We start from the raw sequence: 1069280 nt of genomic DNA on the forward strand, positions 1-1069280 counted from the left end.
AAGAGGAGTGTCATACCGCGTTGAGTTCGAAATAAAATTTGCAATCGATTGGCACTCAAACGTGAAAACGGTATTTTTTGTCAATTTTTGGCATTAAAAAAAAATAACATAGCCCCTTATGAAAAATGCAAAAATCGGACATTTATTTAAGTCTCCTAAGTCTACCCGAATATCATTTGGATCGTTAACCGAGGTTGTTAGGTGGTAAAAACAATCATTTTTTTAGCTGACACCAAATCAAGCAAACTTACGACAATAAGTTACAAATTCAAATTTTTAACTAAATAATTTCAGTATTTTATCCGAGGAAACTCAACTAATGCTCCAAGTAAGGAGCGCCATACCGCGTTGAGTTCGTAATAAAATTTGCAATCGATTGGCACTCAAACGTGAAAACGGTATTTTTTGTCAATTTTTGGCACAAAAAAAAAATAACAATAGCCCCTTATGAAAAATGCAAAAATCGGACATTTATTTAAGTCTCCTAAGTCTACCCGAATATCATTTGGATCGTTTATTGCGATAGATTACATTTACTTAATAACTTCATTCTTAACTACATATTTAAAAATATATATTTCAGTACTAGAAATAACACAACCTTTTAATTTTATTATATTTCATGTATCTTAATAGAAAGAAAATCTCGAGCCACCCTCGTTTTCTTCGTTAGAACTCGGACGCTGCGATTGGCGTGTTGCCCGCCCAATTCGTTAGAAGAGGACAGCAATACCTACGCCGCCATTTTATTAAGGCTTGTGCGTCGTAAGCCGGCGTATTGCTGACACAATGCGTTAGAAGAAGACAGCAATACGCTCGTCGCCATTTTAACATAAATAGCTTATAATAATAATAAGGTGGTCCCAAAACACATCGTTTTAATTTGTCCGACATATGAACTAGCACAAACATTAGATATAAGCAACGCTAAAAACTAATCGCACCTAAAATAAATAGTCCGTATACGTTATCTGAAAAAACACGATTCAACCACTTATGAAAAATGCAAAAATCGGTCATATATTTAAATCTCATAAATTTACCCGAAAATTATTTGGATCGTTAGCTAAGGTTGTTAGCTGGTAAAAACAGTCATACTTTCGGCTGAGACCCAATGTAGCCATCTTTTGTCATAAAATATCAACGGAAAAATTCTTGTTCTTGCCATAAGTTATGAATCCACATTTGATCTAAATATTATCAGTATTTTATCCGAGGCAACTCAACAAATGGTCCAAATAAGGACCGCCATACCGCGTTGAGTTCGAAATAAAATTTGCAATCGATTCGCACTCAAACGTGAAAACGTTATTTTTTGTCAATTTTTGGCATTAAAAAAAAATAACAATAGCCCCTTATGAAAAATGCAAAAATCGGACATTTATTTAAGTCTCCTAAGTCTACTCGAATATCATTTGGATCGTTAACCGAGGTTGTTAGGTGGTAAAAACAATCATTTTTTTAGCTGACACCAAATCAAGCAAACTTACGACAATAAGTTACAAATTCAAATTTTTAACTAAATAATTTCAGTATTTTATCCGAGGAAACTCAACTAATGCTCCAAGTAAGGAGCGCCATACCGCGTTGAGTTCGTAATAAAATTTGCAATCGATTGGCACTCAAACGTGAAAACGGTATTTTTTGTCAATTTTTGGCACAAAAAAAGAAAACAATAGCCCCTTATGAAAAATGCAAAAATCGGACATTTATTTAAGTCTCCTAAGTCTACCCGAATATCATTTGGATCGTTTATTGCGATAGATTACATTTACTTAATAACTTCATTCTTAACTACATATTTAAAAATATATATTTCAGTACTAGAAATAACACAACCTTTTAATTTTATTATATTTCATGTATCTTAATAGAAAGAAAATCTCGAGCCACCCTCGTTTTCTTCGTTAGAACTCGGACGCTGCGATTGGCGTGTTGCCCGCCCAATTCGTTAGAAGAGGACAGCAATACCTACGCCGCCATTTTATTAAGGCTTGTGCGTCGTAAGCCGGTGTATTGCTGACATAATGCGTTAGAAGAAGACGGCAATACGCTCGTCGCCATTTTAACATAAATAGCTTATAATAATAATAAGGTGGTCCCAAAACACATCGTTTATAATTTGTCCGACATATGAACTAGCACAAACATTAGATATAAGCAACGCTAAAAACTAATCGCACCTAATATAAATAGTCCGTATACGTTATCTGAAAAAACACGATTCAACCACTTATGAAAAATGCAAAAATCGGTCATATATTTAAATCTCTTAAATTTGCCCAAAAATTATTTGGATCGTTAGCTGAGGTTGTTAGCTGGTAAAAACAGTCATACTTTCCGCTGAGACCCAATGTAGCCATCTTTTGACATAAAATATCAACGGAAAAATTCTTGTTCTTGCCATAAGTTATGAATCCACATTTGATCTAAATATTATCAGTATTTTATCCGAGGCAACTCAACAAATGGTCCAAATAAGGACCGCCATACCGCGTTGAGTTCGTAATGAAATTTGCAATCGATTGGCACTCAAACGTGAAAACGGTAATTTTTGTCAATTTTAGGCACAAAAAAAAATTACATTAGCCCCTCATGAAAAATGCAAAAATCGGCCATTTATTTAAGTCTCCTAAGTCTACCAGAAAATCAATTGGATCGTTAACCGAGGTTGTTAGGTGGTAAAAAAAATCATTTTTTTAGCTGACACCAAATCAAGCAAACTTACGACAATAAGTTACAAATTCAAATTTTTAACTAAATAATTTCAGTATTTTATCCGAGGAAACTCAACTAATGCTCCAAGTAAGGAGCGCCATACCGCGTTGAGTTCGTAATAAAATTTGCAATCGATTGGCACTCAAACGTGAAAACGGTATTTTTTGTCAATTTTTGGCACAAAAAAAAAATAACAATAGCCCCTTATGAAAAATGCAAAAATCGGACATTTATTTAAGTCTCCTAAGTCTACCCGAATATCATTTGGATCGTTTATTGCGATAGATTACATTTACTTAATAACTTCATTCTTAACTACATATTTAAAAATATATATTTCAGTACTAGAAATAACACAACCTTTTAATTTTATTATATTTCATGTATCTTAATAGAAAGAAAATCTCGAGCCACCCTCGTTTTCTTCGTTAGAACTCGGACGCTGCGATTGGCGTGTTGCCCGCCCAATTCGTTAGAAGAGGACAGCAATACCTACGCCGCCATTTTATTAAGGCTTGTGCGTCGTAAGCCGGTGTATTGCTGACATAATGCGTTAGAAGAAGACGGCAATACGCTCGTCGCCATTTTAACATAAATAGCTTATAATAATAATAAGGTGGTCCCAAAACACATCGTTTATAATTTGTCCGACATATGAACTAGCACAAACATTAGATATAAGCAACGCTAAAAACTAATCGCACCTAATATAAATAGTCCGTATACGTTATCTGAAAAAACACGATTCAACCACTTATGAAAAATGCAAAAATCGGTCATATATTTAAATCTCCTAAATTTGCCCAAAAATTATTTGGATCGTTAGCTGAGGTTGTTAGCTGGTAAAAACAGTCATACTTTCCGCTGAGACCCAATGTAGCCATCTTTTGACATAAAATATCAACGGAAAAATTCTTGTTCTTGCCATAAGTTATGAATCCACATTTGATCTAAATATTATCAGTATTTTGTACGCGGCAATATAACAAATGGTCCAAAAGAGGAGTGTCATACCGCGTTGAGTTCGTAATAAAATTTGCAATCGATTGGCACTCAAACGTGAAAACGGTATTTTTTGTCAATTTTTGGCACAAAAAAAAAATAACAATAGCCCCTTATGAAAAATGCAAAAATCGGACATTTATTTAAGTCTCCTAAGTCTACCCGAATATCATTTGGATCGTTTATTGCGATAGATTACATTTACTTAATAACTTCATTCTTAACTTCATATTTAAAAATATATATTTCAGTACTAGAAATAACACAACCTTTTAATTTTATTATATTTCATGTATCTTAATAGAAAGAAAATCTCGAGCCACCCTCGTTTTCTTCGTTAGAACTCGGACGCTGCGATTGGCGTGTTGCCCGCCCAATTCGTTAGAAGAGGACAGCAATACCTACGCCGCCATTTTATTAAGGCTTGTGCGTCGTAAGCCGGCGTATTGCTGACACAATGCGTTAGAAGAAGACAGCAATACGCTCGTCGCCATTTTAACATAAATAGCTTATAATAATAATAAGGTGGTCCCAAAACACATCGTTTTAATTTGTCCGACATATGAACTAGCACAAACATTAGATATAAGCAACGCTAAAAACTAATCGCACCTAAAATAAATAGTCCGTATACGTTATCTGAAAAAACACGATTCAACCACTTATGAAAAATGCAAAAATCGGTCATATATTTAAATCTCATAAATTTACCCGAAAATTATTTGGATCGTTAGCTAAGGTTGTTAGCTGGTAAAAACAGTCATACTTTCGGCTGAGACCCAATGTAGCCATCTTTTGTCATAAAATATCAACGGAAAAATTCTTGTTCTTGCCATAAGTTATGAATCCACATTTGATCTAAATATTATCAGTATTTTATCCGAGGCAACTCAACAAATGGTCCAAATAAGGACCGCCATACCGCGTTGAGTTCGAAATAAAATTTGCAATCGATTCGCACTCAAACGTGAAAACGTTATTTTTTGTCAATTTTTGGCATTAAAAAAAAATAACAATAGCCCCTTATGAAAAATGCAAAAATCGGACATTTATTTAAGTCTCCTAAGTCTACTCGAATATCATTTGGATCGTTAACCGAGGTTGTTAGGTGGTAAAAACAATCATTTTTTTAGCTGACACCAAATCAAGCAAACTTACGACAATAAGTTACAAATTCAAATTTTTAACTAAATAATTTCAGTATTTTATCCGAGGAAACTCAACTAATGCTCCAAGTAAGGAGCGCCATACCGCGTTGAGTTCGTAATAAAATTTGCAATCGATTGGCACTCAAACGTGAAAACGGTATTTTTTGTCAATTTTTGGCACAAAAAAAAAATAACAATAGCCCCTTATGAAAAATGCAAAAATCGGACATTTATTTAAGTCTCCTAAGTCTACCCGAATATCATTTGGATCGTTTATTGCGATAGATTACATTTACTTAATAACTTCATTCTTAACTACATATTTAAAAATATATATTTCAGTACTAGAAATAACACAACCTTTTAATTTTATTATATTTCATGTATCTTAATAGAAAGAAAATCTCGAGCCACCCTCGTTTTCTTCGTTAGAACTCGGACGCTGCGATTGGCGTGTTGCCCGCCCAATTCGTTAGAAGAGGACAGCAATACCTACGCCGCCATTTTATTAAGGCTTGTGCGTCGTAAGCCGGTGTATTGCTGACATAATGCGTTAGAAGAAGACGGCAATACGCTCGTCGCCATTTTAACATAAATAGCTTATAATAATAATAAGGTGGTCCCAAAACACATCGTTTATAATTTGTCCGACATATGAACTAGCACAAACATTAGATATAAGCAACGCTAAAAACTAATCGCACCTAATATAAATAGTCCGTATACGTTATCTGAAAAAACACGATTCAACCACTTATGAAAAATGCAAAAATCGGTCATATATTTAAATCTCTTAAATTTGCCCAAAAATTATTTGGATCGTTAGCTGAGGTTGTTAGCTGGTAAAAACAGTCATACTTTCCGCTGAGACCCAATGTAGCCATCTTTTGACATAAAATATCAACGGAAAAATTCTTGTTCTTGCCATAAGTTATGAATCCACATTTGATCTAAATATTATCAGTATTTTGTACGCGGCAATATAACAAATGGTCCAAAAGAGGAGTGTCATACCGCGTTGAGTTCGAAATAAAATTTGCAATCGATTGGCACTCAAACGTGAAAACGGTATTTTTTGTCAATTTTTGGCATTAAAAAAAAATAACATAGCCCCTTATGAAAAATGCAAAAATCGGACATTTATTTAAGTCTCCTAAGTCTACCCGAATATCATTTGGATCGTTAACCGAGGTTGTTAGGTGGTAAAAACAATCATTTTTTTAGCTGACACCAAATCAAGCAAACTTACGACAATAAGTTACAAATTCAAATTTTTAACTAAATAATTTCAGTATTTTATCCGAGGAAACTCAACTAATGCTCCAAGTAAGGAGCGCCATACCGCGTTGAGTTCGTAATAAAATTTGCAATCGATTGGCACTCAAACCTGAAAACGGTAATTTTTGTCCATTTTTGGCACAAAAAAAAAAAAACGTTAACCTCTATGAAAAATGCAAAAATCGGCCAATTAATTAGGTCTCCTTAATCTACCCCAAAAATTATTTGGATCGTTAGCTGAGGTTGTTTGCTGGTAAAACCATTAGTTACTTTAGTTTTTAGTTGTAGTTGTATAATATAAGTACTATTTTAAATTGGAATCAGCAACAGCTGTATCTAAACTTGATAGCTGGTTATTTTAGACCATATTTATTGATTGTGTTGATTTTAGATGTAAACTGTCCGCTTATTTTATTGAAATATCTATGAACTCTTATTATTTTGTCCACTCACCTGATTTCGTTGTTAATCCGTGAGTGCTTTTGCGTTAAGCCGTTTGTGCTTCATTCGGCTGTAAAGAAATAGATTTTATAAATGAGATATACATACATATAACTACAATAAATAAGATATACATGCTGTGTGCTAAAAGAAAAAAAAAATTGGGCAACTTACCTTTTAGAACAAATCGCTCGTCGACAAAAAATATCAACGGAAAAATTCCTGTTCTTGCCATAAGTGATGAATCCAATTTTTTCACTTAATAGTATCAGTATTTTATCCGAGGCAACTCAACAAATGAGAAGTGTCATACCGCGTTAAGTTCGTAATAATATTTCCAATCGATAGACACTCAAACCTGAAAATGGTATTTTTGTCAATTTTTGGCACAAAAAAATAACATTAACCCCTTATGAAAAATGCAAAAATCGGCCAGTTATTTAAGTCTCCTTAATCTTCCCAAAATTGATTTGAATCGTTAACTGAAATTGTAAACAACAGTCATTATTTTAAATAAGACCCAATTTAGCCATCTTACGACAACGGAAAATTCCTGTTCTTGCTATAAGTTATGAATCCAAATTTTTCACTAAATATTTTCAGTATTTGGTCCGAAGCAACTCAAAAAAATGGTCCAAATAAGAAGAGTCATACCGCGTTGAGTTCGTAATAAAATTTACAACCAACTGGCACTCAAACCTGAAAACGGTAATTTTTGTCCATTTTTGGCCAAAAAAAAAAACGTTAACCTCTATGAAAAATTCAAAAATCGGCCAATTAATTAGGTCTCCTTAACCTACCCCAAAAATTATTTGGATCGTTAGCTGAGGTTGTTTGCTGGTAAAACCATTAGTTACTTTAGTTTTCAGTTGTAGTTGTATAATATAAGTACTATTTTAAATGTGAATCAGCAAACAGCTGTATCTAAACTTGATAGCTGGTTATTTTAGTCCATAATTATTGATTGTGTTGATTTTAGATTTAAACTGTCCGCTTATTTTATTGAAATATCTATGAACTCTTTTTATTTAGTCCACTCACCTGATTTTATTGTTAATCCTTGAGTGCTTTTGCGTTAAGCCGTTTGTGCTTCATTCGGCTGTAAAGAAATAGATTTTATAAATGAGATATACGTACATATAACTACAATAAATAAGATATACATGCTGTGTGCTATAAGAAAAAAAAAATTGGCCAACTTACCTTTTAGAATAAATCGCTCGTCCACACGTCCGTCCTCTTTGAGTAGTCCCTGCTAGTGAGCACTGCTCACGCAGTTTGGTCAGAAAGAGAATAAAAGAGGGAGAGCGAAATAAATGATGGCCGCCGGCGCACACTGAATGCTTCAAAATGCACTGTGCCCAAAAATACCTAGCATTGAATTATATTCCATTGATTATTGCTTTTGCGTATATTAATACATACATATATATACAATTAGTAAATAGCTTATAAATAATGATTAATTCATTAATGAAAAATAAATAGAACAACTTAATAAAAAGTTAGTAATAAATAGTTTTGTATTGTACATGAACAAAAATTAATAATTATTATTAATGTAGAGGAAAAATTATGGTGAAGCATTCATTTTCATTTTCTTTAAATTAAACATCCCCTTTTTTTCTCCAAGTGAGCAAGCCGTTTGATTCCACCGTCATAGAGGGGTAGAGAGAGAGAGAAAGAACGGTACTTAAAGTCAAGGAGTGGAGTGAACACAAAGAGAGAGGGCGAAAAATACGTTACATTTTCGTTGAATACCGCGCATTAAAATATGTATGTACATATGTAAGCATCTGAATAACGGACCGGAAAAAATGGATAAGACAAGGAAAGGAAATGGTACAGATGCGCAAAATAGCACAGGTCACTTGTCTGATTGGGTGGTGGTCTTTTTATTTTTTGTTTACGTTTCGTTGCTGGTTGCCAGAGATTAAAATGCAATGATGTAATTTAATGGTAATGTAATGGTGTTGAAAAAAAATTGCAATCATATAATCTTTTTAAGGGAGCAGAGCGAAATGTTAGGCAGAGGGGTTAGAGAGGGAAACATTTATTTACAATGAGTGCAGTATTTAAATATATTATTTTACCTTAGAAAAGGTACCAAATCTTTTAAGTTTAAAAATCGTTCAAAATGCCGTTGTCTTTACTCACCGTCGCTTTCTTCCGTTGCCAAAATGAAATCAGTTGCAAAATGAAACAAGAAATTTTATCTACATACATGCACACATGTATATGTAATTGCACTATATACCGGCACCTGATCACACACACATACATATATGTATATGCCGCATGTGCATGTTTAAGCACGCACGCCTACGCAGCACAGGTTAAACTGCGTCACCCACTAACTATACACACTTGTACGCATTACAATACCTTAGGTTATGAGTCCACCATATGTCGATTGTTTAACTATGAACTATTTAGCCACATAAGTTTACGTTTTTTTTGGTGGTGGGAGAGGCACCTTTTTGAATAAATTGTTCGGCCGCTGGCGTCGCCTCGTCGTTTTAAGCCATATTTTGTTTCCATCGCAGGTCGACTGCCACTCTTATTAACGAACTATTTGAACTAAAAAAAATGCAAAAAATCCACGAGTGCGCTTTGATGCGATGCGCCTCTCCATTCGTTAATTCAAAAATGTTTGGTGCTAAGGAGCGCCCCGCACATTTTGGCCAGGTGTTTTGTTGTTGCGGATTGAATTTCAATTACCCGAGAGCGTGACCGCGGGGAAAATGTTTTCTTTTATATCAATCTTTTTCTTTAGCGACAGCACTGCTTTGCATTTCAGATTTTTTGCGGGGCCTTTCTTACATTTCACGAGTTTTATTTCGAACAACCCACAACCGTTAAATTTTTTTTCGACTGCGCGCTCAGAAAAACGTAAGCAACCGTATGTCCGTAAAAAAAGGGAAATACGTAGTGAAATACGGTCCCACCAAAATGCTTACAGCGATAGCCGAGACACCCTCCAAACACTTGCGTGTGACCGCATTCGATATACCGTCGGGTATCGCTAGTCCATCTCTAGTAATCTAAGATATTGGAATCCATCAGCTGTTTAGAAACATTTTTCGCCTTCCTGTCGCGTTTCCAAATTTCCAAAGGAAGAACTGAATAGACCCGTATCAGAAATGTCCGCCGGAGTGGAGGACATCAAGCTGGAAGCCCTGTCCCTCAGCGAGGGGATCCGGAAGTCGCCCGTCTGCATAATTGTGCTGGGGATGGCCGGCAGCGGCAAGACCACGTTTACTCGGAGTCTTATACAGCACGCCCAAGAGAAGTTCAATCCGTACGTGGTTAACTTGGACCCGGCGTGCCGGGAAGTGCCGTACGCTGCCCACGTGGACATCCGGGACACGGTCAACTACCGGGAGGTGATGAAGCAATATCAGTTGGGTCCAAACGGCGGCATAGTGACCGCCCTAAACATGTTCACCACCAAAATGTCTCAGTTTGCGGAACTAGTGCGTCGCGCCGGCGAGCGGGGCCACAAGTGGTGTGTGATCGATACGCCTGGACAGATTGAGGTTTTCACCTGGTCTGCATCCGGAAACATTATCACCGAGGGTTTGGCCACCATGTTCCCCACCATAGTGGTCTATGTTATGGATGTGGTGCGCAGCGCCTGTCCCACCACGTTCATGTCTAACATGCTCTACGCCTGTTCCATCCTGTACAAGACACGATTGCCATTCCTGGTGGCGCTAAATAAGGTATTGCGTTAATACGCCCTCCGAATTCATTACTAATCAATAATCCTTTCCTGCTTCCACCAGATCGACCTGCAGGACTGCAGCTTTGTGCTAGACTGGATGACAGACTTCGAGACCTTCCAGGAGGCTCTGGAGCAGGAGCAGACCTTCGTAAGCAACCTCACGCGCACCATGTCGCTCACTCTAGACACCTTCTACGAGAGTCTAAGCACTTGCGGCGTTTCGGCCATGACGGGCGTGGGCTTTGCCCAGCTCCTGAAGAAAATTCTTGACTGCGTGACGGAGTATGAGCGGGACTACAAGCCCGTGTACGAGAAGATGCGCCAGGAGCGATTGGCGGAGCAGGCAGCGGGTCCCAAACCTGCCGACAATGTGGAAGATGACGGCGTCCCAGTTAACCTGGGAAGGGATCTGCAGGTAGGAACAGTTTTTGAGTAATTGCTAACATACTTCATTGCTTTAAAATACCTAAGGATCCACCTGCGAACTCCGGAACCAGCGTATTTCTTATGGCTCCTGGTCTCGTGCCCCAATCCGCCGAGAATGACAAGGAAGAGGATATGGAGGAAGACCCGAAGGGCACCATGGAGGACCAGGACTTTCACAGCTTCGTGCTGAATCACCTTACTGCCCAGCAGAGCAAGCGGGACAAGTTGCAGCTAGAACAGTCTCAGACTTAGAGTGATATGGAACCCATTTCAGTTAGTATCTTTTAATATAGTTTTCCATAAAAATACATCAGCGGTCGGCAAGCAATACAATGACGGCAGAGACCGAGCAGAACTGTTTCCTAAGCCTATGCCTATGCTTCATTGGGAAGCGGCCGTCCGCTGATATAGATATTATAGTCATACATTTTTGAATGATTTTCAATGTGGAAATCAAGGGAGATTATTTTCCTTGAGATATGGAATCAAATACTTAATTTAGGACACACGTTTTCCATTGTTTTGAGATTTCTTCTTTATTATGCACTTTAACAAGCAAAAACATTCAATATAGTGTGTGTGTTTGTCATCTCCGGTCGGATATCTGTTTTGTGTATATGGATTTAGTTTAGCTTTGCAAATTAGTGATAACATATACATATGGAGGATATATCCCGCTTGTAAATGTAAATGCAAGCCTTATACTTTGCGTAACATATTTTTGTAAATATATATATATATATATATATATATATATATATATATTATGTATATATTATGTGTGTATATATGTTGAGCAAATCAATTTTGCGTTGCGAGTGCCCCGCCCGATATCTTATGCTATATAGTTGCTTCTCTGGAGTTGTTTTTTTTATTATTGGTTGTCGCTTTAAATATTAGGCTTACAAAAATACAGATCATCTCAAATACTTGTCAATGCTTCACAGTTATACACAGTTTATGTAGACATACAATAGTCCCTCGCTACAAACTCTACTTCCTTGCTGGTTTTACTGCCCAATCTGAATTTATTCTGCAAGCTTTTTGGGTGTTTTATGTTTACTAGCTGTGCAGGATTCTAACATAAATTTGAATCCAGATCCTTGGCAGGCTAAATGCATCCCTCAACATTTTTGTGCTTTAAATCAAAAATAGTCCACGCTCGGCAAGGAGAAGCACTTTTTACGCAAAAAATATTCTTTTTCTGGACGTTTTCATTTGATTTGGGTGCGATTTCCTTGGGTTCACACGAAATTTAGATTTGGTTTTTTTTTTTTATTTTATGTATCTTACGATTTTATAGGTAAATTTTGCGGTACAGCGCGGCTTAGAGCAGCAAGAATTTTTAAAAGTGGATTACAAATTATACAAACTCATTTTTTTGAGTAAAATTATGTTAAAAAGAGCTCCCTTTATTAAGAAGTATTGTTGATGTAAATAAAGATTTAATATTTTGCATTGATATTGTTTTTTTCTTCCTTCGTGCTTTAAAACGCACTGTACCTGTTAGTATCCTAATTTCTTTGTGATAAATGGAAATTTTTAGGTTCAATCATAATTCTAATTTAGCAATTTAAATTATCGAGCTAGCTCAAGAATATTTCATATATATACGTATTTATATTCATACATTTATACGTATGTATCTTAATGGATCGAGGAATCAAGCTCTCACACACACATTCTCAAACACACACAGATGCACACAACATTTTGGGAAGGTAATAAGATACTTTCGAAAAACGAGTTATAAAAGCATTAAAGATTTTTTGGAAAACTATAAAAATTAGCTCGCTTGTGTTCATGTCGGTTCAGAAACAGTCTTCTTCATTTTTGGAAATATTTTTTTGTTTCCTTTCCGCTTGCTTTTTTTGTAGAAAGGGATGAAGAAACATAACAGAGAAAGTTTCTTAGGTTTCGGTTTAAGCATATTAGCTTGGCTTGTTGGACAGCGCTGAGATCCGCTATATTTACTATAGAGTATGGGGCATTCTTAGCTTAAATTACGCATGTCTCAAAAACGGAAGTGGGCAATATCCCAGCGATTTCGGACTGGTTAAGCAGGTCAATAAACAAAAGCTTCATTGAAAGGATAATTGGGAATTATCTGGGAATCATCTAGACGAGCTCCAATTAATCGTCGTCCGACATATTGGTGGCGGTCAGCAGGGTGGCGTTATCCTCGGTGCCCTGTTCCTCAATATCCTAAAAAATGTATAATGTCTCGGTCATAAACATTGATATTACGAAGCTTAGGAAATAAACATATTATATAACCCCCAAAAAAACTCTTCCAAAACTCTTTTTCTACAAAATATATGTTTTTATATATTTAGCAAATGTTTTGCTTGCTTCGTTACACTCCTGTTTTTTTATATTTTCTTTTTCTTTTGTTTTTATAAAAATAGTTTTACATGCGAATAGGACGATCGGAAATTGTTAAATCATTTGTCAGCAGTTAAACAATTTACTTATTACAAGGAAGAACAAGTAAAAAACACACGTTACATTAAGCTTGTGCTTTTTTCTTTTAATATATATTTTTTTTCATTTTTTGTGTATGTATAAAAATAAAAAAAATTGTTTAAAAAATGTTTTAAACTTAAAATGAAACAAAAACATTTAGGCTAAGGATAGTTTCTTTTGTGTGTCGAGGAAATAAATGCAGCATAAATGTTTGCAGTTGAAGTTTTAAGCTAAACGAGATTTTTCGATTCTAATCGTGGCTATAAATCTGCTATACTCAAGGCTCTGTTTATGGTGCTGCTCTCTCTATCTCTCTTTTGTTTTAAATTGGAAGTGTTCGGAAGATGTTGTTGCTCTGAGTTTCCTGGCTTCTCACTTGAGCTTCTGCTTGATGGGACTGGGCGAAGTTTGATCCGCTTCGGGCAGATCGCTCTCCTTTTTGCGCTTAACCTTGTCCTTGGGCGCTTTAGCAGGCTTTTTAGTTTGCAGCGCCAGCTTAGCCTCGCGCTTGGCCTCCTTTTTGGCCTCGCGCTTGGCGCGCAGTTGCTCCGTGATAAAGGAGAACACCAGGTAGCCTTGTAGAGCAATCAGACCGCCTAAAGCTAACAAGGACCTCAGTCCACCGATTCCGTAGTACAAGGTGAGCACTCCAATCACAGACGTGGCGAAGCGGATCAGGAAGAATACACCATTGTTGACCACTCGCAGCTTGGCCAGACGCTCCTCGCGATCGAAGACACCAATCAGCTGAAAGATGTGCGACAGCAACTCGCTTAAGTAGTGCAGCGTTAATAATACCAGGGCCAAGCGCTGGAAACTTAGCGTATATGCCAAGACAATCAGGGTGAAGCCGCTGATCGAGTGCACAATCTTCGGCTGCTGCTCTTCCTTGGTCTTGATCTTTTGGAAATACAGCTCCGGCAACATGTGCAGATAGTAGGCCAACTGCACCACAAAATAGAACTTGTGCAGGAAGCTCATAGGATGGTCGGGGAAGCTCTCCCACAGTTGGGCCACCTGGCCGAGATATCCCTCCTTTAGCATGACATGGGCGCCCCAGGCAAAGGACAGCAGATAGAAGGCGACCAGTTGGCCAGACTCGTTAAAACGGGCTAGCTTGAACTTTGACAGGTGCAGCTTTTTGCTGATCTTGTCCAGCACGAACTCCTGAATAATCGCGTGCATTATGATGCAGGTTAGCGTGTAGAAGAATATCGCACAGTAGTCCTTGATCCCTGCAATGTATGTGTAGGCCTTTCCATATGGCTGCTCCCTGCTGGGATCCTCGCCGCTGACATTATGATGCAGGGATATAAACGCACTGGCAAATGCCGCCGTAGATTCGTTCATGAGACCGACCACGAAGACCATGGCCACGCAGGATATAATGTCCGCATGGTTTTGGATCACGAACTCGTGGCTCAGGATTGGAGGATTCTTGTTGCTGGTCTTGCGACCGAGTCCCGGCTTAATGGCCATCTTTCTGGTGATTCAGGGGGTTCTGGAATAGGGGTTGAGTTGAGTTGGTTATAAAAAGACTACTGGCTGTGTCATTTGATCCTCTGGTGGCTTCAAAAAATTTTTCTGTAGAAGGGCATCTGTTTGAATACAGTAGTTTTGTAATAGCTCTATATTTTTGATACGTCTGGTATATATATGACAAGCATTACCTGCAAGATATTATCTTAATATTGTTTTAAAATAAAGATATAGTTTATTTCTTACGAATTCTTTGATACAAAATGTTACTTTCCTATTAATGTTGCGGTGTTTGGTTAGTAGTAACTGGAGTATTCTTGAACGGCTCCTGTTGTCGATAAGTATTTTACACTTTTCCTACTCAAAACTTATCATTAGTCAAGATCCTCTTTCAGTTAATACCAAAAATCTGTTATCGACAAGGGCGTTCTTACAAGCCATATACAAAGCAATGCCTACTGTTTTCCTTAACCACTCAACACTCCTATAACTATTCATATCTACAGTATTGATGATGTCCCATCTCCTCCAACATATTTTGTGAATCCAACTGTTTTTAAAAATGGGAGCTTGCTTTTATTTTCTTTGAAAAATATTCCCAATTCATCTTGGTTTTGTAATATGTTGTCCTGGCACTTTGAGGAATTACTACTGTATTTAAGATGCTCCTCCAACCACAAACACACAATTTGCCTTGTTGGCATTGCACACACATACGCAGCCAAGGCTGAGCGCTCCCACTCACACATACGCGCACATTGAGAGACTCCAAGAGACACGCTGGCAAATTGTTGTGGTTGCCACTGTTACTCACAGGATTATCGCCGTTCCGTTCTCCGTTTTGGCCAATCTTCCAGCCAACTGCTGATGTGCAACGTGATTTTGCTGACGTAGGCGTGTTGCGGCTGGCACACAGTAGCGGCTCCGATTCGGGTCTTGATCTGGAACTGAATCGGCACACAAACTGAAATATCTGCTCTGGGCGCTCTGCCTCTGGTGACTGCGCTGCCTCTGCTCACCTGTGTGCCGCGTGCGCGTGTGTGCGTGCGTGTGTGTTTGACCAGGGATGCCACATCTATATCGGGCATATTTCAAGCTGCACTTTTACACACTTTAACTATTATGCACCGTTGCACTCCTTTGCCCAACCATTTTTTGTTTGATTTTATTTCGCTAGCAATGTGTATTTAAAATTTTTCCCAAACTCCGCTGTTTTTCCATTTTGTGCAGCCCTGACAAAAGTTGCCACGCGTAAAACTCTCGCCATTCGCGCCATCTCGCTCACACGCAGACCGGCGTGCGGACTTTTTCTCTACCGCATTTTCAGGCGTTCGATTTTTCATGTTTCAAATATTTAGATTTTTTGAAATAGTTGTGGTTTTTGACCTACCTATCGCTTACACAAGCTTGGCGACCATTTTCATTGTTAACCAGGGCTGCAGCGCCTGTAACGTTTTTGGGGCTGATTATTTTGTTTAACGGTCTTGTTTTTGTCCGGTTTATTTGATTCACTATTTTCTGCTTTACAATTTGTTTTTCTCACACACCAAATTCAAGGACTTTAACTTTTTAAGTAATTTAACTTTCACTGGGCGACTGTTCAGCCCTGTTGAAAGGGCTGCCAATTCAAGGGCTGGTCTCACCATAAGCGCGTAATTTGAATGTTAAGGTTTCAATAAGGTAGGAAACTGCTTAAACTAAGTTGTTAAATGGTATTTAAGTTGCATACCCTTTTAACAACATATGTATTGCTAGTTTAATTTAAACAGATCGCATGGCTGTTTACACATCAAACCATAAATGCCTCGAAATGGACTCGAGCGCACGCGACCCACAACCCACATTCTTCTAGTTCGTTGGTTAAATTAATTGCATTTTGTACTCACATTGCGATTTCGCTTGCGGACGGAGGACACAATGGTGCGCTTGTTGCGTGCCACCAGGCAAACCGTTATTATCAAAATCACTCCGATGAGGGCGAAACCCAAAAGAGCGGGCAGCAGAACACTGTCCTCGTCCTTGTAGCCCTGCAAAAGAGAATTGGGTTTAATTATTGTCTGAATTCGACAATAGGGTCACCTGGTAATAGTATTCTAGCTATAACAGTTTGTGCCCAAATCTGCCCATAAAGGAACCCTGCAAAGCCTAGCCTGTGTGGATACAGGGACTCTCGACCTACTTTCAACCCAATGTCATCTTAGAATGATGAATTGGTTCATAAAATAAGCATAAAAAATTTCGCTAGCGGTACTGAGCCACTGAACCCCTTAGTACAGAATATACGAAAACGATTGCGTGCGACTTACGGTCCATTGGAAGTAGGTCGAGGGATCAATGTAAGCCCAGTGCGTTTTTATCCAGGCGCTGTTGCTCCTTCCATTGCCCAGGCCGATTCCCGAGTCCGAAGATTGTTCTTCCGTGTCTGATTGTACTTGCATCCTGGAATTTTGGCCAGCTCCGTTCTGAATTTGGGGTTCCTTGGCTTTGGCCAAAACGGGTGGCATTATGGGTTTCTTGGCAGCGGATTTCAGAAGGGGAACCTGGATGATTCGGGTGGTGATTGTGGTGGCAGGCGGCGAATACCGCGGTGTGGTCATTGGGTGCTCCCTGGTTGTAGTAGTGGTTGTTGTTGTAGGAGCTTGGGTGGTTGTCGTGGTAGTTGTGGTGGTGGTGCTGGTACTGGAGCTGCTGATGGTGGTTGACATGGTGGTGGAGTTTCTGGTGGTACTGGCATTCAAATTGGTTTTATTCAGGCGGATTATGAACTGTTCGATACCATTCCGGTTAACAATCTGCACATTTCTTCCCACATTTTGCTGTAGCAGGGGAGATCCTGTGGGTGATATGGAATTCCCGACAGCCTCTCCACTCCCCCCCGATCCTCCTCTTTGTGAGCTATGGATCAGCGCCGCCTTAGTTTTTAAGAACCATTCTGTAGGATTTGGTAGACACTCGGCAGAAACCAAAAAGGGTATAAGCACGGCTCCAATGATCACGGTGCACACAAAAATTAAGCCCAAATAGGCGAAGAAGGACCGCCGTCGTCGCTGGCCTTTGGCCTTGACGGGTCCTGGAGAAGAGGTTGAAGATCCGGAAGACGAGGCTCCTCCGCCGGTAGAGGCCGAACGTCCTGAGCCTGAAAGTTTTCCCTCGATGCGGAAGTCGTCGTTCTGCGGCAAAATCGTGTACTGCAGACTATTTTCCCCGTGCCTAATGGTTTTATACATTTTGTTGTAATCTTTGGATTCGCCTCGGATTCTTCCGGAGCTCCCTCGTTCTTCTTTTTTTCTAGCTTGGTGCAAATTTTTGTTTTTTTTAAGCTCCCTCTTTATTTTTGCGGATTGTTGATTGCTTCCTTAGGTTCTTTTGCTTGTGGCTTCTTCTTGTCCTGGAGGCCGGTTTGATCCTCAATTGAACCCAAATCAGATCTTTCTGTTTTGTTCCTGGAAATAAAACTTCTTTAACTTCTCTTCTTCTCTCACTTTTTCTTTCCCATTACCTCTTTAACGGAAAGTACTCAATATTCGCTCACCTTCGATTTTCTGCAGGTGTCCGGGTAAATAACTTCGTATCCTTTTTCCACGATTTTACTGCAAATTGTGTGCCCCCCAGCTGTACAAAAATTACTGTGTTTTGTTGTCGTCCCTTAGGAATATTATTTTTGTTCCTGTTTCTACTTCTGATGCTCCTTGCGCATTAAATTTTATGTTTTTATTGATTAAGCTTTTGTTGTTTTTTGGCGCACGCGCATTTTATGAGTGTTGCATTGGGCTTGCCGCAAAGGATATTTTCCAGTGCTGACAAGGGAAATCGGTAATTTAAATCTCTAAATATGCAAATAGTTATTCAACAAATAAATAAAATAGTTTAAAAATAAAGTTATGGAATAAACTTTTGCCATAGGAACGATCGGATAATTAATTTCAAAAGAATACAAAGAACTTTATATTTCGTTTTCGGAAAACATATACAGTTGTAAAGTGATATGGAATATTTTCTTAAAATTTCTGTAATTAGTTTTAAGCTTTCTAAAAATCAGAAAGTTCTGTACATACAATGCTCCCACGGAAACGACCTGCTATTGGATCAATCAGAAATTGCGGCCGCAGACAGATCCAGATTTACGAGGTAGTCATATACCGATAAGCCAAAACCGAGGGTTGGGTTAAAAAAAAGGTTTCAGCGGTAGCTTATCGGGGGTCGATAAGCGGAAACCTAAGTATTTTCCTCGCGCAATGTGCAGTGGGTTTTTAGTCACGTAAAATATTCCAACCCCTTAACAACATCTACCGGGAATAACGAATTTTTCCAAAAACGATCACAACAAAACATGGTGTTTCTTTTACTCCTCGGTCTAATCTTTGGGATTCTAATAACCCTCGTGGTCGTTGTACTTAAGCTTTTGGGCTTGAAACCGCCATTAATTTTTGATAAATACCCACTGAAAGGTATCTTCTATAGGGTGAAGTTTTGGATCGCTCTATTGGTTCTTCGACGCCTGAGATACCGTATCTATCGAAGGAATGAGTTGTTGCTCGGATCTGACGATCATCTGGCTAAGATTGACCGGCCCCAAGAGCTTAGCAACGATCCAAAGAGCTACGATGTAGTCAGCTTTATGGCTGCCAATAAAGAGGGTCACAAATTGATGGTTACTATGGAGAGAAGAAGGCGTGGAGTTCTGAAGGCAGCTTTGTACCTATGGCTTCCAGAAAAGGGATTGTTCAGTTCCCCAAACTTGCCCGATATGATATATTTCACAACCGAGGGTGGAGAGGAAAGCCGCGAGTTCCAGGGTGGAGGTTTCCATGTTTATCTAGAGGAATGTATGAAAGTTTGGCGGATTAAGTACAAGGGTGTACTGAAGAGTAATGGAGAGGTGGTAAAGAAAGTACCTGTGGAGCTGAACCTCCGTTTCAAGAGCTCTTCCGCCGAACATTTTGATTACAACCGGGATCTCAGTTCCTCTTTGATAGCTGACTCCATAGCCAGAGAAGCCTGGAATGAGAAATTCTATAGTCTTATGCGAAGTGTCAATCACATCGTGGAAAAGCGAACCCACTATGAACAGAGTGGAGAGCTCGCGGGAAAAGTCAACTTTAATGGCGAGGCTTTTTACCTGAAAATGCTTGGCTTTCGAAACCACAGTTTCGGAACCGAACGTTGTCTGAGCTCCATTAACCGGTACGTGTACTTCGCTCTGTTTATGGACGATGGCAGCAGCATGGTTGTAGGAAATCTCAGCCAGCCCTCCTTTTTCCTTTCCTCCCTGAAGGTCGGTTACGTCTGCAGTCCCTCGGGAAAGTATCAACCCCTGACTGAAAGCAATTTCGAGCTATATTCTTACGGTGAAAAGGGAATTCCCCCTCAGCACCAAAACTTCGTTGTGCGCACCGAGGAGAAGGAGTACCTCATCCAGATCCAAGTTAAGGAATCAGCTGTGCGGTATGTGGGGGTAGATTGGGAGTCCAAAGTCTTCAATCAGTTTGTGGCCTGTACGGTCAATGGAGTTTCCGGTCAAGGACACGCAGAGTTCCTCTATCGCCACAAAGGCGGCAGGCCGGATGATATATCTTCTAGGGACCCCAGCTGGTACCAAATCATTAAGCAATTCGAAAGGAGCCTGACATTGCTGGATGTGGAGGATGGCGATTTTATCTTCTAGGAGTCCAAGGAACCATTTCATTTATTTTTGTTTTTTAATTTAAGGTGACAAATGGAGCGTCCATAAAAATACACTTTATTTTATTACGAATTTATAATCAACTGGAAATTAAAGTTCGCGCAACGTAATTATTTTATACAAGGAATTTCCTCATCTATGTATATATTAGTACACCAAAAGTGGCTGGCTTATGCAATCTTTCAATCCAAACCTTGTTTATTATACCCATTACTCGTAGAGTAAAAGGGTAAAACAGATTCGTCGGAAAGTATGAAACAGGTATAAGCGTTTTCGACCACATAAAGTGCACATATTCTTGATCAGGATCACTAGCCGAGTTGATCTAGCCATGTCCCTCTGTCCGTATGAACGCTGTTATCTCGGAAAATATAAAAGCTGCAATACTGGGATTAGGCATGCAGATTCTAGAGATTCCTGCTCAGCGCAAGTTTGTTTCGTCAGTGTGCCACACCCGCTCTAACGCCCACAAACCGCCCAGGCCTGTGCCGCCCACAATTTTCATTCTAGAAAAAAAATTTAACTGAAATGTATTAGTCTCGTTTGTGCCTATCGGTTGACCCAAAAAAGATTGCTGCGCAAACTTTGACGCCGACAAACCGCCCAAACCTGTGGGGCCCACAATTTTCATACTATTTTATGCCCCACATTACCATACATTGAGACCGTGGGTAGGTGGTAGAGGTGCAGAAAACCTCGCTCTTCCAATGTTTTAAACACGGATGTAACATCGAAAAACATCGATGTTTCTGCACCTCTACCTCTACGCCACCTAATGGCGCATTACAATTTCGCTTTGCTGCTTAACGGGTATCTGATAGTCGAGGTACTCGACTAAATCGATCTTCCTTGTTTATTCTATCAAATTAAGTAATTTACGGAATGCGACAAACAAATATATAAAGTGAAGGGGATCGGGTGCATCTGCAATCTAATATAGTGTAGAAAATCTCCCTTTTCGTACCATGTCCGATGGGAAGTTCGACCACCGGTGCAGAGAGAAGTACTCTCCTCTCAACAATCGGTTGCAGGTCCGTCGAAAAAAGAGGGCCAATCGACAACTAATGGCAAGCTGCAGGCGAACGGAGAAGTCAAGAAACGGATAAGATTGGTCAAGCAACCCCCCTTCAACCAAGTCCTAAGAACTACCCTGATTCAAGTGGTCCGGGGTTTCCCTCCATAAATATTCGCGTGACGGTCGGATTATATGGGGCATAAAAGACAACTGTGCTAACTTATCGCTCTGTTAGGGCATAAAAACACAAGACTAAGCGCCCAGGTGTGTCAGGAAGTACCGAAATCGGTTCTTTAAAATTGAATATAGGAAATGCCAATAATATCACAATAATATTTTCATAGTGAGTTCCGACCTGCAGCAATGTCAATTAACGATTTCCTGATAAGTCACGACCATTATTAGCCTCGTTTATATCCCATATCTGTCATATACACAGGTACCAGCGATAATCATTGTCAAATTCTACCCACCGACTTACCTAGAATTCAGTCATATCATGCATTGTTAACAGAAATCGACTTGATTATTTATGCACGTATCTATTAAGTGGTTTTCCCTTAAAGGTAATTTTATTCATAGTTAGATTACAGAGTTATTAGATTATTTATTGGCAAAACATGCGAGTCATGAAGATAGGAATTTTCCATAGAAGTCAAGGAAGAACATCGATTCTTCTTATTGCTTTCTACTAATCGGTTTACTTTAAATAATTTTAATTAATAAAAATTTTTATAATTTTGACTAGTTTTAATGAATTTTTTTCAGGGCATTCAACACCAATACCTGGAGGTATACTATTCACCAAAAGTCTGAAAAGTATATGTTCGTACCCAAAGGTACTCAACATGACCACACCCAACAAATCAAGCAGTAGCCAAGTTGGGAACAGTACCAGGCGCTCAGTAGCACCCACTGCATATGAGAATGGCTGATCAGCATATTATATGTCTCACTAACTCACCGTCTCACCGACTCAACGGCACACTGACCCCCCAATGCAGTCAGCACATTTTGCAGTGTCAGCCAACTACGCAAAGTCAACTACGCAAACTGCTACCATAATCATAATTCCCTGACCTACTTTAGAATATAGCCTACTTCACTAATCATTACACTAAACTTCCGTGTTCCAAGTAGTATATAAACATGTACCAAATGAAGAATAAATCAGTTATCAACACACCTCTTAACTCCGCGGTTCTACTTCCTACATCTGGGAATAGGGCTCGTAATACACTATCTCAACTAGCAGCTAACCACGTTAGCTCAACCTCAGCGCAGCTCAGCATCGCCTGTGGTCCGGCATCGCAGTAACCATCGTTACCATTGCCGCGACGCGATCGTCCTGCCATCAAAGCGTCCCCGTGCCAGCGACAAGTGCTCATTACCGCCTTGTCCCGCGGTGTGACCCGGAAGTGTCTACTTCGGTTAGGCACAAACATTGGTGACCCCGACGTGATCCTTTAACAACAAAGGATCACACTCAAGCAACCCCCTTCCCACTAAAGGACTCACAGCTTTATCCAGCTTCATAGGATACGCTTCTTCTTCCAGCGTCACAGGAACTTCAGCTTAATCCAGCTTCACAGGATACGCTTCGTCTTCCAGCGTCACAGGAACTTCAGCTTCATCCAGCTTCACAGGATACGCTTCTTCTTCCAGCGTCACAGGAACTTCAGCTTAATCCAGCTTCTCAGGATTCGCTTCTTCTTCCAGCGTCACAGGAACTTCAGCTTAATCCAGCTTCACAGGATACGCTTCGTCTTCCAGCGTCACAGGAACTTCAGCTTCATCCAGCTTCACAGGACTCGCTTCTTCTTCCAGCGTCACAGGAACTTCAGCTTAATCCAGCTTCACAGGATACGCTTCGTCTTCCAGCGTCACAGGAACTTCAGCTTAATCCAGCTTCACAGGATACGCTTCTTCTTCCAGCGTCACAGGAACTTCAGCTTAATCCAGCTTCACAGGATACGCTTCGTCTTCCAGCGTCACAGGATCTTCAGCTTCATCCAGCTTCACAGGACTCGCTTCTTCTTCCAGCGTCACAGGAACTTCAGCTTCATCCAGCTTTACAGGATTCGCTTCTTCTTCCAGCGTCACAGGAACTTCAGCTTAATCCAGCTTCACAGGATACGCTTCGTCTTCCAGCGTCACAGGAACTTCAGCTTAATCCAGCTTCACAGGATACGCTTCGTCTTCCAGCGTCACAGGAACTTCAGCTTCATCCAGCTTCACAGGATACGCTTCTTCTTCCACCGTCACAGGAACTTCAGCTTAATCCAGCTTCACAGGATTCGCTTCTTCTTCCAGCGTCACAGGAACTTCAGCTTCATCCAGCTTCACAGGATACGCTTCTTCTTCCAGCGTCACAGGAACTTCAGCTACATCCAGCTTCACAGGATACTTAGCTTCATCCAGCTTCACAAGATTCTTTGTTTCCAAGACACACAATATGTCTACTTCATTCATTGAGGAAACAAGTCACACAAGAATCGATTTACACAATCGATTACTAGACACACAAAACGAGCTGCAAGGGAAAATCCAACAGCTCATTAAGAATTATGGCAAGGATTCTGCCGACCGACGCCACCGAGACGGCTATTATTCTGGTAAGCTAAATCAGTTAAACGATCTCTGGCGGCAGTTTTGCGACCTAGATGAAGAAGTCCAGCAAGCGGCACTACCCACTGGAAGTGAGTACTCTTCACGACTAGTAGCACTTAAAGAGCTGGTCGAAAAATATCAGAATATCTTTCTGGACAACATGCCGACTGGAAGCGGGCTTCCGAAGGCCCCCAGACGAACGTCGGCCAACATCAAGCTCACAACAAAAGATCAAGTCAAAGGAGATTCCGCAATTGACACGGTGATCCGACAGTTGCAGAGAAGATGCAACGAATTGGAGTCATCATTAACATTAGCCTCGAACGCCCCAACTGTCACCCCAGCCTTACAAAGGCACCTGGATCTCCATTGGGCGTTACTGAGGCAAGCCCACGACGAATTGGATAGCACACCTGGGGCCGCAGCTCTGGCAGAAGCAGAGCTAGCCCAATTCCACACATTATACGAGGAATACGAAATGAGCCTGCTACGAGAAAACGACGCGCCAATGAGCCTAAACTTGGCACTTCCGCCAATTAGCATTCCGGAGTTCAACGGCGAGTATCTAGACTGGCCACGGTTCCATGATCTCTTTGTGGAATTGGTACATAACAAACCATATTCGGCCAGTCAAAAACTACATATTCTACAGAGTTCGCTTCGTGGGGAAGCGAGGAACGTCTTGACAGACACAGCCTTCTCACAGGGTGGCTATGACGACACCTGGTTGCGGTTGAAGGCCAGGTACCAGAACGGCAAAATACTAGTATTCGCCGCCATAGCAAAAATTATTGACCATACGCCCATAGACGGTTCCTCGCGCCAACTAAGGGCATTACATGACACTATAAAAAACTCAATGAGTACTCTTCAAAACCTCGATATCAGCATAAAATCCTGGGATCCAATCTTGTGTTTTCTTATCAGAAGAAAACTAGACCAGCAGTCTCTAGCTGCTCTAGAAAATTCAGCGGATGCACCAACGGAAATTCCAACGTTAAGGAGTGTACTAACGTTTATTGAACGGCGCGCTTGCATGCTGGAGACGATAAGCGCTCAACCTACAGCAACACTACGCCATCAGTCAGTTTACAACGAAGAGAGCTGTAAGATTTGTCACCTAGGACCACATAATCTTAGAGCATGTAGCCGTTTCCAGGAAATGGACCCCAAAACACGGCGCCAAGCCATTATTCAAATAGGAGCATGCACAAATTGTTTGTCTACAGCTCATATGGTTGAAAACTGTGGATCACCGACCAATTGTCGAGTCTGCCAGCAACGGCATCATTCACTGTTACACAAAGGACCGACTAGCAATCCAGTGGCCGGCGCAGTAACCATTGCAGGCTACGACAACGTAGGAGGATATACTCTGCTCGCGACTGCCAAGGTCTCATTACAAGGGCCAAACGGTCAATTACAAACATGTCGCGCTGTAATAGATGGTGGATCACAGGTGAATCTTATCTCAAGGAGAATGGCAGATCTGCTATCTCTTAAGGAAAGGTCACCGATTGAAATATCTGGAATCGGAGGAAAGATATCTACAGCAATTAGATCAACACTAAAGCTCTCATCATGTACATCAGGGTTTGAAAAACTATTAGAGGTATTTATTATGCCCACAGTCATTACAGACCAACCGTCAGTACCGATTACAACCGATCTTAATATTCCCGAGGGACTGCCGTTAGCAGATCCGGACTTTCGGCAACCTGGACCCATTGACCTAACCCTAGGGTCTGAGGTGTATTCTCGTGTAATAACCGGTGAACTTCTTGAACTAGGACCTAATAAACCTTTGGCACAAGGCACTAGGCTTGGTTATGTAATCACAGGTTATCTCAATAAGGAAACCTCATCTGATACGGAAATCAACCCTATTCTGGTAGAAGGCAGAGGTGATTTTGCAGGACCGAACGCTGCTTATGAGCCAACAAAAGATAAAAATCCGATGAATATAGAACCGACTTCTCATCAATTTAAAACCTACACGAAGGCTGACTTTGGTTCAACATTTCTAAACCTAACCAAGAAATATATTAGTTTTGTTGCAGAATGTCCACATACCATAGACGTGCCAAATGATCAAGATCTACGAGAGCACAATTTCAGTCCCCACGATAATGTCAATTTCATCGCAAAGGGGAGTGTTAAGCAGCATCAAGAAGATGTGAAGGACCTGAATCACAAACAGGAACCGCAGTTGAAGGAAAGATCCACCTTGGTCAATGATTTGTTAGGTGCTTCCTATACAATTCGGTCAAGGGCTGACCGACATCACGACTTAATTGAGGGTACCCCTCAATGGGGGGGAGAATGTTCGTACCCAAAGGTACTCAACATGACCACACCCAACAAATCAAGCAGTAGCCAAGTTGGGAACAGTACCAGGCGCTCAGTAGCACCCACTGCATATGAGAATGGCTGATCAGCATATTATATGTCTCACTAACTCACCGTCTCACCGACTCAACGGCACACTGACCCCCCAATGCAGTCAGCACATTTTGCAGTGTCAGCCAACTACGCAAAGTCAACTACGCAAACTGCTACCATAATCATAATTCCCTGACCTACTTTAGAATATAGCCTACTTCACTAATCATTACACTAAACTTCCGTGTTCCAAGTAGTATATAAACATGTACCAAATGAAGAATAAATCAGTTATCAACACACCTCTTAACTCCGCGGTTCTACTTCCTACATCTGGGAATAGGGCTCGTAATACACTATCTCAACTAGCAGCTAACCACGTTAGCTCAACCTCAGCGCAGCTCAGCATCGCCTGTGGTCCGGCATCGCAGTAACCATCGTTACCATTGCCGCGACGCGATCGTCCTGCCATCAAAGCGTCCCCGTGCCAGCGACAAGTGCTCATTACCGCCTTGTCCCGCGGTGTGACCCGGAAGTGTCTACTTCGGTTAGGCACAAACAGTATAATTATTCTTATAGACTCAAAAATCGACATTCGCGCTTGAGCTACAGCGTACCCGTTTCTAGTAGCTATCTTCCAAACTGTCATTTTGTAGATCTATAACAGCACAGTACGTTGCTGGGCTTACGATTCCTAAATTTTGAAGTTGCTATCCTACCAAATTTCACAATGTTTGAGATGGGAAATAGTCCGGAGAAGGTTCCCCAGGGGGAGAGTACCGCGGATTCGAAAGCAGATGAAGTCAGTGAGTCCGTCCGCTCGCTGGAGACCCATGCCACGGAATCCACAGAGCCGGCTTTGAGTCCGGCGGATTTGCCTGCCCGCAGCCGGAAGGCGTTTCTGCGGCACATGATCGGTCAACTACCGGAATGTGTTCAGAACCGCATACGAGCACTGAAACAAAATCAGCTGCAACAGGTACGCATTTCGGAGCAGTTTTTCCGAGAGGTTTACGAACTTGAACGGCGATTCTACGGCCAGAGTTGCGCCCTTTTCGATGCGAGGCGGGATATTTTAGATGGTTTAGTAGAGCCACCTTTCCAAACGGAAACCTCCTGGCCCGACGACCCGCAGGATTCGTTGTTTCTGGACTTTGAGAATAACGAGGAGCTGCGCCAGTTAAGGCTAAAATTGCCCCAAGTTTCTCCGAATACTTTGGGTGTTCCACGCTTTTGGTTGACTGTCTTCCAAAATGTCCCCCTGCTCTCCGAACTAGTTCAGGATCACGATGAGCCGCTGCTGGAATGCCTCGTAGATGTGCGATTAGCTTACGATCAGGATAGCTACACGGTTAGCTTTCAGTTTCGACCTAATGGCTTCTTGCACGATTCTTCGCTGCTGCTCACGAAGCGCTACTTTTTGCAACACTCGGCGGATCAGGAGTATCCGTTTTTGTTCGAGGGTCCGGAAATAGTGCGCTGTGAGGGCTGCCATATCCATTGGCGCGATGGCTCAAACCTCACGCTCCAAACAGTGGAAGGCAGGCGAAGGAATAGATCCCGCAGTGTCACCAAGGTCCTGCCCCGCGAGTCTTTCTTTCGGTTTTTCGCTCCGCCCCAGGCCTTAGACTTGTCCCTTGCGGATGAAAAAACCAAGCTAATTTTGGGCAACGACTTTGAAGTGGGTTTCTTGCTGCGCACGCAAATTGTCCCAAAGGCAGTGCTCTTCTACACTGGTGATCTGGTGGATAGCCTGAACGAAGGCACTCCAGACAACCGCTCCTTGTCCTCGGATACGGATCAAGAGCATCTCTTGTGAATATTGCCCGCTGTAGAGCAACAAAATTATAAGTTCAAAAGCGTTCGACTGTTACCGATCATAAATAAAATTGTATTGTTTTGCGACAATCACTACAAGCATTTGGGTTAACCCTTCTCTAAGGGCTACTTAAATATGCTGGTGTAGTACTCCTCCTCCAGATCGTACAAATCCATGGCCATTTCGTCGCGCAGTTTCATTAGCTTTTTGTCACACTCGCTTTGCGTATTTCTAAACAATTGCGAATTGTTTGTGATGGCCTCGTTCACAGAGTGGAAATCGTTGAGGATAAGGTACTGCTTCAGGTCAGCCACTAGCTTCATAAGCGACTCGCCGGCGCGAACTAAAATAAGGGGTATAGTTTAGGGATTTGGCTCCGATCTTCTGGGAACACAATAACTCACCCATATTGGCCGCGCGGACTTGCATTTCCAGAGCATCCTGTTCGCATTGCGTGGTCTTTGAAATCTGACTATGACTCTCACGGCGCGCCAGCTTGAGGATTTCTGGAGGGGATAAGTATAATTATCTATACCAGGTTGCCTATGTACTGCATTTATACCCTCAAAATTCTCCAACATGCTGCGAACGTCATCTTTTAAGCGCGCATTGTAGGATTTCAAAAGCGCCTCTTTTGATTGCGGCAATATCGTCGTCCTGGACCCGCTGGCCATTGTTGATACTTCTTTGTTATGTGCGTAAATAAACAATAAATAAATGGCCAATTTAAACTGAGTGTTTACTTTAGGCCAGATAACGATAGGCATTTTTTCGATAACGCCCTATCGACGATTCGTGAGTCCAGGGTGCAGCAACAGATTCCAATCGGTAAACTGGTTCACTAAACCGGGTGACTCCAAAATGAACCGAGGCTTAAACCCGAAATTTTGAGTGGTTTTTGCCGCAAACGGTGTATTGGCAAAAATTGTTATCTAAAAAAATTAAGATTTCTACCAAATATACCTGAGGAATTAAACAAGATCGGGAGCAGAGAATGACCGCGTTCAGCAGAACAACATGATCCATCAGTAATCAGTGATCAAGTTTGTTCTGCTGAACGCTAACGACCTTAAAAAGGTAAACAAGTTTCCATGAAAAACTCCACTATGCACAATAGAGGTGCAGAAATATCGATGGAAACATCGTTCGTCCTCAGTTTTTTCAGTATTTTTGTGTTCGAACGTAAGCAAGCATAAGCAACCGTAAGTGTTTGTAAAAAAGGGAGATAGCAACAATGTGTCAGTTAAAAAGCGAGATAGAAGATTTTTGCTCTTGCTCTCCGAAAAGAGAGCGCGCCAAAATGGTACCTAGATATGTGTTTAGGTACAAGTATTTAACACTAGTGGCGGCACTCTCGAGTACCTATCGGCAGCGGTGCAGTCAGTCACTACTGCGTTATCGATAGCCGATATCACATATATACCTTTCAGTATTGCCAATTTAGCTATTTTCCGCCTAGATCTAGAATGTTTTAGCGAGTGTTTAGCCAATTGAAAGGCTTTGGAAACCTTGAACTTTATATTACACTTAAATATTGGTAATTAAACCTTGGTTATGTAAAATAACTTTTTAAACATTACTTCTTCTGCGTTCGTTAAATAGTTAAAATGTTGTGTCAAACCATAATTGGGGAAGGTCTGAATTTATTATGATTGTACAAAAAGTGTTTAGCCAATTAAGGATCACTGGAAATCGGATGTTTGAAATTGGGTTTCACATGTTATCCGAGCATACTGAACTGAACGTATCCAGTAAAATACTTAAATAAATGTCGACAGCTTCATCTCTTTTTAGCTACCTTTAAAATTGTTTGGCTATTTCTAGCTTTTTCTAAGTATAGCTTTTTTATGGCCCGAAGGGTTGGCAACACTTTTTGTAGACAGTAAAAAAAACGTAATTTGTAGAAGGTGAAGAACAATTCGCATCCAGGACGACGGAGTATCCTTCCGGCGTTGGCGTGGCATCCACGGAAAGAGGCGGCGGGGGAGGAGCTGACCGGGATCGAGACAGGGACAGAGGATTAGCCAATAACAGTGGCGGGAGCACTCCCGCCGGAATCCTTTATTGCCCCGCCTGTGTGGCAGCTGCCAATCAGCATAATCCTAGCCAGAACTCGAGTCCCCAGCACGAGGGCTTCTTCTCGCGCAGCTCCTCCAAGTCAAGCAAAAGGAACAAGGCCAGAAAGAGCGCCTCCACCGCCGGCTGCTTAGACGCCCAGCACATTCGGACCAATCTCCGGATGTCCATGTCCAGTTCTATGAGGAGTACCAGGGGCCACGGAGCAGGCTCCTCGACTTCGCATCCTCCAGGCAGCAGCTGTAGCAACGGATCCGGAGGATTCGGATGCGGACTGGCCTATGACGTGGCCAGCAATGCCAGCAGTGGAAGTGGCAGTGGGAGTGGAAAGGTCGCCTCCCCGGGGAGTTACAGCTGCAATGCCCTCAATGTGGACTTTACATCCTACACGGCCACTCATCAGTGGACCCGTATGCTCGAGTGCGCCGAGTTTGTGGGAGCCAAGTGAGTAGCAAAACTTTATAGCTGGTATTAGCTTGGATTCAACCGAAGGCGGATTTGGCAATCACCTACATAGTTGAGAAATATTGAGTTAGGGGTTATGACTTCTAATGGAGATATCTGACTCCATTAGAGCTATGCACCGTTTTGATCCATATTAGCCATATATATAGCCAATTTGCAGATCCATAATATTTTTCTTCTTTCTCAGACGGAGCAAGCACACGGTAGTGGCGTACAAGGATGCAATGTTCGTGTTCGGTGGTGACAATGGCAAGAATATGCTAAACGATCTGATCCGCTTTGGCGTTAAGGACAAGTCGTGGGGTCGCGCATGTGCCACAGGAACTCCACCTGCTCCGAGATACCATCACTCGGCGGTGGTGGCTTGCAGCTCAATGTTCATCTTTGGGGGCTACACCGGCGACATTCATTCCAACTCGAACTTGACCAACAAGAATGATCTGTTCGAGTACAAGTTCCAGAGTGCCATGTGGGTGGAGTGGAAGTTCTCCGGACGACAGCCGGTTCCGCGATCTGCGCACGGAGCAGCCGTGTATGACAACAAGATGTGGATCTATGCGGGCTACGATGGCAATGCGCGGCTTAACGACATGTGGACACTGAACCTTACTGGAGAAAATCACCAGTGGGAGGAAGTTGACCAGTTGGGCGATCGCCCGCCTACGTGCTGCAATTTCCCCGTGGCTGTGGCCAGAGACGCAATGTACGTTTTTTCGGGACAAAGTGGCTTGCAGATTACCAATTCGCTATTTGAATTCCACTTTAAGACGCGAACTTGGCGCCGCATTTCCAATGAACCCGTCTTACGAGGCGCTACCTCAGCTCCGCCCTCGCGAAGATATGGGCACACGATGGTGCATCATGATCGCTTCTTGTATGTCTTCGGGGGATCGGCGGACTCGACGCTGCCCAACGATCTGCACTGCTACGACTTGGACTCGCAGGTGTGGTCCGTCATCCTGCCGGAACAGAACTCGGATGTGCCCTCGGGAAGAGTGTTCCATGCCTCGGCCGTCATCTGCGATGCCATGTATATTTTCGGCGGAACTGTGGACAATAGTGTAAGGAGAGGAGACACCTATCGTTTCCAGTTTTCCTCGTACCCGAAGTGCACGCTGCGTGATGACTTCGGTAAGTTCTTTCTAGACAAACAGTTCTGCGACATTCAATTTATCGTTGGAGCGGAGGAGATTCGCATACTGGCCCACATCGCCTTTGTGGCAGCGCGTTCGAAGTACTTGAGAAACAAAATATTAGCTGCCCGGGAAGCCCGCCAGCAGCAGATGGAGAAGGTCTATGGGGTGGGCCAGGTGGATGCACTGGCCCTGAACACGGGCGTGGGCGGGGACCGCGGACCCATGTTGGAGGTGCGACTGGCCCACGCTTCCCCCGAGGCCTTTGACATCATACTGAACTACATTTACACCGATCGAATAGATTTAAAAGATACGTATAGCAAGAACATCATCATTCTGATCACGGATATCTACCAACTGGCCGGATTATTTACGATGCCGCGGCTGGCCCACGGCTGTATCCAGTATTTGGACTACAAGATCAACAAGATTAACGTTTTGGAGGCACTCTATAATGCAGACAAAAGCAAGTAAGTGAAGAAGTATATTTTTTATATCGTATCTTTACTTTACTTTGTAACTTAAAGTAATATATTTGAAAACTCTCCACCATAGCATTAAGATCATTAAAGATCACTGCATGCAGTTCATCATCAAGGATGAGAACTACCCCGAGGTGGTCATGTCCAGCGAGTTCAGCGATTTGGACAAGTCCTTGCTGGTGGAGATCATCCGCAAACGTCTGCATCCCAGCAAGGTTGTAATAGACACTAGCTATGAAGCCAATATAGGTGAGATGAGTGTATGCTGTTTCAAATCCTTTTATAAAGACCCATTTTGTAAGCAGGAACCACTTTGGAGATTGACCTGTGCGCATTTTTGGAGTCAACTGGCAACGATTTTTGCGATATAAGCCTCGTCCTAGAGGATCATGTGATACCAGCCCACAAGTCGGTGTTATCATCACGTTGTACTTACTTTCAGGGCATGTTCCGATCTTTTATGCCACCGGATAACACGGTCAACGTAAGTACATTTACATTTTGTAATTTTAATGAAAATAATTATTTAATGTTAAATGCACCCCCGTGCACTACATTAAATTAAGTGAGAAAAAAACTATATATAAGAAAACAAATGCATAAAAAAGGAACACCGATCTTATAGTCTACAAAATTTTGCTTTCATCCAGATCCAAATTGGAGAAATTTCACCATCGCTTGAGGCGTTTCACTCCCTGCTGCGCTACATTTACTACGGCGAAACGAAAATGCCGCCTCAGGATGCACTTTATCTCTTCCAGGCACCCTGTTTTTACGGATTGGCTAACAATCGGCTCCACGCGTTCTGCAAATACTCCCTGGAGCACAACATTACCTTTGAAAATGTGCTACAGACCCTGGAGGCTTCGGACATCACAAAGATCTATGACATTAAGGAGTACGCTCTCAAGCTGATCGTCAAAGATTTTGCCAAGGTTGCAAGGCTGCCGAAGATTGCCGGTTTGTCGCGCGAACTGTTGCTGGAGATCATACGCGCTGTGGCCGATTCGCACGGCGAGTTTCTTACGCGGATCAATATCAATACAGATATCTGAAAACTGGTGTTGCTCCAGCCGGCATTGCAGTTGTTGCTCGCCTGGTTGCAAATCGGACGTAGCACGTAATGCGGCAGTAGCGGTTGGCAGCGCCGAACGAAATCCATTTAATATTAACCGATCCATCCCCATCAATCCTCCTCTGCATTTGGTCAGCGATCCTTACATATTCCGATCTTACAAAACTATCTCTTAAGGAGACTGCACCAGGATGAGTGAGAGGGAGCGATAGCTACATAACGAGATGTATTCCTATTCTTTAGTTGGTGGTAGACGGATCTCAGCAGCATCGCTTTGTCCGAATTGCTTCAAACGGTGCATCGCTAATTCTGTAGGTGCAGCTTATTGAACGCCCACAACCAGCTGTATATATATATATATATATATATTAACCGACAATGCACCTTCAATCAAATCAAACAAAAACGCTTTGGAAAAAAGCCCAACCAATCGCCAATTATACTTCTATGAAAGGTGAAACAAACTTCATCTGAGTTTTGCTAAAACATTTGTTTTACAACATAACTTGATTTTGGTTAAGAAATTTAGTTCGAGCCAGAGAGATGCAAACTCTTTCCGCCTATCAAAGCTGGCCAAAGGAACTTTACAAAAAGAAGGTTAGTGTGATTAAAACTTGGAAATACAAAATATAATTTAACTTGTTTTTCAGGAATATGGTGCCTCTGCTTTAACAAGATGATTCTTAATACAATTACTTTTTCAGAAAACAAACAAAAGTCCTTAACTTGAATATGTGTTTTAATTTTTAAACTATTTAAAATAGAAAAAACAGTTCTTTTTTACTAAAGTCCTTTTTAATGTTAATATGAACCAAAAGAGGTAGACCTTTTCCATGAGGTTTATTTTAATGTACTATATATCTATACTATATATCTCCCTTAAAATAACAGTTACTTGGGACTTTTATTTTACTAGTCAGATATTTGTGTGCTTTCGATCTGCTTTTGCTTTTCAGGCTGGGTCATTATTTTCTTGAGAAACCGCAATTTTTTATTTTGGCTAACTTAAAGCAAAAAATAAGAAAATATTTGATGGATATTGAATATTGAATTTTTAAAGATCACAAATAAAAGTATCGTAGAGACTTATTCATAATAATAAAATTGTGAAACTGATATTTATATCTGAATTTAATTTTTTGGTTTTTAATAATAAGAGCTATTTTCCGAGTAATGAACTAAACTTGTGAAAAATTATTTGTTTTGCTGTAGTCCAAAAGAAAAGTAATAACACATTGAGATTAGACACCTGGACGCTTAAAATTGTTTCCTTGTGAATATAAAAAAATATTGTTTTATACCCTTGCAGAGGGTATTATAATTTTGGTCAGAAGTTTGTAGAGCTGTGAAGGAGACGTTTGCGACCATATAAAGGATGTATGTACTAAATCGTCATCACATATGTATGTGCTATTGTCGAAGTTAGCTTCCGTTCTTATTGTTAGCTACTTTTAAAATTCGTAAACTTCGAATAACATACTTTGCAAGGTTCCTATGGTCTCGGCGGTCCGGGGGTCTTCCCTTATTGTAGTCCTTCCAAAGTACAACTCAGTAAATTTTAGGGATTTAAAACCAATCGTTTGTACAAATATTTATTTTCGTATAAGAAATAAACTATATTTTCTATGTTATTTAACCTTTGACATTTAATCACCTTATCCACGTACAAAATGAAATAGTTTTGCGCCCAATGAATGTCCCGAAAGTTGTTTCGATGTCGAATATATGCACATATGTATAAATATCCCAATTTTTGAAATTGTGATAAATAAGTTATTGTATTGTGACTATTCCTAAGAAATGTTTTAGAACCTTGGTTTTCATTTCGAATGTTTTCTTTGTAATTTCATTTTAGTTGCTGTTTGACGAGAATTCACAATAAACAATATTATGGTATATTTATGCAAATTCTGTTGATATAAGTTAAATGGAAAATCTTTGTGGGCTTACCGCAAAAACGAGGCAAAATAATGGAATTTAAGACAAACAAACTGAGCCCAGAGTTTCGACTGAGTGTTTCCCAACTGGTTTGGCACAAATAAATTAATTTCAATGGAATTAAAACAAAACAAAGACTGCAGTCGGAAGTGGGAGCTGTCAAAGGGGATGGCAAGGACGCAGGAACTCAGTCGAAACTGTAGCCAAGGCCAGGACAATGACAAGGACATCGCTTCGGGGGTAAGTCGTGCCATGAGTCGCTTATCAAATGCAAATTACAAAATCAAATATGCCAACGGCAGCAGCCTGGAAGGATCTTTTCTTCGAGACGGAAATTTACAGATTCAACTGACAGAAAGCCCAATTGAATTTAATTGCTATGGAGTCAGGGAAAATATTTGGTCTTGCCCTGGCTCTCCATCTCCAGGCTTTTCAGGTGGAGTTCATCCAGTTTTGTGTTGCATATTTATGAGGCCATTTGAGTCTGAAGTCCAAGTCCTTTCCATTCTTGGAATGGACAAGGCTTTACTGCAGATTAGTGCAGCTTGGAGGGGGAATTCGTTCTGAATACCCGATTGGTTTAGCCGGTATTGGCAAATCTAACGGAAATAGGCACAGGGGATCGATTAATGGGATTACTTTGAGGATTTGGATTGTTTTTAGATTTTATTTATTTTACTATTCATTCAATTAATTCAAGCATTTTTAATCGTGCGGCTAATGATTGATCCAAATGTTCGGTTCGTGAGGGGTTCTATATGATTTCATTTCAGCGTTCTCCTTGTTTACTTGGGGCGGCACATTAACTCTTTCCAAAAGTCTAGTTAAGCTTTAACCCCTTTTCGTTTGACTGCAAACCAATCCCACAGTTTAGAAATAAGAGGGAGGAAGTTCAGCATTCCGTATAAGTTCATCATTAAAGCCAAGAGCAGGGATCAATACGGATGTAGAAGGTTAAGATTGGCTCGTTTGATGCTTTTTAATATCCGTTCCATGTGGATTTATGTGCATCAAGTTCACGCTGAGCGGAGGCACATAAATTTCATGTCAATTGAAGCAGTCGAGCCGAAAAAAGTAAGGAATTGTTCTTAAGGCTAGGCTATGGACTTTGGGTTACTTATTATTTGTGTTGTGGAAATCCAAACCGCACTCAGAAAAATAAATTTATTTTGAAATAATTTGGCATTTGTTAACATATTAAATAATGATCCGATATAAAGACAAAAATAAAATCTCCATTTGTTCTCTATCTTTAAAAATGTGGGAACCACCTAGCGGCCATAACTTGAGCTGCTCTTAACTTTTATGAACGGTCCGATTTGAACAAATAGATGGGTAAATGGGTATTGATAAACAAAACAAAATCGCAGATAGACGAAAGGCAGATTTTAGCGTTAAGCGATTGTGGGCGTTCGGGTTGCCGTTGCAAATCGGGATAACATACTTGCGCTGCATAGGAACCCCTAGAATCTGTATACTGAATTCTAACTTTCTAGCTCTTATAGTGTTGAGATCACAGCGTTACAATATACCCTTTTACTCTACGACTAAGTGGCACAAAAAGATAGCGGCTGAGAAAGAAAAACTACGTCCCTCGAAAAGGGTTAACTGAATGGGGTATTGGGAGCTCTGAAAATGGTCAAAACATTGACTTTTTGCATTTTTCAAAGTTTTTCCCGCTTTGCCGCCTATTGATGCCGTCCTGCGCCAACTTTGATTCATTTATAGCGACACGTATTTGTATGCCGCTCATGCCCCCTCTGCCACGGACTACGTCCCCGGTTCAGGATTCTTGTGCCACGCATAAAGTGTCATTTCAGCGGCTCGGATGCCTAATTAAAGCCATCAATTTTCGAGGATTCACGGAGAATTGTGCAGAGTGCAGCAGCAGCAAAGTTTAATTAAAAAACCTGCTCCCCTGAAGCAGCCCCATTCAGCCCACGACCCTGTGCAATTGAAGTTTAATTGGCGTACAGACGGACAAAGCTGAAGAGTGACAAGGTATGCAAATAAATGGGTATGCGAGTTAATACTGGCTTCATTATCCATGCGACGGGTGAACTGCTTTAATCTTGAAAGTAATTTTTTCTTGCTGCTGCATGGTACATATTATTGATAAATAAAATCCAGCTCACAATTATAATTTGTAACAAAATTAATATATAAGTTTTTCCTATTTTCCCTACCCTGAACCCCTGTGTTACGGTTTTAAACTATAGAATAGGCAACCTACGGACTTTAGGTCTACGTTGCCCTTTATTTAAGAAATCTTATATTTAACTCAATTCTTTTGAGAGGAATGTGTGTTATGCAAGCGTTTTTAAATTATGTGAGAAACCCTGGCGAGCTTTGACTCCTTGGTGGGGCTTGTTGGCTTGTAACCCCTGACCCCTTCGGATATAATCGTCAAAGCATAAATTTCAAGACCTGCCCAGCGGCTGCAATTTACGGCATGGCCGTAAATTTTTATAAACGTCCTTGTAAATAAACTCGCAAATATGCTGATTTAGTTGGGGGCATGGCCTCACGGCTGTGGTTTATTCTATGTGCCATGTGTGTGGCAGTTTTATTGCGACGAGTTTTTTGTTTCTGCGCCTGCTGGGTATCAACTGGGGAGTATTAGGCTATATATTATTTTAGAATAGAATATAATATTTCTCCAACCCTTAAAGTTTCTAAGTATAACAAAATAAAATAATTTTTGAATGAAGCAATTCATCTTTGTGAATTTTTTACACCGAACAATAAGGTGCTACGCACATAACAAAAAAAAAAAGGAAGCTAGCTTCCGCAAGCCGAAGTTTCTAAACCCTTCCAGGTCAGTCCCGTAGCAGCATTGTATGAACGGAGCTTTCCGATTTTTGAAAAACTAAAAACTAATTGCAGAAATTTTATGATATTGTTCCTTTTCAATTTACTACCGTATATTTTACCGAAAACTAAATATAACGGTCTTTGTATTATTTTGACATTAATTATCCTTATGGGAGCTATAAGATATAGTTGTCCGATCCGTCTCGTTCCGACTTATATACTACCTGCAATAGAAATAAGACTTTTGGAAAAGTTTCACCCCGATAGCTTTAAAACTTAGAGACTTGGTTTCTTAGAAACGGACAGACGGACATGGCTAGATTAACTTGCCTAGTGATGCTGATTAAGAATATATATAGCTTTAAAACTTAGAGACTTGCTCTGTATTTCTTTTAATATTGGTTAGGAATCGCCCTAAGCTGTTCGGCGAATAGCTTATTTTAAGAATTCGTGAACTCGTTTTTTTCATGTTTCAGTCCGTCCTATACCCATTGTCTAGGGCCTACAACTAGTCGACATTCAAATTCTCAGTCGCTCACTGTTTGTTGTATGCTTTATTTTGATTTCACCGTTGTCCCTTAAGAGGGGTTGGAAAAATATAAAAAAAAATGAAAAAACATATCGTGATAAATAAAATATGAACATTTTATGTTGCATTAACTTACGTTGGCATTGTTCAGCCGCATAAGGAACAGCATATGTGTAATAAAATGTATTCATATAAACAACTGATGGCAGCTCCCAAAAACCAGCAACAACCTAGAATGACAATGACAATGAAAAGAGAGTTAAATATTTGATAAAGCAGCCTTGAAGTTCGCAATAATGTTTTGTTGTTTTATATATCTGTCAACGTATGTTATACGATTCTTTTCTGCATGTGGTTCTTGGTTAACTATTGTATATGGGATACAAAGTCTTTTAAAACAGTTGCAGAAGGGTATCTGGTTGTTGGGTGGACTTGTATTGGCATTCTGTGCACCTAATTTTAAGATTAGGTATATATATGGCATATAATACAATTTTTAAGTTAAACGTCGCCATAATACAAGAAAATCGCCACGAGTAGAAGGCAACCGTGGGGTTGTCTGAATTTTCCACTCCAATGTGCTGCTTATGTGTGCACTTGACTTTTTCAATTTGCTGGCAATCAAGCAGCAAAATATGGATTACGTTGCTAACGCTTTTGAACTACGCAAATGTTCATAGTTTTAGCACAGAGAGAAATTACTACAAATTATCTGTATGTTCAAAAATTATTCTTATTCTTGGACTTGGTTTGCTAGGTTTTCTTTGTTGTACTTCCGTTTCCGTTACTGATAGCACCACGTTATTGAATGACCCAGTAAATGATGCATGTCATTATAATTTTCTTATTTAAAAATGAACTCAAGAAGTACCCATTAGGTATTTCTCTGTGACGCCTTGAGAAATAAAGTCGTTTGCCTTTGTTCCTTTTTGTACTCGCTCATTTGTCAGGAACTCTAGTAGGGGATTATTAATGGTTCTTTGGCTGGACAGGTCCTACATTTTCTTCTTGCAACGCCATTGCTTGGATCCTTGGGTATGCACAATTGAATAAAAGCCGAAAGATGGCTGCAGGGCTGCTGTAGACAAGGAAAAATCTAAATTTGAGTTAAAAATGCAACGGAAATCCAATAAACGAAATATTCTGCAATTTTAATGTGTGTGCTTTTGTTTTAGGACATTTTTGTGCAAAAAAATTCCTACTGCCGTTTTCGGATTTTCCCTTTATTTTTGGATCTTGGTTTGTTTACTCTACGAATACTGCATTCACATAACGTATTTGTTGTAGCTGTCCTTTTCTGCTTATTGCAGCTTAAAGCGCAAGACGTGCCAGAAGTTGAAGCAACACAAATTTCCATTAGCGCTTCTGCCACCCACATGCAAGCGCCGAGAGAAAATCTGAGGTCTTTTAACATCGGTTAGCAACCCAATCATGCAAAAAAAAAATTGGAGAACTGTGTTAGATCGACGAAAAAGAATATTTAAAACATTCCCCAAATATTGGGGAGCGCTCTGGTTTCCAAAAACCCAGTGTTCAAAAAGGCAGACGAACAAGGCTAGATCGTGTCGGCAAATTTTTTGATCAGGAATTTGTATATACAATTGCAAGGTCAGAATCGCGTTCTTCTACCGGTTTCATACTTTTCAACGAATAGAATATACCTTTTACTCTTAGAGTATAAGACGTCTTATGATTGGATTTATTGAACTGCCAATTAAACATATTTTGTTGCAATGTTTTAGACACCTTTATATGTAATTTTGAAAATCTACATTATATAACCCCATCAATTTAAAACGACCTTTCTTCCTGTGTGCACAGAAAGAAAATCAAGCCACTCACCACCCAATTTCCACATGCTTTTGCTACTTGCAAACATATGGTCGCCTTCGACTTTGTTGACTCATATTTTCTGGTCCTCATCCCTGAGTAAACACTCTTATTCCAACTGTATGTGTTTTTGCATAACAAAACTAACATTTAACTATAACATTTTCAGTATTACGATGGCGACGTCAAAACTGAAGGAATAATCCTTTTGCAACTGAGTTTGAAGTGTTAGTGGTGGGTGAAGATGTAATTGGGATATATTAGTCCGTCGAATAAGGAGTATAGGAAGTTCTTGCATTAATATTATTCCGGAAGTTGAGTGTTGTTTTTAAATTTTAGTTCAATAATTTTTTATATATATTTGAATTTATTCTTTGTATTTAATTTATTTCAAATTGATGCAAAATTATGTCAAATTTGAACTCCTATATTTAAGAAAAGGTAAGACAGAGCATTAAACTTTCATTTAATTTTCCAGTTTCCTGTAATATTTTGTTCATACTTTTCTCCTTTTCATCAGCCATTTTTTCTGTTCATAAGCTTTGATTTTTTTTGTTTCCTGGGTTTTTGTGTACATTTCGAAATGCATTTTTATATTTCTTTGAAGTTTAGGGAATCATTTTGATGTCTGGATGCTTTCTTCAGCTTTTCCTCCTCGTTTTCCATGACTGTTTTTCCCTCTGGGTACGGTGGCGTATGCGTAATATAAGTTTGATTGGCTTTGAATAGTGAAAAGCGATGTCCTTACGTTACACATCTCCGACTACAAATTGACAGGAAAATCGTACACTAAAAACTATGAAAAATTATAATAAATATCTGCATATTGAATTTAAAGTTACGTATTACATATTTAATTAAATACAAAAATGAAACATACAACACATTTCAGTACATATTTACACAATGTAAACAATGTAAACATTTCATGGTCTTATAAATTGTATTTATTAAATTGCCTGCAGAAATCGAAACTTAATGTATTAATATATAATATATATATACTATATACTTATATAAGTCGTATCGGACAAGTATATCCTATAGCTCCCACAAGAATTATCAAAAAAAAATGTTATACAAAAATGTAAAAATTATAATTTTGTTTTTTTTTGACTTATTAACTTCTACACTTGAAAATATCATTATTTTTTTATTATATATTATTTTTTTAGAATTTCGAATAAAATTAAAAAGAATCGGACGACTTTATCATATAGCTGCCATAAAAGCGATCGGATAATTAATGTAAAAATAATACAAAGACCGTTATATTTCGTTTTCGGTAATCATATATGTACCGTAATTAATTGAAATGTAATATAATCTTAAAATTTCTGTAATATGTTTTTAATTTTTTAAAAATCGAAAAGCTCTGTACATACAAAGATACAATGCTCCCACGGAAACAACAAGCAAGGATATAGAAACTTCGGCTTGCCGAAGTTAGCTTTCCTTCTTGTTCAGTATCTACTAATTATAAATTTGTATGATAGGTAAAGAAGTTATTCCTTTAAATTCCCTTCAGCCTTTTGTGGAGTTAGATAATACGACCAAAATTTTCTTCGCTTTTTTTTTGGCTCGCCCGCCATCGAATGAAATCAACAAATATTTTCAAACCATAAAGTCGAACGAAAATTGAGGAAATAGGGGAGCTGCTTAAGGTTAAGGGTAGAGAAGGATAACAAAGAGGAAAAGCGGGACATTCTACAAAGGGGAGGTCATAAAATGCGCCGTCAACTGTCCATTTTTCGTATGTTTTGCTCATTTTTCTGCTTCACTTGGATGGAAAGGCTTGGGGGTCACCAGCTGCAATAATAAAATGGTTAAGCGCCCGTCCCCCTTTTACGCCCATCAACCATTGGCCATTGTTGTCGCTTGTAATTTATGGAGCAACCAACAACTTTGTTGACATTATTGACAAGCGACTGCTGTTCTTGCTTTTTTCGGTGACGGAGGGGCGGAAGGTGGATTGGCACTTGTAGAGGATTGAATCAGTTTGGTGTCCTTTTGTACGTATGTGTACAGGAAAAAAATATATTCAGGAAAACAAGAATATTGTTAAGAACTATTTTCTTTGAATCATTTTGAAGTAGGGGAGGTGGGGTAAGGATAGTAAGAATCAATTGGTTGGACATAGCAGCTATTAAAAAGTCATCACCTTAAAAGTGGTATCACTGGAAAGCCTGTTTTTTAGCTACTTTTTTTTTCTAAATTTAAATTTGATTGGACAGTTCGGATACCAACCTTTTATGTCAAATAGAATATATGTTTTTGTTTTATCTTCTTCATCTGGCGGCGTTAAAAGTTCAAATTGTTGGTATCCCCCTCTAAGGAATCTTCATTAAAAGCGGCGCGCATTTTATACGAGCCGTTTAGCCGCAGGGCCACAAACTATCCTTGCCCCTTAACTATTCTTACCCCACTCTACCCTTTATCATGTCTTTAAATCTTCTTCTCTGTTAAAATGTAGTCTAGTTTGAAAAACTATCATTTTTAGTAAAAATAATTTGGAATATAATAATAATATAAGACTTGAAATTTAGTTATAAGATTATAAGATTAATGGATATAAATAAAGGTTTATCACTGTCCACGTAGTGGCGAACGCGCACCTGAAGAGTGTGCGAAGGCGACTCCTATATATAGACGCAGAATTAATTATATGCAATGATGGTCCGATCATAACAAGTGATACACCAATCGAAAGGTACTGGCTTAGGAGAAAAAGCGGCGAAAATGTAAAAGTGAAAATTAAACAAATTTTACCTCTTGGGGGTGGTGGGGATAAATGACCCAGGCTACTATGCAAGATTTATTCTTACTGAGAATATGGGAATCCAATGGTCCGTTCAAAAGTTGTTCCAAAAACAAGACTTTCCAAAATGAAAATGTTTGTCCCTTTGTATGGGTGTCTTAAAAAGCTCGAGTTAGAAATATTTTGTTATACGACTTTTGAAAAAACCTGCTTGTTTGGCGGAAAATTAAAAAAATAGCTTGATTTTAAAGGCCTATAGTTTAACAAACAACTAATGCTACAGATACGTGCGTAAAAATATAAAATAATGTGGAAGACATTTGTAAACTCGTAACACCTGCTAGGTAAATATCGAAGTCAAACTATTTGGCTGGCAAAAGTTTCGATTGGATTGGTTTACCTTTTTGGCTAAAACTTATAAAATGTTTATGGCTTCTAATTAGGAACGTACCAGGCGCGTAAGGGTAAAAAGTCTTGTCGGCATCGTAAAAAAGCCTAAGGAAATAGCCTCGCAACACATTGAATGAAATATTCAATCATAAGAACAAAAGTCAGTCGAATGAGGACCTTCCAGGGTCCTGTTATTATATCCCTATACACAATATATACATATCTATGTTACCTCCTGCTCCACAGCAGAAGTGACATTTTATGGCAACGACGTCAGCTGAACTTGATAGACAATTTCGAGTGCGTCATAAACATTTACCGTTCGACGTGAGCTTCCATCTCGAGCGGCTCCTTTAGACCCTTCAAAATCATTGGGCCCTCCTGCAGGCTCAACAGAAATTAACTACTACATGCATGGGCGTAGCAAAGGGGCGTGGTTTTGTCTTGCATGCGACATTGTCTCCTAGCTGATGAAGTGCCCAAATTAAGATGGAGATGGTAGATAGGCAGTCTATGTGACTAGATCGGAAGTTAAGGATGTTGCAGGATACTGTGAATTCGTTATGAATTTCACGAAAAAAGCTAGTATCACGAATTCTTACTAATAAGCTTTATAAAAAATTAAAAAGCAAAATGGATATAAAGAATTTAATGTTTATACCCGTTACTTTTAGAGTAAAAGGGTATACTAGATTCGTCGGAAAGTATGTAACAGGTAGAATGAATCCTTTCCGACCCCATAATGTATATATGTATATTCAGGATCACTAGCCGAGTAGATTCAGCCATGTCCGTCAGTCCGTATGAGCACTGAGATCTGGAAAACTATAAGAGCTGTTATGTTGGGAATAAGCAGCAAGTTCTTGGTCTTCCTGCGGAGCAAAACGTAGATTCAGCAGGGTTGCACGCCCACTCTTACACCCAAAAACGCCCAGAACGGTAAAATCCGTCTATTGCCCACATTTTTTTATATTTTGTAAAAATGTAAATCTCGGAAACAGCCGCTAGGAATGATCGATAGGTTGCTTTTTTTTTATTAGATAAGTAACGGGTATCTGATAATCGAGGCCATCGACTAAAGCGTTTTCTCTTGTCAATCTAAGCTCAATAAATGGTATTGACTATCTGGTGTGATAGTTAGAAAAAATGTAAATATTAAAATTTTAATGTCTTAAAAACAAATGAAGTAGGTATAGTTTTTGTTGTCACAAGTTTATGGATGTTTGTATTAGAACAGTGTGGTTGGCAAGGACAGCTTACATATTACGAAATTTTTCTTAAATGCATAAATATACAAATACGTTGTGCGTTTAAAAGTGCACTTTTGTTAAGTGTTTAAAAACGTATTATGCCATAGCTAAGTTGTATAACTGTTTACTTACTCAATAACATTACTTATTTAATTTCGCAGCATTAACGACCGAAATAAATAGTTGGCCAATTTGTTCAAGGTTTGAGTATAAGCTTATAGTTTTGCCATCCACAACTAAGGTAAAGCAATTAAGAACATAGGGTAAATCTTTAAACCTAGTCTAAACTTAACTTAAACTCAAACAACTGGGATAATTTCCAATTAGGCTCCTGGAAGAGATCAAGAGTTTCTTTTTGGAGTCAGGCCCCCAAGTCATCCCTTTGCCACTGCAAAGTTAAATCCCTGATAAATAGACGTTGTCCCCCCATTAGAAACCCAGAACTAATCCTATTTCTCTGGCTGTCCACAAAGGGAATTGCGCTGCAGGCGAGAGAAGGCTTAAGTCATACTGAAGGGGGTGGGAAAAGCAGCTGGGAAAGCCAGGGAAAGCTATGCGAAATCGCAGAGTGGAATAGCGTTCACGTTGTGCATATGCATTGCATGTAATTTAATATTTTATGGCATACAATTAGGCGCAATGCAAATGCCCTGAGCCACATGAAACTTGCTACGTGCGACTAAGGAAATTTTGAGGAAATCCCTCCGTTTTCTATCCAGCTGCAGCTGTTATTAGTTATGTTATGTCGGTGGCTATTAGTCGAAATAATTTGTAATCTTATTAGCCGGCAAACAGAGAGATATCCGAAGCGAGTTCAAACCACCAAGCCATCCACGACAAATGTTAACATTTCAGATATCCTTGCGCCTTTGTGCGTCGCTTAATTACATGCATAGCAAATTATAGTATGATCCCCGAGACCTTTTCTTGTCAAATTTGCCCTAACAAATAACGTATGCATGTGCCAAAAAGTCTTGAAAAAATATGGTAAATTATGAAAATGAGTTTAGAGATCAACAAACGAAAGCAAACTCCGGGTAAGTAATTGATTTAGAACTTCCATTTACTTCAGTTCATTTCAGTTACTCCCCAATAACTTTATTGACAATTAAACTTAACTACTTTAATTTTTTTTTTTTGCTTTCCATTGTCAGTAGCCTTAGTTGGATTCCTTCTGGGAAGTGTTGCCAAATGTAAGAACAGTCAGTCCCTTTTTTGCCATCTTTTCCTGTCTTTCAAGGAACTTGCCTCATTTTTTTCCAACTGAGATTTCTGCATACTTACAACGGTAATTCGTGTTAACTTTTCGTGTAATGTGCAAATTTATGAGCACCTCGCTGATAAAGATACCAAGAGCAAGATGTGCAGTAGAGAAATACAGTGCTTGGCATGAAAAGTATGGTAAACATTCGAAAAACTCGGAAAACACTGAATTAAAACTATTAATATTCTTAAAATTTTAAATTATGAATAATATTTCTCCCTTCGTTGTATTTTTCAACTCCTATAGGAACAGTTTTTAAGTTTCAAGCTTCCCATAGTTGTATTTTGTTGTTTATATACATATTACTACAGTTATATTTTTATTCAACTGTACTTCCCAACAAATTGTTAATTTCTAAAATTCTGGTGGAAACTAAAATATTTATATTATGCTGACTTTCTCACCCCTTTTCCATCGCGTCCTCCGTTTGTTTTCCATGTGGCCATATTTTGCCTGCAGTCTACCAGGTGGACAAAACTCCATGACCTTTTCGACCGGAGAACAGAACTTCCTGAGTTTTGCGGAAGACCATATGTGCAAAATGTCCTTGTCTTTTAGCCAAAAGGACAGATTTATGGCTGAAATGAAAAAGCTCAAGAGATTAATAAAACTTCATAATTCCGATCTAGTGTTAACTGCACCCGACTTTAAGTTGGGCGTTAGTTTCGGGCCGATCTGAAACTCAAGGAATCGAAAAGCAGGTCCCCAAGGGTTGTACACTTTAAGGCGGAAACCCCCAAGGCACACATACCAAAAATGTATTTTTACTACACACAAAATTTAAATTATATATTGTTAGTCGTTAACTTGATAAATAAGTAGCCTGAAACAGCAGGAAAAAATTTAAATGAGAAGGACGACGAGCGGTGGACTGTGGGAAGCTACTGGACGTCAGCATAAAAATCAATCTAATTGAATTAACGTCAGTCAAACAAAAAAACGGGCGTTCTGTTTTGCTGCTCCTTCGGGACAACGAGAAATAGACGAAGGTATAGCACACTTGGGACATCGAGGAGAATTTTATTTTCCAGGTAAAAAAAGAAATGGAGTGAAAACTCCTCGGCATCAGTGGGGGAATTTTATAGCTTTTGGGGTTGTTTAAAAATGTTTAGAACAGCTAGTTGTGCTAGTGAGTAAAATAGAGTTAATCAATTACTAACAATGGCATTATATCGTGGAAGGTAAATGGGATTTGTTTACTTATAAAAGCTCATGCATGCTTCTAAAAGTTTGTGGCCTTATCCTATAAATCAATTAATTAAAATGGTTGTTTTTAGTGTTCCTTCAACGTTTGACCTATTTTTATACCAGTTACTTGGGGAGTAATAGGGTATATTGTATTCGGGGAATAGTATGTAACAAGTACACTCAGGGAAGAACACCGTGCTAAAATTTTATACAAACAGTATCGATTTAAGAACGATTTCATGCTTACCATTTTATGACCAACTTTTTATTCTGAAATTGCTCGGTATATAAGGCTCATAAACTACACTGTGTTAATGCCCGTGAGCGGCAAGTCGAAAGTAAACTTAAATTATTTATGTAATTTAGAAATATCTCGTTTATTTTATTCTTTTGTAGTTTCCATTACCTATTTCTCCCTTAAATCATACCGGGAATTTTCTTACTTTATTAATAAATCGTACTTGTTTTTTGTACAAATGTGACTAGATTTAAGGGGTCATCCCGTGTTGAGGTCGAAAAAAATCGATAAATCACATCTAAAACTTATGAAGAATATGTGGTTAAAAGGATTAATCGATATTCGGTGCCGTTAGAAAGTTATAGTTCTAAGAAGGAATGCATTCGAATACAGCGGTTAGTTCAATCTTGCCTTGGCATTGAAAAGCGTAATACACGTATCGAATCCATTAATTCGTTCGTCAGGCCAGGATGGATGCCAGAAAAGACCAGGCGGCAGTAAACGACTTTTGTGAAGAGCAGAAAGGTGTCCTGTATGGTGCAGGAATCGCAAATTGACGGTAAGCCACGATTTCATGGCGTGATTCATACGTTATCTTTCAAACGCGTTTTTCTCGAAACCACTTTTTTCATCTGGCTAAAAGATCTAAAAAAAGACTTGAAAGCCTTGAAATTTATAGGGCATGTTCAGCACATGTGTGGCTATGGTCGGTAGTAACATAATAGAAAAAAGTCACGTCGTTTTTTATACACAACAAAATAGAGCAAAAAAACGTGTTTTTATACCCGTTACTCGTAGAGTAAAAGGGTATACTAGATTCGTCGGAAAGTATGTAACAGGCAGAAGGAAGTGTTTCCGACCCCATAAAGTAAATACATTCTTGATCAGGATCACTAGCCGAGTCGATCTAGTCATGTCCGTCTGTCCGTCTGTCTGTCTGCCCGTCTGTCCGGATGAACGCTGAGATCTCGGAAACTATAAGAGCTAGGCTATTGAGATTTGGCGTGCAGATCCCTGAGCTTCTTACGCTGCGCAAGTTTGTTTCAGCAGAGTGCCACGCCCACTCTAACGCCCTCAAACCGCCCAAAACTATGGCTCCTACAGTTTTGATGCTAGAATACAAATTTTAACTGAAATGTGTTGTTTTCATCAATACCTATCGATTGACCCACGCCCACTTTAACGCCCACAAACCTCCCAAAACTGTGGCTCCTACAGTTTTGATGGTAACAAAAATTTGAACTGAAATGTATTGCTCATCCTCTTGTTACGCGAACATGCTACACCCACAAACCGTCTAAAACTGTGGCGCCCACTATTTTCATGTTAAAAATTGTAACTGAAATGTATTGGTCCCGTCAATACCTACCCTGGTGTTTTTCAACTGAATAGAAGTAAATTCCTTACAAGCATAATGTAAATCTCATGTTAGAGCCCCACATATAATTCATTGGCCGACACACGAGGCAATAAAACACTTTCCATTTTCTACCTAATGACATGACTCCTTCCAGACGACCACTTACATATGAAGAGGTAAAAACGGGAAGCTTGGGTTTATAAATTCAATTCACTTCGACCGGCAGCTGCACTTGATTTTCATAGTCAGTTTCGGGCGATTTTTTTAATAAGAGGATAAGGGATGTGTGTGAAGGGTTTTCCCCGCTTTTCTTAAGTGCTGCGAGATCTAATAAATTTTCACTTCGCCAAGGAGTCAGTGGCGCCCATTTTTAAGGACGTTACGGATTTTTGAATAATATTTCACCTGCAGGTGGGTTACGCATCATGTGTGTGTGTGTAATTGTGTAACAAATTACCATGTCTACATGACACGCACCCACGCACGCGCCCCCATTAAATCACATTTTCCTGGGGCGGGTTTATCAGGAACAGTGGGTGGGTAAAAGTGCTTTCAAAAGTGGGCGGTTGGCCTTTCACGCCAGGCGCTTGTCTTAAAAACCAACAAACAGCAAGCACTTAAACTAATCAACATTCTATTTGTTAGACCTTTTCTGCTATTCAGAATAAGCAGAAAGTAAAAATAGTATTAGCAAATACATTAATCATATGGTTGAAATCAAGCAAAGCTAAACAAAGGTTTAAATATAAAAAGTATTTTCATATACAACCAAGTATAAGACAAAACAATTTTTTCCAATAACAAATTCGCGAAATATTGAACATCCACACAAAAAGCGATTGGCCCTTCCACCGGAGAGACCATTTACCCGAATTCCAAATACAGCGAAAAAAGCAAAACTGCAAATAGCTAACACATTTTCGTAGACTCGCGGGAATACCTGTCAACCGCTTTTGTTCAGTTATCTGGGAAAAGTCCAGGCAAATCTCTGCGTTTATTTTATGTTTGATTGAAACTCTGATTAATTTCAGCAGTCAGGTACTCATCATCCTCCCGGAAATTCTGTTTTCAACACCTGGGTACATTTCCTTTCGGCTTTCATGTATAATGAGTGCTGGGCGCACGTACGGCGCATTGGTTACACGGCAGGAGGTAAAGTTACGGATATGGATGTGAATGGGTAGCAGTGCACACAGCGGCGTGCGGGTGGAGCAGCAGGTCGGGGACAATCTGTCATACGCAGGGTTAGGGTAAACGGGCGGGTATGAAGTCCAACTGATGAAAAGGGCGCCTTGTTGCCACGTTCTTATTATTCCTTCAAAAAATACCCAAAGAAGATAATCAAGGGTGCCACAGAAATCACTTAAAAAAAGAGTCTAAAATTATGCAACAATATAATTCGATTGCGCGATTTCGATTCATTACTGGAGACGACGTTTTTTTAAACTCTAATTTCTATTCGGCTTTTTACTTTAGTGCATTGATGGCTTCGTTTTGGTGTTGTTGCCTCCTGTTGTATTCGCATGATTATCACTTTGCACGTCCTACAGGCTTTATAGTTGCGTTGCCTCATGTGCTCTCGTTTATACGCGTTGCGTGATGCAGCTATTCCTGGTCCTTGGCATGTGGAGGGCCCCGTGAATTTGGCTGAGTTAGCTCATAATGTTGGCAACAAGCTCGTAACACTTGGGAAAGTGGCTAATGCTAAGATATAATTGCTAGAATCAGTGTACATCTAAACCAGGCCCGTGGCTATTCACCTTTTTATCTTCTGCTCCTTCTTATGCTCTGTTAATATCTTTAAAAGCTGACCAAAAGCGAGTTAAAAGCAGCAAAATAGACACCTGGGACAGGACTAAGGAATGGAGTTTTGCCAGGTGCCTTGCTTAGTGAAGCTCAGCTATGACCATTTCTTTGAACCCTGGCCACAGTACCACGTTCAGCTCTTTTGGGAGCCAATCCAGTTCTACAGAATTTTCAGCAGTTTAAATTTGAACTAAGCTGTCAACCTGTACACCATAAATAAGTTCATGACATATAAAAATATATAATTTGCAAACTCAATAAAGTGGGAGAGGGATGCAGATATGTTCATACAGAAAACTGGCTGTTTACGAAATTTCACTAGTCCCACCTAGGTTTCATGATATGTGGCGTGTTAGTGAAATCTCGTAAACAGGCGATATGAATGAACAATAGGCTGCCCTTTTTTGTTAGATGAGCAACGGGTATCTGATAGTCGAGGCCGTCGACTATTGCGTTTTCTCTTGTTATATTTACATTTGTAACTTTTTGTTGATCAACTTCCGTTTTTAGCTAAATGTAATCTTATTTATTTAAACTTTTTATTAGTTTTTTTTTTATGTTTTGTACAAATTGGCTGATTGTGTGTGCAATGATAGCGAATATATTTTAAAACCAAATATTTTAAATATAATTTTGTCCTGTAATGTTTGATTGATTATCGATTTCCTCGTTTAATGTATGTCACCTGAACCCATTTCCGTTGGTTGAAACCTTTAGGGTGGTCCGCTTCACCTTGGCTCGATGACGGTTTGCTGCTGCCAACACGCAGACTGAAAAACAGGTCGGAATGTAGGAAAAGTAAGTGGATGTCTGACTTTTGGGTGGAATGGGGAATGGACCGAATGGACACCAAACACCTGTCTAGAAACTGAAACACACATGTGTGAGCCAAGCGAATTCCTGTGAATTGAAATTTTTGAAATTTCCCGTCACAGTCTGCACCTAGCAGACGGCCAGACACATTGGAATCCCGTTAATTGCTCCGAGAGAAGTGAACCAAAGAAGTGAGGTGGGGACGCCACGCCTTCTTTTTTGAACCGCCTGTGAGAGTCAGATTTCTCTCAGAGTTATCAGTTCCCGTTTGGACATCCTGGACAAAGGCTACGATTAATTAATATTATTTGTTTGTTACAAGCAGTCATATCTTTTATAATTAAAAAGTCTTATGAATTCTTGTTCTCGTAGCTTTACTCTTTTAAGGCCAATGAACCTTTTTCACGTCTTTGAAACCGGTGAACACTATAACTCAAAATGCTATGAACCTGTTTTAAAGTTTGTTTTTTAAATAAGAGTTAGATACGCGGTTATGATATCCACCTGGTGGGTGCTTTTTTGCAATAACAACTTTGAACTTTTGCCTTTGAATATTTTACTATATTGTTATTATTTAACAAAGTACATTTAAAAAAGACTTTTCGTTGAACAGCTGTTCAAAGTAACAAAACAACATTGAAAAACGTAGGCATGGCGCACTTAAGAACCATTTATTTTTTAAAATGTTTTAGTAATACCAATAATATTTTATTATACCCGTTACTCGTAGGGTATGTAACAGGCAAAATAAGCTTTTCCGACCCTATAAAGTATCTTATCGTATCCGTGATCTTGGAAACTAAAAAACTATAAAGTTGGGATTTGGCATGTAGATGGCCCGTCTAGCATCCATATTTTTGAATATTTTTAAAAAATATAAAAAAGATTTTGTTTTGATTATCATCACCATTCACCATTTATTAAGCAGTTATCAGCAAATAAAGTGTCGAGTCTTGGAAATACAGCGTTCTCTCTTGTTATTATTTATTTTTAAGAATCGTTATGTTTTGTTGATTAAAAAAAATCTACGTAACATTTAAACTGTTTCAGTTCATAAGATTACAAAACCCTTTCTATTAATATGCAAGCGATCGTTAAAGTCGTTTTGAGATGTCGGGAAAATCGAAAAAGGCGCTTGAAAGTTAATTTCCAATTGCGATTTATTCCAAACAAGAATTCCTAAATTTTGAAATAAAGACATTTTTCGCAATATTAAAGGGGAACGTTAAATATTACCCGCACTTCTGTAATACTGAAGCTTAGTTTGTAAGTTGGCGTAGCTTTTTAAGGGCTTGCACGGTTTCCTGTCGCGCTACCGGGTCGGCGTACCTGCCGTCGACCGCCTCCAGGATGATGGATCATCCGCAGGGTGCTAACGGCGAAATTAATTTTTAGGTCAAATTCAAAATCAAAACCACACTTTTTTGAACGTTAAAATCGAGAAGAAGAAGAGTGAGGCGGGGCGTAGGGATTCATAACGCATAGATCGATACCGATCGTCGATAAAAAACAAAGCTGGAAATTTAAAGTTACCTTATATTAATTTAAATATTAATAAATATTTTAATATAAAATTGATTTTTATTTCTACCCTCAATTTTGCCATTATTTTTACTAATTTTAAAGTTATACAAAAACAATCATACTAATTTATTATTTTAAAATAAAAAAATATACATTTATTAAGGACCTTGAACGTTTAAAAAAAAATAATAAACTAATTTCGCTAGTACATTTTTAAATATTACATTTATTTTCTGTTTTTAAATTAAATTACTTAAATGATTTTTAAGTCCCGTAAAGAAACGTAACATAAAATGTAAATGTAAAATTGCTTACATTTGTTGCTTACACAAAAAAAAAGTACACTTAACAAAAAAATGTTGCGCAACGTGTTGCGCAGCGCTAACAGCACTCGACAATCCGCTCTCGCGCGCTAACAGCACTCGAAAATCTGCTCTCGCCCTAACAGCACTCAACCGCGAGAGCTGCCATTGTTTCGCCGTGAGTTTTTTTCATTCGGCGTCTCTCGTAAAAGTACCGAATTCGCTCACTCTCGCCGCAAAGCACCAGATCTTGCATCTCCCTTTTTCACCGACTTACGCTGAGGCTATCTCCCTTTTTCACTGACACTTACGTTTGGCTTACGTTTTGTTGACACTTACGTCGCATCTTGCATCTCCCTCCTTTACTGACGCTTACGCTGAGACTATCTCCTTTACACTTACGCTTACGGTGGCTCACGTTTCGTTTTGTCGTCGTTTGTTTGTAAACAATCAACCCCTCCCCCCTCCCCATTGAATGAAATATGAAAAAAATAAATCATCCGCCACGAAACAAAAAAATCTTCATAATCATCGAATTTTTTTAGTTTTTCAGCCGTATTGCGTATTTTATTGAAGAAATTATTGGTTGCATTCGGTATAGGGTGTTTATTTGTTTATCGGTTATTTGGATTGGTTTATTAGAATATTCCGTCCAGACTTTTGCATATTTCAGATTAAAGATTATTCGTATGTGCGTGATTTTTATCCCTCATTTACACTAAAGCTTAAAAAAATTCAGAAAACTTTTATTTACTTTTTTGTACCCGTTACTCCGTATGAACGCTGAGATCTCGGCAACTATAGGATCTACAATACTGGGATTAGGCATGCAGATTCCTGAGATTCCTGCGCAGCGCAAAACTGTGCCTCCTACAGTTTTGATGAAGTTTTACTGAAATGTATTGTTCTCATCAATACCTATCGATTGACCCAAAAAAAGTTTGCCGCGCCCACAAACTTCAAAAAATCGTAAATATGAACGCGGATATCTCGGAAACTATCACAGATAGTGAAATGCGATCTTAGATTTAGATTCCGTAGCCTTGTACGCAGCGCAAGTTTGTTACGCGAATATGTCACTCTAACGCCCACAAACCGCCCAAGCCTGTGGCGCCCACAATTTTCATGCTAGATAAAAAATTGTAACTAAAATGTATTGGTCTCGTCAATACCTATCGACTGATTCAAAAAAAGTTTGCCACGCCCACTCTAACGCGCATAACGCTTAAATCTGTCTACCGCCCACATAACCATATATTGAGATCGCGGGTGGGTGGCACATTTCAATCTTGCTTTTCTGCTTGCATATCTCCATTTCCCTTTGGTCCGTTTAGCTGAGTAACGGGTATCTGATGTTTTTATTTGTCGAACCGTGGAATATTATACTTTATAATGGTAATACAACTGTTTGCTTTGCTTTTATTTTAATGTTTATTGCTGCTGATTTTGTATGTTCAAGTTCAGTTGGCCCTGAATTTGCTGGAGCTCCGGGGTGGGCGCCTTTATGGCACCCAGGAGCAGCAGCCACCTGAACTGGATCATCTATAGCAAGTCGCATGAACTCCTTCAAAATGTCGCCTACGCCGACCCCTCCGGCCGCCAGGAGGTTGGTATCGGCGTGGGTTATATCCGCCCCTTCCACGATGCATCTGGAATGGTATATAAATAATAACTAAATAAAACAACATGGTCATTTGGACTTAAAGATTTAAATTTATTACCATTATTTACATTTTACATAATATCGATAATTTTACACCCACGATCGGTTCATCACTTCTTCGTTTTGGCACACTGTTTTTTTTTTTATAAAAACAACAAAACGAAATGGGAAAGCCAAGTCTGTAAGTTTTTTATTTCTATTTATTAGAATTATTACTAGGTAGTTTTTACTTATAAATATTTCGGTCCGTCGGGTAAGAATATAAAACGTGTCTGGATTGTGTGAAAGCTTGATATGTAAATTTGTTGTGTTTCTTCCTAAAACTGTTTCTGGAACCTTTGCTGAGAGATCTTTATAAAAGATATACAATTGCCAATAAAAAAAAAAAAAAAAAAATAAGCGTAAAAATAAACATAAAAATTAGGTGTTCAGCTAAGAGACTTCAAAAAATATTAATAAATATAGGCCATAAACCATAAAATAGAAACAAGTGCAAAAGCGAAACAAAAACTGTCCTTTGGGAATGTAAAAGATCGCTTCGCTGATGAGGGAGTTGGTGTCTCCCGAAACAGTTGTTGCTTACTTTTTACTTTACTGTAGAGAGAGAGAAATTCTCATTCGGCGCTTCTCTCGAAAAAGTACCAGAATTTCACTCGCTCTCGCGCTCTGAGCGCAAAGCAACCAGTCAGTTTTTTCATTTCGTCCGTCAAGTTCGTAAGTTCGTGTTACTCCGCGTTGCTTGGTTTTTCGCGAAATTCGACTTGTTATTGTTACTAATAGTTGTTGTCGCGTATTGTTTCGCCAAGCTTGTTTTTTAACCTGTTTTAGTGTGTGTTTGTGGCGGTTGCAATGTTCCAATGTTCCAATGCGAAGCCAAGCCTATCCCAACAACAAGTGCGCGAACAACAGCTGTTCAGTATATTTTTCGCCCTTAAATGCAAAGTTTGTGCAATTATACAATGAGAACGGGCGATAAAGTAGGAGGAAAGCTGAGAGAAACAAAAAATTACCGTTAAAAAGAACACAAACAAAAGCAACAACTGTGAAAGACAAGAACGAAAAGCAAAGCAAAAAGAGGAAGAAGAAGAGTTTGCGCAGTCACGTGTGCAGTCGACGTCAGCTGCTGCGTCAGCCCAGCCGCAGCGGCCGCAGCAGCAGCAGAGGCAGAGGAAAATTCCCTTGCGGAAAATTCACATTCGCGATGATGAAGGAAAGTGAGACGATGATGAAGCTGTTGAAGAAGGAGCCGAAACCCGCAGCAACAACAACTAGTAGCTGTTAAAAAGAGACAGGTGAGTTCTTACCGTTTGTTTTTGTTTGGGCTTTACCCCAGATCCTTGATCGCAGTCTCCGCTCGTCCATAGCAAACACATACATGTACCTATGTACAGTGTTTTCAAGTAGTATGTTAGTATGTCAACGGTGGCAAGCAAATTGAGATAAAAAATCAAAACCACTAGGATCTAAACGGAACTATAGTTTTTTACTAATCTAGTGTGTAATTTAAGTACGTAAATAAGAAAGGGAACTAGCCTCGGCAAACCGAGGTAGCTGTCATACGAACTATCAGTATATTTGCGTACACTCGATTTTAATTGTATGATAAGGTTTTAGCTGCAAGGGTTCATACACTTTGGCTGGCTGAAGTTGTTATCAGAGTGGACGATAGTACACTTTGCATGTTAAGGATGCTATCGTCACTAGATTTGTACCTCGTCGAGGTGTTTTTTTTTAAAGCTAAAAAATTAAAAAATTTGACCTGCGTTGTAACCTTCTGTTGTTAATATTATGAAAGGTCGCTATGCTTGTTTTATTGGCAACAAATTAAAATCCACTCTATTCCTCTAATATTTGGTAAAGATCAATTAGGTACATAATTAAATTGTATTATTGTTCTTTTGGGATCAACGAAAATATTCACTTGCACTTAGCACTTGGCAAACAGTAATTGGCAGTGCTATTACTTTGACCACAACTGTGTGAGTGCCGTTGCAGTACGGTTGTCATTGTGGGTGGTATGAGTCAAACATGGCGCAATATACCAAACAATTCCATTGATTTTTCTTGTGGGAATAGTTGGGAAAGCGACACTGTAGACATGGGAAACAACGAACTGTTTTGTTAAAAGGAGCCATCCGCACCCTTGGCACCGTTCCCGCCCTCTTTTCCGGCCTCTTTTTCGCCACCATTCACCACCCCCTCTGTTAGCTATTCGTTATCCTTCTTGTTTTATTTGTTGTCGCTTTCCTTTTGCGTCTGTCTGCTGTCGTTGAGTTTTTGCAACAATCTTCGGCTTCTAGTTTGCTTCCTGCTAGTTTCTATTTTCCCACCCAGAGCCTCATTTCTCTTGCCCTTTCTTACTCTATATAACCTCATGAGTTGTGTAAGTAGCCATTTTTTGTACCTTTTGTTTTTCCCTTACGGAATTTATGTTAATTTGGTGCTACATTCCAGGGGCTTCAATCCCTTCGTAGTTTTCCCGTACCGACTTATTAGCTTGGCCGCTGGCTTGATTTTCCTTTCTCCAACGCGGTTAGTTAGGATTCCAGACCCAGATATACATATACATATACACATATACACATTATTTGGGATGCCTTTTCGAAGCTTCCCCCATTCTTAATGAATTTAATTCGAGTTTTTATATATCTCTTTAAAATCAATCAAAATTTGCTGCATATGGTGATGTTCTTGTATTTTAAAGTTGCTTTAACGTTTTCTTAAGCTTTTGTAATGTGCACATGTTTATAAATTATTACATTCGGAATTGCATTTACACTCGTGTTCTTAAATTTTCCTTTTCCCCTGTGAAAAGTAAACGTTGCCATTCAAAGTGCATTTACCCGCTTTTCCGGCCCCTTGCAGTTCTCGACGGGTGCTGCCAACACGTGGATACGTGACTGTCGGGTTTCCTGTCGTTTTTACCTACAATGTCGCTACATTAGCCCACATCTTCCCCCTTGCGATGCTATTTTTGTCACCAAGTTTTCATTTCGGTTATGTTTTGTTTTTATTTCAAGCTGCTCGCTTTGTTCTTTGCTCCCTGAAAAAAAACTCCAACATTTTCTTCAGCATTTTCCCATTTCCCGGTTCCAATTTTAAGCTTTTGCCAGAAAAAAGGTATGTTTAGAATTGAAAATTTTTTACGAATAATTGCTTTTGTTTTCCATTGTTAGTCGGTCTGACGCTTGTTTTTCGCCAATGGAAGTGTGCAAGTCTTGGCAGTTTTCTGGGTCAATTTGACACTCTCGGAGGTGCAGAAAAATTCGATAGAAAAACAACGTGCACTTCCCAAAACTCGGACCGAATGAAAATAATTTTTTCCGGAGCCACTGAACGCTGAATGCAAACGTAAAATAACAATTCAACACACAAAAGAAATGGAGAAAAAAGTGTTTAGAAAATAGTGAACAACTAGAGAGAAATGGAGAGATATACTTAAAAACATTATAAATTCCAAATTATTATTTTTTGTTAAAAATGCAGTTATCATACATTTATTTTACTCATATTGTTTTGTGAATGGATTGCTTTTTATACCAGTTCATCGTAGAGTAATGAGTTATATTGTATTCGTTGGAAAGTATGTAACACGGATAAGGAAGCGTTTCCAATTTTACGAAGTATACAATATACAATTTTCATCAGGATCACTAGCCGATTCGATCTGGCCATGCCCGTCTGGTTATCTGTCCGTATGAACGCTGAGATCTCGGAAACTATAAAAACTATATAAAAGTTTGAAAGTTGGGATTAGGAGTACAGGAGCACAAACGCCCAGTCAGCCTGGCATGGTCAGTAGAACCGCTACCGTCCGCTGGGTGCCGCGGCACTGGATTCGGTGTTGTGTGCCGCTCCAAAAGAAATACCTTGGATTTTTATTTTATTTTAAATTAAAAAAAGAGTATTTTATAGTTGTATCGGTTATATCGTTTCTTCTTGCTTCTCACGCGGATTGCCTTGAGCAGAAAATATTAAAAAAGGCTTTTTTATACTCTTACAACTATTTTTCCAATATGTTTCAAACTTAAAATCAAGCTTATAACTGTAAATCGTTAGAAACATATGGCTTCAAGAAGGGTATAAAAAACTGTAGAAATATGTATGAATAGGATAAGGGAAACTAGCTCGGGACCAAAATCATTGTGCTGCAATTTTTCTCGCTGTCTTTCATTTTTTCTTCTTAGACGTGGCCGGAAACGTAGGAAACTTTAATAAAAAAACATGTCAAGAGCACTATTGTCTATTTCCCCACCGCATAACACAACCACTGCACTACCCAAAAAGCAACAAAAAAGATAAACAACACAAACCACCTACGACAGTCGTTCAGTGGTTGTTTTTAGACTTGACCAAGTTTACTGCCTGCCATATGCAATTGCCGTAGATTATTTTGGGGCTCTTGCCCTCGTTGTGTGCACAGATTTTCAACGCCCTTCTGCAAACCGGCCTCGCAAAAATAGCTAGCCAGCGAAACGAGACTGTCGATGTTTTTTTGCACAGTAAAACATTTTGATAATTTTGGGCATAATTATTTATAAATAAATTTTGCATTATTTTTAATCTATACTTTAAAATCTTGCCTGTTACAATGATGGTCTCCAGAGACTCAGCACGAAATACACTAAGATTTTGTCTTGAATTTGTGTAAGTAACTTGCAATAAATAAGTAATCAGTACGTGTGTCGGCAGAGGCTGATCAAAGCTATTCCTTATGCCCGCTTAGTGAACGCTGCTGATCCCTGCTCCAGGTGGTTTTGTTCCCGACAAGGGAGTTGGTTTCAAACAGGGAATCAAACACAGTCCCATTTTCCCATCCACTGTAGCTATAAACGATTATATTTTTGTTATAAAATTTGGTTCAGATTTTGGTACCGGTAAAGGACAAAATATCGAAAGTTTGAAACAATTACCTATGAGTAAACAAACATATTACTAATAAAAATTTTGAGGAAAGGATCAATAAAATTCTGATCTTGTACTTGTGATAATTTAAAAAATCACTTCAAAATTTGGAAATATACATTAATTTATGTTTTATTTATCCATTTTCTCCGTGTGCCTGCAGAATGCGACTGCTACTACATCTCAAGCTCGCTTGGCAAACAGGTCGGCTACGTGATGTTGTCTCAGTTGGCCAATTTGGTCAACAGTCCCTCTGTCCCTCCATATATGTCCATAGATATATCCTATCCAGCCTGGCCTCAAGTCCCTCGCGGCGTGAAAGTCTTGAGTTTGGAGCAGTTCGCAGTGGAGGTATATTGTAGATATCTTTGTGGAACAGGGCTGTGTAGTCTTATTCTAGTTAGATTTTATTGAGCTGCGGTGTTTTAGGGTTGAAAATCATAAGCGCGGACTAAAAACTATCAATTAAATACTTCAGAATCCTAATTTAAAAGGATTTTGTCTTTCCTTATTGAAAAAATATTATTTAAAAGAGTAATCATTGGATAACCATTGTTTAAACCTACGACGAGTAAAAGAACATAGTTTTCCAAAACATCTTTTAAATACCAAGGGTTTTAAGAAATTTGAATAACCATTTTAAAGAAATTATGGGGATACAAAACTTCACTTCATATAAATAACCTTGAAAGCGACATTGTTGTCATGTCTTAAATGTTTATCTCGGTCTCGTTTTAATTGCATAATACTATACTATATAGGATATTAAGTAAGCAGTTGCGACTGGATGGTAACTACTCATGGAAGTAATGACCTTAAATACTTTCTGCCTCGTAATCAGTCATTTATTGGCATTGTCCTTAATACAAGTGGTTTGCTAAATGTCTCAATGAGTCCTTAGAGGGACTAACTGCGATTTCCTGTCGCACACACACATGCCATGCCCAAGACCCCAAGCACCCTCTATTTTCCGAATGCTGCCGGAAAAAATCGTCAGGCTCTTGCTTCGGGCAACCCGAAGGCAGTTTTCCAAAAACTGCTGTACATTTAATTAATTATTTATACATGAAAAGGTATACGTGCCAGCAGGTTCATGGGGGTATAGACAGACATGGCTACAAATACGAATACGGATACGTTTACTGCGAAAGCAAACTCGTAACCGTGGCAAACAATTTACGATCCACCGTCTCTCTCGACGTCAACATTGACATCGATTTTTGCATAATTGATTAAATGACTGGCTATTTACCACGGAAGGTAGGGCACAGAGGGGGAATTTCGGGGCGGATTCCGTAATGAGAATTTACGGCGGCAAGCAGGTGCTCATGAGGCGAAAAAGATAGCCAGGTTTCATCATTGGATGTTGCATGTTAGTTATGGTGTGCCTAAATGTTGTTTTTGTTTGACAAATAAAAAGTTCTGCCGATTGGCTACATCATCAAAGAATCAATTTATGTTTCTTTTTTAAATGGAAATGTTTCTGGTGACACCTACATTAACGGATACGGAAAAGGGAAACTTAAGGAGAATATTAATTACTTTGAGGCGTTTTTTATGATCTTAAAACTTGTGTAATGAGTACAAATAGATGAAAGGATGATGCACATGATCCTCTTAAGGCAACTTTTGACGATAGCGGTTAGACTAATATGTAATCCTTTAGTATTGCTGAGAGTAGGATTCGTTGTTCGCTGTTTTAATAACAACACCAGCTTACAATTAAAGCAACAGAGAACGCTATAGTCCTACGCATCGACTAAGGATACCCACACAAGCGGAGATTACATTTATTAGTCATAACTTTTTATTAAATGGTCCTTTTTGAACAATTTTAAGCATTGATAAGCAAAACAAAATTCCATTCGCACTTTTACAAAATCTTTAAAGAAGTTACTTACACTAGGGTCCTTTCATAAGTCAGGCAACTTTTTATTGCGCATATTTAAATTTTGAATTAAATCTCTGTGTTTGAGTAAGACAATTATATGTGCCACATTACTCAAAATGTCGGCAGATATCAGACTTTTATGTTATTAGCTTACCGCCAATTTAAAAACCGAAAAACAGTATAAATGTCAAATTTAAAATCAGTATATTCAAAACTAAAGTATTATTTGTATGATATCTCTTGGTCATTTTTTTCGTGAAGCACTTTGTTTGTTTGTTAACATTGATGGCCCGATTTGGCCCATTTGAACCTTTTGACAGAGACAAAATCATTTTCATTTCCTCCTAGCTGGCAAACATGAACCCCATCCCGACCGTTTTCCGCCCAGCCTTTTCCGGTCATATGCTAATGGCTTATGTGCTGGCATGTGTTTGTAATTCTGTGTGTCAAGTGTATATCCTTGTGGCGTAGCGAGTGCATATTCTTGTCAACGCTGACATTTTCCGCACTTCGCCATTGTTTTTCCAACTTTGTGCTCCTTTTACGCCCCTTCCCCACAACCCCCTTCCCCATTTTTTCTTGACATTTTTCGTTTAATGATCATTTCCCTTTTGTTTTTTGTGATGATAAAAGCCAGAAATTATGATTGCTCCACATTCGTGAGTTGTCAGTCGGATTACTCGCGAACTCCTGACAAAGCACAGAAAAACTTCAGGGCAATGTGTGTGAAATATTTAAAAGATTTAGATAGATTAAAACTTTTTTATTTTTCGAAAAATATGAAACATTCAGAAAATAGTTTGGCTATCGTTAAATAGGCTTCGAAACGTGAAAAAATACCACATTTTTTTTTTCCAATCCAGCGATTAAGTTGCCCCGATTTTGTATTCTCACTGTACCAGGTGTCTCAAGCGAAGTGATTCCTATTCTTGTTTAATCGATGGCGTCAATTGCACTCAACTTGAGTCGCTCGGCCTTTTTATGGCACCCCACCCCGTTTCATGCTAAAAAGAATAACATACAATAAAATGCTTTTCATTTGACATCATAAGTCGGCTAAATATACAGAATGTCTTCAATAATTTTAAAATAGTATTAGTATGAAATTTTAAGTAGAATTTTTATTTTACAACCCTTTTATTTTAACTTTAAGTCTAAGATTAAACACAATTATAATTATCTTAATAAAAAGCCCAGCTGCGGGTAAAAATATCTATTTAACGAATTAACTTATGTTAATAAGCCAAGAACGAACTTATTTAAAAGCTTAAGTTTATTTTAAATACAGTAACAACAAAAACAAGTTTTTTTTTAATAGGGAGGTTATACTGTAAACCCCAAACACGAGTAAAACACGGAGCTCTGTTGACCGTTAACAGCTGACTCTCCCAAAATGTAATTGCTGAGAGTAACTAAACGAAGAGAGTTACATTTTCATTTTTTGTAAAATGAGTACTTTAAGCTGTCGTTTTGACTTTGTTCGTCTTTTTACCCTTGCAAAGGGTGATGCGAATATGACAGTATTTAGATACCATATGATCGGAAAAATAATAAAATACATTCTAGTTTCGTTGTTTTAGATTAAATTCTCTTCTATACTGTCGTACAGTTCTTCTATACGATTTCAGCCATAGAAACAATCGAAAAATGAAAGAAGATGAAAATAATTAAAGCTTTGTTGTTTTTTTTTTTTTTTTTTTTTTTTTTTTTTTTTCTACTCTGGGGTATTGCGTTATTGGAAGATTTCAGAGCTTAAATTTGTTTATGTAAAAATCGGACAAATCTTAAAAATATTTGGTTTTTGTATTATACCAATGACTTTCATTGCATAATATTGCTTTAGTTGCAAGAGTATATCAACTTCGGCTACCCGAAGTTAGCTAACGTTCTTGTTTTTTACTCTACTTTGTCATATGTATGTATACCCTTGCAGAGGGTATTACAGTTTCAATCAGAAATTTGAAATGCAGGCAAAAAAAAGGTTACAAAAATTCATTCAAAGTTTAAATCAAAGTTTCCGGCTGAAATTTCATACACCGTTGTTTATTTATAATTATTTTGCATTTTAATTAAGATAACTTTACTGTGATACACATGCCTCTCCAATCCAAACTTTCTATATAAAGAAACTATAGAGTTTTTTTTGTTGTTAATTAATTAGTTAATTTATTTTTCTTACTTTTTTAGCCATGTAAATTGTGGATAATTTTCAGGTCGTTTCTAAAAATTGGGGAAAAAGAAAACAGTAGAACAGAACAAAAACTGGTCCAGGCGAAGGTCGAAGTTGGTCTGCTGGACTTTCCTAATTCTCATTGTGATTGTGGGGTCTCTAAAATGGTCAAAGGTCACGCCGCTTAATTAGCAGCTTATTTGTTTACACTATTTGTTTCTTGTCTTTTTTTGTTGTTGCGCTCTATTAGAAGCAACATGTTGTTGTTTGCTGAAAGTTTCCGGGGCGGGTGGCGAACTGTTATTTTTTTTGTCTTTTTTCTCTATTTTTGTTGGGTGTTTTATAATTGGTGGGATTGTTTTTGTCTGCCTTGATAGTCAGTGTGTGGTTTAGAGTTTATCCAACAGTTAACGGTTTGTTTGGGACCAGAACTTTTAGAGTTTCAGTGGTAATAGTTTGTTTTGCTTAAAGTAAATGTTCAGTCGACAGTACACTCAGAAAAAAATCAAGTATTTCGCTGTAATCTAGTATTTTCGGTGTCAAAACTGCACCAAGCATGAAAAATACAGAACCCGAGAACAAATTGCTGCTTTCGAGCACGAATATATTAGGTTTCTGATCCTTTCGGTCTACAATCAACTATAAATAATTCTTAAATCTAGTCATATTTGTAATAAAAACAAGAACGATTTAATAATAAAGTAAGAATGTTGAAGGCATGATTTAAGGACGAATAATTCTTAAATCAATATACATATATGTACATATTGTAAATTTAAATTGGGGCTTATTTATATGCTAATAAGAGAAATAAGTATTGGAAACGGAAAATGAAATAAAGGAGATATATCTAAACTACATTAATATTATAAGTTAACTTACGATTTGCCGCTCACGGGCGTGACCACTGTGTATTTTATGGGCCTTATATACCGAGCGCTTTCAGAATGATCAGTTGGGAATTATTATATATTTAAATCCAAAATGTGCGCCCACTCTAACGTCCACCCACATTTTTAAGAAATGTAAGTGAGATTTGAATTATCAATGTCCAACTAAATGGGAAAAATGTTTAAATTCGGGCCATTAATTAATAAGGTATAAGCAAATAAGGTGTGCAATCTTGGGAACAGACGCTTTGCTACTTGTATATTCCTATCTCCCTCGCACTCCCTGCTCCCAGTACATTTAACTAAGTAACGGGTAGCTGATAGTCGAGGCCGTCGACTATAGAGTTTTCTCTTGTTATACCCGTTACTAGTAGAGTAAAAGTGTATACTAGATTCGTCGGAAAGTAAGTTACGCATTGAAGATCGCGTTTCCGACCCTATAAGGTATATATATTCTTGAACAGGAGCACTTGCCGAGTCGATTTAGCCACGTCCGTCTGTCTGTATGAACGCTGTGATCTCGGAAATTATAAAGGCTGCAATAATTGGATAAGGCGTACAGATCCTAGAAATTCCTTCGCAGCGCAAGATTGTTTCGTCAGGGTGCCACGCCCACTGTTACGCCCACAAACCGCTCAAAACTGTGGCATTATAATGTTATTCATGGTAATTCTAGTCGATAGATAGTGCTATTTCAAACTCAACTGTGCATACACTCTCGCATATTGGTAAGTACAAGTAATATATGTGCGGAGATACATCTAGTTGATCAGACCCCTATTTGATAGTCGCCATTAGATGTTTTGTTTTGTAAGTCTCTTTGCTTGTCACGTAGGTCGTGGAGGGATCCCCCTGACCCCCACAAGACCCCCTTTACAAGTGCTTACCAACTAGCATAAACAACAACTGCATAATGACAACCGTTTTACAACGGAGGAACCGCAGTCAACGAAAAAGAGACGCACCCAAGAGTTAAGGCCCCGACTCAAACTTGCTTGTAATATATGTATATATAGAACATATAGCACATGTATGTGGCATACAGTCGCACGGTTTGTCTGGGTTCTATAGACCCTATCGCCCCTTCCCCCCCCCTTTAAACCTCCTACGAGTACTCCCTTTCGGAGTTACTGTGGCAGAGACCAATTAAAATGCGCGACATCACATATGCGCGAGCATTTATTATAAATTTTTCGTTGGAATTGAGTAAAAAATAGTTGAATGAAAAAGAAAGCAAATGAAAAATACATGCGGGAGAGGTTTTAAAAAAGGAAGCAGGGGAAAGTTGTCGAAGTGTGTAATACCCTGGTTTAGGTGTTAGTAAACTCAAATTTCTGTATGTTTTCCAGAAAATGTTGTTTTGTTGTGAGGAAAGCAAACTTTCGCAGAGTTCAAACTGCCACTTAAGATATCTTATGCATTCTAAAAAAGCATAAAACCTATAAAAATGCATCCTGGGATACAAAATCGTGGATCGCAAAAGTTATAGTAACTCGAAGAACTATATAATGAGAAATCGGAAATTGTGCAAGTGGTAACAATGGAGCAGCAGGGAAGTTAGCTGAAGTAAACAAGGAGGTCAGCGAGGGGGTGCTTTTGGGGGTGGAACTGTTACTATATCTGGTTGGCCTACACACCCTGCATGTTACAATGTTCTTAATATGACGCTAAGTAGTTAGCTCACACTAACACACGGTTCCTCTCTTTTTCCCACATGCATTGACAAAGTTGACGATGCATTACACAGTTCCGGGAGAAAAAATGGGTCGCAGCGTTATAGCAGGGTTTTAAAATTATTGGCATGCGAACGATGCTGCAACGCAATTAAGTTTCCTAGTGCCGGAACAAAGGCAGCGAGGTACTTTAAAAGTGGACGGCGCTGTACTATGTTTGTTGTCATGCAGGGAAATTATTTCGCACCAAATTGTATTTCGTATTAATTTTACCACTTTACATTATGCAGTCTTCATTGGGCGGTGACAGGTAAAACAGGTTCATTAAAATGCAGTAAACAGCTTTAAACTTTTCACATCCTTTTTCTAGTAACCGAGACTTCTTGGAGTTCATTATTTAAAGCTTATGTTAAGGTACACAGTGTTTTAGAGCAGAAAAAAATCACATTTTTGTGATTTTTTTTTTTTCGTAAGTGTCCGATTTGGCTTGTTCTGGTTTATATTAATCCTTCAATAGAAGGGGCATTTGGAAAGTTTCAGCCCGATAGTTTTAAGACTGAGAGACAAGTTTGCGTAGAAACGGGCAGACAGACGGACGGACGGACAGTCGCATATGGCTAGATTGACTCTTCTAATGATGATAAGATTTAAATGCTGTTTAAATGCGGTTTTTCAGGCAAAATGGTCTGAAAAAATAACTCTCAACTGTCTTATCTCCCAAGTTTTGGGAGCTTGGATAAACAAAAAAAACATTTTTGAAAATGGGGATTATAGTCACTCAACAAGGAAGAACGCTATAGTCGACTACCTCGACTATCAGATACCCGTTACTCAGCTAAAGGGACCAAAGGGAAATGGAGATAGCAGCAAAGCGAGATTAAAATGCGCCATCTACCGGCGGTAGACAGATTTAAGCGTTATGGGCGTTAGAGTGGGCGTGGCAAATTTTTTTTGGATCAATCGATAGGTATTGATGAGAACAACACATTTCAGTTAAAATTTTTTTTCTAGCATCAAAACTGTTGGAGCCACAGTTTTGGGCGGCTTGTGGGCGTGGCACTCTGCTGAAACAAACTTGCGCTGCGTAAAAAGCTCAGGAATCTCCACGCCAAATCTCAATAGACTAGCTCCTATAGTTTCCGAGATCTCAGCGTTCATCCGGACAGACTGACAGACGGACAGACGGACATGGCTAGATCGACTCGGCTAGTGATCCTGATGAAAAATATATATACTTTATGGGGTCGGAAACGCTTCCTTCTGCCTGTTACATACTTTACGACGAATCTTTTTTGCTCTTTTGAGTAACGGGTATAATAAATTCATTTGTTAAAGATTATGGGAATTGAGATTTCGTCAGCATACACCTTTAAGATTTTTGTGCAGTTCTGATAACACCTAAATACATTGTCCAATATTTACGAAATTTCCGAGTGGCGACTAAAACTGAAACTGGAAAGCTGCACAGGAACTGGATGTGCAGAAGTGAGAAACCCCTCGAAGGGAAGTTAAACAGTCTTCTGGGGTTTTTAGAAATGTTTTTTTCATCCTGTTTTTGTGCCCACCCCTTTTGCCGCTCTGCACTTCTTTGGAGCCGTGAACAAGTTTTGTCAACTATTTCAGTAAGTTTTCCATTCCATGTCGCCCTCCTTATGTTTGATTTCCTCCATATTCCTCCATTAGGGAGCTAAGCAAAGAGCAAACTCAAGACAATGCAGTTGGATTTGCCAAACCCTCCGAAAATCCCCTTTTGAGACTTCAGTGCATTACTACTACTACTGCACTTAGAAAAGTTCAGTTAACCCTAAGCTAAGGCGATGTGTCGGTATCCGACAGTGGTTCAACTGTTTCTGTTCATGCGTTCATGTGCTGGTCAAGTTCGTAATAAGCCTAGTGGTAAAGAAATATATATATGACTTACAAGTTACCTTTTACTAATCGCATAAGCCGCTTACGCTTATGACTTACATGCCTGCCAATGTGACCGAACCTTAGTTTGCTGGCTAATGCCGAGTAATAAGTTCGTTAAACTTACCAAACTGCAGATTCTATTATGACTATACAGTCACGCACATGCGGTTTTTCAAAGCATTGAAGACTCCCATATTACCTGATAAAAGTACACCAAATTTCAGAACAATCGGTATGGTACTTCAAAAATGGCCTGGTCTGATTCACATAATGTTGTGACTCAACATTTTAAAAAAGATATTCTTAGTACACTATTGTTGAGTCCGCTGCACTGTTGTCGAATTTTATTGACTAATGAAGTAGTTTGTGGACACTTTCGGCTCCTTTGAAGAGGAAAGTGCCGTAAAAGCGCCAAGCACCGTTGCCAATTTTCACACAAGCCCCAGCAAATTAGAAACAATTTGCTGTAAAGTGCATTTAAAATCGAGAGCAGCAAGTAGGAGTAGCCTTTGAAGTGTTCTTAAGTGAAGAGCAGGACACATTTTGTCAAATCAAAACTGAATTTGAATATCAATCAACTTGAATTAAATCAAAATGTGCAAAATAAAGTGAGCTCACACACACTTCTTCATACTATGCACAAATTTGAACATAATTCTAGTAAATGTGTCTGGTTTAAGTCCCTTCGGCCGCAGCCAGAGGTCGAAAGAAATGAGGAAGGAGTTGTTGGAATGGAAATGGCATTCTGACCGGAGAGATTGCAGCTGAAGGCTTTTAGCCACAAACCTTTACAGCGAAGAAAGCTCCGAGAATGCTGCGGTGCGGTGGGGCTGGGGCTGGAAGCTTGTCAATCCATCAGCCAGTAGTTTACGGACCACAAAAGATGATAGAGTACCTGGCAGACATTCCTGCTGCAACTCCAGAATGTCAAGTTTGCTATCTATAATTTAGTGGCATATTCAATTTGCCAACTGCCTTTTCCATGGACATTTGGACAGTTGATTAGGTATTGCACACACGTAGTGGCAATTGATGCCCCAGATTCGCGCACCTGTTGGTCAGTTCCCTAGCTTCATGGTGTCCACTGTACATTATCCCCTCCTTCGTTTGGTGGTGTTACTCGTTCTCGTGCTTCATCGCCTTTCTCTTGCTTTTCCGTCTGCTTGAATTGATTTCCATGCCTGTGCACGTAGAAAAAGGTGTAAATGTTGACTGGGATCTGGATCCGATTCCGAATTGGCGGATTGATGGATTGCCGACCATTGTTTTTGCATCGTTTGGAACGGACCTAAACATTAAGGAATCTAGAGTGAAAAAAAACCGAGTAGGTTGTACGTCATGGAGATGTATTTAATTTAAATGAGATTTTAATCAACAAAAATACACATAAATGAAATATTTATAGTTCTTGCCAGTTAAATAGGTTTTTACTTATCGCTTAAAGAATTTGAACAGTAAAATGTTGACCAAAATTAAGGTTTCCAGAAAAATTTTGTTAGCAAAAGGCATTACGAGCTCCAACCAAAAAACCGCTGGAATAGCCCCCGTCTATTCTCAGATGGCGTGACTGCCGCTGACGCCGTTCGTGAGGTGGGCTCATTTTCGGCGGCGCTGGTCTCTGGCGGATTGTCGCTAGTCGTGGTCACCACCGTTGGCGTAGAAGGGCGACGTTCGGGAGCGGGTCGGGTCAGGGGAGCGGCTGGAATCGAGGCGGCGACGGCGGCCGCCAAGGCCAGAGTGTCCTCCGAGGGATGCGTAGCCAGGGGCGTGGCAGTGGGCGATTCCAATCCAGTGGTGGCCACAGGTGCAGGTGTTAACTGCGATTGCTTTGAAGGGTCAACCTGCTGTTGCTGCTGCGAATGCTGCTGCGACTGACGGTTGTGGTTACCTTTGCCCTTGGACTTGTTACTAGCACTCGACTTGGGATTTGCCATTATCTAAAAGATTGGAGATAATTTTTGGTTGGAAATCAAAAAAGATATTTAACAAGAAAACTAATAGAAAATTTAAAAAAAAACCCACGTAAAGTTCCAAACGTGTGTGTAAGGCAGGGTCTCTGGCACGACTGTAGGCTTGGCATTTACATAGGCTTCGACCTTTGACATCCCAACTCCATGCACACTTGATCCAAGAAAAAAGAAATGCCTTGAATTCTACTCATATTTTTTCTTTCAAAGAGGACCAACATTTTTATACCCTTGAAGAGGTTATAATGGTCACTATACGAGTTGATCTAGCCATGTCCGTCGGTCCGTACGTCTTTCTGCCTGTCTGTCCGTCCGTTTCTACGCAAACTAGTCTCTCACTCTTATAACTATCAGAATGCCACCTTCCCAAAAGTCTTATTTCTATTGCAAGTATATATGTAATATATATATGTAAGTCGGAACGAGCCGGGTCGGACAACTTTAAACCATAGTTTCCAAAGGAGTATTAGAAAAAATGACTAACAGATTCGTCGGAAAGTATGTAACAGGTAGAAGGAAGCGTTTCCAACCACATAAAGTATATATATTCTTGATCAGGATCACTAGCTGAGTCGATCTAGCCATGTCCGTCTGACCGTATGAACGCAGAGATTTCGGAAACTATAAGAGCCTATTCTCTTTTACCTCAGTATATAGAATTCTTTCATCAATCAATGTGGACGGCAGTCCACGTAGTGACGAAGCGCACCAGGAGAGTGTGCGAAGGCGACTACTATATATATATTCAACGAAAATCTACTGTGATGATCCGATCATATCGGTACACCAATCGAAAGGTAAATCAATTGGTTTGGGAGAAAGAGCGGGGAAAGTGTAAAAGTAAAAATTTAGTATGAGTAAATTTGGGAAAGTGTATTTAATTTATCGAATGTATAAAACAATGTCGTCTCAAAATTTTTATATAGTTTTATAGTTTTTTATGTTAAAGGTGAGATCGTCACGGCCCTTTACCTCGTTAAGAGGTGTTTTGTTTTATTCAGAACAACGAAACAAATTTGATAAAAATCAGAATTCTATATCAGATAGCTGCCATAGGAAGGATCAAATAATTAATGTCAAAAAATACAGAAATCGTTAAATTTCGCTTTCAGCAAAACGTAAATGTAACATTATCTTAACATTTTTGTTTGTTTCTTTAGCTTCCTTTACTAAGCTGCCTTTCTTGTTTGATATATTATCTTTTACTCTTAGGAATATCATTTTTTTAGTGTTTCAGAATTTTGAATTAAAGTTTTTAAAAATCGTAAGACTATGTCAAATTAATTATAGCTTCCTTATTTTTTATCATATTCTCTTCTACTCCGGTATGTAACATTTTTTTCCCATTTTAAACTTACATATTAAATTTGATAAAAATCGGAATACTATACTATTTAGCTGCCATAAATTTTATTCCTTTTGTAATTTTTTTGAAGCTTTTCGAAAATTGGGAAGGCCTGTGTATACATTTCCCTTAAAGGAGAGACCTGCAACGGTAAAAAACATCGGCTTGCAGAAGCTAGTTTCTTTTCTTGTTGGCATATGTTTATTTTTAATTTTTCGTAAATCCAATGGCGCTCAGAATGGGAACCCAATACTGCACTTCTATAATCCATAACTTGAGTAATTGGATACCGATTTAGAGGTGTGATACCTCTATGAGTTTGTGCTTAAATTCCCTAATAATCTACATTAAAATATTTCTTTTAAACGAGGGTCAATATTTGAGCCCATTATCATGATCAATTTTTCCGTAAATCCAATAGCTTATAGAATGGGAACTCAATACTGCACTTCTAAAACCCATAACTTGAATATTTGGCTTCCGATTTCGAAGTGTGATACCTCTATGAAAATTCCCCAATAATCTGCATTAAAATATTTCCTTTAAAAGAAGGTCCAAATTTGAGCCTATTTTCATGTTCAATTTTTCCGTGAATCCAATGGCTCATAGAATGGGATCACAATACTGCACTTCTGTAACCCATAACTTGAGTAATTGGATACCGACTTAGAGGTGTGATACCTCTATGAGTTTGTGCTTAAATTCCCGAAAAATCTACATTAAAATATTTCTTTTAAACGAGGGTCAATATTTGAGCCCATTATCATGTTCAATTTTTCCGTAAATCCAATGGCGCTCAAAATGGGAACCCAACTCTGCACTTCTATAATCCATAACTTGAGTAATTGGATACCGATTTCGAAGTGTGATACCTCTATGAGTTTGTGCTTAAATTCCGTAATAATCTACATTAAAATATATCTCTTAAGCGAGGGTCAAAATTTGAGCCCATTTCCATGTTCAACTTTTCCGAATTTCCAATAGCTTATAGAATGGGAACTCAATACTGCACTTCTAAAACCCATAACTTGAATATTTGGATTCCGATTTCGAAGTGTGATACCTCTATGAGTGTGTGCTTAAATTCCCTAATAATCTGCATTAAAATATTTCCTTTAAAAGAAGGTCCAAATTTGAGCCTATTTTCATGTTAAATATTTCCGTGAATCCAATGGCTCATAGAGTGGGATCACAATACTGCACTTCTGTAACCCATAACTTGAGTAATTGGATACCGATTTAGAAGTGTGATACCTCTATGAGTATGTGGTTTAATCCCCTATTAATATACATTAAAATATTTCCTTTAAACGAGGGTCCAAATTTGAGCCAATTTTCATGTTCAATTTTTCCGTAAATCCAATGGCGCTCAAAATGGGAACCCAACTCTGCACTTCTATAATCCATAACTTGAGTAATTGGATACCGATTTCAAAGTGTGATACCTCTATGAGTTTGCGCTTAAATTCCGTAATAATCTACATTAAAATATTTCTCTTAAACTAGGGTCGAAATTTGAGGCCATTTCCATGTTCAATTTTTCTTAATTCCAATGGCGCTCAGAATGGGAACCCAAAACTACACTTCTATAACCCATAACTTGAGTAATTGGATACCGATTTATAAGTGTGATACTTCTATGAGTTTGTGCTTAAATTCCCTAATAATCTACATTAAAATATTTCGTTTTAACGAGGGTCAAAATTTGACCCCATTATCATGTTCAATTTTTCCGTAAATCCAATGGCGCTCAAATTGGGAACCCAACTCTGCACTTCTATAATCCATAACTTGAGTAATTGGATACCGATTTCGAAGAGTGATACCTCTATGAGTTTGTGCTTAAATTCCGTAATAATCTACATTAAAATATTTCTCTTAAACGAGGGTCAAAATTTGAGCCTATTTCCATCTTAAATTTTTCCGTATTTTCAATAGCTTATAGAATGGGATCACAATACTGCACTTCTATAATCCATAACTTGAGTAATTGGATACCGATTTCAAAGTGTGATACCTCTATGAGTTTTTGCTTAAATTCACTAAAAATCTACATTAAAATATTTCTTTTAAACGAGTGTCCAAATTTGAGTCAATTTTCATGTTTGATTTATTTATTTATTTAATGGCGCTCAGAATGGGGACCCAAAACTGCACTTCTATAATCCATAACTTGAGTAATTGGATACCGATTTCGAAGTGTGATACCTCTATGAGTTTGTGCTTAAATTCCGTAATAATCTACATTAAAATATATCTCTTAAGCGAGGGTCAAAATTTGAGGCCATTGCCATGTTCAATTTTTCTTAATTCCAATGGCGCTCAGAATGGGAACCCAAAACTGCACTTCTATAACCCATAACTTGAGTAATTGGATACCGATTTATAAGTGTGATACTTCTATGAGTTTGTGCTTAAATTCCCTAATAATCTACATTAAAATATTTATTTTAAATGAGGGTCAATATTTGAGCCCATTATCATGTTCAATTTTTCCGTAAATCCAATGGCGCTCAAAATGGGAACTCAAAACTGCACTTCTATAATCCATAACTTGAGTAATTGGATACCGATTTAGAAAAGTAATACCTCTATGAGTTTTTGCTTAAATTCACTAATAATCTACATTAAAATATTTCTTTTAAACGAGTGTCCAAATTTGAGTCAATTTTCATGTTTGATTTATTTATTTATTTAATGGCGCTCAAAATGGGAATGCAAAACTGCACTTCAATAATCCATAACTTGAGTAATTGGATACCGATTTAGAGGTGTGATATTTCTATGAGTTTGTGCTTAAATTCCCTAATAATCTACATCAAAATATTTTTCTTAAGCGAGGGTCAATATTTGAGCCCATTATCATGTTCAATTTTTCCGTAAATCCAATGGCGCTCAAAATGGGAACTCAAAACTGCACTTCTATAATCCATAACTTGAGTAATTGGATACCGATTTAGAAAAGTAATACCTCTATGAGTTTTTGCTTAAATTCACTAATAATCTACATTAAAATATTTCTTTTAAACGAGTGTCCAAATTTGAGTCAATTTTCATGTTTGATTTATTTATTTATTTAATGGCGCTCAGAATGGGGACCCAAAACTGCACTTCTATAATCCATAACTTGAGTAATTGGATACCGATTTCGAAGTGTGATACCTCTATGAGTTTGTGCTTAAATTCCGTAATAATCTACATTAAAATATATCTCTTAAGCGAGGGTCAAAATTTGAGCCCATTTCCATGTTCAACTTTTCCGAATTTCCAATAGCTTATAGAATGGGAACTCAATACTGCACTTCTAAAACCCATAACTTGAATATTTGGATTCCGATTTCGAAGTGTGATACCTCTATGAGTGTGTGCTTAAATTCCCTAATAATCTGCATTAAAATATTTCCTTTAAAAGAAGGTCCAAATTTGAGCCTATTTTCATGTTAAATTTTTCCGTGAATCCAATGGCTCATAGAGTGGGATCACAATACTGTACTTCTGTAACCCATAACTTGAGTAATTGGATACCGATTTAGAAGTGTGATACCTCTATCAGTTTGTGACTAAATTGCCTAATAAACTACAATAAAATGTTTATTTTCAACGATGGTCAAAATTTAAGCCCCTTTTTGATGTTACATTTTCCGTAACACCAATGGCGCTCAAAATGGGAATGCAAAACTGCACTTCTATAATCCATAACTTGAGTAATTGGATACCGATTTAGAGGTGTGATACCTCTATGAGTTTGTGCTTAAATTCCCTAAAAATCTACATTAAAATATTTTTCTTAAGCGAGGGTCAGAATTTGAGCCCATTTCCATATAAAATTATTCCGAATTTCCAATGGCTTATAGGATGGGATCACAATACTGCACTTCTATAATCCATAACCTGAGTAATTGGATATTGATTTAGAAGTGTGATACCTCTATGAGTTTGTGGTGTTCCCTAATATTATACATTAAAATATTTCCTTTAAACGAGGGTCAAAATTTGAGCCCATTATCATGTTCAATTTTTCCGTAATGCAAAGGCGCTCAAAATGGGAACCCAAAACTGCACTTCTATAATCCATAACTTGAATAATTGGATACCGATTTAGAGGTGTGATACCTCTATGAGTTTGTGCTTAAATTCCCTAATAATCTACATTAAAATATTTATTTTAAATGAGGGTCAATATTTGAGCCCATTATCATGTTCAATTTTTCCGTAAATCCAATGGCGCTCAAAATGGGAACCCAACTCTGCACTTCTATAATCCATAACTTGAGTAATTGGATACCGATTTAGAGGTGTGATACCTCTATGAGTTTGTGCTTAAATTCCCTAATAATCTACATTAAAATATTTATTCTAAATGAGGGTCAATATTTGAGCCCATTATCATGTTCAATTTTTCCGTAAATCCAATGGCGCTCAAAATGGGAACCCAACTCTGCACTTCTATAATCCATAACTTGAGTAATTGGATACCGATTTAGAGGTGTGATACCTCTATGAGTTTGTGCTTAAATTCCCTAATAATCTACATTAAAATATTTATTTTAAATGAGGGTCAATATTTGAGCCCATTATCATGTTCAATTTTTCCGTAAATCCAATGGCGCTCAGAATGGGAACCCAAAACTACACTTCTATAACCCATAACTTGAGTAATTGGATACCGATTTATAAGTGTGATACTTCTATGAGTTTGTGCTTAAATTCCCTAATAATCTACATCAAAATATTTTTCTTAAGCGAGGGTCAATATTTGAGCCCATTATCATGTTCAATTTTTCCGTAAATCCAATGGCGCTCAAAATGGGAACTCAAAACTGCACTTCTATAATCCATAACTTGAGTAATTGGATACCGATTTAGAAAAGTAATACCTCTATGAGTTTTTGCTTAAATTCACTAATAATCTACATTAAAATATTTCTTTTAAACGAGTGTCCAAATTTGAGTCAATTTTCATGTTTGATTTATTTATTTATTTAATGGCGCTCAGAATGGGGACCCAAAACTGCACTTCTATAATCCATAACTTGAGTAATTGGATACCGATTTCGAAGTGTGATACCTCTATGAGTTTGTGCTTAAATTCCGTAATAATCTACATTAAAATATATCTCTTAAGCGAGGGTCAAAATTTGAGCCCATTTCCATGTTCAACTTTTCCGAATTTCCAATAGCTTATAGAATGGGAACTCAATACTGCACTTCTAAAACCCATAACTTGAATATTTGGATTCCGATTTCGAAGTGTGATACCTCTATGAGTGTGTGCTTAAATTCCCTAATAATCTGCATTAAAATATTTCCTTTAAAAGAAGGTCCAAATTTGAGCCTATTTTCATGTTAAATTTTTCCGTGAATCCAATGGCTCATAGAGTGGGATCACAATACTGTACTTCTGTAACCCATAACTTGAGTAATTGGATACCGATTTAGAAGTGTGATACCTCTATCAGTTTGTGACTAAATTGCCTAATAAACTACAATAAAATGTTTATTTTCAACGATGGTCAAAATTTAAGCCCCTTTTTGATGTTACATTTTCCGTAACACCAATGGCGCTCAAAATGGGAATGCAAAACTGCACTTCTATAATCCATAACTTGAGTAATTGGATACCGATTTAGAGGTGTGATACCTCTATGAGTTTGTGCTTAAATTCCCTAAAAATCTACATTAAAATATTTTTCTTAAGCGAGGGTCAGAATTTGAGCCCATTTCCATATAAAACAAGGAAGAACGCTATAGTCGAGTACCTCGACTATCAGATACCCGTTACTCAGCTATATGGAGATATGCAATCAGCAAAGCGAGATTAAAATGCGCCACCTACCGGAGGTATACAGATTTAAGCGTTATGGGCGTTAGAGTGGGCGTGGCAAATTTATTTTTGGATCAATCGATAGGTATTGACGACACCAATACATTTCAGTTAAATTGTGGGCGTCACAGGTTTTCGCGGTTTGTGGGCGTTAAAGTGGGCGTGGCAAACTTTTTTTTAGGTCAATCGATAGGTATTGGTGAGAACAATACATTTCAGTTAAAATTTTTATTCTAGCATCAAAACTGTAGGAGCCACAGTTTTGGGCGGTTTGTGGGCGTTAGAGTGGGCGTGGCACTGTGCTGAAACAAACTTGCGCTGCGTAAGAAGCTCAGGAATCTGCACACCAAATCTCAATAGCCTAGCTCCCATAGTTTCCGAGATCTCAGCGTTCATCCGGACGGACAGACAGACGGACAGACGGACAGACGGACAGACGGACAGACGGACAGACGGACAGACGGACATGGCTAGATCGACTCGGCTAGTGATCCTGATCAAGAATATATATACTTTGTGGGGTCGGAAACGCTTCCTTCTGCCTGTTACATACTTTCCGACGAATCTAGTATACCCTTTTACTCTACGAGTAACGGGTATAATTATTCCGAATTTCCAATGGCTTATAGGATGGGATCACAATACTGCACTTCTATAATCCATAACCTGAGTAATTGGATATTGATTTAGAAGTGTGATACCTCTATGAGTTTGTGGTGTTCCCTAATATTATACATTAAAATATTTCCTTTAAACGAGGGTCAAAATTCGAGCCCATTATCATGTTCAATTTTTCCGTAATGCAAAGGCGCTCAAAATGGGAACCCAAAACTGCACTTCTATAATCCATAACTTGAGTAATTGGATACCGATTTAGAGGTGTGATACCTCTATGAGTTTGTGCTTAAATTCCCTAATAATCTACATTAAAATATTTATTTTAAATGAGGGTCAATATTTGAGCCCATTATCATGTTCAATTTTTCCGTAAATCCAATGGCGCTCAAAATGGGAACCCAACTCTGCACTTCTATAATCCATAACTTGAGTAATTGGATACCGATTTTGAAGTGTGATACCTCTATGAGTTTGTGCTTAAATTCCGTAATAATCTACATTAAAATATTTCTCTTAAACGAGGGTCGAAATTTGAGGCCATTTCCATGTTCAATTTTTCTTAATTCCAATGGCGCTCAGAATGGGAACCCAAAACTACACTTCTATAACCCATAACTTGAGTAATTGGATACCGATTTATAAGTGTGATACTTCTATGAGTTTGTGCTTAAATTCCCTAATAATCTACATTAAAATATTTCGTTTTAACGAGGGTCAAAATTTGACCCCATTATCATGTTCAATTTTTCCGTAAATCCAATGGCGCTCAAAATGGGAACCCAACTCTGCACTTCTATAATCCATAACTTGAGTAATTGGATACCGATTTAGAGGTGTGATACCTCTATGAGTTTGTGCTTAAATTCCCTAATAATCTACATTAAAATATTTCTCTTAAACGAGGGTCGAAATTTGAGGCCATTTCCATGTTCAATTTTTCTTAATTCCAATGGCGCTCAGAATGGGAACCCAAAACTACACTTCTATAACCCATAACTTGAGTAATTGGATACCGATTTATAAGTGTGATACTTCTATGAGTTTGTGCTTAAACTCCCTAATAATCTACATTAAAATATTTCGTTTTAACGAGGGTCAAAATTTGACCCCATTATCATGTTCAATTTTTCCGTAAATCCAATGGCGCTCAAAATGGGAACCCAACTCTGCACTTCTATAATCCATAACTTGAGTAATTGGATACCGATTTCGAAGTGTGATACCTCTATGAGTTTGTGCTTAAATTCCGTAATAATCTACATTAAAATATTTCTCTTAAACGAGGGTCAAAATTTGAGCCTATTTCCATCTTACATTTTTCCGTATTTTCAATAGCTTATAGAATGGGATCACAATACTGCACTTCTATAATCCATAACTTGAGTAATTGGATACCGATTTAGAAAAGTAATACCTCTATGAGTTTTTGCTTAAATTCACTAAAAATCTACATTAAAATATTTCTTTTAAACGAGTGTCCAAATTTGAGTCAATTTTCATGTTTGATTTATTTATTTATTTAATGGCGCTCAAAATGGGAATGCAAAACTGCACTTCAATAATCCATAACTTGAGTAATTGGATACCGATTTCAAAGTGTGATACCTCTATGAGTTTGCGCTTAAATTCCGTAATAATCTACATTAAAATATTTCTCTTAAACGAGGGTCGAAATTTGAGGCCATTTCCATGTTTAATTTTTCTTAATTCCAATGGCGCTCAGAATGGGAACCCAAAACTGCACTTCTATAACCCATAACTTGAGTAATTGGATACCGATTTATAAGAGTGATACTTCTATGAGTTTGTGCTTAAATTCCCTAATAATCTACATTAAAATATTTATTTTAAATGAGGGTCAATATTTGAGCCCATTATCATGTTCAATTTTTCCGTAAATCCAATGGCGCTCAAAATGGGAACTCAAAACTGCACTTCTATAATCCATAACTTGAGTAATTGGATACCGATTTAGAAAAGTAATACCTCTATGAGTTTTTGCTTAAATTCACTAATAATCTACATTAAAATATTTCTTTTAAACGAGTGTCAAAATTTGAGTCAATTTTCATGTTTGATTTATTTATTTATTTAATGGCGCTCAAAATGGGAATGCAAAACTGCACTTCAATAATCCATAACTTGAGTAATTGGATACCGATTTAGAGGTGTGATATTTCTATGAGTTTGTGATTAAATTCCCTAATAATCTACATCAAAATATTTTTCTTAAGCGAGGGTCAATATTTGAGCCCATTATCATGTTCAATTTTTCCGTAAATCCAATGGCGCTCAAAATGGGAACTCAAAACTGCACTTCTATAATCCATAACTTGAGTAATTGGATACCGATTTAGAAAAGTAATACCTCTATGAGTTTTTGCTTAAATTCACTAATAATCTACATTAAAATATTTCTTTTAAACGAGTGTCCAAATTTGAGTCAATTTTCATGTTTGATTTATTTATTTATTTAATGGCGCTCAGAATGGGGACCCAAAACTGCACTTCTATAATCCATAACTTGAGTAATTGGATACCGATTTCAAAGTGTGATACCTCTATGAGTTTGCGCTTAAATTCCGTAATAATCTACATTAAAATATTTCTCTTAAACGAGGGTCGAAATTTGAGGCCATTTCCATGTTCAATTTTTCTTAATTCCAATGGCGCTCAGAATGGGAACCCAAAACTGCACTTCTATAACCCATAACTTGAGTAATTGGATACCGATTTATAAGTGTGATACTTCTATGAGTTTGTGCTTAAATTCCCTAATAAACTGCATTAAAATATTTATTTTCAAAATTTTAAACCATTTTCATGTTCATATTTTCCGTAGTTCCAATCATTGGAAAACTTATATTTCCGTTATTTGTTGTTGTCAAAAGGAAGATGGTAAATATATAAAAGAGAAAAACATTACTACAACTTAAATATAAATTTGTTATTATTAATTCTGCTTTGTATATATTTATGAATAAAAGTAAATAATGTAATCTGAAGTATATAAATCTTTTGGAACATTTTTAGCGACAGCTTCAATGTCTGACGAAGTTCCTCTGGGTCGCCTATCTCAAATCTTCGATACATTGACCAATCTACAGCAGCAGCAACACCTGCGTTCTCAAGAGCAACTGCAATCGCAGTTGCATCTTCATACACAGCAGTTGCCTGCAGAGCAGCGAAGAAGATCCGCTTCCTCATCGCCATCGCCATCGGCCAGTGTCTCTGCCTCGACTTCTGGGCGGGCCACGCCGTGTTTCGGTGTGGCCAGCCCTCTTAATACACTGCAGTACTACAGCCACTCCCAAAACTATTTGCTGCAGCCGCAAGATATTGCCAGCAGTGGCTACCTGCACACCTTTCCATCGCATTTGTATCACCACCAACATCAGCAGCACCACCACAAAGTGCACACCCTGCATCATCACAGTCAGCCTCCTTCGCTACCCACCAAGTTGGGCGGGGGCAGGGGACGAGGCTGCCTACCGGGCTCACAATCGGGTTCACAATCGGTACAGGGATCACCGCTGTTGGCCAAGAGAGCCACCTCTTTTAGCGGTCAAATACCACTGGCTCAGGGTCGTTTTGCTACCGGAGGAACTGCGTCCACACCGAGTAGTCCGAGGCTGTTGCCCCGTCGTATTCCACCTCCACCTCCCATCCCGGCCAAGCCGAAACAGGTGAAGGCGGATCAACAGCCGAAGGATCTTCCGCCAAGGGATTCGACTGCCCCGGTTCAATACAATGCAAATCCCCTCCTGGCAGCTCTGGATGCACCGGATGCTCCATGGCCACACTTTTCGACGCTCACCGAGCACCTGGACGTCCACCAGGTGAACAACTACGGACAAGCACTGCCGGAGGTGAGTTGAAGTAACTAATTTAAGTTAAAAAGACGTCTGTGTTGGACAGACGTATGTCCATCTGCCTATCAGTTATAAGTCGGAGCGGGTCCGATCGCACTCCTATATTATAAAGCTACCATAGTAATGATTTAAAAATAAATAAATAAAACCGATCGCTAAGAACGCTATGTTCTAATTTCTCTTTATATTTTCACTTACTTTGGGTTATATAATTTTTTAAGAGTTCAGTATTATTACTAAGTATAAGCAAACTTAAAAAACATTGGTGTTCTGCTAAAATGTCTCTTTATAAAAAAATACAACACCTTAATTAGTAAACAAATGAAGTGAATTTTCTCAGCTAAGCCCTTATTTATACCTATTCTGCCTTTTTTTTCCTACCTGCAGATTAATTGGCAGGAACGATGTTTGGAGTTGCAACTGGAGCTGCATCGATCCAAGAATCAGGCGGGTCGTATACGCGATATGCTGCGAGAAAAGGTGAGTAACTGATAAGGAGAGGGACCGGGTAAACGGGGAACCAGATAGCGCCCAAAGTGGGCCGCTTTGGGGTGTCTGATGATGAGCCTAAATGATTTAATAAGTAAAACACAAAGATTAATTACTGAGGGGGTGAAACTCCTGTCTTGTGCTTAATTATGATTTATGAGAGCCACGGCTTAAACATTTTACGACGTTCCACGCAATTATCATCCACACACAAACAAACACTCGAGTGGCCGGGACATTTTCCGGCCATTTTTACTATAGATAGTGATGCTGTTTCGTGTGACACATGTGGATGTGGAACAGAAGAGGGAAACCCGAATCTTGATTCTGGCTCATTATTAGTCTAATTAAGTCATTAGGCTTTTGGCCAAGAGGCGCAGTTCTAATGCAAAAACTATATGAATTATGTATTAGTCCAATGAAAATAAACTCTCCCCGTAAATTCCGTAGTGGGTTAAGCTATTACTTAGTGCCGGATACTGGATTTGGTCGTATGTGTGTTTTTGAACAACATTTTTTGTTGCATACTTTGAAGTACCGAGTTTCCTTTCACTTTCCTTTCATTAAAAGGTCATCAACAAATGTACAAAATACGGCAAAGGGAAAAAAAGGCATAACTTAATGGCTTAATATATGCAATGAATATTTGAGCTCTGTTTTATACATTTTCTATTTCCCATTTTGTTCCCTTTGTCGTATGAGTTTCGACTACCTTTCAACTTTTTAACAGCTGCAATTCAAGTGCATCATAAATTTTATATATATATATGTTGCACTAAACTTAAAATGGTCTGGACACAATTCACTGGCTTTTCAGCTCCTTTCTTGACTTCCACGCATCAAATATTTTTCGCTTTGTTGCTACTCGGCATGATACAACTAAATGAGTGGAATCGTAGCCTGGCGTTCTTTTCTTATTGAAGCTATTAAAAATGTGAGTGTAGTAATTGTTAGTTCTTCTTGTTCTTAAGAATGTTTTACTTTCCTTGGAGTTTATAAATGGTTTTATGTACTTAAACCAGCCAAGTATGTTATTATGGTTTTTAATGATTTCCTTAGTGATAAAGAAGTGTGGTCTCATTTTGTTCAAGAATTCATGTTTTTTAAAGTCTAAAACTAAGAAATCTAAAATCATGATCAATATTGGTTCCTTTTGTTCTGAAGACTTCGCGTTCACATGCAATTTGTCATGCTAGTTATCATAATCCATGTTCATGTTTAATATCCATTTTTTTTTACTTTCTTTCTAAAGTATGTCCATGTCAAGAAAGTGCCAGTTTTTCAAAATCCGAAAAATACTTATTCACAAAACAAAACTTAAATTTACAAACTGGCAACTTCTTCCTGCAGGTGATAACAACTTTTTTTTTAATAACAGCTTATGATTAACCAATTCAGTTACCGAAAATGTAGATTTTGGATTTTGGTTTTCTAATCTTTGGCCGTACGGTATAAGTTTGACCATGTCCAGGTAAAAAAAAGACAGAAAGAAGGGCGAGTTCAATCAGAAGCTTAAACCACAACATTTTGCCAGGACACGGAGAAAAAAACGGGAAGAGGCCCTTCGCCCTTGGCAACAATGTGCAGAACGTTGAAATTATGGGAAAGCATATTGCAACATTCTTGTTGGACAATAAAATTTCAGTTTATTACCAAAGCCACCCGAGAACAACAAGCGGCAGAACTAAATAAATGGATAGGAGTGAAGGGCAACCAAGGGTCTGGGTCAACCAGCACTATTGCCAAATTTCAACAAAAAAATATTGGTACATAAATGTTGCTAAAGAAGTAGATATGGAAGTCGCTGCTTGCCAATTTTTTGGCCAAGAAAGTGATGCAAATCGAGAAAAGAAAAGATAAATGTTGGATTAGACCATAATTTGTTAAAAGATTGAATCTGTCAACAAATTAAATAAAAAATTTTGAAACCATGTCAAATTCACAGTTTTTGTTCCATTTAGAGGTTAAAATATTTATGTATGTGAATCAGAAAAAAACTTGAATTGGAAAAGGTTTAAGATCCCATAACTAGCTATGTCGCACTAAGTAGCTATATTACTCTTCCGCCTTGATGCCATTTGCTGCTCACTTGGTTCTGCAATTTTTGATTGGCATATTGCAGGGATCCCTGGAGAAGAGGCTTACTTTTCTGATAAAAAAAAACCGTTAGACCAGCTGTCCATTATTGCACATTGCACATTGGATGGCCGTCAAAAGGCTAGCACCAACGCCAAAAGTGACCACATTAGAGTGCCGCCATCTGCCATAAGCTGCCATTGTTTGCCCGATGTGCCAGGCCCTCTTGACAGACCATATCACTTTCTGCGTGTTTGAAAAGCGCGTTAACGCGTTGAAAGCAGCGCTAGAGGCAAATGACCGGTTGCCTTGTCATCCATTTTAATTCTGGTCAAAACTCAAAATCTCGAAAAGGTAAACAGTCATAATTGCACAAATCGAAGTTGGTAATACTCTTAGTTAAGGGATACGTTTTTCAATTAACTGTTAATATTATATCCGGTATGTTTCACTTTTAAAAATATGATATTGTTTAGAATTTGCAATGCAATATAAAATATATATTGGTTCTTGGCAATCTCAAAGGAAAAGCCATTTAACCGGTTTTTATAAAATTCTAAAAATTTTCAAATGCAAGAACGGTGACATAAGTGGGTTCTGTTTTTCGATTAACATGAAACGTTCCACGCTACTTAAACCGTATACCTGTGCGAACTCACACTTTGACAACTGCACGGGCATCTGTCAGGATGGTGGTACTTCCGGGAAATAAAGAAACATCCAGCAGATATTCCAGTCTCAGTTTCAGTTGAATTTGCATTTGCATTATGCAAATTAAGCCTAGGAGCCCCGAAAATGAGTACTGCATTCATTTAATAGATTCAATAGTGAACTTTAAGAAATCATATGTATGATTTTGCATTCACACTGAATATTAAGTATTTGCGCGCATTGCCTGTGGTGACACAAGTAACTGTCGTTGTGCGGCGGAGGGGGATGGCAAGTTTAGACAATTTTAATTAGTTAATATATTATCATTCTTAAAAAAACTTACATTTTATTTGTCCGTCGGCGGGCGTACGATCTAGACCAATGTCGCACTTAAATTAGGTTCGGCAAACCGAGTGTTGTATACAAGTGGTGAAAGCAGACAATTACATGTGAATTACGATTGCCACATCTCTACCATTTGCGTGTTAGGTATCTATGCATTTCAATGCAGTTTATGTGTATTCAGTGTAGCCATGTAAGTTCATAGTACCGATCTTGAAAACTGTATAAATGGCTTAATTTGTATATGTATAACTTAATAACTAAATTTTACCGTTTGACATACCGAATGTTTTTCATAAAAAACAACAATTACAAAAAATTAAAAAAAGACAAACTAAACTAAACTATTCTGTAGAAAATATTACTATTTTTTAGAAAATATTTCTATTTTTAGGGTAGGAATCATTTTAGGCGAATCATTTTACGAAAAAACTATTTTATTTTTGTGATAGCGTTTCTATTTTTCAGGAAATAACTTATAGATAAAAGAAATTTTTTCTTGTTTATAGGGCGATTCTAGTTTGTGGCATCCAGTTCTTGCATTTAACAAACATTTTCTTGACTCAAGAAATATTTCCTTAACCTAAGAAAAAAAATCGGATATTATAAGGAGTTTCAGGAGCCGAGTCGCTCTAACCATGTCCGTCTGTCTGTCCCCCCACTTGATCTCTGAGATCTCGAAAACTATAAAAGCTAGGACTAAGCATACACACTACAGGGGCTAGGAATTATAGCAAGTTTGTTCCAGTGGAGTGCCATGCCCAATCTTCGTCCATGAAGAAGATTTTGTTTCAGTGAAATTGATTTGATTGATAATTACCTATCTACATTCCAATTATCATACCAATCGAAATATTATTTAAAAATTTCTGGTTCTAGGTGCAGCGCCGAGAAGAAATATTTAAGAAATTTTATTTTTTGGTAATTTTAAAAATTACCCAACTTACAAACACTGTTTCTTTTTTAAACGTTTGTTAGCTAAGTAACTTGTATCTGACAGTCGAGGTACTCGACTATAATGGTTTCTCTTCTTTTATTTATTGAAATGTAGTATAAATCCTTATTTTCTCCTTTCCTTATAACCTTTACATGAAAATACCACCATTGGCTGACCATTTTCAAATAAATTTTAATCTCCCTTGCTCTTCGCAATCAGTAATTTAAATAAAACAGACAACTAATTATAATAAAACAGATATCTGTGTTGCCATTGGAATTCAATCAATTTTTTAATTACTAAACAGCCAGTGGCAGCCGGACACCCCCAAGGGTGTGATACTGAATGCCTTTGCCTTCATGCTTAACTAAAATTTTTGACAACTTCGTGCATCAGCATAAATTGGGCATCGATGCGATGCGATAGAGGAGTGCCCGAGGGTTAGGAATTGGAACTTGGTGAAACTATTTGAGCAATTAGAAAAGGAATCTCTCGCAACCCCTTGGGCCATGTCAATAATTAGTGAACAAAAAATGCCTTGTGTTTGTGAAAGATGGGAATAAATTCAACGGCTTCTTCTCAGTTTTCCATATGTTGGGAATTCAAATTGAGTTTAAGCCACTCGCATCTGCATCCGGCCTTCATGATTTTTTTTTATTTTGAAGACACCAAGCAAGAGGAAAATGGAAGCCGACGAGAATGGCCTGCAAAATTAATGGCCATCAGTCGCATAATAAATGAAGCGTTTCTTTTTAGAACGTCTTTTTTGTCCGGCACGCCCACTACTGGAATGGGGCGTACTCGCCACAATGGACCAGGAAAGCGCACAAGAAAATGCTTTCTAAAATTTTTCTGTTTAAGACAATGTTTTTTTGTCTACTATAGAATAATGAAAGGAAACTCTGTCGCGACAAACTCGTTTTGTGTATGCAGCACACATGACACATGCTGGCCACGCTCGTTTATTCATTTGAATTATTCCCAAAAGCGTATTTAATTTTAATTAAGCATGACAATGCCTCATATGCTCTTGCTGCTGCCAAGATTACAGACGGCAAGGACAATAGTTAAGCTTATTTTCCCCCACGTTTTAACGTTGCTTTGTTTAAATACGCTGAAAAACATGCTGTCAGATAAAGATGAATACTACTCGAGTGGCGGTTAAAAACTTATTTGCTGTGTAAAAACAAGAAAGAACGCTGTAGTCGACTGCCTCGACTTTCAGATATCCGTCACTCAGATAACTAATTTTAAAACAAGACTGTGTTTTGTTTTGTTTTAGCGATTGTGGCGCTACATTGGGCGTGGTACCTGTCACATATGTAATTTCCGACGATTACAATATACCCTTTTACTTTGCGAGTAATTACTTCAATTATTAATAATTATTTTTAGATTAAAAAAAAAATTCTATGGATCCATCCTTCGATGTATTCCTTGTATTTTTCAAAGCCTATTCACCACATAGAATTTATTACTTGAATATCCATAAGTTGTGATCGACTAAAGATACGAAGATACCTTAAAAGCAAATCTGAAGTTACTCATCTTAACCATTTATTGGCAAGCATATTAATAAAATGAAGTACAAATTGTCGAACATATCTTTAATCAAAACAATAAAAGTTTTTTATTTTCAAACCTCGATTTCACAAATACCATACGTTAGGATCAAAATAAAAGTATGCAGATATGCTTATATACAAAATATATATTAACATAATTTAATGCCTATAGGCCTGCATTAAGAAAACACTCTCGAGCAGTGTTATATTAGTATATAAATAAATAATATTATTAAGGGAACTCCCTAATTTTCTGAGCTTTGTTAAAAACTTGCCTCTTCTGCTAAAGCAACATTCAATTATACATAATTATGTATTTCTCATGCTGACTTTTCGCAGCTTGAAGTCCCCTATTTTTAACTTTTCAGAGCAATAGATGTCATGTCCTCGCTGTGTCCTTTCGTTTTGATGTCCTTGTAAGCTTTCTGTTTAAGTAAATCTATCGAGCTTGCGAGTCCGACATGTTAAGCGTTCTGGCTTAATTGCTCAACAAGTTGGTCCCCAGTTGAGTTGAAGCCACAAATGTAAATAAGGGTATGAAACCAAAACGCAAAATATTTTTGCATTCAATTGGGTTCCGTATTTTTATCTTCCTCTGCGGGTAACTACGATTTTGCTACCTGAAAGGACATTTGAATAATTGACAGAGGGAGAAAAGTGTGATTTAAAGTGGTTGAATTTGCTTGCTACGACTTTAGCTGCTTAAATATCGAATGCGGTATACACACTTGAAGCGCGAGTAATTTTTTTTTCTGGCAAAATTTGATTTACGAAATGTAAATAAAAGTTAACCTTAAGTCGCAAAAATATTTTTTTTAAATATACACAAAACCTAATTAATGTTATACTTTCCACTGAATAACAGAGACAATCAAAATGTTGTCTTCCAAATGCTGGCTGGCAAAAAAGTGATTTTGAAACCGATCTTTAATCGCTCGATCCTGAAATAACCTATTCCCCCATTTGGCATTCGGTCGCACATCGCACCCGCGTCCCCTTGCAAAAAAGGTCAGCCGAAAATCAATAGCGACAACTAATGCCCGACAACCATGATGAGTGGGATGAGAGGGGCTTCCCTCTTTGGTTTGATGTTGACATGTTGTCGTCATCATCATCGCTCGCTGACGACGCCGACGTTTAATTTAAAATTCAAATGCAAACATGTTTGGCAACACGAACCGTAAACAAGGAACATAGAGGCGGGGAAAAATCCGGAGGGGAAGTGAAAAAACCCTGCAGTTGCTCCTCGTCCGTAGTCATTAAAATTCGCAGGCGGCCAAAACATGGGGCCAACTTGGTTTCTTGGTCGCTTTAATCGAACCAGAATGGCGCCTTGTTTTTGCTCCCTCCTTTTTTTTTACGTGTTTTTGTGTTGGCTTTAATGTACACAATCAGAGCAGGAAAGTGTGCTATAGGATGGCGTAGAAGGTGCTGCAAAGGGGAGGGAAGAGAAATCAGCAGGCCCGAAGCACCGAACTCACCATGGCAGCATCAGGGAATACAGGGAAATTTTGCAGCCGAGGTTTTTGGCGCTCGAAGTTAAGTTGTATTTTTTGTTTGGTTTAGTGCACACAGAAAGAAAAGAAAAGAGAATACTAAATTGGAAATAAATAATTTGTAACAGGTGATTTTAAATAAACATAAACATATTGTTTTCATGACTGCTTCAAATATTTAATAAGCTAGAGAGTGCTTTTAAACCGTTGCTGACTTAAACTAACTTTATTCCATGATTTGCTTGTGTGTAACACGCTAAAGGCTCACCCGTCGTTTAAAAAAGTCCCACCTGCAGGACCTTCGTATTTTGAACCATTATTCCCACTCGGGGAAATTGGTAAAAAGTCACCACTCGCAAGCGAACTCCCCACGCGAACACACAAACATGCGCATTCCCTGACAGCTGTTTTGCAGAGTGCGAGTGAGTAAGTGTGACTTTAGCTTTAGCTGTGTAGGTCGGTAAATCACATCCTTATATCCGTGGCATAGCACACGGCAATCAGTTTGCCTTCGACTGCGTTACGCGTTGCGTGGTCCGTGCCGAAGAGTCCGGCACTCCCTTTTCCGTTTTCCGCGTCCGTTGTGCGAAAAAGTAAAATCGGGTGCGCAATATTTTTTTTAAATTTTTTTGCAATCATAATAGATGGATGTGTTTTTTTTTGCCAACAAAATTGTTGCTTCCTCCTCTTGTTTGGCATATGAAACTTAAAATGTTTAAGCCAATAATAACATGATAAATAAAATGGCCAAAGTGAACATAGTTGGATTTGGGGGATGAATACAGTGTGTTTGGCTTTAATTTTTGCCGCATTTTCGGATGCCTTTGTTCAGCACTTTTAATTATTATTGGTGTACAAGCGGTAGATTATTCATTTGTGGAAATAAAGCAGATAAACCCCCTTTAAAAAGTGTGAAATCGGTTTAGATGTTAGTTCCTAGGAGTTTTTCCCCAAATGTATACTACTATTTGTTTTGAACTGGGTCCCCAAGTATTTACCCTCAGAAGTTTTTTATTTAATTCAATTTCATTCCTTATAATTTTATAACAGTAAAAGGGTAATTAAATTCGTAATTTGACCAAATCAAACTTGTTGCCTGCTTCCAAATGGTTTATCCAAATACGATTTGCACGCTTTCGTCAATTTAAACGTTCTTATAAATTAAACAGATTTTAAAGATTTTGTTTGCTTTTACATTTTACTACAATTTTAAATATATTCAAATATGTTTGTATATCGCTTTTATGTGCAACTGTATCCTTTGTGGATGTTATGTTTTTATACCCTTGGAGTGGGTATTATAATTTTGAAAAGTGAGCAACGTAGACATTTCCGACCCTAAAAAGTACATGTATACATTTTTGATCAGCATCAACAACCGAGTAGACCCGTTTCACAAGCTAGTCTCTAGTCGAGTGCCCCGACTATCAGATACCCGTTACACAGCTAAAGGCAGCGCAGGAAATATGGAGATATGCAAGCAGCAAACCGACTTTTTCCGAGATTACAAGGCGCTACCTAGCGACTATTACATTATTTTGTCATAACTTTTAAATGCCATCAAAATTTTCCTTAGGTCTATCGACATGGATTGACGTAACCAATACATTTGTAGTTAACATGTTTATTTCAGCATGAAAACCGAGATCTTCCACAGTTTTGGTTGGTTTGTTGTCGTTACAGTGGGCGTGGCACTTTGCTGAAACAAACTTGAGCGTCTCTAGAATCAGTATACTTGATCCTAACATTGTTGCTTTTATATTTTCCGAGATCTCTGCGTTTATAGAGATGGATGGACAGTCGGTTTAAGAGCATTAAAGTGGGCGTGGCAGATCGGGATAATCTTGTGCTGCGCTGGAACCCCCTAGAGTCTTCTTTAGCTAAATTCCAAATTTCTAGCTCTTGTAGTTTTTGAGATGACAGCGTTCATACGGACAGATAAACAAACGGACATCGACTCAGCTAGTGATCCTGAAATATATACGTTATAGGAAACGGTTCCTTCTACCTGATACATGTTTTCCAACGACTGAAATATGCACTTTTACTCTACGAAAAGCTGGCCAAACAAATCATACAGCTGTCACAAAAACAATGGGTCTGCAATGGTATAATAACTTCGGCCTGGCGAAGTTAGCTTTATTTCTTGGTTTATAACAGAAAAAAAATATGACAAAATCACGTCTTGGGTTTAAATAATAATAAACACGCAAACAATTAAAAAAAAAGGTTTTGTTAAAATTTTGCCAAATTAAACATTTATAGCTTAAATAAATTTGTAAGCTTCCTCTTATAAAAACAAGTATAAAATGTTATAGTCAATGCCTTCGACTATAAGAAAGAGAGGGATGCTTGCTTGTGGCTAGCGCCACTAGCCTATTACACCAGCTAGTTCATAGCGCCCCTAGTAGCTTGGTGGCATATTAGTTAAAACAGCTGATTTTCTTTTTACAAAATATTAAAAAATGTGGGCGCTGAACTGGTTTTAGTTTTATGGTCGTTTGTAGCCGTTAGAGTAGGCGTGGCGCCCTGCTGAAAACTTGCGTTGCGCAGGAAGCCCAGAATCTGCATGCCAAGTCACAACATTCTAGCTCTTATAGTTTCCAAGATCTCAACAACCATACGGACACGGCTAGATCGACTCGGGTGGTGATCCTGATCAAGAATATATATACCTATGGGGTCAAAAACGCTTCCTTCTGCCCTTATACTTTACGAGAAACGGGGATAACAAGATCTGATAGCTTTTTCCCTTGGCAGAATATGAAATTAAGACTTGGACCAAAATGTAATCAATTGATTTGCCTGCCGGTGCACTTTTGCTCCTTACCAGTTTGATATTATGTAGTTTTTCTGTTGCACGGCTTTAAATTTCTAGCTCGTGTCATTAATATATGCCTACGTGTGCTGGTGTGCGTGTGTTGAGGCAATTGCATGCCTCCTGTCTGCCACACACACATACGTATAGAAGCCAGTACTCTTTACACATACACGGGGCGTATGTATATTATCTCCAGTGAATTATGGCCTGACCATATAGATTCCAAAACGGCTTGTCCTTACAAGAACTGCCACACATGGCTAAAGCTAAGCAGAGGAGCTGTTGGCCCGTGTGTACCGCCCACTGGGGGACACCCCCTCCTCATCCCACTTCCTAGCATTTCGACTAGTGTATATGCATCATCATCATCGTGCATTTTGTGTGTGTGGCACACATTGTTAAATGGACGATACAAAACTTCAGACACCAGTAGTCCGGCAACAAGAGCCCACACACACTCGTGTACAGTGGACATGCTCTAACCAGGACGCCCTGCTAAAAACCCCTTGAAATGCACCACACCCTTTCTTCCTGCCTCATATATGGGGACTCTTTCGCTTCTAATGCTGTTGCATCGCATTTCTCCGACGAACTTTACTTGAAATCTGATCTCTGTTGCCATATACACGAAAAAAAACGTATCCGTCTAGTAACAGCAATTCAAACTCCTTTACATTTTTACTTTTAAAAGAATGTAAATTTTAAAACTTGCGCCAGTCAAAAAGCTTAAAATAAAAGTATCATATGATTTTCTGCACTAAACATTTCATAGCTTGTCTGCTATTATATGGTCGGAACTGAGCGTTTTTTCTTTCTGTTTTTATACCTTCCCAGTCAGCTTTAAGCCATGACAATGTCTGGCGCATAATCGAAAAAGGTTTAGCCACTAATTAGCCAAGCTTCGGATCAACTCTCTCGCCCCCCTTAATTCGAACGTCACAATCTGTCTCTGGTTTATCTCGCCGCTCGACTACCTCCTTTTCAATTCTCCCCCTTTCACGGAAAATTTATCGATGGCCGGACAACATTAGCTTCATTGGTGGGGGTTCGTAGCGAAATTGAGTTATTTATGCTCTGGAATTGATTGCTGCTTGTTGTAAATTGCCAACGCGTCCAACGTCTGGCATGCGTGAAGTCCTGCTCTTGTTCAGCTACGTCGTGTCTACCAATTTAATTTCCGAAAGTGCTGGATCCTCACTTATTAAACTATCGGCTTAAACTTTTTTGAATCTTACTTTGACGTTATGCGCATCTTATTTAAGTTAAATATTATTCCCATGCTAATAAAATTTAATTTATGAAATTATCTTGTGCCTATTTAACTTGTTCTGTATTATCTCTAAGATTAATAATAAACGCCTTTTAAAATGAACGAAGAAACTTATGTTAAATGTATAAATATAGTATCTATTTAATTTTTTTAACACACCAAGTACTCAATTTTAAAATCGGTTTAACCGTATAAAGGAGCTGCCCTGCCTCTCTTTTATGCCCTTTTGTATGCTGTCAGGAATCAGATTCAAAATAAGTTTTTTTTTTAAGCCGCTTGACGTTGTGGAATTTGATATCCTTTCGATTCGGATTTCGATTAGTCCCATTAAGTAGCAAATGATAACAATATGTTTCTGCCGGTTATATCAGGCGGTCCCTTACCCTTCCCTTGCTATCCCCCGGTTATCTCTTAACCTCTGACGCCCCTTAACCTCTGGGGGCCATTAATCATGTGGGCGACGCCTAAAAGTATGCAGGCTGCAATTAAAAAACAAACAAATGGCAGCAGCAACATAAATTTGCATGCCAGACGCAACGAGGGAGTGCAACAATTCTTGTGCCGTTTGCAGCAGAGGTTAAAGTGCGATTTTAGTGTGTTTCCTGTGTGCCACAAATATGCAATGGACGGCTGCCGTGTGTGACCAGTCAGCCGTGAAAAAGGACTCCTCGAAAGAACAACGAACTCTGGCTAAAAATCCCGAAGAGGAAGCAATGGAAGCCACGGGATCCACATCCAAAATTCCGTTTTTACCCAAGCAAAGAGAGACAGATCGGCCCGTTTCGGGATCGGGAAGTGGCTCCTCCCAAACTACCCCAGCTGGTGGTGGCACCATCAACATGGAAGTGACCGTCAGCACTACCAGCACCACCACCATTATCGAATCCTCCTGTTCGACGAGCACCACTCTCGTGGAAAACTCCACCACGACTCCAGCGGGTTGTTCATCGGGCAGCGGTTCACCGTCACCGGTCTACTTGCAACACCATCTGCAGCTCCATGGATCACCAATGCACCACCTGCAGCTGCAGCACCACACGCCCCCACCTTCGCCCTTGGCAGCGGTGAGAAGTGTCCAAACAGGCCCACTGGTGTTAAATGGAGCTAGTCCAGCCGCCTGTTTGGCGGCTTGTTGTTCCCCCAGCGGTTCGCATCATCATCTGGGCCACTTGGCCACTGGCCACTCGCTGCCCCTCCAACTGCCCCACCCATCAATCTACCCCCTAATGGCCGCTGCCCAACTGTGCTATACCGGTTCCAGCGGACCTAGTTCGCTGGTTAACTCGCCAGCCTTGGGTAGACGGAAGCGGTACACCAGCAACTCCTCAAACTGCTCCAGTCAATTCAACAACAACTATGCCGGGTTGGACGTGGATTCTCTGGACGATATGTTAAAAAAGGTAAATTGCATTCATCTTTTAATTTTATTTGATTTGAAAACCATAGTTACTTTCTAAAGGTTTCACCCATGTTTCGGTTTTGAAAAATATAATTTTTATTTGCATAAATTGCCAAATATACCATGTATAAACAATTCTGCTTCAAATTTTAATTAAAATAAAATTTCAGGGCATTCTCAACATATATAAAGGTATCGAACAATAAAATTAATTTTAAATTACATTAAAACAAAATCTACAAAACTGTGGGGGTTGGAAGCTGAAACTAAGTTGTGCTGCTTAAGAACCCCTAAAATCTGAACTTTCTAGCTTATATTATTTCGGAAATCTTAGCGCTCACCCGGACAGACAGACAGATAGACGGACATAACTGGGTCGACTAGACTAGCGATTCAGATCACAAAAAGTCTAAATTTTATTAGAAGACGGCGTTTCCGACACTTTAAAGTATACGTATTTTTGATCAGGAGCACTAGCCGAGTCGATGTAGCCTTGTCCGTCTTACCGTCCGTATAAACGCGGAGGTATCTGAGTTTATTGATCAACACCTATCTTCATTTCAAGAATCAATTCGATTTTTACGCAACAATATTTAAAGTTAAGAACTAATAAAATAATATGTGAAAAAGGCCTTATATGGTCAGTAGTATCGCTACCATCCGCTAAATAGCCAAACATTTTTCAAATCGGACTTCAACAAATTTAGAAATTTACTTTGTTAAGTAATAAAGAAAACCGTTTAAAAAAAACGGCCGAGATATGGGTGAACACCCTTAAATAACCGAAAGCTAAGAGTCTGCAAACGAGTATTATTAAACTGTCTCATTTATCAATAATTGAAATTAAGTTTTAGCAATTTAAGACTTACAGTCAGTGGCGGATTCAGAACTTGGTTCTGGGGGTATTTATAAAAAATGGGTTGGGTAGAAATGAAAAAAAAATTGTAATAAAATAAATATTACATATAAGTATGTACTTTTCAACCCGAGTGGGGGAGTCTATCCCCTATATCTCCCCGTAGATCCACGCATGTTTACAGTAATTACAAAACGTGTGTACCCAGTTTCATTTGATTCCTAATCGTTAAGTGTTTTTTAGTTTTCTTATGTAAAAGCTCAGATATTAAGCAAATAGCCTCGGACTGCTACGAACTCCATCCACGGCCGGGGAAAGCAGCGCATCGCTTCTTTGGGGTCGAGGGTATCTTTAGGCTCCCTTCACTTAACTTTGAGGTTTTCTTGAAGTTTCATTGTTTCGTCCAGTTTCTCAAGGGTTTCCTGGCCTCTTTTTAACATCTTTACCCCGTTTTTTTCTGTTTACCCTTGTCTGTTTCGGCTGTGCGCTGTCCGTCGGTTTCTTTTGTCTGTTGTCTGTTCCGCCTGTCGCAAAGCCATAAATCTTGAGCCTAGTCCGCAAACACAGCGTGTGGTCCTTCTTTCCGGTATCCCATATCCTGTGTTTCTCGACCAGGCCCCGAAATATATGCAAAGCTTTTTGCTTCTGTAACATTTTTAAGCCGAGGAGCAGTACCGAGTATCCCACACGCACACACCCCCACACACAAAAAAAGGAAAAGAAGGGGCTCCCTTATTCTCCTATAAATAATATGCGACAAGTTTTGCCGGCCGCATGCGAATAATTTAAATTGTAATGTGCCCCCAAAACCGAGAAAAAAACTGGCAATAGAAAATTCCAATGCAAATGTGAGTGGGCAACTCTGTTCCATGTATATAGTGTATAGCGTGTGTGTATTTGTAGAAGCGATAATGAACTCGACACACGTGCCAAAGGGGAAAAGCGGGTAAAATGCAGCGCTCTATATGGTTGCGGTTACCTCTGTCCCTCTCTTTTCCACCTGCGATTGTCGCATTGCCGTTTGAAAATCGGAAGGGGAAAAACTCCACTGCATTGCATTTGTGGCCGTCATAATGGTGGAAAATCGGAAAGCGGGACACTCGATTACTGGTTGGCACAATTCGAGGTGAAGGCAATGCGCGTGCATAATGGCAATTTGAGTAATGGTGCCAAATATGCGGACATTTCGTTGTTTACCTTAACAGCCGCAGAAAGAGCTACGCTTTGAAACCCCGGAAAACGTACTACAGCGACAGAGACAGGAAGAAAGACCAAAATGAGAATATTAAATTGAAACAAGAGAGGACGCTATAGCCGATGCCATCGACCATCAAACACCCGTTACTCAGCTAAATAATTGTAGACAATTGACAATAAAAACAAACTCTCATTTAATTTTTTTCAAAATATTAAAAAATGTTTAGTGTTTTAGTGTTATGGCCGATTGTGGGCGTTAGAGTGGGCCTGGCACACTGCTCAAGATCAAGAATCGGCATGCCAAATCCCAACATTCTAGCTCTTATAGTTTCCGAGATCTCAACGTTCATACGGACATGCCTAGATCGACTTGAATAGTGATCCTGATCAAGAATATATACTTTTGGAGTCGAAAACGCTTCCTTCTACCTGTAACACACTTTCCGACGTATCTAGTATACCCTTTTACTCTACGAGTAACGGGAATAAAAATGTGTGCATTGCGAGAATGACACAGAGATTAATCAAAGTTAGTTAGAGACTTGAACAAATCGATTAAAAACATAAATAATAACAGCTGAATTAGATCGGTTTCAATAAAGAACGGTAGTTAGCAAAGGGAGGTCATAACAAGCCTGAAAAGTGTAGACCCCATAAAAACCGAAGAATAGGTCTAAAGACGAGGGTCCAAAAAGTTCTGAAGGACGAGCACAAAAAGGAAGTCAATGCAATCGGAAAACAAAGTCAAAGTCAACTTTCAATAGGCAAGAACGTAACTTAAATCGTATGGGTCCCTGTCAGACCAGAATACACAAAGCTCCTCTTGTGGTTGCCTGAGCAAACTTCTTTAGTCCTCAAACTTTCAAACGAGACGAAAGATTGCCAACGATTTTTGAGAGTTCAGTTATGGCTAAGTAACTGGACATTCCGCAGGACAATGTACTTCTAGTCTGGCAGGAGTCAAACAAATCCTGTGCATTTAATTTTAAGTCATCGAGAATGTCATTAAGTTTTCTTGATAGCTTTACAATTATGGGTGAAAACGGGACAATCAAGAGGACAAATTACTTTTTCTAGTTCTGATAAGAGACAAAAAAAATCTTGTGTCAGTAATTGTAAGCACTCAAAAAATTTATTTGTCTTTCAAGAAAGAAAGCTAAGTAAGAACTTGATTTTCGTTCAAAAATCATCAGGGTTGTCTCTAACTAAAAGAATAAGTTTTCTTCAAAGCAATATGACGGAATCAAAAGTATACTTTTAAAACTACCTCGCTTCAATGTACAAAAATTTATACAAAAAAGCGTTTTTGTCTGTAAGACCACATTTCACCTGGTTCACAATTTGCCAACATAAATATTCTATAAACAAGAACAAAACCATATATATTGAGCAGTCGAAAAGAATGAAACATTACCAAGCACTGAAAGTTACCTCAGTGGGTTTTTACGACATCCTACTCTTTTCAGATACGCAAATCGGTCAAACCGGCATAATGGGAGTTTAGTATGCCCAAGGCGGTCGTAAGCAAACATGAAATGCCAGCGTGGCAAATAAGCTCGGCCCACATGGTTTTCCTTCGGTCATTTCCTCTCAATTTTTCCTATTTTCCCTCCCGCCGTGTGCGTGTTATATACTGCTTTTTTAAGACACCTTTATGTAATGAGAATGGGGAACCATTAAATGTCTATTTGAGAACATTTTTGTTCCGGTCTTCTAACCATCTGACGCATTTAGCAAGTTACATTTTTTGCATGGTATGCTCTTGTGGCTGCGTAATTATAAGATATGGGCCAGGGCCAGAAAGTACGCTAAGATTATTGATTAAAGGTATATGCAGGGGATGTGGAAATTAAACGGATCGGCTATAATTTATCTACCGCACATGACCCACACGATTGCCTACGGACATGCTTTATACCTTAGTCCGCTTTTCAGCTCCAGCTACAAAAATGATGGTGAAACTAGACAAAAAAGAAAGGCAATCGCCGTAAAATAGCTAAGGAAGGACTAACTCAAAATAAAAACAAAAACAGAAATAAGGGTTTCCCCGAAAAACTGTGCGTGTCCATCAGGGAATTTCCGTTCAATTAGGATTAATACTTAAGATACCAAAAAAGTATGAAAAATGCGAGAGGGAAAACGAAAACAAAAGCAAAATAAACCCAAGCTGGGTAAGGAAGATATTCCTAACTAGGGTAATGTGTTACTTGGGTGTATTTTTCGGTGGAAAGGTTACCATCCTTTTTAGCGCCCAAGGCCCAGGAGTGAAGCAAATATGTGAGGCATTATTAGTAAACAAGTTTTACATACAGTAACACATAGAAAAATGAGAAAATTCAGAAAGGAATTCTAGCTTGAAGTCAAGCCATGTTAGTCCCTTGATTTTGACGAGGGACTGACTCGATTGTTGATTTAAAGTACAATTTATCACAATTGTCGATTAGATAATATATTTATCCGTTTCTCTGACAACAACTTGACCGTTTTTAAGACCTCATACGCCAATTTTCCTTAAATTGACATACCTAAATCACTTTTCAAAAGTTTTGTGGCCTTGAAAAAATATAGAAACTTCATATCCCTTTTCGGTTCTTTGTTAAGTTATATCAATCAATGATTATTAATCTCGATTAATAATAACATTATTTTAAAGTTTTAATTAAAAAGACAGAATCATTTTAGTTTACCTATATTTCATTTACATAAAGTAGTATACATACTAATTTGTTATTCAAGTATGTTTTATTATAAATACAAGAGAACTAAAGTCGACAACTCAGATAATCAATTTAACTAATTGAAAAATAAAATTTGCAGTGTGCACTTTCTAATCGTCCGATTGCATCAACGGATAAACAAAACCAAATCTCATTTACACTTTTACAAGTTTTACAAGGGGCATCTCTTACCGTTATGGGTGTTAGAGTGGGCGTGGTACTTAAGCTGAATCAGCTTTGAAATCTGAATCTAAAATCCCAACTCTCTAGCTTTCCTAGTTTCCGAGACCACGGTTTACCAAAATAATCGATTCGGTGCAGATCCGGTACCTAATTAGCTAATTAAAATTAGGTTCTATATGCTTGGACTTACAATTATTTGTTTCATTCGCGCACGTCACTGCTGTCTTAACAACTGTTTTGCCCGGAAGGAAAAATCAGGGCGACACGACGTCAACATGTCATCATCGTCATTCTCATCGTCAATCTTTTCAATAATTGTCTATTTTATTTTTCCGGCCATCCAAGTTTTTCCTATCTTTGTTGCATAGTGTTTTACCGAGCTCAGGACTCACAGGATGCGCAGGATTCAGTTTGTCCTTTAATGCGTCTCTCCCTCTTTCAAGTTTTATATTCATGTTCACGTGTACATTTTTATTATATTCGTTACTCGTAGATTTATACTTGATTCGTCGGAAAGTAAGAAACTGGTAGAAAGAAGCGTTTCCGAACCCATATAGAAAATATATTCTTGATCAGCATCACTAGCCGAGTCAATCTAGCCATGTCCGTCTGTGCGTATGAACGCTGATTTCTCGACTTTTTAGCAGGGTGCCGCGCCCACTCTAACGCTCACAATCGCCCATAACTCTAAAACCCGTCTAGCTTCAAATTTTTTTATATTTTGTAAAAATGTATATGATTTTAGATTTTGTTCCTATTATCAATACCCACCTTCATGTCAAAAATTGTTCAAATCGGACCATTCATTATAATGGAGATGGAGATATATTCATACAGAAAATCGTCTGCATTCGAAATTTCACTGGCGACACCTAGGTTTCACATAATGTGGCGCGTTTGTAAATTCTTATAAGGAGTCGATTGGAATGAACGACAGCTGAGTAACAGGTATCTTAAAACAGAGGTCCACGACTATAGCGTTTTCTCTTTTTAAACATATGAGTTCATTAAAAGTTGTACCTGAGCAGGCAGGCATACAGCAAAAATAGGAAAAATGCAAGGAAAAATGTATGAAAATCGTCTCCTTTCCTTTAACATGCAACGACGGGTTAATGGGTTATGTGTCGTGATTTTCGAGCGACCAGCCAACCATCCAGGAGAATCTCTCCTAAAGTCTTTCCAATTCCTCAACAAACCAACTTCAACACGCACAGTGGCGTAGCACACACTCCAATTTGTTGAATTTATTCAAAGCGAAAATTGATTTGGTCTTGGCAATGGAAAATGAGAGGTATAAAAGGATAAAAGTGGCCACTTGGCGGTGTTGTAGTCGTTTTTCGTCGTTAGCTGTAAGCAGTGAACTTATAACATTCGGAAACTTTTCCTTCACTGCGTTGCAGACCTCTGACTGAAATCATTATACCCTTTGCAAGGGTATAAGTATGGAAGTATACTTAGGAATATCATTTCATTGATTCATATCTCTGCAAGATCTAATACATTTGTATAAAATTTTCAAATGTTTTCAAAGTCCCATGGGAATTTTTTTGCAACGCAAATGACGCAATTAAATGATGATGCAATTAAAGAATCTAAATATATTTTTTTGCAGTCATACATAATTTGATAGAAGTGTTTTATCCTCCATATATATTAAAAAAGGAGTTGCTTTAATCTTACGTTCATTGTAACATACACTGCTCTATATTTATATTATTCTATTCTATTCAGTTCTGTATGTATTCTAATTTCTCCTTGCCTCTTTTCTTGCTGATGAGTCCTCCAGCTGCCTTTTGAGCATATGTAGACTTCATTCAGCTGCAATTTTCCGTAATCCATTTGGCATGTAGAGAGTTCTCGGGACTCAACCCCTTGGTTTTTTTAACATTTCTCTGTCCAATGTGAGTACAGCGTGGGCAATAAAGGGCCGATGGTAATAGACCTCCGTGAAAAGGGCGGGATAGCGTTTATCTCCGCATCTCCGAAAGGCTATTGCCAGGCCACAGATTTCACCACCGGTGATCAGAGGATCCCCGGAGTCTCCATAGCACAGACCTTCCCCGATTTTAGTAGAAGCGCAGGACACTCCGCCTGGCAATTGGGGAAACCAATGGCGGCAGTTTTTCTCTAACTCCACCCGGACATTAATGGATTGCAGCGACTGGGTTATATTCATCAAACTCCAACCTGCGATCACCAGTTGGTTTGCGGCCTTATCGCGCCTCAAGGGCATCGAGCACAGGGCTATATAGTTAATTCTACGCGAATATCCAATAGCCACTTTGACTCTCAGCACGGCAATGTCATTTCGAAGGGTAAGAGGTGAGAATTTCGGATGGCGGAGGAATCCCGCCACTGGTCTGCCTTTAAATTCCCTAGCTATCTTGTCGTAACCCGCCCGTACTGTCAGCTCCTCCGGTTTGGTATTCCTTTTGAAGCAGTGCGCAACCGTTAAAATATAACGGGCACTGAACAATGATCCGGTTGCTATAAACTTTGGATCGTAGATCTGCAGCGCATAGCCGTAATTTTGTTGATGAACCCGCGATCCCTGATGCAGGGAATTTCCGTACCTGATTGCGGTTAAAAGGAGGATAAGCTGTAACTCCACTATGGTTGCCATCGTACAACTATGCCCAAATAGCTGAGCAGATGCGATCGGCTATGGAAGTGGGAACCGTGAAGATTCGCATTCGACACGGTTGCACAAAAGTTTATGGGAGGTGGTCGAAAATAAGTTATATTGGATAGTAAACTAGTAGCTAAAAATAACTCAAATCTCGAAGTTGTTCATTAAAGACAACTAGTATGGAAATAAGATTTAATACAGATAAGAGTTTTTGGGAAAATGGGTCATTTATATATAATAATCCAACCCAAAACATAATATAAAAACACACAAAGTTAATAACGCAAAAAATCATGCCTGGCTCTAATTACGACGGTCTGTCAGTCGTCTCCAGCCTCTACTCTTCAATCTAATATACGCCACCATTTTCACACCCACGCCCATGCCCTCTGTTATTGCTGTTCGCACACAATTAATACTCGAAATGTTTAACAGGCCTACAGTGTTGAGCTCAAGAGACAGGCAGACGACGTCCGTTTGTAGGTGGTGGTGCTCGTGGTGAGGGTTATTGCAAGTTGGTCATGCGTGGCCACATTCCCACATCACATCCCACTCAGGCAAACAAGCAACAACATGCCACTTAATATCATTTCTTTTCATTTGAGGCCAACTGAAGGCGCACAGTGTGGCAAAAATAGCTATGGATCAATTTACAATTTGTGTTCTTATTTATCGATTTTGGTATTCACACTTGCTGTATTGGCTATCGTTAAGAGTTATCGTTCGTCGACTTTTAAGCTTCTATTTTTATACCCGTTACTCGTAGAGTAAAAGGCAGAAGGAAGCGTTTCCGACCCCATAAAGTATATGTATATATTCTTGATCAGGATCACTAGCCGAGTCGATCTAGCCGTGTCCGTCTGTCCGTATGAACGCTGAGATCTCGGAAACTATACAAGCTAGAATACTGGGATTAGGCATGCAAATTCCTGAGATTCCTGCGCAGCGCAAGTTTGTTTCAGCAGAATGCCACGCCCACTCTAACGGCCACAAACCGCCCAAAACTGTGACTCCTACAGTTTTGGTGCTAGAATAACAATTTTAACTGAAATGTATTGTCCCATCAATACCTATCGATTGATCCAAAAAAAAATTTGGCACGCTCACTTTAACACCAACAAAACATTCACAAACCAAAAAATCGTATATATGAACGTGGACATCTCGGAAACTATCGAAGATAGAAAATTGGTATCTCAGATTTAAATTCCGTAGCCTTGCACGCGAATATGCCACGCCCATTCTAACGCCCACAAACCGCCCAAACCAGTGGCGCCCACAATTTTTATACTAGATACAAATTTTTTACTGAAATGTATTGGTCTCGTCAATACCTATCGATTGATCCAAAAAAAATTTGCCACGCCCACTCTAACGCCCAGACCGCTTAAATCTGTCTACCGCCGGTAGGTGGCGCATTTCAATCTCGCTTTGCTGCTTCAATATTTCCATTTCCCTTTGGTTCCTTTAGCTGAGTAAGGGCTATCTGATAGTCGAGGTACTCGACTATAGCGTGCTTTTGTTCCAAGGCGGCATGTACTTCCCTTCTCCTGCGCTACTTTTTTCTTGCTTGTCATAAAGCGAAGTGAATGTAATCAAGGCAGCTATTATTCTTAGATTTGAAGCGCAAATGAACACGCCTCAGTCGAGAATTCGCTTGCCATTCTCTCTCTCCTTTTCTGTGTGCTTTCTCCACCGTTTTCCGAATCCCTGTGCTCCTTGCGTTCAATACAAACAATGAACCACGTATGTGGAATATTCGTGTCTTCCTCTGTAAGGGCAGCAGTAATAAAAAGGAACGCGTTGTGGCATACAAAAGGTTCATTGTTTGACTCGCTACCGAATTGCTGCCAAAAATATGAAGGAGATGGAGACTGGAGCTGGAAACATTCATACATATGTATAAGTGCCGAGTTTAAATATGCAAGTCTATTGTGTGTGAAACCCACTTTTCTCTTATCGACATTTATTTAAGCTTCTTTTTTTAAGGGTTCGTACTGTGCACACATTTTTAAGTAACTTTCAGTCCTCCATCCTTGCCACAATTCATATTCTCATTCACAATTCGTTATTAATTCGAGTGAGTGCCCTAATTTGTCATGCAAATTCAATTAGCAGTGGCCCTCACAAAGGAAAACCGCAGCCCCGAAAATTATTCAACAGTTAATCAGAAAAAGTGCAGTGCCAGGGCACCATGGCCACCATTTTTGAACCATCAGCCCAGCCTACTACACAGAAAATTTTATATGATCGAGGGTGCCACAGAAACCATTTGGGTTAAAATGCTTATAAGGGTGTCTGAATGTATGCAACCATGTATTTTGAATCCAAATGAGGACTTCTTTCTTTTCACTGTATTTCCTTTTAGGTGATTTCAAAACAAGAAAGGAAGCTTCCCTTCTTCGGCAAGCCGTAGTTAATATACCCTTGCAGCTGAAACCATATCAACCAGTTAAATCATACGTATATTACAGAAATCGTCGGATTAAAAAAACAATTTTATTTGAAATCCTTTAAAAGAGCTGTACCGAGTAAACAGAATATGATGAAAATCAACAAAGCTAGAGTTCGTTTCTATTATTTTTCGATCATTCCTATCAAAGCTAAAGTTGTCCAATCTGGCTAGTTCCGACTTATATACTACCTGCTATAGAAAAAAAACTTCAGAAAGTTTCTTACCGATAGCATTAATACTATATATACTTTATAGGGTCGGAAACGTAACCTTTACTGCGTTGCAACTTCTGGCTGCAAGGGTGTAAACATATCAATGAACCGTGCTAATTGCTATGTGACCTGTTAATTCGAAATAATATAAAACATTTTTTTGTTTTGTGTATGCGAAATCTCCATCTGTCCTGCTATATGCAGCGCTACTGACCTTTTTAATCGATAATGGCCGCGACGGCGCCTCTTATAAACGAAAATGACTAAGACGATGGCGAAGGTGACGCCAGCCATTCTGTGAGTGGTCTGTGGGTTTTTTTTGCATATCTTGCTTCCGTACTTCAGGACGGCGATCCATTCCATATCGTTTCGTTCCCACATTTGCTTGGCATTGGTCTGACTTTTGGCCTGGGTGGGTTGCGGAATGTAGTTAGTAAGTCGTGGAATGGGTATTGAATGGGGCTTGCCACTGGCAAACAATTGCATTGTAATTGTTCACATGACCCTTGAATGGGTTTAGTTTTTACGCAAATATGTTGTGTTTGAATCTGGCAAAATTTCAAATCATTATCTCATCTCAGAATTTGTTGTCCTGGTACTCATAAAGAATGGCATCTTGAATTCGGATAGTAAGTGCTATTACATATATCCATTGCCAATTGGGATTTCAATTTAATTTAATTTCCATCTATACAGGGTATCGCATGGACTTAACTATTTTTGAGCTTATTCTGTTTTATTTCGGGCTTTGTGCCACTGCAGCCACTTTTGTTGCAACTGCCTGATGCTTGCACATGTGGTTTGGCGCTTTTTTTGTCTTCGCATCAATGCCACAAAAGCCACTCGAAACATGTTTGCTTCGCCTGCACTCTGTGTGTAGTTTACCATCTCCCTCTTTTCCGCCACTAGCCATGTCTTCTTTCAACCAGTCACCCACACACTTGCTGTCTCTTCTCTACCCTGTTTGCTGTATGGGCAAACAGAATTATTGAAGCGCGTCGAGCAAAAATGTTTCGCCAATGCCGAACTGAAGCTCTGGGTCTTGTGTTTCCGGCTTTTTGGTCAATCGGGCCCATACCTCTTTTTCCCCTTTCGTTTTTGAACTCTCTTTTTGGAAACCCTTATGGACTGCTACTGCTGAAAAGAAATTAAATTGCAGTCGCTACCAATTTGGTCCATGGTCCCAACTGAAACGATAACCATAGCAGGGGCCTAGCTTAATTGAAGCATGAATCCATGGCATATTGTCGCCAAGATGATAATTGGCCTTGAAAAAGCTTAAAGTGCGAGGGATGATGGTATAACTAGGGGAAAACATAGTGGTTGCATGTCGAGAAGGCAGTATATAATTTGAAAGTTGTATGGGGCACCGTTGATGGCCATTCGATCACAATTCATTGCCTCAGGTGATTTTAACAAAGTGACGACTAACTGGTGGCATACACTCCCCTTTTGCCATTCTGCCACTTTCTACAGCCGCATATTGCTGCTGCCGTAGACCGAATTTTCTGTTTTTTGACGCTTTTATCGTTGTTGTGGGCCAACTTTTGACTGCTCAAGCAGCAAATCATATTGCTCAACAGCCGTCCCGCTCACACGCACGCAGTGAAAACTTTGTCAACAATGTTGAATAATTAAAATGCTCCCTCGGCATCCAGTCTGTGCAAAGAGCAGAGAGCTTTAGCGCGGGCTTATGCATTTGGAGAAAAACCATTTAAACTCGCTTGCTTTCAAAAATTACATTGATTAGTTCTGATTTGTACATTGTAGAAATCAGTTGTGGTGTTTTTTTATCTTCCTAACCTCGATTTTAGCTTGGCCTAATTATTCATTTATTTATACGCGGTTTTAAACGTGCAGAATTTTGTGAGGCACCCAAAAAGTCTAATTTTTTTTAGTGCACATTGTTGTTAACTGTCAGTTCGCCGAAAAGTCAGGAAGAGCCAGGGTCCTGAGCCTGGTGGCAGGGCTCATCAGCAATTCTCAATTGCTATTATAATATTTTTGCCTCTGTTGCCGGCTCAGCGTCTTAGCATTCTGTCTCTGCATTTGTGCGCCTGGTAGACACCTGACAATGCTAAAAGGCCGAAGAGTCATTGCTCACACTCCTCATCCCCTTATCCTGGTCGAGACCGGGATTCGCTTAATGCGCAGTCCCCATGCAGCTCTGAAGTTTGTCGGGCGAAAAATTCATCAACAAAGTTGCATAATATTTCAATAAAGAGCATTGAAGATGGACGAGGTAGTTGACTGTGTTGGTGCCATAAAATTAAAGCATACTTTCGAGCGCTGACAGACTGAAAGCTCTTCAAAATACGAATAGTGCATAGGGTGTGTTTTTTGGGAGCCAGGACAAGCCAAAAAGTTCTAAAGCTCCATAGAAAACATATTGTGGAATTTGTCAACATTCCTGAGGCAAAAGAGCCCCCTCTGATCCACAGGCGGCAAATTGGCTCGTAAATTTAATGAAGCCTTCTTTTGCCTTAATAGAATTTTCCATCTGCATTATAAAGCAGTGCAGCGTGGAGTAGTAAGCTTGGTTGACAAACTTTTACTTGGCTGAGGAGGTGTCCCGAGGCAACTGTACATTGCAATATTTTTTTTCTGAGTAACACCCTAAGGTAAATAAGCGCTCTGCAAAAGGTGACAAAGAAAATTTCGAAGGCTTAATGCACTTAGAAATCTGTATAAAATGATGTAGCGAATAACAAATTTGACAACATATAGGAGCAGATAATAAAACTAAATAAAAGGGTTTTATTGCTATAACAAATCCTATAAAATATCTTCATAAAATCGCTTTAAACCGAAATTAAAACATTCAGTGGCCAATATATTCCTAGAAAAACAAAAATTACTTTTAGGGGCAGTTTTCCATCAGAGAAATAGTAAAAAATAAGGAATTTCAACTTTGTCGTCAAAGTCCAAAGACATAGGTAATGGTTCATGATGGGGACTATTTTTTAGCAATGCCATCATGTATTGAGAGTCTGTTTCAGCAAAAATATTAATGATAAGTGCAATTATATAAGCCACATAATTCAAAATGTCGGCAGACATCGGTTTTTGTATTCTAAGCTATAAAGCGGAGTCTGTTGGTGATGAAACACAAGTTTGTATGGGACTTTTGCTCAGGAGGATCCAAATATCATGAAAACTATAAATGGTTCGTGGGAAATGTTGTCTGTGTAGTTATTAGTTTTCTGGCTTTTGGACATAAAAAAGTATTTTCCTATAATACCACTATGGAAATTTTCGAGAGCCAAAGAGAGCTTATGTATAATTTTAATCCAATTTAACATACTTAACGTGTTTGTAGCCGAACGTAACTGTAAACCTGTCGGCAATTTTGGTGCCGCCCACTGTAGCTCCGGAGTTTTAATTATTATTACTTATGGCTAAACACTCAAGTTTAATTTTGTTTAAATTTTTGCACAGTGTATTAAATTTTAAGTCAGACAATTGTAAATATATATACTTTTGACTACCATTACTAAAAGATATCTAGCCAATGTTACCGAAAGTCTTCTTTCTCCTGTACGTAGAATATGAGTCGGAATGAGCGGATCAAACAATCGACCATAGAAAATATATTTATATTTGATTAGCATTATCAGATCTCTTGCTATCTAAGTTGAAGTTCTTTCATATATGGTATACATTTTTCTGGTATAAATTTGTGCTTATGATATCACATAACTGCCATAGGCTCGATCGGTAGGTTTTTGGCGAAGTAATAAAAATATCAACATGTCCAATTAAAATTTAAAACTTTTTCAAAAATGTCTTATATTTTTTATAAAAATCTGAATAACCTGCAAGGGTATATAGATCTTAGCTTGCCGAAGCTAGCTTCAGTTCTTGTTTTTCAAGGTATTGTTTGTTCCTGCTCCTGGGCAAGAAAGCAGGAGGAAGCCACAGAAATTTCAGTATCATGCAACCGCAGCAACAAGAACAACAAAAATAAAAAGTTTAAGCCAAATTCCAAAGGGGGTCAACTTTTCGCCTTAATACCACCACCCACTTTGTTGTTTGGCTGCTGGCCACTATTAGGTGCATACATTTTTTTTACCTTTAGCATGGGCATAAATCTTTGTTATGCTCCAGAGGATCGCACTTAAAGTCCAAAATGCTACAAAATCTAGTCCGCTTTCTTCCGAAGCTGCGTAATTATTTTCGCCGTTTTTTTCGCGGCACCCTCTCGGCGTTTCTTTCACACTTTTATGTTATTCGTTTTTGCACTGAGAAATGTAGATGTTTTTAAATATAAACTATATTCTTGGATTTAATGCTAATATCACTTGCTTGGGGAAATTCTGGGTGAAATTTGTTGTACAATGTATATATGGTTACATATATCAGAATCGAAAAACGAGCGAACAGACGGACATGGCTACATCAACTCGGCTGTTATGCAGATCAAAAATATAAATACTTCATATTTCCTTAACTGCAAGGGTATATATATTGGTTTCCCGGAACACCCAGAAAAAAAGAACGAAACAAATAAAGAACATTTTTCATGATTTGACAACAATCCGTTCGCTAAGTTCCGTTCACAATAAACGAACGCCGCATGGTCAAATCATGAGCATTTAGGTGTAATTGTGAACGCTTCACTGAAAAATGCCTTGACAGAAATGGGGAGAACGCTGTTCTTAAATTATCAACACCGTTCATGAAAACATGTATGTAGGTCTAGTGTCCCGATTGACCGCACTCGAAAAATTCGCTCGGTGGTCCAGCTGCTTAGACGTCCGCCTTCGACACTTGGTATCACAGGTTTGAGTCCGCGAGAAGACGGTTGTTAATTGTAAGTTTTATTAAAATATTATTTCTAATGTTTATATGAACTTCAATTAATAAATAAATTATCTTTGTCATCAGCAAAATAACCAAAATACATTAAATTCTAGCAATAACGAAACATAAGGTGGGAAATTAAATAAATCTCTACCAGGCGTCCAGAAAGTCTAGCATGTACACAAACCTCGTTTTTTTTATATTTTTATGTTCTCAAGAAAGCCCGAAAACTGACACCATTCGTTCGGAACTCAACCCTATAGTTTCGGTCAAATTTTATGAACGACCGTTCATGAATTGTCAACAAACGGGCTTACGCACTTTTTGACCCCGTTTGGGCTTGATTTTTGAACGTTTCGAACGGATTTTTTTCTGGGTGAACTAGCTCCTTTTAAAGTTTTATTATCGGGTTTTTAGAGCTGACTTACAAAAGAGTTTTATTATCCTGAAACGCTTTGGTTGTATAAATATGACCTGCTCTATCAATTAAGAAACAAGAAAAAAATGTGTTTGAGTTCTGCGTTAGTTCTGCGGAAGTTTTAATACAAGTTAATCAATGTTTACCTCCATGATGCCCGAAATTTGATAACATTAATTAGTAAGGCCAACGAACCACATGTGGCGAACACATATATATACGCTTACCTATACAAGTCTCGCTACAAAAATTTAATTACTACCTGGGAATATAAGCCACAGATAAGGCTCGAAGCCGATTGGAAAATGGGCCAATGTAGAGAAGTCATCTAAAAACTTCAAGGAGATTACTACATAGTTATGTAGTCCATCAGAAAACCATATTATTTAAATCAGTCATAAAGGCGTCTTAATGTATGCAGCAATATTTATATATTGAAAGGTACATTCGTACGAGAACCAACAAGAACAACATACAAGGTCACAAATAGTATTTCCTACTTATTGTTTCAAATAATTTCCCAATCATGCATCATCAAAAATAATTCATAAAAGTTCTCTTTAATTTAAAAAAATGTAATCCAGTAATGTTGTTCCTAAATATTTCCATTTCAGAAATATATTTTCTGAAATTAAGAGTGTATATAAAATAAATATGTAAAATATTTCCAGAGGTCTAAAGCTTAATTTTTATTTCGTTTCCTTTAACATAAAATGATAGAAGAAGAAAATTAAAGAAAATGCGACTTACTCATACGCATGCATATGGTCGAGAGTGACTGTGAGTGACACAAATCCGAGACGACATATGCTACTTAAGGAAGAAAAAGGAAAGGTGGGACGTAAAGTTAAGGGGCCAGAGGTGAATGAGAAGACGGCCATGTTGGCAGCTATGTCAACACTTATTTTTTATGAGTTTCCGCTTTCTGTAAAGTCATTGACATGTATTTTTTCTTTCGTCTCTCGCCATTGATACCCCACAAATTTTGGGCATTTTGGTTCTGCTGTATTTGCATAAGCTTAAGGAATCCATCATTTAGATACCTAATGGCTTACATTTTTTTTGGTCATATTATAAACTACTGCAATTGGTAGGTCTTGCAAAAATTCTTGGTTCGCTCTTTAGTTTTAATATATAGTTGAAAAATAAGTTTGAGGTACTTGTTCTAACAAACACCTACAAAGAATCAATTTCTCCTTGGGGTGTTCACATTTACGCTGACATAAAATCAATCGGTTAAAGTATGCCCAACATCCTAGTTTAGTAAGATATGTGGGAAATATTCGCTTTTTAATATTAGTACCCTGTTTTTATTCCAATTTAGTCGCATTTAAATTCGAGTAAATTGCAGGGGATGATAGGTTCTCTTTTTTTTTTTTTGTAAACAACTATTCTTCAAAAATAAACTCAAATCTGAAGTACAATAGGGACGAGGAAGAAAGTCATGCTCGCGTACTTATGTGATTTTCGTGCTATTGCGACTTGTGCTCAGTTGTCCCCTCGAAATCATCGGCATCTTATCTAGTTCGGCTGAGGGGGACGAATCCCCTTCACAAATTGCTTAAATCTTGAAGGCGTTAAATGTTATAAAATACTATTCGAATGGCATAAAAAAACAGCAGTCATTGAAATTTTTCCACTCACACACACCAAATGGCGCCATCTGGGAAATAGTTCTTGTCGTCTTGTATCCAGCTTATTTTTTTGTATGGGATGGCTTTAGTATGTGTACGATGTACATACATATACATATGTACATATATACGTCAGTGGCCATGTGTGCATTTGATCTTGCCCTAGGGAGTCACTAAATGATGATTTTTCTTGGGGCGTAACCAGAAAACACCAGTTAGGGTTGTGGAGGGTTGCGCGGGGGACCAGCTTCAATTCAATAGACGAAAAACCAATATGTGTGGGTAAGATTTAGGACCCATGTTTTAGGTTTCTCAATTGGTGTGTTCTTTTGAGAACTAATGCCCTGTATATTTTGAAATTTGTAAACCTGTAAGAGGGAAAGTATGCAATAGGTATAAGGAACCAACCCTATAAAGTGTAAGTATAAGTGATTTTCCTGTAACTAAACATTACATTTACAAAGGAGCAGAGTTTTCTTTTATCTGTTTTACTGAAACTTAGTTTGGATTTTAATTTGCTGTATTAATTGGATGCATACGGAAAGTTGTAAAAACAATTAAACTACTCTTGTTCTCTTGCCACTTGACTTTTCATGGAAATGGTCAAAGTCACATGCAGCTCTGAATATATGTTTTATGCACAGGGCATAAAAAAACTTTAAAAAATGTTCTCGTTTCATACTATTCGCCGACCCACAGGGGACTTTAGTTGCATACGTATACATATTTATTTGTATTCGTCGGACAAAACTCTAAGCGCAACAAAAGTGTAAACCTGCAGCTGATGCTGCTGCTCTGTTCCATTCCTGTCTGTCCATTTTATGGGGCTTGACAGCCTGACAACCTCTCACGCTTTTTACTTTTATTATCCTTTATGTGTGATTTCACACCTTCAATTGCAAAGAAGGCGAGTACGAAGAAGAGCAGCTTGCCACACGTAGCAGCAAATCAAAATCTTGAATTTATTCCACATACAAAGCGCATGAATTTCAAATTACTGTGTGAACACCCACATCCACAAACACAGAAAGACTGACTCAGCTAACCCACACCTCTAACTCTAAACTCTTGGCTCTTCGGTGAAACGTGTGCAGCACGTTATGTGGCAACATAGGGCAAGGTTCTGGTGCCACTTGTTTTCCATCCCCATCTTTTCCAGGGTAATGACTGTTCGGAGGCCGTATCTCAAAAATGATTAAAGCTTTCCAGCTTTATAATTCTTTCCTCACAGCTTTTGCCTGAGCTTTACTTGACCTGGTTTTTACCGGTATTGGTAACAATTAATAAAAATTTCAATAAAATTCTTTCAGTTGCTTTAAGGTTCAATCAAAGCTTTATATTCCTACTTTGGATATTCTTCAAGTGGAGTATATCTGTACTCCTTGGCAACGAAAAATATTTTGAATGGTTATACAAGAAAATACATAAAAATGGGAGGAGAAAAACAAAGCGTATGGAATCGGGAGAACGGGGCAGATAAGCCAAAGGACCTATTTGAAATTCATGCGACCACTCACTGGGTGCATAAAGCAATCAAATCAACCACAAACCACCAACACCGCACACTCGCCCACACATATACTTGGAGATTTTCTTAGCCCGCCTTGGCAGATTTTTTCTCTTGCCCTTTTCGAATTCTCCCTTTTTTTTCTTTTTGGAGCATTTCGGTCAGTTTCATAAACGTTTCACTCCTATAAATAATAAATAAGCTAAGCAGACTTTTGTGGCGTGCAAAACGTTTCACTGGTCCTTCGCGTACCTCCAGAAATCGTGGCCTAACAGGCGATGCTATCGATTCCAGATCTTAACCGAAACTCAATGGTGAGAAGACTAAACAAAAGCGAAAGTTTGCCACTTGTTTAACCCTTTGCGATTTCTTCTCGGCCTTTGTTTTAACCCCTTTACCCATGATTTATGCATGACCCAGAGGAGGTCGTCCCAAGCAGGAGTTTTATGTGGGGAAGGTGAAACAAAAAACAGAGAAGTTGAGCAAAACTGTTCCAGATTTGCATGAGAATAGTTCAAGCTGGATAAATTGGCTTTGGGGCACTTTTTGAACTGGGGCTGCCAATTAATACTTTGTTCGAATTATTTATAGGTCTTTTTGGAAGTAATAAATAAGTTTGCCTGAAGCTCATTAATTTTATAACGGAATACTTTTGATTTAGTTTTTTGCTTTGTTTTATGCAAATGGTTTATTTTATACTTTTTGCTATGGTAATCCTCCATTACATACTTGTCCTAATTATTATTGTTGTTTGGCTGTTGGATTCATCGATACTCTTTGTCGATTTTTCAACTTTTAATCGAGTCTGGCAAATATAATCATAGTCAAATTATGCTGCACCTTCCCTCTTTTACCCCATTCCGTTTCTTTTTAAAGCACCCGATTCCTTTGTCTGGCAAATCAATTAGCAAGTGCAATTAAGGAAGCGCAATGCTCAAAAAAACTAAAAAATAACGAGTACGAAAAGGCGAGAAAGTCATAACAGTATAAAAAATAGAATTCTGCGTTGGCCAGCTGGTGGAAGAACCAATGTTAGGGGGAAGTAGCACTCAGCATTTTGTCTTTTGCATTGGTTATTTAAACAAAGCAGCAAAAAAATAATAATAATGATGGCAGGGTTTCCCTGCTTGATAATGGAAACACAGTTGCGGGAAAGTTGGGAGGAAAACGTGGAAAACGTAACAGCTTAATTTAGTGTCTGTAATTAATTGAATTATATATTTATTTTGTGTAAGTATTATGTTGCAACAGGAAAACTTTTTCCCGACCGAAAATAAAGTCGGAAGTATGGGGTCATTAAGGTTCTGTGATTTGATTGGCGTCTTATCTGTTATTTTCCGGCTCCCAGTTTTCTACTCGTACAGTGAAAGGAACAAAGGGTCTAACAGAAAGAAGGGTTCCTACCCTGTAAAGTATGTACTTGTATGTTCTTGATCAGGATCACTAGCCCAGTCTACCTGTCTTTCTGCTTTTCTGTCTATCTATCTGTCTAGAGACTCCTGTGCAGCGTAAGTTTATTTTATAATCCGAAACTATCAAAGATAGAGAATTAGGATTTTAGACTTAGATTTCGTAGCCTTGTACGCAGCGCAAGTTTGTTAACGCCCACAAACCGCCCAAGCCTGTGGCGCCCACAATTTTCATAGAAAAAAATTTTAAGTGACATTTATTACTCTCGTCCATACACCCAGAAAAAAATCCGTTCGAAACGTTCAAAAATCAAGACCAAACGTTGTCAAAAAGTGCGTGAGCCCGTTTGTTGACAGTTCATGAACGGTCGTTCGTAAAATGTGACCGAAACTTTAGGGTCGGGTTCCGAACGAATGGTGTCAGTTTAAGAACATTTCGGGCTTAACCTGAGAACATAAACATCTAAAAAAAAAAAACGAGGTTGTGTACACGCTAGACTTTCTGGACGCCTGGTAGAGGGTAGAGGATTTATTTAATTTTCCACCTTATGTTTTGTTATTGCTAGAATTCAATGTATTTAGGATATTTTGCTGAAGACAAAGAATTTATTTATAAATAGAAGTACATATAAGCATTAGAAATAATATTTTAATAAAACTTACAATTCACAACCGTCTTCTCGCGGACTCGAACCTGTGCTACCAAGTGTCGGAGGCGGACGCTCTAGCAGCTGGACCACCGAGCGAATTTTTCTAGTGCGGACAATCGGGGCACTAGACCTACATACATGATTTTATGAACGATGTTGATAGTTTATCGATTTCGATAGACTTTAACGCGTCTATCGCAGCTTTTTCATGAACGGCGTTCGATATCTGAGAACATTTTTCGCAATTTGGAACCAAGTTGTTCGTCGGTAGAAATTGTTACCAACTCCGTTCGATTTTCGTGAACAAACGTTCGAAATGTGAGAACTAAAAATGGAGAACGGATTGTTCGCATTTCATGAAAAATGTTATTGATTTTTTTCGTTCTTTTTTTTCTGGGTGTATCTATCGATTCACCCAAAAAGAGATTGCCACGCCCACATCGCTTAAATCTGCCTGCCGCCCACATAACCATATATTGAGATCGCGGGTAGGTGGCGCAATACAATCTCGCAGTGCTGCTTGCATATCTCCATCTCCCTTTGGTGCCTTTAGCTCAGTAACGGGTATCTGACATTCGACGTACTCAACCATAGCGTTCTTTCTTGTTCGGTTAAAAACCGTAGATAAAATAATAAATATGCTAGCCCTTTGGCCGGTATGCTAGCCCTTTGGCCGAGAATAATTGAGTCTGGTTTAGTCAGCGGTCTTTTAGGAGGGTGCGCGGTCAAGTTCCTTAAGTTGTCTCTCTGTAGTGCGAACGCTCGTAGGTTCAAGTCGAGGCCGGGGTAAGAGTTTTTCTATCACTTATATATTTGTTTTTTTTTCCGTATAGAAACTAAATTTAAAATATGCTGATATCTAAAAATGAGTTAAATTAAACTAAAATTGTTAATTAAAAAATGTTAATACAAGTAGTTATTGAAATGTTCTTAAAACAATTTAGTGTCGTACTTATTTCGATTCATTTTTATACTCTAAATCTATAACGTTCGTTCGTTTGTTTTCCCTGGGTGTATTTCTTGGTGCTCCATTAATTTAGCAACGTGAAACCTACGCACATACAATTCCCTTTTTCAGTCAGTCTCTGCCACGCCCATTTGATTGGTCACGTGCCTTGCACGCCCCTGCCTTTTTCACTCCGGATTTTGACTTCAATTCGATGTGATTGCTTTGTATCGATTACAAAATGCGTTACAACATTTGCCACATGATAAATAAAACTCAGTAATTGGGTGGTACTGTTTCGAGGGGCGTTGGTCGTGGCTGCACTGAAAATTAATGAGCTCAATACACTATTAGCGTTATCGGTCCATTTAATGTAGAAGGCTTCGCTTGATTGGATTACAATATATCAATATTTTGTTTCACAAACATTAGCAAAGTACTATTATTTTTCACAGGAGTTTTTGTTGCGGATCTGCACTTTTATACCAATTTTAAATTTAATTTAAATTACATAATAATCTTGTTTATAATTTAGTTTTCAGGGCACATTCATTTCTTGATACATTTTTCTTCGAGCGGTTTCTAAGTTTCCGAGGATTGGCAGAGGGGTTACACTAAACTGTACGTCAAGAATCTAAAACTATACCCAATAAGGCGCAAAAAATAGTTCCCTAATTATATTTTTTTCACCTTTACGCCTGAGAAATAAGTGCAGTTGGATGGTTCCTCTACATCTTTTAACATTTTGTATTTCTATATCCATTCCATTTTCTTTCAGTACCCACAGTTTTTTCTCAGTGTGGCCGTATGCCATTAATAGAAAATGTAACTAACCCCACTGCTTGTAAATGCAACACTGGGCCCACTTCACCCCCAGAGGACGTATCAAGTAAATTTACGCATACGAGCCTGAAAGTTGTCTTGCTGCCTCTTTTTGTTTCTTTTCCTCGAAAGAAATAAAATGCAATTGCGTGATTATAGAACGATTTGTATCAATTTACAAAGAGGAAAGGTTTAGGGGAGCGTGAAATACTGCCATATCCCACAAATGTTTATTTATGCATTTCACTTGGTTATATTATTATATCTCTTCATGGGGCTACGCGGACAAGGGGAATGATTATTGATATCAGAATCCATACATACAAGCTATACCCTCGTCAACCTTCTCACCAAAAAACGAACTTGGGGCAAATATAAACCTCCGGGGACGATTGCAGCTCAAGACATTTGTCGCAAAGTGCAAAAACTTTTCCCGTACAGCGAATCTCCCCCTTCGTCGTACACTTGTTAGCTTCTTAAATTTATTAAAGTGGCATAAAAATGTTGTTGGCGGCTAATGGTTAACGATTGAATTGAAAATAACCCAATCCCTAGGGCCCCAGAATGACTCGAAAGTTAAGTTTAAACCTGACGGAACAAACCCAAATCAATCTCTTCCAAAAAGATCTTCGTTAAACGGAGGCAATTTCAAGGACCTTTTACTCTGTTTTCGAAATGGAGTTATGGGCCTTTCTCGGCTTTTCCGTTGGTGGGTCAGCACTATGGCATCTGAAGTAGCACTCTTGCAGAAGAATAACTCTCAATGCTAAACGAAAAATCAAAAAAATTATATATTTCTTGCGGAATTGAGAGTATTGATGTTCAACATTTACACATTCAGCAAGGGAGCCTCTGCAGCGTTTAAAAACACCTTAACTCCTACAAGATCTAACACACGCCCTTTTCGATGCAGAAACTTATCGATATTAAACTTGGCTTTTTTAATGGCTCGATGGGCAAAATTCTCTCGGGGTTGTGGGTTGTCGTCTTGGGGGAAAACTTATTGAAAAGTCATAAAAAGCATAAAATACGGAAGTGGCTTAAAAAAAACTAGGGAGCTCAAACAATATAAACTGAAAGGGCCACACAATTGTTTTCCCCGTTCGGTTCCACGGCTGTCGTTTTTGTAAATCATTTAACACGCTCCCGATTTTTATTTTAATGACATCTTGACAAATGACTTAGGTCGGAACATTTTGGCAGGGACAGAATGGAGCTTGCAGATAAATTCTGTTCTTAAACTACCGTCAAAAACCCTTAAGGGCTGTGAAAACTTGTTCGCAGGCTTCACAGGCTGGTCCTGAACTGCATAACCAGTAAACTACTGCTACTTTGAATCCCGTTTAATAATGATCATCATAAATATAAATATATTCGTTTGATTACCCTCGCCAGTTTGCTTAGTCAAAATGTTAATATTTACCAACTCTGCACAACCCAAAGCTAAACTAAACTAAACCCTGCGGCACTCGCTCTGGGAAAACAGGAAAAAGGTCCTCTTAAATATTTGATTAACTTTCCGGTGTTCAGTGTGTGTGCGAAATCAACTTAATTAAAGTTAAACAAGCAGCTAATCAAATTTTTACTCTTTCTCGCGCAAAACGTAGAGTAATTTCATTTTAAAAATGAATACTCTAAAGAGGCCATGTGGGATTCGCTAAGGTGCACACAGCCAGAAAATTGTCTCCCAGTATTTTTGCTCTGTTTTTTGTTAGTGTGGTGGATCAAAGCGCTTTCTCGGGTAGGGGCAGTCGAAAGTGCTTTCAGCAGGTTTACAAGCAAACAATAGTTTCTATTTTCGTGATTACTAAAGAGATTCAGCTGAATTCTTAGCAGCTGCATTAGTTGTATGATACAAAAAAAATTTGAAACAAAAATATCGCAAAACCCTCATTATTACTTATAAAATGTTGTAATGAAAGCTTTATCGTTTTTAAGAATCTTCCTATGGCCTCATAACTTAAATAATGAAATCTCAATTAAGCAGGACGAATCCTGATTTTAATTTTTTTTGACTCGAAGTTAGGACTCTTGCCCTCTCGTCAAAGGAGGCGAGCCACCAGGCGTTCCACCGGCTGGGTGGTGTGTGATCGTGTGGGGCAGGGCCATTAAACTAGGACTCAGACTGGACAACGATGGCTGGCTGGTAGTCACCTGGCAGACTGACGATAGCTCGTTCAGCTGGATACTCGAGTGGTAGTTCTTCGCCTGGTGCTGCAAGTGCTGCTCCTGCTGCTCTTGTTTTTGCCTTTGGCAGGACCTCGGGGAAAAGCAACCGCAGCAGTCGAGTGGGAGGATGAGGCACATGATTCTATCTGGCGAACTGCTGGAAAAGGTACATAAGATTTGGGATCAGATGGTACAAGTTGAAAATATAGCCAATTAACACCCTATAAATAATTTTAATTTTCCCGCGGCGTTCTGCTGGGAGGCTTTAACTGAGGCAGTACAACACCGAGCTGTTTGCTTTTATAGCTGGCAGTGACGACCACCTTGCCACGAGCCTCAAGTGTTTCTAAGTGCAGTTGTGTTCGGCGGAATCGAGCTCCTCAAAAAGTTCCTCCTCCGACAACTGTTTTTGGCTACCCCTTATTATGTAAAATGATGTCACTTATGTAAATAAGACTAGACTCCATTCAATTTATAGTCCATTATCGGGAGTATCGAAGGGCGGTGGGGGAAAAACAACAGCCCGACGACAACCTATTGTATTACCAATTTGCGAATGCAAATCAGAAGTAGATCGTAAATTTCACACCTGTGTCGTATTGAATTCAAAGAGGTTGACACTCGAAGCTCACATCAAAGCCGATGGTAATGACTGTGAAACAGGAGAAGGATGTGTGGCGAGGACCTTGATGACATCCTCTATGGTAATACCCAGTTTCTCTTGTTAAGGGGTCGGAGGATAGTATCCTACACCAAATCAGGCTGAAGATGTACTTCCGCACAGATTGTAAACTCCTCCACATGAGTGGGGGAATAGGAGTTCCTGCGATGGCATGTGGTAAGGCATCTGGGACTCGGGCTCCTCCGAGAAGAACGCTCTTTACTCGTAATCTGAGTCACCACCACTGCTGGCGATCCACGAATCGATCCACAATTGATTGCCGATCTTCGTCGCGCTGCTTTGGGCAAAGGACCAACATTAGACGTCTGTCCAAACTAACGGTATGGATTTTCGGAGAAGCTTTTAAAAGCCTAACTTCACTTCAGTTCTGTAGGTGGGTTTTCGTATGCTAAGGTAGCTGTAACTGTTTTCTTATCCGACTTTTCGGAGATGTTTGGACCAGTCTCATCCGCCTATACCAACCCCAATTTCAATTAACGTTGCATACTTTCCAACGGAAAAGTGGTTCCCGACCAGAAAGATTCTGCACTAATGAGTTTTGTAATTATATGAAAGTTAAAACTAAATACAAAAGTCGAAAGGAAAAATCTTCCGCTTTCACAGCGGGTAGTCGGAGGTCTCATTTTACATTAAAACTTCTTTGAATGATTTACGCGGGAAGCGCAATTGTAAAGGAATTATAACCCACGGGTTGTGGGAGTAATATAAGTAAAAGCATCAAGTAACAAGATTTTATTGCAAGCTGTTTGCTATAATGATTAAGCAAGTAGTGAAGTATTGAATTATGAAATAATTATTGCTTAGTCTTCATTTAATTTTTAGTTTCAGTTGGTTTCTTAGTTTATTTAATTTGATATTACTGATAAACTAACGCTGCACTCTTGTTTATTCTTTTTTCAATGAACACTTGTTTAAGAGCCTGTCCGTCCGTTCCAAAAATTGTCTTTCCATTGCAGGCAGTAAGTATACTGGTCGGAACGGACCGGATTGGACAACTATAACTCCCATAGCAATGATTAACAAAACATAATAGAACACAAATTACTGGACAATTTGAGTACTACCACCCCTGTACTTTCAGTATAGCATAGCTATGTTAGGGTTTCATTTTTTAATAATTAATAACAGTGATACCCTTAACATTTCTGAATTCCAGGGTATACTTTTGGTCATAGCCTTTTCAATCTAAATGTTTTCTTCTCCGGGTTTTCCCAATATCCCCCTCCTTGGCGAATATGGCCAGCCAGAAAAATATCAATGTCATTTGCAGGCCCTTGGCCAAATTCGGGGGTTGCTGCTGGAAAAACAAAGTGGGGTACGCTATGAAAACATAGGGGAAACCGGACTTTGTTGCTCGTGTAAAGTTAGAAGTGCTGTGCCTGTTACGGTGGGGAGTTGGGAAGTTCGGGCTTCGGTGCTCTGGTTTCCGGGGATTGGAATTCTCCCAATTTCCCTTGGCGAGCCGCATCATTGTGGTTTTCTAACTGCATTTTTCGCTATTCCCATTTCAAGTTTTTGTTTATGTGTGTGCGTGTTTTTGTCCTTGTTTTTGAAGTTCTAAGTTCTTGCACCCTGTTTAGAGAAAGTCAACCCAGACTTTGAACGACAAAGACATGTCAAAAAACACGATCTTAGAGTAATGATGCAGAAACCTTCTTTGTGAAATAATTGACGTTGTGCAAAAATTGCAATATACTATTTTTAATAGACAGAGTTTGTTAAATGTTGATCTGTTTCGTGAAAGACATTTCATTTTAAATGCGCTTTTTTCTAAAAATTCTTTTCTTTTAGATTTGTCTCTTTTCTAGTAAATGATCGAAATGCGTATATCTGTTGGTATCTGTTGGACTAATATTTATTTATTTTTAGGGTCTCAGGTTTTATTTTGCTTGTTTGCTTGGTGGGTATGTAGTTTGCTCTGGCCTCCTAATTCACGACAAGCGAAGCGCGTAACCACAAAACAGACGAGTGGAATAATAGGTGGGCCAGGGCAGGGAGTGGTTGGTGTGTGGTGGTAGGATGGGTGCGCCATTTTCAACTTTTGGTGCATACTATTCGGGACTTTTTCAGTTTCAATGCCAATCTATGTTTCTCATTCGCCCGCTTCTATCTCAATTTTTATACTTGACCACCCATCCACCAACTCCCTCTTTTTTCTTTTGAACATCCTAATAACAACAATCTACCCCAGTGTATTGCTTCTGTGGTGATGCCCACTTGATGCGTATTTAATTAACGGTAATTTAAATTGATTTATGTATGCAGCATACTTTATACCCCCTTTTGCCTCTGTCCATGTTCTGTCGTGCTGCGTGAAATAAAGAGGGGATCCAGAGCCTGAGTTTCGAGGGTTGACTCTATTGACAAATTTTCGGCATTTGGAAGGGAAAATGAAACCGTTTCCGTGCTGGTCTAATGACATGTATTAAACAAAATACAAACAGAAATTTGTTGGGTTGGTATGATTCAAATTTTTAAAAGGAAAAATGATAATATTAGCAATAGGAGTAGAACATTATTTATTGTAAATTTGGTTTTTTTAAACATAACTATTTTAATTGCATATTTATTTTAAATTGTAATTCGTATAATAAAAGGGGTATATTGTATTCGTCGGAAAGTGTGTCGCCTTCTTTTTATAACCGTACTCCTAGAGTAACACTAGACGAGTCGATCTAGCCATGTCTGTCTGTCCGTATGAACGCTGAGATCTCGGAGACTATAAGAGCTTGAGTGTTGGGCCTTGACATGCAGATTCTTGAGCTTCCTGCGTAGCGCAAGTTTCGTCTAGCCCCCACATTTTTTTGTAAAAATGTAAATGACAGTTTGTTCTCAATATCAATACCTATCTACATGCCAAAAATTATTGTAATCGGACCAGGCATTAAAAAGTTATAACCAAATAATAGTAAACATTTTGCTATTTATTCGAGATTTCACACCACATGCAGCAAATAATCTGTTTTCACTAATACGCCACCAAGCCGCTAGGGCGCTATAGGCTAGTTGGCGATGTAGGCTAAGTTGCGCTATAAAATAAAATGATAGGTTGCCCTATAGGCTTGGTGTGTTAGTCAAAAGGCAGAGTTGCTTTAAGAATGTCTCATTCCCTCTCCCACTCCCTTAAGCTGAGTCAAGCGTACCTAATAGTCGAGACCATCGACTATAGGGTTTTCTCTTGTTTTTCCTTTCATTTGCCTCTGGCTCTTATAATATAATTTTAGGTGTGCAGCTGAAATCGAAAATGGATGAAGTGCGGGGGTTGTAATCAGCAAAACAGCAAACAAAGAACAATAATAATAAAGTTAAAGAAAAAAAATTCATCATAAACAAGGGGAAAACTCACCCGGGGAAAGTCCATTCCTTCAAAGATCGTAAATTAGAAATGGCATCTTATGCGTGTACAAACAAAAATGCTGTGTGCGCGCCATAAATTTGGTATTTGGTGCATATCTTTTGGGTTTGTCATAAAAAGTTTTCTTTTGCCCTCGTAAAATTACTCATACGACCTGTTAACCGTTTTACCAGCTCTCAAAGATACACATTGATTTTTCTGCCTCTGCTCGTCCTCTGTCGTTCTAATCGTATTCTTGAATTTTTTGTTTTCTTTCAGGTAAGTCTTTTGAATCATTTTGGTATATAAGTCCGTTAAAAGGTAAGACGAATGTTATCAAATTCCATTTATGGAAAACATGGAGGAACCGGAAAAAGAAAGTAAACTTAAAGTTGGAGGTTCTTTGCTTTAACCAAAATTAAATGTTCTCGTTGGTTCAATGAGAATGTAAACACATGAGGCCCCCTCAAACCAAAGGAAAAACAAAGGAATTTTTCTAATGGTGCGTTCACCTGCACGTACACAAAAATGAAAATGGGGGTGTTGTAGCGAGCAATATAAGATATTTTCTACCCAACCCCTTACCCTTAGAAAGCCAAAATAAAAAATTGCACAACGATTTTTCGAAAACTGTAAATGCAAAAGCAGAAGAGGTGGTGTCGGGGTCGCTCTTGAATGATGCTAAACTTTCTGTGAATAACAATTATAAAACCCGCTATAAATTTCCAGACAAATCGCTACCCAACCGAGTTGGAACAGAAATAGAGTTCATTCTGCATTCCAAATCCCTCACCCATTTTCAGGGTGGTTATGGAATCCGCTACGTGAGTTTGTCATAAGCAATTTAGCTAATTTAGCTTCAAAACAACACGGATGCCAACGGTCAAAGAAAAATAATCGAAGTGGAAAAATGACACAACAAAGAGGATCCGAGAAAATATAAGTTAGAGATGGTGGATTTATATGAATATAAAATAGGCCCAATAAGTATATGCAATAAAATCTTAATTTTGTTAAGTCTAAAATTTATTTATTGGTAAAAATGAATTCTATAGTATTGTATGTCCGACTGGCCGCTTGAAAATCTTATTCGCTTTGCTGCTTTCATATCTCCATTTCCCTTTGGTCCATTGGCTGAGTAATGGGTAGCTGATAGTCGCGGTACTCGACTATAGCGTTCTTCCTTGTTTCATGTTCAATTTTTCCTAAAATCCAATGGCGCTCAGTATGGGAACCCAAAACTGCACTTCTATAATCTATAACTTAAGTAATTGGAAACCGATTTAGAAGTGTGATACCTCGTTGAGTTTGTGGTTAAATTTCCTACAAATCTACATTTAAATATTTCCTTTAAAGGAGGGTCCAAATTTGAGCCAACTTTCATGTTTAATTTTTCCGTAAATCCAATGGAGCTCAGAATAGGAACCCAAAACTGCACTTCTATAATCCATAGCTTGAGTAATTGGATACCGACTTAGAAGTGTGATACCTCTATGAGTTTGTGCTTAAATTCCCTAATAATCTGCATTAAAATATTTCCTTCAAACGAAGGTCAAAATTTGAGCATATTTCCATGTTCAATTTTTCCGTAAATCCAATGGAGCTCAGAATGGGAACCCTATACTGCACTTCTATAATCCATAACTTAAGTAATTGGATACCGATTTAGAAGTGTAATACCTCTATGAGTATGTGGTTTAATCCCCTATTAATATACATTAAAATATTTCCTTTAAACGAGGGTCCAAATTTGAGCCAATTTTCATGTTTAATTTTTCCGTAAATCCAGTGGAGCTCAGAATAGGAACCCAATACTGCACTTCTATAATCCATAACCTGGGTAATTGGTTACTGATTTAGAAGTGTGATACCTCTATGAGTTTGTGCTTAAATTCCCTAATAATCTACATTAAATCAACTCCTATAAACGAGGGTCAATATCTGAGTCCATTTTCATGTTCAATTTTTCCGTAAAAACAATGGAGCTCAGAATGGGAACCCAATACTGCACTTCTATAATCCATAACTTAAGTAATTGGATACCGATTTAGAAGTGTGATACCTCTATGAGTGTGTGCTTAAATTTCCTATTAATCTACATTAAAATATTTTCTTTCAACGACGGTCTAAATTTGAGCCTATTTCCATGTTTTATTTTTCCGTAATTCCAATGAAGCTCAGAATGGGAACCCTATACTGCACTTCTATAATCCATAACTTAAGTAATTGGATACCGATTTAGAAGTGTAATACCTCTATGCGTATGTGGTTTAATCCCCTATTAATATATATTAAAATATTTCCTTTAAACGAGGGTCCAAATTTGAGCCAATTTTCATGTTTAATTTTTCCGTAAATCCAATGGAGCTCAGAATAGGAACCCAATACTGTGGGACTGGGTTGATATTATACGTTCCAAATAAGTTGAACACGATCCCACTTGTTTTATTGTATGTATTATATTTATTATAGTTTAATTAAAATGAGTTTTGGTATTATAAATTGGTTTGATTAGTCTGCGTCTTTTAATGTTCGTCTTCTCTTTCCACCAAATGCGTCGTATTTCACGTCTTCTCCGTTCGTCTCGCGAATTCTTTCTGCTTTTTTCGTCTTTTAGTTTGGCAGGCTTGCCACGTCGTTTTTGTTCTTCATTTCTTCTTTACCACCAGCTGCTCTAGGTTGCCAGACCAATCCCACAAATCGGCCATCCTACACTGCATTCGCCTCGAATGCGTCGTCTTCGTCGTCGTCATAAGGAATCCACGGCTTTAGATACTCAGCGCAAGTGCTCGTCTGCCTTGGGCCTTCGCTAAATACTGAGTCTTTGGTTACGTCATAGGTATCATTCGATTTCACCCTTACAATACGGTATGGGCCGAGATACTTCGGCTTTAACTTTAGGCCTGGACCAAGCTGAGTCCTTTTAATAGCAACTAAGTCGCCGACTCTGTACTTTGAAGCTGGTCTTCGTCGTAGGTTATATCTTCTTTTATTTTCCTCCTGGACTTTAAGAATTTGTTGCTTGGCGTGTTTTCGAAGTTCATCCCGATCGTCGTTGAAAAGTTGAATCATTTCTGCTTCTAACATTTGCTGGATCTGTGTATCGGCTTTTAGACGCATCTTGGTTCCCGTCAGTAACTCAAAAGGCGTTGTTTTCGTGCTTCTGCAAAATGTTGAGTTGATGACCTGTTGTACGCTGCTGACAAACTTAAACCATTGTCGTGGATCATCTATTGAGAGTTTTGAAAGAACAGCAATTATCGTTGTATTAAGCCTCTCGACCTGACCGTTGGCCCGTGGAAGGCCCGTTGTGATAAGATGATGCTTAATACCTTCGCTGTTGCAGTACAGTTGAAAGTCTTCTGACGTGAACGCAGATCCTCTATCAGAAATGATGTGACTAGGATTGCCGAAAATTTTGCTTTGCTCGTTAAGTCTCGATACAGCATCTTTGGTAGAGGTCGTCTTGGTCGGATAGAGCCAACAAAATTTGGTGAAACTATCGATTACTGCTAGTATGTGCTTATACTGTTTGTGAGTAGATTCCAAAGGGCCAAGAAAATCGATGTGATACGTCTGCAGCGGCTTTTCGTCTTTGCTGAGTGGATGAAGTTCGCCCTCTTGCTTTCCTTGCTTACGGTTGCTGACAATACAAGGTATGCAGCAGCTTATACACTTCAGAATTTTCTCCTCCAGCTTTGGTATGTAGAATTCCTTTCCAATAATCTCTTTACATTTCTTGACGGAGAAGTGACCATGCTCATGTGCCTGTTTAATGATTTCTCGTTGCATACCCGAAGGCACAACTATAAGTTCACAGTCGTCAACTACTTTGTGTAGGAGCCCCGATTTCAAGAAGTAATTGTTATGGGTTGCCTTATCTGCCAGAATGTCTATGATAGCTTTTAGTTGGTCGTCTTGAGCCTGAATGTTTTTGATTCTACTATGCAATGAAGCCTCTGTAATCATCATCATGGATGCACGGCTCAGGGCGTCAGCGTGGCGAATTCGTGTGCCAGCTCGGTGTTCGACGACGTATTCGAACTCTTGCAACTGGAGGATCCAGCGGGCTATTCGCGAGCACAAGTCTTTCTTTTCTACGGTTTTGGCTAGAGCATTACAATCTGTTACGAGTCGAAATCGCAAACCCAGTAAGTAGACCCTGAACCTTTTAAAGGCTTCCACTACAGCTAAGATTTCGAGCTCGTAGCTTGTGAACTTCCTTTCAGCATCGGTCGTTTTTTTGCTCATGTAATATACCGGATGCCACTGCTTATCGTCTGGACTCTTTTGTAATAAAACTGCGCCGAAACCGTCGATTGAAGCGTCCGTATGTAGCTCAGTCTCGTGTTGCTGATGGAAAATTTTTAGGACTGGCTTTTGCGTGATGAGAATCTTTAGCCTGTTAAACGCATCTAGCTGTTGGTCACCGAATTGAATTTTCGCATCTTGTTTGGTCATATCAGATAGGGGTTTTGCTATCTGCGAGAAATTGGCGATGAACTTGCGGAAATAGCCCACCAAGCCAAGGAAACTCTGTAGCTGCTTTAGGTTAGTCGGAATTGGAAACGATGTTACAGCCTGTGTTTTGGATGGAGACGGACTTATTTTCTGATTTTCAATTATGTGACCCAAGTACTCGATTTTGGTTTTTAGAAAATGACACTTTTTGAAGTTAACTAACAGTCCATATTCTGAGCATCTTTTTAGAACTTCGATGATGTTTTCTACAGCCTCTTTTTCGGTTTTCGCTGGTATTATTATGTCGTCGACGTATGGTATGGCTACACCTTTACAAGTCAGGTCTCTGAAGATAGCATTTACATGTCGCTGAAATACGCTCGGCGAATTGGAAAGCCCGAAAGGAACCCGAAGAAACTGGAATTGTCCATTGTGTGTGACGAAAGACGTATACTTTCGGCTCCCTTCTTCTATACCGACGTGGAAGAATCCATTTTTTAAATCTATCGAGCTAAAAATACGCGCGTCCTGCAATCTGTCAAGTTGATCCTCGATCAAAGGAAGTGGAAAATGGTCTCTGATTATGACTTTGTTGATTCGCCTGTAATCGATGCATAAGCGATGAGATCCGTCACGTTTGTTAACAAGTACGACTGGGCTGCTGTATTCTGACTCTGAGGTTTCAATTACACCGTCTTTCAGCCATTGGTCGGTTTGTTTATCTATGATGCATCGCTCAGAATACGAAAATCTGCGAGGTCGTGAATGTATCGGCTTATCGTCATTAAGAGTCAAACGCATTTGAATGTTTGTGGATTTTGTGCTTACCGCTTGATAGTTTTGGACAACATTGTGTACTACCTCTTTAGCTTTCGCGCTTGCTGCTGGTTCGATGTCTGTTACTATTTGGTTGCAGTCTTCAGTATCTATTTTATAAATCGAACTGATATCTGCCTCGGCACTGGTAGGTTTGGTTACTTTCACGCCCTCACTGGATATTGTCAATTGAGCTTGTTTGCAAAATTCTTCACCAAGAACCATCTCCTTGTCCAGGAATTGCGACTCCACCACCAGAAACTTTGTTACGAAATGTTCACCATCAATTGTTATTTTATGTTCAAACGAGCCCGACGGTTTGATCTTGTTTTGGTCTGATTTTCCGAACCCGATGAGACAGATATTACACTCACTTAGCTTTGGCTTGTTAAGATTTTTAAACGTGGTATCGGTAACCAAATTGTATTTGCTTCCGGTGTCGATTAGAGCGGTGAATGTAATGTTATTAGCCTCCACTGTTATGCACATAAACGCGTGAGCAGATGACACCTTACACATGTTAGTTGCTTCCACTTTTTCACATAAACCCTTTTCTGGGCATTCTTTTGCGATGTGCCCGAAATTGTTACACTGAAAACACTTTCTTCCTTTCGTTTTGTTTTCGCAATTCGCGGATGTGTGACCTTTTACGCCGCAATTGTAACATTTCAGGTCCCTGCTAGTATTTCTGTTCGGCACTGCTTGCTTTTTGTAATCACTTTTTGCCTCTGAATGGTTCGCCTTTGAATACATGACTTGGTTTTTGTTCTCACTTTTTGATTTTCCGCGGATTACTTCGTAGCATTTTAGTTTGTCCTTAAACTCGATCAGACTTTTTGCGTTGTAGAGTACAAGTTTATTAGCACAGGTATCGTCAATTCCATCGATTACGTATTGGATTAAGGAACTGCTTTCTATATTTCCTCTAGAAGCTAGTTCTTTCATTTGTAAAAAATACTCCTGCAGACTTTCACCTTTTCTCATTTTTCTGTCAGCCATTAATTTGTGTAATTGAGCACTGTTTGTCGCGGTTTTGAACTCGGCTAATAAGGCTTGCTTTAGTTTCACCCAACTCGTTAATTCGCGCTCACTATTCGCAAACATTTTGGCAAGGCCTTGTAGCGATCGCTTGGCAAAAATGAATTTTTGTAAATCGTTCCAAAACATTATAGTAGCCATGTCCTCAAATTCCTTGACCCACACTTCGACCGACAAATTGTCTTCGCCACTGAATGCTCGGACTGAGTCTTCTATGTCACGAAAGTTTAGAGCGAACCTCGGTATTTCTGACAAACTGCTTGCCGTTTCGCGGTCGTTTTTGGCACAGTTGCTGCTTGGAATGCTTATGGCGTCATCTTCTGCTTTGTTCCCTTCGCTTTCGTCTTCAGATTCATCACCTTCGCTTTCGTCGTTACCGTTCTCATTAAAATCCGCGTCGTTCAGCAAGGAATCTTTTTTCAAGTTGTAAAATATGTGCTTTGTTAGGTCGTCTTTATTATGGGGAAGTTTGAGCAAGTTACAAACTATGGCCAGATCCATATCAGACAAATGGTCAGCGACATAGTTTGCTTTTTTGGAATAAAGTCTGTTTGATTCGTCATATTCGTAGCCTTGAAACTCGCGCAATCGTTTTCTATTGTTTCTATCTCCCTCTTCTTCAAAAACGAACTTGTGCAAAAGGAGAATATTTTGCTTCTTTTCGTCACGAAGCATTGCGCTAATACCTTCAAAATCTTTCAATTTCGGCATCTTACACACTCACGTACACTCTCGGATATTCGAAATTACATATGTATGTACTCGCACACGCGTGATTGTATGCTGCGTTTTTTTTTTTTTTTTATTGTCCGGATCGACAAAATTTCTGAATTTTAAGTTTTGCAGCAAAACGATGAATTTTTCCGCTCTTTGTTTCACTTTCTTTCTCACACTATTCGGTTTTATTGGTTGAGCCCCCAAATTATGTGGGACTGGGTTGATATTATACGTTCCAAATAAGTTGAACACGATCCCACTTGTTTTATTGTATGTATTATATTTATTATAGTTTAATTAAAATGAGTTTTGGTATTATAAATTGGTTTGATTAGTCTGCGTCTTTTAATGTTCGTCTTCTCTTTCCACCAAATGCGTCGTATTTCACGTCTTCTCCGTTCGTCTCGCGAATTCTTTCTGCTTTTTTCGTCTTTTAGTTTGGCAGGCTTGCCACGTCGTTTTTGTTCTTCATTTCTTCTTTACCACCAGCTGCTCTAGGTTGCCAGACCAATCCCACAATACTGCACTTCTATAATCCATAACCTGGGTAATTGGTTACTGATTTAGAAGTGTGATACCTCTATGAGTTTGTGCTTAAATTCCCTAATAATCTAAATTAAAGCAACTCCTAAAAATGAGGGTCAAAATCTGAGTCCAATTTCATGTTAAATTTTTCCGTAAACCAATGGCGCTCAGAGTGGGAACCCAAAACTGCACTACTATAATACATAAGCTGAGTAATTGGATACTGATTTAGGAGTGTGACACCTCTATGAGCTTGCGCTTAAATTCGGTAATAATCTACATTAAAATATTTATTTTAAATGAGGGTCAATATTTGAGCCCATTATCATGTTCAATTTTTCCGTAAATCCAATGGCGCTCAAAATGGGAACCCAACTCTGCACTTCTATAATCCATAACTTGAGTAATTGGATACCGATTTAGAGGTGTGATACCTCTATGAGTTTGTGCTTAAATTCCCTAATAATCTACATTAAAATATTTCGTTTTTACGAGGGTCAAAATTTGACCCCATTATCATGTTCAATTTTTCCGTAAATCCAATGGCGCTCAAAATGGGAACCCAACTCTGCACTTCTATAATCCATAACTTGAGTAATTGGATACCGATTTCAAAGTGTGATACCTCTATGAGTTTGCGCTTAAATTCCGTAATAATCTACATTAAAATATTTCTCTTAAACGAGGGTCGAAATTTGAGGCCATTTCCATGTTCAATTTTTCTTAATTCCAATGGCGCTCAGAATGGGAACCCAAAACTGCACTTCTATAACCCATAACTTGAGTAATTGGATACCGATTTATAAGTGTGATACTTCTATGAGTTTGTGCTTAAATTCCCTAATAATCTACATTAAAATATTTCGTTTTAACGAGGGTCAAAATTTGACCCCATTCTCATGTTCAATTTTTCAGTAAATCCAAATGGGAACCCAACTCTGCACTTCTATAATCCATAACTTGAGTAATTGGATACCGATTTCGAAGTGTGATACCTCTATGAGTTTATGCTTAAATTCCGTAATAATCTACATTAAAATATTTCTCTTAAACGAGGGTCAAAATTTGAGCCTATTTCCATCTTAAATTTTTCCGTAAATCCAATGGAGCTCAGAATAGGAACCCAATACTGCACTTCTATAATCCATAACCTGAGTAATTGGATACTGATTTAGAAGTGTGATACCTCTATGAGTGTGTGCTTAAATTCCCTAATAATATACATTAAAATATTTCCTTTAAACGAGGGTCCAAATTTGAGCCTATTTCCATGTTCAATTTTTCGGTAAATCCAATGGCGCTCAGAATGGGAACCCAAAACTGCACTTCTATAATCCATAACCTGAGTAATTGGATACCGATTTAGAAGTGTGATACCTCTATGAGTTTGTGCTTAAATTCCGTAATAATCTACATTAAAATATTTCCTTCAAACGAAGGTCAAAATTTGAGCCTATTTCCATGTTCAATTTTTCCGTAAATCCAATGGAGCTCAGAATAGGAACCCAATACTGCACTTCTATAATCCATAACCTGAGTAATTGGATACTGATTTAGAAGTGTGATACATCTATGAGTGTGTGCTTAAATTCCCTAATAATATACATTAAAATATTTCCTTTAAACGAGGGTCCAAATTTGAGCCAATTTACATTAAAATATTTCCTTCAAACGAAGGTCAAAATTTGAGCCTATTTCCATGTTCAATTTTTCCGTAAATCCAATGGAGCTCAGAATAGGAACCCAATACTGCACTTCTATAATCCATAACCTGAGTAATTGGATACTGATTTAGAAGTGTGATACATCTATGAGTGTGTGCTTAAATTCCCTAATAATATACATTAAAATATTTCCTTTAAACGAGGGTCCAAATTTGAGCCAATTTTCATGTTTAATTTTTCCGTAAATCCAGTGGAGCTCAGAATAGGAACCCAATACTGCACTTCTATAATCCATAACCTGAGTAATTGGATACTGATTTAGAAGTGTGATACCTCTATAAGTGTGTGCTTAAATTTCCTTATAATCTACATTAAAATATTTCCTTTAAACGAAGCTCCAAATTTGAGCCTATTTCCATGTTCAATTTTTCGGTAAATCCAATGGCGCTCAGAATGGGAACCCAAAACTGCACTTCTATAATCCATAACCTGAGTAATTGGATACCGATTTAGAAGTGTGATACCTCTATGAGTTTGTGCTTAAATTCCGTAATAATCTACATTAAAATATTTCCTTCAAACGAAGGTCAAAATTTGAGCCTATTTCCATGTTCAATTTTTCCGTAAATCCAATGGAGCTCAGAATAGGAACCCAATACTGCACTTCTATAATCCATAACTTAAGTAATTGGATACCGATTTAGAAGTGTGATACCTCTATGAGTGTGTGCTTAAATTCCCTAATAATATACATTAAAATATTTCCTTTAAACGAGGGTCCAAATTTGAGCCTATTTCCATGTTCAATTTTTCGGTAAATCCAATGGCGCTCAGAATGGGAACCCAAAACTGCACTTCTATAATCCATAACCTGAGTAATTGGATACCGATTTAGAAGTGTGATACCTCTATGAGTGTGTGCTTAAATTCCCTAATAATATACATTAAAATATTTCCTTTAAACGAGGGTCCAAATTTGAGCCTATTTCCATGTTCAATTTTTCGGTAAATCCAATGGCGCTCAGAATGGGAACCCAAAACTGCACTTCTATAATCCATAACCTGAGTAATTGGATACCGATTTAGAAGTGTGATACCTCTATGAGTTTGTGCTTAAATTCCGTAATAATCTACATTAAAATATTTCCTTCAAACGAAGGTCAAAATTTGAGCCTATTTCCATGTTCAATTTTTCCGTAAATCCAATGGAGCTCAGAATAGGAACCCAATACTGCACTTCTATAATCCATAACTTAAGTAATTGGATACCGATTTAGAAGTGTGATACCTCTATGAGTGTGTGCTTAAATTCCCTAATAATATACATTAAAATATTTCCTTTAAACGAGGGTCCAAATTTGAGCCTATTTCCATGTTCAATTTTTCGGTAAATCCAATGGCGCTCAGAATGGGAACCCAAAACTGCACTTCTATAATCCATAACCTGAGTAATTGGATACCGATTTAGAAGTGTGATACCTCTATGAGTGTGTGCTTAAATTCCCTAATAATATACATTAAAATATTTCCTTTAAACGAGGGTCCAAATTTGAGCCTATTTCCATGTTCAATTTTTCGGTAAATCCAATGGCGCTCAGAATGGGAACCCAAAACTGCACTTCTATAATCCATAACCTGAGTAATTGGATACCGATTTAGAAGTGTGATACCTCTATGAGTTTGTGCTTAAATTCCGTAATAATCTACATTAAAATATTTCCTTCAAACGAAGGTCAAAATTTGAGCCTATTTCCATGTTCAATTTTTCCGTAAATCCAATGGAGCTCAGAATAGGAACCCAATACTGCACTTCTATAATCCATAACTTAAGTAATTGGATACCGATTTAGAAGTGTGATACCTCTATGAGTGTGTGCTTAAATTCCCTAATAATATACATTAAAATATTTCCTTTAAACGAGGGTCAAAATTTGAGCCTATTTCCATGTTCAATTTTTCCGTAAATCCAATGGAGCTCAGAATAGGAACCCAATACTGCACTTCTATAATCCATAACTTAAGTAATTGGATACCGATTTAGAAGTGTGATACCTCTATGAGTGTGTGCTTAAATTCCCTAATAATATACATTAAAATATTTCCTTTAAACGAGGGTCCAAATTTGAGCCTATTTTCATGTTCAATTTTTCGGTAAATCCAATGGCGCTCAGAATGGGAACCCAAAACTGCACTTCTATAATCCATAACCTGAGTAATTGGATACCGATTTAGAAGTGTGATACCTCTATGAGTTTGTGCTTAAATTCCGTAATAATCTACATTAAAATATTTCCTTCAAACGAAGGTCAAAATTTGAGCCTATTTCCATGTTCAATTTTTCCGTAAATCCAATGGAGCTCAGAATAGGAACCCAATACTGCACTTCTATAATCCATAACCTGAGTAATTGGATACTGATTTAGAAGTGTGATACCTCTATGAGTGTGTGCTTAAATTCCCTAATAATATACATTAAAATATTTCCTTTAAACGAGGGTCCAAATTTGAGCCAATTTTCATGTTTAATTTTTCCGTAAATCCAGTGGAGCTCAGAATAGGAACCCAATACTGCACTTCTATAATCCATAACCTGAGTAATTGGATACTGATTTAGAAGTGTGATACCTCTATGAGTGTGTGCTTAAATTTCCTAAAAATCTACATTAAAATATTTCCTTTAAACGAAGCTCCAAATTTGAGCCTATTTCCATGTTCAATTTTTCGGTAAATCCAATGGCGCTCAGAATGGGAACCCAAAACTGCACTTCTATAATCCATAACCTGAGTAATTGGATACCGATTTAGAAGTGTGATACCTCTATGAGTTTGTGGTTAAATTCCCTAGTAATAAACATTAAAATAATTCCTTTAAACGAGGGTCAAAATCTGAGTCCATTTTCATGTTCAATTTTTCCGTAAGCCAATGGCGCTCAGAATGGGAACCCAAAACTGCACTTCTATAATCCATAGCTTGAGTAATTGGATACCGACTTAGAAGTGTGATACCTCTATGAGTTTGTGCTTAAATTCTCTAATAATCGACATTAATACATTTCCTTTAAACGAGGGTCCAAATTTGAGCCTATTTTAATGTTAAATTTTTCCGTAAATCCAATGGAGCTCAGAATGGGAACCCAATACTGCACTTCTATAATCCATAACTTGAGTAATTGGATACCGATTTAGGAGTGTGATACCTCTATGAGTTTGTGCTTAAATTCCCTAATAATCTACATTAAATCAACTCCTATAAACGAGGGTCAATATCTGAGTCCATTTTCATGTTCAATTTTTGCGTAAACCAATGGCGCTCAGAATGGAAACCGAAACCTGCACTACTATAATACATAAGCTGAGTAATTGGATACTGATTTAGGAGTGTGATACCTCTATGAGTTTGTGGTTAAATTCCATAATAATATACATTAAAATATTTCCTTTAAACGAAGGTCAAAACTTCAGCCGTTTTTCTTGTTCAATTTTTCCGTAAATCCAATGGCGCTCAGAATGGGAACCCAAAACTGCACTTCTATAATCCATAACTTGACTAATAGGATACCGATTTAGAAGTGTGATACCTCTATGAGTTTGTGCTTAAATTCCCTAATAATCTACATTAAAGCAACTCCTAAAAACCAGGGTCAAAATCTGAGTCCATTTTTATGTTCAATTTTTCCGTAAACCAATGGCGCTCAGAATGGGAACCCAAAACTGCACTTCTATAATCCATACCCTGAGTAATTGGATACCGATTTAGAAGTGTCACAGCTCTATGAGTTTATGGTTAAATTCCCTAGTAATAAACATTAAAATAATTCCTTTAAACGAGGGTCAATATCTGAGTCCATTTCCGTGTTCAATTTTTCCGTAAAAACAATGGAGCTCAGAATGGGAACCCAATACTGCACTTCTATAATCCATAACTTAAGTAATTGGATACCGATTTAGAAGTGTGATACCTCTATGAGTGTGTGCTTAAATTTCCTATTAATCTACATTAAAATATTTTCTTTCAACGACGGTCTAAATTTGAGCCTATTTCCATGTTTTATTTTTCCGTAATTCCAATGGAGCTCAGAATGGGAACCAAAAGCTGCACTTCTATAATCCATAACTTGAGTAATAGGATACCGATTTAGAAGTGTGATACCTCTATGAGTTTGTGCTTAAATTCTCTAATAATCGACATTAATACATTTCCTTTAAACGAGGGTCCAAATTTTAGCCGATTTTCATGTTAAATTTTTCCGTAAATACAATGGAGCTCAGAATTGGAACCCAAAACTGCACTTCTATAATCCATAACTTGAGTAATTGGATACCAATTTAGAAGTGTGATACCTCTATGAGTGTGTGGTTTAATTCCCTAATAATCTACATTAAAATATTTCCTGTAAACGAGGGTCCAAATTTGAGCCAATTTTCATGTTCAATTTTTCCGTAAATCCAGTGGAGCTCAGAATAGGAACCCAATACTGCACTTCTATAATCCATAACCTGAGTAATTGGACACTGATTTAGAAGTGTGATACCTCTATGAGTTTGCGCTTAAGTTCCCTAATAATCTACATTAAAGCAACTCCTAAAAACTAGGGTCATAATCTGAGTCCATTTTTACTGTACTGTATTGTAATTGTTATGACTTGGGTAATCGGATATAGATTTAGAAGCGGGATACCTCTATGAACTGTGGAATGAAAAAAATTTTCTTTGTTTTGTTTTTCTCAATTAACATTATAAATTTATTTTATGGAAACAGAATAGAGCTAAAATCTCTCCGACCACCTTTAAAACAGTTTTAAACGCGAACAAAGTCGCTGATGCAAATCTAGTGGTAATTAAAAATCAACATGAAACTCAACTTCGATTCCCCCACAACACCACTTTATAAAAAACCGAAATATATAATTTAACTTCACTTCAGTCTTAACTTCATTTCTGCAAGAATTTACTCAGTTTATGCCTCTTGGCGGACGACAAGAGAAATGCGCTTATTGACATGAAATGGCGACGCATACATTTTTCAGCTTCAATTTCGGTCTTGCAGGAGACGTCGCATCCTATCCGCTCCACCGATTGGTCCTCTTTTTAAGCTAAGTCCACCTGCTGTCGGACAACGCATAAGCACAGTTCCCATAACTCTAACTATTAAAAGTGGACTTTGACGAGACGGGGCGAATCGAAGTGGGGTTTAAAGGATAATCCAGGAAATGACTTTATTCTATTACCAAGGCCAAGAATAGAGTGTCCGTTATAGGACCTATGTGTCCTAAGTGAATATAATTAAATGTCTTAATGTGGCTGGCAAGCTAATTCTATAGAATCAGAATGCATTTTCGGTCATTAAGATATTATATGCATATAAATGATAAAGCAGTCATTTAGTTTTATTAGGGGTACATTTATAACTACATTGGAGAACTATAAGACTCTTAAATATTTTTGTAATACCAAAATACGCAAAAGCCAGAAAAATAAATTAGACAATACTGCGATGGGACACTCTCTTGATTATCATTTCCAAGCCCCTACGTTTTTTTCTTGCCTTTATCTGTTGTCTTTTTATGGATATCGTTGGTTTCACCGCCGGCAACCACGCGCCATGACAGCCACGTCTTTTGGTCCGACACCCCCTGGCCGTCGGCTTTCTTATAGTTGCGTAGGCGAGTTTAGTTCTCATTAAAAGCGTTAATCGTCGATATCCCCTTGTCTTTGTGTCGGGTTTATGTGTCTATCCATTCCAGAGAAAAAAAAACGTTAAATATCAATTTAATACTCGCAGGTCAAATGTAATTACAATTTAATAAAACGTTTTTTTCCAACAAAACAAAATGCTTTTACTGAATAGCTCAGCAGTTCTTTCCTACTTTTAATATTATGCTCATACAATTTATTTTCAGTTAATCACACTTATCATGCTTACAGCATATAAATTAAAGTTGTACCTATATTCAAATATCTGATTAATATCCCAAACCAAAACCAAATTTTCATTAAATATTGTTTTTCGACCAAAAAGGTCTTTATATCAAATAAATTTTTCTTTCTGTGTATCTGCCAGGCAGTGGTGCGTGTTCACCTTTGTTTCTGTAGTTGGAAACACTTTACTTTAAACTCAGTGGCCCGCAATGATAGAAGATGATGGTGGGCAAAAAGCGATTTGCATAAATTTCAAACAATGATAGTCAGGATCCGCAGCCATGTCCATGTCAGAAAATAAAGATCCGCTTTGTGATGAAGCGCCTGTCATCGCTCCGGGGTGAAAGGCGAGAGATACACTTAATTACATTTTTTATTACACAAATTTTGCTTTTGTGTCGATAATGTTATGCTTATTATCAGCAGGAGCTGCAAAAGTGGGCGGCCAGGCACTAAATCGCTGCATCAGCGTCTCTGTCCTAGCCAGGTGTGTGTTGTCCTCCGCCTCCAACTCCTTCGCTATCACCTTGAGGCCGACCCATAAACACGGAAATTAAAAAGGATGCCAACGCAGCAGAGTTCTACCCGCCCTTCTCGGAGTCCATAACTTGGTCGTCGTACTGTGCTGCAATTTTTAACCAATTGAGATAATTTATATAATTTGCATATGATACATAATAATACATAATTGTTTAACCCATAAAAAAGTGTTTGAGTACGCTGTTCAGAAGCTTACTTATAATACAAAAGATACGATTTGCAAACATTTTTTAGCAAACTAAAAAATAATTTTCAACAGCTTTCTTTTTTTCCAGTTTTAATTTTTAAAAGTTATTAAAAACAGAAATGGAAGCTAGTTTCTATACCCTTGCAGATCGTTCCTGTACAGAGCTTTCCGATTTTTAGAAAAAAAAAAAACTAGTTACATAAATCTTAAGATAATGTTATATTTTAATTCACTACCGTATATGATTACCGAAAGCAAAATATATCGGTCTGTATTGTTTTGACATTAACTATCCGATCTTTTCTAGGGCAGCTATATGATAAAGTAGTTTTAGTTTTTATAATTTTATTGGAAACTCTGGAAGAGCACAAGTTAATATGTCATAAAACATACACAAGCTATTTTTTTTTGCTTAGAAACGGACAGACGGACGGACAGACGAATATGGCTTAATCGTCTCGTCTAGTGATGCTGATTAAGAATGACTGAAATCATAATTCCTTCTGCAAGGATATACAATTATGTGACTAAAATGTTATATATTTTCAAAATTTGTCTAGAGAAGCAGAGACTAAAATCTATTTTACACACGTTACTCGTGCAGTAAAAGGGTATACTAGATTCGTCGGAAAGTATGTAACAGGTAGAAGGAAGCGTTTCTGACCCTATAAAGTACATACATTCTTGATAAGGATCACCAGCCGAGACGATCCAGCCATGTCCGGCTATCCGCCTGTCCGTCCGTGTGAACGCTAAGATCTCGGAAACTTGCTCAGCGCAAGCTTGTTTAAGCAGGGTGTCACGCCCATTCAAGCGCCCATAACGCTAAAACCCACAAATATTTAAAATTTTTGAAAAATGTAAGATATTGTTTTGACTGTCAAAGTTTAACTACATGCCAAAAATGATTTAAATCGAATTTCTCATTAAAAATATATTAGGAAATATTGTGTGTAATGTTGGAAACCCGTCACTTTGCTTATTTGATAGTCGATGACATGGACTATAGCGTTCGCTCTGGTTCTCTAATAATAACTTGCCCACAATATATTAAAACATTAGTAATTCGCATTGATTTTAGGCATTTTAAAATCATGCTTGATTTTTTAACCTTTGTAATTACATACATTTATAAAATTCTAGGTTTTAAAATTTGTATGTCTACAAATTTTTCTAAAAGCTTTTGTTGTACAATGACATTCTAAAACGACATTTAAAAAAAACTAATTTTTTACAAATCTCTCGAAACCTTCTTTAGGTAATGGTTACGGCCTAAGCTGCAAGGGTATGCCACTTTTGGCTTACAGAAGCTAGCTTTCTTTCTTGATGTTTTTCATTTCGTTTTGGATCTCGCTTTTTTTACTTTTCTCGCCTATTTTCGGTCCGCATCACAATGCGTTCGGAAGTTTCAGCTTAATATGCAGAAAATTTCATTGAAGTTGATCCAATTCCCTTTGGCCATGGAGTCTTTTCGCTTCTTCCCATTTTCCCCTTTTTCTGCGTCCTCGCCAAAAGTTGTCACTTGATAGTTGGCTTTCATCAATCACGTTAATTGTTCAGTCTCATTTTTTTAAAGTTTCTAATCAGCATTTCTTGGCATTGAAGATTACGTTCAGCGATTACGCCGATCCGGCAATCTCTATATATAGTTTCGGATCTGTAAACTGACATTAACTGCTTTCTGATGTTATGTTATACAAAACAGGAATGCAATATTTTTAGCTTATTAGTATTACCAGATGCCAACAACAGTGTGATCTTATTTCGAAGTATTTGTCATATATAAACCCCAAGATAACTCTATTTTTGTTAATTTAAGAACTATTATCGTTGTTCTACAAAATATTGTTCAATTTATTAAAATCAATTAGGAAGATTTCTCAAACAGCTATCAGAGCTTAGATAATGTGGAACTTCTGTTGCACTAACCTCAACAAAACAATCTGTATCGCTATTTTTCTTTTGCACAACCTAAGATGCTTTCAGCCACAGACTTTACGCCACGTAGTGCAAAAAATTATTGCCAATTCCCCAGGCAAGTACCAAACCGCAACCAAAACTAATGCGGCCCTCACATCTAAAACACAGAATCGAGAGCAACAATTGTGGGGACTGGCTCGCTGACATGCAACGTCCTTCCTCCTCGTCTTTCCACCGTGTCCGAACACCTGACGTGCAATCAATTTAACAGGCATGTGGCGGAGAATAGGGATCCTGGCCAAATGAGTTTCAATCATGAGAACGACACAATACCGGAAGCCCAGTTCCCACTACTCGCCTTTCCACCCTGCAAGCGTGAGCCATAAAAAATTTAAGCAATGCGGCATTTTACACCTTCGTCCGGATTAGAAGGAGAAGCAGATTTCGGCATGCAGGTCTGGGCTCTTGGAAGCTAAAGCCATCAGGATAGCAATCAAAAGCAATGATTGTTGCTCATAAAACGAAACGGTTATGTTTATCTGGCTTGTGCCCAGAAGCGGACATATACATATACACACACTTACAGCGGGGCCATGGGGGAAGTCGGCTAATGGAATGCGATGGGAGCGCAACTCTCGGCGAGCCTTTGCCTAAGTAAAAGAAATGAGAGCGCCAAGTAAATATTAAATGACCGAGCGCGCTTGCCCTTTCACTCACTCCAGTTGAGCTAATGGAAATCACCCCACCCACTCCGCCCTCAGCCAACTTTGCCCACTGAACGAAACGATTCTGTTGTGCTTACTTTTTGAACAAGTGCAAATGTTTTTCAGAACTTTTTATTTAATTTAATTTCACTATTATTACGATTTTATTTTCTGCCGCTTTTTGCGCATTCTTTTCTGCTGTTGGCTTTTTATTTTTGGTTCATTTCAGCTAACAACGAAATGACTTAATAAAAGAGCTTCCTTGGACCTTATGATAATTGTGCCAGGGAGTATTCCATAATTGCCATTCCAAGCCTTTACCCTTTGCCCGTCAAATTCCGCTGCATAGTATGGTCACGTTATTAGTTTAAAATTAAAGGTTCTTGCAAATTGACTCGAGTCTTCAATTTATAACTTTGAAGAGTACTAACGGAAACATGACTGCTATTACCGAAAAACTACCTGAGTGTCGACCAAGACTCGGACAAGACTGCACTTTTTTTCCCCGCACAGGAAAAGATTTATAAGTAATTATAATAATTTTGATGAAATTCAGTAGCAATTCTATCTAGATACGTCTTGAATCACGTCTACATGCAAGAGTCCTACCATTACCCGTCCCACCCTTCTCTGGAGTGCATGAGTTGGTTGTCGCACTGTGTTGCAACCAGTGTGTTGAACCAATTGAGATAATTGAATAATTCACATGTGATACATAACTGTCCAACCCACTTGTATATGTTCGCTATCATATTTTTCCAGACTTTATGCTTCGGAAAGTTTTGAATATTGGGAGACTTTTATCCAGAGTAATTGGCTCCATTCTCTCGTTTTCGATTTGAAAAAATTTCCAAAGAGAAAAATATGCCGAAGAAATTGACCATGTGCATATCAAATTGTAGATTTTATTCTCTGTGCACATTCAGTTTAAATTTTTTAGTAACTTAACAAATTCGAATATTTTTTTATGAAAATTACGTGACCCTGTCAAAACAGGCTTTTAACGGTGTCTATATTGCATCGTAATATGGTCACAACGAATCGTAAAATCAATTCTAGTTGATTGAGGGGTGTCACATACCCCCACCATAAAGCTGCTGGCCCCCGAAAACCAAAAAGAAACCAAAACAAACAAAGCTTAAATGTTATGAAAATTGAAAATGAAACAGAACACGCCGAGCTGGAGTTTTTGGAATGAGTTTTCAAGTTTGGGCTTGGGGCTGTACGGATAAGGCCGGGGAACCGAACTGACTCAGTCGGAAAACGCTCCAACTCAATGCAATTTGCAGCGAAGAAAAAAGCACCGACACCGAAAAAAAGCGTTGAAGCAAACAGAAAACCGTCGAGGAATTAAACGTGCAGACATGTGCGGCGCCAGTAAGCGATAGTAAGTTAGTGCTCTCCCACTCCCACGGGTTGCACTTGGTTTACGTGGTTGGATGGGATGGGATGGATGGAGGCCAGGGTCTAACTTTGGCAAGCGCTTACGCAATGTATTGTTTGATCCAAAAGCGGACAGTGGGCTAAAGAGCAGAGGAGGCGAGACAAATGGCTTTGCCCGGGTGGCAACTGGCTGACAGGTGAGGAACGTGGCTCCAGTTCCATCTATAACTCCAGCTCCAAAGGGGACAGCTTCGCAAAAGCACTGGGAAATAACGCAGAAAGCTTACCGTGGTGCTGTGGGTAGGGCGCCAAGAGTAGTCGTACAAATTTACATAAGGCAAATGAAGCAGAAATGGAGAAGTAAGGGAGAACGGAATATTGCCTTGCCTTGACCAAAAAGATAAATACTTCAATTTGCGCGAAATGTTTTCCGACAAAAGCGAAATATGTAAATGGGTGTGCGTTGAAAAATGTAAGATAAATACAAAATTTAAAAAGTTTAGAAACCCATGGTGCTCTTAGCTGTCCCTTTAATGAAGACATTTATTTGAATGGCATGATTTGGAGCCGTTTCGCTTCGAGTCTGTAGTGCTTTGGTGTCGTGTTTGCTTGGTGTCCTACAACACTGTTGCACATCCTTTTATCTTGCCTGCCACACGTCAAGGCTCATTGACAGGCCCATATGTCAGAAATTGATTCGTTGCAGCCACCTTAGCGTCCTAGCATCCTAACATCATGGCATCCGAATACTCGACAGCCTGGAGAGCAGAAACTGAGATACCAAAAACCAAATTACGTGCGACAATTGTACGGCAGGATGAAGGATCTGACCGGAGTGGAGGATGGCGACAGAACCCTGTGATGAAGCACTTCCTCTTACGGCTGTCAAGCTTTCAGATACGATTTGTTTTGGGGTCTCAACTGCATCCGCAATTTGTTTGTTTTCTCGTGTTTTGGCAAATGCATCCGACGCACATCTGATAGGTGACATAGGTGAAGGGGGTTCACCTATGTCACCTATGAGTCCCTAAGCGGGTTTTATGTAATGAATGTTAAAAATTTTAAAACGATAAATTGATAAATGCAGACAGCTCAACAAAACTGTGACTGGCCAGTTTTTTTTAAGGGTTAACTTCCCTCCTAACAGACGGAAATAGCTAGATCGGCTTGGCTAATGAGAACAAAGGAGATATATACCTTATAGGGGCAGAAAACCTTTCTTCTATAGAAGGTATACCTGTTACAATATACAATATATCCGTTTACTCTACATGTATCGTGTATTGACAAGCGCATTTCGATTTCGATCGATTAAATTAAAAACCTACATTGTCTTGTAGTCGACTTGAGGCTGCTTTAGCTGGGCTGCAAGTTACTCATCTGCTGGCACTGAGCATCTACCAACGCAGAAATCTTTTAACCGCTGTCGTACAGCGTCAAGTTCTTTTCACCTGGTAAATCTCTTTTACGAGTATGTTTTGTTGCGGGTGTTTTATCCAAGAGCTTAAAGTGTAAAGTCTTTTAAATTGTGTACTGACAGCTACACCGCTTACCGCAAGAGTACCCCTCGCCAAGACAACGAAATGAAAGAAAACCGAAAAAAAATTAAAAGAATGACACAAAAGACGAAAGAAAACATGTCATGTATTTTATTTTTTGGCAGTATTTTTAATAAGGAAACATTTAAATTTCGATCTTTCATTTCAATGTTTTCCATTTATTTCCTGTTTTCCTCTTTATATGACAATTTTATAAAGGCACACGAGGTGGGAGGAGAGACTACAAAGTGCTGCAAAATAAACCGAAACACAAATGTAAACAACAATTAAATGTTCACTAAGCCAACAATAAACAAGAAGAAAAGCTTGAGGAGGGAAAGTAACCATAAGGATATACCCTCTTGTGTGTACGCTTTGGACGAGGCAAAGAGGCGGGCCGGGTATTTATGGAAGCGTATAAGGACCGAACTGGAGAACATACTTACTGACATCTGGTGGTTCGTTATTTGTTACTCGCACAATTCAAGGGATACTTGCATGACAAAACCGACCAACGGAGTAGAAACCCAGAAATAGTCCTGAGTAAACTTTACAGTTTTTAAGGAATCTAATTTGCAGTTTGTCTTGTTCCGCTTATAAAAAGATCAAACAATTAACTTAATCTTAAAATAAAAGCTTTATCTAATCTGGGATTGAGCTGGCCAGTTTCTTCCTTTAAGTCCATTCCCAAATGAAACAACCTTGAAAAGGGAACTTCCAACTAATCCATCTTCAATTGTCTCGTAACTGAGTCTAAAGTTTGATCCCTTCGACAAATGCTTCAACATAAGTCAGAACAGTTAAATGTGGCCACGATAATTATTTAATTAAACTCTTTAAATATTTAACTATGTATGTATACAGACAAAAAACTGACTTATGACTACTAACTTTTTCATACTATTTTTGATGCATTCCCATCAGTAGAAAAAGTAACTGTCTTAATTGATAATAACAGTATTTCGTTGAACCAATGCCCAGGGTCATACTAAGTATTTCATTGCCATTGTTCCCCTTCGCCTGGTCACACCGGCAATTTGTCCCCAACTGCAGCACGTAGCAAACAGCAAACGTGGTCGCATCACTGCACAAATCCAATCATTGGCATTATTTTGTTGCAACACACGGAATCCCGGTTTCCCCCTGCGTGTATGTCGGGGGTTCTTAACTTATTTTGTGGTATCATTAACCTTTAAACTTGGATGCAAGCAAGCGAGCGAACTGTGTGCAGAAATTGTAAACTTTTACACTCGCCAAAGTTTTCCGCAGCGGCAAACTTTTTAGACCGACGCACACGAAAGGAGAACGAAGGCCAGATACACCCAAGTAAAACGTAAAATTTTTAACTTTATTTTCGATTTTCGTTTCCCGCAAAAATGGTATTTGCAGACCAAAAACTTAATTTGCGCCACAAAAAAAAAACGGAAGAGGAGAGCGCTGCCGCAATGGAAAAGGCAAACTTCTGCCCCGCTTTACCCACTTTACTTCAGCCATTTCTTTTTTAATGCAATCAAGCGGAAATTGATACGTCACCGCCAGCGAAAGCTGAACCACCCTCTCGCCACCAAACAAAAGTGTTGCCAAATTGCCGCAAATAAAATTGCTGATATGGAAATTGTATGGGGACTTTTTTGCTTTTACACACGGCACGAATTTTTAGTCTTTCCCGGAGAAATTGAAAAGGTGTTTCTATTCTCAAATCAGAGTCCTGACAAAAATGCGGAAATCTTTTTCTTAGACTTTTCTCTCCACTCATTGGACTGTTTGACTATCCGCTCTTATAAAGGATCACACTGGTAAAGAAGTCATGTGTCATTTTAGTTTTTCAAATTGTTCTTCGTAGTAAGGTCACACTAGACTAGGGCATGTCATATTTCCATTGGAAAATGCCGCACAAGGCGCTCCAGGATTTTTTACAGACCCACAAATCCCTGCAGATTAGCTGCCCCATTTTCATGTGCAAGTTCCGTGATTTTGAGTCAAAAAAGCTAGCTTATCGGCTCTTTCTGAGAGAAAGAATAGGCAACAGAAAAGAATGATCAAATTAAAGTTTGCCCATCAATGCGGCTTACAGGCATGGAGTTCCAGCTTATCGGAGGAAAACTATGACCACAAGCCAAATCCCATCTCTATTCCCATTTTCTGGCCAACTCAAAACGCACATCAATTTGAAACTTAATCTAGCCACACAAATAAGCCGCACCAAAATTTAAGACCCAAAACAAATGGCTGGGGTTTTGAACTAGACCCCTCCTTTAAACCCCCTCCATTGTAGCCGTGTTGTATGCAAACAATTTACGGCCCAAATGGCTAGCCAGCGCCAGAAGAAGAAGATGAAGTAAAGGACGGGACACTAAAGGGCTTGGAGACGAAAGAAGTTGTATTGAGAGGGGGAATGAATAGCAGTGACAAGAGGGAGAAGCAGGAATTCCGAATGAAAAACTAGGCGGTGCCTCATTCATAAAACTAAAAGTGAAATACAAGGAATACAAGGAAATGAAAATGCAAGCAATAGTTGCTCCAACAAGGATAATTGAAATTCACCACAGAGCAGCCGACTAAAAAATGTCGGCACTTCTGGAATAGAAAACGTACCACTTAAAGTCCATCAACTGAAAAGAAAATAAACTACAAATTGAATTGGAAATAAAAACACTCCGACAGGATTTCGCAACGCCTTAACAGATTTGTTAGGAGCTTTCCAATACTTCTTGTTCGCCACTGTTATACACTGAAAAAGAAAGGAGACATTCTATTTCATTTACTACCGTATATGTTTACCGAAAACAAAATATAACAGTTTTTAATAAAATATTTTTTGATCATTCCTATGGGAGCTATAGTATATAGTTGTCTGATCCCGGTCGATCCTACTTATATACTACATGCAATAGAAATACGACTTTGTGGAAGGTTTCATCCCGATAGCTTTAAAGCTGAGAGACAAATTTGCGTAGAAACGGACAGACGGACATGGCTAGATCCACTCGTCTAGTGGTGCTGATCAAGAATATATACAGTTTTTGGGGTCGGATACGTACTTTAGATCAAAGGGCGCCGGACCCGAGAACTATATTCTATAGCCCCCTAAAAATGATCACAAAAATTTCACTTGGCAAGGGTATTTAAACTTCGACTTTCAAATGAAAATCATGAGCATAATTTGTTTTCTGCATAATATTCCGTCAAGTTGCTGCAAGAAGTTTTGTCAGCAAGCCAAATATTATATTGAGAAAATTGTGGAAACTTTGAACCGTGGAATGAAGATGAAGATGAATACTTTAACATAAAGGCATTGAACTTTTGAGTGGCAATTACTTCCAGCGAGGAGTGGAGCCACTTGGTCTCGTCTAACGGCCCACAATTAAGTTAATTAGTATGAAGAAGGTAGTCGAGGTCCTTTGTTTTGTGTTATCTAGTGCTGCTGTTTGTGCAACTAAGTTGATTGCGCCTATGAATATGCAGTACTTTGCTGTGATTATTGCGCTCTTTTCGTTGTGGCATATCTTTCTCTTTCATTTTCTCCTTGTACCTAACAGTATGCACTAATTGTTATTCTTCGGCTGTCTTTGTTGTGCTTATCTTAAATCGCGTTTGGGATAAACTGAGTTGGGTCTGGGCTCGGTATAGTTGGACTACTTGAGACGCTATCAACTGCTAATTGCCTTGGGATATCTCGCCACAGTCGTTTTAATGCGTTCATCAAATTCATTACACTCTTTACAAAAACCTTTGTTTTAGAATGTTATTTAAAGGAGAAAGGTCTCCCCGACAGTATCACTATCATCGTATCACAAGTTAGTCTTGATTCTACTATTCCCTAATGCTTCCCGTTAGCAATCGGCATATCTTATCTTTGGGTTTTGGTCTATTTATCCAATCCATTTTATCCCTCAGGAGCGTTGACGTGAGCAAACGTCTTTTGTCTAACTAGCTGAGCATCCGTTTTGGCAATGTGTGGCATTGTTAATCTTTAACCGGAGTTCTAATCCGTGCGTCATGATTGAAAGCACCTGTAAAAACATTGGGTGGCTGCTTTTGCTTCTGCTCCTTCCTTGTGGAGTGGAAAGGCAAAGTCAGCAGAGGATGAGGGGGCGGAACAAGAGAATGAATGGGAAAAGCACATCGCACATGATGCGACGACGACATCGTCTAATCTGATTGCCCTGGTGTACTTGCCTTGTGCCAATTTGTGTCAATTTAGATGGTACCCAAGCAGGAACATTGCCTCTTAAAGATGCCTTCAACTTTGCTGCCTAGCTGCTAATTAGTTCAGTCAAGTGGGGATGCTGCAGGTGCAGGTGCAACATCCGCCCTTGGCACATTATCCGTAATGAGCAGCCGCCGCCAGCAGTGGTGGAATAGCCTTTTAATGACTCCGCAGGCTGTACCTTGCAAAAGCAAGTTTACAAAGGTGTTACTATGGTTGCACACATACAATTTATACGTATAATAGTTTCGATCTGTAAGAAGTTGTACACTGTACATATACATACAATTTTCTAAAGTCTAGGAAAAACGAAGGAGAAGAGAAAGTCGACAAGCCTCTAAACCAAGAGAGCAATTTATGCGTTTATGTAAACATGAAATATTCGAAATTGATCTTGGTATTTTGTTCTTTATCTGCGTAAAAATGCTTTCACCATATTTACCATGAAGATTGTATAAAACCAATTGTCTCTTCCGATATTTCTCTGTGTAACCAGGGAATGAAAATTAGCAGACGGAAAAGCGAGGTGCCTCTGCCGCTGAGTGGACTCAATGATGGGTTCTACCTTCCACGTGTGTTTGTGACAAGATAATGACACACCTTAACCCATGTTAACCTACTTTTTCATGTTATGGTTATTTTTGTAGTGCTTGTTGTTCTTTCCACTTGACCCAAAGCCAAAAAAAAGTAAAGCGCAAGGAAAATGAAGAGTGTGGAGGGGACGGTGCGAATGGGCCTGACTTTATGCTATTGACATGAATTTAGCAGTAACAGTCGCAGACGGACCGCTTTTTCTTTTTTCCACTTTCGCACAGCTTAGTTGTTTTACCCGTCATATAAAGCAATACTCTAATTTCTTGCATGGGGACAAGCGCACGTTTTTAAAGCTTAATGCTTGGCAATTAATATGAAACTCCATTAAGCGAGTCATCTCGAGCAAGGAAAGTACCAAAGTAGACGGAAATACACGCTAATCACGCACCAGTTACTATTTCTTAATTATGAACTATGCAAAAACGCAGCAGTCAAGGGCCAAGGAGAACCAAGCAATTGTAGTATAGTCGTTTGTTGGTTTTGTCATCGCTCGTTTCCCTATTCCTCCTCACTCTGCCTCACTTTTATTATATTTCTATTCAAAATTTTTTTGCCGTAATTTAATAGACCGTAATGCCAGGCAGTTAGCGAGTAAGATATGGGAATATGTATCTCCAAATCTACTTCTACTGCGAAGAAATTTGAAAAAAATATATAGCGAATTTTTGAATATTTTTGTTGCATTTTTAGTTTTTTATAAAAAGAATTCTGCATACAACAGCACGACATTTTGTTTTCCATTTGTGTGTAATTTGCAGTTCTTAATTAGCAGTTCATCGATGTGTGCAAGGGTCTTCCCTATAGCCGCTAAATGGGAAGCTACCGACTGCTGCCCTAGAATCTTAATACCAACTTTATACCTTTTATAGTTTCCGAACTCTTAGCGTTCATACGGACAGACGATCATGACTAAATTGACTCGACGAATAGCTCTTGTTACATACTTTCCAATAAATACAATACACCACTTTACTCTGCGAATAGGACATACAAATGTTTAAAAAAATTAGTATGTAGTAAAAAGTAAAATTGAATCATGTTCAAATTTTAGAACCATTGAAAACATTTTCGCGTTCAACATTAAAGCATTTTATTGTCCTTGAAAGTATTAGACTTTAGAAATATTTAAAATCCACAGCAAGAGTATTCGGAACTGCAGCATTTTTGCATCTTTAGTGTTGGGCTGGGGTGGATGAAAAGGGCGCAGCATCCGTTATGCAAATGTTATCCCATTGAATTTGATGGCCGCGCATAAATGTAATTATAATGTGCATCCTATACAGAAACAAACATAAATGCATAAGTACATAAATGCGCGTGTATATAAACAGTAGATTACGTAATGCCGATGCAGTGAATATGATATTATGTATTATGCATAATGCATGATCGCATTCCTTACCCCACGCCAAACGCGCGACATTTAATTTTAATTAATTTTGTCATTTGCTTTTTACATGATGATGATGATGATGATGGGTTTACGGGAAACGCGAGTTCGGGGAGCTATTGATAATCCATCCACTTGCGAATTCTACTGTGGAAGCAGCTGTGAAGTGGATTGTGGGGCGTGGACTTGTGGATAGTATCTTGGTGGGTATTATTTGGAACCCTGCCATTTCATTAGTGCTGCGTATTCAGGCATCGGGCGAGGACTGCAAGCCGAGTGGTGACAATGTTTCTGGGCTTTTTGGTGGATTTTTTTAACTGTCGACGCTTCGGTGTCGATTGTATGATGGAGTTTCCATCCACTCCCTCAATTGAAGAAGCGCCGACCAACACTGTAAAGGTCCAACTTCCGTCACCGCTGCCCGTGACTTTTGAAATTATCCGGAGTCCCTGGGCTCTCGAACAAGAGTGCAATGATGGCCTCGATGGTTTCGATGATCCCCGACTCCCGGAGCTTATCATATGATTCAAACCAAAGCCCGCCGCTCGTTTCCATTCCGCTTCATTTGGTTTAATTAAAACTCTTTTTGCCATAATCCAATTAAGTCCAAAGGCAAAAACCAAATGACAACAAATGGCATAATGGCCAGACAACAAAAACGCCGGCAAAAAAAAGAATAACTCAACAAAACTCAAACAAAGCACAGCTGAGAAAAATAAACTGAACAAAACATGCCATGCAATAAAATTCAATTCCAACAAATTTTTAATTAACTTTTTGCAATCAAAACCAGAACCAAATGAGGAGACAACAAACATATGAGTGCATTCAATAAAAACGGACGTAATAACAAAAAAATTTATTACGATGGGGTAAATTGGTATGGGATTATTTGTTTGTACTATGTTATGTTAGTACAAGTCAAGAAACACAATAAGCCGAAAATGTTTAAGTTCTACGTATACAAATATAGTATTTAATTGCTTTAAACCTTATTACACATGCTTGATTCTTAACTAACTGACAGGATTTATTTTATTTATATATTAAATTTATATATTTATGTATACATATATATATTTAATCAAACAAATTACTCAAACATTAAGCAAGAGTCACAAAGCCTTTAGGCTTGTATACAAAGTGTACATATGGAATAAACATCAACAATATAATCAGGCAGGGTATTGCCTAAACTGTTGCGGTTAAACTGTTATACGCTCAAATGAATCAAGTGTTGTTTTGTTGATGAGATGCTAGGTCATATTACGTTTATTCGCGTAACTCTTCAGTTTATAATTTCTTTGGAATACCTTTGTCGGATTCTCGGTGTATAGCAGCTGGGCCTTTAAAAATATTGTAAGCTCATTTAAGTCTCTGAAATTTCCAATCGGTGAAAAGGAACCCTTTTAGGCCCTTCACCACAGCTATTACTACCCATAAAAATTTGCGTATCCCCTCTCATCCCCGCTATACTCACATATATATTCATGTATGTCACAATGGAGAAAACAAGAACTTTTAACGCGGCATTTGCTAGAAACTTCGCAGCAACCCAAAAAAAGACACCGAAACCGACTAATGGCCAAAGTCACCTCCTTTGCGAACAGGGGTTTTGGGAGCTTGCTGCACCCATTGTGAGCCATTTGTTGGCGGGTATTGCATTCGTGGCTGCGAAATTACATTTTCTACTTGATTCCTCCGTTGTTCCCGTTTTTGTCACGACTACAACTGTATGGCAACTTTGTAAAACTTGTTTGTTAAAGTATGAAGTGTCTGAAAAACAGTTCCGCCCCCAGCAATTAATGCCAAATGTTTCTGCTTAGAGCCGCCGACTGTTGTTCGGTTTTCTTCCAATTAACTCCCAATTGGCAGGCCAAAACGTCTATTATTAAACAGGTGTGCGGGTATGTATAGATGGTGCAGGGGAAATCCGGTAAAACCTAGGCAATCTTTTCACGCACGCAACTTAAGCCCAACTTTCTTTCAAGCTTTTCGTATAATCCATACTTTTGGCCACCTTTTGCAGCACAGTATACTAAAAAAATGTTACAGTTTTCTTAAGCAGTTAGGGCTAGCGAGCCGTGGCATACCACTATCGCATTTTTTTTAGAAAAATTTATTAACAAGAGTCACTGAAGCTTCCACTAGCTTAGTAATTTTTCATTTGATTTCCAAAAATATATTTCATACCAGTTATTCAATTTTACTTTTTTTTTTAAATAAAATTCCAAGTTTAAATGCCATTTGATATGATTTACGATTTAAGATTTGATTGCCCTACAACTGACCGGGAATATTTCTGGCCGAAACAAATGCTGCGGGCACATCGGTAGGACTTCTGAAAATCTGATCGTAGCGTTCCAGGGCTTCGTGAGAGACCCGTACGGCTCGTGATGGGGTCCAAATGCATCCTTTCAAAGGAGGCGCAGCTGGAAGAGTAAGTGAAAGTGCCTGTTGCTGCGCTACGGATTTATTTTCCTCCTTGTGAAGGACATGCACCCTTTGGATCTGTTGCTGCAGATCCCATCGGGAATCGGGAGCTTCATCGTCGACATCCCCGTTATGCCGCTGATGGGATATGGTAGTTGCGTCCGCATCCGAATTGCACTGGGCCCTTATGCAGGCAAATAAGTTGCTCAGATTAGTGCACATAATTTTCGCTTCTGGGCGAGTTTGTCGAAGTTCCTCCTCTCTTATAGTGATCCCTCTCTATCCAACAGCTGTTTTGAGCCAACGGGGTGACGCAGCCATTCTGCGCCTCTTACTCAACAGATGACCATTGTGTGGAAGCATTTTAAACAGCAGCGCCCAAAATCAGAGGTATCAGTCTTTTGCTACAACTTTTGAACATTCTCTATCATCGTACTGCATAAAGTTAATTTATATGTGCAAGTATTGAATACAGCTTCAAAACCTTTTCTGTAGTTCGATTATTAAAGCCGTTAACAGCTTACCATAGATTGTTTCCGACTTGAATTTATAAAGTCATACCAACCTTTTCATTCCAAACAAGTCAAGCTGACGCTCTGGAAGCTTCGAGCCACTTCCGCAAGCTCCATTCATCATCGATGTGGCTCAGTAGACAGGAGGAGTCTTCTTCATATTTCGCACAACAATTTGACAGCCATCAATCAATGGGCGCCACACCTCCCCCATGGATGAGTGGCCACTTGAATGGCTTAAAAGGCGGAAATTAATGCATTTAAGGCATTTAAAACGCCTTTGCGGCGTTTAACCAGCTTACTCTGCGTGTATTCTCCTCTAGTTTCCTTGGGGCACTTGGTGATTAATTGGAGAGGAATTCTTTGAAGGCTCTTCACTATGACCGGATTTTAACCTTTGTTGATGGCGGGTCATTAAGCTCTTAAAACGGAATAAGCGACGAGGGGGACAGTGTACCATTTTTTTAAACATTAAAATAATGGCAGGTGCATGAATATTGATCCCAGCGTCATGAATTGTATTAGCCGGAGACCTTTATCCATTTTAACCGCAAATTGTGTGTCACTTCCCAGGATTGATTCATTGGGGAATGGAATGGTTGATGGAGGGAGTGAATGATTTTCCGGGGAGCTAAGAATGGATGGAGAAACCTTCCAAAAAGGACATAAGAACCTCGAAAGCGCACTACTGGCGCCATCGACGCTTCAAATGCAATTCACCACACCAAAAAATACTGGGAAGTTTCCTTTAGTATGATAGGTGTCCCCGCTAAGGTTACCATCTGCACTGGTAGTTGTATAAGCTATGCAAGTTAAATGTAAACAAGCCACAGGTGAAATAAAATTGAACAAGAGAAAACGCTATAGTCGGTGGCCTTCACCATAAGAAACCCGTTACTCAGCATTCATACGGACAGACGGACATGGCTAGATCGACTCGGATAGTGATCCTGATCACTACCTTCCTTCTACCTGTTACATACTTTCCGACGAATATAAAATAAGGGCAGTAGCACAACTATTGTTTTGACATTTTACAAATATTTTGACGAATTGACAAACCAAGAACCCGTTTGCCTGTAATTGTGGTTCAAAAAAATAGCAAAACGAATTTTCAAACTTTAAGGACCTTTTTCTCAGAATCCTTGCGTTGCGGAATTTTTTGGTGAACACATATCAAAGCGAATACGATTTTCTAGCAGCCATCGAGATAACTTAACAAAAGTCAAATTCTTTAACACAGTGCAATTATAAATGTAGGTGAGAGCGAGGTAAAAAAATTGGTCATAACAGCATTAAATAAAAGGAATCGAAATAAAAATAGAGTAATTTTTATTTATCTGTTATTTTGTCTATAACTTGTTCATACCCATAGCTACAATAACAACGGCGAGTATTTTAATTGAGCCGTTTAACCGTTAGGGCTAACAAGGATGAGTTTTAACCAAGCTTTTTTATTTTTCTTCCTACTTGCAGCTTACAGATCTGGAGCAACGCGTAATTGAAGCGGAAGAACGAGCCGATGAAGCCGAAGATAAGGTAAGTCATTGAGTAACTGAGGGCACCCGCATCCTCATCGTATTAGCGGCAAAACTTAAATAAGGATAAACAAGCTTATATCCAGTTTACGCTAGACAGAGACCGCAGCACAATTTTATGGGTTAAGTCCATTTTACCAAAGCGTTTTTTTTGTGTGAAGGCGGAGGCGTTTTTGGAAAGCATGGTTGTCCAACAGCTGGGGCGCACGATGTGTACCACGCCAACAGAAATGCCTTGGAATTTTAATTTAATTATAATTTGAAACAGAGTATCGGATAGTCGAGACATACTCCTTCTTGTTACACCCGTTACTCGTAATCTACAAGGATATTGTTTTCGACGCCCAGGTAGATGGAAGCGTACGAAGAACCGACCCTATTGAGTATATATATTTTTGATCATGATCACTAGCCAAGTAGATCTAGTCATGCCCATCTGCCTGTCTATCTGTCCGTCCGTATGAACGCTGATATCTTGGAAACTATAACAGCTAGAAAGTTTGGATTAAGCATGTAGATAAGTGTATTTCAGCAGAGTGCAACGCCCACTCTAACGCCCAAAAACGGACTTAAACTGTGACACCCACATTTACATTATACATTTCATTTTATTCCGGTTGTTAAATTGTTGAAATTAGACCATAAGTTAATAAGTAATGCCTTACGCCAGTATCTAGCAAGAACATCGTCAAGAACATAACGTCACAGCTAGCAGATGAAAGTGAGAGCGTAACATAAAAAATGTTAACTAGATAAAACTGTAAGCATCAGTGTTTCTTCCCCTCTACTCGAATGTATAGGTATATTTATTATAAAGTTGGTAAGCTGAGTAACCGGTGTCTAATAGTCGAGGCACTCTACTATAGCGTTCTTTCTTGTTTTTTTGACTGCTTATATTATCTGTGCTTGGGAAGGGGATACTGGTGGTACAGAGAGTGCTCGATATGAAACACCTAAATCGACTTCCGCTCAGTACCCCCGTAGCACCCATTGCTCTCCGGAAATACACATTAATGCAGGCTTGCGTTGGAGTTCGTGCCGTTGCAAACGGAGCGGAGCTTTGCCAGACTCCCTTATCGCTAGGCACAAAACTACCCCCGACAGCACAAAGGACACAGGCATAAGCTGTTCCCCTTCCTCATTACTAGACTACGCCCAAGCTCCTTACACTTACGTTTTCAATATCAAATGCGCATTGTTTGCATGAACAAGTTTCCGGAGGCTTTTTTCTTTGCCTAACGCAACACTCTTAAAACAAGCGAAACGCAAATGTGATGCACTGTTCGATGAAACGACCAATTACCTTTATTGTCCAAAATAGCATTTTGTGGGATTGGCATGCCATTGGAATTACTTTACAACTCCGCCTAAAAGTGTGTCCTAAAAAAGTAGTCATTTATTGCATTAATTCTAATACAATGGACTTCCCAATTCATAATATGTATATTGGTCTATGCTTTTAAAGACCTTTATAAGTGATTTCATAATCTGAACTAACTTCATAATACTAAACTACGTACATAATATCAGTTGTGGTTTTTATAAATCATTTTTCAACTTGTTCATTTCTTCCAGTACTCTGGGTTTATCTCTCTGAGCTACCGTTGTCAGGCTCCGGATTACCGGAGAGAGCAGATCCCAGGACCGTAATGTAAACCTCAGAATAGAAAACGGAAAAGCGAGCCTAACCACTGTGACAAATTGAATTCTTGTTACTTTGTTTGCGCCGAGATTAAATTCATGTACCAACATGTGGATGTTAACCAGCTAACAAGATGGGATAGAACGGCAATAGCAACCCCGATTTCCCTGTTCTGCTTTACCTATACCCCCTTTAAATTACGGGCAAGGCAACCGCACGGTTTTTTTGGGGGCAAGCCTAAAAACCTTAACAGGCTCATTACTTATGCGGATTATAAAGAGTAAAATAAAAGGTTTTAAACAGTCAGAGAAAAACAAATTTTGTATAAACCATTTTACTATTAAAATTGTTATGTTTTTGCGTCTAAAACTTTTGCGGTTTGTTTCAAATAGTTTCAAATAGTCGTCGCAGGGATTTTTAAATATAACTATTACGGGAAGCCTTTTTGGGTCAAGGCAAGGGAAAGCAGATAGCTGGGAACATATGACAAGTTTATGAGTGCAACATACCATACATATCTTTCCCAGATGAATAATGGAATGTTTCATGGTTTAAGGAACAATCAAGAACCTTGTCATAATACCGCGTATATTGTACATATATCAAAAGTTTTGTCGTTACATCATACATATGTATGTATTTTTTTAGATCCCAAACAAAACACATTCAAACTTTTGGTGGGAGCCCATAACCAGTCAAGGTCATAGGTGAAAATGCCACCAACGCTTTTCAGTCAGGACAAGCTTTGGCCGAGTACGTCGGGCTATTAACCGAAAATGGAGTTACCATTCCAGAACTCCAACTCCATACATTCCCTCACCGCATAAACTATATTTTAACGCGGCCAAAAAGAACATTTTAAGGGAGTTTGGGTGTTTTTGTGCGAGGGTGTGGAGTGCTAGCACATGGCACATGGCAGTGTTGGAAAGCCCCGAAAAGTCGGCAAGAAAAACCAAGCCAAACAAACAACAGAAACAACAAGCAAGCTTAACCATTCTCAAACTGTATATTTATGAACTGGTTCTAAAACTGTAAATTCTGGGGGTTGCTAAGCCTGGCAGCTGAGAGAGAAACCAAAAGAGAGCTTGGTAAGAAAACAACCCCAAATAAAACAGAAAATCTGAATGAAACACAGAGAACAAAAAAGAAGTAGCGTAACAAAAGGCAGAGCGTAAAAGTTGTGCAAAAGAAGACTTGTAGCTGCGCGGATCTGTCGAAATTTTGTTTTGGTTGTTCCGCCCTCATTAATTACTGATAATTTCGTCAAAGAAATGCAAAGTGGACTACAAATCGTTAAAGTTATTCCCTATTATAAAAAGGCCATGAAGTCATCGCTTGTGAAACAAAATTTCGGTACAAAACGCGCGCCTAATGCGCCACATACACGTACATATGCACGTATGTAACTGTAAGAAGTGACAGGCAGTGAAAATGAAGTGAACTTTGGCATGGGAGTGACAAGACGAAAAGAATAAGAGTTTTAATCGCGTTATTTCGGCTTGAGTTTGTTTTTAAATGGCAATAACAGGAACAAATTATAAACGTCGTCGATAATAGGACATAATATGAACGCATTGTACAGCACGAACACCAAAGAGCTTGCGCAAAGAGAGCAAAATACATCTCTCTCTCTCTATGACAGCTGACTGCCGAAGGCAGCAAAAAAGCAAAATTGGAAAGAAGCAGCATCAGCCCAAAGGATATAATTACAATAAGCTGGAAGTTAAGTTAACTAAGCTCTCAGTTTAAATAAATAATCAAAAAACAACGAATAGAGGCAACAAAACAAACAAGAATTAAAACACAACAAACACACATATCAAAATTAAGCCAAACAACAACAAAACGTCCATTTACAAAAGAGCAACAGCAAGGAAAAGAAGAGAATAGGAGGAAAGCAGAAACATCAAAGAAAAGAAAGAAAAGGGAATTGTTACAGTGAAAGAAATTAGGATATCATTTAATAATTTAAGAACGGCAACAACAATTGAAATGCCGCTATAAAACAGTTAACAGACAGTCGAACAGCAAGAAGAATGCGAAATTAGAAACATCAGAAAATTCCCGAGGAAACTACGCAGATGAACACAAAAATGATGGGAAAGCGTCCTGAGGGAAAGCATCGTCGCTGTTGCGTCTGCTTTCCTCAGAAACAAAGGGAATACCAACAACAACGATTGCAATAACAACAAATGTATTAAAAGTATCAGTAGCAGCATTAGATACTGGAGTAAAGTTTAAGTAGAGCTAACGGTAGCTGTAAAAGTTATAGTGCGAGTAAGAGGCATAAGAAACGAGCAACGAAACAACGGTACTGGAAGAATAGTTATAGTTCCCAAAGAAGTAACTCATCGAACAACGAACAAACCCCCTTTTATATATGGATAACTATAGAAAAAAGGTAAGGTGAAAATAACTAATATACGCCAAGCACCTATTGTACAAACCAATCCGAATTCCGCCAACGTAGATCTGTCTTTCTAAATAACGTTACTTATGTATGTACATTGTACAATTTACATTGTACATAAACAAATATTTAATTTGCAAGTAAAATTCACAAAACTAAACTACAATATACATTTTCTAAAACTAGAGAGCACCCAACGTACCTTTTCAATCCAGGGAGAAGATAATGTTAATTATGTGGCATGGACATTGTGTATATTTGAATGTATCATATGACATCTTTCAAAATTGAGGATACCTATGGCCTTAATGCTCCCATTCGATCAGATACCTCCTTAAACACCGTTGTTAGTTCAATTAAACGATTCGCATTTGATCTGGTTACCTTTTTATACCCGTTACTCGTAGTGCAAAAGGGTATACTAGATTCGACGGAAAGAATGTAACCTGTAAAAGGAAGCGTTTCTGACCACATAAGGATATATGTTCTTGATCAGGATCACTACCCGAGTCGATCTAGCCATGGCCGTCTGTCTATCCGTCCGTCTTTTCGTATGAACGCTGAGATCTCAGAAACTATAAGAGCTAGAATGTTGGGACTTGGTATGCATATTCTTGGGCTTCCTGCGCAGCGAAAGTTTGTTTCAGCAGGAGACCGCGCCCACTCTAAAGCCCACAATCGCCCATAACGATAAAACCCTTCCGGTGCCCACATTTTTTAATATTTTGTAATATAATATTTTATAATATAATATCCATCTACATGGCAACAATTATTCAAATAGGATCATTCATTAAAAAAGTATAACCAAACAGTAATTAATAATTTGCAAACTAAATAGAGTGCGAGAGAGATGGAGATATATTCATACAGAAAATCGGTTTCTTACGAAATTTCACTAGCGCCCCCTAGTTTTCTCGTTTCTTAAGAATGAACGAACGGCGCTTTTTTGTTAGCTGAGTAACGGGTATCTGATAGTCGAGGCCGTCGACTATAGCGTTTTCTCTTGTTGTAGCTCTGCTCCTATAAAGTGGCAATCCGGAAGTGGGTCAGCTTGTTAATTGAATTTTTTCTTTAGAGCTACATATCATTGGACCCGTCTATCGTCATCTCTTTGATTGTTGCTTCGTGATGATTCCCATTTTTATTCCCATTTCGATTCGTATTCATACTCCCGTGACTGCAGAAGCTGCAATTTCAATTAACGTGCCTGGCATCCGTCTACATTCGCAGCGTCGAGGATGATGCATCATGTTAGTTGATTGATGGCCCCTCGACGCCCAGAGGAGGGGTTCTGCGAAGCTTACTACACTGGTTGCTGGCCATTCATCTCTGGATAAACATTGATTAGATGTGCCAGCTCTCGATGCAGCAATACACGGATGCACTTACTCCTCCAGATTGTTACTTACATCCCCAAGTAGCAGCTAACCCAACTGAACCCACAACTTTGTTACCATGTTTATGTTCGGTTGTTATAGAATTTCTTAGAATTATCAAGATTACGATATTTGTTTAATCGCCTATGGTTAAATTATTGTTTGGCTACAATTATTTAACTTAAATCAATTTCTAAAAATTATTTTAAAAATATTCCCTTGAGGTTAAATCGAATGCTTGCAGACTAGGAATTAAATAATCTAAGAGCCCTTAATATTGGCTCAATACGAGCATAATTTGTCCTGACAGCGCATTCCAGCAATGGAAGAAAATGGTACGGAGAATCATGGTACGGGTATGGCAACTTCCTTCAATATTGTATTTTTGAAAGCCATTAATATTTTAAAATATAATAAGCATAAAAGAATTGGTTGTCAAAAAAGTAGGGTACTTGCCGAGTCGTAAGCCACATTTCCTCCTTTTTCGTATTTTAGAGGGGCACTTCGATTATGGAAGATGAAAAGCGTTGACAGACTCCTATCCCCACTTACCCACTACGCCCTGTTTGTCTTTCTATTTAGCTGTTAAACATTGTTTCAGTTGAATTAATGATGCATGCATCCGTCATCGGAGTGCAGGCTAGCCGTCATCGTCTTGGTTGCTGACGATTGCTACTTTCGCTTGAAGGCTCTGCACTTCGTTCGCACTCCAAACCCATATAGTTTGTTGCCCCTGATCCAATGCCCAATCGCCGCAGCCCCCAACTTGCCCCTTTGATGTGTATTTAAAAATTGTATTGCCTTTGCATTTCGTCTTAAATTATCCGATTTTTCCGTACCCGATATAGCGTATAACATAAAGTTTATTATTGTCAAAGACGTATCAGCAATATTCTTTATGAACTTAATGAAGCTAAGATTTATACCGTTTACTTCTCAAGATATTTCATTATCTATTACACACGTAAGACTTTTTGTGTCGAGCAGTTTTACGGATACTACATATGATACTCAATAAATTTGATCAATAAGAATTTCTATGTTGCTATTAATATTAAGCAGTCCTTCGTGGCATACTGCTCTTATGGTTTTCTTAAGATTTTTCTGTCCGCGTTTAAGGTGTTTCAGCCAACTACATTTTTATTTTAAACTCACCAGCAAGTAGACGACACCATTTTGCGGACTGTGGCTTTTTGCAGTCAACATAATGCTACTTCTTGGGCCAACGAATGGAGCCACTTACGAGTCAAAAAACATGAGTCGAGGCGCTGCATAAATGTTTATAAAAATAGAGCAAAGAAGTCGCGGCGACTAGAGGCTGTGAACGATGTGATAGATATCCACAAGATGCTTTTGTATCCCTCGAGCGTCTCATGGTGGCATTGGGTCAATAAACTCGCGTAAGGAGGTCTTAAGAAATCTGAACTGTGTTAGTTTTCGGGGATGGTAAAATCTACTAACTGATAAGACAACAACAAAATGATAATATGTTTTCGAATATTTCTAACATGGCATAAATGCACATGAAATTTTTTATTTTAAAATAAATTAAGTACACTTCCGCCGGAAGCAAATCTAGTGCTAGAGAGAATTCACGTGTGCCCTAGATGTAGTCTTTGGATTTGCCACGAGCTTTCTAAGTAATCATATATGGGCCATAATTTTCAATTTTGCAATACAATACTTTGGTTAATTATTTCTTAAATAATGCCATGTTTCCTAAAATTTAACATATTTTTTTTACTTGATAAGTTTTTTTGTTTTTTGGGTGTATCTATAGCTGTAGTATCGGTCTATTTATAAACAAATTTGCCGCATTTTTACCGCTTATACGGATTCTGTAATTTATTTTTTTACTGCAGGGTATATAAACTTTGGCTTGCCATAGCTAGCTTTCTTTCTTGCTTGTGTGAAATTTTGTTTCGTAGTCTTTAAACAGTCGTGAAAAATTTAATAAATTACTTAAAAATGACACATTAAAAAAAAGTATGTAAACCCAATGTCGAATCATATTGCCCAAAGAGCAGTTTTCTCGTCCATAAGTTAAATTAAAACTGGATTTTTAACCTGGAGCACGTATGAAAACTTTGAATTTAAAACCTACTTTCAGTTTAAAATGCGGATGGGAAAACTGTCCTAAATGCTTTTTGTGCAAACAATTAAAAAAAAGAAACTGTGCATAAATTGTTTTGATAACGCTCATCTAAATTCAAAGCGCTAGCTTAGAAGAAGAATACATTTTCAAGGATACACCACAAACCACCTCTAGAATAATGGAACCAAACAGCGCCACTTTGAGAGGGGAAAGTCTGGGAAAGTATCTGTTTCGGTTGGCCGCCATCCAGTCTGGAGGTTCTAAGTAACCAAATTGCCCGGTTGCTTAAGTAGTCTGGCTGACTGCTGGCACTAACAATGCCTCTGACTCATCGGTCTCCCCTTTTGTGTGTAATGGCTGTTATAACTGGCCTTTAATCAGGCAAATTGATAGCACCAACCGCAAACAATCAGCCAAAGAGTCAAAGCAACATGTTACATTATAATGTTGAGCTAGAAGTAACAAAACACACTTGGTCAAACGAAAAGTTGCGGAACAGAGATAAATTGCCATGCGCTGCCGCTTCTGGCATGTACATATACACGTAATCTGACAAGTAATGAGCACCTGCCCCCGGTTCTTATTTTCCCATATTCCCACTAAAATCCCTTCTCTTCGAGGATTCCGCTTTGAGCTGGACGCATGGCACTCACATTCACCCGACTGACATCCGTCTGCAGCTGGATCGCTATTTTCTCGTTATTTTTTTGGGGAGTCATTGCTGAGTCATCTAAGGGGAAACAGCGGTAGTTGACAGAAGGATTTCTCCCACTTCGCAGTTTTAGAAGAGAGAAATAGCTTTGAAACCCTCAGTGAATTACCGTGCCAGCCTGGTTTATTTATAACCTCGTAATGTAAAGGCACCTTGAACCAAATTTATTTAGTTTTTTATTAATTGCCATTTATTGGTGTCCAGAGATATCCATTATAAATTTAATTACTGCAAAAGGCACAAAACGCCTATTGCAGATCCATTGCGCACTCCCCTCCGAAGTCAAAGGCGTTAAACTTGGCTGGCAAAACTTAGCATCCGAGGGTTTTAGAATATGGTCTGTATATTTTATGGGCTGTGCAAAGACGAACTGCCTTCGTTCGACGCCACCCCAAAAATAAAACATGCATTCATCGCTGGAACTTCCCTTGGAAAATTTCCCTCTGTCAGCGTTGGCAGCAGAATTTCTCTGAGCATTTTCCAGCAGTCTTTCCACTTCACTCGAGTTCAGATTCAGTTCTTGTTGGCAGCTCGAGTCGTACACTTCGCTATTCGGTTCCCTATTATGTGGTAAACGGCGCCGGTCAAAAACATAAGTGTGACTCCTTTATATTATTTTTTACTGTGACATATTTTGTTTTTTTTTTTTTGCATATTTCTGGTGTAGTATCTGAAGTGCTCCAAAGAAACCTAGCCAAAGGACAAAGAACAGAAATCATTAAAAAGGCCAACCCTTCACCGGACTTTAGTTATCGCTCACGATCGTCGGTCTCACCACCCTCTGCGGTCCCGAAACTGGTTTTAGCTCTGCAAATACAACCGACTTCCCATTCCAGATCGTTGTATATGTGTATTTTTTGAGAACTCGATGCGGAAATCAACCCCGAACCTCTAAATCGAAACCTAACCCCTGTGCAGCGCTGTCATGGCAATGAACTCTTGGCCGATCTTATAAGAATCAGGGAATTGACTGCTAAAACACCAGTAAAAATGGCGAGAATCGCTAAATCAGCGGCAATGGACCGGCGCACAGAACGTGCTCGATGTATGTATCTAACAAGAGTTTGAAATTATTTTATTAGAATAAGGAAAGGCAAATCACACTTCAAAAACTTTATAGCAACATTAAAACCCTTTATGAAGGAGACTCATAACTTACCTTTCAGTATTATATTATTTTACTCCTGGCTTCAAGTTCCTAAGGTCTCTCACCTATATATTTTTCATAAGAATCAATCGCTAATCTCCAATGTTAATAATGAACTCAAAGCATGCTGGTGAACAATACACTTGAATTCTTAATGATAAATATCTGCCAGAGGTGTTTATCCGTCCCCTCATAGAGTTTTCCCTTAGCAGTTTTCTACCGCCGAATGTCTTCGACTGTTTTTTATGTGTTGGGTCCCAGCTGTGAGCAGTCGTCGCGAAAGCATCATAAAAATCTAATATTTATGAGTTGGAGAAAAAGTGTGAGAACGCACAGAAAAGTTTTCAAGACGCGATGGGAACAATCTCAATTTTAAGCAAGAGAGAACACTTTGGTGGATGCCATCGACTGTCGGATACCCGTTACTCAGTCAAGCGGAATAAGAGAGTTAGAGATATGCAAGAGCAAAGCGTCTGTTCCCAAGATTGCGTACTTAATTTGCTTACTTTTTAATGAATAGAGCGAATTGAAAAATTTTGGATATTGATAATCAAAACAAAATCTCATTGAAATTTTTCAAAAATATTGAAAAATGTGGGTGCTAGACGGGTATTAGCGTTTGTGGGCGTTAGATAAATAAACTAAAATAAACTTGCGCTGCGCAAGAAGCTCAAGCTCAAGCTCATGCCAAGTCCCAACTTTTTAGCTTTTATAGTTTCCGAGATCTCAGCGTTCATACGGACGGACTCGGCTCAGCTGGTGATCCTGATACATACTTTCTACCTGGCACATACTTTCCGACGAATATGAAAAAGTTTTTAATTGCTAAAAGTTTCGCTCTTTCTCTTGAGAAGGCTTTATTGTCTCTGCACTCAACAAAGACTCACTAAGACTCTTTTATTTAAATTCAGAAGCTGATTTGCTAACTCGGATATTATCATAAAACTTTTGTTCAGAATCGTGCATTGTGGTATCGAAAACAAACCACGAGAGAACAAATTTAAATTTAAAGCTGCTTTCGGGGTTTGAGATTTTATTAGTTGTGTTACAAATCGAAAAATGGAGAAAATTAATGGAGGAATTCGTTGCTCGGATTTAACAATGGGGTCTGCTTAGCTATTGAACCCGAATAACATACTTTATACACCAAAAAAACGGTGAAAAATAAAAATGTGAAATATAAATAATCCCAGACCTATTTCATGCTCATTTGCCACAAACAGTTGGCGTAGGTTCCCCTTAAATACTCTGGCTGCAATTGTATACTTTTTAGGTTGTGTTTTGGGGGAGGCAAAGCTAGACAAATAAGGAAAAGTTATAGAGCACCTCGGAAATATCGCGGCGTATTTTAATTTCTTTTGAAAACGCCAGACATGGACATTACTGGTGCCTCTCCTCGTCCCTTGCCTTACAACCGTCGATCCTGCATGCTACTCCTTCAGCATATCTTCCTGGACATTGTTTGCCTTTTTACGTTGCACGAGTGACAATGTGGGAGCTCAGTCGAGATAAAGAAACGGAGAGAATGGAAAATCTCAAGATCTTTGGAGGTGGAAAGTTTCCTAGTGTAGCTTTACCGTTCACAAGTTAAAGTTCTATTGGCAGACGACATCTGGTGGGGATTTGGGGGGCAACTTAAAAGTTCTGCCAACGTCAATTAAACAGGGAAACATAATCCTTATGGCTAACCTCTAGGATTGGTTTTCGCAAACCATTAGGACCCTCTGGGAATTGTTTTTAATAAACTTAACTGGTAAAATATACAAGCTAATGTGTCTTCAATTAATTGGGCTTGATTGGAAATTAAATTATAATTCCTTATATTCAGTCTTTAAAGGTCTCAGAGCGCAATCTAAATCAATAGCCAGACAGGTGTATTATCCATAAATACAGGCATATCAAAAGTAAGTTCCCGCACAAAAAAAGGATAATAGCAACTGAACAAACAATTTTTAAATTTTGTGGTAAGGGAAATAAAAGTAGTCCTTTTAATTAAAAAAGGGGACAGACATTATCATTCTCATTCATAGGAAAGTTGGGGTATACGCAGCAGTAAACAACAAAAGGGCTTCCCCAAATAATTAGTGAATATTATTAATGCTTGATTAAAAAAACTTGAAAATATTTCTAAGTATACACACATCATTTACCCAAACCTTTTATCAAAAAATTATTTAATATAATAATAATATAAATAAGTTGTTGTTGGCTTTTTTAATCTGCGTGTATTCATAAAATTTGATTGAAATCGAAGATTAAACCATAGTATAGTAGGTCAAGACCACGTACTAAGTTGTTTTGTAATTTTTGTTGCATGACGAAACAGTTTAAAGGTGCTGAATAGGGAAAATAAAAAATAAAGTCTTAAGAACATTTCAAAAGGCGAAGGACCAAAAGAATGCCAAGCTTGATAAAGTTGTGACGAAACACGTTCCGAAACAATGCGAAATATGCACATTTCCAATTTCAATGCTGCCAAAACATGTTAAAAATATTGGCATTGACTGGAATGGAAAAAGCATTCACAAAGAGACTTGCTTCTTAATCTTAAGGGAAGAAAGGATGTGTGGTTTCCCTGCGACAATGCAGAATTCCTGAGGAGCATTGTCCTTCTCAAAAGAGATTAACTATATTTAAAGATAAAGCAGCCGAAAGCTGTCGTGGAGGTTACTAAAAAAGAAGAGCAATCTGAACTAGGGAAATTTGGTTATGTCTACACAACATTTGAAAATATCATATATATAATCAAAATTCATTAATCAAATTGACCAATATATTGATTTAATGGACCCAACTCATTGTCAATTAAACCAATGAAATAGTTAGTCTCGTAATACGTAAACGTAAAGGTTACTATAAAAAATTTTTTTAAAATTAGTAATGTGGTAATAAAATAGAATAAATCCAAATCATAAAAAATAGGTAGCTAACTAGTACGTTGTTGCAACCACAAAAATGGAAAAATAACAATGTGATAGAGTAACAATTAGCAGCTATCGATCCATATCACAAATCGAAAAATTTATTTTTTGACCCATTTTCGCATTTTTTGTATGGAGTTGTATCATCTATTTTTTTCGAAAATTTTTCAAAAATTAAAGTTTGAAGATTTAAATGCCAATCGATTGGGAATTTAATTACGAGCTCAACGAGGTATCACATTCCTTAATCTGACTTCATTTCGCAGTTTGTCGACCAAAATACTGATTTTTTTTGTGCAAAAATAGGAAACCTTATTTTTTGACGAAAAGTGCGTTATTTTTATGCCGTTTTTATGTCGTAATTTAGTCAAATCGGGGCGCACAACAAAAAGACCAACTGTTATGAGCAGCTAACAACCAAGGCTATCGATCCATATCACAAATCGGGAAATTTATTTTTTGACCCATTTTCGCGTTTTTTGTAAGGGTTGTATCATCTATTTTTTTCGAAAATTTTTCAAAAATTAAAGTTTGAAGATTTAAATGCCAATCGATTGGGAATTTAATTACGAGCTCAACGAGGTATCACATTCCTTAATCTGACTTCATTTCGCAGTTTGTCGACCAAAATACTGATTTTTTTTGTGCAAAAATAGGAAACCTTATTTTTTGACGAAAAGTGCGTTATTTTTATGCCGTTTTTATGTCGTAATTTAGTCAAATCGGGGCGCACAACAAAAAGACCAACTGTTATGAGCAGCTAACAACCAAGGCTATCGATCCATATCACAAATCGTGAAATTTATTTTTTGACCCATTTTTGCGTTTTTTGTAAGGGTTGTATCATCTATTTTTTTCGAAAATTTTTCAAAAATTAAAGTTTGAAGATTTAAATGCCAATCGATTGGGAATTTAATTACGAGCTCAACGAGGTATCACATTCCTTAATCTGACTTCATTTCGCAATTTGTCGACCAACATACAGCTTTTTTTGTGCAAAAATAGGAAACCTTATTTTTTGACGAAAAGTGCGTTATTTTTAGGCCGTTTTTATGTCGTAATTTAGTCAAATCGGGGCGCACAACAAAAAGACCAACTGTTATGAGCAGCTAACAACCAAGGCTATCGATCCATATCACAAATCGGGAAATTTATTTTTTGACCCATTTTCGCGTTTTTTGTAAGGGTTGTATCATCTATTTTTTTCGAAAATTTTTCAAAAATTAAAGTTTGAAGATTTAAATGCCAATCGATTGGGAATTTAATTACGAGCTCAACGAGGTATCACATTCCTTAATCTGACTTCATTTCGCAATTTGTCGACCAACATACAGCTTTTTTTGTGCAAAAATAGGGAACCTTATTTTTTGACGAAAAATGCGTTATTTTTAGGCCGTTTTTATGTCGTAATTTAGTCAAATCGGGGCGCACAACAAAAAGACCAACTGTTAAGAGCAGCTAACAACCAAGGCTATCGATCCATATCACAAATCGGGAAATTTATTTTTTGACCCATTTTCGCGTTTTTTGTAAGGGTTGTATCATCTATTTTTTTCGAAAATTTTTCAAAAATTAAAGTTTGAAGATTTAAATGCCAATCGATTGGGAATTTAATTATGAGCTCAACGAGGTATCACATTCCTTAATCTGACATCCTATCGCAATTTAGTTAACGATATCCCCCATATATTGGGGGAGCTCTGGGAATGTGGAACACCAAATAGCAGATAAGTGGCAGTTCTGAAGAGGAAGACTAAGAACTAAAATAGAGGAATATGGCGCGTGCTAAGGAAAGGGGAGATTGATTTTTTCAGGGAATGAGGGCCGGCAACAGTGTTCTATGAAGTGTTTTTATGAGTGGTTCTGCCTTATCCTCCGCTTTTGCATGCTCTTGTTTTTTCTTAAGCGGCTGCCGCTATGTTGACTATAAATAACAATGGTATCATGACTCCAAGTTAAACGTCGCAGGAGAAAAAGAGAGTGGAAGCGAGTACGGCGAGGACCGAGCGGGAGGCTGTTTGCCCAAGAAGAAGTCAAAGAAGCACAAGAAACGCCAACAAAATATATTTTTCTGAATTTCAGTTTGTGTGTATTATACGACGCTTGATATGAGTGGCAGAAAAAAACAGGGGGATGCCGGGCAATGAAAGATATGGCTTAAAGGGGGCGCACTCTGTTTGAGTTACTGCACATATTGAGTGATAATTACAAATCGCCCGAGAAAGTAAGCGAATTTGTTAGCCGGGAAAGGTGAGAAAATATGGATCTGAATTTATTAAGAGTATATACTGGAGTTTTTAAGTCATAGTAAATCCTGATTTAATAAACTTAATCCTTTCCAACTAACGACCTCCAAGAAACTCTGAAAATGTCTTAATTATAAATAAACAGATAAGTCACCTATTAAGGGGGGTTTATTATTGAGTTTATTAAGGACTATTTAGGCAGCAAAGCAGAAAGTGAGTCATCAAGTTCATTCCCCGGGCCTTTTAGGTCCGACTATAACGGCCAAGTGCCGTTAGTCATCTATTGACTACCATCGTCCTGAGAACCCCACTTGACTTACCCAACCCCACTTAGTTGCGTCTGCTCATTAAGTCATAAAAACAGGATGTATACTTAACCAGAGAAGTGGAAAATCTACACTACATGGCAGTTGGGGATAGAGCTGCAATCTGGCAATGAAAATAAGTGACAAACTCTCCCGTTTCTTTAGCCCTCCAAATTCAATTCAAATCTTATTGAAATGCTCGCTTATCTTTTAACCGTCTTCTGCTTTTGGAATTGTTATACTGAGCCCATTTTGCAGGCAGCCACCAGTAACTAAACCAATTTTCTAAACCTATATCTTTTTTTTCTGTTTGACAAAATCCCATTGTGCGTCAGGGCATGGTATTGTTGGGGATTTCTCTACACTGCCCTTAAAGTATTTCTTTAAAATAGGACTAACGGCAATATGTGCGATTTATGTTTAGTGGAAAGCATTGCAATTTGACCTGTCCGTTTGCAATAGAATTAATACACGATGATTTAGGCCGAAAGATGAAAGTCATGCTGCTTTCAAAATACATGTTTGACTAAAACACTTTCCAAATGCTTAATCATTACCAAATCTATGAATGTGCCTTACGATTTCCCCATCCCCTTAAATACGTTTTACAAAGCGCCACTCCAGTGCCGGTCGCAAATCCAACAACGAAAATTGCCAGGATTTACCTGTCTGGCTGACTGGTCTGAGGTACAAGCCAGCTGTGTCTGCGAATATAGAAAACGCATTTAGATCAAGTCATCTTACTGTCTCAGCTCCCAGCCCCTTTATTTTCTCTTAGCCGACTCCGATTTGTACTTTGTTTGTTTTGGGGGCTCAAAGTTTCACACGCCTAAATGCAGGCAATTCATTTGTTTTATGTAAGGACGGAAAAGAAACGGGGGAAAAGCAGTCGGCAGTGCACAAGTTTTCCTTGTCTGAACTTTGCCGTTTTGGGCCGTTAAATAAGCCACTGCCAACGGTCCCTTAGCCTCAAGTTTTTGTTTAAGCTGATTAGGCGCAGCCTGATTTCATAGCCCAAGTTCGCCAAAAGTTACTCCGTTTTTTTGTGATGTTCTTCTTTTTTGTTCGTTTGAGATTTAAACGCTTTAAAAAGTTGATCTTAAAACTCCGGTTCCCTCTAAGTTTTTTGCCCAGGCGGTTTTGTTATTTCGTTATGTTCCTCTACCATTTTTGCATACTCCGTTTTTTAAGATTTTAGACTCCGTGCATGTCCGTATCTCTTGTATATTGTATTCCAGGTAGGTTGTATATTGTATTTTAGGCTTCCTTATTTCGGCGGAACCTCGATTTATTCACCTACGCCAAATATTGATCTTTTCCCTTTCTAACTGTATACCAACACCTTCGTTAACCCCTTGTGGGAGAACATTAAACAATATACCCATTTTTGGTACTAAATTCCGGCTAGCAACGAAAAATGCAATAGGAACCGCCACTGACGAGGAAAGGGTAGGCATGAAAATAGCCTTTTAGCTTCTGAGTTAGGTACTCCCATTGTTCATTCCTTAGGAAAAATCCGCCAGTTTGGGCTGACTCTCTAGCTGAACCTTCTTCTCAACTGACATCTTAAGCCTTGACCGCACTACCCTTGACAACTTTCGGCTCTGTTAAGTTGTCAGTTTGATTTCCGGCGTGCCAATAAAGGCATTTCCTTCCTGTCTCCTTGTCCGCCGTAGTCTTGATTTCCGTGGCAGATGCATTACTTGCCAATTGTTGTGTAACCTTAAAAATATTTATTTCCATGGACATATCCACCAATACTGTTCCATACTGCAAAATCTGTTCCATCTATCATCTTCTAAACGTCTCTAACTGGACAACTTTATACAAACGCCCTATGCACTCGGAAAGCTATTGAAATCCAACAATCTTGCACTCTTTATGTTATTCCAATATTAATTTATCTTGACGATAAGGTATTATACTTCGGCTATTATAGGATATCTTAAAGTTGATTTTTTTTTACATTTACAAAACCCTTTCCTTGCAGTGCTCTTAGGATTCCCTTTTTCATTTATCTGCTTGACTACCAGCAGATAAACCCTTGGCGGGTGTCATGTGCAACCATTAGACCCTGCCCTGAACTTTGTCGTGGCTTAGTGTGAATTTAATTTAATTTGTAAAACTTTTTCTCTTTACTTTTCTGTTTTTAGGTGCGTGCCATGGAGCAGCGTCTAAGTGAATGGCCCAAGCCACCATCCCAACAGCCCCAGCATCCGCATTCGCATCCGCACCAACCAGTGCCCAGTAATTCGCAGGAACAGCAGACCAGAAGCAAGTCATCTCCGAGTCATCAGGTCGGAGGGGCTACGGCACCAACATCAGCGGGTTCAAGTGCTCCGCCCACCCAGGAAGCAGAGAAGACCATTACTTCTCTGGAGATCCAAGTGGAGGAACAGAGACAACTGCGACTCCATGACGCACGACAAATTGAAGCCAAGGCTGCCAAGATCAAAGAGTGGGTAAACAACAAGCTCCGAGATCTTGAGGAGCAAAACCAGTTGCTACGCGAGCAGAACGTTAAGTGTAATCAGCAGTTGGAGCTCCTCAAGAATCACATAGCCAATCAATCGCAGCGGCATAGTATTGTAGGTCCGGTGCGAAACAGTCTTAGCCTAGACGTTCAGGATTTCGCTGGGTCCGGATCCAATCCCGAGCATCGGAGGAGAAGCGAAAGCCTAGATCCCCAGGAGATTATTGGCCGACCCCTCACTACTTCATATCCCCATCACCAGCATAGGAGAAACCTCTCGATGGAACCTCAAGAACTGGAACGAAATCTGGTGGCTGCAGTTGATGGCCTATCCCTCGCACCACTGTCAAGCATCTCCAGCAAAGCTCCCGGAGGTGGCTCAGCTGGTTCGGGGGGAGTTCCCAGACCAGATAGTTCCGATACGGATACAGCCCATGATTACGCTGAGATTTACACTCCATCCTGCGAAAAGCTACCCGCTTGGATGAAAAACAATCCAGCTCTTATGACCAGTGGCGGGAATTCCAGCACCACCACAACCACCACCAGTGAACTGGGCGTGCCACGACCACCGACTCCGCCCCTGCATCGGTTTCCCAGCTGGGAGGCCAAGATCTACCAAGTGGCCAACGACGGACTGGCGGGAGCTGGAACGGGTACAAGTACCGCGGAGAGTACGACCATCCAGGAACCAGATATCCAAGAGGGAACGGGAACCACTCTCTCCAATAGCCGACGATATGTTCACAGTCATGGATCTGGGACTGGGGATGGGAACGGCACCCTGGGCAGTACACCGGGAACGCCGCTGCCGCCTTCGAGGCAACAACAAACTGCCAGCGGCGGCTTCTGTGATATATCCGTGCCCGTATACGCAACAGTAAAGGGTCGAGCCTCGCAGATCCGCTCGATGCCATTTACGGGCGATTCGAGCGATGACTCCAGTGACGGTGAGGACCATGCGGTGATGCTTACACACCACTCACACAACTCCTCGAGCACCGAAAACACGGAGACCTCGACCTCCGGCAGCGCGTCAAGCCCCTCGAAGAGCCTGAAGACCTCCTCTAGTTTAAGTCCGGCCAAGCGAAGTGGTTCTGAGAGTCCTAAGAACGCAAAGGCGCGTGGTATGTACCATGGATAGTTTATTGAATATTTTCTTTCCTATAAACGTATTGCGTAACGTATTCCCGATTAGTTGTTACCCTTCTAACTTAAACTTAATATAAACTAAACACCAACTAACTCATATGGTTGAAAATTGATGCCCCTTAGCTTCCAAGCTCCTTGCTTCTTAGTCCTACTGCCCCAACTCGTGCGCCACCCTTAAGTGCCCTCTAAATTCCCGAAATGAACAAAAAAACTAATCTGCTCTAACAACTTGCGATTCTAACCACTTCTGCCCATCAATCAACCATCGCCTACCGAAAAACCAAATAACCGCCTTTAACCTTTAATCCATAACCCGCAGTCCACATCCAACCACGCACATCCACCACACAGTCCAGCCACACCAACCAACATATTCAACTGCAATCTTACCAACCCCACACACTGCCCCACAACAATCATAACCACCAGTTCGTGGCCTTTACCCGGTCACCTTCGAGTGGGCAGATAACTCTACCGCGCCTCCAGAGGGGCCCGAGACACGGCCACTCCCCCCAACCCGCCAAGGCCCCCTCACTCCTCCAGCACATGCGTGGCACAGTAATTTCAGATCTCTCCTTTGAATCAGGCCTATCGGACGACTACGCCCTGCCCCCCGACGCCGTATCGGAGTCCACATGCATGGACGCCTCGATGCCGTCATTGCTGATGCGACAGTCCTACGTAGATTCACCCAGCAAAAAGATTGAGTCGCTGGAGAAGGTAAGTGTACAACGAACCGTCCATAAAGTGTCATACCCATTTGCCGCTGACCCTTTTTAGATGGGCCACCTGGCCAAGTTGGGTGGTAAGTTGAAGACTTGGCGCAAGCGCTGGTTCGTTTTGAAAAACGGATCCCTCAACTACTGGAAGAGCCAACACGACGTGCAACGGAAGCCCCAGGGTCAAATCCAACTGGACGAGGCCTGTCGAATAAATCGGGCGGAAGGAGCTTCCACCTTTGAGATAGACACGGGCAAGAAGGTATACTACCTCACGGCGGACTCGCACGCCACCATGGACGATTGGATCCGAGTGCTACAGAACGTGCAACGAAGGAATGCCACCAAGCTGCTGCTGAGTCGCGATGACCAGAAGCCCACAGTGCAGGGTTGGGTGACCAAGGTGAAAAACGGCCATCCCAAAAAGTGTTGGTGTGTGTTGTTAGGCAAGATGTTCCTTTACTTCAAGGCTCCTGCTGAGACGGTAAGGAAGCATTAGGATACCAATAGCGAATCGTTATAGCCTTATTTGTTTTACTCCTTGAAGAATCCACTGGGTCAGATCAATATGCGCGATGCTCGAGTCGAGGAGGTAGAACACGTCTCTGACTCTGATTCCGAGGAACGAGAGGACGCCGCCCAGGATCAGGCTAGACTTACTGTTGCCATCTTTCCGGCGCACCAGGGACCAACCTACCTGATCCTGTCTGGCAAACCAGAGCGAGATAACTGGCTCTATCACCTTACCGTCGTTTCTGGCGGCGGACCAAGTGCCGGCACACAGTACGAACAGCTCGTACAGAAGCTCATGGAGACCGACGGCGATCCTAGTGAGTCCCTACATGCAAATAACAGATTCGATTAAGTCCCTTAAATAATTCACCTAATTTTCAGACTGCGTTCTGTGGCGCCATCCTATTCTGCTGCACACCAAAGACACCATCACGGCCCCGCTCTCATCTCTGCACACGGAAACCATGCAGCCGGAGGCTATTAAGCTCTTCAAGGTGAGTCGGTGCTCGCAATCGAAACCTTTGAAATCTGTAAAATACTTCCCTCGTCTTTCATAGAGCATTCAGCTGTTCATGTCGGTGGCGGTCAACCAGCCTGGCATCGACTACCACGTGGTGCTCGCCCAGAACGCTCTGCAACATGCTCTGGATATGCCAGAGCTGCAGACGGAGATGATCTGCATCCTGATCAAGCAGACCTCCCGCCACATGGGCCAGAAGCTCAGTGTCGGCGTCCAGGTAAACAAGAAGCTGGGCAAGCAAACGCGCGTAAGTTTTTCAGTTGCAAAGCTTCTTATGTTCCCCGAAAATCATCCTTCCCGAAACCTGCATCCCCCTGGAAATGTTTAGTTGTTTTTTTGTGTAGAAATTCCTCCCGAAATCCTCACTAACAACTTGCAATAATAGCCCAAGAGAGTCTCGCAGAAGGTGGGAAACTGTGCCGAAGTACAGTCATCATCCATGTCTCTAATAGGTATTCTTTTCTTTGCGATCATTGCCTTCCTATAAAAGCTTTGCTTCAAGGAACGAACGCTTCATACAAAATATCATATTTAAGCATACTCAATATTATGTCATACAAATAAAACAAACACTATCAACTACAGTATCAGTTATGTAGATATGCATGCCAACCTAACTTAATAATCAACTAAACCTAGCCAAGAGTTTATTATTTTTGATTACTTTTTTTTAGTTTTCAGATTTCTGTTAGTAGCAAACAGACAACAAATTTCCCCCATAACTGTCAGAAATGTTTCTGTATGTATTCATATATAGCTATCAGTACGTCACTGTATAACTCTCTATAAACAGCTCATTGTTTAAAGTACTTGCTGTGAATTTTACAAAACCAAATGTAAAATAAAATAACCACCAAATCACTTAACCACTGACATAACACTTAATTACGCAGCAGCCGCATACCAAAATATATTGATAACATTTACCCGTGCTGGCAAACAAAACTATCTTGTTTGTATTTTGTTTAAGTTCTTAGAGTTTCCATGGTTTTTCTTTTTTTTTATAATATCTTTATATTTTGCTTTGAATGTGCTCTTTGTGATTAACCTTTATCCTGTTATACTTTGCATTATGCTTTTTAAACGAACATAACGAAGCGTATAGCGTAACACAATACAGCCAACAGAAAACATCAACCACAAAACAGACAAAAATCACACCGCTAAATAATGATGAGTGAAAAATTGATCCGAAAATGTTCTCTGGCTTCTTCTTTTTCCCATATTTTTGTTGCCTTGCGTTGCGTTTCGATTCAAACGTTGCGTTTCCGTTGAGTGTGTTTCGTTTCGCGTGTAACCGAAACCAACCCTAAATGTTTTCCAACACTGTACGAATGACCGACCCCGAAATTTACAGCAACTATTGTTGTGCGCCACCCAAAGCTTATTCACCTGTGATACCCAACAGGCGGGCCACGCCCAAGCCAACGGCAGTTCGCCCACCTCCATACAGGTATGCGGGGAAATTTATAGTCTTACTAACTACTTTACAATAACACTCTACCAGTCAACTTTTCTGTACTGTAACATTCTTTGTTGTGCGAGTACAGTTGCGTTCGATTTCCGTAGTGACGTAGTTATAACTTTCCGAACCTCACTTCTACTAACTTGAACTCTAACCCCCTGAAGTTAAATTGTATCCGAACTTATCTCTGAATGGTACCATCTGCAGGCTCCTACTGCCACGCCCATAATAGACTGCAAGAGCAACCCGCCCGCGTACAGCTTTGTCCAAGGCTGGCAGCTACTGGCGTTGGCCGTATCCCTCTTCGTTCCGCGCTCGAGTCGCCTACTGTGGTACCTCAAGCTTCATTTGTCCCGGAATGCGGATACCAAGACGGAAACGGGCAAGTATGCCGCCTACTGTGAGCGTGCTCTGGAGAGGACCCTAAAAAACGGGGGCCGGGAGACGAAGCCTTCGCGGATGGAGGTGCTGTCGATTCTCCTTAAGAATCCGTATCACCACAATCTGCCGCATGCGATTCCCGTGCACATGATGAACACCACCTACCAGGTAACATGTTTGGTATTCCCCCAGGCTCTATCAGTTTCTCACCGAAATCATCCTACAATCAGGTGGTTTCCTTCGATGGATCCACTACCATCGAGGAATTCCAGGCCACCTTGGCTCACGAACTGGGTACAAGGGATGCAAGTAATGGGTTCTGCCTGTTCAGCGATGATCCGATCGAGAAGGACCTGGAGCACTACCTAGAGCCGCTGGCGAAGCTGTGCGACGTGATCAGCAAGTGGGAGACAGCGTTGCGGGAAAAAGGTTCAGGCAAGTTTGAGAATTCTCGGGTGATCCAATTGAGCTACAAAAACCGTCTATACTGGAAGCACACCATCAAGTGCGAGACGGACAAAGAGCGCTTGCTTCTATGCTACCAAACCAACTCCCAGATAGTCCAGGGCCGATTCCCTCTGTCCAGAGAACTGGCTTTGGAGCTATCCTCGCTGATGTCGCAGATCGACATGGGTGACTACTCGCTGGAGAAGTCCAGAGATGTGGGTGTGGGCCTGAAGGGTCTAGACAAGTTTTACCCGTATCGCTATAGGGACGCCCTGGGTGCCGAGCAACTGAAGGATGTGCAGGAGCTGCTGGTCTCTAAGTGGATGCTGCTTAAGGGTCGCTCCACCTTGGACTGTGTGCGCATTTACCTCACCTGCTGTAGAAAGTGGCCTTATTTTGGGGCCTGTTTGTTTCAGGCGAAGCCAAGACAAAGTCCAGAATCCAACAGCGCCACGGCAACTACTCCGGTTGCTTGGTTGGCAGTAGCGGAAGATGCCCTGAATGTCCTTGAACTGTCCACAATGGCCCCGGTGGCCAGGTATCCTTATAGTTCTGTCATGACCTTTGGCGGCTGCCAGGATGACTTTATGGTAGTAGTGTCCCACGATGATGGCGGAGGTTGTGAGCAAAAGCTTCTATTTGCAATGAGTAAGCCCAAGATCTTGGAAATCACGCTGCTCATAGCGGACTACATGAATGCTCTGGGTCACACAGTTCCCGGAACTCCGCAGATGAACTCCCTGACCCGGAATGGATCGCATCGCTCGCTGAGAGCCTCCCAGCGTCAGGCCTTAGCTGGTGGCTCGGCAGTGGCCACAGGGTTCTCCACGAATGCCACTACCACGGCTCACAACACGCTCAATTCGCATGCGACGCACACGCTTAACTCAAACCACTCGCACACGCTAAGTAGCTCTCATCACGCCGGCGGAGGAAGTCAGCCGGGAACACTGAGTTCGGGTCACCATCAGCACCACCATCACCAGCAGCACCACCAGCCTGATATACTAAAGAGTACGCCGGATCATCAGAGGGTCAAGTAGAACTGATTTGAATCTCAAGAGGGGCGTTAATAACAAAGGATCACGGACAGAAGGACAACTAATAAAACAATAATTCCTCATGGATCAAGGGTGCCGGAAAAGAGTATTATGGATCCTTGCTGAAGGATCCCGCATTGTACATAAACGAGGATCGCAGCTCAACAGACATACATATACAACTAAACAGATACATATTCATCAGCCTAGTGGCAACAATTATATACATAACGATAGATGGATAACGATAGCGATAGCAGTAGAGAGACTACTTAGCCTGATCGGCCTGAAATGGACCTTATTCTTCTTGCGCACCATTCACTGATGTTTTTTCTGAGCTAACAACGGTACTCGTACTCTAAATTTAAATTGTAAACAGCAGCAAGCATATACATACAATTTAATTTTTTTTTAATAGTCCTAAGACCAACGTACCCGAATGCACGAGGTATGTGAAAAACCGTGAACAGAACCGGTTGACTTGTTATTGTCCTATTTTTTTTTCTTTTTCTTATTTTTTTACCATCAAACAAGCAACCAAATTGCAAAACACACCAATATATACATTATAATTCAGTGTTCTCGCTCTTCGATGATTTGTAATGAATCTCAATTTGTAATTGTCCCTCCATGCGCAAAACTGCCTTTTGAATTTGTAGATGTCAGAGCCAAGAACGTGAGAAACAAAAGAATACAAACAAACAAAACAGCCAAAAACAAGCGAAGTAGAATTAGCAGGAACCAATCGAGAAATTAAGCAAATATTTTGTAAAGGATTTTTAAGCCTAGTGCAGGACGACCATCAACCAAGCATCCCCATTTACATCTAGATATTTACAGATACCCCCCAATTCGTATGGTTTCCGCTTCAACTCGAGCAGCGATTTTATGGTCGACGTATTTAATTTTTAAACGCGTTTAAGCCTGTGCAAAGGCTAGATGTATACAAAAATTTCATTCACCAGAGCTTCAGCAGAATTATAACATACATATATACTTTTTAAGTTAGATAAACACTCCACCCAATTAATTATTGCCCACTTTTTTACACTGCCCCACAGAAGCATATGCATTCATATAGTTATATAGAAAGGGTATACATGTATTCGGATTCGATATTTAACAAAATTATATACACCAAATTAACGATATAACAGTGTTTATGGTAACAGCTCATTTTTTTCCTAACTGTAAAGATTTGATATTACAAATTTATATGCGCCGAAGAGCAACGAAAACTGAATCTAAGCGGGAGAATCGAGCATCTCATTGGGAAAGAATCGAATATCGAAGGCTTGCAAGTGGATATAAACTATATAGGCGAATGTATCACATCACACTCCAGTGAAATGAAATATATATAAAGGGAAATTAACGATTAAAACTAAACCAAAAATGCACCGGCGTTTTTACTGTTTCGGGTTCTTGGGTATTGTAGCATATGTATATATATATCGCACAGTTGTCTTTTTTTAAACAATGTAAATTGATTTATTTGCCTTAATTTTATACATATAAATTGCCTAAAACTGTTATCGTTTCTTTTCTTTTCGTTTTCCTTGCTATGTTTTTGCAGTTTGTATCAATCATCCCCGCCGGATTCGCTATGCAGGCTGAATTTATCGGCACAGCGGTTCCATCTACGATCTAGACATTTATACACACACACACGGATCGGAGTTTATAATTTACAGATTTGGGTCGTCGTCGCCCGACTTGGCTCAAAGGTCGGCTAAATTAAACTCGATTCGTAATCAAATATGCAGAAAACCTGCGTAAACTAAGGGAGCGTAAAGCGAAATGAAATGGGCCAGGGGCCGGGAATTAATAGTAAATGGAATCCGAGACCGTAAATAACACAAAGGTAAGTTAATATTAAAAGTAAAACAAGCCTCGGGAGCGGTGCGCGTGTCAAGGTGTTTTGTTTTTCAATTTTTTTGTTGCCTGATTATGAATTCTATATGGGTGTGTGTAGTGTGTGTGCATTCTGGAGTACAGGTGTATGCGTAATCAAATGTCTTTTGGTCTTGCGTCTATGACGCTCAACATGTAACGAAGAACGCAACCCTCCAAGTGGTCCAGAGCCAAACACACGGCTGAATCTGCTAGCGAATATTACAGAACCCAGAAGTACATGATAAACACTAGGAATATGATGCCAACGGCTGCCGCCTTCACGTACATGGACTTGCGGTTGAGCAGTTTGGCGTCCTTCTTGTACTTTTGCGACATCATAGACAAGTTCTGGGTCTTCGTATCGAGTTCTGAAAGGGGAAAAAGTTCATAATGAGAGAGCGATGTTTAGTCCTAGGTTGTTTAAATATCTCTGTTCGAGTCAAAATAGTCGTAGAGTGGGTGCTAAACGCATAGCTTATCTGACAGTTACCTGCCAGTACAGTGCCACGTTGAAGCACGTCGTCTATGTTTTGGACCATGATGCGCTGCACATCCTGCAGTTGTGTGTTGATGCTGCTGATGTTTCGTCTGCGGTCTGTCAACTGCTTTTTCGCCTTCTGTATGTACACGTCGAACTCTATGAATGCATACGGCCGCGTCACTGAATTGACTCGCCGGCCATAGTTTGCATGAAACTCCTGAGCCAGGTCCTCAAGGTAATTAAAGGCCAGTCGCTTCGAGTACATTTTGTCCACCATTACCAGGTAGCAGACGTCGTTCTCGATTAGGTAGCTGCAGGGAAAGATTTTGAATCATTTAATTGGCCTTCACATTGCATTCGTTTTTTCGGCAGCAAGCATTTCATTAAGTTCACATGTAATTGCGTGGATAAATCACAAGTTTATGTAGCTTATGAAATTCCATCTTTACCGATAGCTGATATAAAATCTTTTATTGGAGAAATCCAACATGATTATGCTTATGGATTTAGAGATTGCTGAATAAATGCCAAAATAACGCAGCTCTTTCAGGAATTGTTGGCTACTTACTGGAATAGGTATGGTCCTGTCTCGATGCTGCTCCGGGCTGGGGAGTGTGTGCCGAGCTTGCGGAAGAGCATCTTGGCCTGATTTTGATAATCCAGTATGCTGCGGCCGCTCTGAAAGTGAAAGTGCCTGAGTTGCGGAAGCGAAACGATTTTGAAGGTGATGGTGGCTACCTGCTCGTCATCCTGCATGGTACCCACTAGAGGGAGCCCGTCGATGACCCTGGCTATCATGGTCAGCAGCGCCATGATCCTGGTTACGATTATCTGTGGAATTGGTTTTCAATAGTCTTGGCCACGGCTGCACTTTGCCGCTGCCTCCTCCCGTTGGTCGCTACTTATTTACGATGTGGCTCCAATTCAGTCCAGTCCAATGGGTGAAGTTTGAGTCAGGGCGTCCCAGTCTTCGCTCGATTTTACAACTCAGCTGATCGCAGGGTGTATTCTGCACTGGTCCTCCGATTTCCCGTTTTACTGAATGGACTCTTGGCAAATTAGCCCCTGGTACGTCGTTCGATGGCACCACAAAACTATGTTGCAACGTCGCGGGCGGCGGGCGGAATGGATGGGATTGGGGGTATCTGTGGATGTTTGTCCAAATATACCAGCCAAAATACCAATACCACGTCATCGGTGTGACCACGATAATATACCGCAGATGTTAAAAAAGACTAAAAATCCTGAACGGTCACCCTAATGGAAAAACATACCAGCTTGTAGACGTCTCATTTAAAATATATGAACATTTTTTAACCCTCTTATGTACTGCAATTAAATTAAGTTGTTCTCGTTTTTAGGGTAAATTTTGAAATTCTGTGTTTTTCTTAAGGTTTTCCAAAATCCTTTCTCTGTCTGGTCATATTGTTCGCAATTGAAACCCTAATTTAATATGGCATAACTTTCATGTGGTTTATTTCTCTATAATGTAGTAGAGGACAATTTTGTATTTTAGACCTTAAAGAAGCATAGCTCTAAAGAATTGAGGTTTAAATATTATTACGTTGGATGAATTCAATATAGCCCACAAGTTATGTGCAGTATTTCCCTTTTTTGTTGCAATAAAATTGTAAATCTTTAAGGACGGTGCGAGTCCTGAATGGGAATGTCGAACCTTGAACCTCGATACACGTTAAGAAAAGTAGTCATTCCTGTTTGTTATTTGAATTGTTAACCAACATAAATTGGAATCCCTGGCATGGCGTACTAATTTCGAGTGTCAACTGCTCCAGACGGTTACGCAACGCTTTTAAATTCACTGGCGCTGATGGAGGAAGTGCACCCGAACCGATTGAATTGCTCAGATGCTTCCTCGACAGCGGGCTGCCCAAAAGTCGGTGACCAATGTAAGCCCAACAGGTTTCGCCCGTAGTAGCCATCCATAGTTTTCCACATCCACGTCCCATTTTTGGCCCGAAAAGGAAAAGTGGTTCACCCGCGAAACCGGACTTCAAGCAGGGCTGGGCAATTAAACTACTTGTGGTACTAGGAGGTGCGTAATAAGTTTTAGGCACTGAACAAATTTGAAGTAAATATTTGCATTTTAAAATACTACTACTTCAAAATTCTGGGGATGGTCGTTTTCATGTTTATGTGGGGGGAATATTTAATATTTTAAATTAAAGTAATAATTAGGTATGAAAATCATGTTTAGTTCTTGGTGGCGGGAGGGGGAGGTAGAATCCTCCGTTGCTAAAATTGACTATTCGGAGAGTCCACCTACCCTTATTTTTCACCGTGTATCGGTTCATCCACCGCCGAACGCGCGCGCTTCCGTTGTGTTGGATTTTGGCCGCCTTCCTCTTTCCTATGGAAGGAGGGAGATATATAAGAGGCTGCTCCGCCCAGAGACTTCACAATATAAAGTCAGTCATGGTCGGGTCACATCGTGCAACATTGCTAAGTCTACTATTGCACATCCTGTGCAATGAGCTAGCCGGCCAGCAGGTCCTTCTCGCGCGTCCCCAGAGATCCCTTTTCGAATCTCCGCTGAACCACGTGGAGCACCTACCTCCCTTGGGCTGGAATAGTGTGGGCGGCGGATTTGGAGCTGGCGAGTGGGCCTACAGTCCCGTTGGCCTAGGCCACATGAGCAAAGATGAACTGCTGACCCTACTAGAAGCCTGGAAGGAGGTGGAACAGGAATCGTCTACGACGACCACAGCGCCGCCAGCGGAGACCACCACACGCAGAACACCTCCTTCGCCGCCGCCACCTCCTCCACCACGCCCCATTCCCATACCAATTTCCATTCCCATGCCTGCTCCGGCTCTTCCATCTTTTTCCCAATCGCCTTCCGGAACCCCCATTACCGTCCAGCTCCCAGCTTTTGTGCCTGTACGCCTGGCTGCCGTGTTTACTCCGCCTTCCGGTGGAGCTGATGCGGAAGGAGCTGATGATGGTGCTCCGCCTGCTCCCGAAAGCGGAGATGCTGGAGGAGATGACATGGTCTCCGATGACGTGCCAGATGACGATGCCACTCCTCGTCTGTTTCGTTTTATGCCCATGCCAGTGGTTCGAGCCAGAGCCCACTCCCATTCACAGCCCAGGCAGCAGTTCGTGGTGAGGAACACCCTGGACAGCGTAGATGCGGGCACTGCTCCGGTCAGACAACAGGTTAAGCCGGAAGTCAAGCCCAAAGCGAGTGCTTATGCAGCTCCTCTGTCCATTCCCAAAGTTCCTAGCCACCCAGCTCCCATTTTCCGATCCAGGTAAGCAGAAACCAAAGCGACTGGAATCACCCAGCTTATTCCCGGAAGTCGCCCTAGATTTGGCATGCCTCCGCATCTGGCCAATGCACGCTTCGAACTGGTGCCCTCCTCACAAGTCATCGGCGACTGGCGGGAGTGATCCTGTACCTCAACTACATGATTCCATTACCAAAAGAGAAGAGTTCCCACCAAGGAACCGAGCAACTTCCGAAGGAGGCTTTCATGCTGGATTATCCCCACTGCCTTTTATACTTTACTGTAACATATTTTTTGTTTGTCCAAAATACAATATGCAATTAGTCATAGGTTAACAACTTACCTTTTTATTAATGTTAATGTTTTTTAATTTAGGCGAACTAGCCAAGTAACCTCGTTGCTTTTAAGGCTACATTTTAATATGATCATTAAGACTTATATATATTTCGTTTTTAAAACCAACACTATTTCTATTCAAACATATAGTACTTAGCGAAAGAAAGCTTGGGAGTATTGTGGAGGGATATTCTCTTCCTCTAAAATTAACAATCAATTCAATCACGTAGTTTCGCTTTAACACATCGACTTCGGAACATTATAAAACATACCTATATAATTATCATCACAGTTCTTATAAAACTTCCAGTCAAAACAGGGACAGAAATCTCTAGCAAAAAAAAAAGTATATATAAATTGATGTACAAAAAATTCCTAAGATGTTTGGTTCCGAATCCTTTGATGCTCTCTGCGGCGTGGGGGTCCCGCGTCCGAACTTCCAGCGGCTGATTGCATACGTAGAGCCCAACGAAGGTGGCCAGGAGGAAAATCTGGAGATGCAGGTATGGCACCGGCGGAAACAAAACTCCGCCAGTGCATCTTCGATCAGCGAGACGCGCATGTGCTGTCCAGAGGCCTTTGTGCGCGCCACCGTTGTAGAGGTGAATCCGCAGACAGGACAACCAATGACCCGGGGTCTCACTTTCCACCGTAGTCTGTGTCCCACAGACCTGCTGCCTCACCCATCACTCAGCCGGCGGTCTAAGGTCATGGACATCTGTCAGGAGCGGCTGAACCAGGAGAAGTGCCCTACGCTAGACAAGAAACCAACCATCACCAAGCTGGAGGTTATCTGGCAGTGTCCGGACCGATCCCTTCAAAGAGTACGTGCTCAAATGGCTTTCAGTTGCAAAGAGTTGGAGAAGGCTTTGAATTCCATCCAGGTGCACCACAAGGCTCTGCAGACGGAGGAGGAGCCGAGAAAACTGACCCTGGACAAGGCTACCTCCGTGGGCGGCTTCTCAATTATCCCAAATAGGTACGCCAAGGAACATCTGTTAAAAAGTAAAGCCTATACCAGAAGAGCCAGCTGTGTACAGGAACACTCAAGGCCTCCCAGCACGGAGGTCCGTTCAAACCTGCCTGCTTTCGATGTGGAGCTCAGACTATTGCTGACCCAGTACGGGGTGTCTGCCGGCCAGCTGACCAAAATGCTGCAGCGGTTCGTCATAAAAGAGCTGCCCGGTGACCAGGCAGGGACTCCGTCCTTGAACATACGGGAGACGGAGCAGAATGCCAGGAGCAGGAGAAAAATTCAGCGATTTAGCGAGCCCAGTAGCGACAAAGATAAAGATGTATCGGGCTACTCTGGCGACGATGACAGTTATGCAACAATCGCCGGCGGTAAGGATGTAGAACACCAGGTTGTGGGAAATGCGGAGTTAGTAGCTCCCAATCGCTCACTGAGCTCCAGCCTAGCCACGGATTCCCAGGAGATCAACGAGCTGTCCACGGCGGCAGGCCTAACGGCTGCCTTTGTCCGACGGCATAAGTGCTTCCAGCTGCTGGCCAGGCAGTCCAGGAGCCCTTCTCCGCCCTAGCCAAGTCCATGGATGTAATTGTCAGTTATAAATTATTGAGTGAATTAGTGTAATTAAAGTCTTGTTCATGAGAGCAATCTGGCTTCAAAGGCATCCGATGACATTGTTCTTGTCATTTTCAATTTATCTAAGTTCACCACACTATTACATTTGCAACAATCGATTATCGATAACAACCTCAGCTGTTCGATCTCTGCCACGCTCACCAACACTGGATCCCATTTCCCAACATTGCCACACCGTCGGTGAAAATAAGAACACGTCGAGATTTGTAAATGGATTATCCGCGAAAATAAAGACGTAAAAGGGTGAAGCTTTGGTGGCAAAACACAGTGAAGCAAGTGCAGGGAAATTTAGAAGAAGCCCCAAGTTCGAGTCGCCGGAAATCCGCACCTCCTGCTTGCTCTACGTGAAAATCTCCCGACTTGGCAACCTCGCCGTTTTCCCGCCTTTTTCTATGGCGAGTATGGATATAAGTTAATAATGATATTAATATATCTAAATTTAATCCCTTCCCGTGGTCGTGGGTAATCGCAGCGGTGTTTGTTCTTTTTTGTCGCTTAAATTATTGTTGTGCTCTGCTTCCAGGTGGGTGTATCTCGCACACACACACATAAACACGCGCGCGCACACATCGATAACTAGGCCTATCGTTCTTGGGTATCGGCAGGCGTTATTATCGATATGATATGCCCCAAGTCGTTTCGGCGGGAAACTATATTATTTATATAATTTAATGTAATATTTATACGATAATTAGTTACATGTCCATGAGGAGCGAAGCGGGAAGAGCAGCGCACACCGGCAGCCACTAGGAAAAGTCAGCGAGAAGTCCTCACCGCCCACAGCAACGTTTCGGTTTCCAATACCATACCGCCTGTGCCTGTGCCGTGGTGGAAAAGCCAGCCGGGAAAACAGCCGCAGCCATGAGTGAGCCCGAGCCGCAGGAGCTGGGCGCCGAGGTGGTCAGCGGATCGGTGGCGACCAGCGACGATGGCCAGGAGATGACCAAGGCCAAGTACACGAACCTGTGCCGCGAGCTCAACATGGACCGCCAGACGGAGCTGCAGGGCTACCAAATGTACCATGAGGTGTCCCAGAGGTGCTCCTTGGAGGTGAGTGGCGGGGAGAACAGGAAGAAGACCCATGGACGAAACTAACTTTACCCCCTTCCTCTTCTTACAGGGCGAGTCAATTCACTGGCTGTGTTGTGCCTTGTACGCCGCCTGCCGAAGGTCCAGCACGCCCACAGTGATTGGCCAGGACGCGGTAGTCAGGGGCAACTGCGTATCCTTGAATAATTTGCTGCGCTGCTGCCAGATGAGGTGGGTTTGGGCTGTGCCAGCTTCTCCAGCATTCAACACCCTGCCTTAACCCTTTTTCCAATCATAATCCATCAGCATATATGACTTCAAGACAAAGATCAAGCAGTGGTGCGACATGGCCAACCTGCCGCAGGAGTTTGTCAATGAGATCGAGGTCCTGGACCGCAAGTTCAGCATCACATTCACCCTGTACAAGCGTTTCCGCACCATTTTCGACAAGATATTTTCGTGTCCGCCCAACGAAAAGAAACACTCGAAGTACATGTGCGTATATCATCCTGTGTGCCCCGATCCTATCACTTTAAAGTCTCCTTTTTGAAACAGCTCTCTGCATGGTAACCATGCCCATGGCAAGTGCTCATATATAAAGCTGGACGACATCTGCTGGCGCTTGTTTCTCTGCGCAAAGAACCAGAAGCCTAGCAACACCGTGGACCTGGTTACCTCCTTTAACCTAATGATCTGCTGCATCGATGTGATATACAACAACGTGCTAGCCGAGAAGCGCACCGATCTCATCAACCAAAAGTTCGAGGGTCTGCCGAGCAACTGGATGGAGCTGGACTTTCGTCACAAGCCGCACTGCATTTTGGCTTACTTCTGTGACATGACTGAAGAGGCAAAGGCCATGAAGGCCACCACCTTCCGGCAGATCATGTCGAGCTTTTTTCAGACTTCGGTGGGTGTGATACACTGTCTTTGCGCCTTCTTAAGTCGTATAATTATCCTGTTTCTATATTGCATAGACCATCTACGGCAGTAAGGACACAATGCTGGGCCTGCTGGCCAACGAGAACTTCGAACGAAACCTCAAGTCTCTCAACATTAGCTATGAGCAATACGTCCTGAGTGTGGGCGAGTTCGACGAGCGCATCCTAAGTGCCTATGATGCTGGAGACCACACCGGCCTCAGCGACCAGTCCCTGCGTCCGCCAGTCACCCCGCTCACCCGCAAGCAAGACTTGCCTGCTCAGCCGTTGATGGCTGGCGACAAATTCGAGCCAGTCCGCAACGCCACTAACAACGTAAAGCAGCTAAGCGCCTTCGGACGGATTACCGAACCCACGGACTTCGTCAAGTATGTGAGCCGGGGACTCGATTCTTGGTTATTGAGTTTTGAGTTCCTCGGGAATAATTTCATCTACAGAAAAAGGGAAAGCAGTTTTCTTTCCCTTATTTGTATGCTAATTTACTTTATATTTTTCATTTATATGAACGCAAAGTATGCCTTAATGCGTTAATGATCAATTTATTCCAATGAGTACAAATGTTTGTACCCGTTGTAGGCTTAAAGAGTATATTGTATTCGTTGAAAAGTATATAGCAGTTAGCAGTAAGATCAGATGCCGATTCGATCTAGCTATGTCCATCTGCCTGTCCGTCCGTATAAACATATAGATTTAAGAAACCATAAGAGTTAAAGATTCGGGGCTTAACATGCAATTTCTAGTGGTGCCAACGCAGTATCAGACGAGTGCCAGGCACAGTTCAAGTTATAATTAAAGTTCACTTATATTGTCAATCCGTATTAACTATAGCCGTATGAAGTATTTTAGGATCGGTAACAATAACAGGGTAAGAAGTAAAGTAAATCTGGAAGTCGAGAGGCACTCGAGAAAGCGGTACTTCTTGCTTACTTAAAAATGACTTTTAAATCGAACTAGGGTAAATAGTAATAATAATATAGTAATGAAATACTACTTTGTCAAACTGCATATATAGCACACTATATAATACGTTCTCTTTTTTTAGGCAAGCTGGCGAAGAGGTGATAGCCAAGCTGCTAAACATCATAGAAGAGATTAAGCAGAAATTTCTCGCCAAGTATCCGTCTACGGAGGCAAGGAGCCGTTTCCGACTGGCTAAGTCCTTCTACTTCTACCTGCTCGATCAGATCCTGCAGGCGGAAATCCGAAACAAGCCCGACATCGATCTCAAGCGATTGCTAGTACAGAAGATTTCGTTGGACATCTTTAACATCACGCTGATGGCCTGCTGCGTGGAGCTGGTGCTGGAGGCCTACGAGACGGAGCTCAAGTTTCCGTGGGTGCTCGACTGTTTCAGTATTAGTGCGTTCGAGTTCCAGAAGATTATCGAGATCGTGGTGCGACATGGCTCGCACGAGGGCTGTCTGAACCGTTCGTTGATTAAGCATCTTAACTCCATCGAGGAGACGTGTCTGGAGCGGCTGGCCTGGGCGCGGGACTCGACAGTCTGGGATATGATCGCCTCCGCCCCGCCTCCGCTGCCCACGTCGCTCGTGGTCAACCGCGACCGCTCCGCCGGCGCTTTGCAGATTTTCCTGCGCAAGGTGTACCTGCTTGGCTGGCTACGCATTCAAAAACTTTGCTCGGAACTGGAACTCTGCGATAAGACGCCTGAGTGCATCTGGCACATCTTCGAGCACTCTATTACCCACAAGACGGACTTGATGAAGGACCGCCACCTCGATCAAAATATCATGTGTGCAATATATATCTACATTAGAGTGAGTAGCACTGTCTCTGTCTGATTCGCTGGCTTATATAATAGAAGCATAGATTTAAAGCAGAACTTTTAATAATCCAAATGAAGTTTTTCGTGAAATGAGAGTTAAATCAAACACAAAATGAAAAAACTATTTTAAAAGAACACTTCATTCATGCTTAGCCAAAAATCCTCCAATTTGTTTACCATGTTACCCATCCAATCCTACCCCACAGGTAAAGCGTATGGAGGACCCCAAGTTCAGTGACATTATGCGGGCATATCGCAACCAGCCGCAGGCGGTAAACAGCGTCTACCGCGAGGTGTTTATTGAATTCAACGATGACGGCGAACCAAAGGTGAAGGACATCATTCAGTTCTATAATAACATATATGTGCCGAAGATCCGACAATTCGCCATCGAATACCTGAACGTAACACCGGACGTGAGTGGCCGGACCTCGGACCTGCTGCTCTCCCCGCACCCGAAGGAACGGGCCGCCCAGCCCAAGAAGGTTACCCAGAACCACTCTCTCTTCGTGTCGCAGATGCCTAAGAACGAGATCCAGCAGTCGCCCAACCAAATGGTCTACAGGTTCTACCACAGTCCCGCTAAGGTAGCTAAGCATTTACCACAATTTTAATTGTGGAATAGAGAGGAGATCAGCAGATCAGTTACCACTTCTTATGGTCTGCTGGTTTGCTTGCACTTCAGTTTTACAGTCATTTCTATTGATTAATCCTAATTTGTTCTCTATTCCCACAGGACCTCCAGCTAATGAACGAAAAGGTACGCGGGGGCAAGCGCATGCTCAGCTTCGGGGACGAGCCCGGATTGGGTGGTATTACGGAGACGAAGCGCCTGGTGCGAGAATTGCCGCCGCACCTTAGCCAGATTAAGGCTGTGATGGACGACCGGGAACTGCAGACTGCTGTGCCGGCGGAGGGGAGCGGCCAGGACGCAGGGGGAGAACACGAGACATAAACACGGGGCTTTAGGGGCAGCTTAGACTTAAGGCTATTACAACACAAAAAACACAAAAACTAAACAAATCCGTCGCCGAAGGCCACTCTTTTTACACGCTGGCTCCTCCGGCGCAAGTTCGACTATTTTATGATTGTTTTTTTTTAATTAATAACTCTTAGTATGACATTTTTATTTAAAACCAACCACAACCAATCGTACGCATCTCTTTTGTAGTTTGTTCAACGCCAACCAGCCAGAATTCATACGCTAACCATACAATACATGTAAACAACCAATACTTGAAAGGAATTTTAGTAAATACCTGAACACACACATCCATCGGTCGCAGCTCCTTTCTATCCATTCCGGAAACCCGGGGATCAGGATCTAGGTAGGCCGCGGTCAATAACAAATAAAATTAAGGCAGTCCACATTATATATACAAACATATATACAAATACACTTTTAAAAAATTGATATTGATTGAATTGCTTTCTGACAGGGACCGCTACATAACATTTTACCTAACCACCTACGGATTTTTCTGTTCGCCTGGTACTTGAAATCGAAAATTACCCGACAAATATATTCAAACCATAAAAATTTTACGTTTCATAGCAAATTTTTTTGATTTCCGTCACCAGGCGAACATAATCCGTAGCAAGTGGCTGCTGGGACTTAAAGTTTAAGAAATTCTGGAAAACAACCGTTATTTGGCCAAAGCTCATAGAGATGCCCATTTCACCTAACCACCTACGGATTTTTCTGTTCGCCTGGTACTTGAAGATAATCAAAATCCCATACAATCAAAGTCAATAGAAATAACAAATCCAAAATACCTTGTTTGCTCGTCGAGAAAAAGGTCAGATTTCTTGATTTCTTAATTTCAGACACCAGGCGAACATAAACGTTTAGTAGGTGTAAAACGATCAGCTGATTAGCTTTTTCCAAGCTTACTTAGAGATGCTCTCGTGATTTCCTCCCTTTGGCACGGCCTAAGCAAATACATAGGATTAAACTGTTATTTCGTGCATATCGTGACAAGCTCGTGAAACAGCCATAATTGCTCATCTCTAGTCTGCGTTTGGCTCACAACTAACGGTTCTTTCCCATGGAGATCAGGTCCTATTGGTCAGTGGGAGGAGGGGAAATATGCAAAGGGCCGCCATCTTGAAAATGAACAGCTGTTTAAGTTCACTTTTGGCTACCAGCTGTCACTTGCTAAGTTTTCTGTTTGCCTGGTGTCTGAGAACCATAAATCTAGCATTTTGACTGAAAAAATGTTACGAAGCCTTTCAATTTGTTGAAGTAAACTAGCAATTTTTCAATTTCAAACACCAGGTGAACAGGAAAATGCGTAGGTGGCCGACTATTAGTTTTTAAGGCTTTACTAGAGGTGTGCCATTTCAAAATATGTAAGACCTTTTGCTGCTGACCAAGCGACAGCCCACCTCTAGTCGGCATACACTAAACTAACGGTTCTCTTCCATTGAGAAAATGTTAGCTCCCACCAGTCACTTGCTACGGATTATGTTGGCCTGGTGTCAAAGATCAAAAAATTAAATTTCAGCCTTATAAAAATGTCAATTCATAGAAATCATAAAACGAAAATACCTTATTTGCTCCTCGAGAAAATGGTCAGATTTCTTGATTTCTTAATTTCAGACACCAGGCGAACATAGACGTCTAGTAGGTGTAAAACGATCAGCTGATTAGCTTAATTCAAGTTTACTTAGAGATGCTCCAGTGATTTCTTCCATTTGGCACGGCCTAAGCAAATTCATAGGACTTAACTGTTACTTCGTACATATCGTGACAAGTTCGTGACAAGATCGCGACAAGCTCGTGACAACCTGTTGCCACGGCCATGGTTGCTCATCTCTGGTCTGCGTTTGGCTCGCAACTAACTGTTCTTTCCAATGGTCATCAATTCCTATTGGTCAGTGGGGGGAGGGGAAATAGGTAAAGGTTCGCCATCTTGAAAATGAACAGTTATGCAAGTTCACTTGCTAAAAGTACCAGCTGCATCTTGCTAAGTTTTCTGTTTGCCTGGTGTCTGAGAGCCACATACCCAGCATTTTTACTGGAAAAATGTTACGTTATGTTGAAGTAAATGGGCGATTTGTTCAATTTTAAACACCAGGTAAGCAGGAGAAATAATAGGTGGCCAACGATCAGTTTGTAAGGCTTTGCTAATTCTAGGCTAACAATCCCAAACACTTTAAGAAAAATTAATTTTTAACTAATTTTTGCTTCCCACAAAATCCACAAATCCTCAAAATCATGTAATTCGATAAAGGAAAGACAACAATTTGTAAATTAATTTTATTTATGGATCCTTTGGCTGCCCAGTGGGTTACGTGATGGTTGGGTGTTTCTATGTGTCCAACCGGAGTGTGCTCGTGATGAAAGCCAGGGCGCAGCGCTGTTGTGTGGTCACTTCTGCCTGAAGTCGCTGCTCCAGCAGAGGACTGCAGGTGAATAGCGGCGCCGACTGCTCGGGGACAACGCGATATGCGACTCGCCGCCACGTGGCCCGCACCTGCTCCAGTCGGTCCTCCTCAAGCGACTCCCGCATCGCCGGCAGATCCGAGCTCATTGCCAGCGTCAGCAGGTGGGCAATCGCCAGGCAGAGCTGCTGCTGCAGAGCATCCCGGTGATTGTACTCCTGGAAGCTGTCCAGCGCATTGGAGCGCTCCAGCCCCTCCAGGAGCGAGCGCCAGACCAGCTGAAGATGGGAGCCCAGATCCTCACGATGCACCACCTGCAGCAGCACTCCGGCGGCGTTGGTGCGCACCTTAAAGTTGGTGTGCTGCGCCACCAGTTGACTCAGAGCGGGGAAGAGGATCCCAGCCAGGTGGCTGCTGGCAAGGAAGGCCCTGTGCTTCACTAGGTTTCCGATGGCATGGCAGGCGTTCCACTTTACTTTGGCGGTGCCCGAGGACCTTACGCAGTCCAGCAGCTTGGACATGGCTAGCTGCATCTGGTCACAGTTCTCCGATGGCTGGAGCTGCAGGATCTGGAGTAGGTTCCCCAAAGCGCGCACCGCATTGGCCCTGACCTTGTCGTTATCACCGCAGCTTTTCATTGCCGCCTGGATGAGGCGTCCCAAAAGTTCAGCGGAAATCCTTTCGGTCGAGTTTGGAATGCCGGCCACCAAGGCGTCACTAATGTTTCCAAGCGCCCAGGCGGCTTTGATCCTTACGACCAATTGGGAGTCCCCTATGATGCGCAAGGTCAACTCCGCTGCATTCTCCAGAAATCCCAGATCTGTCTTCAACGAAGGTTGCAGCACGTAGACGGCCATTGCCCGCAGAGCTGCTCCCCTGACCAGCCCCTCTTCATGGTCGTCGCTGGCACATCCGCTCAGAAAGGCTAGCAGCGCGGTCCTCTGACCATCCGATAGTCTCTCAAAGCTAAAAGCTCCCATGTTGGACAGGGCGTCGCAAAGTGCGCATTTCAGGGAGAACCCGGCGGCATCGTAGGCTCCATACGTGGCGGGCAACAGGGTTAGCCAGAAGGATATCTGTAACTCCCTTTCTGACGGCTCCGGCAGTAGTCTTCCCAGCTGGTACCCGACCGAGTCCAGGCAGCGTGCGGCATACAGCTTCACATCTGAAGCTGGATCACACAATCCGGCGGAGATTACCCTTGCCAAACGGGCCTGATGTCCTCGGAGTAGGCCAATATGCGTGGCCATTGCCTGAAGCACCTGAAAACACTCGAGGCGCACGGTGGCTGGAGTTCCGGGACCCTCCAAATACCGAAGCACCTGCCTCAGCAGCCAGGAATTGCGCGGAATGGATGGCGACACGGTGTGGACGGGACTAACATCATTTTTCTGCGCGTGACCCTCCTCCTCCTCCTCGAGTTCCACCTCCGCATCCGAGTCGCAAAGCTCCTGGTACTCCTGGACCGCGTTTGCCTGTTCTAATTGAATGTTTCTATGGCTGGGGGAAAGTCCCACCGAGCTGGCAATTTCCGGCGTAAGTTTAGCCGTGCCCACCAGCATTTCCATGACCAGCAAAGCGGACACGGCTACCTGAGGGTCTGCACTCTTGGCCAGCTTCTTGACATGGCCCACAAACCCGTAGACAAATCCCATTTCAAGCTGGTCGAAGGGCGTGGCTTGTACCAAAACGGCCAGACACTTGAGACACTGCGTTAGCACGGGCGGCGTATACTCCCGCTCGAGGATGAGACTCAAGGTGCGATATGCGGCGAACACGGAGCTGGCCAGGCTGACAGCGAACGGCGTGAAGTTACTGGGTCCGCGCGAGCAGGCCTGGCTGAGGAACATCTTCGATCCGTAAAGCAGCTGGGAACCCAGCTGCAAAGCCAGGGCACGACAACGGGAATTGGTGTCCCTCTGACCGATTAGTAGCAGGTGACGACTGCCACCAGAGTCTCCATAGGGGAACAGGACGTGCCAGTAGCCATACAACGAGCGTCGGGGCAATTGGTTGGCCAGGGCTCCCAGCAAGTGTAGAGCGGATATTCTCACCCTGGCCTGCTGCTGTCTTAGGTGCTTTGCTTCTGTCTGCTGATCCGAATCGGAGGGCAGGCAATTCTCGGCCGAGTCTCCAGTCAAGCATCCGTAATCCTGGTTACCCATCAGCAGAACACGATCTCGCGGATCGGCCTCTGGGGGTTCACTGACTCCCTGGTTTCGTTGCTTGGCCAACGATCGCATCTTTCGCACCTTGTTCTTTCGGCCGCAGGAGCGAGAATGCTGAGCGGGCGGGTGCTCCGGCTCGTCCTTCTCCTGCCCATAGTCAGCTGACTGCTGGGCGGGTGGCAATTTTCGGGGCTTAACTAGGGATTCCGCTTCAGCTCCGTACTGTAGGTAGCACTGCACAAGCCCCATCACCTCAGGAAGCCGTTGAGTCGCGTAGTCGGGCTGCCTGGTTACCAGCTTCTGGAGCAGATCCAGGCTGCGCGCCAACAGCAGGGGCAGCTGCTCATCCTTGGCGGTCAGCCAGCAGCCCTCAAAGTGCATGTGTATGAGAGAGTTGGCCAGGTTCCGGCTGTGACCACTCTCCTCCTGAGACTCCTCTAGCTCAGCTAACACATGTTCCTGGCACTGCAAAAGCAACAGGGCTGCGTCTATATCTTTTACTTGGGTTAATGCGGTCAATCTGGGCCAGAATTCTGCCAGCTTCTCTTTGGGCGTCGATTTGAGCAGGGTCAGCAGCAAATTGAGGGCCTCGGCGGACTGCTCTTGCTGTCCTTCCGTCATTAGCTCGTTTACCAGCAGGTGGGATCTTACCAGGATTATCTTTCTGGCGAGGACTAGCTCGTTGAGCCACAGCTGCCAGAGGCGCTCGAGGTGCCCTCTCGCTCGTACCTCCACGATTATCTGCCGCAAACGATCAGCCGCCACGCCCACTGGAATGCCCAGCTGGTGGTGCAGCTCCCGGATGAGCTGCAAGTGCGCCTGGCGTTGCTCCTCCCGCTGCTCCGCTCCAGATTCCGCCTCCAGAAGCTTCTGGTGTAGATCCATTTTCATCAGTGTGGCGTATTTTATACCGTTCTTACTTTTTTCAAATACACCATAAATACCAACTAACAGGGCCGTTTTTGGGCCGCCCAACCCCAGTGCCCTGTTGTCAGCGTTTACTAACACGCCATCTATAACAGCCCTGCGAAACAGAGAAATATACTTTTTATACCAAATACTAAATATCGAAAATACCAAGTAACGAGACCAACTCGGAATTTTTACATCTCCTTTACATTTACATATTGCCGTGTTATAAAGCCTAGTACTCACATCTACGAAAGACGCGAGCGAGAAGCAAACACGCGGCTAACGCTTTTCGTCGGGTCTGTTTTTCAGCGCGGTACTCAGATGTGTTAAGGAAATACCAGAAAAAAAACCAGATTTAGCGAGTAAATTTCGATGAACGCTGTTAGCCGCTAGCCAAAGAATAAGAAAATTAATCTTTGGCGCTCGTGCAAAAGCGATGTGGAATTTAAAAATTAAAAATGGAAGGAACATGGTACAATTACTCCTGTCGGCTGCCTAATCGTTCGGCTTTCAGTCCGTTAACGTGTTTCAGCGATATTGGAATAGCCCTTTCACTTGCACGCATTGCGAGTACCGATAACGGACTAAATTGCGCCGACAGGACTACCTTGTATAGTTATACCATGGGATATAGACGATCCCCAAAAGTAACGGATCTTAGTCTTAAAAAAAGATCGAAACGAAATTCAAGATATTGTTCGAATTGTCTTGTTGCCTATCCATCGAATAGCTAAGAAAAACTATACTTATTGAAATTAAAAATCATTAATTAATTATCTCCGTTTCATAAGTTCGCAGTGTTTTCAATATTAAAATTATATACTAGTAAAGACTAGTTCCCCCAAAACAAGTTCCTCGCCGCTCTTATTCCCTAGGAACTTGAATACAATTTAAAAGAAAATGTATTTCGATTTTGGCGCTCCTTGCCTGCATTTTTGGTAAGGCCTAGCACACCTACTTATGACGCATTACTTAAAACATGTTATTTATTTGTAGTTTGTATGTCTAGATTATCGATGTAGTACACGCACAAATAAACACTTTATCCTACATTATTCAAAAAAGTTCGGTAAAAAAGGTGATATACCAATTATACTTTACTTTCTGTTCCTGTTCCTCAATTTTTCTTCCTTAAGTTTCCTTGTTCTTACTCTTAACTACATTTATCAGTACGTAGTAGTGCTAAAAATGTTATTCCTTACACCTAGCCAAAAAAATAGTGACAATGATGGATTTAAGGAATAAAATACAATGTACAAAGCAGTCGAAGCCCGGATTTTCTAATAAAAATAAAGTGGGGGTGGGGAAACAACGTTTTCTATGGGGCGGGTTACTTTGGGAGTGGGTTGAAAAGGGGCATGGGCATAACATCAACATCACTTTGGCATAAATAGTCTTTTTGTGTTGCTGGATTATCCTGGAGACATAAGCTTTTAGATGTTGCGGTTTCGCTGATTGCCGCCTCGCTGGTTGCGATTGTTGCCACCTGCTCCCCCGCCCGGAAAATGTCCTCCTCTGCCTCCCCCATTATTGTTATTGTTTCCATTGTTGAAGTTCTTGAAAGGCATGCCCATGTTACCAATGTTGCCCATGGAATTCATGTTGCCCATTCCGCCAACTCCTCCTCCATTGTTGCCTGCTCCGCCGGCAAATGGGTTAAAGGGATTGCCATTAGGCACAGGTCCTCCTCCTTGGTTTAATCCTCCTAGGTTTCCTCCATTGCCTCCTGGCGGCATACCCAGCAATCCAGCTCGCGGTGGTGGTTGATTAAATTGGGGTCCCAGATTGCCCATTTGCATCATCATTCCGGACATGCGTAGCAGTCGAATATTTGGCGGCGGTACCCTTAACATCTGGGCCAGATTTGGAGGAGGTTGCGATAGATTGGGCAGAACCACTCCTACTCCTGCTGCTGCTACAGGTACTCCACCAGCATTATTCTCCTCGGGCATCTGCACCACCTGACCATTATCATCCACGAATATGAAGAGCTTAGCAAAGATTTGCTGCAACGTTGGGTTGTTCACTATAAAGCTGACATCAAAAATTTTTTGAGCGCCCTCGGGTAGCTGATGAAATTTTTTTAGCTCGGTAAAGACCAACGCGAGTTGTTGATTTACCATTATCTTATTGTTGCTGCCCAGATTCTTGTACCAGTTTGAGCTTTGCATGAGGCTGCGGATTTCAGATATTTGTTTACTGCCACCAGTGGCATTGGTTGTGGTAGGTGTCGGGTTCGCCGTACTCGCAGCTGCTTGAGTTTGAGCCTGAAGATGGGCTCGCCGAGGATCGCGACGTGGATCTGTCCGTACCGGAGGCTTTTCAATCTGTAGATTCGGAGGCGGTACGCTCATCGATGGCGGTGGGACACTCATTGATGGTAAATTGGCAAACGTCGGGGGTGGAGAACTGGGCGTGGTATCACGTACATTGGTCTCAGACTCCGGCGAGGCTATGCTCGCCCCGGAACGTCCAAAGGAGTCACTCGATAACGAGCCCGCTCCCGCTAATCCCATCGATCCCATGGTTGCACTACTGTCCGGCATTTCGGGTAAACCCAGAATACGACGCATGCGAGGATCCCGTAGATCACGCTGCTCCTTATGCATAGCGCTGGCCCTGATTTGAGCATAGCTGGCTTCCTCCACGGACACCTCCTGCAGCTGCCAGCGGAGCGGAGTGTGCGAGAAGATCGCCGCATCAATTTCGGTGGCGGGCATATAGTGTTTCATTGGCTCGAAAGGAAGTCGCATGTCTATATCACGCTGGCGCAGCTCCTCCTCCAGGAGAGGCTCCCTCCGCCGCTGCTGTTCTTCCACTTTGGAAGGATCAAAATCATACATGGAAGGACGCACATAAAGCGAGGGAGTTGTTGGCGGCAACGCTGCCGTAATGGCAGGTAATTCTGGCATCTCTTCATCTGGATCCTCCTGCTTCGGCGACTGTGATCCCGGCTCTGGAGTAGGAGTCGGTGTCAGCGAACGTGAATTTGAATTGGAGTTCTCATTACTGGAGTCCACATCTCCGTCGCCGCTATGCGCCTTGAAAGGATTTCGTATAATGTCGCGGTAGAAAGCCGCTCTAGCCTCGGGATCCGATTGTTTGTCGCCGAACAGAATCCGACTGAACACATGGGTGGAGGTGCTGCCTCCGCTGGACGAGGGTTTAAGTCCCGATTGCTCTACTGCAGCGAATTGTGGCATCTCCTGATTGGGCGACGTGGCACTGGCTGGCAGCAGTTGAGTTGCCGAGGATCCCTGGCCTAGCATGTTGCTCATAAAGCTTGGCAAATCGTAAACAGAAGGCAAGGGTGCCTCCTCTGTGGCGGAGTCCTGGAGGTCGACTGTCGGTGCTTTTGCCGGCTTTGGTTGTTGCTCCTCCTCAGGGGTGGACTCGTTGCCGTCGTCTATGACCAGTTGTTCGTCATCATCTCGATCATCGTCCACTTTAATTAAATGGGAAATATTTATCAATACAATAATTCAAAAGAACAAATAATGGCCTAAAATTTCGTAAACTAGGAAGGTATGTCTTTGTTAACCGTTCTAACCGTTTTTGTTTAGCATGTTGTAAGCTTTCAGCAATGTACTATACATTAAACAATGGTCTTACGTTAATTTAAAATCACGACTTGTTCTTTAAATATCCCACCCAAATTTCTTATTTTTAAACAGCTTAATATCAATTAATCCGAACAACTTACGCGGATCATTGCCCGAAAAGCTGACGTGTGCATCCTTCAGATACTGCGTATAGTCCACCATAATAAACCCATTGCTGTTGGAGTTGCTATTGTTGGTCTCCGTGTCTGGCTTGGCAATGGGAGTGCTAATAAAATAGGCACACAATTAGCATAAATATATAAATGCTATTTCTTAAGTGATAAGCCTACCTGATTGTCGTTTCGGTATGCGTCTGTGGCTTGGCGTCCTCGGCCTTGCGCTGAATCTCTCCAATCTCAACCAGAGTTAGACCAGCCTCGGTTAACTGACCAAACGGCACCTGCAACATCTGCTCCAGGTTGGTAATGCCCAACTTGTTCAGCTTGGCCATGTTTTCCGTACTCAACACGTGACTGAGATTGACTAAGTCTAAATGTTGTGGTAATGGTTTAGCAGCTGGCGATGTGTCGCCCGCTTCTGAAGAAACTGCTCCACCAGCTGCTGCCTTGGCTGCCGTTTTCTCAGCCCAACGGGATTTGCGCTTTTTCTCCGGATGCGGTGGATTGATAACCATGTCTAAAAGAGAGGGGATGCAGCCACCGACTTCCGCACCCGCCTGTTGTTCCTGTTGCTGCTGTATCTGTTGCTGCTGCATGTGCTGTTGCTGCTGTATGTGCTGCTGCTGCTGCTGCTGCTGCTGCACGTGCTGTTGCTGGTCCTGTCGCCTGCCCATTCCTGCACTGCCCATTATGCTCCACGTATTCTCCCGCTTAAATTGCTCGCACAACTGTTCGTGCCGTCGCGTCATCTGCCCCAGTGCAATTTCTCTCGATATTCGTTTAAAATCACCAAGGATCTCTTTAGGTGCCGTCTCCATGTGTTTCAGCAAGATGTTGCGCAGCTGCTCGGAAAGCGGTTCGCCGTGATGAAAGAGACAATCGTCGCCGGCATAGCAATCCATGCCCAGGTAATAGTACTTGCAGGGAAACTCCTTGTGCATATAAGAACATTTGTCTCGTTTGGCACAACAGTCCATCAAATAGAACTTGCACAGCTCAAGTTTGCGGGGTTCAATGCGACCGCTACCGCCCATCTTCTCCTGACCGACACCACCACCTCCCTCACCGGAATCACGACGATTTCGCTTGGCTCCTCCTCCAGCTCCACCTCCCTCATGGCGATCACGATCCCTTCGCTTGCGGTTATTGCCAACACGCTGCTGCTCCTTTTCTCTATCTCTCCGCATTCGACGCCTTTGGTTTACCAAACCAGGTGCAGAAACCTCCTCATCGGAATAAGAATCGTAGCTGCTGTAGGGATCCTGCTGCGATTCATAGCCGCCTCCTCCTCCTCCAAGGGCAGCTCCCGGTCCCACGGCTGGGCCGTCGGCTAAGTCCCAATCAGGAGCGCTAAAACGCTGACCACCACTACCGGAAGAGGGTGGTGCTACTCCTCCGGGCGGCGGACTGCCACCGCGTACGTTCATCATCTCATATTCGTCCATGTCATCACTGCCAGCACAGCCCGCCACACTAGACACATCACCATCTTCACGGCGGGACCGTTTCTGGAGAGCATATGTACGGAAAGTTAATTTAAAATACAGAAATAAGGATTCATCCAAAATTAACGTAAATAAACAGAAAGATAAGCAATCTTCTCGGGGGTTGTGTGTTGTGATGTTTAGGATATCAAACATTTATTATGGAACGTCAAGCAATAAAATCGAAATACAATCGAAAACTTCTTGGTGGAAATATCTTATACTTAAATAATAATAATTTTTTTCCATTTATATGACCCCCAGAAATTGATTTAACAAGGTTTTGGTGGGAATAACTCATAATTAAATCTATTTATCCAGACACAATTTAGTAAAATCATAATTTAAAGTCATTTGTTCAGCAAATGTATCACATGAAAGGGTTTCAAAAAGTAAAATGAGTAAATGAGAAGTAAAAGCTTAAGTTCCCTGAAGTGAAAATATTAAAGTTTGCCATCGTCAATTTAACTTGCATTGCTGTTATCGTTCTGAAAACCGATTCCTCGGACCCTGCCTAAATGCCCACCTGGCTGGGTGGTGCCCAGCTAAACCAAACCATGCAGTAATAAAGTTGATAGATAGACCGAAACTAAAGGCAAAAAGAACAGGGTAGTGACTCGAATAAGAAAACAATTGGTCATGGAATTTGGTCACGCTACCTAACCCTGTTTTATAATTTCCTAAGTTCTCATAATGCTATAAATGTTAAACATATTATTTGTAATTTTATAGGATTTAAGGATGCCCAATGAGAGGCTGGAAAAGGTGAAATATTAAAGTTGGCCTGACCTGGTGCTCCTTGTCCTTCTTTTGCTCTCGCTCGCGTTCTTTTTTGCGTTTCCTTCGCCTGCTGCTGCGACTTGGCTGCTGGAGATGATTTCCGCCGCCAGATAATAATTCACCGGATCCCTCCAAGGACGCATCCCCCAAATCCTGGTTAGACGAACGCATCCTAGGCATTGGTGGTTCTATGCCCTTCTTTTTTAAGGCATTGGCAATGGCATTCTCGATGCTGCTAGCATGGTCATCTGGGATAGTCAGCACCAAAATATAGTGAATTAAATTTAAAAGAAAAATAAATCTCCTGAACTATTACCTTCCAATGGCCTAGGCTTCTTGGATTTGCTGCTATTGTTGTTTTGTGGTCCTGCAGAATCTGCAGATAATCCCATATAGACGACATCCTCGTCGGTGATTTTGTCCTTAACCTCGATGCCCACAAATTGGACCTCTTCATCCCCTGGGGAAACTTTCTTTTGGGCCGGAAAATTTGGTGGCGGTTGCTGCTCCTCCTCGTCATCATCGTCAATTTCACCATCCTCTAAATCCTCCACCAAATCAATTACAGGCGCATCCGCCAAAATTGATGACATTGTTGTGTCTATAGCCTATCTCTCAAAAGCAGTGGAACTCGTAAAAAGCCTGTGGAAAGCGACTCCCTTTTTGCAAGACTGCTGGAAACACAAGAGTTTTTGGAGAACCTTTTGTTGATAAGGGTCATGGATATTGAAAACGTTCTATGTAGTTATGTGTATATATATCTCGAAATATTTAAGGGTGAAGTCCCAACCTAACCACATATGCGATCACAAACTTATAACTGAATGAAGGAAATTGGTTAACAATAAAAGCAAACGTTCCTGATTGGTCGAAATGGAGGTGTGTGATGTGATCTTTTAAAATAAATTTATTGTTAAATCTGAAAAGGAACAAATCTCTGCCTTGTAAGTGCGTTTTCAATGTGAAGAGGCAAACTGCATACTTCCCTCGTAATCAATTTACAAAAAAAATTAAAAGGAACCTAATTGCTTTAACAGGAATTACATTTTATGGTAAACTTTTAAGACTAGTAATCGTACAGTGGCCAACGAAAATGTTGCGCACAGCACGCATGCTGCACGCCAGTTCTGTTTTTATAAATTTAATAAATTTGGTATGTGTTTATTTTGTTATTCTGGGCCATTTTCTTCAGTTCGCACATTAAACTGAAAGTAGGTATTACACCTGAAAACGTTTGTAAGTTTGCAGGTTAAAACCTACTTCTAGTTTGGCATGCGGATAAGAAAACGGCTCTTAATGTTTTCAACTAACTGGCCAATAACAGAAATTAATTTCTGCAAGTGTTTTAATTGGTTCCAAAGAAAACTGAGCGAAAGCGATCATATTTAAACAAAATAAAATGTACAAAAACTGTTTGTATAATTCTGTTCCTTTTGCCAACCTAGTTCAGGATCACATGAATAGATTATGTCAACGCAGATTAATACTCAGGTCAAGAAAGATTTTGTAAAGGTTGTTCATCCCACCCGAAGGGACTAAATGCTCAAATAAAAGCAATCCATTTTAGCTTGAATCAAGTATTTTGTAGGAATGCGATGGAAGTCCTTCTTGACCCCAGCTTAACTCAGAGTTGGCACTATCTTGCAACGGACGGTAAAAACAACTTCTGGGCAATCTGCAAAGGAAAAATGGCTTTTCGCTAATATTTGGTTAATATACTTAAACATTTTTTTTAATATATATATTCTAAAATATATGAGGGTTGGGTAACAAAGAGGATAAAACGGAAAAAAGTCAACCAATTCCATAGTTTTAATAAAATTGTTGATATTTTATTAGTTTTAATCAACAATTTTGTCAAAACTAGCTTTGATACAAGAATTGTATCAAAATTATTGTATTTAATGAATTAGAAAGAAAAAGGTTATCCTACAAAAAAATTCAAATTTTAATTTAAATTTATTAGTTGTAGAAAAACGAACTTTAGGTGCAGCATGCGTGTTGTGTCACATTTTCGCTGACCACTAAATGTATATATGTATGTAGCATTAAATAAAAGCAAACGAAATACACTTTTGAGATCGCCATAAACAACATACAAATGTATATAATTTAGAAATTATTGAATAAAAGTTTTCTGAATTAAAAAAAAACGCAACTCCTGAAAACCGAAAAGCGAAAGTCAGCAAACCAACAGCAACAACCATTTCCATTGATTTTTCAAACAATCGTGTAGTTTGTTGTTGTGTGGAAGAACATGAATCGTTACACATAAGTCACACGCGCATATCTGCTACACATACATATGTATGCATGTACAGATGTATATCTGGGCGCGCTTGTACATATGTTAGTTTGTATATATCTGTCGTACTTGTAGCCTGCATACAAAATATTGATATATATCTGATGCATGCAATAATTTTGATTAATGAAAATAACAAAATCAAGTGATACTCACACACGCACATAAGGAGCGCGTGCTAAATTTTGTCTCGCGGTTGTTTATCATGTTGTCTCGCTTACACACCCATGACCTAACAAAGCATATGTACATACAGACAAGACTTCCATATGCATGTGTGTGCGTACGTGTTGTGAAGAAAGAGAATGTCTTCGTTAATTTATTATTTATGTTTGTGTAAAAAGAAAACCTTTTTGCTTTTTGTTTGCTGTGCGAGTTTCTTGAATGCTACTGCAAAATGCAAGCGTTTGTGCCAAGCACAGCTGCGCAGTTTACAGTTATGTATGTACATACGAACATACATACATTGAACGAAAAAGCACGCATTTTTATCTTGTTTTGCTGGCGTTCCAAAACCAAATGTATTTTTCAACAATTTGCGCCATTCGTCCCTTTCTCACACCCACACACGTAGGCAAGGGAGGCGTGGCCCCAGTGCAACACACATGTACATACATACATAGGTACATATACAGGGGAGTACATACAGATATTTCGGAACTAAGCCAAGCAAACATTTCATTTTTTCGATCTTACTTTTTAGCGTGATTTTATGTGCGATTTCTGTTTTCTTTTTCATGCGGAACATTTACAACCTTTCGGCATTTCTTTATAACATTTCTGTTCGGTTGACGGTTTATAGGTAGAATTTGTTGGTTCGTTGTTTTGCTTTTCGCTTTCCTGTTTTTTTGGCGTCACGGCTTACATAATGTGGAAGTGGTACAGTAGGTGAATAAAGATATATATATAGGCATATGTACATGGCATACAGCAGTGGCCATGCATATATTGACATACATCTAATGTATACGTATTTGGTGACGCAGCGTTTGTGTGGGTACATACATATATAGGTACGAAAAAATCGTTGAAGTTTTCGCAGAATCGAATAGCGACTTTAGACTTATTTTTTGCTGATACTATATATATGTACAGGTTTATGTGTGTGCGTGCGGCGATCTCTCGCTCGCACCCGCTTTAGCTCGCTTTCGCCCTCTCTGTCTCTCTGCCTGCGGGCCGGGGCCCTGTATCTCAGTATCTCTCTCTCCCTTTCTCTGTCTGTCTCTGTTACGCTCATGGACAGAATACAATATACAAAAACATTAAATTAATAAAACTTTTCGTCCAAAACATAGTAGTCAGGAGGGTTTGCAACAGTTTCGACAGTTTCTACTTGAATGAAAATCCCAGCGAAAGTGCTGGGCAAATTTGACTAAGACCCGATAACATACCGTTTATCGATGCATAAAGTATTCAATTATTTATACTGAATTATGTATACGTTTCAGTATATAAATACTGAAAATCCCAGCGAAAGTGCTAGGCAAAATTGCCCACAACCCGATAATATTTATCGATGAATGCAGTGTGACCGCGGGAGTATCTGTAAATTATACTGTTTGGTTTTGAAGAATAAACTACTTTCTTCATTGAAATATACCGCAACCGCATACTTATATAGCATTTAAGTGTTCAAGTATACCCAAAATATACCATATCGTCATTTTCTACTTATGCACTGTAAATTAATTCCCATTAAAATATATATTAATAAAAAATATTCCCCCCTTTCCAGGTTTGACAGTTCTTTCCTGCCATTTTGATATCCGAATGGCAGTTTGTCTAAAATTTTTCAAAGACAAACGCACGTATTTACATATAAAGTCAACAATAAAGTTGCCATTTTCAACAATTTTGTAAAATAATTGGCAACATAAAAACGCAATTCTCAATTTTTTTTGCAGTTAGACCTAAAAAAAGGCAGATTTTACAGGGAAAAAGAGGAATTGGCAGCCCCGACCGAACCTCATATCGCACAATTGTTAGCTTTTTTATGCTAAAATGAAGTCCCAAATTGGTACTTTCCCGCACAACATGGCCGGATCGAATCTGCTGACCCAACTGGACACCATTGACCTCAACGATCTGGTCTACGTGGAGCGTGACCTAAACTTTGCACAAAAGGTACGAAAACATTCACAAGATAACTTAAACAAAAAATGACACTAACTTTGTTTTGATGGTTTAATTACCGGGAAGACTAAGTTACTGCTCCAAACTTCATTATCTTTATTTCCTTTCAAACGTATGTTGAAGAAAGCAGAATCGAAACCCTAAGTTTGTAGTTTACACATCCACAAATTTATTAATTAAACTGACATTTCTTCTAGGTAGGCCTTTGCTTCCTGCTTTATGGAGACGATCACTCGGACGCCACTTACATACTGCAGAAACTATTGGCCATGACTCGATCAGACATCCGGCAAAGCGATCTGCTCATGCAGTACGCCAAATCCCGGCCAGAAACCTGGAAAAGACACCTCGTAGAGGCTCTGTGCATTGTTGGGGCCCGCCAAGTGCTTCGCAGATTGGGTTTCCGTTGGCATGAGCTTCGAATGCACTATTTGCCACATATTAATGGGATTGCCCTGCATGTTCATCCTCTTTTGAAAAGCCTCTATAAGATCTGTGAGGAGTTGTCGCTGGCGCAAAGTGGACGCTTGGTCCTGGATGTTGGCGAGAAGGTGGTGCGACAGCAAGCGGGAGATCCTCTCCGTTTCTACGACCACACTTACCTTGAGGTATTCCTGCTAGACTGGCTGACCAGGAGATGTATACGGCTAGGAGACATAAATGCCACGGGCAGCGATGTTCAGCTGCTGATCGAGCATCTTAAATTTAATGATTTGCAGGAGCAAGCCAGGTTGCTTATAGACACAATCAATAGCAACGCTCCGGATCAGGATCAGACGGTGGCTCCCCCTCTGACCATCAAGCGAGAGATGCAACCCGACAGCCAACAGGCTTCCAGCTGTTCCACAGGCTCCGCGGCTTCCTCAAGTGCTTCTATCCGGCGAAGGAATGCCCTCCAGTTGAGCCGCGAAAATGCAGGAATTTGTCTGATCATCAACCAGCACTGCTTCCACCGGGATGTTACCGAAGATCTTAAGGTGGATATGATACTAAGTAAATATAAAAATAAACCCTCTTATTTCCTCTACAGAAATATCTTTCGCCCAAAGAATTACAAAAACGCGATGGGACGGATGTGGATAAAAGCCGACTTATTGAGGTATTTTCGTCAATGGGTTACAATGTGGAGTCACATGACGATGTGAATCACCTGGGCATTATGGACCTCATTCGCAGGGCCTGCGATAGGTCACTGCTGCGGGATTCACTGGTGGTGTGCATCCTAAGCCACGGTTTCGAGGAGGCCGTCTATGGAGCGAATAGCATCGCCTTGCGGATTACGGATATTGAAAACTTGCTCTGCAGCTACGAAACTCTTTACAACAAACCTAAGTTGCTAATCATCCAGGCATGCCAGGAGGAGGTTGTCAAGAAAGATGAGCAAAATCAAATTGGATTGCCCGTACGCATTTTTTTTCTCGTCTATATTATAAAAACTAGCTCATCTAATAAGTTAAGCTCGTGTTTTTATGTTTAGTTTTCCTTTTGTATTCTTCATTTTCAGTTTAAGATTGATGTCACCACGCAGTCGCCGTGTCAACACGTTAATATGGTACGGGCCATGTCCACAGTGAATGGATTTCCTGCGCTGCGACACACGCACATGGGCAGCTGGTTCATCCAGAGCCTGTGCGATGCCATCGATCAGCATTCTGCCAGGTAAATAGCTCACAAAGGTACCGAATTCAACTAATACATACATATAAATCTTTTCCACAACGCCTAGTGAACACATTGCCGACATCCTAATGATTGTCACCAACGTAGTGTCCAAAAAGCGGGGTAAAAACGACGAGTCAATGGTGCCAAAGTCTAATAGCACATTCGTCCAGCACGTTTACTTGCCACCTCGCCTTTGATCGGAACATTCTGTAGTTAGTAAATGGTAGAAGGATCTTCCTCAAAAACTATAAGTTAAGTCTGTTATGCAGTCTTGCAAGTCTTTATTTTAATGGATCACTTTTAGAATATATGAATTTATAAATAGAGATAAACATTCGTATGCCTTTTATAATCTTAAAAAATGGCCTAGGACATGTACGACTTTCCTATAAATAAATTCATAAGAAAAGAATTAATTTTGCGTAGTTTTGACTTGACCGATATTGTTTCTATTTGATCTAATTTATTTGTATATAATTTGTAAATGTATTTTCATTTAAAAATGCTGATATTTGATTTTATAGTTTATTGGCTTCAATACTAATTTAGTATTTAACATTAGATATTTCCTAAGAACAAAAAACTTAATGTTAATCTATTATTAAGCAGGGTTATTTATGAAGCGAACTTAATTATTTTGTAGGCTTTTTGCAAGCTTTTTCGTCTTGGCCCTTTTTCGTTTTCAGTTGTTCCCCCTTTACTGCCTGCGTCCCATCTTCCACTTCCATACCTTCCCCAGAAACCTGCTGCTCCTGCTTTGTCGTCTTATTTGCCGACTTAGAATTCTTTGCCACGACTTGAATTATTTCTAGCAAGTTCTGGCGTTTCTGGGCACCTTGGGCCAAAATCTTCTGCAGCAGCTTTAATTCTTTGGGACTGCTAGGCTCTGTCTCTAGTTGATGTACATATCTGGCTAGTTGCTTCTCGAATTCCTTGGAAGAGGAGCTGTCATCCTTGAGAGCTGATTCGAGTCTCCGAAATTGCTCACTGAGAAGCTTTAATATCTGTGCCCGCCGGAAACTGCGTGTTTTCTTTACATCCAAATGGGAAGCCAAGACAACGGCCAGCGGAGCAATTCCCTGCCATTGACTAGACTGGAAGAGAGCCTCGAAACTAGCCAGCGATAGACGACTACGACGATTGGCTACCCACAGCTCCAGGAATTCAACGAGCAAAGGCCAAACGGCACTATGCTTGGGCTCCCCAGCTGCTGAGCCCTGGCAAACCAGGTAGGCGAAGCATTTATCCCGCCAAATAGCGACCTCTCCCTTTACCTGTCGGTTGGTCGATTGCTTGCTATCCTCTTGATCCTCCTCTGACTTATCCTCTGCAGTCGACATCAGCTGCTCAATGGCCTCTAGAATGGGTGCCGAACCCTGCTTCGCATCAAATTCAATATTCTTAGCGAGCAGCTTTTTGAGCAACTTTAAACTGGCCTCCCGCAAGGATTGCAGTTTGGTGTCGCCACTGCAGTGTCGGTACACCTGAAAAACGCAATACAGCACGTCCAAGATCACCGATTGTGTTGGTTTCTTTGATATAAACAGCTCGAGTAAATCTAAAGCGCGAATGCGGAAGTGCAGCAGTCTAGTGTTATCAATGCGTTCCGATTTGGAGGGTCGCTCTTTCTCCTGGGCTTTGCGCGACTTGGGTCGGAACAACTGAAAAGATCGCTCCAGGGCAGCATTTAAACGCTCACCCTGCTCCTCATCCACATCGTTCCAATCCACGCTACTGGCGCCATCCTCATCGGCGTCGTCTTCGTTGACCAAGGCCTGACGAACGCTCTCGCGAATTTGTGCTAAATGAGAATCCTCATCGTCTTCCTCCTCCTCACTATCATCATCCTCACCGTCTGAATCGTCGCTGGAATCTTCTTCGATTTCGTCATTGCTCTCATCTTCGTCATCGTCTTTCTTGCTTAAGGGATTTTGGTTCATGTTGAGTACTTCAAGAACCTGTTCAAGGTTAGCATGCTCGAGGTGGGGAATCAAAGCAGTGCCCACCAGGTTGACAAACTCACGCCAAAAGTGGCCTGTTTGTAAGAGCAACTGCAGCAGGGCATCTGTAAGCACATCTTGCCATTTAAGTTCCTCGTTAACCTAAATAATAAAAATTACTAAAGATGCTATAGTGGTTTTAATGTGATTTTTTCTTACATTCTTCTTGCTCTTCTCCAGGGCATTTCTTCGGCATATAACCAGATCCTCCAAAACGGTAACGGATAGAGGATTTTTTGTGAACAAAGATAAAGAAACAAACAGGATAAGCGCCTCGAAAGTTTGTGCAACGAAATCAGTTTCTTTACTGGGATTCGCCAGCAATTTTTCCACCCGTTTCCATACTTTCTGCGAGGTCTCATTCCTTGGGAAACGCAATTTGCTCTCCGCACCTGGTTTCCCCAACTCCTTGTTGAGATAACTCAAAGTCTTTTGAAGCAACTGACAAAGAGCTGGCAGACCAGAGCACTTGTGCAGCAGAGAACCCAGAAAGATTTCTTCACAACGCGTCGCACACTGGCGACTGAAAGCGCTGGCTTTGGGGGCCTCACATGGCTTATTATCGGTATCTAAATGGAAGAGGCCAGCGAGGAGCAGGGGACGCAACTGCTTTTGACGCCATTTAGCCTCTTGGTCTAGTTTTGAATGCTGCAGGAGTATTTGCATCTGGTTAAGGCAGTGCACTCGGTTCACTCTATCCTCATCGTCCAAAGAACTCAGAAGATTTCTGTAGTAATCGTAGAGTTTCTGGAGACTCTCTACGCTTAATTGATTGATCAATTGCTGGGTGAAACGTGGCAAACTAATTACCGAATCCAACTGCAGTTTGTGGTGCAGCAATTTTAGCAGAAGCTGCAGTTTGATTTCCTCATTTTGCAACTGCTTCTCAAAACTCAAAACCAAGGCTCCTTCGAATTTGAAACAAATTTCGCGCAGCTCCTTTTGGGACGGTTTTTTTGCCTCACCTGTGTCCCCCTTTGAGGCTGTCAATTCCTGCAGCAAGAATTGCACACATGTGGTCGTAAAAATATCCAAAATGTACTGTTCTTCTGTTTGTTCGACGTTGAGTATTATGTGGGCCAGTACTTGGACCGCACAAGCCTTAGCTGCATTGTTTTTTAAAGGATGATTTGAATCGCTGAACTGCTGCCAGGCAACGAGCATGTCCTTCCCGCCTTTCGTCAGGAATATAGCCAATCTGGCGTAGACACCGTCACTGTGAATGGTAGAACCGGAAAAATAGAGCTCAAAGAGCTGTCCGAATGCCGGTTTTTTTGGCCACAAACTAGCAATGAGCTGCTCCCGTCTCAAAATAGAGGGATAGGTAAGATGAACGGCAAGCAACAGATCGCAGGTGTTAACCTTTAATGCACTCAATGGCTTGTTTAGTTGAGGTTGCAGAAGTGGCCACACGTACTCCTCGAAGATGGCAGCTGGTAGCTATGTAAAGTATATAAGAAAGCATAAGGATAATCCCCTTCGGCGGACCTCAACCACCAACCTGCTTGAAAGAGTCCGCTAGAATATCAGCACACATGGACACCAGGTACTCCCTGCCTTTCAGCTGGGTCGTTAGAATCTGGTAGACTGCTGACACCAGTTTGGCCTCGGCTTTGGCGAACTGCGGAGTCTGCAGGATACAAAAGGCTGTAATCAACTGACCTACGGCGGCCAAGGAGTCCTCCTTGCCCCTCTGCTGGCTGCCAACGGCCAGATCCCGCTTTAGGGTTTCTAGAACCTCCAGAGCATCAATAGCGGGCACGGCGCTAAGAATGCAGAGTATATAACTAGCGGCCAGGGTCACTGCCTTAAGGTCATCTGCTCCTGTAGAACGTATCAAACGCTTAAGCACGTAGCAACTGGTAGCAGTGCGCTGGAGTCAGGGAAATTACACAAATTTGTTAATGGAACTACTCAGGTACCTTGTAGAGCACCCACCTGTTCAACATTCGTGTCCTCCCGCAGCAGCACCACCAGGGAATTAATCATTTTCTGGGTCAGGGGACTGGCCTGGATCTTTTTAAAGACCACGAAAACAGCTTTGTTGATTTGAGATACATTCAGGTGACCATTGCTCGGTGTGTTCTCCTTTTCCTCGGGCTCCGATGGCTTTTCCTTTCTGGACACCTTCAGAATCTTGGCCGGTCTAACCATGTCCACATCCTCCCCAGATTTCAAGGATTGTGGGCGTTTACGTTCCTCCTTAACCTTTGCTTTGATTGTTCCTCCATTGGTTAAGTTTCTATCCGCCTTGGCCTTCATTTTAATTAAGTTTCTATACATAAATTAAGTAAACTTCTTCGTATTAAATTTATAACGTGCTACTTAGTTTGCACGTGTAAGGCGGAAAATCATCGATAACTTTGTCGGAACGTATCGGTTTCTATCGAAAGAGTACATTAATGTACATATATTTACAGTTGGGATATTCTGTAAAATAAAAATATTGCTGCTAAATTGCTTAAAACTTTAGGACTAAGCGAGTAACAGTTTTTGGGACGTAAACATGTTTAATAATTTTGTTATTGCTTAAAATTATTAGTAAGGTTGATGAACTAACATTTAATTTTTTTAAATAAAGAAGGGGTACAGGAATATGTACATATATTTACAGTTGGGATATTCTGTAAAAAAAAAATATTACTGCTAAATTGCTTAAAACTTTAGGACTAAGCGAGTAACAGTTTTTGGGACGTAAACATGTTTAATAATTTTTTTATTGCTTAAAATTATTAGTAAGGTTGATGAACTAACATTTAATTTTTTTAAATAAAGAAGGGCTACAGGAACACTAGTAGAGTTTGGCCAAAATGTATACAACACATAACCAGCCCTTTACTAAAATTCAACGATTTTTGCTGATTCGTTCAACAGCTTAGGGAATACCAAGGAAATAACACGTATATAGTATTAAAATACTAACAAGCGCGAAGTGTGGGTAAAAAGAATATACTGAAAATATGCTCGGAAAATATACGTATAATACATTCCATAACAAATTGTCAAAAGTAAATATCAGGCATTCAGGTAAGCCCAAACTTTGGTGACGTATATCTTTTAATTTTTTAACTGGGATTTAATGTCGCATGTAGGGCTCCACCATTTTAAAGTTTTTCGACGGAAAATCTTAGAGAAACTTCAACTTTTTAACGAGTCAAACGATTTCTATACTCTAAATTAAAAAAAAATCAAAAACCAGTCTGAAAACCAATAGTTAATAGTCAGCTGTTCCATTACTCAGATTAAAATAAATTTATTTTATATTTTGTTTTGAATAATTATAAATCTACCGGTCTAGGGTTCCTAAATTAATAATACATGCAAAAATTGCTATGAGTTATAGTTACATATTTAAGATTTGTGCTCCTTGTTGGTTTTTTTTATAAATGCATCGAGACTTACAAAGTTATTCACTGGCCAAACATAATATGGCGTTGTTTGGTCGGATTGGTATAAGCATACGTGAGTATATCGTTTGAGATGAGTTTGTAAAAGAGGGAGATGTAAATATGTATGGGTATTTTACAACATCTGGAGTATTGTCGGTTGAATATAATAAAAACTATATTGGAGACTAAGATATTTAAGAAACTAAAAATCCAGTAATCATCATTGTCCTTTTGGCTTTCGAGAAACATTCAAAATTAATATTGCACGGTATAATTTGTTAAGTAACCAAAGACCAAAAAAAATCAAAAAATTTAAATTGGAATATAAGAGACTCGCTTATTTTAAGACTGTCACATCATTTTTTCGAGTTGATGTATTTATATTTATATAAGCACGTTTGCTATTTTGTCCAAGTTTCATACGGAGTGGCACAGAAATCTCTTTTGTTGGAACTAGTATTGATGTTTAATGTACCCCCTATAATTATCACTCTTGGCCATTATAACTCTTGACGGCTTATGAGTGTTATACAAAACAAAGGATTCTGAGAGTATGCAACGTTCAGGTGCAATCGTAAGTCCCGAAAAATTCGGGCAGTACCGGATCTCACGCAGACCAACGCGACTTCTGCAGTTCGATTTGGCCTTCAAGAGTCTTGGCCAAATAGATGACCAACAGCTGGATAAGCGCGATGCCCAGAGCATTGCCGGCAATCACGTACAGATTGTGCTCGGCCCAAATCCTCATGACCTCGATACAGCCGCTAGTCCAGATCCGTTTCCTGGCCTCCGGAACCTGAGTCTCTTGGACACCGTAGCCGCACATGATGTTCACCAGTCCTGAGGATATATCGGTTGCATTAATGCAGCAACTGTAGGGCACTCCACACTTTTCCACCGACGGCGAGCTGCAGTTGAAGTACTCATTTTTGCCTGCGAATAGCACATGGAAAGGGCTAATTAAAAAAATATTTTACAATTAGCAACATAAAACGATTTCAGTTAAAGTGGCTTTTCCGTATAAGGCTTTGAAATAGCTCTTTCAATTATAGGGAAGTCTGTTTTTTGTTTTGAGATAAACCTTATCTGTGATTTTGTTGTAAATTTTAATGCGTAGTCAAAAATGAAATATGCGTGTTTGTGCAAACAAAATTACAACATAAGGTTATAAAACTATTTTAGAGGCAATTTCTTAACTTCATGTTTACTTTTGTCTATGAATTAAATTTTTGTTTTGGAAATATTCAGTTTCTCAAAATTATGTTAGGGCTTATCTTACTGAAAGCCTTTACTAGGGGCTATGTTCAAAAATTTAACTTCATGTTAACATTGACATTTTATTTAGAGCCTTGACATTATCATTAACTCACTCCAATCCTGGTAGCCCGAATTACTGAGACCACAGCACTTGAATTCCTGTTGAGCAAAGTCAATGAAGTTCTGCAAGTCCGGATCGTCGCGATACGAGTGGATGATCTTGTCCGTGAACTGTTTCTCCAGAAAGGTGTTCATGTACTGCGGGCAAACGAAGCAAATGATGGCTATTGGCGGAGAGAGAAAATTAGTCAGGTCCCAGTACTGCAACCCACATTTCGCAGCTCCCAAAAGGCAATCACTCACCGATGGCCATCTCCAAGAGGAAGAAGAGCAGCAGGAACACGGAGTACGTCTTCAGCAAGAAGGTGTTCTCCCGCAAAGCGCCCAAACAACCGAAGAAACTCACCAGAAAGATGACCATCCCGGCTAGAATCATAACCAGGGAGATGTTCAGGATCACATCGTAGACGTTTTCTAGTCGCACCGACCCGTTGGCCTCCTCCCATTTATCCATAAAAGCATAGATCCCGATTCCCAGGAGCAAGCCGCCAAATAACCAGAACATGAAATTCAGCATAAAGATCATGTACTTGACGCACTGGCTCACATATGTGAAATGATGCGGATGCATCACCTCGTGCACCTCGATCCCACTATAGCCGCGCCCCCCTGCCACGCCTCCACCACCCATGCCGCCCCCCTGATAACGGTAGTTGCTCATCCTCAGTTTTCTGTATCTTTATCTGTGTTCAACCGATTTCACTTTTTACACTTCACCCGTACGCTCGTTTTACTGCATAGGCAGTGGTATTTACTATTAGTTTGGTTTATCTCGCTTAATAAATATTTTGGTTAATCATTAAGGAAAAGTTGAATGAAATGTGTAATTACAAACAATGAAAACAATCGGATGGTTTCGACTACCGATTATCGATAGCAGGGTGGAACAGCTGGTTCGGGGAACCACTAGACAGCAAAACTGTGCAACAAGTTGACAAAGTAGTTGAGTATTGCTAGATATTTGAGTTTGACAAAGTGTGTTTCAAGGCACAACAAAGACCATATTAAAACCATTCAGGAATGGTTTTAAAAATAATGATTTTTCAACACAACAATAGGTTGTGTTGGTCAGTGTAATACTCCCCCTATCATCCCAAACCGAAAAGTCGTTTCGGCTGACCTTTGGGCCGGTACAACGTCTGGTCTGGGATCGTGGGTTGGTCGTAGCACAATATACATACATATGTACATATGAATCAGCCGATAGAGCCAATGCAAATCTCGAGGAGAGAGGGTCACTATCGGAAATCGGGAATCGATAAGCAGTCGGCGCTGATAGTACGGAATACAAAATACTTAGTTTATTTAATTGCTGTTCGTCGGCTCAGTTGCAATTAGTTTCCACCATGAACTTCCTGCTGCGCTTTGTTGTTTTCTGCCTGGATCCTCTGGGCTTGGGTCGTCGCTTCCTCATCCGTCCGACCTTGAATCTCGCTTGGAACGTCTACGATCGCCTCCGCAGCAAGGCGGATGAGAAAGTAGGCACGGTGCGGGAACTGGTCCTGCGGCTAGGACTCATAGCCTTCGCCGTGGTTCTCATCATCTGGCTGGCGGTCTTCATGTACGCCGCTTTCTACTACGTCTTCATGCCGGCCATATCGCACACACGACCCGTCCACATGCAGTTCAAGTAAGTAAGAATCGGGTTATGGTCCAGATTCTTGCTCCGAAGGTATCATTTTCAGCTAGGCCGACAAACTTTTGAACTAGACATAATTTAATGTTGAAACTGGTAACCTATGTTATCAGGTCCATAAATATACGTGCGATTGATAATTATAACTTTAATAATTTGTTCACTATTGTTATCTGGTTATCGCCTAGTTGTTTAATTCGTTGTTATCCATTCTAGACTTAGCACCCACTTCTATGTACATTTGAAGTACACTGATAATGATTCTATCAAACGTTCTGCAGAACCTGCTTAGAGACCAGTACGCCCTGCACCTTTCCACATGCCCACGTCTCGCTGACGAAGAAGCAACAGCTTCTGATGGTTGGCCAGACTTATAAGGTGATCGTGAACATCGATATGCCGGAATCCCCACAGAATCTGGAACTGGGTATGTTTATGGTGTGCGCCGAGATGAGGGACTACGATTCAATGCTGAGAGGACATTCCTGCCGATCAGCAATGATGCGATATCGGTCGCCACTGATCCGCATGATCTCCACTTGGGCTTTAAGTCCGCTTTATGTGCTTGGTTGGAAGGAGGAATTCCAGCAGGTCCCGGTAGAGATATTTTCGCGGTATTTGGAGGAGCGACAGCATCCCATTACAGATGTCTATGTGGAGATACAGTCGCAAAAGATTCAGTTCTATACGGTGACACTTCATATAGTTGCCGATTTTACCGGTCTGCGGTACATTATGTTCAACTGGCCAGTGTTGTCGGCCATAGTGGGTATGTTGCCTTATACCTACCGAATCCGCCCTAGAAAGTCCCCGCTAATCCTATTTTTATTTTCCAGCCATTAGCACCAATCTATTCTTTATACTGGTCATCTTTCTGCTCAGCTGGTACCACTGGTCCGACGCCAAGTGGTTGCACAGCGTGCAAATCAAATACGCCCGGCTCACGAAGTCGCTGGAACCCGGCCTAATCCTCTCAAAAACGAGCAGCCTTCGGGATGATGATGATTTGTTTGCTTACGGTGATAAGTCTGACATTGCAGACGTGGGTGGAGACACACTGAGCGATGTGGATGCAGATGATTTGGTGTTGGTCAAGAAATCTGGCAGTGTTAAGGATGCTACCCAGGATTCACTGCGTAAGCGTCATTCGAAAAAGACCACTGCGGACCACTAAGATGAGGAGTGGCTGAAATAAAATAGAGACAACCATTCACCACCGAAGCCGAGACCACCGCCCATGCTACGCTTGAGCCAAAGACTAAATAGATTTTAGGACTAAGTTAGTAAACACAGCTGCCAAATGAAGTATTCAGGCCAATTTATGCCTTGAATTATCCCAATTTGTACTTAAAGCAGTCCAATTAGTTCAACATTAATTTATTTAAGTGGTGGATATTTTGTTTATTTAGAAATCATAGGTATTATTGACATTCCTTTTGATAGAGTCGATAGAATCGTCAATTGTATACCCCCAGTTTTCTGAAGCAGCTAAATTGTACACGTTATTTTAGATTTCAACCATTTTATTTTGAAATGTCACAAGCTTATTATTTCTTATTATTGAGGGAGTTAGGAGTTTGAAAATTAAAATTCGTCAGCACAGGTACCACTTTTCTTGTGAGATTTTTCTAACCAACGAAAACGGTTTGTGACGGACCAAAGAACTTAAAGAGCATATTTGAACAAATTTTATAGTTTTCCTGTTAGAACTTAGCATACAGCATTTCAATATTTAGAAAATAATTATTTTCAGGCTTCTGCTTCATTATCGGTCTTATTTTTTTGTGGTTCGGTGGTTTTTCCTCCCTCTACATCCGTTTCAAAATCCTGGGGTTCCGGCTGATCTTGCTCTTCTTCATCATCATTAAAAAGGAGCATGCTGAGCAACGTTAACTGTGTGCTCAGGATATTTCCTACGTTGATTATCCTTTCGCCTCGATCCTTATACGCAGACTGGGCATCGTCACCCGATTCTCGATGGATCACTTGGTAACCGCGTCGTTGCCTCTGCTTCATGGCTTTTTTTGCATCCATTTCATCCAGTTTCCTGTTTACATTCTGCGCCACCGTACGATTATTACGGACGTAATTTCGTCGGCAGCAGGGTAAATTCTGAATACAGCGAAAGAATCCCGAAAACTCGACTCGCAGAAACTCAAAGAAATTAATCCGATGGTCAGTCTCTGAGTCCCTCATGGTCTTGGCAATGGTGAAATAATCGTTGATCAAGGACACAAAAACATTAATCAGAAGCACTATGATGACGAAGGCCAAAACACCGTACAAAAGAATGCCCAACCACTTACCGCCATGGAATAATTCCGATGGCTTTACCTGGGCACTGAAGCCAAAGGAAAAGCACATGCACATCACCATGCTCTTAATAAACCTATTAAAGTTTTTGCTATTATTACCATTTATGGTGACGACGGCGAAGCAGAAGCCCATGAGGAATATAACGATGGCAATGGCCGTGCTGGCCACTGCCGCCCAAGCCAAGTAAAGGGTCCGGGTGAATAGCTCAAAAACACTGGAGAACTGCATTACGCGCCATAGTCTAAGTGTAGTTATGCATATTAAAAAACCAATCGTGATCGTGGTCAACTGGTGCATGCGCGATGGTCGCCGAAAGTCAATAAACTCCATTTTGCTGGCACCCTCGACCTTCTTCATCATATTGGCTACTAAGGCCTCGCGCAGAACCACCAACACCACCACCATTAGATTCACCAAAAAGATAAACAGGTCCAGTTTGTTCCAAATACTTTTTAGCAGTCGCGGTTCGTACCACAGTTTGGTGGCCAGCGTTTGGGAGAACTGAATAAAAACGACCACATATATAAGCAAGGCCAGTAACCCAGTATAGGGCATCTGATCTACGTTCTCCAGGAGTTTGGCGCTTTCCACCTGAACATCCGGCACTAGGCCGCCAAAAGGGGTCTTCTCCACCCGCAAAGTGCAAATGCTAAACAGATTCACATCTACGTTGTACAGAGTAAAGTCGATGAACACCGCCGAGGTGTTTAGGGTCAGCCAGTGATATTCATTAAGGTAGTCCAAAACCTAAGGGCAACGATCTTAACTCATGTTCCAAAGGATTTTCCCCAGTAACCCCCCATTTACTCACCTTCATGCTATTCCCCGTGCTCCGGGCCAGCAGACTGACGTAGCCTGACAGCTCCGGATAACTGTTGAGGTAGCCCACATGATCAAAGTTCATTAGGAGGCCGTCCAGAAACTCGAAGCTCACCGTTATGGGGATCCAGGGCTCATAGATCCGCCAATACTTATCAGCATAGTGCAGTCGACGGTACGGTAATTGCCAATCAGGCATGTAGTACATCTCCGAGAACTCCGGTGCATCCAAGCCGATATCCGGATCAATCACTCGCAGCTGGCGCAATCGAATCACTCCCAAGAGAACCGTTTGCTCCTCATGAACCCAACCAGGTGCAGTTCCAGTACTCGAATTTGAATTAAAAGCTATCACCAGCGTGGATTCAATAAAGTCATACAGCTGGTTCAGAAAGTATACCTCCTTTAGACCCGTGTAATCCGTATGATTGAACATAAAAAGATCCTTGATGATCCTGGTATTATGATAGAGTGTTTCATCTCGCGTAACCAGAACCAAGCACATCAAGCAGAGGAAGTACTGCCCGTAGGTGAAAAGATCATGGGCAATCAACTTGTACTGCTCGTTGAGTTTCCAGTTCCTGTACTGCGATGATATCACCAAATTAGATTTCTGGCTGCCTAGGCGTTGCTTCAGGAAGTCCCTGCGATCGTGTTTATATCCTTCATCGCTCATAGGCGGTACATACATCTTTGGCGGCCAGAATGTCCTGTCTAAGGCAAGGATTACAAACTTGATGGGGTCCCCGATCAGGTACTGGAACATCAGCACTATCACCATGCTGACCAGCATAGTTTTGAATTTGACCACTTCATGTTTGAATCCGGCAAACACCGAGATCATAATCATGCAGGCTATTATTATCCCGACCGTTATCCCAAACATGGCTAAATGCGCTTTTTTCGCGATCATTAGAAGGTTGGGCTCGAAAAAGATGTCCGGACTTTTACTATATTTTTAGAGCTAGATAAAGCAGGTATTGTTCATTTTTCGAATGACGAGTTGTTAAACTTAAAGGCTCACTAGATGAGAGAATAATACTATTATTGTATTGAAAGCATTGTTAGGAAATTTATTGCTCGATATTTTTTGCGAAATTGTTTAGAAAGATAGACAAAACTATATATATTTTAATTTTTTTTTAAATTGTAGCCTGTGCAAACGGTTCGGTGGTAGAGATCTGGAAGAGTAAGTAAAAATGTACCGCAGAACCTATGCATATAGACATGCTGATTAACAAAGAAAAAACTTTAATAAAATAACTCAAACGGATTTATTTTAAATCGAATCTGTTTTCTAGAAATACAGGCAAAATGTACTACATTTATTAAGTATTTATTTTTAAGCCATTTCCGAAGTTCTTTTGTGTTTAGCCGGGTCAACCAGGCTTACAGGCTTACCAGGCGGCGTTGCCAGCACGAGTGGTAGATGGCGTATTAGTAAACGCTAACAGGGCACTGCTGTTGGGCGCTCAAAAATTGCGCATACGCCGAGGGCTTCTCTGTTAGTTAACATTTCTTTGCAGAGTGACCGTTCGGAGTACTTTTGGTATAATTTACAGATAATTCCTCGGTACTACTATATTGTTCAACTTGATTTTTTGCGACCGAATTACCGAATTACAAAATGATGACGAAGGCCTAGCGAGATTGTTCGAGACAGCCAATAAAATTGAAACGAAACGAACGAGCGGAGCAGCAGGTGGCCGTCAGTTGGAGGAGCAGTGGCAACGGAGCAATGACGATGACCGCCTCGGATAAATACACGTACCAGCGGACCGTTTTGTGTTTGGCCCGTGTTCTGGCGGGGATTCAGCCCACTCCGTGGGAAAAGGTACGTTTCTGGGGTGACAGAATTAGCAAGTTTCCTGACAATCGACTTTTCGCACTGACCTTGAGCGGCGGCCATAAAACAGACATGCGTGGGTGCTCAAAGGGCGGGGGTGTGGGTGGTGAGCCTACATTTCGCGAAATCCAAAACACACAAACAAAACTATCCTAATTCGGGGAAGAGTGACAGTGATTTGAAACAAAAACAGTATGCTGCTCTATAATCTGTCACCGTCTCATCATCGGAACTTCAAATATAGCCCTCGAAAAGCTAGTATGAGAAGTGCATGAAAATTGTGTTGATTCAGATGTACTAATTACTACACCTTTGCAGGCATTTATGCTGTTAGGAAGCGTATTAATGCAAACATTTAATTTTAAACATGTATATGTACAAACTCAGCTTTGAATCGGAATAATGTTGACCCCTTAAATAATAAAGTATACAGTATACACTGCTGGTAAAATGGGAAAACTAGTCAGAAATGCATAAGGCTCAGGGTTTTCGTCATAGTTATAAATTTCACTAAAAAATGTTACACCTCACTTGTTTATGGATTCTCTTTGTTCCACAGGTGCAAACCCTGTTCCGGTATTGCCCGCAGGAGAATGCCGCCGGAGTATTCTGCCTGGACACACGGGCCCAGGATGCCGTGATTGCCCTGGGAATCTACTATCTAGAAGGCGGCTGCCAGCATGAGGGACAGATTGTACCCTACTTGCTTCGCCTGTCTAAATGCCTGCCCAAAGCAGTCTGGATTGACGATGCCCGAAGCAACAAAGTCGAACGTAAGTCTCAGTCTGATATAAATGACAAACCTTATCCCCAGATTGGTAATGCAATTATCCATTTACCAGGCATTCGCATTCCCTCGGCGGAGAAGTTTAGCTTCTGCTTGAATACCCTGCTCTCCGATATAGCGGCCAAATGTCCAGATTCCCGCGAGGAGATTATTCTGAATCAAGTAGAAACGTTAAGTGCTCTGGCTAACATAGTAAAGTCCAGCAGGGACAGCAGCTCTGCACCACCTCCCATTATTCTGTGCAAGGCTACGGTGCCCTTGCTCTTTGGACTGGCCCGATCGATGGGTCGCTATGCGAGCAATGATCCTCCCCTGCTGTGCCGCATTTTTCCGCCAGAGCTGCTGCCTATTCAGAAAGGCGGTGGACGCGATGGCACCGGATCGAGCAACAGTGCCAGTGGCACTTGTGTCGGGTCCTTCAGCAGTAGCGAACGCTTGGCAGCCACGCATCAGTTTCGACCCATAATACCGCGTTCCATGTCGGGCAGCTTGGCGCAGGCCCAGAATCAAGGTCACGATGATGCCCGCCAGCGGTACTCGGGCGGAAAGCACAACAAGCCCTCGTTGCACAGCTACTTCTCCGTGCCGTACGACCCACGGACGCACTTCTTCACGCGTTACGGCTCCAGTTTTAACCAGTTCCCCAACATGCGCGTCTGCGAATCGCCTACGAAAGGAGGCCCACGACCCTTGTATCGAGTGCCACCGTTTCCCATCCAGCATCTGCAGACCATATTTGCGGTGTCCAAGAAACTGTTAACCAAGGACACGCTGGAACATTTGGATGAGCAGGCTAGCGACATATTTTCACTGCACCAAATCAAAGGCTATTGCTACAAGAGCTTCTCGGAAACGCTTAACCTGGTTTTGGTTACATTGCTACGTGAATTGCTCCAGCATCAGGTGGACTTGCCGACGCCATTCACCAAGGATGTGCAGGAATTCGTAAAAAGACTGTTCCTGAATGGACAAACGGAGTTGCAGAATAAGCAGCAGGATCAAGAGCGTGAGCGACGTGAGGAAAACGGCATCGCGGTGGTAAACAAGTACAAGGTCAATGTAATGGCCAATGCGGCATGTGTCGATCTACTGGTTTGGGCCATTCGCGATGAAACGGGTAAGCGAAGATCCTTTACATGAAACGAATGATCTCGAATTCCAGCTCAACGCTAAAGCATTAATGCAAATGCAAAATGGCAATCTAAGCAGTTACATATATATATTGCAAAACCTATCGAAAGAGAGAGAGAGGGAAGAAGCTTCGCAACCAGTTAGAGGGAGATGGTAAAAAAACATTTGAAGATTATTAATCTTACGTTAATACTATAATAAAGAAACAAAGGGTAAATTGAGTTGATATTCAATTTAGAAGACATGGCAAATAAATAATTGTAGTTCTTAAAGTTGGTAAAATATGCAATAGTCAAAAAAACGCCTTAGCTACTTAAAAGTATATATTAATATACAAGTTAATCTACATTTTGGTAAGAGATAAATTTATGTACCTATAAAATTGTATTTTGTATTTTAAAGGATGAACACTCTTTTGCTCATTGAAACCATTTTTGTAGTGGTTTTACTTTTGCCCTATTTTTGTAATAATTTATATATTAAAGTGAGACATGATTGTTGATCGGGTATTTGCGAATGTTTTAACCTCTCTCTATCTTCAATACATTTTTAGTTACTTCCTTTAATTTCTTTTAGTTTCTTATAGTTTTTTTTAAATTTTGTTTTTTTGGTGGCCGGAACCCGGAATACGGTTCAGTTGACGTCGACTATAATGTGCCATCCCTGCAGAATGGCTTACAATTTTTATTGAAGAAAGGTCAAGAGCAGTGTAATCTCAACTAGTTTTGATTTTTTTACCCACAAAACTGATAATTAGGGGGAAACCATATGTAAAAATTTGACTTAATGTTTTTAATGAAAAACTACTTTAACATTAATTTTTTATATTTATACATCGTCAATAAATACTTCAGTTGTAATTTTATGTGGGTTCCCCTCTTAAATGGAATACTTTATATTTTGGTTTTGTGGTTTTTTGTTAATTGCCTGGCCAACGTTCGCTGCATGCTGCAACATATCCTCAACCTCCTCATCCTCTTTTTGTTCCTCGTTTCCTTGTTTGAAAACGGCTATATAATATCATTGCAAAGTAATAATTAAAATTTGTAAATCATCCCAAACAGAGGCTGATAAGCTGTGTGGCCGGCTGTCGCAAAAATTGAATTTGGAGCTCAGCCACAAGATCGTGATGGATCACATGCCGCTGCTAATGGTTTGTCTAGAAGGTCTCGGTAAACTGGCCCACAAGTTTCCCAACATTGCTGGCACCTCAATTTCATATCTGCGTGATTTCCTTGTGGCACCCAGTCCAATTCTGGGCAAGCTCCATGACCATGCCATGCAATCTTTGGCTCAGCAAAAGAAGGAGAAGGAGCTGACGCCATTTAAGATTGCGGTGCAGCACTCAGATTCACGGACGGCGGTCGTAATTTACGGAGATAACCAAAAACCGCCGAGCATCGGAACTGGAAGGAGTGGTCATGCTGCTTTTGAATCTCTGCGCGATGCGGCCATCGAGAATTTGTCGATCGCTTTGAGAGCTGCCCACACCCTGGACCAGTTTTGTGTCCCAGCTTTGGTCGCAAACGTATCAAACCGGCTGTTCACCGCCGAAAAGTCTGGCAGGTAGGTATATATTACGCACTGTACAATAATGTGTAACTTAACACACCCCATCTTTTAGTGAATCGCAAGGTGAATGCCACAAATCCAACCTGGTTAGCCTCAACATCATTGTGATGTTGGGTCATGTGGCCGTAGCGCTAAAGGACACCTCGAAAACCACCCAAAACATTCTGCAGTTCTTTATCCAGCGTTTTTGTAAGGTACCTTCAGAACAGAACGCCTTGATAGTGGATCAACTGGGCTGTATGATCATTTCGCAGTGCGAAACCCATGTCTTCGATGAGATCATGAAGATGTTCTCCCGCGTCACAGTGCAATCGGCTTCGTTGGCCTACACATCTGATCCGGAACACAGAAAGCAATTCCATCACGTCTCGGATGCGGTGGTCAATGCGTTGGGCAATATAGCGGCCAATATCCAAGGTGATGCCGAGATGCTAGAGCTGCTGGGCAAGCTGCTGGAGCTGTTCGTGCAGATCGGCTTGGATGGCGAGCGCAGCTACGACAATACACCGGGAGCCCAGAAGGCCAGCTCACGTGCTGGCAATCTGGGCATGCTGATACCGGTGATTGCGGTATTGGTGCGCCGCTTGCCGCCGATCAAGAACCCGCGCCAACGCCTGCACAAGCTCTTCAAGGACTTTTGGGCCTACTGTGTGGTGATGGGCTTCACAAATGCCCGACTTTGGCCAGCAGATTGGTATCAAGGTGTCCAGCAAATAGCGGCCAAGTCGCCGCTACTCATTTCGCAGACCGCTCACAAATCAGATATGAGAGAACTCAATTACACGCTGGCTATAAAAAGCGATTCGGTCAACGAGCTGCGCAGCCAGATCCTGGTGCTTCTGGAGCACTCTTCAGACAATGTAGCCACGGCGATCAATAAGCTTTCCTTTGCGCAATGCACCTATCTCTTGAGTGTTTATTGGTTAGAGATGCTGCGCGTGGAGAATGCGGATGAGCCGAGCCTGGAGCCGATCATGAGCTACCTCTGCGACACGGCGCTTCAAAGGGACAAAACGGGCATCTGGCAGTGCGTCAAGTGGTAGGATTACTGGATTTATTAATAGGAAGGGTACAGCTTTCTAATCTCTCTCTTTATTCTCTCATTGTTACCTGTAGCGTTGCCGACCAGGTCTTCGAGAAATTTCGCAATGTTCTATACGCTCATGACGAGATCCGTGAGAAGGTGCTGGAATCGCAAGCAACCCTGCTGCTGGTCTACTTCAACCACATCCACAAACCCATCCAGGTTGTGGCCGATCAGTATCTATCCTTTCTAGTCGATCGTTTTCCTCATCTGCTTTGGAATCGCCGGGTGTTGTGGTGCATGCTAGACATCCTCCAACTTCTGGCGTACTCCCTCAGCTTGGATCCCAACGAGGAAACACCCACGTTGCGGGTGGTTTCCACTCCTTACACCCTGCAGCTGATGGACTCGCTTCCGGCGAGGGAGCTGCGCCTAAAGGACTTTGCCGATCGGTGTCAGGGAATCGTTAATGAGGCCATGAAGTGGGCGCCACGATCCACACGGTCGCATCTACAGGAGTATCCAAATCAGATTCCAACGCCTGTTCTAGCCCACCACAGTGGATTGGCCCTGGCATTCGACTCCGTGGTCAGCAGCAGTGCCTTGCACACGGGAACTACGAGTAAAAGACCGAGTTGCGTTAACTCAGATACGCCAAGATTCGTATCAGTTTTATGCCTGCGGAGCAAATACGCCGGAGAGATAAGCGGCCTGTTGTCCGTACTTAGTGAGAAGGATAAAGCAGGACTAGCGGATCGACTGGTCAGTGATGTCTGGGAGGCTTGTGCGGAGAAGAGCGATGCCCGTCATCGTGGAGCTCTTTGGCGGGCCACTGCCTATCTGATCATCTGCTCGGAGATTGACAGGAAACTTTTGCATGCCGTGGCCAGCTCGCAACTAGAATTGTTCACCGAATCGGCGATGGAGACCGCCGTTGAATGTTGGCAATGGGTACTAACTGCCCGGCAGGATCTGGAGCTGTGCTTTATCCAAGAGATGGTCAGCGCCTGGCAGACAACATTTGAGAAGCGTATGGGCTTGTTTGCCTGGGAAACGGAGGTTACAAATCCCCTTGCCGCCTACGAAGGCTGTAAGTTGGTTAGCAAGCCCATACTGATCGGTCCACATCTAATTTGGCTGCAATTGCTCTCGGAAATGGTGGACACGGCTAAGTATTGCAATCGGGATAAGGTTGAAATGTTCTGTCTTCTTCTGCATCGATGTCTTCCTATACTGAAGAGTAGCAAGCAGAATCGTCAGGTGTCCACGGTGGGCTGTCGCTTTAAGCTGCTGCAGTGCGGATTATCGCTGCTGCAGGGCAATACCATACCTAAATCTCTGGCAAGGAATATTCTCCGGGAGCGGATATACTCCAATGCATTGGACTACTTCTGCGGACCCCCCACGTGCCCGAATCAAAGCAGGGAGCAATTGCTGGAGGATATTATGATACTGCTGAAATTTTGGCAGACGATGCGCAGTGAAAAAAAGCATCTGGTCACTTCCGAAGTGGGTGACTATGATTTGACGAATGCCTCTGTGAGCTCCACACAGATGCTGGCTGTGAGAAATAATCCGGAGACGGCTTCCCTGATCAGTGGCAGTGGCTTGGTCAATGACTACACGCGCTCTATGAGTGCCAGTGGAAATGCGGTGGGAATGGGTGCGGCAGGTGGTGGGAGCAGCAGTGGTTGGTACAACACCATTCCACACTCTACGTCCACCTTATCCAAGCGATCGAATCGTTCCAAACGGCTACAATATCAAAAGGATTCGTATGACAAGGACTACATGAAGAAACGAAATTTGATCCTCGAGCTGCTGGCCGTAGAGCTTGAGTTTCTCATCACCTGGTATAATCCCAATTGTCTGCCAGACCTAATAGTGCCAGGTGAGCCACGCACAAAATCTAGGCTAATGATTTGCTACAAATCGTATTATGTTTTTAATATATTACTCATATTCCACGGGCCATCCTACATACCAAGCTCTAACCGCTTGCTCAATTCTCTTTTCAGGCGAGGAACAGATCACTGAGTGGCGCAACCGGCCATACAAGCCAAACGTTTGGCGGGATTATGCCCGTCTCGCCTGGTGCTACAACCCGGCACTGGCTGTCTTCCTACCGCAGCGGATCAAAAATGCAGAGATTATCGACGAGGAGGTGTCACGACTAGTCTGCTCCGATCCCATAGCTGTGTGCCACATCCCCGAAGCGCTGAAGTACTTGTGCACCACTAAGAATTTACTGCAGGAGAGTCCAGATCTAGTGTACATCCTATCTTGGTCGCCAGTGACGCCGATCCATGCGCTAGCTTACTTTTCGCGGCAATATCCATCTCATCCGCTGACCGCTCAGTATGCTGTGAAGACCCTCTCCTCGTATCCGGCGGAATCGGTGCTGCCGTATATTCCGCAATTGGTTCAAGCACTCCGACACGACACCATGGGCTATGTGGTGGAGTTCATTAAGAATATCTCTCGGAGGTCGCAGATTGTAGCGCATCAGTTGATCTGGAACATGCAGACGAATATGTACATGGACGAAGATCAGCAACACAAGGATCCCAATCTGTATGAGGCCCTCGATCAGCTATCGCAAAGTATAATCGCTTCATTTTCGGGCGCCGCCAAGAGATTCTACGAGCGGGAATTCGATTTCTTTGGCAAGATAACAGCTGTCTCCGGTGAGATTCGGTCGTTTGCCAAGGGCATTGAGCGGAAGAACGCGTGTTTGGCGGCGCTTACCAGGATCAAGGTGCAGGGCGGGTGCTATCTGCCCTCCAACCCAGAGGCCATGGTGCTGGATATCGACTACAGCAGCGGCACGCCCATGCAGAGTGCGGCTAAAGCGCCGTATTTGGCCAGGTTCAGAGTATATCGATGCGGCATCACAGAATTGGAGACGCGGGCCATGGAGGTGTCCAATAATCCGGTAGCGATGATCCTAGTCCATATTTAAAGCACTTATAAATCCGTACTTTATTAACAGAATTCTCAGGAGGACGCCAAGATGACGCTGGGCGTGGAGTCCTGGCAGGCTGCAATTTTTAAGGTGGGCGACGATGTGCGTCAGGACATGTTGGCCCTTCAGGTGATCACCATCTTTAAGAGCATCTTCCAACAGGTGGGACTCGATCTTTTCTTGTTTCCCTACCGCGTTGTGGCCACCGCTCCAGGGGTGAGTTTTCGACTCAGTTCGTTCTTAATCCAAACGAATTTGAATTAACTTTAAAACTATTCCAGTGCGGTGTGATTGAGTGCGTGCCGAATGCCAAGTCTAGGGATCAACTCGGTCGACAGACCGACAGTGGACTGTCAGAGTATTTCCAGCATCAGTATGGCGACGAGAGCTCCAAGGAGTTCCAGGCAGCGCGGGCCAACTTTGTGAAATCGATGGCAGCCTACTCGTTAATAGGTTATCTGCTGCAGATTAAAGATCGTCACAACGGTAACATCATGATCGACAAGGATGGTCACATAATACACATAGGTAAGCCATGGCCATTCTTCCATTTATGGCCATTTTGGTTATTTATTCGTTTGAATACGAAAACAGTTATTCTGATGAAACAAATTTGTGTTTAAATTTTATTAACGTTAAAAAAATAGATAGATGTCATATAAAAAATACAAAACCAGATCAAATAATAATAATTTAAGCACCTTCCCAATTGCATTGCAGATTTTGGCTTTATGTTCGAGTCCTCGCCAGGTGGTAACATCGGCTTCGAACCCGATATGAAGTTGACCGACGAGATGGTCATGATTATGGGCGGCAAGATGGACTCACCGGCCTTCAAGTGGTTCTGTGAGCTGTGCGTCCAGGCCTTCCTCGCCGTTCGGCCTTACCAGGATGCGATTGTTTCCCTGGTATCCCTGATGCTAGACACTGGGCTGCCATGTTTCCGTGGACAAACGATTAACCTGCTCAAGCAGCGATTCGTGGCTACCAAGAATAACAAGGAGGCAGCCGCCCACATGCTGGCTGTCATCCGAAACTCGTACCAGAACTTCCGCACGCGTACCTACGACATGATCCAGTACTACCAGAACCAGATACCCTACTAAAAATCTAAAACCCAAATACAAGCGCCTCATGTTCGTTGTTGTTGGCCAAAAGACACTTAAAAATACACAAAACTCCAAACATTAACCTACAAACAGAAAATACCCCTGCCCTATCCGTATTATTAATGTTTTGTCGCCGCACCCGTATTTGTATTCCTTAACTCGCATTTTTTAAAGTGTGTTTCTTTCTGTTTCGCGTACTTATAAGATGTTGAACTTTTTCCAAGATTTTACGACGCATATGCATTATTCGTTATACAATATTTATAAATATTAAATCAATTATAGGGCAATATGTTATATAATGGTAAGCTGTGTTATTTAATGGGAAATGGATGTCTGGTGGTTCCATTAAACTTTTAGTTTTTTCTTGAGACTCCTATTAAGAATTGAATTAGCTTTCCTAACTTTGGTTGAATTTTGTTATAAAATATAAGAAAATAAATAATTTTCTCAACATTAATTGTTATATTGGTCTGGAACTGCAGTACAAAAGTCCGTATTGATTAAAAAATATGTGTAAAAACCTCAAATTTTGTTTAAACGTTCGCGCCAATGTACCACCTTGTGAGTGGCCCAGCTCACAACAAACTGCAGGAAGATGTAAAATATTTAAAAATACAATAAGTTTCAATTAATTATAAAACACAATACAGAAAATAAAATTGGAATGGAATGGATGGTTTTTATTTAATTGTGTATGGCACTCTAAGAAACAAAATACAAATTCATTTCGAAAAATATGCAATTTTGAAAAGCTTTCAAGTTACAGTGTTTAAAAACACCATCTTTAGTATGTAGTAACTTTAGTATTTAGTAATTTCGTGCTTTTAGTATTAAGTGACTGCTTTAGTATTTTATGCCAGCTGGCAACACTCTAGTGTTTTTATCGATTCTTCGTAGTTTTTTGTGTTTTATTCGGACGGGTCACACTTTACAGTCGACAAAAAATAGAGATCTTTTGTTGTAAGTAAAAAACTCGAAAAGTAAAAAAGAGACAATCTGGTGACAAGGTAGAGCAACGCAGCTCCAATTAAGTGCCGAGGAGCAACAAAAAGTTTCCCAACGTACGGGAGTCTTCACCATTTTCGCCCTAAACTTTTTTGTGCGAAGCGAGTGTGAAAGGTACATATATACATATATACGGAAGCAAGGTGTAGCAAAAGACGAAAAAAGCAGCAGAGCAGAGCGTGTTTGTGTGTGTGTTGAGTAAAAGAAAGCAGTCGAAAAATGAAATGAAACGCGAGAAAATGTCACGAAAAGCGAAAAAACCAAGAGAAGCGTATACATGAAAGCAAAAGCGTATTTAACATTAAAAATTTTTCGAAATAAACGAGCACCGCTCTCAACGTGTGCCTGTGTATGTATGTATGTGAGCGTGCGTTCCTATTTTTTTCACCCCATGCGTGTATCTTTTTTTTTGTTGTGTGGTGTGTGCGTTTTGCCAAGGAAATGGTAAAAATTCTTGAGAAATTAATGCTGGAAAATTGCGATTTTTTTTAGTACATTGCACACACGCACACATTGGAAGGCGAGGAAATTGCGTTACACAAGCACACCCGCTGCCGCTGCGATGCCAGCGACAGCAACGCTGCTCAGAACCTCCGCTGTGGTGAACAAGTGTACGTGTGTGTGTGTGTCGCGTGTCTCTCTCTGCGCGCGTGTGTGTGCATGTGTGGGTGTGCGTGCTTCAATAATCTAATACATTTTTTTCGAGTGTTGCAAGCCAACAAAATAAAATAACAAATGAAACCAAAGTAACAACAAAACAAATAAAGAAATTGTTGCAAAAAGCAAACAAACACACGCGAAAATCGAAAACGAACGAAACTGCAGCGAAACTGCGCCTCTACGTCTGCGTCGACGTCGACTGCACAGCCAGCGTACAGTAAAGCTGAATTACAAGTGAGTGGATAAAAAATAGGTAATCCATTTTCAAATATACATTTGCGCCTAATTTGGTTTTGGTTCCTAAAAAAATAGAAAACTGCGTAATAATTTAGCCATACATTAAACAAAAATTGAACCAGCACCCGCTTAAAACAGCGGACTTTTAAAAGACATTTCACGGCTGTTGGCTTGTATTAGGTCTTAAACTCTCAGTTTAACATGAGGACAAAAGAAACCAATCTTAAAACTATTGAATTTTAATTACAATAACGTATGATTATTTTCATAATTTTTCTCAATATCAGATTATCTTGCAAATATAATTTGAACATAAAAAAATAAGATTCAGATAAATTGTTGTTATTTTTTTTTAGTCATCTGCTGAACGGAGTACATCAATATCTACATATTTTACACGAGCTCATCGCGAAGCACCCCAGAATATGGTAGACCAGTCGGAAAAGTGCGCCAAGTGTTTTTTTTATTCGAATGGTTGATATTAGTCATTCGATTGATAATTGATTGTTCAGGAAAAGTTCCGCAACAATTTTTCCATTTTTACAGGACTTTAAGATCCTTATCTAAGTAAAACTGCATTTGCTCAGCTGGTATTATTAACTGAGATTCTATCTTAACTAGTTCCGCTACAAATTGTGCTTTTTTTTAAACCTTGTATTTTTGGGTGTCTTTACTGTATTCATTTCTGACCCGTTATGCCTCAGTGTCTGCGTTTATGGCGACGTTTCCATAAAATTAACCGTCTGCCGGTCAAAGGAATTTAAATTAAATAAGGCGAAATTGGTGCGAAAACTCTTTGTGCGTCGCGATGTGTCTTATTGTTGTTGCCTTATTGCTGTTTGTATTGGGTTGTATATCATTAGTTTGCCTGCAAAGTGCAATGTTTGCACTGCATGTGACATTGAAAATGACTACAGCAAATAAACACTGGAACACTTAATTCGTGTGTTGGGACTTGGACTTTTTCTGGTCTAGTGTTCGTTGTATTTTCTTTTAATTTTCTCTAAGTGGATAGCGATTATGGATGTGCCGGCTTTGTGAAGATACAGTAAATGTTGGGTAGGAGTTGTTTATCTTCTTTGATTGAGAATAAATGCAATGAATGTATAAATATTTGGTACCTGGCAATACAATGTATCCAAATGAATAATAATAAGCTACCAAAGATTTTGTAAACCAGCGTAATAAGACTAATTACTTGTTTTTTACTAAAGGTTCGTTCCCTTGGGGAAAGACTGTCAGTTTGTTAGTTTTGTGTCGCAGCGATTTTGAGGATTCCTTGTTAAAGAAATGCCTTCGCAATAATCGTCAGCCTGTGGGCAAGGGCTGATCTAAGGAAGAGAGAGAATGAGAGAAAGCGCTATTGCACGCTATGCGACGGCACGACATCCCCACACCGACACTTGCACACCAACGCCCACGAACTTTGCAGGGGCACGCATACTCAAACAATTCAGTGCCAGAGTTGTCAACTTCCTGTGCACGTGTTCGGGCTCTCGCCTGGCAACACCACTCAAATGGAAAAAAGCTAAACAACTATAAGTAAAAAACAGGACCCAACTGTAAATGAAAGAGGTCTGAAGTCAGGCTTTTGTGGCACAGCTGTTTTCCTGCCACACACACATTTGTTCCTGGTTTTTATTTTTGTTGCCAATTGGCAACACTTCTACAATATGTGCATGTATTTGTCGGCGTGTGTGTACGTGATGATGTCCTTCGCCTGCGCGTGACATTCCGATACTTTGTACACAATTTTGCACGCCCCCAACGTCTTATCGATTATTTCATTCATCATCGTCACTCATTTTTAGAATTGCTTGCTTGGAATAACTTATAACAATATTGAATTTTTAATAAAACTACCAAACATATCTCTTTACTTAATTGGTATTCTCATTCTTACTTTCCATTTCGATTAGAAGAAGTATTTTAGTATATTTTAAGTTTTGTTGCATGCTCGATATTTTAAAGAATGTCAGATTTTTAAGTAAAACCTAATCAAGTCGAGCTATTGGAAAAAATAGTAATCCTCAAATGTCGTTTGACACAGAACATCGTATATTAGGCTTTGTGATCTTTAAGTTTTACATCAAGCTTTTTTTGGCGGGAGATGTGTACATAATATCAAGGCTGACATCACTTTGCAGTCGGTAATCGATTGCAGTGGGCATTTTGGATTTGACAGTGTTGTAAATCGGTGACGGCAGCACTAGTTGCGTTGCGTCGCAGTTGCTGCGCTGCCGACTTTGACGGCGACATCCTTGCTGTGCTCCTGTAGCCCGCTCTCTCGCGCTCTCTCTTTGCCACTTTCGTGGGCATTTCCCTGGACTCTCGGCACTCTCTTTCGCTCCCTTAGTTTCTCTAAGTTTTCCGCTGCTTTTCCCGTTTGGTTCGTCAGTCGAATTTGGCCCTCTGTTGGCCAAACTTAATGCAAATTTTTCGCGACGCCGTTTTTCCACGTTTTAGCAATTATGCTCTGTTCTACTCCGATCGGTTTTCAATATTTATTTCAGATTAATGATCTCGTTTATATTGGCGAAAATCAGCTTATTTGCCTTACGTAATTGTGTGTGTGTCACGTGCGTTGCTCTTTCAAGCATGTGTGTGGGTGTTTGCATTTTTTAAATTTGCCGGCAGCCGAAAACTCGACAAAGAACTTATTGAAAAACACTTTTTCGTGTCACGGTTTTTTTATTGACTTTAAAAAATTGACAACTAAATAAAATAAGTTTTAAAGCTTGAACACACATTATAATGGATTATGTACTGAATCCATTATAATGTGTGTACTGAATCCATTATAATGTGTGTTTAATTATTACTTTTAAGAGATGCTTGTATCATTTGAAACTTCCATAGTCGTAGTTTGACTTAAAGTAACCCTTTCCTACACCTTTTTATTCCAATAAATATTTAAAAACACTATCAAATAAACATTTGGAAGAATATGTAAAAGACTCCTACTTATATTAACAATTAATATTTTAAATTTTTCATTAGACTTTCAACGTTTCTAGGATGAAGCGTAAAGAAAGAAATAAAACACACAAAAAAGGCAGTATTATTTTTATGTAAAAATAAATATCATTCGGTTGTTCACACTGAAAATTCTCTAATAGTTCTTTAATTACTATTAAAGAGGCTATTTTTAGTTTTCCACTGTACAATTACATAAAAGATTTAGAAAGAAAAAAGACCATGAAACCCGGGTCTCTCCACCGTCGATTACCGATTTCAAAGCCAAATAAAAATTCCCCTTTAAAAGTAATCTATTAACACTTTACTATCTTCTGATACAATCGGAATGGAAACGGCTTTTGGTTCTTGCTGTTCTCAAATTGTTTCGAAACAAAAAAATGAAGTGCAAAATACGAAAAAGATTTAAAACTTCCATACAAACGCTGTGGCGTACAGACGATAAGATTAGAATTGGGTTCTTTGTTGCTTAATTCTGTATAAAAGTATGTATGTATCAATATTTGATATTGATACTGATACTCTTATTGATACTTCGTCTATGACTAAGATACAATTAACGCTACTTAGAAGCAAATTTTCCTTAATTCTTTCCCATGTTTAGTTTATTCTTTTAATCAACTAACAACAGGCGAAAAACTATAACTTAACTTGTGTTTGGGTTACTGGTAATCATGGTGGAATGAAAGTAAAGAAAATAATAAGAATAAACATGCAAATGCCAACTTATACGTCTTCTTTGGTTGTGTGGGGCGCGTGTATCAATAAATAAAATCAACTAAAAATACGTGTGAAAAGCACGCGAAAATAGCCGGCAAGCACCAACAGCAAATTGAAAAAGAAAGGCAACGAAAAAGCGGTGGAAAACGGGAAAAACTATGACGCGTTCGCGACTTTTATGCGGTTAGACCCAATGAACCCCGCCCCCTTTTTCCAAAAATAATCCTCATTGGCGACAGTTTCAGTGGATCGTCGGATATAGGAATACAACAAATCAAGGGAAATGTTATTCATAAATCGTTACCAAAACCGAAAATAGGGTTCTTACATGGATGCATTTTGAATTAAAGTTTGCAAACCCAAGGGAATTGGACGTCCACTAGATTAATGCTTTAAAAGCACTGAAAGAAGTATTGTGAACATAGAAATAATAATGGTGCAAGGATTAAATTAAAATCAGGGTTTGTAATTAAGAATGTTTTTATAGGGGTGTGTTTTAGAAATTGGATTCTCTTCCGCCGATCTCTGTGTTAATCTGCCACCTCAACCTTTTTCGCCTGACTTTTGCTGCTGCCAAATTTTTTTGCCTTAACGTTTTTAGCCTTGACGGATTCGCTTTTGGAGGCGGCGAGAAGTAGTAGATGGCGGAAAAGTGTTGCGACTGATGAGGGAAATGCTTGCTGGTAAAATTACAGCATACTTTCTAGTGTGCTGCCCCACACAAAAACACTCTCAAACATCACACCCCTAGGGTGTGCATTGATTTTTCTATTTTCCTAATTTTTCCTTGTTTTTGTTGTGTATTTGGTCATCGTTTTTGGGTTGCCTGGCAGCCTACTGACCCGTTCGATCGATATTTTATAAAGTCGGGTAAGCATCATTGAATATAAGAAAGGTTACCCGACATTTTGTGCCTACTCCTTTGCCATTAATATACTTTTCATCCGATTGGTTGTTAAGAAAACACTTTTAAATAATTCTGATCTATTTAAAATTGTCATGACTTAAATTTATAAATGTATAAAAAAAAGTGGCCAACATCGAACACCCGACCTTAGCCTGGCTTTCAACAAATTTTGTTTCTAATTGATGTGGGTTATTTATTAGACCCTCGCCTCTTTTCGACCTGTATTCTGCACATTTTCCAGCTTTCGGTAAAAATTTGAATGAGCTAATTGAATGAATGGAAAATAGCATACGATTTCCACAGCTGCGCAAATGTGGAAAAGCTAGACAACGTAGTGGGAGGTGTTGGGTGTTAAACTGGAGACCCTTTTTGCGCTGCGGCGTTTGGTTTTGTGGGTCAAATGGCGGCAGTCGCATGACGACAGCCACGAAAATGAAACCGACGAAGCGTCCTCGTTGTCATCGTCGGTGTGTCGCCACTAATTCCCTCGCTCTCTCGTTCTCCATCTTTATTTTAGGGTCTCCTTTGCCACCACACCACACACACTCTGCTCCACACTCGTGCGAGTCATTCTGGCTGCCCTTTAACCCCTTTTCCATGCCAACAAGCTTGTGGGTATACCTTCCTCGCCTTGACACCCCTTGCAATTTGCCTCTTTCTTCTTACACTTATAGCTTATTTTTGCCCTTTACAAGGGGGTACTTGCATTTTTAATGATGACCTTTGCGGCCCTATAAAGTAACTATCAATTTCCAAAGTTCGAGAAAATGCTTGTCGTGCCTAATTGGATACTTTCCACTGCGTTGTGCCAAATAAGAAGCAGTATTGCACTACTTATTTGTATTTATTTTCGTTATTCAGATAATTTAGATAAACTAGAATAGGACTCTAAAATTGTAGATTAAATAAATAACAATTTGCATTCTGCTTCGGGTCTCTAAAACGTTTCTGAATTTAATCTCTTTTGACCCAATTATTATACCCGTTACTCGTAGAGTAAAAGGGTATGCTAGATTCGTCGGAAAGTATGTAACAGGCAGAAGGAACTGAAATGTATTGTCCTCATCAATACCTTTCGATTGACTCAAAAAAAGTTTGCCACGCCCACAAACTTAAAAAAATTGTAAATATGAACGCGGATATCTCGGAAACTATCAAGGATAGAGAAATGGGATCTCAGATTTAGATTCTGTAGCCTTGTACGCAGCGCAAGTTTGTTACGCGAATATGCCACGCCCACTCTAACGCCCACAAAAAAGTATTGCCACGCCCACTCTAAAGCGCATAACGCTTAAATCTGTCTACCGCCCACATAACCATATATTGAGATCACGGGTAGGTGGCGCATTTCAATTTCGCTTTGCTGCTTGCATATCTCCATTTCCCTTTGGTTCCATTAGCTGAGTAACGGGTATCTGATAGTCGAGGTACTCGACTATAGCGTTCTTCCTTGTTTTTAAGGTGCTTACGAAAAAGACCATTGTGTTTTTTATGTTCCATTTTTCCGTTTTTCCAATAGCACTTAGAATGGGAATTCAAAACTGAACTTCTATAATCCATAACTTGAGTAATTGGATACCGATTTAGAAGTGTGATACCTCTATGAGTTTGTGCTTTATTTCCCTAATAATCTATATTAAAATATTTCCTTTAAGACGGGGTCCAAATTTGAGCCCATTTTCATGTTTAATTTTTTCGCAATTCCAATGGCGCTCAGAATGGGAACCCAAAACTGTACTTCTATAATCCATAACTTAAGTAATTGGATACCGATTTAGAAGTGTGATACCTCTATGAGTTTGTGCTTAAATTCCCTAATAATCTACATTAAAATATTTATTTTAAAGGAGGGTCCAAATTTGAGCCCATTTTCTTGTTCAATTTTTCCGTAACTCCAATAGCTTTTAGAATGGGAACCCAAAATTGTACTTCTACAATCCATAACTTAAGTAATTGGATACCGATTTAGAAGTCTGATACCTCTATGAGTTTGTGCCTAAATTCCCTAATAATCTACATTAAAATATTTTTTTTAAACGATGGTCCAAATTCGAGCCCATTTTCATGTTTAATTTTTCCGTAACTCCAATGGCGCTCAGAATGGGAACCCAACACTGTACTTCTATAATCCATATCTTCAGTAACTGGATACCGATTTAGAAGTGTGATACCTCTATGGTTTTGTGCCTAAATTCCCTAAAAATCTACATTAAAATATATCTTTTAATCGAGGGTTCAAATTTGAGCCCATTTTCATGTTCAATTTTTCCGCAAGTCCTATATCTTTCAGAATGGGAACCCAATTCTGTACTTCTATAATCCATAACTTGAGTAATTGAATACCGATTTAGAAGTGTGATACCTCTATGAGTTTGTGCCTAAATTCCCTAAAAATCTTTATTAAAATATTTCTTTTAATCGAGGGTCCAAATTTGAGCCCATTTGCATGTTCAATTTTTCCGCAACTCCTATAGCTTTCAGAATGGGAATCCAATTCTGTAGTTCTATAATCCATAACTTGAGTAATTGAATACCGATTTAGAAGTGTGATACCTCTATGAGTTTGTGCCCAAATTCCCCTTATAATCTACATTAAAATATTTCTTTTAATCGAGGGTCCAAATTAGAGCCCATTTTCTTGTTAAATTTTTCCGTAACTCCAATAGCTTTTAGAATGGGAACCTAAAACTGTACTTCTATAATCCATAACTTGAGTAATTGAATACCGATTTAGAAGTGTGATACCTCTATGAGTTTGTGCTTAAATCCCCTAATAATCTATATTAAAATATTTATTTTAAAGGAGGGTCCAAATTTGAGCCCAATAGCTTTTAGAATGGGAACCTAAAACTGTACTTCTATAATCCATAACTTGAGTAATTGAATACCGGTTTAGAAACGTGATACCTTTATGAGTTTGTGCCTAAATTCCCTAATAATCTACATTAAAATATTTCTTTTAATCGAGGGTCCAAATTTGATCCCATTTTCATGTTCAATTTTTCCGAAACTCCTATAGCTTTCAGAATGGGAACCCAATTCTGCACTTCTATAATCCATAACTTGAGTAATTGGATACCGATTTAGAAGTGTGATACCTCTATGAGTTTGTGCTTCAATCCCCTAATAATCTACATTAAAATATTTCTTTTAAACGATGGTCCAAATTCGAGCCCATTTTCATGTTAAAGTTTTCCGTAACTCCAATAGCTTTTAGAATGGGAACCTAAAACTGTACTTCTATAATCCATAACTTGAGTAATTGAATACCGATTTAGAAGTGTGATACCTCTATGAGTTTGTGCCTAAATTCCCTAAAAATCTACATTAAAATATATCTTTTAATCGAGGGTTCAAATTTGAGCCCATTTTCATGTACAATTTTTCCGCAAGTCCTATAGCTTTCAGAATGGGAACCCAATTCTGTACTTCTATAATCCATAACTTGAGTAATTGAATACCGATTTAGAAGTGTGATACCTCTATGAGTTTGTGCCTAAATTCCCTAAAAATCTTCATTAAAATATTTCTTTTAATCGAGGGTCCAAATTTGAGCCCATTTGCATGTTCAATTTTTCCGCAACTCCTATAGCTTTCAGAATGGGAATCCAATTCTGTAGTTCTATAATCCATAACTTGAGTAATTGAATACCGATTTAGAAGTGTGATACCTCTATGAGTTTGTGCCCAAATTTCCTAATAATCTACATTAAAATATTTCTTTTAATCGAGGGTCCAAATTTGAGCCCATTTTCTTGTTAAATTTTTCCGTAACTCCAATAGCTTTTAGAATGGGAACCTAAAACTGTACTTCTATAATCCATAACTTGAGTAATTGAATACCGATTTAGAAGTGTGATACCTCTATGAGTTTGTGCCCAAATTTCCTAATAATCTACATTAAAATATTTCTTTTAATCGAGGGTCCAAATTTGAGCCCATTTGCATGTTCAATTTTTCCGCAACTCCTATAGCTTTCAGAATGGGAATCCAATTCTGTACTTCTATAATACATAACTTGAGTAATTGAATACCGATTTAGAAGTGTGATACCTCTATGAGTTTGTGCCTAAATTCCTTAAAAATCTACATTAAAATATTTCTTTAAATCGAGGGTCCAAATTTGAGCCCATTTTCATGTTCAATTTTTCCGCAAGTCCTATAGCTTTCAGAATGGGAACCCAATTCTGTACTTCTATAATCCATAACTTTAGTAATTGAATACCGATTTAGAAGTGTGATACCTCTATGAGTTTGTGCTTAAATCCTCTAATAATCTACATTAAAATATTTATTTTAAAGGAGGGTCCAAATTTGAGCCCATTTTCTTGTTCAATTTTTCCGTAACTCCAATAGCTTTTAGAATGGGAACCTAAAACTGTACTTCTGTAATCCATAACTTGAGTAATTGAATACCGATTTAGAAGTGTGATACCTCTATGAGTTTGTGCCTAAATTCCCTAATAATCTACATTAAAATATTTTTTTTAAACGATTGTCCAAATTCGAGCCCATTTTCATGTTTAATTTTTCTCAACTCCAATGGCGCTCAGAATGGGAACCCAACACTGTACTTCTTTAATCCATATCTTCAGTAACTGGATACCGATTTAGAAGTGTGATACCTCTATGAGTTTGTGCTTAAATCCCCTAATAATCTAGATTAAAATATTTTTTTTAAAGGAGGGTCCAGATTTGAGCCCATTTTCATGTTCAATTATTCCGTAGCTCCAATGGCGCTCAGAATGGGAACCCAACACCGTACTTCTATATTCCATAACTTCAGTAATTGGATACCGATTTAGAAGTGGGATACCTCTATGAGTTTGTGCTTAAATTCCCTAATAATCTACATTAAAATATTTCTTTTAAACGAGTGTCCAAATTTGTGCCTGTTTTCATGTTCATGTTCATGTTCTCCGTAATATTTTGGCTTTAAAAATGAAATCCCAAAACTGCACTTATAAATGTCATAGCTTGGGTAATGGGATCTCGATTTGAAGTGTTTGTGGTTGAATTCTCTAATATTCTCAATTACAATTCTTCTTATAAACGAGGGTCAAATTTTTCACCAATTACCATTATTATTTTAGAATGAAATATGTGATAAGTTAAAAAATCTCAGTATGAGAACGACAAGTCGTTTTATAGAAAACCGCCAGAATATGCGCGCAAAAGGAACTATTAGCCATAAAATTGTAGTAAGAACAATTATGGCAGTGTAATTAGCATTTAAAAATATATTTTCAACGAAGTATAGAAACTATCTGCTTTCCCGCCAACTAGCGGAATTTGCTAAATTTAACTAGAACAAAAGTTTCTTTTAGCAGAATCGCACGCCCTGTGCGATTCGTCACTACGTAAAAAAATTTTGTTTTGTCATGGTTCTATATTTCTATTTGTCCTTTTATTGTACTTTAATTTATGGCATGCAGTTCTGCCGCTTGCGTGGTGGAAAGTCATAAATTGGTGGCTCCCCGTTTTCCGGTCCCTCCCCTTCCAGCTTGTCTCTCTTTGTTGTTGATCTATTTAAAATTAAATGGTGTCATTGTCAGGCGGTCGCAGGCAGTGGGCACGGCTCTCTGCTCTCTTTTTTCCGCAGGACAAGACATTTTATTGTAGGCCTTGAGGGGGTGGTGTCCTAATAAAGCTACAGCTATGCCTAAGAATACAGGCTCTCACATAATAATAACAAAAGTGTTATGGCATATAAGCTCCAAATATATTTGGTAAAACCCCTTAATCTTTAACGTCATAACAAGAAATACAATGTGATATGAAAAATACCTTAAAAAGTAAAATGGAAACTACAAAAAATCATTTCCAAAGTCCGAAACATGTTTGGCACATTTAACAATATTCCTTCTTCATTTGTTTATCATGTATTATACATAATTATTGCATACAATTGGGCAGAAAGGTGAAAGTCGGGTTCTTGAGATTGGGTGCAGTTTTGGGGGTGGGCATCTAATTGGTTTGCGCCTTTCAGGGGTGGTCATTCAAAATAGGTCAATCAGTTTTGGGCCACGCCCAAACCTTCGCGCCTCTGACTAATGCAACCGCAATTACCTACCCTCTCTCCCAGCTCTTGTTTTTTTTTATTACCAAATGACCTCCGTTTTCTTGGCTTTAATTTGTTGTATTCCCAGCTGATTTTCTCAGTTGACCCGTAGTCTCATGTCCTCCCAGCAACTTTGATTAACATCTGTCTGTAAATTACGGGGAAATTTATTTTGTTGACACCGAGTGGAAAAAAAGGGGCTTTTAGTCAACCCTTTTACCACTTAGCTCAAATTTCCTCTTCAATTTACTTGCAATTTACACACAACTAACTGCTAATTTCTCTTATTTTTTTTTAGATTGCAGGCACATTTTTGAAGAGCTGCCAATAAAAAAGGAGAGGATTTTCAATTGGACTAAAAACTTTGGGCAAAAAAACCTTAAAATAAAAAACAAACTGTTGTGCAACTAAGAAAATAGACAAACAAAATTAAACGAAAAACTGCAATTTTCAAAAATAAGAAAATGTATGTGTATGTGTGTGAATGAGTCAGAAAACAACACAACTACCTTAAAAAACAAATAATGTGAAAGCAAAACACGTGACACACGATTACTAATTCAAAGATAAATCATTCTAATGTGTATTTAAAAAAGTCCACTGCGATTTAAATTTTGTTAAAATATAGCAAGCTTTTACTTCAAATATTTAAAATAATTAGAGCGTCCTTTAATACTATTTTTATAGTATTATCATGTAATTAAATAATGTAATTTTTGATTGGCATTTAAACCGAAACTTTAATGTTTATAAACATGTTAGAAAAAAAAAATTAAAGACTACAATTATTTCAATCGCAAGTGGAGTGTATTATTTTATTGTATTTGCATTATTTTTTACTATCTTGCTAAATAAACTATAATTTTAATAATTACAGCCATTGAACCGTTTCAATTGTTGAGCCCTTGACGAGTTTGTGTGTTAAAAAACCGAAAATATAAACTAGAAAATAGAAAACCAACAATAACTGAAGAACACTGCTGCATGCCAATGGCCTTGCAGTGCAGTAAAAAACAGCAGCAGCCGAAGAAGAAGCCGTAAAAAGCTATTTTTTTGACATACTCGTTTTTTTGTAGTGAAAACTGAACAAACTGAAACCGTAACATCAGCAACAACACCACGAGCAGGAGCATAAATTCCCAAAAAACAATAATCGAAGCAAACAAATAATTAATTGACATAATTAATTCAGAACCAATCACGGACCAAAACAACAGCTGTCGCGGCAAATAAAAACAAAGCTTTAAGCCGAAGAAGCAGTCGAGAAGTCGAGCAGAGGCATCAGCGTCACGATGAGCGGACGTCCAAGAACTTCCTCCTTCGCCGAGGGCAACAAACAGTCGCCGAGTCTGGTGCTGGGCGGCGTCAAAACATGCAGTAAGTACTGCCGATAGTAACCACTGAATTTAAGTAAAATGGGGATATTGAAAACTTATTTATTATTATATTTATACAACTAAACATTTAGGGTTTCCTTAATTCTTGTAATTTAAAGAATTTAATTTAATTTAAGTATTTCATACTTATTTTCTTGTAAAAGGTGTTATAACGACCCCACCCTATGTATTAGGCATAGACATTACTAGACGAGTCGATATATCCATATCCATGTCCGTCCGTTTCAATACAATAAGCGAGCTCAGTTTAAAACCTATCGATTTAAAATTTTCGAATCGGACAATTGTATCCTACACCTCCAATAGATGATATAAAACTTGAAAAAAGACTCTGTTTTGCTACTTTTTATTTTTTTTGCGTATACCGTTATTGGGGTAAAATCTTATGACTATATCCTATAGGTTTTTATGAATAGGTTTTAGAGGAAAGTGCAATTCGTAATTTTTAATACATATTTTGATAAGGGTAAAAAAGCTTCCTATATTATATTCACTTTACTGTCAACTTGGTATTGTCGAAATTAACTTCCTTTCTTATTTCAATTAAACTATTTTTTAGATACAAAATGGACAAGCAATTATTTCGGTAAATAATTTTGGGAGTAGTTACTGCAGTGTCAAATTAAATCTTAATTGAGTGGTTTCATTTGTAAACGCTGTTGTTTTTGAGTAATTGAATTTTATTACTCAGCTGTTTGGCCCTCGATATGAGAAAAAAGGCCATCGTATTATCAGTGCCTAGCGCTCGCCCCCCTTTTCTTGGCTTTTAATCCGCCTTTGCCACCTGTATTAAATGTTAAAAGCTTTCTCTCAACAGAGACTGTCTAACAGCATTTTCTCTCTTCTTTTCATTCTCGTCCTCTCTCTCGCGCTCTCTCTCTCTTCCTCTTCGCCAGTCAATCGATTAAAATGTTCAAGTTTTCGCCGTCGCCGCACTAACTTCGCCGCTCTCTCTGTGTCCTCTCCCTCTCTCTCTCTCTCTCTCTTGTTTCGCCGCATCTGCTGCGCTCTGCTCTTGCGCTGGTATTCGTATTTGCTGTTTTTTTTTTGCCTTATTCACATATTTTTTGCTTGGATTCCGCAGCGAAAAAGGCAAATTTTTAGTAGCACGAAATTCGTGGCGAGAAGAACGCTGAAATCCAAAAAACGCGCGCCACAAATTAAAGTTAAAGTTGAAAGGAAAGAGAAGCAAGAGGAAAACCTTTAAATTTGCCGCACTGCCGCTGCTGCTGCCGCTACTGTGCGCTGCCCCCCCGCTGCGCTGCCGCTGCTGCAAATTTAGTTTTAATCGAGATTGCCTCGCTGTGAGTTCGAGTTCTCTGTTCTCTTCGGTTCGCATTTGATACCGATACCTCTAGTTTGGGCTTGCTAAATAAAGCAGGTGAAAACGGCTGAAAAAAAACGAGGAAAACCCACAGAAAAAAACAGAAATAAACCAGCTCGAAAACACCACTGAAAAGGGCGAAAAAGCAACGAAACTAAGCCAAGACAAAAACAAAATCAAACCAACGTCACTTCAATTTTGTTCTGTGCCCCTGTGTGTGTGTATGTGTGTCAGTGCCTGTGTGTGTATAAGTAACTGCTGCGCTGCAGTCGACAGCGCAGCGACTGCGACGCCGCTAGCGCTGCAGAAGTTTTTGCCAAGAAAAGAGAAATAAGGAAAGGAAATAACAGAAAAAAAGAAGGTCAACGGTTGAAAACTCAAAGCCAAAACCGACCACCCACCCACTCTCTTCGCTGTTGACGGGGACCGCGACGACGGCGTCGACGTCCAGCGTTTTTCCGCTTTCCCGTTCTTCGCTTCTCTGCAATTCAATTCAACGTCGCTTTTCCGTTCGCCAACCTCATCGAGCATGTTGATCAACCGCGGCTCCTTACTTGAAGGTAAAACTACCGCTAAGACGATTAAAACGCTACAAAGAACACATCTCATAAACCCAACTACATGGATAGCTTAAGACAATCAAGGAGGTGTTCTCGTGCCAAAACAAAAACTCACCTATTCATTTTTGATCACTTACAGATCTAGTATGTCATTCATCAATTTCATAATTTGGTTTTCGGTAAAACAATTCTTTTATGGCTCACAGAAGCAAACCAAACCCTAGGGGTTCTTAATCAGCGCTTGTTTGTTTCAATCTCAATATTATTTTAAATGTTATTTATTTTTATTTTTTTATTTTTTTATTTCTGTTTCTTGTTATAAAATTGGTTTGCTGAGTAACGGGTATCTGATAGGCACTCGACTCTCGTGGTAATTATGAATTTTATATGGAAAACAAAGTTTTTTTTGAGCTTTGCTTAGTGCCGGATTAGTTGATTCCAATAAACTTATCGCAATATAATAATTCGATGTTGTCTTCATTTTTCACAACGTTGATCTCTTAATGGCTATTTACTGTTTGGTTATAAATCATTTTTTTGATGGGGAAATCAAGTCGCTATTCTTGCAGGATTCCTTCGTGAATCATCGTTAACGAATTAATCATGATGGAAGCCATCAACTCATCATTGCTTTGCGTAGCAATTTGCCAATAAAATGATATGCTCTACATTTTGTTTTCATGTTGAATTGGCTTTCCCAGCACTTGGGATGCATTTCCAGTTGTGTCGCGTCACTCCGCACCACCCACTCGTTTAAATTATATTCATTGTTCGATTCAACTGCAATGGCCGAAACCACCTTGATTTGGCCACCTCATCGGACACCCATCACCTGCCCGCTTGCCAGGAGAATTTTCAGGAACTCTCCATGCCCCTGTTTTCGCTAACCAATTACGTTTATGCGGTGTGAGAATATACCGACACAACAATCATTGATAATGAAGAACAAAATGTCAAAGGCTAAGACATTTTGAAGATTGGTTTTCTATTGTAGGTGTACACTGTTAAATAATCAAAGTGTAATATTTTAATCGGCAAAACACTTATAATACAATTTTTTCTCCGCATAAACGCAGTAATTGATGTTTTGCGCGCTCTTGCTGGTGATTTTTTATTTTTGATTCGGATTTGTGGGTTAACTTTGCTGCTGTGTAGTTGTCGCTCTCCCTGGCAGCGCTGCGTCATCGACGACACTCCGACGTAAACAAGATAATGACCCACATAGTGGGAGGGGTAGGGGTGGTGGTATACCCTGCATACCCAGCGCAAATGCAGCGATCTTCGGTGTTTTCGCAGTTGCTATTCTTTTGTTTCGTTCTCATAAATATTTATGCAATTCCGTATGAACTGAAACATTGCCGCTACCTTTTTGCAATTTTTAATTCTTTTATTTACAATATTAATTTTTTCTTGACGCTCGATAGGCGACCTCCAAATGCGTTTTTCGGTTTTTATAATGCGTGCACTTGGCGTTGATCCAAATTCGCAATCCATAATTTATCAATGTTGTTTGTGATTGAAGAAAAACAAATAAAATAAACGTGTATAATAGGATATGAAATTCCTTTCGTGAGACTGAATTAATACCGAGCAAGGGCATAGACCTCTTGTATATTAACACCGCCATCACAGTAGAACATCACATGTGGAAACGATAAAAAGCTAGGAAAGTTGTTATATGCAAATAAATAATTACACTAGCTTACAAATTTAAATCGTGAAAAGCCCACAAAGGGGAACTTGGGTTTTCAGTAAAGTTGATTAAGAAGAGGGCACTTGAAATGTTTGTTTGGTAAAAATTTCAACAAACCAGACAAAAAGGTTGTCTGAACTCTTGTTAAAAAGGAACACTCAGCGCTTTTAACGTCAAAATTCTGTTCCAAATCTTTCGTTAAATAATCCAACTTCAACTTCAACAACAGACACCACCTTTTATCCTCTTAGCATACAACGAACCGCGATTTTCATGAAATAATCGAATGGTGGCACGCAATTGAAAGCCGTTTTGATTTGGTGGAGGCGAGTCGCGAAAATCTGTAAACATATCGGCCAACAAGAAAGCAGCTAAACAGAGCACCACCCGCGATGTAAAACTAAAAGCTACCGCCCTCGAGGGCCCCTCAAAACCGCCGACGGATAAGCATCTGGACCGACAGTTTGTCCAGTCAGTGAATAGTTAGTGTCCTTCTTTGCTTGCTACCTCCAACTAAAGTTAATCCTAATTTATTAAGTGAATTGAAACTGAAACACGTTTGTTATAATCTAATATTTTATTTTCTCCTTTTTTTCAGGTAAGTTGACTATAATTTTAGTAAGCTTCAAACGGGTAAGCCAAATTTGTCGTCCAATGTTAAATCTACACTTGCAATTAAATTAACTGTAAATTCTAGAAATTCGACCTTTTCATGGAAAAGTATGTAACAGGTAGAAGGAATCGTTTCCCACCCCATAAAATACATATGTATATACTGTTTTTGTTCTTGCTATAAACAAAATGACTCAAAAAAATATAATAATATAATAACTTGTAATTTTTTAAAAATTCAAAATTTAATTTTAATTAATTTTGTATTTTCATGTTATTAAAATATTATTGACATTAAAGATTTATTTAGGAAGAAAGGGTTTCGGTGAAATAAATAAAGAAGGAATGAAGTTAATCGGATCATTATAATCTAAGATCGGTAGTTTTTTTTTATCTTACGTTTTTGGACAAAGTTTTAAAAATTAAAACAAAAGCAATCCAGTTTCTTCCACAAATCCTGATACGCATGCTTATCTACCTATTTGTCGAATAGAATTTTTTTGATTAGAACATATTTGTTGTTGATTTTGCCCCGATTAAGTCCCACGGTCAAAATTAAAATATTTTTTTTGTATTTTATAGCGCTTTAAATGTGTACAAACGTCCCAAACAACTCGCGAGAATGCCCATTTGTTAAACAAATGTCGGGCTAATCATATTAAACAAATATTTTTTTGGCGAAATTCGTTTGGTTGCTTTGTTTTTTGTTTTCATGTTACATTTAGTGGTGATAGAGCAACCTAGTTAGACATAAGATGGTTCACTGTGTTTCAGCGTAACTCAACTGAAACTCAAACTAAACTCTCACTGTTATCGAAAAACTAGTCCCCTATGCTAGCCTTCGTAAAGTAACGGCAACCCAAATTAAGGTTTTGGTTAAGTTGATGATAACTTTATATATATACTCAATTCACTATGACTTTATTTAGCTTCACAAATACATATTTTTTTTATTTGAAGGAAAACTTTATTTTTTATACTCGAAATGCAGCAGAAAGTGTTTAAGTAAAGACTACAACAACTAAGTCAACCCGGCCATTAAAGGCGTTGGCATTGGGCCTTGCATACTTTTGGGCGGTGCTCTTTAATTAAACGGTACCCTTTTACTAATTGGTTGCATTTTTGGGGACTTTCTGTGCTCGCAAGGGGTTGCCACTCACCTCCCACTTCGCTCACCTTCTGTGTGAACCACTCTTTCTGCGTTTCTTTTTTGTTTTGTTGAATCACTGACACACGCGCGCTTACCTTTCTCTCTACATCTCTTTTCGGTTACCTAATTTTTGCATAGGTCGCCGGCACGAGAAATTCCGGTGCAGCCCACTAATAAATGCGAATAACCACCACAGGCAGATCGACACTCTCACGCACGACGCAGCGAATGAAATTAAGCTTTCCGTTGACTAGAAATTCTTTCGCGCTGTCTCCTCCTTGCTCTTGTTCCCCATTTCTCCCCCTCTCGCCGACCTTCGGCCACTCTCTTTCCATGCGACTATTAATTCTGCGGTTTCATACAACGTACATGATCCGAATTTCGGTCGATTGTTTCTTCATTCCCTATCGCTTGGAGTTGTGAAGTAACAGTAAGAAAATAAAAATTCGAAAAAAAATGTTCAACTTTGGCCTGGAAAACGTTGAAAACATCTGTTTTAAAAGCTTACCACAAAATAAACTTTCTGGCCCACTGTGCAACGTTTATCGCTTGAACACAGCTATGGTCAATTATTTGATGGTGTTCATTAAAAAAGATTGGCTTAAAACTTCAAATAACATTGTAAAAAGGCGTAATTTGTTACCTAATGGGTCTTCTGTTATTTGTAGACTGCTTACTTGCATTTAAATGATATTTGCCCACATATATAAATTTGTGATTTGTGATATAAATGATTTGTCCTCTCGTCATGACCGCTGCTGTGTTCGTAGGACGTCGGCGTAGCCGCTGCTGCGCTGCCGGTCGTTGTCAGTGTTGGATGTGAATGTGATGTAGATGCCGATGCTTCGACTCGCTCACTCGCGTTGAATCCATCGAGCAGGCGCGTCGTTACTCTCCTCTCGTTCCGCCGCGTTCCATTCAACTATTCACTTGTTGTTTTTGTACTTTTATCAGCGACAAAAAACGAAATAAATGTAAATAACAACGGCGAAACAAAAAGTGAAACAAATTCGTGACGAGCCTGATTACTTATTTATTTTTTGTGTCAACAGTGTGTGCAGTGTAGTGTACCAAGAAAATATAATCAAATTCAATATGCATTAAAATCTAATTAGTAGCCCATTGTTGCGTTTGCCGTCTGACACCAATAAGAAATTACGGAAAACAGAGCTTTAAAAGGCCAGTTTGTTGGAGTTTATTTCACTGCGTTGTGAAATATTCTCAATCTTTACGTTTGTTACTTTAGTTTTGAGGAGATATTTTTAGTGGGAGAATGTTCTAGAAAGCTTTTAAAAATACCCTATTTTTATGTTCTCTCTTTTATAACACTTGTCATCACATACATACGTATGTAGACTGTATATTGTGCATATAGACAAGTTTTTAGTGCAGCTTCACTACCAAAATAAAGAAGTATCTTTAAATTCATCAATGGAAAAGTTTTTGCAATCTCTCTATCTCGTTTATTAGATAGCTGTCTTCATCGCCCCCCTCTTTCCCTTGCAAAGCGCACAACAAGTGGCAAATCGAAGCGGCGTCGTCTTCAAACCTGTTTTACTGTATCGTTGTTGTTACTCTTTTAGAGTATACAGGAAAAAAATGTGTCTTATAGATGTAAAATATACGATTTTTAGGTTGAACAAACAAACTTTCAATATGTCTTATATATTATTTTAATTCTGCTTTTAATGGAGTGAAAATTATTTATTTACTGAAAGATTCAATATCTTATTGACACGACAATAGGGTTTGTCACAAACGCTATTGCTTAATCCGCTATATGATTACTAGTCATTTCATCACAATATACTTAGATTGTTTTTAGTGTAGTTACTGCTGCTGCGTCTCTGCGATAATTGGTGTGGTGACTCTCTCTTCTCCGGTGCCCGCACCCCCCAAACTCTATCCCTCAAACCACTGATCAACATTTGCTTTTATGGGCAGAAGTTCTTCAATGAGTAGTCAAAGCCGTGTTGAGTTGAAGGGGGAGGGGATAAGCGATTGGAGTCGCTGCAGTACGTGCATGCAATTCTTTATTGGCGACAATGTTGAAATATGCGCCTCGTTGCAAAGAAAACACACCCACGATCAAAATAATAGCCTTAAAGAGCCAATGATCTCTAGTCAATATTGCTGTTATAATTTGCTTCTAGGGGTAGGTAATGTTTTCTAAAGTTGACTTTGCAACATTATCAAGTTGTCGGTATTCATTCACACATACGATTTAAGTCCCCTTTTGAGTGCCTATTAGTATGACCGCTGGTGTTTATGGTGACTTGGGCCAAAAGTGAATTATTCATGTTGTTGCTGCTGTCGCTTTGCCAATGGAAAATTCCCAAAAAAAATTCGCATGAACTGTGCCGGCGGCTCCTCCGCCTCTCTTCCTCCTCCTCTCTTCCTCCTCCTCTCTTCAGCCTTCTCTCTTCCTCCTCCTCTCTTTCTTTCGTTCTTCTTTGCCCCCAAAGGCAAAAGTCGGAGTCGAAGTTACTTGGTGTTGTGTAGTTGTTGCTTTGCCCCCTCTTTCGTTTTAGTTTTTTCTTTAACATTTTTTATTTTTATAAAAATAGCACAGACGAAGAAATATTTGCACACACACACGTGTTGTAGCATTTGCTAATTTTCTTCGTTTGTTTCGCTTGGCGTTTTTTGTTTGTTTATTTTTCTGGTAATTCGCTTATTGCCTTTTTTCTCTTACCCCTCATCTGTTACTTTTCATATTTAGGTTTGCATTTTTAGACAAACATTTGTATCTTTTATGTGACGATCACTTTTATCGCTCTTTCTTCTCTTTCCCCTCCCACGCTTGAAATGTGTCAATGGTTCAAGGCAGGCAGGCAAATGAATAATGAAAAAATTCACTCGGAGCTTTTCACTTGAAAAGCTTCTGTATGGGGAGCTTTGCTTTCGTCAGACTTTTTCGGGAGCCAAACCTGCATGACATCAAGTTATAATACTAGTATTTCGCACGTTGGCCGATGCCAAAAAATTAATAAATATTTGTTTAAAAAAAATCTGTTTTTATACTACAATAATTAAAGAAGCCTACAAAAAACCTACAAATGCTATAATATCTGTAGTTTTCTATCATACTTATGCGGGTTATCTATAGTATTCTTTATTCATTTGATATTCTTTTTTAGTCAGTTTACTCATTAAAACCAGCACGATCTCGTTAGACGCTGTGATGCTGTTCATTATCTTTGATTTCACCCCCTCGGCTGAAAATCATTCTTCCAATCTTTCACTGGAGCCACGCAATCCACGTTTATCCTCTTATAAATATTTTCACGTCTTAATTACTTTTTGTTTGTTACTTTTGTATTTATGGCATAATGACGCGTTAAAAATGGGCGGTTTCTCACGCCCATTTATGGGATATTGGCATATCTGGTAACCAAAAATGTTGTTGCGACTGAAAATATAAAAAAAACAGCAACAAAGGAAACTAACTTATATATTCTTGATCAGCATCACTGACGAGTCTAATTAGTTATGTCCGTTTGTCTGTCTCTTTGTCTGTCCATTTCTACGCAAACTAGTCCCTCAGTTTTAAAACTGTCGGGATGAGACCTTCCCAAATGTTTTGTTATGTTATTGGACATATTAACTTCTTCTCTTGGGAATATTATTCCTTTAATATTTTAGAATTTCGAATACAATTTAAAACAAATCGGACGACTTTATCATATGGCCATAGCTGCCATAGAAAGGATCAGATAAATAATACAAAGTCCCTTATGTTTTGTTTTCGGTAAACATATAATTATAAACATAAAATTATAATTAAGATTTCTGTAATTAGTTTTTAGTTTTCTGAAAATCTGAATGCTCTGTACACACAATGCTCATAAGGGAACGACCGGCAAGGGTATAAAAACTTCGACTTGCCAAAGTTTGCTTTCTTTCTTATTTTTAATTATTTTCCCACCGATCTCTCCGTTTTGAAATCTTGAAAGAAAGCTACACCCCAGGGTAGAAAAGAAGAGTATGATAAGTCGAATTTGTTTCCATAATGGGAGCTAGAAGATAATCTGGGTATTCCCTAAACTGTTGAATTGCTGAATTGTTGAATTTTGATCAGCTGTTAATCAGCTGTTCCATACAAAGTCAACTGTCAGAAATTTCAGCAATTCAACAGCCTCGGGGCTGTTGAAAATTTTGTTTAATTGCTGAAAACCAGAGTTGTCGCTGTTCTCAACAAAAAGTTAGAGGGTAACTCTGGTCACTTGTAAGCGTGAAGAAATTGCAATCGTATAAAATATGCAAATAAAGGATATCTGATAGGACGCTGCCTGTTAGCAGTTCTAATAGTTTAGTTTTTTGGCTTATTCTCGGCATTTTCCTTAATTTTAAACATAATCTTTGGTAAACACAGCCTGGCAATTTGACAATCTGACAAACAGCAGACATCTTAAAATTTAAAATTCAACAGGGAACTTTTAGGGTCATTCCCTTAATGGCTGAAATTTTCTGTTGAATTTTCAACAATTCAACAGTTTAGGGAATACCCTGACTGTTTAAAAAATATTTTAAAATGCTAAACGCTGCGTAATAAGCTCAAGAATCTACATGCCAATCCCAACTTACTAGCTTGTATAGTTTCCGAGATCTCAGCGATCATACGGACGGACGGACAGACGGACAGGGCTAGATCGACTCGGCTGGTACTCCTGATCAAGAATGTAAATACATACTTTATGGGGTCGGATACGCTTACTTCTGCCTGTTACATGCTTTCCGATACTCTACGAGTAACGGGTATAAATACGGAACACGACCAATGGCACAAACCAGTGAAAACCCACAAATGACAAATGTCCAATATAGTGCTTCGTATAATGCACTTCCGGGCAAATTTTTTTTTTGGTTTTTATACCCGTTACTCGTAGAGTAAAAGGGTATACTAGATTCGTCGGAAAGTATGTAACAGGCAGAAGGAATCGTTTCCGACCCCATAAAGTATATATATTCTTGATCAGGATCACTAGCCGAGTCGATCTAGCCATGTCCGTCTGTCCGGATGAACGCTGAGATCTCGGAAACTATAAGAGCTAGGCTACTGAGATTTGGCGTGCAGATTCCTGAGCTTTTTACGCAGCGCAAGTTTGTTTCAGCAATGTGCCACGCCTACTCTTACTCCCACAAACCGCCCAAAACTGTGGCTCCTACAGTTTTGATGCTAGAATAAACATTTTAACTGAAGTTTATTGTTCTCATCAATACCTATCGATTGACCCAAAAAAAAGTTTGCCACGCCCACAAACCGCACAAGCCTGTGACGCCCACAGTTTTCATGCTAGATAAAAAATTTTAACTGAAATGTATTGGTCATGTCAATACCTATCGATTGATCAAAAAAAAACATTTGCCACGCCCACTCTAACGCCCATAACGCTTAAATCTGTCTACCGCCGGTAGGTGGCGTATTTTAATCTCGCTTTGCTGCTTGCATAACTCCATTTCCCTTTGGTCCCTTTAGCTGAGTAACGGGTATCTGATAGTCGAGTACCTCGACTATAGCGTTCTTCCTTGTTAAAATTGTAGAACCTGGCTAGGATACTTGATGTCATATTGTTTTTTATATTACGAATTCAGTTTTGTAACACTTTGACTCAACGCACTCGGTAGGTCTTAGTGAAAATGTATTGTTTATTGTTCTATGTATTGCTTGACAAATTTGTCGATGTATGTATGTACATAATACTATACACATGTACTGGCACAAAGAATCGACTGACGTCGCCATATTCTTGTTATCATTCAATTAATATTTTCACTTCAATTTGCAATAAAAAAGTATGTACACTTCTTATGACGGGACGGTATGGTACTAAATTTGAACGGCTATAAAAGCAAGGGATCGCAATATGATACAGAGGGTTGGATAGAAAAAGCTGGCCCAGAAGCCACACGATGTCTCGGGGCTATGAAAGTATGGCAAAAGCTTCAGAAACACGCGCTGTTCCTGCCACAAAATTGTTTTTTGAGCTCAATCAAGTTATTTTTTATTGCATACAAATCTATTAAACGAGAGTTGTCAGTTGATTGGATTGTTAGGATTGTGTGTGGGGCATACAAAGCTGTTGGGGAATGTGGACACCATCATGCCGGCACTTAAATTGTTTGTTTTTTAAAACTGCAACACAGTGAAAAATAGTTTTGGCTTGTAATAATTTTTTTCTTTGGATCTAAGATGTTTCTAATTCGGTTCCATTCTATCTTACCTAAAAATGTTTCCCTTCACCTGTATCAAATTCAAAAACAATAAAATAAATCATTACTCTTTGTGCTTTACGGAAATAAATTTGCCGATACTGACTCATTGATTCATTAACAACTTTCATGAGGTTTCGATAGTATTGGTCGACAGCAATTAACAAGTTAAAACTAATCTCTTAATTGAGTTCTATATGGAAATGTTGTCAATTAAGGGGTCTGGTGCCGGGGGTTTTATGTTCCGCTGAACTTCTATTTGCTATACTTAATTCTGGCCGATTTTTACGGAAATTCGAAGCGCAACACGAAAAAAATTAATTTAATGAAACCGAGAGCGTGGAAATGGCGGAAAAGCCGCCAATGGCCGCCTTGCTTCTCTTCATACTTATTTGTGCAGGCGATACAGATCGTGTATTTCTATGGATTACATTCAGTATACAGTAAATATAGCCTCGAATGCTCTTTTAACCTTTGCGGCTTACAAGCACGCGAAACTAAAAACGAGACTTGGATTCAGATTTGACTTTGGCCATTTGCGGTTCTTTTATTGGTGGATTTTTGGTGTGCGAGGCCAGTAAGGCGCATTAAACCAGTTGTGTGGTGTTGGCAACTATGCCGCCCACCTGCCCCTATTCCGCCGTTAGCGCCCCCAACCGCCCCTATTGGCAAGGTCGATTATCGTCCACTAGCAGAAGGCCGCGTAGAAAAAGCAATCGCATATTGTTTAAAAAGTTACCAACTGTTTAAGTTGCCTTGATTAATCGATCTGTTGCGTTTACTTTTCGCTTCATTCTGCTGTTTCAGGTTAAAGGTCTTCCTGGCCTTGGCTGCGTTCTTTTCCATTGCTTTAAAAAGTAAAAAACGGCTGACTTACGGCATTACATTTTTTTCTGTTTTAAACTATGGGTATCCGACAAGAGTGCTCCAATCCAATGGTCTAATTCGCATGCCTTCAACTACGTTTGCCTTAAAGATTTCTTGTCTAACTTTTGGTTCCATATCACTATTTCAACTGATCGGTAATTAAGCGTTAGCTTCCCGTGTGCCATGCGATTTAATTTTTGGCTGATTTTACTTAGCACTGAGGCAGGCATCAAAAAATTGGTCAACAATCGATATGTTTCGAATCCGAAAATAGGCACCAAATATTTATCACTTACCGTTTGGCTATTTTTAATGCGAATTTTTGAGGGGATGAAATAAGGTGGGAATGGGGAGAAAAGGACGTTTAACCAGCGGCGCGTGGCATTTAACGAAATTATCGCATGTGACCAACTAAATCGCAACTCCCCTCCTCTACCGATTACACCGAGAGTTTTCGCCGCTCGCCGAAACTTTCCAGTCTGCTGCACAACAATGTGAAACGGATTCATAGATATACAGATATATATATTTTTTCTGCGTTTCATTGCGAATCTTTTGGCGTAATTAGCGTGCACAATTAGCACATCTCTAGCACTCGTAGCGCCGTCCCTTTCCAGCTTGTTTGCGTGCAAATTTAATTAGCAGCCCCGGCCAGAAAGAGACGGCAAGAAGGGAAGTACTAGATGAATTTTTGGATGGAAATTTAATGGCTTTGAGGTGAACTCTTTTGTCCGCTACTCCCACTTATTGATTGAAAAAAAAGACTCAACTTTTCCAGTGGTTGATATGCAATTAGCACTTTGTTATTTATGCGCCGAATTCATTTTCCGCCTTGCCATTTGCTCACGGCAAATATATGTACGGTCGGTATTGGACCTATCACTTAGTGTGGGTCCATCAATGATCCGCTTATCACGTGCTTCCCGAAACGCCCCCGATTGTCTATTTGAAATGTGGCACTTGTAACTCGCAGTTAATTCCAACCAGATTTGTGTGGGGCTACCAGTGGTGTCTGGTCCTAACCGAATCCAAGCCAGCTTGGCCCAAGTTGTTTGGGATCGCTCAGTGCAATAGCACTTCGGCAAAGAGTGGGCCTTGCTTTTGGATTGTCTGGAGGAAATCTTATCGCAAACATATAGTGCTTGTTAGTCGTCTGCCGTCTGGTGTCATCGAGTGTCTGGGCAGATACCAAAGTGTTTATGTGGTTCGTGACTCGGCAGAGCATAGATTGGGTAAACAAAGAGGAGTACGAATAAGGCCTTGGATAAGAGTGTTAAATAGTATAATTTATTCAAGTAGTTTTATAAAAACGAGAACTCAAAAGATGTATATTACAAGACTTTATGACACCGAATAATGCGGATTGGAGATATTTCCTCTACTTTGTGAGGGGTATGGGGATACTGACCTTTGTAATGGGGGCTCCCTGGTTGGCTTCTCTGCTTTCGATTTTAAAAACAAAGCGGGGAAGCACAATGGAACAAACAAAACAACACAAAGGCGTTTTCAAGAAGCGCTGAGAAAAAGAGCAAGAAAGAAGCAGAAACTTCGGCGCTCGTCTGACGTAAATGCTGCCACGCATTGCGTCATTGTGGGGCTGGATGGGAGTAGGTGCGAAAGGGGCCGATACTGTGGGAGGGGGATGGCAATGCGTGAGTGGGAGAGCAGCTTTTATTTCTGCTCTCACGAGAGCATTTGTCGGCTTTTTTGCTCATTAATGCTTTGATTTTTGTTTTATATTTTGTTGTATTTGTTGCTGTTCATGACACATGCTTCACTTATTTAACGAAATGGGGGTGGTCGAAAAAAGAGGAAAGGTTGTTGTCTATTTATTGTTTATTTATAAACCAAAAATGTAGTAAAGCTTACGTGGTCGACGCTCGCGACCTCTTTTTCTTGATATTAATACCCGTTACTCGTAGAGTAAAAGGGTGTATGGGGTTCGTCGGAGAGTATGTACCAGGTAGAAAGAAGCATTTCCGACCCTATAAAGAATGTGATCAGGATCACTAGCCGAGTCGCTCCAGCCATGTCCCTCAAATTTTTACAATAACTTTAATTCGTAAGTTATAGATGGATTCCATAAATTTGCATATGTATCTCTCTAATTCACTATCGACAAATACTTAAATTGTCTGATGCAATTCATTGATGGATTGCGTACAACTTTAATATTTTGTCTGTTTGGCTTGTGTCTTGTCCAGATTTTGTTGTATGTTTTAAATACTTTTTTATATTTTATATATAACTTGTTATATATGATTATTTTATTGCATATGTACTTTGCATTTTCCTACGTTTTTAATATGTACTTTTAGCAGTTACTTGATGGCAAAAGGGGTTTACAAATACACGGGTTGAAGGGAGTTCCCTAGCTTACTTTTATATTTATTTTTTACGTTTTGTTTTGTTTCTCAGTTTTCTTGTTTCGGTTTTTGGGGGACAACCCAAGTACTTGGAACTTCGCATTTAGTCAGCGCTCTTTTAATTTGTTTTGTCTTGTTTCTTTATTTTTTTTTTGTGATTTTGAAAAAATATGTTGTGACTAAGCCAATGCCAATCTACATAAGTGGTTTTAACCCATTGAAGCCCCTTGTGTTTTTTGAGCAGGATTTAGTTTAGTATTTATCGAGAACGTTTGCTTGGAAGTTTTGAAATCATAAAAATGGCCAATATCACCAAAAACATAAAATATCATATCTAAATGATTGTCTAATAAAAAATTGTGCTGCAATGAATATAAGTACATATAATAAAACCTATATTATTTCTTTATAGAATTTTTAATATTAAAAATATTTGGCTAATAGCAATCTTAAAATGTTTCAAAATACGCATCCACTCATAATAAGTTGAATCACATTGTTTTTGCTTACAGGCAAATTGTGTTCTGTTTATTTTTACAAATACAGTCGTGACTTTCCCATGAATTCCGACTAGAAAAAATAAACAAAAATATTTTGTAATTCTTATCAATGTGGAAAATGCTTCTTTACCTCGTTTATTTTTTTACATCGAGCAATTCAACATTGTTGTTGTTTTCCATGTAATTATGATAATCAAGCGCAGTAAAAAATGGAAACAAAGGACTTGGCAACTTGAAGGGGTTTTTTGAGGGGGTTTTTGAGATTCGGAATATGTACGCAGAGTGAGGTTTTTAGAGTGGATTGCAGCTTATCAACGTAAGTTAATCTCTGCTCTCCTCTTGTATATGTATATGTATATGCAAACTTCAATATTACGGGGCCATATAGATAGGCGATACATGCTTTAATTCAACTTCTAGTTCCATTTCACTTTGTTCCAAACAGGGAAAAGTACTTAACACATACACGACCAAAGTTCACGTTTGGCTAAGCGTTTTATATTATTTTTGATTAATTAGGCAATTTGCTTGAACTCTTGTTTTTGTTACTTTTTTATTTGCTGATAAGATTCGGGCATGAATTGCGTTGTGCACGTGTGGTTTTAGCAGTAGTCGAGTCCATCCCACTTCCGCCCAATAGCAGCAAGGCCATTCGACAATTTTGACATTCAGCCCACTCACCATCCGTCGATTTTTTGTTAGTCGTAATTTGCGAGGATGAGTGATTGGCTAAAGGCTGAAAGTGAATCTTAAATGAGTGGGAATTTGAATGAAATAAGTCACACGAAATTTCGTATTATTTAATTGGTCATTTGATTATGAAATACATGGTGTTGGGCAATTCTAGTAAACGCCTGAAGATTATGGCTCTGGCTCAAACCAAGGTTCCTTTAAAGAAGTTCTGTTGCTTTTATATAATCTTGACTTGAAATTTTTCCATTTGTCGTAAACCCTTATTGAAGAAAGGAATAAATTGTTGTTGGTTTTAAATTTAAAGGAAAAAGACTCGAACTGAGATGTCTGTGTATTCTTCAAGTTTCTTTGTTTTCCATATGTCACATTGTTGTCATATATGTAAGTGTTTAAGTATTTAATAATCGTGTAATTACTGCTCTAATAATACGAGCAAACGCACACACCGATACCTAATCAACGAATATTGATTGTATTAATTTGCATATATTTATTTATATCTATTTCTGAATTTATATATTTGCTGTAAGACGAGTATTATGGAATATTTACCATTTATTTTTTGTAAACGCTGAGTGGACTGTTAAGAGTGTGCCGTTTCGGTTTTTACCAGTTTTTGGCAGTTCTTGTTTCCGTCTATCCTAGGTGTGGGTGGTAATTGGTTGGGGGTTGCAAGCAGGGTTGGGCATTGACTAATCGCTGGCTTTGGCACCTTCTCTCATCTTTCTTCAGTCACCTCTCCTTTGTAATATTTTCCTCGTTTTTCCTACGGACTGTCCCGCTTTACCCCCTTTGAAATTTCCACTGTGCGCCTCCTTTTGCCTCAGGGATTTTAGCATTTCGACGGCTTTGTGCTTATACCTTTGTTGTGTATAATTTTTCCTTTGTAGTTCATGTGTCATTGTTTCCTTTTTATCGATTTTTCACGCAAGTCGCAACCAAACAGCAGCGGTAAATCTTGCAGTACCAACCTATGTTATTTATAGCAATTTATAAGCATTACAAATAAATTAAACCTTAAAACATAATCATAATTGTATTTTATGTTATTTGTTCAGTTTCCTCCTTGAACCGGTTTGTGTTTATTTTACGTTTTTGCTATCGGTGTGCTGAAACCGTTGTTATCGAAGTCATATGCCTTTTGGATGTGGATCGAATTTGAGGTGTAGTCATGGGTTAATTGCCTTGGTCCGCTCTAATTATTGATTGCCGACTCGGTCATTAGCAGCTGACGATGGAAGTGCGAGGATAGTGATAACAATGCACAAGCTGCTTTTTATACCCGTTCCTTGTAGAGTATTATATTCGTCGGGTGTAACAGGTAAAATGAAGTGTGTTCGACCCTATAAAATAAATATGTTCTTGATTAGGAACGTAGCTGTTTCCGTCCGTCCGAATGATTTTGTATTTTATAGTCGAGGATTTGGAGGCGTTCCTTTTTTGTGTACCATCCGAAAACCTTCCACTTTAAGCTGGTTATTTGCGGACTTTTGGTATTCTTAAGTCTTTGGTAAATAGATGCGCGAATTTCCTGAGGTTCTTTCTTAAATGATTTTCCTCTTTTCTTGTTCCCAAATGAAATGCAAATATTATATTGTCTGTTATATACATTTTTTTACTTTCTTTTGTTCTGTTTATTTCTCTTCTACGCGCTCGTAATTTCACTTTCACTTTCATATGGTTGATGAAGTGGACAACAGATGGTGCTGCTGTGTAAGCAACAGGCGGTGTATTCGATGTATTTTTGGGTTTTCGTTTCTGTTCTACGGTTGAATTTTTTGGTTGTTGCTTATTTTATTTGGCTTTTGGTGTCAAACGCCGCCTCTAATTTTATTTATAGTCGCAATTCTGTTCGATAGCCTAGACCCCAAAAAAGGGGCATGAAACGAGTGGGGAAAACAGGTTTGGCTTTGACATTTTTCTAACATTCGGAATCAATAATTCCCAGCCGGTAAAAATAGCCTGTAAAAACATGTCTTGGCGCAATTACCACTTTTAGTAATACCAACCACGGAAAATGTCAGAGCCCATTATCGACATGCAAGTTCAAGACCAAGTAAACAAGAACACAACAGCTAGGCTCACGGGCCCCCCAGCAAAGCCGCAGACCGGCTTTCATTTTCACTGGAAACCCCGACACTAAGGCCCAGCCCCAACTCATTTGCTATTTAAATGGAAGTTGACTCAAAACTAAAACCCACAGGCACGTGGGGAGCAGTGCAAACTGGGTACCTGGCGCCAAATGAAAATGTCATTAAATAGTTAATGGCTATTCGAATGGGAAAAGAGCAAGAAAGTTCACTATTATTTTGTGATACTTTTTGGTGGACTTCTCTAGATTCAGAGGTTATTTGTAAATCTAGTGAACAGTAAGAACCTACATACATACATATGTATTTCGTTATTGTAATGTCCATTAAATTTTTTTTTAGAAGAGAAATGCACGTTGTTAAAGATTAAAATACAGAGTTAAAATATAAATAGAAACAAGAGAGAGATGATATGCACACAGCAATGTGACTTTCCAATTCAAGAACAAGATTTGGGGCTTTGCCTCAAACTTAATGCAGTCGATAAAAATGTAAGCCGTCGACGCAGTGGCGGAATAACCATACTAGGGCTAGGAGTTTTATTTTTAAGTTTAGGTGGGATAATCTAAGGAAATAGAAGAAAAAACAAGAAATTTATTAAAAACTATCTAATTTTTAGATGTTTAATATGTCTTAAGAAGCGGTCTTTCATTTCATTTTTCCTGTCGAAACTGCGTCACCCTGTTGCACTGGGAGCGGTCGGCCAGTAGTTTGCTTTGTTAGTTCATCCCCCAACTAGCTCGGGTTCGTTTTTCTGCTTCTTTATTGTTATTTCCCCGTTTCTTTTAGTTTTGCGCCACAGCATGACCTAACCAACTAAGCCAACAAACTGACCTAAGCACCCTATGTAATTCCCTGCACCGCCCGGCCCCTATCGCCAACCTGCCCCGTTGTTGGACACTTGTCATCGTCTGCAAAACCGCTTTCAACCTGAAACCGAACTGAACGCCGTTCCGTATAGGGAGATTTTACATACGGACGGAGACGACGGAGACTCATGCAATAATTGTGTTGTTGATTTAATGGGGCTTGCCTTTGGTCTATTGCGCACTGTCTGCTGACCAGTGTTTTTTTGTGCTGATGTTTACCTTCTATACGTTTACCGTTGTTCTTTGGGTAGTACCCTTCTTGGTTAACGGTTCAGTTTCATTTCAACTTGACTGGGACACTCCTCTAATTTGCAGTAATGTGGCGTTGTCCTCTGTTTTCAAACACTTTCGCGTGGTAGCTCCATAAAACCGATTCGATTGCATCGGTCTAGGTGGTATGGTACCAATTGGTAAATAGTAATAACATCAATTAGGCGACGCAGATTACTTCACCGTGCAACTGAGTATCAATTTGCCATTGATTTTTGTAATGCTACTTTATTTGCAGAAACTGTACGGTATTATAAATATATTATCAATACATGTATATGTATATAGCGATTTATTAGTATGGCTCACTAAATAATATTTGGCGATATGGGTTATTGAAAAGACTGAAATACTGTGATAATCATTTTAACTCTATAACGCGATTTTCACAGATTACCAAATCAACTTGAAACCTTTAAATGCGTTTTTCTTGAAATGATGATTTTTAAGAACATTTCATTATTCTAGTCAATTAACCATATGTTTTCTTTATCCATTGTTTAAGTACAGAATAAGTATGATACGTTGACAATCTTATTAGGATCATTTTTGCTTTATGCGCGGATCCACGGCAGGATATGGGCATAGATCATCCCCCCACTCGGGTTAAAAAGTATATGTAATATGTATTTTATTCCCAATTTCGAATTTCTGCTCTACAATTTTTTTTGGATATCCCCCCCCATCCATTTACTCCAACGCAACTTGCATATCTTTAAAAGTTTTAGTCCGTTAAGTAAAATAAATAAAATTCAAAAGTTCAAGACTATACCCCCCTTCATTTACATTTTTGGTCTTTTTGATTTAATATTAAGCACTGTTGATAAATATGTGCAGTTGTAAATTAATAGGCCCGCACGCGAAAAAAATACCCATAAACAAATAAAAAGTTTGTTATTGGTTTATTATGGTTTCTTTTTTTGGTTTTAGGGGTAGTATTTTTAATGCTGATAAAAAGCCATTTTAAAGTAGTGATAAGATTAGGGCTCTGGAGCAAGTTGAACAAAAGGAAAACGAGCTTCAGAAGCTAATCATCTTTCGGTTAGTCCCAGAATAGCAGCTGCGTTCCATTCCGTTGTGTCGCTCTTTGCAGGTTTTCATTGTCAAACGTTACACCTGAGGGAAGGTAACTCTCCATCCGTTGGCCCTCTCTTTCTTTTATTCTTTCCCATCTCTCTCATTCACTGCGTGCTTGCGTAGTGTTTCATTGCCATTCGTTCGCTCATTCGTTCTCGGCCGTTCCCCGGCAGATCTTGCATCTCCCTTATTCACTGACACTTACGCTGAGGCTATCTCCCTTCTTTTTACTGGCACTCACGGTGGCTTACGTTTTGCCGACACTTACGTTTTGTTTGCGTGTGTTGTAACAGATGTGTGTGTGCGTCAGCGATAATAAAATTTGAGTGGCCGTTTTCGTTTAGGTTTCTCGAGCAGCTCTCAGTCGCGAAACTCAAAGACTCAAAGGCGGGCTGCACGCTGAGAAAACGGAGCAGACAACGCGAATAATTTACCAAAATAGACACTTAAATATTGAAAATCACAAAGATCTCTCTCACTGCTATTTTTTGTTTTTGTTTCGTGTGAGTGTGTTTAAATTTGAAAAGTTTTTGTTTGGCTTTTCTGTGTATTTTTTACGGTGTCCAAATCAACAAACCGCAATGCTGGGCTAAATTTAGCCAGAAAACTTGAACAAGTTTTTGAAAATGCATTCAAAAAATCAAAAATTGGTGTAACCAAATCATAATCAAGGTCTAATTAGTTTTTTAAAATAAAAACCAGGCAATGTGACTGTGAAGCGCCAAGACAAGCTAGAAAAATATAAAAAGGAGTGATTTTAAACCCTAAACCAACAGCCTACTAAGCTGTGCTACCTAAGGCGCCTAATAAACTTAAAAGAACCAACAAACAAAATACTCTAACGCCTAGAGTATTTAACAGACCATTAAAAACCTGATGGCAACAACAACCACAACGCAGGCAGCAGGAGCTGCACCAGCTCTCAATTTATTGCCCGCCAGCAATAATAATATAAATAATGCACTAAACATTAATAATAACAACGCGATAAGCCAGCCGATTAAAATACCGCTGAACGAGCGCTTCTCATCGCAAACATCGACAGGTTCGGCGGACAGTGGCGTAATTGTTTCCAGTGCATCGCAGCAGCAACTGCAGTTGCCGCCACCTCGCAGTAGCAGTGGCTCGCTGAGTTTGCCACAGGTGCCACCTGGCGGCAAGTGGCGGCAGAAGCAGCATCGGCAGCAGTTGCTGCTCAGTCAAGATAGCGGCATCGAAAACGGCGTCACGACCCGTCCATCGAAAGCCAAGGATACTCAGGGTGTGGGAAAAGGAAAACCGAGCCATAACGCCATAGGCTCCAAGGAGAGCGGGGAGCAATCGAACAGCAGCAGCGAAAGCCTAGGCAGCAATTGTTCCGAGACCCAGGATCAGCAGAGAGTAAGAGCCTCTTCCGCTCTAGAGCTCAGCAGTGTGGACAATCCCACTGTCGTAGGTGCGAGTAATGTGGCTAACAACATCCTGCGAAGCCGCATCAAGTACAAGAGTACCAATAGCACCGGGACCCAGGGATTCGATGTGGAGGATCGCATCGATGAGGTAGAAATCTGTGATGATGACGTTGACTGCGATGACGTGGAAATCGAGGAGGAGGACGATGGCGTCAATGTGGACGACGATGTCGAGGAGGCCGACAACGACAACCAATCTGACAGTCAGTCGGGTATTATAATAAACCTCAAGAGCAAGACCGAGCAACAGGTGGGGGAGGAGGAGCAGGCGGCAAGGGAGGTGGATGTTAAACCCAAGAACCGATTACTGCCACCCGATCAGGCGGAATTAACAGTGGCAGCGGCCATAGCTCGTCGTCGCGATGCCAAGAGTCTCGCCACCGACGGCCACATATACTTTCCCCTGCTCAAGATCAGCGAGGATCCGCACATTGATTCCAAGCTGATCAATCGCAAGGACGGCCTCCAGGATACCATGTATTACCTGGACGAGTTTGGCAGTCCCAAGTTGAGGGAGAAGTTCGCCCGCAAGCAGAAACAGCTGCTTGCCAAGCAGCAGAAACAAATGATGAAGAGGGAGAGGAGGAGCGAGGAGCAGCGCAAGAAGCGAAACACCACCGTGGCATCCAATTTGGCTGCCAGCGGTGCGGTGGTGGATGAGACCAAAGATGATTATAAGCAACAACCACACTGTGATACTAGCTCTAGGAGCAAACATAACTCGGTACCCAATCCCCCTAGCCATCTCCATGATGATCACCATATCGATGTGGATGTAGAAGAGGACGTGGATGCCAACAGCCACATGGACAACGGTGTAGTTAAGATGCGCCGCCACAGCCACGACAACCACTACGATAGAATTCCCCAGAGCAATTCAACCACAATCACCACCCGCCCTAAAAACGATCGGCAGTCGCAGGACACCGGAGATATCGAGCAAGGAGCCGAACCAGATCTCGAAGGTTACGCAGATGAGGACAGCGATGAGAGTGGCGAGAACGTTAAGACTGCCAAATTGGCCAGAACTCAGTCCTGCGTCAGTTGGACCAAAGTGGTGCAAAAGTTCAAAAACATACTAGGTAAAATATTTTGGGGGTGCCACAAAAATCGCGCAGCTCTGAAATTATTACATCAATATACATTTAATGCTAATTTTGCGCTAGTAGATTTCTGTGGCACTTATATACAATGCGTTATTCCTAAGAGACTAGTTTTGTTTATGACAGAAAGCGAGCTCTTACAAAAAATTTCAACACACAATACATAATAATAATAATGACACTACTTTAACCATTCCTAAATAAATATTAAATTAGTGAAATCATAATTCAAGTGAATTATATATTGAATGCAGCTGGAAAACAACTTAAAATGACATAGGGGTCCCACAGAAAAGGCTTACCGCTGAGTTGGAGTGGGTGTCTTATGGGCAACAATATAGATTCTAAGCGAATTTAGCGGTATGCGATTTCTGTGGTACCCCTGATATGTTTAGAGTTCAATTAAAATGGTTTAGTTGTTTTAAAAGCACTTGTTCCAACACTTAAAAACTTCCTAAGGAATCATTTTTTTGAATAAAATTCGTTGTAAAAAAATACCTTATATATATTAACTTTTTTTTACGTATTTGTTTCGGTGTTTCGTAGGGCTTCAAGTATTAACTAACTGATTATAGTCACTAGTCACTATCTATAATATTATTTATTTTTTAATTAAAGTACTGAGATATTTGTATACTGCACTTCATAAACCTTGTCATTTATAACATCCTTATGGATTTTTCTAGAACTTAACATTTCCAATAGACTTTTCCTGTAAAACCAAGTACCATAAAATCTTATAAATTGTTTTAAACTGTGATTTTTAAAAATTGCCATTTTCTTTCTTCTATTTGTAGGTAAGTGTTGATTCAACGGGAACACAAATTCCTCAAAACTCCTGAGGGTTATCGTATCGGGTGAGATTGTTCTACGTACACACACATATACACACATAGATAAGTATTCTTATTTGGGGTATGTATGGTTACGGAAATTTTTTGAAGATTAATAGGAAAGTGATAAAGTTTTCGCTGCGGGTGAGGGAAGTGAAAATTCCTTCATTAGTCAATGAAAAAAATTATGTAAGATTGTTTATGATATTTTCATAACATTTTTCTCAACAACTTCCTTTAAAAATAAAATTTTGTTGTTAACTGCTGTCCTATATAGAAGTGTGGTCAATGAACGAATGCACTCTTGATAGCTTTGTCTAGGTTTTTCTTTGCTGCGATAAATAAGCAGCGGAATTATACTCAGGCGGAAACGCTCAGGGATATATACAAACTTATACTTACATTTGTGATCGTATTCTCCCTTGTATTGTCATACAAAATGTGATCTTGGCTTTATTGTGGAAAGCAGTTGACAGGCGATAAGGAAAAGCGGAATATTCTCGTCCGTGCTCTATAACAGGCCATATTTCTCTGTTGTTGCATTTGTCGTTGATAAGAAGAATCTAGGGAGGGGCGAAAGAAAGAGACCGGGAGCCAGAAAAAAGAGATGGCAGAACCAGGGCAACAGCACTCACTTACGCCACCTGATTTTGATTTCTTCACCTCTACTCATTTGAACATTATACTTTGTGACTAGCAAACTTTGGATTAAATATATATTACTTAACCTGAGATTTACGACATGACTTAACAAGTGCGCAAAAAGTGACCGGAAATTTTTCAGAAAAGATTATAGATATAATAAATAAAACCCCAAGAATGCGATTAAATATTTAGATTACATTTTAGTGGTGGAAAATAAACCAAGTATTCTCATCATAATCCAAATACTTGTCATTCGATAGTTTTTCTTTGTTATAGTCAGTTATTTTGTATATCATAGAATACTATTTCTATCCCTTTGTTCCAAGATCCTATTACAATTGGATAACTAAAATGCAAATAGCCATATTTAGGTATTACGAATGTAATATATATATTGTTAACTTGTTGTCAGTTGCATCATTTTGGAATCTTGGCCCGGGAGCTTATCGAAGCGTTAACGTTGCGGTGCGAAAAGTAACAATCCCCTTATTATGAGTGTTCTTTATGGAAGGCACTGTGTCACAACGTGCTTGTCACCTCAGTTTCATCTTCATCCTCTTCACATCATCCCCAGCTTAAGTTGATGTCTCAGTTCCCATCCGGTAAGTCGTATAAGTGATTTGCAGCTTTGGCAGATGCTGACTGATAAGAAAGCCGACAGAGCTTATTAGCAAATGATAAAGGTACACAGGGAGAAATATTTTATAAATACATCAGAAATGTACACAGACAAAAATTAAATACGTTGATATTTAAGTAAATAAACAGTTTTATTTTAATATATTAGCACAGAACCTAATGATATTAATTTGTATATATGATTTTAGTTTAAGTCATATTCTTTCTTTATGGGAATTTTCTTATGAAAGTGTTAAACATAAGTCGGTTATACTTGTTTTTAAGAAATATCATTTCATATCATTGGTAAAAATGGTTGTTTCTCTGTGTAAGGTTCAAGTTCGAGCTATAGCTAATGCTGCTTGCATGATCAGAGATCAGCAGTAAAAAGATCAAGAGGCTAGCGGCTATATTCCTTACAGCTCTGATTTTATACAGCCACATTTATATAAAAATATATATATAGACCGACCGCTTCGAAGGGGGAGGTTGGAAGGAATTAAGAATTCGGGAGCAGAGATAAGGCGTTGTTAGTTGTTGTTATTTTTGTATTTTTGTTAACGCTCGACAATCACGCGCTCGTCTCATAAAACGGATGACAGAGCAAAAAACTTCCAAAAATATTAGAGCCCCACAACATGCATATATTTAGCAGCTTGTGAAATGTATTTTTTGTACCGTGTATACATACATACCTACTTGTACGTATAAGTTTAAAAATATTCTTAAATTCACTAACTTGTGACCAAATGGAGGCGTGTCTGTCGTCCTAATGAGGTGTTTTTTATTTTTATTTCTTGTTGTTTTGCATTCGATCACCCTCTCACCTCATTTCTTTTCTACCCTGCCCTGCCTCAAGTTTGTGTATATATTTTTTTCTATTGGTTTGAAATTTGAAATGGCAAAAATATGTTTTTCTAAACCTTGCTGTGTAAAACTAGGGGTTATTCAGGGTTTGTTTTAGCGAACTTTTTAGCATGACTTCTTTTTTGGGGCAATAATACATTTTATCACATTATATATTAAGGAGAAAGTCAGGAAAAAAAAGTCGGGAAGGAATCCCTGCTACCTGTTTTTGCATTTGCACACATCCTCTACTTCTGATTATTTCGGAACAATTAAAAAAACAAATTTTTATTCTAGAAGCACAGACCGGTTTTATTAATAATCTGATTCAATGATGATTAAAATAGCTTTAAAATTTTGTATTACTGCACAGTACAATATAATTGACAGCGATTTAACAACTGATTAGTGTTACTATTTTCAAAACATACAGTAATGGAAAAGTTTCGTTTAACATTTGCTTAGCTGTTTCTCATTGCCAATTTACCCCTCCCCCTGCTTTTATTTTATTTCGCTTTATTTTATTTAGTGTTTTATTAACTTGAATTCAAAACTTGTTTGTTCAGCTGCATAAAAGAGCATTTTTCTGCGGAAGAGACTAGGACCACCTCTCTTTGTATTGATTTCTATAGGCAAACTGGCTTCTTCCTTTTCGATTTTGTGTTTTGTATTCTTGCATACATTTTCTTTTCTAGTTTTTTGTTTTTTCTTTTCTACTATCTTTTTTATTTTCTTGGCACTTTGAGGTCTTCCCAACAATTAAGTAAAAGATATACAGATAGAAAACAAATAGTTGCGGATTTTATGGTGGCATCTAAAAGTATGCAGTGAAAAGTTTTACCTAAAAATAATTGGCTTAAATAAGACTGGGGGCTTCGATGATAATGATGCAGGTGATAGTGCCTGGTATGTATAAAGATCTCTATAATGATGCCAAATGTTGCAGATTGTGGGGCATCTCGTGATCTCCGCCCGCGTGGTGTCGTCTTCTCGCTATCCTTGTTTTTCTGTAACGCTTATTTATCTCTTCTCTCCTTTCATTTAATCCGTGATCGACAGATAGCTGTCTCAGCCAATAAAAATAAAATCAATTCAATTAAATAAAAAATATACAGTTTATATACTAGAGGAACAAATCTTTAGCACAGAGCAAAAATGGCATTGGTAGTGTATATCTTTTTAATGGTCAGCAAAGGCAAGGTGATTTTGCTGATTCTACAGCAAATGAAATATATGTATGTACATATGTATTCCTCTTCATATTTTTCCCCTTCAAAAGTCGCAGTTCAACTGAACGATCTTAAGTCCACGTATGCTGTATTTTAACTACGTTAAAAATTCAATTGATTACAGTTGTATCCAGGAGACTTGCTTATCAATGTTATTTTAAAGGGGGTTTAGAGGGCGAGTATATAACTTATCTGCAGTTTTTGGTGGAGGTCCTATGCAGGGGGCGTTCTGGGCGTGGTCGAGTTCAATTTAAGCCAATCAAGTTTTTTAGTTGTTTTGGGCATAATGGCTACTGGTAAAAAGAGACGATGACTCGGACTCTTTATACACAAATATCTATTAATAGGGTTGAAAGTAGGAGTTTTTGGGGGTATTTCTTTTATACTTTATTTTATTGCCCGATTTGTCTGCGGTTACTTCCTTTCGTTCTGAGTGGGATTACGCCCCGTTTGCCCCCTTCTTTTTTTCTTTTTTACCACTGCGTCATAGCATTTTGCATACCACATCACCTGCCCACAAACAACCCACGCCCCCTTTTTGCGGCTGAGTGGTGCCAACTGCTTGTATATCGATTAGTTTCCGGCGACGTTGGCGGCACAACAAATTGCTTTGCCTTTCAGACGGCTCCAACTGTTCCACCATCAGCAGACCCTCAGTTTTCTCCTCTTTAATATAGTTTTTCAATGTTTGGTTAATGGGTAGGTTGGATGTTGTACCTATTGATAGTTTGATTGATTTAGCAGTCCTTTGAAAATGCAATTGATAAATGTAAGAGCGACAGTGGGGGGCACTAAAATAAGATCGATGCAGAGCTGATGAACCGATTAAATCGATAAGCACAGAAAACGAAATTTAAAAGGATACAAGATACAAATACAATGTTTCGATCTTGGAGACATTACAAAATGTTAAATAATTTCATCATAAAATATGCATCTACCAAGAATCCTGATTGGCTTTTGCGTTAAAAATCCGCTTGATGGTGAGAAACCATTTGGGTTGAATAATAGGGTAATAACAGTAAATTAAATAACTTAACGTGCAGTACCACTAAAACTATCGTTGTTTAATATCTGTTAATTATTCATATGATCCATACGATTCATATTATTTACCTGTGTTGCAGATGCAATGAGAACCAATGTCAATGTCAGGAGCGGGTTACGACTTATTGGCTTCTTTTTAAATTTATTTGCTGTTTTTATTTTCTCTGCAATTCTGCGTCTAATTGATTCATTAAAATGAAATAGTTTTTATTTGCTGCGTATATCCTTTGATTTGTCTTCTCCGCCCTGTTCTTTCTCTGATTCTTCTGCCGATTATTCGTTCTCCGCTTCGGCTTCGGCTTCTTCTCTCAGCCGCATTGAACTGTCAGTTGTCTGTCGCCAAAAAGGCGGAGGCCTAAGGGGCGTGGCTGTAGTATGCTTGACCACGCTTGGCTGCCGCTGTCGTTCTTCTGTCTTTTGACTTTTGGGTCTTCAGTCTTCAATCCCTCTGTCTCTTCTTTGGCCTTATCGCAATTTTCCTGCAATTAAAATTTTCCCCAAACCGCAACAAATTGTTCGTGATAATTATGATGCAGATTTTTAGGTATTTATTTTTTTAAGCGCGTTTTAATCGATCGACGAATTTGTGGGTCGCCTGAGTGTGTGGATCGAGTATGGAACCGACCACCCTTCGTGTGGCATTCGTGAGCGATCTTTGTGTCTCTTAATCGCCATTCGCGTTGTCCTCTGCTCTTTTCCACTTATTTGTCGCCACCCACCAATTGTGCTGCGGTAGCTCGAGCGATCGGATCGTTAGATTGAAAGCGGAACGAAACGTATCGATCTAATCAGTACTTCTCTTTCTCTTAAAAGAATAAAAAAACGAAATTTCGAAGATTGTACTATTTCGGTTCTTAATTTTTTTTGCTGTGATATTGTATTTTGTTGTTTTTTCGGTGCTGCTGCGTGTTTGCATTTTTTGCTATTTGAAGATCGATCGATCGATTGATCTGCACACAAAGCGAAAGAAACGTCAAGTGACCGAAAATAAAACTAGGCCAAAGCCTGCCACCGTACATTGAAAAAAAAACACTTAGTTTGTATGGAATGAAAGTGGATTTTAAAACGCCATAGCCTATTTTTGAAATCGAAATTATAAAAATGGTGTTTAAAAATCGAGTTAAGACAATTTAAAATACATTTTGCTAAAACCTATATTTTAATGTATGAAACACATTGTGTGGTCTAAAGAGTGAGCTTGCGTAATACTTACTATAAACAAATCTTGTATAAAGAATGTTTACTTTAATATTTGCTTATAAACATGGATAACTTTTTACATTATTTATGGTATTTTAGCTTAATAGTACAAATGCTGTAATACAAATTTTTTAAAAACTATACCGTTGTTCTTTAAATACATTTTTTTTGGTTTCGAAAATAGGTTAAAAACATTTAGACGCCACCTTTTGCAATTTTGATTTTTCATAACTATTTTTTGTTGTGTAAGGCATCACTGCAGCGCTACATCCACAACACCACTCAGTGGCAGGGCACACGGTGGTTCAGCGAATCAGTAGTGATTAGTACTCCCCGCTCAAGGTGGATAAGTCACAGGTGGGGCCCGTGGCGGTGCCGCGTGGTGTCCGTAAAGTGGTTCGGGTAGTTCGCAAAAAGAAGCGGGCACCCGGCAGTGGCTCCGTGAATGAGGCCAGTGAATCGGATGGTGCTGGTTCCGGCACCGCCACTTCCGGCAGGCAGAATTCCATAGACGCCAGCAAACCGCCCGCCAAGGTCATTAAGAATAAAAGGGGCTCTTTTGGTGGTGGTGCTGTCCCACCTATCCCTTTGGCGACGAAAAGAAAGAACAAACGTCAATCCTCGAGCGAGGAGAATAGCAGCAACGAAAGCACCAGCGAATCCGAACCGGAATCCGGATCGGGTAGTTCCTCCAGTGCTGATAGCAAATCGGAATCGGATAGCGAATCCACCAGTAATAGTACCTCGACCACTGAATCCTCCAGTTGCGATCGGAAGTCGAAAGCCAATGGCAAACATAAACCCCTTTCGGCAGCGGCCAAGGCGGCCCAATCCGCCTGCTCATCATCCATAGTGGTGGCCGCCGCTCTTAAGAAGACCAAACCACCGAACCGGAGCGGTAGTGGGGCCAGCATCGCCAGTGCCGGTGGAGGAGGCAAGCAGTACAAGGATCCAAGTACAGAAATAAAAACCCTCAATATCCCAAATCCCAAACAGCAATTCAAGTACAGAGATAGGATTTGTATTAACAAAGCTCACAGAAAATAAAAGCCGAATCCTTCTGAAGATTCCACATTTTGTAACCACGGCTTAATCAAAGGACAGGGATAGCATTTCAAGAAGTCCCACAAAAAGGTCATTCTAAAATCGAAGTGCTTGCATAGCTATATACCAAAATGTTAATCAGGGATTCTTCTTACTATCCACCTGCGTACTGAAAAAAATGTTACGTTTTCGATTACATAGATCGGCACAAATAATAGAAACACGACTAGGCTTTAAGCAAGCAAAATTAGGAATCCTGAGTAGAATATAGAAATCCGGATTGTAGGGAATTCTTTAAATATAAAATTTTATAAACGAAGAAAAATAGTTCACGGATGAATACGAACAACAACAAACCCTATAAAAAAAATTAAAAACCCGTAATGTGACCACCAAAATCCACTGTGATGCGAGAGGCAGTAGCAGCTGCCTGCCCCATCATCATTATTATATTATCACCAACATAATGCACATAGCATCGGCATCTTTGCCGCCAATGCCAAAATTAATTAGCAACAAAAATGCGAAGAGATTGGTCGGATGGTACAGGGTAAAATCAAAATCTTGATGTGATGGTTTTTAGGAATAATTGTATTTCTTATTTTACACTTTATATGATCTATTGATTTATTTGGTTTAGATCGCCAACAAAAACAACAATAACACTTCATTTAGGGACTATAATTTAAAGGTCTGCCATTTTAATTTTTAATTTTCCAATATTTAAATTTGGTTTTTTTTACATTACATTACTCGTAGAATGTGCTAGTTAGTGGAATAATGCAGAGTTGCTTTAAGCATATCTGCATCCCTCTCGCACTCCCTTAAGCTGGGTAACGGGTTTCTAATAGTCGAGTTGCTTTCTTCTGTCACGTTGTTTATTTCTGTTATCTTTATAATCTAATGATTCTTAATTTTGAATCTGAGCAAGGAATTGCATTGCATACAAATTATTACAATCTTCAAGAAACTGATGAATTTCTCGGCCATAATACAACTCTCTCAAGTTCTTTTATATCTCTGTTTGTTACGCTCCTTAACCTAAATTCCATGTAAACCCAAACTCTTCTGATTGTTCCTCACACTGTTTTGTTCACCTTCTGTGATTATTTCTTCCTACCCCTCTCTCCGTTGTTTTCGTTTTCGAGCTGATCACTGATCAGCATTGACTGATCGATCTCTTGACTATATCTTGTGTGATTCGTGTCTGATTTGTGTGCAGGCATGAAACAACTGATCGGAAAGCTGAACGACCTGTGGCCCGAGCACAGTGTTGCACTGTCCATTCCAAAGGAGGTCGATAGGAGCAAGGAGAAACTGGAGGGCGCCTGGGAGACCACAGGTGTATAAACCATCTATTTATATATGTGTGTGTGCTAGGATAAGTTCGGGCATATACTATACGGGAGTCTCCTCTCTGCGCTTTAAAATACAAATTGAAGTAACACAATTCTTGTTTACGTACAAAAACAGGTCGCGATGGTTCTAAAATTACAACAGTTGTTGCAACACCCGGCCAAGGCACCGATCGCGTACAAGAGGTCTCCTATACAGACACTAAGGTCATCGGCAATGGCAGCTTCGGCGTCGTGTTCCAGGCAAAGCTTTGCGATACCGGCGAACTGGTGGCAATCAAAAAAGTTTTACAAGACAGACGATTTAAGGTTGGTTCTTTAGTCTCCTAAAATCGATATACCAAGAAGTGTACGGATATAATTTAATTTAATACTTTTTTCTTTCACAGAATCGCGAATTGCAAATTATGCGCAAATTGGAGCATTGTAATATTGTAAAGCTTTTGTACTTTTTCTATTCGAGCGGTGAAAAGGTAAGTTTCACTTAGTATAGCACTCTTTATTATGGGGAGATGGACTGCTGAAGTTGCCAGCATCGGTATTTACTTAGTACGGAAAGCATTTATTGAGACTCCTTTGAACAAGTACGTAAAAATACAAAAATAATATCTGGCTTACTTTGCTAAATAGTGTGTGGTTGTCTGTATTTAAATCTACCTTTTTTTTAAAAATCAATTTCTGCTATGTTTTAATTGAAAACCCATTTGCTTTTACCAGCAACATATAGATTGTCAAACGCAAATCTCTTAAACTTTATTACTTAAGATTAGCTGGGAGAGAATTTGTATCCCTAATTCAATTAAAAACCCTATTGATTGGTTGTTCTGAAAGGAAAAATAATATTTTTAGCAAAAGGGTAGTTATTTATACGTACAAATCTTACCTCTAGTTTTGTGTTCATTTCTACATGGTTTAACCGTACTAAGTATTTATTTTAAACAATGATTTGAGCTTTAATCGCTAAGCATTTCTTGACAGGATTATGAGTTAAGCAAATATCGAATTGAATTAAATCTCTTTCACTTGCATATTGAAACTGAAACCGAACCTGATATCAAAACTGAATCCGAAACTGAAATCGGTCACTAGCTGGCCGAGTTCCCCATCGATTTGGGCATATTCGCGAGTGTGCTCAAGCCCCAGGTATCCCAAAATCTCAAAGTTTTCAGTTCTTCAGCTCAGATCATTAATGGCCGTATGACAATTGACTAATTGACTGGATTTATTGTGCGGGGGAGAGGGAGAAATTAAAAAACTGAAATAAATGACGTATACTTTTTATACTACACAGGACTTATCGCGTTAACAGTGAGTTTACACACTTAATGTGATATTTGAATTGTTGCAAATGAGCAGCCTACAAAGGGCTGTAGAATGGCATATAAAATGTCAAAAATAAAGTTCCAAAGCAAGCGATGAAGAAGAACAAAAATCTTTAAAGCAGTGATCAAGCTATAAAGCTGTTTACGTTTTACAGTGGTGTGAGCTGTTGTTTACACAGCAGTAGGTTTTTCATAAGGTTCATATCATATACTCGTTGTTTTTATACAAATGAATTCAGTTAGTTAATCGAACTTTAAGCAAGTTTCATACGGCCATAAGCAACTTGCTCTCATTCGATCTTAAACTTTCTTTATCTCTCATATATGAATCCGAAACCGAATCCCTTTGCTTTGTATTGAGAAAAGTACAATGAAACGTACAGAAGATCACACCGCATGGTATAAACTCCTGTGAATCGAATCCTGCTGCTATGCTAGTTTGAGTTAAATGTCGCCGACTATACAACCCTGAACAAAAACGCATGTTGACAGCTTGCAACTTCATCAGTCAATTCACCCTTAAACCTAGACTCCTATACATATCCATACATGGATCATATGACCCAAAACCGCAATATCAGAAATTAATCGTGTGCTCTCTTCGATTCGCAGCGTGATGAAGTATTTTTGAATTTAGTCCTCGAATATATACCAGAAACCGTATACAAAGTGGCTCGCCAATATGCCAAAACCAAGCAAACGATACCAATCAACTTTATTCGGGTGAGTCTAGTCTAGTATTCAAGTGTGGTCAACATAATACAAATGACAAATGAAATATGATTATTAGTATTATTGTGACCAGTTAAGACTCTGCGTTCTGTACTAACCCGATCTCTTCTTAGCTCTACATGTATCAACTGTTTAGAAGTTTGGCCTACATCCACTCGCTGGGCATTTGCCATCGTGATATCAAGCCGCAGAACCTTCTGCTCGATCCGGAGACGGCTGTGCTGAAGCTCTGTGACTTCGGCAGTGCCAAACAGCTGCTGCACGGCGAGCCGAATGTGTCGTACATCTGCTCTCGGTATTACCGCGCCCCCGAGCTCATCTTTGGCGCCATCAATTATACAACAAAGATCGGTGAGTCCACGGTGTCTAATAGAATCTATAGTCCTACTTTGAAATTACCATTATTTATTTCTTATTTCAGATGTGTGGAGTGCCGGTTGCGTTTTGGCCGAGCTACTGCTGGGCCAGCCCATCTTCCCTGGCGATTCCGGTGTCGATCAGCTTGTCGAGGTCATCAAGGTCCTGGGCACACCCACAAGAGAACAGATACGCGAAATGAATCCAAACTATACGGAATTTAAGTTCCCACAAATTAAGAGTCATCCATGGCAGAAAGTAAGTGGCTAGTTATCAGGAAATGGATTGACCCGTTCACTATGTTTTTCCCTTGCGCTTTCCGCTCATGTGGCCTTCCCTCTTCACTCTTCTCCAGGGAAACGTAATTTTGTCATTAAAATAACCACCCAACCGCTCTTTGTTACTTTTCCATAAGTGTTTTTAACCGAAAATTGTGTGTTCATGAATACTCGTTGCAGTCACTTCTCGAACGCACCCAATTTCCAAACGCCCTAAACCAGAAACAACGATTGAGAGTAAGCCAAGAAACAAATTGAAAACATAAAAAAAAGTTGCAGCAACGACCGAATTAATTTAACTACAAAATTTGCTTGACAAAATTCATAATGCCAACATGCAGATACATATGCTATAATAACTTTTTTAGCAGGGGGTAAACAGCAGGTTCCACGACAGATTCTGATTTTATTCCAGGGCTATTTTATAAATAATAATTGAATGGTTTTTTAAAGTTATTTTTCATATGTCAGATCCCCTAACATTTTCAAGTGGTTTTTATAGGGTTAGTTCTTATATATTCAGATTCAGCTTGAGATGCAGTTTCATGGCTTTTAAGTTATGCTAAGCTTTTTGCCAGTTCTTCCAGCCCTTCAGGAGTTATATATTTGTTTAATTGATTCTTTAGATTTGATTTGGAGTTTAATTTAATTGATTGTTTTGGTTTCTGGCCTGCTCACTGCCGACATTTGTTTTGATCCCTAGAATAAATTTAAAAAAAACAATGTTTTGCTACGTTTTTCATATAGTTGAAGTATCTAGTACATAAATCTTTCGATTTTAAATTGAAAGAAATATGTGAAATCCGAAGCAAGACATTTACATCTGTAAATATGAAAGCTTCCTCTGTGCTATTACTTGTGTCCTGCCCATTTCAATGATGATTACTGCGTTACTGCCCCGCCTTGATGCCCTGTTGCCCAGATGCCCAGTTGTGACCCGCCCAGTTGTTGTGTCCCGCAAGAAGTTCCGCTCCAAAATGTTTGGTGATAGCACAACCCAATAACTGGATTTATCTCCCAACTCCTATCGCAGGTTTTCCGTATACGCACTCCTACAGAAGCTATCAACTTGGTGTCCCTGCTGCTCGAGTACACGCCCAGTGCACGGATCACACCGCTCAAGGCCTGTGCACATCCGTTCTTCGACGAGCTGCGCATGGAGGGCAACCACACCTTGCCCAACGGTCGCGAGATGCCGCCGCTGTTCAACTTCACCGAGCATGGTAAGTTAATTGATCCTCTGACCACGACCCGACTAATACTAATCCTAATCGTTGCCCACTCCATCCGCAGAACTCTCGATACAGCCCAGCCTAGTGCCACAGTTGTTGCCCAAGCATCTGCAGAATGCATCCGGACCTGGCGGCAATCGATCCTCAGCCGGCGGCGCAGCCTCTGCTGCGGCCAGCGGCTCCACCAGCATCTCGTCAACGGGTAGTGGCGCCTCGGCGGAAGGATCCTCTCAGCCGCAGGGCACAGCAGCAGCTGCGGGATCGGGATCTGGAGGAGCAGCAGCAGGAGCCGGCGGAACGAGTGCCGGGGGACCCGGGTCTGGCAACAACAGCAGCAGCGGCGGCGGAGCACCGGGAGCGCCGTCTGCCGTGGCAGCTGCTGCCAATGCCGCGGTCGCCGGTGGTGGTGGTGGCGGTGTCGGTGCGGCGGCCACTGCTGCCTCAGCAGCTGGCGCTATGGCCGCGAGCAACGCCAGCGGCGCCAACGTAACAGGTGAGTAAGCGGTTGGCCAGCCAGCGCTTTCTGCCCCTTGCCCCTGCATTTTCAAACAGTCACCACATCACGCCAGCCAAAAAAGTATCAGTACCGTTTTGTAAGACAATTTCTAATTTCTAAACATCTATTATATCGATGAATACCAGTTTCCATATTTGTCACCACATAATTACGATTCGATATTTTGATACGGGCAATATCTTTGCTGTATACCCAGAATACTTCCAACGCATCTTATGCTCCTTAGCTGGTATCAATCTCATGCTGAGGCCGCACCGCAAATTGCCGTTGTCAGGGAAACCCTTCCTGCGCAATCCGGCCAACATATGAATTTGAATCAACCTATCGGCGCTTGACCACCATCCCTTGATACATCCACCCATCCACATATCTATCCATCCAAAAAGCACCTCCTCCAATCCAAATCAACCCACGGAAAGAGCAAATAGCTTTCCATTGACCTGTAGAAAGTGAGAGCTGAAAGTATGGGAATCACGAATTAAAAGTGAAAAATCAAGAACTAAGAGCAAGAATCAACAATCACGGAAAAGGAGAAATAATCTCTAGGCTAATGACATGCAAAGCAAATTTTTGTTGTTGTTATTATTTCGGCATATTTTCAAGACTTTTTTTTAGATAAATCTAAGAAAAAATGCAATGCCTTAAATTTAATAAGGTTTGTTGAAAGGAACAAGTAAGTTGTACATTAGTGAGATGTTTTTGAAATCGAAATACTGAACTTAAGGAAAGTTACATTTTCATAAGTTTCAAACTTAAAATAAGGTATGTTTCGATCCAAAAATATCTTTCCTAGGGTTGGTCACCCAATGCACAGAAAATTCCCTTAAAAAGAATTGTGCCTACAAAAATTTTAATTACCTTATTCAGGATATGTTTATGTCAGTTTGTGGCTTTTATCGTTATTTAAAAATTAGAAAATTCATTCGTTTTCATTAAGCTTTTATTTATTTTCAGTTTCTTATTATTAGTAGTCAGCTAATAGAAACATATTTTAATTTTAATTTCGTTTTCTTTTCTTTTTATTTTTTATTTACAGATTCATAGGGGCAATAGTAACATAAATACACACTTATATATATCCACGTATATATATAGAAATAAATATATATAAAACCTTCACCCACAACAACAGCAACAAGCATATATAATAATTATAAACAAGAACGGAGAACGCAAAACCAGCAGCAACAAAAATTAAAACAACAACCTACATATATACACACTAATTAATAAATTTAATTAATGCAATTGAGGAAAAGAACAACAACAAATACATACGAAAGAAGAATAGCGGCAAAAAGCGAGAGAGAGAAGCAAAAGCAAGTAAATGTATAACAAGAAATCATTTTACTTAGGTAAAAAATTAAAGTTATTTTAAATCTAAAATAAAAATAATAAGCATAATAATAACTAATAATGGTAAATAAAACCCTAATAATTCTAATAGTAAAGCGCTGACCGATTGTCATTTTGTCACCATCGTGTGTGGCGATATAACTTTTAAAAATACCTTTTATTACAAATATCTCTCCTTCCTCCCCTCTCTCACTATCTCCGTTAATATTCTACCCATTATTTTTGAAGCCTAAAGAAATAACTATGTATATGTATATTGAACAGAGTCATTGCGTATTTTTTTATAGCACCTTGGTTTAGTACGTTTAACTGATAAGGAACCAGGAAACAGATATAAATAATCCAATGGAAAAAGTTTTGTGTAGTAACAAAAGCAGACATTTAATGAATTTGCACAGATTAACTAAAGCAAAAGCATAGATACACCATATACAAACGACCTTAACAAAACTGAACAGAAGAGGAGATACAGATATAGAGGAAGAGAAAAAAAAACAAAAACAAAGCCGCAAGCATAATGTTAATGTTATGTTATACCTTAATTTAATGGAAATTATTACCACAAAAAAAAAAGAAAAAAAGAAAAAAAGAACTACAAGCAACAAACAAAACAAAAAGCGAAACTGTTTAAACTATACATATATAATATATAATCTTTATGAACATAAACTATATTTTTTTTTGCAACACGCATTATGTATACATACATATTAAATAAATAAATTATTTTTATTTTTATTAAATAATTATTATTATTATTTTGTAATAAATAAAAGAAAATAATTGATTGACAGCAAGAAACGAACGGAGCGTGGAAATTAAGACGTATATATTTTGTTCGCCTTTAAAATATATATGTACAGATATATCTCAATGCATGTATTTTTATTTAGCCAGTAGTTGTGAGAGAGAAAATTATCGGATAACGAGATCAAGAAGCAGAACACAGACATGGAAGCTGGCATCTGAGAACCGACGGCTTAGTTGCAATATGTAGATAAGGTCCAATTATCGTTTCTGTAACTGTAGAACTGCATTATTTTAATTTCCATATATAGTCAGTGTCGCCTGCCTCGCCCCCAAATCCTTCTTTCAATACAGAGCTGCTTTAAAATTAAATATCATTTTCTTTCGTCAGAATGGGAGAAGTAAAAACAAAAAATTAGATCGACAAAAATATCAAAACCAATATGAAAAAAGTTAAAAAAGAAAACAAAAAGCTAAACACATATTTATTTCTATAGTTTATCATAATCGACCTTAAACTAATTATTATTCTAATTATAAATGATTCATGAATACACACACACGCAGAAAAAAATACATTTTTCCTAGTAATTTAGACATACAAGAAAACAGATTAAAAAAATTATAAAATATAAAAAAATAAAAAGGAACAACAAATTAAACACATTATCTTATTTTTAAAATTGCTTAATATATAACACAAACACACACAACACACAGCCACGTACATACGCATACTTTGACAATTGTATATGTAATGCTGTAATAATCATGATAATATATAGATTCGTTAATGACAATGAGCAAAGAAGCCGTAATGATAATGATAATAAATAAATACTACAAAATCCAACAAATAAAAAGAGAAATACAATATTTAAACAAAAGTAAAACCTTTTGTTTTTGCCTTTCTTTTTTATGACATCCACATCTACTGTATCAAATTGTTCAATGTAAGCATTGTTTTTGCGTTTTCGTTGGGCTTTCGGCTGCATCCTTATTTTCCTTGTGGATGTCTTTGAGGTCAATAAGATTAGTATTTCCACGCATACAGTTATTTCAGCTGATCCTAACATAATAAAATGCACAATACATATATTAATATATATTGCAGCTGAAATTGGAAGTAGGAAAATATCTTCACGCCACTCAATTTATACTATTTTTGAAGATTATTTTTATCAACATATTTAAATAAACTAATAGGACTATAAGATTTGCATACGAAAATTAATAATAATGAAACTAATTCTAGTTTTATCAAGTTTCTTTTACTTTTTTAAAGTTTTATGTTTTTTTTTTTTGGTCATGTGTAAGTTGTTTTAGTTAAACACCGAAGTACCAGTTATTTCAAAGATTTTTTGACAATAGTTATGATTTCTAATATTTTGTGAATGGTTTAATACAAAACTCTACTGTCCTAGGAATTTGGTAAAATCTTATGGATGTTTGTCCTGGGAGTTATCTCATATTCTCATGGCTCCACTCCAAGGTCTCTCTGTCTACGCCTCTGAAGAGTGTATCCTGCAAAATAGAGCTACTGAATACGAAAAGCAATCCACATTTGAATCTCTTTGTTTTTTTGACGACGTTTTCTAGGTTCTCAGTCGAACAGCGCCCTGAACAGCAGCGGAAGTGGCGGAAGCGGCAGCGGAAACGGAGAGGCAGGCGGCTCGGGATCGGGATGCGGATCGGGATCAGGAGGTGGAAATGGCGGGGATAAGGACGCAGGAGACAGTGGAGCAGCCGGATCTGGAGCAGGAGCAGCAGAAACCGAGGCAGCGGCGTCGGGTTAGCGCGAGAGAGGTGCTCTTTTAATGTAATGTTATTCACAGGATTTTCTCTTGGGCCAGGGATTAAGTTTACAACTTTGGCCGTAAGCGATATGGCAACATCACCCAGACACACACAATTAGACTCGACATTAGAGATGGATGAAGTCCCAGCTAAAGCTAAGAACAAATTATAGACAATGGAATTCACTTCACATAAGACCCACCCAATACACTGACACCCCCACCCCGACAACAACAGCCACATCCTTACACATTCTCACTAACAACACACATGTATGTATGTATATCAAGCTATATGCATTGTGCGCAAGCAAATATTTAGCATAAAACTCGAGAAAAAAACAAAAATCCACTTTAAATTTTGCATAAATAATTTAAATAATAATCTGTATTATTGAAAGAGAAAAGAGAAAAAAGAGAAAGAGAAAAACTCCGGATGAATGTTGAGAAATAATCGGAAAAACCCTTCCCCTTGTGCCCCCGCCCTCAAATATAGTAAATAACATTTAAAAAATAGCTCGCGAAACGTAATAAAAGTTAAGTAAAAAACCACAAGAAAGATAAGGGAATACTTAGTGAAATAAATCAAAATTTTTGCCCCATTTAACGTTTATATATATGCGGTTATACAAATATATAACGTTCACAGCAGTTAGCAATCCATAGTGAAAGTAAAAGTAAAAATAAAAGGCGGCAAAGTAACAACTAGCAAAAAGGAGGATATAACATTTACTAAACTCGCGCAAGTGCATCTATATAAATACGATATAGATATTATATAAACATAGATATATATACGAGATATTACCAAGACATTCGTAACCCTAGTAGCACCCCCAACCCATGAACCGGAAATGCCGAAAGAAATGAAAAACTCCACGTATAGCAACATTTTTCGTGGCCTGTTCTCAAGTGACGCATAGGAAATACGATTATCTAAGGAAGCGATCGTCAAAATGCAATATACACTAACACTATACATAAATACAAAGGTTATAACAAAAAGAGCAAAAAAGTAAATGAATGTTTGAATGAGTAAAACGCTTTTAGCGCGCGACGCCACCCATTAACTTAAATTAACAATGCAAATATTGAGGTAATGAGGTAGTAGAGCCAGGATATATTTAAAAGTAACCGACAAAAAACATCTAGCTGCAATTAAAAATTTAAACTTATTTAATACAAATTGAAGTAAAATACAATGAAACCGAAGATGGTTTTAGAATATAAGGCCTTAGATCAACCGGAAACTCCTGCGCGACTATAGCACTACCCCTCGGTTCGATTGGTTCCAATCTATTTCTCTATACCTATGAAAAACACCCAGTTTAACTGCTTAGATCTCGTTTTAAAAATCTGCGATTATGTCCAAGCACTTTAAGCCCATTAAAACCAACTAAGTAAACAAAACAAAGCGAAACATGAGAAAAGCAAAACAAAAAAGGAAAGCAAGTCTATTTGTATGTATTTCCATAGAACTCCTTATATATTATATGAGAACATATTTTTTTTTACTAACTAAATGATACATTTATACAATTAATGAAGTTGAGTTTTGTGACATCAAAACTAAATAAAATTTTACTATATACATATATGTACACACCCACACAAGAAAACACACGTAAATTCAGACATATTCACACGCACATACGTCTATAATTTCAAATAAATTTGAATCCAAAGATTTGTGAACTAATATTCTTTTTGGTAAAGATTGTACGAAAACTGCAGACAAGTTATATATACCTTAAAAAACAACAACACACACTGCTTAATTTGTAATTACAAGTTTCAACCGAAGATAAATGAAAGCCCAAAACAATATATACATATACACACATATATATGCATAGAAAAAACATACTTATATATGATGAAGAACTTCAGCGTTTCGCTTTAATTATGAGGCAACAACCACATGAGAAATCCAAACCAAACTTAAACTTAATTAACAAATAAACACAAACCTAAATTAATTGCAAAACTAAAAAATGGGAAAACCAAATTGAAAGAGGAAATGATAATGAAAATGAAACACGAGACAAATGCGTAAAGAAAACATTAATTTAAAAACAATAAAAATTACAAACAAAAATATATTTATATAAATGTGTATTTTCTTATGGGCTCTGCGGTTATGGATTTCTTTCTATTCTAGGTGGAAACGTCATACGTTTGTTAGAAAATAGGGAATAAAAGAGGTTCGTAAGTTTAGTGGTTGGTCGAGTAGGGACGAGGACGCTACCTTGGGGAACTCCGGCAGAAATCGGTTTGGTCGACGACTTGTACCCATCAGCAGATACGTGAAAAATGCGATCTTTCACGAGCTGAAACAGCATTACAAACATATTTAATTATTTTATTTAATTCTTCATTACAAATATATAATAAGTAGTATTAAAAATTATGTAAGCAAATTGGAAATAAAAGTAAATATATTAAATATATTTATGCTTGAGGCCTAGAAAAATGCAGTGTTTTTCTTATTTTTTTTTTGTGGCATACTTTTGGGCAGTCGGTCGTTTTGCTTACACTGGGCTTACGGTTTTTGAATTTTGTGTTGCCGCCTTTTGGGGGCTACCAAGTTCTCAGGTCGCGCAGCCACCTACTGAAAATTCTGTTCGCCTGGTACTTCAAAACTTATAATTGACAAGAATTTCTTGGTTTGTTCGACGATATTAATCTTAAATTGATTCATTTCCTCATTTTCGGTACCAGGCGAACATGAAAGTTAGTAGGTGTCTACTGGGTTTTATGATTTAAGAAATGGCGCAACCACATCCTGCAATTTCTGTTCGCCTAGTATTTTAAATCGAAAATTTCGCGATTCGCTCGACAAAATTGATCAGAAATCCGAAATTCATTGGCAAAGTTCTCGCCTTTGGATACCAGGCGAACATAAAAATTAGTAGGTGGTTATTTTAAATATATTTATAATTAATGCCTAAAAGAATGCAATGTTTTTTATTTTAAAGCTTGGCTTAAGTTTTATTTTGTAGCATACTCTTGGGCCGTCTATGGATTTGCAATTTTGAGTAATTTTTTTGTGGCATACTTTTGGGCTGTCGATGGTTTTGCTGAAACTGGATCCATTTGTTGTGGCATACTTTTAGGCAGCAGATATTTGCGATCTTAGAATTTTTTGTTGCCGCCTTTTGGGGGCTACCAAGTTCTCAGATCGCGCAGCCACCTACTGAAAATTCTGTTCGCCTGGTACTTTAAAATTTAAAATCGACAAGAATCTCTTGTTTTCTTTGACGAAATTAATCACAAATTGATTCATTTCCTCATTTTCGATACCAGGCGAACATAAAAAATAGTAGGTGTCTACTGGGTTTCATGATTTAAGAAATGGCGCAACCACATCCTAAAATTTCTGTTCGCCTGGTATTTGAAATCGAAAATCTCTCGATTCGCTGGACAAAATTGATCAGAAATCCAAAAATCATTGGCAAATTTCTCGACTTTGTATACCAGGCGAAGTACTGACGCATCCACCTCTTAACATTTTTGATTGTCTGGTATTTTTAATGGAAAATCTCTCGATTCGCCCGACAAAATAGATCAAAAATACGAAAATCATTGGCAAATTTCTCGACTTTGTATACCGGGCGAACAAGTGGAAGTCAGTTCCGTTAAAAACAACCGTTAGTTTGTTTTTGTCACGAGTTAGACACGATGGGCAAGACCTGCGTTGCCAACCACAAAATCCCAAACCCCGCCCCCAAAAAACAAAGAAGCGCCATATCGATTTTGTTTTTCAAAAGTGGTATTTATTTTCTATAGCCAACTGTTACTATGAACATGATCTTATGTTGCAGTAAGGACGCTTAAATCTTATTGAAGATATCTTTTATTTCCGGTGAAGCTTATTTTAAACCAACAAAAAATTATTTGCAGTGCAGGCCGTGGCTCGACAGCAGCTTTGGGTTTAATTCCGCTGCAAAAGGGCCAAGATATAGATGGGTGCATCGTGAGGATCTGGGCTCCCATCTTCCGCTGGTCTGGCGCTCCCTCCAGGAGGGGCGGGAGCGCTCCAATGCGCTGGACAGCTTCAGTCCGCCTTGAGCGACTCCCGCGCCGCCGACAGATCCGAGCTCATTGCCAGAAAAAAAAGTAAAGTAAAATTACTTACAATTGCGTAAATAAAGCAGAGCTACGTGAAAGCCTAGTTTTCCTTGTCGTTCTACACATGACATCATAAACCTTAAGATAGTATTTCCATAACTTTTAAATTTATTGGTAAAATAAAATAATTTTAATATGAGGGGTGTAACTATCTGACAGTTGCTCCCGTTGCTTCGGCACAGTCGGCATCCATTCTTCCAGAGATTCCATCTGGCCGTGTCTTTTAAGTCCGGCGGCGTTTGCCCACACTGAGGTCGGTGGCCCCGCTCTCTGACTTGAGACGCCGCTTGCTGGTTCGACTGCCAATCACCTTAATGCCGGATACGGTTCCGGAAATTCGTGATTCCACAATGGCCAGCGGAGCAGTGGGCAACGGCAGTGGTGTGCCCAGAACCGGCTGTCCAAGAGGCAGTGGTGTCTCCAGAAGGAGCTCGCTCTTAATAATGGCTCCCGGGGCAATCATTAGCAGGTCATTTCCCCCGTTCCCAAGCCCTATCCTCTGCTGCTGTCCGTCGGCACGTTCACATTTTATGTGCCGAACTGCTGGGATACTTGCGTTTTCTAACTCACCGTCCGCCGCGTGACCATTGACCATCCTATTGTCGTTGTTGTTCGGCTCCAGTTGACCCCTAGTCTGCAGGGAAGGCTCCTGTCGCTGCTGCCACTCGAGGATGCCCGTTAGCAGCTTGATATACTTGATGGCCGAGCGCAAGATTTCATTCTTCGAAAGCTTCTTGTCCGGCGGATGCGTGGGCACCAGCTTGCGTAGTTCCGCAAAGGCGCCAGATACGTTCTGCTGGCGCCAGCGCTCCCTTGTGTTTGTAAACACCTTACGCACTCCGCCAGTGACTCCTCCTCCTCCGCCGCTGGACGCGTTGCCTCCGGAGACATTTCCCCCACCACAGCCTCCGCCGACTGAACTTCCGGAGCTGGGAGGCGCTGTAAGCAGTCCGTTGCGGGAGTGGCTACGCGGGGAACTGGACAGTGAACGATTGCCTAGGGAAGGGACAACAAAATCAGCGAAATTATTAATACAAAAACAAGGAAGAACGCTATAGTCGAGTACCTCGACTATCAGATACCCGTTACTCAGCTAAATAGAGATATGCAAGTAGCAAAGCGAGATTAAAATGAGCCACCTACCGGCGGTATACAGATTTAAGCGTTTTGGGCATTAGAGTGGGCGTGGCAAATTTTTTGGACCAATCGATAGGTATTGACGAGACCAATACATTTCAGTTAAAATTTCTTATCTAGCATAAAAAATGTGGGCGTCACAGGTTTTCGCGGTTTGTGGGCGTTAGAGTGGGCGTGGCATATTCGCGTAACAAACTTGCGCTGCGTATAAGGCTACGAAATCTAAATCTGAAATTCCAAATCTCTATCTTTGATAGTTTCCGAGATATCCACGTTCATTTTTACGATTTTTTGAAGTTTGTGGGCGGTTTATGGGCGTTAGGGTGGGCGTGGCAAACTTTTTTTTGGGTCAATCGATAGGTATTGATGAGAACATTACATTTCAGTTAAAAATTTTATTCTAGCATCAAAACTGTAGGAGCCACAGTTTTGGGCGGTTTGTGGGCGTTAGAGTGGGCGTGGCACTCTACTGAAACAAACTTGCGCTGCGTAAGAAGCTCAGGAATCTGCACGCCAAATCTCAATAGCCTAGCTCCCATAGTTTCCGAGATCTCAGCGTTCATCCGGACAGACAGACGGACAGACGGACATGGCTAGATCGACTCGGCTAGTGATCCTGATCAAGAATATATATACTTTATGGGGTCGGAAACGCTTCCTTCTGCCTGTTACATACTTTCCGACGAATCTAGTATACCCTTTTACTCTACGAGTAACGGGTATAACAAGGAAGAACGCTATAGTTGAGTACCTCGACTATCAGATACCCGTTACTCAGCTAAAGGGACCAAAGGGAAATGGAGATATGCAAGCAGCAAAGCGAGATTAAAGTGCGCCACCTACCGGCGGTAGACAGACTTAAGCGTTACGGGCGTTAGAGTGGGCGTGGCAAAATTTTTTTTGGATCAATCGATAGGTATTGACGGGACCAATAAATTTCAGTTAAAATTGTTTTAGCTAGCATGAAAATTGTGGGCGTCACGGGCTTGGGCGGTTTGTGGGCTTTAAAGTGGGCGTGGCAAACTTTTTTTTGGATCCATCGATAGGTTTTGATGAGAACAATACATTTCAGTTAAAATTTTTATTCTAGCATCAAAACTGTAGGAGCCACAGTTTTGGGCGGTTTGTGGGCGTTAGAGTAGGCGTGGCACTCTGCTGAAACAAACTTGCGCTGCGTAAGAAGCTCCAGAATCTGCACGCCAAATCTCACTAGCTCTTATAGTTTCCGAGACCTCAGCGTTCATCCGGACAGACGGACATGGCTAGATCGACTCGGCTAGTGATCCTGATCAAGAATATATATACTTTATGGGGTCTTCCGACGCTTCCTTCTGCCTGTTACATACTTTCCGACGAATCTAGTATACCCTTTTACTCTACGAGTAACGGGTATAACTAATTGAATTGAATAGTGAAAATCAAAGATAATACCCTCTTACAATATTATATCAAGTTAGACTATTTGAAAAAAACATACAAAAGATAACTAGAAAAAATATTTTGGAAATGAGATCGAAAATGGTGTGAATCGTTCAGGCAGTCTTTAAGCTATCTGGCCCTCTTTGACTAAGTTAATCCAAAAGAACTTTCAGTCCTGGAACCGCTAGCGCTTTAGGCTAGTAGGTGTGTTAGTGAAAAAAGCAGAGATTCTTTAAGCACATCTCCATCCATCTAGCACTCCCTTAAGCTGAGTAACTGGTATCTAATAGTCGAGGCTATCGACTATAGCGTACTCTTGTTTTTAAATAAAGTTAATTTTCGCAACACAGGAATGTTATCTTTGAAATAGTAGTCCTCACCATCCGCCTGGTTGCCACTCAGCACGATGTAGTCCCGCAGATCCTCCTCATCCTCCTCAGTGTCGTTAAGGGAAAAATCGGAGAGCTCCGCGTCACCGTCTCCGTCGGACACGGACTCCGTCTTGGGCTGCAGATGGGGCGTTGCGTGCCGTAGCAGAGCTGGCGGGTGTCTCCCGGTGTCCCGGATTACTCCATTTCCATTTATATTTCCGGAATGCGGAGATTCGTTGGTCTGGCTATGTCCGGAGGACCCACTCGAAGCTGTGCTCCTTTCGTCCGCGTTGTCCGCCCCGTTGGAGCTGCTCGGTAGCCAGGCCATCTGTCCGTTTCTCCGGATAAAGGATACGAATGTTCTGTTGCGTTCGAAGAGCCGCAGCGAAGTGAGCAACTGACTAAGTGCTGAGTTCTGTGACTCTGTGGTTGCTAACCAACCCCCTTTAGAATGAAGGCGTGGCCAAGGAAGCAGCGAACCACCCCAGGATGAGGCATACACACAAAATGGGCGGTTCCGACCTTGGCGTTGAGGTGTTGATGTGTTATTTTGGTGCTGTAGGGTTAAATACGGAGCAATTGGTTACCCATTTTGGATACGAATTCCTAAAGCAATTTGATTTGGTTTGGGTCTTCGAAGTTAGCTACCCTAATATTTAGTTTTATTAAAGTAACGCGATTGGGATGTTTAAGAATAATAAAACGAAATATAAATATCTATCTTATCCATATTTTAATATTTTGTTTTAATATTTTATTGATATTTCAGCATTTACAATATCATATAATGGTTCCCTTAGCAACAATCAGAAAAAAATTGCGAGATTACTTACTCATACTTCAAGCCGAAATCTTTCTTTCCGCTTTAAAGAAAATGCATTAAAAAAATAAAATTCCGTTCCATTTTTCTTCTTTTGCAATGCGGAGGGACAAATGTGATTCTCGAGTCGTAGTTTCTTTAGCAACATTATTTAGAATATTTTCCCCCCTATGATTTGTCACTTTTTTTCGTCCATACAAATCAACCCAGTTTACTCACCTGTGAATAGTATAATTTACTGGTGGCTGTTAGGGTAGTTTTCACCCACACTTAGGCGCTTCTTGAGCAGAGTGGGGTGCGGTTGCGTTTGCCGTGCCACATCGCCAACCTGCTCCCGATCCCGTTCCTCCCGCTCACCCTTTTTATCCGATTCGGGGCGCTCCAACTGGGACTCGGAGGATACCCTGGCCTTGGGCGGACCACTCACACACGGAACATAAACGGGTGTGAGGCTCAACCTCATCGAGGGCGTGGGATTCACGAATATCATTTTGTCGGTCACCTCCTCGCTGATCCCGCCATGCCCCTCACGCACCACTCGGGGTCGGAATACGTACGAGGTGGCTGACATCCGGGCGTCCACATACTGCACCTGCACCTCCACAGGAAAGTCGCTGCCCAGCACCTCGCTGATCTCGAACGGAGCACTGTCCGCCACGTGTAATCTCAGCGGCAGTCGCGGCGACATCTTAAAGGTGGCCCTCCGCACGAAGCGGGACAGATCACCGCCATCACGACCGGATCGCAGGTAGACACTCCACGTGGGCTCCAGCATATATGGCAAGTCTGGATCGCATTGTTCCATCCTGCATCCGATCACGATGTCCCGGCTGATCACACAGCGTCTTGAGAGATTGGACGCCGGACCGCGGTTGCAACTCACCCGCTGACAGTCGTCCACCACGTTTTGCTGGCGCAGGAGGTTCGTATAGCTCATTTCGATTCCGATTGCGTATCCGTATCGGTATCCCTAATTATAATAAAAGCAGAGAAAATTTTTAAATTATGTGTAACCGAGAATTTTAACACGCCAAGATCACTGTAAGCATTACTAAACTTTTTAGAAAACTAATAAAATGGAACCTTTAAACAATTGGTAACAGGAAAAGCAGAAGCCTACTTCTTCAAATATATATTAAAATGTAGATTATTGGAGAAATTAAACAACCTCATATTTTATAGAAGTGCAGTTTTGGGTTCCCATTCTGAAAGCCATTAGAATTACAGAAAAATTGAACATGAATATAAAACTACCCAAGTTATGGATTAAAGAAGTGCAGTTTTGGGGTCACATTCTGAAATTGAACATGAAAATTGGCTCAAATTTTGACCCTCGTTTAAAGGAAATATATTAATGTAGTTAATTAGGGAATTTAAGCACAAACTCATAAAGGTATTTCACTTTTAAACCGGTAGTCTATAAATCAAGTTATGGTTTATAGAAGTGCAATTTTGGTTCCCATTCTGAAAGCCATTGGAATTACAAAAAAGTTGAACATGAAAATAGACTCTAATTTTGACACTCGCTTAAACGAAATATTTTAATTTAAACTATAAAAGAATTTAAACAAATATTCGAAGAGGTATCCCACTTCATAATAGGGATCCTATAAGTCAAGTTATAAGTCAAGTCAGTTCCCGTTTTGGACAACATTGGAATTACGGAACAATCGAACATGAAAACGTTAAAATTTTGACCGTCGCTTAAAAAAAACATTTAATGTAAAGTATTAGAGAACTAAACCACAAATTCATACAGGTATCCCACTTGAAAATCGGGATCCTATAAGTCAAGTTATAGAATCTGGAAGTTCAGTTTTGGGTTCCCATTCTGGACCCCATTGGAATTGCAGAGCAATCGAACATGAAAATGGGTTAAAATTTTGACCCTAGCTTAAATGAAAAATTTTAATGCAGAATATCAGAGAATTAAGCCACAAATTCTTAGAGGTATCCCTCTTAAAGATCGGGGTCCTATATGTCATGTTAGGGAATCTAGAAGTTCATTTTTGGGCTGCCATTCTGGACCCCATTGGAATTGCAGAGCAATCAAACATGAAAATGGGTTAAAATTTTGACCCTCGCTTAAAAAAAAAATTTTAGTGTAGAATATCAGAGAATTAAACTACAAATTCATAGAGGTATCCCACTTTTAAATCGGTAGTCTTTAACTCAAGTTATAAATAATAGAAGAGCAGTGTTGGTGTCCCATTCTGAAAGCTATTGAAATGATGGAAAAATGTAACATGAAAATATGGTCAAATTTCGAACCTCGATTGAACGAAATATTTGAGTGTAGATTATACAAAAATGTGAACACAAATTCATAGAGGTATCACACTTCTATATCGGTATACAATTACTCAAGTAATGAATTAAATTACTCAATTACTCTTTTAAAAATAAACTATTTTATACATTCTGAAATAAAATATGGTTTGTTGGTATTGGTAAAATTGGTTTCATTTTATTTCCTTAAAATTGAGTTTCCAAGTGCAAATAACCATTAAGTGTTTGCAACCTTTTATTTTACTCTTCGAAGATGTTAATCTTAATCTGGGATTAAGTAGAAAGTTTACCCCAAAGGCGTTGAAATTTCAACGCCTCTGTCATTTACCAAGAACTGGCCTTTCCTCGTTGTTCCACGCCTTAAAATCGAATTGTCTAATTAATTACCACAGCAAAAAATTCAGAAGAGTAAGGGTAAAAGAGGTTAGGAGTAAGTAACGCGCAGGCGCTAGAAGGCGGAGTTTTGTCAAGAGCGCTAAGGGTTGTTAGGACCCGGACGTTTATTTCACAAGACATCTTTTTGGCACAGGCAAATTTATCAAAAACTAAATTCATAATTTCTTAATTTCGAAGTGGGATCTCAAAAATCACAGGGCCACGGATTGAGCAAGTAACGCCGCTCGGGGACAATTTACCTACGAGCTCGATTTAGTTCGATTTGGAGATATTTCATTGCCATGGGACCAACTTGGGACAGTAATATTGGTTCTGGCATTTCCACTAGTTCTAGCCTTTCGGGACTCTCAGGATGCTCCTGATGTTTAAAGTCATTCTGTCTATCCTGATCTCTCATCTCTTCCAAAACTGGCCACTAATGCAGCTGCATCGCTTTCCTGGAGGGGCTCACAAAGCTAATGGTGTGAATGGTTTACTGTACAGCGCAAGGGATCTGTCTTCCCAACAAATCCTGTCCCTAAAGCTTGATGAGATGAGTATAAATAGTGCATGCATGATTCGAATCCTGAAAGAGCAGGGTTAAAGTGACCATGGAATCCCGGCTTCAGAAGGAACAAGTCTGGAGTGGCGGTTTGTCGTAAATGTTGATGCAGTCGGGGCAATCCTCGCTGATGCGGAACACATTTTTCTGTGCATAGTCGGCCAGTCCAACGATTTGCAAGCGACCGCACCAGCCGACGGGACATGCTCCCGGCCAGGATGCGGCGTTCGTTCTGCACCAGTCTCCGCTCGTAGTCGGTGGCCAGTAGGAAGCGGCTGTAAGCCACGTCGAGGTGTGCCTCCGTCATGCTGACACCTTAGCTTCGCGAATTCCTTTTAAATGAAAGCCCCATTTCGCAAGGAAAGAAAAGGGAACCTTATGCTTTGGTTATTTAATCTACATATTATGTGCAGCTTACGGGTTGATAAACTTATTTAAGTGGAGCAAAAAATCTTGTTTAAAATTGGATGTTCGGTGTATAATGAATGATACTTGTTAAGACACTTGACAACAGAATTCCTTGTTTTTTTTTAACCTTAATATTATTTTCAAAGGCAAAGGGAAAATGAAGTACCCTTACAGCCCACCTGAAGTAGATCACTGCCATCTAATCGCAATCCGTATTCATAAGCAGGTTCTTAAGCCATCGTCACGTGGGCATTAGAGGGTGGGCCTTGGGAACCCAGATCTAATCCCGCTCACAGTCCGACCGACACTCACCCAAAACCACCCCCCGAAATCCGATTAGTGGCAATCAAATAAAACCACATCATATCAAAAAAGCCCGAGAGTGAAAAAGTGAGGAAAGTCAACAGTTTCCAGCATCAAAACCAAATTAGTAGCAGTTTGGTGGCTAATTCGAATGCTCTTTATCATTTTCGGGCAGGCGTCAGTGACTTTTTGGCACGTGTGTGGCCGGGATAGATAAGAAAAAACCCCAGCAAACTCCGGCAAACTTCGGCAAACACCACCACGTGGCCCACAATGGAGGTTTGTGAGGAGTGGGCCAAGTCAAAGGGATTTTCACACCCACTCGACGCCGGCAAAGCCGCCAATTAATAAAATTCAATTATTCCAAGCCACCGCAGACCGATGAAAAAGCCGATAAAATAATAGCATCTTTCTTCACTTGGGTTGGGCTAACAGGGAGTTAAAGTCAATTCAACCCATTTGTGAAGAAGCTCGACAAGAGTACACAACAACAATACAATTTGCGTATAGGGTGGAAAGTGACTCCTTAGCTGGCTCTGCAAGGGGTTCCTGTTTATAACATATGTACGCTCAAAATGTGCTCTAAATTTTAGAAATCAAGGCAATTTCCCTAAATTAAGAAAGCGCTATTAAAATGTAGGAAATGGCTATCATAAACTATAATAAACGATAAAATTCAGATATTAAGTTATATCATTTATCATTTATACATTTACAAATTAAGACATGTACACAATATTTGAGTTAAAGGTCTTTACTATAAACTTATATGATTACACTTACATATGAAAATTGCATTAAAATGCATAGATACCTAAATCGCGAATGGTACAGAGCGCTATAAGTAAAATTCACTACTTACATATATACAATGCTAGGTTTGCCAAACCTAATTTAAGTGTCACATTGGCTCGCGCGGAAAACTCGGGTTCGATCCCTCCGGCGGAGAAATATTAATGTAAGTTTTTTCAGGAAGATACATTACTAACTAATTAAAATTTTCTACATTCCCCATCCTCTCCCCCGCAGTTCTCATTAATAACACCAGTTACTTCTCGAACCACGGTTGCACATGCTCCCAAATACTTAATATTCAACCAACATTTAAGAAGCCCTCATTGCATACATACAATACTAAGATGTAATGAACATGATTATACCCGTTACTCGTAGAGTAAAAGGGTATACTAGATTCGTCGGAAAGTATGTAACAGGCAGAAGGAAGCGTATATATTCTTGATCAGGATCACTAGCCGAGTCGATCTAGCCATGTCCGTCTGTCCGTCTGTCCATCTGTCCGTCTGTCTGTCCGTCCGGATGAACACTGAGATCTCGGAAACTATAAGAGCTAGGTAGGTGGCGTATTTTAATCTCGCTTTGCTGCTTGCATATCTCCATTTCTCTTTGGACCCTTTAGCTGAGTAACGGGTATCTGATAGTCGAGGTACTCGACTATAGCGTTCTTCCTTGTTTTATTTTTTAGAAAATATTTATACTGCTTAGAAAAGCTTTTTTACATTCAAGAAATTGTTGCCAAAGGGAAATTGAGGTATGCAAGCAGCAAAGCGAGATTGAAATGCGCCACTTACCCGTGATCTCAATATGCGGTTATGTGGGCGGTAGACAGATTTAAGCGTTATGCGCGTTAGAGTGGGCGTGTCAAACTTTTTTTGGATCAATCGATAGGTATTGACGAGACCAATACATTTAGTTAAAATTTTGTATATAGCATGAAAATTGTGGGCCCCACAGGTTTGGTCGGTTTGTGGGCGTTAGATTGGGCGTGGCACATTCGCGTAACAAACTGGCACTGCGTACAAGGCAACGGAATCTAAGCCTGAGATCCCATTTCTCTATCTTTGATAGCTATCCGAGATATCCGCGTTCATATTTACAATTTTTTGAAGTTTGTGTGCGCTGAAGTGGGCGTGGCAAACTTTTTTTTGGGTCAATCGATAGGTATTGCCGAGACTAATACATTTCAGTTAAAATTTTATATCTAGCATCAAAACTGTAGGAGCCACAGTTTTAAGCGGTTTGTGGGCGTTAGAGTGGGCGTGGCACTCTGCTGACACAAACTTGCGCTGCGTAAGAAGCTCAGGAATCTGCACGCCAAATCTCAATAGCCTAGCTCTTATAGTTTCCGAGATCTCAGCGTTCATCCGGACAGACTAGATCGACTCGGCTAGTGATCCTGATCAAGAATATATATACTTTATGGGGTCGGAAACGCTTCCTTCTGCCTTTATCTTACTAAGATTACTAAAATTTATGGCGCGCTTGTCTTGAAGACAAAAATAAGGCGATTTCCTTGACTTTAGGGTTAATTTTACGTTGAGTGCATGTACATTTTTGGTAAATGTAATAAACATAGACCATCGATTTAATCACAGTTGCTGGGACCTGATTGCCGAGGTCCCGCCTTATTATTCGGAATCAATGTACTGGAAAAAATTTCTTGAAGTCTATTTCAAGGGTTTTTCTCGTTTCAGGGGTAAGATGTTTGCTTGCATGTTTAACTAATCGCCAAGTCATCGTGGTCGCTGACTAAATCAAAGATGGCTATAACAATTTGGCCCGCTACACTCAAAATAAAATTGAACCTACATTTTAGAAAATCGGCAATATCATTTTTTTTCCAAATAATTTATCTGGTCTTACTCAGCTTATATCGCCTTTACCTTTTAGCCTTTTCATTCTAAGAAGGCCGATTGTTTAAGGGACAGGCTAAAAGCTGTAAGCGTAAAACAAAACAGTTCTGTAGTTGTTCACTATTATTTAAAGATCGTTTCTTTTTTTTGGGTTAAATGTTAGCTATAAATTTATCTTATACGTATACGTAATAAAGTCGATGTCATCGACTATCAAATACCAGTTACTCAGCTGAAGAGAGTGAAAGAGAGATGGAGATATTCTTGCTTGTGGCTTGCGCCACCTAGCCCCAACTAAGTCCTATTTTATTGCAGGAAAGAAAGATTACCTCCTCGTGTGATATACTCAAGAAAAGCCTGGCCTCAAAATCCAGTCACTCCCCCACATAGAGTTCAACGCCCTTACGACTACGGGGAATCCCTTGTTGCTGATGTGTGACGCCACCTGTTGGCTACAACACGCGCTTGCTGCCTTCTAAACCCAATACCCATTGGCAATCGATAGCCAGGTGGGCGGAGATGGAAAAGCAAAGGAAAATCAGCTGTCGCTGGCATTTCAATCAGTACGTGCCACAGAGCACACCTGCCCAGGTAAAGCTTCCGAGGGGCAAACAGAGGGATTGGGGGCCAAAAGCTTGGCGCCACTTTCATTTGTGTCTGTACGCGAACTGGCGATAGATGAAAGATTGTGGGTGAGTAATGCGTTGCGAAATGTCAGTGCCTGCATGCAAAAGCCACCGTGGGGCAGGCCCGAGTGCAAAAAGCGTCCCATGAAAGCCGTAGGCAGTGAAAAGCCGACGCTCACGTGGCGAATTGCGTGACTTGACCCGCAAATCGTCCGCCCAGGCACCCCTCGGAAAACACCGCCCAGAAAACGTGCTGCCAGCCCGCCGGCGGCCACCCGACGCCACCCAACCACCCCCAAAAAGACAACGGATTCCGTAGCTTTCCTTAACCTCAAGTTAGTACGCGGGGTCTGGTTTTAAATTCAATGAGTTCGGAAGTTCCAAATATAAAATACATATAAACAAACAAAAAATTAAATTCAAACTGAAAGAAATGTGCATATATGATTGTATTGTCCTTTTGTAATTCCTTGTAATTTGTAAAGTGTGTTCTCTGCGTTAAGGCTTTAAGTTAGAAGAAAATCATATAAATTAATAAAGCGGATATGACATGGGTAAAAAAAAGTTTTTTCTGAAAATAAAACTTCAACAGCAAATGTATTTATAATTTCAACTTTTCAAACAACTTTTTTAAGCTTATTTAGTTAAAGGGTTTACAAAAGCTCCGCTCAAGGGTTAATGTCAGAAGAATCCGAGTATATCATCCGATTCCCGAGCGAGCACGATTCTTCCGATTCTCAGCGACAGCGGAGAGCAGCGATTGAGTGTGAGAAAATTCTCAGAATGCGAATATACGACGGCATATACACATATCGGAGCTTGCGGGCCACAGCTAGTATTCGTGCGGACTTAAAGCCAGAAGGTCGACTAACGCGGTTGCCGTCAATCGTAATATTTCAAAAATCGAAACAACGTCCTCTAGAACCACGCAAGACACATTTTTTCCTATAAACAATACGTTTCATTTATTTGGAGACAGTGAGAGTGCCGGAGCTGAATTAAAATCGGTTTCAAAAGTGAGAAATAAAGCCGAAAACTTGATATAAACCTATCTCATACTCTCAAGAGTGCATCAGGGAGAGCCAGCGAGAGTGTAAGTGCAATTGTCACGTTGTTGCAATAAAAAACACAAAATAGCAACAGGCCGGAGAGAGACCCATTATCATATTGCAAAAAAAACAACTCGGGCCCAACTTACATAAAAAACTTGGTTCATAACGCCTCTATGGCGTACATATATATTGTTTATTAATAAGTGCCGACCGCACAGTGCACGTTGCACAAAGCGCTAAAAATTGTAATCAATTGTAGCGTAAACAAAAGCTACAAACACATACCTGACCCTACTGAACGATACTTTCGGATAAATATAAATACAAATTTAGACTAGCGTTTTGTTTTCCAAACATGTTGCATTGGGAAAACGTTAAACCAATTGGCCTAAAAGTGCACATATGCGCATCAGTAAAAAAAAATTTGCTTGCATTGACTGGCTTGCAACTAAGTCATTTCCCCACACGTAACAATGGGAAGTCATATATGTAACTATTGTGGGTTACAGGATATTACGCATACGTAGAGTGGGCCCAAGATTCGTTCTTGTTGTATATAAAAACTTAGCATGTAAAATAATATAAACGAATATGCCCAATCATAGGTAAATTATTGAGTAACTATTCTTGAACGAAAATTGGTGTGAAAATGCAGCTTATTGCAGCTCATCCAGTTCGCATACGCCACGTGGTCCCATTTATTCACGATAAATAAATATTTATGTTAAACAGATATGTAGAGCCCCAGACATGTTATACAAGTGAAACCGAAAAACATTAATAGCTCGCCCTCCCCCTTTGTGCATTGTATTTTCCCACAACGCAAACCTATAACTGACAACCCCTACTCCTCGGTTATGGAACTGTTATCCACCGTCTGCCGCGCTTTCTTCACTGCATTATCTAACATCCTCGCGAGTGACGCACGACCAAATGTAATCCCGCAATCCAAGCCTCCTGCAAGGACTCGACCAGTTGGCCCCTTTTTGATTTGTTAGCGTTTGACGAAACTGCGTCAAAGTTTACTGACGTATACGTTGTAAACTGGGTTATCTGTTGAATTATACAATTTGGAGGCTCGACGAAGTGGTTTATAGCTTAACGTTTAAGAGTTTTCTTTTTAATTGAAGTTAAGGCTCTTAAAGTGTCGATAGTTAGGACCAATTAGTTAATTTGTTTAAGCTTTTTTCAGTCTGTACTTCATTAAAGATGAAACATTTTAACGTAATTAATCGGTTAGATTTTATAACATTGAATAGAACATTTTGAATTTTTAGTTGTTTTAGTCAGCAAATTTTATTTCATACGTTTTTTTTAGTTCTTGGAATTCAGTGTGCAACATGTAAAATTCAACAATCAAATGTAGCTTAAAATCCGTATTTAGTTACAGCTGAAAATTCAAGAGCCCAGTGCAAAATAAACAGTATGTAGGAGATTCTAAAGATAATCTATTCGATAAATCTGGGGTCCACCCTAACGCTCATACAATGCTTTGCGTTTTTAGTGCTTATACAAGTATTTTTTGGGCTTGCTGATTGCGGCAAATTGGGGAAATTAAACCCAAACTTACGTAATCTTTGTAAGTGAACTCCATAAAATGTTTTCGGTATTACGTATATAAACGCTTACGAAATAATTTTTTGGTTATGGGACATTTTTCTTGCTAGAATGTTTAACAAGTCAGCAAAATTCAAAACTGCTCTGAAAAGCGGCATGCAACTTATGCGTCTCCCAGAAGATGTATCTTTTAGCTGTGCATCAATCTATCTGTGTTTGGGTGTGGGTGTGTTTGAAGGTATTTGTATTTGCGATTCAACAGCTAAGTGCATTGCGACTGCATAACGGCATCCGTTGTCGGGAACAACGAAAGCACTACAAACAACGCCTGCAGCTGCACGTGAATGCAACATTTTTCCTCCTCCCTGCCACACCGTCCTTAATTACCATAGTGAAGCCTTTTTACCAGCAAGTACGAATGGTTTTGATATTTAGGAACATCCGAGTGCTCGAACTTTTTTAAAAAATAGTAGCTGATTATAACTGGTCGTAACTGAGTTTCAACTTAACAAGCTAATTCGTCCTTATGATTAACTTAGAGTATATTTCTTCTTAGTTTAAAATCCACTTTTAGTTGAACATAACATCTGCTTCAAAATTATAATGTAAGCAGTATATACTGTTTTCCGATTTCGTTACAAAAAAATTATTTAATATGCCATTAATAACGCGTTAATAAATGTGAGAATTGGCTTAATGTATGATATTGACCAGCGTGTTCAGGCCACATCAAGACAGATTTTATCATCAGTTTATAACTTATCTTCCTTACTTATACATTTAAGGAAGCTCAAACGATGTTTACTCACAGCTAATGGCAAACCAAATAAGTTACTTCTTGAGATTCTCGAACGAGTTGAAGGAAATAAAGGCAAACAACGTGAATAAAATCAAATACATATATGCATACTCAAGTATTTTGATGAGGGCCGACAACGAATTGATTGATTGAAAGAAAGCTGCAATCGCCACAGAAGCCCGATTTTTGTGAGTCGTAACACAATGCCGCAACAAATCTGTGGTTCATTTCGTCACTCGGCCGAAGTGAAACTATTTCACAATACAAACGATTCACATTCATGCAGCGACTTTGTTTTGAATGAAAGTAGAAGTCGATTCTGCAATGCGGTTGGGCAACTTGTTGAAACATTTCGAATTTTACAAATCCTTTTACACGGAAAACTAATTGGTTACCAAACAGAGCGAAAGTTAAAGTTTGGTAGGGGCGCAATGAAATGAAACGACTGCTTCGGAAGTGGGTGTTAGCAGATTTAAATGGTTTAAGTTATTAAAGTTAGAACATACATATTTAGGACACATAAGCTTAAATACAAATCATGTATAAATGGTTACCTTACGATTTTCAGACATCTCGCAACACCAACGTTGCCTCCACGTAAACCGGCAAACTGGATAATTTAAACAACATGGAGGGCGGCGAGTCCACGGAGTCCACACACAACACCAAGGTGTCCGACTCGGCGTATTCAAACAGCTGCAGCAACAGTCAGTCGCAGCGCAGGTAAGTCCTCCAAAAGTCTGCACACACACTGCAATGACGTTGCTATTTGATAGCTGTTGTGGGAGCACCCACCTGTTTCCCAGTCAGGATGTGGGGCTAGAGCACGAATGGTGGCGGGGACAAACCACCGCGGTAACCAGAACCACTTATCTAGTTTTGCACATATTGAATTGAGCATTTGGCTGTTTATTAAGTTAATTTAATATATTTGGCCACAACAAGATTTCGTGCGCTTCTCCTTCAACGCTTGGTTATAACTGTTGTTTTGTAGAAAGGGTGGCAGCACTTTGATTCGATAAAAAGTAAAATACAAAATGAGGGGGGTGACACTTTCGATTTCTTTATCTTATGAATTCGTTACTTTTCAAATTAGCACTAGACTCAAGAGTCAAAAGTATTTTAGTTTAGCTGTATTAAGCTAAACTGTAAGACCCGGAAAGTATGCAACCAATATTAAACATCTCTAGGGTTTTATTTTCTATGTATGTACTTAAGTCAGTGCCTTCCGAGATAAGGGTACACAAATATTTTGGCGCACTGAATGGGCTTTGGCCACCCTACAAACGGTTATTTTTCAACCCCTTCACTATTGCAGTGGCAGCTCCAAGTCCCGCCTAAGCGGAAGCCACTCCTCCGGCAGCAGTGGCTATGGCGGTAAGCCCTCGACGCAGGCGAGCAGTAGCGACATGATCATCAAGCGGAACAAGGACAAGTCGCGCAAGAAGAAGAAGAACAAAGGGGCGGGGCAGACGCAGGTACAGTCCCTGATCTCGGCGGCGACATCCCTGGAGGGAGCGGAGGAGAAGCCGCGGCCCAGTGGCAGTGGATGCGGAGACGAGCAGACTTTGCAGGACCAGCAGCACGGCGAGGATGGCAACGAGCCCGAGGCCACAGAGCAGCTGCAGCAGGAGGAGGAGGAGGATCAGTCCGGATCCGAGTCGGAAGCGGATCGGGGCGAGGGCGTAGCCAAGTCGGAGGCCCAGAGCTTTCCCATCCCCTCGCCGCTGTCCGTGACCATAGTGCCGCCTTCAATGGGCGGCGGAGTGGGCGGTTGCGGCGGAGTGGGTCACGCCTCCGGTCTGGACAGCAGCCTGGCGAAATTCGAGAAGACCTGGGAATCAGCCCCGGGAAAACTGGAGTCCATGACGGGAGTAGGTGCTGGAGCAGCCGGTGGGCAGCGAGGGGAGCGGGTCAAGGAGGACAGCTTTTGCTGCGTAATATCCATGCACGACGGCATTGTCCTGTACACCACGCCTAGCATCACCGATGTCCTGGGCTTTCCACGCGACATGTGGCTAGGTAGATCCTTCATCGACTTTGTGCATCTCAAGGATCGGGCCACGTTCGCCAGTCAAATAACCACGGGCATACCTATCGCCGAATCCCGGGGCAGTATGCCAAAGGATGCCAAGAGCACGTTCTGCGTGATGCTGCGACGCTATCGAGGATTGAAGTCCGGTGGATTCGGAGTGATCGGGCGACCGGTCAGCTACGAACCCTTTCGGCTGGGTCTCACCTTCAGAGAGGCCCCGGAGGAGGCGCGACCCGACAACTACATGGTCTCCAATGGCACCAACATGCTGCTCGTCATTTGCGCCACTCCGATCAAGAGCAGCTACAAGGGTAAGTCTCAGCAAAAATGGTTTAAAACAAGAGAAACAGATTTAGATGGTGTGACTTACCATACTTTCACAATTCGTTCCTAGTTCCCGACGAGATCCTCTCCCAGAAGAGCCCCAAGTTCGCCATCCGCCACACGGCCACCGGTATTATTTCGCATGTGGACAGTGCGGCGGTGAGTGCGCTGGGCTATCTGCCACAGGACCTGATAGGACGCAGCATTATGGACTTCTACCACCACGAGGACCTCACCGTTATGAAGGAGACCTACGAGACGGTTATGAAGAAGGGCCAGACGGCTGGCGCTTCCTTCTGCAGCAAGCCGTACCGCTTTCTCATCCAGAACGGGTGCTACGTACTCTTGGAGACCGAGTGGACCAGCTTCGTGAATCCGTGGTCCCGCAAGCTGGAGTTCGTGGTCGGACATCATCGAGTCTTCCAGGGTGAGTCCGCCGTTCCTTCCCATTATCTTAATCCCCAACCAAACCTTGACAGATTTAATAAAATGTTGAACTTGAACATCCCCAGGACCCAAACAGTGCAATGTCTTCGAAGCGGCGCCCACGTGCAAGCTCAAGATATCGGAGGAAGCCCAGAGCCGGAACACGCGAATCAAGGAGGACATCGTGAAGCGCCTGGCGGAGACCGTGTCCCGCCCTTCGGATACGGTCAAACAGGAGGTCTCCCGTCGCTGCCAGGCACTCGCCAGCTTCATGGAGACTCTTATGGACGAGGTGTCCCGGGCTGACCTCAAGCTGGAGCTTCCGCACGAGAACGAGCTGACTGTCTCGGAGCGGGACAGCGTGATGCTCGGCGAGATCTCGCCGCACCATGACTACTATGACAGTAAGAGCTCCACAGAGACGCCGCCCAGCTACAACCAGCTAAACTATAACGAGAACCTGCTGCGTTTTTTCAACAGCAAGCCGGTCACGGCGCCGGCGGAGCTCGATCCGCCCAAGACGGAGCCGCCGGAGCCGCGGGGCACCTGTGTCAGTGGGGCCAGTGGACCGATGAGTCCCGTGCACGAGGGTAGTGGGGGCAGTGGCTCCTCGGGCAACTTCACCACCGCCAGTAATATCCATATGAGCAGTGTGACCAATACGAGCATTGCGGGCACGGGCGGAACGGGCACGGGCACAGGAACGGGCACAGGTACTGGAACTGGGACAGGAACAGGAACAGGAACCGGTACGAGAACTGGAACAGGAACCGGCACGACCAGCTCCTCCAGAGGCGGAGGCGCCGCCACACCGCCCATTACGCTTACCGAATCGCTGCTCAACAAGCACAACGACGAAATGGAAAAGTTTATGCTGAAGAAACACCGCGAGTCGCGAGGACGCTCTGGTGAAAAGAGCAAGAAGTCCACAAACGACACCCTTAAGATGCTGGAGTACAGTGGCCCAGGACACGGGATAAAAAGGGGCGGTTCCCACTCGTGGGAGGGAGAGGCGAACAAACCCAAGCAGCAGATGGCCTTGGGAACGGATGCGGTCAAAGGGGCGCCAGGAAGCGGGGGAGCAGCCGCGGGATCTGGTGGGGTGGGGTCAGGGGGAGCAGGTGTGGCAGGCGGAGGAGGAACCGGGCCAGGTATAGTGGGAACTCAAGACGGCAGGACCACGACAACATCGGGAGCAGGAACCCCAGGAGGAGGGGGAGGAACAGGAGGGGCGGCCGGAGCCACCTCCTCGGTGGGCAGCTCCACGCCAGGACCCTCCTCGTATCCCTCCTGCACCCAGAACATCAACCTCTGGCCGCCATTCTCGGTGGGCATCACCCCGCCCGTCCACTCCACGCACACGGCGATGGCCCAGAGCAGCTTCTCCTCCGCCGGCCTCTTCCCAACGTTCTACTACATCCCCGCCTCCTTGACGCCCACTAGTCCCACACGCTCCCCTAGGATCCACAAGCACCCGCACAAGAGTGGCGTGGAGCTGCCCACCACCTCGCAGCAGGCAGCAGCAGCGGCCGCGCAGGCCATGCCGCTTCAGTACATGGCCGGCGTGATGTATCCACATCCCTCCCTCTTCTATACACATCCAGCGGCGGCGGCCGCCACGGCCATGATGTACCAACCGATGCCCTTCCCCGGGATGGCCAATGCCCTACAGATACCGGAGCGGCCGTTGGGGTCTCAGTCAGCCTACAACAAAACGGTGTACACAGTGAGTGAGCGGATGGGCTAGTTCCAGACGAGCATTCTGAGTGCTTCCCTTTCTGGCCGGGTCTGATTCAGACGTTTGGATAACTAACCTTCTCCCAATTTCCCCGCAGGCCACGCCAGCGTCAATGACGAAGAAGGTACCTGGGGCGTTCCACTCGGTCACAACCACCGCCCAGGTGCAACGGCCCTCCTCACAGACCACCTCCGTCAAGGCAGAGCCGGGTTCCAATGTGACTGTGTCGGATCCCTGCAAGAAGGAGGTGCCCGACTCTTCTTCCATTCCCTCCGTGATGGGGGACTACAACTCCCCTCCCTGCAGCAGTAATCCCACCAACAACAAGGTAATTATGGATAAAATATAACGAGGAAAATTTGTAATTTTAATGATCATAATAGGTCATTGGAAGTTGACTACACACATTATAACAACACCTACTTATCCACAGAAATACACGGACAGCAATGGGAACAGCGATGACATGGATGGCTCCAGCTTCTCCTCGTTCTACTCATCCTTCATCAAGACCACGGATGGATCGGAGAGTCCGCCGGACACCGAAAAGGACCCCAAGCATCGTAAACTAAAGGTATTTACTTAGGTCCCAACAGTCTTACAAATATCTTTGGGGTTTTTCAAAAATCTTTAGAGTTATTTGATTCCTAAAGCCACACTTCTAATGTCCACAGAGCATCACCAATTCGGAGAGCAAGATCATGGAACACCCCGAGGAGGACCAGACGCAGCATGGGGATGGGTAGTAGCCAAACCCTCAGTTGCTGCTGACCGACGTACACAATCGAGTGCACAATGTCGATCCCTAGGACGAACCGAGCAGCAATCACAGAGGACAAGCAGGAATCCTAGAAAAGAGTGAGCAGTTTTAATCACCTGACCTGGTGTCACAGCTAAACCTGAGTTTCCCTTTAAGTTCTCCGAATTTACGAACATATCCGTAGGATATCAACTATTCTGAATCTTATTGAAGCAACGAAGACAGCAAGATGAACTGGTGAAGATTTCTTAATAATACCGAACCGGCTGGACTTGCAAATTACATAGATCTCAATTCAGAAATATTACATGTGTCGAAAATTAAAATTCTTCAAAAAATGCATCTGAGCGTTAAATACTTTACTTTTTCTAGTTTTTAAGACATTTTTATTTATTATTCGTTTGTGTAATAAATTGCAAAAACCAATCGCTGCTTTATTTATTTCAAACAGACGTTTCCGGCACTTATGCTTTGCGATTTGTATACTTTGGTGAAGTTGATAAGGTAAAGATACATATAAGTAACTACAAAATGGGCTAATTTAAATGTATCTCCCCAAAAGTAGTAATTGGTCATTTAATAGATATGTATGTACTTTATTTTGTTATACCTACTTGTTTTATGAGTGAAATAATATTTTAAAATGTAACAAGAGAAAACGCTATAGTCGACGGTCTCGACTATGAGATACCCGTTACTCAGCTAACAAAAAAGCGCCACATATCGTTCATTCCTATCGACTGTTTACGAAATTTCACTGGCGGTAGTGAAACTTCGTAAGTTGCCGATTTTCGGTATAAATGTATCTCCATTTCTCTTGCACTCTATTGAGTTTGCTAATTATTAATTATTGTTTGGTTATAACTTTTTTATAAATGGTCCGATTTGAATAATTTTTGGAGTATGGGTGTTGATAATTAGAACAAAGTCTCATGTAAATGTTTACACAATAATTTAAAATGTGAGCGCTACACGCTAGTTGTAGCGTTATGGGCGAATGTGGGCGTTATAGTGGACGTGCCACCCTGCTGAAACAAACTTGCTATCCTAACAGTCTAGCTCTTATAGTTTCCGAGATCTCAGCGTTTATACGGACAGACGAACATGGCTAGATCGACTCGGCTAGTGATCCAGATCAATCATATATACACTTTATGGGGTCGGAAATGCTTCCTTCTACCTGCTACATACTTTCCGACGAATCTAGTATACCCTTTAACTCTACGAGTAACGGGTATAAAAATAGTATACTATTATCTTGGATATATTTGTGCTTATTGCTTATTCCGTCTCAAAGAACTCGTCATAAGGTATATTTTTCCACAAATTTTGCAATATGGATCTAAAGGCCTTGGAACAGGCCTCGTTGAGTTTCGGCTGGACATCGAGAGCCAGGGTATTCCACTCCTGGTTTAGAACTTTCAAGGTGCTCTCCCGAAGCTCCACGTTGTCGTTGAACAGGTTCGTCATGTCAAAGTGGCCACTATGAATGGAAATGTATAATTTTTAAACAATTAACTTTACTCAGTCGTCTATTTCAACTTCTGTTCGCCTGGTACTTGGAAGCAAAAATCTCTATAATGCTTCTATTTACTCACCCCTTGATCTTGGTGATCGTCTTGTAATCGGTGATGTTAAGATATGTATGGCCGTCGGACCGCCTTACGGGCTCCACCATAACCCTCGACTTGGTCTGGACCTCGTTTAGCCGAATGGTTAAATCGCCCTTGCTAACAATGGGCAGGATGAGGAGTTTGCCGTTAACATCGTACTTCGCCCGCACCACCAGCTCCGGTGCATCCATGACCATCGTTAGCTTGAGCGGCTTTGTAAGGTCCTTGGAGAAGCCTTTCATGCTCTTTACCACCGCGGAATTAGCCAGGTTGTAGAGCTTGGCATCGCTCATGACCAACTTAAACTGCAGGGACTCCGAGTGGCCCCCACTCTCGACGCGCAATGTTCCCAGATAAATGGGCTCCAGACCGGGCACCTGCCGTCCTGAAATGCCCTTCTTAAAGGCATCCAAAAAGGTCTGCGCCTGCGTCACGTGGCACGACTCATCCTCCACCTTGCACCGTTTCAGGGGCGATGCTGTGGTATTTCCCAAGAATACAAATAAAACTTTCTTTAAATAGTCATGGTAATTTTGCTGCAGATTAAAAGTAATATACTACAGACTCCTAGACTTATTAATGCTTTAATAAAAACTAGATGCTTTGTAAAAATTGCATTGACTAAAAAACTTATTAAACGTTTGGACACTCACGGAATAAATCGGAGACACTATTAGGAACCAGGCACAGTACACCGATCCATAACAATAATACCGAGACACCGGTTAACTGCATTTTCTCTGTAATCCGATTTCTGCTTACCGATTTAGCTGAGCGACAACTGACACCCTCCAACCCAAAGCCGGGCCTATTTATGCATCCTCTAGAAGCCGAGTGCAAGTTTTAGTGCGATTCTGGGACCAGATCAAATTAAGTGTTCCTAAACCCGATCGTACCGGTATAAACACTATTTGAATATTTAATTTAGTATTTTTATTTGACCGAGTTGGAAAATCCGCGAATTTTATCGAAAACTATATTTGTTCAAACTTTGATTTTAGATTCGTTTGAATAACTTATTATTCCATGTCTTGACAAGGAATTATGTTTATTATTTGGTTTACATACATAATTGGTAACAATTCAATCAAATTCAAGAAATGCAAATTAGCTGAAAAATCGAGTACCATTTATGTTTTTTTGCATATTTATGCACAACTTATTTATTAATTAAAACTTAGGTAGGTAACTGAAGTAAATAATATGTCGGTATTAAAATGAGAAAAGTTTAAACAGCATTCGGGTCATAAATCGAATTCAATTGAATATGAGTGAAAACTAAATGATTCTCAACTTGGTTTGCAATGGAGAACTGGTTTCTCTTCTCCATCTATAGAGATTCTATCATCTCAGTTCAATTTAGAATTGCACCCATAAAGGCAAATATACATAAATGTGGTAGACCCTGATATTTACGTAACTCCGATCCACCAATAATAGTCTCGTTAAAACAACGTTTCCGAATGTATCTTCGGTGATATCTGCCAGTAAAACTCTTTGTTGAATAGATAAAGATATTTAGTAAAATATGCCAAATGTTATTTAATTTTTTTAATTGTTCTTCTATGAGCTTTCAAAAATATTTAAAATATGTATCCCTCGACCGATTTGGACATGGATATGGAGTGGATCAGCGGATTCCGGCTGTCATCAGGTGACCATCGGTACGGTCACCGGGTGATTGTGTATGCTCAGCCAATTGACAGTGCGCGTCAGGTTCTAGGTCAGTGTGGAATTAAACTTTGATCTCCTGCCGTGTCGGTGTGATGACGCTGATTACGCAACACCCTGATCAACGACGGGTATTATGTACAAAAGTATTTCGAAAAATCAGGAAATAATAATGATGGATCTTCAATGAGACCCGCAATTTAGCTTTGCTAAGACAAACTATATGAAACGAATTTTGCTCATCAACATTTGTTATTAGGTTTACTTTGTCATGAAAATTATGCACGATCCCATGTTTGTTTAGCTACATAAAATTTCGTACAAACAATATTCGTTCTAAAAAGATTTTAATACATTGCTTTCAGCTCAACAAAAAAATACATAACAATTTGTTTTCCAGCTCAAAGTCACAGTCATATTCATTCATTCATTCGAACGGCAATCATTACTAGAGTTGGATTGTATTATCCGTTAGGTAGTTCAAAATCGGGTTGCCCGACGAGACGCGGCTTATTAGCGGGCAATTAGATAATGAACACGGCTTGGAATCATTTAAAAGGTAAACAACTTTATTTACATTCAACGAACATGAACCAGGGGCGGGCGGAAAGGTGAGCGACTCGGGGCACGTGGCGTATGATGAATGACTGTGACTCTGGGACTATGACTCTGAATTTGAGTTATAATCAAAGCCTCAGGCTTTCGTGGCGTCCGTGTCGCTGCCCAGGTTCTTTAGTGACTGCTCGAAATCCACACCATCCACTTGCCGCTTTCCTAGATCGTACGGCGGCGGTCCAATCAGTTCCACCACCTGGTCGTAGTCCAGTGTTTCCTTCTCAAGCAGAGCTTCAGCCAGCTGAAATAGATGGTGATAAATGGGAACGTTCGTGTGTCATAGGATATTCTTACAAAACGGAAGCATATCCGATTTGAAAACAAAACAATAAGCGTAAGCGAATTACAATGATCTAAAATAACTAGTTTCATAGATATTGATTAACTATAATCAAGCATGTTCATTATACGCTTTTTATAATTTACACTGTAGGATCTCAATCAAATCTTAAGTAAATTATCTTTATACTGCGAGGTTTTAGAAACACGTCTATAACATAAAATATCGTTAATTGACATGATTTACAAACAAATCAATTACTTTATACAAGTTTATCACGCATAGGCTTTATGATTTTAGGATTTTTTTAAGAAATTCCAATAATTTCTTTGGGAAACGATATAAAGTAAGAAAGCAGTACCAACGAACCTTTTCCAGCTTATCGCGATGCAAAGCGAGTATCCCTTCTGTGGTTTGGTAGGCGCTGGCCACCACATGCCGCGCCTCGTTGTCGATCATGCTTTCCATAGCCCGCGAGAATGGCTTTTTGCCACCGCTGCCCATAGCACCACCGCCCTCCGTCTCATCCGCGTCCCGGACGTAGATGGGTCCCAGGGTCTCGTTCATGCCGAACTTCTTGATCTGCGAGTATGCAATCTTCGTCACCTTTTCCAGGTCGTTCTGGGCGCCCGTCGTTATGCGATTGAATATAAGATTCTCGGCTGCACGACCGCCCAGCGCCATGCACATCTTGTCGAACAGCTCCTCCTTGCTGTACAAATGCTGTTCGCTAGGGGTGTATTGGGCGAATCCCAGCGCCAAACTGGTGCGCGGCACAATGGTCACCTTGAGCAAAATGTCCGAGTTGGGCAACATCCAGCCCACCAGAGCGTGTCCGGATTCGTGATACGCGATCACTTTGCGCTCCGCCAGCGACAAAGCGTGCGAACGCTTCTCAGTGCCGCCTAAAGGAGTTGGGAGTTGAATACTTGAATAGCACTCTAAAAGTATTGTGCAATCTGCAGATCAACTTACCAACTAGTCGCTCCACAGCATACTCTAGGTTCTTGCTGCTGACCTCCTTTTGGGTATTTCGGGCCGCATGCAGAGCAGCCTCATTGCATACGTTTGCGATGTCAGCACCTGAGAAACCCGGCGTCAGCCGTGCCAGTCGCTGCGAAAAGGTCGTGGGCGGCGACTCCAATTTCACCGACGACAAGTGTTTCTCGAAGATCTCCTTGCGTTCCGCCAGCGTAGGCAAATCTATGAGGATATGGCGATCAAAGCGACCGGGTCGCAGAAGGGCCTTCAAAATATAAAAATAACCGTTGGGATGTTGAATTAAGTGAATCATGGTAAATGTCGTACCTTGTCTAGGATATCCGCCCGATTCGTGCTGGCCAGCATGAGCACACCCTCCTTGGTGGCCATGCCGTCCATCTCGACCAGCAGCTGGTTAAGTGTCTGCTCTGACTCGCCAGAGCTGCCCTGCCCCATGCTCTCCGTTCCCGAACGTTGCCGACCGATGGCGTCTATCTCGTCGATATAGATAATGCACGGCGCCCTTTTCTTGCCCTCCTTAAAGAGATCGCGGACTCGCGCCGCCCCCAGGCCACCGATCATCTCTATGAACTCGGAGCCGTTCATGCTAAGGAACGGCACCTGGGCCTCGGTGGCCACCGCCTTGGCCAGCAGCGTCTTGCCGCATCCCGGCGGACCCAGGAGCAGGGCTCCGCGTGGAACCTTCGCCCCCAGGCGCTGGTACTTCTCCGGGGACTTAAGGTAATCGACAAACTCCTTTACCTCCTGCTTGGCCTCGCTAAGACCGGCCACGTCACGAAAGAGCACGCCGCGGCCGCCGTCGAAGGGATCAACCAGCGTGAACTTGGCGCGGCCCATTTGGTTCTGAAAAGATTTAAGCAGTTATGACCCACGGTTCTCTGGCTTAAGGAGCACTACCCACAAACGAATCCATGCTGAGGGGACTCTTGATGCTCTTCATGCGGGTGGCAATGGACACGAGCAGGGCGCAGACGAGCAGCAGCATGAGGATGCGGCCAGTGGTGTCAGTCTGGCGGTCGTAGGTCACCGGCACACCATCCTTGATGCCCAGCCGCTTCTCCACCTCACGTAGCTTCTCCTCGAACTTGTTGGCGTCAGCCACCGCCATGTGAAAGATGGTGGACGACACCTTCCTGCCCTTTATGACCGCACCCTCGTGCAAGATTATGGTGACCATCTCCATGTCGGGCCGTATGATCAGCTCCTTGACCTCACCCACGGCCAGCATATGGTGCACAAACTCATTCCAGGACACATAGCGCGTGGATCCCTGGTTGGTGGAAAGGATTAGGTTATTGACTACTACTATGAAGATCATGTTTACCTCTGGTCTCTCGGAACGCGGGGTAATCAGCAAGGAGAAGAAGGCCACAAACATGTATATGGTAAAAAGCCAAAGTACGGCCTTGGTCAGTACGGAACGCATCTTTTCATCATTCTCGTTGCTGTTTTTGTTGGGATCCTCGCCGGGTTCGCCGGTCGAGCTGCTTGGGCTGGGATTCGGGCTACTGGAGCCTTCGTCTTGGGAAGCTTTGCTGCTCTTCTCACTGCTCTCCGCCGCGACAGCTTGCTTTTGCTTTTCCTTGGAGGAATCATCTTCATTCTTGGATCCGTCCTTGGTCGACTTTTCCGCCTTGCCCTCCGTGGGAGCGGGAGGTTTTCCTGCGGTGCTCAGGCTGCGCAGGTGCATCAGTCGGACCTCCTTGGGGGTCAGTTGCAGTGAGCGGGCTATCAAGCCCACAATCGCCTTGTACTCCGTCTGCAGCTGCATCACCTGGAGGAGGAAGCACCCTGATTAAACCTCTGGGGGATTGCAGTTACCCATTCAAAGCACCTGCCGCCGGCTGAGTTGGAGCAGCGATAGCTTCTGACAAATTCTTTGGGGCTGCCCCGTGGTACCGCGGATCTGGGCCAACTGAGAGCCGCCGCGCTGCAGCACATTCCGCACATGCCGCAGGCCCTTCAACATCATTTCCAAATCACGGAAGCGGTGCGACTACGTAACTCCGACGTAACTCTATTTCGTTGACAGGTCCCGATCAAGTCGATAGCCCTTGTTAATACTGAACTACGGCCAAACGGCTTCCCAAATTCTGTGCCTCGCTAGAGCCACCCCCAAATAACCAAATAATGATGATTTAACTTTAATAAAAACACACGAAATTTGGTTTGCCGCAAATAGTAGGCTCTATACGCCCAAAATACCGAAACGCTTAACGCAACAGTGATAGCCTCAACTGGTCACACTAAAAACCGTTAGAATATGGACGGAAAATAATGAGAACTATCATTTAAAACAGTTGAAGTACTTTAACATGTAATATTTATAAAATATTAAAAAAAAATTAATAATAAACGGAGTTTAAAAGCCTAAAAAGCATATAAATTACCTAAACCCGCTGAAACTACGAACAAAAACTACTTTTTGTATTTAAGTTAAAAAAAATGTATTATATATATATCTTGGCCGGTTCAATAAGTAAAACAATTCAAAGCGCCTATTCGATTTTTGTAAATAAAATAATAATAATAGTGCTATACAAATATTACTTCATACTACATAATAATAATGTCACTGAATTGAGTAGCTAAATTTGTTAGATGTGGTTCTGTTCTGTTCGTTGAATGGCATTTGACCGCACCCGCACGTCGCTCAGTAGTTGTTGTTCACGGGTCCGTCGAAGGGGCCCATGCTCTCCCCGAAGTCCTGCATCTCCTCCTCCATGGCGTCGTCTAGTTCGTCGCCCAGCTCGCCCTTCGACTCCGGACACTTCCTACAGCGGCTCTCGTTGACGCCGTAGTTGATGCACGTGGAGCCCACGCACTCGCAGCAGCCGTCGTGAAACCATCTGTTATTTTGACCAATGAACGAAAGTTCTCGCCGTATCTGTTCTTCTCCTTACCTCGTACTGCTGGCGCCTGTTGTTTGGCAGCTGGTGCGGCACTTGTTCCACGACACGCACTGGTCCAGATATATAACCGTGCAATTCACGGTCACTATGTTATCCCGCTCCTGAATCGCCTCGTCCAGGTTTTTATCATTGGTTCCTACAAGAAATCGGAATGTTATAGGAATGCGAAACCATCAACCCTTCCTGAGTCGCCACTCACTCAAAAAGTAATGACCGTCCTTTTCCAACTTAGGACCCTTTAAGTACTTGTCAAAGTCCACTTGAAACGTAAACACGTTCCAGTTATAGCCAAAGCTGTCGCCCTCATCCGGAGTGGCTACGGCGTTAAATAGCTCCGGCACTCCATCGAAGTCTTCTACGTGGGACTTCTTGGACAGCGAGTTGCGCGTGTCATTGGGTTTTGGACAGAGTTCTGGAAAAAAAGGGATCGATATTGCCCCATAAGGAATTGGAAAGGATTGTAAAAAGTAATTAATTGTGTTAACTTTTATAGCCCATACTAAATCGTGTAATGCTTTCGAATGGAAATAGCGGTTTTTAACAACCTTTATTTATGCATTCTAATATTTACGACCGGATTCTTGTTTTTATTGTGCATCTGATCATTAATATGATTTATTTTTATTCCTCGAAAAAAGACACACTTTTCATATTCTGATCTCATGTGCACATTTGTTTTCATCGTCATGCTCGATTTGTTTATAAACAACATCAAATGGGCCAAATGTAAATTGCATTTCAAGAAAATCCGATCAGGATGATTACAGCTTGATTATTTACTTTTTTACTACATCAATAAACAGTTTTTCCTAGCTCATAACTAAATGTAAATGACAGCTAGTACTCAACATTTTTGGGGATTTTGTGGGTCCTTAAGAATTGTTCAAGGGCGCCTGAGTATTGCTAAAATATACCTGGCAGCTATTACATCTATATAACACCCATTAGCCGTGAGTATAATTATTTGTTTTATGAATGGCAAGTTTAAAATTGCCATGTTAAAACAATTGCTGTGTTAATGCAATGAATAAGTGGTGAAAAACAATATATGACCCTCCAGGTCTAAATTGTCTCCTATTCAGCGCTATAATGCTTAAACCCTAGACCGATCACCAGCTCAAGCCTGATATCGATAACTAGTTAGCACATCGCAAGCTCACCCCCTCCCATCCCCCCCTCCATCCCACACATACACATACCCAGTTGACATCACTGGTGATCAAATACATACATATTCATATGGACACCTCCCACCACCCAAACGGTGATCCCACCGGACGACCTTCCTTACCCACACAGCTGCAGCACTCCTCGTAGTTCTTGCCCAGACACTTGAGGCACTCCTTGCAGCAGGAACAGTTCTTCAGCTCGCACTTGCAGCTCTGGGTGAGCATGCACTTGGAGACTATGGAGGCGCAGACGACCTCGTTGCAGGACTCCACTGTGTAGAAGCAGACGAGGCCCAGAAGCACGATGGTGCCCACTGTGAGCGAGCGCCAAATTTCCATGGTAACTGTGTGTGCGTGTGTAGGGATTGGAATGCGCTCCCGTATATACGTATATACGTGTGCACTGGTGCTCGTGGCTGTGTGCGGGTGCAATTACAACAAACAACAATTACTGGCACACAGACATTTCGCCTCTTTGCACTAAATATTATAAGTAATTTGTATTGACTGAATTATATCGCAATCGGATGCGGATTCGAATTCGGAACGGATCAAAGCAACAACAAGCGACACCACAACGAACACTAAACAGCAACAACTAGCGGATCGAACTGTTCGCTGCGGCAGCGGACGTCGACGGCGGCAGCGGAGCAACTGCTCGGCGACAATGTCTCTCTCTCTCGTTGTTTTTGTTATTGCAAGGGCATAAACCGTCTTTTTCTTCCCACCAAAAACAAGAACAATATCGCCAGGCTAGACACAAGCCGAGCTTAGTACGCGAACTAATCGCGCGCACACAAAGGCGCTGGCTCACACGCATCCACGCATACACTCACAGGCCAGACTTAGAAATTCGATTCGAATCGATGATGCTGACGCCGGCGCCGCTGCCTTTTTGTTGACAATTCCGGTACGATATATGTACATGTATCTGAATCTGGAGGATCGGATCGGAGGTGAGCGCACGCTTACGCCAACTGAATAATCAACTAGCCAAAGCAACAACTCGGATCGGCTCGATACATACTTATGTATGTGTGTCGATCAAGTGGCTAGAGATGAGCGCATCTGCGGCAACCGTAAAAGGGTCGCGAAAAGTCACGGCTTAAAAGTAACAACATCATCGTCGATTCATCACTAGAGAATCTGACGTAACTATCTATTAGAGATTGCTATTTTTACTACGTAATTTGAATAATTAAAGGTATGCTTTTTGAAGAGAGCATTCTAGCTGTTCTTCTTGCATGGTCTTAGCAAATTATACAAAAAGTCGATACCAACTACCGGTTGCCCACCCCTATTCCTCACGCAAACTATCGAATTGTAATAGCGCCGCACTCATCTCTATCACAGGTGGGACAACAAGCATAAACAGACATGAAAAATTGAAAATCGAGGATGTTTATGTTCCGAAACTGTGCGGTTCTGCTGGTGATCGGCTCAATATGCTGCCTTATCTACGGCCTGTTCAATTTGCACGTGGAGGTGGAGCCAAATGCTTGCCGGATGACCTACATGTTTGGCGAGCCAATGTTTGCGGTAAGACCGAACTGTGAAAGATAGGGCCACTAAATGCTGGTTATACTCGGTTTGCAGAAAGTTGGAGTCAAGGATGGCGATCAGTATCCAAATTACGGACTTTACTACTACTATGAGGGCGTGCGACAGCCGCTGGATCCGCTTAAGCGTCGGATGACAGGTGCTCCGGTGATTTTCGTTCCCGGCAATGCCGGTTCGTACAAGCAGGTGCGCTCTCTGGCGTCCGTGGCGCTGCGCAAGGCCATGTCGGACGATGCGGGCATCCACCTAGACTACTACACCATTGACTACGACGAGGAGTTGTCTGCCTTGTACGGGGGCTATCTGCCTCGCCAGCGGAACTATCTAAAGCTTTGCATCCGCACTATTCTGTCGATCTACGAGGGGCGCGCGGAGCAGCCCTCCATCGTGCTGATTGGCCACTCAATGGGTGGAAAGCTGGCCCAGTCGGTGTTGGTTGATCCGGCCATTGGTCAGCACATCAATACAATTGTCAGCATCTCCACGCCGCTGGATCAGCCGGTGCTCAACCTAGACGCCGAGCTGGAGTATTTTTACGACCAGACGAACGCTATGCTAAGCAAGCTACGCACTGCAACGGTGCCCACGATGACCACGAATGTGTGCGACAGCCTGCACCAGCGACCCCCAAGTGTGCAGCGAATGGCCAGCCAAGACAGCTCGGCGCGGCTGGACAACGTGCTGATCATTTCCACGGGAGGCGGTAATAGAGATTTGCTGGTGCGCCCCGGTCTCACCAGCTCTCGGTTTAACGATTTACATGCCATGGTAGTTGAAAATTATTTAGCCTTCCTGATCTTTGTATATTTTCGTATCTTGTCCCCCAGACCTCGGCTATACCCAAAGTTAGTCTGAGCTGCGACCATTTATCCGCCGTGTGGTGCTTGCAGTTTATGCAGACCATAAATCATTTTCTCTTCAGCATCGCGTATGTGCGCGAGGATCGCTCATCAATCGTATTTGGCACCAACAAGCAGCGCAACCTGCAGTCGGCCCTAGCCACCTTTGTCGTAGGTTCCTTAAAATGCCAATCTCAGTCCAATACTAAAGATATACTCACAGAAGCCACGAAGACGGCAACAGAGCACACAGAGATTCGGAGCCGCTGGAAACTGGCACGAGGAGCGTCGTCTCGTGATAAACAAGTACTTTACTAACGGACTCAAGGGCACCTTCTTTGATTTAGTAGGATTGCTCCGTCAGGAGAGATACAAAAAAACCGCCATCGAGGCTTTAAATGTTGATGATGAAGACTGGTTGTTTGGCTGCTCGGCCCTGGACAACAATAAGACGGCACAGCTATATTGGTGCGTTGAATCGTATATAAAAATTCTAACCTGCATTTTTTTTAATTGAAGTTCCACATGTGTCCTAATAACCAAACAATAAGCCACATTAATGAGAATATATATCTTTCTGTCCAGCGAAAAGGCCACCTCGCTGATGCACCTCGTCCAGCGACTGCCCAACGAAGATCGCGATCCCCGTAGCATTGCCATCTTAGACCTGCACAACCTGCGCAAGACCTACGTGCAGTGGACCCATGTGCTAGTGCGCCTGCCACCGAGCACCAAGCGAATTGGCTACAACCTGGACATCTACGATCCCCAAGAGCGGGTGACGGACATCAAGATGCCACGCTGGTACACCATGGCAAGACTGCCTATAATAAACGAAACTCTTCAAGGCACGCTGCATCATCGGCTACGCATCTCCGAGATGGTGGATCCATACCAGAGCATTCGAGTGATTGTAGAGCCGCTGCAGTGCATTAGTTCGGAGTACAGAGTGACAGCCAGGATATGTGTTCCCTGGGCTGCTGGCTTCGAACGTTTCCAGACCCTTAAGTGAGTTGGCTATTTCATTGACGATATGTAGTATTAATGCTGGCGTTTTTGAAATTTTCCAGATCTTTTGATCAGAAACCTCAATTGTATGTAAATGTACCCACCTTAGTGCCCAGGCATTACAATACTACGCTTAATCCTGTGACACTGGATCTTTACCTGGATCCCACTTGTCGCTATCGAATCAGGTAAGCATCGCAAACGTAATGGTCATTTATACATAAAAAGAGTACAAGTAAAACTAGATAAGTAAAGTATTATTTTGTATCTCTTTTACTTCCACTGGCTACAACTATCTCACTCTGATTTGTGTTGTCTAGCTATGAGTACTCCTACTCCTCTGCATTATCTCGACTGGTGCTCGAGTTTTACGGCTGGATGCCGGCACACCTGGTCTGCGTTCTACTGATTGTGCTAAGGAAGCAAGTTGAAACCTTCCACCAGGTTGGAACTTTTCGTAGCCTGCGGCCTTATGTGGGTTACATGCAGTACACCTCGCTCTATGTGGTCACAGGTTTGTTTTACCTATTGTAATTACCACTTACATTTATTATACGTTTAATGAAATATCAGCCTGTCGGCTTCTAAAGAAGCTAATCATAACCAGCAGCATGCTGCCGGAGCCAGAACCCCTGGACTACAGTATCAATGTCTCCATTGTGATCCATTGTGCAGCCATTGCCTTGTCCCTGCTGGCCACTCTGGGCACTTGGTTGGCCTTGACGCTCTATGGCAACGCCTTCTACCGCTTGGCTCTGCGGATAACACGCCTTTCCCAGCCAACCTCCAACGTGATGATATCGATCATGACCCACTTGCCTATAACGTTCGGTATCCTGACCATTGCCACAGCTGTAGGAACCTGCAGCGGAGTGGGTCTTCTCCTGGCCTTCATATTCTATTTCCTGATGCTATCGAACGCATATAAGGATTATTTAGAAGACTTTCTCTGGCAGAAGGCGGCTAATTTGGTGCGTGGAATGCCTGCTGCGGGGGCAGCAGAAGAACCTTCCAGCTGCGAAGATGCAGCGAAGGAGCAAAATGCCGAACAGGAAGCTTTAGAACAGAAGGGTGGACAACAGGAGGAGGACGAGGACCCGGAGCCCTGCGTGGGCTTGCACAACTTCTCCTTTCATGTCACTTTGCTGCTGATGTTGCTCATGCAGCTGCTGCTCAATTCTCCTAGCAGTTTGGCCTGGGTACGCAATCGCCGGTAAGTTATAACTTATAGCTAGTATAGTCTTTGAAGACCACAATATACGATCTGATCTTCGTGTTGCCTAACTGCTTTTTCTTTTAGGCATGGCATCGACCTGCCGGATCCGAGTTTATATCCCAGCATCGTAGTCCTGGCATCACTTAGTTTGCTCCTGCAACTAAGGGCTCCCCAAAAATGGTAAGCATACACGCATACATGCATTGCTCGCTTAATAATTTTAAAAATTGTTTAAACTTACTTGCAGTCAGGGATACTGGATGCTTTCCCTCGTTTTTTACGTTCTAGCCGGCGTGGTTTTACTGTACTGTCAGGCGGCTATCTACAGGCTGAATTTTGTGATTGCCGGTGCCTTTGCCCTGCTCTCTGCCCACCAAAGTCTTTGGATCCTATGGCGTCGCCTGTCACAAATCTAGTTTACATTTTGTCCTCCAAGTTATTATTCGTTAATTATTGCTGCGTTAGTTAATTCAGTCCGAGATTGGAGTCGTGGTCGGCAGCTTACGTAAGCCAGCTCGTTGTGAGGTAAATAAGCCCCGATCGGGATCTCTCTTAGCGGGAAGTCCAAACTGGGCCCGATTGGGCGTTGCTCTCGATTTGCGTCGATCGCACATTACACGTATTAATTGTTTTTACGCCTGTCGCCGGCGCTTTTGGTTAGCGATACCTCGGTATCTCGGGTGGCAGACACGTTAATCTCCATTTGCGGAAAATGTGTGAAAATGACTTTAAACATCGTCGCCAGTTGGGCACACTCCCCATCCAGACTCTAGTTTGCTCTTAGCCAAAGACGTATTATTTAGTAATTTTCTGAAATTATTTACTTAATAGTATAATACTTTCCTAGAATTAGTTGATTTTTACTGTGAGATATGTACGTATCTGTATTTATATAATTTATTTAATTCTGCGTCCTTGAAAAATTAAATAAGATTGTGTGCGGGTTCCTAAGGCTTTTAATTTCTTAAAACCAATTGAAAGAAATGTAAAATAACTGCCAAGAGTCGCATAACTGTGCACACACATAAAAATGTTACAATTAGTATAGATTTTATACTACTTTATTCTTTTGCTCGTCCCATAATGATTATAAAAAATCTTTTATTTTTCCGATTACCTAATAGTTCATCGACCTAATGATTCTAGGTGCCATGTGTCACAAACGGACTTTTACCAGGAACAAAATGTTTTACTAGAGCTTTGTTTAACCCTAAAAATACAATTTTATACATTTGTAAACTCCAAAAAACTGTATTGATTTGCTGATCTGTTTAAATGGGTGCGCAATTACGAATGCATTGATTAAGCTCGTCTTCGCCCACAAGGATGGCGATTGAAACAAGTTTTGGTCCATCCACGCCATCTACTTAATGTCTCATTTGTGCGATGTCGAAATCTGGATCAGTCGGTGGATCATAACGCCCGGGGGACGGGAGGCGTGGCCGCACGCAAACTGGGTGAAGCCATTCCATCGTCTACAATACCCACGGGAGTCGTCCGGAGCTAGTTTTAAAATGTTCAGTGGCCAAACACGATGTCCCGATAAGGACTTGACCACCAGCATATATATTCATAACCGATTCGCTTATGGGGCCGAATCTGTCAGCAAGCATGTGACGAAAGTTGCCAATATTCGTGCAGTGATATAAGCAAATTGCATTTCTGTGTACAAAGTATATTAATTAGGGGATAAACAGCCTATTTCAATATTGCCGCTAGTAGCTTACAGAGCTGTGCTTATTTTAATGGAGAAAAACATTGGCTAAATGAGGCCAGAGGTTTGAGGAGTCAAAAATGCATCGGTTTTTATGGTTTGTTCAATCTTTTGTGTGTGCTTTTAGACGCCAAACTATTTATTTATACTTAGAAGCAATGAGTTTGATTGTAATTAATGGGGCCATATATTAGACATTTAACTTATACCCAGACCTTAGTTTCCACAATGGTAACGAAAAAACTTTTTTTAGGTTAAAAATTGGAAGTAGATTCTAAAAAATATTAATTTTAAGCGGTTTTTTAATCATAACTTGGTCAAACCGGGGCGCACAGTTGAAAGATCGACGGTTTTGAGCAGCTAACGACCCCCATCACTTTTCGGAATAATAATTTGCTGAGCAATTTTCGCATTTCTTTTTTTTTGCGAAAATTAACAAGAATTAAAATTTTTAGGTTTGAATTGCACTAGATTGGGAATTTAATTACGAGCTCAAGATAGGTATGACATTTTTTATTCCGACTTCATTTCTTTTTGGCCCAAAACTCACTCTTGATTTCATGTTAGCCCCAATGAATTAATGGTATATTTATTTTTTGGTAAAATGTTTTATTGGAATAATAAAAAAAAACAAATCCGACTGGTTAACAGGCCATGACATTCTACATGCACATGAGCGTATTACTATAACATATAACTTTGTACAGTTTAACTTATAATGAATTGGCAGTACGATTATAAGACTTGAAGAGGTGAACGAACTATTGCCAGTAGGCGGGCACAAGCTGAACCGGCCCTTGAACATTGGGCATTTGATAAGGCGGAGGGGCCATTACATTGATGCTGAAAGAAAAATATCAATATTAGATGGTACAGGCTCCGAACAAGAAATTATAATAATTCAAGAGCATGCTCTGAACTTGAATGTAAAAAAAATATGTAATGCAACCTTCTTTTCTTAAGTATTATTTTGGAATTATTAATCTGATGTTCTGATGATCTTATACTCACCGCATTGTCTCCGTATCGCGATAGTAACGTGGCCTGGGGGCCACATAGTTGTTTGAGGTGAAGCTGCGCGGATTGGCCACCGGGAAGCGAATGGCAGGCTGAGCATTAGACGCACGCCCTCCGATCCTTGCTCGGGCTCTGGGACGGGCAAGTCCGGATCTTGCCGCTGCTCCTCCGCCTCCAGCTGCAGCAGCTCCTGCTGCAGCCGCACCACCGCCAAGATTGTTCAAGGCGATTCCACCCCCCAGACCCAAGCCTCCCAGTCCCAAGGGACCCAGTCCACCGGCCGCTGCTCCTGGAGCCGGCTGCTGCCACATGGCTGCCAGTTGGATGGGCACCAAGGCGGGCAGGGATACGGTGACGGGAACACCGGGTGGTGGGCCAGCTGGCGCTTCTGGTGCAGGCGGTTCCGGCTCCGGTTCATCCTGATCCTCCGGCGGGGCTGTTGTGGTCTCTGGCTCGGGTTCCGGCTCTTCGGGCTCTGGCTCCGGCGCCGGGGTCGTTGGCTTCACGGCCACATCCTTCCAGGCGGCCAGCAGGGCCAGCAACTCGTCCTTGGTCACATGCGGACTGGAGGATGGCGGCAGGTGACTGAACTCGAAACTGGGAGCGTTCCAGCCGTGGCTGAGGCCACCGCTGCTCCATCCCGGCGGAGGTCCCGGACCGAAAAGAGATCTCTGCTGTCGGGGAATCCCAGAAATCGGACCCGGAACGAACTGGCCGCTGGCCAACTGATCAATGAACAGGACCACTAGGAACCCGATCCCGCCAAGGCAGTGGATGCTACTCTGATATCTGGCCATAACGTCTTAACTGGAGCTTCAGTGCGCGATTTGTGTCTGCGCGTTGAACCGATTGTGGGCCTTATATACTCCTATCTGCAATCTGATCCCCGAACTCCGCTCGTGAATTGGGTTAACAATTGGCTGGAACCGGACTAGATCGGCTAGACCCGCTGACCGGAAGCATCATGGAGCTGGAGCTAGAGTTGAGGAGCCTAGGAGCAATCGGCATTGGCATTTGGCCAACTGGTTCAGTTTGAAATCAACAGCGGTTCACGCATTTCGGTGTGCCTAGGAAGCGTGCGCCATTTATGGCCAGCAATTGCATCACATACTTATACTGGATTACCAAAGTAAATGGTCCGCAAATGAAAATGAAAACGAAAACGCAGCCGCAGCCGCCAACTGATGTGAAAAGTGGAAAGCGCGTGCAAAAAAGTGGGCAGATGAAAACAGGTTCTTCCACGGACTCCTCGCAACTGTGTAGCACAGTGTATAAAGTGTTTTAATAGCTATCATCTGTAGCAATTGCTGGCGACTGACGAATTACAGATAAATAAGTAAAGCACACAGTTATCGCACAGCAAATTACAAAACTTAGTATTCAAAGGACTTTGCTCAACTACTGCCCATATCTATTGAAGTTACGGCAACGCTGCGTATGAGTGATACAAACTTGCACTGAAGAATGGTCTGCTGGTTAATAAATTAAGATATTTATCGGATAACTGGCAATAATAAACCAGACAACACTACTCATGCCTGGATATAAAATTATATCTAATTATAGTTGGAGGCCGAGCAGTCCCACGACTTTTTGTCCTCGTGAAACTGGATAAGCACTAGTTCGTAGGTGGCCACTGTTCCCGCCATCTAAAAGATACAATTACAAACTTAGGGATGAGCATGAAGACGTTCCTGGGAACACAGGTGGCAGTGATATTTGGGACGACCCTTAACATAACATCACTCTTTACCCACCGCCAGAAACAGCTTCCTGGTGACGTTGAAGAACTTAAGCCCCGTGAGCGCCACCTGATCACAGGCCAGTTCCCCGGCGAACCGAAAGACCTCAGGGTGGTATCCTTCGATCGGTACCAGACGCATCAGACGCAGTGGCACCCTGGCTTGGTCATTGATCGCCGAGACGAATAGCAGCACGGCCGCCGATCGGCTGAGCAGGAACATCAGCGAGAAGTAGAAGTAGACGGCGTGGGCCGAGGAGGGCATTGTGCTGGATTCCAGGACTATTGTACTCATTTCAATGTGTGCTTTTGTCCGGATAACTCACTTGATGCTCTTAAGCAGCTGGAGGCAGATAAAGTACAGATTGCTGCCGAACGATATTAGCATAATACCGGATACGGCGTCGTCCACCTCCCGTATGAGCTCCACTATCGATCGGTAGAGAGTGCGGGACCAAGTCCAGTAAGCTTCCGGCATGGGCTATAGGTATACACTTTATATGATGGTACTTAAGAGTCCATACCCACCTGTTGCACCTGCAGCTCCAAGCTGCGGTTGAGCCTGGCCAACATCTCGCTGAGACCCATGCCCAGCATCATCAGGAATATGTCCATGTAGCTCCATCCGAATGTGAGCAGCAAGTTCTGTATCTTGCCCAGCCACCCCAGCCAGTTGGAGTAGGGAAACACGGCGAACAACTGGGCACTGGTTCCGTGCAAGTACGATTCCACGGGGTCCCTTCTCCGGGGACAGAAGTCGTAGTACACCACCGAAATTATGCTCAGCAGGTGCTCCACTAAAGAAACATGGAGTTTCACTTGTCAATCAGTTAGGACGTAGAGGTAGGAAATACAAAACCCAACTCAGAGAAAGTGAGAGCAGCAGGAAGGCCACCAACTGGATGCGGCGGGCAGGACGAGCCCTTTGCAGGCAACAGGTATAGCCAGGCAACCGCTGTTCCACCGCCGCCCAATGGCGCATTAATCCGGGCCACAGATATGCCAGTTTAAGGAACTGCCAGGAGGCGATCAGAATGCTCACGTGGAAAACGATGGGCTCTACAGTTTTGATGAGTTTCGATCGGAAAATCACTATTTACTGGGAGGGATAAATGGATAATGCGTCTCACCCACACTGCGCACATCCAAAACACTGTGGGCCACCTTGCGGATGCTGAAAGCCAGATCCACCGAAGTGGAGCAGAGGTACGCGACACAGTACCAAAACCGCCAGCTACGCCGGCTAAATTTCAATCCTTGGCAGGAGGAAGCACTGATACCACTCACGGGCATTAGGCAGAAGCACTGAGCCACGACCAGAACAGGAGACACCGCCTCATGGAAGGAGCCGTTGCACAGGAAGTTCTTTCGCGTTCCCCGCGCCTGGGTGTCTGGATTAAGAAAGCCAATAATGTATGGAATTTACCCAGGACCAAGACCCCATTGGATCGCACCTCGACACTGGTCCAATCCTGTTTTCAAGTGTTTCAGCCAGATCCTTCCTTGGCTTTTCAGATGGCGTACAGCTTGATTAGCCCGCCTTCGGTGTGGAAAGCGGTCATTTAGTGGTCGCACCATGCTTGAGTTTCGATTCCTGACTGAAAACCTCAATGCAAAAATGCAGCAGGAAAAGCATAAAAGTCAGCCTATTATAGCTAACGACCAGTGATGAGGAATACCCAGATTTTAGAACCTAACTTTTAAATATCATATTCTTAAAACTTTTTCTTGGCATGCACCATATTTTGTTAGTGCTATGGGTAAGATTTCAAGTTTGAAAGAAAACTAACATATTTTTGAACCGATGTAGGTATGTAGAGCCTTTCTCATCACTGACAACGAGGATTTAATTAGCGCGACCTTGACGAAAAGCCGGATAAAAGTCAATGGCGCTCAAACATGCAAATTGGTAACACACTCAATCAGCCATGAACTTGGCACTAATAGTGAAAAATGATAAATGATTGGCCAGTCATAAAAATGTGCAGCTCACTGGGAAAGTTGATTAGGTGTAGATTGAATTTAACGGGTTGTAAATATCATTAATCTCGGATATGGGCGTAAAGATAAGTACCAAATCATAAGCATAAATGTGCATTTTTAAAGTAGGAACTACCCATCCAAAGCAGTAAATGAAAGCCAAATGTTTTACGTCTTGAACCGCCGGCAGCTACTAAATGTGGCACCAAGTGGCACTCGAAAGCAACACTTGATAATCCTGCACATAATTTATACGTACACCTGGCAATTTATCTGACGGTTTCCGCAAAGTAAACCGCACGCGTGTGGCCTTCGAAAACTGTGTTCAGCACCAACTGGCGACTATGAAGTTTTAGCTCTAAGCTGGTGAAACTGATCGAGTAAGGAATCCCAACTTAAGATAGAAAATAGAACAAAAGTGACATTTCGAGAGAATTTTAAACATCGATAGGCGCCTGCGCACCGCGGCGCTGAGTATCGATAGAACAGCACGGCGATAGCCGCAGTCATCGGCGGGCGGCGGAGTCTTGTTCGGGTCTGTCAAGCCGCTCTTATATGGTTTTTTCTCATTCTTGCTCGATCGGTAAAGTCGCTCGCCGTCGCCGAGTAGCACTACGCGTTGTACTATTGCTGTTAATTGCCAAAGAAAATACGACATTTCGCGCGTTGCGCCCGGAGATCTCCATCTCTCTCGAAAAGTCAAAGTCAGAATATAACATAGTACGTTGTTGTTGCATTTTTTTGCTGTGCTGCGCGGTTTAATGTCAACATCACCATTTGCCAACTCGAAACGGGCGCTGTGCGCTTGACAAAATGCAATTTAAAGGCATTTAGGAAACACGAAACGAAGAATATATAAAACGCTGAAACGGGTTCGAGTTCGAATTCGGGTGAGTCTCTTTCAAGACCAGAATCCGGCCAAGAGCGGCCTTACTTTTGTTAACAATTTGAGTTGCGCGTTTCTATTGTTGTTGCATTTGGTCCACACGCACACTGTGTTTGTGCTAGAGTGTGAGTGTAATGGAACGATAATGGAACGGCTGTTTCCACAATGTTGCATACATATGTACATGCCATCCCAAATCTAGAATTCCACCCTCTCAAAAATAAAATCAGCAAAGAGGGGATGGAGAGGGGGACAGCGATACACCGAGAGAAACTGATCGTAAGGGCGTTCAGGATAGTAGCGAATTAAGTAGGAACTTCAGACTCGCATCCTGATTGCTTCCTTTGGTGCAGTCACTTAGTAATAGTTTGCTTCTTTTTTCTTAATGCTGCTGCAAATGTTTCCGCATTGAATCATTTGTTTACAAGGATTGCATTATAACACTGAACAAGTCATTTCATATTGAAATCGAGTTTAAAAGTACTTAAAAATAAATGTACTATTAGTACAAAATAACTTTCTCTGTACTTTGACATGCTTCGACTCTAATAATGTCCCGGCCCCACTGCCAAAGTCTTTTGTTCTTATTTACACAGATTTTTTGATTCCGCCGCTTCCGATGGTTTTCTCTTTCACTCTTCCCCTGTCGAAACATCAGCTGCATGAATCATCCAATTCCCTTGTCCGTCACCGCAACAGTTGGTAGCGACTCATACAGCTCAAGTCTCTGAAAACAACAAAAAATGAAAAACCCAGCTCCAAAACACTCCAATACATATGTGCACTATCTACATATGCATAGCGGGTATATAGTATACCCCTCATATCGAAAACTTATTTGGGCATTACACTGGTATTTAGCTTTGATTAGTCAGCGAACTGCAACAGAAGCGGCACTGGTACATTGACACGATAAGAATGAGAGACCGAGAAGAGGATTGAGTAATATTTTTGATAGGACCTCTTATGTCAGAAAAGCCCTAAACAAAATATAGTGGTTTTACACTATACTCCTATAGTAAATCGCTTCAAACGATCTTTTCCAAAGGATAATAATATCAATTTTATATAACATATTTTAAGATAAGATATTACTTGACTTAGATTGATATCATGTAAAAAATAAAACTAAAGCGTTCACAACTTTATAAATATTCATCAGTCCCCCATACGTTGGTACACATTCTTCGAAGACCGTTATTTGCATTCGCCTTCACGCCCGCAAAATACATATTTATTGATTGATTATTTTTTAATCTTCGTCCCACTGCTTGTCTTGGATTTTTGGGCGAGGGAGGGTTCCGAAGAATTTCGAGCGGTGGGAACCCAAGGCTGATAAGACTTTGATTAAACTATATGGACATCCTTTATGTGTTTAGCTGTGTGTGTACATAATATGTAAACTTGCAAGGGAAGCGCGCCAGAAGGAGACAAAGTGCGGGATCTGCATATCCCAAAGTGGGGTGGATGTTATCGCTGATATCTATGCCATCATCATTGCCAACTGTTGAGAGGCAGCTCACCCACACTCGCGGTAAACTCAATAGACCGGGATACAAGGTATTCTAGCTGTAGTCCTACTAAGTCGAATAGAAAGTATAAGTTCAGTTGTGTGCTTCATAAGTAGGTTCAGTACAGCACAAAATTAGTAAAATCAATATAGCCTCTGAAACAACGATGCACTTATTGTAGTTATATGATTTATAAGTTGATAAATAACAACAAACTATTTGGACCTCTTTTAACCGCCGCCGCTGTACGGGCACGCATATGTATATGGGAATGGAAATGGAATTATGTGAAACGACGGGATGGTGCTTATATTGGATGGGATGCATATTCAGATTTCCAGTTGCTGGCTGTTGCTCCCCCTATTCGAAAACATAAGAACGAAAGACTGGGGAGACCCAAAGAACTGAAACAACATACACAGAGTTGAAAAGCAAACACACATGTTGATCATGCATGAAAGCGAACCGCTCCCCCGGCACCACCTACCATCCCCCATCCACCTTCCAATGTTTCCACATTGTACCCCTTCTGGGGCCCTGAGGTTCCCGTTCCCAGAAGCGTAGTACCATCACGCACCGGAAACATCGTTAAATGCGTAACAAGGCGCTTTTTAATTTAACCGATCCAAATAAAAAGCATTAAATAAATGAAATTGTGTGCATATGCAAAACAGTTGCACGGCCGCGTTATCTGCAGGGTTAAACCAACAAAATATCACGACAAACCCCGGCTTAATTGAAACTGTCATTGATTCAATACGCCAACATATGACGGTGGTTCTTTTCACTGGGAAACGGGAAATTGAAACCGAAACGGAACCCATTTAATTGCACTTCTGTCGCAACGCTTTTTTCTATCACTTTCGCCGCTTATCAACGGGAAAAGAAAGGAAAATTAAAATTTAATTGGTCGTAAAAAGTGCATTAAAGTCGCTGATAAAGCCGCCCGTTCGCAAAGATAACGACACTACAAATTCAAAAGGAGAGGGACCTTTTTAAAAGCGAGATTTCAAAATAGAATCGTTTCGAAACCCAGATCAAACCCTCAAGAAGATAAGGGATCTTTCTGACAGCATATCGAACCAATTATTTATTTCCAAATTTCTACTAGAAATGAAACGAGGGTAGCCAATCCGTAACGTTATCGAATTGGAGCCGTAATCGCTTGAATTGCATCCGTTGATCGTAGTGTAAAGTCGGGTTTCTTTTATTTTCTATGTTTTTCCCAACAGCGTTGATTTTTTCTGGCCTAAACAATTTCGAAAAGCATTTAATATCCGTAATATCAATCGCATTCAACTGATCTCGATATTTTAGCATTGGATGCTTTGCGTTTTCCGGCTATTAAGATATAAATCAACACAGTTCTACGTGACAAAAATTTAAATATAAAGCTAAAACGTATACTTATTAAAAAGAAAGCAGCAAAAACTGGTCAGCCATCTGATGATAGTGAGTCATAAGAAAGATACCTGACTAGTACAAAAGCCGTTCTCATATCATCTATGCAAATAACCTTTACGTTTTTAAATACTTAAGCAGGAACTTACGATGCTACCAGTACTTGCGCCAAGCAAAAATACTCCGGCTGATGTTTTAAACTGCAAATGACATCCGTCTTTCATGTTCCTGTCTGCATTTGACATTGATCTCCTTTTGAATCCTGATTCGATAATAAATAATCTTGTGGCCATCAATCACGCAGTCAGCAGCAATTTGGTATATGTATCATACACTATTATTCAAAGCCGTTTGCCTGGCTCGTGTGATGAGGAAATTGGTGGAAAACTCGAACTTTTGATGAAAAATTTGTACAAATGTGAATTCAAATCGCGTGCAAACCGGCTCGATCATTACGGTTGACCAGTTGGCCAGCAAAAATCTTATAACAAAATCAGTTCGCATAAATCAAATGTCGCGGATGCGAAAAGTTGGTGGGAGTAAGCAGACTTCCTTGCTAATCCCGCAGATCAAATCGAGTTTTCCTAAGCTGTGATCTCGGCAGCCGGCAGTATTGCATCCGCAAAACGGCAATTAAATAACTTTTTTGATTTTCCCGCTTATGTGTATGTATATTACGTCCCCATTCATTCACAGATTTTCTCGCGGGAGCAACTTGACATTGCGGGTAATACGAATTTCCTTTTTCGAGCACAGAAAAAAGTTAACTTTTGAATAGTGTTTGATCAATTAATTCTTTATATTCTAAGAGATTGTTCCTAGGGAGCTATAGGAAATAGTAAAAACCAATGGGCAATAATGTTTACCCAGGCCAGAGTAGTTGTGCTTTTAGTATTTTCCCTGCCCCAAATAAAAAATAAAGCGAAATTTTCAGTTTGGAAACGTCGGGGCACCCAAGCCAGAATATGGCAGTTTTGGGAATCTGAAGCTTTTAAGCTAAGCCGTCGGAAACGTCTTCTTCACTGGATAACAAACATCTGAACAAGTTAATATACCATATACAAGGGAACTAAAATCCATAACTATAAGGGCTTAATAATTTAAATCAATATGCGTCCAATAATGGATAAGATTAAAATATGCATCCAAAGAATAAGTAGGAATTTGCGGATAGAGCTTCTTTCTTTGCTCATAATATAGTATGTTGAAAATGGCTAATGAAACGTTATTATTATACCCGTTACTCGTAGAGTAAAAGGGTATACTAGATTCGTCGGAAAGTATGTAACAGGCAGAAGGAAGCGTTTCCGACCCCACAAAGTATATATATTCTTGATCAGGATCACTAGCCGAGTCGATCTAGCCATGTCCGTCTGTCCGTCTGTCCGTCTGTCCGTCTGTCCGTCTGTCCGACTGTCCGTCTGTCCGTCTGTCCGTCTGTCTGTCCGTCCGGATGAACGCTGAGGTCTCGGAAACTATGGGAGCTAGGCTATTGAGATTTGGCGTGCAGATTCCTGAGCTTCTTACGCAGCGCAAGTTTGTTTCGGCACAGTGCCACGCCCACTCTAACGCCCACAAACCGCCCAAAACTGTGGCTCCTACAGTTTTGATGCTAGAATAAAAATTTTAACTGAAATGTATTGTTCTCATCAATACCTATCGATTGACCCAAAAAAAAGTTTGCCACGCCCACTTTAACGCCCACAAACCGCGAAAACCTGTGACGCCCACAATTTTCATGCTAGATAAAAAATTTTAACTGAAATGTATTGGTCTCGTCGATACCTATCGATTGATCCAAAAAAAAATTTGCCACGCCCACTCTAACGCCCATAACGCTTAAATCTGTATACCGCCGATAGGTGGCGCATTTTAATCTCGCTTTGCTGCTTGCATATCTCCATATAGCTGAGTAACGGGTATCTGATAGTCGAGGTACTCGACTATAGCGTTCTTCCTTGTTTTTTCCTTGTTTCCCCTGCAGAATGGACACGGACATTAGTATGGGAATGGGCATGAACACGGTCACAGGTGCTCCCCCGACCACAATCTACCCACATTCGGCGACATTGTTCGCGGCAATTAGTGCCTGTGTCTTTGTGACAATTGGCGTTCTTGGTGAGTAATCCGCATCCTGCTGCTCCTCGAACTCCTTTTCTAACCGGTTTTTGGCTGATGGCTCCCGCAGGCAACCTGATTACGCTGCTGGCGCTGCTCAAAAGCCCTACGATACGGGAACACGCCACCACCGCCTTCGTCATCTCGCTGAGCATCTCCGACCTGCTCTTCTGCTCCTTTAGCCTGCCGCTGACGGCGGTTCGATACTTCCAGGAGGTGAGTCATCATCCCTACCAAATGGAATTTGAAAATGTCGGAGAAAAATATAGTATTTGAGGAACCACTGCGGTTTTTCTAAGTTGTATAGTTACAGATCTAACCTTTGTTGCATTTTAACATATACATTTTTTTTGTAGAGCTGGACCTTTGGCACCACTTTGTGCAAGATCTTTCCGGTGATCTTCTATGGCAATGTGGCTGTTTCACTCCTCAGCATGGTGGGCATCACGCTGAACAGGTAAGCACAGTTCAATCCCTTCTGTCACAAGATAATCCTCAACCGCCACCATAATCCTCTGGTAGATATATACTCATCGCCTGCCACAGTCGCTACTCGCAGATATATAAACCGAAGTTCATAACCCTGCAGTTGTTGTTCGTATGGGCCGTGTCCTTTCTTCTCCTGGTAAGTGATAAGTCTACCCTTTTAACCACATTTCCTATATAGAAATAGACATTTTCCATATAGCTTTTCTGAAATTGATTTCCAAAATGGTATTTACGGAAGATTAAAAAATCTACAGACTCAGTGATCCTCGGGAATTTTAGGATATTTTAAAATCCATAAAGAACTTGGAATATTTTTAAGTAATACATATATTTACAATCGCAGCTACCGCCCATTTTGGGCATCTGGGGCGAGATGGGTCTGGACGAAGCCACCTTCTCCTGCACAATACTCAAGAAGGAGGGACGATCTATCAAGAAAACGCTGTTCGTGATCGGCTTCCTGCTGCCCTGCCTGGTCATAATCGTCTCGTACACCTGCATCTACATCACGGTACTGCACCAGAAGAAGAAAATCCGCAACCACGACAACTTCCAAATCGGTGCGAGTGCTGCGGGAAAAGGCTCCTCCGCCGGCGGATCCTACATGACCACCACGTGCACGCGAAAGGCGCGCGAAGACAACCGACTGACCGTCATGATGGTCACCATCTTCCTGTGCTTCCTCGTGTGCTTCCTTCCGCTGATGCTGGCCAATGTGGTGGACGACGAGCGCAACACCCGGGTTCCCTGGCTGCACATCATCGCCTCGGTAATGGCCTGGGCCTCCAGCGTCATCAACCCGATCATCTATGCGGCCAGCAACCGCAACTACAGGTAAGATAAGGGGTTTGCTTGTGGGTCTGGATCGGGAATGTATTACTTATTCCGAATTCCTTTCGTTTCAGAGTGGCCTACTACAAGATCTTTGCGCTGCTAAAGTTCTGGGGCGAGCCGTTGTCGCCGATGCCGAGTAGAAACTATCACCAAAGCAAGAACTCCAAGGAGCTGTCGGGCGTAATCCGCAGCACGCCGCTCTTCCACGCTGTGCAGAAGAATAGTATTAACCAAATGTGCCAAACATATTCAGTATAATCGAAATCGCAGTCGAGTCTTTGTTTAAGAGCCTGTAGTTCATATCAATTACCTACTTACTACTTTTTAGTTTATAAATTTATTAACGATGTACCGCAGTGCTTACATCAAAGACAATCGAATTAAATATATATATGTAGACCAATTGAGAAGGCGATGTTTTTCATTTAAAGTTTAAGGCGGGTCTGTTTTTCAGAAGAGTATTATGATTTAATTCAACGAGGTCACGACATCTCTAAACTATCGTGTGGAATAACAATGACATTAGTTTTGATTTTATCGACGAATTTCATATACAATTTCCGGAGTTTTCTTTTGTGATCTACATTATTTCCCATAATAAGTTAATTATATTAATATTGTTGATCTAAAGAAATTAAACTTTTCGAAAATCTGAACCTCACAGCATGTCAATATTAGAACGCCTTTATATGGGATCACCTTTTCTATTGCATCAGTAACAATCAGTTTACTTAACTTAACTTCTCTTCAGGTCAGAATGTCGTATGAATGGCCTAGTTCCCTTGTTAAGCTTCAGCTCCTAATGGAATTAACCCCTGTCTTGATCCACGTTTCTGCTCGACGGCGACCCTCACACGCGTCTTTCTGAATTCACTAAAATAACTGCATCATTGATCACTGATGTATTTGCATGTGGCTTTGGTACGCTTGACCTGGTTAATATTAAACTTTAAGCAATACAGCGCGCTGGTGAATACGGATCTTGTTTCAACTCAGTTCGATTAACCCACGGAGGAGACATGAGCCACTCGCGAATTTCGGTCACAAATAAAAAATTGTTTCGGGTTTTTCACTTTAAAAAAAAGGTTTTATTTGTTTTCTTCTTCATGGACCGAAGAACCCTTAACGCACACTAGACAGAAGGAGGACGCCTCTAGGCCTTGACGGCGAACTTGCGCTGGGGGAAGACGGAGCGCTTGCGGATCTCCTTGAGGGTCTTGCGGTTGGCGTCCCGGGGCGAGAGGGCCTTGCGGATGGCGCGGGTCTTCTTTTTGCGCAGATCCAGGGGCTTGTACTTCTTGTTCTTGAAGACCTTGCGCAGGTTCTCCTTCTGCTTCTGGTGCATCACGATGTAGACGCGAGCGATGGCCTTGCGTACAACGCGGCTGTGGGAGCGCAGAAGAAAGGGGGTTTAGGGGAGATGCTAGTCAGTCACACGTAGCGGCATACTCACATCTTGGAGAGCTTCGAGGGAGCTCCGCCGGTCACCTTGGCCACGCGCAGGCTGAGCAGCTCATTCTTCAGCTCATCCAACTGCTTGGTGAGGTCCTTCTTGTCCTTGGTCCTCAGCTCGGAGCACTTAACCTTCACCTGGGCGGCGCAAACAAAAGGGGAGAAAACACATCATTAGAATTCGGTTTGCAGGGGTACACCTCGCGAAAATAGCAGCTCCACCGCGCGGCAAAAACAGCGGGCCGCCAGTATAACGGCTCAGCCGGTCATTTTGTGCACGGATGGGTCTTATTTTACAAAATTAAACTCCGTCGGAAAACCAACCATTTTTCTCGCTGGTCACGTCAAAAAAGAAAGATGGAAAGATGAAAGAACCAGTTGGAGGTGACACAGCCGAGCGGCGAACCGCCAGCTGCGCTGTTATCGAACCGGTTCGCGCTCCGGCGAGAGCGGCGGGAAAATAGCTAAGTAGTGGTTTTTATGATATATGAAATAACTGCGTTTTGGGGAAGAATTCTGATAAAGCAAAATACCACTCTATTATTAAAGATTTATTTAAACTCTATTTCTTAGTAAAAAATAAATGGTAGCTAATTTATATTGATGTCAACGATTTGCTCACCAAATTTGCTGTCTCACGTGAAACTTGACTTTAACTTGAGAGGCAGCTTGCTCTTGCGACTTTTTATTAATGTTATTTAAGTGTTAAAAAATAAACGAAAACAAAAAGTACAAAAATATAGTTAAAAAAGGGTGTAACATTTATCTATTATCTATTTATCAAAAAATCTATTTATGAGAAACAAGAGAAATACATCCTGCTGAAATAAACTTGCGCTGCGCAAAAAGCTTAAGTATACCGACTGTTTTGAACAGCTTGTTACAAATGCAATCGATCCCCATCACTTTAACGAACATTTATTTTTTGACTCATTTTCTCATTTTTTATAAGGGTGTACATTGGGTTTTATGGGACTCCGATTTTTGTCAAAAATACTCATTTTTGAGTGTTTTTCAGTCGTAGTTTAGCCCAATCAAGGCGTACAGCTAAAAGACCGACTGTTTTGAGCAGCTTGCTACAAATGCTATCGATCCCCATCACTTTAAGAAACATTTATTTTTTGACCCATTTTCTCATTTTTTATAGGGAGGTACATCGGTTTATTTTGTGATACCGGTTTTGGTCAAAAATACTAATTTTTTAGTGGTTTTTCAGTCGTAGTTTAACCAAATAAAGGCGTACAGCTAAAAAACCAACTGTTCTGAGCAGCTTGTTACAAATGCTATCGATCCCCATCACTTTAAGGAACATTTATTTTTTGACCCATTTTCGCATTTTTTATAAGGGTGTACATCGGGTTTTATGGGACTCCGATTTTTGTCAAAAATACTAATTTTTTAGTGGTTTTTCAGACGTAGTTTAGCCAAATCAAGACGTACAGCTAAAAGACCGACTGTTTTGAGCAGCTTGCTACAAATGCTATCGACCCCCATCACTTTAAGAAACATTTATTTTTTGACCCATTTTCGCATTTTTTATAAGGGTGTACATCGGGTTTTTGGGACTCCGATTTTTGTCAAAAATACTAATTTTTTAGTGGTTTTTCAGACGTAGTTTAGCCAAATCAAGACGTACAGCTAAAAGACCGACTGTTTTGAGCAGCTTGCTACAAATGCTATCGATCCCCATCACTTTAAGGAACATTTATTTTTTGACCCATTTTTGCATTTTTTATAAGGGTGTGCATCGGGTTTTATGGGACTCCGATTTTTGTCAAAAATACTAATTTTTTAGTGGTTTTTCAGACGTAGTTTAGCCAAATCAAGACGTACAGCTAAAAGACCGACTGTTTTGAGCAGCTGGCTACAAATGCTATCGACTATTACGTTTTCTCTTGTTTTTATTTCGAATAAGCATTTGTAGTTAAAAGCAAACATATTTGTCAAGTATTATAGTAGCTAGTGGGTGTGCTGAAAAATAGCCAGATTGCAGCCAAAGTGTCAGCACTAGCTTGAAGTTCCGTTCTAACAGGGCAGCAATCAGAATTATCGCAGGGGTCCACTTCTATCGTGAGAATGTAAACAAAGCAGCCAGGTGGCAACGCCGCGACCACATACCCACAGATAATAGATACTCTACGTAAATAATTGGCCATTTTTATCTGTTTAGCAATAGTGTTGATAAGCAATAAGTAGAGCTCAAAGACAATGGCTGATCGGGCTATCAAGCTGCTGGTGATTGGGGAGAGCGGCGTGGGGAAGTCCAGGTGGGTAGAGTCTCCTGGAGTCCCAAGTCCATGGAGAAAATCCACTGCGTATATTACTAGCCGCTTGCATCATTTGCGTTTCGCCATAGTTTGATCCGCCGTTTCGTGGAGAACAAGTTCGACGAGAACCATGACGTCACGATTGGCATGGACTTCAAGAGCAAGGTGATGAATGTGGACGGGATCGACTACAAGGTGGCCCTCTGGGACACTGCGGGCGCCGAGAGATTCCGCAGTCTGACGCCCAGTTTCTACAGAAAGGCCTTGGGGGCCATTCTGGTGTATGACATCACCAACCGGGACTCCCTCGTGAAGCTGGAGGCCTGGCTGGCCGAACTGGACAGCTACAGCGACAATCCCAACATAGCCATCATCGTGGTGGGCAACAAGATCGACCAAGAGCGAGTGGTGGATCGGGAGGAGGGCCGCAAGTTCGCCAGGAAGCACAGAGCCCTCTTCATCGAGACCTCGGCCAAGTGCGATCAGTTCGTCAGCGATGTGTTCAAGGATGTTGTGGAGAAGGTGGGTTAAGAGGTGGAGCAACAATCACCATCTCCAATGGGTAAAACATATCCCATCATTTATTTCGTCCATTTCATTTGCTAGGCAGTGTGTAATCCTTCTTAAATCCCCCTCTTAGATTGTCTCCTCCGAGTACTTCAACAATGGCAGCGGTGCCGGCGGTCTCGACATCGCCAGCAATCGGGATCTGGAGGAAAGCGCTTCCACGTGTTACTGTTGATACTCGGGTGTTGTTCGTGCTTTTTCAAATTTAAACCGTGTATTTATTTAATTGTTTCAATATCACTAGCATAAAGTCAACCTCAACGTTCAATCGTGAACTCTGATGAACTCTGATCAGGGATTAAGGCTTAATTAGTTGGTCAGGTAATAGGCAATTCCCCAGTACTATCGTTTTTATTATCTGGCCTTATCCAATCGAGCTAAAGCTAATTGATACATTGAAGAGTTAGAAAGATGAACACTTATTCTACAGGGACCTTTAAAATTGGTCACATTTTGGGTAGCCTCTTAATTTCTTATACTTTAGTCTACTATACTTACTAATATTTCGGAACAATTCAAATCTCTTTTATCTTTGTATTTAAACGTTACTAAGAATGACGAGAAAATTGAAAGGAAAGTCTCTACAAAATTTTTCAGTCTTACGTTGTAATATTAATATTTATAAAACTGTCTACTTCCTTACAAATTTGAGTTGAATTGTAATGCTATCGGATTGCCACTAAACTCTCCTACAAACAAATTTGGTTAGAATTTGATTGTACATTGATACGAATTGCAACGAAATTAGTTGCAATAACGAATATTAACAGAAACTTTCAAAGCCACGTATGCGTTTAGAATTCATTTTTTTGATAAGTTCCACATAAGAAAAAACATTTGGGATGCAAAAATCTCAGTAAATTAAGTTTATCTAGCTAGAATATTTAATTAGGGTAAGATCTTTTTATTAATATTGCAATATTGATGCAAGAAGATTGGAGAACTCACTCTTTAGACAGCTCTTGCCTTCTAAATTAAAAAAATTTTAAAAAATCATTTATTTTCACAAGCTCCTTTATTAGCAAGCTTACATTCAGTTTTCGACCAATCAAAAACCCAGGTTCGAATTTCCTTTCATTGTTTTATTAAAAGAAGACGTTTTTTCTTGTTTGCGCTCGTTTTGAATAAAGAAGCTGTCGCATAGATCGATTTTCGATGTTGCAACAAATAAAAGGGAAATTTGGATCAGAAACCAACTGAATTGTACATAGGCAGCGCTTTGTTTGTTTATGTACGGCTATTTTTTGTTGATTCTGCTGGTGTAAATTTATAAGTGAGTTTAGTGTGTATTTACAGTAATCGATTATTAATTTTAGCAATTAACGCTAACAAGGTGGATTGAGAAATCATTGAGGCTGCGCTTTTGCTTCCGTTTTTCAGTGTTTGTGTCTCGCTTTTTCATAAATTTCTTTTTGATTTTTTGCACGAAGTCAAAGCTTAGAAAACAAAGCTGGACATTTGGCCGCAACAATTTCCGGAGCTCGCCTTTTATGTACAAAGTTGTAGTCGCATAGGTTTCATAAGAGTAACTTAGAGTCTATTCGCGCAGTTGCTCCTCGTTCGATCCCTCGATCTGCACCCGCTCCCGCCCAGTCCCCCAGTGATGCGGGGCGCACTCCTACTTCCCCGCGATGCCGCTCTTTTTGGCGTCCAGTTCGTAGATGAGCAAGCGCCACATCTTCACAACAAACACCTCTGCCTCCTCGTCGAGTACCTGAATATTGAATCGAAACAGAGGGAGAAGGATAGTGTGGTTAGTTATACATCAAAAGATCGTAGAGGGAGGCAATCACGATTGGCATAATAGCACTAAAGTTTTTGTAATACTAGCTTTTTCTAATTGGTCAAAGAGTATGTACATTCTATTAAAGATCAATGCATCTGTGATAAATTTGCACTTCATTAAACAAATGATTTTGTATTGGAAACTTTAGTGCCGTCATCGTTATCGTGCCTTTCCACAAACACTTACCATTTGCACATCGTCTAGGATGCTTTGAGGAGGGCTGCCAGCCAACACTTTGGAACAAATAAAGTCCACCAGCGTTGGCTCCGGCTCACCGATATACTCGATGATTTTCTTATTGATCCATGGACGTATTTTGCGTTCCATTAGACCAGTGTCAATCTCGTTGCGGTCAAGCTTATAATTAAATAGCTCCTCCTTTTGCGTGGGTATCCTGTCAATAATGCTTTTTATATGCCGCCGTTTTTCATCATACACCTTTGCACCATTCTCATCCTTTTTTGTGTTTGCAGCGGCAGCATCTGCGCTACTGCTCGCAGATGCAGCTGCCTCATTCTTACCATGTTTGCTGCTGCTGTTCTGTTTGCTGTTATTGTTGCCGCCGCTGCTGCTGTTGCTGCCACTGCCGTTGTTCTTGCCGCCGGATGTGGTCGACCCAGAGCCGCCTGAACCGGATCCCGAGCCCGTGGCGGAAGAGCCACCCGCCTGGGCGATCTTCTGGCTAACGGCAGCGGCTGCAGCGGTGGCCGCCGATACGGCAGAGCTTTGACGGTCCGCCGAGCTGTTGTTGTTGTTGCTGCTGTTGTTGTTGTTTCCCACTCCGCCAGCAGTGCTGGCTGGATGTGTGGATGGTGTTGTGTTGCTCATGTTGTCGTCGTAGTCTGTGAAAGCAAAGAAATCTTTATAATGGGTTTCAATTTGTACAAATTTTAAAACTCACCTAGCGGCACCAGCTTGCGCTTTTTTGGATTGATATTCTCATCGTTATCGTCGTCGTTGACGAACACGCCCGTTGCCTCGATCTTCTTCTTGAGGTTGTTGCCCAGCGTTAGCGAGATGAGGGGCATGGTCATGGGCGGCGTGGCTGACGGCAAGAGGGCGTCGTGTCCCGATCCTTGGTCATTCAGCATGGCACTCTGCGTGGGCGTGTGGATCTGGGCCAGCGAGTCCCGCGACTCACTGTTCTGCCTGCTTAGGCTGTTCGACAACGACTTGTCGTTGTTGTTGTTCTTGGCATAGCCCCCACTGGCATTGGAGGCTGTATCGGCCATGGAGCCGTGGTCGTCGTTCGATATGGAGTCGTCATCATTCATGCCGGCCATGTCCGGATCATAGCTGTCCAGCTGCTGGCTCTTTTGCCGCTGTTTCAGGCCATCACCTTCGCCCGCCGCGGAGGCTGCCTGCTTGCGCTGGTGGCCCGCCGCTGCCGCAGCTTCCAGGTTCACATTGATCAGAATGCGTGGTTCGTAGAGCTTCTCAATCTCCCGGCGCGCCTTCTCGAACTCCAGCGACGGGTTTTCGTACTCCCCGGTGAAGAACTTGGACTTGAGCTCGGCCAGTTCGTCGGCCTCTTTCTCGCGATCCTTGGAGTCGGCATCTGCCTCACGCACACGCTCTGCCAGCCGCTGCTGCAGTTCGCGACCGCGATAGTACAGCGAATCGTCGCGCTCATCATCGTAGTCCTCGACAAACTCCTTCAGTCGTTTGGCGTCGCTCTCGCGCTCCTCCTGCCGCAGCAGCTCCTTAAGGCGGTACTAATGAAAAGAAAAGAAATACAAACAGATAAGTGGTAGGTGGTACAGTTGACATTAGCTTGAAGCCAAGTGATTCCTTTTAAGGAACGGAAGCTACCCATGAACATCAATTACCTTCTCGTTTTCCTTGGCCTTGCGCTTTTCACGAATCTCCCAGTTGGACAGACGCTCCTGGTAGGCGGCCTCCTTCTCGCGGGCCTTCTTCTCGGATTTCTTGCGCTCTCGCAGCTCATCCTCCATTTCCTTTTCACGCCGCGAATCCCGGACAGGCTTCAGGAGCTTTTCCTCGCGCTCCCGTTCGCGTTCTCGGTCCCGCTCCCTTTCCCGCTCTCGTTCGCGTTCCCGCTCCCGTTCCCTCATCTCGTTGCGCTCCCGTTCCCGCATTTCGTTGCGTTCCCGCTCACGCTCCCGTTCCCGCTCCCTTTCGCGTTCCCGCTCGCGCTCCTTGTCGCGAAGCTCACGCAGCTCTCGCTCGCGTTCCCGCTCCCGGTCCTTAGAACGCGATTTCGAGCGACGGCGTCGCGTCTCCTTGGAATCAGAGCGCCGCTCCTTCTGTGTTGTCTCGGTGGCAGACGGCTCCTTGCGACTGCTGACACTGCGTCCAGTAGATGAGGACGATTCCTTCGGTTCCTTGGTGGCAGCCGCGTCCTTGACAACCGCGGTAGTGACTTCTTTCTCCGCTTTTTCCGCCACGTCGTTGCCATCTGCAGCTGACGACGAAGAGGCAGCTGTGGTGGTGGAGGAGCTGGTAACTGCTGCCGATGAGCTACTGGATTTGCTGGTCGATGTCTTGCGCTCTTTTTCACGCTGGTGCTTCTTCCGTTCCTTGTCGCGCTCCTTCTCCTTGCTGGCCGCAAGTTTCTCCTTTTCTTTCTCCTTCTCCAGTTCCTTGCGGTGCTCATCGGCCTCCGCCCGCATCCGGAACTTTCCAATCTCGCTGCTGATCAGGTTGCGCTTCTCCTCCTCTAAGGCATTTTCGTTCAGCACCTTGATTTTGATGTCTTCCTCGCGGCGTGTCTTCTTGTTGCGACTGGTGCTGCCGTAAAGGTCGGTACGATTGCTGCCGTCGAATCCATCAAACTCGTGTTTGTGCTCCTCCAGAAACTCATGCATCTGGCTGATGGCGTATTCGTCCTCAGTCTTCTCGTCCACTGAGTTGGAGCGATCTCCGTTCTTACACTCTTGCTCCTTGTAGTCCTCGATGAGCACCTTGTTCTTGGCATCCACCTTGGCCACCAGCTTCTTGCCATCGATCTCCATCTCGCTCAGCAGGCGAACAGCTCGCATGGCTGCAATGGGACCGCTGAAATACGTCAAAGAACTTCGTTAGGCATCTGGCGATTTTAAACATTCGGGAAAGCACACTAGAAGGCCGTTGCTTTTTTCTACATATATGTTTGCTAAATGATTATATGTAAGCAATCTCAATGATTATTACTAAATTGACATATATTAATTTCTTTGAACAATAATTTTGCCATTGCCTATAATAAATAGAGCTAACGAATGCTCATTTTTCTATCGGGCTGTATTACAAAAAGTAGGAAAGTACTTTTTGTTGGTGGTTCGAGAAACTTTTGTTGTTTGAACATCTAGATTAACACCCATAAACTTTCGGTTTAGTTAACATGGCTAGAAGCAATGTAACCAATTTATAAATATGCTTTGCCTTTCTAGGAAAGTCAATGTTGAACCAATGGTTGCAAAAATCTTTCCAAGAATCCAATTGCTTTTTTATACATTAGCAACTCTCGTAGGATGCCAAACTCTTTCAGAGGGCTGTGACGATCCAAAACGTACAAGTCCTATCCTAGGCCTTCCAAAGTGCTTTACACCATCCCCAGTGCCCCAGAGGCAGTATAACCCACTCGAATTCGCAGAAGCCAAATGTGGAGACCCGCTTCCAGTTGATGACCACTCCGCAGGTTGCCAGGATGCGTTTGAGCAGCGCCTCTGGGACGCGTTCGCTGATGTTGCCCACGAAGACGGTAATGATTGGTCCGCGGAACTGAGGCTGCGGCTCCGGCGGACGGTGATACACTGTCGGCTGTGAGCTGATGGTTGCCGAGTTGCGGAAGTTCCGCGGCGGATTGCCCATGTTCTGCATCATCTGAAAGGCGGAGGGAGGATTGGCTTGGGGCTGAACATCTCCATGGTCATTGTGACCCAGAAACGGACACTTACGTGCGGCGGCGGTATAGATGCATTCATGTAGGGCGGCATGGGCGCCCGCGGTGGGTAAGACATCTTGTGCGTTTCCGTTCCGCCTGCAAATCCTTTGTGTCCTTTAAAAACACAACTTTAGCGTGCTTGCAAATTAAAGCCGACAATTCACACACACAAGCGAGCGACTGAGCAGGCACACATACACATAAACACACGGATGGGCGCAAACGCCACACGGAGTGGCAAATGTGAGTGCGAATGTCCTTTTTCCCGGTTCCGGAGCTGGGCGCCCGCAAGGATCACTAAAAGGATCTCGGGTAGGCTGGCCTGCGGCTGCTGCAAGTGCTGGGTACACGGCGCGTGCTTAATTCACACGTAAATTACCGAATCTCTGATTTTTTCTGCGGCCGCTGCTCTCGTCTAGAGATGGTAGCTCCTAGCAAGCTGCTATCGATTGATGGCGTGTAAAATCGATGGCAGCCATGTTGCTATCGATATCACGCGTCCCAAATACGATTTTAGTATTTTTCTATCGGCATACTCAACTAAGTTTTATATCTAATTATATTAATAGATCCAATGGCCTCGTATAGCAGAACAACATAATAACGCTCATGATACATAACTACGCCGAAAAAGTAAAACATTTTACCAGAAAAACTTCAAATGTCGTTTTAAATGGGTCCTAGTGTACGGTCTGACAATCACTTTATAATTAATTGCCACCGCAACTGAAGCACTGTGCACAGCAATCGTGGACACGTAAAAATCAAAAAGGCCTAAACAGTTGTAAAGAATTTAACTTACTTCATGGTTTTTTATTATAATTATGTTAATTCTTATCGATATTTGACGCTCTTTTTTTACTGATCATGATGCAAGAATTTTTTCATCATGATTAGTAATCATGTGCGTTCAGCAGAACTGTCGTAAGAATTCCATCAATGATCAAGTAATGTTGTTTTGCTGAACGCGGCCCTTGTTTCTATTGTTAATAATACTACTATTCGGCGAGAACTGTATATTCAAAATAGTTCAGTTTTTGTTTTTGTACATTTTTGGTATATTGGAAGATACTTATTTAGAAATAATTTATGTATTAAAATGATTGACTTGTTATTAAAAGATAATCTTTTCGAATCTTTGCAAATTGGGTTCCAATTACTTGAGTTTTGGTACCTTATAAATATGGGATATATCGATAGTATCGTTAGTGGGCAGCCCAGCTCTAGTAACGTAACCAGTAAAATAAAATATAATAATAATACAATAATACATAACAAAATATGCGAGTGGGTCAATTGCTCCGGTTCGGAAGCACTGCCTTCCGGGGCTCCACCGCTAAACAAGAATACGTGCCGCATCATAAACCCGTCGTGGAAGATGACATCAAGCGGTTAGAAGATTTCCTAATGTCCAAACCGAATGTTTTGGTTCTGACGGGCGCTGGGATCTCAACTGAATCGGGTGAGTTTCTTGATTTGCCTACACTGAGAGATTTTTGTTTTAATTACACAAAAATTTCATAATTCAAAATATGAAATGTAAAATATGTATGTAAGATTTTAGATATTGTTTATTTTTAGTTTATTTTTTTCGTTTCAATAAACTGGATTTTAAGTTCAAAATTATTTTTATTTATTATCATTATTTCTATTAATCCTTAAAAAGTTGGGAAAGAATATTCTTAGGTATTTAGCTTTGCCGCCTTAGTTCCTGGAATTCTAGATGAACATCAATAACTAACACTGAAAAATATATTCCAGGCATTCCCGACTACCGTTCCGAGGGCGTGGGACTCTACGCCCGGTCCAATCATAAGCCCGTGCAGCACATGGAGTTCGTGAAGTCATCGGCGGTGCGCAAGAGGTACTGGGCCAGGAACTTCGTAGGCTGGCCCAAGTTCTCCGCCACCCAGCCCAATTCCACGCACCATGCTCTAGCCAGGTTCGAGAGGGAGGGACGGGTCCAGGCGGTGGTCACCCAGAATGTGGATCGTTTGCATTCAAAGGCCGGTAGCCGGAACGTGGTGGAGGTCCATGGCAGTGGCTATGTAGTCAAGTGCCTGAGCTGCGAATACCGCATCGATCGGCACGAGTTGCAGAGCATACTGGCCACACTCAATCCGGCCTTCAAGGATGCCCCCGACATGATCCGACCCGACGGTGATGTGGAGATCCCCCTGGAGTACATAGAGAACTTCCGGATACCGGAGTGCGCGCAGTGCGGTGGCGATTTAAAGCCGGAAATCGTCTTCTTCGGGGACTCTGTGCCAAAGCCACGACTAGACCAGATTGCGCACATGGTCTACAACAGCGACGGTCTGCTGGTTCTGGGATCTAGTCTCTTAGTCTTCTCCGGCTACCGCGTTGTCTTGCAGATGAAGGATCTCAAGCTACCAGTGGCCATAGTCAATATAGGCGACACGCGTGCCGACCACCTGGCGGACATCAAGATTTCCGCTAAGTGCGGCGATGTAATACCCAAATTGTTTGATTTTCGCTCCTCGAAGAGCGCCAGCTAATCCTGGCTGCTCTTATTGTATATTGTACATTGTACATACATATATCTTGCAATAAATTTCAGTTATAGAAAAGGTGTATTTTTTTGACTATTAGAATTGTTTCATCAAATTTTTATGTAAGAAATATACGTACATATGTATGTACGTTTTCGTTATCATATACATACATAAATCTAAAAGAATTCCAAACTTTTTCTGTAATGCCAGATTCTAGCATTTTTGCGAGTAACGGGTCTAGCTGTCACATTCTTCAATGTGTATGGCAACGAGAATTTGATTAAAAACCAGTTGGCAAGCCCGGAAGAAGTCCTGCTTTATTTTTGAGGTTATGGCTTATTTTAGCGCAGGTTTCTGAAGCAAACTCAACGGGCGATGCACTGACACGCTTTCCCGAATAACGGTTCTCTCATTCCCCAAATCCGTTCACGTCTACTTCCTCCCCATTAGCAGATCCTCTCTCTGTGGCTCTCCCATTGACCTGTGCTGGGTGCTGAAATTCCAGCACATCCCATGGGGAGCCCGGGGGAAGGATTGGCGGGAGGGGCGGCGGTCGGGCTGCTATGCGCACTTCCGTTGTTACCGGTCCGCTCCCGTTGAATGTTTTTGTTTTTCACTCCAGCCTGCTCCGCTGCTCTCTTTGCTCCACATAAATGTACCGCAATTGAGGCATCTACCGCTGCACACACAATCACAAAGCACACAGACAGTGACACTTTTCACACGCTGTCCATTACCCCTGCCAACGCCCCCAGCTTCCCGCCTCTTCAAGAGCTGATAGAAGGAGAAAGATGCGTAGGACGCGGCACAGTGGGCAAAAATACAAGGTTACGGATTGGGATGCATTGTGTGCAACTTTTGTCCAACTTTTTTAAATGAAAAGAGGAATATGTGTACATTGTACATGCATACATGAATTCATGCATATGCACATATGTATGTATGTTGAACGAAAACATTTTATTTTAATTCTCTCTTTTATAAAACGTATATCAATGTACGATATTTTCGGAATGTGGATTGCAAAGGCATACAAAACCAGTTAAAAAGTGTATTCTGAAACTAACATTCATACATTTGTACAGTGTTCAAATGCATAATGCCTTAAAAAGTATGCTATTTATTGCGCAATTTTACCTTCCCCTTTAAATCGTATAATATTTTTGACTTGGTTTTGGGGTTATTATAAGAGATAATATTAAGTCAGCTTAGCTCAGTAAACTACCAGTGGAAAGGACCTTCTTAATATATGTGCATATGTATATCGCCAGCTGTTAAAATGGCTTTGACTCGCAACGATATTAAAAGTCCGAGTGCCCACCTGTATGTAGTTACTATTGCTTTCGACCACCACTCGACTTCCTACCCTACTTTCTTCTACGTCGCGGATTCCGGGATTTCCGATGAAGGCTCTCTCAAAACTGGAAACTTTGCGAACAAAGGCAATTGGAATCCGGTCAAGTGCGTTGTAGTTGCAAACGCCGTTCGACAACCACCGTTAGCCGGCACCGTTATGTGGCGCTCTCTCGCCCGCTCTCCCACTCTCTCGTTTTGAGAGGCTGTGCGCAACTCAATTCGATGTGGGTTCCGTTACGTCCCGAGTTCGAACGGTCTTCTCATTCTAAAATTAAGTGCCGCCGCAGCAGGAGTCGCAGTTAGTCGTACATGTTGGTACATGTAAATCGAGCACAAGTCCGTGCTTTTACCGAGCAACAACAAGCGACGGAGTCGGAAACCGGAACACGAACCTAAACCGTTAGTTTTTTTTGTGTGAAATCGAGTTATCCCAGTGTTTAAATAAACAGAATATTTTTTGGAATTTAAAGTGTGTTTATTGTTTGTTATAATTGAATTTAATGTTTCATTTGGTTAGTGGCAAATGAAAACTCTTTCTTAACCATTACTTCGCATCCTTTTCCCTTCCCCGCACCCAACTTGCTAGCACGCACATTCACACTCACGCACTTTAATTGCGTAAAAAGCCAAATGCGCAACAAACTGCACTGCCGCGCCACGCCCCTTCCAAAAACGCCCACGCCTTTACAGCAGAGAGAGAGAGCAGAAGGAGCAGATACAGAGCGGAATGCTGTGCGTATGCGTGTTTTTGACACTTCCTTTGCATTTTAGGGATACACACAATGTGCGTGTGCAGTGAAATTAAGTGAAAAGCCAAAAATCACCAGCTAACAACTATTTAAAAAATCTAAAAAACTTAAAACCTAAAGGAAAACCTCGAAAATAGGAGAATCGTGCAGTTAAAAGAAAGCCAACGCTAGAGGGCGCCCCTGCAGGCGTGTGCGTGTGCTGGTGTGTGAAGGAATTTCTCGAACGGCGAAAGCACAAAGGGGAGAGAGAGCTCAAGAGGTGAAGCCCCGTGCAGGCAGGACGACCAGTGTGCGAGCGAGATGGACAGCTCGCCGGATCTGTCGCTGAAATTGCGACGCGGTTCCAGCGATTCGCGGGATAATTTCTACATGGACTTTGCCCAAGGCATCGACTCCGATATAGAGGAGGTGGACAACACCGCCAACCCGGAAGCCGGGGAGGTACCGCCTCCGCCGCCGCCGCTGCCCACAGTCTCCCTGGCAGAGGAGGTCCTACTCCTGGTGGCGCCACCGCCCTCTTTACTGGGTCAACCACTGCCAACGCTAACAGAAACGGATGATATTCCGCCTACGCCCACGCCCCCACCGCAGCAAAGGGACGAAGAGGCGGAAGAGGAGAAGGAGCAGGAGGACGCGAATCAGGATCAAGGAGTCAGGGCAGCTCCTTCGCCACCAGGCTCACCCATTATTTCAGTCCTGGAAATGGAGCTAATTCCACCTCCTCCACTGTCGCCTTTGGAGGATGCGGGCCTACGGACAGATGACGATGACGAGGGCGAGGAACCCGACGAGGCAGAGGAGGTGGTGGCCATTCCGCCACCACAGGAAATGCAGGACACAGAAATCAATCCCGAGGAGGTGCACCCGGAGGCTGTTCAGGAAGAAAAACCCAAGGACGACAACGACGAAGAGGAGGAGGACGACGACAAGTCCACGCCACCGCCCCCCTTACCACCGCTCCCCTCCAACCTCTCCTATGTTCAGGGCCACAATCTCGGCCAGGTCACTCCGCCTCTAACCAAGTCGCCATCGAACTCGCCATCGCCGCCCGTGACTCCACCACCTTGCCCGGAACTCAACATTAGCCGCATGGTCTCGCCGCCTGCCCAGCACATCAGCCAGATCCCACCACTTACGCCCTCCGACGAGAGCGAGGGTGAAGCAGAGTCCCAGCCAAATTCGCCGCCACCCAGATTAGAGGCGGAGCAGCCACCACCCGGAATGCAGCAGGAGGATCACAGCCGCTCCCTGGACAACGAAGATGAGTCCACCACCATCACCACACCGCCCAGCAACGGCTACTCCGCCTCCTCCATCATAGCTCCTCCCCCCGAGCATTTTGCGGAACTGGAGGAGGACAGGGGCTTCATACCGCCACCGCCCTTAGAGCCAGAGCCCGACGAGGAGGAGGAGGAGGAGGAGGAGGAGGAGGAGCTGACCAAGGAGACGGATGAGATATCCGTGGACAGGGAATCGCTGCAGGATCAGGGCGGCGACAGTATTAGTTCTCCGCGGCCAGCCAGCATCTTGACGGGATCCATTTCCACATCCGTTGGCGGCGGAGCTGCCGGTTCGCCGAAGCTCGACAGTCGCGGGCCGAGTCGCAGTGGCAGCCAGCGCTCGCAACTGAGATCGGGATCACAGCAGGGATCTGCGCCAGGGTCCCGGGGTGGCTCTCGACTAGGATCCCGCACGGGATCCGTGGCCTCCGCCCAGGCAGCTGATGTCCTCTCCCCGCAGGCCTCCCTCAAGTCACAGACTTCCGTTCGCTCGCAGGGCCACACATCCGTGCGCAGCTCGGCGGGATCCATCAAGTCCGGATCTCATCGGGTGCAAAGTCCGCCGGCCGGAGAGGGAGCTCCGGCAATGCCTTCGCCCCCACTGATGAGAAGTCCCCCGCCGGAACTGGCCCGCCAGATGCACAGTCCACCCAGGATCACCACGCCGCCGAGGGTCTGCAGTCCGCCGCTGGTCAGCAGTCCACCCAAACTGGCCGAATCCGCGGCCGCTGCCGTGGGAGTCGCCGCCGGAGTCAAGGAGCAGATCGGGTGAGTGTCACAAAAATGAAAGCGGTGATTGGGACAACAGCATACAAACATTTCAAGTGGATTATCCACAACGATAAGTACCTATAATATAAACTCCATTTAAAACCCAGACTCGCTATTTAGACTCGCCTAAATTTGGCTTAACTTGAGATGCAAATCTTTTAGGGATTCAGGCTTAAGAAACTTTTAAGCGCAGAGCGCTTCTTGGGATGCTGCTCTCCTATCGCGTACCTTACTGAACCATCTTGTCTGGTTTCGTGTTCCTTCGGGCACTTCATTAATTGCATAATCGTCCTTAGAACGCCGCGCGTCCTTATCCCCAATTTCATCTAACAACGTACGGCGAAGTCGTTCACGTCAGCCTCCATTAGGCGCTGCTAATAGCTCGGCAAAACTGTTTGGCTTGTGTGCTCGTGCTACCACCGTGTCGGTGCATTCCCTACTCCTCCACTTGGTCCTCTGGCACCTCTCCGAACCCCTACTGCCACGAAAGCGCCAGCTGCACTCGCTTCGCTGCGCCGCTGTGGCGTTGTCTGCCTGCATCCCCTACAGCCTCCCCTCGGCATTAATTAAACAACCGTTTCCAGAGCAACACCCTGACAAGTTTCATGCCGTAAGCAGAGCCGTAAACTGAGAGAAACAGGGGGTACTCACCGAGAAATATTACTAAACAGCTTAGAATGGGAAACCACAGAGATTCAAGCTGATGTGCTCTACGTCCCCAAAACCTTTGTGAGTTATCAGCTCCGCTCCAATGGATAACAATTCAATTCTAGACGTTCGTAGTGTCTCGTTCAGTGGAAGGACCACACGGCGTATGCGGCATTTGAAGTGCGTATACGCCTGGTGTGCAGCATGGTGGGGGAGGCACGGGAGGCTTTACAGGTGAACACGGCCCTTGCCTGTAGCTGCTCGATTGGCTTGACATGCACAAATTGTTGCAGCTCAAAAAAAAAAGCATGAAAAAGAGCAGAACCGAGGAGGTGAAAGGTAAAAATGATGACCTGGCAGGTTGTTGTCCTCGGCCATTGCCACGCCCATTATTATGGCGCCAAAAGCAAGCGGCTCGACTGGAAATTGCCCAGCCACTGCCAGCCAACCGAAAGACCCCCGAGCACCACCGCAAAATGGGTCAATTGAATGTTTGTTGTGCCATGTGCTCAGTGGCAACTTTTGTGTTGCCAGTGCGGTTTTCGCATTTGTCCGAATGCAAGGAGCCCTCATTAATGGACATTTCCAGGCCGTCTTTTGTCCGGACTCGGAGCACGGAGCCTCGGATCCGGGGTGAATGCTTTCGCACTCGTGAATATTTGATGTCTTCCGCCTTTCGAGCCGGAAATTAACTGCCCCAGCTGACTGACAGGCAACCGGATTGATGGTTGCTGATTGAGTCCCGGCTCTTCCGATCGATCCGTGTCCATTTATCTTGGTATCAATAAGTGTCACTGGCGAACAAGCAGGCTGGTCAAGGTGTGAAAGGGGTAGAGACAAGCTTTCATTCATCTTCTTGTCCCTTTAGAAAATATCTTAAAACATTCTCTGCCGCTCTTTCTATCCCACGCTAAATAGAAAATTGAACTCTTACATCCCATTGTCAGAAGGATAATCCACTCAAATCACTTTGGTTCCTTGTTACCTCACTGCAAATTGCCACCATGATGGCGAGTTACTTGTGTAGTAGCGCTCCTCAAAGTGTTTGCTGCACAGACCGCGTTTGTTTGCCCTCTTTGACTTTGTGCTGCAGGTGCAGTAGAATCATGGGGAAGCGATGGAAAGCTGGCTGGTTCGCCTTCCATTTATGCAACAGTCAGGGCAAAAGGTTACCGTCGCGTCGGGTTAACAACCCCAAAAACTCAGGTACAAAAAAGGACCCCGGCACGCAGCACGCTTTTAGAAATCGGATTACAAGAGCGCCTGAGTGCACAGCCCACACAATTTCTGCCCCTCCCTATGTGGCATGCACTGCTGTCTCTGTTTGTATTTGTGTTGATGGATGTGTCCTGATGTCAAGGTTATTTGTAATCCCAAAAACCCTCTCCAAAACCACAGGACAGGGTCCCTCAACAAACGTTGCCATTCTTACTTTCCCATTATTCATTTTTAAAAGCTAAAAAAAACATAGTATTCAATTCCCCAAAACCGAAAAATATAAATAGTTAAAAGCATATTAAGTATTTAATATTTGTTGTTTTTAGCAATATTGATTCTTCTAAATCTGTTTAATTCTCTAATTACAATATTTAAGTTAAAGTGTTCCTCAAAACTAACACATTTGTGACACTGAACAATGCGACTTCTCGTGAGCCCTCAACCAGATGTCGTAATGATGCTCGGCATTACTTTCGAGTGGTTCTCGATTTGAAAAAGCAATGGGGTCTAGCCTCGATTTGAATGCGAATAAATGATGCGTGCTCGGATCTCATGGATCTGTTGGCATGGGAAGCGTGTGAAGCAGGATGTGGGCCCTCGAAAAGTACACCCACCCCCTTTTTTCGAATCCACCTGTCATCCGACATGTGTCATGTGCATGCCGCTCCGCCTTAATTAAACATCCCAATCACGTACTGAAAATATTTCATATTTCCATTAAGCCAGCAAACATACTAGGATTGTGTGAGTGCCGCCAGCTAAAATACAGGCACAAATCCCCGTATTCACTTATAGGGGGTACAGTGCGAATTGGGTTTATCAAGACTTTTCTTTTGAAATAATAAAGAATTAGGTTTATCAGGACTTTTGTACTGTAGTCCTATGGTTCTATAGTATAGGGCGCTGTTTTTAATTAATAAAGCAAAGCAAACAATTATTTAAAAGCCACCTCCTTACAGTACCAGTAGCTATATAAATATTACTCTCTTTGAAGAGGTCTTAGTAATGACACTTTAAAATCACCCTATAGAAAATTATTTAATCTCACCACCAAAAATTGCGAAACGCACTGTATAGTTCGCATGTGTATCCCGATTTGTGCTGTGTCCACTAGACAGCGATTAGTTTCAATTGCCCGTGGCGAATGGTTGGGGACTTTTCATTAAGTTTCTGTTTTGAGTGGGTATTGTTCTTTTTTTCGCTAGCTCTATGTGTTTATCTTGATCCGAGTCTGAATATGCGTTGGCATCCGTACATGTGTCCCTATTTGTATCTGTTATTAAGCGCAATTTCGGAGCGCACGCTGTGTTTGCCGGTGGGTGGAAGCCGGGGGAGGTGGGTGCTCCGGAAGGACAGAGATTCCACCTAGGTCTAGGTGTCTATAAATAGTGGCTCATCTTCTTGCAGGGCTTAAAGTTTATTCGAAGGCTGGCGACTTGACACCAAGTTCAATGTATCCGCGGCGGAAATGTCTGGCATCCGATACAATAAATCCCCGCACACGCGATTTATACATACATATGTATATTCATACTCGCATATATACGATTTGAAGGGGAGACCATTATTTAATTAAGCCAGCCGTATGTATTTGTATCTGCAAAATCGGGTGCGGGGCCCAGAACCCAGTCCACCGATTCAGTGAGCCCACGTCGGTCCGCCAATCCAGCCACGCATACCATATACTCGTTGATCCCACTAATGTCGGTCGCATCCGGTTCCTCCTCTTCTTCTTCATCTTCCGCTTCCAGCTCAAGCAGCTGCACCGCCGAGCCGCCGGAGCCACTGAAGCCGGAGCCACTGAAGCCGTCAATAGCCACGGTGAGCTACCAGGATGAGCAGAAGCCCCCTGCGGTGGTCACCAGCCAGCCGAGGTCGCACTTCACGAGCAGCCACCACCACTACCACTTGCCGCACCAGTTCCAGCATCCGCACCACCAGAACCACCACACCCACAGTGTGCGGGTACCCACGCCCACTGTGCCCAGTAGCTATGCCCCGCCCGCCGACAGCGGTAGCAGCAGTTCTCCCGTGGACCGCCGCCGGCTCTTCATGGAGGCAGCTCCTCCGGCCGCCGCCGGAGGGTCCCTAATGGGCACCCCCGCCGAGCCAGCGGTGGCCATATCCCCGGGCCGAGTCTCAGCCCGCTCGGGATCGCAGCACCACGTGACCATCGACGAGTCCAGTCTGCCCAGCCACAAAGGCAACATCCAGGAGACACCGGGGCCAAGTGGCCTGATCATTGGCGGCGGAAATGGCGACGGCGATCGGGACATTGGAGGCGGCGGGCCCGACAGCTCGGATCCGCCCTCCTCACCCGGAGGCAGCAGCTCCCAGCCGGCCCTCAGCGGGAGTCAGGCGGACGGACAGCTGGCGCTGATGTACCACTCGCACCAGCTGACCAATTATCCGGTGCTGCCCGCCATCAAGCGCACTCACCGGCCATCTTTCGTTTACCCGCCGATGCCGAGGGTTAAGGCGTAAGTATATCATATAAAAGATATAACATAAATGTTATCCGTTAAGGGTGCCAGAGGTTCCAGGTCACTGAACTGATTACCGACAGATTATTTTCATTGGTATATAACATCCCAGATTTGTTTATATTACAGCGGCGATGCACTGGCCACTCTGTTCTCCGCACTCTACGGGAAACTGTTGGTCGTGATGGGAATAGCATTTCCAATGGCAGAGGTTATATCGACCTATATCCCACCCTCTTTCTATGAGGTGAGTTCTATATATCTCTATCTTGGGAGGAACGGGTACTGAAAACCTAATGAACATTGTGGATTCTTTTAATGTGTTTAGTGAAGGCACTTACTTATTTTGTGTTGTTGTAATTATCTAGGTGTACTATTTGTATTTGTACATCGGCAGCATGATATTCCTGCTTTTTATGTACGCCACTTTGCTATGGGGACGTCCTAAATTGCCAGTTCCAATTGGTAAGTTGTGTTGAGGATCTTAAGGGGTATTTGAATGGTATAACGGCAGGGATGTCTCCTTTTTCCCACAGCCACTTCCCCGAACAAGTCGACGACGAAGGCAAGTGGAACAGATAGCATGGACGAATCGGATACGGATAGTAACTCCGTGCACCACCGACTTCCTCCGGCGATTCCCGTGCGGCGTCCATCGCTCCTCTCGCCACTTGGAAGACGGGATGCCCACTACGGTAGCTTTTATCTGCGCATGGGGGCCGTCGGTGAGTGTGAACAATACCGATTAAAAAGCCTGACATGCATGATTATATGCGTAAGGGATACTTATGTTTCTTGAATGTAATCCACCCGGCTTTTGCCAATACATAAGTACTACTAAAAGCTCATCAAAAATCCCCCTTCACAATTACAGCGTTCGGAATTGGCAGCATGATCTATTCGGGTCTGGAGTTTGGACAGTATTTCGAACTTAATCCGGACACCAAGTGCCACAACGTTCTGCTGGCCCTGACGCCGGCCACCCGTATGGCCTTCATCTTCATCCAAATGTACTTCATCTTCCTGAACAACGAACAGATCAAGGTTTATCGATACAAGATTATTGCTCGCTTCGGTCTGATGCACATGATTGGTACGAATCTGGCCGTTTGGCTTAATGTTCTCATCCAGGAGACGAAGCACGAGATATTGACGTTCTACAATCCGGAGAATCGCACGCTGAGGATTTCGCACAGGATACCGGGACACTCCAGGGGGCATGCCATAATTCAGCACGATCCGACGGCCCATTTGCGGGTTGCGAGGGGCCTCAAGGGACCGTACCAGATCTTCGAGTGCCGGCGAACCAATATCATTGGAACTCTGGTGCAGGATGCCTCGCCGTTTCTGTTCCCCTGTACCATTGAGTACTCGTTGATATGCGCGGCCATATTGTACGTGATGTGGAGAAGCATCTCAAGGCCCCAGACGCCCACGCCGCAGCGTCCGGATATGATCAGTTCGCCGATGAAGCGATCTCCGCACCACTATTCCGTGGACTGTGCCAGGGCCCACAAGGGCCTGTTCGTGGGCATTCTTATTTTGGTGCTGACTATCATATCGCTGATCATCTTCTTTGTGCTGATCTCACGGCCCGAGTTTGTGGCCCTGGCCGTTACTGAGGTGACAATTTGTGAGCTTCTCATCTACGGAACGGCCACGATAGCCACTTTGGTCGGGATGATTCAGATCCGACATCTGCAGTACGATGCCTACAGGAGTTTCTCGCTGGATGACATACTCTTGGTCGGCGCGCAGACAGGCTCGTTTCTGTACAACATCTTTACAGTCATAGCCGGGCACTTTACCCTGCGGAGTGACGATATGTTGGTGCCTATAAATGCCCTGGCCTCCATCGTGCAGACCGCCTGCCAGACGATGTTTATTTTGGACGCCAGTCGCCGGCAGGCCGTCAGCCCGGAGCACTTGCGCAAGAAGCCGGGCCGTGAGATCGTCACCTTCATGCTGGTCGTGAACCTGGCCATGTGGGCCATCAGTACGCTGGAGAAGTCCCGCGCAGAGTCACATCCCATTCAGCTAAACTTCTACGGCTTGTGGGCCTGGACGATCATCACGCATGTGTCGATGCCCCTGGCCATATTCTACAGGTTCCACTCGACGGTGTGCCTGTGCGAGATCTGGAAGAGGGCCTACAAGCTGAAGCCCACGTACATGTGAGAATTCGCCCGCTCGCGCATCCAGAGCATTGCGCAGCAGCAGCAATTCTGCGAGGATCTCAAGACGAACCTGTCCTACTGCTACTGCTCCACTACGCTGGCTGGCGGCGAGCTGGAGACCGTCGAGGAGGTGGAGAGCGGGGAGAGTAATTCGGCGGAGGAGGGAAGAGCACCGGCCGGAGGATCTGCAGGGTCGGCAGCATCAGCAGGATCAGAGGGAGCAGGAGAGGCAGGAGGAGCAGCAGGAGCAGAGGGGCAACAGGGCGGCGATGGCAGCTGTGGACTGAGGGCACCCATCCGGGCGCTGTCGCCGCAGTCCCTCAACACGGAAAAGGCCTTCTGTCCGGTTTACGTGATCAACGGCGAATGAGTTTACGCGCACTTTGAGTTCATCGACGCGATCAGCGGCCATGAGCTCAGCTTTGTCTAGGACTTGCACCCGCTGGGCTCCACAATACCAATCCACCCACCAACGAAACAGAAACCAGAGAACTAGGAACCCATCTTCGAGAACCACCAAAGCCAAACATAAACCCAATGGGATGCAAGCGTCGAAAGCCCAAAACATATCCTAGAAAAGAAACATTATAAAGAAAAGGTAATCCAAAGGGTCCCAAGTATGGAACAATATAAGATAAATCAATCGGGTAACCACCACAAGACCCAAAGCAAATATAAATTATTGAAGAAACCCCAAACAATGTCATTAGGGCGTATAGGCAATAAATTTCCAAGCAATTGTCACTAGTGCGTATACGCAATATATTAAATGGTTTAAACTCAACGTTCACTTACTACCAGAAAGTATTTTGCCTGACAACAAACCTCAAATCCAATATTTTCCACTTAAGAAAAGAGGAAATTACCAGTGATTGGATGGATATTTTATTTTGAGGCATCTTTGTATCAATCGAAAGCCCCGATTTGTAGGTAACTTCCATTTGGTAGCAGGTGAGCGATCTGAGAAGTATTGTAGGCAAAACACGTAACCGTAGATGAAGACATGTTTACCCCTTACACACAATTCCGAAAATCTAAGAATTAAAGTTTGATAAATGTTGAAAAAGGTCGCAATCAAAAAACTAGACAACATTTTATACATTTATAAATAGTTACTGACTGAGGATCAGCAAAACGGGTTGTGAACCAACCGCACTACGATGTATGCCGCTAAACTAACGATCAACCAAATATAGAGCAGATATACCGAATATGTATAACCCAAGATAGCGAGTTCTATCAATGATATTTACAAGGATAATTAATCGGCGTTCCAAAGCACTTTGGATGTATTGCAAAAATAAAAAGTTAAATGAAAAAGAAACGGAATAAGAGATGAAGTTTTGAAAGAGGAGAAGAATACGGATAGGAGAAGTCATTAACCCCACCAGAAATCGAGAAACGCAAAAGTTATTAGAGAACACTGTACTACAAAGTAGACGGTTTACACAGCCTAGCACCTAAGGATATATACTCACATGCATATGTAGATGCTCAATCCAAACTGCAAAAGCCCCTTTTAAGCCCAACCCGTGCTTGTTTGATCCCCTTGTTGAGATTCCTTATTTTTAGCATAGAATTTACCACAATTTTTAAATTAAATCCGAGATAAAAGACATGGAGAGCTCTTGTTAGGAACCTTGTTTCGCCCGAATAGATTTTTATGTGATACGTTTGTGCTTGTTCCAGCTCCAGTAATCCCCAACAAACCCCATTTCAGTATTATGAAAGCTCAAAAATTGTAGAAGGACAAATCAAGAGATTGCTAAAAATTCCAATGAAATAACTTACTATAAGACGCACAAATCTATTTAAGGAGGTATAAATATGTCTGTGTTTTTTTTTGTCTACCATAATGGTATAAGTTATCTAGGATATAGACCCCACTTACACATACGATGCGATATATATATTTTCAATGCCAAAGAGTTCTTTATGTAGCCTACGTTGTAATCGCTTTCTTGTTGAGTTCGAGTATTTTGAATCTACTGACTAATTAATTGTATATTCAAAGTTATGAATGCCAAAATCGAAATCAAAACCAAAAAGAAAAACAAAAATAATAAGAAAAAACAATATATATATATATTAAATTAGTTATTTCAATTTTATACTCGTACTAAATTTTTAACTAGAATTAACTGTAACTTTGTATGCATTTTCTTACATGTATTTATTGTACGCCAACTCGAAACATTGTTCGAAAAATCGCATATTCAGCGAAAAATCAAAATTGAAAATTGTATTGTATTTACAGCCGATTACATTAGAATTTATTGAAACTAAGTAGATATGATGAGAGATCGAACTCATTAGAGGAACTCCTATTCTATGTAGAATCGAAACGAAAATCGAAACCAGCAAAATGACATTTTATGCAAAATTAATAAAAATTAAAAGAAAAACGAAAAAAAAACCAACGGAAATATTCAAGTTATACCCGACAACCACTATTTGTTCTTATTATTCAAAAAGGGAAATTAAATAAAATGAAATTATAGTATTTGTGGGACTCACTTAAAAATTCTAACTAAGATGAGAACTTATTGTACGACTATTCCTATTCGTTTCTATAACTATTTCTCAATGGATCTTAAATTGGTTTTTAACCCATAAACCATAATAAATAAATTCTTTGAAATTTCTCTACACTCTTTCGTAAGTTTCTAAAAAGTGTTTCTGGATGTTTGTTTTTGCTTTATTCTGAAAGGTTTCATTTCTTTCTTCGAAATTTTTAACCCTATATTCTATATTTCAGTAGCTATTAAGATGAATTGATTAGTATTCCTTAGGAATATATGTATTATTCAAATAGTAAGATCATTTACAGTTCCGTTACAGATAAATTACTTCTGATTCCTATTTAAGGAACAACTTTCAAGCAATTTCTAAATATTTCTCATAATACTCAACCAATACAACTTGACTAAGCCTAGGAAGAGCAATTTGTATTAAGTGTTACAAGTATTTATATGTATTTACAATAATGGCTATGAAAATAAAGTTAAAACACGACATAAAACTAGTCGTAAATGTTCTGTGTTCCCCGAAAACAAATACACCACCACTCTGTACACCCGAAAGACAACTATATTGACTATAAAAGAGCAGTAAATATGCAATAAATATGAATAATAAATTGAAACGTATTTCGATTACTATGCAAAATGCCGATGCTTTTCTATGTGGGTCATAAAGAATTAAATAATGTTCTACATAGCGATAAAAAGTGCGCTTTTCGAAGTCTCAGGGTGGGGTTTTCAAGTGGGCAGGGTAGCTTGGGGGTTTTCAGGGGTTCTGGGAGGGAACTTTCGGAGGGCTTTTGGGTGGCACTGCTTAGGCTGGGGAATAGGCGCAGTAGCACCTACAGATACAGAGCTGAAGCTGTAGCAGTATTACTCGCAATTGTATCTCGAACCGCGGGCATGTATCTATGAGTTCGTGCTACACCCCAACACCCCCGATTTTGCATCTTTCAGAGCGAGATGGCCTAAGAACTTCCCCAACGTTTCTCAAGCTCCCTCTCTCTTTCAGACCCTTTGTGGATGCTGTTTCCCCTGATTTGCACTGCAATCTGTGGATGCCATGTACTATATTCATGGGTATATACACCTACCAACTGGTTACCCGGGATTGGAACCACGCCCTGGCCAACCAAGCTGACCGAAAACTAGGTTAGCGCTCAAGTACATGATTACACACAAAATAAGAAGATTTTTAATACATAAAGGCGTAAAGTTAAAGTACCGACTGAACTATATAAAAGTGTTAGATCGCTGAAAAGAATTTTAACTTTTAGTTAGAATATTTTACCGAAGTATTGAAAACCGCCCTTGAGTGATCATCAAAAGGAAGTTTCGTTACCAAACTCCAAAGCTTTTTTAAGTCTTGGAACTAATTCAATTAACTTAGCATTCAGGGGGGGGTATTGTTTATTCTATTTTGTGGGGTGTGCATGGCTTGTATTTTTGTGGGTGCGCCTGAAATCAGATACAATGCGAGCGGCTTACATATAAATGCACCCTGTTTGGCGGCAAATTGAGGACCGACCAGAGGTGAATGTCCTTTGGCAGGACTCAACGCATGCGCTGCTCCTGGGCAAAGAAGGACTCACCCACTGCCGCCCCATTTTCGCACTTTGCCACCCAAAACGTACAGGCCCACACCCTATAAACTTGTGTGCATCTTTGATATCACGATTGCTGGCTCTACTTCGTCCCGTGTCACACCTTTTTGGCCCATTAGCGTCTTTTGGTGCATAGATGTTGTGGCAAACCCCAGGAGAGTCCCCTTTTCGGGGAGTCAGTTCCGATGGCGATAATCTGATTACGCCGCTGGACAGAAGAGGACACCCGGTGAAGTTTTCTGTTAAAGAATAAGGGATAGACGGTCCCTGTTCATAAAATAGAATGCAAGTTTTCCTAATTCTCTAATTGCTTGAGGAAACATGAGCCGACGATGGAAATATTAACTTCACTGACAATTAATTTCAATTCACTTTGGTTTTCGTAAGGGCCTTTTTAAATCCTCTAAATTACTCTTAGGTTTTCAAAGCCAACTAAAAGTATATACATAGGAGGCCTTAAAGTATGTACAAAAAGAATCTTAGGGTAACAGAACATGGGTATAGAAATTAAATTTTTGAACATTTTTCAGTGTATTCGATGATTTATCGCCACTTCTTTCGTGTTTGATTTAATTATTCAATCTGTCGCATAGGCATTTTCATGAATTTCCCTACTTTAGCCACAAAACAAAAAACGGCAGAAGTACACTGACATAATTTTACCCGTGCATATGTATGTGTATGTAGTTATAGATATGGACCAGAGCATTACAAAATAAAATGAAATTTCAAATTAAGAAACTTAGAGAAACCGCTTTTTATTAATGACTTTATAAACTTAACGAATTGTGTGATAATAGAAATACACAATTTGTCAGTTCTTTTAAAGTAATGTACATTTCTAAAGTATATTTATTGTAATGTTTTATGGGTTCACCTTTGGGGACGCATAATAGTTTAAGAATTTTGTTCAGTGCACAACTTAAGCAACAACTGCGAATGCAAAGCAAAAAGCAACAACAAACGGTATTAGGACGGAAGCAACAGACGGCGAGCACCGTGAATATCGTAAAAGCTGCTGCCTCTGCCTCTGCCGACGTCGCTGCCCTCGGTGTGCCGTTGCTTTGATTCTGCCGTTGCTTTGCGTTGCAAGTTCGGAATTTCATTTCAAAGCGGACTGCGAGTGCTGGAAGACGTGTTTTGTCTCCCTCTTTTACTTTTTACTGACACTCACGTTGTTGCTGTCTCCCTTTGCTACGAACACTACCGGTGCCGAAAATAATGGAAAATAACAAATAAATAGTCCAGTAGCCAAAAGAACACCAGGCAGACAAGAGGTAATAGCAACACTCGGCAGTTAAGGCAAGAACCCCAAACAAAAACGAGTTAGTACTTTTTAATGACATTAACATTAACTAGTAATCGTTGCATCGGGTATTGCTATTGTTCTTGTTATTGTTGCTCTTGCCATCGCTTGCTTTCGAATCTATACATACTATTTGCTTTGTTTTTGTAAATGTGCAGTTTGGCAGTGCTAGAAAATAAAGGCCAGGAAAACTAACAAATAAAAACAGGAAATTACATTTTTGAGAGTGCGTCGTCCATTTTGTGAGCTGTGCGAGTGCCTGTGTGTGTGATCGAGTCCGTTTCCGGTGTAGTCCAACTTTGTCAACCGACTTTGTATTTGGCCAAAACGCAGGACAATAACATCCTTAAAGCTACTAAATAAATGCGAAACGTAGTTGAAAAACGCGCGTGCCACAGACTCCACGACATCCGCCCTCCCCCTCCTTTCGAACGGAAGCAAAACAACAAGACCAGGACAGCGCAAAAGCAAGGAGAATAAAACGAGAGGAAGCGACCAGAAAAAGAAACGCATATGATCTGAACGGAAGGATATATCCCCCAAAGTAAGTCAAGATCACCCCCTCAATCCAGGCCCAGTATAGTAACCACTTGCCTAAAAGTGTCTTAAATTTGTACATTGCTTTCTTACATTATTCTCCTATTCCTCAAATCTCCAAAAAAAACTGCGGTCCAAAAAATCAAATTTTACGCTGTCTACATGAATCCCTTTAAATTTTTCATTGGGTGTATGAAAACTTTTTTTTTTACTAACTAACGAGCTAATAAAAACAGAACTTCCTGTATATATGTATATGATATACATGTATATATATGTAGATATGTGATTTGGACTATACAGGTTCTGCCGTAACACTAAGCTCTTTGATCCCCTCTCCGCACTCGAAAGCAATCAAACTGCTGCCCTTCTCGGGTTACAGACACATTTCTTGGTCTTCCATTAGAAAGACATTGAAACAGCTTCGGTGTCGTGGGGATTTCCTTTTTCGGTTTTCGCTACCTTCGTCCAAGTAAACCCATAAAAGTGCTGGGCCAAATGGAAAATCTTAATTGCACAAGAGGCGCGGACAAGAGAAAAAACCGCACAAACATAAAACGAGCTTTAATAGGGCGGATCTGATCTGCCAGAAGAGGCAGAGTCAGTCCCCAGAATGGGGTTACAGTCACGGCAGTGCCAATTTCCCCGCCGATCACACTGTTTTGGAATAATGTCAGTCTCTTAATTTCTTACGTTACTTAAATTGGTAGATCCAGATTCGACTTTGTGCTAATCCAATACATTTTGTTAGTCCAATCCAGTTCAATTTTTATAAAAGATCAGTGCATTATTCAATTCAGCAGCTCATTATAACGTTGCATTTTATTTAAAATATAATTCCACCATCCATAGAAAAAAAAATTTATCATATAACCAATATTTTAGTTCTTAAATAATTTAAAAGTTTTTGTATTGAATCGAGTAATTGTTGGTGGAATTCAAGCTACTACTCATGAATCCTTAATTTTATTAAATCGATTTGATCGTGTGAATCACTGTGAGCGAGTGAAAGTGCTAAGCTCAGATGTGAATCATTGTCGGCATAATTTACTATGTTTCAGAATAAATTTGAAACAAAATTGCGTCTTTCTACTAGTATGATCAAATATAAAGATCAGCCCAGACTGTTGGCCATCGATTCTCATCGATTCAAAATCGGCGGTACTGTTCGGCAGCATGGAAAAGCACTTACGAGGGTTGAAACCGCGACACGCGATTTCTAACGGTGGTTAGTTGGCCAGTTGGTGGGTGGGTGGTTCTGCGAGTGGGTGGTGCCACCTCGACGACGATGGGTGGTGGGTTGCTCGGCTTTGGTGGCTAGTGGACGACTTGAAACACGGTGAGCAGGAACAAAACAAAAAGCAAAACGGAGTGCATATTCTGCATACGGTCGCGTACCGTGCGTCAGCATATATATTAACTAATGAGCCGATGACCTCGGGGGATGGACAACTGACGGACTGGGGCGTGGGCGAATCAGTGACGAAAGAGCAGGGCCACGCACCACCCTCCCATTTATCCACCCAGCCGGAAACCAACCCACTGGGAACAAGCAGATACAAAAAATAAATGAAATCCCGCTTTCAGAAATATGCATAACTACTCGCTATGTATTTAAACGTTTTTAACTCTATTTCGTTAGCATCTTTATTTCGCATAAAGGAACACTTTCTAAAAAGATAAAATGAACTAAAATACTTTGTCTTATTGTTGAAACTGGATCAGGCAGAATATCCAGGCCTAAAATTATATAATTCATTCGTAGTTCTTGGCACGAGTATTTTTCTGAGTGCCGTGGCTGACTGGCGACTGCAGACGGGTTTTGTTTATAAGGTCACCCTATTTTCACGTATTGCATCCATCTGCTGACAGTTCTAATGCTTATTTCCATAGCCATTTTCATGCCCATTTTCATTCCATTTCCCTTTCCATTTCCATTTCCATTTCGATTCCGATTCTTTATTTCTTTCTTTTCGGTATACAATTGCATATCCGGTCCTCCATGTGGGCGCCGTCTCTTGAACATCCACAGATCTGCATAGATCAACTTTTCCTCTCCGCAGTTTCTTTTTGTTTTCCCCTGGCGCCGATCCACCGAGCTTCTGTGTGGGTGGGTGAGGCCGCGAATGGGATGGTGCAGGGTGGAGCAGGGTGGTGCAAGCTGTCATTTGTGTGCAATCTGTCATCGGACACTTTCATAAACTCGCTACAATGATCTCCCAATCCAATTCCAGTGGCACAGTTTGTTTACAACGAAAACTAGACAGTTTGGCTCACTCGTATTTCCCGTTCGATGGCTGCAAGACCTCTTGGATCTTAAAAAGGGAAAACCTTGTTAACCGCTTGATTGGCAGGAGAAGAAACCCAAAGAAGAGGCACGAAAGTGATTTGGGTTTGGCGTCTTCAGTTACAAGTTTCAGTAATACATAAACTTTTAGTATAATTCAATATAATACAATGTGTAGAAAACGAGTTTAAATTGAAACACCCACCGATATCGATTCGCTGCTAATCGGGTCAAGTTAGCGATTCGATTCGATTGTTGGCAATAATGTTGGGCAGAGCCAAAATAAGAGAGCTCGCAATTAACAGCACTGGGTTAGTTTTTGCACCAGTTTCTCAGTTTTTCGCGAGTGTTAGCCATCAAATGTTAATGGTATTAGCCAAGATTTCAATTCGCGAGACTGTGTTGGTGGCTGCTTGATGTTCGCTGCGAGCCGAAAGCGAACATGCGACAATTCTAGCTTGCAAATGGCCATGGAAAAGCATGAAAAAACTACGGACCGGCAGAAAAAAAACAAACTACAAAGTGCTGACTAGAATGCTTTTTGCGACCGCCGCCTTTGCTTACGCTCTCCCTCACTGGATTTTTTTGCCAGGAAAAGGTAATGGTGATTCTTCAGATGAAGATTATCTTGATCTCCACCAAATGACAGTTGGATGGCAACGGTAGGAAGCCCTAGTAGTTTTTCATGGTGGCCCTTCGAGTTTTTTATAATTTTTGATGCCTTTATCATCAACATATGTTTATTTGGCTCGAAATTATTCAAAATCAAAAATTTCTCTTACTTATAGTAGTGTAGTACTTTATTTACTTTAATTTTGTACAAGTTTGAACTGAAAAACAAAATGTGTTCATATTCATCTCTTATATCTAATAATGCAAGTCGATTTTCATTGAATATTTGTTTACTTAATAATGCCAGTTTGTGAAATCCATTCCAAATTCCGGCCAAATATTTGCAATCATATTTTCAATCATATCCATAAAAACGTAATGCTCCCCAAGGGCTGGCTGACTTGGAATTAAAATAAAACGTATGCCCTCCTTCGAAGGCGAGAGCAACAAGTGGAAGCTCTAAGAGGAAATCTGGCACAATTTTTATGACTCTCCATCGCGGACATCTAATCCGATCAAATCCACGATGCTGATGCTGATACTGATGGATATGTGCCAAACATATCTTGCCAGATTGATGAGGGTAGCTGTTCGAGAGAACTAAATACAAAATTAATATTATGGATCCACATCTAGATTCAGATAAAAATTCAGAGTCACGAACAAAAGCCGCTGCATAGTTCGCTCCGACTATTTGCCACACTTTTCATTTGGCTGCCTGCCAGAATTCTGAAATAGTGCTGCTCGTAATGTTTTAAAAAAATCAAATACATTCTATGGATTTGAAAAAAATTATTGATTAAATTATTTAAGTGATTATTACTATGTAGTAGAAGATAGCAACAGCTGTGCTCAACATATTTATATGTACTTTACTTTGCGTTAAGGAATTTTGTTCTACTTTTGTAGTTACACCAGCCAAAATTTCACATCACTACATACCCGTATAGCCAAAAAAGGGGAATGAGTGGGTGGCAATCGCATGCTGTAGAATATTATTTCAAATTGTTTATTTTCTTTTCGCCAGTCTCGCTTTTCGTGCGTGTTAAAAATCCAAATCTGGGGTCGTATGGCCTTATAAACTTTCGATATAAACTCATAGATTTTCTTAAATATAAATAGGGCAAAAAACAGCGGAAGCGAAATGCTTTTATTTGGTTATGATGATGATTAAACTGTCCCCTCTCGCATTAAAAAAATTATCAAAAATACTAAGATGAATAACTTTTCTCATTCCAGACCGACCAAATTGCGCAACCAAAAGTCTTAAACCTTCAACTGCTGCTGCAAACCGTATGACTGATTTATCTCGTTGAGCAAGCCATAGCGATTACCTCCCTAAGAACTTTACACTAGCTTACAAAAAATACATACACCCCTGCTTTTACGGCCGGATATATATGAATGGCAAAGCAATAAATTCGATTATATAGGACTATATCGTAAAGCGCTTGAAGTGTTGCATTTCGAACTCTCGTAGATAGTATCTGCACTCAGTTAGTCGATCTAAGCAAATACATATTTATCTGATAGATAGGGGAGAGCAGAGGAGGGTCGGGAGCGAGAGAGCAGAGAGGAATGCAGCGGTGTCCCTACATTCATGAGATGCGCGAAAGATTACTGGACCAGCCACGGGAGACACCTCAACTGGAGAACATGGAGCGGGCCACTCTGCTCGACAACCGCCAATCGGCATCCGAATCCAACCAGGTCGGCACTGTGGTCAAGGTAGGGGCCTTCGATGTACTCGCTACAAGGATTTCCCCTTTCCAACTCATATGCAATATCTAACACCATCTAACCATGTCTAGTCGAAACACACAGTACACACAAGCCACTCTCAATAAACTCACTATTTTACAACATAATACTATCAGTGATTTTAAATCAACCAAATTCCATATTCCATATTCCAATTCCATACTGTATAGAACTGATAACAAAAGCTCCCAAAAATATTTCATTGTCTTTACTAGTTTATTTGTTTTTTAATAGATTGAATACAAAATTTGCTTTTTTATTCGTATTCAGTTATCCATTTTGGATATTTTTTTAGGTAAACAGGAAATACATTTTCTATTTTCAACACCGATATTTTTCTCATCGACGACGAACATTGAACATTATATCATTATTACAATTTTATCCATAAAATCACATGAACTTTTGTTAAAGAAGTTAATGTACATAGCTTGTATATTGCATATGAATATAACAACCTTAACTTCATTAAGCAGTGTGTGTGTTGGTGTGTGTGACAAATAAATAATTTATTTTTAAAGATTTTTCTCCTTAGCCATGAATTCGAAACGGATCCAAATGTTTAAACCAACCAAATCCTTGCACGAGTAACCGATTCGCCCTTCTTTATGTTCCTCGAATCGAAAATGATAACGAAAAGAGCAAAAGCAATTATGATTCATTTAATTTGCAATAAATTGGAATTGATTTTATCTAAACGGATACAAATATTTATTACCGTCTTATTTTCGAAACGCATGTGAATGGAGCAAGAAATATATTATTTTTCTCTAAGATTACGCCACAGAAATTATTTTAACTAAAAGAAATATAAATAATCCACATTGTTACTAACCATTACTGAATTAAATGGACTTAGGATTGGTAGACCAACTTGTCTACCAACTCTTGACTTCCGAGCTAATTAAATAACATAATTTTCAGAACGCTAACACTTTGAAATTTCTGTGGCAATCTCTTTAAATAACTTTCTGTATATACCAGTGGCGGATCCAGAATTTGGTTGTGGGGGGATATGCAAAAAATATGTTGAGTAGAAATCAAAAGTTTGGAATAAAATACATAGTACATATACTTTTAACCCGAGTGGCGGGGATCTATCCCCTATATCCCCCCCGTGGATCCGCGCATGGTATATTCCTTGTACATTTTGTATTATAAATATGAAATTCCAATTTATTGTCGTAAGCTCGAGACCCAGTTGGCACCGAGAACTAACCCCAATGTGTTATCGATCCACCAACAGCTGCAGGGCGATGGATATCACACAAGCCCTGCACACCAACGCACCCCACTAGTGCCTCACGATCTCGGCGAAGACTTTAACTTGGATTTTGACGACGACTTTCCGATCGACGCCCGACGACCGAAAAATGCCAAGTAAGTGTGTTCCATGGAAACACTACACTGTCCCGAACCGCAAAAGTACCAAACGCCATTTTTAAGCCAGCACCACTCTATGTGTCTCCACTGAATTTGTTTTTGTGTTTCGTGTCTCACCATTCTTTTCCTGCGTTACTATGCTTCCGTTTCACATTTCAAACGGCTAACAAAGTGCCAGCGAGATCTCGATTTCCTCATTCTTTTCCTTCTTTTTAACCTGTGAGACATTTTTATTAGATCTGCAGTAGAACCGTAAAGCCCCGAAATCCGTGATTCGTGTACAATTTAATCAGTTAGAACCCGTTACAGCGGCAAACATCCAGCGGTTCTGACGCGCCCACAGCAAAGGTCAGATTTGCTATAACTCATTTTTCAAAAACCGATACTATAATTAGTCTTAAAATTCTTACACATATATATTAAAGTAGAACCCAAGTCCTTTTCCTACTAACCTAGGAATGTTAGTTAGTTCTCTCTGGAACGTAGTTGATCTTTTCTATCTCCTGCATTTTGACATGGCTTCCTACAGCTGTAGTAACCAGAATTACTCTAACTATATATTATGGTATATTATTTTGTATCCTAGGGATAAAAATGTACAGAAGCTTTAGATCTCTTTGGCTTTCTGATAAATACGATTTTCGTCATTCATTTGAAATCATTAATATTTTTTGGAGTATAGCAAGGAAGTGTCATTTTATAAATTAGAATAAATGTAGAAAACATGATATATGGTTTCAGGTTTCTAGGAATTCCAAGACTTTTTCGCTGAGTGAAAAATCCCAAATTAAGTAGTACACATATCCGCTTTGGGAGTCGCATACACACAAGAGCCAAAGAGCCATCTTAGCCCGAATTTCATTCAGCCTTTTCTTTGTATCTGTATGGCTTTTGTATTTGTTGTACTATTTGCACTATTTGTTGGCATCCAGTGGATTATAATGTCAATGAACTGGACGCCAGGCACATTGCCTTACATTTCCGATGGTGTGGCAGGGTTTTTTATAGGAGTATTTTTCTTTTGCTCCTCTCCAAAATCGCTTACACAATGCTGCCAGTGGGTGGTGCTGGGGGGTTTGAAGTTGCAAACAAATTATGCAACTTGACAAACCGACAAAGCATTCCACTCGGCTGGCTGCGGCATGAACTGTCAGCGATGCATGCCAACGAGATCTGTTAGCGTCTTGTATCACATACACATATAGAAAATATATCAATTAGATATTCGCAGAATATATGATCGTACATTCAAAACAAAAGTGAGTGCGATCAAAAGGATATTATAGTATAGTGGTATTTCGATGTTTATTAAATCACTCTAAAAATAGTTCAACAAATCAACATCTCATTCGCATCTCCGATCCCATCACCTGGAAGACCCTTACACGGGAAACCCATAGAGCTATGTATGTCTTTGTCTCGGGACCCAAAGTGTCATTGTACGAATGACTTACATTCGTGAGTTTGTGCAATTTGTTAACAATGGGATGGCGGTGGCCCAATGGGCGCAAAGGAGAGCGGCGTTGAGTTGAGCAGACGGCGAAACTATCGATGCTTGGCATTTGGCCAGAGTTGTCAACCTCACTTGAGGACATGGTTCTCGACTTCCTCGAACTTCACAGAGAACAAAACTGGCGACACTTGTTGTTGAAGGCGAGCTTCTATACCTATATCACAGAATCCTATTTATATACGCTTCAGTTCCAGCCAAAATTTGGTGGGGGTGATTTTCCGCGGTGCATCATGCCAAAGTTTTCCTACTTCTAAAGTTTTTTATACTTGGCTCTCAATCCATTTGTAAAAAATGCCCATCATCTATTTGTGGCGCTGTCCCTGGCAAAAACATTGACACCCGATTAGGCACGAGGTTTTTTGTGGTAGGCTGAAGGATCTCCGTTCACCCCCGATACTTTGTTTTAAAAATAATAATTTAAACTCCGCACAAAGACCTCATCTGTTGTGAGGGGTGGCTAAATGTATAATTAGGCGAGCGGAAACAAGGCCAGTGCAACCCTTCTTTGATTTCCGAGGGCTGTGTGGTACAGGCCACAATAATTATGGACTCGCTCGGGGATTGATTTCAATTAAAAGGAACAACAAGTCAGGGATTTATTTAAGTTGGCATAATTATATATTATTACATATTATTGGTAAAAATCAAAACCATATTATTTCCACTTTTTCTTCATCAACATTATGTAAATTTTACTATGGGACTTATAGTCAGACCACTGTTTAGGGAGTCTCATCAATTTAAACTTGATTCAACATTAGGCAGCCTGAATTCCAAGGCCTTATTATCGCATTTTTCTACTCCCGGAGTTAGTGAGTGGCATTTGGGTCACACGTCTTCATCTGGCTGTGACCAGGGTGCGGCTGCCAGCGATTCAATAACCCCCGGTTTTCTTGCGCCCTTTCACCTTCCTCCTTTAACCCTCTGCTGCCCGTCTGTCCGCAACTTTCCAGCTTTTATGCCTTTCTATGCAACTACGACGCAGTTGGCGAGCTGCGTCGCAAATCCTTTAATTCCGTTTACACTGAAAGGAAAATAGATGCAATAGATACGTTTAGCAAAAATTTCAAAAATTGTTATCTTATTCAAGTGAAAAGACTCTGAAACGATATTCTATCATTCTTCCAATCAAATAAGAAGTTAGTTTAGTTAAAAATACTGTCCACTGATCTTCGCAGAGTTGCAAACATTGAAGATAAGATTGTTATGGAACAATTCTTTTCTCTGACTGTGTGCTCACATTTTTTAATACCGCCACTCTTCTGGTTGACTGCAACCCCTTGTCGCACTCTGCGCTCGACGTTCAATGGCTCGGGATTCGGCAGTTGGGAATTCGAAGGGATGGGGCGACTCTGTCGGCGAATGGGCAACCAAAACAGAATGCCGCAATGTTTTTGCGAACGGCAGCACAAAAGGCAGCAAGCGCTGGAGTTACGATAAACGGTAAAACAGGACGAACAAGGACGAGAGCGAAGCCGAACTTCGAACGCCGAAACAGAACGAACCAGACAGCATGACGACGGCGTCGGCTTTTACCGTAAAGCTCTGCTACAGCGCACAATGGGCCCTCGAGTGGGATTAATAGAAATTGCGTCTCAAAAAGGCTCTGATGAACTGAATAGAAGAGCTGATGAACGTACGACATGGATTAAAGAATGATTTTAATGACTTTTAAGGAATGGGGTATCTGTCGAAAAGTAGGTGTACTACAAGACACACAATAGTGAAGTATGCATTTTATTCAGTGTCCAAAAGATACAGCCCACTGTGCCGGTTCGCGGGGTGGTTGTGACGTTAGGTGGCTGTAACACGTCGCAGCCACACAATCGAACAACAAAGACATCACACGATAGTAGTAAAATTAGTAGAGGCTGGCCGAGCATCGTGGGTAATTGAGTTTGGTGCTGTTGCTTCTTGATGACTGACGGTTCTGTTGGATTCTGTTCTTCAATTCCCCATTTTTGATTCCATCTGACCGCCTCCTTTGGCTCGAAACCACCCACCTTTTGCTGATGGACTCTGCATATTGGCATACCCGCTGATTGGCATTTGGCATCCCCCCTTTTAACTCCTGGGTTCTCCGTAAGTGACCCATTTACATCGAATGTGCGGCTAACACAAAGAATCTCCGTGGCCTGATGGAAAACTCAATTAAAAGATACGTTTTTGGACAGCTCTGTAGTCCGGAATTTGACGGGGAAAACATAGCAAAATTAAAAGAAGGCTGTATAGATTGCTATGTATAAGAAACCACAACAATATTATTGAATCAGGGGATCAACATTAAAATTTAATTGGAACAAAGAACTGTTTAGCTATTTTGGAGCGCAATTAAGAATAACTACAACGTTAGTTAACATTTCAAGCGCGGCGGAAGCAGAGCCAGTTGATGCTACATGAATGACAGGCCTTTTCAGAGCCAGTACCCCGACAAGACTCACAATTTGAATATAACCCAGCAGAGCTAAGAGCAACAAGAGAAAAAATCGCACATCAAATCGCGCACCGAAATGTGTCCTACTTTCTGGCATACCCAAGCAAATTTTCCCCCTGCATGCCGAGAGCATCCTGCGAGTTAGTGTGAGAGAGATGAGGGACTACAGGCGAAAGAGACGGGAATAGGCGAGAAGGAGGAGAGAGCGTGAGAGATTCGGCGCAGATTGAGGGCGGCTGCTGGCTGAAAAGGATGCTGGATTTATCCTGCCAGGGCCCGATTCAGTTGTAGTTGGATAGTAAAGGGTCTTGGACGTGTCGAGCGAATCGTTCGCCAGGTAGCCTCCAAAGTCCTCCAAAAGCAAAAGTCCTCCACTCAGTTGGAAGTTTTCAACAAAATTTCTAAACTCCATACTGAAACTGTGACTACCATAGCATTTTTTTTAAGTTTCAACTCGAAAAGTGATTCTCTTAGTGTTCTGAAAAGATAAATTCGAAACTGTGAAACTATCTGTGAAATCAACGAAGGCACTCTAGTTTTTAACCAAGAAATTTTTTGGGTTCAATGAAGCAATTTGCAGTGGCGTTTATTTCATAATGCTAGTGATTTTCCGCTAACTACAGTTAATAGATTTGACCAGGCCTGAAAAAAATAACTTTAATGGCACCGGGCAATACACACAAGTTAAGCAGCTTATTATACACACAGCAATGGGAGACTGAGAGAGATGGGGAGATATTGGGAAAAGAAACAGCTCGATAGCCTCTTAAGAACCTGAGGACTCCCAATGTAGAGGGATAGTATATTCCACATAGGCCCGCTTCCAATGCATACACACCAGCACACCCAGAGTCTGTGGGCTCCACGGGATACACTTTCCCCTCCGAAATACGGAATGCCAAATAGGGCTTTCAACCCTCCAAATCCGCCGGAGAGAGAGGTCACTGGGTCGCTCCCATCCGGGATGCAGTCCGTTTCAAAAATTATAACCACGCCTCATTTGCCCATTTGTCAAATGCATTTCAAATGCGTTCCACAAGGCTCCCAACAGAAAGAGAGAGAGAGAGAGAGAGAGAGAGAGAGAGTCAGATACTGTATATAGGGATGCTCTCCAAGTCAAACAATAGTTGTTCTGTTGCATTCCAAAATAGAAAATAAACCCTGCAAATTGCTTCATTAGAGTTGTCAAGATACATAATTCAGAACTGTGAAGTGAAATTAAGGAAAGAGGAAAGAGAGATCCGCCGCGAAGGACCAAAAGATCCTATCGCCTATCAATAGAGTAATCGGAAAGGAGGTCGTCGAAAAAGCCATTACAACGGAGACCGAAACGGAAGCAGATACAATGGGCGGCGGTGAAGTGAAGGTCGCTACCGTCGACGTCGAAGGCGGGGACAACATGGCCACGCTGCCGGTGTCCCGCTCGCATACCGCCGGCAGCACCGACAGCGCCGAAAAGAACAACGCCGCCAACAAGGAGATGGAGCTCAAGAATGTCATGCCGCAGCCGCTGCAGAGGTTCGCAAATTTGGGGGAAGGCCCGGGGATACTTCTATCGCATTTTGGGGGGACTACGAGTCCCAACAGACAATCTTCAACCTGAGAACATGTATTGATAAGGGATGAACTGATAACCTGGATGTAAATCATGAAAAAAAATGACTTTTTGGAATCTAATAACTCTAGTCCTGGGTACACATCTCCAGTGTATTTAAACATAAGAAATATTTTATATCCTAAAGTACTTTTTGCCTTTAAAACATTTTCAAAGTTTCTCGAAATACTGTAAAGGGAGTAATTTTTAAAGTATTTACTTTAATATCAACTTGAATCCAAAACAAGTTAATGATTAAATGGGTAGCGTAAATAGTGCTGTCTGCAAGATACATTGCATCTGTTGAAACATTATCACAAATCTTCACCCTTCCTTAACGTATAAACACCCCAACTTTAAATGACTTGCATTGAGCGTTAATATCAAGGCCGTTCTCCAATTAGTAATTAGCGAATCCCTGTGTATAACAGATTCACCCAAAGCACATGAGCACACACACAGTACATAGATAGAAACGCTCGCACCCGCACACTTTGTACATAAGCAAGAAGTATATTGGATATATAAGCAAAAGTGCAATCTCATCTGTAAAGCGCCGTCTCCCTCTCTTATTAAGGACCCCCAAAAGATTTACGTTTTGGTTCTGCGCGCTTGCATTTTACCACCAGCCCCGCCCCCAACCGCCCCAGGCTTTGTAAAACCATCCATTAAAGATAACTTATAGTCTAACGAATTGGATATCAACACTTAATTTACACCCAATCTTATAGGGTTTGCTACACGTTCAAGCCAAATCCAAATAAGTTCAGTTTTATGCCAGCGAAAATAACGGTACAGGGCACATATGAAACCAATCCGATAACGGGACCCATCGAACTATGGTAATGTGACATGTGAAAACCATGACCTACCCCTACCCAAAGTCCAAAATACTCCGTCCGCTAAATTCCCCTGTTTCATACTCCTCACATCTTCAATGTGAACACACTGTAAGGATTACTTATTTGGGTTTCCAAACGATATTTGAATTTGAAACATGAATTCATTGAAAAACACTCATATTCCTCTAAAGGTTTATTGTAAATGCAGGCAAAATCAGCTTTGATATCATGCATAATTAAGGGAATTCTTTTTAAATACTCGCATTATACAATGCAAACGTAGGATTTGATCCAGCTCAGGGCTCATACACATGCAAATGGATGCTTAAATAGGGTGGAAAAAGAGGTGTGCATTAAAAGCAGCAACTAACTAGGTCACGAAATACTGAAAATACTGTACGAGCCACAGTGGGATGCATGCTTAGAAAATGTTCGGTTAATAGGAAAGTTTACTAGAATTTATAAATACTTAACATTTGTTGTAAGTTTAAATACCTAATTGGAGCCCATAAAAGTATGCAATAAAAGTTCGACCTACCAAAGCTACTTTTTTCAAGACTCTTATAAAGAGATGTCAAACATTTTAATATTAGTAATAATAAATAAATAGTTTATGAAATAGGGTCCGCAAAGTATTGAAAACTTAAATATATATTGATGCATAAAACAACTGATGTTAAAACTATTTCAGTGAGCTAGACGTTGCTCACTTTTTGAACACTATATTAATATCAGAGTCCCTGTGCACGTTCGTGGCTAATCAAACATCAAATAGGGGTTAATGCAGGGCGGTTATGTTCTTGAGTTGTCAAGTGTAAATGCACTTGGGTTTTAGTTGCTTGTGATGTGGTTCGCACACCCAAACACACAATAAGCTCTTGTCTCTGGGCAAGAACACAAGCACACACACACTAGAAACTAGAAAGACAGAATTAAAACTAACAGTGGAAAAGCGGAAAATTAGACCACTCTGGAAGGGGGACAGTGGGTCAACGCGCGGGAGTTAGGGCCAGATTTTTGGCCAGTTCTTGACACAGTTCCCGCACGAAATAACACAAACACCCACGCCACCCGTAAATACGCGCACCAAGAGTTTACTCTTCTGTACATAATTGAGTTAAAAGAAACCTGAGCACTCAGAGAGCTGACCTTTGTGCCCTCACTTTCGCAGGACATCCCTGTTCATCGTGACCAGTCTGGTGTACGCGATCCTCCTGATCGTCGTCTGCATCGCATACGTAATCAGCGATGTAACCACCCACCGACTGCCGGTTCTGTACTACGAGACGTTCTTCACATATCTGTACGGCGTCAGCATACTCTTCCTCCTCTACGTCTTCTGTTTCCTGCTGCAGGGTGAGTGGTATTTCAGCTTTTAAAATGTTTGCTTCGTTTGCCATATTTTTTGATGCATGGAGGCTGAAAGTCATTCCACTTTCCAAAGACATTATCCGACATCATTCCTTCCGATTTCTACAGAGAGCTCTTGCTGCAATGGCGGCAATGGTGGCAGCAAACCGAAACCCCAACCTAAGGAGAAGAAGTCGAAGAAAGCCAAAAATGCCGATCCGGCCGATTCGAAGGAAGCGAAGGGCTCAAAGGACTCTGGCAAGGCAGCCAAGGGCGCCGCATATCAGGTGGGTTCAATATAATTGACTGACACTGATTTACAAAAAAACAGTATTCCTTTTATCAAAATTCCCTAAAAAGTTTCCCTCGAAAACGATCTCGTGAAGATATATTGAACTAATTGGGAATATGTTCTGTTTCCCCTATACTATAAGCATACGATGGCCAAGTTTCTGGTTTGCTATGAACGTTACTTAAACTATTTCTAAGATCCCTGTTCGCTATGTACAACTATGTACAACATTGTATTTTTAATATACCCACTCCCTTATCATAAAGCAGGTCTTAATGTCAATATCTATATTGGCATCTAACCCTCACCTGGCATTTTCCATGACCTACTTGCCAATTAAGCAATTCACCCTGTCAAGCCTTGCTAATTAGGGGCCAAGACCTAAGGTCGCATCAATTAGTTTTTTCCGAGGGCTGTGAGATTTTCCCTACATGTATTATCTCTTGACCGCCCGATCTCTCCGTCCATTCAAATATAGGAAGCACCCGTGGACGCCGAGGTGGCCGTCACCCCGAAGAATGTGCGTAAGCGCAAGACTACCCACAGTGATCTGACGCACGGCAGCTTTTTCCTGCGCGTGGGAGCCATTGGTAAGTAAAGAGCCCCAACTTCAGAGTATATACCTACCAGAACTGACGCCATTCGACCCCTCTTATGCACAGCTTTTGGACTTGGCGCCATGATTTATATTGGCCTAGAGTTTGGATCGTTCTTCGAAATTCCCTTCGATTCGCCGTGCCATCATATCCTGATCGGCGTAAATCCACTGCTCCAGATGATTTTCACCTTCATGCAGATGTATTTTATATTCATGAATGCCCGGGTAAGTCGAAAGGTCAACAATCAGTGTCTAACTATGAACTAAAACTAAAACTAAAGAACACTGTAAGCGTATGACTACTACCTACTACTACTACTACCTACTGCTATTATCTACGGCTATTCTATACTCGTATGTTAAATGTAAAACCATCATAAGTACACGAAACCAACCCAGCTCCTCCTCAAGAACCCCAGCGAGGTTAGTTTCCCAAGTTTCCGTAGATCTCAAAGTTAGGTCGCGGCATTTAAAGTCAGGTCGCGGTTCCGGTTTCGTTTTTGGTTTCGGTTTCGGTTTATTTTCACCTTCATCGATCTCAATCCAAATCTCACCACGAGTGTTAAATTGGCGTGCTAATTGGCAGTTTTGAGTTAAGTTTTCATCCACCGGCATCTTTATCTGCATTCGCTGTTGCATCCATCGCTAATCACATCATCTGCCATATCACTCGCTTGCTTCTCTCAATCTCTCAAACGATCATTGGAAAAGCCACAGACAACAGACTACTTAAAATTATGTGCTAGGGGTGTCAATCTGATCTTATTTTGAAACATGATATGATCGATAATGAAGTCAAATTGACCCCTTGCGTTTAGTGTTGATCCTTTATTTTGTTCTTTTTCTGTGAATCACAGACCCACTGACACAGAGTTCAAATCCTCAGCACCACACGCATTTTGACCACCGAAACCACCCACCATAAGCCAGCTACAGCTCATTCAAACATCCATTCATCCAAACTATCCATCAATCAACCAATGCATATTCATTCTTTAAAACAAATTCCGAAATTTTGCTACGTAGTTATTTAATGAACCATTTTTGTGTACATAATCCCACAACTCCGCCCCATTCGCGCGATCGCAGACTAGGCCGCCATTTCAGGTACGATATGCAACTCATTTTCTACTCTATTCTACTGTACTCACTACCTCTAACTCTACCTGTACCTGTACATCTGCCTCCAACCAAATGCTCATTTTGATCACCCAACTGCATACCTATACCACCTATGTCTATTATGTGTATATATGTTACGATATGATAACCACAAGTCTAAACAAGTTACTATACATTTAAGGGTTCTCATCCGCGTGCGTTTGGTTTTTGTTTCGCCCCACTGCCACTGTATAGGGGTCTTTCAAGATTTTATTTTTTTAAATTATAACAAGTCCGATTTTTGAAGTATTCACTAAGAACGTTGATCTTGGGTTTAAAGTGCAGTAACGCAAATAATTGGAAATACAAAGCTGAGGCAGAGTCATAATATTGGGTCTTTTGAAAAATCCCTCTGCAGGGCCAGTGGCTTGCAGTTCCCGAACAGGAACTGAGTTTTGCCCGCAATCTAATCTCTATAAGTAATCAATGTAATCGACTTGACTGCCGTGAAACTCTCCGCCGTACTCAAGCGCCCGGCGCACCCCATTCTCTCTCTCTCTCTCTCTGTGTTTCCGTAACTCTCCCCCGGATTTGGGATTCCGCATCTCTAGCTGAACATCCACCGCTTCAAGGTGATCGCCCGCTTTGGCTTGATGCACGTAGTGGCCACCAACATCTGCGTGTGGATACGCACCCTGGTGAAGGAGTCCCTGCTTGAGATCACGATCTATCACCAGAAGCACGAGCCAGAGGCGGGAGCCTCCTCCATAGCCCACTCAATAAGGCAGCACGCCCTTCGCCACGCCGGAACCGTGCTGAGGACCCACGCGGGACCCAACAGCGAGTTCGAGGTCCTCGACGGCGAGGACCTCCTGCCCAAGGACGGATACAAGGGCGACAACGTGCTGTCCAAGCTGGTTCGCAATACCGTCAACGGTATTTCGAAGAGCCTGGGCATGGGTGGTGACCAGGTGGTCACCAGCAGCACCACCACGACCACGAGGGCCCCGTTCACCACTCCGAATTACCAATGGCACAGCACTACTATGGCCCGCAAGTTGAAGAAGTTTATCACCAGCGCCACCACCGCGGCCACCACGGCGGCGGGCAGCAGTAGCTCCACCAGCAGCACCACCATCTCACCGACCACCAGTAGCACCACCATTCCGCCGACCACCAGTAGCACCACCATCTCACCGAGTACCACCTTCAATCCATTTAGCACCACTGCCGCCCTGAATCTCGAGACCAGCGGCAGCGACTCGCCCTTTGGCGGCTTGCAGCGCGTTCTCTCCAGCGTCGCTCCGCCGAGCCTGGCGCCAGTCGATGGGTTCGGTTCCGCTGCCACGCCCACTCCCGTTTCCGGTCCCGGCTCCTTTGTGGATTCCTTCCTGACCAGCACCCTGAGCCCAGCCAGCAGCACCGAGGGCTCGGCCAGCATAATGAACAACCTGTTCGGCCAGGGCCCCATGGAGAACAGCTTCCAGACGTACACCGACCTAGGCCACGAGGAGGCCACCGGGCTGGTCAGCTTCGAGAACCTGGAGAGCCTGGACAACATATACCCGGCGGCGCTGTCCTCCAATATCGGCACACTCAACTCCACCGCCTGCGGACGCATCGACATCATGGGCACCATTGTCTACGACTCGGCGCCCTACCTGTATCCGTTCATCATCGAGTACTCGCTGATCGGGGCGGTGGTGTTGTATGTCATGTGGAAGCACATCGGCCGCTACCCAGGGCGCATGAACGACGAGGACCTGGAGCACCGGCTGGAGGTGATGCTCTCGCGGAGGGCGGTGGCCATGGCGCAGCAGGCGCGATCCGGACGCGTTGACTGCGTAGGCTCGTCGAAGGGCCTGTTCTTCGGGCTCCTGCTGCTGGTCGGGGCCCTCATCTGCCTGATACTCTTCTTCGTCTTGGTGCGCCATCAGCAGTTCTCGCTGTTGGCCATTTACCTCGCCGACGCCAGCCACTGCATTCTGATGGCCTTCGCCATTCTGGCAATAATAATTGGATTCATCAGGTTTGGACGGAGCATGATGGCCCTGGGAGCCGACTGCACAGGGAAAATAGAGCCTATTATATTTTAATTCCTTAATATCTTTGCTGTGCCATTTCCCTGAGCAGTCCCCATAATACTCAATAATCCGATCTAACCCATACTCATGTTTTCCCGTTTTCTCAAAAGGGTCAAGAACCTGAAGTTCCGCTGCGAGGAGCAGTCGAACCTGAACGACATACTGCTGCGCATCTCGGCCTTCGGCCTGTTCACCTACTCCGTGTTCAGCATCATCGCCGGCAGCCTGAAGGTCCTGGAGAGCGAGCCCAGCCTGCTGGTGACGACCACCGGGGGCGTGGCCGTCTTCCAGGTGATCCTGCAGCTGCTCTTCATCGCGGACGTGTCCCGCCGCCGCGTCCACCTGCCGGAGCACGATCGCAGCAAGCCGGGCCGCCAGATCGTCACCTTCCTCCTCATCTGCAACGTGGCCATGTTCGCCATCTACACATTCGAAGCTCAAAAAGTATTCGCCAATCCTGTAAGTAGATATGTACGTACGCGAGACTGAGTTAAGTAAGACGATTAACGTTCTCGTTCTCTACTCGTTATTCCTCAAATGGTCTTGTTCTTGTTTTTGTGTTTTTCTGCATGCTTTTGGGTTGGGGCTCCAAGTTGAGATATATTTTTGCTGTTGTTTTTAGATACTTAAACAAATAAAATTCTTTAAAACATGTTAGTCCCTAAACTATTTTAAAATATTTTAATTAAAATTATTATAGCATACTTTTTGTCGCTTTAAAAGCGGAAAACATTTTTAAATACGTATTTAAGGTCCAAGGTCTTACTCTCACCCGCATATACGGGGCTTTTTGAGGCATTTGGGGCGTACCTTAAGATCTTTATTTAAAAAAAGGGTTTTTGGGTCTGCGCATTGGCTTTAAATAATATCACGCATACGCACTGTTGCTTTTAATCATAAATGTATTTTAATATACTTGGTGTAGATTTAAACCAATCATTTCAATTTCAACTTCCCTTGCTTACAAGGTTTCAAACGAAATCATAAGTTGGCACGGTTAGAAATGACTATATTCTAACTGGGTACGTGTCGTATGCGTGATTTTTAATTTTCGAGTACATTTGTTGCACTCTAACATCGACCATGTCGATTTATACGATTATATTTTTGTGACACCCTAATGTATTTATACAAATTTAAATTATACTGTAAGTCATTGATAATGCCGAATCACTTGAGAAGTTTATTTATCACTGACCATGTTTTTCTGGTTATAAACAGCTTTTTGTCTTGCTGTGATGTCCCCTTGCATGTCGTTGATGTTTAGCCCTGGAAGCCCCCGTCTTGTTGACCCCTTTAACCATACCATACCTATACCCACAGGTTCAGCTGGAGTTTTACGGCTTCGTGCCCTGGTCGATCATCCAACGCATCACACTGCCCCTGTGCATCTTCCATCGGTTCCACAGCGCCGTGACACTCGCCGAGATCTGGAAGACCACCTACAAGGCACGCCTGGAGTAAGCCGATGTCCGAATCCCGATGTCTATATAGGCTATATAGGATGTGGGAGTATGAAAATGCACCAAACCAAAACATAGCGAGCCCAGAACGCAAATAGAAATCAAGTGAAGAGTTAGTTTCTAATTACTTATTAAACATATATGCGTACTACATATAATATACATATACATTAACGCAGATATGAGTATGATTTTTTTTTTTGAGAACCAAAGCGAAACGAAATGAGAAACGAAACGAACGAACCGATCGGACCAATCTGTGCGGTTAACGATTGCCAACCGATAACGATTTGCAAGTCGCTTGTTGATTTTCCCCTCTTTCCCTTTTTACTTTGTTAACGCGAGAAGGACTTAAGAACTTAAGAACTAAGTCATAGTGTTACAGCTTACCCGAAACCAAGGCACACGTTTTTGTTTGAGTTACGTATTAATTTAGTTTAGTTTAGTTTCGTCTCTAACACGCTGCAATATCTTGTTACTGAATCAAAAATGCAAGTTAATATTAATTTCTTAGTAGTTTAACCTTTATCCGCTTCGGCAACAGAAACCAAAACGAAATCGATTAAAAAATTCACATTACAAATAAGATGGAAATTAATCTAAAAAGGTTGTTTACTTTCGCGTATTTTTTCGCGACTGCGAGTGAGGGAAATGCCCGTGAAAGTCACAGTCTCCGGGCAACACCATCACGAATACACTGAAACACAAAACAGGGACACAAAATGCAATGCCATGAAGAACGCGGCCATATGAAGCGGAAGCGGAAACGAAACGAAACGGTAACGGTAACGAGACCCGGAAACGAAGGAAATTTCTCAATAAATTTGATCTGACTTTTCCACCAACCAATAACAACAGTAACAGCCGAACAACAACAAACTGTGATGAATTTATTTGATTTACTGGTATAATTTAATGTCATGAAATTTGTTCTCGACTTAATTTAATCACTTAACCTCTTTTTTTTTATTCTCAGCCACAATTCACTCACTGAGTCGACAAAACTTTTGTAAGAATTTAGAAACAATGGCGCTAAGACAACTTCATGGCCAATTGTAAAAACAAATTCCCCGAAACACCATAAGTAAAACCAAAAATATAAAAAAACAAGAGAAAACAAAGAAAATTGTGGCATTTAAACGCCAAAAACACAAAAAAACATTTTTAATATACATTATATAAAAGTTTATAAATGTCCATTTTTTGATTATTAGTAGTGATGTTAAAAGAACATAATTAACGGTAAAAATAATAATATGTATGTATGTTATAGCAAAGAATCGGATAAACCAATAAATTCTTAAGCAAGACTCGAAAAAAGAGAACTTGCGAAGCAAACGAAAAACTTTCCAAGTGAATCCCCGCATTTATGAATGAAATTTTAGCTAAAGCGAAATGGAAAGTCAAGTGAGTGATGATGAGGCGACAGGAAAAGAAAGGAGAAACCATTGACAAGCATCAATTTGTTTACAACAATGTTAAAGAAACGAACATTTTGAAAGATATATATGCCACGTATATCTATAAATATATGTATACTAACCCACCAAATTCAAAGTATTTCAACGTTTTATACAAGGAGACGATGCGCAAGACAAGAGGTCGGGACAGTTAATGACATGTCCCCCTCGGACCCCAAACCCCCAACCCCGAACCCAGGCTCCCAAGTCCCCCTCCCTATGACCCCATCCCAAATACAGCTGCAACTCAAGTCAGAAGGCATCAGTTTGCTAAAGACCAAAGACGTTACCAAAAGCGAAACGATAAATTGCGAATCCGATTATAATCTGTAATAATAATCCAGTCTACAAGTCTATATAATGCATGTTAACTGTAGACGCGGGGAGTTCAAGAAGAATACGTATTCAATACTCGTAATCCAATCAAATGTAATGTGGTAGCAAGCATAGGTAAACCAAGACAAAAATCGAACAAACCATAAGTAGTTCAGCACACACTCAGTCACTCACGAACGGATCTGGATCGGGATCGAAAATCCAGTATCCGGGGAATCATATATCCAAAGTTTGCGAATCAAATTCAGTTTGAAACTTGTACTTGCGTAGGCTCTTAGAAATTTTACTTGAATGCATACGCTACGTACATAAGTCACATACATATATTTAACTATACATTTATATATATATATATATAAATAAAAAGAATTGTTTTTTCCTTAACATTTAGTTAAACGTAAGATTGAATCATATTTTATGCCGTACAACCGAACAAAAAAGTGAGCAGAAAGAAATATTTATTAAATGTTTCAACTAAGTTGTATAATTATAAGTGAGAGTTTACATAATGGAATTATGTATCTGTATCTAAGCAAAAAAAACACTGACAACATTTTGGGGAAGCGTCGATGAAAAACAAGTTGGGAATTCGAATAATATTAAAATATTCAGACTTAACGCACAAGAACAAAGAGATCAACACCAAAGCAGCTGCTAAATCCCATGAAAAAAAAACATGAACAACTTATATACTCGTAAGTATATAGACAATTTCAATAACTGATAAATATATATACAAAGTGAAAACCAAAAAGCGAAATTTACATGCAATTCAAATACATTTTCCATAACCGCATCAACTAAACAACAAATCAAGTAAACCAACAATTACAAACGAACTAACGTGGATAAAGGATTCGACAAACGTGTTCGAAGAATGAATATTATAAATTATGAACGAGCGAACGCAAATGTATATGCTCAACAACAAGATAACACACAAAATTAAATCCCAAAATTGTAAGCCATTTTTTAATCATTGTCGTATTTAAGATATGATAACAAGAACGAATACAAAATTTAAACATTTCTAAGCGCGAGATCATTTTGTTAAACACTTAAACACACGCTCAGCATCACACTGACATTCGCTCAACATTGAGTTAATTGCATAACGAATACAAATTGACATACAAAAATGGAGTAAACATTTGATGGTAAACGAAGTACAGATGACATACAAGTAATTTTAAATTGAATAAAAACTAGTATTAAATATGTACAACAAATTCCAAGGGTGTTTTATTTATCAGACATTTGCTGGAAAATTTCACCTAATGACCTACTGACTTTTCTGTTCGTCCATCAGCTAATATCCTAAGCTAACAATACCACTCATTTTAAGGGAAATACATTTTTTGATCAATTTTTGCATTTTTTATAAGGTTTTTCTTAAAACTCAGATTTTAGTCAAAAATACCATTTTTTAACGGGGTTTTCAGTCGTAATTTAGCCAAATCAAGACGTACAGCCAAAAAATCGACAGATTTGAGCAGCTAATATCCTAGACTAACAAATCCAATCATTTTATAGGAAATTTATTTTTTGACCCATTTTTCATTTTTTGCATCGTCTATTTTGGGATTTAGATTTGGGTAAAAAATTCTCATTTTTTAACAGTTTCTCAATCGTAGTTTAGCCAAATCAAGACGTACAGTCAAAAGACCGACAGTTTTGAGCAGCTGACATCCTAAGCTAACAATGCCAATCATTTTAAAGGAAATTAATTTTTTGACCCATATTTTCATTTTTTGTAAGGGGTTGCATCGCCTTTTTTTTAGATTCAGATTTGGGTAAAAAATTCTAATTTTTTAACAGTTTTTCAATCGTAGTTTAGCCAAATCAAGACGTACAGTCAAAAGACCGACAGTTTTGAGCAGCTGACATCCTAAGCTAACAATCCCAATCATTTTAAAGGAAATTTATTTTTTGACCCATTTTTTCATTTTTTTAAGGGGTTGCATCATCTATTTTTGGGATTCAGATTTTTGTCAAAAATGCCAATTTTTTAACGGTTTTTCAATCGTGGTTTAGCCAAATCAAGACGTACAGTCAAAAGACCGACAGTTTTGAGCAGCTGACATCCTAAGCTAACAATCCCAATCATTTTAAAGGAAATTTATTTTTTGACCCATTTTTTCATTTTTTGTAAGGGGTTGCATCGTCTTTTTTTCAGATTCAGATTTGGGTAAAAAATTCTAATTTTTTAACAGTTTTTCAATCGTAGTTTAGCCAAATCAAGACGTACAGTCAAAAGACCGACAGTTTTGAGCAGCTGACATCCTAAGCTAACAATGCCAATCATTTTAAAGGAAATTAATTTTTTGACCCATATTTTCATTTTTTGTAAGGGGTTGCATCGTCTTTTTTTCAGATTCAGATTTGGGTAAAAAATTCTAATTTTTTAACAGTTTTTCAATCGTAGTTTAGCCAAATCAAGACGTACAGTCAAAAGACCGACAGTTTTGAGCAGCTGACATCCTAAGCTAACAATCCCAATAATTTTAAAGGAAATTTATTTTTTGACCCATTTTTTCATTTTTTGTAAGGGGTTGCATCATCTATTTTTGGGACTCAGATTTTTGTCAAAAATGCCAATTTTTTAACGGTTTTTCGATCGTAGTTTAGCCAAACCAAGGCGTACAGCCAAAAGACCGACAGTTTTGAGCAGCTGACATCCTAAGCTAAAAAATCCAATCATTTTTAAGGAAATTTATTTTTTGACCCATTTTTTCATTTTTTGTAAGGGGTTGCATCATCTATTTTTGGGACTCAGATTTTTGTCAAAAATGCCAATTTTTTAACGGTTTTTCGATCGTAGTTTAGCCAAACCAAGGCGTACAGCCAAAAGACCGACCGTTTTGAGCAGCTAACATCCTAAGCTAACAATCCCAATCATTTTAAAGGAAATTTATTTTTTGACCCATTTTTTCATTTTTTGTAAGGGGTTGCATCATCTATTTTTGGGATTCAGATTTTTGTCAAAAATGCCAATTTTTAAACGGTTTTTCGATCGTAGTTTAGCCAAACCAAGGCGTACAGCCAAAAGACCGACAGTTTTGAGCAGCTGACATCCTAAGCTAAAAAATCCAATCATTTTTAAGGAAATTTATTTTTTGACCCATTTTTTCATTTTTTGTAAGGGGTTGCATCGTCTTTTTTTTAGATTCAGATTTGGGTAAAAAATTCTAATTTTTTAACAGTTTTTCAATCGTAGTTTAGCCAAATCAAGACGTACAGTCAAAAGACCGACAGTTTTAAGCAGCTGACATCCTAAGCTAAAAAATCCAATCATTTTTAAGGAAATTTATTTTTTGACCCATTTTTTCATTTTTTGTAAGGGGTTGCATCGTCTTTTTTTCAGATTCAGATTTGGGTAAAAAATTCTAATTTTTTAACAGTTTTTCAATCGTAGTTTAGCCAAATCAAGACGTACAGTCAAAAGACCGACAGTTTTGAGCAGCTGACATCCTAAGCTAAAAAATCCAATCATTTTTAAGGAAATTTATTTTTTGACCCATTTTTTCATTTTTTGTAAGGGGTTGCATCATCTATTTTTGGGATTCAGATTTTTGTCAAAAATGCCAATTTTTTAACGGTTTTTCGATCGTAGTTTAGCCAAACCAAGGCGTACAGCCAAAAGACCGACAGTTTTGAGCAGCTGACATCCTAAGCCAAAAAATCCAATAATTTTAAAGGAAATTTATTTTTTGACCCATTTTTTCATTTTTTGTAAGGGGTTGCATCATCTTTTTTTGGGACTCAGATTTTTGTCAAAAATGCCAATTTTCTAACGGGTTTTCAATCGTAGTTCAGCCAAATCAAGACGTACAGCCAAAAGACCGACAGTTTTGAGCAGCTAATATCCTAGGCTAGACTTTAAGAGAATATTATTTTTTGGCTGATATTTCCATTTTTTATAAGGGATAACGCCCATAGATTTTTCTGTTCGCCTGGTACTTGAAATAGAAGATGGCCCGACAAATTAAATACAAACCCAAAACTTTGACTCCACTGCAAAACGTTCTCAAACTTTCTGGAAAACAACCGTTACTGGGCCAAAGTAAGGCGCCCAATTCACCTGAACACCTAAATCATTAGGTTTCGCCTGGTACCTCAAATCCACGAGCCCCGAAATCATGCAATTCAATAAAGAATTAACGAGCAACGGATATAAATATGAATATCTCGGACAAAAATTGGATCTGCAAAAAAAATAGTGCAATTCGGAAAGTTGTTAAAAAAATTAAAAGCTAAGATTTATTAGAGAATTAAAGCTCTACATTTCAGGTTTTAAGAATTTGTTTTTTTTTGCCAAAATTCAAATGCAGACTTTAAAAAATATTTAAAGGTATACGAATCAGTAGCCAAGTAAAATTAGATCTGGTTCACCTTGCTTTAAAGCCAGGTTTTCTTGAAAATTTAGCATTGCAGAACTTAGTAATTAATACTCAGTGATAGTAATGCTATATAATTGCATTAAGATATTTGGTACATCGTTGGCTAACAACTAGAAGTATTAATATAAGACTAAAAGGCTGGACTAGCCACATTCAGATTGATCTGGAAGCTGGCCCAGCGGTAGTCCCGGCTATCCGGGTCGCGCAGCAGGCACATTAGGGGCGGTTTCTGGTGGCCCCTGGAGTTTGGCAGCTCCCCGACGAGCTGCTGCAGACCAGCGGGGGTGACGTATCCCACGGCACAGACAAGGGCCTCCGTAAAGCTGAAGCCGGCCGAGCTCACATAGCCGAAGACTTGGCGGCTACATTGTCGGCGCACGCTGTCGCGCATCTCCGCCGGATCGGTCGGCAGCCATAGCTGGCACATCTGCTGCAGCTGGGCATGAACCAGATGAGCTGTGTTTGCTGGCCGTATGTGAACCCGACGGGTGGCAGTCTCCTGAAGCTTCCGCTTTTCACGCACCCTCCCCGACCGTAATCGCTTCAGCTTCAGCTTGTGACTCTGGCGCAGATCCTTGCGCAACTGTTCATTCAAATCCGGTTGCAGTGGCTCAACGTAGACCGGGGCCTGGTCAACGCGCTTAATCTGTCGCCAACGCTGCATGTGATCCACTGCCGTGGGCAGGCAAATCAGGGCGTTGCTTTTTACATAACCACGGGATACAAGCCGGAGTTGGATCTGCACGAGTGCCTCCTCGGGCAGTGGCTCCGGTAGCGGTCTACGTTGTCGAATGCTCTCGGCAATCTCCTCCAGCTGCTGGCGATGGCGCAGCACATAGAATGATGATCCGCTGGCAGAACTGGAAGGTGGACGCCAGTCGCGCACTAAGTACTTCCAGGGAGCACTGAACGGACTGACCACCGCCAGTCTTCGGTAGTTGGTGCGCTTATTGGGCGGCATCCGGAAGTAGCTGACACGGTGCTCATCCGCTGCAGCCGCAGCTTGCTGGAGTCCTAGAGAGATCAAAAGGGAAGTGATGACAAATATGCGGAATATATTGTAACAGCAACTAACCTACTATTGTATCCGGCAAATGCATCTCGGCGCCCGCCTCCCTAGCCACTGAATCCAGTTCCCTCAACCCGCCCGGCCTTGCACCCCACATGGTGAGCGTCAACCAAAGCGCCATGCCGTATCCAGCCGGCGCAATCACATCCCAGCCGGAACCGTAGGCCAGTCTTTTGTATCTGGGGTCTTGGGAGCCCGGTCTTTGAACGAGAATCAAAGGAACCGCCTGCATTTTCTGTTCGAAGGCACAGGGAGCACCAGGCACCACGGCATGCTGTTGACGCAGCTGATCGTACGTGTGCGTGGACATGATGTTCTGGGCCAGCCGTTTCCTCGCCTCCTCGCTCCACAATGGACTTTCGGGCAGACTCTTTGGCTGGTCCACGAGAAGATCGCCGGCGGAGAGCGTCTGCGGCGCTTTCCCCTCTGTTTTCGTGCGCTTTTTCGGTCGCTGTAGGCGCGGATCCACCACCTGGTGGCCCATCACCAGGTTGGAAAGCAGTTCGGCGGGCGAGCTCAGCTGCAAGGCTGACTGACAGTAGTTGGCTTGATCCTGGAGCTCCCCCTGTTGATACGGACGCAAGCTTGCAAGCAAAACGCGTTGCGCTCTGGGGCCTGTCAAGCGGAAACGATTGAACTCCCGCTGCAGCGCTACCAATCGGAGGGTGTTCTCGGAGTTGGAGTAACTGGGCTGTAGTTCCAAGGCTTTTGTTTGTGTCCAAAAGCGAAGGTTATTTTGGCTCGACTTCTTCGTGAAGTTTTCCTGTTGTAACTTGCCCTTGCCTTGGCTCTTCTCGCTGAGATTCTCTTGCTTTCCCTTGGACAACTCCTCTGACTCAACCTCCATCTTTTGCTCCTCCTCTTCCTCCTTCAAGGGCAACACTTGTTGTTTTGTGGACTTAAGCTGGAACACGCTGATCAGTTCCTCCAGAGTGGCTTGGGCGCCACTGGGATGCAACCACAGCCAGAGCGTGTGTTCTTCCTGGTCCTCCTCTGTCCCCCGTGGCCGCCACATGAAGCTGGCCCGCTGCAGACCTCCATGCGGATAGCGGCCGTCCTTGAACAGCTCCACGCTGCCCTCGCGTCGCCCACTTAAAAACGTTCTGGCCGTGATTCCCACCCCGCACTGCGGACTTGTTAGCCGGTCGAATCCCTTCCGCAGGAGGTCCAAGGACCCTCGCAGCTCCACGCAGCAGTAAAACGAGATGTCCTGCAGCAGACAGTGCTCCGAGCTGGCGCGATAGCAGGCGCGGTAGGTCTTGTCGCAGCTGGCATAGGCCAGTCGGTGGCCCCAGCGGTCAACCATGTGGAACCGCTTCGCGTGCCAGATGTGCGTCTCCAGCCAGACTTGGCGCCTCTGCCGCCGCACGTACTCCCGCATCAGGTTCTTGGGGCGCCGACGGTACTTTCTCGAGGGGCGTTTGCTACTCACGGGCTGGTTGCCGCCCTTGCCCATCTGGGACTTGTGCGCCTGGCGGTACTTGCGCGGCAGGCGCTTCGGGTGGTGCGACATCGCCCGGCGGCGCATGTGCTTGGGCAGCGTCTGGAAGATCAGCTTGCTGCTCCGCTGCGTCGTCTCCTGGCAGTCGGCCACCAGGTTCCGGATCTCCTGCAGCGCCCCGGCCGCGTAGTGGTACGTGGTCACGTGCGACGGTAGGGTCACGCGACCGCCCACGGCTGCGTCGTACTCCAGCTTCTGGGTGCTCATCTGGGATCGCCCAAAGAGATCTAAAGTCAAATTAAGGACCGTCCCGGGGCAAAACAAACCGAGCGGCACGTGTTTATTTTGTATTTTGGTGTTTTCTAGCACTGTCGATCCAAGTCCTGTAAACAATCTGGCAAGGTGTGTCAGGAGGGTGTCTCCGCTATGTTAGCAAGGACACCATCCTGCATTTTAGCTTGACCGTTCTACGAATTTCTTTTGGTATATTTGAGCGCATAAAAATGGTATAAAAAGTATATTTCCCACAGCCGGACGGTATTGCTGCACGGTCTTACTGTTGGCTTGGTCATTTATTACAATATTGAATTTCCCGTGTTTTTGTGTTGTTTTCCCCCAGCTAGCTAAAAACAAAACGAAATGGTGAGTGCAGGGCGGACTGTTTACTGCGGCGCTGTTTACTGTTTACTATTTACTGTTTACCATCGTCTCGGATGGAAGGCTGCCCCGGAAACCTTGGAAACGGTACTCAAGTGTCCCTTGTTTTCTAATCTCATTGCAGGCAGCTTACACCGAGGATCAGTTGGCTGGTGAGTGTTCCCAAAGGTTTCCAAAGGTCAAGAACCAAAAGTCGGCCACCCAATAGCGTTGAAATATGTGTGCGCTGGCACATCGCGCCCTCTCCCTCCCACTCGGCACTGGAATGCGGGAGTGGGAGAGCGACGGCACGAAGGTGTGTGTAAGTGCTACACAGCTTTATAGGCGGCGAAAACATGAATCATTGATAAAGCCAATGCGCTGGAAAGCAGCCATACGAATACGATCGTGACTCACCCAAAAAGGCCGAGAAACAGCAGCGCCCTGGGGAAACCCGAAGGCCGAAGTGGGGACACCCTGTGGCCCATGAGGAGGCATCCGTGGACTCTTTGTAGCTCTGAGGATATCCTTATATCTAGGATATCCAAGCTATGGGGCGTACATTTAGTTTTCTAATGGGTCTTTAACACTACCGTCCCCCATAACAATACTCCAATTAGGAGGAAATCATGTGTGTGTAAGGAACAATGTTATGATCTTCCACCCGGTGGTACAATGTTAGTTGTAGGATAGTTGTATGAAACCGTTACAGACGTCTACATACCAATTTTATTGTAGACATCTAAAAATCAATGTTGGTCTCCCCTGATGCATATCTAAGAGTTAAGCCCCACTACAACACCCTCTGTCAGGGTATCAAAGAAAACCACTGTCAAAAGGCGAAAGGAAGTGAGCGATAAGATAGAGATATAGGAGCTGCCCAGTGGGATAATCACCCGGTTTTCCGACCCACCGGCAGCTCGTTTCAAATAAAACTGCAATTGCAGTGGCAAAAACCAAACGATAAGACAGCCATCTGACAAAAATCAGCTTCCATTTACGGAAAAGCGCCTTTTCAGAGTTTAAATTCAACGCGATTCCGAGTCTGATTTGGATTCCGATTCCATAGCGAATCAAATCGAATTTTTACGCAACTCCCTGTGCTAGCCTAATCAAAGTCAATGGTCTCCGATAATTCAGCAATGCTGACTCTGACGTCAGCGTTCGACCGCATTCGACAGTATGTACTATAACCATACACCATATGTATTTTCCAATTCTAACTTACCTTGTCGGCAATGTCTGGCAATCTTTAGCTTTAGCATTCAGCGGTGTCGAATCGCCAGTCGCCGTCGTTTTGTCATCGCCTTAAATGGGCAAAAATTTGCTGGATTCGTTTGTTTTTTGCCATTTACGGATGTCGTATGCGCATGATAACCAAACATAAAGCTGAGCATCCGTGCAGGTCATCGAATTCTGAACACTCTAGTTTATACTGAATGCATCATAATTTACTTATCCATTTAAATTGTTTTTGTACCGTTTTAAAGGAACACAGTATTTCGGTAAAAACCTCAGAATCCAGAAGGTTGTTTGTTGCAATCCATTTAATATTTAATCACATTGCCCATTGCACTTTCAAACATCTGCCATCCATTTTTTGTATATTTAACTTATTCCACAAAACTTCTCGAGCTGAAGAACTTACACCTTCACTTGCTTAAATCCAACTGCAACCGCTGTCCCTGGAAAAGCCTACGATTCCTTGTTCTACACTTCTCCCGAAACAAAACCTTTCAAAACAAGCCATTTCCTGAGTTCCCGGGTTGTTTATGTCAATTGTAAACAGTTTACTCTAAGGCCCGACTTCAAGAGAGTTGCAGCCACTTCCCAGTATAGAAGTTCTACCGCGAAGTCAGGGTATCTGATCGCGAAGGAAGGCGGGGTGGCAGGGGATCGGACTCGATCCAATGGCCAGCCAAATCCGGGCAGACGGAGTTTCAGGCAGTCAGTAGCTGACAAAACGGTCATCGGAGTGGTTCAATATGTATTACTACACTGCACACGTGAAGCAAACCTTTACCACCCTGGAAGGTGATCTATTCATCTATATACTGGGTTATAAATAGCCGCAGAATTGAAAATCTGCAGTAGTGGCCAATGGTCCGATAACACCGAGTGATAAACCAATATGTGTTAATAAGAAAACTATTACGAAATAAAACTAGACTATTTTTTTGAGTTCAAAGTTATGTAGTGAATTAGTGTCATAATTACTATCCATGTATGAACAAAACCCCTAAAGGGGTAAATAACTGTGGATTTTTCAAGAACAATTAAATATATTAACTGTCTAGTAGGAGTGAAAGGAGTTACGTTGATTTTGTATGATAATTCTCTAACAAACAGCCACATTTTTCCTCAGAATTCCAGGAGGCTTTCAACCTGTTCGACAACCGCGGCGATGGCAAGATCCAGCTGAGCCAGGTGGGCGAGTGCCTGAGGGCCCTGGGCCAGAACCCCACGGAGTCGGACGTGAAGAAGTGCACCCACCAGCTGAAACCCGACGAGCGCATCTCGTTCGAGGTGTTCCTGCCTATTTACCAGGCGATCTCGAAGGCCCGTTCTGGCGATACGGCCGATGACTTTATCGAGGGACTGCGTCACTTTGACAAGGACGCCAGCGGCTACATCTCCTCCGCCGAGCTGCGTCACCTGCTGACCACGCTGGGCGAGAAGCTGACTGACGAGGAGGTGGAGCAGCTGCTGGCCAACATGGAGGACCAGCAGGGCAACATCAACTACGAGGAGTTTGTTCGCATGGTCATGAGCGGCTAGGCCGGCCGGGTCCTTCCGATTCCAACTGTTCGGCACCACGACAATAGAAGCAACACACACTATCCAACACAACAGCAACACTAAAACACCTGCCAAGCTAGCTGATCCGTTCATTCCGCCAGAAGTTCCAACTCCGTGATTCCAACTTAGCCATTCTTCTCCCGGGTGAGGAACAAATTCTGTTTTGCAAACCAAGGACAACGACCAAGGATATCGAGATATATATACATACAGGGGAAAGTCCTTAATAAGCAGCTGAAAACTGAAGCAAACTGAAAACAGAGATTGGAGCTATTCCCTCTTCCAAAACTAACCATCGATGTAGACATAGATTCATTATTAACCATAACTAATCACCGCGTCTGTGAATGTGCGTATTATTCTAAATGGAAACTAGAAGGTTAACCAGCAATTATCACCTAGTGCAGGCGTTCTTTTGTACCAATCACACTCGATACATATATTATATTTCAGTGGAAATCAGCGAGAGTATCACGAAAAAGTATTTCTAAATTAAATTTGATATGCGTCGGTGGCGTGTGTCCGAATTTAAATGCGCATTTTGAAGTTTTACATGTTTATTTTTTTTAAATAATTTAATATTTGTATTTAATAAATAATAAAAAGAGAAGCAATGAATGTGTAGGTCTTTTTACAAAAGAAACGTACTTAAATCTATTAAACCAATTGAACCTAAGTTGTTGTTTTGATATGTAGCGGGAAAGGGAAGATGATAAATTTGCCTAGGTGGTCAAAATTACTTTCGTGCGGACTGTGAGAAGTATCATTTTGTTTAATATGTTTTGGGTTTTATTCTGACTTTATTTGCTCAGAACCTAGGCACAATGTTTCTGAGTATATGCTTACGTACATGTGTATATATTTCGGAATTAACATCAATGGACTTTATATTTTCGTCTAAAATAAATTGTACAAATTGGTTGTGTATCAAAAATAAATTTAAATTTGTAGTATTTTTATTTTGGTATTTTTTTTTAAGCTTAATACCGCACAACATTCGACGGCCTGGCAACCTTGCTCGCCTGCCAAGCAAAAAATTAAGAATCATTAGGTTTACTTAAATTAATTTATCAATTAACTGCCGCCTACTGAGTGACTTGACTTATTGGTCTACTAGTTCCAAGGAGAATGCCCCGGAACACGGAGGCGGGCGCCGGAAGTGCGGGAACTCTCGGTTCCGGCGGTGTAGGTGGTGCTCCCGAGCCCAGTTCTCCGGTTCAGAAGGTTTGGAAGCCAGAATGTGAGTGGAGGAGCTGCACTTATGACCCCCACGTCCACTACATCGATTCCCCACCTCCCCAACAGTGTACAAACTCCAGTTGGAGGCACCGGCTCCGTGTCCGCTGCGCTGCCAGCGTACCTTGCCTCTGCCGCCGGCAAAGAGTACGGCGGAGGCTGTGGAGGCCAACAACTTGGCTGGACGGCTGTACGGCTCTGAGTACCACGGACTTATGGGGCACTTGGAGGCGGAGCAGCTGCTGGCCAACGCCCGCGACGGCAGCTACTTCGTCCGCCGGAGCCCCCAGTCTGACGGCTACTACACGCTGAGTCTCCGCTTCAACAAGCGCCCCAAGCACTACAAGCTGCTCCACAAACCCGGCGTAGGTCACTACCTGCGCGGCCAGGACAAGCGATTCGATACAGTTCACGACATGGTCGCCGACGGGCTGATCAACTTCCACATGCAGCTCCACGCCAGCCCCATCATCCAGCAGATAAACCAGCAAACCAAGAACTGCTACCAGCAGAGCCCCTACATGACGTTAAACGGACGGAAGCTGAGGGCCCTCTCCAATGAGCTGGGCAAGGCCTCGGCAGCCAAGGAGTCCCCGCCAGTCGAGGAAAAGGAGCAAAAGCGGTTGGAGCCGCCACCTGCCGCGGATCCGATGCCGCTGGTGTACGAGAAACCGCATCATTTTAAGGTGGGCTCAGCGTAAATCCATAATTTACAATGACGACCTTAACCAAGTGTTGCCTTCCTGCAGGTACACACCTTCAAGGGCCTCAACTGGTGCGAGTTCTGTGCCAACTTCCTGTGGGGATTCACCGCACAGGGCGTCAAGTGCGAAGCCTGCGGCTTTGTGGCGCACAGCAAGTGCTCCGAGCTGGTGCCGCCTAAGTGTGTGCCGGACCTAAAGCGCATACGTGGCGTATTCGGCACTGACTTGACCACCATGGTGCAGCTGGAGCCGCACCACCAGATACCCTTCGTGGTGCGGCGCTGCGTGGAAGAGGTGGAGGCCAGGGGCATGCTGCAGGAGGGGATATACCGGGTGTCCGGGTTCGCCGATGAGATCGAGGCCCTTAAGCTGGCCTTGGATCGGGAGGGCGAGACGACGGACATGTCGGAGACGGCCTACGGAAATGTGAATGTGATTGCCGGGACCCTAAAGCTGTACCTACGCCTGCTCCCAGTGCCGCTCATCACGTTCCAGGCCTACCCCAGCTTCATGGCAGCAGGACGTGAGCTTTACCTACCCCTAAACATGGGTTTGCTGGACCTAATCATGCTGTTTGTTTCCCAGGCACCAACAAGCAGACGGAGCAGCGGCAGCTCATGGCGGAGGCAGTGCGTCGCCTGCCGCCTGCCCACCACAGCTGCCTGCAGTATATGCTGGAGCACCTGAAGCGGTAAGTTGGTGTCTGTTTAGCCACTAAGTTCCGAAGATCTTTGACCAGCCGATCTTACCACAGCGTGGCCTCCCATTACGCCGTGAACAAGATGAACGAGCACAATTTGGCCACCGTGTTTGCGCCCACGCTGATTGCCACCCCTCAGCACATGACAAACCTTACGGAGGAGATTTTCATGCTCTCCTCGCTCATCACCCACTGCAAGACTATATTTGCGGGGTCCTAAACAGCCTTAAAGCGAGCCCAATGCCTCCCAACGCCAAAATCTTAAGCTGCAGTCCGAGGGGCGCAGCCGCACGGATAGCCCTTCATTTTCAAACGCATCCCAGAGTGTGCCCTCTACCAAGCACGCATCAGTACTCGTGACTCGAGAGTTCCACCAAAAATTTAGCCTAAGATCAAATATCCGCATCGGTCACTTCGAATCGGTGGTTTTATCTCTTTTTAGCAGCCCAAAAACACAAGGAAAAAACAAAAATCCAGTAGAATACATTGAATGTTGTAGGAGTACGAATTTAACGACTTTTCGAAATATTTTTAGGTGAAGTATTTTTTGTCACAATAAAGATATGTATTTATTTTATTTTTACAATGTAATTGCTAAGCTTTTAAACTAAGCCCAGTTTCAGGCTGAACTGAACCAGCTGAACTGCTGCATTGTTAAAAATTCAGCAGGATCACGGTTTCTGTTCAATAAAAAAACTATGGCTTTCAGCAATCCCACGGAGGGCTTCTGAACATGGCTTAAAGAATTCAGCAGTTCAACAGTTTAGGGAATGCCCTAAGGGTTGTGTAGTCCCTCGAAGGCTTTTACCTTCGATAACGAAAATCTGATTTTATGAAAGCATTCCCTAAAAATGTACATATATCATTTTCAGCACTCCAACTTGGTAGGCGGGTCCTTTGCTGTAGAGGTGCACACGAATGTTTTAGTCACTTTGAGAAGGGATTTCATTGAGACTAGTCGACTTCATCTTTCTGCTTACAAATATTATTTTCGTGTTCGTTAAAAAAAATTGAAAAATCAAACAACGATGAAGGGCGAAAAAATTGTGGACGATGAACGTGAGCGTGGAAAGCCGGGCTTGTCGAAGAGTTCCATGCGATCGCAGCGAAACGATGTGAAACACGTCGACAAGAAGCTGAGGGAGATCAAGGACCAAAAGGCTCACTTTAACGAAATGACGGGCAGCTTGGAAAGTCTCGTAACGCCAGTTAATTCAAAAACTTTGACAAAAAGTGAAAAGTGAGTTTGGATACTTTTTTCATATTAAACATCTTCACACTGTTCTAACAATATGTACCATTCAATCCTATACATATGTACATACATATCTATAAATCTCTTAAGCCTATGTTTAGCTAGCATTTAGGTAGCGTAGTACAGAGGTAAATTTAAAGTGTTTTGAAACCCAAGTATAAAAAATAATATGTTTGACCTTGTTCATTTTTCATCCATATAGTAATACATATTTTCTTTAATATGTAGGAAGCAGGACAGTCCTGATAAACAGGCCCTCATCGAAGACGATCTGCAATCTAGTTCTCCGGTAAAGATCATCCAATCGGCATCAGCGGTAGCACAGCCGGAGAAGGAGGTAGCAACTGAGGAAATAAGCATCGATCCGGTTGCAAATATGTTCGTAATGCAACCGGATGGCTCTCATGAATGCTATACCGGGGTCTCGCCGATTACCGAGAACGAGCCTGCCGTGCATGAGATTCGTATCGACGATGGGGATCTCGTCATCTTGACCGGCGGGAACGGCGAGATCGTGTACCATCCGGAGGATACCGTTGCTATAGACATTAACGATTCACGTGTTTTCGTCGTTGACGCACAGGAAAGTGGCGATTCCTTTGTTCAGGCAACTGAGAGTCACGAGGACTTGGACATCGATAGTATTATACAGTTTTTGCCGGAGGAACAAGACACTACAACCATGGAGATTGACGGAGGAGTCCAGTCGGAAAGTTGTGCGGATGATACAGATACGGCTCAACTGCCAAGTTGTGCAGTAATTCAAGAAGAACCTGACCAAGAAATTTCGGTGGAGCGTCATAAAATCATTCAGCCACCAGAAGTTCGTAGTGAAATGGTTGAGTTGCCAAATCTTGTGGAGGACGACACTTCCCAGTCAATTGGATGAGTCAACGAAGCCTGGAGATAACTAATGTGATGTCTAGAAATTGTTTCAATTTTTTAAACTAAAGCCAATCTCCAATCCAACAAATAAACGACATTGTACAAAATAGGGTTCAGAATGATAAGAATCGACACAGTCAATCCTTAAGCTGTGTCTCGGAACTCGAGAACCAGTTGGTCACAAAGCAGAGGAGTAGGAGTACTCATAGCTAGGAAACACAAATCAGAGTGGAATGTGGAAGTCATTACGTCTCTAGAGAAGTAATTTATATTTTTGTATCTCTCACATTCAGAAAACACAAATCAGAGTGAGACGGAAGTAGTCTAGCAATGTGGCAGCTGAAGAGATACAAACATTTACATTACTTTTAGTTTAACAATTCGCAAAAAATAATGTGAAAATGGGTACAAAAATTATTGCCTGGAATGGGATAGGGATCGTTAGCCTAGGTTGCTAGGGAATGACATAGAATTATCAGCTGTGCATTTCGTTTTGACCAAGTTACGATCGAAAACCCGCAAAAAAGTAGCGGCGTTTTTGTGAAAACTAGGGTTAAAATAAGAAATAACACACCTCGTTGAGCTCGCAATTAAAATTTCTAATCGTTTGGCAATAAAGCCTCGACTCTTATTTTTGGCCATTTTTTGCAAAAAAAACCTCATATATTTTTAAGGCGAAGCATTCTTTGACTTCAATGTTATCCGCCTGGATAAAAAACCTATTCCCATTTGGCACTCTGAACAAAATTTGTTCTGTTTTTATTACTTATGTAAATTGTTGTTCAATTTCCAGTGCTGGGCAAAATTAATATGAAAGGGAAGCGGGAGCCACAGTCGCAAAATCTACTGCAATCCACTCGCGGACTCGGATTCTTCCACAAGCAATCGGAGCTGATGATAATGCTGCCAGAAGTTCCAAAGCTGCGAAACATATTTGACCTGTTCGTAGTTAATGGCAATGGAACAGGAGCTGAGAGTGGAGCAGGAGCAGAAACGGAAGCAGGAGCAGAGGGTATGTGCCACCAATAGTTATACTTTGTATGGACTAAGGTTTAGGGTCTGCGCAATGAGTTAATGTTTATCACTCACACGCACATTTGTTTAATCTAGGCGGCGTAGATTTGAAATAAACAACATTTTTAAGAAACCATAGTGCCTAGATCCTAAAATACATGCTTTTAGTTTACTCATACAATTATTGCACAAAAAAGCTCTATATCAAGCCATTTTAAAGCCATTTTAAACTATAATAAACTGTTGCTACTGCAATGTGTACAATATAATTAGGACATTTTTCTATATGTTTCACGAAGGCTTGGATCCTGCGGCCAGCATAGAACTGTCGGATGTGGCGGACTGCCTCCGCACCATGGGCCTGAGTCCAAGTGACCACTGGCTGGCCACTCGCCTGGCGGAGCACCTGCGTCGGCGAGAGGCAACGGGACCGGTGGGAGCGGCGTTCTCCCAACGAGCGTCCTTCGAGCTGGTGCTCACACTCTATTGCCAGATGGCCGACGAGGACGAAGGTCCCTCAGCCGAGGACGCGCTACAGGTCCTGCGCAGCCGCGATCCAAGGGGCACTGGAGTGCTGCCCTACTCCGAGCTGCGCCACATGCTGACCACCATGGGCGACCGGCTGGACGAGGCGGAGGTCTTCAGCCTGCTGCACTGCGCCTCAGACATCGCCGGCAATGTGCACTACGAGCACCTGGTGCACCAGGTGTTCGCCAAGGACGAGCAGGCGGAGGAGCGTCTCCTGCAGGCCCGGCTCTACTTGCAGGCGGTGGGGCGCAATGCCATCGACATGGACATGGTCAAGAGGGATGAGTTCATCGACGCCCTCCGCCGCTCGGATCCCATGCGCTCTGGATTTATTGAGCCGAAGCGCCTGCTGGAGCTGCTGAATCGGAACGAGGAGCGTTTCACCGACGAGGAGCTGCAGCTCCTTACCCAGGGAATGGAGGATACCAAGTGTGAGCGGGGCATAAACTACCGCCGCTTTCTGCAGTTCATCATGAATGAGTAGATCCTTTAGGAGCGCAACGGATTCGGTCAAACAGGTATGAAATTTTGAGCGTTATCCTACAAGTATTTCTGCTTTGATTGAAAATTTAAAAATTTCACCCTTAGAAACTGTGATGGCACTGGCCAATTCTATTTATAGAACTCCCTCTATGTGTCAAGAAAACGTCAGAATACCTACAATTTTTAAAGTAAAATTAAATGCCTGTAAGATACAGTTCAAAATAACTACATTACACTTGGAATTTACAGGGACATTTGACATACGTTTATAACATTACATTTGACAATGATATCTCTTACACGACACTTCTTGAGTTACATTAGTTAACATACATTTCAAATTATCTACCTAACGACATCCAATTTACATATATTTTCTTTTACACGAAACATTTTACATTATGTATGTTACAGTATGTCAGGTAACTAAATTGTAAATTGTCAGCATTTCGAATGGGTAAACATATTACATGTTGCTTAACCCTTTTTTACGGATCTGTTATTACATCCACCAAGATTTTTAAATAATTGACTTTTTTAATACTCCCAATAATGAATTTGTTGGTGTAGTATGAAAAAATAAAACTTTGAAAGCAGTCAATGAAAAAATGTACTTATATTTCATAGTCTGTAATGCATTTTTAAATAAACCCAGTCACTTAGTCGAAATTAAAGCAGGTGACATAGCCATACGACCGTTTTGCTCCACAAAATATTTATCTTGAACAGAACCCTCAGAAAATAACACAAAGCCAGTTATATTTATATGTCATCCATTTTATTTCATCTAACTTTCATATATAAGTATGTGTATTGTATGTGGATTTGTTTTGTTTTTTAATTAATTACACAATTTGCTGGTTTTTATGTATTTTCGTTTTTGTTGCAAAAAATTTGAGTTATGAAGGAAAAAAGTAGATAATATTAGGGCCAGAGGCAGTGGACTGTTTTTACGTTTCAGGTTGTAGCACGTGTACATATACGTTGATGGATTGATTGAATTTTGACTTGGTATGTACATTTTTTACAGGAAGGAAAGTTCAGTTAAAAAAAATCACTAAATGTAATAGGCAAAAAAAAGTCTTAAACCATAAAAAGCCTTGTTTAGAATTGACAACTAAATTAAATCACATTTAGCATATTTTAAAAATTTTGCAAATCGTTGCAGCTCTTTTTACGCGCTAATGTCTTGTGTTTTTCTTTCATACTTGTAATAATTTAATATTTACACTAAAAAATGAGAGAATATATGTTATCATGTATAGATTAATTACTTGTGCAGCTTAGGTGTATGAAAAAAAATTGTTGGCTTTAAGTTTAGGTTTTTGTTTTTCGTTTGTTATGAATGTAATGCCTTTAATGTAAGGTTTTTAGCCTGGGCTGTGTGTTTTGCCTGAAGACCACATATTGTTTTGACGTTTGTTTTGAAAACATTTTGAGTACAGCACACAACCCAGACCAAAAAGCTCGTCTATGCTTAGAAAACGTTCATTGCATTTAGCCGGATGTGTTTCGAATCCTGTATGTTTACCGTTGTCCTTAGAACAACACGTCGATGTACATGTTTCATCTTGGTCCGTGGTGGGCCTGCTCCTGCTTGACTTTCAGCAAGAGCTGCTCTTGCAGACGCACCTCCTCGTCGTGGTCGTCACAGATGTCTATCTCGGGCTCCACGTCCGCATCCCCTTCGTTGTCGTTGTCCACGCGCTCCACTTCCTCCTCCAGCTCGCAGTCCTTGTCCAGCTCCATGTCCTCGTTGTCGTCCTGCTCCTCTTCCGCCTCGGACTCGGCGATGGTCACGGCGGAGGACGCGGAGGCCACAGCCATCGCTGCTGCTGCAGCAACGGCTGCTGCGGTTGCTGCATTGTGGTGGTGCATGTGGTGCACCTGGTGGTGGTGGTGCTGCTGCTGCTGTGTCTGCTGCTGTTGCTGCTGCTGTGTCTGCTGCTGTTGCTGCTGCTGCAGTTGCTGCAGGTGGTGCAGGTGCTGCTGCTGGTTGTAGGGGTGGTGGGCCGGTGGCCCAGCCGATCCTGAGGGCTCTCCGCCGTGCAAGTGGTGCTGCTGGTGGTGCAACAGCATGTGGGCATGCGCCTGTGCCTGGGCGTGAACGTGGGCGTGGTGGTGGCCCTTGTGGTGGTGGTGGTGCCCCTTGCCCCCTGCGGAACCCGCCGCCGGTGGGGGTGCGTCGAAGAGCAGCCGTGAGATCGAGAAGCTTGAGATCGGGGAGTTGTGGGTGCTGCCGGCGGAGTAGCTGGTGTTCGTGTCGTCCGAGGTTGGGGTCTCGCGGTCGCTCTCGTCGCTCTTCAGCAGCTCGGCGGCCTCCAGGGACTTCTTGTGCATGCCCAGCAGCCAGGGAGCCACCGACTCGTCCTCCTTGGCCGACTTTATAATTGTTTCCGGCAGGGGCAGCGAGTGCCGCACCATCGCCCCGTAGAGACCGTACTCCGCCATTTTGGTGCTGTGGCCCCAGCACTTTTCGGTTTTGCGCCACTTGGCCCGGCGGTTCTGGTACCAGACCTGCAAAAGAGCAAAGAACCCAAATTAGTGATCTGTGTGTGGGGTATTGGGGGTTACTCGGGTGTCTTATCACTATTATCTCTATTTTTGGCCCTGCAACGTAATACGCAATTAAAAAGTAAAACTGGGTCAGAGGGCTCTGGGTTTGGGACAAGAGGAGGGACTTTATTCAACACCAAAACTGCAGAAATTTTTAAGGGGTATTGCATTTAAAAATAACTTTGCAGTTTCAGGGTTAAATGTAAGCCTATGCATCAGTTGATTATTTTCTTTATGTACATATGTACATATATGTATGTATGTATGTATACACATATGTATATGTTTGGTATTTGCTTAATTTATAAAACAGAATATTTTGTTATAGAGTGTAAATAGAGAGTTTAAGAGCACGCATCACCATCTCTCCACTTCGTACCGTTTTACCCAAGTTTTTCTTATGTACGTGACCATTGACAAGATTATCAATGTCCGGTTTCTCATCTCACTCACACTCTTCCCAAAGTTTAGTTAGGGGATCTTAGTTGCTATACACAGCTGAATCAATGAACAGTGTGTCAAGATATATATGTCTATCCCCTTCACACTCTCCTAACCTTTACCTGAGCTAGGCTTTGTTAGTTCCTATATACAACTGTATCAATGAAACACTTTTCGATCTCTCTCTTAGACAGTTCCCCAAGTCTACGCCCTTAAGCTTTGGTTATGCTAATCAATTCCTATATGCAAGTGCATTGCACCGTTTTACCTGGACGGCGTAGTTTAGTGCCCATTTACAAGATTATCAATGAACGGTTTCTCAAGATGACTCCATCTCACTCACACTCTTCTTTCTATATGCAATTGTATCACAAACGGTTTCTCGAGAAACGTCCATATCACTCACACCGCTCTCCCCCTCCGACAGTCTCCAGGTCTCCACTAAGCTCTGGAGCTCTTAAGCTCAAATTGGGCCAGTTCCTATTTAGAAGTGAATCAATAAAGACCTCCCCGCATGTAGTGCAAAACCCCGACTAGTTTCGCATGTGTTCGCTGTGTGCCCTTACCTACGATCTATATTTTCCTCGATCAAGGCACCTCCAGATCAACAAGGAGGTAAGTGCAGCCCTGTCTTTATAACTAAACCCTCATTTTACCGCTTATGTCTGATATAACTCAGTTGTAGTTATGTATTTTATCATAGAAAGAGGTCAACAAATTGAGTTCCTCATCAATTAACTTTCTAAATAACTCACTGCACTTCGCTGTGCAAGTGCAAATTAATTAAGAAATTATTTGCGCCAGCGACAATATTTTTCAGGGATTATCATCGAGTCCTGCGATTGTTTAGGGCCGCACAAAGGCGACGGAAAATCAGGAGCTCGGGGTGGGGATTCTCCGGGACAATAGCGACCAAAAACTAATTAATTTAACAGGGGACTTCCCCTTTCTGCCGTTTCCCTCCTTCGTCGCCCTTTGACAACAACACTTGTCGCGCATCCCCCGGCTGCTCGAGTACTTATTAGTAACAACATTAGGAACAATATGAAACATTAACAAGAAATGCTGCCGGCCGACAACATTAAACGGTCAATTTTCCATTTTCGCAGACAAGTTGCGGCCGTTCTCCCCTTTTCCCCGGGGACAACTTAATCTTCTGTTGTAAAAGTTCAAGTTTTCCCAGGGTTGCTGACGTAACGACATGTGCCGCAATTCTCCAAGGACCGAATCGCTTTAAATACCCCGCCACGCGGCCTCGTCCTGTTTTTATTCCCTTCTGAAATTCTTGTTTTTTATTTCAATTCGGTCGGTGTGATGTCAACATTTGCATTTACAGTTGTTTGCCTTGTTTATTGTTGCACTTGAGCAGCATCACGAAAAAAGCAAAGCGAAAACATGGCAAATTAAATCTGCTTGAGTTGACAACACTTAACACCCCCTCGAACCCAAGTCTGCAGCCAGAAATATATGTATCTATCTATCTATGATGCCCAGTGACCGGGGTGCGACGGTCCCGGGCGGACGAACTCAATCGGTGTTGCTAATGCCGTGATAAATGACTTTTTAAAATACGCCTAAAAAAGGTCTATTACAAACACCGCTGCCAAAGTTCTAAAACAGCTAGTATTACTGCCTATAAAAAAAGCATTTGGGATTTTTTGCATTTTAAATGTATAATTTAAGACACTAATAGAAAAAAGTATTTCTAAGGCTTATACTTATGTATAAGGCCTCCAGAACTCTGAACGCATCAAACATTTATGGACTTTAAGAGAAAAACTACATAATTGTTGGCAAAAATATTTTAACATTCTGATGTGAGAAAATGTGAGAAATAAGGGGGACGCACAAATAGCAATTTGTTAAATGCTTTTGTTGCACAGCCATAACCTCTTTTGTTTAAATGTTAATTACATAATTATGCATAATCATTTTTAATTTCATTTTTTCCCTTTGCTGGTTCATGTGTGCGTTAATATTAACAGCTCATTAAAAGCGCAGGAGAAAAGAAACGCAAGAGTGTGTAATTAATGCAAGGAGCAACCAAATTATGCAAAAAATAAATATAGATGGTGCAATTTGCAATTGTTAGTGAGCATGTCAAGCTACTATGTATGTGTTATTGCAATAGAAAAATGCAATTTCATAGTGTAAGCTTTTTTAATTTTAAGTGAGCAATTTTCATTATGCATCTTATCACCTGGTTACAGTTTTATGACCAATAACAGCTTTTTAAGTACTTTGAAGCAACACTTTTTTTATTTCATTATTTTCATTTTCCGAGACCTATTTAAAATATAGCGAAAATACCAATGTCCCCGAGTCTTGGTTAAACCAATTATTCTTTTGTTTCTTAATTTTAAAGGCTTGAAAGTCTCGATTATTCGGCTAAAGAACACTCAAAGATTTGGAAAAAAGGAAACACTTGCTCTTTATTATTTCTTTGAAGTGCAAGTGCAGTTTCTTTTGTCTTTTAAAAATCGCCAAAGTGGCAATTTTTTCTCATTTTTTTGTAGCAAATTGGAAAAAATTTGAACATGCGGTGGAGTGCAATTTGATTTTTTCATTTAATGCAATTTGCATTGTTTTAAAAGCCGATTGTATGTTTCATGTTTTCTCAAAGGGTCTGCTCTTTGTTTTTGCCTTTTCTTTTTTCTGTTAATGTGTATGGAAATTAGCATCACAAGGGGGCGATGTAAGCGGCCAAAGAGAAGTGCAAAAAAGTTTTAAATTTGGCAGACAACGTGTGCAGATCCTAGCTCCGTTCTTGTCACACCTTTAATAGGTTACAATAATTGAAATGAAAGATTAATTTGTTAAATATTAATTGTAAAATATAGCCTTATCTTGCCAGTTTTTTTCAGAATATGTGATATGATATGGAATGACAAAGTGATTAATACAAAAAGATTGGGATGGTAAAAAATTAAATGCGTAGTAATTTTCATCATCACTAACATCAAAACAATGTCCAACTGCCTAAGGTTGATAGGGATTAGCATTTTGTTTGGATTGCGACGCCTTTGTCGCCTGGTCGTTGGCTTTCGGCGATGGCAAATCTTTTGGCAACTTCCAGTCCAGCAAAAAAAGCCAATAAGAGTGAGGGAGAGAGGGCAATTCCCGAGCGAGAGAGACAGAGAGGGGCTGAAAAACATGTTTGGCCATGTTTCTTTTACTTGGTTTTAAAGGGGAAATTTATGCAAAAAAGGGGAAGAATTGCAGAAAACACACATAATGCGCGAAATGCACGCAAAATGAAATGCAATTAAAAACGGCAGGCAAAAAACACACAAAAAGAGAGAGAGGAGAGACTTTGAATGGTGGCTCCGATATTTGCCGTTGTTTTTTGCAAATTTGCATGGCTGCCGTTTCTCTTCCTCTTTCCTGTTTCCTCCTCCCCCTTTACCCTTTCCACTTCCCTCTTCTCCTTTCGCCCTCCCCTTTCTCAGCCCATTCTTATAGTGCTGCTAATGATTGCCTCTCCTCCTCGCCCTCCCATCCCCTCTTTCACCACTCTCTTTTCCAGCTGTGCGCCATATTTGCACTTAATTGAAGTGTATTTGCGTGTGTGAATGTTTTGGTATTATGTTTACTGCAGCTCTTCTTCTTCTTTCTGCCCGACTGTCGGCTTTTTTGTTGGTGTTGTTTCTTTTTGCCTTTCGGCCAATTGTGCTTGTTAATTTGATTTTCGCACACAAATGCAAAGCAGGATGCACTCACACCCACATACGGTGCAATTGATGTGGCGCCATCTTGCGGATTTTCAAGTGGTTAATGGAATAACGGGAGTTACGGAAGGTGGGGTTGATTTATTAGGGGAAGTCCCCAAAAATTAAAGTGCCATTGGAGCTATAAGTCTTATGATTACCAGTTATAAGCAAAAATAAAATTAATTATTTGTCAGAACCTCTCACCCAATGCTCTATTTTTAAATTTACTATCAAAAATCTGTAATATTTTATTTAAAAAAAAATTATAAATAGAAAATATTGTTAAACTTGAATAATAATAATCAACCATAATGTTTTGGTTTGAAACTCTAATAAAATAATTTTTTTACGTTTACCAAGATTCTAATCTAAAAAAGTTAATAGACAATGTCCATCTTAATCCAACACTTGGATTATTTAAAAAACTCTGACTAAACCTTTTTTTGTACTATTTAATCCATACAATTTTTCCTTTCCCTTGTCCTAAAGATTTTACAACTCCCTTCATTGCAGCTCTAATTTGGACTTATTTACCCCTTGTGTTTGGTTTGGTTTCAGTTTCTATTATCGGAACGGGCGCTTTAAAAAGTATAATTTGCAATTTTGAAGCTCGCACCTCGCGAGCTCTTGTAACGAATTTTTTGTGAATTTTTTGGAGTGTCGGCGAGTGCCAAGTGCCACGTTTTCTTACTTCATTCCGTTTCCGTTTTTGTTTCGCTACTTGGACGTTGCAATTGCAATTGTGTGCATTCGTAATTACGTAATCAGCGAGGCCTCATTACGTGTGGCAACACTTGCCAAGTGCCATGTGCACTCCCCATTTTTAAATTTCCTTTATGGGGGCCACGAAACACTCCCATCGAATCGAAGCCGCCTTTGATTACAATCCTTTCCAGTTCTGGATGAGAAAAGCCATAAAAATGGCTATAAAATGGCAGAAGAACGCTCGCGTATCCTTAGCTTGATTCTGCAGTGCTACGTGACAGCCTGATAGCCCCCCATTTCTCCATTAAAAAAGCCGCAAAACCCAAAATGGAGAATCCTTGATTTACTCAGGGACAGTCAGAAAACAGTTCCTCTGAGGTGAATCGGTAAGTTCTAAAGTCGAGGAAATCAATTTTCAACTCTTAGTATTGACTATAAATTTATAAAATAATATTGATTTAAATACCATAGGAGATCAATGATTTTATTTATGGGACATTTCCTTATAGCTGATATCGAATATAGGGGACTGCTTACCTGAATGCGATCCTCGGCCAGGCCAGTTTTCATGGACAGCAGTTCCCGGGCACTCACGTCCGGATAGTGGGCCTCCTTGAAGGCCTTCTCCAGCTCCTCCAGCTGGCTGCTGGTAAAGATCGTCCTGCCATGTCGCCTCTTGTTCTTCTTCTTTCCCCCGGGACCCGTTCCGCCGGGGCCAACCAGGACATCCGCGCCATGGGCGGCTAGCAGGCTGTTGGGATTACCTCCAGGTCCGCCAGTGGCCCCCAGGAACGCCTCGGCATGATGGGCATGGGCATGGGCCGCATGGGCAGCGTGGGCGGCATGGGCGTGGACATGGGCGTGGGCATGAGCGTGTGCCTGGGCGTGGGCGTGGTGGGCATGATGGGCGGCGGCGGCCGCTGCGGCATGATGATGAGCGGCGGCCGCAGCAGCCGCTGCATGTTGATGGGCGGCCAGAGCGGCCGAGTGGTGCGCACCAGCTGGCGAAGAGCGGCTGCCGGAGTTTCCGCCGTTTCCAGCGGATGTGGAGGTGCTCCCGGAGGTTCCAGAAGCTCCACCCGATCCGCTTATTCCGGCTCCCCCAGCTGAACCACCATTGTTGGCCGTTGGCGAGCCTAAATGTCCCAGGCCATTGGAGGTCTGATTGGCGCTTCCCGAACCGGAACCCCCGGAACCGGATCCCGATCCTCCGGACCCGTTGCCCGACGAACTGCTATTTTTGCTGGGCGACTGCTCGTCACCACTGGCATTGGCCAAACTGCTGGCATACTCCTGTCCTCGTGCGGCAGCTTGTTCTGCAGGAGAAAATGGAAAAAAAATTAAGTTGCGTTGACTAAACGTTAAGATACCCAGCTTTTCCCATTTAGCATACCAAATTCTAATATAAAATTATTTAATAATAAGTTTTCTCTTCAATGGTTTAGATTTTTAAATCAGAGAACAAACAAATCTGAAAAATGTTAGACTATATTTAAGTCCGGCAGAGCTTTTGAAGAGTGAACAAAAATGATTACCTACCATTATTCCGAATCTGTAATCATATTTCTGAGAAGTCTTCAACCCCTTTCCATACGCCACGGCTTACTCGAATTCCTGGCGCTTGCTAAACACATGTCGTAGGATGTAGCCCCCGATCCCGAGCAAAATCCCTGGCACAAAAACCATAACCCAATCTTTGTGGCAAATCCTATTTCCTTTAAACGGCAGACAATGGCGGGCAGATATTCGAGAAGTCGATTTTTCGCACACGATAAAGCGGCAGCTGGAAAATCGCTCCATGCCCGTTCAACTCGATGTGTCGCGCAGATTTTGACAAGTTGCCTGGATTTTATTCAAATGTCAGCAAAGGGTTAAATGTGTTTGTGTTTGCACCTTCCTGGAAAGCCGAGAAAATAGCAACACACACCCTCAGATGGCAAATATTTTCTTTGCCCTGCACAGCTCCTTGAAGAGGAAAGCGGAGAAAAAGGACGAGCGGACACGGACGGGTTTCGTGTGCCGGCTTTGTTTTGACAATTAGGGTGTTAGAGTGTTAAGTGGTTTAGCCCTTTTTCGGTCTCAAATTAAACGCGAATCGGCTTAGGCGTGTTGCACAGGGCGTTCTATTGTGATGGCTTGAATGAGCCGATCCACAAGGATGATTATGATGATAATGGCGGTAGTGGTGGTGATGGTGATGAGGTCGACGAACACGAAAGGTCTTACTCTTCGATGGTCTTCCGGCCACTTATTTTAACCAATCTATTAATGAGGTATATTCTTCTACAGGCAATTTAATAAAGATTACTGGGTTTTTACAATTTACGAGTTCTGGGTAGTATTTAGATCTGTTCTTAGTTTCTTTGCAAGTATACAAAGAAATAAGACATAATTCGTTACGCCCTATGCATTTCCTATGTAATATTTTTTCGTGTTTCCTATGTCCTCCAAAATCTTGTCCCAAAACTGCACTTCCAGATTCTATAACTTCAGTTATTCTATCCCGATTTTAAAGTGGGATACCTCTATAAATGTGTGGTTTAATTCTCGGATGTTCTACATTAAAAGTTTTCTTTTAAGCGAGGGTCAAAATTTTAGCCCATTTTCATTATTTCGATAGCTCTGCAATTCCAATGGGGTCCAGAATGGGAACCCAAAACTGAACTTCCAGATTCCATAACTTGACTTATAGAATCCCGATTCTCAAGTGGGATACCTCTATGAATTTTTGGGTTAGTTCTCTGATATTCTACATTAAAATTTTTCTTTTAAGCGAGGGTCAAAATTTTAACCCATTTTCATGTTCGATTGTTCCATAATTCCAATCGGGTCCAGTATGGGAACCCAAAACTGCACTTCTAGATTCCATAACTTGAGTTATTGGATCCCGATTTTGAAGTGGGATACCTCTTTAAATTTGTGGTTTAATTCTCTAATAACCTACATTAAATGTTTTCTTTTAAGCGAGGGTCAACATTTTAACCCATTTTCATGTTCGATTATTCCGTAATTCCAATGGGGTCTAGAATGGGGACCCAAAACTGAACTTCTAGATTCCATAACTTGACTTCTAGGATCCGGATATCGAAGTGGGATGCCTCTATGAATTTGTGGTTTAATTCTCTAATATCCTACATTAAAAGTTTTCTTTTAAGCGAGGGTCAAACTTTTAGCCCATTTTCATGTTCGATTATTAAGCAATTCCAATGGGGTCCAGAATGGGAACCCAAAACTGAACTTCTAGATTCCATAACTTGACTTCTAGGATCCGGATTTCGAAGTGGGATGCCTCTATGAATTTGTGGTTTAATTCTCTAATATCCTACATTAAAAGTTTTCTTTTAAGCGAGGGTCAAAATTTTAACTCATTTTCATTTTCTATTGTTTCGTAATTCCAATGGGTTCTAGAATGAGAACCCAAAACAGCATAATTGCGATAATTTGAGTTATTGGATCTTGATTTGGATGAGGAATACGTCTATATGTTTGTAGTTGAACTCACTAATATTCTGATTTGAAATGATTTCAATCTCTTGCAACTTTTGAGCCATTTCTAGGCACTTGTATTAATAAAACCAAAATATGCTCCACATTTCAACCAATTTGGACCTGATTTTACTACCCAACGGATCTATTCAGTTCTCTATAAATACATGTACGTCCCACGAGTTCATGTGTTTGAGCGGTGCTTTTATTGCCTGGCTACTTTGGCGGCACAATTAGACACACATCAATTAGCAATTAGCTGGTCAGCGAACGACAGCTGACCAACCCCCCTCTGCATCCCCTACATTCATATACAGTCCGAAGCCAAAGTCAGACCCTCGCAAAAATGCTTTAAAAGCCCTCGCACACTTATAAATAGTCACATTAATGATACATATATAAATATATATACTGCGGAGAGGGCGATGAGTGGTCAGCCACTTTGGCCAGCTATCGATGTCGTCTACGCTGGGAAAAATGGATTCAGCAAAAGGTAATATACAAATTGAGAATATAGGGACGTTAGTCCCAAACTAAGGCTTGAAGTCTTGCTTAATGGTGTATTTCTATAAAAAAAGGGTAAAGGAAAAATATAGCCTATTTAAAAGTATTAATAAATAAAATAAATTTCAGTGTGCAGCTTGGGGTGGTCCAGCTCACTTATTTTCCGATGTGTTCAGTTCTGTTCGGTTCGTCAACTAATTTAATTTGCTACTCGGGTAAGTCAATCGGGGCATGAGTTGCTTGATTTTCTGTTTTCGGTCATGCGATATTTTGTGCCGTCCTCCAACTTTTCCATTTGCCATTTTCCTTATCCACTTTCATTCCCGTTTCGCCAAGTTTTTCTGGCTCGTTTTCCGCCTAAATTAATTTGATATGTACTCGTAGTTCTTTTCCTGGTTTTTGTGGATTGGAGGATGGTGTGGTGAGTGGGGGTGAAATGTATACGACCGCCTCCTTTGTGTCCTATCCCTTGGCCGAGTATCCTTTCGGGATCCTTTGTGAATCGATTAATTGTTCAATTAAGCAATAATTTGATCGAATGGCTTTTGTTCTGTGCGGCATTCCATGAATTGCATTAACTGCCCAGTGAAGCGGCTACGATAGTATGCCAATTTATTGTGGTATTTATTGAGTTCGGGCTTAGTTATATAGCTACCTTTCGGTAGTTTGTACTGCGTTAGGGGGATTTCGCTTTAATAATCAAAAATATCTGAAACGTAGTTTTATAACTTGTTAACTTTTTCTTTAACGGCACATATATGCATGATAATTCTTTTTAAAAAAAGATTTCGTCCTAGAAATTTCCTTTTATTTTCGACTTGGCAGTATTTTGCATGTTTATAGCTTTAATTTGTGTCCGGAACTTCGTGTTCTTTCTGCAGCTTTCGAATAACCTATCCCATTGAGCAAAATAGATTTATGGACTCCCCAGGAACTCCTCCTGATAAATGGCAGACGTCCAAGTAGCAGATCCTCCAAGGGACCCCCCGCCAGCGTCCACAGTCGAAATGTAAAATTACCAATAAAGTCAAATTGAAATTGCCAGACATATTAATAAAAGCCCACCAACCACCGCCATCGAGAGCACCACCGTTTGGCACTGGCATCAGGAGTGGAGTGGATCTATGCCTGTCTTGGGCCGTTTCCTAACGCGATTACACGGTGGAAAATCGGCGGTTTCTGCACCTGGGTATTTCCTTATTTTTGAAGATTCCTACCCGACACAGAATTTAAATTCAAAGTGTTGGAAAAATGTCATATATATTTCGTACATGGTTTAGTTATGTGTACACTTTTAAGATAATTTATTTAAACTTAACTTCCGAAAACATCTTTAAACAATCCCAACTATATATATTGTATTAAATGATGGTTTTTTTTGCAGTGCATCATTGCGTAATAGCAGAGCGATTTAGTAGATGGGCCACATGGGTGCCACCAGGCGATATAAGAAGTAGATGAAGCCGAGGGAAACCGACGCCCCTTTTCAAACGATTTATATTTTCCCTCAGCTCTTGTTTCTTGCTTTTAATTTTATTTTCGCCGTAGAGAGGAAAAAGAGAAAAATTTCTGTTGACAGGAAATACACTCGAAATTGGCAATTTTGCATTTACGTTAATAATACTCAAGCGTATTTACTACTTACACTTTTACGAGGAGGAGGTTGTCTAGGCGAAAGTGGGTGGGTTTTCTTCTCTCTTTTTTTGGTCGCCGAAAAGAAATAAGTATTTATTTGCGCCAAGGCAACATTACCCCATTGGGTGGTGCTGGGCGCTTTTCCGGGGGTGGTGCTGCCGGGGGTGGCTTTCCTCGACTGGGCGAGAGACGAGGGCTAAGTATAGCTGAGCCAATATGACGCGCAATTATTTGTAATGGAGACGTAAATAAGTTGAAGAAGCAAAGTGGTAAAAGAAAAATGGCAAGGCAAGTGGGTGGTGGGGTGGTGGGTGGTTGGGCGGTTGGGCGGTTGGGTTGGCTGCTGTTCTCCCAACTTGCTAGTTGTTACACAACGAGGGACTTGCTTTTTGTTTTGGGGTTGCGTTTTCGGCTTGTCTCCCAGTTTTCTGGGTGGTTGTTTGTCGCCGCGGGGGAAACAAAATATTCGGGGCTTTACGGGGGGTTCGCACAGTGGTTGGAGGGGGGTTCTAAAGGTTTTTTGGAGGGCTTCGAAGCGTGGGTGGCTGGACGTCCCGCAGTTAGCTCGTTAACTCCATTTGCGCTCGTATTTTGCATTGTTGCTATTCCTATTGCCTTTGCTGTTGTAATAAATACGAAAGGCGTTGTTTTTCCAAGATGGCGGACCTGTGTATGTGTGTGTGGGGTGTGGGGCCGGAACAGACTGACACACGGGAAGGCAGAGAGAGTTTCCACTTTAAGTTTAAATAATATAATAAAAACAAAATGAATAATGAAGATACCGCCGCTGTACGACAGGTCATTGAAAGGAATGAAAAGGTCGCTGATATCAGCGATTCTTACATGAGTTAGATTGGGTCTGGACTTTAAATAATCTATCTTCGAATTTTAAATGAAAAACTTTTTGTTTTTTAATGATTTTATAGTGTAAACAAGTAAAACCTTGACGATTTTGTAAATAACATATATAAAAATACTATATACAAAATAGACGAAACTTAAATATTTTAGTTTTCAGGATTATAATTCAAGTTATTAAAATGTTGTAACTCTTACGTTGGAAATTTATCTTATGTTTTTGTTATTATGATCTAAACATCGATCCTTTATTTTCCTTGTTGACACTCAAACAAAAACAAGGGAAAGAAACGCCAAGGGAAAAACAACAATCAGACAATGACAATTGAAGAAAAAGCGGTGGAAAAGTGGGGTGTTGTGGGGCCGCGGGGTTTTCCCGGTTTTGGTTTTGTGTTACGCTTATTTTCCAATTTCGCTGGTGTTTTTTTTTACTCGCAGATTCGCAGCCATTGATTTTCCAAGCTGTGCTTAAATTTGCTTACTCGCCTTGAAAACCCTGCCCCCAAAATTGACGCCACCCCCCACCCAACCACTTGGCGCTTTGTTGCTGTGTATTGTATTTCGATTTTCAAGCTGATTTTCTGCTATTTTCCTGTTGTTGTCTAGCTGTGTTTTCCTCCGTTCTGCACCCACTCTTTTTTGTTTGTTTGAAAGCTTTCCGTTTCTGTTTTTCCATCCATTCGGCAGCGGAGCAGTGAAGCTTGAATGAAATAATTGGGTAGTTAGTGCGATTTTCCTTTCCTTTCGCAGGCTCCTTGAAAAACGCTTCTGCCGCCTCGCTTTACATTCTTCCGCTTTTAATTTATTTATACGCCAGACTCTTGAGTGAGGCAGGAGCTTTTCTCAGCTTTTCTCCGACGTTTATTTCTGCCGCTGTTGCGCACAAACCATTTTCCCCAATTCCCCCCTATTTTCACCTTATAATTAGACATTATTTCGCGTTCAGTTGGGTTCTGTAGTTGACAAAGTGGGCGTGGCTCGACTAGGTGGCTATTAGCTAATGAATTGCATGCAGCTATGTCGTATATCAAGTTAACAGTAATGCGAGGAAATTGGAAGGGAAATAGTATTATTCGACTAATGCAAGAACTAGTTAAGATATTGGTTCTGATAAAGTGTGCGAATAAAATCTTGGGTGTCGCCCGTTTTCCGATTGCTTTAAAATATATTGCCTTTCTTATTGCAGCAAATAATATGAATAAGTTATAGAGAAAAGCCCCATGGACGACTTTCCCGGGTTGGGTCAATCGATTCCGCAACCAAATGATCAGTACGATTTTTGGATCAACCTTTTCCCCTGCTCGCTGTTTTCAGCCCACAAAAAAAGCTACGAATCAGAAACCAAGCCAAATTGCATGTTTCACTTTTGTAAAATTCATTTGGCCATAAAACGGGCTGTGCACAGTTAGGAATTGAGGACTTTGGGGCGCCAGCAGCCTTCCAGCTTACCAGCCTTACTCCCCCCAATTTGGGCCACCTCGCAAATGGTCGGTCGGAACGTTGTTCCATTTAAATGGGCAACTAACTCGAAACCGGCAAACCAAACAGCCAAACGACCAACAACCCTTTTGTGGTCTGTCCATTTCGGCTGGCTACGTTTTACAACACTGTAAATGCTGTGCGGAAATAGCGGTAAATATAAAAACACACACACACACGGCTGGCATGCAGCAGGGTGTTCAAATGCCTGTTTGTGTGCGCTCAAATATTTATTAACCCATCAACACATGCGGAAGTTTTTCCGGCCTTTTCGTTGCAAACACATATAACAGCCGAAAACTTCAGACCACCCCTACCCCTCACCCCCCCATGGCACCCCCTTTGGCCACTGCGCCACCTCCTCCCCCTTTGCATATGTGGGTATGTTTTTCGGTGGTAACAAATTCGTGTACCGTTGCAAATTGCTGTCAACAGGGAAATTAATAAAAAGTCAAACGCCTTTTAAAGGCGAAGCAACACCACCCCCGTGAAATGGGTGCTTGTGTGTTAAGATCGGCAAATAAAATAAGACCCTTAGCAGCTACACCAACTTTTGGGTTCCTTGCGAAGCCATAAAATGGATTAACACGTTTAATATTCAATTTGCGCACACGCAACGCTGTAAAAATGCCGCAATGAGTTACTAAAGTGGCGCCCAAACAGCGGACCTAGTCTTCGAGAAGCTCTCTAGTTTTGGGCATTTGATTCGATTAACGGCAATTAGAGTGCCAAAATTCGACGAGGTAATTGCGTGTGATGATGGGAAATAAAAGGGAACTTTGGGCTATGTTTCCTACTCCTATTTTAGAGACGACTAAGACGAGGGCTATGTAAATTAAAAACTAACATATACGGATTACGAGTTGCCACTTAGCATAGCAATTGGGCTTATAAATACAGTTATTAATGATATGAGTAAATCAATCCTAGTACGACTTAAGTGTGATAACTTCTTACGAATAGAATTCTCTGATGTTCGAGTGTATTCATCGAATTCTTTCCCAGGGCTCTACATTCTTCGGAGTAAGCTTTCCCATTCTCAGGCATCATCCATCCTTATTGCCCTACTCCTTCTCTCGGGATTTCTGATTTGGCAAATGCAACTTCTACAGCGTCTGGCTAAAAAATTGTCCATCATGTTCGTCTGCTGTCCATGCACTTTTTACCAAATGCCACTTGGCCCCAAATGCTGAATACTGAATGCTGTTTGCCCTCTGGGGGCTTAACTGCAAAATCATGCAGAAAATGTTCGAGCTGGGACTGGGATTGGAACTAGGATTGGATTGGGCTTAAACTGGCGAACAAAGCCACTTAACTGATGCGCTGACTAGCCTTGTAGGTTTATATAGTTTGTGGTTCGTAGATGGCAGACTCCAATCTTCGGCTCCATCTCGGACCCTGAGAGCCAAGAGGTTGGAAAATCTGTATCTGTGCCTGTATCTGTATCTGCATCTGCATCTGTATCTGTGTCTGTGCGAGTTGTTTACACACCGCTCTCGAGTGCTTCCTAGGAAATCGACGACGACTGCGACTGCGAGTGCGAGTGCAACTGCAGCCTGAAGTGGAGTGGTCCAGGTTGCATTTGGCTGATCATGCAGCTGGTTCAAATTTTGGTCGGCCGGTGGTAGGACTGAGCTCCTTTCAATGCCTGCCACTTGTTGTCATCAATTTCTGGCCCTCTGTTTATCCAGCGGGGCCACTTGCAGTTCGGTTGCACTTCGCTGGAAGCAACATTTCGGAAAAACCCTAAATGTGAAAACCACGCGTATCATCCGACCATATTTGTTTTCGTTTCGTCCGGTTTCGTTGAAACCCGAACTTGAAGTTTTCTAATTAAAAAATGATTAAGAAAATAATAGCTGTTATTTTCGTTCTCGTTCTCGTTTCCTTCTTCTTCTACTTTTTGACCTACTCATTGTCACATAATTAACACTTGATATAGCAATTTGTGTACAGTTTTTAGGGAATTTTCCCAGCAGTTTTCGTCTCTTGTTTGGGAAAATGTGCGAAAACTATCGAATTTCCTTTGCCGTAGGGGCAGGAAATGTGCAAGGATTTGTATCGGAAGTGCGTCCTTGCGGCGCACAATAATATCGCAAAAATATCTGAGACACCTTTTACCTTTTTTGTGAAGAGTACAGATTCTTATCGCTGCTGCGTTTTGTGAGGTTTTCTTTTCCTTGGGATTTTTCTTTATTCCGCTTCTTTTGTGGTAATTATTTTTGGCTTTCAAAATTGGTGCGATTGATTTACAGTCGGCAAAGACACGCGTGACAAGGGACCTTTTGCCATTATTGGATTTAGGTATGGATCAAAAGAACCAAATGACAGCTCATTTTTTTAATTTAGACAGAGAAAGTGGTCTTGAAATTTAAAAACAAAACAAATTGGTCTTGATTTAAGAGTATTTTAAACGGTGTTACAGTTTTTATAACTTCATTAATTTTCAGTTGAATATTGCATTAAATCAAGAACTTCGTTCCAGAATTTAGATCTTACTCTAGAACATTTGACAATCTGTATTTAGAAAGTTTGCAAAGCATATTTTTCGTACTTTTGCAACCGTTAAGTGATTTAAGTTAATATACCAATTACTAAATCAATGGAAGTTGAAGAAAACACTCCTAAAGCCGTTAATCTGCTGTGAAGTTATTTCTTTGGGGAAACCCAATTGGGGAAACCAATTTGTCTGCAATTATTTGTCATTAAGACAAATTAACTTTCCAGAGCGCAGGGAAAATTACACATGACTAAGGCGGCAAGACAACAATGGGCGAGAAAAAGAGGCGCTTACAACCAAATGGCTCACAGGGCAGCTCAGCCAAATGTGCGAAGAAAAATAGAAGTACAAGAATAATACCAGACACCATACCAAGGTGGAAAAAGAGAAAGAAAAATAGTGGCCTGCATTACACGAGGAAAGCGATGCGAACAAAAGGACACAACATACGCCAAGGATCTCTCGAGCAAATATTTATTAGAGCCAGAAAGCCGAGGTAAAAAGAGAGCTCCTCAATGGCCACTCAAATTAAGGCTAACAACGTGCAAGTAGCAATTTCGCCCGAGAAAAAGAAAACTGAAAGGCTGCTGCTCGCCCACCCACTCCCCTGCTATTTTCCCATGTTCCAGCTGCGGTTAACCACTCGAGTCGATTTATTTTGTACACAATTTGCCTCGAAACTAACGCCCCGTGTTCCTCGGGTCCAGGATCTGGTAACCGGGAAAGGACACGGCGTTTGTTGCCTTTTTTACAGCTCGCAAGGAGCCTCGGGGTCTCAACTTCTGCTGTTGTGCAAACAAAGTGCGAACGGACCTTCGGCAAATAACTGCGATGGGCATGACTAAGAAGAACAAGTTGAAAAGGATGTGCCAGGGTGCAGGCGAAAAAAATGTGCACCTACTTCAGGAGAATTGGCTGGGAACACAGTGGATGCATCTCATGATGATGAAGATCTCATTTGGAAGTAACCTAAAAACACCTTTTCGAATTTTATGGTATTAAATCATACCAGTTTATCTAGATTCCTTATTATTAAAAAGGAATCAATTAAGTGCAAAACCCAAATGAGGTAGTAGTTTGAAAGGGTTTAAATGGGGGGTTTGGTAGTTCTTATTTCTGATCAAACCTATTATAAAAGGACAATTAAATAAAGTTCGCTTTCCGCATTTTCGCGCAGTGCAAAGGTAGAACTAGAAGAAGAGCGGGATAAAGACGACTTTAAAGTGGTTGGCAGCAGCTCCCGGAAAGGTCAACAATGACGGAATGACTGAATGACAAACGAAGAAACCGAAACGAAGAACCACACAAAGGGAACGGAATGACAAATAAACATATGTAAAGTGTGAAAATTTAACAAATTAAGTGCGTGTAACTCTCGGATGCAATTGTGTCTGCCATGAGAGTGTGTGGAAAGTGTTGCGGAAAGGAGATGGGCGATTCGGGTGAAAATCTTGCGGGGGCGTGGCCATTCGGCCGGGAAATGGAGTTCAACAGCAAAAGACGGTTTTACATGCACTTAAAATAATAAATGCGGCATAAAAAGGTTCCTAGAACTTTGTGCTCCAAAGCAAATAACAAGATATCTTTATTTAATTTTAAATATTATATTTTGTAGAAATACTTAACTTTGCGGGTGTATAGTAATAAACAAAAAACAGGCTGATATACATAATAGTGTTTTATTTATTATTACTTCACCTTTGAACAGCTTGCCATATTCCATTGAAAAGTAGAACAGTGTCATCCAGATGAAAATAAAAATTTATAAACTTAGAGACATTTATACGACCTCCCAAAAGTTATAGGACTCCAACTGTTTGTGCGTTGTTTGTTACGTATACGCTTTGGAATTACCGGAGTAAGACCCATTAAAGTTATATTCCCGAACTGTCCGTAATTCTCTGAAGCTGGAACCTCTTTTGATGAAGCTCCACTGGCTATCGCATGGATGCTCGTGCCAACTGGAGTTTGCTAATTTCACTGAAAATTATGCGCTTAATTAGCGATACACACACACTCAGAGAAACCAAAATCGTGCCTCGAGTGAAGTGTGTGTGAGATTTCACACTTTGCTGACAGGACGGCTGCCGCTCACTTACCGCCCCTGCCCCTGCCACGCCCCTCCTTCTATTCCTCCTCATTCTGTGTGTACACTTAGAAAAATCAGTAATATAATCTTAGCAAGTTAAACTGCTTCATTCAGGAAATTAAAGGCGTAAGGTAGGGTTAAAATTTGCAATTGTATAATTAAAATAAAGCAATTACTTCATTACCAACTTACTTACTCCTTACTTACTTACATACCAGAACTATAAATTGCCAATGATCTTGATAATGACATGAATTTGGTATACCACCAAACGTATGAAACAGTTCAATTGTAACTACTTAGTAGAGCCGGAAGTTCTAGACCCCCGGTTAAATGACCTATTGCAAATCAAGTTTTTGAGCTTAATATTTAAAATTTAAGGCGTTTTTTCGAGTGGATAAGTGTTATTAATAAGCTGGACCCCGGTAACCTCCCCTGTGTCCGCATCCACGCCCTTTGTGCTGTGCTTAATCGTGTCGTTTCATTGTTTTAACTCCGATGAGGACGCGACTCAATTGCCAACCCTTTGAGCTTATTAGTTGCGCCTACGGGTGGGCAAAAGGACCAGGTCGAGGGACGAAAGACTCTGAGTGCCGAGTACGAAATGCAGGAGACAGATGCGGTTGCCACTTGGCTGCACCCGTACAGCAGATGCAACAGAGTGTTCAGCGCTATGCAGCTCCTGCCCCGCACTCCCCCTAATTAGCCATCCCTCCTTCCTTTTGTACCCCATTCGAAGCAACTCAATGGCAAAGTGCAGGAGGAATATCAATTCATGCTCTATTTTATAAAAAAAAAGTAGTTGGGATGCGTATTCTGGGGATGCCCAACTAAAATTCCTTAAAACTAGTTGGCATTAAATATACCATCGTTGTTTTAAATCCTGCAAATCCTAATCTAGTCGATTTTTGAACCATATCGAATTAGGCATCAGAAAGGGCAAAAAATTCATTTATTTCCAATGTTTTTCTTTAAACGTTCAATGTTAGAAACAGAATAGTTGGTACCATGTACCATGATTTTATTTCCAGAGAGTGGCATTCTGAAGAATTCAATATTTTGTAGATATAATTTTGAATTGAATAGAAAGAATGAGTATTCGTTAAGTACAAGAGTACAAACGTTAAAAGAAGGTAGGGCCCAAGATATAGGTTAAAAAAGGACTTAAATGAACTTATTTTGCATTTAAAGCAGTTTATATCTATAACAGAAACCGAGATAGGAAAGTGATTGAAATGTATGTGGATTTCGGGGTCAATAACTCCGGTAAATAAAAAGTTAAGGTCGCTATATGCTTTGCGTTGAGTTAAAAAAAAATGCCTTTGTAACTATTTAATTGGGTGCACAAATTTATTTATAAATGTACGAGCATTTTGGTTATATCATATTAACATATTTTGGAGTACCAGATCCCACTGGGATTTGTTTGGTACTCTTACGAGTTAAGGCATTACTCATAAACAGGGCCCTATAACTGATGGTAGTACCAGGAGTGAAATGAGGTTCTCAATAGGCTATACCAATACTTAGGTGGGGAAACCGGGGATCTCGATCACCTGACTCACCTGCAAACTGGGCGCCGAAGTGCTGCTGGAAGTGTCCCCGGAACTCGTGGGGCGTGCTGAACCCGGGTGGCAGGAATCCCCGGAGATAGGCGGCCGCCGCCAAGGTGGTCATGTGGTGGTGGTGGGCGGCCGCCGCGTTGCCAGGGTCCGCTGCAGCGGCGTATCCGGCAGCGGCGTAGAAGTTGGCCGGATTGAAGACGGGCAGTTGGCAGTGGGCGGCCGCCGCCGCTGCGGCTGCAGCAGCCGCCGACAATCTGGACACGTCCGGCGATATGGATCGGGAGTCCCTGAGGCCGTCCATCTGCTGCTGCTGTTGCTGTTGCTGCTGCTGCTGTTGATGCTGTTGTTGCTGCTGTCCGGCGGATATCGAGCCGTTTGCGGGCGTACTCGCGGTGGGCGGGGGCGTGGCTGCCGGCGAGGGCGGCGCCTCCGAGGGCGTGGCGCTGGCGCTGTTCTGCTGCTGGTAGGCGCCCAGTCCCAAAATCTCCTGGATGGCGAAGGGCGTTCGCATCTTGGTGGCCTGCATTTTGCCGACGGAACTTAGCACTGAGCGATTGTTTGGGTTCTGAGTTTATTTTCGAAAAGAGTCGGAGTTCCCAAGTTTCTATTTATCGCACACTCTCATGGCAGCTGGTGGACACACGCACACGTACACGTACACGTACACAGGAAAAAAAGTTCACTCACGCACTTGGCGCTTGTATGTATTTTATTTTTGTGGTCTTGTTTTTTGTTGTTTGGTGTGTTTTTGAGCGCTGGAGCGTTCGGTGCGGCGTTCGAAAACGAACTGAAATTGAAAAGCGAACTGCACGCCAGCAAAAGCGTCGCGTTGAACGCCGCTGCCGCCGTCGGCGTCGCTGCTGGCGTCGGCGCCCGCACCCACACACAGGGCAAGGCAACAACAACTTGCAGCGCCATCTTTGCGGGCGTGAAGGGGATGGCTATAGCAGCGCCATGCAGTCGTCTCCCTCACTCACCCGCTTTGACCTCAGAAACTTCCAATGCAGAGGGGTTATCCGGCATTTATCTCTCTCCCGCCTGGGCACTCCCCTATTTGCCTCTCTTTCCGCCCTGGAAAACCCTCACGTACACTGTAAACACTGTGCGTGTGAGGGGTCAATGTGTGCGTGTTAATTACACTGAATTTCATTTCGCTCCCAGTTTTTCGGCTTTTCGATTTCAGATTTCAGTTTGTTTTGCGACGCCAATGATGCTATATGTCCCAATGTATATGTATATATATGTATCTATGTGAGAGTGAGAGAGTGTGTGTGCAATTGGAACTATCTTTTTCTGCGTATTTCTTGTTTTTTGTTTAGTTGATAAATAAACCTTAATAAAGGCACAGACTGGAAGTATTGCTTCGCCTAAATAACAAGCTCCAATATTCGAAGATACCTTTTATACCACCAATTAGGCATACTCCCAGATAACTCCCGCCAAAACGGGTTCAGAGTTCTGTTATAGGTCAAATTTATTATTACCAAATTTTAACTAACTACCGATCATTTACTTGAAGTTGTTCAAGACATTGGGCCATGGTATTTTGATCCATAACTAAATGGTATTGTTATACTCTTCAGCAACATTCTTTCCTATTGGTTTTTATAATACACATCTTTAGAATGTACTAAAAAGTTAGTATCCTTGAATATTTTTAATATTTTAATTGCATATTAGTCAATTTTGCCAACTTATTTTGTAATTAAATTTCGCTTATATAACCTTACTCGATTATTTTTCAGTTTATCTTTATATTATACTCTCGAAATCTTAGATGCAATCTTTTGATATTACACATATGAAACCAATTTCTTATTCTTTGGCCTTAAAGGAAGGGGAATTAATAGGTTGGCCTGAAAATCGAGTCGGAATCCCACCCAAATCTGTCTTCGCTCTCTACATTTCCCGCTTTCTTCGCTCTTTTATATATTCTCTTCGAAAGTAAAGTTTTTCCTGGAAGTTTTAAGTCCCCTTCGCTTTTCCGTTTCCCGCATTCCACGCCTGTGCCCCAAAAGCGCGCGCATTGTTCAGGCCAAACTTGGTCATGTTAATTAAGCTTCGGCTGCCCCTGCCCCTACTCTCCGGCAAACTCGGCTCTCTCTTATCGATTAGCTGCGGCTGCCATGGCCTAGCCCTCCCTCCCCCTCCCCCTTTCCCCTTTCCCCTTTCCCCGCCTTGCACTGCAGTTGCAAACATTAATTAGTCGCATTGCATAACAATTGCATAATCAATATGCCATTTCAATTAACTGCTTGGTTGGCACTTAGTCAGCCCACAAAACCATCCAATCACCCACCCTCTTTTTTCAACCACCTCTTTCCTATCGCTGGTTTTTTGGAGCCTGTCTGTCCGATATTTTAAGTAATTAGCACTCAGTAAGTAAGGCTACACGGTGGGAAACAAAGGGGATACATTAGTTTTGTTATTTTGGGTAACTTAATGGTTAGTATAACCATCGGGTCAATTGTCATTTGATGGTAAGCACTGAAATACTGTATTATAATCATTGACGGATCCAGAACTTAGTTGTGGTGGGGTATACAAAAATGTGGAGTAGAAATCAAACGTTTGAAATAGAACACAGATTACATATACTTTTTTACCCGAGTTGCAGGGAACTATCACCTATATCCCCCCGAGGATCCGCGCATGATTATAATACATATGTTTTGTATCAATGAACGGATGGAACCTTAAACTTTCAAACGGAGACAATCTGCACTTTTAAGAGACTTCCCTTCTCTTCGCGTGTCTTTCATCTCCATAAAAAGTTCGGCTTTCATCTTAACTCTTAAGCAGCGGCATTAATAAAACCCATTAAAACTGACAATTTTGATAGCATCTGCACGGTTTATTTTCCGCTTTAATCTTTCCATGTGCAGTCTCAAGTGGCATTGTAAATTTACAGATGAATTAAATCTAATTGGGTCTTGGAAACGTGGGTGGTTGTAAAGTTAAAAATATTTTTATTCCGTTTAATAATTTTCAAAATAGTGCAGCTGAGGGTATGCACCATTTAAATGGCTATATTTTAACACACCTCAAACACGTGTGAGTACAAACTGCGAAGAGCGCTTTAAACACCATGGTTTTAGGTTTCCCCACGAAAGCCCGATATTCCGATGAACCTTTGGGATGTAAGGCCCATCCTCATTCGTTTGGACCCCAATCCCCTCGTAATTGGTTCGCAGCCATCCTCACATCCCAGCGAAACAGAAGTGGTCAGGACACAAAAGTTCGATAAAAGGAGTTTCCGTTTCGCATTGTCCTCGAGGACCCGAGCATTATTTCATATTTATAATGTAATCTGCACTTGAGCCTCAAAGAGACGGCGCATAAATCACGAATATAAATGGAGGCGTGCTTGGCGACTATTCCGTGTATACGTATATGTACATATACCACATTCCATATGCAGGACGTCCACTTCGTGGGCTAAAAGCCTTTGTATGCGGCTCTTTACGCTTTATTTTTCATTTTTTCAGCATCGCCTTTTTGTTTGATGTTCGACGGCCACTCGAGATGCATTTGGAATAAGTCGTTTTCGTATGTTTTCCGCGGGTGTGGGCGTAGCAGTTCCTTGAGCTTTTGTTGAATGCAAATGGGAAATTCACTTCGATTATTGGTTGATTGATCCTTTGATCCCTGGATCTCGGGGCCCCGACTCCCTGCCTCGATTCTCATTAGGTTAAAAGCCTCGGTGGCCAACTAATTAACCGAGGAGGTGAAAGGAACATCTGCCATCGATTGCATCGCTTCTGGCTTTTTGTTTTTGCTCACTTGTGGGGTCCCCGGGGAATCGCACGGCATTGTCTCCGTGTCCGTATCCGACCGCATATTAGCCCCGTAATGCCCCCGTTCGCCATTGTTGTTGCTTAGCCAGGAAGGACCTTGGCTGCCATTTGACTAATGACAAAACCACAATCGCTCCATGGGACTTGTGTTCAAAAGGCTTGGGGCCTTGGCTGCGATCTAAAAAATATGTCCTTGAAAACAGATATCCAGCTGTGCTATATGCGCCGAAACTCTCAAATATATTTCAAGAGGTCCGTGATTTGTGGGCTTTTTTGTAAATGTGTTCATACTCGTCTTTTAAGGTCACAATTGTAGAGGTTCCCTTACCTTTGACCAATTTGTCCGCGATAAAAAAAACAAGATGACAAAATTAAATACATTTGTTTAAATCGTTACACTTTATATAAATGTATCCAAAGAAAGCTTTGGAAGTCTTTTTGCTACACACAAAAAAATTTTATAGGTAAAATTGACCAATACGGATAGTTACGTAACTGTAAAAGTATGTTAATAACTATTCAAAATAGTGATGTGTATTTGGTTGTCGCTTTGGTTGCTATTTAATAGAAAAACTTCCATGAAATAGTAAGTTGTGTGTATTTTGTTGTTGTGAGAGTAACTATTTGATTGGTAATTTCATTAGTATTCCAACTTTCTATTGTACTTTAAATGCGGTATCCTGAATTACATACAAATACTTCGGTAATGCAGACCATACCAGATATGTAAAGCTGCGAAACTGAACACGATGTGCTCGTTTGTAGAGGACGTGTCTGTTAGTACAGTTGCAGCTAATCATCGGAAGGGGCTTACGACATTCGAGACGCCCCTTAAAATATGGACTCTACCCAGACCAGCCTCCTTGCGCCATATTATCCTGACCATTGTTTGTGCGCTCCTCTTCGTCTTCCTGGCTGACACGCTCCCAAATAGCGACGTCGCTTTGAGCCACTTGGAAATCGTTAATTTTATAATTACATGTTTCATGCACACGCTCCGGACTCCGAACTCCGAACTCCAAAATGGGGAAGTCCGGGTTGTATGGTAGTGTGTGTGTATACGTGGATGCTTGTGGATGTGTAAGTGGCACATAAGTGGCAGCCAGCCAGAAAGCCAACACCATTTTGGCCATAATTTAGTTTTGCCCGTCCATTAGCAGTTCAGGCCACACGAAGTGGGCGGCGGCGAGGGGAGGTGCCTTTGTTGCAATGGCACTCAGCGGGAAATCAGCACCAGGATTTGGGTTGGATTTGGGTGGTGGCTTGTGGGTGGGTAGTGGGTAGTCGGTAGTGGGCAGGGAGCGCCTCGAAGAGGACGAAGTGTCCTCGAAGGAGCGGCCACAACAAGTCAGCTGCACGGCGAAAAATGGTGGGGAATACGTCGAGTCAGGTGGCTTATATATATAATGTCTATAGTACTTTTTGAACTACGAAATCATTAACAGATCACGCACATATTATAGCTACAATCTTACGGTCTAGATTATAAACATAAGTAAGTAATGTTCGACTTGAAATAGGATAACAATAATATACCAATATCGTGTGATTTTTATTAGTGCTTCATGTGGAGCAGAAAAGGAACGAGTGGTAAAAAGAGGAAAAACAGGGGAAGCGGCAACAGAAAAAGAAAAAGAAGGACGAGTGGATAATTATTAATAATTATCGCATTGACGTGTTTTCGTTCTCAGTTTTTTTCTCTGCGAGGGTGTGTGCGTTAGGGTGTGTGTGTGCGGTACATATGTAGCAGTGGTGTAAGTGGTTTACATAATTGGTCAACTTCTGCTCCAGTCCCTTCCAAATGGCCCCTTCTCCTTAGCCACTTGGCTTGTTCTTGCTGTTTGAGATTTGTTTGACTTAAGGGGTTGGCTCAAAAAAGCGGGGAAAGGTTAAGGGGAGAAAGCGCTAGCTCAGTTTCATGGGGTTGGAAAATAACGTGTTTTGAAACACTAGTAGGGTGACCACTGGATCGGTTAAATCCTACCTAACCTTAATATGTAGCTAATAAAATAGCCCATAAATATTTCAATAGTCACTTGTAAAATATTACATTTTGTTTGGGTTTTAGCAATTGTTTTATTGTTTTATTTGTGGTTGAATACAGAATTATAAGCATTTTTTTTAAATTTCCTGTTTTTTCCTCCTATTTTCCTGGCCTAATCAGCTGACTCTTTTCAGAATAGCAGGAAAACCTTCAATGATGGACCTTCACCCCTTAGAAAAACTCCCTTGAACCCAGCCCATGACTTTCTTTTGCAGCGAGCTCATTAAGCCTCAGGCGTATTAAGCGAATTCCGCTTTTCAATTATTTCAGCAAAAACCACATTTAAATAGAATTCAAAAACGCTCATAATTCAAAATTAATCCCGAACATGGGAAGTTTTGTTGGGGGTTGTCTTTGGATTCTTTGTGGACATTGCGCCTAAATGAGCAACCCACTCTTCGTGAGCGATTCAAATGAATATGAATCTGAATCGCAGACTTCAAAAGGAAGCGAAAGTCGGGGTGAAAAGCGGGCTTTTCTTTCAATTTCTGTCGACGCAGCCTTTTTGACCATTTAAGTCAGCAGAAGCCCTACACCAAGCGAAATAGAAGTAAGCGCTTCTTTCAAGTGGTTATATTTAAACTGTATCTAAAGGTTTATTTCCTTAATTGCGCAGCTCAAAATGGCGGGGCTTCATTTGACGTCGAGTGCTTCGTAATTATGTGATTTCAAAATTTTTCAATTAAAAGAGCTGAAAGGCATATCAGCAGCATGTATGACATTTGCTGACACTTGTTTAGAGTTTGTTGCTTTGTTAAATTTATTTTTTCTAGGGATTAGCGCAGCTGATGCTGTCAAAAAACAGCTGTATAAAAACTGCGGTGCAGTTTACTGCTGGAGCAAAGAAAAAGTAATCAAAAGCGTTAAATTACAGAGTGAAAAAGAACAAATATCGTTTTGGGTCCTGGCAAAAAATTCTTCTTCCCCTTTGCTAGGCATTTTATGGCAAAGTTATAGCAAGCGAGGACGAGCTACGATAGATGGCGCCACGCAAAAAGGACGATAGTCCTTTAGAGCTTATATCATTTCTGCGGTTTGTGTATTCGCTGAAAGCCCAAATAAGCTCGAATAAAAGTTAGGGAAGGCTTAAACTCACATATTGTTTACTGCATTTAAGAAGGCGTAAGATTGTGCGGAATTTGTAAATATAAATGATTTGGCAGCGGCCACAAATAAAGTTTTCTTTAGTTTTGTTTTTACTTTTACCTAATCACTTGAGCGCACTTATTCACTTAGTTCGATCGCTAAAATAACTATGTCTTAAAACATGTTCCTAAGAATTTAATTATATTTTAACTTGTTCGGTGATTTGAGGGTTCAAAACCCACCCCCTGAGGTGAAATATTATACGTATTGCCACGGAAAACTTAATGTCCGTCGCTAAAACCTGCTAAAGGAGTAGCCCCTTTGCAAAAATCAAGGAAAATACACCAAATCGACTGGAATTTTCAGCCTTTTAAAACTGTAACTTAAATATCCAAAAAACTTGACACAGCGTTCTTGTGCTCTCGATCGAGCAACTTAAATTGGTTAATTTCAGGGCGTTTCGGGGGAAACTGGGGAGTGCGAACTTGATATCCGACGCAAGGCAGCCAACATTGGATGGATTGGATGGATGCGTGACAGTTGGAGCACTACAAACACCCACAAACACACACGCAGTGCCATCCACATCCATGTCAGTATCTGATTGAATCAACTTTATTTCGAAATGATGCCACTTAAGGACTGCTCCTCCGCCCCGCCTCCCCCCGATGTGTGTGTGTGTGCGCGTGTCTGTGTGTTGGATACAGTTTTGCATGTACAAACTTACGCACACACGCGCGCACAGCCGAATCCGTAGCATACTTTTTGGCATGTGCAACGTGCCGACCGAAATAAACTTGATAACAAGCAATTTCTCACGTCTCTCGAGCGTGGCGTGCCATTTTTGGTTGCCAGCGCTGCTCTTGTTGCTATTTCTGATTTTCAGGACGATGATGAGGCACACACCAAAAGTCTCATATGCCCGAATCGAAATCTGCATGGTACACCGCCATCAAAATTCGTAAGAAATAGGTTTTTAGTTGGCACTTACTAAAATATATTAAACCCATGGTACATAAACTTGATATTTTTTTAAAATTTATGCAACATTTGTTCTGAATTTTTTATTTCTATGGACAATAATATCAATAACTTACTTTTGTTTTCCACGTGTAGACCCGTTTTCCTTTCATATTTTCGGCCCCATGTTTTGACTTTCGACGCGTCCCACTTCGATTTGTTGCTCGTTTTGCTTATCATTAGTTTAATTGGTGGCATGACGACATCATTGACATCTATTCCCGCTTTTCCGCCTTATGCCGTTTAATTGGATGTTGGCAGTCGCAGGCGCAGCAGGTGGTGAAAAGGACGGGCGGAATGGGGTGACAAGATTAAATGGGGGAGTTGCTTGTATTTTGACATTTGACACAATTTGGATGGCTCGCAGCGGCATCAACAAGCCCCCCCGCCCCCGGTGGACTTTTAATTTGTCACTAATTTTCCACGTCTCGTCAAATTTCATTCCCCATTAACGCCTAACGGACACAGAAAAAACGATTCCCATTTCGCCAACTTAATGAAAGTGTCAAAACTAACGAGCCTCAAATTGTTTTTATTTTTACGTGGCAATAATAACAGCAATATAATAATAATTACAGCGAAGACGGCAATAGACCATCCATTGATTGCTTCATCAGCAGCACATTTTATTTCCTGGGAGCTTTGTCACTTGATTGATTGGAAAAATGATTCAATCTGGCCTACGGGCTTTGGTTATTATTTGGATTATCGAGGGGAGATGTGGTTCGTAAGCGAAGTATGTTCGGTGGGATGCTTAGATTGGTTTAAGGTTGATGTTTCACGTAGATAATTGATATGTCGTGGTAAGGACTACACTTTGAGGTATGCTTACAATAGATGTAAGTTGTATGTAGTCAACAATGATAAGATGGAAACCCTTGCTTTAAAAGCTTTAAAGCGGAAATGAATTGTTATAGAATGAATAAAATGATTTTTCAGGGATCTTTCCTGGGTTTCAGTGCAGTACTATAACTTTTTAGCAGAAGTCTGGATCGCGATTCCCAGAACATCTTCGAAATGCCTGAAGCAGCCGCAAAAAAGGATGCTTGGCAAAAGCTGCCTATTTGGACAATCGCTGTCAAAACATTTGGTAATTGATACCAGGACTCTCGTCCCCACCACTTACTAGGACACAATGGCAGCCACACAAATAAATAAATAGGAGGAAACGCGGCAAGTTGATTAAATTGCGTGAAGAGCAAAACGACAACCGCAAGGATAATGGCAGAAAGGATTGCCCGTGTCATGACGATCGGGTTTCGATTACAAAAAGGAAATGCCCCTCTCCCTATATTTATACAATTCAAATGCCGCTTCCTGGCGCGAATGTCATTCGTCTAAGGATGGTCACAAAGGATTCGACGGGACTTTGCCTTAAGGATATTTGTTTCCCTGCGCAAAGTTTTTTTCGCAATAAGCAAATTGAAAATCGAATGCGCCATCTTGCAGGTTTCCCTGCATCCGCATCTGTAGTGACATTTATGGTGTATTTTGACAATCTGAAGTGAAGTCAAAATCCAACTTTTACACTAGTATTTTATTTGGAAGAGTGAAAAATAGAGCAAGAGATAAATAAACACCAATCTAAAGCGGCGCTTTCTTTCTCGAAATATAATCAGTACTCTTTTTGAAGACTATTTTTTTAAGAGTACTGGCCTAATTTTTTCAGTGAACCCACCGCTGGCAGCTTACAAACCAAATTCAACCCCCACACCAACCGACACAAACGGAATCCTTCGGTTTCCAGTCGAATTGAGCCGCAGGTTCCCCTCCTCCCACTCACACACTTTTCCACCTCAAACACATTAAGCAATCATTATATTTTTCTGCCTATTAACAAATAAATAAATCCAGAGAAATTTGCATAAGCATTGCGCAGGTGATTTGGTCAATTGAGTGTGCATGGGTCTCCGATTACGATAACGAATGAATGAATTATAGATTAATTTAATGAACTGACTACTCAATCGGAATGGTTGCGGAAAACAATGGACTTACCGATCATCAAGGGAAGAAGATTTTATTTAATTATTCACTTACGTTTTTAGGTAAGTCAAAGAACTGTATATTATCAACATTTTAAGTATAGTTAGAACAAAACATTTTGGGCTCCCCGTTGAAGAAAATAAACAATCTTCAAGAAACACAATACTAGAGAGCCTTTTGCGATATAACTTATACTATATGCGATTTTCTGCTCGGTGAAATAACATTTGAAGTGGTTCAGCAAATCGAATAGATAAAACCAATCACAATCCCTCGATTTTGACAATAAGTGTCCGAGAATAAGCAAATAAATCGAGTTGCCATTCACTTAGGCATGAAAAGCACTTTGCCCTGACCATTTTCGCATTATTTTTCTCCAACAGCTGAGGCACCTTTTCGCATATGTCCTCCCGCTTTTTGTTGCTCAATTTGTGTTTCAATTTGCTCAATTATTCCCACACACTTGGCTTGCCATTTTCGCACTTATTGGCAGGGGGAGAAGGAAAATTTTGTTACCGGGACACAAGAAACACACAAAAAATATAAGAAAGAAAGCCATGGATTTGGCCATCCGAAGTTTATATGCCCTCCTTGTAATAACAAATAGTCGATACTCCAAATAATTTCCTATTAACTATACCTACACCCAAAAAAAAAACCAAAAGTATACACTTAATAAGCATTGTGTTAAAAGTATACTAAAGTTAGTATAAAAATGTAAGTATTAACTCAACACTAATTAGTTTCAACTGTATACTTTGTAGTGTAAGTGTCATAAGGTTAATACGCATCTTATCAAGATATTTTTGACACTCAATAGTTTAGTTTTAATGTACGAATAGTTAAGTTTCTATGATCATTTTTTTTTGGGTGTAATACTCGCCGATCTAGCCGAGTCGACAGATGTCGATGGCATCGCCTATAGTGTTCCCTCTTGTTTTATCTGAGATCCTACTACCTATTTTTTGACCCAAGAAAACTAGGTATTTTAGTAATCATTTCTTGAATCACTTAACTTCCCAATCGATTGGCATTCAAACCTGAAATCTTTAATTTTTGACCAATTTTCGCCAACCTAAACCTCTAATTTTATTTTCCACCCATAAATGTTTTATTAACATTATCGAGTCAGCTGTAAATTTTATTAATGCTACACTTACATTTATAAATAATTGTATGTCGTTTGACAATATTGAAATATTGGGTTTCTAAAGCCAATTTATACAAAGCTAAAATTCAATGTAAATTAAATTTTTTATCGGTTTCGCAGTTAAGCTCTTTCATCTCGAGTTCATTTGAAAGAACAATTGGAGTGCCACGATGAGTCTGATATCATTATCATTACACCTGCCACTGACTAATTGCTGGCTGCTCTTTGCTGTCAAGAGAAAGTTTTTCCCGCGGAAAAGTGGGAAGAGTCAGCCGTAAAATTTTAATGATTCGTAAGTTGATACGCCTTGTAAGGAAAACTTAGACAAAAAAAAATGGTGAAAGGGGGTGGAGTGGTGGAAAATACAAATTAAGTGAGTACTCGGCTTTGTCAACCTCTCACTAATCCGGTGGAGGACATCTCTTATTGAGTATCAAAGGCGAAAAGCGGAGGAAAACCCAGGAGCACTGAAGCAGAAAAAGGTGGCGAACGAAAGAAACCAAAACTCTCCTGGAAAAATGCGAACAAATGAGGTGCGGGGTGCATGTCAAAAGATTATGACAATTTTCCCACCACAAATGAACATGAAAATCCGACAGGCGACAACAACAGCCAAAGGAGCAACAGCCCAGGACCTCGAACATTGTTAGCTGCTGTTGACAAGGATTAAGGACATCCATGGAAAATAAGAAAATGACAAAATTCACAAAGGCACAAAAAATAGATGGTAGAAAAGAAAGAAATGCCCGAACAGACAGTAATCAAAGAGAGAGGAAAATAGCGAAAATGATGATTGATGTCGATTGTTTGATTGGGTCGAGAGAGAAAGATTGGGAGTGTGCGGAGAGAATAGAATGGCTTCCCAATGAAAATGCCTTTCGGGAGCACCATTTTGTTAAGGTACAACATATTTTCTACGCAAGTATGGAAAATACGATGTTTAACATTGTTAAGCGAACCAAATTACAAAATTCTCCCAACTCGAATTGCAACTGAGTCGAAGTGGAGTGGTAGAGCTGCCACCCGGGGGGCGTTGCCACTTGAGCGTTGCGACAGCAACCCTTTTCTCATTAATAATCATTTAGGAAACACTTTTTTGCGTCGAGTATAATTTCAACAATGTCATCGAAAGTTCCCAGCCACGCAGAACTCTCCTTGAGGGTTAGACGACGTCGACAACGTCATCGACGCGGGGCGCTATGCAAAAAAAAGGGGGCTTTACCCAAAGCGGAAGGGGATGGCGAGTGCATCAAGAACCACCGGATCTTGGAGCTCCTTTTGATCGAATTAAGGCGCCCAGCATGGCGTCCAAATATGGCCAACTTGTCACTTGCCCGGAGGCTCAAGTCACCCGACCAACACCCAAAACCCACCCATGATCCACCCACTTTCCCCTGAAACCATCCACTTCCACCTGCCTCGTGCTCGAGTGCAGTTTATTGTTTGATTTCGCTCTTTGTGCATTTGCTCGCCCTTTGAAATTTAAATTGAGGCTCAAATTAAAATCAAGAGTGAGCAAAGCGTTCGCCATCATTCCGTGTCGGCCATCATGGCTCCCTTTTTTTGCTTTTAATTTTAAAATCTTGGTATCCGCCCAATTCGTGGACATCAAAGTGGAGCGTCGCATGTGAAATGTGGAAATTTTCCGAATGCTCCCTCTTTTGTGATTGTGCAGCTTGGCTTGCAGTCGCGCCCCCGGAAAAAATGGGAATAAAGACAGCGAATAAAGGGTCTTTCAAGAGGCCTGAAAGGTTTCACGCTCCAGCGCGGTGCTAAATGAAACTTTACGCAGTTAGGAAAATCTAAAATTATTAAAACATTTATAATTTACAGAAATAACTTAAAAAGTTGTAATCTTTATATAAGACGAGAATTGATGCTTACTATGGCAGCTCGAACTAAAATGTTACTAATATAAGCCCAAAATATAAAACCCTAAACAGCGAAATAAACGCTAAAATCCTTTAATAGATACAAATTTGGCACATTAAGACCTGTTGCTCAGCGATAGGATATAATCATCCGATCAGCAAGCATTTTTACCTTAATGGATGTAACGACGATTTGCATACTATAGCTTATACGCTGCGAAGAATGTCTTCAATAACAGTGCTGTTTTTCAAGTTTTACCGGTGCTCTTTCTTATCGACGTCTAGTGATGCTAATAAAGAACATATAGCGTATACCATATAGGGTCTAAAACGTTTTATTTACTGCGTTACAAGCCTCGGACTTAACTTGTAGTACCCTCTGCCAGGCTATAAAGAGTGTAATTTCAATGCTTATGTTTAAAAAATTTTAAATACTAATAGAATCAAATCAGATGTTTTGTGTATATATAGAAGGTTATATCGTCACAATAGATTGTTGTATGATTTATAGAACTTTAGAACTTAGAATTTCCTTAAAAAGATACTAACGAATATGCCTATGTGTTTGACACATTTACATCTGCTTTTGAAGCGCTGTACTTAATTGCTCTGTAGCCATACATATTATCCTGGGGCCATAACATCTGATGTCTGCTAGAAGCCTTTTAGCGATTTTTACTCGTCTTTCCTAATCGCCTATGGGCAGATTAAATGAATTGGTAAAATGCACAAACGTAAAAAGCGCAATAAGATCCTTTGTGACACACGTGCTTCCACATCCACGAAGGACGCCCGTCCGACAAAGGGATAACACCTCACAGCGATATGCGAAATAATTGTTTATGGTGTTTTAACACTTTGAACGAAACGAAAGAAGTCCCGGAGAAATGCAAGCATATAACAATTATGAAGCTAAGGATGAGGAGCATTATGCAAAGCAGCGAGGGACATCCTAGGGGGAGGGCTTTTGGGGATATGGAAAAATGCGTCTCATTACAGAGCCATCAGGTTGATATGTGCCCACACACACAAGCTCTCGAGGACGACGTCGTTATCCTTAATTTATAAAAGCGTGCATTGCTGCTGTCATCATCTTGTGAATATGCATGAAACTGGAAGGAATTAAATTTCCGACTTACCAAGAACACATAGAGAAAATGATTATCGTTGTACTAAGGTCACACATATGGGTTGGCACTATTGTAAATAGTTTCGTCATTAAAAAGTTCATGTTAAACTTTGCGTTTGTATGACTCCGACATTTTTTAGCCTTTTTAGATTGGTCGCATCATTGAACAAAAATCACTCGATATAAGGTCGATTGGTTGCAACTTAGAACTAAATAACTTCGTACTTTGATTAGATAAATTAATAATTTTAGGAAAGATTGGAAAGTTAAAAAAAAATGTTTTTCTTTTTAGTCTTAAGAAAGTTAAATTGAGCAACGCCACATCATAGATCCTCTGATATCTTTTATTTGCAAGACAGAAAATATTTCTTGCAGTGTGTCTTTGAATTGAAATGAAATGTAATGCAATGTAACCGAATAACGAACCAACCAAGCGAAACCGCCGGCACCACTGAGCCACCCACAGCACCACACGATCCCACACCACTGCACCACATTACCACCTGCAGGCTGCAGTTTTCCTTTTGTGCTCGTCCTGCAGTAATTTGCATATGCATTAATATGCTTCAAGTATCCTTTATCCGCGTATCCGTGCGTATCCTTGAGTCTTGGCACAGCAATATGAATAACTGCGTGGTGCTTTGGCTTTTGTGCACTTATGTGGACTCGCAGGATTGGACTGCCTCCCCAAAGACACAAGTATCTGAAAGATGAGGTTGCATAAGCTAGGGATGTCATAAGGTTACGGTAAGGAGGTGTCCTTTTAATGTCCTTGTTAAAATGTTGTAAGCGGATCTTATAGAGGTTTCAATAAGCGTATTCAATCTTAAAACAATTATATTCCCCGGAGTAGAAGAGAATATGATCAAAAACAACGAAGCTAAAATTTTCGATCTATTATTTTTCTGATCATTGCGATGGGAGCTATGGGATATAGTTGTTCGATCCGGCTCGTTCCGACTTATATATATATATATAAGTATATAGAAATAAGACTTTTGAGAGAGTTTCATTCATAAATGCTCTAGTATTTTACATTAAAATTTTTCTTCATTTTAACCAGTTCCATTGGGGTCCAGAATGGGAACCCAAAACTGAACTTCTAAATTCCATAACTTGACTTATAGGATCCCGATCTTGAAGTGGGATGCCTCTCTGAATTTGTGGTTTAATTCTCTAATATCCTACATTTAAAGTTTTCTTTTAAGCGAGGGTCAAAATTTTAACCCATTTTCATGTTCGATTATTCCGTAATTCCAATGGGGTCCAGCATGGGAACCCAAAACTGAACTTCTAAATTCCATAACTTGACTTATAGGATCCATATCTTGAAGTGGGATGCCTCTCTGAATTTGTGGTTTAATTCTCTAATATCCTACATTAAAAGTTTTCTTTTAAGCGAAGGTCAAAATTTTAACCCATTTTCATGTTCGATTATTCCGTAATTCCAATGGGGTCCAGCATGGGAACCCAAAACTGAACTTCTAAATTCCATAACTTGACTTATAGGATCCATATCTTGAAGTGGGATGCCTCTCTGAATTTGTGGTTTAATTCTCTAATATCCTACATTAAAAGTTTTCTTTTAAGCGAGGGTCAAAATTTTAACCCATTTTCATGTTCGATTATTCCGTAATTCCAATGGGGTCCAGCATGGGAACCCAAAACTGAACTTCTAAATTCCATAACTTGACTTATAGGATCCCGATCTTGAAGTGGGATGCCTCTCTGAATTTGTGGTTTAATTTTCTAATATCCTACATTCAAAGTCTTCTTTTAAGCGAGGGTCAAAATTTTAACGCATTTTCATGTTCGATTATTCCGTAATTCCAATGGGGTCCAGCATGGGAACCCAAAACTGAACTTCTAAATTCCATAACTTGACTTATAGGTTCCCGATCTTGAAGTGGGATGCCTCTCTGAATTTGTGGTTTAATTCTCTAATTTCCTACATTTAAAGTTTTCTTTTAAGCGAGGGTCAAAATTTTAACGCATTTTCATGTTCGATTATTCCGTAATTCCAATGGGGTCCAGCATGGGAACCCAAAACTGAACTTCTAAATTCCATAACTTGACCTATAGGATCCCGATCTTGAAGTGGGATGCCTCTCTGAATTTGTGGTTTAATTCTCTAATATCCTACTTTTAAAGTTTTCTTTTAAGCGAGGGTCAAAATTTTAACCCATTTTCATGTTCGATTATTCCGTAATTCCAATGGGGTCCAGCATGGGAACCCAAAACTGAACATCTAAATTCCATAACTTGACTTATAGGATCCCGATCTTGAAGTGGGATGCCTCTCTGAATTTGTGGTTTAATTCTCTAATATCCTACCTTTAAAGTTTTCCTTTAAGCGAGGATCAAAATTGCAACCCATTTTCATGTTCGATTATTCCGTAATTCCAATGGGGTCCAGCATGGGAACCCAAAACTGAACTTCTAAATTCCATAACTTGACTTATAGGATCCCGATCTTGAAATGGGATGCCTCTACGAATTTGTGGTTTAATTCTCTAATTTCCTACATTAAAAGTTTTCTTTTAAGCGAGGATCAAAATTGTAACCCATTTTCATGTTCGATTATTCCGTAATTCCAATGGGGTCCAGCATGGGAACCCAAAACTGAACTTCTAAATTCCATAACTTGACTTATAGAATCCCGATCTTGAAGTGGTATGCCTCTGCGAATTTGTGGTTTAAGTCTCTAATATCCTACATTAAAATTGTTCTTTTAAGCGATGTTCGATTATTCCGTAATTCCAATGGGGTCCAGCATGGGAACCCAAAACTGAACTTCTAAATTCCATAACTTGACTTATAGGATCCCGATTTTGAAGTGGGATGCCCCTATAAACTTGTGGTTTAATTCTTTAATATCCTGCTTTAAAAGTTTTCTTTTAAGCGAGGCTCAAAATTTTAACCCATTTTCATATTCGATTACTCCGTAATTCCAATGGGGTCCAGCATGGGAACCCAAAACTGAACTTCTAAATTCCATAACTTGACTTATAGGATCCCGATTTTGAAGTGGGATGCCTCTATGAATTTGTGGTTTGATTCTCTAATATCCTAAACTAAAAGTTTTCTTTTGAGCGAGGGTCAAAATTTTAACCCATTTTCATGTTCGATTATTCCGTAATTCCAATGGAGTCCAGCATGGGAACCCAAAACTGAACTTCTAAATTTCATAACTTGACTTATAGGATCCCAATTGTGAAGTGGGATGCCCTTATGAACTTGTGATTTAATTCGTTATTATCCTGCTTTAAAAGTTTTCTCTTAAGCGAGGGTCAAAATTTTAGCCCGTTTTCATGTTTCCTAATTATATTGGGGTCCAGAATGGGAACCCAAAACTGAACTTCTAAATTTCATAACTTGACTTATAGGATCCCGATTTTGAAGTGGGATGCCTCCCTGAATTTGTGGTTTAGTACTCTTATATCCTACATTAAAATTATTTTTTTAAGCGAGGGTCAAAATTTTAACCCATTTTCATATTCGATTATTCCGTAATTCCAATGGGGCTTAGAATGGAAACCCAAAACTTTACTTATAGATTTAATAACTTGAGTTTTTGGATCCCGATTTGGTCGTGGAAAACATGTATGAGTATTTATTAGCCACACGTCACGTCACGACTTCTGTTTGTTGCAACTGACAACATAAGTCATGTAGAATGTCTGATAATGTTAAAATAATGGAAATGTAAAATTAACCAAATTTGCACTTGGTCATGTTATCGGTAATGCTAACTAAAATATTATCACTTCATTGGGTACTTATGATTCCCAATCAGTTATAGCTAAGTTCAAGTTCTGCTCTGACTGATAACAAATTCGTTGACTAAAAGTTTTCGCTACGCTAAGCTAAGTATTTTAAAACATGCAAGATAAGTTGTCAAATCTAATCAGTTTACTTTATAGTCGTTGATGGCATTTATGTATATATAGCATTACTAAATCATTAGCTTTTAAGTTTTTTATTTTTGTTGTAATCGTGTTCGGCAAGAAGGCTTTCCCAGATTTTGGAGCAAAAGCTTAAGGAATGGCGTTTCGATCTGTTAACTTAGTAGCCTGATTAGTTAGGCGGTTGTTGGCTGAAAGTAACCACCGATTACCAAAGGGGTTGTCAAATCTAAATCGTAATCAGCATTTTAATAAACCCCTCACCCCTATATTTCGCGAATTTCCCAACCCCTCGTAGAATGAAAATTTATAATGGCTTCCTCTTCTGAGGCCACCTCTCGAGGGGTGAGAAAGAGAGAGGGCTACCACAGCGGAGAGAGATAGAAGTATGGCGAGTGAAAGAAAGAGGGCGACTGGTGTGTGCGCAGGTCGAACGAGTGCGAGCAAGAGGGCGCGAGGGAGAGCGCAAATGCAATTCATAAAATGAATAAATGAGGCCACAGAAAAAAGGGCGTGCGACAGAGAGGGCACTACGGCGAGCGAAAAAGAGGGAAGAACAAATTAACTGGGAGGGGCAAACATGGAACTCCTCTCAAGGATGATTGCGAAAATCAGAATAAAGCAAAAAAACCAAGGGTTGCTCTCGGCCACTCTATAAACCACCCATCTGTAAACCCACTCAGCAACCACCCACCCATTACCCTGCCAGCAGGTAAGAAACAACCACCATCGGGCTGACGTGGGTTAAACAGAGATAGCCAGCCCTCAAAGTCCGGAGTCCCTGGACCTTGGCGCCAGTTTGGGTCCTGGTTGGTCGGTTGTCCGCATTTCAGGGGGCTTATGGGTGGTTCGCCGGATATTAGATTGGAAATATTGAATCCACGTAATCACTGATTGTGATGACTTGATGATTTGGGCGGTAAACACTTGACGAGCTCGAATTTGGATTGCATCAAATCAACAATTATGCAGGGCCTCTGCATCTCTTCTAATGAGGCATATCGTGGAGGTTCAATTTTAATGAGTTCTGCCAGCAATTAGACTGATTGCAGCTAAGGAGAGTCAATTAATGCTGGGATGAAACACAGAAGAAAACCGCGCGATCTAAGTGCTATCTTCATCATAACTCAGGGAAAATGTTATATCTCTTAAAATCCGTACTTCTAGGTATTGTGAAGTCCTTAAAAATTTCAGGAAAGCAGTTACGAAACCAAAAGCAAGTATTTTATATTTTATATGTTTATATATATTAAAACAAACTATGTCCAAGTCTTTGGAATAAGAAAATCCATTAATCGCGGCTCAAAGCTCTTGAAAATGATATATTCAACTTTTAGCCAACCTAAACGCCCTCTACACATACGTGTACTTATAACCCCTACTCACCATATTTTATCCTCAATCAGTGCCATAGCCCCACACCTGATGTTACGCTTCATTTGCTCTGCTGATTTCGAAGTTTTCCCAATATTTCAATGCAATTTTCGTTTTTAATTTCGGAGGAAGAATCCCGAGTTCGTCTTCGTCGTCAGTTGATTATGTCGCTGTGGGAATTGAGTTTATGATGGCGAACCACTCGCATCCATATGCAAATCTCGTTAGTTGAGTTCCATCCCTCCGCAAATCGTTAGCGCATCTCGAATGCGGGAAAATCGAGGTGGAAATTGAATTTTGCAACTTTTTATTTGGCTCTAAACACGCCTCCACAATGCCATATTAATTTCAGATGTGAAAATGTTTGCCAGCGAGGCTTTTGAAAGCTATATCCAAGGGCCCTTCAGACCACACTCACTTTTTATGTTTTACGGCCTAACGAGTTGCAGAATCTCATTCATTATACGACGATTTGCAGTATTATGGCCTCGCTGGCAGCCCCAATCCTAGGTGTATTTATCGGGAAATACTGGGAGAAAATATCAGCAAGACCGCTCTTAAATTTGACACTTTATCCCTCATTAAGAGGACTTAAGCTTTAGTTCTATAAGGTGCTCCGTTTATATCTATATAATTCCTTAGAAAGTGAAAGAGCAATTGATCAATATTAATCAAACGATCAGTAAATACTGCATGTTATAATTTGACTTTTAAAATTCTAATTAGAAGTAAATGCAATAAGAAAATTTATTTATTTATATATTTATTTTGCTCTGTTTGGTAGAACTTCTGAAATCGACCTTTTTATTTCACCCGGATTAAAATTTGCATTAAGTGAAGTAGTCATCAGTTATCAGCATCAGCATCAGCAGCAACATTATCATTATTATCATCATGATTATCGTGGGGCAACGCAGCAAATTTTGAATTGAATAGACGGGCGCCGTCTTCGGCCCCTCAAGGGGTTTCCCCAACGACGGGGTAGTGGGTGGATGAGTGGGTGGGTGGTTGGGTGGTGCGGTGGCGGCATTGTTTGCGCCAACGGAGCTCAAAACTCAACCTCATTTAGAGCAGAAATATGCCAACCGTTCTCGACATCCAACAGCACTCGGAATAATAAAACAAACTTCAGAATCGCAAAAAAATACAGATTAAAAAAAAGGGGTTCCATCGGGGGTTATGTTGTGTGCTTCAGTTGCCTGTTAGTTTCAACACAAAATCAGGGGCATTATAATCGTTCTCATTACCGGCGTCCTCGTTGTCGTTGTCGTTAATATCCTGGAAAACCTACCTCGTCAACTCATCAGCGTCATTAGCGAAGAGCAGAATCGGGCTAAGAATGGGTTTGGATATGGCCGATACGAACAATACTCTATGGTAAAAATGTATGCATATCCGAAATAGCTAAACTGAAATGCGTTATTATTAAATAAAAGTTAAAATAGTAAGTCATATTATACTGATTATAATTGTATTACTAAATAATAATGTTTGATCATAAATAAAAATATTGCACGCCCTTAAAGTCAATATTATTTGTTTGCAAAACTATGTAAAACACTTAAAGTTTAAAATCATTTCAATAGCTGAGAAAATGGACCATAAATTAAATCAAAACAAATGGAATAAATTAAAATATAGAACATGTCATATATAATACATGTGTAATATATCGTAGTGTATATTTTTTGTGTCCGAAGAACATTGCAATTTCTACAGCTCCCGAGAACTTAACCGACCACGCCAAATCAATCCATTTCAGTCCAATCCAATTCACTGCTACCTGGCAAGTTCGTTGAGTTTTCAATTGATAATACACTTGACTGAATCCAGCACATCCCTCAACCTCCTTTCAGGATCCATTCCATTTTTCAGGATCCATTCAATGCCCATTCAGACAATTGCACAGCCCATCGAAAAGTCACTGTAAAAAATAAGGAATTATATGATCTTATGTAGAAGGTCTATTGACAAGTAAATACTTACAAAATGTGGTATCCATATTTGAAATTTAAAAAATTAAAAAATAAGCTATCGGTGTCACAGTATGTCTTTTAGGTATACTATATTACCAATCGAAGTTAATAAGATTTAAAGGGACATACATACACACATGCATACATTTATGACTATATTTTGTAGAACGCGAGTATAAATATTAATATTATTTTAATATTTTAATTTTGTCAGTGGTCTCAGCCTGGAGATATTTTCTTACACTTTCAGTGCAGTCGAATCGCAATTCCTCAGTCAGACAGTCAGTCGATTTGTCAATCAGTCAGTCAATTGGGGAACGCAATTTTCTATTGGCAGTCGGCGACAGGAAGCCAGGACGCTGAAGGATGCCGGGAAAGGCCATGAGACAGGGAACTGCGAGGGGAAAATAATAATTCAACATTTTTACGCTTCCATTTATTATTATATTGTAGCTCTTGAGTGCACTTTCAAGGGGTTGTGTAAATTATTCAGCTTAATTCGGATCCCGGCATTATTCGGTAACCTAACCCCCATGCACAACCCACCCTGGGCATCCTTCGCATTTGTCAAGTTTTCCTTTGACTCGATGCGATTCGCTCTGGGTGCTCTTATTATATTTTTCCTTCCTATGTTTTCTCATATTTCGCTAATGGCTGCCTGGCAGGACTCTTGTGGGCTGGGAGGTGCATTGCGCACAGGATGTCATTATGGCGCACAACTGCAATGGGGAATTATGTTGGCTGTTGTCCTCGCTCGCCTCCTTTTTCTTCCGCCAAATTGAATGATATCGAATTTGAAATTTCGTAATTTCAGCTTCGGGGCTGCGGGCCAGAATTAATGGATTGCTGATCCATCCACCAAAATGTGAGTGCGTGTGTGGGGGGGGAAAATAGGAAACCAATTATAACGATTACGACCCCGATTGTAAGTGTAATTCCACGCGAAAATCAGAACTTACTTCACCCGTGGTGTCCATAAGTCAAAAAGCATGGAAAATCAGTTAGCACCAACAGCTATTTTCCATAACTTCCGCGCTTCCGAATAAAATGGCATTTGGCATTTTCTATTACCGCTTGGCATTTTCGATTCACAAGGAGTTGCATGGCAAATATTGGCAGCTCCAAAAGGCGACGGGAAATGGGGAAAATGGGGCTGGCACTGGGGGACACGTCAAAAGCAGTTAACAGCAGACGAGCTAAGTGAGCCGTAGTTACATGTATTTGTATGCGTTTGACAGAAGTTATTAAATCGAATCAATTCCAAGGTGCCGGCGTCATATTTGTTGTGCAATCATCATAACAAAACGATTTCGATTTCGATTCCGATTCGGAATTGAATCGGGCTTAACAGCCAACTCCTTCGACTGCCGCTGTCAGTCCCTGGGAAATTGCAACTAAACGAATTTATATTTCTATTACTAGTTCCATTTGGCATGTTGACACTTTAACTGTTGGCATTGCACTTGCTTTACTTGGATTGCAATTTTCGTGCTTATAGTTGCCTGCGATGGAAGTACAGTAGTCCATGGAATGAGGGAAATAGTAATAAATCGTAAAAAAGAATGCAAAATGCAAAGGCGAAATAAAAAGCAAAAAATTAAAAATATTCAGTTCGTTTCGAATAATAAAATGTAATTTTTTATTGCATCAATACTTACAAAACCAATTTACAATATCAAAAGATAAATAGCTTATGTTTTTTTACACGGTAACCAAAGTTTAACGACGATATCGTCTTAGGCAAATGATATCCGTTCAATTCACGAATTTAACAGATGCCCCTAGACAATAATAATGACGATAAACCAATAGCAGACCGCAAATAGCACCGCCGCGCTACCCCCGAATTTAGAATTTTCCCGGGTTTTCCCACTTCAGAGGGGACTTGTCAGAATTGGTTGACATGTTTGTCCTTCGTCTTTCGGTGACGTGAACTGTTTACACTTCATCCTTTTGTCAGCTCGATGGTAGCGACGATAAAAAGGCCCATTGTGCACGGTATCTATCAGATACGCTTCTTTATTTTCCCTTATTTATTTGCTCACGCCGACAGATGTTGCATTCGATATATTTACGCATAATGTTGTACCGATTCTCGGAATAGCAAATTGCTAAATTGTGTTTTTTCAGGTAAAACAGTTCCAGGTGCTTAAGGCCTTTGCTCCATCAGCAAAAATGTGAAAATATGAGTGGAGAAATTTCTCATTTGCATAGCAAAAGCATAAATAAACCACGAAAAAGAAGCAAATCGCCTTCAAAGAAATTTCCCATCGTAATCTGGAATTAATTCATTTACGAAATATGAAATTTCCATTTGTGCGGCGGAGGGTGAAAATTGCCGTTAAGCAATTTCTTTACCTTTTATATGCAAAGAAGTTCGTTTTTATATTTCTGTAGGTGGAGTTTGGGGCGGAAGTGGGCGTGGCTGGGACAGTTGAGGCAGTAGCCAGTTGGCAAACGATTTTTTGCTGTCTACAATTTTTAAGTATATTATTTTCTACTTTTTATAACGAAAATGTAAAAGATGTAATTTTCATTGACTCTTTTAAAAATGATTCAGATTATGATTTCTGATGTTAGAGTTTTAATTGTTAGTACCTTTCTGCATGAACATGCAAATTATAAGTTCTTTAAAATACTAAAAGGGTTTTGGCTAAAAATTTAACTGTTTCAAAGGGAAATGAGTCATCGCGAAAAAATTAAACGTAGTCAGTACTTTGGTATCAATATACATGTATATAGACATAATTTACCACCCAGAAAGCAGAAACTTCGACCGCATAACAGGTCCTTCCCACCCCCATAAGAACCCAAAATCCGGACAATCCGAAATTCCCCTAATACTCCACGTGTAATACTGGATATCTATTCTGGATTGTCTTGTTGACTGCGTTCGACTGGACCGCAATGAGTGTAAATAAATCCAAAGGGAAAATGCTTGGGTTTTTCCGAGCGGCCACAGGATTTCACAGGGCAAAGGAGGGGGAGGACGGGCAAGGATAACAACTTGGCCCATTGTCAAGAGGGCTCTAAAGCTTTTAGCTTAAATACACTTTGGACCAACTACTTGGCGATGAATTCGGGGTTGAGGGCTGTCGTCCTGCTATTGACATATTTGGCCGGCCCGTCTTTGCCCGGGAGTAATTTAATTTATCGTTTTTATTGTGTATTGAGGACATTGCAATGGGAAAATCGACATTAAATGCAACTTAACGAAATTGCCAACAACTCACTTGGGTTCCTCCCCATTATTTTGGGCAGCATCGCTTAATAGGCGGAAATTAAATCAAACTGCGACGTGACGCATACGCACCGTGGACCCAAGGATATGGGCAGGCGCAATGGCCACACACACATACGCACACACCAGCCAGAGGGCTCATTAGTACTAATACTCGTGCGGTGAATAAAACAATATGCAATCCTTTGAGAGGATTGAAAAAGCTCCTCTTCCCCCTTTTCTGTTCCCTGAAAGCTGCTTGCAAAGTGCTTGCAAACTTTTCAGCGCTCGCAATCAGCAATCCTCGTTTTAGTCGGGACACAAACCTAGGGCTAGAGCGTCCTGAGATTCGGGGACTCTAGACTTATGGCCAAGCATTATCCCTTGAAGAAGATTTATCAGGAATGTCACACAAATCTCTACAGATTTAACCACTGGGTAAGGAGTTACTCAAATGGGCATGGCTGGAGCTCTTAGCATATGAAAACAACTATTTTAATACATCATTAGGAGTGTCACATATCTTTTAAGACACCTAAGCGAGTATTCTTATAGAGTCAAAAATTATATAATAAGATGTATCATGTAAGTTGTATACAATAATGTGTTCTTTGAATTTCAACGACTCTATTTTTTAGACCAATTTTTTGAGGCAATTCTAAAAAGCTGTGATAATAATATTTGACATGAAATTGCAATGCTTTAATGTTAATTTACATATCGAGACCCTAATATGATATAAAAAGGAATGTTGAGAATATAAACTGAATTCGTAAAAGATCGTTGACAATAGATACCGTTTCAGGTAAATCGATTAACAAATAGTGTTTTTGATTTTGTTTACAAATATTACTCTCTAATTTACTTAAATAATCTACTCAATATCTTATTGAATTCTTATTTTCAAAAATAGCCGCTATTTTGTTTGTTCTTGTGGATTGCTGTGAAAATCCATCCGAAACTGATGGGAGATGTGAGTAGGCCTTACATGTTCTTAAAGGCATGAAAGAGGGTTATTGGGCACTAAGAAAGTCAATAAGCCCGAGTAGAATTACCTTGATTGTTGCGGAAAGGGCCATGGTATACAGATATAAAAGGTTGGGCGTGAGGTCCTTTCCCCTCGAGTGCTCAACCACTTCAAAGTGCAAATGTCAAAATGCACTTGAAGCTACCGAATCGCTTGATTACTTATTTAGCATTTACTCTAATTTCCATCGCGCCTTCTACAATTGTCTAATTGCAATCTGCGGATTGGGGAAATGCCTATTATGCAATCAGGACTGCATCTGCATCCCAATCTGAATATGGTTTTCCCTTCGTTCTGCTGTTCACGCCACTTGCGCTTTATTCAAATTTTGAAATTTTCAAATGAAAAACAAAAGCGAAGGCGCTCCATTCAAAAAATGCAAAAAAGAAAGGAAAAGAAAAAGAAAAGGATTGAAATGGTATGGAGAGCAGTCGCCGTTGCCGCAAATCCTTTTATGATAATTTCTCAAGAGTGTCGTCCTTTGATCAAGCAAGTGCCCATTCAAGCATGAATGTGAATATGATTTCCAACCACACACCCATGAGGATTTAATAATTCGTTAAGCGAGATTAAAATTGCTAACTGCAGCCGCTCGACCACCATGGGTCCAGATTTGGTGCCAACAGTGAAATGGAAAAGTGCCCTTGCAATGCAAAAAATGTATGAAAAGCCGAAACAAATGCTACATTTCATAATTTACAAAAACATACTGTGTAGTCTTATATTTATTTCAAAATTTTTTGTATATTCATATGTACTTACGGAAACAAATATATAAATTATCAATAGGAATCTATTTTCATGAGGAGTCCAGAAAACCCTGCTTATTTTGTATAGATATATCCTTAAAAATAAATTATATATATTTTATAAGACCCGAGGTCGATACCTCGTTTTGCCCCACTGTTCTCGAGAGTCACCTGCCCATACCGGGGACTCGTTAGTAGTAGGATTTATTTTGGTGCCTTCCACGTTTTACCCATTATTTTTTTGTAATATGCAAAACTGCAGTGGCCCTACACCTCCTTGAAAAAACCATTTCCCCCACCATTTCTCCGTCAATTTTCGTTGGCTTTTTTCACCGGGTCCGTTGCTTGTTTCCTGGGAAATCATTGCAATTAAAGCGTAATTGTTTTTACGCATTTGTCCACTCCCCTCCTGATCCCATTCTGCACCGACTGCTTAGCTCGGCTCGTGTCTTTTCAAGAGCCTTCGGAGGAAAAAATGTACGGAGAAATTAATTTACAACATTCATAATGCACTGCCTGCGCTTAATTTTCGCGCATTTGGTGGGAGTGGCGTTGAAGGACTAGAACCCCCGCGATTTCCCAGCGAATACGAACGTACGAATTCATTTGCATAATTTTTTAATACTCCATTTCGCCATTTCGGGCGGAGCATCGTTAGCTAACGAGGTGAGGATGCGGTGAGTCCTGGGTCCTCGGCTCCTGAAGTCACAGAGACCTGGGGGGTGTCCTCATTATTATATTTCCGCACCTCGTCGGGCACACACGGTTATAATGCCTCTATTCTCTCCCTGGCATTTTAAACTCGTTTTGCTCCCTCGAGGACAGAAACCAGACCATCCAAATTAACGCTAAAACATGTTGATTTCCTTAAAGAAAAGCCATTTTCGCCTTGCTTTCTCGCAATTCTTCTCATGAGCGATTCACAAAGATGGTTAGTTACCAATTATATATAATGCCGAAGGTGTTATTGTCCTGGTACAATGTGTCACATTATTTATGAGTTAAATACGGAATAATAATAAATAAGGAAAAATATTTAAATTAAGACAATTTCGGGTCTGGGTATATATTTTCAATACCTTACTTTTTTTCGTGTTCATGCTTTGACTTCGATTCCAGAAACGATCAACCGCTAGCAACTGCAGCTTAGTCAATATCTAAATTATGCTGAGGCTCCGTCAATTACCCAATCAAAGAGGCGTGTGTAAAGTGATTTCCAAAACGTAGAAAATGAAATAATTCGATTGAGACCTTTCTCGCAAAGGCGTATCACCCATGGCATATTCTAAAAATTTAATTGGTTCCAACGAATGGAAAAAGCGGGCACACCCTTGAGAGGCACTTTCACGTCGTTGCCTCGTTAAAAAAGGTGAAAAACTGTTGTAATTGTTTTTACAGAAGCGGCGGACAAAGCGGCGAAGGCAAGTGTGAACGTGGCTCGTAATTGGTTCTGACTGCTAAATGAACCATTTACCAATTAAACCCGATTGCCAGCCAAAGACCTGAGAACTTCAGAGTCGGTGAACCATGTGTGAGTTTTTCACCTGGCTTAGAGAGGAGATCGGTCTGAGCCCTGTTTCAATGGCGATAGTCGTGAATGGCCAGAATATTGAAATTATAAATATAAATTCTTTGTACAAATAAACTAATATGCATGTGAATTCCAATAAATTTTAAACCAATACACCTAATTCCGAGCTTATAAACATTAACTAAGGCCAAGTGATTTAAAAAACCCGAAGCCCTGCAAATACTAAATTTGACTTTACCTATAAGTCACAAAATATTCGTACATGAGGTAGAGCATCGGAAGATTAAACCTTTGTAATAGTTTTAAAATGATGCAATCACGTTACAATCTCTAAAAATTGCTCGTTAGCTGCCTTTTTCAGAAATCCTTTAGTCACGCTTGAGAACACAGTAGAATTGGTTCAGAAACGGAGGAAAAAACAAGGCTCTTTAAGGAGTTGTGTAAACGTTGCCAGGCTGCTGGAAAATCGTTGGGAAAGAGCGGAAAGCACTCGCAAAAGTTGCTGAGCCATCGCCGGGTGGATAGCACCTGTGCCCTCTGCTTCTGGCTGTCTTTTTTCCAGCTCCTCGAGAGGCGGAACCCAAGTGCCTGAAAATCATTTGTGTTGAATGGGAGGAGGGGGCTATTCGAGGCAGATTGGCGTTAATCATTAATTAATTGGGCTATAAGTCGGCCTCCGATAGCCCCTGATAATGGATAATGACAGGCAGGTTGAAATCGAGTTGGAAAGGTGGCTAAGTGGCGAAGTTCTTCATAAGTCATTATACATTATTGGTCAAAACATGGATTGTTTGAAAGTATGTTATATTCTTATGATATAGAACAGGAATGAAATTTTTACACATGAAAATCATCTATAGATAGAATGTACCGTTGTAACCATAGGTAGTGCATATAGCATATGTTGGAAGAACTTAACCGCAGGAAGATCGAAATTATTACACAATAGTCTCCATTGGATTGCGAAGAGTATTTGAATTGGATCTAGAATTTATTTATTTTTTATTTTGTTTTCGAGGACTCGTCCAAAAACTGATAGAGATATTTAGATAGCCTAGGTTCCATTGAGTTTAGATTGAGAAGTCGAACCGAGGAGCTAGTACTATATTTTAATGTTTTAATAGCTCTTTGAGTTTTGGCTTCTTATTTTATTTCCGCAGACGATTTCCTCTTGAAATCACTTCAGCTGCTGTTGTGGGCCTTTGTTTGTCCTGGCCAACTGTTGCTACCGAGGATTGTTGTGTTTTGCCCCTTGGAACCTTGGACCTTCGATCCCCGATCATACCTTCGCCGGGGAAAGGTCAATGCTAATCCCTAATCCTGTTCGACCCCATTCGCACCTCTCCTGTCAAACGGCTTATTTACATTGGCACTTCTCGGGCAGGATTATTATCATAATTACTCGGCATCCTGTCGTGTTTGTTCTCCAGATAATATAATTACAAGTAATTTCTCCTGCCCACGACGATGATCCCATTCTGAAGCCGGACAAAGGCACACTGGAATGTCCTGCAAGGTCCTGCAAAGTTCTGCCGAGCGACCTGACAGCCTGACAACTGTTGTGTCAATATTTTGACAGAAGAATGCCAAAAATGAGTGCTTCTTTTTTGCACAAAGCAGGAAGGTCCGAAAGAAGAGGAGGAACAGGTCTCAAGGATCAGGGATCGTACCTTGGATGAGTCATCTTTAAAATATGCAGACGCGATAGTGCAAATTGAGGGGAAAAAGGGGAATGTGAGGAGTCTTGATTACACTGGGAATAATAAAGGCAAGTTGTACAGTAAAATTCCACTAACATATAGACTTTCTAGTGGATTACTAAAAGTCTCTAAAATATTTTATCGGTCCTTAGTTAAAATCCTTTTTTAATTTTTACAAAATGTTAGTTTATAGTCGTTTGTGGGCGTAAAAGTGGGCGTAGCACCTTTCTAATATAAACTTGCCCTGCGCAGGAAGCCCAAGAATCTGCATGCCAAGTTCCAACATTCTAGCTCATAGATATCGAGATCTGAGCGTTCATATGGACAGACGAACAGACGGACGGGCGCGCATGGCTAGAAGAATATATGTACTTAATAGGGTCGGAAACGCTTCGTTGTACCTGTTACACACTTTCCGCCGAGTCTAGTATACCCTTTTACTCTACGAGTAACGGGTATTAAGACCTACAGCTCAATATAATTGTATAATTCACATAGATATACCGTAGGTTGCCATCACATTCTTTAATAAGTTCCGTCAGTTAGTCGAAATTTGAGAAAATATCTTGTGGCCATTAGCATTACTCTTGTGTCATGCAACAACTACTTTTCATTTTTTCCAGATATCCTTGACGAAGGCTTTAATTCATATTGCTTTGAGTACTTTTTTCACAGTTGCATAATCAGACCATTGCATAATTTTAGCCCCACACATGTGCATTTGAAAAAGGCGACACTCACACTATGGCATACATTAATTATAATTTGCAAGCTGGGAGTGAATCGCAGCTTATAATTATGCAAAAGTCTGCAGCGACACGCCCACCTACTCACCCCCGCCCCTGGGCAGCTACCTCACTCTGCATTTTCCCCAAGAAATAATTGAAAATTGCGCAATTCTCACAAGTGGGAAACAGAGCACATACCCCATTTCCACCACAATTAACCAGGCGAATGACACCCCCACACACATACATATACTCGCCATGCCCCGCCTAGAACGCCTCCATTAGAATTATTTTCCCTTTTCCGTACTTTTTCCATATTTTTTGCGGAATTTCTCCGGCAAGCGCCAACGCCCTGGCCTGAGGTAAAAAAAAAACCAAGTATGGGTGCGATTATTATTATCATGATTATTATGCGCAAATTGCAAAATTTCGCGGCTGGAAGAAGGAACACTGCAACAAATGGTCGTGACAACACATACTATCCAAAAGTATAAAAACTTTGGCATACCGAGGGTATGTTCCCTCCTTTTAAAGGCATTTCCTTTATTATTTCCTTTATTTCTCACCCTGAAAGCTTTGCATTCCAGCATACAGCTTCTACTTTTTCTCAGTGCACCTGACAGGCTTTTCACACGTATCCGTGTGTGAGTTTTCCCCGTATCACAGGTTTCCGTTCAAGCCACAAATGCGGTCTCTGGTTGTATTTTCCATTGTTTCACAAAATGGCGTGGTTTAGGCCGAGAAGAAAAGGAAGGCCTGATTGTAATGAAAATTCACACCGAACGAGCAGGCGGTGCCCATATGAATATCTGGGTTTGGCTAAATCAGCCTCATCATTATCATTATAAAACGTCAGCAGACAATTGGAAATGGAGCTTCCCATTTTCGCTTTTCCAACGGTTATCCATTTGCAACTATTCATAATGAGAATCGTTGGTAAAAACATTTTTAATTATATAACTCCTTTAAATTAAGTAAGGGGTCGTGACGATCGCACATCCAACTTCAAAAGTTCGGATATCAAATGCAGTGACGAAAAAAGATTGTATATTCAATAAATATATAAAAAAAGGGACAAACATTTTCATGTCGGAAAGTCCCCCGAAATCTTGTGTTTGGAATAATTGAACAGAGCATTGGATTTCAAAAAACATGGTGTCATTCGACGCGTATTCTCAGTAAGAATAAAACTTGGCTAATAACCTGGGGCACTTATCCCCACCGACCCAAACAGCTCCAATTTTCTAAATTTCCGATTTTACACTTTCACCGCTTTTCTTCCAAAGACATTATTGTGCGTACATAATGTGTAAACAAGTGTAAAGTTAGTTATATATATTATTTAGCTTATATAAAAAATGTATATTTATCCGTAGATCGATGTAATATTTTTATTATTTTCAAATCAGTATTTTGAATTCAAAAACAAAGTGCCTCAATTCATTTTGTATCGTTACTACAAGTAATTGATAATATTTTAATGCAATTTATTTATTTAACCTTGTAGTACACACATTACAATGCCTTTTAAATATTGCTATATGTGAAGTATTATTTAAGAACGAGCCATTCTCAATTGAATCCCACAACTAACGTTTAGCCCCTCTAAGGTTCATAACTTTGTCCGGGTTCCATATCACATTTCCAAAGGCCCATCGAGAGTTCCAATCACCCATCATCGGGTGCCCCTTTCCCATCGAAAAGCTCCTGCTCATTGCAAATAATACGAATAATAATTGCTGAGCAACAACAAAAAGGCGCAAGAAATTAATTTCCATGCGAAAGATCAAAGAATGTTTTCAATTGTTGCCATTTGCCCAGCAGCGGAAGTGGGTGGGCTTAATGCTGAGCGGAGGAGGGGTGCTTAATACGAAATGTAGCAATTATATTCTTGTATTTGCGAGCTCCACCATCACCATCCTCATCCTCATCGTGCATATTTATTCATTTTTTCATTTACACATTTTTAATTTCAATTCTGAGCCAAAGTCTAGGGCTTTCTCCATTTCTCCTGCATTATGGCTCAACTCATTTCCTGTGACAATGGGCCGAGCCTCCTCCAGGCCCTCCCCTTCGAGGGGGCGTGGCACCTACCGCCCACTAGTGCATTACGTACGTGTACTTAGCATTTCCTCGGTCGGCTTATGTCTCTGTTGTTGTTTTTCATATGGAAATCAACACATACTTGATTTTTAATGAAGTACTTTTTCATTATGTACACGCACATACATACATATGCAGATACATACAGAGGGAAATGCATCACACACACACACACATGAATACTTGTGTACATATATACCATTTCATTTCATTTCCGCCATCTGAGTTGCACTTTATGGTTTTGTTTTTATATCCCCCACCCTTTCTCGCCATTTCTCTTAATTTCTATTTTAGTTTGCTGCTTATATCGTCTTTTCACGCAAACGCCTGTGTGTGTGTCTGGACACTTCAAAAATGCATGTGTGTGTGCTCCGATTGTTGTAAAGTGAAAGAGTGCTTTATGCCATGAGATTTTGCCATGTATGTAAGCATATGTATACCAAAGATAAGATTCCCCCATTAAGTTGATAATATTTTCAATTATTCGTTTCAGGTCCTCCAAATTCATAGTTATAATTTTAAGAAATTGTTTAAGACGACATATTTCACACAAGTTAACAACAATTATTCGTTTACAATCTCACATTCAACCTACTTTCCCCTCTCTTAATTATCCCCGTTACTTGTAGAGTAAAAGGGTGTACTAGATTCGTCGGAAAGTATGTAACTGGTAGAAGGAAGCGTTTCCGACCCCGTAAAGTATATATATTCTTGATCAAAATCACTAGCCGAGTCGATCTATTTATGTCCGTCTGTCTGTCCGTCCGTATGAACGCTGAGATTTCAGAAACTGTAAAGGCTAGAAAGTTGGGACTTGGCATGTAGATTCTTGAGCTTCTTGCGCAACGCAAGTTTGTTTCAGCGGGGTATCACGTTTACACCCGTTTAGCACCCATATTTTTTAATAATACATCATCAATGTAAAAAAAAACAAATTGTTCCATTCGGGTCGTTCATTAAGAACTTATAAGCAAATAAAGTGTGCAATCTAGGGAACAGACGCTAAGCTACTTGTATATCTCAGTTCATTTAGCTGAGTAACGGGTATCTGATAGTCGATGGCATCGAATATAGCGTTCTCTCTGGTTATACCCGTTACTCGTAGAGTAAAAGGGTATACTAGATTCGTCGGAAAGTATGTAACAGGCAGAAGGAAGCGTTTCCGACCCCATAAAGTATATATATTCTTGATCAGGATCACTAGCCGAGTCGATCTAGCCATGTCCGTCTGTCCGTCTGTCCGTCTGTCCGTATGAACGCTGAGATCTCGGAAACTATGAGAGTTACAATACTGGGATTAGGCACGCAGATTCCTGAGATTCCTGCGCAGCGCAAGTTTGTTTCAGTAGAGTGCCACGCCCACTCTAACGCCCACAAACCGCCCAAAACTGTGGCTCCTACAGTTTTGATGCTAGAATAAAAATTTTAACTGAAATGTAATGTTCTCATCAATACCTATCGATTGACTTAAAAAAAAGTTTGCCACGCCCACTTTAACGCCCACAAACCGCGAAAACCTGTGACGCCCACAATTTTTATGCTAGATAAAAAATTTTAACTGAAATGTATTTGTCTCGTCATTACCTATCGATTGACTCAAAAAAAAGTTTGCCACGCCCACTTTAACGCCCACAAACCGCAAAAACCTGTGACGCCCACAATTTTCATGCTAGATAAAAAATTGTAACTGAAATGTATTGGTCTCGTCGATACCTATCGATTGATCCAAAAAAAATTTGCCACGCCCACTCTAACGCCCATAACGCTTAAATCTGTATACCGCCGGTAGGTGGCGCATTTTAATCTCGCTTTGCTGCTTGCATATCTCCATTTAGCTGAGTAACGGGTATCTGATAGTCGAGGTACTCGACTATAGCGTTCTTCCTTGTTTCTTCTAGGTTCTCACGACTTTTTAAAATAAATTCAGTCAGTTAGTTAAAAATTAGGCAAGTGTCATATAGACGTAACGAAACGTAACCTTCTTTCTGTCAAATACAATAGTATTATTTGAAATCGTTGTCCTTCGATTTTGTTGTTATAATTCTTATAAATTCGCCAACGCTTAAAAACCCGCATTCAAATATATATATATATTTTTTTTTTGTCTCAAAATATTTTTTACTTCGCAATTATTGGATTTTATGTACCATAAATATATTCCAGCTGCATTGAGATAGGTTAAGCCTCACATTAATGCAGTCAGCAGGTTTATTCTTTGTCCTCCGCTCTTTAAATCCTTGCAAGTTCCTTTTCCATTGAGTTTCCCACAAATCCAATTCAGTGTCTTTGATTACGATTGCGTGAATATTGAACAAACAAAAACAACAAAAAAGCGACAAAAAAGGAAATTAATCAAAATTCGTGTCGAAAATTGTGAATTGGATTCGCAGGAAAGTTGATTGAAACCGCCTAGTGGGTGGTTTTTAATCTCTGGTCCTCAGAATGATATTCATGCTCTTTCTGCACAAACAATCAAACGCATAGCACTTTTGGTTTTGTTTTCATTGGGCTCGTTGTCGTTAATTGCCAACCGATTTTTTGTTATTTGCCAGATGGTGAGAAAAGGTAGAAAAGAAATGAATAAAGAAATTAAACAAAAAGGTGTGTGTTTCTTTCCATGTATAGTACTTTGTGTTCAAGCACTTGTTTTTCTTTTCTTTTTTTGTTAAACCCTTCCTCGAGAAGACTATGAAAATAGTCGGATTCAACAGTTGGATTCTTTAGTCGTTTACAAAATTTGCTGCCTGTGGTTTCATCTGTTTCTATTTCAATAATAATGTATTAAATTGGAATACTTCACATTTTGAGTACTATTTTTAAAGTGTTTGAAGTGTACCAGGATAAGAAACAAAAGAATACAATGTAAAAGTAATGAAAGTTTTCAAATTTTTTTTTTCTTTTTCAAGATCTTTTTTTTAAATTTATTCCGTTAAACAGTTGTTTTAAGTGCTCAATAATTTTTAAAAAAAGTGGACCTTCATGTATAAAATTCTACTTTCCTGATTCCAATTAGTGGACACTTGAAATTCCCATTCCTCGGCCTTCCCTCCACAGCGTTTAAAGTTCGTAATCCTCCTCTCGTATGCAAATCACACTTTGAATGACTCATTAGCAAGAGCCAGCGAATATTTTCAACAAAAGAGTTTTCACAAAAAACAATTTCGAATAAAAAAGTTGGTAAGTCTTGCGAACAGAAGGACGCCTCTGGAAACTCCATGGGTCACAGCTTGAAGGCGAAATAATCAAATTTGCACGCGACTCTGATTTAAAAATTAACAAATAAAATGCCAGAGAAGAATATTCAGGGAGTGGGGGAAAGAACTCAAATAATAAGTAATGATGGCAGCGGCGGAAACGCCTGCAATTTGCCACAATTGAAAGTGGCTGCCTTCCCCTTTTTCGCCCAGCAAGCTGCCATGTTTTTTGTGTTCTGTATTTCTGCCTCTCGTTTTTATTATAACACCGCACCGTACTCCCATTTTCAGGCGAATTGCGCCCCTTTTGGTTGGCTGCCAAGTACCGCCACCATCGAAAACATCAAAAACCAGGCGTCTAATTGAAGTCATTCCCACTTCCACTTCCCAGTCCACTCTCTCTTAACACTCCCTTGCCCCCGGCTGCTGCTTTGCATAGCCGGAATCCCGCTCATACAATTTGATTAACCCATAAACGAGGCGCGGGACCTTCCATCATCATTAGCGACCCGTCGACACTAAGCTACACTGAGCCAAGCTGGGATCTACTGTTTTGAATAGGTTGGCTTTACCCCATAAAAGTATGGGGTAACTTTATTAATTGTATTTCCTCAAAGGGTCCGCTTCCCAAAAAGATATAATATGAAGGTCCTCATATGATGTTTGGCTTATTATATTATATTTGTTGTTTTTAGAAAGGCCTTGCGTTATTTATTTATTCTAAATGCTTTTTAATACAGGGTGTAGTTTTGATTACACCCACCACTTGAGTACATCTCCAATGAACTTCAAAAATAATTAAATAATTATTTATGTGCTTTCAATAAGCCCCTTAGTATCAAAGGTATTGAATTTACCGTGAGTGAATATTTTTACAATGTGATCACTTCAAAGTACTATGTTTTGTGACGTACTACACAGACCATGAATTTTTCTCAGTGTGGCGGCCATCAGAGGTACTCTTGTATTTGTATGCCACTGGCGGCCACTTCTTCTGTTACACTTCAATTGAAGCTCGGCCATTTTGGATTTCACACCCCTCGCTCCCTTAACTCACTATTGTTATTGTGTTTTTTGTGCTGCTTCTAATTTGTTTTGGCTCTGCACATTTTTGTTGCCTATTTTCTAATTTGAGGCTACAACCACCGTCCATGGACAAAGTTTCCACAACCCCTAATCATGCCCACCCTCCCTCCGTTCTGGTTGTGTGTAGTGCAGTGTTTGCCTTTCGGTTTACTCAAGTGCCAACTCGAAAGCCTGTCCCATAAATTGGTTCGTCGTCATTGTCGAGCACTCTCTTCGGCCACTTCGGAAGCTCACACAGCCAGATACGGTGGTACACTGGAAAAAAAGGACTCAGGGGTCAAGCAGCAGTGTGGCTGAGGTAAGTCCGCTATTCTCCGGACCTTGTCACACAATTGTTTTATTACAGTCATGCTATACTGTTTTTGGAAATATCAGTGTGGTCTTAGCATTTGAATTTGATCTTAAAAATATAATTTTTGCTTTGTTGGCCAATTATAGTATCATAAGATTTCTTTATCACAATCAAATAATATTGATTTCGGATATATCGTGTTGCTCTAGTACTTGAATTCGATTTTAGAAATACAATTTTTACCAAATGTATCTAGAGCGGTGAGATTTATTATTTCTCTCCATGTAAGCACAGCATAAAAACCCAATACCACCCAAACCAGTCGAAGAACTAAGCATATAGCCCAACGGCTGTCAGCGAGCATCCTCACCCTCGAGTGCTCTCGAATGATAAATCATTTTTCCCGTCGCTCACACAAATGATGATCGAGTATTTTCTACTTCAACTCGAATGTTACTTTTGCTGGGTGAAAATTAGTGCAGATAATCCCATTAAAGGACGTACACATGTGTGTGTATAACGTCAGAGTATCGTTTTGTTCTGTGTGATGGGATAGGCGACGGTATTAATAAGAGGAACAAAGGTTAAATAGAAAATAAGTTAACTCTGTTTAGTCAATTTCAAATACTCTAATGTCATCAAAAAACACATTTTATGCTACAGCATTGGTTGTACATAAATATAGGTATGATATTTTATAGTCCATTGTACAAACATCTTGCAACGACTTCAAGCCATGTTTTCTAAAAAATGTATAAAAATACAAACACTTCTTAAACAATAAAAATTTGATAAGTAATCGAATTGTTTAACTCGCGTACTAACTAAAAACTACTGATACATTATAAGAAACGCGGGTACTGTTGTCGATTTTGTGGTAATTACATTATTAGCAAGAACTTTCATTAATTAGCGAAGACACAAACCTGCCAGAAAACAGGGATTCGCTGATTGGCTTTGTGCAAAATTAGCCATAAACGCTATACTGGCGCCATCTGTGGGCAATGGCCACAAATCGCATCTCCTCAAAGGCAGATATTAATTTTCTCACGTTATCCAACGAAATAAACAATTAAATAATTGAAAAGTAAACTTGAAATGAACAGCACAAGCAACTGTGGCTAGAGCCGCAGAAATAGCAACCACAATAACAATAATAAATAATAGTAATATGATGATGAAGATTATAATTCACAGCTAATACCAAATGCCACCACTTGTACGGTAAATTAGTATGCTCTATAAATTTTCGGGGTATACAAATGTAGTACTCGAAACGTTTGGTAAATAGGAATAATTGTTAAATGATTATTATCATTTTTATACTTTTATACTTTTTAAGAAATTTTTATTTTCTATATTATTATTGTTCTTACTTTTATCCTATTACCTAAAGAAAATCTTTCAAATTGAATTAAAAAGTTTTAGACAACACAAAACTTAGTATTTTAGTAATTTTAAGTCCTGAACGATTTGGTTTAATTTCAAATTGAATTAAAAAGTTTTAGACAACACAAAACTTAGTATTTTAGTAATTTTAAGTCCTGAACGATTTGGTTTAATTCATAATTATCGTATTATATTTTTACGTTACATATAACCTTTTACAGCACAACTGTTTAAGAGTATTCAAACCTCGCCAAAGTGCCAGCACGAAAACCTTCGCTTGAAAATATGTCTGTGCTCTTCGGGCCATTATCGTCGTTATTATGCCATTGTGGCGCAATTAAAGTTTCAACTAATCACACGGCAACAATTGTGTGACAATAATATTGTCTAAAGCCCCTTAAAAAACCCAGTTTCCCCGCGAAGATTTACCGAGATTTGTTCACACTTAACAACTTAATTACACAACAATGGGCCTGTTGTTATTTATGCCATTTTGATTTATCATTATTTATTACTGCTTTTTTGTCCGGCTTTTTTTGGCAAGCTGTATAGCACCTGTCACTCGGCCATCACTCCAAAAATAATCGAGAAACCCGCTGGGGGAAGCCTACACAAAAAATAACTGAACTTTAATTGTTCATAATTAAGTTTGTCCAATTCCGATTGTGTATTGTATATGGTATATTGTGTGTGTGCCAAGACAATAGTAGTTAAGTAAATAAATCTCGACACATAATTGACAATCGATTTTGGTAAACTTTCGCACTTGAGATCATAATTAAATCATTTGGCGGGCCACGTCAACTACCAGAAATGTGAAGAGCAACTCGAGACGGAATAGGGCACCCGGTATCGAAATATCCAAATACATATATGACCATATATACACATACAAATATATAGCCAGGCTATTCCCAGGTAGTCGGGTTGTCAGTCCTTCGTTGGCACGTCAAAATATTTGCAAAACAAAAGCATAAAGGCCCGAGCTTCTGGGAACTCGAAGGACATGCCAAAGGACCCAATAAAAAAAATAAGAAAACTCCAACATTGAACTGTAGCCAATAGTCGCCTGGGGGAAACTAGTTTTCGTTGGAAAAAGAAAATATCTCTAGGATCTGATTACCCATAATCCTTGGCGAAATTTAATATTTATTTTGACAGGATCTCCGGCGATTGTAATTGCAAGTTAATTAACAATCAAATTCCAGTAAATAAACGAATTTCGCCATAGGAAATCGCAGCCCCAAGTGAATCATCCGGGGAACCTGCTCTAAAAAATATCGAGTTACCCCGCGAATTCTTTTACTACGCACTGTTCGCTCCCTTTATTCCTCTGGCAGTTGCCCTCTCATTCCTTCCTTTAATGCCAGACAGCGTGGCCCGACGCTCTATACGATCCATAAGATCCAAACGATCCATGCTTCGAGTTCCGTTTCGATCCGCTCCGATTTCTGGCCGTGTGAGCGTTGGCATTTCAATTGTCCGACTGCCGCGTGGGTTTCTCTATTCCCCGTAGGGGGAGCCCACTGGGTGGGCGTGAGAAAAGCCCCGAAAGAGCCGTTGTCCGCTCGTTGACAAGCCTTTGATGCCAGCGATCTTGGCTTTCCAATAATTATCCATATAAATATTAAAAATAACGTATTGGTACTTAAGATACGCAAAAGAGTTTTGTAAATCAACATTTCACTCGATATTTAATTCGATTATTGTTATTATAGGAAATAACATATTGGTACGTAAGTTACTCAAAATTTCACTCGATATTTGATTCGATTATTGTTATTCCAAAATTAAATTAAAATATGTACCTATTTTGTATACGCCAGAAATGTGTACGACCTACAATTATTATTTTCGCGCCTGATGCGGGCTTTTTTATTTCATATACCAGATACTATATCAAAACTAGTTCTGTTTGAAGTTTAAAAAAAATACTTAAAATGTAAATATCAATATTATGTGTAAGTAGTAGGTGTAGTAGTATTAGTAGTAGTTGTGTGACCAGTCCGGGCTCTGATTAAGATTCTTCTGTGAGATGATCGAGATACATATTACTAAGCCCCCATCTTGCCTACCAGTAACTCTCATGTCTGGTACAAGCCCTACTCTCCCCCGAAATAATGCCGAACCATGGGGGCCGAATTCCTGAGAACAAAAACCCAAATGCGACCCGAAAATCTTTCCAATCGTGCAATGCTGCGCAACGAGGGACTCTCCCACTGTCGCACACACAGGCCGTGGAGTAAATGCTAATTTACGCATTTCAATAGTACAAGTTTTGGCGAAAATTTTAATTAGACTGCTTTTTTTGGAGGGCATTGTTGGGCGGACGACAATTCAGACCGACAAGTGAGTAGTTTTTACAGCGCAGACCGAATGGTGGCCCGTTTTTCGGGCCATAAATTGGCGTCCTTCATTGAACGGAGAGGAGTTCGAGTTCCGAGTTCGAGTTCGGGTGGTCGGGCCAACTTTTTTCTTTTATTGCCCGGCCTTCTCTCTCTTTTGCTCTCTGGCTCTCTTTCACTCACACAAAATGGGCGACGCACACTCTGGCAGTATAGCACCAATACCACGACCAGGAGAGCACCACTACATCGAAAGGTGGTCCAAAACTGGAAGTCGAAGGGAAAACTGGAAGGTTTTGCGTGTGCGAGAGGAGCACGGCTAGCTGCTGCTTGGAAGGCAAGTGCTGCTCTCCTCGCTCTCACGCAGAATAGGTGTTGCACATGCGCCATGTTGCCGAGGGGAAGTCCCACATAGTGCCGCCCCGCTCGCACTCGCTGGGCGGGGAAGAGTGCGGCTAGCGTGCGACAGAGACCGCCCCTGAGCATTTACCGTTGCCGGGCAGTGCAGCCGGCGTCGGCGGCGCTGCCGGCGTGCTGCCGCCGCCGCTGCAGATGTTACCGCTGCGTTTGCCACGATTTGAGGTCCTCGGAAGCGCAAAGCTCCGCTGGCCGTTTACCGTTTGTTAGCTGAATGCCTCCTTGGCCAAATCCCAGCGAAATGCAGAGCCAAGTCGGAGGCCAACCACCAGCAGCAACATTACGGCAGCAACACCACGGCAGCAACAGCACGCCAGCAACTGCGACGACAAAACTCCTGGTGCACATTAGCGCAGGCAACAGTTTAACGTGGAAATTATTGCGAATTTGTTGTGTGTTTTTCTGCGACGCGTGCCAGCGCAATATCGCAGTTCGCATTTCGCACATCGCGTGAGCAGCAGCAATATTGCAACAAAGAGCAGTTGCACTTGCTTGATTTTTTTTTTGGGGCACTACCATGACTTTTTTTTTGGCCACAGCCGCATCTAGTCGTAGATCTAAATAGTAGCAATTAAAAATGCCGCAGCGTTCGCCCTTTGCCATTCAGGAGCTGCTGGGCCTGGCGGTGGCGGCAGCAACAGAAGCGCCAACCGACTTGACAACAACAACGGCAACTGTTGCCGGTGCAACGTTGGCGAAAGAGCGCCAAACGCCAACACCGCCAAAGACAACAATGCCAGATGCAACAGCAACAGCAGCAGCAGCAACAGTAACAGCAGCAGCATCGTACAGCAGCGGAGCAGTGGCAACAGCCACTAGTGCGGCAACAGCCGAGGGCAATTTGGCAGCCGCCTTGGAGCCCCAGCAGCAGCACCACCACTACAGGGAGCACCACCAGATGACCATGGCCTCGCGAATGGCCTACTTCAATGCCCATGCGGCGGTGGCAGCGGCCTTTATGCCCCACCAACTGGCCGCGGCGGTGCACCACCACCATCAGCACCACCACCACGCGCACCACCCACACGGGGCCGCTGGTGGGCCGCCGCCACCGCCTCCGATGCAGCACCACCACTCGCATCCGCACTCGCACCACCCGCTGCTGCATGCGCAGGGTAAGCCACTGTCCCCACCAACGAACTAACGAGCCACCCAACCACACTGAACAACCAACCATATCTATCACGTTTAATGACTGAACTACTAAACTTGCCAAACCAATTAGTTATAAATGTTATATGAACTATATATTGGAATTATAGGAATATCGGATTTCGGGAGGTATTTGTATTGATGTTCGAATTTCGAACAAGAAGATCTCTAAGTATCCCTTTATAAGCAGGTTGTTGGTATAAAAATACTGTTATTATAATCAATAGTTCTAAAGGTGATAGAGGGACAACATATATTTATGGCACATTTCTGTATTTAACATTATTGAATAGTTTTCCAATTTAACTGACACAAGTTATTGAAAATTTGCAAAAAATATTTTATGGAAATGTTGAGACCTCATTTAATAACCAATGTTTTTCGCCGTGTGCATGTACAATGACAATCAAAGCTTAAACGCAATTAACAGTCGCAACTGGTTTTGTCACCTGCCAGACAAACACACACATTCGGCTCACTCACACGCCACGTACAGTGGGGCGAATCGGGGTCTGGAGTGCCGCTTAGTTAGCATAAAAAGGGAATTAATCAACGGTGGACGTCCACCGTCCAGCCAAATCAGCTTTGCCCCACTACAGAGCTCCCAACCCCAAGCCCCACACCTCGTACCCCCAACCCCACCCACCAGTCCGCCCCCGCAGCACTCCACTCGAAAGCACCGCCACTCAAGTTGAGCTGCTAATTGCAGTGCGTGTGTGTGTGCGAAGGAGTGATCGGGTGGGGCAAAAGCGGTGCGGAGTGGAGCTATTCGATCCTACACATACATATGTGTCGATTTACATGGCCAAATACTGGGTTAGACTTAGAATGACACAAAACCAAAATACCTCATAAGAACCATTGCTGAAGCAAAGGTTTTCTTAGCTTTAGTATGGAAAATGTCCATAGACATATAAATATTTCTACTCAAGCTTTCAAACCGATTTCCAGAACAAATGAGTCTACAATGCGACATTTGTGTGGGTTTGAGAGGCTTGGTGCCACTGTAAGTGCTCCCTTTTCGCACACTGAGAAAAACCCACACACTCGCAGCGAACTCAAGTCGACCTGCTGTCTCTTGATTCAAAGCTCATTTGCAAGTGGCAATATCATCCCAAGTCGGGACGATGACAGCGAACGCGATAAACAGAAAGGCACGGAAAAATATGTGGGGAGTGCTACACTGGAAAAAGCTGGTGTACTTCTATCAATAAAAAGACGAGCTGTTGAGATTGTTTTATTTGGGCAAAAGCACCTACTTCAAAATCATTATTTAAAAGAATCCATCAGTTTAATTGGTAGACTATCATATTTTGTAGCTTTTATATGTAACATATACGTATTTAGGAAACATAATTTTTTTCTCTGTCAAAAGAGCGAGGCCTCCGATAATCTTCCAGATTCAAGTGGCAGCTGTTATTGTTGTTATTATTATTTTAATTAGCGTTGAAACCTCATCGTCATCTCCGATTTCCATTGCCCTGTACTGATTCACTGTGCCAATTCCATTGCGACTCCACGAACTTATGAACATACATATGTATGTAGATATATCGAATTTGATTATTATACCCCGGCATAGGATATCATAATTTGAGTCAGATGTTTGCAACGCAGAGATTTACTCTATGAAGATTATATATTGTTGATTTAACAGCCTGTCGATCTGTTTTTTCATGTCTCTCTGTCTGTCCGTTCCTACGCAAAATAGTATCTTAGTTTTAAGGCTGTTTTGGCCAAACCCTTCTTTCGATCCGACGATCATATAGCCGCCATATACCCTTTACTCTGGTATACTTTTTTTTTATAATTTTACGGAAAAACGAATTTAATTTTACGACCCAATCATGTATGTACATCATATATTTGAATAATAAAATAGAAAAGTGTAAATTGAAACGAAATATTTGTTTGGTATTTCAGGATCAGGTTAAACATTGTATAAAAATTGGACGACCATATCTTTAAAAAACTTCGCTTTTTACTTTTCCTTTTCTTTTACTTTACGGACTAAAAACTAATTTGTAATTTTTGAATAATTGGACTACCAAATCGTAAAGTCTTTTTATCGGTATATTTGTATAGAAATCTATAGCGTGTAAATTTAAATACATGGTTTAAGCTGCAAGGGTATACAAACTTTGTCTTGCCGAAGTTACTTTAATTTCATCTTTTGATTTTTAAAATTTGCTGATGGTACACTTCCGGACCCTTTTGTGGACTTTTTTGTTTACCTCATTACCCTTCTTCTACTGGTCTTCCTGCCTTGCTTTAAAAATAATACTTTTTTTCGTGTATTGCATATTTCCCCAGGGAAAGAGCGCGTTGGGTTGCAAGAACTATTTTTGGGAATATTGGTTTATTTTCAATCGTTACTTGTTCAAAACGAGGTGCACAGCTGAAGAGCCGTTTTGAGCATCACTTTATGAGAAGTTTATTTTTTGACCAACTTTTGCATTTTTTGTAAGGAAATTTCGAAAATGGACCAAAAATTAATGTTTTCCGGTTTGAATGCCAATTGATTGGGAACATAATTACGAGCTCAACGAGGTATGGCATTTCATATTCCGACTTTATTTCACAAAAGAAAAATATTAGTAAAAGTAAGCCAAACAAGAAAAAAAGCTAACTTCGGCAACCAAAAGTTTCTATACCCTTACCCTGAACAGGGCTTTCTAATTTTTAGGAAACTAAAAACTATTTACACAAAGAAAAAATTCTGACGTTCTTATCTAAGATGAATATGTTCTTAAAAAAACATTTTTGAAGTTGAAAATGTTTTAATTTTGCTCGAATCAAGTTGAATTGGCGGTATTTACATTGTGTATCTTAACAAAAAAACTATAATTTCCAGTCAGTAGTGTATACTGATCAAAAAGCAATTTAATAAACTCAATCTAACTTTTCTCTTCTCACCTTTTCGTTCTACCAAAATGTACCTACACGGTTTTTAAGAACGAATGTTCTCAATTCAAGAACAATGTACTTGAATAATTTCCTCTGTGCATAAATGTCACAGGCGAAATTTAATGATTGATTTTTAATTTGATAATCATTAACTATGTCATGTATTTTAGGGTATATCGCAGTCGAGATTCCCCCTGTTATTGTTAGTGCTTAGTTTTATGCTGCTTACTGTTGCTTTGTGCTTTTCATTCACGTCATCGTATTTAATTTTGCATACTGTCGTCCCGTTCTGCTCCTCATGTCGCACAAATATTTCGGGCCTGCTTTGTTGATTTTATACCCATTTGCGTGCCCAGTTCGTCAATTAAAAATTCGCGTCAAGTTCGGTCGGATTTCGGGCGGATTTCCTGTCCAGAGCTGAGTATTTGGCGCCTTCCATTAAGTGCCTTTGATCTCTTACCAGAAAGGAAAACAAATCGGAAAATTGGTTACCCACCGCCAGCACAGAGGGGCGTGGGAAGGCGGCGAAAACGATTTTTCTTCGCTTTCCCCACATTTAATTGACAATTTCCACTTTGGCTCCTCGCATCGCTTTGTTGTGACAGTCGTTTTGATGTGTTTACACACCGACAAGCAAACACCCGCAAACACACCCGCAGTTCCGCGTGTGCTCGTGGACTGCTGTTGCAAATATTTCGGCAATTTACTTGCGGCTCAAAATTAACCATTTAGGATTTTCTTGTCTGTCGGCCAAGAATACATGGACTAAGAATTGGCAAAAAATTAAGGTAAAAATACATGCATGTATAGGAACATACATCAATCCAGTGTGTTTTAAAGAGTAGCGATTTCACATGAATTGGAAAAGTTACAGGTTTCCCGAATCGAAAACATGTAGCTCATTGACTATTATATTTTTGTTTCCCTTGGCAACGGAAGTGTTGCAACCAATGGCTCCAGAAGTGCTAATTGCTGCCTGTCAGTCTCCCGAAAACCCTATCCACCTCCATCCATCCGTGTGGGTATGCACATATCTGCCTGCTCCGCCCTTTGATATTTGAGCCACTTTGCTAATAGCCTGCCCCAGAAGTACGTATCTGTGTGTGCATCCTTGGCTGATAAAAATATTCTTAATTGTAGTTTGCCTCGGACATTGTGTGCGGTCGTCTTTTGACTTTGCTTTGATTTTGAGTTGACGTAAATTAGAAAAAAGCGGGAAAAAATAAATTCGGTGGTTGGGGAAAAGTGCCGACAAACGCCCTTCGTTTTTTGAGTGAGCGGACGAACTGTCGAGTGCGCCCCCACCCACAACCAGCCCACCACCCCACCCCACCCGTGCTTAACCCCTTACTTCCCGCAATTTCTGCATTGTCTGAGGTGTGAAAATGTTCAACGTCAGCGTTCCACGAGTGCAGTTATTGTTTCAGTTGTTGTAGCTGCACTTTGCACCTCCTTTCCTCCCCCACCCAACCTTTTTATCGCTCTTGTTTTTGGCACTTTGTCACACTTTTTCGCTTTGATTTTTTGCGAATTTAAAAGTCAATTAAAGCAACTTGACGAACGAAGTGCCGAGTGCCACTCAAGGGTTAATTTGTCCGTGCCGGTATGAGTGTGAGTGTGAGTGAGGGTGAGGCGCGACTGTATGGGTGAGCGTGCAAGTTGACTCACTGCGATTTGCATTGGGCGGAATTAGCGGCAAAAGTATACGATTTTCGAGTGATAGGTACAGCTGTGTAACAAGTACCGAATTGTTTCGGCATTATTATAGTGATAATTTCGATAAAGCAAAATCCCAACAAGAACTACAAATACATTCAAGTAACACAGACTATTTTTATCCGTCAACTCCCCACTATATAAGCATTTGTGTACTCATAAGCCGGCTTTTCTGCCCCGTCACATGGCAATCAGAGCCGGGTAATTCGTGCCCAAAAGCTCAACTCACTTTGACTGCACACCCAGCCGCTTCCAGAGGCGTCGTTGGGGGGGCTTTGTGGGACCTGGGCAGGAACCCCCTTGGAGAACGCCCTTGCGCTGCGCTAATTTTATAACGCAAATAAACACGATTTGGCACTTGAGTATGCTTCTTCAGCGGCTCGAAAGTGGGATTCCGGTACGGATTTGGCTTTGGTTTTGGATTCGAATTTGAATTCGAGTTCGGAACTCGGAATTCGGTTGCTTTCACTGGCCAACAGCAGCAGCAGCAGCAGCGGCATTCAACATCACCAACGGCAACGGCAACGGCAACGTCAACACCAACAATCAACAACTACGACTGCTAATTATTCATAGCATGGCCATCTATCTGGCCATTTGGAGTGGCTACTCAGCACTTTTTCGGCTGGAAATTGTTTCAATTGTGGACGCGATGTGATTCACCTGGCCGAGCGACCGAGTTCACGGTGGATGCCGGATAGGTTGTTTATTCGTTTTTTATCGGCCTGGTTCTTTGGGTTAGTAGTTAAGCTGGGAAAACACAGCACCACCGAAAATTGTCTAGCCTCGGAGAAAAAAGTTAACGACTTATCATTACTATGGTAAATATTACGAATATTATTTGGGTATTATTTTTTAGAGCGATACTTTAGATATGGAAGAGTCGGTCAAAATGTTCCGATCTCAAAGTAGGATGTCGCTTAAAATCTGCGTTACATTTATTTGTGTTTTTCCAAAAAGTATATTGATGGGTTTACTCATTTACTCATGGGTTTAAATCAAGATTCACTGAAGATAGACTTTGGTGACCCCGATCATTATTTTTAGGGCTTAGCAGAAGAATATAAGTATAAACAATTTTATCCAAATAGCGTATTAATTTATCAGCTGTCTGTGTGTGCATTATACAGGATACCCATGCACTTTCGCAGTATGATTGTTATTACAATGCAGTTGGTTAATTTATTACACTGAAATAAGACCCGCATAACTATGGTAGTTTTGAGTAGTTTACAATGAATTCACTTGATTTTCACTCACGATGCCCGGTGCACTGCTCGGTACGTAGGTACATAGCTCGGAGTGGGACACCGAAGCGGCTACTTTGCATGACCTCCGGCGGTCGGCGGCGGATTGCGGCGGATGCTCACGACCCACACGCTCCACGATCGCCTTGTGCGGTCCGCCTTTGCCCCCGATCGCCTGGTATTTTCTCCTTGGTTTTCCCATATTTACCCCAAGTTCGCGGTAAGTCCCCTTCCGCCGGCGACCCATATCAGCTATTGTCGAGCGTTAATCAGTTTATAAATACTTCGTCACTTGCAGCTCCCTCGTTTTGTTTCAGCAGTTCTTTAGAGCAGTTTCGCGGACTAGTGTAATATCGAATTTCATCGCCAAATGGAATTTCTGGCGGAGAGCTAATAAATGCGGTTTGATTGTCGACATAATCGTCATCGTTATTATTGTTGGCATATGTCGAGATCGCTTTGTGTTCGCGAAATGCGTCACCGTGAAACAATTGAGGACTACAGCTTGCGTTCCACTTTCAGTTCCATTGCAGTGCCAAGCTCCCAGCCCCGGTTTCCATTTCCCTTTAGAACCCCGAAACAAAGCCAAACCCAAGCAGAACCGAACTACAACGAACTCTGGAGAGACGAACGCCTTGAAACAATGAAACATCGACCAGAAATTAGCGCGGTTGTCTGTCAAATTTGATTTTGCTTTGATATGTCACTCGCCTGCCGGGGGTAGGGGCGCAGAAGGGTTAACGAGGCGACGTAGGGGTTAAGACTGCGGGGCGAGCTTGTCTCGATTTCGATTTCGACATCGAGGTCGCCGATTTGCATTTCTGAGTGCCGGCAATACTCAGAGAAAAGTCTTCCAACCTTTCATAGTTTTAATACAAATTCCAGAAACAAATAGTGATCAGAGTTATTGTTACTTAAGAATATATGTTTCGGCATGAAGTATTTATGAATTTGAACTTGCATTATTTATTTTTTTTAGAATTTAGAATTTTAGCTTTCTTTAAGAATTTTTTAGTTGTGAGTGTTTCATTCTAAACAATTTTTTCGGTGTACATATGTTCGCGTTCTTGAATATCTACCATGTGTAAGCAACGTTTTTCTTTGCAATTTTGTGAGTGTTAATTTCGAGGTCCTTGTCTGGCTAATAAATGCAAGAAATTCCAACATTACTCTTTGCTTTTTGTACAGTTCGTTGCAAAAAATCAATCTCAAAATATTAAAATTCTTAGGCTGGATCGCCTGATTGAGAATTTAATAACGAGCTCATTGAAGTATGTCATTCCTTATTCAACAACCTCGGTAAAAATACTATTTTTTGGGCAAAAAATAAGGAGTTGAATTTTGGACAAAAATTACTTCTTTAAGGGGGTTCTCAGTCGTAATGTAGTCAAAACAAGGCACACTCCATAAATGGCCACTGTCTTGTGCAGCTAATAGCCTAGGCTAACGATGGCATTCCGTACACATTCCCTATTTCGCAAAATGATTGTACAAGCACCTATTTTTTTGGGTCGAAATAGGTAGTAGGTCTTCAGACAAAACTATCCATTTTTTTGCGGTTTTTTAAACGTAACTTGGTTAAAACGAGGCGCACAGATAAAAGACCGACTGTTTTAAGCAGCTAACAACTTAGGCTAACGATCCCCATCACATTTCGGAAAAATTATTTTTTCACCAACTCTTCCAATTTTTTGCGAAAATTATTAATTGCGAAAATTGGGCAAAAATGTAAGTTTCCAGGTTTAAGTGCCAATCGATTGGGAATTGAATTTTGAGCTCAACGAGGTATGACATTCCGTATTTCGATCTTTTTTGGCACCATGTCGACCAAAATACTAATTTTTTTTTGTAAAAAATTCGAAAAACGACTGATGACAGCGATTGCAATAAAGCTTTAGCTATTGTATTCACGATCTTTTCTTGTTTTCAGGATTCCCACAGCTGAAAAGCTATGCCGCAGGAGCCGCAACATGCTTACCCGGTAAGTCCAGTCACTTATATGCAGTCCGAGGGTAACATAATTTAAAGGAAGCCTAAAGGTAGGCTTTCCTGATTCCTCGGACCGAAATCCCTTCTTGGTATCCTTTAAGGGAAGCAAAAAAACTGAATATCCTTCGACCACCAGAGGGCGCTTGCTTCGCGCTCTGCCCTAATTAATGGGCATTCCTGCACTTCAATTTGAGTCATGGAAGCCGGTTCCCTTGGGTTCCTTGAGGGCGGGGGCGAGGGCGTGGCCAAGGACAACGGGTAAAGGGTAAAGCGCACAGCGTAAATTTCACATGTCGCGCACATAAATTCTCCAAATTGCTAATAAAATAAACAATTTAGCTAACGAAAAAACGAAGAGGAGAATACACACACATGCGAGAGACAAAAGTCAAATAATGAAATTTCCATTTTCATTTTGTTGCATTCGTAACGGGCAATAAATATTTTCAACATACGCTTTTATACGCAATTTGCACGCGCATACATCTCTCCTCACATCCTCGCAGCCACACAGCCTCACATGTCCTGTCGTCCTGTCGGCCCTCTCTTTCGCTCCCCTTGGTGCCGTCTCTTTCTGCCCAACCCTTTCGACAGGGGCGCACACAAGTACAGGGGAATCCCAAAACAAAGGCGAATGAAATGCGAAGCGCATAAACTTGTCTAATAAGAAGGGATCTGGAAACTGGTTCGAAGGAGAAGGATGGGATAGGAGGTGCTGGCAGGGGCGGAGAAGGGGGTCACAATGGGTAGAGCGGCCTGGGAAAGCCACAATGAGTGCACCAATAAATCGGAGCAAGCTAGGAGCTGCACATCACCACAAATTGATCCACTGAAACTGTGTTCCCAGATACTTTAATTTGATAATTGGTTTTTAAGTTAATAATTTACATATACTTACAATTATGAGGCATCCTTCCCCTATTGTTATAGGCCCTTCTTGGGGCCCTTGGCCCTACTTAATTGCCCTTTTGTCGCTGTTGTGCCTCCGCTGTTCCCGAGGATGTTCTTCTAAGACTCTAATCTCCGACTGGGCCAGGCAACACGAACTTGGCCACTTGGCCGCGCATTCTTTCCATTCTGTTTTTATGGACGAAGTGCCCTGCTTAAGTCTTCCACTCGACGCCTGCATTCTTCCAGAGGAAAAGCCGGAGTCGGCGGGAAAGCGGGGAAATCCGGAGCAAGGGGGCAGCCACTTTTGAGCCATTTGCTGCGAGCAGATTGCAAGACAAGATTACACAAAAGCCAAGGAAAAGCGAAGAAGCCGAGAGACTGACAAGTAGGGCAATTTGCCTTGAAAAACGGGAGGGAAGCCGAGGAACCGAGAAGAGTGGGGCTGTTGCACCATCGTGTTGCACTTGTCATGGCTAAGATTTTAATTGGCATTTTTTCCCCCTCGTGGTGCTCTGCCACCCCAGAATCCTTTCTCCCGAGCGTGTCTAAGTTTTATTTGCTGGCCATGTCGAAAGGCAGGCTGGCCCAGAAAATTGTACGGCTTAATTGAAACACGCAAGGCAAACACGGTGAGAAACACACAGCACACATGTGTAAAGCGAAACCAATCGCGATTCACGCCGCACCAGTTGACTGAATATGTGAATATGTCAGGGTGATAAAAGGCACACGATGGGCTAACAAATGTGTGAGAGGGTTAGGGTTATGGTATTAAGGAATCGATTAAGATATCAGTATTTTAGAAAAAGTGGAATACCACCAACGATTAGCTTATGAAATAAGGGAAACTTATAGATTGAGAAGTTAGAAAACTAGAAGTGTAGGAGCTTTACCTCTTTCATGTTTCTTTACAGTCTTAAATTTGCTTTTAACCTGTATCTACTATTTTCAATGCAAATTTTAGGACGCGTACCTCAATCGACTTTGTCTGGAAATTATACGGAAATTCGCTTTGACATTGTCCGCCATTCGTCCCCGTCTAATTGCTCCTGTCTGCCTGCCCCCTGACCCCTCCCGCCTTACTCCCCACCGACCCCTCTGCCGTATCTTTCTGCCAACCTCTTGCCGGCTCTTTCGGACGGACCCGGATCCCTTGCCCCCTGTTCTGTTCCTCGTAATTTGCGCACTCAATGGAAAATTGTTAATTAGATTCCTTGCTTGTCGTGTGACTGCTTCCTCTTCTTCGTTCCATTGTCTCGTCACCACTGGGAAAATCCACCCACCAGGTTGCCCCCCTTTTGGGCGGCAGCGTTTTAGCCAGCTTTGCGTCAGTGTTGGTTAACGTGATTGCTGTTGGCAGTAACGCTTCTGTGTTGCCACTTATTTCGCATAGTGTTGTGCGCTATGGCTTAAATTGGGGACTAGGAAGACCGTCAATACAGATTCGGTATGGCTTTACAAAATAAAAAAAATGAGGATTTCTTACTTATATTTGAAAATCGGACAAAACGATATTATAAATTAACATTTAACATCCGGAAAAGAAGAATAAAATAGTATGTAAATGAATAGTTTACATTTGCTTTAAAGTAGCCGCGACGACAGCACAGTATCTTAGCCCTTTCGCTGCTTTTGGGCCCACTTGGAGCCTCCTTTGCCTTCCGTTCCGCTTCACCGACCTAAGCGAACTCAACGAACTTTAAGTGCAAAGCGTTTTGGCCGACAGCAACAACAACGAAATAGTGTAATAACGACAACAACAGGAGTGGCACAATTTTTGCACTGAGACTTTTTGCTCTTTCACTTTTTGCAAGCACCTCGAAAGTGGGCTTTTTCCTTTCTGGTGAAACTTCGCAGCATTAACCAAGTGCACGAAGTAATGATATAGAAAGAGATAGACGAATGCTTGGAGAAAGAGACGTAAATATAGCTGGAGATTGCGGAAGCTTGTGCTTAAGATATTTAAGGATATTTTTTAATACCCTGTAAAAATCCGATACTTAAATAAACCGACTTAAGTGAGGAGAAGCTCTTATAGATTTACCAAACAGAATATCATTTTCAGAAGTTATTTAATAAAATCATAATGTAATATAATCGAAGTAATTGGCGGATATTCCATAAATCCCTATCGAATTTTAATCTGACGAATAATATTCTTTATTAGCTAGTTTCGATTTGCAGTCTATGCTAATACTAAACAAGATTGGGTAATAAAGCTCTGGTTCGGCAAGCCTGCGATCGTAGCAATATTCTGAAATGCCATTATTAACCTGCCGACATCAAAAACCGAGCTATCAAAGCTGTTAATTGGAGCATTTACTGGTCCACTCACCACAGCCCCTTTCTGATTTTCTGCGCTGGCGTCGCGCTTGTGGCCTCTGTTTGATTCCTCAAGCAAATAATTCAATTTCATTTCTAATTAGTACGAAAAAAGCGTACGAAAATGAGCGAAAATCCGAATGGCAGTTCAGAGCACTCCCACACCCACACACATGCACAAAAACGCAGCCACTTTGGTGCTAATGCAAATTGCGAATTGCGAATTGCGAATGCCCCTTCAGCGATGACGTCGTCGCTGCAGCTGCCGCTGCCTCGGCTGGCGTCGACTGCGCAGCGACGGCGCTGCCGCGTTGCCAACAACTCAGCCACTTTATTAGCGTATTTTGCCACGAAACTGTTTATGCGACACACACACACCAGCGCACACCAGCGCACACCAGCACACCAGCACACACGCACTCGCACTCACACACATGCAGCCGCTGCGGACCAACACACAGACGAGGAATTAGTCATTTTGTTGGTTACTTGATGCGTGTCGGGGAAAGGCGGGGAAAGGCGGGAAAGTGGGTGGAAAAGTGGGGGCAGGTCGTCCCTGCTTGGGCGGAGAAAGCCGGAGCAACGAGGCCAGAGGAAGAGCCACACTGCAAGCATTTCGTATGTTTAGTTCAGAATACAACCTATCTGCAGAGGCTATACGATTTCTAGGGCACCATTGTAGTGATATTATAAAGATAGTGATAATATCAAGTAGGGCAATAACATACTCAATTAACGGTAAAGGTTCTAAAAATCAAGACTTAGGGACTTCTGGGTAGCCCTTGATTTTCTGATATAAGATCACATGATGAGGTGCCACAAAGTATGGATATAATGAACTATCTTTTTATTCTATTCAGTTTTAAAAGCACTTATTTTAGGTGTCGGAATGTATGCAATGGAAATATTCTTAACGTCCGATATTGGTCTCGGCTCACATTATTCTCCCTGTACTTTTGGCCAGCAAAAATGATGCAGCTTACAAAGTGCACAGTTCAGAAGAACACCATGGGATGGAACGGAAACGGAAAGGGAGTGGCGATGGGGAAACGAAATGCAGTGAAAATTCGGCGGGGCTAGGGGAAAGAAAACCCCCTTTGGAAGCGACAACATTTTTTATGCGCTTTTGAGCAAATTAGATTTCCTAATTAAATTTTCTAGTGAAATGCGCATAAATTTCATAAAATATACTTGCCAGGCAAGAAAGAGAGGGGCGACTTAACATTCTTTGTGCCGAAAGCGAGAAGAGAGAAAGAGAAGGCGCGAGCGAGTGAGAGGGAGAGAGAGAGAGGGGAGGAGTGTTGTCGCCTTTCATTTGGGTGGCGACATTTTTCGCTCTGGCATTTTTCCCAGCTGACGTCGCCGACATCCTTTCGTCCTGCATCCTTCGTCGTCGTCTGCTTAAAGTAATTAACTAAGAAAATTTTAATTGCTAATATGTTGTGATGCATGTGTGTGTGAGAGCGAGTGTTAGTATGCGTGTTGGCATGTTGACGGCGCTTCTATCGTGTGTGTGTATGAGCTCATTAAAAGCGAGAAAGAAATTCAAAGTTGCCTACTTTTGTGCGTTCCGAATTAACTGATTCGTGGATTTGTCATTCACTTATTTTAGGTATTCAAGAAGTAGAGTCTAAAAATATGTAATTTTATTTTTATTACAAACTCTTATAACTTATTATTTTAAATAAGATAGATTAAGTTGGCGCTTTGGTGAAACACAACGCAGCGAAAATCAAAATGTCAAAAATTACCTTTTGTTATTTTAAAAAAGCAGATGCTATGGTTTAATAAGAATCTGCCCGTGAAATACATACCCAATAATTGAGCGAGCCCCGAAACGATTTCCCCATACCCGAAAAACCAGAACAATTAAATTCCCTTTAGCGTACCTTGATTCCTCCTGGTGAAATGCATTTCTGCCTGGTAATTCAAGATGCAATTTTCAGCCTTCATTACACGCATTTTCACTAGCAGCTCCCGAGATATTTTTCACGAACATTTAGTGGGAAAATCGGGGAAACGGGAAGTGGAATGTTAATGGGGATGAGGATGAGGCTTCACTTGAACCACTCGTCAGCCACAACAGCCTTCTTCTACTTCATTTTTCATATCGAATTTCAATGCAAAATGTTTTTTCTGGCTGCACGAATGCGCCTCTGCCCGTGTGTTTTGTTTTTCATACTTTTCCACACTTTTCCATACCTTTCCATACTTTCCATACTTTTCATACTGCGGAGTGGTCCAGACCACTCGATCACCGAACTGTGCATTTATGTTTTCCGGGTGCTCCAGGCTCCAAGTTCGATTTGGCCAAAACAAGGTTGCTTGGCAACCCTCGAAGTCCTCGGTTTCTCAATTCGCCAAGTGGGCTCGATCCTACGGCCTCGACTCATCTCCAATCCCCAGACTCATCAGCAACCGCAACTTATCCTGAGGACGCTCAACTTTTCACACAGAAAAAAAATAAACAGAACATTACAAGTTGTCTTTTTAAAGTACATATTAAAGCATAATTATTGTAAAACAATTAAAATGGCTAATGTTTATATTTTGGAAAAGTTGATAGTGGAAGATTAAAATTAAAAAACAAAAGGGTCTAAACCTAAATTAATGATATAAGCCTTAGCATTTATAATTTGATAATAAAGCGTTTTCAATAGAAATGTTGATATTTGATGCAGTAAAACCACGTTGCATAGTCACATTTAAATTATTAATTAGGTTTTTACAATTTTTTTCACTGTGCTAAAACTCCACTGCCACTCATCGAAACTCAAAACGCGCTGTCAACGCTTGTCAGCTCCTTCCTTCGAACCGAATCCCCATCCAGTGCCATCCTCTGTGGACGCTTTCACTTTTCCCCGCTTTTCACAGCCTTCTCAAGTGGGGTTTTCCTTGGAACTAAATTGATGTGTGTGACAACCCCAAAAACAAAACAAAACCAGAAATAAACGGCGGACAAGTGGGAAACTAGATACAATTATTAAATATTAAAAAAACATACCACCGAAACCACTTCAAGTCGCGCTTCAGTGCCATGTGTTTTCCGGCACCGGGTCGTGGGATTCTCATCAACTAATTTGACAAGTCCGCATATAGTATAAAGGCGGCCGACAAACTTCGGGAGGGGAAAGCAGATCGAGTGGAGATTACGGGGAATAAGGAGTATTTTTACACACGATCAGAAAAGTGTAAGCTATCAGAAGCCCGGAATACTGATAGGGAGACTAATGGCAAAACAGAGAATGATTAATATCCCGAATGCTTTCAGGTTCCCTGGGGCCCAAGGACTTCGTCATGGAGAGTTTGAACGGGTTCGGAGTGGGTCCGAATAGCAAAAAGAAGAAGAAGAAGCGGCGGCACAGTCGCACCATATTCACCAGTTACCAGCTGGAGAAACTGGAGGAGGCCTTCAAGGAAGCCCATTATCCCGACGTCTATGCTCGCGAAATGCTGTCCCTGAAGACGGAGCTGCCCGAGGATCGCATACAGGTGAGTCAGTCCTCGGTAATCCGATATGTGTGCATTGTCTCTCGCGCGAGTTCTTGGTCCTTCCATTCGCTTGGTCGCTTAATGAATTAACGAACTAATTATGTACATCCGTCGAGGAGGTGTTTGCTGTTGGCAAAACAAAAACGCGGCCAAGGAATTTGCATTTCCTCCGAGCCCACAGAGGTCCTTTGTCTTCGCTCTCCCACATGCTTGTTTGGATGTCTCCGCCCTGATTTTTCACACCTCCTTCAATTTGTGTGTGCAGCGTCATCATGGGAAGCCGTTTATAACCAGCAACCAGGATCGGAATCTCAAGTGCAGCGCATCCGACAGAAGCTCTCTTCTCTTATCGGGTGGCGAGCATATCATAAAGTTGGCCCTTCTTATACTCTATGATATCGTTGAATGGGGCTGTTACACTTGGAAATTAATTTTTTTTTTCGGTGATCAGAATATTCAATTCATCGAAATCAGTTTGGAAATATTTAATATTTATGTTATTCAAGAACACCCCATCCCCGATCATTTATAGCACTCTCAATCAAAAACGATTTCGAACCACTTTGTGAATCGGGACCTAATTGAATTTGAAAAGACAATGTCATATGGGCATAGGTAAAAATGTGCGCAGCACTGCGAGCAACGCAAAATCCGGAAATCATTTAAAGTCTGATTCACGCTGGGCAAGTGAGATGGCGACAGGGTGAGGGGCGGTGGGGAGGGGGAAACGCAGAAAATTTCAGCAACGTTTGCGAATTTATAATTAAGCATTTTAATGGCCGTTATTGTTCTAAGTCCCTGGCCCGCGGGAGCGAGCGAGACGGGAATACCTGCCAGTCTGTCTGTGTGTGTGCGTTCGTCGAGCAAACTTCAGCTGAGCCAAATTGCCACCCTTAAAAGGCAGCCCCAAAAGGCTGTGTGTGTGTGATTAATTAGCACGCAAAAAGAGTAATTATGGCGCGATTTCTTGGCGAATTTGCCCTTTTTCATCCACTCGCTTGCTTCCAGTTCTGGGTTGTCAATCGGATGAAATCGAATACGGTTATTTTCGGAGCCGGCTCTTTAAGGCTCTTTACAGGAATGCTAATGGCACGCTCTTCCAGGTTCCGGGCACTTAGATATTAGCACTTGTCAATGCAAATTCAGGAATGAATCGGCGATTCCGGCAGGGTGTGGGGGCTCGCTTTTCACTATACAATCTTTCTCCGTAATTTCACAGATGGTAAAGTTTTCCAACTCAAAAACTGAATTTTTAGTGAACTCCAATTTGGTTTTCTATTCCTAAGCACATATTTCGACTTTTATACCGGACTTCTAACGATAGCATTTCATAGTTCCCATTTCGAAAAATCTCATTGGAAAAATATGGTTATAATGCTCAATATAACTATTATTAGGTTGTTCAAATATCAAATTATATTCCTTAAATTGAACTATCCTTAATAAACGATGTCCATTTGAACTTGGCGGAGTACATTCAGAACAAGAAAACAAACCGATCCAATTTTTGTTCTGGCGAGTACCGTAAATGTGATTAGTATTCACTCGAATATGTGATCGCTGCTAATTAAAACATAGCTGCGGCTTGCAATTAACCCACTGAGCCCCAGGCCATCGCTCGCACATCCTCTCACATTTCAACTGGCTTTCTGCAGCTGAAATTGATTTTCGAGTGTGTAAAATTTTCCAATTACAGACTTTGGAGAAGGACATCCACACTCGCACTTGCATGGGCGCAGGTCTATATATATATGTAGAGCACTCTGAAGGAGCTTTGGCTCTCGGATTGGGATTGGGACCTGGTTCTCGGGATCGAGATTGCTTCGGGGCACATGAAGCGTTGCTAAAAGCGAGTCCAATTAGTAGCATTACTACTAACACTTCAATTCTGGCCACTGGGGGCCTCACCCCCACTTTCTCCGGGGTTTTCCGTCCCTCTCCAACTTGGCAATAACGGCAATAGTCAACAAAAACAACAAGGAGCCAGGGGCGAAGGAAAGCCGGAGTGAAGCAATGGCGCCAAAGCACGGCCATTTTGTGTGCACAGCTGTATTGGTGGGGAAATGGGTGGCGAGTTCGAGGGGGTGGGGTCAGAAGGTCGCAGAAGGGGTGTGGTGTGTGGGGCCTCGAAAAGTGGGCACTACGCTAGTTGTACATCAGTTGGTGGGAGTGGCAGGAGCGTAAATTTGCATTTAACGTTGTTTGCGGTGCCCACAAATGGAGTCTATCCTTGTCTGCTCCCCATTTACCCTCTTTCTCCCTCTATCTGCGTGTGTGTGTGAGGGGCAAGAACTCAACAGTTAGACGGCCAAAAAATACTGGGGAAGACCGAAACAACCACAAAACGATGCACAAGGACAAGAACGATGAGAGGATAAACGAACGACCCTACCTATACAAGCAAATAGGCACTGAAAGAATTTTATTTTAATTACTGAGGGTGAACTTTTCTCGTTTGGGAACTGAAGTGATCTTGAATTTTCAGAAATCAATCGAGAAATAATTTTTTTTCTATGGTTTGGGACTGTAAAATATTGTGTTGGTGTTTGGGCCCATGCTTAAATTTAGATTATTCTATTTACTTTTAAGAATTGTTGCCAGTGGTGAGGAACATACACGCGTGCAGACAGTGTCAGGGAAAATAACAGCACTATTCAAACCAAAAAGCTTTAGAAATGTGCTGTTCCGGAATGACAGCAGCGGCTCCCGAAAACTAACAGCACATACATAAACAAACATAAAAATGCACCCCCTTAAAACGCACATGGATACTGTCTCCCACACACACACACACAACCAAGGCTGGCTCGTCGAATGCGTTGCATATTTTCAGGCACTTAAGCTATTTTCATGAAATGTACTCACACAGGCACATATGCAGATTGCCCTGACAGCAGAACCACACCCACTTTAACCCCACACAGCCCACCTTAACTGTGCTCGGCTAAAAAAGGAAACTACGACTACAAGTACACACTCCGTATTGATTTTAATTGAAAAATTGTTAATTTTCCATGCCAGTAGCAGCAGCAGCAGCAGCACCGACTGCCACGCCCTCCCATATTCCACCGCCCTCTTTTCCAGGCCCGCCTCGCCTACCTTCGCCCCCAACTTTCCCTCAGCTTTTCGCTCGGAGCAAAGAGAGACGAACTTGAAGTGAACTTGTTGTGCTGCCAATTTTCGCCCGTACGTGTGTGCGTGAGTGTTTGGCCTTGTGTTAGTGAGTGTCTGCGAGTGTGTGTGTGAGTATGGCTGTGTGTGTGTGTGTGTGCATTGCTGCTTCTGCTGTGTTTTGTCTGGGTAATTACACGTTTCTGTGTGAATAAATTTCCAACCCCGCAAAATTTCGAGGCGGATTTATTCATTCGCTTTTTGAGTTGACTTTGAAAGCCCTTGATGGGTTTTTACCGCCTTATTGGGACGTACATGTAGGGATTCGGATGGCAGCTGCAGGTTTTGCTTTTCACTGGGGACCGACAAACTAAAATTGGCCCGAGATGCTAGTCTTCCTTGCCATATCCTAGCTTCCGTCTAATGGATTTGTTAAAATATTTTTAAAAGACCTATATAAATGGTATAAGATTAGAATAAAAGTCGTTTTGAGACCATGGACAAAAACTCTTTAGGTTCTAGAAGTAATCTCTTACATAAGTAACCACAGCTCTTTTTTGTATAGGTGAAGTAAAATAGCAATTAATCAAAAAAACATATTCTATTCAATCAATTTAAAGTTAAGTCTTCACTTCCGTTACCACAAATATAACACTCTGAAGTCTTTTCCCTCAGTAAGTTGTTGAAATTCTCCTCAGTGTTGGCCGTTTTGGAAGTTCTACGAAACTAATTTATTGAAGTGTCGACGCTTCCAAGTGAAAAATGTCTGGATAGAGAGCGACCGCCGCCGAATGGAAGTGTATGCGAGTTGGGTCCAAGTCGTGGATTGTGAAGTCATGGAGTAGCCACGCCACAGTCCTCCGATTGGCACACACAAGATCCCTGGGAACCCGAAAAAACCGGACCGAAGAGAGGGCAACTCACCAGACTTGTGGCAGACAGGTCTACTGCCCGATGCTGCCACTTGACGGAACACCGTCTGCGGTGCTGGCGATTGACTTACCCGCCAGCTCTGACCAACCTTCACTGAAAGTAGCTAAATCAGGTCTACAGGCTTTTAAAAATATCGGGCATTTTTTTAAAGAAAGAAAGCTGGAGGTAGTTATATTATGTTTTAAAAATCCTAAGCTAAAATGTAACGCATACCATTTTTATTTGGTGGTGCCAGAAAAATCTTCAAAGATTTGAGTTCACTTAACTGATGCATAAAAGTAGGCTTCAAAATATAGAACGCTGTTCAGTTCACTTTTAGATGAATGCACATTTTACACACCTTGTCAGTTATACGGGGGTGGCAGACAAATCACTATGGCCTTGAAATTTCCTTTTTTAGGTAAGACACCTAAAGAATGCAACAATATATTTTAAACTGGGAAGTACAATGAGTGCAATCAGAGAGAGATTCTATATTCTTTATTCACTGCATACTTTTAGACACCAAAAATGTATTTTAAAGGGGATTTTAAAATCCCGGTGTTTTGAGTGGCACCCCCAATATCAAAGCCCAAGTGGTTTCAGTAATACGTCCGTCTAAGCTACTATCGGTAGCCAAATTGTTTGGCCATATCTACATATTGGGCCCTAAAAACCGAACTCAGCAGCTCTGATTACCTACCTCAGCTCTCATTTCGCTGCATTCTTCGTACTCCATTCTCCGCTCTTTAGTCTTCGCCAGGGATTCTCGCCGTTTCTCATGATCGTGAAACTTCTTCATTTTGTTGACTCTGCGCCGAGTACCAATTCGTTTAAAATGGTATCAGTTCCAAGAAAAATATTATTTTTTCATAATTTCTGAAGTGCCTTAATCTGTTCCCTGCAGTTCGATGTGCATAATCACGGCGATCGGGCGAGCACCCCGTTCTGGATCTTTTCTGGTCTCTGGGCTGGCTTTCTTGAGTGAATACAGGCGGTCTGGAGAGTTGGATCGCAGTGCCCCCTTAACCCCTCGTCGCTCCTCGAGGTGTTGACGTGCCACGCCGCACAAAATAAAACGTCAATCTCAAGAGTTTTTCCTGGTAATAATTAGTAGCTGAGGTGGGCATTTAAATACTCGTCGTCTTCCATTTTTCTCCAGTGATTCTTCTAGTTCTCCCGCCATCGGCAAATTCCGCGTATTCGAGTATAAATACACTCGCCCAGCAGCCGAATAATAATGCATATAATTGCATTTTAAGTAGTTGCTGCCTGGAGTATTATGTTACCTTTGAGCTCATGTCATCCCTGACATCGTATGCGTATGCCTGGTACTCTTTCTTTTTTCTCCTTGGCCAGGGAACGGGGGGCTGGATAAGTGGATTTTAATATTCCGCACTTGAGGTTTCGAGGAAGATGCACCGAGAACCCGAACAGCAAGTGGGTGGCGATGCTAGCAATCGGGAACTTAGCCAAAGACTGACCTCTTACTTTAAGTATATACATTTGGTTGTTAAAATGCGGTTCCTATCGTATATATTACCATGATAATTTGTTTTAGATTTTAATAATTGTACCCACACCAATCAATTACCACTCATTTCCGCTACAAACAATTGATAAACGCCGGTTTCGGCAAGTAATCCCCGAATAACTTCCCCAGTGAATACAGAGTTTGTGCTCTCTGAAGGGTTTTCAGCCCTAGAAACATCGTTGCTCCTTACCTTAAAGTCAATGGCAACAATGTGCCGTTGTGGTTTGTCCAAAGGTCCTGCGAAATCCCATCCCCGGAGTCCCTTGGGAGTGTTGGGATAACATTTCCGGGGTGAAAACGCGGAGGGCAAGTGCGTAACAAGTTCCCGCGAAGGATGGACAGCGGATGATGCTGCGATGACACGTGTAAGTGCAGCCACATTGTCGCAATTACACTTCTTTTTTGGGTGGTGCGGAGCGCTCCCGTGTTGCTTGTTGTTTATTTCGGGTGAAACCCCGCCCCCGAACACCACCCACTGCGCGAAAACGTGACCTCAGCCGGATTTCCCACTTCTCCGGCGGATGGTAATTACTCTTCTTGCACGCACTCACCATCACCATCCGCATTATAAATATCATCGAACTTATTAGTGCGAAATGAGCACAGTGCTCACTCATTTGTCCAATCTAGCTCATTCAACCGTTTTTTTATACTATAATCATATACTTTAATATTATAGTTTAAAATTCACAGACATAAAAATTTATCAAGAAAATATATCGTAGATATCACCAAAATGTAGGGAACAATTCCCCATATATATAATACACAAGTTATTAATACTAAGGTGACCAAAAATTATCCATTAGGCTATACCATATTTTATATGAATTCAATCAGTGTGTTGTGAGACCCAAATTTAGCCCATCAAACATACAAATTGATTTGATCTCGAGTCCCAGGCCCAATTCAATCACGAAACTAAACAAACACGACCAAAAAAAGCGGGAGTGAGATAATTGAAGCACTTTTCCCCATTAACTGTTTAAGTGGAGCCGAATTAAAACTCATCCGACAATTAGGCCCCGTCTAACGATTTTCTGCAGCTGTCATCGGACGAAGAAGACCAGTTAGCCCGAAGTTCCGAAGTCCCGAAGCCCCGGTCCAAGACCCAATCCAAGGAAGAGGGCAATCTGTTGGAGCTCTCGATCGCCCCGATTGAATAAGGCCTATTATCGCGTTTTGAAAGGCGTAATTATCGCATGACAATTCAAACGGAATGTGTTAACTCACATTTGTATTTACTCAATAAACATTATCGTCAATCGTTCAGATTGGGAAACCAGTCTAATTTCCAGCTCCCACACATAAAACTCGTTATTGCAATTGGACTCATCGAGAAATATATATATGTACCTATATAGGGGGAGAGGAAGTGTGAGAAACGTCGTGTTGTACATCGGGAAATTAGTCATTTCGAAACTCTGTTATTTGCTGGGTCTCACTGTTTACCTAGAAGCAAACTGGGAAGATATATTGAAAGCCAGAACTTGACTTAGCTATTTGATTTGAATCGTAATACATTGTATGTAACCCATGATCAAATACTATTTGATCAAATACTATACCATGATCAAATACTATACAACTTTAGATCATACATAGGTCCTTCTGAAGTAAAAAACATTTAAAAACCAGAACATTTTTGAGATATTTTGAATATATATTAATTTTATTTTCAAAATCCCACGATGACAAAAGTACGAAGCTCCCCTTCGGGAAACCAACGAGAGGAGGCGTACGAATCGTAATTACATACAACCAATTGACGGGTCTATAAATACCCATGGGCGAAATCCACAAGCGAACACAGTTGCCCCGTGAGGCTCCCAGCCACTCGGCAGTGCATTCAACTCGAAAAAGAAAAAACTCGGATAGCTCAGGTGGAACGAGCTGCGATAGAGTGAGTCACAAAGCCTGGCCACACTGCGCACGAACTTAGATTGCCCTGATCACTCTAATTCCGCGACTATGGCAAATTTTGGGTAATTTGCGCCAAACGCCTTTCACTTTTTTCGCAGCATTGTCTGCACCCGAACAATGGAACCCGAAAAGGGAGGGGTGGGGGGAGAAAAATATAATTAAAAAGGTGTTATTATATTTTCACACCTCGACTGCGCGGAAAAGTTAACAGACTAAGTCTGACAGGGCAGAGAGGGGTTAAACAAAAAACGTCAACGACTCTTACGAATTATTTGCAGAATCATCAAATTAAAGGTTTGATGTTGATTTCAACGAGCCCCACAGCACGAGGATGAAGACGACGCTGCATAGCCACATCCACACGTCCCATATCCACATACATCACATTTATCTGTATGTGCAGTGAGAAACTGAACAGTCATGGCCTGCAACTGGCCCCCTTCCGATCGAGTGTCTGTATAATTTTCGTTCGTTCTCTCGAATTGGCTGTCATAAGTTTTGAGTAGAAAATTGGTGTGCAACAAGCAACAACAAATCCGATTTCATCTGGCAGGGCAAACAGCGGTGTTGTTGCTGTGGCTTGCAAAGGATTTATTGATTGCAATAATGAGTTATACTTAATTTTCTCGCACCGAAAGTACCCCGAGCCACTTGACGGGCTCTGAAACAAGAAATCCCCTTCGAAGGCCCAGGGCGCAATAAGCAGGATAGCGGGGTTTCAGGTAAGATATGAAGTGAAGAGTGGAGATATTCAGGAGTTTATGCATCCCTGTGGACGGCGATCCACGTAGTAACGAATTTGTATTTGTATTATATGTAGGTACAATTTATCGCCTTGCCTTTGATATCATTATTATTATTATCACTGCTAGTTCACCAAATTCAGACAAAAAAGGCACTTATTTCCTTTCTGCCGCCGCCCTGTCCATTTGTTAAAAAAGCAAAGTTTTGACACTTTCATTGTTTGTCCGGGGTCCGAAAGCCACTGAAAGGGTTGCTAGCCGGCGGAAAATTAGGCGCGGCCCTGTGCAATTAGGGCAAATAGTTTTCCGAACTTTCGGAACTCGTTCCTTGATTGATGGTCATTCACGACTGGCTGCCATTGATTGATGTTGGTCCGAGCGACCCTGAGAAGGGGTGGGGGCTCTCGTTCAGCGGTCGTTTCATCTGACAACTTCCATTTGCGCCCCACTAATCCACACTTTCATCTCTAGCAGCGCATATTTTCCAATTTTCCAAGCCGAAACCGAACATGAAAATGAAACTGAAACGAGATCCAGATACAATTGACATTATTAATCGCGTTTCACGCTAATTTGCAACAACAAGTGGCTTAAACGGGAAATATTTTACAATTTGAGCTCCGTGTGCCCCTGGGGACGTGCGACCGGCAAACAGAAAACACTTGCAGAAAGGAGGTTTTGAGAAAATTAATTTTATAGATTGAAAACATGGCTGTGTGCCGGTCCCCGGGGGATGGGCTGCTGTGTGGGTGGGGTGGAACGGGGGCAATGAGCCTTGTCATCTCCGGACTTACCACCTTTCCCGTAATTGAGGAATTGTCGGCGAATTATGGCCGCACAATGGACACGGACGGTGGGGCTGCGCAGCATGATCCAGACTATTTATATGGCGCAACTCAAGCCGCAGAAGTTGTGCACTTTATCAACTGTTGCAATTTGGAGGCGTGGCGCCACGCGGCGATTCCTTCTGCCTTCTGCCGGTGACACTTCAATTGGTTTTACGCAATGCAAAATAAATTCACAAAAAATACTAGATCCACTGGGCATAGGCGAACACGGGCTGCTCTCGAGCTGTGTGTGAATGCCAGGAAAATAGGTTTTGGATTTCCTAACTTAAGAATATCTTTAAAAAATCTCTGAAAGGCCCTCTGGAATTAAAAAGAAATACCTTGTGTGCTAATCTATAAGAACAAATGCGAATTACATATTGCAAGTCTTGGCTTACATAAGCAAAGGGTACCCGAAAGCTGGCGAGCCCGAAGGACAACCCGACCAAGGCGAGTTGGGGATTTCCTGGGGCGGTAAAGTGGGTGGTGGGCGCAGGGGGCGTGACATGGCGCCTGCCACGATTCAACTTTGCTTGGCACACGCAAATCAGACAATTTGTATCCAGCGGCGAATATAATTGAAAAATGATTGGTTTACCATTAATGAAAATGATGATGACAACACAACGGCAACAACAACAACAACAACAACGACTGCTGTCATGGGCAGACACCTGCAGTTGCGTCTTCGATTGTTGGGTCAATCGGCCATCGAACGCCCGATAATCGGGACAATAATGACAACAACAAGCGCGATAATACGAAAATAATGGCGACTCAAGTGTGATAAAGTAATCGTTGAGTGCCGACAATGTGCGAATTTAATGTGCAAACGAGGGGGTCGATTTAATTGGCCGGTCCATTATAATACACATAGCAGCATATAGGGTTCTTTAGTATGCTTTCGCATAAGATACTACCTATGTCATTGGGTTGTATCGATAAAGCATAAGACAAAATGTTGCTAGAACCCTTAAAAGTAAAAGGAAAGAGATATATCAAAAAGTGAAAATATGTAAAGAGGAAGAGAATTATTATAACAAAACTACTATCCAAATAACATTTTTTAGAAATAGAATAGTTATTTTAATGTGCTCCTATTTTAACTGCTTATGTGATATTTAAGCCTGAACTAAACAGAGAAATATCCTTCCATTGGTTTTAGTTTTGATATTCAAATATATTCCTGATTTCCGAAGTGCATCGCCCAAATGTTCTGGAATTTCACAGTCAAACAAATCAGCCTCGGGGCTGTTCGTCCTGCTCCTCTCTGCTCCACAACTTCGAGGAGCCGCCTGCCGCCCGTAAAATGCCGGAAAAGCAACCCAGTCCCAGTCCCAGTCGCCTCGTAATCTGTGTCACAGGACTTAGTCGCATTGCCGCACGTCCGGCAAGGAATTCCTATTTTGCGTAGCTACCCGGGAACTCGAGGAACGCGGGACTTATTAACATTAAATCGCTGGCAGCTGCCTGTCGCCGCAAATTGGAAATTCCATCATTAATTCTAATAAGATTATTAGTTCCCCGATCGAGCAGTTTGGCTCGGGGTCGGGGTCGGGGTCGGGGTCGGGGATTTGTATTTCGACACCTTGAAGTCAAGTCCAATCAGCCGGCCGCAAAACTCCGGTTCTACGGTTAATGGTTGCGGTCGGTGGTCGACGGTCGTGCGAATCGCAGTTCCGAGATATATATTTGGCCGGCCACCCCCAGAACCACCACCCATCGATGGTTGTCCGGACAACGCTCGAGTAAATCCAATAAGCATAAGTGTGCACCAGAATCCCAAGAGATCTGAGGCCATTGAGTGCGAAATGAATGAAATTAGCGCGCGTTAATCATAAACAAACGAGCGGATAAAGGTTTTCCCGGGAAAGCAGGGTGATTTCGCTGGCAACAACCCTTTGTGGAGAAAACCAAGGACTGGAAAACAAACAAACAAATTGCAACAGTTCTCACAGTGTGGATACAGATGCGGATGGACAACCTGCTGCGATGACACGCGTTCCCTGCGCACTTGCCAATTTGCGATGATGTTTACGACGAAGATAACTACTCAACTGGGAAACCGAACTTGGGGCAGCACGTTTTAGTGAGTTCCTAGATGAGATTTACTCCGGCAGAGATTTATGTGTCGGTGGTTTTTTATGAGAAAGTACGTCTGACATTACAATGTAACATAGGGGGAAGACAACAGCAAGAAATGTCATGAAAATAATAATAAGAGTGGTTAGGAAAGGTTTTTACGCTCATTAAAGATATCAGTCTCATCATATCAGAGAAAAAATCAAGTAATATATGCTAATAACAGAAATAAGAATTGGAAACTGAATATGAAATACACTAGATAAAATTACATTAATATTGTAAGTTTACTTACGACTTGTCGCACACGGGCATTGATCCCTGAGTGCAGTTACTTCAACAATTGTTTTTTACAATTAAAATCAAATGAAGTAATAATAAATCAATGGAGCGGAACATCCTTAATGCCGTAGCAGAACCAAATACTTCAATGGGGTTACCCCCAATTTAAACAACCACTTAGGCAGAATCCCTGAATAGACGTGTAAACTACTTAGATTATTGCATACACTAATTGTCTCGCAATTGTTTAAGTCAAGTTCTGGCATTGCACCACCCACAAACCGCCCCTTTAACCCCCTGTCGCCCCGTGTGTTCTTCCAACGTAATTAGAAAATCGGTTCATTAATCATTGGGCATTTTAAACATCGTTTGGTCGTAATTAATAGTTCAACGGCAATGGCAATTGCATTGCCAGCCCAATGTCGAGTAAAGGTCATTAATACGAGAATAACTCGCATGTGCAGTTTTCCTCTGGGCTCTGTACCCAGTTTCCCCTCCAACCCCTGTCTTCTTCCTTTAACCCCCTTAATAACGCCAAAGTCAAGCCTTTAGTTCCGTTTGCGTAAATTAATACTCGACTTACGAACAGAGAATAAACCAAAAAATCATTTCGCATTTACATTTCTTAATCCGGAAAGCTGAAAAGCTCTCTGCTCCGCTTTCTGCGAGCAGACCTTTTTTATTGAATGAAACAAAAAGAGTTCGCGACCGTTAAACTCATATGAAAGTTGGAAATTGAAGTTCCAGCGGAAAAACGGGAAGATGGCAAAGATAAAAGGGGCAGACAACCGATGAAGTTTATGGCAAAACTCAGTGGGTTTTTAAGATACTCTTGTCAACGTAAGGAAAATATTGGAAAGTAATATTCTAAATTACTAAATCTAAATTGTAGTGACTTGCCATTCGGTAAAACTAACTATTGGTAAAAATTCCAGTTAATATTAAATGTTGATCCTCATTAACAAGGCACTAATATTAGAATCTTGTTTTTAAAATGATTTATTGCACCGTATACCAAAGCCTAAATGTATTTTCTGCCAATAATAAGACTTTTAAACTCCTTCTCGAAACTGTTATACCCTCCCGGAAAGAGTTTGAAAACCGAATTCCACGAATGTCAATTGAATATTGCATATAAACTGCGGACTGTCGTTATGAAATTTCCACACGCCTCGCCGGGCTGACTGACTCGCAATCGCTTGACTGTAGTCCCTCGCCCCATAGAGGCCTCACGGAACCACCCACTGAGGCCCCACTGAACCACCCAACCACTCAGTCGTTCGAGTTGATGAAGTAAACCAATAAAGGCCGCACACGAACTCAAAGGCAAATTCCCTCCCGATTGCAGGGCAAAATCGAATGCACAGGTGCACATGTCACCTGAAAAGGACGACGAGTCCTGCGACCCGTTGCATATGCAATTTGCGCAATTTTGCAGCCCCAGTAAGCAAATATTCGCCACCCCCACCCACAATCCGCACCCGTAATACCCGGCGCTCCCCGAAAATTCCCATTGATGGGGGAATCGAAACACTCCCCCATTGAGAACCATTGATTGGTTACCAATATTTTAATTATGCCGGAAATGGCCAGAAGGCCCGTGACCTCTGCGTGAATGCAGTCGCCCAGTCAAATTGCGTTAAATTGGTTTGACAATTGCGAACGTCCGGGCGACCAAGGGTTAAGCAGCATCGGTGTCCCTGAGTCCTGAAATTCTGGATAAATATCACAAATACACTACTTTCGACGTGGATAACACACTTTAAAAAACTTTGGGAATTGGACGTACTACTTTTTAATAATATCCTCTGCTTAAATCTTATTTAATGTATTAAAATGTGAAAAAAATATTCAGAAATCGCTTTACAGTGACCTCATCATCGGCCAATTTCGCTTGGCCAGCCAGCCGAATGTCCGATAAATCAAAAGGCGTTTCCACCAACCGGACAAGGGGCGTGGCCCCTTTGGCTGTGCCCCATAAAAATGCCCGTCGAACTATTCACCCCTTACACGCCCCTCCAAGAAAAATAATAAATTTTCAATCAGCAAATTGATGTCGTGATACGCAGCGTATTGGAATCGAAGTTGAGATGGGAATGGTCAAGTAATCATTTAGCGGCAGATTGTCCAAGCTGTTATCTATATTAAAGTGGTTGCTTGCGCGGATCCACGGGGGATTTAGGGGTTCAAACCAGACCCCCCCCCCCCCCAGACACACACACACACCACAACTAAATCCTGGATCCGTCACTGAGTGGTTGGCATTATCCACTCCAGTCAAGATTTTTCGCATTTTAGCAGAGTATTGTTAGATGGATGTTTTATGTTTCAAAGTCGAGTGCGTTAGCATCAATTGATTAAAATTGTGATTATGGCTGCCCCGATATTTAGCCGATTCAGAGTGGATTTACTGGAAAATAAATGTGATTGCATTTTAAAACTTAACAGTCTCATTTCCATTTTAAAAACTTGAGAGATCAGTCCTTATCCTTGGCTTATTTTCGAGAATCTTTAAATTTAATTAAGTTTATGTTATAACATTTTATAGAAAGTTGTTATAATAAATTTTATAGAACAATTATTGTGATTTTTTAATATCTGAATTTGTTTTCATTTTCACTGACTTAAAGAATCCCGATTTTCAAGTGGTATACCTCAATGAATTTAGCATTAAAAGTTTTCTTTTCAGCGAGGGTCACAATTTTAGCCCATGTTCATGTTCGATTATTCCGTAATTCCAATGGGGTCCAGCATGGGAACCCAGAACTGAACTTCTAAATTCCATAAAGTGACTTATAGGATCCCGATCTTGAAGTGGGATGCCTCTTTGAATTTGTGGTTTAATTCTCTAATATCCTACATTCAAAGTTTTCTATTAAGCGAGGGTCAAAATTTTAACCCATTTTCATGTTCGATTATTCCGTAATTCCAATGGGGTCCAGCATGGGAACCCAAAACTGAACTTCTAAATTCCATAACTTGACTTATAGGATCCCGATCTTGAAGTGCGATGCCTCTCTGAATTTGTGGTTTAATTCTCTAATATCCTACATTTAAAGTTTTCCTTTAAGCGAGGGCCAAAATTTTAACCCATTTTCATGTTCGATTATTCTGTAATTCCAATGGGGTCCAGCATGGGAACCCAAAACTGAACTTCTAAATTCCATAACTTGACTTATAGGATCCCGATCTTGAAGTGGGATGCCTCTCTGAATTTGTGGTTTAATTCTCTAATATCCTACATTAAAAGTTTTCTTTTAAGCGAGGGCCAAAATTTTAACCCATTTTCATGTTCGATTATTCCGTAATTCCAATGGGGTCCAGCATGGGAACCCAAAACTGAACTTCTAAATTTCATAACTTGACTTATAGGATCCCGATCTTGAAGTGCGATGCCTCTCTGAATTTGTGGTTTAATTCTCTAATATCCTACATTTAAAGTTTTCCTTTAAGCGAGGGCCAAAATTTTAACCCATTTTCATGTTCGATTATTCCGTAATTCCAATGGGGTCCAGCATGGGAACCCAAAACTGAACTTCTAAATTCCATAACTTGACTTATAGGATCCCGATCTTGAAGTGCGATGCCTCTCTGAATTTGTGGTTTAATTCTCTAATATCCTACATTTAAAGTTTTCCTTTAAGCGAGGGCCAAAATTTTAACCCATTTTCATGTTCGATTATTCTGTAATTCCAATGGGGTCCAGCATGGGAACCCAAAACTGAACTTCTAAATTCCATAACTTGACTTATAGGATCCCGATCTTGAAGTGCGATGCCTCTCTGAATTTGTGGTTTAATTCTCTAATATCCTACATTTAAAGTTTTCCTTTAAGCGAGGGCCAAAATTTTAACCCATTTTCATGTTCGATTATTCTGTAATTCCAATGGGGTCCAGCATGGGAACCCAAAACTGAACTTCTAAATTTCATAACTTGACTTATAGGATCCCGATCTTGAAGTGCGATGCCTCTCTGAATTTGTGGTTTAATTCTCTAATATCCTACATTTAAAGTTTTCCTTTAAGCGAGGGCCAAAATTTTAACCCATTTTCATGTTCGATTATTCCGTAATTCCAATGGGGTCCAGCATGGGAACCCAAAACTGAACTTCTAAATTCCATAACTTGACTTATAGGATCCCGATCTTGAAGTGCGATGCCTCTTTGAATTTGTGGTTTAATTCTCTAATATCCTACATTCAAAGTTTTCTATTAAGCGAGGGTCAAAATTTTAACCCATTTTCATGTTCGATTATTCCGTAATTCCAATGGGGTCCAGCATGGGAACCCAAAACTGAACTTCTAAATTCCATAACTTGACTTATAGGATCCCGATCTTGAAGTGCGATGCCTCTCTGAATTTGTGGTTTAATTCTCTAATATCCTACATTTAAAGTTTTCCTTTAAGCGAGGGCCAAAATTTTAACCCATTTTCATGTTCGATTATTCTGTAATTCCAATGGGGTCCAGCATGGGAACCCAAAACTGAACTTCTAAATTCCATAACTTGACTTATAGGATCCCGATCTTGAAGTGGGATGCCTCTCTGAATTTGTGGTTTAATTCTCTAATATCCTACATTAAAAGTTTTCTTTTAAGCGAGGGCCAAAATTTTAACCCATTTTCATGTTCGATTATTCCGTAATTCCAATGGGGTCCAGCATGGGAACCCAAAACTGAACTTCTAAATTTCATAACTTGACTTATAGGATCCCGATCTTGAAGTGCGATGCCTCTCTGAATTTGTGGTTTAATTCTCTAATATCCTACATTTAAAGTTTTCCTTTAAGCGAGGGCCAAAATTTTAACCCATTTTCATGTTCGATTATTCCGTAATTCCAATGGGGTCCAGCATGGGAACCCAAAACTGAACTTCTAAATTCCATAACTTGACTTATAGGATCCCGATCTTGAAGTGGGATGCCTCTGTGAATTTGTGGTTTAATTCTCTAATATCATACATTTAAAGTTTTATTTTAAGCGAGGATCAAAATTGCAACCCATTTTCATGTTCGATTATTCCGTAATTCCAATGGGGTCCAGCATGGGAACCCAAAACTGAACTTCTAAATTCCATAACTTGACTTATAGGATCCCGATCTTGAAGTGGGATGCCTCTGTGAATTTGTGGTTTAATTCTCTAATATCCTACATTTAAAGTTTTCCTTTAAGCGAGGATCAAAATTGCAACCCATTTTCATGTTCGATTATTCCGTAATTCCAATGGGGTCCAGCATGGGAACCCAAAACTGAACTTCTAAATTCCATAACTTGACTTATATGATCCCGATCTTGAAGTGGGATGCCTCTCTGAATTTGTGGTTTAATTCTCTAATTTCCTACATTTAAAGTTTTCTTTTAAGCGAGGGTCAACATTTTAACCCATTTTCATGTTCGATTATTCCGTAATTCCAATGGGGTCCAGCATGGGAACCCAAAACTGAACTTCTAAATTCCATAACGTGACTTATAGGATCCCGATCTTGAAGTGGGATGCCTCTTTGAATTTGTGGTTTAATTCTCTAATATCCTACATTCAAAGTTTTCTATTAAGCGAGGGTCAAAATTTTAACCGATTTTCACGTTCGATTATTCCGCAATTCCAATGGGGTCCAGCATGGGAACCCAAAACTGAACTTCTAAATTCCATAGCTCGACTTATAGGATCCCGATCTTGAAGTGGGATGCCTCTACGAATTTGTGGTTTAATTCTCTAATATCCTACACTTAAAGTTTTCCTTTAAGCGAGGATCAAAATTGTAATTCCAATGGCGTTCAGCATGAGAACCCAAAACTGAACTTCTAAATTCTATAACTTGGATTATAGGATCCCGACTTTGAAGTGGGATGACTCTACGAATTTTTGGTTTAATTTTCTAATATCCCGCATTAAAAGTTTTCTTTTCAGCGAGGATCAAAATTTTAACCTATTTTCATGTTCGATTATTTCGTAATTCCAATGGGGTCCAGCTTGGGAAACCAAAACTGAACTTCTATAATCCATAATTGTGTTATTGGATTCCAATTTAGATTTATATTTTGCATATTTTTTTTATTCAAAACTGTACAAAATTATAATAGGAAAAAGTGATTTATTTTACAAAATCCTGAGAATATTTTTCCACTCACTTTTTTAACAATTTAATCAAAGAAAACGTACCCTCTACTTTTGTTGAAGAAATTGCAACAATATATAATGTTTGTGTATGCACTTATCAGTATGTTAGTCTCTTCAAACCCAATTTCATGTTGTTTTCTAGAGTCACTTTTGTAGGCATTGCGAATCGGTCTGGCAGCGAATTTCCGTTTTGGAAATTTATGGCATTTCCCTCTTTGATTTCCGCACTCAAAAGGCCCTACCGAAATTGCCGGCCCCGCTTTTCCGGTCGCCACTCCGGTATCATAATGACGATTGGATCCGATTCTGGATCTGGATGATGGGATGCTGAGCTGCCGGGTCTCCAAATTGCAAAATGATATAATTCAATGAGAGTTGATTAAATTATCAGACGAGCCAGTGGCCTACGGACGTGGATGTTGCTGCTTCTCTGCTGCTGCTGCTGCTGCCTGTGTACCTTGTTAATGAAATTTTCCGCTCCTTTGGCAGAGGCTTCTCGGGCCTGTGTGTGTGTATTGTTTACACCAGCTTCTGCCTGTGTGTGTGCTGTGTGTTTGCCATTTATTATTGCAAAATGCTGCTGGTGTTGCTGCTGCAGCAGCCTTTTGTCTGTTGTTGCAGCTGATGATGGTGACTGTGACGTTGACGTTGCATGATGAAATAACAAACCGGATTAATTTGATTTTGCAGTCAGAAAGGGCCAAGACCCAAGCCCCAAGACCCAAGATTCAGGTCCCAGTTGTCGGTTCCCAGTTCCCAGTTCCCGATTCCCAAGGCCCCAAGTCTCAGGGTCCAAATTCGGAGGCTGCTCTTTGCCAGGAGCAAAGTATCCGGGTGTGTGGAAATTAATTTGACATCCGTTGGCAGCACTCCGGAGAACAGTGGAGGGTAATTTCAAACGCGGGACTTATTTGCACTTCCACGCCTGAGTAATCCGACTAAATCGCAGGCTGAGTCACACTCCGCACAGTGCTAATCAGAACTGTAAGGCTTTCAGAGGATAAATGGGACAATTAGATCTCATTCGTGTAGAGCTACGCAGCTTGTATTGATCACTTGCGATCTGTGGCTAAGTTTTATACAACCTGACAAAGTCACATAAAATAATATTGTAAAGGTAATACCATTTTACCAATATAATTTAAACATTATTTTTTAATTCTATTAATTCTATTTATGAGTTTCACAACGTATTATATCTTATTGATCGATAATGATTGATCAAATATAATATAATAACATAGTCACATAAAATAATATTGCAATAATAACAATATAGGTACAATGAAAGATTTTTTCCCGATTTTAAGTGATACATGATTCCCCACTTTAACAATAATTTAATTAATGTTATGGAATTTACCGTACCAGTCGATCGGCACTCTGCCAAAAAATCCGCGACAAGTTGTATATTTTCTGGGCTGCAACGAAATGCACTGAGTGGCTGCCTGGAAACTATATGCATGAAATTATATAATATATATAAAGTGGACCCCTTTGGAAGTCAGAGTTCGGGCTTGCCAATTTCTCAGGCAAGTGGACTTCAAGATTTATGGGGCTCCTGGTAGGCAACCAAGTCTTGTGACAGAACCCCAAACCAAACCACTTTATCATCGTTTTTCCGGGGCTTTTTCCGAATTATTTTTTCGGGAGGAATGCCACGCCCAGTTGCCCACTTAGCCCGCGCACACGATTTGTGGCGATTTGTTCAATCCGTGGGGTTGAGCTTGAGATTTGGCTGAGCTTCTGGGCTTTTGGTGCCTGATTCTTGGCAAGCGAATTCCTCGCCAGTTTTTAACACCCTTGGCCCCCTGCTTAACCCTCTGTCGTCCCGTATTTTCCACTTTTCGGTTTTCCCTGCTTTGCATATATTGCTTTTTTATTATAAATCATCCTTCTGCTGCTTCCAAGAGCCACTTCAGCTCGGGCTCTTTTTCTTCGACCTCGTCCTCGTCCTCGTCGATTTCACATTGCTGGGCAGCCTTCTGGAGGTCCTTCCCCCTGCCAGCCCCTGCCACCCCCTCCGATCCCTTCTCGCCCTGCTCCTGACCCTCCCCCTTTTGCGTGCAAGACTAATAGCAGAACTAAACGATTTGATGGACCAGAAAAATGATGACTTCTTCTCCAGGACGGAGGGTACGAATTCCGTACCGGGGGTGGTTGAATCCTTTGGCCCGTCTGTTTGGCAAATCCTTTTATTGTGACAGTTGTTGTTGCCGGCCGCCTTTTGTGAACAACATTTAATGTTTTCATATTATTATCTTTGTTGTTGCCGGCGAAGAATCGGTTTAATGTTTCGGAAGATAATCTAATTTGGTCACTTATATGCGAATATGTATATCATTTGCCATTATGTGTGGAGCAGCAGCGACTGGGTTGTCGATGGTGTGGCATCGATGTGCTCTCCACCCGAAAGGGCTCGATTTCCAGGGGAATATTCAGTTAGTAGGTCGGAAGTGTAAGACTTAGGATCGTTAAATCAAAAGACTATAAAAAGCCAAAGCTATATTAAATTAGAGAAAACATCCACATACATTAATATATATATTACTAATAATTTGTAAGGCACTAACAAATTATTTAAATAATTTCTTAGATCCCTTTTTGTCTATCCATCTATATTTCAACAACACCCCTGTCTTGGAACTTAAACTTCAAGTGTGTATACATGTCTTTGTGTGTTTGGGGCAGCTGAAAGGTTTATGGTTCAAGAATTAGCATTTAAAAAACATTCCATTTACATTTTTTCAATTTGAATGAGTTTTTGTTTAATAATTTGCAATTTGCATTGCATTTTCCAAGACTTAGACTTGATAGCCATTGGCCACTGATGAGGTCGATGTCCATATGGCGAAACACTCTAAGCGGAAGAGAAAATGGGGATTCATATTTAAATAATTTGCAATGAAACGCCCGGAGAAAAACGGCATGGTATAATCAGTAAAAAGTAAACCTTCTTAGCAAATGAGGTGAAAAATATGAATACTATCTTAATGAGATGATTTTACCCAATAACGATAATAATTGAACGTTTCTTTTCAGGTCTGGTTCCAAAATCGCCGGGCCAAGTGGCGCAAGACCGAGAAGGTCTGGGGTGGCAGTACGATTATGGCGGAGTACGGACTCTATGGGGCCATGGTGCGACACTCGCTTCCCTTGCCGGACACCATCCTCAAATCGGCCAAGGACAACGACGCGGTTGCTCCCTGGCTACTAGGTATGGAGCAGAAATGTAAATGCAACAATCATATCGAATCTATCAAACTAACCCCACCAGCATCCACACTCGCATCTCGCTATAGAACACTTTGCCAAAGGTTTTTCAGAGGGGGATACATGGCCTTTCAATCAAGTCTTAAGTTTTACTTTTTACTTTTTTTACTTTAATAGTTTGCTTATACTTAAATCCGTATCAACATTGTTTTTATTTTAAAGGCACCCATTTTTTTTAGACAGCTGTATATGTGAACTCCCATATAAAACACATACCAATAGCAGGTAACCTTAAGGAGGGTTTAATTAAATTTCGAGCCGCATAAAGGACCACGGCTCGGGGATTATAAACAGATAGCGTCCGGGTCGAAAATTGTGAGCATATTTGACGAGCATGTCCAACGACGCTTTTCCACTCGCCGTCATATGTTGCGCACATTTCCCGGGAATGACTTTGCGGATTATCGGGGGGAATCCCCCGGTACAAGTGTCGCTGGTTCGGGGTGACTGCGCTCCCTTATTCGTTAATAATCGCTTAATAAATGCAAAATGCACACGCTACGAGGACGAGGACGAAGGACGCAGGTCGCAGGATGAGGGCCCGCCACTGAATTCCCGTCTTATTTGGCATTTATCGTTTATCTATTCCCATTGTGCGGCGGCCTTCGAAGGGGTGGTGTCGACTGGGCGGTTTGATGTGCTTCAGCGGATTTTACGAGCTGGCTGACTCGATAATTAATTCCCAAGTAGCCGTGGCCAAAGGCTCGCTAGAACTTAAGTGGCTTATCGAGGACTTAGCGGATTCCTCGCCGGGGAATCGGACCAGGAATAGTTTTTAATTAAGTTGACATATCGACAATTAGTTGGCAATTCGTGGGACCCTAAATTGGTATAGAATCCATTATTTTGACAGCATATTTGTTTTAATTTCTCTACTTAATATAATAACCAAGCCCTGTTCCCTTTCGTAATTGCTTTAATAATAATATCAGCAAACTTTTGTTTTTTGTATGTATTGCAGTCAGTACACTGGCTTAACTACCATACGAACACAGCATTAAAATATTTTTGATTCAAATTCCATATCATGGAACTACATATACATATAATAACATTCGTATTAGTTCTGTGAAATATATGTTATGAGATGATCCCAAGGTCCCAACAAGCCCTACAAGAAAACATTAAATCGAAAACCACTGAGTCATCCATTCGACTTCCCTCGACAGGTATGCACCGCAAGTCGATCGAGGCTCAGTCGGCGCTCAAGGACGACTCGGGGGTGAGCGACCACGAGGACTCGGCGGGATCGAAATCCGCCAACTCGGAGGACCTCTCACGCGCCCGCGCCCTCAGCTCCTCCACCGAGTCGCTGAACGTGGTGAGTCCTGCGCCCAGCAGCTGCACCAACTCCGTCTCCACGGCCCCGCCCACCTCGACGAGCGGCTACGTGGGGGCGGCCTCCTCGGCGGCCACCACGCCCACCGGGGCAACCACCAACAGCTCCGGCAGTCCCCACATCGAGATGGGCTCCCCCTCGCCGCAACTGCAACATCAGCAGCAGCAGCAACAGGTGCCGCTGTACATGAGCGGTGGGGTCGGTGGGGGTGGCTGCGCCCCCAGCTACCATCCGCTACTGGACGCCGCGAATGCCGCTGGCGCTGGAGCGGCGGCCTCCAGTAAGGATTTCCACATGATCATGAACACCGCCGTGGCAGCGGCAGCAGCAGCTGCCCAGCAGCAACAGCAACAGCAACAGCAACACCAGCAACAGCAACATCAGCAACAGCAACACCAGCAACAACAACAATCGCAGGTCATGGCGGCAACACCTGGCTTGCACGCCCACAACTTGGCCGCCGTCCTCATGGAACACGATCCGGATACCTTCAGGTGAGTCTACAGCCAAATTAAATTAATATTATTTCTTCATTGTTAATTTTATTTCATTTTAAAATCATTTTGAATGATGCTTTATTAGCTACTTATTTGTTTCGGTCATTTTTGGCCGATGTTCGGTTGTGCCTATTGGTTGATTTTTACATTTTTATGGGTCTTATTATATGTTTGGAATATTTTTAAAGTAAACTTATATAAAAGTGCGCAAATTAACCGTGCAATGTGTGATCCAGGAACAACTCAATCGCCTGTCTGAGGGCCAAGGCGCAGGAGCACCAGGCGCGCCTCCTGAACAACGGAGGACTCTTCCTGCAGGTGCGCAGGTTCGCACAGGGCCAAGTGCAGGTCCAGGATCCAAGTGATATGTTCAAGCTCAAGGAGGAGCACAACAACAACACCCCACAGCCTATTTCTGCCTCCCATTCGGGTTCCCAAGCCAATGTGAAAATGGAGCTGACTGCCAACGGATCGCTGAAAAACTGCGAGGAGGTCTAACAGGAGCCCCAAGGAACCCACATTTCTCAGTTTCCCCAGTTGCAAGTGCTACGAACCCAAGACACACCAAACCAAATATAAGAAAACCTTTTTTTTACTAGACCCTAGGAACAATACTCTTGGCATAAGCATAAGATCTGTAATCGAATATTTTAAACAGTGGCATGGGCCGCCTTAAGATGTAAAATACAATATCGAAATACTTTTAAAAAATTATTCATCGAAAATAATTTTATTTTTAAATTTAAGTTTAACACTTTGGGGCACCAACGAAAATGTAAGTTGGCTAAAATAAATGTAGGAATATATGACAAATCAAACCGTTGACCTTTATTTGGCGAATTTCTATAGTTTAAGAAGTTATTTATATACCATTGCTTTAATCCATGTCTTGTGTATGAAAATATTCAGTAAAATTCAAAATTTTTATCATGTAGAGGTTGTGGAGAATGAAGAATAAGTGTAGAGTGTCAGAGGATGTGGAGAAGGTAGAATAAGTGTAGAATGTCAGAAAATGTGGATATTGAAAAATAAGTGTAGAGTGTCAGGTAGATGCATAATGCAGTGCATGTACAGAATGTAAAATAGGTGTAGAATGTCAGGTAGAGGATGTACATGTAAAATAGGTGCAGAATGTCAGTTAATGGTCGAATACAATTTGTGTAAATTGTATCAACGATGTAGATTGCACAGTCTGCGTAGACTGTATAATATGAGTAGAATTTTAAATGTAGATTACCCTTACCTTACTTTATTTGACTATCGGTCATGCTCTTAACAGTAGCGCCCTCTATTACAGAAGTAAGTCGGTCGCCAAAGCAGTGCATCGATAACGTAGTGACTTGCGTCGGTAAACTAGTGTCGCCAATCTACTTCGTGTTACATAGAAGACGGATGTGGCCTAGTGCGCTAGAGCGCCTGGATTCGTTTCTCCACGCTTCATATTGTTCTTTAGAAGTCCCGGTTCGACTCCACCTTAGGTATTATAGGCTCCATTCGCCACACGCTCTTCGACATATGTATTACGAAGCAGTGTGCCAACGAAGGGGGAGATTAACACTTCTCTGTAGGAAGCTGATGGTCGTCGAATATGATTTCTAGACCTTCAGTGCCAATAAACTGAGAGACAATCCTTTTTTGCCTCTTGCATGGTAGATTCTTTTCTTTTGTTGTTTTGATAAGTTTTAGTTTATTTTTTGTCCAAAAGCTCTTCTACAGAAGAATACTTAGTGTATTGTCCGACACAGTGCAAAGGATATGGTGCCAATATGAAAATAATTAGGTCCCCAATCGTACAAGAACGGTATATAGTCCCCACAAAAAGTTCGAAACTAGAATCGTTATTGCATTTAGTAATTTTTATAGGTTTATTTTGGTTGCACATGATCTCAGGCCTCCCACTTTTAATCCTTTCAATAAGGCCCCAGGGCAAGGACTCGGGATGTGCCACAATTCCAGGTTTTGCCAAAAACGAAAAGCAGGGAAAGCAACAACCTGTAAAACCTATTTATTTTGTCCGCATTAGCATCCGAAAGCGTTTGCATAGCTGTGGTTAGGCAGGTCTGGCGAAGGGGGGTCAAAAACAGTCCAAAGAAGGTCGAAAGGGGGAGGAAGCGGGCGCTAGGCCCGTATTTCAACGCGTCACTTAACTACCGCAACGTTTGGTCTGAATGAAATGGATTGGGGGGGATGGAAATGCCCCAAAACAGTCTAAGGAAAAGCGTATCAAATGAACATGATCCTCAATTAAAAAATGGGGATACGATTAGCTTAAAAATATGCCAAACGTTATAAATTAAAGAACATTTTGGGTAAAGAATTAGATTATTTTTAAAGTCAAATTTAAATAATTGGTAAGAAGCTCACATATTAGATTGAAACCATATTGATGAAATAGGAAAATTATTCCGAAAACTTTTATACAATTTAAGAATATTTGTATGTTTTAGACAATTTATTTAGAATGCATTGGTCATTTTATTTGTCGTCTGATTTCCACCATTCAGAAAAACGAATTTTCACCAGTGCAAGACCAAGCCAGATAAATTGCACGAGGAACGCCGGCCTGACTTTGATTAAACGCGCGTTTGATTTGAAAATGATTTCATTAATTAAGGAAGGTCCGCCCCTTAACCCCGCCCAGTAACAAATTATATTTAGAGCACAAGCTATCCCCAGTCCTTGTGGTTATTAAGGCCCTCAAGGACTTCTTTCGTCTGCCGACCATTGATGTTTTATCGCAGATATGTCGACAGCTAATTAGGCCAGGAAAGAATTACGAGCCGGCTAAGATTGCGATTGCCATGACACTCGTTCCAGTTCAACTGCGGCCTTATTAACGAAAAACGAAAATTTTGTAAACTGGGTCCTGTTCCAAATTGCCGACTGCATAAATCACTCGCCGGCAGGAAGTGCGGACCCACAAAAATTCCACAAATTCAATATGAGCTCGGTCCACACGATTGCGTTTCAATCACTCAAGGATTGACCCTTTGCCCCGCTGTTCCGCTTTTCCACTTTCCCGCAGCTCCATCCTGAAAGAAGGCTGAGTAACTGGTAAACAAGACTAATTAATTTTATTTTACGTGACTTGCATGGCCGATAAGTTCGATGGAGGGGCAAAAATTAGTACCCATAAGGTATGGGAAGTGCTAAGAGCTGACGGCAGAGAAATAATTAAATGATCATTTAGCTAAAAGGGCGAGGAAGCACAGTCAGAAAAGTGTAACTGTGTTAGCACCAGTACAGGACTGTACATATGTACAGGATTGGAAAGCACCCCTTGAAAGCATTAGTACACTTTATAAGCCTGCTAAATTATTTCATACTTATGTACATACATACTCTCCTTCGAACACTTTCAGTGTTTGTTCTAACGCTGTTTGGGAGAAACGCATGAATATATTTCGCTCTTCATTAGGTCGTTAGGCAGACTTGGCTGAAAATTTGCTTATGCTCCGCAAACAACTAACTATACAAATCGCGCCAGAAATAGACAGGAATCGGGGCGAAAACTTCATCAAACTGACAACAAAAGTAATAATAATGAGGCGGCAGCCCCGCGCAGCAACAACAAAGGCCGGGGCGAGAGTAATAAAACCAAGGTGAGTTTGTATTCGAGGGCGTTGGGTGGATATCAAAAGCCAACAATGGCAACAGCTTAAAGAAGCCAAGACAAAAACAGAAGCAGATAAGAGGTCTTCGAATGTTCGTTACAAAAATTCAAGTTAAAAACAAACAGGTCTGGATCTCTGCAGGTCACTCTTGCGATTTTCCCTTGTTTAGGAACACACATTTTTAGAATATTGCTTCACACCTCAACCAGATGATATGCTGTTCCAATTAACACAATTTGGACAACCATGACCACACACTGATTTGTAAATAATAGATACATTTTACTTATAGGTATACAGACAGATATGTATTTCCATTTTAGCATTATAAAACATTTGTATATAACAATTCAGATCATAAAAATGTTCACAAAAAGCATCGTGCTTAGAATTCATTTACCAACTAACTACTTTAAAGTTTATTTACTTGTGACACACGAATATTACTTAACTAAGGTACAAAAAGTGTGTACAGATCTGTTGTACATGTGTATGTGCTCACGCTTTGTTAACCAGTTATCAGGTGAGAAGCACAAAAAGCAAAAGACACAGTACGAATATCTCTTTGGAATTTTTCTCTCTTCAGTGGCTTCCATCCGGTACTTATCATGGTTTTACTCCCTGCTACATCTATAATTCTTTTTGGAGTCGGCTGGCCCTATCTGCTTCACTTCTTGACCTATATCTAGCGACTATTAGATAATACATCCAATAACTGTTCCGACGACCAAAGCTTTCCACATTTTCCGACCTCAGCGCCTCACTATCGGACTGTAGTGCTCAATGCAACCGATACTCGCTCTCACGCACACAGAACCTCGCTCTCGCACAGATACACACTCAAACCACTGTGGGGCAAGCTTAGAGTAGCAGAGCCACCGAAACCACACTGGGATTGCCCATCGGAATCCAAGTCTATACGGTTTGGGTGGCCACCTCCCTTTGGCGACTGCGCCTGTAGTTCCCGTAGGCCTCCAATCCGTTGATGCAAAATGCGGTCAGCCCGAAGAACTGAAAAAGAAAGAGAGAGGGGGTATTAGATACGTCTAGATAAAATTGACTTTGTGGCCATCAAAGTCAGATATTCTCAGCAGCTTTATTTCTAAAGTAATTGCTTAAATCTGCATGCTCACTCCTAACTTGTAAACTTTACTACTTCCCGAGATCCTAGTCCATAGGGACAGATAGACAGACGGACGGACGGACAGGACTACCATTTACACACTTTTCAAAGAATACAAAGTACTCTGCGTGGCGAGGAACGTTTGGTATCTAACTGCATTCGAGGACGTCCAGAAAACAAAAATATTGGCTATAGTAGCCAGTGTGCTACTACCATAGAGGCCACATAAAGCACCAATTTCCCCATCAGAAACCGCCCAAAGGCTGACCGGTTTTGGGCGGACTTGGAACTCCCTCCTCCGGGAGCAGAACTTACCGCTGCCGCCGTGTAGGCCCCGATGTCGAGGGACAGCACGAGGCCGGAGGCCGCGAAGTAGGCCAGGGCCAGGGAGGAGTGCACCGCCAGGGACCAGAGCGTGGGATCGCACCGGCAGAACTGGCGCTGCCACACGCGCAAGAACCTGGCCAGGAGTAGGGCCAGGGTGGCCACGAAGCCAATGGACACCACCGCCAGGTAGAAGCTGCCCCGGAAGTTGCTCACGCGCACCGGTCCGCAGATGATACACAGAATTCCAACGAAGCTGCACAGCTGTTGGGGGAAGCCGAAGATGAGTGGGGCAATCAAGGGAAATCGAGCACATGACTAATTACCAAGCAGGCCAGCTTGCAGAGGCCCGGCATGCTGAGCAGGTACTTGCGATCGTAGTCCTGGGTGCCCGACATCGCGCAGAACCTTCTGTTCCTCAAGGGGTCCGGCAGATCAAGAAGGTCCGGATAATCCAGTCAGTCCAGCTGTGCCCCAGAATCGAGTCAAAACACAGCGCGCCGACTAGCTGACTAATTCATATTGCGCTCGCCAGCACGCACAGAACGCCACTGAAACACGAAGCACAACAAATAATACTCAGAATTCTCCCATCGTCTCGCCACACCGCACTCGGCGAATAAACAACAATTGCGAGAGAGCGGCCACACATGGCACAGTGGGGCAACAGGCCGGGAATGTGTGCAAATATACAAAAAATAATTTATTTATTTTAATATTTATTTTTTTTCGCTAGTAATTTGTAATTAAAATACAAATGAAAATTGCTTGGTTAATAGGGTGTCTACCATAAGTTTCCTTCTTTAAGTATTGTAAGTAAATGCAGAGCTATAACGATAACCCTTTTTCTTTGGTTAAGTTAAAAAGTTCTTATCTTTTTGTTGCTCAATCTGCGTCGAATTGAGTGTAAGAGTGATTGTGCCTGCGTGAGCTACGTTTCTTAGCTTCATTATCCAAATTTTCACTACGGAGTGTTAAGGGGTGAAACATTTAGTATGACTCACTTCCTCCAGGGACATTCAAAACGAATGTTTGTTAAGCAAGGTGACGGCTAGTGGGGTAAGAAAAGCTTTTTATACAAATGACGAATTAAGCTTTTTCCGAACAGAATAACAAATTATGTTTTTTTCCCTTTCAGCTGGAGATCGCCTAAATCTCTCCCATCGTTCCCTCGGCCTTCCTCCTCTATCTTCCTGGCAGCATCATTTGTTCTAGAACCTAAATCCACTCCATAAGCTAAACTCGGCTTCACTTTTTTGTGTCGCTTTCACTCGAAATTCAAATCGAACTCGTTATCAGCTTTGGCCGAATCGTTTGTTTTTGTACTTATCGTAGCAACAACAAATTGATTACGTAACTAAGCACATAATTCGTCACCCAAAACCGAAGTGCAAACGCAAATCTTTTAAAATCAAGTGCAATTCCGGCGTGATTCTCAATTCACAACGAATAACACAAACCGCACATCACACCAAACAGAATACCAAAGCACACAAGCGCCAAACAATTAAATTTTCATAGGTGGTTTTGGAATACACTGCCTAGACAGATGGATAGAATTGTTAGAATTATTTTAGTGGGTTCTTAAAAATGTTTGTATTATGTAAGGTGCATATATTTAAATGTTTGAAATGATATCTTGAGTAATTATATTTTTCAAGCCCTTTGAACATTCTTAAGTACCTTTACAGGGTAAAAGACGAAACATTCCGGCACGACGTCAAGTTGAGTTATATTAATTGACTAATATTCAGGAGAGATGGTTCGTTTACTGAATGGGTGCATGGGAGGCGGAGGCTCATTCCCGACCAAGGTCACTTGCACAATCGCCTCGCCTGACTGAGATTCGTACACATCCACAGATTCTAATGCAGAACGGAAAATTTTGAGGGCGTTTTCCTCTCGACGGAAATCGGCAACAACAACCGGAAGTGACCAGTGTAAGTATAAACAAACAAGCAAACAGTATCTACACTTGAGCAATAGAGCCGATAAACTTTGCATTTCGAGGGTAACAAACAGTCATAGCACTTGATGCCTCACGATTTCTAAAAATATCTGTGCTAATGCCACGAGAATGTTGCTCATCGATAAGCAGCGAATCAACTGATTAGGAAAATGTGTGGGGGAAAACCTTAAGTGCGGATTTTCAGTCAATGATTTTGTGGGCCAACAATTCTTAATAGCTTTGAAATACTCCTAAAGCCGCAATGTTAATTGGTGATAAATCACCCGCAGTTGTACTATACTATCAATGAACCCTTTGCAATTCAACATAAATAGGTCGAAATAGATACATATATGACCATAACTGATTTGAGAATCACAAAAATCTCGTTGTGAGAGCTGCAGTGTTTATCCACGGGGTATTCATCTGATATTCAATTGCACTCTGCTGACAGCGAACTGTTTAGTGAAACTTATTGGCTGGCTGGGGCTCGCTTTCGCTTTCACTCGATTTCCCCCATGTCATGGATGAGGGGGCTGCGATTGGGAAATGTGGGTGCATCTAATTAGAAGAGCCGTCGCCGTAATTGGCAGCTGCTGCATCAGCGAGTTTTGTTTGCTTTGGCGACAGGGTAATGGGGTGCAGGACCCAGGGAGCGGCGTGCGAGCTTCATGGAAGTGCTCTGGCTGCCACTTACTTAATGGAAAGATAAAGCAAATTTAATGGATCTTAGACCAGGACAGGGGCCATTAGTCGAAGGAATTGATTAGTTTGAAAAATGATCAACTTATAGTGACTGAATAACTTCCTATAACACTATAGAAGATACACATAACCGGAACTTCTCTCACCCTTGTGGGGATTCATTCTAATCTGCTAAAGGATGACAAAGTCGGCGATAAGTTGGCCAATTAGTCGGAAGTTGGAGTAACCGCTTGCGAGCACGGGGATAATTAATCGCAGGCCCTTGGAAGACATTCAGACGGGAGCCATTTCTCATCCTCGACAAAGGAGTGTGCCAGCTGGGAATCTGTCAGATACAGGGTTGCCCAGATACACCGCTCGATTTGAATGCAAATTTCGTGCAGTGGCTGTCAGACTCTGCAGCTGACGTGACGAGACCAAGAGCCCCGAAACACCCCAGAACACCCCAGAAAACACCTCCCGAAGTAGCAACGACCTCGGATATCTGAGGTACAGAGCGAATTTGAATCCTACGTTCGCTTCATATTTGGGTGCTTTTTCTGCAGCCGCCGCCATCTGGCGAGGGCTAAGGCAACCACCCCTGGGCTCCCCAGCTTTCCCCACTTTCCCCATTTTCCCTCCGTCTGTCTAGTTTTGCCCCACACGGAATAGGACATTTATGCGCCTTATAAATGATTATCTTGTGCACTCAAGTGCCAACGCCATCAATCAAATGGTCCAAGTGCAACAGGATGTCCCTGCTCCATCCTTTAAATATCTCTTGGGTTGTGTGCGTCTCCTTGTGTCCCAGGTCCTTGTTTGCCGGGGATTCGAAGGCGAAGCCTCTTGTATTGCCACTAAGCTCATTGTAAACTCTGTTCTGCAGTATACCTTTTGATGTACTAACATATGCTGCTTTGATAGAGGCTTTTCATAATTAGTTGAAAGAGTGACTTGAATTTAAACATTGTGTATTACAGATCATGTGCAGAATGCCAAGCTGAAAATTCAAAGGGCATTTAAGCTTCGCCGGTGGCTTTCTTTTAAATTTGGTTTCTGCGGGTAATTTATGCTAATGAATTGCTCCCTCTTTTTTTGGCAATCAGCTCGTCAATCAATCAACGAAAATACATTTTCCTATGGCTCATTAATGACCCGCTTATAAGTGTATGAAAAAACGTCGAGTTTCAAATCAATTTAATTGGCATTTTATTGGCCCCGTCCGCATCAGGGAGCCTGGTTCCCCAGCCCTCGAAATTTCCATACTTTTCATAAGCTTTTCCCCCTGTTCCCTGGCATCTCTGGGCTTTATCTTGGGTATCCCCAGCGAATTTCGCTGCCCTTGCATTTTAAAGCAATTTTCTTCGCGTGATTTTTGATCAATATACTTGGCTAGGTGGTCCGAGGACTCGATTTGCCACGATTTACGACTCCGTACCCGTACTTGCCACTTACGTAAACGCTTCGCTGGCTCTGAGAAGTTGTCTGCCATTTCGGAAAACTCGGCTGCAGCTGCAGGTGCAGGTGCCCCAATTGTTTTCCCTGAGTGTGTGCTTTTTTCAATTCGAATCCGAATCGAGGGCGTGCCAGGGAGTCAATGCAGAGGAAAAGCCACAGTCAATGTGCCGGGGAAATTGGATTGGCACGTAGACCAATGACCACGTAGTCAAAAAGCCAGGGAAATTTACGTTTGCATACGGTATCGGTGATAACTCAAGTACATGTGTAGTAAACACTACACTTGGTCGACATGGAAACCATTCGGTTAACAAAAGCCACTTTCCGTGCGGTTGGCTGGGCCCTAATTGTGGTCTCGGTTCTTGGGAATAAGCAGGAGCAATGCAGAAGTCTTATTATTCAAATGGACCTTACCCTCATTGCTTGGCTTCTGATGCGTATTACTTCTGTACCCATTGAATTGAATTGATGGATAAATGCTCTTGTTTTGAACGAATAATGGAGAGGGAACCAATTAGGGTGTCTAAAAGTATGCTCTAGTTCTCCGACGTATAAAACTGTTGTTCCATTGAAAAGCTATGTATGCAAAACATGTTCTTAATAACACTGTTAGTATCGAAAACTCTATTAAACTCATCTAGCAATAACCGAATTTGATTTGCAACTGCCACTTATTCAGAGTGGTTCATTGGAATTCTTCGTTTCGCTCTTTAGCAAGGGATACCAAATAAAGTTTATAGAATGTGCAGAAAGAAAAACGATGACAGCAAATAAACCTCATATTTCCAAGGAACAAGCATTGTTTCCATTTTAGTTTGGCATAAAGTTGATATAAAGTAGAAACCTAATGATTGAAATTATGCATGAACAGAGGGTCAAATTAGAAAGAAATCCCCTGTGAATCCATTTCATTTTACTCTTTTCATCAGCTTGTCCGTCCTTAATTCAATTATCAATTTATGACATTGCGACGGGAAAACTGACTTCTGCGAAATTTGTTTCCTAGCGAACATAAAGCCCATATAAAGATGGAAATCGCTATTTGCATACCCAGTCGGAAGTAAACACCATCTGCAAAGAATAGTTTACCGGTTACTCTTAGTGAACGAATTCTTTCCTTTTGCAAGGGATTTCATTTCAAAGGAGTAAAGAAATAACGATTGAACTTTACTTTTAAAAATAACTCGCTCTGCTGCCTGTCCTTTGTAAAAAGGGGAAAGGGAAAGGGGAAGGGAAGGGGTCCCTGCCGACAAAGTAACCGGGAAGCGATTCGACGCAGGAGGTGTTTACTTCCGACTGGGTATCTATGGCACCCACGGCACCAAACGGGAAAAATGGAAATCTAAGCTGATGATTGGCCCCACCCACACATTCGAATGCCGGTATGTGTGCAGCTTCCCGCTGCATATAATAATCAAATTATCAGCTACGTCAACTGGCAGCTTTTCCTTTCGCCGGAGGTTCGAAGTAACGAGGTGCTGTGATCAAATCACAAATGACATTAACAGTTTTCAATTTGCCACACGCAGTTGGCGCTGGAAAATGTCTGCGCATAGAGCGCGAAAGTTGAGATTTTCCGGAAAGTAACGACGAAAATCTCCATGAACACCTAAATAGTAAATTGAAAATAAGACGAAATAATTATAAATATAATAGTTAATTCAGAAATACCAATTTGAAAAGCAGCTTGTGGATCTTTAAAGATCTTGAATGACCAAAACATCCTGCATTACTGAACTCTTCTTTATACGGATTTCCTGGGGATACGTGTTCTTACCTTTACCGTGAAGAACTTTCAGAATGCTTACAAAAGCTACAGAATCTACCTGGTTGCCAATAGCGGCTGTAGTCGTACTGTGCAGCTGCTTCTCCACACAAAGTGGCTGAATTGGACAGAAAAATGTAACTCAAATAGACGCAATTGAGTACCCACACAGACACTCAGGTCCTTGCATACAGATTCGTCAGGACACGTGCTCTCGATCTCCCTTGTTTCTCATCCTGGGAAAGCCTTTCGTCATAATCATAAAAGCTGCTTAGCACTTTATTTCGGCGCTCTTTTATTACCCCTTCCACATTAGGTTAATAACCAGATTTCAATGACTTGGTGGATAAGTGGCTGAAAAAATGTGGAAGGTATTAAATAGATAAAAGTGGCTCACATTATTTAATAACATCTATTTACGATTCCCTCTGATACAAAAAATCAAACAAAGGCGCAATATTCCTATGGACAAAAATATAAGACTTTACATTTGCATGTGATTTCTTATCGTGTGGAAATTCAAAAAGTTAAAAATAAATGCAGGCGGGGAAAAAGCTAACCCCTTGAGTACATATAGCCAAATTCCCCAAGTATATGCAGGCCTTGGCTTCTCGATGAAGACACTTGAGCATTTTATTCCCTTATTTTGCTTTTTTATTGTCGGGTCCTCCATGTGGCTGTGATACTGTGATTGCAGCAAAGCGGGATCGTTAAATCATGACAGCGATTCCCGCACGCGTTCGCATATTACCACGATAAATGGCCTTGTCGAGGGCTAAGGACCAAGGACACTGGCAACTGGGGTGGGGGCGGGGACTGGGATTCGGAATACGACTGGAAGTGGAACTGGGCCGGAGGACCTTAGGGCGGGGCACGCCCGTTCCGCTCCTGTCTGCATTTGATTGGCATTTCGGCATAATTGTATGTTAATAGCCGGAGCGAAGAGATGACCAAGTGGCTCAGCAGCTGGCGACTGCAGGCGGGGAAATAGCTAATGCCAAAGTTATTTCCAATGTTCCGTACACTAGAGAAAAAACTATAAGATATATTATTTTAGGGAGCCTTTTTTAGAACGATGAACAGCAAAAATATAGTCTTTTAGGATTCTGGAAATCAACCTATATCTACATTTTTTCTCTTTCCCAAATGATTTTCTGGCAAACATTTATCAAATGGCTATTATCAGAAGTTCGCAAATGCATTCAAATAATTCACTGGGGTTTTGTTGAGGATCCACCACCTCACTTCTCCCAGTGCACCCCAGCACACAAACACACACACAAGCACAATAAACCAGGCCACATACAACTTAGGGCTGTTGTCATACGCGCTTATGAGCTTGACCTTGACATTGGCAGTGAAAACGCTGATAAACTAAGCCCTAATCCACTGGCATTATGTACATTCGGCACTTTGCCACCAGACAACCGAAACCAGAGTGAAAGCCAAAAAAAGTGAAAGCCAGCTGTGCTTTCATAAAAGTCCTGCCAAGGACGGGGAGCGGTGGGAGGTGGTGGGTGGTGGGTGGCAAGTGGTGGTGGTGGGTGGCAAGTGGTGGTGCTGTCCGGCAGACTGAACCAAAACAAAGGCCAAGTAAAAAAGGCGCCGCCGAGATGAGAAAGCAGGAAAAACACCGACAGCCAGCGAAATAAAATCAATTTTCATTGTAATTGGCAACTTAAAGGATTAAGCCGTGGATATATCTATTACTGAACTGCCCGATTCCAGAGGACTTTCCTGGGAAAGAAGAGCCAGCCAGAATGGAAACTCAGGATTAGGGAAGTTTATCTGTTATGAAGGTAAGCTTCAATTAGTTTCAGATAAACGATCTTAAAGTTCTTACTAAAAAGTAGTAGTACTACTTATTTTATATACTATTATATAGGTTCGTACATATTTTTCCTGAAATGAACTCAGGCACACATATGAAAGTAACAAAATTAAGTTATATAAAGTTCCAGACTTACAACTTATTTCCACTAATAAAGCAAACTCATTTAAAACTGGATACAAATTTAGCTTGGGTAACTTTAGTTCACCTTGACAAACATCCATGGGATCAGAAAGACCGCAGGTTGGGATGCACTTTACCTGCACTTAATTTCACTTTGGGCCACGAGCCATCGACTTGGCTCAGACAACTTGGCTTTTGCACTAATTTATGGCCGAGCGTCTCTAGTCCTGCGTCCTGCGTCCTGCGTTCTGCTTGAGCTCCTTTAACGCATTATCCGCGCTTATTGTCGTATATCAAACATAATGGCTCTGCTGGCCGGCAACTTCCTGAGCGGCTTTAATGGCGCTCGCATGTCCTTGTTGAGTGTTTTAAAGGGTCGGAGTCGGTCTATGTGGGATGGAGCTGTATCTTCGAAGGGATTCCCCCACCTTTCGCGGGGGGTAGTCTCGGCATTGTTTTGCAAAAGCAGACGACAGCGTCAGTATGCTGGGCTACCTGTTAATCAATCAATATTCAAATGGAGAGAAACCCATTTCACCATTAATGCAGTCCATATACAAACGTTATCTATGAATAGGAGAACCTACAAGTTCCGAAAGTTCATCGGCCTTCCCTTAAATGTTGTGTTACTTGGGCTCAGCCCTTCAACTGTCACTGGCTGACGTCAATGGGATGGCACTTCGAATGGTGATTTTCGCGGGCGGGCAAAGCACAAAATGAAGCTGTCGCGTGTCGCGTTTGCTGGTGATGAAATGTCGCCGACTTAAAAACATTCTCCCCCGAAATTCGAACACTTTTCTGGCGAGATTGAAAACGCCCTGCCACCCCACCTTTGGCCAGCTCCCCCGAAATGTCCTTGGCAGCACGCTCACACATCAAATTATGCTAATCAGGTGCCGACTGCGACTAAGGCGCGTAATCGATTACTTTTCAGTCGGAGCCGGGAAAACGAATTCGATTCCCACACACCCAATAAGTACGCAAAAGGACACACAAAAGAGGGATTTGCAAGGACACGGGCGGCGCCGCGTCTAAAACAATTTGCTGCAGCGCATAAAAGTATGCCATGAAAAAGTAAGCAGTCGCAATAAAGAGCCGTGTCTGTGGAACATCATATGCGATTCGATTCCCTATGTCACGGAAAGGCCCTCGAAAATCCATTGACTCGCGGCAATTTAGTGGGGACTTGGGGAAACTCCAACCAAATTGGCTGAAAATTTCCGGCGTAACATCGCATTAATGAGCTGGAAAATTAGATTAAAGTTGCGATTTTTAAATAGTCGAAATAAACACATGTACCTCGTATGCAGTAGGCCTCCTATAAAATTATTTATGGTTCTTCTTCCTTTTTCCATCAAAATATAATAAATAATGCATCTATAAAACCAAGAATAATGGCTAATTCATGTACTTGATGAATTACATGTTGTTCAGTTGGTATGGCAATGCAATCTCCTTTGAAAAATCAGAACCGAAGAGAGATACAATCCAGCCCAACAGGATGTTGGCCACAAAGTTATGTCGACCACACGGCAGAACGGAAAACTAAACTCGACTTCTTTAGAGCATTGCCAAGTCATGTGCACAGTTTACATGTCGATGGTGGCAGCAGGAGCAGCAGGAAAAGCAGGAAAAGCAGGAAAAACTGTCCTCGGCAATCGTGTTGTTACTTTTATATCCCAATGTACACACACTTCTGAAAAAGGAAAACTCGCACATTGATGATGTGCAAATGCCATGTACACAAATTCACATAAACAAAGCGTGTAATAAAAGTAAAATTTGTCAAGAGAATTGACTGCATTTTTATGTCAAGACACATTATGGAGCGATGGCTGAGCTGTGTGGTGAGGGTGGCCAGGGGCGTACGAAGGGGGCTGCTACCCATAAGAAACGATACTGGTTCCTAATAACTTGTACCTAATTAGAGCAATTACTTTTAATGGCCGAAATATACTTACTTTTCTTCGTCTAACCGAAATAATAATATAATTTTGGTAGAAACTTGTGATATATTATATATTGGTTATCCAATCATATTATATATTATTGGTTATCCTGGAAAAACTTCCCATCTTAATTTAGTTTTGGTTAATATCTCGCAATCCCCCTCTCAAGTCCCAGCGTACCACCCTGCCTTGCGTTGAAAACATCAATTTATGCGAGGCCAGCCGCAGATAAAGCATGAAAATGTCATTGCAATGCATCACCGAAGACGGTGGGCTGGAGTGAGGTGGGCGGGTGAATCGGGGGTAGTCTGGAGCGGTGTGGGGTGAGAGTTCATCATCTGGTCGAAAGGTGGGCGGGGCTGCCCCACCGCATGCCCACATGTGTCCGCTTGCATCGGGGCCCGGCCAAATTGACAGTGTCATCACTTTTCGAGTGGTGCCATCGCTATCGCTCCGGGAAAGGAACGGGTGCCCCTAATGCGAGTGGGGGGGGGGGGGGAGTGGGAGTTAGTGGTCATGTTTCAAAATTGCCAGCAATTTGTATACGCAGTTTTGGGACCGGAACAACTTGAGCCGAATGAAGTAAGCAGCCGCCTTTGGGTCCTCGGGGCCTGGGGCGGGACATATGTCAACCGATCCAAATGGCCGGCACTCGCATATCTGAATAGGAAGCCCCATGTTGTTACATCAATTTTAAACGAGGGAATAAATACATCCCAACCGCTTTATTATCGGGCAGCATCCCCATACTTCGAGTTTATCTTAAGATGCTTATCACATTTCATATTTTTATTTGCCTAATGGTTGTTATAAGCCAGAACAAAAGTTTCGTCCGCCTCTTAAGGAGATGAGAAAGGAACGAGGAAGAGAGTTTTAGAAAACGTATGGGCTTAGTCAAGAGTAGCCGTATTTTATCAAAATAAAGTATCCCATTTTATTTTAAAAAACGTCTTTAAGAGGTCTTCGCTTCTTGAGTTCCCTGCATATGCACTAAATTGTTCAAGGTGGCGCCACTTAAAGCAGGACCTCCTAATTAGACCGAACAGAGTCACCTGGATTCACCCCGCCTGAGGTCAGAGAAGTCAGCCCGTGGCGGGACCAGTTAACTACCCCCCACCTTTTCCACTTTCCAGCCATTCGCCGAGGACTTTCCAGGTAATTACCTAATGTAAATGAAAGCCCCGAGGCCATCTTCTCCCGGACTACAAATTGCATTCATTTGGCCGCGGCGACTAGGAAAGTTGTGTCTCAGTTTCGGGGGAGGTTCTTGAAGGCGGGGCATGGGCGGGGAAGTCCCGGGGACCTGGGGGTTTGCTGACATACTTCGGTCTCGGCAATGAATGGCAATAATCGCAAGTTAAACTCGGCCCGCCCCACCCGCTGGCGAATTTCCCAGGAAAAGCACTTAGAACGTTGAGTAATGATGCGGCTGCAAAAATCACGCACGCCTATTGCCAAAACAAAGGTTTTTGTGCCGGGGAGGATTAAGGGACCGGATCAGGGGGCTCTGATCCCCATACGCATACGCATGTATATGTATGGACTCCCGATTCCGGACCCTCATTACACGTCAGCGGCAGCGTCTCGTGCTCCATTTGCAGGCATTTATATGTGTCAGCGTGTCATGGCCGTCATCAATCACATTTTGAGTTATTTGTCAGTCGAATAAATACACTGAGCAAGTTTCGGGTAGGCCTTCCAAAGAACTAGGTGCTCATGTCATGGTGTTTTTAAACACAGCTACGTTTTTAAAACTCAAGTAGTTAGCTATGGTATGCGTGTATTGTTTCCTATAGCTTTGCCAATGCAGGTCAAAAAAAGATACTCTCCCTTCATACCTTTTTTTAAGTCTTCACCCATACCTAGGCTCAAGATATTGTTGTATTTTTGGTCAGTGGACCGAGGTCTGCTTGGACGTGTATCTCGGGTGATTTTGGGTCTAAGAAGCTCCTGACATTTATGACTTGCCACTAAGAACCAGCGCCCCTCCATCTGTTATCTTGTCCGGTCTGTTTGGACAAATGCGTGCTGCAGTTCCTTTTCGGCCACTTTTAAATGCAGTCAAGGATACGTATGTTGGCCATTTGTCTTGCTTGCCAAGTCGAGGACAGGGATCGATTCAAAAAGCATCAAAATAATCAAAACCTTTGTTGGCAACCACTTTTGTTGGCCAGCTATTTTTAGCCGAAAGAGTAAATTAAAAAATTATGCAAAAATGTTTTATTCTGGCTCTGTTTTTTCTTTCTGCGGCAACTTCTGGTTTTCGGTATTGTTCGACGAACGGGGACAACCGCGAAAACAAACACGGGCACAACTAAGTAAATAAACAAAGAATTTTGTAAAAAGTTTAAATGTATGCAGATGCACGCACGCCTCTGCTAAAAAGGGGGTTCGGCGGGCAGGGGTTCGAGACACTCTTTGCATATGAAAATGAGTTTTGTTTATTTTTATAATACAATTTCTACCGTTGATTATTTCTCCATCATTTTTCATGCGAACCGCACGGAGGCCGACATTAAATCCAATTAAGAGAAAAAATTGACCCACTATCAAAACGTATTATGAAGCCACATTTGACATTTTGATAGGCAGCGGTCACAATATTACGAAATCACACAAAAACAGGCATGCTTTGGAGGTACCAACGCGCTGATACCCTGTGCCCAAGTTTCTTTCTTAAATTTAAAAATGTTTTGTCTCCCATTTACCATACTATTATTTGAATTTAAATACATTATACATTTTAGGTTAGCCCAACTTGGGTTAGCCTAGCCTATTATTTGAAAGCTGGTAAAAAGAGCATACCAAAAGCGACTTTTAGCTTGCATAAACATTTGATTACATTTTAATCAAAATATAAACATTTTTTATGATATTTATGTAAATATTATCTCAGCAAAGAACTCCATTACCGGGGTGAGATTATTGTGGGATTTTTCAGATCTCGCTTAAACGCTGAGCTCCGAATGAAGACATACTAGCTTTACGGCCAAGTTTTCTAGCTGTTTTGGGAAGATAATTAGCCTCGTGATCTGTCGCTGCCGAACTCATTTGCAAGTAATTAAATTTGGGTGACGATTTGTCAACAAGTTTCCAAGTCGGGTCACATACAACTTTTCACTGCCAACTCATTAGGAAACCGTGGAAATGGGGGATTCGCCTGATGTTTTTCCTTCGCTTTCCTCGACCTTCACTGCCTCGTGTTCATCTAATTTCATTTCCGTGGTGCAATCAGCGGACGTAGTTATTCGGCATCCTGCAGTTTGTTTGTAGTGCGTCCTGCCCTAGGAAATTAAATTGCGAGCACTATCCGGGACCCGAGACGCCCGGGGTACTGGGTATTGCCCGAACCCCCTAGATTTTGGTAATATTTTTGGGTGTATGTTTCGCCAGCCCTGTCGCCCCTCAATTTCCGCTGGGCCCAGCAGTTTATAATTATGTGAATATGTGTGCATGGGCAGAACCAGGCGATACACCAAAAGAAAAATGTGTGGTGAGAACAACGTTGTGGGATGCTTTCTTCAAGTATTTCAGATATTATTGTTAACTAGCGCACTGGCAGCAAGTGGCATCTTAATCTAATTCGTCCATAATACTTACATTTCGATTGGGTCCTCAGTGTTTCCCAAGACTAGTTTTTTAACCCACAATCGATAGGGAGAAATGTTGGTGCTACTATATTGGCTTATGTTTAAGTCAAGACCGGCCTGGTAGGGATTAAGGGTGGTGCACATTCGTATTACTTACAATGAATGCTACAATGGATTATCTTTAGTTGCAACTAATTGGTATTAACTTATTTATTTCCCAAATATTGGATGCCACTTGAATAATGGGAAATAGCCAGAAGCCTTAATGTGGCTTTGCATTCAGTTATATAAAGTATTAAATAAAATGTATAACAGTATTGGGAAAATAAATATAAAAATACTAATATATTTATACGGAATGCCTAGAACTATGCAATGGTTTTCCTTAATTTAAAGCTTGGCTTAGGGTTTATTTATTTTGTAGCACACTTTTGGGCAGCCGATCTTTGCGGATTGAGAATGTTGTGTTTGCGCCTTTTGGGGCGGATTGATTCAGTTCCTTATTATCGATACCAGGCGAACATAAAAGTTAGTAGGTGTCTACTGGGTTTCATGATTCAAGAAATGGCGCAACCACATACTCAAATTTCTGTTCGCCTGGTATTTGAAATCGAAAATCTCTCGATTCGCTCGACAAAATTGATCAGAAGTCCGAAAATCATTGGCAAATTTCTCGGTGTCTAGGTGTCTACTGGGTTTTATAACTTACAAAATTGCGCAGTAATTTTTTTAATTTAACACCTTTGCAGGCCCCCAAGAGTAATGAGAAATCAAAGCATTACAAATCCAAGAACCTGTTCAACTTATCTTTTATTTCCATTGAAGCTTCTTGTAAACAAACAAATATATTCTTGCAGGGAATTGTAATTATTTTACCGCATTTTGCGTTCGCATATTTTTTTTCCGTTGCATATGTGGTTTTTTTCTGGAGCTTTGAAATTATATATAATACATATGCACATGTCTACATATGCTGCTCACACCAAATGAGCGCTTAGTTTTTGGAGGCAGTGTAGACCTTGTTCCCTTGCTTCCCCTCCCTCTCTCACTCACCGCCCCCCTCTGAGCTTGGCTTTACAAATGTATCAATGAACAGTTCTTGCAGTCATCTGCCCCTCCCTCACCCACACTGTCAGCAGAACCCCCGCTCTCCCTCTCCACTGCCCGTTCCCACTCTCCACTCTGGTCTAGAGAGCTTACCAAAGATGGGCTTAACTTAGTTCCAATTTACAAGTGAATCGATCAACACACCCGCGCGCCGCGCAAAGCCCCATTAGTTTTCTCGCGATTTTCTTTCGATCGTGGTTCCGTGTGTGATTGCTAACCGTTATCTGTGCATTTTCCAGCCACTTTATGCCGTTTTGAAGCCTTTGACTGCATTAAAACAGGTATGTGTGTGTTTATTAAAACATATATTACATGATTATCCCTGTTTTATGAGTGTAATTTAAAGTTTTCTATTCGTTCGTTTTCATTTCGTTCGTTTCTCTTTCGTTTGTGTTTCTGCGTGTGTTTGTTGGCCTTTAACTGCGCATTTTCCAGCCATTTTCCAGCGATTGCCCTGTCGCTATTATAGCCTCCTCCAGCACCAACATGGGAATGTGTTTATTAGAAAACAAAATACATTATTTTCACCCGGTATTGTACGTTCAATTTATTAATTGGCCTTCTGTCTTATCTTTCCCTTTTGCTCGTAATTTTGCGTGTGTTTGTTAGCCTTTAACTGTGCATTTTCCAGCTATTTTCCAGATTTTCATTTCGTTCGTTTCTCTTTCGTTTGTGTTTCTTCGTGTGTTTGGTGGCCTTTAACTGTGCATTTTCCAGCCATTTTTCAGCGATTTTCCTGTCGCTATTATAGCCTCCTCCAGCACCAACATGGGAATGTGTTTTTTAGAAATCAAAATACATTATTTTCACCCGGTATTGTACGTTCAATTTATTAATTGGCCTTCTATCTTATCTTTCCCTTTTGCTCGTGGTTTTGCGTGTGTTTGTTAGCCTTTAACTGTGAATTTTCCAGCTATTTTCCAGACATCTTCCAGGCATTTTTCAGCGATTTTCCAGTCGTTTTTATGACATATTATTCTAGCCTCTTCCAGCACAAATATGGAAATGTGTTTATTAGAAATAAAAACGCATTATTTTATTATATTATTTTTATTATAAGTTCAATTAATTATTTATTAGCCTTCTATTTTAATCCTCCCAAATGGGGACACTACACTTGAACGTCTTTTCTCCCAGTGCACTCCGCTCAGACAGGCCGACGTATACTTTGACCTCTATCTGCGCCTGTGTCCTTTTTTTGCCCTTTTTTCGGCGCCCCGCGGCTATCATTTGGCGTGTGTGAACAAATCGGGAAGCTCCGTCGGTGGGTTAAGGGTAAACGTGACCCCGGGCCATCGAGAAGGGCACTGGAACTGGAACGGGAACGGGGTTATCCTGTTAAGCAGAGTCCACGGGTTAGTCGCTGCGAAATAAAGAGCCTTTTAATTGAGTTGCGGTACCGCAAAGCGAATCGATATTTGCACTTTGGTCCGCGAAATTTCCCGTTTTTTGATAATGCAATTTTGCATGGAGAATCGAATTTTAAAACTAGAGAAAGTATTTCTTTTGAGGGCAGAGTGCTTTTATGAAGCTGCGAAATTGATTTATACACGGGATTCTTTTGCAAATAATGGTGGTTCTGAAACTTGGCTCAATGTCTAAGCGCAGTGGATCGATTTGATCATACCACTTGGGGGAAATCATTATTTCCATACGGAAAAGTAGTTTGAACTCCGATGCACCCATCGTTGATATTTTCCAGCGCTGTGTGCCACTTGACTTACATTTTCCTTCTGTGAACGGGTATGAAAGCTCTCTAAAATTCCACCACCAAAAGATGGCCTTGGCTAACCCTTTCTGCCCTCGTTTTTGCCGCGACATTTTCCCCGGCTTACGTTAAGTGAAGCACGAGAAGTTCGGCTTTGTGCATGCCACTCGAAACGGGCGGGAAATCGGGAAAACGGTGACCTCCCCTCTTAACCCGGCTTAAGTACACGCGCCACGCCCACTTGGGACATTGCTGAGCACCACCTACTAAGTGTTATCCTGTCCTTTTAAAACTGCACTGAAAATTAAGTGTTACTAAATCAGATTCTCAAACCAATATATTTCAATTTTATATAGAGCTATAAGCGAACATTTTAAAAACCGATCATATTAATTTTATTTAATTAGTATAATTAAAGAGGGGCAAACCAATCCCAAAAAGATTTTTTTGATTTTTAGTGGACAGATTAAAAAAATATTGTTATACATAGGATATTTCTCTGTGTCTTATGCAATTATATCTAAATCGGTTTTGAATTCATGCATTTTACCCACATTTCAGTTCCCAGAATTGCCAGGGTATTAAGTTTTTTTGCTGTGGGCCGCAAAAAGGACACGGGGGATCCTTCCCGGCAGGGCAAACCTACGCGAAGGCCCACCTGTCAGCTGGTCGTACTCCCAGCATTCTGTTGGCATGTTGGCCATTCGACCCCAACACGTCCTGCGGCCCAGCAAAGTGCAAACATGGAAACTACACCCGCCCCTTTGAGCCTGAATGCAAATTTAAACACACTCCACACACACACGTGCGAAGTGCGAATAATAAATTAAAGAACATTAGCACAACTAACTGAACGCTTAGCTAAATAAGGGGCTGCAAGTGCTGTATTTCTAGTTTCCTGACCACCTGGCGTAAAGTAAAACAACGGCCAAGCTCACACATACGCATTTGGTGGGCCAATATCAACTTTCTTTGCAGTATTTAAAGTGTAATTGCACCATTAATACATACCAATAAAAATGTCCGGCACTCTCTGTGAAAATGTTGCAGCGGTAGTTTAAACACAATCACTTGTGCATTCCATTTATGTTTCAATTGAGTATTAAAAATCAATGCAGCTTAGGGTGCATTTGGAAAATAACTATGTACGTTTTGGCCATTAAATAATAAACGCGCTCAATAGAAATTCCTCAGGCTGAATAACAAAAATATTTTGGCTTTGGGCTTGAGCAAAACTAAGTGAAGAATATTTAAAAGGAATTTAATTTGAGCTTCAATAAAATAAATAAAAATCCTAGTCAATTTAAAATAATATTAAATAAAATATTCGGATAGCAAATTCTTTGTAAGAAAATGTTTAAAAGCCGAATTCAAATTAAATTGAAGTTGGTTGTGACTAAAAAGGATTTTCGTCGTACCCTATCCCAAAAAAAAAGATTGGCACCTACACTGCGTTACTTTTTAATTACATTTTGTATATATAATATTACGATTTTATTCAAGCGGAATCAAGTTTATACTAAAGTTTAACAGAAGTATTTGTATGTGGGTCCAACGGGCAAAAAAGCCTGCTCATCTAAACTTTGTTACGCTAATATTACGATTTTATTGAAACGGAAAAAAGTTCATACTAAGGTTTTACGGAAATATCTATATTTGTGTGGGTCCACCACGGGCAAGAAAGAAGGGGGTAAAAAAAATAGTAAGCCTAAGAAGGGGGTCGATGCCGGGATTTAGTTGGGGGTCCGCAGATGGGTTCCTCCTCAGGGGAACCTCAATCCTTGACGATGATGGGCCTCTTACGGCAGCGGCGAACGCCACCTCCCACCACATTGCCCTTGCAGCTCCACTGGCTGGCCCGCACCCACTGGTTGAGCTGGTCGCGGACGCAGTTCCTCCGCTGGGCCTCGCAGCGGGTCTGCAGGATGCAGGCGCCCTGCTGGTCCCTCCAGCAGCCTGCCTGCTTGTCGTCCACGCAGACCCTCCTCTGGCAGGAGGAGCGCTTTCCCTGGCTCTGGGGCCGCGGACGCAGCTTGGAGGCGCACTGGCCCACGCCGCTGGAGCCGGGGATGTTCCGGCAGCGGGTGATGCAGGTCTCCCGGATGGGCTCCAGCCCACTGTCCCGGCGGCGGCAGTTCTTCTCCCTGAGGCGGCAGGCCGGCAGGCGGGTGCACAAGTTGCTCGCCTTGTTACGGATGCACACGCTCTTCCCGGAGGAGAGTCCGGTGCAGCGACCTAGGCATGGGCGCCGGTCGTCGTCCGCCTGGGTGGCGGCGATCGCCAGGACGACGAGCAGGAGGCACAGGCTGAGCTTGGACATGGTTTCTCGGGGATCTGCTGGTCTTTGTTGCTGGGAACTGGGACTGGTGGATTGATACTTTTCGGCTGGCCAGGCCGTGTTTATATAGCACCTGGAATCGAATGGGGGTTCTAGATGCACGCTGAAAACGCCATATGTTTTCTGTTTTGGCGAGGGTTTTGTTTCTAGACATGAATGGGGAGTGCGTTGTTTACGCATTATTGGGGCAATCTGATTTTATTTATTTTTATAAATGAGTCTTCGAGTCTCTTCTCTTAACTCTGAGTCTAGAGTATGAATCCGACTTTTGCCTTATACCTTGCACCTGTTTGTCAAGGTGCTAAACATTACTTTTGGTAAGTTAGGTAAAGGAATACGCTTCGAGGGGAAATATATTAGATTATATTACTGTTCCAACGCTGCGAAGCTTAATGTAAGGTAATGAGTACATAACTCACGATATTAAACCAACATCATTATGTAATCGAGACTCCAGTGACGTGGGGCCAAGTGTGCAGCAGGTGCAATTGCCTTGGGTTAATGGCTCTTGACAATAACGCAGTATTAAGACAAAAGCTACAGCCACGCGTGCCACCAAAAACTCTTCTTGGGCTTTGCTTCCCAGGCTTTTGTTTCGTTTAACGATTCGTGGTATAAATAGTGCAGAGTGTGGGCTAAAGTGACATCAGAAGTTTGTGCAACTCCTACAAGTAATCAGGCAGAATGAGCAGCTATCAACTGACTTTCATTTTGGGTATGTCTTTCCAAAGAGCTCAGAGATATTTTCAAATTATCTAAATATTTTGCCACGCAGGCATCGCCTTTCTGTGCGCCCTGGTGGGTGGCACCACCCAGCCGGCGAGCACCCGCCGTCCGCCGGTGACCACCGCTCGCCCCACCGCCCGTCCCACTGCCCGTCCCACCGCCAGGAGCTGCCCGCTCTTCCCGGAGGTCTGCTCCAGGGGCAGTCCAAAGGTGTGCGGCAGGACTCCGCGTGGCGAGTGCCAGCGCTTCGAGAACATCTGCCACCTGATGCTGGCCAACGTGCTCCGGCTGCCCGAGGGGGTGCGCCACACCCGCGACATCGAGTGCCGCAACGTGAGGGGCGACGGCCCCGCCCACCGCCGCCCCTGTTTCAACCCCTGTCCCGCACGCCCCGTCGTCTGCAAGAGGTCGCCGCCGAGCCAGAACATCTGCGTGAGGAGCCGGAACGGCCGACAGTGCAAGGTGCTGGCCAACACCTGCCAGTTGCGCAACCAGAACTGCCACAGCCAGCCCAGGAACAGTGAGTGATTTTCGGGGTGGTACTAGGAGTTCGTAAGCACCTCTTAAACCCTTTTCAGACTGGCTCCGCACCGACAGGAGGCGCTGTGGCCAGCTGCAGCTGGGCGACAAGCCGCAGGAGTGCATCCGGGTGCCAGTGCGAACCAGCCCCAGGACCACCCGCAGGCCACGATCCACCCCCTCGCCTCGCAGCACCACCACCACTGCCAGGTCGGTCTGAGGGGTCAAGGACATCTGGGGGTTCCATACTTAGCTCCATCTGCAAGTGACCCCACATCCCATTTTTTTTTTCAAGCAACTACTTTGTATTTTAATAAAACATAAACTGCATGTCATGACTAAAAGAGTTTTTCCTCTTTGCATAAGCATCTGGTGGGCTGATAGTTGTAATCGGAGTAAATACAAATTATTCCGGTACAAGGGTTCCATTACTTTTAAATGTGAAATTTAACAGTTTTAGTTTGTGTAAAGATTTTAAACCTTGCTTTTTATATATCTTTTTTTTAGTTTCTAAAATGTTCTACCCTGATTGAAGTATTTTTTAATTAAGTCATGCTTTTAATTTGTTTTTTAGTGAATATTACGTTTTCGTATGTAATTTAATGAAACATTTTATACTCATTATAAGATATTAATCTTTACTATTCCAACTTTTTATCAGTGATGAAAGCATTCTTCTCGATCCCATGCTTCGATTTTCGTAGGATCCCAGGTATAATTAACTGTTCAATGTCCTCGGTGCCGACCCTGGAAAAGTCCCCGCTAATGACCACTGTCGTTTCTCAGCTGCCTTCCCAGTCCCCGTTCTATCGATGTTTCTTGGCATTGCCCAGACAACGCGGATTGGAGGGAGAAGTTGGCCAAGAAATCGAAGTAATAACAACTCAAATTACAATTGCCGAGTTCCATGTTATTTCGTATGGAGTCCCTCGTTGTCTAGCTGTCCACAGAGCACTAATTAATTGACGGATGCCAGGCCAAATTGGCTGAAATTGCATATTCAAGTGGCTGCCTGCGTTTTGGTTTCCTTTTCGGGCGGAAAGTTTATTGAATTACACACATTACGCATACGCAGTGGCGGCCCAAGTTTGGCGAAACAAATGCCCAAACTTGCCGCTGACTGGTATAACTTTCCCTGCTTTCCTCGTGCTTAATTAAAATCAGAATCAGAATCCCTAATCAACCCGAGTTCAAATCAAACGAGTCTAGTTTGCGGTGGAGTCTGTCAATGGTTTCTATGGTTCTTTTGTTGCGGCTTCGAGTGCAACAGATCCCGCTGGCTGATTAATGAACAGTCATTGTGGCTTCCACTTGCTGGGGAATATTTTAGTATTTTAGGAATCTGTATAAAATACCATGAACCAAGGTCCAATTAAAAAGTTACAGACACAGAGACCTTGTTTTTCTTGTGAAATGTGTTTACGTATGTGTTTTCATATCAAGAGAAAGTTTCAAAACGTCTGGTTCTCAGAAACTCGTATAACTGTTCAAAGGAGCTTAAAGGCGGTAAGTTTGGAGGCCTTGTAGAGCTCTCCCCTTACGCGCCCTCTCACTCTCGACCTCCCGCTCTAACTCTCCATTCTGCTCTGAGCGCTTTCCCAAAGCTGGGCTTAACTTAGTTCCAATTTTCAAGTGAATCGATCAACACCCGCGCGCCGCGTAAAATCCCGCAGGTCCTGCAAGTTTGTTCATGTTTTCAATCGTATTGCGTCATCTATTTAAAGTTAGTCAGCGGGTACCTTATGTGCAAACGTGTGTTTGGCGGGCAAGTAAATGGTTTTCTGGAAACACTGGAATCGTAAAATCCAGGAGAACTTAATATGGAAGAACTATATAGCCCTTTCCTAGTATGTAATTTTAGATCAAAATTATCATTTATAGCTAAGTTATAAGCGCCTTGACTTCAATTTATGTTCAATGCCATTGTTTTACTAAAATTGTCGTATTTTTCCCCCTTGAATCGGTGTTTTTTCCATCACACTTGTGTTATATCCCTTGCTTCCATTTTGGTTTCCTTTTTTGTTTTCCCATTTGATTTCATTTTGTGGCCTCGAACTTTACGACAATCATCTACATCTGTTGAACATGGGCCGCCGGCGAAACCGTTTGTCATCTCGGTTCAACTTAATGAATGCGAATGAATGCCAAATGTTGAGTCAACGGCCCGGCCACGCCCACATATTTGTAGCTATTTTGGACACAGGCGAGGTTGTTGAAGCTAATTGCGTTGATTCATAAATTAGAAACACCTTTGATTGCGGGTTCGTGACTATATCCACTATGTCCACTATATCCACCCCTCATATGCATATAAAGAGGCCGAATATATGACCCTGCTAATGACTGACCGCCTGCCCGGGTGTCAAAAATATAAGAAGGCATTCACCCTCTGGCTTCATGCACTGAAATAAATATTTTAAATGGTTAATAGACAAGGATTACATGGCCCAAAATTCTGGACCCTAAGCATAACAGTGTGTGTGAGTACCAAACAGATAGTTCTGAATACCCACTTAGTTACGAAATATTAGTTTTCAAAAAGATTTCTCCTGGTGCAATTGTGAATGGAGTCCTTAATTTATGAACCCCCAAAAGAGCGGTGCATAATTTGCCACTTGACCTGCCCTACGTGAACTTCTCGGAGGAGCACTTCTTTTGGGTGCGACTTGCAGAGTCATCGGTTGACACCCAGGGCGGAAAAGTCGATAGTCATGGGCGGACTATTTACGGATGATAGATGACCCGCAGTTATCGGACAATGATAACACCTGCCCCTAGAAACAGCACAGCCTGCTATTGCAGGGGGCATTAATAGGGAAATATTTCATTTCTCATTTTACTAAACCATTTAACAACTAATTAATTTGTAGAAAGGGGACTTAGCTTGCTTAAATAAAGAAATTAAAATGTACACCCAATTGGGATGTTCTCTTTTCCCAGTTGCCACAGCTCATAGTGGCCAAAACTTTCGCCTGGCTGTTTTGAATTCACTTTCGTCTAAAGTGGTCTTCAGAGGGACTTTGACAATTACGAAATGAGCCAACCATGAACATAAACTAAAACGAACTGCCGCAAACGACAACTTGCAATTAAACATAATACCCGAAGGGCCAAAAATACTCAGACAAACCGCTGAGAAATGCAGCCACATTTATTTGGGCTATACATTAAATTACTGAATTTAGCATATGCATGTGTTCTTAATTTTTTTAAGAAAATATTTAGGATAGCACTGAGAGACGGTAGGAGTTTAACAATTTAACGATTTTCACAAGTAATTGTTTAAATTCCGCTCACGGCTTACCTGAGAAAATCCCTCCACATAATGAGCATAAATACTGCCGAGTATAACGAATGGCTCCAATTAATTCACGTGGCTTGTGCTGTTAGTAATTTGAATAGGGCGGTGGGTTCCGCAAAATAATAACAATTAAGTGCAAATCGACGGACCGCAGACATCCGAAAATGTGGCACCTAACATCCAGAATTTGCGGTTATTTCATCCAAATATCCAAATATTTTGGAACCGTAATTAGTAGCACCAGCAACAAGTGTCACAGAGTTTGTGTGTCCAATATTACATTAAGCATATTTCCCAAACAAAATTTTTTGTTTAAATTAATCTTTGGAAACAATAAAGTAATGGCGTCGAGATTAACCGGAAAGACATTGCATGCATTTCTAAGGGCAACTGTCGAACCCACTACATTCGATGGTATCCTTAAAAGGTTCATCACCCCCGACCTAAGTAAAAATGAAATACATCAAATCAGGAACAAATTGCGGAGTCTTTTGGGAACTGGACTTCGTTTGGGACACCTCAAGATGCTTAATGGACACTTCTTAACCGATAACCATGTGGAAGAGGTGCAGAAACTTTTGGGGTCCGAGTCCCAGGACGAATCGGATGATTCCCAGGCAAGCTGGGTTAGTGTCGACCATAAGTCTATTAGGTTTAACAACGATTTGCATGATGACAGCCTGTAGAAAATTTGACTTTGGGTCGATTTGGATCACGGAAACCATGAGTCACAGGGTCGGTTAAACAGTCCATTGGATATTAAATGGATTTGAATAGCGGTAATAGTTTCGGTAGGATTATCTCCCATTAAAATTTTAAATTTTATTAAAAAAAAGCCGTGTAAATCTAAAATTTAATGCATTTGACTGTAAATCGTTGAGATTAAAACAGTAACTTAAGCATAGGGAAGTCGTGTTAAATTTAATTATTAATAAAGAATAACTTATGCAAGTCACACGCCAATAAACTCATCTCACTTCATTTTCCAGGTGCCTTAAAGTTTAGACAAAATATTAATTTTCAGGGAAACACTGTCTTGCAAAAAACTAATCAGCGGATTACGGCTGCTTTTTGCGGGAGTGCATAATTATATTGAAAATTAATTAGCGACTGGCTGGAAAGCTTAATTGCCTTTGATTATACGCATCCATCGATACTCGGGCACTGCGGCCTGCTCACCCCACCGCACACACTCACATGAGCTCATCGGGGAGATATACGGGCAGGGGTGGGGGATTCGACTCGGATACTGGGCGGATGTGGAGGCATAATGGGGGGACTTAGACAGCCATAAGCCACAAGCAGCATTAAATTGGCATTAGGTCAGGCCAGTGGACCTTCTATGTTTTTCCCCAAAATTGGATTGAACTCAACTTGTTTTCCTTTTTTCGGTCATCACCAGACATCCGAACATTCTGAGGGTGACGGGGCACAACATGCCACATTGTCGCTTCTACTTTTATTTATTTTCTTAGACGCATTTTGAAAAGCCAATAAGCAGCTTTCTGATTGATTATCTGCTGCCCGCTCATTGTCTCCGTGTTGATTTAAGCCGCAACACACACGCTCAAGTACAGTGGGGCCCTTGCTATGAGGAATTTATTGAATCCTTTTCGAGGGCTCATTTTACTCATTTCCTCTCATTTTCCGCTCTTAACAATTTGTATTTTGGCTGACATGGTTTCAAAAAATGTCTGAATACGGAATTTTATACTTCGTTGACCTCGTAATTAAATTTCCAATCGATTGGCATTAAAGACTGAAAACTCTTATTTTTGACCAATTTTCGCACAAACATCAAAAAAACAAAAACTAAGGTGTTATATTTAAAAAATGCGAAAATTGGGCAAAAATAAAATTTTACGATAAGTGATAAGGATTGTTAGCCTAGGTTGTTAGCTACTCAAAACAGTCGGTCTTTCAGCTGTGCGCCTCGTTTTGACCATGTTACGATTGAAAAACCTCAAAAAGAATATGGCTATTTGTATCTGAAATCCTTCACTTATTTTTTGACCCAAAAAAACTAGGTATTTTGGCAATAATTTTGGTAAATATAGTCGGAATATGGAATGCCATACCTTGTTGAGCTCGTAATTAAATTCCCAATCGATTGGCATTCATACCTAGAAACGTATATTTTTGACAAATTTTCGCAAAAAAAAAATCATATAAAAAATGGGAAAATTGGACAAAAAATTATTTTCCGGAAAAGTAATGGTGATCGGAAGCCCAGGTTGTTAGCTGCTCAAAATAGTTGGTCTCTCAGTTGTGCGCCTCGTTTTGACCAAATTACGATTGAAAAACCTCAAAAAATAGGGCTATTTTCATCTGAAATCCTTATACTTATTTTTTGACCCAAAAAAACTTGGTATTTTGGCAATTCTTTTGGTAAATATAGTCGGATTATGGAATCCCATACCTCATTGAGCTCGTAATTAAATTCCCAATCGATTGGCATTCATACCTAGAAACTTATATTTTTGACAAATTTTCGCAAAAAATCATAATCATATGAAAAATGGGAAAGTTGGAGAAAAAATTATTTTCCGGAAAAGTTATGGGGATCGGAAGCCCAAGTTGTTAGCTGCTCAAAATAGTTGGTCTCTCAGCTGTGCGCCTCGTTTTGACCAAATTACGATTGAAAAACCTCAAAAAGCTGATCAAAACAGTCGGTCTTTAAGCTGTCCGTCTCCGTATGACTTAGTTTCGATTAAAAACCCGCACAAGAAAGGTGAGTTTTGTCCAAAGTTTTTAACGCCCTATGTCATCTATACGATATAGTCGCCCGATTCATATTACATTTTATTTGTAGCTCTTTTGTTTTCATAATAAGGTCTGTTTTACTTAGACAACAACGTTTAGCTGGGGTCTACTGTATTTCTACGCCTTTCTATCACTGTTGTTGTAGTTGTGTGAAAGGCGTCAATCAATTTTGAGTGAAATAAATGAGGCTTGTGCAGCATTTTGCGTTCCCAACACTTTAGGGCCTCAAAAGGGCTTAAAATTGTAAATTCCTCCCAGACACATATTAACCCGTTCCCCCGTTACAAATTGCTGCTATCTCATCTGAAAATTTGAGTAGGGACCCAGGTTTTCAAATTCAGCTCAGCTTCCCCTGTCTTTCCGCAGTCTCTCAAACACACAGGAAAAGTTGCCGAAAATCCCATGATTTTGATGAAAACTTTCAAGTGCACTGGCATTTTGCCGGCGCTCTTCTCCTTCCGAATTTTTCCACCAAATATTTGAGCACTTAGTCGGCCTGAGCAACGCTTTTGGCCAAAGTGCATTAAGCATAAATGAGAAAGTGTCGCCACCCTGTTTGCAGTGATCCTCATCGCTCTCAACCCATTTTTGCGGCTCCGAAAAGTAGCTTTATTCCATGTGAACGTTGCAAAAACTGTGTGGTCTTCCAATTGCAAAGTTTTAACTTTTCCAAATCACAAAAAATAGCAAGAATTATGGGTGCGTGCACGCCATCAGAAACAAGTGTTTTTCATAACGCTCCGGTATCTGTGAAGTTTGCAAATTGCAATTTGTAAATTTGGGATTAGTCAAAATGAAACCAAACAAATAATTTTTTGGCTTGTAATGGAATATTATACTAAAAGTTGGACTGTTCTGTAAAGCTGAAATTTATGCTGTCCTATTTTAAAAGAGAATGTAGTTTTCTATTGTGTGTAAAAAGTGTAAAAAGTTGGGTTAGATTGTATTCACTTACTTTCAGTGCATTTCACTTACCTAATGAGGCTGAAAGTAAATCCCAATTATGAGATCGCCTTCCAATCAAGATTTTTCCGGGTTCCCACAATCAGATGCGCATATTGCATTCGATGCGGAGAGATAACGCCCTGAACAGTTTTCAGTGAGCTTTTCAGTTTATTTAGTTTGGCGCATCGCACTTCGTCATGCGTTTCGCGCTGAGATGGCTGGCCATCTACTACCTTACTCTGGTAAGGTCGGAATCGCCAATCGATCCCTGCCAAAACTTCTATAAAGCCGCCTGCGGCAACTGGTCGGCCATTCACGCCGAAGATCCGTACTCAAGCTTAGTGGAACAGTTGGACTACAGTTACCATGAAAAGTTGGCCGAGTTGCTGGAAAATGAGTAACTTACCAATCCCGGAATGGAAACTTGAATGGGCGATTAATGATTGATATTGATTCCAGAGAGCAGCACGATGGGCCCCGCTTCCAGCAGCTGCTCAGGGACTTCTACACCTCCTGCCGGCGACCCCTGACTAAGGATCAGGTGCTGGGATTCCTGGAAAAGCTGATCGAAATGCCAAGCCTCGGAGAGGACGAGCTGACCGTGGGCCTCACTGCCGCCTTCCGTCCAGGGGCTTTGTTGGATACATCGAGTTTCGATCTGGAAAAAATATGGCAGGAGCTACTGTTCCGCACAGAGGATTGGAACCCAAACGAAACGAACACAGAGCCCTTGACTCGCCAAAAGTTCGATATTTTGTGGGCAGGCAGGCTAGAAGGAGCCGATTTAAAAAAGGAGCTCTTTTGGGACGAGTTGAGCTGGCTGGAATCCCAAATGATGAACACTTCCTCGTCCGAGGCCGCGGACGGAGCCCCAGTTTTTTGGATGCTGCCCTGGCCGGAATTCAGGCCCGACTACAGGCGGTTGGCTCGTTTGCTGGCCAACAAGTCCAAGCGATTTATGCTTACCTATATCTACCTGAGGCTAAAGCTGCTCCAAGGACCTGGCGAGTCTTGGCGCATAGGACGCGCCGAGTGTGCCGACCACGCCAGACATATCCTGACCCACCCTTCGGTCTGGTTGATGGAAAGGAACCATCCCAGACTCAAGGAGGAGAGCGTATTGCGGGACATTTTCCAGGAACTCAAGCACCGTTTCGGCCAGAGACTCCGCGCCAATAGGAACAACTTCTCCAAGCACACGCAGCAGTTTCTACTCTCGAAGCTGGACAGAATGACGCTGCGTCTGAGTGTCCTTCCCAGGCGCTGTTCGGAAAGGACCTTGGCGCAGCGCATCAACAGGCACTACAGGGATGTCCACCTGAGCCCCTCCGACTATTTCGGGAATCTCCTGGTCGGCCTGAAGCACTCGAGAATGCAGAGGGACCGGTACAACATATTGTCCATGATATCCGGGCCTGCCTCTAGAAACAGCTTGTTCCCCGTACAGCCCTACCAGTACGGCACCTACGCCTCGCCCTTCTACTTGACTGAGAGCAACATGCTGATCGTGCCCCTCTCCCTGCTGGGGCCACCGCTTTACACACCCCAGCAGCCGCAGATACTCACTTACAGTTCGCTGGGCTTCGTCCTGGGCCATGAGTTGAGCCACGGCTTCGACCCCGAGGATGTGGTCCTGAACTCCCGGGGCACGGCGAGTTCCACAGTCAGGAGGGAGCTCCGGAAGAACCGGAGGTTTCAGCGCGAGCTGAACTGCCTGAAAGGCCAGTTCAGAAGTAGACTTAATGAAAAGTTTGCAGACGCAAATGGCCTAGAACTGGCCTACTCCGCCTACTTTGACACCGCTCAAACGGATGGGAAAAGGGATCGCAAGGTCAGGGACTCCACCGAGCAGAAGAAGCAGTTCTTCCTCAACTTCGCCCAGTTCTTCTGCTCCAATGCTGATCTTTTGGAGGACAGTGCGGACCATGGCAGCGACAGGCGAAGGGTCAACGATGCGGTTTTCAATTTCCATCCCTTTCTAGAGGCTTTCAGCTGTGGAAAATCGCAAAACCAAAGACAGTGTCGGTTGTTCTAGTATGATAAGTACCTGTCTATCCATGAATCGCCATTAAAGATAACATATGTTTTCGTTTCTTTTCTACAAGTCACCGTAATACACCCAGGAAAGACCTTTTCATAATCTGAAAGCACCCAGTCGAAGGTAAAACGCAATGGTGTGACATTTAATTAGTTTATTTATATATTATTGGATGCACCGTCGTAATGTATGTACAAAATCAGATCGTAATCAGATGAAGCGGAGACCGAGCGGTCGTCACCAAATACATATAAATAGTTAACACATTCCATTCAGACAGACAACTTTCAGATATAGTTATGTCTACAGCTTACAGATGTGTAGTTGCAGCTTAAGTTGTGGTATTGGATTTAGTTGTGGCCTAAAACATTTAAACAAGAAACTGCCATGTAACTGTAAACCACTTGTACACACATCAACATTGCATTACACTGGCATGTTTCGGTTCTTACTCTAGAAAAAAAATGTGTGCAGCCTACAACATCAAGTTGAAATTCGATACGACTGACTTGTTATGCTATGTGTATTTCATTTAAATCGGTAAACTCTGGGGCTCAAAAGGTTTACGAATTTAAACGAGTTTCCAACCCTACAGCTATCTACACTTAAGAACTTTGATTAAGTTACAAAAATATTTTACAAATGGCCACACAAATGTAGCTCAGAAACAAACATTTTTACCTAAGCATTGACTCCAAATCTCGTAAATATCTTAAAATCGAACGTTAATCATCGTTATTACTGATTACTTGAATTCATTCAGATTTGCTTTATATTCCGATAGGTGCAACTCCTGGGTTTCCTGTAAGTATGTTTCTTATATCTACTATAGTGTATTCTTATTGTTGCGAACTGCGCATTCCCCCACCGGATTTTTCAGCTATCACTTCCTTAAAATTTCCCGCGTACCTTAGACCTACTGTATTCTGCAGAACATCTATAAGCCTAGCCCTTTATACTTAATATGAATATTACAACAACGCACATTAAAAAACACTCAGATTTCAAGTGGACCAACTTGTGTCTTATTAGGGGAACTAGAACAGACATTTAGTATTCGGTATGGGTATTGTTCAGGCTTCGCTTTTGCGAACTGGGAACTGATCAAGTTTCACACTTCCCTACAATATCTGTATTTAAACACTTTTAAACTGTATATGGTTATGGAATGGACTTTTCAAATTCAGATTGATTTTGGGGTGTCCATTATAATTGATTCCTTTGATATTGGGTAAAAGTATTTTAATCTGAAATTGTTCCTGTGTATGTTTTCAACTCCTGAAACCTTACTTTTCAGATCTGTTTTTGAATTCCATGTATGAATGTGAAGCCTTGGGGCAACGACGTTGATTAAGTTATAGTTTATACTAAGGAAATTGCAATGAAATTCTTTGTAAAACTCTAGCTAACCGAAACCTTAAGAATTAGGACAAACGATAAAGAGCTGAGACCATTCATGATGTCAGAACATGCCTATAGGGGCTCTTATAGGGGGTCAAATGTAAATGGGGCACTCCAGGAGGAAACTGAAGATCGGAACTGAGGATCTCTGATAGCCGAACCCAGTCAGTTGCCAATCTAGACATTGCGCTCCTCGCTGATGATGTCCATGGTGCTGACCCGGCGCTGCTGATGGGGATGGGGATGGGTCTGCAGGTGGTGCGTTACCAGATGCTGGTGCTGCGGAGCCGGCTCGCCACCGATGATGACCACCGTACCGCCGCCGAGGGTGGTGGTGGTAGTGGTCGTTCTGGTGGTGGTGCTGGACGAGCGACGGTGGTCGCTGCTGCCCCGCCGCGGCACCAACATCACCAATTACTAGAGGACCGTCTCGTTGGTGCACGTGCGTGCCCCGTTGACGATCGAGTACTTCGTGGAGGTGTCCTTCTTGGTCATCAGCCGCCCCAGGAATATCTCCTTGAAGGTCTCGCGGAACTGGCGCGACATGCCGCAGTAGATGCCGAAGTTGATGGGGTAGCTGAACACCAGGAAGAAGTTGGTCAGCATTATGCAGATGTTGGCCAGGCCGTAGTCCAGGAACTCAATGATCAGGGAGCTCACGATGTGCATCACGGTGACAACGGCGATGGGGATCTCGGCCAGCAGGAACACGGAGACGACCACGATCAGCATCAGGGTGGTGCAGTTGGTCTCCCGCAGCTTCTTGCACTCCTTCTTCCGGTTCTCCCGGAAGAGCAGCTTGCGCCGCTCCTGCGCTTGCCGCATCGCCGCGAAGAGCAGGATGTTCAGCGTCACCAGGATGATGCAGGGCAGGAGATGTACGAACAGCACCCGGAACAGGTAGTAGCTGGTGTAGTACAGGTTCACCCCGATGTACTCGTGCACCCACATCGCCGTCTCCAGGTGGCACACCTGGGTGGGCCTCCCGTTCCACTCGATCTCCAGCGGCATGTAGGTGCGGTCGAAGAACCGCGGCAGCTGGTGCAGGATGGCCAGCAGCGCGATGTACGCCGTGCACCGCCTCACCCGCGGCATCGTGCACCACGTGCGGGCCATGGGGGCGTGGCACACGTAGATGTACCTGGGGAGCATGAGAAATAGGGCGATCAAATTAGCAGGGCTCTGTTTAAGGTATGCATTATTATTATCACCCAACTAAAACAGAAAAAAAGCCATAAATGAGGGCTTTGGCTAAGGTAATATATTTCCATACATCCTATAGAGGATTTCTAATGCTATTAACATACCATTTTTCAAATAATAGGATACACCTTGTTTCTGATCACGCGACTTTATGCTCTAGCTTCTATAAGAACAAGACAAAGAATTGCCGACTTTGGCGTATATTTTGCTGTTTAAGAATTCTAACCCTCGCCATAAAATGATTTACTACTGGTTTACAAATAGTTTATCATTGAAAAATAGAGATATAAAAATATAATTTATATAAAAGTAATCCTTAAAAATTCAATTCAAAAAAATTGTCAATCGTCGATTCGAGCTTAATTGACGAATTCAGAGTGACATAAAAAATCTAGACCAACACTTATAGCCATTAAACCGTAAAAGTCTTTATCTGATGTGTTTTTTTTTCAAAAGAAGCCGCGGAAAAGCCCTGCCTGCGTTCCAGTCAAGGCGTTAAGATCAGCTAACGAGCTCGGGCGTCTTAAACGCATTTGCGTAATATAATTTTATGGCAACGCCAACGGAAGATAAACCAATTTCCCAGGTGGGAATTTACGATGGCAATAGAGTGACAACGAATTGGCCAAATCCTAATTTGAACCATCACCACGACCCCATGAATGGCGAAGGCAATCAAAAGCCATCTGAAAAGCTAATCAAGTTGGCGCTTTGTAATTTCATAATTTGAGTAATTTGTCAGGGGTCGCCCTGCCGAGGAATAAATTTGTTTCCTGTGAAGATTTGGGGAAAAGTTTGCCGCTATAGTTGGTCAAAATAAGACCAACACCCCCTCCCCTAATTTCGCAATCTGAAAATCGAAGAATCTTTGATGCTGTATTTTCGGTTGGGGTCGGGTGGCGCTCCTTGAGCTCCTTGGCGTTGGTCTAATTTATGCGCATAATTATGGCCACGCCCATTGCGCTGGCACTTGAAAATGGTTTTCAATCAATCTTTTATTGAACCTTTGTCAGGCGGGGATTTCATTAAAGTTGAAAGCAACAGAAATACTAACAAAGGCGCAGAACTCCAAGGACGAAGGCGACAAACGATTTGGTTGGTCCTAAATGGAGTTGATATTAATAATATCAAATAATAATGTCTTTGTAATTATAACAATTTAGTTAATTTGTCCTAATAGGATGGCCCTAAAGTAAGAAAAACCCTTCGAAAACAACCCTAAACCAAGGAAACTTAAGGCACACAATAAATCAATCAAGTAGAACATGTCTGAAACAGGCAACAACGATATCATGAATAGGAATCTGCTACAGATAGACATGTTACGCAAACATGAAGTTTTAAAGAACAAAAAGGAAATTCCGTTTATCCTTTTTAGGGGAGGATTACCATTTGAGTGGGCTCTGACGTTGATTTCAATACCCTTGGATAAGGTGCGTCTGTCAGTCGAATGACTTTTTTTATAAATTTATATATTTCGCTGTTTACGTTTCTTTAGGTAATATTTCAGCTTTAAGTTCGTAAAGTCGTCGAGGGTATACCCATATATTGTGTTGTCTATAGATCCACTCGTGAATATCCACTCAAGCGCCATTCAGAAGTATGCCAATGGGCCTCGTACTATATGTGGACAAAAAGCGGCCACCTACATGCACACACATATAGCATACATTTTTTGTTATATGAAAATGTCATGGAGAGTGTCACTCACTCAGTGTGCACCTCCCCAGCTCCTCACCTCCCCACTTCACCCCGTCCATCAGTGAGGGCCATAAAAACACTTGAAATACAATAAGTTGACAACAGCCACAGCAGCAACAATACAAACAATAAACGCCGAATGTTTTTATCGCGCTACTACTCCTCGGGCAATTTTCAACGCATTTTAGAGAGACTCCTACCCCCTTCCCCACCTTTTTCCATATATAAATATTATTTAGCTATTTGCTGGGACCCAACCACCCAGCCACCCCCGCGGCTTCGACCACTTGAAAACGGCCCAAAGTCGCATAATGGCCCAAATATTTATGACTATTTTTTTGGCGCTCCTCAGCAACCACTCCACTTTGCAAATTTATTTCGAAAGCTGTAAAATTTATGATCCTACACATGAGTTAATAGAACAAAACGAAAACGCCAGACCAGCCCCATCATCCTCAGAAATGTGCGGACTCTTGAATGTGTTCCATGGAGATGGGGTGAAATTTATGTTACCCATACGAAATTAGTTTATTGTTCGAATTAGTGGCTTTACTTTATGGTTTCAGTGGCTGAAACAGTTTGGTTTAAGAGACCAGTGCCATGTGGTAGAGGAATGTGCCATCAATCGATTGATTGTCACTCGCATTACTCATACGCAACGTTGCCTTCGCCAAGGTAAGGCAATTTGTTTGTGTTTCCCCTCAAGGCTCTGACATTTTATTTTTGCCCACACAAAAACTGATTTATGGCCGTCATTGACAAGTCAACGAGTCAGTCATCCACTCCTTCAGTTACATCTCAACCGGGAGACCTGCGATGGGCGGTCCTACTTTTATTGGCCTAATTGCATACTTACCTTTGCACGGCGAGGGCCAGAGTTAGCCAAACGGAGATGGTGTGGCACATGGCTGGCATGATCTGTAAGTAAAGATGTGGGAATATGAGTATATACTACATAGGAAGGTGTGGGTTGCAATGCGGGCTAGAATGAGCGTGTGAATCGCTCTAGTGTGTTCTGTAGCATACTTTTGGGAGGCGAATCGTCAAATGAATTCTTCTGAGTTTCAAGTGGCTAGGTTTCCTTTCTTTAGGGAACAATACTGGTTGATTCTAGGTGTATTTCGAAACGCGTACTCTATATTTAAACACAGTATTTCATAATAGTTGGGTGAATACTGAATACATCCACATTCTATTAAGGGGGTTTCGAAGGACATCTTGGACCGATAAGGGATTTTTAACGTTTGAGGGTCTTGAAGGACATACTAGAATGATGAAGGATTTTTAATATGCCATCTGTACCTACAGAATTTTTCTGAGTTTCAGTTAATGTCCCTAATTTAAGGAAATATATAAGTAAACTTTAGAAACAATTATACATGTTAACTTAATATTTATCCACCAGCGGGACATGTGTACCTTGAATCCTTTGCTTTATAATGCTTAGGTGAATACAGATTAACTCCACATTTTATCTATGTTTGGGGGCTTTAAAGGGTATCTCGGAACGAAGAGAGACTTTTAATATGCCATTAAAAAAACAAATTAAACACAGTCCATTACAAGAGCACATTCCAATGGGCATTGGACAAGATATACGTTTGCGATGTGTGAGTAAATCACCATTTGGCCCAAAGGCCCAGAGAGTCATTCCTCAGTCCATCTGCCAAATCGGATTTGTGGTGCTCAACTGCATTAGCCAGCGGTTAGAAGTAAGAAGGCAGGAATGAGACATCCGAGATTCTTGTAACTGGCAAAAGGCCGTTGCCGTCTCCACCTGGACAGGTGTCTGCTCCATTTATGGACCATTATGAGTGCGGCTCTGCGGCAGACAGCGTTCCATGAGCATCGCTCTGTGGGCTTGACATCGGACTTAGCCATATAATGCACAATCTGTGGCCTAATCCGGTTTATGTGTCTGACTGGGCTGCAATTACACCGACACGGACAGATAAACTCGCCTGGATATTTTACAATGAAACGGTTACCCCCTTTTTACATTAACATGGTCATGATGCGCACCATTATGGGAAGAGGAGGGATGGGGATTCGGAATGGGAATCGTAATGGGAAGGGGATAAGGAAGGGGATAGGGAAGGGGATGTGGAAGGGGTAGGGGAGGAACGTGCTGCCGGAGCACATTCATTCAGGGGAAGCGAAACGGAATCTTCAACTTTGACGCTGCAATGGCCGCCTGGTGGTTATTACCAAAACGAGGAGTGCCGCCTCGCAGGATGTGAGTTGAATTTTATGGCAGTCATACGCAGAGATAGTCTTGCCGCCACGCAGCCCAGTCAATCTCCAGAAACCCTGTTCCCCGTCCCTCGAAATCCATCTAGACATCCAGCCCAGCATGGAATTTAGCTGGTACAAATCCCCGGAGAGTCCACTAACAGCACGTAGCTACAATGAGCCAGTACAGTGGGGCAGAGTGCGTTGAAACTATAGTTTTTGGATATTGAAATAGGCCTGAGTTCCATTACATTTTAATACGATAAATGCAAATTCAATGAATACTTGATACATTGGACCATTAAACTCTGGTCTCTAAAACAAACAAAAAAAACTTTATTTCTAAAAGTAAAACTTTTGTTAAAATACATGCTACCTTACTTTTTTTAAAATTGGGCCAAAACATTCTGATAAATGAATGGGTTGATTGCACTTATCACCCGGGACTTTTCTTTCGCCCCCATTCAGCGAACCACTATGCCTTTTGGCTTTGATGGGAACTGAGGGCTTATGCTTATGACTAAAAGGGGGTGGGCGTTTTATCAGCTTGACACAACTCCATTGAAGTGAGTAAACAGTTTTGCTTTGCCAACCCCTAAGGCCCCGATCCCGGATCCCCAATCCCGGAACCCTCATAGCCCCATGACCCCCATTCCGCGCCCTTCGAGTGCCATAAATTGAAAATGTTGATTAATCAAGGCAAACGTGCAAAGGGCAGGAAAGGCGAGGAAAGCTCGGAGTTTGCATGGCACTGCTGGAAAAACGCTCTCGAATGAATAAGTGCTGTGAATGGCTGAATGAATGGGTGGATGAGGATGTGAATATGAATGTGAGTGTAGATGGGTGGGGATTCCCCGGTTCGAGGGGCAGCAGGTGGCAAATGGCAAGTGGCACTAGCAGCGTTTTTTATTTTTTCATTATGCTGACAGAAGTGACACACACAAAAGGGAAATCACGGGAAATGGGGAAAATGTAACGTGGCAGCAAATGCGATAACGATAACGATAACGCGACGGGATCCAAAACAAAGCATCGTTCATCAGCCAGAGACAATGGAACCAGAGGGGCAATGAGTCCGAGAAACTGAAGCGGGTGGGATGACAAAAAGCTCCAGCCGAGCATTTTATTTAGGTCAATGAGCGTCGCGTCTTCCCCGAGAAACTTGGGTGGGTGGACTTGCGAGATGGAAACGGTCGGGTGTAAACGTAGCCAGGAGCCAAAGCAAACAGTTTTTCGCTTTTCGACCAGCCTTGGCAATTAGTTTGTGGCAAGAAAACCTACATTGGAGAAGAAGGAAGATACACTCACAAAGCAAACTGGGCTCATTAAACTCGGGAATTGTACTGTAAAACGATTTGGTTTTGATAAGAATTTTCAGGACATTTTAAAGTGTAATAGGCCCTGACGCTTGAAAAGTATATTGACTATTCAAAAATAAATATTTAAATTATCTTAAAGTTATTTTAAATATTCCTGTTATATATGAACCAATTTAAAAATAATTAATTTATATTGTGAGCCCTAAAACTCGGATCCTAAATAGTTTGAGGATGCGTCGCCAATTTCCCTAAGTGCAAAATGAGGTGGCCGGTAGATATTTGGGGTCTCTGTTGACTTACCTCATTGAAAATGCTGTAGGCCAGACACATGGAGACCGGATGCAGGGGCTTATAATGATTGCCGAATGTGTACATATACCAGAGGCCCGGTGCCGGAAATATAACAGTCAGCATATCGCATATAGCCATCCCTGAGGAGAGAGGGGGAGAAAGTGGAAATTAGAAATTATGGTAATGCTTATGCAAATCAATTTGATGATTTTAATGTAAATTGATTGTGTGATTGGACACCACGGACAGGAGCATGGCAATGTTGATGCCCAACTGCCTGAACCAATTTGGTCGCATCTGTAATCTGATTTCAGAGCTTAGAAGCGATTCGCTGATCAATTATTTACGGTTTCCCAGGCCAAAGAGGGTAAATTGGCTGTTGATTCTGCTAGAGTTCAGGTTTCATTTGTGGACAAACACTGAGAACTGCAAATAACAAATTCTGTTGTCAGATTTCCCATTAATTAAAATACGAGTATGTTTAAACAACACATTTTGTATTACGAAATAAATATTAATTAATTTTGGCAAAGGTAAATGATGTTTACTTGCAACTTGCTAAATAAAACAATAAAACCACTAATCGACTTCTGCCGTTGTCGCTTGTTCTCGGCCCAGTGACATTTGAACCGAGCGAATGCTCTCAACTAACTGACGACACACCCTGATGACCTGACCTTTGCGCACTCATTGGAATGACAGACCTCTGTGGCCATCCGGCTGTCTGCACATTTTGGCTGGTTACAGCGAGAGGAAATTATCCTTTTGATGATTTTTCCAAGTTCTTTGACGGTACCGCATATCAAATCGACATGTTAAAGACTTATTAGATTTTGTAATATCGAATTGATATCTGTGTTTGTAAACAAAAATTTCAATTTAAATTACTGTGCAAATGTAAATGCTTTTGGGTGTGTTTGAAATAAATAATAATAATATTTTAACCGCATTCTCAGTGACAGAATTAACGCGAAATGTGATGCAAGACAAATGACCATTTTTGGACTCATTTTCGACAGTGTTTCAAGCCATTTCTGTTGTGGTTGCTGCTGCAGGGCCAGAGTTCATTTCACGTTTGGTCCGCTGTCACTTGAACCGAATGCGATTAGCCTTGGTCTGCGCTTGACACCCGGGGGGGGCCGTGGGTTGTGGGTGGTCCAGGCGGCGGTTGAGAGGTGACGGGTCAAGGGACCCTAACCCATTGACAGCCGGGCGCGAGAGACGAACTTTAAAATTTAAACTTTGTTCCTAACTGCGTCTTTCTTGTGTCTTCCCAAAGATTTTTGGGAATACTTTATTAACTCATCAGCTCAATCACTCTAACTACTGTTATAACCATTGTGACTTAAAAAAACGTCACCCTAAGCCCGATTACTTTTTATTCAAAGCATTAATTATATTATATATTTAGAAAATTGTAAGTGAATTCGAGTATTCTCGAACAAATAATTTAATTGCGGTTACACTTTTTACAATGATTACGGCCCCTGATTTTTAGGCTTGGTTGCAAAAAATCTTGTCTTTTGCTAGGAATTTTCTGTTCTTGTAAGATCCCCATCCAGCTCTGTTTTTCCCATCGCCAGACAGCAAACCATTAGCATTACACACGCTATTAGAATATCTCAGCATTACGCGGTGTGAGACAGATCCCCTGGGATGGGGTCACGAGAATCGGGGGGCATACAGGGGCGGCCTTAAGGAGCACGCACATCGCCAGCTATTTGAAATCTCACAAAACTTCTGCCTGATTTAACATTGTGGCACATTAAGCGCCAAAAGGGGCGACGCTCCGAGGACGCGGCATGCATTACATGGAATAAGAAGACAGGCAGCTAGCTTCGTAAACCCCAAGTTTATATACCCTTTCTGATAAAATTGTCAAATTTCGATGGAATTAAGAACTGATTTTTATCGTGAACAAAATTAGTATCTCACTTTGATATCAATATTTATATAATGTTTGCTCAATATCCTATTAACTTTTCGATTAACAACCGTGTCTAGCTAGGCATGTCAGTTTGCTTATAGAGTCGCTATACTGTATATGCTCTGAAATTGTCATTCTGACTGAAATTATTATGCCCTCTGCAAGGGAATAAATATAAATAATAATCATAAAAGGCGGCGTCTGAATGGGGAAGTCCAAATGGTCCCAATCAGGTGCCCGGGATGGAGGGCCCTAAATGTCTGCTGACTAACTTAAAATTTATTAACAAAACGTTTTTTAGATGTTAACGATAAAACCGAGAACATAAAAAAAAAAAGTTGTGATCATTTAAGCCAAAAGATAGAAATTTTTAAAATTCTCTGGTCTTAATTGAAATATAGGTAAATACCTTGACCAAACTACTGTTCCTACGGTAGCTCTAGGACATAGTCACCCGATGGGCAAGAAGTTAATAAATACAACTTAAAATGCACAACCGCAAAGTTTTATAAGTTCCCCCCATAGTTCCCTGCATAAATTGACCATCTTTCTTACCAATACCAAATGCAGCCGAGTTCCAACCTAAGAGATTTTTGTTTCACCCCAGTTAAGTTCACTTTGTACACTCACCCATCAGTACAAAGTTGGTGGGCGTGGCCATGCTCTTTTTGCTCAGGACGAGGACGATCAGGGAGTTGGAGATGATGGTGGTGATCAGCAGGAAGGGCATGCAGTATCCGTAGAGCGGAATGGCGTAGTCCAGGGGCGAGTCGCAGGTGAGGTTCCAGTAGCTGACGTTGTTGTCCTCCATGCGGCAAGGACCGTCGGCCATCTGCTGGTAGTTGGAGTAGTCCAGGCTCTCATTCCCGTAGTCGGGGAGTTCCAGCTGGGACTCGTTGGCCGCCAGGTGGGGTCCGCCCATAAGGCGCGGATCCCCGAGATCCATTTCCGGGCTGGCGGATGGGGCGAGACGGTACTGGTACAGTACGTCCGTGTTGTTGTCCATAGCGCGTGTTTTCTCGCCTCCTCCTCAATTGGCCGGTGAGGACTGCAGACCCTTCATTTTTATGGATCTATACCGTTCTATTGATGTTTTCGTCCTGAAAAGAAGTAAACGTTTTATGTAAGCACATGATCTACAAGTTACGTGGAAGTACCTAGCAATACGCCCAAATTCATCGTTATCTTTGTATCACTATATTTACATGTTGCCTTCTTTGAGACTGGAGCTGCACTGACTGATACACAGAAAATGCAGCCCTTTAAAACTGCCCGCACAGAAAAGATAATGCAGAAAGATAATACGCTAACTTATGAGCATTAAATGGAAAGTACGTTTAATGTTTATTAAAGCCAAACAAACACTGGCCAACGGCATTTGCATTTACTAATCTTATTTGTCGTTATACTTCAAACCAAGCATTTGTATTTACTTTGATTACTTTGTACTCATCTCAAGTTTGACTCTATGTAAGCAAGATTCGATATAAAATGCTGCTATAATTAAAACCAAACAAACGGGCTAAACCGTAGTTACAATCGCACCTCCAACAATTAAAAGTTATTATATCAAATTTTGTGATGCAAATTGATTATACTAAAGACATCCGAATATATTTATTACTCTATTGGTGCAGCGTGCCGATTTCCTCGAGAATACATAGTAGTCACTCGGCGCGCTTCGTCACTACGCGCACTGCTGTTCACAGTGATTAAAGTGCAAGTTTTCAGTTTCGTTTTGCAAGCTAAATGTATATTTACTTTTGCTGCAGCAGACTGTAAAGTTCTTCCTCTAGACTTTTCTCCTTTTATAAATGTCTACTACAACAAAGCAGTTACATTGATTTGTTTGTCCAAAGCTTGTTAGTCCGAAACTTTTGACATTGTCCGCAATATTGTTAAAAATACCACCGACAGGTGCAAAATGCCTCCGCATTGAAAATAATCCAAGCAAAAAGGCAACCTTTCATTTGTCCGAGCGATACCGACCTTGGCAAAAGGTCTAAAGGTAAACAGCAGACCAAAATGTTTGTTTGCCAGCTGTCATGAATATTCAAATCGACTATGATTCTTTTATAAGCGCAGTAAAAGCGTTTCTTGTTTGACTTGTGCTGCCTGGGGAAATGCAAGATAGATCAAATAAATTGGTATTTTTAGTTTGATTGGTAGAATGTGTGATTGAAGAATCATGAATTGGCTTGTTTAATTATACCCGTTGCTTGAGGAAAAGAGTATGTTGTATTCGCTGAAAGGTATATAATTAAATAGGGACTAAAAGCCTTGTGATGTTGTAAACACTCGTACTGTCAGGCAACTTGCAAACATTTCTAATGACTTTAATCTCGATTGAAGTATGATTACTGTTTTCCAAACAGCCCGCAACCTTGGGCTGAAACATTATCTCAGATAAGGTTAGTTTTCAGCCTTTTCATCCCGGAAGCCAACTAATAACAGAGCATTCGGCATGTTTATGTCATGTTTATGCTGCCCTTTTAATGGTTTTATTTTTCGCATTGCCAATCCAAGAACTTTCCCAATACTTTTGACTTGCCGTTTGCTATTTTCCACTTCTTTTTTGTCATGGCTACATTGACCCACATAAGCGCAAGAAGAAGAATGGGCCCGGGGTCAGGGGTCGGGGTTGTCTCCCAAGGAGAATATTGAATGTGGACAAGAGACCGAAAACTCATTTATTCAGAATGTTCTACATGCCTAATGCGATTTAAGTGGGCCATTTGAAGACGGAGAGCGATGAAAATGGCAGTGGCAAGGGGGGAAATTAAAGAGCGTTTGTGAAATGGGATTAACAATCCTCCCATAATAAAGGATAAAAATAATTTATTTACATTGCCATGAATAGGCCTACACACATTTCCATATCCGCTAAACAAACCATTTAATGAATTAAAAAACACAATAAAATCTGAAGCTCTTGGCAATTTAATTTCAATAAATGCAACGTTAATCATTAAAATAAACATTTCTTTCGGCGCCCCACAGAAGCACCTCGATTTGGATTTACAAATTTAATTTATGTACACGACTGCATCTACAGTTTATTTATTTTAGATTAAATTGTACAGCTCATCAATAATGCGAGCAAATGCATTTGAGCACAATTGAATGAATTATTAAATTAGTTCCGGCTATTTTGACGGGATTGCTGGGCATTTAAAAGGATCGGATCGAATCGGATCGGATCGGAAAATGTGGAGAGGCGGAAAACAGCCAAACTGAATAATCAACTTGCCGTTGATTGTTGGCTGCCAATCAACGCAAAATCAAATGTCGTGGGAGCATGCAAAATGCAATCAAGGCCGTCTGCAACAGCGGAACGAATCGGAAGGAGGAGCGAGATGAAACGAAATGGAAGTATCAGGAAAATATCAGGAAAATCGCATGGAAAACCCGTCAGTTACAGCCGCGAAACCGCAGTGGAAATAACTCAAAGCCGGGCCATCTCCACTCGCTAGCCCACTGGCACGCCGGGTCCTTTTAATTAGCCCTTGAAAGCCCACTCCGAGTCGAAGAAGAATCTCGGCGGGAAATTCCACTCCACTCCTTAGCGGGCTGTTGGCTATCAGTCACTTTCTCTAGCTGAATTTACTGCACAGAGAAAAAAATTGCTCAACAAACATTGTTTCCTTTGCATATGCTAACGAAATATTAAAAGGAAAATTCTTAGTTATTTTTCTTTCAGGGTTTTTCTTTGGCAATTAATGTAATCTTGATTTGACCTTAAACTATAAAAACAAATTATATTACTCCATCTTATTTGATAACCACTTGAAGTACATGAAAGGCAACAAGTTGAATCAACACATAATGTCCAATCTATTTTTTCCCGTATCAAGAGAATTTTCTGAGCTCTTTTAAACTGCAATCAATCGTGCCAACTGGTGGACAAGTCCCAAATTAAACCAAGTCTGCAATCGGTCCCGTGTAATTAACTTAGGTGTTGCATATCGATTTCCTGGTGGCTCACTAATTACGCCCTCGCCTTGGCTTTTCTTTTGACACACGCTCTGATCTACTATATTTTCCATCCTGTTTGCCCACCCGCTTTTCCGCCCGCCAATTCGCATGGACATTAGCCGCCATCTTTGATCCATCACTACGTGAGCGAGGAAAAGGCGAGAAGACGATTATGAAAAACTTTGGCAAGGACAACGCAGATGCGAATCTTTCTTGCAAACAACACGTGCACACTTTGGAGTACGCTAGGAGAAAAAATTACCCCACTTGGTTGTATAATTTGATATAGAAAGAAATAACATAATATCATTTATAATAATTAAAATTTAATTTCTTTTCTATATAAAAATTGTTTTTAGTTCTGCATTGAAAATGCTTGTTAGTTCCTATGACAGCTTTATAATATCCTTGTTCAAAGTTGTCCCCCTACGCCCACACTATTTAAAAGTCAATTCGAGATTTTTAATTAAAAAGTTAGAGTAGTAATATTCAGCTATCATCTCAGTGATCACATCAGCTATCTGATGAAAAATACAATTTTTTATTTTATTTGAATCTGTTCGAACATTACGAGTATAAGTATTATTCACCAGACTCAACCGCCTTTTAACTAGTTTAAAATTAGCTGTACATATGTACAACTAGTTATACCTTGTTTTTTCTGCGTGTACTCACGTACACTCAGATGCACGCTCCCACACTTTTGCATAGTCAAGTCATCATCATAAAGCGATTAGTGGAACTAAAACTGCCATTAAAATGCCTAGGCCTTCACCGTCTTCGCTCTGTCCCTTTCTCCCCCTCCACTATCGATGCCCTTCTGTCGTCATGGACATCTATCTCCAAATGAATTTCCAATATATAGTGTAGTTTCTCCCACAAAGAGCAGGCTTTAGTAGTATCAATTGAGCATTATCTCCGAGCTGTGTGCAATTGATGACGAGAAAAGCACTTGAACCATTCACTACCATTTAATACCACTTTTTTAACATTGCATTCAACATTTACAGTTTTAAAACCAAATTTAAACAGAAAATGATTTGTCTTTTAAGAGTTCCCTTCCAATATATGAGCGAATTCCAAGTTCGATATAAGCACTGCATCGATGTTTGTGTCATTTGCGCCCCATTTTCCACAGCCTGGTTACGCCCACTTTCCCTGTACTGCCCTCCTTTACAAGTCTTGTTTTTACAGGGCCAACCGAAAAAATCGATCAGAAAGAACGATGTCGTCGTAAAGTCGGGGGAGCATGGGGGATTTGCTTTTGGTAGATGAACTTAATTGTACTTTTTAGCTGAAAAAAGCAGCACGTTCCCCCAAAGGCCTGAATGGCTGAGCGTGGGAAATAGGGGCGTTGGAAAAGTGGGCATGGCCACTGCCGCAGGACAAGATGAACGAACGAGGGAGACGGTATGTGCCGCTGGATGGCTTAAGTAATTTCTCATTTTCCATTTAGGCGACTCTGTTGGCATTTTTGTCTTTTGCCCTCCGGTTTTTAATGCTTGTTTTCCTTGGCCTATTCCCTTTGGAGGGCTATACTTTTTGCTGGCATACAGTTAATTTTTTTAGCCACTTTTTGCAGTGCAATGAATAAATTTAACAACAAGCAGACATAGAAAAAATCATGCATCCGATAATAAGTTAAAATTTGAAAACATAAGTTAGAGATGGCGAGAAAAAACATTTTCTCCATTAATCGGGTTTCTTTAGAGATCTGAAACTTATGTTATCTGTTCTGTATACATCTGTCGAACATTTCTGTTTGTAAATAATCATTCAGCCTGATTGTACTTGCACTTGTTTATAAAATGTTATTTGCCATTGACAATTGCACTTCATTTTACTTGTTCTATAGTTGTTTTCAAGTTGACTTGTAGACTTAATCAATTGTAATCGTTTAGGGGATAAGAACTTCTGCTCTCGCTCTGCCTATTAATTTTGCGGCTTTTACAGCTTGCTTTGAGCAAGGAACACGAGATAAAGCAGCGGCATTAGGCCGAGCGGCAAAAAGAAACTTCCCAGACATGTTGAATTAGTATTTCACATACGTTTTTCCCCGGCCTCGCACTTTCCACCGATGGTTTTCCCGCCAAACGCTTAAAGCGTTTAGAGTTTTCTCGCCTAATCGCCAAAGCGAAACTTTTTCGATTTGGGAATTAAAATAAAAAGGCATCAGCAATAATAGCTGGATGGCCTCAGGCGAAGGAAGATTTTCCCCTGCCCTGCAAGGTTTTTCCAGCACTCCAAGTCAGTGTTTCCCGCCCCGGAAAATTTTCCAAACTCTTCCCGCCACTCTGCACGCATCGCTGGGACCTTCCCGCCACTTTCGACTTTAATGGGCAGAGCCATAACGAAACCCCCTGCCTCCCCCTTTGGAAAGGCCGCCTAGATAAGTGATAGAACGCCACACACAAATTGGCAGCACCTTGCGTGTCTGGGACACATAAAAAGAATTAGATGTCTGCCCCGACATGACAGCCCGCCACCAATAACAAAAAATCCGAAAGAGAAAATCTCAATCTGAACAGGGAATTCCGCTTTATTGGGAAGATCAGTGCGGACGAAGGAGCCATATCCGCACACATATCACCTTTTCCGCCAGGAAAAGCTTTTTACCTTCCCTGAGGGAATGGGAAATATTTAGGAGATTATGCAGCCTTAACTGACTTATTTTTTAGATGCTCTTTCCAGGTCCCAGAACCTTAAATGTAGTATACTTTTAGGTTAGTTTCACAAATGTATGCGATAAAAGGTTACCTGAAATCACTGTTCCTAGCACATCTGCCTACTTACAGTTTTTTATTTGCAGGACAAACAAGCACACGATTTTATTACACCACATACTTATCTTGCAAGACTGTATCCAATTTATATCAGTTTTCCATTTGGTATGTCTTCCCTTTCCAGACAAAATATCAGTTAATATTTGTTGAATCTGGGCACCACTGCGGATGAGTAACGTGTTTTTCTGTCTGTGCAACATCGCTCATCCGCACCGTTTCCCTGTGGCATAAGAACCGCCGCAGTAATGAATTCGACCCACAGTTTTCACCTTCTGCTGCAGTTGCCAGAAAAATGAATCGTTTGAATAGAACTGTATTATTTAGGCACCCGTTACAGCCGGCGAAGCTCCTCCATTTTATTGCCAATTCAATTTGAATACCGCAAGCTAAGCCGTAAAATGGCAGCCATCCCGCATCCGCTCCACGCCGGAAATGATGTTCGAATGTGCACAGCAAGGTGTGCAAAAAACCTGGGATCCCGGGTTCAACAAACCCTGAATTTATATATTTGAATATATATCGCGGCGCTGCGTATGGAATGCAGTTCGTTATTTCAAATGGCACGCATTTACATCGCAAAGCCGGCTCAAAGCCGAGCGCTAAGCACCTACTCGTACCGCTCCGTCATTGCCTTTACGGTTACCTTTACTGTTACCGCCGCACTTACAGATATCTTTGGCGTTGGCCTTAGCTTAACTGTTAGCAACTGCAAAGTATGCAAATGTCCGCCCGAAGAGCGATGGAAGGAGCGGAGTGGAAGGCGGTGGTATGGTACCATACCATGGTATAAGGTGTCAAGTAAGGGGAGGTAATCAAAGTAGAGGATTTCCCCGAAAATTATATGATTCTTGAATATACCTTTCGGGTTAAATATTTCATATTATTTTTTATTCTATTGATGTTTCTTAATCAATAGAAATTTTCTTGTCTTATGTCAAATATCTAAGGATCTATTATGTGTTTTTCAGATTTTCCACAAGCTGCTTTGCCCCACAATTTCATTTCAGATACAAATAAAATGTTCATTTATTTAAATAATAGCTTCGACCAAGGTGCGACCCCCTTCCAATTCAGATGTCTGACATTCGAAGTCGAGTGGAAATCCTTGGCAAGTTTTAATACTTAATGTGGCGCCCCGAAATGCAATTATAAAATGAGAAAAAAACAGGGGCAAACGCAATTTGGTAGATTTATAAATCCATTCAAATAAAATGTGGCCGGCAGACTTGAATCGCTGCGGGTTGGCTCACGAGCTTCGAGAGTTATTCCGGCCAAGAGGAGTGATTTAACGACCCCATCTCAAGCTGCTTTCAAGCTGTGCAACATTCTTCAGTCCAGCGCTGATTCCTTACACAATATCTTTATTAAGTCAAGACTCGAGTAATTTAGCAAGCAATTGCTGTGGCTAGAAAGTTCCTCCAATGTTTGACCGACTTAAATCCATGAATTTATTCGGCCAGTGCAGCTCGAGTATCATTCCTTTTACAAAGCATTTCAAATTGGTTGCTTTGCTGGTGCATCTTTATTTTTACGTAATACGAGTTGAGAATTTAAGCTGCACCCGAATGTGGAAGCACTTTTGGTAGGCAGTGTGGCCAGTGTCACGTGCTCGATATGCATAGCAAGAAAAAATATGATCGACCAAAATGTACCTATTCTGCATATAAATATAATAGTAAGAAGTATTTAAAAAGAAACATTTCAAAATTACAGTGATCCAAGAGGGGTTTCTCAGTATAACATTATTGGTAAGCCAAATGAAACATTTCCCTCTTTACTTTCGGAATTATTACTGAACTCGTTCCCTACAATTTTATAATAATCAGTTTTCGGCATTGCGAGTGTTATATCGTGTCATTATCATTATCTCTAAACATAGGGTGTGCTGAGAAGCCCACTTAAAAGAGGAGGAGAAACACATCCAGCAGACATCCAAAGGCAAATGCGTCGTTAACATATGTTGTAGTCGAGTTTCGCAACCAAATTTATCCGCGTTTGTATTCCCATGTGTGTGCGAGCTTTTTCTATAACAATTTGCCAAATGTTTGTAGAAAATGTGCGGGTTTTTCATATCTTCGTAGACACAGGGGGGAAGAGGGGGAAAACCATTGCCGGGATCCAGGCTAAATCTTTTCGGCCGCCTCCATTGAAAAGTGGCTAAAGTGTTGGGCGCACTGAGTGCAGGGAAAGCGGAAAATCACAAGGAAGCTGTGGAAAACGGCAAACAAGCCGCAAACATGTGTGCCAAAGTTAAACAAAAATTTAAAGCGGCACAAACTTACTAAAACATAATTTGTTGGCTACTCGGCGAGTGAAATGAAAAGTTTACAGCCGCAGTGGAAATAGAGGAAATATGTTTCACGATTTATACAACAGTTTATATTGATCTTAATAAACCCCGAATATATAAAACTGTTTGGACGGAAATTATCGAATCCAGCACAAACATGACATATTTTTTAGAATTACCAGTTAGTAAATACGCATATTTCCGAATATGCAGACAACCATCTAAACTGATGAGGGGATTGGGCCATTAATCTGCACATAACAAGTTGAAAGTTGGCAAAGCCCCAGAACAAAGACAAAAACTCGCAATAATCCCGCCAAACTTGTTCACAAACTTTTTGGCTTTCTATAGTTATGAATCGGGGACTTAGAGCCCCTGCTCTCCGCCCACTTTCCGCACTCCGAATTCGTGGCCAAAAAAAAACCCAAGAAATAGCAAGACATCCTAATGTTTCACAACATTTTTGGCTTTGTCGCCAGCCACTTGAGGCTCGCAAAAAATATATAAATATTTACAAAAGCGAGGTGAGCAGCCTCCAGACAGGGTTTAATGTGCTGGAAAGCCACTTGGCTGCCAAATTGAAATAGTTGCCAGTTTCCCGGCCACCTGTTCGATTTTACGCAAAATTAAGCAGCCGAAATAGGCGAATTGGCCTAAAGATCTGACCACTAATTGAAAAAATGATCGCCGGCCATGAAATTTTATGGGCTGAGATTTACCAGGTTATGTGCATTTGTAGATATTTGTATCTACTGGCACAAACTTTAGTAGCAGATAGTGTCCATCAAGCAAACAGACAGAAGCAACGATTATAGGGGCAAAAACACATTCCTCTGAGTTCTGTACGTCACTCACATTTGACGAGCTCTGATGGCAGATAAGATTGGAATTCTTGATATTTATTTTATGGTTTATCATCGCTCGATTTATGGCCAAACGAAACAGTTTTCCAAATTGTCTCAATTAAACCAGCCGGCAGCAATTAAAATTTACATAGCTGGAGGGAATTTGAATTTGACACCGCATGTAAAAAATCAATAAATAAGTTCGGACCGCCGGAAAAATTATTCCGCGCTTTGCCGCAAAAATGTTTTATTGAAAACGCAAAAAAAATGTAATGGAATAGCTGGCGGTCAGCCTGAAAAATATATAGATAGGTCGAAATAGTTGACAGGTCCCTAGGCAGATGGGCAATAAACAAACCAACTAAAATCAACAGCAGGGTGAGTTTTCACATTTAGAAATGTGACACTATTTTTTAGGTTTGTGGCTTTCTCATGGTTTATTATCTAACGCATTTAATCGTTTTCTAAACTTTCGATTTTAACCGAACTTTAATAAAAGTCGTACATAGGCATAGATTAAGTCTAATGAATATTTTATGAAAAACAAGACAGGAAGTTAGCTTTGGAAAGCAGGAGGTTTAATAACTTGGCATATGATGCTAAAATGAAATTGATATAGTAGTGTGATAAGGTCGTCAAACGTCTCCTTCACAGCGTTGCAAACTTCAGACTAAAATCATTATACCCCCTGCAAGGATATACAAATCGGTAGGTATTGATTCCGATAGGTCTGGGCGAAATTAAGATACCATCTGCAGCGGTATAAGCATAACTCTGTAATCGAAAATCGTTCGAAGTCAGATGTTCATAATACGACGGGTGGCCATTACACTGTAAACTGACCAAATAAAACATAATAATCCCCTGGCTTATGCGAAACTCGTTGCAACAAAATAATAACTTAAGCTCTTCCCCAGGGTTCAATCTTTTACTGAACGCCCTCATCCGCTGCGCTGCAATAAGGAAATTCCCTAAGCTTGCTTTAAGTCAAATTTCAGTCCATACAGTGACAACAATTGGATGCCATTGGCATATTTACTTGGCCGCAATCTCTCAAATATTCCCCTCCCCCGGAAAACCACTGGCTCATAACCCATGGCATAAGTAAAATAAATGAAATTTGGCAAAATATGAAAATATTCCGAGCACAGACTAGCCGTGATCGGAGGATGGATATGGAGATTCCCTGGTTTTGAATTTACTTTGGGGTTTTCCTGGCCGAGTATCCTTGTATTATAATTCTGCTTTATTTCTGCCGTATTGAAATATCGATTGAGTCCGCATATGTGTTTCCCACATACATTGTCTATTTATTTTCGACTTCTCGGCAACACTATATTTCTCCTAATTGAATTGCGTCAATGGGTTCAGTAAATCAATTTTAGGAGACGCAGTTGGTAAACAAAAAGATATGCTCGGCCATACCTATCCGAAGATGTGTATTTTGGGCCTTGCGGGCGGTCAAAGTGCCAAGCGATTTACGATCCCGCCGGAGATATTTGCCCGGGAGTCGGTCTGCTCCAATATAATTTGATTTAATTATTTTGTGCCCGCTCGCCGGCTGCCAATTAGTCTTCGTTCGATGGCGCGCTTATTTCCTCCACCCTCTGGCTGATTTTTCTATTTTCATTCCGCTTGCTATTTGCCGCCGGCAGCTGAGCTCTTGGCCAACTTTTGATTGACCTGGCCCCTTGTCGCCCTTTTGGCCCAAACCCGAAAGCCGAAGCTGAAAGCTGCGAACAAAAGCTGCGAGTTGTGCGCCCAATTGGATTTAATTATGCAAAGATATTTATCTAGTCCTCCCTCGTTCTGCCCTGCTATTATTGTTGTGGGGAAAGCGAGAAAAGTGGGAAAAGTCGGAGAGGGGGGGGGGGGGGGGGGGGGGGGAATCGGGCGGGGAGAAAGGGGCACAAGTTGGGATAACAAAACATCTAAATCCACTGCAAGCTTTTGGATATGCAAGAAAAACTTTGGCTATAAATTGCCTCTACAAATTGGAGTACAGAAATCCCTAAAGAAACTTGACAAACAAAAGGATTTTATTGGTCTGATAGGGCGTTAATATTTTGAAGTTCTTAATAAAATGTGGGCGATTTAAAATAAGATATTTATTTGAAAATTTTATCTTTACTGGAGGCTTTCTGGAATATATATATATATATAATTTAACCAAAATAAGCGATCTTGAATTTTGTTTTTAATTATATATACCTTTACTGAATCACCAAGAGCATTTTTGTTTCTGTGTTCCACTTGAAATCATTAATTTAGTTACAACACCCCATGTAAATACTGAAATAAACAACATTCATAAACAAGCTCATTTCTTTGAGATCAAACTTTAATTGATGCCCAAGACCATCTCGTTACGATTACGATACAGATAAAAACCTACCTCTGAGGGGGAGGTACAATTATATAGAGCACCACGTCCCTGGGATCTGTTTTTCTCCGAAGGCGCATCTCATTTCCACTGGCGAACGCTGGAATTTTTCAAAGCGTATTTCACAATCGAGCACTCGCGTCGCCCGCTTCATTTATAATTCTTGTTCAGTTCATAAGTCGCAGCGCCCCCAAAACTCCGAGAACAGACCCCAACCGAGGGCTATGTCTAAAGAATCACCGGCGGAACAAAGAGCAAGATGGAAGATGGAAGACCTTCTAATATTGTCACGAATTGCGGACGAAATGAACTATAGCCTGGGTCCCGTGTCTGCGAGGGGCGGTTAATGGGTGGAAGGACTGTTTCCTAATTAAGTCAAAAGAAAGCATGGAAAATATGTCAGGAAAGTAAGAACGAATCAAAATGTGTCCCACACACAAACACTCAGATCGAAGGGAAGAGCAAGGATCACTTGTATTTATTCCAAACAAATAATCTAAAATTTGAAGCTGTCAACACACAAAATGTTGTGTTTCACTTGATATGTAAAGCGTAGTCTGCAGTTCGTGAATACCTGGCAGGAGCATTAGCTAGGACTGACTGGAATAATAATAACACTAATCACAAGGAGCAGTTCGCCAGACAGCTGGCCAACTCAACTGACCAAGGCCAAGAGTAACCTCTCCGGACTTGGCAGCAGTTTTCGCCCTTCTGATGGCGCACAAAATCACTTAAGTCTCGGCAAACAGCTCCCAGTGGTCACATTAATATGAACTCAAAACCGAAGACGCCCGAACGGGCCATCTAATAATAATCTAAGGACCAGCCAGACCGACTGACGGAAAAGAATCTACCCTTCAATGGCGATATTTTAATATTTTAATTGTTACCCAACATTTTTTATGTTCAAATATATACTGATTGTTTTTGGCAGCTAACATTTTTCATTGCCTTGTAATTTTTATAAATAATTTTCGTGTGCCACTCATTCAATATACCCCACATTGGGCTACAAGAATCGGGACAGTTTCGTTACAGAATCATCATCTTCCATAGCTGGACAATTATTGCCTCGCAATCCCAAGCAAAATCTCCTGGGGGAGTATTTACAGACAGATAATAAAAACAGAATTCAAGGCCTAAAAGTTCATCAAGATAATTACTGTGGACAGCAGTCCACGCCATGGGGAATCATAAAGAGTGTTCGAAATGTCTATATTGGGAATTGTGAATTATGATGAGTTTAAGAGTAATTCAGCAAGTTTACACTATTGTTTTGGAGGCACCACCGAATCAATTAACATTTAGTTTTACGTTTTTAAAGGCATAACATTTTATTAGCTAAAATTTGCATAGTTCTAAGTACCTTCTTTCATAACAAGCAAACGAGTTTTGTGTTCTATTTTTGCCTCAATTTCGGAGCGATATTTATTTTCCTAGACCGTTTTATATATCACTTGCACATTTCTTCGCTTCCCTTTTTTCTTGACGCCTTATTATTTTCCTCGGGGGATTTCCCTCGTGGTTTCCTTTGCATTCCAGCCGCTCCTCTCCATTCCATCCCAGTTCCACACATCATCGGAGTTTTCCTTAACTAGTTTGATGCCTCATAATGAGCATTTGTCGCAGGCCGCAAAAGTACGTGGCAACTGTGAGATGAACAGCGGAAAATCGGGAAAAGCCGGGACAAGGCGAGAGAAGTCAGTAACCAGCAGAGCCAGCTGCTGACCGAAATCAATCGAAGTGAATCAATTACTGCCATTTGGCGATATCAGCCGGGAATCTGCTCCCTTCTGTCGCTGTCTCCGTCTCTTTCGGCCACCCCTCCCCGTCTCTTTCACTCGCCGAGGGTCGTCGGTCGACGGTCGACGGTCGTCGGTCGAATCGGCCTGGAGTGAAGTGTACATCAAGTTTGGTAATCGTGACAAATTTCCACGAATGATGCGCACACTTCATTGAAGCGTCGATATCGATGCCATCAAAGGCATCGAATGCTGCGGCATCGATGCCAATGCCAAGTGGGCATAATTATATGTAAGCTCTATATATATAAAGTAATGCCCGCTGGGTCCATGAACTGTTAATTTCTATGAAAATGGCATTTGGTCCGGCAGCTGTCTTTGTCTTTGTCTCCGATTTTGACTTCTGCTCATTTGACTCTGGCCAAGGGTTCACTTAACCAATTTGGAGCGCCTTGTACAGCGCCCCAAACAGAAATAAGAAACAGTCAAGTCGTAGTTCGTTCTGCATTAATTATTATAAATTGCACAAATATTTTAAAATATTATACAAAATAATGTTAAAATATTACTACTTATAATAGATACATTTAGGATTTGAGAACTGCTTCATATATTTTTGAATTTTAAAGTTTTAGTAGCCGGCTTTAGTTGTACCCTACCAAGAAATATACTCTTTTGTTCCACGTAAATTGTACCCCATTACCACATCTTCTGCTCGTGGCTATGCCCCTATCTTATAAGTATTTAATATGCTTGGTTTCCTTCCTTTAAATTATGTTTAAAGGTTGCTACACAGCTCTTATGTATTTGTGAGTTCTTTTACCGGCGCTCTTATTGTATCTACTTGCTTGTCCTGTTAGCTGCTTTTGCAGTGCTTATATTTTTCTGGTACGGCTTAATCTTCTCCCGACAAACGTTGTTAGTTGATAGATTTCCGTATTATTCAAAGTGCTTATATTTCTATATAGATGTCTACAAAAATCTATAGAAAAATATAATATATGTTATTCTGTGTGCTGCAACTGTGATTGCAGGCACTGCTCCACAAGCCTCCTGCTCTCCCCACAAAGTCGGACTAAGCTGGTTTCGATGTTGCGGCCCCTCTCCTCATAGGCCAATACTACAGATGATGTTTTTGCTGCCGGGTCCTCGAAGTTGTGGCTGTTCGCACCGCTCCGCTGAATGTTGTTGACAGGCTTTCAGGGGACCTCGGGACCTCGAGACCTCAAGACCCACGACAACCCAACACCGTCGTACACACGCCCTTTTATATACGTTCACACTTATATACTCGAATACGGCAAACTTGGCATCCATTAAATTGAGTTTTTATATTAAGACGGTTGGCAGACGACCGGCTAACGGTAATTGAATTAGAGGCCCCCACTTTCCCACTTTCCCACTCTCCCCCTCTCCCTCTGGCCACCAGTTGCCATCTCTTTCGCGGCTGCTGCTATCTAATTTTTTTAGTCACTGACTGGCAATTAAATACAATTTATTAATATTTTTATGGCACAAGAGTGCCGTGGGTGTGCTTTGCATTTGAGTGGCCGTTGCCATTTCGCTTAGTGTAAATAAAGACGGCTGCAAACGACGCAAAATTGAGTTGTAAAAATGTTTACAAGCTCAGTTTACCTATAGAATAGGCATTTCGATTGCCAGGTTAGTTACGTAAATATTCGCAAGGTCTCAACGTCGCTGAAACCAATTATAACTTAGGAATTCAGCTTAATTACAGCAAAAGGTGTTCTGAAAACGAAATCGAAACTTGAGTTCTCGAATGTGCAATACACGCACGTCACAGTACTGTAACGGATGAGAAAGAAAAGCTCAGTAAGCCGAAGTTTATATATCCTTGCAGCTACACTATGAGGGCCTTTCATATAAGTATTATCAATGTTACTGTATATTACTGTATAGGGACGAAAGCGTTCCCTTCTCTGTGATTCTCAAAAAATAAATGTGTTGTTCGGTATTCAAGGTTGTAGAAGCCATATTTCAGAACAGTAATAAATTCACGTTTAAATAGTTTTAAAAACTATAACTACTTGTTTACTTACTTGATGGAAATATTTTGAGGATTCACAAGTCAGTACTACAAGCTAAAATGTGTATGTAGACCTTCCGACCTTCCGTTCCAAAACCGAACTTCTTTATCCACCGAAAGCTCAAGCTCAACTGCATGCTATGCATAGTGCACCTCAAAATTTTAACTAGTAATTAAAGTAAACGACCCAATATTTTCTAATCCTCCCAATTAAAATCCATCAAAACTGATTTAAAGTATGACGCCGTGTTTGGTAACCACCCACTTTATCGCAGACCTTTATGAGGGCACTCTAGTCATTTGATTTACACCTTTCACCGCCTCGAAGTCTCCACTTGAGGCGAGGAAACAAGCGATAAATATTCGAAATACGCAGTGGTGTGCGCCGCTAGCCCGAGAAATACTAGTGAAAAAAGTCGAGTATGCCAGTATATCCGTGGGCAGTAAAGCAGTCACTATTCAGCAATTTATTGTCGATGATATGCACAGATATCTCTATTGAGTCTTGTATAGAACGTAGAATGACTGCGTGCCGCGTGAATTGTTTCGGTGCTAACTGGAAAACTGCTCCTGGGGCTCTCAGTTTTAGGGGATAGAAATGAACAAATATTTGAGCACTGGCAGAAAAGTAGCACTGATAGACTTTTAATACAATAAACGAAAATCCATACAACTTATTGATAAAACATAAAACTACCAATGAAGAAAGATGAACACAGAATTTTGTCACTAAATTTTATAGAGACCAGATCGTAGGAATCGGATCCAGCGGGGGGGAAATGGGGGTATTGAGAATCACTTTTTTTCAGTGTTGTCAGTCGGTCCCTCTTTGTCAGCCTTTTTGTTATTGTTTACCGATTTTTCTTTTTTTGGCCGAGTCCGGCAGGAACACTCAACAAATATGCAGCCTGTATGGGGAAGATAGCAACGAAACATCATGTGCACTGTGGACAGATCCCACGAAAAGGGGGCACTGGAACAATACGGCAATATTGGATGGTCCACCCCGTCTTCTGGTTTTCCGCCTTTCCTCCGGCACTTTCAGTGGCCCCCGTGGAATCTGAATCTGTGCGGGCGTGTGCGGATATGCGTGTGTTTAGGGAGATTTGCCTTAATTAAATTCCGAAATAAAAGGATTTCGCTTTGCCCAGAACTTTAAGCTCGCCTTTATATCTTTTGACAAAAGCCTTTGCGACTTATGCGAGCCAGCCGGCAGCTACAGATTTTAATTACGGCTATAAATCATAGGCGAGTCGAAAAACCTCGCCCATCTCCCTCCCTGGGTCTGTCATACTAATCCCAGCCATATGGGGGTTATCGCCGCCTGGGTTCCTTCCTAGTTACCTCACAAGTTGGTCCATTATGCATTATTATATATGAATAAGCGGTGATAAACAGAGGTGTTACAATATCTATGTGCTCTATTTCAATTAACAATTTGTTTAGTTTCCCTGAATCACTTTAATTCCTCTCGGTGTATTTGTGTTTCGAGGGATGTAAATTACCAGCCTAAATTACAGCAGTTTCATTGTTCCTAGGGCCCGCCAATCATGCTGATGCCTTCACAGTTCGTAGGCCAAATTTACAGCACACAAAAGTTTCGCATTAAAAAGTTCACTTAATAGTAGTTACGCCTGATCCAGAACCTCCTTCCAATCGCCGGCAAAACGTGCTGGGAATTCATCAGCACATGAAATGGACCTTCGGTTCGTTGTGCGAAGCTCGGATAATTATTGCAAACTTTTGCCGCACGAACGGGTTTTTAGTTGGGATTGGGATTATCTAATGGCGGGACTCTAAAAAAGTTATGCGTCATAAATTTGTGAGTGCAAAGTTATCCGGAAGTTTGCGGCCGCATTGGGTTTTAAGCTGCTCTGGATAATGTGTTGAAACTGGAAGGACTTTCTATTTTTAATTGTCTAGATATTTCAAGGGATAGCATTGTGTTTAATTTAATTGTTTCAATACATAGTTTTAATATAGCATAATCACAATTGCTACATAGCGTGCCGAAAGACACCCGAGCAACTTGGTGACAAACTCAATGACCTCCCTATCGGAACTCAGAGCCCCTAAGTGTTCAACACCTTTTAACCACTTCTGTAACTTTTGCACAGCTTTAAACTGTGCCCGTAATCAATTCCCGCCGCAGCAAAACTTTTCTTGTTCGACAACTCGGTTCTTCCTGCCCGCAAAACTGAAAAGTCCGGATAATCCAAAGTGTGTCAAACGAATCCACAGTTCGATGTCCGAAGTGCGGAGCCCATAAATCGTTTGGCTAATTGCCTACTTAGACCCATATCCTCGCGTTTTACAACTTTTTTAATGGCTGTCAGCGGGGACTACGAGGAATCGCACACTCACCCCTCATGCATTCCATATACATGTGTAGTATAGTGGCGAGTCGACTAAATGCCTTTTTACGGATTATCTGCGGCGACAGATCTTGGCCAGACTGGCGCGTGTTGCAAATAAATTCATCGTTTTCGGCTTGGCCTTTGTTTCTCGCTGCTTCTGCTCCGTTTCTGTTTTTTTCTCAGCAGCAGCAACACTTTCCACTTGTTTGCCGAACATTTTAAAATCAAAAAACTCGCAGAACTGCGCCGCCCGCCAGTGGCGAAGGTCACGACGCCGTCTCGTTCATTGTCCAACATTGTTGGCATCGTTACCACCCACCGCCGACCCGCCCGCTGGCCCACCCACTGCCACGCCCACCGCCCAGCGGCCAAACTCAAAGCGTCAGAGCGAGATTTACGATGGAAAAAAGTCATTGCACCACCAAATGCTTTAATCATCGCACTTTGTTGATGTAACTCGAAATATTTGTACTGTTTCACCATCATAAAATAATTAGCACACTACGTATTAAATATACCTACATTTATCTGTGCATTTGCATCCAATCTATTACAGAGCCCCTTGAATTAAAATATACAATTTCTCTTTTTTGTGCTCCCAAATGCTGCCACTCAGTTTCAAGTATTTTATTGATTTCATTTGAACTGGAGCTCTCCGGTTTTTTTGCCGCACCCAATGAATAAATAATCATTGTGGACTTTTATGTTGCAGGCAAATTTAATTCAATGCAAAGGCAAAAGTAATCAATCTTTTATCAAAAGACCCAATGAAAACTGTGGGTTCAGCTAGTTGTTGAGCCATATCTCTGCTCGGATGTAAATTTAATTCGGCTTATGAAAAATAAATGATGGGAGGAACTCACGAGAGCAGGGGAATTTAATACTGCAGCGAAACTTTTTAACAGGGAAATATTGCATTATAATTCCCAGAAATGGAATGTAATTATCTTTTGTGCTTACCTTTGCTAAATTGTGGTTTTAGTTTTTCCTCCGCAATTTCAGAGCTGCAATATGAATAAACACAAAGTGCTGTAGTTTCTCATTTGCAATTAACGACGGGGAGGGGAGGATCCCATATATCACTCATACGCCCGGGGTTCCAAATAGTTATGCTTGTCAGTTGATAAGAGCTGCTCTTCCAAAGCAGCCGCAAAGCAACGACCTCTCGGGGAAGAACGAGGGATCCCAAATTTGTCCATAGTTGCGGATTCACTTTCGCTCGCCCCTGATGAATCTGGGCGGCGAGCTTGATTTGTAATTTATTTTCGTATTTTCGGGTGCGCTAGGAGCAAATAAATCGTCGCAGCCCCGGCTAGTCATTATATTTTAAATAAGGTCAACAATATATTTAGGGTCCTGCTAATTGCTACAAGCCCTGCCTTTCCTCTGGCCCCACTCAAACACTCAAATGGCCATAAATTTGCTCCTTTTTGGCAAAATAAGGGTCAATGTGTGAACATGCAAAACACCGAAAGGGGGAAAGAATCGGTAGAAAATCAACATTGAGTCCTGGGAAAATTGCGCTTCTGTGTTTGGTTTTACCGCCCTGTGTACTTTCCACTCCCCCCTTCGTTTTATTTTCGACTGTCGTGTCCGTGTCACTTTGGCAGTAAAAAGTGTCATTCGAACTTCAAAAAAATACCTGCAAGAGATTGAGTACATTTTAGACGGTGTATTTATGTATATGTATATGTACAATATTTTAAACCAGAAGATGCGATCGTCAACACTTTCTACCCACAAATATGGATTTTCATAGCTTGTTGAGCTTGCTATAAACCCTCTCCTTTTCCATTTGTCCGAGTTTTGTCCGAATTCTCCCCATTTAAATACACTAAAATGTCAGATGTGCCCTCTAGTTTTTCAGCGTTCTTTTGCCAGCTCTTGCAGGGCGACTTTTATTAGGAAAACTATTCCATGGCCCGCACTTAATTGCTGTCCCAGAAATCAGAAAGTCGAAAGCAGAATGTCCAAGTCGTTCTTTGATCTGCTAAGCGATTCTCCAGCATGAAAGTAATTGCACTTCTCTGGCCCCGGGCGACATTGTTTCCAATTGAAACTGGCAGATGGACAGATGGACAGATGGACATCTGGGCAGCGTCCAAGGAAAGGCATGGGCAAGGTGGAAATCGGAGCAAAATCGGAGGGAAATCTGTGCGTGTCTGGGAAACTAATGTGCAGACACTGCGATTTGATCGGTCAGTCTGGGAATCTGGGAATCGGGGGATCTGGGAATCCGGGAATCCGGGGGTAAGGTAAACAATTTGCATGAACGCCTCCAGACTCTGGGCATATTAGCAACGTTTGACCAAACATTACTTTGGCATCTCAGATGTGTTAATAATACAATTTTATTTGTCTGCTGGGCGGTGGGCGGAGGGAGGACTGCGGAGGGCACGAGGCGGAAAAGTGGAAAAACGAGCGGAAAATTTACGATGCGTGCAGTGAGGCCTCCATGTGCAGGACAACAAACGGAGTTCTGTGGCCTCCGACGGACTATTTTTGAAAAGGGTTTGACATTTAAGGCATATTCGCACACACAGAGCCCAAAATGAAAAAAACGATGTCTAAACGAGGTCCGAACGAGCGGCAGAAATACTTGCGCACATAACAAATAAAATAAAGCAAATTTTCGAGGGTTTCGCAGCTGTTCTGAAGGGGTCCCGAAATTGGTCGGGGGTTGGGGCTCCGAGGATATCACTTCCTTTGCCCAGTGCTTAGCTCACCCACAAAAAAGAACCCCAAAAGCACATTTGCCTGACCAGCATAGACAAAATTGAACACAAAATCGCAAGCAAAAACCTTTTCTCCAAAAAAGTACGATAATAAGACAACAGTGGTTGCCAATGCGTACAGCTGTTCAAAATAAAATAATACTTATGTGACTGCAAATGAAACTATCGGAAACTTTCAGTTAAGCTTCTTGTTTTTAGGGATCCCAAATCCGAAAACAAGCTACGATGTCTGAAAACATTGAGCTTGTAATAGTTCATATATTGTTTTGTTAAATACCAAGGCTTTTATTTCTTGCCATCAATCAAGTTTTTAGAACAACCAAACTTATTTTTTAAAAGCTGACAAGGTCCACTGTTATTGTTTTGGGGGCCTTTGGTTGGGGGGAACTTCAAAAGGATATGCAGAAAGGAGTGTGTTATACATTCATTACACACACTCGCTCACACACCCGCGCCAAAAAAGGTAGGCTGACCTTTTTGTTAAATATCTCAATTGGAGCTCGAGCAGCGGGATGAGGGTTCGTTTGATGCCTAATGTGCTTAATGTTTTATGCAGGCCAGTCTGGGAGAAAATATTATAAAACCAGAGCACAAGTGCCGCCAGTAATACGTTTAATTTATTCATTTGAGGACAGGCCCCCAAAGTCTACTTTGCAGCCGTTATACACAAATGCTGCAGAAATGGTGGTATATAATATTCATTTGTTTTAAAAGTAATGTTTTATATTTAATTTAGTGTAAAATTAGAGCCCCGTTTTTCTAAAAAACAATTCAACCTTACATTTATAATAACAAATTTTCAGAAGCTTTGCTAACTTTAAATTAGGATAAACAATAAAACTTCAAAAAGAAAAAAAAAATGGTTATGAATTTGTATTTTTAAATTATATTCTTGATTGATTACATAATAATTCGCATGTTGGGAGTTTCAAATCCTGAATCAGAAAAATACTCCTTTGACTTGAGTTTTTGACAATGGTATTATATTAAGAAATAACAGATTTATCCGAAAAAAGGACAAAATTGCAGCACTGGATATTTTTCTAATATTGGTAGAAGTTTGATTTACCACGATAACTTTAAGCCTTGTTTTTCTGCTGAGCATATCGTGAGCGATATTGCCACCTTTGATTTCCTTCATTTCGCCTTCATTGCTGATTACATTACTTATACCCCAATATTTGGTCACGCAACCCTAGGTAATACAATAAAGGGGCGGTGGCATCAGGAGGGGCGTGGCAAGTGTGACATCCCCAAATTACACATTTTTGAATTGAGCAATTTGTAGCTGGTGGTCCGTTTGTTTCGCAATAATGCCAATAATAAGAACGGAAGCGTGCTTGTTTGTTCGCCACTTGATAAATGATATGGCCATCAGGGGGCTAAGGGTGCGATAGGGGTGCGGCTGGGCCCCGAAGGTGTTAACTGTCATACCCGCTTGGGCTTTTCCTATTTTTCGGGCTTTCTTTGCTTCATTTCTCCTTGCAGTTGGTTGGGGCTTGCCCTTGATTAAGTTGTGGGGCGTGTTTCCACTGCCAACAGCTGCTCTTCTTGGGCATGGATACGCCCCTCGGCCACTTCAGTTATCTATAGTTTATTCTACAGACCTCCTAGCATATATAAGTCGCTTGGAGGGACGCGAACCATTGGGGAGACAACCGGCTATTTAAATTATGTTATGACAACCGAAGAGATTGCGTTAAGGAATGACATATTTTAGCCAGAAAATCAGTTTCTGGTGAATTTATTCTGGTTGTACTCAAACCAAAGACCCACGTCAGCTTTGTGCCATAGTCTTCCCAAAATTTTGTAATCCAACAAGATATTGCTTAAATCATATATACTCGTATATATATATATTTATGCTATCTGCCAGGTATAGAAATATGTTTAAAAGCTTAAAAAGCAAGCAGGTCAACAAGAAATCGCTTCAGCCGTCTTAAAGCTTTTCTCATTTCCTGGGCAGCATAACGAATTTCTAAAAAGAAGATAGAATAAACATTTTCTTTAATCCGATTGGAGCATATTGCAGTACACAAAAATAAGCTTTATAACTGAAACTAGCAAATATACAGACGACTTGTACATAAACTTTCACATTACTTACAGACGAAAAGGTCTTAAGGACTGCACAAATCGTTGCTCGTTTTTTTTGAAAACCTTAAGAACTTAAATAATTCTGTTATTCGATAAAGTCGTCTAAAAAGCTTTTTGGATAATTTTTTCCAGAACATTTTTTAAAATAGGCGGTGATTACCACACCGCAGCAAAAACTTTACTTTTATTTTCGAAAGAACTAATCTGATCGATTTGAAATGTTGGCAGGATATTCTTTTTAAAGGTTTTCGAGAGAATCGATGTTCTTTATATGCGTCTATTAAAATCCAGTGTATCAGAAACAGGACAAGCAGATTGCACCTAAACTCAATTCCATTTATTCGGCAATTGTGACAAGGACCCCATTAATCGAAAACACTAGTATATATCGACCTAATGTCCTCGGGCGTATCGAACGGAATAAGTATGTAAATTCCAGCAACAAGATGCCGGCAGATATAGTTATATCGAGCTCTGGGAGTGAGGTGTATCGAACAAGTGGTGCGTAAAACTGATGACTAGACACGTTGACAATCCAGTTTGCCAACGACGACAAGTTGGGCCATTAAAATGCCCGAGGGCTGGGGAATAAAAAAACACAGGCAAATGAAGCCGCTGCCCTTGAATGCTTAATAATATCGGCCTAAACGATGCGAGACGTCTATCTGCGGAACAACCTCTTCAAGCAAACAGACTGATTTATTTTTGAAATATATTTAATATCAAAAAGATACACTATATTTCCTAAAACCATCGACAGTGTCAATTGATTTATCAACGAAATTAGCACTCAGTTAGTGATAATAGATACTGTTACTTAAGTATCCAAGAATGCCAACTACTACAAATAGTGTCCGTGACTTCCTGGCATTCGGCAAGCAATCCAAAGACCCAGCTACAGTAAGCGTAGCATACCTTCCAGCGCAGTTCGAAGCTTAATTTTCGGCTTGTATAAGTTGTATCTATTGCTGGTAATCAGGTCTTGCTGCCCCCAAGTGGCTCGCAGCGTGTTGCAAGTTGCTGGGGGCCACTGCAAGTTGTTGGTGGACTTACGCTCATTTAACAGCGCTTCCACTTGGCGATGTGCGTAATTTTTCAGCTAGATTGCCCTGGCTCTTCCACTTTCCACTTTCCGCTGCAATCTGCAGTTTTGTTTGGGTTATCCCTGTGTCTCTGTTTTTTTTTTATTTATTTCGGTCTTCCCCAAAGCACTCCCTCGATTGTTTTCCATTCGAATTCCCCCTCGCCGGGAAATGTTTTATTGTGCTGAACGAGGGTCTGACTTGTATTAGCGTAATTCCCGAGCTCATCTGGCGGCGAACTGTGATTGCTGTCCCTACAGGAAAACCCCCCTGTTGGCAGCAATCTTTTGGAGTTCATTAATTTTTATGCCACAACTTGGCATTCGAGTGGATGAGCTTGGCTTGGAACAGCTCACTCGAATGCAAATCTCAGGTCGCCTTTGTTGCTGCGCTAATAAAAAGCATAATTCCAGGGAATTTTCTTATTTATGAGCAATGGCCTTTCCTTTCTACTTTCTACTTTCACTTCCACTGCCACTTACACTTCCACTTGCGCCATACCAAATCCTGCGGCGCGTGTTGCCACTTCAAAATTGTTGCAGTCATATACATAATGCCCGAGGAACGTGAAACTGTTGCAAAGCGCAATAAATTTTAAAAAATATATTATCCCAGCACGAGCACTGACAGCGCGACGACCACGCTGCGTATGAGTGATATTTTGGCGGGGGACGGGAGTTTCGGCGAAGGTGAAAGTGAAAGTGAAAGAAAGTCGCTCGCAGACGGTCAAACACAAATAAGCTTTTGACAAGCTCCGACGGCTCGGTTTTGATTATAAGCATATTTATTTGAGAAAGCTGGCTAAAGACATCAAAAAGAAAACTGGAAAATAATTAAGGCAAATGCCGAATACTACATTTTGTAGCAATAAACTGAGAGAAACTACTTGTAGTTTAATTAGTACAAATTTAGTTGATCTTTAGTCTGCTTAAGCTGAGGCAGACATTATGGCCTCAACGTTTCCAGCTTGTGTAATATAGATTAACAGCCCCAAGCACAGATGCACTCCAATTACACTTACGACTGCACGATTCGGCTAGCTTCTTCTCGGGGTGACACCTGAGACAACTGAACCTGGTAGTTTTTGCTACCTGTCACAGTTAACTGCGGGACAAGACAAAACAAACGTCGCTCAATTACGGAGCGGCAACAATAACACAAGTGACAGGCAGCAGGGATGCCGGAATTCCAAATGCTGGGGATCTCGGCCAAATTGAAGCTGGCAGAACCTCAACAAGGCCAAATCACAGCCGAGCCTGCGAGCCATGTACAATCGCACATATACCCACATCGCATATGCTATGGGGATGTGAATTGTCCTCGACAATGGCTGGTTATATTTATCATCCGTTTTCTTCGCTTTCATTTCGCCGGTTTGCCGAGCTCATATGCAAATTCATTTTTGCCTCTCGTAAAAGCCCCTCATAAACTGTTTATAATGCCTGCATATGCCAATGAAGAGGTCGTAACATCAACCAGTGGCCAAAACAGCTGGGGAAACAAGAGGAAAGCTGGGAAGCCGAGAAAGACAGCCCTCGGTATCAATCGAACTTCTTTGTTTCTAATCGCTTTCTTGGATACAGCAAAGGTTTACTCAACTGTACGTTTTTTACTTGGTAAATATATAAAAAATAAGTAGTTACGTAATATTATTGAACATTTTGATTTCTGAAATGAAGCCTAAAAGACCGTCCCAATAACTATTTTCTGAGCGGCACCAATTAATTGTGGCAAGTACAAACACTTTTTGTGGCAACTAATTGGCGCACATAATTGTCGGAGGGCGTGTCACTCAATTTTCCTGTTTTTGTGGCTTTCTCCTAGGTCTTCTTTTCGCCGAGAAAACCTCAAACAAATAACAAAGCCCCCGCTCATAAAACTTTCCACTTTTCCCGCTCCTGCCCAGCATTTTCCCACCGCTTTTCCTTCACTAAAATAAGTACATTGTCCGAGTGGCTGCGGTTGCTGGATTCTTGTACTCTTGTTTACTTAAGTTACATTTTGTGCACAGTTTATGTTCGACCGGACCTAAGTTGTTCCACAAATATAAATTCGTTTATTTCTTAGGGGTGCGTTTGTTGGTTAATATCTATCTGCTGCCGTATCCTACTTTTTCCAGACACAGACACGCATCGGAGCTTTTTTATGAACATCAAACTTAAAACTATAATTCATAAGAAGGTAATATTTCCCTGTAATTTGATTTTTTAATTTTTTGTCTTTAACTTTGCTTATTTTATTTGTTAAGCCGACAACATCAGTCTATATGACTGAAGCTCCACTTTTTATGGAATGGGCCATAAAATGACCGCCAATGGTCTTGAATTGCAACAATGCTTAAGTAGTTGTATTCAGTCGATACTCCAAGTGCACAGTAACACAAAAACTGTATTTCATTGCACAAAATATGAATACTAAAAACGAGAGAAAAATTAAAATCTATAAATAATATAAATATTCAAAGGCGAGCTTATACTTTTATGAGAGCTTTGAAATTTCCCGACAACCAAATAAAATTCAGCCACCTGATATGGAAAACTTTGCCCATCGTTTTGCAGCTGCATCATTATCTCCCTGGGAAGCGGATAGTCCCATCATCTTCATAACTGGCGCCATCGTCATCACGAAGTAGTATAGCAACTAAGTCTTAATCAAGCTCAAAGTTTTCCCTTGGTACTTTAAGCGCTGGCTGCTAAGATGGAGGAGAGATCTGCCAAAAGTTTGTATGCTTTACTGCGTTTTAGTTGCAGCTGTTGTTGCTGTGGATCCAGGACCAGGTTTTGTGGCCAAATTAATAAGTTTGATAAAAGGCAGGCGGTTTCTTTGTGCAGCAACTTTTTGAGGCACCGAACTAAACCTAAGTGATCTCGAGTCAAGACATTAATGCCGAGGCACTTGCGGAACAGCGGAGGAAAATCAATGTCGTAACGCCCCCACATGGCCACGCCCACTGCGGCGAAAAAGGAAGGTGCTCTCATTTGGCCGACCTCCATTTTTGCCACCTTCATACCTTTTTTCCCCGCTAGGTGACAGTTTTTAATGAGCACTCATTACGATTCGCAGCCAAAAATGACTATCGCTCTGGGGATATCAGACAATGGGGATGGTATTTGGACAGATCAAGTTTTCTTGCATCTATTACCATTTTAGATCCATAGAACCTATGTATGTATTTATTATTTACCTCGCATAAAGTTATTATATACATTATAAATATTTTAGTCGCATTTGTGCACTAAATTCAAATATTTTTGTGGCAAAAATATTTTATTTGGTCTTAAATATTTTATTTGACACCATGGATAACGCAAACTCTTGCAACTACCCAAGAGGGTAACCCAAAGTCCGGACACATGTCGAAAAGTCAAGACAAAGCAGCAAGCCCAACCCGAATGTTGCATGTGCGCTAGAAGAAATCTGAACGACAGCAGTTTGTAGCTGTGGGTTTTTGTGCCCCAGTCAGCAATCTCGACTGGATATTGTTTATCTTAACGGCTCAGTGTTTCTTTTTCGGGAGAGTGTTTAGAGGCTAAATTTGTGTGCCAACATAGCACATATGTGGTATTAAATGTACTATGCTGATGCGCTAATCGGCTTTGGCTGCAAGCTCTGGACTAATCCCTGGGCAATTTCAATTAATGTCTGCCAACTAGGATTCTACTGATAAACCTTCTGGAAAACAATGAAGTTTATGGGTAAACACCCATCCCAAGAACCAGTCCGAACGCATAAATCAAACGGAACATCAATAAATCAGAAACTGTTGACATGTCATCAAAACATGGTCAACTGAAGGACCTCAACTGCATTCATTTCCAATCGTGTAATTTAGTTGGCACAGAGGGGCTAAAGAGGGCAAGAATAGAGCGATGCAATGGCAATTAATACATTGTCAGCAATTTATTGGCAAAACAACAAATCGCAACTGCGATTAATTGTAAAACACACTTTACCTACACATGCTGCCCATCTGTGCCCTTTTTTGCAATTATATAACCGTTTACTAACATTACAAGCTCAAAACATCATAATCGAGGTATAGGGTGACAAGGACCCTGAAATATAAATAAAGCAGAAAAAAGTTGAAAAGAAGGCAAAATAAGAAGGAAAAGACCTAAAAAGGGACTGTTTAAAATGCCTTTGAAAGTTAGAAATTCTTTTTACCCTACATCATTATGCATGTACATTTTTTATATTTACATAGAAAAGTAAATCAGAAGATTTTGCCAATTAAAATGGACTTATACCTAAATAAGATGTTTTTGTAGCTTTATAAAGTTGCCACTAATACTTTATAGAAATAAATACAAATGTATTTCAAGCATAAGAAAGATTAGAATGAATAGAATATTTTTCTTCACAACTTTTAAACTAAACATCTATTATACACCACTTTTGCATTAAAAAGCCAAACAAGACAGTGCAAACAGAAAGACAACTTTGAAGTAACAAACGATATGCTCACCGATGAAGTAGAATGCCATTTGTGATTGGGAAAATTATGGTAAATGCGTTATGTGGAAAATGGAATCAGAGGCCAAACACTTAATTATGTTTGTGTGCGTGCCAACTGTGCGTTGGCGTTTCTCCGCCTGACTTTATGCCTTTTTCCAGGCTGATTGCATAATCAGTAGTTTGATTAAATAAATGATTAAGTAAAATTGATTGATATGGTAGCAAAAAACTTGTTTCTAAATAAACAAAACTAAGAAAAAACCCACTCTTGATAATATAATTAATTTATTTTTTTGCCTCTGGCTTTGCACATTGATTAATTTGATTCATTTGTTCGTCATAGGCACAGTGCGTTTATAGTTAATCATCCGCCAATAATCAAATACATTTGAAGTTAAAATACGTGCGATTCGCGGACGAAACTCTTTCTGAATAATTCAAGGTGTGTAAAAATTGGAATGTAAAATATAAACGAATTCAACTACAAACTCGTAGAGGTATCCTACTCCAAAATCGGGATCCAAAAACTAAAGTTATGGAATCTAGAAGTGTAGTTTTGGGTCAGCATTCGGGACCCCATTGGAATTACGGAAAAATCCAACATGGAAATGTGGTAAAATTTTGATCACCGCTTAAAAGAGAACTTGTTATTTAGATTTATAGAAAATTTAGCCACAAACTCATAGAGATATCCCACTTAAAAATCGGGAGCGAATTACTCAAGTTATGGAAGTAGAAGTCCAGTTTTGGGTCACCATTCGCGACCCAATTGGAATTACAGAAAAATCCAACATGAAAATGGGCTAAAATTTTGACCATCGCTTAAAAGAAAACTTGTAATTTACATTAATAGAGAATTCAGCCACAAACTCATAGAGGTATCCCACTTAAAAATCGGGATCCAATAACTCAAGTTATTGAATCTAGAAGTGCAGTTTTGGGTCAGCATTCGGGACCCCATTAGAATTACGGAAAAATCCAACATGAAAATGGGCTAAAATTTTGACCATCGTTTAAAAGAAAACTTGTAATTAAGATTTATAGACAATTCAGCAACAAGCTCATAGAAGTATCCCACTTAAAAATCGGGAGCGAATTACTCAAGTTATGGAATCTAGAAGTCAAGTTTTGGGTCACCATTCGGGACCCCATTGGAATTACGGAAGAATCCAACATGAAAATGGGTTAAAATATTGACCATCACTTAAAAGAAAACTTGTAATTTATATTAATAAAGAATTCAGCCACAAACTCATAGAGGTATCCCACTTAAAAATCGGGATCCAATTACTCATGTTATAGAATCTAGAAGTCCAATTTTGGGTCACCATTTGGGACCCCATTGTAATTACAGAAAAATACAACATGAAAATGGGTTAAAATTTGGACCATCGCTTAAAAGAAAACTTGTAATTTACATTAGTAGAGAATTCAGCCACAAACTCATAGAGGTATTCCACTTAAAAATCGGGATCCAATAACTCAAGTTATGCAATCTAGAAGTGTAGTTTTGGGTCAGCATTCGGGACACTATTAGAATTACGGAAAAATCCAACATGAAAATGGGCTAAAATGTTGACCATAGTTTAAAAGAAAACTTGTAATTTAGATTTATAGACAATTTAGCCACAAACTCTTAGAGGTATCCCACTTAAAAATCGGGAACGAATTACTCAAGTTATGGAATCTAGAAGTCCAGTTTTGGGTCACTATTCGGGACCCCATTGGAATTACGGAAGAAGCCAACATGAAAATGGGTTAAAATTTTGACCACCACTTAAAAGAAAACTTGTAATTTATATTAATAAAGAATTCAGCCACAAACTCATAGAGGTATCCCACTTAAAAATCGGGATCCAATTACTCAAGTTATAGAATCTAGAAGTCCAATTTTGGGTCACCATTTGGGACCCCATTGGAATTACAGAAAAATCCAACATGAAAATGGGTTAAAATTTGGACCATCGCTTAAAAGAAAACTTTTAATTTACATTAGTAGAGAATTCAGCCACAAACTCATAGAGGTATTCCACTTAAAAATCGGGATCCAATAACTCAAGTTATGGAATCTAGAAGTGTAGTTTTGGGTCAGCATTCGGGACCCCATTAGAATTACGGAAAAATCCAACATGAAAATGGGCCCAAATGTTGACCATCGTTTAAAAGAAAACTTGTAATTTAGACTTATAGACAATTCAGCCACAAACTCTTAGAGGTATCCCACTTTAAAATCGGGAACGAATTACTCAAGTTATGGAATCTAGAAGTCCAGTTTTGGGTCACTATTCGGGACCCCATTGAAATTACGGAAAAATCCAACATGAAAATGGGTTAAAATTTTGACCATCACTTAAAAGAAGACTTGTAATATATATTAATAAAGAATTCAGCCACAAACTCATAGAGGTATCCCACTTAAAAATCGGGATCCAATTACTCAAGTTATAGAATCTAGAAGTCCAATTTTGGGTCACCATTTGGGACCCCATTGTAATTACAGAAAAATACAACATGAAAATGGGTTAAAATTTGGACCATCGCTTAAAAGAAAACTTGTAATTTACATTAGTAGAGAATTCAGCCACAAACTCATAGAGGTATTCCACTTAAAAATCGGGATCCAATAACTCAAGTTATGGAATCTAGAAGTGTAGTTTTGGGTCAGCATTCGGGACACTATTAGAATTACGGAAAAATCCAACATGAAAATGGGCTAAAATGTTGACCATAGTTTAAAAGAAAACTTGTAATTTAGATTTATAGACAATTTAGCCACAAACTCTTAGAGGTATCCCACTTAAAAATCGGGAACGAATTACTCAAGTTATGGAATCTAGAAGTCCAGTTTTGGGCCACTATTCGGGACCCCATTGGAATTACGGAAGAAGCCAACATGAAAATGGGTTAAAATTTTGACCACCACTTAAAAGAAAACTTGTAATTTATATTAATAAAGAATTCAGCCACAAACTCATAGAGGTATCCCACTTAAAAATCGGGATCCAATTACTCAAGTTATAGAATCTAGAAGTCCAATTTTGGGTCACCATTTGGGACCCCATTGGAATTACAGAAAAATCCAACATGAAAATGGGTTAAAATTTGGACCATCGCTTAAAAGAAAACTTTTAATTTACATTAGTAGAGAATTCAGCCACAAACTCATAGAGGTATTCCACTTAAAAATCGGGATCCAATAACTCAAGTTATGGAATCTAGAAGTGTAGTTTTGGGTCAGCATTCGGGACCCCATTAGAATTACGGAAAAATCCAACATGAAAATGGACTAAAATGTTGACCATCGTTTAAAAGAAAACTTGTAATTTAGACTTATAGACAATTCAGCCACAAACTCTTAGAGGTATCCCACTTTAAAATCGGGAACGAATTACTCAAGTTATGGAATCTAGAAGTCCAGTTTTGGGTCACTATTCGGGACCCCATTGAAATTACGGAAAAATCCAACATGAAAATGGGTTAAAATTTTGACCATCACTTAAAAGAAGACTTGTAATATATATTAATAAAGAATTCAGCCACAAACTCATAGAGGTATCCCACTTAAAAATCGGGATCCAATTACTCAAGTTATAGAATCTAGAAGTCCAATTTTGGGTCACCATTTGGGACCCCATTGGAATTACAGAAAAATCCAACATGAAAATGGGTTAAAATTTGGACCATCGCTTAAAAGAAAACTTGTAATTTACATTAGTAGAGAATTCAGCCACAAACTCATAGAGGTATTCCACTTAAAAATCGGGATCCAATAACTCAAGTTATGGAATCTAGAAGTGTAGTTTTGGGTCAGCATTCGGGACCCCATTCGAATTACGGAAAAATCCAACATGAAAATGGGCTCAAATGTTGACCATCGTTTAAAAGAAAACTTGTAATTTAGACTTATAGACAATTCAGCCACAAACTCTTAGAGGTATCCCACTTAAAAATCGGGAGCGAATTACTCAAGTTATGGAATCTAGAAGTCAAGTTTTGGGTCACCATTCGGGACCCCATTGCAATTACGGAAGAATCCAACATGAAAATGGGTTAAAATTTTGACCATCACCTAAAAGAAAACTTGTAATTTAGATTAATAAAGAATTTAGCCACAAACTCATAAAGGTATCCCACTTAAAAATCGGGATCCAATTACTCAAGTTATAGAATCTAGAAGTCCAGTTTTGGGTCAGCATTCGGGACCCCATTTGAGTTACGGAAAAATCCAACATGAAAATGGGTTAAAATTTTGACCATCGCTTAAAAGAAAAATTTGAATTTAGATTTATAGACAATTCAGCCATAAACTCATAGAGGTATCCCACTTCAAAATCGGGATCCAATTACTCAAGTTATGGAATCTAGAAGTCCAGTTTTGGGTCACCACTCGGGACCCCATTAGAATTACGGAAAAATTCAACATGAAAATGGGTTAAAATTTTGACCATCGCTTAAAAGAAAAGTTGTAATTTAGATTTATAGACAATTCAGCCACAAACTCATAGAGGTATCCCACTTAAAAATCGGGATCCAATAACTAAAGTTATGGAATCTAGAAGTGCGGTTTTTGGTTACCATTCTGGACCCCATTGGAATTACGAAAAAATTCAACATGAAAATAGGTTAAAATTTTGACCATCGCCTAACAAACTCATAGAGGTATCCGTCTTTAAAATCGGCATTCAATTACTGAAGGTTTGGAATCTAGAAGTGCGGTTTTTGGTTACCATTCTGGACCACATTAGAATTACGAAACAATTATACATTAAAATGGGTCAACATATTTACCCTCGCCTAGAAGAAAAATTTAAATATAGATTACTATAGAAATCCCAAAAAACTTATCTAAAATTTGTTAAAATTCTAAATGCTATCAGTAAAAGTGTAAATTAAATCCAACTCCTTTAAAAGAAGCCTGTCTCTTAGGATTGTTTATAGTTCTTACATCCTTCCTCTAACAGCTGGAAAAACCGCACTCGTTCCCTCAAGGGTCTTAGTGCGATTCTAAATCCCAACCTCAATGAAAATGGCGGAAAAGGAAAAGCGAACCTGTTGCTAGCTTCTCTAGAGGATCCACGCCGAAACCACACGGTTTCATTCCCGCTGCTTTCCACTTTCCGCTTTTCAAGCATTGTTTGGCCGCTCCTCATCAAAAGGAAAACCCAGCGAATCCCCTTTCCCATTTCCGACTCGCATTTTTTCACTTGGCTGATGTTTTCTTTTCATTGGCAGTTGTTGAGCCGTGTAATAATTGCTACTCTGCTTACCTTCGAGGATGTATGAAAACTTATATGAAAACTCGAACCTGCTCACAAAAAAACACATTTCCTAATTGAAATAAAATATTTACTTGTAAGAAATTAGAAACAAAAAGGTTTTTGTAGAGTGCACAAGATTAAATCTTGCCAAAACACCTTTTAAATCTATTCCTAGTGAGAAAAACAAAAATCCAGTGTTTCTGTAGGCTTTTCTTAAGGAACTTACAGCGGTGTATGATTGCTTATTAGTTTGTCTCATTGGCAGGAAATTTCAAGGTATATATTGGGGATAAAATTCCCTTCCTGGCGGACCTAGAACTCATGTCCTTGCCTGGGACGATTTTGTTGCCACACAAGCACTTTGATGTCAATGAACCTGGGGCTCCGGATTCTTCCTATGACAGCATCGCTGTTGTTTACAAAAGAAACCCGAAAACGCTCCTGCACGCGCTTCTCGTTTTCGAGGGCTCCGCTTTTTGGCGACACTAAATCTGAATTCAATATGTTGTCGGTATAACATATTTCATCTTTGGTCAGCCTCGTTTGCATAGTCGCTGTGTGTAAGTGTGGGCAAACAACGTGTTGTGCCAATATTGACTAGGCCCCCAGGCTCTTCTCTCTATATGTATACACATATTCACTGAGAAAAACAAAAAACAAAAATAAAATGCGGAAAGCACAAACAAATGGCCAAGTGAAAAAACGGCCAGATAAATTATTGAAATATTGCCTTTCGGTGGCATGTTTGTAAAGAAATTAAATTAGGGCGATTATATTACCAAGGCCATTTCTGGGGTTCTATGTTGTACCGGGGGGAGCTCTCACATTGGCCGGCATTGATTGGTAATGAGATCACAAAGTTGACTTTGATTGAATTGGGTTTGTCTTTGAGTTTTGTTTTCATAGCATGATTAAAGTGGATTTATAACTTACTCCTGTTTCAATTAGGTCGTGGCTTGCATGTTTAACCAAAGGGATATACGTACAATTTAATCTAGTCTCCAACCTATCAGTGGTAGTTAATCAGTTTTTTATAGATGCTCAAAACCCTTAATAAAATACCCTGAAAATGCTCGTTCAGGATCTACTACCCCCTTCTTTTGGCAAGTACATTCAAGCTAATAGAGGGAACCGCCTGAATAAGTCTTTCGGGAATTTCCTTTCTAAAGGCCCAAGTACCAACATCTAACTGTAAACACCCACAATTGCACTTTAAGCATTTAGTAAGGAGGCCGGCCAGACAAATCCCCAAAAACGAGGGCAAAACAAAGAAAAACTTTGGCTGTAAAGCATTTAAAAAATTAATTGTGACCTTTTCTTGCCGGGCACTGCGATGCCCGATAATCCTTTCACCGGGATTCATAAACAACCGGGGCAAGGAGTCATTAAAATCATGATTAGCAGGAGCCACAGGTGCCGTTAAGTGGAGCCCAAGTGGAATGAAAGCGGTGGGTGGGTCAGCGGGTCACAGGGAGCTCTGTTTGATTGCCGCTCGACTGGGTGCAAATTTAGTCGGCATTAAAAGTGGCCAACTGACCGACCGCAAAACCGAACAGAGGGATCTTAATGTTTTTCTTTCAATAATTCGCCCCAAAAAGGGCGAATTCCCCGAATTCCCCGAATTCCCCGAGTTCAATGAGGTGGGTGGCGGTGCAAGGTCGCAAGATGGTGGCCAGCGGCCAAAGGGTTTCGGCCATCCGATTCGGCCCTTCGACATTTGCCCTTGCCGGTGCTGTATTTTCCAGGGGCTTTCCTTCTTTTTTCTGGCGTGGCCCCTTTTTATTTTGTTTCCCAACCGCACTTTCTGCCTTTGTTTTGGGCTCAGGTCAAAACTCAAAAGGATTTCCATGTTTTTCGCCGTTTATTCGGATTTGCCTTACACGCCATGCCAATATGACGGTGGGTCTGCCCGTTGCTGATAAGCCCGCTTTTTTCCTTTGCACTTTGGTGCATCATCGACGGGAACCGATATTATGTCGGCCTAATATTGTGGAAAAGTACTACATTACAATTAACCCTGATAGCATCTCAATTACTCGTTTAAAATATACATTTTAAGAAAACTAACCAATGATTCATTACATGATTATGGATCCGTAGGATAAAGATTCGACGAATGTTCCAATGAATCCCTATAACGTGTATATATTCTGTACAAATTGCAAGTACAATGAAAAGTTCAATTAACTTATTTCTTTATCTCTTTATTTGTGACTATTAAGCACTTCATAGATCAAATCTTAAGTACCAAATTGATATGTTTTTCGAAAGTTTTTCTCATGATCCCTTAATTAATTTACACATCAATGCGTGCAAAGTGAATTGGAAGTAGCAATTAATTTATTGTCAGTGCAACAATTTTCCGATTTCCACGACCCCTGATTTTCACGTCTTAGCTGGCCAATCTCCCCGACTCAGCTGAGTGCATTAAATACCTATAATTATATTAGTTTTCAGACTGAAGTAATGGCCAATTGTAGTTGGCCTGGCCATTATGGACCAATGAATCGATGCCACCAGAAAGCGGAAACGGAGAAAATGAAAACCGTCCTAGGAAAATGTTGGGTCGAAACGAAAGAAGGTCTTGGCTGGCATCCTGTCATATGAAAAGCACTCTTTCGACAATAACCAGCACAACAAAGAAACTGACCATCAGCTACAAGAACGTTGGACACATCTACACAAGTTAACTTTTAGTTCTGGATAAATAAATGTTCTTTCTAAGCATTTAAATATTTTTTAAAATTTTCATTTTTGTTTTGTATATTTTTTTCTTATCTTCCTTTTTACAAAAGTTTTATATGCCTGAGGTCTAAGGTCATTGTCTATCGTCGAAACTAACTTCATTTTCCCCACTGTTATCAATTTTGTCGGCTGCGACTCAAACTTAAAGTAAAGTCGGGGCAAAGTGCAAGTTACTGCCTGACAAGTTTCCAACTGGAAGTGTGTTTTTCATATCAATTTTTGCTCTTCACTTTTTGTTTCCTCATTTTATTCAACTTTAAGCTGTTTGGCCAGCGCTGACTGCGAAAACTTTGCGCCGGATAAGATCCACAGAACTATGCGGGCCAAGAAGTCGGACAAAACGGTTTAAAAATTCAATATTTCAACTTTCGAGAGCGGGGAATCTCAAGAACATGGAGCAGGCAATGTAAAGAATTTGAGGGGAGTTGAAATCAATTTGTGAGGGCTCTGGACAAAAGTCTTAGAAAACCCATTGGTTCAATATCTTTTATCACAATCTACAGCATTTATTCCCTGTGATTTGCAGGGCCGCTCCTTACAAATGGCCACAATATCGGGGCTACGAAAACATTTTCTTTGATTTCGGCGAGGAATTCAGTAGCTTGTTTATGCCTTGTTTAGGGCCAGCGATAAATATTTGCCATTGTTCGGCTGTCAGTTTGGGTTTCCCTTGCTCGTTTCGCAAAGAATAAAATAGGCCAAGAAAGCGATATTTACCTGATAAATTCCTGGCATTCGGAAACTTTTCTATTTATTTTAGCTTGCGCTTTTATGGTCACAGAGCACAGAAACAAAAATGTGTAAAAAACTGTATACATGAACTTTCGTATATTTTTTTAAGGTTTTTGTATTTGTTGAAAAGCCTCTCGCATTTGTTGTGTTATTTGGTGATTTTCGAAAACGTTTTTCAGTTAGCCGGGACTCAGTTTTCAGATGTGAGTGCTTGCCTCCAGTTTTCCTCTCAGGGCTGTGTGTTCGCCTTAAAAAACCCGCAACGACTGAATCAAAACAAACAAATTTCTTTAGTTTTATTCGAAAAAGTGGTAGCGGATATTTCGGCAGCGGCTTCCCGTTCGTCGGTGCTCGGAAAAGCCTCGGAAAAACATCAATGGAGTGTTCCCAGCTGTTGGATATCCGTTTTTTATCCGTCCGCCTCGAGTTTCCACGTTATCCGCGCGTCTGCGCTTTTCCCTTGCTCGGCACTTTTTTTGTTTACATTGCCCCTGCTTGACTCCGCTTGTTTGCCTCGCTTTCCCTGTTCACTGTTTCACTGTTTTCCCAGCCGCTATTGCCGCCCGGCATTGTTGCTTTCCCTAAGCGTTTTTTAATCTCTTAGCGCCGCGCTTTGTTTCTGAGTTTTCGAATCGAAGCACTGCTCTCAGCTGTTTGCCATCGACCAGAAGGTCTCAAGGTGTTTGACACTTGGCTCTGGGGCCCCAACCATCCCCATTTCCATCCCCATCCCCTCGAGAACCCGAGAACATCTAGCTTTAACCACACCTCGGCAGAACTTGTTCACACTTCCACATGTCCTGCAGACGAGCGGAAAATGGGAAAACCCCCCAGGCAAAAGGATTAACATTAGCTTGTCCGTTTGCTTGCTTTGTTTTTTAATGATACAATATCTGTTTACAGCCAAATTTACTCGCTCGGTTTTATGACAATCTTTTTCAGAGCTATGCGGTTGCTTTTTTATGCTCTTGATTTTTGGGTCATTGGCCTGCCGGCGAAAAATGCGCAAAATGGGAAAAGTCATCCACTTTTATGTGGCGCGGAGCCCGTGGAAATGCAATTTCCTTATCAGTTTCATTTGGGCCCTTTGTCGCAGGTTCATGTTCTTTTTAATTCCATTGCATGTGACTGGTTTATTTAGGTCGATTTCAATCGAAAGCTGATTCGATTTGGCAGTGATTGATGCTTTGTTGCTCTGGATCTCTGCAGAATTTGTGGCCTTCTGCGGCCCAGGTGAACAATTAGAAGTTCAACGACTGAACTCCCGGAGGATTGCACTTCAGGCCCTTTGTCGGCTCAAACAAAGGGGAAATTGACTTCCTGGTCATATTTCCGACTTGCGACTAAATCGCAATCTGTAGCGTTGCTTTGGTTTCCATCCCAAGCACTCGAGTCGCTCGGGCACTCGATTAGATCCCAGTTTATGAGTGGCCTTCCGGAATCAATAAGCCAATCCACTTAGCTCAAGGCACCGACCAAGTGGACGGCTCCTGCATGGAGAAAAAATGTGATAGAAGATCTGTGATGATAATCTCTATTTTTGCAATGCTCGAGTTAAATACTTAGGTAAAGGAAAATATTTGTTATTTTAACATTTGCTTTAATTCGAAATGAGTTAAGCGTAATCCTAGTCACCTTTCTTACTGCTAAACCTATAAAATAAACCTGACACGTCATAGCAATTGCTTTCTTCACCATTTTCTCTCAGTGTTGCGCCAAGCGAACATATTGACTTGGAGACTCTTGAAATGTCCCCACTTCACCGATGTTTCTTAATAATAGGCAAAAATTTCCACAAACCATTTCTTCTTCTCCACTTTATTTAGGTGCTCCTTAGTACGAGTCCCCATCAACTTATGTCGTCGACAAAGTTGAAGATTGAGGCTTTTTCACCTCTAATATCTTTTAACCATTATTGATTTGTACAATAAATTCTTAAATTGATTTTAACCAAATCAGAACCGTAGTGTTTTTTGTGCGAGAGCTTTAAGCGGACTTCCGCCACAAAAACAGCATGCAACTTAAAATTCTCGGCACGTCCCACTGTCAAATTTCCGTCCTTTTGATTTCGCCTGGGGACTCTCTCATACGCTTTGAAATGCTAAGTTTTCAGTTGCATTTCCAATTTCCATTGCAGTTGCAGTTGCCGCCTGGTGCCACTATAATTGCATTTTTGCACTGCTGCCTGGGGCATCAGTATTACGGTCAGGAAGAGTTCCCAGGACACTAGCCAGTACCCAGCCACAAAAAACATGTGGGGGCTGAGTTGGTACAAATGACGACGAGGAAATGCCAAAGAAAACCCAACAAAATAAATTGAAATGCTTAAAGAGATCACACGAACAGTTATAATAATTCATCGCAAACATTAAATAACATGCAACATATCAAGAATAAGATGGTAAGTCAGAATTTCACTATGTATTTACAAATTTAATTTGTCCTACCGACATCTTATTTAATTACGTATTATTTTGAAAACCCTCCCTTTAGGCACCCAATTTCTATCCTCCCATTGTTTTTAACTTTAATTTACAATGTATTATAAACTTTTACCCATTTATTCGAAGCTCACATATTCAATATAGTTAATAATTAAGCCCATCATACTCGTATCCTGGCAGTTACTGGGCATTGCAAGCAATGTAGTTGTGATTGATATGCCTTTGGGGCTTCACTGGCGATTCTCCAAGAATCCTGACAGTCGTAAGAGCCCCGAGGGACCGAAAAGTGCGTTTCAATTCTGGCAAAGGTGTCGGTTAATTCGATTGGAAACTGTACGTACACTCGAACAGACGTGTGTCCCATCAAGAAGCTGCATTTCACGTTGTTGCAAATCCGGTGTCAAGTGCTGAATCCTTGAAAAACCCGGGTAGAACACCATAATACCACCTCAATGAGACTCGGTGTTATATACTTACCCGATACCGGTTTACCGATATTACAATGTAAAACGCCTCACAATAAGCCTATCACAAGTATCATATGCTTCGGCTTATTTTTTTATATTTTGCTTTATTGCGTAATCGGAATACAAATTTTACAGCTCTTAACATTTTGAACGGATTTCCAAAGGACCAACGAATTAATATCCGCAACAGCATTAATATTTATATATTCTACTTGGTGAAAAATAAAGATTGCTGTTTATTTACATACATTTGTATTTATATGTATATGACGTATTTACAACCAGAAACCTGATTTAAATAACTTATGTTGAAAATAAAATCAATGAGGACAGTATATATGTACACAACTTGCATCTTGCTTGTTGCATAATAGGTGTCAATAATTAAACTTGGCATATATCAAGTTAAACGTTGTATGTTTTATTTTACAACCGCCATGCCAACTTGCAATATGCTAAATTCAATACAATAATATAAAGCATACAAAGTAAAAAAAATCTACATAAAACATGTCGAATGTTTGAGAAAGTTAGTAAGTGTAAAACAAATGAATCTCACAACAGGCCTCGCCATTAATAACGCAAATTACAAAGTGTTGAATTTTAAAAGAGCTTTAACCCTCAAGGTATCCCAGCTCTTCCTTCTTAGTTATAAATTCTCCTCAATTCATCTCTCACACCACGATTGAACTCGATTGATGGTGGTTAGGGGCGAAAGTGACAAAATATCTGCACACAATGCGTGTATTTGTCGTATTGGTATTTCTTTGACAACCAACAAACAAGCCCCCTCCCACCCTTTTTTCTCTCTGTGCACCTGTCCCCACACGCGTGTGTGTGCCCACTCACACACGCAAACGCCCTGGGGGCATTTATAAGGACTTTGCGATTGTGTGTGCGCTACAAATTGAATTCAACATATTTGCTTTAAGTGCTTTTCACCCGTTTCGATGTGAACTTTGTGTTGGAGCTCTTTAAGGCCCGCAATGATTAAGTAAAAACATTTTTATTTCCATAGAAATCTAAAATACCAAGTGTATTACCCATGTAGTACCAAATGTTTCGTCGCTTTTGACCAGAGTTTGATCACCCAATTCGCAGTGGGCGTGACTGTTCGTGTGGGACAGATTATCGCTTAAATCATGATTACCAGCAGTGGTAGTAATTAGGGACGCTAAACGCTGGGAGTGGGTGTGTCATAAATACTCTCAAGATTGAAGTATATCAGCTTCCAGCCACAAGCGAATTCCTCGCCAAGTGGGGAAATGGGGGAAATGGGGTGGGAAAGTGAACGATGGTAGCAATTTGCTATTAGTTACCTCGGTTATTGTTATGCGTGTGTGCTGTGTGGGTGTCGGAGGATGTGGGGAAGTGGGGATGTGAAGATGTGCGGGTAGGAGTGTGGTCTGTTTATGCATTTGCTTATGCTGTGTGCGTGCCAATATCCCACCGAGGACCAGAGGCACAACTCCACATGGGACCAACTCCCCGGCACACTTACAAATTATATATATGGCATGCGAATTTGTCTGGCGAGAAGGAGTGGCCATTCGCTTCCGCCCTCACGTAATTTTCCCCGCTGCGCAGAACTCTGTACTGCAGGGGAAATGCAACGGTTTGGTCTCGAAAAATATCACAGCATATAGAAAAAAGGAAGATCTGTTGGTATGATACGATTCATAAACCGATGGAAAGATATCGCCCAAACTATGAGGTGCTCATGCCAAGGCATCAAGTATCAAGCATCCATCCAATTCAGAAGCAATATTAGCATTCCAAAAACAGTGCAAATGAACTGCTCCCTTGTAAATAAACTTGCGATCGGAAATGGAAGTAAACCACTACCGCGGGTGATTTTTGTTCGCACAACTTGCATAATTATTCATAATTCAGCAGAAATCACAAACAGTTTCCCCGTTCCAATGGAATTACAAAGGGGATTATGCCGGACTTCGCTGTCCCGACGAATAAATTAGATGAGCGGAACTTTCCGGGCGGACGGGTTGGCCATGCCAGTGGCCAATGGCCATAAAACTAAAGCAAATTAATGCGAGCTGCTGCTTTACAGGGAACCAGGGCCAGCAGATAATTCAATAGAGCGCCCGCACACACATATATTTAATGTGGCTTTCGTGGGGTCGGCGCATAACGCATACGCCGCGTGTGCAGCGGCTCCTGTGGCGGCCAACTACCGTAGCCCACGCACTGCGCCCCCGCCAAAGGGCAATTTCATTTGGGTTTATCCCCCTCTTTGTGCTGGGCACCCCGCAATTTTCCATCACCGTGCAGTCGCCATAAGCAGCGGTTTTTCCGTTGCGCATGGCAACTTGCAGCAAAAAAGCGGCTGACAGACTGACTGACAGATTTCCCGGCGGAGGTGGGAGTCCAGGCCGACCACCTGCCACGAGCACTCTTTTTATAGACACAATACCCTGGAAAAGGAAGTGCTGATGCGTTTGACTCTCCTTTTTTCTGAGGAATCTCGGAATTTATATTACCTTTTTCATAAAATTCCGTTTTTCATCTTCATCTCGTAGGTTTCCTAAGATCCCAAATGTTCTTCCTCAACTTAAAACCCACTTTTAGCTCGCCATAAAGTGGATTAAAGGGACCTAAGCAACGTATCTACTTATACTCCGTTTTGTTTTTGTAACCTTGACTTGTTAAATTCAAAACAAAATCTATAGAACAAGGTATTGTGCTCGTCCACATGCGTGGGAAACTGCCAACTCCAACCGCGATTTCCGTGTGACGCGAATGGGCGAAATTAAAAGCATTAAACTCAAGATTACTTCGATATTAGCGCGACATAATTGTCTGATTAAGTGGATACCGTGCCGTCTGCCTTCCTCCTGGAAGGACCTCTGTCTGGCAACGCGGCGTATGTGTAACGTAATTTGGCAGCCTGACAGCTTTTGGAAATGCCGTGGACTCGATGTGGAACTCGGGGTGCAATTAGCACGTCTCGCTCAGTTTTTGGTCTGCTGCTTCTTTGTGTCCTGACAATTGCCGGCAGTGCTTTGATCACCACGAGGTCCTTTAAGTGCGAACCGGCTCGTGTGGGAAGCCGAGGAGGTGGGTGCTGTCTAAAAGGTTCCGCTGGTGCTCGGCAAATTGCGAAAGGCCCCGATAATCGCAGGCGATGAGCAATTGTTCGCAGGACCCCGAAAGAGAGGAGGCACAATTAAATCTCCGGCTCAAGGATGAGCCAGCACCTTGTGGCTGTCACTCTCGGCAGCTCCTGCTCCCGCCGTTGTCTTCGGCTGCCGGATAATTGGGTCTACGAGGCACCCCTCTCCGGGATCTATTCAGAATTTCCACTCATATCCTCGCAGGGATGTGCCCCTAATGGGTCTAATTACGGAGAACAATTAAAAACTGGTGAACATCCTTGCGAGGCCTGCCTTAGAATTAATACGTATCGAGGTTTTGAAGAGTACTCATTGAGTTTTTTATAGTGTCATGTAATGCCCTTAGTTGGCGCGAGGAACCGTCTATGGGCGTATGGTCAATAATTTTTGCTATGGCGGCGAATACTAGTATTTTGCCGTTCTGGTACCTGGCCTTCAACCGCAACCAGGTGTCGTCATAGCCACCCTGTGAGAAGGCTGTGTCTGTCAAGACGTTCCTCGCTTCCCCACGAAGCGAACTCTGTAGAATATGTAGTTTTTGACTGGCCGAATATGGTTTGTTATGTACCAATTCCACAAAGAGATCATGGAACCGTGGCCAGTCTAGATACTCGCCGTTGAACTCCGGAATGCTAATTGGCGGAAGTGCCAAGTTTAGGCTCATTGGCGCGTCGTTTTCTCGTAGCAGGCTCATTTCGTATTCCTCGTATAATGTGTGGAATTGGGCTAGCTCTGCTTCTGCCAGAGCTGCGGCCCCAGGTGTACTATCCAATTCGTCGTGGGCTTGCCTCAGTAACGCCCAATGGAGATCCAGGTGCCTTTGTAAGGCTGGGGTGACAGTTGGGGCGTTCGAGGCTAATGTTAATGATGACTCCAATTCGTTGCATCTTCTCTGCAACTGTCGGATCACCGTGTCAATTGCGGAATCTCCTTTGACTTGATCTTTTGTTGTGAGTTTGATGTTGGCCGACGTTCGTCTGGGGGCCTTCGGAAGCCCGCTTCCAGTCGGCATGTTGTCCAGAAAGATATTCTGATATTTTTCGACCAGCTCTTTAAGTGCTACTAGTCGTGAAGAGTACTCACTTCCAGTGGGTAGTGCCGCTTGCTGGACTTCTTCATCTAGGTCGCAAAACTGCCGCCAGAGATCGTTTAACTGATTTAGCTTACCAGAATAATAGCCGTCTCGGTGGCGTCGGTCGGCAGAATCCTTGCCATAATTCTTAATGAGCTGTTGGATTTTCCCTTGCAGCTCGTTTTGTGTGTCTAGTAATCGATTGTGTAAATCGATTCTTGTGTGACTTGTTTCCTCAATGAATGAAGTAGACATATTGTGTGTCTTGGAAACAAAGAATCTTGTGAAGCTGGATGAAGCTGAGTATCCTGTGAAGCTGGATGTAGCTGAAGTTCCTGTGACGCTGGAAGAAGAAGCGTATCCTGTGAAGCTGGATGAAGCTGAAGTTCCTGTGACGCTGGAAGAAGAAGCGAATCCTGTGAAGCTGGATTAAGCTGAAGTTCCTGTGACGGTGGAAGAAGAAGCGTATCCTGTGAAGCTGGATGAAGCTGAAGTTCCTGTGACGCTGGAAGACGAAGCGTATCCTGTGAAGCTGGATTAAGCTGAAGTTCCTGTGACGCTGGAAGACGAAGCGTATCCTGTGAAGCTGGATTAAGCTGAAGTTCCTGTGACGCTGGAAGAAGAAGCGAATCCTGTGAAGCTGGATGAAGCTGAAGTTCCTGTGACGCTGGAAGAAGAAGCGAGTCCTGTGAAGCTGGATGAAGCTGAAGTTCCTGTGACGCTGGAAGACGAAGCGTATCCTGTGAAGCTGGATTAAGCTGAAATTCCTGTGACGCTGGAAGACGAAGCGAATCCTGAGAAGCTGGATTAAGCTGAAGTTCCTGTGACGCTGGAAGAAGAAGCGTATCCTGTGAAGCTGGATGAAGCTGAAGTTCCTGTGACGCTGGAAGACGAAGCGTATCCTGTGAAGCTGGATTAAGCTGAAGTTCCTGTGACGCTGGAAGAAGAAGCGTATCCTATGAAGCTGGATAAAGCTGTGAGTCCTTTAGTGGGAAGGGGGTTGCTTGAGTGTGATCCTTTGTTGTTAAAGGATCACGTCGGGGTCACCAATGTTTGTATCTAACCGAAGTAGACACTTCCGGGTCACACCGCGGGACAAGGCGGTAATGAGCACTTGTCGCTGGCACGGGGACGCTTTGATGGCAGGACGATCGCGTCGCGGCAATGGTAACGATGGTTACTGCGATGCCGGACCACAGGCGATGCTGAGCTGCGCTGAGGTTGAGCTAACGTGGTTAGCTGCTAGTTGAGATAGTGTATTACGAGCCCTATTCCCAGATGTAGGAAGTAGAACCGCGGAGTTAAGAGGTGTGTTGATAACTGATTTATTCTTCATTTGGTACATGTTTATATACTACTTGGAACACGGAAGTTTAGTGTAATGATTAGTGAAGTAGGCTATATTCTAAAGTAGGTCAGGGAATTATGATTATGGTAGCAGTTTGCGTAGTTGACTTTGCGTAGTTGGCTGACACTGCAAAATGTGCTGACTGCATTGGGGGGTCAGTGTGCCGTTGAGTCGGTGAGACGGTGAGTTAGTGAGACATATAATATGCTGATCAGCCATTCTCATATGCAGTGGGTGCTACTGAGCGCCTGGTACTGTTCCCAACTTGGCTACTGCTTGATTTGTTGGGTGTGGTCATGTTGAGTACCTTTGGGTACGAACAAATGCATTGTAACGATCTGATGATGGTATGCTTAGTATTATTCTATTATTTATTTGTCCTATCTAAGAGTATTTCTGCTTACAGCTACTATAGTTCTATAAAATAAAAAGTTGAATTGCAAGTAGTCCATTAGTATTTCATAATTAAAACTTAATCAGATTTCTTTCGTCTGAAGTCGACATTTGGCTAATGCCACCGGATACCCGAAGGTCTAGCAAGAGGCAGTGGTGGTGGCAACTTCAAACATTTCACTCGTCTAGCCCCAGTAATAATTAAAAGCAAATCCCTTTGTTTTCTTGTTGTGTCACTGATGCCGCAGCAGAGAGAAAAAAGTGGAATATTAAGTTAATGTTTTAAGCGGCTTGTCAAGCCATGACCTTGCCCCGCCAGAGAAGGCAAATTAATGGAAAAAAGAGCATTTTGGGCCGCCCTCTCATTACAATTTAATGCGCTTTGCTCAACAGCTTAGAAAGATTTCGGCGAGAGCCTCTGTTCCCCTCGATCCCAAAAGGAGCCATTAAAACGGTTTGGTTAATTAACATGCCATCCAAGTGCCTCGGTATGTGGTGCTCATTGTAAATGCATGGAATCGATTTCAGTCGCCAACTTCACTTTTCCACCCGCGGGAAAATCGATTGTGGCTGGGCACAGTTTTCCAAAGCTTATATATTTCTATAGGTACATATTGTTATGCATGGATTTTATACCGCTGATGTATCCTTAATAATATCCTTAACTATAATAATATTTGAATCCTTATTTAATAGGTGTCTTACCATTGGAAAATCGACTGGTAATTTCTAAAAGAAATTGATTCAATTTAAGTAGTCCCCGGCTAACAACACTTAAATAAAACTTAGCTCCATATGGACAATATATACAACTTTAATAAAATATAGAAAGAGCGTCACGAATCAGTGGTACGAATTCTTTCAAGACCTGTTCAAGCTGTTCAATTTTGTAGCCCCTTCTCGAATTCCAATGTGACAATAAGCCGCTTGTCTTATCTGTGGGAATGCAGGAAAACTGCTTTTCCCGCCGGCAGCAACAGTTTGTCGCTACGAATGTGTGTGTTCTTGTGCAATTTTTCTCAAAGTTAACAAAGTGAAAAGTCCTTGCTGGTGGCACGTAATTTATGCATGGCATAAAGAACGATGCACTCGGCAAACCAGGACAAACTCGACTTGGCTCCTCGTGGGGGACGGAAGGCAATCTGCTGTCGCCGGGTCAAACGCTCAAATGCTAAGCATCAATCACTCCCCTTACACTCATGTGCCGCACTGTCTCTGCGCTCGGAGGACTCTTTTTCCCGCCGTTCGTGTGTCGCAGACTGTATTGATTACTTATTTGTTGCGGCTGGCAATGCAGCTTTTAATTGAATCCGAGAGACTTATCGACGGCAGGATTAGACTGCAGCCATGGAAACCCAGTCCTGGGCGAAATGTATTTGCACGTAACATGTCCTTGGCTCACTTAATGTGTAGAGACTCAAGAAGCGTAAGCAAAACGACCAGTGAGTGCTGGAAAAATCATTCAGATGTGAGGTAAATTTGAATTAATTTGGTTACTAAGAATGCTGGAAAAATACCAGGGCAAATGAAATAAAATATCCATTAAATCTTAAAATGAAATGTTAATTAAATGTGAATTCAATATGAAGGGAAACGATTTTTAATACAAATGTTGTTAATTAAGTAAATAATAATAAAATGATGAAAACGTTTTCCCAAAACGTGTATGATTATTAATGGCTCATATGATATTAATTCACTGTTAAATAAATAATAAACTCCGCCAATAAACTCCCATTAAGCGGTCATGTTCGGCCGACCGAAGCAAACAATTAATCAACAATTAAGTATCGCTAGCTCGGAGTCAACTCAACGTAGAGGCATAAAAATGACTGGGGAAGGTCTCTAAATCCGGCTTTATTTGATTGGCAAATCAAAAAAGGGGAAGCAAATGAAAGTTTTCCATGCGTCATTATTTAGCCCAAATAAATCAGAGTCCTTTTCGGACTCCAAATTGTACAGGAACAGCTTTCATTGCGTCGTGTTTCCGTAAAATCATCCTATATAATTCTGGGGATAAAAAAATAAAATGAATTTATCCGTTGACTACAGTTTTTCCCTTGAATATCATGCACATAATTATGCATTCTTTTTGGCCATTAATCCATCGATGAAATACCTGAATAATTCAAATATTATTACTGTCAAGAGCCACTCACATTAAAACCAGGGCAAATACACGCCAAAGTTATTTTACACACGAACAAGCACGACTTCACTTTTGACTTTTTATTATTTATTTTGTAAATGACTAGCGCACTGATTCCGCCTTAATCAATTTACGAGCGTCAAAGGGTAATGGGAAAATTTTCGAACCGGCGGCGACTACGGAAAAGCGGGAGGAAAACTTGTCGACGGTCTTTGATCATCCGTGTTGCATGGCTGCAAGTTGGCAATCAATATCTAATGAAATTTGAAGTCCCAGCTCGCATACGAAAATAATCTACGGGACAGGAAGAAAATGGGGACCCTGAAAAGATAAATAATATAATAAAAAACGAACGAGTATTAACGCCGATTTCAAAAATGTTTGTTTCAGTTTAAAAATATGAGTACTTGCACACAAAATATAATATAGAAATATTGTATTATACTTTTATTATATTATATCAATAAGTTTGACTTTTTTTCAATTTTATTACTGATTTATAAATTGAAGTGCTCTTGAAAGGGCATTCTGCCAGACACTTAACAGGCTTCCATCAAAGGGTACGGCAAGTAAACTTCTACAATGGCCAATTTAAGAAGTCGGATGTGGGGTCAGGGGTCAGGAGTGGGGGCCAATCGTCAATTACGAATGCTATCCATGCCCAACGGCAATTTAATGTGCTCCAATCCGTAGTGTTTTTTCGAAAACAATCGAAAACCGATTGACCAGGGCAATAAAAGTCATTAAAAAGTACATTAAAAGCGATTCGAACACGAAGTCGATTCAATTCGAGAGGATTCCCCAAAGGGAATATTTAGAAAACCATTTGGCTACTTATATGCGTATTTAAGTCCGAAACGATTAAACTAACATTTAAGCTGACTGATGGAGTAAACAAAGTGTTTAAGTGATGCAGACTTTGAGGCATAATTTAAATGGCAGCGATAATTGCAGATGGATAGTGTTATCGCCGCGGGGCTCATTGCTAATGAACAGATAAACAAAAGTCTATTGTGGCCGAAGAGCGAAGTTATCCCTGGCAATTGCAATCCCCACGATTACAACGCAGCGAACCGAACTTTTGGCAACCCTCCCAGAACTGTACAAGACGTTCCTTGGAATGGTTCCAAGTCCAAGTCCAGCTGCTTCCTTTGAGGAGTGCCCACCTGGTGTGACCAAACGAATTACACGAAACTGGAGCAGTTCCGCCTCGGTGATTCGGACGGTCCGAATCGATAGAAAATGGGAAATGGGCTGGTGACAAAAATAATTTAGGAAAAATTAATCTACAATGTTTGCAATGATATATATATATGATATATATATAATGATAATATAAAAAGATTTTGCAACTCGGAGGGCTGACAAAAGTTATTTGTAGAAAACCATATTTTTTAAAAGTTGGATTCTTAAAATTCAGAGTCCGCAAATGATACAACCACCAGATGGCATACATTAGCTCGACTTAAACTACAACTTATGCACCGTATTAAGGCGAACCAGATCTAATTTGGGAACCGCCGCATTTGAGGGGACTCTGCCGTCGTTCGGTGTACCAACCCCAAGTTCCGAGCTCATTGCCCAATTCAGTGCTAACTCAATTTAGTTTACACTCGGTGAGTGCCTTTCCTTTGCCTTTCCCCTTCCCCACCCCCTTTCTTCGGCCACTCCCCGTCCATTCGGCGCCCACTTTCCCAACCGGAAAGCAACATTGTCATCTACATGCACATCTACATACAGGTACTGGAGATGAATTTCCGCTGGCTGGGAAAAGTTTTCGTGTGTGTGCGCCCCAAAGTATGCAGCTCGAAAGGAAGAAGGTGAAAATGAGCGAGTGTTCACTGTGTGTGTGTGCGAGGTGTTTGGGAAGTGGTTGAGAATTTGTCGTAAATATTAAAATTTCATACGTTTATGCAAATTCACTTTCGACGACTTTACTTCCTGTCGTGCTTTCGGCTTTTAGCTTCTTTCGCCCACCTCCCACAGTTCCGCCCCAACCTTAATTCGCTGTCAGCTTCTGTAATTTCATGAGCACTTGAAAATACACATAACCAATAATATAACGATCTACAACATAGTATTACAACAGCCAATAATAAAAAGCAGGTTTTATATAGGCCATTTTTTGGTAACATTTTCATAAATTAACTCAGTTAATTTTTATTAAACATTGGTTACACATTGCTAAATATATCTATAACCATCGTTTTCGCCAGTGTACCCACACGTTTACCTACTGCGGAGTAAAATGAGTTGTCGCTTTATATGAAAATGAACATTTATTAAGTTGAAATTACATTACAAATAATTTTCGTATTATTGTAATGCACACACACGTGTATTTGCCTATGAATGGGGCCCTGAGGCTCGGGGCGTGTTGCACGGGCGGCGAGTAATAGCCTTGTAATATTTATGTAAATGTATTACTGCTGCCGTAGCCATCCCAGCACACCCCGAGTACCCCGTACACCCCGTACACCCCGACTATCCCCGTCTCCTTCAGAAACATCTCTGACGGCTGTCAGTCAGCCTTTCAGTGCCTCCTTGGCTGCCTCTTTTTTCCTCTGCGCCACTTGCCTATTTATTCATTTACATAAAGTGTTTTAATAAAGATTCTGATTTAAATTCGCGTGTGGGTATGTGTGCTACCCGAGAGCGGGGCTAAGTAAACAGAATAATTGGCTTTAATAGCGGCCAATTTGTCACATCTCGTATGCAGATTTCGTACAAGAAAAGCAGGTCCGCCTTCAATTTAATTGCCATAAATTGCCCCAACGTGCCAGTATTGCAAACCGATATTTAGATAATTCCAACGAACGATTTATGACCACTATTGAGTGGCATTTCCCTATTACATATTTTGTATTCCATATTTTAGCTTTTCATATTGCTCATACCGGATGATGTCCTGGTAAATTGTAAAGCTAATTAGTTCTCTGATCCATTTATTCCAATTTTCCTGAACAAAGTCTGAATAAGTCTAACAAGTCTATGAAAATTGAAAGAATTAAACAGCAAAGTACCAGGTGCATTAAAGATGCACCTTATACATCGCGCATACGCAGCGTTGTCCTTGCAAATTGCACTTTTTGTTTTTCCATCTTACTTTCGCTGTACCGTCTTTATCTTTACCCTTGTTTGTTAAGCGCGGCTGGTGGAAATAAGACCGAAAAACTGTAGGTTGGAATTTTAGAGGGCGGAAGAGCCAGAACCCAGAACCCAGACCCCAACAAAACCGTAAAAGCTGCGTTGCCGGACAAGAGCTGCATACGAAATGCGTTGCAACTGGGCTAAGGGTTATCACTCGGAGAGCAGGGGAAAAAGGTGTCGGGGTCAGTGGAAACTGTAACAATGGGCGGTTGTTACAGTTTCCACTGCTCTGGCACTCCGCTCACGTAACATTCGTATAACTTTCTGTGTATCTGCATTCGCACCTAGCAACCTATCGCCCCCTCACCGCCTCACCCACTCGCTCCCTCGCCCCGCCCCTGACAAATACAAATATCTATTGTGTGGTATTATGGCGCCCATTGTTTGCCAGTTAGCCGAGAGTGGTGCCCCCGAAAAAAGAAAGAAGGAAGGTGGGGATACTCGGGACTCCGTTGTTGGCACTGCTGTCAACTCAGCTTATTTGCCATGATATTACGTGTATTACGGTGCAGAAATGCCATTCAGTCCTGCAACGGAGTGCATACTTTTCGGCTGTCGCCTATTAAACAGAGCAGACCAACAAAGGCGGAATTATACCAGCATTCAACGCCTTTGTCAAACATTTATAGTAGCTTTTGATCCTATGCAGTTGCAAGTGCAGTTCGCTTTACCCACTGTACAGGGCCAATTAAAGTCCCTAAAATGGAAATGCCATAGAGGTTGGACTGGTGATCGGTCTTTACTTATTTACTTCTTGCTTTGTACGAAGCTTAAACAAAGAACACAATAAATATAGCACTACGAAGGGGTCCGGAATATGAACTTCTTTTCAAATAAAACTGATTCGACTTATCCGTCTCCTGACTTAACTTTGCCATTTTCCCTCTGCGGCTGTCACACACAGAGATAAGCCCCCAGCTTCTTCCACCTGTCTGAGGAAAATGAAGAAAATTATTTTAAAAAATATGTATATGTGCGTACCCTCTTAAAGTTAAATCGCAAATGGAGCGAAACAGGAAGTGGCAGGACGGAAGGACGGAAGGATTTGCGCCGCGTCCCCCGTTTCCCGCCGCAATTTTCTCCGTTTTCCCTCCGATTTTCTGTGCGTGATTTTGTTTTAGATTACCCTCTGCGTGTTTTTATTTCGCCAACATGTGGCAAAATTATTTCCGCTCAAAAATCGACTTCCGGCAGCTTCCTCTATTCATGCCACACTTTCCGTTTTCGTGTTTTTCGTTTGTTTTTGTTTTCCCCTTCATCCGTTCTTTGTTTCTGGGAAATTGAAGGACCTGCAAGTGACAATGAGGGTGAAACCAGTGCCAGGACCCCACATATAAATGTATTATTTGTGTCAAAATAAGGATTTCTTATTGAGGACATTTTATTATAGAATTTCGCTCAAACTAAAAAGGTTTAATTCCATCTTAAACGGAAAAGTACAAACTTTTTTCCATTATTCAAACTTGTCACTGTGGAAATGAGTGCCATAAACACACACTATCCCGATTGCCAGCGCACACCCAAAACAATGAGCAACAAAAAGTGCAAAGGAAAATGAGTACGCCCGTCACATTGTCACAAAAATCGAATAAAGTGTTCCTTTGAATATGTTTGCCCTCGGATTTTTATGTTTTCATGTTTACCTGTTGCCCATAGATTGGTGAGGGAAAGGTGTTTTCCAGGACGGTGGCTTCCTGGTCTGCCGTGCGGTGGTCAGGACTTCGGGGCTTCAGGCCATAACTTGCCATCGGGTGCGGTGTTTCATTATTAAACAGCACTTAAACCAGGCAGGCCAACTGCCCGGCTACCCGTTTCCCCAGCTTTGTTCCACAACTCCAGTGGGTCCTTACCCCCGAAAACTCCTGTTCATACCCCTCGGAGGCCCCATTCCCGCCGATCTGTCAGACAAGCTACAGACCGAAGCAATCCCCATGTGCCCCCGCCCATTAATTAGGGGACAGTTACTTGGGGTCTCGAGAAAAGTGTTCTTGGAAAGTGTTCCCAGTATTGCGCTCTCTTAAGCGTTCCTAAGAAGGAGAAATGGCGAGTAAAGAGTGTATCTTTTTTTCAGCTTCAAATCGGAACTAGGAGTAAAATCGTCGTTTTTTCTGACGATTTTATTTTTATTATGTTTTATTAGGTCTTAACTGTTTAAAAATATACCACTGTTCCCAGTATTAAGCTCTCTTAAGTGCTTAAGCTGGAGAAAGCTGGAGAAAAAGGAGAGCACCCTACCCTAAAGTAAGTGGGTATGTTGTATTCGTGGAAACGTTTGAAATAAAGTTTTTTAATAAGAGTAAGACTTTCGGGGACTACATATTTAGCACACATTAATATTTTCTGACGCTTTTATTTTAATTATATTTTATTAGGTCTTAACTGTTTAAAAATATACCACTGTTCCCAGTATCTAGCTCTCTTAAGTGCTTAATCTGGAGAAAAGGGCGAGCACCCTACCCTAGAGTATAGAGGGTACATTGTATTCGTGCAATCGTTTGAAACTAAGTTTTTTGATAATATTCCGAGGGTACAATTTGACGATGTTGTATGTTTTTTTCTTTCATTAAACAGTGCTAGGAAACAATTTCAAGCATGAGCTAGATAGGGATTGTTGAGCAATGGCTTGGTATTTGTATTGTTTTACATTAAATTGAAACTGTTATTAAAGACATAGATAATTTATTAAAAAATATTAAAAATATACCGAATACCCAAATGTATCATATTAAAATATGGGATACCCATGTTTGGATCTTAGAACCAGCTCAGTCCTTCCCCTCGACAACTAAGAACAGTTAACTGCAATCTGTTCTCGAAATTTCTGCATATAGGGGAGATCCATCCAAACCTACGAGTATTCCTTTCTTATCGAAAGGTTGTACTAGTAAATCCAAGTTACTTTCCACAGGCTTTGAGCTGTTCCATGGTACCCTATTTCTGCGGATCCGTGTAGCTCTTTAATCAGGTTTGGCACCAAAAAACATCGTAAAGAGCTAGTCCATTGTTTACTCCCTTATCGATGAACTTATCAAACTTGTTATCACCGTTGCATCGTCATTTGAGTGGGGAAAACCTCTCTAGGAATTCCCATCTTATCGGAATTCGTCATACACGTAAGCCCCACAACGTCGACGCTATATTTTAAACTCTAAGTCCTCCTCTGCACTAGTAGACTAATTACTCGTCGGTCATTACTTATTTTAAATTGTTTTTCTCCTCCCTTTGAGAATTTTAATGCCTCTAAATTGGATTAAATTTGTTTTGGGCTTTTTTGTCCTCTTTTTTGCGGCTTTGCTGCTCTTATCACTTTCGATGCATTAATAATGCAATTTAGTCATTTGCGTGCTTCACCCAACCGAGTGGTCAAATATAATTAAATAATATAATTATTGGCAGGAACGGAGTTCAACAGCTCGCTAATGCCAAAAGCAGCTGGTAGTGAAAAATACACATTTAAAACAAGATAATAATTGATGAAATGCTGGTTTTTAAATGGTGTCACAATACTCTGCCCTTCCATAAAAAAAACAATATAAATTGATTTGGTCTTTGGTTTTATTAACATTTTTTTTTTGTTGATATATAATTTTAAATGTTTTTTGTTGTTTCTATATAATAATAAAGCTTTTTATGGGTATAGCATTGAAAGTGCTTAGAAAGGAATACATATAAGAGGTTATACAGATATACTGAAAGAATCGTTTGTGTATTAAATGCTGGCTGTTATCAGCTAACCACGATGGTGTCCATGATGTCCATGACCTTGTTTTCCATGTTTTCCATGTTTTCCGTGCTTCTTCTTGCCCTTCTTGCTCTTTTCCTTGCCCGAGCAGTTTTGATTCTCGGCCTTCTCGCTCTTTTCCTGGCCACGGGACTTTGATCTCTCCCGGTTTTCCTTGAGGCAGTGGGACTGGGATGGTGAACGATCGCGACGACCAAGAAAGTCGGCTGGTGGTCCAAAAAATTGACCTAAATTACCGTGGTGTTCATGAAGTCCGTGGGTTAGAAAGGGTGGTCGTTCAGTACGTTCTCCTTGGGGAAAGGAAAACTCCGGTCCAAACCAATGATGAGGGCCATGGTGTGGCCCATGGTGTGGCCCATGGTGTGGCCCATGGTGTGGCCCATGGTGTGGGCCATGGTGTGGGCCATGGTGTGGCCCATGGTGTGGGCCAAGGTCTGGGCCATGATGGTGGCCGCGACCTCCATGATGACGGTGCCCATGGGGAGGTCCATGCCTTCTCTGCACTTGGCTGTCCGAACTAGAGCTGGAGCTCGAAGAAGAGCTGGAGGAGGAGCGCTGCTTCCTGCCCTTGCCCTTGCCCCTTCCCCTCTTTTTTTCCTTCTTCTCCTCGGAAGAACTGGAGCTAGAGCTAGAGCTGGAACTGGAGCTGGAGCTGGAGCTGGAGCTGGAACTGGAACTGGACCTGGACCTTCTGCCCCGGGACTTCCTGGGGCAGCCAGAACGGGATAGGGATCTCTCTACTCGACGGCCAAATGGTCGACCCGGGTGGCCATTTCCGTGTCCGTATCCGGGTCCAAGTCCGAATCCGAGTCCGAGATCTCCACGATGGTCGTGCTCAAATCTAGGCAGCGATCGGCTCCTCCGGCAGGCCGCGGGATTGTCCAGGGCCCACGGCAGGCCCATCGACCGAAAAAACTGGCACTGATCCTGCCAAGGTCCCTGGTAGGACCTCCGATCGAAGTCAAAAGGGTGGGGCGGTCCAAAGTGGGGACCGAAATGGGGTCCAAAGTGGGGTCCCATGTGGTGGTGCCCATAGTGGTGGTGGGGTCCCAGATGGTGGCGGCGATGTCGGCCATGGTGATGCGGTCCATGACCATGCTTGTTGCCATGCTTGTGGCCATGTTTGTGGCCAACACCGTGACCAATCCTGTGACCAAAGCCATGGTGGCCATGAGGTCCTCGTCGCCAGGGATTGCGACCCCAGCCGTAGCCGTAGAAGTTGACCTCTTCGTCCTCGGAGCTGGAGCTGGAGCTCGAACTGGAACTGGAACTGGACGAGCTGGAACTGGAGGAGCTGGAGGAGGAGTTCGACGGATCCTCCCCTGCCCCCTGCTGCTCCCGCTCCTCCTCCCTCTCCTTGGCCTGCTTCTTGGCCAGCTTCTTTGCCTTCTTCTTGTCCTTCTTGGCCTGCTTCTTGCGCTGTTTCTTTCCCTTCTTGGAGCCCTGCTCCTGGCACCTGGCCTCCTCCTCAGCCAGCAGGATCATGGCCTGCTCCAGCATGCGCTGCACCTTGACCACCTTCTTGAAGGCCTTGGAGTACCGCTTGTCCGAGGACCTGACCGGCACTCTCTCCTGCCGGTCCCTGGTCGCCTCCTCCCTGGGCACCTCCTCGAAGTCAATGTCGCAGTCGATCAGCTCCTGGGGAGCCTGCTCCCGATCCTGCTCCTGCTGCTTGGCCAACTCGCTCATCTCGTCTGCTCTCGGGGATTTACTTCGATGGTGTAATGTTGTTTCGACAGAATGCGTATGCTTTGCTTGGCAAAAATTGCTTGGTGATTCTGGTTACTGCTCGCTGGGAGACGCTCTTCCACAAAGCCAAAAGCTTGGAAACTGATGACAACCGCTCGCCGGCCGGCACTTTTTATACGCTCGGGGGGTCGTTGTTTGTCGGCGCCAGCGGAGCGGCAAAGTGGCAGGGCGGTAGAGCGGAGAAGCGGGGGGCCTTGGGGGAGCGGTAAGAACGCCCAACTGTTGGAGCTCTGAAATGCGTCGCAGACAAAGGGAGAGCCACTAGGGTACAGTAAAGCAGATCTATGAACTTTGCGAAGGCGACACTGAAATACAACGCCATTCTCGGGACAGTCCTGTCTTTAGAATTTCAAAAGATTTTAAGTACTTCTTTAATTTTAGAAACTTTCGAAGAAAAATAAAACCACAATAACCTCATTTTTATATTAAACACAAATACCGAAAACTTAAAAGTTCTATTGTCAGATCCACAAGGTGTGGATAAAAATTGAATCTTCTCATCTATATAAGATTATAATATAAGTTTAGTGTTCGAAGTCTCGATTACAGAATTACTCTTCACTCAGATCATTCTCCTATCAGTTTTAGATCAACTAATTTCTGACCTGTTTTGAACTCTGATAATCGTATCTGAGCAATAACGTTTAAGAAGTGCAACCTTGAGCTAAGTTGTCAGAAAATTCATGTTAAGGTGGGTTTACTGTGCCTTATTGCGCTCTCTCAGCACGGCTCTCAATACTGTGGGTGAATTTGTTTTCACAATTCGCTATCTACTACGTGGATTAGGCGTCGTTCTCCGATTGCCAAAACAAAATAAAAAATAAAACGCAAACAAAGCTCTTTGGCGGTGGGGAATTTGGTATACGTTTCGCCATGTGATGAAATAGCAGCCAAAACGTAAAATAAACCGATCAAATGATTCAATGATTGAGTTTATGCTGCTTTTCGCAAGATTGTGAAATATTAAACTGGATAAAGAACAGTCTGGAAAAAAACATTTTTCGTATATAGAACACATTTTCTTTGTATTAAGAACGTATTTTAAATTATTTCAGAGAGAGTTTTGATAATAATTTAGCCATTTTAATATTTTTGTAAATACAGCTGCGGCAACAAAAATAGCACCAGTGTGTAGGCAATTCTTCTTTGTGCTACAGAATGGTAATTTTTTGCAATATTTTTATTCTGTTTGTAAGGGTAAGTAGGGTTACATATCTATTAACTAAAATAAAAGTGGTTACGCCCACAATACGGATGGTTTTTAAAATTTCGATACATTTATCAAAAAAGTAGCAAAGTTATGCGGCAACAAAAATAGCACCACTTAAATAAAAAACTTAAAAAACTTAAAAATAACGCGATTTGAAAATTTTTTTTGATTGAAATGTATGATTTCATACACCTTAAGGTAAAAAAATATTGTTCTAAAGCTTGGGCTGCAACAACAACAACAACAACGACCGACCTTGACGTCACTAGACACCAGAATCTTCCCTTGGCAAAATTGTTGTCTGGCTCTTTCAAAATAGCTCGAGGGCAGTTTTTTTTCTTCGGTTTTGCATTAAAAACATAGTTTTTAACATTTCTGCAAAGATTTTCGATGTGTTTTAGTTCTGGGGCTTGTAAGGTCCCCATTATACCATTTAGCTTAAGGGTTTTAAAACTTTGTACGACTTTCTGACTGATTTTTTTTGGGTTATAACCGTGGTAAAGCTTCGGAAATAAATTAGTTTTGTATTACGAATAAAATTGCATCACAATTTCTGAGCTATCAAGGTGAACATGTTGATCCTGTATGGGTTTACATTATGATATGGTACCAACATTATAGTACGAGAATATGCCCATACCATTATACTTGCTTCACCATTATTATTCTTTGCAAATGTGAAATGGGGACTCAATTTTGGATATGTAGGTTACCTGATGTGAATTTAAAGTCTTTTTCATCTAAACATGAGCAATTTTCAGCCGCCAGACCATATAAGAGTGTTCCTTTTATTGTGGGCCTTATTTAAAACTCGCCCTTCAAATTCACCCATGCTCTGCAGTCTAGGGAGATTTTTTTTTTGGACGTCAAGCGCATAATTGATTTTTATGTACATTATATCCAACTTTTTATGTACTTACAAATATTAAAAAAAAAAAAGCGACTTGATAGGCGCCTAAAACGGGACCTACTTGCATTCATGCAAATGACTTTTTAACAGTTATGGGGTCATTGCGGCTTTCGTACTGCGTGCTATTCTTTTGTGTTCTTGTTTTAGGTAACTACTAATCATTATTTTAAAGAATTCAACGATTCAACTTAACTTATCTTTTGCATTGCCTTTATAAATTAGCTTTTTAAATGTCCTTCTATCTGTATCATTACAGCGCGCTAAATGACCCATTGGGAACACTATTTTATGCATTATTTTACCAATTCACTTAGTAGTACTTATTCTTAATACAACAAAACGAAAAACAGCCAACAAATCTGAGCAAATGAAGTTTTATACCCAAAAACCGTTAATAGTGCTATTTTTGTTGCCGCATAATTATGCTACTTTTTTCATAAATCTATCGAAGTTTTAAAAACCATTCGCATTACGCCCACAACCATTTTTACTTTAGTTAAACGATATGTAAACCTACTTACCCTTACACACAGAAGAAAAATATTGCAAAAAATGACCATTTTGTACACAAATAAAAATTGCCCACACTTTGGTGCTATTTTTGTTGCCGCAACTGTATATATATATTTATTTTCATAACTATTTCCATAAAATGTTATTTAAAACAATTTATCATAATTTAAACATGTATCTCACAATTTGCATAAGTTGAATAAAAACAGCACTGTGTTTCAAACGTCATATCATGTATCATATTTAATTATTTCCATTATTCACAGATTTTATAAAAATCACAGACTAAAGTTTTTTTTACATTACGAATGTAATAATTTTACTAAGTGTAAGCTCGCAGCTTAAGGTATTTTCTTAAATTCTTTTTCCCAAAACAATATTAAAAAGAACTGATATTGTTTTTGTATTATTTTATTTTTATTCACATAATAATAAATTAGAAAATGGGAGGCTTGGGACGATTTCAATAGAAACCATTTCAGGGAGCACTTATTTATAAAATAAGAGTAAATATAATTTTTATACACATAATATCACATAATAATTAATTAGATAATTGGGGGCTTGGGAAGATTTCAGTAGAAATCATTTTGAGGAGCACTTATGTATGAATAAAGTAAGGATACAAATGGTTCGAAAACTGCATTTCATGTATTTTTGGGACTAGGACACGAAAACAAAAAATAAGTATACACTTTAGATTTTATTTTGGCTTCAACTTTACAACACCGCAGATCAACGACTGAGCCACCAGATCTCTCAATCTGTCAAGGTTTTCACAGTTCCTCTGGAGAACCGGTTCGGGGTAGGGTATTGAGTCACATAAGGTATATGGGTGTACATTATATAAGGCGGTCGGAATTAAGGGTTCGGGGCAAGCACAATATCACAGGCTCAGAGTAGTATATCATCATTTTTAAAAGATATTTTTTTTCTGGCACTGGGCACTGGAATTTTATTTTCTTGACTTTGAATTATTTTCCATATTTTCTTGTTTGGATATTTCTTTTTGAACACGTTGCCAAAAACGCTCCGAATCGTTCGGCCGATGTCGCCAAATGAAATCTTGCGGTTGTACGAGTCCGAAAGCCCCACGTAATCTGTATAGTCCCTCTAAAAACGAAGAGTGAGGTAGAGAGAGCGTAGTTTCATGAGGTGACTCAATTGCTCAGAAAGCTCTAAAGTTTTCGGAAAAATGAATAGAACAAAAAGCGTGCGATAACTTTATAATGATAATGAACAGAAATCGTAGACTATCAGAGGGCGAATAGAGTAGACAGTGGAATACAATAGGATTTGTTAAGTTAAAAAGTTAAATGAATAACTCATTTACATTACATTTTAAACATTAAGCATAATACAAAATTTCGCCGCTAAATTCATTTGAATACATTTTCAACAAATTGACCTCTGGAATTTTTGCCAAAAATAAAATCAAGGTGAAAAAATGTTCTTGCGAAAAAACCTTTAGTACAAAATTGTTAAGCCATATTTTTTAAAAATTAGTTAGACATTTTTTTTTGTATTTAATAGGGAAGAGTTCATCTTTATTGTTTCCCAGTGCTGCTGTGCTTGACCTAACACCGAATTACAAAATCAAAAATAAAAAAATATCCATCCAGCCATCAGAAATTTTGTATTGCAGACCCATTTAAAAATAATGGTAAATTTTAATACAGACCAGCTCTGTACGACCCATGAAATCAATTATTGTTTCTTAAATCCCACAGATGACTTTAAGATTAGGCAGATTCTGGGTGTTTCGGCAGTACCGTTGCCATCCCGCCCAGTGACGAAAACCATCAGAAGTCTGAATGCGCTTAGCACAAGTTGCCGACTCCCTTAAATTTTCATCCAGAAGATCTGAAAGAAAGTCGATCTAGATGATAAAGGAAAATACATAGTAATACTGAAATGGAAAGCTTGTCAAACCTTCGCACTTAACATTGCAGGTACCGCCGCGCCTTCCCTCTTGACAGAACCTGCTGTTGATTTGAAACAATCCGTAGTTGCGAGATCCATTCGGATTCGTGGTGGTTCTGCTGGTCTCCAGTTCGCTCTCGTGCTCCAGCAAACAGATCCCTTAGATACGAAAACGAGAAGTCATAGAAGCTGACATTTATTGGTTTGATAAACTATCAAAACGTCTCGTTGTAATATTTATCACTCATAAAATATATGTTAATATCGTTCTTATGTACGATGGTATTATAATAATTTATGTTGCCCACTCACAATTGGAAAGCAGACTTCGTTCGAAACCATGTTGTTCGAGCAGTTTGCGGGCCAGTTCGCAGCGCAGAAACCGCTTGGCAAACACTCCGCCGGAATCGCTGACCAAGAGCAGTCCCAATCCCAGCCAGAACCACGATCCGAATAATGCAGCTCTCATAGTGCGACTGGAGAACCAACTTTGAGTGCTCGATTGGCGGCGAAAGCAACGTGAGCTTGACCAAATGCCCCCGGAATGGATTAGGATGAAACGGGGTCAAATGGAAGGGCAGATCGTCGAGGCCCCATGACAGATAAGCTGGGACTGGGAACGACGTAAACAGCATTCAAGGGTCCCCCTGTAAAGCGTGCACTTTCTTTTCCTAAAAATAACCATTTAAATTATATCGACTAAGGTCTACGTGATCTTTGATCTTCGAATTAAATTTAGGTAAATAAAATATTCCCTTTCAAAGTAAGTATTACTTTTTGGTCGTAGATTTTATTGTTTGTTCCTAAAAGTCATCCCTTATTTTATCACAAATACGTCTTTAATTTACGGGCGCAAGGGTTGATTTATCTTGTCATTTTACCAACTCCATTTTATCCCACTTACTGTATTTTTCACATTAATGGGGTAAATTAAAAAGAAAGTTAAGCGTTAGTTAAGGATAAGTTGTTCTTAATTTAGCAAAATTAAATAACATAACCCATTCTTGAAGTTCAAAAACTATTTGTGGTTCTTAATTCACATATGCATTTGCTGCATTTTAATTTTCTGGCATAAGCTGGGAGTTAAAAAAATTTGAAATAATATTTAATGTGTCTTGAGGTATCGATCATTTTCACTAATAAAATCAAATGTATTAGCATAATTTACCCGATTCTTAAATTGTTTACGTGTGACTCAGTGAAGCCCATTGTAAGCCACATTCATCATAAATCAGTAAAGGTAAAGTCTCAAATTTGGCAAAAAATCACAAGATAACTTTTTGCATTCATAATTCGTTTCTCTCTTTAATATACACAGAGTCCGTGGTTGGTTAATAATAATTTAATGGATAGTTAAGCCTAGGTCATAAGATAAACTGTGTTGTATAATTATTTACGTTTCGCGACTGTATAAATCTCTCTTGTTGCAATTGCCTTCGCTACGTAGGTTCAAAACATTTACTTCTCTGCTAAACTTGTAAATATCTAAGTGGGCGGTATGTATATCTGCCCGTAATATAGTGTATATATAGTAGGCGTAAGACAAATTACTGAACATTTAAATATATTGGCAGAAGCGAGCAATTGGTTGTTTTTATTTCATTCGTATTTGTTATAATAACTTATGAATATCTGCAAATAGTTATTCTTCGGTTATCCCTTCTCATTCCTTATGTTCCTATTCTTTTGTTATCTCCGCAGTGTTTTCCTCCAGCGCTTTATCCATAATTTTGAATGTTCCTAGTGTAGTGTGTGGATCAAGCAACGTTCTGTCATAGTTCAGGGCAATGTTGGAACCAAGAAATTAAAATTTAACAAACTTGATAATTTCCCATAAGTGTCTTTCAGTAAACGATTATAAAAATTAAATGTAAAACACGAACAAAAGCCGAACTCCTGAGAACTACAATTTAAAGAGTGCGTGTCTTTCTTCCGCCGTGTTGACTAACTAAAGCTTGTCCCAAGAAAACGAAAATCTACAACGAATTTTGAGTGGGAGAAACCAAATGCATTTGGCATGTGTGAGTATCTGCCTTCTCTTTCGCCGCCACTCTGTCTGTCTCTGTCTCAAGTCTAGGTTTTACCGCATCTTTCAACTATTTCCCCTATGCTTCGCATCCATGCTTTCTCTTCAGTCAAGGTCGTAGTTCTTCCACTTCGATGTTTTGAACAAAATGCAGTTAAAAAAAAAAATATATCAAAGTTGGGTTTTTGGGCAGGGTGAAAAATAACAACGTAACCCAACGGAAAAAATTAAATTAATTAATGTATATGTGTAGAATATCCTAAGCTAGTTGATGGAACCACGGCTGCTCATTTCCTCCTTAACACTCCTTTCATTCGCCTCCCGCGTCATGCTTCTACGTCTCCCCCACCCCAATCTCTTTAAAAGATCTAATCCCTAGTATATGCGCTCGTAGAAGAGCAGATATGCTTGGGCCTTCAGCGCCGTGTCCTCGCTGACTTCCTGGACACGAGAGTCGGACACGTAATACCATTTGCCGGGCGGTGCCTGCACGTTAGCGGCCTCTTCCTGCGGCGACTGCTGCTCCTCGAGCGGTGTGGTCGGGACATTGCCCTCGTCGGAGGTGGACGAGTTGCTGCTAGAGTTGGTGAAGTCGTCGCTGTCGTCAATCGCGTGCAGGTGTAGGTCGCGCGCTTTCTCCTTGGCAAGCAGCTCCTCCAGTTTCTTGAGTTGGTCGTCGTCCTGATCCAGCTCCGCCTTACTGCCGTGCGGCAGGAACTTCCACCGTTTGTCTTCCGGCGTCACCTTTGGCCGCACCTTCACATACGCCGTATAGTGTCCGCCATACATCCCGCCGGAGTGCTCCACAACGCCGTACAACGCGTACAGTAGCTTCTTCTGCTTGCGATCGATGTTCGGCAAGTTCTTGACCTTGGAGCCGCAAAAGGCGGCAATGTCCAGCAGATTGGAATAGCTCACCGGGCGAGTCAGCTTGCGGAAGATGCAGCGCGGTCCCAGCTGGAAGCGCTTCAAATGAAGAATGAGCACCGCCGGAGGACTAGAGACCAGTAACTGCTTGGTGGCATTGGTGTTCACCGACTTGGCCTTCGGGTCACTGCCGTTGATGCGCAGCGTGCAGCTGTCGCATCCCACCTTGTTTTGGCCCGTCATCAGCTCGACGGCAGTGAAGTTGTTCAAGCAGGACTGCACGGAGCACTCCCCATCCTCGCACTGGTAGCGCGGCGCTATCGTAGTGCTCCAGTCCGAGTAGCTCTGCGTGCGCACCCGCTTCGCGCGGGCTTGGGCTTGAGCCAAGGCCTGGGCCTGGGCCTGGCTCTGGGTCTGAATTTTGGTCGGGTTTGTGGTCTTCTCTGGCTGGACGACCGCCTGGTCCCCTCCATCCTCCCCTGCTGTTCCATTAAGGCCGCTCTGCTCGGCGCCCACCGAGATCTGGCGGATCAGGGAGGCACCCTTCTCCGAGAGGCCTGCACTGACCAGGCTCGCTGGCGCAGAGGTTTCCTCCGTGGCGCCCGATGATCCAGAGGAGCCCGAGTTGTTGTTGCCTGTGGTATTAGCGCCGTTGGCGGCATTGCTGCTTGTAATACAGTTGGTAGCAGTGGGTGCGGGACTGGTGGCAATGCCAGAGTCTGGAATCGATCGAAAGGATAGTTCACTTAGTATTTGTATTAATATGAGGCTACCATTATGAATTTACTTTTTGTTGTTCATTAAAGGGCTTATACATTTACTAGCTAAAAAACTAAAATTGTATTTCGAAATGCTTCTACTCAATATCGAATAATTCTAGAAATTCGAAAGTAAGCTCTTCTACTTACCGTTTTCGTCCTCCTCGAGAGAATCCTTGTCCATGTGTTCCGGCGTGTCGTCGCGCTTTTCACCCATCGGCTGGGCATTGCCGTTGCTGTCCGTGTAGAACTTGGTCGGAACTTGGGTCGACGCGGGGGCGGCGTCCTCCACTAGATTATCCTCCACATCGGCATCGGAGTGCTCAGAGGTAGTCACACTGGACGAGGTGGTATCCTCGGTCTGGTCCTTGGGTTGTTCAAGGCCATCGTTGGCCTGGCCATCGCCGGCTCCCAGGGAGGCCAAAGGGGCGCTCGGTTCACCGGAGTCGGCCAAACCATTTCCGCCCTCATTCCCGTTCAGCTTGAGGTTCAACTTTTGGGCCTGCTTGTGGCGCTGGTGCTTGGCCGCGCGCTTGGCCTTGCGCTCCCGCTCTTTTTCCTTCTTTACCTGCGACTTGGAGGGGCCCAGGGATGCTTCCTGATCGGCGTGCAGGAAGAAGGACGACGACGAGGCTGTAAAGTTTACGCTGCCATCCGAGAACTTGGTGTTGATCGACGTTTGACTGGGCGTCTGGGTAGAGCTGACGCTGGAGCTGCTAGCCACAATGGAGAGCTCCGGGCTCGGCTTTCGGCGCTGAGGCGGTTGGGGCTTTTCCACCGCCACGGGCAGCGACATATCCAGGAAGTACTCGTGCCGCGAAGACACGCTGTGGCAGTCTTGGCAAGTGAGCGTGGATACGAGGAAGCCGCGGAATACCTGCTCCGGGCGCAGGATACGGTCTCCGGCCTGGTTGCCGTAGATCTTGCACTTCTGTCGCATCTCCTCCGAGACACTGTTGATGTCCTGGTCCTTGTAGCCGAGGTTCTGCAGGATCACGCGCTGGTAGCGCTTCAGATCTTCGTTCCGCACGCTTTCCAGGAGCTGGCGCAACAGCTCGTGGGCATCATGCTGGTCGCCGCCCGTGAACTGCGGACACTTCACGCACAGCTTGTCAAAGAGTCTGCTGGGCGTGAAGACACTGCCACCCGCCTGGAGTTCCTCGAGGGCATTGGCCAACGCAGCGGTAAGCCCGCCCCAGGAGGATAGGGTGCCCTTGATCATGGGCAGCTCGATGTCACCCTTGTCCTTAAGCTTGAAGGTTCCTCCGGGCAGTACGAATCTGTAGAGGGGATAGCAAGTTGGGTATATTCTATAAATTTTTGAGTGCATCTCAACTTACTCTTCGCCGGGCTCCGAAAGCTCCTTCAGCACACTGAGTAGGAACGGCGTCTGGGCGAGGCACTGCATCACCGCATTGAAAAAGCAAGTATTACCCAGGTTGGTTAGCCCGCGCACCCTGGGCAGTCGGTCCAGTTCGTTGCGCGGCGTCTCCAAGGCTAAAAGACGCCTGTCCGCGTTGTTGACGCCGACGGTGGCGATGGGCTGCCCAATCCTTTTGGCCATTCCCGGCACACTAGTCAACGAACCTGAGGGAGATTGTCCTGAGTTGGGCGGCGGCGGCGGCATCGGAATGGCCACCTGACCGCCTCCGCCCGAGCACACCGCCACGGCCCCTCCTCCGCCGGAGTCGTCGAAGGATCCTCCCGTCATGGGCACCATGGGCGTGAGGTGCTCCAGTGTGGTCTTTATCTTCTGCTCGATGTAGCTAATGGTGGGCGGACTGGGCGTGGCTGTGTTAGTGGGCGGCTTTTGGGCTAGCCGTTTGACCAGCTCCACGCACTCGAGTAGGTTCTTGCGCAGATTGGAGCAGATCTTTATGTCACACTCGTAGCACCAGATGTCGAAGGACCGCGTGTTCATAGCCAAGGCATGCGAGTCCGAGTGAGGTGTCTGCGAAGGGCAGGAATATTGAGATTTAAATTACCACGTACAGATGAGCGGCACTGTGCTATTTCCGATTTCTTTGTTTTAATAACAACGTAATTAGATTAGTTCACAACGTAAAAAACTATAGCTCTGACTTGACTTTTGAATTCGACTTCAAATGTAAGTGAAATTAAACTCATGGCTGGCTATGTGGAATTGCAATAAGTTACTATCAGTTACTTTACGTGGCCACCTGCAAACCAATTAGTCTGACCAATTCTAGTCCAATATCGCAGTATACCTTTTAAAATAGAAATCACAAATAGCACTTACTTAGGGTTTCTAAACTGTTTACTACTAATAGCAGTGGTAAGTGATGATACAATTGTTTGGAAATGGCGAGAGTTGAATGGCTCTATAGATATAAAGCTAGGGGGTGTGATATGTATTGACATAATCTCCTACTGGCTTGGATCCCCTGCTCACCTTGTAGTGTTCCAGGGCGTGTTTGTGCCGGGCTCTCCCGCACAGCTGGCTCCCGCACTTAAGGCACAACCACAGCGTGCTGTCGAACTCAAAGGCCCCGGGGTCTCCACCAGAACCGGATGCGCCGACTCCCTCCGCGGCCGTCTTCCCCAGCTTCTGGCACTGGAGGCACTCGTAGAGCAGGCCCGTCGACTTCAGGAGACGCCGCAGCCGGGTGGCGTCCACCGCCTTTTTGATGTGCTGGCAGCTGGCGGAGATGGGCGCCGCCCCGTCCGCCTGGCCGGCGGAGCCGGACAGCGTGTTCCGGTGGTGCAGATCCTCATCGCCAGAGTCCGTGGAGCTCTCGTGATCGTGGCTGTCCGTCTGACGCTTCTTCACCATGGCGAGCAGCTGCTTGGCCTTGGCCTCCTTGTGGGCGCGTCCTGCAAAGAGTGGAGAGGAGAGAGGTGGTTAGGGGGATTGCTCTGGCTGCAGGAGATGGAAGTGGTGCCTCCGGTCCCAGCCGGGCCACTAGAACGATGCTTGCTTTCGAAGAAGGCAATCAGACTGGAAATCTGGGAGCATGAACGGGACTGCCACATCGTAGTGCTTTCGGTGCGGATTCGGGTTCGGATAGACTGACTTTATTCGCTTTGTTATCTTTGTTGTCGTTCGTCGCACGTTTGGATTTCCGTGCCAGGATTTGAGGTTAAGTTCGTCGCCCCGCTGCCAGTCGACGGTGTTGAAAGCACCCCCAGATTCCCGCACTCCCCGACGACCCAGGGATATATAGTCCACTGAATCCTATATGTAATTCCCCTTTTCGCGTGATTTCTCGTAAATGGAAAGGACTTCGCAAACACACACACAAACACGCTCTCGTTCGCACGGATGCCTCTTGTTTTCCCGGAATTCCCGCGTCCCACCGACTTTACCTGGAATTCACTCGCTGCGAAATGCGCTGCACGTAAAAAGCAAACCACATATATCTTATAGAATCTGCTTTTTAAATCGTACAGGGTATAAAATAAATATGCGTAATTTGCAGCTAGAGGTGGAGAAACGAAGCTATCGATTATCGATCAATTATCGGCGCAAAGAAATACCAAAAATTCTCCAAACGGTCACCTGAACAAATCGGTTTCAATGGAATTCTATCGATATTTCCACTCAAACTTATCGATTGTTCACTCCAGTTTTTGCGCTCTGAGAGAGCAAAGAGAGCCATTTACGCTCAAGATCTTGCGCAGAATTAATTTTCACTCATGTCTGTGTATTTTGTACTCACCCCAATCCGACTTTTGGCGGCAAAAGTATTTTCAAAAATGGAAATGGCACGGTGCTTTTGAGGATGCATGTATTTGGTTAACTTTAACCAATAAGTAATAAAATCGGTTGGGTAGTTAAAAAATAATCTTAACTGAAAAATTCTCGCTGTTCTATAAATTTAGTTTTCTACAATAAAAAATATTAGTTACTAAAAAAAGAGTCCTTACGCCCACAATGATTATGATGACAGTTTGTGCAACAAAGGTTGAACGAGCTGTCCGACCGTTATGTTGTTTGATTGGTTTAATTAAAAGTTGCTCATACTCTTTTGGTTAAAAAATACAAAAAATAGTGCTTTATGTGGGTCATGGAATTGATAGAGCTCTAAATAACAAATTAATTTAAATATTACTTTTATATTCGTGTCTGGCCAAAAAAACCGCATCCCTATGACAGTCTAACGGTAGATCATAGTGATGGATCGCCGACGATATACGAAAACAATCGAAATATACCAAAGACTGTACAAAAACACCAGACTGCGTTCCCTGAACAACTTAATTAAATGTTTTGCGTTTATCTTGGATTCAATGATCGTTCTTCTCCTCCGCCCAAATAAATGTACTTGAGTGTGGGCAAGGGGCTATGATCCGACCTGACCTGGCCCAGAAATACAACAGAATATGTCCCGACCGACTTAATTCAGCAATCAAAGGCGACGCAACAACAAGGCGAACGGTGTATGAAAGAAACTTTGAGGTAAAAACCCTATCATAAAGGAACTTCCAGACATAAAGGCCCTATAATTACCAACACCCCGAACGCTGTAAATGCACAAAATTGAACCGCCCCTCGGGCCATATTTCACAAAAACACAGGGAGAACAATAAAAACGAGGAGGAAGAGGATCGAGCCAAGGGAGGAGGAGGGGGTGCTACGGGCAGGGAGCTGCAGAACGTGCATTCGATTTTCAGCTCGCATCATGATCCCAACACTATCTACATGGGCATAAAAACTCATCCAGGTATGCATTAGAATTTTGGGGCAAGAAATAAACATAATCGTAGTATTTCAGGAATAAAAAACTAAGTAATTTAAGATATATTTTATAGTGCATGATTTAATAACGATAAAATATTAATGATCATTTGTTTATAATGTATAATATTATGGACAACGCAATGCTTAAATTAACTTTTTATTTTTAATTTAACTTTAATTTGTACTCACAATTAATTTGGGGTTTCCCATGTTATTGTTTTTTTACCTCTTGTGTTAATATATTAACAATACAAAAATATATATATATTTTTTTTTAAGTCTCTATTAATAATTAATCGGGTGTTTCACATAAATCGGTCGACTATTCCGCCCACGAATATGTATAGTATGTTGTATTCCTTCCCATCTTCCAGCAACCTTTTAAAGACACAGGAACTGTGCGCATTAGGCCTTATAGTGCATAATAACAGCAAAGATAATTCTGCAAAAAAAAGATGAGAAGCATAAAAACCGCATTGGACACGGAAAAGTTCCCCTCCTTGAACGACGCTACACGTGAAAAAATTCGGAACTTTGGTTTCAATTTCCAACATATTACACCGGTACAGAGTGCTTCAACCGCTGTACCACTCAGTTGAACATCGACTTACCTAAAATGTTTCAAGCCGAACAGATGATCCATATGCATATTTATGGAATTTTGCTTATTGCGGATTTTATAGAATTTTATTCTGATTTGGGTAGACGATTAAATTTAAATCGAAAAAGAACAATATGAATATCTCACGTTTAGCTCTTGTTATTCTTTCAGTGAACTTTTTTTTGCCTCTCCTCTCGATTGCCCTTACAAATTTGCTATAATGAATATTTCGCAGAAGACGTAAACCGATTCCCGGTTGGCTGCCGTTTTGCTCCCGCTCCGTGTGGCTCTGCTCCTCTGGTTCTCCTCCAGGCCCCTCTACCTGTACCTTTGCCCAATCCTGATCTGGATCCCCCTTGTCACGCCCCTGTTTTCAACCTGCAGCTTACAATATCCATTATGATGATGGGTCGAATGCAAAGCGATGTTTACCTTTCGGTTTTTGTACAAGCATCGTTCTCTTTTTGAAATCAAAGTTTTCATTTAGGTGAAGGGTTAACGAAAGAAGCTATCTTCAGCAAGCATTTTTGTTACGAGACTAGATACAAACAAGTATGTTCGCCTAAATTCAGTTTACTGTTACTCAACCTTAATTAAATATATTATGAATTTTCATTTTTGGTACCAAACTCCCTTAAAAAAGCTTATAATTCTACCCCTTGGTTTCCGTTTATTGTCTGGCCAGTCTCCCTAGTAGTCCTGCATCTTGAATCACTGTAGTGCCTTTCCATCCAATTGCTCAGACTCCAAAGATGTTCTTTTCTTACCTGTCCTAGCGGGTTCAAATGGCCTTATCACGCGGACCCGTCTGCCGCTGTGTTATCATTTAATGAACGCCCCAGCTTCCATTCCCCGTTCTTATCTTAAGTAAAAGGAAGACCATTCGCCGGCCACGGTGTCGGCACTTAGAAAAAAACTCATAAAAAAGGAAAGCAAGGAAAATTATGTTTTATATTCAATTAAATTTTAAAGGTTTAAATTGCACAAATTATTCATTCTATTTTCAAGGTTTCCTAAAATAATGCTGATGGCCTCCAATTGTTATGAACTCTTTAATTTAGAGTTTATAATTCTTTATAATTGTATGTCAATTGATTTATAAACAGCTAAAACAATAAGAAATCATAAAGATCAGAAAGAAAAGAAACAAAAATCTATATCAAAAAATGACATGTGCATACCTGAAAATATGTCAAATTATTCTTACAGTGAGCCTCAACTGGATTTTCAACTGCAGCGCACTGTTTAAATAGCACTAATCGTGGATCCATCTACTAATTAATTGACTCTTTGTGTTCGCTTTATTTTATTTTTTAGCTCTTGCTCTCGATTGCCACCATCTGAGGGCCCTGGATTGGATGTCCAGATAGATAGTCAGTCGATCTGACCAAGGGACCGTCCAGCCATCCAGCCATCCAGCATCCAACCAGTCGCACATCTCATTTCTCGCGGCACTTTCGTTTCATTAAAAGCCTGTTTCAATTTTCTGCATTTTAGTGCCTGATGCACTTTGGCATCTCGAGCCAAGGCGGACCACTCAGCCGTATTTTTTTCCGATTTTCTTATGGTTCCGGCCCGCCTTCCTTTTGGCTTTAGGACCGGCTTGGGATCTGGACTCTCGCAACATATATTTGCACTTTGTCTGGCCCATGAGCCCTGCTTCTTTGTATGGCTGTATTCGCCCGCCTCTCCCTGTTCATGCTCGCTCGACCAGCAATCTCCAATGCCCAAAGACTCGAGCCGTATCGGGGCTCTTAACCCATGGTAACTGAGCTGCGAATTGGTTTAAAAATGAAATGCAAATTACCCATTTTCATAAGACGTAGCTGGGAAAGAAAAGCTACCTTTCAGAAATGTACGTTAATCTCAAGGAATTTGTTCCAACTGTGGTCGGCAATATGTTCCAATTTGATTTTTGGGTTAATTTAAGACGATAATTTAGCTATGGGTTAATATGGGCACCCAGTGTGTTGATAATTTTGACATTTAGTCCCTTATCCGAACTTTATTTCTGTTGAAAATGGAAATTCCGAGGAACTCGCTGCGTTTGCAGTCGTATTTGTATCTCTGTGGGGTCGCTAAATTAGCACCTACACAGGGCCGGAGAAAATCGAGGGGATAGTTCGAGTTGCCCTCCGCGAAGCTCTTCATTTCTTGCCGGGCAACTTTATTAGCGCACCGCACGGCTTACATCTTTTGCCGCCGCCGCCTGGTGACTCTCCGTCCTTGTCTAGCCCCTGTTGCTCTCTCCCTCCCTCCTTCCGCCAGGATATGACAAATTATCTTCGCCGGTCGCCGCGCCCCTGTCTCCGAAGTTCGAACATTCCGTCCTATAGACGAATGTCTAGGGCCCCGAACGAGTCTTTCGCGATCCTTTGTCATTTTCATTTGCCATTTTTTTCGCATTTCGGTGTTTTTATAGGGTTTTATTGTCTGGCTGGGGCTTATTGTTGCCTGGGACCCAAACTTTGGGCTCCCCTCCTACCTGGATTAGAGCACGTCCGTTTAATTCTGGCAGCATATCGGTTTCTCAAGGATGGAATCGGGCTCTCAACTCCTTTGATTAGGCCTATCGCATAACTAAGTCAGTTGTATGCGGTAGCCGTATATATAAACGGATCTTTGATTGGACCAATGCTGTTTCTTAGATGTCGTAGTATTATACTACATTGTGTATTAAATACATTTAAAATGTTGATGTGATATTGTATGACGTTGTATCAAACTATAAATACAACTGATTACTGTGATATTTGATGCATGGTATTGTATCATATATTGGTTTCCATTGGGGCCCATGTTAGTTGGGCTTCAAAACTCCGATTCTGGTGGCCCTTTGCTTATATACCTTTCTTTGTGTAATCCCCGAGTCGTACATATATATGTATTCATCACACTGCCTTGTCACGCCGACAACCCAACTTTGAAGTAGAAGATTTATGTGGCTAGTGTAACTGAAGAAGCAGGATTATCCAATGGAGCTCTCTTTGGTAGGCAGTACAGGCCCGGACCTCCCCCTCTTCCCCGCCTTGGGAGTAACTCTAGATTGTTTTAGTCTGGGCAGCGGTAATTCACACGGTGTCCCCGACCAACGAATGATTCTTGGCATTGTAATTATCGCATTATTCCTATGGCTTCTGCAAGAGGAGCAAATAACACGTGGGGAAGCGAAACGCTGGGTTGCCAGAAGAAGTCCCGCTGGGAGTCGCCGGGCGGATTGAATTGCAGGCGGGCGCCAGTTCGGAGGGCGTTCGAATCCACGGCTCCCCTTCTCCTCCGCGGAAAAACAGTGGCTTTCATGAGGCTGGTTCATTTTGCATAATATATGCAGTCCGCCAAAATCGATGGATGAGGTTATATTAAAAAGGCAGGCTAAACTTTATAATGATAATAATTTGAGAATTATAAAATTTATTTATTCCGTAATCCCGTCAAACTAGGCATATTTTTGTTTGATGTTGGGTAAAATCGAATTTATTTATCCATTTTTTCCCTCGTTCTCCCCTCGAGGGGTTCCCCTCGTTCCCCTTGTTTTTCCAACATAAAAAATATCCGCGAGCTGGGCGACCGAGAAGATAAGTAAAATAAATATTGACGCGCGTCCAATTCGCAAGAGCAGAGCAAAAGCAAAGCAAACAGCAGAAAGGAGATGCAAAAGGGGAAGCGCAGAGCAGAGCAAACATCGTGACTTGGAGCGGCGGCAAAACATCAAGCGTACTGAATAAAGTACTCAAAACGTATTTAAAAGTACTAAACACAAGTACCAGAGATTAATAAGCGCTTTTGAACTCGGCCGACCAGAAAACTAGTTAGGAGAGTGGCGAACCGCTCGGTGGATACTCGCGTATCTGTGGGATACGATTCGGCTGGTGGGTGGTGACTCATGTCGGACATCCCGACCACCGGACCGTCTGAGCCCGCATATCTTTGTCAAGCATCTGGCGAAAGAGCACAGAAATCAAAGTCAACCGATCGCCAAATAGAAAATGGCAGATGGAAAATGGCAAATGGCAAAAGGAGACGGCGTGGAAAATATGATCGTTTTCCATGTTGACAGCGACAGCGCTTAACGGCTGAGCAAATCCTCTTTGAGCGGTGCCGCTTTGAAGCCGGGAAAAGTTTGGAATGAACCACCTGAATTGCAGGACATAAAACTAGTCACCAGCCCACAGACACAGAAGACCTTATGAGAGCGATAGACATAATAGACACTTTGGAAATAAATGCTATTAGTAATTTTTTTTATAAACTAATAACTAATAATAACCAAGTGTTTTCACCATAACATTACAGTTCTCTTGAACTGAGCCGATGATCATGCATGACTACTGTTTACGATCATATCCCCCTGACAAAAGACACCGTATTACCACAATTGGATTAATCTCCCCCGATCCCAACTGATCCCCACTTGAGAGCAAGCTAGACAGCAATAGGCATGGGCAGGGGTGTACTTCGATCGGGGCACTTAACAGGAACACTACTGAGCACCAAACAAAAAACACAAGGCCCGAATGTGGAGTGGGTATTGGGTAAACAACAGAGGCAGGGTTAGGTGGGAAGGAAAAGGCCAATTGCAAGTGCTTACATTAGCCATTGTACGCCAGCCATTCCCATTCCACCTTCAGATCGAGATCTTTGATGATATTCTTGCGTGCGCATCTCTGAGTTCAAACAAAGCAAGCAAACAAAGCGGCCTGCCCTGCGTCTCTCCGTCCTCGGATGCCCTATACCTCATTTCGGGTAGTACTTACATGGGGGATTAGCTGCGTTGACAATTGAGGGATCTGAAGATTGGGGGACCGACTTAGAACGTTAAGTGGTTGGAGTATTATCATTGCTGTATATTATGATTGTGGGAAGTAGGCCTCATATATTACAGTGATATAGTAGGTAAGAACATAAGATATGTATAAATTCATAATTGAAATGAAAATAGAACAGGTGGCTTCCTATCCGATCTAATGCTATATATTTCCCCTTGACTCAGCCTACAATCTTGCAAAGATCAAGAATTCACAACAGAATTTGCAGCAATTCGTTTTGATCTGTGATTTTCTCCGGGGCACCCGGGAAAAGCAGTAAAAAAGGGCCAAAAGAGAAGGCCCAGTCGAGGGGCAAAAATCTTATCTGGCTGCCGGAAATCAAAGCACACATCAAAGATCGCCGACGCCGTCATTTGCAGCGTGTGGGGATCGCGGTGTTCAATTGCATCCACCTCAACCTCCAGCCAGCCACACCCCCTCCGCAGCCACACGCCCTTGCCCTCCACGAAGCCCCCAAGTTCGCTATCTTTCAGTTCTGTTTGATGTTGCTGTTGTGGTTGGTCGACGTTGCCGATCGAATTTCCTCACCATACACTCGAAAAAAGTGGTAGCCAATGGAAATGGCTGACTTTCATAAATGATCTCTATAACGTTAATCTGTACTTTAAGGTTTGACCTTAAGCTCATACCTTTGGTTTGTTTTAGGCCGCTGCCCTCTAGCTAAAATTAGGGCCTAGGAGCCTTAATATCATACTTCGGGTGTAACTACTTTTCTTTCTTTCTGTGTGTGTACGGTATGTGTCGAGCCGATTGACTCTCCAGGTTGTATGGCTCGGCAGTCACTTGAAGAGCTCACCTGCCGGCCACTGATTCTTCTCGGATAAATCGCTTCCATCTCCATCACATATCCATGTGTGGGTGTCCCAGTCCGGATAAAACTGGCTAGAATTCTACTACGGTTGAACAATACCGTTTTATTACTAACTGAATCACACACCAACCATACTTTTTAATCATAAACTTTAACTAGTAACTCTGTTCTCCAAACATATAAACAATAAAATCGGAACGATTTAGGAACCAATATAATTTAATTATTCAACAAAGATAGCCATAAGTTACCAGTACCTCCCAACTACTCATCCCAAGCACAGGAACTATCAAAGCCCACAGCCATATATCATCTTGCTTCGACATCGCGCTCATTGGGAAGTCCCTCTATTGCCTTCCAAATTTTATTTCCTTCCCGAGTGGGAATGGGTATAAAAACGGTACATTTATTTGTCTTCATTAGGCTTTGGACCTCCTACGGATGTAGGATGTATATCTACCTATATAGCCGTCGAGCATGTTCCAAGCCGGCACTCGAACAAGTTTGAGGCTCTTGGAGCGGACAAAACCCAACGACTGGCGACCGAGCACCGCCAGTTTGTTCGACAGACCAGAGACTAGCGGTCACGATTCACAGTTCTCTAAGCGGATTCTTGAGAACCCTGCGAAATACGTAACCTACCAGAACCAAAATAATCAAAAAACAATACAACACATTTTTTTAAGTGCTCGCGAGTGGAATCAAAAGCAAGAACCCACCCTGGAGTGCCAAACATGACACCCTGAAACCAAGTTAGCGCCAAAGTGAGTCGCAATGCACGCCAGCCCGATCCTGCTCCTGATCCTGGCCGTGGCCATGACCTCGGCCAGCAGTCCCGGCCACAACGGCCCGGTGGCAGCCGGCCCGAATGGATTACAGTGCCAGCCCATCGCCGTTTCCGCCTGCCAAGGTCTTGGCTACAACATGACCGCGTTGCCCAACCTGGCGGGTCACACAAATCAGCTGGAGGCTGAGCTTCAGGTAAGCGAGCCGAGCAGCTATATATAAGCTCTGAGCCAAAGAGCAGGCATGTCCCGGGTCTCTGCGATCCCACGTTGTCGATAAGCCCGGCTTTTGTGTGGCCCATAAAAATAATTCTCGTCGCTTACGTGCGAAAAACAAAAAACCAAAACAGCGTCTAAAACGTAGAGTTAGCACAAAGACGAAAAGCCAGGCAGGTAATTAAATTTAGTAAACGCTAAAAAAGCGTATTGGGCATTTAAAACACCTTGAAGTTTAATAATGGAAATATTGGAGGTACGAAACATATTTTCCCCCAAAATTAATGATCTATCCAATTTTAATTCGCAAGCTTTCCCTTAAATTGAATTTACTGCATATGAAAACAAAGGCAACAGGCAGCGGCGAACAACAAATTGTTTAAAAATCACAAACTCTAGTGAAAAGTTCGAAATTGTGGATGACGGATACGTGGGGCCGTTTTATAGACGGACTTGTGGAGGGAGATTTTCGGAGGCCGGCAGCCATCAAAGTGGGGCTCGTCCGCCCCACGGCCCCCACCAATTCCATCCACCGCCTACACTCTGCTCCCACTGTTTGCTTTTGGCTTTTCATGTTTTACTGACGCTTCAGAGATCTTAGATAAACACAAAGCCATGGAGAGCAGCAGTAAACAATAACTGAAAACATTTAGAAACACAAAAAAGCTAGGAGGCATTTCGCGATTTTTGAGGGTCTGTTTGGATGAATATTCATATTTGACAGGACTAATTGTATTTTATCTGCTGACCAGTCACAGGAGACCTATTTTTATTAGAAAACATTAAAGCAGAGTTCAAATGACTTGGGACTTTCCTTTATGAAACTTATAAAATTTAAATGTGCTGAAAATCCAAAAACATTTGGTAGTTTTTTAATTTTTGAATGCTTTTTGCTCCTCTAATTATATATTTTTCTGTATCTTTCGGGGTTTCATTTTCATTAGCAACTCTCTGGGGATCGAGACGGACCGGCAAAAAGGTAGAAGGTTCTCCGATTTGGGAGCTATATATATCTTGATAAGAGGCAAACACGACTGACTCTCAAACACAAGAGCACTGTTATCACTAAAAAGAAGTCAAGGAGTGATATTTAATTGCTTTTCAATTAATGGAGAATTATTTGTCCGCTTCGATAGGAAGTTTTAAAATTGATAATCACATATTTTATTTAATTCCTTGAATATTTTTTTGGTAACTAGTAACCAAGCGTTGAATAAAGCCTTTTCTTAATTCTTAAGCTATTGCTGGTGGTTGCATGCTCAAATAAGCTGAGGCTTAAACATTTTAGGTCATCTCGCTCCATAATTTACCGTAGAAATTGACCATGAAAATCGCTGAGTTGCCTCAGAGTGCGTGAAATGGGCCGCCGAGGGAAAAGTCAGCAGAATGGGCAGGCCATTTAGTGGAAAACTCGAAAAAGACCCACAAAAGATGATATTTAGGCAGGGAGATCTATGCGATGGAGCCGGTAAAAAGAGAGAAAGGAACAAATGGGCGAGAAGAAAGAGCGCCGCTGGGAGAAATATTTACCAGGCAAGCACTGAGAGAAAAGTATAGATATATTTTTAATTCCATCGAGGTAATCTCACATTAATAACCGTAATTTGAAAAGTATACAGAATCGGAGAGATTTCTTTCTAGAACACTACCATTAGGAATAAATACAGTCAACAGAACTTAAATATTTTAAATTTTAAATAAGTTTCCTTTGGATCGGTGTACAATTTTCTATGTGTAGCTCAGATGGAAGCTGTATCTGTGTTTCTTTTCCTCTTGTATCTGTGCGCACTGTCGGGTCCATTAACACCTTTCGTTTGGACTTCGGTTTCCTTTGAGCGTATCTTGCATTTCATGCCCATGCCCGCTTTCGGATAAAAAAGGCAAATGTCGATGGCGATGACGCGGTGTTGTTGTTTTCGATGTCGATGCTAAGTGCAGACAGTGGAGATGACGGGCTTGGTATTTCCCCGACCAATCTTGCTATTTGGCTACTTTTCAGGAGTCTCACAATACCATTTTCCACGTTAGTAAACCTTTTAAACATTTTTTTAGGCAATTTAAGTTTATAAACATAAAGGACTGCTTGAACAAACAATGCATACAACAAGCAGATAAAGTATTTTCGATTCATTTTTTTGATCTAGAATTTCGGCAGCACTGACAGATACTGGAAACAGGCGACAGAAGCTACTGACCACAGACTTTTTATAAGGCTACAGTTGGGATATTCTCTCATTGCCTTTGGGCTGGGTTTTATTTGGTTCGTATTTTTTGGACGGCTGCGGAGCCCGTTGCCGCCTACTTTGTTATCGTGGCGCTGCAAAGAAATAGGAAAATAAAATGCATTGTCTAATCTGGGACTGGACTGCCATGGTTGTGTCTGTTTTCTCTGTTGACTACACCGAAAACATTTCGGTTGTTGAATCAACTGAATTTTTTATAAAATTCACTGAAATAGTATAGCATAAAGTACTTTTTAAATCGTTGTTTAGACAATGGTATTTTTTTAAAATACATTTTCCCCATTTAAAATTTTTATAAGGTGACAGATCTTACCAACAAAATTTTTACTGTGTAGAGGAAAACACAGCCGACCAAGCCTCAAGTGGCAATTAACCAGCCTTCCTGCCTCTGAAAACAAAGTCCAAAAAGACCGAAAAAGTTGGATCGGAAGAACGTAAAAAGATCAAAGCATCTCGAAACTAGACAGAATCACAAATCGAAAAGATTCCAACGGCAGCCACATCACCCACATCGGGTGTAAAGCATCAAGAGCAATAGAACTGTTTTATGTGGGTGTATTTACGTGATTCTCGGAACCGATAACAAAGTGCTGGAGATCGCACCAAACGGGGTGCAGGCCGATGGAAATATTGAGAGCATTTGAATTAGGGTGTACTTATCCTGAGTGGAAAAGCCTGCAAGGATTTTATTCATAATCGTGGGTCCCAGAAATCTCTTCTAAACAAAGACATTAACGAGATTGTAACACAAGGAGTTAACATATGGCTAAAATAGAATAAATACATTTCATTATGTATTTAAAAGGTCGTCGAAATCAACAAATTTTGCACATGTTTAATGTTAATAGCTAAAACATTTATTTAAATGCCTCGAAAAGATCAAATAAGGTGAAAAACCCATCGAAAAGGTTGACTGAAGTTTCAATTTTTCGTGACATTTCCAAGATAGAAAGTGAACACCAAAAGTGCATTTCTCCTGAGGCTGTCAGTTTTTCAGTTTGCCGGTTTGTTTGTTCGTTTGTCTCCCTGCCCTGTTCTGGGAGTGCCGACAAAGTGCTCGTCAAGCGACAATTACAAGTAAATTAATTAAAAGTGCGTCCCGCTGGGTTTGTGTTCCATAGATAACCATCAAGGGGCTGCCTGCACATGGACTATTATTTAGTTAACCCTACAAACAGAGAAACGTTTATGTATCTACAGAATAGATGCCCAGAAAGAGAGAATATAAATTGATTCTAAGGTGTCAATGTATTTTGGGTGAGATCGAGTAAGGGGTATGAAAAAGTAATAATTTTATATTGGATATAACATAAATTCAGGTCTTTTTGACCATAGATTTGCATAGGATTTTACTTAAAAGGGGTTTTAACACCCAAAGCTTAGGGTTCTTTCCCAATTTTTACTACTCCACAAATTTGGTCGTGGTAATCTGGGGCGGTGTTTTATGTAAAGTAATTGTCAATATTTGAGGAAGAGTGTAAGCCTTCGAACGAAAGTCCGAAAGCCAAGCAGTTCTCTAAAAAAAATAAAACTTCACACAACGCCGCTACCAAATAGATGGCAGCCATAAACAACAACAGCAACATCGACGACGGCGACAATAAAATTGTTTGATTTTGAAAATCAGAACCCATTATGAATGCTCAGCAACCAGTTCCAGGTGAAAGGGAAAGGGGGCTGGGGCCTGAAAGGGAGGCTTTTGATACCGGGAATGCTCTGCCACCCAATGGAATGCCGTGAAACTTTATTTTACGACAGTTGCCTGCGGCTTATCGCTCTCTAAAGGCCCATATCAGCCATGTATATGTATATATAGACCCCAACACTTAACCTTAGGCAGGGCAAAGTACATGTATCAGGCCGATACCACACTATCAATATCTAGTCGCACTTGATTAAATAAATAACTGCGAAAAAGAGTAAGGCAACGCGATGTAATGGGTCTGGTTCCCACTTTAAAGAGTAGTTTCTACCATTTAAATATGATAACTAGATTTTTGCATTACTCCTCCTTGATTTTCTGAGTGCAGGGCGATTCGTCACTACGCGGGCACAATAATGCCTTAGAGGCATAAAGCCCCAGCTTAGATGTCGTCAAGCGTTTATAATATCCCGGAGCTGTCACAATATCAAGCACTACGAATTCCCATTTCTTCTCTGTTCTTCCGATAAATAAAAGGCAACTAATGTGTTTGCATTTGACTGGCAAGCCAAAGAAAATGAGGCACCCGCAAAGTTAATCCGCCGGACGTTTCTGATAAGATGGGTTACCTTCCTTATCGCAAAGACCAAGCACCGGACTGTTGTTGCTGTTCCTGCTACCTGGTTTACGTTCCCCAGAGCGAGATAGCACTAGGGTGGAAGCGAGATGGCAGAGCGCTCTGTTTGCATTGTAATTATGGTAAAGACACAGGGCATGGGGAACCCATCAGGGTAGCTTTCGAGTCGACTTAACGCTGATAATGTCAAAAAACACAGAAAACCGGCTGCTTTTGTTTTGTTGTTCCTTTCGGCGACAACTTTGAAGTCCGGCGAATGCTTTTTCGTGCACACTGAAAATTAAGTGACAGTTTGTTTTTACCTATGTATCTGTATTGTTTTAGTTCTAATCAATACTAACCCATCTCATATAGTCAGTTAAAATAATTATTTTAAATCCTTATTTACCATGCTAGCGATCTTAAAATGGATTTAAAAGCGGTTTTGTACCCAAAAAGATTTCAGTGCTTTTTAGATATTTCAAAATTTATGCCTGTCTGGACTTTTTCGCTGGAATTTTTCGGCCTGGCCACAATCCGTCTCCATAATGATGGTGAGGCAGTTGCAACGTTGACGAAAATAAAATGGGACAGCGCAGAAAAAGCACAAGAGGCCCCAGAGAATCATACAAAAACACAAAAATGTAAAAACTGAAAACAATTAGATCATTCCTCTGCGGCAGTGGCTTCTTGCTTCTTTTCCCCTGCTACTGGCACACACGCAAAAAATGCGGCAACGATTTTCAAATGCCTTCCCAGCCAGTCAGGGAATTGCAGGAGGGAAGAGGGTGGGAACAGGAAGCGGAGAAAGAAGGTAAAGATGAGCGGGAAGGGGAAAGGAAGGGGGAGCAAAAGGCTCCCAGAGACGAAGAAGAGAATTCATGGAGAAGAATTCGTAGAAATTTTAACTGGAATCTTTAGATATGCTTTCTTTTTCCACGTATTTACTAAATACTATTTATTCATTAAACTTTATGTTATTAATTTTAAAAAAAGGATTGAAAATGCTTTAATAATATTATTCGTTAAGAAAAAGATGTAAGGATTTTGTGCTTTGAAAAGAATGCACATTTATTTGCATCCATACTCCAAAATTTCTTTTATATTGTTTTGGAAACTAATATTACGCTTATTGTCGTTCTTCAAAAAGTGATACAATATCAATACATTTTTTTTTACTAGGATAAGTAACATTAAATAAGGGTATTCGAAAGAACAACAAAGGTTCGAGAGTGAGACGCAGAAAGGCAGAGAGAGAAGAGGCTCGGCGGCAGCAGGTTTGTGTCTTAAGTCTTTTGTTTTGCTCGCATGCATCGGCGGCAGGATGTTGAAGATGACGGCAAGATGTTGAAGTTGATGTTGTTTTTTCTGCCGTTGTTATTACTTACTTGTTGCTTTTGTTGCTCCCCGTAATTACATGGCAATTAAGTTAATTGAACCGCGCGCCTGCGCACGCGTGAATTGCTCTCACCGACACCCAGCTCGGTGATCTCTTTCTCCGCATTTAAATAAAAAATAAAATGAAGATGAAGTAAAAACAGCTGGCACCATTTGCATTGTAAGTTGCGCGTACAAACGGCAAACGGCAGCTCTTTTTGAAAATGTCAGAGCTGCAGACGGCGGCACATACATAACATACATAACCTTCCCCTCCGCAAAGCCCATGAGGCACGGCCTGTCAGGTCCTCCTCCCGATCTCCTCCAGGAGCAGCCGAGTATCTGTAGCCGGGAACCGGACAAACATGTCCCAATTGTATTGCCAACGTAGCCGCAGAGCCACAGAGATCTGGGCTAACTGGAGTGCCTGCGAGTGCCTGGCCCGCAGATCGCTGGGCCAGATTATCTAACTTGGCTGCGGATCGAAACACCCAACAGAACCATCCACGTACCTAGCAAATACAACAATGAACTAGAAATTCATTTCATGGCGTTAGTCATCGGAATCTTGGGCCCTAAGGTTGTTATACCCATAATATAACACCGTCTATAGGGGCAACAAGATCTGTGCATCTGCAAAATTAGTGCTAAGTTAATAATGCATTCAAATGAGTCCTAGTTTTGAAAAATGTTAAGCGCGTAAAAATACATTTAAAGAAAAATCTTTCTGAGGAGCAGCCAGATGCTAGTAGTATGCCCTCTGGTGTTTAGAGGACGGCTCAGAATCTTCAGCCAGTTGGCGCGGAGCTGCTCCTTTGGGGCATTCCGCTCCACAAGGTTTGTCTTTGAATGACAATCCTCGCCAGTCAAAATGTCAATTAATTGTAAGACGACAGTCGCATGTCGTCGGCATCACTTGACAGCTCTGGCAGCGGTCGGCGGGACTTGAAAAGTCGGCTAACTCGACTAGTCAGCTGACTTAGCCGAATTAGTGGCGCACAAATACAGTCATTTGAACCGATCCGTATCTTTTGGATGCCGAATTATCTAAGCTAGGGTTTATTAGGAATGCAAAACGGTTTTGCATCCACCGTTGAGGCATGATATCATTGAGGAGCAGCTTTTGATTTGGGTGTTTCAGCGATTTATCATCGCATCGTTGTCGCTACGGGACGACTTAATTATGCAAATTACCACCGCAGAAAAAAGCCACCGATCTGCCTCCCGAAAAATCAAAGATAGATAATCTACACCAAAACAAATTTTTCACTATCAGTTCATTCATACAAATTTCCAGTTTTATACGAAAATTATTTATAATCTGTTTTAAAAAACAAAATGTTGTATGTTGATTTTCCTTAATGGGACATTTTATACCATCTTAGCGCATTTTTTGTTATACCTCATATAATGTTTACAATTCGGAGTTCAGTTTTTTCTGCGTCAGTCAAATACTCTGCCATAAAAATATACAGCGGCAGCTGCGGTCGCCGCTCGCTAATTGCAAACGCTTTCGTAGCAAATTAAATCAATTCACTTTGAAGTCGTGCCGCCAAAAAGTCTGGTTCGCAGTTGCCCCGGACAGCTGTCAAATCGCATCAGACCGCTCAAGCCCGAACAACTCGAAACGGCAACCAAACGAAATAAAGCGCAAATCAAATAAAGTACCCTAAAGCTGAAGAGTCAGATACACGGAGCCACAGAGACAACATTTTTCAGTGGGTCACAGGGCTTCATACACACTTTTCCACCTTTGAAATAAGCTTAGATCTGAACTACGTTTTTTCTAGGTTTTTAAGGTTTTTTTCGCACTGAACTAAACTATTCTTAAATTAATGGGGTTTTATTAGTATAGAATCTACAGTTGCCTTAGCCTTTACTTTACTAATAGCTAAATTATTCCCTGGGCAAAGCCATTTGAATTACCATGTCCCTTCGAAATCCCCACTCCATTCTTTTCAAAAGAGCGGTCCGTTTCCTTTTGGGTCCGGTCATCGGCACTGCATGCGTTGAATTACAAATGAATCCATTACGTAGATTGTACCCGAATGGATGTAATGTTCCCCAATCGAAGGGCTTGGGACTGGCTATCTGGATTGAAATAAAACTAGAACGGCTTGCGAGTCCGATCCTGTTTTTTAATAATATTAATATTGCTTCATGCTTACCATAAATCCGCATAATTTCTATTAATTTCTCCCTCTGCCTGTTCTGTGCGATTTTATGCCTGTAATTCCTTTCTAAAAAACTCGTATTCAATGTCAAAGTACCGCTCAGCATTCTCCTTTTGTTTCGTTTCTGTGACTTCCATTGATTTTATTTGTTGCTTGCAACCATTAATCAAAATCGAGAAATCATTAAGATTGAGTTTTGGCTTCGAGGTGTCAACTTGGCTGTTGTGGTTGCCTTCCTGTAATTGAATTGTGGATATGTACCGGCTTGGAAGGGGAAAAGGAGGTACAACATTGTTTTTCGGTCAGGCAGAATTCATTCAATAAGTGTGAAACATGCTGCGAAAAATTCAAATAAAAACGAAAACCAAAAATCAAGGAAATAGCTGCGAGTCAAAAGGCAAAAACACCAGAAGGAGAGGAGAAAGAAAAACCCAAAAACCGAAACGAAATTTGGGTTTTGGGTATTTTTTAAGTAAATTAAGCAGAACGTTTTTTTTGTGGTTCTCGTTTCCGACGACACAAAAACTTGGATTTTTTAAAATCCAACCGAAGCCCGAATATATTACCCATAGTCCAAGCAGTCAGCGAAATCGTCCATCTGTTGGGTTTAAAAACCCCCGAGTGAGTTTCAATCTTATACTAAATGTGGTGTTCAATAGGAATGCCATATACTCCTCTGCTGCTTTTGTAACGCTTTAATGAAGATATGATATAAATTTATGCGCTCTCGCTGTACAGATTTAAGCTCTGCTTTGATTCTCTACATTTTTACGAGTGTTTTATATGTAAATATTATAATTGCCTCAAATAATAAACTTTTTACAAAATGCGACACTTTCTGTTCTTAAACTGACCTTAGGCTTTGAATTTCTTGGACATTCGATCCACGGTTGTCCTCACCTGCTTCGCCTCTCCCTCTTTTACCTGGTCGCCCGTCTCTTTCGCTCCGAATCTCCCCCTCTCACTCCCTCTGGAGTTCCAAGCCAGGTCTATTAGGCTGATTGGCTTTCCGTTTCTTTTTTGAGTTGTTTTGTTGCTCCGCCTGGCTTTCGGCCAAGACGATGATGCGGTTCACTTGCCGACTGCATCATTAAATTATTATTGCGGACAGCTATTTTCCAGAGAGCTGCAAAAGCCACAAAAATTGGAAATCGCGTGTCTAATGCTCCATTCGAGTTGCCCGCCGGTTCTTGGCTGCCGGCCTTCTTCTCCGTTCCTCCGCTCCGCCTCTCCTTCGTTTTGGCCTAATGTGGCTTAATTATACAATAACAATATTGTTTGCCAGCAAACAAAGAGACCGGGCCGGCCATCCAGGCCATCCATGCCAAAAGTCCCCTGGTGATCTGTTCATCGGCCGTCAAAAGCAAAAGGAGATTCTCTTTCCTGAGAAAACGTTTCTCGATAATTTGATGCAGCTTTTTGCTCCCCGGATTTCTTAAGTTTTTTTTTAGGTTGGGTCCTGGTTTTTTCATGTCGTGCGCTGACTGGTCTAAAATTCCACAAACTCATAAATGTTGATGCGTCTGGTTCGTCATCGTCATCAATGTTGGCATTTCTCGTACGAAAGGCAATGGCCAGCAGTGCACTCAGGGAAAAGGGGATCTCGAGGAGTTACATTGGGTTTTTCTAATCAAAGTATTTATATTGCGAGTACTTGCTTCTAAGCTATCAGAAACAAAGTAAAATAAAATATAACAAGATATATTTTATACGTTAAAAACTTCAAATACTAATTGCTTTGATTTCTTTTCGTGTGCTTCCTGGTCTGGAATAATATCGAATCAACTGAAGTCGAGTCAAGATGAGAAAATGTGGATTTGTTTAAAGTTATTAGATTGCATGACTGCATGACTGATAATTGTCAATTAATTGCCATCGACAACTGCAAATGGAGTGAGCTCGCAGCTGAGGAACTGGCATCGGTACTCCATATGCGAAGTCAGACGCAAGTCTTCACACCAAACACACAACTTGTTAGATTTTTATTGGAAAATAAACAGTATTACAGTGTTAGTGTGCAAAAAAACACAACTTTGGTGGATTTATCCTCATTTTTCAACTTAAAATTTGTAAAAAATAATCTTTACTATTAACTAGTTTTCTAAAGCGCTGCAGCAAATCGGCAAATCCCAGCGGAAAAACATTAGCAGTACAAGACGTCATATTGCAAATTCAGCTTATTTAATATCAGACATTAGCCGGTGTAAACAAACTTCAATTGTGCCGTTCAATTGTTGCAAATAGCAAACATTTGTTCAATTAGCTAAGTATTTGTTGCAGCTGGCGTGACGGCAAAACAACAAAGGAGGAAGAGTTTATTGGATATAAGATGAAATTATAGTAATTCAGCTATGACTTTGGTTTTATGGTTGTTGTTTTTCGCACCGAACAGCAAAATTGGCTCATAAAATTAAATAAATTTAAGTTTTTTTGAGATGTTTTCAAGAACGACTTAATTCTTGATTGATTATCTAGGCAGTGAACACTGAAGTTGTGGTGACAAGTGAAGGAAATTCAAAGACAGTTTTGGAAACCACTTCGGTACCTGCATTGAAGTAACACAGTTAACTAAGCAATGTTGCTATTATTCTATCTATTTTCGACAGATTGCCAAACTGCTGCCCCTCATCGAATCCGGATGCTCGCGACGTGCCCGATTCCTGCTCTGCTCGTCGCTGTTTCCGCTCTGCACGCCGGATGTGCCACGCCCTGTCACCGCCTGCAAGTCGCTGTGCGAAACCGTTAGGGGCGAGTGCTCGGAGATCGCCCCGCCGGAATTGATGGACCTGTGGCCCTCGTTCCTCCACTGCGACGGACTGCCGCAGCCGGAGAAGCACGAGCTGTGCATGCAGATTCCCCAGAAGGATGGCGTTCCAGGTGGGGGCCCAGTGGGTCCGCCCACCACCGGGGCGCCCACCGTCGAGGATCACCCGCAGACGTACCGCTTCTGGAAGAGCGGATCGCTACCTGCCCCTGGCCTGGGCGGCGTCCTGTGCCCGCAGAACTTCAGCGGTAGTCCCTTTAACCCGGAGGAGTGCGTGCCCCAGTGCCAGCGGGACGCCTTCCACACCAGCGCCCAGAAGAAGATGTCGGAAGGGCTGGTCCTGGGCCTCTCAGCCGTCTGCTTCGTCCTGACCCTGTTCGCCCTGGTCACCTTCTGGGCGGAGCCCACCCGGTTCGGCTACCCCGAGAGACCCGTGCTCTTCCTGTGCCTGTGCTACAACCTGTTCAGCGTGTGCTACCTGGAACGGATCGTGTTCCACAACCAGGCGCGGATGCAGGACGTCCAGGTGCAGGGGCGTCTAATGCGCTCGGCCTGTCAACTGACGCCCCCCTGCCTGGCCTCCTACATAACCACCTCCTACCTGAGTCTGTGTGCCTCCAGCTGGTGGCTCATCTTTGCCCTGTGCTTCTACCTCTCCTCACACAAGAAGTGGTCCAGCGAGGCGCTGGAGAAGCGATCCGGCCTGTTCCACGTCCTAGCCTGGGTGCCGCCCCTGGGCCCACCCATCGCCGCCCTGCTCCTGGAAAAGGTGCGTCCAAGCGAGCTGACCGGGATGTGCTACGCCCCGGGATTCGTGGAGCTGCCGGCTCTGGTCCTACTCCTTCTGGGGCTCTACTTCACCCTGAAGGCCTCCAGGTCGCTGCTCTCCCTGCAGCAGCAGCTGCAGCCGACCCTGGCCCACCACCGCTTCGGGCAGATCAGGAAGCGCTTCGTGGTCTTCTCCCTGCTGTACTTCGCACCCACGGCCGCCGGCGTGGTGGCGGCTCTCTGCGAGCGGTACGCGGACTCGGTGCCCAGCTGCTCCACCCCCGAGGACTGCCTCTCGCCCACCCCGCTGAGTGCCTGGCCGGCCTTGGTGCGGGTGTTCTTCCAGCTGGTGGGCGGAACCTTGACGGGACTGTGGGTGTGGTCGCGCAAGACCTGCGAGAGCTACAGGCATCGCTTGGGGGCCAGCGGCACGCCCACCTCCTCGTTAATGAACCAAAGCAAGACGGCCGGGGCTCTGCCTAAAAAGCATTTGTATACGAGCGGAAAGTCCATGCTACCCAGTGGGGGAATCACTCCCCTCTACGCCGGCATTAGTTTCCACAATGTGCCCGTCTACAGTCCCAATCAATCTATAGTCTAGGGCTAGCGGAATCACCCTCCTCTATTGTACATATAAAAGCATCCCTCCATTCAGCCGCTCATCCGCCCCATTCGTTCCCAGAATTCTATAAGGCTATAAGCTCTGATCTAAGTACACGTAGTGTTGTACGTCTAGTTCGTAAGCCTCGAAAACGAAAAACTGAAATGTGTTAATAGTTTTAAATTTCGCCCGCCTCCAACCACCCATCATCCCCAGTTTTTATTAGTAGTTCTTTAGCTAATCGTAAGTCTGTAAATAGACTAAATGTTTTATTACTCCTTGAAATATTGTACATAAATAGTTTTAAGACAACCAATTTAATTTCATACCCTAATGAAAAATGAATATAACATTTAAATGAATTTAAATGGATAAATGGTGTTTAAAATAAAAGTGTGCAAAATTGCCCTACTGAAATTAATATTTTGTCTACCCTATGTAGTATATACATGTATAAAGATTGCGTGAGTAACTAACTAACTAACTAACGCGAATTCTTCAGTCACCAAGCTCCTCACTTTGTAAGCCCTTCTGTATGGGTTAATGATGCGAAAGTTGCCACAGAAAAGGGCCAACGGTTCGCGTCGTGGAATTCCGAGGATAAATGATGCGAATTCGTTCAACTGCAATTGTAAAAAAGCTAAAGTGCTGCTATCGTCTGTGGTCGGAGCGATGGCAATTAGAAGGAAAATGCTTAATGACGGAGCACAGCGTTGATTGCCAGCGTTTTGGTGGATGCACCACCTGTATAGCTCCTAGTCCCCCACCTGTATCTCGGCGTGCTCCGCTTTTTTCTTTTCCCTCTAAGAGAAGCGCACACAATACGTAAAAGACTCTACGACATCGGGTATTCAATATGCGATTGGCCAATACCCCGATCTCAGCAAAATTGTCAATACTCTTTTTTCGTACAAATGAAATGAAATAATATTTAAAATATTTTGTATACGGTAGGGTTTTGAAATCTCTTAGATGTCGTCTAGGTGTATGAAAGTATGCAGTGAATAAGGGGTAGTCGTCTTTCAGAAAGAATTCCTTTACTACTTTAAAATACATTGTTGCATACTTTTAGACACCTTAAATTACAATAAAAACCAAATATTAAAGAAACCTTTAGTTATATTGAAGGGCACTGTCATTGCTTACTCGGTATTTGGTATGGTCAGAAACATGAGTATTAAGCGAGGCACAATTAAATTGATGGAAGCAGCCACACCGCGAGCCAGCCACGTTTCTACCCAACAAATTGCCGGGAAACACAGCAGCAGCATTGCCACAACAGCAACTCTTCAGCGGACATGCAATTAACTCTTGTGCGCCAAGATCAAAGCGATTTATATTAATGCCGTCCTGCCGACTCAAGCTCGCGGACCCGGATTCTCGGGCGAGTAGCGGTGTGGACTTGGCCCAGAGCAGGGAACCTAGTCCACAACGAGACGGACCAGAACGATGCCAAGCCAGGTCTCACGCTTTATCCACCATCCATCCATCCATCATCCACGACGGCGATTTTTTTAACCACCCGGCACAAAAAATATTTGCTTTCAAAATTTGCTTTTAGTTAAAATATTTTAAGAGGAGTCGGGGCCCTTGACTATTTGTAGTTCTTTCCTGTTTTTTACTTAAATTGTAAATTTTGTGAAACGAACATTATGTTGCAAACTTGCTGTTTGTCAAAATGTGTAAGTAAAATAAATTTCTTAATAATGGTATATATACCATTACTTGAATTGAATTCTCTAGTATTCTACATTTATGTTTGTCTTTTAGGTGACGATCAAAAATTTAACTCATGTTCATGTACGATTTTTCTGTAATTCCAGTGGGGCTCAGAATGGAGACCCAAAAATGCACTTCTTCCATAACCTAAGTTATTGGATTCCGATTTTGAAATGGGATTCCACTATGAATTTGTGTTTTAATTCCCTAATATCCAACATTAAAAGTTTCCTTTTAAGAGAGGATCACAATTGTAACCCGTTTTCATGTTCGATTTTTCTGTAATTCCAATGGGGTCCAGAATGAGAACCCAATTCTGCACTTCTAAATTCCATAACATGACTTATAGGATCCTGATTTTGAAGTGGGATACCTCTTTTAATTTGTGGTTAAATTCTTTAATATCCTACATTAAAAGTTTTCTTTTAAGCGAGGGTCAAAATTTTAACCCATTTTCATGCTCTATTTTTCCGTAATTCCAATGGGGTCCAGAATGGGAACCCAAAACTGCACTTCTAAATTCCATAACTTGACTTATAGGATCCCGATTTTAAAGTGGGATGCCTCTACGAATTTGTGGTTTAATTTTCTAATATCCTACATTAAAAGTTTTCTTTTAAGCGAAAGTCAAAATGTTAACCCGTTTTCATGTTCTATTTTTCCGTAATTCTAGTAGGGTCCAGAATGGGAACCCAAAACTGCACTTCTGGATTTCATAACTTGACTTATAGGATCCCAATTTTAAAGTGGGATGCCTCTATGAATTTGTGGTTTAATTCTCTAAAATCCTACATTAAAAGTTTCCTTTTAAGAGAGGATCACAATTGTAACCCGTTTTCATGTTCGATTTTTCTGTAATTCCAATGGGGTCCAGAATGAGAACCCAATTCTGCACTTCTAAATTCCATAACATGACTTATAGGATCCTGATTTTGAAGTGGGATACCTCTTTTAATTTGTGGTTAAATTCCTTAATATCCTACATTAAAAGTTTCCTTTCAAGAGAGGGTCAAAATTTTAACCCATTTTCATGTTCGATTTTTCCGTAATTCCAATGGGGTCCAGAATGGGAACCCAAAACTGCACTTCTAAATTCCATAACTTGACTTATAGGACCCCTATTTTAAAGTGGGATGCCTATATGAATTTGTAGTTTAATTCCCTAACATACTACATTAAAAGATTCCTTTTAAGAGAGGGTCAAAATTTTAACCCGTTTTCATGTTTGATTTTTCTGTAATTCCAATGGGGTCCAGAATGAGAACCCAAAACTGCACTTCTAAATTCCATAACTTGACTTATAGGATCCCAATTTTAAAGTGGGGTGCCTCTATGAATTTGTGGTTTAATTCTCTAAAATCCTACATTAAAAGTTTTCTTTTAAGCGAGGGTCAAAATTTTAGCCCGTTTTCATGTTTGATTTTTCTGTAATTCCAATGGGGTCCAGAATGAGAACCCAAAACTGCACTTCTAAATTCCACAACTTGACTTATAGGATCCCAATTTTAAAGTGGGATGCCTTTATGAATTTGTGGTTTAATTCCCTAATATACTACATTAAAAGTTTCCTTTTAAGAGAGGGTCAAAATTGTAACCCGTTTTCATGTTTAATTTTTCTGTAATTCCAATGGGGTCCAATGAGAACCCAAAACTGCACTTCTAAATTCCATAACTCGACTTATAGGATCCCGATTTTAAAGTGGGATGCCTCTATGAATTTGTGGCTTAATTCCCTAATATACTACATTAAAAGTTTCCTTTTAAGAGAGGGTCAACATTTTAACCCATTTTCATGCTCGATTTTTCCGTAATTCCAATGGGTTCCAGAATGGGAACCCAAAACTGCACTTCTAGATTCCATATCTTGACTTATTGGTTCCCGATTTTGAAATGGGATACTTCTTTAAATTAGTGGTTTAATTTTCTAATATCCTAAATTAAAAGTTTTATTCTAAGCGAGAGTCCAAATTTTAATCCATTTTCATGTTGGTTTTTTCCGTAATTCCAATGGGGTCCAGAATGGGAACCCAAAACTGCACTTCTAGATTCCATAACTTGACTTATAGGATGCCGATTTTGAAGTGGGATATCTCTTTGAATTTGTGGTATAATTCTCTAAAATCCTGCATTAAAAGTTTTCTTTTAAGCGAGGGTCAAAATTTTAACGCATTCCATTGTTCCGTAATTCCAATAGGGTCCAGCATGGGAACCTAAAACTGAACTTCTAGATTCCATAACTTGACTAATGGGATCCCGATTTTGAAGTGGGATACCTCCATGAGCTGGCAATTCGGCAATATCCTTCATTCAAATCGATTTATCGTGAATTTTAAAAGTTTTTTAAACTTGTTTTCAATCCAATATGTGGGGATGGCGCTAAGCTAGATCTTAGCCAAACAGGGCGATTGTTACTCCGAAGCTATCGATAACCACACAGCGTTCCGATAGTCTATCCCTCGTTCGACCGCGAAAGCTAACGGAATATATTGCATGCAATTCGTTAGACGGGGATGATGATTTCGGGTGAAAATACCGAGAATGAAGTTAGACAGGTGTGCATGCGGACCGAAGTCAAAGTGAACATGACGGTTTATACCTTATGAGATGACTAACACGCCTATTTAAAAAGAATTTTATAAATGTTTAAGATATAATAAAACATATCGTATAGTGCTGAAAAAAGCCCATCTCTAATCTCATTCAGGTATCAACCGATGGTTGAGTACTAGTGTCACCACTAGCGACCAGCATTGCCAGATCAAAACAGCCGCGCGAACATTCATGGTGAAATTTGTTTTGTTAATTGGTTATTTGGCTCTATAAAAGTGAATAGAGTGGCTGTACCAAGTGATGGAAACCCGTCTGGAGGTGCGCCTGCGAGAGCCAAACCCGCTTTTTACCCGCTGGCTGGAGCGCTGGCTGCGGGAGGCGGAGCGGCGCCAGCAGAAGTCGCAGTTTAGGCTTCGGCAGGCGCTGGAGTCCCTGAGGAGCTACCCATTGCCGTTGTCCAGCGGAAGGGACTGCTCTATTCTTCGCGGCTTCGGGGGCACCCTCTGCCAGCTCATCGACGAAGAGCTGCGCCAGCACAGGGGCCTCCAACTGGCGCCCCAGGAGGACGTGGCCCGGGCGCAGTACGAGCAGCAGGTCCAGGAGGTCGTCCGCCAGGTGCAAGAGCAGCAAACGGTACACCAGAAGCGTCTGGTTAAGCCCAGAAAGCCGACCAAAAAGGATCTGGCGGAATTGGCCGCCCAAGAGGAGCGGGTACGCCAGGTGGAAATGAAACCGGGCGCTTTCCAGTTGCTCCTCCTGGTGGACACCCAGGAGACCAGTGGCAAGAACAAGCGGGTCCTGGACCAAACGAGGAGCTACCTGGAATCGCTGGGAGCCCGTCATGAGGTGCGTCGCCTCACTATAGGCGATTTTCTGTGGGTGGCCCAGGATTCAGAAGGCAACGAACTAGTCTTACCGTACATCATCGAGCGCAAGCGGATGGATGACCTGGCATCCAGCATACGGGATGGTCGCTTCCACGAACAGAAGCACAGACTGCAACAGAGTGGCCTGAGGAACATCATCTACCTGGTCGAGGACTACGGGGACAACGAGCAGCTGGGCCTGCCCCTGGACTCCTTGCAGCAGGCTCTGGCCAATGCCAAAGTTCAAACTGGAGTCCAGGTGGTTCGCACGGAGAATCACTTCCGATCCATGAGCTATTTGGCCGCCATGAGTCGTTCCCTCGGCCAGATCTTCGCCAACAAAAGGCTGTACAGCGTGGATCGCGGACAAATCGACAAATGTTCCTGCCTGCTCATGGACTCCCAGCTGGGGTTGCTCAAGTTTCGCGCCCTCTATGAAGACTCCGCCAAGAACGCCCAGCTCACGGTGCGAGAAGTCTTTGTGCAACAGTTGCTACAGCTACATTCCCTCTCCCTCGAACGAGCCATGGCTATTGTGGAGCGGTATCCCACGCCACGGTGCCTGCTGGAGGCCTACGAGGTGGGTCTAGATCCAAAACAGGCGAGGCTGCTCCTCTCCAGCATCCCATGTGGGCCCCTGGAGCGCCCGCTGGGCGACAAAATCAGCCAGTGCCTGCACGAATTCTACACCACGCACTTTCGTTAGGATTAGCAATTGATTTAATGGGACATATCTAAAGTTATATACACGAGTTTATACATTAAGTGAGAGAGAGAATACGATTTGGACTAAAGTCCCCGTTGGACATTGAATAGTGTGATCTAGTCTAAGCCAAAAATGTACAAGTCAGCTGCTTAGATATTTCGGAAGTGTCGGATGGCCAAGTCCACCGGCAGGTCGAAGTCAAATCGGGATAGAGCGTCGATGGAGCGCAGCGAGTCCCGGAATCCCGTGCGGGCCACGTAGCTGTTTGCTGAGTAGTACGTGTCCACCAGCTCATGGCAGCTGAGGATCAGGTTGAGCCACTCCACCAGCAAGTGGGAGCTGTTTGGAAGAAGAGAAAAGCTGTTTGAATGGGATAAGTAAGATCAACGGGGTTTACTCTGTGTCTTCATTGTTATCCCTTTACAAGACATATACTAAATTTCATTTTAGAATCTTGTAAGCAAATCGTCTTGTTCATTCTGCTGAACGTAAAAATGATTGATAACTCTCCTTTTAGTTATCCACTGAAATTGTAACAATTTTATGGTAAATGTTGAATCAAGCATTTGTGGTTGCCTGCCAAATTATTTATGGCCTAAACTTTAACAACAAAATAAACCTATACATTTAATATAAATAATCCTATTTGAGACTCGCCTAAACAATAAATAAATTGTTTATGCATATTGTTCATTCCAGTAAAGTAAATACAATTTATACTTCGAGACTGTCAAGTATGATCCATACTTTTTGTTATACACATGTATAAGGGTAAAGCCTAAAACTATGCACTACGGAGCATTCTCCAATAGTATTGCATAGTTTTGTAGCTGTTAATCCTACTTTACTAATTTTGTTTTGGTTCCCCAGCATTTAGCCCTTGGAAAATACTCACTTGAGTCCGGCGCAGACGAAGGCCTTGAAGTGCGCGTTATTGCTCCGTTTGTAGGGGCGATGCATGGCCAAAATCATGCCCACGGCGCTGAGCAAACTCTGCTTGGCGGTCACCGCCTGGGCGTCAACAATGTCCAGCTGGAAGCTTTGCGACAACTTGCGGGCGGGCGTGTTGTTGTACTCCTCGCCGTGCTTTAATCTGTAATAGGCCAGTACCAGTTCCCAGGCGTGCATGGCTCTGCCCAAGCCGAGGAACTGCGAATCCCCTCCAGCTGACGGCGGGACCATCGGAGGTGCTGGATGCAGACACCTCATGAAGGGAACCATCAAACTGGAGGCTGCCGATTCCGCTGGGATGCGCAGTCCGTGTTGGATGAGCTGCTGCAACGTACGCGCAAAGTTCTTGCGCACCACCGTGGTCAGTTCCCTGCCAATCGTGGCTATGGAGTCACCGCGCATGTGCGCCGTCCGCCGGCTCTTGCCCTCCTTCTCCCACTCGAAGTTCGAGTAGCTGATGTCCTCGTCGGAATCGGAGGATATGGCTCCGCCGGCCGCATAGGGAGCCAGCTCGTGACCAGTTGGCACTGCTCGTCGGCAGCGCGGTGGCAAAGTGGTCAGCGCTCCACTCTGGGAATTGATAACCAAATGGCCAGCCGCGGAGGAAGAAGTGCACTCAGCCTGCTGTTGATGCTGCTGGCGCAAAGCGCGCTTGATATTGGCCAACTTCTCGCGGTCGCAACTCAAAGTGGCGGCCAAGGCAGCCACTTCCTGGATGTCCACCTCCAACTGGGCACGCAGATCCCTAGAACAAGTGAGAGTAAAGTCAGGTTGGTGTTCTTTAAATTGAGAATGTCTAACCATCACATGCCAATTAGTTCGAATTTGTTCCTAAACACAATAAGATTTCGGACGTTTCGAAAAATTTTAAAAGTAACTTTCTTGGTGATTTGAAATTCTTGAGAAAAATCAGAAAGATATTTTGTTATCTGCTATAAATTCAAAATTTAGATCTGTTCTGATGATTCTCAAAATTGACAATTATTGTGGACACCTGTTGCTATGCACAATTTTTTTTTCGAAAATAACAACTTCGGACGAAAAGTTTTTGAAACAGCATTTAAATATTATCACAAACAATTAAATTTGTTATGTGCATATTAAACCCAATATTTGGAAATATCAAAGGTCTTTGAGTTAAGATGTACTAATCTACTATCAGATGTCTTGAAAGTTTGTAGAGGGTTGTTTGCAAAGGTTTTTCTTACCCCCAGTGGTTTCCCTTGTGCGTCTTCTTCAGCGAGTTCTGCTGGAACTCGTCGTGGCTTCTTGGCTTCCCCAAATGAGTGCTGGCGAACATTTGCATGAGGATCGAAGCCTTGTCCAGCAGTCCGTGAGCCTTGCTGTGCAAGCTCTCCCCGGGCGAATGGGAGCCCACTCCGGAGTACGGAGGAGGAGCAGCAGTAGTGGCGGGGGCGCTGGCCACACCTGTGGCCGGGGCAATGGAAGCTGCTTGTGAACTCCGGGCTGTCTGCTTGGCCGCGTAGCTATTGTAGGCTCCGGACAGAAGCTTCAGTCGATCCCCCACGGAACCCTCAACCGCATCGCACTGCAGGAAGGCAATGAAGCGCTCCAGGTCGGTGATCTGCGTCTTCAGCTGGGCCACCAGCTGCTCCTTCATCTTCAGCGGGCCCACGAACTCGCCGATGGCGTTGTCCACCTGGTGGCGCAACTGCTCCGTGCTGAGGGCAGGCAGCTCGTGTTGCTCAACCTGGAGATTGAGCTTGGAGCGCAGCTCGTCCAGGATGAACTTTTGCTTCTCGAGCATCACGTGTTGCGGCAGGATTCCGGGCTCTCCAGCCTCGTAGGCTATTTGTTCCAGCTCAGTGAGCTGGGATTTCAGTTGTTCGATGAGCTGGCTATCTGCACCGGGCTCCTTTTCACCCTCAACGGCGTCGTCTTCCGGCTGGGACTCCTTGGACTGAACTGCCTCCGGAATGCCCTGAAAGGCAAAGTCTTCGAGGTCGCGTAGCAGTTGATCCCGCTCCTCCGCTGGCGCCTCCACAATTTGGCGGACTCTCAGTTGGACGTGGGCAAAATGGGAGGTCAAGGCCAACAGGGAACTGGTGAGCATCTCCTGCTCCTCCTCGATGCTCCGCAGACGGGCCAGTTCGCTCCCAGTGCTCCCACGTCGCGTCTCCGATTTCTCCAGTCCAGGTTCCAGTTCGCAATCCACGCCAGAGCTGGCGCTATTCGCGTCATCGTAGTTGGCTCCCAACGGAGACCATCGCTCGCTGAGGAGCTCCTGCTGCTCCTGCTCCTCCTGCTCGACCTCTGCCTCCACTTCCTCCTCCTCTTTTTCGACAGGAACAGAACCAGCTGGCATCTGGCCTTCGACCGTCGAGGAGAAGTCCTTGGACTCCTGGGCCTCCGCCATTTTCATCTCCATATGGAAATGCTGCAGCGGAATGGATTACCTTGCGTAGTTTGTTTTCCTCGGTTTTTCTGTTCTTCCTATGCTCGAGAAAAATCAATCGGTGGCTTGTTCCGCTTTCTGTGCCAGCTGGCCCAGCTCCCTTGCTCTCTCCTGCTCTTTCTTTCGCTGGCTTTAGAGACTTTTGGTTCCAGAATATGTGTGATTGAAACGATGAGCGCGCGGCGACGGTTTCTGACGCACTGCCAGTTTCTCTCGAAGCTACGGCCAGAGAGGCTTTTCTCGTTGGAGTTTTCCGGCTGTTAGGGGGTGAAAGTATTGCTTTAAGCCACTTTTAAAGAGCTTCAGGATGGTTGCTTTCCTTACTGACGGAAAAAGCTATTGAACTTTCATGTGCATTTTTCCAACCCCTAGGTAAATAAGGCTTTCCAGTCACGGAATGGAAAATTCTCTTGATGGCATTCTTGTTGGGGCTGAAAAGCATAGCAAAAAACGCTATTCTCAATGCTGGCAATTTTTTCAGAAGCAGTCTATTTTAAAGGATGTTGTTTTTTAAGTTTCATGTTTTTTAGAGTTCCAGCCAGAAAGATATTTTTGTGATTTTTTTCCATAACTACAAAACCACAAAAATATTGTTTGGCTGCTTAATATTTGATACCAATAATCGAAACCCTTCTAGGGGTCTTCTTAAATAATCAGTTAGAACATTGTATGCTTAAAGTTAATACATTGTTAAAGTGAGGGAACCGTTGGTTACAATCATGAATATAAGTTTAGGTGTTAATATGTAAAATACATAGATCCGGCGATGATATAATCATTTGACGGCTGTGTCCCCAACTACGGAACAGCTGATAGGAAAGTCTTGAGAGTTTACTAGCTTCCTCCAGCGGCGCTTTGGAGCTTCTCACCAGGCCCCTTAAAGCTCGTCCCAAAGCTGTCCTAACATCCCGAGTTGTTTACTCTTTTGAGGGGCGGGGACTCATGAATCAATGACGATTATGACCTACATTACCAGCGTATGAAACGATGACCGCACCGGGGAACATGCGGCTACCCCCTGCACACCTGCGAATAAATAGTGAAATCCCCTGTTATCTTCGAGTGCTTCCTGATAAGAAGCCGGCGGAGATTAAACCGCAGCAAACGGCTCTGCGGTCCGGTTCTCCTGTCGCTGACAAGGCACGTTATCAACTGCCGGCTGATGATGGGCCCGATAAGTCTGTCAAGTGTCTGACACAGCAACCATGGCGGTCATTTTGGGGTCACCCCCGCAAACAAGACGAATCAGGCACTCGAAAAAAGAAAATATATCAATTAGTAGGACTGCCAGAACTGATGTTTTGTAGCTATTCTTTAAAGAGAAAGCACCGAAACTTGTAAGCTTGTAAGCTTGTTTTTGCTACACGATTACCATTGGGTCCACCTATTGATAGTACTATCTAAGATATTAGGGGTTTAAAGAACTTCCCCCCTTTCAGATGATTCTAGTTGTTGATCTCTAGGCTATTTGAACTGAAACTTATTGAAGTTCTAACACCGAAACATTGTTTAAAGCTATCGATTGTCTATTTTACATGATTAACACTGGGGTCACCCCTATAAAATATTCGTTATAAAAATATTATCTTTATACGATCTAAGATAATATAGGTTTAAAGAACTTTCCTTTGATGATGTTTTATGTTGTTGATCCCTAATTAGACTACTTGAACTGAAGCACCAACTTGTTGTTAGTGCCCAGTTGAATTATTTTCTAGCTTTTTTTTCTCCGCCAATTCTCCCTAAACTGGGTGAAACATCTTTTGTTCAGTGTGGTTACATCTTATTTATTACAACAAAAAAAAAACAGAAGTGGGGAAAATAATGGAGGAAACGTAATTACGGGCAGCACGCTTAACGAGGCGTCAGATTGTTCTTGCCGCCATCGATGGGGAGGAGAGCGCCGGTTGTAAAACTGGCCTTGGAGCTGGCCAAAAAGGCCACAGCCTCGGCGACTTCGGTGACGTCGCCCACACGACCCATGGGATGCGAGTTGATGGCTCGCTGGAGCACTCCGTTGTACTCCTCGTCGACGATGCCGATGCTGCGGTGGATGTTGGTCACGACGAAGCCGGGGTTGACCGAGTTGACGCGCACGCCCTGCGGCGCCATCTCAAGGGCCACGATCTTGGTGAACTGATCGAGGGCGGCCTTCGAGACTCCGTAGCTCAGGGCTCCGGCGAACGGACGGATGCCGGCACAGCTGCTCACATTGACCACGGCGCCCTTGGTCTTCAGCAGGTGCGGGAGCACCGCCTTCGTCAACAGGATGACGCCACGCAGATTGGTGTTGATCACCGAGTCGAACTCCGCGATGTCCAGGTCGATGAGGCCACCCTTGCCCAGAATGCCGGCGTTGTTGACGAGCACGTCGATGCGCCCGAACTTGGCCAACGTCTGCTCGACAATCGCGTCCGCGTCCTTAGTCACATCGGCCACCACGATTTCCGCCTTGGCGCCCTTCAGGTTCTTCTTCGTGGCCTCCAGATTGGCCACATTGCGACCCACCAGCGCCAGGGTGGCTCCTTCGCGGGCCAACACCTGGGCAATCGCGGCTCCAATTCCGCTGCTGGCTCCCGTCACGATCGCCACCTTGTTGCTGAGACTCATCTTGAACGACTGGAGCCGGAATTCGCCCGGGGCGGATTTTATGGACGTGCTCTCTCCCCACCGATAAGATAGTGCCTGCACTCCGAAAAATGAAGGTGTTATCTGTGATAGCCTTAAAAAAGGAAAGGCAAACTCTAGAGAGTGGTTTTCACTTGAATGGCTTGTTTGCCTGGGATGTTTGTTTACTTCGTTAAAAATATAGCAGGAGATTTATGACCTTGGACTTTGAAAATTTCCAAGGTGTCATAAAATTAGTTTGGGTTTTTCAAAATGGCAGAGCTCTTAAAGGTTCAAAAATGGTTTGAAAAAATTATAAATTTTATAATTTGATGACCTTAACCTGCTTGTTTAGAGCTTTGTAAAACTACCTGTGACCTTTTTGTTCTTTTTGCTGACTTAGAAGTAGCACAGTTATTTTTCGCACTGTGGGCATGACGCAAATCGTTCGTTGCTCTCCGTAAGAACAACCTGTAGAGGTTCACCTTGGGCCTCAGAGGGTCTTTATCGATGCTCTAGCATCGCATTAGCGGCCGCGATGCCTCGACTCGGGTTTTAAAAGTCAGAGCCCAAAGTTTTTAATTAAAACTTTCCGAGGGTCTTGTCTGATTTCAAGCATTTGCGAAATCATGGCATATCGCCTGGAAGACGGGCCTCCAAAGACGCCCCCGCCACCTCCAAACTTCGAGTTGAGCGCCTCCGTTGTCAGATAATTAGCATTTCCATTTGGCTTGAGTGGGCGCTCGTATATCAACGCCTCCCAGCGAAGATAAGGCGCTCGGGGTCTCCAGCTGGAGGACATTGGGAGCGATTGTGGTACAGTGGCAGTTCAGTACCTCAGACCACCACTGGTCCGCAAATAAATGGACTTTTGAGATGTCCAGATACCATTGGCCACTTAATTTATTTCGACTCAGGACTGCGATTCGGCCGGGCAAGTTTCACTGTATTTACAAACGGTTCGGCCCAAAAGGCCTGTGCCTTCGATGGTGTATTTGGCACTAATCGTTTTCCTTGCTAAGCGATTCTCTCAGGCTCGGCAATTACTCAAAATCTATGACTGAGTGGATTAATTAATTAAAGCGGCAAAGCAATGCAGGCTTAGGCGCCAACAAATGTATACTATGTATGCCTTAAATCCGATTTCCATTATTTGCATCATCGTCTCCACTAAAGTGGGGGACTTAACTTCAAATTTCACTTGAGTGCGCTTAGCTGGGGACTTTAAAGCGCCCGACTTTAAAATATGAAAAGATTGATTTATAAACTGACTAAAGCAACCATGATTGATTTTAGGATTTTAATTAACAACACATCCGAATACAAAGGCCAGGAGGAGTCGTTGGTCTCTGTTTTCGCCTTCGGTGAGTGAAGGATACTCCAGCCACACTTCTCCGCACTCTCGAGTCGAGTCGAGTCCTTCGATCCAACTCAATTTGTCCCGGGCGGAATGTCACAATGTTAGACTGGCAAACGTGATAAGCCCGGGCTGCTGCCAGCTGCCAGCTGCTCCGATCCCCGCCTGCATTTCTTGCTTGACTTCTTGTGCAGTCACTTTTAACGCCAAGTCAGTGGCAGGACATCAGAGAACGGAAAACAGGAGTCCTCCACCGCCCAACCCAAGGGTGCATTGATAAGTGCCAGCGGTTTATGGAAATTGATGGAGAGGAATTCATGTAATTGACAAGCGAAACGAAATTGCATACAAATTGCTTAATCCTAGGAACTTGCAATCTAAAATAAATTAACTTTTAATTAAAGCAAAGCAAAAGGACACAACAAAAAAAAGAAAAATAGGAAAACAAAAAGGATTCTTCGACGGGCCGAAGCTTGCAATACCCTTGCAGGATGCATTGATTGAATTTCAGCTTAAAATGCAAAAAGTGTAATCAAGGCCTTGTCTTTACTTTAAACGTTAAATAAAGATGGCTGTGCAACGGATACTTATTGCCAAATCTATAATCGGACTGTCTGGACAAGAGGCCTTGCCGCAATGACTGAAACCCGCCCCTGCAAGAGTGCAAAGAAAACTAAACTAGGAACTAAGTTAAATACACTATGTACAGCAGTGGAATGGAACTGAGTTGGGAACTTGTTGGGAGCTCACTTCAAGGCAGCCTTGTTCTTCAGCGGCAGAAAGGCGGCCAACAGACATCCAGCTGTGCGAAAAGGAGCAGGGATTAGGAGGTCACCTTCGAGATGGACTTCGATTGCGAGCCACTTACCCAACATGAACGAACTGATCATAAAGAAGGGCGGCACACAGCCCAATCCCATCAGGGCCGGGAAGAAGATGTTGCCCAGCAGTGAGCCCAGGCGACCGAACATCATTTCCAGCGAGACAATCATCGTCCTAGGGGGATGGTAAAATTACTCTTTGACAAAAACCCACACCTTGTGCACTGAAAACCTACCTGAGCGAGGTGGGAAAGAGATTGACCGAGGCACTGATCACCGAAGTGGCCGATATGCTGCCCATGGTCACGAAAAGCGAGGCAATGGCCACTGTGGATACCGCCGAACTGGACCAGTACATTCCGATGGAACAGCAGCCGGCCGCGAAGAGTCCCAAGGCTGAAATGAATAAACAAGTTCCATCGACTGATACTTTTGGTTAACACTTGGCACTCACTCATGATGCGCTTGACGCCAACCAGATTTACGAGGAATCCAGCCAGCATATAGGCCACTAAGCCCGCGGCAGCCACAATCAGATTGTTGGTGTAGGTGGATGCTGTTATATTCACAACGCACTCGGCGTTGGGATCCCTCCGCAAGGCTGCCTCCAGCTGGCTTTGGGTGCGGTTGACACTGAACTCCAGGATGTTGCAGATGCTCGTCGAATCCGACTGACCCTCCTTCAACAGTTCGTACTCGTTGATCGACGCAAAAAGCTGTGGCAGCCACAATCGGAAGGTGTTCTGTCTGTAGGATTAAGATTTACCAATATTTGTTGTTGGGGATATATCATATCTGAGCACTTACCCCAAGAGCACGCAAAAGTTGAGCAGGTACACCCAAAGCGAAAGGCCCAAGTAGGGCTTGGTGAAAAGTGGACGCAGCTGGGTGAAACCCGAACGTAGAGAGCTCTTCTTAGCGTCCTGACACTCTGGATCCTGAGTTTCAGCACTCTCGATGGGTATTTTGAACTCAGCCGGAACCACTTCTCCCTTTTTGTGTCTTTTCTCAGGAACGATTACTTCATTGGCCAGCAGCTTTATCTGTTTGATATTTGGTTTATTGGATATGAATAAATTAACCAAGATTGAAAGGTTTTACTCACTGGAAACGAGTCCTTGGGTTTCCGCGAGTTTAGATGGTACATGAACTTGAAGGCAGCCATGGCCTCCCGGTTGCGTCCCTTGGACATGAGAAACTTCGGGCTCTCCGGGAAGAAAAAGAAGAGCACAAAGCTCAGGAAACTGGGCACTGCGGTGATGGCAACGAAAACTTGCCAGGAAGTCACTGAAATAGGTGGGATTTAAATTAAAAAAGGGGTGCTATAAATAGGTATAGATCTAATTTGTGCTCAGTCTGGGTTTTAGCATCACTAGGGTAGTACTCATAGTTTTATTATTTAAACAAACCACTACTCTCTACTCCATAAACTTGATCAGTATCGTAAAACGTTTGGTTAAAATCTGGTCGAACAACCTGCATAAGTATGTGGGTGCCACACGGCAGACGTTTTTTGTTATTACTTTGCTACACTACTACTTGCATTTCACTTGATGGAATCGGTAAAGCTATCTAAGCTGCCTTTACAACTTGGAGGGCGCGTGGAGTTCATGTATCGTTTGACTGATTGTTCCCACGGGGGATGGAGCCTCGGGTATTGCTTATCATCAGCTGTTCCTTGGCAGCTTATCTGGTTATCAGTCCGCTTATCCCGACCTTATCGCTGGTAAACACGTAACACGCCCTCGGTACTTACGCGTCAAATTCCAGAGACGGAGGTTCCACGTTTGGGGCAAAATCACCATGGCCAATCCCGGCAGCGTGAGCGTGGCAATGGAGAACATGATGCCCACCATCATCATGATACGCTGACGATGCTTCCGTCCGTGGAGTTCCGTCAGATAAGTCATGAGCACGGCAAATGGGCCACTCATGCTGGATGAATCACAACACGGAGATGCAGGTCAGAAGACTGGTCAGTCGTGGCCTTGATGAGATAGTTACTTACCAGAAGCCACCCAGGTACTTGAAGACCATCAGCTGGATCCTGTTTTGACTGAGGGCCCCGCCCAATACGCACAGCGTATCGACGGCATAGCCCACAATCAGGAGCTTTCTCCTGCCCTTCGTGTCGGCCAAGTAGCCCCACAAAATCGCCGAGCTGATCATGCCCGCGTACGTGATGGCGTTAAGGATGCCCTTGTCCAGAAGGCTCAGCTTGAGATCGCATTCGGCACTGGGCAGAATGTAGGACATCGTGGAGGTCTCGTAGACGGTGCCCATCGCCGCTGGAACGGCGGCCACCAGAAGGAGGATATTGAACATCCCAAAGCCAGCTGCATCGATGGCGGTCTCGAAATCCGCCGCTGCATCTTTCTGCGGAGGATCTTCTTGCTGCTCCGCAATCTTGGGCAGCTTGGAATCGCCGGATTCTGCGGGTTCGGGTTCTCTGGGTTCGCCCATTGTGCTTAGTGCTTGGATCGCCCCTGCTAACTGAACTTGAGCCGGAGGGCGGATACGTTATATCTTCCAGACTGCGCTGGGGCCTCAAATTATTTCTGTTTGTCAATAGACGAGAGAAAACAAGCGATGGTGATGCCCATTGAGACTATCTAGCGACTACGGATTACCCTACAGAAAAAAAACGTTATAAAAGCAAGCGGCTGAAGTGTATTATTTATTCAAGATTCAGTTCACTAATATTATAAGTTGGGCTGTACTTTTATCAGCCAGTCAGTTCCACTCCAAACAATAGTGTGCACTTTTTTCCAGCTAGTCCTTTCAAAGAAAACAAAACTATTTCGATTATTTGTCGCCTTAAGGGCTTTCGGATTTAAAGTGGAGTTCATTAAGGTCTAGAAATCCCATTCCAGAGTGGTGACCCCGCGATTTCACCCTTTAATCCATCAACTTCATCCATTTCGGGCAGGCATGAAAACAATTAAACGCCTCCCTGTTTATTCAGCGGTTTATGGGCTCCCCATCATCCGCATCATCAGCAGTATCAACCGTATCTCCAGCCCCTCGTCGTATATGTGATCACTCCGCCTGCGACTGTCCACGCGAATGGGGGGCTTTATTGCCACCGTGATTCGGTTTACTGATTTGTCGTTTCTCTTAAAAGTTAACCACTTTGGGTATATCGCTTTGCCGGAAAGTTTGAACGTAAAAAAGGGGGAGTGTTTTATTGTACCGCATTCCTGATAGGGTTTTGGTTTCCAAGTAAGTTATAGTTGTAGGGGATAGTTGTAGGGTTCTTTAATGGAAATCGGGTTGTCTTCCTTATATAGTGATACAAGATTGTAATGTTTACTGCATTTATCTGACACTGCATATTTATTTGTATATATGGTCTAGAAACTTTCGAAATGCCTTGTAAAGCACATAATTTCGATTATAATTAGACTTTTGTAATGAAAGGTGTTAAAACGTTAATAGCAAAAATAACTTTATAAGTGACAATTACACCCCAAGACTAACTATCAAACAATCCTCTTTTAACGGTATTCCATAGTCGCCATTGACGCGTTTCGAGCTCGCACCTGTTTTGATTGCTGCTCCTATGACGACATGGCAGTACCTCTCTGGTTTACGTGGGCTCCCCGTTTCATTTCCATTTTGCAGTCGCCGGCTTGGCAACCGTTGCGTCGTCACCGGGCTAAACTAATTGCGATGATTACGGGTTATGAGTTGGTTTCCCTGCAAAACTTTTCGGGATTACGATTACTCATGTAGGAGCTTAGTGCTGTGGTCTGGTTTGCCGGGGCTGTTCTGGTCTGGCTTGGTTTTCGGCGTGCGCTGCGATTTGTTTTCACAGAATCCGAATCTGGCCGGCACAGTGGGGGCTCGTGGGGTCTCATGTGTCATAGATCAGGATTTGATAGTAATTAAGCGGGCTTCGAGCGGAAGAATCCGGAAAAACGAGTAATTAGTCCCCGGCGGGAGCAACTTAAGGGATATAGTATCGTTTTAGTTTCTTCTGGTCCAGCCCCTAAGAAATTATTTTTGCCGTTATAATCCCAACAATTTACAAGAATCCCTATGAAAAGCCCTATGATTCTTGGCTTAATTTAAACCGACCAACCTTAATCAAGTGTCATATGGCCTTTAGCTCTACTTCCTTTGAATGTTCTCCTAGTGATAAGCATCTCATATATTTTTTGAAAATGCTTTGTGCTAGTTCTCCTACTTTTATTTAAAAGTTAAATGGTCCTTGCCAGAGACATTCTTGCAGGGCCTTTGTAAAATCCAGATTATCTTGCACTTGCACAAAATGATTCATTCATGGTGCTCAGTACAATTTAATTAAGATAAACAAGAATTTGCCATGCAAGAGCAGTATTAAAAGGACTAAAAGAAGGCGTTCATTCAAAAGAAGCCTTGCAACATCTGGGTGAAACCAACCCTATCCCATCTCCAACCCAAACCAAAACCCTTGCCTTTCCCATTAACCGCATCGCCTGCTTCTCAGCACTTTTCCTAGGAACTCCACCCACTGTTTTTCTACAGAGGGCCATGACCATGCCCATTGGCCATAAAAGACATGACGAAATCTAGCCAAGACTGAAATTTTTCCACGCTACAATTTGTTTAATTTCATCAGCTACAGCTACAGCACCGGATGCGAAAAGGCGAAACAGATTCAGGAGGACTGGGGACCGGGGGTGTACGCAAATTTCTTTGCGCTATTATCTAAGTCAAACAGAAGCGGACGAGGCGAGCGCCAAAAGTTTTTCACCTCCGACAATCGGGGCACAAAAGTGTGAAGGGGTGAGAACTGGGATCAGAGTGGGAGGTGCACGGAAAAAAACCTTACAATTACATTACCACGCGAAAAATAATAAGATTCGGGAATGTACAGAGAACAAGTCAGGTTCGAGTCCCTCGGCTGCCTTGTGATTTTTTTTTGATTTACTGGCACTGATAATATATAACAATAATTAAGGCATTTTAAAAATTGCATATGATTTGATATCGTTAAAGAACTGTTTAAAAACTGTTCAAAGTTGTAAGTCGATATTTGGTCTAAAATTTTATAGTTCTATATACAATTTCCCTAAGTGTAGTGCTGTAGTTAACGGCTTTTCATTTTGGACAGCGTCACAACTTGGCAACAAATTGGACTTTTGTTTGTGTTTGTTAAAAGGCTTAATTTGTTGTGCTTTCGGTCTGGCTGGGGAAACATTATGAGAGAGTGCGGAGGGGCTCCTTTCGCTGGGTGGTTTCCAGGGGGCGTGCTGGGCGGTGGGTGGACGGCTAAAGTGCTTCAAATAACTTGACGCTGTGTCCAAGGTGTGCGGTGTGTGTGTGTTGAGGTGTGTCTGCCTAAATCAAGCTCAAACAATTTCAACTATTTGAATTGCCGAGCCATGGCAAGAGCATTAGAGTGCCGCTCACACACACACACGGTCCCCGATTACACTGAACGAAATGAGCTCTACTTGACACAATGGGATTAAAGTTCTTGGCGTTCGAATCGAAAACAATCGTGTATAAACAATTTAAGATGAAAGTGGCCATGAAAACCACTTGTTTTTGTGTAATTAATCAATCATTTCCAGTACTTACTCGTGCCAAATAAAGATTGTAATCGTTTTGAAGTTGCAATGAAGCTCTACATATATTAACTTTACTCTATTTAATGAACTTTACTACTTTGTAAGCGAAATTCGCGGCGAGGAGCTTTTCTTTTTTCAATCCGCTTAGTGTGAAATGTTTATACTTTCTTCTTTCTTTTCCATTCCTTGCGGAAAACCACTTGTATACAACCTGGGAATTCGTATGAACAAGCGCTGAATTTTGAATATTTTAGCACTGTTTTGTAAACAATTGGGACGTAATGACCATCAAATTTAATTTCAGATTGAATTTGTAAAGTACGTCAATGGTACATAAACGCAAATCAGGTACGATGTTAATCGATGTCATTAGGATTTAGGTTCTATGATTTTTCTTGCAGTGTGCGGGAAACACACACATGCGTGGGTGCATGTGGCACTCAGCTGCTAACGACGTGCCCAAGTAAATGTCAAACTAATGCCCAAGCTCCGCACCGCAGGAGCCAGGACGCCAAGCCACGAACCCACCACCTGCACTTCCATCTCCATCAGCAGCTGCCACGACCCCGCACAACCGAATCCCCCGATTGCCGTTCCTTGATTTTGGCCCGACCATTCCACCGCAAACTATCGACGGCCATTGCCAACTCAATAATGTAATGTCCCTCATTGGCGCTTAAAGTTTATGTATGCCCAACCATTTCCACCATGTTCCTCTTTTCCAGTCCGATGTTGGCTGGGGGTTAGAGATGAGCTTGAGTCCGCGGTCATCAGTCCTTACTTACCATCCTGGTATTTGACTAACAATGTAGTACGAGTGCTATGAAAACCTCTCGCATTTTTCATTTCCCCACTATTACCAAACTGGCAGTGTGGCAATGTGTTTAATATCAACAAGTTTAACTAATATTTAGATGAACACATATTTTGTTTCCCTCAATAGTCAACAATTTGTATTGGACATTTATTGGTTGTGGTAATTGGACAACCACCATTACACCAACTGAAACTCCTCCTGAATCGGTCACTGGGGTAGAAGCACCTCCCCTGTCGTGTCACGCCACCATCCTTGGTGGGAGTGGAGTCGCGCCATAGAAGGTGCAAAGTTTTGTGCAATTTATTGCATTTAACGCTTGCCAACAGCCAGGGACAATCCCCGAGCCCCGAAGCAGGTGTGTGGTTGAGTGAGATTTTGTGTAGTGCGCCCGGGAAAACACAATGCCACCGGGAAAACCGGAGGGCGGGAAAGGGATGTGGGTTTACCAATGAGTAAGCGAATTAATGCGTGGACTATTAGCATAGCAGGTGCCATCGCGTGTTACGTTTAACTTCAACTTCAGCCACTTTGCCGCCACCTGTTGCCACCTGGATGTCTTGGGCTCCGGGCAGCCCCGGGCTGAAAGCCATCCTTCATCGCACCTGTCGCAAGGTCGGTCCGTCAGTCAACCAGTCAATCAATCAAGCAATCAAGCGGCCCGGCTGACTGGCGCGTAATTGGATGGTTATACAACTTGCTCACTTAATCACTTAAACGGCAGTTCGCCTTCGATTGTGTGATAACTTTATCGAAGTACCATAATCAAACTTTATTCGCCCCCATCGATTTCATTACGCTCCTGTGAATACTCCCCAGTGCTCAATGCATTTTCATTCTTATTTTCAGCGACACTGCAAGAAAATGGGACTAATAAGTGCAATTTTCTTTTGATTAAAACGTACGAAGCTGAAGAATTCGCGAAGTATTATTTATAACAGCTACGCGTGTGGGATCATGATTTTGTAGACCCTTTTCTTAGGATATTTCACCGTGTTCCAATCGTGAAGATCTCTGAATTTCCTATGGGTTTGTTTGGTTGGAACAAACCGATAATCGTTACTTTTTGTAAGCGTTTTGTCGATCAGTGTGTCTATTATCTTCTTCTTCTGCCACTTAATGTGGCCGTCAACACTTTGTTGTGCTTTGGGGCTGTTCCTGCCGATGTGGTTGGTTCTTTGATGAGCTTAGGAGAGTTCACATCCGCACTCGCATTCGCACTCGCATCCGCATCCGCAAAAGCTTGTTTCGAGCAGCAACTAACGGTAACGGTAACGGTGAACGCTAACGGGGTAATCGCCGGTAATGTGCGCTCATGGCTTAGCTCCTTCACTCTGCTTCCCTCCTGCATCTACACCATTTCCATTCCCATTTCCATTCCCATTTGCATTTTCAGTTTTCTTCTCGCTTTCCCACGCAATTTGCACGCACACTCGCACACTAAGAGAAAAAAGAGTTAAAGTGAGAAAAATTATGTCAGTTTTCCAACCAATGCAAATAACTTTCGGTTACTATTGTTTTATCACCCTAAAGGTAATAGGGTTACCGTAGTTAGATTTAATTATATTTGTTACTTGCGGATATTTTCATTGATTCTTGTGGACATGTTCACTCCCCAATACGAAACTATAAATATTGCCCAGCTCTATGCTACAAGTCAAACAGTAAATCAAATCTCAGATATGGAATATCCCACTTTCTTTGAAGACACTCGGATATACAGTGCTTGTTTTGCAGTGCAGAGGCTAGGGCGCGAACGAGAGGACCAACCGCAGGACCTAAGCCATGCCACATGCTAAATCCTTTGTGCCTTTAATTTGTTATTGTATTGGCGTGCCAAACACCTCCACCTCCATCCCCCTCTCCAGCCACCCATTACCCCACTTCACTCCACGATGGCCACTCAAATTTCAGCGCTGTTGTTGTCGTGCGTCCAACCACATGAGGCATTCCACCGGCATTCCGCCCTTTTGACCCTGCCCCTGCCACACCCCCTCTTGCCAGTCGAACAAGAAACTGTGCAATTTTTTAGGGCCACCAAAAACAAAAGGCTGGCCCAGACCAACAACAACAACAGAAAGCAAGTACAATATCCAAAATAAAAATGGAAACATCAGCCAGAAAAACAACGCTCACATGTGTGGTAAAACAGGCGACAAATGCGTCGGGTTTTGAAAGGACATTATTGAAACCGTAGCGGAGGGCCCTCAAAAGCATGCCACGGTATATTTAAAATGCAGAGCTCCAAAGAACGTTCCAATTTGAAAAGCAAACTTTTGGAAATAGTTCTTTTATTCATACCCCCTTTTGACTGATTCCTGACTACCCCGCTGTGGTTTCAATATAGTTCTTTAAAAATGTAATGTTAAAGAGAAAATGCTCCTCTGATCAGTAATGCCAAACCCTTTTCAGTTCATGGAAATTTAATAGACTAAAACTGCGACCATTTGGGCTTCTGAAAATTTTGTGGGGCTTGGGAACCGCCTGCGCCTGCATGTTTATCAGCTCATCTCTAATGAAACGTTATGTTATGCCGCCGCCTCCCCGCTTTCCCCGCTCGGGAAAACTTTTTCCACCGAAATGCGTTGTTGATGGCAGCAGCTGACGACGCTGCCGTCGACTTTCCCGCAGCCGTTAACCGCCCACGCACATTTGCAGCGCTCAGCTTCATTAGATGCGCAAATGAACAGCGCGAGGTATTCGGGGACTCGGGTGTCGGGGGGCAACTGGTCTCCGGGTCTCCGGTCACCGGAGCACTGCAAAAAAAACCTGAGCAAAGGGTATTGTAAAATATAACTTACTTTTGGCAAAATTATCTCAAAAACTCCCAGACATTGATTATTTATTTCCGAACTTGAGAGGGAGTTGTTATTGAATAAATTGCTTTCAAATGTTGGCTTTTAATGACACCTAATTTTAATCCAATTCTACGTTAGGGATCCCAAAGACTTGCAGAAAGGTGGCCCAAAACTACACCTTTAGAGTTTATAACTTGGCCATTAAAATGCCGATTCTAAAAGGGTATAGTGAAGAAAAATCTAGGGAAGAGCAACTTGAGTTTGCGCAGTGTACGTGTGAACTTTAGCAGCTGGCAGCTAACGGCTACCGACTGCTCTGCCCTGCAGATCCAGCACCCTGGTCCCTTAACCCATGGCCCCTCCTGCTTAGCACGCCTTAACCCTCCTGCGACCGTCTGACAGCGACAGCATTTGGTGTTTGGTGGTTTAGCGTTTTGTTTTTGTTGCATTTCCCGTTCCCGAAGCGGGAAGGGGAAGAGCCGAGCCGGCTCTTTCGGTGGGATGTGGGTGGAGGTGGAGTGACCATCCAGATCCTGCGCTCCACCCACTGTTGCCACATCATACGACCACCCTGGGGGGCTCAGATCCGAATCTGCTGCGGAGATGGGTTCGCTTGTGGGTCAGGTTGTTGCGTAGGCTTAAAAACAACTTTGGACACCGCCCCCACCCATTAACCCTTTCGTTGGCCCCTCTCGAACACCCAATCCTCCCCAGTTCCACTTCTGGAAGCGTTTTGTGGTATTTGCAATCCGGCTTACTTAAACGATTTTTCGCTTCTTTGAATGTTTTAAACAAGTGCATCAAAGTTTTAGCCTCGCCTGATTTGTTTTTGCATCCCTGAACCTCTGAACCCCCCAAGCTGCCACCCTTAACCCTCTACTGCCCGCTGGGCGATTGCCTTGCTCTGGCAGTTAATTGCTGCAGTTTTAGTTTTGGTTTTTGGTGCTGCTGTCGCCGGCGGGCTTTGTGTAAATGTTCTTGCCACATTTTCCGCATTGTGCCGCACTGCTCACACACAGAAAAAAAGATTGATCTGATATGAGGTTCTATTAATACCAATTCAAATTTACATATTATTTTAAATCAGACGCCAGAATAAATATTATGGAAATAAGACTTAAATAGCAGGGTTACTCGAAAATAAAAAGTTATCATAGTAACATATATAAATATCAATTACCGGACCATTTTTTCTCTGTGTACAAACTTCCAAACCCACACACGGACATAATGCACTTGACACTTGTATGGGTTAAAAGTTGAGCATGGAAGCTTTCAATGCTTTTCCCCAAATGGAAAACAAATAACACACGCGTTAAACAATCAGCAAACGAGCAAGTGAAAGACCCCACACATATATCACATTCAAAGATACAATCAACAGCATAATAGATACAATAGGAAGCCAATGTGGAATATGCGTACACTTTTAGAACGTCGGGTATTCAACCTCTATAGAACAAATTATACAACTTTGTAATTATAATCCCTAGTTTTATGGGAATCGAAGTAATAATCAGATAATAATTGCAATTGAAATCGGAGTACACGCCGGGAAAAACATTGGAATAAAGTTCATAGCCGTAAACTTTATTATCATTATGTGGCATTCACTCAATTTAAATTATTATTTCTTATGACTTCGGTTAGTAATAAAAAGGAATGTAAGAAATTTGAAGGCGAAATTATTTAATATTCTATATCTGCACCACACGTGCAACTTTTCACTCATGCATTTTCAATAAAACATGAATTATTTATGCATTTTACGAACCAATTTGCTGCATATTTAAGCATTCAAATTCCGGCTCACAGTTCCAGTAAAAAATATTCCTCATGTCTGATACGTTTTTGTATTTAAATAGTTTTGAATTCAGGAATTTCTTTCAGTTTTCCCTTATCGATTGCCGAATTTCGATCATTGGGTATTGTTTTTGCCAAGCGAATAGCCTAAGTGGAAAGTAAACTGCTTTAAATGTTGGCCAAACTGGTTTTAGTTGCTTGGTGGACCCATTACATTTATTATGCATCATAATGGGGAAATGGAAAATGTGGAAAAATGTAAAACACTTCCAATGTCGAATATTTTCCATGGCCACATTTGATTGGCATTAGCTAAATTGCAAATATTTGAGCATAAAGGGGGTTAACCATTCGAAATCCCTTTCAGAGTATAGCCAACTTCGTTTTTCGTTCATCTTGCGATTGTGGCTTTATTTATGACGATTCTGTTTGGGACATTTAGTAAATATTATTTAAAGCAAAAGCCCGACTAATTGTTGCCTTTTCTGGGTTTCCCAGCGGAACCACCGCAAAATCCGAGTACAAACGCATAGATAAGGATATACGTACGTACACACGAACATATATGTATGCTTTTGTGATTTAGGAACCTGACCTAACCACTTTTCCTTCCAACAATGGGACAAGAAATGAATTTTCCCTAGCTCGCTTTAAAGCCGACAACATTTTTCGGTTGCCATTCGGCTTGGGCCATAAAATATTTGATTTGTTATGGAAATTGCATTTGGCGTGTGTGTTCGTATATATGTACATACAAATATTTTTTGAAATTTTTGCTTGGCAAATTCTATCTCTATCCCTATCGGATATGGGCTATCTCTGTTTGATTGTTGCCTTTTATGCTTTTTTGCCATGAACAAATGCAATCAGCGCGGAGTGGGGGCGTGGTCAATGATTTTTAATAAAATTACAGAGCACGGCTCCCATTTGGTTAAACATTTGTGCATTTCGTTAGGTCGGAAAGAAGTCGAATTTGGTTTTCATGCAAATGAATCCAGCGTTTCTATTGGAAATGTTAGTTTTCGACTCTACGACCCGACGGCTTCCCAAAAACCAGCTAATTATTCCTCGTTCGTCTTATTAGGCTTAAAATAGCTTACAAAATCAGTAATGAGGAACTTGAAAAGAAATATATTTCAATAAGAATACTGTTTAAATAACTATTTTTATTTTGATAACATTCTGAATTCCCGCCCGAATTCCAAAGAAACGATCCAAAATAATTTAATTTCCGTGGTTTTATTAGTGTGACCGTTCGTCCGGCAGATTTTCAAGCTTCACTAGTTTGCAGCCCTGGTTTCGTGGTATTTATTCCGCCTTTTAGCTGTGGTCAATCTTCGCATTCGCATCGTTTTTCGAGATCACTTATAATTTTATAATGTCCAATACCACCTATTACGATATAACCAAGGATCCCAACTTGGTGAGCAGCCGCATCTTCCTGGGCAATCTGCCAGTCTGCACACCCATGGAGCTGAAGCGCTTTTGCCAAACCGTGGGAAAGGTTCTGGGATCCAGGATTGAGGGCGACTATGGGTTCGTGCAGTACGAGACAAAAAGGAAGGCCCAGGTAGCTGCTGTTATCCTAAACGCATCCACTTTCAAGTCGAACCAGCTGACTGTACGATCCACCAACCTTGATTGGATAGAGAAGCTCTATCAAAATTCGGAGAATGCGGGCTTCCAGCTAAAAGAAGAAGAAGGTTCTGGACCGTCCGGTAGTACTTCCCTTGCTAGGGCGGAGCTGCGTCGCCCTGATCAAATGCAAAAGCTCTTAAAGCGGCTGGCAGACAATCGCCTTTTGACCGCATCGCAATACGAGGAGGTCATCGAGTACTTGGAGGCAGAGAATAAGGAACTATGGAAGCCAAAGAGTCCAGAGACCGAGTGGAAAACTGATCCGATGGAAAACAAGACCAACGGCAATCTCTTGTTCCCCACCTTTGGCGACGCAATGCGGGATGAGTGTTTGATGAACCTCCTGTACGATCAGGGCGTCCAGGAAACTTTGAAGTGCCTCTACAACTCCGGTGTGAAGGATATAACCGAGTTCAATTAGTTTTCCGAAAAGTATTATATTTAGGAGATTATGGAAAAATTCCAAAAGTTTAAAGTTTCAACTAGTTTTTACACTTAAGTTACATTATAACATCCAAAAGGAGAAATGCCATTAGTTTATATTTTTAGTTACATTATAACACCTATAAGGAGAAAAGCTATAAGTTTAAAGTTTCAACTCTGTTTAAAGAGTTTATTTCCATTTTCCCTGGATATTTGATCTACTTCACAACATCTATGAGGAGAAGCTTCAAGTTTCACTCAGTTATAAGAGTTTATTCACACTTTCATTGAATATTCATTTACTTATTTACATCTATAGTAAGAAATGGTATAAGTTTAAAGTTTCAACAGTGTATAAGAAGTTTATTCCCATTTTCACTGGATATTTGATCTACTTAATAACATCCATAAGGATAAGAGCTATAAGTTTAAAATTTCAACTCTAATTAAAGAGATTTCGCATTTTCACTGGATATTCAGTTACATAATAACATCTATAAGAAAAAATGCTACAACAATGGAGAAACGTTTTAAGTTTAAATTCCCAACCTTGTTTAAAGAGTTTATTTCCATTTTTCACACCTATAATGAATAGGGTTTGTTCATTTTTATTAATTACGCAACAAAATATGCAAAACAGCTGAAAATAAGCAATAAATTATACGCTTGCTTTATATATTTTAGTTTCAATAAACGGAAACAACTAGGACAAATGGATTAAGTACGAATCATGGCTGTCGTTTCCTGGGGATGTCCTTGCTTTTGCACTCATTAAAGTGCAGGAAAATCTGCACACTGAATCCCTGAATAACATATCACTGGCTAACTGGTATTTCCATCAAATTCAGTCGCTCTCCGAGAGAATTTCGAGCCTCAGTTGTCCTGCCTGGCTTCCTTCCTCTCTGGCTTTCAGTGTGTGCCGTCCGTGTGCGCTTCCTGTGTGCAGCTGTGTGCGTGTGAGGTCCTTTCCGGTTTCAGTTAGTCGCATATGTGGAGATGGTCAAGTTCAACATTCAATTAGAATACATTACAGGCTCAGTGACATGCAAACACAAACTGTCTGTCTGTCTGACTGTCTGAAAGGGGCGGGGTCAAGGATGGTGGCAAAAGTTTGAGCACACACACGCACACTCACCCGTAAACACACATCCTGTCCGCATAGTTTTATATTCATATGCATATTTTCAGCTGGCGCCCCCCAAAAGTGAGCAATTTTCTGGTTCTGGCTCGTTGGGCTGGCTGAAAATGTGAAAAACTGGAAGTGGAGGCTGTTTAAAGAGCCACTTTAAGTCTTCTGGTCTGGTGCCACGCCCCTCATCCCGGCAACCACCGCCCCCCCCGGTTTTTCTACTGTTGCTTTTGCCAACGCTCATCTTTTGCTGGTCGGAAATTTTTGCAGTTTCGGTTTCAATTTTGCCTGCGGTTTTACACACGACAAAAAACCATTGCCAAAACATCCGTTTCACCGCGCAGTCCCAATATTGTCGTATAATTTCTTATTTAGCAAATAAGACCAATCAAAATGTTAGTCATTGGGTGATTTTTTTAAAGATGTTTAATAAATGTTTAAGGGTTTAAAGTGGGGTCTTGTCAACTTGTCAACTTTTTTTCCCCTGCATCCCTTTGGAGTGTTTGTAACTGATTTTAATGTCCTGGTGATTTCTGTGACGCCCCCTGTGTATTCCATACCCTATGTAAACGTGTCTTTGACCGGCGAATATTAAGTAAATATCGAACCGTTTTTTCCCGTGTGAAGTAAAGGATATGCTCTACGCTCGACACCTTGCCCTTCCACCGTCGACTGCTCTTCTTGGCCTGTTTGCTCTTGGCCTTAACATTTTTATGGGCCTGGTTGTGTGTGGGTTTTATGACTTTGTTATGAAGTTTGTTAGGTGTAAATTTGATGGGCTCGGCGGAGGAGAGCTCCCACTTCAGGGGCTTGAAACTATATATTTGCCGGTCGGCACGCGCCACTAGCTGGGTTCTTTTTTCCACTTTTTATATCCCGTACTCCTCGTTTTGCAGGCTTAATTGCCAAGTCGTAGGCAACATAATTTATGGCCTGCCAGGCCGAGTTATGTGATGGAGGTGGACTTGGACTTGGCTGCTCCGCCAACAGGAAGCGGAACTGGAGAATGGGAAACGGCAACTGGAGCAGAAGCAGCAGGAAGAGCTGCCGAAATGCCCCAACCAACCCGAACCGAGAGAGCCTGCAAATTGAATACAAATTCGCTTACAACTAATTAAGCAGAAGGCTTTTGCGGCTGGGGAAAATGGCGAAAAACCAGGGTGAACCCCCACCGACCCACCGAGGCCACACGCTTCTGCTGCTGTTTCGGTTCCTGTTCCTCTGCTCTGGCAAAAACTTTAATTTGGTTAAGCAAACATTGGAGGAACACCATAAAGGGCCATCGCAGGAAGCTGAAAGTTGCCACAAAGTGTTGCATTCGCATTCGCATTCGGTTTTCCAGCACAACAAAATTTCCCCCATTTCAACCCCGCCGCCTCCTGGGGGGACATTTCACTTTCCTGATTGGAATGAAGTACAAAGGAAATTCCATAATGTACTGCCGGCTGTCCCACAAACAAGAGACGAGGTCATCTGCATCTGCATCCGCATCCGGATCAGCATCTGAATCTGCATCTGCATCTCGTATTTCCCATCCCATCCCATCGCATCCCTTTTTTCTCTGCCACTGACACTTCACACCTTCACTGCGAGGAGAAAATGAGAGAAGTTCTCAAAGCGAATTCCCCAACGGACTGCATTTTTCCTGTCCCGTCCTGTTTTGTCCCGTCCGGTGCTGTCCAGCACAGGAAAAAAGGACACCCGGGTTTACTGCAATTTGCTGATTTAATAACAACTCCCTGTGCTTTGAAAATTGAATTTAGAGTGTGAAATATGAAATTTATTGCACGTCAATTTTTCATGCTCTTTTTGGGCAACTTTTTGCCGTCGAAAGTTTTTCCATTCCCATCATTTATGATAACAAATAATTTAGGTTCCCCCGAGTTTGCCCAGCATTATGATCCGAGAATTCCTTGTGCTATTTTTGCGTCCCAGGTTTCCAGTTTCCTGGGCTGGCTTCATATGTATTTGTTTTCGCCCGAAAACTCAAATGTTTGTCTTAAAAGTTGTTTTGCCGTCTCCCTGCTTTAAGCTGATAAAGTTGGTTCATATCTTAAATTATTTATCTTAAATAAATCCAATGCTGTTGTCTAGCTTTCTCCCCTGTTTTCTAGCATGTCTCGCAAATTGTCCGATTTATGGTGGCCCCAAACATTTTTGCCACAATATAATGACGGCGATGATGCATGATACCTGATCCATCCGTCCTTGGACTCGGATGTTTGCTTTTTAAGCGCTGGCTAAACGGTTCAACTTGGCTTCAGATTCAGAATCGTGGCAATCCGGGTGACTTTATGGTCTTCAATAATAATGACAAATCGGTTTACCCGCACGTGTGTGTGTGGGTTTCTGTGGGACAACTTTCACATCACGTCCAGTCACAAAATGAGTCCATAAAGTCCAAAGGCCGGGACCCCTAAAACGTGAATCTCGGTGAGAGCTATAAAAGCCGAAAGATATAGTACGGTTATGCGGCTCTATAGAAGCGAGATACGAGATACGAGGCTTATGCGGACACACACAAGTTGCATTTTGTTAAGAGCGAGAAGGGCTGGAAAAATTGGGGAGTTTCGGGATAGGAGGCGAAAGATAACGTTTACGCCTGACTGGGCAAACCAACCTACATATATGTATGGGGCCTACACTACCAGAAAATTCCCCTTCAGAAAGCCGGGCTGAAAATCCGAATGGCCCATAGGCTCAGAGAGCACAGGTGAATTGTGTGGCTGAATATTTTTGGCAGGTAAAATGTGGGCATTCAAAGTGGGCTTTGCTGATTTTCTTGCTTTTATTTGGCATTTATTTAGGCTTTTATTGGGTGTTTATTGACTGTTTCACACATAGTTTGGCTTAAAAAGTGAGTGCTTACTCATGTTTGCAGGCGATTTATGCAGGCATTTGCATTTTAGAAACAGCTTGTATTTATTTTGTTGTTTGGTTACTTTGGTTAAATTTATATTGACTTCCAATGCGAACCTAACTAAGTAGAATTTTTTATTGTCAGATGGTGGTTCAAGCTACCAACTCGATGTATTTCATTTTCCCTACAAAATTTGTCGCTGCTTTCCCAATAAAGGCCCAATCAGTGTCGCATTTGAGATCAGTCATTTCTTCGCGCGTTCGACGACAAACTCTCACTCAGCCGGTCAGTTGAACCCATCCTTTGCTGCATCGAAAACCGTACACTGGATAAAAAACAGCTTAATATAAAATATAATATATTATTTACTGTGCTTTATACTGTGGATGAGTAAATAGTATTCGAGCAGTTAAGCCAATGCAATTTATTTCTCTTCAAGTTTTTAACAACATTTGTAGTTAAGTAAAATAGATACATACAAAACCATATGGTACTATTTTTTGTGTGCACCCCATGGGAAGTACCCATCACCCACACCCTTGGCATTCAGTCAGTGTGGCATTATCATGTGTCTTGGCCTGACAATGTCAAAAACTGTTTATGCTCCAACGCCTTCGCACAGTTTCACACACTTTGCCGCACAATGGAGGCCCTCGACTTTGCCCCTCCGATTTTACCCACACTCCCCGATTTCCATGTGTTTGGGCCTCCACATTCCCTGCCGTTTGTTTCTGGGTGTTAGCTTAAACACGATATTTATTGGCTCACCACACACACACTCGCTCGTTTGGCGACAAACAGAGTGGGGTATCAAAAGTCGGGCGACTCGGGACTCCGGTCTCCGGACCCAAAACAACCCAACCGAACTGAACCGAGATCGTCGCCAGCCAACGCAACTTTTCACAGCTGACATCTCAATGAAGCTGTCTTGCTATCGATACGCTTTCTCGCATCGGGTGTTGTACCCCTAATCGGTGGATACCCCGGGGATCTGCTATTGAGCTTTACTTTTCATAGTAATTAACTGATTTGTTGTAGTAACAACGTGCTTTAAGGTATGAGAACCCCTTCAAAAAGCTTCACTCGCGTAGATTTCGATAAACTCCGTTGTAAAAGATTATTATGATGGATTGCCAATTCAATTCCCCACGCCCAAGTCTTAATATTTTAAATATTTTTATAGCTACTTAAGGGTATTTGCGAATCCCCTTACCCAAGCTCTTCAGCACTCTCTGTGTTTTTGTTTTCTTCACGCTTGACAACAGGGGATTAAAGTCCTCTCTGCGTTCTTTTTTCCCGCCCCTCCGGCGTTGCCCCAGGCAATATTGCACCCTGGGAATGCCAATCGAGAGCCATTGCCTCGATTCGGTGACACGGTCAGGGACGTACTGCACATGGAGAAAAATCGTAGCGATATGTTATGAAACAACATATTCGGGAATGTCAATCCAACATTATAATGTCGGAATGACCGAGGCGTGATACGAAGAAGTTAAAATAGGGATCGCCATGAAAACCTTATGAATGAGGCCCGTTTTATTTTCTGTGTTCTCGTACTTGCAGAACTCGTTCTCGTACATATTTGCAAATGGGGTTTTGCTTGCCAAAGGGCCCCGCGTCGCCCGCCATAATTGTATCTGGCTGCTTTTTTCTGCGTGCCCCTTGGATGATGGATGTTATGCAGATGGATGATGGTGTTGGACCAGGCCACTATCGCCCTCTATAAATGGGGCATTCGGGGTGGGGGCTCGAGGGCTCGGGGCCATGGCCCTCGGATGGACAGCTGTCACAATGTGTAGGGCAGTTTGTCATCCGTTTGGGGCTGGGAATATGGATATGGTGGAGTGAAAAAACTGGCGGAAAACTGGCTGATCCGGCCGGAGCGCCTCTAAGCGTGTTATCGATAAGTGCGGCGATTGGCTGCCAGTAGTGGTTTTATTCCCAATTGTCGCGGGGATTTTGAGTAATTCAATAAAAAAGTTAAATTGACTACGGATAGATTTAACTTTAATTAAAAAACGCTCACAGTCAAGTGGATTTTTCAACGTCAATTTCAATTGCCTTAATGGTTATTTTATAAATGTTTTATTAAGTAAGGACCGTTTTAAGCTTATTAGGGCCATGAAAATAAGCATAAACAGCGTTATCAAAAAGTTAATTATTAACTAATGAAAATAAAATGAATTCAATTTTGATACGCGGTTTATCTAAGGGTAATTTTAAATTGATATCCCTATTTGTGGGCTTTAAGGAAATAAAAAGTGAAAATTATGCAGGGAAATTGTTTGTAAAAGCTGCAAAAAACATTTCACACCCACAAGTGTGTTTTTCCTAAGGTCATTTAATTGAATAATTTAGTATTTTGCATGTAATTTAGCAAAATATTCAAATTAAAGAGCAAAAAAGTGTTTACGCATTTTACATAATTTAAATGAAGCCGGTACTCGAGCATCGAATTGATCCTTTTTTCTTACAACGGTTTATTTCTTGGTTGGTAAACCTTTTGTTAAAACACTTCATTTATTGCAATCACATACTTTGCCATTTAATTTCCAGGAAGTTGTGTTTTCAATTTGTTGGTCTTTTTACTAACTGGCAGTTTCAATTCATTCAATAATAACCCTGTGTATTATAAATTGACACTTATTGAGAAATACTATTGAATTATCCTGGTCTTGATTGCTCGACACTTGCATGGGACAATAATAACGCTTATCGATAATTGCACAATTTTCCGGGGCTAAGCATAAATGTCAGTCGACAATCGCTGAGTTTTCATTCAATTATCGAGGCAATTGAGGGCATTGTGCCATTGTCATCGCCGGAGTTCGATTGCTTGGGGCCTTTGTGGTCGCGAAGGAGAAGGCCTACTCTCTGTGTGGTTTCGGGTGGCCCTGGTCTCCATTCCGTACTATCCCAATCCGGACCAGGCCCCCATTTCCCAGAACCCAAAACCCAAGTGTGGTGCCATTTTGAGCCGCTTTGTCGCCTGCTTTTCAAGGGAGTATTAATGCCTTGTGCATCTTTAGTCATGGCTGGGAGAATATGGCGATAAACATGTCTGTCCTGGCTTTTCTGCTCTGCGGGGATCCTTTGGGCGTCGGGGGTGGTGAGGGGTACAGGTCCATGGAGCCCTGAAACCCTGGAACCCCACAGAGGACAAAATGTTGATGCTGATAACACATAGTTACCAACATAATACATACTTGTCATACTTGCACTCGCATATCATTTGATTTACGCTTTCTGTCGCACTCCAAAGTGATATATATGCGTTGCCACGCCCTGACGACCCACACACCAACCCAGCTCCACTGAGCCACCGAACCACCCGGCAGCCCAGCAGCCCAGCCACCCGTTTTTATCCACCTCCACCTCCCTAAATGGCAATGTATTCAAACATTTCAGTTTCGGACTTGATGGTAGCGTAGAATCAGCCATAATTGAAAGCACATCACCAACGGATTAGGGATGGGCGCGCCTGGCGATCGTACACATAGGTTGTTTAAAAGAACTATTGAGTATTGTATTTAAAAAATATAGAATTGGGAATTCAAAATATATAATGTAACACCCTGGATAGTTACTTGTCCCTTTTGAAGAGTAGTGAAGCCCCATTAGTGTTCCCATAAATTGATGTCCTGCGTATAAGCAGTCAATTTGTAGCCCGTCGCCGGACTCACGATGTCATCTTCAGGAAGGCGATAGAGATTCACCCTGATAGATGGGGTCATATGCATACGAGGACAGCGAGGGACATGTGTAGCAAGCCATTTTCAGTTTAAGTGGCAATACGATTTGTATTCTTTATGAGTGGGGCCGTGTGTGTGGGTGCGCCAGGATAAGCCCGTGAGTGTGTGTTAGTTAGCGATCCCTTGGGTTGTATTGGATTTGCTTGTTGATTGCTTTGCAGTTTTCGCTCTTCCACCCTCACCCATTTGTATTCCCATTTTCATTTTGTACGGAGCGCTGATTATCCTTGAACCGAAAACACTCCGCCGCTCGAAATGGGGAAAAAGTCTAGGAAATCTCCTTTTTTCGGGGGCAGCTGACGCTGGGAGTTTAGTTTCATTTTATTGCATATTTCTGGAAGCCGGCACATGAATGTTATGGCCTTGGCTGTAATTTGTGTGTCAGCAGCAGAAGCACAGCAGCCGAGCAGCAAATTATGTAACTACACTTGAAATACAACTACACAATGGCCAGATATTACCATTACCCAAGGATGTGAGTTTAGGCGACTGGGGGATTGCTGTGTGTGTGTGCATTACATTACCAGGGCGTGTGTGGGGAGCCTTTGTTGGCCAAACAAAACACAGTGGCTCTGAAAGAGCGATTCAACCTAAGCGGCTAGATAAATCTTCAGAGTCAACCCTCTTAGAGGGCACCCTTTAGTTGGTAGGACGCATAGAATAGTTCTGATGTATCATATTATTAGTTAGTGTAGGTTTATGCTAGGAACTGATTTTAAAAAAGCGCTGGATCTAGTATTTTATAAAAAAGTATTAAAGCTGTGGGAGAACAAATCTTATATATAAGTTCATGCAAGTATTGAACAATATTATACAAGACTTTATAGTATATGGGTTTTTTTGATTTATATCTATTCAACTCAACTAATATACCCACCCTGGATAAAGGGCATAAGAAGGCTAAAAGCAAAGCTGGAAGCCCGCATATGTTTGAAAGCCCAAGGGAGGCGGAGGGAGGAAAAGCGTGGGAAATCGGGGAAAACGGGGAAAGCGGGGAAAGCGACGGCGACAACAGCTTGCATAAATTCGTATTGACAGAGTGCGGAATGGAATAACTGTTAACTTCCATTCGACATTCGCTGATTCACAGATTCATCGCCGATGTCTTTGTCAAAAAGTGGGAAAACTGAAAGGCAGCTTCTTCAATTTTCCACTCTTCGATGATTTGTCATGTGAAAACGAGAGGAAAGTTGGGGCGAAGCCGGCGAAAGCGAGGGGCAAACTCGAGGAGAGCTCAAGTTAAATGTATGGCGTTCGTAAGTAGCTCGCAAAAAGGTGATGGAGCATCCCAGCAAAGTTTGTCGAGTGGCCCCAAACGGAGGAAGTTTTTCCAGCGGCCTGGGGAAATTGAGATTCACACTGTTCTTGCGGTTTGGTTTACTTTGCGTCTGCTGACTTATCAATGAGGTCAACAATTGTTCAGTGAAATTGAATTCGTATTTGTGTTGCTCATTTAGCAGCCAAAAACTGAGTTTAGTTTTATCCGTCCGAATAGTGTAATTTGTTCCCTCCAACTTTTTTCTTTAGCCTGCAAAACTGTTAGCGAACAGAAGGTGTTTCAAATGAATTAGCATAAGTGGAGTGTTATACGAAATCAACTGGGAAAGCTGGCCACTCGATATAAGATATTGCGTATACGACGGCTGGCCCCCAAATATTACGCATACGACGCGTAGCTTTTTTTGGCTCAGTTCAACTGCAGGCTTTTTCGTGCGCCTCACAAACATTGTGATTTCAATCAGACATACCCCGCTTTCAATTTGCGTATGGGGTTTCCTGGCAGCCATTTAAAGCCGTGAAATTAATTCAAAATTATGAAGATTGCTTTCAATATTCGCTTAATATGCTTAAGCACACAAAAATCACACTCACGCATAACACGCTGCGTGTACGAAAAAAGTGTATAATAATAATGAATGCGGAATAATAACACCCGATACAACGGCAACAGAATGCCATAATGAAATGCATGCTGCTCTGCCAACAGCAAATAATTTTCAATAGTTTCCACGCCATAAAATGCAAACAAAATGAAGCCTTCAACGACACACAAATCAGAATATAAGGGGCGAACAAAGAGAGCGGCCTGAAACAACATCAACAACGGCAATGGCGAAACAAGAGCACAGTGAAATCAATAATAACAATTTATAAATGTTTATTTAATAATTTATATTACCAGTCTCCATCACTTCCTTATTTTCCATCCCGTCCTCGCCTTCTGCAGGACCGACGGCAAGTTTGCGGGTATGTGGACATAGGGGGTCGGTTTGCAGTTTGCAGTTGGCAAAAGGATTAAGCGCCAAAATTATCTTTGGCTTCCATTAAGCCTTTTTATTTATACCGCGCAGGTGACGGGAAATCCATTAAATGAAGCGAGCCGCAAGAACATCGCCAATTAGTTGTGCAACCAAAAGCGGAGCCCCCCGACCGAATCAATACGGCTTAAAGCGAGAACTCTGGACATTTTGATTGAACGCAAGTTCGTCTGGGTTTCACAAAAAAGGCCCAAAATGAAATCGGGTTATTCCTAATCCCTTCAGACTTTGCTTTCTGAAAAGTAACAACTTCAAGCTGGCTTAAAAATAGTTGTTACAGCGTGCATAAATAAATCCTTTTCAAATTTTGCTGGTTAAGTGGCAGGAATAGCTGGGAATTCCATATATTTTTGTACCCGCGCCTTACCATTCTCAGGTCTCAAGAACTTTTCACCCAAGTCAGTCACAAACGGGGATTTGAAATGAGGAATTGGAAATGAAAATGGAATACCAAAGCAACCAAGGGCTGCATTTGCTAGCATATTAGAGAATTCTGTGTGCTAATCTGAGCTTTATGTTTAATCAAATAACATTCATGTTGAATTCTTGAGCACAAAAAAGGTGGGCTTATATAGCCTGTAGGAGAAGGACATGCCTGCAAATATTTCTGTACAAGTGAAAAACGTAAAAAAATGTCGTGTTGGTTTTCTTCTTTTGTTTAAAGGGGTGCAAATAAAAATATATAACAAATATTTTATAAGTTCACAATGGTTATCATTATGTAAAATTTGCGAGGACTTATAAATAACTTAAATAATATATCTGAAAATTCAAGATAACTCTTATTTTGTGAACTCTGTTTGTCCCTTCTAGCCAATCATCCCTATAAATTTCCCAACAGGACATTCAATGTTCGGTTTTCAAAACTGTCAATTTCCTTTGGCGCGTTTTGGTTTTGTTCACATTTCCCGCTGTCTGCTTTTCCGCTCTCTTTTTCCACATCCATCTGCATCACTCTTTCTTGCTTTATGTAAATGAAATTTTTGCGATTCGCCAGCCATGCAAAACAATTACGCGCTTAAATGGCGTACAATTTCTAAATAAATATATAGGGCTGTATGAACGAGCCAGTGAGGTGGAGTGGAGTGCGCAGGGACTCAGGGCTCAGCCCTTATCCTTCGTGAAAACAGAGAGTGTGACTCCCCTTCCCTCGGGAATCCGGAAAAATCGAGTTAAAGTTGCTACAAAATCGATTGGCAACAAAAATGCAGAAACTCTTTGGGAAAGGGCGTGGGATTCAATGCTGTAAAACTAATTTTGTGCATCATAAAGTTTTATGACAAATATTACGCCACTTTTTCGGCAGTCTGCGGGAATGTCAAGAGCAGATCGTAACTGAAAATGGAAAAATTGCTGTTTAAGCGGATTCCTTACCATTCTCATCTCCCATCTACCATCTACCATTCGCCATCAACCGTTTCCCATTCCATATTTTAATAGCCCGGCCAAAAAGGAGCGAGGCAGCCAGACTCCTGCTCAAATTAAACGAAATGGAACAAAAATAATATTCCCAGAATGAGAAAAATTAATTTTCCCTCGCACTCCGGGCGGGGAATGCGGCAAAAATAAAAAAGAGCGGGAAAAGCGAAAATGCGTCGGGCAGCCTGTCACCGACTGACGTCACTTCAGGTACAGTGAGGCTTGTGTGCAACTGATGACGGACTGCACAAAAGTCAACGGCCCCCAAGGTGTTCTCAATTTTAATTGACGCCAAAAGTTATCCTCTGTAATTGAATGTCCTTTTATAGATTTCTCCCTTGCTGTTGACGGTGCTTCAAGGTATTTAAGTATGTATAGTACGTAACGTGGTTATTGAAAAGATAAATCTGACTTTATTTCATTACCCAAGGTGGAAGCTTGTTAAGTTGATATTTGGGCCAAAGAAATGGTTAACTTAATTGCCTAAATGGAAAAACCTTTGAAATCGGAGAAGTGTTATTTGTATTTGTTTAATACCACTTCTGATTTTATGGATTCTCATATTTTTCTATTTATTCAAATTAAAGATCATAAATTTAATTTCCATCTCCCACTTCTCTTCAAACAAGGCAGATGTATACGAAGTTTTTAAAACCAAGATGAACCAACGTTCTTGACCAACGCATCACCTTGCAATTTCCAGTAAATGGGCGCCCCAAAATCAGGAAAGTGATGAGGATATGAAGAGCGTCATCAGCAGGTGACAGCTGACTTCGTAGAGGGCCAATTTCCGGTTTGCACGCAAGGAAAGGCGTCAAACTTTCCGCTCGAATTGCCAAAGATGGCGAATTCATCATCATCGCCTTTCACTAGGGCACCTTGGATGCGTAGATGCGTAGATGCGAGATACATAGGTTCGTGGATGCGAATCTATCACGGCAACTGCCGCTCCCAGAAGGTCCTGCGTTCTGTGTCCTGGCTGAATGTCCTTTTCAGCTCCTCCGCTCCTCGGGCGTCCTGTATGAATAGCGAAAATAATTGCGAATACATGAGAGTGTCATATTTCACTTGAACAACATAATATTTTTATCTTGCCTCTCCCTCGCTCGGTGCGCTTTTTATATGCTCTTTTTTATATACATTTTATTATCTGTTTGCCATGTACGGCAGTTGTATCTGCGAGTATGTGCTGTGTGTCCGTGTGCGTAATGAGGAAAAAGTTTGCGAATTACGCCGGAAACGCCAGCCGCCTCGACATTGCCGCCATTTGGAACGGAAAGGCGAAACGGAATCGGATTCCGAATCGGATGAGGTTCGAGAAGGCGTGGCCCTCGTGGTCCGGCTTCCCTGCACTTGGAAAAACCACTTTTCTGATTTCCCAGATCCATTTCCCATCGAATTCATTAAATGCGATTGAATCTATGTTTTCATATTCCACCAATATAATAATCACTATTATTTTTTAAATTTATTTATGTTTTTTGCTTAAAGATCTCCACTAGAGGCCTTTACTGCGTAGGTCTACGGCTCTTTTCCCCGACCTGCAAACATCATGTTCGTTGCCTTCATTCAATATCATGAATTTTTCATTTAATTTCGAAATTGCAGCGCACTTTTGTCGCGCAGTGCTTTTTTGTTCTCGCTCTGACCTTGCAATTCATGTTCGCTAATTAATTTGTAATTATGTATGTTAATGTGTGTGTAAGTAGCACTATCGCCGTCTCTATCGCAGTGCTTTTCCCTCTCTTTCACCCCCGCCTCGTTCTTTGGCCTGTGGCGGCCACAAACAATGTTCTTAATTTAATGAAAGATTTCGATTATAAATGTCATTACATTTGCAGTCAGGCCCATTAAGTAGAAGAGGGTGTGGAAAAGGGGGCGTGAGCTCGCGGTTCTGGATTCTGGGGAGTTCCCCAAGCCCATTTAGCCGGAAAAACGCCCGGAAAGGAAATGTTTAGTTCTCAACACTCGAGTGAAAGCGTTTCATATGATCATAAAATGGGTCTATTAATGATTGGAATATTTTCGGATATTATTATCTGGTGACGCACGAAATACCGATACTTTCTGTCCTGTCCAGTTATAGCCCAGAATCCAAAAGATTTGCCAGCGGGCGAAAAGTTACTTACAAATGAGCAATCTCATGGCAAGTTAGCCACATAAAAGTGTAATTTATGAAGTAAACAGTCCACTTTAGTGACTCGGCTCCCCCGAGAGGGGGCCCAAACACTCCCCGAGAAACTTCCGAGAAAAGGCCCACTGGAACACACTCGTGGACAATCGAGTAAAAAGGATAATGGGTCGGGGCCTTCGGAACATGTCCTCTGCATTATTAATGAGGCTCAGGGCGAGGCGTGCGGCAAATTTAATTAAACTGCCACAGAAGATGGCCTCCGAATGATGATGTGCGATGCTCGGCTTAGACTCGCCTTACAGTTGCAGGCTCAGATTTTAACCAGAAAATAAAGGGACGCAGGAAATTTATTCTGGCGAGGAAAATGGAAATCGAGAAGGACGGAAAAATGGCAAGGAAGACCTTCAGTTCGATGGTAAACTGATCTTTGGGGAATTTATTCCTCAATATAATGGGGAAGGGAATTTGTCATTTTCCTTGAGAAATCTTGTCCCGGCTTAGCACTCGTTTGAAGGGGTTTGAAGTGTTTGAAATTAATTTTCGCACATTATTAATAAATCACCAGCTGTTGAATGCATACGAGAACAAAGCTGAGTTATTATCTCTAATAAGAATTGCTGAATCTTTCATGTTTGTTTGCTTTTTGTTTAATTTGAGTTAAATCCCTCTGTTTGTGCCTAAGAAAATCAAGACTGGCCTTTTCGATTCTCAATACCTCGAAGTTAGGAAACTCTTATTTAAACACTGCGCACCTTATTATTTGTTATTTGCGACCTCTTCCCTTCATAATTTTACGATGCTTAATAATTGATGTGTGTTCGGGGGGAATTCAAGTGCCTTATTGAAATGCGGAATGGCAATAAAAGTTTTACGATCGAAGTACTCCAGTCGAATTCGGCCAACCTGGGCCTACAAGGGGTTAAGGTTAAGGCAGTTAACCGAGTTTAATGACTGGGAGTCTGGGGCAAGGGTTGAGATGAGCTCGGTTCGGTTTCGCTGGATGGTTTATGATAAAGTGCCATAAATTTCCCTGAAATTCAATTGGCCTTCTTCTGTTTTTTCCCTGCTTTATTTTTTACACTTTTTATGACCAATCAATAAGGAAAAACTTTTGTAAGTGCCTTGTTTTTAAGTGATTTCTTTTCTGTTTCGCCTTGGACAGTAATCTGTCTTTAAAATGGCTCGATTATAGCTTCCGTTTCGCTGGTTTATTTCGCACAGAAAAAACCCAGCAAGGTTCTTGGCTGCTGGGGAAATATATGTTTGATTATATTTTCGAGGGGCTGATTGTTATTTATGGCTGTGGGCGGCTGGAGGTGCTTCTGACCTTGTCTACTGTTTATTCGCCCTGAAGGGGAAACAGTTCATTAAATAAACATAACCTCTCATAATGATGGCAGCACGCTTACACGAGGATGCACACACCCAAAGCGTGTGTGCGTGTGTGTGCTCACGCACCTTCCACCGCCACGCCCACCGCCCGCTTAACACCCTTTTCCGCTTTCCATCCACTGCGAGGAAATCCCACCAACGTGGATTTTTGTCCTTGAAATAAATACGAGTATAAATTTAAATCGGATTTCGAAACAATTTCCAAAAATTGTTACCCAGTCCTTGAATTTTCTAAGGTTTGATCTTTGGATGGCAAAGGTAATCCGAAATTGGACTTTGAGAACCGAATTGTAAAAAGATTTTAAAATGTATATGTTCTGACGCAATTCTGTATTAAAAATATCTCTTATATGTTGTATGACAAAAAGTTGACCCCAAAAAGCATTTCAGGAGCCCATAACTCGGTAAACCTCATAGCGATTTTCAAGATTTAGAGTTTTCAAATTCTTGGTTAGGATTTTTTTAAATTTCTAACGTCCTGAATGGAAAAAAGATGCTCTTTTCAAAATTTGGAACTTATGTTGATGTTCTCTCTCTGCACTACAAAAATCCCTTTTCAGAGATCGTAAAGCCAAAGGACATGGGCTTAAGGGGAGGGGGAGCTTAGGAGGACGGTTCGGAGGGGGGCTTTAGGGGGCGGTAAATGGGCGGGTACGGGCACGGTGCTGTGCCAATTTATGAGTGAGCGGTGCCTAAAAGCATGCAACACTTCTTTACACTTGCTGCCATGCGTGTGTGTGCCTTGAAAGCCTTTGTGTGTGTGCGAGTGTGCGTGTGTGCGCAAGTGTGTATGAATCAATTTGGCGCTCTGCTTTTGTTTTCATTTCTTTTATAATTAATTGCATTGCTTACGCTTGCCTGGGCCCCAACTGCGGGCTGCCTCTCGCGTCTACCTGCCCCGCCCTTTCACCTTTCACCAGTGTGTGCCTCCCTCGAAATCACCAGAGGCACCGAGAGCCCCAGGGGCTCTGGAAAAGCTGGCCCAAACGAGGGGTGCTCCGGGGAGTCGTGCCGCTTGTGATTATTGGATCAAATTGTGCACGGGCTTGTTTACATACGCCCCTCACATCATCAGTGGTGGGTACTTGTACCTAAGTACTTACCCTGGCACAAATATTTGGCTACCTTTCACTTGGGACACAAAGCAAATGATTAAATTTTTAAGTTTAAGTCGGGGCAATCACTTTCCTCGAGTGCAAGCTTTACTTGGGGCGTTTTAAAAATATTTAGGTACTTTTGTTGTTATGGTACTTTATAAAAAATCATTGACAGTAAAGCGAGTTAGGACCGGGCACTTGCCTATCACATAATAGATAGATAGATAGATATAGTAGATATAGATAGATGTAGTAGATATAGTTAATCGTACCTCTTGTTTAGCTCGGTACCCATTTCTGAGCACCAACAAGAGTACCTTTTACAGCCCTGCTCATCACACACACACCCTACAGCGCACACACACAACGCAAGGTTCTTTCGATCAAAGTGACATTTAATTAAATCGCAAAAATAGAAGAACGCAGAATGCATTAAGAATAACTCTTGGGTTGGCGTTAGCCGGACTGACTACCAGGGAGTCTGCTTAAAAGGTCAGCATATAAGATATTTAATTGCTAGCAGATGAAGAATTAGGCAATCACAAATTGTATGGGTTCATACTTGCAAACAAAATATACCACACAAAATAATTAAAACATAAATACACCTATTAAAACGATTTCATTAAATATATTACTCAAACGTAAGAAATAAAGGGAACTGTAAATAAATAATATTATTTGCTCCATAAATAGCTCAGCTCAAAGGCCTTAAAACATTCATTAATAGGCAATGTATTGTTTTTGTTCCGGGCTAATGTAATTAATCAAGGTGTAAATTGTTGTTCTACCTGTGGGAATATTGTGTCGGCTCCAATCTGCAAATCCACCTTGCTAACAATAATGAATAATTCTCATTAGTCCATTTCTCCAGAAGCCATTTTCGGCCCGCATTGTTTCGTTTTGTTTGGCCGAAACAATGCCTGAATTTTGGGGCTAAGACTGTTAGACAAATTACACCAGTGATTATGACGCTGCCCTGACCTGAGTAGCAAACATTCCTGGCGTTTCGCTTCCGTTGAGGTTATCAATTAGTCCATTCCTGTGGCTCAACCATCGTTTGTGCAACAGTTGGATTGTCCTCGTGTCTGTGGGTGTGCGAGTGCAGTGAGCGAAATTGGGTGTTGATTGCAAAGTCAGAGCCAAACCAAGTGCACTTTGGAGTGGCTAACGGGAAGGTTCTTGATTTCTATGTAAATCGATCGAAAAATAGTTACAAATGCTTTCCTTACCTTTTCTCATTCTGCACTTTACTTAAATCCGGAGTTGACTCAACCAAAAAATAAACAGCTACTTGAGTGCAGAATGTCGTTGATCCAACGCCATCCTTATTTATTCTAGACATCCGCGGCCTGGGGCGGTTTTCTCCCAGTGTGCGCCTGTGTTTGTTTCTCCGTGTGGGTAAATAGTTTGGAGGCTTTTGCGTGCGGTTTATGCAACGGCTGGCAGCATTGATTAAATGTCGTTTAAATGTGCAAGCAAATCAGGGGAAGCACACAGAGGGCGGAGATCGGTGTGGGAAAAGGGGGCGGGACTGGGAAAGTGCCCGCATGTGGCCAGGATGAGCCAAGCCAAGGGTTTTCAGGACCAGAACAGAACCTCCTGCTCCTGGAATGTTATTGTATGTGCGTGGGCATGTGGGTTTCGCCCGGGATAAAATGGCACTGGGCGAATGGTAACGCATTGAACTCGATGCGATTGATGGAGCTACGCACACACATGCCAAATGCATTGTGTGGCCTGCGATGGGGGATATACATAGAGGGGATGGAGGTGGAGATGGATATATGGGGGCCGTGGTTCAGTTCATATATGCCAGCGGTAGACAGATAGAAATCGACACGCAGCTGGTGGCAATGCTTAAAGCAACTGACTGAATGGCGCACAACTAAGGAACTCAGAACTGGAACTCGGAACCCGATGCCCTCACAATGGCATCGAACGCAATCGAGGCGAGCGGAATCGAATAGACTCCCAGTAATAGGATCAGGAGTATCGATATCTAGCGAACCGTTTGATTTGGAATATTTCATCAAGAGTCTGCATTTCACTAGCTTCATTCATATAAAATGATGTTATGAAACAAAATAAATTCACTTCTAAGTCAAGCTTTTTAAATGCAATACATCAATAAATCAACGGACCCACAATTTATGTCCTATATCCCCATTGCCAATAAATTCAACTACACAAAAAAAGCTCATAAACATGTCAAAAGCAAATGGTGAAAGAAGCAGCACACAATTATCAATGATTAGCGGGAAAATGGCGCTAATTAAAAACATATCAAATAAGGCTTCGGGCTCTAAACGACCAGTGCTTAAAGCCTTAACCCCTTGCCGCCCGCTTAACCCCCGTTGCCACCTGTTAATTACCCCATCGAGCACCTTGAGGCATTTATTTATTTTAATTAGCTACTCGTCTTTTATTTTGCCCGCTTGTTGTGGATTTGCTTTTTTAATGGTTGTGGGTGAGAGACATTTTTCAGCAATTTGCTCCATGGTGGTCAGCAGTCAATAGGGCTGCCACCTGCCGGCACACACACAGCGCACGCTCGCACATGTGAGTGGGCACCCTGAGAAGCGCAAATTTAATTAAAGTTGGGAAAACACTATTGACTCGAACGGTAAATTATGCAGCAGACTACAGAGAACAAAGCAGCAGATGAACAACTGGAATGCCAGCGGGTGGAAATCGGTGGGTGGGTGGAAAGGGGTGCAATCGGTGGGTGGTGCAGACAAATCGACAAGAGAAATGGATAGACAATCGCATAGATGGAGATAGATTGCCAAGTGTGCTGCTTTCACTGCCTCTTTCCCCATTTGTATCACACAGGAAGAATGTGGATAGGGATAAATCAATGCTCTCCGAGGCAAATATGATTTTTAGTTTCAATATTCTTAGATTATGAAACTTTCAAACGGAGTAACACCATCTTCTTAAAGCGACAGCTTTATCTATTACTCTAGTTCCAAGCACATCGCGGTGTTGATTTGAGGGAGGTCCCGAAAGTAATCCTATTTTTTGCAGTGCACCCACTCATTCGCTGAAATGCAAAAGGAATGGAAAGCCGAGGAACGACGGGTTTGGGGAATCCAGCGATGGAAAGGGGTAACCAAAGGGGCTTTAGATATGCTCACACGTACGTTGGCTCAACTCCACTCCAATGTGCATTCAAAACAAGCCAGCAAAAGGTGGAAAAGGTGGAAAAGCCAGGGAAACCGGAGCAGGGCGGCCCAAGGAATGACAGGGGGAAACGAGCGGGGCAGAGGACGAAGGACGATGAGTTTTCCTCGAAATCGAAATTGACGAAAAACGCCGTTCAAAATGCCAAATGAATCTCAGCTTGTGGCATGTGTGTTTTCGCCAAGCAACTGCAATCTCAGAGGGGGTTTATTTGGGGTAGAAGTAGAATCAGGTGGAAGGGGGTTCCAAAGTGGGTGCCAGGACAACAGCAGGGAAAACAAACAGCAGCGGAAAGGAAGGCCTCCAAGAAACGAGGCTTTCGATACGCCAGCAGATCGCTTTGATCGCAGCCAAAAAGCTGTAAAGGTAATTGAGTTTCGGAAACTCCAACTGTTCAGGGAGCAGCATATTTGAATCTGGTTTTTTTTTCAACGGAGGAGCAAGTAACAAAAATCCCCAACATAAAATCACCAAAATTTGTAGCATTAGTAAAATTGAATATGCTTGAATGCGTATCGAGTCCCGAGTCCCCATCTGAAGGTATCCCTGGAAAGGGTATATTTAGCAGAACGAACTGCTGCCACAATTGCAAAGTTTTACGGCGGAATGAACATCGGACCGGCGGTGTGCATAGCGTAGCAGACACTTCAATTCCACTTACCACACTCCGATACCCTGTTTTGCTCCTCGATTTTCCCCCTCGGTTTTCCCCCTCAAATCGCGTGAAATTGCATCGAGAGTTGATTTCGCTGCGAGTGCCACTGCTTCTTTTTGCCTTTATTGCATTCGCGTTCGGTTGGCCTGATAAAAATGAATGACTGCATCACCGACAGTCGCAGGATGCGGCGGGCACCAGGGGGATTCGAGGCGGCAGGGATGCAAGGACGCAGGATGCAGGACATGAAATCAATGCAGTCGTGGTGGAAAGCGAGGGGGCAGGCGATCCGACATGCGACACTTGCTCATTTGCAGCGTTTAGGACTAAAGTGGCAGGAAGCAGAGCTGCTCCGCTGCGAGTGTGTGTGCACACGCAGAGAAATATATTGTACTCACAATTTATGGCTTCTAGCAAGGGAAATATTACCAAGATTTGGCGGGTGTGTCAGGGAAACCTCTAGAGGCTGGGAGCACTTAAAGAACACAATAAATGCATGGATTTCAAATCCCATATAAATCTCTCAACATTTGCTACCCAAAAGTAGGCAACAAAATATTTTATTCTGTTTCACAATTTATTCTGGAAATTTATCAATGCATTTTCTCAGTGTGCGTGGCGAAATGAAGTCAACAAGTTGAGCTCACGACCACTCTGACCGTGCTCACACACACATCCACACATTCACACACACAAAGAGGAAAACACATACGCATATCATATCTGTGTGTGTGCAAATCAGATGCTTACAAAATCACATTATGCTAATGTCGTGTAATTTTGTGTGCACAAGGAGCGGCATTAGGGATCCGTGGAGGGGGCAGGGGGCCTTTCAGAGCGGGGGGATTCGGTAGGTAGGACCCATTTGAGGTCGTATGCCAAGTGGAGGGAGGCGGAGCGGATTTGGGTGGTGCAGCAGCGGCGGTTCCGCAGAGATCCGTCTGTAATTACACGCATAAACCAGTCAAATGCTCGGGAGCTTAAAATTATTTGAAGAACTGCATCGGCAGGGGAAATCGATGGGAAATGTGGACAGGATGCAGGGGAAAACACCCATCCGACTGAAGAATGCTGACGCTGGTTAGCATTTGCCAACAATCAATGGAACTAATGGCAAAGCAGGCCAAACATTACTCATCAGTATCAGTAATCGACCGACGGAAAGCCAATTTGCAATCTGTTGGTACATGATTGGAATTTAAAAATCGCAACGCTCTTCGAAATGAGCAAGGTGAATTACCTCATTTTAATAGACAACCAATGAATCAGGACTGTCGGACAATTTGTGATGAAGAAATGCAGAAAAAGGAGAGAAAAATATGCGTCAAAAAAGGGAATTATCTAGAAGAATGGTCCTTCGTGTTCACAAATATATCGGTGCATACCTTCCGACACCTTCACATGTAATTTCAGGGATAATATGAAGGTACCTTAATATTTGAATAACAATTGAATTAGCCCGTGTTTGTGCACATTGTGATCGTGATAATTTGTCAATTACACATTCAACACATATGAGCATTCAATCATCCAAACTCTCCCCTATTCTCCTTGAAAGTAATCGAGTAATCCATCAACCTTACAGCTAGCTGTAAAATCAGAAACATACCTTTAAGCGCACATGTCCAAAAATCTGATAAATCAAATGATAAGTTGTCGCATTTATCGCTTATCGATGGCCATAATTCAAAACATCAGCGAGATGGGAAAATATGCGGTGACAGGAGCGAATGTCAAAGTTGAAGGCTGGTCGTCGACCCCACGTCACCAGGATTCCGTACTGCTTCCTTGGGGACTCGCGGGGAATGCCTTCCTAACCATCAGCCAGTGAGCAGCCATCATCAGATGTGTGTGCTCGCCTGCTCCCTACGCACATTCATGAAAATCTCATGGCATATAATCAGTGCCACATTCAGGGCAAATCTCCAGGTGCCACGCCCACCCCCCACAGCTTTATCCCCCACCCACACCCACACCCACACCCCCTAAGGCGGCAAACGCATTACATATGCCAATTTATTCATTATATTCATATTGTGCTGTCTCTCCCGTTCTTTCTCCGTTTTGTCTTCTTCTTGATCCCGCTTCCTTTGCAAACTTTCTTCATTTGTTTTAATGCTCTCCAAAAGGGTATTCCGATCTTGAGAAAGTTTTGGAAATAATACGAATTTTGTCTTTCAAATCTCTACCAAACATTACTGAATTCCAGTTTTATTGTTATGCAATAACAATTCTTTAACAGTAAAATGACTATATGATACGATATCATGATATGAGGTTTTCTCCTAACAAAACATTCGTTTCAGTATGAAACTCCAGAAATGTTCTCATTTTTAGGGTATTCGAGGACATACTATTTTCTGTTTCTCTCGTCCTTTCCGTGTTTTTGTTTCCTTGTTGTGTGTCTGTCTGCGTCGTTTTCTTGACTTGCGTGTCGTTGTGTGAGTTTCCTCCGTGTGTGTGAGTGAGTGCTAGTGTCGCATTTTGTGTTTGTTTATTTGTTTATTTGCTTGTTTGCTGTGCGTGGCTTGTCTCGGCGGTTTCTCGTCCTTGGGAGGCTCGGGGCCTAAGCATAAGCAGCTGTCAATTTTGACGGGGCACTCACTCGCTTTTCCCCATTTCCTCATTTCCATCTGCAGGAGCCTCTGGAAAAGCGCGGGCTATTTACGTCAGCGCTTTCAATTAAGAATGTTTTATGTGCAGCGGAGGAAATTAGCATTTATTGTTGTCGAGCGCGACATCCTCCACTCACGTTTTTCCCTTTTCGCTGGTCATACGCAAACTCAATTATTCCTGCACCTCCAGTTATGGCTGCAGTTTGATGGGGACTCCTTTCGGACGACATCGACGGCGAAAGTACCCATTAATCTGGGGCCCTTTCTAGGATCCTGCACTAAAAATCAGGAAAAATCTCTGTATATTCGAGGTTGCTACGAAATATTTATATACACATTTTTTCTTTATAATAATATTTAAGTCCTCCACAGAAATCGTTTGGCTTTTCAAAGGGACGTCAAAACTTTTATAAAGGCGTCTGAAAGTATGCAATAATATTTTTGAGTCCGGAAATCCGATGGGTTCATCCACCCCCTTTCCGTGTGCAATTATTTCCATTATGCCCGCTTTCCAAATTATAAATCTGCAAAGCTCCGTCAAGTCATCAATTCGAGTTGATCCTTTTCCCTTGCTCTCCCCGATTTACGGGGTATACAATGAAGTGAAGATAGGAAACGGCTGGCGGCAGACGGAAATGGCATTTTGCGCTGGAAACTGTGACTCCATCGCAGCTGCAGTTGCAGTTGCAGCTGCACTTCCACTACATGTTGCACCCCTGCCCACTTATTTCCACTCACCAGCCTTCCAAAAAGCCAATCCCCTTCACAAACAAAAGCCCTAGGGCAGAGGAAGAGTAAAAGACGCGGCTAAAATCAACGCAAGGCGCACTTTGAATTACAAATGATTTCGGGTAATTCCGGACTCGCAATACCATATAAATGCCAAAGCTATAGCCATGACCACGCCCCCACAGCAGCCCACCGTCCACGCCCCCATTTTAGCAGTAGCAATTTGCTAATTTCGAATGCACTTCGAAATGTTTGCCCAATTTGGTTGGCCAACATTTTAAAACATGACTTGACAATCATGCCGCGGGCGATGGCAAAAGGGGTGGGGCTTCAGTGGGGGTTGGATTTTCAGGGGGTTCCCGGGAGCTTAAGGGGCTGTGGACTAGTAACTGGTAACTTGTTAGGGGGCGTGGCAGGGACTTGTGACGTGACTGTGACTGCGCAGAAAGTTTTATTCATCAAGCTGATAGCGTCGAGCGTTGTTTAACAACAGCCAGGGGAGTAGGGCTAAAAAAAAGGGGCCGTGATAATGGAGAGGGGCTTGCCACGGGCGGGGGAAAGGCTGGCTCTAAAAGGATGAAGCGACAACAATTCTTGGGTCTAAACTTGTACACTGATAAAGAATAAATTGAGTTTGTTACAAAGACAAGGAAAATAAAGAGGCTTAACAAAATTAAATACATTTTAACTGCATACCTTTAGGCACCACTTTATGAGATTCGAAAACATTTCTAATGGATATCATTCCATAATATTATAAGTAATATTGGAATTCATCTTAACTGTTTTTTTTAATTTTACTTCTTTCTTTTAAATTCCTTTCCTTATAGTTTCTTTAATATTATATCCTTGATTGACTTAAAAGGTCGGGTAAATACTATTCTTATTTTAACCTTCAGTTCATTTCTTTTAGTGACTTTTATCCTATATATTTGGGATCTCTGTTGGGTGTGAGCGGTGCAGTGTATAACTGCCGGTCAAGAACGAGAGGGACAGGGCTATAAGAGTAGAAAGAGACAGAAGAGGACACAGGATGCTAGAAGGTTTGGGATAATTTACGCTTTAAAGTTTTGCATTTCTCTGATATTGTTGGAAATATAATTTTAATTAAATTCGAGAGTTTGCTCCCGTTCACCTTGACTGTCCATTGTGTGACCTCCTTGACCCACCCCCTAAAAAGCCCGGCCCCTTGAGTCCCCTGAAATACCCCCCTTTCGCCTGACACCGATAACACTTTTTAAAGTGGTTTAAGGTGGTGTGCAGCGTGTTGCAAGTTGCACACTGCACACTGTTCACTGCAACTCATCCTCAAGTTTAATTAAATGTATTGTATTTTCTATCCACCGTATATATATAGTATGTGCGTGCATTCTTTTCACACGCTTCATTTGCCTCTACTTCCCCCTTTCCCCGCCCCCTTCTCCGCCTTCGGAGATCGCCGCAAAAGTTTGCTCAACTTTTGCGTTTTGTTCCACATGCTTGGCGCACACTTCTCCAAACCACATAGTTCGGTGAGCTGGGTGGCGGTAAGGGGTTTTTGAGGGGGTACTTTCATCACTGCACAGGAGTACTGCACCGGTCAAAATAATAGATAGGTGACGCGCTACATTAAGAAGATAACATTTTATTTAATCAAGTATCGGCTAAACTATTGAGTTTAAGAGAATTAGATTCATAAACAAAAAACAAACTTACTATTTGATTATTACATTTCTTGCAGTTGTCAAATTTTTAAAACACAAGCGCATGGTTTCAGCCGTGTTCAGCAGGCGAGTTTTACTAATAATAGAAATAGTGTGCAATGAATAAGGAACATAGTCTTTTGAAATAAATCCGTTAGACGTGGACTTTGGACACCATTATAAGAGTTATTTCAAAGCCATAGCTGTTTTCAATCAATCAATTTTTTTTGTCAAAACGCTCTCACAAAAATGTTCGATATGCAGCAGCGGTCAAGTTGGTAGGAGCGGTGAATCCTACCAACTTGACCGCTGCTGCATATCGGAACTTTTTTGTGCGTTCGAGAGTGTGCCATGCATCGCGATGAGTTTTATGGTAGTCAACATGCAATTGTGCGATGCTCTTCACTTTTGCTAACTAACACGGAACATGGCAAATCCATTGGGGGTGCCCAGAAAAGCGAAATGGAGGTGGGGGAGGCCGTGGTCCAAAGGGGGCGTGGCGTGGCGGGCAGAAATAGGCTGTGCTGTTTGGCAAAAGTTTGCCAGCTGCGCCAAGTTCTAATGAGCAAATTCTTTCGGGCAACAAAAGTGAGTTGAGTTTGGGCTGGAATGAGAATGAAAATAAGAATGCGAAGAAGAAAGGCGTGCAGAATGTCGGGGAGAAAGGCGGGAGAATTCCTTGGCAATCCGAGCTATTGCCAACCAACTTTACTCTTCTTTTATTCTGGGAATTTTAAACAAGGCTCCTTTCAGGGCACTAAATTTTAAATATTCTTAAATATTATTCAAATTAGTTCGGCTCTTTACTTGTTTTCCACTTTGTACAATTTTATTTTTGATATTAAAAATACGAAATTGGTTTTTGCTTAACCCTTTTAATTGCATTTCTTCGGTTCCCTCTGTGAGTTAATTTCCTCTTTCCGCGTTGCAATGTCCTTATTGCAACGGCCACCTTAACTTTGTTATCTTCGGTTTCTTATCCTTGTCATTTCCTTGAGTTTGTTTCTGGAGGCCACACCTTTACGTTTCTTCAGCTTTCTTTTCCGGTTAATTTCCCATCATATTATTGCAGTAGCTTTCTTTTGCTTTTTTTTTCTGCCGAGGGCGGCATTTGCTCATTTTTTTTTGGCATCGCCTCCATGCAGCCACATACATAAATTCCATCTGTAATCTGTCTTATCTATTCCATTTATCTCTATTTATTACCGGTCTTTGCTCGCTTTCTACTTGACATTCTTTGGCTGGTTCTTCTTACCCTTTCACTGGATTCTTCGCTTTCTCCGCAGCCCCTGCTCCGCCGCTCGATGGTCTTTAATCTGCTCCTTCATCGCTGATAGTTCCGTTCATTCCATTTTAATTCGTTTCTCATAAAAAATGTCTTACTTTAAATCCCACCCCCCATTTTCGCGACTCCCGACTCCTTTCGCCATCCCTTAACCCATCTTCCAGCAGATTTTCCAGCCTGTCCTCGCCCCTCGCTCGAGTCCTTGCTTTTCATTGTATCTGGATGAACTTCTTTACGGTTGCTTCTTCAACTTTCCTGCGCTTATCGCCCATCTGCCACCCCCTGAAGCAGCACCACCTCCTCACCTACCACCTACCACCTCCTCACCTACCACCCCCACCTTCCACCCCCTCGTTGGCCTTTCACTCGCTTTCATTTCAGCTTGTCTAGCAGCAATCCACTTGAAGGATGCCACAATCTTTCGTCTGCTCCCGCTGATTCTGATGCTGATGATGCGTCTTCATCCGCGTCCTCATCTTTGTCTCGTCCTTGGTCCTGGTCCTCTTCTTGGTCCTGACCAGGAGCAACATCAGCATCGGTACGCACTGGGAAAAAGTTTTCAAAAAGAAAAGGGCACTTCAGAAAAATATCAATATCATGTTGAATATCATCATTTTTATAGCGTTATTTGTTAGGGGATATTAGGTTTTCCTTATTTTTTCAAACTGATCTTTGGTAAAAGTATTCAACATTTATATTTCTTTAAAATCTATTACACTTTGCTCACTTTTTTCGCTGTGTAACTTGAGAATGGCCCGCATCGGCATCAAACCACAACAAATTGCAAAAAACATTTCCATGCGACTTACTTACATTTCTTTGTGGCTCCTGCGAGCTGTCTGAAGTCTGTGCTTTGGTTGCCAGTGCTCCAGATCCTTGCGGATCCTGCCATCCTACCATCCTGCCACACTTGTCTGCCCCACTTAATGCCTATTTATTGCCCCTTTAATCTGCTGCCAGCGAGGAGGAATCGGCTAAACTGGAATCCGAGTTTGGAGGCCGGGGATTCGGAACATCGGGGCATCGGGGCATATAGAATCGGCCATCGTGAGTCGGGAATCGGGGGGCATCGAGGCATTCAAGTGAACGGACGAAGCTGGGAATCGCCTCGCTTGGAATTGAATCTTCAGCATGCGGTGTTCGACAATTTAACAATTATGCTAAGCACCAGCAGCAGCCCACAGACAAGCTCACATGTGTGCACACAAGTGCAAACAATTATCTAATTGATTTTGGTATTACAAAATTTGCCCGAAATTCGATTCGAAATCATTTGAATTAACAGTTAAACGATTGCATATCTCCAACAATACACAAGCAAAAATATCCATTTCGGAAAGTTTGGAACAAAAGAAAAGCCCTGGCCTTTTAAAAAAGTTACTTCAAAAGCCGGAATTGGAAGTGAAAATAAGGTTTAAAGATCAGGTCTACATACCACTAAAGTCCAATATAATGCATAAAAATAATATATAATACTATAAAAATATCCTCTTTTTTCTGAGCATGTACTCAGGATTGCCTTTCCTACCTACAACGATGTAATTATGGTTGAACTGGTGCGAAATAATTTTGTTGCAATTTATTTAATAAACTGCGACGATTCACCAAATCGAATGCTGGTTTAAGATGCAATTCTACCGCCGATTTTCACTCGTTGCCCGAGATGATTCGACAATTTCATTAAAATGTTGCACACAACTTAAGTGGAAGTAGGGTGTGGTGGTAAAATGGGGGTGGCATTAAGGGGCTGCCGTGCCAAGGAAAAAACCAATATCAAATATTTAAGCACTTCAAATTGCTCGTTTGCACTTGCCAAAATAACTACGCAAAATTCAAGACGACGACGATGAAGCTGGCGCTCAAGATGAAGATGGAGACGGAGACGGAGATGATGAAGAAGTTTAAGTGGAAGACGTTAAAAGAGCTTTGAGCCGGGAGGAGGAAATCCAGCATGTATACTTCCAGTGGGCTTGCCTTGAATGCATATTCTTGGGCTAAATTTGGCAATATATTCTCGGCTTTACAGCTGACTAATTCCGAAGGTTAGCAGGTGAAAATTCATAAAGTTTTTAAGCTTCAAGGAAGTGGAGTAGCAAGTTTTATATTCGACTTTGGACACATCCTTTATCGAGACTTTTTTGTTAGACGTAGGGGCGTTGTGTGGGGATGTTTAATCTTTGCTATCTATCTAATTTAATTTCCTATTGTCCGCTTCTGTGGGTGTAGTAAAGTACGTATTTCTAAAAATGATTAAGATTTCCTTCTAACAATCGTATCTTTTAGTTACATTTATAGGAAGTTGACAGAACTGCGGATTTTAAGTGGCTGGTGGGGTTACTAGGTGAAAAGTTGGCGCAAACATGGGGGCCCGCACACGCACGACGCACGAAGGACGAAGGATTCTCTGTTTCTGCTTCTGGCGGCTGCTCCTCCTTATCCTTCGGTGGTTGCCAAGCAGTTGACTCTGTTGCTGGCATTATCAAAAATTTTAAGTTTGCCATTATATTATATTTCCTTCAGTTGCAAATTAAAACCCCTCAAGTGCAGCTGGTCTCTGGCGGCGTATAGATGCGCTGCGACAATGGCAACGGCATTATCATATTTTTTAGACTACCCAACAGTTCATTTAAAAATTAACTTTACCGTGATTCCTGGAGTATTATCACAGGTTTTTGAATAGAATTTTATTATAAGTTAACAACCTCAGTCACGAACACCATCCGCTGAATTAAAGACATGGCGGCGGTTGAAGTCCGACACAACCATCTCGATGGCCTGATCCTGCGGCAAGTCGGGATGCTCAGAACGGTCCTCATACAAGTAGTGCACTGACGCCGAGCCCATGCTCTCATTCACGGACGTCAAGACAATGGCGTACTGGGTGCCAAGTGCTGCGAGCTCCTCCAGACTGGAGAGCGGTTCGTTATCATCCATTGCGATCGGCGAGCGAACTTCCGTGCACAGTCCCTTGGCGATGAGGCGATCCCGGATGCGCATAGCACCTCGGAAGCCTTGGAGATCCATGGCTATGATCTCGCAGTCGGCAATCAGATCCTGCCCCGAAGAGTCGGCCTCGGCGACGAGCACATCCTCCCCGAACCGTCTGGGGTCATATCCATGTTCCTCCATAGATTGAAAGGTGGCGCTGTGGACAGTCAGGGTTTTGGCCTTGAATCGCGACTGGTGCAGAGCCAGAATAGCTACATATGTTGGCTTGTCTTTCGCTCTCGAACTGAACGAAACCAAACGTCTCCTCAATCATTGTACCCAATACTTTTCCATAACGTGCACATAGCTGAGCAAGTTCCTTGCGGCTGCATGGCGGCAGGTTTCCTACGAAGATTCGACTGGTAAGATGGGTTGGTCCCCTGAGCAGCAAATATCGTTCGATCGGCGTATTGGACATGTTGAAAACTTTCACTCGAGCTTGTCAAACGTGAAATAGTTTCCATTGACACGTGCGACTAGAGATTAACCTTTCTCAGTGTTGGAAAATGTTGTTGCGATAGTATCAGATAACGTTGACAACCCTGTACCATACTCACGGTACCTATTATTAACTTTGAAAATTATATTAATACTCTCCTTTTCTTGTGGAACTGGTTAACTATTGGTTTTAAAAGGTCGTTCCTTGAGTTATGAAAATGTTTGGTGCATTTTCAATAATCCCGTGCTTGTTAAATAAATAAGTATTCGTCTGGTGTAGCTTTGAAGGATGAATACACTTTCTTTTCTTTTAAATATAAAAATAATGGTATTTCAGGCAAATTGCCCGACTGTGGGTGGTAATGATTCCGGAAATACGTTAGTTGAACGGAACAAAAATTTTTTGGCTCTAAAATTTTCATATCTTAGAACCATTAAAAATACTTCGTTGGGCGACAACATATTTATAAGTAACATTGAAGCGATCTGACCATTTTCGGAAAAACACTATTGTAAGGTAATTGTGTTCGAAGCTTTTTGAAGTGTTTTATTTAAGTATTCTTAAAACTATATACTAAAATAAAAATTAAAAACAATTCTTTTAGCGGTACAAGTTTTTAACGAAAAGTTTATAAATTGGCATTTTTCGTATGCATATCGATCAATCCAAGTTTGTTCCGGTGCGTCATAAGTGCATATTATTTAATCATTTTTCGCTGTGTACCCTTAACAACACATCTCTGCGCCAGCATGGTTTATTTAACAAGAACAGAACTCAGGACTCAGACTCAGTCGGCCTGAGTTGCAGTCTCAGATGAAGCTAAAGAATCGGAGTCCTGCTCGTTTAAATGACCCACTTTCTGGTCTTTGGCTAAGGCAGAGCGTCGCCAGCTAGAAAAGGACGAAGGAAGCCCCCAAAGAAATCAAATGGAAGAGTTGTGCTACACAAAGCGAAAGGCATCAGGATGAGATGAGCCAACGACCAGATGGAATAAAGGCCAACAGACGACGGCCGAACACGAGGGACTGCCGAAGGCATTCGGATTTGCTGCGTGAGTGTGGGTGAGTGAGTGGCAGGATAATGTGAGTGTGCAGATGAAGGAGCAATGAGTGGAAGCTCCGCTGCAAGGACTCTGTGGTGAGTTTGGCTCTCGCTCTGTTTTCTGCCCGAAAAGAGCGCGAAGCTTCAAGCCTGGCTTAAGGACGATATTGCCAAGTTTCTATCAAGGGTTATTTAAAGCTAAAATATCACAGTTATTTTTGAAACAAAACACAAAGTACTCATGGTTATCAAGGACTTTAGAATTAGAATGTTAAAAACAATGTTATTTATTGTATATAATTTATTAAAATAATTTTTTGTTTCGGTATTTTAAGTTAATACAACGTAGTATGCAATAAGATCATTGGTGTTTTTTGCGGTACTTTAATATCGGTCAAATATATCGGATATCGCAAGCCAAAACTTTTAACAACACTTTTAAAAATATATCGGTGTATTTATGAGTGCTCCTTGGACACTTTATGTTCCCCATACTTTTTCAATATTCTAAGCTTCGTGGGCTTGACTTTTCCACTTGGCGTTGGTTTCGGATTTGGATTCCAGCGGGGGATGATCCGTGTTGTCTTGGCCCTTGTGCCTTAACCCCTCCGCTCTGTCCCTTAACCCTTGCTGGCCCACTGGCACACGGACATTACAATTGTAAGCATCAGTGTATGCGCTTGTATCTCTTCCTCTGAGTGTGTGCGTATAATATGGCATTGTGTGCGTGTCAGTGAGTGTGTCTGTGTGTGGCGCGTGTTTGTGTTTCTAAGTTCGTTTGCTGCTGCTTCAGCTTCTGTTCCTTGCACTTGAAGAAAACCCCCTGCTAAAGGAGTACATTTTTGGAATTTCAAATGTTCTGTGAACTTATCATAATTCAGCGAATAATTGTTTTTAACCAAGTAAAGCGGAATAGTTGAGGGGTTTTTAAGAGGGTGCTTCAGATACCCCTTCCTTGGGCATTAGTAAACGAACTTTTGAGTTTAATCTCTATTTGAATACTCTTTCATAATATTTTAAAATTATTTGGATACTCTTTCATAATATTTTAAAATTATCTTAGACCTATATACACCAGTTGTCTTAAAGAGCTTTGACCAATTCTGACCGTTTAAATCAACATTTTCGCTGAGCGTAGTCCTGCTAACAACTCAGCGTTAAAGTTTCTGCGGTAATGGCGCTCTGGGACGTCGACGGATGGACTGATGGACTGTCACGGGGCTGGTGGAGGTGGAAAAGTGGGCGGTACGATGGGATTGTTCCTCGGATCCTGGTATCCCGGCATCCCGGCATTTCGGGCACAAGGAGGAGGAACATCAGCCCATTAGGCGAGTGCGTATTACTTATGTAGCCTGTTAACTTGCCCCTCGATTGTTTGCCCTTTCCCGCAGCTGCATGAAATGTATACGTATATATTTTTTCTTCTGCTCCCGACTTTCTCTAGTGCCCCTCGTTGTTCTCCGCTCGTGGAATAATTTTAATTGAAATTACGAAAAAGCAAAATTACACGCCGCCCCAAAAACCAGCAGCCAAAAGGGCGGTCTAGATGGCAGACATATCCACGTATTTATATACCCACGTACATATACATACATGTCGGACTAGTACGGCCTAGTCCATGGACTCTCGCCTGAATTATCATTTTAAATCATTTTGCGTGCGACCACAAAAGTATGCAAATAAAATGCCGCAATACATTTTCGGGCCATTTACAGGGTACCACAAAATGGGAGTGACCAGCATATAAGCCACCAAAATCCGCTCATGGCGCCGACTGCATATTTGTTTTAGGCAGCAGAAGGGCAAACAATTCATGATTTCCATCTCCGCCGCCCAATTGGGATGCGAAACTTTAAAGCAGTCATAAAATGGGACCCTTGGGATTTCTCGTTCCTCCAATTACTATTACTATCTGAATTTTGAAACTTTTAAATGGTTCGCATCTTTGGGTTTGATATTAAAATATATATTATTTGAAAGTCAATAAATACTTTTTCTTGTTAATTTTTCAATAAAATCCTTAACTTTCTGTATTTTATAAAAATATATTAATAAATTCTTTTGGCTTGAATCATAGCCCACGCTAGCCGTTTGCTTAACCATGAACTTCTTCCTCGCCTTCCCCATTTTTTTTAGACTGCCGTAGTTCCGTTGGCTGTCCGTTGTCCGTTAGTACCACTGTCCGTCCGTTTGTCTGGGCTCTTCCATCTTGTTCTTTGTTTTTATACGGCCGCTTTGTTTTTGTTTTGCTTTTATTATGAAAATTATTTCGTGCATTCTGGCCTATAAAGAGAGCCGGGCCGTAAAAAAGGCGGCACTCGGAATGAAAATCGCATGGCAACTAGACCAGAGACCAGAGATCGTTCGCTTTTACAGCGAGTGCGGTGGGGCTGCGGGAAAAGGCAAAAAATGAACAACTCGAAGCTGAATAGAAAAAATGTATCACAAAATGGAAAGATAAAAATAAAATTAGTTTTAATAAAGTCAAAAAGCCACAGGAAGCGTGCTGCTGGGGAAGATGCCACAATGGAAGTTAAATTTGAAAAGCAAATGAAACAGTATGCGCAGAACAGGGGAATCGAATTAAATGTGGGCGATGAAAAACACACGCAGGAATTAAAACGCGAAAAACGGGAAAACTAGGAAAAAATAGCGACGGGTCTGTGGGATATTATTAAACAATGGCGGACATTATGAATGCGAATTACGTTGTCGTGGCGATGCCGAATTATGTGTTTGAGGCCACCCCGGAACCGGGAAAATTCACCCAAAGCAAACAGCGACAGAGGGCTCTTAATATTTAATTCACTTGTGTGACAGTAACTTTATAAATGCGATTTCTACATTTAATATATTACATATTGAAAAGGTCCCAGGAACGAAATGCAATATTTTAAAAGCAATCGGGATGGTTACAATAGCACTCAAGTACTGAGAATTGCACAAGGTTCATTTAAACTTTACCCCAGAGCCGCAAAGGTATCGAATTTCGAAGCCCAATAAATTGTGAGTTCGCTCGTGAGTTCCCAAGAAATGACAGTCATTTTATACAAAGTTTCGCTTTGGCCGAGGAAAGCAACTCATAAGCAGCTTAAAAGGGCAGAGCAGCTCCCAATTGGACAGAAATGGGCTGGCTAGAGAGGAATTTAACTTAAACGCCAGAAAGTATGCCACAAAAACGGAGCGCCAGATTCAAACGAACAGAGAAGCCGAAAAAGTGTCACGCTTTAAAGACTTCTCCAGTCGGCTGGATGTCTCAAATATCCCTAAAGTGATTTTGTCCAATCGATAAGGCAGGAGTCTCGAGGAGCCGGCATGATAAACGATTCCCTGATTAAACTAAAAGTGTTTACGGCGGGAAATAGATTTTTGCAATGGCCCTGAAAACACAGAACAGAAAAACAGGCAGGCTTTCATTTCAGCTGGCCATTCGGTGGGTAACCAACTAAAGAGTTCTTTTTCACATACCATCGATTGTCTGTCTGGCAAAGTGAATGACCGACTTGGAGCGGCAATGAGTTAGTGGATGAGACTAACTAACCGAAGCCTCTGTGGACCCTCTTGTTCACATATTTGTATATAACTAACTAGCTGGGCACACACCGCCGCACACATCAAGTCCGTGGAGTGCTCCACAAATAAGGAGGGAGCCATTCCGTTGGCCGTTGTTGTTTTCGTTTCGTTTCGTTACGTTCCGCCTCTGAGCTCTCTGTTCTGGGTTCTGGGTTCTGGGTTCTGGGCCTGAGTTCCCCGTCCTCTGCTCCACATCCACGCACATATCGCAGGTCCTCGCGTCCTACTCTTCTGCACTCGAAGAGTCCCAGCAGGGACTTTTCGGACGGCCATAATATGAAATATCATATTTCAAATCAATTGCCTCCGGGACACCTTTCAGAAATGCAGATCCTTCAGCCAGATATTGGAGCTTAGAAGGAAAGGAAATTGGTTGAAATGCAGATTATTAGAGAGTTAAACCGCTACGAAATCCCAACTAAATAGTATTTTCTCCAAGTGTTGGCCCATTTTTTGGCAGAGCTCTTGTCAATTTGGTTCCTGTTTACCCAAACTATTTTTGTTTTCCCAAAGCCATGTGTGTGTGTCTAGCTTTGTTACACTTCATATTTGTTGGCATTTGTCTATGACGGCAGCGACGTTCAAATTGAATGACCGGCATTCGATTAGGCCTGCGAAATAGGGGCGCGGATTGGGATCCTGGAGATGGCAGGCTGGAACAGGCGTGAAAAACCAGTCCGGGCGACACTTATCTGAGTTATTCTAATAAGACACAACTGCCACAAAAAGATCTCAACAGTTCAGAAAGGAGCAGGACATGAATACCCCGACAAATCCGCAGCCGTGCCAAAAGCAGTCGACACAGTGGACCAGTCCAGTGTCAAAAGGCGAATACACCCCGCGAAATCTAAGTGGATTAAGCTGAAGAAGTAAAGAAAGAAGTCTTTTTGAACAAATTTATTAAACTTCTGAGTTTTAAAAATATTGCTGCACACCTAAAATTACATTTAAACACGACCTTTAAACCGTAAAGAATTGTATGCCCCCCTCATATTTCTTTTAGCTGCTGTTTTTTTTTGTCTAACCTTTCCTTTGGGCACTTTTATAATTTAATAGGATTCCTAAAAAATTATCTTCACCTTTCCATATGGAAACTGTGTGTTTCCTCGATAGAGCCGCTTCTGAAGATTATTATCGAAAGATTGCCCCTTTAATAGCCTGTCTGAAATCGGTCTATAATATTTTAACAAATAAAGTTCGTTAAGTTGAATAGCTTCTGCTAATTTCAGCATGACATTTTTGTTATAGTGCAGACAAACGAGCACTTGTCTAGCTGAACACAGAGGGAAATTGGTTGGAACTCGAAGAAACTGCTTCTGTTTATTGGGCTCTCTGCCTTGGTTGTTTTGCTCAGTGTAGCGCTGAATGGGTGCTTGGCATTTATGGTGCGACTGCTCTGGAAAAAACTTTGTGCAACAATGGACTCAGTCCGCAAACTGGGGGCGAGGATCAGGAGGAGTTGGCGAAGTCCAGGCCATTTTGACTGCAGCACAAGCTGCTCCGGCGATTGTTGGCGGATTTAACGCAGTTCGCTTTATGGTCGCCAGTTGACTGCCGGAGTCAGGTTTCAGCCTTGTCCGCTGTCGTCTCCTGCACGGAGAAAAGAGCCGGCTGAAAAGTAAAACACAGGACTCCTATAGGTTTAAAACATTCTTGTACAGTCGGAGGCGAAGATAATATCGCAATCTATCAAAATATGTGCTCTGCAATCTTTTACAAAGGTGTCCAAAAGTATGCAGCAAACTGCCGGACTAACAATTTTAGACATCTGTATAAGCGATTTCACTGTGATTATTTGCCAGTGTGGTTATGGCTATTGCCAGTGGCCCAAGACGCCGAGGCGATGGCGAATCGGATTGGATCGGAACTGCTTAAGCTGGAACGGCTCTCAGTGGGCATTACGCTCCTCGTCGCCCAGTTCTCGCCGTCAGATGCAGTTAAGTATAGAATTATTAATAGCTGCACTGCTCCTGCTCTGGCCCCATTTACTTCTCAAACATGAATCTAAAGCGATTCGCCTCTTTAACCAGTTCTGCAGCATCCTCTTCTGGCAAAGTCCCACGAACCCGACTTTGGACTGCCTTTTGAACCTAAAGTGTTTGAGGTTTCTTTACCAAAGGACAAGCCTTTGCTTTTCTATTTCCAAAGACGTATCAAGGTTCTAGGAAAAATAAAACCGCGTCATGGAATCTGATTTTTTGAATTGAAGGCTAGTAGTAGGCTTAGTATCCCTGTTATTTTGTCGCCTATAATATTTGTCATTGAAAAATCTTTCACATTCATTCGTTGAACTGATTATCAATCATGTCTACTGCGAACATCTCTCGGATGCAGAGCGTAATCCTTGTGCAAAACCTACCGGATTGCAAACGCCATGAGCTGGAGGAACTATGCAAGCCCTTCGGTGAAATCCTGGGAACGATGGTGATGGGAAACGACGGGTTTGTGCAATTCGTATGTGAGGATCAAGCCGAGGACGCCATCGAGGCGCTGGACATGTCGACCTTTAAGTCAAATGTTCTTGCAGTCAGAAACGCATACTGGGAAAGTGTCTATGTTCCTCCTACCAAGAAGAAGCGCGTTGAGGAGGACATGCCAGAGGAGGTTCAGGCAGAGGGTGTGCACCAAGAACAGGAAGAAGACATGGAAATTGGATAAAGATGAGGGAAAGTTAGGGACGATTAAGATACACAGGACCAGGACGAAGATGAGGGAGAAGACCAGGACGATGACGAGGACTACTAGGCTTTCTCCATTTGCAAGCAGGCAAAGCATTTAGCAGATAGTTTTGGCTAATTCCCGTAATCGTGAAAATTCGAATAATAATAATAATTCTTAAAACTTTGCCCTCGAGTCTGCTTTAAACTTTGCCGCTGCCCGCGAAAACCCGGGCGATGGGCATCTCTCTTTGGGTTCCAAAGGCCAGATGGTATCTCTCTTGATCTATGGCGCTGGCCAGGATTGGATTGGCTTCGCTTGGCCCTCGGGCGGCTCTCCGTTTTATTTGGCTTTCAACTTTTGGGCCAACTCGCATTATACGCATAATAACGGTCAAATAATTATGGAGATTTCAACGTGGCCCACAGCACAATTGCATTGACAGGAAGGGGGAGGGGCCAGTGGGGGAAATGGGGGAAAGCTGCTCCTAGCAAAATGTTGATTATATATTTGGACGTAGTTTTAAGTGAAACAGTGAGACCCCTGCCCCTACTCCTCATAACTTAAGTCCGTTCCAAAGCAATTGCTACGTGCTCTGCGCAATGGAATTTTCTGTTTTCGCTCGTTGCTTTTTTCCGCATTATTTTATTTTGCGCTGGAGGAAACTTTAACTGCACCGGGCGAAAAGGGGGTATGAACCGCCCGCAGACTAGTAAAATTTGGTTCCCAATAAAACCAGAATTAAAAAGTAAACCCACAATACGACAATTTTAGTCTCGGATAAGAAGTAAAGTAATCTTTGTGTTGAAGTACCTGCCAATATAGGACTATTATTAGGGACACCACAGTTCGAAGGGGACTTTTATGGAACTTTTCCCCTTTTTTTTAAGTGTACGTACAATATAGTACGTACATGTGTGTATGGCTTGGCTATTAAATTTTCAGTTCAATGATTAACGAAATTTATGTTTCGGCTTACGTATAACTAGGTGCCCCTGTGTGTGTGTCGTTGTGCGTGTGTGTGTGAGTGTGAGTGTGGTTGTGTAGATGTGTAAGTGAGTGCGTGACGCCTTGAAGGTGCCGCTAACGATGCCCCAAGCGGAATGCCGGGTTCATGGGTTACCAGCCACTGCGACTTGCCACTCCTCAACTAAATTGCTCAAAGTCGATTTGTCCCGAGACCGATATCCTGCAGCAAATAAATGTTATATGAAGTGCGTTGGTAAGTGCGTAAATTAGATCCATGAGAGAGGAGGATGTTGGATTCAAATTCAATTTTGGATTCTCGATTAAAATTCTCGAACCCGAAAGCATATCCTGCAGCAAGTTAGTGTTATGTAGCAGGGGATAAATCATATTCATGCGCAGAAAATAAAATGTAAGGATCAATTTAACAAACGCATAGTAGCTTAGATATCACTTTTACCATTTCTTGGAAAAGAGCGAGATAGCGCTTTAAATACTCTGGGTAAGAGCGAGGTAACATTATTAGGTATAATTCTTATCGTTTCTTGAAAAAGAGCGAGAGAGCACCTAAAATACTCTGGGTACGAGCTTAACAGCAATAATCGAAGCTCCCTGGAATAGAATAGGAGAGCAATAGCAAGATAGCGATCGTATTCAAGTAATACGTATAATTGATACTGCTCTTCATCAAAATGATCATTAAGTCTTTGCAGATCTATACAGGTATACAGACCTAAATATTTTATTTATCCATTGAATATTTGCCGCATCAGTAAACCATCCAAGGAACCAGCCCTCTGTCGGGGTAAAGGGTTTTCCTAATTAACCATAACATATCATCATATCAGCACCGATAGTTCCCCAGTTCTCGCCGCATAAACGGCAAATGGGAGGCGCGTGCCTCGAAGGAAGCGAGAGGAGAGGAGGACTCTGATGGGCGGACATCGGGACAGAGGACCTTCCTGCCTCGAAGGATGCGGCTAGAGATGCGTCGCGACGTGTCGGAGGCTCATTAAATATGGATGTCTTGTACGGAGCAGCTGCGTGGCGAGGTCCTGAGCCCGAGCCATTCAATTAAGGCGCATTTTGTTGCCTCTCTAATCTGTTTGAAATATTGACCATGCGCAAAATGGTGTCAGCCGGGCCCAAACTGAAACTGAAAAGGAAAAGCTCTCGCAGGAGGAGTTGAAGTGAAGTTGGAGTGGATGCAGCGCCAAAGCAAATATGTTCAGGCATGCAAAATAATGAAGTTGAAGCGTAATTAATTTTCAGTTTGTGCTGTGCCGTGCTGTGCTCGGCCAAAACGGGTTCAAGATCCCCCGGGAACTAGTTCACACATTTAAGGCCAAAATCCTGGGGGCACTTTTGCTTAAAGTGCTCAAACAGGACGATGGTTAAGTGAAATATTAATGGATCCACTCAGTTTTAAAATATTCTGCTCAAAGGTGCTCGCAAATAGTTTGGCATAACTGCGAGCTATTTTCGCTTCCCTGATATTCAAAATTAAATCCATTTTAGATTATAATCAACTCAGCTTTATTTGACGATGGTCCGCCTAATGAATTAAATTAATGTTTCGGTTTCTTATTTGCTCGCTCGCATTTAAGCACAATTTATTTGCGACTCGCAGCAGTATACTGTTGTTTTTGCGATTTGCGTTTGCGAAAATTATGCAAACTGAACATTAAATAAAGCTTAATATATCTTTCATAATTTTGATTTGCATTATTTATGAACTCATAAATGCATTTGCATGAACCTGATGAGCGAAAGAAAAAAGTTCTCAATAATTGTGCAAAATCATAAATAAGAATGGTTGTGCCAGCATTGAAAGGCAATATTATATTTGTTGCAAAAGGAATTTATTGATTTATTTGTCATCATTTTTGCAGTATTATTCATGAACTCGCAGTTAAATTGTATGGAATTTGTTTTTAGTGAATTGTCAGCATGATGAATCCAGAAATGCAATTGAAGGAATTTTCTTTGGTACATGCGATAGTACGGCATTGCAGCAATTATTTTGGATCCCTAATTAAAAGAGCTCAGTCAAGTGAATATTTATTAAATTTTATTTAAGCTTTTTTTTTGAATTCTTTATATTGATCAAACAAGATTAATGATTAATTTGAATAAGAGGTTTATCACTCCTGGAAAGGGATGATTATACATTTCAGAGGCTGGAAATACCCCAGTATTTTCGCAAAGCCTCTGTAAACACTTCCACACTTCTCCAATTGAAAAACAAGCTTAGTTTGCTTCTGTGAGTGCAAAGTTTCCCGGAGCAATCTGACTTTTGGTATGCGGATTAGCCCAATTTCCTCCGCTCCTCTGGGGAAACCAGTTGTTTCCACCTGGATCGGTGGTGCGTGTGGGATGTCAAGCTGTTCGGACAGAGGCTATAACCCGTTTAAATCTCGGGCCTCTGCCACGCCCCCTTTCATCAGGACTCCTTTTTTGGGCCAGTTGACTTACTTTGTTCAATGCCAAACAAACAGCCCAGGAAGAGAGGGAAAGCACAGGGAAAAGGAATTTTCTTGGCAGTAAGTTGAATGTTTTTGCTGCCGGACGGGGTCCAGTGCATTGTGTGTGCAAAAAAAGAGAAGAGCCTGGCGACTTCATATAGCAACTAAGAGAGAGTCAGGCTATATACTATGGTCAGTATGTATTAGGCAGATAAGGGTGGTCCAATCAATCTGAATGTTTAGTTTAGGTCACAAAGTTAGGCTTAGTTAAGTGATTAGTTAAGTGATTAAAAATAGTAATATACATTTTCTGTTTTCAATTTATTTCCTTTCTTATACTTAGTCAAAACAATAACCTGCATAAAAGTGTGGAATATATTTAAAATAGTCCTTGTTTTGACTTGCTTTCTAAGGTACAAAAAGTATATATAGTTATAATTATATCCCAAAAGATACATTTTTGAAGTTGGTATAGCTTAAAATAAGCCGGTCAATTAATTTCGCTCGTGCCAAAAAGGAGCCACCCTTTCGTATACATAAAGATACTTGCATATATATAAAATTTCACACAGATATATATGTGCTGGGTTGGGTGCACATAAAAAGCCGTTTTTCTATGTCAGCTGCATTTCGGTGTGTGTTACAGTTTGGCGATGCGATGCGATGAGGGGCTGGGGTCAGAGGGACAGGTCAGAGGTCGGAGCGGAGATTGAGGTGCTCTGTGACACCGACGACCCCCAGAAAATGCCGGGGAAATCCCCCGCCCGCCGACCCACAAAACGGACGACAAACCGAATTCGTTGTCGTTGTCGCGATAGGAAAAGCTTTTTTCAATTGTTTCCGTTTCGAGGTCATGACAAATGCATTCTCTTTACTTCTTCGCTCCAGCTTGTTGTTTTTTTCTTTTTTTGTCATCTCATGCGCAGATTTTCGAGGCAAACAAGCGACGGGCGGCAATGAACTATAACCCCGATCTCCCTCCAACGCACCACGCCCACCACGTATATGTGCGCTGTGTGTCACTTTTTGTCTTTAATGTCGAGACCTCAATAAAAATTGCTTACCTTTTTGAAGAGACAACGGAAAAAAGAGAAAGGGAGAGGGAGAGGCGAACCGAGAGAAAGCAGGTGAAAGCAAGGGGTGATGGGTAGAAAGGGGGTGGGCGGTTGGGATGGAGATGACAACAATGCGTAATAAAACCAACAAGCGTGCACCGAAAAGCAACAAACAATAACTCCCTGTGGCTCCATTAAAAAGTCGACGGTCGAATGCTCTCAAAATAGCTGCCTTAAGAACGAACGAATATAGAAATGAAACCCATATTTTAATCCTACCACAACTTTACCAAGCAGCGTTAACACTAATCTCAAGGAAAGGTTACTGAGGCGATAGATATTTAATGAGATTTTAGTTTGAGTTACCTGGAATATACTTCAATTCTGGCACAAAGGTGTCATTTTTATAAAGTGCATTCAAAATACTTTTTCTTAAGGAAGTTTTTCCCCTTTTCATTTTGCATGCGATAAGTATGCAACGAAATCTTAAACTCGGCCAAATGAAGCGACAAGGCAAGTGATTTGCATTTGCTTTCGTGGACCCTCGGCCATCGATGGGCATCAAAGCACGTCCTTTGGGTGTCTGGGAAATCAAAGAGTTCCTCCCACTGTCGCCGTCGATGACTCGGAAAGTTTCCCAAATCATTGAGCTGCTCTCCTTCGTTTTTTGTTCTTCACGGAGAGAAACTCCCACGAACTATAATTACCAACCTTGTAATATGCATACTAGAAAAGTAGGTCCTTAATGGGGTATTGTAAGTATTATTATCAGTCTATATTCAGTACATTTATATATCATTTATTTTGTGGTGCTAATGGTCCACATTTTATCCGGGGTCCTAGCTGAATAGTAAATTCTTTACAGAATATTGTAGTTATAATTATCAGATGTATTCAATGTTTATAGCATATGTACGTTTTTAAGGAATGTTATTGTTATATTATTATAATATCAATATCCTCTAAAGGCCAACATTTTTCCCGGTGTCCTAGCTGAAATGCTCGGCCAAATCGCAGTGACTGCTGCTTTGTTGTTGTCGCCAAGCTGCTGACTGCTTTTCCCCGCTTTCCCGCAGCTTTTTCTTCGCTGAATTTTCCCGCACTGCAAATGTGCTTTGACTTTGGCTTTCTTCGAGTGGGGAAGCGCTGCTACTGCGACTGGCAGTCGTAAAAAAATGTAGTTTATATTCAAAATAAATGAGGTTGACTTTATTTACGCGCTTATGCTTTTTATGCGCTTTCCAGCAGCAACAACATGCCGGTGCAAAATGAAAATGAAATCATCGCAGCAGCGCAAATCAGTTAAATGCCTGTGGCCACATCGGGTGGAAAATCGGGGGCTGTGTGGTGGAAAATTCTGGGGGCGGCGACTTTGGTTTAACGGCAGCCGTGTTGTAAGTAAGTGATTCGACGCGGCCGTTGTTGCAACAACTGCAAATCACCGCGCTGATAATTATTTTTGTGTGTGCCCAATTCCGTAAAGCCCCTGCCACACCCACCGCCCACCGCCCCTCACGGCACGCCCCTTTCCGCCCAATATTTGTATAGCCGCAAAGTTATGTCCCCATTGTTGTTGCCACTGACCGACAAAATTTTCACACAGCTTTCCCCGCAGCACAGATATATACAGTCTTTTTTTCCTTTATTTTCGCAACCCTTTAAGGGTATTTTAATTATGATCGGGGCCTTGCAACAATTGAGGGGAAATATCCTGATAAATATTAATGTTTTTCGAGTTTTTTAACGTTCTAACGGTTTGTAGAATCCGAGATGGCCATATTAGAAGTAGGTACGTTCAAATTAAATTATACAAATGGTTTTGTTTTCAAAAGCTGTTATAGAAATTCTCAACAGCTAAGTACACAACTGAGCAACATTCACCTTTTTTTGGTGATTTACAATGTAGGATACTTCTTTTCACCACTCTTTTTTACAATGCCAAATAATTTGCACTACAAAATCGCACGGGCGAGGGTGCTTCAAAGTTTGCTTTCCAACACTGCGCTCTTTGTTCGAATTCGTTTTTTGGCTATTTTTCGAAAATTAATAGCGGGTAAAGTGTGTAACATTTTGTCATTGTCCAGAGTTGTGGGCTGCCGTGTTTTTGGGGAAATTCAAGGGGGTTTTCGGGGCGGGAATAGGGGGATCGGGATCCCTGCAATGTTCTCGCCGCTGGCTGCTGTTGTTTCTGTTGCCGTTTCCACAGTGTTTTTTCTTTTTTGGGTGGGTTGGTTGGGGGTTTTCCGCTTTTATTTTTACTGCCTTGCGCCGGACGCATTTGTTTGTGATTAAAGCGAGCATCGGCTTTGTTTAGTTTTTGTGGTGGGTGTGGCATGCAGATAATTTTGTTTATCCAGCCGAGTCGGTTGCAGGCATCAAATGGATTGCTGCTGCCTTTCCCAATTTTTCTCCCATGAAAAGGCTCCACTGCCGATGACACTGCTTTACCCTGTTCGCTGTTCAATGTACACTGTGAAAAAAGTGTCCAAAAAAGGACAAGTATAACATGTTAATCATATTTTTCAATTTAACCATGCAATAAGTTTAAAAGTGCGGTACATTGAGGTTTTCATATTAAAAAACATACACTTTGGACTTAAATTATTATAAGAACGGTTTTCATTTATTTCCATCAGAAGTGTATTTATCCTAAAAATAAATTAACCTTTTTCCGCAGACCAGAAGTAAAATGTGGAATGTAAGGCTAGCTTCGTACGACTGCAAATATTCTCCAAGTGAGTCGCTTGCCTGGGCCGACTTGAAGTCCGAGTGCACTATCCGGTTTCTGTTTCTGTCCGATGTCAGTGCATTTTCCTGGCTGCAGTCAGTCATTAGGCAATTAGCAGTGGAAAATGGGAAATGGAAAGGTCGAAAGGGAGGTACTGCGAGAGAAATGCTAATGGCTGCGTGGCCAGTTGGTCTGGAGGCTTTTGGGGAATGCGAATCAATCATGGATCCATCATCGTCCGTCGGCCACGGAGGATAACGCAGCGGTGGCCCACCTGCGGGCCTGGCCATATGCAATATAGAATATGCGATTCGGACCTTGGCCCTCACCACGGCGTCTTCGTCATCAATCAATCACCCGGGAGCCACCTTGAGCCCATTAAACGGATGATATCCTCCCATCGAGAGATTAGGGTGGACAGTAACCAAGAGTGTTCAGCCCAGTGTGTGGGGAATAGTTTTAGTTCCAATTTTGTATAAAAATGTTAGGTTATTTATGTATTTACTCTCGAAGTGACTCGCTGTTTTTGTGGATGGGTCCCCCGTATATCCATTTTGAGGCATCCTGCTGTTATATAAAATTGATTCATTCAACATTCATTTATTATTTTTAGAAATAATACGTTTTCCCGCCTCATATCAATCATATCATAACTCCGTGTCGCCATCAATTTCAAACGCTGGCCAATTGTACTCGCAATCAAATAACCAATTCAATTAATGAATCAAACACTCGACAAATCAATCAAGGGCTCACTCAATCGCGTGGTCAGACCGAAAACCAAAGCCAATTAAAATTATTTGGCCATCAATCAAAATGTCACCAATCGCAGCTCCAGTTTAAGTTGCCCGTATCGCTGCCCTTCCCCTTCCCATCTCCAGAACCCCTTCGATGTCATCGGCATCAATTAGTCAATGCCCATGCCCATGCCCACCATCGAATCCATCGTCCCCATCATCCCCATCATCAACTGCAGGATGAAGAAAAGCTGTAGCTGCACTGAGCTAAAATCAGTTCAAAAATAAACATACCTAATATTAGAGAACTGTATTTTGCTTAGATCTATGAGTTAACAGCTTTAGTCATCTCTTACATTTTTATTATGAAGAAATCTATAGTAATTTAGTATTCGGTACTTATTCCATTGCCCATCTTTTTTATGTCAACCTTTTTAATTTTTTTAATGAGGTTAGATTTTCATGCTTTTTTTACAATGTGGTGCTGCTTTGACATCCCCATCTATTTCAATCAGCAGGCGCCCAGACCCCTGACCTCTGCATTTTGAACTGCGACCTCTGGCCGAGATCCAGGCAATCGTCGCATCGTCATCGTATTCGCAATCCCGAAAAACCCAATCTGCCCCATTAGCCATATAGCCCATAAGCCATAACCAGCAATCCGTAGCCCAAAATCCGTAACCCGTAGCCCGTAGTCCGTAGTTCGTAAGCCGTAACCCAGTTTCAATTGAACGCATTTTCACATGCCATTGCACGGAGCCTTTCCTCCTTTTGGAAAGGCATTTAACATGCATGGGGGGGGGGGTCAGAGGGCGGTGGCAGGGTTCGGGGGTCAGGCCCATCTGACGACTTGGCTTATTATTTTTTGTGGCCAAGGCAATAAACGAACCAAATTGAAATCAAACACAGGCACGCACATCAGAAATCATCATCAGACACTCGCACTCGTACACATTGAATCGTACAGCTTCGGTCAACTTGACAGTACGTTTTTGAATTATTTTATTTGTTGAAATTAAATAAATAAATTTACTTCACTAGCAATCATTATTATTATCATACTATGATGGCAGGATCTTTTAAAAAAAAAATTCTATAGTTTATTTAACATTCTGACTGTTTATGGACTAATAATGTTCAGGTTTAAAAAGGCACAATAAGTGTTATTATTATCCTTATTATTTCGAGGCCAGTTGTACATATTCCGGAGCGGTGACGATTTGATGCCTGACTTTACGAGGCGACTTTAATTGCTTGGACCGTGCAATCAAACGCGACCGAAAGCGCCATCAAATCGCGCGGAAAACGTGCGCGCGTCTAAAATCACCTTAATCGCCGAATACCAGAAATGGGCGGGCGTTTCAAAGTGGGCGTGTTGGGGGCGATTCGCGGGGTGTTGGGTGGCACTCGGTGCATGCGTTTTAAGTGCGACGCCGATGCGTTATCAAATGTTCCACATTCCACTGAGCCGCGGTTTATGCACCAAATGCTGCAGAAACTTTCGAGTATCGGGATTTTCGCCAAGAGATCAACAAGGTCAGAAACTCCATTGTTTAATCCAGAAGAGCTCCTCAACTGCTTGCTCTAATATAATAATGGTCCCACGAGCCGGATGAAAGTGAAAGCACTGCATAAACGCATTAATCTGTTCCTGGCATCTCGCCCCCTCTCCCTCTCTCCCGCCACAGAACACGCGGTGGCCAGAACGGGACGGAAACTGTGTAAGCTGCACTTTGTAAAAGTGTTTTGCCCATTTACGAGCCACTGAGCAGTGCAAAAGGACGTTGGCAGAGGCGTCGGCACTTGCGCTGATTTTTATGCGATGTTGTTTGATGTCGCCGCCAAAGGGGGGAAATCTCCTTTCTCTTTCCGAGTCTGCCACATTTTTGCTAGCTGCTTTGTCAATCAGCGTTGGCAAATGGGCGTGGCAGCAAAAACGGAAAGGGGCGTCACTTTTACAAGTGTTGTTTGCTGAACGTCTACTGCTTGCGTTGCTGTTGTTGTCGCCGCACTGCTTGCCTGAAGTGCACTCTGAAAAACGATTGGGTCTATGCGATGCACTCTGTATAAATTAGAAGGCAACGTTGATTTTTTATTTTTTAACTAAATATTAGTTCATAAAATTCTTGTAAAAAAAAGACTAAAACTCGGTAGAATTTGTTTACCCGTCTGACACCTCTATTCTAGAATTCATGAAACTCGTAGCAAAAGCATAGAAAATTACTAAAAACAAGTCAACGTACTTTTCGAATGTTTCAGTAACATTGTTTTATTGGTATTATTTATGTAAAACTTTGACCTTCTTTCTCTAACCAAGTAAATTAATGGTCTGTCACGTATTTAATGCTCCACAAACGAGTTTCAAATATACTTTTTTCCGCATAGGCTCACTAAATAGTTACATTTATTCGCAGACACTTTAGCTACATTTTCATTTTGTTGCCAAACTCATAAAAATTACAGGCTACTAAAAACTACAAAGTTACCACCGGAAAAATTACGTTTTTCGAGTGTGTTGTTGGTGCTGCCGCTGCAACATTGCCAGAACTGCACACGCAGCTACCCCCATCCCCGCCCACCGAACACCGCCCATGCCCCCTGCGATTTCCCCATCCCCCCGACCACCCTCGCAAGATATATGTTGACAGCTTGTGAAAATATGAGCAGCATTTTGCTGCTGCCAGCCAAATGTGTTGAAAAATTGAAAAATATTTCGCCATCGATGCGCTAAAATATGGTTCCCCTCACTACCCAGCCACCCCCTTTCCACGCCCCTGAATCGAAAGCAAATCGCTGGCAAAATGCAAAGAGGTTGCTGGAAAACCGGGGGCAGGCGAGTGGAAGAGGTTTTCTATGCCGAAAAGTTTTTGGCTTCGTGCCAAAAGACGGAGGAGCCAAGGAAATGGGCAGCATGTCCTGACCTGCATTCTACACTGAAAATAAATGCGAAGATGGATGCCTTAAGTCGCAAGAAGTTTCTAAAATATTGGTGCTTATTCGAGCAGCCTAAAAAATCAATTAACAAAGAACTCACCCAGAGTGTGAACTCATGTTAACTCCTGTTACATTTTAAACCAAAAGTAGGAATTGAAATCTAAATATCCATTAAAAGGCATACAACCTTTAGCTTAACATGCGGATCGAGCGAATGTATAGAGATAGTTCATGGGTTTATCAAGGGCTCGGCAACTCAGACTTTTTTCAGTGAACCCCCGGCCGCTTGGCAGACTCCTCTTCCTGTTTATGTCTTCTTGCGGCGTTTACTTTTGTCGGAAGCTTTTGTTATTTCTACAGGGGCTCCGAAAAGAGGGAGTTCGGGGCAGCCCAACGACCCAACGCGGCTTTTACTTTGATTAACTGACGAGCGGCAGGCAATTGGCACAATTGAAGAGGAAAGGGGGGCGTGGGCGTGGGAGGTCCAGTCATTGTTGTTGATTTAGGATAACGCCAGCCAGCGGCAAAAGGTTAACAAAAATTTATCTTTTCATGGCCAGGGGGCTGGGCAAACCAAAGCCGGGCAAAAAAATATGAGCAACTGAAAATTTGCCTCTTTTTGGCGGCCATTTAAAAGGAGTGGGAACGGGAGATCTGGTGATTGTTCTCAATTTCCCTTTTCATTGAGTCCAAGGAGTGGAAAATTTGAGCAGGCGACGCAAGGGGATCGCCGGAATTTCAGCTTGAAATGTATCCAAGTGCTTCCACTGAAAGAATCAGGGCTATCCTATGACTCAATAAAACTATAGTTGCAGATGGTAAACATCAGTGTTGTATATATTCTAGCTTCTTTTAAGGAAGCCGCTTGTGACATCCTGTAACAAATTTTATGTAATAATTATTATGAGAGTATTTATAAAATTCCTTTAAACGATTATTAGTCTGCATTCCCTCTGTGTTTCCAGCGCACGAAAAAACTTCGGGGAGGGGCAGGCTCACAAGCCAGCAACTTGTTAACTTTGCTTTTTATTTTGACAAGTCCCCACCTCTTCGCCCACGCCCCCTCAAATTTATCTGCGAATCTGGTTAGCAGCTGTTGCGGCCCATAAGCAAATGTTTCGCACTCTCGCCCAAGGACGAGTGGTCCTGCTCCTGGTTGCCACATTTCCTTTATTTATGGTTCGGGCCGAAAAGGCGCCATTTTCATAAAAGTGGGGTTGGGCGGTGATTAAGGCCGGATACAGAGTACGCAGCACCCACACGAAGCACCGCAGCCAAAACCCCTCTGGAGCTCAACACCCCCACTTTGCTCCCATTTCAATTGAATTGAATCGAATTTAATGCATTTAATACCAACACACACCACCAGTGTGCATCAGTGTGCCCACGTGAGAGTGTGTGTTTTTCCTAATAGGGTAATATTATTTTTTTGCTGCACAGTGGGTAAAAACGAACAGTATTTTTACCAAAGGTCTTTAAAATGTATCTGTATTGTTTCAGTATCAAATTGTTTTTTCCAAAAAATTATCGAAGTATAGAATGTTGTTTTTACCAAATCCAAACACCCTATTAAAAACGTGTAAATCGGTCGACACATTTACTCTTCGAAATAAGTTTAAAGTTGTATTTTCACCAATTATTCTTATTCAGACAATCCAAAGACATCCGTTTCTACAATAGCATTACGAGCTTCATATAGCGATCTTGTATACATTGTCTTGATCATGCTAAACAAGCACATTTTAAACTCAAATACTTCGAATATTTAAAAGTTATGTGTGGAAGCGTATTCACACATACAACATAATCCGCTTATTAGCGTGGATTCTGTATTGAATTGTCCAGCAGGACAATATTGAACATTGTGCAACAGTTTTTAGTAAAATAGTAAAAGTTTCCATGGCAGCCGGGGCACAATCAACTACTTTGTTTCATCATTATCCATTATCCGTTATCCATTATCCATGTTGCACGGTGGAATAATATTGAGCTCGGTGGCGACCAACAACCACGAAAACAACACCGATAACACCGAGGACAGCGATGGCAACAACAAATAAACAGCGTTGAGCAAATATCAATAATCTATTTTATATTAAAGTTTATTATTGTGCACGCACAGGACAACAGAAAAATTCCAGCGAATTTGTTTACACGCTGGGAAGGAGACATGGAGAGGAAAACAAAGTGAAGTGGAAATTCGTTCGGGTTTGGCCACCAGAACACCAGAACACCACAGCACCAGAAAAGTGGGCAGCACCTGCTCCACTCGTCAGCACCTCGTCCAAGGACATCACCCCATTTCGGCACCCACATGCCACCGCGCCATGAGCTTCGTTTATAAATATTTAAGTGCTGCAAGCAAACTTTTGGAAGGAGGCAGGGGGCGGGAGAAAACAGCTTAAGCTAAGTAACGCGCCCGTTTTGAGCCGGGCCAACAAGCCAGCCCCGCCCCCTAAAAATCCCCGCCCCCTCGACTAGTCTATGCATAGAAAAAAAAACAAGGGATCTTCAAAGAAACCGAAATTTAAACCAAGGAACCATTGAACATATTAAAAGTTGCTCCATTTCTCGTTCATCCGAAAAAATCCAAATATTTATGGAGACAATGTATCACTATATAGAACGAGGGAATATATTTTTCTTTAAGCCAATTTTCATTTTTAATACATAAAAGAAACAATTTAACTTCTCGTTCATCTGATGAATTATCTTTAAAGAAGTCGAAGTATTTAAGATGACAGTAAATAAATCGAAGGATTTTAGACACATGTTTCTTTAACTAATTACCATATTTGATAAATATTACAAATATTTTAATTTCTCGTTCATCTAGTAAGGTACCCAAATGCTTAAATTTATCATTACCTTTCCATCAATCCCCGTGAGTGACATCCTTTTGAGCAGTTTTTCCCCCTGTGCAGGCACTCTGGGCATGTGTTAATGAAAAGTTTCATGGGGGCTCCAGTCGGGTCTCAGTCTCAGTTTACAATTTGAGGCAACGGCGACGGCAACAAGCATAAGCCATGTCTGGGTTCCAGTGGAACTAGAACTGAAGAACAGGAATCTGGACTGGGGCTCATTATCAATGGCATTTAGGACTTTGCTGGCATGGCAACTCGTCTCTTTATACGGCTCATCGTGCGGATCTCCCTGCCATTCCCAGTCCCACTCCCAGACCCATTCCCACTCCCATTTCCATTTCACAAGCATTCAACTTTCATATGGCCATCGGGCTCTTCAGAAAATGACAAATTGAATTTGAGGACAAATGCCAGGTCCTTACAATGCTGCTCTTCAATTCGGTTCCGTTCCGTTGGGTCTAATAAACACGGTATTTTGGGGGCCAAAGGGGTATGTTGTGCCCAACAGGCAAAAGACAAACACTTCCGGCATGTTATGTTGATCTGCACTAAAAGCCATTTGGGTACTGTCTTCTGGAGCAAAGATACATCTTCTGTCAAAATAAAAAACAAGATGGTGTGCTATGCAACTATCTGACGACCAACTGGAAGATCATCCCCAACACAACAGCTTGGGTAGACCAAACAATAAATAGATATCACAGTACCCACTTAACAGAATAAAATAAGCCTTTAAATGCCTAGCTCAAGATACCTGTTTTTTGTTCTTTTGTCGTTTCGTGCTGACTTGTCCGAATCAAATGGAATTATTTTCGACTTGCGACTTAAGCACCAGCAAATGCCAGGTATCTGGATTCGTCTCCGTAGTGCCGGAGTGGCGGAGTGCCAGAGTGCAGCTCTTGTCGCAACTTTAAAAAGTTCCTCGTTTTGTCACACTAATTGCAACAGTTTCGGCCAAATATTTCTTTCTGCCCCTTTGTTGCTTTCCCCGCATTTTCTCCTGTCTTTGGGAGACGCCTTCTCGCATTTCTCCAGTCTGCTGGCTGGTGTCATGTGCACAAATTGCTGCTTATTAATGTCAGAAATTTCTAATTGCAATTCCTGCATACAAATTGCTTCAACTAACTTACCCGACAAACCAGAGCCACAGCAGCAGCGGCCATGAAATATTTGGACTAATTCCACAATAAATTTTGATTATTTGTGCCGGTTAGCCAGGAAATCGGGCTAAATAGTATTTATCTGGCACAGACGTCAAACAGACTCAGAACTGCCCCCGGAAATTGGAATTAACACATTTTCTTCGCCGCAATCGAGAAATTGGAGATTGCAGATAAGTGGAAAATTAAGTCAAAGTTAAGTTTCGAAAAGTGACATTTCCACATAGCCTATTTATCATGCGGAAAATAATGTTAATTCAATTATTATAAAAGAAACTAGGCAAATTCTGTAAAAGATATACCATCGTAGCAGAAAATTAAACATGAACTTAAAACCTGTCCACACAAAGTAAAAATGGTAGAATAGTATTATTATTACTAAGATCTAACACCTTAAATGTTTTGGTACCAGCCCAGAAGTTGAGATCTGTGTTACCTTCCTGCAGAACTTTGTACCGAGGATTGCATGACGAGCTCACCCTCTGTCAACTAGACAAATACTATCCTTGATTTTGTGCTTTCCTGCAAGCTGATCGGGGAATTCGGAGGAATGTGACGGGTGGCTTAAAGCCAGAGCATAGCTAGCCCCCGCCTCCCCCAAAAATCGGAACAAACAAATTTCCTTTGCCATAATCAAGCTGAACGAAAAAGAAATTTGCATATTTGCACACACCCACACAGGCAGACGAAAGGCAGGCTGTGTATTCCAGTCAGGACAATCCATCCAATATTTGTTTCGCTTATTTCTCGGCTCGGCTCACTCTGCTCGCTTTCTGATTTATTACAGTTCACCCATTGAGAGACAATTAAGTCGGCCGCTCTCCGCTTTAAGTAGACTTCAAGGACTGCCTGGCAGTCCGTTTAAAAATATGTCGGAAAAATATAAAACCCATGCAAGAGCAAAAACAAGAGACAGGTGAACGCAAAACAAAAAACTTTCCGTACACAAACACGTAACCAGAACCCAATTTTGTGGCCAATGAATGGACTCCGGAGGGAGGAGGAGGGTATAGGTTTTCAGGGGTACAATAGGAGAATACAGACCGAGATACAATCCACACAGGATGTGTGGTACTATACACAGCAAGAAAAAAACAGATCGTTATTAATTCGATACGGGCAGGTCAAAGAGATGTTTCAATTGTTCATATATTTTTGATGAGTGGGGAGCAACAAAAACAATGGATTGAAAGTATTTGTATCTTTACAACGATGGCACCCATTAGTTTATAGTATCAGGATTACATAGCATAATATGGTTTTGACCTTTTCATCATATCATATCCATATGGTGTCTGGAAAAAGCATGCAACACCGTATCACAACGAATTTTCTTTTTGTGTATGGCAAACAGAAATTGACAATTTTGCATAATAATGATAAATTTTACATGAGCATCGAACTGAAATAGTTTTTCCAAACGATCTATCAGCTCCTGCGGGCAGAGAAAGCCCTGTTTTTTTCTATACCTGCCCAAAGGACACGTGTGGTCGGTAATCTTATCAGAACGTCCCGTCCCGAATCTCCTTAACTAGCAATTGGATATTATGTGAGATTTGCGACACCAAAATGGCAGAGAGATAAACTGCAAAGCGAAATGCCAAACGACGAAAGGATGGACAACAACAAAATCGGGGTGGCAGGACACCCAGGACACCGAGGAGACCCAGGACACCCAGCACACCGAGGACGCCGCATTCGAATGCAAGGCACGCTCCGCAGGATACCGACCGGACCAATTTCTCGCCACACACACGGGATCGGTTGGGGGTCACAGGTGGACGGATGGCCGGGCAAGGGTTAATGGTGCGGCTGCAGGGAAAAAGTTGATTTACTTTCATTTGCCATCGACACACTCTCATTGCGATGGAGTGTTTATCGATGGTTTAATTATAAGTGCGAGGGGGTTAAACCGACATAAATTAGCCCCACGGTTAGGTTGGGGCAGAAAGAAAACTAATTAGGGATACATTTCGGTTGGCTATCTAGCTGAAAAGTTGGGCAGAGCAATCAGGCCACATAGCCCATTAAATCGATACAATATCATTTACTGATTGCTCAAGTGTTTACCTTAACCGCCACTTGATTTTTAATCCCACTCACTGGAATTATTAGCCGTGTATCAATACCACCATTAATTAATTTCTTTTTTCAAAGCCATTTAATAACTTTGTTTTTCACTCTGTTTGCTTTCCGAGCTTTTTGCTGTCTCTAATTGATGCCACTTGATTTGGTTTGAAATGCAATATTAATATATTACTATTTGCAAGTCCCGGATCAGCTAAATCAATCAATCGGCCGATGGGAATCTAAGTGCACAGATAAAAGGCAAAATCAGTGGCGTGCACAGCCCGAAGGAACCCCCTAGTTTGGGAATTCCTTGGCCCACTGTGCCAAAATTCGGACCCGCCACTTGTGGCACGAGTGGGTAGCAGGTTGTAGTGGTGGGTGGTTGACAGTGGGCGGTGCTGGGCGGTGCTGGGCGGGCACGTACACATGGGCACCAGCGACAGGTGGAAAAAACAGAGAGGGGAAGGGAAACATGTTTTTGGTTTCGTGCGCTCTGCAATTGCAGTTTACCTTCTGATACATATTTTGTGCATTGGCTTTAGTTGCCGCTCTTTTTTCTGGTTGCCAACCCCTCCCCCCTGTACGGCCCCTTACGGCCCCTACGCCCCTGGTCCTTCCTCCATTCCTGTTGCTCTTTACTGCTGCTTACATATATTTAACAATTTCGTATGCTCGTGTCTGTTTGTGTATGTCCTGCATGCTGTTTGTATTCCTCCGTTGTATCCCTTTCCCCTCCTGCAGACCCCGCCCCTGCCTGCTCTGCCTGCTTTTTTTCGGGGCTCTCGGCCGTTCTGCCTTTTGGCTCTGCTTTCTGTTCTGTTTTCTCTGTTTGCTGTCAGTAGGTAAAAATTCCAATAAATAATTGAAATGGCTGTTTGTTATAGCCCCCCTTCCCCCCACCACATGTAACCCCCCCCAAACGCACGTCCATGTCCATTCGCCTTTTGTCCGCTTGATGTTTATATATATCTTTTGTGACTCATCTCGAAAAGTTCGGAACGCGCTTGCCATTTTTATTACCCTTGCCCCCAAAAGAAATCCCCACTCAAAAATGCATAGGAGAAATTATGCAAAAATTGCAATGCCTGACGCTTTATTAACAAATTGTTAAATATCCGCAAAAACCATCCTTCAGCTCCACCCCTGTGCTTTTAATTCGCCAACAATGTAAACACGCGAATTCTTCAGGTTTTCGTTATCCTTTAATGTAAGTTTTGCTTGCCTTTCTTTCCAAATTTGTTAAATCTCTCTATGAACGATTTGTTATATTTCCACTAAACCGCCAGCTATAGCGTCGCCTTTTGCTTCTGAACCCTCAACAATGTAGTGACCAACCACTTCGCCAACAATACTTTTGTTGCATACTCTTAGTGGCCACCACCTGAATTTTCTCCTCTTTTCATCCATTCGCAGACGGGGGGCGAGACACAATGGCTTATGGATTGGAGGGGGTTGTAGTACGTGATTTATCTGCTGGTAAAGAATGCAATCCGAGCCGAAAACGACAATATTTTTGATAGTCATGACCCCAAAAAGTGCTGCTCGTGCAGAGGGAAAAATGAAGAGCCATTAAATCGGGCTAGTTTACCCAACGAAAGGAGAAAAGGAGTGCGTTTTTAGTGCATAAGTTTGACGCAATGATAAGTCGAAATGAAGCGAACGCATCTTCGAGATGGGGTTCGAGGAGGGGTCCATAAGGGGCCTTGGGTGGTCCAACCGGCGAACGGAAAGCCAACTTGCTGATTTATGAAAGCATAGCGAAAGTTTTGCTCCGGGCCTTGCAGTTTAGCGCCTGGCAAGTGATAAACTGCAATGACTTTAAAGTTGCGCGCCGCGGGCTGCGATTCGCTTATTAGATTGCATTTGATGACCGTTGGAACCATCCAACATGAACCACCCACCTCCCTCGAAGGAGTGGTGAACTTAAAAGGTCACCGGGGAGAATCAGCAGTGAAGAAAGCGTGAAAAGTAACTAAAGCAGATCAATTGAATTGGCATGGTTCTTTTTATACGGTCACACAGACAAACTCAGAAGAGAATTCGGTTTTATATCAGTTTATATTTTGTATTTTGTCAAAGTGTATCGTTATCTTCAGGGATGGTATCAAGCGCATGTTTAAGTGATTATGGGCGAGTGATAACCCCTCAGAAATAGTGACCCAAGTGTACATAATTTACAGACCATTAAGGAGCGTTCAGCTCGGCACTGGTTCCCCGACCTCAAAGTAAACAGCCAAAGTGCTTGGCACTTTGTAGCTGCTAAGATCGTCTCAAAAGGTGACCTCAAAACGGTGACCCCGAACCAGAGCCAACTTTGCCAACTAGGAAATCTCATTAATTTAGTCATCTAACTGCTTTTGTAGTGCAAATGAGGCGGCACGGCACAAAGTTCACGTTCCTGCGGTGCCAGCAAGAGCCTCGGGGACCTCTGCTCGGACCATCCTATCACTAAAATACACTGCAGAAAATCAAACTGTGCACCCCTCAGCCCAAAAGTAATCATCTGTGGAAATTCTCCATATTTTATTGATTTATTTAGCTAGTGCCCAGGGCCAAAATATGCTTTTGCCAAAAATGAGGCTAATTTGATTTGGGCAAAATTAAGTAAATTAAGTAGGCATGGAAATGTCAACTATTTATTAGTAGCTTTATTTATTTTCAGGGCACAAATTAGCTGCAATTACCGTGTGTAGATTTCGTTTTATTTATTTTTGTAGCAGTTGAACAGTTTGACTGTTAAATAAGTAGGTAAAAGGGGGTTCTATATAAAAAGATTTTAGAATTTTTTCGAACCTGATTTTGTATCATACCTTTTTATACCCGTTACTCGTAGAGTAAAAGGGATACTAGATACGTCGGAAATTATGTAACAGGTAGAAGGATGCGTTTCCGACCCTATAAAGTATGTACATTCTTTATCAGGATCACTAACCGTCCGTCCGTCCGTATAACCGCTGAGATCTCGGAAACTTTAAAAGCTAGAAAGTTGAGATTCGGGATGTAGATTCTTGAGCTTTTTGCGCAGGGCAAGTTTGTTTCAGCAGGGTGCCGCGCCCACTCTAACGCCCAAAACGTCTACACGTTATTTAATATTTAAAAAAATGTTTAACGTGTTTTGAATATTAATAGCCATCTGCAAGCCAAAAGTTAACTTAACTTATTAACTTTTTTTTTTGTGCTTACGAAAAAATATGATGATTGGTTTTATCTGACTTCAACTCTTAACTGCAGGTAATGTTCAAGTTAAATTTATGGGTTGCCATTTTTGGCCATAATTAAGTCCGTTTGTGGTCCAATTATTTTCTTCCTCTGCAAGCCATTCCCGATGGAACTTTCAGCGTCATTCCGGCGACGGATGGACCTGGAAAGAGTGTCTGAGTGGGCGTGGGACTGCGTCTAGGCCCAGGACTGGCAGACCCCCAGACTCCTGGACTCCATGATTCCATGACTCCTGGCACCGGGCATCTGGGCTGCTCCAGGTTCAATGTCCGCCCCCTTTTGTGGTGGGGGATACGTGACAGGTGGCACCTGGAGCAAAATCCTCTGCGGGCACGCCGTTCCACTTGAGTGCACTTTTCCGTGGCCCGTTTATGGAGGCCGCTGTCAAATTAATTGGCTTTTCCGGCTCCAGCTTCGACTTGGACTTGCACTTGGTCGTAGTTTTACTTGTGTTTCGATAATCTGCCGTCTGGCCCGTGGTCGACTTCTGGGACTTTCTGGCTGACAACTCATTTCCTCGAAAGTTGCGGTCTTCGATTTGGCCGGATGCCGGCTAGTCGACCGAATTGGGGACCTTGTCGGACATGCTTTCTAGTCCCCTGACCGTTCGCTTTTTACTTCAACCCGACCCAGCGAAAATGGGGCCAGCCTGCAGAGTGTCTTTTGATCGCAGGACCCTCGCAAGGACCCTCCATCCATGTCCAAGTCTTGAGTGCTGCCAAGTCCTTGAGTTGTTTTTAGACTGCCTCCAGCACCGTTTTGATTGCCCCTTTCTAAGGGAAGGGGGAACCGGAGAAAACAATGGGTGAGTTGAGTTATTATACTCATGTTGCTCATTGGGATTGAGTTATCCGTCTCCAAAGTTGAGTAACGCTCATTTTGAGTGACTTTATAACAAGACACACTCACTTTGAGTTCGAGTTCGTCCCAAAATGTCCCCTCATTTGTTAAAACCGGTGAAAATAATGGGAAATTCTGGATGACAACTTGGAGTGCTTTAATAGTGCTTAAGTTTAAGATTACTGTTTTTTGGGTAGCACTTCTGGACCCAATTTCGTCATCCTATAAGTCAAGTTATGGAATCTAGAAGTTCAGTTTTGGGTTCCCATTCTGGACCCCATTGGAGTTACGAAAAAATCCAACATGAAAATGGATTAAAATTTTGACTCTCGCTTAGAAAAACCTTTTAGTATAGAATATTAGAGAATTGAACCACAAATTTAAAGAGGTATCCCACTTCAAAATCGGGATCCAATAACTCAAGTTATGGAATCTAGAATTGCAATTGTTGGTTCCCGCGCTGGACCCCATTGGAATTATGGTACAATCGAACATGAAAACGGGCTAAAATTTTGACCCTCGCCTAAAAGAAAACGTTTAATGTAGAATTTTAGAGAATTGAACCACAAATTCATTGAGGCATCCCACCTCAAAATCGGGATCCTATAAGTGAAGTTATGGAATCTAGAAGTCCAGTTTTGGGTTCCCATTATGGACCCCATTGGAATTACGGTACAATCGAACATGAAAATGGGCTAAAATTTTTACCCTCGCTTAAAAGAAAACTTTTAATGTAGGATATTAAAGAATTTTACCACAAATTCAAAGAGGTATCCCACTTCAAAATCGGGATCCAATAACTCAAGTTATGGAATCTAGAAGTGCAGTTTTGGGTTTCCATTTTGGACCCCATTGGAATTAAGGAACAATCGAACATGAAAATGGGTTAAAATGTTGACCCTCCCTTAAAAGAAAACATTTAATGTAGGTTATTAGAGAATTAAACTACAAATTTAAAGAGGTATCCCACTTCAAAATCGGGATCCAATAACTCAAGTTATGGAATCTAGAAGTCCAGTTTTGGGTTCCCATACTGGACCCCATTGGAATTACGGTACAATCGAACATGAAAATGGGCTAAAATTTTTACCCTCGCTTAAAAGAAAACTTTTAATGTAGGATATTAAAGAATTTTACCACAAATTCAAAGAGGTGTCCCACTTCAAAATCGGGATCCAATAACTCAAGTTATGGAATCTAGAAGTACAGTTTTGGGTTTCCATTTTGGACCCCATTGGAATTAAGGAACAATCAAACATGAAAATGGGTTTATATTTTGACCCTCGCTTAAAAGAAAACATTTAATGTAGGTTATTAGAGTATTAAACCACAAATTTAAAGAGGCATCCCACTTTAAAATCGGGATGCTATAAGTAAAGTTATGGAATCTAGAAGTGCAGTTTTGGGTACCCATACTGGACCCGATTGGAATTATAGAACAATCGAACATGAAAATGGGGTAAAATTTTGACCCTCCCTTAAAAGAAAACATTTAATGTAGGTTATTAGAGAATTAAACTACAAATTTAAAGAGGTATCCCAATTCAAAATCGGGATCCAATAACTCAAGTTACGGAATCTAGAAGTGCAGTTTTGGGTTCCCATACTGGACCCGATTGGAATTATGAAACAATCGAACATGAAAATGGGGTAAAATTTTGACCCCCGCTTAAAAGAAAGCTTTTAATGTAGGATATTAGAGAATTAAACCACAAATTCAGAGAGGCATCCCACTTCAAGATCGGGATCCTATAAGTCAAGTTATTGAATTTAGAAGTGCAGTTTTGGGTTCCCATTCTGGACCCTATTAGAATTACGGAAAAATAGAACATGAAAACGGGTTAAAATTTTGACCCTCTCTTAAAAGGAAACTTTTAATGAAGTATGTTAGGGAATTAAACCACAAATTCATAGAGGCATCCCACTTTAAAATTGGGATCCTATAAGTCGAGTTATGGAATTTAGAAGTCCAGTTTTGGGTTCCCATTCGGGACCACATTGGAATTACGGAGAAATCCAACATGAAAATGGGTTAAAGTTTTGACCATCGCTTAAAAGAAAACTTGTAATTTAGATTTATAGACGATTCAGTCACAAACTCATAGAGGTATCCCACTTAAAAATCGGGAACGAATTTCTCAAGTTCTGGAATCTAGAAGTCCAGTTTTGGGTTCCCATGCTGGACCCATTGGAATTACGGAACAATCGAACATGAAAATGGGTTAAAATTTTGACTCTCTCTTAAAAGGAAACTTTTAATGTAGTATGTTAGGGAATTAAACCACAAATTCATAGAGGCATCCCACTTTAAAATTGGGATCCTATAAGTCAAGTTATGGAATTCAGAAGTGCAGTTTTGGGTTCCCATTATGGACCCCATTGGAATTACGGAACAATCGAACATGAAAATGGGTTAAAATTTTGACCCTCTCTTAAAAGGAAACTTTTAATGAAGTATGTTAGGGAATTAAACCACAAATTCATAGAGGCATCCCACTTTAAAATTGGGATCCTATATGTCAAGTTATGGAATTCAGAAGTGCCGTTTTGGGTTCCCATTCTGGACCCCATTGGAATTACGGAAAAATCTAACATGAAAATGGGTTAAAATTTTGACCCTCGCTTAAAAGAAAACTTTTAATGTAGGATTTTAGAGAAAAAAACCACAAATTCATTGAGGCATCCCACTTTAAAATTGGGATCCTATAAGTCAAGTTATGAAATCCAGAAGTGCAGTTTTGGGTTCCCATACTGGACTCCATTGGAATTATGGAACAATCGAACATGAAAATGGGTTAAAATTTTGACCCTCCCTTAAAAGAAAACATTTAATGTAGGTTTTTAGAGAATTAAACTACAAATTTAAAGAGGTATCCCACTTCAAAATCGGGATCCAATAACTCAAGTTATGGAATCCAGAAGTGCAGTTTTGGGTTCCCATTCTGGACCCTATTAGAATTACGGAAAAATAGAACATGAAAACGGGTTAAAATTTTGACTTTCGCTTAAAAGAAAACTTTTAATGCAGGATATTAGAAAATTAAACCACAAATTCATAGAGGCATCCCACTTTAAAATCGGGATCCTATAAGTCAAGTTATGGAATCTAGAAGTGCAGTTTTGGGTTCCCATACTGGACCCGATTGGAATTATAGAACAATCGAACATGAAAATGGGGTAAAATTTTGACCTCCGCTTAAAAGAAAACATTTAATGTAGGTTACTAGAGAATTAAACCACAAATTTAAGGAGGTATCCCACTTCAAAATCGGGATCCAATTACTCAAGTTATGGAATCTAGAAGTGCAGTTTTGGGTTCCCGTTCTGGACCCCATTGGAATTATGGAACAATCGAACATGAAAATGGGTTAAAATTTTGACCCTCGCTTAAAAGAAAACATTTAATGTAGGTTACTAGAGAATTAAACCACAAATTTAAGGAGGTATCCCACTTCAAAATCGGGATCCAATAACTCAAGTTATGGAATCTAGAAGTGCAGTTTTGGGTCCCCATTCTAGACCCCATTGGAACTATGGAACAATTGAACATGAAAACGGGTTAAAAATTTGACACTCGCTTAAAAAACTTTTGACCCTCGCCTTAAGGAATAATTTTGATGTAGAATATTAAAGAATTCATCCACGAACTTATAGAGGCATCCCACTTCAAAATTTCTAAGATTTATAAGCTTTTGTTGCCCTTCAGCAGTTTTTGTGAACCAGTTTTTAAAATACCAGTATTTTTAGCCCAATTGAAATTCGATATTGGCCTTAAAACTGTTATATTAAGTGATTTTGGTTTTCTTTTTTTTATAGCTTTTTATATATTATATTTTGCAATACTTACTAGGGACACCTGTCGGCAAAATAAAAGTTATACTTTGCGTATATACTTATCTATATGGTTAAAGATAAAATGCGAGTACTGTACTAAAAAGTCGGGTTGTAGTCCTTGGTCGCTAAATATTAAAAACCTGGGATGAGCTTTCTTTCAAACAACTCTTAAAGCTTTGTAAAAGAAAAATGGTTGTAATATAGGGAAAAGTGGGTACTAAAACCAAGATGACTACGAAATACTCGACCGTGAACTTTTATTTATTTTTGATCGAATTTTGTTAAATTTTATTAGAAAATGAAATAAATGTTGTTCTGGGCAATATTTTAAATTATGCCGTAACGTTATAACATACTTTTGTTAATGGTGGAATTAAAAAACTACGCTCAGCAGATTGGCTTACAGTTGTGCACCTATATTACAAAAATGTACTCCGAAATAAATGCACTAATTAAATGACTACCAGGACCAATTATCAAAGTTAATCTCTTATTTATTAGGATTTATTTCACCTTAAGGTGAAAACCTTTCCCAGGTGTTAATTGGTTGCGGGCAGACCGAAGTGACCCCTAAATCAATTTCGAACCACATCCAATTATGCATCCGCCGACTTTCGTCGATTGAGCCCCGAGATGTGTACCTTGTGGTTTTGGTCGCTGCACTTATTGATTACCAGTAGTGGACATTTAGCTGCCCCCCTGTTTTGGAGGGGCCTTCTTCTGCTTAAATGCGAAGCAGTAAGCGACCTTGAGTACGTGGACTGAACTTCCGGTTTGGGGGAGGGCTCGGTCTCGTCCCTGTCTGAAAATATGAGTCAGATCCCAAGAGCGAGGATAATATTTTCCTGCTTCCTGGCCTTCTTTTTGTTCCATGTGCCCGGAAACGGATGCGGAAGTAATACGCCCACACAGAGAAGGCCAGGTGGCATTGAATTTAAGCTGGTAAACTGGCAATCTGGCCATCTGGCAACCTGGCAATCCGGCAAGAGTTCATCAAGATCTCGTATCCACATTAAGTGGGTCATGGAATACCACATTTACGGTCGCGTCTCCGCCTCTAAAAAGCAAGGATATGAAGTGTGAAGGCGGTCTGCGGCATTAAAACTTTTTCAATTATAAGCGCTTTTCCAGATAAGGCCAAAGAAATAAAGACTGCAGGCCTGAGGGTCGCAGCTTACAATACCCCTTAATCACTTCTTACCGCGCACCTGCAAAACCTGACCCCCTGTGCATCCCCACATCCTTGATGACGAAAGTCCAATGTAGATCGCACATTGTAATCAGAATCCTGAACCATATCAAGAGTTATTTTTCATAACTATAAAACCCGGGATCCATAAAACTATAACGCCGCAAAACCCCAGGCTGGTATTTAAAATCACCTCAAAGACCGCATATGAGAAGAGATTTTGCCGCAATGTCGCGCAAGTTGTTCGCTATTTAATTGAACAATTTCGTTTGGCATTCGCTGCCATGATGTTACCTATACTCCGTTAATTGGAGTCCGATCCCAACAAGTAATATGTCCTCGAAAAGGTACATCTATCTACTTTCAGACTGTGTCAACTGTGACATTAGCTCTTTAATCGAGCAACATAAAAAAACACGTTTTTCGCTAATATCTGAAGAACGATTCTTTAAAAAAAAATTTAAATGATGCCAGCGACTGCAGGATAGTAGTCTAGAAAAGGGGGGTTTTAAAGCTGAACTTGTTTGGCTGTAAACTAGTGTTTTTGTCGACCTGACACACGGATTCTTGAATAGCTCGAATTAATTGGTTCCACATTTCTTGCAAAATAAAACGTATTGAGGGACAAACCAAAAGCAGAGAAATCAAAGATGGTTCTTCCCTTTCCTTTTCCCTTTTTCCGTCGCCCTGCGTTCAACCCATCAGTTTCTGAAATGACTTCAAGTTTTCTGGGTAATCTGTACCAGGAATGAAGTTGAATTGTGAGGATGAATGCACAGGACATCTCTCCACACTTTCGAGCTGCCACTCAGGGGTCGCATTACGACGTGGACACTGAGCACATAATGCAGGGTCACAAATCACGTGCCAGCGGTTAAGTGGTGCACAGAAAAAAAAGTGGATATGCTATGGGGACAAATACTCGAGTTATGACTTCTTTACCAAAATAAATATCATAATAATACAACTACTATCAAGCAATATCCAATAGTTTCATCTATCTCTTATTCAACCTGTAAGGTTAATGAAAAGCAGGGAACCCAGCAGGCAGCTCTAGTTCCTTCCGAGTATCAAATCAAAGCGGTGAACCAGTGCTTTCCCCCAAAACGAAGCTGGCAAACTTGTGAAATACGAAACCCCGGAAAATAGAGCAAATTCGAGCATGGAGGGTCAGGACACCAGTCGTCAGTTCTCCGGCAGCCCAGGGAGCAGCTTCAGCGGGGAGGCCTCCAAGCTGGGACTCCTGGCCCGGCTGGACCGCCTGCTCCGCCGCTGGCTGCCTGGATACAGTTTCATTCGCGGCAAGCGTCGCTCCTCATCGGAGACCTCGGTGGCCGGCGAATCCTCCCAGAGCAACCGGCGAGCATACGGACGTAGGGGCAGGCGGGGCGACAGGCAGGAGGTCTACCTGGACACGGGCATTGCCAAGTCGGAGTTCTGCGTTCAGCTGGAGACCCTGCTGCGCAACAAGCTGCTCAAGAAGCAGCAGGAACTGGCCTTGGAACAGCAGGAGAGGAGCCGCGAGAAGGAGCGGGTGCTCAGCAATCCCCTCGAGCACCAGTAGATCCCTGTTCTAGAGTTAATTTTTCATTTCTATATGTGCATATATATTTTTCATAGCATCAATCAATCAATGGCGGCGCCTCATTAAAATTAATTAGAAATAATGACCGGCAAAAACCGGAGTCTGCCATTAGCAGAACGCTTTTCCCCACAAAAGAAATCCCCGGGGGCACCAATGGCATCGGGGAACCTTTTCCGCTTTCCGCTCTCCCTGAAAGCAATTGTTATGTACCTAATGCTAATCAGTCGACAACAATTTAATCGCTTATAATTGCCAAAAGGAGAGGAGTAATGGTTAAAGTGGACTTTAAAATACCCTGTAGTGGCTAGTGATTATACTCCTAGTTATAATTTGTTTTTATATACCTTTTATATATTTATTTTTGGAAAATATCTCAATTACTTGTGTATCCTTCATCATATATGACGGGCCGTAGTCTTTCACGCCATTAATTTATAAAGCTGTTTATTGGAAAAACATAACAATCCTCTACTTTTACAATTACAGGATAATGGATAAACTATCAGCTAACCAGCGACTTGATTGAACCACAAGCAGAACTCCAGGTGAGTGGGGAATATGGGGAATGGAAACTGGCGGGCAGACCACCACTTGAAACATCGATTTAATAGTTGTCAATTGAGAGGCCATTAGGCCCGACCACAACTATGGGTTATTCAGTTTATTGGGAGGCAGACAGCAGGGGTTGTAATGCCAAAAGCCCTGCTAATGTGCACAGCATTAGCATAGGGTTTTCTATGCCCTCCCCGCCTCCGCCCCCTCTTTTCCGAGCCACTCACTATGCCATCATGGCATCCGAGTCCATTCTGGTCCGTGACAAAGCCCAAACAAAAACATAACGTATACGCACTGCAAACCAAACCGAACGAAGTGTATAAGTGTATCCAAACATGTGTGAGTTTGTCGGGGGGGCGTGTCCTCAGGGATGGCATCATAATTTTGCTGGCCAAGCACTTGAGCACTTGACCATTAACGTAACTTTTGTCTACGTTGCCTTCTCAAATGCACTAAAAAAAAACACTTTAAACTGCTTACATACAAAAATTGGAAAACATGTTGAGGAATGTCTACTATTAAACATGTTTACAATTTCTGTAGCTGCAATTTTCAGACAATTTAATGATAGCTGATAATCCTGATAAGTTCACCTCTTCTAATTGATGAAATGTTTAAAAAAAATGGTTAAATTTGCAATACGTTAAGCTCTATTTTTAAAAATACGAACTTTAGAGTTGGTCTATTGATGTTTTCGTAAGTGCAAAAGTTCACATTGTTGACAACTGGGCGGTTTTGATGTGGGTATGCTGGCTCGTTGATCAAGTGGGGTATTCCGGGAACGAACCGCAATCTGTTTGGTTCAGTCATTCCCCCGGGCTTCAGTCCTCTTCCAATATTTTTGCTCGTTGGCAATCGGGGATGTCAACAAAAGTGTTGTCCTACATAAATGGGGAAATTGTTTAAAGGGAAAAAACGGGAAGGAAAGTCTCATCGGTTGCCAGGAGGACCAACAACACAGCTTATATGCTAATTTGTTTCAAAAAAATGTTAAAGTTGTTGAGTTGGGGGAAAATTTTGATACCGGCGGAAGAATCGAAAACCCTAAAGCGACCAAAATCATAATGAAAAGCTAAGTGGTCCACATGTTTCGTAATCTGTTATACATGGAAACCAAAATCTGTTACATGTATAACGACCCTCCCAATAATAAACATTCTTGGAATCTTTTTAATATCATTTTATTTATAATTTCGTTTTTAGGGATTTTCGAAATTTGGATTAAAATTGTAAATTGTAAATTACATTAAATTGTTCGTTCAATACTTAAAGAATTTTCGTATTAGCGAGCATGAGTTATGTTATTTTATGTTGCTCTACGGCAGCAACAATAATTGAGCAAATATTTCCTAAACAAATAAAAGTATTCAAATTACACGATGCAAGTCAAAAATGTAAAGAGAAAAAGGGACAAACATGGGGAAGCTTAAGGGACTTACGGGTACATATTTATAAGGATGGGTTCAGTGGGGCTTACAAAACACATTTACAGAGGCGTATTTAATGATATGTCTTGAAATATATGTACTTGTGCTGTTAAGTTGAAAAACCCGTGGATATGGTAGATATTGTAAGTTATCTTTATTGGTTACAAGCTAAAATTAGTTTTGATTTCCAATTGGACTTAAGTTGAAAGGTAGAGATCGCGACTTTAAAATTGGAGTTAGTTTTCCTCATATATCGATGTAAAGTAAATCGTTTATCGGTTAAGTGTTTTGGAATTTGATTATTCAATAGGCTATATATAATTAATAATCATTTTAATTTGATTAGCTGTGCGTTCTTTCACTTTAAATGTAATAAATTTGATGAGTTATCTTTAGTTTGTTTGGCTAATGAAGGTCAATCGATGTCATATCGATTATTAGAAATAAGCGATACCCTTCGAGTCTTCGTCGTTCGATTATTGATGAACATCCTTAGCGGTTCATATTATTGCAGGTTGACCGTCCGTGGCTCGAGTATCGGTTCAATTTATTGTTTTATTTTATTTTAACTTCAACTCGTAGACAATCGATCAATTTGGACATGTAACGAAGTCGATTATCGATTAGTCGTAACTGAGAGAAATGGCCGATTTCGGCGTGGGCAGCGGCGATGTGGTATTCTCCTCCTCGTCGTCGTTCTCTTGGGAATCCTCCGGTTCCCCCAAAGCGTGAACGAACTCGTAGAAATCGATGCGCCCATCGCCATCCACATCCACCTCCTTGATCATGTCCTCGACTGGATGGAAGATGGGATTAGGGAGTGTTAGGGGTATGGGCACAATGGGAACTTACTGTCCTCCTCGTCGAGATCTTCGCCCAGACACTGCAGTACCGCTCGCAAGTCGGATGCTGTGATATATCCCCGATTGTGCTTATCGAAAACGCGGAAGGCGTCCCTCAATTCCCGCTCCTCCTGATCGGCGGAGGACAGGCCCGACTTGTCTTCATATGTCATGTTCGACAGGATATCAACGAACTCCTCGAAACTCACGTTCCCATCGCCTGAAAGGAAAATCGGAAATTCCAAAGTCATCTCAAACCCCGTTTCTATTCTGGGTTACCAATGATAAAACTATTCTCTGTGTTAATATTTTCCTATTTGGTTATGGGAAATCTTATAGACATTATAGGTATAGAATAAACCTACATAGGTGGTAACCTATCGACTACTCACCATCCACGTCGATCTCCTGCAACATCTCCTGCAGCTCCTCGACCCTGGCAAACTGACCCAACGATCGCATCACAGTGCCCAGCTCCTCCTTGGTGATGCAGCCATCGCCGTCCTTGTCGAACAGCCGAAAAGCCTCGCGGAACTCCCGCATCTGTCCCTTCGAGATGCACCGGCGCTTGTCCAGGGACTCGCCTTCGATCAGGTTCGCCCCGTCGCCGATTCCCAGCTCCAAGTCCGAGGGGGCATAGGATATCTGACGGGTTTTCGTCTTGCGTCTGCTGCGGACACTCAAGGCGGTCCGCGGAGGAGGACGTCGACCTCCGGGCTTTGAGGACTGTTCGTAGTCGTCGTAGGACTCCTCCTCCTCCTCGCCGTCGTCCTCCTCCTCCTCCTCGTCGTAGTCGTAGTCGTCCAGGTCCTCCTCCTGCACGTGGCTTTGTGCGTAGCTGACCCGCGTGCTCCTCTGCTGGTGGCTCAGCATGCCCTCGCAGGAGCTGGAATCCGTATCCGCATCTGCATCCGCCTGTTCCAAATGCGCAGTGGCAGCACTTCGTTGTGGTTGCTTTTCCTGGGGCGTCGTTAGTTTCTTTCGCGGCCTCTGACGGCGCTGCTCTGTCGATGGCTGCTGCTCCCTGTTGAGGTGTTGGCCACCATCCACCGGCTGTTCGACCTGGTCCTGCTCCTCCCGATCCTGGCTTTCTTGATCCTCCCCCTCGGCGCCATCCGCTGACGTCTGCTCCTCGTCGGGTTCATCGCCACTTACAGCCGCGTTTCTCGTCTATACAAAAGTTATATAAATTAATTATAATTAGTAAATAATAATTAGCCAAACTGTTATAAGCAGCGCTTTCCCATTTCCGACATATTTATTTAATAATTAGTTAGATTCATTTTTAGTAGAGTGTATTTAGTAAATAACATTTTTAAATGTAAAGTGCAAATAGCACAGTCATAATTAAATAAATAATGGGTTAGTTATAAAATGCTTTTAATTTTCCGTTTAAGCAATTACGATTATCACAACAAGCAAACATTTTTTATTGTCATTTCTGTTTTTGTTAGCATATGTTTACGCTTAATTCGTATAATGAAAAGAATATTAAGGATAAGTATATGTCACTGTTATATTCTAAAATAAAATTCCTGTACTTTTATTCATTTTATTGCGTTAAAGTTGATTGCGAAATGAGGCGGTAGCTTCTCCATCTAAAACCCACTCACCATTAGCTGGCGGAACTCGCGGGCAATTGTTGAACCAGTTAAAAATTTATTAACTGCCGTGAAAAGCCGTTTTCCTTCCAACGTGGCGGCCTTCCTCCCGCTTCAGGGGATCTGCGGCAAAGAATCCTCCTGCTCCTCCTGAAAGGCACCTCCTCCTCCGCTCGCAACCGCTTTCGGTTCACAGGATATGCAAATTCCAAATCGAACGGCGGCTGAAAAAGGGGGCGAGAGCGGGGGACATATGTTAATTAAGCAATTAAGGATGGAAAGCCATTTGCATAGTGGACACGTCCACAAATGTCGGCACCAAAGAGCCAACGTGACCGAGCCCACCCACACAGGGAGAAATTTAAATGATCTATATCTTTTTTTATCTATTTGATATCTGGAAAATGATCAAAATAATATTTGTGTAATTGCATCTATAGGGTATGCAAATCTTCGGTCAGACGACTAGAACATGTAAACAACCTTTTCCAGGTGGGTAATCTAAAACACATATATTCTTAATAGATTCACTTATGAAAAGCAAAATGGGGGCGCGTAAATAGCACTTTTACCTGCGAATATTAAACCGACATAAAGCTGTTTTTAGCTGTGCATCTGAAACCACCACCATTCACACGGAAATCCACAGCCCGTTCAAAATCCCTGCAGCGAAGCTGACTGAATGGTATAATCAGTCTAATAATCCATTTGATTGGCGTTCATTCATGTCACCATTGGAGGCCAAAGGAGTGAGCGCGACAATAAAAGCATCAATTGCCTGTCAGCGATCCGGGAAAAAAGCAGACGTAGTCAGGAAATAAATGCCCAAAGCTCCTTTTGTGGCACCGCAAAAGTAAAAAAAAAATGATTGCATGTGTGGACTACATTTAACTTGAGGCCAGCATCCAATATTGATTTTGTGGAATTTTTGAATTTTTTCGCCACCTTTCACAAAAAAATTGCGAATATTATGGGGGGCTTACAAATAGTAAATATTAAACTTCTGTGTGGTAAAAACTATGCCAAGTAAGCAGCTTCTACTCTATATTTTGCCATTCACAAGAAATGATGAGACACATTAATCAAATTATGCTTGAAACGAGCTAATAGATCAAACTGCTTGGAGCTGAGATCAGGATTTTTTATTCTTTCAAATGTTTTTTGACAACTAACTGGGTATATAACGTATATATATGCATCACTGATCCTTCTGAATTTGAGTTGGCTCCATCTCCTGTACTCTCTTGCACAGCACCTCATAGCTCCTCTCATAGGTTTCAATTATTTCGAAGGCATTATTGGCTTCCTTCAGGCAGCACGAGCAAATCACTTCGGGATATTCTGGCTGTTTCTTAATTGAAACTCCAGTGCACTTGGTAATCACATCGGCGATTAAAATACCAGACTCGTGCTTGGTCTCAAAAATGTTGGTCATGTTTTGGGTAAGCCCCAAGCACGCACGGCATACTTTGACATCCATCGCTCTAAAATGTAATATAGATTTCTAGATCTCCGCGATAAATAAAAAAAAAATAACTTACGATTTAATTCTTAGGAATTGTCCTCAAAAAACGTGGTAGTCGTTGGCACACTGCACTTCAATGTGAGGAGCTGAGCGATATTATCGCTTTAGAAATCGATTATTGGTGCGGTGCAAACACTATTACTCCAAACTCGAGTTATCGTGTCTTGCATCCGGTTTGTAAAGTTTTAAATTTGTACGGAGAGTAAAAACTGTTAACAATAAAAAAAAATTGATTTAAAAACAACCGAACTATGTACGAAACAGATTTGATTGATTTGCTTTGGCTTATTATCGATTTCACCTGCTTGCGATCTACAGATGTTAATATTCGATATTCGGCGCGTAACAGCCCACTGTTATAGATCATACGGTGTGCAGCGTCCTTTTTTTTATGTGTCAATCAAAATCTACTGCGCCTGCGTATTGTTTTCTCATAATGGTCTTTTGCGTTTTAATTTTCCAAAAGCCAACATTTTGTGGTCAGTTTCCAACTTTAAAGGCCAGCCAACCTGGGCACTGCGCTTCAGAAGAATTTGGATAAGATTCTGCGGGGCAGGCCTCTATATGGGCTGATCTAACCTAATTAGCGGAAAATGTTAATATTCGATATTCGGTGCGTAACAGCCCACTGTTATAGATCATACGGTGTGCAGCGCCCTTTTTTTATATGTCAATCAAAATCTGCTGCGCCTGCGTATTGTTTTCTCATAATGGTCTTTTGCGTTTTAATTTTCCGAAAGCCAACATTTTGTGATCAGTTTCCAACTTTAAAGGGCAGCCAACCTGGGCACTGCGCTTCAGAAGAATTTGGATAAGATTCTGCGGGGCAGGCCTCTATATGGGCTGATCTAACCTAAATAGCGGAATTTATTTACCTACATATGATGTATGTATGTATATTGCAGTGTGGCCATGTTCCGTATAATTTGGCTACACGTTCGAGTCTCTTCAAGAAATGCTTTTTGTTTTCAATTGCGAAGTTGTAATTAAGTTAGGCTTTTAAAGTGGAATGCTTCTGACGAAAATTAATTTGTTGTTTTTATTTCAACCTCTCGGTTTTTTTTGTGGAATTTCATGGTATATAAACTTAAACTTGAGCTGAAGAAGATGCTGTGCCATATTTTGCATTTCTCATGCCCCATTGGCAGTAATTCTTCAAAATGAAAGCCCATTTAGTGGTGGCGTTCAGATGAAATTTAAATAATTCCACCAGCTTCGTGAGTAAGGAGCTAAAGCGGCCAAGGCGCTTAATGCCGGGGATGGCGAAAAGGATGGGAAATCCGATTATCGCTGTGGCCACGAAAGGACATCACTGGACAGCCGGGGGAGTCCTCTTTGGAGGCATTTCTCCGCTCCTCTTTTTCGCTTTAAAATTGCATTTCGATGGCCTGTCTGTGACTGTTCCTGTGTCTGTAGCTGGTGCTGTGTGTGACCGGCAGTTTTTTAGCATATTTTTTTCATTTCGAGGAAGCGCAGATGGCCAGGAAGGATGTGGCCAGCACTGGAGGACGAAGCCACATACGGGTGAAAGCCGCAATAAAAATGCCCGAAAAGGAAGTGCCAAGGCGAGAACAAGGACACCCCAGGTGGCCAAGGACATTTGACAGCACACTGCCAGCATTTTCACATTTAAATTGAGGTCCCTTTGCAGACGCTTCATCCTGCTTAAACCCTTCGCATTGCGCACGTACGCATATTTAATTAACATTTAACGTTAACTTGTCCATTAAGACGAATGGTAGCCCATGGAACAATGGCTGCAAAACTGCAATAGGGGCGGGGAAAGCCGGGAAAAGTCATTTGCATGTAAGACGATGATCCCTCCTAGGAATCCCCAGAATGAACATCATGAAAACCATCAGAAAAGAATGAGTAAAACCCGTTGCAGGAGTAAAAGCATTGCTGAACCCTATGAAAAAAAGGAATATTTTGTCTTTACATTTTCCTAGACACCATTGTCCCGATAAAGAACATTACCTTTTCTTGTTATTCATTTAAAATGTTATAATAATCACTTTTGGGACATTAGTTACTATTCTTCTCAGTGTGTCATTTCGTTCTCTATTCCCTAACGTGGCTTCTCCGGCTTTTCCATTGCTCTGCAGTCGCGTGCAAAGTTTCTGACATGGAATAAATGAAGACACAACTTTCAACCCCCCGTGCCTCGCTGTCTAATTCACCCACTTTCCCTTATTTTACCACTTCTAACATTTTCTCATCCATCCAGGCTACAAATGCGTTGCTCTGCATAACTTACTCAGTATTTGCTAGTTAGTCCTCAGCGAGGAGGTTCAAAGTGTGAGCCACAGACATCTGAATCCACCTTTGGCGGGGAAAGAGGAGCAGGAGCCTTTTAAGCGGCTAATCAGCGTTTGTTAGAATAAATAAACACAATGTTCAAAGTTTTAAATAGATTTCAGAACAAACGAGAAAAGGCTACAATAAGGATTTGGGGATTGACCAAAAATATGTTCATATGTGGAAAACTAGTGTCGGATCTTCATTTCAAAATTGAATCCTAAACTCCTGTATAAATTTTAAATAACAAGGACCACCCATTTTGACCATTTGTGGCAAACATTTAAGCACTTTGTGAAAGCGAAAAACAGAAACCGCAAAATGTGTTCGGCGCGCATTTTATTGTTTAATTTAAATTGTTGGCTGTGGAAAATGAGGGGCGCATTGTCGGCGGTGGGTGGTATGTGGTGGGCGTAATAACCGCGTGACCGCAGTCTGTAAATGGATAACAACGCCCCCATGCAATCAATTAAGGCGAACGAGTCATAAAAAACGAAATATCATATTTGCAGGCTCCGAAACTCTCGTCCTGCAGTTTTCCATTTCCCTTCTGGCAAAATTGTCATACGCTGCGTATGCGTTATATTTGCATTCCAATGAACGGCGAGTGCCCCTGCATGTGCATGTGAGTGGGTTTGTGTGTGTGGGGGGGGGTTTGGATGTGTGGGATACGGTGGCCACGAACACACAATTCGTACATAAAAGAGGCAACAAAAAGTTTACGCATAAATCAAGCAAAACAAACAAAATAAAACAAAACAACAAAGCGAAGTCGCTTTTCTCCTTGCTTTTCCTTTTTTTGACTCTCCTGTTTTCCTTCATTTCGCCTGCACGTAAATATTTCGTTGGCAATAAAAAATTTAACAACGCAAACAGGCCAAAAAAGTGAAGAACAGGCAAAACAAACAAAGCCATTTGCGATGTGTGGTGAAGAAGGAACTTTAGGGATGTGTATCGAATCAAATATCGAATAAACCGATTGCACCGGTATCATGTCGATAATATTGATCAAATGAAAAGACTACTAGATTATTGTTGACAAATTGAAAGCATTTAATCAAGGGTTTTTACCCGAAGAAGTTATAAAATCGAGCTAAGTTTTGAAGTATTTGATAAACGCTCATAGCAATAGCGATATTTCAATGCTCGATAGGAATAAAATCAAGTTGGAGAGGTTAAATTTTACAAGAAATATTCACCGAAGTTTCGCCACTTTCTCGCTTATCTCCGCATTACTTGCCCCTCACGTGTGCTTACCTTACTCCGCTGCTTGTTGCCTCGCTCCTTACATAATTTATATGCCACATGCCGCTTGCCACATGTGCAAAAAGACCAACTAAAGTGCCATGAATGAATATGCATGATAATCAAGTGGCGACGTTGTGGTCCACCCACTTGAGCTCCTTGTCTGGCACGCAGGACCCACCCTAACGCCATTCCTCTCCAACAGGACCCATTAGCTGGGGATGGGTGCACAAAACGTAGCATACTTTCTAGGGCCCCTCTAGGCTGTACTGACAATTAGGAAATTCTGAAGCCAAGCATTCGAGATTCGCCCAAAAATAGTTGAATACTTAAAAATTCCATGTGTTCTATGAACTAGTTATCAACGCCATAAAGAGCATTCTAATGGGGTTATTTAATATATTTTTTGTTAAGGTTGCTTAGATCATTTTAAATATTTCTGGTTTCACAAAAAATGTACATATATAAATTCTTTATTTTTAGGCCCCGCAACCAGTACTACTCCCCTAAGTTAGTCTTAGTTTTGTAAACTTTACTATCATTTTAAATAAATAAACAAATCTGTTTTTTTTAGGAAATTCGGCACTTTTGCCTTTAAAAATAGCCAAATTAGTATTCCAAACTCTCCTTTCTGAGGACTTTCGTTCGCCAGTTCGTTTCTTTGTTTGGATCGTTAGTCACAGAGCACAGGCACAGAGCCCGCATTCACATTTGTCTGTTTGTGACATTTGCATACGACTTATGAGCCGTTTGACCAGGTCCAAACCCATCGCCCTCTTTCCCCGTGGAATGGCAATAAATGTGACTTGACTTGCAGCCGCAATTGGCCAAAAACTTGACCACTTTCGTCTCCCGAACTTTTCCCCAAGGAAAACGGGCAAAGAAAAGGCACTGGTGGAAAATTCAATTGATTCAAAGCAGGACTTCGGAATGTGCAAACAATTACCCCAAAAGGCAAAAGTTTCGGCCCAAAAAAGTTTGCCGCAGCTGCTCGGCTGCCATATCAGAAACTTGGCCTTTGTGGTGGTTGCGCAAAATTGGGGGAAAGTCAGGCGGAAAGTTAAGCAACACCGGGAAATTGCATCATTCCCTGGGCCCAGAATGAGAAATGACTTCGATCAGCGCGCCGCTTTTCCTGCTCATTTCCACATAAATTATACTTTTGTTGGCTTACTTTTTAATTTAACTTGAGCCACAGAACCCGCCGACTTTCAAGCAGATAGTCGTTTCTCAAACACAACTTTTCTTGTCTTAATTTGTCGACAACCAAGAAAAATGTACCCAGTAATGTATAAAATGGCACCCTCTTATTATTTTAGTCAGTTGCAATTCGTATTCCTTATGGTGCTTATTGCTTATGGTGAGCCAGTTGTATAATGATTGAGCTTTAAAATGATGTACAAAGGAATTGCCACCGATCAAGATTTTGAATTTTATTGTGATTTCAAGCCAACACTTTTTTTTGTTAACTTAAAAAAAAAATTACATTTTCTCTGGCACAACGTGGAATCTTTTGAAAAAAATATAACATTTTCTTAGGCACAACGGTGAGATCTTTCGAAGACATCTGAAGGCAATAATTCTTCTGATGGACATATTTTTTGAGTGGAATTTTTGATGATTTTCGTAAATGAGTTAAAGTTTCTCTACAATGCGTTCCAACGCCTCCATGTTCTTCAGTGTAAGCATGAAATGAGGAAAATAATTTTAAAAAATTAAAAATGATTATAAATTTAAAAAATGAGGTAGGAAAATGTGAATGCCCGATACTCTCCTACTTATTCAACAATCATTTTCTTATCTGTTACGATACAGTCTATTACGAGAGTATTGGGTAGGAATGTATAGCACAAAACGGCTGAACTGTTGAATTGTTTATGTAAAGCCTGAAAAACAGCCGACCAATTCAATACTCCAGCCAATCATGTTCTAGTAATGGGCATATTTAACCCGCGACCACTCACTCTTTCCATTTCGAAACGGTTCTGGACAAGGTCGTTGATCTCCTCGCTCATCGACGACCAAGTCATCCAATCATCCCTGAGCGGATTCCGGAGCTCGTCCTCGATTTCCTCCATGGTCATAATCTTTGAGCTGTCGAACCCCCCGCATATAAGCGGTTTCTGCTCTTCGGGCTGCTTTGGATCGTTATCAGCCTGGCAGAGCGGGCTCGGGATTGGCTTGGGCGGCTTGTTCCTCGAACCGAGTTTAATCACCTGCCCCGAAGCTAATAGCTCCTCGATTTTCCTTAGTGGCGAATGCCGTTTGGCTTCTTCTTGAATGGGCCTTAGTACACTTCTCATATGTAGGTTGTTGTTGTTGGGTTTAAAAATATAGCTCTTTGGCTTTAGGATCAAAACGCCCGCCGAAGTCCCCTTAGCATTAGATACGTTTCCGGAGTGCAATGACGACCCGACTTTCACCAGTGGCGGAAGTGGTTTCGGAAGTTGTGCAAAGGGACTATAAACTGGAGCCTTAACACCAAATACGCCCCCGGAGGACGATGGCTGATCGACTTCCATCGGTTGTGGATCTTCTTTCGAATGGTCTGGAATAGGCCTAAAAAATAGTTCTCTAAAATCAGATACACTTCCGGCGGCAGATGACTGCTGGACTTTCAGCGATAGTGGATGTTGTTGCGGGGGTCCACGAATCGGCCTGGGAAATGGACCTTTAAAATCAGTTAAATTCAGGAGGCCGATGACTGCTCGACTTACGTCAGTGGTGGAGGTTGTTTTGGGGGATCTTGAATGAGTCCGAGAACGACATTCAGGGGTTGAATGGGTTTAGAAACACCATTTGGGGGGCTTGGTGTTTGGGGAAGCACCCTATAAGCACCAGTTAAAGAATCTTTAACAAGTTTTAGGGCAGCCATGGGTCTATATTTCTCATCTGACAAGCGGATATAAGATCCATCCGGCAACTGTTTAAAAAATGCGAGACTCATTTTGATGCTAAAAAGAAAATAAAAATAAAAATAAAAATATGGGGATGATGAAATGAGGACGTTGTTTGGGATGGATGAATCAAAAAGAAGTTAACAAACTGATAGCGAAGGAAAAAAACTCGGGTAAACAGGCAGCGAGGCATTCATTTATCACAAATTACTCGGGAATAAGCTAAATGGGTCCCAAGAGATGACAAATTAATTGTGGAAGGTCCTGCCAGCCTTGAGTAACCAAAACAATAAAAAAAAAACAAACAAGCGTGTGACAAGACAACTTAAAGCGTTTACAACAAACAAAGGAAACTAGTTGGCCGAAAAAAGCATGAAAAGTGATCACTATGTGAATACCCTCTAGTATAAGTTGGGATATACAATATGTAATCATATTTTAAAGCGCTAATATACACCCATAAACAAAGTACTCAATTTTCAGGTTAAGGACCTACATATTTTCCTGTAAAATAATTATCCAAGTATCGTTGATTCTAACTTTTCCGATTTAACTTGAATTCCTTAAATTTTCCCACGAAACCCATATACCCCTAGAATAGAATCCGCATTAAAGGCGAGAAAAACACAGAGCATTGCGAAATGTTTTTCGGTATGCTCCCCATGCATATGCATGTATGGAGGGCCCCGCCCTGTTTTCCCAGACATCCCACCCCCTTAACCCACCTGCGCCCCTCGTGCTTTGCAATTTAGATGTTTATCCCCCGTTGTTGCTCCTTGCTCTGTTGGTTTTACTGTAGCTGTTGCTTTTAAGGTGCCGTCTGTTTGTACTTTTTCGTTCTGGAAAGACAGACCTAAGCCTTTTATTCAGTGCTCTTTTTTGCGATGTCACCGGCCTCGACACTTAACCCCCACCCTCTTTTTTCCGGGCCAAATTTACATTTCGTTCGCTTCATCTATTTTACGTATTCATCGCGCACATTTACATGCGTTTTATTATCTTCTCTGCGCGCAACTTGTTATTTGTTGCGCTTACATATTCAAAGGTTTACATTTTTTGCGAACTGGATTTGCCTTGCTGCCTTTTCCCTTTCGAGAGCACCACTAACCAGAATTCTCTGGGTCCTTTTTAAGTGTACGTCGTCTGCCATTGTGGCTTATTTTAATATCCAAATTTTTATGATGTATTCCGGCACAAAGAAAGTCAGACAAGAGGATGCGTGGCTCTTGAAGACCGTAATCGGTGTGACAGCTTCAAGGAGGGGGTTAAATTCGGGGAAAAATGATTATAACTACCATAACTCAGCTGTCTATTGAGGGATATTCTTGAAAATGTCTATCTAGAGCTGGGAGCTGGGGAACAGGAACTGGAAGCGAGTTCCATGGAGATGACATTTCGAGCAGCCGAGTTATCCAATCTAGGAGCACCCTTGCCTCGAAGGTTCTTTGTATAAATAATTTGAAACATTTCATGGAGTTTTTGGTTATTATGTATATTTCCAAGGCCCAGTTACTCTAGAATAAAAGCTTGTGATCTCAAATCCCCCAAAATAAGCTAGATTTCCGAATGGAAATACATTGTTTTAGCGATCCCTCGTCCGACGGCCAAGTTACCTGGGGCTATTTTCGGGCTTATGCCAACTTTAAGCCCACTTTAAACTATCCGTCCCAGCTGCGCCTTCATTATTCATGCCAACAGGTGAGCAACCGGCCCGAAATGTCAAGTGGCCATTCCTTATGCATGTAAATCTCCAAATCCCCAAGTGCAGTCACTTGGCAGGGCCTTTTGTCTCTCCTCGCTCTGTCTGTCGTCCGCCCCTCATAAATTATAAACAAGGAATTTCCATTTCCACGCCAAGTGGCTGACAACTTGTGACTTGACTCTCGCCCAGCTCGACTGCGGATGAGTGACTGGCTGACTGATGAGCAGCTTGAACTGCGGAGCACCTGACAACTGGGAAACTGGGAAACTGGGAGACTGTGCCACCGAGAGTCGGAAATTGGCGACGGAAAACGGAAAACGGGCCATTAGGAGGCCATCGACAATCCACTTCCATACCATCAACTTCGACCTCAACGAGGCGAGCCAATTAATTTATGCTCGCCTCAAAATTAACAAGGATGCGAAGGTGATGGCATGGTGGTGTGTTCGGTGGGCAAACATTGCGGCTGGAATTTCTGGACTGGGATTTTATGGCATGCTCAAATTGGGATGTGTGTGTTTCGTGTGCTTTGGGTTTGGATACTTGGGTGTTTCGGATATTTTGTATTCTGCTGATGCATCTCGATAGGAGAACAGCACTTTATGGCAGCCAATAAATAATCGGATGCCTGGCAAATTGCTGCAAATTTGCCAATTTTCTCAGTCCTCTGATTTTTGATAAGGCATATACAGATTTTTAATCCAGAATGCGATACTAAGAGAACAACTGAACCGTAGTATGTCCATCAAAATATTATGAAAAGTAGTGGCTAGTTGGGGAAGTTACGGAATGAAAGAACCCTAAAGTAGAATACTTATTTCTTAAATTTACTTCGAATTGAATCCACTTTTGGGGGGACGAGAACGAGACCCTCTACCGAAGCTAATTAAGGAAAGATAGGTTCTGCTTCGGCCATTTTAAGACCCCTGACTGGGTAATGCCGTAAGATAAAACCCTCCATCCCCCACTTCTGGCCTGCTTTTTGGGGGTAACCACTTGGATTACACTTTGCCGAAAAATATGTTTTTATGTGTGTGCTCTTGTCGCTTTTGCTCTGCTGTTTGCTGACGCCCTCCTCTTTCTGCATTTCTTTGTCGCCGTCGGTTATTGTTGCCAGTTTCCCAAACAATGCAGCCCCCAAAAGGACAACATGAAACATGGCGAGTCCTTGTGGGGGTGCGGTGGGTGGTGGGTAGTGGTACACGAGTAAGGACAAGCAAGGCCACCATCAAGCGCCCCGTTATGGGATACTTGTCATTGTGGTGCACTTTTTTGAGCCCTCCACTCGGAAGCCGCTCACCTGAACACCGGGCCAGGAAATGGGTAACAGCTTATTGCGTAACCCTCAAGCGGGCCAATGTCGCCTGGCCGGGATTAGACCAACCCGCAAATATACGTAGGTGCACTAAGCAAAACCTGAATGAAATCACGTTAAATGGAAATGGAAAATAAAAACTGAAAATCACCGTGAGTACTACGAAATCTCTAGGACCTAAAAACAGTTGGTGCTGTGCGTTTCAAAATGTTTCATGTAAGGTAAAAGAGGTACTTATTTGTTATACAACAAGTCTTTGTTAAAATTTTTTTTTAGCTGTCTTTGATGCTTTTAAATTGAGCTATTTATTGTAGTCTCGAATGTGAAGCTAAACTTACAGTTTATTTCGAATATATTGGACAATGCTTTAGAGAACTTCTACAAAACTGTAAAAAAAACCCACTTTCGGAAAACTTAATTTTTATAAACAGCTAGCGGTTTTCCCTAAAACTAGTTTTTTTTTAATATAGGGGCTTCAGGACCTTCATTCTTTTTTTTCCAGTGCCAGCATCCCATTCAATCTTTGCCATCCCGTTCGTTGGTTTTAGCCGACTTCATTGCGGAATTCTTGGGCTAAGAGCTGAGAGATGCTTTCGACTCAATCAAGTTGATAACGGAAATGAAGGGGCGGAAGAGCAGAGGGCGTGGCACAAAGACGAAGGGCAAAAGTTCCCTCTGCTGCATTGGCAAACTTTTCGCACCAAAAGATTTTCGCAAACTGCAAATTCTTTCACTTTGCTGCCTTGCGATTCATTCAAGTAAAATATGCCATATATTTTCATGAGTGCGTTTTTTGCGCAAATGTGTGTGTACTCAAACACACAGAGACACACACACACACGCGAAACTGGGCTGACAAGTTGTAACATGATCCAATTCATTAAATGAAAATTATATTTTATGATTTAAATTGCATTTTCCAAGGCAGCCTGCATTGGTAGGCGTTGAGCGTAAGTGCGTATATATTTGTGTTAATTTACACTGGGACAAATTAAAAGAAATACTCCTTCGATCAAAATGTTATTAGATCCCAAAAGGCGTTTTGCTCAATATTCCCAAAGCCTTTTTTTGGTTTAGTTGATAAAAAAACAAACATTTTCAAACATAAGAACATTAAAGTTCTCTAGCTCTAAGTACCTTAATTAATATTTTTTTTAGGTGTCAGATATCTCAAGCTCCAGGATCTGAACCCAGTGAAAACCAAATTAAATCCCAAGTAGGGCCTTCTTGCGTTTCTTCGCAGAAGAAGCTAGGGGCCATGAATCATCAGGGGACTCTGACGAAAGGAAAGACTCCCTGGGACTCTCCTGGGAGTACCCAATTTCTTTTTTTTAACGGGAATGCAGCCGTACTTACAACCCTTTTTCCCCACTTTCCCTGTGGCCCAAAACATAATTTAGCGGAAGTTCTACTTTTGTTTCGGGCGCGCAAAGTCAATGCGGAAGCAGCCGAAATAAGGAAGGAATAAAAGAGCGAAAATCCAAAAAAGGCGGGTTTTGGAAAGTGGAAAATGGAAAATGGGGAAAAACAATTCCAACTTGCTAAGCTTGTTTGTGTGGCTGCTGTTCTGCGGCGGGGGTTGTTAGAAATTTAAATTCAGCGCATTCAGTTGGCGATGCAGCAGCCCCAGGAAAACCCGGGAAATTGGGAAAACACCAACAAATCTCCGGTGATCGCTTTCATTTCGGGGACAATCATTTGTCATCTTTCGCCCGCATGATTAATGATTCGTCTGCATATTCAGCTGTTCAGCTATTTGTTTTGCTATTTGTTTGGCTATTTGTGTAATTGCTTTCGACCAGCGAAACTATTTCCCCACTTCCGTTTCGGTGACAACTCTCGAAAGGCTCCGCCATTTCTCTAATTGCTTCCGTTTGGCTGCAATTGCACCAGCCATCCGCCATCCGCTCACCGCCCCACTTAATCGCTTAACTTTGGCGTCAACAAGGCTGCACTCCACTCCAAATTATATAAGCCCTGGCGAATGTCTCGGTGCCTCCATATTTCCGCCTTGTTTCCCACTTTCCCATTTTCCCGCTTTCCCCCGTGCTTTCCTCTATTGCCAGGCGACCCAAAAAAGTGTGCTACACATTTTGACAGACTGACAGCTGAGGCCAACGTGGGCGCAAGGGGGCGTGGCTGGGGGCAGGGGATATAGAATCTGAAATCTAGAATCCGGAGACAATTCCAGCAGAGATGAACGCGTGATTTTGGATACCTAAAGCACTAGGAAGATGCAAATGCTTAATTAAATTAGATTAGAAATATTAAAATTTGTTCGAGACCTTCGTGATAATCTTATAAAAACTGTTGTATTATCAATATTCCTCTTCCTGACTTGATTTTTAGATTAAATCAAATAGTATTTCAATTGACCTATTTATATAATAGCACCAGTTAAAGTGTTAGGTATTGCAAAATATTTATTATTTAGGAAATGTGAAGTTTTCTGCAGTAGACTTTTTGAAATCGAACTAGTCCCTTTGACGGGACTCACGTCTCCGCTCTGGAAACTTGGCTCCCACTTCTTCTTTTGAAACCGGCAACAGCTTTTGGCCAAGTGGAGTCATGGGCTGCAATTAACGCAACAAGATTTGCTGACCCTCCTTCACTTTCTTGACCCGCCTCCGTGATTGTATTTGGCGTAATTTTTAATTAGCCTTCTCACCCTCTGCTCGGGTCCCTCCTACGCTTTGGGCCGGGCTAATTGCCTTCCTTTTTTTACTCTCAAGGCACATCGACATGTGACCGAGGAGGGCAGCGATTTTTAATTTAATAAAACTCGCCACACTCCCTAATTGACCAGGGCGCGAAAACTGATGTGCACAGCAAGAAAATTGTATACTATTTGATGATTGGACACTCCTACTATATTTAGCTTTATGGAATTGGAAATGATCTGATGTATTATTAAAAGATATATCAAAATACTATTCATTTTGATTAAGAAAAGAGAGGTCACCAAAATTGGAAAGATATTGACTTATCAGAACACATTAGATATGGGGAGTATTTCTTTTTTCTGTGTAATGGGCGGGACCTTCCCTGGAGCAGGGGGCGTGGCAGTCAATAATTCATATGTGTCGCCCCGGAGCTATCCGATTTTCCCATTTATCCGGTCCTGTTTTTATCTGCACCCCCCTGCATGTCAATACATTTCCATATTTGCATTTCGGTTTTAGTCGCTTTTGGACTTTCGGTAATTCCCATTGAAATATTGCCCTGACATTTGAGCTTGATTAAATTTGAATATCTGATTTGAATATGCGTGACCGAGGGAACCGAAAATAGAGGGCGTTTAAACTCGCGAAAAAACTAACCAATCATTTTGATTATTAAATTACTCCGCTTGTAATTGTGTTTTATTCAAAATTGTGTTAGCTTAAATACAGTCCTAAATGCCTCTAACAAGTCCCCTAATCTAGTTTAAGCCAATTAAACGACTTTTAAACTCAACTTTGTAGGCTGCCGGATTAAAGCTAAACTTTTTAATCAACATTTATGATATTACGTTTTTTGGGTAGCCAAAAAATACAAAGGGTTTTTAACGGATATGCCAACATGCTGAATACTTATGCATGTTCAAAAATTTAATTTTTTGAAATAAATTTGGGTAGGCATGTATGTATAAAAGCACATTAATTTAAAAAAATGCATATGCATAGGCATGTCTTAAAAACATCACTTGGTATATACAGAAAATCTTTTAAAGATACAACTATATTTACTTCTGTATATTGTTATGTATAGTATATTGTGAAATCTCAGAATCATTTGATCTGTTTACTGAAAAGTGAGGTTAATATCTTTGGTCTCAGTTGTTTCTTTATGTTAGGTTAGGTTAGGGTAGTCGAAAACTAAATAAGCTCAAGGTTTCGACTATGCCACATGGCACGTATGCGATTTACAGAGAAAAGTCTGTCACCTAGAAAAAAAACAGGTATCACCAAAGAAGCTCTTGGCAATAGAAATTTCGGAATTCCCAGAATTTGAACCAAGACGAACAGGACTTAAAAGAAGAGACGGCCAAACAACGGTAACAAGGAAAAAGTGCAAGCGACGCTTCTCTCTCGCTCACACACACGCACATATTTAGTATTTATTTACTCTTATTATATTTTATTTTTGCAAGATCTTTTAATTTGTATAGGTTTTGAAAGACACCCATTTTTATTAGGAGGTTACTTTTTTGCTCTCAGTTTTTATAAGTCAGGCAGGGCAAAAGCAATTTCTGTCTGTCTTGCTCTGGAAACTAAATAGTGAGGTTATCTTTGATTTCAGTTTTTTTTAGGTTAGGAGAAAATAATTAGTCTTAAAGGTGTTCAACTATGTCACATACGAGAGTTCCAGAGTGAAGTCTATCAGATAGGAAATTCAGGGATCTCCGAAGATCAAAGTTCTCGGAAATGGAAATTCCGGAATTCCCAGAAATTGAACCAAGCGGAACAGGACTTGAAAGCAGAGGCGGTTAAACAACGGATGATGGGGAAAAAGTGCAAGTAACTCTTCCCTCTCGCACAGACACATACACGCACATTCACTCGAAAAAAACTGAATTTTCCTTAGTTTTGTTTTTGTTTCGCTTACACGCAAGTTGGCAATCCAGTGAGTTATAGTACGAAATTCGGACAAATTCAGACGTGTTGGTATCCGGGGACCTCGAACCTTCCGCAACTTCCGCTTCCAGGCGCGGCGAAATCGGCAAAAAACTAACTGTAAAGATATAGGCGCCAGGCTAGAGGTGTGGAAACGACGATATGTGAAGCATCGATGCCTCCATTTTTAACATATTCTGGACTCATCGATGTTCCTGGCGACAGTTGATGTTACAAAACGAGTGTTAACACTCAACGATTTTCTACAGCGGAGCTGTTAAACTAAAAAGTCGCATGGTGCGTCAGCTTCCTTGCTTTTAATTTAGTTTCTATTAATAACCTTTATTAGAATTATAGGTTCATTTTTAGTATTTTCGCCAAAATTTAATGCATGAGAAATGTTACGAGTCATCAACCTTTGCCGTTATGTATCTTAACATTCCTATTGAAAGCACAGAGAACTGTTCTGTTGACAGTGGTACCGATAACTTTCGTACTCAAAAATACCATCGCTAAGCACATGTTTTGAAAAATTATCAAAAGCTCTTTTGTGGGAACATTCAAATTTGATGGGCTAATTTGATTTTTAAGTTATTACAATGAGTTCTTTGAAATTCCATTAAACATATTACATATTTATATGACACTTAATGGTACTTTAATGGTACTTTAACTAATTTCAAAAACCTAATCTACTTTTTATTCCTATTGGAATGAACTTAAGAACATACATTTTAAACTATTTGGTTATTGCAATTTCTACTTTTAACAAAAGTTATGTTAAGTTTATCATGCATATTTCACGTCAAAAGTGTAACAAATGGTGTTAATGTAACTTTGAAATGTCAAGTAAGAAAGAGAGACAAAAGCTTAAAAGCTCAACGCTCAAATCAGCTGTTTCTGCGGAGGAAACAGCTGTATGGCCCAACGTGATATAAATTTAAACTTAAATGAAAATAAATTAAAGCTAGACTGAATGATCCGCAAAGTAGTGGTGGGCGTGTCGGGGGGCGTGGACAGCGCCGTCAGCGCCCACCTGTTGGCAGAACGAGGATTCAACGTCCTGGGCGTCTTCATGCGGAACTGGGATGAACTGGACGAAGCGGGTCGCTGTAGCGGGGAGGCAGATCTCAAGGACGCGGAGTGGGCTTGCCGGCTCCTGGGCGTGGAGCTGCGCCAGGTGAACTACGTGCGCGAGTACTGGACGGCGGTGTTCAGCCAGTTCCTGGATGATTACCAACAAGGATTGACCCCCAATCCGGACATCCTGTGCAATCGCCACATCAAGTTCGACCTCTTCCACAAGCACGTCCTGGAGAACCTCGGCTACGACGCCGTGGCCACAGGTCACTATGCCCGCAACAGCCTTGGCAACTTTCTGGAGGGGATTGCGAGCCAAAAGGAAGCCCGTTTGCTAATACCCGCCGATACCTTCAAGGACCAGACATTTTTCCTGGCCGGGATCCCCCAAAGGGCTCTGCAGCGCACCATGTTTCCCTTGGGAGATTTGCAAAAAAGCCAGGTTAAGCAATTGGCCACCAAGATCGGGCTCCAACGACTGGCCAACAAAAGAGAGAGCACGGGCATCTGTTTCGTTGGCAAGCGCAACTTTAAGGACTTTATAAAGGAGGTAATCCAAAAGTACGGATCTTTGTATCTTGAGATTCATGTGGCTTCCCCTCCTTTTGCAGTACATCACTTCAAAAAAAGGACCCTTTCTAGACATCGATAGTGGAGCTGTGGTTGGCCACCACGACGGCATCCATCAGTGGACGGTGGGCCAACGTTGCCGTCTGAGTTCCTTCCTGCAGCCCTACTTCGTGGCCGGAAAAGAGCCCACCAGCAATACCATCTATGTGGCGGCTGGCCACGACCACCCCGCCCTCCTAAGCACTCACATAAACATCGATCCACCCAACTGGCTGTGTTCCACGTCCCAACGAAGGCTTACTGACAAGGGCAACTTGCGGTGTCGTTTCCGATTCCAGCACACCAAACCCCTGGTGGGCTGCCAACTGAGGATCTCTCCAAAAAACCACTTCCAAGTCCTGTTGGACGCTCCCCTGAGAGCTATTACGCCTGGACAATTTGCTGTGTTCTATGACGACACCGCATGCTTGGGTTCAGCCCGCATTCTGAGCGCTGATCCGCTTAAGAAAAACATAGAGGCACAGCAGAACCAGGTTGGAAATCTAGTTAGCTGATGATTCCGCTGGGAACTATGCTTATTTGGCAGGAAATGAAGTACATAATTATGAAACCAAATCAGCCTTATTGTACATAAAATATCCTAAACAAAAGTACAATTATATACGTTCGATCCATCCAAATCCAAAGACACTCTTTCTATTCCATGGTAAACACTTTAAACATATACGCAATTTATTCTAGGTCAGATTTACAATTATTTTTTTGAAAAAAGGGCATTCCTTAAACTAAATGTACTTTTGTGGTCCTGGGCGCAATTCCGAAGTCAATAACACAATATAATCGCACATAAATAGGGTTCGCTTAAAATCTTAGCTTAGGTGTACAGATTAGGTCTCTCGTCTTAAAAGCTAGCTTATTACTTAAACATGGTTGAGCAGGGATGTGGGTAGCAGGTTGAAGTGTGTGTGGATCATGTGAGAAGCACGGTGAGAGCGTCCAGAAAGCGGGTGAGGTCGCTTTGCCGGAGCTGCACCACCGCAGGCTCAAAGAAATCCTGCAGCAGGGCAACCCCGCTCTTTTGTGCCGCCTGCTCGAAGGCCTTGCCGAAGAAATTCCGCGGCGAATCCTCCCTAACCGGGGCGATCCCGACCAGCAAGCACATGCCCTGCGCGGCGTCCAAAGGACAGCTGGCGATCAGCGGCAAGTCCGGAGCCTGCCTAGCTCTACTCGTTGCCACATGACCGCGCAAAAGGAATCGCGCCAGCAGCCCCAGGGCATACGGGTACGAAAAGAAGGCGTGCTCCTCCTGCAGAACGTAGTAGAAGAAGGAGCCAGCCGAGTGCACTTGGCGTGCCTCCAGGCTGCTCTGCACCTGTCTAAAAACAGCGGCGTGCAGGAGTTTCGCCTGGTCGATTCCCGCGGACAAGAGGTGCTTGTGCTGACGACTCAAGGCGTCGGAGGCCTCGAGAAAGCAATCCTCCGGCGTCTTGTGCTTCTTCACCGACTCCATGATGGCGAGCAGGGCGTACACGTAGTCCGCCGCGGCATATCTGCTGCGGTAGCCGTAGCTGAGTGTGAAGGTTCCGTAAACAATGTCCGGTATGTCGTACTTCTCTGCCAGCCGCTCCACCATCGAGTAGAACTCCTTGCGCAGCACCAGGTCCATGGCTCCGTACGTTTGGCGTGCGTGCACCAAGGGCAATCCCATCTCGAGTAGGAGTTCGTGCAGTCTCTTCTCGCCGCGCAGGGTCCATAGTTTCAGTTGGCATGAGGCGTAGCGGGAATACCTGGCAGGGATTCACTTGGTTATAGGGTCATAATCAAGGGACAAGACTATGCTCACCTCATGGACTCCGTGACGGGCCAGTGTCGGTACAAAACCAGATGCAAGTCATTCTCGAAGCAAATCTTGGAGGCACTCATCGTGTTCTGGTCATTTGTTTTGTTCGTTAGCCGCGACACATGCGACTGAATCTGCTCCAGTTCCAGGGTGTACGATCCGCTCTCGATCTTGCCCAGCAGCAGCTGCTCGGTGATGCCCACGATGGCCCACCAGAGGAGGTCCATGTTGTCCTTCGAGAGCTTCCAGGCCAGCTCGAAAACCAGCAGAGCGGCGGACCTGCCATAGTAGCTAAACTGTGTATACTCGAACATGATCCTGTCGCGCTCAGACTCCCATTGTCGGCGGGCTCGCTGCTTCAGGATGCGCTGCTCGTGCCGCTCCAGGCGGCTGAGCTTGTGGCCCCTCGGAGCCTGATCCTCCTGATCCGATTCCCCGGCGCCACTGTCGTTGTTCTGTTGCTCCTGGTCGGAGGACTCGCCCTCCTCGTCGTCCTCCTCCCCCTCAGAGTCGTAGAAAATGGTCTCGAAGGCTGGGATGTTCTCCTCCAAGGAGGCATCCCCCAGGATGCACACCTGCCGATCGCTGTAGATGTTGCAGACATCCAAGGGGCGATGCGAGTCGCAGATGAAGAAGGTCACGTCCTCGGCCGGCTGCAGGAGCTCCACGATGTCCACGCAGCCGCCGCAGTTGACCAGCACCACGAACTTCACGTCGCCCTGGTGCTCCCCGTAGGCCCTCTTCAGACCCGTAACTCCCATTATGGGCACCACCGTGTAGAGCATGTGGTCGTACTTGAACAGGGCCTGCAGGATGCGGCTGGCGCAGATGGCATCGATGTCGTAGTTGACCACGATCAGGATACGCTTGCCCACCAGCTGGCGGTAGAAGTCGTTGCGCAGATCCTGGACAAACATGGCTGCGAGTCCAGGAGACGATCCCTCGCGGAGTGCTTGGCTTCGGAGCTTGAAACGGTCTCTCGGGTTTGCTGTGCGCGGAGTGTGGCTTCTAAGTGACCGGAGTGCGTTGCATTTTGTGGGTTTCCCTGCGGTCTGTGCTATTTTCCGCCTTTCCCGCTGCACTTTCGCCAACTGCAGTTCGCGAATCAAAAACGCGGGAAACAGCTGGCTGGAGCTATAAAACCATCGACGATAGACCGGCACTATCGATGGGTGGCTGTGCTGCTGGTGCCATCGATTGTTTTTCTGCCATCGGTACATCGCGTGCCACCACCTTATTCCTCTTGTTGTTGTTTTGATTAATACCGCCTCCTGCAATCGAAGAGGAAGAGAGGAGAACACACTTTATTTGCAAGCAAGCACAAAACTGTATGAAATTTGAAAAGTTTGTGTGAAATACTCGTGGAATCATGAGTAAGGACAACAAGAAGAAGCTGCTGGCCCAGCGCCACGTCTCCTCGCGAATGAACTTCCTCTTCCAGGCGTCCAATTTAATGGCGGAAGGCCATCGGACCAAGCTAGCCGCCTACTACGGGAAGCTTTGCCGGAACGTGGGCACCAAAGCCGTGATGCACATGTAAGTGGCTTCTCCAGGCGCTGGCCAGAGCCTAATCCTAGTTTCCATCTGGTTTGCAGGGCTCCTGCCTTGAAGCGCTCCCTCTGCAAGCGCTGTTCCCTGCCCCTGCTGCCCGGGGTGAACACGGAGCTGCAGGTGGCCGAAGCACCCAAGGAAGTAGCGGTGACTCCTTTTCCGCAGAAGGAGGCTCCTTCAAACGGGGGAGCCAAGACCAAGAAGAAGCGCCATCGAAGGCAGCGCAAGAAGCCCAAGAGGAGAAGCGAAAACGGAGATACCGGGAACAACCGGGAGCCTCAGCCAGAAATCCACAATGAAACCGAACCAATCTCTCTGTATTTGAAGTGCTCACTGTGCCACAGCCAGCGAAGCTTTCCGGCGGACAATCAAAGAGATTGCTGGCTGGAGCAGTCGCAATCCGTGGTGCAAGTCGTGTCTCTCCCTGGAGAAAACGGTCAGCGATAAGCTGAAGCTTTGTTTATCAGCCAGTTCGCCTCTTGTTTCATCGCCTGATTGCTCGGCAGTTGAGCCCGGAATGCTGAGCTGTAGACAACAAATTTCCCGGTTGCTTTTCCGGAATGCGAGTACACTAGCTCGTGTGCAGGCCGCGGGCTATGTGGAAGTCCAGGAAGAGCAAGGCGATCTCCTGAGGTACCCGCAGGTTTGGCTAAGAGACAACTGCCAGTGTGCCGAGTGCTTCCACACCGCCACGAGGGCCAGGAAAAGCCACTGGGAGCGTGGGCCGCTGAATATCCAAGTGTCCCAAGTGGCCTACAACCAGGAGAAGGAGCAGTTGGAAGTCCTCTGGCAGGATAAGCACAAGAGCGCCTTCGATATAAGCTGGCTAAGAGAAAGGGACTTTGGGGAGGCTGCCAGAAAGCGTTACTTGGAAGAGGTATACAAACCAAGCGCACAACTCTGGGGAAAGTCTGAATTCGAGGCTGTGAGAAGGGAGTTCCAATACCAGGACGTTATCCACCAGGATGCAGTACTTAGGGATTGGCTGGAGGCACTGGCAGTCCAGGGATTCGCTATCCTGAAAGGAGCTCCCAACGACATAAATGTGGCCAAGCATTTGGCCAAAAGGATTGGCTACATAAAGCGCACCACTTACGGGTAATTACTCAGCTATTGTATACAGACATCAACCTAAGTTTCAAGGCCATATAACTAAAATTTGCCGAGACCTCTTGGTCATTATCTACCAATTTAGCTAATAATATAATCACAATTGGTTGATTATTACAGCCAGAATCAGGCAATTTTTATTTGTCTTGGTGTCTGGTCAGGTGTCCACATTAGCTTGCTCTTTTTGTGCTCTTGATAAACATTTATAGATAGTGCTTGCTTTAGTACACAGTTGGTGTATAAGTGGTCCGAGGTGCTGCACTTTCGGTTGATTAATGTATCTTGCATTCCTTATCCCATAGTGATGTATTCGAGGTTAAATCCAAACCAAATGCGGGGAACTACGCATATTTAATGACTCCCCTGCCGCTTCACACTGACATGCCGTACTACGAGTACAAGGCGGGCATCAACATCCTGCACACTCTCGTCCAATCGGAGTCAAGTGGTGGAGCGAATACCCTCACGGACGGCTTCAACGTGGCCTCTCAGTTGCAGAAACTGCATCCTGAGCATTTCGAGGTACTCAGATCGGTGCCAGTGAACTGGTTTGACATTGGACACGATGGCGATGACGCCAAGCCCTTTCACAGCCTGTGGAGAGCGCCGGTGATTTGTCTGGATGTGGATGGCAGGATCACGAGAATCAATCAGAACACCACCAAGCGCGACAGCCGCTTCTCCATTTCTTTGGAGCAGGCCGTGTCCTGGTACAAGGCCTATGACAAATTCCTGGAGACCGCCCAATCCGAGGCCGTGGAATTCAAAACACAAGCCGGCGATGTCTTCGTGTTCAACAATCTGCGCATGTTGCACGGAAGAACGGCCTACGAGGATGCGCCAGGTAACAAGCGTCACTTGGTGGGCGCCTACGTCGACTGGGACATTATTTACTCCAAACTGCGAACCCTGAAGTTCCCTAATGCCAAAGACTAGACCCAAGGAGCGACACTGCTACTCTTAAGGAACTCAAGCTATTAAACTAATGCCAAATGGGTTTCTGGAATAAATATAATTAAAAGGAACCCTAAGTCTCAAAGAACGTCTTTTCATGTGAAGTGCCAAAGAAAAGTTATTAGCGGAACATATTTATTCTCAGTCATTCGCTGCAGTGGGAATTTTTAAAAATAAAATTTTATTTTGAAATTCTATTTACACATTCTAAGTAATTAGTTCTTTTCGAAACTCTGGGTGCTTTAATGTTTTGTATTTTTGTATGTTACATTTTTGTAAAAAAAATTGAACATTTATCCGCCTTCGAGCCTATCGAAAGGAAACCTCAGATATTCGATGTATATCAATACTATCGTGAGTGGGTAGTCCGATTTCGTTATCGAATAACTGATAATTCCACCCTGTTTATGGTATTTTAAGTCAGTTTATACATAAACGTTTGTATATAAATTTCGTCGTTTTGTAAATAAAGGAGTAAGAAAAGTACAAAGAATTGCTCACAAACTATTTAAATAGAAAACAATCTAGAAATTAATTTGTAAATCAATCGAATTTAAATGGTATTTTTGGAAGTAAACGGTATTATTTTCAGGCCGTTTGGTGTTTTTAATCGTTATCGGTGCGGTCACGCTGCCTCAAGCAAAAATAATTTTTTTCAAAATAAAAATATAATGGAAAGAAATTGACGAACTCCGGCTGTAGAATGCAATCCTCTGGTCCCGCGCCTAGACCTTGATATCCGTAGAAAGTGAGTGAGCCGCGACAGAGAGAGAAAGAGTGAGAGAGAGAGAGGGAGTGCAGCACCAGCACCGAGCACTCGGATTGGATTTTTGGTCCAGTGAATCCGCTGCGATGATGCCCTACAATGTGCGAAACGCCGGCGGCGGAAGCGTTGGCGGAATCCTCCGGCGCACAGGCCTCGGATCCGGCTCCGGGCCCGGGTCCACGGCGCTCAGTAATGGAAACGGCACGGGAGGAGCGGGGTCCTCCGCGAGCCTGGAAAACCACCGACAAACGCCGCTGGAACTGCTCGTTTTCGGCTACGCCTGCAAGATTTTCCGGGACGACGAGAAGGCGCGGGAAATGGACCACGGCAAGCAGCTAATTCCCTGGATGGGCGATGTAAATCTCAAGATAGACAGGTTAATAATTGGGACTAACCCGAGCAATAATTATACGATTAATCAGTACGCACACCACTGCGACACATACACATACACCCAACACACCACACACCACATGCCCATCGTGTCCCGTAGGACCACATTCATCCACACAGCAGCGGTCAGATAACTAGCAGCGGGTCTTGAAACCTTGCTTGCAATTGTTTATGAGTTGTGGATTAGAAGTATATAGTATCTCAAATTTCTATTAAATTGACTAAGATTCACAACCGGAACAGTATACAATTTGAAGTGTAAGAGTGGTGTTGGATATAGTTTAGCTCGATTGTATTGTTATTTTTGAAAATCAATCCAGTGCCAATAGTATTTCGACCCTACTTATAAAGGACTTGTGACCGATCTGCGAACACACTCCACACACATTACACCCGCACACCCAACACACACCATTGTAATAACAGCTCTTTTCAGTGCTTCTCAAACTGTAATCTCTATCCATATACAATTTGAAAACTGTAATTCTTTGACCATTTTAAATGTAAACCGATTAACTTTTTAGCCACCGGAGCGGTATGTATATGAACGATCTCTAGCCTTAAAACCTAATCTAATCTGAAACTGCATTATATATACCGTATGACTATGAATATTGTGTGAATGCGCGAGAGTGTGCGAAGCAAATGGGGATTGTGTAGGGATGGGAGGTTCCAAAGGAGCTGCCCCTCCGTTTGTTTCGCCCGCCCCTTTTCGCGCCGCCCCTGGAACTGCCACGCCCACTGATAATGCTCCTCTCTCCTCTCTGTTTATATTTCTCTGCTTGCTTTCTTTCGGCTCCCTAATGACCGTGAACTCCGCGACCTGTGATTGGAACCCCAGATACGATGTGCGAGGTGCCCTCTGCGAGCTAGCGCCCCACGAGGCGCCACCAGGAGGATATGGCAACAGATTGGAGTACTTGAGCGCCGAGGAACAGCGCGCCGAGCAGCTCTGCGAGGAGGAGCGCTACCTGTTCCTCTACAACAACGAGGAGGAGCTGCGACTGCGACAAGGTGAGTGGCATTGTGATCTGGTAATACCTCCGGATCCAACGATATGGGTCGGGGTGTCGATATGATCAATCCACTTGGTCTAGAGGTTTTGGGATTCTTTAAGCCAGCCAGAGTTATAGTTCTATATATGTAGATGTATGTTTACTCTTTTCCGATTACATCCTTTTTAAAAAATACTCTTGGACTTGGATAAACTAATGTTTGGTCAAAGAAGAGTTTAAAGATCCGATTTATATCGAGGGATGATTTTATAGCAGCTAAACTGGGGATTGTTTAACAGTTGATAGATACATGTTTCAGATTAAAATCAAAAACAAAATGTAATATCTTTATAAAATTAAATTTAAATGGAACTGGAAACTGTGCCCTCATTCCCTATATGTTATGTTGCATGGAGTGAATTTGCTAACAGTTACGTATCTATCATAACGATGTCGACACCCCTGATCCCGAACTCCTGAAATTGCTAATTGTGTTAAAAGTACTGCAATTATCAAAAAACGATCAAACCCAAAACGCATGTCGAAAAGAAATTGAATCAAATCAGTACCAATCAAATCAATACCAACCACCGATAAAGAAACCACCGACATCCCCCTCGATATTTCCAGAGAGAGTCCTTTCTTGGAGCAGGTAAATACGCTATCCTCACCACCTGATAGATTAAATCGTTTCTTTCAGGTTAAATTAGCTGGAGCGACTAGTGTTGTTGTTGTTGCTGTGGGTAGTCCAGAGATCCAGAAACCCACGGAAAAGTTTCCAGTGAAGCCAAAAGTCGTTATCTAGCTAGCCCCATCCCTCTCTCTTTCTCTCTGTCTCTCTCGTTCGCATCAACTCGAATACGTTTCTCGCTCTGATTCGAATGTTTTACGGATTTAACTCCACCCGTACTAAAGTCGCAAAATTGCATGTGTTCTCTGCTCTTATTTTGGCCCGATTGCTCGGATCCTGCAGAGGAAGACCTCAAGCGGCTGCAGCAGGAGACCTCCGGCGGCAACTACAGCCAGGTGGGCTTCCAGTACGATGGCCAGTCGGCAGCCTCGGCTTCCCTCGGCGGCTCTTCCACGGCGCCCTCGCAACTTTCGCCCACTTCCGAGGAGAGCGAGCTGCCCTTCGTCCTACCATACACACTGATGCTGGTACCTCCATTGGACATGCAGTTGGTGAGTTCTAGATCCTGTTGTGAAACCTATTCCTTCTATTTGGTGACATACATTTAATTTCGACATTCAATACCATTGCAGCCGGAAACTATGAAGCAGCACGCCATCATCGAGAAGACTGCTCGCTTCATCGCCACCCAGGGCGCCCAGATGGAAATCCTAATCAAGGCGAAGCAGGCGAACAACGCGCAGTTTGACTTCCTTACCCAGGGCGGCTACCTACAGCCGTATTACCGTCACCTTTTGGCCGCCATCAAGGCGGCAAAGTTCCCGCCTGCTCCGGAAACTACATTGGATCAGCAAAATCCTGACCAGGAGTCGCAATCCACAAACGTAAACAGCGAGGACGGCGTGGGCGGAAGGAGAAATACCAACCAAGTCATCACGGTGCCCACAATAAAGTACAAACCCTCTGCTAACTGCGCCTACACCCAGCTAATCAGCAAGATCAAGGGCGTGCCGCTTCAAGCGGTTTTGCTGGAGGACGAGTCAAGTAATCCAGGAAACTCCCAGCACTCTGGTACGGCCTCCCCCACCCCCAGCTGCCGATCCGAAGGTCACAACAGTCAGGGAGGGGAATTCACGCCCGTGCTGCTCCAATACAACGGGAGCACGTTCACCCACGAAGCGGAAGCGACGGTCCAGGAACAGCAGGATGAGAACAGTCGCGAGCCGCCGCAGGTGGAGCTGCTCAAGAACACGAGTGCTCTGGCCTTGGCCCAAAACTACAGTTCCGAAAGCGAGGAGGAGGAGGATCCAGCTCAGCCAGAAAAGGAGCCCGAGAGGGTAGGTTCACTCGTAGTCCATAAACCCCATACATTATCTTGCTTCTTTGACAGAAGCCGGAGCCCGTTTTGACGTTCCCCGTTCCGGAGGAGAGTCTGCGGCACATAATCGACAAGACGGCCACGTACGTGATCAAGAACGGACGCCAGTTCGAGGAGACCCTGCGCACGAAGAGCGTGGAGCGGTTTAGTTTCCTGCTGCCGGCAAACGAGTTCTATGCCTACTATTTGTACAAAGTGACGGGCGATGTGGACGCGGCTTCCAAGGAGGAGAAGACCCGCAAAGCGGCTGCCGTAGCAGCCGCCTTGATGTCCAAGAAGGGTCTCAGTTTTGGTGGAGCGGCAGCGGCAGTGACTGGGAACAATCTGGATAAGGGTAGGTCTAAAGAAAGAGCTAATCCGTGAGCAGTATTAATTGTTTACCTATATCTATAGCTCCTGTAAGTTTCTCCATTCGCGCACGGGATGAGCATGGTCCATTGCAACCCACTCTTCCGCAGGAGGCCAGCGACGAGGAGACCAGTTCGATTGCCGGGGCGGAGCAAGTGCGTCCGGTCATGCCAGATAGTGTGCAGAGGGCCATCAAGCAGGTGGAGACGCAACTGTTGGCCAGGACCGCCGGTCAGAAGGCAGGAGGGTCCTCCACGGCTTCCCCCTCAAGCTCTTCGCCGCAGAAAGAGCAGCGACAAGGTAAGATATAAGTAGACAGAAACTTGATCTTTAGCTTTATATTTATAAATTGCACCATATGGTCTTGAAGCCGAGGAGCGCGTGAAGGACAAGCTGGCGCAGATTGCACGTGAAAAGCTGAACGGTATGATTTCCCGCGAAAAGCAACTGCAACTCGAGCGAAAGCGTAAGGCGATGGCCTTTCTAAATCAGATAAAAGGTAGGTCTACCGTACATAATACTCTTCTTGCGAGTAATACCATGAATTTCGACTAGGTGAGGGTGCCACTGTGGGCTCCGCTGTGCCCGAAGCTGCTCCGAATCCTCCAGAGCCTGCAGCAGGAGCTTCCCAAACGACAGCCCCCGAAAGTGACGACGAGTCTAACGAGTCGGTGCGATCCATACCCATTACCTACTTTGGACCCGACGACGATGACGAAGTGGGAGATCAGAAGCCTGAGGTGAGACTTGAAAAGGAAACACAGGAGGATGAGGAGGACGACGAGGATGAGGACGGCGGCGATCTGGAGAAGTACAATCTGCTGAACGATGACAGCACGAACACCTTCACCAGCAAACCCGTGCGTCCCCTCGTGGCTCCTCCTCCTCCTGCCGTTCTCCTCTCCGACGACGACGACGTCCAGCTGGTGGCCACGACCACCTCGCGATCCTCCAGCTCGCGTCCGCGCAAAACCTCCCGCCGGAGCAGAAGTCGCAGCCGGAATGGCCGGAGCAGTCCCAGCAGCGCTTCCAGTCGAGAATCCCCCCACCGACGACGCCAGAGAAGCAGCAAACTTTCCAAGGAACCATCGTCGACCCCAGCCAGAAAATACCAGCAGCAGTCCACGCGAAGAAAGAGCCCCAAAAAGAGGAGGCGGAGTAAGAGTAGAAGCCGGTCCAGGAGCGTCCGGCGGAGCAGGAGCATATCAAGGGCCAACCGACGGAGCAGATCGCGAAGCTACTCTGGCAGTCGCGATACGGAACAGCGACGCCAGCAGCAACGGCGCCGCACGCCCACCAAGAAGACCCACAAGCGGCACAAGCGACGCAGGCGCAGCAGCTCCCCCTGATAATCAAACTGCGGCCCCCCATCCACCTCCACATTTCAAAGTTTTTTGTAGTTCACAAGTTGTATCTAATAAACCACCAACATATTTTTGTAAACAAGCGGTGTGGTTACCCCAATCAAGCGGGGAATACTACTGGGTAGTGGATCCCCCATAAGGTCTTCGTTTTCTGAGTCGACTAGCGGATGCCCTGATAGGCATCAAAATAGTTGGCCGGAATCACAATGTACCCGCCTGCGTAGTGGGTATAAAAGCCGGTGGAAGTGAGCTCATCGGCTTAGTTTGCTGTGGATGGTCCACAGGTTTCGACGATGTGGCTCCCCCAGAATTATCTAGTGCTGATCAGCTGCTGCTGCCTGATGCTCACGGCCACAGCGCAGGTTCTCATAAGTAAGTGCACCCACCATTTGGAAACCCACCCCTTTTAATATGTGTTGAAGTCTCCAGCACCCCGAGAATGCCCGGAAAACGAGACCTTCCTGGCCTGTGGTCCCAGCTGCCAGACGGAATGTGCTACGCTGGGAAAACCCTGCCTGATTAACCACATTCGGTGTCCCGATGGATGCTACTGCAACAAGGGGTTCGCCAGGAACCCCGGGGGCAGGTGCATTCCCCTCGACAAGTGCAACAAAGGCGGTTACGGAAAGTAGATCGGGTATCGAGAATCAGCTAATTGAAAACAACTCAAACACTGGAAACTGGAAGACAATGGAACTCAATGGGATGATCGCGTCATTGTTTATGGCAGTGATAATGATAATTGGGCCGCAGCGTGACTTGAACTAATGAATCGGAATAAACGCGGCATCTGGTTTTGCATTTCGGAATCTAAATGGGAGTTCAAACTGGAATCTCCACAGGTGTTTTTAATATATCGTTTTCTTACATTTACTGTTTTGGTTTATCGTTTAATAATTTTGTTGTACTATTCCATAAGCTTTTATGATCAAAGTTTAAGCTGGGATGTCAAGAATAATCAAGAGAGCAAGCTTTATCGACTGGTCGAAAAGAGGGTAAGCTCAATATTATTGTTGTCTCTGCAAAGAAAGCTTACCACCTACGATTTCAGGTGTAAGAAAACAGAAGACGGCGGTAATTAAGATGGAATGAATGTGTATATGAATGGGTACCGTTTTTCGTGTTCTAAAAGCTGGGAAAAAAACAAGAAGATGTAAGTGTGTGACAACCGCACTCCCGGTATACACATCAAAATGTGATATTTTTTTAAATATAGCCATGAAAGTGATAAAACTGCGATAAGGCGATAGTACAGTTGGGGCTCTACCTTGGAAGTTTGCAATCAAATCGGTGATCTTTCGAAGCCTTTATGAAGTCTTGTCATGATTTTGAGGAGAACATGAAAACTACAAGTAGAAGAAGAATGGAATAGTAAATGGTACAGCAATAGTATAGGTGAGTAATCTTATCATATTTCAAGAATTATACATAATGGCAAACGAGAAACCACGTGGAGAATAAGAGCTTAAAGCCGAGATTGGAGTGGGAAAATCGTAGAGAAGTGGAAAAGAGGGAAAGGGGTTTTGGGGATATCAAGGAGCAGGACTCTTAAGTCCCGTTACCTAAGCCGCGTAGCGGAATCGGCGACCGATGACAACAAGCTGAATACAAAATGTAAATGTAAATGTTTGCCGTCATCGAGTCGAAAATGTTGGCAGGCGCCCAAACCAAACCTTTATAAACTTCCCAAGAGGAAGCGGGATGGGGCGTTGGATGCGTGGCGGGGTGAGCGGGAGGGCTGCTCGATTTACATGAGCAAACATTTGAGTCTGCCGCCCACTTTCCCGCCCCCTACAACCTTCCCACTCTATTCACCGTGCAATTTTAGCGACCGCGTGCGGTGAAAAAACGGAAAGCACCTCTCACGACTTCTAGTTGCCCCCTAAACGGCTTACAAATATCAGTATAAACTGGATATTAACATATCGTAAAATTTTTACTTCTTCTACGCATTGAATAATGGAAAGTTATATTTGTTTCCCATTTAGTGAATTTGCTTACATTATTGATTTATACATTCAATAACTTAACTAAGTATTCATGGTACATTTATTGAAGATTACTTAAGTTCGATCTAGCTTTCAATATCGAATGAAATTAGTTTTGACAGTAGATAGGTTGGAGGAAATTTTGAAATTTCGAAAAACTTCCCAACATTAAAGGCCTATTCCATTTTAACCTCTTATTTCTGTGTTCAACATCCACAGTTCTGATGGACTTAAGTAGGTTGAATTTTTGGGGTATCAAAAAAGCTGAAAAAGCGGTCGTTTGGTTTTTGGATTTGCAATGCAAACATGTGCGTGGGTTCCTCCGCCCCACCGCCAACCGCCCCATTTGTTTGTCAAAGACGCTGAGAAGTATTCCTCAAATTCATTGAATTCCGCATCGGGGAAAAAAGAAAAGCGCCCGCTGTGCGGACCTGCGGAAATTCAAACGAAATCAAAGTGAAAAGTTTGGCGAAAAATCATCGACACACGCGACGGGTGTATGAATGGATACATGTACCCCACCCCGCATTCCCTTTTTCGACTCCTGTGGCAGGATATCAGCAGCAGCAAGAATAACACAACGACTGTCAGTCAATCTTCGAGTGTTTGAGAGGCTGGGGGCGGGGAAAGTGAAGTGAAGTGTGCGTGCGAAAAAAGAAAGGGGAAACTCCTTCTTTTTTGCCCATTCAGAGACCCAGGAACTCGGGGAAGGCAGACCAACAAACAAACACCAGAAAGGGAAAACAAACACACGGCAAACAGAGCACGAATAATTTGACTTTATCTAAGCGCCAGTCAACCAATTCGCATAACCAACAAAGAGAGTAAAAATACCCTCTTAAACATTGTTTATTGACTTATGCGTAGGGTTAACGGATTTATCCATCACTGAGAAGCAGCTAATCTCCTATACCTGTAGGTTATAAAGCTTTCCCCTTTGCTAAAGATACCTATCTACAATCTAGATATATAGATCAAGGGTTGCAAAAATATTTATGTTTTCAAATAAATGGCAATTTCAATTGCCTTCCCGATTTATAATTTAAGTATATGGAGGTGTATGAAGTGCCCTCAATAGCACGCACTATCGTCTATCATTGATTCCCACTCCGAGGAACGCCCATTCTGAAACCCCTTCTTTGTAGCCCGAATGGTATTATACTTTGTTGCCCTTTTCGGATGCTGCGGCTGATAAAAGTTTTGTTTGCGGTTTGTTTTATTTATTGCATTTCTTTCGCCACTGTTTTGTTGCTTGTCTCTTACGGAGCACTTTCCCAAAAAGTGGTGAAGGGGGCCTAAAAAGGGGGCTCTGGATACAATATAGCCCCTCCAAAGGTCCCGAAGTTGTGACTCGTTGCCGATAAACCGAAATTCGCTGCATCTCTCATTTGTATTTGCGGTTTGGACTCGATTTAGTGTATCCCATGGCAGCTGAACAACGAGTTCGAAAAATAGTGCTGGAGTGTTGACAGTCGTCTGAAACTTGGAAGTTAATGGATCTACACACAGTTTTTTGTCAGAAACTTCACCGATTTAAATGTTTCAACAAAACACGGTTTGTTTTTGGTGTCATGCAAATTCTTTAAATTGCCTAGTTTAAACTCAACTACTGAGCTGTTAAAGAAACAAGTAATGCCAGCTTTGCTGAATTCATTAATTGACCAACAGACCTAGATAATAGTTTGGAATTCGATTGCCACCCATCATAGCAGATGCTCCTGTAATTATTCCCTGCTAAAGCCCTATTACTTGTAGTCCGTGTCAAAGGGCACCCCAAGGCTCACACTCTCACCGCGTATATCCTGACTCAGGACCTCTAATTTCCGGGACAGGGGGACCAGGGCGGGGGTTCAAGGATTCGCACAGAGGCCTCAATTCGCTGGGCTGGCCTCGCTTGATTATGAAATGAGTTATTTGCATTAAGGCGAGCACACACATGGGTGCATTTGTGCACTAGGTAAAACAATATATGTTTTGCATTTCAGCATTTCCATCAAGGGGTTCACCGACAACCAGCTTGAATGCTCCTTTAAACACATACCCATATTTTATGGTCCCCAAACTATTTCAAAAGCCAGGAAAGGTTACTAAGTTACGTGTACTGGCTCAATCAAAATCAAAGCCGCCATAACATCTATTTTTCGCTTTAATGAGTACGAATGTTCTGGCAATGTGGAAATGCCCATATGATCGAGTTTGTGCGCACTGCAATATAATATCTTCATTAGCATCCTCAAGCTAATTATGTCATTGGCCAACGCAATACACACACACACATGAGCGGGCGAACGGCAAGCGGAAACGGAAACGTTGGCAAAGCAATTGGCAAATGGCCTCCGCTTGATCCTTCGCCCCGCCCTTTGACCCCGTCCGCTTATTGGCAGCTGCAATTAGGCGGTCGCCAAACATCCGCTGCAGCTTGCCGCCCACTTTGTCACCCACTTTTCACCCGTTTTCTCATCTGTACATCCATACATATCGACCAAACGGAAAATGCCACAAGTGTCCTTCGGAATAGTTTGCTTTTAAAGCCATTTATTACAAATCAAACGACTTGGCCAGCTTTATTATCGTCTAAAATGATTAACTAAGATAGCTTGAATTTCCAGGAGACCGAAATGTTTAATTAGCAGCACACTTGAAAAGACCAAGGATAATGTTTCATTAATTATCCCGAAGGAACTGAGAAACATCCGTTCGCATTGCGACTACTTTACCTTGGAATGCAGAAATGCCAGCTAATTGCAGCCAACTAATGCTGCCACGCCCCCGTACCGCCCACCCAAGTGGCGCCCTTTGCCACGCCCACGAGCACAGCAGAGGGTAACAATTAATTGTGCTCATTTTTTAGGAATCCCTGCCACGCGCTTCATTTCAATTTGCACTGAATCCCCCCCATTTTGCTTTTTGCCCACTTTTCCTCCGTTAGCTGCAATTTTCGGTATTATTTTTAACCGAAAATTTTCTGTGCCAGTCACCCTATGCTCGCCACGCCCCTTTCGCCGGCCGGCCCCCTTTCCGATGTTGTTTATTGCACTTGCAACTTCCGCAACAAACGAAGATAAATTGTTACTTTCTTGCTCGCTTCTCGTGTTTTCAGCTGCTGTCGTTGTTTTTTTGGCCGGGCGTGCTGCAAGTGTTGCTATTTTTCTGGCCACCATAGTAGCGGTGTAGTGGCTTGAACAATCGTTGGGGTTCTGTATAAAACAGATATTTTAAGTCCCATTTTATTTTCATTACATTCATTATTTTCATACGTACGATATTTATTGGGACTCGAATCAGTGTAATGGTTACTAAAAGGCAGATTGATGTATTAACACTTTATAAATATTTTTTATAATGCTTGTTTTACTGAGAAAAATTAAAACAAATGTTATAGTCAAGGTTCAAGCTACTGAATGCTTTAATTATCAGAAGCAGGACCCTAACTTTTTCTCAAAACGCTAAAACCACCACCAGTTGATTTTACATATATTAATCTGATTCGGTTTATGCAACATGAGTTGACCATAATCTGTCGGGATCGAAAAAAAGCGATTGGGCTTATCGCCATTCCAACGAGTGTCAGATTGTTATCAGCGTGATTATATTACACGCCATCGATCTCACTCACTTTTATGTTGAATAAAACTGGAAAAGTCTTGTGATTCTTGTGCCTCCCAATAATCACCTGAAAGTCTGTTTATAACTCCCTTGATAAGAGCCGAAATATTTCCTAATTGTCGATGCTTTCCAATGATTACATTCCCATCATTTCCCTAAGCTTCAAGTAATTATCAATGACCCAATTTAGATTGCAAATTCAAATGCCAGCGGTTATGTAGGATTAGCATCAGTATATAAATGCATATATAATACGTGTATAGGTGTTTTAAGTAGTCACCGCCTTTAATCGAGCGATAGTCGCTATTAAACCGACTTCGACCAGAATTGAAGAGCAAATAATTAACCAAAAACACACTTGAAGAAAATGCTCACTGAGTCAGTGTGTTCAGCAATAACACTGTACAGCGTTATACAACACCATGAACATAATTAAAAAGGTTATTAAACCACTTTTGAGATTGTTAAAAGTAAAAAGGTCAAACGGAATAACTTTGGAAAATATATATTATATTATATTATTCTCAAAGCGGCTTTTTACTACTATTAGTGTGTGTATATAAAAGTATAATACGGAGTACTGTTTCGACGGCTGTTTACCCCGGCTGATTACCAAAACACGAAGTGGGCGGCCGTAATCTCAGACATTGACCCCTCCGTCGCCCCTGTGAATCGGAGATAATGGGGTTGGGTACCCCCACCCCAGCGATAAGAAACCCCCGGCTTCGAGTTCCAGCTCTCTGCACTTTCCAGCCAGTCGATGCGAGAATGTCGAACTGGTCGCTTTGTCCGCTGTTGCTGCTCCTGGCGGTCCACCTCGTCTGTGGGTCCGTGGACTTGCCTGGTTCCCTGGACCCCTCGCTTCTCGAGAACGTGGATGTGGACCAGCTGCGGTCCAACTACCTGCCGCCGGGCCTGCAGAACACCACCGTCACCCTAGACGACTTCAAGAAGTTGCTGCAGTCGAAGTGCCAGAAGGCCAACGACCACCTGCCCAAGGGATCGGTGAATGCCTCTGCCCTGAGCCAGTCCGTCCAAGATGCGGCCGTGACCCTCGGGGAGTGCCTCTCCGGCCTGGCCAACATGACCGAGATCCAGGCCGAGATCGCGGAGGCCAGTCCCAAGGGCGACCTGGACGTGGTCTTCGAGAAGTACTGCCTGCGCATGCCGCAGGCCAAGACCTGTCTGAAGAACTTCAACGAGGCCCTCCTGCCCTGCCTGACGCCGGACGAGAAGGCCCACAACGCGGTGATGCAGCGGATCGGGGACAAGCTGCTGGAGTTCATCTGCTACAAGAACGGCGACCAGATCGCCCTCTTCATCGCGGAGCAGGGACCCGAGTGCCTGCAGGGCAGTCGCGACGGCATCGCCAAGTGCCTGAACTCCTCCTTCGCGGGCTACCTGCCCAAGGACCTGAGTCCCGAGTGGAACCTGCCCCAGCTGGTGCTGGGCCCCAAGGAGTGCGTCGACCTCTACGCCTTCGAAACCTGCACGGTGGAGCTGCTGGAGAAGTGCGCGACGATCACGCCGAGCAACATCGTGGAGTCCATGTTCCGCTACGTGCGGCGGGAGTCCTCCTGCCAGCCCCACATCGACCGGGCCAAGCGGCAGCAAAGGCAGGCCCTGCCCCTGACCGGCGGATCCTCCGCCTCCCTGCATCTCACCTGGACCTCCGCGAGCCTGCTTATGGCCACTCTGCTCGCCCGGCTGGCCTAGTCCCTCGCTACCATTTTTTTGATATTTTATAATTATGTTTAATAAACTTTGCAAAGTCGGGAGCGGAGTCTCTGCCACGGACGGACTGCCGCCCGGCGTAAGCCGCTTAACGGATTCCCTTTTCAACTCCGGGTAACTGGAGGCGGGCTAAGGCGGCGGGGGCCCAAAGTGTTAAGCTGCATAAACACAAGCCTGAAATATGAACGCGGACTGGGGTCACCCTGGTGCACTGTGAAAGCAAGGGGATAAGTAATCCCGAAGAAAATGTATCAGGTCTGTTCCGGCTTTAACTATTTTACTCGATTTTGTTGTTGTTGATTGTTCGATATATAGATGAATGGTTATTGTTAAGGTATTGGTAAAGATGATGTATAAATATTGACTAGGTCCTTTTCAAGTTTGAAACCAAACGGAACAAAGTCGGATTCACATATTTAAAATCCCGAATTCCCCCCACGTAGTATCTTATAATTTTGCACTACAGACTTAAGTTTGAGCTAGCACGCTTTTCTCTCAGTGCAGTCGCACCATATTGCGCTTATCGGACAGCAGCAGCTACAGAAGCAGAAGCCAAAGCTATAGCAACCGAAACTGTGGAATACAGAGGGCAACACAATCCGAATCCGGAGCAGAAGCTAAAGCGGCTGAAGGGTCACTCGAACGCGTCCCTTATCGCCGGAGACAAAGACAAAGGGATTGAAGGAGGAGGAGGAGCTGGAGCAGCCGGAGAAAAGGCGAGAAGCCGGGAGAAATGGGAACTCAGCCGGAGAATGGAGGGTGCGACAGCTGCAGTGGCTGTGCTCAGTGGAGAGCGTGGCGACGAGATAAGCAAATTGATTTGCCACCCGAAGCCGCCGTCTTCTTAGACCTTTGCCTGCCCTTTGAGAACTGGCCTGGTCATCCTCGTACATCAAGAGCGTCTGAAATGAATCACCGGTTTTCAGAGATTCCGAGTAAAAACTTCAAGATACCCTCGATTTCTAAATCTAATGAGTATTTATGGATATTATCCATAGGATAGTGACTTAACGGATTTCTTACTGTTCACACAAAACAGGTTCTTGACAAATTGAAACTCTGTGGAAAACAAAATAATGTTGGCCATACTACATCTGTAAATTGGCTACTGCCTTCCTCTGGCTCGAATTTAAAAAAGTCCGGTCAACGGACAGCGAAAAAATGAAACCGCAACTGTCATCATTTCACAGACGAGTGCAACTCGGGGCTGGGGAAAAAACGTAGAAATACTGGAAAACAAGGAGCTCATCCCCGGCATTCGTCCTTGCTTCTTTTGGAGGCCATTTTGATGGTAGTTGAAGCGTGAAATGAAATGGACGGGGTCTTAGTGGGCTCCCCTTCTCTGCCTTTTTGGGAAATCCCCCCAAAAGTGCTGGAAATAATTCAAACCAAACACTGGTCGTATGCCTTCAGGGGGTATTATGAAATATACCTGCAATTCCTAGCACACATACTATTAAATCCTGCCCGGGGCAAAATTAACACTTAACCCGTTCCCACGGCGAATGCCGTTAACTTTGACTAGTTAGCCCGTCGAAAGTCTTTGGCCAACCAGTCATAAATGTTGCAAACTTAATTAGGACTGCAGCTCTTCAAGTCCAAGTTGCGACCACGCCCCCGTCGTCCCGCTTCCGCCCCTTCGCAGTCCATTATTGATGTGAAAAATGCGGAAAATGAATGCGTTTCCGGTACTTTTCGCAAGTTGGCAGCTAAATTGCAACGGCCATGAATCATTCGCGACTTCCCCGCTGCCGTTTTGCACTCCTCCGGCATTTCTCACATTCGGGGATTCGCAAGGAGCAGACAAACTTTGTACGTGCCACGCGAACTATTGCCAAAAAAGGGAGGAAAGGGGCAGGGGCAGGGGTCTCGGGTTGACCAGGGGTTAAGGGCTCTGCAAAGTTGGCTGGCAAATAATTGCACGTCATTGGCCAAATTATTGGATCCCCTTTTTGGGATGGGATAAGTTCGGAGGGGTGTCGAGTGGTTGACCAAGTGGGAAATCCCTCGAACCGTTGTTTTATTAAACACGCTTTAGATTTGAGGAATATATCATCCTAAGATCATTACATTGCAAAAGTGCGTAAAGACGAAGAAATGCTTCGTGTTGTTTATTGTACACTGCAGCCAAAAGTTTAAAACTTAAGGTACAGGGAGAAATCGGCCATAGTTGCTAAGATGTTTCGTGCTGTTGCTTTAAAAGTTACCCACTTTTCTCCATGTAAATTCTTGGAAAATTTCTAGCATCAAATTCAAAGAAAAGAATGACAAGTGGCTGCACTTTGTCAAATTTAATTAAATATTCCAATTTTGGTCCCGGAAAAGCTGCCACAGCCCTTGCCGCAACTATCTCTAATTGTGCACGCGTTTTCCCCACCCTCCCATTGCCAACCCCTTCCCAACTCCTTCCCAACCCCTTCCCTGGGGAGTGGAAAAGCAGGGAAAGGCGGGCGACAGGTGGAGTTTTCACCTGAGGCGTCTGCGGCTGTTGGTGTCCCACGCTTCAACGCTCATTTGCAAATGTTTGGCTACGTGGTGCGGTGTGAAAAGCGCGCCGAATCGGGAGGAGACCGGAGAAAGGGGGTGGAGAAAGTGGGTGTGGCGGAGATTTGAAAGGGCTGCAGTGAAAGCGCAGACATGGGGCCAATGGGGAAATTGCAGCAAATGCAGCAGCCGACAGATTGAATGCATCTTTGTTTAGGGGATAACTGAGGGCTCCAAAGAGCTCAGAAGGGGGGTAACAGGGGGCTACGCATTCATACGCCTATGCAGAGGCTTCACTGTATTTGGGCTAATGGAAGCCTCAACATAAGAGCTCGATCGATAAATGCAACTGCAATCCCGATTGAGATAGCTCACAGTGATAGAGGTCCTTTTCTCCAGGTGTAGTGAACTTAACTTCATGGCGTATGTCATCAGATGTAGTTGAGGTAACACCCACACCTGCTCATACTTTGGCTAATTAATTTCGAATTCAATTTGGCAAACTGTTGCCATGCGAATGAGTCGATAAAGGAATCTATCGAACCCGACAATTCCCCGCCTTTCTCCTGCCACATTCCCACGCACTTTCATCAGATTCGCCAAGGGGCTGTTTGCCAGTAAGTTTAACCCCCTCTGTGGCGCCTCTTCGGGCCCTTTCCACCCCGCCTCACCCCTTCGGGCTCTTCACTCAAAGTTTGCAACACTCCCAAGTGCGCTTTGTCTCCCGTCCCCTTGACTTTCACCTTTCCCCCTTCGTTAGTGTGTGTTCATGTTGGTTTTACGCATGAATGTCTGTGTGGCAATGCGTGTGCGTGTGGCTAGGGTTGTGTGCGGGGAGGGGTGGAGAAAGCAGAGTGAAGAAAGCGGGGGAACCGCAGCAGAACTCCGGGGAATATTTGGCATCCACAAGTACGTATACTTTGGGGTCTAATTTGCGGTTGCTGGCGCAGCTCAATTTACAAGTGAGAAATTAAGATGTCGACGAAAACTTTGCTCCAAACACCTCTTCTCACACGAGGAAAGTGGGAGAAAGGGAAAAGATGGAGAAATTGCCAAGTCTTTGCGCGCCACAAAGTCTGAAGTGTTAGTGGCATCGTAACCAATGCACTTTGCACTTCCTTTTTTCTTACCTTTCTGCTTCTTTTCTCACCTGTCCCGGCCACTTTCTCCACCCCTTACCCCTCACCCTTCTCCCTAAAAATCGACCAAATGCGCTTTTAATTGCCCAAGTTGCAGGCAACAAAACAGCAAATTTACCGTAAATTCATTTGGAAAATACTTCGTAGAGAAAGCTCACTCACTTTTCAACCTTCAGCAAAGCTGGGTAATTTATATGCCTTTTTATCTCGTAAAATCGATCCGAAATGCTTTTAAGTACTGACCTGTGATCCCATGATTTTTTCAGGGAATCAAGAACAAAGGGAAGCAGTAGAAAACCAAGGAATTTTATTTTATTGCTTCCTTTCAGATACTTAAGCACTGTCCAGAAAGTGTTCCTATAGTTCCTAACAGATTTCATGTTTTTGCAATAAAAGATACAAGTTGTGTGGGTGTTATTCCAAAAAGGAAGATCCATGGAACATTTAAGTTTGCTCAAACTGCGATATATTCGGGGAGGTGGCAAAGTGGTAAAATCGCAAACAACGCGGGACAAGTCAATGCGCAACGCTCGTCCTGCTCGTCCTGCTCGTCGCCTAACTAGCCTGATGTAAATTTGATTAAAACTGCACATTAAATCCGCTGACAGCTGTCGGAAGTCGTTGAGGGTCCTTCAAGGGGAGTGGGAGGGGTGGGGCAGGGAGAGCGGACAAAACCGCTGATGACATTAAAGTCACCCTTGTGCGGTTGTCTAAAAATTATGCAAAGACACTCGACGTCCGCAGGGGGCAGCGGGGGTCTGCGGCTGGGCTGTCACACACGCTGCGTCAGCGATTTTCGTTTAAATTGCGAAAACTGTAAACAGACTGGTATTTCCGTACCTCCTGTTTCCAGGGTGTGTGTGGTGTGTGATGTGTGATGTGTGATGGAATGCCCTAGGATAAGGTAACCCTTGATACTCCCCTGGAACTTCCTCCACTAAACCCACACAATCAAAAACAGGCAACTGAGAAGCCGAAAATTATTTTATAAATCCTGTACCATATAAATCGCAGCTGTGGGTATGTTATAGTCTATACCACATTTGAATTTTGCTTACATGAACTTTTTCTAGCTGAGCACTGTACATTTTTTGCCCTCCACCATTCGACGCGACAAACTTTATTAATTGCGACAAACTGTCAAATAATCGAAAGGGAGAGACCAGTGTCCCCATACATCTACCTCTTTTTGGTAAGGTCGAGAAATCTCCTATCACGGCGCTCTTTAAACTCGACGGCTTTGCGTTTGGTGAAGTAGATGTCCCCCATTTCGCGGTAGAACCGAGTGTTCTTAGACTCGTCCAGAAGGTCGTTCAGATCCACGTAATCTTCGCTTTTGGAGTAAAGCCCATTTGACGATTTGGTGCGCGATCTTGTTGAGGTTTTGTTCCTTAGAGCGTTTTCGGACTCCGAAGTATTTTTCCTTGCTGACGACTTGCTATGCGATCTTGTTGAGGATTCGTTCCTCAGAGTTTTTTCGGAGTCAGATGTTCTTTCCCCTTCTGACGACTTGCTGCAAGATCTCGCTGAGGTTTCATTTCTCAGAGTTTTTTTGGACTCAGAAGTACTTTCCCCTGCTGAGTAATACTCCTTGGTTGGACTTGGGACTATGGTTAAGGACGATAACTCGGAACAATCGGATCTCTCGGTTTCGGACGGTAATCTTTCCTCATTGGATGAGTGACCATTGTCAAGTGAAACTGTTGGCTCTTTGACGACGTGCAATTTTCCTGAAAGGAGGTCTGATGGCCTAAAAAAAATGTGCTCTGGATTTGACTTGCAACTTCCGGACGGAAAAGCGGCCTTGTTGCAATATGGGCATTTTCCGGATTGAGAAGAAATGAGTTACTTCTTTTGGATTGCGAAGATATAGAAGTTTTTGGCAAGGAAGAGCCACTTTTGGAGGACGAGAAAATATGTCCTCTGGACGGCATAACGAATTCGAAGTGAATAGCTTGCCTACTGGATGAGCCACATTGTCCAGAATGATTAGGCTGCTTATCATTCGATATTTCAGATTGAGAAGAGCCCTTTTTGGATAAGCGCCTTTGTTTTTTGGAAACCAGTTCCTTTTTTCGGAACTGAGAACCACTTTTTGATTCCGCACCAATTCGGTTTACACTCTGGTTGGACGATTTTGGGCTTGGCCCTGGACTTGCGGCCTGGGAGCCCGAGCTGTGTCATTGCTGTAAAAGTCTAGGAATGAAAAGGAATACCAACTGGTTAGGCATAAAGAAATATTCAAAAAAGTCATAAGTAATATATCACGCATAAGCAGCATGTTCGAAAATGATCAACAATGGGCAAGTTTTCAAAGCTTTTTAGGCAGGAGGATATTACTGACGTGATAATTGGTTACATATCAATCATCTGCAATGTATCCCATCTAATTCCATATAAAATTCATGAATAAAAGTATGGGACTCTTATTTAGGAACCAAACAAAGAAGTCAATTAAAGCCAATCAGATTTTACTAGGGATGGGGCTAAAGAGTGTGCTATTTTGATTGCAGAGGCTTTCAAAACCCGATTTGACTGGGCATTATATAATCGGCTTCTACTAAACCGAATTATGGGCCGATAGAATGTCAATTTTCATAATTGCTCAGTCAGTAAAGCACTATTTTTCCGAATCAGGCGTTGGCGAGATGGGTGAGCCCGAAGCGCAACACCAAAACAAAGTTGCATGATATGCATAAGTTGGCAGAATTGTTGCGACTGCTGGTTCGGGATGACTGTCAGTGTGTGTGTGGCCAGGAACCTTGGGACTCCTCCCCAGGACTAGTGCTTTATTTGCTCAACCCCCAAAACTGAGGACGTGTCCCAAGAATTTGGCAAGAAAATAAACCAATTTGGCTGCAGGAGTCGGATTAGGACCAAGTTTCCAATAGTTGCAATTAAGTGCAACATTTTGGGGTTTTGTTTGCATGTGCCACAGTTTCCTCCGCCCGTTACCCTTTCTCCCCCTCAACCCCTTTGCAAACTAGTGTGTGTTTTTCGGGTTAGAGAGCTCGAGGGAAAAGTTTAGTTTGGCTTAACTGGCAGGCTTAGTTTTTCAATTAGTTGGATGGCAATGGCGGTCTCATAAATTGTTGTCAAGTGAGGGGAAGCACCCCAACCCCTCAAAAACTAAAAAAGGGAAAAGCGTGACCGGAAAAAAGATGGCGATAGCAAAAACTGGAATTTATTGAAAGACTTTCCATTCACTCGCTTTTTCGGTCGCTCTGCCACTTGTCACTCGCCTCAATTGCCAATCAAACTGGGTCGAATCGGGCCCCTTAACCCCCCGCGACCGGCTTTAACCCATGCCAAACCAAGAGCTTGTCTTGCTTTAATTGCTTTTCGCTGTAGCTGCGGTCGAAAGGCTCTCGTCGTCCGATTTTCCCGGAATAGCAATGGCCTTTTATCTGGAGTCCCGCGCCCCTTTCACCCTGACATTTCCCATTTTCCAGGTGAAAAATGCTCTTCGAGGGGTGCAATATAATTTAAATGAAAACCTAAACAGAGATAGAGCCAGCTTAATAATAAAATGCATTTGTGCCGAGCTCTTGGCCGGAAAGTGCCCCGAAAAAGGCCCTCTCCTTTTCACTTTTCCACCGAGAGTGTCGAGTGTCGAGCGTCTGCGTGCGGCATTTGCCAAATAGCTGCCAGTGAAAATAACTCACAAACAATTCGGATCTGCATATATATGCCATATACACACTACTTATATATATGCATGAATATATCTCGAGAGCAGCTGCACGACACCTAAGTAGAAAGTGGAAAGTGGAAAGTGGGGAGGGGGAGTGGCAAGTGGCGAGTGGAAAGAAAGGGGAAAAAAGCGGGAGGGACTGTGGGGCACTTGTCTCAAGTCGTGTCGGATTGAAACCCCTTCGCCTTTTGCCACACCCCGGCTGCCATTTAACAGTTCTAGAACCAGAAGAGGACCGGGTCTCGGGCTCCGAGTCCTTGGAGCTCTTTGTGCCCCAACTTGAAGCTGGCTTTCAGTTAAATTATGCGTTAGTTAAGACTCGAAGCGTGGAAGGGGGTAAGGGGTGGGGTGGGATTCCCCTGGTGTCGACAGGAAAAGTATTTAAATATTTTCTAAAAGGCGCCCTGAGCCAGTCACCTTGAGAGTCCGAGCCTCCCCATTCACATGGTCAACGCCACGCTCAAGACGTTAATTGCAGGTTCAAAACAGACGTGCTGTGATAACGTAGTTTCCTTGCCAAGATGAGAATTTAACAGAATGAATGGTTATGTTGGGACAGGACTTCCTCGAAATAAAGCATTTTCTAGATCGACGTTTTGTTGATATTTCCATAAAACACAATTTGTTGAATGCCCTTGCAGCAATCACAAGGTGTGGAGTGTTTATGGCGGCTTAGATTCATTTAGAAGAAAGGCTCTCACTTACCTTCACTTTTTGCTCGTTCTTTTGAAGTTTTTGTTTTTTCGGTTGCTTAAAAAGTACAAAAAATGTGTATATTTTCAAGATGCAGTCTACTTTGAACGACAAAACTGTTATGATTAAACACACATCCAAAAGCCAAAATAAAAACCCCAGCCTGCTTGAAATTTAAAATTGTACATAGATATACTTGCTTTGAGACATGATTTTATAGCATATACAGTTTTCTAATTAATTTTCTCTAACATTCATATTGTGTATCCAACGTAAGTTCTGGTTTTGGATTATCCCTTGTAAGGCTCAACATAAATAAGTCGGAGAGGCGAAACAACTTCCTTCCTCCAACTGGCTTCTTGCTCCGCCGATGTCGGTATAAATCATCGTCCTGCGAGGGAGGCCCTTCCCCTTCCCCTCCCCTCCAACCACCACCAAGAATTCCGGGAAACCCCTTGAGTTTCCTCGCGTGCGGCCTGCACTAAATGACTTCATCGCAAACAAATAAAATATCAATAACGTCAAAAGTGCAATAAATCATCGGTGCAGCTCCTGGTTTTGGCCGAGAGTCGCCCACTGCCACTCCCACTCCCAGGAAAAGGGGGGGATCCGGATGTGGGGCCGGACCGGAGCGGAGTGGAGCGGAACTCCCGGCCAGTCGGGCACATTTCATTTGACGCTGAAATGGAAAATGGAAAATGCAAATTGTTTGCGCGTCGCACAAAAGTATGCAAAAATAGCTCCGGTCAGAGGTGGTCACGCTCCAGGGGATGCGGGGGCGCGGGGGCGTGACAGGTGAGCGGCGGGATGAGGCAGGATGCGGCTAGGGGCCGTGGCAGGCAGAGACGGAGTCCAAGAGCTGACCAAAAACGAAAGGTCCCGTTTGCTCAGTGCAGTGCCCGGTGAGAAAACGAATCGACCTGAACAAAGTTTTATTTGTTAATTAAAGCTTGCGAATGCAAAACTCTAAAGTCTTTTCGGTATAATTGTAAAGTAAAGCCAGGTGAATGCTTCCCTGAATTTCAGACCTATGCTTATCGAATGAACATTTATAGAAGGAATAAAAGGAAATTTGGACAGGGTCATTTATATGGATTTAAAATGTTCCTTTTAAAGTGGGCCAAAAATTGTTTCATGTTTGGTTTTTCCATATTTCGAAAACTGCACTTCTATAATCCATAACATGAGTTTTTGGAGCCCGATCTTGAAGTGGGATACCCCTCTGAGTTTGTGGCTAAATTCTCTAATATTCGATACCAAAAGTTTTCTTTTAGGCAAGAGTCGAAATTGTAATACATTTTTAAGTTCGTTTGTTCCGTAATTCCTACTGGGTCCAGAATGCGAATACAAAACTGCAGATTCCATAACTTGAGTTATTATATCCCGATTCAGGCGTGGGATACCTTTATGAATTTCTAGTACTATCCATTAAAATTAAATGGGAAACCAAAACTGCACTTCCGAATTCCATAAATTCTGCATTGCTTCTTAGTTTTGAGTAGGTAGCTTTGTGTGTATTTATGGATAACAGTCTAAAAGTTACATATAATATTCAAATATCAGTAGTTTTGCCGGCCCCTTTCCATTATTATTCTTCAGAATAATGCTAATTGCATTGTTAATCCATCCACCACGGCAGCAATTAAAATTCAAATTAAAATATGCGAAAACCTCGTTTTTCTCTGACCAGTCCTCCGCAAACTCCCGCCAACCAGGTTGCCAGTTTACCAGTTTACCAGTGTGTGCATGCCCGCAGGCGAAGCAGCTGCCGGCGCTTCGAAACAATGTGCACACACCCTGGGGCATAGTAATTATTTGGCCCCTCGGGGCAAACATTTTTATCTGCCAATCGAATTTCCCACCGGGCAGGGGATTTACCCGGTATTCGGTACTCGGTACTCACTCGGTGTATGCATAGGATACAAGCTACTACCGAAAACAACCTGACCTGGCATTCTCCGCTCTGTCGGGTCCACCTTTCTGCACTTTTTCCCTGCTCGCCGTTTTCATTTTTGATTGCGAACAACAAACATTTTTGCTGGCGTAAATTTGTCCATATAGTCCACGGAATATATGTACATACGTAGCTACATACAGCATAAGTACTTATCCAGATATATGTGTGTGGAAAAATGCTATGCATTTTTGGCTGTTGCTGCTGGCTTTCGGTGGCGTTGACAATTTGCATTTATAAATTTCGTTTTCAATTTGGACAGTCCACACACCCCACACACACACACAAAACAAGGACAGAAAGAGAGAGTGTGTTGGGGGAAAGGGACAGCGACAACGATGCGAATGTTTAGTCCAGTGATTGTTGATTTTAATTTATTATTGTTTATTGATAAAATGTTCGCTGTGAATTTGCATAAATCGATAAATAATGGCCCGGCAAAAGGCGAAATTTTAGATATTTTAGATATTTATTGCATTTTGCCCGCCCTTTGACCCCCATTTCTCCGCCCATGTTTGCTGCTATGCTTTTGCTTTCAATTTCCGCCGAGCATTTTACCCAATTAACTAGATTTTGTTGCCTTTGTTTGCATGGCGATTGGCAATTGGCAGCATCATGGTCAGGATATTGCCTGAAAGGGGGAATCGCTGGCTGAAACGGGGAACCCTCCTTGCTTCCATTTTCCATTTCCCATTTCCCAGCTGGCATTTAGCGGAAATCGTGTGGCTGCGATCGCATCAAAGTCTGCTTAAATTTAAAACCCCTTGCCGCCAACGACAGGCGAAACAAAGGAAGATGAAGGATGCGAGGGCGGCCAAGAACGGGTATTCTGTATCCTCCAATCCGCATACTGCGCCCTGCGCCCTGCGCCCTGTGCCCTTGTTTCTGGTCATCGATACCAGGCCATTTCAATATTTCCCTTCAATTGATGGGACGTTGGAGGCCGAACAGGTTTCCTGGGCAAGAAGATGTCACGAACTGCGGAATATCTCAGCTTTTACTGAATAGTGCAAGAAACGGGTTTCTATTTTTGACTGCAAAATGTTAGGGGACCTGTGCGGTTATCTAGTGCAAATTTTTTTATTTTCCCCCTCCAACAGTTCAGCACTAATAACACTAGTTTAGAGGTAATATTCGGTAGTCGCAATACCGGAAGTATTGAAATGCTGTTCGCTCTTGTTTGGTCTTTGTCTCTGTGGCCCGGACACGAGGAACCTTTGTTTATCTGCCCGACACCACCGTCCCTCGGATGTTTTTCTTGGAACAAATGGCCCGCCCCCATTTCCCGCCCCTCCCAACCGCTTAGTCCTGCGAGATTCCCTCGGCTGCTCCAACGCTACCCTTTTGTTTCACTGCCTTTTTTCCGATTTCCGTTTTGTGTTTTGTGTTTGGCATCCCGGCGAGAATCTCTGGACCCCCTTCTCCGCTGGGAATCCCCTTTTGGCCGTCTGCAGGTGCTTTGAAAGTGTCTGTCCCCCACAGAGAGAAATTTTGGGGTGATCCTGAATCCTAAGGTTTTGCTAGCATTATATTTAACAATAATTCTCTGTTCTATACATAAGTTCAGGTACTAGATCACAGAGTTTGGATCAACTAAGGCTTGCCTGTTTCACTCCTCTTTCGGGTTTGATCCCCACCACTATTCAAACATGCATCATGTTTTTTCCGAAATTTGGTCAAAAATTAATGTTTCCAGATTTGAATGTCAGTCGATTGGATATTTAATTGCGAGCTCGACGAGGTATGGCATTCCTTATTCCGACTTTAAGTCGCAAGATGCTTGCCAAACTACCTCTTTTTTGGTTGAAAATAGGTAGTAGGAGTAACTTGGTCAAATCGTGGCGCACAACAAGAAGACCGACTTTTTTGAACAGCTAACAACCTAGGCTAACGATCCACATAACTTTCTGGAAAATAATTTTTTTGACCAATTTTTGCATTTTTTATCGAAAAATGTTCAAAAAATAAAGTTTTGAGATTTAAATGCCAATCGATTGGGAATTTAGTTACGAGCTCAACGGGGTATGACATTCCTTCTTCCGGCTCCATTTCGCAATTTGTCGGCGAAAAAACGGATAATTTTTGGGCAAAAATAGGGGGTAGCATTTTTTGGACGAAAAAAGCGTTTATTTTGAGCCGTTTTTCAGTCGTAATTTTGTCAAATCGAGGCGCACAACAAAAATACCGACTGTTTTGAACAGCTAACAACCTAGGCTAACGATCCACATAACTATCTGGAAAATAATTTTTTTTGACCAATTTTTGCAGTTTTTATAAGGGGTTACATCATCTTTTTTATCGAAAAATGTTCAAAAAAAAAGGTTTTGAGATTTAAATGCCAATCGATTGGGAATTTAATTACGAGCTCAACGAGGTATGGCATTCCTTATTCTGGCTCTATTTCGCAATTTGTCGGCGAAAAAACGGATAATTTTTGGGCAAAAATAGGGAGTAGCATTTTTTGGACGAAAAAATCGTTTATTTTGAGCCGTTTTTCAGTCGTAATTTAGTCAAATCGAGGCGCACAACAAAAAGACCGACTGTTTTGAACAGCTAATAACCCAGGCTACCGATCTACATAACTTTCTGAAAAAGAATTTTTTTGACCAATTTTTGCATTTTTTATAAGGGGTTACATCATCTTTTTTATCGAAAAATGTTCAAAAAATAAAGTTTTGAGATTTAAATGCCAATCGATTGGGAATTTAATTACGAGCTCAACGAGGTATGACATTCCTTCTTCCGGCTCCATTTCGCAATTTGTCGGCGAAAAAACGGATAATTTTTGGGCTAAAATAGGGAGTAGCATTTTTTGGACGAAAAAATCGTTTATTTTGAGCCGTTTTTCAGTCGTAATTTAGTCAAATCGAGGCGCACAACAAAAAGACCGACTGTTTTGAACAGCTAACAACCTAGGCTAAAGATCCACATAACTTTCTGGAAAATAATTTTTTTGACCAATTTTCGCATTTTTTATAAGGGGTTACATCATCTTTTTTATCGAAAAATGTTCAAAAAATAAAGTTTTGAGATTTAAATGCCAATCGATTGGGAATTTAATTACGAGCTCAACGAGGTATGACATTCCTTATTCCGGCTCCATTTCACAATTTGTCGGCGAAAAAACGGATAATTTTTGGGCAAAAATAGGGAGTAGCATTTTTTGGACGAAAAAATCGTTTATTTTGAGCCGTTTTTCAGTCGTAATTTTGTCAAATCGAGGCGCACAACAAAAATACCGACTGTTTTGAACAGCTGACAACCTAGGCTAACGATCCACATAACTTTCTGGAAAATAATTTTTTTGACCAATTTGTGCATTTAGTTACTTCATCTATTTTTGCGAAAATTGGTAAAAATTTAAGGTTTCCAGGTTTTAATGTCAATCGATTGGAAATTAAATTACGAGCTTAACGAGGTATGACAATTTTTATTTCGAATTTAATTCGCAAGATGATTGGCAAAATACCAATTTTTTTGGTTAACGGTCCCCATCACTTATTGTAAAATTAATTTTTTGACCAAGTTTTGCAATTTTTAAGGGGTTATCTTTTTTCTGAAACCTATCATGATTCTTCCTTCCTTTTTCTCTGACTACTTTTTCCGCTTGCCACTTCTCGACATCCCATGCATCCGCTTTCCTGCAGCAGGACCCCCTTTTCCTCGGGCTGCTGCTGTTTTCCTGCATTTCTTTTTCAATTTCTCAGTGTGGCTTGCGGTTTCCTTTTCCCCAACCCATCCCGCTGATTCCGGACTCCCGACTCCTTTCTCGCCTTTTGTGTTGGACTCGGACTGCGACTCGAACTCCACCCCCTGCACCCCTGCTGTTGCCTATGCATAATTCTTTTATCTCCACCAGGCCCCTTGCTGAGCTTTCTCCTCCGTTCTACCCATTCCTTTTCCCCTTCTTTCCCCCTTCCCTGCCGCTGCTCTTCTCCTGCTATTGATGGCTTGTTTACATTGTACCGCGCTCGCAACTCCCAGGCCATTTGTCTATAATTGACTAATCGACAGGGCAGGCGGGAAAAGGAGCACGCGATCTGCTGGGGGCGGGGACCTGCTGGGAAGGCTGCAAGTGTGAATGGTAAATGGTAAATGGCCAAGAGCAGTGGATGGAGCCAAAGGAACTGTGTCATTGGAACTGCAGGCGGCGATAGTTGAAGTTTATGTTTAAGAGGTTCTTTAAGTTCCCTCTACAGTGGCTCTAGGAAGCGCAGTCCAAAATATGTATATTTACCATTGGACCAAATTGTAATGAATACTTTTCCAAGCGAGTTATCACACATTTTATTAAGTAAAAAGATAAACCCACTGCACTTTATAAGACTAGAACTTATGAAAAGGATTTGTATTTAAAAATCTTGAATTCACAAGACTTTAAAGTCAAACTTATCTCGTTACGATTATAAACTGTTGAGCATTAATGCTTTTAAAGTCAACTCGTCGAATAGCAGCCAAAAGCTGCACTTTGCGGCTGCTAAGCCACCCAAAAGAGCTGCCAAAAGTCAGGGCCAGTAGCCAACCAGCGAATCTGGCCAGAATCGTAGGACGGCGAAAGCGAATTGAATTAGCGCTGAATTCCGTTCTCAATTAAGCGTATAATTTCCATTGTGAGTGTGTTTGTTTCGGCCATAGGTTCATAGCTCTGTGTGTGTGTGTATGTGGCCATTTTGATATGACCAGTTGGCGCAAATATTGGCCAGGTGACTGTGCGGGTGTGGGTGAGAATGTGGGTGAGCTGGTCTCGCTGTGCGGTTAATTAGATTGCGAGCAATAATATTGCATGAGCCGGCAATCGGGCGACTTTGCTCCCCGAGGGCGCAGAGGGGCGTGGTTGGGCGGTGGGAGGCTGCTGGGGAAGGGGAGGTGAAAGTGGCCACGCACACACTGTTACCCTCGTACGCTGTGTACACTTACATGTAATTAGCATTTCCTGTTTGGTTTGCCAATCTTGCACGCACACACACGCACACACTGTTGCAACTGGGGAGTGAACGGAACGAGAGAGAGGGAGACGAACATAATTAGGCTGGCCAAAAATCAAACGCCATCTGCATTCAAATTCAAATTGAGATTGCTGCGCAAATTCGGTTGCATTCAGCGTTTCAGTTACACTGATAAAAATAACAATATTTAAGAATTGGGGTAAAGTTGTTCCGAAAGTCTCTGGGAATAAACTTACTTTAAATTCTACCATGAATTTCTTTTATTTATAATTTTATACTTCTGCCATTAAAATACTTAAAACTAATAAGTACTAACTTTATATTTTCAGGTATTGGATGCAACATAAATAGTGGTGAATATCCTCCATAGACGACTCGCCTGGATCGGACAGAAAAGGGAATACTCCAAGTCCAAATGTTGCCATGCATTACAAATATATTTAATTATTTTATTTAATTCTTCATCACAAATATATAATATGTAGTATTAAAAAAAATGTAAAAAAGTTGAAATAAAATGTATTTATTTTTAATGCAGTGTTTTTCTTATTTTAAGGCTTGGCTTAGGGTTTATTTTGTAGCATACTCTTGGGCCGTCTATGGATTTGCAAGTTTGAGTAATTTTTTTGTGGCATACTTTTGGGCTGTCGATGGGTTTGCTTAAAATGGGTCCATTTGCTGTGGCATACTTTTAGGCAGCAGATATTTGCGATTTTAGAATTTTTTGTTGCCGCCTTTTGGGGGCTGCCAAGTTCTCAGATGGCGCAGCCACCTACTGAAAATTCTGTTCGCCTGGTACTTCAAAATTTAAAATCGACAAGAATCTCTTGATTTGTTCGACAAAATTAATCAAAAATTGATTAATTTCTTCATTTTCGATACCAGGCGAACATGAAAGTTAGTAGGTGTCTACTGGGTTTTATGATTTAAGAAATGGCGCAACCACATCCTGCAATTTCTGTTCGCCTGGTATTTTAAATCGAAAATCTAGCGATTCGCTCGACAAAATTGATCAGAAATCTGAAATTCATTGGCAAAGTTCTCGCCTTTGGATACCAGGCGAACATAAAAATTAGTAGGTGGTTATTTTAAATATATTTATAATTAATGCCTAAAAGAATGCAATGTTTTTTATTTTAAAGCTTGGCTTAAGGTTTATTTTGTAGCATACTCTTGGGCCGTCTATGGATTTGCAATTTTGAGTAATTTTTTTGTGGCATACTTTTGGGCTGTCGATGGTTTTGCTTAAAATGGGTCCATTTGCTGTGGCATACTTTTAGGCAGCAGATATTTGCGATTTTAGAATTTTTTGTTGCCGCCTTTTGGGGGCTGCCAAGTTCTCAGATGGCGCAGCCACCTACTGAAAATTCTGTTCGCCTGGTACTTCAAAATTTAAAATCGACAAGAATCTCTTGATTTGTTCGACAAAATTAATCAAAAATTGATTAATTTCTTCATTTTCGATACCAGGCGAACATGAAAGTTAGTAGGTGTCTACTGGGTTTTATGATTTAAGAAATGGCGCAACCACATCCTGCAATTTCTGTTCGCCTGGTATTTTAATTCGAAAATCTCTCGATTCACTTGACAAAATTGATCAGAAATCCGCAACTCATTGGCAAATTTTTCGACTTTTAATACCAGGCGAACATAGAAAATAGTTGGTGTCTTCTGGGTTTCATGACTTAGGAAATGAAGCAGCCACATCCTGAAATTTCTGCTTGCCTGGTGTTTTAAAATAAAAATCTTTCGATTCGCTCGACAAAATTGATCAGAAATCCGAAAGTCATTGGAAAATTTCTGGACTTTGTATACCAGGCGAACAAGTGGAAGTCAGTTCCGTAGAAAACAACCGTAAGTTTGTTTTTCTCACGAGTTAGACACGATGGGCAAGACCTGGGTTGCCAACCACAAAAGCCCAAAAGTAAGCCGCCCTATACCTTGCCCCCAAAAAAACAAAATGGCATATCGATTTTATTTTTCTAAAGTGGTATTTATTTTCTATAGCCTACTGTTACTATGAATACGATCTTACGCTGCATTGAGAAAACTTAAATGTAACCTATTGAAGAGATCTTTTATTTCCGATGAAGCGTATTTTAAACAAACCAAAATATATTTGCAGTGCAGGCCGAGGCTCGACAGCAGCTTTGGGTTTGATTCCGCTGCAAAAGGATATAGATGGGCCAAGAAATAAACCGTAATAAAGCTGAAAACACAATAGAACGCTAAGCCAAAGCCAACCGACAAATCAACCGAACGCACTGACCACAGGAGCATGAATTTTATGCGGTTTTCGAGTTTCCAGTTGCAACCATCATCACCTGCGGCTGTGGCGTAATTGCAGATTTTAAATTTTAAGCCGCGCCTTTTATTCCCGGATTTATGCGCATGCATTATGAATGCCATGCATATGCCGCGGAATGGCTTTGGGAATAGAGAATTTTAATTAGTTTGCCGATGCCGCATTTTGCATTCGTATATTCTTTTTCCTTTGCCCAAGAGCTGCGAATTTTCAATCAGAAGTCGGGCTGCTGGCAAGTGGTGAGGACCGACTCTTAACCTCGTCAGCATCAACTAATCATCACCATCAGCGTGCAGTCCATAAACTGCCCCTGCCGTTTCCGCCACTCTTACCGTTTCCGCCGCATCTACCGATTTTCCAGCCCACTTTCCGCCTCGTGTGTGCCATATAAATAAACATAATCGGGCGGTGGTAGGCCACTTTAATGCTGCGAAATTTTAATAGTTCACGTAAATGGTTTTTGTGGCGTTGGTAATGTTTATTAACCAACTTACCCGCGCGGGAACTTGCGAGCGCTGCTCTCCCGAGCTCCGAGTTCTTGGTTCCGGGTTCCCGGCCCCCGGCTGCCATCTCCGTTTCTGGTCCTCCAGTGGAGCGTGTTTAATGCTCACTTAAGTTGCGTTTATACAAATTTCTTCCCTCAGTCCCACCACCACTCTGGTCTCCCTTTGTTCTTGGTCCTGTCCGGTGCCTGCGAGCTGCCTTGGTTATCCTTCGGTTCTTTGGGCACAAAGTTTTGTGCGGAGTGGCTTAAGGTATTCTTGGAGGACTTTCCCCTTTGCTGCTGCTCCTGCGTAAAGTGGATTCATTTGTGCCCGGCTCTAAATGCTTTGTTGTTTACATTCCTGGAAGTTTTGAGTCTCACGTCTTCGGCACGCTCCCGGTATCGCAGGCTCCTTGCCCGTTTCCCATTTCGCCTTTGCCAGCCATTCAGCTGGAAGAGCCCTTAAAGATGGCTACAGTTTATCCCAAAAAATAGGGGTATTTAGTCAACCGATTGCGATTTAAGATGGGTTGGTAGTATACCAGGATTACAAGTATCATAAGCTGACAGCCCTCTTAATTTTTAATATTTTTTTGTAAATTTTATTCTTTAATCACTTTGTTCTCATATCAATTGTGGTTTATTAGCTACGCAAAAAAAAACGAGCAAAGAAAATTGGGTTTCCTTCACACGGGTTGTCCTTATCAGCTAGTAACTAACATTAATACACTGAAGTATGTATCTGTATCTATACTGTATATCTGTATCTGTATTTGTATATGTATATGTATTTGTGTTTTTTATGCATAGTCGTACACCTATCGAATAGTTTTAGTGGGAGCATAGAATGCCCAAACTGTACACGACTCTCCTCAACTCCAACAACAATTTGACTAAGCTGCTATAAAAAAATTAAAATAAAATAAAATAAAATAAAATAGAATACATAAGGAAATGTGCGTGGTGTATCTGTGTGCTTGCTTTGAGTGTGGTGCATGTGTAGGTGTATGTACAAGTTAAAAAACATATGGTAATGGGTGGCGATTGGGGTCAAACACCATAAAAAGATTGGGTTGAGCAGCTTCTCTTATTCTCGTCTTCCCCTGTTCAATATCCTGCTAGTTTATCCGATTTTAATCGGCCTAATCCGCATATAGTTAGCTTTATCTTTAGGGCCTCGTCTTTTTCTTTTTCGTTAACAATTTTCCTATTTACAGTTTACAACTCAAACTTGTTTAATTTGCTTTGTATTTTTAGTTTTTAGTGTGTTTTAGTTTTCTTTTGCTTAGCATTAGTGATATTTTTCGCTTGCGATTTTTTAGGGGGCCATTACATGCCTATACAACAACAATAATATCGATTCTATCCAAATGTGAAACAAAATTCGCTTGAAATTCCCTCTTTCGATTTTATAATTCTTAATAAACATCATCAGTCTTGAACTTAGTTTAGGTTTCCTTCACTTTGCTACGGTTTCTCCTTTCCGTTGTGAGCTCAAGCAAATATTGTGGGTCTCGTTTTTTGAAAAGTTGTGACCTTGTGTCTTTTTCGTTTTTGTGAATGGAAATACATTTTTGGGATGTAAGGAGGGGATTTAAGGGAGGGACGGGACGGGACGGGCCTCACCACAATCCAGGTTCGAAGGCACAATTTCAAAAGTGTTCTCTCCCAATTCAGCGACTAACTAACGCCTTTTCTATACACTAGCCATACTCCAGTAGACCCTGTTTCTGTCCCTGATTTAAATGGAACTCTAAAACTTAAGAAGTTAATCATTTCACAATCCCTGGAGATATTAAAAAATTTCATAAAAACATTATTAACTTATATGTGATACTCAATTGAGTGGCTCTTATCAACGGTTTGGTGTACGCAAATAAAAATCCCATCGAAATTCAATCAAAAACAGAGCCTTCTGTCATATGGGTTCTAAATGGGAAACATGGGCATACTAACTAAACTCAGATACGAGTTATCTCCGCGCAACAGAAACTCAGGGATTAAAGGACGGGTGCTGGGTTCGGATTCGGACTCGGATTTGGATTCGGATTCAGAGTGAGGAACTCACGGCATCCTTGGACCGCCTTACACAAAGAACTCCTCATTGCCGAGGCTGCCGCCGGATGCTTCAACCAATTGCCAGGGCCAGGACCATCCGCCTCCTCCGCCCCCGAGGAGTGTGAATCACCGCTCCGTGGAGTGCGTGGTGGCTCCACCGCCCAGGCCGCTGCTGCTGCTGCCCGATCCCGAGCCGGAGTTCAGGCCTTGGCGACGAAAGAAGCCCAGGGTATCCAGCGCCTTGATGGTGCGTCGGATCAGCTCGTCCTTGTACTTCCAAATGGTCTTGTCTTCCACCGAGTGCTCCCGGTACTCCTCGCAGCTCTTCTTCAGCGTCTTGACGCAGTCCGCCCGATAGTGCTGCAGCTGGGCGTCCTGCGTGTCCACCGGATAGGACTTGCACACCCCGCCCAAGCAGCTCAGCGGGAAGTGATTGTGCAGGGTAAGCACGCGCTCCGGGTCGTGGAAGCACTTGACGTACTGATTCGGCTTGGTATAGTTCTTGGCCCGGTGGACGTGCTGCAGCATGTGCATGTACTTGGGGATGTCCTTGTGCCAGCCGTGCTCGTGCTGCTGGTCGTCCAGGAAGTACACGTTGCGGAAGTTGTAGCTGTGGAAGCCGTCGAGCTTGATCTTGCGCGACTCCGGGCGCACCTTGTCCATCAGCTCCGACCACAGGACCGCTCCGCCCTTGGGCATGATCACCTCGTCGATGTCCAGCAGGGCGATGTAGTCGTAGAGGTAGAGGTTCTTGTACAGGCAGTCGTTGTACGGGATCACCTCGTTCTGGCGCTTGTGGTTCGTCTTCTTGGTCAGGTAGAGGTGCTGGAATCCGGGTACGTTCGGCTGACCGCCGGGCAGGGTCAGCGGGATCACCTGCACCTTGCCCTCCTGCTCGTAATGGTTGAGCACCTTGGTGATGTTGGGGTGGACCTGGCAAGAGATAGTCAGATGGATGTATGTTGATGAGTGAATACCAGTATTTACATAGGAACAGGTTTTACTCTTGTAATTAGTAACACTATTATTCTATTACCTGGAGATTATAGAAGTAGATCTTGTCGGCCCCCAGGATGTTGAGCATCTCGATCCACTCGATCAGGCGCACACTCAGGTCGTCGTAGAGGAAGTCCAGTCCCTTGACACACACGGCGAATCCCTTCTTCTGGTCGTCGGGCGGTCGGTTGTAGATCACCCGCAGATTGTTGGTGGCCGTGTCGCACTCCTTCTCCACCATCGACACAGAGCTGGGGACCACGCCGTGGAAGGGCTTGGGGATCTGGCAGGCGATCAGGTACGGCTGGTAAATGCCCTGCTTGTAGTTGCCCCACTTGTTGTACCAGATGTACTTGTACTCGAACGTCTTCACGATGAACGGCTCCTTCTGGCCGTCGAACCAGAACTGGCAGTAGGTCTTCACCTTGGGCTCGATCCGGTCGATCATCCCGAGGATCCGCACAGTGGGCCCCAGCAGCGAGGTGCGCCGGATGTCGTAGTAGGCCCCGAACAGCTGGAACGTGCCGTTCGAGGTTCGCAGCGTCTGCCAGTAGATGTTGTTGAACTCCAGCTCGAAAATGGAGGGGTACTTGGCGCAGGTGGATGACTTCTGCTGCAGGAAGTTCTTGTTCTTGCTCCAGTAGGCGATCGGCAGCGAGGGGATGCGCGACTCCACGTCGCGGACCAGCTGGTCATCGTCCATGGCTGAGAAGGGATGGAGGAGACATAGATTTGATTAAATATTTGTGATACTGGTATAAAGTAAGTTTGCTTTTGGAATATGTACATTAATCACAGCTTTAAAAGTAAGTTATTCTTTGAGAACAACAATATAAATACACTAGTAAGAACTAGTCATGAACAAATATTTATTTGAAGCAGATTGGGGTCAGTTGGAAAGAAATCAGTTCAAGTATAAATCAACACGGGCTCTCCATTGATTCTTCCAATTTAAAGACGGTTTTTATATGTATAGATAGGTAAGCGAATTTGTACAGATTTATAGAAGCAAAATAGTTATATATAATACGAGTACCAGTTAAGTAAATTATATAAAATACAAAACCCTGCTATAGTAACTTCTGCTCACCTGTTCGATTGTCCACCAGTATCTCGCTGGGATCGAAATGATCCGTGGTCGTGGAGGTGGTCTCTGCGTACCGCATGTCCTTCTGCAGGAGGATGCGTCCGTTGAGGGGCACCTGCTGGTACTCCTGCGGCACCAGATTCGTGCCGTGCATCTTGAACAGCCCGATAATGACGAAGGACCAGACGCACAGCGAAAACAGGATCTTCAGGATCACCTTGGAGTGGGCCATGATGACTGTGGGTTACTTTTTATGGCTGGGATTTCCGTTTGTTCTGCCGGAGGCGCTGAAATGAGAAAAGAGAGATGAGAAATGAGAAATCGTGGGTCGTTAGAAGGCGTTGCTCCTTGTGCTTCCATTCCACCACGCCCTTCCCCCTAATCATTCATTTTTAAATATGGCGGTCAGCCGGCCGGTCTATTTCCGTTTACCAACCCGAACCCAAACCCCAGCCCCACCCCTCGTTTTCCACTTTGGTCAGGCGCAAAATGTCAAGTTGCAAACTGCGTGTAATATTTTCTAGCCCGAGGCAAGAAATCCCCGCCAGAACAAGGATACTGCGGTGGGTGTTGGGCCTTAGCCTAATGGAAAACAATCTAAAAGCGCCCCAACACTGAAGCAGGCACAGTGGTCATAAAAGAGCGAAAAGTGGTTACATTTTAAATAAAATTTTTCAAAACCAAACATTTTTGAAGTCACTTTTAGACAAATTCATGAGTGACTAGTCTATTTATAGTGGGCTTCGCTGTGCGTTGATTCTTGATTACAAACACAATACTTTTATCTTGGTTTTTTTTAAAGTGTCCCTTCTGTGTTCTTTCGGGTACGTTGTGGTCCTATTTTTTCCCAACAATTGACAACTTTTCGATTTATTTCAATCGGCACATAGACTGCAGCTCATTTCCTGTTTCATCCACTGTTCGCTTTGAAAAACACTCTTGCGTTCGGTGGTCAAGTTGGCAGCTCCCAGTTCCCCGAGTTCCCCGGCTCCCCTGTAGAGTACAGTGGCCGCCCCTAAAGGCGACACTGCAGGCGACAATCTGTTTGCCTATCTGCGCTTTGTATCTTTGCAATTGCGAGTTGTGCGTGCGACAAACGACAAAGGACAAACGACAAACGACGGACACAGGACATCGGACATTCACCATTCAGCATCCAGCATTCAGCCGTTGGAACATTGAGTCTGGCGGCAAGGCCTTCTAATATTTATGACATTGCATCTAGCTTCTTGCCACTCGAAATCCCTTTGGGTCGGGACCAATGTGTGTTGGCCCCGGGAGTTGTAAGGATGGCCATCCTATCCCGATTCCCTGTCCAGTTTCCTTTTTTTTGGACCTTTTAAACTATATAACTTTTTATATATTAAATGCTTTCCCACACGATAGGTGCACATGCAGTTCACCTACTGGCAAACTGCAGTTTCCCGGCACATTCGGGTATTTGTTTAAGTTGCGTCTCGAAAACTTGGTGCAACATTTTTGCAGCACTCGAAATCAGCCGCAGGGGTGTTTCAAAAAAGATGTGAGAGGCCGCCGAAGGGTGTGTGTGGGCAGCAAGTTTTTACTCAAATGTTTTCCATTTCATTTGCATGCGCCGCAAACTTTTTGCAAACACCAGGCCGAGATACAGATACAGGGAGATGTGTACAAAGATGGAGGGAAACCAAATATGTTGCAACAAGCTTTCAACAAGCCGGCCCAAAGGCGAGGGGATGGGCGGAATGGGGGGATGGGGGTGGTGATGCTGCAGGGCTCGTGAAGTATGCAGAATCACCTGGGCTCCCTTCTACCTTTTCGGCGCTTTAATCCCCAAAGTTTGGAAAATTTGCTCTGGAATTTCCAACTAGATTGAATAGTTGTTTAGGGATCCAATCAGATCGCAAAGTTCAAGGCCCTCTCCTCTTGGAGTTTGCAGATTTGTATACGCCACATATAGGTATTATAGTTTGGAATCTGTAATCTGGCCCGGGGGTCCATCATTTATCATTTAGCAAAGACGCTCGCCCCGGGCTTTCACGTACCCATAAATCTGCAGAGTCTGAAAAACGATTTGGGTCAATTTGCCATTAAATACGCGTCATGCTTATGCGATTATTCCAAAGACAAGACACAAGACACCATGGACACCATATACAAAACACGGCCACAAGTACAGAATAGAACCCGACAAGTTGTTCTCGTAGCTGGCGTGTAATTTGCTAGGCAAAACAGGTTCGATCTCCGGACGGAATGTGTGTCGCACCCAGAACCCAGTACCCAGAGCACTGAGCGGGAATAAGAAACAGCCATGGAGAAGTAAAGGCAACTGAAACCAGCTTCGAGCGATAGAAATTTTAATGATGCCTCTAACTATTTGTATTCGTATTCGTGTTCGGCTACCAAAATGGGTCAATGAGCCTCGATGACTCTTGCGATTGCCTGGCCAGAGCCTCAGAGTCGGAGCCTCTGAAGCCCAGAACTACCTCTGTGGATTGGCCTCTGCCATCGAGCATTGATCTGTGGTTCATTGATCCGCAATCTGGCGGGGAACGAACAGAAATATGCTCGAGATCAAGAGCCACTGGCAACGAGCCAATTAATCTGGGGAGAATGGAGAGATCCTTTTATCCAAGATATATATATTGGGAAACACTTTGCCATGGTGCTAGAGATAGTATAGTAAGTAACTATAGTTATAAAGATTCTCCCCCTTTTACTGTCATACGAATATTTAATATTTTAAAACTATAGAGCTCCGAGGACACCGAGATAGCAATCAAAAGGCTTTAAAAAATAGAAAACTTTTTATCTGCAATTAGCAGGTATAAATAATAGCCTAGACCTACGCAAAAACAAGCAATTATAACTCAGAACGACTAAGCAAAGTGCTTATGCGGCTTACTAGAGAATCTCCCCACTCTGAAAACATAATAAACGTAGCTGGTTGATAGATGATAGTCGGTGGTTGGGGTTGGGGGAGAAATATCTGGACACAGTACTCCTGGAGTTGGGGAAACCTTGGCGGGCACACGTAATATCTATAAATGCTGTCACATTCCGGTTGCGATCATAACTCGTTTGGGTTTTCGCTGGCTAGCTGATTGATTTATGCATGCGGTGAAGACAAACTTTAAGCTGCTCATTAGCATGCTATTTATAGGTGCGATGCCAGGTGCAAAGTCATGTCCCAGACGAATGATTCACCAGCATCAGCATCATAGTTATTGGCTTTAAACGCAAATCGGGGGATTCAATGAACCCCCAAACACTAAACTATTAAAGTACCCCCCGCTAATGACAGAGAAACAGCCAAATTAAATTAAGTGAAATGGGAGTAGATGTGGAGTGGCGAAGAAAGAATCTATATGAAAGGCCGGGTCAAAGATCCGCTCGATGGGGCCGAACATTTGTATCTCCGCTGTTGGGGAAACAAAGCCAGAAGCCGAAAGCCGAAAACTGAAAACTGAAAGCCAAAAACCAAAAGTCGAAACACGAACGCATTTAAAATGCAGAAGGCAGACGCAAAGTGGCGCAAATGAACTTAAGTATCTTGCGTGAAGTGTTGAGCATCGAGCATTGAGCATCTCGCAGATACGCCGCAGCATATGTATCTTCGCATTGGTACGAGTATCTCGTATCCGCATCTTCCGCTGTATCTCTATACGTGCACCGTACACTGTACTACACAGCGAGAAAAAACAGCTGCCTAATACGTAATTTAATGGGAATAAAACTTTAACTGGGATTTAAGAATAAAACCAATTCACAGACGACATAGAAGAATAAGTAATAGTACGCAATTTCGATTAATTTCCATATTTCGGTTCTTTTTTAGTAAACTTTTTAATTAGTGTGTCTTGCTTTTTGGATAAGCTATAAGGCCAAATACTTATTTGTGCTCAAGTAGACCATTCGCGTTAATGTTGCATCTTTGAAAGTGCAAATGTTTTCAACTTGAAATGAAACCACCTTTTGAAACGAATATGAAAATGATCATTTTTGTTCTCTGCGTACCTGTAGCTTGAGCTTCTGTGCGCCAGCGATTTTAATTCGCCTCACATCCTTTTATTTGCGTACGTGTGCGGCAACTTCTGTTGCCTCAGCCTCTGCCTCCTCGGTTTTCTTGGATATCCCTGCTTTCCCGATTTCCCCACCACGATTGATAGCAAAATGATTTCTCAATATGTCGCCTAAGTTGATTTTCCGTTTTCTGATGCCAAATGAAATTTGTTTTAGCAGCATCCCCTGGCGCGTGGGGCTGCACGTATCTGCCGGATACATTTCGCTCTTGGCCAAAAAAAGAATTCAGCTTAAATTGAATTACAAATATTATATCGCGCAGAACAACCGTTCTGTTCCGGTAAAAGTGTGTTAGATTCGCCAGCAACGCTTTTTTGGCCATTATCGTTGTCCCAACTGCCCTCCCACTTCCCTTCCACTCCACGTGCCTCAATTGCCATTAAAAATTCGGTAAATGAACATTTAATTTCAATTAACGGCGGCGGGCAGCAAAAGCAGCTAAACAGCCAAACTGGCAAACAGGTAAAAAGCTAAAGAGCAAAACAGCAGAACAGCTAGTAAATGCTCACTAAATGTTTGCAACTAAATCGGGGAGTTCGGTTCGGGTTTCATTAACCCGTGCAAATCCCGTCTGATTATTCGGATTATTTTTGTGCCGGACTATTTATGGCCATAAGTGCAACTTGGCAACTCGGCAAATGTATCTCATAAATTCAGCAACAACAAACCGCAGAGCAACAATAACAAGCGCCATAATAACAATCATCGTCAACACAACAGCAACAACTGCTGCATGCTGCCTGCTGCAATTGTTGTCAGTGATTTAAAATTTATAACAATTAACAACAAACAATGCGGCAAATTGTCAAAAGACATGAAACGGGCGATGACCAATATGCAAATGGAAAATGGCCAAAACGGGAAGTGGAAAATGGGAAACGGGGAATGGGAAATGGCCTGGCGAAGAGTGCCGAAACATGGCGCAATCCGAAAGGGGCGTCGGCCACGCCCCCGCCGCCCATGTCCAGAACAATGTTAATTATGCAGGCAAGAATAAGTTGCTCCCAATACCTTGGTACCTCAGTGGGCTAAAAAGGGTTAAAAGCCTGATTGATTTTCCCCCAGCCGCAATTCATAAATTTTGTAAATTATTAATTTGCTTTTAATATGGTCGTTTTTTCTACAGCAGCTTAATTGCGTGTTATGCATAGATAGGTAAGCTATGCTAATTATAAACAGAATTTAAGCCATGTAACTACATATGTGGTTTATAAAATATATATAAAGTGCATTATTTTTTATATTTTCGTACGATCCCGTGCATGTGCTTAACCCCCGTGAACTAATCTTAGCTTGCTGCTTAATTTCTGGCCCATAAAAAGTGTCTGGAAAAACATTAAGCTGTCCAACCCATTTAGTTGGTACTGAAACTGATTGATGTCTTCAAGTACTCCCCATCCCCAATGAGCTGAGATGGTAATTACTTGCAAATATATTAGGGGCTATTATCCACTTTAGCTGGATGATTTTATTACGCCGTTTGTGTCGACTGTCTCGAGAAGAATTATTTGCAATATTTGAACAGGAAATTGCAGGAGACCCCACGCTCATTATTCTTTCAGCCGGCTCTTCTCCATTTCGACGCCGTCCGTTTAGGTCTAAACAATACTTGTCACGAGCGGCCCACCAATTTTATTTTTATTCTACGGATACCATACACATTAGTTGGTGACTTACGCTGCTGGCTGACTGGGTGGCTGATAAGTTGCGCAATCCGCTTACGTCATCCCGAGATAAAGACGGAGATAAAGACCGAGTGGATTGTAGTGGGGTCGAGGGGAGAGGAGTGCACGACAATGCCTTGACCCACAGCAACCCCGAGCTATCTGCATCTCGCATTCGTATCTGTATCTTCTGCTCTCGTGCGGGGACCTATTATGGCAATAGTTGGGGCTTGGGGGGTCACGGCACCCCCACCTCCCCACCCCCACAAACATGGCCATGTGTGACAGGGCCAACGCAATTGAGAAACAATTTCGCAGAGGAGCAAATCAACGTTTAACCAGATGCGACAGACACACAAAGAAAAAAGATATATATATAAAATAAGAGAAAATAAAAGAAGAACCAAAACTTTGACTGCACGTTGTCTATATAAATGCGACACGAAATGTTTAGCCTGAGCTTCGGCCGATGTTGCTGCCGTGGCTGCAATGATTGTTGCAGTCGCTGCATGCCACTGAAATCAGTGCTGCATGCTGCATGCTACATGCTCAGACCCAAGCCCAATCCCAAACCCACTGCAAACCGTGTCCGAGCATCAGTGTTTAAATTTAAGTTTCAGTTTGTGCTGGCGTGTGCACTCCGTTTATCTGAAGGCAGTCACTAAAAATCACTGCGAGAAAGTTGGGCAAGTTCGAAAAATAATTAAAAATAATTAAGTTCTTTAAAACCTTGGGGTACTCTTAATTAAAATGTTTTTTTATTATGTTCTCAAATATTGTTGAGCCTAAAGCACATATAGGTAGTGGCCGTGGTTAAATATAGTTAAGTAGCCACACAAAGATAATTCTGACGTTCTCATCTGAGTTGAACATGTTCTTACAAATAGAACGACATTTTTGAAGTTGAAAATGTTTTCATTTTGCTCGAATCAAGTTTAATTGGCGGTATTTACATTTTATATCTCAACAAATAAGTTTTTAGTCCAGTCAGAAGTGTATGCTTATCATAAAGTTGTTAAGTAAACTCAATTTACCTTTTCTTTTCTCACCATGTCATTCTAATATTGAGAACATTGATACCAAAATGATCTTACACGGTTTTTAAGAACGAATGTTCTCAAATTAAGGACAATATAGTTGAATATTTCTCTAAAAGAGACACCTTTTTAGCCACCAAGGCTTCCCTAATATATGGTTCTTATCTTCTTGTCACACCTGTTTCTTCAACTGTACGTCAGCCGCTGTGGATTTTTGCGTGTTTGATTTTCTTGTCACGTTCCAGCTAACAACATAAGGAAGCAGTCAAATGCTAGGCAGTCTCTGTGCCCATCTACCATCTACCCACCTACCCATCTTCCCCTCAGATCCTCGGTTCTCCAGCTTGTGTCTGCGGCAGTTCCCCGAGCGACAGTCAGTCAGTCATTCTACATACTATATAGTTGGACCCAGACCCGTCTTCAGACTCTGATTCTGGTTCTGATTCAGATTCAGACCTTAGACTGGAGAGGAGTCGCCGCCGTAACAACTCTGTGAGTTGTCAACGGGAATTTGAATGGCACATGGGGACGCTGGATGGTTGATGGTAGGGACGATGGAAGAGGAGATGGGCATGGGGATGGATGACTGATACAAGGAGTGATAGGATGGATGGGACGCGGGATGCAGGACACAGGACGGCGTATCTGGAAGTTCGTCTCGCTGTCACTCAGGACGCTGACTTTGATTGCAATGCGCCAAGGATGCCTTCGTATCCGAATCCGAATGCATCCTCAATCCTGTCGTTGTCGCTTGAACTAACATTGCTGAAATTGTCGAGGGGTCGCAGTTGAATCTCCCCCTTTTTCGCTGCCAACCGCCTCCTCCAACCTAATGTGGCGGCAATAAGTCAATAGATTCCGCAGCAAGGTGCTAAGCTGATGGTTGGGGGATGGGAATGGGCATAAAGGAGGCGGAAGCCAGGTAACGCTGCAGGTATAACGTTGCCTATTGACGTGAGACAATTACGTGAGCAAATTGCAAAATATTTGCCTGGGTAAATGCGACATGTGAGACATGCGATCGATGGGCGCATGTAACACAGATAGGTGGCTTGGGCCAACTACTACGTAAGGAGATTAAATCAATTACATGGAAATTATTGTGTTTAAACAGGAATAAAAATGGGCTTCAAAAAATTTCATTTTTCCCATCGCACCATTTCATCTGGACGAAACCGGCAGAGCTAATAAGCCATAAAATATACAGAAATTACGTTAACTACATAAGGAACCTAGGAACTGAACGCAATTACTCCTCGTTTCAATATAATACGACGACGTGACACAATTACGTGAGTGGGTTACGCGACGTAGCCGGAATATATTCCACCCAAACTCGAAAGTCGCGCCGAGACAGAGAAGGAAGGCAGAAGGCTTTCCCGGAAGGCATTACAATGGCCGTGCTATCTACGGCCGGACAGCTATACGTACCTTTTTACGGCACTACGGAACGGGATGACGGGACGGGATGCGGAACGGCACGGGCGGCAACGTAAGCAAACAGTGCTGGAGAAAAGCAAACAACGGAAAGTGAGAAGTGCCACAAAAACGGCAGCAAATGGCTGCCACTCGCAGTTGCAATAGCACAAGCACACCCATGGCCAAAGCACTAGCACTACCAATGGCAATAGCAATGGAAATGGAAATGAAAATGAAAATGGCAGCATCGGCGGGCGACAAACAAAGGCAACAAGCAAAAGTCGCCAAAAAGCCGGGTGGACCGTGGGGCGTGGCAGGGTGGGATGAATAAACGTAACAAACTTGGTGGGTCAAATATACACAGCGGAAATAATGTCGAACATTCAATAGGGCTAGTTTCTGAAACCCCATTTTTAGTGTTCAGTAAACTATCACTACTAAATCAATGAAGAAATTAACTTGAAGATTAACTTGGTACAATACGATAGTCAAGCCCAACGAGTCCCAAACTGGTGGAGCTCAATGATTTGGTTCAGAACAATTCTGTCACGAACCAGTTCGCTTCACTTAATTTTAAGTTCTTGATGTTGTATATTAGGACCGCTTATAGAAGTAATACTCATAGGAAACAATGTCAAGATCTAATGTAAGTGTACATTTGGAAAGGGGCGATATATCAATGCAACACTGGTGTTTTCAGGACAGTAAATCAATCAAATTCAATTAGCACAATCTTTAAGGGGGCAATAAAAGTACAACTTTTATAGTTTCCTATGGTTCACTTAAAGAACATTATTTGGCCAGAGTGTTGGCCCTACTTCATGCCATACTCTCGGTTCTGTTCGGAGTGGTCCGGTTAGTTTTGGTCTCCATTTGATGGCGGCTCTTTGGTTTCGTTTGGTTTGGTTTTCTGTTTTCTGTTTTCTTTTTTCATTTTGCTGCTTTCTGTTTTCTGCTTCTTGTTCTGGTCATAGGATGGTATTTTTTTCGCCCCTTTGTTGGCGCTTTGAAAGGCAAAGGCAAAGGCAAAGGCAAAGGCACTAGTAACCAGTAACCAGTAACCAGCAACCAGTACCGGTAACCACCGCCTGGCAAAACCACCTTGTGACCGAGCCAACTGCCTCAATTTGCATATGGAATTTATGCTTTTGATGGCGCTGGCGACGCCGGCCAAAGTCAACTGCATGTTAATGAAAGCCGAATGCATAAGAAAGCCCCTTTCCCCTTCCACCCTTTCACCCTTTGCCCGTTTCCCTTTTCCATTTTCCATTTAACATTTTCCACCCAGCATCCAAGGAAAGCCCCCGTGCAAACAGCCGCCCCGGCACCCCTGCCATCGCGGATGTTTTCATGCCGCCGTGCATTTTTGAAAAGCGAAAAGTTCAAGGATTGCTGCAGAGACGTCGTGCGCTTAGATTCTGTGCAGATTTCGGTGCCCCGCAGTGGCCAGGTAACCCCAAAAGGCAACAATCGGCACAGCGGCAACACGAGCGCCGCAGCAACATGAGCACAGCAGCAACATCAGCACAGCAGCAGCACCAACATAGTGCCCAAAGCTGAACTACATTAAACACAAAGCTGGGCTTTCGGGAACAGCGAACTATGACTCAACCAGAAATTATTTAAAAACCTAGTAAACTGGCCGTTAATTAAGTCAGGAAATAAGAAAAGTTTTCAAAATAAATTTTCTCATTTTTTTTAAGATTTGTTTTTTTTAGCAAAAAATTAGAAAAAAAAAACGTTTTCAGTTTTAAATACCGAACAATGCGAAATTTTATTACGAGCTCAGCAAGATATACATTCCATTTCTAAATTGACTATTTTTTTATGCTTTGACAAAAGTATGTTTTTTTCTGGTTCGAAAATCTGTTGCTAATGACCACATTTTGACCTAAAGCTCATAGAAGCATTCGTTGGGATAGGTGGAAACCTGTGTTAACATTTTCTACCGCATTTTTATAAACTTTTTGCATCTTATTGTTATAATGTTTTTTTTTGCATGATAGGACCAAAAATACATTTTTTCTGGTTTGAATGTCAGTTGATTTTGATTTTTTTGACAAGCTCCATTCCATATTCTGACTACTATTATCTTTTTTTGGTTAGAATATGAAGTTGAGTGTTTTTATTCTTATTATTGGTTTGCCAAGCCTGGAAACGGATGTTCAGAATACGATTTAGCATATAATGCACACTCATTACACACCTCTTTTACAAGAGTCATGCCCATAGAAGGAATACAGTGGTTGAACAGAACATTGTGTTGGTGTTGAGTAGAACACAAAGAAGACCTTTGTTGAAATTAGCCCAAGGCTCTGTCTCTGGGCTCTGGCTAAAAATGCCAAGGAACTTGTCGCTGTTAGTCCGCAAGAAATGCCAAAGTTGAACCCATCGATTCTTGGCAGTATATCTTAAAATGTAGAACACTTCTTGAGATGACCACGCTGACATTTATGGGGGTTTGCTGGCTGGTCTTGTTCAATCCACCAGTCACTCCATCTGTATCCAATCCAGAGCAACGCTAGAAAAGATCAAAGATCTAAGGCCTCCCCCAACATGGTGCCTTTCACCTGCAACTTGCAACTTGCAACTTGCAACCTGCGACTAGCAACTGGTGAGGCTGTCATAACTTGTGCTCTTTGTTTTTCCCAGTGTCAACTTTGAAATGTAACGGGCTCTGGTGGGGAAGCCATTCGTCACGTGGCTCGTCGTTCGGCTCGCTGCACGACAAACATCCAATTAAGCTATAAAAATCTTAATTTAATTATTTGCCACACGAACAAAGCCGCAGAACGAACGGACGAGCGCTGGATGATGGAGATTGGGGATTGGGGATTGGGGATTGGAGATGGGGTTTGCCGCTGAAGTTGGCTTTTAGAAGATGGAAAGATGGAGTTTGGGGGCTCGCAAAGGAGCCAACGCTAGGCCACCGCATTTGCCATTCACATTCACATTCACATCCCCGTTCGCAGTCGCATTTGCAGTTTGGAAAACGAGTGCAGCGGCGATATGACGACAACGATTTCTGGTGGCCGGTTTTTCTTCATTTGGGCGCTGCTCCGAGCACCGAGCACCGAGCGCCGAGCAAAGGCAAAAAGCACAGAAATCAAAAAGCAAACTGCAAAAAGCAAGAGCACGAGCAGCCAAGCAAACGAGCAACAAGGCAGCAGGCAGGCAGGCAGCATGCATTTTTCATGAATTAGTTCACATATAAAAGTCAAATGCAGACCCAGAGTTGGAAAACGGGCCGAAGAGGGGCGGACGGCCAAAAAGGGGGCTGCCAAACACTGGAGTTGGAGGCTGGAGGCGCATAAACAGATTTTGTGGTCGTAGCACACTCCGAGAAAAAAGGCGACAGCACACACTACAACCCACAACAAGAAACGGCAAAAATAGTAAAATAAAATCGAGACCAGCCAAAAAATAGAGAGGGAAATTGAAAGGAGTTTTTGAAGAGCTGAAGCCGACTTACAATAGCGGCCACACAAGTAGGAATCGAACTTCAGCCTCACACAAAAAATGAACTAACATTGCGATGTAAATTTGAAGTCAACTCAAGTTTTCTTCATGGATCCTTAGACATTAATGCAAGTTTACTACATTTATGTGAGCATATTATCTTTTTATTTATTTTAATAATAATATAATTCACTTCCAACTCTAGCACCTGCTTTTGTTTACTTTTCACTGCATAATTAATGAGATAAAAGCAGCTCTTCCGTTATTTTTTCTAGCCCATAAATTGTATGGATGCCTGAGTGTTTTCCAGGACTCAAGTCGATGGAATTTGGTTAACATTTCAGGCAGAGATAATGGGAGCCGATAATGCGAATCACCCCGGGCGAAAAGTGTGGAAAATCCTTCTTTTCTTGTTGTTGTTTGGATGAAAGGTCTTAGCCGTGGCGAAATCGAAATCAAAGCCAAACTGCCTGACTACTGACCCAAAAAACGAGAAATCAACCTGGATCCCGGTGGGTTCTGGGTTCTGGGTTCCAGGTTCCAAAACCAGAAAACCAAAAGCCCAGTCAGCAGGATAAAGCGAAAACGTTTAATGTGAGCCTGTTGTTTGCCGTTGTTGGTTGGTTGTTTGTTGTTTGTTCGTTTGTTTGTTTGCTTGTTGTTGTTGCTGGCATGCCCGTTGGCCATTTCATGGAGCCAGCCACTTGATACAACAACAGAACTGGGCTCGGAAAATGGGGAAAAGTGGGCGGGGGGAAATGGGAGGGGAGGCTGAAAGCAGCATTTCGTTTGATTCTAGGGGCCAAGATGGCAGGGGGTACTAGTACGAGTATGAGTGCACGGTGAACGGAACATTGAGCAAGTTAAAATATAATAAATAGGCTTAAACACACCAACATATGCCTGAGTGTGCTTTAATTTTTTTGTGGCAAGCACCCCGGTAAGAAGAAGTTGTAACACATTTAAATCTAAAATGTGACTGCCTACAAGGTACTGAAATGTGAAATTTTAGTTCTGAAGAACCTGTTCGAGTTGAAAATCAGGCTATCCACATAACCAAATACACTTATTCAATGCAGTTTGAGTTAATTATTAAACTTATGAACTAAAAGCTATGTAAGCAATGGTTTCTTGAAAGACTAATTCCATCATAAAGAGATGTTCCACTATTATCAGGACTGAACAATAATATTAATCATCAAGATAACTGAGATGATGGGTGGGATTACAAAAAACCTTGGACCCCTTTTATATTTATCTTGGAGTTTGTAGAACCATTCCCTACTTAGGCTTGTGTTCCATTGGCGATGATAAGATTACTACAAGATCGTCGCAAGTAAATGCAACAATTTCGTCGCCTGGTCAAGTGGAATAATTTCGGGGGCATCTACGATTTCTGTCGACGACATCTTCTCGATTTTCCCCGGGAAACGTGAAGGGGAGCGGGGGCAGTACCCTACTCAATTTCAGCCTGCGCCCAATTGGGCCGGCAAAAGCTCACCTGATGGACGCCAGGTGCCACGGAGGCGGATGAATTCTGGGCCAACTGGCCGTCTGATGTTGCTGCTGTGGCGCTTGCTGGTCCGATGTGGTGCTGCAAGAAAGAAGAGGGCACAATGTCGTTGAGTGGCTCGCAGGAAATCCAATGTAGACTTTGTTTAAAGGCACTTGAAGCCAAAGGAAACACTCGAAGAAGGAGGAGCCAAAAGGTCACCGACTCCCCGAAAACATTTCCCCTGGCTTGGGGTTTACCTCTAAGCTTATTAATGCTATTTGCCCCGTGTCTCGAGTGGAGGGATGGAAAAAGCAAAAAGGGGTATATATAGTATATGAAATTGAAAATACAATGCTCCACAGCAGCAACGAGCGCATATGCAATGGGGGACATAAGGGCCAAAGGGCAGGCTCAGGCGTGAAAAGGCCCCAGATATGCACACTATATATATGTAGGTGTGTATATGCGTACGAATGTATGGATACATGCGGGAATGTGCGGTTCAAGGCTGCCACTACCTTCTGTTTGTTGGCCCACTTTTCAGGGTGCGTTCCCCCAACAAAAGTGAAAGTAAATTATTTAAAACAATTGCAATTGGCGTTGATAACAAGTGAACTGCCGCACTGTCGCTGTTTCTCATAAGTTTTTTCTCCTGCTGCTGCTGGCTGCAAAAGTGGGTGGCTATCAGTTGCCTTATCGCCCCGAGTCCCCCATATTGCAGTCACGCCCCAAGGTCGAAAGATGGCATTATGGTTCACCAGCAGATGGGAGCTGAAGATACCACATCATATATCATATTTATTGGTTTGGAAACCCGTAAAAACCAAAGCATTGCTTATATAACGAAGGTTGCGACAAGGTAAAATATTATTATTTTAGTTAAAGTACTTCAAAGATTTGCGTTTAAGAAAATGGATCACAAGTATATGGTCCAAATGAAATCAAATAAAAATGATTACTTAATATCTCGAATTATAAGATAGGCATATATTTGCAGACCCCTTCCTAAACATCAATTCGATATTCTTCAGATATTTTCGGGCTTAGCTAACCAAAAATACTCCACTCCATCAATTTGTGGGTTTAGCCCTGGCACAACCACTGATTTATTCGGCCAGATGGAACTTAATTGAAAGATTCCTGCTGGCCGGCCTCTCCCGCTTCCCAGTTCTTAGTTCTCAGCTGGCTGTCCGCTTTGATTAATGATGGTCGACAAGTGCAACAACGGCCACGGCCACGCCCCCTCTTTTGGCCCACTGTCCTGCGAGCAGAGCCAAAACAAAATGTCCGTCAGCTGGATGTCAGTGTGTCAGGCAGAAGGAGCAGAGCAGGCCAAAAAAGGGATAAAAAAGGAGAAAAGCAGCTTAGCTGGATTGCAGATTGCTCATACGCAGCGTGGTCCCCTTGAGCCAAAATGAAGTTGCTTGCGGTAGTTGCTATTTGCTAGATGGTAGATGGTAGCTGCTGGTTTGGAACAGTTGACAGCGAGGCAGCATCATGATTTATGTCGTTTTATTTAATTTTAATTGAAAAACTTGCACACGACGACAAACAGGCGAAAAACCAAACAGCACCCATCACCCAGCCCAGTCAAATATAATTAAAATGGCATTTGTTCGCCATACGGCCCCCTTTTTTGGCCACCTATTTTCCACCATCTTGCTTTGGCACCAGCAATCTGCAGCCACCGAGTCCTGGAAATGCAAATAAATAACAAGACAAAGGCTCAAATGCAAATAGAATGACTTTATTAAATGGTCGGAGGAAAGGAGGACTCAGAATTGTTTATAAACTTCACAGTTGGCAAATAATAAAGACACGAGGCAGGGCATATTAAAACAGGGGAGGCGGGACTCGACTTTTCAGGGGTCGTCGCAAGAAGTAAAGCCGTGTCTAACAAGCCACGCGACCTCTTCTTTCTGATTTTTCTCCTCTTTTTTGTTGTATTATGACAAATGCAAATGACACACTCGAAAAAGGGGCTTGTAGAGCGGAAAATATGAACTGCGGAGAGTGGGCGCAGTCTATGAACAAGACATTACAACGGCAATGGCCATAATAATACAACAACCAACAGCCACAAGAACCAGTCGAAAGCCGCACAGTGGCACAAATCGTAGAGTAGCAAGTGACCAACTTAAGGGGGGAAAATCAAAAGAGTTGAGGGGAAAACCGAACCGTCTGGGGAAAATTTCTGCAGCCCTCGCTGGGGATTTTCCCCGGACCCTCTCCCACTCTCCAGATCCTTATTTCTTGGCACACGGCCCACGGTGCGGCAGTTGCAGAAAAAAATATCTTATATATATTTAAGGGGCAGGGGCAGAGAGTTGGCAACCAGAAAAACTGCCGCCAACGCCATAAATCATGCGGCCAGCAGCAAAAGCAACAACGTCTGACAACCAGCAACAGAAATGTAACAAAAAAGTATAAACATAAAAAAAGGGAAATTAAATAACAATAACAAGGTTATTCGGCGAGTGTTGCTGGCGTTGCCGCGATAACGCTTTTGCTTTTGCCCTGCTTTGCTTTTCGTTGCTTTTGCTTTTGCTTTAGCCAACTAAGTGCAGCCGGGCAACATGGAAAACATTTCGAGTGTGCAGCAAATTGAGTGTTTTTATTGCATTAACATAAATAAATTAGAATGCCGGGGAATGGTCTTTGGCATGTTGCTGCTGACTCACAGCGCGTGTTTCCAGCCAGATCAGGCAGATATATATGTACATAGATATATCTACATGTACAGAAAAGGTTTATAAATATAGGGTACACCAACTTGTTGCTACTGGTTTTCGAGGGGTGCTATGTTTCTGGCAGTGGCAGTATACTCAGGTTCAGCACGTTGGCAACGCAGCCACTTATGTTGTTGCCAGTGTCCAATGGCAACGACATCTGAATCGCAGGCAAGGAAAGCACGTTGCCGCGTGCCGCATTCAAATGAAAGTTGCATAGCCCTGGACGGAATAAAAGTCATCATAGTATCGGCACCAAAAATATATTAGAGATATGTAAACAAAAATGATTGCAAATTCATGTTCATTAATCCAGGTTTTTGATTAAAAATGGAATGTAAATGGAAGTGCACATATCGATTTAATCGATCTTCGGCTTGAATTACATTCATCGATAGTATCGATGGTGCTTTCGATTGTCATTTTATTGTCGATTGTGCTTTGAACTGTAATGACAGACTTTGCAATGACAGCTGCTGCTGTCAGGTTCTTTGATATTTCTGCTCCTTGAACAACACTGACCGCAACATTGCAGGGACAGCCATAGCAACATCAACATCCAGCGCCTGCTGGCAAATGACAAAACAAAGCTTTAAGCTGTTATCCCTTTTAGCCAGTGTCAATAAAACGAAATTAAGAACTTTAAATGGCGAGGCGAAAGACAATTTAATCAAGCCAACTGCAAATGAATGCCCAGAGCAGCAGCAGAAGCAGTAGCAGCAGCATTTGCATGCCAGCACAGCAGCAACAGCAACAGCAGCAACAGAAACCGCAGCAACACCAACTGCATCAGCAGCAGCAGCAACAGGAGACGCAGAAGCAGAAACAATCAAAAAGTTTTTAAAACAAATTAAAACTTGATGACAAGAACAAGAAAAGGGAAAAGGAGCAGCTGGAAATGCAATGGCTTTCTTTAAATTTATTATGCGGTCAATTGCAAGATGTCCAAAAAACGAGTGACCGAAACAGAGAAAGCTGCAGCTTCATTAGCCGTCCAGCAAGAACGCAAAAGTTAGCCCAAGGAACTTTGGCTTCGTCTAACGCTTAACTGTTTACTTAATTTGTTTGGGCCATTAATAAAACGCAAACCATTCAAGGTATTTGCTGGTCAAACCAAAGTTACAGTTTATCAAAAATAGGTTATAGCCTTTAGGAAATAGCTTTACATCACATTTACATAATAAATTATGTGTTAAAGTTCACCCTTCAGTGTACTAAATAAATAACAAACTATTTTTACAATGAATGGTTTTACCTAATTTGTAAAAATCAATTTTAAAAAAGCAATAAGCAAATTAAATAACCCAGTTGTCAGTCAGAGAAAGCAAGAACTTTCTTGAAAATTAATATATTTGAGCCGGAGATTTAATTGAAAATGCAATTGTTATTTATCGATGCAATTTATCCCAGTTATTAAGCACTTGAAGCAAAAGTTATGCTAAACTTGTGCAAGTTTTCTCAATTTAAATAAACACTTTCAATGTTCATTCAGTAGTTTTTGCTCTTGGAAATTGTTCACAGTTAATCGTAAATTTAAATTGAATGGCAGACGCCCGTTTTGGAGTCGGCCACGCCCCCTCCGAAACGCAATCAAACGCGATGAAAACTTGCAACACACAAAAAGCGGCGAAAACTTTCGGCGAAAGGCGGAGGGAAATTGCTCGGCTGCAATTGCAAACAAACTTAAATCGAATTCATGACAAATGATGCGCGAATTTTTCATTCGCCTTTGAGAGGAGCTGCACAAAAAATAAACGAGAATCATCAAGAGTGCTCGAGGTGGAAGGATGGTACGAAAAATCAACATTGGAAAGACCAAAAATAATCCATCGGGCCGACGACGAAGTCAAGGTTATGTCTAGGTTCAATTACCCCTTTTTTCGTATACCTTTCCTCGCTTCTGGTCTTCTTCTTTTTGCCTTCTTTATTATGGTCTTTTTACTGTCTGCGCTGGTCAAAAAGGTTAAAGCCAAATTAGAAAACAAAGTCTTATGCTTGAGTGCGCAGTCAAGGGTGCTTCTTCTTGCCTCTTCCGCTTCTTCCTCTTCCACGCCTCTTTGGGCAGACTGACCATGATGATGATAAGTTCGCCCGCCTGGTCACACTCGAGATGTAATTAGAGTGCAGCCGGATGCATCCGCAAAGCAGGGAGAATGTGGGAAAGGCAAGCCATTACAAACTATGTGATGGGCGTCTGTCAGTATAGTAAGCTGTTATACTGAGAATTCATACACAAAATTAAATACCCATCCCAACCCATCGACCCATCTCCATTGGTTCCAAGAACTAGCAAACAAATGAATGAATGGCAAATTCATGAGTTGCCCACAACCACCGGACATCTGGAAATTGTTGTCCAACAGATTTGTCATAAATATCAAATCCCCATAAGCCAGAAAAATATGAAATGGAGGGAACTGTTGGAAAGTTTACGTTGCGTGGGTGGGGCTGTTAACTTTTGGTCTTATAATCTGTCACAGTCTAGGTTGCGTTTGCTGTTGCCGGCAATTAATCAATCGATCGATCGTGCAGCTCCGGTCATCGGTCTGAGAAAGTCTTTCGCCCTCTCAATCATCGATCCGCGGGTCTTTTGTCCCGCCAACGGGTTTCTCACAGACTTTTACATTGTAAACTCTTCATTTGGCATTTGGCAGACTGCGAAAGCGCTGACCAAAATTGACACCAGTGCCAGCACCGATGACAAAAGCAAAAACAAAAGCCACGGCAACGACTTGACTTTCGCCTCGAAATTCGAACCCGAATTCGCAAAGTTCAACCGCCTTCGGGCGACGCAATGATTGCAGAAGGCAAGGCAAAAACTAGGCTCGCATTTCACATTCCAGATTTTTGTGATGGATAAGTGCATTTCATAAGCCATAAATTGCAATTTTACTTTGACGAAACTTTGCTTTGGGCCCCGGGGATATTGAGGTATGAATATTTAACCGAGTTTGAGATTGGGCTGCCTCCTGCCAAGAATCTGCACCATGAGCTTATGTTTTGCAGTCTGTGCAGGGTACACTGAGAACTACTCGTGTGTCCCAGTTATTTGTGTTTACTTAGTTGTTACTAAGATAGTTGGGATCGAATGGGAAATGAGCTTTAGTTTTATTAACATTTTTGTCAAGTGCACCTGCAGATTATGGTTTATGACTCCGGCAGATGTGTTGTTAACTGTTTCGTTCGTTTGTATTTGTGGAGCAGAGTTTCCGCAACTTCATGCTGCTTTTACCATTATTTTTCCATCCTAATGAATATTTTCTAAGGTTGCTCGCATTTTCCGGCCGGTGGGGAAATTGATCCTGCTGCAGATGGGTGATTTGGCGAGAGCGAAGCTCCTCAAGCTATGGGCCCCGGATGAGCTCTATCCAGAAAGTTGGGCCGGTAAACTTTTCGACTTATCTGGTGTACAATGGACATCATTTGCAGCAGAACGAGACTACCACTGCTTGCCAATCAAGTGGCCAATGTCTCGAATGTTACCAACCACTTGCAGTGCCGAGTTTGTCTAACGAATCATTCAAAGTTTCTCGCAACCAAACTCTCGATTGCTCTTGAAAGTTGTCCAGTGAACTCTGCGCGTACATACGTTGTGAATTTGGGTATGGCCACTGGACTGTCATCTATGTGCAGTAATGATAAAAACAAACAACAGAAAATGTTAAATGCACATCTGCTGGATATTCTTCACTCACCCGAAATATATGACTATTATCTTGAATGTAACCAACCACCTCGCCAACGAATCGTCGAAACTTCCCGTTGTCTGGCGCGTTACCCAATCCCCGATTGCACTTGAAAGTTTTCCACTGAGCCCTGCGCACCTGAGACACCCAAGTGGGGTCACTGGATGCCCAACGTTCAATGCCTAATGGCCAATGGCCAATGTGGGTTTTGTTATTTGACGGTTTGCCGGCGATCAGTTACCTGAAATCGCCACGCATCGCTTGACAAGTTCAAGTTTAATGGAAGCAGAAGCAAAGGCAAAGGCAGAGCCAAACGCAAAAGCAAAGGCAACGCAGCGATTCACGCGCTGTAAAAGTCGCCAGCAAAACGCGCCGCGCCGCGCCAACGGCATTTGTTAGAAAACCACTGACTTTGGCAACGTGTCAAGCCGGTTTTCGGTTTCACATGGCCACCGGTCAGCATTTTTGCAGCACGCGTCCCACTCCAAAGCACAGACAGACACACAGATGCGAACCGTTTGAAAACAGTCAGAAAACACAGATACGAACAGCCCATAGTATACGAGCACACATGCAAGCAGTGAGAGAAAAAAGAAAGAAAATCCGGTCCGGCCACGCTCAATAAAAATGTTAATTTCAACTGTAACAAGTTCAACAACAGCAGCAGCCAAAGCAACACAAACAAGAGCAACAAAATGCAATTTCACCTTGTTGCAGCCAACTAATTGAATGAGTCAAAGCGAGGAAACCCAAAGAATTTGAGCCCCAATTCGCGGGAACGCCAAGATGAAAGTTAGAGAGCAAATCCCTTAAGTAGATTTAGCTACATGATAAAGATAATAAATATACCTTATTTATCTTGATTCCTTGAACCACATCTAAGACCCTCTTTCAGTGACATGCAATTGATCAAGTTCAAATCGAGGAAGTCTTCATAGATGGATTACAAGACTTTAGAGAATGTTGCCTGTTTATCCTACTCAAACCCCAAGTTACTTTAAAAAATAAACAAAAACAAGATTAGAGTTCAATGATCGTTGCTTCAATGATCGTTCCTAGATGAAATCTACGTCGAGGAAATCTTTATAAATGGATTACAAGACTTTGGCATAGGTTACCTATTTATCCTACTCAAATCGCAAGTTACTTTACAGAACACAGCAAATACAAGACTAGAGTTCAATGATCGTTGCATATAAAGATAACAACCAGCCGATATCAGCAATACATTTAGGTTAGTAAAACGATACAAATATATCTTAGTGCTCGTCGTATCTAAAAACTACCTGGGTTCAACGAACGATATCTTAAATGCACATTTTCCCCGAAACATGCTATGTACTTTAAGCACTTAAAGAGGTAATTTCACATACAGCTGCCATAAATCAACACGGGCAATATCTTAGATTTAGGGTTGCAAAGCATTTGAAAGTTTAAATTTCCAGGCCCGCTTATCTTTCGAAACAATCTGACCCTGAAATGGGTCTATGCAAATGGGTTATGATATCAGATCAGTGGAATGAATGGATATAATTATGGAAAAATGCGAGCTAACAAGGTGTTGTTTTTTTCCTTTGAGTGCAATTTGGAATTAGATCGGCTTACTTGTCTTGCGTTGTACTCCTATTGACTTTTAAGCCCTATTACAACAATTATAACCAGACATGGGCATATTATTATATGGACTTGTAAATCCCCAACCCGGACTCTTTCAATTATCTAGTTCAAACGGCCATTTCCGCCTCCCGTCGAAACGAAACTCCAACCGAAATAGCGAGAGTAAACAATAATCATAAATAATAATAATGGTTACGGTTTCTTCCTCTGTCTTCTCCATTTCTATCGAGGCATTCATCTTCTTCGGCTGCGTTTTATTGAAAAAATAAATAAACATCGTAACAGTTTATGTATCATCATCATCATCATCATCATTGATTATGCTTTCCGTATGTGTAGCATTTTCATAATCAATCAAATGATTGGCCAAGGAGAGAGGAGAACCGAGCGGAATCTCTGGCTAATCTGGGTTATAGTCATTGGGGTACAGTTATATACCATACTTATACCATGCGTGGAAGATGATGGAGAACAGTTCCATTCTCTTTTCTTTGTGGCGGGTTTATCCCGGGTTCTATCGAACCTAAACCTGAACTGCCTACGGAATTACAAACGAATCGCATTACGTATTCATCTGATATATAGCCGTTTTGTAGAGCCGCATAAAATTCCCGAAAGTTACCATGACTCAGTTTCGGTTCCGATGAGGAATTTACGCTGCTCATCAGCTATATATAGTATATGTGGTTGTTTAAAGCGACGGCAGCAGCCCCAGCCGCGGAATTAGCATGTCATTAACGATTAACCGATCCGAAGCCCCCTTCTTCTCGACTCCGCTCTTGGCCAGCAGCAATTACCACAAATTCAGGAGTCGACCGGGCCAACGCAAAATGTGTTAATTTAAATTCGATTAATTGTTGATTTCGACAATAAAATATGTCGCACATTGATTTCCGCAAAACGTAAAGGTCGGGCAACTTTCACGGCGACAATTCTAAAACCGAATCGTTCGGAATGCCGTTTATTTTTGTCCGGCTTTTTTGATTGTATCTTTTCAATTGGCGGGTAATTAGTTTGGGTACACGCACGGCGTTGAGGTTGAGTTGGAATCGGATTCGGGTTCGGATTCGGAGTTGGAGTTGGATTGCCTTGAGACACGCCCTCCACTCGGATTGTCCGTGATTTATTGCCTGCGAGTCTGTGTTGGGGACACTCTGCCATTGCCAAAGTGGCCAGAAAGTGAGGCGTGCCCTCACAGCAGGTGCCGAAATGCCAACATACGAAACATACGAAACACACCAAAAACAGCAAATACAGCCCACGAGTTGCGAGGGACAGTGATTTTCCCACTCCCAGTCTCGGATTCCCACCGCAAAACGATGATGATGGCCAGCCGGAAATATCCCACAGACATCAAATTTGTGGGCTTCGTCGTGTCCAGCAGCAAATTGTTGACACAACAGAAACAAAAAACTGGGAGAAGGAAACTCCAGAGCTCCAAAACAAACAGCAAACACGAAATTAAACAAAACAACAAATCGCCGAAAGTGAAGGTGTTGCTCACTCGACCAAACACAACTAAAAATGTATATGATAATGGCATATAATGAAGCGTTTATGCAAATTAGCGTCAGCATTTCACACAACATTTCCCTCCCCCTCGTTTTGAAAAGCCCAAATCTTTGTCGTTCCACTCCTTGATGGAAATAATGTCTTGTTCAGATTTATTGCCACGCAAGGTTGCATAATTTTCAAAAGATTGGAGTGATTCTGAATTGCAGAAAAGTGGTTGAATCGTTTTCGAATAAAATAACTAACTGTTCTACATTTACACTATTTTGAAGCACAACAAAACAAGTAAATTGGGCTTAATATACATGACAATGAAAAAGTTATGAATGCTAAATTCAATTCAGCGACATTAAGCACACTAAGCCTTTATTTATTCCACAGAATGAGAGTAACGCAGAAGAGTCCATAAAAGGCCATAAAGGCAAACTATAAATATTTCCAAGAAGTGACAAATATAAAAGCCAAATAAAATTCAAAGAAATCTGGGCGATAAATGGGTTTGAATAACATTGCAGAAATTGGTGGCTGATGGCCGATGATGGCAGGAAATTATCGCCATCATCATAGGGCCAATAAAAATTGGCTGTCATCCCCGGGAGTTACAAGATCCAAGCTCCAAGCTCCAAGTTCCAAGTCATCTTCAGGTGTCTTTCATCACCGAGTGCTCACTGTGTTTTTATGTGTTATGTCACTTGAAGCACAGTCCGCTGATTTATGCAACTAATCCAAAGGCAACAACTGCTTGAGATTTCTGCCATTGCGTATCGAGCACTTTCAACTTTGCTGTCCGCGCTTCAATTTCAACTTTTGATTGCACTGCATTAAATTGATTTCTGCTGCTATTTGATGGCAGCATCCCCATCTCCTCGAGCAGCATCATCATCATCATCATCATCATCGCCACCATCGCATTAGGATTTACTTTGTTGTTTCTGTTATTAGCGCGCATGATTGGCATTTCTGCTTCTTCCGTTTGATTTCTTTCAACTGGCGCGCTCATCAGTTTATTTATTTACTTTGATTACTTCACATAGAAAAGCACAAATAAGAGCCAACTGCAGTTGGCCCCGATGAAAATTGATTTCAGCCATTTGGCCACTTCCGATTTCCAGCGGTTCAGCGGTACATGTCACGTCATTCCGGGAACATTACGCAATTACCACTAAAAAGTGACTTGCCACAACCGTACAGTGGTTGCCAAAATCTTTTCGCTTTCGTTTGGCTTAGGAACAGTCGCCGAGCCAAGCCAAAGTCATCGAAAGCCCCACTTACATACATATGTGTACTACACTATATGGCTGGGAAAATGTCTGGGAGACATTCACTTTTCTTGCCACATTTCGTGGTAAATTGTAGCAATATTTCGGCACATGCCACGATCGGTGAGCAAAAAATAAAAATGGCAAAGAGCGTGGGCCGCAGATTGCCAAACACATCGCCATTGTGTTTCAATCAGCCGATTGGCTTCCCACTCAATGTTGCTGTTATCCTTTCAATTGCGGCGCTTAATTAAGGATGCTTTTTGGGAAATTCAAAGTCCGTATCCATTCGATTTTAAATTGGTTTGCTGTTTAGTTTTAATGATCAAATTCTCCAGCTTCTCTAACTGTTTGTCAATAAAATATATCACAGAAGTTTCTACTTATTGTTCCTGGTACAATTTTTGTTGGTCCACCAGGGTCAGAATCTTCACTACAGGTAGAGTAATGGTTAAAAATTTTGATGTTGCGGCTTTGCTGATTTGTGTTTTGCATTGACTTCCTAAGCACGAGTTTTAATTATATAGATCACATTACACGCTCAAGAGTTGTATAATAAACCTAATTTCCCATCCATTCAATTCCTTAATTCAAATGAGCAAATAATCTTGTTTGCATCACAGCATTCAGCTATCCAGCCAATTAGATTGAGATCTGAACATAGTTAATACATAAAACCAAGCATGCCTTGGGGAAAACTCTGCGCTTTTCTTTTTCCCTCGATTCCACCTGAGTATTATTATCTGTTCGCTAGCCATATAATTTAACACTTTTCATTCACAGTCCGTGGGAGTAAAAAAAAAACGAAAAATTCTTTTCATTCCCAGTTTTTTTTTAAGAGTTGTTTTTGTTTGCCGCTTCAGGTGTTGTTGCTATTGTTGTTGTTCTTTATTTTAGTTGTTGTTTTTACTTACGCTGCGGTTGTTGTTGGGCGGAAGTGGCTCGTTGGCAGAGGCGCGCTTTGTATTTCGCAAATGTGCGCGGCCTTTTCAATAGTATTTTTCACACTTGTGAAAATTAAAACTTAACTGAACATTTTGTTGTTGTTCTGGCCGCTGGGCATTGTGGTAGTTGTTGCCGCTGCTTCAGTTTGTCGCTGCCGCTTTTTATTGTTTTAATTACACGCGTTTTTCCGCGCATTGTTTCAATGACCGTCACGCGCCACAAGCCTCCCCCCCCCTCTCCCCTTTTCCACTTTTCCGACCTGCACACCGCACAAATTGTTGTTGCCGCCGTTTGTTTGCAAAATGAAGTGGTCATATCTACCTCCGCCCGCCTGTTCGACCCGCCGCCCACAAAAAGACCCCAGCCCCTCGAGGCATTAATGATAATTTCAAAATGACATAAACGCAACTCCCAGAGCATCTCACCAGCGAACTAGGGATGGACTCGCAAAAACACGGCTGGGAGTAATCAGATATATCCGGAAAAAATATATCCCCTTAGTTTGCGATTAAAAAGCATATTACATGTCTGGCGACAAAATACAAGAAGATTATTTTCAAATTTCAATAACAACTATATATGATACACGTCTGAAGACATATTTAATGAGTGATGCAAAAGTACCTAATTTGCATACCTCCCCGTAGGAACAGAATGCATAATGTCAGCCATCGCCAATACTACCTACTATATAAATTATTAAGATTTTTCTAATCAAGTGTGTGTCAAGACATCTAAACATAATATTTGTTACGATAAAAGCGAGAAGTACCTAAAAATGCGTATACCTCGCCGCAGGTACAGAATGCCTAAAGGTCAGCCATCCCCAATAATACACATGGTCTTATAATATCCATATTTAAGTACGAGTCAAAACTTGTTTACATAATATTTGATTGGTCCTATCCTATGATAAAAACGAAAAAGTACCGTAGGTACAGAAGGCCCAAAGGTCAGCCATCCCCAATACTTTTTCCATCTCTGGAACTCGATGTCGGCATTGTAATCAATGAACTGGCGGGCCGCAGTCCAGTTTGCAGTTTGCAGTTCGCAGTCCGCGATTCACAGTTCGAGTTCGGGCAACCCCAAGATAAATGAAATAAATGAATGGCCGCCTCTTTCCCCTTTCTCCCTGGCCGTGCATTTTAATGCCTTAATGAAAAATGCATTTTTAATTATTTTTTGTTCATTTACGGCCAACTTTTTGCTGGCCGCCAACGAGTTGAATTGGCCGACGTTCGTTGGCTTATGCGTCGTATGCGTTATTTATTGTGCTTAATTTTCGTTGCGTTTTCGACGTTGACAAGTTTAAGTTGGCGTTTGCAAAACGTAATAGCCAACTGTCAGTGCGATCTTTTTTTTTCACTATTTTCTTCGAGTGCATGGGATGCAGGTGGAAACCGTTAGTTGCAGCTCAAGTTTCCCTGGCAGCAACAGCAACAACAACTGTCCAATGGGAAAAGCAAGCAACGTCGAGGACAAATATCGTATTTCATCATTTGTTTAAGCCCAGCCATTGATTTGCTCAGGTAGCAAAAGCACACACAGCGAGAAATGAGGATGTCAAAAATATACAAAGGGCACAGTTTATTAAAAAAGTACAGATGCGGATTATAACGGAAAATGAGTTTTAAAAAAGTAAAAAGTACTAAGAAACGGACGGCATTTTTTTTGAATATTATATTTATTCAGAGTGGCTATATATCCCATCTGGATATATCCCGCCAAATAATAATAGATCCATTCTCAAATAGAACACATATGGGAGACCTGCCTGGCAGCCTTCCGATTTGCAATCGAATGTTGTTAGTATCTCTGACTGATTCTCTACTAAACACGACCCCCTTTGCTTTTCCAGTGTACCATCTAAGGCGAAAGCAAGAGCAAGGCTTGTCATTCATTAGGATAGCATGTCATTCATTAGCTCATAGCCAACCCTTTCTGATTCAGTCACTGCACCCAGTTACCAGTACCAGTTGCCAGTACAACTTGAGGGGCAACCGGGGCACGGAGACCCTGGCGACAATGACAACAAAATACGGCGGAAGCAACGCGACGTGGATGTCATCGGGTTTCAGACCAATTTGCTTTTGCCTTACTTAAGACGAGGTGCGAGTGAGAGGGCAGAGGGTAGGGGGCAGGGAAAGGGACGGCGATAGAGAACGGAATATGCTGTTCAATTATTGCCTTCGATATCGAAACGTGGGAAGATATTTAAAGAGCTGGGAACTACCAACAGGGCCACGTATTTAGTTCAATCTTGGGTTAATAATAAGTTCAATAATAATAAAGTACACATATAAATAAAATAAGTCACTTGATTCGATTTCAAGGCACATTAGTTTATATTACCTTCTTGTGTATAAAATGTATATTAAGTATTTAGAGATGAACTCTTTGAGAAGTCTATCAAATCGAAACAGAGAAAAGAGCGAGGTATCGGCCAAAATTACTCTGGGTAAGAGCGAGACAGCAACATTCGAAACTCGGGAAACAGAAAAAGCTGTCAAAAAGCAAGATGGCAAATACATTAAAGTGATACCGTCCCCCATCTAGATAGAATTGATACTGAATTTCATATAATGATCACTCTGAAATAAAGACCAAAACTCCGCCGTGCCGCATCTTTTTGCACTGACTGTCGCCTGTTGTCTGTTGCCCAACTGCAGCACGATTGAAATTACCTCTAGTACTGAGTGCATGCAATTGTGACATTGTCGTGTCAATGAATCGTATCGAATCGAAATGATAAGCAACTTGCAACATCGCAAGTTGTTCAACCAATGGAACTGACGTCGCCAGTTTTTCATGTCAGCCGAACAGTGGGAGAAAATGGAAATGAAAATGAAAGTTTCAATTACAAATTGTCCACACTGGGTCGGCTGAATTTTGGTTTGGGGGCCTCAGGGAAAAGCGAAAAGCCGGCGAGACACTTAATTACAGGTTTTTCCGCTTTACAAAACGCGACATGATTTTATTTTGAAGGTGAATGACGCCGGCCGAGCGACTTTCAGCCAACAATTTTGAAGGCGACTGTGAAGGGAGACTGTCGACACTTTTCAACCAAATATTTTCAGATCACATTCAGTTGTCACAATTTTCACATTTCAGCAAGTTATAATTTTCTGATGGTGGTTAAGTTTAAGATTTTTAAACGATCTTAAACAAAGTGAAGAAGAAGGCAGTGATTCTAAGTACGACTCTGGGTTGAGCTAATTTAGGGTGTTATCTGAACCAAAGACAAAGAGATTCCTCTTATTTTGACCAGAAAATCCAAATATTCAGCGCTTCGGCGGCAATTAGCCCGACTGACCAGCCAAACAAAGGCCGTACCCCGTATTCAATGCAAACAATTTGCCCAACTCATTGTGGGAATCAATCGGCTGTTTAGATTCAAGGCCGTTTGCCTAATGGCAGCCAAATTAAAATCGCAAAAACACACAGCAATAAAGCTGCGGAGGAACACGGGGGAAAAAAAACAAAACTAGTAAGTAAGCTGCTTATGGTTAACAACATTTTGTTGACATTTTCGCGGGGAACTTCGGGGCTTCCAGTTGCAAAAGGCCAAACATGACTGGCACTCGAGATGCGAATCTTGTGGGTTGGTTTCCCTGTTTTCGGGGATTGCACTGGCATTCCTTGCGCCGCTAATGACAATCGCATATCGCAAATAGCAAATGTCTTGTGGACCCCAGTTCCTCAGTTCCCCACTCTCCCCGCCGGCATTCCTGTCATCACTCCTCCAATATTTGCCCTGAATGAGACACTAAAGTGAATTATTAGTTGTGCAAATAATTGCACAGTTGGCTTTGCACAATGTCTCTCCCTCGACGAGGATTCTGCCGACAGCTTGTGACAATATTTGGTCAGCGTAATGGCAGGAGAAATGGTCGGGCGCAGGGCTGGGATTTGCTGGGTTCCTAGGAAGCCCTATGATCAGATGATCAGCATAAAACTAAACAAACTTCCCCATGTGTACTGTTGTGGCCGTATGACACTGGCTTTAATATGTGGATTTATTTTTAAGTCATGGTAACCTAAAAAATAACAGTGTATCAATTTAGATACAGATGTTCCATAGGTTTTTAGGCCATTTTTTAAATACATCCACTCAAGTAATCAAAATGTAAGCTGGGTCATTCCACGTAAATTATGCATTTGCCTTTCCTAGCAGTTAAATCAAAATATGCACCACCCCTATAATGGCACTCGATTAGTGCCCCTCTTCAAATTGGTGACCCCAATCCTGCAGTCCCCATAAAGTGCTGCTACATTGTACTTGTCATCGTCATCGTCACCGTCATCGGAGCTCTAACAAAAAAGAGGGGCGACGCCTATTAAACGGAGAAAACAAAATGTTGTGTTTCAACGTCATCACACTGTGAGATGATGATGATGGTGTGATGATGTTTATAGGATGATGATGATGAGGTCGGCACATTCCGAAGCCGTGACCAGTTCCCTTTTCAATCCCCTTTTTAGCCCCCGATGACGTTGCAGTCAGCATGCGATTTTTCCATGGGGCCAGGCTAACCAGCAGTCCATCTGTCTATGAAAGCGAGGCATCTATTTGCATTTACTTCCCTTTTGCAGCCTATGCCCCCTGCTTTTGCACTCTTTTTCCATTTTTCAACTCAGCGGGCGGTGGTCCAGTTGCAGACATTCATTTTGGTTTATAGGTAAAGCCTGCCCCACCAGCCCAAACCCCAAACCCATAACCCCAAACCCCAGGCCAACAAGCCCCTCCGATATCCACACCCAACTGAGCCGGAAAGCAATTTAGTTTAGGGGGATGCCATGCCTTTTATAAATGCATTTCACACTCTATTTTGCACTCACCATTTAAATTGTGGACATTGGATATATGGCCCAGGCTCCCGTTTAACTGCAAAAAAGAAGGAGGCACGGGTTAAGTGTTGGTTGGACAGGCAAAGAGAAATATACGGTGGAGTTATGGATATTGATTTGCCTATAAGTGGGTGTGATACCGTTTCTTCAGGCCATCAAATATTTGATGAGTTCGGTATGGTATAGTTCATGAGCTCTATGGCGAGGTATGGAAAGCACTTTTCAGCACAGCAACTTGAAAGGAGATCATTCACATTTCGTCTGCAAGATCTACAACTTGAAACCCGCTTTCCTCCACTCTGCTTACATTTTAAAATAGTTGACCTTCCTGGTGCCCATTTTGCATGCTCATCACGTCGTTGTTATTTTTCTTTTTACTACTAACTAAAAACAGGTGCCAAAAAGCGTCAGTGGTGCCAAGAATGCGAATGAGCATCTCCCCTGCCGAAGAATAAAACTCCAACTCATTATTTTACATTTGTTGTTTCCTTCTTTTTTGGTTCATGACCCAGAAACGGAGAACGATCTTTTTCCTGGACAATGTATAAGTATCTTGGTCGCGGTTCCGTCGCTCGTGAAACGTGGAAACGTGAAATGTACGTGCGGTCATCTGTCATGATTCTCAGTCAGTCACTTGGCCTACAAAATCGGGGGCTATAGGTATTTGGGGTGAGGAGGGGGCTGCCAGGGGGGCAGACTGCGGTTTGTTTTGTGGTCTACAGGCCAACTCAACTCCACTCAACTCAACTCCAAAACCAAGTCCATTGTCTATGTGCGTGCGCTTTGCTTAAATGTCAATTATTTCACGCTTATTAGATTTTTGATGGCCTTCATCACGAGACGACGACTGGATGGTGATGATGATGATGATGATGATGCGAGAAAGCAGCCGAAAAAAAGGAGAGTCGCAGCGAAAGAGCCGCAGCTCTATATATGTATTAGATACTCCACATACAACTGCCGACGTAAAAATAAAAGTAATGCGTCGCTCTTTTTTATGGTCTTATAATGCGACCTTAACGCGCGTGTGTGACAAAGATCTGGCATCAAAAAGAGAGAGATGGATCCGAGTCCGAGTGAAAGAGACAGCGCAGAGTGGACGGAAAGAGACAGCCTTTGATTTGAGGGACAGTGACAGTTTTCTTCGACCGTCTAGACCCAGAGAATACGACCAGACTCTTTCAGTCGGATCAAGTGGGTCAGTTAATCGTCTGCCACAAATATCGGATCATCCCATAAAGAAGAGCACCAACCATCTTCAGTCAAGATCAAGATTAATATTCAGTGGAGATCGAATGATGAAACTTTATTTGACGGCTTGGTATGTTTATCCTCATTTATATTCAAACACCCAAAGACCCAAAAAGAATCAATAAATATTCATCAAGATCGTGAAAATTCTCACCCATTTACCCATAAAAAATTAAGAGCTTTAAAACGTTAACCTTTTTTTTATTCCACTATCAAGAAAGGCAACTTATTTTCACGAGCATAATGGAAAACGTGGGAAATACTTTGAGACGAAAGTCAAACGTTCTTTTTGTGTATGATAAAGATGCCAATAAAATCAATCTCTGATTGGGTTATAAAAGCTCGAAAATCAACCAAGTATTAAAGGTTTACACATCTTCCCCGGAACCCTTGAGGATCATTTCCCCAATGAGCCATATAGGGATAGTAGCACAAATAGAGATACCTTTCGCTTAATTTGTTTCTGTGGCTCAATTTCCCGCTTTCAAACCATTTTCAAACATTTTTTGCAGATGCAATAAAGAAATTTTCAACAATAAACTAAAACGAGCTCTCTGGACAGCAGCAGGGGCTATATAACTTTGTTCCGCCAACGTAACGACATTTTGTACGACCCCATTTCCAAAGTCGTAATAATTTCATGAAAAACGCAGCGAAGTCGACTGCATTTTGGTTTTCACTCGGGGGCAGGCCAAAAAATAGAGGGGGGTAATGTGCCAGTAAAAGGTATTTTAACGCTGGAATGCCTCCTTTTCCTCCCCCTCCAAATGTCGGAAAATGAGTCGGAGGAGTTTTCCTCTTCGGCTGCTTTGTCATGAAAAATAACTTCGCTTCGTTGAAATGACAGTCACGATTTTGTATTTTTTCGCTCTTTTTCCTTCGTTTTTGTGTGTCTTCTTTTTCCTTCTTTTTTTTGGTAACTCCTCATGGCCACGTTGTCTGGTTTTTTTATGATTTCCACTCCTCACTTCTTGTTCTTTTTTTGGACAGTGTAGCAGACTAAATGAAAGATGATGAATTTATTAAATTCCCCTGTCTCTGTGAAATATGAGTGAAGGTAGGGAAAAATGGGTTGGAAATTACGTTGCCTAGCAACTTTGGACCAAAAATGTCAACGAAGTGACAAGGTAAGCTCTATCGAGTTTTGGTGGAAACAAATGTGGTTTTAACCCATTTCGCTTTATTCCCTTGATTCCGCTTTTTGTTCAATTAATTATTTCCTTGCATTTTCTCATATTTGCGCTTAATCAAATTTTTTCTTTAATTAGGTACTTTTATTAAATTTCATCGCATTCCCTGTTGCAACATATTTACATTTTGCTGCATTTAACCTGCAGTCATTATTTAATTGCATTAAAAAAGTTGAAGCATTGTTTGGACTTGTTTCCATTCACTTTGTTTACTTGAACCTTTAAAATATTTAATTTGAATTCATAAAAAGTATTATTAATTTCTCTTACAATCCGCGGTTTGGTCAATAAATAATTCATATTATTTTTCTTCATGTTAAACTTAAAAGTTATATTTGCATATATACTGTCAACATTCCCATTGTTTTCTGTTCTACTTCCAAAATTCCAAGTTTGCAACGTATTTATGCACTTCTGCATTTAATCTACAATCATTTTATGATTGCATTGTTTTCGTTTCATTAATTTCACTTCCTCCAACTTTTTTTTTTTAGATAACCTATACATTTTTGTTTTATTTCCATATATTCCCGTTCCATTTCCACTGTCTTAGCTAGAAATGTGAAAATTTGTACATGTTTTTATTTTCTTTATTCGTTTTTACCCGCACCAAACAAAGCCAAACATGAATGGGAAACTTTGTTCCGTTTCCGTCCGTATTTCCCCTGTTCCTTGCGCAAATTCTTTTCAAACAATTTTTCTCCCTCGCCCTCGGGAAACTCTTGGTAAACTGCGGTGGCTAATAAAGAATGTAAATGGAGCAAATTGCTTGGCCGAAAGGTAAAATTTCATAAATTTCGTGAAAGGGAAACGAATGGAATGCCCGCGGGGCGGAACAGTGGAAAAGCGCGGAAAAGCACGTGAAGAAAACTCATCGGGCGGAGGAACTTTATTCGAACAAAACTTGGCCAACAATCGTAAAAATTGCGCTGTCATTAATCTGAAGACCCCACCCAATCTACGCTCTAGATTTTTGGGGACCCCAGTTTTCAGTTCCGACACGCCCCCTTTGGCGCCCGCCTATGGTACGGTGTTATAAAAACGTTTAGACCTAATTGTTTGACGTTACTTTTTGTTGCTCCTATTTATTTTTGGTTGGAGTGCCCGATGGGAAAAATACCTTTCAGGTAAGTCCTTTAGAGAACATTACAATTATATTTTTCTATCAGTAACATATGCGGAAATTTTCCTTTCATTTCAAAATCTTCCTAACTATGCTGTTCATTTAAAAATTATTTAGAAGTTGATTTTATTATATCATTTTGATTGATTTATAAATATAAAGTATCCCACAGTATTCCCATCTTCGAGCGTCTTTTCTGTATTTCCTTTTTTCTTGCAGCGTTAAAGGTTATTGCTTTTGTTGAAATTGCTTAGGTGCAACGATTTGTTTCCATTGGTCTGAATAGATTTTTGCTTCATTTTTGGGCCGCTTTTGTGTGGCCATCAGCCCAAAAACGGAATATCGAAATCCTACTTGAAGCCGAAACACTCGAGTCGCCGGCTGCTGCTGCTGTGAAACGATTTTTAATGACTGAAATATTAAAATAAAAGGTGATACCTCTCCGTCATTTGCCCACCTTTTCCCTTTTTCCGCTTCGAATAATTTGAATGCTGTTCGTGCGGCCTTTTGTTTATGGTCAAATATAAATTTTTGCTGCTCCCCTTTTTTTTTTGGTTTTTTTTAAGAGGCGGTCTTATGACACTTTTCATTCGGCCCCTGCGGCGTTTGCTTTTCTTTAATGAAAAATTAAATTAATGAACGCACATTTGTGGGGCTGCTGCCGCTATTTTTGCCTCTCCTTCTTTCAGCCTGTGCAAAGTTCTGGCAGGCAAATTAATTTGGCAATTGCAATAAAACTTTTCGCAGCAGCAGATTTTGGCCATTATTCTCGGCTAAAGAGATCGTTCTTAGCACTACTAGCCGTGTCCTGCTTATAACCAAAGCCATTAAGTAAATTGGTCGAAAGTTTGCTCCTTTTTCGCCTCTCTGGTCGAAAGGCGTTCAAAGGGGGTTCAAGTAGGCGGAAAAGGTGAAGGTAGGTAGGTGGTAACCTAATACCTGACTAATTGGGTGCCAAGATCCGATTTCCCGGATGAGGAACTTTAGGGCGGCCCTTAAGAAGCAGCAGATTGTTGCAATGAGCAATAATTGCACTTTGACACGACCCTCAGCCCCTGGTGGAAGGTCCTCGGCCTGCTAAAAACCCACCCCGGGTACGAAAAGACAATGGACAATGGTCCTGCTGCAGCAGCAGCACCCCTCGTTCTCCACACTAATAAATCCTTGTCACAATATCCCTTTGTTTTGCCATCTTTTTTCACTTGAGCTGCGCAGGGGGAGCATCATCATCCTTTTTGAATTTACAGCGCAATAATTCAAAACACATTCGCTGACTGACAGAGAACGCAGGGACGGACTCAAAGGGGCGGAAGGGGATGGCTAGCGAGATGATTAAGGTCCTGTCGGCACGCAAAATCTGCAGCACCACAAACAACAATATGCCAGATGCCCATTCCTCATCGTCATTATCATCCCATCGGCCGATTCGAGCGCCATATGAGCCCGATTAATCAGAAAAATCGGACTAGGGGAAGTAAACTATTTAATGAGGATCAAGAGGCGCTATGCAGTGGATCTTAATAAATGTTTACTGATGCGATAAATAAAGAATCACTTGAGAAAACTGATATCGAGTTCTTAAAAGGGCTATTTCTAAAATAAAGTATTCTTCGGAGAACTATAACAGAAGTTAGGAGACCTACTTAAAAAAGCCAGGTTCCATGACTATGTTTTGGTTATTAACCATAACCATCACGAAACTTACTCGAACTTGCAACTGAAAATTCCAGTTCAACTGGAAATGAAGCCGTATCGGAGAGGGCGAAGAAGATATCCTGTGAGAAGAAGACCCTCAACGCAGGGCTAATAAATTTTAACAGTTATTTATGGTAACAAACATTGCTGAACAATTCCGAATGGAGTGAGGGCAACGAGGGGCGATGGTAGTTAGAAACTTAACAATATAAACGCCACATTTCAGTTGACTTGACTTCAGACGAGGGGATTTGGCTTTGGACTGGGGATTGGGGATGCAACTGAATCCCGCTCAGTTGCACTCGGTGCAAAAGTGCCACTCTATCTCCTAAACATTCCCCCTTTCATTCCAAAGAACGAGCACTTTTGGGATACTTGAACTTTTTGTGTTCCTCCTCTGATTTCCCCTCATTTTCTCCACCTCCAGTGCTTGTGTTGTATCTTTAAGTGCTCAAAAAAGGAGATGTATTTATATATAAAGATATATATAAATATACGGCACTGTGAGTACTTATGCCATTCTGTGAAGCTTGTGTGCTTAATTCCATTTTCATTTTCATTTGCAGACAACACAGGACAACAGGAAGCAGCGGCAGCGAGGATGTTTTGTTTGAGTTCTCAAAGGCAGGCGGCTCCAGTGGCACACATTACATTCCTACGATCCCCAGCCATTTGCACTTTTCCGCTTTTCCACCGAGTTGCCCCGGGAAATGGGTCAAAGAAATTTAATTGGCAAGAAAATAGGATGCTGCGGTGCATTACAGAGTGAGTGTACTGTGATCACAGACTTCAGGGCGAATCAGCTTTTTCAACGGAATAAATCTGCTGAATCAAAATTGGGAGTGCATTATTTCGAAAAGCGTGGGAAAGAAAATTTCCTCTTTGCCACAAACTTGTGATTTACAAAGACTGCATCCAGAATTAAATTAGCTTGCACAATCGTGTTTCTATAGGTCAAGTTCTGGGATTGGTATTTCTAAAGATAAATATTCTATCTTGATAAATGTTCTTAAAGCGGTGAAAGCAAATCCGCAGCCGAAAACAGGGATTACAATTAATTTCGTGTATTTTCCAACCACTTCGGGCCCAGCCGTGAATCATTTTCCAGATTTAAAGTGCTCCCACTCTTGGGGTCGAAGTTCTGTCCTCTCTCTAGCAGCATTATTATTTCCCTGCCCTCGTAAATCACAGCGAGGTGTGAAATTAAAAATAGTTTCTTCTGACATCTAAATGCGATTGTCACTCATCTCGCCCCTTAAACTCCCCGACTTTTCGCAGGCGTGGGCGCCATCGAAAATGAATTTATGACATGTACACTACACATCATTCAATTGGGACTCGGATTCGGATTCGGATCCACATTCCTATGCGTTCTCGAGGCATTCCTTAAGCGGGGTGGGGTGCCCAGATGTGGGAGTAGTCGAATTACTGCATGGTTCATTAATTTAAATGGGGTGTTTCCAGGTCTATAGATATTTAAATTAATATTTTTATTAGTTACTTTATCAGAATAAAATATCAAATTGATATTTTTTGTGGGCTCCACTCGAAGCTCTCTACAACAAGCACACCTGGAGGCTGGGTATCTGTGTATCCATCAGATATGTGAGTCATAAGTGCTGCCACTTCCGCTTGCGAGGGTTCAAGAAACTCAGAAAAACTCGCCTGAGATTTGTGAGTTGATTTGAGGTTGATGCCTGGGGCGGGGGCATTGAAAGCGCTTAAGTTTTTATCTCCATCTTTCAGCCCCGCACTTGGGATCTCGGATTTGTACTTTGCCTCCGCTCGGGGTCGCAGCGATCGCTCTTTGAACTCGGATTACGGATTCTGGCCGGTTCCATGATCTATTCTTGGGAGTTTCTCTAGTCTTCTTTGCGAGTTTTCATTATCCAAATCTATATCGTCACTTATTATTTGCTTATCCAAAAAAAAAGAAGTTGTCTTCCATTTTTAATTGCATCAAGGTGTCCTCTTACATTTCGTATTAATAAACTCTTGTATTTTTTGACCTAGCTTTCAACAACGGTATTCGGCTGTTTTTCGGGTTTGAACATTCTGTATAACACCTAACTTCTCTTGAAAATATTCTCCATATTTTTCTACTTACAAATAATTTCCCAACTTGTACAATGACTTTGGGTTTCGTTCCCGACCTTATATAGACATCGCTTGGCTGGTCCAACTTCACGTTCTCGCATGATGTCAGCTGCTACGACCTCCTTCGGCTTTACTACTCCCCCCGCTTATTCATCGATCATCCATCTATTCATCGAGGCGGCTGCAAAAACTATTTACATCAAACGAATCGAGGGAATTAAAATTAAAATTGTGAACAGCAGCAGCTCCCCTCGTTCCCCCCAACATTCGATAATTGACTTGGGCTTAACGCAATTAACAATGGCAGGGAAAAAATCAACGTTGAAAAAAGCTGACAAAATATATACGAAAATAATGAATAATCTCCGGCAGAAAACTTGGACTGCGTGGGGAGTTGGACGTCGGATTGTTGGATTCAATAACCGACACGGCCATAAATATAAACATGAATATAAATAGCCGGCACAAATAAATATGAGTAATCAGTGCTCTCCGCTCGATGCGATGGTAATCCTCCGAAGGTTCACTCTGGCGGAAAGCGCTCAAACTAACCATGAAAATTATCAAATAATCGGCCAGTCCGCCCACTTCCGGGTGGCTATGTTCGTAATTTTTGGCCAGAAGTGCGGCTCATCATCGTTATCTTTAAATTTGTATATACGATCGCTCCGATCGCGATCGGTCAGACTGGTCGCCCAGTGGATATGGCCGCAGGCTGGCATAATCACCGAACATATTTCGCGGATGAGCGACCTCCAGAAATTATGCACAGTAATTAGACATAGCTTTTAAAAATCAGCATTTAGACTAGGTTTTACCCTTTACAATTGGTATTATCATTTATTATAACTACGTTAATCCTCATGAAAATGTGACACTATAAAGCCTATAGAATTCAATTGAAACCCGTATACCGTATGAATCATACATATATAAAGGTTTATTAATGAGCTGAATGATGAGCACCTGCTGAGATCGTGACTTGGCCAACTTCAAAACTTAAAACAATTCTGGCATTGTTTCTTTCAATTTGACGTTGACAAGGCAAGTTTGTACATAATATAAAATCTAAGCACTCTTCCGAATTCCGGGTGTGATCGCCAGATTGTAGTATCCAAATTTTCCGTGTCCCTGCGCCTCCACCACGTCCTCGTCCCCTCCATTCTAGTCCACCCTCATCCACCACCAAAATTTCGCAGTCCCAAAGTCAAGATGTCCGCCATCCTGCTGTACGGAATTTGCCTGGGTCTATCCATTCTGCTGCTGCTCGTGGGCGCTGCCTTGGGACCTCTGAAGCGGCTAGTCCTGACCAGGTAAGATCTGCATAAATTGGAAGGATCGAGGGCTTTTTCGGAGCTTCGTCCGCCCGCAGGAGAGGTCACAACCAGTTGTCATTGGTGCCGGCGCCTCAGAGTGGCGGACAGAGAGAGCCCTACGATCCCTTGGAGCAGTCTTCGTGGCACAAATCAATCCGGGAGCACATTCGCCACTTGGCCCGCTTCGTCCATGTGCCACCGGATCTGGAGGAAGCCGGGATGCCCGAGGAGCTCCACCGCCACATGCAGGTTCTGGCCATGCTGCAGGATCTATTCAGGACGGGACATTTGCAAAGGACCTCCGTCTCCGTTTCCGCCTCCGCGCCGGATCTTGATCTTAGCCGGAATCGCTGAGAGGGAAAAATAGGAATAGTGGGAGAACAAAAAGCAGCTGCCATTTCGGGTTCCATTCTAGTCCATGATCCCCAAATAAATTCGATGCTTAAACATCATCTTCTAGCTTTCTTTGGATTTGTCTCCCTATAGATTTGTAATTGCTAGGACTGCTTGATTTCCCCACGAACTACCATAAGTTTCGAAAGGAAAGTGGGAATAGGGGGACCCAGTTTCTTGTGTATATTACAAGGATATCGCATGACAAGCCGTCATTAAGTGCGTGGGACACTTCGAACCAAAGGATTTTATTTTATTTAGCCAACGAAACTACAAATACCCTTAGATAATTTCTAGGATTATAATAATAAATGATGATTGGAGTGTGTATTATGATGTTCGCTCATTAATATGATTTGATTACGCTTCAATCCAAAACCTGGCTAAACTCACCGGATAACATAATCCAAACGACACATGCTGCACAAAACAACCCAAACCAACGGACCACAAAAGGTATTAGGGGGCACTCCGGGAAACCGGGAAGTCCCCACGCCGTTCAAGGACCAAGGACTCGCTAGGGAGCTGCTCAAGGAGCCGAGTCGCAAGGAGGAAACAGGAGGATTGACATGTAACTGTTTGTCACACAAAATTAGCGTTGGGCGTCGAGTGCCGAGTGTCGGCAACATCATTTATCAATGTATCAATTGTAAGGCGACAGGCGACAATAAAAACAAAGCCACTCCAGTTGGCAAATAGGGGAAAAGGGATGGGATGCGATGTGTTGAGGGTTGGGTTGGGAAAGGGCAAAGGGAAATTGGGAAAAGCCGGGGAAAACAGAAGGCGAGCTGATAGCTGATAGCTAATAGGGAAAAAGTCTGTCAAGACGAGGGTTGACAATTGGCAATTGGAATCGGAATCGGAGACATGTTCCATGTTGACGTGGAATTTTTCAGATTTTTCGCAGCGCGTGAGTGAGGATAATTAGCTGGGGATTTGACGGAGGGTTGATCTGAACCAATACTTGAAAGTTATGTGATTTATAAATACATTACTTGGAAATAAGGAGATACATTTTTACTTTAATATTATAGGGTTTGAGCCTTTTTGTTATATAATGTGAAATATATTTAAGAATAGCTGGTTGTATAACCAGATGGGGCATATATTTTGTGTGGTCATAAAATTGATACTTAAAATATGCCAAAATTACTTGAAAATATGCACATTTGCTGTAAAAAAATTGGTCCTTGGAAATAGCAATTCCATGGCAGATTTTCCCTCCATTTCGTCCGCTTACACACAAATTTATATTGCAAGTGCAGCAAAATGCCCACAATTCATTGGCAGAGCCCCATAAATCTGTCATAACCGGAGCGACCAAAGTCAAGTGATCACTCTGTCAGTTCTACCCGCTCTAAGGCCATCTCACCCACCTCATTGAACTGACATTTCAATGACATTTTATCACACTTAACTTTAGGTTTCAGCTTTTTCGTTTCTTGCTTTCAGTTTTACTGGACGCACACGTGGTGCTCTGCATACTTGAAGAGCTCTTTCTGTCGAGGGGTCACTATACACACCATCCTCCGTATAACCATCGTTATTATTATCTTCGCACAGTCAACATTATTATTATCTTCACCCACATTGAAATGCAGTTTAGTTTCGTTCCACGTTTTTCGACACGCTCAAAGTTTATTAAACGATGCCCTTGGCTCATTGACTGAATGACTGACTGACTGACTGACTGACTGACTGACTGAATGCCTGAATGAGTGAACGAGTGGATTTCAATGTTTGGTTTTCAATTTGGCTTCGATCAAGCAGGGCTGTGAGTAAATATTTATCCAGCGTTTGGCAATCGAAGGTCGTTTCTTGGCCCTGGTTTAAATGGACTTACCTCGCGGTTGAACTCCACAATTTGTCGCGTTTTGTGCATACATTATAATTACTATATGCAGCCAAATATTCCATGGTTTTCCAAAATAATTTTTGGCATTTTGCACAAAATGTATATTTAATAAGCCGGCACGGATTATTTGATATATAAATATTTGTATTGTCTAAAGTTGTTTTTATATAATGATGGTTGGAATGTTGATGTTTTTGCAGAAATTAATCAATTTGTCAGTTCAACTTTAGATATTATATCATTTGGCAAGACTCGTTGAGTTGTGTAAAATCGTATACCTATACTAACGAAAAAACTATCAGTTCCACTTATCGATAGACAACCGATCGATTAAAATAACAACATAATTAAACAACAAATATCTTGTAGTCTTCGAAGGACCAAGGTAAACATTTCTAACAATACAAACAATCTTAATTGCTGGAACTTTAACCACATCTTTAATTGAGTTTCCTCCCATAAACCTTGTTTATCAATTCCACTTTTCACTTATCGATAGACAATCGATCGATAAAACAATTGTTTCGCCTCAAAATTTCAACACTCATCGATGGCGACACCCGTTAAACGAGGCTAAACAAAAACGAAACAAATCTCGTAAAACTCCACTTGACACTTGTCTCCATCGAGTGTCGTTCTTTCTCCCTCGCCCCTTCCATCCTGTCTTTCTATTCCCATCGTGCCCTCTCTCTGTAGCTCCCTTTCAGAGGTCTCGGTCCCATTCTCATTCCCATTTCTATTCCCATGGTGCGTTTGACGTTTGCTACTGACATGTCAGCAAAATTTTAACTGGCAATTTGCAGTAGAACTCGCGAGCTCCTGTGCTGGTGGTACCCACCAAGTTTTCATCGGATTTCCCCTTCGGTTTTTCGCATTTTCCAGCCCCATTCTCGCACGTAGGGAAGTCCAGACAGGACGGGCAGGGGGTGGCATAGAAAACGGAGGGGGCACCGACAGGCAGACAGTTGGACTCGTCTCCTTGCCCCTCGACACTCTCTGTCTCCATCTTTTCCTGCCTGCAACAAACACGACACAATATGTTGCTACGTCTGGATGTCTGGGTGTCTGGGCCCTGCCTATACGAGTACATAGCCCTTCTATAGCCCCCACTTGAGTTTTGTCAGCTTTTGTTCATGGGGTGCGACTGTTGTTCCACCCACACCTCCAACACTCCACCGTTGTTCCTCACAGCGAGCTCTTTCGGTAATAGTGTCAAAATAATTTGGGTTGTCATTTGTTGGGCCCTTCTTCTGCTCCCATTGTCGCCCCCAATTTAAAATTCTGCGAAAATGGGAGGGAAGAAGTGGGGTGAAATATATTGAAAGCTTATGTGGGAAAAAGGTATCAAAAGGTCAAGGGGTCAGTTTCATAAAAAAATATTAATACTGCCTTTTATTTCCGACATCCCTGTACGTAGAGTAAAAAAAACAGTAATGGAGCCCAGTTCAAGTCCTAATTTACTTTTACTAGCCATGTGTGTGTATACAAATACACTTTTTGTTGGCACAGCAAATGTTACAAAAATATATTCCTTCTTTAAAAAAAGAACATAAAATTAAAGGATACAAAAAAATATGAAAAGAAAGGTTAATGGTAACTTTAGTTAAATTAAATTTTAATTTAAAATTTTCATAAGATGCATGTTTACTTTCTTGCTTAGTGTCTTGTTTACTTTTAATTAAAATCTCAGCTGCACGTGTATTTTTCTAGATATCTTCCAAAAATTGCCCACTTCTAAGAGCCGAGAATCGTTCTGATTTATGAGATCATCACCACTCGATTGCTGTGCCGCCCTGAGGAGTTGTGCCTTTGTTTGGCTTGAATTTATTTAGCCTTGCGTTCGATAGTTCTTTCATAAATCATTGCTTTTTCCTCGTTCATATGGAACAAAAACAAGCTCTGATTGATGGAGAACTGAACAGGGAGCAGAAACAGGAGCATGAATCGCTTAAGTGTCACTTTCCACCCGCAAAAAAACAAAACACCAGCAAAAAAAAAGCGGTAGGGAAAATCTCTAATCCAGCAGGCTCACTCCCTAAGCGCCAACAAACCCCTCTCATCATCATCATTTTGCCTTTGTTTGTTTGCTAATAGCTTGTTAGCCATTTCAAAAACAATTTTCTTTCTTACACATTCCAGCAACGGCACAATGGCATATAAACAACAACATTAGACAGCAACATGTGTAGCCCATAACTTGCCACTGCCCCGCCCCTTTTTCCCCCGGCCCAGCCCAGACCCACCCACCGCCCCTTTACCATGTCCTTTTCCTGCTCTGTCATATTTCAAGGCAAGGAACAAAAAGGAAAAGCAGAAAAACAGAAAGGCGCCAGGGAGCAGGCAAAAGAATGGATGGAAATAAGCAAGAGAAAAGCGGGGAAAATGGGGAAAAGCGGGACGCACACAGGCACATATCGACAGCTCCTGCCATAAATTTAACAGGTAACAAGCGACACCCCAATCCCCAGAATGAACCAAAGCAAAAACTTCTGCTGACTTGCCCCCAAAAAAGTGCTGGCTGAATGTCACTCATACGCCATGTGCCACCGGCAGGGAAACCCAGGTGAAAAAGATTTTGATCGATCACTTATCTCTTGGCACGATAAGGCAAGGGATAAATTCATTAAGTTATGAGTGGTCATTCAAAAGCGTGAGGCAGAAAAGACAAAAAGAAAAATCGAATCTGTTTCTAAAACTAATTTATTTATAAGGTATGGCAGGGTACGATCTGCTTCTAAAAAGATATATACTTTCCAATGTTACAAATTTAATTTGGAAAATAAATCACTTTATAAAGTTTACTTCTGCTTGGAAAAACTTTGATTTCTGATGTTATACCGTTAAAAACAGTCCTGTTTAAAGGTATACTGTCTACATTTACGCTACCCAACTTTATCTCTGTTGACAAGGTATGATCAGTTTCTTAAATGATACATAATCATATTAAATTTCTAAAATAAATCTTGTTTTAAAGTTTAATTCTTCTTGGAAAATCTCATCTCTCCCGTTTAAAGGTACATGTTATACCTCTACGATCCTCCTCTTTGTCTCCTTTGAGGGACGCACAAGTGAATCGTGAAGTGCTCTCGTTGCCGCTCCAACTTGCCTGGTAAATGATATCCCTGCTCAGCGCTGAACATAATCCGTATCTGCCTAAAATCCCATCCCACTTGCCGGTTCGTTTGCTTTGGCTAACTCCAATTTTTACCAGCTTGTTGCTAATATATCATGACAAACGAAGGGTTGTTCGTTCCCCCTTGCTCCTCCTTCGGGCTTTTTTATTATTTTTTAACTTTACGTTGTTGTTGTGGCTGGAAAAGCCAGGCTGTTACATTCCCCCTCGTTTTGTTTTCAGCACAAACTTTGTCGCAAGTTTGCCTGTGCCTGTGTCGCCTTTTGTTTCGCCTTTTTCAACCCTTTTTCCCTTTTACAGAACACATCCGGTGCTGAAATGCTGAAATACTGGAATACTTCCCCCCACATGTGTTAATGGCAAATTAAAATTCACTTAACAACATTCCACTTTAGTTTCTAATTTGGAATTTCATTCCGAGACTGCACTTCCCATTTGGCTGGCTGGCCCTCGTTTTTTATTCAACTGCCAAAAATCCTCGTTAAGAATTTATGAGCCGAGCCACAAAAGCCGCAGACACCGCTCATGCAATTTGCATCCTGTGGGTGCTCCACCCAGAAATGGGTTCATGGAGGGGTTATACGGGGTTTCAGGGGGGTTAAAGGGGGCTTACAGAGCGGGTTGTCAATAATAAATAAGCAATGCGGTAGGCAAAAAGCTTAAAGCACGAAAACGAACTCTAGAATACTCTGAAGGTGTGCATGTGATAAGTAATGCAGTAAACAATTTTCTTTTGTAGCACATGAATACGTAATGTAATGCGTTCAATTCGATGTTTTCTGTTTTTATCGTATCTGAACAGGAAATAAGATTGAAATATTAATTTGTAAAACATTTTAGTTTGTCAAGTTCACTCAGGACTGTCCCTACTGTACTAGCCCGAAATCCCATTATTTCCCAACCTGTGTGAAAACCGACTTACCCATTTTTTTCACTCATCAAAAGGGTATGCAAAGTAATGCAAAAAATTCCCACAGTCCGTGTCTGGCTCTTAATATTTCCTTGTCCTCTGGGGCCGTCTTAAAAGCTTCTGTTCTGTTCGGTTCTGTTCAGCTGAGTTCCGCAGCCACTCCGGGCTCTTTCTTTCACCACCTTACCTCCGTGCAGGGAAAACGAAAACCCCTTTGGCCAGGAGAAGGAGTCTTGCTCAATTGAAATCAATTAAAAATCAATCAACTCAAATGTAGTGAAAAACAATTTTTAATTGAAAAGCAGGAGATGAAAGTGCGGAGAGGTGAAGAGCACCGGAATCCGGGTTCCTGGATCCTGCATCCTGAATCCTGAATTCCGGACTGGACCTGGCGGCACCTGAGTGCTGAGTGCTCAATCCCGAAGTTCAAGTGGCTTCCACTTCCACTTGCAAAGAGAATAAGGACACGCCACGCCACACACACACCACACACACATGGACTTGGAATTGGAGAGCTGGGGAGCAAAGTGCATGAATATTTTATGAAGATAAATAAGGATAAAAACTTCAAACGACCACGAAAAGTGGTCGCTGCTTGAAAATGGACCAGCAGTGGGTTGAAAAGTGGGCCGAGTGCGGACCACTGGGCGTATGAGCAATGGGATTTGGCATTTGCATTGCCAACCAATTGAAACAGAAATCAAAGAGTCGGCCGCCGCAGCACTTTGATTGCCAATGCGCAAAACTTTTTACCATATGCTGAAAAATAGTGGTTAAAAGCGGGTGCCACAGTGGGTGGCTTTCTTATTTGGAGCATGGACAACCGCTAATGTTGTCTGCGGCCAAGTTGAAGCAGGAATAAGTTTGCGATACCCTTTTGTGGGAGGTTTTAGGGGTATGTATCTTTCAAATGCCTTTTTGGGTTAGAAATCGAATCAAAGACAAATGAAATTCTTTTCGGGTACCATTATGACATATATGAATATTTGTTACCACCTAGTAGATCTATTTTTATTTGATCTATACTATTGCAGAATACAATTTCCTCTGACATCAATACAAGAGGTATTAAGTAGTCGACACCCTCTGATCGCGACTCCCTTTAATGAACTTTGGACATCGCCTGCTCTATGAGCCAAATGCTCCAAACAAACAAACAACAAACAAACTGCAAACGGAAAAAAGCCAAACTCATTTCAAAGCTATTAGGCGAAGTAGGAAAAATTTCTCACAAATACTACACAAAAGCGGGGAAAGAACTATCAGAAGAAGCCGAACATGGATTATACGTTGAGAACTGAAATTAGGAGCAGAAACTAAAAGCGATGCCAGTCTAACCCAATTAAGTGGAGCTTTGGGTTCTACCTTTTAAAGCTCTATGTAATCTTCAATCTGTCATTTTTTCAACAGTTTGCAATAATAAAATTCTACTTGTATGTACTACTTTTATCCTTGGGTTTCTCACTGATGCTTTAAAGTTAATCGATTACCGATAGCTGCCTTCCTATCACGATATCATCTCTATCGCTGCATTGATTCCTTTTTGGCAGGCCTTCTGAAAACATTCCCTTTGTGGTTTTCTCCCCCTCCCCTGTTACATTTACTGGAAAAGGCGTTAATGTGATGGAAGCTACGCCCCCTTTTTGTTTGACCCAACGGCCGACAGGGGGAGCCACTCAATGTAATGAAGGTCATTACAAATGTACTTTGAGTCGTGCAAAAAGTGCGTAACTGGGGCCAAGAACAAACCGTGAGTGGCAACTCTCTCTTTCTAACGCATTTTCCGAACCCCCAATCCCCGAATTTTTCCTGCCCCCCTTCCATTTTCCGATTTTGTAGGCAGCTTTGGGTCATTAGGTGACGCCTGTCCATGAGCACAAAACGTAATTAGTCGACTACGACGACGATGACAGCGAAACAGAAACATGTAAAGTGGAGCGCTCCACTGACCCAACGAACGATCCATGGCCCACTTTTTGGCCCCACGTTTCTTGGCCATTGATGAGAGCCAAAGTCTTGGCAAAAAGTTGGTAATTAGGATGTTTGTGCTGATGACAGACGGCCAAGTTGAAAGGGATGAGAATGGGAGTTGTACTAGAACAGGATCTCATTTCCCAGTTCCCATTTCCCAACGGGTTTAGGGATCACGGTGGCATTTTAAAATTAAGTTGACATCTTAAGTTGAACTTGTTTAATTAGATTTTATCATTATAATCAAGTCAAGAGTGGCAAACCCGAGACGACGACCCCCTTTGTTGGGCCTTTTGCCCGGTGTCCTTGAACTCAAACTTGAGCTTCTCCTTGCCATTTCTCGAAAGGCGAAAGGTGAAAAGGCGGCGAGCATCCTCTCTGCCTAATTAGAATTTGCATTCGCGTTGCGTTGCAAATGGTAAACAGAATCCCCTTGAAGTAGGCAAAAGTCTTTTAAGCACTCTGGATATTCCTTCGTCGGGTAATTTGATTTGATGGCACAACGATGATGCCCATCTCCACGGGCATTCCTCAATGGGATCTACTTTATCTCCATTGCTACGCCTTCAGAGCCAATCAATTCCTGAATGCAACAATGTGAGTTAAGCGCATTTCGAAGCTTGAAGTTGCACATTTGCAACAGTAAATCGCATTGATTGTGTGGCTGTGCCTGCCCCCGTTCCCTTTTGGGCATCAAAGTGTTAACAATGAAATCGAAGCTGAGTTCTGGCAGAAAAGCGTTCCTTTGCTCCAACTTTGGGGCAAAGTATGAATGAGAAAACGGGGAATAAGGGGTTTCCCCTCAATGCGAAAATGTGGCAGATGCCAGGGGAAAACTCGAGAAGGGACTGCCAAACGGAATCCTTTTCCAATGCCGCTGATGGAATGACATATTTCGCTCACACAAAGACCTTGCTGCACATTGTGCGTTTGGGGGTGTTAAATAAATAATTTCGAATGAATAAATCAGCAAGGATTTGACCCAAACACACTCAGCATTACAAAGAGTTTCTAATTTCACAGTTTACAAGAAATCAAAATGCAATTTCACTTATTCGGCAAACTGCAATTCTAATACCATAACGCTCTCTTTGAAATAAAGTAAAGTAACAGCATTTAAACAATTTTTCTCCCTGTGTAGACCCACTCCTCAGCATCCTGATGCGCTTCAATTACTTAAGCAGTCAATGCCACACAGCAGCAACAGCAACATCGCAGCAGCAACATCGCAGCAGCAACATCGCACCAGCAACAGCAACAGGGAACATTGAACGCTGAAGTGGCGACGTCGACAGAAAGCGACTTGTGTACTTATTTTTAAACGTATTAAGGAAGCGGCGTGCTAAGGAGTCGCCAGCAACAAACACATTGAATGGCAACAACGGGGAATGAAGAGTTGCAGTTGCAGTTGCAATTGCATTCGCATTGAATTAATGATGCACGTGCAACGCAAAAAGGGGGAAAACAGGGTTGGGAATGTCTGATATCGACATTCAGTTGACTGCACTGTCTGCCTGCGTTTTTTCTTTGCTGTTGTGCGGTTTTCTTTGAGTTCCAGGCGATTTAAAAATAAAACCATAAGAGAATGTTTTGCTAACTATTTAAAAGTATCTATTAGTACACTTTAATTGAATTATTCAGAAACATAGTCAGTACAAATGTATCATATTTATTAAAGCGAAATTCATTTGTATAATATTTTACGCCCAACCACAGTTTGTTTTAAAAACCTTTGTTTTTTGTAGTTTTACCAGAAGTTGGCCTTCCTACAATATGAAAATAGTGCAAGATCTCTTGCAAAAGGACATTACCACAGCCTTTTTAACTCTTTGAGGGCCATAAATTATGCAAAATTCTTCCATTTTTTGCGGCAGCTACGCGAAAAGTGTCAAAGCTTAAAATTCCTCTCAGCAATGAGCGGTTTAGGAAGGGGATTCACCCCAACCCGGGTGACATAACACTTTTGCAGTTCAAGTTTGGTTTTCCCGCACTTCGCTTTACTTTTTGACAGCCATAAATTTTCGTCCGGCATGAATTCGACAGCAAACCAAAGTGGAAGGACAAAAATTTCCCCATTCTCAGTCCAACTGAAAATGTTGGGAATCTGTTTTAGCGGAATGAAAACTTCCCGAGGACTTGCACTTGCAGTCGCAGTCGCAACTTTTCGGTGGAGTCCGATCTTTTTGGGAACCCCCTCCGCCCGCCACCTGTTTGCTTTATCCCGTTATGTGTAGTCAAAACAAACAAAAAGTTTCCACTTGAAATTCCCCTGTTTCAAGTTCCCTCACCCTTTATCCAATTTTCATGGATTTCCCTTTTATTTGAGGAAAGTGGCAGGAAAAACAAAATATTATTATTCAAGTTGTTATTCCAGTTGCTGACATTTGAGAATTGGGCCAAAAAATAAAGTAAAAGAATGTAACCCCTTTTACAGATTATTAAATTCAATAACATAACATATTTCAATAATTAAGATTGAATGGTAAGTATTAATTATTAGCATCGATAATTGGTGCATCCATCAAATATTGATTAAATAGAATACAATACATTTGTAGAGTAGTAGAGTTTTGCTTGGTAAAAGTTGTTTACCTTTAGTATTGCAAATCCATCAATTAACTGGCTTTTCCTGAAGTCTTTTTTTTCAGCCCGCACAGTTATCGATTTGTGGAGAACAAGCAGGCACAAGGATATGGGGGGAAAATTGGAAAAACAGTCTTCGCATTGAAATCAAAGCCACAAAACCCATCAAGACAATTTTTAATGACGCCACGAACAGACGGAACAATATCCCCTTTATCATTTAGCCCAGAGCCCCCTCCTTCCCCGCGAAAAACTCCACCCCCCGTTGTCTGCACATTTTCCTCCCCCGCAGCCCCTTGATATTCCAAATCCCACTGCTCCTTTAAGCGGGTGTCTGATGAATGACAGCCTGTATACAGTTGAAAACACTCAACATCAATTTTATACTTTGTAAATATAAGATTTGACAAGCAATCGTTTTTACAAAAATATTTTAGTATTGCTTGAAAATGTATTCACTTTTCCACTAACATTAAAAAAATGAATATCCACTTCTAGTAATTTCTGAAAATGATTGTTGAAATATCAAGTATCAATAAAGTTCTTTCTGTGTATTTCTCAGCATTTCCACAACGCAACAAATGCAAATTGTTGTCATTCAGGGATATCCTCTCGATTTGGGAGGGGGAATCCCCCGTTTCAACCAACAAGGACGCATGATTTTTGCGGTGTTTTTGTGTATATTAATGCGGCTGGCAAAGTAGCTTTTAATTAGCATGTTGTCTGCGGCCGCAATTACCCCCCTTTACCATCACGCCCCTGTATTTGTCGCGGCCCGCCTGTTTTTGGGGCTCTTCAATGGCTTTTCCAGGTGGCAGGGAAATAGTTGGAGGCTCGTGAGTCAAGGGTTTCCCCGGCTTCCCCCTCTATAGAGAGGGGAACGGGAAAATAGGGGGCGCTCAAAGAGGCTTAGGCTCCCGCAGAGTGACTGCAAATAAGCCGCGATACACAGAGGGATATGATAATACCTCCGCAGATACTTTGCCATCCTCAAACTTTTGAGGGGATTAGGTGATTCGGTTTCGGGAAGGGCTGGCGGAGGGGTTTTGAATGGGGATTTGCCCACAAAAGCTCTGCGGTTTCGCTACAAATTCCATAATGATTCAATGACGCTTGAGTTCGAAGGCATTAAATGGCAGGCAGGAGTCATGTTACCTCTAATTACATTGCTTTCCAAGAATGCAAAAGATGTAAATCGATGGCATAACTATGAAAACACATTTAAAATGGAACAGAAAGAGCAAAATAATACCCAACGAAGGGATTGCAATCAAATACCGCACAAATATTTAACGAAAACTTTAAAAAAGAACTTCGATAATTTTTCAGTGAGTTCTAGAGTTTTAGTCTGAAGTTCTGTGTGTCCTAGACTTACTTCGGGTAAACCCCTTCTAAAACTCCTTCTTAAACCCCTTCTCCCACTCCCATCCACTTCAATGCCCCAATTCAATTATCACCAAGGATTTTTATGGCTAGTGATCTCGTTCTTGTACAGCAAAGACCAACAGCATCTGTAACTCTGGTTATTACCCACTACCATTTTTCCCGGCTCCTTTTGTTGATTAAAGTTTGAGGTTTCACGCTAATTAGATGGCACGCAGGCGCATGACACAAAACGCCGCTGATGGCGGGAAAAATCTAGAAAAAGGGGAGAAAAGCTGGAAAAAGGGGAAAACAGCCAGTATGTATGTGTGTACAAGGGAGCTGCAATTGCGGCTTTGATTATTAAGCATAGTGTTGAGGTTGCTCGTTTTTCTGTTGTTTTTGTTGACTTGGCCCAGGCCTAAGTAACACGATTTTTCTTCATTATTATTTCTTGGCACGCGATCTGACAAGTAGACGAGTTGGTGTTGGTGCTTCAATCCACTGCGAGAAATGATATTACGATAAATTATGATATATAATATAAATTACCGATTATAATTCTTTTTGAGTATTTATAGTCTGAAGCACTGCTTCAAATTAATATTTAAAACCTTAAGAGCCATCCCTTTCTGACTGACTGAACTTGCGAAACGTCATTTTTTTCAGTGCCCCTTTATAGGCATGGATGTTTTTGTTTTTGCTTTTGCCGGACTTTGAGCTAGTCAAGCAAGCTGTCGCCATCGCCTTCGGATGTCGTGTTATGCGATTTACATCGAGTGTTGTTTTCTGGGGAGAGCTTTCCACTCGACCACCCCCTCCTCACCCCCCACCCGATGTATAACAATGTGTATATATATGCATTTAGAAATTATAGTTGATGGCTTACTTGCAATTAGCGACGTATGTTGCCGCTGCCTCTGCTGCTGATGTGCCTGATATGCCGTCGATTATATTGTCGATTCTCCCCGTAGCGATCTGCAAAGCAAACAAACAAATGGAGAAACAAACATTTATTGCCGGTCGAGCTCAATTATCGTTAATTAATCCATTCATCGTAAAAAGGTCGCTATCAAGTGAACCGATGAATCAGTGTTGCACCACTTACCGGTCACACATGCCTTTACTAACCAGTAGCTGATTTGAAGCTAATGGTTTTCTATAAACTCAACTATAATCATCAGTGAGTCAATCCGCAATAGTTGGGTAAAAAATGTGGTTCATGAATTCATAGCAATGATAAACTTGGAGAGTCGATAAGGGAAGCTAAATAACGTTTTTAAACATGAAAATGGCTAGATAAGACCAGATAAGACTAATGGTACATATTGAGGAAGCTTTAACGGGAGAAAGACAAGTTTTAATATTATATGACTATCGTCCCTGAATAGTAATCAGCAGTTGATTACAATTCTTTAGTTTACATTATCAATTCAATAAGTCATAGATTTTGAAATAGGCGAGTTATACCTATCTTAGCATTTACAGTTACGTTCTTTTTAGCTGATATCAACTAAAAGTGTAGATTTTGGTAATTACCCCAAATAGTCAATGAAAAACACCTGCGCTTGCCGATAAGGCTTCTTTTATAGCTACCTTTAACGATCTAGCAACTTGCGCACTTATCAGGAAGCCGCGCAGCAGATATGGATTAGATAAGGGTCTAGCTAATTTCCTTATCTGCTTTTTTGTGCGGCTCTTGGATTTTTCCACAAGGCTATAGGAACTAGGAACTTACGCAGATAGATCTAGACGAAAATAACCGAAATTAATGTGGGCAAATACAGGTAGTTCATTTTAATAACTCGGCCAGAGATTCCCACGAGTTCACCTCTGATTCGGACTGGTAATCGCTGCTTATTTTTGGGCTAAGACAGACAGCCCTGCAATCTTATCGCCCATTTACGATTACGGGTCTTATCAGGGGTTCTATCTACTCAATCTCTGTTCGTCACGTGAAAGGTGGAAAAATCTGCGAGGCAAAAAGAAAATAAATAAATATGGGAGAGGAGAAAAATCAAAAATCTCGGGCACATACCAAATGCGCGGCCCCAAAAAATATATATATACATATAGACATAAAAAAGTGAGGAGTGGGGAACGGGCAGACACTACATTTTCTGCTCCAAATACGCTTTTCACAATTTTCGCACACACACCAGGGAGAGACTTTTCATTTTACTTTTGCCACACGCGTCGTATGCGCAATGTTTGCATATGTATGTATGAATCCATGTATGTATGAGTTGGCCCAGTCAGTCATTCAGTCAAGTGAGCCACGGGTTTTTGTTTATTATGTTTAAAAAGTGAAAATTGCATTTTGCCATTTTTTTTGTGCTGTGTTTGTTTTCCTTTTTGTGTTTCTAATGCAGCTGAAAATTAATTCAAAATTTCATGGCGCAGTGGGCGATAGAGGGTTAACTATGTGTGCCCTGCAGTTCCAAAATTGAGTTAAGCGCCCAATCATCACGAAGCCGACTGCGACGTCGGCAGAGAAGCCAGCGATGCCGGCAGAGCTGAGCGCAACGGCGGCAAAGCGACGCGCTCTCAGTCGGGTCCGCAAAGAGAACGCACAAAAAAGTAATTTTGGGCTCTCCCTCTCTCGTCAAGTCTCAGACGAAAAAGTGCGCTTGAAGGGAAGGAGGCCCAGCAACTAAAATATATAGACCTTTGTGCACCCTTGCCTTTTGAATAATGCGACATTTTTTCTTAAAGGTTAAAACAACGATTTAAAATAATAGGTTTCTGTTTTAAAATATTTGTATTTCTTAAACAAATTTATATGTTTATTAATATAGATTAATAATATGTAAAGTTTTAAAAATATATTTTTATAAACCGATTTGCATAGTCGAATATGTCTATAAATACCCTGCTTTTATGTGCAAGATGCATAGACCAAACGGGACATGCAAAAAAAACAACAACGGCTTAGCGGGAAATACAAGATTCCCAAAATAACACGTGGCGGAAAAAAAATAGCTGTGAAAAATATTAATTTTTGACGTGAAAAGCAACAAATGGTGCATATAATAAACAAATCTGTGAAAAAATTTTAAAATCTTATTGAGTGCTGAGTTCCTAGGGACCAAAAATAAGAGATGTTTGTTTTTATAACTTATGATTTTTTGATTAAAGCACAATTTTTATTTTTGTGTAAGTAAACAAACATGGCTATTTAAATAAAAATCTCAAACATCTCTAATTTTCCGTCCCTGGAAAAGTGGTATTTTTTCCGCATCTGCAAAATAAATAAATGATTTAATAAATAATAAAAAAAATACATAAATAATTTTTTACAACAAAATAAAATAAATCAAGTGACCGAAAACAAAAGTTTGCAAATTTCTTCTCGATATTTTTTTAATTTTCTTTATATTTTTAGACAAGGCTGATGGTAAATCTATAAAAAAATGGAAGGCTAAGTCGTTATCCGAGGAACTTGTTCTGTCCCACAACTTGGAGGGGGGGCAAAACAAGAAGAGGCTCAGACTACCCAAATTTCGCCCGTGCCTTATTAAGTAAGTTTTTGTTGAGGCTGAAAACTATTGTTTGTAAGTTTAATTTTTAAAAGACTTCTGGGATTTTTACATTGAATGCCAAAGATAACATTTCTTTTATTATAAATAAATCTTACAACTAACGATTACTTTCGGTCACTCGTTTTTATTCTCGTCTTGTTTTATTTTTAAAACTAATTTTTTTCTAATACTAGATGCAATCGCCCTGGTGGATCCCTCGGAGCCTCCCGAAAAGGCGCTGCAGAAGGCAATGCGGTGCGTTAAAAACTTGAGTTGTACCAAAAAAAGGCAACGCCGGCACAAGATGCTGAGAAGGAGGTGCCAGCGACCCCGATAACACCGGAAACCCCCGAGCTCAAATTTTAAAATAAACAAATAAAAATAAAAATTACAACTGAAATTTTATTTGCTGCTAAGCGCTGAAAGTGCGCTTTTTCGCTGCTTGAATGAGCGCTTAACGTGTGCTGAATGTGTGCTTTTACCGCTGCTCAATCGAGCGCTCAACATGTGCTGAATGTGTGCTTTTTCCGCTGCTCAATCGAGCGCTCAACATGTGCTGAACGTGTGCTTTTTCAGCTGCTCAATCGAGCGCTCAAGAGGGTGCTCAAAAAAGCGCTCAATGCGTGCTATTTTTTGAGCACTGATGAACCCTAGGACATGCCTATGTTAATTTCAGCACATAGCTCCATACAAATTGTGCGCTCATTGAGCGCTGAGTGATGAGCTTTTTGCAGTGATTGAGTGCTCAATAAGCGCTGAATGGTACTGCAGGGTGCTTTCACAGCTGGCAGCATATGTCCAGGCAGTGAGAATATGTGAATCGGGATCGCACTTGGTCAGTAAAATTTTTAAAAAACCAAAACATAAATATTTTGTTAGTTGTTAATTTGTGGGTTCTTGCCCAAAAACACGGAGTCAATTTGTCCGTTCAGGAACCCGTTTCAAAAACAGAAATTTACGTCTATCCAAGAAAAGTGTTTTTTTAAATTTTATAGAAATTCATAGGGTTGCAGCTATAAAAACATCAATACCATCATGTTTCATGTTTACTATTTCACTCATTTTCACTCCATTTCCATAGCCTGCACACTTAAAAACATTTCCATTCCGTCCAGGAACCCCGGTCAAAAATATGAATCTATATCTGTCCCCAAAGAATTTTCGTTTTCCTTTTAAATGAACTATATGAAATGTTATTTTGGTTCTCAATCCAAGTCCTTAAAACATCAATACCATCATGTTTTATACTTATTATTTCTCCATTTCCACTCCATTTTCATATCCTGCACATTTCAAATCATTTCCATTCCATTTCATTCGCCGATTTCCGACATTTCATTCCATTTCGTGCAATTGAACTCATTATCATCTCGTGGAAGCGATTGTTATAAAACTTTTGATACCTATCATAGCACAGAAATAGCCCGAAAATTCCGCTACGAGGGGAGGGTATTTCGAAAATTCTGCGCTGAAAAATGAAAGTTTTGCGTTAATTTCAAATGTTTATTAACGCGATTATCCAGCATTAAATGTTCGTTTGAATTGCCCGCCTTGTTGTTGGCGGTTGTTGGTTTTGCGGTTGGCATTTGAAATGTGTTTTCAGTGTTGTCGATTATTTGGAAAACGGTTGAAAGCGATGACATCTAATCAATTTGCGCCGGCAGTCCCGTTTCCCCCGCCTTTTTCCCATGGTTCGCTGCGTTTGCTTGACGGCTGCAGTTTTAATTAAGTGTTTAATTAATGATGAGGCTCTCAAAATGGAAAAGGGGTGGGCGGTAGGGGTGCGGCCCCGGCAATTGAAACTGCAATTGCCATTAGAAGAGGCAAATGGCATTGGATTGGGAGCGAACGCAATTAAACCATGCGAGTTGGCGCTTTAATTTCAAGAAAACAAGGCAAAGGGTTGCTAAATTAATTCTGATGGGAAATGTTGAACCATTGTAATATTATTTTAAAATAGAATATGTTTATTCTGTAAGCCCCCTGAACAAATTATTAAATACTCAAACAATCGGGCAACAATTTGCCACAGTATTATGCAGGCAATGTATAGGGAAGAATTTACAAGTTGCACTATCATACTATATAGCTGTTTTATAAAAGTATATAAATACACTGTCGCTTGTAGAATGTCGTTGATTCGACCAAGATGAGGGGTTAATTATATAATAATAAAACATAGAAATCCATCAATTAGCCCCTATATTGCGCCCAATTCTTTATTCCCTTCCTGAAACTCAATAAACGGAGGCGGCAAATCACTTCACTTATGCAATTTCAAACACGCACCCCTACGAATTTTCCCTGAGGAAGGGTCTAAAAACACAGTTTTTCGTCCGGGAAATCAACAAAAAAAAAGAATAAAACGTAATCGCAGGCTGTTTATCTGTAGTCCTTCCGTTATGAGGGTCGCTCGGGGAAAACGGGGAAACTCGGGGAAAATGGTCCTGACCTTGCCTGACCACCACCCACGCACTTGTGTCTGTGGACCCAAACATTTTCAGGCATTTTTCATTTGCATTTTCAATAATAAGTCGTTGGCCATGACTTTGCAAGGGGTTTGGGGCGTTGGGTTTTTCTTTTTTGTGTGTCCCTCATCGCCAAACATTTATTTATTGTAGCCTTCGTAATCGTTTACGGCAGACGCAACCAAAGCAACGAAATTATTCAATAGTGCAAAATTTCGGCGGAGGGAAATCGTAAGGCGTTGGGCGGTGGGCGTGTCCAGTAAATGGTAAAGGGAATTGTTATAAATTGTCTTGAAAAGGTTTGAGAAGGTTTTCATACCAGACAAATATTCTGTTATTTGCTGTCGCATTTCCTTTTCGGGATTTTTTGCTTGGCAAAAAAACGAAAGAGAGACGAGTATCTTTGAGATATTGTATCTGGTCGTCCTGGATGTGTAACCGATTTGCTTGGAATGGTTCATATACGTATATCCGCTAAAAGGGTGGCAAAAAACAAAGGCGTTTTCCGACTCATGATGTAAATGTTATGGCAAAGACTCAAACTGGCTGGCTATTTGCCTTTGGGTTATTTGTAATACAGTCCATAGTTTTCCCCCGCCCGATTGGGGTCAAATTAGAACGGTTCCAGTGGGCTTTCCACGAGTGGGCGGGCAGCCAGTCAATCAGCTTCAGGTTTTCACTGCAAGTTTAGGGAGCCCGCAACGAGAACCAGTTCGAAAAACGGAAACCCAACCTGATGGATGCCAATACTCCCAGTCGGGAAACCAGTTTTTCCGGGGGCGTGGCGCAAACAAATGACCAACGCAAACCAACATTTCCAAGGCGATTTATCATGGCCAGAATTCCGAATTCAGAATCCAAATCCCCCAAATCTTGTATCGCAAGTCGGGCAAATCCTTCAAAAGTCTCAATCTATTAAATCCCAAATCCTGCGTCCCAGCTGATTTCAGTCCGACAATCGTTGACAAAAGTGTCCAAATGCAAATTATTCATAAGCAGAGCAAATAAACAGCTTGGTTTTGCACGACAAAAAACCGAAATTAATGTTAAGAGCGTGTCTGCACAGGGAAAAATAATGTTTGCCAAGACAATACATGTTATAAATAACAAAAAAATTACCTAAGAGAATCAATATTAACGTAGGCGAAACTTTAAACTTGGTTTCTTTTCGGTTTAGGAGGGTTTTTCATCTCAGATTTGACAAAATATGTGCTTTGCTAATCGAGCCATATTTTTTGCCAGTGCAGAATTGGGTTCCAATGTCCCCTGTTGACCATAGCTAAACCGAAAGCCAAAAACCGAAAACCAAAACCCAAAACCCGGAGACCCAACCGCAGCAGACAGACCAATCTGAATCCGAGTCTGAACCTGAATCTGAATCTGAATCGGAGTCCCAATCCCTCCACTTGACGCCTGCGGTTTAACCCCTTTTCCCGCTGATAAGCTGCTTAACTGTTTGCGCTGCACAAATATGTTAAGGGGCGGCGGATTGAGAGGGGGTGTGGCGGCGACTTTGTGGGCAGAGGGGAGCAAACGCAGGTGAAAACGTCAGAAGTGGCAGAAACGGGAGTATGGGGGCCACTTTTAAAGGAGCGTTTAATGTTTAGACAGCTTACAAATAATGGGATTTCAAATACAAATAACGCACATGGATAGGGAGTATAAGTATTTTTTAGTGGGTATAGATCAGAGGTTGGCACATAATACCATGAACATTTGGGTGTGTGCAGACCAGTGGTACACTGTACGTGTGGTGGCGAGCACGCTTAATGATTTCAGGTATCTAAGGCTAAAAAAATGTTTCAGCCTGTCATGGATAAGATCCAATTAAAATATTATAATATTTTCGATTGATCTTCGTTATTTTCATTAAGTTATCCATCGAATCGAAGATCGTTTTTTCAATTGGCTTTTCCCTTTTGGCTGGTCTCCAAGTGGAAATTGCAGCCTCCAACGAAAATTGCATTTGCGGGAAGCCTTTGCCTTTGCCGCGACCTATCTCAATGTTCCCCAGTTGTTTCGCCCAAAATGCAAAGGTGGGAGGGCTTGTCACTTTTGACATTTCTCGCCGGGCCTTTTAACGCTGTTAGCTCCCCTCTGGGGGAGTTCTTCGAACCCAAAAAATGAAAAGCGAAAAAAAACTGAAAACCGAAAACTTGGAGCGGCCTCAAAAAACATGCACCCAAAATTGAGGAGAGGGATCGGGAGTGCCATTGTGGTTTGGTTGAGCAATAAATCTACCGTCTTTGTCTTGCAGCAGCTGTACAAAGGAGCCAAGGATACAACGGGGGTCAATGTGGGGAAAAAGCGGGGAAAAAATTGGAAAAACTGCGCCTGTTGCGGTCGCAATTTTCTGTTTATATTTTGCATTTTGGCCAAAATTCGAACTGACAACTGGCTGCCTCCAATTGTGACTGCAAATTAAACGTTTTCGGGGATTGGCAGCTGCGGGAAAAACCCTCAATCCTCCACGCCACTGTTATTTGCATTGAAAAGTAAAAGTTTCTCAATATTGTTCGCTCTTTTATGACTAAAAAACCTATATAGCTATCTATCATGGCGGAGCTCTCGAGATGAAGATGGAAATGGAAATGAAAATGAAGTTGCCTTGTGCAACTTTCCCCCTTCTAGCCCCCAAAAACAAAAAACAAAAAAAACAATGAGCGATATGGCGGGCAGATAAACGAAACGAAAAGAAGCGAAATGAAACGAAGTCATCGCTTTCGTGCCTGAAAATTAGAGCTCGAGCTTGAGATGAATTTCCACATATAGGCAATAATATATAAAATAGACTTTATACAACCGAGCGTCGTATAAATTATGGCAAATGAGTAGAAGTGCCCGGCGTGAGTTGGACGACTGCAAGATACCCATTGTACGCCTTTGTAAACTGTGATAAGAATTATATGAAAAGACAACATGGCAGTTTATTAGTTGCTACCGAGAAAAAGATAGCAACCCAGCTCTCAAATAAAAAAATGATTCATTTTTTGTTTAGTTGAAAAACATCAGACCCCTTTCATACCTGCTAAGTGATTTTTAACATTTCCATATATTCAGTTGGGGGAGATTGGTTTATGGGTCGCTGACCATTGGCCCCTGGGCCATATGCACAAACATACATGCAGGCATGAATGTGGCAATTAAGTCGGGGCAAATAGCATATAAAAGAAAACCTGGGCCGCACTCTTAACTTGGCAAACAAACAACAAATACATCCGGATCATGTTCGGCCAGATTTGCACATATCGGTTGGTTGACTCGGGTCAGGGCTGTCTAATTGAGCAATTGTCTATGTTTTGGTCCAACTGGAAACCGACTGGGAACGTGGCATGCAAATTGGTGAGCGTCATGCAAGTTGCAAAGCCACGGCTCAATAAGACCGATCCCGGGGGGATCCCGCCGTGATAATGACTTTCCGTTGCACTTGAGATCATCTCGTTGATCCAGCTGATCACTGGCCGTCTTCGATCTTCTCAAGATGCACTGCAGACGATGAAAGTGGTCAGAGTGTCGATCGACCGCGGAAAGTGATTGGATCGATCCCGAGATCCCCTGGAATAAACACTTTAAAATACATATGTTTAGGAACATTTAAAAGATTTTCCATAAGTATGATGATAGCTAAGAAATACTTAACAAAATAATAATCAATGAACATGGTCGTCGGATTTTGCAGGTATAGGCGACCATTTATGTATTGTCCTATTACTGGATTTCCATTTACTGTTAAAAGCGAAGAGCGATCTAGAGATCCCCTGGGATGATCACTTGAAAATATTTATGTTATTTTCGTTATGTTATGATGTGATAGCTCAGAAACAACTCAAAAGTAGTAATCGAGGAATCCGATCCTCGGGACTTTCAGGTATAGGGATACAACTAACAATCGATCCATTTATGGATTCTCCTATTAGCGATCCTCTATTTACAGTTAAATGCGAGACGATTGCATAAGTCTAATGAACCCACACTCCAATCCAGCGACTATGACTCGACAATTTTATCGATCGTCGGATGGGATCGGCCGCCACTGGGAACCTCTGCTAAAAAGCGACTGGGATCCACCCGCAGTTTCACTTTGTTTTTTTTTTCGCCGGGTGGGGGAGACACGAAAATCATGAAATTTTATAACCGTCCATCGATGGCAATGCAATTTTCACTCGTAGCAAAACGCGGCGAACAGACGACCTACATGGGTGCGGTATTTGAGGGGTCCGAAAAAGAAGACGGGTCTCTGTATTTTTCTTTTCCGAAGAAGCTACAATCGAGCCAAAAGAGGCGAGCACAAAGAGCGCTTCAAACGGATGCGCCTCAATGCACACAGACCGAGCCCCCTTCCCCTTCTCATCGCATCCACCGCCTCCGCCACATTTTGGTTGCAGTGTAATAAGTCTACCATGGTCCCCATCGAATGCCTCAATTTCGCTCCGCGCTTTGTCAATATAATCTGCTTTTGCTTTCGATACTCTTTTTTACAACAAGGGATGTATAGATTTCAGCAACTATCCGACTGGGAAAATAACAAGATCGATTTGGTAGTCACAGTTTAAGTTGATATTTACAAAAACACTGTATCTGTAAAATTGAAATTGTATGTTATCCGATTATACTCTTGAAAATAATTTGAAATCCAAAAAGAGAGAATAACAATTTGATTAATAATTTTGTACATTTTTTTGGTGTAAGATAAAACTTTCTACTCTTGGTAATACTACAAGTATTTTAAAATATATTGAACTTGAGTAACTGCAAATGTACTGATTTTTCTTTCGAGTTAGGGTAAGGGAAAGGGTATTTCAAGATAGGAGCTACAAACCCATAGAGGTCCCTCCTAGTTTTGTTGCACCCACTTCCTTTCAGGCTGCATTTACTCCCCAGGGGACAGCGGGCCGAAAAGAGGAGGCATTTTTCAGGCGATGACAAATTTCGAGCCGAAAACAAAGCAGAAAAACCGACAGCAAAAAGTAAAGACAAAATAAGGCGGCGAAACATCAGCTTCATCGGCATAGCGTCATCGACGGGGGCGAAAGTATGCGCAATAATCGAAAAACGTCGATGAGCTTAGTGGGGAAAACTCGGAGTACAGGGGGGACAGCCTCTCGCTCTCTGCTTGGGAAATTGAAAGCAACTATGGAAAAAAGGGAGCAAAAAATGAAAATATTTTGAATATTTCCACGTGCATTTGCATAAACGGGGGTGGGGCGAAAAGCCGGGGGTGGACTTTTAAGCGTTGACAAGCCCCGGGCTCCCTGCACTTCAATCTAAAGCCCAAGCTGAAGTCGTAGTCCAAAATGCAGAGCTGCAGCCAAAGCAGCAAAAAGCTTTTTGGCAATTTGCCCTCCGTTCGCATTTTTTTGTCAAGGCAGACGGCTTTAAAAGGTGCAGTCTCGCCCTGAAAAATGGAAAATAGGGAAAAGGAATAGTCGGAGACGGAAAATATTCAACTTTATAAATGGGGAATCCGAAAAACGGAACTGCCACTATGGAGCAAAATGAACTTATATCTAGAAAATTAAAAACACTGGTTCTACTTATAGTTGAAGAATCATACATATTTTAAAATATATGGTTCCTCTTTTCCTCTTTAACACCAAAAACCGCAAATGTGCCACAATTTCAGTTGCAACATCTTTTCAACTTCGTTCCCGTTCCAATTCCACAACCACAAAACCCACTGCAGCCGTGTCAGAACTAAATGGAATGGAACACGAAAAGATGCCGACACTTGGGTCAGCACTCTTCAACCCTCTTCTAAGCCCCTTCTCCTTCCATCCCATCCCCCAAACCGCAGGAGCAGCTCGTTTTTCTTCTGTTTTTTCAGTTCAGTTTCAGTTACCGGTTGTACAATGTGCGAGACACGGAGGAGATGATGCTCACAACAAACCTGCCCCGAGTGCCAAAGTAAACCAAACCAGAGAAACGGGAAGAGACAGCAGAAGACTGCAGAAGACGCCAGAAGAAGAGACTCTTTGCGTTCGTGGTAGATCTCCTAGATCTTGTATGTTAACTTAAGCTTGGGTGTTTCTAATGGAAGTACACAAGATGTTCAGGAATACCAAATATGTACATCATGTAGCTAGATAAGGTGAGCAATGGAAATTATATATCAGATGGATGAATTAATAAAATACTTTTTGTATACTTTCTTTGGATGCATCCTCGAAGCAGTTTGGCTTTTCAGTATGATGTTCGGTTATTGGGAATCACCTCTCATCGTGTTGCAGGGTATTTTGCAACTACCTCAGATCCTGCATTCTTTTTTCGCATTGCCATCGTTGTTTCTCCTGCTGATGATGTGCTGCCCCATGTGGCAATGTGGCAAGAAATGTGGCATGTGGCTGGAGCCCCTTGTTTATGTGTCTACTGTATGTGTGTGTATGTGGCCACATATTGCATGTTGCCAGCTCCTCAATTGGCAACACACACTAGTGCACTGTGTGCGAGAGTGTGTGTTAGCTTGTGGCATTTCTAGGGTGAAATGTCTGCGCGTGTGGCACGCATGCGAAGATTTCTTTCTGGCTCCATTTCGGGACTATCGCATGACCCTGAAATGCAATCACAATCGCAGCTCTAAGCTCTCTCTTTCTATCTATGTTTCTACATCACTCAAGGTTTCTTCCATGAGCGTTAAGATTAATTGCTTCATCTGATCAGCTTTAAATTGGGCTTTCTGACCTCAAATGCTGATGCTCAACCAATACGCACAGGGATTACCAAATACATTGTTGTTTATACAATGTAATCAAAACAATAAGGAGTCGCAAATATTCTATATATTACCAAGAATCCCAAGAATATTCCTCTCCAAGATCGTGTTCCACGGAGGCACTCATTAAACACTGCTGACACACGAACTCCCCGACATAATGATCATTCCCGGAGACTGAAAACATCATTGGGGGTTTTTGTCTTCGTGCAGAAGAAACATGCGTTGCCCGTTGTCTTCTCCTCCCCCTCTGAATACCCCCTCCTAGCTCCACGCCTCTGTGTTTGGCCGTAAGTTATTCCTACAACAGCAGGAATTTGTTTAAGGCATACACATAACACCAGGCCAACAACAACAACAAACGGCAAACAACTTGAAACCGGTTGCCTTTGCAAATTTTTTTCCTCAGCATCAACTCTTCATTTTCCTCGTTGGGATCCCCCTTCTTTCTCCTGCTGCTTCTTCCCCGGCAATTTTCAACTGTGGTTTCAACTTGAATCAATCATTGAACCGCACTTAATCAATATTTATGAATTGGATTGGATTCTTCTATCCCCACTTGGCAATTCTTTAGCCAAACGATTGCTTTCTTCTCTTGTCAGTTTTTTCTGCTTGTTCTCGAACATCTGTTTTATAGTATGATTTTACTTTTTGAATCAATCAATATTTATGAATAGAGGATTCTCTTCTACCTTAATCTGCATATTACTAATCGCATTTCCCAGTTGTTGATCTATACGAAACGTTGGTTTCTCTTAATTTAAGCACAGTCATTAAAAAAGTTACCGTTATTAATCCGGCTTCTTCTGATTACAGATGCCAACACATCGATTGCCTTAAAGTTGCTTCCGCGTCGAATGCGCTTATTAGTTTGGGAGTTGCGGTCGCCACGCCCACTGGCAAGCCGCAACCTCATCTTCTTCGCCTTCTCAAGTCCGCTGGTTGACCACCTTTTGGCCTCTTGAGTTGCAATCAACTTGTTCAGAAGGAGCAGAATTCGAGGGGAAAGGATTAGGGTTGCAGAACTCGAGCTTTAATGGATATTCAACCTAATGGATGATACCTACTAATATAATACTCCTATAAAAGCCATGACACTGACTCAATCAATTAACTTAAAATTGAACTAATCATCACTTAACTCGTAATAAAATTCCATTAAGCATAATAATAAATTCTTAGTATATTACAAGCCCGCAATCTTTGTACCTTATGGGACCACCCGCTGAACTTTCCCACCCACAACAACCCCACGGTGGCCATCATTACCATTAGCATTATCACCATTACCGCACCTAAAATCCGAGTACGAATACGAATCCGAGTCCAAATCCCAGGCCATCAGAAGAATCCATTCCGAGGGTTACACGCGGTGCAATCTAAATGCCAAACAAGAAATCAAGGCAAAAACGAGCCGAATGAATAAAAGCCAGCGGAAAAACAAGAGTCAAATGCAAAGAATAAACAAAAGTGGAACCCCCATTTCCCGTTCCCCGGAAAACTCGCTGGTTAAACAACAATTGCAGGGCAAAAAGCATCTGAGCACACATGTGCCACCAAATTATTCACACCTCCTCCGCATTCTCCACCTCGAAGTTCTCTCCGCAACTTAACCACGCCCACTCGAGACGCACACCCCCTATAATTTTCCCTCCCCACCTCTGTTTTTTCGCTCCCATCACCAACTCCAATTTCAACTCTGAACACTGAACACCGCATTATTATTTTAATTACACAAAAAAAAAACACTAGACAACAACCACATATGCACAAGCACAGCACTTCAACAGATCGGCTCAAAATATTAGGATTGGCATCTTCTGAAGATTTCTTTTTTATCCGGATGGAGCACTTACCATCAATTATTTGTAAATATTCGATTACAGGGTCCTTATCTAATCTGTAATATTCAGGTCGTTAAGGAATTTAAAATGATTTCCATTTTATTTATTTGTTATGAAATCAAAAAAAGAAATAAATAAAATTCAAATCACATTTGAGAACTTATTTTCTTCGCCGCTGCTGTATACGGCATTTGTATGTAAGTATCTGTACATGAACACGACTTTGGAGTTTTTGGACTCGGACTCTGACGCGAAGTTGGCAAAGTGCACTTGACGACAAAAAAAAGGGCGACACAAAAGCGCCCCCAAAAACGTCAGTTTTCAGCAAGGGGAAAAGGGGTTTAACCCTTGCAAGGAGCAAAATGCAACAGCAGCGGCACACGTGTTGCACAGATGTGGCAACAACATAAGTTGGCGAGTGGCAAACAATTACTCCGCAACTTTTTTTTGGTGAAAATCGTGGGGATGCGTTTAAAGGGAAAACTTTTTTACAATTGATGGGTGACTAACTGGAACGACTTCTGTGTATCCTTTATTCTATTGAAGGTCAATAATAAATACATAATTATACCAATAAACTCCCACAGTCCCAAAAACAAAATCGTGCCCAACACGATATTTTACAAACTTCTTTGGTGTTCGCATTTGTTACAGCGACAGAAGCTCCAGACGTCCGAAGACAACGTCTCAAGGTCTCCGACTTGGGCTTCGGCTCTAATTCCCATAGCCACAGATACAGATACAGAAACAGATGCAGGTTCAGATCCATAGTTAAGCAGAAGTACCAACACCACGGGACGACGAAGAAATCTTGCCCGGCAACCGCAGAAAATCTCAAGAGATGTTACCAAGAAAACCAAAAAGATAATGGTTGGGGCTTCAAGATTTTGGTAGGTGGCAGAAATAAAGCATTTTCCTTTCGCTCGCTGATTTATTGTAAACTGCGCCTATTATTATTCGCCCCCCTCCGCTTTTCACCGCCTTTTTCTCTTTTCGGATGCTTCATTTTCATGGCATTTCATTGTGTGTTTCTCTGTACTTTACTTTTTTTCTTGTCTTGCCTCAATTGTCTGGCATTGCATGGTTTTATTTCTTATTTCCCCCTTTTTGGCCCCTCGCCGGCCTCTTGGCTTCAAATAATTTTATATTTAGCCGCCGTTTCAGCCTCCTCGTTCTCCGACTTCTTCAAGAAAAGCGGCAAAAAAAAACAAGAAGCCTAAAAAATCCGAAACGGCGAAAATTAACCAGAGGCAAGCATTTCGTGTGGCACGATGTGAGAAGTGCCGGGTTCCGCTTCCATTTTATATATAGAATTGCAACAATGCGAACACGGCACCTCGAAGAGAAGAAAAATCGGGCAAAGAAGCCAAAGACTTTGCCAATATGGACGATAGTTCAAAACTGCCGATAGTTTCGATAACTCAGTGATTGTCTAGATATACAATTGCGGAAATATGGTTATGGAAGGAACCCCCATTACATCATTGAATTTTAAATAAAGAAAAGCTTTAAGATTGTTTGGGGATCGTTAAGGTTAATCGATTTACCTAGAGAGCTGCCGATAGTTTCGATAGCTCAGTAATTGTATCGATATACGATTGCAAAAAAAATTGTCAAAAAATGAACCCCAGTTTGGGATAGTTTAGGTTAATCAATTACCCTATTGAAACACAAGAACAAATGCTTAATTAACCGCAAGCCCATAAACACGATTCCTTGTGGTATTAATAAAACAGAAGAATAAGTATTATTAAGCAAAAGTTTAAAGTAACTCCAAATGGGTAATTAATCTCTCAACGCTAACCACTGAATTATGTGTGCGTCTAATGGCCGAATATAGAATCTAAACACTCTTCAATCGATTACCCAATGAATGAAATAAAATACAAGGCATTCTCTAACGATTAACGATTGACGACTAAAGTAAAAGTAACCTCCGGTTAATTAGGCCTTTGTTTGTGGTGAACTGCAAGATATGAACGGCGACTGCGACAAATTAAGAGTTTCGCGGGTTGCCCAATTAATCAGGCAGCGAGAAGATTTACATTCAGATGCGGATTCCGATTCCCTTTCATTCAGTGGCAACGTGAATGCGATTTCATTATATCATTAGTCGAATCTGGAAACCTTAACGAGGGGAAAGTACAAATTTCGCGATGCCCCGGGATCTACTTACTCTCTCTGCTGGCAAATAAAAACATTATCAACACACACGCGCCCCCCGATCGACTAATTAAACAGAAAACAAAAAGCAAAAAACAAACTTTGATGTATTTTTGATTTGATTTGATTATTTTCCAGCCCTACGCTCCATCCCAATTTTGGATTGATGTCTTTATAAGGCCCAAAAAATTGCCAGCAGATTTATTGGGTTTTTTCTTTGATATTCGATGTGCGTTGTTAAAGCTGTGTTACAGCAGCTGTTGTTAATGAGCTTCACTGTACCCCGTTTTTCACTTTACCCTAAATTTCATTGGAACATCTCGCATTTCAGCTACAAAAGTTCGTGACTTTTTTTTTTGGGCGGCAAATGGAGGGATCCATGTCATATCCGCATAATGAATTTGCATTTTAGCTACAATTTCGCAGATCCGCGTAATTTGAGGCGATTTACTTGCAACATTGATGAAAAAAGGCAGTGAGTGATTGGAGAGCGCAAAGAAATCGGGCTTGCAAACTCATCCAATTTGATGGATTTGATAACTATACATGTCATTTCTTCGCTATCAATCAGCAAAATAATTTTCTGCAACTTGAACCATATTTCATTCAAGAGATCCGATCAGTGGTATTATCTATTATAGCAAACAATGGAAGAAAGATCTAGCCCTAAGCACCACATTACAAATAAAAGAAGTTCGATCAAATAATAAAGATTTATGCTATTTCAAGCACATTTTAATGATAAATGAATGATGAAAATACACCGAAATGTATAAATTTACTAAGGCCAGATTTACTGCCAATCGGCCGTACTCAATGGGCTGAGATGCGAAAGATACAAGATAGTTATGCGCCGAAGATGGTCAAAAAAAAAAAGCATAAATGAATACGGAAAAACCATCATGTTCATTGGTAAATAAAAAATCGATTAGAGCAATGGTTAAGCCACTAGAAAATATCACCCAAAACGAGGAAAACCAATAAACGGAAAAGGGGAAGGGGAAGTGGAAGTGGAAGTGGGGGAAGTCAGTGGAGTTAGAGGGTATCATCATCATGAGAGGTGTTCGACCAAGGTTCTAATCAAAACACTGTTGTAAAATGCGAAAAGGAAAAACCAAGAAGATGCTGAGTGAAAGGACAGTCGAAAAGCAAAACGAAACAAAACAGAGTCAAAAAAGAAACAACTAAATTTGTGAAACCGTTATTATCATGTCGTGTTCGCCCCATCTCTCTCTCACTCCATCGCTAACTCTATCTGTGTCTCTGTCTTTCGACCAGGTCGATTATGAAAGATACATTTTGTATCTGTATCTGTATCTGTATCTGTGCTTTTTGGTAGCTGTGTTTTAGCCATTTGTTTGCATCAAAAACCATCGTTTTACCATTTTGTAGTTTTTACACATTTTTCTTGCTCTTTCTTGTTCGGCGATTCGATTCGTTTGCATTAATCCAATTTGTTGTTGCCGCTGGCGTTTTGTTGTTATTCAGTAGGTAGCTGTGTGTGTGTAGGTGTACGTATCTATGTGCGGGTGCTAATTCAATTAACGGCATTAAACGAGGTGCCTCACTGTTATCGATATTTCAATACAATTGCCTATCAAGGGAATTACAATTTCGAAATGAAATCGACTACTGAACAATCCTTAAAGTTATTTCATTGATTAAAAATTAACTATGGAGTTTAAGTATAAAATAAATTATAATTTTTAGGCTTGGAGTTATAAGGCTTATAAACAAATTTATATTGTATAACTCTTTGCTCGCCAAGCTCGCGACTTTAACTTAATTTTTATATATTTCCCCATGAAATTAGCGCCCAGCTGCTAAGTATTAAGTGCTCCCTGGGCAGCTTAAAACATGAATATGTAGGCCTAGTCGGGTTAGGTTAGGTTAGGTTAGGTAGGAGTGGTTGGAGACTAAATATTAGTCCCCTCACTTAGGCCACAATGGGCCCCTTGTGATACCACATGATCTCTGAAAGATCCGTTTCCCTAGCTCATGGGTTTACTGCCTTCGCGAAGTATTCTGTTCTTCTTAAGAAACATAGTAGTTTTTGAATGCTTACGTCCTGGATGGCCGCAAGGTTCGGAAGTGTGTAGCTACCTAGGGTTTGAAAGCGCTTTAGGTTATGCGCTGGGCAGAAGCATAGGAGGTGTTCGATGCTCTCCTCTTCGTCTATCTCTTTGCAGCTGCGGCAGAAGTCGTGGTTACTTAGACCCAGCCTTGTCGCATGAGTCCCTATGAGACAGTGGCCCGTGAGGGCATTTAGGAGAGTGGAGATGTCCTCCCTACTACATTGTAGGAGAGTTTTTGTTCTTTTCGTGTTATAGTTTGGCCATGTGAGTCTAGAATTGTGGCATATTGAGATTGAGTTCCAACGGTTGTTGGAAAGAGTATACAATCTCTGCCTGAGTAGGAGCTTGCAGGTAGCCATGGGCATCCCTACCGTGTCCTTATCACGAAGGATATCGGCGGTTGTCCCCTGTCTTGCCAGCTCGTCTGCTATGCAGTTGCCCTCAATGTTGCGGTGCCCAGGCACCCAGATGAGGCTGATTCTCAGATGAGTGGCCATCTCGTTAAGAGATTTGCGGCATTCAGAGATTGTTTTTGAGCTCGTTGTGTAGGAGTCGAGGGCCCTGAGGGCAGCTTGACTATCCGAGAATATGAAGATATCACTGTCCTTATGTACAGACGTGTTCAGGTGGGTAGTGGCTTCCTGAATTGCCATCACTTCCGCTTGGAAAACACTACAGTGGTCTGGTAGGCGGAATGAGACTTTTATGTCTAGTTCGGGGGAGAAGACTCCCCCACCTGTTTGGGAGTTAAACTTGGAGCCGTCAGTGTATATGTTGACGGCGTTTACGAATTGATGTGGGAGGTTGTCCCAGTCTGAACGGGTGGGTATATGAATTTTGTATCTTCTTTCGAAGTTGACTATGGGTGGGACGTAGTCTGTATAACGTGGTCTAGTGGCCTAGTCGGGTATAAAATCGCAAAACTGTAACAAAGTGGCCAGAAACGAGAGCGAAAGGCAGAGGGGAAAACTCGACCAAAGCAAAGTGCAATGCCAACCGCATTTTTATTTGCTTCTCATATTTTTTTCATGGCGCCCCAAGCATATTTACATACTTATAGTACAAAAAGTGTACAAGATATGTGTGCATGGCCCACTCAGTTTCTGAGCTTTTTCACCATCTTCTTGCCTCTTTATAGCTCATTATGTCAGCCGTTTTTATGGTCACCAGACACCTCGACTATTGGAAATGACTTTTTCTATCTTTTTACCAAACCTTTCCCTGTAAATCACCCCACAAATGGATCAGTGGAGCAGCAGGGGAACAGTAGAAAACTGAACTGAAGATGACAAGAAACTATTCTCTATGTTCTACAACTTTCGATTTTACACTGGGAAGGAAAAAAACGGCAAAAAAGAGAGAGCAAGTGTGAAATGCGATCAGAACCAGAATAAATAAAGTCGTGTGAGCCCGGTTTACTTCATCTATGTACATATAACCCTCTCAGGGGTCCAAAGATCGGAGCCATATATTTTCAATAATATGTAAATAAATATTATTATCGTAGCCCAAAAAGCTACCTCTGAAATTGCAAAGTTGTTTGCCCAAATTGTTCAAATTCAAATTTTTCATTCAGTTTTATAATAATTTTTTTAAGGGCAAACAAATTTTTAGAACCACTTAAAACACTTAAAACTTGGATTTTTACATATTCAGATAACAATTGTAATTACATATATGCAACAAGAAAGGAATCAAACTTCGCCAAGTTATTATAAACTTGCATTTCGTATTTTAGAAAACTAATTCCAGAAATTTGAAGATAATGATCCATTTCAATTCACTACCGGGTATGTTTACCGAAAACAAAATATAACGGCCTTTGTATTATTTTGACATTAATTATTCGATCGTTCCTATGGCAGCTATATGATAGGGACGCTCAGTCAGACGCACATGGCTAGATCGACTCGTCTAGTGATGCTGATCAAGAATATATATGCTTTGTGGGGTCTGAAACGTCTACTTCTGACTGAAATCATTATACCCTTAATTTGTTGTCGAAGATTTTAATACCCTTTAAAATCTTCTGCAACAAATTAACAACTATTCCATTAAACTACGGAAAACGGCTGCGACTGCGCCATCTCGCTCGCACCCACGCAAACAGGAGGCCAAAGAGAGACAATTTCACTCACCTTCTCCTTTTCGCCAGTTTTCCAGAGAGAGAGAGCAGCTGCCTAAAGTGATCCTCTTCTCTTCGGGGCTTCCAGTGCGTGTGCGCAAACACTACAACGATTGGAAATACTGGAAGTTGAAGCCTGTGCTGCTGCTTCTTCCTTTTCTTCTCTTTGATGCTGCTTCTTTAGTTGTTTTTGTTTCTGTAGGGAATCCGGTTTTTTTTTAATTTCTTTCAACTTGTTTTTTCTTATTTCTCCTTTCTTATTTGCCTCTCCCCTCTATTGGTTGTTGTATTTTCCAAAATATAAAACAGCACACTTGAACACGATAAAAAAATGTAATAATTTTGGTAGTACAACAAAAAAAAACGGCACTCGAAATATTATTCCCTTCTGGAATTTTTGTTGTGTTACTCGATTGATCGGCGAGATAAAAAAATAATAACGCACATTCACCAACACACGCGCGTCGAAAGAGAGGGCGATAGCAAACACGTGAGAAAGGGGAATATTCCTTCCGCTTCTGTCCTTTGGGCTCGGCTTACTTCAAAACTGTTGCATTTTCGCGTTTAGCAAAATTCCCGACGGTTGAAATTCAATTCGAATAAACCCAGAATCGGCAACAACAATCGCTAACTCGAATCGTAATCGCAAAATCGCAGTGAAAAACGACGCACAACCGCGCGCGATAAAAACTTAGCTCCGCCTTCTCTTTTTTCTTTAAATTATAACTGTTGCTTGCCCAAAACAAATTTAAGGCATTTGTAAAATATTTTTCGTAATATTTTTAGTACTTTCGATCCGAAAATGGATTTTTGGGACTTTATGAGCAGCTCCCTGGATTCTCTGAAATTTCCAACTTTTCGCGGCCGAGCTGGAAACCCAACTGTTGAAAAACACAACCCAATCCGAGCTAGCCGCCGACGCGTTGCATGCAACATGTCGCTATCGAACTGCAAACATCGAACTTCTGGTTTCGAACAGCGGTGAACTTCGTCCGTTCAAAATGTTAAGCTTAACGCTTTGGCAGAGCAGCCACTGTTAGAAAATATTTGATCTTCAATAACTACTTTGAGCATTTTAAAAATAATTGTAAATTTTCGACAAGAAAAAGCACAGTTCAAGTACTCCCATAAATTTTATATATATCTCCCAAAGTTTATCAAATAAAGGCTCTCTATAAAATAATTTAAATTCATATCTAATCACTGCATAAAAACACGAAAAAAGTTACGTTTCATTTAAATCTTTTTTTCAGTGCATTAATTTAAGCAACATTTTTGCAAACCGAAGGCGTGTTTTTCTATTTCGCGGCACCGGTTTTGGTTTTCTTGCATTGCAGGCGGGCACACACGACCGCCGGTTCGAACTCCTTTGGACAAAAACAAAGCCGAAAGGTTGCAGCCAACTGGTTCGAAAGAAACTAGTGTTGTTCCGCGCCACCCTTGGCTAGAAAACGATAAATGTATTTATCTTTAAACATTTGAAATAAATCCTTTTTGAATTAATGGTATTTCTTATATAATTAATTTATTCATACAGTTGATTATAGTTGCAACGAGTTTAATTTAAATGAATAATAAAGTATTTATAGTTTATCCAAGTTTTTCTGTAAGATGGGTTTTATTAAGGTGGCTGAATTTCGTGACTTACAGACTATTTTGAAACACAACTACCTACCTACAAATAAATTGAGTCATAAGCCTGGGTTTTATTTTTATAAAAATAGCCAAATAGCTAGATATTCGATGGCCAACGTGCCATCTCTAATCCCTGACCCGTTCAAACGGTTTGTTGTTGCTCGCCCTCGCGCGTGGTTCGACGCAACCTCGTACGCGTGCGCAACGGCCGGTTTCAAGCGCAACAGTTTGATTATTGCTCGATTCGGCTCGAACAAGTTCGCTGCTGCAGGAATCTATGTTAAGTTAACATTTACTTTTGGCCATAGCAATTAATTATTGGCCAAAGCCAATACAAATCGAAAACAAATAGTTTAATATATATGTAATGGGTATTTGTGCATATCTGTGAAATATGACTTGAACAACAGGTGTGCGAGAGGGATAGCGGATAGTCTAAGCACGTACCGAGCATTTTAATAAGTTCGGTGTCATGCCTTTTGCGTTTGCAGAGGGTGTTAAATTCATATTATATTTTTATATCGTAATCCATCACCAGAATTAAAAGAATATTACTATGCGAGCAGTAGGAATAACAGAAAGTCGTGAATAAAACATATGCTATTTTGAAAACGTAGATACTGTTTAAGATCAAACAGTAAATATATATTTTTTATTTCATCATTTTTTATATCTGCAAGGTATATTAACATCGGCTTGCCTTGTTTTTCCCGTTTCTTCGCCTTTTGCACTTGACTTTGAGCCACTACGCGTATTCGTTTCCATAAATGTTGCGTAATTAAGCGCGCAATGCATCCCAATTGGCATTTCAATTTGAATGCGGCTAAAACGAAACTACAACACTATGTGCCGACCTTCGAGGGAGGCCCCCAGCCCCCAGCCGCAACCCCCGCCGCCAAGGTCAAGGTCGCTGGCCAAACACCAAAAATGGTTAGCTCAGTTTCGTTTGGCGCTTAGCGTTCTTTATTTTATTTTTGTTTGCCCTGCTCTTCACCGACGCACTTCAATGTGTGAAGTGTATTTTTGGGGTGTCATCAAGTTAAAGAGCACAAAGTGTATTTCTGAGGTATCGCTTATATTTTCGTACATCTAATTTTCTTGTCAAAACTGAACTTGTGGCACTTTTTACCTACTCATCTCTTGCTCATAACTTTCAAGACCCAAAGAACCTTTGGGTTCCTTGTCGTTACTCTTGTTCCGTTCTTGTTTGGCCGTCATGCTACACTTACCTCAGTTATTAAAAGAAAAAAAAAAGTTTTAAATATCAAAAAGTATATGTGCAGGTAGGAATAACCCGTAACGCAGAAAAGCCAACAAGTCAAAATAAAAGCGTCGAAGAGGAAAGTAAGCTGCAATGCCCACCACAACGGAAATAAAAAGAATATACACAAATATTTAAAAACCACATAACAACTAGAAGACAAGAAGAACAATAGACAGTGGTTTTTCGATATGATAAAAAAAATAAATAAATGGATTTTTGGTCCATTCATGTAGTTTATAGGGAATAAAATAGTACAAAATAAACTACCACCAATACAACATGCCTAACAGCTCTATTAAACGTTACGTTGTCTTTCTCATTCATTGACCTTTTCTTTTAAAGAACTCTCAAGAATTCGCGTTATAATGTTGCATACCTCCTTTTTTCATTTATACATTTTATACAATTTAGTCAATAAAATAGTAAAAAATAAAATACCAATACAACATGCTTAACAGCTTTAAAAAACGTTTCGTTGACCATTTCTCGCAGAGTTCTCAAGAATTCGCGTCTTTATGTTGTATAACTCCTTGCTTTGAACTTAACTCTGATTTGGAAAATGTTATGTACATTCTTCACCTATGCCAGTGACCACTGTGCGCCTAAGCAAATCACGTTAATCACTCAACGAGTGCCGAAACGCCAAGCAAGTGCACCGAGGCGTGGCAGGGGCGTTGGGAAAAGGGGGCTGGAGAAAAGCGGCAGGGGGAGAAGGAAAAGCACTGCCCACTGTCTAGATTTCCCCCGTCGAAGCGAGAAATCTAAAGGGGCTGAAAAAGAGAGCGTCTGTTTATTGTTTGGACTTTTGCTTTCGGCGCCTGAGGAAAGAGAAAAGCCACCGGGGGAATTCCCTCTGAGAATTGGTTCTGTTTTGGCAAGGTGCAAATTTAGGGAGATCATTAAACTGCCAATTACCTTTATGATGCTGTCTTCCCCTCCCGCACCCCCTTCCACCTATAAATCCTTATCTGCACTTTGCAAGCCTTTCATTGACAGTTATAATTACTTTAATGATGATTTCAGCTTCAGTTGACTTGCGGTGGAAAATGCGGAGAAATGAGAGGAAAATCGCGTGGAAATTCAAGGGATCGGAAGGGGTTTGGGTGCGTTGCCTTTGTTTGTGAGCGCTTAAAATGCAATTATGCATTTCAGTACGAAAAAAGGCAGCAGGACTTTCGCTGGCTGGTTGAAAATAAATTTAATTGCAGTGCGTTGGCAAATCGAATTAAGCAGTGAAAAAAGAACAACAACAAGTGGCACCCAAAACAAAAAACCAAAAAAAAGGGATAAAAACAAAAGAGACATTTCAGAACCACCAAGCTTTTCCCCTGTGGCCTCGCCATCCAATTGAATATATTAATGCAAATTAACCCATTAATGTCTGCCAATTTCAGGCAGCAAGGGGACTTAATCCGAAAAGAGGTGGAAGAAACAAACTGACAATTATCCCAAGGGAATTCGCGCTGAGGAAATTAAAGCTGTCCCGGATATAGCATATAGTTTTATTCCATTTCAGACGGCGCATTTATTTGCGGCACATTAAATTCCGGGGATTAGTGACTGTTTAACTCGGAAAAGTGAGCGGGGTTTTTCTTGTATTTTTCCGCAACTCAGTCCTCTTCCATTCAGTTATGTAATTAGGCTTCGAAACTGAATTGTTCATTATTTTATACTATTCTTAGGATGCATCCGTGCGTTGATTGCACAGCCCTGGGAAATAGATGGAACAGCAGTCGAAAGTTAACGCGCTTCTCAGCCAAAACCCTTGGCATTATGCCTACAATTATTCAATTAAAAAATCCCCGCCCACTGGCGCCACCCACAACTTTTGGCCAAGAAAATCCAGAGGTGGGTGTGGCGAGGGGGACACGAGTGGGTGTGGCTGACAACAATGTTGGCAGCTGCATGGAAAACTTGGAAAACTTTTTAAGTGACTTCTAATAGCGAATTATGATGCAGCCAGCGGAGGGGGTGAGACAAGGGTTAAGGGGCCTGGGGAAAATAGGGGCAAGAAGGCGCACGATTTTCAATGCACTGTGGGTGGCGAAAACGGGGCGGGAAAATAAAGGAGCTGCGGCGAAAAGTTCACGCTTAAAACTTGACAACGATGACTTCATTGAGGAGTGCAAAAAGCGGGGTGGTGGAAAAGCAAGGAGAAAGGCGGGGGAAAGGACGGGGAACGGCAGGGGCAAAAGCGAGGAATATGGAAGCCACACACATGCCTAAGCGGTGGAGGGAGGGGGATGGAGATGCACTTGCCTAAGTCCGGAAGTGAGAGAGAAATTTTAACAAAGTTAGTTAGTTTCTTCCTTCCTTCCTGACATCCTTCCGGCTCCTCTCGATTCCTAGATACACTTGAGGAAAACCTACTCAATATAAATAATTATATCAAGCAAGAAGCTCGGGAAGTAGATAATACATTACATTTGTTTCTTTTAAAACATTTCACATCAGATATTGTTTTGGTTTTATTTATTGACTAGCCATCCAATAAGTTATTTGCACTCATTAACTATTGAGTTCAAGGGGTAAATTCTGAAAACTTAGCAGTTCCATTTAGACTCTTCTTCTAGTGCACAAGTTTCGATGAGTGGATATGTGGCCTTATATAATGACAAAGTGCACTCTGACGTTGTCATCATCATCAGTGAAGGCATGTCGCCTGCCAACCCCCTTCCCAACCCCTTCCCAACCCCTTCCCAACCCCTTCCTACCCCCTTCCTTTGCAGACCTCAAAAAGTTGCTCGTTTTAATGAATTATGCGTACATTGATAATAATTTCCTGGTTAGCTTCCGCCGCGACTGCCATCCTCTGGCTCCCATCGCCAACTAGTCTAGTTTTTTGGCCATATAACCTGAAGAGGAACTAGGCCCCGCCCACCTGAAAACCTGGGGGCGGAGTTGCGTGTTGCTGTCTGCACTAATATAAAAGTTACGTGCACTTTTAATAAGGCTGCGTTTATGACGACAGCGTCAGAAACAACAAGAATGAAAAACTGCAAGGATGCAGCGAAGAATGGGCGGGAAATTCAGTGGGCAGTGGGTGGAATTCCGCTTTTCTTGCATCAACTGCATATGACGACAAGTGTCAAAAAGTCGACAGCAGCGAGAAAAACTTTTCGGGGACAAAATGAACAGAGAACGAAAGTTAAAAAGAATTCGAAAGTGGCTAAAAACGCGAAGAAAGCGAAATTAAGGCTATGCTGAAAATTCAGACAGTGTGAACTTTACAGAAAAGCTGGCCATAATTATACAAAATCGGCTATCCAAATAAATCAAACAGATTTTTTAAGTTGAATTTATGATGATATAATGTTAATGTGACCATAACTATAAATAGGGGTTTATTGTACATAAAAAATCCAAATAGTGATTTTAAAAATTTTAATAATAGAGTTTTCAAACTTCTCCCATCTGAGCCCCGTTTTTGGGTGAACATCCTTTCGGGGGAAATTGCTCCCCCATTTCCTGCGGCCCATGCCGCTTCTGCAACTCCTGCCTTTGCAGCCACTCCTCTTCTAATTGAGTTGTTTGCTCTGGTTGTTGCATTTAATCGCATTAAATTTGCCTCAAAGGCCACCGGACGTCGGTGGACAGAGGTCCCTGTACAGTGGAGCCTGCTGCCTGTGGACGGATGTGGTTGACACACACGGAATGCCAATGCCACTTAAAGCCAAGCCCGAAGTGGAGTCAGTCAATGGTATTTTAATAGAGCCTAATGGGTATTTTAATTGCCGGGCAAGGCCGCAAAATGGGTGGTGCAAAGTGAGGGGGCGGGGGTGGCTGTAGAGGGAGATGGCAATAAAAGTGACACGTTGGGGGAGTGAGACAGAGACAGAGAAGGAGACAAAGACGGGGAGCAAGCTTTATCTTTATGAATATCGCGACACTTTATGAAGGCCCCGAAACGACATCAGCGATAAAAACAGTGAAACGTGTCCAGTAGAAAAAGGAGAAAATGGTGCGGGAGTGTCACGTATCCGACAGATACGACACAACGGCAGTCAGACAGATAGAGATACACACACATAGCGTACATAGCCACATGACTGGGTTCCATTCAACTTCTCAACTTGTGCTTCCATTCGTAGATCCAATTCTCATTTTGGTAATCTGGGTCGAATGCCTTTCTCTGCCCCATCCAATCATATCCCATCCCCCCGTTTTGTCACCTCTTTTGTCCGATCTTCTGTTCTCGTTCTCGAGCGCGCGTTTCTCCTGCGCTCAATCTTAATTGATTGGATTGAGTGACCGCGAGGCGATTAGTAAAAGGTTTGACACACTTAACAGGCGGTGATTGATGGTTCTATCCCATGGTAATGTTTGCTTAAAGTCTGTATACGGACGTAATCCGGTCCCCGAGCGAAAGCCAAGTTCTATGTTCGAAAAGTGCGGTTCAATGCACGATTGTGGCTTTCGGATCATCGATCCTTCCTTCTGCCCCGCCCCGCTTCGTTATACAATTTAATGGCCAACAGTGGCTTCAGATTGGATGTCATCATCGTCACCTTTAACTGCAACTGCAACTGCAACCGAAAAGCGGCAGAGGCAACGCAAGCTGCCTCATGATCAGCGGTCACTATTGCCCAACAACTGAAGGCAGGGGCGTCGAAAAGCGGGACTAAGCCCCCACTTCGGGACCAATTTTAACTTTTATATGACCAATTTTTGCATCTTTCGGCATCTTCTTGCTATACATATTACAGTGTATAAAAAGTGTCACGGAACTGAAGTATTCGCGTTTCGGAGTATTAAGTAAAATTTAGTTTTCCAACTTTCTCACTAGAATTCTCAATTTTATTTTTTCAAGGTAAATAAAGACAAGAGTGTGTGGAGCCACTGTCTGCAGCTCAATATATCTTATAAATCCGGCTTGAAGGACCAACAACAACCAATGTAACTCATTCAGTAAAACAAACATAAAATTATAAAAAAAAATATTAAAAAAAACTGAAAAATATTGGCGTGAACCAACAATATTATAGGGAAAAGATCAATATTTTCCATGTGCATTTTGTAATAACACTTTAATCCCTGCCATTTTTTTTTGTGGCCACCTCTAGCACTCGAAACTGGCACTTTAAAAAGCACCACCTTACGGTAGCCATCGGTAGCAAAGTGGCGAGTGGCAACTATGGGTAAAGTAAGTGGGACTTCGAAGCCGAAGCCGAGTCAAAGCTGCGGCAACTGAAGATGATAATGAGGATCCCAGAGTCGAAAGGTGATTACGATGGTGATGCAACCTGTTTCCTGATTTCGCCACTGCCTCCGAATTCCCTCCTTCTAACAATGTTTTTCCCTTAATTATAGATATTCGCCTGTTCAGTGACAAGAAGATTTGTCTTTTTTTCTGCCCTTTTTCCATGATTACATATGCCATTGGCTTCTGCTCAACTCCGAAAGGAAAATGACAAAAGCTTTTGGGGGAAGAAGAGCGTGCAACTTTGGAGTTCACTTTTGCCGTGGAGTGTTAATGGGAAATTGAAAACCCATTTGCTGATTAATTTCTCTCAAAAAAAAAACAAAAAATATAACACAAAACCAAAACGAAGCAGTAGCAGAAGAAAAACATTTACGTAAATGAACTTTTCCTTCTGTTTGAATGCTGCTGCTGTTGTTGTTGAGCGTTGCAAAAGTTTTCCATTTTCCGTTTTCAGTTTTCAACCGAGTTCGTTGTTTGTTTGCTGTTTGTCGCTTCGCTTTTGTCGCTTTGCTTGACAAAAAAAAGTTAGTAAAATGTTTTTGCATTCGTTTGCTAGTTTTCTAGTTTTATTTATGCCCTCCATTCATCCTGTCACCTCTGTTCCACGGCAAGGATATTACCAGAGCTTACGGTTCTCAAAGCCGCGACGGGATTAGAGGTATTATCGAGGGGAAGCCGAACTGATCCGTTTTGGAGAAGAGGATTTGTTGCAAAAATGCACAAATTTACAAATCTTAGTGTTAAAACAAGCATGGTTTCAAGAACAGTTTTTATATTTTTTTAATAATCAAACTGTTTGTTTTATTTATAGTGTATAATATGTAATACGTGTATAATAATAAAATTGATCTTAGCGAAAAAGGCCACAGTCCTTCAGCCTATGTTATATATAATATATACAATGTTATTTTATAAAGTAAAGGGCACTTCGGAATCGACAGAAGAACTCGTGGCAACCCTTCGCTCCTCGCTCTGGTGACACTAAACTTTTCTGTCTGCCTAATCAACTGTCGAAATCGGTGGAGGACCTCCCCATCCATCCTGCCTCTTAAAATGCATTATTCAGAAGGAATTGCAGTTGGAACGGGCGTTCTGAATCCGGAATCCAGTAGACAGCTTGCAGGAACGCATGAGTCCCACGGATTGGGGTGCACTGTCTGTCCGTCAGCTGTCCGCTTGTCCGCCAGTTTGTCCGTTTGTCCGTATGTCCCTCTGTCTTCGGCTCTACTTCGCTGGGCTTTACAACGCCTTGCACCTTCTGTGACAGCGATGTCTCTGAAAACTTGGATTTGTTTTTACCCAAATGTGGAATGTGGAGAAGCAACGAAAAAAAGAAGGAATAAAGCAACAAATTCGGGAACTTGTACTGTGAATCGTTCGCATATCTGCGAAATGTCCTCATCGCCGTGCTCTCATCCTCTGTATGCAAAATGCAAAAGTTTAGCCAGTAAATCTTTGCAAGTGGCACATAAACTTTGCCAAAGAAACTTTTTTCGCTCCAAAGTTCCCCCAGTGCAGAGATCTAGAAAAAAATGATACAGTGCCAAGAAGTGAAGAGGGGAAGGGGCAGATGGAAGGCAGAGTGCCAAGGAAAGTTCCACAGAAGGCAAAGACCATTGCCAAAAGCGGCTCATAGGCCACGAATTGTGATTTATGACCTCCCAATGATGTGGCTGGGGGAGGGGGAAGGGGTCTGCGTACCTCAGGTTATCCAGGAGACTTCTTCAGTCCATCTTATCAGCGTTCGTTAAACACTTCTGGACAGCAGGGATATCCGCATCCTAATGAGAGGTAATGGAATTTACAATAAATAAACGCTTGGGAGTTTATCTATAAGTAACTTTCTTGAGTTTAAGCTTCCGTGTGAAATATAATAAAACCCATTAAGAAAATTACATTTAATAATTTAAATACAAGCTATTATTTGCTTAAGGCTTAGTGTCAAAACAGTTTAAGACAATTGACAACTTATAAATATTTATAGTTTTCTATCAGATGTCTTTAAAACTTTATAAATGATGTTAAGACATCAAACGAAAATCTCTGAGCATTAGTTTATGCCACCTGATAGTAATTTGTAAATCATTCGTGATAATCCGTAATAATGCGAAACGAAGGGGAAATCAACCTTCCGAATTGAGCAACCTTCTGCTCATCGATGGCAATTGGAATTGCAATCGAAATTGCAATGGTTTCGCCTTAACCCCTTCTCAGCCCCTTAACCCCTCCTGTCAACTGTTGGCAGCTGCAGTTTTGGCGGCACCTTTCGGGCCCCGAAAATTGGTGTTGTAATTAAGCCAGAGCTAGAGCTTTTGAGCCGCAAGTGGCGACCCGAAGCGCCCAAGTCATCGGTTGCGCCACCACCTCCGCACCACTTTAGTGCCACCACTGGCACCTCCAACCACCAAGGTCTGGCGGCTGTCTATCATTAAGTCGCCCTGTCGGAGCCTCGACAAATGAATGAAATGAATGCCTAACGAGTGACAAGCGGCAGTCGAAAAAGTCTTGCAGTGGTGTCAAATACAGTTTAAAAACATAGCTAAAATACATAATGTTTTTCAGAATTTAAAGTACCAATATAATATCATCATAGTCTTTGGTACTGGATTCATAGTAACTCCAAGTATAATTTAAAAACCTATCAGGGAAATTTTAGCAGAATTATAGGATAGGATTGACAAATAAAACCAAAAAAGCAAAAGTGAGAATGAAACATTTTAAAATAGATTGGGTTTGTTTGGCTATAAATAAGCCAAATTGGCAACCCTGCTCAGCAGTCCAAAAGTGCATGGGCTCCCATTGGGTTTCAATCTCAATCTCAATTTCAAATAGGTGACCCCGACACCGACACACAATTGCAACAGATCGTCTTCAGTGTCATCATCATTAAGGTCTACGCACAATCGTTCGGTCGGTAGGTCGATGGATAAGGCCAAAAGAGGGGCTTAGGCTTATCGCCGCCTGCCCATCAGCGGTTTGAACTAATTGTCGAATCCGATTTCAGCTTGCAGCTCTTTTTTCGGTCAACGAGGGGGGAACAGGGTGTTGATATCAGACTCGATTAGGTCGCGGTCGAAATAATTGCGGATGGGGGCGCCGACGGGTTAAGCACTGATTGGGGTTTGCTAGTTCAGGTTTCTCGATTTGATTAATCTCACTGTCTGTCATTTTGGCAGTTGTCGTTCGTCACTGGAAGTGCGAATCGGTTATTGAAAATTAAATTGGGCTTTATAACGTATGCGATTTGGTACTCATAGTAAAGCAAGCTTTGCAAGAAATTTGCCAAATTTGTGCACAAATGTGTGTGAATAGAAAGCATAGTTTTACCAAAGCAGTTTGGTTTATATTTTAGTATATTATATTATATGTTTTCAGTATTTTCCTTCCCTTCGGGTATATCCACCGTTGTAATCATTTCAATCGTATTATTTATAAGGGTAATGAACACCATATTTCTTCCCCCTTCAGATGCACCATTAACCCCTAACTTGCCCCATTCCGCTACCCTTCTCGTGCCCCAAAATGAAGCATAAATCGCTTTGGCGCTTTCGCATAATTTTCAATATCGCGCCAATAAAAAATCTGCCAAGAGGGATGATGAAAGTGGGGAAGTTCGCGGGGCAGGGGCGTTGGAATAAAGAGGGGAGGATTGACAGAAATTACATTGAAAATTGTAAAAAATAACTCTTCCCGCACACAACTGCTCCTTTTGGTCCTGCACACACACTACAGATTGCCATTAGCACCTTGCTTGCCTGTACTCCCTGCCACGCCCCCACATATTCTCCAGCCCCCTTTTCCAGGTGCAAGATTTATGTGCCATGTGTTGAGGGTTTTTATTTTTTTGGGGAGCGTAGAGGGGTTCGGGGTTTTAGGGCCTGGCAATATGCTAAAAATGTGCTTTTGCATTGCAATTTTTTCCCGCTTTTCCCCCATTTTCCTCGCTGCATGGCTTATGATCATATTTTTCCCGTTTGCCATTTTTTCTGTTGTTGCTAAAAGCAATCAAAACTTTTTCATTTACAGACTCTGAGGGCAAGCAAGCCAGCATTCATTTACCATATATTTTTTATAAATTTTCTCGGTGCTTGAAGTCAAGGTGAAAATGGATTGACATGAACGAAGGCGGCAAATTCATTTTCAGTCTGAGGAAATTGATTGAAAAAATTACGAAAGAATTGGATAAAGGGGCTGGAAAATAAACGATCCAAAAGGCTGGAACTTGGGAGGGTTTTTGCCAAAATGATCCGTTGAAAATCGATAAGTGAATTTCACAGTTAAGGTATACAAATATACCGTAAACATTTAACTATTTGGGAAAGAGAAAAGTATCCCAGAGACCTATCTTAAGTCCTCCCTGAATTTTATGTTGACAATCGAACAGAGACTGCGTCTCTCAATCAAAGTTGTTCAATAGTTCCTCCACGATGCCCCTTTGGGGGAACTTGGCAACTTGTCTGGCCATCCCAATATTTCACCCCCTTAAAATGCATTGTTTTGCTTTTGCACTTTTGGATACCACACTTTTTGCGATACATAAACGTAGCTGAATTTATGCGCCCAGGCCGACAGTTGTGCAACCGCAGAGCACCACCCCCATAAAGGTGACCCCCAATCCCCCTCACAATCGCCACCCTTGTCGTAAAGCTGCAGCAGCAGAGCGCGGACTGCCAAACCAACTTCAAACTCGCAATATAAACACATAAATCCTGGCCACTGATACACACAGATTCCGTTGCAAGGGGCTCCTCCAATATTCCGGGGGGTTGGTTTAGGGGGGATTTGTCTGTCCAACTTTTGCGTACCGGCAACAAACAAAAACAACTTGGTTAGACGCCTCTGCTCTACTTTTTCCCCATGTATACAGTGGCGCCAGCAGGGAAAGCATTCCAAATTTTAACAGTTATTTTATTTCTTTTAACCAAAATACTTTTTTCTTTAGGTTTACTTTTATTGATAAACGTTTTTATAAGTAAAATATAAACTTCTTAATAATTTTTTACTATTTTCAGTTCAATTTTTTAGGGAACATGTTAGAATTGAAAACACAAATAAAACCAAAAGTTCATTTTTTAACCAATCCTATGTCCCTATGCCAATGGTATAAAAGTTCTGTTGTTACTGCCGCTTTTGAGCTGCTCCCCTCCCTTCATTTTCAAAAGTGGCCGTTCAACAAAAATATTATTGGGGCGTCCCCGCCCGGCAAAAAAGTTACACCTTTTGACCATTTTTGGCTGTAACTTTAGAGGGGCGGAAATGCGATGTTGGACAAAAGTTGAATTATTGCAAACATGGGAAGGGCAAAGAGGGTCAACAGGGGTCGAAAGGGGCTGCTGCACATACATTATGGATTCTCCGAAATGGCTGCGATGAACAGACAACAAGCTGTTTGCACTTAGAAGGCTTAAGGTCGCCACCAAAGAAAAAAGGGTAAGCCCAGTTACAATTCCCCAAAGGGAAATGGGCGTAGAAAGTCCATCGAAGGGGTGTAGGTGCGCTCTACACCCATGATTGAGGGCAAATAAATCTAGTTGCTAATGCTGAATAACGTATGATGATCCCTGGTGGAGTGGGATGTAGCCAAACCGACTTCAGTTCATAAAACTCCTTTGCAAAGTTATCAAATGTAGTGATCACTGGGTTACTCGATTAGTGGGGATGCACAGACTTAATCTAGGGGTAAATGGTTCAGTAAGAAAAAAGCTTATTTGGCATAATGCAAACATAAACGTTGGGATATACTGTCTTTAAAGGTTAGAAAATTGAATCTTTAACCAGCCTTAAATATAGAAGACTAAATACAGTACAGTTACGAAAAATATCTTCACTGTATAGGCAAAACTGTAGTGGAGCTTATTCAAGGCTAAATCTCTTACATCTATAATGTAAAAACATATTATACCCCATGTACTTCCAGTAAAATCGTCTAAAAAGCTATTTTTATCTGCTAGACCAGTTAAAGTCAAAGATTAATAGTGATCTAATGGTTGTAAAGTCTTTTAGATGACTTAGCCTTTTTTGATCTTGTAATCCGCCACAAACCTATCAACTCAAGGTTAATAATAAGGTCTCTCCAGCACCTGAAGCTCTTCCACACTCCAACTAAGCCCTCGTCTCGTCTGCCCTGCGGCCCATGATGGCGCGACTTCCATTAGCCAGGTCGGTTTAGCCGGGGTCAGGTTTTCCCCACCCAGTTTCCCAGCTTCCCGGCCCTCTGTTACCCCTTTCGCACCCCTTGGGAAAACTGCAGCCAGAGACATAATAACTATATCGATGTGCATTTGGCGACTCGTCCACGAGCCCAACCAAACCGAACGTCTGTCGGTGGCAGCACTAAATCAATGTTGGGATTGTGCATCGCTTGACGGGGGAATGGGGTTAGGTTTGGTTTGGTTGGGTTCGGATTTCCCAAAAGGGACAAGGCACTTTTCCCGGGAGCCAGAGACCAAAGCCGAGAGGCGAATTTCGCAATGCAACACCCAACCGAAAACCAAACGAAAATGTAATTGACGCGCTCTGCTTAGGAGGCATTGCTGGCAGGTTTCAAAATAGTTGTACCCAATTTAATCTTATGACCATTAGGTTGGTTTAAAAATAAAATATTATAATACTAGAATTACAGTTTTGGGTTCCCATTCTGGATGCCACTAGAAATAAGAAAAAATTTTATTTGAAAATGGGTACAAATTTTGATCATCGCTTACAAGAAAAATTTTAATGTAGAATATAAGACAATTTGACCAAAATTTCATACAGATATTCCACGTCTAAATCGGAAGTTATGGAATCTAGAAGTGCAGTTTTGGTCTCCCATTCAGGACCTCATGGCAATACTGAAAAATTTGACATGAAAATGAGTTAAAATTTTGACCATCCTTCAAAAGAAATATTTTAATATAGAAAGTAAGATAATTCAAGCACAAACTCATAGAGGTATCCCACGTCCAAACCGGGATACAATAACTAAAGTTATGGAATCTAGAAGTGCACTTTTGGTCTCCCATTCAGGACCCCATGGGAAGTACGGAAAAATTTGACATGAAAATGGGTTGAAATTTTGACCATCTTTCAAACGAAAAATTGGAATACAGAAAGTAAGATAATTCAAGCACAAACTCATAGAGGTATCCCACGTCCAAATCGGAATACAATAACTAAAGTTATGGAATCCATAAGTGCAGTTTTGGTCTCCCATTCAGGACCCCATGGGAAGTACGGAAAAAATTGACATGAAAATGGGTTGAAATTTTTACCATCTTTCAAACAAAAAATTGGAATACAGAAAGTAAGATAATTCAAGCACAAACTCATAGAGGTATCCCTCGTCTACATCGGGACACAATAACTAAAGTTATGGGATCTAGAAATGCAGTTTTGGTCTCCCATTCAGGACCTCATGGGAAGTACGGAAAAAATTGACATGAAAATGGGTTGAAATTTTGACCATCGTTTAAACGAAAAATTGGAATACAGAAAGTAAGATAATTCGAGCACAAACTCATAGTGGTATCCCACGTCAAAATCGGGATCCAATAACTAAAGTTATGGAATATAGAAGTGTAGTTTTGGTCTCCCATTTAGGACCCCATGGGAAGTACGAAATAATTTGACATGAAAATGGGTTGAAATTTTGACCATCTTTTAAACGAAAAATTGGAATACAGAAAGTAAGATAATTCAAGCACAAACTCATAGAGGTATCCCACGTCCAAATCGGAGTACAATAACTAAAGTTATGGAATCCAGAAGTGCAGTTTTGGTCTCCCCTTGGGACCCCATGGGAATTACGGAAAAATTTGACATGAAAATGGGTTGAAATTTTGACCATCTTTCAAACGAAAAATTGGAATACAGAAAGTAAGATAATTCAAGCACAAACTCATAGAGGTATCCCACGTCCAAATCGGAATACAATAACTAAAGTTATGGAATCCATAAGTGCAGTTTTGGTCTCCCATTCAGGACCCCATGGGAAGTACGGAAAAATTTGACATGAAAATGTGTTGAAATTTTGACCATCCTTTAAACGAAAAATTGGAATACAGAAAGTAAGATAATTCAACCACAAACTCATAGAGGTATCCCTCGTCTACATCGGGACACAATAACTAAAGTTATGGGATCTAGAAATGCAGTTTTGGTCTCCCATTCAGGACCTCATGGGAAGTACGGAAAAAATTGACATGAAAATGGGTTGAAATTTTGACCATCGTTTAAACGAAAAATTTGAATACAGAAAGTAAGATAATTCAAGCACAAACTCATAGTGGTATCCCACGTCAAAATCGGGATCCAATAACTAAAGTTATGGAATATAGAAGTGTAGTTTTGGTCTCCCATTTAGGACCCCATGGGAAGTACGAAATAATTTGACATGAAAATGGGTTGAAATTTTGACCATCTTTTAAACGAAAAATTGGAATACAGAAAGTAAGATAATTCAAGCACAAACTCATAGAGGTATCCCACGTCCAAATCGGAGTACAATAACTAAAGTTATGGAATCCAGAAGTGCAGTTTTGGTCTCCCCTTCGGGACCCCATGGGAATTACGGAAAAATTTGACATGAAAATGGGTTGAAATTTTGACCATCTTTCAAACGAAAAATTGGAATACAGAAAGTAAGATAATTCAAGCACAAACTCATAGAGGTATCCCACGTCCAAATCGGAATACAATAACTAAAGTTATGGAATCCATAAGTGCAGTTTTGGTCTCCCATTCAGGACCCCATGGGAAGTACGGAAAAATTTGACATGAAAATGTGTTGAAATTTTGACCATCCTTTAAACGAAAAATTGGAATACAGAAAGTAAGATAATTCAACCACAAACTCATAGAGGTATCCCTCGTCTACATCGGGACACAATAACTAAAGTTATGGGATCTAGAAATGCAGTTTTGGTCTCCCATTCAGGACCTCATGGGAAGTACGGAAAAAATTGACATGAAAATGGGTTGAAATTTTGACCATCGTTTAAACGAAAAATTTGAATACAGAAAGTAAGATAATTCAAGCACAAACTCATAGTGGTATCCCACGTCAAAATCGGGATCCAATAACTAAAGTTATGGAATATAGAAGTGTAGTTTTGGTCTCCCATTTAGGACCCCATGGGAAGTACGAAATAATTTGACATGAAAATGGGTTGAAATTTTGACCATCTTTTAAACGAAAAATTGGAATACAGAAAGTAAGATAATTCGAGCACAAACTCATAGAGGTATCCCACGTCCAAATCGGAGTACAATAACTAAAGTTATGGAATCCAGAAGTGCAGTTTTGGTCTCCCCTTCGGGACCCCATGGGAATTACGGAAAAATTTGACATGAAAATGGGTTGAAATTTTGACCATCTTTCAAACGAAAAATTGGAATACAGAAAGTAAGATAATTTAAGCACAAACTCATAGAGCTATCCCACGTCCAAATCGGAATACAATAACTAAAGTTATGGAATCCATAAGTGCAGTTTTGGTCTCCCATTCAGGACCCCATGGGAAGTACGGAAAAATTTGACATGAAAATGTGTTGAAATTTTGACCATCCTTTAAACGAAAAATTGGAATACAGAAAGTAAGATAATTTAACCACAAACTCATAGAGGTATCCCTCGTCTACATCGGGACACAATAACTAAAGTTATGGGATCTAGAAATGCAGTTTTGGTCTCCCATTCAGGACCTCATGGGAAGTACGGAAAAAATTGACATGAAAATGGGTTGAAATTTTGACCATCGTTTAAACGAAAAATTTGAATACAGAAAGTAAGATAATTCAAGCACAAACTCAAAGTGGTATCCCACGTCAAAATCGGGATCCAATAACTAAAGTTATGGAATATAGAAGTGTAGTTTTGGTCTCCCATTTAGGACCCCATGGGAAGTACGAAATAATTTGACATGAAAATGGGTTGAAATTTTGACCATCTTTTAAACGAAAAATTGGAATACAGAAAGTAAGATAATTCGAGCACAAACTCATAGAGGTATCCCACGTCCAAATCGGAATACAATAACTAAAGTTATGGAATCCAGAAGTGCAGTTTTGGTCTCCCATTCAGGACCCCATGGGAAGTACGGAAAAAATTGACATGAAAATGGGTTGAAATTTGTACCATCTTTCAAACAAAAAATTGGAATACAGAAAGTAAGATAATTCAAGCACAAACTCATAGAGGTATCCCACGTCCAAATCGGAGTACAATAACTAAAGTTATGGAATCCAGAAGTGCAGTTTTGGTCTCCCCTTCGGGACCCCATGGGAATTACGGAAAAATTTGACATGAAAATGGGTTGAAATTTTGACCATCTTTCAAACGAAAAATTGGAATACAGAAAGTAAGATAATTCAAGCACAAACTCATAGAGGTATCCCACGTCCAAATCGGAATACAATAACTAAAGTTATGGAATCCATAAGTGCAGTTTTGGTCTCCCATTCAGGACCCCATGGGAAGTACGGAAAAAATTGACATGAAAATGGGTTGAAATTTGTACCATCTTTCAAACAAAAAATTGGAATACAGAAAGTAAGATAATTCAAGCACAAACTCATAGAGGTATCCCACGTCCAAATCGGAATACAATAACTAAAGTTATGGAATCCATAAGTGCAGTTTTGGTCTCCCATTCAGGACCCCATGGGAAGTACGGAAAAATTTGACATGAAAATGTGTTGAAATTTTGACCATCATTTAAACGAAAAATTGGAATACAGAAAGTAAGATAATTCAACCACAAACTCATAGAGGTATCCCTCGTCTACATCGGGACACAATAACTAAAGTTATGGGATCTAGAAATGCAGTTTTGGTCTCCCATTCAGGACCTCATGGGAAGTACGGAAAAAATTGACATGAAAATGGGTTGAAATTTTGACCATCGTTTAAACGAAAAATTTGAATACAGAAAGTAAAATAATTCAAGCACAAACTCATAGTGGTATCCCACGTCAAAATCGGGATCCAATAACTAAAGTTATGGAATATAGAAGTGTAGTTTTGGTCTCCCATTTAGGACCCCATGGGAAGTACGAAATAATTTGACATGAAAATGGGTTGAAATTTTGACCATCTTTTAAACGAAAAATTGGAATACAGAAAGTAAGATAATTCAAGCACAAACTCATAGAGGTATCCCACGTCCAAATCGGAATACAATAACTAAAGTTATGGAATCCATAAGTGCAGTTTTGGTCTCCCATTCAGGACCCCATGGGAAGTACGGAAAAATTTGACATGAAAATGTGTTGAAATTTTGACCATCCTTTAAACGAAAAATTGGAATACAGAAAGTAAGATAATTCAACCACAAACTCATAGAGGTATCCCTCGTCTACATCGGGACACAATAACTAAAGTTATGGGATCTAGAAATGCAGTTTTGGTCTCCCATTCAGGACCTCATGGGAAGTACGGAAAAAATTGACATGAAAATGGGTTGAAATTTTGACCATCGTTTAAACGAAAAATTTGAATACAGAAAGTAAGATAATTCAAGCACAAACTCATAGTGGTATCCCACGTCAAAATCGGGATCCAATAACTAAAGTTATGGAATATAGAAGTGTAGTTTTGGTCTCCCATTTAGGACCCCATGGGAAGTACGAAATAATTTGACATGAAAATGGGTTGAAATTTTGACCATCTTTTAAACGAAAAATTGGAATACAGAAAGTAAGATAATTCGAGCACAAACTCATAGAGGTATCCCACGTCCAAATCGGAATACAATAACTAAAGTTATGGAATCCAGAAGAGCAGTTTTGGTCTCCCATTTAGGACCCCATGGGAAGTACGAAATAATTTGACATGAAAATGGGTTGAAATTTTGACCATCTTTTAAACGAAAAATTGGAATACAGAAAGTAAGATAATACAAGCACAAACTCATAGAGGTATCCCACGTCCAAATCGGAGTACAATAACTAAAGTTATGGAATCCAGAAGTGCAGTTTTGGTCTCCCCTTCGGGACCCCATGGGAATTACGGAAAAATTTGACATGAAAATGGGTTGAAATTTTGACCATCTTTCAAACGAAAAATTGGAATACAGAAAGTAAGATAATTTAAGCACAAACTCATAGAGCTATCCCACGTCCAAATCGGAATACAATAACTAAAGTTATGGAATCCATAAGTGCAGTTTTGGTCTCCCATTCAGGACCCCATGGGAAGTACGGAAAAATTTGACATGAAAATGTGTTGAAATTTTGACCATCCTTTAAACGAAAAATTGGAATACAGAAAGTAAGATAATTTAACCACAAACTCATAGAGGTATCCCTCGTCTACATCGGGACACAATAACTAAAGTTATGGGATCTAGAAATGCAGTTTTGGTCTCCCATTCAGGACCTCATGGGAAGTACGGAAAAAATTGACATGAAAATGGGTTGAAATTTTGACCATCGTTTAAACGAAAAATTTGAATACAGAAAGTAAGATAATTCAAGCACAAACTCAAAGTGGTATCCCACGTCAAAATCGGGATCCAATAACTAAAGTTATGGAATATAGAAGTGTAGTTTTGGTCTCCCATTTAGGACCCCATGGGAAGTACGAAATAATTTGACATGAAAATGGGTTGAAATTTTGACCATCTTTTAAACGAAAAATTGGAATACAGAAAGTAAGATAATTCGAGCACAAACTCATAGAGGTATCCCACGTCCAAATCGGAATACAATAACTAAAGTTATGGAATCCAGAAGTGCAGTTTTGGTCTCCCATTCAGGACCCCATGGGAAGTACGGAAAAAATTGACATGAAAATGGGTTGAAATTTGTACCATCTTTCAAACAAAAAATTGGAATACAGAAAGTAAGATAATTCAAGCACAAACTCATAGAGGTATCCCACGTCCAAATCGGAGTACAATAACTAAAGTTATGGAATCCAGAAGTGCAGTTTTGGTCTCCCCTTCGGGACCCCATGGGAATTACGGAAAAATTTGACATGAAAATGGGTTGAAATTTTGACCATCTTTCAAACGAAAAATTGGAATACAGAAAGTAAGATAATTCAAGCACAAACTCATAGAGGTATCCCACGTCCAAATCGGAATACAATAACTAAAGTTATGGAATCCATAAGTGCAGTTTTGGTCTCCCATTCAGGACCCCATGGGAAGTACGGAAAAAATTGACATGAAAATGGGTTGAAATTTGTACCATCTTTCAAACAAAAAATTGGAATACAGAAAGTAAGATAATTCAAGCACAAACTCATAGAGGTATCCCACGTCCAAATCGGAATACAATAACTAAAGTTATGGAATCCATAAGTGCAGTTTTGGTCTCCCATTCAGGACCCCATGGGAAGTACGGAAAAATTTGACATGAAAATGTGTTGAAATTTTGACCATCCTTTAAACGAAAAATTGGAATACAGAAAGTAAGATAATTCAACCACAAACTCATAGAGGTATCCCTCGTCTACATCGGGACACAATAACTAAAGTTATGGGATCTAGAAATGCAGTTTTGGTCTCCCATTCAGGACCTCATGGGAAGTACGGAAAAAATTGACATGAAAATGGGTTGAAATTTTGACCATCGTTTAAACGAAAAATTTGAATACAGAAAGTAAAATAATTCAAGCACAAACTCATAGTGGTATCCCACGTCAAAATCGGGATCCAATAACTAAAGTTATGGAATATAGAAGTGTAGTTTTGGTCTCCCATTTAGGACCCCATGGGAAGTACGAAATAATTTGACATGAAAATGGGTTGAAATTTTGACCATCTTTTAAACGAAAAATTGGAATACAGAAAGTAAGATAATACAAGCACAAACTCATAGAGGTATCCCACGTCCAAATCGGAGTACAATAACTAAAGTTATGGAATCCAGAAGTGCAGTTTTGGTCTCCCCTTCGGGACCCCATGGGAATTACGGAAAAATTTGACATGAAAATGGGTTGAAATTTTGACCATCTTTCAAACGAAAAATTGGAATACAGAAAGTAAGATAATTTAAGCACAAACTCATAGAGGTATCCCACGTCCAAATCGGAATACAATAACTAAAGTTATGGAATCCATAAGTGCAGTTTTGGTCTCCCATTCAGGACCCCATGGGAAGTACGGAAAAATTTGACATGAAAATGTGTTGAAATTTTGACCATCCTTTAAACGAAAAATTGGAATACAGAAAGTAAGATAATTTAACCACAAACTCATAGAGGTATCCCACGTCCAAATCGGAATACAATAACTAAAGTTATGGAATCCAGAAGAGCAGTTTTGGTCTCCCATTTAGGACCCCATGGGAAGTACGGAAAAAATTGACATGAAAATGGGTTGAAATTTTGACCATCGTTTAAACGAAAAATTTGAATACAGAAAGTAAGATAATTCAAGCACAAACTCATAGTGGTATCCCACGTCAAAATCGGGATCCAATAACTAAAGTTATGGAATATAGAAGTGTAGTTTTGGTCTCCCATTTAGGACCCCATGGGAAGTACGAAATAATTTGACATGAAAATGGGTTGAAATTTTGACCATCTTTCAAACGAAAAATTGGAATACAGAAAGTAAGATAATTCAAGCACAAACTCATAGAGGTATCCCACGTCCAAATCGGAATACAATAACTAAAGTTATGGAATCCATAAGTGCAGTTTTGGTCTCCCATTCAGGACCCCATGGGAAGTACGGAAAAAATTGACATGAAAATGGGTTGAAATTTGTACCATCTTTCAAACAAAAAATTGGAATACAGAAAGTAAGATAATTCAAGCACAAACTCATAGAGGTATCCCACGTCCAAATCGGAGTACAATAACTAAAGTTATGGAATCCATAAGTGCAGTTTTGGTCTCCCATTCAGGACCCCATGGGAAGTACGGAAAAAATTGGCACGAAAATGGGTTGAAATTTTGACCATCGTTTAAAAGAAAAATTTTATTATAGAATGTAAAATAATTCAAGCACAAACTCATAGAGGTATCACACGTCCAAATCGGGATCTAATAACTAAAGTTATGGAATATAGAAGTGTAGTTTTGGTCTCCCATTCGGGACCCCATGGGAAGTACGGAAAAAATTGACATGAAAATGGGTTGAAATTTTGACCATCGTTTAAACGAAAAATTGGAATACAGAAAGTAAGATAATTCAACCACAAACTCATAGAGGTATCCCACGTCTAAATCGGGACACAATAACTAAAGTTATGGAATATAGAAGTGTAGTTTTGGTCTCCCATTTAGGACCCCATGGGAAGTACGAAATAATTTGACATGAAAATGGGTTGAAATTTTCACCATCGTTTAAACGAAAAATTGGAATACAGAAAGTAAGATAATTCAACCACAAACTCATGGAGGTATCCCACGTCTAAATCGGGATACAATAACTAAAGTTATGAATTCTAGAAGTGCAGTTTTGGTCTCCCATTCGGGACCCCATGGGAAGTACGGAAAAAATTGACATGAAAATGGGTTGAAATTTTGACCATCTTTCAAACGAAAAATTGGAATACAGAAAGTAAGATAATTCAAGCGCAAACTCATGGAGGTATCCCACGTCCAAATCGGAATACAATAACTAAAGTTATGGAATCTAGAAGTGCAGTTTTGGTCTCCCATTTAGGACCCCATGGGAAGTACGAAATAATTTGACATGAAAATGGGTTGAAATTTTGACCATCTTTTAAACGAAAAATTGGAATACAGAAAGTAAGATAATTCAAGCACAAACTCATGGAGGTATCACACGTCCAAATCGGGATCCAATAACTAAAGTTATGGAATCTAGAAGGACAGACTGGGGCTCTTATTGAAGATCCTATGGGAAATAGGAAATAAACAACGTAACTGTATATAAATATATAAAATCGGTTAGTAACGAATATTTAGTTCAAAACATGAAAAGTTAGTTATTTACTGTCGAAGTACCTTAAAAATGGTCTACCATTCTTCTACCGTGGTTAGGTACAGACACGAGTACCTTTCCCAGCACTGATTTTTAGGTGGAGGAGGGATTGTCAGAGGATAACTCACCCCATCATCACTTTAAATGTTGATTGTCGGTTTTGTGGCTTCGCTTTTTGGTCCGCCTCCATACTGCAGTGTACGCCAATGTTGCACTGTCGCTGTGTTGCATTGTTGCAAGGTTGCATGTTGCAAATGGTTAAAGTGTCGCGGGTGCTGGCAATTGAAAAGGTCGTCCCCAGCTAAAATCCCGACCAAAAACAACTGAAGCGGTAACAAGTGGGGCGTTTTGAGTTGGGTAATTGGACAACGAAACCATAACAGGGCACTCTGATTTTGCAGTTTAACGATTGCGCCGATTTCAGCTGAAAGCAAGAAAAATAGAATGTGTTAGAAAATCCATATCTTTAATATTTCAAATAGTTAACAATGAAAATAGCATATGAACTTAAGGACTAACAGAAACAGAAATAAACTACACTCAGGGAAAAACACCGTGCTAATTTTCAGTCAGAAGTTTGCAACACCATGAAGGAGATCTCGTCTCTCAGTTTTAAAGCTATCGGGATGAAACTTTTCCAAAAGTCTTATTTCTATTGCAGGTAGTATATAAGTTTGAATGACCAAAAAAGAAATAGTTTTTTTGTTGTTTGGCATATTAACTTCCATCCTTTGGAATATCGTTATTTTAATGTTTCAGAACTCCGAATAAAATTGAACTCAAATCAGACGACTTCATCATATAGCGGCCATAGGAACGACGACAACGCTCTCACGGGTACGACCTGCAAGGGTATAGAAACTTCGGGGTGTATGCCGTTAATCGTTGCATACTTTTATGTACCCAAGTAGTTTCTGAAAGATAAATATTTCGTACAGCAAATTGGGCTTTAACCCTGCAGCTGGATGACATCTAACTCCATCTGGAGCACTGAAAAGGGGTGACCGTGTGGGGTCAGCGGGGTATTTGGGGTCATTATTGATGGGCCTTCCCGCCAGAGCGGAACACAAAGGAGGAGCAGTCGAAACGGAAATACAGAAAACAACCCTCTGATAGGAGAGGATCTCCGACCAACCCAGACCCAGTACCATTTCGTCCCTCTTTTTATTCTAGGGCTTATTTAATGCTTCAGTGCTGATGATGATGCACTGCCCCAGAAATAAAGGAAGAGGGGGAGCAGAAAAGGCGAGCGGAGCAAAGGGTCACGTATTTAAAAATGCACATAATTAAAATTTATGAGCGGGTCTTAAATAAAGACATAACCCGCGAACCTCCCCTCCTCGATTTGCCGCAACAGGGGGCGAATGCAGAACAATCAAATTAAATACCTGTAAAGCGTGCAACGGAGTGGGGCAGTTCACTGAGCAGGGGTCTTGAACCGAACTGAACTCAAATGAAATGAAATTGTAATGGCAATTCGCCGGCGAAAAAATAAAACAAAATTAAAAAGAAAGAAAGGAAAAAACAGGGAGAGAAACCTGAAACGCTGCTATGAATAGAAAAGAAATAACTAATTTAACACTGCCACAATGGACGAAAAAGGACGGCTAGGTACATATATATTTCTTAACAAGTTTTTGGGAAGAACTTTTATATGAGTACAAAAATTTTGTTACTTAACCCTTTCAATGGTCCCTTTACTTTAATCGACAGACTTGAATATCTATAAAGTATGTTTAAAATTCGGCTTCCCTTACTCCTCATGCTAATCATAACAAACAACATTATACGTTTAATTTGAACATCAAATTTAAAAGGCTTTGGCATGCTGGAGAACCTGCCGCTTTGACCCACTGTACCGAGTCATCTTGACCATCCTCTTGACTCTCGGCCACCTCCAATTTTCCAGGACATCGCTGCACGCCGCACAAGGTCAAAGTAATTACAAGTAAACAAAGTTAGGGGAACGCCAAGGCTCTTGTTGTCCTCCGCCTGTCGGATGGCACGGAAAAGGCAGAAAAAGAAACGAAGGAGAAGAAAAACAGTTTGACCAAGGAAAACTCTGAACCAAATGGATGTGGACGGGAAACCTTATTAAGACGTGTATTAAGTGTCGGACAGCTGACAGCCGGAAGGAAAAAGCAAAAAACGAGAGGTGGCAGGTGGCAGGTGGAAGACGATGGTGGAGGATGGCTGTGGATGAAACACCTAGTTTGCGGACTGCTCATTGGGACTCTCCAGCCATAGTCGCTCCATCATTAGTCGCTTGCCTCGCCGGAGCTGCAAGCAGGATTGGACCAAGGATCGGAGGATCAGGTGATCCACGTCCTTCTGTTGCCGATATGCCTACAATATCTCGCACCCTTTCTTCAGAGGAATCGGGCCTATAACCCTCCGGAATCGGTACGAATAGCAACAGCAAGGCCTGGCGATAAAACTCCACCTTGAGCTGATCCGCGGACTTCTTCGTTGGCTCCTGACGGTAAGTCTCGATATAGTGTATTTCCTTTTACTTTCTGTTATAGGCATACCTCTCGTTCCTTGACAAAGAAGCTCTTGAACCACTGCAAAACGACCTCTATTGTGCTCGAGGCTTTAGCATCTCTGGCCTTCACCTGCCTAATTTTTCAAACCAAAATCATAGTGAACAAATTGATGAAGAAGTGCAGAAGGTAAATGGTGTCTCCTACTTTCCCCGAGACCAATTAAGACACCTTAATGGGCGGTTCTCAAGTTCCTCAGGGTTCTCCTCAGCACTCGGTAGTTCCAAAGCCAACCCAACCTGTCGGTTTTCGGGGCTGTCAGGTCAATGGAACCGGGAATAGGGCCTCCAGCAGGCGACACCAGACGATACCGCTGCGCAGATCCTTCAGAGAATGAAAGTCGCTCTCAATCAGGGCATTTACCCAGTTCATCAGAATGCTGGGATCCATGGGCAGGCGTGCCGAACTCGGCACATGGTTCATTTCTGATGAGTGGAAGATGAAAGGTATATATGGGAACTTCGAGGCACGTATGTATTTTATGTAATAACACTTAATCCTCACTTGTTTGTTTTCTATTGTTTTATTTTACACAGGAGTTATTTATTTTTTTTGAAGCTATCTAATACAAATAGACTTGAAATCACAGGAAAGCTAAATACCAGGCCTGCCTTTAACGAACTCCTTTATGTCAAACTCGAACTCGAAGCAATTAGTGATTGAGGTCCAATCAAGAAGGCGTAAGCCAAAAGCTGAGAGATGTAAGGACTCGCACTGCAAAGGAAAATAATCAGCGATGGAGGGGCAGTCTTCCATTTTACGGCAGTGAAAAATCCGTGATCAATCGAAGAGGATTTCCCATTTTCCGTCCATTTCCCCCGCTTCTGTCATAAATAACTGGAGCTTTAAGCATTATAAACCGCATCTGCATTGGGACAATTTCGTCTGAGACCTGCCATTGCATTTCATTGCATTTTTAAGCCAGCGAAATCACTTAAATTTTCTACCTCCTTTTTTGGTTAATTTTTTATGGCTTTTTTGCCCGTTGTTCGTTGGCTCTCGGCAAAAATAAACTCCGAATGAATTTATGCATACGAGTGAGTTTTGCAGTGCGGAAATTTGGTGCAGTTGCCACTGCCGCAAGTTGAGCCATTTCCAGTGCCAGAGAAATGGAGATAAATGGAGAAAGGAGCGGGTGTAGGTGGCAGAAAAAGGGGAAAACGGCAAACAATGAATGCATTGAAAATTGAAAATCAATGAACTGTTATAATAACTTGCCGCAGAGTCAGAAGCGAACATCCCACACATATCTATCTGCGCACATATATATTCATATGTGGTGCTGCAAAGGCACTGAATGCATTACCAGCCAAAAGCAGGCTTCAACTGCAAAATATACACTGAACCAAATTAAAACAGACTATTTTTATTGCCATTTGGAATTTGAAACAGAAGGATCTAAACCTCGAGTAATAGAATTCAGATTTTGTAAATCACTCAGAGCTGCAAAAACACCGTTGTCGGCTACAATCGATTGCTTGATAGCTTTTCAGTCGATGCTTATCGAAAGTATCGAATTTTTATTATCGGGGATAACACAGAAATCTTTCCGAGTGGAAATTGTAAATATCTGGTAATACAGGCGCTACTACTAAACATAAAATCGAAATGATCGAAATGCAACCTATTGTTTTGTAGCTCTAACTTAAAGCAGAATTTAATATGTGAAATCGTCTTTGGCAACATTGCTTCCCGATTTTCTCCCTCTGTGAAATATCCTTTCCCTGAAAACCCGTGGAATTGAGGGCCTGCGCTCGAGCAACTCGTGCGTGCGGTTCTCTCTCTTCATTAAACATATGTAACGCGCTGGGTTAACAATTGGGAAGGAAGGCAAAAGGTGGAAGGATGTGGATGTGGACAACGACGAGGACCAGGAGGGGGAGGAGTGGGTGAGGATCTGGGACAGCGTCAACTTCGAGTCGGATGCAGCGATTAAAAATTAAATGCCTTCGTATTAACAAACAAGCCGTCTGCCATTGCCGACATTCGTCGTTTCCATTTTGTTTTTTGGGGCAGGAACCAAAAACCAAAAAAAAAGAGGGGAAAACAGAAATGAAAATGTGGAAAAAACTGAGCAGCCACACGGACAATGGCCGGGCGATGGCGATGGAGTTGGAAAATGATTCTGGAGGGCGCCGGAGAGTGGGGCTGGGAAATCCTTTGGTGCATGTAAAATGCATGAATCGCTGGGCGCCACGTGTGAAATTTATGCACATATGTTGACAGCATTTAAGGGGCAGGGCGACAGCAGGGAGAGCAGCTTGAGTGGTTCTACTTACGCTGCTCCCCGGTTTTTTTCCTTTTGGGGTTTCAACCGAAATTCTGGCCAAGATTTTTCTCCTCGAGTAGGTGAATATTTTTTAAAAATTTTTTTATTCCATTTCCATTAAAGTGGTGAGAACGGAGGTCCTGCGAATCACGTCCTCTTTAAATTGAAACCAAAAATACATAAGAATAGTGACTGCCCATTAAAATGTGGATAATTAGTCGATTTAGCTAAAAATTTCAAGGCTTTTGCCAGACTTCAGTCAACAACGTGGAGCCCCTTGAGATTATCACTCCAGCAATTAATTAGCCAACGTCATCCGATCACCATGACCCAAAGGGCCTGCCAAGTGGTCGTCCATTGAACGATGACTGGACTTTTTGGTTCTCATTAGTCCGATCCTCCGCACAAATGGAGACTCATTGACAGCCATTCGATTGGTGGAACGCAAACAAACAGCCACAAAAGCCAAATAATAATGAATAATTAAGCAGTCGAGGACAGATGACTATGTGGGTCAATAGAAAATGTGGTCGGAATTTTCCTGCCCATTGGTGATTGCCCCGGCTGTTTTCAGCTTTTTTCGAGCCACTCTGGGGATGGGGGGATGGATGGACGGATGGATGGATGTTGTCATCATCGTTTCCACTTAACAAGCATTTCATTAGCCTAATTCCGATGGCTCCTCGTATCTTGATTGTTTGGACAGTGGCGCAAGGAGCCTTATTCCCTGAATCCCCATTTTCCATCTCCCAACTCCCATCACCCCTGATTGATGTTTGCCGTTTGGGAGGAATATAGGGGGAATAAGTCTCCCCGCCCGTCACATGCGGCGTATGGGTGATATTATGGGTGATATTAGTGAAACCTCTTCGTCGGGGCCGCAAATGAGATCAATGTAATTTGCACATACTTTATGCGTTTATTGAACGTGACAAGGGCAGTGAAAAGCTACAGCTTTAGAGGGGATATTGAGTTCGAAAAGATTTCCCTGTCTAACACATGAGTAATGTGTGGGTAAAGAACTGAATATGAGTTTATTTCATTGGTCATGGTTGTTACAGTGATGCGATGTCGCAAAAGTACAAGGATTATATATTCAACTTACCTCAATCCACTTTTTCTTCTCTGTTGTGCTGATTTCGCAATCGAAAACTGTTAGTCCATCGAAGTGGTAACAAGTGAGACCCGATTGCCTCAACTCTCATAGGGGACTTTTGGCTTTTCATCAGGCTCAATTAGCGGTAGCGATTTGCCCATCCAACAGTCTGCTAATTGGCCTCCCTCGGTTGGAAATACTCGGTTTTACCTTCTGGTATTCGTCGATATACTCTTACACTTATACACTTTATATGCAACTCTTCAAAAGTTCAGACTTTTAATTTGATTAATGCAATTTTCTTCACTTACTAAAAAGCTCAAAGTAAACTGCAACCAAAGCCAACATTTTTTTTCCAGAAATACTTTTCTCAAATTGAATTAAAATATATCTTGTAAATATATTCAAGGGCATTCGGGGCTTCGGCTTCTCGAAAAAGCGTTTCACTTCGCCTTGTTGCCAATTGCAATCGCTTTGAATCAATCACGAACGATTGCCTGGAATCAGGTTTAGAAGTAAGTGGGGTTTTCCTCCTGCCGGCGGAGGCACCTGGCTGAAATCCCAGGTGGGAAAGATGCCCCCGGAGGATTCTTTGCATTCTGTTTTGCATTTCCTGTGGCAATGTCTGCGGTCATCTGTCCCTCCTGCATACAAATGTCCTTTCATTTAGTCCCCTCCCCCCTGTCCCCCATTCATTACCCATTTTCCATTTTCCCGCTGCTGCAGCTGGCTCGCTTCCTTGTTCGCGCAAATAAAATGCAAACAATGCTTGTTTCATTTGCGTAATAAAATATTTATACAGGTATTTAGTTTGCCACAAAGCAGCAGCGAAAAATTAAGCGAGGCGCCACAAAAAAAAGGCCAGAAAAAAGAGAAAGGTAAAATGGGGGAGCACAGTTGGCCAAAATTCAAGCCGGGCTCCTTTAATGAGCCCCCACAAGGCTCTGTAAAAAAAAAAACAAGAGTGAACGGAGAACAAAAAACGTCTAGACGCCATTTCTCAGTGGGGTTTACCCACCGGTTTCCCCATTTCTCCTTTTCTCCTTTTCTCCATTTCTCCCTTTCTCCCACCCCCTGGACTTGTTAGATAAATCTGCTCGCGTATTTTTCGCAGCGATTTGCCATAGCTCATACAGAGAGATAGATGGAGAAACAAAGGGAAACTGAAAGACCGGGAGAATAAGAGCCAGAGAAATTGCCTTCATTTATCATGTGGTGGGGCAGCCAACCAGATACCCTGTATTATCTGACAGAAAACACAGAGGTATGCTGCTTCGAAACAATCTAATCATTTACAAAAAATCGTAATAGCATTATGTGAGATAAGCAAATATCTTAAAGGGTGAAGTTACGCAGAAAAAACAGTTGGTGTATCTCAAGTGATAGGTATATTTTAGTCGAATCCCTGCCATCCTGCACCAAAGACAATTGGCAGCTGACACTCTGCGGTTGATTGGCTGCGGCTGACCACAGAAATTTGTGCACTGGCACCTCAGCCAAAGTTGGGCGACACACAAGTGCTATTATTTACCATTAGTTATTTGCCATAGATACATTCAAGGAGACCCGCACGAAATCAAGTGTGAGGCCTAAAAAACGTATCAAAATACTAAACTGCCCCATCACAACATATGAAAATGTAATGCAATCGAAAAGCAAAGTTTTCAAAATGAAATATTCATGGGGCCTAAGTATTTTGAGAGCACATAATCCGCTTTAATTCAATCTCACCAGGTTTAATTTATTGTGAATCGCTTAAATTCTGCATCAATTAACGTGATTTTATTTTGCCATGACTTTCATGGGAAGTTTTCTGCTTTAGTACTAAAGTCCATCCCTGATTGGAGTTATCCAATATCGTTGCATTGATTTGGGTCCGGCAATTTCCGGTCTGACTTCACCTTTTTTTATGCAACTTTTCAACCTCCCGAATCCCCTTGCAGCCGCACGCCCAATTTTTCTCCACAATTTTCCTTTTTAAGTTGCTCACGTTGCGGTTGCAACTGCGACGTGCTTTATCGCAGTCAGACGCTAATTAATCTGCAACGCCGGCTCATTGCATTGTTGTGGCTGCTGGATCTTCGTGACCCCCGACCCCCGCCGCTTAACCATCCTTAGCCCCGGAATCCCAAGAGATCTCACCCGTTTTGACACGATTTCTCGCCCAGCGAAACGGAAATTCTTTGGCCAAAAAGTGGGTTTTTACATAATTTGATGGGCGCTCGACTGGCAAAACGTAAACAAAAATCCTAACTAGCCGTGGCACACAAAAAGCGCATTTTAATGTGCGGTCAAACAGTCAGGCAATGTCTAAATTCGAAATGTCAGCGTTGTCAACTGCGAACAACGAACACTGAATGGTGAACAGTAAACACAAACACAAACAACCACATCTGTTGTTGACAACAATTAGAGTTGCACACACAAATAATACATAATAATAATTACGAAAAGCTTTCAACTACTTTGTCATTCGCCGCATTTGGGCATTTTCCAACTGAAAACTGAATACGGACTACTGACTACTGCCTACTGAATTTCTGAATGATTTCTAGCTCCGTGGCCAAATCTGAAGCCGAATCGCCGTGACCCGAGACCCTGGGACCCCGAATTGAACCCCAACCCCGGGTCAAGTCAAGAAGGCTTTTTGCGGCATGAGTAGGCTTAAAATATGTCTGCAATATCTGTACTTGTGTGGCCCGAAGGGCCCAAAGTCAGTGCAGATACATATACGTATAGATACAGCCACACTTGGCAAATAGTGACTGGGCAAAGGTATTCGGAACTCACCTTGACCCACCAACTAATGAGGGTTCTGTTTTTAGTTGCCACAACTTCTAAATGGATTTGATGAGGCAGCAAATTCGGTTGGCAAATCAAAAGCCAATAATCGGAAAATAACACTAGAGAAAAATAATCAAGGTGGTGACTAATGCTTTTCAACTCCTTTTTTAAGCCATAATTCTTTAGACTTAGTGATTGGTTAAGACTTGGTGAGGTAGCCAGTTAAGGAGCATATATTGGGCAAATAAATAAACACATGTTTAAAAGAAAATAGGTGCTTTAAATAACCCAAACGATTAAATAAAAGGTTGGGCATATCCTTAAGTTAAGGCTACCAAGAAGAACACATAAGCTGTTTCCAATTTAGCCATGTATGTCCATAGCACTCAGAACCAAGAACCAAGGTGAACTCTACTGAGATAAAGCATTTCGTCTCCGAAGTTCAGACCGCGTTAAAGCTTAAGAAAACAAAGGATATCTCTGCTATGCCAGCTAAACCCGAAAAATTGTCAACGCGAATTACTGGCACATTTTCGCTAAAAGGGGAAGTGGTGGTGCAAAAAAAAAATAAAAAAAGGAGACTAAAAATATGGGAGCATTGATAGTAATTGCAAGCAGCATGCACAATTGCAGCTTCTCGCTGGCAGCTTACGAGAAAAGAGACGCGTAATAAATCCATAATCCGAGGCGACAATTTGAATCATTGCGCTGTAAATGCGTTGCGCTTTCCGTGGGTGGTGCTAGGGTGGTTCTAGGGTGGTTCTAGGTCGGTTCTAGGTCGGTTCTAGGGTGGTGCTGTGGGTTCAGGGGTCACAGCTGCAGGCATTCGAGCAGCAAAGACAAGACAAGACAGTTGCAGGGATGCCACTCCTTGCCTTGCCTGCTTTCCTCGCTGGCCTTTGTTTTATTGCATTTCACTTTGTCTGGCTTTGGCTCGAAAGCTCGACGCCAAACCCATTTTCGTCCTTCGTCCCTCGCTCCCCTCGTCCCTTGGAAAATTGCATTTTATGCTCCTTCGCCACCCCATCCACCCTCCCTGGGAAAACCCTCTGTGTGTTTGTCTTTGCCTTAGCAGTTAAAATAATCATAATAAAAACAAAATCCAAGCGCACAAGCGAGCTGAAATCCCCAAGAAGAAATGTCAACATTTGCCAGCCAAGTGCACTTGCTCCAGCTTCAGCTTCAACTTCAACTTCAGTTCCAGTTCCAGCTTCAGCAGAAGAAGCAACGGAAGAAGAAGGGGCTGGAAGACTGTCTCCCAGGACTCGTCTGTCGGCTTAGTTGCCAGTTATCTTGATCACAGCTAAACAATCGATTCAATTTGAACTTAATGGAGTCCTGGCCTAAACGAAGGACCCGCAGGTCAGTCAGAATGAAGATGTGGGTGCAAATTACTCAAAGTACCCTGGACATTGCTTTTGATTAAAGTCAGGGGAGGCGAGCACTGAAGATTACAGACAAGGTTTACAAACTTTATATCTCAAAAAGCTATGGTTCTATCATAACTCGGGCTTTATTATAATTTCAGTTTGCAACGCAGAGAAGGAGACATTTACGACCCTATAAAGTGTTTGAATTCTTGATTAGCTTCATATATCTTCCTTTGGAATAATCGGTGGATAGCTTCCTTTGTTCTTGTTTATGTATAAAACTGTCCATAGTTTAGATCCTGCCCTCTGTAAACTTCAAAGAGAGAACAAAACGGCGGCAATACATTTTCCCGAAGTACTTATGATAGAATTAGATATCATGTTTTCCTGTGCCGCATGTTTCTCCAATGCATGCTTTCGATCTCGGCCTGCGGAGATTGACGGAACAACACTAATGAGGTGCCTTAGGCTTGATCCAATATGCACTGGATTATTGGGAGCCGCCACATTTACATATCGAATGGCAGCCGTGCGCCTCGTGCGTGGCCGCATTTAATTAATGCAGCTACAAATTTGTTGCAACAATTTGGCAAACACATTTCCTCCTGCTGTTTGGCCGGCATATTTCCCATTTCCCGTCCATATAAGTGGGGGCCAACGACTGATTGACATATCGTGCAAATGGCCATTGAACCCCCGACCGACCAGAGGTAATCACACCAGCGATATGACTTATTCAGGGCCCATAGCCCAGTAGCCAGTACTCAGTACTCGGAGCCCGGGACCCACACACAATGTTCCGGCATTAGCCATGGCCGTATAATTAGCACAATTTCGGGCCAGCGGGGAGAGCCCCCACACTGGAAAAAGGTTTGTGACTTGGCATATCATATTGGGCCGCATAACAACCTATAAATATCACTGGGATCAAATATTATTTAAAAATCGGAAGAATTTGGGATTTTCGGAAAAATACCAATGGAAACAGAACAGGAAATTATCCATCACTCATCTCCAACACATCTCGAAACTGAAATCGGGGTGCTGCTTTTCTGCCTGTGCATTTGGCCCGGGGACCCGCTCGAGTATTTCCATATGACATGTTCGCCTTTCGTCCGGATCCGGAACATAAATGTCCTGTCTTGTCCTGGAAAGGCGGGGTGAAAAGAGAGAGGTGGCCGTGTGCCTTTATGGATTATGGATTGTGTATCGGGGCAAGTGTCAGAAGCGGGGCACCTATTTGTCCTGGGCCGACACAACGAGGGGCCTCTTTTCAGCTGGCTGGGTTGTGCATAGGATACGGGCTCTTTAACTTGAGTGAGTACCGGTTTCTTGAGCTTTTCCTATCGCTACTTGGTATCTCCAAAATTAAATTGACTTCAGTTCGGTTCCTTCAATTATTTTGAGCGCTGTAATCATTGAAATTTTTCTTTATCAACGTATTTTTAAAAATCTAGTATATCAAAGCTCACTTCATTGCCTGCGTTGACCTATGAAATCCCCCATGCAGAGCTCAGACTGAGATCATCCGGGACTTAAGATGATTTGGAATTCTAGCGCACTCTTCATCCTCGCAGGCTTGTCGTACCTCAACAGCTTTAAGGACCAAAGGAGCGTAGGTTAAAGAGCTCGGTAACCTCTTGCCAAAGCTCCCTGGTATCTTCTGGATTTCTTTTCGCCTGTGTGTGTGTGCTAACCAAAATCAAGCCGCAGCCGACTATTTTGCATACGCAAATAAAAGTAAATAAATTGAAATTCGTCAGCGCCTTGCTGCCCTTACCACAGATATATATATCTGTATATATCTGTATGTATTTCCCATGTGCATACAGCACGCATGTAAATCGACGCTTTACAACACAAATGCCACCTGTGGGGCGGCCCTCTTTGGGCCTTGTAGTTTGGGGTAGTTGGCAGCTTAAAGGTAAATTTGCTTTCCTATCTTTTTCGGGGCAGATTGGAGGGGTTTATTGGCTGCGCAGAGGTGTATGCAACGTTCGGAAGTCAACTTCTATTTGCATCGCATCCACCTAAACGGGTTTAAATGTCGGGTGTTTATAAAGACTTGTGTGAAAGTAAATAAAATAAATTGAAGTGGCTTTTTTCCATATCTTGGCTTTGGAATATATGTAGTTTCTTTCCAACTCGCTGCCTAAAAGAGTGCTACACAAAAATATTTTATAACTAGTTTTATATTCATAGTTTAAATACTTTAAAAATAAACTGAAATAAAAAGAGTAAGCAATAGTCAGGAATGTTTTCTTACATTTTTTATTTATAGGGAAGACGAGTGCCGTGGACTTTTTGGCAATTGTTATCCGTGAAATGTGCGGCGTGGTTCCCCGGCCCTTTTCACTCAGCATATTTACAGATTTTCCGTTTCGTTTTATTGGCAATTCCATTGTTAAACATCGAGCTCATCCGCAAATCCCCTTACCCGTGTTTCTCCCCCTTCGAGATCGTGTGCCAAATCGATTCGCTTGCTGCTAAAAGGAAAGTGCTTTCTCTTTCTCTTCCTTGCCCCTTTCCCACTCCCACTCCCACTCCCATTCCCATTCCCCCAATTTTCCTCTAATGAGTACCCACTATAGTTCGTGGCCATAAAAATCGTTAAAGTGTTTAATCAATGGCTTTGCCCCCTTGGCACAATGGAACGAAATTAAGTGCCATAAATCAATGGCGAAATATAGGTGAGCTCACTTTTATGGCTCGTACACGGAAAAAGCACCTGGTCCTTGACCTTTTAATGTCAAGTCACCACAACCAGAACCCGAATATTTTGTAAATAGAAAATCTACTGGGCAAAGGGCCAGCGATCAAAGGCTCAAAAGAGAGCTCAGGGAGAAATTAGGAGGAACGAAAATAGTTACAAGGCACAGAAAATACATTAAGCACATAAAACCCAATCGAGTGGAAGTAAAGTGGCCAAGAGCAGCAACAAAAGGAATTGGAACTCACTGCCACGGGAATTCAAATTCACCTGCCTCCACCATTATTTGGCTGCCCCCTACTTGGCCACCCAAAAGCAGTCACAATAAAATGCCAACTGCCAATAAATGTCAATAAATCAAACAATTGAGCGCGGCCAAGTTTTGTGATGGCGTGCGCCAAATAAGTCCAATGTGTCCAATGTCCAAATGTCCCATGTCCGTCGTCCAATGTCCAATGTCCAATGCCCCATGTCCAATGTGGCCCCCAACAAAAAGCTGGCAGCCCACATCTGAATGCTCCAGTGGTGAGCAGAGCAGCCAGCGAAGCAGACAAAGAACATCAAGTAGACCGACTGCCACTGAGAAATCGAGACACACAATGTAGCATGTTCTTCGATTTTGCAGTGAGAACCGGACCTGGGTGATAAGTGAGGGAAAGGAAAGCTTGTCGCATCCAGATATGAAGATTTCGACTGCTCAAGATACAGTTCCCCAACGCTCTTGAAATTCCAATCCATATAGGATACAGTATTATCCCCCTCAAGGGTACCTCCATCATTCTCAATTTCAGGTTCTCACGATATTCAATAGTCTAAAGATAAATAACGCAAGAGTAATAAGCTAATGTTTAATAAAGAAATAATACTTATTCAACCTTTTTTTTTTTTCTGTAATGGCGATTGGGATAACTAAATAAAAGACTTTCAACATAAATAAGCTATATCTTTTAAAACTTTGGAAACTATGACTTTAAATTATCAATATTCTTATAATAATTTCCAAGTAAAAAAAATTGTTTCCTTTTGTGGTAGCAAATTAAATACCTCAATACTCTTGATTATCCAAACCTTATAAGGATTCTTATAAAGATACAATATTTTCCCTTAAGCTTGTAATAAGAACATGAGTGCTTGAACTTGCCTATAGAGATACGATATTTTCCTTCAAGATTGTAGCAAGAACTTTTGTAAGCTAGGTAAGACCACAAGAAAATGAAAATCAACTTTGTGATGGCTTAACACTCATTCGATTATATATTTCTTCGCTTTGTGAGAGCAACGTTAAAATTTATGTATGTATGTACAACATGTACAAGGAAGACTTGACTGAAGATTTGGCATCCAATCGACATCTGAAAGATGGATAATGGATGGGTCCGAACGGGGGGTTTGTGCCTTGCTAGACGGTTTAGTGTTCCTTGGTGAAAAAATACCGAAAATAAATAAAATGGACCACATGGGCCTGATGATGGCTGCGCTGTTCGCTGCTTGATTTTTGGCTGCCATTCGTTTGAAATCAGGTTCTGTTACTGTAGGGTAAATATTGACTTGACAGTAGATCCCTGCTTTACCATGGTGTCCTTGTGCAGCTGGTACTGCAGCGTATAGGCGCTATCCATGCGCAGACCCTCGCGCAACTTGCGTCCGATTTCCAAGACAGCTTCCTCCTTCCCCCCGTCAGCGGTCCAAATCGAGATCTTGTTGGTCTTTGCGCGAATGTTCACCACGGCGCCGCACAGTTCCGCCGCGTTGTCACAGGCCTCGCCGATCAGACAGAGCATCGAGTCCACCCAAAAGTTGTCCAGGTCCGTCTTGGTGGTCTTGTTCAGGCTGATGACCCAGCGTCCTCCGTGGACATTGGCCTCGTCCTCCCACATCGGACGAATGCCCTTCTTGAAGAGACAGTAGTCACAGCCGACCTTTAGCTCCGACGGCGGCTTGATGTGGGTAAACAGGCTCCAAAAGTTCTCCACGGTATCGAAGCTGGTGACCTCGTGCAGCATTTCCTCCCAGGTCTTGGTGCGATCGTTCTCCAGATACCACAGAGTCCAGCAGTTGTTGAGTGGATGTTGCGGCTCTTCGGGCCCTTCGGGTTCTTCGGGCTCCTGGGACTCGGGATCCTGGGATTCGGGCTCCTGGGACTCGGGCTCCTGGAACTCGGGCTCCTGGGACTCGTTCTCCTCGGCTTCGAATGCCAGCTCCTCTACGCTGACATCGCTTGGGGGCTCAATGCGCTCAGTGGAATCAGTGGGCAGTAGATCGGGAAGAGTGGGCACCTTAACTGCATCCTCCTCAACTTGGACCTCTGCAATCGGCTGGGAAACCAATTGAGAAACTTTCTCGACAAGTGGGTAAGTTATTTCATAAATCCTGGGATCTATAATTTTATCTTTAAGCCTTTGCTGTGACAGCTTCTTTTCGATCTTTAGCTCTAACCGTTTTTGTGCGGTGAGCTTCTCCTGAACCTTCTCTAAAATGTTATCGGCTGACTTCTTCTCCGAAATGTTATCGGCCGACTTCTTCTCCGAAATGTTATCGGCCGACTTCTTCTCCGAAATGTTATCGGCTGATTTCTCCGAAACCTTATCCGCCGACTTCTCTGACATCTTAGCAACCGATTTATTCTCCTGCACTTTTTTCTCCGAAACCTTCACGGGCACCTTCTTTTCCTGCACTGTATTCTTGCGCTCCTGAACTTTCTTCTGTTCCTGCCCTTTCTTTTGTTCCTGCCCTTTCTTCTGCTCCTGCCCTTTCTTCTGCTCCTGCCCTTTCTTCTGCTCCTGCCCTTTCTTCTGCTCCGGCCTCTTTTCTTTCTCTTGGGCTCTCCCTTTCTGTTGGGCCTTTCCATTCTCTTGAGCCCTATTTTTCTCTGGGGCCTTATTTTTTTCTTGGACCTTAACCTTCTCTTGGGCCTTTTTCTTTTCTTGGACCTTTTCTTTCTCTTGGGCCTTTTCCTTCTCTTGGGCCTTCACTTTTTCTTGGGCCTTCTTTTTTTCAGGGACCTTCTCTTTCTCTTGGTTCTTCTCTTTCTCTTGGTTCTTCTCCTTCTCTTGGGTTATTTCTTTCTCCTGTGCATTCTCCTTCCTCTGCCCCTTTGCTTTCTCCTGCACCTCCATCTCCTTTGGCTTAACATCCCTATTTGGATTTTTCTTGGCAATGGAATCTATGGGGATGGTCTTGCTGTTCTGACTAGGAGTTCGAGGCACATTCTTCTGATTCTTCTTGCCCTTCTTGTTCTTGTTCTTTCCCTGCTTCGGGGGCTCTGGCGGGATCATCTTGCTCTGAGCATTCTTGGGATCCTGAATCTTCGCGGCCGTAGCTAATGCAGTGAACTGAGGAACTGCAACGGGTTGAGAACCCTCAGCTAAATCTGCTCTTTTCTGGGCGGACTTTGTGGAAATATCATCGTGGCTGGAACAGCTTTTGAACACGTTTTTTGGATTGGCAAAGTTCTTCATCTTGTAAAAATTGTTGGAAGCTTGACTGGGGGTCGGGAATACCTACAAGTTAGATGGAAAACGTGTGTGGTTAGCAATGGTGCACTTACTTCTACTCTACTCTAGTGTTTCTGATTTTTCAAAACCTGCACTGAGCTCGTGTTGTATTCCTGGCAAAGGCAAACCATATATACAGCTCCACAAAACTCACTTGAACATTAAACTCGACGGCGACTATGTGTGTCATTTTAAAAATATTTCTCACCTCTCAAAAACGGTAATAACAAATAACCAAAATCATTATCTAGCTTTGATAACGAACCGAACCACAGTCCAGTGCAACTCTGGTACTCAGCCCCTACGAAATGCATTCTCCATTTCCAACTAATGAGACAATCACGCGAGAATTCTCCCCTTTTCACCGCAGGAGGTGGACTTGGATCCTTCGAACGTGAGCTGGAAATGTTTTGCTGTGGAGGGGCGAAAAGAAAAACGGACAAGTTCCACCGACCAAGGAACGTGGTGTAGAAGTGTACAAGTTTAGAAACAAATATTTACACACCCTCCAGTTGATTCGAGTGGGTGCGACACCCGAAAAAAGGAAGAAAAACTCGGGTGTAGGGTAACACATCACGCATTTCTTATTAGCCTGCAATTGGAAAGAGAGTTACCCCCGTTCTCCGTTGAAAACTTATTACGGTTCGACTAACCGGAAGCACAACCCGAAACGAAACCAAAAATTGGGCGCTAAAGGGGGGAGGCGCCAATCAGCACCGAAAAGTGATATTCATATGTACAAATACTGCAAATCATAGGTAGTACATAGGTCGGGGAGCCTTAGTAACTATTTCTACTCACATCTCAGGCCGTAAACTTATAAACAGAAATCCTTATACATATACACCACAGTATAGCCAGAACTTCAACTAATGGCAACATTTTTTGTTTGCTCGTACCGAATGTTATTGGGCCAAAGGGAAAAACCAAAGCCAAGGCAAGAGAGCAAACATTCATTTGGCTCTGGCTGTCATAAGTTTAAATGGGGCCAAAAGGGAGGGCAGCATTCGATTCCAATCGAGTCGCTCGAATGAATGAATGAAAAATATCACCGTGCGGAGAGCTGAAATCAAAATCAAAAACGAGGCAAATATTTGAGCGGGCCTGGACCTTTGACAGGCGTTTGCCCAAGGAATTTATGGCCATTTTCTTTGACCCGATTTTGGCTTAATGGAAAATCTGTGTCTTGGCCTCGGACATGATTTCCAGTTGCCGATCCAGATCCAGATTCAGATCCATATTTCGCCCGCACACACTTAACACTTGGCTATGGATGGGGACTATACATAGTATAAAGTGTGCCCACTATAACAAATGCTAAGAGAAGAAAAGAAGCATATTGTGCCAGATTTGCCTTTTTAAAAGGCGCTCAGGGATCTCATCCTACATTTTCAAATGCTCTTTTAACTTAAATGACAGTCCAGGGGGAGGGAAGAGGAGGTAAGGCAAAAACAGTACAAAACGCGAAAGTGCACAGAGAAAAAACGGGGTGTACCTGTCTTTCTTATTTATAATAAAATCATTATAAAAATATCAAACTTAGATCAGCGGTCGGCACGGAACACATTAACATTTTGTCCTTTATATGTGTTATAAATATGTGACGACAGCTGTTCTACGCTGTACGTGTGCCGGCAGATGCTGAGCAGAACTATTTCCAGTGCCCGCTTAATATGACGTTGCCGCTGACGTTGCTAAGATTTGACAGTGTGCTGAAATACTTGGACGGACTTGGATTTATGATGTGCATTTTTCCTTCAGTAATTAGTATGATTTTTCTCAGTGCCCTCAAGCTGTTTCGCCCTTCCTAGCTCTTGGCTGAGAGAAACGCATTGCTATTTTTTATTTCGCCCGGCTCTCATCGCCCGATTTGATGTAAATATTGTATTAGACGGGGGGCCAAAGTGTTGCGTAAATTTATTGGCAGCACATAAATCGGGGACCCGCCCTCAATGGGTTGTCGACTATTGAAAAATGAAATTTTCCAAAGGTAAATAAGTGCACACTCTCCGAAAAGTGGCATTCATTCGGTTGAAAGTTGAAAGGCGAAGGTTTCTGCTCCTGCTCTTTCTCTACTTCCTGTGTGACCTATGACCTGTGCGCTTTCGTCGCCGGTCGAAATGTTCAAATGTTGGCTGCCCCGAAAAACTGATGAAAATGCAAAAATGTTGTTTCCAGCTCTTGCTCCTCGCCCCTCGGCAGCTATGCCAATTTTAATTAACAAAAAACATGACCAGCTCCCTGTTGCGTTGTGTGTTTTGTTTAGCTCGTTTTGTTTTGTTTTGTTTGACTAGTTTGGACTTTGTTCCTCTGTATTCTTGCATTTTGGTTGAACAAGATGGGTAGCGGTGGGAAAAAGTGGGTGGGGGCTTTGACCCCAACTTCCTCCGATCCGCTCAATTGCTCTGGCCCAACTTTGTGCATACTTTCGGGGATTCCCTGTAATTGGTAATAGCCAATGAAATTCAAGCTGATCGACTGACACGACCGAAAGCAGAAGGGGTAGAGCGCGGTCGAAAGAGATGGGAGATATTTAATGCTTTGCTTAAATGTAACTTTTGTTACTTCTTAGATCCCTAAAACGCAATGCAAATCTAGTTTACAGAACGAAACGCTGTACAATCTTGGCGATATTACTTACTCAGGGCACTGCACTTATCCGAGTTTCGCGTTTTTGAATAAAATTTATGCCAACAAAGAAATCTTTCTGTACAAAATTTGAATGGAACACAATTTTTCTGAGTACGAAAGCGTTCAAAACTGTTGCTAATGTCTAGGCTTACTATGAACTGGTAAAGATGAAGGTAACATTCAACGAAATATTTGGAATTAAATAAAACAGGCTCCCTAGATAAACATTTTTGCTCTTTTTCTATACATCTTTACTGGGTACTCCAAGGTCGATTGGCTGGATTTTACCCTTACGACTGCATTTTCGGTGACAGTTGTGTGAAGCAGCGCCATTGCCTGTCGTTTCCGGTTCCGGTTTCGCTTCCGCTTGGGTTCAGTTCGCTTTTCTCCTTTCGCCTTGCTCTTTTGTTTGCCTTTGAACTTCCCTCGGATCGGATGCTCAAATATTTTGCTTAATCCCGATTCCACCGACACTTCTGCCCGCTTCTGGATTAGTGTTAAAATATTTAATTAAAAAATCGCACCAAACGAACTGGGTGCTTTTGTTTTCCTAGCCGCTCGCATAATTCGCATGCCAACAACACTTTGGCCTGTTTGCTCATATCATTAATTCGCCATTTGGCCAAATAATAATGAATATTTTCATCTTGTGTCGCTTTTTGCCCTGTTCAGTGCGTGTTTTTGCCCATATTTGTTCATGTCTGCCCATTCACATTCACATTTGAATGTTTTGCGTTTTGTGTTCTTGTGCAATGCAATTAATTAGAAGTGGATAAATGGTGCATGAGTGTGTGTGCAGTTTCAGAGCGCAAATTAAATTAAATTCTATGTGCATTTTTGCATTTTCGCTAGGCAAAAGTGAATGGATCGCTTTGAAAAAGTCACTCGAAGCTGAAATGCAAACACGGCATTTCGAATTCATCGAGCATTATGAAAATGCATAAACTGAAATTGAACCATAAACGCAGGCGGGGGGCAGCTGGATTATCAATTAAAAATGCTAAATCATGTCAAATATTTAAAGAGTTGTTAACTGCAGCACGCACAGAAAAGGCCAAATCGAAAAAAATGAATTATAAATGCTTTAAATAAATTGAAAAAAGTAAAAACAGAGTGCTTTTAAAGAGCCAGGGGATGGGGGCGTGGCAGTCAGCCCACTTGCAGCCCGTCCAACGGTTCGTGGCCAACTGAAGCCAACTGCCAGGATTTCTTACAACCTGCTCCTCGAACAACAGAAATGGCAACACAACAGAGGCAACTCAAGAAAATTAACAGTGGAATCGAAGAAAAGCCGCTGCTGTTAACCTACTATTAATGGCAAAACTTCAAGTTTTTCTCTATTAAAAAACAGACAGCATTTGGTTTACATTTGCATCATTGGAATATAGCTGAGAATGACGTGCTTAAAAAGCCAACTGTTTGCCCCAGTCACAACACCAACATCCAAAAACCCAATTAGCAAACGGCCATTTTTCGTTTCATTATGTTTAAACAAAGGATCATAACCCCTTGACGTGCAAATAGTTCCATTTATGGCCCTTTATTTGACCAACTGCGTGAATTGAGTTCACGAAAACTTGCGTCAAGCACTCAAAAAAACCCAAGAGAGAACGCTTTAGTCGATGGTCTCGACTATTAGATACCCGTTACCTAAATAAAGGGAGTGCGGGGATGAAGAAGACATGCAACGGTAAAGATACTGTTCCCGCGATTGCACCCAGCGCCACCTAGTTTCGATTCCTTTATTTCCTTAAAACTTTTCGAGGATTGGTACGATTTGAATAATTTTTGGCACGTGGATGGCTATTGATAACCAAAACCATTTACACTTTCACAAAATATTAAAATGTGGGCGCCAGATAGACCTATGTATTTAATAAAACAACAAAATACAATACAATTTTTTGGAAATGGCAGAGGGATTTTTTTTTTTAAGTAACATATCAATTTATAAACGTCGATCAACCAATTTAATGGCTTAATACGTTGCGTGTAAAGTGAAACAGTAAATATGAATAGACAACGAATGGTGGTTAACAATTTGTATAACAGTTGAACAAAAATAAAAAACAAATTACTGCTTTAGTACTCGAGAAACATGACGTCCTCTTGTCCAGAGATTGCTGGGGCGCCTTCGTTTCAGTCTTCTCTTAATCGTTGGTGCTAGGTGGTGTGAGCTGTGGACCCGTTCGTTGTACCGATTAATCCGGTTAATCTGCTTCCTGACAGAGGGAATGTGGAGGTCATTTGCTAGGGCGTCGTTCCTGACGGCGCATCTGCAATCATAAGCAGCGCCCGGTTTTGGACACTTTGAACTTTCATGACGTTCGACTCTGAAGCTATGCCCCATAATTGGATGGAATAAGTCATCGAGGGCACCACAATTGATTTAAACAGCAACACTTTGTGGGAGTAGGGACTTCAACTGATGAAGTAAGCCATCATGCCACATAAGGTCGAAAACTTCCTGAACGTTTATTTTGTGTGCGCAGCTGAATGATTCATAAGTTTGGAAATACGCTTATCAATATAAAAACTTTCGTTTAAGCACATAGGCATATTATATTATTTGCTATCTAACATTTTTGTTTACATTTCCAATATTTAACATTTCTCTAAAGATGCAAAAAATTAGCTTTGTATTTCTTTGACAAATATTTACATTATATAGGTATAACAAAAGAAAAAAAATAAATCCCAGCAGATGGTAATACGTAAGGTTTTCTTGTTAGCGAAAAAGGAATTGGGGATATAGATACGAAGAATCAAGGATTCTTAGTCATACATTCCAGCTGCATCTGCATTTGCCATCTGCCAGGCTATCTATAGGACATATTCTAAGTAAGATCACACGATTGAAACCTTATGCTCTACCCACTGCCTCCTTCAACTGCTGTTCATCCCGCCTGCGACGTTTCTCCAGAGTGTCCGCCAGTTGCTGATCGCTGGGAAGGAAACCCAACCTTCGGTATCGCTCCTCCACCCTAGCCTGCAGCTGGGGCTGGAATCTCCAGATACTGGCGTCCACAATGGGATCGATCAGCAAGGACTTGGTATCCGGTTCCCGGTAGTGCTGCATTTGGGCAAACTCGATGGGCACCGACTTGGCAGCACAGGCGGCCTCCTCGGTGTGGAAGAAGGTGAAGTGGTTGTGCAGTCCGATGGCAAATCGGGTGTCGTGCAGACACTTGGCTGCCGCCCCGCGATTGCAATGTTCCCTCACCCGCTCCACATGCTGCAGCATATAGAAGGAGCTGGAGAGATTTCTGTAGACCTTCGGGCGCTCCGGATACCTCGGATAGTAGACATTGCGGAAACAGAAGCTCACCCATTCCGTGCAGTCAGCCGGCGTGCGACTCTCGTAGTCCGGGACAATACGGGCCAGCTTGACCAACTCCGGCCAGGTGGTGCAATTTCCGAGGGGCATTATCACCTCGTCGATATCGAACACACCCACATAGTCGTACTTGTACATGTTGCGGTAGAAGCAGTCGTTGTACGGTATCATCTCGTTCAGGATCCGATTGAAACCATCCGCCATCATTGCGTAGTGATGGAAATGCGGTGGAACATGCGGTTCACCTCTGCCCAGGGACATTTTACGCAGCTCCACAAAGCCGGGACTAGTGATCAGATAGTCCTTGACCACCCTCGTCATATTCGCATGCATCTGGGCATCATAGAGTACCACTTTCTGGGCGCCCAACAAGCGCATCAGTTCCAACCACTCGATCAAACGCCAGGATTTATCTTCATACGGAAAATCCATGGCCTTTACACATACCACAAATTTGGGATCACTGGATGACGCCGACGAAGGGGAGGAGGTGGTAGCGTTCCCCAGGGGCCCTCCCGTACTTTCAGGTTCGTCAACTTCGTACACCACCCTCAGGAGATTCCTTGCCATATCGCATTTCTTGGCCACCAGGGAAACCATTTTGGGCACCTCCCGCTGAAGCTCTTCCTCCGGCAGAGGACAGCTCAAGAACGTTGGGTAGTAACGTCGGGGGGCATGATAAAAGGGCCACATCACCCTGTGCTCAGAAACGGGAACAATAACCGGCTTAGCCCTGCCCTCAAACCAAAATTGGCAGAAGATTTCGGGGTACTTAAAGGATTTGTCATCGTGCTGGTTCACCATGGTCAAAAGACGAACCAGTGGCGCCTCTGGCACCGTCTCTCTTTCATCGTAGTAGGCTGCAAATAGGTAGTATGTGAGGTTGCCGTTAATGGCCCTCTGCCAATAGGTGTTGTGGAAGTCAATGTTCATCAGATCGGGGGCAGGTCCACAGGACACCGGGGGCATAGCCCGTTTTTCCCTGGCCAGGAGCTCTTCCAGCGGAAACGAGGGCATCTCCTCGCGAATCCACTCCAAACGCTTTTCCAAAGAGGGCACTAAAATTGAAATTGGTCACTTAGCATCCCAGAGGACAAATGGTGTTGTTATCCCTAGATTGTAGTCTTTAAAAGAGCTGGAGACTGTACAAAAAAAGTCCTTTTATCCTACCAGCAGCAGGATTGTACTAGAAAAGGATCCACTCTTACTCTCCCTTCGATCTACCAGCAGCTCATCAAATATATCCACTTGCTGGTGCTTCCGGAATCGAGTAACACCATCGTAACTGTGCAGATATAGGGCCAAAAGAAAGAGCAACTTCAGGAAGATGATCACGAAAAGGACGCGGAATAGGCGCGTGTAGCTCGACGACATTTCGACTCCCGACTGATCCGGAACTGGCCTCCAGATTCAACAACCTGCAGACTGCGCTGCGACTTCGACGCCGTCTGTTCTAAACGTATGCCGAAATATTTGATAAGCTGTTTTCTTTATGCGCCGACTTGGAGCGGTGACCTTATGGATGGGAACATGTAAAGCCCCAAGCTGACTAGTGTAAACAGGTAGAAAGAAATTGCGAAATAATAATTCTGATGACAAACAAAACTCAGTACACCATCTGTCACCTAGCAAATAATCGAGTTAAGCAGGCCCTTATTGATACTTCGGTTGTGTAACATCGAAGTTTTCTATAATTGCAATTTAAGGTCTTGGATTAAGCCAGACTTCGGCCAGATAAAGCTCCCAAAAACAGGCGACAGAAACGGAAACCAAAACCGAAAGGCAGACAGCAACTGAAACTCGAGCAGACACACAAAACCAGCCGAGCGGAATCAGGCGCAAGTTCTAAGAATAACAAACAAGAAGGGGGCGCCTCACGTGTGGCATCGTTGCAAGGATCCGCAGAAAGTTGCCGCAAGGTGTGCAACAGACACCGGGAATGAAAACCCAAGACCGAGCCCAAACCCAGACCCAAATACGAGTACAACTAAGCGGGGAAGTACTGAGTGCACGCGAAAACGCACCTGGGCGCAAATGAATGATGATGATGTTGCCACAACAGCCGCAGGCAAAAGCAGCAGCAGCAGCAACTTCTTTCGCACAGTCCTGAACAGTGTCAAGTAATGACAAAACCGAGGATTAAAATTACAAAATTGTACATAGTTTGGTAGCCTTATCCGATTGTTGGTTTAAGAAATACAATAATATTTCTAAATATTTCAAAATACTGTTTACTCTAAAGCTATTTATTTTTAGCCCTCTTCTATGCGAATCTCAAAAATGTGTAGCCGTTAATGTTCCTATATTGCAAAGACTTAATACTTATTTTCCTTTGAATAATACCTACGACCCACTGTCGTCGCTAGAACTTGTGCTCCTTGGCTCATATGTGGCAACCTTTCGCTTAAGCAAATTGCCAGCCTGAGCAGGGCACGCCTCCACTTTGCCGACCACCACGCCCAGACCCCGAACCAGACCCCCTGAAGCTCCTTCTTTTGTCTACAGCTTGCGGCCAGTGAAAGTCGACTGCAACAACTCCGCGCTCGTGTCTCCGCCCTGTTGCATTTCACTTAGAATGCTTTTAACCAAAACATTAAGCAGCTGGTGTCACATTATATCAGCGAGGCGGAGGCGAAGCTTAGTTGTGCTGGGAGTAGCAGCCGCAGCAACATGCAACCAGCAACCAACAACCAGCAGCAGCAGCAAATTTATGGCCCGAATTAGCCCCGCCCGAACTGGAACCCCACACCCTTAACATCAGAAATGCAGTGGCTGACTAAAAACAAGCCACTCAGAAGCCCAAAGTTGACTGGAAAGATGATAAGGAAGCCCCACTAATGAGCTGAATTATTTTACGTGGGAAGGCTTCCAAGGAGTTGGCTTAGGTAGCTGATTTTTGGATATGAAATATCTTTGATACCGCCCACTTATGCAAATTATAAGGCTCTACATCATCAGCACCCCTCTACGCGCTTTCAAAAAGCTTATGTAGATTACGTATACTTCAAAACAACCAAAGAAGAATTTACCTAATCTGCTCCTTGCTCCCCACAAATAATAACTATTTGTCCACACATGTTACAAGCTTCCATTTATTACTCCTTAAAGTACTTTCATGTACAAACAAGAACTCTCTTGTGATTAGCGCAACTATACACCAATTCCAATTACTTAGAATGCCAACAATGACTTCTCTACATGTATGTGGCATGGTGGCATGGCATTAGGCTCTGGGAAAACAAGAACACAGCTCAATCTAATTGAAAACCGCAAATGGAAATAATAAGGTAATTTAACAGGGCCATGGCAGAAGTAATCCTGTTGGCTTTGGTCCACCCACATAGTGGAGCAAACAGTCAATCAATCATTTGAACTGGAAGGCACTGCCAAACAAGCATTCCCATCGCAATGCATTTGGTCATTTTGACCTGGCCCCAAACAACACGACTATGCCAGCTGCACCTTCATTTGCCCTATTTGTTTATTAAAATTAAATTTTGCATAATAAACTATACGAAAAATTGCCTCAGACTTTGTTCTGGCTGTGTTCCTGTTTTTACCAGTCTGCTGCCGCCAGGCAATAATTTACTTTTACTTAGAGCAGCAGTTTGGATTTGAATAATTGATGAAATCGTCCATGAAAAGGCCATTCGTGCACTTTAAGCTGATTTACTCGGGTATCGAATTAAAATGCCCGCACACACAGAGTGCACTGACTGCCAAGGCAAGTCGACCCGCCTCGCACTCCATAAATCACGGTCCCCAGACAGGATGCCACATGCGGACCGAAAGAGCAGGACACACGGGAGTCCGAGGAGCTTGGCCAGGGAGTCAGTAAGGCCAAGGCCAACTGCGTAGTGGGCCAGCTTTAAGGACTTAAAGTACATTAAAATACACTGAAACTTAAGAATTTTAATTCAAAATCGACTTGTTAGTTGGACTCAAGGAAATAAACCAGAAGTCCAATTATATAGATTAGAAACTAGATGCGTGATAAATTTTTAATAATTTAAATGGCACTTCATCTTGAACACGAGCACATTTAGTAAATTCTAATTAGAATAACTAACAGGGTAAGTAGACGTCTAATTTTCTTTAACCTCAAACTCAATGTATTAAATTAGGCGTTTTCGGCCAGACACGCCTAAGCTGTTATTTATGCTGATTAATCTATTTATATGCCTCAAGTGCAGACCTTTAAGTCGGGCTCACCAGACTGAAAGAGTCCCTTGATTCATCTTGCATTTGCCATGAAGACAGTTGGGGAGCGCCCTCCACATTCCACCTTGACCCCTAACCCCTAGCCCACCTTTATTTTGCACTAATTTATCAGGTTTGTGGTTCATAACTCAGGCCTCAATCTTTTGTTCAAGGGAAAGGAGTCGCAGTTTAGGACTTTAGGTCGAATTCTGGATAACGGACACGGGACAATGGACAACGGACAACGGACAGTGGAAACGATGCGTTAGTGTTGTCTAGCTGCAGCAGCATCATCAGCATGATTAATTGATGAAAATCCTTTTTGCCATGCAGGATAATAAATTACAATACCAGGCCAAACGGACGGACGGCGGGCAGGTGGCATGGTAGCCAAAAGTAGGGGGAATCACAGACGTGTAGCATGTGTTGCAAATGGCTAACACAGACAACTTTGATTTAGCACGCCGAAAGGGGGTTTGCATATGCATGAGCTTGTGTTCGTGCTAGTGTGTGTGTTGGCCTCCCTCTGCATTGAATTAAACTCCACGGCGAGAATGAGTTCCGTTGCCGTTTCCATCGTATCCATTCCCTTGGCCAGGACGACGATGACGCGCTGCCTGTTTCCCAAATTAGCTTAATTTCATTTAAAAGGATACAGCGCTGCAAGCGGAGCACGGCGTGCCACGTTTGATTCCAGGGCAAGGGGGCACAGGTGTGTGGCAGCAGCTAACGAAGAGGAAAGTTAACTGGTTCCGTATGGAATCTGAAATATTTAACTAGTTGGCAGAAAGGAAAGCTGTGCATTGGCAAGTGGATTTATGCTGGATAGCTTTCGTTAAACCTTTGAGAAGCCCGGCGCAAAAGCTGATAAATCTAAGCCTTTCTATGCGCTTCTAATTATCTTTAGGATCTAAACGTCGACTACTCGTCGACATTTTTGTATAGATATAATTTCAGAGGAAAAACCGTTATGTGGAACACATATGAGTAGAAACTACATAGATGGTTTTGCTAGAGTTGCAGACTACTGATCTGGAGGAGGGCATCTAAAGGTCGGAAGGTCCCAGATCCTATTCTGCCACATTCCAGATTTTTGACGGGATTTTCCACGTCCGTGTGCAGAGGCTGCTGGCCTGTGTGTGTGTTTATAATTCATTAGTTTGCTAAATGTATTTCCTAGCTTAATTGGGTAGTAAAGCACACGGACTAAGCTCATAAAGCAGCCAGCAAGGCAAACAGCCAGCTTTCCTTCTCCAGCGAGTCCTTGACGATGCCTGATTAGCCAGTCGGAAGGAAAAGCAGCTGGCGAACAGGGAAAAGTGGGTGGATTCATACACTGGGGTTCATTTCGGCGGTGCAGTTGCCACGAATTGCTAACCGGATTGGTAGAGGAACACAATTCCGGTCAGCTCATTCGTTTGGCTTCAAAAGCAGCTCTTCCGCTGAGTCTTGACTGCAACGTGGCGTATGCTGAATATTTGAAGCGATGATTATGATTATCCACTACTCCAACTTCTCTCCTCAGTTCGCATTCGATCTATTAACGTCCTTTCCATACACATCCACAACGTTTCGCGTCTGCTCTTTTCCATAAGTCATTAATGTCTTATATCAATTTCCTTATAACCATTTGCTTACTTTTTTATAGCTTTTAGTTTGCATTCTGAAAAGTATGCATTACTATCGTAATTTCTCTCCATCAACGATTGTCTAGATTTTTATCTTAGCATACTTTAAGGACTTTTCGGTAGATTAGTAGAAATGGACCCCTATCATTTTTAGATTTTATGAGAAATCACAAGTAGGTTGCGATATTAAATCTCTGATTTATCCTGGCATTTGAAAGATCATGGGATGGGTTCGGAGTGTGCTATATCCGCACTTAAATTTCATTCATGATCTGGATCGTTAAGAGCTTATCGGCCCCATATACGTCGTCAGTTTGCTGAACTTTGCTCACTTTGCTCGGGGGAAATCGTTATGCGAACCGGTTTTATGTTCACACTATGATAGTCAAAGTTGAATTGCCCAAGCAGCATTGAAGCAAGTGAGCAATTAAAATTAGTCTAGTCGCAAGCCCGGTCCAAGATCGTGTGGAGAATCTTCCACAGCACAGAGATTATGCTCTTTGTTTCGCTCTCCGATTCTTTGTTGGGATTGGGAAAGCGTGGGTTTCGACACAAGACCATATCGTTAAGTGCACTCAATGTGGAATTATTAAGAAACAGAAACCCATTGCCTAAACAATAAAGAGAGACGTAAACAAAGAGCCACCTGAAACCGGCGACAACTGACGAGCTAAGAAGCATTCCCAACGTAACAATCGATCGGGGAATTGCTTAATCCCAGGTCCCCCGATCAGCGACGCTTTGTTCTTAATTTTCAATCAGCTTGTTGTTGCCGTGCGGTGACAGATTGCCGACTCAACTGGAAATGCAAACATGTATGCAGAGTTTCCAACTATCCGATACCTGATAGTAGGTTCTGTGAATACATTATATAATATTTCAAGTAAAAGAAAAACTAATGTAATTTGGTAGTAGGTTCTGTGAATACATTATATAATATTTCAAGTAAAAGAAAAGCTAATGTAATTTGATTTTTGTATGCAGATGGGCTGCTGGTTTATTCATAGCACTGTCACACATTAACAAACATGTTTCTAGGGTAATAACAAAGCAATATTTGATTTCACTGGTACTTGCAGAACCTAATGTATAAATAAACAATGTTCTTTCGGCAGAATTCGGTAAACAATATACCCCACTCTTGGCAAATACCGGGTAAAATCCAAAAGAAACAGAGACCGCCGGCAATTGAGATAGGAAGTACATAAATTTTAGCCATATGTCGATAAGATATACGTATACAAGCCAAACAGCCGTGTATCGAGGTGGCAAATTTTGGCAAATTTACAATTCGGCGACATCGTCTACGACTCTCGATTCTCGATTCGACCTTAACTTCATGATAATGGGTACTGGCGCTGGATCGGCCAGCCGTCCGCTTAGTAATCATTCACGTTTATCTGAGATTTGTAATTGCCGGAAAAAGATTCAGACCTAGGAAAAACTTTGTACTTTGTCCACAGAGCCCGAAGTAAATGATGTCACTGTCGTTTGATTGAACAAAGCCGAAATGCAATCGCACAGTGGGCCTAGGACCAACTAACAAATGCAGTTTTTATCACCTTAATAAATAAAATAAAAATATGTTTTGTTTGATAGATTTCTTAAGCATATCCTTCGAGGCAATTTAAAACCAAATACATTGGGATCCCATTGCTACCTCATAACCAACATATACAAAAGCTTAAACATCTGACAAAGTAAAAAAAAGTTTTTTTAACGATTCAAAAAATTGAAATTTATTTTCCTACTACCTAAAACTAAGGTAACAACTTTTTTAGTCACAAATAATTACGTAATCCATTGCAAGTAAACAACCTTGTATAAATTGATTGTTCAGCTCGAAATCGAAGCAAATATACATATGAATATTCAGGGAAGCCAGTACGAAGCAAACTTAGTTACTTACGATAAGATAGTCGATATCGCGCTTTGAAAGAGATTAGGTAAGCGAAACATGAGGTGACCCCGATATTTTTGGCGTATTTTTTATAAATTCTTGACCACTTCGACCCACTGTGCGGCGTCATCGCCGCTTGGCTTCGCTTCGCCCTGGAGCTTCGTGTCCGGAGAAGCCGCTTTCATTCAGTCACGGGCACCACTCAACCACAGTCGGATCTCTACAGACGGATCGGACGGGCACCACTGCACCACCACCACCACCTCGACTTCCCCATCCATTAGACACAGCCAGCATGAACAAGTACGGCATGTTGGCCATCTGCCTGCTGGCCGCCTTGGGCGCCCTGCTCCTAGAGGTAAGGGCAAGTCCGGCGGCCACCGGCTCCTCCACCACCAAGCTGGATCCCAGCCAGCTGGGCGGGCTTTCAGCCCAGTTCTTACCGCCCGAATACCGCAATACGAACGTCAGCACGGGTGAGTTCTTGTGGGTGTGACATAACCGCCAGCTAACCCTATTTACACCCTTTTAGAATAGATTCAATGAAAAAGTGGAAAAGCAAATATATGGCTTCTTGCCGAGGTCAAAAGCTTAGTAAATGAAGAATCTAATTTTTTATGAGATTAGTTCAGTTCTTATCAATTCTTCATCGTAAAATTGTCATTGCGTTTTGATTCTCTTTACCGGTCTTATGTACTGCTAGCTTCTGTCGAAATTTGCTCTTTGTAAGCAAATATTTTGTTTAGGCATTATATATAACTTTGGGAGACCCTCAAAGTCGAATTAGTAATATCAGGAATGCAGAATTGATTTTTTAAAAAGCTTAGCTGTTAAAATATGTATTACTCATAAATCTTATAACTCGTCGTCTTGTGTTTATGCACTTTGTTGCTGATTACAACTTGATCTTAAATAAATATATATGGAAACTTCAAGCAAAGCAATCCTAAGATATAATTTTGCTAAGCTAACAAATTACTGATTCTTTAGGAATTGTTACTTTAAAATCAAGTATTTAGTTTCTTTATGAAGATAAGGGCTTACACATGAATAACTCAGTCCTATATGTCTAACAATAATGTGGTTTTCAAAATCGCATAGTTTATATCATACACATGGTGACATGATATTTTGAGATCACCAATGATATCCAATCAATAAATCCCTATATCATCCCCTCCTTACAGAGGACATTAAGCGGATGTACCGCGAGAAGTGTAAAAAGGTGAACGGAGCGGACAACGCGACCTTTTACGACGAGATCGAGAAGGCGGCGACCAAGATGAGCACATGCATCAGCGGAGTGGCCAATCTGACCGCCCTGCAGGAGGAGATGGATCTGGCAAAACCGAAGGGCGACTTGGACACCGTGTTCCACAAGTACTGCCTGAAGGCCCCCGAGGCGGAGGCCTGTGTCAAGGAGTTCAACGAGAAGGCCCAGCACTGTTTGACCGCCGAGGAGAAGCGCCACCAGGAGACGGTGACCCGTATCGGAGCGGCTCTTTTGCAGTTCGCCTGTTCTCGTGGTGGCGACCAGATGGCCCTTTTCATCGCCGAGCAGGGCCCCGAATGCCTGGAGGCCAACAAGGAGGCCATCAGCAACTGCCTCAACCAGTCCTTCCACCAGTACATTCCCAAGGATGGCCAAGTTCCAGACCTAATGAGCAGCCCCGAGCTCTTCTTCTCGCCCACCCACTGCGTGGACTTGCAGCGCTTCGAGTCCTGTGTAATTCATCATTTGGAGCAGTGCACCGAGATCACACCTGCCAACATAGTTCAGTCAATTTTCCGCTTTGTGAAGAACGAGACCGATTGTCAGGCCTGGATGCAGGCCCGTGCCAACGAGAAGCCCGTCCTGCTGGCGGCCTCCATTAACAACACCGCTCCTGGACTCTCCTACTCCCTGGCCGGCCCTCTGCTGGGCGCCACAATGCTCCTGATGCGCCCCTGAATGCCAAAGCTCTTAAGGTCTTTTTTTTGCGATAACAAACGCCTCTGTATATTACTGACTTTTTTTTTGTGTGTGTAGAGTTGGTATTGAGTATCGGTACCATATAATTTAATGTCTCCTAAGGAATTGCTTATAATAAACCAGATTACGACGAACACACCACCTAAATGGAATGTCCGGCAGTCAAGACCCAACAAAAAACATATTAGCTGTCCAGCCGGAATTGGAAGGTAATATTTTTATGATACAAGATAAAGGTGATGTTTGAAATCAAGCGATGTGGTTGAAAAAAAGTGAAACTTGACTAGAATGCTCCGTATTTTTTTTTACAGAATTACTTCTTCTGTCTATTAAAAAATATGCGATTCCTGTTCCTACAACTTAGTGATGAGTCCAAAAGTCCATATATATTTTTGGATTGGCAATTTATTAAGGGAAGTAAAATTAGTGATAAGATATTATGCAAATACTTGCTACTACTCGAAATTGTCAACAGAAGTGACTCAGTCAGAAGACGCAGTTCCCCGGGACTTTGATCAATGACTGTCGAGCAGATAAGGTCGAAGCTCCTGGCCTTGTCTCTTTTTCTAACACAGCATAAACCTCGATCCGTAGATTGTGGCATACTCTTGGGCTAACCTTTTAAACCCCACTGGTGTTTGAATGATGCAGCACTACTCAACAAAAGCACTAAACTAGCTCCGATACGAGCTACGATAAGAAATATAAAAAAAGAAAACAGCAACATAAACGGCGGGCTTATCATGAGTAATGACTGGGTTTACCTGGCGAAATTGGGCAATTCTACGGCCACTGTATCTGGAATATTTTTCACTGGTTCTGCCTTGAAATCGGCTTATCTTTATCGTAGTATCTGCAATACCATCGGTGCTTTAATTGCTTTTGCACTGGATATGCCGAATTCGAACGCCAACTATTGCCAAATTTCGTTGATAAGCTACGATTGCGCGGGCCATATATCAATCACCATTCTTATATAACAGAGAGGGACCTGATCTACGTACAAACACATATCTCACTGTTTATTCTTAAGAATTCCTAATTATAAAGAAATAATCGACGAATATTAGAGAGCGAGTGAGTGCGAAGAGATAAGGAAATAATCTATCTTACTTTTTTTCTTATTCAAATCGATCAAGTACTCACTCAAGTCTGACCCATTACATTTTTTTCAAATCAAATTAACCAAATAGACATCAATGTTTTGGTGGACTATTTTCGGAATGAAATTTTTCCGATAAACGCACACCGACTGGTGTTCGGGAGTTAATGAGGTTCCCATGCTCGGAAAAGGTTGTGAAAAAACTATCGAACCAATAGAAGTATGAGTGACGCGCGGATGTGACGACTTCGACTCCACTCCCCTGGCGATAAGTTTTGTTTTCTATTTGGCCCCAGACCGGGAACATTCAATCAGTGTGAATTCCGTGCTTATCACTGCAGCGAAACCAGGAGAACAACTACTTTTTAAACTTCGGGTTGATGATGGATGGATCTCCTGCAGTTCTAGCTCCAAGCGATAAGTCTTGACACTTAATAACATACTGAGTATATTTAATACAAATATAATAAATACAAAAAAAAATCTTATATTAGGTGTATAATCGGTTCTTCGATTATCAGATGCCAAGTACTTTGCCGGTTCGGTTAATTATTAGTTAATTAACAGGAGATTAGAAAAGTAATTAAAATTCTTCCAAACAGACAGTAAGCAATACCAAAAATAAATGTGTAGATAGTCTGAGTAAGTTGACCCTGAAACGACCCCAAAGTACCGAGCGAAGAAGCTATAACAAACCTTAGCTAACTAAACCACAACTTAGGATACGGGCTGCGGAGGAGCCATCGGGAATTGCTGGAGGGGCTGTTGCTCCAGGTCGTCGCCCTCCTGGTCGAGCGACTCCTCCAGCTGCTCTTCGGGATCGCTGCTTTGGGACAGCACATCGTCCAGATGGAGCCACACATATTCCACGGCGGCGCGCAATTCGCTGGCGAATCGCCAGATACTGCGGTCCTCCACCAGATCGGTGAAGTTGTACTTGGTGTCGGGCTCCCGGTAGTGCTGCATCTGGGCCACCGAGGTGTCCAGGGTGCGGGGATTGCAGCCGCCGGGCAGCCACTTGAGGGTGAAGTGGTTATGCAGCGTCAGCGACAGACGGGCATTGTGGAAGCACTTGGTGGCCCTGCCCGGCAAGGAGTAGTTTCTCAGCCGCTGCGTGTGCTGCAGGACGAACAGCTCGCCGGCGATGGCCTGCTCCTCGTGGTTGCTCAGCTCGGAGAGCACCTTGGTGAAGTACGAGTTGATAAAGCACAGCGCAGGAAAGCGCCCCGCGCACTTGCCACCCTTCTCGATCTCCAGGTCGTGGGTCTTCTGCACCAGCTGATGCCAGTTGCGGTGCTCGCCCAGCGGCATGATCACCTCATCCACATCGACGTTCACCATATAGTCGTGCCTATACAGATTCCTGTAAAAGCAATCGTTGTAGGGTATCAGCTCGTTCAGTCGCTTCTCCTGCTTCCTCTGCTGCAGGAGCATGTGCTGGTAGTGCCTCAGCCGGGGCATTCCATTGGCCAGGGTCAGGGGTCGCAGCTCCAGGTATCCCGTTCGCTGATAGTAGTCCAGAACCCTCTGAACCGCCGGATGCACATCGTACATATAGGCATAGATCCGCGAAGCGCCCAGGATGCGCTGCAGCTCGAACCACTCGATCAGGCGCTCCGATAGATCCACATATGGAAAGTCGAAGCCCTTGAGGCAAACGCCGAAGTTCAAGTGTACTTCGGAGACATTCAGGCCCTTGGTGGTGGCATTTTGGGAGGGTGAGGTCACCACCGGCTGCTCCTGGTTGACGTTCACCCGCAGAGAATTGCTGGCCTTATCGCAGCGCCGCGCAACGAGTGACACCGTTTTGGGCAGTGACTGCAGCGCTGCCGGTGGCAATTCCCTGGGAATCGGACAGCTCAGCAGGTGCGGATAGTTGAGATACCGCTTGCTGCCCCACGCCTTGACCCACACACTAAGGAACTCCGACACGGGCACGAACACCGGCTCCCGATAACCCTCGAACCACAGTTGGCAGTGGGTGGGCGGAAACTCGTCTCCGATCTGATTGGCAGTCACCAAAATCCTCACCGTGGGCAGCTTGACCGCCTTCCGCCTGTCCAGATAGGCGGCGTACAGGCGAAAGGTCACGTTGGCGTTCACAAAGGTCTGCCAGTAGATGTTATGCAACTGCAGGTCCAGGGGATCGGGATAGGGGGCACATGTGGTGTTCTTCCTGTAGCGCAAGGGCTTGGCCCAATGGTACCAGAAACCGTAGTTCACCTCGGGCAGCTCCTGCTCCAGCTGTCGCACCAGCTCCTCTCGGATGGGCTCTTCCAGATGGCGAACCGGCGGTGGGGTCACCTTCACCAGCCCCCCGTCTCCTCCACTCCGTCCCAGGGTAGTGGGATTCAGCTCATCCGAGCGCTGCAGTGCGCCCAGGAGGAGGAGGATCGCGAAGAGGGCCGCCGTCACCAGAACCGTGAGCCGAACGAAGCCACCTCTTGTTGACATTATGCTCGACTGCGTACTGAGCACCAAAGCACTGGCGCACTGGGAATGGATTCCCGGCACCTGGGAACGCAATCTAATCAAAGCGAGAGTGGCTGAGGCGATGATAACCGCCCTCATGCTGAGTTATCTATGACCGCGAGCAGCCGGGCTTTATCAATTAACCGAATTTAGTTGGCCCAATCCAATCGCATAATAAATATAAATGAATTGGGGTTTCTTCAATTTTGAGCAAGTGCTAGTTTGTAAAACGCCGTGTTTATCGGGATTTAATTTGTGTGAAGCAAATCGATACAAAGAAATATTAAGATATTGGTCACGATTCAAGTTAAAATTAATTTTAATGTATTATTCATGCAAACACCAAAATCTAGAAGTGTAGTTTTGGTCTTCCATTCATGACCCCATGGGAAATATGGAAAAATTTGACATGAAAATGGGTTAAAATTTTGACCATCGTTTAACAGAAAAATTTTTATTTAGAAAGTAAGAAAGTTTAAGCACAAACTCATAGAGGTATCCCACGTCTGAATCGGAATACAATAACTAAAGTTATGGGATCTAGAAATGCAGTTTTGGTCTCCCATTCTCAGGCATGGCAATAATAAAAAAAATTGGACATGAAAATGGATTAAAATTTTTACCATCGTTTAAATGAAGATAATTAATACAGAAAGTAAGATAATTAAAGCACAAACTCATAGAGGTATCCCACGTCTAAATCGGGATACAATAACTAAAGTTATGGCATCTAGAAATGCAGTTTTTGTCAACCATTCAGGACCCCATAGGAAATATGGAAAAATTTGACATGAAAATGGGTTGAAATTTTGACCATCGTTTTAAAGAACAATTTTAATATAGAAAGTAAGATGATTCAAGCACAAATTCATAGAGGTATCCCACGTCTAAATCGGGACACAATAACTAAAGTTATGGAATCTAGAAGTGCAGTTTTGGTCTCCCATTCAGGACCCCATAGGAAATATGGAAAAATTTGACATGAAAATGGGTTGAAATTTTGACCATCGTTTTAAAGAAAAATGTTAATATAGAAAGTAAGATAATTCAAGCACAAACTCATAGAGGTATCCCTCGTCTACATCGGGACACAATAACCAAAGTTATGGAATCTAGAAGTGCAGTTTTGGTCACCCATTCAGGACCCCATAGGAAATATGGAAAAATTTGACATGAAAATGGGTTGAAATTTTGACCATCGTTTTAAAGAACAATTTTAATATAGAAAGTAAGATGATTCAAGCACAAATTCATAGAGGTATCCCACGTCTAAATCGGGACACAATAACTAAAGTTATGGAATCTAGAAGTGCAGTTTTGGTCTCCCATTCAGGACCCCATGGGAAGTACGGAAAAATTTGACATGAAAATGGGTTGAAATTTTGACTATCGTTTAAACGAAAAATTGGAATACAGAAAGTAAGATAATTCAACCACAAACTCATAGAGGTATCCCACGTCTAAATCGGGATACAATAACTAAAGTAATGAATTCTAGAAGTGCAGTTTTGGTCTCCCATTCAGGACCCCATGGGAAGTAAGGAAAAATTTGACATGAAAATGGGTTGAAATTTTGACCATCCTTTAAACGAAAAATTGGAATACAGAAAGTAAGATAATTCAACTACAAACTCATAGAGGTATCCCTCGTCTACATCGGGACACAATAACTAAAGTTATGGAATCTAGAAGTGCAGTTTTGGTCTCCCATTCAGGACCCCATAGGAAATATGGAAAAATTTGACATGAAAATGGGTTGAAATTTTGACCATCGTTTAAACGAAAAATTGGAATACAGAAAGTAAGATAATTCAACTACAAACTCATAGAGGTATCCCACGTCTAAATCGGGATACAATAACTAAAGTAATGAATTCTAGAAGTGCAGTTTTGGTCTCCCATTCAGGACCCCATAGGAAATATGGAAAAATTTGACATGAAAATGGGTTGAAATTTTGACCATCGTTTTAAAGAACAATTTTAATATAGAAAGTAAGATGATTCAAGCACAAATTCATAGAGGTATCCCACGTCTAAATCGGGACACAATAACTAAAGTTATGGAATCTAGAAGTGCAGTTTTGGTCTCCCATTCAGGACCCCATGGGAAGTACGGAAAAATTTGACATGAAAATGGGTTGAAATTTTGACTATCGTTTAAACGAAAAATTGGAATACAGAAAGTAAGATAATTCAACCACAAACTCATAGAGGTATCCCACGTCTAAATCGGGATACAATAACTAAAGTAATGAATTCTAGAAGTGCAGTTTTGGTCTCCCATTCAGGACCCCATGGGAAGTAAGGAAAAATTTGACATGAAAATGGGTTGAAATTTTGACCATCCTTTAAACGAAAAATTGGAATACAGAAAGTAAGATGATTCAAGCACAAATTCATAGAGGTATCCCACGTCTACATCGGGACACAATAACTAAAGTTATGGAATCTAGAAGTGCAGTTTTGGTCTCCCATTCAGGACCCCATAGGAAATATGGAAAAATTTGACATGAAAATGGGTTGAAATTTTGACCATCGTTTAAACGAAAAATTGGAATACAGAAAGTAAGATAATTCAACTACAAACTCATAGAGGTATCCCACGTCTAAATCGGGATACAATAACTAAAGTAATGAATTCTAGAAGTGCAGTTTTGGTCTCCCATTCAGGACCCCATGGGAAGTAAGAAAAATTTGACATCAAAATGGGTTGAAATTTTGACCATCCTTTAAAATAAAAATTGGAATACAGAACGTAAGATAATTCAACCACAAACTCATAGAGGTGTCCCACGCCTGAATCGGGATACAATAACTAAAGTTATGGAATATAGAAGTGTAGTTTTGGTCTCCCATTCAGGACCGCTTAGGAAATATGGAAAAATTTGACATGAAAATGGGTTGAAATTTTGACCATCGTTTTAAAGAAAAAGGTTAATATAGGAAGTAAGATAATTAAAGCACAAACTCATAGAGGTATCCCACGTCTAAATCGGGATACAATAACTAAAGTTATGGCATCTAGAAATTCAGTTTTGGTCACACATTCCAGGACCCCATGGCAATAATGGAAAAATTTGACATGAAAATGGGTTAAAATCTCGACCATCGTTTAAAAAAAAACAAATTAAATAAAGAGTAAGATAGTTCAATCACAAACTCATGGAGGTATCCCACGTCTAAATCGGGATACAATAACTTTAGTTATGGAATCTAGAAGTGCAGTTTTTGGTCTCCCTTCTAGACCCCAAGGAAAGTACGAAAAAAAAAAAAAGAACATGACAGCTTAAATTTTGATCCTCGTTTAAAAGAAAAACTTGTACGTAGAATGTCAGAGAACTCAACTACGAACTCGTAGGAGACTCTATGACTCCAGTTATTAATTATACATAGAATCATAGACTAATCTCTCAAAGCTCATTGTTGGGAACACCTAATCTCTATACCAGGAACAAACGATATTTCACATTTGGAGGAAGAGCACTAGCTAATATCCGGAGATTCTGCTAATGAAACGCTCAAATATGCATGAGGTTGGTGTGGGTCACGAAATCCTACTCTTTTAGTCGGAGGAGAAAGACTTGTGAAAGCATAATTTCTGTGTAAATTGTTTCCACCAAACTATGCAACAATAATTCCGACTTTTTTACTCCCCTGAGCATCGTAAATGCTTTTGTTTTGTTTCCCTTCCCGCTCGCTATTATTTTTGTATTCCCCATTACTTTAACTTTTTGCGTTTCCTTGCGCTGCTGCTGTTATTTTTACAAGTAATTTAAAAATAATTTTAACAGGGGGTGCCGCAGGGCTTTTGGCCGGGTGCGAAGTTTGCTTTATTGACATTGTCACCCCGGTTGAGCTCAGCTCGTGACAATGAACCAACCTGGAGGACGAGAGCGAGGATGGCTATGGACTACGGACTACAGACTACGGACTACAACTACCTCGGCAACGACAGGATAATAAAATTGTGAAACAACTTTTTAATGAGAAACACTTTTTGCACATTGCAGTGGCCAGGGGGATTCCCGGTAGTCGGTAAATTGTTGCCCCCGAACGATGATGATAGCCACATAATGATGATGAAGATGGAAATGCTTGCTGATGGCAGTCGGGATAGTTCAGGACAGGACAGTACGGGACGCTCACCTGTTGCCGTATCATACGCACACAAACCATAAACTAGAAAATATAAACTATAGCTATGCCCACCATTTCGCGATCGATTCTACGGCCACATAGTGAAAACTTTTTTACCAGTCTATCGAGTCTACAATTAACAATGAACATTTTACGCCGCACTACTGCAAAACTGCAAACTTTCCGCCGTAATTGCCCAGAAAAGTAACACAAATGAAACGCATTGACGCTTAATTACTTTTGCTAAATGGCACGAGCCCGGCAGCCATCTACCATTCCCCATCCTGCATCCTCCATCCTCGTCCTGAAAAAGTCCTCTTCGAATGGGCGAGGCAAACAGGAGGAAAAATGGGAAGGATGGTCTAAAGGTGGAGCTCCATTTGGCAAGCGGGTGTTTGGCTTTGGTTTCGCTTCTTTCTCGGCAATGCTTTGAATTTTACCAGAGTCGTTGCAATTTACGGCACTCACTTGCTGACTGAACCGACTGGAATTGTTCCTGCCATGAGGAAGTACCGATTTTGAATCAATGGGTTTTTAATTTTAAAAATTTATTTTACTCTAATCTATTTAGTTATTAAACCTAAAATATCAAGGGAGTGAAATGCATTTCATCTATATGGACTCATCGTTATTACAGGGAATTCCTAATGGCTCATTACAAATACTAGTTATCTTATTCTCTGAAGTAATACCCCTATTGGTTTTAAAGCATATAACCTACTTTTTCTTAATGGCTCATTAAAAACATCAGTTTTATCATTCCATAAAGAAATAAACCTTTTCATTCTTAAGCATACAATCTACTTCTTATCGCCAGAACGATTTAAGAACTCTTCCAACTAGTTCACCATTTCGTACGGTACCTTTATATTCTAAACCCCAAACGTATTACCCTGATTGCAATCGTGTAGCGTAGTGAACATGTGAGGCCTTTAGGGTGCTGCGAGTCGGCACGATTTGACTTTTGTCGACGTCACAATTTGGAGAAGTTTACCCACTTCTGGCGCCGCACAAAACTTGGACCAAAAAGTTGCCCTGCCACTTGGCAAATGCAAGTTTTTGATTAAAAGCCACCGCCGCCTCCTGCTCCCAGTTTTGCAGTAGCAGTTCCAGCAGCCAGCAAAGTTTTATGCCAGGGCTAGAGCCGGAGAAATTGTTAATTGAATGCATTTGGGGTCCTTGCAATGTTTGCCTGTGCGTGATATGGGGCACTTTGCCAAGAGGCAATAGCAAATGAAGGAGCTTGCTGGCTGGAGGAGGTGGAGAAAAACGGTGCCCAGGAGCAGCTGCTTCAATGTGCGCTCCCACTTACCCAAAGTGCCGCACAAACGCTTTGCCAACACTTGGCATCGACGCCATGGCCTGTCCAACACTGAAGGAGAAAGAGAGAGCACTGGTCAAGCAGTGTTGATCAAGGGTATAGCTGCGATCACTCAAAGGATTAAGTTCCTGGAGTATGTATTTCAATAATTCGTTATGCTAACAGTGTTGATAAATTAGTAGGCCAAGTGTTAAAAAGATTCATTAAAGTTTAAACCTCTCAGGGTTGGTCAGCGTAGTTATAACAATGTTGGTCAATTAGTGTTAACTAGCCACGTTGGGCCAAGGAATGTTGGTCAATGGATTTTCTTAGATAGAAGTTGGTCTGTGGTTACACCTATTGATAAGTTACATATGAAATGTAAAGACTGAGAACACTATCGGCCAACGCAGAGCTGATAAGAGAAAAGTGTTGTAAGGGGCACGAAAAACGCTCCTTAACCAGCAAACTTACAATGCTTGTAATTTTTATGAGGCAAGCGAACCTGGATAACAGAATAACCCTCACCTCAATCTCCGATGTATCCAAGTATATAAGTGGTTGGGTGGTGCTGGCATTAAAAATGCATTGGCTAGCTCGTTTATTGTAGTTCCCTGGCAGGGCTTTGGTTTAGTTTCGCTTAGGCAGGCAGCTCACTTGGGGGGTCTGTTGCAGCTGCAAGGATTCCACTCCATTTCAGGAGACACACACTTTTCATTAGCTCAAAGGAAAGGAGGACGGAACGGAGGAGATCAGCTCAGGTGGGGAATGGAAAGCCCTTAAAGTTAAGCGCATGAGACCGGAGCAAAAGTTGCCTTAAAGACTTTGCCAGTCAATAATGACAGAGGAGATGGGATACCGTTGCCACTGCCATTGCCGTACAGTGTGCGTTTGGAAATGGAAAAATGGATGCGGATGTGGATGCGAATCTGTGCTGTGGCCACGCCCTCTCAGTGTCTGTGGGCGTGGCAGCTGAATGCGAGGAGAGCAGCCCCCAAAAGCCCGAAAAGAAAAGCAGAAGCAAAAGCAGCTGCAGATTTTCTATAAAAGCCGAGGCTAACGAGATTTGATGAATTGCAAGTCTTTGTGAATGAAGCTACAAGAAAGCTGCAGCATGAATAGCCCCTAGGCACCACTCCCCCATTCTCCGCCCCCTTTTGCAGACCACCCTCCTTGCGCTTTTCCAACTAAGCCAGGTCCGCATAAAAAAACCCATTAAGTGGTTTAAAGCAGTGAAAAAGCGCACACAACAAGCAACACAGCAAAAGAAAAATGCAGTTGACATGAAAGCCAGCCAAAGGGGGTGGGTAAAAAGCGGACGAATAGTGGGTGGTGGTTGGTGAGCTGTGGGTGGCGGAGACAGACAGTTGAACAGCTAAGGGGGGCTGGAGCTGCAGATGGAGCAACTATGCTCACCCAGAGGATGAGATAAGAACGCAGCCGCTGGAGGAGGACAAAGCAGCTTGACGAATTACTTGGCAGCTGCTCCTAGTGAAAACTGCAGGAAAATCGGGGAAAAGCCGGGGAAATGCCGGGGAAAGGCGAGGCGCAAGAAATTTAATTTGACCAACATTTTGATGTATCAAGTTCAGTCGGAGCCGAAGATTTATGACTTGCTGACAGAGCAGGCGGAGCAGGAACACCAGGATTGGGACGTCATGTCGGCAGAGAGCAGAGAGGAGCAAGTGCATCCAGGGCTTATGGGATCATTTGCAGCTCAGAGTTGGTTCCTTGAAGTATGCCAAAGAAAAAAGCGAAGACGATTGGGTTGCATCTTTGCCGGGTGTTTATAAAGCTCTGATAGCTTTCGTGGCTTTAAGTGAATGCGAGTTTTTAAAATAATGAAGTACTAAATACCAGGCCTTGGGGCTTTCATTATTTTAGTAGTGAATTAATAATTATTAAATCTCTCGATTAAAACTTATCTACCAAGGCCTTTGAGCCCTCAGATCTGGAAAAACTTTAACTTAAGCTCCGCTCTGATCAAGTTACAACTCCAAAAGCTTGCAGAGCAAAGCTCTCAAAGAAAAATGAAAGTAATCTGACGACTATTGAGCGCATTTCCCATTTCCACTTGCCTCACGTAATGAGCCCACTGGAAATGAGGAAAACAAGGCCTTGACATCGAGCCAGTTTGACTTGTGGCGATAATTGCTGCGATGTCGGTGATTCCAACCGTGACGCGGACAGTGACTGTGACTACACGAGGAGAAAAACTATTTTGAAAGGGGGTGGAGATGCATAAATTACTAGGGTTTTCGAATTCGCTTTTAAAGGTGTCTAAAAGTATGCAGTGAAAAATTAACACCATCTTTCGGAGTACATACTTTTAGACAACTTTAGAAGTGAATTCAAAGCCCTAGTGATTTCCGTGGCCCCATCGATGGATACTATTTCCCCAAAATATATAACTCAAATATATCTATCATCCGTTTTCAAAATCGTGCGGAGAAGTAGTAAATCAAACTTCATAAATCAGTTGACAACTTTAGTTTAATTTTAGAGATCAAAAGCAATTCGGCCCCATTCGACTCTCGTGTAACTAGAAGGAGGGAAGGCTGAGATTAAGATCCTCTCGAGATGGCTCGACTTACGGCTCTGAGCATAGCGGTGGTGCTTCACTCCGTGCTGGGCATCTCGTACTACTACTACTTCCGAGGATCACCCGGCTCCGCTGCCCCTCTTCTGGGCGCCTGGCTCTTCTCGGCCTGCGTGGTGGCCCTGCTCCAGGCCACAAGGATCTTTCCCAGCGCCCTGCCCACCGATCACGGGCGCTTCAGAGGCAGGCATCATCGGGGCAATCAGACATCCTGGGGAGCGCTCCTCCTGGAAACGGGCATCTGTTGCCTGGTGCTGGATGTGACCCTGACCAAGCTGTGGCACCGCATAGAGTCCCTCTGCCAGTGCGCCATTGTGGGTGTCCTCCAGGCCTTGGCCGTCGAGGAGCATACCTTCCTGGCTTGCGAGTACTGGACCTTGGGCCTGACCACCGGCCTGATCGGAGCCTGTCTACTGTGGCTCACCCTCTGGGCCACTGCGCTGCCCCGGAAGATCCATTGTGGCCTGCTCGACTGGCGCCGCTCCCTGCATCACCATTGCTCCTCGATGATCTTCGGGCCGCTAGAGCCGGGCACTCCCATACCGCCCCAGATGCAGGAAAGCGCCCAGAGCTTCGCCACCTAAATCGGAATCGGGAACTGACCATCCTGGGCCCATAACAAATTATCAGTTGAACTTGAGTCAATAGCTAAATTTTTGGGTTAAGTAATGCGTAAAGTGTTTTAATGGGCACAGTAAGGCGATCTCATGGTTTAGTGGTGACCCAAAAATACATAAATAGTTAAATAACTTCGCCAATTAGATTTTAATTTAAAAATACCTCTAGGAATGTGAAATTTCGTTCTCTAAATATCTTTCAAATGTTGGTTATTTTATCTGTTCTAAATTGTAAATCGCTTGCAAAAATATACCTTTAGATTCATAGCTTGGTCAATTAGATTCCGATTCCAAAACGACACACCTCTAGCAATTTTTGAATAAAATCTCACTGTAGTGCATTAAAATTGTACATTAAAATGTTTGAAAAATTGATCCATTAAATTAGCAAAACCACTGTTCCTCCGCCTAATCGAACCAGTAAAACAAATTGCAAACGGACAACTACCGACTACTTGCGACTGGTAGCTGGAAAAAAGCTGACATCCCCACGAAAAGATGTGGAAACCCGTTTAACCATATCCACATGGCCAAATGGCAATGCGGAAGAGGACAGGACGCTGCCTCCGATCCGAGATCCAGAGGCGACACGCCCCCAAAGCCACAGATTCGGAGTCGGATTTGGAAGACGGAACCAGCGGATGGATCAAAACAAAACAAGTCAAGTCGATCGAAAACGAAAACGAAAACGTTAGCGATAACGAAACCAAAGCTGTGATGCGCGATGGCTGTAAACTTGAACTTGAAGCGTGGCCAAAAGCGATGGGCACGGCGGCGACTGGCAACTAGCAACTAGCAACTAGCAACCAGCAACCAGCAACTTGCAACTAGCCAGCAGCAACATGCACAGCCCGACACACGCAACAATGCCGCTGAAATGCTTCCAGAGAAGTACCAGCCAAATGTTGTTGATGTTGTTTGTTGTTTGCTGATGCTGGCGTGTTTTACACTGGCTAAAAGTGCAATCGGAGCTGCAGCCAGTTGCCAATTGCCAACTGCGGAAAATTGGCCGTCAAGCGATATATAAAAGCCAAGCTTGCAATGCAGCCGAGTTAATCAAAGCGCGTCGCTCGCCAGGAAAAGTGCAAGTGTTTTCCACGCTCCCAAAAAATATTGAAATCGCAGGCGAAAATCAGGCGAGGTGAAAAATCCCATTCCTTTTTTTTCTGTGTTTATACGAGATACAAAACTATGGATTTGATAAGTGAAAAATAATAAATTCTACATAAAAGATACTTTGTACCGAAAAACTAGTTATAATTCGTTAAGAGATAACCATTAAATGGCAATGAAATTAAATTGAATGTTAAAAAAATAGTATTGCCAAATAAGTTAAAAGCAACAATAGGTTTATAACAAATAACGAATTAGCAGGTTGAGTTATTGATTTATATGTTATCAAAACGTCTCTTTGAAGTTTCAGATTTTGTTAAATGCAAAGTAATTTTGTTTCAGTTGCAAATAATTTTAAAATAACTCTATCAAACAGGTTCTCTGCCTTGAAAACAATTTTAATTTAGAACTTTTGTTTTGGATTTATTCTACCGCCTCGCGTAGATGCTGTGCCACCGACACATCCACATCCACTGCCACCTCTTCCTGCTGCAGCTCCTTGCGGTGCCCCTCTTGCAGGGATCCCCCGTTTCGAGTCCGGAAATATCCAATAAGGGCTCCAAGTCGCCGAACAGCGTGCAGCAGCAGGTGCAACAGCAACAGCAACAGCAGCAGCAGCAGGAGGCCCACCTGAATTCGCTGAGTGCCTATGCCAGTGGTTATGACATGGCCCAGAACCAGGTTCAGACGCAGGTCCTGTCGCCCACGGATCCTGCGTTCAAGCCCTCGTACAAGATGCCCGAAATGGAGACCAACTTCACGCCCATGCAAACGGCCGGAACCCCAAGCGTGGCCAGCCTCCCGTCGACTCCCATGCTCATGCAATACCTGCCGGCCCAGTCGATCCAAGATGGTACCGGGAACACCGTCCAGTATCTCCAGCTGATCCCCACCCGACCAATTATAGTGCCCATCTCGCCGTATCTTTCGGCTGCTGCCGCTGCGGCTGCAGGACCTCCGTCTATCTCCGCCGGTGGACAGCCGGACTTTGGGGGAAGGACAGCAGCTGTGTTGAGTGCACTGCCGCCGAACTACGCAGCCCTCCAGGGATACGCCGCCGGGTCCATCAATCCGGCCGCCGCCTTCCGCAACACCTACAGGATCAATCGCGAGGCCAAGGACAAGCACTTTCCGCCCACGTTTTCGCTCAACCTCAACGAGTATCTGCCGGCCGCCTCGATGGGACTGGCTGGTGGCCACGACGCCTCCGCCAACGGCCCACATTTGTACCTGAGGGCCAGACCTTAGGATATAAGCTACCTCCAAAAGCTCACCACGTTTTAGCCTTTAGAACTGTTATTTTTTGTTGCATACGAAAGTCCCGAATAAAGTGTAATACAATACTAGTTTTATAAACGAGTCATCGAGCAAAAAGTTAAGTAATACAAATTACTTTTCTTAGGCTATATAACACACAACTCTGTAATAGTACAATCTTTTACTTTTCTCAGAATTCAACACCCACGATCGCGAACATTACCATTATAATTTGAACCTAAGACATCATATAGCATATGGCAAAACCCTAAATCCGTTTTGCTTTCTTTTAATTTACATAACTCCACTTCGGCTGAGTCACTGGAGTCGTTCTTCAGCGGGCTTCCACCTTTCGTTTTCACACCACAACACGAACCGTAGCTGGTAGATGACCCAACCTAACGAGTCCCAAATAAATCCAAATGGAATCCAGACGTTACGGTTTCCAGACTGTTTATTTGCACAGCTACAAATGGGGGACAGTGAGCAAACAAAAACACACCCCAGATGGAGGAGTACCTTTGGAGCTGAAACTTAGAAAAACGAAGGTCGTCTTGGACAGAATGCACAGCCATTGTTTTTGTTTCTCTTTCATTTGCGTGAAAGTGACCAAAGACCCCATTTCGCGCCCGACCGGAACAGAGACGGTTAGTATATACATAGTATGTTCATGCCACAGAAACCTTGAGGTTGCATCACATGCCGCCCAGCCATTTCATCTGTCTACTCCTAATTGTCACAATTTGACAAATTCATTTGGCATTAACTGGCCCAAATCGAAACAGAGCTTTCATTGCCTCCATTTCACGTCGTGGCGTCTCTTTGGAGGGGGTAAGTAAAGGGGCTGAGCCCAAAGCATCTTTCACTTGCCGCATTAAGTGGAGCAAATGCCCAACGGCCTTTCATTTTTTGGCGGCCAAACACTGACTGTGCGATATACCCTGTGTTTGGAAAATTTCTTTATCACGATGATGTAGTTATACAGAGTGCATTTGGCAAAACGCATATTTAATATTCAATTATTAGCGAGTGTTAAAAAGCAATTTTTTTATTAAATACACGATGTCTAAAAAATCTGTTATACTCGTCTAAAAATGGTGCTACATGAAGCTTAAGAAATGTCAAGCTTATAAATTGGAGATTTTGGCTTGATTACTTATGCAGTTTCTATGAAACATTTTACAAGACCTCAGCCTATTTCTCCAAAATCTTTTGTACTCATGCAAATAATGAAGATATCAATTTAGCTTTACAATTTAGTAAGTTTGCTCTTATTTCTGCCTTACCCCTCTTGAGTTAGGGTACTTAACGCAATTTGGGGGCATTCCATGGCGCACTGAGTGCCACAATTCACTTACAATCACCGACGATTCCACATGTCGTCGATGCACTGACGATGACGATGATATATCCACGATGATGTGGAGGACGCCCCGTGGCGGTGAATCCCTTGTAATGGGATTTAGATGATGGGTCGGACGGCCACTTGCCGCTGAGTTTTGGCTGCGGAAATGAGAGGTTATCGATGCTCGGACTTTGGGTTTGAATTCGTAGCTCGAACTCGATTAATCGCCGTGTTTTCCTGTAGATGACTTACATAGTTGTTTCGAAGGGGTGTGCGCTTCACTTGTCCGACGTTGGTGTAAAACTTTAAAGCGCGTAAAGTAGCCATTGTTGTTGCTGGGCGGTGCTCGCTTTGTTGTAGCTGATTGAGTTTGAAATGGTTTCAATTTGAGTTGCCGAGTGGCTGAGTGGCTAGGTTGCCGAGCTTGCAGCTATTCACTTTCCTTTTCAATTAATTGCCGTTGCTCTAAACGGATTCAATCCGCCTTTGTGATCCAAGCATCCAACCACCTATCCATCCTTCGCTCATCTGCATCTCTAGGTGGTCAATGAATGGCAACTATTTGGTTCCGATATGCGAGATTTGAAACTCGAGGTTCGAGATTCGAGACCAGAGACCTGAGAGAATAAGGCGGCACACTATAAAACGTCGTGTCAGAGCTTCGCGCCGTTGCAGTCGCCTCAGCGCTCGTCTAACGCTCGGTTCGGTTTTAGTTTTTGGTCTTTGGTTTTGGATCCCATTTTTCTGCTGTCGGACTTGGCTCAAGTTTGGACTTTTGGTTAAATTCTTTTTTTTTGTGCACTTAAGTGTAATCCGTGCGAACTGGTGAATGTTGTCTGTGCTGGTTCGCTCAAAGGAGTGATCATCGTCATTTAGTCGGATCAAGGCGTTCAAGCAGCCTCATCATCATCATCTTTGGCGCAAGTTATTATCATCATCAGCGGAGGCGACCATAAGCGGGATACTGTAATCATGGTGCGTATGTAACCGACCAGAAAGGAATGACATCTCAAATGGATAAATCACGAGCAGAAAAATGATATGATAAGAATAAGTGGTGGTCACCGCATAACCAAAAACAAACAAGAGAAAACGCTAAAGTCGATGGCCTCGACTATTAGATACCCATTACTCAGCTTAAGGGAGCGAGAGAGGGATGGAGACATGCTTAAAGCAACTCTGCTTTTTCACTTCTACACCTGTAGACGGGTATTGATAATAGGAACAAAATGTCATTTTTACAAAATATTACAAAATGTGGAAGCTAGACGGCATTTAGTGTTATAGTCGTTTGTGGTTGTTATAGTGGGCGTGGCCCCCTACTGAAACAAACTTGAGCTGCGCAAGAAGCCCAAATCTAGTACACCCATTTACTCTACGAACCTCTCTACCAAAATGTATAATAATGCCGAAAAAAAGAACATATATTGTGGAGAGAAAGGCATGTAGAGCCGCTATTAGGCGTTTATATAGGTCTGCCAAAAAACGAAACACAGAGATAGCTTAAGGACTAAACAATATATGATCATTAATTAAAGATAAAATATTTTGAACACTATAAAAAATATATTAAAAGATAGAAAATGCAAAGAAAAGAAAAATAATAATAATATATCGATTTTTACATAAGCTCATATTTATACAGCGAAAATAGAGAGAATGTGTGATTGAGTTGTTCGAAAACAAAATATCTCTAATGAGTCCGACTGAGACAATTTCATGGTCCGCGAATTGATTAATGACATGATATGTCACCAGGGGTATTATTTTGGCCGGACAAAAGGGGGAAAGTTGGGTGCGGTAGTCGGTCAGATGAAGAGAGATATAGTAATAGGGGAATATGGGAGAGTCAAGTTCCCTTTTCTTGGAAAACTAAGGCGAAGAGGCCATTGAACTCTTCGATTTGCAACGATTAAAGAGAAGAAAACTTATTCAGTATTTTAAGTGTCTGACATTGCCCTAGAACCTCGTTAGACTTGAACTGCAATTAGCCGATCTAATCGAAGTTTATTCGCTGGCCCTGTGCAAAGTTCGTGTCTTGAGTCTTTTGTATTTGTTCGATATTTTTCTTTTTTCCATTGTTTTTTTACGCTTGTGCTTACACTATGTGTGGTCAGTTTTTGTTTTGCCAATGTTTCGCTGGTGAGCGCAAATTACGCGTGTTAACGATGCGCACTCCATTAGCTCCTTTGGGCCATCAATCAAGCTGCATTTGCATCTCATGTCTTATGTCATCTGACCCAGTTGGAGTCATTAGCCGACCCGGGGCCGCCAAAATAGCCAAAATAACTTCGAAAAGCTCTGGATCTGGGGCACGCATGCGAATCACTGACTGCAACTAGTTTTGCAGAGTGTGCAGCATTTGGCGGCAAGTATTTCAACATCCACTGGAATGCTTCTTCATCGCGTGACAAATGGTCGTAAGTTGCTTGGTCAGAGCTTGCGGTCTCGAATCGAATCGAAGATTTTTGTTTTAGAAAGGCCGCTCTGCAAGTGGCTTATCAGTCGGTGTGGCCTTCGCCAGCAGGTGCAAATGCGAAAAGAGGATGGAAAACGGAAGGGTATGGGTGTGGGTATGGGGATTGCCACCCACTTGGGGCTTGGCCTGCGTATATTTCACACCGCATTTGTCTCAAACCACAATCTATTCATCTTTCCACTCGATTGCTAAAAGCTGCGAACAAAAACATGGGGGAGATCCCCTTTCCGCCCTTTTCCAATTTTTAGCCAAATTAAATGTGGTCAAACTCAATTAAACGCATCAGTGGGCGTGGCCGGTTCGCTGCTCGGCGAAAGGCACCAAAACTAAACCTTTCACCAACCAAAAGCAACAAAGAGACACAATTAATTCAAGTTGCGAATACACTTGCTGCTAAAATGCTTCAAGGTCAGCTTTAAAGTTGCGCGAATTGGAATTAAATGTAAGGGATTGCGTGAAATTATATTACAAATATAAAAGATTTATACATTTTGTGGTTAACAGATGGCAAATCATTGCATTAGTATCTTAAATTTATATATTTTTATATTGGAAACATATTTTAAACACAGTTGACTACCAATAAAGCGCCTACCAATTACACTTTAACAAAAATTGCCCTGAGTTTCTGTTGATCTTCTTCAATTCACAATGTTATGTTACTGTGGAATTACATTTTAGTAATCGTTTTGAAAGGGATTTCATTCCAAAATATTAAAGCCAAACATCATAAACAAGGCACATGTATAAAATATGAAAATACTTGGAAAAGTTGAAACGTTGTGTTTAAAGATTTAATTATCCTATAGCTAAGATGCCCTTCTATTTATTTCCTCCATTCAGATGTTGCTTCACCTGCTCCTCCTTTCCATCGTCGTGATTAGTGGCGTCCAAGCTGTCCTTTCACCACCTCCTGGCTACGATGACGACACCTCCCCTCTACCACTTCGCTTGGAGGACCTGGAGCGGGAACAGGAACAGTACCAGCACCTCGATCTCAATAGACCGCCACTTCTGCCCAATCACTACGAATGGCGACCGGATGTGGCCGCCAGTTTACCGCCCAGCTACATCCAGGACGCCGCCCAACGGGAGCGGGACCTCGAGAGGCTGCAACGGTTGGAGGAGCTGCGTCAGCTGCAGCGGCAGCATCAGCAGCTCAGTTCGGGTTACGCCTTTCCCGCCCACCTGCCGGGTGTGCTCTACGTGTGAGTATTGACTTGGTTTCGCGGAGGGCTTTAAAGCCACCTCAAGTTCAAGCCTCCGATCTGGGGGTTTAAAACCAGCTCTGGAAAAGCTTAAGTTTTAGCTGAGACCCAATGAAAGTTTGGTCGTTGTACACGGCACGGGTAAAAGCTTAAATTTGTGCTTCGACCGCCTAAACTCAAAGCTCAAAGCTCGTAAGTCCTTAAAAAGACGTTTAAAAATTGAAAAATAAAATTGAAAAATGGTTATCTTTGTAATGGAAACATTAAACTTTATAATTTGAATTAAAAACATGCTGTCATTTTTTGAGAACGCCAAAAATCGTTATAGAAATCCTATGACTTCGCCCTTTTGTCCTTTCACTCTTTTGAGAACACACGTTCTTGAAACAAGAACTAAGTAAGTTCGGCGTTGTTAAAATCGATAACAATTAATTCTCTTCTCAAATCACTAACAAAACATTTAATATGACCTTTGAAAATGACAAATTTCAAATTAATATCGCTGAGAATAGCCGGGTTTTTCAATATTGAAACTTAAAAATACATGAACTGTATGTAAGCTTAGTAGGCTTAAGTTTAACCTAACACAGAATACTTAAAACATTGGAAGTCTATTTAAGCACCTAAATTTATACAGGGAAATTAATTTTCAACCAGAAGGAGCTTTATAGTGATACAATAAATACTTACTTAAACTGCTAATCAATAACAAAGTTCACTTAACCCTCAACCACAGATCAGAACGGTTAACTCTTTAAAGGCTCACTGATTGAGGGCTAGTTGGGCCGTTGATTGACGTGTAAATTGCTGCTTGGGGATTGGGAATTGGAAATGGAAATGCTAATGGTGTGGGCAATTGAAAGGAGCTGTGATTTGGCCGAAAACTATCGTTTTCAGCCAATTTGGGATGGTTAAATTGGTTGGTTGGTGGCTGAAAGTGTTGAAATGCCAGCATTTCACTTACAATGGCATCGGCTTCCGACAAATGGAGCAAACGATTGCGGTAATTTCAAGAGATTAGGCCGTTGGTTAATCAGCTTCTTTTTACCTCATTTTAGTGGACCCACGGCAGCCACGCCCACTCCCACGCCCTCGGCAGCCACGACCACAGTGTCCTCCTCTTCAGCACGATTCGCAAAGCCCATAGTTCCCTACGATTTGGACTTGGGCTCAAACGGTATTCAATATGTGACCAATAATGCATTGCCACTGCCAGTGCCTCGCCCCCTTGGACGACCTCCTTTCATCTATGGATTTACCCAGGGCAACAGACCCACCAGCAACCATCTGGTGGTTCAACCCCTGGTGGTTCAGCAGTCCAAGCAGTTTGCCTACGCCCCCGCATCGCCCCCACAGCGACATTATGCCAATGGACCTCGAATTCCACTGCCATATCCCCCGAGTTTTGTGAGCATTACTACTCGAAGGCCCGGATCGGAGAAGTTCAGACCATTCCGGCCATCGCAGCCAGATCCCACGCCCGACTTGTTTGCCGGACGTTCTTCGAAATCTTTGCTAGACTCGTATATCCCCAGCTGGGAGGTTCTGCGCCTGATCAGGGAACACAGTCCTTCTCCGCAGCAACAGGGAGGATTCTCCCCCATCCAACGGCAGACGCTCGCTTATCCAGCTCCGGCGCACTTGCGACTCTATAAGCGAGATTCCCAGGAGAACCGAGGTGCCAGAATCGTGAAGAAGTCGCTGGGACAGCCTGGCAAACTCAAAGAAAACTAAGAGCACTAAGCTTTTTAGTTCGGGTCTAGCGTAACGATTTTAGTTTTTTGTTTTTTAGAATACCTACAAATACAAATATTTATTGCAGCGAAAATGGAATGTGTTTTATTTGGAAGAGGGCTCCCAAGTACATTTATTTTTGCAGTGGGAAGAGAATATTTTAACTGAGATTGAAGGCTCACAATTTGAGTATTTGGTCTTCAAACTCTTTCAAGAACCAATATTCTTGAAAACGAAAAAAGTTCTTTTAGTTTTTTAAATCAAAAACGAGACATATTTGGAACCGAGAAAACTTTTTCAAAACTACATTTCACCGTTAACCAAGTTAACAGACTTGTTTAAAAACAAAAACTTAATCTTCATTAATATAGGTTTTTGGTTTTTTTTTTAATTGCGATTTTTTATTTTAAGTACTGATCCTGAAGTCAAAACGAATTTGAATGTGTTGATGTTTATGATGGCCTGAGGAAGGATGGCTGTTTATGGGTTCAAGGAGTAATAAAAAATGAAGAGGTGAGCCTCGTGACTTGCGACTCCCAAAAGGAGTTGGTTCCCGCTACCCCAAAAGCCGATCGATCGGCGATCACATAACAGCAAATGCTGCATGTACCATGCAGCATCTTCAGCTCCCCATTTAGAGCCAGACTAGGCCATCGCGGGCCAAAAGCGAAGCCAAAGCCAATCGAATCAAATGTGCAATATGTGACTTTGTCAATGAGCCAGTTGAGCCCCAGAGCCACCGATTCCAGCGATTTCATCGATTCCTTGGACTCGGATTCGGAATCGGACTTGGACTCTCCCCTCGAAGCTTTGCTCACGTAATCGCGGGCATACACCAAACAGCCCGCAATAACAAACAATTACGGTGCGATGCCACTCGAAGTGGCCACAAAATTATGATTTGTGTGGCAGTGTGCCGAGGTGCAGAGATGCGGCTTCGAAATCCAGCAGACAGAAGACAGAAGACTGAAAGACGGACAGGTGGAGATTTATGCAAGTAGGAAGCGAAGATGCTGCAGTTGCGAGTTGCAAGTTTCGAGTTGTGGCAGTTGTTTGCGTTGCCGTTTCGTTTCGTTTCGGCCATCTCATGGCTGTTAATGAAGCAGCCAGTGGCACAAAATTGCTGCATTGTTTGTCACCCATTAAATATGCAGACGGCAAATGAGGATGAGGATGAGGATGATGGTGATGGTGACGAGCAGCCCTGCCCTGTTTTTAAGGGTGTGATGGCAATGTATTTCCTGAATGCAGTTGATTCCGGTGATGACATGCACCACACTGAACAAAAAAGCATCATATTTGCATTTAGTATGAATTTTATAAATAATGCTCGACCAACAAAAAATATAGTTTTTTCAATTCAGTGATATTATATTAAATCTTAAGGACTTTGATATAGTGAAAAAAAATTGTTATATTTTTATTCTTTGTCACAAAGCAATAACAATCTCAAACAAAAACCACATTTCAATAAAAACAAAAACAAACATTTTTTATAATTTCGATGGGGCAAGTACCTTTAATATATAATCTTCACTTTTATAGTCGATACCACTGGTAATTTTCGCTCAGTGCAAGGCCAGTGACCTTCTTATGGAATCAAATCTCCAGCTCCAGTTTGTGACATTCAAAATACATTTTAGGCCTGATCGTAAGTCTGCATTCCAAAGGGTCATTCAGAAAGTTTTGCCCTTTGTGGACGATGATGCCCACGGTCAGCCTTCTCGATTTCGGCTTTATGTGAGATCCGAACCGTAGGCCTCTTCATCTGGCTGGGTCAGCACAATAAATAAAAATAATAATAATAATATAATAATGCCGCTCTATGACGGCTGACTAAGTGACATTGTTGCACCTTTGAACAATGAACTAAGGTTGAGGTTTTGGTTTTTGACGCTCGATTGTGCAATGTTTGCTTAGCCGAGGCTTCGATTCGCTCCGGTCATTGTTGGCAACGAAATAGGAATCGGCATCGAACTTGGTGCGGAGATCCAAGAGTTAGGAGGAGCACAAAAGAGCGGCCAACTTGTGAGCTGACCAACATTTCAATTGCTTTTCTCGCTTATCGATGCACGTCCATCAAGGCGAGCCTGAAGAAAAAAGCTAACTGAAAGGCGAATCGTAGGTGGTACGAATTGTTGATGCCCCGAATGGGGCTAGTCCATCTCCATAAGTTGAATCTGTTTATTCAAACAGGAATATCTATACACCGTTAGAAACAAAGATTATAGTTTGTTTCACTCGACCTATTTTACACTAATTTTAGTTGCCGACTTAACTTTGTATTTTCATATTTCCAACATAGTATAAATTCGAAGAGCAGGGGCGAAACCACTTTCGACAGTGCAACCACGTGATTGCGAATGAAGTTTTAAGTTTTTAGTTTATCTGCGGCTTTTTATCGTTATCTCGCTTCGCTTAGTGTCGTGTCTGGTGTCTTTTGACAAAACGGATTACCAAATCCCACCAGCGACGAGCCAAATAACAAATCCCCACTCTTGTTATGCCATTTCTTCTTTGGCGCTGGCTCAATCCCAATCCCAATCCCAAACCCAAAAGCCAACTCCAAATCCCAGGCCAAACCCAAGCAAAGACAACTTAATGCGCCAATTAAAGTGCCACTAGCTCGCAAACCTCTGGCACTCTCTTTTTTTCTCATCTGGATGCTCTGCAATTGTTTTCATGCAAATTTCTGTTTCTGTTTCGATTGGTTTGTGGCTTTGTGCGGGGCTCTAAAATACAGAAAATTATTATAATGAACCCATAACGTATTCACTCAAAATGAAAGGCCCCGGAATCGGACCTTAGTGAAGTCAAGTCCATCCATGCCTTTGTCACAAGCTAAAGTTACGACAATATTTTTATGACTTTGAACTTGAACTGGAAAAGCGGAGACAAAAGCGCCGCTCTTTTGTCCCCAAAGAAATTGGAAAGGTCTCTCAGCTTACCCCGATCTTTGGGTGGGTAGGTATACGTTGGGCCCTTTGTGAAAGGTTGCTCTCCCATGGCGAGGCAAGGTCGTTCATGTGATGATTCTCAGCATAGGAAATGTGGCCTTAGAAATATCTGGATAGCAAGGGAAACAATTCAGAAAAAGTACAGAATGATGCTTCGATAATAACTTGCATAGGCAAATCCGTTTTGCCATAGATTAATGTAAGAAAATACACTTATACCTGATAAAACATGTAAAGGCGTATACAAATATATCTTGTCTGGGGAAAATAATAAACTAAAATCCTATACAGGTTTTCTAAATAATTTCATGCATGCTACTAATAAACACCAAATCTGGATGAAATAAAATATAATCATTTTTAGCCAAAACAGTGATTTCTATTGGATGCGTTAAATATCGTGTAAGGAAGCTAACATTTGAATACAATGCAAATGAGTGAAGACTCAATAGTTAGTTTCCCAATTTATAATGTGTTCTGTAATAAAATAGGGAAACTAACTATTGAGTCTCCGCCTGTTTTTGCGCCGTAAGCTTAATTTCGTCGATTCCGCAACACTTTTTCCCTGCCTTTCTTCTATTTATCTGCCAGGTATCTAAAGCACTTTGTTTACAGTTGGGGCAATCCCAGGCAACCTACACCTTCAGTCACTCAACGATACAGATACAGATGTATGGGTATATATGTGGAGACGTGCGGTGTCATTGGTGCTGAACTTCGGTACGCTTGGCTTCTTCTTTCCCCGTTCCACGAACAGCGATCCACGATCCACCTTCGCCTTTGGCTTTAGCTGTAGCTATAGCTGTAGCTGTAGCTTAAAAAATTCAACTTCAACTCCAACTCCGGAGCCGATATTCCAGCTTGATGCAACCCGAAGACCAAGTGGTTTCTGCTGTGGTTGCGATATAAAAACCGCGAGCATCGCCGCGCCATCCACAGTAAGAGGCGCGACTTTTGAACGCTAGCATCGCTCCGAATTCCAATCTGAATCCAAAACCAAAACCGTATAGAAAACCAACGGACCCGGTCGTGTTACCCATAGTATCCGATATAGATATCTCATTTTTTTATTTGTGGTGCCGCAAAGACAAGAATTTTCAAAAGTTCATATCCATATAATCAAAATCGGATTGTGTGAAAAAGTCGCTGCGAAAGCGCATTGTTATCTGGATTCGCCATGAGATTAGCATTGATATTGGTAAGAGAAACACCAAGCGTAAGATTATACAATCTCCTTTAGAAAACCCGGAAATCAGACCCACCCACCAATCGAATTGTGCAATTTGTGCGGAGTAAAAACTAGTCGGCGGCTGACAAATTAATTTGCATTCAAGTGGTGCAGTGGCAGCCAAGCCGGCTTGGTCAGCTGGTGGTCGGTGGTTGGAAAGTGGTTGCAGTTCAACCAACTCGACCAGGCGAAGATGCAATGAACTCCAAACTCCCGCAACATGATTTATCGCAGTCTTGACCTCTTCTCTCGCTCGGCTGACCACTGACCACTAAGCACTGACTTCCGACTGCCCTTCTGACATTGCCCTTGTCCAGTCTGTGTCCGCACATCGATGTCCATTCATTTCCATGTCCGTCGTCATCTTGTCCATCAATCAGCTCGCTGAGGGAGCAGGTTTGTCTTAGGTTAATCGTCTACTAATTGGACGCAAAATTCCACGGTAGAATGCCAGACGATTGGTCAAGTGGCCCCAAGAAATCCGTTTACGCAAATGCGCACACAGAGCGAAAAAAGGGTGACGATAATTGATATTAAATGCATTCGAAAGATTTGACAATGAAGGATCAAGCTTTCTCCCATTTCGATTCATCTATATGGATTCTTTACCTAAGAATTTATTTTATATTTGATATTACAATATTTTAAACAAAAATCGATCTCCTAGCTCTCTGTAAAAAATAGTAACTCGTAGGTAATTTTTATTGACTTTTAGTAAAATGAAATTGTGTTGTTGCTGTTGAATTTTATAAAAATATTTAACATAATGTAGATTTCGATTCCGAAACTTTTTAAAATTAAACAAAAATGATATTTATACTATTAGGCAAACATATGTCATATTTATTTTTAACCAATTATTTATAATGCTACCCATTATTAACTCTCAAAAACGCACATTATTTAAAACAAGTTTAGATCTGGACAATATCGATACACTTTTAATTTTTTATCACAAGTCTGTCTAAGCACTGAGCAACAAATTCGACAACTAGATATATTTTTGAGCATTATATGTTTTCTGGATTGTATGTTTTTTGATAAACATTCTCAGATGTCATTAAGATGTTTACATTTTTTGATCTTCCAGCGGTATTTTCTCAGTGCTGGAAAATCTCGAGCGGCGTAAACAGAACTCGTTTTCTGCAGTCGCCACTCGTGTGGTTACATAAAGTTATTACACACCATCGGAAGGGGAAAGGGGGACCTCTCAGCCACTGGCAGGATAATCTGTAGTTGTCTAATTTACATTTTATTGTTGGCTTGGCTTTGATGTTGCTGCTGCTGCTGGGGATGATGCAACAACGAAAGCGAAACAATAACCAAGACACCACACCACAAAAACTGAGCAAAATCCGAGTCCGACTAATTTGCACGCGTTGCGTGACGATCGTTTGCCCCGAGTTGCTGTTGCTTTTATTTAGTAGTGAGTAGTTTGTGATTTGAAATGTTTGAAATGGCAATGGAAATCCCATCTCTGCCACGCAAAAAAATCACCCACAAAATCAGCTACTCGGTTCGATTCGATTCTTTTTTCCAGGCAAGTGAAAGGTGACTCCAGAGCTCCGATGCAATTAAATTAAATTATTACAGCAAATAATTGGCAAAGATAAATCAATGCGAAAGACAGATCTAACGAGTTGCTGCTGCTCCTTCGGTTTGGGAGCTCGGCAGCTTTGGCATCTTATATAAAGCTCGTTGCTTTCTGCTCTTTGGCTCCCACAGCTCAGGCCAGCGTTTGACAAAAATTCGCAGCTGTTTTGTGGCAAGTCTGCCGAAAAAGCGAAAAAGTCTTCCTGCTTAACGGCTAAATAACAACTGCTACATAACGACAACAACGAACGACTATTAAAATGACTTGACACACTGTCCCAGTTTCGGGTAACACACACTTACAACTTACACTCACCTACCTACCGACTGGCTGGCTAGATAAAGGAGTGACAAATTGCAATTAAAACTTAACTAGCAGCCAGATAGCCGAATTTATTTCTGGACATGGAAAACCGGGAGGGGCTTCAATTGCGTCTCAGTGCAAATCACTTGGCTGTAGCCCATAAAGAGGCAGATGATTTTGCCATGTTATTGCAAATTTAATGGTCACTCATTTGCAATTACATTTAGTGACATCTGACATTTAAGAGTTATGGGCAGCAGAGCCAATTATCGAGAATGCCCACACTAAACTAACTTGATTAACATATTCTCGGACTAATAACCCATAATTCGCGTGTATCAACAGCAGTTATCGACCGTAACCCATAATCGTCACCCAGATAATCGATGAAAATCGAATCATTAGCCTAACTGTCACCATCTACGAATCAAAAGACTGAAGGCACGATCTGCGAACTGCGAACGAGCGCTGAAATCAAAAGACTCAAGACACGAACTCGGCAACAACGAGATTCAATTACAACACCAGTTCGCTTGATGAAATGCCAAATGTGAAACCTCTTCTCAGCGTGTGATGTACGTTGACTTGGTTTAACGATCGATATTGAGAGCGAAATCAAGACGATGGATGGTAGATGGTGGATGGCCCACAGCCTTTGTCTCCAAGTCCCCTTTTGTCGCCCTTCATTGTCTTCAGAAACCTTGAGCCCAAACCGAAACAAAAACCGCCGTTTTGCACAATTCAAGTTGGGTTCACAGCTAAACAAAACATTGGGTAAATTGCAACAATGAACTTGATGGTTAATCCATATGGAAATTAAGTGCCAGAGTGCGTGTTAAATCGGTTCCAAGAACTATCCCCTTTTTTCCTTTTAAATGATTTACATTTTAATTTGAATTTTAAGTCAATCAAGCCTTTTTTTCCATTTTCCAGGGCACTCTTAGTGCATTCCTGTGCCTGGCCAGCGGTTTAAGCCAGTCAGAGGCGAGTGGGTCAAAAGGCAATGGCTTTCCCAAAAAGGTCACCACCCTGAAGAAGCGGCCGACCAAAACGCCAACCACGGCGCCAATCTCCACCAGCAGAGGAACCACTCTGAAGCCCAGTAAGCCCCGTGTGAAGATTGCCAAGTCCGCGTCCACCAGAAGCCCCACCAAAGCACCGGCCGTTGCCGAGACATTTGCAAATCTACCCGCTGATGACTTGGAGTTCATCAAGGAGCTGGACAAGCAGTTTAAGCTCCACGGAGACAAGATCAAGATCAAGGTGGAGAGGGACAATTCCACGGGCAGCGGCGGCAAGAACAGCAAGCGGACCATCGAGGGCGACTTAGGGTGAGAAACCACCAAATACCATTCAACTACTTTACTTTACATGACTTTCCTATTTTATAGATACGGCTACTCGCATCCTGGCTATGATTACACGCCACCCAAGTTCATGTTCTATCCGTACTCGCAGCACGATATCCCCTCGGGCTTTGCCCATCCCCAGCCACTGCCGGAGGAGCAGGAGCCGGAGCCGGAGCAGGCGGAGCCGCAGCAGCCGGCGGTGCATCACCACAGCCACAACCACGAGCAGGTGACCAGCGTGACCATCGAACCCTCGTACTCCTACGAGCTGAAGCCCCAGACGAGCTATGAGACCCAGCCCCAGCACACGGCCCCTGAGCAGCCGCAGATTGATCTGCCCCAGGAGGAGGCGGAGGGTGCTTCGCATGCCTCTGCTGGCTACCAGGAGCCGGTCATCGTGTTGCGCATTCCTGGTCCCGCCAAGTACGCCGCCCACTTGCAGACCCTTCTCCAGCAGTATCTGGAAATCAGAGCGGCCCAGTACCTCAGTTTGCTCCAGGAGGCAGAGCAGCACCAGCAACAGCAGCAGCACCAGCAGCAACATGCGGATCCTCCGCAGCAATATGGACCTCCAGAACCAGCCACGTACCACCAGGAAGTGACATATGCCCACCAACTGGCACCCACTCCGGCGCCCGTGCAGTATGCACCCATCGACGATGTCTACCAGAGCTACAAGGGTCGCCACCAGCAGCAGTTGCAGCTGCAGCAGCAACAGTACGAGCCGCAGCAGTACTATGCGCCCATGGACTACCAGCAGCCCACTCAGTTCTACTATGCCCAGCCGCAATCTCATTTGCAGCAGCAACCTCAGCTCTACCTAATAGCAATGACCCAGCCGGAACCGGAAGCGGAACCGCAGCAGCATCAGCACATCCACCAACACCAACAGCAGCAGCAACACCATCATCATCAGCAGCAGCAACATCAGCAGCCAATCTATGTGCCAGAATCTGATCCACCCACAGCTCCTGGTGTTCCGGAACAGGAACCGAAACCTGAGCACAACCTGCCCATCACGGAGAACAACCCGCGACCCACCCACACCAAGGTCATCTTTAATCCCTATCCCTACCAACAGCAACATGAGCAGCACCAGCAACAGCAGGCTGACGACGAGGAGCAACATTCGGAGGGTGAAAGGCCGTTCAACTACCATGCCCATAGTCTAAAGATGCGCCAGGGTAAGAGGGCGGCCAAGCCAGAGCCAGCGGCTGGGGACGGGGGTTCCGGATCGGAATCCGGTGACCATCGACTGCAGCAGATCAGGGAGTATGTAAGGGAGAAGCTGGGCGCTGAAATGGGTTCGGCCGTGGAATACAAGACGACGCAGCTGCTCGAGGGCTGAGGTTCGGAACCATGTTCGCTGGGGGGATGGGAGATTCACCTAAAATTTAGCCAATTTCTTGTGTCAAAATTTATGACGAGTGAAAATAGGTTGTCGCAAGTGCCACAAAAAGCGTTAGAAGTCTAAAATCATTTTGAAATGTGTCTGAAGGTTATATATAGAATTGCTGCATTTCGTAGCATCCTTCTAGACACCTCCACAAGCGATTTCAAACCTCTAAAGAGTTCTGTAGGAAAAGATTTCCCAAGATTTTGGAGATCAAAACTTTTAAAAGTAACGTAAAAGTATGCCCTATATACATTTAAAACGTTAAAAGATATTCAATTAAAACTACTTTTGACGGATTTCAATATAGTGCTGCATACTTTTCGGAGCTTGAAAAATGGTCTACAAAAGTCTATAGAGATTTGAAAAATATGCCTGCCTTTTGGAACCCGAAAACAAATCCAGCAAGACAGTAAACTTAAAGTGAGTGCCATCCCCCCAATTAACTCGTATTGTTAACACACTTTGTGGTTGCTTCTTGTGCCTGATATCCGTTCATTAGTATTTATTCCAAGCTAGGGGAGTAGGAAGATCCCGAGGGTGATCCTCCAGCTCCACCACCACCACCACTCATTTCAATCCTGTCCACGATCCTCAAGCTGCAAGGCCAAGGCATACTTTTGGGCGAAACTCATGGGGGAAGCCCAAAGGTGGGCTTACTTTCTTCTCTTTTTTTTCGTGGAGAGGTGCTGGACCGGGGGGTTCACTCCACACATTCGCTTTTCATTATTTTGTACGACGTTTTTTTTATGTTGTTTATATGTTGTTAACCAAGAAAATGTGCTGCTGATCATCTGTGCAATATTTAGTCTGTAATTAAACTTGCTTCTTGAATTTACCTTTATGTACTTGTATCTTTGTATTATTAAACCGAAAAAGAAAACGAAACTAATTTGAAAAAAAAACCAAGCCCAGAGCCTTTTTATTTTATTCGTACTTGGCCGTAGTTGGCCTATTCACGGAAGTCACGCACGAAACCCATAAAAATAGCATCGATACCCGCGTAACTTCAGTATTAAGAGCTCAATGATTTCGCCATGAGCGTTACAATATATTTTTGGAAAAAATAAAGGACCTAATTGATGGCTGACACGCAACTGAAAAAGGCGGTAAACGCCGGTAGAAAATTCCAGAGAAATTTGGCGCCGAAGGGTAAGTTGCACTCGAGAGTTCACTCTTTTTATATAGATCTAATTTAGCGAATAATCTGTATAAAATCTTCTGTATCTGCGATTTTTGTCCATGGATCACCAGATATTGGGATCGACGAGCTTATAATGTTTTCAAGAAATAATGATTGCAAAAGGAACGAAATTCAGTTTAGGACCTTTTTAGGGTTCTTTCAGACGCAAACACCCGATCTTATATTATCCTCTTTTAATCTGAGGGAAAACCATGAGTTCTGTTTATAAATAATTTAAATGAGGAAGGAAATTCAGTATTGTCTTTTTCCTGATCATATCTTTTAGTTCGAATTCCCTTCAGAGAGACACCAATGGCAATGTTTCGCCGTAAATCCCATAAGCGTATTTCACCCCCGTTGCGTCCACTGCTCCAGTGATCTAATGCAATCCGATGCAATTTGCCGCCACACCCAGCGATGGCCACCACTTTCACATGGCAGTCTCTTCCTTTTTGCCACATCGCTCGCTTGCCACACGTCGTCTTTTTTTACGTAAAGATCCGAGACTCTGCGGCCAAACAATTAGCATAATCAGCTGCCGCAATGGCTGGTAAATTGTGCCAATTTCTATAATTTTGAAATGCGGCAGCGTCTGTCGACTTTCCACTCGAATTAAAAAGTGGTCGGCGACTTCCGCACTTTCTGGGAGATTCGCATTTCCATTCGCAATTCGCATTCCCACTGCCATTTGCATGATCCTTTAATCGGTATGGTGATCTCTATGCTGTCCGCTTCCCCGAGGAGCCCTGCCCGATATCATTTTGCAGAGGAAATTAAATCGAAAGTGTGCCGCCTATGCTTTGCCATTGTTGTCACGGTTTTGCATCTCTGGGAAGTCTGCCAAGTTTCTTTCTGCCAACTTGATCCAAGTACATCGGACTCTTCCCCGTCCGGAATCTTATCAATCACTCAGCATTTCCCTTTTCAGTATGTTGGAAAAAAAGTACCTGATGAAAACTGTCTGCATTATGATCTAAACGATTATTTCGCCCCAACAATGGACCCATAAAACACCAGCTGTAACTGAAACAGCTCCGGCAACAAATTAATAACTTAAGCGATAGGCGGTAAGAAGGGGGGTCTGTGAGCAGTCCGATCTACAAACATAACATTTTCCAGCATTGTCGAAGCGTTGCAGATGCCACAGTGAAGCAGAAACAAATGGAATTTCTTTGAAAAAATAACAAAAATTATTAAAAAAGTAAGAAAAGTTAGGGGCTCTTTAAAAAGGGTTTGGGACACCTTCTTATATAAGAATCCTAAACATAACCAACATAGAAAAAAGTTATACATAAATAACGCAAGCTCATCAGCTAATTTAGAGGATGTGAGCTGAAGGTCAAAACTTTTATATGCATAGTACATCTAGAAATCAGAAATTATGAACTATATACTCCTAGAAATGACATAATAATATGACTTTCAACAAGTTACGCCAGTTTTAGTCGAATAAACTTTCGTTTGAACCACTGTGCTGCCACAGCTGTTTTTTTGGTAGCTGGCAGTGGATTTGGTGGGGTTTCTGCAGTTTCTGCACTTTTTGGCCACATAACGGAGCATGGATGTATAGCTAAATCGCTCTGGCAATCGCATTCGGCTGATGGCAAGGTTGTTGATCTTCACATATGAACACATGTATGTGGATGGGGCCGAAACGCTTTGCCAGCTTTGTGTTGCTTTTGTTTTTGCCGCTTCAAAATGGTTTCGCTTTTATTATTACGGCTATTATCGTTAGTGTTAAGTGTGGCAAGTGTTTCAGTATCAGTATCAGTTTCAGTTTCGTTTTTCGCTTCTCTTGCAGAATATTAAAATATAAATCATACGCCCTGTGGGCCAGCCAATAGCCAACTGAAAGGAAATTATCGGCCAGCAGCAGCAGCACGTAAGGGAAATTAATCGAAATGGTCAGTCGCATTGGTAAGTTATTTCAAGGGGATACTCCTACTGATCTCTGGACCTGTTTATCGAAATTGAAATCAACTGTGTTTTCGGCAAATAGAAACTCTTCGGAGCTCTGGCCAAAATCATCATAAATCAGCAAACACTTTTATTTTCGTTTGTCTTGGCTCCTTGTTAATTACTATGCACTGAATCAGTGACCATGAAGCCAACCACTGACTGGAGAGCTGCTGCACCGCCAAAACCACCACTCTCATCTCTGTGCCATGGGTTCCACTTGTCTGCCTCAAACGGGAATACCCCGAAACTGCAAAGCGAATAGTCAAGATCGGATCAAATAAGATGATGTCTCATGTTTCCTTCAGGAGTATGTAATAGTAAGTCTTAAAAAATTTTAAGTTTAGAAGGTCTCGAATCAACTTGTAATCCCAAAAATGTAACTCTATAAACTCCTTTCTATAAATTTTGAGCCTATTTAAATTTATAGAAATCACCCAACAGAAACTTAGGATACTATCAATTGTAATCAAAGCCCTTGGGCTACCAAAACTGCCTTGCACTTGTCCGATTATTGCATACTATATATTCATAGCTTCGCATTCCAGTTGGCAACCCCGTTCAATCCAATCCAATGCAATCCAAGCCGATCCAATCACCCGTCGGATTCTCCTCCTGCTTTCCGGGCTCTAAGTGGAGTGGGTTAGTCACTGCTCCCCGTTGTCCATTATTTGTCGTTTAGCCCAATAAATGCCTCTGGTGGCGAGGATTTTACAAGTCAATTACGGGTATTACCCCTCTATGCTCGCCGGCAAACATTTCATTGAACTGTTTGTGGTATGGGGTTTGTTTGGCTTAGCTTATGGCTTAATTGGCCATCAAAGTGGCAACTGAAACGGAGACGGAGGCCGAAACTGAAGCCAAGAAACTAAAAACTAAAGACTGCAAGCGAAAAACCAGTTGTCCCGTTTTCCTCTCTCTTTCCCGCTGCCATACGGCCATCTCTATCGCACCCTATCGTCTCTATAATGGGCGAACTTATCACGCATACGCCGAGTTGTGCGTCGATGGCTTATTACGATTCGAATTGTCATCGAAAGTGAAGCGATCTTTCTCCCTATCTCTCTCTCTCTCTCTCTCTCTTTCTATTCCACTTGCACTTTTCTCGCTTTTCTTTGGCGCGCACATTCGCATAAATTTTCCGCTGCAGCGGTCCGCATCATTATAAAAGCCTCGCCTCGCCAGCTGGCCGCCAACAATCCCAGCTGAGACTCCGGCGCGCCACGATGTCAGCGCCACGATCACGATCCCGTCTGCATCACCATCATAATCAGGAGACCCACCCGATCCATACGATATATAGGGTCCATCGCATTCACCCCCTTGAAATGGGATCGAGCATCCTCAGCCGGCGGCAGTGGTGCCTCTGCCTGCTGATCATCGTAAGTAGTCATTCCGCTCGCGCCCAAGGATCTGGACCCAGCGAACCCACGAGGAGTACTTTTTTTTGGTGACCAGTGATCCAAAGTGAAGTGAACATTTATTAAAAGTGAAAAGCATTCCAAAGGATTCTTAAGTTGTTTACTATTGTTTACCAATCACCAGTCGTAAGTTTAGAGGAGTGTACATTACTATAGAGGAGAATAACATCTTGTTCCGAAGATTCTTTAATTTTCTTACATATACATGCCCCCCGAAAGTAAAGCTCAAATTCGGAACATTCTTGGACATTCAAAAATTCACTGTGCCAATTTTTATCAACACAAAATTCTTTAACAAAAATTTGATTCGTAATATGGACATAGTAAGGGCGATTTGTCTACTTTTAAATCCTCCAGAGAAGGTTAACATAAAACGAAATTCTTCGGAAACTCAAACTTGCTTTTCCAATAGATCATAACATTTCAAACGACTAAAACATTGTCACACAAATCAGAAAAAATTAAATTTTCTAACAATGCCTCCAGGCAAAAGTTTTTAGTCAGAACTCAGTACATTGGGAAATTGGTAATATTATAAATTGAACTCGGAACATATGGCAAACACAAAATTCGAAAAAAAATATTAGAAGGTAGTACAACTTAGAACATGTTGAATATTATCCGCAAAAGAAACGAAAACTGTTACAATCCAGCTTCGCATTAGATGGTCTCTCAGGATTCATTGCCATTACCCTTAAACGAGATCCGCTTTGCGATCGGCAGTTGCGTGCTGCAAGTATTTCATGCCAATGTTTCATTGCCCTCTCCTCTGGCCAACTGGCCATTGAACTTGGCCAACTGAACGCCAACTTAATCATACTGAAATTGAGCTGTCAGCCGCCTCCTCCTCCTCCTTTTCTCTCTCTCTTGGCCTCCTGGAAAGCGAAAGTGAATTGGCTGAGTTTAATTAGTTTAATTGCGAGGTGGGCACAAGCAAATCGACCCAAAACGAAGTGGCCAAGTGAAGTCAAGGCGAGTAATTAGCATCAGTTGACAAGCCACGCCATCCTTTATGCAATAGATAGATTGTTATATGAATCAGGGCATTTGTCAGATCAACCATCAATTGTTATCCTTACAGATGTCGACACTTTGCAGTGCTGTTTCAGTGACCTCGGGCACATCGGGCAACAGTCGCCGCCGATCGGGAGGACCAGGAGCAGGTGCATCCTCTCTGGAGGACGTCGGTGAAAAGACGATTCCCGATCAGCTGGCTTTGGCAGCCAGTCGTCGCGGGTCGGATGAGCGTGGTTACTCCAGGAGAGGATCGATGATACACAGCAGATCTAAGGAGGCGCCCAGCAAAGGTAATATAACTTGGGATCGTATTTGAACATATAACAGAACTTAGGATCATGTTTACGATCAATTTGTTTTGCTTGGGCTGGCAGAAAGGTATTATATATAATGTAGAATCTGTCCTTGGGACAATCACTAAATTTGACCATTTACATTGACTAGTGTAAAGGAATTACAAAAGAAAAGGCTTTTTGTTATAAAGCTGAATTATACTCGAACACAAAGAAATTATAAATAAACTATGCCCAAGAGTATGCAACAATTCAGAGATTGCAGCTTGCAGTTTAACAAAATATGCATTCATTGTATATCCCCCAGATTACAGCTATGGCCAGGTGGAACTGAATCTCGTGCGTCCAGAGCAGGATTCGCATCCGAAACTCATTCTGACCACCACGACCACAGCATCCGGATCCGGATCCGCCGTCAACCTAGAGGATTCCCAATCGGCAGCTGAGTACGTGGCCAATGCCATCAAGTTGGCCTACAAACAGCCAGCGCTTCAGATTCCGCTCAAGAATCCAAGCCAGATTCAGAATCAGAGTCAGAACCAGAATCCTAATCAAAACCACATCCAGGCGCATAAGGACCTGCAAGCATCCACCCAGAGGAGTTATCAGGAGCAGAGGAGGGACAGGGATAGGGAACTTCTGGAACTTCAAATGCAGAAGGAACTTCAACAGCAGGCATTGATCCTGGCCTCGGGACCCTCATCGCCATCGTCCTCGGGATTGGGATTGGGATCGGGGTCCTCCTCCTCGTCTTCACCACCCTCCCCTGATTTAGCACCTGCTCCCGTCTACGAAAAGGAACCTGTCACACGGAGCTATGAACTCTACCAACCGTCCACCGAGGGGGAATCTCATGTCCAGAGCCAAGATCAAGACATCGAACGTCACTACCGTCCCAAGTATAACAACAACTACAACAGCCATATCGCCCCCTATCAGGCACCGCAAATCTACAGAAATCTCGAAGCCGAGGCCGAGGAAAAGGTTCGTGTCTCGGCCTCCACCGAGATTCCGAAATCGGAGATAATGAAGCAGATTGAAAAGAGCGTGATTAAGTACATGAAGGAACTGGAGGCAGAGGGCAAGATCCTGAGTACGCCCCAAGAGGCGGCCGCGCCTCCGCCACCACCGCCGCCGCCCCCGATCACCAAGACCTACTACAAGTCGCAGCCACTGCTTTCATCTGGTATCCATTCCGGATCCATATCCTCCTCGCACTCGGAGGAGAAACGGTACAGCAGCAGCACAGTGAGGCCCAAGTATACGGCACCACCGCCAACGAAACAACAACAACTGCACCACCACCAACACCAGGTGCACCACCCACAGCAGCAGCAGCAGGTGCACCACACCCACCAAATTTCGGGGAAATTAAGGAGCTCCTCCTCGTTGACGAATTCAAAACCCATTCAGCACTTTCAGTCCGAAACGGAAACCGCCTATCAGGCACCCGATTTACCCGTCGACGAACTGAGTCCAAATGTGGAGTTCATCTACAAGATCAAGACCCGGGCGCCCCTGCAAACGGCCACGGTGAAGACCGTCTCCAAACCCTACACTCTGCCCCTAAAAAGTGCGGAGCACTTTGATCATGGTGCGGCTCTGAAGAATATCGAAGAATTCGATCTATCCCACGTAGTGCCCACTCCAGATCGGGTGGAAAGAGAAAGGGAACGGGAGAGGGAGCGAGAGCGTGAACGCGATTCCCGGGAAGATCAGGAAAGGCTTACCAACTCGGGTAAGCCCCACAAGTTGTACTTCAATTCGGAAATCTACCACGACATCAATGCTTTGCCCTACAAAAGTAAAGAGGCCGCTCTGCAGGAGTATCGTCACAAGCTCAAGGCAACCGGTTCATCGGGGGAACTGCATCCGGATTACAAGGGCTATTCCTCTGGATACTTTGCCGAACCGGAGGCCGAGGTGGAAAATGAGTCCAAGCTGATCCTGAACGAAGAGGGTTATCCCTATCATTATGTGCTCAAGAAGGAAACCCTGCTGGACGACCATGATCCCTGGTTGGAGCAGCAGCCTCTGCGCCTCGCCCACGCCCACACGCTCGGCCACCAGCACGGCCACCAGCACGCCCATGGCCACGCCCACAATAATAACAACAAACATCCCAGTCTCGAATACGACAGCTACAGTCCGAAATACAATAACAATCCAGAGGGCTATGGCTATCAGCACACCTACAAGGTCAGAGGTCAGGCGGGAGGAGGCGGCGGTGGTTCGGGAGGCGTGGTCGTTTCAGGGGGCGCAACAGGGGCGGGGGCTGGAAAGCGCGGCAAACGGGGGGGTGGTGCTCATCCCAGACAAGAAGCGATTAAGAAGCAACTGCGTGCATCGGAGGTTAAGGACTTGGAAGCCAGTTTGGCACTGAGACCACCTCCCAAATAGTTATCCCTCAATTTATCGGTTAAACCCCAATTTCCACCACCCTCGTAGCTGATTTTATGCCAGAATTTCGTGCATGGTTGATTGTATATGCTATTTTTTTTTTAGAATTTAAGATTAAGTATGATTATTTATTGTATGGCCAACTGCTAATCGAGTAGCCAACTAGAAATGCGATAACAAATTACGCTAATAAACGAATTAATAAAATAATGTAAAAGGAAAAAACTACAATTTTGTTATAAGCTTAGAAGAATTTTACCTACTACCTTTCCAGTGGTAAAACACCTAAAAAAAATCTTAAATTCATCAACCTAACATTTATCATAACCGATAAATGAACTACGATAGCCTGTAATCAAAAAAGTCGAAGTACCCTAGCTTTTTTCCATCTCAATCGATAGAAAACTATAAAAGTGCTGCCCATGCCGACATTACCTTTTCTTTTCTTATTTATTCGGCTATTTGTTTTGCTTGGCGCTTCGCTTTCATTGAAATACCGAGGGGTATAAGTGTGCATGTGATATAATTAATATTTTTGCGCACAATTATAAGGCAGCCGCCCACAACCCCCAAAAATCCAAACTGATTGAAAGATCCAAAGATTCAGCCTCGGATTGTGTAAGTCAAAGTAAAAGTGCCGCCACCTCTGGTTTGCATTTTAAATCTCAACTAAATGTAAGTACATCCGCCGCATTTGGGTTCTGGTTTTAGTTTTATATAGGAACACTAGATATGCGGGTGAGAATCTGTTGTAGATGGCACAAGAGTGTCAAATGTGTTGTTACGTGAGAATTTGCCGATTTATCGCCGGCCCAGGGGCAACTTTGTATCTATTTTTTGTGGTTCAAATTCGGCCCCCGCTCACGCACAGATTTTTATTCAAGATCATACAGTTTGTACAGCGTCGACCGTTGGTGGGTATAAAAAGTATTTTCACTGGCTGTAGCTAGTCATTGCTCACTCAGCATTCAAGCCCCGAAATCAGCCGCAAAGATGAAGCTCAAAGCTGTCAAAGTGAGTCCAGTGAATCCTTTCCGGTAACCCCACATTAATTAAATATTTTCTGCAGATTCTCTTGCTCTTTGCCCTTTTGGGTGTTTCCTATATCCAGGCCGTTGTGGTCGGCCCCCAGCAATTGCACAATAACAACAAGAATGGCTATCGCTACAACGGCCCCGCACACAAATATCTGCCATCGGAGGATTCGGCCTCGGATTTGGGCCACGGCCACCGTCAGCAGGCCTTCAACGGTCCCTATAGCTCACAGTATTACGAAGGGCAGCAGCAACAAGGCCAGGAACATCAGCAACATGGCCAGGGACAACAGCAATATCGCCTTCAGCAGGATGTGGATGACTCCTGGAAATCGGGTTTATTCCAACAGCAGCAGCATCAAGGCTTGGGAAACAACCAGCAACATCATCAGATATCTGGACACCAGGCATATAATGAGGGAGCTGACTACCAGCAACATCAGGGATTGGGCAACGAGCCACATCATCAACAGGCTTCCAACCAGCATAGTCAGGGCCATCAGCTCAACGAACAATCGTACGAACCATCTAATTCTCAGAAACAGAAGCAGCAGCAGCAGCAGCAACATCATCAAGGTCTGGGTCACCAGCAACATCAGCAGCAGCGAAAGGAGTCCTGGAACTCAATTCAAGGGCAGCAGCCCGAGCAATATGAACGCCAGGAAGCCGAGTCCTGGCAATCTTCACAGGGCCATGGTTACCAGCAGCAGCAACAACAACAATTCAATCAACAGCAACACCAGCAGCAGCAGCAGCAGCACAATCGCTATGGGCAACAACAGCTGCCTCTGCGTGGTGACCTTTGGCAACCCATCCGTGAACTGGACCTCGAGAAACTCCCTTCGGCTGAGGCCATTGCCAATAGCCACAAGACTATCACTGCTCCCGGACGAGATGTGAAGCTAGTGCCAAGTTATACGCTTTCCAGCGATTTCGAGCACGATCGGTTCATTGGATTGGATGCTCAGGACACGCGACTGCTGACCCAATCTCTGCCAGATGCCTACCGGAAGCAGCTTTTTTCCTCGCCCTCAGGACCTTCCTCTTTGGGCCAGCGACAGCATGAGCAGCAGCTGAGTGGATCCTCAGCTTACGGTGGCTCCCATGGGGGTTCCCTTGGTGGTTCCCACGGAGGTTCACTTGGTGGATCCTCCTCCGACTTTCTGCAGATGCAGTCCCACTCGTATCAGCTGCCCTCTACCCACAGCACACACAGGGAATGGCCTCAAGACAAGGAGCAGCAGCAGCAGCATGGATCTCAGCAATTAGTCTCCGGCAATCGTCAGTACTCGGCTAGTGCCTATGCCGTCTCCCCACCTCATCTGCACTCCTCTCAGCCCTCTCAACCGTCCAAAAATAGCTTGACCCATCCCAGCCGGGACTTCCAGCCACCCTACTACTAAATCCATTTCCATTTCATGGTGGATCCGGGACTTCCAGCCACCCTACTACTAAATCCATTTCATGGTGGATCCTCCTCCGTAAGATCCTGTACCCTATTCTCAAAAACCCTATTCAACACTCGCCTTTCTCAGGAAAAGCATTTGGTCTGAAAATGAAAGCTATTTAGTAAGAGTTGTACAGTAAAATACATTTTCAATCTTTTTTTTTTTGTTTAATAAAGCATGCATTGATTAACATATCGTTTTGGTAGTTTTATATGGAAATAACTATTTTCTAACTAAGAGATTCCGACTTTGAAAATTTCAGCACCCAAAGAACTAAACTACGAATTAAAATTCATACCTATGAGAATTTCGTATTCTTATGATGGGCATATGTACAATTCAAAGTATACTTACTATTGTTACTTTTTGTATCTATAACAATTTAAGTGGGCTTCTGGCGCTCAAGTGATATCATCCCAAACGGGAAGCAGCCACGACCTTCGTAGATGGCTAAAAGCGAGCGTGGCTAATTTGATTACGATTTTCGCAGATAATTACGAGAATTTTGTAATTTTCTCATACTTGAGTTGCTGCTTGTTTATGTTTGTTGCTGCTGACGAATTAGACGCCAACAAATTAGAGACGACTTGGATTCGGACTCGGATTTGGTGTTCTCGCGCTGCTTCCGCCAACCAAGTGAAGGTAAAACAAACAGAAACCGCACCTTAAAAACACCCACAGCAACATCGCTGAACGGCAGCAACAATGCAACTTTCATTGCAGCAGGAAGCCAGCAGCAGTAAGAAAATATTGCATTCACAGGCCGATCCGATCCGATCAGTGCTCTCTTTTTGGCACACTATTTGTTAGGTTCATGCTTCGGTTTCAATCAAGTCGAGTCATCGAAATTGAAATGTTGCCGTCGTGCGAAAGCGATCAGCAACAACGCCAAAAACTGACAGCAGCAACACCAACTGTCCATTTCTGAGGGCAAGCTGGTATACGCGATTGTAATACGGCGTCACTTTCATTTTCAGTGGGCAAATTGTTTTACGGAAGTCGAGGAATTTCGCAAAAGATGAAATGCATTTAAAGGGTGATCTTTATACAGAATACTATAAAAGCTGATCGACTCATAATGGGTTGTAAATAAATTATCCAAAAAGTAATGAAATTCACACTTGTATCTAAAGCCACAGCACAAGTGCCGCTTTCTTGAAGGAAAAATATTATTACACAGAAAAAAAGGAGCATTTTACATTTCACTTTGCTGGTACTAAAGCAATAATCATACACATATCATACGAATTATTTTACCGTGCAGCTGACAGTTAATCTGGGAAATTTCTCAAGTGGAAAATGTTGCGTTCGAAGGGCGACGAAGACCAAAAGTCCCCGGCTCAGTTACATGGGTTGTTGATCGCACAAAAGACGACGACGTCAGCAGCGGCAATTTTCGAACCTGCAACATTGCAACATCGTTTTCGCAAGCGCCAAAGCCAAAAAATCATTTAATCAGAATGAGGTTTAATCAAAACTATAGTTTTAATCAACTTGGGCGTGATTCGATGCTGGGCAAATGGGGTGGTGGGCAATTGGATGCCCGATTGCGCAACCAAGAGGAAGAGATGGAAGTGGAAAATATCGCTTACAGCGGAACCACAGATATCGAATGACATTGGGCCTTTTTCATATATATGCCCGAGATGTCAGGGCCACTCCAAGCATTTGCGAAAGACATTTACCTTGGGCAGCATGTTCAGGGTTATTCAACTGCATATCCTGATCCTGGTCAGCTCGTTGACATTGATGAGCGCACAGCAGCAGCAGCAGCAGGGGGTTCAAATGTATCCCTCATGGCTATACTCGATGCCCTGGCGTCCACTGATCCTGCCCACAGCTAGCCCTTTGCCGCCCCTGGAGGGGATTGCTCAACTGAGTCCTGGTTACACGGGCCCCCAGACGTTCCCTGCAGTTCCTCAGGATCAACAACAGCAGCAGCAGCAACAAAAGCAGCCATTTACCATCCCGCAGCAGCAGCAATATCAGCCACCAAACCAACAGCAGTACCAACAGCCCTTTCAGCCCGTACTGGTGGGTTTATTCACTCCTCAGCTGCAGGCCCATCCCCTGGCCGCTCCTCCACAGGCTGGACACTTTGGCCTGCCCTTCAGGCCATCCCCCTTCGCCGGCTACACGGATGACGAGGATGGTGACACGGTCCAGGGGCAGGGAAACCATGTCCAGGAGCAACAGCCGCAGCAGCAACTGGAGGAAGCCCCCTTCCATGCCTATCCCTATAAGCCAGTGCAGGAGCAGCCAAGAGGTGCAGGAGGATTTGGAGGTGGCCCACTAGGCTATGTATATTTCTCCCCTAGTAATGCTTATAATCTCGTAAGAACTTAGGTCAGGTAAAGTACAAGTACCAACAAATCTAACCTACTAAATCTTAAGTCCGAAATTTTTGTTTTTCTAATTTCAAGCTGAGGTAATTACACTTTAAAATATTTATATACTATAGATTATAAATGAGAAAATAAAATAAATCCACATATTATCTTGTAAAGTTATAAATGGATTGTTAAGATATTATTATTATTATTATTATTGTAGCTTACTAAGATAAATAAATATTTCTTAAATATGACAAATACATCAATTATAAACACAATTACCCAATTAACAACATCAGATCTCGATTTATATTTTCCTCAGCTTATTGACCGATTGGAAAGGGGTCTACACTCACATTCACTCTCTGGGGGTCTCGGGGTCTGGGGGTCTGGGACCCAGTGAAAATCCATGTACAAGTACAAATCCAAATCCAAGTCCCAGGTTCAGTTCCCATGCCAAATTCAAATTCAAGTCCATGTCTGGGCCTGGGCAATGTAGTGCCGGCGATGATGACTCGCCCCCTCTTTGAGGCCGCGTCTAAAAAGGCGGTCGACTTTTACCATGGGCGGATTGGATTTTCGGATCTCTGGCAATTTGTTGCCACTTTCAAATGCCTCAATTACGGCAGTCTCGTCTCGTCTCGCACAAGTCTTAAATCTGCGAAATTATAACTCGATCGACGTGGCAGGTGTGACCTTGGCTGGCGGATTGCGCAACCGTCTGAGGGGGACTAAGCGGGTGCCAGGCAATTACATCAACTAAAAGCTCTACGGTGGCACACGACTGTTGGCAAAAGAAACGGACAAAGAGCGGAATCAAATCACTTTGGCGGTCGAAGATTAAGATGAAGAAGTACCAACAGTCACTAGCCAACAGAAACGAGATTCAGAGATTGATAAATATGTACATCCCAGGCTTTAAAAATAATAATACTCTTCAGTATGCATACCAAAACAAAGGTTTTTCATGAGATCTATAAATGAACAATGATTTTAAAATTTTTCAAGTCCGAATACCAAATTTTCTAGCCCTAGCTCTAATGGCTCCTGAGATCCTTGGGTTTTTGAGTGTTTATCAACGCCTAAAAATGACATCTCAAGAAATACTCGGTATTAACACATCTGTTGGCAAAGAACTGCGCTTGGGATCGCCAGCTAACTACCAGATGACCCAAGCCATGGGCAAAGTACGCCAGCGAGGTGCACATCATTCACCGCTCAGGGACGTCGTCAGCATGCAGATACATCGCCTGGGTTTCGGGCCAAGTCCATTAGTTAGCCATGGGTCATCAGCACCAAGGGGATGAGGGTAGGGGAGGTGGTTCAAAGGGGCACAAACACACGACTCCAAGCTATTGCCAAATCATCATCATCCACAGCAGAGACCCAAATTAAGATCCCGAACGGTGGCAAAACAAATCGCTTTTCGAATTACAAAAAAAATTCGCGCAGCTGAGAAAACAGCAACAATTACAGGGCGAAGAAAGAGGGAGCAGAGGGAGTACAAAAAGAGGATAGAGGGGCAAAGCAGAAGAGGAAAGGGGCGTGCTGCTGTGAATTAAATGCAATTTACGCATAAGCTAAGGTGATTACTGGGGACATGCGAAAGGGAAGGGGGAAAGCAAAGCAACGGTAACTTTGGAAAACACACACAAAAACAACGTTAACAAGGCAGGGCCAAAATGGGAAGGCGAGGGGCGTGGTCGCAGACATGTGATATTAAAAAGTGTCACTTGAACTTGAGTGGCGCTGTCGAGTCCCAAGATGCGCACAGTGAATAGAAATTGGTAAAAACTGGTAAACTTAATGATTTTTACATGTGTATGTATGTATACATAGTCACATTAATATATTAACACTATATTTCGCGTAGTCTGCGTTTTGATAAATATATAATATGTAAATCAAGGTGTTTTTCACAAGGTGTGTACTCACTTTTTCTGTGCGGGCTTTGCTGTTCTGTCCAAAATAGTTGCACTTTTACCGTTTTCCGTTCATCCCTTCCTTTTTGCAGGGAAAGCGAAATAATGTTGAGATCCGCTATTTTTCGAAGGTTTCTTTGGTCTTCCTCTTGTTCGTTGGAGAAAGGCGGGGGGAAAGCGAACAAGTTGTGAAAACCGCTTTTCACCGTAACTTTAGCAACAAACTATTTATTAAAATCTTATTATCACTTTTCCGGGCAGAGCTTGTTCCCAATTTAATGTGCGCAGCGCGCTGCTGATCTGCTGAATGAAAAATGACGCTTCTTTTTTGGCAATTGGAGAGAATGAGAGAGCGTGATTACAGTTACAGTTTGAGAACATTTGGAACAGTGGATGGGATAGAAGGCTTACATACACTTAAAGGACTTGAAGTCACTCAAAATATGCATGGAACTAAACAAAATACAGATGTGGCGTACTATTTTGAATACTTATTGGGAACTTAAATCAGTAAAAATTATTATTTTATATTTTACAATTATGGGTATTTCTACTTTTAAAACTAACAAAACTGGTTGCTTCTATTGGAACTTAGTTGGAGCTTTAGTTTGTTACTCTTTGATTTTGCCCCACTGTGCGGCGAACGAGAGTGAAAGAGTAAAAAGTTGCAGCGCAGTCGGCGTCGACGTCGGCGGCTCACAAAGCGAAACCAAATACCGTTGCTTTTCGCGTGCGTGTGCGTGAGAGCGTCAAAGAGAGTAGTAGCGAAAATGGCCAAAAACGAAGAAGGAAAAATCCGAGTATTTCGGAGTGGCGGGCATTCAAAAAGTATAAAAGGGTCGCCATTCGCAGAGGTCGCCAACATAGCGCCAACGGCAGCGACTCGACTCGCGGCTCCATTTCCTGTACAGCGGTTCCAACGCGAACGACACGACCCAAGGATAACCTTTGAACCATTTTTTTTCCGTGATTTTTTGTTGTGTTTGATCATGAAACTCGCCGGAGTACCGTTAGCTGGGTCTTTGCTAAGCTGCTGCTTCTTCTTACTGGCAGCTGGCTCCTCTTCGGTGCCTGCTGCTTCTTCCCAAGTGCCCGCATCCGTATCCGTTTCCGCTCCAGCTCCCGTTCCCGCTCCCGCTGCTTCTTCATCCAAGCCAAAAAGGGATGCGGGTTTGAGTTTTGGCGGAATATCCAGTTATCATGGGCCCTCCCACAAGTACCTGCCGCCCGCTTATGATAACCACCTGAACTTTGGCAGCTACCATGGAAGTCCCTTGGGCTCCGGTGGTTATTCCGATTACTCTAGTCACCTGAAGGGGGAGAGCAGTTACGGAAATCATTACGGAAGCCACGCCGGAAGTCACGGTTACGCCAGCTCCAATGGCCACGGAAGACCCCACCATTATAGCACCGGCGGAAGTCCCAAAATCGAAACCTATATCGTTCAGACAAGCGGATCTTCGAGTTCCGGCCATAACTATCACGGTCAGAGTCATGGAATAGGTCACGGAATCAGTCATGGAATCGGTCACGGAATAAGTCAGGGGCACACCCGTGGATCTGGATCCGGACTGGGCTATAAATATGCACCATCCTCGGCTGGAGGCTACCTGAATCTGCTGGGTAACAACCACAAGACCAGCACCTATGTGGTGGCTACACCCGAATACTCCTCCGGCAGCAGTCACGGAGGAAGTAGTCACGGAATTGGTTACGGATCGGGCCCAGTTCACAGACCCAGCTACAGTGGCCACCTACCCAGTCACGGCTATGGCGGCGGCTTCGGTCATGCTATTAGCCATCAGATCAGTCACGAGTCAGCCAGCCACGGACCCAGCCACAGTTTAGATCACAGCCTGGAGCATGCCTTGGAGCACGGACTGAGTCACGCTTTGGGACTGGGTCACTCGTCCGTAGGACAGTTTGCCCAGCACCCGTTGCCTCAGCTGGCGGAAGAGCATTCCGGCTACTCTTACGACGCTCCCGCCACGCCCTTTGGCAAGGGAGTTCCTTTAAGCAGCTATGGCGTGCCCCTCATTCCCGGCTACGATCATCAGGAGTCACTGCAGGAGCCAGTGCAAGTGCAGGTCCTTGAGCAGGAGCAGAAAGCCGACCGGGAGCAGGAGAGGGAGACGCCGGTTTATGCCCTGGGCCACAAGGGATTGGGCCACTTCACCTACACAGCCAGCAAGCCACAGGCTCTTCACACTGACGTCCTCAGCTCCGGCCACTCGGGCGCATCAGGCCACGACCTCGATCTCTCGAAGGCGCCCTTCAAGCCCAGCGCATTCTTGGGGGCCAAGCACGAGTCTGGATCCAATTCCATCTCCGGCTATGACTACGCCACGCCCAGCTCCCCTTTTCTACAGGCTCCTTCCTCGCCGGGCTACGACTACCCGGCTCCGGCGCAGCTCTACGGACCACCCGGTCACTCCGGAGACTCGGCCACGCCCATCTTCGAGCCGGAGGCCACCTACTTGCCGCCCGCCAGCAGCTACGGCCCACCGGCCACATCCTCCCACGGATACCACTAAATTATTAAACTAGTTTTAAGGTCTAGAGTCTCCTGTATTTTTTTATCCCTATCTATTTGCTACTGTAAGCCAACACCGAACAATAAAAAATAAGAAATTTAAAGCTCTGTCTTTTATGGAAAAAAAATGAAGAGGGGGCTAGATCATCTGCAATCAGCAGAACTTTGAAGAAGTGTTACATAAAGTGGGATATTCTTGCAGATCTTGCAAAAGAAAGTTAAGCTTTTAAAAGCTCTTGACTGTACTCAATTCTCTAACAAAATATAAACTGATGGTTTCTTATAAAAAATTAAAATATTTACATGGCCAAATCAAATTGCTTTAATTTAAAATCGAAATGGAACTTTCTCAGAAACTCTTTCCCCGAACCTTTTGGACCCCCCCACTAACTGAATGGATTCCAAGCTATTAAAATGCCTCACACGTCCCACATTTTGGCAGTTTTCTCTCTCTGATTTGTGATTACGGATTTGTTCGATTTCGGATTTCGCTTAAAAATTGTGATTCGAATTTGATGCGTGAAACTATATCAAAATAAAAAGTTGAGCGGGTAAGGCGGAGCGGATCGGGCAGAACACCGTTGGCATGGCAATGAGTCAAAGGCAATCCACTCAAATAAAGCGATTTGAACGTGGATTGGCTTGAACGGCAAAAATTTGTACCCTCTTTTTAGGGAATCCAACCACAAATTCATAGTAGTATCCCACATCAAAACCGAATTTTAATAACCCAAATTGTGGGTTATGGAAGTGTAGTTTTGGGAACCCATTCTAAAAGCCAATGGAAATACGGAAAAATTCTGAAAGCCATTGTAAATACGGAAAAATCAAACATGAAAAATGGGTTAAAATTTGGACCACCTTTCAAAAGAAATATTTTAATATAGAAAGTAAGATAATTCAAGCACAAACTCATAGAGGTATCCCACGTCTAAATCGGGATACAATAACTAAAGTTATGAATTCTAGAAGTGCAGTTTTGGTCTCCCATTCAGGACCCCATGGGAAATATGGAAAAATTTGACATGAAAATGGGTTGAAATTTTGACCATCGTTTAAACAAAAATTGGAATACAGAAAGTAAGATAATTCAACCACAAACTCATAGAGGTATCCCTCGTCTACATCGGGACACAATAACTAAAGTTATGGAATCTAGAAGTGCAGTTTTGGTCTCCCATTCAGGACCCCATAGGAAATGTGGAAAAATTTGACATGAAAATGGGTTGAAATTTTGACCATCGTTTAAACGAAAAATTGGAATACAGAAAGTAAGATAATTCAACCACAAACTCATAGAGGTATCCCACGTCTAAATCGGGATACAATAACTAAAGTTATGAATTCTAGAAGTGCAGTTTTGGTCTCCCATTCAGGACCCCATGGGAAGTACGGAAAAATTTGACATGAAAATGGGTTGGAATTTTGACCATCCTTTAAACGAAAAATTGGAATACAGAAAGTAAGATAATTCAACCACAAACTCATAGAGGTATCCCACGCCTGAATCGGGATACAATAACTAAAGTTATGGAATCTAGAAGTGCAGTTTTGGTCTCCCATTCAGGACCCCATGGGAAGTACGGAAAAATTTGACATGTAAATGAGTTAAAATTTTGACCATCCTTCAAAAGAAATATTTTAATATAGAAAGTAAGATAATTCAAGCACAAACTCATAGAGGTATCCCACGTCTAAATCGGGATACAATAACTAAAGTTATGAATTCTAGAGGTGCAGTTTTGGTCTCCCATTCAGGACCTCATGGGAAGTACGGAAAAATTTGACATGAAAATGGGTTGAAATTTTGACCATCCTTTAAACGAAAAATTGGAATACAGAAAGTAAGATAATTTAACCACAAACTCATAGAGGTATCCCCCGTCTACATCGGGACACAATAACTAAAGTTATGGAATCTAGAAGTGCAGTTTTGGTCTCCCATTCAGGACCCCATAGGAAATATGGAAAAATTTGACATGAAAATGGGTTGAAATTTTGACCATCGTTTAAACGAAAAATTGGAATACAGAAAGTAAGATAATTGAACCACAAACTCATAGAGGTATCCCTCGTCTACATGGGGACACAATAACTAAAGTTATGGAATCTAGAAGTGCAGTTTTGGTCTCCCATTCAGGACCTCATGGCAAATACAGAAAAATTTGACATGTAAATGAGTTAAAATTTTGACCATCCTTCAAAAGAAATATTTTAATATAGAAAGTAAGATAATTCAAGCACAAACTCATAGAGGTATCCCACGTCTAAATCGGGATACAATAACTAAAGTTATGGATTCTAGAAGTGCAGTTTTGGTCTCCCATTCAGGACCCCATGGGAAGTAAGGAAAAATTTGACATGAAAATGGGTTGAAATTTTGACCATCCTTTAAACGAAAAATTGGAATACAGAAAGTAAGATAATTCAATCACAAACTCATAGAGGTATCCCTCGTCTACATCGGGACACAATAACTAGAGTTATGGAATCTAGAAGTGCAGTTTTGGTCTCCCATTCAGGACCCCATAGGAAATATGGAAAAATTTGACATGAAAATGGGTTGAAATTTTGACCATCGATTTAAAGAAAAATTGTAATATAGAAAGTAAGATGATTCAAGCACAAATTCATAGAGGTATCCCACGTCTAAATCGGGATACAATAACTAATGTTATGGAATCCAGAAGTGCAGTTTTGGTCTCCCATTCAGGACCCCATAGGAAATTAAAGAAAAATTGAACATGAGAATGGGTTAAAATTTTGACACTCTTTGAAAAGAAATATTTAAATATAGAAAACTACGGAATTCAACCACAAATTCATAGAGGTATCTTACATCATAATCGGAATTCAATAACCCAACTTATGGATTATGGAAATGTAGTTTTGGGCCTCTAATTTATTTAGTTTAAGTTCCATCATTTTTTATTTGATTTATCATTGCATAGATTAGGATAATAAAGGAACAATGAAATAGAGTAAAAATAAAAAGTTCTGAACAACTAGCGAAGTGGTTTCAAAAAAAGGCTAATTGGTATTCTAAGTATCACTCCATTGAAAGTGGGTGCGCCCCATTAATTTAGCAGAAATGTGACCAAGTGGATTCCCCGCGAAATGGCACTCTACGCGTAGTCCACTTGTTCAGCTCTCAGTTGCACCATTCACCTCCGGATGATGGATGGTCAACGCACTCCCCGCCTCGGTCCGTTTCCATATTAATCATAACTATAACTTCATCCCATTTCCCATTCCAATCTCCGTTGCGCAATCTTAGCGATTTTACCAGCGAACCAGTTTGGGCATTTGATCCTTAAGTCGCTGACCTACATCAAAGAAATCAAGACGCAGCGCATCGTAACAAAAGTGAAAGGATGACAGCTTGATAGGCTCTGATCGGATCGCATCGGATTAGTGGATCATGATCACACCAGGAGATCGGATCTCTTCCTCTCGAACGACTTGACCTACGCCCAGAGGTGAACTTGAAAGTCTAATTGAATCTCACATCCGTTGTGGAAGCGTTCTGAATACGGCCAGCGAGACGTGACTTGGGAGGGAAGTAGAAAACGCGTCACACACTTTGGCCAGGTTTTTCCAACCTTAATCAAATTCATTGTATTGTATTTCTTTATGCGGCTCTATGGGAATTATTTATATCTATGAATAGGCTCGAAATTTCGTCATTATATAAAGCTAGACAAATAAGTTATTTGGAGAAGCCAAGCTAATCAGCAATTTGAGTGGTGACTGCAAAACTATGAATACTATCTAAAGACACATTGTCGGAACGTTAATGGATATAAAATATAATATAGTATAAACAAGTCACTATAATATTTAATATGGGATATATTTATAATATTTTTACCCTTATATATCAAATACCCCGCTGAAGCTCGAATAATAAACTCAAAGAAGCACTCAAGCTGTTGTTGAGGTAATCCCCCAAATATTTTCGGGCAGGGTCAGGGCTTACATAAGACCCTACCCTCTGGGCAATCTTCTTTCTTTCTTTCTTGGAAGCCTAACTGTGTCGACAAGTTCATTCAGGCACAACAACTGAAAGGCGAACAACAGCCATAGATTAGATAATTTTCATATGACAGTTAACAAAGGGTCAAAAATGTGACTCGTATGGTAACAATGCAGAGAGCGGGAAGAAAAAACTTATGGCGGACTTAACGATTGGTTACCGATAATCGATGATCAACCTATTAAACTTTGGAATCAAGTGCAAAATTCGGGTTTAAAACGGTGACCAGAGGGAAGGGTTAAAATAGCCCACACATTAACTGCGAAATGAGCCATAAAAAGGTGTTAAATAATTTCATTTCGTCGTAATTGTTGTAACCAGTTGTTAATCCCCTCCCCTTTTATGTTTTCCCCTTTTCGCTTTGCTTATTTATGTGCTTTACGCCTGATTTTTGTTAATTTTCAACCCACTCCAAGGGTTTGTGGGGCAGGGCGAGGGGAGGGGGAAGGGGAAGGGGACAGGTGAGACCACACATTTCATTTCACATTTTTTTATTAAAGTGCAACAGCAGCAGCGACATTCACTTTTTATTTCTTCTTTCTTCTTTCTTTTGTTTTTGATTTTTGACCCACGTCTCGGGTTCATGTTTTGCATGCGGTAATATTTGCTGATGCTTTATCATTTATTGATAAATTTAACTATATGTAAATCCAATCATTTATTTAACGTTTTTTAAAGTAATTTTCATTCTTGGTATCTTCATGACTCAGGGAACAAGCAAACTTGCAAGGTTTGCCTTTTATTTGTTCATGTTTTATGACTTTTATGTATGCATTTTAATATCTACAATGATTTCATTAAATTAGAAAGTTTACTAGTACTAGTTCTGGATTGATTCATTCTTTAAGAAAATGTTTGATCTCAACTTCTTAATTTGAAAATAGTTAGTTATTCCTTAATATTCGATTCAAACTAACCTGATCAGTTCTAACTTTCTTGATTGAGCACCTTAATTGACCTTCTTAAATAATGGAGATGTAATCGAACAACTCCTCTTCGTCCTCTGTAATCCTGTGATCTCCCTGCGAGTCCCCCAGGTCTTCTCGGCTGACGGGGTCCTCCCCTTCTGGCCATTGAAACGCATCCGCGTCCTCCTCCGGCGACCACTCCACATCCGCAGGATAGTCAGCTTTCTGGCCCAGATCCCTTGCAGCGGGTCTCTGAGCAAGGGCCGGACTAAACTGGGGTTTTTGTCGAACAATCGGGTCATTCAGATGACCAGTCTCTGAACTATGTCGAATCAACTGATTGCGACGCATATAGTCTGCTCCACAGACGCAGCAGGCGTACGCCTTACAAATACTATGAACGAAGAGGTGAACATCCCGGTTTTCGGGGCGTCCGAAGAGCTTGCCACAAATGGGACAACCGTAGTTCTTATCAGAGCTATGAGAAGCCAAGTGCTTCCTGTAATTTACGGGGTGGCTGAAACTGGCGCTGCAGGTGTCGCAAACGAAGTTCCGCTCCTTGCGGTGCACCGACTTCACATGCTGATCCCGCTCCCGCTTTTGCTGGAAACGCCGCCCGCAGCCCGATTCTGGGCAGGAGTGCAGGTACTCCTTCCTGTGGGTGTTCCTTACATGGCAGTCCCGGTTGCTGCGCTGCACAAAGCGAGCCGGACATTCCGGACACGGGTAGATCCGCTCGCTGTTGTGGGCATTCATGTGGTCCACGAGGGCGTTGCGCCTCTGGAAGACTTTTCCACAGGCCTCGCAGGTCAGCTCCGAAGTGGACTTCGTCTGTCCACTTTTAAGCCGGTGAACGGGGCGATGGGCGGCCAGTTCCCTCTTGCTAAAGAACACCTCCGGGCAGTGTCTGCAGATGAAGGATGCGAGTCCTGCTGGAGATAGTACGGGTTTTTAAATGGACTTAATGGGGGGAGTTATCTTACCGCCTAGGTAGTTCGGGTTCTTCAGATTCCGCTCCTCGAGCTCTTGTTCTTCCCGTTCCAAGGCCAACTCCTCGTCGTAGAGCTCCGGTCTTAGTAGCATGTGTGCCTCATCCTCCTCATCGGCCTCTTCTTCCTTGACAAGGAAACTCTGGAACCGGCTAACATCGTGTTCCATTGTGTTCCGCTCCATTTACTCAGCGATATATTAAATATTTCACGAATGATCGTGGAAATCACCAAGGCAAGGCCAAGTTTGTACTTCCCAGCGCGAACTGTGGGTTCAGGTTCAGATCTGATCTTGTCTTGGGAACCCTCAGAAGTGCAACACCCGGATATCAGTTGACTTCACAAATGCCACCCACAAGTTAATATAAATTAAATTAAGTTGTTTACTTTAGTCCAGATAAAGATGGGCACAACTCCGATAGCCGTCTATCGAATACTCCGATTTTTGGAGAGGATAATCAAGACTCAACCCAATCTATCGACAGTTAGCGAGGACTAGAACCATATATCTACTTACAGAAAAAAGCCCGCGTAAGTTGAAAAATAAAATAACATAAATTTAATATGTAATGGGCAGAACTCTTAATAAGCCAATGACTGTTAACGAATTTTAATTTTTTTCGATAAAAATTCGGTAAGGGCAAAAAAGACGCTTGGTGCTTTATGTATTTTAATCAATTGTTATGCAATTTATTTATACGCTATGTAAATATAATTTGTTCACAACTGTTATATAATTATTTCCATTTTTCTGCTTCTTTTCTTTAAATGTTTTTGTTTTGTTTTGATTTTAAAGCGGATGCTTTCAACAATTGTTTCGATTCCGATTCGACCGATCTGCACTCTATATAATTCACACATTCTGGATGATTTTGCGCGAGAGGCTCGTTTTGCTCGTACTTAGCTTCCTTTCTTGTATAATTGCAATTCGGTTTAGCTACATCTACTGGGTGTCGTTTTTAAATTTTTCTCTTGCCTCGATCGTACTTGAGTTTCTTGTTTGCTTTAGAAATGTTAACAAATTTACAGACTTTTATTGTTATTACAATAATTATGTATTTATATATGTATATATTAGTTGGTTTATTTATATATGTATATATGCATTATATAATATGCACTGAAATGTGTCAACAGGATTGGGGACTCGTTACGCGATTCGCTGTGGGATTTGTGGGCGGGAAATGGGAAATGGCAGTTAAGAGGGGAAAACCAGAAATATCGTCTTGCCTTAACCTTACGTAAAAACTGATTTTTCTAAAATTCGTCTTACTTTCTCGTTTACTATATAAGATTGGAATACGTGGCTGCTTGCTCTCTTTTTACCCACTCTAATATCATTTTAATAGATGGTGTGTGTTGCGTCAGTTAAAGTACGAAAAAGTGCGCTAGTTTCCCCTTCTTTCAATGGCTAAAACGTGGAAACACTTTCTTTGTCTTTTTCGGTATTACACACGTTTCGTGTTTAATTGCGTTTGATTTAATGTTATTTAATAATTTCCGTTTGTTTTAGAATTTAAGTACTATAAGTAAATACCTGCCTGCCTGCCTTCCTGCAATCTTTTTGGTATTCTCCCTTCGATTCGTTATCCTCCGCCTTGTTTTCGGACTTTAAAATCTATTTTGGCCTTATCGCTTAGTCGAGTCTACGCTACACTACACTACATACGAAACATTGAAACATTTTGCTTTTCAAATTTCGATTTAAAAAAAAAACGTTTAAAATAATTGCAAACATCGCACGCACACACAAACAGTCACACAGACAATACTACTTAGTTCATAGAATTAAATAGATCGGTCGTATATATATACAGGACAGGAGAACAGGACCTGTAACAGCTTTTCTTTATATCTTAGAGTGCTCTAACATTTCATCAACTAACTTTTCCCCTCGAGTGTTAACTTTGGCTAATACATATATTTTCCGGTGCAAACTACAATGGAAATGTGGGCGGGGGTGGAATGTTCAGAGCGAGACAGCGAGATAGACAGAACAAGAGAGCGAAAGAGACGGAGGATTGGCGAGTGTGTGTTGTGTGTGCGTTTTGCAATTTTTCAACATAGTTGAATTGTTTTTACTCCTCGTTTTATTTGCATCTGCACAGCAGAGAGAATAAATGTGAATTATTTATTTGTAGCTTGCTTTATTTCCCTCACTTGCAGTGTTCAATTTCAATGCTTGTGTGCCCAGCTGTGGTCAAAATAATAGTGTGGCCTTAGTGCAACAGACTGCTAGTCAGATTTGGTTAAACTATTTGTCTAAAATTGGGGCGTTTGAATTGGTTTTTTCGATATATATATATAAATAAAATATGGTTCTTTAAGATCTAAACCATAACCCTCAAATACATTTGTAAAACATAAATAAAATTATAAATTACATAATTTACATTTTATTAAATTTTTTGAATTTCTAATGGCACTACAATTATTTTGCCCACAACTGGTTCCATGTACGCTTGTTGTGTGTCTTGTATTTTGTGTAGTATAATTATGTTAATTTTTATAAAATGTGTTTGTGTGTGTTTGCCTCTGTGCCAACAACTTTTGTGAGTTGTTCTTTTATTTTGTGTTTGATGGTTTGTCTGCTTTCTGTGTTTTGGGTAATTGCAATTCGTTAAATATGTATATTTATATATATTCATGTATATATTACTTGTATATAAAAAGAGCATTTCGTTTAATTTAACGCCTAACGAGGGTTCCATCATTTTTGTCTCCTTTTAAATGCAGTTATTGACCTGAACATTGTTTGTGGTTGTTGTCGATTAATTAATATTCCTTATGCTTGCTCTATAATAAGTATGTATGTATTTAATGTATGTTATGTATATGTATATATGTTTCCTTGTTTATCATTTTGCTTTGCTGAATTCTTTTTTAAAATAGTTGAACAACTTGGTATGGCTTCTTTTCGATTTCGATTTAATCTTTCCTTTTTCATATTGCTTGAGTTAAGAGTTTTTCATTTTCTTGTTGTCGTTTGCTTGTTTAAAATGTTGAGCTTTAAATTTATATCATGTTTTGTTTTGTGAAATGTTTTTCGCTTAAGTTTTCTTGTGTTTTTTTGTCTTGTGCTTTGTTGTTGTTGGTGCTGGTTTTTCTTAGTTTGTTTTTTTTTTCTTTAGATTTCTGACGTCACAAAAATTTTACGTACGTGTCGCTGTGGTTGTTGTTGTTGGTTCTCGCAACGGATTCTCAAACAAAAAAAAACGGCGTAAATCGCTTATGCAAAAAAAATCTTAATAAATAAACAAAAACACACACACTTCTGAAAATTAAAATTTCCGTTGACAACGAAAAAGCGAGACTTACAGTCGAAATTCGATCCTTAGGAACATTGAAACTAAAACTGCTTTTGTTCAAAGGCTCCTAGTGATCGTTCGCCAACTGTTTCTTCGCTTTTCCCCCGTTTTAGGTCATATTTTTTGGGTTTGAGGCTTACAATCTGTCGTAAATAAATAGCTTTGCGCTTAGAACTAAATTTTACTTAACTTAGGCTTTTAAAATATACACGTATGAATAGTGGTCACAAAAAATTATTCGTTATGGTTAATCGCAGTTATCTACTATATATATAACAATAGGCAACAACACAGAGCAGAGAACTGTTGTGGGTTTGATGTATACGGCTGGTATGCACAGCAGCGGTCAAAATAATAGCACCATGGACGTTAAAATCTATAAAATATATTTAAAATATCTAAAAAAAAAATCATTAAAAACGGGATTTTAAATATTGCTTGGTATAAATGGCATATACATAATTCTAAATGTCTCAATATTGCATATTTTTCCTACCAAAAATAGATTAATTTAAATGTACACGAAAAAGGTTTGGGATCTACAAGGTACCATTATTTTGATCGCTGCCCTGGATATTTCAGCACCTTCTAAGCAGCTTTCGCAGTTTGAATCAATCAGAAGAGGTCGGTTTTTACAATATATGTATATATATATTCGTAAATATATACACGTGTGTGTGTGTTCGTTTCTTTGCTGATGTACGTGTCCGCACGCGTGTGAAAGAGACAGGTCGCTTTTAGACAGGGACAGAGATAGAGATAGAGTACATGCGACTTAAGCTAAACATAAAAACAGGCTGGGGTCTCCGAATTCCTATGCTCCAACACGATAGTGCCGCTCCTTTGCTCACTTCTCCTAGATGCTTCCTCAATTCCTGGGGGTTCACCTCCTTGTAATCGCTGTAGAATCCGCCACGTTCGCTTTCCATTTACCCCTCAACGCGTCCGCCGCCTGGAGCTGCCGTTTCTGCTGTCCTGGCGCGGATTGGACAATTCTTATGACGTCTCTAAAAATCATACCTTAAAGGTCTTCTCACGGCGCTCCCGCTGTTGCTGTTGTTGCTGCTGTTGCTGCTGATCCCGCTGATGGTGATCCCGCTGGTGGCTGCTGCTCCTGTGGCCGGTTCCATTGGCCGGCTGAAGCATGGAGCTCATGGAGCCGGCACTGCAGAGCGCCGTGGAGTTGACCTCCTCGCAGGCGTAGCTGGCAATGCGGTGATCGCTGCGCGACCGCTCGCGATCGTGGCTGCGGTGGTGATCCTGGCTGACAGATCCTCCTGCTGCTGCTGCTCCTGTTCCTCCATTTCTTTTGCTTGGAGCCGCCTGCTGCTGCGACCTCCGGTTGCCTAAACGCTTCAGTTCGTAATCCCTGGCATCGGCGACATCAAAAGTGGCTGCTCTTTGCTGACTTTGCTTGCCATGCTTGGATCCAGAGCTAGTAGTTGCTCCTCCTCCGGTTACGCCTCCTCCCGCTTGCATTTCGTAGGCCTGCGGATAGTACTCGTCGTACTCGTGCTCTTCGCACAGATTGGCATTGCAGGGTGCCTGCTGCTCCCGTTCGAGGTTCCGCTCCCTCTCCCGCTGGCGATGCTTCTTGGGTGGCAGGGGGACAGGCGCCTGGTTCTGCGATTGCGTCTGGTTTTGGTTGTGGCTCTGAGTTTGTGTGGCCGCCGCCGCGTGCAGCGATGTGGATGAGGCGCCTCGGCGCACCACATCCACACCGCCGCCGCAGCAGGCGCACTCCTACAACTCCGTCACCGAGTACAGATCGCTGTGGTTGGTGATGGCAGCTCCTCCCCCGGTGGCTCCAGCGCTGCCAGCTGCCCCTCGTTCTCCGCGCTTTAAGGATCTGTAGAACAAGGCCTGTTGTTGCTGCTGCTGTTGCTCCAGCATCAACTGTTGCTGCTGTTTCGAGGAGAAGTTGTTGTTGTGCTGCCTTTGGTAGAAGGCCTGTTGCTGCTGCTGATGGTAGCTGCTGTCGTAGGAGTGTTGCTTCTTCATGTTGCTGCTGGTTATCAGGTGGCTGGGATACTGTTGCTGTTGATCTATATAGCTGCGGGCATTGTCCAAGGTCTCCGCTCGCCGCGGACGCTCCCGTTCCCGCTCCCTATCTCGCTCCTGCTGCTGTTGTTGCTGCTGCTGCTGCTGCTGTTGTCGTAGGCTAGCCGACTTTGGCGGCAAGGTCTGCATGTGATTGGCATTGCTGCTGTCGACGGTTCCACCTCGATTGCTATTTTTATGTCGGTTTTTGGGCGGCAACGTCGGCGGCTGTTGCGGCGAGGAAATGGCCACCGGTTGCAACTTCTGTGTTTGGGGACGCTGCAGCGAGCGGTACTGCCCCAAACTGGCGGCGCAAAGCGGCTGAGCGGAGATCTTCGACTGTTGCTGATTGGTGGGAATCTCGGGGAGCGGCTGGTTAACAATGGAGGCGGGATTCAGCGAACGCTGCTGCACACGCGGTGCGGCTGTGGGCAACACCTCACTGCTCTCGATGCTGTAAACAGCCGAGGCGGGTAGTATATGGGTGGTGGGTGGATGCAACTCCCTCTGTTGCTGCTGTTGCTGCTGCAGCTCCCGCTCCCTCTGCTGCTGAAGGGCGAGCAACTGCTGTTGCTGTTGCTGCTGCAGGGCCAACAGCTGCTGTTGTTGCTGCTGCTCCTTGGCATACGAGCTCCCCACGCCCGTGGTGCCTGGAATTTCCGTAAACGTATTGACTATCTTTGGTTTGGGCGGAGGCGGAGGCGCCGGTTGCGGCGGAGCAGGAGGCACCATCTGCTGCTGCTGTTGTTGTTGTTGTTGGAGTTGCAGCTGCTGCTGGTGGAGTTGCTGTTGTTGTTGTTGTTGTTGCTGCTGCTGCAGCTGCTGTTGTTGCTGCAGCTGCTGTTGTTGCTGCTGCAACTGTTGTTGCTGTTGCTGGAGGAGGAACTCCTGTGGAATGCAGTCCGGCTGCTGGCAGTAATCCTTCGAAACGGTGGCTATCGATGGCGTTTTGGCGCTCCTCAAGTTCGGCGAATGGACAGCTGGGGCCGCGGCGGGCGACGGCGCGGCATTGACGGCGGATACACCCTTAAGCGAGCCACCGTAGCGACCCACATGCCGCAAGGTGGCACACTTATTGGTCGTGCCGGCGACGGACATGATGTTGAGATTATTATTCTGACCCCTGACCGCCTTGGGACCAATGCTTATGTACTTGGGATCAAAGCGATTGAAGCTGTTGTTGGTCACATCCCGGGGATCGCGATCGTCCGTCAGGTCGCCGTCCAGTCCGTTGCCCGTGGAGCGGCAAATGCCCGCATTGGAGGTCTGGACAGAGAGCACCGAGCGGATGGAACTGCCCGTGGAGCGCGGCAAGGTGGCCGATGCAAAGATGTTCTTCAGCGTGCTCTGGCTCTGACTCTGGTTCTGATTGATGAGGCTGCTCTGCTGCTGCTGCTGGAGCTGCAAGTGCTGCTGCTGTGCTGTGTTGCTGCTACTGCCTGCAAGGGAGCTGCAGGCAAGCGAATCTCAGTAGAAGTCGTTCGACTCGAGCGTCTTACACTGCTTGCTGAGTGTCGCGTACTTTCCGTTGTTGGGTCCTGGCAGATAAGTCGCCGATTGCTGGTGGTGCGATGGAAGGCGGCCCAGCGTGTGGTGACCTGACCTGGAAAACATAGTGCTGGGATTAGTGAAGAGCTTATCTTAGTTGGAATAGGGGTGATTTAGTTAGCCTTTCTATTGGATGAACCCGAGGATTGATCAGAGAGTGGTGTTAAACAAGAATTTTTGGGTGAAAACTGTGAGAAAACTCTAAATGCAAGTTCTAAATCGCTTGAATGTTAGTCTAATAGCTCAGGAAAATTTCTTTCTTTAGTCAAAGCAGATATATTTCCTTAAGTAACAAAATAAAAAAAAATCTCTTAGTTGACATATTTTTGGGATGACTTGGACTCAGTGAACTAATTTTCCCGATTTTTATCTGTACGGATGGTTAGTAAGGCATGTGTGTGGGTTTTAGTTTTTTGGTTACAGTGGGGTCTGTGCTGGTTGTCTTGTGTCCATTTGTAGTGGGTGTGCTGGTGTTCATTGTCGGAGTTTGCATGCAGGTGCAGCACAACGAAATGAGCAAAAAAAACAATTAAATAAAAAAAAAGATTAAACGAAAACCACAACGATAAACAAACACGTCCAAAAAGGCCTCAACTAGAAGCATTAACTAACAAAAATTATAGTCGATGAAATCGAATATGGAGAACCCGCTACTCAGAATATGGTTTTTTGTTAATAACATATAGAAAATAAGAAACAACTTTGAAGTAACGTTGCATGATTTTTGATTTTAACGCTGTATATTATAACTATTCGTATTGTACTAATCTAATTTAATTTTGTAAACTATTCAAAATTATTATAGTAACGGAAATGGGATTAATATACAACCATATTCAAAATATTTTGAGAATTTAAGGTTCAATATTATAAAATACATTTAAACTTTCCAATCGTGAGCAGCGAGTTCCAAAAAGAAACAAATACAAACGAGTGTGGGACAAGGATTCGGGTTTCGGGCGTTTCGGGGAGATCAACAAATCAAATGAAATCAAAGATCATGCCTTGTGCCATGCACCAAATCGTAGCCGGGCGGCGGCGACGGCGATCGCTGACCGCTGCTGGCCACGCCCACCGCCGCTGCCACCGCCCCCGCCGCGGAGTTAGTTCTATGCTGTGTGTTGTTGCTGTAGTGGTTGTTGCTGTGGTTGTAGTGGTGGTGGTTGCTGTACAGGTTGTTGTGGTGTTGGTGGCTGTTGTTGTAACCGGTGGTGCCGTTGTTGTGGTTGTTGTAAGTGGCGGTGGATGAGGTGTGGCTTGATTGAGATGAAGGTGATGCCAACCCTTGTCTCAGGCCGGCCGTTCCATTGCGATAGTGTCCGACGCCGTTGTGTCCATTGGCGCCTCCGTGGCCTCCTCCGGCCCCTCCGCCGCCTCCAGATCCCGGCAGGTTGCCCGATCCGCCGCCCAGGCCGCCCGCCGCTGCCTGCTGATGGTGCAGCAGCGTCCTGTTGATCGTCCCAGTGTTTGGTGGTGCGGTGGGCGAGATGCTTGCGCTCGGCGCATTCGAGGCGGGGAACAGCGGCGCCGTCTCCGATTTGTCGGCGTCCAGCGTTGGCCTTTAAATACAAACAAAATGAGTCTCCAGATCGGAAGAAGACCTCACAATTCGTACCGCTTGGTCAGGTAGATCCAGGCGTGCGAGTCGGCGTACACCAGGATGGTCAGCAGGAAGGAGGTGAGCAGGCCAGCCACCATCATCAGACTGAGACCCAACAGCCCGCCGCCGCAGAGTCCACGGAGTGCCTCCTCGTAGTGCATGTCGATGGCCCGCCGGTCTAGAGTGGCCGATAGCGTCGTCAGGTTCCGCAGCGTGGTCTCCAGATCATTGTCCATGGCGTTCAGGGTGCGCTGGATGTCGATGTGCGGATAGGTGTCCTGGCTCATCCTGTAGGAAATACGCAATGAAAGGGGATTTTGTAAGATAATTGCAGTGGTATATTTTAAATAGGATAATTTTATTCGGTTTTAAAAAAATGTTTGATAGGACTTTGCTTAAATGATGGTATATAGTTTGTATATATGCTGTATTCAGAATGAATAAAGCGATTAATACACGGTATGAAATATATAACATCTCGAATAACACACTCTTTCCTTCAAAATAATACATTTTTATTGGTTTTATCAATATTTAAGTGATACACTTTCTGCAATAAAGATTTTTATGATGCACTTTTCGGAATGCATCGCTCGATACACACATAGTTTTTACTATAAAAACAATCTGTTGACTGTGGTCCAAGAATCCGAGCAAACAAACTCTTAAAATAAACATTCTGCCAGCAATTTTTCCCCATTGATTTCTATTTCCGCTAAAGAATTCTAAAGCAATCCATCACACCGCTTCCACTCACCGCTGCATTTGTTCGACACTTTCCCTGGCGCGATCCACCAGATCCCGGGATTCGTTAAGGCGCAGAATAAACCGATTGCGCGGCGTGCCGCAGTTTAGGAAGTCAACATATGGACTCCGCTGGGGATGGGCAGATTGGAAGAACAGCAATTAGTATTGGCGTGTTAAGCGGGACACCTCGGGAACATTTCACTCACCATGCCCACCTGACGGCACATGTAGTCATGCGGTCGCATACAGAAATCCCCGGCAGCCACACTGGAGGCCAGGTAAACGCCAGCCAGCAGCCAGCAGATGATGATGCAGAACAGCCCCGAAACGCTGAAGAAGATCAAGGTGCACCTGGATCGCCGGGCCACGCCAATCACCAGAACCGTACAGAGTAGTAGGAGCACCGTGAGGAAGGCCAGAGTAGCTGGCCAACGAATGGATTCGTAGAACTCGCCGCGCTAAAAGAGATTGAAGGGTTAGTTGCGGGTATTCACCAGCTAGAGAGACCTCAACTCACCTGCAGCAATCCCATCAGCGAGGTATCGTTCTCTGTGCCTTTGGCCTTCATGAAGTAGTGGACCATGCTGTCTAGCGAGGCTACTGCCCGCGAGGTGTTCTCCGTGACCAGGCGCGAAGTCTCGATGAGCAGCATGACCACCGTCTGGTTATACTGCGGCTTCTCCACCAGCTGCTCCACCTTGTGTCCGGCCATCCGCGTCTCCAAGTCGTGTTTGATGCTCTCCGTCTGAAAGTTGGAAAACGAATCATAAAACCTTTACAATATGTGTATGTTAACTTCAACTTTTGTACTAAACGAGTAAGTAGATAGGGACAGTAGTAAATTCTTCAGGATTTATTAAAGGATAATTTCTATGTCACCCTAAACATCTTTGGGACTTATCTAGTTAAAGTAGATAGGGACAGTAGTAATGTACATCTAAAATTATAATCTGTGCTATATTCAGCAACCATTTGAAATGAGTAAATAGAAAGGAAAAGTATTAAATGAAACCTAAATGATAAATATTATGAATGTTTACGAATTATACTTCTTAATTGGTTAACGATTTTATATTTAATAAATTCTAAGAAAATGTTGAGAATATTTTCCATTTTCGATTTGCACATGGAACTCCAGTTTGACCCCCGAAAAGGAAAAAGAAGCAGTTCAAAAGTTAATGACCAAATAAAAGGGGATGATGGGGGGGTGAAGGAAGTTCCCCCTTCACTTAACGTCGTCCTCTCCTTGCCAACTTCAGTCTAGAACAAAGCACGCCAAAAGGAAAAATAGTTTCTATCGTAATACTTTTGCTTCCGCAGTTGGTTTGGGGCTGGGTCAGGTTTTTGGGGTAAGTTACTCCTCGGGTTCAAGGGATTGCTTCACACACGCACATTGCCGGCCACGCCCCCTCCGTTCGCAGTCCCCCTCCCCCTCCGGCCTTCGTCCTTTGTGCCAGGGATAATTAATAGCGTTTTACTCAGGAGTCGAGAAATGCCAGCCATCTGTTTGCCCCTCTTTCTCTGGGAAGATCCCATCTACGTCGTCGTCGTCGTAGTCTACCTTTGAAGCTGCTGGCTGACTACCTCCCTAGCAATGCCCCATTTCCCCCAATCCCCCAGCACCGACCCCTTAACCTTTTGGCTTATCGGCTCGTTTGCCCCGCCCACTCTCTGTCTGTGTGTGCTGACAAAGTTTATGAATAGCACAAGCACAAGGAAAAGCAAGAGCTTTCGCCAGGACAGGAGGACACTTCCCTTAGTCCCTATTGCACCTCCCAGTCTGCCCCATTACCCATCAGACCCTCCTTTCCCACGTGGCCACGTAACTGTCAACACAGCAGCCAGCTTTTAGGTTGATTATAATGAACAAGGAGTCGAGCCGAATGGGAGGCTGCCGCGCACGAAATAGGAATACGGGAATATGGGCTGAATGGGAATAGCAGGAGCACCAGTTTATGGAAGCCAAGAACTAGGCAAGGTTTTAATGGAGTGGAGGGGCATTGGGTAACTAAGCCCAGTAAAGATCCCACTTCAGACTTCTCTCGCGCACCAAGAAAGTTTGGAAAGCCTAAAGAAGCTCATAGAAAAACCAATCTTTTTACATAAAAGTAAGAAACATCTCATAAGCATTCAGCATTATTGCAGTTCGCTGGCTAAACTTGGTATCTTAATTAGTTAATATAAATAAATATATATTAACCAAATGACACAAGTCAGCTCTTCTGTGACTTTTGAATGAATGAACAAGACCTACCTGTCGTTTCAGGGTGAACACCAGACCCTCAACGTTCTTTCCGGATCCAAAGGCCTGCAACAGGCCATTGTGGAAGTCATCGTTGCCGTACAAGCCTGCAAATGGAACAAGATGGGAAACAGAGATGTTAGTCAGGGATGGTATCAGTCGGAGCTAAGAGGGAGATTAGGGTGACATTGTGGCAAAGATGATAGAGAAAGGGTATTTCTAGGTCACAGAGATATCAGGGATCAGAGATCAGCAATACCATTGCGGGGCAGGTCAGTGATGTAACGCGAGCCGCGACACACATTTCGCATTTCTGATTCAATTAAGAGGTCTGTGCGCAGCTCCGCGGCTAATTAAATTATTATTTCATCGTTTGTCGGCCGCCGCCGCCGTCGTCGGATGACTCATGGTCCTCCAGCTTAGGCTCCACTTCTTTGCCGCGACTTTGCATACGTGACTAGTCGCTGTGCTCCGCTTCATTGGCGATAAGTCGCGTTTTGGCTAATTGCCAATTGCCTTCCGACAACCAACATCCAACAACCGACCACCGCCAACACGCGATGCAGCCGCAAGGGGATGTATATAAACGTGCCTTGGCAAATGCAACTGGGACTTCCAATTCGATCCGTTGAAGCGGTTCAACGCCCTACTCCATGGCGAATCGGGAAACCAGGACTCAGTACTCAGAACCCGGTAGGTACTTACCTAATCCGATGGCAGCGCAGGTCATCAGCGTGATGATGACCAGGGAGCAGCTCTGGCACCGCTGGGCGCTCGGCTTCCTCTGGCGACGATCGCAACACCTGGTCAACAGGTAGAGCAGCAGGCCAAGCAGCGAGATGATCAGTAGACCGGCGGGAATGGACGCCAGGATGCCCAGACTCTGTGAAATATTGAGATAAGACTGTGATTATCTAAAGGTCGAAGAATAAATAGTAATAATAATAAGTTCAGTCGGGGGAAAAATTCGGAAAAGGACTTGCTATGTATATAAAGCTATCCACTGCAAACTATATATCCACGCACAGCGAAATCCCCTCAAATAAGACTATTTTATATCAACTGTATCTACAGCAGCTTATTTCAACAAAAAAATCACTACGCCTTGATAACTACCATATTTGGGCAATTAATTGCATCATATACATACAATTCCGTGTGACAATATTGCAATGGAAATTACCATTGCACCAGAACTGTTTGCTTAAATTTCAATTAAATTTATTTGATTGATATTGACATTGATTGTCGATTGCGAGACCATGGGGCTGAATTCGATTAAATTAGTTTCACATGAAGGTGAAATCTCGTGTGAGTGCATATTTTAAGATAAGCGAAATAAGAGTAGCCCAAATATGACCCTTGTAATTGATTGGCAGATATGTATTAAACCTTTTCTGTCAAGTGAATCGACATACTGAACCGAATTCTTTTAATCTGGCAGTCAACAGTATAAATTCTAATGCAGGGAATATCAATGATAAAAAATACTTGGTTGAATAGATGAAACGCCATAAAAACCACTTCAACTCTGCGTTGTGGCATTTGAAAGCCCCTGGATTGATTCAACCAACATAGTCCTGTCAAATTTCCTTAATTAAAAACTATGTACATATGCCCCTTGGTAGTTAGCCTGTTGACAGACACTCTTGTAACTCTATGTATATACAAATCAGTTTCAGTGAACTCCACATTCACAAGGCTCTTTGCGCTGGACATTGGCGAAACTTTTAATTGAATAACTTGCAACTCGATGCCTTTGCTGTTGGCACTGCAATTTGTTGTTAGTTGGCTTCATGGCCGAGTGTCCTCAGTAAAGATAATTTCTTTTTGGTTCGGCTCCGTGTCCGAAATGAAATTCAATTGAATTGGCCTGGCCAATGAGGAAAGACACAGGACCCGACCCTTCTTGCCAACTTTTGGACCGAAAATTGCCTTGGCTCGGCGGCGGTAATTTCATTGTCTGTCATTAAAAAAACACGTTATGTACTGTGAGCCTCGAATTACCAGGCCAGGATATTGGATATTCCTGGATATATGGCACGGAGAATGATCCCCCACTCGGCACACTCGATTCGATGAATGGCAAATGAGTCAGACCACTTGAGACGTCCATTCCAGTCGAGTTGAGTAGAGTCGAGTTCCAGATTTGGTTTCACGATTTCAGACTTCATTTAGTGGCTAAATGGGGATACTTCAGGGGCTCAAGTGGGGCGATAAAAATTAAAGAGCAAGTGCTCAAATCCCATTCAAAGACTCCAAGTAGTTTCATTTTAATGCAAGCTTTGAGAGTTCTAAGTTATAGTAGTCTTTTCTTGGGTTCTCAAATTAGGACCGTTTCATTAAATAATCTGTGATGCAGTCTTTTAATTTCCGACAATATCTTCTTGATATGAACCCCAATCAAAGTAACCTTTTCAACTTTTTACAGCCATTCAAGACGCTTCCTTTACCCGGATCCCCAAGGAAAGCTGAATAATCAATGTAACCATCACATAACACCCATAATTGAACTAGTTCGAGGCAATTTGCAGCAGTTCCCAGCTGTCTATCAGCGTTCAATCGGAATCGGAATTGGAACCGACACCGGACACACCAGCCATACATCTACATGAACGTGGCACATCCTCTTAGGAGCACTCCTCGGCTCGCCTCTCCTCTGACTCGTATTTATTATTTATTGCACTTGTGCCATGTAAATAATCATTAAAACTAGTTACAGTTGCCGTCTTTGTTGTAGTCTTTGTGCCCCGACACACTTACTTGTCCTCGCAGTTGAATGACACTTGAGAAATAGCACCGCCCACCCCCTTTGATCCACCTTTCTCTTGCATTACACGCAGAAAAAAGGGTGGCCGGTCGGTCATTACAGGTAATTATTCCATCACATCGATTTAAATGAATTCTTAACTCATGTGTCAGTCTTCATATTATTTAATACCAAATTTAAAAAAAATGTTATATTAATACTCAGTTGTATTTAACGGGCCTTGCATTTTTGTTCTGTATTTTCGGGCCCCTCTAGCTTTTGCCCACTCTTTCCGTTTTCCTGGGCATGCAATCCACAAAATGAAGCGAAAATGCTCCTTCTAACAAGCGAAAAACTACCCCCGATCCCAGAGCCAGCCCCATTTAACCCCACTTTTCAACTTTCAACCCTCCCTTGGGGCACCCTTCGCCAATGCGGCGCTAAAAATGGCAAAAATTACGCGCTGCCTCCGATGCTGTTCAAATTGAATTAAATCAAAGCAAATTGCCAACAACAAATAACCTTGAAGCTCTTCAAGTACCCCCTCTGTAAACCCAGTCCCCACATCCTCCATTTAATTGAGTATTTCCCTAGTATTTGTGAGTGTGTCTCCATGGGAAGTGTGAAAACTAACGCGAAAGAGGTGGAAAAACGAGGGAGTTACGGGGGGATTTGACGGGGGGCTAATTGGAAACTATAGCACGACAGATCCCCATATATTCGTGTGTAAATATAACCGGGATGCAAACATCGCAACAATTAACACCAGGAAGAGCAAGAGCAAACATATGAAATGTGTCAGCGATGAAGGATTTAATATAAACAGCTAGAGCTTAAAATTTCCCAAAGAGCTTTAATGTAAACAGTCGTGGGGCTCAGGGTCAACGGGACTACAAAAAATGTATCTGTTTGAAAAGGTTCCAAGAACTTTAGAGAAAAAACCTAATGCAAACAAAATATCATTTCCATGAATGAATCAATAAAGAAGGGATATGATTCAGAGAACTCCAAAGGCAGTTGTCTGGCGACCATATCTCAAATAACTTGCAGGGCAAAGTATGTTAACGATAAGATCCGATGAGAACATACAAATGACTCAAAAGAACGGCAAGCCGCTTTAATTTTTTTTCAATTATTTTTAAATATATTGAAAATTTCAGAAGTAAGTCATAAAATATACCTATTTTATTCGTTTTCTAAGCAAATAATCATTTACATTGGACAAATTTTGTTTTGAAAGTGACTTCAAATTTAATTTAATCATCTGCTTTTCTTTCAGAACGGTTTATTTAGTATATATGCATTAGTTTTTTTTAAAGCGAATTTTATTGTACACAATAGTGATTATTGGAAAATGATCAAAGAAATCGAAAAAATACATATGTTGCTATATTTATCTCTTTGTCTTCCCTGGCTGTGATCGAGTTTTCTCTTTGCGTGGGTGGGACTAGTTTAAGTCCCTCCACCCCTCGTAGAATGTTTGATGGTGGTAAAACAAGTTTTCCAATCCAATCCCAACTCCACTCCGCCCAACATCCTGCCCCCCTGCTACCCACAGAACGTGGCCCTCAGCCAGAGAAGACAACAGTTATAATAAATGCATAAATATGAAGCGATTTTGTTGGGAAGCCCAGCGGGTAGATAGGGTCGTTTCCGCTTTGTCACTTCGTTATGGTTTCTACGCGCCCTTCCCTTTCTTTCTTTCTCTCCATTTCCACATGCATCGCCCATTTGCAATACCACAATACCAGATTGGAAAGAAAAACATCTGGAGGCGATAAGAAAGGGCCGTCGGGGCATATAAACCCAAGATTGCGGGAGGACCAGTCAAGGTTAGCCTTGTTTTAGAGATAAGAAACATGCAATTGGTCCCTGGTTTCGAGGGCTCCAATAGGTTTTTACAAGAGAGCAAAAACGACCTCTGAAATCGACGTAGCTTGGTTTGGTTTCAAAAAATACACTTTCAAATATTAATACATTTTTAGAAATTTAAATAGACTTTGGTGTCGAACATTTTAAAATCCTCCCTCAATACGCACTAAAATCTCTCTGTCTAAAAATCCCAAATTTGATACTTTGACCACGATTTTCTTAAAACTCTAATGTGATGGAAAGTTTCTAAGTTTGGGCTCGTAATCTAAGGTAAAATTCTTTCCGAGCATTTACTCCTGGTCTACTTTTTTGTCGACCTGTGTTATTATCGAATTTAGGTTTTTGATTTAAGACATGTATGGTAAACCGTTTTCCCTGCACTCGAATAATCCACTAAAAAGTGTCACTTTCTCTGTAGTTGACAGCGCATTTTTTCCAAGTGCAACACAGGAAGCAAGCCCGACACAGACCAAACATAAAGCCCAGAACCAAGAATCATGAATGGGAATCGCTTGGAGTTCAGCCTGCTGTGTCTCTCAGTCTCCCCACACCAAGTACGAACAATATTGAATAGAGTCCCAGTAATATGAGGGAAGGTTTGATGGCCGGGGAGGGGTGTCCGCCGCCGCCGTCGACGTGGCATAATTTCGTATGCTAATGCAGCAGTGTTCCGTGATGAATTTCCAATGTGGAGTGGGGACGGGCAACACGATCGGAGAGCCCCAGTGAAAAATCCAATTACGATCAGCTGGGCTCGGGCTCATTAGCACGGATCAAATCTCACCGAAAACTGTTAGGGGGGATCAGTCGCATTCTGACTAATTCATTTAGAGTTCAAGCATCTGGCCTTGTAGCCAAGAAACACGAGAGGCCCACGCAAAACTTTCACACTACAGAATCAAAGCAGAAAAAGAGGGGCCCGGAGAGTCCCCAAGCAGAACTCAAAGCCACAAAGGAAAAGATGAAACCGAATCAAGTAGACTTCTGTGTTAATGCGGCGAAGGTGGGTGGATATATGTGTGTATGAAACAAAGACGACCAATGAAAGTGTAAACAAAAACCAAGAATTTGAATTCGTTTTTGAACTTAAACTTTTAGTGTCCCCTAACGCGGAGTTAAGAGATTTTTGTACAGTAGACGAAAAAAAGAAATAGAAACGGACTGAGGAATGTTACGAAAATTGTGTCATTTCTGATGTCATCTTGAAACGTAAGTTTTTCATTACGAGTTTCAGATGGAATCACCTCATGATCTCAGCCCTCTTTACTTTAAGAGTAATACAGAGATTTTTTATTTTGTATCAGCACTATTGGAATATCAACGGAATGCGTGGGGGAGACTACTTCCAAACCAAATTCCGAGCCCGAAATCGAACTCATTTTGACTTGGGTGGTCCCAACTTTTCGATGAATCTATCGGTCAGCATCTTGAGCTTCTTCGATGGAGAAACAAAGCCAAGCCGGGCCAAAAAGCAAATAAACAGCGGAAGAGAAAGAAGGGCAGAAAGAAGCAACTGCAGTTTTGGGGACACAACCATCCATTTCAGCAGCTCGGAGCCCTGCCAGTTCATCTAAATCCCATTCAGTTCCAAGTGCAGCAACTTTATGACGAGTCGTAAAAGAGGAAGAAAGAAAACAAGCGGAAGATACAGATACAAAACAATCTGAAAAGTGGGCACACACATCTGGCTAATGTGAGGGCAGCTGTCTGTCAGTCAGCCTCGAAGTGGGAATAAGAATCGGAATGGGAATGGGAATGGGAATCGCAGTCTGAATCTGAATCAGCCTGGTCCTTCCTCGGTTCCCTTTTGTTATTCCGACAGCAGACGGAAAACTTTCGGGAGGAGCAGACAACAGAGGGCAGGACAGGAGGTGGGGCGAAGGCGGAGGTCGAGGGACCAGTACCCCACCTCAGCTATAGGAACAGACAGATTGCAGTTGCCATAACCCGCAACGAAAGTCCCAGGCGTCGTGAAAGTGTTGACGCAGGCACAAAAGGTTGACAATCCGCCCGAGATATTCGAAATGCATATACGTATAAGCAATCTGCATAAAATGCAAGCTATATATAGAGCAATCTCTGAACAAAACCCCTCTGAACGGACGGGGCCGTCATGAATACAGTAAAGCAGGAAAGATTAGGGAAGCCTTTTTTCATTTGCAAAATGGAAAAGTTAAGAGCTCTGGCTAAGCCTCTGCAATTTTGACCATTTTTGTGAAGGTATATGGATAAAGTAAACCGTTAGGGCTTTCCAAACTACTTCCAAGCGTGTTGGTACTTTAAATTGGTTTATTGATAATCATTAAACTGCTTTCAACCACCAGTGGTTGTAAATATAAAGGCCAACCCTCGCACACAAGTGAGGTAAGAGGGATATTTTTAATAGAACAACAATTATAGGATCATAAATAATGGGATAAGACAGTGTTAAAGCGGTTTGAAACCGTATATAGACCTCCGAACTTTGGAACTCCATATGGAGCACAAATCATCTCATCCATTTGCGTTCTCCCATTTCAAGTCCCAGGCCGCGTTTAATTTTAGCCCAATCTACGGATTCATCTGGCCGATGCGGGTCCCTCACCCTACAGTCCCCTCCCAGCCGAGCGGGCACCCGCACTAGTATAGATATGTGTATGGGCTCATATAGAGATGGGGTTGTGCCTGTCTGTTGTCATTGTCCACGTCCGCCACTAGTTGAAGGTTGAATTAATCATCGCCATCGTCAGCGTTATAATCAATGCAGAGAGTGCCGTGCCAGCCCGATTTGAATTGCAGTGGACTGGATAGGATTGGCGGGAACGGGATGTATTCCCGGGTGAATAGATAGCTATGCCTCGATAAAGACGAGCTGGCGATGTTACTGAAGGACTCTCTGCACTCGAGTGCTTATCGCATCCCAACGTAATCCAAAGTGATGTAAGTCCGCCACTCCCCCGTTCCTAATCCTCCGCTTTGCTAGCTAAAGCTAAGAGCTAGATTCCGAGAACCCAAAGCCCTGCCCCACCAATTAGCCAACCATTGCGGCCTTACACTCGGAGAAAAAATTACTGATAAATAGCCACACTAAGGATTTATTATGATTCAAAAGTATAGAAACTATTTCATGAATAAGGATTGATAAGGGTTTCTAAACATCCATTTATGATCTATTTATCTGCCTAACGATGCGGATCGTAATTGCAAATCCTTTGATATGTTAAAAACATGTTCAAGTATCTGTTGAATGCAAATTTATGGGATTTTTTCAAGTGTGTCTTTGACTTTTGCTGACGCGCGTAAAATTACGTCCCAGGTCCGGACCCCTCCTCCAGCTCCTCCTTCGCCTCCCCCACCCATGGCAATCGTTGGGAGCTATAGTGCAGCCTGACCTACATCCACGTCCACATTCACGTCCAACTGCAACAACACAAATCCGAAAAAGAAAAACCGAAGCCATAGCTTTGCTGGCTGACCTGAATTTTCGCACGCACACAATTTTCGCGCTGGAAGCCGGCATTTCCCAGCATCAGGGAAATGGGAGAATGGAGAAGAGAAGTCTGCTAATTTTAATCAAATTTTCCCGCTGGGATTTTAGCATTGGTTTCGTGGGTGAGTTTGGGGGAAACCGGAGAAAAGGAGCTCGCAATTTGCATATGTTGATTTGGAAGCCGGTTAAAGGGCGTCCTCCAGCCCCGCCCCTCTTATGAAGATGTATATATATAGCGGTAGAGATGCGAGGGAGATAAAGATGATGATGATCGGCTGGTTAGGCCGAGAAACAAAGGAATAAGGGAGCCGAAAAGGAAGCCGGAAGTGTGCAGCTGCTGCTCACCCCCTCTACGCTACGTTCCTTTCCCCCACCTCCACCCCCTTACTATGCCAGAGGCGTCACATGGAGCGCACATGGCAGGACAAAATGGAATCGAAATGGCTGCAAAAGCCACTCTCTCACAAGAGAGCCAACCAGAAGTCGGGTTCTCTCCCACAAGAGAAAGGAGACAAAAATCAGGAGACTGCACGGCGGAACAATTTGGAAACAAAACGACTAGAGGCGGGGCAAAAGAACAAGAGGAAGAGCTGTGGAAATTGAAATTTATCCACGCGTTTTTTTTTTCCACCTTTGTGCTCCTTTTTGTGTCCCATGCAATTGCAAACGGAACAAACCCGGAGGGCAGGTAAAAAAAACCTGGCGGAAAAGAGACAATACGGAGGGGAAAAGCCCACAGAAGGGAAACAAAAGACACAAAACGCACCGAAATTCCAAAATAGATAGGGTACTGCAACCCAAAACTCGAATCTCAAGTGGAGATGCTCGAGTTCCGCTCAAGTGGTACTTCGGATTGGGATTGGTGTCGGAATAGGAGCCGTTTGGAATGCGCCCATTATACACAAGTATTGCCCGTAATATACAGTCCAACGCCAACCTCTAAAATCTCAGATGGGGGTACTCCGATTTTGTTTGCAACTATAAGCAAAAGTGCCTGGGAATGTTTTCAAGTGGCGCTTTCGTTTATTCAATTACGCTCAAATATCTAACCGCATTCCAAATCACATTCGATGCAGTTTTTTATATATTAATCTCTTCCCTTCTTACAACTTCGATAAAATTCTAACTACAGGAATACCTCCTTGCCTTCACAACTAATATTCTACACTATGTCTTTTTAAAAATGATAACTAGAAATGTCATTAGATTGTGGACCTCTCTTATATATTACCTTTTCCGAACGCTTTTTATCCATAGTTTGGCCCTACTGTAGTTGTCGTATGCTAAGTGTCCTACGCATGACTCATTTAAGGCGCTTCCACTTCCCATTTCCCGCCCTCTCAACCCAAATGGGTATGCCCTCTTTTATAGTTTAAGCTTCCGTTATCGGCAGAGGTACTACACGGAAAGGAAAATAAGCAAATATAAATAGGCTGGACTCAATAGCCCGGTTCAAATCCCACCACTGGAATGTTAGGGAGTTCAAGACCCACCTCTGAAATGGTACCTGATTTTGAACAATGTTAGGTCGAAGATGATTTAAAGGCTCCAAAGGACATCCTACATGTTTTTTTATTTTTGGTGAGCTTAAATCCAACCTACAAAATACCATTTATTTGTTTCCTAGAGCATCTGTTACTTATAGTACCATCTCTATTTCAGTTAAATACCCCTCGAAAGTATCTTCCTCACATTTTTCAGATGGTATTTGGCTGGGGATAATATCATACATCGATTTTTCTCTTTGTGTATTGGGAATGGTACTCACCTCGAGGTAAACATCGCTGTCCGGATTGAAGGTGTCGTTAACCCGACGGAATGTGTAATTCACGTGCGGAATCGAGTGCAGGATTTTGACGAGAATGCTCGGCTGTTCCATTTTTGTTGCTTTATGGCTGTTTCAGCTGCTGTTGTTTTTGTTGTTGCTAGTGCAGTTGCAGTTGTAGTTGTGCGGCTGCCTCGAAGAACACACACACATGCACACTCGCGGTTCCACAAAGGAATATGAATCCTCTCTCTACTTTGTTGCTGTTGCAGCTGGGGGGAGGGTTATCTTGGTGGGAGTTTCTGTTTCTCTCAGTGTGGTATTGTGTCTGTCAGTGAGCGTGCGTGTGTGTGTGTGTCTGCCAGCGAAGGACGTCGCTGCTTTTGACGTCACAAAACGCCGCCGCTGCAAGCGAGAGAACAAGAACCGTTAGAAAGAGAGCGAGAGGGTGAGTGAGTGTGTGCGGGGGAGAGTCCTATCCTGGCAAAAAAAAAAACGAAAAAACAGCAACAACAACGCATGCTCTCGCTCCCTCTCTCTCTCTCTTCGTTTTTAGCGCGTCCTGTCCGTTGCTCTAAATTTTCACTTTCACTTTTCACACACCCAAAAAAAATATAAGAAAAATCCTCAAATCCAAAAAATGTACACACTTGTAAACACTTGATTTGTATAAAAAAAAAACACAATAATTATAATTTGTTACTTTATTATATACTACTAGCTCGATTAGGTCGCGCGCTTTACACCCAGCACAAGTTAATCAGTTGTGCATTGTGTGTATTTGCCAGATTATTCCTGCTAGCTGAGCCAATTTTTAGTTTACATTCTTTCCGTTATCACACCGCGATCAAGGTTTAGCTTTATTATATAGTCGAAAGTCGGGCGTTCAGGGCGTAGTTTCATTACCGTTTTGTTTCAAGCCGCGACCCGTTTCGTTTCCGGTACGTTCCGTTTCGCAACCTCCTCCCTGCGTCCTCTCCTTCCACAACTTCAGCCGTCTGAGGTGTTCAAATACTATATCAGAACATCATCCTTATCAACGGGGCTCCCTGCAGCAAGGCAAATATCATCCGAGAATATGATAAATACTTTCTGCCCGGCGACTGCGGAAACCTATGTTTTCGAGTTAAAAATTATTCGAGATTCGGTTCGTCTCTTGATGACGACCGACGCGCGGTTGAAAGTGCAATAACAAAGAGAGCAGGGTCCGCGGTGGCTTAAATAGACTTTTCGGCAGAGAGCAGAGAGAGCGCAAACAAAGAGAGTGAGGCGAGAGAGAGCGCAGTGGGGCCTATTCAGCTATTTATCCGCCAGATTTAGGGTTTTCCAAGGGACCCGCTAAAAACTTCTGTAATTTAGCAGCCTTGGTTAATTCTCAAGTTTTTTTATGGTCAATGTGGCAGTGTTGGTACGACAAATCAAATCATTCCCGCGATGATTTAGATCCAAAAAACAAATCTCAAGTTTATATTTATAATTAAGGAAGGATTTCAAGTTAAGTAAAAAAAAGTATATATTTAGTTTAAATTAAGAAGTTGAAGTCTTATAGCCCGCATATTTTATATATATAGTATTCAATTTTTTATTTACAACATTTAGGCCTGCAAAAGTTATTATTAACTAGTTTTGTGTTTTAAATAATTTAGGTTCTTGGTAGTGGCTATGTTCTGCTTTTAAAGTCCTTTTAAAATCTGGCAGCACTGACAATAGACCTGCGCGACGCTCTCTGCTCAGAGAGAGGATGCGTGGCTTACAAGATGATGACGGCCTTTGGATACCCTACAAACAACCTAATCTGTATAAATAGTTTGGATGCTAGATCTACCCATCCTTTTTTTTAAGTATAATAAAAACATGTGTCGCTGCCTGGAAGGGGCAATATATTAACCTAGGACTGTTAATCTGTTATTTCAGAAATCGTATCTTTCAGATACGTTGACCCACAGGCCCCACCTTTGAATGGAAGAGTACCCGCTCGTTTGACTTCTCCTCGACTTTGATAATGGAATGGAGCACAAGCACACAACTCCACAAAGATCAAAGATTGGAGGAGGGGGAGTAAATGGACAGTTGTAAAAAAGGTATAGTCGAAGAAGTAAACAAGAAGAGGGAACAGCCATCGATAACGATAACGATAGCACATCTACTTACTCCCAACTTCAGCAAATCCAACTCATAAAGTGCAAATGCAAGCGGGTTTGGGTTTTCAGCTCTTTCTGCAGATTTAGCATTATTTTAAATGTGTGCCAGTTGTCTTCCTCTTGTCTGTGTGTTTCTGTATTTTTATCAAAGTCAAGCAAAACGAGTTTGCCACTGAGTGGAGGTAAAAACAATGGCGACAGCAACTAACAAGAATAACCACTAAATGGTGGGACGGTTTCAGAGGGGGGTAGTGCATTAGATATACCCAGCTTCATCTGTTTTTCATGTTTTACGTTAGATTCCAGTAACAATAATACTATAAACGAACTGATTAACAAGTAAGAATACAAAATTAGCTTTAGAAATAAAACGAGACTTAAAATATATTCTATATTGTAAGAATGCTCTTTAGTTATTAGTAAAATTTATGTAATTTCAACCTTAGGTCGACGTAATTCGAGACTTGAAAAATTCCCCGACTGGCGACGGCGACGCTGCCCCTTTTTTATCGTCGTGGTAATATGATTATTAATAATAAATATTTATTCAATAGCGGCGACTCGTGTTTGTTGTCGCTTTTTCGGTTCCTTTTTTGTTGCATTCGATGATAAAAGACAAACATACACATACACACCGACACTCTTATCAATATCAGCACATGTGTGGGGTGTAAATAAAAAACCTGAAGGGTTTAGAATCATTGAAACTCCACTCATTGATGGTTAACTAGGCTTGAACTTGTTTTAATGTTTAACATTTGATTTGTGTAAAATAACAAATAAACATAAAACTGCATACACAGAAAAACACACTCCACTCTCACACACACAGGCAAACGGCGGTTTTTATACTCTACTCTCTTTTTCGCACCTTTTCTCGAATTCTAAAGTCCTCGAACAGCTCCGTTTCTTTAGTCCCCGATCCACCGCACAAAGAGAGTTGGTTTTACATGTTCATTTAGCAAAAACTTCTGGGCCTTAAAAACGATAAAACACGGGAAAAAACGCAGTTTTTCTAGATATGGCACAAGACCCGATAAATACTCGATGCCGCAATCGAGTATTCCCCGATTGCAGTTGCAGCCCTGGTGTGGTTTGGATCCCTGCTAGGTAGCGGTTACTTAAACAAAAATATCGATTAGTAATTACTAAAAAATTGTTATCCATTTTGAAATTGTTTTAATGCTCGTAAATATTAATACTACATAAGAAATGATTATTTTTATATATATTTAAAATGTTACTAGGAATTTGTATTATGCATGCATAATTTAAATTAAATATTTCAAGTTATTGTTAATAATAAAAGGAACATTTTCATTTTGTAAATAAGAAAATAGAAACTTAATAAATTCGTTAATTTTTAGCCAATCTTAGGATTCAACAATTTCTGTACCAAAGTAATAATACTAAAGGTCTAACTTAAGAATAAGTGCAAAAATGGAATACCTTTTCAGGATCGGCTCTTAAAAAACTTGGCAGTTCGCGCCTGGACTGCTCCAAAGCCTCCTCTTCCGGTGCCCGCCTCCACAATGTGGCGGGAAATCCACTCGGGGAGTTTTCTCCGTATGCGGGCGTTCGCGAAGCGCTCATCCAGCAGATACACACAGGCGTAGTCCCTGATGTGGCGCACTGCCCTTCCAATGCACTGGTTCACCGCCTTAATGCACAGATTCTCGTAGAACTCGTTGCCGGAGCCGGGACCCAGCCTCTCGTCCAGGTGCCGCATTCGCTGCTGCAGCTCCGGCGACTGGCGGTTGGGATATGGCAGACCCACCACCAGAACAGCGCGGCCAAGATCGTCGGCAAAGTTCAGGCCCTCGGAGAGCTTTCCCCCGACAACACTCAGGAGCAGGGCGCCCCCTGAGCCGGACGCCTTTATGGCCAGCGCATACTTCTCCAGGAGCTGCTCCGCCGATCCGGAGACCTCCCGGAAAACACTCTTCTTGCGACCAATATTCTCAAGAGTTCCGCACTGCTCCAGATGCTGGTAAACCTTGTCCAAGTACTCGTAGGACGGCAGAAAGCAAACCACTCCTCCTGGCACCACTTGGCAGAGGTTTTGGAGGACCATTGAGAGCTCCTGGAGCTGGCGGGAAGTCATCAGTTAGGCAGGCAATATTGGAGTATGATTAAGAAAAAACCCACCATTTCCGGACTTGCCCTCTGGGTGAATTTAAAACACAAGGGCGCACCCTTTGGACCATGGGACACCACAAAGGGCAGGACCGCATCATCGGGCACCACGTGGCTGTAGAAATGCTCGACCAGGCGGTCCTGGCAGCTGGCAAACAGCTGCTCCTTCAGCTCCTGAGTGGGCTGCATGGTTCCACCAGCAATCACAATCTGCAGAGCATTAAAAGGTGGTAAAAACTATAACGTATCTTCGACTTGTGAGGCTCACCGCTCTAGCTTCGCCAACGATATCGGCAAATTGCTCGGCAGGATCGAGCAGTAAATACTTCAGAGTTCCAGCTTGAGGATCTAGTAAAATCCGCCCATCCTCTCCGTTGCTGGTGAGGGTTTCCAGGAAAGCCAGCAATGGTCTTATGGGCGAGGGAGTTACTTCCACGATTGTCTTCTTTGGCGGCTCCTCTTCCTTGTCCGCGATTTCTTCCAGCTTCCTCTTGACTTGCTTGGACTGCTCCTTTTGCTTTTGCTCGCAGGCCAATCGCTGTAAGATCAGACTCCTCGCCGACGACGTGGGCGGCTGATTTTCGCTGGGCTGCGGCTCCCTCTGCATCTTGGCCGCATGTCCCTGGACCTTCCTGGCGAAACGAGTGCGAGCGCAGAAGTCCAGGAGCTCACACAGGTCGATGTTGAAGAAGTCACCCTCGGCGGTCAGCTCATAGGTGCGCAGCATCCTCGAGTTGTTGGGGCCACCGTGATCGAGGATTTTAAGCAGCCGGCGAACTATGAAGATAAGTTGGTTGATCTTCAGGAGATTCTTGGTGCTAAGACGCTTTTGAAACTGCTCCTTGTAGCCAGAGATCTCCACTCTGGTCCGCTCCAACTGCTGCCGGTTGATTTCGGCGCCATGCAGCTGGGCCAAACTGTCCAGAAGATTGTGGGCCTCGTCGACTATGACGATGGAGCCCCTGAGATTGATGCCCAGCTGGCTGCGGGCGGACTTCTGAAGCAGCAGCTGATAGGGCAGTAGGATGAGTTGGGCTTGCTCCAGGGCGGACCTGGAGGCGTAGTAGGAGCAGGCACCGCAGGCGGCTCCCTCGCTGGCCAGCTCCTCGATGTCCAGGGGCTCGCTCAGGGCCAAGTCCCTTAGGGATTCCACCAGAGAAGCCGCCTTGAACGGGCACCTACTGTTGGCCCCTGCGGAAAGGCGACTCTTCTTGCTGGGATTGGGCTGGGCCTTATTGGTGGCCATCTCCAGGCATCGCTCGTTCATCAGGCCCACTTGCTTGAGGGCGCGCACCTGGGGATTCCCGCACAGTTGCTGCCGGGAGCCGAGTGAAATGCACCTCACCGACTGGCCATGCGGGGTCTTGCGGAGTTCGGCCACGATCTGCGTCAATTGAGAGTGGGTGCGACTGCAGAAGAATATCTGCACTGGGCGATAGCGGTCCTCGGTGCTCTCCTGAGGTCCGTCGGCGGTTTGGTGCTCTGCATCCGAGTCCGAGTCGGAGTTGGGTTCCAGGTCCTTCTCGAGGTCCTCCTTTTTGGCGGGTTGCTGCCTCCTCTGCTTTTTATGGATCTTAGCCCGCTGCCTAAGCTCCACCAGCTGCTGCTCCTGTTGGTCCAGCAGCTCCTGCAAGTGCTGTAGCTTCCGAAGCTCCTCCCGCTGCAGCCTCGACTTCCCCTGGCTCTCCAGCCAATCCTTTGCCTGCTCATCCTCCTGCTCCAGTTTGGCCAGCTCCTGCTCCAATCCGCGAATGCTCGCCAGCATTTCCGACCGCACCAGCTCCTCGTGCCTCGCCAGCCATGTGAGCGAGCTACAGGTGAGGGTCAGGGACTTGCCCGTGCCGGTGGGACTCTCGAAGATGCCCACCTGCCCCCTCTCGAGCACCTGGAAGAGCTCCTGCATCAGCTGCTCCTGGATTGCGTACGGCGTGTATGGGAACCCAAACTCCTGGGCGGTGGGCGTGGCCAGCGGCTGCTGCGGCGCGTAGTGGGCCATTATCCCGCATTTCTGGGATATGGGAGAAAGCCGGGAAAATGACGCCAATTAAAAACGACGCGCCAAGAAAAGTTGATAGAAGAGAGGTGGAGGGAAAGAGGGAAATATACTTTGTGTACCATTTATTCAAAGATACCGAAAATATGCCTAAGCGGTCACACTAAGATGTGTATTTGCTATAACAGGTGTGAAAATTCGCTAACAGCGAAGACAGCCTCCTGAAATTAAACCGATTGCTGCATTTATGCGTAACCTTTGGTATTATTAAACATACCACGAACGGTCACGCTACACGCAGAGTAGTGGCTGTCTGTGCTTTTCGAAACAGTGCTTGGCCAACTGGCCGCCAGAGGTCGCCTCTCCGCACCTGCTGTTCCCACTATTACTGTTAGCTGTGTGGGCGTTGCCCTTCCACTTGAAGTCCACAATTTGCAGTCCACAATTTCAAAATGTCAATTGGTGGTCACGCCCACCTCCCCTGCCCCCGCCCCCTTTCGTTGGCTTTGAACTGTTTCATCTTCTTTCTTTTTCGACGACTGCGCTGCCTTTTGCTCCTCTCTTCTTCTTCTTCTTCTTGCTCCTCCTGCTTTGTATGTGTGTGTGTGTGTGACTGTGTGTTTGTGTGCTTGTTTGTTTGTTTGTGCTTCGTTTGTCGTATAAGTGATGAGTCAATTAACCCAACATTCCTTTCCTGGAGGCCACATATTGCTTTAATTAAACAGACAAACAAAATTGCAGCAGCAACAACAGCAATATCGCACTACTTTTGCCACCATTTTGTTCCCGCCCCGCCCACTTGGCCGCCCATTCCACAAATTGTGACTTTTGCCAAATAAATATTTGCATTTATTTCCACACAAAAGCACACGAACACACACACGCACACGCAGCGCACAGCACACGCACACATGCAACCTTGAAACAAAAGCAAGAAGAAGCACCGTCCTGGGCTCTTAATTAAACTTTAATTACTTGTAATTAATAAAGTTGATTGATTTGCTGGCCATAAAATAAACGCACTTTATTTGTACTTTTTTGGCTTTGGTTCTTTTTTATTTTTGCTGTTTTTCTCCCTTGTTGCCATGTAAATAATGCACTTAGCGGTAATGGCGATTTTCGGTAGTATTTGATTGGTACTGGCTGCAAAAAATTCGAGTGTGAAAACCATAGAGCTATTAAAAGCTTAAAGTTCAATTATATATTGTTGTCAGAAAGTTATTATTTATTTTTATCTATTTCCTATATTAGGGATTTTGAAAAAAAACTAATAAATATATTTGTGTGAGAACTAAACAATTTAAAAACAAACGGATTTTGAAATAACGCAAGAGGTTAATACCCGGTTCGCACTTTGTAAGCAATACCTTCACTCGATGGTCCAGACATCTTTTCACAGTCTTGCAATCAGATTCCCCGAACACTTTTCCGGATAAGCCTCTCCTTTTCAGCAATTAAAGTCCCCTGAGCCGGAGTCGTTCCCTGGATCTTTCTGTAATTATTTCGATGTATCCAGCAAAACCCCTAAAATCCCCCATTTCGAATTCCGAAGGGGCCCCCGAATGTATGCAGCAAATTTGCTTATTAGCTTACAGAACTTTTTCAACAATTTTGAGGATTAATTCACAGCAGTAGTATCTCCTCGGAAGTTTAACATTCACCGACAAGAACAGGATTAATTGAATTTTGTGTGGATTATTCCAGGGAGAATTCCCAGAGATAGTGGCTGGTTTTGTAGTTGTTTATAAAACTATTTATTCATAACACATAAATTATAAAATAGTGAATCTTTTCTTTTACTGAACGAATTGCATAATATTATATCTTAAATACCTTGTGCTCGATGTCAATTTGTAATGGCTTCCCTTTGGGCTAATTTGAGTCAAATATTTGGACCTTAAGGGGCTCACTTTCCTCACTTATCCGACCACGATGGTCGGATGGATATGGATATGGGTGGACAATGCAAAATGCTGGCCGCAACATATGCGGACAGAGGGAGAATTGGGTTGAGAGTAGCTAAAGATATAGGGATACTTAGGGTCCTGGTCCTGGAGGGGCATGCAAATTGCCTGGCCAAATGCAATTGAAAGGAAGCGAAACAAAGGCCGCAGACACAAGTAGAAATAGAAACAGAAGCCGAGAAATTCTGCCACTGCACAGTGGAAAATTGACAATGGAGGTTGAACAATGGGCCAGAACTGAAAACAAATTTTGCATGCAAAATGCAACAAACAGAAATAGCATTTCGAAAACTGTCGAAATGGGAAAATGGCAATGGTAAAATGGGATAGGAGTAGGAGTAGGAATATCGCACTCAATAAAGGATTTCCACTTGAATGTTTTTCGGGAAAATACAATGGGTAAATAGGAAAACAAGAAATCAGAAAAATGCCAAACAAATGGCAATGAAACGAAGCTGCAAAACGAATTTTCTCTCGTTTTTTCTATCTCTTTTGGTGGGTTGTATAAGCCGCAAACTTCAAATAAAGTGCGTTTCAAAAGTGTAAGCGAAATCTGAGGGAACAATTCAGTAGGTTCTATGTGAAACACAATTAAAAAGGATGGTAAATTCAAGGCTTTTTAATTTTATAAGAGATAAAGATTACGGAAAAGGGCAACATTAATTCGTCAATAAAAGTGAGAAGGTAGCACAGATAAGTAATCTGCAATTTAATAAAATACAAATATTTTTGTTGTCCAATTGGTAACTTGTATCATAATAGAAACGTAAGATATCTAAAATAAGTCACACAATAACTAAATACCGATTATATACATTTTTCCTGTAATATATCAAATATCTTCGTGGAAAATGTGTGTATGAAAATAAGAAGAGAATATGACTGACACTTACGGTTGCGAAACGCACTGTCGGCCTTCCACAGAAGCATAGGAACGGATCCAGATACATAGATATATACGTATAGATGCAGTTTCCAGATTGCAGATACATCTGCGCGACGCATCCACACTTGATCGACTTCTGACTTAACGCAGCTCGGGCGTTCAGAATGCAATTTAGCGAGCCTCGCAAATCTCGCCAAAGGGAAGCGCAACAAAAATAAAAAGATAAATAAAGGAAACGGCAAAAAACAAAAAGATAAAGAAAATTGGGATATGAGAGGGCAATCATCAAATAAATATGTGAGTGCCTCACAAAGTCCCGAGTCCTTTATTTTCCTCCCCGCCATTCGAGGGCGAATGTAAATAGAGGAGGTCCAAACAAAGGGAAAAAATGAATGGAAGGCAGATGAAAAAATCGAGGCCCCGTCAAAGTCGAAGTCCTTTGAAGATATTTGATACAAATTGAAAGCGATGATCTGGAAACGTCGAGTTTCTGGAGATGGTATCTCCACGGCGACGACGACGACGACGGCGATGATGACGATTGTTTATTTGAGGGAATTTAATTCGCCAGATCGATTGCGGTAGTTGATCTTTGGAACGTAATTTGTGCGATTTCCAAAGGGGTATTCTCGGTGGATTCGATGGAGCTGGAGATGGAGTTGGAGTTGGAGTCGGAGTGATTCGAGTTGAGTTGGCCAAGCGAATGGAAGAATGGAATCGTGGATGAATGAATATGAATCCGAGAAGGTGGCCCGCCGTCCGCGATTATGGATTCATTGAAAGGGAGTTGTGAAGAGTCGTGAATGGAATAACAAGAGTATGCTAGCAGACAGGGGATACAGATGCTATATGCACACGGTATATGTGGAATATGAAATATGATCCACTTAGTCAGATATTTTTAAAGAAACAAAATAATAAGGCACTGGTTGGGATAATCAAACATTTATCAAATCACATTGCTAAATTAAAATTAATAATAACAATCAATAATAATACTTATAAAGATAAAGAAGAAAATAGTATTTATTATATTATTTTATAAATGGTCCCTCCTGCTCCGTCCCTTTCGCCAACTTCCTCTCCGCTGGATATTTATGGGATTCCGATCAGGCATCACTAATACCAATCATTTGCCATCTGCGAGTCCTCTTCCCCATCCTTACCGAAAAATACCCCTCCGAAAAGATCACCTCTCATTTTTTATAACTTCCGCTCGCTGGCTAACAAAAAATTGCATTAGGAAAAATCGTTTTGGGCACGCATGTGTCCTGCGTTCTGTGTCCTGTTTCCTCTGACCCTCGCCCACCCCTCTGCCCTTCGAAGCCGAAACCCCTCTGATTTGATTCGTCCCCGATTTGCTGGATCTTTTTGTTTTTTGCACGTCGCGCGCCGCCCGCGACGAATTGAGCGTCCTCTTCTTCTGGTTCCCTCCTCAACTGCCTTGACTTGCTCGCTTTTTTCACCTCTAAAGGATTCCGGGGTCCTTTGTTCCCCTGCTCAGAGAACAAAATGATCAGTTTGGAGTTGGTATCCCGGAATTGACAATTGGTGTCCCACATTGGAAACGTTTTACGCGAATCTTTCCTATATATCATCTAAGATCTGTTAATATTTTCTTATTTATTTATTTATCTTGCCTATGATATTTTCACCTTTATTGGCTACTTATACTTGCTATGTGACATCTAAGAAATGTTAATATTTAAGAAATATATCAATTACATTTACATATAATTTTAGCGTTGCATTTCCTGTAAATGTTTGTATGGCTCTTCGGTATTGTTGCAACTATTGTTTACCTTCATAATTGTAACTACTTTCGTTTTATTGTTACATATTTGTTTGTTTAATTTTTTTCAAACGCCTTTTCTATTTAAGCTGCTTTTCTTCTTGCTTTTTGCAGACGTACCTCTCTAGCTTTCATTGTTGTTACGGCAGAAATTCCAAAATACTTGTTAAATAATAGTGGTTTCTTTGAAATAGTCTACAAGTTAACACACTCTGATTGTTAAGTTTAAAATAGTTTAGATTCGTGACTTAAATGATTTTTGTTAACGATAATATTATTGATTATAATATCATATGGACCATTGTTGCTCTTAACTTATGCAATTTATTTTATTTTGCTTGGTTTAGTTAGCCATGATTGATATATGATATTATAATATATATATTATGATATTATATTATGGTATAATGTTATAATAATTTTTAGTTTCTTTTTTTTTAGTTGTTGTTGCTTTTTTACGAGCGTTGAACGTAGCATATAAACGCGGGTTTCGGTGCTTGCTTGTGTGTGTTCGCTGAGGACAACGACGACAGTTAGTCTGGGCAGAGCGGCCATCATTTGGGATTAGTGTTAGTGTGAGTGTGTCCAGGCGCGTGTGTGTTTGACCTTTTGCATCTGCCAGAGGTCGCTGGGTGTGAAGGGGCGAGGTGGAGGGGGATACCGTGCTCGTTACGGAGTCACGCTCGTTTTTAGCTGCTTCTTCCATACGAATTGAGATCCCTAAATGCTGACAAAGGCCACTAATTCAATGGCAATAAAACGGATATTAAATACACGTCGAACCCTGGCTACCGACGAAAGTCAGCCAAAAGGGAAGGGAGGAAGAGGGGGCGGGGGCGATCACCCCCATGGCTGCCGATCACTGTCCCCCTCCTTCCCTTTCTGATAATACACTGTAACTAAATATAATACATTTCTAAATACTCTCTATCAAGCATTTCTCAACTTTCTCAGTACTTCTAATATTTTTAATATTTTTAAATTATGTAAAATAGAATTATATATGTTGCAATTAACAATATAAAATACTTCTATGAACTAGAAAATAAGAATTTAAATTAAATTGAAAGAATGTACTTTTTTTATTGTGTATCTCCACTCTTTCTATTTTTCCGTGCATCGTTTGCATTCATGAATTAAAAATCGAGGAATCTGGATGGGGGAAATGGTAGCTGGAAAAATGCGTTCAACGGTTGCTTCTGCTTCTTCTTCTCGCTCCAACTGCTCTTTTGTATATTTTTTATGAAAGAAACAGAAAAATGTGGCAAGAAATCGGTGGGGTATACCCTGTAGGTGTTGTTAAATTCGTTGAGGAATTGATGAACTTAGTGTTAGGGATCAATTTAAGAGTTATAACGTTTGTGGCACATCCGACCATTTGATAAACTATTTGCTTTTCTGTCTCTCAAAACTGTTTCGTTTAAAGGTATATATTTCAATGATAAGACCCTTTAATATTTCTACCACTTAAAGTAAATAAAAAAGAGAAACACCAGGGAATCTATCGCTTCGAATGCCCTTCCTTTCCAGCTTCCCCATCACTTTTTTATGACCCACCATCCGAACCGATCACTAATTCATTTTTCTAATTTTCCAAATGTCCGAGAAAAAGGTGTGCGGTTCACCTTGTGTGTGGGGTTATCGGAAATATCGGAGGGTCCGAGAGTGGCGACCGATTCATTATGTGCGGTAATTTATGTGCCGCTGTCAACTGTGAACAATTGCGCGGCTGCAACTGGTCTTCAATCGCCCGAGGGCTAGCCCTCTGGCCTCGACTTGTTTTGTTTTACTCCACCCCGCCCAATTTTCCACTTTTCCGGTGTCAAAGGTCACTCACATCGAATCAGGTGCATCCTCTCTGCCCGATCGGGCCACATAAATTAGCCATTACCAACCAATTATCAAGGCAGCCGTGGACAATGGGCTGGAAAACTCTGGGGGAAACCCCGGTAAACCGTCAGGGAAAACAGGAAGTTCTCGCCTCTGTGTGTCACCGCTCTTTGTTTCTTAGGGAGTCCCATTCCCAATTCGCATCCGAATACGTATACCATTCCACGGCCGAGTCGAAATCCGGTAGCCGACTCTTGCCCGGATTCTCATGATTTTGCAAAGAAAGAAATACACAGCACTAAATACCATTGCTTGGGTAATAACCCAAAGGCAATGTAGCCTTGATATTATAATAAATTACAAGTTTTATGAACATCATCATCATCATCCGCTTCGCCTTACAATCGGAATAACATTGTTTTCTAATCTTTCTTATCAAAAAACATCTATCAATAAAAATATTTGTGAGTATTATATTATAATTGAACAATGCTTTTTGTTTTTAAGTAATTGTTTGCCAACAATCCTTTTTTTAATATTATATAATAATAACTCAAAGAATATTTCTTTGTCAAAACTGTTTTTCTCAGTGTAGCTACTGTGCGGCCACCACATAGAAAACGGTTCGATTCCTTGTGCAAAAAGGCGGCCAAAACATCGATGACAGGCGCGGGGAGGGGGAGGGGCCAAAAGGAAGAGGGCGAGTCCTTGCGGAAGTTGACCGGATATTGAACAGTCTTTATGGCGATGGACGGGGTCCCGAGCTGAGCACTTACAGGTGGGTGGTCCATCTGGCAAGTCCAATTCCACAGATCTAACAGAATAATCAGTGAGGAGCCTCCGCACAGTCACCCAATTATTTTATTAATGGTAAAATTCAAACAAAGAAAGTACAACCTTTTGTTGTTGAAGAACTAGGTGACTTTTATATAATATTTTTATTTTACAAAGTGTTGAACACGGCGGAGTTGTGTGGTTACTATCGCAATAAAATAAAACATATGTATTGTTTATACTTATTGAATCCTTAGTATTCATTGATTCCTATTCATATGGAGTTAAATTGAGTTAAATGAACACTCCCCAAACATCCCACAAATATGCATTTGAAATGTTAGTAAAATACGATTTAATTGATGGTTTTTCCCTATGTTCCCAGCCTCCTAAACGATTTCCCAGGGTTTGTTATCCCATTCGAAACGAAGCTCATGCTCTATGTCGTACACCCCGTGACCCCGACTGCCCCGACTGCCATTAAGCAAATCAAAAATCATTAAACTTGACCAAACCCCCCTTCCAAATCAATCAAATCGGACAGAAGTAAAACAGATGCGGTGGCTCCGGAGTTTTCCCCTCGCTTTTTGTGCCAAGTGACTACCGATTCGATTCTGGCCAAGTTAAGGGCGACCACCCTGGGCGCGGCCAAGCAAAAGTCCGGCAGCAAATCGGAGGGGGTTACGGAGGGTAAAAATATGTGTATATATGGAGGAGGAGGGAGCTGCAACCGGTCGCCGGTCCCGAGCTGTCTGCAGCAGTTGGAACCTTTGGTCTCGACCCCAACTTCAGGGATTTTCTCCAACTTTAACATCTTGGCTGCAGCTCGTGTGGCAAGTGCCTCGTTCTGTCCTTACACCGCGAAAAATTCGGAACTTTAGAATATGAAATAAAACAATAATTAGTTAGTTATCATAAATTAATTAACTAATTATAATTCAACAGATATTAAAAGATACATCTCTTTAATTTCTCATAGGCACTTCGTTAAAAATGATTCTAAACTATTCCATAAAGATTGTTGAACTCAAAGGTTTTTGTTTCATTTTTTTGGATGGCAAATAATTTTTGATATCTCTTTCGGCTCTGGCATATATTTTCTCTGTGTGTATTTTATTTTCCCATTCTCTGCCCCCTCGCGGATGCCATGCTGTGCCGCTTATTAATGACACACAATTTTTGTATCATTTACGGGTCACAATAATGTGGCCCGCTTTTCGATCGCTGCGTTTCTCCAGCCCCAAACTCCAGACTTCAAACTAAAAACTCAGAGCTCCCAACTCCCCAGTTACCAGCTCTCAAATCCCGATTCTCAGTTCCCCATTCCCGATTTCGTTCTTTTTGGGGCCTGCAGTGCACAGAAGCGCATTCTTTAAGCTCCCTGCCCGGCCATAATTTATTATGCGAGAAATCTTATTCACGTGACTTATTTGCTTCTGAATGCCGCCAGAAGAATCGAAATCAGCGGCGGACTCCGAGTCCGAGTCTGAATTCGAATCCGAGCCAGAAATCGTGGCCAACTGCAACTTGACCAGATGACTCACTGAGGAACTTGGAAAGGGCAAAACGCGAAGGCAGAGGGAGGGGCCCAGCTAGATAATGGCGGTCGCCTTGATGTGGGTCCGATTCCAATAAAAATTTCGATACCCACACACCCAGCAAAACGATCCCGCGAATCCCATTGGGGGGCAAAAAATCGAGAGGAACAGTATCTTGTGACGACAGCGGGCAGGGATCACAAAATTGGATAGTTAATTCGGGAGAGAGATGTGGTGTATTTATAGAACTGGCAGATAAGTGGGATCCCTCCCACATGAAGCTCAGGAAATATTTCAAATACCTTAAATCATAGTTATATAGTAAAGATAAGAAAATAATGCATATTATAGTTCTCCAATCTATAAAATTACGTTCTTCCACTTTTGGTAAGTACATGGTAAAATGAAGTACCCTATACATGTGATTATTTCTATAAAATAAGTTGGAAAAATTGTGAAAATAAATATTAAGTAAGGATTAATTGAAATAGTAAAGTAACTGAAATATCGATTTTCTTTTGTATACCTTATGGGTCTGAAGGAAGTTATATTAATTATAATTTAACTTAAGGTTTCCTCCTGTCGCCAGATAGAGCATCATAAAATTCGTTATCTTTGCAACTGCCCTCACCTTTCCCATTTAATATTATTTTTCTCGCTTTGCCTTTGCGCTTTGCTTTAATTTATTTTCATCTGGGGCCGCGTGCGATTTTTATGCTCATTTTTGTCGAAGACATTTAATGATCGCATATATAATTTGAGGGAATGCGCATATGCACAGCCGTGTCTCAGTCGCAGTCTCTTTCTCTGTCTCTGTCCGATTCCCCGGCATTATTGAAATGAGACTGTGCGGATCGGTGGATCTTTGGATCTCAGGACCTCTGGATCCGCGGCTCTTCGGTTCTTCGGATGGGTGATGGAGTTGAGCGCTCCCTGTCGCTCCCCTTTCGCTGCAGTTGCTCATAATTTTATGGGAGCTGCTTCGGCAAATACACTCGCTAAATTTATGTACATTCCGATTCCGACCCCCCTTTAATATCCATAACCATGTCCCAAGCTTCCCCCCGCCCCCCGGAACACAGCCAATTTGCATACCCAAAGGGGGAATTTTGACCTTTTAGTGACGACATTTTAATACCCTTTTGGGGCTTTACTAAATTCTGCATGGTTTTAGAATTGATAACTATTTACATGTTAAATAATAGTTTTATTTCCAATATAACCAATAATATTTCCAGGCTTAGGAAGATCAACCTATAAAGGTGCTTAATCAAACAAGGCAATGAATAATAATCATTGCCTACTTTTTGGCGAGCGACTGATGCGAATATTCTGGAAGCCGACCAAAATCACTCCTAAGAACATACTTTTCGTCTTATCAAGATGCATTTTGGCATGTCTGTAGGAAATAGTCTAAGGATTCGAAACGCATACTCCCCAATCACATCCAAAGGGTATTTTTCAGTATACCAGGTGCACCCTGGCACTAAAAAGGAGCCGCTCGCTCAGTTGGAGCTCTTAACAAATTTGTTCGGGGCAACACGCCCAAAAAAATGGCAACAACAATCGTCCAGATCGCGAGGGAGATCCAATATGTTAACCCGCCTGTGCCCTGCACCACCTTAACCCCGCCTGCCCACTTTTCTAATTACGAGCTCGTGTGCTGAGCGGTGTTTCGGTTTTTTCTGACATTTTTTTCAGATTTTGGTTGGGTTCGATCTGTTTTGTTACGCTTCTGGTTTTTGGTTTTCTTTTCGCTTCTGCGCTGCGGTGACAACACGAAGAAGAGGCAGAGGCAAACCAACATCTGAACATCTGAGAGGCCGCATCAACAACAAACAAGCGGGGGAAAAACAGCACGGGAAAAGGTAAATATACACATACATAACAACAATGACATCGCCTTGGATAAGCTTGGTCAAATTAGGAAAGGAAGGAGAAAGGGGGTGGGCCCAAGGGGGGTTTTCGGTAGCCCATCACTTGTGGGCGCGGCCCTGATTGACCCGCAAGTCTGCCCCTTCTTCCACACTTTTCCCCCATTTCGAGTCCCATAACTTTTGACCAATATGCCCTGTCCCTTTTCGAGTTCACTTTTTCATCTGCCTTTCGGTAGCTGCAACACCATTTCTTCTTAAGTGGCCAAGATTGAAGGATGTTCACTTTGGGCGTGGCTCACCGAAAATGGGCAAAACTCAGGAGAAAGTGGATAGATAAGTTTGCAGGAACAGTGGCTAAAGATTACCCATATTTTTTGGAAGGCCAATGTTTGAATTCAAAATAAATAAATATTAATATTAGTTTAGTAATTCGATATAAGATAGACGCATTACAATATAAGATATAGCAATATACAATATAACATAATATATATGTAAATTGGGTATAAAATCCCTCTTCCTATTAACACATCGACGGATTTTTATTAAATTTTAATATTTTAAATATCACTTACATATTCTTACAATATACATACATACTTTCAACACCTTAAAGTGAGCACGCTCTACGCTAAAGGATCGTTTTCTTGATAAGGATCCGTGAGATCAGATATCAGTACATTAAATGCTCATCTGCACCTCCTCAAGAACTTGCGAAATATTCTCTTTAAGGAGGATGTGCCAAAAGTCAGGCCAATGTTTCAGCTGATCTTTGACCTCCTTCGAACACTCCTCAAAAACAATTTGCGATTCAGATTTCAAATCTATAGATCCCCGATCCCAGAGCCCCTTTCAATTAGCCAAGGGCGTTGGCCAGGCTAATTGGGCGAAGATCAGAGCCAAAAGATATCCCAACGAAATTCGATCGCCGTAGAATATTGCATTTTTCCCCGAAAACATTAGCCCGTACATATATATATAAATATGAGAAAGATTCTAAGGCATTTTCCGGAAAATAGAAGCGCAGGCAGATCAGCGACAACAATTCATCTCAATATGCCAAAGTCGCTTTCAACGATCCCATTGTTTGGACATCGGGAAGAAAAGGAGAAAATAAGGGTCCCGTCCCCCGATCCCAATCCCAATCCCAATCCCAATCCCGACCCCGAGCCGAGTGAAAAAGGGCAGACTTTGGGACGCCCGAAGACCCAATTTCCAGATCGAGAAGTTGCCGGCAGCTTAGCAGAAGAAAGGCAAAAGGAGAAAGGGGAACCAGAACGAGAACGAGAACGAGAACAAGAGCCGAAGAAAATGAAAATGAACAATAGGGGAAGGATTATCCCGGCAATGATCAGCGGCCATATAGCATGAAGACATCATCTTCCAAACAGTAGGCCAATTCTCACACCGAGAGAGACGGACTGAGGGCGAAGAAAGAGAGGGCAGATGCGGTGGGCTACACGGAAAATAAATAAGATCGAAGCATTTTAGAGCTTGCGTCGTTTTTTAAAAGAGGAAGGTATTTTCAACATTGTTTTTTGGATATTATTAAAGTAGATTTCGTTGTAATTGATCTTTGCGAGATGTGATATGATATGTTTTAAGATAACTTTAGTTTTGTTAAATACGATAATTTACCTTTAGAAAAACTATTAAGATGAACAATGTAAATACTATATATATATATATATATATGTATATATGTATGATGTTTTTTTTTCTGTGTAGAGGGTGAGGGATCGGAGTCGGTCTAGTTTCGGGCTAACGTTGAACAACTTGTAGCGGAAAATGGAAAGGTTAAACAAAATAAAGGTCGAACTGTGGGTACAGAGGGTAGAGGAGGATGCTGATGAGGTGGAGTGGCGAAAGGAGGTGGGGTAGTAGCCAGAGGGGGCGGGTTGGACAGGTAACGACGGCCGCCGATGAAAGAAAGTAAAAATCAATTTCAACTCGAGCAAAACAATTACTTACTGATACTGCATTCACACAATGCACTGAGAAATACCATGGTAGTTAGGGGAAACAGCTTCACTTACCTGCAAAAAAATTATAAAACAAAATAAATAAACTTAAGAAATGATTATAAATAGTAGGTTTACATTTTGCTTTTTTTAGGACATACAATAATGAATTATAGGTGTATTTATCTTAGCACCTGAACATGAAACTAATAATGAGCTTTCTCTCAGTGCACTTGTGTAGGCATCCAAAATCGTAATTTGGTACGGCTGTCTTCAATCTGCACACACAAATAGTGTCAATCAAAAAAGGTTGCACAACTCAGAAAACGTCGAGGCGGGTTTTTTTAGCTGGAGATAAACGCGGTAGATCTGGAGAAACCCGTTGTACCGTTCTCGGCCTTCTAGGAACCCAGATACTCCACTATATACAAGTAAATACACCTATAGCCATATACGTGTATTTATCCCCCAATCTTCTCACACCATGGAAAATGTTTGGGAAATTCTCCGCGCATTGACAACATTTTGATTTGATTCGATTCGATATAACTTGCTGCGGAGGGACTTAACTGAACACTGAATATGCCCCATAAGGCAATCTGTCCACTCGCCATTGTTCATTGTTGTTATATTCCAGTTGGTGTTTTGTCAGCATTGGTTTTAAGCCAGGGAAAATAAAAAACGTTGATTGACAACGCTCATTGTTGCAGTGAACGACGGCGATAAGGTGGAGATTTTCCGGGGAAAAGGGGGGAAATCGGGGTCACCTGCCACCGAATTCGAATCCGTGGGTTAAGTCAGCGTCAAGAAATCGAAGAGACCGAAAACGTCGCCATCGTCTGGAAAACTTTTCGTGTTCAACGCAATCAATCGAAAATGTTTGATTCGAAATCCGACTTTTCTTTAAGTCAATTGGAAATGTTCAAGCTTACATTTAATTTGTTGAAACATCGTTATAATACGTACTTGGCTTATTTGTAAGGAGATGAATATTGCTTTGTAATATTTGCTTAGCTTAGTTTTAGAATATTAATTTAAGGTATTCCATAAATGTAAACGAATATGATAAGGCAATGCTTTAAGGACTTGTACTGCATATTTAAATCCCCAGCCGAAATATTAAAAAAATGCAGTCATTCAATAACAAACACAACCGCAAACATTTGGCCCACCACTTTGGAAAAGTTTTTCACCCATTGAAACTTTTATGAAAATTGCGCATACGCCGCGTGGCCTCCTCCGCTCTCTCTTTCTCTTTCCCCCGCCGTCTCTTTCGATGAAACGGTCAACTGTAAATAACGGAGGGGAAATTTCAATTCGAAATTCCAATTTCCAACAATAACACAAAACTCCAAGCCGTCGAATGCCGTATCTACAATCTTTGTATCTGTGATATTCTGATTTTTTCGGCATTTTGTAGAGTTCGTATTGTGTAGGCATTTCCGGTGTGCGGCTTTGAAGGAAATTTTTATGACGTCAACTCACACACAAAGGCGATCGGCTCCACCAAAAAGAGGAATGAAAATAGTAATAATAATAAAAGAAATTATTGAAGTTAACATTTAAAAGTTTTCTTCTTTTTTGGCCGCCTGCAAACCAATAAAAACAATCTTCGAACAGAGGAATTCGATATACCTAAACAAACTACGGTTGTTGTTTGTGAATCAGATCTTAATATTCGAGTTACAAATTGTTTTGTATTTTAATTCGCATGAAATCCCAATTTACAGATGAAATGAATACGAAAATTAACAGAAAATAACTAACAACGCTGTTAAATGCCGATTTCGATTATAAGTCGTTTTTTTATACTGAAGTAAAAAAACAATTTATTTTATAGATTTTTTCCACCATTTTTCTAAATTGCTGCCGATCTCTGTTTATATATTACTGCATTATTTTTCTTGTATTCCGTTTTGTATTTTGGCAATGAGCCTACAAATTGGCTTGCTTGTCTTGGGTCACACATGCATAATTAATTTTGTTTTATTTTTCTTTGACAAAACCCCATCCAGCCAGTCTGCCTCATCATTTATTTTTCTATGCAAGCTTCCGAGCAGATACAACAAAAAATTAATAACACAAAGCGATCCCTGCGACGCTGTCTTCCCTTTCTTCTCCAAAAAACCTTTTTCGCTGGGCTTTTTTGTTTAATAATGAGACGACATTTCGAACGCATAAAATCGTCATAATAATTTTTGATATATGAAGCAGCACAAGGCAATACCAGAGCGCTAATATCAAACGAATTCTTTTCAAGATAAAGCAGCCTACAGCACCAACAAAAGCAACAACAGTGGCAGAAGAAACCGAAGACCCAACGAGGAGACTCCACCTCGAGTCTCAAGGTGATGCTCAAAACGAAGCTGAGCGGATATTAAATATACAAATTTTAGGGCTTAAGTGCACGTTTAAGAAGTTTCCTCGCGCAAAATAAACAGTTTTGGAAACAGGCAAACACCTCCATTAAGAGTTTTCACTACCTTGCAAATAAATACTAATCTTAAAAATATGAAAACTGTTTTGTAAATAGTTGAAGATAAGAGGAACCAAGTCATGGGAGTAGTGCTGCATAAAAAATCTCAAGATACACCTATTTTTATTTTAACCCCAAAAATAGCCAGATTCAGGGAGAAATAAGCCAAACGGTCAGCTTCCTTGGCCAGTTGGAAACTTGATTTTGTTTTTGTGGAGCGACAGTAGCTCAGTTGAAAATGGGTGGAGTATGGGGGGCGATAGGGGGCCGGGGGCCGGGGGCTATATGGGAGGGGCAGACTGATGCTGACGCTGACCAATTCTTATAAGAAAAGCCCCAAAAGACGCAAAAGGCGAGGGACATAAATAAATAAAACAGTCACAGAGAGTCAGAAAAATCGACAATAACAACAAGGGAAGAGAGGAGAGCAGAGGAGAGAAGAGAAGAGAAGAAAAGGAGTGGCGGGGCCAAAAAAAAGAAAGAAAAGGAAGAAGCATTAATCGTAACAATGTTATTAGTCGTACAACAGGGGATTAGGCTACCGATTCGTGCATCCAAGGAGATGGAGATGAGCACCCGGAGAACTTGGAAATACCCCTCTCGATGGTCCACCTTTTTTATCGCTCTGTCCCGCTCTCGCTCTCGCCACAGTTCTCCCTCTCTCTCTCTTTTTGGGGCGGGTAACCTGCAGCTGCCATTCTGCTGCTTCTCCCTCCTCTTCTCCCCTTCTTTGGCTGCTGGCCTGCTCCTCTTCTGCGTTTTCATCTTCGCGGCTTCTGATTTCTTCAGCTTCCTCTTCATTTTTAGCTGGCGTTCTTCTTTGATACCCTTTACACGAAAAACTACGGCATACACCTTTGTAAAATTATATTTTTTAAGTAGAACAATCGTCTGAACAATTTCTACCGTGCTTTGACTACTGTTTCTGACCATAATAAGAAATCATGCAACCAAAAAGAATTATTACAAGTCGAGGTGGAGTTAAGTAAAAACTAATACTATTAAATAAATAACCAAATTTATGTTAAGAATTAGTAATTGTCAATAATAATAATAAACTTTTCGCATTAGGAATTATATGTTATAAATAGATATATTTCTTTGTTACGAGCCCATCCAGGGGTATATTTAGGTCAGGACACCTGATATATAATGCGTTTCTGCTGCTGCCTCCTTCCTCCCCCCTCTCATTTTGGGCGCGTTTTATGGACAATCTTATGGCGGTGATTAAATCATGTTGCACGGGGAATGATGCTGCTTGTGGAATGGGTTTCAGGGGTGTTCAGGGGTTTTCGAGGAGGGTGGACGGGTCTCTGTTTGTTATTCCACCAACGCCAGATGGGTCATGATTATGATTGTGCGATAATTGCAAGTCACGGTGCGCAGAGTACCCTATACAAATTATTGAGTGGCACAATTTATTGTTGCTAATTTCAGTTGAGGCTTCGTTTTGAATAAGTGCATAAGTTGCTAGTTTCCATTACTATGTAACATAGCTAACAATGTGCATATACTGTACATATATGTACACACAAACTCTTGGGTAACATTAAAGTATTTCTAAGAACATCAAAATATTCTTAAAAACCATTGAATTTTTAAGTTTGCATGGTGGTATGTCTTTGGAAAACCTTATACTATGTAAACCTATTAAGATTGTCACTTTAGCATACCCGATTTCACTATACAACTGCATTAGCCCCACTGCACCCTATTTTTTTTGTAACTCCCACTTGATTTTATTACCTTCCTCTAGAATGTTTCGTTTGTTGTTCTCCTAATTGCATTAATTAAATGCAGCAGAAGCTCGTGAAAATGCAAGGAAGATGCTGCGATTCCAAGGGAAGAGCGGGGTGGAGCCCTCGTGAAGAAGATGCTTCTCCATTTCCTTCGGCGAAGTTCTTAAAATTTTTTATGGTGGTCAGTTTTCAACATTGTTGCTTGATGGCCCCAAACAACTTTCACTGCAATTCCGCCGAACAAACAAATGAGTTATTCTGAACGGTGGCACCTCGCGTTGAGTTAATACCAAAAAAAATAGTGGTTACATAATGATTTTTTGCGAAAATGTGTCAAAAATTTAAGTTTTTAGGTTTGAATGCCAATCGATTGGGAATTTAATTACGAGCTCAACGAGCTTCCCAAAAAACCTAGTTTGTTTGGGTCCAAAAATATGTACTGGGATTTCAGAAAAAAAATACCATTCTATTTTGCAGTTTTTCAGTCGTAGCTTGGTCAAATCGAGGCGCACAGCTGAAAGACTAACTGTTTTGAGCAGCTAACAACCTAGGCTTCCGATCCCCATCACATTCCGGGAAATTTATTTTTTGACTAAATTTCACATTTTTCATAAGGGGTAACATCGTCTATTTTTGCGAAAATCGGTCAAAAATTAAAGTTTTCGGGTTTGAATGCCAATCGATTGGGAATTTAATTACGAGTTCAACGAGGTATGGCATTCCTTATTCCGACCTTAATTTGCAAAATGATTGCCAAAATACCTAGTTTCTTGAGGTCGAAAAAAGGGTAGTAGGATTTCAGAAAAAAATACCATTATTTTTTGCAGTTTTTCAGTCGTAACTTGGGCAAATCGAGGCACACAGCTGAAAGACAGACTGTTGTGAGCAGCTAATGACCTAGGCTTCCGATCCATATCACATTCCGGGAAATTTATTTTTTGACTAAATTTCACATTTTTCTATTTTCGCGAAAATCGGTCAAAAATTGAAGTTTCCGGGTTTGAATGCCAATCGATTGGGAATTTAATTACGAGTTCAACGAGGTATGGCATTCCTTATTCCGACCTTAATTTGCAAAATGATTGCCAAAATACCTAGTTTCTTGAGGTCGAAAAAAAGGTAGTAGGATTTTAGACTAAAATACCATTATTTTTTGCAGTTTTTCAGTCGTAACTTGGTCAAATCGAGGCGCACAGCTGAAAGACCGACTGTTTTGAGCAGCTAATGACCTAGGCTTCCGGTCCATATAACATTCCGGGAAATTTATTTTTTGACTAAATTTCACATTTTTCTATTTTCGCGAAAATCGGTCAAAAATTAAAGTTTCCGGGTTTGAATGCCAATCGATTGGGAATTTAATTACGAGTTCAACGAGGTATGGCATTCCTTATTCCGACCTTAATTTGCAAAATGATTGCCAAAATACCTAGTTTCTTGAGGTCGAAAAAAAGGTAGTAGGATTTTAGACTAAAATACCATTATTTTTTGCAGTTTTTCAGTCGTAACTTGGTCAAATCGAGGCGCACAGCTGAAAGACTAACTGTTTTGAGCAGCTAACAACCTAGGCTTCCGATCCCCATCACAATCCGGGAAATTTATTTTTTGACTAAATTTCACATTTTTCATAAGGGGTAACATCGTCTATTTTTGCGAAAATCGGTCAAAAATTAAAGTTTCCGGGTTTGAATGCCAATCGATTGGGAATTTAATTACGAGTTCAACGAGGTATGGCATTCCCCATTCCGACCTCAATTCGCAAAATGATTGCAAAAAACCTAGTTTGCTTGGGTCCAAAAATAGGTAAAAGGATTTCAGACAAAAATACCATTATTTTTTGCAGTTTTTCAGTCGTAACTTGGTCAAATCGAGGCGCACAGCTGAAAGACTAACTGTTTTGAGCAGCTAACAACCTAGGCTTCCAATCCCCATCACAGTCCGGGAAATTTATTTTTTGACTAAATTTCACATTTTTCATAAGGGGTAACATCGTCTATTTATGCGAAAATCGGTCAAAAATTAAAGTTTCCGGGTTTGAATGGCAATCGATTGGGAATTTAATTACGAGTTGAACGAGGTATGGCATTCCATATTCCGACCTTATTTTCCAAAATGGTTGCAAAAATACCTAGTTTTTTTGGGTCAAATAATAAGTCGAAGGATTTCAGACAAAAATAGCCCCATTTTTTTTTTTTGAGCTTTTTCAATCGTAACTTGGTCAAAAAGAGGTGGACAGCTGAAAGACCGACTGTTTTGAGCAGCTAACAACCTGGGGTTCCGATCCCCATAACTTTTCCGGAAATTAAATTTTTGACCAATTTTCGCATTTTTCAAAGGGGTTACATCATGATTTTTTGTTAAAATTTGTCAAAAATTTACGTTTCTAGGTTTGATTGCCAATCGATTGGGAAATTAATTGCGAGCTCAACGAGGTATGGCATTCCATATTTCGAAAACAGCAGAGAGACCGACAGACCATTTAATAAAGACTTTAAAAATCCCGCCGCCTGTCAACACGTCACTTCCCTAAGAGCCACGCCTATTGCGGATCCGCAAAAACACTCATTGAAAAACGACCGAAAGCAAAACCCTCGGGGAAAAATGGTGTGGCAATCGGGAAGGGGAGGGGTAACCGCAATGATCGATGGCTATCGATTGGAAGGATCTGGGAAAGTGAGCAAAACAATAAAGGGAAACAAGGAGGGGAACTCCTCGTAATTGCCGAGTAATGGCACAAGGACCTCTTCGCTGCTTCAGATCCTGATCTGATACTGGCCAGAAGCAAAGTTGTTCCTTTTTTTGCAATACCTATTTGCACATCGGTTTACCTTAGCTCTTGTCTTTTTGTTGATTTTGAATACACACAGAACAATGACAGATTCTTTTTGAGATCATAAAATATGGGATGTTTACTCCTTTTGTTATTTAATATTCAAATTAATTTCAAAAGCAAGTGGAATGCACTTATTGTTTAGTAATATTATATCTTTCTTAAAAACATACTGGTAATAAACGGTACTAAGAATTTCAACGCCAAGCTCTCTTTAATCGAAATATATTTAAAAAATTAATATTTATATTCCATTTTGTATGTCTTTTAGTTAAGATCTCTGATCTTTAGTTTCCACTACTTTTTTCTCAGTGCACCTTTCAGGCGGTGCAAGGAAGCGTAATTAACGCGAGTTGAGTAGTTGAGGTGCAAAAAAGGTGTTAGGAGAAGAGGGATCGAGGAACGGGGCTGACCGAGTTTTTAATTGAATGCATCTTAGCGTAAAAGGTGAAAATACTTTGCCATCCCCTCTCGGCACCTTAAAAGCGAAAGACAAGAGATTTGCGGAAGGTAAGTAAGAGCGGAATAAAATATTATGATGTAGTGATAAGAAAAAGGGTTAGTTTTAGATGTTCTTTAGAATATATAAATAAAAATATATAATTCATTTTATTTATTTTTGACTGATCTTTAGGACATGACAACCAGTTCAGAATTTCTATTTTTGGGGAAGTGGTCTCTTTAAAAGGGAAACCCTAGTCAAGCCCCCACCGCCCCCATATTCCTCGCTTTTCCGCCAGCCCCTTCCATCGTTCATCGTCGACTAGCTTGTGGCCTGTTTGCTTCGCTTGCTTGCCAATTTCCACTTTTCCGGTTTTAAGCTCTCACCAACACACATGACTTGCGCTCAGCTTTCCATTCATCCTCCCTCCCCCACAAAGCCCATCCCTTTGGCTCATTTTCCATTCGCTTATGCATTTTTCATCATTGCCGTGAGTTAACAAAAGTTCTTTAAGTAACTTTAACCAACTGTTAATGGTGCTTTGGTTCCTGAGACGCAGGTGCTTCATTATTGTAAAATAATAGCAACATAAATATGTACAAGTAAAAATACATGAACATGAACATACAGGGACTACATATATTTTAGTTGTATACCTTTTATTTTTTTTAGAATAATATTAAACGATCTCCATAAAACCTATGCAGTTGCTATGTGAGAAACGTACTTAATGTTGTTTTTAAGAGGATTTCAAGGAATATGTATTTTAGTTATATAAAAACACATATTAGCATTGCCGTGCCTTATCGGTGAATTAGCTAATGGGTAGTTTTTACAGTTGAATTTGCACATATTTCCGAGGTTTACGCCAAGAATGTGAAAGTGAGCGGAAAATCAAGCGGCATCACAATGATATATGGCAATCACGTTTGTAAGATGGATGTGCGGATCCTCGGATCGCTGTAAATAGCAACTGTAAACATTATGGCCTGTTAAGCACACCTCGCTTGATTAACTGCAAATTGCTGGCCAAACATCAACCGAAATCAGCGGCAGATTTATGGGTCTATACCCCCACTATATCCCCTATAAACATAAAATTTTTCGCATCCCAAACGAACCGAAGAAGTGAAAGATCAAATAAGAGAAACAAAACCCATGAGAATCTCCAGCGAAGCGTGCAACAATTATGTTTTTCCACCGGAGTCAAACAAATAAAAAATATAATTTTCATTAATAAAAGTTGGGGATGAGGAAAAACAGAGATGGTTTGGGAAGGGGGAGGGGGGAAAAACCAACTGAGAGAAAAGGAGGAAAACAAAAATAAATCAGCTAAAACCAGAGGAGGCCGCAGATTGTCGCTTGTCTCTGGTTTCTCGCTGTTTGATCGACAGTCGACCACTCCATCTTTCGGATCCGAGTCCGAATCTTCAAGCTCTCTCTCCCCATCTACTGATATACACCCGTCCCCCTCGCAGCCCCTATACCCCTCTCTCTTTCGCGGACCACGACGACGAGCGTTCATCATATACCCTTCAGTCCATTTAACACGTTTCTGACACTAATCCTGCCTTGATGAAACTAATTTTTTTCTCCGCTCGCTTGTTTTTTTCCTCCTCGTATTTTCCATGTGGCCCCGGAGCCCCGGTACCCCCAATCCCCTAACCCCGGTAGCCCCGAGACCCCCCCCACCTGGTCAAGCAGCCAGTTGATTTATTTCAGCGTGCGCTGCTGGTGATCTCCGATGCTTAGACAAAGTATATGGCTATATAAACTATATACTAAAGCGGCCAGCCACTGCGACAAAAATAGTCGAAAAGGTTATTAAAAAGTATTTTTTGTAATATTTATACGGCTAAGATAACAGAAAAATAGGCCTCATTTGGGAATTTTAAACTTCTTTTTAAGATTTAAATTTAAAAAAAAATTTATAGTTATACCCGTTACTCGTAGAGCAAATGGGTATACTATATTCGTCGGAAAGTATGAAACAGGTAGAAGGAAGCGTTTCCGACCCCATAAAGTATATAAATATACGTGTATTCTTGACTGTCTTTTACAACTTTCTTTTACTAGAGATCTTAAACATAGTATGTTTATCTGGGTAAACTATTTATTACCATATTTTGGTTTAATTTTGGTTTGGAAGAAATACACCAAATGAAAAACAAATTCCCAACGGTCGCTTATAAAAATCATAAACATTGTCTTTACATCTGGGTAAATTATTGGCTTATTATTTTTAAATTTATGTATCAAATCGAAACAAACGCACTTCCGATTTCTGCGAGTGCACAAAGTGACTGACAGCCGACGTGTTTTCATTGCCGCAGCTTCTGCTTGGGCTCATCGCATCTCTTATTTTTTCTCAACGCAACTCAACTCAACTGAAGTGAACTTGACTGGCTGAAAGTCGGCAAGTCGGAGACGGGACCCAGAGATAAAGACGGAGACGAGGCCGAAGAATCGGAGATCGGGGACTTGGAGACGGGGACTGGGATTGGGACTGGGCCGCGATGGCTTGCTGTGATATGTATGGCTATATCTCTGGCATGATCTTGCCACAAATTAGTTTGGTTAGCTGCCGTTGCCCGTTTCGATGGCCTGCTCTAAATGTGGCACCGAAGTCCTCCTCAGTTCGTTCAGTTCCTGATTTTGTCCATGGTTTTTTTCTTTTTTTCCCCATACCATCCTCCGTTGCCCTGTCAATCATTGAAATGTTTGCGAGCCCGAACTCAAAAGTCGAAGCGTGGTTAAAGCGACTTCAAGTCCGGTTCGGATTGGTTCGGGTTCTGATATCATTTCTTGGGTATGCTGTATTGGGAACTTACTTACTAACTAACCAAATATTACCTATAGATCACATGTCTTATGTGATGATACACTTAATCTAATGTCTACCATTTAGGATACACTCAAACTATATATTTAGCATGGCTTTAAGATAACATATCCATTTTTTTTTACAAAACGAGGACTATTTATTTATAACTGCATTCAAGGTATTCCTCAGTCGAAGATCTTTTATTTTCCATTCCGATTCTGGTTCTTCTTCGGACATTGCAATGTCATGCTTCATTTCCTGGGTTGTCAATTTGTCTGGCACTGGTCGTTGCTGATCGGCAGCGAGTGGAAATCAAATGAATTATCGCTTAAATGCCAGCAAATGATCAAAACAGCAGGTGTACGATGGAGTTGGGGATCTGGATCTCCGAAACGGGGTTGCCAAGGATATAATATCCTGGGTCGGGCGCAGCTTAAGGTCTTACAACATCATCTGGCCTAACGACCAAAAATCAGAAGTCGGAAATCAAAAGCGAGGAATGAGAAATGTGAAACCTACCCTCGCCAAGTTTTGATTCCGTTTGTGATTCCGTTTCGGATGCCAAGTGGATTGAGATAACTTAATTGCTGAAAAAGGGGGAGGACGATGACTACTTTCCACTTCTACGTTTACTACCACTTCCCCCAAAAACGCCCGCTTAAGTTCAAGGGGTAAGAACGTAAATCTCATTATCGATAACGCGATAATCGCCTGATAATCGGCCATGTTATCATCATCATCGTCATCATGAGGCGGCGGCGTCTTGGGCCCTTTGTCATCAGGTCTTCGGGCCCTTTCCGAACGGGTTTTTCCAGCGAAATCCGTGCGCATCATAAACTCATAATCACCTCGGTCCAAAAAAGGGGTTCGGATCTGGATGTGGGCTTAGTTCCTGGCCTTATTATACGGATAGGTCAGTTTCGTCTTTGGAAGCAGGTCGCTTTGCTCAGCAGGTCAGGATGATTTGCATCTGAGGACTACAATTATTGTTCTGTCCCTGGGATGAGGTGTTCCTTAAAAGGCAATATTGAATATTGATATTGATCGCCACTGAAGTTGAAATTATTGAATTATTACTATTTTACTATTTTTATAAATACCTTCATAATTTATCTTTTGATTAACATAAATTTTGGTTTTGGCTCTACCAAGAACCAGACAAATTGGCATTTAATATATATTTTAGTTTGTGATTCATTAGTACGTTTTCCAATCAAGTTTTGGTGGAGACATAAAACCTCGTTACTCCTCACAATTATTCAGCGCTTCATCTCGACCGGCTGCTGAAGTTTTCCATGTGAGGCAGGTTGATCTGCACCTTCTGGTGTGGTCTTCAACAGCAGGTCAGAAGAGTCCTCCCCGAGGACTTCACCTCACAGGTCGGTTTGGTTTCGTTTGGTTTGGTTTGGGCCCGAGATTAAATACTTGTCCGTCTGTCCCTTGGCATTTGTATTGTTTCCGCGCCCTGGGACAACAATGAAGGCGATTAAAGGCGTTTTATCCTGCTAACCGCAGCGTGGTCTTCGGCGGACCATCCACGACCATCCATGTCCATCCTTTTGGCATGCGGTTAATCCTTTGGCTATGTCGCACGCGAGGGAAGGGCGGAAAAGACGAAAGGACGCGGCTCGCAGGACGAATTGCGAATTACGGAGGGAGGAGGACCCCGCACAGGTACTCAAGGCATTACCCAAAACTTGTGCAGCTTACGCGAAAGTCCTTGCCTGAATCCAGGCTACCAGCGAGCCCTAGTCGTGCACTGTCAGAAATATGTGTGTATAGGCCATAGAAAAATTAAAATTGTTTTCAGTTTTCTTTCTTTTACAATTATTTTCAATTTTCTTTCCAATAAATAGATTTCACTTTCTTGTTACTTTTACAAAAATGAAAAAGTGGATCAAATTAAATGATTAATTCCGGTGTGAAGGGGTTTGTATATTTGTTTGTGGTATAAAGTACATATTTTATTTACATATTCTTTTAAAATAGTAATGTAATGTGTGTAATATATATTTTTTTGCAGTGCAGTCGGAGTCCTTGTCCCTCCAGTTGGTCCTTGCCACTTGGTCCTGCGTCGTGTGCGCGACCACTTTGCGGTTGCGAGCGCTTAACCGCATCATAAAACCATCAGCGAGCATAAAGGCAAGCCATTATAATCATCGGGCCACGCACAGCGAATAAACCTTGGGAATTAAGTCTGGGATCTCGGATCTCGGATCTCGAGTCTTGAGTCTCGAGAGCCTCCCCGCTAGGCTCTACGCCTACCTAGCCTTCTTCCAGATGCCCTGGTCCTGCGGCTCGCCTTAATGAAACTGGGAAAAAGGCAATGAATCGGCGGCAAATCCTCAAGAACTGGATCCGCTGCACTTGCCACACAACATACTAATCGAAAACCTCTCGCCCTTTCGGGCTTCTGGTGTTCTTTGGGTCTCCACTGATCCTTTCACAGTTGTATTGACTAACATCTCAAGTCCAGCTCGGACTAGATCAGAATAATATAATATATCTTAATAAGAAACATGATTTATACTTACTTACTTATTTATAATTTTTTATAGGTCTACAATTAGGTTTAACTATATTGAGATGATGAGTGCACCTAATGAAGACTATCTCCAGGGGATACTCTATTCTAATTGCAATTATTATTGACCGAACTCAAGCTCTTAGATTCAGATTATATATATACTCTTGTATTTGCCAAATTAACCGTGCACCGTGGACAATGGCATGTTAATTAGCGTAGGCCTTAGTACAATACAGTAAAATTATTGAAGCTATTCTCTGGCGCAACCCCCTCCCAGAAACGAACTCCCTGGACTTTGATGGCCTGTTGCCGGGCAACGAGCTTTCTTAATCAGGCTGCTTATGCCACGCCCCCATTGTCACCTTATTATACCACTGCCACGCCCTTTCGCAATTGCCCCGCAATTTGAGATCCCCGCTACAGCCAGAAAACCCCTTCTGAAGACAATAAAAGACAACGGCTGAGGCTAATGAAATTTACTGGCTCGAAAGAAAAACGAGAGATGTCATGCCGAGGTCCCTCCCCGAATTTGTAAATAAAAGTGTCATAAAATAAATTTAGGTACGAGTATTATTATTTAGGTTTTAAAATATAAAAAGACTTTTTTTTAAATAAAAGAGAACCAAAAATATTTGTATTCAAATTCAACTTTTAGTAATATGTTCTATATTTGTTTTTCATTAAGTATTATAACTATTATTTTAGTACAACTTGCTAAGTTTTTAGTACAACATAAATCGAAAGGAAAATTATTATAAAATAAACCTCTTACAAGTTTAATAATTTAGTCTTATATTGAATGTGAAAATTTCCTCAGTGCATACTGCATGCCACGCGCCTACGACAGAGGCTAATGAATGTGCTGGGCAATAAAAAATCAGCCAAACGAATTGTCGTTAATCAGCCAGCAAAAAAATGGGAAAAAATGGTGAAAAAATGGGGAGAAGAAATCTGGAAAAAGCTAAAAAAGCCAGGTAAGTTGCCTGCGTTTCTAGTTGGAAACCTGAACACCCACACATAAGACAACCGCCACCCCCCTTCCCCCACAGTTTTGGCCCACGGAGCAATCAAAACTGTCGCCTATGAAAAATGTTTTGGGGCAAATGGCGGCGAACTTTTCGCTGCTGGCGACTTGCAAAAAAAGGGAGAAACAAAAAATGATGGCAAAAGTACACCCACGTGTACATATGTGCGTTCAACTTTGAGTATTTTCATTTTCAAATCGGTTTTTTACTTGCTTTGCCTTTTTGCTTGCCTTTTTTCAGGGGGTTTGCTCGTTGACGTTGAAAAACTACGAATTGAAAGATACAATTTCAGGATTTTCAGAGACGGAATAGCTAAATCCAAGCTGGTGAAATTTAAAGTATACAATACACAGACTTTTAATAGATCAGGAAAATTAGGATAACTATATTTCTAAGTATGTTACACTTTTGGTTTTGGTACATTTGCTTTACCGTTGTTTTAAACAGTTATTTCGAATGAATTAAATATTCCCATTTTGCGTATATGGCTATTTTCGAATTTTTGATTTAAATTTAAATGTTAGATAAATCCTTTTTTAATCTACTTTTAAACTAAACATTTTCCAAGGGTATTTCGAATCATTGCCGTAATTTTATTTAAAATCCTATTTTTGGGTTAAACTTGAACATTTCCATTTCCATGCACTTTCTGCTTCTCTGAGTTTTACTCCAAAAACATTTTAAAGTTCCCCGCAACATTTTTAATGAAAATTAGTTTTTGTTTTATTTTATTCCTGGTGCTCCACAAATTTTCCAGACTTTCCTGTTGTTGCTGGAGACCCAATTTGTGCGCTAAGCCCTCCCCTCGAAGGGTAATTGCCTCATGTTTCATCTACACATCAATTAGCCGCAACAATTTAATTTGCCGCCTGGAAATGGGAAAAGTGCGAGAGCAGGAAAAAACACAGCGTTTTTGACAAGAAAAATCCATAAAATATTTGTGCAACATTTTCTCGCCCCCCATTCGCTGTGGGTGCGAGCGAGAGGGAGAAACAACTGTCGTCAGCTATTTCAAATTGTCATAAAAATTTGATAAGGTTTTTCCGCTGGTCCCCTAAATTTCCCTGCCCCCCCGAATTTTTTTTCCTGCGTCAGCTACACAGCAAAAATATAAAAAAAGTTAGGGCAAAAAAGTTTTGGTCGCTTGACTATATCATTTGCAGTCAGGCTGCTAGGAGGGATACACTTTTAAATAGCTACACGTTTACATACATTTGGAAATAGATAAGTAAGTATGCTATTATGTTAAATTAACTTGGTCATGAAGTAGTTTATAGTTGCAGCTCTTCAAAGAAATGTATTTTAATTTGAAGGATAAGTGATAATATCGTTAATAATTCTACCAATATTTTATTATGACATGATAAAACCTAAATAGTAAGTGATTTCTGAGTTCTTAGCTCGCGAAAAATCAAATCCACTTTGAGTTTCGAACCTTTTCGCCCTGTTTTGCGTAAATGATAACTGAACAATGGGGCCGCCCATTGGGGAGAAAGAGAGGGGGCGTGTTAAGAGCGAATGGCTGCCTCTCCCTCCCGTTATGTCTCTTTCCCTCTTCCACGTTAGTTGTTGTATGCGTTGTGTGTGCATGACAATTTGCGACGTAGAAGAAGGTACAGAAGAAGCAGCAGCAGCAAAAGTAGCGGTACTGACCAGCGTCCTTTAGGCGCCCGTCGCCACCCCTTTCCTTATCTTTCGCTGTTAGCTAACAAATTTTTGCGTTGTGTTCGCTGCCTTGTCGTTTTCATTAAAATTTCATTGCTGCCGCGCAAAAATACGAAGGACCTTCTTTTCCCCCCCCTTTTTATGACTATGTATTTTTTTCTCCACTTTTTTTCCTTTTCTGTAGCAACAACAAAGTTGTTGAACTGAATTTTTTTGGGGTGTGGTTCCACACTCAAACGCACACACACAGGCCCACACACATTAGCCAGGCCAGCAACAACACAGAGGTAAATACAGCTGCTCGGAAAACGGTACAAGGAGCAGTTGTCTCGCTCTCACAAATAGAGATGGCAGGGCGCGAGAGACAGAGATGGCGGGAGAGTAAATGACTGGAACGGAAACGAGTACGGCGGCGTCACTCTAACACACAGATGAGAGCTGGGCAGCCATTGCTAAAAGCAGAGTCTCACTCACTCTCTCTCTCGCTGCCTCTCTATCGCTCTCACCACCAGTTGTTTGTTTGTTGTTTTTTTCTGCTTCTTTCTTTCTTTCTGTTTTTTTTGGCAGACTCTGGTCGAACGACTTTTGCTCTGCCCGCCCGCTGCCCGTTGCTCGCTGCGCTGCTGCCGCCGCTGCCGTCGTCCGTGGAAGGTGTACCGCAATTCATTTCCAGAGTAACTTTCGTGCCGCTCGGGTTGTTTTTGTGCGTCGTCCGTCGCCCAGTTGCTCAGTTGCTCATTCGCCCCGTTCGCCGCTCGTTCGATCGCTCTCGCTACTCGCCGCGTTCGCCGATAAGCAAAAAGCCAATAACAACAATCAATTCGCCGTCGCCAAAGCAAACAAACAAAAATCAAAATTCAAAACAAAAAGCTACAGCTATAGCTGAAGCTATAGAAAAACCACAAGTCGGAGAGAAATACTAAGTAGCAAGGGATATATTCAGCGGAGATCTCTCGGATATATCCAAGTGCCAGTGACGAGTATCTGTTTTTTTACCGTGTTGCCAGTGCCAAACAATAAACATCGCATAAAAACAAACATCTCTGGAATACAATATATATATGGCATATATTATATACACCCATGCCATAACCATATAGTAGCTGGATCTGAAAACAAGTCGCCATTGGAATACAGCACACCGTTTTGCTTCTAGTTTTCTTTGTGTTTTTTTTTCGGTGAGTGAAATCCGCCGATATCGATAATTCGGTAGAAATCTTTATATCCAGCCAGGATCGTGGAGCGGAGAGATAAGCACGGATTCAATTTGGGATTAACTGGGGAAATCGGTAGACCTAAGTAGTCCATGGGGCGACAAAGGGCGAGAATATCTTTAAGATTTTGGGTATGAATACCTCCAAGGGTTCTTTGATTTTGCCCTAGATCTCAATGGGATTTTTAAGCTTCATTATTCACCCCATCTTTCGTATATCCCATTAACTCACATAGTTTCAACTCCTTTTGATCTTAAATAATACGGAAAGACCAAACAATCAGCAGGTGTTAAGTTAATTATTTTGTAATATTATAATCATATTTTTTTAAGTCATTCTATTTATTTTTGTCACATATACTTAGCTCAACAATTTAAGTTATCAGTATTAAATCTGTGTTATAAATGATCTATGAGTTCAATGACTATGACAGCTTTTTAAGCTTACTTTACTTTTTATAACTCACTCAAATGTTGGTCCTTTTTTTGAGTATTTTTAGGTTGGATTGTTAGTTTTCAAGTATCTTAAAGCTCGATCATCTATATAATCTCCTTTAAAGATTTTCTAATACTCAGTTTAAATTCTTGAATCTAATAAAAATGTATTTTTCATGATGTTATAATATACACCTAAGATTAAAGTCTTAATAGTAAGGTTCTATGTTTATGCTTTTTTTATTTCTGAACAAGACTTTTTTTGTTTCCAAGGTAATTTTTACTTTTACAGGCTTTTAACATTGATATTTGATTTTCACTGAAACGCCCAAGTCTTTCGAGCTTTATAATGTCATGAAAACATAAAAAGTTATTTAGAAGCTTAGCAAGGTCTTTCAGATATGTATTATTTTTAGCTGATAATATTTCCCCTACATTTAAGAAGAGAATGCATAAAGGCTATCTGTTTTAAATCACTTTGGATATCCCTTTATTTGGCGTTAGATTCAATGGGACTTAAGAATATTAGGTTGGAATACAATTCATTGAGACTGGGGACTCCCTGGCCCAACACTAAAATTATCTTTTCCATGATTGTAACTTAAGGCTTTCAACTTTGTTTTTGTTACTCCAACTCTTCGTAATATCGTGAAGCCTTATAGACCGGGCTTTGTTCAGGAAATTCCGCCTATGACTAATGTCCGCATCGTAATGTGAGAAAATGCGAGACGCGGGAGATTCGTTGTGATTTTCATAATTTTAATGGGCATATTAAGGCCGCCTCCCTTAATTAGGCAAAACAGAAAAAAGCAAAGCAAGCCCGACGAAAATCGATACGAGAAATGTGATATAGAAAAAGGCTACCAAATGATAGAGGCAACGGAGAATTAACCCTAAGAAAACCAATATTAGACACAATAGAAGCCAGCCGACGGACCCGTTCAGGTCACATTATTCACACATATTCCCCACTTCCCCCACTTCCCGATCTCAGCGATCTCAACGATCGGATCGTCTAATTTCAAAGCGGCGGCTATAAATTATAATATCTGAATAAAACGTTGACTCCTCGCTGGCTACTTTGTTGTTCTGTTTTATTATTAATTTGCATATGGTTTTTTCTAACAAAAAGCAACAGAAATTAATATGCAAGTCGATACATTTTTCTCCCTGCCGGTGATCTTTCTCCGTTCGAATTGGAGTTGAGCTCGGATTCGGGTTTCGAGCGTGGAGTTTGTTGGGATCTCTTGGGATCTATTGGCTCTCACCCACGCCTGATTGTTGGCCCAGCCTAGATCCCCCCAATACCTCAATATCTCAATGATTCAATGTACCAATGTCCCAATGCCAATTCATTCATTCACAACATCCGCCCAGCGTTTTCGATTGTGAATTGAAAGTCGTCGAGATCGCGTCGCGACACATGTGATACCTTATCGCGGATATCCATACACTTCAGCGAGTAAGTGAATTTCGCCCTAGGCTGCACTGTAAGAAAATGTTGTTTGACTTGTAGTTCTATTAAAGAAAGCCTCAGGAGATGCTTTTCAAAACCTTAAGACAGAAAAGCTTAGAAGTGTAAATAAAATATCTTAAAAATCCTCACAGTTCCGAAATAATAAAGTCGAAATACAAGCAGTTCTTAAACTATAACCAATTCCATGGTTTTTATCTGGAAACCTTTTCGCTCACTGTGGAACGGTATCCATTGTTCCGCTTCCCTAGCACGCTCCAATCTTTCGGTTCGACTTCGACTTTGACTTGGACGCGAACTCCCACACACTTGGCATGGGTATAGATAGGTACACATATATCTGCTCGTACCTGGGAGATCGGGTGTTGCCTTTTTTTGTCGTCATCTTTTGTCAATCTCTTTTGGCGTCGCCTCGCCTTAAGTGAGGTTTCATTTCGTTTCATTTTATTTAATTTCATCTCGACTGGGCTTGTGGCGTTTCTGGGACTCACTTACTTCTCTTTTCCTACCAATTATTTGTATTATTAATTTTTATCTCACTTCACTCTTTGCTCATTACGCGATACTGGCGGTGTTGTTGCCGTTCGCTTCTCAAATTTCGTTGACAAAGCCATTTAAATAGAAATCACTCAGACGGAGGTTTTTTTAGGTTCCATTTCCAGTTTCGACTTATCAAGATCACATTGACAATGCGTCAAATAATAAGTTTTCTAGCCGCTGTTGCTTTTGTGCCTGTTGTTGCTGTTGTTATTGTGACCCGACTGGATCTCTTTGCTCTATTAGTCTATTATTGGTTTTTTTTTTGGTCCACTGTCCATGATGCAATCATTTGTACACGGCAACAACCATAACCAAAACAACAAGCGCAATTCATTCAACATATTTTTCCATACAGATCTGTGGGTATTTTTTGTAATTTTTATATTTTTTTGAATGGTATTGTGGGAAGAGGCAGAAAAAATGATGTAAAGCCAAAAATTTGTTGAATTAAAATCAATTTTATGGAAATTTATTGGGTTTTGTTTGGTAGTAACTTGGCTTGTGAATGAGAAGTTGGACAATAATGTTATATAAAAGATCCTAATGCACATATCTTCGCTTAAATATTAGACTTTGTACACCACTTATTAGTACCTTAAGCTTTAGGTATACTATAATATTTATTATTTTCAAATTGACAAATGAAAGTAAAGACATCGAAACGAACTATTTTATATTTCCCAGAAATCCCCCATTAGTTCGTCTAAAAAGTCAGATTGTACCATTAAAAATTCATATTTTCTTCGTTCAACTTGATTTATTTTTAGTTTATCTCATAGCCCTGTCAAATCGTTAATTGTTGGCTTAATGGGAATGCAATTAAGAGCCGCAAAAGCAATTTGCTTACTAATAAATTGAGCGTTGCTTTATGTCCACCATATATTTAAGTTTTAAGGGAGTTTTTATTTCTTTTCTTGACAAGTCGGGGATTATGCTTAATCTATAGACGATAGATTACTTTGATTGAGCAATCTGCCTCGTATCTGCTAATTACACCAACGTCTGCTCAAGTGTCAACTCGATTAGGTAAATAATAAATAATTTGCCGTGCGATAAGCGAAAATACAGAAACTAATTAAAAAATGTGGGCAAGTGGAAAAGTTGTCGCAGCGGCACAAACAGTTAGTCGTCTGATTTCTAGGCCATATATACGTACATACGTGTAGATATAGTCGGAGGCTAGATTTTAATGCTTCTTAAACTTGTCAAATCTTCACACTTTTTCAATTATTTGGCACGCTGCTTAATTAAACTTCAGCCAACGTCAACGTCAAAGTCAAAAGTCAGTAGCTGGATTCCACATCAACATCCATATCCACATTCAGATCCACATCCACATCCACATCCACAAAATCATCATAATCGCAAGGTTGCACTTTTCACCAAAGCCAGCTGAAATAAATAAATGTAATTTTATGCGAAAATTGCAAATTTAAATGTCAAAATGCATTTGCGTAGAAATGGCAGCAAGTCTAGCTGCGAGTTTTCCAACCCGTTTTTTATTTTTCTTTCTTTTTTTTGGGACGTGACTGCCGCAATTGCTACCTTATACTTGAGGCACTTCTCGTTCTTTGTTGCATTTATTAAGTTGCATTATTGCCAAAGAGACAGACAGGCAGACAGGCTTATTATGCTAGGCCAGCGTCAGAAACAGAAACTCGGACTTCGGGTTTTCGGACCGTCTAGCTCCATGCCAAGCCAACCCATATATACCACACCATGTGTCTGCATATACATACATATATACCATATTCCAGTAGCCACGGCTCAATGTAAATGAGCCTGAGAAATGCATTTTTCATCTGCCACCTCTCTCCTTCCCCGTGTTTCCATCTCTTTCGCTGCCATAACGCGTTATCCATATAGACGAATGTAAAGCTTACACTGGTTAGCAGGGGCTACGAATAGAAAACTTTGGATGCATCTTTGGATGGTCAAAATAGTGCTGAGAACTTCGGCCTTTTATTGTTTAGTTCCTTATGGCTTACGTTACTTAGGAAGAACTCTTTAAGACCTTATTATAATATTGTCCCATCATGTAGTCTTAGTTCTTAGGAAATCGTTTGAATAATAATATTTGAATTGAATAATAATAATTCATAATATAAATAACAAAAGCTTAAAAAAGCGACGGCAAATAATCGTAGCAAAATCAGATGTATTTTATATAGGATTCGGGCATACTACTTTTAGACAAAGACAATAATTTGGAACTATCTATTGTTCAGTACTTGGGTAAATATAACATTAAATAGAGTATGCAATACCGTAGCAGCGATTCCACCTGCCTACTGGTCAGTGTGGAAAATGTGCAATATGCCCGGGCATATTAAGTTGTTATGGGGCTTGTTAAGACGGCTAATAGCCCCGACTACCAGAAAGCAGCGACTACTGCGATCAGGGGACTGACAGGTTAGCACTCCTGACAGCTGCACACAGTGGCCCCAAATGACTGACTAACTTAAATATAGAAATAGCCGTGGATACACGGCATTTAATATTAGTCAGAGCCAAATGCGTACCAAAAGTTATGCAAAGACGGACCATTAATCATGTGGCAAACAGAGACGGGATCGGTGATCCGAAATCCGAGAGACCAGATCCATTCCCATGGCCCAGATGAACAGTAGCCAAGTGGCAGTTCGATTTCTTTTCGACTCTTCGACTTTCCCAGGGACCGTCAGTCCGCAGCATCATCAGCGAACCAAAACACTTGGATGTGCGGGTTTATATAGGGTTTGGTTCCCCTCCTCCAAAAGTCGAAAACCCCAAAAATCTTACGGTAGCTGTGGCATCTTCAATACGCTGCTGGATTTCTGGGCTTTATTTTGTTTTTTTTTTGCTCCCGGCTGTTTATCCAACAAATATTATTTTGACCGTAATTACGCGCTGACAAACGAATTGAAATGTTGTTCGGCGGAAATTGAAATCGAGAGTGAAAATCATAGAGGCGTCTAAAAACGCCATCTCAGAATCGGGCAAATCAGAAAAGGAAACCAAAAATATTAGAAAAACCAAAAAATCAGAAATTGCCGAATGGAATTTATAATGAAAGTGTCTGCCGTTCGTACGTGATATATGTCCAGCCCAACTGATTTTGTCTCGACTCGTTTCGAACTCACAATGGATCTCTCTCTCTAAAAAAAAGAGACAGGGGGCCTCTTGCTTTGTTTTTTTTTTATTTTGCTCTTTTTGCCATTTACCATGATTTTTCATAATCAGCGAGGGCGGAAGGCCGAAGGGGGCAAAAATGTCTAGAAAATCACGTAGAGCCATGGATCGCCATTCCATTCCCGGGTTGTCTTCGATAGTGTGTCACACTCGCTTTTTGACAGATGCTGAGAGTTTGTCGAGGTTTTTTTACAGCCACATTTTGGTGGATCGTTTGTGAAATTTTGGTATTTAGGAACTTTGATTAGGATGGAAAAGAAACAAGTTTAATTTTATAATAACACCAAAAGATATTAAAAAAAACAAGCTCATATCTTTTTAAATGATTTACTTCGGCATTTTAAGCTAGTAGGAGTGCATCTCTGGATTATCCTCAATAAACTTTCCAACTTCACCCCGGCCCACTATCAATTACAGCTTTGGCTTTGATCAGCTTCCGTTTAGTTGGATTCTAAAGATACCGAACCGAACCGAACTGAACCGAACCGAGCTGAACCCTCCCTGGATGTTTCAAAGGAGAATCGAATCCTTTAGCGCTATATAGAGTATAGTTGCCCGTCTCTTTTTGCCTCCCCGGCCCTCGAATTGAAGCCAGATGTGTTATTAATTTGCGTGTGCGCGTGAGCATGTAATTTGGAAATGCGGAGGGCAGGAGGAACAGGGTCTGTCATCGCACATCGGGGATCGGGAAACGGGGATCGGGCACCATATCGGGTGCTATAACAGGGTCGGGCTGGGGTTTTGGTTTTGGTTTCTGTTTCGGTTTCGGTGCACACACGCTTTTCGTCCCTCGTATTTCGGTATTTTCACATTTCGGGATCTGAATCTGTTTTTGCGGCTGCATTTTAAGGCCGGAATGCATTGAACCATGAAAACGACATGACAAAACAAAACAAACTCTACATATACTCATCGTATGTGGATAAATGCACATATCTCTTCACGGCGATGTGACAAATAGTTCCCTTTTCAATATTCGGTTTTCAATTCCAAAACAAAGCGAGGTGTTCGTGCTAATTCCGCAATTACAACCTCACCGTTTGTCTCCTCTTTTCAACTATTCGGTCGAGACTTTCTTCCCTACATTACCGGCAATAGTGCTAATTTTTTTCGCACGAAAACTGCCGAATGCATATAGAAAATATCACAAAGGGAATTTAATCCAGGCTAGTTGTCTCTTTCTGGGCTTAATCTTAATGCCCATTGTCCTGGATCAGGCGGTGTCCTCCCCATAGACATGGTGTGTGTGCTAGTAAGTGTCTGAAATAATCCTGCGGCTAAGCGCAGATCAAAGATCTTTAAACCGCAAGATAAGCCCGAACGCGACTTCGGATCGGTTCGGTATTCGGTAACTGGGTAGCTCGGGACTCGTAACTAGGGACTCGGGACTCCGGACCCCGTCTTGGAGGCGGTTGGGTAATCTTCCCGGTCCCGATTGTGTGCGTTGCCCAGATTAGAAGATTTTACATCATAGACAAACCTCGGGATTAGGCCCAAGGAAAGGAACGATCGTGAGTGGGCGATAGAGATAGATAGAGCTGGCAGATAGAGATGGAGGCACCCAAGACCTGCCTTATAAGTCGCGGTTCTGTTTGGTCTTGGTCATAGAATGTAATTGGAACTCGTGGCAAGAGCTTAACCCACAAGAAACAAACAACCTATCCATCGTCTTTGCGGAATAGCCCAGTGCATTTCACAGATAATTGGCGAATTGTGAGTGATTTGGTGGCATTAAGTGGTTTTCGCACGGATTTTCATATCTCCTCGGGCTCTTTTGCCGAGTAATAATTGTTTGCAATGGTTTGGAAGATCCGTTTTCCTATCTTTCTTTGCTAGAAAGATATGGGTTTTCAAATACAACCGATCGAGTGATAAGTAAATTCAAATAATACTTGTATAATGGACAAGTGGTTTTATAAATTTGCAATATAAAGCTTTGGGATCAAGAAGGCTATGAGTTTGGACTCAAGTTGGATTATCCATGAGACTTATAACTTGCTCAGTTGAGGCTAGCTAGTAATCTAAGGGACATGATTTAAGAACTTTAAAAAAACTGTTAATAATCGCTTACGATACCTTGCAGATCCGATTGGAAGCAGCCCTGTGAGCGGACCAAGCAGCGATCATTGATTATCAGAGCGAACTGGTGGACCGATCCAGCCATATAGACACGGATTATAGGAGCCTGAGGCCAGTGGAGACACACAGCTTCAACGTGGCGCTGCACTCGACCGAGGCCTTGATGGCGGCGGGCTTCCTGAAGTCGGGCGACCTGGGCCCTCATCCGCACAGCTACGGGGGTCCGCATCCGCACCACTCGGTGCCCCACGGACCCCTTCCGCCGGGCATGCCCATGCCCTCGCTGGGGCCCTTCGGCCTCCCACACGGACTTGAGGCCGTCGGGTTCTCCCAAGGTATGTGGGGTAAATATCGCATCGACAATTTTGGTATATGTGCACATGTGTGCACTTCACGTAAGCAAACCAGATCGCTCAAATGTGCTGAAAGTTGAGAAAACAAAATGCTACACTGTGGGGAAATCTCGCAACGCTGACTTGGACAGCACTCTTAAGCTTTTTATATATATAACTCCTTTGGTGACCTCTCAATTATACTAGTTCCAATCTCTCAAAATGATGAGGCCAGTCATTTGGCCAAATAGTAATGGTGATTATAGGGTTTAATCCTACTTTCGGTAGTCTATATTTTTTCCACTGTATAGTCGGCTTCCTCTTCGTTTTGCTGCCTTTCAATGTCAGTTCGCATCGATATTGCATCATTATCAGTTAAATTGTCAAAATGAATAATGAGCTTCGGGCAGTTTCGGAGACTTCGGTCGCCTCTCCGACTTTATCTTCAAGTTTTCAGCTTTAGATTCAGCTTTTCGGTTCCAGTTTTCGCTTAGCTCGGTGACGCTGCAAATGACAAACAAAACCTGACAAAAATCACAAAAAATTGGCTACAAAATGCCAACAAAAGACTCTGCCAAAGCAACACACACAAAATTATTGAACAGCCGAAATACAAAACGAAGAAAAACCCAAATCATAAAAAAGAAAAATGATAAAAAGAAAACAACAATTTCATACTTGTAATCAATTTTTGTGTTTATTTTTGCCTTGCCGTTGTATATTTTTGTTGGGCCTTACTTTTGTAATAAGCCAAGTAATTGACAGAATTTTAACTTGTTATGTAAGTTAGTTTTGGCCACAATACAGATATACTATGATGAAAGAGGCCATAACGAAGGGAACAATTAGTGATAGGAAAGCCAGTATCAGGCGACTTAAGGTGGAAAAAAATATATTTTTAATAAAAGCATTAGTTGGAAATTAAGTAACAAATTAACTAATAATACAAATATTTTTCGTTTCCAAAATGTTCCAGTCACACCTTGAGCTATATTGAATAAAAGCTACCTTCCAGGAAACCCCATAAACTAGCCATAAAAATATTTGAATGAAGTCAAAAATGTATAGGTGCAGTTAATTAATCGGCAAGCTCTCTCCATAAAGTCAAGGCGAAAATCAAAATATTAAGTATCCCAAAAGAAACACAAAAATTGCAATTAATTGTGTGGATATAAAGAAATAAACCAAGTTGGCAACCATTTTGAAAGCGAAAACGAAACTGAAGCTGAAACAGAAACAGAAACGAAATGCGGCAGCTGCAAAGTGAAGTAAAGTTTTTTATTCAATTTATAAATTCATGACCAAAATGACTAACTCATTAATTTTTGATAGAGCCAGAAAGGGAGGGCGATAGTGGCGGGGTGTATTTGGGACAAAGAGAAGTATAATATAAATATAGGGAGTGGGCCGATCCGATGGTGAAGCCTCGATCTCGGTGTGTTCGGGGTATTCGAGTTTTCGAATTTTCGAGGGTGAGCGACAGAGAGAGCTGACAAAGCAAACAATGCGGCGGCTTAGTACGCACACACAGATACAGCACACAGATACGACACACACACATCGCCACTGTATATGCAGGGATATATTATGTACTGGAAAAAGGGAGTCGAGTTTTTGGGGCGGCTGCTGCACGGGGGTTGGTTCCTTGCCAGTCCTTTTTATTCTTTTAGGGGTTGGCCGCCGCATTTTTCGGGGGTTGCTACATTGCCACATCACACACACACACACACACACACACACACATACCCACACTCGAGCACACACAGAGGCTGGGGCAGCAAAATAACGGTTACTGCCGAAAATATTACTGGGAAAAGTCACGACACCCATGCGTATACTTAATCTGTCCCTGGCCCCAAAACGAAACTTTCAGCACATTCGGTTAGGCACTCACTTCTCTCTGGGAACTCTAAATCTTATAATATTTTTCCCTTTTTTTTCTCCCCTTTATGCGATCTATGCTATCCAGGCGTCAACACACGAAAACAGCGTCGCGAACGCACCACATTTACACGCGCCCAATTGGACGTTTTGGAAGCCCTGTTTGGCAAGACCCGTTACCCGGACATTTTCATGCGCGAAGAAGTGGCCCTCAAGATCAATCTGCCCGAATCCAGAGTACAGGTAAGCATCTCTCGTAACTCGGTCATCTGACTGGCCATCGATATGAAATTTGGCAGAAACATAGTTGGTTATTTGAGGAAGGATTGTGCGTGGCTTGGCCAAAATTGATAGAGTAGTGCTCTAGTTAGAAGCCAATTTTGGCTTATTATGTTTAGTGTCCAGAGTGTCAGCTACTTAAAAAAAAATGTATCAACTGGATTCTTCAGTTTCATCGAATACTCCAGATTACTCTCCTTTTATTACCCCAAAAAAGTGCGTTCATTTTTGGCCGTATCGCATTTTCCTTTAACTTCTCCCGCCCCCAAAGGCAAATACAAACACTTGCTGACCTGCTAACTCGTTTTCCGACTTCGAAAGCCTCAGTGCCTTGGGCACACGCCCATTACCCGCACATGTGAGCTATTTAACCCACAAAAACTCGCACAGATATACTGGTATAGTTGATTTAATTAGGCGAAATGCCCTGGAAAAGTGCCAGCAAATGCGGCGGAGGCCCAAGGAAATCCATAAAACAAACAAATTACAACAGCTCGGAACAGATTGTCGAGATTGGCGAGGATATCCGTGGGATGGCCAGGATGTGGGGGGTGGTTCCCGTAAACACATATGGAGCGCACAGATTTGATGACTTTCAATGCAAATAGACAGACAGTTCGTGCATCCATTTCCATTTCGAGAAGTCTTTCCCCCTTCGAAGGGAAATAGATTTCTGTATTTGCCGAAAGTATTTGCGGGGTATGACAAGTCACCCCTCCAGGATATTGGATTGGAAATAAAAGCGTAACTGAAGTTTGCTCAAGGCATTAGTCGAGCATAATTTGCGCTAATTTCTAGCGTCAGCCAGATGAGCACGATGACAGCAAATTGTACAACTCAATTTTGGGTGAATAAGGACGTTCGGCTCGGGGTTCGGGATCTCTTTATTTAACCGTCTGTTTGTTTAGGTGTCCACGATCGATCGGGCCTAAACAAACAGAATTCCCTAGCGCCGTTGGCCCAAAAACTGCCAAATGGCCCAAAACGATCTCGATCTAAGTTTCCGGTTGCTGAAAAAACTGTCATCTCCTTTGGTAATTTCTTGGGCAAACACAGCCGCAACATGGATCGTTTTGGAAACTGCAATGAAAACACACACAGACGAGCCATAAAAATAAACATTATTGGCAACTACATTGATCTATCGATTTGTTTGCTTTGCTTTTGCTTCTGCTTCTGTTATGATTTGCTTGCCCTCGCTTTGTTTGCCACTGCCTTTGTCCGTGTAATTTAAGGACGTGACATTGCAGGGTCAAAATCAGCAATTGCCAAATAATCGTGTAGCTCAAAATAAAAACTAGGAAAGAAAAAATATATAATATATATAAAACAGAACTAGTTATACAGCTAACTTAAAAGAACTCGAGAAGCATACTCTATACACACCTCAAAGGACTCCAACAAGTAGTTAGGGACCTTAGGAGTATGCTGACTTTAAAAAGACGTAAAAAATAGTGGGTTTTAAGGTATACGGAATAGTTTAAGAAATTACGAACTAGCAGGCTTTAAGATACAGTCGCATAACTAAAGAGAGAACAAGTCGACCTTAAAGACCCGGTCAGGAAAAAGCAACAGCGATTAAGGAAGCCCCTGCAGTGGTCGTCTTGGTCGGCTTGGAATGAAAAACGACACGTTCTATTTTCAAGGGGAATGGGAACGGGAAAAGCAGAATGAATGGTGAATGGTAACGAAAGAAAGAACCAGAGTTCTGACTTCGGAGTTCTGCAGCAAGGACACCTTGCACATGTCCCATGAATCGACTTCTTTTTTCATTGTTTCCCTTTCAAAGTTACGTTTTTTACACAATTGATTCCAGTAATGCACACCGGGGAAACGAGAGAGATATACACACATAGGAAATGAATACTTAGGAGCATTGGGGGTGTAGCTGGGAATTGACATTTGTATAGATTTTCCTTTTCCACATGTCTCTTCTTGTATAATTTCGAGCGTTGTTGACTACCTTTAAATTGTTTTTAGAACCGGACAAGCACAGTGGTTTATGGTCAAAAATAAACTTATGAAGAAAATCAAAGTTATGGATTGAAAAGTCATGATAAAGTCGGGAAAGCAATGCAAGTCTTAATCTTAATAAAGTGTTTTTATATGTAATTCTCTTAATATATTCCTCTATTAATATAAACTCCAACTTGAGTGAAAAAACGTAGCCCCACTTTGACCCACTGTACCTGTCTTCGGAGTGACGCAACATGTCAATGCATCCACTCTTATAAAAACACACCCACACTTCTCCACGTATCAGATTACAGCCAGGAAAACTAGGAAAAACCTTACAAAACCCCAACCGACAGAAACTGCGAATGGAAATGCCGGGGAAAAGCGGGAAAGAGGAGCAGCAGAAGCAAACACGATTCGTTTGCATGTTACAAGGCGTCTGGCTTTTGGTTTTCATTTTGGCTTTTGGTTTGGGCACTGGGGATTGGGGATCCGATGGTCTGGGGTCTTGGGACTGGGGCTTGGGGTTCCGTGTTTTGCACTGCAAGGAAGCCAAGCAACTCAATTAGCCCGGGGAAAAACTAGACTGCCGACGGGTCGGGGAAACAGTTTTCAGCTGAATGGTTTGACTTGGACTTACGTACGTGAAAGAGTAGCTTAGAAAAACTTGAAAAATACATGGAGGGGTTATATCGAAGAAACAATATGTGTAGATAAGGACAACACGAAAAACATCTCTATAAATAGTACGATATGGAGTTAATGCACAAGGCTACCCATATTAAGAGGTCACAGAGCAATAGACCACCTCCAAAGGATCATATCATCTTTATAATATAACCATTGAGTATTCGCAGCAGGGTCCCCATTGAAAGGTTACCACGTTGTCACTGGAACAGAAAATCATATCACATAAATAATCATTATCGCCAACGGAGGAAGAGGGCGAGAATCTGAAACGGAATCAGAAAAGGAATCAGAAACAGAATCAGAATCAGAATCGGAATCAAAATCAGAATCAGAATCCCCGCTACGAAATTGGAGTCATAATCAGGAGGCCGGGGCTTAGGCCTGGTAAATATTAATTGAATGATAGGCATCTTTATGGCCCAGTAGCGAGATTCAGAGATCCAGTTTCCGGGGTGGGTCCGGCCTCTGTCTCTTTCGCTCGATTCCAAGTGAGAGGGCGTTGATTGCAACCAATACAAATAATGTAATAATTTTACGCAGCTTATCTGCACCAGAACAGAGCAAACATTTACGCCCAAATGTTTTCATTCGCCGTTTGAGGGTGCGGATCGGGTTTTTTGCTCGGTGGTCGGATGGCTGCCATCGCTGGCAGTCATAAATCACGGGGAAACTGGGAGTCAGGGAGACTGGGAAACTGGGAAACCAGCAGTAGGAACAGCAACATCCCAATCCCAGTCATCCAGGCACCCCTATAACAACCACTCTCACAGATCCTGTGCACTAAAAGAAAATCATGGGAAATAAAAATAATAGTTATGGCAAACAAATTATCTTACTTAGAATTTCGAACATCATCTAAACTTTCTAGAACTCCACTCATTCTTTAAATAGATATCTCTGTACTTCAATTTAAAATAAAAACAATCAAGTAAAGGGATAGCCCTTTTATAAACATTGCGACTACTGACCATCCTAGTTAGGTCATTAGAATGCTTAGGGCCTTCAATATATTGTTAGTTTACCAGTTTTAGATTGGATAAATTATATTTATCAGATTTCTGCAAGCCCCATAGCATATCCATTGCACATCACATATCTGATAGGTTTATTTCTTAGACTTATAGATTTTTTGCATGGTGTAGCTCTACCCCTTATCTGGGCTCCCTCCCTTTCTCTTTGTCACCTCGTCTTTCGATATTTTTGCCTCGTTTTCAGCTGTTCTTTGTCGGGGGTTGGAAAACGAGAAAGAGATGGCAACAATTGGTGCGACAGAGAGGGAGCGAGGGAGCGCACCTAAACTTAGCCAACTCTTTTTCTATACGTTTTCCATTTTCCCTTTTTTTCTTTTGTTGCCAAAGGATTTGTCTGCTGCGAAAAATGAGGGGAGCGAGAAGAAGAGCCGCACAAGGGAAAACTTTGCCGCACAGCTGTTTTATAAAATTAATTTTCCCATTGCGGATTAACAATTTCCACTCTTTTCCACTCGCACATTTCCCCCATTCCCCTTTGCGCGAAAGAGAGCATATATGTGGCTTAGAGAGAGACGGGGCGAGATTTATGCATAATTTTCAATTTGTTAATGCAATGTGAAAAATTATATGTGTGTTTGGTTGAAGGCAAAGTTAAAAGTCACTCGGGAATCGAGTAAATATAAATTATAGAGAAAATTACATTAGATAATCCCCAAAATAAGTAAAGAATTCTGTTTTCTTTTCGGTTGTGTGTTCAACTCTCGAGCACAATGTTTATACAAAGTTTATATTCTTAAAAAAACAAGTTTAAGTCCCACTTTGTATCTTTCATAGGATAGCTTTATTAAAAAAGGTTTAAAATTGTGGACAGTTTAATAATTATACAACTCTTTTTCTAAGGGATACATTACAGGGTAGTCCAAAAAACAGTTTCTACAATATGTGAAATTGTCAAGATTGCGTTAGAAATGTATGATACAATTTTTTTCAAGGACCCAAAGATCCGAAATTTCCCACAGCCTCAATTTGCCTCGAGTGTTTGCCTCAGTCAAGTGTCTCTCTCACTTTTCTCACTTTACTGGGTGTTTTCGTTTGTTTGTTTATTTGTCAGGCGGGGGCGTCAAAGTGGGCGTGTGCCGATGGCCAGCGGCTGCAATTTTCCCACATCAATTAGTTTGCCCGGCGAGCAATGAATAAATTATGCGGGGGTGTTTTCGGGATGGAATATATACGTTCGAATATACGTGTTTCTGGGTGGGGATCTCTGGACCCACAACAAGTGCAAAAAGTCACGCGCTGTTGTTGCTGGCAAATAGAGAGAGGAAAAGTTACATCAACAGCCGGCGGCGGCCAAAAAATTGACTCGATTATATTGTCACACGGAATCACTCCCCTTCCGCCCGAGCCACCCACAAAATTGAGCCGGAAAACCACCCACAGCCACCCACTTGTCCGCCCCTTGGGCGGAAAAGGCATCCCTTCTGGACCGGAGAATCGGAAAACCGGAGACAGGAGGACAACAATAAACAGCCCATAAAGCGGCACACTCGAGCGCAAGGAATTCACTTAGCCTTGTTTGTTATGCTTAAGGGGCTGCAAACAATCCGCTAAGTGCCAGCTCAGGCGGCTTGGCTACATTTTAGCCGAAATTAGGCATTTCATAGCCAGAAATGTGGGATGTTCATACAAGGTTTTTATGATTTTATTTTATGCGAATCAACTCTGGCAGCCCTGGTTTAAGAGAGTCATTAAAAATAATATAACAATCGAACTAAGCAATTCAACAATTCATTTAGCATTGATTTTAATTTTTCAATTAAGCAGTAAAACATATCGAAATAGTAAGTTTAGGAAAATGTTCAATACCCAAACAGTGTGGCAACTCTGATCGCCACAAATCAAAGCACAAACAGTGCTGCCAAGCAGTCGCACAGCAGAGCAAAAGCAAAAGCAAAAGCAGGGAAAAGCAGTCGAGCAGGCCGACGACTGCATGGCAAATGTTATTTCAGTGATTTGTTGTTTGGGGTTGGTGTTGCTTGCTAATGGCTTGTGCTTTGGTAAACAGCTGAATTTATTACCGCTCCCCCACTCGACCCAGCCACCCACTGCCACCCCACCCTTTCACGAAAATTCCCTCGCCCCTTTTTTGAAGTTAACACTTGCCACGCGGCTGCGGCCACTCGAGCATTTCATTGCCGTTTCATTATTTTTTCGATGTGGAGTATGGGTACGAACCTTTCTGGCAGCAAAAAAGGGGGACTCGACCCAGTAAAAAAGAGCATCAAACAAGGCGTATCAAATTTCATTATTTGTCAGCGCACCCCCTCCAAACTCGAAACTCGAAATTCAATTTCAATTTTCAATTCCATTTTGCATTCGCAAATCCCCTTTTGTGATTTGACTTCGCCCGCTCTGATTTCCTATTCAATTTTCTTTGATTCCGTTTAATGAACTGCTCGCAAATTTCATAATAATATTTTACAACACTAAGCTTGGGAATTTTTGCAAATTTTAGCAAAAATTTAGACAACATTTGGCAGTGTTTAAATGCGCCTTGGTTCGTCCTTCTAATGAACTTCAAAGGAAGCCGAGGGTGGGCTTCAAACTTCAAAGCGTTTTCTTTTTTAAATGTTTGGCTCGTTTGCGGTTTTACCTTGTTTTTCGATTTTGCGGTGGGGCAGGCGGGGTGGGAAGGAGCTTTGGATTTTGTACGCACATGATTTGCTTGAATGGCCACAAATTTGTAATATCGAAATTCAGGCTATGGTCGATTGATTCAATCGAGCCTAATGGCGGGGGAACAGTTTTAAAGGTGGAGATGTGGCGAAGAGAAAATGAACAAGTGAAATCCATCCGCCCATTAAAAACCAAAGCGTAAATTATCAATATTCCATTGATTAGATATGTTTTAAAGCTGTTTTTTGTTGACATACTTCTTAAAACCATAAAACCTCTGCAAATATAAGAACAAGTTATTTTCTAATTCTATACAAAATGGCAAAAAATACCATTTTAAATCGAAAAATTGTCACATCCTTACTATACATTTCCCGTCCTGCTTTCCAGGTGTGGTTCAAGAACCGCCGCGCCAAGTGCCGCCAGCAGTTGCAGCAGCAGCAGCAGTCGAACAGCCTGAGCAGCTCGAAGAACGCCAGCGGCGGCAGCGGCGGCGGCAGTTGCAGCAGCTCGTCGGCCAGCCGCAACAACAGCAACAGCGGCAACAACAACAATGGCAGCAGTAGCGGCCACAGCCACAACAACTCGCAGAGCTCCGGCGGCAGCAACAAGTCCAGCCAGAAGCAGGGCAACTCCCACTCCCACTCGCAGTCGAGCGGCGGCAACTCCTCCGGCGGCGGCAACAGCAACAACAACTCGGCAGCGGCAGCGGCAAGTGCAGCGGCCGCGGTGGCAGCCGCCCAATCGATCAAGACGCACCACAGTTCCTTTTTGAGCGCCGCCGCAGCGGCAGCCGTGGCCTCGGGCGGTACAAATCAGTCGGGGAACAACAACAACAGCAACAACAACAATGGCAACAACAGCCAAGGGGGCGGCAACTCAACGCCCAACAGCAGCAGCAGCGGCGGCGGCAGCCAAGCGGGAGGCCACCTATCCGCGGCGGCAGCAGCGGCGGCCCTCAACGTGACCGCCGCCCACCAGAACTCCTCGCCACTTCTGCCCACGCCGGCCACGTCGGTGAGTCCGGTGAGCATCGTCTGCAAAAAGGAGCACTTGTCCGGCGGCTATGTTGGCGGCGGCGGCGGCAACGGGGGTGGTGCCTCCTCCAGCGGCCTCAACCTGGGCGTGGGCGTGGGCGTCGGCGTGGGCGTGGGCGTCTCGCAGGATCTCCTTCGATCCCCCTACGATCAGCTCAAGGACGCCGGCGGCGACATTGGCGCCGGGGTGCACCACCATCACAGCATCTATGGCTCGGCGGCTGGGAGCAATCCCCGTCTGCTGCAGCCGGGCGGCAATATCACACCGATGGACAGCAGCAGCAGCATCACCACCCCATCGCCGCCCATCACCCCCATGTCGCCGCAGTCGGCGGCCGCCGCGGCCCACGCCGCCCAGTCGGCCCAGTCCGCCCACCACTCCGCCGCCCACTCGGCGGCCTACATGTCCAACCACGACTCCTACAACTTCTGGCACAACCAGTACCAGCAGTACCCCAACAACTACGCCCAGGCGCCCAGCTACTACTCGCAAATGGAGTACTTCAGCAATCAGAACCAGGTCAACTACAACATGGGCCACTCCGGCTACACGGCCTCCAACTTCGGCCTGTCGCCGTCCCCGTCCTTCACGGGCACCGTTTCGGCGCAGGCCTTCTCCCAGAACAGCCTGGACTACATGTCGCCGCAGGATAAGTACGCGAATATGGTGTAGAACCTACTCTTCCAGTACTGCAGCGGCAACTCGGGGGGCAATGGGAGTGGTTCGGGATCGGGATCGGGTTCGGGTTCAGGATCGGGGAGCAATAGTTCTCCCCAACTGGATCACAGCCACCAGCAGCATCCTCATCAGCAGCAGCAGAATCAGAATCAGAATCAGAACCATCATCATCACAATCACCACCATCCAGAACATCAACATCAGGATCAGCAGCTGGATCACTCCTTTGGCTAAGTGGGTGGAGAAGATCGCACAGCCCCACAGATACATATCTACACACCTATAGATACAGCACGGTCTGCTCTACCCCCGACACTCTGCTGCTTTCTCAGAACCTTTTCGAAGACAAGGCCCAGGGACATTCACTTCTTTTACGATCATACTTGGTAACATGCTTACTGCTAAATAGACTTCAGTCCTACAGATTTCTAGAGACCTTTCCAGCTAGCAAGTTCATATATTCCTACTCGTCTGTCTGGTTAGATTCTTCTTGACTCGTATAAATTCATAGCAATGTATATGGTTTTTTATAATCATTAAATTTCATATGGACTATCTAAGTCGTAAAATTCAAATAGATTTTTAAATTGACTGCATACTTACGTTCGTTTGAGTTATCTCCAGATAACTTAGCCAGCTTTTGAAGATTTCATTAGTTTCAAAATGATTTTTATAGATTCAAGAAGAATCTTAAAGAATAATCTCATAACATTCCAAAATTCCATTGGCAGTGCCAATCCGCACCAAATATGATCGGGAAAGGAAATCCCTCGCTGGGCCAAGTTACCATTTTTTTTTGTAGCTAACAAGAATTTTTTTTAACATATATATAGTAAACCCCTAAACTAGAAGCGTGTGTAAAAAGCGGAGATTGAATAAAATGAGTTACAAGTTTATACAACCCAAAACATAAGCGTAAATCTAATACTAAACATAGGTATTATAGACCTAGCTTAAGCCGCCAGGATCAACGAAGAAAATGAGTGATAAAAAAAGGAAAACCCCATGACAAACATTTGTTAAATTTCCAATCCAAGGAGTAAATGCATGCGAAGGGAACGAGAAGAGGGCGTAATTTGTAAGTCGGAAGGAGAGTTTTTAAATGCAATACGTAGACCATTCCATGGTACAGCCAGGGGGGTTGGTGATCTCCAGAAAAGGGGGCCTGGGGGTCGCCAGAGAAAACAAAGGAGAGGAGCTGCACCACCATCGAGACAGCCCAGCATATCATAACGCTAAAACTTAATTCCAATTTCAAGTTCTTTAAACCAAACTAAGACATAGCATTACTAAAAACGAGAAAAGAAAAAAAGAAGTTTAAAGTTCAAATCATAATTTTGTCGTCTTTATATAACAAAACAAAGCAAAACAAAAAAATATTTATACATAATATATAAAAGATATATAGAGAATACAAACCCAAATCAGCTAAAACGAATTAACATTTCAGACTTTAAAAGCATATAATAAAGAATAGCGGAGGCCCAACTAAGGGAGTCCTAGAAAAAGGCAAAGTATTTAGCAACTAAGCGACTCGAAATGATAAAAACAAATGATAAAATCCCACACACGACGATTGATTGATATATATTATATATAGGAAATTTTATTGCAAATAAAAAACAAGCCACAATCCAAAAGCGAAACAAAAAACGACAGCAAGAAAATATTTATAAAATAATTTAACGTAACTTTTAAAAAATGTACAAACACCTAAAAAAACATGGAAAATTCTTGGTAAATATATATATATATATTAATGATACATATGTGTGTGTGTAAATGTTCTTCATAAAGTACGATAAAAGAATTATAAATATATATAAATAAATAACGACAAACTTTTGTAATATTAAACCACACACGACGCAGACAGACACACAAGCAAAAGTTAGTTCAATGGAGTTTTTCTGGAATTTTTTGTTTAGTTTTAATTTCAATTTAATTGTAATTTAAGCTTAACAACTTGTTTAAAAAACACAATCACACACACACAAGAACCAACAAGAAACACACACACACAACAACACACTCATAAACAAAAAGCATGCAAGCAAATCGAAGAATATTTAGCATTTAATTCACTTAAACTAAGAACATTTTTTTTCCGCGGGATACACTTTAAGCGAAAAATGATGTAAGATGATCTGGAGGGGTGAGAAGGATAAACAAAATTAGTTATTAATATTTAAGAGCGGATCTATATACAGCATATATATAGTTATATATATGGTCCCTATATATATATTATATATAATTATATGCTAACGTTTAAGCAAACTGGTTAATTCTTTTTTTTTTTTAATTATAAAACCGAAAGAAAAACTAAAATAATTGTAAAAAGTTCACAAAAATATGATCAGATGAATAATATATATAAAGAAAAAAACATAAGCACGTCTTTTTATTTATTCGAACTTATACAGCATCGTTGGCTTGGGTCGGCTGGAACACTGGAAGGAAAATTTATGGGAGCGAACAACTAGTTATAGGAACTTTATTTTATCTTGTAAATGTAAGAAGACAATTAAAAACCCAATTTTTTAATCTTTACTAAGGATTATTCATTAATAATTTAATAACCATTTTTCTTAGCTCTAAATACTGGTGGATACAATTGGGCTGACTCATAGGTATGGTCCACCGATACACACTTGAGTTGCTCGGAATAAATAACTCTGAGTCGTCAGTCCGCGGAATTCGGCTGGGCAAACAAAACCCGATCCTCGACGGCTACCAGAACATTCCGATGGCGGTCCGAAGCCAATCACTTCTGATTCTGATTTTTCAGTGGCCGTGGCTGTTTGTTTGCACTCGCACATTTATTGGCAGCCGTGGGGCACGCGTCTGCTGATCCCGAGTCCCGAACCCCCAACCCCCGAACCCCGAACCCAAAAAAGCCCTTCGAATTGAGGCAACCTCCACTGCCATTCCCATTCCTACTCCAGTTCCCATTTGCAGCGAATCGGGCGAGGCAGGGCGAGCCGAGTCAGCCATCATCATCATAAACCATTAATTCAGATCATAAAACTTGCCACGCCCCGACCCACGGCTACACTCAACGAAATGGGCATTGGATGGGAAAGTATATACGATTTAAGAGAACTCAGTGTGTTCAGCGAACCTCAAAATACCACACTTACCGTCGGGGCTTCAATCAAACAAATAAGTTGATCTCGACTTTTTCATTTGATGAATTGGAACTATTATGAAGGGCAGCCTTAAAAACTTTCAGAAATTATATATTAAACTAGGAAGTAATTAACTTTTTTTTTCATTAAAACTCACTAAAAAACTGAGATCTTATTTTAACCATGTCATTTTACAATTGCTACAAGTAATGCATTATGCAATATATTTTTTAAGCTTAAGGTTAAAAAATGTTCACATTGAAAAACATAAGCAAATAATAAAGTATAGTAAAGTGAGAGCTTTCATCCTAGCAACATATATCGCATTCCGTGCCGATGCAGTATTATATTATTTACGTGCCTTTATAAACTTATGTTCTTAAGATAGCGGTTCCTCATTGTCCGGAGTTAACCCCTGTGAAGTGGAATAGCGCTTTTATATTCCCTGCCATAAATATCTCGGGTTTTCCTTTTAACGAGCCCACTTCAGAGTTAATCTACGTCGACCGCTGCCGCTTGTTATTTGCGATTAATTATGCTAATGAAAATGCTGGGAAATTCATTTGCCATTTGCGGCTAATTGTCGCACCAGCTGGCGGCACGTGCTGCGGCTCAATCAGATTGCGAATCGGATACGCCGGTGAGATAGAGGGCTATCCTATAGAGGACTATATGGCCTGTCCTATCTGGGCGATCCATCGATTCCCAAACTTCTCGGATGGCGGACCCCCCATTTTCGTACCAGTTCTATTCCATTTCGCGTGTTATCTGCCGAGACACGCGACCCATTTCGTTTCTTTCTTATTTTGCTTTCCCCATCCATTTCCATTTCCATTTCCATTTCAATTTTCACCGGCAGAAGAACGGAGACCCGAACCCCGGACCCCGAATAGCAATGGCAATCCATCTCCATCGGCAGTCGTCGTCATCAATGGGCGCGTGTTGCTTATAGAATTACCAACTAATTCGGTATTTATGAGGCTTCGTCGAGTGCATTTTGCTGGTCTAGGAATCGCTGTTGGTTGGGTTTCGTTTGGGTCTCGGTGTTTCTTGGTTTGGCTGGGTTTCGCTGGGTTTGGCTGGGTTTGGGGACCCCGGAGGAAGCCAGCAAATTGAGATGCTACCCCCGGCAGGAAATTGTTTTTAATCTTCCGCTGCGCCTTTTAGCGGCACGTTAATGCGAACGTAACCCCCAGCGAAGAGCGGCGCTAAAATAAAATAGCATCCAGTCATCATTTTCCTTTTCAGCCCATTTTCGGGGTTGCTTTAACTGGGTCCTGATTTTCCGAACCAAAGCGATAAGGTGTTTGGCCCGGCCCGAAAGACTGCCAATCTTAACGTTGCTTTTAATTGATTGCTCAACCTTCAGTTAAAAAACTATTAATTGTCTTGGAAAATACACGGAGTAGATTATAATTGGGTGATGATAATCACAAATATTTAATAATACTTGCATATCTTAAAGGTATTATTATCAGTAAGCGAAAAACATATTTAAAAAATTTTTAAAATGTAAGGTATGTTAAATTTATCAATACGGAATACATCTCTAGCATCTCTCTCAAAGAACAACCGCCGTTTCACCGATATTCGTTACCCTCTGCACTTTGCACTCCCCAAAATGTATTGGAGTGGACCACTTTTGTTGTTGATTAGCGGTTGCCTGCCGGTGGTCGATTTGTCAGCCGCCACGTGACCTGCTCCCTCGTCTGATTAAAGGCCACTGAAGTCCACGAAATCCAGATGCCAATCCCGATCCTTCGATGATGCTGGTGATGCTGGTGATGAGGAGTCCTTATCCATACCGCCCGTCAATGTTTTCATCTTTCACGCTGGGCGACGGCGGCTGTCTTTTCGGCATTTTATCAACTTAATTTCTGGCTAATGGAGAGTCATGTGAACCATGCGAACCATTTAAACCACCCCATCCAACCACCACTGACTTCGACCCACTGTCCTTACACTGAGAGACATTTTTCCATTTTTGATATTTATTAAATCTGAAAAAATTTCATATTCCCTTTACTTTAATTGTTTTCAAAAGTGTTTGATATATAACTTCAATAATAACAAAATCCTCCAAAATATTTTGTTTCAATTAGTAAACATCTTTCAAGCTCGGAAAACCTTTTTTTTTTGATTCTCGATAGTCGGAAATCCTTCAAATCAATAAATAATATTATATTATTCATATATAGATGTATATATCTTGTGTCTTATATTGGTGTTATTTTTAACATAGTTACCCCCTTTTCTGGCGGTGAGCCACCCCGTTCCGGCGGCGTCTGCTGCACTTGCCCGATAATGTGCGGCGTGTGTGTTTATTTTGATTTGCAGCACGTAACTCCGCCTCGGAAACCCCCGGAAAACCGTGAAAACCCTGAAAACCCGCAGCAGGTTGAACGGCAACGGCTTCGCCTTTGAAGTGGTCCGCTGATCAACCGTGAAGCCGCCAAAAAAGAAGACAAAACTTATGCTAAGCAGAATCAGTCGAAATTTGGATGGGGAAATTTCTCATAACACTTTTTTACTATGCATTTCTTGACAACTGATTAATTGAGTTGGGACACAAAAACAAACAAAGGAACAAAGGGCGGTGGAATGGCACATGGAAAATTTTTGCACAAAATCAATAGACCACAATCAAAGAGAAGAGAAAAGTTTTGGGATTAAAGCCGCTAATTAATGTGCGACTAGACTTTGTAATGTTTTCTGTTGTTAGCGGATCGTAGCCTGATCGAAGTCTGACAAATTAGCGGGGATCTATCTAAGCGCCAGCGCCAAAAATTGAGGGAACTGAGATTTTTAGAGAAAAGACATAATAAACATAGGATGCCATGACAAATATTCAGAGACACACAGTTTCTTCATTTTTTCGCTACCCAAAGAACTTATTTTCAAACTTTTACGGCCTTTATTTATTTATTTATTTAACTAGCTTCGTAAAAGAAGGTTTCGCCGTGCGTTTTTCTTAGTTATCAATTGAAATAAAAAATTGTAATTTTAAGATTAACTTAGAAAGTTTGGAAGAAAGGACTTAAATTAAGCAACTAAGTTAAAACTGACACCATTTCATTTTTCATTTTATAAAACTGTTGCTAAAACTAAAAAATAAACTGTCAAAAAGGGGCAGCAGCAGTTTAAAGACTCTAAGATCAAAAAGTCGGTTTCCAAAACTTTTGAGGTGCTTCTTCTTTTTGCTGGGGCCACCTCCCCACCTTCAGTCTTTCGGTATTCCCCCATCCATGAGATATTTCTCTGATGGTAGCTGGGGCCCAACAAAAGGTTAAGCTTAATTTGATTAATTAGTATGAAAAATGTTTTGAAAAATACCCATTTAATGCGCGAGCGAGATGGCAACACAAATAAACGACGACTTCTCAAAATTCGTGGGGCTGCCCTGCCACATATAGTATATACAAAATAAGTAGATATATAAATGGATTTTCGGGTCTTTGTTTACTTCGGCTGTATTGTGGCCTGTGGAATGTGCTACTTGTATTGAAAAATGGCCCACAACAAAAGATGAAACTGGGAAATCATCGAAATTACATACAGACATTTGCATATATGGTTATTATACACGCATTGCTTTAGCATATATAAAGCGTGTGATTTAAGTTGAATTATTTATGCGATTTTATGCTATTTTTGCACCAACAAAAACGCACCGAATTTATTATTGTTTTTTAAATACAATATTTAAATGACTCGGGCTCGCTCGCCCGAAATGCGATAAATAATGCAGTTGGTGCTGGGGCCGGTGCTCCTGCTACCCGTCTTTCCCTTTGTGCTCATCTGATCTGATCTGACACTGTCATTGCATAAATTTCGGTTTTTTACAGCTGACAACAAAGCGAGTCCAGCTGACAAGAAGAGTTCGTTAAGGGAAGCCGAGTAAATAAATAAAGAAATGCCTCCGCGGTGGCTCATTCCGTTCATTCCACTGGATCCCCGTTTTTCCCCTACTGATAAGCCCGTGGAATCGGGTTCAAGTGTTAGGATTCCTAAATTATACAAAAACATAGTCTTACTTTATAAAACACAAAAAATATGCCTATCATGAATACCAGTATCGAAGTTCTTGGGCAGATCCGGAAGACTCGATTTGTTCCAACAAAATTATTTTTTTAAATGTTATAAATCGAATGATTTTTTGTCGAATAGAGATAGTTATAATGACATGGCTTTGAAAAATTGTAGATATTTTACACATTTACTTTAATCAAACTTCAACAAATAATAAACTACCAACTTGAGCAATTCCAGTGACCTAGTTCTCGGTACCAATTAACCTTTAGTAAAAAATTAAAATATAGAAAATATTGTCTTCACTGTATGACTATTGTAGTATTCCAAAAATTAGCATTAAGAAAATGTTCTTAAATAAAAAACGATAGAGTTATGACTTTTTCAACTCGTAGTCTCAAGAACTTGCACCTCGATGAAATATCCATTAATAATAATGCTTATTGTATCAAAATTTACAATCCATATCATAAACTTCTAAACACTAAAAATAAAATGATTTAAAATCTGTAAGCAAATAAAATAAGCCATGAATTAATCCAGAATTGAATTTCGAATTGGTTTTAGCCACGTTATTTTTTAGAAATATTTAGTCATTGCTTTTCTAAAACATTAGTTTTTACATTCAATATTTCCTTTAAAATTAAACTGTTCCCCATGCAAGCCTATACAAACAGTAAAAAAACGTAGAGCTTAAAATGTAGAAAAATAAATATGAAAATTCGAATAAAAGACACAAGAAGAAGGCTTTTTAATATTTTAGGCCAATTTGACCGCTGTCAGTTGACTCGAAAATATCGCATTACGAAATGAGAAAACTCAACCTGAACTATCCCCAGTGCTGTTCTCAGCGCTGTTCCCAGTGTTCCCAGAGCGGTGTGGAATGCGTTCCAGACTCCACTTGCCTTCCACTCTCTCTCGCTCTCTCAGTCGCACTCGCTACCGCTCTGGATGGCCATCTCGTTCTGGCGCGGAGGGCGTGTTCACAATGTCGCCGAAGCAACGCCGGCAGCGACGTCGTCGCTGCGCGTCGCTTACCGGTAAATTGTCGCCATTGCAGTGCGAGAGAGACGAATATAGGGGTTGCCAAATGTGCGCCTGTGTGTGTGTCTTTTATTGTTGCATGTATTTGTTTGCCTTTGCGTTGCTTACATTAATGTTTCGTTGCCTCCTCTTCTTCCGTTTCTTTCGCCTCTTTTACCTCTCTCCCCTCTTTTTCTTTGATTTTTTTTGTGGAACCGAAAAGCCACCTTCAACATTTTTCGCCTCTCCTGAATTCACTTCAAAGTCAGAATTCCTCCTCTTTGCCTCTATCTTCTGTTCTTTCTTCTCTTTCTCTTTCACCGCTTCTTCTTCTTCTTCCCCTCTCAGCTTTACATTTGTTGTTGTTTTTTTGGGGTTGTATGGGGTTTTTCTTGTGTTTTTTTCTGTTCTGTTTTATTATTTTTTTATTGTGGGGGTTTTTCTGCTCTACTGTTTTTCCCTCTTTTCCAGGCATTTTTCCTTTCTTTCACTATATTTTGCCCTTCTTCATTTGCTGGCAAAAATGTTTCTTTTCATTTGGCCAAACAGGCAACGCCAATCAAGCCAACCCCCATACCCCGAGTTAACCAACCCCCAAACGAAACCCCCCACTTTTCGGTACATAAGCCCCCCGAACTTCCCTCCCTTTTCGGTAGGCCAAATATCGTACATAAAACTCTTGGAAAATCCAGGGGTGGGGGTGGGGCATTCGGAAGTAGGGGTTGGTATAACGGCACCAGAGATAACGAACTAACTAACTAACGTTGGAATCAAAATCAAGCAGGCAAAAATTCTGCTAGAGTGGAAAGTGAGCGAGAGGGGGTTGAAATATCGGAGGGAAGAGCCAGAAAATAGAAACTAGGAGAATGTGCGATGAAAGTGCAAAAGGGCGGGATACACACATACATGGCAGTTGCACTTACGAAAACATTCTATACGATCGGGATCTATTACGAAACAATTGGAGTGCTTATATTGAATGGCATTATCATATTATCAAGTGCTTCGTTTAATTGTTGGAGAAGTCGAATTTATACCACTAAGTTAAGTTATAAAAAAATATGACATTAAGTATCTTTAAAATAGTAAACTTCTTGTATTAAAAACATTCCGTTCGATATCGAAATGCAAGGCTGTATTTGATATATAAAAACCAAGTGATATAGCAGGTAACTAAAAATTCATAGGTTTAATATTTGGTTTTTTTTTTTGAATAGAATAATTACCAGAGATAAAAAGTGAGAAAAAAATAATAATTAGAATATTTTGCAAGTCCCCATGGTGCTTTAAGAACAAGATAAACAACAAAACTATTTTATATTTTCACAGTGTAAAAAAGGGGAGGTGCGAGGGAAGGAAATAGGGGTACGATAGTACGAAATAGGGGGTGTTCATCAGGCTTCACATAGAAGGTACGAGTCCGATATTCCAAACTCATTGCTGACTAGGCCTCCTCACTGCTGTTCCCTCACTAAATCCACTTGGCAACAATTTTTCAGTTGACTTCAAACAATTTTCTTTCTTTTTTGTGTTGGCTCCTGCTTGCCTTTGTTTGTTTAGGATTAATTGGGGGACTAAGGCAATTAGGGTAAAAATTGATCGGTTTGAGGGATTTGGATTTGCTCTGAAAATGGCAAGCCTTATCTGCTGCCAATTTGATTTGGTTAAAGGAGTTTTAATTAAGGTGATTTCGAAGTTCGTTATGGTATGGCAGATATGGCAAAAACCGAATAGGGCTCTAACCAAACTATTAACAACAGGGGTGGTGTAAAATTTGTAGGCAGCATAATCTTTTGTAGTATTTCATTAATTTATCAAGATTTTTGCATTCCATTAAGACAGGTTTGTTTTTAAACTACCAATTACCTCCCAGTCTAAGGGCTTCTTAGCTGCTAACCTTCAGTCTAAGCAGAAACTTAAGTTCAACAAATGGAGAAAAACAATCAAGCGACGACGAAATTAAAGAAAATAAAATCGTATAAAAAATGAGCAGCTTTTCGTTGTTATTGTCATTTGGTATTTGGTATTATTATTATTCTGATTACACTTTGTTGTTTATTGTTTTAATTTCTGGCCGCCTTTGTTGTCGCTTTTTGCTTTGGGTAATTTGCTGATTAAAACAACGCAAGCCAGTGCAAGCACAAGGTAAGACAACTTGCTGTTGCTGTTTTACCTGTCAGTTTGCCGTTTGCTGTTTTCAGTTGCCAGTTTTCAGTTTTCAGTGTCCCTGTGTGCGAATGCTTTTGAGATTTAAGCATTTTGAGTTTTCAATTCATTTGACTTTTCATTGCAAATGCCAGGGTATTATCCACACGCTTTTAAATTAATTAAATGCAGCAGCGACGGCAGAGCAGCCACATTGGCAGGGGAGTGGAAAGTCGGTAGAAATTCGGGGGAAAGTCGGAGGGAAAGTCGGGGTGAGATATAAAAACGCTGCACAGAATCACAGAAATACAGGAATTCTGTGGTACAGAAGCGCAGAAACCAATCCCAGGGCCAAGTCCTCCACGGTAGTCAAGCAGCAACATCAGCAATCATAATCGTTTGACAACGAGCTGCGGGGATCGCAGCGAGGGGGTTGCTTGATGAAAACTCTACGCCCCTGACCCACCCCCTTTTGAAAAGAGCAAGCCGAAATGTGCAATGGTTTTCCTGCACACAAGCAAAAACATCATCGCTACCGATATCATGTGATCCACACTTAAAACTTATACAGTTTTTAGTATTTATACACATTTTTTTTTTTATATAGCAATTACGATACACACTATATAAGCTTTGTCATCAATAAAAATTTTTGTGACGCAGAACAATTTTTTATTTTCAGTTCTGTAACAGCAATAAAATCCATCGACATAATAAAGATTAAATAACATTTTTGAAAACGAAAACCAGAATGTACAATTACATTTAGGTTTAGTAAACTATTCTCCAAATAGAACAAAATATCAAATCAAAATTTGTACAATTTCTTAATTGCCATCAAAAGAGAGATCCATTTGAAACACATCGAAGTTCTGTTCTGTGTGGACCCTGGATAATGATGTCGATAATACGGCCTGCATTGATAAATGAAGGTAAAAAATCAACAGACCAAAGGCCACCCCTATGCCCCTTAGCCCATATTAACCCCCTGGTGCCCACATTTCCCTCATGCTAATTGGCATATGCTCAATTAAGCAATGCGGCAACCAAAGCAACCAGCAACAACATTCGATTGCAGCTAAGTGGCAGTAAATTCAGCAATATCTGAGGAAAGTGTTGCAGCAATTTATGGCAAGGAGATATTCATACTGTGCCAAGAGTTTGCCTCGTAAAACGTAAACGTAAACGCAGCATTCAATTTATAATGAGCATAAGCCAAAGATTGGGGAAAATTGATAAAAGCAATCGGCAATCATAGAGATATTACTACGCAAACATTCAGGAAAATGTGTTAAGTATATCATGCGAGATGATATTGCTGGAAAAACAATTTGAGATGTTTACGAAAAACAGCATTGACAAAAGTTGCTGTGGGAACTGCAGCTGTGAGGACAACTGCAATGGCTAGAAAAATTCAGCAAGCATAAAAGCCTCAAGTGTAACAAAAGAAGCCATAGTGCTAATGCCAAAAGCAGAAGCACAAAGCAAAACATTAGTGGAAAGACCTCACACCATCACACCACTTTAACCAGCAACATGCGACAGTTTCAGCAGGAAAATACTGGGGAAAAATCCCTCACTAAGTTACAAACAAGGCAAAACTAGGGAAATATTCAGTAGTTTTTAAGCAATCTCAAATATTAGTAAAGTTGTGACCCAGAACGACACTCCTTGAGCCCATAACTTGAGCGATCTGACTCCAATTTCAAGTTCGTCTTGTGGCTTCTTTCTCAAAACCCCTGCATTAAAATAAGGATGGTATTTAGTTACAAATTAGTGAATTAGAGATCCCAAACGAGACTTCTGTAGCCCATAACTTGACCAATCTAATTCCGATTTATGAACAGTTTGTGGTTTGCCTATCTAAAAATGTGCACTCAAGATTATTTTAATGTTGGATTAATGTTTTGAATGAATATATTAAATATTAGGACATACTTAAAATTCTATAATAAATATTATTTATTTAATATTAACCCTTAGTGAGTAAATAGTATTTTGTAATAAATGAAAGCTCTTGAATCCCCTGTGGGTACGAAATGCTCAAAGTCAATCTGTGCAACTTGCAGCTGCAACATTCAATCACAATGCCCTGCAGCAACATCTCAAGCAGCTTTGCCAACTAGCAACCAGAAAATCCGGACGAGAACAACGAAGAACCCATCAGCAAATCAGCAACCGGGAGATGGAACAATTACTGGGCCGAGTTTACCGACTGATTAGATCGGGGTAACTAATTTCAGAGCCGCATTTCCATTTTCCATTTGTTACGCAACATTTGCAGGCGCTTCCAGGGGTTTCAGGTGCTTTCAGGGGCTTTCGGGGGCTGCCGGTTTTCAGGGGACTCTGATTCTGGTTCTAATGCTGATGCTGATGGTGATTCGCATTCGGATTGGGCACTCAAGATTGCGTTGCTAGGTGTTGGCATTAACTCGCAGGCACAGCAGCAACATCAGTCATCATTTAGCCATAATCAAAGCAATCACCCGCAACCAGGGTTATTATTATCATGGGGGTGGGGCTCTGAGTTCTGCGTTCTGCGTTCTGGGTTCTGGGTTCTGAGTGCTGGGTTTTAAGTTCTGGGCGGGGGGAGTTTCTCCCGGGCAGAGAGTTAAGTCAAAATGTTAATGTTCCTCCGTTCAAGTTAAATGCATATGTCAACATTTTGTGGCATTTTCAGGGATTTTATATTTTACGGGGGAATGAGAGTTCAGGGATAATGCCTTTAGCCGGGGGATATGTATAATCAGTGGCGGGGTGCTTCGACTAATTAATGAAATTTTTCACTAGGTTAGCAAAGGCGTTCGTTATTTCGTAATTGAGTTGTTTTCGAGTGCACAGATAATAATCTCGACTCGCATTCAAATGCCACACAGAGCCAACGAAAACAACAAAATTATTGATTGTTAATTCAACACACGATTATACATGATTTATACATTCAATTATTATTTATTAGCTATTACAGTCACTTTGTGGGGATTTATGTTCGGACAGAGCTGTTGCCAACTCTACCTGGCGGCCAAGGAAGTATTTAGCACATCTTAATTAATTGCCTATATATCAGTTTTATTTTATTACACTTATTGATAATTCATGAATTTATGGTTTATGTATTTAATCCATGGGTTGTTTGAATTTGATTAAAAATCTATAAAGCATTTCGGCACATTATTATTTAGTATTATTTATTGTTATTTTTTAATATTGTAACAGAGTATGCATCTACGCATCTCCTATAAAGTTTATTGAATAAAAAGAATAGGGTTTAGTAGCTCATTTCTCACTGGCACTTTCAAATCCCTTAAAAATCGTGTTCCAAGGGATCGCGTTCCTTTCTTTTTATCAAAGCCAATCAACACCCAAGGAAAAAGTTTATCCTTTGTGTTGTCGCCAGACTCTCGATAGGTGATAGTTCCAATTTCATAGATATTCCCTGATTTTCTGATTCTCTGATCCCCTGCACTCTGAGGTTTTCGGACTGTCAATCAAGCGATCAGCTTTCAGATGAAAATGCACTCAAAACGGAGGACTCCGGACTCCGGACTCCGAACTCATCTGTCCATCCCCGCAGTCGAGATCAAAATTGAAATCGAATCGTGGCATCCATTGTGTTGATGTTTTGTGTGCTGCCGTTGGCGACACCATCGATATATATTGTCGGGATCATCTTTGTTCTCAGCTCTCCTTTCTGAACATATATATGTTTATAATAATGATCTTGGGGCAGGGGACAATCCTTGCATTGACATTTCTCACTTGGCCGCGATAAGAGATCTGGGATCTGGAAATGGAAGCCGACGAGTGTCAAAAACCATTTGAGGCCAAAATAGAGCAAACATTTCAATTAGGCAATAACTGGTAATTCAATATGTCCTTGCTGTCCGTTTATGCCTGTTTATTTCTTTCATATCCCCACAAAATGGCGGATTCGCTCCCATTGATCATTATCGAAATGGATATTTAAACATATGCAACGCAAGCAGATTGAGCAAATGTTTAACATATCCAAAAGCATTAAGCATTAAATATTTTTTTTTTACTGCAACTAGATAAAATATTTAATTTTTGGGTAGTGCTGGGCAAATTACTAATTGCCCTTTTTTTACAATAATTAACGTACTATTATAAATAATATAATTATGATTTTAATATCATTATTATTTTACTTAATATTAAATATCATATAAAACGTATTTTTTTTAAAGCTTTTTAGTTTCCCTCTGGCGAATTTAATACGATATTACCTCCATTTTGTTCCCTGCCATCAGGATCCTTGAACGATCCCCTCCACAGAACTTGAACCGAGGAGCAGGAAAACTAAGACTCCAATTAGCCGGGCTCTTCAGCTCTGCCCACCGAGGCTCATTACGAAGGAAGGGGTTTTTGGTTTCGCAGAGGTGTGGGGGAGGGGCTTCCGAGGGGGCTCCAGTTCGGGGAAAAAGTGAAGCACTTGCTGTGGGCTTTAACACTTGGCATCTGGCCAAGGGAGTGCGGCCACGGGTATCTGGTGACAACGGCCATGCTGGCCAATGGTCCACAACAAACCCGGGCACACTGCAAAATAAGCGAGTTCTTAAGAACAAGAAAGCTGTAAGATCATTTTGGTATGACTTGACTACAAGTAATACTAATATTTCTATGGTTACATCTAAAAAATATACTTATCTAATAGATAGGAACTAATGGGACTGCGATCGATCTTATAATAATAACTTACTTTCTCCCAGTGCATGGGTGTGGGCTGAGCGGGGGATCTTATAATATTGCTGTAACTATGCTTGAGCTTCAGGTGGCCAACAGGTGAGCAGGGCAAGGGAAGGGGAGGGGGGAAAGACAGGGGCGTTCTGCTGGCCTGGTGGGGGGACGAAAACGTCAACATAAGCAGGCAAGGTATTATTTTTAAGCTCTTCCTTCATTGTCTGCCCTCCCAGACGATGACCAACGACATGGGGAATTGGGGGAAGACAATGGGGATGGGGATGGGGATGGGTATAGAGATGAGGCAAGGGGATGAAGGCCCAAGACCAAGAAAACAGAAAAAGCCCATGTCGAAGAAGAAGATGTTGACGTTGACGTTTGGATCGAACTAAATAAATGTATTTACTTGTACTTTGTGGCTCAATATAAGGGGCAAAGAACAAAAGGGGGTCGGAATAAGCCCTTATTCCGGGGGGTGTGGCCAATCTTGGGCGGTTGTAACTTAAAACCCTCGCGAACCGAACAACTATAAGAAGTAAATTAAAAGAACACAAATACCACCAACGACATTGGGGACAAAAAGGGAGAGCAAGATATATAAATAGGTGGAAAGATAAAGTTGAAGGTACATGGGGACAATATTAAATAAACCATGTTGTATGAAAAATAGGTTATACAATTTTTGAAACTTCAATTCTTTAATCTTAACTAACCACCAAACTTATAAATAGTAATAAACTGTGTTATTATATAACAAAATGGGAAATGATATTGATATAGACTTAAGGTAAATAAGTTATTTGAAAATTTTGTACTTCTTTCTCGAACTGATATTTGAGTTCTGCTTCGGGAAGCATGTCTGTAGAATGGGGAACCTAAGTCGGAGCTGGCGAAGCACAAATGAAATGCCAAGAAATATGTCAATGAGTTCCGAGTGCCCTGACAACCGAAAGAGAGAGATGGCCATATGCGGCGGAGGAGGGAGCGAAGGAGAGGCAGCTAGGGACTTAGTGTGGTCCAGTCCACATCCACATCCACAGGGGCCGTGTCCAAGTCCCAGGTCCGATTCCAATTCCAATTCCAATTCCAGGTCCCAAGTCCCCAAACCAATCCAATGGAACCTGGCCACTGGCCACAGGGAACGCTCGATGTTGGATGCTGTGTGTTGAACGTGGGACGCCGTCACATTGATGGACGGAAAATGGGGCGATAGTCGGGGTGGACCGGAGGGGGCGGGGCAGCGGCTTAAGCTGGACCCAAGTCTGTCGCTGACTGTGGCCCCCGTTTTTGGGATACCCTACTTTGATGACAAGGGTAAGGCCATTTATTCATGCCCCCGAACTTATTAAGGTTTTCTTATAATGAAAAATAAAAACATATAGATCTGGTGCCCCAAATACCCCAAACCAACATTTAAAACATTTAAGTCTTCCCAAAATAATAGATATTATCGGATTTGTTGAGATATTAAATTTATATAAAGGAAAATTATACAAACAACACCAATTCCTATTGGTTTAATGTTCATTTAATAAAAAGAAAAGTTATTGTAAATGTTAAAAATCATTATTTACCAGATACTGTTGTAAATGTTAAAAATCATTATTTACCAGATACTGTGGTAAATAATGATTTTTAACATGTACAAGTAAAACAAAAGATAATGATTTCAGAGTTTTATTATAAACCTCTTAGAGCATCCAGAATGCGATTCAATCGCCATACGAAATCTTTCTTGTTGTTACTCGCGTTTTGATGAGGAAAAATGTGTGCTCTAATTGACAGTTTTTAGATTTTAATCTTTGGCCTTTGGGGAAGGGAAGAAAGGGGGATTCGGTGAGGAGAGAATTCGACTCCTCGCTAATGCATTTTCAGCGTTTTCGGACGCCCATGCGACGGGAGCAGCTTATGGCCACCAACAATGACATGTGTGATGGGCGGTGTGGGTATATTCATATATTCATTCATGCATCGCATATGCTCTTTGTCAATTAAGCAATCAGCAGGAAGTTTGCTGCGCACTTTGCCTTATCATCCATCGTCCGCTCTCTTTCTACCCATGATTGCCCTCCCCTTCTGGAACTCGCTATATTGCATCAGAAAATCACATCATCAAAAGCCCGTGCCTTCATTTCTGAATGTACCCTCGATCGGGATCGTATGGTAAGGGTAGTATAGCTGGAACAATTTTTTTGATGCACTAAAAAGGGGTGAAATGTGAAACTCTTAGTAAACCTCTACTCAATAGTTCTAACTGTACAATAAAAACTTTTCAAAATACCTATCTACTTATTTAAATAAAAACATATCTACCATATGTAGTATATGGTTAGATAGCGCATTCTGAACACCTCTATAATTTTTATAATATGTATTAGCTAACACTTACCTCTTTTAAATAATAATAATAATATTTGATTAATAATGAACTATACCTTTTAGAAAAAGTTTAATTGCAAAATGTTTACGAATATTTTTATGTTAAATGTTTTAAAGATATTTATTAAACTGCCTTATGAACAAACTGAATGTGATCTAAAATTGTCCACAGTACTTCCATCTTCGAACCCTTAAATGTGATCTTCCCATCCTTCGACTTTGGCCTTCTGACACTTGACGTTTGTCGTTTGTCGGCGGGCGATTTTCATTTTCACAGCAGTCGCCCAAAGCGAAGAAGGTTTACGAGTAAAAAAGAAACTGGCGGGCCAGGAAAAAAATACTCGGCGAATTGAAAAGAATGTTGAGCCGCATATTAAATACCACCGCCTGAGCTCAAGTGTCAACAGAACGCTACGACTCCCGCGGAGTAATTGAATATTTGGAGTGTAAAAACCGCACCCGGGTTTAATGCATCAACGAGGAAATTAAAGGTGGTGATGGGCCATGGAGGTCCTGCACCTTGGATGGTCACGATTAAACTTAACATCTATATCTTAGTCAAAGATATCTTGACATGATACACGTACGCCTTGAAAATAGTGAACAGAGGAGCATACTACATAAACAATATCGAAATATTTTTTTTAATTTTATTTATCTGTCTCCTAACTTAACTATCAATGATATCTGATATCTGATAACCTGATTTAGGAAATACCACATCTATCTATCGATATCGATCGATTTGTTGGCCGTTTCCGAAGCGCGGAACCACTGTAAGTCGTAAGGGTGAAAAGGAGTGTGGTTTTGATGTGTGTAAATAAAATGAATGACTTTTTGCACGCATGTGGGCGAGTGGCCTGGGTGAGTGGGCGAGTCAAGTCGGTTGATTATTAAAAAACACAAGTACAATAAAAATATAATAATAATAAGCAGCATAATGACGGGCTCAATAACCAAAGGGCGGCGACAAAAAATAATGCCCGAAAAGGGGGCGGCAAGGAACAGTGGCTCGTTGAGTTTCCGCCAAGGAGGCAAAAGGAGGAGCTGGCTGGCAAAGGATACATCCGACGGGGTTGAAGGGGGCTGCGACTGCCGTCAAGTAGGGTTGCCAACAAACTCATGAATTGCTCATTTAGCTGCCAGAGCTGCCACTCGAACGAAGAACGCTCGAGTGCCGAGCGACGAGCTTTGTTCGCTGAAGAAACAAACAAAAGTCCCGGGGTGAGTGAACCGCAAAATACCCTGCAAAAATAGAGTTTTTGATCAGTTTTTTTATGGTAAGGCCAAGCGCATTAATAGACAACCAATGAATCAATTCAAATCAACAAAACTTTATTCTATATTAATGTAATTCGAAATACTTGTTTATATCAAATTTGAACCGTATGTATAATAATTTAATATTAAAGTAATTATTATTAAAAAGTATATTGGCAGCAAAAAAGGTTTGACGTTAATATCTTAACATAAAACCAAAATTCGGAAATAATTGAATTATTGCAGTAACAGCATAAGTTGTTCAAATTGTTTAACATATTGGTAATAACGAATCATGTTGAATCATATTCCATCAAAGGTATTCTCATGATTGTGGACATTCGTCGATAGGGTATTGGAAACAAGGACAATTGTGCCCCGTGTCGAGTGGTCGCCGAGTCTACCGAGTTGGAAAACAATGCCAAACAATTGACAAGGACTGTAGGTACTTGGCCATATAGATATAGAAATATACATTCATATATAGTGTGGCAGCGTGAATGGGAGCAAGTACCACCTGTGCCGGGCTAAAAAGTTGGATTCCCCTTGGCGGGCACTCCCATATATATTTGTCTTTGGCATTTGCCTTTTGGCGGCGACTTCCATCCCATTTTCCATGTGCCGCTCCTCGGATCTTTGCCGTTTTCCCGGCAGTTTGTCCAAGAGCTTAGTGCTCCCAGTCCCAGCCCAGTCATTTCCCGCTCCGCAGTACCCATTTGGCCTGTTTTTATCGGAGAGATAGCGACGACGAGCGGCGGGCCCAGACTTGCCCGGATCACTGGCTGGATTATGGTAAGAACTCAGACCCAATGCGATAAGCGATTAAGCCGCCGATCAGCCAGCGGATGAGGAAGGAGCTTACCACACGGGATTACCATGACCGAAGGACTCGCGATTCTAGATATATCGCGAATTGGAAGGTGGCGAACGGGTCAAGTGCGATCGATGAGGATTAAGGAGCCTCCAGATCTCAACGGATTGTGCACCCAAGTATCTAATACTTCTATTAGCATCAATATTAAAAAAAAGTACTGTAGTACTGTTTAGACGGATTGACACGACATACAGAGCTGCAGCATGGTAACCTTTTCTTAATTTCTATCTTAAATGTTTTACAAATCTATTGATTTAATAATATTAAATTTAATATTAAAGCAAAAAAAAACTAAAAGCTTAAAAAATTGTATAAAAATAGCCAACACACTGATTGTTTTTGAGATTTCTACTTGGAATAAAAAGTTTAATTTTCATGGCTCCCAACTGTTTAAGCTCACTGAAATATTTTCCGTTTGATCGACAGATTTTTGGATGGCAGTGCATTGGCCCCTGATTAAGTCGGAAATCGGTGAATCGGAGAACCGGAGAATGGAAACCGGAGTCTGGCTAATTGCTCAGCCATTGTCCAAACAATGACGCAGTCGAAATAAGGAAAACCCGCCGAGCACTTGATTTAATTAGCGCCTAATGACGACCGACCGTCACATTTACCAACTAAAAGCGATCGCGGGAAGCTAAGTCATGGCGTTAATTGCGTAGAACCAGGTGGAGAGAAAAGGGGGAAAATATCGAAAATATCAGTATCATCACGCTAGCTAATCGAGAATAATTGCCCCACGAGCTAAAGAAAACGGCGGGAGATGCGGACCAAATTCCACCAAATTTGTCAAAGGTATTATAAGGGCCGGAATGAAAAACATCGATAAAGGGTTCGAAGCTGTTTGTTAAAAATTTAAGATTGATATCAAAAATATATTCTTGCCAGCTAAATAGAGAGTATGATTATTTAGGTTGGGGAATTTCTTTGAAAAATTCTAAAATATGTGTCTACAAATGAAATGCCATAACTCATTGAGCTCATAACTAAATTCCCAATCGATTGGCATCTAAATCTCAAAACTTTATATTTTGAAAATTTTTCTATAAAAAAGATGAAATATGAGAAAATTGGTCAAAAAAATTATTTTCCAAAAAGTGATGTGGATCGTTAGCCTAGGTTTTTAGCTGTTCAAAGCAGTCGGTCTTTTTGTTGTCCGCCTTGATTTGACTAAACTACGACTAAAAACGGCTTAAAACAAACGTATTTTACGTCCAAAAAATGCTACTT

At 41.8% G+C, this 1069280-nt stretch overlaps 93 protein-coding genes and 6 long non-coding RNA genes across 189 annotated transcripts; 52 read left to right on the forward strand and 47 right to left on the reverse strand.

Moving 5' to 3' along the window:
- Nucleotides 1-9629: 9629 nt before the first annotated feature.
- Nucleotides 9630-13253, forward strand: LOC108015260 (GPN-loop GTPase 1). 2 transcript variants are annotated; one of them, XM_017081615.4, is made up of 4 exons: nt 9630-10312; nt 10376-10729; nt 10786-11013; nt 13149-13253. In XM_017081615.4, the coding sequence occupies exons 1-3, from the start codon at nt 9731-9733 to the stop codon at nt 10990-10992; spliced, it is 1143 nt and encodes a 380-aa protein (XP_016937104.1). In that variant the 5' UTR covers nt 9630-9730; the 3' UTR covers nt 10993-11013; nt 13149-13253. The 2 variants fall into 2 exon arrangements, with proteins under 2 accessions (XP_016937104.1, XP_016937105.1); XM_017081616.4 differs by lacking the exon at nt 13149-13253 and having other exon boundaries at nt 10786-11313.
- Nucleotides 11603-18405, reverse strand: LOC108015261 (uncharacterized). 2 transcript variants are annotated; one of them, XM_017081617.4, is made up of 4 exons: nt 18218-18405; nt 16992-18128; nt 16572-16712; nt 11603-12945 (listed from the first exon to the last, which is right to left on the reverse strand). In XM_017081617.4, the coding sequence occupies exons 2-4, from the start codon at nt 17910-17912 to the stop codon at nt 12874-12876; spliced, it is 1134 nt and encodes a 377-aa protein (XP_016937106.2). In that variant the 5' UTR covers nt 17913-18128; nt 18218-18405; the 3' UTR covers nt 11603-12873. The 2 variants fall into 2 exon arrangements, with proteins under 2 accessions (XP_016937106.2, XP_065723973.2); XM_065867901.2 differs by having other exon boundaries at nt 18185-18405.
- On the reverse strand, nt 13041-14685 carry TRAM (translocating chain-associated membrane protein 1). Its single transcript, XM_017081619.4, has one exon. The coding sequence runs from the start codon at nt 14683-14685 to the stop codon at nt 13579-13581; it is 1107 nt and encodes a 368-aa protein (XP_016937108.1). The 3' UTR covers nt 13041-13578.
- Nucleotides 18406-18928: 523 nt separating the features above from the next.
- Nucleotides 18929-22162, forward strand: LOC108015057 (uncharacterized). The gene has a single exon (XM_017081297.4). It carries the CDS (start codon nt 19016-19018, stop codon nt 20348-20350), a length of 1335 nt encoding a protein of 444 aa, XP_016936786.2. The 5' UTR covers nt 18929-19015; the 3' UTR covers nt 20351-22162.
- Nucleotides 22163-26937: 4775 nt separating this feature from the next.
- Nucleotides 26938-28194, forward strand: LOC108015027 (nucleosome assembly protein 1-like 1). Its single transcript, XM_017081257.4, has one exon. It carries the CDS (start codon nt 27106-27108, stop codon nt 28192-28194), a length of 1089 nt encoding a protein of 362 aa, XP_016936746.1. The 5' UTR covers nt 26938-27105.
- Nucleotides 28195-28245: 51 nt separating this feature from the next.
- Nucleotides 28246-28969, reverse strand: MED22 (Mediator complex subunit 22). The gene is made up of 3 exons (XM_017081258.4): nt 28757-28969; nt 28599-28700; nt 28246-28537 (listed from the first exon to the last, which is right to left on the reverse strand). The coding sequence occupies exons 1-3, from the start codon at nt 28959-28961 to the stop codon at nt 28320-28322; spliced, it is 525 nt and encodes a 174-aa protein (XP_016936747.3). The 5' UTR covers nt 28962-28969; the 3' UTR covers nt 28246-28319.
- Nucleotides 28970-29300: 331 nt separating this feature from the next.
- On the forward strand, nt 29301-34558 carry Lztr1 (Leucine zipper like transcription regulator 1). Its single transcript, XM_017081143.4, has 7 exons — nt 29301-29376; nt 30099-30714; nt 30923-32341; nt 32427-32602; nt 32659-32837; nt 33004-34025; nt 34079-34558. The coding sequence occupies exons 1-6, from the start codon at nt 29301-29303 to the stop codon at nt 33406-33408; spliced, it is 2871 nt and encodes a 956-aa protein (XP_016936632.3). The 3' UTR covers nt 33409-34025; nt 34079-34558.
- A 1029-nt stretch (nt 34559-35587) lies between these two features.
- On the forward strand, nt 35588-183041 carry LOC108015121 (uncharacterized protein CG43867). Of its 15 annotated transcripts, none has more exons than XM_065867880.2 (14): nt 55778-56387; nt 81323-82158; nt 82549-82641; nt 155858-155920; nt 172930-174376; nt 174721-175121; nt 175182-175604; nt 175668-175950; nt 176015-176127; nt 176191-176400; nt 177511-177606; nt 177826-178167; nt 178230-178434; nt 181063-183041. In XM_065867880.2, the coding sequence occupies exons 2-14, from the start codon at nt 81334-81336 to the stop codon at nt 181101-181103; spliced, it is 4542 nt and encodes a 1513-aa protein (XP_065723952.2). In that variant the 5' UTR covers nt 55778-56387; nt 81323-81333; the 3' UTR covers nt 181104-183041. The 15 variants fall into 15 exon arrangements, 14 of the variants coding, with proteins under 14 accessions (XP_016936860.3, XP_065723952.2, XP_016936861.3 ...); XR_010654794.2 differs by having other exon boundaries at nt 55779-56387; nt 178230-179833; XM_017081371.4 differs by lacking the exons at nt 55778-56387; nt 181063-183041 and adding an exon at nt 35588-35606 and having other exon boundaries at nt 178230-180882.
- On the reverse strand, nt 69941-70661 carry LOC108015125 (mucin-2). The gene is made up of 2 exons (XM_017081386.4): nt 70558-70661; nt 69941-70472 (listed from the first exon to the last, which is right to left on the reverse strand). Exon 2 carries the CDS (start codon nt 70467-70469, stop codon nt 70044-70046), a length of 426 nt encoding a protein of 141 aa, XP_016936875.1. The 5' UTR covers nt 70470-70472; nt 70558-70661; the 3' UTR covers nt 69941-70043.
- Nucleotides 101779-102783, reverse strand: LOC108015123 (chymotrypsin-2). Its single transcript, XM_017081384.4, has one exon. It carries the CDS (start codon nt 102781-102783, stop codon nt 102025-102027), a length of 759 nt encoding a protein of 252 aa, XP_016936873.2. The 3' UTR covers nt 101779-102024.
- Nucleotides 119668-120252, reverse strand: LOC118878340 (uncharacterized). The gene has a single exon (XM_036820829.3). The coding sequence runs from the start codon at nt 119950-119952 to the stop codon at nt 119668-119670; it is 285 nt and encodes a 94-aa protein (XP_036676724.1). The 5' UTR covers nt 119953-120252.
- LOC108015127 (uncharacterized) lies at nt 151678-152382 on the forward strand. Its single transcript, XM_017081388.4, has one exon. The coding sequence runs from the start codon at nt 151722-151724 to the stop codon at nt 151959-151961; it is 240 nt and encodes a 79-aa protein (XP_016936877.1). The 5' UTR covers nt 151678-151721; the 3' UTR covers nt 151962-152382.
- Nucleotides 153519-154091, reverse strand: LOC108015126 (uncharacterized). Its single transcript, XM_017081387.4, has one exon. It carries the CDS (start codon nt 154089-154091, stop codon nt 153717-153719), a length of 375 nt encoding a protein of 124 aa, XP_016936876.2. The 3' UTR covers nt 153519-153716.
- On the reverse strand, nt 180949-182827 carry Sec22 (vesicle-trafficking protein SEC22). Of its 2 annotated transcripts, XM_017081385.4 has the most exons (4): nt 182602-182827; nt 182432-182541; nt 181873-182174; nt 180949-181750 (listed from the first exon to the last, which is right to left on the reverse strand). In XM_017081385.4, the coding sequence occupies exons 1-4, from the start codon at nt 182674-182676 to the stop codon at nt 181602-181604; spliced, it is 636 nt and encodes a 211-aa protein (XP_016936874.1). In that variant the 5' UTR covers nt 182677-182827; the 3' UTR covers nt 180949-181601. The 2 variants fall into 2 exon arrangements, with proteins under 2 accessions (XP_016936874.1, XP_036676407.1); XM_036820512.3 differs by having other exon boundaries at nt 182432-182676.
- On the forward strand, nt 181209-192223 carry Rbf (Retinoblastoma-family protein). Of its 5 annotated transcripts, XM_036820508.3 has the most exons (10): nt 181209-181350; nt 187749-188103; nt 188174-188313; nt 188389-188577; nt 188638-188992; nt 189060-189391; nt 190066-190801; nt 191016-191396; nt 191546-191569; nt 191981-192223. In XM_036820508.3, the coding sequence occupies exons 2-10, from the start codon at nt 187915-187917 to the stop codon at nt 192032-192034; spliced, it is 2400 nt and encodes a 799-aa protein (XP_036676403.1). In that variant the 5' UTR covers nt 181209-181350; nt 187749-187914; the 3' UTR covers nt 192035-192223. The 5 variants fall into 5 exon arrangements, with proteins under 5 accessions (XP_036676403.1, XP_036676402.1, XP_016937207.1 ...); XM_036820507.3 differs by having other exon boundaries at nt 191546-192223; XM_017081718.4 differs by lacking the exon at nt 181209-181350 and adding an exon at nt 187235-187464 and having other exon boundaries at nt 191546-192223.
- Nucleotides 183187-185804, forward strand: LOC108015078 (uncharacterized). Its single transcript, XM_070997581.1, has 2 exons — nt 183187-185135; nt 185193-185804. Exons 1-2 carry the CDS (start codon nt 184234-184236, stop codon nt 185272-185274), a joined length of 984 nt encoding a protein of 327 aa, XP_070853682.1. The 5' UTR covers nt 183187-184233; the 3' UTR covers nt 185275-185804.
- LOC108014923 (uncharacterized) lies at nt 185929-187086 on the forward strand. The gene is made up of 2 exons (XM_065867900.2): nt 185929-186049; nt 186103-187086. The coding sequence occupies exon 2, from the start codon at nt 186158-186160 to the stop codon at nt 186986-186988; it is 831 nt and encodes a 276-aa protein (XP_065723972.2). The 5' UTR covers nt 185929-186049; nt 186103-186157; the 3' UTR covers nt 186989-187086.
- Nucleotides 192224-194057: 1834 nt separating the features above from the next.
- On the reverse strand, nt 194058-197338 carry LOC108015344 (HEAT repeat-containing protein 6). The gene has a single exon (XM_017081752.4). It carries the CDS (start codon nt 197253-197255, stop codon nt 194124-194126), a length of 3132 nt encoding a protein of 1043 aa, XP_016937241.3. The 5' UTR covers nt 197256-197338; the 3' UTR covers nt 194058-194123.
- Nucleotides 197339-198244: 906 nt separating this feature from the next.
- Nucleotides 198245-206922, reverse strand: su(sable) (suppressor of sable). 4 transcript variants are annotated; one of them, XM_017081395.4, is made up of 6 exons: nt 206572-206922; nt 203578-203932; nt 203271-203509; nt 201169-202505; nt 200980-201104; nt 198245-200721 (listed from the first exon to the last, which is right to left on the reverse strand). In XM_017081395.4, exons 2-6 carry the CDS (start codon nt 203852-203854, stop codon nt 198710-198712), a joined length of 3990 nt encoding a protein of 1329 aa, XP_016936884.3. In that variant the 5' UTR covers nt 203855-203932; nt 206572-206922; the 3' UTR covers nt 198245-198709. The 4 variants fall into 4 exon arrangements, with proteins under 4 accessions (XP_016936884.3, XP_016936886.3, XP_016936885.3 ...); XM_017081397.4 differs by having other exon boundaries at nt 203578-203935; XM_017081396.4 differs by having other exon boundaries at nt 206524-206922.
- Nucleotides 206923-207140: 218 nt separating this feature from the next.
- Dredd (Caspase-8 Dredd) lies at nt 207141-209777 on the forward strand. Of its 5 annotated transcripts, XM_065867896.2 has the most exons (6): nt 207141-207246; nt 207471-207690; nt 207897-208676; nt 208730-209101; nt 209177-209358; nt 209426-209777. In XM_065867896.2, exons 2-6 carry the CDS (start codon nt 207568-207570, stop codon nt 209556-209558), a joined length of 1590 nt encoding a protein of 529 aa, XP_065723968.1. In that variant the 5' UTR covers nt 207141-207246; nt 207471-207567; the 3' UTR covers nt 209559-209777. The 5 variants fall into 5 exon arrangements, with proteins under 5 accessions (XP_065723968.1, XP_065723969.1, XP_065723967.1 ...); XM_065867897.2 differs by lacking the exon at nt 207141-207246 and having other exon boundaries at nt 207331-207690; nt 207897-208692; nt 208749-209101; XM_065867895.2 differs by lacking the exon at nt 207141-207246 and having other exon boundaries at nt 207338-207690.
- A 95-nt stretch (nt 209778-209872) lies between these two features.
- Nucleotides 209873-213720, reverse strand: Mybbp1A (MYB binding protein 1a). Its single transcript, XM_017081398.4, has 4 exons — nt 213300-213720; nt 212863-213234; nt 211521-212801; nt 209873-211463 (listed from the first exon to the last, which is right to left on the reverse strand). Exons 1-4 carry the CDS (start codon nt 213642-213644, stop codon nt 209994-209996), a joined length of 3468 nt encoding a protein of 1155 aa, XP_016936887.2. The 5' UTR covers nt 213645-213720; the 3' UTR covers nt 209873-209993.
- Nucleotides 213721-214589: 869 nt separating this feature from the next.
- On the reverse strand, nt 214590-216999 carry Tsp3A (Tetraspanin 3A). The gene is made up of 3 exons (XM_017081405.4): nt 216371-216999; nt 216121-216291; nt 214590-215683 (listed from the first exon to the last, which is right to left on the reverse strand). Exons 1-3 carry the CDS (start codon nt 216786-216788, stop codon nt 215358-215360), a joined length of 915 nt encoding a protein of 304 aa, XP_016936894.3. The 5' UTR covers nt 216789-216999; the 3' UTR covers nt 214590-215357.
- Nucleotides 217000-217109: 110 nt separating this feature from the next.
- On the forward strand, nt 217110-219528 carry Seipin (lipid droplet biogenesis associated protein seipin). Its single transcript, XM_017081404.4, has 3 exons — nt 217110-217757; nt 218045-218532; nt 218600-219528. Exons 1-3 carry the CDS (start codon nt 217474-217476, stop codon nt 218935-218937), a joined length of 1110 nt encoding a protein of 369 aa, XP_016936893.2. The 5' UTR covers nt 217110-217473; the 3' UTR covers nt 218938-219528.
- Nucleotides 219183-221909, reverse strand: brv3 (brivido-3). The gene is made up of 2 exons (XM_017081399.4): nt 220891-221909; nt 219183-220826 (listed from the first exon to the last, which is right to left on the reverse strand). The coding sequence occupies exons 1-2, from the start codon at nt 221809-221811 to the stop codon at nt 219513-219515; spliced, it is 2235 nt and encodes a 744-aa protein (XP_016936888.1). The 5' UTR covers nt 221812-221909; the 3' UTR covers nt 219183-219512.
- Nucleotides 221910-222467: 558 nt separating this feature from the next.
- On the forward strand, nt 222468-231634 carry Pi4KIIIalpha (phosphatidylinositol 4-kinase III alpha). 2 transcript variants are annotated; one of them, XM_017081340.4, is made up of 11 exons: nt 222468-222732; nt 223304-223517; nt 223587-224648; nt 225300-225359; nt 225727-226228; nt 226287-227273; nt 227351-229149; nt 229277-230193; nt 230251-230439; nt 230505-230751; nt 230944-231634. In XM_017081340.4, the coding sequence occupies exons 1-11, from the start codon at nt 222637-222639 to the stop codon at nt 231327-231329; spliced, it is 6459 nt and encodes a 2152-aa protein (XP_016936829.1). In that variant the 5' UTR covers nt 222468-222636; the 3' UTR covers nt 231330-231634. The 2 variants fall into 2 exon arrangements, with proteins under 2 accessions (XP_016936829.1, XP_016936831.1); XM_017081342.4 differs by lacking the exon at nt 225300-225359.
- A 564-nt stretch (nt 231635-232198) lies between these two features.
- sgg (glycogen synthase kinase 3 beta homolog shaggy) lies at nt 232199-287392 on the forward strand. 15 transcript variants are annotated; one of them, XM_065867884.2, is made up of 12 exons: nt 232199-232295; nt 244779-245278; nt 276821-276940; nt 277072-277262; nt 277343-277426; nt 278043-278096; nt 278888-278998; nt 279121-279358; nt 279429-279622; nt 280676-280865; nt 280936-281367; nt 285094-287392. In XM_065867884.2, the coding sequence occupies exons 2-12, from the start codon at nt 245194-245196 to the stop codon at nt 285288-285290; spliced, it is 1896 nt and encodes a 631-aa protein (XP_065723956.2). In that variant the 5' UTR covers nt 232199-232295; nt 244779-245193; the 3' UTR covers nt 285291-287392. The 15 variants fall into 15 exon arrangements, with proteins under 15 accessions (XP_065723956.2, XP_065723962.2, XP_036676395.2 ...); XM_065867885.2 differs by having other exon boundaries at nt 232265-232454; XM_065867889.2 differs by having other exon boundaries at nt 232277-232295; nt 244978-245278.
- LOC136117315 (sericin-2-like) lies at nt 274882-276814 on the forward strand (the record flags this gene model as incomplete). The annotated part of the gene is made up of 1 exon (XM_065867902.2): nt 274882-276814. A coding segment is annotated over one exon (720 nt), but the record flags the coding sequence as incomplete, so codon positions are not given.
- A 2114-nt stretch (nt 287393-289506) lies between the features above and the next one.
- On the reverse strand, nt 289507-292676 carry HLH3B (Helix loop helix protein 3B). The gene is made up of 2 exons (XM_017081392.4): nt 292358-292676; nt 289507-290417 (listed from the first exon to the last, which is right to left on the reverse strand). The coding sequence occupies exons 1-2, from the start codon at nt 292674-292676 to the stop codon at nt 289645-289647; spliced, it is 1092 nt and encodes a 363-aa protein (XP_016936881.1). The 3' UTR covers nt 289507-289644.
- Nucleotides 292677-292765: 89 nt separating this feature from the next.
- Nucleotides 292766-304478, reverse strand: LOC108015131 (uncharacterized). The gene is made up of 3 exons (XM_017081394.4): nt 304345-304478; nt 293388-294138; nt 292766-292904 (listed from the first exon to the last, which is right to left on the reverse strand). The coding sequence occupies exons 1-2, from the start codon at nt 304360-304362 to the stop codon at nt 293404-293406; spliced, it is 753 nt and encodes a 250-aa protein (XP_016936883.1). The 5' UTR covers nt 304363-304478; the 3' UTR covers nt 292766-292904; nt 293388-293403.
- per (period circadian regulator) lies at nt 304372-309499 on the forward strand. Of its 2 annotated transcripts, XM_017081391.4 has the most exons (8): nt 304372-304513; nt 305109-306136; nt 306220-306576; nt 306662-308301; nt 308411-308641; nt 308747-308887; nt 308988-309171; nt 309230-309499. In XM_017081391.4, the coding sequence occupies exons 1-7, from the start codon at nt 304419-304421 to the stop codon at nt 309057-309059; spliced, it is 3564 nt and encodes a 1187-aa protein (XP_016936880.1). In that variant the 5' UTR covers nt 304372-304418; the 3' UTR covers nt 309060-309171; nt 309230-309499. The 2 variants fall into 2 exon arrangements, with proteins under 2 accessions (XP_016936880.1, XP_065723829.1); XM_065867757.2 differs by lacking the exons at nt 308411-308641; nt 308747-308887; nt 308988-309171; nt 309230-309499 and having other exon boundaries at nt 306662-306979; nt 307056-307301.
- Nucleotides 309500-309648: 149 nt separating this feature from the next.
- On the reverse strand, nt 309649-311498 carry dyw (daywake). 2 transcript variants are annotated; one of them, XM_017081709.4, is made up of 3 exons: nt 311340-311497; nt 310672-311164; nt 309649-310556 (listed from the first exon to the last, which is right to left on the reverse strand). In XM_017081709.4, the coding sequence occupies exons 1-3, from the start codon at nt 311419-311421 to the stop codon at nt 310355-310357; spliced, it is 777 nt and encodes a 258-aa protein (XP_016937198.2). In that variant the 5' UTR covers nt 311422-311497; the 3' UTR covers nt 309649-310354. The 2 variants fall into 2 exon arrangements, with proteins under 2 accessions (XP_016937198.2, XP_065723836.1); XM_065867764.2 differs by lacking the exon at nt 309649-310556 and adding an exon at nt 310573-310591 and having other exon boundaries at nt 311340-311498.
- A 1407-nt stretch (nt 311499-312905) lies between these two features.
- Spg7 (SPG7 matrix AAA peptidase subunit, paraplegin) lies at nt 312906-316440 on the reverse strand. The gene is made up of 7 exons (XM_017081708.4): nt 316089-316440; nt 315579-316028; nt 315156-315524; nt 314561-315097; nt 314228-314498; nt 313622-314157; nt 312906-313213 (listed from the first exon to the last, which is right to left on the reverse strand). The coding sequence occupies exons 1-7, from the start codon at nt 316224-316226 to the stop codon at nt 313052-313054; spliced, it is 2463 nt and encodes an 820-aa protein (XP_016937197.2). The 5' UTR covers nt 316227-316440; the 3' UTR covers nt 312906-313051.
- Nucleotides 316441-316755: 315 nt separating this feature from the next.
- On the reverse strand, nt 316756-319346 carry cv (twisted gastrulation BMP signaling modulator crossveinless). The gene is made up of 4 exons (XM_017081684.4): nt 318458-319346; nt 317366-317578; nt 317158-317302; nt 316756-317103 (listed from the first exon to the last, which is right to left on the reverse strand). Exons 1-4 carry the CDS (start codon nt 318672-318674, stop codon nt 316908-316910), a joined length of 771 nt encoding a protein of 256 aa, XP_016937173.1. The 5' UTR covers nt 318675-319346; the 3' UTR covers nt 316756-316907.
- A 342-nt stretch (nt 319347-319688) lies between these two features.
- On the forward strand, nt 319689-323902 carry PGAP1 (GPI inositol-deacylase). Its single transcript, XM_017081683.4, has 10 exons — nt 319689-319874; nt 319932-320663; nt 320723-320905; nt 320958-321202; nt 321320-321742; nt 321805-321930; nt 322063-322256; nt 322316-322955; nt 323043-323138; nt 323206-323902. The coding sequence occupies exons 1-10, from the start codon at nt 319734-319736 to the stop codon at nt 323372-323374; spliced, it is 2949 nt and encodes a 982-aa protein (XP_016937172.3). The 5' UTR covers nt 319689-319733; the 3' UTR covers nt 323375-323902.
- Nucleotides 323585-324797, reverse strand: LOC139353353 (uncharacterized). Its single transcript, XR_011604594.1, has 2 exons — nt 324686-324797; nt 323585-324620 (listed from the first exon to the last, which is right to left on the reverse strand). It is a non-coding gene; the product is annotated as an uncharacterized lncRNA (long non-coding RNA).
- A 392-nt stretch (nt 324798-325189) lies between these two features.
- LOC108015117 (ESX-1 secretion-associated protein EspK) lies at nt 325190-326933 on the reverse strand. The gene is made up of 2 exons (XM_017081367.4): nt 325684-326933; nt 325190-325515 (listed from the first exon to the last, which is right to left on the reverse strand). Exons 1-2 carry the CDS (start codon nt 326484-326486, stop codon nt 325434-325436), a joined length of 885 nt encoding a protein of 294 aa, XP_016936856.1. The 5' UTR covers nt 326487-326933; the 3' UTR covers nt 325190-325433.
- A 142-nt stretch (nt 326934-327075) lies between these two features.
- Nucleotides 327076-329869, reverse strand: Gr5a (Gustatory receptor 5a). The gene is made up of 7 exons (XM_065867762.2): nt 328885-329869; nt 328561-328821; nt 328295-328489; nt 327959-328227; nt 327757-327911; nt 327447-327699; nt 327076-327338 (listed from the first exon to the last, which is right to left on the reverse strand). The coding sequence occupies exons 1-7, from the start codon at nt 329006-329008 to the stop codon at nt 327246-327248; spliced, it is 1350 nt and encodes a 449-aa protein (XP_065723834.2). The 5' UTR covers nt 329009-329869; the 3' UTR covers nt 327076-327245.
- Nucleotides 329870-329989: 120 nt separating this feature from the next.
- On the forward strand, nt 329990-337059 carry Tre1 (Trapped in endoderm 1). Of its 2 annotated transcripts, XM_017081796.4 has the most exons (7): nt 329990-330300; nt 335193-335326; nt 335397-335542; nt 335683-335783; nt 335849-335951; nt 336159-336649; nt 336721-337059. In XM_017081796.4, exons 2-7 carry the CDS (start codon nt 335194-335196, stop codon nt 336905-336907), a joined length of 1161 nt encoding a protein of 386 aa, XP_016937285.1. In that variant the 5' UTR covers nt 329990-330300; nt 335193; the 3' UTR covers nt 336908-337059. The 2 variants fall into 2 exon arrangements, with proteins under 2 accessions (XP_016937285.1, XP_065723835.1); XM_065867763.2 differs by lacking the exons at nt 329990-330300; nt 335193-335326; nt 335397-335542 and adding an exon at nt 335607-335624.
- A 655-nt stretch (nt 337060-337714) lies between these two features.
- RpL35 (Ribosomal protein L35) lies at nt 337715-525288 on the reverse strand. Of its 3 annotated transcripts, none has more exons than XM_070997288.1 (3): nt 525273-525288; nt 338103-338239; nt 337715-338034 (listed from the first exon to the last, which is right to left on the reverse strand). In XM_070997288.1, the coding sequence occupies exons 1-3, from the start codon at nt 525273-525275 to the stop codon at nt 337803-337805; spliced, it is 372 nt and encodes a 123-aa protein (XP_070853389.1). In that variant the 5' UTR covers nt 525276-525288; the 3' UTR covers nt 337715-337802. The 3 variants fall into 3 exon arrangements, with proteins under 3 accessions (XP_070853389.1, XP_070853390.1, XP_016937286.1); XM_070997289.1 differs by lacking the exon at nt 525273-525288 and adding an exon at nt 517082-517086; XM_017081797.4 differs by lacking the exon at nt 525273-525288 and adding an exon at nt 338426-338572.
- Nucleotides 340183-341203, forward strand: Rab18 (RAS oncogene family member Rab18). Its single transcript, XM_017081664.4, has 3 exons — nt 340183-340368; nt 340458-340890; nt 341009-341203. Exons 1-3 carry the CDS (start codon nt 340310-340312, stop codon nt 341108-341110), a joined length of 594 nt encoding a protein of 197 aa, XP_016937153.1. The 5' UTR covers nt 340183-340309; the 3' UTR covers nt 341111-341203.
- Nucleotides 341932-347049, reverse strand: LOC108015290 (RNA-binding protein 25). 2 transcript variants are annotated; one of them, XM_070997284.1, is made up of 7 exons: nt 346776-347049; nt 346621-346721; nt 346305-346546; nt 344551-345739; nt 343623-344436; nt 342908-343563; nt 341932-342649 (listed from the first exon to the last, which is right to left on the reverse strand). In XM_070997284.1, the coding sequence occupies exons 2-7, from the start codon at nt 346681-346683 to the stop codon at nt 342554-342556; spliced, it is 3060 nt and encodes a 1019-aa protein (XP_070853385.1). In that variant the 5' UTR covers nt 346684-346721; nt 346776-347049; the 3' UTR covers nt 341932-342553. The 2 variants fall into 2 exon arrangements, with proteins under 2 accessions (XP_070853385.1, XP_016937152.3); XM_017081663.4 differs by having other exon boundaries at nt 346621-347049.
- Nucleotides 347815-349198, forward strand: Sirt4 (Sirtuin 4). Its single transcript, XM_017081265.4, has 2 exons — nt 347815-348069; nt 348369-349198. Exons 1-2 carry the CDS (start codon nt 347889-347891, stop codon nt 349124-349126), a joined length of 939 nt encoding a protein of 312 aa, XP_016936754.1. The 5' UTR covers nt 347815-347888; the 3' UTR covers nt 349127-349198.
- OtopLc (Otopetrin-like c) lies at nt 350727-362454 on the forward strand. The gene is made up of 7 exons (XM_065867756.2): nt 350727-350878; nt 351251-353276; nt 356897-357625; nt 357758-357875; nt 357997-358093; nt 358165-358353; nt 358503-362454. Exons 2-7 carry the CDS (start codon nt 351529-351531, stop codon nt 359804-359806), a joined length of 4185 nt encoding a protein of 1394 aa, XP_065723828.2. The 5' UTR covers nt 350727-350878; nt 351251-351528; the 3' UTR covers nt 359807-362454.
- OtopLa (Otopetrin-like a) lies at nt 365040-385266 on the forward strand. Of its 17 annotated transcripts, XM_017081477.4 has the most exons (15): nt 365040-365208; nt 365396-365781; nt 369913-369966; nt 370207-370401; nt 371681-371814; nt 372127-372165; nt 378090-378200; nt 379372-379556; nt 379680-379837; nt 379985-380005; nt 380321-380432; nt 380505-380665; nt 382153-383570; nt 383736-384096; nt 384949-385266. In XM_017081477.4, exons 4-15 carry the CDS (start codon nt 370252-370254, stop codon nt 385087-385089), a joined length of 2991 nt encoding a protein of 996 aa, XP_016936966.3. In that variant the 5' UTR covers nt 365040-365208; nt 365396-365781; nt 369913-369966; nt 370207-370251; the 3' UTR covers nt 385090-385266. The 17 variants fall into 17 exon arrangements, with proteins under 17 accessions (XP_016936966.3, XP_016936972.3, XP_016936969.3 ...); XM_017081483.4 differs by having other exon boundaries at nt 369913-370383; XM_017081480.4 differs by lacking the exon at nt 365396-365781.
- Pop1 (POP1 ribonuclease P/MRP subunit) lies at nt 391119-394154 on the reverse strand. The gene is made up of 2 exons (XM_017081687.4): nt 392360-394154; nt 391119-392298 (listed from the first exon to the last, which is right to left on the reverse strand). The coding sequence occupies exons 1-2, from the start codon at nt 394059-394061 to the stop codon at nt 391415-391417; spliced, it is 2586 nt and encodes an 861-aa protein (XP_016937176.3). The 5' UTR covers nt 394062-394154; the 3' UTR covers nt 391119-391414.
- Nucleotides 394306-397905, forward strand: Mlc-c (Myosin light chain cytoplasmic). Of its 2 annotated transcripts, XM_017081688.4 has the most exons (3): nt 394306-394436; nt 394576-394603; nt 396796-397905. In XM_017081688.4, the coding sequence occupies exons 1-3, from the start codon at nt 394434-394436 to the stop codon at nt 397206-397208; spliced, it is 444 nt and encodes a 147-aa protein (XP_016937177.1). In that variant the 5' UTR covers nt 394306-394433; the 3' UTR covers nt 397209-397905. The 2 variants fall into 2 exon arrangements, with proteins under 2 accessions (XP_016937177.1, XP_065723837.1); XM_065867765.2 differs by lacking the exons at nt 394306-394436; nt 394576-394603 and adding an exon at nt 396344-396464.
- Nucleotides 398227-400460, forward strand: RhoGAP5A (Rho GTPase activating protein at 5A). The gene is made up of 5 exons (XM_017081813.4): nt 398227-398469; nt 398535-399151; nt 399215-399692; nt 399755-399860; nt 399924-400460. The coding sequence occupies exons 1-5, from the start codon at nt 398358-398360 to the stop codon at nt 400087-400089; spliced, it is 1479 nt and encodes a 492-aa protein (XP_016937302.2). The 5' UTR covers nt 398227-398357; the 3' UTR covers nt 400090-400460.
- Nucleotides 400782-402116, forward strand: LOC108015396 (uncharacterized). Its single transcript, XM_017081815.4, has 2 exons — nt 400782-401109; nt 401353-402116. The coding sequence occupies exons 1-2, from the start codon at nt 400898-400900 to the stop codon at nt 402011-402013; spliced, it is 873 nt and encodes a 290-aa protein (XP_016937304.2). The 5' UTR covers nt 400782-400897; the 3' UTR covers nt 402014-402116.
- Nucleotides 402692-404361, forward strand: LOC108015395 (uncharacterized). The gene is made up of 3 exons (XM_017081814.4): nt 402692-403021; nt 403323-404069; nt 404140-404361. The coding sequence occupies exons 1-2, from the start codon at nt 402820-402822 to the stop codon at nt 404033-404035; spliced, it is 915 nt and encodes a 304-aa protein (XP_016937303.3). The 5' UTR covers nt 402692-402819; the 3' UTR covers nt 404036-404069; nt 404140-404361.
- Nucleotides 405566-426170, reverse strand: Vsx1 (Visual system homeobox 1). The gene is made up of 3 exons (XM_036820196.3): nt 425563-426170; nt 411984-412762; nt 405566-406551 (listed from the first exon to the last, which is right to left on the reverse strand). Exons 1-3 carry the CDS (start codon nt 426086-426088, stop codon nt 405601-405603), a joined length of 2256 nt encoding a protein of 751 aa, XP_036676091.3. The 5' UTR covers nt 426089-426170; the 3' UTR covers nt 405566-405600.
- Vsx2 (Visual system homeobox 2) lies at nt 466925-505850 on the forward strand. Of its 2 annotated transcripts, none has more exons than XM_017081778.4 (6): nt 466925-467796; nt 475634-475684; nt 482177-482397; nt 502972-503161; nt 504372-505035; nt 505275-505850. In XM_017081778.4, exons 1-6 carry the CDS (start codon nt 467259-467261, stop codon nt 505534-505536), a joined length of 1926 nt encoding a protein of 641 aa, XP_016937267.3. In that variant the 5' UTR covers nt 466925-467258; the 3' UTR covers nt 505537-505850. The 2 variants fall into 2 exon arrangements, with proteins under 2 accessions (XP_016937267.3, XP_016937268.3); XM_017081779.4 differs by having other exon boundaries at nt 466926-467796; nt 502972-503146.
- On the reverse strand, nt 508933-510650 carry LOC108015023 (uncharacterized). The gene is made up of 3 exons (XM_017081251.4): nt 510426-510650; nt 510091-510363; nt 508933-509663 (listed from the first exon to the last, which is right to left on the reverse strand). Exons 1-3 carry the CDS (start codon nt 510495-510497, stop codon nt 509568-509570), a joined length of 441 nt encoding a protein of 146 aa, XP_016936740.1. The 5' UTR covers nt 510498-510650; the 3' UTR covers nt 508933-509567.
- Nucleotides 524680-638828, forward strand: fz3 (frizzled 3). Of its 3 annotated transcripts, none has more exons than XM_070997287.1 (3): nt 524680-524835; nt 588630-588893; nt 636944-638828. In XM_070997287.1, exons 2-3 carry the CDS (start codon nt 588870-588872, stop codon nt 638468-638470), a joined length of 1551 nt encoding a protein of 516 aa, XP_070853388.1. In that variant the 5' UTR covers nt 524680-524835; nt 588630-588869; the 3' UTR covers nt 638471-638828. The 3 variants fall into 3 exon arrangements, with proteins under 3 accessions (XP_070853388.1, XP_065723833.2, XP_016937338.3); XM_065867761.2 differs by lacking the exons at nt 524680-524835; nt 588630-588893 and adding exons at nt 618528-618764; nt 618884-619029; XM_017081849.4 differs by lacking the exons at nt 524680-524835; nt 588630-588893 and adding an exon at nt 625827-626265.
- LOC108015272 (uncharacterized) lies at nt 527894-528582 on the reverse strand. The gene has a single exon (XM_017081634.4). It carries the CDS (start codon nt 528580-528582, stop codon nt 528037-528039), a length of 546 nt encoding a protein of 181 aa, XP_016937123.3. The 3' UTR covers nt 527894-528036.
- On the forward strand, nt 529161-530189 carry LOC118878282 (uncharacterized). The gene is made up of 3 exons (XM_036820205.3): nt 529161-529315; nt 529376-529846; nt 529905-530189. The coding sequence occupies exons 1-3, from the start codon at nt 529285-529287 to the stop codon at nt 530063-530065; spliced, it is 663 nt and encodes a 220-aa protein (XP_036676100.3). The 5' UTR covers nt 529161-529284; the 3' UTR covers nt 530066-530189.
- frma (fra mauro) lies at nt 537027-538968 on the forward strand. The gene is made up of 2 exons (XM_017081631.4): nt 537027-537251; nt 537314-538968. Exons 1-2 carry the CDS (start codon nt 537052-537054, stop codon nt 538887-538889), a joined length of 1776 nt encoding a protein of 591 aa, XP_016937120.3. The 5' UTR covers nt 537027-537051; the 3' UTR covers nt 538890-538968.
- On the reverse strand, nt 539032-550267 carry SPR (Sex peptide receptor). The gene is made up of 5 exons (XM_017081632.4): nt 550124-550267; nt 549597-550066; nt 547049-547179; nt 544054-544115; nt 539032-541434 (listed from the first exon to the last, which is right to left on the reverse strand). The coding sequence occupies exons 2-5, from the start codon at nt 549970-549972 to the stop codon at nt 540711-540713; spliced, it is 1293 nt and encodes a 430-aa protein (XP_016937121.3). The 5' UTR covers nt 549973-550066; nt 550124-550267; the 3' UTR covers nt 539032-540710.
- On the reverse strand, nt 604184-606395 carry LOC108014926 (NKAP family protein CG6066). Its single transcript, XM_036820200.3, has one exon. The coding sequence runs from the start codon at nt 606075-606077 to the stop codon at nt 604377-604379; it is 1701 nt and encodes a 566-aa protein (XP_036676095.3). The 5' UTR covers nt 606078-606395; the 3' UTR covers nt 604184-604376.
- Nucleotides 608950-610987, forward strand: LOC139353352 (uncharacterized). 3 transcript variants are annotated; one of them, XR_011604592.1, is made up of 2 exons: nt 608950-610209; nt 610277-610987. It is a non-coding gene; the product is annotated as an uncharacterized lncRNA (long non-coding RNA). The 3 variants fall into 3 exon arrangements; XR_011604593.1 differs by having other exon boundaries at nt 610281-610987; XR_011604591.1 differs by having other exon boundaries at nt 610304-610987.
- LOC108015342 (lysozyme) lies at nt 609166-611162 on the reverse strand. The gene is made up of 3 exons (XM_017081747.4): nt 611006-611162; nt 610703-610852; nt 609166-610633 (listed from the first exon to the last, which is right to left on the reverse strand). The coding sequence occupies exons 1-3, from the start codon at nt 611160-611162 to the stop codon at nt 610488-610490; spliced, it is 453 nt and encodes a 150-aa protein (XP_016937236.1). The 3' UTR covers nt 609166-610487.
- Usp16-45 (ubiquitin specific protease 16/45) lies at nt 612257-617830 on the reverse strand. Its single transcript, XM_017081686.4, has 5 exons — nt 617672-617830; nt 616758-617179; nt 615685-616295; nt 614495-615624; nt 612257-614305 (listed from the first exon to the last, which is right to left on the reverse strand). Exons 2-5 carry the CDS (start codon nt 617136-617138, stop codon nt 613095-613097), a joined length of 3333 nt encoding a protein of 1110 aa, XP_016937175.3. The 5' UTR covers nt 617139-617179; nt 617672-617830; the 3' UTR covers nt 612257-613094.
- Nucleotides 638829-642934: 4106 nt separating the features above from the next.
- Nucleotides 642935-644951, forward strand: mus81 (mus81 structure-specific endonuclease subunit). Its single transcript, XM_017081785.4, has one exon. The coding sequence runs from the start codon at nt 643040-643042 to the stop codon at nt 644309-644311; it is 1272 nt and encodes a 423-aa protein (XP_016937274.2). The 5' UTR covers nt 642935-643039; the 3' UTR covers nt 644312-644951.
- LOC108015367 (RUN domain-containing protein 1) lies at nt 644303-647889 on the reverse strand. Its single transcript, XM_036820197.3, has 3 exons — nt 646471-647889; nt 645207-646007; nt 644303-644650 (listed from the first exon to the last, which is right to left on the reverse strand). Exons 1-3 carry the CDS (start codon nt 647649-647651, stop codon nt 644461-644463), a joined length of 2172 nt encoding a protein of 723 aa, XP_036676092.3. The 5' UTR covers nt 647652-647889; the 3' UTR covers nt 644303-644460.
- Nucleotides 647890-649439: 1550 nt separating this feature from the next.
- Nucleotides 649440-650315, reverse strand: LOC108015399 (3-oxoacyl-[acyl-carrier-protein] reductase FabG). Its single transcript, XM_017081819.4, has one exon. The coding sequence runs from the start codon at nt 650286-650288 to the stop codon at nt 649533-649535; it is 756 nt and encodes a 251-aa protein (XP_016937308.1). The 5' UTR covers nt 650289-650315; the 3' UTR covers nt 649440-649532.
- A 1617-nt stretch (nt 650316-651932) lies between these two features.
- LOC108015398 (synaptic vesicle glycoprotein 2B) lies at nt 651933-654970 on the reverse strand. Its single transcript, XM_017081818.4, has 8 exons — nt 654472-654970; nt 654220-654398; nt 653569-653750; nt 653271-653506; nt 652918-653210; nt 652700-652859; nt 652511-652638; nt 651933-652444 (listed from the first exon to the last, which is right to left on the reverse strand). The coding sequence occupies exons 1-8, from the start codon at nt 654924-654926 to the stop codon at nt 652389-652391; spliced, it is 1689 nt and encodes a 562-aa protein (XP_016937307.3). The 5' UTR covers nt 654927-654970; the 3' UTR covers nt 651933-652388.
- A 9844-nt stretch (nt 654971-664814) lies between these two features.
- Nucleotides 664815-665495, forward strand: LOC139353337 (uncharacterized). Its single transcript, XM_070997240.1, has one exon. The coding sequence runs from the start codon at nt 664815-664817 to the stop codon at nt 665493-665495; it is 681 nt and encodes a 226-aa protein (XP_070853341.1).
- A 28958-nt stretch (nt 665496-694453) lies between these two features.
- Nucleotides 694454-695156, reverse strand: LOC139353338 (uncharacterized). The gene is made up of 2 exons (XM_070997241.1): nt 695025-695156; nt 694454-694930 (listed from the first exon to the last, which is right to left on the reverse strand). The coding sequence occupies exons 1-2, from the start codon at nt 695154-695156 to the stop codon at nt 694454-694456; spliced, it is 609 nt and encodes a 202-aa protein (XP_070853342.1).
- A 6939-nt stretch (nt 695157-702095) lies between these two features.
- LOC136117356 (uncharacterized) lies at nt 702096-702449 on the forward strand. Its single transcript, XM_065868148.2, has one exon. The coding sequence runs from the start codon at nt 702096-702098 to the stop codon at nt 702447-702449; it is 354 nt and encodes a 117-aa protein (XP_065724220.2).
- Nucleotides 702450-716166: 13717 nt separating this feature from the next.
- LOC139353492 (uncharacterized) lies at nt 716167-717516 on the reverse strand. Its single transcript, XR_011604796.1, has 3 exons — nt 717329-717516; nt 716953-717263; nt 716167-716791 (listed from the first exon to the last, which is right to left on the reverse strand). It is a non-coding gene; the product is annotated as an uncharacterized lncRNA (long non-coding RNA).
- A 12043-nt stretch (nt 717517-729559) lies between these two features.
- Nucleotides 729560-730169, forward strand: LOC108015106 (uncharacterized). Its single transcript, XM_017081351.4, has one exon. The coding sequence runs from the start codon at nt 729673-729675 to the stop codon at nt 730072-730074; it is 402 nt and encodes a 133-aa protein (XP_016936840.3). The 5' UTR covers nt 729560-729672; the 3' UTR covers nt 730075-730169.
- A 1645-nt stretch (nt 730170-731814) lies between these two features.
- LOC108015408 (uncharacterized) lies at nt 731815-750246 on the reverse strand. 2 transcript variants are annotated; one of them, XM_017081832.4, is made up of 5 exons: nt 750090-750233; nt 734533-734744; nt 733312-734089; nt 732930-733139; nt 731815-732873 (listed from the first exon to the last, which is right to left on the reverse strand). In XM_017081832.4, exons 2-5 carry the CDS (start codon nt 734533-734535, stop codon nt 732701-732703), a joined length of 1164 nt encoding a protein of 387 aa, XP_016937321.3. In that variant the 5' UTR covers nt 734536-734744; nt 750090-750233; the 3' UTR covers nt 731815-732700. The 2 variants fall into 2 exon arrangements, with proteins under 2 accessions (XP_016937321.3, XP_016937322.3); XM_017081833.4 differs by lacking the exons at nt 731815-732873; nt 732930-733139; nt 733312-734089; nt 734533-734744 and adding exons at nt 740997-741262; nt 741553-742246; nt 742306-742542 and having other exon boundaries at nt 750090-750246.
- LOC136117300 (uncharacterized) lies at nt 735608-736793 on the reverse strand. Its single transcript, XR_010654774.2, has 2 exons — nt 736062-736793; nt 735608-736004 (listed from the first exon to the last, which is right to left on the reverse strand). It is a non-coding gene; the product is annotated as an uncharacterized lncRNA (long non-coding RNA).
- A 750-nt stretch (nt 750247-750996) lies between the features above and the next one.
- On the forward strand, nt 750997-752433 carry LOC108015298 (mitochondrial tRNA-specific 2-thiouridylase 1). Its single transcript, XM_017081675.4, has 2 exons — nt 750997-751727; nt 751789-752433. The coding sequence occupies exons 1-2, from the start codon at nt 751074-751076 to the stop codon at nt 752299-752301; spliced, it is 1167 nt and encodes a 388-aa protein (XP_016937164.3). The 5' UTR covers nt 750997-751073; the 3' UTR covers nt 752302-752433.
- Nucleotides 752434-752440: 7 nt separating this feature from the next.
- Cdc45 (cell division cycle protein 45) lies at nt 752441-754705 on the reverse strand. Its single transcript, XM_017081672.4, has 2 exons — nt 753591-754705; nt 752441-753534 (listed from the first exon to the last, which is right to left on the reverse strand). Exons 1-2 carry the CDS (start codon nt 754502-754504, stop codon nt 752718-752720), a joined length of 1731 nt encoding a protein of 576 aa, XP_016937161.1. The 5' UTR covers nt 754505-754705; the 3' UTR covers nt 752441-752717.
- Nucleotides 754706-754796: 91 nt separating this feature from the next.
- Nucleotides 754797-755585, forward strand: Rpp21 (ribonuclease P protein subunit Rpp21). The gene is made up of 2 exons (XM_017081676.4): nt 754797-755123; nt 755183-755585. Exons 1-2 carry the CDS (start codon nt 754957-754959, stop codon nt 755583-755585), a joined length of 570 nt encoding a protein of 189 aa, XP_016937165.3. The 5' UTR covers nt 754797-754956.
- Nucleotides 755586-755655: 70 nt separating this feature from the next.
- Nucleotides 755656-757279, forward strand: LOC108015297 (gamma-butyrobetaine dioxygenase). The gene is made up of 2 exons (XM_017081674.4): nt 755656-756236; nt 756551-757279. Exons 1-2 carry the CDS (start codon nt 755656-755658, stop codon nt 757182-757184), a joined length of 1215 nt encoding a protein of 404 aa, XP_016937163.3. The 3' UTR covers nt 757185-757279.
- Nucleotides 757280-757802: 523 nt separating this feature from the next.
- Nucleotides 757803-763159, forward strand: su(w[a]) (suppressor of white-apricot). 5 transcript variants are annotated; one of them, XM_017081518.4, is made up of 8 exons: nt 757817-758344; nt 759203-759375; nt 760330-760538; nt 760620-761324; nt 761378-761699; nt 761759-762013; nt 762084-762212; nt 762269-763159. In XM_017081518.4, the coding sequence occupies exons 1-8, from the start codon at nt 758055-758057 to the stop codon at nt 763060-763062; spliced, it is 2877 nt and encodes a 958-aa protein (XP_016937007.3). In that variant the 5' UTR covers nt 757817-758054; the 3' UTR covers nt 763063-763159. The 5 variants fall into 5 exon arrangements, with proteins under 5 accessions (XP_070853387.1, XP_065723832.1, XP_016937010.1 ...); XM_017081520.4 differs by lacking the exons at nt 761378-761699; nt 761759-762013; nt 762084-762212; nt 762269-763159 and adding an exon at nt 759987-760008 and having other exon boundaries at nt 757809-758344; nt 760620-760825; XM_065867760.2 differs by lacking the exons at nt 760330-760538; nt 760620-761324; nt 761378-761699; ... (1 more) ...; nt 762084-762212; nt 762269-763159 and adding exons at nt 759987-760008; nt 760057-760081 and having other exon boundaries at nt 757804-758344.
- Nucleotides 763160-763182: 23 nt separating this feature from the next.
- Nucleotides 763183-764053, forward strand: LOC108015200 (chymotrypsin-elastase inhibitor ixodidin). Its single transcript, XM_017081526.4, has 2 exons — nt 763183-763449; nt 763507-764053. The coding sequence occupies exons 1-2, from the start codon at nt 763371-763373 to the stop codon at nt 763707-763709; spliced, it is 282 nt and encodes a 93-aa protein (XP_016937015.3). The 5' UTR covers nt 763183-763370; the 3' UTR covers nt 763710-764053.
- Nucleotides 764054-764236: 183 nt separating this feature from the next.
- On the forward strand, nt 764237-785848 carry LOC139353351 (uncharacterized). The gene is made up of 2 exons (XR_011604590.1): nt 764237-764472; nt 785645-785848. It is a non-coding gene; the product is annotated as an uncharacterized lncRNA (long non-coding RNA).
- Nucleotides 769410-770497, forward strand: LOC108015198 (27 kDa hemolymph protein). The gene has a single exon (XM_017081524.4). It carries the CDS (start codon nt 769440-769442, stop codon nt 770385-770387), a length of 948 nt encoding a protein of 315 aa, XP_016937013.2. The 5' UTR covers nt 769410-769439; the 3' UTR covers nt 770388-770497.
- LOC139353462 (uncharacterized) lies at nt 774995-778689 on the reverse strand. Its single transcript, XR_011604750.1, has 2 exons — nt 778428-778689; nt 774995-776224 (listed from the first exon to the last, which is right to left on the reverse strand). It is a non-coding gene; the product is annotated as an uncharacterized lncRNA (long non-coding RNA).
- A 2831-nt stretch (nt 785849-788679) lies between the features above and the next one.
- Nucleotides 788680-965027, reverse strand: LOC108015157 (uncharacterized). 11 transcript variants are annotated; one of them, XM_036820622.3, is made up of 8 exons: nt 964886-965026; nt 887873-888168; nt 843743-843831; nt 821966-822011; nt 805385-805477; nt 792249-792532; nt 791199-791863; nt 788680-791095 (listed from the first exon to the last, which is right to left on the reverse strand). In XM_036820622.3, the coding sequence occupies exons 6-8, from the start codon at nt 792475-792477 to the stop codon at nt 790289-790291; spliced, it is 1701 nt and encodes a 566-aa protein (XP_036676517.2). In that variant the 5' UTR covers nt 792478-792532; nt 805385-805477; nt 821966-822011; nt 843743-843831; nt 887873-888168; nt 964886-965026; the 3' UTR covers nt 788680-790288. The 11 variants fall into 11 exon arrangements, with proteins under 11 accessions (XP_036676517.2, XP_036676515.2, XP_070853828.1 ...); XM_036820620.3 differs by lacking the exons at nt 887873-888168; nt 964886-965026 and adding exons at nt 863772-864071; nt 864548-864668; XM_070997727.1 differs by lacking the exon at nt 887873-888168 and having other exon boundaries at nt 964886-965027.
- On the forward strand, nt 830354-831082 carry LOC139353431 (uncharacterized). The gene is made up of 2 exons (XM_070997613.1): nt 830354-830643; nt 830703-831082. Exons 1-2 carry the CDS (start codon nt 830543-830545, stop codon nt 830998-831000), a joined length of 399 nt encoding a protein of 132 aa, XP_070853714.1. The 5' UTR covers nt 830354-830542; the 3' UTR covers nt 831001-831082.
- On the reverse strand, nt 901741-965024 carry eIF4E7 (eukaryotic translation initiation factor 4E7). Of its 4 annotated transcripts, none has more exons than XM_065868171.2 (2): nt 964886-965024; nt 901741-904016 (listed from the first exon to the last, which is right to left on the reverse strand). In XM_065868171.2, exon 2 carries the CDS (start codon nt 903972-903974, stop codon nt 902043-902045), a length of 1932 nt encoding a protein of 643 aa, XP_065724243.2. In that variant the 5' UTR covers nt 903975-904016; nt 964886-965024; the 3' UTR covers nt 901741-902042. The 4 variants fall into 4 exon arrangements, with proteins under 4 accessions (XP_065724243.2, XP_065724242.2, XP_065724244.2 ...); XM_065868170.2 differs by lacking the exon at nt 964886-965024 and adding an exon at nt 906652-906809; XM_065868172.2 differs by lacking the exon at nt 964886-965024 and adding an exon at nt 904064-904179 and having other exon boundaries at nt 901741-903999.
- Nucleotides 908491-911391, reverse strand: LOC108015158 (uncharacterized). Its single transcript, XM_017081435.4, has 2 exons — nt 911187-911391; nt 908491-911036 (listed from the first exon to the last, which is right to left on the reverse strand). Exons 1-2 carry the CDS (start codon nt 911350-911352, stop codon nt 909505-909507), a joined length of 1698 nt encoding a protein of 565 aa, XP_016936924.3. The 5' UTR covers nt 911353-911391; the 3' UTR covers nt 908491-909504.
- On the forward strand, nt 917880-919812 carry LOC108015160 (27 kDa hemolymph protein). Its single transcript, XM_017081439.4, has 2 exons — nt 917880-918182; nt 918894-919812. The coding sequence occupies exons 1-2, from the start codon at nt 918002-918004 to the stop codon at nt 919655-919657; spliced, it is 945 nt and encodes a 314-aa protein (XP_016936928.3). The 5' UTR covers nt 917880-918001; the 3' UTR covers nt 919658-919812.
- LOC108015155 (uncharacterized) lies at nt 921253-923262 on the reverse strand. Its single transcript, XM_017081432.4, has one exon. The coding sequence runs from the start codon at nt 923232-923234 to the stop codon at nt 921498-921500; it is 1737 nt and encodes a 578-aa protein (XP_016936921.3). The 5' UTR covers nt 923235-923262; the 3' UTR covers nt 921253-921497.
- On the forward strand, nt 931150-932192 carry LOC108015161 (uncharacterized). The gene has a single exon (XM_017081440.3). It carries the CDS (start codon nt 931270-931272, stop codon nt 931870-931872), a length of 603 nt encoding a protein of 200 aa, XP_016936929.2. The 5' UTR covers nt 931150-931269; the 3' UTR covers nt 931873-932192.
- LOC108014929 (uncharacterized) lies at nt 932970-934364 on the forward strand. Its single transcript, XM_017081149.4, has 2 exons — nt 932970-933046; nt 933463-934364. Exon 2 carries the CDS (start codon nt 933463-933465, stop codon nt 934264-934266), a length of 804 nt encoding a protein of 267 aa, XP_016936638.2. The 5' UTR covers nt 932970-933046; the 3' UTR covers nt 934267-934364.
- Nucleotides 936284-941129, forward strand: LOC108014930 (uncharacterized). The gene is made up of 3 exons (XM_017081150.4): nt 936284-936595; nt 938943-939307; nt 940366-941129. The coding sequence occupies exons 1-3, from the start codon at nt 936593-936595 to the stop codon at nt 941039-941041; spliced, it is 1044 nt and encodes a 347-aa protein (XP_016936639.4). The 5' UTR covers nt 936284-936592; the 3' UTR covers nt 941042-941129.
- On the forward strand, nt 944926-950757 carry LOC108015156 (transcription factor SPT20 homolog). The gene is made up of 3 exons (XM_017081433.4): nt 944926-945196; nt 948057-948454; nt 948515-950757. Exons 1-3 carry the CDS (start codon nt 945176-945178, stop codon nt 949818-949820), a joined length of 1725 nt encoding a protein of 574 aa, XP_016936922.3. The 5' UTR covers nt 944926-945175; the 3' UTR covers nt 949821-950757.
- On the forward strand, nt 954214-958316 carry LOC108015154 (uncharacterized). Its single transcript, XM_017081430.4, has 3 exons — nt 954214-954386; nt 955507-955732; nt 956043-958316. Exons 1-3 carry the CDS (start codon nt 954231-954233, stop codon nt 958133-958135), a joined length of 2475 nt encoding a protein of 824 aa, XP_016936919.3. The 5' UTR covers nt 954214-954230; the 3' UTR covers nt 958136-958316.
- LOC108015159 (transcription factor SPT20 homolog) lies at nt 959007-960811 on the forward strand. Its single transcript, XM_017081438.4, has 2 exons — nt 959007-959149; nt 959205-960811. Exons 1-2 carry the CDS (start codon nt 959129-959131, stop codon nt 960570-960572), a joined length of 1389 nt encoding a protein of 462 aa, XP_016936927.3. The 5' UTR covers nt 959007-959128; the 3' UTR covers nt 960573-960811.
- LOC108014931 (uncharacterized) lies at nt 961547-962974 on the forward strand. The gene has a single exon (XM_017081152.4). It carries the CDS (start codon nt 962157-962159, stop codon nt 962961-962963), a length of 807 nt encoding a protein of 268 aa, XP_016936641.3. The 5' UTR covers nt 961547-962156; the 3' UTR covers nt 962964-962974.
- Nucleotides 965028-965723: 696 nt separating the features above from the next.
- On the forward strand, nt 965724-967509 carry LOC108015042 (hornerin). The gene has a single exon (XM_017081274.4). The coding sequence runs from the start codon at nt 965862-965864 to the stop codon at nt 967404-967406; it is 1545 nt and encodes a 514-aa protein (XP_016936763.3). The 5' UTR covers nt 965724-965861; the 3' UTR covers nt 967407-967509.
- A 4406-nt stretch (nt 967510-971915) lies between these two features.
- LOC108015032 (zinc finger protein OZF) lies at nt 971916-973770 on the reverse strand. Its single transcript, XM_017081263.4, has 2 exons — nt 973333-973770; nt 971916-973278 (listed from the first exon to the last, which is right to left on the reverse strand). The coding sequence occupies exons 1-2, from the start codon at nt 973520-973522 to the stop codon at nt 972404-972406; spliced, it is 1065 nt and encodes a 354-aa protein (XP_016936752.3). The 5' UTR covers nt 973523-973770; the 3' UTR covers nt 971916-972403.
- A 225-nt stretch (nt 973771-973995) lies between these two features.
- Nucleotides 973996-997850, reverse strand: LOC108014932 (protein tweety). Its single transcript, XM_036820866.3, is given in 10 exon segments — nt 973996-980289; nt 981239-981793; nt 981850-982122; nt 982592-982710; nt 982788-983039; nt 983099-983326; nt 984836-984930; nt 985529-985706; nt 994682-995083; nt 997691-997850. Coding segments are annotated over 9 exon segments (4440 nt in total). The 5' UTR covers nt 994793-995083; nt 997691-997850; the 3' UTR covers nt 973996-977660.
- Nucleotides 997851-997985: 135 nt separating this feature from the next.
- Nucleotides 997986-1001050, reverse strand: LOC108015191 (ATP-dependent DNA helicase DDX11). Its single transcript, XM_017081511.4, has 3 exons — nt 999224-1001050; nt 998968-999165; nt 997986-998908 (listed from the first exon to the last, which is right to left on the reverse strand). The coding sequence occupies exons 1-3, from the start codon at nt 1000949-1000951 to the stop codon at nt 998273-998275; spliced, it is 2562 nt and encodes an 853-aa protein (XP_016937000.3). The 5' UTR covers nt 1000952-1001050; the 3' UTR covers nt 997986-998272.
- A 28703-nt stretch (nt 1001051-1029753) lies between these two features.
- On the forward strand, nt 1029754-1048637 carry oc (homeobox protein OTX2). Of its 2 annotated transcripts, none has more exons than XM_036820638.3 (4): nt 1029754-1030273; nt 1038012-1038351; nt 1040309-1040463; nt 1047183-1048637. In XM_036820638.3, the coding sequence occupies exons 2-4, from the start codon at nt 1038171-1038173 to the stop codon at nt 1048500-1048502; spliced, it is 1656 nt and encodes a 551-aa protein (XP_036676533.1). In that variant the 5' UTR covers nt 1029754-1030273; nt 1038012-1038170; the 3' UTR covers nt 1048503-1048637. The 2 variants fall into 2 exon arrangements, with proteins under 2 accessions (XP_036676533.1, XP_036676534.1); XM_036820639.3 differs by having other exon boundaries at nt 1038012-1038342.
- The last annotated feature ends 20643 nt before the right edge of the window (nt 1048638-1069280 follow it).

Source organism: Drosophila suzukii, chromosome X (assembly GCF_043229965.1).
Source record: "Drosophila suzukii chromosome X, CBGP_Dsuzu_IsoJpt1.0, whole genome shotgun sequence".
Taxonomy (NCBI): domain Eukaryota; kingdom Metazoa; phylum Arthropoda; class Insecta; order Diptera; family Drosophilidae; genus Drosophila; species Drosophila suzukii.

What these genes read in the sequence shown, in the direction of transcription:
- LOC108015156 (XM_017081433.4), top strand. Translation starts at nt 945,176, where the DNA reads ATGAGATTAGCATTGATATTG. An exon ending in TGAGATTAGCATTGATATTG is followed by an intron (nt 945,197 to 948,056) that starts GTAAGAGAAACA and finishes TCCATTTTCCAG; the next exon opens with GGCACTCTTAGTGCATTCCT. An exon ending in ACCATCGAGGGCGACTTAGG is followed by an intron (nt 948,455 to 948,514) that starts GTGAGAAACCAC and finishes CCTATTTTATAG; the next exon opens with ATACGGCTACTCGCATCCTG.
- LOC139353337 (XM_070997240.1), top strand. Translation starts at nt 664,815, where the DNA reads ATGTCCAATACCACCTATTACGATATAACCAAGGATCCCAACTTGGTG.
- HLH3B (XM_017081392.4), bottom strand. Translation starts at nt 292,676, where the DNA reads ATGGCCTGGCTACCGAGCAGCTCCAACGGGGCGGACAACGCGGACGAA. An exon ending in GAGTGGCAACCAGGCGGATG is followed by an intron (nt 290,418 to 292,357) that starts GTGAGGACTACT and finishes TCCCTTCCCTAG; the next exon opens with GCAATCGTTCACTGTCCAGT.
- LOC108015261 (XM_017081617.4), bottom strand. Translation starts at nt 17,912, where the DNA reads ATGTATAAAACCATTAGGCACGGGGAAAATAGTCTGCAGTACACGATT. An exon ending in CGACCTACTTCCAATGGACC is followed by an intron (nt 16,713 to 16,991) that starts GTAAGTCGCACG and finishes TCTCTTTTGCAG; the next exon opens with GGCTACAAGGACGAGGACAG. An exon ending in TCCGCAAGCGAAATCGCAAT is followed by an intron (nt 12,946 to 16,571) that starts GTGAGTACAAAA and finishes TACATTTTTTAG; the next exon opens with GATATTGAGGAACAGGGCAC.
- LOC108015396 (XM_017081815.4), top strand. Translation starts at nt 400,898, where the DNA reads ATGAAGGGCGAAAAAATTGTGGACGATGAACGTGAGCGTGGAAAGCCG. An exon ending in ACTTTGACAAAAAGTGAAAA is followed by an intron (nt 401,110 to 401,352) that starts GTGAGTTTGGAT and finishes TTTAATATGTAG; the next exon opens with GAAGCAGGACAGTCCTGATA.
- LOC118878282 (XM_036820205.3), top strand. Translation starts at nt 529,285, where the DNA reads ATGAGCAGCTATCAACTGACTTTCATTTTGG. An exon ending in TCAACTGACTTTCATTTTGG is followed by an intron (nt 529,316 to 529,375) that starts GTATGTCTTTCC and finishes TTTGCCACGCAG; the next exon opens with GCATCGCCTTTCTGTGCGCC. An exon ending in CCACAGCCAGCCCAGGAACA is followed by an intron (nt 529,847 to 529,904) that starts GTGAGTGATTTT and finishes AACCCTTTTCAG; the next exon opens with ACTGGCTCCGCACCGACAGG.
- LOC108015158 (XM_017081435.4), bottom strand. Translation starts at nt 911,352, where the DNA reads ATGTCGTCGAGCTACACGCGCCTATTCCGCGTCCTTTTCGTGATCATC. An exon ending in GCTGGTAGATCGAAGGGAGA is followed by an intron (nt 911,037 to 911,186) that starts GTAAGAGTGGAT and finishes TTTCAATTTTAG; the next exon opens with TGCCCTCTTTGGAAAAGCGT.
- LOC108015123 (XM_017081384.4), bottom strand. Translation starts at nt 102,783, where the DNA reads ATGGCAACCATAGTGGAGTTACAGCTTATCCTCCTTTTAACCGCAATC.
- LOC108015298 (XM_017081675.4), top strand. Translation starts at nt 751,074, where the DNA reads ATGATCCGCAAAGTAGTGGTGGGCGTGTCGGGGGGCGTGGACAGCGCC. An exon ending in TTAAGGACTTTATAAAGGAG is followed by an intron (nt 751,728 to 751,788) that starts GTAATCCAAAAG and finishes CTCCTTTTGCAG; the next exon opens with TACATCACTTCAAAAAAAGG.
- LOC108015159 (XM_017081438.4), top strand. Translation starts at nt 959,129, where the DNA reads ATGAAGCTCAAAGCTGTCAAA. An exon ending in TGAAGCTCAAAGCTGTCAAA is followed by an intron (nt 959,150 to 959,204) that starts GTGAGTCCAGTG and finishes TATTTTCTGCAG; the next exon opens with ATTCTCTTGCTCTTTGCCCT.
- Pop1 (XM_017081687.4), bottom strand. Translation starts at nt 394,061, where the DNA reads ATGAGCACCCAGAAGCTGGAGTACGACGCAGCCGTGGGCGGTCGCGTG. An exon ending in TTTGCCGGATACAATAGTAG is followed by an intron (nt 392,299 to 392,359) that starts GTTAGTTGCTGT and finishes TGATCTCTCTAG; the next exon opens with GACTCCAGCAAGCTGCGGCT.
- LOC108015160 (XM_017081439.4), top strand. Translation starts at nt 918,002, where the DNA reads ATGAACAAGTACGGCATGTTGGCCATCTGCCTGCTGGCCGCCTTGGGC. An exon ending in CAATACGAACGTCAGCACGG is followed by an intron (nt 918,183 to 918,893) that starts GTGAGTTCTTGT and finishes CCCTCCTTACAG; the next exon opens with AGGACATTAAGCGGATGTAC.
- LOC108015290 (XM_070997284.1), bottom strand. Translation starts at nt 346,683, where the DNA reads ATGTCTTACCCACCGCGGGCGCCCATGCCGCCCTACATGAATGCATCT. An exon ending in AGGCCAAGGAAAACGAGAAG is followed by an intron (nt 344,437 to 344,550) that starts GTAATTGATGTT and finishes TCTTTTCATTAG; the next exon opens with TACCGCCTTAAGGAGCTGCT. An exon ending in GCGCAAGCTGGTGCCGCTAG is followed by an intron (nt 343,564 to 343,622) that starts GTGAGTTTTAAA and finishes TTGCTTTCACAG; the next exon opens with ACTACGACGACAACATGAGC.
- PGAP1 (XM_017081683.4), top strand. Translation starts at nt 319,734, where the DNA reads ATGTTTATGTTCCGAAACTGTGCGGTTCTGCTGGTGATCGGCTCAATA. An exon ending in TTGGCGAGCCAATGTTTGCG is followed by an intron (nt 319,875 to 319,931) that starts GTAAGACCGAAC and finishes CTCGGTTTGCAG; the next exon opens with AAAGTTGGAGTCAAGGATGG. An exon ending in CTAAGGGCTCCCCAAAAATG is followed by an intron (nt 323,139 to 323,205) that starts GTAAGCATACAC and finishes ACTTACTTGCAG; the next exon opens with TCAGGGATACTGGATGCTTT.
- eIF4E7 (XM_017081148.4), bottom strand. Translation starts at nt 904,141, where the DNA reads ATGGTTTGCCTTTGCCAGGAATACAACACGAGCTCAGTGCAG. An exon ending in ACAACACGAGCTCAGTGCAG is followed by an intron (nt 904,017 to 904,099) that starts GTTTTGAAAAAT and finishes TCTAACTTGTAG; the next exon opens with GTATTCCCGACCCCCAGTCA.
- LOC108015154 (XM_017081430.4), top strand. Translation starts at nt 954,231, where the DNA reads ATGTCAGCGCCACGATCACGATCCCGTCTGCATCACCATCATAATCAG. An exon ending in GCCTCTGCCTGCTGATCATC is followed by an intron (nt 954,387 to 955,506) that starts GTAAGTAGTCAT and finishes TTATCCTTACAG; the next exon opens with ATGTCGACACTTTGCAGTGC. An exon ending in TAAGGAGGCGCCCAGCAAAG is followed by an intron (nt 955,733 to 956,042) that starts GTAATATAACTT and finishes TATATCCCCCAG; the next exon opens with ATTACAGCTATGGCCAGGTG.
- LOC108015367 (XM_036820197.3), bottom strand. Translation starts at nt 647,651, where the DNA reads ATGGAGATGAAAATGGCGGAGGCCCAGGAGTCCAAGGACTTCTCCTCG. An exon ending in CACAAGGGAAACCACTGGGG is followed by an intron (nt 646,008 to 646,470) that starts GTAAGAAAAACC and finishes CACTTGTTCTAG; the next exon opens with GGATCTGCGTGCCCAGTTGG. An exon ending in TTCGTCTGCGCCGGACTCAA is followed by an intron (nt 644,651 to 645,206) that starts GTGAGTATTTTC and finishes TCTTCCAAACAG; the next exon opens with CTCCCACTTGCTGGTGGAGT.
- LOC108014926 (XM_036820200.3), bottom strand. Translation starts at nt 606,077, where the DNA reads ATGAGCGAGTTGGCCAAGCAGCAGGAGCAGGATCGGGAGCAGGCTCCC.
- oc (XM_036820638.3), top strand. Translation starts at nt 1,038,171, where the DNA reads ATGGCGGCGGGCTTCCTGAAGTCGGGCGACCTGGGCCCTCATCCGCAC. An exon ending in GTTCTCCCAAGGTATGTGGG is followed by an intron (nt 1,038,352 to 1,040,308) that starts GTAAATATCGCA and finishes TATGCTATCCAG; the next exon opens with GCGTCAACACACGAAAACAG. An exon ending in TGCCCGAATCCAGAGTACAG is followed by an intron (nt 1,040,464 to 1,047,182) that starts GTAAGCATCTCT and finishes CCTGCTTTCCAG; the next exon opens with GTGTGGTTCAAGAACCGCCG.
- per (XM_017081391.4), top strand. Translation starts at nt 304,419, where the DNA reads ATGGAGGGCGGCGAGTCCACGGAGTCCACACACAACACCAAGGTGTCC. An exon ending in GTAATCCCACCAACAACAAG is followed by an intron (nt 308,642 to 308,746) that starts GTAATTATGGAT and finishes ACTTATCCACAG; the next exon opens with AAATACACGGACAGCAATGG. An exon ending in CCAAGCATCGTAAACTAAAG is followed by an intron (nt 308,888 to 308,987) that starts GTATTTACTTAG and finishes TAATGTCCACAG; the next exon opens with AGCATCACCAATTCGGAGAG.
- LOC108015398 (XM_017081818.4), bottom strand. Translation starts at nt 654,926, where the DNA reads ATGGGCGAACCCAGAGAACCCGAACCCGCAGAATCCGGCGATTCCAAG. An exon ending in AAGTACCTGGGTGGCTTCTG is followed by an intron (nt 654,399 to 654,471) that starts GTAAGTAACTAT and finishes TGATTCATCCAG; the next exon opens with CATGAGTGGCCCATTTGCCG. An exon ending in AACTTTTGCGTGCTCTTGGG is followed by an intron (nt 653,211 to 653,270) that starts GTAAGTGCTCAG and finishes TTAATCCTACAG; the next exon opens with ACAGAACACCTTCCGATTGT.
- LOC108015125 (XM_017081386.4), bottom strand. Translation starts at nt 70,469, where the DNA reads ATGGCAAATCCCAAGTCGAGTGCTAGTAACAAGTCCAAGGGCAAAGGT.
- Lztr1 (XM_017081143.4), top strand. Translation starts at nt 29,301, where the DNA reads ATGCACAATAGAGGTGCAGAAATATCGATGGAAACATCGTTCGTCCTC. An exon ending in CAGTATTTTTGTGTTCGAAC is followed by an intron (nt 29,377 to 30,098) that starts GTAAGCAAGCAT and finishes CGTAATTTGTAG; the next exon opens with AAGGTGAAGAACAATTCGCA. An exon ending in TAGCTATGAAGCCAATATAG is followed by an intron (nt 32,603 to 32,658) that starts GTGAGATGAGTG and finishes TTTTGTAAGCAG; the next exon opens with GAACCACTTTGGAGATTGAC.
- LOC108015191 (XM_017081511.4), bottom strand. Translation starts at nt 1,000,951, where the DNA reads ATGGCCCACTACGCGCCGCAGCAGCCGCTGGCCACGCCCACCGCCCAG. An exon ending in TCGTTGGCGAAGCTAGAGCG is followed by an intron (nt 999,166 to 999,223) that starts GTGAGCCTCACA and finishes AATGCTCTGCAG; the next exon opens with ATTGTGATTGCTGGTGGAAC. An exon ending in AGAGGGCAAGTCCGGAAATG is followed by an intron (nt 998,909 to 998,967) that starts GTGGGTTTTTTC and finishes ACTTCCCGCCAG; the next exon opens with CTCCAGGAGCTCTCAATGGT.
- Rbf (XM_036820507.3), top strand. Translation starts at nt 187,915, where the DNA reads ATGAGTGAGCCCGAGCCGCAGGAGCTGGGCGCCGAGGTGGTCAGCGGA. An exon ending in AAGAAACACTCGAAGTACAT is followed by an intron (nt 188,578 to 188,637) that starts GTGCGTATATCA and finishes TTTTTGAAACAG; the next exon opens with CTCTCTGCATGGTAACCATG. An exon ending in GAACCCACGGACTTCGTCAA is followed by an intron (nt 189,392 to 190,065) that starts GTATGTGAGCCG and finishes CTCTTTTTTTAG; the next exon opens with GCAAGCTGGCGAAGAGGTGA.
- cv (XM_017081684.4), bottom strand. Translation starts at nt 318,674, where the DNA reads ATGGAAATTTGGCGCTCGCTCACAGTGGGCACCATCGTGCTTCTGGGC. An exon ending in GGAGTGCTGCAGCTGTGTGG is followed by an intron (nt 317,579 to 318,457) that starts GTAAGGAAGGTC and finishes CTTTTTTTCCAG; the next exon opens with AACTCTGTCCAAAACCCAAT. An exon ending in ACAGGCGCCAGCAGTACGAG is followed by an intron (nt 317,104 to 317,157) that starts GTAAGGAGAAGA and finishes TCAAAATAACAG; the next exon opens with ATGGTTTCACGACGGCTGCT.
- Cdc45 (XM_017081672.4), bottom strand. Translation starts at nt 754,504, where the DNA reads ATGTTTGTCCAGGATCTGCGCAACGACTTCTACCGCCAGCTGGTGGGC. An exon ending in CCCGTCACGGAGTCCATGAG is followed by an intron (nt 753,535 to 753,590) that starts GTGAGCATAGTC and finishes AATCCCTGCCAG; the next exon opens with GTATTCCCGCTACGCCTCAT.
- LOC108015121 (XM_017081371.4), top strand. Translation starts at nt 81,334, where the DNA reads ATGTCTGACGAAGTTCCTCTGGGTCGCCTATCTCAAATCTTCGATACA. An exon ending in AGCTGGGCAAGCAAACGCGC is followed by an intron (nt 176,401 to 177,510) that starts GTAAGTTTTTCA and finishes CGAAATTTACAG; the next exon opens with CAACTATTGTTGTGCGCCAC. An exon ending in GTTCGCCCACCTCCATACAG is followed by an intron (nt 177,607 to 177,825) that starts GTATGCGGGGAA and finishes TACCATCTGCAG; the next exon opens with GCTCCTACTGCCACGCCCAT.
- Pi4KIIIalpha (XM_017081340.4), top strand. Translation starts at nt 222,637, where the DNA reads ATGACGATGACCGCCTCGGATAAATACACGTACCAGCGGACCGTTTTG. An exon ending in ATCTGGCAGTGCGTCAAGTG is followed by an intron (nt 227,274 to 227,350) that starts GTAGGATTACTG and finishes TGTTACCTGTAG; the next exon opens with CGTTGCCGACCAGGTCTTCG. An exon ending in TGGAGGTGTCCAATAATCCG is followed by an intron (nt 230,194 to 230,250) that starts GTAGCGATGATC and finishes CTTTATTAACAG; the next exon opens with AATTCTCAGGAGGACGCCAA.
- LOC108015057 (XM_017081297.4), top strand. Translation starts at nt 19,016, where the DNA reads ATGGTGTTTCTTTTACTCCTCGGTCTAATCTTTGGGATTCTAATAACC.
- brv3 (XM_017081399.4), bottom strand. Translation starts at nt 221,811, where the DNA reads ATGATCGCGAAAAAAGCGCATTTAGCCATGTTTGGGATAACGGTCGGG. An exon ending in GCACGGGGAATAGCATGAAG is followed by an intron (nt 220,827 to 220,890) that starts GTGAGTAAATGG and finishes CGTTGCCCTTAG; the next exon opens with GTTTTGGACTACCTTAATGA.
- sgg (XM_036820505.3), top strand. Translation starts at nt 266,459, where the DNA reads ATGGCAACAACAACCACAACGCAGGCAGCAGGAGCTGCACCAGCTCTC. An exon ending in AAAGTTCAAAAACATACTAG is followed by an intron (nt 268,116 to 276,820) that starts GTAAAATATTTT and finishes ATTTGTGTGCAG; the next exon opens with GCATGAAACAACTGATCGGA. An exon ending in GGGCGCCTGGGAGACCACAG is followed by an intron (nt 276,941 to 277,071) that starts GTGTATAAACCA and finishes GTACAAAAACAG; the next exon opens with GTCGCGATGGTTCTAAAATT.
- LOC108015200 (XM_017081526.4), top strand. Translation starts at nt 763,371, where the DNA reads ATGTGGCTCCCCCAGAATTATCTAGTGCTGATCAGCTGCTGCTGCCTG. An exon ending in CACAGCGCAGGTTCTCATAA is followed by an intron (nt 763,450 to 763,506) that starts GTAAGTGCACCC and finishes TGAAGTCTCCAG; the next exon opens with CACCCCGAGAATGCCCGGAA.
- Dredd (XM_065867896.2), top strand. Translation starts at nt 207,568, where the DNA reads ATGAAGTCCCAAATTGGTACTTTCCCGCACAACATGGCCGGATCGAAT. An exon ending in ATGTTACCGAAGATCTTAAG is followed by an intron (nt 208,677 to 208,729) that starts GTGGATATGATA and finishes TTTCCTCTACAG; the next exon opens with AAATATCTTTCGCCCAAAGA. An exon ending in AAAATCAAATTGGATTGCCC is followed by an intron (nt 209,102 to 209,176) that starts GTACGCATTTTT and finishes TTTTATGTTTAG; the next exon opens with TTTTCCTTTTGTATTCTTCA.
- LOC108015395 (XM_017081814.4), top strand. Translation starts at nt 402,820, where the DNA reads ATGAAAGGGAAGCGGGAGCCACAGTCGCAAAATCTACTGCAATCCACT. An exon ending in AACGGAAGCAGGAGCAGAGG is followed by an intron (nt 403,022 to 403,322) that starts GTATGTGCCACC and finishes TGTTTCACGAAG; the next exon opens with GCTTGGATCCTGCGGCCAGC.
- LOC108014929 (XM_017081149.4), top strand. Translation starts at nt 933,463, where the DNA reads ATGCTGTGCCACCGACACATCCACATCCACTGCCACCTCTTCCTGCTG.
- Rab18 (XM_017081664.4), top strand. Translation starts at nt 340,310, where the DNA reads ATGGCTGATCGGGCTATCAAGCTGCTGGTGATTGGGGAGAGCGGCGTG. An exon ending in AGCGGCGTGGGGAAGTCCAG is followed by an intron (nt 340,369 to 340,457) that starts GTGGGTAGAGTC and finishes GTTTCGCCATAG; the next exon opens with TTTGATCCGCCGTTTCGTGG. An exon ending in TCAAGGATGTTGTGGAGAAG is followed by an intron (nt 340,891 to 341,008) that starts GTGGGTTAAGAG and finishes TCCCCCTCTTAG; the next exon opens with ATTGTCTCCTCCGAGTACTT.
- LOC108015399 (XM_017081819.4), bottom strand. Translation starts at nt 650,288, where the DNA reads ATGAGTCTCAGCAACAAGGTGGCGATCGTGACGGGAGCCAGCAGCGGA.
- LOC108015106 (XM_017081351.4), top strand. Translation starts at nt 729,673, where the DNA reads ATGGAGGGTCAGGACACCAGTCGTCAGTTCTCCGGCAGCCCAGGGAGC.
- fz3 (XM_017081849.4), top strand. Translation starts at nt 626,059, where the DNA reads ATGCACGCCAGCCCGATCCTGCTCCTGATCCTGGCCGTGGCCATGACC. An exon ending in AGCTGGAGGCTGAGCTTCAG is followed by an intron (nt 626,266 to 636,943) that starts GTAAGCGAGCCG and finishes TATTTTCGACAG; the next exon opens with ATTGCCAAACTGCTGCCCCT.
- LOC108014931 (XM_017081152.4), top strand. Translation starts at nt 962,157, where the DNA reads ATGCCCGATTGCGCAACCAAGAGGAAGAGATGGAAGTGGAAAATATCG.
- LOC118878340 (XM_036820829.3), bottom strand. Translation starts at nt 119,952, where the DNA reads ATGTGCCTCATCCTCCCACTCGACTGCTGCGGTTGCTTTTCCCCGAGG.
- LOC108015155 (XM_017081432.4), bottom strand. Translation starts at nt 923,234, where the DNA reads ATGTCAACAAGAGGTGGCTTCGTTCGGCTCACGGTTCTGGTGACGGCG.
- OtopLc (XM_065867756.2), top strand. Translation starts at nt 351,529, where the DNA reads ATGGACAGCTCGCCGGATCTGTCGCTGAAATTGCGACGCGGTTCCAGC. An exon ending in TCCCACCCTCTTTCTATGAG is followed by an intron (nt 357,876 to 357,996) that starts GTGAGTTCTATA and finishes GTAATTATCTAG; the next exon opens with GTGTACTATTTGTATTTGTA. An exon ending in TAAATTGCCAGTTCCAATTG is followed by an intron (nt 358,094 to 358,164) that starts GTAAGTTGTGTT and finishes TTTTTCCCACAG; the next exon opens with CCACTTCCCCGAACAAGTCG.
- LOC108015127 (XM_017081388.4), top strand. Translation starts at nt 151,722, where the DNA reads ATGTTTCTGGGCTTTTTGGTGGATTTTTTTAACTGTCGACGCTTCGGT.
- LOC108015408 (XM_017081832.4), bottom strand. An exon ending in GCAGGAGATCGACGTGGATG is followed by an intron (nt 733,140 to 733,311) that starts GTGAGTAGTCGA and finishes TTTTCCTTTCAG; the next exon opens with GCGATGGGAACGTGAGTTTC. An exon ending in AGATCTCGACGAGGAGGACA is followed by an intron (nt 732,874 to 732,929) that starts GTAAGTTCCCAT and finishes TCTTCCATCCAG; the next exon opens with TCGAGGACATGATCAAGGAG.
- Sec22 (XM_036820512.3), bottom strand. Translation starts at nt 182,676, where the DNA reads ATGGCGCTGCTGACCATGATAGCCAGGGTCATCGACGGGCTCCCTCTA. An exon ending in ACAGGACCATACCTATTCCA is followed by an intron (nt 182,175 to 182,431) that starts GTAAGTAGCCAA and finishes CTTTCCCTGCAG; the next exon opens with CTACCTAATCGAGAACGACG. An exon ending in ACGTGGCACTGTACTGGCAG is followed by an intron (nt 181,751 to 181,872) that starts GTAACTGTCAGA and finishes TTCCCCTTTCAG; the next exon opens with AACTCGATACGAAGACCCAG.
- LOC108015297 (XM_017081674.4), top strand. Translation starts at nt 755,656, where the DNA reads ATGCTGAGCTGTAGACAACAAATTTCCCGGTTGCTTTTCCGGAATGCG. An exon ending in ATAAAGCGCACCACTTACGG is followed by an intron (nt 756,237 to 756,550) that starts GTAATTACTCAG and finishes CTTATCCCATAG; the next exon opens with TGATGTATTCGAGGTTAAAT.
- Tsp3A (XM_017081405.4), bottom strand. Translation starts at nt 216,788, where the DNA reads ATGAGCAACTACCGTTATCAGGGGGGCGGCATGGGTGGTGGAGGCGTG. An exon ending in CCTCTTGGAGATGGCCATCG is followed by an intron (nt 216,292 to 216,370) that starts GTGAGTGATTGC and finishes CTCCGCCAATAG; the next exon opens with CCATCATTTGCTTCGTTTGC. An exon ending in TTCGGGCTACCAGGATTGGA is followed by an intron (nt 215,684 to 216,120) that starts GTGAGTTAATGA and finishes TGCTATTCGCAG; the next exon opens with GCAAAAATGAGTACTTCAAC.
- LOC108015342 (XM_017081747.4), bottom strand. Translation starts at nt 611,162, where the DNA reads ATGAGAGCTGCATTATTCGGATCGTGGTTCTGGCTGGGATTGGGACTG. An exon ending in ACGAAGTCTGCTTTCCAATT is followed by an intron (nt 610,853 to 611,005) that starts GTGAGTGGGCAA and finishes TTCGTATCTAAG; the next exon opens with GGATCTGTTTGCTGGAGCAC. An exon ending in CTGCAATGTTAAGTGCGAAG is followed by an intron (nt 610,634 to 610,702) that starts GTTTGACAAGCT and finishes ACTTTCTTTCAG; the next exon opens with ATCTTCTGGATGAAAATTTA.
- frma (XM_017081631.4), top strand. Translation starts at nt 537,052, where the DNA reads ATGCGTTTCGCGCTGAGATGGCTGGCCATCTACTACCTTACTCTGGTA. An exon ending in GCCGAGTTGCTGGAAAATGA is followed by an intron (nt 537,252 to 537,313) that starts GTAACTTACCAA and finishes TATTGATTCCAG; the next exon opens with AGAGCAGCACGATGGGCCCC.
- Mybbp1A (XM_017081398.4), bottom strand. Translation starts at nt 213,644, where the DNA reads ATGTATAGAAACTTAATTAAAATGAAGGCCAAGGCGGATAGAAACTTA. An exon ending in AGGACACGAATGTTGAACAG is followed by an intron (nt 213,235 to 213,299) that starts GTGGGTGCTCTA and finishes CCCTGACTCCAG; the next exon opens with CGCACTGCTACCAGTTGCTA. An exon ending in TAGCGGACTCTTTCAAGCAG is followed by an intron (nt 212,802 to 212,862) that starts GTTGGTGGTTGA and finishes TACTTTACATAG; the next exon opens with CTACCAGCTGCCATCTTCGA.
- LOC108015042 (XM_017081274.4), top strand. Translation starts at nt 965,862, where the DNA reads ATGAAACTCGCCGGAGTACCGTTAGCTGGGTCTTTGCTAAGCTGCTGC.
- dyw (XM_017081709.4), bottom strand. Translation starts at nt 311,421, where the DNA reads ATGCAGTTAACCGGTGTCTCGGTATTATTGTTATGGATCGGTGTACTG. An exon ending in TAGTGTCTCCGATTTATTCC is followed by an intron (nt 311,165 to 311,339) that starts GTGAGTGTCCAA and finishes GAAATACCACAG; the next exon opens with CATCGCCCCTGAAACGGTGC. An exon ending in ACGATCACCAAGATCAAGGG is followed by an intron (nt 310,557 to 310,671) that starts GTGAGTAAATAG and finishes TTCCATTCATAG; the next exon opens with TGGCCACTTTGACATGACGA.
- LOC136117356 (XM_065868148.2), top strand. Translation starts at nt 702,096, where the DNA reads ATGTCTACTGCGAACATCTCTCGGATGCAGAGCGTAATCCTTGTGCAA.
- Rpp21 (XM_017081676.4), top strand. Translation starts at nt 754,957, where the DNA reads ATGAGTAAGGACAACAAGAAGAAGCTGCTGGCCCAGCGCCACGTCTCC. An exon ending in ACCAAAGCCGTGATGCACAT is followed by an intron (nt 755,124 to 755,182) that starts GTAAGTGGCTTC and finishes TCTGGTTTGCAG; the next exon opens with GGCTCCTGCCTTGAAGCGCT.
- Usp16-45 (XM_017081686.4), bottom strand. Translation starts at nt 617,138, where the DNA reads ATGGTGAAGAAGCGTCAGACGGACAGCCACGATCACGAGAGCTCCACG. An exon ending in CTTTCGGAGCCCGGCGAAGA is followed by an intron (nt 615,625 to 615,684) that starts GTAAGTTGAGAT and finishes TCCCCTCTACAG; the next exon opens with ATTCGTACTGCCCGGAGGAA. An exon ending in TCTCGAGGAGGACGAAAACG is followed by an intron (nt 614,306 to 614,494) that starts GTAAGTAGAAGA and finishes GATCGATTCCAG; the next exon opens with ACTCTGGCATTGCCACCAGT.
- LOC139353431 (XM_070997613.1), top strand. Translation starts at nt 830,543, where the DNA reads ATGTCCGCCATCCTGCTGTACGGAATTTGCCTGGGTCTATCCATTCTG. An exon ending in AAGCGGCTAGTCCTGACCAG is followed by an intron (nt 830,644 to 830,702) that starts GTAAGATCTGCA and finishes GTCCGCCCGCAG; the next exon opens with GAGAGGTCACAACCAGTTGT.
- mus81 (XM_017081785.4), top strand. Translation starts at nt 643,040, where the DNA reads ATGGAAACCCGTCTGGAGGTGCGCCTGCGAGAGCCAAACCCGCTTTTT.
- Seipin (XM_017081404.4), top strand. Translation starts at nt 217,474, where the DNA reads ATGAACTTCCTGCTGCGCTTTGTTGTTTTCTGCCTGGATCCTCTGGGC. An exon ending in CCCGTCCACATGCAGTTCAA is followed by an intron (nt 217,758 to 218,044) that starts GTAAGTAAGAAT and finishes AACGTTCTGCAG; the next exon opens with AACCTGCTTAGAGACCAGTA. An exon ending in AGTGTTGTCGGCCATAGTGG is followed by an intron (nt 218,533 to 218,599) that starts GTATGTTGCCTT and finishes TTTATTTTCCAG; the next exon opens with CCATTAGCACCAATCTATTC.
- LOC108015027 (XM_017081257.4), top strand. Translation starts at nt 27,106, where the DNA reads ATGTTTGAGATGGGAAATAGTCCGGAGAAGGTTCCCCAGGGGGAGAGT.
- Gr5a (XM_065867762.2), bottom strand. Translation starts at nt 329,008, where the DNA reads ATGGTGCGACCACTAAATGACCGCTTTCCACACCGAAGGCGGGCTAAT. An exon ending in AGGATTGGACCAGTGTCGAG is followed by an intron (nt 328,822 to 328,884) that starts GTGCGATCCAAT and finishes TTCTTAATCCAG; the next exon opens with ACACCCAGGCGCGGGGAACG. An exon ending in GCTGCTCTCACTTTCTCTGA is followed by an intron (nt 328,228 to 328,294) that starts GTTGGGTTTTGT and finishes ATGTTTCTTTAG; the next exon opens with TGGAGCACCTGCTGAGCATA.
- LOC108015032 (XM_017081263.4), bottom strand. Translation starts at nt 973,522, where the DNA reads ATGGAGCGGAACACAATGGAACACGATGTTAGCCGGTTCCAGAGTTTC. An exon ending in GAACCCGAACTACCTAGGCG is followed by an intron (nt 973,279 to 973,332) that starts GTAAGATAACTC and finishes TATCTCCAGCAG; the next exon opens with GACTCGCATCCTTCATCTGC.
- TRAM (XM_017081619.4), bottom strand. Translation starts at nt 14,685, where the DNA reads ATGGCCATTAAGCCGGGACTCGGTCGCAAGACCAGCAACAAGAATCCT.
- MED22 (XM_017081258.4), bottom strand. Translation starts at nt 28,961, where the DNA reads ATGCCTATCGTTATCTGGCCTAAAGTAAACACTCAGTTTAAATTGGCC. An exon ending in CATGTTGGAGAATTTTGAGG is followed by an intron (nt 28,701 to 28,756) that starts GTATAAATGCAG and finishes TATCCCCTCCAG; the next exon opens with AAATCCTCAAGCTGGCGCGC. An exon ending in AGTCCGCGCGGCCAATATGG is followed by an intron (nt 28,538 to 28,598) that starts GTGAGTTATTGT and finishes CCCTTATTTTAG; the next exon opens with TTCGCGCCGGCGAGTCGCTT.
- LOC108015157 (XM_070997729.1), bottom strand. Translation starts at nt 792,477, where the DNA reads ATGGCCCACTCCAAGGTGATCCTGAAGATCCTGTTTTCGCTGTGCGTC. An exon ending in ACTGGTGGACAATCGAACAG is followed by an intron (nt 791,864 to 792,248) that starts GTGAGCAGAAGT and finishes ATCCCTTCTCAG; the next exon opens with CCATGGACGATGACCAGCTG. An exon ending in TCTACTTCTATAATCTCCAG is followed by an intron (nt 791,096 to 791,198) that starts GTAATAGAATAA and finishes ATCTCTTGCCAG; the next exon opens with GTCCACCCCAACATCACCAA.
- Mlc-c (XM_065867765.2), top strand. Translation starts at nt 396,416, where the DNA reads ATGTATTACTACACTGCACACGTGAAGCAAACCTTTACCACCCTGGAA. An exon ending in AACCTTTACCACCCTGGAAG is followed by an intron (nt 396,465 to 396,795) that starts GTGATCTATTCA and finishes ATTTTTCCTCAG; the next exon opens with AATTCCAGGAGGCTTTCAAC.
- LOC108014923 (XM_065867900.2), top strand. Translation starts at nt 186,158, where the DNA reads ATGGACATCTGTCAGGAGCGGCTGAACCAGGAGAAGTGCCCTACGCTA.
- Sirt4 (XM_017081265.4), top strand. Translation starts at nt 347,889, where the DNA reads ATGCGAGTGGGTCAATTGCTCCGGTTCGGAAGCACTGCCTTCCGGGGC. An exon ending in TGGGATCTCAACTGAATCGG is followed by an intron (nt 348,070 to 348,368) that starts GTGAGTTTCTTG and finishes AATATATTCCAG; the next exon opens with GCATTCCCGACTACCGTTCC.
- LOC108015078 (XM_070997581.1), top strand. Translation starts at nt 184,234, where the DNA reads ATGGAAGGAGGGAGATATATAAGAGGCTGCTCCGCCCAGAGACTTCAC. An exon ending in GCTCCCATTTTCCGATCCAG is followed by an intron (nt 185,136 to 185,192) that starts GTAAGCAGAAAC and finishes AAGTCGCCCTAG; the next exon opens with ATTTGGCATGCCTCCGCATC.
- Spg7 (XM_017081708.4), bottom strand. Translation starts at nt 316,226, where the DNA reads ATGATGTTGAAGGGCCTGCGGCATGTGCGGAATGTGCTGCAGCGCGGC. An exon ending in TCCAACTCAGCCGGCGGCAG is followed by an intron (nt 316,029 to 316,088) that starts GTGCTTTGAATG and finishes TTCCTCCTCCAG; the next exon opens with GTGATGCAGCTGCAGACGGA. An exon ending in CGCGTTCCGAGAGACCAGAG is followed by an intron (nt 315,525 to 315,578) that starts GTAAACATGATC and finishes TCCACCAACCAG; the next exon opens with GGATCCACGCGCTATGTGTC.
- RpL35 (XM_070997288.1), bottom strand. An exon ending in CCCTCGAAGCTCTCCAAGAT is followed by an intron (nt 338,035 to 338,102) that starts GTGAGTATGCCG and finishes GCGCTCCCACAG; the next exon opens with CCGCGTTGTACGCAAGGCCA.
- LOC108015117 (XM_017081367.4), bottom strand. Translation starts at nt 326,486, where the DNA reads ATGGCCAGATATCAGAGTAGCATCCACTGCCTTGGCGGGATCGGGTTC. An exon ending in CGCGATACGGAGACAATGCG is followed by an intron (nt 325,516 to 325,683) that starts GTGAGTATAAGA and finishes TTTTTCTTTCAG; the next exon opens with CATCAATGTAATGGCCCCTC.
- LOC108015023 (XM_017081251.4), bottom strand. Translation starts at nt 510,497, where the DNA reads ATGTCGGGCACCCAGGACTACGATCGCAAGTACCTGCTCAGCATGCCG. An exon ending in TCTGCAAGCTGGCCTGCTTG is followed by an intron (nt 510,364 to 510,425) that starts GTAATTAGTCAT and finishes TTCCCCCAACAG; the next exon opens with CTGTGCAGCTTCGTTGGAAT. An exon ending in GGGCCTACACGGCGGCAGCG is followed by an intron (nt 509,664 to 510,090) that starts GTAAGTTCTGCT and finishes TTTCTTTTTCAG; the next exon opens with TTCTTCGGGCTGACCGCATT.
- LOC108015198 (XM_017081524.4), top strand. Translation starts at nt 769,440, where the DNA reads ATGTCGAACTGGTCGCTTTGTCCGCTGTTGCTGCTCCTGGCGGTCCAC.
- LOC108015344 (XM_017081752.4), bottom strand. Translation starts at nt 197,255, where the DNA reads ATGAAAATGGATCTACACCAGAAGCTTCTGGAGGCGGAATCTGGAGCG.
- LOC108015126 (XM_017081387.4), bottom strand. Translation starts at nt 154,091, where the DNA reads ATGTGCACTAATCTGAGCAACTTATTTGCCTGCATAAGGGCCCAGTGC.
- Tre1 (XM_017081796.4), top strand. Translation starts at nt 335,194, where the DNA reads ATGGACACGGACATTAGTATGGGAATGGGCATGAACACGGTCACAGGT. An exon ending in CGGTTCGATACTTCCAGGAG is followed by an intron (nt 335,543 to 335,682) that starts GTGAGTCATCAT and finishes TTTTTTTTGTAG; the next exon opens with AGCTGGACCTTTGGCACCAC. An exon ending in GCCAGCAACCGCAACTACAG is followed by an intron (nt 336,650 to 336,720) that starts GTAAGATAAGGG and finishes CTTTCGTTTCAG; the next exon opens with AGTGGCCTACTACAAGATCT.
- LOC108014930 (XM_017081150.4), top strand. An exon ending in CTGCCGGGTGTGCTCTACGT is followed by an intron (nt 939,308 to 940,365) that starts GTGAGTATTGAC and finishes ACCTCATTTTAG; the next exon opens with TGGACCCACGGCAGCCACGC.
- LOC108015260 (XM_017081615.4), top strand. Translation starts at nt 9,731, where the DNA reads ATGTCCGCCGGAGTGGAGGACATCAAGCTGGAAGCCCTGTCCCTCAGC. An exon ending in TCCTGGTGGCGCTAAATAAG is followed by an intron (nt 10,313 to 10,375) that starts GTATTGCGTTAA and finishes TGCTTCCACCAG; the next exon opens with ATCGACCTGCAGGACTGCAG. An exon ending in ACCTGGGAAGGGATCTGCAG is followed by an intron (nt 10,730 to 10,785) that starts GTAGGAACAGTT and finishes AAAATACCTAAG; the next exon opens with GATCCACCTGCGAACTCCGG.
- LOC108015161 (XM_017081440.3), top strand. Translation starts at nt 931,270, where the DNA reads ATGGCTCGACTTACGGCTCTGAGCATAGCGGTGGTGCTTCACTCCGTG.
- LOC139353338 (XM_070997241.1), bottom strand. Translation starts at nt 695,156, where the DNA reads ATGTCCAATACGCCGATCGAACGATATTTGCTGCTCAGGGGACCAACC. An exon ending in TATGTGCACGTTATGGAAAA is followed by an intron (nt 694,931 to 695,024) that starts GTATTGGGTACA and finishes GCTCTGCACCAG; the next exon opens with TCGCGATTCAAGGCCAAAAC.
- RhoGAP5A (XM_017081813.4), top strand. Translation starts at nt 398,358, where the DNA reads ATGCCCCGGAACACGGAGGCGGGCGCCGGAAGTGCGGGAACTCTCGGT. An exon ending in GAAGGTTTGGAAGCCAGAAT is followed by an intron (nt 398,470 to 398,534) that starts GTGAGTGGAGGA and finishes CCTCCCCAACAG; the next exon opens with TGTACAAACTCCAGTTGGAG. An exon ending in CAGCTTCATGGCAGCAGGAC is followed by an intron (nt 399,693 to 399,754) that starts GTGAGCTTTACC and finishes TTTGTTTCCCAG; the next exon opens with GCACCAACAAGCAGACGGAG.
- SPR (XM_017081632.4), bottom strand. Translation starts at nt 549,972, where the DNA reads ATGGACAACAACACGGACGTACTGTACCAGTACCGTCTCGCCCCATCC. An exon ending in CACCAACTTTGTACTGATGG is followed by an intron (nt 547,180 to 549,596) that starts GTGAGTGTACAA and finishes CTCTCTCCTCAG; the next exon opens with GGATGGCTATATGCGATATG. An exon ending in CTGGCCCTCGCCGTGCAAAG is followed by an intron (nt 541,435 to 544,053) that starts GTAAGTATGCAA and finishes CATGCTCCCCAG; the next exon opens with GTACATCTACGTGTGCCACG.
- LOC108015272 (XM_017081634.4), bottom strand. Translation starts at nt 528,582, where the DNA reads ATGTCCAAGCTCAGCCTGTGCCTCCTGCTCGTCGTCCTGGCGATCGCC.
- OtopLa (XM_017081478.4), top strand. Translation starts at nt 370,252, where the DNA reads ATGCAGCGGTGTCCCTACATTCATGAGATGCGCGAAAGATTACTGGAC. An exon ending in CTGACGCGCCCACAGCAAAG is followed by an intron (nt 372,166 to 378,089) that starts GTCAGATTTGCT and finishes CCAATCTTATAG; the next exon opens with GGTTTGCTACACGTTCAAGC. An exon ending in ATAATAATTGGATTCATCAG is followed by an intron (nt 383,571 to 383,735) that starts GTTTGGACGGAG and finishes TTTTCTCAAAAG; the next exon opens with GGTCAAGAACCTGAAGTTCC.
- Vsx1 (XM_036820196.3), bottom strand. Translation starts at nt 426,088, where the DNA reads ATGCAGGCCACCAAGATGCGAACGCCCTTCGCCATCCAGGAGATTTTG. An exon ending in CTTCGGCGCCCAGTTTGCAG is followed by an intron (nt 412,763 to 425,562) that starts GTGAGTCAGGTG and finishes TTTCTCCTGCAG; the next exon opens with AACAAGCTGCCGCACGAGGA. An exon ending in TGGCCGAGGATCGCATTCAG is followed by an intron (nt 406,552 to 411,983) that starts GTAAGCAGTCCC and finishes GCTCTTTTGCAG; the next exon opens with GTCTGGTACCAGAACCGCCG.
- Vsx2 (XM_017081778.4), top strand. Translation starts at nt 467,259, where the DNA reads ATGCCGCAGCGTTCGCCCTTTGCCATTCAGGAGCTGCTGGGCCTGGCG. An exon ending in CCCGCTGCTGCATGCGCAGG is followed by an intron (nt 467,797 to 475,633) that starts GTAAGCCACTGT and finishes TCTTGTTTTCAG; the next exon opens with GATTCCCACAGCTGAAAAGC. An exon ending in ACTAGGTATGGAGCAGAAAT is followed by an intron (nt 503,162 to 504,371) that starts GTAAATGCAACA and finishes TTCCCTCGACAG; the next exon opens with GTATGCACCGCAAGTCGATC.